General features: G+C 43.5%; 71 protein-coding genes, 7 long non-coding RNA genes and 1 other non-coding gene across 176 annotated transcripts; 37 read left to right on the forward strand and 42 right to left on the reverse strand.

The window, feature by feature from the left end:
• Nucleotides 1-2,745: 2,745 nt before the first annotated feature.
• Nucleotides 2,746-16,004, reverse strand: LOC139993389 (growth/differentiation factor 8). Its single transcript, XM_072015070.1, has 3 exons — nucleotides 15,489-16,004; nucleotides 4,104-4,713; nucleotides 2,746-3,743 (listed from the first exon to the last, which is right to left on the reverse strand). Exons 1-3 carry the CDS (start codon nucleotides 15,859-15,861, stop codon nucleotides 3,524-3,526), a joined length of 1,203 nt encoding a protein of 400 aa, XP_071871171.1. The 5' UTR covers nucleotides 15,862-16,004; the 3' UTR covers nucleotides 2,746-3,523.
• Nucleotides 15,979-18,203, reverse strand: LOC139993050 (uncharacterized). Its single transcript, XM_072014440.1, has 2 exons — nucleotides 17,970-18,203; nucleotides 15,979-16,773 (listed from the first exon to the last, which is right to left on the reverse strand). The coding sequence occupies exons 1-2, from the start codon at nucleotides 18,201-18,203 to the stop codon at nucleotides 16,024-16,026; spliced, it is 984 nt and encodes a 327-aa protein (XP_071870541.1). The 3' UTR covers nucleotides 15,979-16,023.
• Nucleotides 18,204-23,448: 5,245 nt separating this feature from the next.
• Nep3 (M13 family metallopeptidase neprilysin 3) lies at nucleotides 23,449-33,593 on the reverse strand. 6 transcript variants are annotated; one of them, XM_072014891.1, is made up of 13 exons: nucleotides 33,445-33,593; nucleotides 30,757-30,870; nucleotides 30,204-30,360; nucleotides 29,392-29,619; nucleotides 28,871-29,151; nucleotides 28,503-28,601; nucleotides 28,224-28,394; nucleotides 27,836-27,984; nucleotides 27,119-27,341; nucleotides 26,556-27,015; nucleotides 26,160-26,306; nucleotides 25,799-25,938; nucleotides 23,449-25,546 (listed from the first exon to the last, which is right to left on the reverse strand). In XM_072014891.1, the coding sequence occupies exons 2-13, from the start codon at nucleotides 30,868-30,870 to the stop codon at nucleotides 25,370-25,372; spliced, it is 2,346 nt and encodes a 781-aa protein (XP_071870992.1). In that variant the 5' UTR covers nucleotides 33,445-33,593; the 3' UTR covers nucleotides 23,449-25,369. The 6 variants fall into 6 exon arrangements, with proteins under 6 accessions (XP_071870992.1, XP_071870990.1, XP_071870994.1 ...); XM_072014889.1 differs by having other exon boundaries at nucleotides 33,205-33,583; XM_072014893.1 differs by having other exon boundaries at nucleotides 29,392-29,601; nucleotides 33,205-33,576.
• A 767-nt stretch (nucleotides 33,594-34,360) lies between these two features.
• LOC139993299 (uncharacterized) lies at nucleotides 34,361-47,114 on the reverse strand. 4 transcript variants are annotated; one of them, XM_072014903.1, is made up of 7 exons: nucleotides 47,092-47,114; nucleotides 46,671-46,800; nucleotides 45,929-46,045; nucleotides 39,136-39,188; nucleotides 38,800-38,880; nucleotides 38,484-38,704; nucleotides 34,361-38,414 (listed from the first exon to the last, which is right to left on the reverse strand). In XM_072014903.1, the coding sequence occupies exons 4-7, from the start codon at nucleotides 39,159-39,161 to the stop codon at nucleotides 37,174-37,176; spliced, it is 1,569 nt and encodes a 522-aa protein (XP_071871004.1). In that variant the 5' UTR covers nucleotides 39,162-39,188; nucleotides 45,929-46,045; nucleotides 46,671-46,800; nucleotides 47,092-47,114; the 3' UTR covers nucleotides 34,361-37,173. The 4 variants fall into 4 exon arrangements, with proteins under 4 accessions (XP_071871004.1, XP_071871003.1, XP_071871005.1 ...); XM_072014902.1 differs by lacking the exons at nucleotides 45,929-46,045; nucleotides 46,671-46,800; nucleotides 47,092-47,114 and adding an exon at nucleotides 39,509-39,913 and having other exon boundaries at nucleotides 38,809-38,880; XM_072014904.1 differs by lacking the exons at nucleotides 45,929-46,045; nucleotides 46,671-46,800; nucleotides 47,092-47,114 and adding an exon at nucleotides 39,509-39,911 and having other exon boundaries at nucleotides 39,136-39,184.
• On the forward strand, nucleotides 39,946-42,270 carry Slu7 (Pre-mRNA-splicing factor Slu7). Its single transcript, XM_072014900.1, has 5 exons — nucleotides 39,946-40,337; nucleotides 40,435-40,706; nucleotides 40,816-41,139; nucleotides 41,226-41,523; nucleotides 41,602-42,270. The coding sequence occupies exons 1-5, from the start codon at nucleotides 40,110-40,112 to the stop codon at nucleotides 42,199-42,201; spliced, it is 1,722 nt and encodes a 573-aa protein (XP_071871001.1). The 5' UTR covers nucleotides 39,946-40,109; the 3' UTR covers nucleotides 42,202-42,270.
• Nucleotides 47,115-48,107: 993 nt separating the features above from the next.
• On the reverse strand, nucleotides 48,108-50,671 carry LOC139993315 (uncharacterized). Its single transcript, XR_011801354.1, has 3 exons — nucleotides 50,538-50,671; nucleotides 48,436-48,539; nucleotides 48,108-48,333 (listed from the first exon to the last, which is right to left on the reverse strand). It is a non-coding gene; the product is annotated as an uncharacterized lncRNA (long non-coding RNA).
• Nucleotides 48,973-49,687, forward strand: LOC139993312 (mitochondrial import receptor subunit TOM7 homolog). Its single transcript, XM_074112000.1, has 3 exons — nucleotides 48,973-49,191; nucleotides 49,349-49,397; nucleotides 49,490-49,687. Exons 1-3 carry the CDS (start codon nucleotides 49,092-49,094, stop codon nucleotides 49,503-49,505), a joined length of 165 nt encoding a protein of 54 aa, XP_073968101.1. The 5' UTR covers nucleotides 48,973-49,091; the 3' UTR covers nucleotides 49,506-49,687.
• On the forward strand, nucleotides 50,646-57,289 carry Cul1 (cullin 1). Of its 2 annotated transcripts, none has more exons than XM_072014895.1 (14): nucleotides 50,646-50,785; nucleotides 51,588-51,808; nucleotides 51,918-52,080; nucleotides 52,167-52,385; nucleotides 52,457-52,711; nucleotides 52,784-53,077; nucleotides 53,141-53,404; nucleotides 53,488-53,667; nucleotides 53,832-53,981; nucleotides 54,048-54,166; nucleotides 54,257-54,377; nucleotides 54,443-54,546; nucleotides 54,617-54,836; nucleotides 55,034-57,289. In XM_072014895.1, the coding sequence occupies exons 2-14, from the start codon at nucleotides 51,645-51,647 to the stop codon at nucleotides 55,112-55,114; spliced, it is 2,334 nt and encodes a 777-aa protein (XP_071870996.1). In that variant the 5' UTR covers nucleotides 50,646-50,785; nucleotides 51,588-51,644; the 3' UTR covers nucleotides 55,115-57,289. The 2 variants fall into 2 exon arrangements, with proteins under 2 accessions (XP_071870996.1, XP_071870995.1); XM_072014894.1 differs by lacking the exon at nucleotides 50,646-50,785 and adding an exon at nucleotides 50,912-51,016.
• Nucleotides 57,290-57,686: 397 nt separating this feature from the next.
• Nucleotides 57,687-59,247, reverse strand: LOC139993306 (uncharacterized). 2 transcript variants are annotated; one of them, XM_072014926.1, is made up of 6 exons: nucleotides 58,967-59,247; nucleotides 58,653-58,797; nucleotides 58,417-58,581; nucleotides 58,205-58,339; nucleotides 57,990-58,124; nucleotides 57,687-57,825 (listed from the first exon to the last, which is right to left on the reverse strand). In XM_072014926.1, exons 1-6 carry the CDS (start codon nucleotides 59,245-59,247, stop codon nucleotides 57,742-57,744), a joined length of 945 nt encoding a protein of 314 aa, XP_071871027.1. In that variant the 3' UTR covers nucleotides 57,687-57,741. The 2 variants fall into 2 exon arrangements, with proteins under 2 accessions (XP_071871027.1, XP_071871028.1); XM_072014927.1 differs by lacking the exon at nucleotides 58,417-58,581.
• Nucleotides 59,248-59,406: 159 nt separating this feature from the next.
• On the forward strand, nucleotides 59,407-66,943 carry LOC139993300 (sperm-associated antigen 6). 5 transcript variants are annotated; one of them, XM_072014905.1, is made up of 10 exons: nucleotides 59,407-59,541; nucleotides 59,728-59,990; nucleotides 60,115-60,325; nucleotides 60,402-60,580; nucleotides 60,651-60,824; nucleotides 60,886-61,038; nucleotides 61,110-61,259; nucleotides 61,325-61,483; nucleotides 65,581-65,726; nucleotides 66,672-66,943. In XM_072014905.1, the coding sequence occupies exons 1-10, from the start codon at nucleotides 59,517-59,519 to the stop codon at nucleotides 66,817-66,819; spliced, it is 1,608 nt and encodes a 535-aa protein (XP_071871006.1). In that variant the 5' UTR covers nucleotides 59,407-59,516; the 3' UTR covers nucleotides 66,820-66,943. The 5 variants fall into 5 exon arrangements, with proteins under 5 accessions (XP_071871006.1, XP_071871008.1, XP_071871009.1 ...); XM_072014907.1 differs by lacking the exon at nucleotides 66,672-66,943 and adding an exon at nucleotides 61,553-61,710 and having other exon boundaries at nucleotides 65,581-65,791; XM_072014908.1 differs by lacking the exon at nucleotides 65,581-65,726.
• On the reverse strand, nucleotides 62,813-64,496 carry LOC139993310 (uncharacterized). The gene is made up of 2 exons (XM_072014932.1): nucleotides 63,788-64,496; nucleotides 62,813-62,985 (listed from the first exon to the last, which is right to left on the reverse strand). The coding sequence occupies exons 1-2, from the start codon at nucleotides 63,998-64,000 to the stop codon at nucleotides 62,896-62,898; spliced, it is 303 nt and encodes a 100-aa protein (XP_071871033.1). The 5' UTR covers nucleotides 64,001-64,496; the 3' UTR covers nucleotides 62,813-62,895.
• Nucleotides 64,599-66,673, reverse strand: LOC139993313 (uncharacterized). The gene is made up of 2 exons (XR_011801353.1): nucleotides 66,162-66,673; nucleotides 64,599-64,766 (listed from the first exon to the last, which is right to left on the reverse strand). It is a non-coding gene; the product is annotated as an uncharacterized lncRNA (long non-coding RNA).
• A 134-nt stretch (nucleotides 66,944-67,077) lies between the features above and the next one.
• On the forward strand, nucleotides 67,078-70,048 carry Wcd (U3 small nucleolar RNA-associated protein 18 homolog wicked). Its single transcript, XM_072014911.1, has 7 exons — nucleotides 67,078-67,508; nucleotides 67,590-67,793; nucleotides 67,912-68,065; nucleotides 68,129-68,314; nucleotides 68,392-68,583; nucleotides 68,665-68,833; nucleotides 68,921-70,048. Exons 1-7 carry the CDS (start codon nucleotides 67,357-67,359, stop codon nucleotides 69,382-69,384), a joined length of 1,521 nt encoding a protein of 506 aa, XP_071871012.1. The 5' UTR covers nucleotides 67,078-67,356; the 3' UTR covers nucleotides 69,385-70,048.
• Nucleotides 70,049-70,381: 333 nt separating this feature from the next.
• Deaf1 (deformed epidermal autoregulatory factor 1) lies at nucleotides 70,382-72,793 on the reverse strand. Its single transcript, XM_072014924.1, has 4 exons — nucleotides 72,271-72,793; nucleotides 71,427-71,918; nucleotides 70,887-71,348; nucleotides 70,382-70,798 (listed from the first exon to the last, which is right to left on the reverse strand). Exons 1-4 carry the CDS (start codon nucleotides 72,535-72,537, stop codon nucleotides 70,598-70,600), a joined length of 1,422 nt encoding a protein of 473 aa, XP_071871025.1. The 5' UTR covers nucleotides 72,538-72,793; the 3' UTR covers nucleotides 70,382-70,597.
• An 871-nt stretch (nucleotides 72,794-73,664) lies between these two features.
• Nucleotides 73,665-77,972, forward strand: LOC139993049 (uncharacterized). The gene is made up of 8 exons (XM_072014439.1): nucleotides 73,665-74,610; nucleotides 74,697-74,849; nucleotides 74,916-75,051; nucleotides 75,130-75,257; nucleotides 75,511-75,810; nucleotides 76,136-76,378; nucleotides 76,529-76,744; nucleotides 77,366-77,972. The coding sequence occupies exons 1-7, from the start codon at nucleotides 74,382-74,384 to the stop codon at nucleotides 76,648-76,650; spliced, it is 1,311 nt and encodes a 436-aa protein (XP_071870540.1). The 5' UTR covers nucleotides 73,665-74,381; the 3' UTR covers nucleotides 76,651-76,744; nucleotides 77,366-77,972.
• Nucleotides 76,767-83,449, reverse strand: LOC139993046 (band 7 protein AGAP004871). Of its 2 annotated transcripts, XM_072014436.1 has the most exons (10): nucleotides 83,297-83,449; nucleotides 82,910-83,039; nucleotides 79,954-80,063; nucleotides 79,562-79,634; nucleotides 79,341-79,423; nucleotides 78,975-79,178; nucleotides 78,826-78,881; nucleotides 78,639-78,717; nucleotides 78,416-78,517; nucleotides 76,767-77,802 (listed from the first exon to the last, which is right to left on the reverse strand). In XM_072014436.1, the coding sequence occupies exons 1-10, from the start codon at nucleotides 83,297-83,299 to the stop codon at nucleotides 77,698-77,700; spliced, it is 945 nt and encodes a 314-aa protein (XP_071870537.1). In that variant the 5' UTR covers nucleotides 83,300-83,449; the 3' UTR covers nucleotides 76,767-77,697. The 2 variants fall into 2 exon arrangements, with proteins under 2 accessions (XP_071870537.1, XP_071870538.1); XM_072014437.1 differs by lacking the exons at nucleotides 82,910-83,039; nucleotides 83,297-83,449 and adding an exon at nucleotides 81,214-81,661.
• Nucleotides 83,450-85,317: 1,868 nt separating this feature from the next.
• Gdh (glutamate dehydrogenase, mitochondrial) lies at nucleotides 85,318-92,014 on the reverse strand. The gene is made up of 8 exons (XM_072014433.1): nucleotides 91,299-92,014; nucleotides 88,639-88,839; nucleotides 87,668-87,901; nucleotides 87,062-87,219; nucleotides 86,790-86,945; nucleotides 86,484-86,694; nucleotides 86,237-86,391; nucleotides 85,318-86,155 (listed from the first exon to the last, which is right to left on the reverse strand). The coding sequence occupies exons 1-8, from the start codon at nucleotides 91,726-91,728 to the stop codon at nucleotides 86,039-86,041; spliced, it is 1,662 nt and encodes a 553-aa protein (XP_071870534.1). The 5' UTR covers nucleotides 91,729-92,014; the 3' UTR covers nucleotides 85,318-86,038.
• A 415-nt stretch (nucleotides 92,015-92,429) lies between these two features.
• On the forward strand, nucleotides 92,430-98,248 carry LOC139993043 (DIS3-like exonuclease 2). Of its 2 annotated transcripts, XM_072014431.1 has the most exons (7): nucleotides 92,433-93,450; nucleotides 93,532-93,793; nucleotides 93,935-94,452; nucleotides 94,571-94,865; nucleotides 94,941-95,134; nucleotides 95,229-95,511; nucleotides 95,610-98,248. In XM_072014431.1, exons 1-7 carry the CDS (start codon nucleotides 92,729-92,731, stop codon nucleotides 95,697-95,699), a joined length of 2,364 nt encoding a protein of 787 aa, XP_071870532.1. In that variant the 5' UTR covers nucleotides 92,433-92,728; the 3' UTR covers nucleotides 95,700-98,248. The 2 variants fall into 2 exon arrangements, with proteins under 2 accessions (XP_071870533.1, XP_071870532.1); XM_072014432.1 differs by lacking the exon at nucleotides 95,610-98,248 and having other exon boundaries at nucleotides 92,430-93,450; nucleotides 95,225-95,384.
• March6 (membrane-associated ring finger (C3HC4) 6) lies at nucleotides 95,914-100,836 on the reverse strand. Its single transcript, XM_072014428.1, has 6 exons — nucleotides 100,678-100,836; nucleotides 99,900-100,331; nucleotides 99,048-99,812; nucleotides 98,304-98,960; nucleotides 97,753-98,206; nucleotides 95,914-97,636 (listed from the first exon to the last, which is right to left on the reverse strand). Exons 2-6 carry the CDS (start codon nucleotides 100,284-100,286, stop codon nucleotides 96,915-96,917), a joined length of 2,985 nt encoding a protein of 994 aa, XP_071870529.1. The 5' UTR covers nucleotides 100,287-100,331; nucleotides 100,678-100,836; the 3' UTR covers nucleotides 95,914-96,914.
• Nucleotides 100,837-100,980: 144 nt separating this feature from the next.
• Top3alpha (topoisomerase 3-alpha) lies at nucleotides 100,981-105,178 on the forward strand. Of its 2 annotated transcripts, none has more exons than XM_072014427.1 (11): nucleotides 100,981-101,112; nucleotides 101,497-101,843; nucleotides 101,914-102,032; nucleotides 102,102-102,448; nucleotides 102,522-102,810; nucleotides 102,896-103,394; nucleotides 103,482-103,821; nucleotides 103,904-104,420; nucleotides 104,498-104,708; nucleotides 104,785-105,011; nucleotides 105,087-105,178. In XM_072014427.1, the coding sequence occupies exons 2-11, from the start codon at nucleotides 101,566-101,568 to the stop codon at nucleotides 105,125-105,127; spliced, it is 2,868 nt and encodes a 955-aa protein (XP_071870528.1). In that variant the 5' UTR covers nucleotides 100,981-101,112; nucleotides 101,497-101,565; the 3' UTR covers nucleotides 105,128-105,178. The 2 variants fall into 2 exon arrangements, with proteins under 2 accessions (XP_071870528.1, XP_071870527.1); XM_072014426.1 differs by having other exon boundaries at nucleotides 101,013-101,409.
• Nucleotides 105,179-105,240: 62 nt separating this feature from the next.
• Nucleotides 105,241-106,344, reverse strand: Cby (beta catenin antagonist chibby). Its single transcript, XM_072014438.1, has 3 exons — nucleotides 105,799-106,344; nucleotides 105,615-105,730; nucleotides 105,241-105,508 (listed from the first exon to the last, which is right to left on the reverse strand). The coding sequence occupies exons 1-3, from the start codon at nucleotides 105,980-105,982 to the stop codon at nucleotides 105,416-105,418; spliced, it is 393 nt and encodes a 130-aa protein (XP_071870539.1). The 5' UTR covers nucleotides 105,983-106,344; the 3' UTR covers nucleotides 105,241-105,415.
• A 106-nt stretch (nucleotides 106,345-106,450) lies between these two features.
• Ipla2-via (calcium-independent phospholipase A2 VIA) lies at nucleotides 106,451-109,505 on the forward strand. Its single transcript, XM_072014429.1, has 3 exons — nucleotides 106,451-106,845; nucleotides 106,945-107,035; nucleotides 107,111-109,505. Exons 1-3 carry the CDS (start codon nucleotides 106,625-106,627, stop codon nucleotides 109,169-109,171), a joined length of 2,373 nt encoding a protein of 790 aa, XP_071870530.1. The 5' UTR covers nucleotides 106,451-106,624; the 3' UTR covers nucleotides 109,172-109,505.
• Nucleotides 109,506-109,902: 397 nt separating this feature from the next.
• Nucleotides 109,903-115,828, reverse strand: LOC139993045 (uncharacterized). 2 transcript variants are annotated; one of them, XM_072014434.1, is made up of 4 exons: nucleotides 114,445-115,828; nucleotides 111,454-111,631; nucleotides 111,283-111,370; nucleotides 109,903-111,200 (listed from the first exon to the last, which is right to left on the reverse strand). In XM_072014434.1, exons 1-4 carry the CDS (start codon nucleotides 114,575-114,577, stop codon nucleotides 110,562-110,564), a joined length of 1,038 nt encoding a protein of 345 aa, XP_071870535.1. In that variant the 5' UTR covers nucleotides 114,578-115,828; the 3' UTR covers nucleotides 109,903-110,561. The 2 variants fall into 2 exon arrangements, with proteins under 2 accessions (XP_071870535.1, XP_071870536.1); XM_072014435.1 differs by lacking the exon at nucleotides 114,445-115,828 and adding an exon at nucleotides 112,832-113,626.
• A 3,575-nt stretch (nucleotides 115,829-119,403) lies between these two features.
• LOC139992664 (transcription factor Sox-9-B) lies at nucleotides 119,404-129,696 on the forward strand. Of its 3 annotated transcripts, none has more exons than XM_072013760.1 (5): nucleotides 119,409-120,889; nucleotides 124,016-124,144; nucleotides 126,741-127,074; nucleotides 127,164-127,471; nucleotides 127,869-129,696. In XM_072013760.1, exons 1-5 carry the CDS (start codon nucleotides 120,651-120,653, stop codon nucleotides 128,134-128,136), a joined length of 1,278 nt encoding a protein of 425 aa, XP_071869861.1. In that variant the 5' UTR covers nucleotides 119,409-120,650; the 3' UTR covers nucleotides 128,137-129,696. The 3 variants fall into 3 exon arrangements, with proteins under 3 accessions (XP_071869862.1, XP_071869861.1, XP_071869860.1); XM_072013759.1 differs by having other exon boundaries at nucleotides 119,421-120,889; nucleotides 123,998-124,144; XM_072013761.1 differs by lacking the exon at nucleotides 124,016-124,144 and having other exon boundaries at nucleotides 119,404-120,889.
• Nucleotides 129,697-136,177: 6,481 nt separating this feature from the next.
• On the forward strand, nucleotides 136,178-136,575 carry LOC139992869 (uncharacterized). Its single transcript, XR_011801223.1, has 2 exons — nucleotides 136,178-136,393; nucleotides 136,472-136,575. It is a non-coding gene; the product is annotated as an uncharacterized lncRNA (long non-coding RNA).
• Nucleotides 136,576-140,882: 4,307 nt separating this feature from the next.
• On the forward strand, nucleotides 140,883-143,027 carry LOC139992686 (uncharacterized). The gene is made up of 2 exons (XR_011801178.1): nucleotides 140,883-140,938; nucleotides 142,861-143,027. It is a non-coding gene; the product is annotated as an uncharacterized lncRNA (long non-coding RNA).
• LOC139992683 (uncharacterized) lies at nucleotides 142,306-147,002 on the reverse strand. Its single transcript, XR_011801175.2, has 2 exons — nucleotides 146,078-147,002; nucleotides 142,306-143,397 (listed from the first exon to the last, which is right to left on the reverse strand). It is a non-coding gene; the product is annotated as an uncharacterized lncRNA (long non-coding RNA).
• A 6,439-nt stretch (nucleotides 147,003-153,441) lies between these two features.
• Nucleotides 153,442-160,213, forward strand: LOC139992684 (uncharacterized). 3 transcript variants are annotated; one of them, XM_074111986.1, is made up of 3 exons: nucleotides 153,442-154,089; nucleotides 155,733-155,991; nucleotides 158,960-160,213. In XM_074111986.1, the coding sequence occupies exons 2-3, from the start codon at nucleotides 155,789-155,791 to the stop codon at nucleotides 159,150-159,152; spliced, it is 396 nt and encodes a 131-aa protein (XP_073968087.1). In that variant the 5' UTR covers nucleotides 153,442-154,089; nucleotides 155,733-155,788; the 3' UTR covers nucleotides 159,153-160,213. The 3 variants fall into 3 exon arrangements, with proteins under 3 accessions (XP_073968087.1, XP_073968088.1, XP_073968086.1); XM_074111987.1 differs by lacking the exon at nucleotides 153,442-154,089 and having other exon boundaries at nucleotides 155,576-155,991; nucleotides 158,279-160,213; XM_074111985.1 differs by lacking the exon at nucleotides 153,442-154,089 and having other exon boundaries at nucleotides 155,576-155,991.
• A 19,534-nt stretch (nucleotides 160,214-179,747) lies between these two features.
• Zip48c (Zinc/iron regulated transporter-related protein 48C) lies at nucleotides 179,748-195,768 on the reverse strand. Of its 2 annotated transcripts, none has more exons than XM_072013767.2 (6): nucleotides 195,253-195,768; nucleotides 193,343-193,724; nucleotides 192,348-192,499; nucleotides 192,160-192,245; nucleotides 183,031-183,288; nucleotides 179,748-181,328 (listed from the first exon to the last, which is right to left on the reverse strand). In XM_072013767.2, exons 1-6 carry the CDS (start codon nucleotides 195,358-195,360, stop codon nucleotides 181,250-181,252), a joined length of 1,065 nt encoding a protein of 354 aa, XP_071869868.1. In that variant the 5' UTR covers nucleotides 195,361-195,768; the 3' UTR covers nucleotides 179,748-181,249. The 2 variants fall into 2 exon arrangements, with proteins under 2 accessions (XP_071869868.1, XP_071869869.1); XM_072013768.2 differs by having other exon boundaries at nucleotides 193,475-193,724; nucleotides 195,253-195,766.
• Nucleotides 195,769-195,986: 218 nt separating this feature from the next.
• On the forward strand, nucleotides 195,987-197,740 carry LOC139992676 (uncharacterized Golgi apparatus membrane protein-like protein CG5021). Of its 3 annotated transcripts, none has more exons than XM_072013788.1 (5): nucleotides 195,987-196,108; nucleotides 196,503-196,579; nucleotides 196,658-196,892; nucleotides 197,195-197,449; nucleotides 197,529-197,740. In XM_072013788.1, the coding sequence occupies exons 1-5, from the start codon at nucleotides 196,094-196,096 to the stop codon at nucleotides 197,592-197,594; spliced, it is 648 nt and encodes a 215-aa protein (XP_071869889.1). In that variant the 5' UTR covers nucleotides 195,987-196,093; the 3' UTR covers nucleotides 197,595-197,740. The 3 variants fall into 3 exon arrangements, with proteins under 3 accessions (XP_071869889.1, XP_071869890.1, XP_071869891.1); XM_072013789.1 differs by having other exon boundaries at nucleotides 197,207-197,449; XM_072013790.1 differs by lacking the exon at nucleotides 195,987-196,108 and adding an exon at nucleotides 196,115-196,301.
• Nucleotides 197,741-197,795: 55 nt separating this feature from the next.
• On the reverse strand, nucleotides 197,796-479,021 carry Lar (tyrosine-protein phosphatase Lar). 16 transcript variants are annotated; one of them, XM_072013703.1, is made up of 23 exons: nucleotides 478,523-479,021; nucleotides 407,832-407,870; nucleotides 395,452-395,647; nucleotides 375,389-375,527; nucleotides 306,753-306,791; nucleotides 297,935-298,066; nucleotides 296,194-296,352; nucleotides 233,243-233,425; nucleotides 222,457-222,567; nucleotides 221,572-221,847; nucleotides 220,539-220,823; nucleotides 219,590-219,613; nucleotides 218,871-218,971; nucleotides 218,221-218,550; nucleotides 217,900-218,050; nucleotides 216,413-216,709; nucleotides 207,420-207,559; nucleotides 207,128-207,330; nucleotides 206,292-206,458; nucleotides 204,822-206,179; nucleotides 204,467-204,693; nucleotides 202,520-204,326; nucleotides 197,796-202,275 (listed from the first exon to the last, which is right to left on the reverse strand). In XM_072013703.1, the coding sequence occupies exons 3-23, from the start codon at nucleotides 395,485-395,487 to the stop codon at nucleotides 202,207-202,209; spliced, it is 6,234 nt and encodes a 2,077-aa protein (XP_071869804.1). In that variant the 5' UTR covers nucleotides 395,488-395,647; nucleotides 407,832-407,870; nucleotides 478,523-479,021; the 3' UTR covers nucleotides 197,796-202,206. The 16 variants fall into 16 exon arrangements, with proteins under 16 accessions (XP_071869804.1, XP_071869802.1, XP_071869803.1 ...); XM_072013701.1 differs by lacking the exon at nucleotides 478,523-479,021 and adding an exon at nucleotides 410,336-410,482; XM_072013702.1 differs by lacking the exon at nucleotides 478,523-479,021 and adding an exon at nucleotides 410,336-410,482 and having other exon boundaries at nucleotides 407,770-407,870.
• Nucleotides 399,683-615,108, forward strand: Meng (serine/threonine-protein kinase meng-po). Of its 2 annotated transcripts, XM_072013764.1 has the most exons (3): nucleotides 399,683-399,693; nucleotides 611,071-611,159; nucleotides 612,672-615,108. In XM_072013764.1, the coding sequence occupies exon 3, from the start codon at nucleotides 612,672-612,674 to the stop codon at nucleotides 613,833-613,835; it is 1,164 nt and encodes a 387-aa protein (XP_071869865.1). In that variant the 5' UTR covers nucleotides 399,683-399,693; nucleotides 611,071-611,159; the 3' UTR covers nucleotides 613,836-615,108. The 2 variants fall into 2 exon arrangements, with proteins under 2 accessions (XP_071869865.1, XP_071869864.1); XM_072013763.1 differs by lacking the exon at nucleotides 399,683-399,693 and having other exon boundaries at nucleotides 610,801-611,159.
• On the forward strand, nucleotides 410,596-560,389 carry LOC139992672 (cell adhesion molecule 2-like). 9 transcript variants are annotated; one of them, XM_072013774.1, is made up of 14 exons: nucleotides 410,600-410,710; nucleotides 410,918-411,010; nucleotides 429,287-429,520; nucleotides 429,621-429,777; nucleotides 429,867-430,374; nucleotides 445,120-445,236; nucleotides 510,340-510,554; nucleotides 528,237-528,312; nucleotides 538,115-538,241; nucleotides 543,587-543,722; nucleotides 546,931-547,064; nucleotides 549,473-549,585; nucleotides 549,777-549,850; nucleotides 552,651-553,728. In XM_072013774.1, exons 7-14 carry the CDS (start codon nucleotides 510,509-510,511, stop codon nucleotides 552,737-552,739), a joined length of 795 nt encoding a protein of 264 aa, XP_071869875.1. In that variant the 5' UTR covers nucleotides 410,600-410,710; nucleotides 410,918-411,010; nucleotides 429,287-429,520; nucleotides 429,621-429,777; nucleotides 429,867-430,374; nucleotides 445,120-445,236; nucleotides 510,340-510,508; the 3' UTR covers nucleotides 552,740-553,728. The 9 variants fall into 9 exon arrangements, with proteins under 9 accessions (XP_071869883.1, XP_071869882.1, XP_071869875.1 ...); XM_072013773.1 differs by having other exon boundaries at nucleotides 429,287-429,458; XM_072013782.1 differs by lacking the exons at nucleotides 549,473-549,585; nucleotides 549,777-549,850; nucleotides 552,651-553,728 and adding exons at nucleotides 558,990-559,190; nucleotides 560,260-560,389 and having other exon boundaries at nucleotides 410,596-410,710; nucleotides 429,287-429,458.
• Nucleotides 488,197-490,742, reverse strand: Rh5 (Rhodopsin 5). The gene is made up of 8 exons (XM_072013766.1): nucleotides 490,497-490,742; nucleotides 490,036-490,227; nucleotides 489,622-489,837; nucleotides 489,403-489,533; nucleotides 489,128-489,300; nucleotides 488,857-489,014; nucleotides 488,649-488,744; nucleotides 488,197-488,565 (listed from the first exon to the last, which is right to left on the reverse strand). The coding sequence occupies exons 1-8, from the start codon at nucleotides 490,556-490,558 to the stop codon at nucleotides 488,454-488,456; spliced, it is 1,140 nt and encodes a 379-aa protein (XP_071869867.1). The 5' UTR covers nucleotides 490,559-490,742; the 3' UTR covers nucleotides 488,197-488,453.
• Nucleotides 557,872-603,511, reverse strand: LOC139992685 (uncharacterized). The gene is made up of 3 exons (XR_011801177.1): nucleotides 603,446-603,511; nucleotides 603,141-603,338; nucleotides 557,872-558,475 (listed from the first exon to the last, which is right to left on the reverse strand). It is a non-coding gene; the product is annotated as an uncharacterized lncRNA (long non-coding RNA).
• Zuc (Mitochondrial cardiolipin hydrolase zuc) lies at nucleotides 604,418-618,796 on the reverse strand. 3 transcript variants are annotated; one of them, XM_072013786.1, is made up of 5 exons: nucleotides 618,548-618,795; nucleotides 617,909-618,175; nucleotides 617,659-617,843; nucleotides 617,283-617,546; nucleotides 604,418-604,658 (listed from the first exon to the last, which is right to left on the reverse strand). In XM_072013786.1, the coding sequence occupies exons 1-4, from the start codon at nucleotides 618,553-618,555 to the stop codon at nucleotides 617,326-617,328; spliced, it is 681 nt and encodes a 226-aa protein (XP_071869887.1). In that variant the 5' UTR covers nucleotides 618,556-618,795; the 3' UTR covers nucleotides 604,418-604,658; nucleotides 617,283-617,325. The 3 variants fall into 3 exon arrangements, with proteins under 3 accessions (XP_071869887.1, XP_071869886.1, XP_071869888.1); XM_072013785.1 differs by lacking the exon at nucleotides 604,418-604,658 and adding an exon at nucleotides 607,294-610,592 and having other exon boundaries at nucleotides 618,548-618,796; XM_072013787.1 differs by lacking the exon at nucleotides 604,418-604,658 and adding an exon at nucleotides 615,648-616,649 and having other exon boundaries at nucleotides 618,548-618,796.
• Nucleotides 607,315-609,116, forward strand: LOC139993091 (uncharacterized). Its single transcript, XM_072014505.1, has 5 exons — nucleotides 607,315-607,507; nucleotides 607,575-607,780; nucleotides 607,896-608,484; nucleotides 608,552-608,728; nucleotides 608,808-609,116. Exons 1-5 carry the CDS (start codon nucleotides 607,315-607,317, stop codon nucleotides 609,056-609,058), a joined length of 1,416 nt encoding a protein of 471 aa, XP_071870606.1. The 3' UTR covers nucleotides 609,059-609,116.
• On the reverse strand, nucleotides 618,031-620,256 carry LOC139992674 (ciliogenesis and planar polarity effector 2). The gene is made up of 6 exons (XM_072013784.1): nucleotides 619,944-620,256; nucleotides 619,743-619,846; nucleotides 619,401-619,666; nucleotides 619,190-619,326; nucleotides 618,843-619,111; nucleotides 618,031-618,164 (listed from the first exon to the last, which is right to left on the reverse strand). Exons 2-5 carry the CDS (start codon nucleotides 619,837-619,839, stop codon nucleotides 618,904-618,906), a joined length of 708 nt encoding a protein of 235 aa, XP_071869885.1. The 5' UTR covers nucleotides 619,840-619,846; nucleotides 619,944-620,256; the 3' UTR covers nucleotides 618,031-618,164; nucleotides 618,843-618,903.
• A 117-nt stretch (nucleotides 620,257-620,373) lies between these two features.
• On the forward strand, nucleotides 620,374-626,312 carry LOC139992657 (uncharacterized). 2 transcript variants are annotated; one of them, XM_072013743.1, is made up of 10 exons: nucleotides 620,374-620,652; nucleotides 621,174-622,210; nucleotides 622,658-622,853; nucleotides 622,930-623,666; nucleotides 623,747-623,875; nucleotides 623,981-624,149; nucleotides 624,232-624,477; nucleotides 624,575-624,827; nucleotides 624,910-625,227; nucleotides 625,500-626,312. In XM_072013743.1, exons 1-9 carry the CDS (start codon nucleotides 620,523-620,525, stop codon nucleotides 625,193-625,195), a joined length of 3,183 nt encoding a protein of 1,060 aa, XP_071869844.1. In that variant the 5' UTR covers nucleotides 620,374-620,522; the 3' UTR covers nucleotides 625,196-625,227; nucleotides 625,500-626,312. The 2 variants fall into 2 exon arrangements, with proteins under 2 accessions (XP_071869844.1, XP_071869843.1); XM_072013742.1 differs by having other exon boundaries at nucleotides 620,375-620,652; nucleotides 624,232-624,483.
• A 206-nt stretch (nucleotides 626,313-626,518) lies between these two features.
• Nucleotides 626,519-638,120, reverse strand: Ash1 (histone-lysine N-methyltransferase ash1). Of its 6 annotated transcripts, XM_072013698.1 has the most exons (15): nucleotides 637,860-638,120; nucleotides 636,470-636,868; nucleotides 636,143-636,351; nucleotides 635,929-636,039; nucleotides 632,565-635,846; nucleotides 632,242-632,480; nucleotides 631,834-632,166; nucleotides 631,476-631,756; nucleotides 630,911-631,407; nucleotides 630,409-630,830; nucleotides 630,005-630,331; nucleotides 629,744-629,916; nucleotides 629,489-629,655; nucleotides 629,203-629,415; nucleotides 626,519-629,082 (listed from the first exon to the last, which is right to left on the reverse strand). In XM_072013698.1, exons 2-15 carry the CDS (start codon nucleotides 636,639-636,641, stop codon nucleotides 628,939-628,941), a joined length of 6,570 nt encoding a protein of 2,189 aa, XP_071869799.1. In that variant the 5' UTR covers nucleotides 636,642-636,868; nucleotides 637,860-638,120; the 3' UTR covers nucleotides 626,519-628,938. The 6 variants fall into 6 exon arrangements, with proteins under 6 accessions (XP_071869799.1, XP_071869796.1, XP_071869793.1 ...); XM_072013695.1 differs by having other exon boundaries at nucleotides 632,242-635,846; nucleotides 637,876-638,119; XM_072013692.1 differs by having other exon boundaries at nucleotides 632,242-635,846; nucleotides 637,860-638,119.
• Nucleotides 638,121-638,819: 699 nt separating this feature from the next.
• Nucleotides 638,820-647,799, forward strand: Ena (ENAH actin regulator enabled). Of its 3 annotated transcripts, none has more exons than XM_072013754.1 (8): nucleotides 638,820-639,120; nucleotides 641,018-641,339; nucleotides 641,501-641,622; nucleotides 641,720-641,781; nucleotides 641,864-643,200; nucleotides 643,296-643,484; nucleotides 643,613-643,865; nucleotides 643,962-647,799. In XM_072013754.1, the coding sequence occupies exons 1-8, from the start codon at nucleotides 639,116-639,118 to the stop codon at nucleotides 643,988-643,990; spliced, it is 2,319 nt and encodes a 772-aa protein (XP_071869855.1). In that variant the 5' UTR covers nucleotides 638,820-639,115; the 3' UTR covers nucleotides 643,991-647,799. The 3 variants fall into 3 exon arrangements, with proteins under 3 accessions (XP_071869855.1, XP_071869853.1, XP_071869854.1); XM_072013752.1 differs by lacking the exon at nucleotides 638,820-639,120 and adding an exon at nucleotides 640,558-640,903; XM_072013753.1 differs by lacking the exon at nucleotides 638,820-639,120 and adding an exon at nucleotides 640,558-640,900.
• Nucleotides 647,800-648,223: 424 nt separating this feature from the next.
• On the forward strand, nucleotides 648,224-658,961 carry LOC139992658 (uncharacterized). Of its 8 annotated transcripts, none has more exons than XM_072013744.1 (18): nucleotides 648,224-649,084; nucleotides 649,813-650,025; nucleotides 650,280-651,597; nucleotides 652,063-652,158; nucleotides 652,242-652,421; nucleotides 652,507-652,716; nucleotides 652,786-653,036; nucleotides 653,195-653,384; nucleotides 653,516-653,708; nucleotides 654,422-654,516; nucleotides 654,637-654,660; nucleotides 654,985-655,029; nucleotides 655,229-655,295; nucleotides 655,439-655,606; nucleotides 655,983-656,127; nucleotides 656,206-656,313; nucleotides 656,592-656,744; nucleotides 657,667-658,961. In XM_072013744.1, the coding sequence occupies exons 3-18, from the start codon at nucleotides 650,827-650,829 to the stop codon at nucleotides 657,722-657,724; spliced, it is 2,754 nt and encodes a 917-aa protein (XP_071869845.1). In that variant the 5' UTR covers nucleotides 648,224-649,084; nucleotides 649,813-650,025; nucleotides 650,280-650,826; the 3' UTR covers nucleotides 657,725-658,961. The 8 variants fall into 8 exon arrangements, with proteins under 8 accessions (XP_071869845.1, XP_071869848.1, XP_071869847.1 ...); XM_072013747.1 differs by lacking the exon at nucleotides 648,224-649,084 and adding an exon at nucleotides 656,893-656,925; XM_072013746.1 differs by lacking the exon at nucleotides 648,224-649,084 and having other exon boundaries at nucleotides 656,001-656,127.
• Nucleotides 658,962-661,112: 2,151 nt separating this feature from the next.
• Nucleotides 661,113-664,616, reverse strand: LOC139992868 (uncharacterized). Its single transcript, XM_072014133.1, has one exon. The coding sequence runs from the start codon at nucleotides 663,780-663,782 to the stop codon at nucleotides 663,090-663,092; it is 693 nt and encodes a 230-aa protein (XP_071870234.1). The 5' UTR covers nucleotides 663,783-664,616; the 3' UTR covers nucleotides 661,113-663,089.
• Nucleotides 664,617-666,374: 1,758 nt separating this feature from the next.
• Nucleotides 666,375-667,035, reverse strand: LOC141445862 (uncharacterized). Its single transcript, XM_074111994.1, has 2 exons — nucleotides 666,942-667,035; nucleotides 666,375-666,846 (listed from the first exon to the last, which is right to left on the reverse strand). Exons 1-2 carry the CDS (start codon nucleotides 666,951-666,953, stop codon nucleotides 666,592-666,594), a joined length of 267 nt encoding a protein of 88 aa, XP_073968095.1. The 5' UTR covers nucleotides 666,954-667,035; the 3' UTR covers nucleotides 666,375-666,591.
• A 1,579-nt stretch (nucleotides 667,036-668,614) lies between these two features.
• On the forward strand, nucleotides 668,615-669,281 carry LOC141445861 (uncharacterized). Its single transcript, XM_074111993.1, has 2 exons — nucleotides 668,615-668,769; nucleotides 668,897-669,281. The coding sequence occupies exons 1-2, from the start codon at nucleotides 668,755-668,757 to the stop codon at nucleotides 669,185-669,187; spliced, it is 306 nt and encodes a 101-aa protein (XP_073968094.1). The 5' UTR covers nucleotides 668,615-668,754; the 3' UTR covers nucleotides 669,188-669,281.
• Nucleotides 669,282-671,301: 2,020 nt separating this feature from the next.
• Nucleotides 671,302-672,600, forward strand: LOC141445858 (uncharacterized). Its single transcript, XM_074111990.1, has 2 exons — nucleotides 671,302-671,431; nucleotides 672,014-672,600. The coding sequence occupies exons 1-2, from the start codon at nucleotides 671,411-671,413 to the stop codon at nucleotides 672,272-672,274; spliced, it is 282 nt and encodes a 93-aa protein (XP_073968091.1). The 5' UTR covers nucleotides 671,302-671,410; the 3' UTR covers nucleotides 672,275-672,600.
• Nucleotides 672,601-672,741: 141 nt separating this feature from the next.
• LOC139992810 (tubulin beta chain) lies at nucleotides 672,742-676,039 on the forward strand. Its single transcript, XM_072014014.2, has 5 exons — nucleotides 672,742-673,101; nucleotides 673,530-673,994; nucleotides 674,398-674,702; nucleotides 674,794-675,091; nucleotides 675,600-676,039. Exons 1-5 carry the CDS (start codon nucleotides 673,045-673,047, stop codon nucleotides 675,816-675,818), a joined length of 1,344 nt encoding a protein of 447 aa, XP_071870115.1. The 5' UTR covers nucleotides 672,742-673,044; the 3' UTR covers nucleotides 675,819-676,039.
• A 3,069-nt stretch (nucleotides 676,040-679,108) lies between these two features.
• LOC139992894 (uncharacterized) lies at nucleotides 679,109-679,713 on the forward strand. The gene has a single exon (XM_072014180.2). The coding sequence runs from the start codon at nucleotides 679,210-679,212 to the stop codon at nucleotides 679,537-679,539; it is 330 nt and encodes a 109-aa protein (XP_071870281.1). The 5' UTR covers nucleotides 679,109-679,209; the 3' UTR covers nucleotides 679,540-679,713.
• Nucleotides 679,714-680,910: 1,197 nt separating this feature from the next.
• LOC139992771 (uncharacterized) lies at nucleotides 680,911-683,327 on the forward strand. The gene is made up of 3 exons (XM_072013959.1): nucleotides 680,911-681,042; nucleotides 681,164-681,466; nucleotides 681,559-683,327. The coding sequence occupies exons 1-3, from the start codon at nucleotides 681,031-681,033 to the stop codon at nucleotides 681,661-681,663; spliced, it is 420 nt and encodes a 139-aa protein (XP_071870060.1). The 5' UTR covers nucleotides 680,911-681,030; the 3' UTR covers nucleotides 681,664-683,327.
• A 171-nt stretch (nucleotides 683,328-683,498) lies between these two features.
• LOC139992770 (uncharacterized) lies at nucleotides 683,499-689,569 on the forward strand. Of its 4 annotated transcripts, none has more exons than XM_072013957.1 (8): nucleotides 683,499-683,640; nucleotides 684,466-684,679; nucleotides 684,832-684,960; nucleotides 685,142-686,383; nucleotides 686,772-687,458; nucleotides 687,789-687,960; nucleotides 688,132-688,489; nucleotides 688,836-689,569. In XM_072013957.1, the coding sequence occupies exons 2-8, from the start codon at nucleotides 684,467-684,469 to the stop codon at nucleotides 689,194-689,196; spliced, it is 3,162 nt and encodes a 1,053-aa protein (XP_071870058.1). In that variant the 5' UTR covers nucleotides 683,499-683,640; nucleotide 684,466; the 3' UTR covers nucleotides 689,197-689,569. The 4 variants fall into 4 exon arrangements, with proteins under 4 accessions (XP_071870058.1, XP_071870055.1, XP_071870059.1 ...); XM_072013954.1 differs by having other exon boundaries at nucleotides 683,500-683,640; nucleotides 684,790-684,960; XM_072013955.1 differs by lacking the exon at nucleotides 683,499-683,640 and adding an exon at nucleotides 683,833-684,144 and having other exon boundaries at nucleotides 684,790-684,960.
• Nucleotides 689,570-690,079: 510 nt separating this feature from the next.
• Nucleotides 690,080-690,875, forward strand: Mrps34 (mitochondrial ribosomal protein S34). Its single transcript, XM_072013795.1, has 2 exons — nucleotides 690,080-690,349; nucleotides 690,428-690,875. Exons 1-2 carry the CDS (start codon nucleotides 690,161-690,163, stop codon nucleotides 690,812-690,814), a joined length of 576 nt encoding a protein of 191 aa, XP_071869896.1. The 5' UTR covers nucleotides 690,080-690,160; the 3' UTR covers nucleotides 690,815-690,875.
• On the reverse strand, nucleotides 690,661-692,024 carry LOC139992673 (uncharacterized). The gene is made up of 5 exons (XM_072013783.2): nucleotides 691,677-692,024; nucleotides 691,442-691,578; nucleotides 691,239-691,368; nucleotides 691,090-691,156; nucleotides 690,661-691,030 (listed from the first exon to the last, which is right to left on the reverse strand). The coding sequence occupies exons 1-5, from the start codon at nucleotides 691,941-691,943 to the stop codon at nucleotides 690,903-690,905; spliced, it is 729 nt and encodes a 242-aa protein (XP_071869884.1). The 5' UTR covers nucleotides 691,944-692,024; the 3' UTR covers nucleotides 690,661-690,902.
• A 1,800-nt stretch (nucleotides 692,025-693,824) lies between these two features.
• On the reverse strand, nucleotides 693,825-693,917 carry Trnai-uau (transfer RNA isoleucine (anticodon UAU)). The gene is given in 2 exon segments: nucleotides 693,825-693,860; nucleotides 693,880-693,917. It is a non-coding gene; the product is annotated as a tRNA-Ile (tRNA).
• On the forward strand, nucleotides 693,875-700,554 carry Tmf (TATA element modulatory factor). Of its 2 annotated transcripts, XM_072013720.1 has the most exons (12): nucleotides 693,875-694,328; nucleotides 694,433-694,567; nucleotides 695,082-697,051; nucleotides 697,134-697,241; nucleotides 697,346-697,615; nucleotides 697,696-698,034; nucleotides 698,150-698,362; nucleotides 698,441-698,587; nucleotides 698,682-699,074; nucleotides 699,131-699,368; nucleotides 699,453-699,576; nucleotides 699,659-700,554. In XM_072013720.1, the coding sequence occupies exons 3-12, from the start codon at nucleotides 695,094-695,096 to the stop codon at nucleotides 699,943-699,945; spliced, it is 4,077 nt and encodes a 1,358-aa protein (XP_071869821.1). In that variant the 5' UTR covers nucleotides 693,875-694,328; nucleotides 694,433-694,567; nucleotides 695,082-695,093; the 3' UTR covers nucleotides 699,946-700,554. The 2 variants fall into 2 exon arrangements, with proteins under 2 accessions (XP_071869821.1, XP_071869822.1); XM_072013721.1 differs by having other exon boundaries at nucleotides 693,875-694,567; nucleotides 697,134-697,235.
• A 274-nt stretch (nucleotides 700,555-700,828) lies between these two features.
• Nonc (serine/threonine-protein kinase Smg1) lies at nucleotides 700,829-716,130 on the reverse strand. Of its 6 annotated transcripts, none has more exons than XM_072013691.1 (16): nucleotides 715,533-716,130; nucleotides 714,172-714,436; nucleotides 713,874-714,097; nucleotides 713,533-713,785; nucleotides 713,313-713,442; nucleotides 711,867-713,187; nucleotides 711,612-711,768; nucleotides 711,009-711,537; nucleotides 710,757-710,944; nucleotides 706,698-710,669; nucleotides 706,305-706,578; nucleotides 705,955-706,217; nucleotides 705,591-705,867; nucleotides 703,631-705,518; nucleotides 702,525-703,553; nucleotides 700,829-702,436 (listed from the first exon to the last, which is right to left on the reverse strand). In XM_072013691.1, the coding sequence occupies exons 2-16, from the start codon at nucleotides 714,405-714,407 to the stop codon at nucleotides 702,252-702,254; spliced, it is 10,926 nt and encodes a 3,641-aa protein (XP_071869792.1). In that variant the 5' UTR covers nucleotides 714,408-714,436; nucleotides 715,533-716,130; the 3' UTR covers nucleotides 700,829-702,251. The 6 variants fall into 6 exon arrangements, with proteins under 6 accessions (XP_071869792.1, XP_071869790.1, XP_071869791.1 ...); XM_072013689.1 differs by having other exon boundaries at nucleotides 715,496-716,130; XM_072013690.1 differs by having other exon boundaries at nucleotides 714,172-714,441; nucleotides 715,496-716,130.
• Nucleotides 716,131-716,267: 137 nt separating this feature from the next.
• LOC139992678 (ATP synthase subunit d, mitochondrial) lies at nucleotides 716,268-717,669 on the reverse strand. Its single transcript, XM_072013791.1, has 3 exons — nucleotides 717,473-717,669; nucleotides 716,894-717,062; nucleotides 716,268-716,817 (listed from the first exon to the last, which is right to left on the reverse strand). The coding sequence occupies exons 1-3, from the start codon at nucleotides 717,586-717,588 to the stop codon at nucleotides 716,578-716,580; spliced, it is 525 nt and encodes a 174-aa protein (XP_071869892.1). The 5' UTR covers nucleotides 717,589-717,669; the 3' UTR covers nucleotides 716,268-716,577.
• Nucleotides 717,670-717,806: 137 nt separating this feature from the next.
• On the forward strand, nucleotides 717,807-727,243 carry LOC139992653 (uncharacterized). Of its 3 annotated transcripts, XM_072013719.1 has the most exons (9): nucleotides 719,009-719,081; nucleotides 719,394-719,459; nucleotides 719,627-721,250; nucleotides 721,375-721,609; nucleotides 721,690-721,799; nucleotides 721,894-722,140; nucleotides 722,206-722,410; nucleotides 722,507-722,708; nucleotides 722,804-727,243. In XM_072013719.1, exons 2-9 carry the CDS (start codon nucleotides 719,452-719,454, stop codon nucleotides 724,583-724,585), a joined length of 4,413 nt encoding a protein of 1,470 aa, XP_071869820.1. In that variant the 5' UTR covers nucleotides 719,009-719,081; nucleotides 719,394-719,451; the 3' UTR covers nucleotides 724,586-727,243. The 3 variants fall into 3 exon arrangements, with proteins under 3 accessions (XP_071869817.1, XP_071869820.1, XP_071869819.1); XM_072013716.1 differs by lacking the exon at nucleotides 719,394-719,459 and having other exon boundaries at nucleotides 717,807-719,081; XM_072013718.1 differs by lacking the exon at nucleotides 719,009-719,081 and having other exon boundaries at nucleotides 719,088-719,459.
• Nucleotides 727,244-727,440: 197 nt separating this feature from the next.
• Nucleotides 727,441-729,884, forward strand: Uqcr-c2 (Ubiquinol-cytochrome c reductase core protein 2). Its single transcript, XM_072013758.1, has 7 exons — nucleotides 727,441-727,599; nucleotides 727,995-728,131; nucleotides 728,209-728,400; nucleotides 728,480-728,696; nucleotides 728,779-729,210; nucleotides 729,278-729,499; nucleotides 729,602-729,884. The coding sequence occupies exons 1-7, from the start codon at nucleotides 727,555-727,557 to the stop codon at nucleotides 729,686-729,688; spliced, it is 1,332 nt and encodes a 443-aa protein (XP_071869859.1). The 5' UTR covers nucleotides 727,441-727,554; the 3' UTR covers nucleotides 729,689-729,884.
• LOC139992661 (nucleolar protein 11) lies at nucleotides 729,854-732,438 on the reverse strand. Its single transcript, XM_072013755.1, has 4 exons — nucleotides 732,025-732,438; nucleotides 731,411-731,942; nucleotides 730,303-731,333; nucleotides 729,854-730,200 (listed from the first exon to the last, which is right to left on the reverse strand). Exons 1-4 carry the CDS (start codon nucleotides 732,154-732,156, stop codon nucleotides 730,072-730,074), a joined length of 1,824 nt encoding a protein of 607 aa, XP_071869856.1. The 5' UTR covers nucleotides 732,157-732,438; the 3' UTR covers nucleotides 729,854-730,071.
• A 320-nt stretch (nucleotides 732,439-732,758) lies between these two features.
• Nucleotides 732,759-736,333, forward strand: LOC139992682 (protein APCDD1). Its single transcript, XM_072013796.1, has 5 exons — nucleotides 732,759-733,189; nucleotides 733,560-733,701; nucleotides 734,125-734,356; nucleotides 734,442-734,858; nucleotides 735,035-736,333. The coding sequence occupies exons 1-5, from the start codon at nucleotides 733,147-733,149 to the stop codon at nucleotides 736,001-736,003; spliced, it is 1,803 nt and encodes a 600-aa protein (XP_071869897.1). The 5' UTR covers nucleotides 732,759-733,146; the 3' UTR covers nucleotides 736,004-736,333.
• Nucleotides 736,334-736,338: 5 nt separating this feature from the next.
• Nucleotides 736,339-737,346, reverse strand: LOC139992680 (large ribosomal subunit protein eL34). The gene is made up of 3 exons (XM_072013794.1): nucleotides 737,102-737,346; nucleotides 736,555-736,752; nucleotides 736,339-736,477 (listed from the first exon to the last, which is right to left on the reverse strand). Exons 1-3 carry the CDS (start codon nucleotides 737,164-737,166, stop codon nucleotides 736,384-736,386), a joined length of 357 nt encoding a protein of 118 aa, XP_071869895.1. The 5' UTR covers nucleotides 737,167-737,346; the 3' UTR covers nucleotides 736,339-736,383.
• Nucleotides 737,347-739,710: 2,364 nt separating this feature from the next.
• On the reverse strand, nucleotides 739,711-834,351 carry Eph (Eph receptor tyrosine kinase). Of its 18 annotated transcripts, none has more exons than XM_072013723.1 (17): nucleotides 832,951-834,351; nucleotides 802,704-803,699; nucleotides 783,871-783,950; nucleotides 756,815-757,100; nucleotides 756,147-756,683; nucleotides 755,916-756,076; nucleotides 755,565-755,829; nucleotides 755,243-755,431; nucleotides 754,977-755,088; nucleotides 754,776-754,843; nucleotides 754,185-754,202; nucleotides 753,525-753,590; nucleotides 752,182-752,358; nucleotides 751,589-752,058; nucleotides 750,913-751,250; nucleotides 746,277-746,351; nucleotides 739,711-744,496 (listed from the first exon to the last, which is right to left on the reverse strand). In XM_072013723.1, exons 2-17 carry the CDS (start codon nucleotides 802,831-802,833, stop codon nucleotides 744,232-744,234), a joined length of 3,237 nt encoding a protein of 1,078 aa, XP_071869824.1. In that variant the 5' UTR covers nucleotides 802,834-803,699; nucleotides 832,951-834,351; the 3' UTR covers nucleotides 739,711-744,231. The 18 variants fall into 18 exon arrangements, with proteins under 18 accessions (XP_071869824.1, XP_071869827.1, XP_071869823.1 ...); XM_072013726.1 differs by having other exon boundaries at nucleotides 752,182-752,331; nucleotides 754,776-754,846; XM_072013722.1 differs by having other exon boundaries at nucleotides 754,776-754,846.
• A 4,323-nt stretch (nucleotides 834,352-838,674) lies between these two features.
• On the reverse strand, nucleotides 838,675-842,371 carry LOC139992662 (zinc finger protein 346). Its single transcript, XM_072013756.1, has 8 exons — nucleotides 842,238-842,371; nucleotides 840,532-840,990; nucleotides 840,275-840,348; nucleotides 839,993-840,142; nucleotides 839,801-839,895; nucleotides 839,411-839,712; nucleotides 839,076-839,144; nucleotides 838,675-839,004 (listed from the first exon to the last, which is right to left on the reverse strand). The coding sequence occupies exons 1-8, from the start codon at nucleotides 842,275-842,277 to the stop codon at nucleotides 838,850-838,852; spliced, it is 1,344 nt and encodes a 447-aa protein (XP_071869857.1). The 5' UTR covers nucleotides 842,278-842,371; the 3' UTR covers nucleotides 838,675-838,849.
• A 308-nt stretch (nucleotides 842,372-842,679) lies between these two features.
• Nucleotides 842,680-844,520, forward strand: LOC139992665 (UPF0415 protein C7orf25 homolog). Its single transcript, XM_072013762.1, has 4 exons — nucleotides 842,680-842,829; nucleotides 843,038-843,479; nucleotides 843,572-844,125; nucleotides 844,189-844,520. Exons 1-4 carry the CDS (start codon nucleotides 842,680-842,682, stop codon nucleotides 844,273-844,275), a joined length of 1,233 nt encoding a protein of 410 aa, XP_071869863.1. The 3' UTR covers nucleotides 844,276-844,520.
• On the reverse strand, nucleotides 844,272-845,400 carry LOC139992671 (tetratricopeptide repeat protein 12). 2 transcript variants are annotated; one of them, XM_072013772.1, is made up of 4 exons: nucleotides 845,197-845,400; nucleotides 844,944-845,138; nucleotides 844,497-844,889; nucleotides 844,272-844,412 (listed from the first exon to the last, which is right to left on the reverse strand). In XM_072013772.1, exons 1-4 carry the CDS (start codon nucleotides 845,330-845,332, stop codon nucleotides 844,369-844,371), a joined length of 768 nt encoding a protein of 255 aa, XP_071869873.1. In that variant the 5' UTR covers nucleotides 845,333-845,400; the 3' UTR covers nucleotides 844,272-844,368. The 2 variants fall into 2 exon arrangements, with proteins under 2 accessions (XP_071869873.1, XP_071869872.1); XM_072013771.1 differs by having other exon boundaries at nucleotides 844,497-845,138.
• Nucleotides 845,401-845,608: 208 nt separating this feature from the next.
• LOC139992667 (uncharacterized) lies at nucleotides 845,609-846,958 on the reverse strand. Its single transcript, XM_072013765.1, has one exon. It carries the CDS (start codon nucleotides 846,840-846,842, stop codon nucleotides 845,694-845,696), a length of 1,149 nt encoding a protein of 382 aa, XP_071869866.1. The 5' UTR covers nucleotides 846,843-846,958; the 3' UTR covers nucleotides 845,609-845,693.
• Nucleotides 846,959-847,549: 591 nt separating this feature from the next.
• Nucleotides 847,550-854,368, forward strand: LOC139992679 (uncharacterized). Its single transcript, XM_072013792.1, has 3 exons — nucleotides 847,550-847,970; nucleotides 850,754-850,975; nucleotides 851,296-854,368. The coding sequence occupies exons 1-3, from the start codon at nucleotides 847,895-847,897 to the stop codon at nucleotides 851,475-851,477; spliced, it is 480 nt and encodes a 159-aa protein (XP_071869893.1). The 5' UTR covers nucleotides 847,550-847,894; the 3' UTR covers nucleotides 851,478-854,368.
• A 690-nt stretch (nucleotides 854,369-855,058) lies between these two features.
• LOC139993276 (uncharacterized) lies at nucleotides 855,059-873,419 on the reverse strand. Of its 2 annotated transcripts, none has more exons than XM_072014848.1 (8): nucleotides 873,278-873,419; nucleotides 865,163-865,206; nucleotides 862,821-862,963; nucleotides 861,500-861,718; nucleotides 858,229-858,923; nucleotides 857,949-858,148; nucleotides 857,678-857,840; nucleotides 855,059-857,464 (listed from the first exon to the last, which is right to left on the reverse strand). In XM_072014848.1, the coding sequence occupies exons 2-8, from the start codon at nucleotides 865,197-865,199 to the stop codon at nucleotides 855,844-855,846; spliced, it is 3,078 nt and encodes a 1,025-aa protein (XP_071870949.1). In that variant the 5' UTR covers nucleotides 865,200-865,206; nucleotides 873,278-873,419; the 3' UTR covers nucleotides 855,059-855,843. The 2 variants fall into 2 exon arrangements, with proteins under 2 accessions (XP_071870949.1, XP_071870948.1); XM_072014847.1 differs by having other exon boundaries at nucleotides 865,163-865,209.
• Nucleotides 861,624-873,394, forward strand: LOC139993280 (uncharacterized). Its single transcript, XR_011801346.1, has 2 exons — nucleotides 861,624-861,765; nucleotides 872,958-873,394. It is a non-coding gene; the product is annotated as an uncharacterized lncRNA (long non-coding RNA).
• Nucleotides 873,420-876,095: 2,676 nt separating the features above from the next.
• Nucleotides 876,096-879,479, reverse strand: LOC139993279 (U-scoloptoxin(01)-Cw1a). The gene is made up of 5 exons (XM_072014852.1): nucleotides 878,950-879,479; nucleotides 878,693-878,764; nucleotides 876,799-876,921; nucleotides 876,618-876,719; nucleotides 876,096-876,542 (listed from the first exon to the last, which is right to left on the reverse strand). Exons 2-5 carry the CDS (start codon nucleotides 878,762-878,764, stop codon nucleotides 876,465-876,467), a joined length of 375 nt encoding a protein of 124 aa, XP_071870953.1. The 5' UTR covers nucleotides 878,950-879,479; the 3' UTR covers nucleotides 876,096-876,464.
• A 1,676-nt stretch (nucleotides 879,480-881,155) lies between these two features.
• Nucleotides 881,156-888,175, forward strand: LOC139993277 (uncharacterized). Of its 2 annotated transcripts, none has more exons than XM_072014849.1 (5): nucleotides 881,156-882,618; nucleotides 885,039-885,236; nucleotides 885,312-885,533; nucleotides 885,818-885,964; nucleotides 886,260-888,175. In XM_072014849.1, exons 2-5 carry the CDS (start codon nucleotides 885,114-885,116, stop codon nucleotides 886,776-886,778), a joined length of 1,011 nt encoding a protein of 336 aa, XP_071870950.1. In that variant the 5' UTR covers nucleotides 881,156-882,618; nucleotides 885,039-885,113; the 3' UTR covers nucleotides 886,779-888,175. The 2 variants fall into 2 exon arrangements, with proteins under 2 accessions (XP_071870950.1, XP_071870951.1); XM_072014850.1 differs by lacking the exon at nucleotides 881,156-882,618 and adding an exon at nucleotides 882,970-883,819.
• LOC139993278 (uncharacterized) lies at nucleotides 888,152-889,323 on the reverse strand. The gene is made up of 3 exons (XM_072014851.1): nucleotides 889,054-889,323; nucleotides 888,752-888,955; nucleotides 888,152-888,686 (listed from the first exon to the last, which is right to left on the reverse strand). Exons 1-3 carry the CDS (start codon nucleotides 889,156-889,158, stop codon nucleotides 888,471-888,473), a joined length of 525 nt encoding a protein of 174 aa, XP_071870952.1. The 5' UTR covers nucleotides 889,159-889,323; the 3' UTR covers nucleotides 888,152-888,470.
• A 2,072-nt stretch (nucleotides 889,324-891,395) lies between these two features.
• Nucleotides 891,396-893,926, reverse strand: LOC139992630 (uncharacterized). The gene is made up of 2 exons (XM_072013647.1): nucleotides 893,464-893,926; nucleotides 891,396-891,804 (listed from the first exon to the last, which is right to left on the reverse strand). The coding sequence occupies exons 1-2, from the start codon at nucleotides 893,777-893,779 to the stop codon at nucleotides 891,455-891,457; spliced, it is 666 nt and encodes a 221-aa protein (XP_071869748.1). The 5' UTR covers nucleotides 893,780-893,926; the 3' UTR covers nucleotides 891,396-891,454.
• Nucleotides 893,927-895,339: 1,413 nt separating this feature from the next.
• On the reverse strand, nucleotides 895,340-897,101 carry LOC139992987 (uncharacterized). Its single transcript, XM_072014329.1, has 5 exons — nucleotides 897,019-897,101; nucleotides 896,570-896,711; nucleotides 896,252-896,383; nucleotides 895,940-896,164; nucleotides 895,340-895,848 (listed from the first exon to the last, which is right to left on the reverse strand). Exons 1-5 carry the CDS (start codon nucleotides 897,028-897,030, stop codon nucleotides 895,445-895,447), a joined length of 915 nt encoding a protein of 304 aa, XP_071870430.1. The 5' UTR covers nucleotides 897,031-897,101; the 3' UTR covers nucleotides 895,340-895,444.
• A 1,395-nt stretch (nucleotides 897,102-898,496) lies between these two features.
• On the reverse strand, nucleotides 898,497-900,929 carry LOC139992899 (uncharacterized). The gene is made up of 3 exons (XM_072014182.1): nucleotides 900,134-900,929; nucleotides 899,968-900,068; nucleotides 898,497-899,338 (listed from the first exon to the last, which is right to left on the reverse strand). Exons 1-3 carry the CDS (start codon nucleotides 900,318-900,320, stop codon nucleotides 899,105-899,107), a joined length of 522 nt encoding a protein of 173 aa, XP_071870283.1. The 5' UTR covers nucleotides 900,321-900,929; the 3' UTR covers nucleotides 898,497-899,104.
• A 144-nt stretch (nucleotides 900,930-901,073) lies between these two features.
• On the reverse strand, nucleotides 901,074-902,617 carry LOC139992898 (uncharacterized). Its single transcript, XM_072014181.1, has 3 exons — nucleotides 902,171-902,617; nucleotides 901,929-902,060; nucleotides 901,074-901,698 (listed from the first exon to the last, which is right to left on the reverse strand). The coding sequence occupies exons 1-3, from the start codon at nucleotides 902,406-902,408 to the stop codon at nucleotides 901,499-901,501; spliced, it is 570 nt and encodes a 189-aa protein (XP_071870282.1). The 5' UTR covers nucleotides 902,409-902,617; the 3' UTR covers nucleotides 901,074-901,498.
• Nucleotides 902,618-905,544: 2,927 nt separating this feature from the next.
• On the forward strand, nucleotides 905,545-912,845 carry LOC139993051 (uncharacterized). The gene is made up of 4 exons (XM_072014441.1): nucleotides 905,545-906,648; nucleotides 907,090-908,079; nucleotides 908,260-910,036; nucleotides 910,106-912,845. The coding sequence occupies exons 1-4, from the start codon at nucleotides 905,545-905,547 to the stop codon at nucleotides 911,986-911,988; spliced, it is 5,754 nt and encodes a 1,917-aa protein (XP_071870542.1). The 3' UTR covers nucleotides 911,989-912,845.
• Nucleotides 912,846-913,369: 524 nt separating this feature from the next.
• On the reverse strand, nucleotides 913,370-915,001 carry LOC139992804 (uncharacterized). The gene is made up of 4 exons (XM_072014007.1): nucleotides 914,291-915,001; nucleotides 914,176-914,219; nucleotides 913,827-914,092; nucleotides 913,370-913,765 (listed from the first exon to the last, which is right to left on the reverse strand). Exons 1-4 carry the CDS (start codon nucleotides 914,334-914,336, stop codon nucleotides 913,657-913,659), a joined length of 465 nt encoding a protein of 154 aa, XP_071870108.1. The 5' UTR covers nucleotides 914,337-915,001; the 3' UTR covers nucleotides 913,370-913,656.
• A 207-nt stretch (nucleotides 915,002-915,208) lies between these two features.
• Nucleotides 915,209-923,257, forward strand: Conv (insulin like growth factor binding protein acid labile subunit convoluted). Its single transcript, XM_072014017.1, has 12 exons — nucleotides 915,209-915,550; nucleotides 918,600-918,855; nucleotides 918,964-919,251; nucleotides 919,321-919,558; nucleotides 919,678-919,924; nucleotides 920,039-920,293; nucleotides 920,370-920,686; nucleotides 920,804-921,101; nucleotides 921,199-921,679; nucleotides 921,865-922,128; nucleotides 922,287-922,515; nucleotides 922,605-923,257. The coding sequence occupies exons 1-12, from the start codon at nucleotides 915,455-915,457 to the stop codon at nucleotides 922,942-922,944; spliced, it is 3,309 nt and encodes a 1,102-aa protein (XP_071870118.1). The 5' UTR covers nucleotides 915,209-915,454; the 3' UTR covers nucleotides 922,945-923,257.
• The last annotated feature ends 8,969 nt before the right edge of the window (nucleotides 923,258-932,226 follow it).

Genomic DNA, 932,226 nt, shown 5'->3' on the forward strand with positions numbered 1-932,226 from the left:
ATCTTGTCGAATACGAAAGGATGTCCGGACAAAATTCAAGCGGTAGATCGAACAACGACGATTCCTATCGAACGCGATTGCTAGCTGTAACGAACGATTTCGCTCGGTTCTTCGGCTAATCGATACGCTAGATGCGTAACTTATGATCGTTAGCACTTACATAATCGATGTACATGTAGCGTGGTATAGGCTACGTGCGAATAAAAAAGGCTTGTTTGAATGAAATTGTTCGACCGAAGAAAAATCACGCGGACAAAAGATACTTCTCGCTCGTTTAACTTTGACCTGAGATAAAAATTAAAAATATTGATATCAACGAATATTTATTTGCTTCGAAAAAAAAAAAAGAGGAGGAACAAGAAGGAAAAGAAAAGAAAAAAGATAGCGGACACAAACAAATTATTCGTCTTGCACGTATACGCGTACGTACGTTGAACCGTACAATTTTGGAATTATACGCTTTGCTTAGACGAATACGTCTGCTTCTCGTAAAGCACGCGTGACACGCGTGTATTTACGGTTTCGATCGAAGCAGTAATTTTTCCGTTGTCAAAGAATCCGTAAAAGCTTCGTGTATTAAGCGCAAATCAAATAAAAGTAAGTACGAAATAATAATCATCTTGTGGCCCGAAAGTTTATCGTGGTTAACCATGAATCTTGCAATTGATTGGAGGAAAAGAAACGAAAGCGTTTAATAAAGCGTAAATCGTCGTTATAAACAACGAGAAAACAATTAAACTGTCTTACGCTTTGTCGGATTCTAACATTGTTTTCCAAACGATTTACGAACAAAAGAAGAAGAAAAAAGAAGAAAAAAAGAGAGAGAAGAAAACGGAAAGAATGTTTTAAAAGAAGAGTAAATCGATACACCTCTTTCATCGAAAAACCATTTATTTCAGCGAATAAATATTCTATGAATACTCTCTACCTAGGAAGTACACATTATATATATATGTATATATATATAAGTATGCAGTATTCGCCGCCCTTGTTTGGATACTGAGAGTACACAATTCCATTAATTTTTAATTCTAGGTACACATTGACAAACAAACGAAAAATGAAAATCAGGCGAAAAAAGGAATGGGTTCGCAGACAACGAGCGTAAAGGGATAGGAGCGTGGAGCGAGGAAGCAGGGGAAACAAAGGGAAAGAGACTGGACAAGAAGAAAAGAAAGAAGGGGGGAAAAAAGAAAGGAAGAAGGAAGGTAGCGACAAGCTATTTCGGAGAATAAGTGAAAGAAAGTTGCAAGTTGTCAAAGTTTTCAGCGAAAGGTGTTACACGCTTGGGATAATGGGTCCTTTAATTAATAAGAGAGGAACTATAGAGGTCCTTTTTCTATTTTTTCACACATACTTGCGCAGAATTTCAAACGTTAATAGACCGTGACGATATCATACAGTTAAGAAAGTAAAACGAGTAATTTCGAGAAGGCCGTAACATTTGTAAAAAGAGAAAACGTTCCTAAAACTACTTGATTGCGCTCGAGAAGGAAGAAAAAGAAAACGACAGAACTTGCCGTTTCTATCTTCGTTTTTATCTTTGTCGTAGATCACGAAGATTACGGAAAGTTCTAAGAATCTGAGGATAACGTACTTAGAAACGAGCTTAAAACGTCTTATGTATACTGGGACGTTCACTCGGTCGGCGTACTTGGCAGCCAAGCAACTAGAATATCGCAACGATACTACCATAATTTATCAAACGATGAAAAAACGTAGCCGCTGCGAACGTCTTTGAATCTCATCTTCCTAAAAAACGTGCGTCACTTTCATCGAAGTCGATGGCTGCAAGTTAGCCACGATATACACATATACAAATATACCTACGTAAATTATAATTGTCATTGACGCGATTTATCGACAGTCTAGGCATAGCGCGAACAAACGTTCTCTGTCGCGTTAACCCTCAAAGGCTATTGCGGATGAAATTTCTCGTGACTTTTGTTTTGATATTATCGCAATGATATGACCGCCCTGTGGTTACAGTGGCAAACGATAAGTTTATTTATTTTTCATCTCATGCTCGATATAACAATAATACAAATTCACCCATACAATTAACGCGATATTCTTGAGAACGATAGCTTCTAAGAGTTAAATCCGACAGTGGCTCGCGATCGAATAAAAACGGTACTTGTTGATTCCGAATATGATCAGTCAGGTGTTACAGTTCGTACTTATACATATACCAAAAACGGACCGTATAATCACTTTAGAAAAAGAACATGCATTCGTAAGCCTACGTACGTAAGCGACGTTTTTGTCGTAGATTGCCGGGGTGAAAAGGGAAGAGGGACACGGTGATGGGAGTGAGAAATTCAAGGAAATTCGAGGAAAAGCGACAAAGTACGACCTAGGTACGATATATTTACACCACGACTCCTACACACTTTCCTATGCACGCATTCACATGGCTCACCAAAACAGAGAAACCAGACAAAAATAAAGAAAGTAAGGAGAGAAGAGAGCGAGAAAATTTTGCGTTTGTGTACGTATATTTGAAAACAAGATATCTGTGTATATGTGCGCGCGCCAGCTCGTACGCGTGTGTGTATTTCTCTCTAAAAAAAAAAAAAAAAAGAGAAAGAGAGAAAGAAACGGAATAGAGAAGAAAGAAGATAGATACATAGGAAAAAAAAAAGATTCACTGTACACAGAGATCTGTCAGCCAACACGTTTTCACCGATCAACGACGACTACCGGAAACGGATCGTTTCATCTTCGCATCTTTGCTTTTCTTCATTTTCTTTCTCTTTTTTTTTTTTTTTTTTTTTTTTTTAGAAAGGCAACGATGCGCAAGGAAACATTGCGATAAGATGATTGTTTTCGTTTTACATTGACTCGTAAAAGTTCCTAGCTCGATAAAGACGGACCATTGAAAACCAGTTACCGAGGAGAGATTAAAAATGCGATAAGCTCCCGTATAAAAAATAATTCTTTCGCGGTCGTTCTCTTAGATCAGGTGTAAACGCATCGACACCTTAATAATAATACCGTGACTCTAGGAACTATACGCCTTGTCATGAATCATAAACGACTATCAAGGTGCCCGTTATTACTAGTTTAAAAAAGACGGACTTTGGTCGATCTCTTCTTCCGATCGTTGTCCTGCTTGCATTCGTTAAGTTTATACGAGCAATCTCGTTTCTCGTGTTCCTTAAGGAGGAATCTGCGGTACTTAAACCACCCCGAACAAGGCACTTTCAGTCTATCGAATGAGAATTCGTCGAAGACGGAACGACGACGACGATTACGATGACGACGGTCACCGACTATCGATGGAAATCGAAGGTATTTTCATGGGAAATGAAAGAGGAACGGACAAAAGGAGTAACGTAGCACATCTTAAAAATAGGAAGACGAAAGGAAAGGAGAAGAAGAAAAGAAAAGTGGAGAAATGGAAATGGTGGGAAGAAACAGAATAATTATCGATAATCTTTAATGGTAGACTCTAAAAGAATTAAACGAGCCTTCGCATATTCCTCGCCGTCGTTGCTCTTCTCGAGCTATAATTCTCGAGCTATGAGCATCCACATTTCTCGACGACCATGCCTGGTAATCGCGAGAACACGATTTGATACTCGTTATCGAAGTACAGCATCGTGATCTCGGAGAGTTTCCTCGGGGCGCAACATGGACCAGAGTTGTTAGGCGGTTCCGCCAGGCTGACGATGTGGGTGTTCGGATACGCTGGCAGGAAGGCCATCGGACAGTCGCCCGAGCAGTAATTGGCATCGTACCTAAGGCACAAAATCAAAATCGTAATCGCATCGATAAAAGAAGCTTGGCGATAACCACATCGGTTGTGATCGCGCGATAATTCGACGACAAGGTATCGACATCGACACGCGTACCGTACGCAACCGGAGACCAAAGAAATTTCCCATTTATCAAACTATAATCGTAAAAGTATGAATTTCCATGGATGTACGCAGATCTAACGATACGATAGTATATTTTTGCCCAACGTTTAAGTGGCTACTCGACGAATATCACGTACATGATCCTGAATTTTGACTCTGTCCGTTCGAAAGCCAGCGTTCCGAGAATAAAAAGAGACGATCGCTTCGCTTTCAATATGTCGCGGCACAGGTACTTACTTCTTGGGAGCGATTATCCAATCCCACCCAAACTTCTCAAAGTCGACGGTGAGCTTGTATCGACAACATCTGGTCTCCTGGCTAGCTTCGTCGCAATTAAGTCCCACGTTTCTCTTGATCCTCGCCCCTCTTCTCGAGTCGAGTTCTTGCGTCTGTACTTCGAGGTACGGCGCGTATTCAGCTCCGGGATTAGTCTCGACCAACTTCGCGTTTCTGCGATGATTAGCTCCGGGACTGGAGATCTTGAGCGCTACTCCCAAATTGTCCCGTGGATGTTTGAACCATTCGGCGACCATTCTTCTTAACTCGATCGTTACCCAGTTGCCTCTGCAACCGACCGGCCGAGGGTGTTTCGTGGTCAAAGGTGGACCCAACGATGGCCCACCAGACTCCGTCGTGCCACGAAGGATCCTTTGCAACGTGATCGTCACTGGACCGTCTTCGTGACTTTCCGTGCTTTCCAAATCTCCAGGCTCGTCCGAGGACTCTTGGTTGCTTCCCCATATCCACAGGGATAATTCCGCCCTCGTCACGCGATGCTGGACTATCTTGTCGGAGAATTTGAAATAGAGAACGTCGAAGCTGCCTTTCGAGTGCCGTAGCCTCTGATCTGAAACCGAAAAATAGCAGCAGGACGGTTAAACTAACAAGAAACGTACGATCGAAAGAATACAAAGTATGTGCCGTGAGCACAAAGTTGAAAGCAAAGAAGAAAGAGAGCGAAGAAAAAATAGAACGGAAGAAAGTAACGAAGGAAAATGTGGCAAGATCCGAAGAATCAATGGTCGATATAATCCGCGTGCTACGATGGTCGTGCACGATGGTTACTGCTATGTCGCTAGTTCCTAGGCTCCGCGATTGGCGATAAATCAAGAACAACCGGTGATGTAGCCGCGCGGTTTCTTGCTATTCGACAAGTACGAAGACTTTGGTTTGCTCGCGTGCTTGTGTCCGATATTTACGTCGATGGCAACGACTAGCGTTCGAGCTAGCGTTTCAGGCGACCTGCATCACGGCGATCGACGTTCGGCGCAAGTCGATCGTCGAAGAACAGAAGCAAGGGAGAACGAAAAAAGGCGAAGCGAGCTTATACAGACGCGTAGCGAGGCACGTTAGTCTCGATTCTATTCAGGCCATCGTTCGATGCGTGTGTACCTGTATGTGTCTCGGTGAGAGACCGCTTCCATCAAGGGTAAAGCTACCTCAAATCGTACCGTTACGCGACCACGTTTTTCCTCGCTCGATCAATCGGCAATTTCTTCCTTTCCGTATCGATACCGTCGCGAGTTTACCCCGCCATCTAAACAAACTCGTCCCGGTATTCGAGCGAATCCCAGCACGTTTCTCTATGTTCAATGATACCGCTTTTCTCAGACACCGACCATCTCACCACGTGTTACCGCTCTTTTCTTCTTTTCTTCGTTAAGAGGTTTTCTCGCGACGATCGCTTCTAGAATTGGACTCGCTTGTGCACAACGTCAACCTGCGTTCAACGTGCGCTGATAGAACCCAACGCGAAGATAGAATCGCCGTTATACATACGTGTACGCGATACACTTACGACACGAGCGAATCGAGGAAGATTCAGTAGCGGCAAACAAGAATACCAGATTTTAGCTCTTTTAACAACTTTTTTCTTTTTTTTCTTCTTCTTCTTCTTATTTTATAGTACGTTGCACTTCGTTCCGACGTTTCGCGAACATCGCGCTTCGCTTCTTCAGGGTAGACCTGAAACTATTTCTGCTCCTGTGTTCCAAAGAGTCTGCCCTGAAGAAGCAAAGCGGAATGTTCACGAAACGTTGGAACAAAGCGCAACGTGCTAGCAAAAACACGATCGAAACGCCAAGAACCGCAAATATATCGACAACGACAGAATCGCCTTCGAAGGCTTCGTCCTATGAGAAAATCGAGTCGCGGGTTTGTCAAATTTGTTGGTGAATTTGATTAATTCTCAACTAGACGGGAGTAGAGGATCGAAAAGTCGGTTCGCGATGGCTCGCCTGAATTCGATATCGTTATCGTTGTCACTGTCATATTCCGCGTTGTATGCGTTTGATTTTCGGCGGCATTGGGAGATAATTATTTATCAGAATGCCCCCTTCCTTTCGCTGCTTGCGAATTCGTGCTTTCTCTTTCCCACGCCAGACGCATCGTCATGGAAACGAGCAATTAGCAGTCGGAGCATTGCCGCGTACCGAATCCCTCTTTAAATCGATTTATACGCCAGTTAATTGCGGGCTGACTGACGGAACGTCGTTCTTCCCTCGCGTTCATCTCCTCCTCCGCCTTTTGGTCTCTGCCACTCTACCCACCTGTCACAGGCAAACGTCGTTCCCAAACAAAATTACCAAAAATCCTAGGAAACGTAGAAACGTTCGTACGTTTGAAATCGTAAAACAGCCAGATTATTTGAAAATGTTTCATAGGATACGCATAACGTGGCGATTCGTAAAAGGTATCCGCGAGCCACCGTATGTGACAAGCGTAGCAACAATGGCTCGATGTAGGTTTCAACGCTCGAGCCGTTTTCGTTCAAAAGATTTTAACTTGCTCGTCAGCTACTTTTTTTTCTTTTCCGTTAATTTAGGAGTTGCCCTTCTTTGTGTTTGCAGGTCAGACGCAGGAATGAGTCATGCTCCCGCCGAAAGGCGTGGATGGAAAGAGCGGCGAGACAGAAAGATGGCAATTTTATTTTCGTCCAGACGCGGCTACCGCCCGTCTGGCACGAAGTCTTCTAAAAGCACGTCTAACGTGGTAAGGGTGGGAAACCACCGAGTTCGAATTCGAAAAAGGGCAAACCGAAAGTCACGTTAATCGTGTAGCGCGTCGCGTTCGAAAATCGACCGAGTACGTCGTTTAATGAAGTTTAATGGGCGTCGTTCGACGAATCGATAGGACGATCCTGTCCACGGCCGATACGAACGCGGTTCCTTTCGAAAATCTCTGCCGCGCGATCGGAAAGGAATTGGCCAATTAGAAACACGTGTCGACGGAACGCAGTACGTGGATTTTATATTTGGTGGCGAGAGCAGGCAGACACAAATAAATGCGTAGAGTGAGCGCGACAGAGGAAGAAAGAGGCTGGATGCGGCGGAAAAGAAAAGAGAAAAAACCGGTCGTAGCGTAGAACAGAGAAACAATAAAGCTAAAACATTAAGTACACACCGTGCTTCGGCGCTTGAGATAAATATAGTTTTAGCGAACAGAGGTCAGTCGCATTGCAAGACCGCACTATAGAATCGTTTTCTAGTTAAGGTTCTTACGCTGTTCGGTATCGTGTTTTCGATTCATGCACGATGCGTTCCTACATATTCGCGATATCGAGAGAAAGCTATGGAGCAGCGGAGACGTTTCCTCGAACGAAAACGTTAACGTTTCTTACCTTACGTTTACACGCGTAACGCACCGTTCAACGGTACGTACACCTTGGCGATTGCGTGTGCCGTACGAGACGAAAGTCAAGCGATAACGCGTCAAGTGGAGGTTTCGTCGAAATTTACGTCAAAGACAAGCGGACGTATTCAAAATGTCGAAATATAGCGAGCAAAGTGTTAGAAATAAAGAGACACGGTTGCCGAGACCGCGATCGTCGAATCAACGAAAGGGAAAATGAAAAGGAGAACGAAGTTTGTACGAGTGGAAATGATGGAAAACAACAACGGTGATACCACGGTGTCGTGGCCCTGCCTATAAATAAATGAAGAAATAATTGATACGAGAGACGGTTTCACGTCCCCTCGTCCCGCATTCTCATCCTCGGTGCACTTTTCGCCGCTATCGTCCAGTTCTTTCACTCTTCGTCGTAGCAGCTGTCGCTTTAAGGGCGGCGACGTTTAAAAATATCACGCGACAAATCGTCTACCAACGGCACACGACACGATAAGATTAAACGTGCGTCAACCAAATGCTCAAAATTTACAGACGAAATCGCTCCAATTCGATCTGACCCGACCCAATGCTCGTACAGTGCGCCACCGTTTACAAGTATCCGAACGCTTTGATCGACTCGTATCGGATCGTTTCACGAATTTCTAGCAAAACTTAAGAAACGTTTAACCAGAATCAGACTTTCAACTTATTTCTTGAAGAACTGTTCGTTTTCGCTAATGAATTCGTTCAGATAGCTTTTACAAGTTTCTATACCGTTCACAAGTATTTCGTTTCTAGCGTGTGTCTGTCAAAGCCGTGCCACCGAAATCCTGTTTTCAACGTCGGTTGCACCGTTGCCTCGTACCATGCATATTTCGTTGTGCTTTCATATTTCGTCGTTTGCGCGAGCAATTGCAAAGAATCGAAGATTACGGAAGATTACATCGTATTTTGACAATGGACGAGGAGACTCGATCGAATTCGTTCGTTCAAGCGCTTGCAACTTCGCAAACAGGGTAAAACTTGACGCGAGTCCAGAGATGTATCGATACACCTACGCGCGACAGGTCGTTGAACCCCAAAATTAACGTGGTAATGCATCCATTTCAATTGGTTTCGTTCCATTTCGTTCCATTTCGTTCCATTTCGTTGCCGTGTCTTTGTCCCTAGTAGCTGTTTCATCCCCTCGATTCGTCACCCATAAAAATTCGTAGAAAGCGACAGTGGTAGGGGATATTACACGATTCCGGGAACGTTCGTTCACGCGACTCAAATTAAAATTACTTGTCGTGCGATCTACCAAAACACGTACATGCCAGAATCTGAAATTAATCGCGAATCGGACGCACGATCGAATGATAAGTCTCGTTTATCGCGTACAGAGAAATACCTCTGAAAGGCGGTGTATCTAGAAGCAGTTATCGTGTTTCCGGTACTCGTTCAAAGAAGGAGTGCTTTCCGCGTGGAAAGTTCGAGTCGTCAAAAGGGAACGGAGATCCGGAGGGGTTCTCGTTCGCCGCGAAACCGGACGTAAAAACTGCCGCCCTCGAGTAATTTGCATCGCGTGACGAAACCGCCCTGCAATTGCAACTGCACTTCGACACTATAACACGGCGTAACTCGATAAAATTCACATTTGGGTCACGCGTTCCACCCTCTTTCTCCCTTTCTCCCTCGTTTCTCCACCCTTCGTTATTCTTTCTTTCACCCTTATCCCCATTCTTTTGCTCTCTCTCTCTCTCTCTCTCTCTCTCTCTCTCTCTCTCTCTGTTTCTCGCGAAAAAGGGCCTTCAGCTACGAACCTGCTTCACCGTGTATCGCGTGCATTCGAGACCCAACGTGTCCCTTTTAAAACACGTTAGAAGAGCGAAGAAGAAGGGGAGAAAGATAGGAAGGCAAGGAAATAAAAGCATATAGAAAGAGGCGCTTCTTCTCGCAACCGACTGTGCTCCGATCAACGTATATGCAAAAGCAAACGAGTACACGCGGATAGTTATCAGCGATATCAGCGAATCGTTGCATCGAACGAATTTCCTCTCGCACTGCCGCAGATGGGAAAACGTCCGAATTATCCAGCGGATCGTACGGTTAACTTTCTCCTTGAGAGTCGTAAATAAAAATATGTGGACGAATTTTGTGGGCAAGCTTCCGCGTCGCGCTACTACGTAAACGGTTTTTCCAAGCGTTTGAATATTTCCGCGAGCCATCGAGAAGAGCTAAAGCGAAAAAGCTGACAGTGTGGAACGTTAGAAAATATAGCTCCGTTGCAAGATGAAATGAGAATTTGCGTAAGGTAGCGCGGTAACTCGATACGATCGCAGTTGATCTAATATTACGATATTGTAGGTACGGTCGACGATAATACCCATCGAATTGTTATGTAACTGTAATAGTTCTTAAATGCATTCGCGTTGCAACATAGCACCGATATTCGTGCTGTTAATATCTTCGCGAGAGTCAGGAACACGACAAACTGGTTTTCTACATCGATACTATAGCTGACGAACGATCAATCAACCACTGCGAACGGATCTATCGATAGAACGATCAAATTAAATCATCTGCAAAATGTTCGACGATCGCGTATACGTCGCCTCTTTCGTAAACTTTCTCGTTTCGACCATCGTATCTAACTCGATTTTCCACTTTGTATCGTCTGTTTTGCTATCGATACAACGATAAATCAAAGAACAAAAGAGATAAACGAAGAAAACCGATCGAATCGTATCGATACCGATCGAACAATACCGATCGCTTTCGCGTATACTTGGTGGCCGCGTTTCGAGACGTTTCAGTCATCAAACGTAACGAAAGAGACCGTAACGAATTGAGAATCACTGATGGAATGGCGCCTGTCTGCGAGTATGCTGACCGCAGTGTTACTATCTACACTGTCATTATCCAACGGTTTAATATATCCATTTCAGATTTATTAATTTCACCAGGACTAACGCGCCTAACAGCATATCGAAAATACGATGAAACTCGACGAAGGAGAGATCGATCGATCGTTGTATTACATTCGTGTATCAGAAATAAACTGGAAAAACGAAGGGGAGAGAAAGAGAAAGAGCGACTGACTTACTTACAATTTTAAACGATTAACAATCCTTTCTTCGATCGAAATTAAATCAAAACTGAGACTATAAAATGTTTGAGTATCGCGGACAAGATCAAGATCCTTGCTACCAGTCGAACGATATTCATAGAATCTTTATCGCGGATTATTCGCGGCATACGAAAATAATATCATTAGACAAAGTTCAAAAGCGCATGGTTATATTAAGAACCGATGGTTATTAAAAGTTGGAAAATCGATAAAAACGTGCGCGTCATCGATACATCCATCGATATCGAAACACCATTCGTCTTACGACTTGTACGAAACATCGCAGAGTTTTACACTGAAATATTTCGTTTTAGTCATACAGTGACATTGAAGTTAAAAAATCAACAAAAAACGCTCTTATCGTGCTCTTTTTCCTGTCTTCGAACGTATAAACATCCGCGGTCTAACGAGTATACTGCGAAGCCGATATCGTCGGGTTATTAACGAACGTACGTAATAGCAGAGGGAGCAGCGTTGCGACGATGATTGTTTCAAGTCACAGCCGAAAATACAAAAGTTCTAACAACGGCTTGTCACCTCCAGAGACAGCCTTAACGCGATAATAAGCGATGGGCCTGACCTAGGCTGTGCAGCGACCGTGACCTTCGTAGCGGATCGAGGCCGGTTCGTCGTTCGTGTGTACTTGGAATTCGCGCTGTGAACGTTTCGTGCATCGTATCGATCGCTGGACCATCTTGTCCCGTTCTACGCTAAACGTTCTCCAATTTGTACATATTGGGTCCGATCGATGGGATATCGACCCATTTTTCCTTCGATTCTTCCTACAACGACCCTCGAAAATATTCGAATAACCGGCGGACACCTTTTTATGGACACGTGGTGCGTGTCAGGCGAAACATTTTGAAATTTCATTAACTGTGTAACGAGATCGGATACTGTCACGATTATATCGATAAAACTTGTAATTTGTAACTTGTATAACGAAACGAAACGTAAGCTTTCGAGATGGAGAAGCAATGACGCACGAATATCGGGAACTAATACACCAAAAATGTGGAAATGTGATGATAATCGCAAGTTTGGTAGCTTCGTCAGCAAACGTGATAGCGAACCTTAACGGATTCCTGCCAAGAATAGAAGGCTTTCGAATGCAAATGCGAACACAACAACGTTGTAGATTAAACTACGAATTTCCGCTTGCGATTTATCTTACACGACCTCTTCGTTACGTTTACGTGTCTGTTATTTGACGCAAATGATACACGCGTTACCATATGACGCTCTCTCTCTTATTAAGAGATGCCGTAAATACAAAATACAGGGAAAAAGAAAAATTAGATGGGTTATTGTGGATCGGATACTGATCTAGTCGAAATTTATATTCCATCTATGGAATATAAATTCGTGTAAAAACTTATCTTCCAAATTGTAAAATATAAGTTGAAGTAAATTTATGCTCCATCGTTATCGCAAAATACAAAAAGAAGCAAAAAATTAGATAGACACTAATCTGCTCGAAGCTCGTATTTTAATTATATAATTTATATTCATATTTTATCGTCATTACGAAATATAGGAAAAAACACAAATTAGATAGATAGTACTCTGGAAATTTGTATCTTAATTATGGTATAAATTCGCATAAATTTATACGTTTCGTACAATAATTTCTGTTCGTCTAGTTATCCTCGATTCGTCGTACGCAACGTAATTATTACCGCGAACAAACACGATCTAGTTTCGTGGTTTACGCGTGAATACAATTCCGATCGACCATCGGCCGCGATAACGCAACGCTTTGACTGCAATTTCATTCGAATCGTTTGAAACGTTTACGGATGGGATCAAAAGCAAAGAATCGTGCGCGATCGAGCGAGGCGATCGAGCGAGGCGATCAGGCGAGGCGATCGACCGACCATCCAGTGACAAAGATCGATCGATCTCTCGAGGTCGGCGAACAAAAAATCGACGCTCGTTTCAGCAAAGGAGATCGGAGGATAGGTAGGTAGGTAGGTAGGTAGGTAGTAGTAGGTCGAGAAAGAAGGCAAAGATACGGAAAAAGAGCGAAAAGAATTCGAGAAAAGAGAGGGCCGTTCGTCGAGCAAGAAAAAAAAAAAACGGCCAAGAAAACGAAAGGAGAAGGGACGAAGCGAAAACGGAGAATGAACGGCGTAGGAAAGATCACGAGTCGCAACGATCGTACAAGGAGAGAAAAAAACGAAAAATTAGGTGAATAGGAGAAGAATGCCGACATCGACGAGAAGCGACATCGAAAAAGGAAAGAAAAAATGAAGGAAAAAGAGCGAAAAACGATAAGGGATATTCTATGTGGGTGCGGATGCGCATGCCCGTGTGCGTCTACGAAAGGGGAAAAGAAAGAGAGGAGAAAGAGAGAAAAGAGGGAGAAGGTTGAGAGGGGAGAAAGTGGCCGGGGCAATGTTAGAGGCACGCAAGAATATGGAAAAAGGGAATGGGTAAGAAGAGGCGAGGAAGGATAGAACGAGAAGAGAGCGAAACGAAATTCGCACAAACGAATAGTGGAGATCGCGCGACCACCTCCGGCGCGATCGACGAATTTCGGTCGGTTCGCGAACACAGCGATATAGGTGGCCTAAGGCGATAACCCTCTACGAATATGATACTGGTCCGGCATCGGCATCGACATCGACATCGGCACCGGCCACGATACCATCTCTCTTGTCCCATCTATCCATGTTTCTCGTCGCTAGCTTCTTTTCTAGTTTTTGCGCTCCTGGAGAACAGAGCCATCTTTACGAGCCGAGTCACACACGCCTCGAAACACATTTACCACGTGTTTCGGATACTTGTCTTTCACGCTATAAAAGATCTATCAATCACTCGTTATGTATTCTTATTGACATCGTTTCAGCGGCTAATCTTTCCGATAACGTAGCGACTTTCGAAACGAAGAAGTTTTTAGTCGTAACGAAACCGAGGAATCGAAGAATAGATTCGAATCGGCAAGATCAGCGAGAATCATAGTGATGCAACTCTGTGAGTCGATGTAACTCTGCCATATTTTGTAACATTCTATTATTTAGTAGACGAAACAGATCTATATTTAAGCTCCACTTTTTTTTTACTTACGTCCGTGAAAATGTACAATTTTGTGTCAACATTCGCGATCTGATTACGCTAAACTAAGGGAATCGACGAACGCGACTAAATTTACACTCTCAAAATCTTCGCGTACGATATTATAATCTTGCATAGCGCTATTTATCCATAACCGTTCGCCATACGCCTTTCACCAACCGTGTTATTACCATTTTTAAGTGTAAATTCAAACGGAGCAAACTAACAGTTACGGGGTAAGGTGGTAAGGATCGTGGACGCGTTTGAAAGAAACCACCTATGTATTCCGATCGATACTCGAAAAATATGTACGTCATGTCACGGTACGTCCAAGGATGCAGTTAACGAACGTGTCTTGCTTATTTTGACTATCATTCGGACGAGAGTTTGATCGTATAATAGCAGCCAATCCCGCCCAAAGTATCGCTAACGGGTCGTTTCTCTTGATCGTCTACTGGCAATGGCCCTATAATTACGCGATAATGTAACGATTACTCGCTTGTAAAAAGTTCTCGCAAGCACCTGTAATCACAAGATACGGGACACCCAAGAACGTGCCGGAAGATAGCGTGTCGTATTTCGTGCGAGTCCTGTCAACCGACGATCGTAGATAAATCGGCTATTAAATGTAAAATCGCTCGTAAATGATCGGCTTCGCGCGGCTCTCGATCGGACTTTTGCTTTTTCAAGGAGAAAGCCCCTGATTTCTTCCACATACGAGAAAGAAAAAGAGAGGGGACGCGTGTATCTGTAAGAGAAAAAACAATCCTAAACACAGGTCACCGGTTTAACGTAATTATTATGTGGTGTAGGTTGAAGACGGTGAAGATATCTTTGCCTCGAGGATTTAACCCATCTTTTCTATGCACATTTATGTACATTTATGCACATTTATGCACGTTCTTGCAACTTTGTTGTTCAATATACACGGTGACTGAAATAATTAGAACGAGGAGAAGTTGTTCTTCTCCTCGCGAAGAAGATGACGATAGTCGTGTCTCGTTACAGCGTTAACAAAGTTTCAAACTTTTGAATCTCAAAAAATGTTCGTATCAGGCGTTGAAATACTTTCGCGAGTCACTGCGAGCTATAGCTTATGCTTTTATTGCTGTAAAAAAATTGCAAGACGATTCTACGAAACGGCGGAATGACTAATTGTAAAACGTGATTAAGCGCGTCTATCTAAGCCGTGTTTAAACTTTCCTGCCAGAGACTGTTTGACGCGTAAAGCAATCGTACCTAATTGAGAAACTGCTAAAAGAAGCGACCAACCCTCGAAGCCGAAAGACAAGATCGAATTTCAAATCGATGGCCGGTGCTGCTGGTTTCATCTGACGGCAGAAGCGAAACGAACGAAGAAACCTGAAATATTTCTTTAGCCGAGCAAGTTATCGACTGAATTTAAAATACGCGACGCGAATCGTGTAATTCGTTAGGCGACTGCGACACTTTATCCCCGACGAAGAAAGCTAATCTTGTTGCGAGTTTTGCTCTTCAACTACCGTTAATGGGTAAAGTCACGGGCAAGTTACATCATTTACGCTGTAGTTTAATCGAGCGATCGTTTACAACGAAGTACATTTCAATTTAAACTACAATGTAACAAATTGCGGCGTATAGGATCGCGGAAAAACGAAACGAATGGCTCGTTGCGTCGAAAAGGTTAATTCGGTTAATGTCGCCGAGGAAAAATACGGCAGTCGCAACGTACGACGCGCGATCGTTGCAAATTGTACGCTGTAAAATAACGTTGTCAAGTAGAATTAACGATACTTTTTCCGTGTAATAGAACGATCTCTTTTCAACATCGAATCGAATCGGAAAGGATCGAAAGAAGATTTGGAACTTACGAGGTTGCGCCAGGGCGAAGACGCTCTCTGTTTTGGCAGCATATTCGTCGATCTCCTCGTAATGAGAGATACCGGGCTCGACAGGTTGAGGTTGATCCGCCTGCATTCCGTACATATCCATCAACTTCGAAATCGGCGGAATTCTTGGCAGAGCTCTGCCCGTCATGTTCGGAGCTTGTTTCAAACCGAGCTTGTTCAAAATTTGTTCCTTGATAGCTTCGAGACTGAGGGCTCTGATCTCTTCGTGCATCCTACAAGCGTTACAGGTGTTACCAGCCTTCGCTAGATATTTGATACGAACTCTGTCGATGCCAGGAACGTCGAAGGCACCAAAGAGGACTAGCAAGAGTAGTAACAGCGCCCCCCTGACCATCTTGCTCAAGGTCGTTCTTAGTCGGATCGGTTACGATCGGTTTCCCTCGCAAAGCGAGCGATCTCAGATATTTGACTTCATCGCTACGCTTTACCGATTTTATCACCGATCCCTCTCTCTCCGCAAAGGTATCGCGCCCTTTGCACCTGTGTTCCGTCTTTTTTATCTCGCGCGGATCAGGAATTCGTACGGTTCGTCTGCCTTTCCTTCTTCCTCTTCCTCTTCCTCTTCCGCTTCCACCTCCTTTTCTTCTTCTTCCTCTTCTTCTTCTTCCTCCTCCTCCACCGCCGCAGTCGCCGCTTCCTCCCCCGCCTCCCCCTCCCCCTCCGCCTCCTCCACCCCCACCTCCACCTCCTCCACTTCCTCCTTCTTCTCGTCGTCGTTGTTGTCGTCCTCCTCCCCTTTCTCCTTCTTCTCTGCTTCTTCCTCCTCCTCTTCCTCCTCCTCCTCCTCCTCCTCCTTCTCCTGCTTCTCCTCCTCCTCCTCCTCCTCCTCCTCCTCCTCTTCCTCCTCCTCCTCCTCTTCCTCCACCGCTACCGCCAATACCACCACCACCACCACTACCACAACCACCACCTCCGCTGTCGCCTTCTGCCTCCGCTTCCCCTCCCCCTCCTTTTCTTCCTCCTCCTCCTCCTCCTCCTCTTCCTCTTCCTCGTCCCCCTCCTCCTCCCCTTTCTCTTCTTTCTCTTGCTCCAGCTCCTCCTCCTTCTCCGCTATTCGCTTCCGTGAAAAGAACTTCTTCCGTTGTTTATTCGACGATGCTATCCTTTTGATTTTGTAAAATCCCAGACACACTTTTACCAAAAGCTTCCTTCCGTAAACAACGCGCAACTCTTTATCGCGTTCATCGATCGATGCATCATCCAGTGCAGAAGCGAATAGAATCGATCGCGATCGCGATCGTGATCGTTACATACGCTATCCGGTTCCGATTCTTTTTCTGGTCTTCCTTCTCTCTGTACTTGCGAGTACGAACCGAGTCGAGTTTCACCGGAAACTGATACCACTTTCTTTCGTAATTCCAAACTTTGTAATTGCAAAGTAAACTCGACAAACAGTTACGAAACGAATAATATATCAAGAAACCTCTATCGACGTTACGGTAAACGACAGAAATCTCGTGCCGAATAGATCCATATTTCAATCCGTTACTCTTGTTTACAGCGATCACTAAAAATACCGTTTACCATAGTTAAACACTAGAAGCACCAAGATATATTAAAAACCACATTGCACTCGAGGCCGATATTCACTGGCCGTGTACGATCGGATTTCTTCCGTATCCTTTTTGGAACGGAACGATCCGGTGAACCCTCGTGACCTCTGGTTCACGCGCGAACTTTAATCTAGACATGTGCGCGCTAGCAACACACCGTTTACCGATGCACCGTGCATCTTTTTAAACGTATCTTGGGCGTCATGTCACCAGTAATAAATTAAAGCCGCCGATTTTCCTTTTCTTTCACTTCTATCTCCTATCCGTGCGATTTCCGTTTTTTTCTTTTTACGAATAATTTCTTATTTCCCCCTGCTCGTTCCTCCTTCGAAAAGTTCTAATTACTATCGCGGAAAGTAGAGGATCGATTCGCAGGATCTTCTGGTCGTAATCGAAAAAAATCGGTTGCTAAAGAGACGACGAGAACGAACGAACGAATCCAAACAGAAGAGTTCCGTGAAGGAAAAGAACAGTACAGAAGCGAAGTAGCGAACTCGCGTGACAGCGACAGGCAGCTGGCGAAGCGTGTTGTATCGTGTTGTGCCGGTAAAACTCGATGAATCCTAAGAGCTTGCTAGCTTGTCAAGCACTGAGTCAGGAGACGCGCGTTCTCATCGCATATATGTCGACACGGAGGCCTCCTCCTCTTCTTCTTCTTCTCCTTTCTTCTTCGCTCTTTCTACCCTTTACTCTCACTTACCATCTCTTTCTCTCTTGTCCACGTACAGCGCCTTTTCTCTCCTCTGGTATCTTACGTATTCGCATGTAGAGCCCGAACGTGCACCCGCTGCCATAGACTGGCATCCACCTCCTCTTTCTCTTTCTCCACCATCACCACCACCACCGCCACCGCCACCACCACGACCACCGCCACCACCACCACCGCTACCACCAACGCCGCCACCACCACCTCCATCACCATTACTGCCGCTACTGTTGTTGTCGCCATCGCCATCACCACCGACAGCACCATTCCCATCTCACTACCACCACAATCGTTGCTGCCTCTACTACCACCGCCGCCGCCGCCGCCGCTATCGCCGCCGCCGCCAATGCCACCACCACTGCCATCGCTGCCACCACCATTACCACCACTAACAACCTTTTCCCTTTCCATAGCCATATTCTCCTCCTGTAACTCCTCGTCCTCTTTGCTGCCAGTTTCGCCTCCACCGCTGCCCCATTCTCGTAGCCCACCTTAATACGTCTCTACCCCAAGCCCTTCGTTCCCCCTTTCGTCACGCACCCCTTCCCCGCCAGACCCTTTAATCAGGGAGGTTCACCTTTCTTCTCTCATCCATCCGTTGCCTCTTTCTCCAGTAATCCAGCAATCTTTCATCCTAATCTCTTTTAACTTGCCTTCGTTCCTTACGCCTTACGCTACGTTTCGTTCCTCGCTCTTTCCTTTCCTCTCATTTCGCTTCTCCTTTCTCGTTCTTTAGTTTTACCGTTTGTTACTTTCCCCTATTGCTTTGAAAATCCACGATCGATGGTAATTCGATGGATCGGCGCTGCCTGCATCACGTCACTCTAAAACGTATTTCTTAGTAACACAGCTTTCGCAAAATAGTACACCAACAACAGTATCCAGATCGTTTCTTCGAGGCAGATTTGGAAAAAAATTGTTCAACGATAAGAACGAGAAGAACCACGAGTACGTCGTCTACTCGTCGTGAAAGTTTAAAATGTAAAAGTACATATGTATATATAGCAAAAAGAAATATTTTCTATTCGCCATAGATTTGTTCTCATAGTTCGAGATCATCGAAAATCGATCGGAAAATTTCACTGAAATTATCGATGCTTTTTACGAATTCGATCCTTGTATTCGGGATATTGTGAATGAACATAAAATGAAGTTTCAAGGTCCTCTAACAAACATTCGTAGAAATAGGCTTAATCTCGTGTATTTAGCATGAGAAGAAATTTAAAATTCGATCGAACGCCTTACGCGTTGCGATACGTGCTAAATGTGCACGATCATGCCGAAAAAGTCGATTGAATTTTTAGATCGACCAACAGATACGATACCAAAGGAGAAGAGATACGAGACAGAAGTGAAAAGGAAGAACGAGATAGACCAACGACTTCTTTTCCCGCATCTAAAATCCAAATCGACTTTCAAAACAATTCAAATCCTTCGTTGTATCAAACATCGTGCGCTGGTATAAAATGCATTACGTGATGCATTACAAAACAGTCAAATCGGCTATTTTTAAACCATGACGTGCACATTTGATACCAGAAAGCAAAATGTGTGTCCCGATCAGCATATTCGGTCGTTGGTTTTTAGATTTGAAAATGCCTTTTTTCCGCTTAATCGTACAACGATGCAAGTATATTTTCGAAGTGGATTTTTATACGTGTTGGTTTATTAAAGAGATAAAATTGTAACAGTTCGTGTATATTAAAATCACTTCAAATACAAGCACAGAGATAGCGTATGCCGGTCGTAATCGTCGCTCGCCCAATGCTACTGTTCAACTTTTTACGCTCGATATTCATACTATATGACATATATATTATATGATTCCCTATAATAACTCGCTATCAGGATCCGCTATAACGATTTTCCTAGAGAACACGTTATCTATTTGTATTGACCGGTGGTATTATAAAAAGTTCGAATGTGACTCCGATTGACGATACAAATAACAGCGATAATATTTTGTCCAGAGTTCGTTTACCTTTGAACTTAACAAACCAAAACAGCGTTGACACTCCAAGGCACAACAATACGAGTCTCTTCCGATTCGAATTTTCCGTTGATTCGTGTGCCGCTATATTTTTATTACGTTATCGTATAAATGATGTTTAAACTGTCTAGGTCATAAAAGTATTTGGCCACTTGCCACAGAAAAGTTTTATTCCTATAATAATAATTATTATATTTATCGCGAATCCGGCCCCCAAGGAACCACAGAATCAACTTGGTTTACCAAGATCTCTACAATCACTCGTTCCTCCGCATCACGATCATACCGCGCTCTGCACGTCGGACTAACTTTGAAAAATTAATTTACCCGCATCGCACGCCGTTCTTTCTCTCGTCGTCTTTATTTCTCTCGAACTATCTCGTACTTTTACGTACATATATATTTACGTATATATATCGCGTACGTTACGAATAACATTCTCAACCTTTATTGCCACTCTACGTTTCAACAAACGTGAACATTGCACATTCTCAGCACGAACAAGATCGAGTTGAGATTAGATAAAATCGTTGATCGCGACGAACGGCCGGAGAAACGTGAAAAAAATAGGATTCAAGTGGCAATGAAATTACAGAAACGCGTAAACCCATCGTAGAACGTGGTGCACATGTTCCCTGTGACATACCACACATGTTGCTCCTGTCGTCTATCATTCTAAGGACCGATCGAGAGCTGTTACTATCGCAGCTACACATGCACCAACAAAACCAATAACAGCAGATGAGACGAAAAAACGATCCTTCTGCTCCTTCACTTTTTTTTTCCCTGGTGTATCGCGCTAACGAGCTACTTTTGGAAATCTTTCCTTTCTTCTGCTCTGTGCCGTAAGCCTCCCTGGTTGCTACCCAACCGACAGCTCCAATCATCTCCGCATCTACGTTACATACGTTCCAACATTTTCAACACGAATGCTCGTTCGTTGTAACGACGTTCTCGTACGTGAAACGTCTATATTTAAAACGAAGCTAATACATTGCATTTTATTACCTAATACGTATGCACGTGTATCGCGTTTGTTATATTGTTCTTTTATTGTACGCCAGTGGGAATCGTATTCCATTGAAACAAAGAAATATAAAATTTAATTTAAAAGCAGTTTACAAAATAATTGAGGGATTTAAACAAATTTAATTTAAGAGGAACATCGTGTAAAACGTATATAATACTTGTATAAATTCAACGTCATCGTGATATGCATCGCGGTTTCCTTTCCATTCAACGTTCTCCTATCATCGCGTTTAAACAAAAATTAGGATTCTATAATGGAATCTTCTACAATGAAAATCTATTAGGACGTTGTACATTTTTTCGAGGACGAAACCATAATGTTGTATCGTGTTCCGCTGTGTACATTGCAACTGGTTTATCGCCAGATACGTTTCGTTGCGACGCACTGCTTGTTTTCTACTCTGTCTCGTGAATAAACATGCCGTCTCAATGAACGCTCTCAACAAGTACAAGGTTCTCGCTGTATTACGCTACATTTCGCACAGTCTCGGGCTTGGAGAAAAGTCGATACAGTGAAGGTATCGTATCGTGGACATTCTAAGGTTATCGAGTCGATCGATTTCAAAACTTTACACTTACTCGTCGCAGCTAAACCTTGATCTTGCTTGTATATCGAAAAGTTTGGGTGTAGCGAACGCGTTTTATCTTTGCTTCTTTGGCAACGGTTTTACGGCCGTCGAATTTCAACGAATTCGATTTATCAACAACGATCGCGTCACACCGATTGAAAACCACGCGCGATTGATATCGCGAAGGAAAGCTCGTAACCTGTCGATTCACCGATATTATTGATCGATGAATTATAGCGCAGGACGGGCCAACTCCTACTGTCCCAACTAATAAGAAAAACTAGAATGGATAACTAGCGAGATAATTGGAGTTGCTCGATTACCCCAACTGTCTTGTTCTCCGATTAGTTCGGATAAACGAGATTCTTGATTTTCAAGTATCATACAGTTAGTAAAGTATCATCGAGTATCGTAGAGATGGAAACGCTTGTTGGAATATTAATCGGAGAATACCTTACGAGATGGTTGTAATCCGAGTACTGTAAGTGTAATAGCCGGAGGTGTTGGAATAAATCACCGTGACTACCAAGTAATGCGTGAGCCTGTCCATTCATCACCGTCTGGCTGGCCGACGGTCCTGCTTTCCGGTAAATCGTTCTGCATTTTCGACGAAGAAACGCCTTTATTACGGTGCACGCACTAGCCCCCGCCTCCGCTATCTTCTCTTCCCTTCTACCAACCCCTTTTCCCTGTGGTACTATACTTATACCTGTCTAGACGAATGAATCATACGAGTATTTTGACCCACCGGCGTGTAGGTGGTACACGGAAAATTGGTCAGATTCCTCGTACGGTCTTCCAACGCGTACACATTATATCGTTTTATGCGATGGCTGCTATGAAATTCAAATTAACTCGAACCGATGAGACAAAAGGCACAAGTACTTGTCTGCCCTCCTTATGATCGAAGAACACGGTAAAGAGTATTCCCTACAACATCGAGAAACCTTTCTGCCGATTGAAAGAGCAGCGAGATTGGCGTATAAACATTCGCAGACTGAAACAGAATTAAATTTCCCATAAATGCATAAAGATCCGCACGTGAAATCTCGATAATGTTAATAACGATGAACGACGAGATATCATTTCGTGCGTGAATTATAAAACTTCTCCTAAAATAATCTGTTCGTTGCTTACGAAATCGATCACTTATGTATTTTAAACGTGTTGATGTGAAAATTATAATAGGAAGCTGTTTAGCGATACTCGGGTTACAAAAAAGTAGATTTCAGCAGCGTGTAACGCGATAAGCACATACTTAGAAAACATGGTTTGTTTTAAAACGAAACAGTTGCTACTAATTTTCTTGCGATCCGATTCGTTCCCATGGAGTCACGAGTAGAAGATTTATGTTTCTTAACGCTCTTGTGTTTCCGATCGTATCGCATCGTTGGAAAATTTCTTAATTTTCTGAAGGAAAACATGAAAAAAAATCTTTATTGTTAAATGGGCTTTCTCGTTTTAGTTTTATGTTAAAATGTTCATGAAAATTTTCCACGGCAAGTGTTCAAATACTTACGCGAGCCAAATGTAAACCTTTCTTAAACTTATTACTGGCCGTATCGCGGTATGCGCGTTGGTAACGAGCGATAGACACCGAGAATATCGTTCGCGTGTCTTTTTCGTTGCTGATAAGTCCAACTTGAAGAAATTTGACAATCGTGAAACCGTTAACTCTTTGACATTGTGATAAAACAAAGAATTCAGAAAATAATTATTTCTTTAGCGTTAGAACTTGTTGCATTTCTCCTAACAGATAGAAAAACTACGTATATACTTTCTATTTATACGAATCGTTAGTGAGATGCGAATACTTACCAATTTAAGAAACAAATTATACCGAAGAAACAATTTGACCGACAGTAGTTGTATTACTTTCTCGACGATGTAAGTCGAGAATCCAACGTGAGATTCAGAATTCCTCTGTTAAATTCTCAAAATATCGTTTTTGCGTGCTAATCTTCGGAACAAATTCGATGGTTCATAGGAAAGGAAGGAGAAGCCAAAGGAAATGAAAACTTGAGAGATCTCTCGTATCGCATCCTTCTTCCCTGCAATTAATAAAATCTTCGTGTCATTATTTAATTTGTCCTTTATTTGATTTACACGTGCGTCGTTAAGAAATATATGATTTCAAATACTATATAATATTAGAATGGCCGACATAATCGTCGATTTTCAGAGACTTCTTGTTCGACGCACGAAATCGTTTGTCGATTTTTCTCACACTCCTTTATATAATATGTATGTACGCGAAAGACACAACAGACAACTGTCGTCCACTTTACGTTTTTAATCGTCATGGAACGAGGACAAAGGAAATTTGTCGAGCACGAAATATACAACATTTCTTTATAATCGCCTTTCTTTTATCAATTACGAACATTCGTTCGATAGTTGAACGAACATCAGAAAATGAAGATTCATGGTATATTAGATCATGTTTAAATTATATTTATTTTCCTGATAGTTTTAAATGTTCCCAACTTTGCTTCCATTTCCATGTTTTTCTTTCTCCTTTTCGTTTTTTTTTTTTCTTTTCATTTTAATATCAATAGACAGTTGATTTTAAAATATTCAATTTTTAAACATCTGTTTGGACGATACCAAGGACAGTACTAGCTGACACTCGTTAAAGATTCAGAAAACATTCGCTCAACTATCGAATTTCATATGGCAAGAGGTATACACATAAACAAATATTTGCACGAACGTTCGTAGCAACATTTTGAATTGCGCTCGTTGGCTCGACGTACTGTTTCTATCCTATGTATAACTATATAGCATGTAGTTTGTTTAGAAAATTAAATTTCTTAAGCTTAACGCTAGAGCTTAACTTCCTGCCTGCAGAAATTACAGCAATGTGCCGTTTATAATCGCCATGGCTCATCGAGATCGGTGAGAATCGCTTCTTCGACACGAACGGAACGGAGAAGAAGAGTTCCAACTGAATAAACTGTTTCCTCGTTTGTATCTCCTTTCACTTTTTAAAAATTTCTGCTCGTTGCTTGTAGGAACAATACACTGTGTCAATTGGATGGTAATATGAATGCGTCTTTATATTCTGCAGGTATATACAAGCGTATTAAACGTGTTATGTATGCAGCGTGTAACAACATCATTGATGTTTACTCGAATCGTACGATTCGAACTGATAATACTGATTTCAAGTATAAAAGTGAAAAATCACTTATCACGTAGAAATGCGCGCTTCTGTTTATGAGAAAACGTCGATCAAGTTGGTCGGTCAGTTGGTTCGATGGATTAAATCGTCCCCAATGATCACGATGAACCACAGTGAATTAATTTCTTAGTGAAAAACATTGGCGCGTCGTGACGCATTTCGAATAGTCGTGTAAGGAAATTTAACGATTCATATAGTGGTCCTAGTGCTTTTCTAATCCAGCTTCATAGCTGGCTTAATCGATTTTTTTCAAACAAAAGGATCGATATATTGAACGCGCATAAGCCGACCTTCGATCGATGTTTGATTTATTCGAATTACGAAATCTCAAAAGTGACACGATCCTATTGAAATTACGCTCGTTCGACGCTTACTAAAAATGCATTTGAACTCGTGTATGCTCGACTCGTTGTGATTCCGACGTCTTCGAATAAATCAGCAGTGCGAATCAGCACATGGACGTTTAACATTTCATACCGGATAAAATCACGTGGTCGCAACGGAATTCGTTGTGCTCGTCGCTTCTATCTCTTCGACGTTTCTTTTATTCGTGAAAGGTTCGCGCTTCATGCATTTGCAACAGATCGCTAGCAAACCACGAATAACATTTGCTTCTTCTCGTTCGCTTCGTTCGCTACTCTCAACTTGTAAGCGAATAAAGATGAAAACGTCGAAGGAAGAGACAGTTGCTGTACAGACAGAAGCGAGAGAGGTTTCAACTTTTACAACGACTCGTTTTCGTGATATACCGGCGATGAAGATGAACAACACAAGTTCCACATTGACACAGACAATCCAGAGAGACGATGCATTACCACACTTCGCATTTGTGAATCGGATTCATTCGCGATTCTTCGGGACAGTTGAATTCAGATGCGAACTCCGGCAGATTCGAGAGTGACCCTATCACTCTGTATTTTGGTGGACAATGGGAATCTTTCTCGATTTGAAGAGCTATCGCCTCGGACATCACGGAGGAACACCAAACCTGGTAACAATAAATTACTTTTAAATTCATCCCAGCCGCGCTTCTTTCTTTAACTTAATCCCTTAGTACACAATTCTTTTCGTTCGTTTATCGGCCAAGATGATTAAACTTGAAAATCACAGATGGAGATTTATCAGGGAATACTTTAAATAGTTAAAAACGAAAATGTGCTGTCAGATTCAAAAATATAGTTGACAATATCGTCGTAGAAGCCATGGATATAAGATAACCGTTAAGATAACGACAATTTACCTGGGCAAAATTCACGAAAAATAATTGTCGATGCGTCAAATTAAGACCAGGTAAAGGTAGTTGATCTTTGTAGCTTCTCGGCGTTGAAAGATACGCGTGATACGCTGCTTTGAGACCACCGTTGTCCGCGATATTTTCTCCTAGAAGAAAACGATTGCGATATCGTTAAACCGCGAATTTTTATACATTTGTAGGAAATTTAAAAACGTAAAAACGCATAGAATACACACAATAAATACTCATTGTAGTATTTAACGGGCAATGCAATTTTTTAACTAGATTCTATTTTTTCACTTGCGTTTGTAAAAATATGAATTTTCACATATATACGTATGTTCGTAGTCTAATAATTGTAACTGACCCAAAGTTTGCCGTCCGTTTATGTGTCGACCATGCGTCTCAAAATTGCTGTACTGTTCCACGAAACACTCTGTTCTATTTTTGAATCTCTCTATCGTAGCGTTGTTCCACCATTGATGCAAGTTTCCGTGCAAGTCGTATTCTCTTCCTAGTTTGAAATAATCAATAGAGTCGATCGCATCGAATCAAATAAAATCGAAATGAAAGTGCAACGAAACCTCGTTTATACGAACAAATTGCCATGCTCAATTTCAACTATACAAATTTACGGCTAAGCCTTTGTCATTCGAAAATGTTGAGCGCAACCTCGATCGTACGAACGTGTATTCTTCGTCTTTTGTTCGGACAAATGGGATTCTGCTTTACTCCCGTAGAAACATTTGAGAATACGTCATACCTTGATCGTCGAATGCGTGGGTGAGTTCGTGTCCCATGACTACTCCTATACCACCAAAATTCAAGCTATTAGGATTCTCCATGTCATAGAATGGACTTTGTAGGATACCAGCGGGAAAAACCATCTGATTTTTCGTAGGCCAGTAATAAGCATTCACCGTGGGAGGTGTCATTATCCAAGTAGTTTTATTCACAGGCCGATTGAGCTTCTCTAGATTTCTCCGCAAATTATACTTATTCACCCGTATATTATTTTGAAAGTATTCGTTTTGTTTAATTACTAAGTCCTTGTAACGTTCGTCGAGTTCATTTGGATGTAAAATAAAATCAGGAAAGCCGACCATATCGGTGATCGCGTTTGCTTTCTCCTCAGCTTTTCTTCTCGTTTCCGCGTCCATCCAATCGAGATTTTTCAAATTCTTGATAAAAGCTTTGCGCACTTGATCGATCATCTTCTCCGCCTGCAATCGATTAGATCGCCATTTAAAGTGGACATTGTATCAACGCGTGCTCCTCGAAGCACGTATATCTATCATCATTGAAAGATACTGAGTGTAAATTAACCATGGGTTTGCTTTTTCCATGGAAAACTTCTCTAACGAACATCGCACCGATCGCAAAACCCATCGAGTTATGCGTATCACTGACGCAATAACGCCATTGCTCTTCGTGGCCTTCCGAACCGATCAAAGCTTTCCTCAGCCCCTTGTAAGCGTCGCGAAACGGTCTCGACAGGCAGGCAGTTAAAGATCTCACGGTTTGCCAAACCATATAATTATTCAGTATCCTGTTTGGGAGAAAAGAGAAAGAGAAAGAGAAAAAGTAAAAAGATAAGAAGATCGAAGGGTAAAAGGTAGAGATGGGTCGAAACCTAACTCGTAGATTCACGAAACTTTTGTCGATTCTCGAGATCGTCTGTTTTACTAACAACTAAAATCCGTAAATCCCTAAAAGACAAACTTTGCTTTCAGAAAAGCAAATTATCGTGAAATCGTACTAATCGAAACGAGCCGCAAAGTGTAAACAGAAACTCAACTGACTTCGTTAGTAGATAAATAAGAATATTTATATAATTATATATAGTCCGGGTATCGGCAGTTTCAAATGACATAAATGGCATAAAGTTTCGAGTCGAAAGGTTCCGAAAATAGTAGAAAGTTTCGAGTTTCGAGGGTTTTCGAGGTTTCGAAAGGTCCCATCCCTACTAAAAAGTAAAAAAGAGAATGACAGGATAAATAATAACCAGGTTTCTGGAAAATAGGCGTTCTAGAAAATACTTACACTTTCCCATCGTTCGTTTTGTTGTACTCTAATACCAGCTTGGACAATTTAACGAAATATTCTGGAGCAAAGTTCACGATCTTTGTCTGGCCGGTTACTTTTTTGTTAACGAGTTGCGTCGCATTTTGAAAATAGTCTACCCAGGACATCTAAAATTAATTGAATGGTTATAAAGATGATAAAGATACGGTAGGACCTCTCAGTCAAGAGACTTATATCTTCGTGATAACGTTTGCTTTTCTTTACTGTCTCGTACCGTTCGTACAGAGACGTTCGGTTAATCGAGAATCTACTGAATTTATCGAAACTGCGAACATAATAATTTCACGACAAAACTGCAGCAGAAGCACGAAAGGAACGTGGTAGAAACGCGATCCGAAATACTTACGAAAGACGCGTTATTTTGCAATTCATCCAAAGACATCAAGTTGTAAAGCTTTTCTTTATCTCGGTGATCCTCCAGCGGTAACATGATCCGCGCCAATTCCGTTTCAAACTTTATCACATCGTTCATCTGTTTTCTGGTCGAATTCTTCTCTCCGCCAAGCAGCACGCCTATCTGCAAACGTGTACGAGTACCTGTACTCGATTCACCGGTTACAAGATTACAAGGTGCCGAAAAAGAATGGAATCGAGGTAAACGAAACGTAAATCAATGCCATTATACCTTCGTCATGTATTCCAAATACGCAGCCAACACTTTACTGTGTTCGGTGACGTTCAGGTAATCGTCGGCGGTTGGCAGCGTTAAACCTCCTTGATCGATCTTGAAAGTTTAAATCGTTTCGTACAATAATTGTATTATACATATACATATGTATATGTTATTATACACTATATTATCGTGTTATTGTAACATACTTTATAATATATTACATACTAATATATTATACCGTTATGTAATTATATGGAGTTGTTTGGAAAATTTATAGCGTTTTTGCGTGATAAATTCCGCATATTGCATATATATTTTGGCGAGATTTCAATAGAATTATTTCCAATTGGATTTTTGAAAGATCCATCCTGGTATCTTACTTGTATAATGTGCCTGCTACTATTTCGATCGTCTTCGTTTACCGCCCACGTAAATAAACCATCCATATTGTAAACATTTTGCAGAATATGCATACTGTTTTGCAACGACCACTCGCTTAGATTGAATTTTCCAGAAATGTTCCAGCCACCGATGGAATCCAACAAGTCCAGCATTGGTTTCGCGCCAAGCGATTCGATCGTGTCGTTTGCGTCCATACACGAGAGGAAATAATATTTTGCTTTCTTCTCGGCCTTTGATTTCATTTCGGCGAATGGTTTTTCTACGTTAAAAGAGAGGAAAAAAAAAAATGAAGGGTAGAAGAGGCAGAGCGAGTCAGAGTGCTAGTTCCAACCGATTTCTATCTTATGATCGAGGCGCTTTCTGTGAAAAAGTAACGTGAAATTTGACCTCGACGTCTCGAAACACCCTGCACATTTATACGTTTGACACAATCTATAGACCCTTTTTCCAAAAAGCTCCTTGATTACTAGAAACCTACGAAGGGTTCACTTTTTTTTACCAAGAACGTTTTTTATAACCAGCTGATTATCTTGCTCGAACTTATCGAACGTTCCCCACATGCTGTTTCCATCTGGTATGGGATTCTTCTTGATCCAACCACCGCACGCGTATTCGTAAAAATCGTTACATGGATCGACCGAATGGTCTATGTTACTTATAATGGAAGCAGCCACCGTGACACAGTGCTCGGTTAAACAGTGTGTACCATCTAAAACAAAATCAACCACTTTTCGAAAAATATTAATTCGTCAACCAGTAATACCTATTAACGGATTAACTTTCCTTTGCTGATTTCACGGTATTTACAATTTACGCAAAGATGTAACACGATAAGGACAGCAATAACTAGAGATTCGTTTTTGTCGAAGTGGTCACCACCTCTAAGAAAACTCTACATCCGGTCTTTTTAGTTTTCTCAAGCACCGAAGTCATCGACAACGTATAGACAAAAGACTGGGACGAAGACAGACCATAAACGGTAGACAGGCGACGATGGCTTCGGGGCTTCCAGTCATAGGGTAACACTGCTAGCGTACGCATCTGGACCAGCTCAAATTATATTCCTACTTGTATTCACGCTTCTGTATTAAACTATATTTTCTACCTTACAATTTATCCACGCGTTCCTTTGTTCAAATAATCTCAACAGTTTTTGTTAAAACCATACAAGAATATCGTCGTTACGAGAGATCGCTATGATAGGTGACCTAAGATTTTTATACAGTACCGATATCGACTCGTGTAGCCATGTTACGCTACAGTATGTTATTCTGCGACCTAAGGTTTGAGAATCGTCGTTGCACAGCTTACCTTCCTCGTGCGAAGTGACGCGAAGTATTTGCGCTTCTTCCCAGCCGTTTTTGCTACTGATGATTATCGACAGCATCACGACCATGAACAAAAGGCCCACGCAAATGATAAAAAGACATCTTTCGAGCAAGCTTCTAGCTCTCCACAACGAGATTCCCTAAATACGAAAAATACATACGAATAGATATACAGACACAGCTACAGCGTGGCTCCAAAATGGTGCAAGTAAAATCGAGAAGCTCTGAAACGCGATTTTCTCAAAAACAAACATTACTATTTCGCTGTCTTTTATCTTCGTCCTGTTCCGTGAAACGGAATCTCTCTAACTTCGCTTGTACCACTTTAGACCCACGGTGTATTGTATGTAACAACGTGTAAATTATTCTCAAGCTCCTGCACTATTATTCGCAAACATATCACTATCGCTCGTAACTCGCGTTACGCGCCATAATCGTGAATATCTATCGATGCCTGACTTGAAATCTTCCAGCTACGTGTGTACGAGCACTTTATTTTCTCGATTAAATTGCTTCACTTTCGTGTAGAAACCAACCGAATTGTATCTGACGTGCGTGGCCGACGTGCTGATGCCTTCACTGTTCAAAGCTACGGAACCAATGCTACTGCTGTCCTCGTCCTCGAACTCGGCCTGCTTGTACATCATCATCTAAGACAAGACCCATAAATAAGTTGAAACATCATCATCTAGAGACATAAATACATTTTATAGTTGCTAAATTTTCTTCTTATTCGTCATAGATAGGGACGTCAGTGTGCAAGGGCAAACGATACTTTTTTTCTATAAGCGCTGACACGGAACGACTTTACCGAAGATAAAACAACGTTAAACCAGTCTCGTTATTACACAATAACTGTCCAATACCAGATAATGTAATTAATTACTCGCAAAGCTTTTTCAAAAAGTCTCGCAGTAAATACAATCGAATCGAAACGAATGGGAAACATCGCGTTACAAATTAAAAACGTGAATTGATCGAGAAAGTACATATAAGTACTTGGAACGACACAGAAGAGGCGGCAATGTGAAAATTCAGTGGTGAAATTGCCCGTAGCGATACATTTTTAGACTAAAACTAAAAATACATAACGCCGAGCGAGCCTTAAATCGAAACAAATACCTGGCTTTCGCGTTGGAAATTAGACGAAAAATACGATTGTTCGTTAGAAATCGTGTACAGAATAAACATACTGAAATCATACACTTTAATTTTATCTACGAATGGAATTGAATAGAATCAGTAACGACATATGTTTGATCCCCCGCGATATTCTCCAATTTAACCGCAATTTGTATGATATTCGCAATTACGCTACATTACGCACGCCGATATTCCAACAACGAGGAAAGCTTCCAATGTCACCGTTTCGAAAACGAAAGTAAAAACAATATACGCGCATCGGTGTACAAAATCTAGAGCGTGATATAAAATTTATTAAATTGAATTTTCATCGTGCGTAAAAACCGTCGTATAATTGTTCACGGGGTCTATATTTATTTTTCAATATTACTAATTTTATTCTATAACAAAAAATGTTATTGAAATTTTGCAATGTTTCTCATAACACGCATAATATACCCGTAAATGGTTTCTACGAGTGTTCGAATATTTTTGTGTACATACTGTGAGCTTTCTACTTGCTTTGTTTACGACAACGAAATTCAAATCGAGATCGAGCGGAGTCTTTCGTATAATTAATAGAAAAATACATGGTAAATATGCACTAAACGTGTAAACATGCATAAAACATCGCAAATATTCGTTACGCTATTTACAAGACTCGAAACAAATTTCGGATTAAGTTTCATTTCTTCGATCGTGTTCATAAAAGTGTGAATTTGCATAAATATCCGCAGTCTAATAATATTGGCTTAACAGGTTCCGACTGACCGAAAATCTGGTTTTCCTTAAACGAAAGCGAGATGAAACAATGGTTGACGAAAAAGAGAAGCGACGATGAGAGACACTTTGTGAGAGAAACACGACGAACGTTCGTGTTAAAACTGCAAGCTGGTTGCACGCGTGCAAACATGAGGATCTGAAGAAGCGCGCGCACGCGTCTACAATCGAGTTGCTTGTTTCGTCTCTGACCTCCTAGCAGGAAATAGACACTTGTAGCCTCGTTAATACGATTAGAATGCTTTTCGTCTCGCATTGTGTTCCACTATGTTCACGACACTCGCGTTTGAAGAAATAGAGCACTAGCCAGTCGTTTCCCTTTTAAAACAATTGTACGGCGAACAGCATGGTCTGCAACCACCGTTCCACGTAACCACTTTCCAGCTTAAACATCGATACAAAAGTCTGACAATTGGAGGACTAGTAAAAACCTCTCTCTAATTTCTCTTCAATTTCAATCTTTTCAAATAAAGTATTAAAGTGAACGTACAGATTGCTTTTTACGATATCGATTCCACCACATTCTGGGTATTATTATTTAAAAGGATTGACAAATTCAACAAGAATCGTATTTGTTACGAGCGTGTTGCACGCTCGATTACTCACTGGCTGTGCAACGCGATAATTTTGATATTACCTTTTATACTGCGTATTTCTGCGTGTCGTACGATACTAATAGAACGTATCAGTGACATAGTATTATCAAGCGATAACGAGAGAAACATTATTCAGGACTCGCACGCGTACCATATATGTACAGACGTACGATAATACGCAAGATAACATCAGTGATCGATTATGTTTACTGTACACACGATCGTCTTGCATGAAATTCGGGGCTAAAATATGCGATTCATGATCCAAACCGATCCGCAGGTTCTATCTTGGCGTCTTCGACCGCAGCTACGGTATATAAGTGCAAGGTTAACACTCGGAAGGACGAAAAAAGGTAAAACGTAAGGAGGAGACGATGGACCATGTTTCCAGCATCGATGGAATCGATTCGATCGAAGTTCATCCGTGTCGTCCAACTCGGACCAACTTTCTCCCCATCTGTATTTTTAACGCGTACAATCACTCACCTTCACCGACATCTTGCCCGGCACGATCGCGTAATCACCAATTCGCGCACTATCACTTACAAATTTATCGATTCACTCTGGCGAGGACGAATCCTAGCTTCGACGACGAGAGGGTTTGTGACAGGCAGGGAGAAGAGGGAAAGACAGTGCGATGGGGCGGAACAGAGGTGGAGAAACTCAATAGGAGAAGACAAATGGATAGAAAATTAAGTAGAGGAGAGATATTGCTCGAAACTATACCCTCGAAACTATAGTCCTCGAGATTATGACATTTTCCAGCGTTTTCCTCGGCCCAGCCGCTATATCGGCGTTCCTAACTTTCCGTGGCTCTCTCTTATGGGGATGCTTCCACGCACCTCAACCCCTCTACCTATCTTCTCTCAATATTGATTTCCTGCGAGCCTCAGTGCACCTGCCATCTTTTACCGTCGCGTCGCCTCGTGCCGGTAACTACGCCGTTTACCATCCTAATCTAACTATAGCAATCCTTTTCCAATTCCTCCCTATCTATGCGAATTTGATAAAAAAAAAAAAACGTGTCGTTGTACTTTTCCAATCAATCACATATCGTGCGATCATACCAGTTCCTACGAAAGCCTACTCTTGTTTCCGTTTATTCTTCTCTCTCTCTCTCTCTCTCTCTTTCTCTCTCTCTCTCTCTATCTCCCTCTCTCTCCATATATATATATATTCACTAGAAATTGAAGTAATTTCCTTTTTGCGCAATCGGTAACGCATTATCATGCAGGTAACAATAAGTTTACACGTCCACAAACACGATTCAAGGAAACGATTTAAACGTGTAAACCATGGAAATTGGAAAACATAACTTGATGCGATGCTAGTGAAGAATTTCACTTGCAGAAGTTAATATTCGATGTACGAAGGGTAAAGATTCGATGGAAGCACGTAAAAAGATCCGTGTAATTCGTACGAACGAGGAGAAAACTGTAATATTTAAATTGCATTTAGTGGAGGAGAAAGAAAGGCAGAGATTCGATGCTCAAAAGTGAACAGCCTGTTACTACGAATAATTAATTGACTAGGACTTTACAGCACGTTCGAAACTCCATAGCTCGATACTCTATTTTTGCTTGATTCTTGTTGGTTTACACAAATGAGATTAGAGATTCAATCGATCGACTTTGAAAGCCTCTTACGTGAATAAATATTTTGTCTTTATTTCAGCAAAGACAACCCTTTTCGTGAGGTACAATATATCTTACAGTATATTAATACGAACATGATTGCACGTTACGGTGAAAGTGATCATTCGGACTAGTTATCGATCGTTAAAGCTATAACACGCAGGCTACGCACGCACGCAAAATATAGTGTTTCCTGAATCTATAGAAGACCCCCGTAATCCGGAACGATAGTAACTGGCCACGTTACTTTATACCTTATGCGTTATTTAATTAGCATTTTATTTAATCGGACTGTTAAAATAGCTCGTCCATTTGGATCGATTACAAAAAATAATTATGCATGTATGTGCATGCACACGCACGCGTTTTGTGTATGTAATTTTTATTTAATTATATATAATTTTAATTAATAATACTATATATATATAATATATGATATATGATATATATCATATATATATATCATTATATTTCTCCTCTGTTACGAGATCGATCGACTTGCCCTACTCGACATTACCTTATCTAACGGACTCGTTATTGGCACGTACACTGTTTTCTTTGGACCGCTGTTACAATCGAAAACTTTTGGAATCAGAAACTTACAAACGCGATGGTACGTCAAGGCGACTTCTGCTTTCAACTGCATTCGTCGTGTTGCGAAAATAACTGCAATTCCGACGCGCAGCTGTCGTCGGACAAACCTGCCTAAACTGTTCCGCGGCAAACGTGCTTTCTCGTTTCAAGATCATGGGAAGGATACGATAATAAGTTCATTTTTGTTGATTCTCTCGTTGTTTGGTGGCCAAACAAGAAAAGTGTCTCGTGAAATGAAACGAACGTATACGAAAGAGAAGAGAAGATAGAAGCTTCTTTGAAAACAAATGATAAATCCATGACGTTGTTCGATGATAGGAGACGAATAGTACGGTACTTTGATTTCATTAATACTAAACGCATCTAATTTACGTTAATTAATAATTTTGTTAAGTGGCCGACAAGGTAACGAGAACGCAAAGTCTGAAAAAGCATACTAAATATAAAAATCGATTCTCTATAAAAATGTGATTTGTCAGGTTTATCATTTGTCCGACATTGCCATTGTTTTTATACCGTCGGTGACATTGGTTCGAGCGATTCGCTCTTACGATCTACGTATAAATTGAGAAGAACAATAACCGATAAGAAGTAAAAAGAAAGAAATTTGCGAGATATCGTAATCCGTAAACACAGATTCGAACGTGTAATTTTTCTATGAGATTTGACTTTTCACTGGATTTCTCGCGTTTCGTACCATCGCCTACTCCGTCCTCGCATCCTTAGCTTAGTCTATATCCTCAAACATCTCCTTTTAGCCTCTCGGCCGTCATCGGCCCAGCCATTTGCTTGCAAACAAACGCAGCAAACAGACGCAATCATACACGCACGCACGCACACGTGTATGTACTATCGCTCAAAAGTATCCAAACACTTTTGCGCAAGAATATAATTTAATTAAAAAATAGCAAGTTCAAACGCGATGCACGTCGTTTCTTGTTGCGTTAATGCTTACAAATACATGGCATAAAATATAAAAGTTAAACGACTTTCGGTGGTTCTATCGTTACGAGGAGTAATGTATACCGTTCGTACAAATTGACTAGAATGTTCAGATACCTGTGAGCGATAACGTACATCTCTCGTTCTTCCGATCCCATCTGACAATGCAATAGTAAGAGAAACTTTTTCGTAGCATATGCGTATCTTAAAATTAGTAACGTGTTACACGTAGATCGAGTTGCTGCGTTTCGAAGGATATCGACGAAGAATCCTTAAACGTTCACGGAATTGTATTCACGTGCACATGAAAGAAATACGCAACACGTAAATGGTGTTCGATCGAATTGAAAAGCAAGTTACGCGGTTCCTCCGTTTGAAAAAGGGAATAGAACCGATCTCGTCAAACACCATCTTGATTTGTAATATCTCTGTTGAAAATACGACATACGAAATAGTCTATAATAACGTTTAACCTAATAATTAGAATTAGAAACTGTTCGGTGGCATTGTAAAGTACGACGTTTCGTGCGAAGATTAGAAAAAGGTGTGCTAACGTGTTATTGGCATACCGATACGTTTACGTAGGACGATTAAGTACAGCGTCGAGCGACGCCCTTGTGCGTAATTGGAATTGGTTGAGCTCGTTCGTAAAAGGAAGGAAAAAGGATACAAATATAATCGAATATTTGTTAACCGATTAACGTTTACAGCTCGGAGCCATCGTTCGAGCGAACAGGACATTGACCGAAGATTTCTGGCAGTATCGCGTATCGTAAAAAACGAGATCCAATCGAGTCACGCGTTATTACGTTGTACTAACGACTGTTAGTAGATAACAAATTATCCCGTAACCGATAAATAATCGAGACAAACTGAACAGTGTCAAATATGGTCCCGTGAGCCTCTTGTTCGAATACGAGAATCTGGCGCATAGCTATACACATATACATATAAGGAGCGAAAAAGAGAGAATAATAATAGTATATGGAATGTATATTGGAATATAGACAAACGATTGATTAAGCGTTGTTTGTCGTTCGATAAACGATCAACCTTAAATCCGAAACTCGACGAGTCTCTTATTTAAAAAGGAGAACATATGATAACGCGACGCTCTCTTGATTTCGTTATATCGATTACAGGAAAACTTTATGAGATAAATCGTTAACACGATCGATTTCGAGCTAACACGATCGTACACAAATACGCGTGAATCAATAACGTGTAGAAGAATAAGCACTACATATACGCGTAGTACGATAGCAAAGTATTCCATCATAACTGCTCAGTCCAATGATTTCGATCTGTCTAATCTAAATTTACTTTCAAGATCAGAATTTGTACTAGTATTTACGAGACGAGAATGAGACTGTTCAAGCTTCTCGATATTTTCCATCGAGAAAGACGCGCCGTCGGAACCGAAACGCTCTAATATCACATTATTGGATGGATTTGATTGAAAAGAACTCGCACTAACGTCGGCTCTCTCTTCCAAAGAGCTTACGTTATGGGATACATCGACAGATGCTGTAGCTGGCTCTGTGTTGATAAGTCCATCACAGGAATGGGGCAAAATTCTCGAGAAAGCCCTTTGAACGGAATATTCCTCGCATCTTTCTTTATCGGCGTACCTGCCGCTTGCTTTTAAAGAACCGCCGTACACTCGACGACTCTTTGCCAACTCGGAATCGAAATTTTCCAACCAATCCACGGATTTCGAATCGTCCGACTGATTCTCTTCGATTTTAAGCGGAGAAGCTGAGCCCGCCGCCCCTCTTACCATCGATGTATTTTCTCGTTGTTCTCCCAGATTTTTCTCCATACTGTCATCCGTATCTCTGTTTACTTGGCTACCGCGTGCTTTGGACGTTGAACGATCGTCCGACTGCCAAATACCTTGCTCTCTGCTACTACCAGCCGTACAATCGACATTTACCATCGCATACCTTTCCGCGTTCGACACTTGGTAACTTTGATTCTCTGGATCCGACGTGTCTGACGATTTGTCCATTGGATACGGAACACAGTGTATGGAACTAGCTTGATACAGAGGATTAAAGGTATCTCTAGAAACGAACGGTTGTTCCTGATAGGCGAAAGGAATGCATACATTTTGCCTGGTACTTCCGTCTGCGACGGCGCAATACGGTGGGAAATGCGCGAATGGAATACCTTCTCGGCCTTCGAGTTGCCGAGAACTCGTACCGCCACTCGAGTATTGCGTGTTTTGATCCAGACTGTTGTTCAATCTCGTAGAGAAATTGCAAGTATAAGAGAAACATTGGGACACGTTCGAATTCGCTGGCGCAACGAACGAACTCGATCGCGCGCTCGTCGATTCCGGTGACGTCGCGTTTGATACCTTACCACGTGTTTGAGCTATCACAGTTTCGTAGCTTGGAGGTGGACCATATAACTGGTAGTACGGACAGTTCGCATCGTTCAACATAACGCTCATGTTCTGATAATGGCCCGATGTTGTCGCATTACCGGTGTAAGCGGGCATCGCTCCGTTTCTTTGAGGACCTAACAACACAAATAAATTGACCAACATCGAATAAGCCGCAATTATTTACCAGACAAATGTACACTCGCCTTTCCACATACGGTGCAATAATACAGTGTTTCTCGCAGAATTGTACGTAATACGAGCCCTCTGCCCTTGACACGTTGACCCTCGAAGAGAACTTTGGGCTCGCGCGTTCGTAGTTCTAGTCGGAATAGCCGATGCAGCCGCTCTGTATCTTCCTTGTAGCCAATATCGATACCACCAACCACCACCGGAGCATACCAGGAACATAATTATTACCAATATCCTAACGAACGACGAAAAATCGTGAGAATATTGCAAAAATGTTGTATCTTCTTAAAAGATGTCGATCAGAATGATCTGTGAAATTGTTTTGCGCACCAATAATACCATAAATGATGAAAATGTAGTCCCGGTGACACGCAACAACCAATACCGCAACAATATTCGGTTCTAGAACACCTAAAATGAATTTACATGTAATTACACGTTCGTCCTTCCTGTCTTCCTCTTCCTCTCTGAACATTCTTTCCTTTCTTCCATCTTCTTCTTCTTCTTCTTCCTCTTTCTTTCCCCTTTCATTAGCTCTCTCTTTTTTTTTTTCTTAATTACCTTCATTAGTCGTCTTTCGTTTCATTATTTGAGAAAAAAAAGAAAAGAAAAGTTCCCCCTTTTGACTTACTAAAAGATAAACATAATTACGTGTATAAAACTCACTCATAGTATTTTGTTTCTCCAGGCATTTCAGAGGCACAATACTTTGCTTCTGCCTGAAACAAATATTACGTTTTAAATAGTGTACCAACTTACAACCTACATCCACAGATGTAAATTATGCAAATTAATCCTAAGACTAAAATAATCGCGATCATTATGAAATAAAGGAGCGAGTTTTTGGTAAATGTTATTAGTATAGGAAGCAAACGCTTGAACGTTACAATCCACTTCTCGCTGTACTTTCATTTCGAAAGGAAATTTAGAATTTAGAATACTTTCTCCAATTTAGAATACAGAAAATAACTTTTCGTTTGATATTTCTTGTTAAATGGCATCAAAAGTGAACATGCTGAAACGAAAAATATCCACTCACGTATATCAAACACTTCGACGTTCCGGCGAATATCGCCAACTTTCTCTTCGTATTTCGTACCATTTTCTCGATTAATATTTACACCTTCGTTCTCGATAAATAAAAACCGTACACTCTGACAAATTGTTTTGATATAATCACCATTTCGGTCCGACTATCATGTGCACACAACATTGCACACCACTTATTGATTTCAATTTCGGAACTTTACAATGACGTCATCGAAAACAGGGTTGCCAATATGAATAAACTAAACTACAGTACATAAATTAAACCAGAAACCAGATGCTACTCGAAAGGTATAACAGTTACCATTTCCTACCTACGATTGAACATTGTTCGACCACGCAGCTCGTTTGTAGTTCGACCACAGATAGTAGAGGGCATAACTATAGACTAGCTCGTCTATGGCTTCTGATCTTTTACGCGATCGGTATTTCGGAACATGTAACACAAACTCCATAACTGTTTACGTTCGTCGTTAGATTTCATGTTATGTATAGGTTAGTTCCAGTATTTGTCAATTTACGAGCGGGACACCGAAATTAAATAATATAGTTATAAAGTTAAAATTGATCTAACTTTAATCATCTTTATCAAAATGGCTAATACTCTAGCTAATGTACCTGTGTCAAAAATTATAAAGAACAAAAGCAATTTCGAGGACGAACCCAAGAAAAAGAGTCGAGAAGATTGGCGAAAGGCTAAGGAATTAGAAGAAGCGAGAAAAGCTGGTACAGCACCAGCTGCAGTAGATGAAGAAGGCAAAGATATTAATCCGCACATTCCACAATACATTAGTGCTACGCCATGGTATTTTGGCGCACAGGTATGCATTAACTTTTTTATGAAACTGATATCTCTTTTTATAGTCAATACATATAACGTTAAAACATATAATACTTACTTACGTGTAATATTTAAAGGGGCCTACTTTGAAACATCAAAGACCGCAGCCTGAAAAACAAAAGCAATATAGTGGTATAGACGAATGGTATAAACGTGGTGTAGATACATCTAAAGTAGCAACAAAGTATCGTAAAGGAGCCTGTGAAAATTGTGGAGCAATAACTCATAAGAAAAAGGAATGTATGGAACGTCCACGTAAAATAGGTGCAAAATTCACAAATGCGAATATAGCACCGGATGAGTTTACTCAACCAGAATTATCTACAGACTATGATGGCAAAAGAGACAGGTCGTTTATCTTGAACTTTACTCGATACATTACATACTGAAATACTTGGTAAATTTTAAATATAAATATTAATATAAAACAATATTTTAAATATATCAATTCAATGTAGGTGGGCTGGTTACGATCCTTCGCAGCATAGAGCTATTATCGAAGAATATCAAAAGATCGAAGAAGCAAAACGACAAATGCGTGCAGAGAAGTTAAACGCGGAAGAGAATGATGAGCAGGATTCGGATAAAGATGAGGACAAATATGTTGACGAGGTTGATATGCCTGGAACAAAAGTAGATTCTAAACAACGTATTACCGTTAGAAATCTACGAATTAGAGAAGATACAGCAAAGTATCTAAGAAACTTGGATCCAAATTCGGCATATTACGATCCTAAAACGAGATCCATGCGTGACAATCCTTATACCGGCACAGACAGAGAGTATGCAGAAATTATTTTATACATTCCGTTATCTTCTGAAATACTCTTCCTTTCGAAAATACTAAAGTAGCTGTATTCTGTTCCAGGGTGGATTATAAAGGTGAAAATTTTGCGCGTTTCTCGGGAGATACACAACGGCATTCGAATGCTCAATTGTTTGCATGGGAAGCGCATGAAAGAGGTGTTGACGTTCATTTACTCGCTGAACCAACTAAATTGGAATTACTTAAACAGGAATATGATAAAAAACGCGACGAACTGAAGGATAAAGCTCGTGAAAGTATAATTAATAAATATGGAGGTAAAGAACATCTCGATGCTCCTCCGCCTTCTCTTTTACTAGCACAAACAGAACAATATGTCGAATATTCCAGATATGGAAAAGTACGTATATTCGTATATTATTGGACTACGAAGGTTAATTAAATTATATTATTTTTCATAATTTGTATTTATTTACAGATCATCAAAGGACAAGACAGACAAATAATTCGCTCTAAGTACGAAGAAGATGTATATCCAAATAATCATACTTGCGTTTGGGGTTCTTATTGGCATGCTGGTAAATGGGGATACAAGTGCTGTCATTCGTTTATAAAAAATTCATACTGTACGGGAAATGCAGGTAAAAAGACAGCCGATGCAGCCGTTATTGAAATTAGAAAAACAGTAAATGAGGAAGAAAAGTCTAACGAGGAAACAATAAATTCATCCGATGAAAAATCTGCAAGTAATGATACGTCCTCGGATGAAGAAGAAAAGGTGTTAAGACCGATAAAATCGAAATCGTCTAAAAGGAAGGAGAAGAAACAAAAACAGAAAGAAAAACGAAAGAATAAGAAGAAAGCTGCTAGATTACAGGAACAAGATAAACTACAACAAGCACTGCAGAAAGAGGAAGAAAGACAAAAGGAAGCGGAAAGGCTGTTACAAATGAATGAAAGAAAACGACCTTACAATAGCATGTATGAAGTTAAAGAACCAACAATGGACGAGATCGAAGCATTTCAAATGAAGCGACAACGTGAAGACGATCCGATGGCGGAATTTCTTAATAAATAGCTTTTAGGAGCTAATAAAATTCTTGTAAATTTTTTAACTGTACTAAAATTTATTATGTATAGATATAAATTGGAAATTAGATATATATGTCGGAGATGAAAGGACAACGGGGTGCCCCGTTGGAATTACTTGGAAAAACCTCAATAGCATTTACGAAATAACCCAGACACGGTCATTCGAAACTTGAGACAATGAGCTTAGGCTCGAGGCGACAATCGGTCGCCGAGCGTAGCCACGGTCACGGGATGAACGTTCCACCTAACAGAAAAGTGCCGATATTATGAGACACACGTTGTATTAACAATCAAACCCTGGGCAAGAGCAATGTCGCAGCTACGCGGGTCTGCCTAGCAACGGTGGCTGCAGTTTTGTTGGTATCCCCGGCCAACGTTCAACAAAACGAACGCGATCCTAAGGAGAGGAAAGTTTCCATCGGTCAATTATTCTTGCGATCTCCTTGGAGAGTTACACATCGTCCTGACGAACAGTATATACCGAGCGTCATAGCGAACGTTACTTTTGTGCATCAAATTCTATTCTGAGTTTAACAAAGAGTTAGCCCGTGGACCGTGGATTCGCTATATCGAACCTAAGGTCATTGCCATTAGCGTCTAGTTACCGCGGTCACTGGTCGATCTTATTCCATCTGTATCCGTGATAATAAACGCTATCTCGATTGTGTAACAACGATGAACAACCCAAGCGAAAATTCGTTACACACCCCTAATCCAAGCCTTAACGTCAACCCGACATATATATATATATATATATATATATATATATATATATATATATATATATATAGAATTGGTTCATTTTATATAAAAATGTAATATAATATAAGAGATTAAAAAGCGAATATCGTATCTTGTATTAATTTAATAAATCGTGAACAAGATTGTTATATTATTTGTTACGAATGGAAGTTCATCAAGAATGTAATAAATTTTTATTCGATTAAATTATCTTTTTATTTTATTAGATTTATTTTATTAGATTTATTTCATTAATTGAGTTATTTATGATTAGATTATTAAATTATTAGTTAATTTAGCGAATTTTATCTTCACAAACGTATTGCCGTGCTGAAACAGGGCAGCCATGCGAAAGCTAACATGTATCAATGTATCATTCTGTAAAAAATTCTGACAATGCATAATCAAAATTGCCAGAAACAATCGCGATGTTATAATTCGCAACTCTAATACTAACCGTAATCAATCTCTCGCAACACTAATTCAAACCATAATTAATCTCTTGCAATACTAATACAAAAACCGTGATTTGCCGAATATGGTGGTGAGCGACCAAAAAAAAAAAAAAAAAAAAAGAAAAAAAGAAATACTACTATTACTACTACAAATACTACAAGCGAGCATAGTGACAAAATAGTAACGAGAATGACTTTCCATGCTTTGGATGATCCGAAATTCAGAGGATGGAAAGCCATTAGTAGTTGCCCTCTTCTATGACAAATTTGCCGGGCCTCTTCGGCTTATAGCCTTTTCTTTCTTCGGGCGCAATGCCCGCTGAAACTTAAATCTAGCTCGTCGAGTCTTTCTAATCGGAAAACAAAAAAAGAACCCGAAAATGTGAACTAAAAATTTTAATCGCGCAAATTAATTCAAGTAAACATGGATGACCATCGATCATAATGATCGCTATCTGTTCGTATGTGCGTGCTCGAGCAATATATAAAACGTTCGTTTCGAAACCTACTTCCTACTCGCGATCATGAGCGCGAAATTCGAAAAACCGATAAGCAAAGCTTAAGCTGAGTGGCATGCTCCGACTCTTGCTTCCCAGTTTCGCCGTCGATTTTTCAAATCAAATTTCCTGAAACAGGTTGGACACGCGAAATCGCGCCTACCCGACCAGAGACTGTGCCAACCTGCCCGGCCCTACCTACTTATAATTAACACTCACACCAGAAAGTATGCTACCTATCCTACCTAACCCTATATTTAAAAAAATAGCAAAACAGACAACACACCAACACACTCGCTCCACGGTTCTCACACATAACCCGGGCGCAAGAGCCTACACTAGAGAGACGTCCCGGGACGCCTCCGACACCCGAGTTTCGCATACAACTTTCACACTCTAATGTACGTACCATTTTCCTGAAATCGACTGACGATGGCTAGCGACCATTGCGTAAAAATATTCTGTATATTTTAACTTTAATTATCCAAGTATATTTAAATTTCAATTTTAATTAAATACTCATAATAGTATATAATCATGTATATATATATCATCTAAAGAAATAATTTTACTAGAAGAGATCGTCGTACTTCAATCAATCATTAATCTAATCAATCTAATCTAATCTAATCAATTATTAATCTTTTTGTAGTTTAATACTGAGATTAGTAATATTACCATTTGTAATTCATTATACATATTTATCAGCACCGAATATTTCCAATGGTAATTGGATTCATATTTCTGAACTCCATAAGAATTTTAAGATTATAATGAAAAGCAAAAACGACGCAATTCCACAGCCTAGCCACATACACACACAGTGGAAAATACGTCGTGCACGATACGCTAACGCAACGTCAGTCGCTGAGAACATTGTTAGGCTTATAGACTAATCATCATGCCCATTGCCTTCTTCCCACCCAAGAAGCACCTGGGCGCGTGAGTGAGATGATCTGACAATGAACATGGAAGGGGTTAAACCTGAAAATCCTATGCTAAAAATATGATTAGCCAATCTATTATATTTCGTATCTAACGGGCTAATTTGATTTTGCAATCTAATTTCATTTCAAATTTTAATAATTCTATACTTCATTTTACTTTATTATTTCAATGAACAATTAAATTGTTAAACTAAAATGAAGGAAATTAACGAAGAATATACATATTTATCAAACATAAATTAAGATTCAATGCAAGTAATATCTATATCAATGAATAACAATAGACTCTAAATGAACTCTATTAATCGAAATATCCTCAGGCGATATCTTTATCAAAACACATCTTTGAAAACAAAAAGGAACGTTAAAAACTTGTTTTGATTCTGAAATCTGCCTGTCGCGAAGTGTCTTCTTGCACGTGAAATTTTATAACATCCGTCTTAACGGGCGGACAAAGTTAGGCTTTAACATATACTTTCATATTCCATATTCCGAATTTTACTGAAATTATACTGTGTATGCTCAAATAATAAAACTGCTCCATTATAAAGTTAAAAAGATTAAAATAAATATCATTTATGATCTTTATCAGCATTATAATAACGTTGATCATAGTTGAATTTCCATATTAACGAAGCCTGAGGGTACCAAACTTCTCCACTGCAAAATATTTAAACGAAGTCGTTTCGTTGTTTATTTCAATATTCATATACATTCTTGTATGAACATTCGATCTTCATAAATAGTCACATTGAATATAATTTGATTTTGTAAATAATTTTAGTGAATATATTCTGTAATTTTTAATCGTATATATAAGTATGTTAATTGTCAACATATGTTAATACATTATCATCAACATTTAAAAACGCGATGTGCAAGAAAACCTAGCCTGAACTAATAAATAAAACACAGACAAGAAAATGTTACTACTCACGAGTATAATAAATACCCGCGGTCACTATGCTCGTCAAAAATTCTACGTGATACAACTAGTCAACCCGTGTCGATTCGGACCTTTCATCCTACGACATGATTGAGTGACCAGAGGAACAAAAATGCATGCGACTCACGATTAGATGCGAAGAACGTTGTTGTCAATATCGTTGTAACCCAGGGAAAGTCATTACCAAGCTGCCATCAAATTGGAATCACCGATTTCGATGGAAGAAGCGAAGGCTGGAAGTAACCTGTAACAAACGATAGAATATTGTAATTTCTCCTTAATGACAGTATTAATTATTTTCAAAGTTTAAAATGATAAAAGACTGATTCGTATTAAGCAAAAACTTTTAATAATAATTCAATTCAAGAATAGAAAGTTTACGCTTGTTAAGTTTTTATTCGAATACTATTTCTTAATTAATAATAATTAACGTAAAATATAAGGAATAGAATTAAATGAAGTAAATACAAGGTTACGAAGAAAATATGTACTGTTCTTTCAAAACTGCGAATTAATTATTATACATTTATAAAAGATAAAGAAATATCATATCAAAGATATCAAAAAATATATTCCCTTGTTAATATTTTGTCAAAGTTTTCGAATAAATTGTCTAATATTTATGAATATTTCATAATTAAAATGATTTGTAAACATTTCCCGCCAAACTAAATGTCCGCCATTAGAGTTTTAAATATACCAACATAAAATATGGTTGGCTTTCCTTGTCCGTTAAACAAAGCTGCGCAGCAGATTCTGCGCGATGTGCGGAACATGTTCAAACCAGTCTATAGTGGTGTTCTTTCTCGAATATAATAGAAACTATTAAAAACTATTGAAAAAAGCGAAATGACAACCAAAAGTATTACCAAATTTCCATGAAAAGATCTCGAATTTATCATCGACCACCGGGGTGCCCTTTTGAATTTCGCGGCATCTTTTTGAATTTCGTAGCGTCCTTCTAATACCGCGAAATTTATCTCGCAATCAAGCAATAATCTGCACAAAAGAAGACGAAAACATTAGAACAAATGTATAAAAAGAACAATTTAATATAAAAATAAAACGATGATCAAGATTGAATTGCGTCCTGAAAACTATGATATGAGTTACCGGCAAATGTAACAACCGAAAAGATGGTCGAAGAAAAGAAAATAATCAAATAATGGATTATAACGATTATATTAAATAAAAACATATGATAATTGGACGAATCTATCATTAACGTGAGTTTGAACTATGAAAGAATCATTATAAAAATACTACGTATGTAGAGAAATAAATGGACACCTGTCACAGAGTGACACCGTACACGTCTAATCGCTCCAATTTTCGACACTAAACTGACTCCCCGCGCCGTAGCGAATTTCGGTTGATGAGGAGTGGGAGGCTCTGTAACAAGTCACTCATACTCGTTTACAAACAGGAATCGTCAAATTCTTGGAAAACCTGTGCTGAAGGATAAATAATAAATATGTTTTCAGTAACGATCATATCAAATAAAGGAATAAATTGCAAATAAAGAAATAATACATTAAACCAAAATGCGAACGGTATTTACGGATCTGAAATGTGGATATCTGCAATTAGTAATTTAATATACGTTTCATACTTTAATTTGATTAAATAAAATTGATTAATGAATATAAATTCTTTAAATGAGAGATTCTTTAATTTCTCTAAATTGCAAAAATATAATATAGTAATTCTATTGATGAGTTTCATTTAAAAATTATTATCGTATGTAATCGGTTCGTACAGAAAATCAAGATAACCGTGAGGCTGCAATGGATCAGACATATCATTCATAAACTTTATTTAAAAATTGCAAAATGAATTAACTTTACTAAATAAACTTTATTAAAATATCATAGAATGAATTAACACGTAACATAACATTTAATATATACATAATTTATTCTAGCATTAACTTACAAGTAAATTGTGCATAAAAGTTTAATAAATGATGTTTAATTTCAAGTAGTAGGATATTCTTTTCTAATTTTCACAAATGTGTTATTTTCAGATTGCAGAACAGTAAAAGTAGCTTCTTGGATTAAAAAAAAAGCCATTATTTTACAAGCTTAATCTTATTATCTGCAGAAACAAATAAAACTTCACATCATTATGGATGTTTTTTTTCAAAAATATAAGATGTCTATTTCTAAACGGTCTTATTCATATACAGCTACACATTTATTACTTTGTTACAAATGAGAGAATTTTAACATTGAGAGAATTCCATTTCTTAAAATTACAGTCAACTGCTAACATTGGGTTAAAAGGGCATATAGGACATATATATATTATATATATATATAAAGAATGTTTATTAAAGCATAGTTTTTGTCTTTTCTATTCGTACAACACAGTCTTCCACTATCGATTCTTGATTCCTTGCAGCATTTGTTTCATTTTTTCGTTGGTTAGACATTAAAGTATAAGTAATTTTGAAATATTTCTTTAAGAAAGACGCATGAACTTGTCGAGAGATAAAATAATAGCAAATACAGCATATTGTGAGAATGACAACTGCTCCAAAAATGGTAGCCCTGTTAACATGATTTTTTATTATATATTATATTATATTGTATTGTATTATATTGTATTATATTATAAGATCATCAAACATACGTTAAAAATAAAGAATTGAAATCAGTTTCATCACAGCAAACATTATCACCACAACAATACTGCTGTGATTCACATAAACCCCAAATGCAATAATGTGGTGAGCTCTGAAACAATATGTATAAAGTATATTTTATAATGTTTATTTAATTGTATGTTCACACATTAAAAAACTACACAACAATCATCACACAATTACAGTCTTTACTTGGTACTAGTTTCTAATAAAATATACAACAATAAATATAAAAACTTGAAATTACCATCGAGGAAGTTATAAAATGATCGAAGTAGCTTACAATCTACAGAATGGACGAATCTGTCAAAACATGGACATAGACTATAAGATATTATATAGATGCATTATTTCGAATAATTTCGATAAAACAATTAAAGGCTGTCTCCAATTAATGACTCAATAGTGCGATATGACTTAATGATTTTTAACGTATGAGCGAAAAGTGGAAAGATCCAACAAGCCGACGGAAAGAAACCAAAAAAGCACATGTACATTTAAAGAAGTAGATATATCAAGTACATGTTCGTTTTCAAGTACATCTGGTATTCGTGATCATTCGAAATAATCTAACAGTTGTGTATACCCATTTCATAATATTCAAGATTAATCTAGACGTTTTACACGTGATAATTATACGAAAATGGCGTTAAGTCCGAGTACAAAGCAAAAAATTGCAATTGTTTTAGATGTCAGCAAAACTATATTTCATTGGGGATTTATTCCTGCTATATTATTTTTAGGTTAGTTCTTTTTCTCTGTTTTCCATCTAATTGTTCATTTATTAATTTCAAATTGTGTATATGTGCAGTTATTTTATAATACGAATGAATATGTATATCTTCCTATTAAATCTAACGTATGGCCAACACGTAACTCATTGATTAATTTACCTTTTAGGATTTAGAAAAGGTGCTGACCCAGGCATGCCTCAATTATCAATTATAAAGTAAGTTTCTGCATAAATTTATCTTTGTGCAAAGTAATATTTTGTTTCAAATTGATATTCTGAAATTGAACATGGATAATTTTTTATTTCAGCTTATTATGGCAATAAAAAATAGCTACTTTAACATTACTTCGTCTTATGCTTTATGAAAATATTTCCAACTATATTTCTTTATTTCCATTAAATTCAATGTAAATTTATTTCTATAGTTACGACTAAAATTATTAGCAGGAAAATGTCATCTTTATGTTGAGTTAAGCAAAATAAAAATTTTCTAGTAAAAATTTGAATTACAATGTTTTACTTATTATAATAAAAAATAAAAAAGATAAAAATGTCAGAAATATCTATATATTGAGAGAAGTATCAAATATCCTTTGCTATTTGCTTTCATTATATTCATAGTTATATTGTTCTCTATTATGAAAGTTTATTCTTATCAATGTACATATATATAGAATATTTTTATATCTTTGAATGACTCAGTATTAAATTCAATGTTCTTTTGTACTTATTTCTTCACATAATAATGATTAAAAGCTTTTTAAGATAAGATTGTAGCATTTAAATAAAATCTAAAGTGAGTTTTGAAAGGTATTTTTCTGAATTAATAGCAGATGCTTCATATATAATACTTAAATTTAACTCTGTCAAATCTATGTATTAAATAAATGATGTATCAAGCCCTTACGCATTATTATTTTATACCTGCATATATTTATTTATATTTTATCTACTTAAAAATATAAACAGGCAGCAATATTAATGAAAATTATAGTTAATATACTATTAAAATAATAAACGTTAATAATTACATAAACGTGCGTATAATCTTATACGATATAGAAAAGATAATTAACAATTATTAATTAAGATTTTTATAGACTGATTTTCATAAACAATATATCCACATTCTAAAATAAAAATTACTATCGCTCGTTATAGGTATCGAAAGAACCTTTATTTTAACACTTTTCAGTTTAAAATTTTGAAACGCAAGTTTCCAAGATAGAAAGTATCTAAGTAAGAAAGATAGATAAAATATATTGCAAAAGGTAATAATATATTCGGACTGTGAAGGAAATAGATCTTAAAATCGAAGATATATGTATTCTTTTGTTGGTAACAGTGATACCTAACCTGTCAGAAGTAAAGTAGCAGATTGGAACTGTAGTCAGTTTTGGGCACACAGATACAACATTTTAGGTTCGCGGTTTTACTGTGCTTGTCATTGTGTAGAGCGCAAAAGTAACAAGCGGATGCGTTATAAATTTCTCGTTAAAGCGTATGTAGAACGAAGTACCAGTGATCGTTAAAGATAGCCACCACGTTTTCACGAGAACTCCCTTGTCTAACCCTGCCTGTTATGCGGTGGTGAACGTCGACAGGTGAGTGCGCGCTTTCTGTCTCACAATATTTCCCTCCGTTCTACCAACGAAAAAAAGTAATTCTCTTATGGCAACGGGCTGCGATGGTGTTATTTCTGTCAATTGCTTTTTATGGATCTTCAATAGTGACGGATGGTAGTGTTGTAGCACGAAGATTTGCGATGTTCTGAAGTTTCCTGACGAAAAATTCGAGCTACTGCTAACGATGTGCATCCTGATGTAACTACATCGGTATGGATCTTCCGATTACCGACTAACCTTTTTTGCTCAAATGTATTTTTTTTCTCCCCACGAATATCTTCATCCAATTGCACTTACTATCACTTTTTCTTTAATCGTCCCTCGTAAGCGCACAAAGGTTTCACATAGTTTTATATTTATAATTTCACAGACGATTTCAACAGCTTTTAAATGTGTATATAAGCAAATGATTGTGACATTGAAATTTTGGAATAATTAATCACTAATAAAAATCATTAGATGTAATAGTATGTTCCAGAGTTTATTTCAGTTATTGAATATGTTGTTTTGTGCTATAATAGTTATTATTATTATGATTATTATCAATACCATCATCGTTATCTTATCATTATCATTATCATCATCATGATTGTTATTATCATTTGTATCCTAAAAACTATTCTAATAAAATTAGTATTATATACATCTATGTATACAAAAGTCAAATTTTTGCTGTTCATTTTTTGATATTTGCTTTATTGTATTACATTTCTATTTTCTATACAATTCCTGTACAATTTATCTGAATTACATAGCAGATTTTTTTCTATTTTTCCTACAGAAATTATTGTAGACAGTAGTAACAGTGACGCTCACTCGACAAGCGTATAAAAATAGGATGTCAGGGCATAGAGGCGGAGGAGGGGCTGGGAGTCATCAAGGAGGCCCAGCAGGCCTCAAACAAATAGATTTAGATCAAATTTGGGGAGATCTACGTGAAGGTATTGAACAAGTTTATAACAGACAATGTATGTCTAAACCAAGATATATAGAGTTGTACACGTATCCTTTGTAATTTAAAAATTAAACAACAAAAAAAGAAAGAAATGCAACTATAATAACAAAATAATTCTCTACGGTCTATTAATTTCCTTATTACATAACTTGTCAGACATGTATATAATTATTGCACAAGTGTTCATCAACAATTAACTAGAACATCAACCAAAAGTAAGAAAGGACAAATTTCTCAAGGAGGTGCACAGTTAGTTGGTTTGGAGTTATATAAACGTTTACGTGACTTTCTTAGAAATTACCTTATAAGTTTATTGAAGGTGATCTTTTTTTTTCACTGATTATCATTATTAATTAATCCAGGAGTAGAATATTCGATGTTTTAATTTGATATTTTTTTGCATAGCATGGAATCGACTTGATGGATGAAGATGTATTGCAGTTCTATACAAGACAATGGGAAGAATATCAGTTTAGTAGTAAAGTACTGAATGGTGTGTGCTCATATCTAAATCGACATTGGGTACGTAGAGAATGTGAGGAGGGTCGTAAAGGAATTTATGAAGTTTATCAATCAGCTTTGGTTACATGGCGAGATAACTTATTCAAGCATTTAAATAGACAAGTAAGTGTTTTAATAAGTAAATGTATGGAAAATAGACTAAAAAGTAAATTCTATATTATAATACATCGTAGGTCACTAACGCAGTACTTAAATTAATTGAGCGGGAACGCAATGGGGAAACAATAAATACACGTTTAGTCAGTGGTGTAATCAATTGTTACGTAGAATTAGGTTTGAATGAGGATGATCCTGGTGCTAAAGGACAGAATCTTACTGTTTACAAAGATTCTTTTGAAAATGTCTTCCTTGAAGATACAGAAAGGTTTTATACTCGAGAAAGTTCAGAGTTCCTTCGACAAAATCCAGTTACAGAATATATGAAAAAGGTTTTGAAATCAACTTTTGTTATATTATCATATCTTCTAAGAATACTGTTTACAAATATTATTTTATTATAGGCAGAGCAAAGGTTATTGGAAGAGCAAAAGCGAGTTCAGGTATATTTGCATCAAACAACGCACGAAATATTAGCGAAAACGTGTGAAAGAGTGTTAATTGAAAAACATTTGGACATTTTTCATTCTGAATTTCAAAATCTCTTGGATGCTGACAAAAACACAGACTTAGGTCGGATGTATCAGCTAGTGGCAAGAATTCCAAATGGTCTTGGAGAATTGCGGAATCTTTTAGAAGGTCATATAGCTAATCAAGGACTTGGAGCTATCGATAAATGTGGTGATTCTGCAGTTAATGTACGTTCATTAATAATCTAAAATAACTGCAACTTAATTTTGTGTAAAAATATTTTTTTGTAGGATCCAAAGATTTATGTAAACACTATTTTGGAGGTTCATAAAAAATACAATGCTTTAGTACTTGTTGCATTTAATAATGACAGTGGTTTTGTGGCAGCTCTTGATAAGGCTTGCGGAAGATTCATTAACAGTAATTCGGTAACTAGGGCAGCAAATAGCAGCAGCAAATCACCAGAGTTATTAGCAAAATATTGTGACCTGTTATTAAAAAAGAGCAGCAAAAATCCTGAAGAAGCTGAACTTGAAGATACACTGAACCAAGTTGTAAGTACAGATGAAATGAATAAAATACAAACACTACATTTTTGCTTGCTAACAATATTACACCCTTTTTTTTTCAATCGCAGATGGTGGTATTTAAATATATAGAAGACAAAGATGTGTTTCAAAAATTCTATAGTAAAATGCTGGCAAAACGATTAGTACAACATATGTCTGCCAGTGATGATGCAGAAGCTTCTATGATTTCTAAATTGAAACAAGCTTGTGGTTTTGAATATACTTCAAAATTGCAACGAATGTTTCAGGTACTGTATTGTGCTATGATATTCTTTTTTTTTTATTTAATTTTTTTTTATTGTATTTCACGTTTTTCCGGACTTTTTATTTTTTTGTAGGCAATTACTTTTATATTGTTTACTAATATTTGTCAAAATCATACAACATTATAATTATAGCAGTCTGTTCACAGGATATTGGTGTGTCTAAAGATCTAAATGAACAGTTTAGAAGACATTTGACAAATTCTGCTGAACCATTGGATATAGATTTCAATATACAAGTGTTGTCTTCTGGTTCTTGGCCATTTCAACAATCCTTTACATTTTCATTACCAACAGAGGTAAACGGAATTGAATAATTCATTTGATAATAATAGTATCATTTAAATATTATCTTTGCATTACAGCTAGAGAGATCTGTACATAGGTTCACCACTTTCTATAGTTCACAGCATAGTGGAAGAAAGTTGAATTGGTTGTACAATATGTCTAAAGGAGAATTGCATACAAATTGTTTCAAAAACAGGTCATAAAATATTTAACAATAAAATTTAAGTTAAAATTATAATAAATATTTTGTGTCAATTGCAAATGAGGTTTCATCCTTTTATTGCAGATACACGTTGCAAGCATCCACATTTCAAATGGCTGTTCTCTTACAATATAATGGTTCCACTGTATGGACGATACAACAATTACATGATGCTACACAGATAAAAATGGATTTTTTGCTTCAGGTAACAACAAAATCGAAAGAATTAACATATATAATAGAGCCTAGATGATATATTCACTGTTACAGGTTATTCAAATACTCTTGAAAGCTAAACTATTAACAGCAGCTACTGATGACGAAGCTGAATTGACACCATTGTCAACAGTTGAGCTTTTCACAGGATATAAAAAGTAACTCTATTTAATAGTCTGTGATATTTACCTTATCAGAAATTATATTAATATATTACTTTTATGACAGCAAGAAGCTGCGGGTTAATATCAATATACCAATGAAAACGGAATTAAAGATTGAACAGGAAACAACACAAAAAAATATAGAAGAAGATAGAAAACTCTTAATTCAGGCAGCTATTGTTAGGATTATGAAAATGAGGAAAGTACTCAAACATCAACAACTGGTAGCTGAAGTATTGAATCAATTAAGCTCTAGGTTCAAACCAAGAGTACATGTTATTAAGGTATGTATAAACGACATTGTTTTTTAAGACATTTTCACATATATAAATATATGTGAATAATTTTTTAACATATGTAAACGTGTATTTTTTCTTATATTGATTTATCATAACATGATATCGATGAATAGAAATATTTGAAAAAGTAAATTGAAATGAAAAAGATATAATCTTAATATAAGATGATTCTGCTCTTTCAGAAATGTATAGATATTTTAATTGAGAAAGAATATCTGGAGCGCACAGAGGGTCAAAAGGACACATATAGCTACCTGGCATGATCAAGTTGATCTACGACAACGATACAGCAGCAACCATACACGCGAACGAAAGATGACTGTTCAATGTCATTGCTAGATATTGTCACAATATTTATTTAAGTTTCGAATTTGAATCTCATACATTCTCCTTGTACATGGATGCCCTTGTACCATGTTGTCCCTCTGGTCGCATTTAGAGTCTGGTTTTTATAATATCAAAAGGACACATATAGCTACCTGGCATGATCAAGTTGATCTACGACAACGATACAGCAGCAACCACACACGCGAACGAACGATGACTGTCCAATGTCATTGCTAGATATTGTCACAATATTTATTTAAGTCTCGAATTTGAATCTCATACATTCTCCTTGTACATGGATGCCCTTGTACCATGTTGTCCCTCTGGTCGCATTTAGAGTCTGGTTTTTATAATACGTTAATAAAATCATTTCATAGTCAAGCTGCTAGATGTATTACTGTCTACGCCGCCTTTGACGTAAATTCAAGTGTTACTGATTTTTGATACGATATCGTGTTGTGAAGCGAAAAATGCACGAATCTAACTTTTACATTCATAATCTTGCAAAGAACAATAAAAAAAATATTGTTTTCGAAATTATAAACTCGTAAAAATAAATAGAAGAAAAAAGAAAAAAAGAGCGAAAAAGTCTAGTATTAAGCGTGATAAGAGTGAAATAAATAAAACACTCTGTAAGTAAAATAATGTTTCAAACAAATTTAACATATATATTATAAGACACATATTAACAAACGAGGATGAAAGGCTGGGCATGCACCATTTCCTTTTATTATTTTTTTTTTGTTTTTTTTGTCTGCTTTTCTGTTTTCCTTCGAATAATATAAAGTGCATTGTTCGTGTATAATTTCTACGAGCTTACAGAGTAGGAAAGAAATGTAATTTCATTAATTATTTATATTATAACATAATATGAAACACATGAATTTAAACACATAGATAGTAATGCATTTTAATGCAACAATCGAGAGGTTTAATTAATAATTACGTGTATAACGGAAAAAATTTTATACCAGTGAATAAAAAAATTTACCCTAATAATATAAAAGTTAATCTATGTTTTCATGAGTAATATATTCATGATTACGTCAATTTTTATCATGACTTATAAAATTTGAAGATTCATATGATTATTTTGAAGCTGATTTATAGTAAAAATTAATTGGAAAAGTGATATTTCATATAAAGACTTTGAAAAATATGGAATGTACTTCAATTTATGATTTGTTTTTCTCTGATCAGCGATAGATATATCAACCTTATGATACCAATTATTTAAATATTTTATTAAATATGAAACTTTCTAGAGACTAAAATAAATTGAATATTTAAAGTGCAATATGAAATAATGCAGAAGTTTGCGGTGCAGTATAATTTTAAATATAAACTCAAGCAGTGATTTAAATATGAAAATTGTTAATGTATCAGTGCTTTTAATTTTAATAAGGATAGCAAATTTCGATGTATACATATATGTGAGGCTGAGTTGTAAAACGCAATGTGTAAAAGGGTTATAAAATAAGAATTTTAAACGGAACGTTATCGTAATTATAAAAAGGAGAGGGGCATCAAAAATGGGCGAAAGAGTTATAAGCATTTGAGAATAGCATCTTCGTATTAAGTGCGAGTGCGAGAGAGAACGAGAAAGAGAGAAAGAAAACAATTAATTTAATATATTTTATTAAACAGAACATATTAGAGATTTAAATAGTAAAACACTAAAACAACATAATTCAAGTTAGATTGCGCAGAAATGGTTAAACGGAAAATACAAACATATATCATCTTCGTTCACTTTTTTGTGACACTTGACATTATTTAACTAATTTCAAGTGATAGTATTTAGAATATGTCGAGCTGCTTTTATAAGCGTAGAAAATATACGATAGTACATATATTGTTTAAGCGAGGATATAAAATAAAAATCTGTAAAATTCATTTGATAAAAAAATAGTCAGTGTTTTCTGAGACGTTTGAAGATTAAACTTTGAGATGAATTCAATTAATTTTGTGAATTTTTATACGTATTAACCGAAATTTATCATTCTTAATCAAATTTTTTATGCACAAAATAGGTCTTAAGTGTAAATAAATTGAGTAAGTTATTGAAAATTGTTTTGAATAAAATAAATTCATCTCGGTTATAATGGAAATTAGTTTTGTATCTCTTTGTAATTCTACATGACATTACTTTTTGAAAATATTAAACGAATATAGAAAAATACGATTTCCATAATTAGACTAATGTTTATACTTGACATACTTCATTCTGACATTTCGCATCCTAAATTCTATTGATATTTTAGATATAACTTATTTATTACGTATATGTTAAAAATGCTAAAAATATCCCAGATATAAGATAAATAAAAACAAAAAAAAGAGATGTTAAGGTGAATCATAAAGCTTAGATCACAAAACTTTCAAATTTCATGTATGACAGGTAATGTATTAAAGAACACAGATTTTCATAAAAAATATTATTAAGGATTATATCATGTAATATAAAATTGTATAAAATGTATGGCTATGAAATGAAGTTATTCCATCTTTTGCAATGTATAAATTGCAGTAGTCATTTAATAAATGTTTTATATACAATATATCATAAATTTTCAGGTCTCTGGTCCAATAATCTTGAGAAATCTTCTTTTGTTAATTTTAGTTGTCCAACTGCCAGTAAGCATGCCTTGTGTGTGTTTGTTTTTATATGCATACATACATATACATACGTATATATACATATCGATTACATACATACATCGATTAAAAAGATAGATTAAAGTACATATATATTAAATGTTTTAATTTTTATATATAATTTTATATAATAGAGATAAAATATATACATACATTTTGCTTCTTTAAGTTATCTACAATTAACATTTGTTTTTTAAACACTTGTATTAATTCTGAAAGTTGCTTTCCCAAGTGACTAGCTGTTAATTTTCTATCTTCTTCTAGCTTTCTAATTTGAGTCTTCAATTCCTGTAAAAACATTAAGTAGGATAAAAATGCTAAATGATACAAGTTTCTTATCTAATATTATATATTTGTATAAGTTGCACCTTTTCTTCTACTTCAGAATATTTCAGTGCATTCTTAAGTTTATCGTTATTTTCCAAAGATCTATTTAATCTCATCAAGCAACTGTTAGACTGTTGATTTGTTATCTTTACTTGCTTTTGAAGTTTATCTAGGTCCTGTTAAAAATATTTTGTATGAATAAAAAAAAAAAAACAATTGTTATGGAAAAGAACAGAGTGGATGTAATGCATACTTTCTTTAAGATTGAATTTTCTGTATTTAATGCTTGTGATTGACAGTGCAATTCCTTGTTAGTGTTCTCTAATTTTGTAATTGTTTCTTTTAATGACTCTATTTCAGCTTTTAACTTAATTTCAATCTTGTTATTTTCAGATTCCAAATTCTTGCAAACATCACACTGAACATACAACGTTGTTCTGTAAGTATTAATCAAATAAATGCTTTCATGCACACATGAATTCTAGGTACCTGTTTTCTGTATTCAATTCGCATTGTTTGTAGCTCATCCTGTAATATATCTACCTTAGATTTTAAGAAATTGAGAACAGTTTTATTTGCCAGGTTCTTTTGCTTAGAAACTTCATCCTCATTATCTTTCTGTGATTCTATTTTTCTAACATATAAATAATATTGAAATCATTTATTATTCAGATGTTTAATTTTAAATATATTACAAAATAATTAAAAATTTTATTCAATAGTTTGTTAAAACTAAAATATATTTGTTATGAGATCATTTTTTAACACATAAATATAAATAATTGCATTTCTTCCATACTTACGGCTTCGAAGCAACGGATTGATCGAAAATATGAGGTAAAGATGAATTTCGTTTAACCAAAATCTGAAAATTATCTTCATTTTGTATTGTTGTACTATTTAAATAGGCTGTTTTTTCTTTCGTCGCATTTACGCGATGTTTCCTCGAATTAAGATTCGAGCATCCGTTATTGTAAGTGCTAACAACAGAATCTATTTTTGCTATCAAATTGCTTGCTTTCTGCTCAAGTTCTTTATTCAAATGATGAAATTCTTTTTCTTTAGATAATAATTCTTCAGTCATCTTCCGATATGAACAGTTATTACATAAAAAATATTGTATTTTATTACTATCGCTATATCCTTCTATTACTATATTTTGATTGATAATTTCTGCGTCTATATTCTATTCGATCAAACATTTGTTTTCTCGAGTCGTTATACTATATAGTATGCAGAAGGCGGTAGCTTTTCATTTTCAAACATATGACAGTTTCGTAAAGTCAAATGATATAAAAACGTATTGAAAGTATTAACATCGCATGTACATTTAAAAATTTATAATAAACAAAAATGACAGCACGTTCAATTTTACAAGGTACAATGTTTGAAATACTTTTAATATTTTTAATAAAAATTTGGCGGTCTTCTATAATATAATTAATGTAAGGGCACATGCACATATAGAAGTCTTCATTCTTATATATATCTTCTGCACATGAATAATTTTTTATAATAATTAGCTTGCCAAGGAATGTTAATACTAATTATTATGCCTTTGTAGTCTTTGATCAGTACCAAAAGGCTCGTCTATTCTTTGTTCAATCCATTGCTGATTTTGCTTCAAAACCAAACACTATAGATTGTTTAGAAGCTGCTGGGGTTTTGGATCTCTTATGCCCTTTGTTAACAGATCCTGTACCATCTATTCAGCATACAGCTGCAGTTGCATTAGGAAAACTTGCAAATAATAGTATTAAATTGGCACAAGCTGTTGTAAGAATGGGTATTTTACCTCAATTATTGAAGAATATTGATAAACAAAATGTATGAATGTAAGCATTTTAGATGTAGAAGACTGTATTTCTTTCTTTTTGTTTTAGTAGAATTTATTATATATTAAAATATAATACATAAATAATGAAGACATATTGAAGCATATTTGTTATAGAAATTTTATAAAAAAGCAGCCCTATTTGTTTTACGTGCAATTGCTAGACATTCCCCAGAATTGGCATCTATGGTGATTCAGAGTAATGGATTGGATACTATAATAATTTGTTTAGAAGATTTTGATTCTGGTGTTAAGGAAGCTACTGCTTGGGCATTAGGATACATTGCTAGGCATAATAAGACTTTGGCTCAAGCCATAGTTGATGCAGGTACATATACTCTATTAATATACTCTATGAGTTATCTACATTTTATTAACTTGTATATCAATCGTGTTATTTATAGGAGCTGTTCCACTTTTAGTCTTGGCCTTACAAGAACCTGAATTATGTTTAAAACAAATTAGTGCCTCTGCTTTGTTCGATATAAGCAAACATAATATTGATCTTGCTGAAACTGTGGTTGATGCAGGAGCCATTCCTTTTCTTGCAAAGGCATTATCTAATCCTGATACTAAGTTAAAGGTAACATAAAATACTATATGTACAGTATGATTTTGTAATATAATATTCTACTTATTAATAATGTACACAGCGTCAAGTTCTTTTGGCATTAAGCAGTATAGCAAAACACTCTGTACATCTAGCAGAATCTATTATTGAAGCTGAAATTTTTCCTGATGTTCTTGTGCACATGGCACATCCTGATGAATGTGTCGTTAAAGCTGCTGCAATGTTAACCAGAGAAATTTGTAAACATACATTAGAGGTAAAGAAATCAAACCAACTTATTTGTAACATTATTCTGCTATAATTATATTTTTCTTTAGTTGGCCCAACTTATTGTGAATATTGGTGGTATTGGTGCACTTGTTGAATTAATTAGTACCTCAAAATTAACAGTCAAATTACCAGCAATAATGGCAATTGGATATATTGCTGGACACTTAGATCAGTTAGCTATTGCAGTCATAGGATCCAAAGTGTGATATTTCAATATACTTGTCACAATATTTCCATAGCCAAAATATTTGAGAGCAAATATTTCTTATAGGGAATTGTTCACCTATCTACTATATTATATGAAGAAACTGACGACCATACACTTGCTGTCACTGTATGGGCAATTGGGCAAATTGGAAAGCATACATCGGAACATGCAAAAGCAGTTGCAGTCGCAAACATTCTTCCAAAGTTATTACAGGTATGTTACAGATTTTCTTATACCATGTTGTTCTTCATTATTATTATTTTATAGTTTATTTTCAGCTGTACAATAATCCAAATAGCTCAGAAGATCTCAAAGCAAAATGTAATACAGCACTGAAACAAATACTACAAAAATGTATGTATATTGAAGCTTTGGAATCTTTGCTGCATGATTCACCACCTAATATTCTAAAATATGTACTTGGACAATTTAGTAAGGTGAGGAACACAGTATTTCGTTTTATATAACTTTTTACTTTATACATAATCTCTACAAATTGTACACAGGACATAAAAGTTGTAAAACATAATAGTACAATAATTGAAATAGTACTTTTTGTTTATAATCTTCAATTAAAGCAAAACATCTGTTTTATCATTTTCCATATGCATACAATGAGATAAATTATATAAATCATCAGTATATGATAAAATCCACCTAAATGGTAAAGTTTATATATATTATCACATAAAATTATTATTTAATAATAATTTTATTTCTTTTATTTAATTACATAATAAACATATATATGTATATATTATATATACATGGACCATTATTAAGCTATTTGAAATTGCTTTATTGAAAAATTAGTTAAGCAGTTGAAGTGGTTCATTCTTATCACATACAAACTATTATCCCATAAATAACATTCTAACAATAAAAATTGTCATTTTATGATATTATTCCGACCTTGTATAATGTAATCTTTAATATTTTCATTATCTGTTTTGCTTATATATATATTTTCACTATTCCAAAATTGCATAAGGTATAACTTGACTTTGATCTCTTAACATGGTATGAGATGTCACATATTTCTATTAAAAAGTAACAGTTCCGATATGCTGTATGTCATTGCATTTATCTGATATTTGATTGATAGAAAGTGAAGAAATTGACAATGGCATAAGACCATCTTAATTATTTTTTTTTTTTTAATGTTTGTCTATAAATATTATGGCACATATTATATTCTGAAAAAGCACATTTCTCAGTCTTACGACAATAAATGATTTGGCTGAAGTACTAGAACGATCAAATTGTTAAGTGCTTCTTATATCAAAATTGTAATTGCAATTTTAGATATTTAAACATACCTTTTTGTTAAGCTATACTACTTGCATTTGTTATATCATATACTTGTATGTATCTTCTAATGGCAGTATTTGATATAAAGAGACCAGTAATATAAAAATTGTAGATATATAAGTAACAAAAAATTGTTATTAAATTTGCATCTCGAAAAAGTTAGCTACTATTAATTCTCATTCATACTGTATTATCGATTTCTTATGTACAAACATAAGTAAAGAAATGTAACATATATGATCGGCAGTAGTACTTTCACTTCACTATCAATATTTTGCTAATTTTTTATTAGCATCACATATTTTCCTTCGTCTTTTCTTTTTCCTTATTGAAACATTTTAAGAAAATTTATTTTGCTAAATGTTGAAAAAAGTAGGATACACATTAAAACAGACAATGGAGAACAGTTTCAATAAAAATATAAACTATGATAAATTTTTATAAAGCCTCATGAATTTTATGTCTTGAAAATATCTATTTAAATTAACTTGAAGTACATATAAACAAACATGTTTACAATAATTAGAATTTCATGATTTCACCAAAACTTTTGTTGTATGACAATATCAAAATGTAAAGCAATTAAGGCATATATTCGGTTCAGAGCATGCAATCTATCCAAGTATCTCTGAAAAATGAGAAAAAAAGACAAAATTACGTTATTCCATGACAATTAGATTAAAGATATTTCAAATGTAAATAAAATGTTTAACTGCTTTTGTACCGTAATAGTTGAACTATTTAAATAATTTATCTTATAATATGAGGGAAAGAAATCAATTTTTTATTGGGAAAATCAAAATTATGAAAATAAAGTAATATGTAACAATATTATAGATATTGTATCAAATATGTGTGTGATATAAAATATTGTATACTTTAATTAAAAAGTTTTGCTTTGTAAAAAGTGTGTTAGATGATAATTTGTGCTATAATTTTCATATTTATAAGTTATATGTGACTTTTCAAATTTACTATTATAACTGATTCTTAAATATTCTTTATCCATTGACAAAGCTATTCAGATAGATTTATGCCCTTTTAGTCATAAAGTATACAAAATTACGTTAGTAAGCACAAATTTATGATCTATATAGTTATCATGGCAAACAGATTCAAACATAATATATGACAGCTGCATGTAATTTATCAAGATAATACCTTATGTAAGATAAGCCTCTTTTTAGGAGAAATAATTACTAAATGTAAAAATCTGTTTAAGCAATTAAATTATATTAATCTTAATAAAGGTGTGATAATTGAAGTACATTTGATCTTTTTACAAAGCAATAACAATATCAATTTAATTATTTTCAGTATAAAAAATTAAACTTGGTCTTCTACTCCATTTATGCAATAAAATTATTCTTTTATTCATCATTATCATCATTAGGTTTAATACTAGCATAATTGTTCATATTTCTATTCACCCTTAACATTTTGAGAAAACTGCCTAACACAAGTATGGTCTTCCTGTGTCTTCTGAAGATCCCAGCATAGAGTTCTTCACGTACATCTCTTCTGTCACTTACATCAGAATCAATACTTGATACAGAAACAACAGAAGGTTTTGCAGAGACCGGTTGGTGATAATTATTGGTCTCTCCAGAATTAAGAATAACACAATGTTGATTGTTTATCATGTCTATTATTAATTTCTCACTTTCTTATTTAATGTAAAATCAGAGTTACTTATATCCACGTTCTACAATATTCAACACATGTACTTCAAAGTTCTCTACTATTGAAACTATACAAGGTATACATTTTATGTGATCTGTAGAACTTCTGTGATTGCACTGCACGATTTTATGACAAGTTAACTTCTTATAAATGACAGACTTTTGTGTTAATCATATTAGAAATATTTGCCAGTAATATTACAAACAGTACTGCTTAGTACACAGTACAAATTAATTTTTGTATACAATGATGTCATCTCCTTTTATCACTTATGTTCTTATATGTTTGAACTTTAAGGCATCTGTCTTGTCTCGTTATCTTTTAACTACAATACATTAAATCTTACAATAATCTTCAACCTTGATTTTTATCTTTGACACTTCATTAAATTTCTTTCTCTACTATTGTATTAAGATCGTTGTATTTAGGGCATTACTTCCTACTTGGTGTTTCAATCTTTCTTTTCACATTTCTTTTCACATTTCTTTTACATGCTGTTACATATATCTTTTTTATTTTTTTATAATAAATTATTCTAAAATATTTAAAAAATTCGGAGAGTTTTGTTTTCAATATGTGGAGATTGCTTTAGATTAAATTTTATTACAAAATTGTATTTTATAATAAAAAAAGATAAACAGCAACCTTGAAGTAATTATCAAAAAAACGGTCCTCAAGTTCCTTCCGTTTCCTTAGCGACCGATCTTTGGCGCCACACTGAATCAGCTGAAAAATATTTAATTATTCATACCATATTATGAACAGTAATAATGCTTGTAGTGATAAAAAATTCACTTAAACGATAATAGAAATTTTTAATTTATCAACAGGTCTGTGACAGACACGTTATCCCACGACTTTGTTCTGGAATTTTGTTTTCGTAAATAAGATATTTTTGGCGACGTAGGAAGGTGGAAAATGTGGACAGATTTTGCTTCGCCTACAAATATGTTACATACGATGCTTGTAATATGTATTATGGTAGAAATCGTAACATGTTATTGCATAAATTATCAAGTACAATTACAAATATGCGGAAAAACAGAATTTCATACAAAGATCGATTTCATATTGTAATTTGTAATTTTTATAATGTGGACATTAGAAATCACATAAGATGTTACAAGAAATAACTTCTATCGCATATTGCAAAGAACGTTTTTTAAATTTCAGATATTTTATAATAAATTTTGATACAATATTACACGTATATATATATATATATATTTTTTTTTTTTTATAAAATCGTAAACGTGGTATCATTTACTAAAAAAGACATTTTTAATTATTTTAATTTGTTGTGGATTAAAACATTTAAGAAATTAAGTTTACTTTAGATAACTGCATTTAAACAGTGTGTAGGTCAGGTCTCAGGAGTTTTATTCTTAGGTATATTGCAACATGCAAACTGATAGCTAATAATGTCTTTCATTCTATCCATTCATGCACATAGTTAATGAGATCACTGATAAATGATAATGTTTAAAGCATTTCAACTATTTCAAATTGCATTTTTTAATTATTTGTTATTTTTATATAGATTTTGCCTCATGATCCCAGGGCAAGAAGATTATTTGTAACGTCCGGTGGTTTAAAGAAAGTACAAGAAATTCAAGCAGATCCTGGTTCAACACTTTTGGAATACATACAAATTATAAATTGCTGTTTTCCAGATGAAATTGTCAGGTTGTGTTTTATTTCATATCGCTTTTGGAGATTATTTCAATTAAAAATAATTTTAAGGGTACGAATTATATATTTGATATCTTTAGCATAAGATTAATATTGCATATTTTTGAAATTGATGTTTCTCTCATAAACATGATATGTTAAACAACAATTTATAATAACTATAATATTACTAAAGAAGACTATGCTTTATAATCTTTAAGTCATAATGCTATTTCAGTAAGATGTAATATGATAGTTCAAAACATCATTTCATTTGAAAGAATTATTATCTTTCTTGATATTTAAAATTGAATTATGTTCTCCATCAAGATAACTAAAATATTAATGCATGCAGAGAAGCATATGGATGTAAAGATAATGATAGGAGTAGATAATTATCAAAAATAACACTAGTTGCTTTTGACATAACCCTAATAATGGTTTACTTACTGAAAGAGTTCCGTAACACGAATTCTTGTTAATGAAAAAAGTACAGTCTTCTTACAGCCGTTTACACGAGCAGTGAATGCAAATAACTGCAGCTCCGTTTCTGGATCGCGTGTCTTAATTTAAATCGGACAAGTAATATACGGCATGACCGCCATGTTGTCACAGCTGATTGCATTGGAAAAATATAAACTTGGATTTTAATGGATCAATAATATTACATGAACTCAATAATTTCTATAACCACTATAGAACAACTGATAGCATTTTATATTTATTATCAATAGCTCGAGTCAGTGTTGAGTCAACTTTTTACATATATTTTTTAATTTACTTCCGATTTCATTATATTTTGTATTTTTGGATCTTATTAATTTACAAATAAGTTACAAATGAATGAATATCATTTATACGTTTAGTAATCATTAATTTATTATACGAGTTGCCATTAAAATAAATTCTTTTTTCTCCCTTTTCTTTTATATTATGAATTCCTGGTCCTTTTGATTTTAGATATTACTCTCCTGGATATCCAAACAGTCTTTTGGAAGCTGTAGAACAGTATCAACCGAAATGTCCTTCCCTATTTGCAATGGAAGAACACTTATCTTCTGATATTGATTCTAAATCTTCGCTATCGTCTTTCAACGAAGAAGGTTAAAGTTTGATTTATCCCGATTGTGGAATCAGTATATTCTCTAATCATGTATTATGTGCATTAGTTAAGAGGAAATGAAGATCGTTATTTAAGAAATATTGCCAAATAAATCTTTTGCAAAAAGTTATGATTTCATATATTTTCAAAAGTATTTTTTAAAGTAAAAAACAGTTTGCAGCATCTTTTATACACGTGCAGTGTACATAATCAATGACATATATTTCATTAGTCACTAGTTGTCAAACGCTTGGTACAATAATATTCAATAAAATTACAAAATCGTTAAAATGCATAAAGATCTAGCCGATGTAATTAAATATACTCATTGTTTTTAATATTTATAATTTCAGAAGAATTTTTTAATTTATTTAAAGTATTTCGTAGAAGTGAATGTATGTTGGCAGTACATATGTTTAGTATTTTAATGATTGTAGAAAAGGAAGAACACGTGAGAAAGTTATGTTAAAAATACATAATATTTGATTATTTGAACGTGTTACAAATTTTATTAAGTAAATTATAATAGTCGGTCAATACATTATGGAGAAAAACAAATTGAATCGTGAGAAATTGGTACTGAACAAAATGTTAAACAAGAAAAGTATTCCTTCAAAAACATTGTATAAACAAAAGTACAATAAACCTTTGAAATGGAAACGCAAAAACGAATATGATGCAAAAGAAGAGGCCAGGTACAATTATTACGATAATATAAAAAGTCTAAGTAACTAAGTTGTTTAAGAAACACTATTTATCACATTATTTGTATGCAGGTTAGAAAAAATCGTGTTTGGAAATCCAACTGACATCATAAACAATTTATCAAACGATGAGGATTTTGTTGAATCGAATATTAATGAAAATAATATTTCTATAAATGATAATGATAATGTAAGTAATGATTTGATTGTGGAAACTGATATGTCTGAAGGACATACTGAGGCGGCATGGATTGATGAAGATGATTATCAATATGCGTATGTATACCAAATTTAATGAAAACAAAATACGTTGTTTAGCAATAAAGGAAAAATATTGTTTTTAAGTAATATGTATTATTCGAAAACTAACCAAATGGTTTATTCTTTTTATTAGTCGACCAGTACATAGACGAGCCGAAAATGTGCCACAAGAGTCACGTAAAGATTATTTGTGTAAAAAATATGAACAGATTGTGGGCAACCCAAAATGGGCTAAGTTTGAAAAGACCAATGAAGAATCTGATGATTTAAATAATGAAATATTAAAGGTACTAAAGTTATTTTACCACTTCAATGACTAATATTCCTAAATGTGTATTATATTTTTTTAGCATAGTTGCCATTTGGAAAAACCTAAAGTAAAAAATTTGCCAAAGAGTATAATTGACATAAAAGCATTGACACCAATTAATAAAGAAACACATACTGAAGGGCCCATTGTGACAAGTGTTGAATTTCATCCATCTTCTACAGTAGCCTTGGTTGCTGGTACATCTGGAATTTTATCTCTTTTTCAAGTAATTATACAAAATCTAATTGTATTTGTACCTGTATTTTCAAATAGAGAATTTATCAAAATATGATATAATTATAGGTAGATGGAATTGAAAATAATAAATTGCACTCAATGCAGTATAAGAAATTTCCTATTAGCACAGCAAAATTTCTGAAAGATGGTACAGAAGTATTGATTGGTTCTCAATATTATGCACATTGTCACTCTTATAACTTAATGAGTGGAAAAACATATAGAATGTTGTTACCGCATGGACTTACTAACATGCAGGTTTGAAAAATTATAATTATAACTATTTTTTTATAATAATTTAAATTATTATATAGAATGAGATTGTTATAAATTATTTAGAAATATGAAGTATCTCCAGATGGAAAATTATTAGCAATTTGTGGACGAACAGGGGAAATTTTCTTATTAACAAGTTCATCAAAGGAACTTATCAGTATGTTGAAAATGAATGCAAGATGTAGAGCATTAGCCTTTACGCCAGATAGTAATACACTGATTACACATGGTGGTAAGTTTTTTGTACTTATCACTGTTTATTCAATTTTATATATTCTCTGTTTAATGTGAATTTTTGTTTCTTTCTGAACAATTAAAGACAGCAACGAAATGTACATTTGGGATCTAAATAGCCGTGTATGCGTTCATCGAGCTATAGATGATGGATGTTTATCCTGTGCTTCTATTGCAATGTCTCCAAATAGTCAATTTTTAGCAACAGGTAGTAAAGAAGGTGTAGTTAATTTGTATGATACCAAAGCAGTGTTACAAAATCGAAATCCTGTTCCACTAAAAGTTGTTCTCAATTTTGTCACGTCGATTACAAGTTTAAAATTTAATTCTTATTCTGAAATTTTGGCAATGGCTTCAGACAAAAAACACAATGCGTTTAGAATGATGCATTTACCATCGTTCACCGTTTTTTCAAATTTTCCTACATTTCAAACAAATCTGTCAATACCTGAGGCTATCGATTTTTCACCAGGTAGCGGTTATATAGCGATTTCCAACAGATCATTTAGTGCTTTTTTATATAGATTGAAACATTATGGAAATTATTAGATAATTGTCATTTTGCAAATCGCGTCATACTGTTAAAAAGTTTTTTATAAGTAAGTTCGAACTAAGTTAATAATATCTATAATTGAATAAAATATAATGTATCAAAGCATATAAGAATGAGATAAACATTTAATAATTGACGAAAACAATATTTATTTTTTTTCTGTTCATTTTATATATAAACAAAGTAAATCTTCATGTTTCACTTAATAAAATACTTGTGGTCATCTTATTATAATTAATTAACAGGATTAATAGTGACAATAATAATAACAGTAATGCTATGAATCATGATGGTAATAGTACGGCTTATAAAAAACTCTAGTAAATTGTATTCGTTATGAATTTGATTAGAAAATCATATATTAAAAATAATAGCTATATATGATACATTTAATACCGTGTTTCTTGTTTAGTGATGTTTGTTAGACTTTTTGTGTTATCACCGTAATAATTTGCATACTATGTATATATATGTAGATATAGATTAATATCTTTTCTGCTATTTCAAGTGAAAAAATGATATGATACTATTGTAACTACGTGAAATCCATTATGATTCAGAGTTTATAGAACATCGATTTGAAGTGTAAATATGTGTGAGAGATGATATAAATGTATGACTCGATATATTCATAAAATAGAAGCTAGCCTTCATCCTAAATATCATTTTTATAATGTTCTCATAATATTAAATTTGTACTAACAAAAAAAGTTGTAGAAGTTCAAAATAATACCTACAAACAGAAGGAAAAGGAGACTGTGTATAAATAATATCCATAAAAGCGTAATTACCTCCTTTGGTCAATGATATAAATTTATGTAAAAAAAAGATTCATAAAAGTATATTGTATCATGTGTGATAAACGCGTGCGCATGTATCTGTACGTTCAACATATGTAGTAGTACGCTGTTGTTTATTTTTACAATTATTTGATTTACGATCTTTCATCCCTATATAGCATAATTTTGAATCTTGATTTTAAAAAATTTCAACTTTAGTCTAAATTTACTTATTTCATTAATAATATCGTTACAATTTAACTCTTATATATATATAAAATATTTACTACTATATATACAAAACTTCTTGACTCATTGGTCATTAAACAGATTTTTTTAAAGTCTTCGTTTCTTCTCTCAGTTTCGAAGTTTCTAAGTTAGTTTGTTCAGTTCCTATATTACTTTGGTGAATAGGTGTGAGGAACACTAGCTATTGGTCCCCAGCAGTTGTAGCAAGTGCACTAGTATCTCCACTACTACTTTCAACTATAAGCATTACAGTTTCTGCAGCACCTCTTACACATTCCACTTGATGACCCGCCCAATCTTTACGTTGACAAAATGTAGAGCAATAAGGCGTTCGCCTACATAACGAACATTCCGCAAATGCTTCTCTGTTACAGTTGGCACACTAGAAATAGATAAGTGTTATGAAAAGCTAGTAAAAGATATGTATATAGATAGAATACACTTGATTATACTCTAGCAATATTCCTTACCTTTTTGTTATGAGTATCCGATGCTGGTTGTAAACCGACAGTTTCAATAACATCCCCTCTACCACCTAATTGCGCCACAAGAGCCTGCTCTCTTCTTTGTTGTCTGTTTACTTCCTTAGCTTCCTCTAACGTACGCCTAAACTCATAAGCCAACTTTAACATTTTATTGGACATTTCGTCGAGCTTCTTAAATATATCGTCGCTTTGTCCGGTTTCCGTTTGATGTACATTTTGTACAACGGTATCTTGATCTTGCGGCTGTTGTACAACTAAACCATCTGTTGAAACAAATTGAGGCCATACTTCTTTATCAGGTACTACAACTTCACTGTCGCTTTCGTCATTATTACTGCCATCGCGCGAAGTATCACTTTTAAGTTTGCGCGACGGTGTTTCTCCATCGGATGTATCTCTAGCCCTTCTTCTACGTTTGTATGGTGTAAACAATCTTACAGGACCTGTCTAAAATAAAAAAACATTACATGATCACTGGATAAATTACAATTAAATATTAATTATAGAGTAACATAGTATACTAACTGCACTGTCATCATCGCAACATGCTGCACAGGTGCAAGAAGTAGCATGTGGCTTTAAAATTTGTTCATCAATTAATGTTTGCAAACTTCTACCACCAAATCTAATACTGCGTTTCCAATCTTTACTGGATGCCCTTCCACAGTATGCTTCAAATTCGCTTGGCGTGTACCAGTCTTGCCCAAGTTTGATACATCTTCCTCTTCCCCCAGATCCAAATCTACTTTTATGCAACTCAGCATTTGTATTTTTACATCTAACAGGTAATACTGCTAAATTAGCGGATTCTGACCAACTGCATATTGGTTGAGTATTAGCAGTAGAGACATGAATCTGATCTGATTCTGGCTCTTCTGTACTATTTTGGATTACTATATGTGTTGCTTTTAATTCACCGTTCCAACGTAAAGAATCTGTGTCCTTGTCATGCCGTGGTTCACAAATGAAACCATTATCTACACATAGCATCTGCTTAAACTGACTTGATCCGGGCAACTAGAAAAAGAAATGAAACACATATATAATTAGATATTTAATTTAAAATAAGATATACAGATTCCATTAACGTCATATGTATATAAAATCATAATCGTGTCGCATAATGGAAGAAAAGACATGGGTCTAATATTTTGTACAACGTATGAACAGGCGGATTATAAGAGTTAATGTTGTGTACACTATGCATGTAAGTAGTTCTGGCTTACATGTGTACAAGAAGAGTAAAACCTCACCTTATTTTTCAGTAATTCTTTAACGAGAAAGTGAATGAATCGTCAGAAAGGCAATTTTGTATCAAAATTGTATTAAAGACAAGTTCAACGGACACTCAATTGCTTCGACAACCAACCTGTAGTTGATCCGATGTGATGACGTTGAAGGTCGTGCCGTTGCTCGAATTCGCTACACCAATGATAGAACCAACGGGTAAAGAAACCGGTACACCGACTCCTGAAACACCAGGAACACCCGGTACCGGAGTGACGCTCGCCGTCACGGCGACGGTATGCTCCTCGTGTTCGACCTTTAGAGCAGACGCATCCTCGGTTTCGCTCGTCAACGGTTCGGACATGTCCGGTAGCACGGCGACACTTTCCGATGTTTGACTCTCCTCCATTTCGGCTGTTCTCGCCTCTCGCACACACTATGGCGTCAGCGCACGCTCAACACAGCACCACGATCTTTCGGTACCTGCGATTACTCGCGATCACAATTTCGAGTTTACTCGACACGTTTCCAAACTAACCACAATCGAATCTAAATTGAAACTGTCATTCGACGAAACGGTCCTTCAGCGACCATACTATTATTATTTTCTTCCACCTCTCAGCAGAATCTTTGTTCTCTTTGCATATATTATAGATGAATATATGAATCTCCGATATCGAGTGCCATCTTTACATATTTCGAGCGCTCGTTTTGAATTCTACTCGATTAATTTTGAAGATTTTAATCGACGAATTCTTCTCTTTAAATGTATGTATTTAATTTATCATAGTAATTTTCATGATATGGTAAAGTAAATTAGAATATGAGTGTTTAGATTTATTGGAATATGTGCGAGAATGTGTTTGGATTTTTATTGTGTAAAACTCATTTTTAAACACAATAATTTTTTTAACCTATTTCTATGGGTTTATATTATCACAGGTATTATTGATTTACAATGAATTCGTAAGATAATAATATATAATAATAGATAAGTGAATAAAAAGATTAAAAACGATTCTTTTGATACGTTAAAAGACTGATTCGATTAATATATTGATTATTTTACATCCAGATGTTGACGATCACATCGTATGCCATCTTAATTTGAACGAAAAATTGACTATGTTAATTATACTTACAACGCTGCAATTAGAAATCTAGATCGATCGATTGATTTTCCTTTGTTCCGATATAATCAAATTTCAAAATCTAGGAATTTCCTTTGCACCTTTTTATTGTATAGATCTCCATATAAGCGTACAGAATGTAAACATACAACATATGTATGTCAAATATTCAAAATAAAGTACTCGTAATATTTAATATGTGAAACGAATCTTTGCTTAGATTCCATTTTTTCAATTGTGTTCATAAATCTATGAATTTGCATAAATATGTGCTGTCTAATAATTATTCATGCTATTACTATTACCATTATTTTTTGTACGTGCATCAAAGTTCTACCTCGTATAAAATAATATGTATAATTACCTTTGAATTTTTTTTTTCTATCGAATACTTAGAATATTTGACTTGTAAATATTACGATCATAATAATACATTATGTGAACACGTATAAGAATATTGATTATTATTATCTTTATTATCTTGTATGCCAAGCATACCTCGGAACATATAGATCATGGTAACAAGTACTTGGAAAATCACATAGAAAGTTCGCTTTCTCGCCCACGATTTGTCAAAGCACGTACCGCTTTATAGAAAACGTGAGAACAGATACCTTAAACGTACTGTATCGTATCTACAGGTAAAAATGACAATAGAACGTTTAAATTTGTTGAATTAAAGCCGTGAAAGTAAATACTGTGTCTCGACTCAAGAGGCAAACACAATAGATAGACTTTAGAGATGTGTCATTTGCAAGGTATCTTGACTTTCTCTCAATCTGCTTAAAGATCAACGTTCAACAATGATCTTAACGCTTCCTTTAATTAAACTATGTAGCATTTAGACCGTGTATATACATTTTTACTTAAATATACCAGTTTTCAAGTCCTTCGTTTCCGTTAGTCGAAGAGCAATCGTTGCAGAACACACGTCTCATCGGACCTTTGACATTTTCTGAACGATTTACGTCAACGTTATCCTCTTTCATATTATTCCTGAAATTATATAAATTTACAAATTCTAGATTCTATTTATATTTATAAGTATTAAAATTATATAAACAATTTCTTTTCTACAATTATATTTTTTAAATTATTACGTCGAAGGCGTATTCGTTTAATAATGCATAGATACTGTATCACTACTTTACTATTATACTCTGTTGTGTTGTGCATAAATATTGACGCGTGGAGTTCTCTTAAAAGATTTCGACATCTTTGGCAACCAAATATTAATCGCGTCAACGAATCGTTATCGCTTAAACGGGACCCTCTAAACTCTCTAAAGGGTAAATTACAGTCGATTAATTTTCAAAATAGCGCACCAAGTCAGGGCGGTAGAGAAAAACGACGTAAGTATAAAGACTACCATGTACTTATGAGCAGCAATATATTTTCTTAATTTGCTGGAATAATCTGTTTCGTTTCTTATTTCTAGTTTTCCCATTATTTACATTGGTCAAATTTGACAATAATGTTTGCGTCGGATTAAGCGGTGAAAATGGTACCTGTATCGCAGCTTCGGAATGCTCGAAACGCGGTGGTGTATCTAGTGGAGTTTGCGCAAATGGTTACGGAGTTTGCTGCATTGGTATGTTATATTTTCCTTTTTTCCGTTAAGCAGTTTTAACTGTTTTTCTTTCTTATACCGATTCAGTGACAGTATCTTGCGGCGAGACAACCAGCAACAATAATACTTATTTCGTTAATCCGAATTATCCATCAACGTTTGATGGTACTATATCTTGTCAATTAACGCTCGTTAAGTCGCATCCAACCGTATGTCAATTTAGGTGGGCCACTTTCATCTCAAATGTAGCGCTTTATTTGATAGAATCGAATTTCATTGACAGGCAACGTGTCTTTTCTAGATTGGATTTCCTGCAGTTTAATATAAGAGGTCCGGAAACGACTAACCATCAGTGTATCTATGATCAATTTATCGTTTCTGGGGGTAATCCGGTACCTACTATATGTGGAAACAATGCTGGCAATCATAGTATGTAACCACTTTGTCATTACGTTACGAATTTTGTGATTAGACTGCGAATATTCATAAAAAATATTTTTATAAACATTATCGAAAGAATAGGATCTGGACAAAGATTTGTTTTATTTACTATAACGAGTACCGTATTCCGAATATTTTAGACCACCGTCATACAAGTTTTTAAACTTGATTTTCTGAAAAATGAAGTCCATCGATCTATTTATGATATTTCATTTACGTAGTAACCATCGTTTTTATATAGTATACGTCGATACTGGTCTTGGACAAACGAATCCCGTTACGTTGACATTTGTTACAAGCGGAAATTCTTTTGCTCGATCTTGGAAAGTACGAGTCTCTCAAATACGTTGCAATACTATATACAGAGCCGAGGAAGGATGTTTACAATACTTCACAGGGATATCCGGCCAAATAAAATCGTTCAATTACGATCCCAACACCGGATTACAACTATCGAATCAAGATTACAGTATTTGCATTCGAATGGAAAGGAATTTTTGTGGTATTCAGTATATGGCATGCCCGGTTGATGATAAAGATGGTAATACGTGAATGAAGAAGAACGAAGATCGAATACACATATTTATGTGAACATATCGCACGTGTATTTCAAAAGAACCACATATATATCAACTGATCATCATGAAAGTTTAGAATCTAAAAGATCATTTTTTTTCAGCTTAATATAGTTAGACATATAAGCTTAAGATACAATAATATAGCGAGATAGGCTTTCAAACAGCCTTTCGTTTTTCCTGAAAAACATGTTTGAATGTTGTCACTTTCGAAATATGTATTGTGCGATATATGAATTGTATTTATAGCAACTGAATAATTATGCTTTAATATTTTATGACACGATGAAGCAGTAGACGATGGTGCCACTATGGCAAGAATGGCACGTAGTAATGGATTTACGTTAACTGGAAATACGCAAGCAATGCAAATAGCATCGATGACAGGAGCAGCCTGTCAAACCGATTGGTTAACGATCCCGTGCGCGTCTAACACAGGTAGATTACCAACCCCCATGATGACTTGTATCGATCGGATATGCGGTGGAACATTTAACGCGGAAAATCAAAATTTGAACGCGTCTTCTGTCATTAGTAAGTGTTCCTGATATTTTATCGAATACTTTCTAATAATATCCAGTACTAATTTCTATCTTCTGATGATATACATATATTATGATTACTTACACAAGGGCTAGAAACAATGTTTGTTTCGCACTATCACAAACGTATCTTGATTATCAGGTACAGTGAAACCATTTAGACTAATTTTCCATACGGATAGCGTTGAAGCGCCAAACGATGTCGGGAACAGAGGATTTTGTCTGAATTATATACAACAACCTTGCACAACAAAATTAAGATGAAAATAAAATGTAAATGAAATCAATCTACTAGGTTCGGAAATATATGCTGTTTAAAAATAGCTGAAAAATTGATGAGATTTTGAGGAAGACGAAGGTATAATTATCAAGACAAGCAGTATTTTAATATCTTTAATATTTTAATATAATGATAAACAGTATTTTGCAAAGTAGAAGATAAGAAGAATATAAACACATTCGTATCCTAAATTTGATAAAATCAAAGTTAAAACATCTTTTAAATTAATTATTCTCAAAATCTGTCTAACAGTCCTTTGTATCGCTAACAAATATACAGGGACATTGAGCATATGTACATTACTTACATGTATATCGTTCGCAACATATGTTGAAACTGTGAGTCGTAGAAGAAAAAAGTTACATGTTTACATACATAATTATCGCGAGTCCGAAGTGAATCTTTTTGTACTTTCGTTCAATAAAACGAAGATTACATTTCGAAGAGGTTCGATTATAAAATTCTTATAAAACATTGCTTTACATTATACTACGCGCGTACACGCGTGAACATACACGAAACATACATGAATAAATAAGTACAAGAGTAAAATTAATTTCCATTACCCTTACTAATGATACGAAATTCAATATACTTGGACTTGATTAATTAGTATATAAATGCTATAATAAACACAATAGTGTGCCAATATTTTTTGTAGTCACTGTATGTATGACGTGTTATAAAATTGGTCGACAGATACGGTGATGTGGTGATGAGATGTAAAACGTTTTGCTATAATCGATGGAAAAAGGATCGAGTCAAGTACGCTATAAAAGTACACGGTCGATTAGAGAATCAATTAGGTGTGATCCATACATGGTGAGTAACTTCTTTTGGAGCTGACCTCGTTTTCATCGAATATTTGTTCATTGTACCAACAATAAAATTAAGTATCCTTGTCCCTTGTTATGTCGATTTCCGGTACATAATGCTATATAGCGTTAATTATATATTACACACATTCCTTACGCACAGAAGATTGTAGATGACTCTGATGAGACGATAGACTGTTAACTTGTATCGAGTTATTAAGAGTCCTTTCCGACAGTTGCTTTCATGAAATATGTTAGTATATCGATAGGCAATGGGAATACGATCGTTGAATTTTTCTCGGCTGAAATAGTGTTTAAAGTCTGGAAACGATAAAAAAAAAAAAAGGTAACGATAATGATCAATAGCGTGTAAGAGGAATTATATAGGGTGGGTCTCTCTGCAACAGCGATACAATCGGGTAAGAAAATATTTAAAATACATTCTTGATGTAATAAATCGGGCAGATTTTCAAAATCGTTTTTCTCCAAAATAAAGCCACTTATCCAAAGACTTTATTCTACGTTTTCGACTTACTTCTTCGCGAGGAAATACCCGTTACCCGGTTGTATCACACCGGCCTGCAGAGAAGACACTCCGAGTGTCGATACAATAGTGCTCGTTTAAATTTTAATAAATCGGGATTGCAGATTATAATTCTAACTGAACAGACAGCAGTTTTATCGCAAAAATGCTCTCGAGCCTTTTGACAATGAAAAAAAAAAAAAAAATAGAAAAAACGAGAACAAGGGTGAAAGACACAATATCACTCACTTACTTTACAGGTTTGAACGAGTTCGAAATACTAAGTAGCGAGAAATGGTGTTGCTGGGACGGGTCATTTGAATTTAGCCGAAATAATTCTATTGAAATCTATATAAGCGCTACGACGAATAAAATCGAGTCGATAATATTTATAAGTTAATAAATACGTACTTGTAAGTAGCGAAGTTGCAATGCGGCGGGTGAATCACCGATCACCTCCGAAGCTTCCCTTAATGCTCGACTAGCCTTTTGCTCACCCTCTGCTGCGATAACCTACGCATTCGTGTGAAAGTGAATCTCATTATTTAAAAGGATCAACGATTGATAAAAGAGAAGGAAAGGAAGGAAAGAAAATCAATAACGAAGTTTATTGGGAAGTGAAAGGGAAACGAACCTTGGCACGGGCTTCGCGAGCAGCTTCAGCTTCCGCAGCCATGGCCCTTTGTAATTGCACTGGTAGTCGTACATCTTTTCTGTGGAAAAAATTTATCGTACCTGCATGTGTACATATAAATAATATTTGTAATACTTATGAATATTATTTACGATGCAGTTGCATCGCGTTGCAGGCGCAAACTTACATTTCGACTCGTTCCACTTTGATTCCCCATGTATCGGTAGCTTCGTCCAAGGAAACCTGACATTCGGTTTTATTTCAAACAGCCGTATATGTGTTTACGTGCGCGCGTTGTGTGTGCTCTCACTTGATTCCAAATTGATTCCAGTTTACCTGCATGTTCCCGGAGATCGTTTCGCGTTCGCTGAGAATCTCGTGAAGCGGCCTGGTTCCCATCGTGTTGCGAAGCGTAGTCTGTGCCAATAGTTTAGTGCTGTGATGAGCGTTCTCAACGTTTGTGATCGAAATCGTCGCATTGTTCACGCGATAGTACACCACTGCGTCGACCGATACCGTCACGCTGTCCTTCGTCAACACCTAATTCCAATCAAGTTATGTTAGCATTATTTCTCTCCTCGTTGACCAAGTTAATGCACCATGTATCGGCTCAAGCTTAGGCCAGAGCTGGATGTCTTAAGAAATATTTTTAAATAATATTTATAAATAATAGATTGGCTAATCGTAAGATCAGCGACTTACTTCTTGAGGTGGTACATCGTACGTTCGTGTACGTAGATCGACACGTGCGTAATTATCCACACAAGGCAGAATAAAGAAGATTCCTAGAAACAGTACATAGTCACGTAACGATTCCCTCTTGAAACTGGATATAGAAATTCCAATACAGTAGAACTTTTATCATTCGAGCTAATCATGACACTAATGAATATTTAATAAACGTTGCCTAATTGTATTTTTACCGGGTCCTTTAGCACCACCAGCCAGAAGTCGTCCTAGACGAAATATCACGGCTCTCTCGTATTCCTGCACCACCTAAGAAATTTTGGTGATTCTCTTTGTTCTCGACTTAATTAAAAATTTACATAATAAGCTTGTTTATTAATTACGTGCTATACTCATTGAGCTATGTTACGGACATGTTACAGAGAGTGCACGAACAAACGGAAAAAGATAGAGGGGGATGAATGCGAGTGTGATCGAACATCTAATTATAAGATAACCGGGAAAACGAGGTTACAGCTACGATGAATGAAGATCGTATAACGTTTGCAGCTAAGAAGATAGTCGAGATATTTTTGGTCGAAGGAAAAACAGAACAATCCGAGAAAGTACTATTCTCATGTTGTCTTACCTTGAAGCAAATGAAGAGGGAAAATGGCATAGTAAGAATCACGATGATCCAAGATAATACGACAAGAATATTTTTGCACGTATTAGTGTTTACTTGCGTTCTTTCATCCGCTGAAACATAGTGAAATATAGTACTTTGTCAAAAGTAGCCTATTTATATTGCTTCGTAGAAGTGATATAATTAGGTCATAAGGCAAAATGTTGAGTAGGATCACCACTTGATTTAGCCACAGCTAAAACCGTACACATATTTTTAGGGCAGCTGAGTCAGTTTTTGATTATAGTACTATTCGATAACTTGCCCAAGCCCTTCTTCGAATTATACTATCAAGGGATAAATGTATCGGTTACACCAGCGATTTTCAGCCTTTTCCATCTCATGGGAAATACATATCACGTTTCACGTTTGTTTTTATTTAACGATCTACGAGAAAAGGGGTCAATGCCCCTGATTAACGATAGCCAGGTACTGCGTGTTTTAAAAATTCTTACGACACAGCATTTGAAAATCGCGCGGCTATATTATTAAAAAAATCTATCCAAATAAGTATCCATATAGGATGTAAGATGTTCGACGACTGCTTGGCTCGTTTGTATATTTTTCAAAGAGCTATCGATCGAAATAGTCGATTTCTTCGTTCATTCATCGTCGTCAAACAGGAACGAAAGAAACGCGTAAATGTATTTTTAGGAGTATTCAGTAATGTCATCGATTTTACTAATGCCTCCGGTATATTCACGCGCAGATCGATATTTCGATGTTGTGTGTACAACCTACATTCAGAAAATTACGCCTCCGTACAAATGAGATAGATCGAAACGGAGCTACGTAGTATGGGAATTGAGAATACATACATAGTTCACGATGTACCATACGTTGTTCGAAACAGCGATATAAGAATAAACCAGAACTTTCTCGCGCAATAATTTGCAAACTAAATAATGTATATCAATAAATCGACAAGTTGTAATTTATAGTTTGCAAACTACTCTTTTATTAATTTATAATTTTCTATTAAAAATAGGACAATCGTATAATTTGTAATTCGTACAATTTACTTGCAACGTTTCGTTTGCTTTATCATCAAACTTGTTCGTGTTATTTACTAATGCTAGTAATTTGTAACTTGTAACTTATAAGATTTCACTCGTAATAATTTGTTTCTTCGCCGATACAAAATGTATCGACTTGGTTTCTAACGGTTTTAAAATCGTACGAAAAATTCCGAATAGCTCTGTTAATCTGTTAATGTCTGCTTACCGCCTGTCATCTCGAAGCGATGCGATTATTGAACTCGATTTGGCAATTGAGCGTAAAAATCACACAAATTCCTTACGCTCACCAAATGTCTTTGAACTCTGAATAAATAGAAGCAGATGGTACGTTGCTTCGCCGACGGAAGCAAAACGAAATACGGCGGAGCTTCAATGTGTTACTCGTCACACGATTTATTACGAGTAGTTGCCTAGTCAGTCTACGATCAACCACCCACCCAGGAAGTCCTCGCTTTCCTTTTCCCAGTACTTTTTTCCCCCGTTCTCCTCTCTCTTTTACTATCTCCCTCTGTCGGATAGATGTTCACTGCTGCTCCTTTCCTCTCGCTCGTTTCTCTGCTCCCTTTAGTCATACCGACATGCGCGAAATGCGCACAGCCCTACCTTTCCTGTTTTCGATACTTGCCTTTCCTTTTATTTTTTTCCTTATCGTTCAGCTGTCTAATTTTTCCTTCCCTTCTTTATACTCTCTTTTTCTCGTATCTTTCATATAAACAATTTGTTTTCTTTCTGTACGATTTGACCGAGGACAGAAAACATTTGGCAAATTATTGTAACATTGTAGTAGGAACTGGTAGCACGCGAATGGACAGCTTCATTAATATGCTATTACAGATTGTCTGTGTGTACGTATCCTGGGTTTATATACATACATACATAATAATAATAACAATAGCTCTATACTGGAATTAAGTTGCGTTAATTTAGTAAATATGCTTACGTCGTAATCGTTTATATTTTTTGCAAAAATGCGGATCTCCTCTCACATTGTTGGAACCTGTAAGCCTTTTACGAATTTCCCTGTTTCTAACATACTATGGGGCATCTACCACCGTTCTAGGGACAATTTTCGCGTGAAATTAAACGATAATCCTGCATGCTCGTATACATGGAAACATGGAAACGTAAAAAATTAATCTTTTCTGCCTTTTATCGTTTTTATTCTTGTTAGCTATCTGTATATAGTACACGCATGTGTATAGATATACGCTTCCGGTTCTCTATTTACGTACCATTTGTTACTTGTTACGTGTACAGTACAAGTCGCATTCGTTCTTGAGATATTTCTATTGATTTATACTTAGGAACTACTCGTTACACGTGTTTATAGCCTATCTATCAGAATCAGCGATGTACAAGGTTAATGCTAAGCGTTACAACATTGTCCACATACAGAACAGTGATTTTTATCGAAGAACTTTTAGGAAAGAATCATGGGTCTCCTCTCTTTTCTCTTCGTGCCTCTGTTGAATCTTACGTCTGACAATAACGAGTCGTTTCTACTTGGAACTTGTTACTTACCACTCGGAACCTATTGCTAATGGTTCTAGTTATAAGAAAAATCTTTATGGAGTAAGAAAATCGACGACGCGATTAATAATTGTTCGTTGTGGCATTCTGTTTTTGTACCTAAAAACTGTTTGTTATACACACAGATAGAATATACGCGTAAAATGATCGACGACCTTGTCTATAAGCTCGGTACGTTTTTCCGGAGTGTAAAGAAAATTTGACCTTCTTTAGACTCGAGTAATATTTTATATCGTACAGTCCAACACATACACACGTTGTGTATACGTGTGCTTCGATTTCGTTGAATTTGATAACGTACACGTAGCCCGGAAAATATTCGTACATTAAACCAAATTCATTTCTGAACGTAAGAAGAATCTTCGACTCACCACCGACGATACGATTCTGTATATCATCCGGTCGCGTATTGATCTGTATCGTTGATCCATTTCCATTGCTCATAGTTGCCATAGGTATAGACATATCAATGGGTTTCACGCGGGACTCAAATCTCGCCACCTAAATTAAAATTCGTACAGCGTGTACACTCGAGAAATATAATATAGGGCAAGATATTATTATAATTATAATAAGAATAATTATATAAGTGTAATGTAATTATATGTAACACAATTAAGTTTATATCGAAGCCTTTAATGGAAATTTAAAGTCGAGATACAGATCGTGAAAAAATTAACCGATTGTTCCAATAAAATACACGCAGTTTGGTCATAAACAAATTGCGATTAAGAAATAAAAATCGTTGTTACAATTACCATGATCGTAGGTATAATTTTAAAACAACTGTACTATGTTTATCGAGTTTTCCAATATGCGTTGATATAGTGTACCGGAAGTTGGATATCGGATTAACAACATGCCAAAATACTCGGAATAAGCATGGCTGTTAATGTAATGATCGAAGAAAATGAGAAAAATAAGTTTTAACAGAATTGTTTCGTTACAGATCATTCTGTGGTACGGATGGAAAAAGTAATAGAAACAAGCGGAGGAACATATATTCACCTTGTGCCAATTGTTGCGCGCCGTTGAAAGAACTAACAAGACTAATGAAGGTAACGTCGTGATGTCGTGACGCTTTATACTATATGCGCGGCCGCCGCCCTTACTAGTAGTATAGGAAAATATGTAATCCGCCAGTAGGCCTACTGTAAAGCGCAACTCGCGTTACGAAGGTTTTATTCTTTTCTTTCCGTTACGATCGAGACGATTCACACTTTGCCGTGAAAGTTAGTAGTAAGTTCAGGATAGAACTTGAAAAAGTAGAGAAAAACACGAAGTCAAGAGTACTACTGTGTTCGTGTACACTCGTACGTCCTACCATGTACATATATAGATAGTTCGGCGTAATCAGTTTTTCCTCCTACGATTTATCGGCACGATCAACTATAGAACGTGGAATATGAAATAGCTAACGGACTATTGATAGTATGGGATACGATCCGAACCATCACATCGATGGCATAAGAGAATTTTAGAGGTTGCGTAATACCGACGAAAATATTCCACCGTCGTCATAGACGCAACTCATTTTGGCATTGTTACATTTAGCACGCGTTACACGATTCTTTCTAACATATATTTAATTGAAATATGATTTATAAAAAGGGTGCAGTAGTGCGTAATGGCAAATGAGACAGACACGTATGCTTACCAGCTCAATAACGTAAAACGTTAGAATAAAGGGGTTCTCAACAAGTTGGATGTAACTGTATTAATACGTTAACTGCGTTACTATTGTTAAAATAACTGATATAATTAATACGTTACTATTGATACTAACTATAGAAAACAAGAGATGGAGTAAAGGTAGAAACAGATTACTATCGCGCTACCTGAAATCACGTGCCATTATGTGATCTCACGTGATACTCGACCATTGTGATCCGACGTATTTTCATTGTTTTAAATCCGTTGGAAACAAATTACAATCGCGTCCTGCTTCGAGAGCCTCATAGGCGTACATAAGTCTATAAAGAGTTCCTGCGCGACGGTTTTCTTGCTTACGGAAACTAGTATTAGTATCGTTATATTCCTCTATTGATGTTCTAATGAATCTTACCCTCCTCGTGGCTATCCATCACATTGCATGTAATAAAATCATGCAGCAATTAAAATTTAGCTTTAGTCATTCATCCTGAAGTATATATGGTATTTACTAGAATGTTTCAGTAATGTCCACTTTGGCATCGACAATCCGGGCCTAACCTAGATGCTTATCTGAATTGGCGAATTCTAAGAATACATTCATCAGTTAAATGCCGAGGAAAGGAGAAAGAATTAATGCGATGGTTATACTGATACTCGGCACGGGAGCACGTGGGCTGCGATGAGACAATTATGTAACTTAACAGGACACGTTTGAAGCTTATGCCGAGACTTCATTTCTAATAATCGGTGGGGGCAGCGACGGAAGCTAAAGTCCAAACAATACAAAAGTCCGGACGCTAAAGCAAACACTGCTATAAATGGCTATATTCTTGTAAATATTCTGTCTTTGCGTTTATTTCGTGTTTCCGCAAGTTGATCTAAACGTTTTACTATGAATCAGAGATACTGTAAGATTTTCTATATTTTTCTTTTAATCTGAAGTACGACTGCTCGAGGTTTCGTACTTCGTTATCAACAGGATATATTACTAAATATCAATCCTTACCTAATCAAGATGTCACGTGCTATCATATGCAAAGTAGTAGTGTGCAATTTCACGCGACGCGATAGTAATGTGTTCCTATCTTAACGCAGAGTGAAAGAGGATTGAACAATGAGAAAAGTATTAATTAAGAGCATATGTTTATTGACATTACTCTTGAAATGTATAACAATATTACCGTATGATACATCGCGCATATTACGTTGATTGTAGACGCGAGTCGTCGGTAAACTGTTTCTCGCAAATACATCACTGCAATATGTTGTGTACTTAAGGAAATTAAAATTTAGAAACGATTATTTCGTTTTTCTTTGACAACTAACGTGCAAATCTTACATATTATCATACACTGATCAAAAGTGATGTATCAAAATGCACACTGATGTCCCATTTCGGTTGCTGATTTCGTTGAGTCGACTTACAAAGGAAAACATGTTGCAAGTACTTTGTTCAGAATTGGCTACTTGTACTGGCAGACCGTATTCGCACATTGAATGCGTTACTATTCGATTCGTACGCTTTCTCATATATAAACGTATATACGGCATAACAGTTACAGTGACACGAATGACGCGATCGACGCAGGCATTATGTATACTTATCCGTGCAACGGAGCATTCGTTAGGCAAATTATTATTACATGTTCGGGGAGAATCTAACGTGCGACGATATTCACGAAATGTTTCCACTGCAACTAGCAGCTTTGGTCTTCGTCACTGAGAGACACTGGACAGTGTTGGTTGGGAGCAATTGTTGAAAAAAGTCTTGAAAATACTGGCTCGAAACTTTTTATAGTTCCATTTATGCGATTTCCTTTGTATTGGTAAATACTTTAGAATATACTTTAAAACGCAAGACCTGCTTCGGAGTAAGTGGTAAATATCTTCTCGATTGAATTAACGTAAGCTGCTGTCCTCAAGTCCAAGCCAAGATTGAACTTCATGGCTGTTTTCATAATAGCCTGTCGTACAATAAGGATAAAGTTAAACAATGATTAGACATTTTCCATTTGTTTACCGAAAGAGAAAGAATAGTTAATTACCCTCGCTGATCTTTCCATGGTGTAGTCCAAACCAGAATGAACAATATCTTTTTCAGAAGCACCAGAGATACGTTTTTGAAACGCTTCGGAGGGTGTAACAGGAATTCGACCGCCCACACGGCCGAATCTACGTTCTAACGATTCTTGTACAGATTCTACAATTTTTTATGAAAATTAGAAATTTATAATAATATGTGCGATCCAACTAGATTAAATCTTTATCATCTATACATGTGATCATATATACCTAACAAGTGATAATTTGATTCCCTTTCATACTTAAAGGTAAGACGACCATAAGACACGTGATTTAAATTCTTTAGCCACTCGAAAAAGGAAACGGTGACACCACCGGCATTGATATACAAATCTGGTATAACTAAGATATTTCGGTCGATTAAAATTTTATCGGCAGCTGGAGTAGTTGGTCCGTTGGCAGCTTCGGCTATAATTTTTGCCTAAAATAGAAGCAGCAATTGTTTGAAGAACGTTTGAAAACGATATGTATTTATATACTTAACGTTAGAAAACAAACGTTAAGAAAATTCTTTACCTGAATAAGACCGGCATTGGCTTTGGTAATAACCTTCTCGACAGCTGCAGGTATAAATATATCACAAGGCTCGTACATAAGATTTTCACCTTCGTACGGTTTAGCATTAGGGAAGCCCACGATAGTACCATTCTCTATACGGTAATCTTCTAGTTGCTGTGGTATAAATTATGTTAAGTAATCTTATTAATGTAGAATAATCTTGTTAATATTATTACGTCATACACGAGAAAATTCACTTATTTTATATTAAATTTCAAGTAGTTGCTCACCTTAGGATCAATACCTTCGGAATTATAGATAGAACCATCGTGCTCGATTACTCCTATGCAAGTGGCGCCTGCACGATGCAAATAACGCATTGAATGTAAACCGACGTTACCAAAACCTTGAATGATGAATGTTTTTCCTCCCCAACCAGGTGTGGTACCTAATGGTAGAAAGTTAGTCGATGAGAAAAGAAGACAGTGAATTAAGAGACTTATTGCTAACGACGAGTATGCTGTATCCAGGTAATAGCATAAATAATGCTACTGATAAGATTATTATATTTTTATCTATTATGCTATGTTTTAGTAAAATAATTGTAAAGTTTGGAAAAGATAATGGATAATATATTACAGCAACCATCATTAAAGTAAAGATAACTCCAGGAATGGGTCAGACTTATTTTAAAGTCCAAAACGAGATATGTACATATATATATCATTTTATACTAACCGACGGGAAACGAGGTATCTCGCTCATAATTATCTGCTTCAACTGTTTTAACTAACTGTTAGTATATCTTAACTCAAAAAATACTCAATGTCAACGTGTTAACTGTAGATGGTAGACATCCAATATAGAAGGAAATAATATTGGAAATGTCCTCGTACCGATCATGCTCATGTAATTAGCTTCGTTGATAAAATTTTCTATTCCATGGAACAAACCACGCCCTGTCGCAGAAATACGTCCATGTATTCCACCCTGATTAATTGGTTTCCCTGTGACACAGGCATGAGCGTTGATATCCACATGCCCTATAGTCTTGGCATATGTGTCTGCAATCCAGGACATTTCACGTTCTCCGGTTCCCATGTCGGGAGCAGGAACATCGACACCGGGTCCTTTAAATTCAAACGAGAATATATTTATGTGATTTTAACTAATATAGAGTATTCGCATGGCCTTCTTATTCAATTCAACTAATATTATCAACGAAATTTTACAAGAGCTACGAATTACAAGTTGCCAGATCCAATAAATTCTGTTATATAATATGAAAAATTTGGTAATAAAATAAATGGAATTCTAAAAATTACAAATGTTAATGTTAAATGAAATTTAAATTGTTTATTTAAAAATTTATCAATAGTATATTGAAATTAAATACATAGTTTTTCTAATCTATTCTCTGTATTATTGAACGAATTAATTATTCTTTTTCTTATCTATAATCAAAACTGCTCCACAATGTTTATATTTTTGGCAACTTGCAAATTACAATATTTAGAAAATTAAAGAATATTCTATCGCAAAAAGTACGCAAATATCCATATACGTATTTTTGAGCGATAGCTAATCTATAGCTGATCGTAGCAATCAGCAGTTATTAGAGAATAATTTTACGTGTATTGGTTTTAAATCCATTTATATAACGTGATCGTTTTATGCTGACATGCTGAAGAAAATTTATCACAACGAGTCCAATAAACAGTTAGGTCGAAACAAATTTAATAATGTCGCGTACAAGTATGCAACAGTATCACGTATCTTTTGCTTCTTTAATTCATTCGTCCGTTCTCTAATCATCTTCGATGTAAATTTCAACAAAGGCATTTTTCCATATTTTGACGTATCTCACCAATAAATCCCTTCTTCGCGAGCTCCAGCGTGAACCTTCTTGTGATTTTTTCGAGCTCATGTTCCGAATACAATTTAGGATTAATCTTAATACCGGCTTTAGCTCCACCGAAAGGAACATCTACACAGGCACATTTGAAAGTCATTAATGCCGACAAAGCCTTTACTTCGTCCCTCGAGACATCCATCGAGAAACGAATACCTGCAACAGACAATTATTTCTTTTCTATAATTTTATACTTTTAAAATCAAATAGAACAGTCAATTAATTCATAATTTGCAAAATATCTATGCAACGTTCCATTTGTTCGAAATTTCATTACGAAACTTGTTAATGTTATGTAAGGATACTTATTAATACTTGTAACTTGTGACCAGTAAAATTTCGCTAATGTTCAATTGCGCAATATGGTCCTGCTGACATTCAGTATATATAAATTGAAAATTTTCCACTGTCTTTATCTTCTATTTATTTTATTTTAAGTCGTTCGTTTTATTTATACGCTTATATCGTATAATAACGTAAAATACTAAATAAAATAAAATTAGTGTTTTTGAATAAATATAACGAATACGGTATTCTAACAGCTATGATTGACGATAGCGACAGTGTTTACATGTAGTCACCCATAAGTCTTTGCGTACATAATGGCGATTTTAAAATGCCATAAAGTACGTTCTATATCAAGACTGCTACAGGCTGTTTTAATGTTATTTATGTTACACTAAATCTAATGTATGGTTAGTACATATACATTACGTAACACGTGAATATAGTTACCTACACAATGATTATCAGTTGTTACGCGCATATTTGTAAGCGACCTCGCTAATGAATTTTTCAAACAACAGCTATAAGCACAATATTATCGCTTAAAACCTAAGCAAAGACTGATATGAAATCGAAGAAAAATTAATAAGTACGCATGCTGTTTTAGCAGGTTCGTGCGAATAAAAAAAAAGCTGCATCAATTTGTTCCCATGAGAGCATTGACCTTTCGAGCATCATCATGACACTGGCATGCTAGTGCCAAATTCTTAAATCAAATAGTGAATCAAGGTAGTTAGCTAATGTTTGGCAGGGACGAAGAAAAACACCAGACAGCTTGGCATTGTTACGTTGTATCGGCATCTTCTAATAGCAATGAGTTACGTTCGAAGACAAACATTCGCTGTTTCTTATAATAATAACGTGAATAAGAAACGGAATGTAAGCAATTAGAATTGCCACTCTAATTATATCGCGCAGGTAACAAAACTGATAAAGGCGACTTAATTTTTCAAAAGACTGCCAGTGACTAATATAGGGGAAAAATGATCTTCGTCAACGGAGAATCGTCGACTTCACTTTGCTTGGCTCTCAAAAAAGATCTACCTCACGAGATGCTGTTACGTTTCGCTCACGAGCTCAAGTACAAATTTATATCAAGGAGATGTTTCGATATGCGTGATTCGAATATCTTTCTCAACAAATCGAATAAACAACTGTTCAAGAAATCTAATTAATCCTGTAGGGCGAGTCGGTAACGATGATAAGTACAATCGTCAAGAAAACTATTCTGCTACGAAGTTATTCTATTCCAGAATAACTTCCTACTGATTTTACTCGTTTTAACCATTCGACATTTTCTTTTCTTCTTTTGTTTTTGTCTTATTTTTCACGTAGAATCATCCCTTCACCGTCTGTACCACGATTATTGAATCACCCTGTATATGTGATATGTAAGTGCATATACTAACAAGAAATTTTAATTGCCATATCCTAGGCATCGCATTACTAAAATGTAAATCGACGCATCAGCGTGTTTAATCATTGATGTAATACAATCCTCGTGAGCAAGAAGTGCAAAAACTATGAGAACGAAAAGCGTTGGCACATTATCGTTCCTCGTCATCTATTTGTGCGTCACAAAGCTACAATTTCTCCAATGAGGGCTATGTACGTAAATATATTTTCCACTCCATTTCTAAAATAAATTGTTCATTACATAAAAACAGAATGACACGAGTTTCTCTTCTAATAAACTAACGCTATGTATTATATAGCAAACGTGGTTTCAATAATCTGTCTACGAAAATCGAGGTTAAAACCATGTCATTTAACTCCTGAAGCCGTAAAATTGTCGTTTCCAATGTCTCGTCTCGTATACTGTACGTTGAATACATAAAAGTAACTAGAAACTAGCACAAAACTCGACTAAAATTATGACACGAACAAAAGATATACAAACGTTAACAAAACAAGATAATTTTGAATTTAAATATATGTTGGATTTAGATTCGAAAAATTTGACAGAATGAAATTTTAGCGAATTTGATTTTAGCGAGTTTAAGACTGCTCGTGCCTGTTACGTATCGTTATTGATGACGTAATTAATGCTAACATCAAATTTAAGCGGCCATGAGAGAAAAATTACATATTCTATGAGACATCAGGCTTTCTTTCTTTCTCCTTCTCTCCTTCGTTTACGTCTCCCCCATACGTATGGGAGTGTAAACGATGTGACAATTCTGTATTTGTTCAAATGTTTTTAATAATAAAAGAAATAACTGTAAGCAACAATTGGTGTAATCAAGATCGCAGTTGATAAATATCAATGAAAAATAAATGTTATCGCAAGCATGGTAAACGAAATGAAAATAAAGCGTCTCTCGATTTACCTCCTTTACAGGGAGTTCTATGAGTTGAATGTTGCGCGCGATAGCCAGTAATCATTTCGTAGTCGCCCGAGTCGCGTCTCAAAGGGAAGGAGGTTTCAAGGATGTGGTCACATTGTTCCATTAGCATCAAGATACCCTTCACTTTCTTTTTTCTCTCTTCCACGCTCATCCTGGAACGTTTACCGATATCTTCGACCAATTTGTCTTCGACGATCTGACAAGCTCGATGAAAAAAGTATTCGACCATATCGAAAAACTTTGGATTCAGATCGTCGGGGATATCCTTTAGTCGATCGGGTATCTGATGATCGGCATATCCGCGTGCTTGAAACGCCGGTACGATACGTATGAGTGTGTTATGAATAACATCATTACTCGGTACTTGTTTCAAGGCAATCGACGATCTTGTCAGTTTCCTTATGTGAAACATTTTCAATGTATCTCGTCACCGTTGTAATCAAATCGATTTTTACAACGCTTTTCACACAATGTATGCCCTAACTTTTGTTGTTCCTTTCTTTTTCTCTCTATCCCTACCCGTTTCTTCTACCTCACTTCCGATCTTAACAGAACTCGGTCTCTCACCCGACTACCTCAGTAATCGCGTTTCTTTCCTACCGATCGAAACAATTTTACCTTTCCACCACGTTCGCAACACTCTACCTATCTCACCACTCACCACCCTACGTGCCAACGCCAACTGGTCCAATCGCTTCGAACACTTACCAACTCCGAGATTCTCTGTATGATTTCACTCGATGCGAACAAAATTCTGCCAACATTTACAAATAAATCTCCCTATGCGGTTTTGTGTTATTATTGCATATTTTTGAATAACCAATTGAACGTTAAATTTTTTTAAATTTAAGATAGTCGTTAATAGTTGTCCGTTGTATGACTGGTAATCCGGATTTTATAAAACATACTTTATTTTAAAGTTTCAAGAATATAGCGACAAAACACGGGGGAATAATGATAGAATAAATTTGTTATTAATTAAAATAAATAAAAGCGGAAAGAACCGAAGAATTAAATCACAAACAGTATAAATGCGAAATATGTGTCGTTTTAAGATGCTATTTAATTTATTTAACAAATAATTTAACAAATAATTAACATCGAGTGAACGATGATACTGTTTCAATTCCAAGCCGGGATTTATATTTTTATTAAGTTGTTATAAGAGATATTAAATATCTAAAAAAATAATGCAGCTTTCTTATCGCTGGAATCTTATTATTAGAAACATATGACTTGTTAACATTTTAAAAATATAATCAAAATTTGATAGTTCTTTTCATACGTAAGTGCTTTATCAACATATGTATTCATAGTCCATCGAAATATAATATTTTTAATACTTATGACGTTAAAAATTAATAATTATGCACGATAAATTGACAGTAATTAATTTTCGCATATATATATAAATGAATAATACCTTCAAAATAGGAATCATGTCAGAAAAATCAGTTTCCCCAGATTTAGTTATACAAAATCAGCCTAAAAAAGTTAAAAAATTTCATCACAAGGTTAGTAAAAACAAAAATAAAAAAATATCTAAGAGGGAAACTTTCAACGAACAACCAGTGCTTGATGATAAGAAGGAAAAGGAAGGGGAAAATAAAGAAGAAATCAAAGCTCAGAAAGCTAAAGTCCCAAAACAAAAAGATACATTCCCACAACATATTCCTGAAAAAGAAATTGACAAACTTTTAAGAAATGAAAATTCCAGTGAAACACAATATGTAGAAGGGCAGTTACGTATCAATCCCTGGTGTCGTGAATATGCTTATTTATCTTTCTCTGATGATCAATATGATCTATTAATCATTGGCTTAAGGGATAGAAATCGAGCTTTTGATGGTGATTTTGTTGTAGCACGTATAAATCAGCCAGAAAAATGGAAAGTGAATCAAGGATACGAGCAAAAAACAGGTGTTGTTGTTTATATACGAGAGAAAATACATCCAAGAAAAACAGTTGGATACTTCAAAGAAAATGGTGAATTTTTTTATCCCAGAGATCGTCGTGTACCATTAGTTAAGATAAGTAAGAAATCCTTGCAACAGTTTGGTGTGTGTCAAAATTATAAAGACATATTATATTTGGTTGTTATAACTGACTGGATAAAGCCAAAATTTGCATTTGGGTATGATAAAAATTTATAAATCTAAACAAGTAGAAGCTTCAATGATTGTTGAAATAATATACTCACTTACATGGTATACAGGCACATTGAAAAAATAATTGGAAGTATTGGCGATATAAAAGCAGAATCAAATGCAATATTACTTGAATATGATTTAGATGTTACACCTTATAGTCTAGATGTAACGAAGGAGCTTCCAAGTAGTGACTATTCTTTAACAGAAAATGATATTAAAGACAGAGAGGACTGGAAAGATGAATGCATATTTACTATCGATCCTGATACTGCTGTTGACTTAGATGACTCAGTCTCTTGCAAACCTTTGGAAAATGGAAATTATGAAGTAATTACACTGTTCTGTAGAGTTATCTCCAGAGAATATACTTCATTTGTTTGTCTATTTGTTTATATGTATATGTGTGTGTGCGTCCGTGCGTGTGTGTGTGTGTATATATATATATATATATATATATTCTTTTTCTAGATTGGTGTGCATATATCAGATGTTACTCATTATGTGGAATTCTTATCTCCATTGGATACTCAGGTTTCAAAACGAGCTACAACTATATATATGGCAGATAACGTATATCACATGTTACCAAAAGAATTATGTCAAGTATGTTCTTTGTCACCTGGTCAGGATAAATTGGCTTTTTCTGTTATTTGGGAAATGACGCAAGATGCAAAAGTTGTTAAACATCGTTTTGCCAAAACTGTAATAAGATCATGCTGTCAAATGTCTTACCAGCATGTTCAGAAAATGATTGAAAATCCAGAATATAATTGGCCAGATAACTCTATATATATAGATGGAAATTACAAGCTTAATGATTTGTCAATAAAAGTAAACATTTTACACAATTTAGCTATTCAAATGCGTAAGAGAAGATTTCAAAATGGTGCGCTACAAATAGATCAACCAAAATTATACGTCAGGATTGATAGAATTACGGGTTTACCAATATCGTACAATATAGAAGAACAGCAGGATAGTAACAGGTATTTTTAGTATTTTTATAGTTATATTATCCTTAAATTATGATATAAATGTGCATATACGTATATACATATACATATATGTACTTTCATATGTGTATACATATACATTATATTTTAGACTTATAGAAGAGTTTATGTTGTTAGCTAATATGACAGTTGCTACACATTTATACAATGTAATTCCGGAGACTGCTTTATTACGCAACCATAGAGAGCCTTCAGAACATATTCTCAGTAAGACGCAAGATATGCTGCAAAAATTTGGCATTCATTTAGACATTAAATCGTCTACATCTTTGCATGCTAGTATGAAACGTTATGAAGAAGGATTAGAAGCTGAAGAAGGTGAAAGAAGAACAATAATGAAATATAGGATGATGGTTATCAACAATCTTTGTTCCAGAGCAATGACTGTATGATTTTTTCTTTAGTTTTGAAGAACTTCTTAATACATGTATAAAAATTGAAATCACTTTCTACATTCTTAGCGAGCAACCTACATATGTTCGTCTACGATTAAAGCAGAGGAGGAATTGAGACATTATGCTTTAAACATATCGCTTTATACGCATTTTACGTCCCCAATTAGAAGATATTCCGATTGTGTTGTACATCGTTTACTTTATTCAACTTTAAGAAATGTAGACATGCCTAAAGAATGGACTGAAAAACTTTGCAAATCGTAAGTTACTTAGGAAAGGATTGGAATAATTAATTAGTATAACATGTACAAATGAAATATTTTTAATATTTTTATATGGTTTCTACCAAGACAGAATAGCGACAAATTGTAATATAAAGAAATATAATGCGAAACTAGCACAAGAGCGAAGTAACGAATTGTATTTTACGTATTTGATAGATTTAAAGGGTCCTATTGTTACATTGGGTATCGTGTTGAGTGTACATGAAAATTTTATAATTATTATATTGTGTCAAGTTGGTATAAAATTAAGGGTTTCCTTCACACACTTAGAAAATTTGGCACTCGTTGAATATTCTTCGGAATGTTCCATTCCAACGATAAACATCTCTTGGAAACAATCTGCTGTTACTCAGGTAATATAAAAAAGTACATTAATGTTGTGTATATTATCTAAATATAACAACAGCTTATACGACAGTATGAATAATATAATTTACCTGACGTTTTTCAGGTAATAAATGTTTTTACTTTATTGCATTTGAGAGTCGAAAAGCATCCTGAATCTTTTCGATTAATTGGTACCCTTTTACCACCGACTTAGAAAATAGAAATATAATGATATTTTTCTATAAATTAAATTTGAAAACGATCATTATAGAAATATTTATATATATTATATATTATTATATATGTACATTATTTTATTATACATTTATATATTATACATTTTTAATATAATTGTGAAATGTTAATTTCATGATAAAAATTTCTTTATCTAATAGATGTATTTTTAAGGAATTGACAGAAAAAATAAATTGGACATTTCGCAAGAACATTATTTATTTCAATTATATATTAATGTACATTGTGGTAACATTTTTACATACTTGTAATCGTACAGTTACATTAATCGCTGAGCGATTATTACATATATAAATAAATAGCCCTTATTTATATTTAGCTTCATATCTGTACATAGTCATGTATACCATGTGCAAAGTATATATTTTATTTGCATACGAAAAGAAACATAATTGTGGAAGAAATTCAGATCTGTTAGTATTCAGTTTTCTGCTATTTTTTATCTAATTATATTTACACAATTAAATGATAACTTCTGCATGATTAACTAAAAAAAAGAAAATGACAAGTTTCTCAGGAAATATTATTTTCTTTATTTTAAGAAAGTATAAATGTTTCTTAATTTCATTCAAATTAATTGTTTTAAACATTAGTTTTTTACAATAGAGCATAATCGTGTTATTTTGTCACTAACGAGTTCTCAATTAAAATGTAACTTTACTTTCATAACAGTATGTACTTTGAAATTTATTTTCTTAGAATTTATTGAAGAGTTATAGAGCTTTGTACATTGAATATTGTAAAGTCAAAAATTACAGTTTATGGTATATTTCAAAAGTTGTTGATTTGATCAATAATAAAAGGATAACGGGAATCTTGGGCTCTACAAAATGACATATAGTCGTTAACCGAGCAAAATATTCATTGCTGTTTTTGAACATTATATTTTTGTAATTCAGATCAAAAGTATCGACAATGTGTAATGTAAAGTATCCGTATTAAAACAAGAAAGCGACACATTGAATAACAGTCTTTTTAATCTATTTCGTATCGCTTACGCTAATAAATTATAATACTAAGAATTAAAGTATAATTAATATAAGTTAGTATCTGGATTTTTTAGATCAAGTGTGATAGAGAATGTACATTAAAGAATCTTCTATTAAATTCTTGTTGTTGTCGAGGAAAACTTATACTAGATATATTAGGTTAATGCATGTGATTGTTACTGTTCTTACGATTGAGACTTATTTTGATGTTCATAATTTACAAGTCTCTGACCAACAAGATATTTATCATTTTTTATATGTTCATAAAGCTTTTTGAACTGTCGAATTTGAAAGTAAATAACAATACATATTAAGTGTACTAATAACAGGAAAGGATACAAATGTCTAGCAATTAGAATTTGTGTTTGTAGATTCGTGATTAAAAGTGGGACTATTCCGTAAGCTACAGCGTAGGGAACAGCTAAAGCAAGACCGAAACAACATATTACCGGTGCTGCTAATTCTGTAACGATGAATTTCAAATCTATTTCCCTAATACCATCGTTGTATGCTCGTTCAATTGCAAGACGAATTCTCCAATCCGGTCCCATCATAATTATAGCGGTCGCTATTTTTGTGTACAATACACCTAGGGCCCAATCTTGCCAGATAAACAAAATAGGATTTTGTTCTAGCGGTACACGCAATGGTACAACAACGACTAGTTCAAGAAGAAGACCAAACAAAAGCGGTATTAGGCCAATAAGTAGGAAAAATGCTACTGATGCTTTAACACCTATGATCGCCCAATGTTTTATTCTATCTAAAAGAGCTCTTCGACCACGAGGCAACCAAGAAAATGCTAAGGCTAATCCTCTTGCTGCTGCCCAACATACGTACATTCCACAAGCTATGGTGTATAATTCATGTACTCGTCCAGATAAAGCAACTGCAGCTTCGTTGGTATCTGAAATATTAAAAACAACGCTATAATCAGAAGGATAACTTGGGAGGAAGTAGATCGACCAAGTATGTCGACAGGAAAGATGAATAAGCATTTCATACTTTAAAAAGCGAACTTACCAGACCCACTTAAGGCAGGTGGTAATACTGGTGGAGATGGAGCCGGAGCTCCGACCATCCACAATGCCATAACTCTGCGTCCAAGCCAAACAGGGAGAATCATTGCAATTAAACTAGCGATAACAAGAGAAACGCAAACACAAAACAGAAGGCCAATTAGACGAGCAGGAAACCAGCGTGGTCTGATATACGGTTGGAAACCTGTTGGTCCTCCTCTTTGTAACAGCGCTTGATGCGCCGCTCCTAAATCAGGATGTTGCGGTTCCTCAATTACGGCCGGCCCTGGATCTTCAGTTTGTTCTCTTAAAAGATACGATTGGAGATCTAACATCCAGGCTACCACTCGACACCACCCTCTTATTAGGGCTTTTAACCATGTACGTGTATGAGATTGCTCCAACAACGCAGGAAGAATAACTTGTAGTAATAGCAGTTCTAGAGACAATTCGCTGATCTAATTTAAAAATAAAGAAACAAATAAAGTAATACATCACAATAGTTAGTAAGAGGAATTTTTAATTTTCTCTTTTAATTAATAATTAACTTCTTACCTGAGCTTCACTCTGAATAGTCACGGTATATGGCAAAAATCCTGGCCATGCCCATCTTAAGAGTTTCACAGGTAACCATAGCATTAATAAAATAGCAGTTCCAAATATCACTGCAGATGCTACGAGCCTTCTAACATGTCTTAAAATTGGAAGATGTATCATTTCTTGTATAGGAGAAAAGTCGGGATCATTTAAATTTCTTAAGAACCAAAGTACTCCTGGTCGTAACACTTCTCGTAATAACAGAATGAACGAAGCAAAGTAGTATATATAAATCATTCCCACCAACCAATGTAAGAACATCGAAGTACCAGGGGCTAGTTTAAATGAAGATTCTCTGTCTCGAAGTGTGGCGTCGAACATTGCTAATGAACAAATGTCTAACCACCAACCACAAACCAGAGGAAGTACTCCTATCTCAACGACCGAAAGTAAAGAAACCTTTACTATAACGTAACATAAGCCCAATAATCGTTGAGAGCGTTGAAAACCTAAAGGTGCTGCTAACGTATGAAGGACCACCAGCCCCACTCCAGTAACACAATAACCACATAATGTAGTTACTAATCCTTCAAAGTGTGAAGCAGCTGCATATTCTTGTAGATCTAGCAATGCTATTGCAAAACTACCGACATAGTATGGATAAAAAGCGAAAACCTGAAAATAAGAACATTGCATTTCGTACGACAAAAATTGATTACTTTGTCTTATATTTACGCTTTAGAGCATATAAACAAAGCATACCATAATAAATAGCGTATTTAATGAAACGACCCAAAATACGTGTCCAAGAAAAACAAGGGATCCATCTAAGCCTAAAAGGCGCTCCCAAGTTAACTCCTCCGCGGGCCTATCCCACTCTAATGGATTCCAGTTTGCTTCCTCATCTTCTCCTTGAGCCTGACCCTGGGCTTGATCCCTCCACCCCTCCCCAACTCTCGCGTTTGCTTGTTCACCATCTATACCCAATTCGTCTCTAGGTGCTGCAGGTTGCTCTGCTGCATCCCTTGGTGGAATCAGTGGTTCTACATTTCGAGGTACTACTACATGTGGTTCGACAGGTTGTTCTATTTGTTGATCAGCGTTTGGCTCAATGTCCCTACCAATTCCTTCAACTTCATTGATTCTTTGATTATTTGGTAAATTATTTTCTTCTACCCTATGTCCTTCCACGTTTTCCACATTATCATTGTTTGAATTTTCTGGTAAAATTGGTGGTTCATCAGCAAAGGGTGGTACATTATTATTATCTTGAATTTCTTGTTGAAGAGCTCTTTGCTCTTGAAACTGTTGCATGGGAATCTCTAAGTTAGGTGGTGGATTGTCAACTGGGGGCAATTGTACATTATCTCGATCAAGCCAATCAGGACCACCAGCATGTAAAATTTGTTCTCTTAGCCATACTAAACCAATAAATGCAAACAGAGTACAAGTTACCACAAAGCATCCATGAAATACATCTGATGATATATTTTCAGCAGATAACATATCCATTGGTAATGACATTATCTGTGAATAAAAGACACGGGTTCTTCATTCTTTGACATAAAGTATTAAAAATTTAGATATATTTTAAAGTTATAAGAAAGTATTTACTCGAACCAGGTCTAGAGGACCACTGAATAATGCCCTGTAAGTTCGGCAAGCTGTCAGTGGAACAACTCCTAACCATGCTATTGCAACCAAGGTATAATGTAACCAATATTTTACAGCTGTTACAATGTTGGAAAATAATCCCCCAATAACATCTCTTAATGGTAAACGACGTGGCATATCTGGACTATAAATCGGTGTAAAAGAAAAGCGATATCCGCAAAGTTCACAATATTCTTTACGCGAATATCGCATCCATTGTACTAAACATTCCTGATGTATCCATTTAATACTGCCTGTGCAGATACAGGGATGAAAGAGTGGTCTATCAGCAAGACCTTCAGATCTGCAAACTCTGCAGATGTCTGCTCCTGACATGTCCTCCGTCATGTTTGGTTTTGTTTAAAATAACTGACTAAAACAACGATCAATTTTCTGAAAGGAAAATGTTTAAAAAATTGTATAGTAAAAATGCAGAATATATATCTATTTCCTAAATAACGAAATAATAATGGTTACAAGGTCGTGTGCATAAATGTATTTAAATTATTAAAATACAACCAAGAGAAGTTAAAAGTCGTGGAATTATTAAATGTGAAACAATAAGAAAGAACATTAAATGGTAAAATGACAGAGCAAAAATAAAAGACTACATCGAAAGTGCGGAATGTGTCACTGGGAATATTTAATATTAAACATATAAAAAAATTTTACTTTAAAATATTTAATCTAATTTCATAAACTGGATAATATTACTTACATAATAACATCGTTTACTTACTCATGCTCTGATAAAGATGCACAAAATCCAAAATTAGTGTGCAAAATATTGAAAATGTCTACTGCTACTTCCAGTTCTTTTCTTCTTGCATCGACATACTTGCAACGTTTGCAATAAAAATGTTACTGTTCTTCCTAAACGATGTGTATTCTATCATTTTTAATCTGCTACAAATTACACATTCCAATACGTAAAGATTTCATTAAATTACGACATTCAATTTGACTGATACCTATTGAGTTGTACGCAATTTTCTTTCAATAGGAATTATTAAGTGGAGAAGTTTCATACATTGCTTAACCAGCTGAAGTAGTCAAACAATGTTAAGGGCGGCAATTGAAAGTTAATTTTGTTGTGTAAGTTGTATTTAATGTAATAAGAAAGAATGTAAAAATATATGAGTTATTGTACTTGACGATTTTAATTAAAAAATAGGTAAATAAGATGACAGCTACACTTTTTATTTTAACACGATGATATCTTGTAAAGTTATTAAACACAATAATTTATAACCCCATTGGAATAAAAACCTATTGTACATATTACGTGATGTTATTTGTTACAAAGGTATTTAATACTACAAAGATAAGTTTATATAAATCAAAACAACATTACCAGATTTTTACAAGGTTTAAAAGTTCTTTTACGGTTATGAAAGTTCTCAACGTTGCGGAAAAGAACGATGCCGCAAAAAGTATCGCGGGCTATTTGTCTCGTGGCTCTTCTAAACGGGTATTTGAAAAGTTACTTTAATTGAAATATATGACAAATGTACAAATTTTTTATATGAACAATGTTTTTGCTTTATATTCTTTTTAGAGAGAAGGATTATCGCCATATAATAAAATTTATGAATTTAACTCATATTTATGGAATCAAAATTGCGAAATGATCATGACTTCTGTATCTGGTCATTTATTAAATTATGAGTTTGTTGGGGCATACCGTAAATGGCAAGGTTGTCATCCACTAAGTTTATTCGATGCACCTGTAATAAAGCAATGTTCGGAAGAGAATTCTATTAAGATTAAAAAAACTTTGGAAAGGGAAGTACAGAAATGTGGTGCATTAATTATTTGGACTGATTGTGATCGTGAAGGAGAGAATATAGGTTTTGAAATTATTCAAGTCTGTCGTGCAATTAAGTCTAATATTCGTATATATAGGTATTTATCAAATATGTTATCCATGAAATTATATCTTCTTTCATGTAATAATATATATGTTATTTAATAGAGCAAAATTTTCTGAGATTACGCAAGCATCTGTAAATAGAGCTCTTCAAAATTTATCTGAACCAGAAAAAACAATTAGTGATGCTGTTGATGTACGAAGTGAATTGGATCTAAGAATAGGTATTTAAAAAATATCTATAATAACATCATATATCTATGAACTTAAATGTAAGAGGAGCAACATTACAGGTGCTGCATTTACAAGATTTCAAACACTGAGACTGAAACAAGTATTTCCCAGGACTCTGGCTGATATGCTGATTAGTTATGGTAGCTGTCAGTTTCCTACATTAGGATTTGTAGTTGAAAGATTTTTAGCCATAAAAAGATTTAAGTCAGAACCATACTGGAAGATAAAAGTAATGGATATCCGTGATAATATTTCTGTGGAATTTAGATGGGCAAGAGGAACACTATTTGAAAAATTGCCTTGTGAAGTATTTTTGGATATATGTTTGGAACAGCCTATGGCTACTGTTAAAAAAGTATTAAGTAAACCTAAGAATAAGTGGAGACCACTACCACTGGACACAATTGTAAGTAATAAAGTAGTAGTTTCAGTAAGAAAACATACAATGCAATTTATTTAATTATGTTAAATATACCTAGGAGCTGGAAAAGCAAGGCTCTCGTAAACTTCATTTAAGCGCGAAGGACACTATGAAAATTGCGGAAAAATTATATACTCAAGGTTTGATTAGTTACCCACGTACAGAAACAAATATATTTCCAAAAGAATTGAATTTAGTTCCATTGGTGAATCAACAAGTAAGCAATTCAGCATGGGGCAATTTTGCACAGCAATTATTAGAAAAAGGATTGACTCCTAGACAAGGCAAGAAAAGCGATCAAGCACATCCTCCAATACATCCAATAAAATATGCTGATAATTTAAATGGTATGCGCACAAATTTAACACTTATTAAATACTTGTTAACGGAAAATACTCCGCCGTTAATTTATGATAAATTATTTAACGACAGGCAATGAAGCTAAAGTTTATGAATTTGTGGTTCGACACTTTTTGGCTTGTTTATCATGTGATGCGGTAGGCCAAGAAACAACGGTAGAGATCGATATAGCTGGTGAAAAATTTGCTGCTAATGGTCTACAAATTATTGAAAAGAATTATTTAAATGTATACATATATGAAAAATGGAACGACAAAGAAATTCATATATATCAAGAAGAACAAGTTTTCCAACCAACCAGCATAGATATGATAGAGGAAAAAACATGTCCCCCACAACTGTTGACTGAAGCTGATTTGATCAGTTTGATGGATAAGTACGGTATTGGTACAGATGCTACTCATGCAGAGCATATAGATACAATAAAATCGCGTCATTATGTGGGTTTGATAGATGGAAAGCATCTAATACCTGGAAAACTTGGGATTGGATTAGTAATGGGTTATGATAATATGGGATTTGAAATGTCAAAACCAAACTTAAGAGCTGAACTCGAAAAGGATCTTAAATTGTACGTCGATCTTTTATTTCCTTTTTAACAACAGAAAGAACATCTGAATATTTCAATCGAATTTTAATTGTTTACATTTACGTCTAGGATATGTGATCGACAAAAAAATCCGAAAGATGTTTTGGAAATTCAACTAAAGAAATATCGTGATCTATTTAAACTAACGGTAGAACGTGCTAATTTAATCGATATTGCTTTAGCCGATTACCTTGATGAACGACCGAGTAATACACAGGTAGAAATTAGTCATCCACCTCAAGAAATTGTCTTTAAGTGTCCGAAATGCAACTCGGATATGGTCCTTAAAGATAGAAAGCAAGGCACGGGAAAGTATATTGGTTGCATGTCGTTTCCAACATGTAATAATGTAATTTGGTTCCCTCAGACTATTGAACATGTCGAAGTTTTGGATGAAGTTTGTTCAGAAGTAAACATTATATATTACACAATATTTATAATTATTATATGATATATTATAATATGCATATAATTAAAATTATTATGTTTAGTGTACAGGAAATATTCATAAATTAAAATTTAAACTATTGAGAAACGCTTTCCCCATTTATGGTACTGATTATACAACTTGCATAGGTGGTTGTGATCCTATGTTTAACGAAGTATTAAATATAAAGAACGAATGTATTAAAAGTCAAGAATCTGGTTACCACAGTACATCTAACAGGACTATTGTGTCAAATTCATCTTCAATAAGGAACACTGTAACTCATCCATCTTCAAATACTGAAAACAGGAGTTTATCTGAAAGCAACGCATCTATAGGGTCCATGCGAAATGAGAACGATGATCGTTATACAAACAGATCAAGAAATGTTAAAAGACAAAATGTTTCAAAGAATAATACATGGATCGATGCTAATAGTGTCAATTCTTCAAATAATGGTCAAAGGTTGATTAGAAATGAACAAAAAACATGGGGTAACATCGATGACGATGCTATTATTATGTGTAATTGCCATGAAAATGCGATTCGATTAACAGTAAAGAAAGAAGGACCAAATCATGGTACAGGCGCCTTAGACACTTATGAAGGATTTTTCATTAAATATGACTTGTTATAACCTTGTTTCACGACATTTTAGGAAGGATATTTTACAAATGTGCGAAGCGTGAAAATAGTTGTAACTTTTTTCTTTGGGCATCAGAAGAAAATACACAACAAGTGCAAAATAATACAAATAGTAGTTCAATTGCCAGTACAAGTAGATCAAGTGTTCGTGTTAATAGTTATCAAGATGTTCCTATGTTACCACACAATGACATTAAATGTCATTGTAATCAAAACGCAATACAGTAAGCAAATATGTAACTAAACTTCTTTGATATTTTTAATATCTAGAAAATATCATTATTTGAATACGGATTGTAGGCGGATTGTACAGAAAGATGGTCCAAATAAAGGACGTCCTTTTTACTCATGCCCTAAGAGTATAAACGAATCTTGCAAATTCTTTCAATGGGCGGATGAAAATAGTGGAAATACATATAATGTGTCTGGAAGACAAGATAAAGGAACATTTAGAGAAGAGAAAAATTTATCAAAAAGACGTCAAATTGCTACTGGTAAAAGAAAGTGTGGAATCTGCGGTACAGAAGGTTTGTGTTTTATTGTACATAATGTTCTGATGTGGAATGTATTATTTACATTATGGTATATGATTTTATTCTTAGGACATACAAGAAGGACTTGTCCCGAGAATGCAATGGATTAAAAAAAAAGAGTATAATACAAACACTCAGTATAATGACAGAAATGTAATTATCTTTTAACATAAATATACATGTATATATATATAAATTAAAAATAGAGTGATTAAGTACAAGATTATAGTTGAATATATATGAATATATACTATATATGTACAAATGTATAAATTAATAGTAAATTAAGTACAAGATTTTAAATACATCATACAAGATACATCATATAGCTATATGAACACATTTGTTTAATTTGATATGTAAAAGAAAGGATGAATTATGATAATGTGCTCTTTATATCAAGATTCTCTGTTCTTGTTGTATGATAATTTCTGTTTCAGTCTATCTAGTTCTTCCTTCTGTGAATAATATTCTGCTGTTGTTTGTGTCAACTGTAAAAGATGAAATAAAACAAATGTATAATTTTTATATGAAAATAAGATGTTAGATACTGTATTAAATATTATGTATTTTGATAAGAAACAAAGTATTAATAACCATATCAAGAAGTACTTCAAATTTTAGCTTTAATAAGTTGTTTTCATCTTCCAATCTTTTTACTTCCTTTTTTAATTTCTCATTTTCTTTGTACGTGCTTCCGATTTTACCAGATTCTGAAACAATATAAGTTCCGTATCCTATTAACAGATCGCTTAAAAAGTATTTTTCATTGTAAATTTACCTGGGATCCACGAACCAGATTCAAAGACAGTTTCTTGGTCTCCTAATTTTAAATGTATAGGACCAACATTAGGTCCCAGTTCTTTTTCTATACGTTTTGGACTGAAATCTTTGTTCGCCAAGAAAACTCCTACTTTTCTTGTAGGGGTCTTTTTGGGGGAGAATTTATTTGAAAACAATGGCATTGCTTATATGTACCAATGATATGATGACGTGACAATGATTTATCTAAATGCAAAGGTTAAATATCAACCTGATGTTGGTATTTCAACTGAAATACTGACTTGAAAAAAAAGAACGGATTTTATCTTATTATTTTATTTCAAACTTAAAAAAATTTACTTTTCTAAGCACATTGTATTAAAAACTTAATAACCATAGTTTTATTAACGAAAGGAAAATGTAGCATAGAAGATAGCAAATAATTTGTATGTATATGTTGCGATAATTATAGTATTATACTATTTTAGTTGACAGAGTATTGTGGTAATCGTGATTGTACTATCTGCATTAAATTTTCGTATTCGTAACATACAATTAGGGTATCACGTATTATAAGCGATACGTTAGCAGTGTTCCAAAAATTTTTGTTTACATTGACGCCGTTTACACCATTTCATACTTATGCTCGTTATTGAATCAGAGTGAGCTCGACTACTGCGGGGATTTTCTACGTGTTTTTTCCAGCGTTGACGACACGCCATAATCGCGGTTTCGAAGAAATGATCATTGCGATTTTATATAACTTGTTAATTCGTTTGATTATACTGATAGTCAGTTAAGAAGGTGTAGTGACAGTTTTCATTGATAACCTAAATTATTTCATCATGACTTGGCTTGGAACGATCGCTAGCAACGTTCTTCGGAATATCGTATTCCAGGATATACCGCCGAACATAGTTCAAGAGGTCAAGCCTGAAAATTATAGTAATCGACATATCGAATGCCGCGAGGATGGTATCGTACTTTATGGTCCAGGTGAAAATGAAAGAAAATATGAAATTGTTCTTCATAGGCCTTGTACAGAAACATTGCATCAAGCATATAGGTAGGTATCTTCATATACGTTGCTTTGTTTTTTCTACTATAGGTGATGTAGGTTTATATATTATTTATTATTTCAAATAATTAAAATTTATTGTTTCAGTTTATATAGATCAGAAGATAATGCAGATATCGCAACACATTTTATTGTGTATAAGGATAAGGTTCCAGTACTTGTCCAAATTTGTCGCGAGGTAATTATTTCCAAAATTTCATGATATTTTGCAATCTGTGTAGAAACCATGATTAATAGTAATTTATTTATACAGATGTGTAATGTGAATAAGATACAGAAATTATGTGATACTTTGATGGAACATCCGACATGGACACTGGCACATTTGGCAGCTCATTTTGCTCTTTATAACGCCTTTACCCATGCTGATGTAAATAGTCAGTTGAACAGCGGAGATACAGAAACAGGAGTGTCTCCTTTGCAAGTTGCGGTGCAAACAAATAATCTGCGTACAGTGCAAATGTTGATCGAAGCTAAAAGTTCATTGGAGCATCTGGATTATAGCGCAAATACCGTCTATCATTATGCAGCCAAATCTACTAAAGAAATAATTTTAGCCCTTGGAGGCGATCTTCCAAACAGTTTAAATAGTCGTAACAGTAATGGACATACACCGATGCATGTCGCTTGTTTGAATAATAAGCCCGAATGCGTTAAAGCTCTTCTTTTAATTGGAGCGGATGTGAACATTCCTGCTGCCGAGGGTGAACCTTCTAGTCCTAGTTACGTAGGAGATTTCTTGCACAGTAAACCAAATGTTCTTCATGCCGATGACATGAAATTTGGCGGTACGCCATTGCATTGGTCACTGAGCAGGGAGGTGATTAATGCTCTAATAGAAAGTAATTGCGATATAGATGCTTTGAATTTCGACGGCCGTACGGCGTTGCACATCATGGCAATGAGGAAACGATTATCATGCGTAGTGGCTTTGTTAAGTCATATGTGTTCTGTAAATATCGTCGACAAGGATGGCAATACTCCGCTGCATTTAGCAGTTTCCGATGGTACAGTGGCAATAGTGCAATCGCTGATCGCTTTCGGAGCAGACATTGATGCAAAAAATTGGAAGTTGGAAACGTCACGGCATCGTGTGAATATCGATAACAACGAGGGTCAGAAAATTTTGTATATTCTGGATGCGGTAGGCGCTAAACGTTGTCCACCAGAAATGTCAGATTGTAACAAAGGCTGCAAGTTTAACGAAAATTATAATGGTCTTGCACCGCAGCAACCACCGAGGGCTGTACCGCGTACAGTGTTGGATCAAATGTTACATGTTTCTGGGATGGACAAAATGGCTATGCAAGAAAACCAGAAAATAAAAGGTGGTCGACTTCTTTGTCTAGATGGAGGAGGAATTCGTGGTTTGGTTCTTGTACAAATGTTATTGGAGATCGAGTCGATCCTGCAGAAACCTATCGTAGAGTGCTTCGACTGGATCGCGGGCACTTCTACGGGTGGAATCTTGACTCTTGGCCTAGCTGCTGGCAAGTCCTTGCGAGAATGTCAGGCACTGTATTTCCGTATGAAAGAGGAAGCTTTTGTCGGTAATCGTCCATACAACAGCGACGGTTTAGAGAAAGTATTAAAAGATTGCCTAGGTGTTAATACGGTGATGTCGGATATCAAGAAACCCAAGATAATGATCACTGCTGTATTAGCTGATAGAAAGCCTGTCGACCTTTATTTGTTTCGTAATTACGACGCACCTAGTACGCTACTCGAGCATGCAGAGACCTCGATGTCTCTCGCTTCGTCATCGAGCGAACAATTGCTTTGGCATGCAGCGAGAGCAACCGGGGCAGCTCCATCGTATTTTCGAGCGTTCGGCAAATTTCTGGATGGTGGATTGATTGCGAATAATCCGACTTTGGATGCTATGACTGAAATTCATGAATATAATCTCGCTTTAAAGGCTTCTGGATGCGAAGAGAATGCGGTCCCCTTGTCTTTGGTCGTTTCTCTTGGCACTGGTCTGATACCTACTAGTCCATTGAAAGACATCGACATATTTCGGCCCGATAGTTTATGGGATACCGCGAAGTTTGCGATGGGAATATCGGTCCTCGCGGTACTATTGGTGGATCAAGCAACAGCAAGCGACGGAAGGATCGTTGATCGTGCCAGAAATTGGTGTTCCATGATCGGAGTGCCTTACTACAGGTTTAATCCTCAACTATCCCAGGATATCGCCATGGATGAAAAAAGCGACGAGATTTTGGCTGAAATGATATGGAGCGCTAAAGCGTTTATGCATGCCAATAGGGATCAAATAAATGAATTAGCTGCTGTGATAAATCGCGATCTCTAAGTCGGTACAGATTCGTGAGAATCAAATACGTACGAGTTGCTGATTTCTTTGTGAACATGTACGTATGCTTGTACCGCATCCACTGGAAACTACAAATCTCTCTCTTTTGTCCTTCATTTCTCTATCTTTCGTTTTCTACCTTCTTAATTATATTATTTGATTGTTTGTTAATGTTTTGTATATATATATACAATTGCTGTTGAGGATTTCGACGATTAAGAATTATTTAGGAAATTTTGTATTGAAACAAACTTACTAGTCGGCCCGTGATATTTGTAATCGACGAAGTAGCGCACAATTTACTATTTATTTCTGCTTTCTATTTCAATGCAGACTTTTCATTTCTAGATTTAATTTATTTACACACACATACACACACACACACATATGTATGTATAATACATAAAGTAGCGCGTGTGTTCTATAGGTGAATGTAGGATTGATGGCGGTTTTAGTAATGGTGGTGGTGTATGATAGACTGCGGATGTTTATTCATTTTTGTGAAATGCAAAAATATCGAGAATAAATATAATACTCAAATATATGTAAAATATCTGAAGTAGAATTCTCATTAGGATACTCAGTAAGCGAAAGAATCTTTGTTTAGGATCTGATTCGTTGTATTTATAAAAATTCGAATCGGTATAAATATTCGCAGTCTACTAATAAATAATAGAGAGTGAATTATACTGTACATATAGGCAACACGTATTTCTTGATCAAACTAAACGTTGACAAGATATTTATTCGTTTATTTATTTGTTTATTTCATCGCATTGTTGCCAAAAAAATAAATAGCAAAGAAAGAAAAAACAGTACTAAGCGTTCTAACAAACTATCGATGCCTACACACTGGCGCGCACGCTCATCTCGGGCGCAGAATTACGCGAACGAATAAAACCAGGGACCATGATTGTTGTAACCGAAATTAAGAAAGTTATGGTATAAGAATTGGTATCTTATTCTAAATGAGTTTGGTCAGGACTAACTATTATTATAAATGATTAACATTTTTTTATTGTTAAGGAAAAAAGGTTCCGTCATTGATAATGGTTATCGGTAATAAAAAGCAATCTACGTTATCAGTAACGGTTACCAATAATTAAAAAATGTTCTCATCGCCCATAACGATTACCTGTAATCTAAAATAATTTCCGTCATCGATGATGATCATCGATAATCAAAAAAAAAAAAAAAAAAAAATGTTAATCATTTATAATAGTTATTCGTAACTAGAATACCTAAAAATTACTGATTTTAAATCATTTAATCTGTTAAACCGTTTTTGTTTAAGCGAAAATTCATTTTTTCTGAATGACTTTTTCCGTAAAAATGTAGAAAACAACTGTTATTTTCGGTCCCTGAATAAAACACATCGCACTAGAGCGATTTATCGAGGACCCATGTAATAAGGCGGTTGCGTCATAGACGCGGAAATATACGGATAGAAAGAATGGGTCGAAACTCCCTGCGTTTGGTATTCGTTCTCCTCGTGCATCGTGTATCCCTCTGGAGCGGAGTAATACTGGCTGTGTACGCACGCGTATGATTTGCCCGGGCTGGTAACATCCGCGGGATATTTTAAGGGATTCTCCGGGTATTTGGGTAGATCGTAAGGCTTCGTTTGCAACTCGGAATACTTTGGAATCGTCTCGTGATATTTTGCAGCGGTAGATACCTCGTGATACTTGACCGTCTCGTAGCACTTGGCGTCCACGTAGCTTTTCGCCGCTACGTTCGATTCGTATCTGATACCGTCGTACGGTTTGCTTTCTACGATCGAATGATCGACCGGGTATTTGCTCGTGTCGGCGGACCAAGCCGACCTCGACAGATCGTAGCTGGTTTTGCTATCGTGGTAAGTCGGTCTGTCGTACGTTTTGATCCCGGTATCTGGATATAGGCGAGGATAAGTGCAGTCGGACGAGTTGGTAGAGTCTAGAGACGTGCCTGGAGAGGACAAAGTAGCTCGATGCATCACGATGCCCATTTGTTCCTCCGATTTTGGTTTCCGTCGACGCGGCTGATACTGCAATTGGCATTTTACGATTTAACTTTAGGCGGCGGACTAAACTGGAACGATCGTTGTTAGAACGATCGTCGACAGTCACCTTGTAATGCGGATGTTGCTTTTTGTGCGCGTTCCTCAGTCTCTCAGCTTCCTCTATGAACGGTTGTTTCTCACCGTCGCTTAGGATTCTGTTACATTCGCTAGAGTTAACCTTCGATTCGCGACACTACGATGTACGCTAATGTGTATAGATAATGTCAGCTCGAAATACCTCCACAGTTTTCCTAATGTTTTCGAAAGTTCGGCGTTGTGAAGCTGCGGATATTGATCCGCCAATCTGCGTCTGGCCGCTTGAGCCCAAACCATAAACGCGTTCATCGGACGTTTCACGTGAGCGCTTCTTCGTCCTCCTGCGCGAGAAGTGACCGGAAGCAGGGTCCAGTCGTAGCCTGGAAAACACGAAGACAGATCTTTGGAATATTTTTCATCGCGAATATCATGTACACCACCGGTCATAAATATTAGTATTATTCACATCTACATCTGTTATATTAGCATATTTACTTGCTACGAAAGAATGTTGCGAATGTACCTCCGAAATACCTGAACAACGACAACGCTGATCTAGGGAAAATTTTCTGACGTCGCGAATGGTAGAAGAGCAACGTTTGACGTATGTTAGGAAGAAGAGGAAACGGTATCGTGTTTAGTGGGAATTTGTGTAGCCGGAAGTTGCGTAGCCTATCTTTGCGCGGAATTGAATCGTAAAGGAACGGGAGAGATAAAACGACACCTGTTTCCCTTGAAATAATCTTAATCTCTGGTTGACCAAACCGTTAATACTCCTAGCGCGTGTTCCCCTTTTCCTTATTTTTGTCTTCTTTCGTATATTTCTCGTAACGATCATTCACAGTGCACGAACGAACACAGCATCAGACAGAAAAGTTTTACGAGTTGCAAACGAACGAGAAGTTCCGAACGTGGTGGTCTTTATCTATCGATCGTTCGTTCGCATTAAGAGACTAATTATTATTACCGACTTCCTCTCGGTATCCCCTACGAACGATTCGCCGGCTAAAGAAAGGTTATTTGGGTCGCCTCGAGTTTTCCATTCCAAGAAATCTCATCGTATATCCGATACACATCGAATATTCCGTGAACATGCTCTTCGTTCATCGTTTCATCGGTCGCGTGCCATTTTCTTTGTATCAACGGTATACGTACTTACTCGTTAGTGGACATTTACGGATATTTGTAGTAAAGTAGGATCATTTGAGTCGTCTAAGCTTGAACGTCTTAAAATTCAACCTTGAACTTTGCACAGAATAATCAGACTTATTATTAGACCGCGGATTCTATTTTGTACATATTCAGATTTCTTTCATACGCATAACGTATATTCATAAAAACTTGTTATAAATATTCAGGTACTGTCGTAAGCGATTATATGTGCAACTCGATCCGTCAGAAAGAAAGAAGACTATCAAGCACCGAGACGTTTATTTCGAATCGTTGTATCGGTGATCGTTAACGAGGGAAGGAAGTAGGAAGATAGGAAGGAAGGTTAAGGAGAAGGAAGATGCACGTGTTGAAACGTCACCACGAGCATCCGAACTGTGAAGAGCGTAGATTTCATGGTAGCTAATTACCATAGGGACACGGTTCACCGATGCGGCCTCTCTGTCGGCTCCTTTAACGTTCGCTGGAGGTCCTCCCGCTACTGTCTTCACCGATAGCAAACAGGACGACAATTTTCATGGAAATTCGGCAGGGCTTACACCCTAGAAAGCGACGGGAATAGAAAAAGTTTCGCGCGAAAAATATACACGACTTGGGAACGAACGAGTTTCGTTTCTAATCGCGCGTGTTCGACTGTGTCTTCCTCGAAGCGCACCCAACGAAACGGCAGCAACAGCGAACGTTTATCGGCGATGGTCGTCGAGAACGTTTTCGAGGAAAATCGCGCGTTTAGTTTGAACGTTCTCGAGATCGAGAGGGGAAACACGTGCTTTCGAAGTACGCAAAGATAGTAGAGATAGGGGAGCTACAAGTGGAGTGGAATTGATTAATCGAGCGAAAGAGGAGGAGATTGGCCGAGAACTTTCGTACTTTTCCAAAGGATGAATGGCTCCACAGGGGAGACGGAGAATATGGTTCATAATAAGGGATTGTAGCCCGCTGAATGAACCGGTGTGCTTTGGTATCTTGCTTGTCAATGCCGACCTGTCGTCCACTCTTGCTACATTAACTACTGTACAAATCAGCTCCCATTACCACGAAGATAGTCTCGTTAACAAGCGAGGATACCGTTGAACGCATCGTCACCTTCGGTGATTGACGAGAACGTTTGGTTTCCCATGTACCGAATCGATCGATCGATTAAATTGCAATTTTATCGCTTCCTCCGTGATATTTCGCACAGATACCGTTGTGCAGTTGATATAAGGCGACCAGGAGCGTTTCGTCCAACGTTTTACGATTACAGAGTGTATCGAGCAACTACTTCTTCTATTCGGCTTGGTTACGCGATGATTTAAAGACGAACGAAACGGTTGGACGATTAGAGAACGATGGATTCGACGTGTCTCGTCCGAGGACGCGTTTTCTGCCTCTTCGAAACACGTTCGGGGAACGCAGAGTTCCAACGAGACGCCTCGTAAATCACGTCGGGCACCCATTACTACTGCTCTTCTTGGTCCCCACCTTCTCCCGTGTTCTGTCTGAGGTACCCTTTCGAGTCGATGTCTCAGATTTAATTTCGTACTAACATAATTAGTGTCGGTGGCAAACGTTCAGCGGTTTCGCTCTGTTCGCAGCACCTGCCGCTCGAATCTTCCTCGAAATCGTCTTTTCGCGCTCCTCGAACCTCGGTTCTCCGTGTCGCTCCTCCTTCTTTCCTACCTCTTCCATCATGCTCGCCCATATTTTCCCTCCATCCGGCTACGGTATCACGGGGATAAATCTGAGGAGCCGAGTTTCATCGCCAATTAAAGTGTCCTTAGACGCGAGACCCGTTCGAGATACTTGCAACCCTGTACGACACGGTCGACAAACGAAAAAGACAAAATCCCGCTTTACGTTTGATATTTCCAAAACTAGCTTCGCCCGACCTGTATCGACTCCGACGGTATCCAGTGCTATTTTTCAGATTACGTAGACGTAGAAAGGCGAGGAGAGGAAAGAGAAGCAAGAAACGAAAAACGTGGAACATTCTTAACTCTAATAAAGAATCGTCGAATCTTTCAAAACGAGAGAAGCGAACCTTGAAGTAGCTTGCCCACTGCATCGTCCAGAGAACTGGTGCATTGCTCGTTGCCGCATTGTTCGCTGCTCGACGGTCCAGCTTCCGTTTCTGTCGCAGCAGACGATAAACCGCCACCTTGGTGGGCTTCCATCTTCCTGAATGTTATTTCCAATTACTTATCGTAGATATTCACATTCGTAACACGAACGATCTTCTTCCTTGTCGAACGAACGTCCTTTTTCTTTTTCTTTTCGTAGATAGCACGACCAGTCGCGTTCGACCGCGAGCAACGACTTTCACCGAAACGTCGAACTTATCGGCCCGCCTGTCGCTCTATCCTGCGCACACTGTTCTTTCTTCACGTAAAACGCGTCGTCGAGAGGCGCATCGTAAAGAACCGAGGAAAGCGAAGAAAAGAACCGAGTAATTAATCCGAGGTTATCGTGCCGTGATTTATCATAAACCGACCCTTGTCCCTCCTGGTAGTCCGTATATCGACGTCGCATCGATTTCCGCCACTCTCTCAGCGACCGGCCCTTTTTCTTATCTCGCTCGATAAATATCGTTTACGGGTTTTGGTACGTTCGCGACTCGATTTATTCTTTTCCTTGGTTCGCACTCCGACCGTTGATTACTCGTCATCCGTATAACAACGATCTCTGTATTGAATTTAAATTCTTTAAGACGTGTTTCCTAATTGCCGTAATCCGATCGCGTCGATTATAAAAAAATGGCATAGAAAATAGCACCCGCGACGGTTCAAGGAAACTCCGATAGCTAACTGACTGACTGGCTGACTAGAGAAGAAAGACGAACACGGATCGACGAGGATGTGAAGGTTCATTCAGGGAGCGAGCACCACACAGGTTGGTCCGTACGAAAGAGGCAGAAACGATGAGCACACGTCTGGCACACGCACCAAACGTTGGATGGTAGATCGCGGAGGCGGTTCCGTGGACCACCTCTGCATCTGGTGGGGGATATCTAGGATCTTGTTCCTTTTCTGTTCTTCTTCTCGACTCGGCTCCTCGACTTCTCTCGGATCCTTCTTGTGTCCATCCTGTCTTCGAAAATCATTCGCTATGATTCGCTTCGTTTTCGAATGCCACGCTTTTCGAAGCGCCTCGTTGTTCGACCGAATTAGAACTTTTTCCCGTTTATCGTAACGTTCGTGAAAACCTAGTCGCATCGGCTTTCCGCTGCGATTCTTCTTCTGCAACAAAGTCGCTCATTTTCGAACAAATTCGATCGTCATGCAAACAAATAGATCTCTCTCTCTCCCTCTCTCTTTCTCTCTATCTATCTCTCTCTCTCTAGATGAAAATAATCGCATTTGCAAATTTCCTTGTCCCGTGACTGAGTTAGCAGTTCCCCGCGAGCCATATAATTAGATCACTGCGAACGTGACTTTACGTTCTCGCAAGTCACATCGGGAAAAAGAAGGATCATCGGGAGGAGAAATAGTCGAACAGGGAGAATGCGAGGGCATAAATTCAGGAGCGAGTTGAAGCTTCTTCTTTTCGTTGCGCTGGTGCACAGGAATCATCGGTTGACAGTCTGCATCTTTCTGGCGAGCCTAATTATACAACGAATTTAATGAATGAGTGAGCTAGCAAAGACAGTGGCCCATACATGAGCATATATAAACCACGGTCAATGCCGTGTAGCGGCTTTTGTGCGAGATCAAAGGAGGCATCTTGCTCGCACTTTGCAGGATTAACTTGCTGGTGGTGCGTAAACGCGCACTCAGACCCTCGGAAATGCTCGAGACACTTGGGCGGATTACGGATTGCTACGGTTTTTATCCCAATGTCGACGCGAGTCTATCGCGAGGGAAACGCGCGCTCTGTTGCCGCCTAACGAACGAGCTGCGTAATTTTTGTTTCCCTTTTTACGCAACACGTAGCAGTTCCGAAGGGAAAGAATATAGCGAGATCGTAGAACGAAGCCGCGTTAACTAGCGTGATCGATCGATCTAGCCACGTCTATAATCGTACGCATTCCGCGTACCTTCCTGCGTCCCTTTATTTCAATAATTATCTATTACATCGAACAATTTTATATACGTTTTCTAACCACCTGCCTTTCGCAACCATTGTATATACTTCGGCTTTGAACACGTTTACCGCGTACAAAGAATTTGTTTCAATGGCGTAGTTGTCCGCTGGTATACAGATCCTGTGCGTAGGGTCTGTAATGGGAAACTTGGACGAACGAGATGGTGTTCCGAAGACTCTAGTACGTATAGGAAGCAGGAATATTAAAATTCGCCAATGTTATGTGGGTCCTTGGCTCGATCATTGACACCTTTGCAAGAGAAAATGCAAGTTTTTTATTTCAATAGTGCGCATCCATGTCGAATCTACGCGTTAGGTATAAAGACGCTTATATTATCAATGTATCTTTATTTAAGAATTGACATTCGACGAATCGACTACGTACAGCTCTGTGCGAGGCACAAGATCCACGATACTTGTTATTTTTAACGATTATCGAAAATCGTAAACTCTGACCACTGTTTGATTTTACGATCTAGTTATAATATCCTTTCGATGAAGAGTACGAGTCTCGTTCGTGAAACAAAGTCGGGTCGGCCTGTTTTCGTACGGAAACGAGTTTGTTCGTTCCGTCCTGGAGCATCGTTGCTTACCAATCGTTCGTCGCACCAATCGTACGTTCTCGATCTCTGGTGCACGCGCGGCATTACGCGTTGCAACCGAATCGCGATTCAAATTTAGCCAACCGCGAACAATAATATTGATTTCAGCAAGCCGGAATTTTGCTCTTCCTGGGATAAACATCCCGAAGCGCACGTGGCGTCAATATGTGCTTTCGTTCTCTCTCGGTGTACGCGAAGGAGAATTCGTTTCAGGGCCGTTCAGGGAAACACGCGCTACGATTTCGACGAACAAGGACTCTTTCCTATTCCTTTTACCCTTTTCCCATGCGACCATAAACCAACGTTTACCATTTCAGTTATTCGACTTTCGCTCATAAGCAAACTTACGATCGCGCCTTTCATAGTGTTTCAATACTTTGGCAAATGAGAAAATCGGAGAAATCTTGTAAGGAATTTTGAGCGACAAATTTCTCGGTGTAACAATCGGCATTGCATTCAGAGAACTCGCCACATGTATATCTATCAGGACACTGAGATTAGGTAAGATATAAATACCACAGATGATATTGATAATGTGTCGAAACGTGGCGACTTAGACTGGATTAAAAGAATAAAGAATTAGAGTGGGATAGAAAGAGAAAGAGAAAGAGAGAGAGATAGAGAGAGAGGAGAGATCGAAAAGCGTGGCAGATATAAAATAATGATTTCACCGATTCCCGGGGGTCCTGTATCGGAGTTGTGTCGGACACTTGAAAGGATACGCGGTCCTCTGGAAGAGGGGGCCGCAGGAGACGATGGGTACCCGACACATGTAGCCCCCCGGGTGGCGAGCACCGCAACTCTCGGACCCCCAACGGTGACACGAGCTACGTTACATTCTGCAGCGTCATCGAGCCGGCACGATGTCATCGTGTACCGCGTAAGCTGGTCGCGCGACGCGTCGGTGGTTCCGAGTTCGATTTCCTTGCTCCGAACCTTTTGCTTCTATTCGAGGGGGGGTCTCGCCCGGTCGAGGAAACTCTTTGGTCGCGCGACGAGAGCATCGTGGCCGGTCGACGACGTGACGACTGGTAAAGGCGACGCGTTTCTTCGGAGCGGCCGTGGTCGAGCACGACCATCGACGAGATCGCATTTGGTGCATCGCCAGGAAAATTGCACGCTCCTCCTTGTGACGTCGTTATTGCCAACAACTGGCCGACCAATCGGCTTGCTTGCGTGGGAGGAACGAAGAGGGACGTAACGAGAGAAAGAGAGAGGAGCAGAGAAAGGAACGGAGAAGTAGGTGGAACGAGAAGGAACCCGATTGGTCCTACTCCCGGAGGATATCGTGGCCATAGACGCTCTCGTCCACGAGGAGAGAGACGAGTCCGAAATAAACGATACTGAGATTTTTGGGGGGGCTGACAGTCGGTAGAGAATCGAATGTTCGAATTTGATTCCAAAGGACCGAAGCATTTTCCCTGTCGAATAAAATGCTGTGAGCGAGATCGTTGACTTTTAAACGTGTCTTTAACCAGGCAGGACGATTCGACTCGTTGTTCGAATTGTCCATCTCTGCGACCAAATAATTCCTTTATTCAAGAATCTTCTACCTTTTCACGCGTTATTACATTTTATATCTGCAAAGAGTAAAACCGACCCAACTTTATTCGCTCGTCTTCCTTCATTTCTCATCTCGTCATCGTGGCAATTTCTTGTTGGAGGATGACTCGGGTGATAACAGGTGAATAAATAATAATAATAAAAAGTTCACGCTGTCTCGTTGTGAAGTAACGACAGATGTCGTCAGGAGGAATTCTAAACAGACAGAAATCTACTAATTAAGTGTCGTATGTATCTATAAGATTTACCTATGAAGATCACATATACGATCTTCAAAGTTGCGCGAGCTAAATGGTTTACCGATAAATATTCTAAAGGGAATTTTCTTACAAGATTTAATCGATCGATTGTCTTACAAGTAAAGTACTAAATAATGTAAAACCTACTAGACTTTTCCGATGTACGTATAGCTGAAATTTACAGCGACGAACAAAGGTATCGGCATAGATTTCACTTTTCTGCAAGATCTTGCGTACAACTTACAATAAGTCAGAAGCGTACGAATACTTTTGTCTCTTGTATGCTATATCTTAGAAGTGAAAAAGATAGGACATTCCAGGTAAGAAAAGCAACTTTGCACAGCGAAAGGTAATGATCTGGTATTAAAAGCTGGATCGAGAGGAGATCTCTCCTCCGTCGGTCCGTCGTCCATCGTCGGTCGTCCGTCGACCGTCGGGCAAACCATCGAGGGTCCCTTTCCCCTCGTCTCGGGCTTCATCGGTGGGCACGATCGTAAAGCAACAAGTGTTAGCAGCTCTTCGGCCCGTCGCTCCGCCCCCAACTAGCAGCCGCTGCTGAAGCGATCGGTGGAAAGTGCCCTGAGGCGATTCAACCACCTCACTCGAGCGTCGATCGCGCAAGCAACTAGAAATCCTCGACCCACACTCAGGCTTTTCGTTCTTGCGTACTTCGTTTCGTTTTCCTTCGAGTACCGAAAGACTAGCGCGATGTTTATGGTCGCCGCGCGATCCTGACACGCGCCACGTACCATTCGTGTCTCCATCGAGAGTGATTACTTTTGTCGACTCTGTCGCGCGAGGCGAAGTGACAGGAGTGTCGGCCGCTTGCCTGTGTTCGGAACTACCACGAAAATCTTCCAACAGGTTCGACGGAACACACCAGGTGGAAGAATCGCGAGCCTGAGCGAATTTTCGCCTACAACCTGTGAGAATCTATGCATCGAATTTATATAGTGAATTTCGTGCACGACAACTGGAAAAGTCTTCGTGGTGGCGTTTAAAGATCCCTGTGCCATTAAGATCGTGGAAACGTGAATCGGTGATAGCTGGCGAACAGTAGGATCTTACAGAATCGGAAGCGAACGTCGATCGCGAGAAGCGAGGCTATCGGAAGTATTTCGACGATAGAAGAAGTTCTAAGAAGTGACGGCGTAAGATCGAGGCCGAGAAACCGTGGAATACGCAGCATTCAGCTTTGACTCGTGCGTTCTGGAACGTCGATCGTTTACAGTTGAAGAGAGAAGGAGAGAGTGCGGCCGATAGTGGAAGCAGAAGGAAAAAAAGAGTAAAACGGGCCGATACACAAAGAAGAAGAAGAAGAAGAAGAGATTAGAATTGCCGTGGCTCGAGTCACGACGAGAAAAAAGTCGTTGGAAGATAGGCCGAGACCTCGGCGAGTTGCCGACGGCTTGGCATGCATACCCGTTGCGTTTGCTCGGTTCGTAATCGAGTGCAAAATTAATTAAACGTGACAAACGTGCGCGCCGCGCTCCGATACCAGGCCATCTCGCGTCGGAGGGAACGAGCCGAACAGAAAAGAAGAGAAATCACCGACGCAGCTGGAACAGAAGCGCGAGAAACGGAAGTGACGTGTTACCGCTACGATAAAATGGTAATTGCAATTAATCGATGAACCGTCGCTGGGTAACGTGCACGTTCTCCTTCGAACGATGAACGCTCGTAGCGCGCGATAAATCCGTGGATTCGTCGGACGCGCCATCGTTTCTCTTCTTGCTTTCGCGATCGAACAAAATTGAGAGAAGATGAACGATATCATGGGTGAGGCATCCGGTTCGATTTCGTCGAGCGGCGCTGCTGCTAATTCCGTCAACTCTAACAGCCCCATCGCGACTAATAGCAATGGAAGCAATGGTAACAACAATAATGGAAAAGCGTCAGCTGTCGCTGCTACGGTCGCCGCGAATGGAGGCGAAAGAATCAGCGCAGCGGTTACCAAAGTTCTTCAGGGATACGATTGGACCCTGGTACCTGTTGCTACCAAGTGAGTTTTACGTTCCACGCTTTCTACATAACGCTTATCTATAGTCGATACGCATTTCCGAAGTGACGAGCTTTACCCGCGCCAACTAAATATCCGAGAGAATTTTGCATTATCACCACTGTCACGTAAAAAACGCGAAAGCTTCTTTTCCTCCATTTCGGAGCGATATTTAGCAAGCGTCGTTAGCGTTCGCGAAGACGCGTTTTAACGCCAAGAGTTTAACGCGTAGCGGAAAGAAAGAGTAAAACGATGGAAAGGCAGGGAGGGAGAAAGAGAGAGAGAGAGAGAGAGAGGGTGTAAACGCGCGCGGTCTAAGCTTTAAAAATACGTAACGCTAACTTAATTATGACGCACTGGTTTCCTCGGCTTGGGAAACGGCTCGTGGAAATGCGTCCTCGGCTGCCAATTAACGCAAATTAGCTAATTAATGCCCGATCTCGTTGCCTCTGTCTTTCCTCTCTGTTTCTGTCCGTCGCAGCGCGTCGATCGTGATTTGTGAGAAGCGCGGAGGAGAACCCGCAAAGGATGAGAGAAGCGATACGAGAAACGGCGTTTTTTCGTTTCGCGTATCGAAGGAGGGGACGACGAATTAATGGTCGGCTCGTTGCGCCATACCGACGATCGTTACGATTCGATAAAATCGAAACGCGGATCGCGAAGGGATGACGCAATCTTTCTTCTATGGCAATGCGAAGATTCGTTATTCTGCGATGCAAACGCCATTTAAACGTAGCCGTGAATCTCTATCGAGACGTTTTTCCAAAATTCTGTTATGGAACGAGCATAGGTGTACAGTTAACTCACGGAAAATTTTCTAGCTACGGTTGAAATCTCCGAGCGTGTATCGCTATGCGCAACGGCTTATCGCGCTAACCCTCAATTATACAGGGTTATCTCGGGGTAGCTAAAGGGGGTACGATGTTTATTCCCGACGATAGGGCCCGATAAAATCGACTAGTTTTAATTCCCATGAAATCCATGAGAATGCAGTCGAACTATCGCGCGTTTCCTCCTCTCGTCCCATACGACCATGTAATTCCTTCACATTGCTCTTTCTCTTTCCCCTATCCTGCAACTTATCGTTTACCTAGAGCTCGTCTATCTTTCAAAGTCCGAATCGCGATTAACATTTTGACGTTAGAACGCGAATTTCTTTCGTGATATCGCGTAACGGAGAACGGAACATCGTGGAAAAGAAAGAAGCATAAACATCTCTCTATTTCTTATCTCGCGACTTGCGAATTCAAACGACTTGCGTCTAACAAAAATTTATCGTTCCAATGAAATGCGACTAACTTTTCGACATTGAAACGCGAATTCCTTTCACGAAATCGCGTAACGAGGAACGTAACTCGGGGAACGAAAAGTCGTAGAAACGAAAGAAGGGTGTAGCTGCTGCGTGGACGGTGCCACGCCTACGCACGTCAGCTAGTACTACGCCAAACCGCGTAAACGAGGTGCAAAGACTCGAAGATTTTTTGCGTATCTAGGTAAACCGCGTATAGCGGAGTGACTCGCGACTGCTGTGAAAACCCTTGTTAGTGGACCAGCGCTAATTACCAACGGCTCCTCGGGTTTGCTCACGGATTTAACGCCCCTCTTATTTCAAAGAGGCCGAAATATATACGAGCCTCTTTTCTCAAATTCTTTCTCGGCTGCTTCCTTCCAATATTCGCTCTCTATCCCTTTCTCTTTCTCTCTCGAACGTTTCTCTTTCTCCGTGACACACAGAGTCTTTCGAAACGGTTGCGGCTGTGCTTTTTAAAAGTCTCTCCACCTTCGGCAGCAGGGACAGCATCCCGTTGCCGACAGGTCGTCCGTACGCGTATCTCGGTGAAGCGCGTTTCCTTCGGTTCCTAGCCGGTCGACGTCTGGGGTTTTGGTTCGCGTAAGGTCCTCGAACGAGGCTCGATTAATCCCAGAAAGAAAACAGCACGAGAAGGGCTTGTACGGCAATCACGTCAGTCACGTCAGTCGATCCCTGGCTGGACGAGGCAACGGTTTTATGAAGTCATCTTCTAGGAAAGAAAGGGATACGTCCATTCCTGCTCGTCACCCGTTGGCAGCGCCGGTGTTATTTTAAGGCCGGTTTTAAGCGTGCCGCGTTCCGCAGGATGACCCGGGGGTAGCTTGGTAGAAAACTCTTGATACACGAGCACGAGGATACGTCGCGATACCACCAACCTCTTGTTATTTTCTCGCAACCAGTGTCCCCGGATTGATGCGTTTTCCAGAATTTCTATCCTTCGAACCTTCCGTTCCTCGTCACTGTAATTCCGTCTTGTCACTGATATTCGGTATTTCGTAGCTGGAAGGTTTTCTTCGAATCGGCAACCTGCTTTCCGAACGATTCGCAGGATGACTTGAAGATAGTTTGACTGAACATTTTCTATGCGCGAGGATACGTCGCGATATGACTAGCCTTTGGTCATTTTCTTGCAACGACTGTTACCGGATCCATGTATTTTCCAAAATCGAAGGGTTTGCAGCAATAAAGAGACAGCTCAAAGATTTAAGTCGCACTTATTGGGAGGAAAAGAAAGGCATACAGCGACTGTAAAACGTATTGACACAGTACTATAGCATTTTCAAACTAATTAATTTGTTCCAAGAATTTACATTAAATTTTGCATCGATAGTACTTTATATGGCTACAAAAATCCCACATACTGAAACTGAAACGTAGAGCTGATAATTACCTGATAATAATAAAACAAGGGTATGTGCAAATACATTTTATAGCCGCTGTAGCTGCCACGTGATATCGCATGAAATATAATTCATATATAAAAGCGCAGAAGTTTATTGCTACGAATATTAGTCGACCAACAATTCCTGGCACGTTTGAAAAAGTACTTGGTTTTTATTAATCCAATCAAATTACTAGAAAACGAAGCTGCCTCCTCAATCTCTATTTCTATCTTCCATCCAAACGTTTCGCTTCTCGCTACATAAATCCTTTCTCGCCACGAATATTCGATAGTTAATAACTTGAAAATTTCCTTGAAATTGGTAATGGGAATTTTTAAACGATCTCTCGTTTCCGTGTACGCGCTGTATTCGAAGAAAACAATTGTTTCCAATGAAGATAATGTCCTCGAATTGCAGGGGTTCTGGTGATAAAAGAGCGGCCCACGTGAAGAGACCTATGAACGCGTTTATGGTGTGGGCTCAAGCTGCAAGAAGAATACTCGCCGATCAGTACCCGCAGCTTCACAACGCGGAACTGTCCAAAACACTGGGCAAACTTTGGCGGTGAGTCTTTAGTATGCTACTTTTATCGAACAGACCGGTGGTTGGTTGATCGCTAGGAAGAGTTTGATTCTGATTTCTTCGGGAACTTCTCGACTTGCGAGTTGAAGCAACAGTCCACGCGACCACTTGTTGCCTCGTTCTATTTTTACCCGCGATTTGGCGAGCAAGCATTTTTTACGGGACGCATACCGAACACATTCTTACCACGTGGCGCCGAGGCTGCACGTGGTACGATCGTTCCCGGTTGACAACGGCGCGAACCCCGAATCCGTTGTAAACGGGTCAGCGTTGTCAAAACCGGAGCTAAAGCCGGAGTCACGGCTTGTTCTATTCTAGTCTAGGCTTTTAGTACAGCATGTGGAAGTGATATAAAAGAGAAAACTAAAGTAACGTCTTTGTCAAATTTCTCGACTTTTTAGATAATGACGCGTTCTGCTACTCGAAAGCAAAATACGATGCATCTGAATACAATTTTCTACGAAAATCGCGAAGCTATCGTTGTACCAAATGACAAGCGACGCGTAACGACTGTTCGATCGATCGATCGATAGACGACGCGACGGAAGAGAAAATGGTATACTCCTCGTTGTGAAAGTCGCGAGAAGGGAACGATATTCCATTTCCTGATCGAGACTAACGAGATGCCCTGGTGGGTCGCACGAGCAAGGATCACAGGACCTCGCCGACCACATCGATCAGAACCCCTGCGGTGAATCATTTTACAATGCCGCCCGATCGCGATTCCGATCACAGATACCCTCCGCGTATCTCTGTCTTAACGTCAAAATAGGAGCACAACACGACCGATCCGAGTTTTGCTGCAGAACTTCGTTTATTTGGAACGGAATCTTAGTTACTGTTCGATTAAATAAATTACAATTTGTCGAGCCCGTAAGAAGAGAGTAAGCATCGCTTCTAGCCATCGATACGTCATCAATCTGAAAGTTGAAATTCAAGATGAAATTCATAACAGCATAATCAAAGATCGGTTGGTAAACTTCGATTTTTATAAAAATCTTTCGTGTAAATAAAAAAGCATTTACCGACAACGACGCGACGCAAGGACGGAAGAACGTGCCTTTAGAGTCGTGTTGTTTTGCGTGGAGTAGCGTCGCCGTTGTGCGTCGAGTAGCTCTAGTCGGCGTCGTCGGATTATTTGCAAAAAGAAACGGCTTGCGGGCTACTATCGATGTAGTCGATATTTACGAGGGACCAGGTGTAGGCGTCGGAAATAAATCTTGTCCTTTTTCTTCCGGCTCGAAAGGTATCGCGTTCGAATATTAGACGCGGTGTTTGTCGACAAAACGAAAACAGATAGGCTCGGTTCATCCTTGGCGCGTGCTAACAGCTGCCGGCCGGTTCCTGCCTCAGATAAACGGCCCCCAAGAATCACAATAAACTCCTTGTCCCCGTCAGGTGAATTTTTCCGAACCTGCCCCTTCGTCGCTCGACGTTTCGTGCAAATAACACCCGTGACGAACAGGTAAATGCATCTTATCTGACGGAAGCAACGTCTCGATTTTGCCGCGGTTTTGCTTCACCCTCGATACCTCGAACCTCAAACACCATCATCGCCGTAGTCATAGACACCGCGACGTTATCGTGGCTCGTTTTCATCGCGATTTTTACGTACGGTGTCAGATATACCGGAATAACGCACCGCAGATAACGTATAATCGCGTGGCGGAGAGAGACAGATCCAAATTAGCTAACCCTGCGTTGCATCTGGCAAAGAAAAAGAGAGGCTGCGACGAGTCGCTATCGTCAAGCCCTGCCAAACAAAAAAAACCTCGAGGCAAAGTCCGTTGACCAGATGGAGAGTCTCTTTTCTCTCTTTCCCAGTGACGACTCGCGCGCGTTAACCTGCGCGTGTACCCGAGGAAAACGAGTCAATTCGTCATTTGCCATTGATTTATTCTCAACGTAATATCGCTTTGTTCGTGAAATTTTCAAATCGTACAAAATTTTAAACGTAAGCTGTTCGTAGTCTAGAAATTTCTGGTCAAAGTTAAAAGACTAGGTACTGAGACTTCGCGCGATATTTCCTTTCCTACCCTTTCGTCTGGTCACCTTCAAGTTTGATACGGGGTAGAGAAAGGAAACGCGAGGCGGGAAGAGCAAAGAGCCTAGAAGCGTGGAATCGTTGCTGGAATCCTCGAGATCTCGCAGCCGAGACCGGAAAAGCTTATCAGTCTTGGGGCTTTACGAGCCCAGTGGGAACATAAACACGAGAAATTAAAGACTAACACGACAAGACGGGACGGAGCTGGATGAGACGAGACGAGATTCGAGTTGCGATGCAGTCGAACGAGAATCGCTCGAGTTCCCGTATATACTCGATGTACGCGTGTGCGTGAACTGCGCCCTTTAAGACTCTACGCGGCGAGAAACACTAACCAGACCTCCCATTTCGACTCCTCGAGTGTATCGCGTATGGTGATAGAAATGCTCTCGTTCCAGCCTCTTCTGCGCCGCATATACGCGAAGAACCGGGTGCGCGCGTGTGAACCTTGATCGACGACCGTCGATGACACAAAACGTCGCAAGATCGCGCTAATTTCGTCTGATCTCTTGGTTTCTGGTCGTTTGATCGCAGGTTGCTGTCCGACAGCGACAAGAAACCTTTTATCGAGGAAGCCGATCGTCTCCGCGTGATCCACAAGCGCGAGCATCCGGACTACAAGTACCAACCTCGTCGTCGAAAGCAAAACGGGCCGTCGGGTCGAGAAGGATCGCCGTCGAGAAACCAAAGCAACGTGACCTTCAACGTGTCCAGGTCGTTGAAGCAAGAGGACGCGAGTCCTAGGGGCACACAGGGACCGAACTCGCCTCAGAGCGGAGTTAGTTCTTCTCCTCCGACTACCCCTAATCAAGGATTGTCACCCCCGACCCCTCCCACTACCCCGCGCGGACAACATTACGCGAATCAGGTAAGAACGTTTGAAACGAAGAGGCACGCGAGCCTGTACTTTTGAGAAGGACCGATGGAAGCTAAAACGGAAGGAAATCTGGTTCGCAGGGAAATCAGCCGCAGCCAAATAGTACGATGTATCAGCAAGACTTGGCGATTGGTTCGTCGAGCGATTCACCGCATCAACATCAATCAGGAGTCGACTTCAGGTACATCGAAGTTGGAGATGGTTTACCAATCGAGGAGGGTCAATTGAACGGTCTTGGGTCTCTGGGCGGCGTTGGTTTGAACCTTCCATTGAACCTTCAAGAATGCGAAGTCGAGAGCAACGAGCTGGACCAGTACCTTCGGCCTCAGGTGCCGGCGGTACACGTAGCCGCACCAACGACCACCTCCTCTCAATGGATATTCAACAGGTAATTATTTCTTGCGTTTAGTCCTGACGTAGATGAGCCATGTTTTCTCTCGAGCCAGCACAGTGGCTACAAAAAGTACAGATAGCTTGCGCTTTACGAGTTTCTTATCTTGGAATTTCTATCTTAAATTGCACGCGGTGAAAGTTAATAGGAATGTCCCTTTCTTTGAAAAACGCCGATTTATGATTTACGCTAAACGATTAATTTTAATTTGCATCTACGTCATAATTTGATTGGAACAATAATTTTAACGTGTTCGTAATCTGTATGAAATATCTTGGAAATAAATATAATAACGCAATACGGATAACCCAGTGTCGTTCGCGTGGCAGAACTCGCTTATCTGCATGGGGTTTTGTTCGGAAACTTCGAGTCGCTGAAATATAACGTTTTTCAGATACGAGGAGGAGATCGAGAGACCGAACAAGAGACACTGCTCGGAGCAACCGATCGCCGAGACGTCTTGGGAAGATAGAGCGCAGGCGGACATTGTCAGATACCACGAGCTTCAGCCACCACTTCCTCCTATGCAGTACATATCCTCTTCCCATAATCCACACTATTCGCACACGACTACGCAGATGAGCCATCCGCACGTGTCTACGTCCTACGCGCAATACCAACGTTACGTACCTGGTATCGAAACTTGGCCCCATTACATGTAGGAACAAAGAGAACAGCGCGATACGCACGTCGTCGCCTAATCGACATCTTTCCAGAGACTATTCTTTGGAAACTTAAATGGTAAATCGTGTCCCCTTTTACGAACTAACTATATTATTAAGTTTTCTCAAGGTTACATATTTTATTGCTGACTTTTCCAAGCGTGTCTGTATGTGTGCGTGTATGTGCACGAGTGTGTTCGACGTATGCATGGTGCGTATGCTATGTGCGTACGCGTACACTGCGTCCTATAATTATAAAATCACAGGAACAATTTCAATTAATCGTTTAAATTTTAACACATTCTTTTCACGTCCTAAAAATCGACAAAGACAAATAAAAGGAACCGAATGTTCTATTGTTATTGAATGTTAGGCGAAAAATAGAAAAGTTATCGTTTACAGTGGTTACAAATTGATAGTATTTTGTGATAATAGGTATGTGTGGGCAAGTGAAATTTCAATCACGACAAGAGTTAACCACGACATATAAAAATTGAAAATGTTTAAATGATGTTATCATTACGATGTAGTGTAGTGTGTTTGTATGGGTGTGCGCGCGTGTTGCGTTAGCTCGAGAGCGGAAACTGAATCGCGTGAAGTCGAATTAATTAGAAGTTTCCGCGTTTCGAGTTGAATACGTTTCGTGATCGTTGGACGTTTGGAGGACATAGAGATGTTACGGCGCGCACAGCCACGATCTTACTCCATGACATCATTCCATGACAGTCGGCCATTCCAAAGCGCAGAATTTCAGGCTAAACAAACAGCTCGCTCGATACGGTGGCCTGCCGCGCGATCTAAATATAATAATAATATATAAGGCTCGAAGTGTAAACCGGCCGCTGCGCTGGCGAGTGCGATTCGGTTGCGTATCGAAGCTGCCACGCTCTTCAAATAAACCTGCGAAATTCGATCGGTCGTAGTTGCATCGCCAAAGTCACGCGACATGGTTGTATCACGTCCACGTCGACGTTCTCTCTGCGAATTTCGAGTCCGAAGGTGCGTCAGGCAGAGCTGTTGGATTTCTCGAGAAAGGAAGACTTGGTTAAAATGTCCTATCAATCATTTTGAAAGCGAAGAAAATCGGAATTTTATTATTTCTGCGATGTTTGTTTCTTTTCATTCGATTTAAAATACCTAGGCATTGTTTCGTAACATCCTATAATTATTATACGTAAGTATACAAAGAGATAATGTACTATTAACGTAGCAATTAATTAAATGCTTCAGATAGTGGGAAAGACGTAGTAACAGTGACATACGCTCAACATGTACTAATGTGCGGGGGTTTTTAGATTAATCACTACATTTCGTACGAAATTACCAGGTGGTCTAATACTTGCGAACAGGGATGTGCGTATTATTTACGATAAAATGCCTTGAACGTTATAAACAATGATATAATAATATAAGCGAAACGTTATAAACGAATAAAATCATTTGACAAGCAATTAGGGCAAATAAATCAAAGTGTTTCTATATCTCTAGAAGAGACACAGAGTTTCGCAACTTTACATAAAAGATAAAAGATACGTTGTAAGAGAATTTCGAGCATTTTAACGTACGTTGAAAAATGAAAAAAAAAAAAGGAAAAACGCTAGATAAGACATTTTAACTGACGATGAATTGAGAAGAGGGAAAAGTTAGAAAGTTCGATGGGTTCGTGTCGAGCGATGATCGACGAGACAAGAATCGAAGCACGCGATCGTCGCGGTAATTAACGCAGGTATTAACGCCGTATTCGTTATGCTACCCCGATAGCCGTGCTTTTGTACTTACATTTATCGTTAGATATACATGTATTTATCGCGCCGCCTATAAGAAGCGCGAAAAGCGTAGAGCGTGTGAACATTTGACGCGCGAGCGTCCGAAAAGTTAATTTATAAGTACGACGGTATATTCTAAGGTTTGTCGGAATAAAGAAAAGAAAAAAAGAAACTGTTACGAGTTGAGAGATAACGATTGATCGTTAACCCTTCCTTTTCGCCAGGCTATCGTCGAGATTTTTCTGCCTGGCTTGGAGATAAGACCAAAGGATACACGGTGGTAGAAACGTGAACGTCGTTACGCGACAGATTAATAAAATCGAATAAGACGCATCGAATAAAATTTTTATTTGCCAACTCAATTTTATCGACGATTAAAAAGATCTCGGAAGTTCTGACGAAATGACGCGAAATACGAATGAAATGAAACATAGAGAAAAACTGAGCTTGACGGGCTAAGGATCAAGCTACCGTCTATCACTATGTTATTAATACTTCAAATTCTTTAAATTGCATCAAATCGAGGAGAATCTCGGTGGAAGAAACAACGACGAAGGAATATTTAGCGGATCCTTGGAATTTCTTGTACAGGTTGAGTCTATATTCGCACTTAACGCAAAAAAGACCTAAAAATGTCCTGAAATACTCAGGGAAACAACGTTTTTTGGAAAAAATACAAACTCGCCTTGAACAAATTTATTTACTACGATTATTAGGTGGCTATGGATTTACAGAGCGGTTGAAAAGTGATTTGATCTTAACGAATTTCCAGTTGATCTCTGTTAATCTGGAAGCGGAGCTCCTTGTCGCAGCAAGCCCTTTAATTTACCTTTTTTTTTTTTGTCGTATTAAAAGCGTCTCTCTTGCGCGTGATGTAGCAGATTATTTAGTCATCGCAGCTAAAAGAGGTTGCACTTTGGTGCAATACGACGGCAATTACATGGCGCAATCCGTTTTCCTTGTAAATCTCGCCGAGCCAAATGAAATCGGTCGAATCAACCGGGTTGGTTTTCGCTGGTCGCGCGTTTAACTGCTGCCATGATATAAAACAAGCGAAAAAAGCCAAATATTTGAGCGGTTCGTTGAACGGGCTTAGGGGACGAGGGAAATAGAAGAACCGCGAATGGACCGTTCTAAGTTTCCAAGAGCAAACAGGCCTTATCGCGGAACGAATATCCGTCCAACGAGCGAACGTGGGAATAGTCGTGTCGCGACTTTTACGCCACTTACCCGCGTCTCGAGATTAAACGGCTGGAAGGCCCTCGTATGTTTTTCGTCCAACGCGTGACGCTTCACCGTTTTTCGGCCCGAGGCGCCTTCGAATCGACATTTCCTCCTTACATACGCTGCCGTTTATAAGTATTTAAATACCTACGATTCGACCAAAAATTCGATACTTTTGTTAGCCAGCTCCCCATATCCGAACTAATAGGAAGACAAAAATCATTTTTCCGATATTTCTGATTTTTATTCGCGCAAACAGAGACGAAGGAGATCGTCAGCTGCCTCCGACATCCAAGGACACTGTATTCTTTGGCCACTAAACTATGTAAATTTTCGACGCAAGAACATATTGTCATTTTCATTTGCCACTTATGAATCTTTGCATCCTACACCTTTAAATCTATCGTAAATGTATAACAATCTACATTTTAGAAAGAACTACGCCTCCATCATATGCCGTATTTACATTTGCATCGTGTTCGACATCGATCGTCGACGTAGAGATATCGCGTTGGGTGACGGTGAATTTTTTTCACCGTCGAGAGAAAAACGAGAGGATGAAAAAGTTGACGAGAGTCAGCGTTCCGCGCAGCTGTTTGGTTTTTTCGCGGTTGTTCGTGTCGAGATATGTTCGTACATAGGAATGGATCAGCTAATTCGCAGCGTTCTCTCTTCGTCTAAAGATTTGCCCTGTCGATCTTCCTGGAGTTCGGTAAAGTTACGTTACCACGAGGATTCTTGACCCCGGAAATGGAACGCGCCTCGATCCATCTGCCACAATAGATTCCATTGAGCGAGTGACGGTCGAGTTTATCTGTCGGTTCGTTTCGGAGCACACCTTTTATCGTGGACCGAAGATTTCCAAGATTCTTCCGCGAATGGGAGAAAAAATGTCGAAATCTCGGTCCGGATACGAACTAACCGATGGACAAAGAGGCATTCAGTTATAAGTTATCGGGACGCTCGGTCGATATAATTAATTTACTCCGGGCTCGGTCTCCGCGCGCTAATCACCGGCGCGCTTTTAATCTCGGAATCCATAAATATCACGATGCTGAAAGACGGAGGAGGGAATTCTCGCGAAAGCAGGAAGCGATCGCGCCTTCGGCTCGTTTTTCCTTCGACGTTTCTTCGTTGCTTCTATGACCGTCGAGATACACCCACGATTCGGAGCACAAATACGCGAGGTACCGTTGCATTTTGGAAGGTTGACGTTGAAACCCGAGGCAGACGTACTCGTCTCGACGGATTTTCATATCGTTAGCCTCGGATGTGTGAAAGTTTCGAAGGCGATTCGAATTCTTGAAAGTCTTGATCCATGACATACGAAGATTTTCAAGAGTTCCAAGCTTCGAATCGTGTCCAAAGCGATTCAAATTTTTCGTCACATAGAATGACTCACGAAAGTATTTCAAGACTTTTACGTCCATATTGTACGTGCTATATAAAACGCTCTAAAGTTTCGTTAATAGCGTGAGACACGATCGTCGCGATCGCATTAGTAAAATCTGTAGCCGCTCCGAGAACGTACAAAGAAGTTGGAACATCTCTACAGGAAACGCGATGTCTAGAAAAGAATTAGCATAAAGAATGCATAGTCATCATAAACAATGAGCTTATCTGTATAATTGATCTTTTACATCTGGAACGAGCCAGAGTGTGTCAAGTCTGTTCTTGAAAAAAGGAAGAAAATGATAAAATTTTCACCTTTCCCGATGGCAAAAATTTGTTCGTTCCAAGTCGTTTAGTTATAACAATATAAAAATGATATTAAATTGTGTTTCACTCCGTTGCAATGTTTTCGCAGCTTCGATTCGCTTTTCTCCAAAGTTTGAGGAGCGTAGGATTTAACAGACTCTGACTCTGGAGTGCAGATATACAGATGCATCTTCGGATTCGTCTCAAGCTTCACCGACACGATCGGACAGTCTTGTCTCGCTACAGTACGTTTGTTCGAGTTTACCAATGCAATCGCTCGATGCATCGCCAACGAAATTTTAAAACGTTTTACAAATTACAACGCGTATAACGTGAAATACGTCTATCATTGGTACGGTTACCACTTTCAGCTTAAGACGACGCTATTTTTTTCGCGTAGATGGTGTCGGGAAACCGGAGGACTCGTGTTCGGAAATCGGAGTACATTGACATCCTCCTAGATTCAGTGTACGATGTAAATATTTGCCGGCAAGAGCAGATAGGATCGATAAATTTTTGGACAGTTCCAGCATTATTCGGTGCGCGCACAAAGAGTCGTAAATCCTTGTTGCAGCTGTCCCCCGATTCTCCTATTATCGCTCGGTTATATTTTCCTTGCTATCCATTCATCGGAATCTCGACGCGAGCCACGCGAGACCGCGATACACGCGATACAGCAGAGATACGCGTTCGGCCTAATCTCGATAATGCGCGCAACCCTTTGCCTCGTCTCTCCGCTCTTCTTCGAAAGCCCGAGAATAAAATTGTTCGTCCCAGCTCGAACCAGCTCGCTGACAGACAACGAAGGCATCGAGCTTCTTATCGCTCTCGTGCAATCGTATCCCTAATTAGCGGAATAATTAACGTAATTTGGAAAACGGTCGAAGACTCGTTTTTTTTTTTCTCTCTCTCTCTTTAGCGAATTACGAGCGTATTGTGTTCCCCGTTTCGTACTACGTTTATATCGCTCTTTCGTAAAGTTGGCTAATATCTGCGATGGATTTGATCGGTGTTGCGTGCTGGTTCCTTTCTCTTATAAATAACATTAGTATTAGACGAGACTCGTACAAGCAACGAAGAATATAAATTCTATTAACTTGTCGGAAAAGTGTCTTTCTTTTACAGATCCGTCTTCTACAACGATGCATCTTTATACAAACGTGAATCTTTGTTTCGATAGAACAAAATAATAATAATAAGAATAATATAGAACGGAAATACATTATTTCCTTATAAAACGAAAGATACTTTTCGGACGATCTAATACATACAGAGGCAAATAGAAGATTTTAGTGAATTTTAAAGAGATTCATAGATATCGTTCTAAAGGCGCCAATAACTTTGACGTATTCCGTCGTTCTAGAATCAAATAAATTAAAATCTCTTTTCCTTATTGTATAGCGAGATTCTTGTTGCGCTGGTAATTCCTCAGCCATTCCTTTCGCTCGCTTTGTCTGCGATTTCGCTTCGAGGATCGTCGTCTGTCACCGCTGGAGACTCGCGTGAAATCTAATCGAATTCGATAGATACGCACGATAGGTGCCAGAAGGGGAACAGCCACGTGTGAATTTTACCGAGATCGAATACCCATACACGTTGGTCGTTGGGTTCGGGAACTACATGATCGACGCTCTTTCTCAATAGCAAGTCAAACAGAGTACCATCGGTTTATCGTCGCGTTACCATGGTAATTATACGACAGATATCGATAAATCTTCCTCCGTACTGACAGTTTTTACGTCGATCGTATCATCGAACAGGATATCCAGCTACTTACGATAGATTCGTCACTGTGATGTTTGACAGATGGAATTCAAATGGATCGCGTTTTACCGCCACCTGAATCTTCGTCTAACCTCAATCTGAAATTCCTAAAAGTCTTTGCATCGTAGCTTGCGTCTTAATCTTTCTACTCTTTTAGCGTAGCATCTTAAAACGTCGGTAATAAAATAATAAAATAACGAGATAGAAATTAGATTAGAAAGATGTAACGCAAAACGTAAGATTCTCTATTAACGATTGACAATTTCAACGAATCGTCAATGATTTTTATAGGAGTTCGTATAAAAGTAACCTTCCAACGATTTTTACTTTACTTACACATTAATCTATCAGTAAATCAGTTTGCACGTTGTTATTCGTGCGTCTGTAGGTCTAATTTCCGGGATCTAATAATCTGATATTGGGAGACTAATTAGGACGACGTAATAGCAAAAGTTCATAACTCGATACTCTTAATTTTATCATTCTGTTTATCGAGTGTCCGCTGTCCGATTTGTAGACACCGGAACACTATCACCACATAGCAGTGAAAAGGTGGAACTAATTTCTCTGTCTGTCTTCGTCGCACACTATCGCCCTCTTTGTCTACGACGAGTACATATGTCTGTTCTTGTCGCACACTCTTGCGTTCTTTGTCTGCGATGACGAAGATGCTGCCATCCATTGGATTCGGTTAGAATCACGAAAAAGTAACAGGAACGTAGAACGCGCGAGGAGGTTCTCGTTTCTGCTAGACAAGGAGCGCTATACTGCGCGACAAGGACAGATATATTTCTCTCTCCGATCTATCGAATATTCGTTAATTATTCTATTTCTGCGACAAATTCGCATCAAAAAATTCGTGCACGTTTGCGATCGTAGAACAAAGTGCAGACCTCGTGGAATATTCGCGCACAGTTTTGGAGCAGAATTTTTGCTTGATTAATTAATTATTAACGATTATCGCACGTCGCTGCGTCGTTGCACGGGAGCGACGCCACGAATTTTCGCACAATTTACGCTACGCGTAATTAATTTACCAACTTTTATGCACGAAGAATTTAGAACAGGATCTAAGGAAGCTTCTACAATTCCTTAGAGAGCGAAATAATCACGCAAAAAGTTGATATTTATGAAAAATCGCATGCCCGTACCGCGGTAGCCGCGACACTTGCTACGATAATTGTCCATAACTAATTAATTAAAGGGAAATTCCGGTCGAAATTGGTGTGCGAATCTTGCCAGAGGTTCTACCTTTGTCGTACGATCTTGAACGTTCATGAATTTTGCCAGGGAAAAGCGTAATTAACGAATAATCGTGAAATTAGAGCGAGAAGTACGTCTGTCCTTGTCGTACAATATGGCTGTCTTTGTCTGTGACGTCACTCGCGTCCGTCCTTGTCGCACGATATAGCTTTCCTTGTCTAACCTCCTCGTGCGTTCTATGTTCCTGTTACTTTCCGGCGATTTTAACCGAATTCGATAGATGGCAGTACATCTTCGTCATCGCAGACAAGGAACGCGATATTGCGCGACAGGATCAGATGTATGTTTTCGCGTGTTAGACGAGGAGCGCGACAGTGTACGACAGAGACTGCAGCACAGCGATTAGTCGCCACCTTCTCACCGCTAGGCGACGATAGGATTTCGAGGTCGACGAATCGACTAATCTTTTATTTATAACGAACGAATCGAGGGGATTAATTTGCGAGCTGTTGCATCTTCTTAATTTCTTCTTAATCTTTTAAATGCACGAGAAAAAATGCGTTCGTTTCGTTTCTCCACCTTTTCGTTCAGACGAGCGACGCGTATGTGTTGCGTGCGTCGTTAAAATACGTAAGTACACGTTCGGTCAAAATTAACGCACGATTTAACGATCTGTATAGGCATTGCGGAACAGGCGATCCTAGTTGTTCGAGCAAAAATAAGACGCAGCAACGTCGGTACAGCAGTTTGTTATATTAAAAAAAAAAAAAAAAAAAAAAAAAAACGAGAAGACGAATAATCATCGTCGCGATTAAGTACGTTGTGTGTCTGGGAGGATTTGTCGAAAGTGGATGGCATCGTTTCCCAGAATTGCCGCGGTTATTGGATATAAGGTCCGATTAATAATTCGAAAAAAATCGAACCGAACAAGAAGCTGAGGATCGTCGTAGCGTTAATTAGCAGCTGCCTATATACGATAAGAAGGGGATAAAAGATTTCCAGGAAATAATTCACGCGTATTACAGATTTTAGTAAGTAAATACCGTACGGATGCGAGTTATAAGGTATATCGCTGGCATCGTAACATCGAATTAAGATAAATCAGAGTTCGTACACGGGTAAACGTAATGCGTAGCAAACAGTCTGTGAGAATATTGTAAATATGTAAAAAATATTGCGTTGTCGATTCTTCCATTCAATTGTAAGACGAAGAAACGAGATGGCGTGAATATTGTATTGTATATTATGGAAATATTAGAAGAAAGAGAAAAAAATAAAAGATCGAAGTTAAAGTTAATCGAGTGTTTAATTATTTAGCCACCAGTAAGGCTCCTAGAACGACCAATTAAAATCCTAGAACGAGAGATACTGCAGAAAAACTGAAGTAAAAAGTTTCGAAACCAGACGCTCGAAAAATGTCCCCGTTCGTGATTCAATTTGCTCGAGTCCGAAAAACGGATCGAAAATCAGTCGACGTGACTCATAGAATTTTTACGATTCTTGGAAATGACGTCATTTCCCGGGAAACGCCAAAACTCCAAGAAATGACGTCAAATTCAGAGAATTTTCGAATGTTTACATGTTTCTTTTATTTACCTATGTTTGTTTTGCTTTCGCATTGTTTATTTACATACCGTGTGGTCTATTTACATTTTCAATGTTTATATATATCGAATTTCGGCTTTGTTTACAAACATTGGTTTGTTTATTTACATTTTCAATGTTTATTTACATTTTCAATGTTTGTTTACATTTCCAATGTTTATTTCCCTTTGTTTACAAACATTGGTTTGTTTATTTACATTTCCAATGTTTATTTCCCTTTGTTTACAAACATTGGTTTGTTTATTTACATTTCCAATGCTTATTTCCCTTTGTTTACAAACATTGGTTTGTTTATTTACACTTCCAATGTTTATATCCCTTTGTTTACAAACATTGGTTTGTTTATTTACACTTCCAATGTTTATTTCCCTTTGTTTACAAACATTGGTTTGTTTATTTACATTTCCAATGTTTGTATCCCTTTGTTTACAAACATTGGTTTGTTTATTTACATTTCCAATGTTTATTTACATTTCCAATGTTTATTTACATTTCCAATGCTTATTTCCCTTTGTTTACAAACATTGGTTTGTTTATTTACACTTCCAATGTTTATTTCCCTTTGTTTACAAACATTGGTTTGTTTATTTACATTTCCAATGTTTGTTTACATTTCCAATGTTTATTTCCCTTTGTTTACAAACATTGGTTTGTTTATTTACATTTCCGATGTTTATTTCCCTTTGTTTACAAACATTGGTTTGTTTATTTACATGTTCAATGTTTGTTTACGTTTCCAATGTTTATTTCCCTTTGTTTACAAACATTGGTTTGTTTATTTACATTTCCAATGTTTGTTTACATTTCCAATGTTTATTTCCCTTTGTTTACAAACATTGGTTTGTTTATTTACATTTCCAATGTTTATTTCCCTTTGTTTACAAACATTGGTTTGTTTATTTACACTTCCAATGCTTATTTCCCTTTGTTTACAAACATTGGTTTGTTTATTTACATTTCCAATGTTTATTTCCCTTTGTTTACAAACATTGGTTTGTTTATTTACACTTCCAATGCTTATTTCCCTTTGTTTACAAACATTGGTTTGTTTATTTACATTTCCAATGTTTATTTCCCTTTGTTTACAAACATTGGTTTGTTTATTTACATTTCCAATGTTTATTTCCCTTTGTTTACAAACATTGGTTTGTTTATTTACATTTCCAATGTTTATTTCCCTTTGTTTACAAACATTGGTTTGTTTATTTACATTTCCAATGTTTATTTCCCTTTGTTTACAAACATTGGTTTGTTTATTTACATTTCCAATGTTTATTTCCCTTTGTTTACAAACATTAGTTTGTTTACTTACATTTTCAATGTTTGTTTACATCCAGAATGTAAACAAACTTGTCGCCGAAACGTTGTACAATTTCTCGAAATTTGCTTCTCTTTTGTTGGTGAAAATGACGCGGAAGAAGGATCTCGGAGGGGATAGAGTCGAGGGTAAAGAAAGAAGATGAATTTTTCAAAATTGTTTTTTTATTTACATAAGATAATGTAACGTACAATGGCGTATACAATGGTTGATTTCAATTTTATAACGTAATGTGATACGATATAACGAATTTTTTTTTTTTTGTGTTCTTGTAATAGTGCGGCGGCTGTTTCTGGATTTGCATGCCTCACTAGTATGACCGTATCGTCCGCAAACGTCAGTGTTTTGCTATTGACAGTTGTTGGTATATCTGCCGTACGACATAACGTATGCCACTTATCATATAATTACTTAATTGAATACCTTATATAAAATCATAATTACATACGAATACAAAATAAGTAACATGGAAAATAAAAATTGCGTTTCAGATACTCGAAGCTACTTCTATCATCCAATTGTCTTTTGGCAGTTCTCCCCATATATGTACGAACTGTATTTTCCTTATTTTATCTGTTAACAGAAAGAAAATTATATAACAGAAAGAAAATTATATAATAATATAAAAAATACGTTAACATTATTAGGTAACGTGAAAAGAATAACGAATGATTAATTGAAATAATTAAATCTCTGTTGTGGAGACTACTGTGAAAATATTGCAATTTATTCCAGTCTGATTCAGAGGTTCGTCGATTCGTAACAGCGTGAGAGTTGTCCCTCGTGTATTCTTACCTACGTCCTGTTCCAACTAATTTCTAACTCGATTCTCATCAAAATCTTGAACGCGGTTTGCGAGTGAATCCTTCGATGATAGCATATTAGTCTCTAAAGATCTATTTTATCGACCGATATACCGTTCTAAAGTGGCGCTTGCAATTGGCGATAAAAAAGATCGTCCTGGGTTTTTCTATTTCTATTTCTCTAACGAAACGACGTTCTATCAAATTATCTATCAGCAATCCGCATATGTACTCTTGAACAACGATGCACTTGGTGCGCACGATGTACAGAATCGCCTAGTTACTTATCGTAGCATCGTTACCGATTCACCCTGAATACACGATCATATCGACAGATCGGTACGGCAGTGCAAGCGTTCGAAAGATCGCCACGATTCAAGTTGCGTGTCCGAGATACGTACGTTAGGCGTTAAGAAAAATACGATGAAACGGTTCCAATCCACGTCGCGACTGCTTCCCTTTCCGACGAAACCGAGACGGAATAAACAGTTTGCCGATGCTCTTCCTCGCTTGCCTTTGCCTGTTAATTGCTAGCGGCGGCTCGTGATAATTGGCATTTGGCAGAGAGTGATTCGAGATACGAGACAGCCGCTAGCTTCTTGGAAAGAATCCTTGTCTGTTTGTACGTTTTTCGCGTTGAATTTACGCGCCGACGTTAGTCCTCTCGTCCAACGCCGATCGTAGATACCGTTCAGAGACCCTTCGTCCTCCTCTTCCTCCTCCTCCTCCTTATTATACGTCGTCGGTACGTTTCTTCGTTTCCAAGGCATTCATTTTCTTTAACCAACCTCCTTTCGTATTTCCTTTTCGCCTTTGCTTTTATCCGTGCACTTGTTTCTGCGTGCACGTCGATTCGCTAAGCGCTGAATGCTTAGGCTCTGTGCGAGACGAGAGATTTTCTTCTCGTGCGATGTCCGCGACAGGCGCATGGCACGTTGGTAATCGTATTATAGTTACGTAAGACGGAACGCTTCTATTTTTCGTATAAAGATCGAAGGAGAAAAATATCGGTTGAATAAAAAGATTAGAAATTCTCAGAACCGACAATACGATTATCGTTACCGCGGCTCGTACGTCTACGTTCGTATATTTCTCTGGGATTACATTTTTTCTCATCTGAATTACGCGCTTAAAGGTAAAAGTAGGTCGATGTGAAAAGGGTCAATCGACACGAGACGACACGTCGTCACGACAGTAATTTCTTTTCGATCCGCTACAATTTACTCGTTTTTTTCCTTTTTCGAGTTCACGTTCGAATTTTGTGTTTTTTTTTTTCCCCCTCAAACTCTTTCTAGCACGTACGTATATGGTAACGAAGGACCGACGCCTAAACGTCCAAAGAGGAGAAGAGAGAAAGCGATCGTCGACGAGAGTTTCGATGGTTTCCGAGGCATCTCAAGTACGAGATCCACTCGAGAATGGTACGTGCTCGACAAACTCGAAACAATCTGTTGTTACATGCACAGAATGATCTCGATATTTATCATTTTAAAAACTTTATGACTCGCAATTCGACACGAGCGTCGTGCTCGTTTATCGAACGGAACGTAAATTTTATACCAACTGTTAGATCGCAGACAAATTTTTTTAGAAAAAGCAAGAAGCTACGTATTTGGAGTATCGTACGATAGAAACGATGAGTAGGGCTCCGCAGTTTTCTATTGCAAATTACAATAAAAAGTTCGCCACGATAGCCGTGGAACGCGATAAACCCAGTGCCGACTGAGACTAATTGCTACTCCGATTGCAATGTCCTCGGTTATTATTGTAATTTATAACTTTGGATCATTCGTTCGCGCGATCCATCGTTCGATGCAACATCGGTTGCAACATTCGAAGGTACGTGCACCATCGACCAAGATATCGGAAGAACGAAAGTGAAAAATTAGGCCACGCGCTGTTTTTCCGTCGCTCAATTGCTTTCTCATCGTTCCAACTGAGAAATCGACATGCTTCGTTACGATTACTGTTACAGCATGATTTTTGCTATACACAGACTCACGAAAGTATTCCAATACATCTTTTTTTTTTTTTCTTTATTTTATTTGGGAGAATTTTACAATCAATTCTCATTGAGAATTATAAGCAAATTATTCTGGCATGGTACTGTAACTTGGACAATAAGTGTTTATAGTATATGTTTAATTCTAATGTTTAAATCTAGTCGTAGAGTAGTTGGGTAACTAATGGGTTTTGGTGGACCAGTACATCACGAACTTATTATACTTTTTTTTTTTTATTTGCGTTTATTTTACAATCAATTCTCGTTAGAGAATTTTAAGTAAATTTATCTGGCGCGGTACTATGACATGGTTAATAAGTGTTTATAGTATGTTTGATTCTATTTGAATCTAGTGCTTAGGTCTAAGGTCTTTTTTTTTTTATTGATTATTTGTTTAAATTTTTACAATTTGTCCAGAAGGACATTTGGTAAAATATTATAGCTTAGAGAATAAAAATATAGCATGTGGATGGTTACCCCCAGCGGGGTTCCATAGGTCTAAGGTGTAATGTCTTTTTAGCCTGCGGATCTGTTCCGACGTGTCGAGTAGTTGAATAATTAGAGAGTTTTGGTGGTTGTTAACTCTTGTGCTATGTCTATTGCTGAATTTGGATAATTCTTCTTTGACTGTGGGTATCTCGAGGTCGTGACGTATCGTTTCGTTGGTGACGTACCAAGGTGCGTTTATTAGGGATCTTAAGGTTTTCGATTGGAATCGTTGATCCCATAACTGGATAGCATAGGTCCAAACAGGTTTTAATATGGCTTTGTATAGTGTAAATTTACTTTGCGTGTTTAAGTTGGAACGTCGGTCGATGAGCCAGTAGAATTTTTGAAATTTTGCTTTGAATTGTTTAGTTGTATCTAAGATGTGTTGTATTACACGTGTCGTAGAAAACATCTTAAAATTTCATTAACGTTATTTCCATACTCGACGACTGTTATGAAAATATATACAGAAGTTACGAGAGATGGTATCCCGCTGGGGGTAGCCATCCACACGTTATTTAGCAATTAAGCTAGAAAAATTTACCGAATGTCCAGCTGGACAAATTGTAAAGTACAAATTAAATAATAATGAAAAAAAAAATAAAGTTACAAGAGATATTTAGTGGAACCACGTCTAATACGTTTTAAATAAATGCGATTTAAAATTGAGCGGTATATCAAAAAACTGAAATCTTCTTGTCACGATATTACGTTAAACAAAATTCTTGCAACGTGGAATACATGGATCCCTTCATTTACCTAAGATTTTATAATCTCGATACAAAATTTCATACGAGGTAATAATTTACTGGTTTCTTAATGATATTCGGGTAGCTTTTTTCCTTTAAGTAGCCTAATACTTGTAAATAGGGATGTACGTGTATTGAACTGACCACCCGCGCGCGACTGGATCGAAGAGGAATCGACGACGAGTGGACCAGCGGAAAGAAAGACGAAAAGGAAGGGACGTTGAAGAAGAAGAAGAAGACGCAGAAGAAGAAGAACCGTAGGAGGAAGTTTTTGCTCGGTACACATGTGGCTAGCGGCGATTCGGCTGTGATAAAAGCTCGGCCCGTTGCTCGTGCCTCGCGGCCTCGCGAGACCAACGACGCCGGCCAACATACATACTGGAACAGCGGCCGGACGAGAAAAGGCCTTCTTCGGCAAGTTGAGCGAATCGCGTGTGCGATGGTGCGCACATCCGCGCCACGAAAGAACGAGATAGAGCCGAGGATCGAGATGTGTCGCGCGTTACGCACGTGCGCTACCCTTCGATCCTTCTTCCTCTCGTTGCCTCCACTCAGCGCCCTTTACAATCCCTGGTCGCTGGTCATCGAATTAGAACCATTGAAAACTTTCCATCCTCGTCCATTCTGTCAAAAGCGAGATCTGATAACAAAGTGAATTATTACGGCCTTTTTTTTGTATTAGTTATTATGAAATTTTATTTTATTGAATACATTGTACGAATTGTACCATAGTTTGACTATGTGTACTATGTTTCTTTTTTATTTGGTAGAATTTTCACAATCAATTCTCATTGAGAATTATAAGTAAATGATTCTGGCGTGGTACTGTAACTTGGATAATAAGTGTTCATCGTATATGTTTGAAACTAGTTGAATCTAATGTTTAAATCTAAATGGTAATGCCTTTTTAGCCTGCGCATCTGATCCGTCGTGTCAAGTAAGATGTGTACCCTGTTTTGTTTTTATTTGGTAGACTTTTCACAATCAATTCTCATTGAGAATTATAAGTAAATGATTCTGGCGTGGTACTATATCTTGGATAATAAGTGTTCATCGTATATGTTTGAAACTAGTTGAATCTAATGTTTAAATCTAAATGGTAATGTCTTTTTAGCCTGCGCATCTGATCCGTCGTGTCAAGTAAGATGTGTACCCTGTTTCTTTTTTATTTGGTAGAATTTTCACAGTCAATTCTCATTGAGAATTATAAGTAAATGATTCTGGCGTGGTACTGTAACTTGGATAATAAGTGTTCATCGTATATGTTTGAAACTAGTTGAATCTAATGTTTAAATCTAAATGGTAATGTCTTTTTAGCCTGCTGATCTGATCCGTCGTGTCAAGTAAGATGTGTACCCTGTTTTGTTTTTATTTGGTAGACTTTTCATAATTAATTCTCATTGAGAATTATAAGTAAATGACTCTGACGTGGTACTATATCTTGGATAATAAGTGTTCATCGTATATGTTTGAAACTAGTTGAATCTAATGTTTAAATCTAAATGGTAATGTCTTTTTAGCCTGCGCATCTGATCCGTCGTGTCAAGTAAGATGTGTACCCTGTTTCTTTTTTATTTGGTAGAATTTTCACAGTCAATTCTCATTGAGAATTATAAGTAAATGATTCTGGCGTGGTACTGTAACTTGGATAATAAGTGTTCATCGTATATGTTTGAAACTAGTTGAATCTAATGTTTAAATCTAAATGGTAATGTCTTTTTAGCCTGCTGATCTGATCCGTCGTGTCAAGTAAGATGTGTACCCTGTTTTGTTTTTATTTGGTAGACTTTTCATAATTAATTCTCATTGAGAATTATAAGTAAATGACTCTGACGTGGTACTATATCTTGGATAATAAGTGTTCATCGTATATGTTTGAAACTAGTTGAATCTAATGTTTAAATCTAAATGGTAATGTCTTTTTAGCCTGCGCATCTGATCCGTCGTGTCAAGTAAGATGTGTACCCTGTTTTTTTTTTTATTTGGTAGACCTTTCACAATTAATTCTCATTGAGAATTATAAGTAAATGACTCTGGCGTGGTACTGTAACTTGGATAATAAGTGTTCATCGTATATGTTTGAAACTAGTTGAATCTAATGTTTAAATCTAAATGGTAATGTCTTTTTAGCCTGCGCATCTGATCCGTCGTGTCAAGTAAGATGTGTACCCTGTTTTTTTTTTATTTGGTAGACTTTTCACAATCAATTCTCATTGAGAATTATAAGTAAATGACTCTGGCGTGGTACTGTAACTTGGATACTAAGTGTTCATCGTATATGTTTGAAACTAGTTGAATCTAATGTTTAAATCTAAATGGTAATGTCTTTTTAGCTTGCTGATCTGATCCGTCGTGTCAAGTAAGATGTGTACCCTGTTTTTTTTTTATTTGGTAGACCTTTCACAATCAATTCTCATTGAGAATTATAAGTAAATGATTCTGGCGTGGTACTGTAACTTGGATAATAAGTGTTCATCGTATATGTTTGAAACTAGTTGAATCTAATGTTTAAATCTAAATGGTAATGTCTTTTTAGACTGCGCATCTGATCCGTCGTGTCAAGTAAGACGTGTACCCTGTTTTTTTTTCTTTTTTATTTGGGAAAATTTTCACAATCAATTCTCATTGAGAATTATAAGTAAAATGTGTACCATGTGACGCGAAGTTTTACATAGAGCGCGACAACGTTAATTTCAAATGGCGAGTTTGTTTCTGAAGAATTAAAAGTGCCGAAACTCTTTTCATTTCGACGCGAAAGAAAGTGAAATTTGATTTCGTAATATCAACCCTCGAGATTGTGGAAATCTCTGGGGAATGTTACAAGTGGGTGCAAGGATTTACGAGTTTTCCAGAAAATCGCGGGTCGACGTTTTTACGACATCGTTCAACGTTCTCGCTCGTAAAATTCTAGCTGTTGGTCGCGTCGATACGTTTGTAGCCGATAACAACCAGACCTCGATTAAACGAGTGGTCGATTTTAAATAGTTATTTCCGTTCTCTCTCTCTTCGTTTATTTTTTTCTTTTTTCCTCGGTTTTCTTTCCTTCGCGTTTCTTTCTCAAGGATATACATCCTTGCGAGTGAAATTCTTCAGCTATATTTTCTATCGTTCTGTTAAAATAAAACGTCCGTAACTATTACGTGGACGATTATATTTCTGCTCCAGTTCGTTATAATTTATTTAATAAAGCGATTCGATTGAACAAAAACAAACGATAGTTTCGAATCTTTAAATTCTACCGAGTGGTAGATCGCCAATTTCGAGTATGAGAGATCTACAAAGCTTCGTTGATATTTATCGTTTAATATCGAATTACTCACCGATTGGATTTACGATCGAAGATGGTGGTCGAACGTGGCGCTGTGGGTCAGCGCAACTGCTCGTAAAAGACCAGTGACTTGTTTCGTCTAATAGCTCAAAACATTGTCGGCCCCGCGTAGCTGCCACCGCCTTTACGCTCTCCTCGATAAATTTTCTCGCGGTCCTGTCAAAATAACGTCGGACCGGACCAAGAGAGAAAGAAGGAAGGAGAATAAATCTCGCGTGATTTCGTGGCCGTCGAAGCACGCCGGCCACAAGTTTATCGACTCGAAACACGAGAACGACCATGTCCCGTCTCGTGGCCCAATTTGCCAAGGATTTCTTTTACGAGCCACCGCTCGAGTCGCTGAGAAGAAATAAAGAAAAAGTAGCGAAACTCGCTCCTTCTCGTAGATCCGTAACAAAATGGACTTAGGTTGGCCAGTCTATGACTGCATCGAATATCGTTCTACGTCCAAGGACACGTGGATGCGTGTGCACGGTTGTTTTATTGCACCGATGATCACGACGAACCTGAAAGAAACGCCAGACGGTGAGAGAACGATTTCTCTATTGGCTTCGATACACAAGTTTCAACGAGCTATGCTCGCTACACCGTGGGCCTAAATTCGAGATACGAAGCAAGTCTAACGAGAGGAGATTCTTTGGCTCCGAATAAAACAAAAATTAAGAATAACAAGATACTTTTAGAAGCTTTAGCTTCGAGAAGCTGTTGGATTTGAAAATTCGTCAAGTATGATCGGTCAAGTTCCAACTAGACGGCAGTTTACTTCGCTTGTATCGCGAATTCAGGCCCACGCTCTACTGTATGAAAACGGTATTTGTACAGATACCACTTAAGAGCTAGCATATCGAGTTTCGTGCGATCTGGTAGTATCTTCGTACGACTAGAAGAATGCTAATACTATGAAAATGAAAGACGAAACGAAAGAAAGACCAAGGTACGTGCAAATAATTTTCGTAGCCACCGTGTATTACGTGGTCACCTGGTGGTAAACTCGATCTGTAGGAACAAAGTGGAGAAAGAAAAGGGGTTAAATTCCGGTGATCGAGCTGGAGAACACTCTGGTCGTCCTTTCCCCGAGCTGTCAGGAATATGACGCGCTAAGAGGGTCGAAAGCAACCCATCGTCTAAGAGTCATGACGGTGTAGATGACTGTTAGGACGGATACCATCTCTAGAATCTAGAGTTTCTTTTCTCTCTTTCTCGCTCTCGTCTGGCTGCGTTCTCTCAAAATTCCACGGCTGCAGCTCGAACGTTTGGTTTTTCTTAAGTTCGGTTCGTTTGACACTTGATAGCGCTCGAGCATGCATACATAGCCGGCCGCATAGCACGATGCGTTCCGAGTTCGCGCGGGATAGCCTGCTGCTGCTGCAGCACTCGCGAGCCATCTTCTTTCGTTTCTTCTGCCTTCCCTTCTTTCTTCGCTTCCGCTTCTCTAGTTTCTTCGGCCTCTCCGCGAGAAGTCGTTTCTTGCCGTTGCTTCTTCGTTCGATACCATCTTCCCGTTTGATAAATCACTACCGGAAATTCCGACAAAAAACCACGTTGCTTGTTCGTGCTCTAGATACTCGATCGACGGCCCAGCAGCCTGCATCCGCTTGTTTCCTCGAGAAAACCACGAAAACAGGCCACGCTCGTCCGATTTTTCTTCGTCTTCGAACAAAACATCGATGCTCTTACCAGATGAAATTTGCCTCGGTGGCGAGATAAAGCGGGTCCGAAATATTAACTCGCCGATTCAAGGATATACAGTTAGTCATGAAAATCTTCTAAAAATAGATGTACAACGTATACATTGAACACATCTTTATGTAAATCTTTATGTACGTATCACAGATTTTCTTTGGCGAGGTCACCGGGCTGTTTTCTTTTTAGTCTTCTTTCTATCAGAGGTTCGCTCGCTTCGGTGGCCACCTGGTTTGGACGCGTCGTCGTTCTTTCCTCGTACTTTTCTGCGTACCTGCCGATTGCTTCTTTGACCGTTGGTATTTTTAAGTCTTTGCGTATATCCTCGTTTCTGACGTACCATTGGACGTTGACTATCGTTCTCAGTATCTTCGATCGTAGCGACTCTAGTTTATTTAAGTGGCTCATTGCCGCTGTCTCTCATCGCGGTATTCCGTACGTCCAAATTGGTTTTATTATCGTTTTGTAGATTTTTAGTTTATTTTCTATGCCGAGTTTAGAGTTTCGACCACTTAGCCAGTACATCTGTCTTCCTCTTATCCGTATTTTGTCTAGAATTCACTTAGTATGTTGTTCGCGTGTAAGTTGCGCGTCCAAGTAGAGTCTTAGGTATTTAACTTCCTTCGTTTGTGTCACGCGCGTGCCATTCAATTGGATATTTCGTGGTTATATCACGGATGATCGACGAATTTGGGTCGATCTCGTGGCATCGTAGGAATTTATCTAGTTTAAACCGATCATTTTCAGTCCTGGTTTTCTCCTCGTTTTTCCAACCACCGTACCAGATATATCGTTGTACGATCGTTGCAGTTTCCACGAACATGGCAATATCGATTGGAAAGATCGAGCAATTTTTTCCCTCATAGTCTTCCATCTTTTCCTCTCCTCTTGTAGTCGTTTTCTCCTCGATGAATCATAAATTTCGAGACGCGCGCCGTGAAGCGCGTGCTGCGACGTGCAATGCTCGCGAGACAGAGGCTCCTTTGTGCGTACAATTTATTTATCCGTCAACAATTACACCCCGAGACGGTGAATGAAGAAGGCACGCGATCTCCGTGATTCGATCGTTTCCAAGATCCGAGAGGAACGCGCGTTTCCTGTCCCATCCTCGTTGCGTCTCTCCTGCGATGTATTTCAGCGACTTCCAAACAAAATCAGCTTTCACAATGATCTCAGAATCAAATCTATCTGTCAAATCATTGTGAAAACCAGTTTCGTCTTTTACAGTAGTTTTATGCGCGTCGAACGATGATCGCTGTTGTCGACTACCTGTTTGCAAGGAAACAAAATCGACGATTTCCCTGTGCTTTGTCCTATAGCGAGTTGTTAGCAGCGAGTGAAACGTAATTATCATCGAAAAGATCATTACGAGACCTCGGGGATATTCATGCAAATTAGAATTTCTACGATTAAACGAGTAGGTAAGTATCATAGTTGGAATATTCTATACATTTGTCTATGTTACTTGAAAATTCGCAGTCTAATAATCATGGCTACGTGCTAATAACGAACAAACTTTCTACGAAATATGTCGATATTCGAAGAACAGCCGACGATCTAGCTTTTCTGCTTGATCATTCAGTTTCCAGCGGTATTACGAATTGATACAACCGAGTAGAGCTGTTGACTCGCTTATGTTACGTCTAAAACAAATAAGATTAATGTTACTATCTTCTGACGATCTTTGTTCCACGCTGAAGATCAGTGGTACAATCTACGGTTCGCAGTTTCTTCGTTAAGTTAATTAAATTCTATACACTGGTACGATATTTTAAATTTTTGTCTGAAACTGAATTAGTAGATTGCGCGCGTTGTTGCAAATACGTTTTTCCTTCTACGTTCTTCCAAAAAATTGTCCGATTCTTAGCCAGGCTAAGCATCATTGATTAAAGAAGCCTTGTATTTTTCAGACCGCACAACATTTCCATTATCGTGGAATGCGATAGCGCGGCTCATTAATAACGAGGCCGCGATGACGGAGAAATCGTAAATCCATACAGGAGCTAGAGCCGGCCGAGTTCTTTTTCTTTTTCCTTTTTTTCTTTCTTTCCTTTTTGCAAGCTCACGCTAATAACCGAACGTGAGGATCAATCGACGTATACTATTTTGCACGTGCGTTATCGGCGAGTCGATAACGCGTTGACGGTTACACCAGGCCCTGATAAAGATACGACGTGACCCTGCGACCCCATGACGATTCCGTGGAACCGGACGAGACGAAGGAAAAGAGCCCTGGACGATCGCGAAAGTATAGACGGCAAACAACGACGAGAGTGACCCTGAGAAATTCGTGTTGTAGGATCTCAACGACCGATGATATTTCTCCGCTCTTCTGTTTGCATAAAGTCACGAGTTTAACAGATACGAAATTGACGAAGATATACGACGTACGATATCGTAACGATTCGTAACACTGTATAGATTCGTTGCTGGTTACGCGTATCCTATCGAATCCTTCCGAGAACCGTTTTGTCGTTTTTCTTTTATCTAATTAACGCGATGCGATCACGAGACGCGCTCCTTCTCGTTCAGCCGGTCGTAAAAGTTAACGAGCAAGGTTCGCCACAATATCGCAACATAACCGATTGCTGAAGGTCTTTGCGCACAAGTTTGAGCAACGGCTTATTAGACGAATAAGCAAAATTTCGTTCTATCTTTCGATCATCGTTGGTTGCATCGAAATTCCCTCTAGATCGAAGGAAAAGTGTATCGGAGTTATTTTTTTTTTTTTTTTTTATACTTGAATGTGTCGTTTTCCATCAACTTTCGTAAAAAATATAAAGTACCGACACGGTAGACAATCACGTTATCGACCAGTGGTTTCCAAGTTGTTTTACTAAACGAAGGTATAGGTGGTAGTCGTTCGTACTCACTGTTGCTTCGCCAATGACGCGATCTTCGTTACCAACGGTGTTCTACTTTATCTACCGTTGGGAAACGCAACGTTCGAAAGCAAACGCGTTCCCACATAGAATGAAACGTGCTGCTACAGTTTTCCGCCTACCGTATACGTCATTCCCGACATAGCGACAAGGAGGAGATACAATTTCCCTTGAAAATATCGCGATATTTCCCTGTTGAAAGTTTAGCGAACGAAAGTAATTTTTGAAATTTCATCGATTATTACGTCGCGGTAGGTTTTTTCCACTGAAAAAGAGCGGTGGTGGGAAAAAGGATTCGAAGAAACGGAGCGAAGGCTATCACGCGACAGGGCGTAGTAAGAGGAAGAGAGGCATAAAAGTCATTCAGTCCACTGTCCAACCATTGATAGAGGCGACGAAGCGAGGTCAGCTATTTGTACGCGTGACAGACCCCTCCAGAGAATCTCGCGTGCAGATGTGGATCGAGGTACACGAGCATACATGTACGCATGTATGCACGCGTACATCACACGCATCGTCGATCAGCGTGCGTTTTATCCAGGCTGTGAAAATTCTTTTCAAAATTACGATATATCACACCGACGCGAATCCTCGGATTAAAAAATCCCAGGAAACACGTATTATACAATCCTTTCTACAATCTCTTTTATAATTCGCAATAATATATTTGTCTGCCTTTATGTCCGTTCCTTCTGCGAAAAAGCCATTCGATTTACGGCAAATGGCTGACTTTTCCATTCCATTCGAGCAATAATCAAAATGACGCCGTGCAAACGCTCTTACGTAACTACGCGTTATAGTCGAAAAATATTACAAGATCGGTTATGCGCGTATACGCGCAACGAAGGAATCGGCACGCAGCTCTTTTGTTCGATCATTATCAACGCATCATCGAAATCACGTACTTACGTAGTAGAAAACTTTTTCCATGCAGGAGTGGCGCGGGGAACACCTTGACAAGGCTGCCACTCTTGGAATTCGTTTCTCCCTCGGCATTCCGACGAAGTGCGTAATTGAACGAGCGAAACAGCGCATCGCGGTGAATAAGCGTGGACAATGAGCGAGACGGAGAACCGAGGAGCAACTAGTCGAGAGGAATATTACGCGGGATGAAACGAGTGAAAAGGAGTGTCGAGAAAAGCAGGAACGATTATGTGTGCGATACGAAAGGAGGGCAAATTCGAAGCATCGCGAACGAGGATCGCTTTAGCACGGTATACAGGATGTTCCGGTATTGACGGTACACAATCGGCAAGAAGGTGATCCAAGAAGGTGGAAAAAAGATTTTGTTCGCGAGACCACGCTATCGAGACTTTAGCTTCGTATCCGAGAAAAATCGTATTTGAAAATTTGTCAAAAGTATTGGAACTTGACTAATATCGGCCTGGATGGAAGCGAAGAATCGACAAGAATTTGTTCTACGTGTGGAAATAAGTAAAACATGTGGATAATAAACAATACTTTTCGTAGGATGTTTCGTTTGCGAGGAAATGAAACTCGAACCAACCCAATTCTTAATCAAACGCGGAGAAAATTCCACTTTCTTTAAAACCAGGCTTTCAAAGTCAGTTTTCTCGAAAATCAAGCCTGAAATGAAAAAAAATGTAGATAATAAACAATACTTTTCGTTTGCGAGAAAACGAAACACGAAACTTGATGATCGAGCACGCGCAAACCGACCCAATTCTTAATCGAACGCGGAGAAAATTCCACTAGGTTTTCAAAGTCAGTTTTCTCGAAAATCAAGCCTGAAATGAAAAAAAATGTAGATAATAAACGATACTTTTCGTAGGATGTTTCGTTTGCGAGAAAACGAAACTCGAAACTTGATCGAACACGCGCGAACCGACCCAATTCTTAATCGAACGCGGAGAAAATTCCATTAGGTTTTCAAAGTCAGTTTTCTCGAAAATCAAGCCTGAAATGAAAACAAAATGTAGATAATAAACGATACTTTTCGTAGGATGTTTCGTTTGCGAGAAAACGAAACTCGAAACTTGATCGAACACGCGCGAACCGACCCAATTCTTAATCGAACGCGGAGAAAATTCCACTAGGTTTTCAAAGTCAGTTTTCTCGAAAATCAAGACTGAAATGAAAAAAAATATAGATAATAAACGATGCTTTTCGTAGGATGTTTCGTTTGCGAGAAAAAGAAACTCGAAACTTGATCGAACACGCGCGAACCGACCCAATTCTTAATCGAACGCGGAGAAAATTCCATCAGGTTTTCAAAGTCAGTTTTCTCGAAAATCAAGCCTGAAATGAAAAAAAATGTAGATAATAAACGATACTTTTCGTAGGATGTTTCGTTTGCGAGAAAACGAAACTCGAAACTTGATCGAACACGCGCGAACCGACCCAATTCTTAATCGAACGCGGAGAAAATTCCACTAGGTTTTCAAAGTCAGTTTTTTCAAAAATCAAGCCTGAAATGAAAAAAAATGTAGATAATAAACGATACTTTTCGTAGGATGTTTCGTTTGCGAGAAAACGAAACTCGAAACTTGATCGAACACGCGCGAACCGACCCAATTCTTAATCGAACGCGGAGAAAATTCCACTAGGTTTTCAAAGTCAGTTTTCTCGAAAATCAAGACTGAAATGAAAAAAAATATAGATAATAAACGATACTTCTCGTAGGATGTTTCGTTTGCGAGAAAACGAAACTCGAAACTTGATCGAACACGCGCGAACCGACCCAATTCTTAATCGACCGCGGAGAAAATTCCACTTTCTTTAAAACCAGGCTTTCAAAGTCAGTTTTCTCGAAAATCAAGTCCGAAATGATTTGCAAGCCTGAAATAAAAAAAAAAAAAAAAAGTATTCTATATTTTCGATCCATTTCTTAAATATGGAACCAGCCCCTGCTCGATTCTACCATCAATACTGGAACACCCTGTGTATAGCTTTCTAGTCGGGCTTACAAGGTCGACCGTTCACCGTTCCACGAAATTCGCGACACGTTCTAACGTAGCGACGGTATCGGTGAGGAATGGCAGCTCGTTCCGTGGCACAGGAAGCTCGTCATGGAATCGAGCGTTAAATACGCTCGGTACGCCGATCGAAGTAGTTGGCTATCGAGAGAGGCAAGGAAGGAGAAAGAGGGCCACGAGACGAAACGTCGGCAGAGGTTGCTGAACTTTCTACGAACGATTAGCGCGCGCGCACGATGGCATCGTTCGAATCGGTAGTTTAGCCAGAAAACGGAGCTTCCAGGGCATATTGTCACGTAACGCGCGCCCGTGGAAGTCGAACAGCATTCCCTTCGCGTGGTCGTTGCTCCTACTTTCGCGGATTCATCGTCGTACCGCTTTCAAGTTCACCGATCGTCCGAAACTTTCGACGCGTGATCCTGCGTCTATTAAGCTGCGTCCTCACCGAGCCAACCAACGACCAACAACTTTTTCTCGCCTGCTGTTGCTGCATGTTGCAAACGGTAGGTAGCCGACTCTCGGAAGCCTGCGATCAACTCCGTCATTTTCTAACTTTCTCAGTTTCATCATCTGCAAACGTGATTACATGGTATTAAACTTCTCAAAGAAACAAATTATTTACAAACTATCTTTATAAACGTATTTATCGCAAAAAAAAAAAAAAAAGAAAAAATAACACAGATAAAGATAAATTCCAGTTCAGTACTCGCTTTCTTTTCTTTTAAATTATGGAGTTAATCGATGTAGCTGTCAAAGCGATATTTGTTCTTGGTAACGTAGCAAGTTGTCTACGCGCGAATGCGTTGTGAAACAGTGGAGAAACTATACGAACGTTTGTTTCTTTATTTTCCTTTGATCTTTGTCGAAACAGGCAACAGGTAGTAACCCCTTTTGTTATGGAGTACGGAAACGCGAAGAAACAAAGAAGATCGGGCAACGATCGGCAACTTTTTCACCGAGTATGGCACATGGACGAGAAGTTTTTCGTTGCTGCTTCGGCGAGCAAACAGCTTGAAAAGATACGAAGAGACACCGCGCGATAAACAATAATTTTTTCAGAAAATATGGGACATGGACAAAAGGTTCCTTGTTGTTGAGGACTTTAGAATGCCATCCAATGGACCATCGACTCCTTTCCCTTTTGCTTTCTCTTCGTTTCTCATTTCGGACCGATTATAGCCGATGAAAGACAAAACGCGGATGGATAGTAAAGCATCGTGAAAAAAGATGGACAATGTCGTAGCAGATGGAGGACCGCGTGGGCCGTGCGATTCCGCGACACTCGGCTACGTGGATCGCGTCATCCTTCTATTCTCGGATCGTCTAATTGTTCTAATTAAGAGGATTGCAGCTCTGGAATAACTCGACGAGTTTATATTTGTCCATGGACGCAGATGCGAGCGAAACGTGTTAACGGGTTGAAGAACGAGGAGTAGCAACGGCTGAGACCATCGAAATGAAACCGTTGCCGAGACGAAGATGGACGACGCGATGTTCTACCTTTGATCGTTTACGCTTTACATCTCCCGGCACCGACCTCCTTTTGCGAAGTTGGTTGAAAAGCCGTGGACTACGTTTAGACCGGAGATCTTTCTCGAGTGCTCTCGGGACTCTGATCCGGTTGGCAACTGGAGAGAAAACGAGGGAGGAAGAGCGAAAAAGAGGGAAGAGGAGGAAGAGCAGCGAAGAAAGAGGATGAAACGATAAAGTCGAGAAGACGAAGTCGAATCGAGGAGGTAGGAGACTAAGGGGAGAAGCGAGTCAACGAAGTAGGCATTTACGAAAATATAGGACACATGCATAATTTTTCGAATACAGTAGTCCTGCACGGTACAGTGTACGGTAGACGGTAGATATAATGGAAACTCGCCAATTTCCTCCACTGTCCACTGTTACTTTGTTCGTATAACAAAAGTTCGTGCTCGGATAAGTGAATCGAACCGGCAAAAGTTAAAGTTAAAAATCAATTTCGTTCCAATAGATGCAGTCCTGATGGGTTGACGATTCAACGACCACGATTTGTCCATAGACGATCGTTCTGAAATTCTGAAATAACAAAATCGGTATCGGGCAGTAAATAAGAAAGTGAGAAGAAGCGATAGATAGCGGCAGGTAGGTAACGGTGGATGCAATTTTTATCGAACAGATAGGCGAGATGTGTGTAAAGACGAGGCAGTCGGAGCAACGGAGCGAGAGCAACGAATGAAAGGAGTGGGCAAAGAAACTAAGGCGAACGGAGACGAAAACGGAGAGAAAGACGAGGACGAAGATGAAAAGGAAAATGAAGATGAAGAGCGAACGACTGACGAAGACTCCTCTGGCGAAGAAGTAGGAGGAAGAGTAGAAGGAGAAGGAGAACGACCACCTATACAAGGACCTACGCGGCCAGTGGGAATGGAATGCAGGTACGAGTCCAGTCGGCGACTTTACTCTTGCCTCCTCACCTCCTGATCAGCCTCCTTCACCTTTTCGTTCTTTTCTTCTTCCTCCTCTTCTCTTCTTTCTTCTCTTTTCTCCTCTCTTCTCGATGCCTCTACTAGGGAGCAGACCCGCTGCTCACCGAATCACCGTCGTGTTCCACCTACCGGCTTCACCACCTACTACTACTCTGCAGCTCGTACCACTTCTACCATTCTATACCGCTACTACTAATAATGATATCACCGCCGCTATTGTCACTGTCATCTGCCCCGATGCGGTCTTTTGCATCTACTCACAAGCTAGTTATTAATTCTCATGTTATAATCATTTTGGATCGCGATCGTTTGCCGACCAAGTATCCTAGTTTTTCTATCATTACTATATCGTACTGTATATACGTAAATATAATGTACGACCATTGTATGTAATCGCGATAGTCGAGTCTCGTTACAGTGCGCTAACGATACTTTTTAACGTTACGTATGAAACTCGTGATATATTCATTGTCGATTGTCGCGTCAATTTTCGAAAAATTCATTGGGTGTTTAGCAGAATGTAGCAGAAACCGATGGTAAAAGGAAATATATAGACGGAATGTGGGAATAGAAAACGACGGAGTTTTTCTTTTTTTCTTTTTTACAAGGAAAGCGTGAAACTGACGCGTGAAAGCGGGACGACGATAATTCGAGATCGAATTTGGCGATTAGGGTCGATCACCCAGCAGCGGTGGCGGTGGAAAGGGTCTGCAAGTGGAATGCGGTCGACGCGAGGCCCTGCCGTGGGAGACAGCCGAACGACTACACTGACTTACTAGTACATACATCCGGATTCGTTGTTGACCATGCGATTCGTTGATTTATCAACCTAGACGACTCTTCTATTCTCGGCTAATCAACTCCGTTCCTTCTTAATTTCTTCGTTTTATCGCGTAAATACACGATTAATATTCAATTCTCAAGAGAGTAATGTACGGCTTGCTCGTACAAGTTGGTTTATCGCGAGAAAATGACACAAATTATTATTTGTAAATTCTAGAGTAAATTTAAAAGGCTTGTAAACGAGTCCGCTGTTAACATCCTCGTTTCCTTGTCCTCTTCGATTCTATCTTCACGAGGCTCGTGTCGAATTACGAGAAGGCATGAAAGCGGTATGATCGTTCGAAGATGGATTCGTCGTCGATATCGTCGAGTGTAGTGGAAGTACGCCACGGGTATCATCGTGCGAACGACGCACGGAATACCAAACGAACGCGGCGTAGAAACGATAGGAAACTTCGGTTGGCCGCGGTTAGCACGGTTGCTCGACTTTGCTATTCTCTTGTTACTATTCGCTCTGCTGGACTTTGTCTCGGTCTATAGAATCTACGCGAATAGACGAGGAACATTAAGGATCTCGATCTCGATCGAATATCGAGAAATACCGATGCTTCCGCCGTTCAAGGTGGCAAGACGAGCGGTCATCGTTTCAAGGTTACGAATACCGATGTCCGTCGCCATTATAATATGATAATTCGCATCGATGATTCTTCGATGAATAATGGAGGACTAGTGGCGTCGTGTGCGTTATGTCATTGTCAATCTTGGCGCGTTACGATACACAGGAACCGCTTCATAATAGAGCAGCCACGATTCGCGTTTCCCGACGTTTCCTCGTTTCGTTTTCGCGTCCGATTTATCGCCGTTACCTTGAATCCCAAATCGCTGTCCTGGATCGTTTTTCGCGTTTGATCGGAAAGAAAGAAGATCGTTGCTTTGTTTTCAACGGATTCTGCGCGTGATTTAGAATCTCGCGGTTTTGCGAGTCAATTGCGATCGAGCTGGATAGCGTTCTTCCGATTTTTGCGCGCGTTTCTTTGCGGTTCTTGTTGAAAGGCAAATATTTTCTCGCGAAATAGTTCTCGTGGTCGACCGTGTTCAACGAAGCTTGTTCCTTGCAAACACGAATTTCCAGCAGGAATTCTCGATAGTTCATACGGACCATTGAATTTGGATTGAGGATGAACGCGGAGGAATTGGAACGGTCATGGCAGACCTTTAGGTATTTTCGAGGTTGTCGATTCTAAACGAGCGATCAGAATCTTCTCGCATAATTGTCAAATATCCATGCGCGATAGTGACAAGTTTGGAAATCAACCGACAATAATAAACAACGAGACTTATAAATATTGTACTGATATTGTATTGATAAATTTCGTACAAGAAGATGTAGACGTCGTGTCGTTCTTTAACCAAAAATGTCTATAATCGAACGGTGAATGTAAGTGAATTTCAGATAAATTTCAGGGAGAAGCGAAAGAACGAGAATGAATTCGATGATAAGTATTGGCGAACGAAAAGCAGACCAACGGATGGTCAATTGCAGGTGCAACGCAGTCCTCGCGAGTTCCACACGCTTTTCTATATCTATACGTGTATACGTCCATGTGCATAGAAACGTGCACGCGTATACGTAGAACGACCATAGTCTCAGCGTGGGACCAAAGCGACTCAAAAAGTCGCACGCCGTGCAGAGGCTCTCAGGCAACGAACGCGGCGAACTTGAATGCGGCTCGCGAATGGAGAGACGAACCGCGGCTTCCACGAAATCTTCAATGCACCTTTCAACCGTGGGCTCGACCGTTTGAAAGAGTTTGCCTCCCCACGTCTTCTATCTTCGATCCATCGACGAACTCGCAGCCTGCGACGAGAGAAACCGGCTACGCAAATTTTCAGTTCTCTTTGGTCAACTACGTTTCAAACTTCTCGCGATTGTCCACCGGCAAAAACCGTTTTGACCCTGTGAAACTAACTTCTAAACGCTCCATCTTCTTCCCTTTCGATTCGTAACTTCGGGAGAGAGGGTCTGGTTTCTGAATATTGAAAACATCGTCGTGATCTCGCTGGATGAGTTTCAGAGGGACACAATGGATGCTGGTTTGAATCGTTGTAGTCATGCTCGTCGTCGTGATTATAGCCGATGCGGTTGTCTACGCAACGGTATAATTCGTCGTAACGAGAGCAGCAGCTGGTGTTCCTGTCCAGGTGAAGAAAAAGGAGCGAGTGGAAGAAAAGAAAAAAAGAAGGGAGGGGGAAAGAGAGACGGAAGAATGAAAGAAAAGACGGAAGCGGACGCGGCAGAGGAGAGGAGCGAAAACAGCGAACTCTGAGAGAGCGCTTCTCAGGCTTTTCCGCTCGCATTCCCACTCGCGTTCGGTCTAATCGCGATGAAGAAAGAAGGTAGTTGGGGGCCGTGGGTCCGAAAAAGAGAGCTCGGGATGGGCACGTGTCTCGAACAGGACATCTGCCTCTAAAAAGGACCCACTGTTACGTCCCTATTATATCGTTTACCTTAGCAGCGAACCGCGTCCCATCCCTTCCTTTCGCGTTCTTCGTCTTCCTTTCCCTTGCTCCGAGAGAGCGCGTCTAAGACGAGCAGCTGCCCTTTTCCCTCGTAAACCGGACTACACACCTGCCCTTCTTCCAGTGTTAGGAGGGTGACCGTTAACCAACTCCGAGGTAATCGTCGTTTCACCATACGAAAGTGAAAAACCGTTACTGTGAAATCTTTGCAGATAGTCGGGTCGTTTGCGAGAGAAAGAAGAAAGGAAGAAAGAAAGAAAGAAAGAAAGAAAGAAAGAAAAAGAAATCTGCGCGGCGAAGAAGGTCGGAATAGACGAACGGATGGACGAGAGCGGAAGAGCGTTCCAGACGACTCGATATAACGGCGCCTACCGGAAGGAGCCGCGGATGATCGGTGCCCGGTAGTCTTGTCGAGCTAAAACAGCACGCGCGACCGTTTTAAATGCAGTAGGCGTGCACGAGACTGGTGGAATCGGCAGCGGCGAATTGGCCAGCGGCTTTCGAGGATGGTCAGCGATTGTAGGTGACGGAATGTAACGAGCGTCGCGGTGCTTCTATTTCTGCGCGTCGGACGTCGACCTGCAGACGGCTCCCAGACTACACGCGTTAATAACCACCACGATGGACCTCGGAGAGAAACGAGCCGCGTCTGTCTCGATCCATAAACACGTGCCTAGATCTTTCCGCGTATTACGAGCTTCGCGAAAACTGGGTCGTCCACTCGGTCTGACTACGAAACATCGTTTCTACTGTACGGCGCCCCGCTATTCGACTAAATCCTCGACGGAGCGGATTCAAAAATATACCGACCAGAGTCGACAGTTAGACGCGACGGATCGCAGGATCGGTTCTTAGAAGGCATACCTTGCTTCTGGCACGCGTATACTCGCGCGACTCTCTATCAACTGCGTGGAACGTGGGTTTAAACGGCTAACAGAATATCTCAGCCAAACGTTTCCTACGACTTTCTATCCGAGATCTGCAACAGAAAGGAAAACAATCTCTGTAGGTGTAGGTGTACGGCCAATCGAAGGTAAAAAAGCAGGTCAAAATCGATCGTCGTGTATCGGAAGGGAGAGCGAGGTCGAGAGAGTTTCACCGAAGGGAAGGTTCGAAAGGGGCGGCACTGTCGTCATCGGCATTCTAACCAAGCTCGTCCGCTTTTAAATGAACGACCCCTCGACAACGAAATCGTTTGCGTACGCGCTTATGCGTATGCATGTATCGCACGAACGTGCATACGGACGAATACCTTCTAGGTACGAAAGGAAGCCAACTTCCTTCCTACGTTCGATGTCACGCGCACCACCGTTTATATAATCCATCCTGTGACGTCAGGCTGTTTAATCCATTCATTACTGGATCATTGCGCGCTCTCTCTCTCTTTTTCTGCGCTATGTAGCAGCGTGTATCAGAGCGGAGGGAGAAACGACAAAGAACGCATCCGATATTGAATGATTCGTCAGAAAATTTGTCAAATATATTTCCACGTGTACTCGTATACTCTACGCGAGTATACGAACATATGTATGGTGTAATTCGATTAAAAACCTGATATTGTTATCATATTTTAAACGTTCTGATAAAAGAACGTTTCTCAGTTGTTGATTGCCTAATCACGACAGTCGTATCACGTTACAATGCTGGAGAAATTTTACTGTTCTATATAACACACACCTGTGAAACTTTTCTACGGTAGGTGTCGAAATATCTTCGCGAACCTCTAGATTCGTAGTAATTTGAAAGTGTCCAAATGTACATGATAATGCACACATAAACGGATTCTATCTTGGCCTACAGAAAAATCAATTGAGATGGGAGGAAGCGTGTGCGTTGTGTGGTAACGACGAGTGGGCGGACACGTATCCGATACCGATAGAACGATTCGAATTTTCGCTAACTGAATCTCGTCGGTCGATAGAGAACTGCGTTTAACGCAACTTCCGCCATAGCTTGGTACAAAAGTTCCACTTTATTAGAATCACAAAAATGTCAAATATAAACCAAGTGAACGTTTCCATCTTGACATTGTTTTAAACGTGACGAGGAGTATCAGAATCGAGGTTTCTCGAGTTTCGCAACGTCCGGTATTCCGGAACGGTCGAACGAGGGTTTTCCTCGATCGACACTCGCGAAGAGGAACACGAGGCCAGTGAATAGACTTAAAGAGTCGCGGTTGCACGCACACCGCTCCGAATGATAACGAGAAAAGTAGAAGCGGAACGTTGGCGGAATAACGATCGTTTTCCGTGCAACCGTATCTTCGTGTGGCCTCTCCGGACAAAACTTATTCCGGTGTGGTCACCTCTGACGTAAACGTGCTCTCTGCCACTCGATAAGAATTCTGACGCCGCGCATTCAGAGCCACGGACGAGGGAAAGGGGAAGCCTAGCGCGAAGGGGAAAGGAGCCGACCAACGGAATCGGATATCGATACGAGCAGTAAAGATTACGAAACTGAACTACGCTAATAGCAAATCGTCCATGCAATAATCATCGACTACGAGATAAACTAAATTACATACCTACGTCATGTTTTCCTTCGTAACGACTAATTTCGATGTTTATGCAAATTTATATTTTAACAAACGTAACTGGAGGAATGGTAACTATGCGTATTGGGCTGGGTTCGAAATTCAACGAACGAGACTTTAAAAAGTTGAAGTAGTCGAGGATGTTTGTATCAGTAAATTTTTTAAAAATAGGCCAAGAGATAGAAAATTACAATTTAAAGGAAGCAACAATTCGTTAGGAACGTTTAATCTAGAGAACGTAGGAAAAATAATCAGTAAGCTGCTAAAAAATTTTTAAGCGATTTTACACAGCTGTAACACGCGGTATAATGGCGCATTTCGATACGAAGTGGATTCGGACGATCTTATTCAGTCGCAAGCAACGATGTGTAGCGGCTTGACGCTAATCGCGCGTCACGTGTAGGACACGGTAACGCGTTTAAGCGAATAGTAATTTAAACGAGCGCGAGACAGAAGGTGAAGAAGGGTAAAAAGAGTATGTTAAAGTTTGCACGGATTCCTTTCATTTTACTCGTGTCGGTAGAATCTGAAAAGACCTGTTGCGCGTGCTGCTTTTCGTCGTTTCCTTTCATGACGATGCGTGGATGTGGACACGCGAGCTCACGACGATTTCTTGCGAATGCACATATATGTACACGTACGCTACAGGTATTTACGCAACTAAGCGTTCGAGCTTGGCGCAGGTGGCGCTATGACGCAAACGATTTATTGCTTATTCGCCGTCTGCCTGATATCGAAGCCGAAGTCGTCTTTAATACGAAAAAAATAACGAGCCTTCGTTGTTTAATTTCGTCTATCAATTTTGCAAGCGAACGCGCCTAATCGCGGTCGAACTTTCGTTATCGTTGTGAAATTTAAAGCGATGTATAGACTGCGGCGAAAGTAATAATACGCGTACGTTTTGTCGTTATAAATAAATATGCAAATACCTGATGTTATTTTCAGTTTGCTGTAGCCTTGAACTTTTATATCGTAATTTTACTCTTGTTTCAATATTTTAAGATTTTAATATTTTAATGTTTTCCGATCGATAGACCGGAAACGTTTAAGCAAATTCACATTTTTGTGAATATAAGTCAAGAAATGGAGTCGAAATAACGGTTTGTTTTACCTACTACGTATTATCGCGAGTACGTTGCCTTGAATATTTTATACATTTATGTATTTTTTTTTTTTTTTACATTATATTAGAAATATTTGCATCTAAATTTCTCATAAATACATTAACGTTCACAGTCTAATTATTACTTACCATTATGAAATTATTATCGTAGATAGTCCAAAGACTTTTACAAAGTACTGTATATGCGATTAGCTTCGATTTGTGAGCGGTCTCCGCGCTAATGCTTGGAACAACGCAGCAATAGAGTAGCAGTGACGTCAAGGAGAGAAATCGAAATGTATATGTACGAGCGTAGAAGATTCGCACGGAAGATTCGAGTGCGTTGACCCAGTTATAGAACGAGCGAAAGATACACTTCTGGATTAACCAACTGGGCAATGAATTGCACATTTTTTTTCTTCCCCTGTCCCTTCCTCTTCCGATGATCTGAACTCTTTGTTGCTTCAACTCGCTCGAATGACTGTATATGAATCGAGGAGGTCTCGATCACCCTCGAATTATTCGCGTTTAATTACGCGCGGATAATAATCGCGGGATATCGTGGAATCAATAACGAATATCGCGTCGGCTGATTTTCACACGCTCAAATAACGGGGCAGCTATCCTCCGCTGGTAATAAACAGGAGGACTAAGCGGCTTGTTAACGTTTCAGCGAGCACTCGTAAAACATTTACCCACGAATGTTACTATCGTGGCTATCGAGGAAACTGGGGTTCGTTAACCTTTCTTAAATCGTGTTCGCCAAACCTTGTCTAGGAAAAAGTATACATCGTGAGTCGAAATTCGTGGTATAAGCGAAGTTCTTTGAACAGTTACTTGGCCATTGGTGTTGTAACTATCCTTCGTTTCTCTTATCCTGTGGAAAATTTAACGGATCGTGTAGAAAGATAAAGAGGCAACGATTAGTTGATAGGTGAGTTTACCCTCGAACCTTGAACGGTGAACTGAATTGTTGCGGGAAACGTGTGGGAAAAAGTATTTACTACGAGGTGAACGAAGAGTTTGCGGTTCATTCATGGCGAGTATCTGAATGACGGGAGAAAGAGGGAACGACGATCTATGCACAAGACGTGGTGCGCAAGGGACACGCACACCGCCATAGATGTACGCGTGTGCTGCAACGGCTTAAATAAATGGACTGATTCATACGTGAGCATCCTTCGATCGCGCGTATCCCGTTCTCGTCCTTTCGGTTTTCTCGAAATATTTCCATCATCGACGAGATTACCGCGAATACCGAAATTACCGAATCACATTCCTGTGCTGTTTATAAGGTCGCGCTATTCCGCTCTCCTAAAATATACTAGATATTATCTCGAATCGAGTTTTATAAAAGACTCGGTTAAGGGATTAATAATAATAATACATTCGCGACTCATCACGTTATAACATTGGTACCACGAATTCTAAACGGAGAAAAATCTAAAATCTGTAAGATTCGACGATCTACCTAAAAGTTTTTGAAGTTGTACTACTTAAACGTATTAATTGTAAATTTATTAAACTATTCCGTCCCCTTTTCTTAAAGTGTCGTATCTACCATCCGAGAAAAATGATGTTTTATCATATTCTTTGTGCCACCTTTGTCGTTCTTTATTCAGTTTCGAATATCCATATTGTATTGTTATAAGAAAATACGTATGAAGAACGTACGTATAAAAATACATAGGAAAGAACGAAAATAATACATATATTCGACCGCGTATTGTGTCTCTTCCCATTCCAGCAGATATGAACGTGCGTTATGAAACAACCCATATGTAAACTACCCACACATCCGATACTAGCGTTTAGATAAATGATGCTTGTAAAAACCTCTAGCGATGGCGCATTGTAAAGCGAGCGGGTTGTAAAACACATAGCTAAGGCGGTCGTAAAACGCAGCAAGAACTTGCTAAATAAAGCACGAACCGAAGACGCGTGTAAGTATGTATGTATATACGTCGTCTACTGTTTCTCCGTCTTTGGCAGCTTCCATGTACACAACTATTTCCTTAATCATTATCGTCGTTGCCATATACCGATGCTTCATTCATTTTCTAAGAAAACTATCGAAGAACGCTAGAGATGCGAGATAATGCGCGAAAGTTTTCTCGGTTTCATATTATCTATCGATAGCGTTGTTTTTTAAAATAATTTATTCTTAACATTTACTATTGACGTATGAGCAAAGTATATCACTTTGTAGATTGACAGATTGTAATACGTTCAGATATTAGGATATTCGGGAAATGGATATAAGAGGCTATACTGTATCTTTTCCACTCAGCTGATAGAAGCTTTTGGCTTGAAATTCCGAAATTGAGAACCTCTGCACTTCGAAGAAGTTCCCACGCTGCGCTTCGAGTCGCACACAGCTATGTCACGTCTAAGTAGATACGGACCCGACGCTCAGTGGCCGGACCAAGCGATAGAACTTGGTTGATTGGCCGATCCGTGAGCCGATTACGAGAGAACAAGCACGCTTGCTCGCGTACAGACCTATCTCGAGCGTCCTTGCGTTCGGCTGATCGCGATATCATCGAGTTCGGTGATTCTATAATCCGTCGATATCGATTACATCTGGATCATAGTTCTCGTTACGGCAAATTTTGTCCATCGCGAGAGAAGGAAATAACACTTCGGTGTTGTTTTGTTCTACTCGAAGTGCCATTGTCTCCTAGATTTCTAATAACTAGGGTATAAAAGACTGCGGATTTTTGTACATTTATGGAAAATTCGAAGGTACAGAGACGCATAGAACGCGCAAAACACGGAAAAACGCGTACGATATCGAAAATGCAGTTCTCGTTACGATATTTAATAGGCGAAACAAATCTCCGTCTAGGTCCTACTCTTTCAATTATTTTCATAAAAATATGAATTCATCATCGATATCCGCGATCTAGCAATAAGGATACGAATGGTAACGATACTTCGAACTAGATCCAACTCTCTGGAATATATTCATCGTGACGTTCATCTCGATGTAACATCATCCACGGAACGAATGAATTCTTCATTCGCACGCATCTCATCGTTGCTGTTAACGATAATCGTTGCTTTATTCCGACTAAAATTTAGTTCACGCGTCGGTCACGAGTCGGGAAAATCGCGTGACTCGACACACGCTGTCGCGTGTTTCGGAGTTGCTCCAAGTCGCAGATCCTTAAATGAGAATCTTCGATATCTGGTGGATAACGAGCAGCGGGAAGAATCGTAAAAGAAAAAAGGAAGGGACTAGCGAGGACTAGTGAGTCACTTGGGCGGAACATTCTATATACGTGCGAATGGAAGGAGACGGAAGCAGAGGAGCTAGAAGAAAGGGAGAGGGATGGAAGGCGACGAAGAGGGAGAAATATTCTCGACGCCGTGTGTGCGCGCGAGAGCGGCACGGACAGCCAAAGTTGAACGAACCCACGCGCGACCCGAAGCTTGCTAATTTTTTAAAGACCCAACGCCGATTGGTGCTACCTACCGCTATCGACGACGATCGGCGAACGACCGACGACCTACTTGCTATTCGTTGTCTCTTACACCTCCGACGTGGTCGTTCCTTTTCTCTGCCTTCCCCTCTCTTCGTTGTTCCGCTTCAAAGAATCGCCGCGAACCAGCGAAAGAAATTCAATTCTTTTGGCCAACGCGTTCCCACGATCGTACGCGATCGATGCGATTTCTTTCATACGACTTTAGCAGGACCATATCGATCGAAAGATAAAATTTCGTAGAGAGAAAGAGAAAGAATTCAGAGTACGATGAATGGCAGAACCTTTTTACATGCACAGTGGAAACGTCCTATCCGTTTACCATTTCGAAACAACCGAGGAAACCGAGGACTATTAGTTTTTAGTGCCCATTCTTCTTCGTTCAGAGTTGAAATGTTCGATCATTATTTGACGACAGACTGTATAGTATATTACTTGGAAGGTCGAAGCACGGAGAATATCAAATACTTGGTGTGGCACGTACCTCGAGGAACGATGAAACGATATCGCCAAACTTTCGCGAAAAATCTATTGTTGGTTATCGGTTGGTGTCGTATCGACGTGGATAGTAGCCGAAAAAGATCGGTGCCGACGAGGTTGACGCGATAAACGAACGCTAGTAGTCTGTTTACACCGAACGAGTTCACAGCCGGTGTAATTCCGGCACGTGTAAAACTCTCAAGGACGAGGCGTGTCTCGGGACGCGTTACGCAAGCGAAAAACCGAAGCGATGCGAGAAACGCCTCGCGTTTCTCTAATTAGCTGGCCGGTAGTGTTTCAGCGATAGGGTAGGCGAGATGAGATCAGACGAAACGGGACGAGACGAAAAGACGAACAGCGAGAAAATGAAGGAGAGAAAGAAAAAAAAGAGGTTCATTGGATGGGAGAGAAGGGTGTGCAGTTTCGTAGAGTCACGTAATCGCAACGCACGTGCGTAGGAGCCCGCAAGAATTCGCGCACGCGTTAATCGCATGACGTCAACGCGCGTCTCGGAACAGCTGACCGCATTCCACGATAATTGTTTTGCATAACCGCGTGCTACCGAGGCGTCGATTCCTCGCGAAAGAGGGCAACAAGCACTTTTCACCAGTCCATTCGACGATTCGCTCTCTCTGGTAGAAAAAGAGAGAGAAAAAAGAAAACACGGAGGATGGTCGGAGCAACGATTTCGCGAATACGTGACGGGGAAGGAGATCCGTGGAACGCGTGACGAGAAGAACGCTTGGAAGGGAGGAAATTTGAAAGGGGCCTCATCGTCGTAGATCCGCGTGGTGGGGATCCTCTAGATCTGCGACGGCCCTGTCCGGTCGTCGATAGTTTCGCGGCCAGCGCGTTGGCTTTTAAAGTTTAAAGAGCCAATCGCGAGGACGGTGCTGTTGATGGCGCTGGCGATACAGGGAGTAGCGGAGTAGTAAAGTAGCAGCGTTTAGGCATGTCAGGGGTTCTCAAACGAAAGGATCGTTACGATCGCGAGGTTCACGGCACAGCCAAACGGACTTTTAAATGCCTTATAGAGTTTGCGAGCTTCGAACGCGCGCGCGCGCGTGAGAGAGAGAGAGACGCGCGTGTCGAGGGACGAGACGACTTGCCGTCCACGATGAGCTTAAGGAATGCTACGGGAAAAGGAGCAACGAGAATATCTACGCCATATAAGGTCCTGCTTACCGGTGCGGTGGCTTGCCTCCCAAGTCCCGTACGAGTAACGCGCGTTCACGCAGCTCGAGAAATCTACGACTTCCGTCCGAGCGATTGAACACAGGGTCTTGATGCTGTTTTCACGGCTTGAATTGCCACGTTTAACGTTGTATCGCGTTACGGTGTTACACTTAACACCGCCGTGTCTAACACCGTTTGTGGCTTTTGGACGAGAGTCGGTGTCACAACGTGTCGCGACGTGGCTCTCGCCCCAGGAAGCCTCAAACGCTGTTACACGCAGCAATGTCGAATATAACGCGACGTTAAGCGTGATCGAATACTGGCTTTCCGCGAACATTTCCCTTTTTGCGCAGAGAAACGAACCAAGGATGACGGTTTTGAGAATTTTCTGACGCGAAACGTAGGATATATTATATATACATTGCACATAGTTGTCGCGTGATAATCGCGTTAGCAGAGAAACAACGATACAGAGCCACTAACAGTAGCGAGAGTTTCACTCGATAGACACGGCGACATCGAGATAACGGCGACGTCGGTGCGCTGCTTTCGCGATAACCTATGTCGCTGGAATCCATTTTGCAACTAGTTCGATCGAGAAAGCCGACAATCTGAATAAGTACATCCTTGACGTAATCGTCAATCGTGGATAGATTAATCAATGAAAAGCTGGATTTTCTCGAAATGGTTGACGTCGCGAGAGGCGTAGGGTACGCCGTAATCCGAGACACAGTTCCAAAGATTGGTCATGCGGCTGGATCTCTCGTTCGCTGGTGAAACGCTATCGCGCTGGACTCTGAACCGAAACTACTCGGTTACTTAACGGTGAGCGGGAAGAAACGGAAAAGAAAAAAGGAGGAAAAAGAAAAGAAACAAATAAGTGTAAATTATGGTGCGCTATCGTTCTTAATATTTCTCATTTACATTCTTATTCATTCAGTTGCGGAATAAACGGCGCGCAGGCAGCTCGAGCGGATAAAGTCGAATTTACGATTACGCGATAACGCTTGGTCGGAATGAAGGAAGACGATACGTCGGTGCATTTCAATAACGCTAACGTTACTGCCACCGACTCGATATCGCGACGCCGTTCGTTCGATAAAGCGACGCTCCCCGCGGCCCATCCGGCTCGTGTATTCCCACTAGCGCGAAAACCGTCTTTTTCGTCGGCCGATAGCGAACGTTCCTTTTCTCGTCCAGGGTTACAAGTGCATTCGCACGGGAGGAGCGTACGTTGCCATGATAGAACACGCAGAAGCGAACAAAGCTCGTTTTGCATATACGTGGCGGCACCGATACATACGTATACTCGGCACAGAGTACATATGTACAGCAAGCGCAGCAGACCGTCTCGTCTCGTCGTGGCTCAGACCTTAATGACGTCATTATCTCTAATTAGAATTCCCATAGTGGCAGCAGCGGCCGTCTCTACCGGCACCCCGTTACACCTACTGCAGCTACTGTTCCCCCTCGTCGGCCGTCCTACGTGCCGAGAAGAAGAAGCAGATACCCGTTGAAAAACGCGGAAGACGATCGCCTCCGTCTCTCGCGACACGACTATGCCCGGATTTTTCTTCTCCACCGGTACGGTGCGGTGCGACTTCAAATTCCCCCTTCAGACGCGATGTACAATTCGTGATTTCGCGTTATCGTACGAACTTTTGCATGCAGTTCGAAGCACGTCGAATCGTTCGCGACTACGTCTTTCAACGGAGCGTGACGATGCGTTCGAACGGATCGAACAAGAAGATCCGCAATTAATTTCTTCGTCGCGTTCGGTTAAAAAAAAACACGGGTGTCGCGACACGTCGACCCAACTACCGTTGATCGATGAGCTTCCTCGTTTCCGCGTATTTACGCTCTTTCGACGTTTCAAAGGCGTGTATGCTCGTGCGAGCACGCACACGCGTCTTGAATAATACTCGCGTAACAGGGTGTCGCGGTGACACAACTCCGCTCGGCTGATTTTGTTCCTCTCGAGTGACAATGCGCCGCGAGCAACGGAGACACCGCCACAAGAATGAAAGAACAAAAGCGCACCGAGCAGATAGGACGGAAAGGGTGAAAGAGACAGAACGAGAAACGCGTACGACCAAAGTCATGCGCGACCGGCCTGTGTGTGTAAGTATGTATGCACGATTCCGCGGCCCTTCCGCCGCCGTTACCGCTGTTACCGCCGTCACCGTCGTCACCGCCGGCGACCGGCACGAACTTCCACCACCACCATCCAGTCATCGTTGCTCCCACCCCCGCTTCGGCCTCCTTGTCCCTCTCTTTTTCTCTCCACTGTATCTCGCGACTTCTCGCATCGTTTGTTCTTTCTTCGTGCTGAAATCGTGACGTCAGGCCAGATACCTGTTGCATGCGATGCGTTAGGCACAGAGCGAGAAGCGTTGGTGCGTTCAACGATGGTGCGATCGAATGCAAGTGGACGAAGACGAGAAGCGATCGAACGAGATTCGTCGACGGTCGAAAATTCTAAGACTTCTTCTCGAGTGACGCGTGCGATCGGGGATTTAGGTTTCTATTTAGAGCCGAAACTGTATTAGGTTATCCAATGAGAGTTGGAACGATCCGAGTTAATCTATAATTCTGTAAAATTGAAATAGACGATCTGATAGAAAAAGAGAAAGGATCACAAGGGACGATTGATCACTGATCGATTATTAAACAGTAATTTTTTATTTTCATCGGTTATTGAGAAACGGCTATTCATCAACGAGTAACCCAACAAAAGCCAACAAACCTTGCGTAAAATTTCGCTCGCGAATTTTTATTCTTTCTGAACAACTGTAAACGTTTCGCCTCGAAGGATTTAATTAAAAATTTAATTGAAAGATTTTTGGAAGCCTGATACAGTAATAAAATCGAATCGTTCAATTTGCGCACAGAGAAAGAGAGACGTGATAGGAACTCGGCGAGAGTTCTCGAGCGTGTAAAAGCTCGCGAAGGAAGGAAAGAACGGGCGAGAACAGCTCGAGCGTCTATCGCGAATGGCGGAAGAAGCGGCAGTGGCGAATGCGGTCACTGTCTTCCTGTAAAGATCGGAATCAACGAAAATAGACGAAGCTCGGAGCTGGCTTGTTTGGAAGCGTGCCAATGATGCGACGAGGCGCCGCAGAAAAACTTGTACAGGGCAGCTCGTAGAAGTTTGTCCGATCCTTTCACGGCAGGATGGTACTTGCACGTAGCCGCTGCTTCGTGACCGAAGCACGCGTCTGACCGCAAACGGATCATTCTACTGCGAGATTGTGCGTTCGGGCCCGCGATCCATTATCTTCCCCGAATTATTTCGGGCTATTAGCGGTATCGGGATCGTTTCGTTGGCCGAATAGGATGGAAAAAACCCGATCGCATTCGTCTTTGCAGGTAAAACGGATATACGAACATGGACACGTTCGTGGCCCCGCGGTCTCGCAATTTAGAAAAGAAATTATCGCTTCTAGAATTGATAAAAGGCAAATAGACATACGGGCAACGATAAACAGGGACAACGTTCTCGATGACTTCCTTTCTAGTGGCTCTCTTTTTATCGCGTTCCCTCGTTGCTTTTAATACACACGGAAATGGAAGGAATTTTGTTGAAAGTCGGAGCAATAATTGGATTCATTAATGGGTGAACGATCGCCGGAGTAAAAGAAGACGAGACTTAACGGCACTGCTATCATAGAGCAGTTCTATTTTTCAAGAATTTGACAGGTACCTTTTCGAACGCGTTATAAATTCATTGCCAATCGATATTCGTGGCAACAAACTTCCGCGCTGTTCAATACGAAACCTCCGCTTTTCTTCCCTCTCTTATTAATAAATACAGATCGAGTATCGAACCGTCGTTATCGGTGCAAACCTTCGAATTCAGGTTTCGAGGCGGTTGGAGTTCGTTCTGCGATTAGAGGCGCAGGAACGGGGTTGAGAACCGCGGTCTTAGAACGTCGGCCGTGTCGGTACATAAATAGAACGGTGGACCTTAACGCGCACTTTTGCGTCTTTATGTAACTTGGCCAAATTTATGGTCGTTATCTATTTAATAATACGCGGATTTACTTGCGCCATTTGCCAACATCAAACGATCCTACGTACACGCGTGCACGGCTGCGCACGTGCGCACATACGCGGCCAGCGTAAATTTCGCGTGAGTGCGTTCACCTTCTCGATTCCATCGCTCTTTCTTTACGGGCTCGAGTGCCGAGCTGTTAATTCTTCTCGGTCGAGCGAATCGCCGACCGAATATTACGACTTGATCGAGGATTCCTCGCTCGAACAATCATATACCGTTTTTTTTTTTTGTTGAAGAGTTCGCCGTTTACGGTTTAGCAATTTGACGAGAAACGAAAAAGACAAGCGACAAGCTAACGATCAGCTAACGAGGGTAGCGAGGGCGGAATCTGCCGCCGAAGGAAAACGGGGATGAAACGTGTGGTTCGACACGTGGCTAGGGGATGCGACGAGACACGCGCCGCGACGTAAATTCAAAGCGTTGTTGCGATTTGCGCGCGAATCGCACGTACGAAATCGGAGGAAATATGCAAGTACATTCCAGCGATATCGACGACGGCATCGGTAACGGCGTTCTATTTCGCATCGCTCTATTTATGCGACGTGAACTGTACGAAACGTTGCGACGACAGTGTACGCCCTCATTTTGTCCAACTTTCTCTGATTCGTTAATTTTTAACGACCCGATCCTTAAAAAAAAAAAAAAAGAAAAAAGAAAAAAAAGGAAAGAGAAAAGGAAAAGTAACTGTTCTCATTACTGCACGTACCTTCTTTTCCTTTGAAAATCGTAGTAGAATCGTCGAAGTCCGGTAACTAGCGTGAACGGATGATAAAAGTGTCTTTTAAAATGATCGGAAAATATCGATGCGCGGCATCGATTCGAAAAATCGAACGATCCAGGAAAAAGAGAAAAGTCTCGATTGATATCGGCAAGTCGGTCGAGAAGGAATTCATTTTTTTAATCGAGCGTGTAGGTAGATGAGACGGCACACATACACATCCACACACACACAGACGAAGCACTGACTGGTCGAAGCTCGAATGACGCGAATTCACAAGCTGTCAAACATAGACGTAAACGACCGACCGGCAGACGGACGAGGACTGACTAGGGCAGTCGATCGCTCGTGGATTCCCTGTTCTATCTCTCTCTTTCTCCCCTTCCCCCTGTCGATGCTCGCTCGCTCCCACCCGTCTCCCGCTTCGTTCCTTCTGCTCTTTCTCGCTCGGGTCCCAGTTCGCTCGCTTTTCCTTCCTTCTTCCCGCAACGCGGCGGCATCTCCCTCTCTGTTCGACCTTCTCCTGCTATTGGTTTCTCTTTTCGTCCATCTGCCACCTTCGCGACACAGTGAAGCGTGCGCGAAAAGACGGCGGAGGAAAGGGAAGGGAAGGGAAGGAAAAAGAAGGGAAGGGGAAGCCACGAGGTCGGAAAACACGGAAATTACGGATTGAAAAGATGAAACGTTATCGAGCGCAAGTGGATCGAACGTGCGACTAAAACTTTACTCGGAAGAACGAACACGAGACGAAGATTATCCCGTTTCCGCGACTACGCTCGCCACGTTGTCTCCTCGTGGAAAAAAAGGAACGAGCCACGACGCAGACGGCCAAATGAAAACGAAACCGGAAGCGGAAATGACTACAAAAACGGAAACAAAAACAAACGGAAACGCGGGAAAAAGGATATCGTGTTATCGTCGTAGCTAGCACGAAATAACGAGGCACGATGGAAAAGTAACTAAAATATACTCGAGGAATGGCAAGCAAAGACGCGTAGAATCAACGAAAGCGCGCAAGTTGGCTGCGATTTGAAGCAGAGCAGAGGGAACGATCCTAATTTCGTTTTTCTTGGTCTGCTCGTCGATCGATGTGGAAATTGGAAAATTACGCGAAATTTCAACGAGAATACTCGAAACTGACGTCTCGGTTTATAAAAACGTCTTGCAGTTTTTCGCCAAAAGATCTGAACGTGGCGCGCTCTCATGGCAACGAGACGAGGCAGCTCTGCCGTTTCATAAAATGGCTGACTCTCTTGTTCCTTGTCTTAGACTTTACCTCTATTTCCTTGTTCTAGCCAGCGAATATTACGCGTGACGCGTGCACGATAAAAATCCGCTCGACGGATCCGCATCTATGCTCTTTATCTCTCTACCGCTCCGACACAGCCGATCGATCGCTCCGTCTTTTCCTCGTCGTTCGTCGTTCTCTCTTTAAGTCGAACGCTACGAGTTTTTGTACCGTTAAAAAGCTACACGACGTCGCTGTTCGACGAAACGCAACGTCAATTCGCGAAACGTCTACGTCGAAGCGAATTTTCGTTTACGCTTCGATCGCAGAAGGGACGTAAGAAGTTGCGTCGTAAGAAACTCGCTTGCGAGATTATTTTATTAGCTCGGACAACTTTCGAAATTATTTCGCTATAGTCGAGCGAACTATTACTTTTAGCGATACTTTTATTGGAGCGTCGGAAGTGAGGAACGTCACGTACGGAGAAAGGAAGTTGCTTGGTTAATTTCGAAACGAAAAGATCAATGTATTCTTTTACATAACGTTGGTTTGAAGGAGTTCGAGTTGGCGTCTCACGAGTAATTGCGCAAGAAGAATTCCATAAGGGCGATACGACGCGCGATTCTTATCGCGTTTATACGCGTACGATGGCTCGCGCGCGAGCACCAGGTAAATGCGATTACAACTGTAATGGTTACGAACACAGCCGTGTAAAGTGGCCGCGTGACGTTCACGTGGAGAATAGCAGTGCTTAATGGCCGCTCCATGCTACTAATTGCTCGATCGAATACGATTACACTCCGGCGGAAACGCGAGCCAGACCGTCCGTTACGTTCGCATTATCGGCCACGAGCCCATAAAATCTCAACAAGAATCGAAGGGCTCCGGCTTTGTGTTTATCGGCTACTCTCTCTCTCTCTCTCTCTCTCTCTGTTCGACCTGTCGATGAACTTTCTTTCTTCTCGATCAGCAAATAGATCTACGCTTACGTGGTTTCGGCAGAAGACACGGGACAGGCTAACGCCGACTCCTCGAAATATCGCAGACGTATAAAATTGTCGTGGCGATGCCGGCGCATGCAAATAGAAAATAGAAATGAGTTTAGAAATAGCGTCGCCTGTCGTCGGCCTAGAATTCGATCGGTCGTAGCCCACTGCGACACTGTTTCGGCTTACTTGGAACGCGTCTCGTCTCGTTTCGTTTCGTACTGTGTCGCCTCGTCTCGTCGCAACTAGACGAATATTCGAAGGAAAGCTTCGAATCTGCACGGGAGAGAACACGACAGAATCAAACACGATTCTCTTCGGACGGAAGCGTTTTCAACATTCGATACGTTGTCGATCAGTCTTGCGTTATCGAAATTGTCCGTACATTTCGCCGTGCAGCGAAACAGCTAGACGAAGGGAAGATCTGGGACTCGACGAAACGTACGCAAATCGTACGAATTTTTGGCAAACTTTACGCGAATTCTTTCGCCATATCCTCGTTAGAAAATACAAAAGCACAGAAACGAATACACTCGGCTGGCGCCGCTAAGGTTAAACCGATCTAGCTGATTAAACGACGAACGATATATTTGGCAGATCGGCGCGATTCAAAGCACCCTGTAGATGGCCTGCGGACGAAGTTACACTTCCTTGAATGCAGCATCCTGCCGGGAAACTATTGACCGGGTAATTGACCGAGCGCGTACGGTGCGCAACGTTGATGGAAGAGACAATTCCAGCTCGCTTCGCGACTTCCTTCCTACATAGAACGAGCGAGTAAACGCGAATACTACCGGCATCGCGTAGAAACTCCGCTCGGTAGTGGTTTCATTCATAAAGTCACGCGTTTCGCGAGGAAACGCTTGCACGCGTTAACGAGAGAAACGCTTGGCGCGCCCGTAAAGACCTTAAAACCCGCACGCACCGAAACGCCTATCTTACTTCCGTCGAGGATGCATCGCCGAGGGGGACGTTTCTTCGAGCGCGATTCCCTTACGAGCAACTCGTCGCTTCGTTTCGTTTCTACCGCAACATCGATTTTCCCCCGTTTCGCGATAATAACGTAAGAACTTTAACTAGTTTGGCGGAGGAAGCAGATAGGATTTCGGCAAGCGTACGCGCGGTCTTGGATCTCGCCTTTCAAAGTGCACTGACCCTTCAGGCTTGGGCGGAACTCCTTCGCTTCCGGTGTTGTTCCGTCACTGCTATTTCTATATATAAGCGCGTACACGCTTTTGTTGGCGTACAATGTACGGGCCAAACGCTTCTACGTGCCACCAACGAATATTCCGACGAACGAATATACGTTCGATCGTGTAATAATACTTTTACGACTTGATTTTAACGAGTTGACGACGGTCAAGGATGGAAAACTATCTCGAACAGACTCGTGCGAAATCATCCGCGAGATGTAAGATTCCGAGCTACGATTCGTAGACGCCAGGAAGAAGCTTAAACCTCACTATTTCCTCCTGGACGCCTACGCGTCAAGATTACGAGCGTGTTTCGCGATACTGCAACGATTAAAAATTTTAAAGCTGTACATCTATGTACTCGAGGCAATGAAATAGATGCGCCTTTCAACTACATAAACGGGCTATTTATTATAACAAGTGTACTCACACGAATACGTCTCCGGCGAAGATGATCACAGGGTTCGTCCGTATTTCCATTCGAATCACTGGTCCAAGTCGTCTTTCAAGTTGTCTAGTAGCTATCACGAGCAACATTGAAATATTCCTATTTCACGTAACACCGATTACCGTTCTCTTGGTTCGTACGTTTATTTTGGCAAAGATAGCGCCGCTGAAAGATAGTGTCGTACAATTGGCATCCTCCTACGACTTCCGGCGCTAGCTGGAGGTCGATGATTACTTTTTGTCGAAAGTTCGTTGCCACGTGGGAACGGCGGGAGGGTGTAGGGTGGGGGAGGGGGCGGGCAGCGGCGGAGTCAAAAGGTCGGCTGGCTGCATTGTCGTCACGAGTAAATCGTATCAGAGTGGTGTCGGAGAATGGAAAAAACAGGATAACGAACTAAATATTCGGACAAAGTATCGATTAAACAGCGACTCGTCGTCTGGTGTTTCGATTTGAAATTTAAAAAAAGCGGCTCTCACGCAAAACGAGTTCTCGAGCGATCGTCGATGAGAAAGAGGCGGCTTTTAAAATTGGATAGTGGGGCTCGAAGCGGGCAGCGACGTAGGAAGAACGAAATGCCGGAAGAAAAGGGGGAAGAAACGTGGTAAAGAGAAGGAAGAACTCTCTGTCCCAGAAGATGCAATGTGGCAATGTTACGTAATAAGAGGCACACGTTACATACGACAAGGGTGGCGAGAGAGGAGAACAGTCGATGCGATGGAGAAGGTGGACGGTGGAGGTACCAGTAGACGAGAACGAAAGGGGCAACGTCCACGGAGGATATCCACGGGATCGTGGAACGAACGAATTTTATTTTGTAAGGACGCGCAGCTCGGGCCGAACGTCGTGGCAATGTTTCCACCCGACTCGGCGGTATCTGTGAAAACGTTGAAATAGAATGGGAACGAGGTGAGAGATAGCGGACGAGCCGCGCGGTACTAGGCGCAAGGAATTGGAAATCGGTATGCGCGGCGAAAGCCTCGCTAAACAGAGAGATCGATCTCTCCGATGTCACCGGTGTAGCAACACTTGTCGACGCGCGGACGTGTTAATTCGATGCGATTTTGGTGATGCGTCACGACGAGGCACCTCGTCATCGTGGAACGTCGCTGCGCGTCGCATCGCGTCACGCCGCACGTGCGCCACCGCATCGGAGACGCGCAGGGCAAAGTGCATCGTAAGACTGCTGACGGGTGCAGCACCGGTGCTCCGGCTTTCCGATGCAACGCATTACCCCTTAGCCCCTCGTCCTCTTTGTACTCCCCTCCCTCTTTCGCTCGACCGAACGTGCGCACAACGACGACTTAACGCACCACGTGACCATCCCTTTAACTTTAGCAAACCGATTAACGCACCACTCTGCACGACCACCGACGTTTCCTCTTCCTTCTTAATCTCTTCCCTCTTTCCACTCCTCTCGCATTCCCCTCTCCATCTAAAAAGTGTCTTCTTCTCTCATCTTCCTCGTCTCGCGGTCCCCACGAGACATTTTTTCCTGCCTTCCATTCTTTCCCTCTGTATCCGCTCGCGTCGGCTCGCATCTGCATCTACCATTACGCATCTCTCTGTGTTTCTCTCTCTCTCTCTCTCTCTCTCTCTCTCTCTCTCTCTCTCTCTCTCTCTTCTTTAACTTACCCCTTCCCAGAGCTCTTTGACCTTCCAACGATTTTTCCTCTCTCATTCTTCTTTACCGGTGGAATACGTCTATATTTTTCTCTAACAGCATCCTCCCTTTGTCCCGACGCGTCTCGTCCTTGTTTCATGCACACGCTGGATGCGAGTCGCGTTCATCTTCGTCGGACGTCGAGGAAGTAAACTCTGGCGCGTCTCTGTTACGCGGGGAAACGCTTGCAAGCCAGGCTGCTTTCTCGTGCTTTCTTTGTCGCTCCTGGCGCGGATCGCGTGTCGGGCTTTGTCTTCCTCGTAGGCAGAATTCTGTCGAGCACTGCGTCATTTCTGTACGCCGTATGATTCGTTCTCTCGCTCCGATTCGCTCTTTTCCGTCGTGCTCTTTCTTGAATACCGATGCGTCCCTCTCGGCTGGCATCCCCACCAGCCGCGGGTCGACTCGTTGCACCGGGCAACCGAGTGGTGCAGCCGTCCTCGTCGCTCGGCTCCATTCATGCCTCGACTCTCTTTGGGTTATGCAACTCTTCGGTGAGACGGGAGACGCGAGACGAGGATTGCGTCGACTGCGCCGATACTGCACGCTCGTTTCACCGAATCTTACCTCACGAACAGCTTGGCTAACTCGCCGGACTAACCTTCCGTCGATGCACGGCTCCGTGCACGTCATGCAGCTCTTCCTCTACCGCGAACGCGCCGGCTACAACTGCGCAACGATCCAATTTCGTTTCCCTTTCTGACGATTAAACCTTTCGAGGCTAATGGGACACGTCTGTCCTCCTCCCATCTGTCAGAGACGCTGCAACATCGTTAGAATTGTTCCAATCTCGCTGATTGCGAGATCTATTGGGATACACGACTCCGTGTGAAACGAGATCACGTTAGCCGATACCGTAGAAAGAAAATTTCGTCTCTAAAGGGTTAACGCGTTAAGGATCGAACGATGAAACAACGCGATATCTTCTTGGACGAGCAACGAAACGCGAACACACTTTGCGCCTTTACGTTGCGGACCAGGACGAGGAACAGTAAAAATATTCCGCTGATATTCCGTCTAACGGCCGTAATTCGTACTCTGTTTTATTGCTCTTGATACAAACAATTTACTCGTACCAGTATAGAGAAAGATTCCAGTCGCACATTTTTATTTTACGATCGAACGACGCTTCTATCCCGAAAGCCTTCCCACTGGATATAAAACCTAGGATATCTAATACCGATATAGCTACTTAGTCGGTTTATAATTTGCAGAAAGTTTCCAAAGCACCACTTTCGTCGTAAAGACGACTGACATCGCACTTTTACATGCACTGGTTCGATACAAAGCATGCGACGATCGATTTCTTTTCTCTCTCTCTCTCTCTCTCTCTCTCTCTCTCTCTTTCTCGCGCTCTGTTTCTGTCTCTTACGAACAACGTCTGGCTCGAGATCGTCGACGAAACTGCAACTACGAGAATCGTACGTGGACGTAGGAACCTGAGAAACCGCACTGCCACAATATGCATGTGAAAAGTATCGATTCGTCCAGCGTGCATGGCGATTCGATCGATCACACGTGCCTCGAGCTTCTCCGTGTACAAGTAACGCGCGAATTTCTTACGTCTATGTATATCGATTTATTATATACGAAAAAATAGTATTTTTGTCTTATAAGTAGTGATCCAGCGCCGAGCGTGAAACGGAACGAGAACGTTCCGTTAACGGTAGGTACTATACATTATTATAACGAATCGATAAAATTAAATACGTACTGTTCGAAACATCGTAAAATACATTACGATAAATATTGGTTTGCTTGGGATGGGAAATAGAAAATATTTTACAATGGCAAGATGGCAGTTGTAAACTTACTTATCTAAATAAACAAGATACTGCAGCACGTGCGAGTTTATCGCACGGTTAACCGTTTAAGTTTTCGGATCGATCACGAACGACGAATTGATTGGACAAGATACGTTCTGGATACAGCGTAATAAACGTGCGTGCATTTATCTCTAGCATGCGGCGAACGATTGCGTACGCGTCGTGCGAAAGACACTTTGAAATTGCCACATTCGTATTATTCGTGAGAGAATCCATTTGAAAGAAAGCCACGTGAAATGTTGCGTAAGAAAGCAAAGGAGCTGCACCGATCCTTTACGACTATGTTTCTGAACGAAATTGGCTATCGCAAGATTTGCCTTCTCGTCCGGAGTTCGGCATTCGAAGCCTATTTTCTTATTTTTCGATTGGTCGTTGCAGTATCTTCGCAATACTGAATCGAAATTTCCCATTAACCAAGACGATAAATATATAGATTAAGGATAAGAGAATAAGAGGGTGAGAAGTAGACAGAGCCGGTTTTTAAATCGCGAACAAGGGCAAACGATCTTCTACTCGTTTCCTTTGGTCGCAACGAACACGGCGTAGAATGTTGTAAAGCGTAACCGGAGGTCGTCGCCTGATTGATCTAATTGACTTCTATATCGGATCAACAAAGACTAGATTCATGGAAGACACACTCGGATAATTTTGAGGCGGTATACGATCGAACTCGGCATCTCGTTCTACGAGAAGAAAGCCCGATCGAATTGTCGGAACTTCGAGATCGTTAGCGGTTAACGCGCCACGTTAACTCCACTTCGATCTCCACACTCGACCGTGAAATTCGACCGTGAAATTCGACCGTGAAATCCGATGGAATGCCGCGAGACAGAAATTATTAGGAATTTCTCGCGTTTAATATTGAGTTACTCGGAAAGTTCGTTCCGATTTTTAAAGGAAATTCGCTTTAAAAATCGGAACGAGCTTGCCAAAGGAATAACGACTCTATCGAACGAATCTATAAACCTAGACACGCATCGATTTCTGCGTTTCTATCTTTTATCGCACGATCCTAGCCTAATCCAACGTCCAGAGACATCATTACCAAAAAGCCAACGATCGCGGCCCAGCTGGCGAGTTTACCGTTTCCACTGTAATCAGAAAGCAAGAAATACGTTTTCTTCTTAAAGATGAAAACTGATTAAGACGCATCAATACGCTCTCTCTCTCTTTCATATCCAAGGATGGATCCAGAGGATGGATACGTGAACGTAAAACTGGATATTTCAACGAACGAGGATGGAACTGGTGGAGGACTTGGATCCTCGGACGATCTGTTCGACGCAGATGACGAAAAATGGCGGTAGTAAGAGGAGAATGGTAGGAAAAATGGGAATCCGAGTGAACGTTCAAAGATGATCGAGGTGCAGAGATGGAAACGAACAACGGGAAGAAAAAATAGCAGGATAGCGAGAAATAAAAGGGTTTTCGCGATATAAGTAGGGATTAAGTACACACAAAACACACACGCTCGTAGCCGGTATTGCACGTCACGGCTTGTTGATTTCGTAAATTATACACGGCCATCAATTTTAACGGCCGGTGAAATGTGCCGTTGTGTTTCGGTGGGCGTTCTACCATATCAATCATATCCGCGCGGTAAATACCTCCTTTCGGTGTGCCTCAGAAATTTGTATTTTTATTAGCCATTATGGTTCGCGGTCGGTGGACAAACGACGCGATTCGACGCGATTCGACGCGACAAATATCGATCGAGATCTCTCTCGCCAAGTATCATCGACAACGTCGCTCGTATCTTTCGAACCACAGGCTGCTTTAAAAAAAGTAGACGATTGCCGTTAGCTGCGAGGCTACGGGTCCGAAACGAGGCATTCCTTTTCACCGAACAGACAATCATGCAAACGATCACCGAGGACCGACCGTTCCAAGAATCCGGCTAGCTCTGTATCACTTGAAAAACCCGTGAGTCGAAGAAAAATTAATTCCCGAGATACGTGACAAGTCCGAATTCTTTCGATAGCTTTTACATAGCAGAGCCGTGTTTCTTGTCGTTTCGTTTTTAGAGCTGGTTCTTGCGCACGCGTGTGCGTCGCTACGAAAACTAATCGATTCTCGGATCTCGCAAACTTTCTCCTCGTCCTTATTCTTTCGCGCTTCTTTTTTCGATATCGTTCGATCTTACAGGGAGCGCGTTTACCTTTCGCGAGAAACTCTGCTGTCCTGCTAAACCAGAAAGCAAAGCGAGCATTGTAATCTCTCTCTCTCTCTCTCTTTCTCTTTCTCCCCTCTGTTACTTCCTTCGGCCTTTTGGAAATGATCACACGCGGTGCAACGCATACGAGAAACAGCTTCTCGCCTGTCGGAGGTCAAACAACGGTTTACAGAGGGGGTTTGTCACTTTTGTGTTTGTCGGAGCCTGGAGGGTTCCCGAGGGAGCGAACTTGGCTCCACTATCTCAGGAGGAAAGCGCGTCTGTACGGTACCGTCTCGTCGGCCAGAGCGGTTAGATCGCACGCGAAATACAAAAGGAGCCAATTATAATGACAATGCGTCTTCAGCTAGGCAGTCGAGCCTGGGAAAGAAATTCGCCACGTCCGTTTTGCCGACGCTGCGCTAACTACGCTACTGCCGTCACGCGCCATTGTACCGTAATCGTTCTCGAACATGCGCCGTACATGCGCCTCTATCTTTCTAGACCTGTACGACCGTATCCTCTTTACTTTTTCTTCGTACAACGACCACAACGACAATAGTAGTTTCAGAAGAGAGAAAGAGAGATTTCTACGCTCTTATTCCCAATTTCTATGCAAATGTAATAAAAATTGTACCAACCTCTGATGCGCTTCCGGAACGATATCGTCGATCACGACATAGATCATTGCACCGGCTGCGAAGGCAAGCGCATAAGGTAGCGCGGGTTCAGCGAACGTCACTCCGGCTGCGCCAAGGACGCCGGCGAGAGGTTCTACCATCCCTGAGAGTTGTCCGTACCAGAAACTCTTCAACGTACTAATTCCAGCCGCTTGAAGGGGCAGAGCCACCGCCAGTCCCTCGGGAAAATTCTGGATACCGATTCCGATTGCAAGGTTTCTGTAATAAAAACATACGACGCGATTGAGCGGTAGTAGGTTGAACGCGTTCTCCTAAGCAACGTCGATGTGACAGGAAAAATAAGCGTGTCTGGTTTAGCGAGAAGCGCGTATCGCGATCGAACGATAAGGATAAAGGTGAGGAGACAAGGTGACTTTGTCGCGAGTCAACTTGCACCGTCTCATCCGATCCCGGTGAGTTCTTGAAACTGGTCGACGACTTCGACATTCTCTAGATTTTTCCATTTGCTCGGTTCGAGCGATGCGAGCTGCTTCTCCGATGAACGTTTCACTCTCTTGTCCTATACGTAACAAACTAATCGTTCACTCTCGAATCTCGACATAGACGTTACGTAGATAGGACACGCTTTTTCCTTCTTGTAAATTTGTAGATTGCTGTTACATTACGAGTAGATCTTAACGCGTGCTGAAGGGCGAGAATGGAAGAACTAAATTAAGAGAACGAGTTACGCGCTGAGTGTACGAACCAATTACGATCGCCTACTGTTTGGAAATTTCCAAGTCGATCAATCTCGACGATCGCGCGTATCAAGGGAATTCGATAGAACGATAAGTAAGGGAGAGAACGGCACGAAGAAATCACCAGATATTAGCTGGAATAAAATAAAAAATCCAAAAGACGAATAGACAACAGGAAGCCAAAGTGATTATCGCGTTGGTAAGAAGAAATCGGAGACGATGGAAAAAGTTTCCACGTTCGATTCTTGACCAGTCGAGAAGACGGGCGGATGGATTACCGATAGGTCGACGATTAGAATTTTCAAGCAACAATAGATAAGCGGTCGATCGATAGAGAATAGCAGAGATGGTGGAGCAGGTGAATGAATGACGCGAACCAAGCTCCTCCTTCCGATGCATGATCACCGTGCTCTCTCGTACATGCCGAGCACATGGTATGGTATGTCATGCCGCGGCGTGTAGCACGTTATTTCATAGGACGGCATCGCCGTCGCGTTCCTACAGCATCGACGTACATAAGTGGTTGTACAGTTAACCCGTCGGGTCCGGCTGTTCGCCAGTTGCATCAGGGGAGGTCACCCGAGTTCCAAGAATGATCGTCCCCTACCACACCACTCTTGGCTTCACCTTCTTACGTTTCTCTCTTTCTCTCGCTCCTTCACTCTGTCCCTTTCCATCGTTCCTATGCTCCTTCGCCACTTTTCTCTCGCTCCTTCCAACCGCGCCCTCCTGCAGCCAGGTTTCTTTTCCTTCCTCACTTCTTTCTGATTTCCACGATCAGCGCCGTGATTTCCCGATTCGTCTACCCTATCACCAGACAGCTAGACCGACCAACGTCATTCTAGCGTTTCTCGCTGCCCATTCCAACGGAGTTCGGATCCTTTCGTTTTTCACATTCATTTTGTCCTCGTTGTCCTATTTTATTACGATAGGACGAACGCCCGATCGAGAGATAGGTCACTTCACCCTACGTGGTAATTAAATTTTTTTAAGTCTTCTCCCTTGTTCTCAACTGTCGCTGGCTTCTAAATCGGAAAGTGTCTATCGCGTTGGTATGTAACTGGTCGTCTGTTTTTGCGCGATTCGTGAAATAGACGTAGAATGGGATAGGAGCGAGAGAGAGAGAGAGAGATAGAGATAGAGAGATAGGTCCATTCATAAATTTGTTCGCGCTGTCGCGCGCTAGAGAGATCACGCGGCTGAGGTTCGCCTTTCAAATTAGAAACGGTGGTATCCATCGCCCGGGGAATTACGCGCGAGGGCGTCGCGCTGTCTCGAGCCGCGAATCGGAGATTTCTCCGAGCAGAAACGGTATAGATCTCGCCAAACTGGTATCTATTAAAAGGCAAAAAAAGGTAGCACACCGGTGTTTTGATTGTCATGGTCAAACTCGTAGCGGAGAGTTACCGTTAGACGTGCGTATTCGATCGAGCGGCGGATCTACAGGCGGCAGCCATAAAAATTAGCTTCGAGACGGATGGAAAATAAATACGTCGAACCGGTGACGTCGTAGATATCGAAGAACATAACGGATTACCGAAGCGGTGTAGCTTTGTCAATGTGTACCAAAATGGCGACCGGAGTAGTTTCGTTGAACGCATCGCCGGTCGCCATTTTGCATTCCATAAGCAACCGTGACTGTCTTTAGGCGGCAACGCTCGTCCTCGGCTTAAACGACCGAAACACTCGCAAATTATTCTTTCGTCTGACATTCTTTCTCACCGCGAAACGAGAAATCAAAGCTAAAGAGCGCTCGACGATCGAACAGCGTGCTCGTGCCTCGTAAACAACGATCGGTTGCGTTTTATCGATCTCACGGTGGAAAGTAGCGTCGCTGGCAGCAAAATTTCATCGTCGCCGATACGATAACGAGCCGTTTTTCGCTGGCTGAGGCTGAGGCTTCCAAAAAGGAAGCGTGGAACAAACGAGCGACCGGCAGAAGGAGGAAATCGAAGGAGAAGGAACGATCCCGAAGGAATCACGAGGAATCTCCGTCGGAGGGATTGACCGCGCGATTGGTGAACCTACAAGATGCGAATAGAGATAGAAGGAGCATAGGACTAGAGACCCGGAGAGGGTCTTGAAACGTCGTAAGATAGGAAAAGGGGGAGAAGCCGGTGTTACGTGTTATGCGCGAGTCCTTAGGTGTGCGCTTATGTTCATACACCGTACGACGCGCGTTAAGAAGAGAGACGAGAGGAGAGGAGCAACGCGAGAGACGAGCGTAGACGTATAAACGCGCTTGTATGAGAAAACTAAGGAGCGAGCAAGACAACAAAAAGGGGCGAGAGAGGAGGAGCAGGGGTAAGGGAAGAGAAAGAAAGAGAAGAAGAGACGAAGGAGGAACGAGAGAGGGAGTAAGGAATGCATGGGAACGAGGCGCAAGCGGGCCGACCGCGATTTGCCCGTCCCGCATTCCACCAACGCCAAGGCGAGTTCTCCGGCTCTTCTCGGCTGCGAGTCCCGAGGCCACCGGCCACGGCTTAACACCATAAAATCATAAGACCAAGATCAACCCCGCTCTTCTCTGCTACCTCCGGCATCGTTGCGCGCCTCTTAATGTCAAACAGAAACGCGTTTGCCGATTCTCGCGAACCTGTTCCTCCGTTTCCGTCTCTTTTTCTCCCATTCTCAACCCTCGTCACCCTTCCTTGCGACACAGCCTTTTCTAGCCGAAACGGTAACCGGTCGTAGTTACCCGCGCGTTAAGATGATACGAGGGAAGGAAGCTCTTTCTTACGACTACGACCGCGTCGTAAAAGTTTAGAACGAATTCGCCGTGAAATAATTGGCGCGCATTCCAAGGGGTAAGGTGGCTTTTGCCGAATTGGGAACGGTCGCTCGATCGCGAGATTCCGACAGCAGATGTTCCTTGTGAGCCACGCAGCGCACAAGGAAGAAATAGCCTCCATTGCGTGTACAGTTGTGAGCATGGACGCGACGGCGAGTAGCCGTCTCGATGGCGGTAGTTCGATCGGCAAGAAGACGCTAGTTCGTCGAATAGTCCGGACAGACGATCGTCCCGAGGTCGTCGTCGAGGGACATAACGGATCCGGCTGTTCGTCTGTTCCGAGTAAGGTACGCGGTGCGCATGCGTAATGCCGCTGCATTCCAAGCATTGCAAAGTCGCTGCACCGTGCGCGCCGGTGCATCGCCCGATGCCAGAGAAAGAGAAACGAATTAACCGAGACACCGAGCAGAAGCGAGAGATAGACGTGTCCACCGAAAGAAGAAAGAGCAGGAGGAAGTCGCAATGACAAATGCGCTTTCCGATAGCTTGTTTGATCGCCCGTTTTCTTCCACCGTCTCTTTCTTTCTTTCTTTCCCTCTCTTGTTTTCTTTTCTTTTCATTTTTCATAATATCTTCCGATATCGAAAGCTTCTATTTGCGATACGTCCCGTCGTACAAGACTTTTCGAGCTAAATAAGAAGAAGAAAGGAGAAAAGTATCGGTGTTGTGTCTCGCTAACTCAGAGAATGTCTCGCGAGTCGAATTCTCAGAAGGTTTTGGCCGTGAACGGCTGTACTCGAAGCATCTCGCGCGTAGAAAATGTAGACGAGGAACAGACAAAAAGGAGAAACGGTGTCCGGCTGTCTAACGACGCGATCGAAATCAATGCGAAGGAATGCTCGTCTTCCGTTGATAACGGAAGGCGGTTCTCGTCGCGGAGAAGGTTCCGAGATACGGTTGGCGTGTCTATCGCTGCGCACGTGCATTCGTAATACTATGCACCATGCACCGAAGCTAAACGGGAAGTACTATATCGTAACCGACTTCCTTTGATATTAGCACACGTCAGAACGAGTTTTCCGCGTGTGATAAGCACCATGTACAAAGTACAACGATCGAAGAAAACTGTCGAGGCTGTGTCGTGTTACTGAATCTAATAATCGCATCATTAAAAAAAAAAAATCGAGTAAGAAATTGAGAAAACGTCGTTAAGTCGTACATCGTTCGTTTACCAATTTGACATCTATTCTTTGTGGACGATCGACATCCCTCGTTTTTTTTTTCTTCTGTGACAATACAGTTTCAACAACGACGAAACAAGTTGCGGACTATCACGTTTATAGTTATGGTATACGATACTACAACTTGGATATGAAGGAAGAGAAAAGAAGGCATAGATAGCCAGAGAGGATGTTCGAGCCGAAAGAGGACAGCAAAGCTAGAGCCACGGAGAGAAAGGGTAAAATGGTAGAGAGAAGAGAGCGGGCAAGTAAAAAGAGAAGAGTAGAGACACGAGGACAGAGAGGGGCCGCAGTGCGGTGAGCACTGGTCGGTCGGTCGGTCGGTCGGTCGGTATATAATAAGACAGACAGGAGGATAGCACTGAAATGAGGTGGTTTCGTCGGCAGCTTTGTCTGGCGCCGTGTTTAACATAGCAACACCTCATCTACGTACCATGCCAACCCGCCACTCCGTAGTTCCTTCGTTTTTATGCGTGCTATTTCTCTCTTTTTCACTCGCCCACTCCATTTCCTTCTTTCCCGTTTTCTTCTACGATCGAAGGTAAACGGAAACAGAGAAGATATATCGAATGAGATACGCGATCACGCGACCAAATCTTCCGCACTGACGAGAATTTCGATTTGGCCTTTCCGATCTGAAACGGCGTTCTTCTCGTTCGAGAACGAGACGAAGATTGGATAACGAACGCCTTTTTTCACGAATCGGAAGACGTTCGATATTCATCTTTTTCTGGATATTTTTGTGGTACGTAACAAGGCAGATCGCGTCATGAGGAAACAAGTCACGAGAATAGACGTTAACGAGGATTCAGTGACGAATTTCAAAGGCGAAACGAGATAAGGAGAAGCGAGATTCCGCGAAAAATCCGCATACCGCGAAGGTATCTCGGTACAGAAGGTGACTCAGTACCGGATCTCCTTGAGCGTTTTACGAGTGCAAATATCGTCGCTCCTATCGGCTGCCCACTCTTCCAGCATCCTTTTCTCTTTTTCTCGCTCTATTTGTCCTGTCTGCTTGCTCTTGACTCTTGACTATTCCAACGCACTACGGATACCGACGTGAACGGCCACGCGCTACCAATCAACCACCGCCGAACCTTTCATTCATGATTCTTTCGCCGCCTCGAACGCGACTCTCCAGCAACGTTTTGCCTCGGTCCCGCCAATGAATTACCTTTCCTTGGGAAGGACATGTCGCGACCGATCGATCGATAACGTAAACGGATCTGTTGCGTAAAGCCTCGTTTCTATCGCCACTTACAGACGACGATGTTTTCCTTGACCGGGACACGATCTGCCAACGATCTCTTGCCTCGACAAATTTTTTCCATGTCGTTTACTCGAACGCTTAGCGGTGCAACGTTTCTGTGTACCGAATACGAGACGACATTTGTACCGATTAACCTCTCGAAAATACGCTCGACACCAGTAGCCTGCAGGTTCGCGATCGTCGTGAGAATGGAATGTTGCTCGTAACCGACGAGTTCGGCTACAAAAGGGCATGCTGGCTCGATAACCGCTCAAGGCTGAGCGATTTTCCCAACGCGCGACGATCCTTGCTCGTTCCTCGTCGTTCCCTTCTTTACCCCGATTCCATCGACGTGTGTATCTATTTTTAATGGAAAAATATTTTTCCCGGTGAACATTCCCTGAAAGAAGATAGTCGTCAGACGACGAAGACTCGCAGTACCGATAAGAATATACGCACAGCACGAACCAGTACGTGGCGATACGCACGACGCCGATATATCGGCCGGGGTCATCTTTCGAACCGAGACGACGATTCATTCATAACCGGGAAACTAGCGCGATACCGCGTTTATGTCGCACCGCTTATCGTGCGCTCTCTCTGGTTCGCTTACCTTCTTATTTCTCTCCACCTCTCTCTTACCGGTTTCGTTACAAGATGACAAAAATTAGCTTTGACGGTAATATTTTCCAGTAAGCTTTGAAATCCAAAGTCTCTTCGGAAATTTCTTGGCGAAAGTCGCCATTCCATTGGCCTTTTGGTAAAGCTTTCACACTGTATCAGAAAAGAAAAAAGAGAACTCTCTCTCTCTCTCTGTATTTCTCAATTATCGCGCGACAGGGAGGAAAACATCGATCCGGTCCATTCATTCTACGGATACTTAATGACCTACGGACGCTTGTAATCTTCGCTCAGATATCCAATAGCGTTCGAACGCAGCGAGATTCGGCTATGACGCGATTTCGAGTTTGGTAGTACTGTAATGAAATTCTGTTAACATCTTAAATACGTTTGAACACTTACGTTGACAGCTGTCTTTCTTTATCGATCTTTTATGTTTTTCGCATATTGCACAATTACTCTAAACGCCCATTCCTTATACATTGTCGCATCGATTTACATTTTCACGACGAAATTCTTAATCTTAAAGTCTTAAATTATACTCTTTAATCAGAGTACGTATATAATAAAAGGATACCTGTGTAAGAAGCGCAATAGCTGGGTCCCTCGTGAAAACATTTATGCATCAACTAAATTACGTAATAACCACGTATCCAGAGAACAAGTTTCGCCATTGTAATTGTATCTGCGAAAAGTTGCCTTCGAAGAAGAGCACGTACAAACGTACTTTATATACTTTTTAGTTACAGAAATAAAAAATTAAAAGTTTCGTCGAGGTATGGAAATAAAGCTGTCTATCTATATTTAACGTAGGGAAAGAACACGCTCAGGTTACCCAGGTGCCCTGGGTGAAATAAGCGTGAAAATGTTGGTTGCCAATATGAAACGTTTTCCATCCATTTCCAAGCTGACTACGCGTAAAAAACTGCAAACTCGCGACTGAAAATAGGCGGACGATCGTCGAGCGCTGGATCCTTGAGCAGCGAAATCGGAAGTAGTCATTTGCGTGCACGTGTCGATTCACGTGTACGTTCTTACAGTGACAAGCGATAAACGTTGCTGTTCCCCTATTGATCCTCGCATTTGATTACAAAGTTCGTTACTGTGAATTGCCTTAAAGCTCGTCGAACGGATTCGAGATTGGAAAGAATTGGAAAGAACGAATCTGTAACAAGATTGGGCGAATTAACGGGCTATCTTTGGAAAAGGAGGACGAAAGAAATAAGAGAAAAAAGAAAGAAGAGAATAAGAGGAAGGTCGACGATATGGGAGCATGCGATATCGTTAACATTTTCTATAAATAAAGTTTACGTTACTCGGGCGGCTTTTGCAGAAATGAAATCAACGTCATACCAGTCGATGTAGTTGTACACGTCATCGCAGTAGGCTGAGTTGTTTCCAAAGTCAAAGGCGTAAGGCGGTAAGGAGAGCGAGTTCGGGACAAGTGGAGGTGGAGGGACGAGGAAGCGGGGAACGGGGTATGGAATGGAATGCGCGGCGCCTAGGGCTCGTTGAATTCCAGGGCCACACGTGCCCTTCCCCCGCGCAACAGGCACCCACTGCTGCCAATAAACTTTGCCTGCGGCTGGCACTCACGACCGACCACCATAGAACTCATTCATGGGGACCTCCTAGCACGCGCTCCTAACTTCCATCCGCTCGACGTCAATGCTGTTACCATCTACAGGCGAATTCCTCAACTTCATTCTCGATCGTAGCCATCTAGAATCGACCGAGTCGTTTCTACTTGAGCTACGATATTCTACAGTAGCGACACTTGCTCCAGCACTTGTGCTTTCCGCCTTTATCGATGTGTCAAACAAACGAGATTATTTTTAAACGTGCGAACAGAAAAGGAAAATATCGTTCGATAGAATTTTCCTCTTTTACCGCACGTACGTTGAATTAGATCTATTCAGACAACTACGGTAGATTTTTCAAATAAACTTAGATACTGATTTTTAACGTAACCGAAGACTTTTCCCCTCTGAACAATTCTCTTAACTATTTAACGATGATGGTCCGTAATGAATCTGATAGGCGCGATTGGTTTAAGTGAACTTTACTTTAGACGCATTAGAATCTATTTGAAATATCGCTCTACATACAATGGCGAATCTCCAAGAATAATAATCATTCAGTCATATTGTGAAAAACTTGCTAGGTATACGATTACTGTTGCGAGTTAAATTATTTAAGCTAGAATATCAGATAAAGATATTAAAATATAAATTACGAGTAAATCTTAAATCTTGGAAAAGAAGGTTAAAACGTGTACTTAATGTCCTTTTACATTTTCCCCTCTTCTTCAAGACAGGCTTCTGCGCTACATGGCCACTGCCTATATAGTTTACACTAGATTAGATTCCGAGAATCCATCGCTATCGTCTATGAAAATAGTTTTCCATCGCGTTTAAAATTTGCAATGATTGAAATAACGCTCGCTTCATGACGTTCGGAATTTTGAAGCTTCGTGTATATTGTTACAAGACACTTAGATTCTCGTATTGATATAGTTCTTGCATACAGAGGTGCAGAAATGTTGCTTACCTTGCATTTTCAAAAGTCGCTGATGCACTATTACCAACCGCAGCGAATCCGACTCCAACTGCAAGACCTTCTGGAATATTGTGCACCTAATACATTGTAAAAATTAATCTCTAGCATAAGCTTGGCACATTTTATTGTAATTTTATGCCATAGGTGCATTTAAAGATAAACTCGACGACTTTGCGTACCGTAATGGCAACGACCAGCAGCAAAACTCTTCTCCATTGGTTGTTTTTACATTCGTTGTTAGGATCCTCGTAAATTGTGCCCGTTTCTTCTTGTTCCGCCGGCCTATTTACATTTGCAATTTGTCGTCTTCGGGTGTTCTGCTCGTAGAAACCTGGAAAACGCGACGATTAATGATATGCTATAACATTCGTTAGAGATGGTTTAAATTGTTTATATATGTGTATATGAGCCCCTGTGTGAACATAATCTTTTTTCTTCTTTTCTCGTTTTTTGAATTAAAGCACAATAAAGCTTATCATTAATACCCGGTATGTTCTATTCCATTTTTTTTTTTGTTTTTCCTCCTCTTGTGTATTATAGTTTACATCCGCAGGCAGGATTAATAAGATCAGTTTTACAAGTAGCGGAACTTTCTTCAACACGAACGACAAAAATTGATGCATATTTTGCTATTTTTACCTTTCTAGCAAAAGTATTTTGTACTTTGAAAGCGTCAATAATATGCCAAAATAATCCAAGTTTCGATAATCCAACGTTCTATTCGTGTTCTATCGGTCGTGTTTTTGCAAGTTTCGCTTATTGCATTGAAAATGCTTTCATGCATACGTTACTTTGCACATCTTGTTTAAATGCAAGAAGCATTAACACTGACGAACATTCAAACTAACGACTAACTACGCAATACAAGATATTACGTACGATAAGTACAACAAAAAATTATGCACCGTTCAGAAAGAAACAGCAATACGTTAATTAAACGAAAGACAAGCAAGTAACGTCATAAGCTTCTCCTTACGGAATTAATATATTTGAAAAATCGTTTGTTTCTGAACTAGTTAATCGCTTATTGTACGATGAAGCAAAGAGGGGCGAGTGAACATTTACATTTTGACACACAAACATAATAATAATATACACGTGTATCGTGAACTGATCCCATTTTCCAAGCCTACAGAAAGAATTGGATACATATTACAAGAAAAAAATGTGATACCATCGATGGTGGTTGACTCAATTTGAGTATACATTTTTCCACCAGATATCTGTACGTTGTTATACGGATCATAATCGTCTAAATCCTCGTCACTCTTTAGTTTTGCAAGGATCTTGCGTCTTTGTTTCGTACCGACTGACTGCATAGCTAAAAGCACATTGGGGGACTGAATGCCAAGGGAAGATATCAACGCGTCCGTCCCATAAACGAAAGCCGCGCCTATGAGAAATCCAACTCCTATTGGTACGAACGCGTATTCGCCTTCCGCTCCGTACAATTTGCTCTTTGTCGCCATTTCAATAGCAGGTGCCAGTAGCGACCAGTAACTTGCCGCTATCATCACGCCGCCTGCGAATCCCAGGCTGATGTCCAATAATTTACGCTGTAATTAAACGCGTTCCATCATTTAGTATCGTTCTGCTTTCTTATCTCTTAATTTACGTGTACGTAGAATTTCAAATACGCGTCGACAATTAAACATATAGCGATACTGTTAAAATAATTATACAGTAACAAGCTTGCTTATTATCGTAAAATGTTACTTGTTTGTCACACTTTCAAAATATCATTCCATGTTTCTTTATGTTATAGAACCGAGCGATACCTTCTCTTTCGTAAATAGAAATTTTGTTCATACGTTGTTCAGTTAGTATACATCTAATCTTATCAGATAAAGTTTTAAATTAGTAGCAATTTCTTAAAAAGAAATGAAAAAAACATGTAAACGTTAACTAGATAACGTTGAAATTTTAAATTGCGCAATATATTTTCTTCGTTTTTCTTTTCTCTTTCTTTTTTCTTTCTTTTTTTTGACTAGTTCATAAACGAAATTAGTCGATCTTATGCTATTTCCGTATAAAAAGTTTACTTCACAAATTTTCTAATTAGAAGAAGCTAATATAGCTGATATAGCGACCGCTAAGAATCAGACTAAACTTCATTTTTGATCTAAATTTTTGGTTTGTTTCTGTGTCCTTCGATAATATTCGATTGGTAAGGTCCAAGAACGCCGGTTCTAAATTTAGGGAATCATGGGATTAAAAGTTGTGCGTCTGCAAACATGCACCACTATTTCGCAGTTTATTTCTACGCCATATTAGCTTTATTCGCAGACCATGCGTTTCAGCTTAACGAGTCAAATCGCTGTCTGTAAATAGATGCGCATGATGACCAAATTTCAGGTTTGGCAATTCATATCGATATTGAGTTGGATCTGATAAATCCAGGCGGAAAGCGGTCGGTAACATTGCTATCTACCAGGTTCGCGCGAATTTGTTGTACATCTGTAACGAAATAAACTATAAAACACATACTTTTACAGACGTATAACTTTTGATTCCATGATTTTCTAAACTTGAAACTGACATTTTCGGATTCTACTAGTCGAGTACCATTGAACGGACACAGAAATATGTAAGAGATTTAGAATGCCCTGAAACAAAGTTTAACTGGGAAGAAAAATTAAAAAAAAAAACGTTAACTGATAGCAACATCGAAATTAATTGCATCTTTTGCGTAGTACATTTTCCTCTTGACCGGTTCGCAAGAGAAGCTAATCGATTTTACGTTAACCATTTCCGATAACAAAATTTATTTTATTCCGCTAATATAACGCATTAAATTACAATAAGAAACTTGTAAGATGATAACAAAGCTTAGAGTATCGTAAATATCATGCTTCTTTAAACTAGGATGCGAAACATTTTCAAGGTGGTAAATGTAATTCTTACGTTTTCAAAACGGAGCAATTCCCGCGAAGAATGTAGGATAAAGGTTAGTGTATACTTTGCAACTTAGGTTAGAGTCGAACGTATATAATATTTTGATTAATGCAGTAATAAATATTTAACGGAACGTAGGTAAATTCAAAGATATTCGATTGGAGAAGAAAAGAAAGGAATAAAGCTTACTTGCTTTCCTCGAATTACGATAACAAGTGCGGCACCCGCTGCGGTGAGAGCCCACGTAAATAACGTTCCTAGGAGCGCCTGTACGATTGGCGAATAATCCTTTAACATTGTACCAATCGTCTAATCGTCGACACCTTAGATCGCACAGCACATCCTCTGCAATGTGAACCACGAGAAACTGTTTCGTGGGACACAAATTCCGTTGATATGCATTCAGTCCCCCGCACTTATCTCAACCACCACCATCACCACTACCACTATCACAGTGGCTGCCACTGATACTTCATTACAGTTACTATCACTACTGAATATCGGCGCTGCTATTGCTAGTCTACTACTACCAACGCGTATTCGCATCTACTTGTTGTACGACGAGTTCGTTCCTGCACTTATCAATTATGATTTCCGAGTAGGATACACAGAACACATTGACATGAAACCGGACGAACATATGTAACTTCACTGTATGGCGAACACGCGTTTGTCATTATTCGCCCTTACGTACAAATGGGGTTGCTTGTATATACATGTGACGCTAAACACTATCTCGATTGACCAATAGAATTCGTCAATTCCAATCCACCAATCCGATAACGATCTACGGCGACGTGCACGATATTCAAACTGCGTTAAACCTGTATCTAAATTCAACGACTTTTGACAGGCACTTATTTCATTCACCGGGACATGTCCAAGAATTTGAATCATCTGTCGTTAATCAAAGACATATTTGAATTCTTTTCTAGGATTTTATTTCAATACGCTTCTACGTATGTTTCGCGCTTTTCTCATGTTAATTAGGCGTTAGTATCGCTGGAAGCTTTTAGTAAAACATGCTAACATGGCGTCTGCGTCGGTAAGTGTACGGAACATTTTAACCCATTCGATTTTCGTATATCGACGCCAAGTATTTTTTTTTTTTGCTTCCACCTTTAAACTGCCAGGTTGCTTAAAAGTATAACAACAAGATCATTTTCATCGCGTAAACATCATCACCGTTTTGTTGTCGTGTCGGAAGAATTGCTATTGACATTTATTCGTGAATCACCGTACGTATATTAGTTAAAACAGGTGTAAATCGATATGTTTTGAAGTGTGCGAAGTGTTGCTGTATCATTTTTATCTGTTAACCTCCTCCTAGGGAGGGAAAGAGAATTTTCGTTTCTCATTTTCATTAACGTTGTAATCACGGTTTGACGTGTAACGTTGTTGTTTGTCAATAGTTGAACCTTTATTGTGTGATTTCTTAGGTACCTTTGCTAATGGATGATGATACAATCGCTTTTGGCGAAGAGGATGAAACGGGTCAAAGCAACAATAAGCTTAAGTATACAAATGTTATAATTATATAAACATTTAATAAAAGTAATCAAGATTTGAGATTGACAACGTTATATCTTTATAGACATCCATATGTTACCATGTTTCATTTAGCCTTCAGAATAGCAGCGATAGTAGCCTATATGTTATGCGGATGGTTTTCAAATAGTTTTATAACTAGTTTTGTAGTCGTTGTATTGCTTTTGTCAATGGACTTTTGGACTGTTAAAAATATCACCGGAAGGCTAATGGTTGGTCTTAGATGGTGGAATTACGTGGATGACAATGGAAAAAGTCACTGGGTATTTGAATCCAAAAAGGTTTGTTAATTAAAGGTCTGCGTTTTATAGCTATTGCGTATATCCTTTTGATTCTGTATATATTTTGGTAGACATTGTATCTACTTGAACGAATAAATAGTTCAAGGTTTACCAGTTTTCACATTTGATGCCCTTGACACGTTCTAGTAAAAAAGAAAACATAAAAAGAGAAAGGCTTATAATTATGCAGGCATTTAATGTTTCGCTATTCTTGGTAGACAACGTTGAAAAAAGAGTAATAGAAAGGACTATAATTGTTTACTATAAAATACAAGGTCTACTATGTATACCCTGTGTTTCAGGGTGTTCAACAGAACCGCATTAATACTACAGAAGCGCGTATCTTTTGGTTAGCCTTAATTCTCTGTCCACTTTTGTGGTCGGTGTTTTTTGTGGCAGCCTTGTTCAGTTTGAAATTTAAGTGGCTGTTGCTCGTTTGCATTGCTATCGTTTTGAATAGTGCAAATTTATACGGATACGTGAAATGCAAAATGGGAAACGACAAAAATATTTCTACTGCGACCAGCGACTTTTTAAGAAAACAAGTCATACAAAATGTTAGTAAATAAACGTTCTTTGTAGTTTGAAGGATATGTAAACCAGTTACAGTACATAGATCTACCGTTATTGTCACAGGTTGCGTCCATGATGACTAGGAGTCCACCCGCAGGTAATCCAAGTGCACCAACCAATGTGATATAAGATTAGAAATTTTCAGCCATGATATTATTTAAGGAAAACATTGCCGTAATAAGTATCATCATGAAAACTATCGAAAACTTGTATATAATGATGCGAATAATTGTATATCTTAACGAAATAACATAAAATAAAATTGCTATTGAGAATATAGACGTTCGTTTCTTTCCTGGTGTTTTCACGTTTTGAAAAGAAATGCGGATGTTACGTTAATTATTAGTTTATTGATGCCACAGGGCAATACATAATGTACACCTTATTTCTCCTTGTCAACAGACTTTCTATTACACAATATTTAATTTGTATAGGTGTTAATTAGTAACATTGCATTTATTATATTCATTTCAGCCTGTTGTATTCTTTCTGGCAAGAAAGTATCACAAAATAATTTCCCATTCTTTCAACGATATTTAATATTTGACTTATTCTTTGTTTCTTTAATTCACATTTTCCTCGGAATTAATCGGACTGCAATCGTATGACTACAATCTTATCCAAAATGGATGAACTCGAGATGATCTCACACACAGTGTAACAAACTCGTCGTGGTATTGCACGGAGCGATAATATGGCCGATTGTATTTTGTTGTATTAGGAAAGATTGCTCCGAAAACGCGAGTTGTATGCTTTTTAAGAAGAAGAATACAACAAACCACATATTGCTATACACTCTGGGATATAAAAAAATTATAAACACTAACAATAGACACGCAGCTAACGTACAACATACACAAAACTTTTGGAATGATACAAAAGAACGTAATAACATTACGGTTCGGTATCTTATAAATATATGAATATCGTGGACTTTTTTGAATTGGTAAATTCATCGGATACAATTTAATGCTACTAACTTATAACTAGTAATATGTTTATACAATCATTTAACTTTTCGTTTTCCGTAACATATTGTATTTTTAGTCTGGAACTTTGAACGCGAAGTTGTCGACCGTCTTGGCGAAGCTGCACTTTGTGCAGGATTATATTCCTTCTCTCTTTTGTTAAATCTTTTAATATATCTATATAATACGTGTGTATGTAGTTAAAAAGTTGAATCGAAGGATAACAACGACATCCTTAAAATCATCGTACCAAAGACTTTTAAAGTTTAGTTCGCTTCTTCCACGAATATTATTACAGATGTTACGAAGAGATTCTTTAAATTCAAATCGTTTTGTTACCATGTTATCATCGTTTGTTCATGGGAATGTATCTCTTTGTTTTCTATGTACGTTGGTTTTTCAGCCTTTTTTTTTCTTTCTTTTTTTTTTTTTTAGTGTGATGCATTTGTATAATAACAAGTCGATTTTTCTGTAATAAGTTTTTCTTACACCAATTGTAGTTCTTAACAATGGCACATTTTTTTTTTTTTTTTTATCGAAGAGAGAAGTTGCTTCAAGGATTACTTAATCACTGCTGATTTGATTTACCGAAAAACAGTCGTTTCGTCGTGTCTCTTCATTGCCGGTAACAACGAATTTATATTCCGAGGCAGAAGCACGATATCGCTAATTATACACGAATAAAAGGTAAACAATAATGAGACTGAAGAAAGTAAATGTACATCAATGTAATAAATCAAGTCAACAGTATAAAAAAGTATAATTACAAGAATAGAATTACTTCAAGACTAACATTCGTGCTCGTACCAAAGGCCAGTATACAACGATAATCAAGGAACGAATGTTGACAACGTATCTTGCAAGCGGAAAAACTCAATCCCAAGTAAGTCATAGTGGATGGATTAGAAAGTGATTATGTACAGAAGAACCGAACACTCTGTAAAATCTCGGAATTTGAACGGACAATGAGAGAGATACAAAGATTAAGTATAGTATAATCTTTTATAAGGACGACCGAGGCGGTTTAAGTACTTTTAGAAGTACCGAAAATATACGTACACGATAATACATTAGACACGCAATGGCCTTCAGTCTTACAACATCAAATAAAATGATATGAGATGCGAATAAATGCACGCTCGGAAATAATACAGTAGGTCATTAATTAGTCTTCAATGTAAATCTCGTGTAAAAAAATAGGTACGCAAGTAAAGTTGCATGATAACGAACTTATGTTAAAAAACAGTATCAAAAGGTGCGTTGAAAACCGAAAAGCGACAAAACGGATGGAAAAAATAAAAGAAACGTGCTTATCTTGACAGTCTAGAAAATATCCACAGCTTTTTTTTTTTTTTTAAATGCGTACTCTCTTCAATTATGATATTTATAATATATATGTATATATATATACATATACATATACATACATACATACATACATACATATATATATATATTATTTATCATTTTATTACTTATGTATATTTATATTTATATCCATATTTATAGTTATATTTATATTTATATAATGTTGTTAATGACAAACGGTGCATTTATGTACACTTAGTCACAATTCCTGACCCTCGAACCACTTTTAACTGAAAATATGTATATACGTTAGATGCTTGATCGAACATCATTAAATTTAAAAGTTGGATCTAAGAATGTAACATCGATTCCTCTCCTTTCGTACTTTTCTCTTCCGCTTTTCTTGCTTAGGTTACTGCTGCACGGAACCGCTCGCAATCAGAATAATGCCAAAAACTGAAAGAGATCTGACTCGCTCGGCCGAGTATATTTGTTAACCATACCACCCACTCACATACTCGCATACCGCGCTGTATATTTTTTCTAGCTAGAATTTTTTGCTTTACCATTATCGTCGAACAGCGATAAAACGATTCTATATCGAACGATACGATGAAAATTTCGAAATATAGAAGATACATAAACGAGCACAAGCTTATTGTCCTCATAGACTACTTCGAATTTCTGTAAACGTTTAAATCGCGAGTAGCATAAACCCCTGCCGTTGTCGCAAAGTATACGCAGCGATAGGACGACGCTGAAACTGATTGTTTTTGGCATTGATCTGACGCGATATCCGCGACAAGGACGACGAGTTACAAAGTTTCGTTGACTCTTCTCTTAGCGTTCGATGAGCTACGTTTTTCGATGAATTGTACTAGAAACGAGCGAATCTCCAGAGCGGAACGAGTGTACTGCGGTTGATAGCCTTGCAACTGGGGAAAACTGTAAAAGTAGTCGAGGTAGAAGCCTACAATGGTACTCTGTACACAAGGGCATCGAGGGCTCGGTGGAATAGTACGCAAATCCGACATACAGTGCTTCTAGTTAGTTAAATTAGTTCGCGTAGAAACCTGCACAACACTTTGTGCATTTTAATTAATTGAATATAGGCACCGTTTCCTTTCATACTTCCTTCACTCGACACAGTCGCATTATTTTCTTTTTGTTTTTTGTTTTTCTTCTTCTTCTAATGGCATCGCTTACAGACTAATCTTAGAATAATCGCCTTACGATCTACTTAAAATTACAGTAGGTAATGAGAAGATCCCTATCGTGCGTAATGGGTTCAGCATGAATAATTGTCGATTTGGCAGTATGGTAATTTTCTCTTTGCTGAGCGGAAATTTACGTCTCTCTGTGATTTCTCCTCCTTTTATGATCGAGATACTTGCAATTTCTCCCTCTCTCTCTCTCTCTCTCTCTGATTTCTCGATATCTTCCGTGTCGCATCGATAAGTACTTTACGAAACGCGCGCTTTCTTCTTTCTTTTATTTTTTTTTTTCTTTCTGACGCGGCATGTTTCGCACTCGTAGTAGCTCGCTTCGGAGGTTTCATTACGTTCCCCACTAATATGGAAGCACTGTTCTTCTCCAACGAATAGGCAAGTTTCGATATAGAACGAAATATCATGTACGCTGACGTTTTGATCGCGGGTTACATGATCGTAAAATAATAATTCCCGTCGGTTTCTTCGTTATTCTTATATTATGTAGAGCAGCCGTCATTTTCGAGCGATTCGGGAGACGCGTAATCGGAACGTGTCTCACAAATTCGCCTCGAGTTGGATATGTTTCGGTGATCGTTTCAATTTTCCATTACGATTTCCTCGTACTATTTCCTCTCGCTCGTCAATCGCTTCCCGCTTGATTTCTTCGATTTCTAGCTCGAAAACATCCAAGTTTTCTCGTCTCTCGCGTATTCTTGTTCGTCTGCATGTCATCCTGTGTGTTTGTGTGTGTGTGTGTGTCCTCTTTTTTTTTTTCTTCGAATTATAAAAGGAAATTTTGATATGATGGTAAAGAATATTTCTACAGATATGATTGTTTTACTGCGAGCTTTTGAGCCGTACATTCTAAACGGCAGTATCGTCCCGTTTTTGTCGTCGGGAAATTTGAAAATTGTTTCAGCACATGCGGTGCCCATAAGAAGTGGAACTTTTCCGCCTATCTTGAGACCGTTGCGACACCATTGACTGTAAGATACTTGGTTACTACCGTAGTTAGTTGATCGAGAGGTTAATAATTTATCGCCTTTCTACTGTATTTGTCATTGGAAGGTACAAGTATGGTACGCTTTGCCCGGGAACATGATACAGGCTACATACTTACAAACTTACATATTTTTCGTGTACTTCATCGTACTAGACGCGTCGCACTTTTGCTCGTTCACCGACCTCTCTTTCGTTTCTCTGTCGGTCTCTTCTTTCTCTCGTCGATTCTCTTTCCTCGCGAGTGTCGGCTTGTCAGTTGGCGTAATGATCGAAAGAACCCAAATATTCCAAACTGGCGCGATAGCAAAACTGGTATTGGTCCTGCGTAAGCAACATATATTACATTTTACGTACGTGTAACACTTAAAACAGCTAAAAGAATAACAGTTAAAACAGCTATAAAAATATATAAAAAGGAAACCCTGAATGTATGTGAGAAATTTAAGGCTGAAAAAATATACAGAAATGTATATCAACTTGAAATATCTGAGAAGAAAATGAGAATTGACTCTGTCCCCCCCGTCATATTAAGATTAAGATATTTGATCGTAAAAGGTCTACAAACCTCGGTTTGAACCATAGCAGGTCGTTGCGTGCGCAATATTCTGACCGTTTGGAAGATGTCAACGACTCCCTCATACTGCATACGTTCCAATACAATGCTCAGGGTGATGAAAACGCCTGTTCTTCCAACTCCGGCGCTACAATGTACAGTTATCGGTCCATCTTGACCAAATTGTTCTTTCGTTTTGTGCACCTGTCCAATAAAGTCGATGAACCCGTCACCGGACTTTGGAACACCCTGTTCAGGCCAGTCGATGAACTGGAACTGTCTGACTGTACGACTCGCTCCGTCTCTCGCATCCGTCACTTTGAATTCTCGCAAAATGTACTGAGGCATGTTGTACTCCGCGATGGGATCAACCACAAAGCATTGATAACGAATTGACCTATCGGACGGCCAGTACTGATGGCATTTCTCTCTGCCCATCTCTTTTAATTTCGTTAACATGACCACGATCGTAGAATTATGCTCCCACAGCATACGCCAGAAATCATCTGTGGTGTCGCAGAGGGGTCCTTGAGTGGCGATATAAGCACCTCGGTATCGATATCCATCGATGAGACTGGCGTTGATATAATCCGATCCTTCGATGTTACGTTGTGGCTGCAGGCATACTCTGGTACACTCGTAGGGCAATATGTGCACCAAGCGATTTTTATGCTTGTTGCAGGGAAGGTTCGCTGAGATGAATCGCGACGAATCTACCTTGATGTTGGACAGTTTCTTGAATTCCAGTTCCATACCAGTGATATTGTCGATCTCTGGCTGCATCAGCTTCTGGATGTGGGAATGTAAGTTTCTGGCAGGCACCTCTGTGTTGCCACAGATCACCGCCTCGTAAAGCGCGTCGTGGATGAAAATGTATTGATCCTCGGTTTGGACCATGTAGTTTCTTTGAGCTCGTAGACAAGTCACGTGGCCATAGATGTCGATCATCTTTTCGTGCTTGATCCTTTCGAGCATCGAATCGATGACGATGAAGCAACCCGTTCTTCCAACACCGGCGCTACAATGCACGATCAGCGGTCCGCTTTCCGGTGGATTTAGGGATCTGACCCTGCGTAAGAACTGCAAGAACGGCGCAGGATGCTCGGGTACACCGTGATCAGGCCAGGCCGTAAATTGCAATTGCTTTATTTCGCGTCTCTCGGAATAACCCGCTCTGGATATTTGGAATGTTCGAATGCAGTAGGTGGCCAGCTCTTGAACGTCGGTGATCGTCACAGTCATCAAACCGTAAGTTTCAGAACCTCTACTAGGCCAATACTGATCGCACTTAATCCTCGTTCGTTCCTCCAGCTTTGTCATCATCACGATCGTGCTCGATCTTAATTCCCAACACATTCGCCAGAAATCTCCAAACGTCTCTTGAAGAGGCCCTTGCGTAGCTACGTACGCATTTTGTTTTCTGTATCCGTCGCAGTAATTGGCGTTTATGTAATCTGTGCCCGACATGCCATCTATAGTCTGCAGAATCACCCTTGAATGATCGTAGGCGATCACGTTCGCGTAACGATTCTTCGAAGCGTTTATTTCCATGTTGGAATGGTCCCAAGTGAATTGTTGTCCAGGCTCGATCGACTCGTACTCCTGACTGAACTTTAGATTGTCGTTCGCTTTTAGGCGCTCGATGTGGTTTCCTAGTTCGCTGATCGGAATTGGAGGATGAGAAGCCATGCCAGGAGTTTGGAAATTTAAACGGCGCATCTCGACTGGATCGGATGGAGCGTGATTCAAACTGATGTCAGCGGCCATTAATGGTCGGGTGACTGCTGCTTGATCGGGTGCTTTGCAGGGTTGTCTTCGTCTAAGGTGATAAATGAAAAAATATCGTGAAATCCTTCTCGCCTCTAAGAAACGTATATCGAGCTATGTCATTGTGGTATTATCGATGTCGATCGATTTCCTACTGACCAAAGTTCCATTGTCATTGTATTCAATACTTACTTTCTAATAATGTAGATAATGATGAGAATTACGCAGAGTATCAATGCAGCTATTATCGGACAGACCACCTTCAGCAACCCTGGTTCTTCGCCGCTGGTTTTCACCGATACCTCTGGATTTCCATCCACCGGGGTATTCGGATTGGGACGTCGTGGTGGCTCGCCAGGAGGTACTTCCCTCATATCGAGAGACAGGTACTCGGAGAAGGGCGACGAAGTGTACAAATGCTAGAATACGAAGTAAAATTAGTTGTGTTATCATATTCATTCGTTTAATATCTCTCTCTCTCTCTCTCACACACACACACACACTCTCTCTCACTCTCTCTCTCTAATAATTGCAGTTTCATTCCAACCTTCCTCGGTGTGTCGACAACAGCACGCACAAAGATCCTGTATCGTTTACTCTTCTCAAGTTTACGATTTTCATAACCCTCGTATATATCTCCGCTGCCAAGATGGAACGTATACGGAATATCTCTATGTGGAAACTTGGCAGCGATATAAGGAGCATTCTCCCTTTCCTTAGCCCCTTTTCCCGCGATCATGTCCTCGGTTAATTCGTCGGGTTGTTTATTCGCTGTTGACGGGTCCTCGGGCACGACGATCAAATAGTAATGCGAAATCGATCCATATTCTTCGGAGGCCTGAGGTAGGATCACTTGAATCTCCTCTCCATTAACCACACCATAGAAATCAGGCTTGACCATAGGCTTCGGAGCTGCCATTTGCGTAGTAATGGTGATCTTAGCCGGTGGCCTGTATTGACCATCTCTTGGCACCGCGCTCACATTCACGTTGTACGTGGTGAACGGTTGCAGTTCGTTGATCGTGGTCTTCGTCACGCTAGGATCCAAGAGTATCTGTCTGCGTGGCACGATCTGCGTTTGCGTGATACCTTGTGAATCTACGAACTCTTTCACAGCATCGAACGAGACCTTGTAGTTCATGGGGTTCAGTTTGATAGGCGGTTTCCAGGTAAGCGTCATGGAGTGCGTGGACGAGTCCGGTCCCCTTAGATCCAAAGGCACGTCCTCCGGCTTCACCTTGACGGTTACCTTCTCGCTGAGTCTTCCAAGGCCAGTCTTGTATTTCGCTGCCACCGTGATCGCGTACTGAGTAAATTTCTCCAAGTTGACAAGTTCCGCCGACTCGGTGAGACCAACAGTCTTTTGCTTCCACTCGTCTAGGTCCTCGACAGCGGTTGTTGTGTAAAATATTTGATATCCAAGTATCTTTCCACGGTTAGGTACCGGTTCCCACCAAACTTCCACGCTCGTGTCCGACGTGGCCACCGCTTTTACCGACATCGGTGCCCGGCCAATATCTTTCTCCGTTATGATCGTGATCTTTTCCGAATATGGCCCGCTCCCCCTAGACGTGTGCGCTCTCACGTGAAACACGTACTCCGTATTTTCCTCCAAATTCGTGAAAACTGCTCTCGTCTTGGTCGTATTCCTGTTGATGGTTGTAGAGTGATCGTTCTTCTTGTTGAATTGAACATCGTAACCGGTGATCTGTCCGTTTCTGTGCTGTCGCAGAGGCGGATCCCACGTCACACACACAGTGTCCGGAGTTTGGAAAAAGTAGGATAAATTCGTCGGTGGGCCAGTTGGTTCTCCTTCGGGACTGTACCAGAATCGCACCGTCTCCTGACCGAATCCGATCGCGTTTTGACCAGCCACCCTAAACTCGTAATCCACCCCTCGTTCCTCTGCGAATTAAGTCCAACCAAGGTGTGAAAAATTGTAATTTTCATTCGGAAAAAATGATAAAATCGCACCACTAAGATAGAGGAATATTGCATATCGAGGGTTCGAGCTTACCAAGATCAGTGATCTTGTAAGTATGTTGACGGTTTCCTGGAATGTACTCTTCCTTGAGCGTTTGGTTCTTAATTCCGTATCTTATTCTATATCCCAACACGTCGCCGTACGTTTGCGTAGGCTGCGACCACTCGAGTTCAACCACGTCGGGATCTTTGGACAAAAGTCTGGAAACGAGACATTGTCAGAACAAAAAAAAAGATAAAAAATAAAAAAGAAAGAAAACAGGACATTGACAAGAAAATTTGAACTTTATTAATTTTATGGATCACGGCTTCCGGATGATTCGTACGTCCAATATAATCTCGTTTTCGAGTTATAGCTCGTTTATGTCGAACTCGTTCGACACAGGCCGGGCATTGCTCGGATTTTTGAACAACTTTGATTGACACGTTAACGAAGTGTTTAAACATTATCAATCGGCGTTTTATAAATAGACTGCGGATTTTTATGCATTCATGGAAAATCAAAAAATACACAGAATGGACATAATATGGAAAAATATATGAAATACATAAAATATTTAAAATATAATACTCGTTATAATACGTAGTAGGTGAAACAATGGTCTACGTCAGCTTCATTTTTCCAATCGTATTCATAAAAATATAAAGTTGTATAAATATCCACACGGCTTTAATAAGCTACGCGTTTTAAATATTTCCATATGTAATAATTAAGAGAATTCGGCTTTGGAGAGCGAGCCGACTAGACAGGCAATCGTTCGTTCGTTTGCCGATATATATATATTTTTTTGTGCCAGCAAATTTTATGTCAAGCGAGAAAATATTAAAAATTCGTTTGGCATGAAATATAAAGGAATTTAAAGAACATACTTCACGTTAACATGAGGTCTATTGGGTACACCTCCGGGAGTTCTGACAGTTTCTGGCGGCGAACGATCACCGTCTCCTTTTCTCGTTAGAGCCGCTACTTGTACAGAGTACGTGGTGTCAGGTTGCAACCCGGTAATGTTCACTTCCAGCACGCCGTCTTCTTGCACATCGCGTCGTATCGGCTCGTTCAACAGATCCTTTCCCTACAAAGGCAAACAGCCGAAGATATTAGTGGCTGAGAAAACGCGTCTATTTTAATCGCAGCGTGAAATTTAAAGCTCCGCCGACAGACCTCTTCTCTCATTTCCTGCACGTGTATGTGATAACCTCTTATCACACCGTTTTGTTCTTTCGACGTGGGCGGTCTCCATTTCACGTGTATCGTGGTCGAATTGATCGGTGTTACCGTCACGTTTTGAGGATGACCCGGCACTGGAACGCAACGATCGGTTAATTCGTGCACTTGACGGCCGATTCTGCTGCATACTCGCAATCACACGCTCTCACACTATCTCAGTCACGCTTGAAAGGGGGGATAAAACGATATCATAACCAGGAAGAAAGATCTGTAAAATAAATAAATACGTAGGGTTGAATCGAACGAAAGAAATCGGTAGGGGTTTGTCCAATGAATCGTGTCCGTCCGATGGATCGAAGAAGCAACTAAAAAACTAAAAGTACTCTTTTCTCTCTATGCAGAAACATAACGTAACGTCGATCTTTGTGTCCGTTTAATCGGTAACGATCTGTAACGGGTCGTTCGTCGTTGGTATATAAACGAAGTGAAGGAGCGCGTAGCGAAAACAGTATGGCAAATCAAAGCGTTGTATACAGCAAATTGAAAACTCGTGCGAGAAACAAAATAACGCAGCAGCGTTGCAACGAAAGGGAACAGGTGAAAGACGGAACGTAACGTAAACGAACGAAAACAAATCGCAAGGATGAAACGAGAAAGAGAATATGATAAAGAGAGAGAGAGAGAGAGAGAGAGAGAGTAAAGAAAAATTAATGGAAAATATGTACATGCCACCAATCGCACACGGACAAAACGATGTACAAACAATATTACGAGGTACGCCGGTACCTCATGCTCTACGTCCCTACGACACGATAATCCTCCATTTGAATACCAATAATGTATGTTTTTATTCTGCATTCGATTTCAGAACGCGAATGTACGAATGCGCGTATAAATACGTCATCGAGATGCAAGAGCGCGGTTACGTTGGTCGATAATGCTACGGCAATATTGGAGAGTCCATGACGAACGAAAACGAAGTAGTTCCGTTATACGCGTACATACATATAGTATACACGTATATATGCGATGTACTATCGTTGGTTGTGCGACGTGGATGAAAACTGTGCCAGAGGAAACGTGCAATCGTGTTTTTCGATAAACGTGCAAGGATAACGAAATGTATCACGCGAATTTACAGATATCCACAACGATAAGCCGTTTCGATAATTTGTCGCGAACGTCGCTACGTCGCCGCCCCTTTTCATTTCCTTTGTTGCGATTTCGCATTCTTTCTTTCTTTTTTTTTTTTATTTTTTCGCTTCTCCAAGTCTTGACTTTTTGATTGCCACGGATCTCGAGATCCGGTTCGTTATATTTCTCTCGAAACCTTCGCCATTCTATATTTTCAATAGACAACGACGAGAACGACGTGGACAAAGACGACGGTCATGGACGGTCCAGTATCCGGCATCGGAAACGTTATATCGGCGTTACACAGAAAAACAACGAACGGAAAAAAAAGAGAAAAAAAAAAACACAAGAATTGTAGGAGAAAAAGAAAAGGAAAGCCTAATGTACCTCTAGGTTTGTACGAGAACGATAACTGCAGCCTCTACAAAGTGTCGCAAAATAAAAACTGCGTTGCAAGAAAGAATACGACAAAGAAAAGCCAAACACGACGACTGCTGCATACAGAAGATGGCCTGTATACAGAAGAAGAAAGTTTCCCTCGGTGAACGAGATGCGTCTCTTGCTTCTATATCGGTTTACGTTTTACTGTTCTCGCGTAATTAATGTATCAATTACGTCCATAAAATCGCTACGCAACGCAAAAAACAAAATTGGCGAGCGCGCAGTCGCAGTCGCAGCCGCAACTATTTACGCAGACGTAAATAGTTTTCGTTTTAATTGTATTTGCTTACCGACTGCAGCAACGAAAACACAGTAAAAAAAAAAAAAAAAAAAAAGAAAAAATCTCCAAAATAGTCTCCCACGGAGAAAAAACAAAACGATATATGCGAAAGAGCCGGAAAAAAGGAACAAAAATATTATATATATATATAATGTGTATATATATATATATATATGTAAAGAGAGAGACAAAGAAAAAAATGATTAAATATAGGAAGAAAATTCATGGCACAATTCGAGACGAGCTAAGGGATACTCACTTTTTGGATCTGCGCCCCAAAAGTCGCCAAAAAAGTGGGAAAAAAATCTCGTAAAAATTCGTGTCAACTTCTCACGTATATTGAGTAGAATTATTAAATATTTAATATATTTAGGCATATCAGTGGGTAGCATACTACTGATTATTATCAACGTCAACATGGCCTCTTTTACAGCTATTGTATTTTTTTTTTTTTTTTTTTGCTCTGATTAGGGGGAGAGAGAGAAAGAGAGAGAAAAAAGGTATGAAATTTTTGTCTGTTTCTCTGGTGAAACACGCACACGCGCACTCGCTCGTTCGTTCGTTCGTTCCCTCCCTCCCACGCGCTCGATTCCAATCGCACCCTCTGCTCTATTCGTAATATTTTTTATCGCTCTGCCGAGCAACGTCGGTGGACAAAATTCTCTTTCGAATCGATCGTTAAATAGAAAAATATCGCTTGGTCCTCGGTTGCAGTTGGTCGCAGAGAGGCGGGAGATGTGAGAATATCTTTTTTTTCTTGTCTTTTTGGCATGCGCAATCACTACTCCAAATATGAAATAACTAAAGGCTCATGTCCACCTGCCTCCTGCCGCCGAGAGAAAGACTCGCCGATTTTTCTTCTTCTTTGCGCAAATTCGAAGCGATACATAACCGCGGCCTCTCTTATCAGAGTAAAGTCGATCCAACAGCATCGGCCAAGGAAAATCGCGAGGAAGGAAGAAAACAGAAAAGATGATAATGGAAGGGGGAAAACGTAAGGACAAGATAGACGACACGAGTCCGCGCGTTCCGTCCTTTCCCTCGCGGCACGAGGCATCGAGAGAGGGAAGACCTATGATAAAATGTCTACTAAAAAGAAAGCTAGGAAGGAGAAACCATAAGTAAGAAGAAGTGGTTGGTATCGTGTTATGGTTCGGGAACGTATAAACCGCTACCCGTGTGTAATCTAAAGTCGTGAAAAAAGGCGCGACTCGTCTCGACGGAAAAAATTCACGTACATAGAATAGATAAGGATACGAGAGTCGGTGAGGTGGAATATGTTTTCGAGGAAAATTTTCTTTTCTTTTTTTTCCTTTTTTTTCTTTTTTCTTCTTTTTGCAACTCCAAAAAGTCACCCGCAAAAAACGTCAGCTCGATAAAAAATCTGTATCGCTGTACATGAAAGGGGTAAATTTCTTTTCGAACGAAAGGCGAAACAAACGACGTCGTTCTGTTTTGGTTTGTCTCGAAGAACGGTAAAAAATGATTTCCGTTCCTCTTTCTGTTCGCTCTTACGTTTCATCGGTAGCATACACCCGCGCATTCACCCACGCAAAAATCGCAAAATTCTTCGCAAAATATGCACGTAATTAAGAATGGTCGTGAAATGGTCGTGCGCGTCGTTCTTACGGCACGCCGACTAATCGGATTCCCGATCGGTTTCTCAGTTGTTGGTCTTATCGGCGCACAAGTAGATGGTAGAGATCGAATCGAAGGGAAAGCAGAGAAGGAAGAAGCATGCGTTTTGTCGAAGGAAAATGGAGAACCGATCGTTCGGTTCTTGTTGGAACGACGAACGGGTGGTTGCTTAATCGGTCGATTTCTTAATATTCCGACGACACAGCTACCAGAGTAAAAGAGACAACCGGACTCGAACCGCGAGTCGTTGTTGATTCAGAAATGGAAACGTGAAAAACACACATAAAACGGAGTAAAGTATACTCTTTCTATATACCTAGAGGAGAAGACGTAAAGGTATATATCGAGACACGATATAAAGATGTAGTAATACGTAATATATGTAATGTATATATATATAAAGAACATGTTATACGTACGAATAAAATACGTAATTCAATATTAAAGATACGATAGTTATAACTTACAGAGAGGCAGAAGATGGAAAAAAGTAGGTCGGTGAGAGCATGCAAAGAACGAAGGTGCACGTATAGACAATAGAGTAGAGAAGGTCTGGTGTAACATGATTATGTATATCATTCCAACGACATCGGTGAGTGTAAGAAATTTCCGCGATATTCGCGCGTATCAACGATCCATCGATGTTCGTCTCGAACGGACAGAGAGTCTTTGGCGGTTTATCGACCTTTCACCCCTTTCGTCGAAGGGATTCCGTTCTTTCGATAGCAGCGGAATAGGGTGTCGGCGAACGCTCTCTCTCCGTCGATATCGATGCATCACAGTGCTTGTTGCCGACAGGCTCGTGGCTGTCGACTAAATGGACCAAGATAATGAAAAAAATTGCATGAATATTGGTATTCAAATGTTTTTCAAATTGAACGTCTTCTCGCGGCAATTCTCCTCCTTCGCGTCACGGATATTTCGCTCGTGTTGCTAATATCGCCCGGTGAATATCGCGCTTGCGGCCGAAGAATTCGCGAACGTCGCCCTCCGATTTTCGCTAATTTCTTTCCTAGCACGACGACGATCATTATCATTCTCCTCGTGCTGCCATTGGCGCGACTTTCGACGCGTTACGGTTTACTCTTGCATCCTGTACTCTTTTACGCACTCGTTCACGCATTCACGCGTGCACGCCGCACCCGACGTGAACTCGATACCGTTTTGTTCTCGATGGATACAACGATCATCATCGATGCGTATAACTACGTACTCGGACATACTCGAACATATGCTCGGATGCTGAGGCAAGAGAAGAGACAGATCGAGACCGAATCGAGGTTCACGTGGAGAAGACGCGCTGATCAAACTGCAACGACAATCGACGGTGGGGGTGCTCGTTATTCAAGGGTGCTCTCAGTGCTGGTGCTCGGCACGATATATATCGCAATCGAGTGTGACAATTGATATTTAGACACGTGAATATATATAGTGATCATACGGTGCGCTGCGAAATACGGTGCTGTTTTTAATACGTCGAAGGTCCAACGAATACTATACGTATATCGGGAGCGCATTAATAGTCGCTCGCGCACGTTCACGCACGAGTCTTACTTTAGGTGTTTACGTACAAGGTAAGTACATCGAAATGTACGTAGATACGCGCGTACACACACTCACCCACGCACACGTCCTACGTACATGCGTGCATGCGTGCACGCGTGTGATTTTTAGGCTGTCGGCAGTTACTCGAAGCGAAGGGTGCTTTTTCAAGTGGTGCGTGGTGATATACGTGTGTGCGTGTGTGTGTGTGTATATGTATATATATACACACACACATATATATATACATATATACCCAGTTAGTAGGACACGGCAAAGGCGTGCGTCTGCGTGTGGCTTTTGTGCGTAGGTGCGTAGATACGCGTTCATCGTTGCGCGCTCCGTCTTCTTCCTTCTTGTTTTTCTCTCTACCTTTCGTCGTGCGTGAAACGCGTGTGCGACTTTACATGCGTGCGTGGTGGGTGCGAGATAAAACCGTGCCCGCATGAAGAATAATACTTTTATCGGTGCCCGTGCACACACTCATAACGGCGGTAATGATACATATATATATAATATATAATATATATATAGGCATATATATAAGATATATGTAATATGTATATATCGATAATACGTTTAGAATAATATAATCATAGAATATTGGTAGTGATGGCGATACTAGCGGCGACAATAACAATAACGAACGAGTATACGTATATACGACGGTGAACTTTTGTGCTTGATAATGTGCGAGCTTACACGGCAGGGTGCTTTCAGCAGTGCTTTTTATCGTTCCGCCTCGCTTTGCCGAGTCTGCTGTTAGAGGGTGGACGGTTGGATCGGTCGGTCCGTAAACGGGACAATGCGTGGGAGGAACCGGGAGTAGGGGGCCGGTGAAACGAAAGAGGATCCTGGGCGTTCCGTAGTGCCGAGTGCAAAAGGTTCGAGGGAACGTCGTTAGAGATGCGTTCGTACGACTTTTTCCGCGACAATGACGCGCCTTCACAATGCCTCTCTCGCAACAAATGATTCCGATTTCGCGACCAACCAAGGTCTTCGATTATTTTCCGAGACAAAAGAGCTGCCGTTCTCCTGGCTGCGATCCTACGTGTGTTCTTTCGTTCTTTCGTTGACGAAACGCGGTCGACTGTCTGTCGTGCGACGTGTTCTGAACGTCACCGACGAAGAAAAGAAAGAAAAAAGGATATCCGCGGCTCGATTACTTTTCTCATCGATGCGATTAATAACGTCGTATCGTTATCGTTCCCTCTACCTTTCGTTAGCTTCTCTGTTCGCCGATTCGGAGGATTAATCGGAGGTCGGGGAACGGGCAAACGGTGTCTGGAAGGGGTTGAAAAACTCGTTGTACCATGCAGGGTGGGACGGTACCGAACCGATGATCAGTCAAGTACCGAGTAGGAGACGGAAAGGAAAGATTCGAAACGAAAAGCAAAACTTCTTCATGCATCGGCATGCCATTCATAGGAATTTCGTTGATTCGGTTGTGGAACCATTTTACAGTGGTTCGAGACCGAGATCTCGCAGACTCGACAGCAGCTCGACGGTTTCTTTGGACGGTGATGGGAGAATCTGTTTCGAGTTGGGGATTCGAAGGATCGCTCGTAGTCGAGGAGAAATATATGATCGACGGGATTGAGGATTTTTGGTGAGACCGAGGGATCGATAAACAAACGAAGGCATGCTCTAAACATGTGCAAACGATAGGTAGAACTAAATTTTAACTAAAGACAGAAGAGCCTTATATATCAGAGATATAGAAATATATTATATATGTATATATAGATATATATGATTTTTCTCAAATACTTATATTTATATATATATATATACATATAAATGCATATATGTAGGTATGTAGTGGAATAATAATATGAATATATATTTTTGCTGTGTGTAATACATACGCTATGGTTTACATGTATATATATATATATATATATGATATGTGTATACGTATAAATTATATATATATATATAGACACACACACATAAGCGTTTCACCAGACAAGCTGCCGCCCTCGTTCACAGACATTATTTCCGTCCGATAAATGTCTCGTAGAATCGATTCAAGCGATAATATAGAATTTTTCCTCGGAACGGTAAGAATAATGTTGCGCACGCTTGGGGACGGTCAGTTTGGCATCTATCGTCGTAACACGTGGCAAGAGTGAGTCAACGAACTAAAGAGAGAAACGAAACATCTTTACGTGACGTAATAATCACGGTTACCACCAGAAAGAACATTGAGTGTTATGAGTACATATCATTAGACAATCGGTAATGTTACGTTAGTGCGAATAAATCTTAAAAACTAGCTGTTCAAAACCTGGATCATCCTCCTGCAAATGCTTTAAGGAAAGACAAAAACACGTGAATGAGTATATAATTAAGTATTAGTTAGCGTGTTAAAATGGGTCTCCAAGTTTTAAAAGAGGGGGCTCAGGGGAACAAAAACCAACGGCAACGTACAAAGGGAGAGTTGCGATTAGGCCCTGTAAAAATAGTAAGAAAATACGTTCCTTTTTCTCTTTTTTCATTTTTTTTTTTTTTTTTTTTTTTGGTCGTATATCTTTTTTCTCATTTTTTTTTTTTTCTTTTTTTGGTAATAGCTGAGCTCAAAAATTGGTTATCAGCTTCTGAAAAATCCGCGGCTGCGTGCACCACCTGGAAAAAATGTCTGGGGCACTCTGGGGAAAAGTTCGGGGCTTTTCTCTGGGAGCACAGAATTCATTTCATGGAAGATCGTTTTGTTGTCGCAAAAATTCCAAAAATATAAAATCTCGCCAGCCAAAAAATTAGGGCCAACATGGTTCCGCGTTTCGCTATGTAATTGCCGCGTCCCGTCCAAAAAGGAGAAGCAAAAACCAAAGGAAAAAAGATACACACACACACACACATTTTTTTTTTTTTTTTCTTTGGGAGAGATCGAAGGTATGCCAGAGAAGCGATAGGAAGGTTTGGTGGAGCGTTTAGCTTTTGAAGGAGAAACGCGAAAAAATCGATGTGCGCGTTCAAAAAACTTACGTTCGCGCAACAAAAATTGAATTATCGGATTTCAGTGTTTCGAAATGGAAAAAAAGGGCCGCGCATTCGCTCTTGGTATCTTCTCTGTTGCCGCGACAAGGCTGAGTCGACAGTTCGTTTCTCGAAAGCGTAACTGAAACGCAAAAGTGGCCTGAGAGGAGAAGCTTTACGTATTATATAATACAATATGATATAATATAACGATATAATGTAAAAGTATAATATAGTATAATATAATATGATATGATATAATATAATATAATATAATATAATATATTGTAATATAACGTAACGTAATGTAATGTATGGTAACATAATTCGATGAGATCGAACGAAACGAAAACACAAAAACGATAATGTAATCTAGAAACGGAAACGCAGGTAAAACGTTGTCGAACAAGAAAACAGAATTAAAAACAGAGTGAAGAAGAATAGAGAATCGTTAAGAGAAGAAGGATCGGTTGTAAGTGACACGGTTGGGAAGAGATAGGTTCGAAGAGACGTTAGCGGAATCTGAAATCGAAAATACGTTTAATACAGAGATATACATTTATGTAGACAGCCGTAGGATAGACCGAACGTCACCGGGTCGAGAATCAGGGCGTGTCATCGCAACCGGCACTGGAATCACGGGTACTGATCTTCGGACTGATTTTTGGCGGGCTTTTATATTTTTGGCTCTTGCGCGATGAACTTTGTCGCGATATATAGCCTTCGCAAAAGTATCTCTATAGACGTGAAGCGTGGCGCCCGGAACCTTCGCGAGATATTTTTTTTTTTATGCAATAAAATATTAGTAAATAAACAACTATATACATATATATATATCTAATACAGAAATTATAAAAGATACGATATATATATATATATCGAAGAGAAACGATTCCTCGCTCGAGTCTCGTAGCGCCATTCCTCTGTATGTTCGATTAAAGGTAAGAAGACGACTAGCGTTAATGATACATACCGTCCTCGTGAGTTCTGACCGAGATAGGATAACTCGGAGGTCCATCACCTACGCTGGTCCCGGCCAATACCCAAATCCGGTACTCGGTCCATTTTTTCAGTTCGTCCAACACGAATCGCGTGTCATTCAGTTTGATAACTTTCGCCTCCGAGTCGGAGCGTCCGCTCTCGACGACTTGCAGCTTGTAGTACGCGATCCTCCCGTTCGATCGATCGGCAGGCGGTGGTTCCCATGTTACCAATATGGAGGTCGGGCTGATCGCTTGTCCGCTTACATTGCGAGGCGGAGCCCCGGGGACTGTATAACACTCAGTTATAGGGGGGGAAGAGGGGAAAAAACGAAAACGTGGTAGGAAAATATCGTCGATCGTCGGTCATTGAACGATCGCGGTCAACTGCGAGGGCTCGAGTCCCGAATCGAAAGAATCGCGAAAAATTCGTGCAAAATTCGTTGGAAATTTGTTGGAAACTCGTCGAAATTCGAGCTACGGCTTAATTCGATTTCCACGTTACTGGTTTTTGGCAAGGTGCACGCGTATACGATCGGCCGATGGTTAATTATAGAAAAAAAAAAAAAAAAAAAAGAAAAAAAAGGAAGAAAAAAGAAACGAATGTTTGCGGGTATTTCGATTCGTTGGACTCGAACAACTTCGAAATCGAACCACGTTCGGACCTGACCGGCGCGACGAAGGGATCTAAACGAAAAACTTTACGTGACGATTGGTCAAGGTTCAGAGAGGCGAATCACTCAAGGAAAAACTCATGAGTCGATCCTTGAACAGTCGAAAAAGTACGTGATTAGAGAAAAAATTTCATATGGTACGAGCGATTAACTCGCGCGTGTTACGCCGCGTGGAGTTAAAACGCCGTGCCTCGATTAGCAAGGAAACGAGAGACAATAAAAAACTGAAGAACGGACGTAAACCATACGTTATCAAGAATGAAAAGAGGTGCCCAAAATGCACACATATATCAATGCAGTGCTTAGTGCAATTTATATGTATGATATGTACGTATATATATATATAGATAGATATATATAAAGTGGCATCCAAAAACGGCTGTCTTATTTGCAACGCATGCAATCATTCTCACTCTCCCACACTTCACGGTTCAACGATACTCTCTATCTTCCGTCTTTCTTTTCTTATGGATATTTTTTTTTTTCTTTTCACCCCCCTTGTTCAATGAAATCCACGGTTACGAAGAATATATTTACCATATCTGAACTCAAGGTGTCGCGAATTAATTACGATAGCTTACGCTACTTTGCAGGAGCGTCTAGCGCTACAGCACCTCCTACCTGCCGTGCCACGATGATCCGCGATTGCATCGACGTGCATCACGCGTTCACAATAGATTCTATCAAAATTTATCCCCTATTACCATCGAACAATCGCGAATCGATCTTTCTTCGGCACTCCTCGCTGCATGAATTCACTCCTATCTTTTTCGCCTTCTTTTCCGCTTCTTTGACTATTTGCTTACCGTACTGTTTCGTGCGAACCGGATATGGTATCGTTGTAGCTCCTTCGCCCCTTTGACTCCGCGCAGCCAACCAAACGTAATACAGCGTGTTCGGATACAGGCCTGTCAGCGTGTAGTTCTCGGTGACTGGTATCCTTCGATGATGCTTCTCCTGAAATTCATCGCGATTCCGACGATTCGCAAGAAAGATTAAAATTTATATTTCCTATAAACGCCAGACACGAACGTATGCTTCGTACTTGACGCGTAAATGACAGAAAGATGTTTATAGAAAGTTTATAGATTGGAAGACTCGCGATAAGTTGAAACGAATTAACCCACCTGCGCGTAAGTATCGTTCCAGTACAACTCATAGCTGAGGATATTCTCCGCGCTATGAGTAGGTTTGTTCCACTGGAGTGTTACTTTCGTCTCTCCGATATCTACCGCGGTCAACATTTCCGGTTGACTCGGTACCCCTTGTTGCGTCTTTATCTGAACAGGTGTACTCAGCGGACCGGGACCGACGCTTGTCAGCGCCTGCACTCGAATCGTGTATATCGTGTGCGGCGTTAAATCCGAGATCGTGGTTAGCTGGCTATTGTCCACCAGCTGGTACTGCCAAGAGGCCATTTGTTGATTCGGATCCGTCGTATAATATACTTTGTATCCCTGCGGGCGAGAAAGATTAAATCGCGTCAGAAAGCGTGACAAACTGATCGTATACGTGATTCTCGTATGTATGTACGCTCATCGATATGTGAACAGGGTTGTCCCACGTAACTAGGACAAGCTACAGCTTTAAAAAATTCAATTAGACCGGATTGCATTAGATCAATTAGATTCGAACGATACGTAATATGGTGTATACGATCATTATGGAAATGATGATTTTCAGGTACAAATATCCAAATACTTTTATATAGAGAGGAAAAAAAAAACAGTATCCGTATACTTATGAGCGGTAGTGTGTAACTGGCGATAAAGCTAACCGTCACTTGTCCGTTTGGCGTTTCTGGCTCGTCCCATTGTATGACCATTGTGCTGGAGCTCAATGGGCGGGCGACCACCTTCCGTGGTGCAGTACCGGGTTCTAGAAGGAAGAAATTATTTTGGATTTTCTTCGAATCGCGTTTCCATCGTGGACAAGCCAATATAGTTAGTCACTGGAGAGTACAAATAAATTCCCGGGTGCACCACCATAAGAACCAAAATTTAAAATAACAGATATTCCAAGTAGAAAAAAAAAAAACAAATGAAGGACAGAGCATATATAATCATGATGCACTCTGTGATGTTCGTGGCATTGCGATTAAAATACGATTTACCAATGAATGGAAAAGAATCGAGGAAAGGACCGCGTGTGTCGTGTTGATTAGCTACAAGTATGATACATCTTTATCTCGATAAGTGTGCGGGTGCGAACGAACGATGAACATGTGCGTGTGCTTTGAATGAATAAAAATACAAAGGATCGAATAGAGGAAAAAAAAAAAACACGAAATAAAACAAGAAAATAAAAATAAAAAATAAGAGAGAAAACGAAAAATCAAAACAGAATAAAACGAGAGAAAATGAAACGAAAGACAAACAAACGATAAAAAAAAAAAAAAAAGAATTGTAGAAAGAAAGAAAAATATGCAAAAATAAACAGAAAATACAAAAGACAAATATGTTTGCTACAGCACTCTTAGTATATGATTGAACTTACTGGTACCTCCATTTGTCGATTCCGCTATTGAAAAAAAGGATGAATGATTATTTTTCGATGATACTCGATTAAGTGGTATATAATGCACGGTGAAAATACGAATCGGGTTTTGCGGCTTCGTTCGTATTTTCACAAGGTGCGAAGAGTGCGCTACTTTATCGAGGAAAGGTGCAATTTCGCGTGCTGTCTCTCCGCGTATTGGTTTTACTCTTTTCCCCCAGAAAAGAGACGGAGAGACGTAGGGGGAGACGTGGTACAGAGAGGGCTATATGGGGAGAGAGGTAGAGACGGAAAAATGCAGAGCGAAACGAGACGTCGAAGCGCGACGCGCCGAACACGATCCGACAAAAACACTAACACATGGTGCGACACAGAGAAAGGGGATTGGTGATAGGTGAAAAAAAATGTCTTGTCACTTACATGAATCAAATCGTGCGTCCACGGCGGACAGCATGGAAAAAAAGTACAATTTCCCTCAAAAACCGTGTCAAAACTTGTGCCTTCTTCGTGGTGCAAAAACATTATCTACGTGCAAAAATTTGTAATTCGCTCGCCGGGTTAATAAGCTACTTTTTCCCGCGTTGGTACGCGAAAAAAACTCGTCCATTCCTTCCATGTCTTTACTTATCGTCGATCGACTGTGCTCGTCTTTTTGCGAGACGCGTCATCGAAAAATACGCGTTAGTCGAATTAGTCGAGTCGAGTCGAGTCGAGTCGAGTCGAGTCGAGTCGCGTCGAATGGAGTTGAATTCTTCAGAGCTCCGCATACACGGTATTGGTGATTCGTTTTGAAACGAGTGATAACGCTTGTGTATCTCGACGATGCGACAACGATGACCCTGAAACGTTGGGAACGTAGCCGCGTCGACGAGAGGCGAGGTCGATTTTTGCAAATGTACAAACACCGATGATAATGAGAAAAGCGTTAGAAGGCGATAGGAATACTGACTCGTTTCTCCAGTGGTGACTGTCACAGGGGCACTCGCGGGACCACGCCCAATGGCGTTCACGGCTGTCACGGTAAGCTCGTACTCGGTGTAAGGGCTCAGACTCCGAACATGATAGTACATGGTAGTGATGCCCGATATTTCGGCTTCGGCTTGTTGCACGTGCTTCGGCTTATGTTGAATCACGTAGTATTGCACTTCCTCCGGATTTTTGTAGTACCATGTGAGCTTCACCGAAGTGGCGGTGATGTCGGACACTTGAACGTTCTCCGGAGCACTCGGCAAGGCTGCAATTCGTTACGTGAATTTGTCGTTTAATTGCTATTCCATCCGTGTTACGCGTCTCGTATATAATACAACATATATATATATATATAGGACGTTTCAAGAAATTGAGACCAAAGTGTATCGCGTACAACTTACAGGGTAAGGTACCACGTAGTTGCATCAAAGTCATTCTCAGCGACGACGATAAAAGAATGTACTTTATCGTTATAAATAGGTAGATGATACTTTTCCATATAAACTGGAAGGCTACTGATATTTGACCTGCTGTTTCTTACGATTATTTTCTGTTTTTCTTTTTTTTTTCACGAATATCACTACGCGCTTCTGAGACTTAATGCCAACTGTTTGAAACAGCCTGTAGCAACCGCTTCTTCTCGCGTTTCGCCTATTTTCACAAAGTACATTGTCCTCGGTCTTTGAACGTAACGCATAAGCCGATTGATTAGTCATGGAAACTGTAGCATCACGGTTCGTTGTGTACCTCGCTGGAACACAGTCGCACACAGTGATCGAGTGATTGATCGTTTTACGTAACGTGGCTCGATAGGTCGGTAGCGCGATCTCCGAGGATTTACGCGCGATTTCGATCCATCTCGGTGCGATACGATACAATACGATACGATACAATACGATACGATACGATACGGTACGATAGGGTACGGTGCGACACACACCGCGATACAATAAACGATACGGATACGAAACGACAGTATTTGCTATTATACGATACGAGGGCACGATACGAACCTTGAACTTTCACCATCGTCGTGACTTCGATGATTCCGAGATCGCTGGCAGCTGTGCAGGTGTAGTTAGCAGACTCCTTCACGTTTGTGAGTATCAGTACGTTTCTACCGACTGGCAGATTGTCATCCGGAGTGAGATCCGTGGATGGACCTTTCTTCCATTTGACATACGGCATCGGAGAACCCACAGCGACGCAGGTCAAATTCAAAGATCCACCGGATCTTACTTCGCTGACGGCGGGCGGAGGAATCGAAAAAGTTGGTGCAACTCGTCGAACTGCGTGCAAATAGAATTTAGTTGTACAGAATGCAAGGATTCTTTTGTCTTAACGCGTTAATTGCCGAGTCAAAGTCCCGTAGCCACTCGACGCGACCGAAAAACTTTTCTTCTTAAAATAAGTGGAATGCCGATGGAGCAACCGAATCGATGCAACCTCGAACAACGATCCTTTGCTGACAACGAGTTCTTAATACGTACGATTCGAGTGGCAATTAACGCGTGTACCAGCCGAAACCGGCAGCCGAGTATTTGATTACGCGATACTTGAATGTCGAGGGACAGAGGCGCGTAGTACCGCAAGAAATGCCGCATCATAATATTTGCGACGCGATTCCAAGCGCGCGAATCCTTTGTGCCGCCAGCTTAGTTTAATTACGCTTTAATTACGTAGCATTAATTTTAATTGCAAACAGGAAAACGACTGGGTTTAACGGCACCAGAGGCTCGGCGCTACGTTTTTGTAATGAATTTACGTTAAAACGGTAGTAACGATAAGAACTCGTTCCTTGAGATTTCCTCGGCGAAAGAGGGCGGCCCGCGGCACGCCTCTACGGGTTTCTCGTGCGTTCCCCACGACTTGGCCGCCGCCACCGCCGCCGGACGTACCTTTTACGTAGAGCATAGCCGACTTGGAGTACTCCGTGCCGACGGAATTATTCGCCACGCACTCGTACTTCCCTTGGTCGTTCACGTCGGATGCGGTGATTTGCAGCGCTCCTGTAAAACACAAAGCGGCGGTTATTTTTTCGAACGTCACCGAGCAACTTCAACTACGTTCGTTAACAATTTTTTAAAGGCGACATCAAAGGGGCTCCACTCGAAACGGAAAAGAATGGAGTGGGGCGAGAACACGGGGCGGCGTCAAAGAGACCTTCGTTTCCCGCGATCGACGTTTTCATCGCGCGCCGCGTTCGCGCTCTTCCACTTCTATCGATTTTAATCCGCTTATCCGCTCTCCGAAACTTTTCCTCGATACATCGTCAAGTTTTTCAACTAACTGCCACTTTGCAGCTCGGCCGAAGTTCAAGGATGGTGAGATTGGAAGAAAACGCGCGGAGAACGCGGAGGAGAGCGTAGGTAGCGAGCAAGTTTGATTCGCGACACGCTTTACGTCCACCTTCGTGGCTCTTTAGTTTCGTTTTTTCTAACGCTAATTGAGTCGGTAACAGCCCTACGAAGCTCCTACGCAACACGAAGAAGCAGACAGAGAAAGAATTCGTTTCCGAGGTTCGTTACAAAGACCGTCTATTCCACTTTATGTTTGGCCTGGCCGATTCGTGCGCGATTTCCATGATGCATCAAGCCCCTTAGCACGATACCACGATGATGAACTGGCTGTTACGAGGCGTGTGATTATCTCCGTAGACGTCACTCCTTCGGTATAATTCAGCCCCCTCCTCTTTCAATCTCTCCGCTTTATCCCTTGCCGCGCTTCCCTATCTTCCTCCCTACTCTCGATTTCCTTCTTTCGCCACGCCAACCCCCGTACTCGCAAAGTAAACACGACGGATCAACGGGCTTGTTTTCCATCCTTTCGACGCTCATGTTTTCTCGTTAGATAATCATAATTATCGGTAGTAATTAATGGCTCCGCCTCTAGAAAGAAGAACCGAGCGGACGAGCGACTTGCACAAACAGATATCATCATATAGGTAAGTGTTAGGATCTGCACATTTTTCACCTATTAATACACTTTGTTGTAAGAACTGCAGGAACAAGCGTTTACACGTATTACGAAATTACGGTCGATCAGAGTTTAGGTAATAGAGGTTCGGCTTTAACGTGTTTGAAAAGACGAGTTTCCATCGTATCCAAATATTGATGTTCCTGTCCGTGATTCGAGTGGAAAGAAGAGGATATGAGAAACCTGGCTTCTTCGAATCGGCCTATCTTCCGACGAAATAGAATGGTAGCCGAGTGCAGGTTTAAATATTTTCCTAGCAGGCCGACAGCCCTATGGATTTGTAAGGTTTCGTTGCAAACGTGACTTCGGTGACCAGAGAAAGCGAGTACACGAGCGAACGAACGCGAGAGAGAGAGAGTAAGACAGCGAGAGGAGGGGTCGAGGGTAGAAAACACTCCATCACGAGCGAGAAGCCAGGCAGTTTGATATCGCGTACGATCGGAATACGTAATCGAGCCTCATCTACAATTTCCAGCAAGTTGACCAGGAAGGAACGCGTGGTCATATTGTTATCCCATCCAGTCACGTGCAGGTTGTTAGCGTACTCGCGAAAAACTTAGATCGCTGCCAACGGCCGAATGCCGTGGCTCATCCTTCGTCTTTGCTGCTTTCCCACGCGTTATCGCCGACAATTCCGATCATTTTCACTTCACGAAATTCTTCGCTAGCTGAATGCCTTTTCCTCGTGCGTTCATCTCTCCTCCGTTCGAAATTTTGAAATTTTATTGGAAGAAAGTATTCGAACCATCACCGGGTTTACCGATCAAGTTTGTCAGTTCGAAGAATCCTGTAAAATACATAAATTTATATTTTTAATTTTATTCGTATTTCTTCTACCGATTCTAGAACAACGTTTAAGCGAATTAAACCATGTCCAGTATCTACATTTTGACGAGAACTTTTCGAGACATCGAGACCGCTTGTTTTTGAAGAACAGACGAAGCACGCAAAGAATAGATCGTGACTCCCATGATGACACCACCCAACGGTCGGTAGTTTTAAGCGTGATAACAGTTAGAAGGAATAACGTAGATACGACGACAACGACGACGACGACGACGACGACGACGAACAAGCTGGAAAGGCATTGGGCGTTAACGCAGCTACGGACATAACGTTAGCATCTTCTTGGCTCGCGATAAAACTCGATGACGTTCAGGCAGTGTACACGATCTATCTAGGTTTGCGTCGCGATAACGTCGACGCGCACGAAAGGGCTTTCACCGTGTAAAGAAGATGAAATTGAATAAAGATGAAAATCTATCTATACACTCTCGTCTCTTCACGCATATTCGTGTGCCGTTTTACGAGATTTCTACGCGACTCTTTGTGCCAACCCCCGTCGGAAACGTTTCAAGTCAGCCCTTTTTTACTCGCGCTTGTCGCTTACGTCGTTCTCAAACGACTGTTTGATCGCGAAAAAGTTCATTAGACATCGGTTACACACGCCCTGCGCGTGTACACGTTCGTGCGTTTCGCAGCTTGCTGCGAAATTTACATTAAGCTAAATAAATAAAGTGTATGATAATTCAACGATAAATTCCATCTAAGATTCTCGACGAATCGACAAGACGGCTGGTAAAAAAAAAAAAAATTCTTCCGTTCAAAACGTGGAAACTTTTTTGACGAAACAATGACACACGTTTCGTCTATCGGTACGAGCAAGGAAGGAACATTTTCTCGACGTTGGTTTCCGGAAGCCCGGTTTCGCAGGCTGGGAATACGTCTCCGCATAAATATGTACAAAAGATATCGCGATGTCGCGTCGCGAAACGTACAACGAGAGCGGAAGAGCAACGCGGCCGGAAACGTCGAAACTATTTGCGTGTGTTTACTCACCAATATTGAAATATCTTTCCTTATATTTAACATCAGCGCGACGAACGGAAAATATGCGCAGGGTAGTACGCAGTAACTCGTAGTTTATTCGGCGTCGCCTATTTTATCTGGTCCGCGTTCGATACAAACTTCCATAGCAATGACCGCTCTGGGCGAAGATACGACAGGGCAGAGAACGAATACAGATGGTACTTGATACGGGCGATGACTTGGAAAGACGAACGCGTTCGATTCGACCGGGACAGAAAGCAAACAGAAAATATGTTTACCTCGAAGGTATAGGAGCTGCGCTCTGTTTTCTCTTCGCTCTCTCTTCTTTCTGCGCGTCGAAGAAGAGACGAAGAAGAAGAGAAGAAGGTCTGGCCGCTGTAATTCGCGAACGTTTTAATTGCTTTCATAATTATGCTTAGTCGCGGGGGTAGCACATCGACCGCGTAAAAAAGTCAATTATAATTATCGGAAAATATTCAGAGGCGAGAGAGGTCGGTTGAAGTGGAACGAAACGAATAAAGGGGAAGCGAGGTAATGGCTCGTAGTCGATGCTTTTCCAACGGTGCACGTTCGATTCGGTCAAAATACAAACAGAAAATATGTTTACGCTAGAGCCACGGTTGCATTGGCGAGCCGCACGCTCGTTTGCCCCCGTTTCTCCGATACGGAGAACCCTTCTCCACCGATAGAAATATACGCTGTTGCGTATTAATTATCATATTAATCGTCAAGTATCATCGATTTTATTAACGTTCCATTTCCCTCGCGACAGCGTCACGAATCTTGTTCTAGAAACTTTTCGGCCTCTCCATTTTTAATGGCTGACGAGAGGGAAACTCGAAACGTCGCCGGAAACAAACCGTTCCCTGTTTCTTCCCCTTATTCGTCACCTTCCTACTTCTCCACTCTTTCTGCCAACGTTTCTCCATTTCGAGTTTCACCGAAGGTTTGCTAGCGCAACGCATTAACGTTGGAATCTCGCTTCGCAAATATATAAGAGAGAATGACGGCGGACGAGAAGATTATGCGGGCATGAAACGTCTTTCGCGAAGATTCGAGGAGTTGCATCGTCTGGTGAATGCGTCGCGCCGGAAAGGAAATCGAATTACCCGTTGACGTTTCCGCCTCCTCTTTTTTGTCACTATATTTACCGCGCGTTCAAGGGGGAATTTAATCGAGGCCAAACATACCGCCGACTCTGGGGTTGTCTCTCTTGAAATTAATATTTTTAACCCATTCGCCTTTCGGTCCTTTCGCGGAATACGTTGTGCACGTTGCACGAAACGTTTTGGTATTTTTCTAGCAGCGTAACGAAACCCAAATACGCATGTATCGCGACTCTGGAAATTCCCAGGCATTTAGTACAAGTATATGTATACACAGTTACGGTTATGTACAGATTGCGTTAATATCAGGACACAGTCTCTGTATTTGTTGCTTCGTAAGCGTTGCTTATTCCGCGACGAAACGGATCATTTGTCGTAGCTTGGAAATACGCGAACAATTGCTCGTTAACAATAACCTTTAATTCGTACGATCGATTTTCAACGAAAAATTGCGCGAAATCCACGCAAATGCTCTTTATCTTTCGCCGTATACTTATTTCAGTGGATTGTGAGTTAACCGATAACGAAAACATCAATACGACCCTCGCGTAATTAAAATTTGCTAAAGCAGTGGAAGCAATCGTTGTGAAAAATTTTCGCAGTTGGCGATCATCCAGGCGGTGAATTTTCGAAAGCGTCTCTACCTTTGGTCACGGATCCGGAGAGAAGGTAAGTATGTAAGCGGAAATAAGGTAAGTTAGACGATCCCCCTCGGCGTAGCCGACGGCGTCATAAGTCAACTCCCGTGGGGAAAGGCTGGTCTAATGGCTCTGGGGGAGGTTACCGAGCAGGGTCTGTCGTGTTTTCCTCCCGGCAGGAAAGGAGATCGTGGCTCTTTATAACCGCGTAACGCGTCGACAAAAGGCCGAGGAATAGAAGGAGAAGTGACACCGAGTGGACGAACACGCTCGGTGTATTGCATAGCGCAGGTGTTAAGAAGAGAGCCGTTTCGGCGATGAACCCGTCTTGTGTTTCCATCTTTGCCCTTCTACCTCTTCTACCTCTTCTACCTCGGCAAACTTTCGTCCAACGATACTTTACGAACGTCGAGTAGAAACTGTAAAGCATCTTTCTCTTTGCACCTACTTAAAAACTATCGCGTCGTTCGCTGACGTTTTTACCTCCGCTCGTTAGGAATGATCCGACGAATGTATAAACGACACGCGGTTCGTTCTGCGTTGGCTGGTCCGCGTGCATATTGGCTACGACGACCGTTAGGACGATTTTCATGGTACCGGGAGCGGGGTGTGTGCTTGCCTTTTCGCATTCTTACGTTATCGTTACGGACAATTACGGAAGTTTCGAAACGATCGGGATATTACGCCGGAATTAAGATGGAAATAGGCGAGATGCAGGGTGTAAGGCGCAAGAGGCGGAAGAAAGAAGGGAAGCAAGAGAGCGAGCGGAGGAAGAGCGAGAATCCCAAGGCAGGTGTTAAGAAGCGGCGTGGCGCGACGATAGCAGCTCCGGGCTTGTTTCGAAGTTCGAGCCCTGCTCATCAAGCCTCGCAGCTTTAATGCCGGAAATTTTACGAGTGTTGACGAAGCGTTAACTGCTGCCCTCTCGCGCTTTTGCTTCGCTCCGCTGTTGCCCTCACGGCTTTACGGCCGAGCACTGGAAAATATAATTTAACGATTCTCGATGCGTTAACTCGGCTCGTTCTACCTCTCTTCCTCCGTACACGATTATTTTGCCCACTTCGCTGTCTTTCGCGGTGGTATCGGCCGTTCTTGAACCGTGACACGCCAACATTCGATGTCGTATAACAAATCCAGTCGCCAGTCTTTCCATAAACGGTGACAAAGCTTGAATGAGATATTAAATTGGTTTACCTCACATGCCGGAGAATCTGCGTCCGTTTAATTCTCCTCAATTATCGTAAAGTGCTGGCCGTTCACCAAAGCGACCGTTATTTTAATACACCGCCGTCGCGTTGCTACCATGCTGTGTATAACTTTAATTAATTTGTCTCGTTTGCGCGATAAACGGAAATAGAGATTCGCGACCGCATTGTCCGAATGTAACGGGTTTTCTCTGCTTTCGTGTTCTATCCTATCCCATACCTGACCTTCTCCGCTTCGCGTCCTTTCCGCTCTTCGTTCCCTCGTCTTTTGTTTGCTTTGTCGCCAAGAATTTCGGAATTACGTTCCACCTGCGGCCGTTCGCCAAAGCACGCCTTTTTACCACCACTTCATCGCGCTGTTGTCACAGACTTCACACGGCAAACTATTCGAAGCGGTCGGTACACGAAGTAGTAGCCTTTACGGCGTTTACATCGAAATCCTGAAATCGTAAAATCCCTCGTGCCACGAACTTTACACGTTTCGAGCACTTCGGCCGAGTGAATCGACAGATTCTGCTGGTACGGGGCGGCCCTGAAAGTTGAATTAGGTTCGCCACAGATACCATATTGTCGGTATTCCGATAATAAAAGGAAGAGATAACAGCTCGATCGCTTCGGAACGTCGATCGATCAAACAGTAGCAATCTGGTTATATCGTATTGTACGATTATTTTTCTGTATTATTTACATCGTATCGATGTTTGTTCGTATTGGTCTCGTATTTTCGCTTAAAAAAAAAAAAAAATTAGAAAATTTGTTTTTTGTTTCGACTCTGATAATTCTCCGAGTAAAAAGGTTAAATTAGCAAGATTAAACCGAATATTAAAAATTTTTTCCCACCCCGACAAACACACATTTTAATTTCAGTTTTTTGAAAGTGAACATTTTCATTCATTTTGCTGAAAATAATAGCACAGAGTATTACCGGAAATAATTGTCCATTAGAAAATTCATACGCGATACCTAACTTTTCGAAACATAAGACGTCTCTCCCTTGTTTATCACGCTTACCCTACGCACTAAATTTGCCTGGCTTCGTACAAGAAAAGTATAACGGAACGCGGCATACGATCGTTGGTGTCAAAAAGAATTTCTCTTTTCTCGACCATTTGCACGGCAATTTGCGAAATTTAACTGTATCGCCTGCAACGTCGAACGTTTCGAAGTTTCGAGTGCTACCGTTACTCCATAATAACCGAGGATGCTTTAATATTGTTAACGCAAATTGCGAATGTGGCTACGCTCGTAAATGAATGCAAACAATGGCACGGCAGACATGCAACAATGGCGATGTTAGAAACGTTCTGTTAAAATTTCAACGTTAACCTAATATACACGCTGACAATGGTAGCCGACGAAAATTAAATTTCTAGGAAATTTGAATAACGTCTGGTGCCAGACGTGTTGGCGGCCGCGTTGCTGCTTTTTCTATGGCCAACTTTTTGAATGTCACGAAACCTTCGACGGAGTTACGTAGCTGCTAACGTATGACCGTTAAACACGTTACCATACATGACGCACGACTAACGCTTTGTCTCCTCTTGCTCCTTCTATACGTCTTTTCCATGATTCTTCCCCGGCTCTACCACGCGCGTCCGTGTTCTTCCTCTTCCATCCATTTTCTTTTCGCGCAACTTGCCACATATACACGGATACGCGCGACAGTAAGTACATTGCCCTTGTCGTGTACTTTTTGTAATACATTAAGCCATATATCTTATGGGATATACGCGGTGGAGACGGTGCCGTATGGCGATGGCTTCTAACGGTATTGACGGGGGTGGAGCTGCCGCGGATGGAAGACACGCGAATGACGTTAAGGGAGCTACTGGGCGAGCCAACGAGTGACTGATGCGACTAGAGGGGAATGCTTTTCGCTTCGAGCTTGTCGTTTCTTCCTTCCCTTGCTCTTTGTACCGATGCTCGGCTGTGTAAGCACGTCTTCTTTCATTAAACGTAAAACGAAGTAGATAAAACTGTGAGAAAGTTCGGATAAAATAGAAATGGAACGACGATAACGATAACTCGGAGAGCAACTCTGAGAACTTTGTATCCATCTCTCTCTCTGTATTCTCGTACTCCGCGTTAACCTTGTTACGTTCGTTGCATGATTTTCCATCTCTAACGAATTTTCTCGCAACGACATGATACGCACGATTCTTTCTTCCGATTTTCGGTACAGTTTCTCTCAAAGTATCGAGAGTTCTTCCATTTGTTACCGTTGAGGTTATTACATGTATGTGAATACAAAGGAACGCGTGGATAAATTGTAAGGTAGAAAATATATATTTTAAATACCAAAGTGTAAATGCAAATCGGAATATAATTGAGCCGATCCTGATCCGCACGCCAGCAGTGTTACCCTATGACTGGAAACCTTGCAGCCATGCTTCGGTGCTCGAGAAAACTAAAAGACCGGATGTAGAGTTCTCTTAGAAGCGGCGACCACTTCAACGGTTACAATGAGTATTCATCTTCCTTGCTATTTCCTTACCGCGTTGCGTCTTACGCGTTAACACGGTGCTTACGCGTATCCAGTTGTTTAACAATGTTGAAAACGAATTATCCTTCGAGACAGGATTTTCCTCTCCCTATTCCAGACTCTCTAGCTGTCTTGTCCGTAACCTATCGGAATCGGTAGAAGATGGTCGGGCAGTCGTATCCGATCGAATCTCCGTTCGAAGAAATTCCGTCGTGGCGGAGTTGCCTTGCGAGGATTCTAAGATGTCCGTGTGCAGGTTGTAAGCACGTGTTTCCACATAGGTGCAGACGGATACCGTGGCGGAGGCATCGCGACGAGCACGCACGCACGCGATATTCCCGTTTATACGTGCCACGCATACGAGTCACGGATTGCCAGAATCGTAAGATCGACGCACGTGCGACCGACACGGCGCGCTGCGATACAGCTCCGCTAACCCGACATAGAAATAACGACAAAGGAGAATAAAAGAGGAGAATTTGGAAGATATTCGAAAGGACGAGGACGAATAAATTTCGCGTTAATCGCGAGAAGACGGGTTGGCCGATTCGACGCGATGGAAAATCGTCGAGTGGCCGGGTCGTTGGGAATTTTATGCAAGCGCCTGTACTCTCGGAACGCAGGCAGCGATGTAGGCAGCGACCAGCCAGATATATGCATAACGCGTGCACGTACACGTATCCAGGCGCGCGATACAGCCGAACGATACTAGCGTGTATGCAGCCAGCTTTCCTGCATCTAATGTATACTTTTCACGTCGCGGCAAACTGCGCCGGCCGTCGTAAAGATAGTCGGGCAAGTGCACACCGGTATTACGTGACGTGCCGTTCGATAATGATACCGCCATTGCGATAAAAACAAAGTGAACGTTTTATATATACGCCGATCTATACGTATACACGTGCGTATACGAGTGTGCAAGGTTCACATAGCTACCGACGATGGAAAAATAATGATAATAGGTTACGTCGTGCGTTAGCTAAACAACTTTCGTATATACAAGTTGCTCGTCCACTCGTCCGATCGTTCATTTGCGCCGTTATCGCGAATTATATTCGCCAATCGTCGCTTCTCGTCAACGTTCACGCGCGTAACGTTTCATTTTTTAGTCGCCACTCGATTACGCTTCCGTTTTTTATGGCCAGCGAGAAGGGATGAGAGAACCGCAGGATTTCCGAAACCACTCGTCTCGATCGTCGTTTAAAAGTTTTTACGGGCCACCCATCCACGCTTAAAATTAGCGGATGATCGCAGGAGAGATCGATCGCTTCAACGAGTAATCGCGTTGAGAGCGTAGCGAACGTTGGTAGTAGTATGGGTCGGTTTATGCACCGACATTAGTTATCGACTTGCCAGGCGCGACTATACGCGGAACGCGTCACGAGTAGGTAACGAGCAGCTGACCGAATCACGGTCGCGTTCTCCTCCATTTTTTCAAGATTTTTTTATCGCGTCGAGTAGCTATGTATATGCGTGACTGAAAGATGGAAATCTGTTTAACCGGCTGTGATAGAGAATCGCCAGCCTCCTGTCCACGCATCGACGAGTGCGTTCGTTTCGAGGAATAATAAAATCTTAATAAAAAAAAAAAAGCCTGTTTGTTTCGTCTGAAAGCGGACCGATCGGACCGAACGATCGAGGAAAAAGTGTCGGATCTTTGGCAGTTTGATCGAAAACGTCAACGATATATGTAGATCGGCGCACGAACAGACACGAAGTGTACTTCGCGAGAAGAGCCGTGCAGAGCAGGTGTACACTCTCGGCAAACGAGATGGATGTGCTGGATGTTCCCATATCGCGTGACCACTCGATCAACGCTACCGCGAGTTGACAGTGACTTACGCACTCTGGCACTCGACGAGATATGACACGCGCCATCGAGCTTCACCCTATTGTTACCTGTAGATCGCGGCCCAACATCTTCGATTCATCCGCTATCCAGATTTCTCTTCTCCTCGATCTTTCGCTTTGTTCGTTAGCTTTAGCTCCCCTTTAGATTTCGTGCTAGTATCCGCACCGACTTCCTCGATAGTCTGATCGTCGCGAGATTTACTACACGTTTCTCGTTCGCTAACGAGAAATTGAGAAATTGAAATTCTCTCAAAATATTGACTCGACGATAGAATCTTCGTACGATTAATATACTCGATACTAAAATCGAAAGAAGTGTCAGCGTTAGGATAAGCGGAGTTCTTCGACGAACGTCAGTACCTTACTTTCGACGATATCGGAGAAAGTAGCGAATTCGAGTTAAGATAAATCGAACGTTCCGGACTGATCAAGACTTTCAGAAGTTTTGAGCTTCGAATTACGCCACCGCGTATATAATTCAGATTCGAAGCGATTCCAAGCATTTCGAATCTCCTTGCGAGATACGCTGATAAATGGCTCCTGGTTTTTCTTGAGAAAAATTCAAACATCGTAAAGAAGAAGGAATTTTCACTTACCGGTATCCAAAACCGTGTAGCGTGGATTGGTCGTGTCGATGGGCAACATGTCCCGTACCCAGGAAATGATCGGAGGCGGTGACCCAACGGCGGTGCAGAGGAGCACCGCGTTATGACCCATTTCGACCACCTTCGTCGTCGGTGCTTGAGATATTAACGGGAAACCGTTCGGCAATTTCTCGGCTGTAACAACAAACAAACGGTCTCGCGTTATTGTAAATCAGCGATCGCGGTGCTCTATTTATTTAACACGATCAAGAACAGACGTGGGTGCACGCAGTTTCCTAGTCTCTAGGAGAATCTCTGACGACCGGTATGCCGCGGTCAGTCCCGCGGGATCGAAAGTTAGGGAAAGCTATTGGAACTGCGAGGATATCCCATTCCAGTTTCCATTTCTATTTCCCAGTACAGGAAACAGAGGTTTCGTCTTCTCGAAGACTGTGCAACGATACCGCTAGATGCGACCGGATATACCAGTGTCCGAGTGTTCGAGAATAGAATCAGAATTCAATATACCGGAAAAAGTTCGTAAAACGATTTACCGGGAAGAAGAAGAGGAAGGAGGAAAGGAATGGAGGGGGGGGGGAGAAGGAGGAGAAACGGACAGGTCGGTCGATACCTCGAAATTTCTATTCTTGGACGTAGCGCGAAAGCCGATCGATTTATTCGCGTTTCTCGAGACAAGAAGAACGGCGACGCGAAATTGGAGGCTGCTCGAAATATGGAGAAATAAAGATGAACGAACGCGAGGCGTCGTGTTGCCCAACTATGTTCTTCCATCCTCTGCATTCGTATTGCACGTTTAAAATGTGAGAAAAAGCGTAGTAGATTATGTAACTATAAAATCGTAGTTTAATATTTCACCGCATTTTAATTTCGCTAATTATTTTGTATGGTTTTATCGTTATAGAAATACACGAACACTTTTCAACTACGGATGACAAATTGTTATAGCATCGAATATTGTTTACGATATGTCGTTCGTTTACTGTAACGATAACTCGAAATCTGCGATGATTTTGTTGATATTTTGTTAGTATCTTGCGGTACTTTACGACAGGGGAAGATAAAAATTTGTTACTGGTACAACTAAAACAGTGGAGATCTGTTGTTTCACCTATTGGATATTGTAAACCGGTATCAGGTACTGTACTCCGAATGTTTTACGCGATATTTTATGAATTATTTCTGCATATCGCGTTCTTCCATCTTCGATAATTTGTAACGATCTCTCTTTCGATAATAACGATAATAGCAATAACAGATACCTAAACGATCGTAAAGAATAAAATTTTGAAAAGCATGGCTGGCCGTTGTTTCTTCTCACGTCGTAACAGCGGTAACGCCGCGGCCACGGCGTTGTCGGACCCGTCGAACAAACTGGAAACATTCGTAGAAGTTAATTCGCTGTAAAGTACCAATATTTGACGGCGAAGTTGCAAGTTTTTCAATTTCTTCTGCCGACGAGCCAGAAAATCACGAGCAACGAAGCCGAAAGCTGATGTGTCGTTAGCCGGAGATGAGATTAATTCGACTTGTTTCGCGGTGAACGCGATAGAAGCCACATTTGCCTCGTTCTTCACGTAATTACGACGATACCGCGTTCATCCTTAGAGCGAACTCGTAGTTAAAGGTAAGTTGGAGGATGTTGCACTCAAAGTTTCCAACTACTTCGCGTAGGCCTGGTTCCATCTCAATGGGGCTTACGCGTCTCGAACCTCCTCGATAAATTTTTCTTCCCCTTTATACTCTCTTCCCTTCTCGTTTCCTGTATCTTTTTTCGTTCCATTTTTTAAATTAGACATCCGTCGATAATTGGGTCGCGTGGGATTAATTAAAAATCCGTTCTACTTTCGAACGAGGCTCTGATAACATCGTCATTAAGTCCAACAATCTTCGACGTTTCACTGGTAATTATACAGACCGCGTTACTTGCAAAGTACCCTCGTCGTTCTTACCACGTTTCTGTGGATTTCGCTTCGACGACTGACGATACAGCGACGAGATTTGTTGCCGCGCGTCGATTAGGCGAGAAGATCTCTTCAACGATTACGAGCCGACGCGTCTTCTCCTCGTACGGACGCGCGGATTCGTAATTCTTCTTCCTCCCTCGTCACACTCGTTTTGTAGTATCGCGAAAACACGAGATTCTTCTCGTCTATTTTAACAACGTACGTAACGTTCTGCGCGTTTCTACAATTTTACATCTCCCATAAATGTATGTATACCCGCAGGCTATTAATATGCAAACGTTTCGCGAAAGAAACTGCTCGGATCGGATAACATCGTATTATAGATTTCATGCCTGGATATAAAATACACATTATTGCAACCGACGATATTTTATTATATTTTATCGTAAAAGTGACGCGGCTGTTATTTTAATTTCCAACGCGCACGTCATCTTTGTACGAGAGAAATCCTACTTTGAAGAAACGGATGTTTTCAGATTCGAGAATTATTAGTACAATTGCCGCGAACTGGGTGAAAGTTAGGAAAGAGCGGCGCGATCAAACTGTAATTACCACGACCGAGCCCCCCGGGACGGTACTTTGTAAATCGTTCTTTTATAATCTCGTCAATTAAAAGAGCAATCGGAACTCGAGCCAGTCGAGTCGGTCGTCGGTACGACTTTCGCCAACTTTGATCTAGTCGCCTGCTCTTATCGTAAATACGTAATAAGTCGGCAGAACCTGTTGGATCGCGTACGACCGTTCGCGTGTCGGCGAAACGAAGACCGCCTTTGTAACGTCTCACTTTCTCGTGATTCTCGTCGACGTTGTTCACGAAGGAGAAAGGAACGGAGAAAAACGAGAGATGCTTTGGATTCAACGACGGTACCGACGCATACAGATCGAAGAAAGGACGAGTCGGAATCGCGTTGGAGCTCTGTCGAGCGGAGAAGGAAGCTGACCCATATTCAAATATATTCTTAAAACCTCGATGCACGCAACGCGGAGAAAGTCGATAGGACAAGGGAGTGGCAGCGTTCGCGACAAATCTCTGCATAATTTTAAGGAAACGTGGCGCGAAAAGGCGATTCCGCCCTACGGTTGTCACACCTGACACCTCGTTACGTTCGCACGAATCTCTCGCAGACTCGGTCGAACGAAAGGCCGCTGTCCGCTTTGCTTCTTTCGCGAACGTGGTTGAAAGATTACGAAGGTGGATCGGTAGGACGCGACGCAACAACACGCCGAGAGCCGAGAAAAGCTAGCACAAATTTCGCTTGGTTCGCTCGGTGGCTCGGCTCCGTTAACGAGCGCGATTAAGGCGCGAGAATCGTTGGCACTTCGGACGGGAAAGGTTGCTGCTCGGTTGGTGCACTCGAACCTTAGACGCGAGCAAGCCGGAAAGTCGGTTGAATTCTGTCAGATTCAGCCGACTGTCGTGTCATCCAGCGGCGAAGAGCGCGCTCCTCGTTCTTCGGGTACTTTCAGCGGATCTTCTTCCATTGTTTTCTTCGCCGGCGTGGTTTCTTTTGTCCTCGTTATCGTTCGAGTTATCCGGCAGGGCGGCGCCAATTATATCGGCGACCGTGAGCGGTGTTCACGGCCGACAATAGAAATCGCCCACAGACCTTCCCGCCCCTCGAATCGTCCGTACGCCGCGACGACTCGACCTCTCATTCTCTTCCGTTACCCTTTCCTTCGCGTTCCAGTCCGCGACAAACAATTTCTCCCTCTTTGCCACCGCTTTCACCGATTACCATCGACAATACGACCGCCACCGTGGACCGCGCGACAACGACAACCTTCTTGCTAACGCCATTGCCTCTGTCGATTCGTGGATTGCCCCTTCTTACCGAGTCTTCCGTAACCAGCTGTCTCCGATCCCGTGACAAAAAAAAAAAAAAAAAAAAAATACAACCGCGTCACTCGACGAAAGGGACTCGTTGCTTTCTTTCCTCCCTTCCTTTCTCTTCTTGCGTCTGTTTCTTCCTTATCTCGCACAGAGTCATCATAGTCCCATCTCGTTACACTGTTGAAATACGTTTTTACGCGGCACTGTACTATCCTCTAGATGCTCACAATCGGTAATCTCCGTGAGAATTGAGCGAAAAGCAAGAAGAGAATAGAAAAGAATTCCTTCGTCGATCATTTTTATCGGTAACCGAAAATAAATTTCATCGTCGACAATATTGCGTTGGCGACTAAGTGATCGCGGAATTTGTCATTTGCTGGTATTGACAAAATCAACAATCACTTAGTTGCCAACTCGATAGTTATTTGATAAGCAGAAAAAAATGTCATCGATAATGGTTACTAATAATAAAAACAAATTCTGCGATGTACAATGGTTTTCGGTAATCAAAAACAAACGTCCCGTCATCGATAACGATTATTGGTACCTGAAAAAAAAAAAAATTCCGGCATCTATACTGGTTACAAGTAATCAAAAACAATTTTGATCGTTTATAATCGTTATTCGTAACGAGAATACTAAAATCGACGTTGCGGTAACGTTAAAACTTTGTATCTTTTAGCTACTTTATTTGTCGACAAATTTCCGCGATATTTAGCGATTACTATCGCGTGTCTTTCACCTAATCGAAAATATCTTTTTCAAAATTTCTGATTCGCGATCCTTCTTTTCGAAGATAATCGTTTTTTTTTTTTTTTTTTTTTTTTCTTAAACCATCTGTTGCCAACAACAACGTCAACGATCGTCGACGATATATCCGTCGCCGTCGTTCCACGTTATCCTCGTAACGAGACCAACGCCGTTGTCTCTGTCGATTCTCGGATTGCCCGTTTTTGCCGAGTTCTTCGTCCACTTGCCGTCTCAACGCAAAAATAACACAGCCGCGTCGTCGCTCGGTTTACCGAGTTTTCGATCAAAACCCGACAAGAAAAACTCGCACCGCTTCTTCCCTCCTGTCCCTCCTCTTCTTCTCCTAGATTCTTCTTTGCCTCGCTGCGTCTATAGCGAAGAAATTGCAGAGTATGGAAATTCTCGCATCGAAGCGAAAAGAAGAGGAACAAGTTTCCACGACGTCCGAGGGATCGTCGGAAGACCGATCTGCCGGCTTCATCCGTTTACGCGAAGTCGCTTTAGATAACGACAAAGCGATGGATTTCCTAGGATATGGAGGAAGAATAAAGCACCGGGCGAAAGAAGCTAGTGGAAAAGAGACAAGTGTGGGGAAATGGGAGAATCAATTTAGAGCGCACTTTGTTTTATCGTTCTCGTCGATTATATCGAAACGAATCGTTATCTTATTGGCGTTATAACAGATTAATCAGCAACAGGTGAGCGTCGATTTAGCCGTTTTCAGCAAGCGTAACATATTTGTTGGAAATTTCCGAGACTCTAAGAGGACGAAAAGCTATTTTACCATTGGAAGAACGACCAGCACTTGCGGTTTGTTCCGGTCTTCTAAATCGCTAACTAAATTCTAATAATACACGAATCGATAAACTTCGTCGATTAGACGGCCGTTCCGATAGCCTCTGGTTGTGTCTGGTGGTGAACGAATCACGTTTCGCGATGAGAGACGAACCTTCCGTTTCCTGTGCAAATCCCTTCCGACGTGGTACGGAAATAATAACGAGCGGCCGCGGGTGCTACAGGCTCCCCAGGGAATTTAAAAATCGGTCGAAGAGCAGCGCGCATAAATAACGCTTAGGATCGAGCGAAAAAATAATACCCACTCGGTGGTCCAGTTCGCCGCATCTACATTTTGATGGGGGAACGTGACTGGCAGGACCGAGACTGGAGAGGAAAAATTCGAGACGATGCGATGGTACGGCGAGAATGAATGTAGCGGGCAGGCCGATCAGAAAATTTGCCCGCGTCGAAATCGATTAAGAGTCGGGTTTCCTATATTTGAAAGTTGGCTCGTTCGGAGCGCAGATATTTCACGAGTAAAATATTCAGGATAACTTTGCCGGGAAACAAGATAGGTTTATGCGGTATCTTGGGAGCTTATCCCCGAGCAGCTTATCGAGGCGAAAGTCGACAACCTGGCGTGTACCGTTCGTTGCTTTCGCGACGTTCTCGAGCATGTTTCCGCGCGATGAAAATCTTTCCGCCAGCTTTTCGGGGGAACACGCCATTCGGTGACAACCACGCACTTTCCTAAATCGCAATCTTCTCTGTCAAAAGCTGGAAAGAGAGAGAGAGAGAGAGAGAGAGAGGGAGGAAGCAAAGGCTGTGTTAGCGTTCGCTACCGGCCGAAAAAGAAACAGGGGAAAGTCCGAGTCATTCTGCCAATTTCCTTTCCGCAGAACTCCTTTTCTTTTCGTTCCTTTTCCTTCTTCTTCTTCTTTTTGCTTTCTCTTCTACCCACCGACGCGACAACCGACCGGGATTTCAACTTTCGTTCCCTATGGAGACGCGAACGGCCGCCCCGGACCACTCGACTGTTCCGAAACACTTGAAAACTTTCAATCGGAAACAACGCTGAGATTCTATATTGGCAAGAGCGAGCACCAGCGACGACGAGGACAACCACGGTCGTCGAGAGAACGTCTGGAAAATGTACAAACTACGCGTCCAATCGTAGAATTTTCAGCTTGCAAAGATGGAACGTGTACGAATCTCTCGGGAATTATCGCTACGAATCGCCAACGATATGGAACGAAAGGAACGCGGCCTTTCGTTTCCACGATAATTTAACAACGAACGATATTATTAAATCGACGAGTTATAGAGTCGCGTGTTACGTATTACGTGCAGACTCGTGTTTTGTAATTTTTCTCATTTTGCAATGCTCGCGTAACTCGTAGGTAATTCGTAAGATGTTCAAAGACAAGCGTATTGCGGTCACGGAAATGAAATTTTTCCACCTGATCCTAATTCACTGGTCAGAAGCTATAAGTCTAACGAATATGCTTGAAAGAACAGTTTGCAGACTGTAAAACGGACGTTTCTTTGTACGAGGTCAAACAGAATGGATGGCACACGGTGGTAATGGTAATTACGCTGGACGAAACAGTGGCGCATCGCGGTACGCGAGCCTTGCTTTTTTGCCCATTGGTTCTTCTTTACCAGAGACGGTTACGTACGTACGCTGGCGGAAGGAATTAAACTGGCATTTTTCAGAGGGGAAACCGTTCCCTCGGTTACGAGATTTCCGTCGCGGTCGTTCCGGCCTGGATCCGGCTTTAAAAGCTTTCGCACGACGATCGTGTCATCGGTCGATGGAAAATTTGCGATCGGCTGACGAGGCGGAAACAGGAATTAATACGTTGCTGTCGGGGCAGCGCGAAACGGAAGCTCAATAAGGAACGGGCCAATAAACTACACTGGTCAAAATCCGCCGTAAAAGTCCCGTGCAAGCGAGCTTTCATAATTCAATCGCACGCGGTGACGCAGCTGCACGGCCACGCTTCCGTCCTCCATGTACAAGGTGTCTCGTACAACGTAGCGTGCTATCAATCGAGAAGCGATTCTACGTGGGAAATTAAGCGAGAAACGTAGAATAACGTTTTCTCGCGGAACCATTCGTTTCCGATGAAATTAAACTTGTAGCTTTATCCAAACGCGCTTAAGCTATATTTTCATGAAAGCCAGATCTGAAACGGAAAAATTGTATTTGATATTTTTCGCATACTTTCGCACGTGGAACGATCCATCCCCGCTTATTAATCGGTAATCGGCTGAGTGGAGAAATTGGAAAACTTGATTCTTGGACAGGAAAATTTTATTCTACGCTTTGCGTTTATCTTTGCACGTGCAATCGCTCTCTCACCGCTGTTAGTATTATACGCTAGGTTATACGGGTCACCCTGTATATGCATATGTAAATGTACGCGCATGTGTGTGTACGTACGTTTGGTAGAAGACGAATAGCACGTGTACGTGTACAGAGGACCGCCTTACGTCATTTCGAGAGAAATCGATCTATGGGAAATTGGCTGCGTTTGCGGAAAGAGAGGTACCTCGACCCAGCGACGAACACGTAAATCGCTGGAAAACGGAAGTGGACGAGAATACGTTTGGTGAAATTGGAAAATTAAATTCGATAGGAGGACAAGTAGAAAGCTCGAAACGATGTACTACTACCGGTCGATGATGCTATGCGCGTAAGAACTGTTTTCCTTTGGCGGACTTTGTGAACTTGGCCGGGCTAACTCCCGTGGGATAAGTTTTTCTTCGAATTCCTAGCGTTCAAAGGGGAAAAATGAGAGAAACAGAATCGGGAAATCGAGAAATTAAAGTTATATTACAGAAGATCGGAAGAAAAATTGCTTCGTTTCGTGCGCCGCACAAATTTCTTCCTCTTCTTCTTCTTCTTCTTCTTCTTCTACTACTTTGCTCGAGTTTACGTACGATGGAACCTACATCAAGCAGCGAGTTCAATTTTTGTTGTAGCCGTAGAAAATGATTAAACTCGCGACTTCGATCCCTCGTTAAAGCTTACTAGAATGTTCTAACTTCATCCGAGTTTTAATTAACGAGTACAGACCGATGGAATTTTTTCCGCGAATCTCGCACGAGTGGCCGGAAAACTGGAACGGGTATAAAGAGAAAGCGAGAAAGTGAAAATTCGAATGCAGACTACGCGTAGTCGTCATCAGTTGCGTGGTATGGCGTCGCGGTCGTATCGTCTGCCACCTGCCCGCATTTGGAAACGTCGCGAGAAAAGGGTGACGCGCGATCGGATGCGATCGACAGCGCGTTTTCGCAAGCCGCGAAACGAGGTTAATGCGAGACGCTAGGAGTTAGAATAACGTCACTATGTCAGCAGCAGTAGCAGCAGCAGCAGGTGGTGCGATACCGTATGAGGGAGGGTCTCGTAATATTCAAGCTATCCCCTCAAGAACGATTCGTGCCACCTCGTCTTAACGAGGCCTTGCATCAAGTGGCTTGGTTTCGAGTAGCGGCTCTAGGGGATTAGGCTCTAAAGACCAAACTCGTCTCGCGTTCGAGACGAGACGGAAGGCGGAGAGCAGCGACGTTGGGAGAAAGCCAGCCTAAATCGTCTTTTGATCTTGTAATTAATTCTGCTCGCATTACGCTCGTCCGGAAGAAACGAAACCGACGCTCTGGTATTCGTCGGGGCAGGTGGGTCATTAACCAAAGAGAAAAAAGGATGAGAGAGAGAGAGAGAAACGCGGTAGGCGTAGAGGGTGGTGGGTGGCGTTGCGGCAGACGAAGAAACCAGAAGTGGAACGTCTGAACGGTAACAAGGAGAAAAGAAAGGGCCACGAGCCTATCCGAAGCATTTCGTTTCGTTCCATCGACCGTCGATAGCGCTCTTACCTCGTTCTTATCAATTAATCGAAAGCGGTACACCTTTATGCATGTTTGATGGAACGATTTATGGCAGAGCTTGAATTTATTCAGCCGATTACAATATCGTGAATATAAAGCGCGCGCGGGGAAATTTATCGGCGGAGAATTGCTATTGAAGCGAAAAAGGAGAGAGGGAGAGAGAGAGAGTAAGAGAGAAAGGGCGAGAGTATGCAGAAGGAAGAAGAGGAAGGGAAGGGGCGGATAAAAGAGAACGAACGCTGACTGATCGGAAACTCAAAGTTTACCAATGTTTTTCCATTTCAATCGTGGCCGCTTTTCAGGGACGCGGGTATTTCCGTACGAAGCATTTCCATCGATCAATTATTTCGCCGAGGCTTCGAGGAGGTCCCTACACATCACACATACACACACACACACACACACACACACACACACACACACACACACACACACGCACACGCACATCCTCTCAGACAGTTGCAGTAGTTTCATCGGAGTAGGACGAGGGTGTATTATGCCAAAGAGCAATCGGTTTAAATGAAACGGCTATAGCTCGCGTTACGTTGCATTCCTACCCATCGGCATACTTTCGCGAAACAAAAATAAAAGCTGCGACGATCGGGATAAGGCGACGTCGGTTGCCTTTCTATTCCTCGAAGCGAGTAAACGACGCGAACGACACACGAGTTTACCGGCGGCTTGCTTTCAGAGATGGATCCCCCGACGAGTTTCAAAGGAATCGAAATACGTCAGAGGAAAACCGACAGAAGGAGGGTCACCGATAAATGCCTCGTGCGTTTAATCCGCAACAGCGTGGATGGAAAAAGAAAACGACGGAAAGAGGAATCTCGAGATTTTTTCCCCGCCTGCTTGCCTGTCCCGCTTCCACGGTTTCCCACGTGACGTATACCTCTCGCGAAAACGCGTACCGACGTAGCCGGATTTCCGCCGCGTGTTCATCCAGCGAATACACGGTACAATAATTCTTCGCGGAAGTGATCGCGTTGTATCGGTCATTTTATAACTCACCGTTGTATTTCACGTTTCCGGTGGCCGGAAAACTGCCTTTCAAAGCCCTTCTTTTCCATGCAAAAGCTGTGCTCGCTGGATTTCTCAGGCTATGCGAAAATCCGGTGAAAATAGCACCGAAAATGGCACCGAAAGGTGGCCGTATAACGATTTGCAAACAAACGAGAAATTGGTAACGCTCGTATTTGCGTTTCGACGTTTCCTTTCCGCGCGTGTATACAGCCAGGCCCGGGGTTGCTTCGACTTTTTTACGCGCAGCCACTCGAAACCGGAGGAAATCGGACACGGAGAACGTTCAGCCGACTGACGATTAAATTTCCATGATTTTCTCAAAGAGAATCGGTCGTTGCATCGAGGAACATCGTTCGTCAAACATATCGCCGGCCGGATATACGGTACAGGTTTCATAGGATTCACGCGATCCACGCTCCACGAGCCATGATCTATGGCTCATGATCCATGGTTCGTGATCCAGGACCCCGAGTCGTGTACAAATGCGTCTGCCGGAGAGACAGAGAGCCGGCCAGAGGACGCAGATTCGCGCACGGATGGTTCGCGCAGCCAATTGGGAACGCGGCAGTTGCGTCGGTTGCGAAGATAGGGTGGATTTCGGAAGTACATTTTCCGAGCGAAAAGGGAAAGTGACGGTGAATTCGCGTTATCGATGGCAAGGTAAATGGAAGGACAGAGAAGGGAACATCGGTGATTAAAGTGCAAAACCTCGTACGTTGATATTCGGCAATTTAATGGAAGAGACGCGAATAAAAAGTTCGATTATGCGCGGAGGAAAAAACGGTGTGGACGATCTCGCTCTCGCGATCTGGCAATTAGGGAGTTCCACGATAGCTCCATGTTTTCATAGGATCGCTTGTTTTCCTTCGATCGATCTCTCGATTGTTTGCAACGAGCGCAGTGCTGCAACTAAATTTCCATCGCGTAGCTCCGGGCGTGCCGGTTTCGCCGAAACGCCAAGAGAACGCGATCGTGCATTTGCTCGCAATAATTTCATCGAGTGGGTCGAGCGTTTAAAACAACAGGAGTAGGCAAGCAAGAGCGGAGTAGAAGTAGAAAGCAGATAACGTTCCGACTGTCGTACCCGAGCGTCCAATTTTCGGTCGGTGAATAGGAAATCTAGCGACTCGGAGAAGCCGCTAAATCATCGCTACATGCGGTTCATATACGCTCGATGCACCGTCCGAATCAATTACCAGATAACCGATAGCGACGGTCACACGCCGCTATTGCGGACAGGTTGCCGATCGAACGATACTTAGCTCGCTCGTCCGATACCGATACCGATACGACCGAGGATCGACCGACCTGGCTTAATCGCGAAATCATCCTACTTTGCCAAATCGATATCGCATTTCGGCTAGCGTTTCGACGACGGACAACGATGCGCGGCCGAGCATATTCCACTTTTACCCAAAAATCGTATCGCAATTATGACGGAAAGTACAACGCTATCGAAAATCAGCGCACGAATGCTACGTGTTTGCGAAATAAGTGTAAATATCGAGGGTTCGATTCCAAATATTCGACGGCCCATTAGCTAATTAATCCGGTGCATTAGAGAAAATGCCAAGCGGGTTACTCGCATCGAGGTTTACGGGAAAATTGCGGCTCGTTGAAACAGCGAAGCAAGCGGGATCGTGCGTGCCGATGAGCGCGTAGACAACCGGCGCGGCAGATCGGTTTCGGCGATCGTGAAACGGACTCGCTGGCTAATGGACATCCGGGTATTTCTCGTTGGATTAACCTCGAATAGCCAGGAGAGTGGAACACGAGGAATAGCCGAAGAGGGTCGAAACGAGAGCAAGAGAGAACGGGTTGCCAGGTTCGCGTGCACGTCGTCACCATCGTCGGTCGATTCTTTGGATTTTCCCTTGCGATTTCGTTCCTGTCGGTCGTCTCTCTCTCTCTCCTCCTCTCTTTTTTCGTTTCCGCTGCAACCGCGAGGATCTTCCCACAGTATAATCTCCCGTTTTATGTAAAAACCGGAGAAACTGCCACGACGCCAGTTTAATCTTCAGATCAGATCTTTCGAATTGCAGAAAGATCTATCGCATAACGGAGAACGAATTTTAGCAAAAGAGAAAACTGACGATCGTTGACCCTCGGAGTCGAAGAAAATTACGCGTCAAAGGATCAAGCGCGAGACGAAATTTTCCCTTATTGCCGGTCGTAAAGCAAACAAGGGCGAAGAAACGACCAGCGAGTTTCGCTTCGGCGGTCCAGTCCACCAAGGTACTGTCACTGAACGGAAACGCGCGCCAGAAATACGCACAGTGTGCGTGGTTGCTGTATATACTGTTTTCCTAAGTCTTAAATGACAAAAATTCTTGTAAGAACCGTGTATGAAATATCGTTTCACAGTCAATGGATTTTCTTGTGGTCATTAGATGTATGAACAAGGGAACACGTGGAAAATATATTTTAATACAGAAAAGCGTAAATACAAGTCGGAATATAATTTGAGCTGGTCCAGATCCGCACGTTAGCAGTGTTACCCTATGCCTTCGTCGCCTGTCTACCGTTTATGGTCTGTCTTCGTCCCAGTCTTTTGTCTATACGCTGTCGATGGCTTCGGTGCTTGAGAAAACTAAAGAGACCGGATGTAGAGTTTTCTTAGAAGCAGTGACCACTTCAACGAATTTAATAGATTTTTTAGCACGAAACAGTATACGATCGTTCGGACGTTTGAAATATATTGCGTGAAACGTTTCGATGTTGTTTCAACAACGAGTGACTTTAAGAAGCGATTAATCCAATATGTTAGTAAAATCAACAGAAGATGTTCTGTCGATAACGAAAAAATATATTATTGATAGCACGGATAGCACTCGTATACGCATCATTCGGATGCCGGATGTATGGGGTGTCGGACTCGGGAGACGTCGCGTGGTAGCCGCCTGTAAACCATCTCATCAACGATATAACGTTGCAGCATACGACTCGATGGTTCAGGAACAGCGATAATTCGCGGGTTGATTTCGCGGGTTGAGAATCGTTGCAGTTTCGGAGAGCAAAGCGGAAGAAGAGTCGTTCTTCGATCCAAGATCGGCCTTCGATTTCTCGCAGCATTGTTCGCGGCTTTTAATCCTACGATCGGGCGAAATTTAATAAATATCGGGCAGAGAAAGCTTCTGCGGTTGTTACTATGCCGGCCGCGATTCGCCCTGCTGAAAGTTTTCGTGCGGCGCGTCGAAAAAAAGAACGTAGCCGGTTTGGGAAACCACGCGAAAGCATCTTCCTCGGGGCTTTGAGAAGAAGGGCTTGCCGGAAGGAGGTAGCGGCCGTAAATACGTCGATTCAGCGGCGTGCTCGTATTCTTAAGTAATTCATAAGAAGCCAGCTTCCAGCAATGGTTTTATTTTTCCTTTCCCTTTTCTTTTCGCCAACGACCCGGACATTCGACGGTTTTTAGCGTTTCATTTAGCGGAAACAAAAATTTTACCGCGTGAATACCGTACGGTTGAAATTGCTGCCGAATAACGGCCCCGGCGTCGAAGAGATTTCTCGCAGCTTCCAACGAAGACCGAAAGTTCCTCGCTTCGTATTTTCTATTTCTTTCGTTTTCCCCGAGACGGCGAAAGCGAGGCAGAAATTTAAATACGCAAAAATCTACGGACGATATTTGAAATTAATTCAAAGTAAACGTTGCGGTATTTAGAGGGTGAAACGGTTCTCCGCTTGGATTCCGCGTCTTTGTTTCGTCGTTGACGACGTCGTCGACGAACGAAAGAATTTGACTGCAATCGATCAACGCACGATGGACACGGAGATACGTTTCCTCTCGTATTGCTTCTCGTGAAAATGTCTTAAATCGAAAGCATCGTCGAACGAAACGACTTTCGCAAAAGCCCGTTTCTCCGGGTTATTTCGTCGAACGAAAGAGAAAGAAACACGCGTACGTTGTACTCCGCGTTTCGTTATTCCACGTTCCGCGGGTAATAGCTGTTGGCAAACGTATTTCTTTGCTTTTAATACGGCAGAAGTTGTAATACGGCTTTCGATCGAGAGAAATCGGGGCCAGAGCGTCGCCGGTGGTGCCGCGATGAGGAAGGAAAAAGGTATAGGAAGAAGGAAGCTCCAGACAAGCGTGGCAAAGCGCGGAATCTCTCCATCAAAAGCTCAACAAAAGCTTGCTCAGGGCTTCGGCTTGCCGGCGAGGAAAGGAAAAGAGGGATGAGAAGGCGAAAGAAGGGGATGTGCCAGAGAATGCCAGCTAATGTCTGAGACGCGTCAGTGAATGGGAGGCCAAGGGAGCGGCGCGAGAGCGGGAGAAAGCGCGGAAAAAGGCAGTCGGCGGAAAAAAAGTATCCGGCTGGAGAAAACGTGGCAAGCGCGCGGAGAAAATGGACGCGCTGAATACCTTAAAACATTCGCGAGCCAGCTTTATTGCATTAAACCGGAAAACATTGTGTGTGTGTGTGTACGCGCGCGTAGTAGATGGGGATGAACGGCAAAGGGAAGGAAGGAACCGACTAAACAGACTTCGTTAAGCCCGAAACTCGATCGAATCTCTTTCGTTTCCGTTGCTCGATCGTCCCTCTCGAATCTATAGCCGCTGGCCCGAATCGACCAACGATTTCGAATTACCAGACGAAAGAAACTAGTCGGAAGACGGAGGCAGAGAAATCGCTGGGGGAAAATGGAAAAACGGGGTAGTCAGTCTGCCGGGACGTTAAACGGTTCGCGAAAGGCCGAAGCCGAGGCAGGGTATTACGCGCGGAAAGAACGAGACGTCTTTCGTGCTACGGTCAATCAGAGCTCGTTAAGCTCCGAGCGTAATAAGCTCGTTCGTTCGAGACTTTCGAAGGTTATGAAGCGATAGTTGAACGACGGTGGTGGACGTTGCGGTGGCTTTCGTGGGATCGGAGAAAGTGGGACGAGTCCTGGTAACCACGGGGAACGCGTTTCCAAGGCGCTTTAACGAACCCTTAATCCTCGAATCGATGATCGAAAAACTATTAACGAAGTCGGGAACTTGCGACGGGGAGCTGCTGGTCGACGGGCAAGATTCTTCGTCTTTCTCGCGTTGGCCGCGATCTCGAGAAAGAGAAATTAACGTTACTTCCCTCGTCACGCGTACCTGCAGGATAAAGGGAGGCAGCGGCAAGTTGCCGCGTTGAAAAGTCGCTCGGTCGCCTGGTGCTTGGCGGAATCGCATCGATGTCTCGGTTACCAAGAATCCTGCCGGGGAGACGGAGCTACGCGGAAAGCCTGAGGCTAGCATATTTTGAGGAGAATGAAAAAACATTGTTCCCTCTGAGAGAAACGATAGATAGATCGTGGCGAGGAGGCGGGGACGGAGGCCAGCGACGAGAGCCAGCTCTCCAGCACTCGGTCCTTTTTATTATTCATGAAAATCGTGCTGTCGCTGCTTTCTCGCGGCTGTAAAGCTTAGAGAAAACTCTCCGCGAATTAAAGCACGGCCGTGTATCGAGCAGGCTATTTTACAGGGACGAGGGCGACCTTGTTTGCCGGGACTCGCGTCACCTGACATTTTTGCGTTGTTTTTACACGCTGTATCGATTCTGTTTTCCAGCGCGGCGCGTTCAGTTTTCGTGAAAAAGGCAGAAAAAAAAGCGAAAACAGGGGGAAAAAAAGGAAAAAAGGAAAAAAAAAACATAGCTCGCCAGAGGAAACACATCGGGCGGTTGAAATTCACCAAGGATCGTCCACCGTGTTCTCATTGACAGTGACGGACAACGACAGAGGGAGAAGGAGCGCGACGACGACGTACCCGGTAATTTCGTTCTCGATCCGATGGAAGAATCGGCGGATCCCTGGAACGCGCGTATCGTTAACGAGCCGGTGAGGTGGATTCGACGTATCGAGACGAACGAAGAGAAGAACGAAGACGCTATAAAAGACACGGCTGGAGAGAAAGAAAGGAAACGATTTACGAGATAGAAGAAGGAGCCGTGAAAGGGGGAAAGAGGTTGAAAGGGAAGAACATAAGCCTGCAGGTTGTGGGCAACCAGTCGTGAAAGCTGGAAGAAAACGAGTAACGCCGAAACTACTTCACGGCGGTTGTAGTCTGTACGAAGGGAAAAGGATGTTTATTTGTACTTCCTACACCCGGACGTCCGTCCTCACGGGTCGTAGAAAATGGCCGGTGGAGGGTTCCATCTTTCTTTTCATCGTCCTGCGACCTCGAGCCATCGTTCCTCTCTTTCTCTGGCCCTTTACGGCTGCTGGTCGTTCTCGTTGCTGCCGCGGAGTCTGGCTCCTCTCGCCGCTACTGCCTCGTTTTGTTCGACCTGACATATTTTTCGAAGGCTTTTGTGCCGCTGTAAGGACGATGGTGGCAGGAGGAGGAGGAGGAGCCACGATAGAGAGAACAAGAGGGAGAGAGAGAGAGAGAGAGAGAGAGAGGGACAGAGCGGGGAAAAAGGTAGTAGAAAAAGTGGAGCGAACCGAAAGACCGTGAAAAGGGCATCGCGCGCGGTCTCATCCCGACAACGCCGACAATGGAAAAATTCAGGCTCGTAGAATGATTTGTTTCTTCGTTAGAAGCAAAGCAGCCGATGATTCGCGATCGATTCGCACCGCGGCGCGCAGCGTTCGCGACGATCGATAATTCTTTCTTTCTTCTCGCGTGTTCCTGCTTTCTCGTGTTCTTTATCGTCTTTTCCACCTTCTTTCGATCTATCTGAGAACGAATCTCGACCCGAGCCGCGCGTTTTATTATCGGTCGCGTCTTCGAAACGCGAAACGAGTCGATAGGAAACGGCGAATTATTCACTGTCACCGTTTGGCGAGCAAGTTGGACGAGTAACGCGGGGCTAAAAGCGAATCGCCGTCGATTCCGTTTTAACGGCCGTAACGATCGTTACGTGGCCGTGTGAAACGGCGATCCTTTTAAAGTGATTGGCGGAACCACTGGCCACGGCAACCCCTCTCTTTTAATTCGCTTTTTGCGCTTTCCTCTAACCCGAACCGAGTGCTCCAACTTGCCTTCGTTCATGCCTGGAAATTACTACTCGATGCTTTTGCTTGCCCGACAATCCGGTAAAACTGCGCCAACCTTGTCCAGATGCGAAGATTGAAAAGCGTTACCGATCCTCTTCTTTCTTCTTTCTGGCCGTGCCACGAACGTTTCAAAATTTATGTCGCTACCGTCTCGTTTTCGATAAAAAGCAAAAAGCTTTCTTTTGCTTTTCCAGTTACTCGTTGCAGCTTCGATTCAGGAACACGCCCAAAGACCAACGGGAATTACGTCGATTCGCGACGATTCTACCGGAACTCGTTCCCGTTTCCCACCCACTTTCTTCCTTTTTTCGCCTTTTTTTCTGCCGGTCGAAGGAGCATCGAAATTGTCTCGGCTAATTTGCCGGCGCCGTGCCGCCGACTCAATGAAAATACGCGCAATATCCAACGGCGTTCGTTCCTATAAATGTATTAAATTTCGTCGATAGGGAAACGGTAATAGAGGAAAGTAGCGGGAACTCTCCACCGTTAGATCGTTTTTTCCAGTCGGTTTTATCGGACGGCAGAACGCAGTCCGATCATGCCTGGAGATTACTACTTAATACCTGCGCTCGAGCGGGGGCCGTCGAGTGGAACAACCCGCGTACGGGTCAGACACGGCGACTGAAACCCGTTAGCGCGGGTTACCGGTTTAATGGACTTTAATATCGATCGCGGTCCGATGTTGAAATTGTGCCACGAACGAATTTTAGATTATATCCCAGAGACGAGCTACGGCGCGTTATATTAGCCGCTTGAATAACGGCTGTCCATAAACTGTGTTTACTACTTCGATCGGTTCGATGAATCTGAAAATCCAGCAATTTATGCTTCCAACACCTGATTTCTTCCCCTTCCACTTCCACTTCCTCTCTCTCTCTCTCTCTCTCTTTATGCGATCTCACCTTCGACTTTTTCCGATCATCGTCCCGTATCACGCCGCGTGGAAAATCACCAGCGAAAATCATTCGTTCTCGCGCCTTCCTTCGGATTGTTCCGACAAACACGATTTACCTCGTTCGTCGACGGACGCGCCCGCGTTTCATCCAACAACCAGCCGGTAACATCACGATAAATACAGCTATCTGCCAGGGAACAAGATGCATATCGGTTTTTCTGTGTACGAACGAACCACGCTTTACAAAGGGGTTATCGCACAGAGTAGCGTGGAGAGAATCAGGCTGGTTGCACGATCGAAATTCGAAAGGGACGTCGATCTACTAGTTTCAAATAGCCGAGTAAACATGACCGCCGGCGTACGTAGTATCGTAAATGAAATTTCTGATAGTTTTCGTTCGTTTTCTCGCTCTATCAATGACCGCACATCAGTTAGTATAGTATTTAGTCGTCCGAAAAGTTTCTTTCGTTTCAAGAGGAAATAATAGACGCGCAACGTTTTTTTGTTTTATATTATTCTATCGAATTACGCACGATCCTTTTTCTTCTATCAAAATAAAGATTACAACGTTCGATAGATTAGGTTTCACGTTTGCATAAAGATGCGTCGTTGTAAAACACGTGTCTGCGAAAGGAAAGACACTTTTCGCACAACCCTAATATACGTTAGATGGATAAAGAACAAACGTATAAACGACGTATCCGGTTACCTCGTGAGCGACACGGCTTTTCTGATTAGATAGTTCAAAGCAACGGAAGTGTTACAATCGGAGATTTATAAAATTGCAAGCAGGAAACTTGATAGGAAAGAGATTGAGAATGATAAAAATAAGGGAAAATAAAACGATTATTTTTTTATCCTCGTACGTGTGTTTGGCGGTCTATTAAACAGCGTTCAGATTTGCAAATTGCTTCGGTAAATCGAGTTGCTTTTTCGTAGCATTATCCGCAGTTCAAATACTTTCAGGCAACCAAGTGAAATCAATCTACGAGTTTAATACGGACTGACAGTGTGTCTTCTGAATTTTCAGAATTTCCACGGATTATTCGCTGCTGAGATGGCGATAATTGGATGTATCGTGCTGCGAAACGATTTTATCTTTTCCAACGAAACGAGAACGAAGGGCGTACGGATGGATAAATTGTTAAACGAGGAAACGAAGAACGACGCGAATCTGAAACGATTCTCTGATTCCTGCCGGAAGAAAAGAGACTACAGACCGACGACCGTACGACTCGGCAACTGCTTACACTAGCAATTTTCCGCCGTACGCCTGTCCTACGCGTTTGCGTTCTATATACCGTAAGTTAGTTAGTCTAAAACCAACGGTAAAATTCGTTCGTCGCTGGCATCGTAATTGACATGCCGATGTAGGAAGACCAACCAACCAACTAGTCAGTCAGTCAGTCAGTCAGTCAGTGAGCGAGTCAGTCAGTCAGTTTGTGGTTCGATTGCAAAGCCAGCAAGCATAATTTCCAGGCATTTTAGCCGACTCGTCGCTCGTCGTAGTGCCACCCTTGCCACCGTCCTTGGCGGAATCCTCCCTATCTGCGACGTGGCTGTCCTTGTTCTCGCGGTAGCGACCCTCTTCGCTCTACCTATGGAGGGTAACGCCTTCGCAACGGCGCGATAATTAATTTTACGTATCCAGTTTACAAGCGGGCGAAGCGGCGTGTAATCAGATTTGCCCGCGAAATTGGTAGAGATTGTTCCTCAAAATTCTCGACCTCGAGTTCGTCCTCTTTCGCCGCTCCATCCCCGATCTTTCGGTTTCGTCCGGAGGATCGCGTGAAATCCGACGTCCGATGATTTAGCAAGAACGGCGGAAATTCTAAACTACTCGTAGAGATCTTGTAGCAGTCGCGGCGATTAAGAATGACCGGTTCTGTACGAACGAACGTAATTAATGTACCGGTAACCGGCTCGCGGATCTTGATAGCGAGGCAAACTTTCCAAGTGACAAAGTTTTCGGTTAGTCGGAGGTCAGAGAAATACGCGAGTTACTTTTCGCGTCCTCGTCCATCCCCGGCGGGAGGTTAATTACCAGATTTTCTAATCTCGGCCGTTGATCGGGCGAATTTTTAACCTACTCGAAAAATAATAGTGATTTAGTGGGGCAGGAAGCGAGCGGGTCGATGGTGGTTTTTCGGCACGCGAGAATGTTTTAGGGCCACGAATCGGAAAGTTAAATTAAGAGGCCGCCGCGATCATGAATCTTTCATTAACCGCGAAGACCGAAAGCTAGGAAGGTTGAAAGGTTGAGAGGTCGAACGGTCGAGCGAAACAGCGAGCGTGTTGGTCGCCCACGAGCTTCCATATACGAGTCGTCCGTTCCACTTTTCGATACTTTTCGAGTTTCACTTTCGCGCTTGTCTCGCTTTGTGCGCGCTGATTCGTCCACGTAGCTTCGATCGAAAGCATCTAGAAGAAGTAGGCAGTCAGGCAGGCAGTGAGAGAAAGAGAGAAAGAGAAAGAAAAGAAACGAAAGAAGAAAGAAGGAGGTGTATGGGCCACAAGGGACAGAAGAGAAGAGTTTGTAAATATTTTGCGAGGCAGGATGGCCTGGAAGAAAGGGGGATCCATTGTTGGATGTCCGATCAATCGTCGCTATCCGCGAGAACTATCGGATCGGAGAGAAGCGTGGTCGTTACAGGCCAGCTTCCGAAAGAGAGAACAACGGTCGATCGAGAACGGGGACAGGAGATGGGGCGCTTTGTAAAGGATAACTGCGTTACCGTGCACTTTGCCGCGATAACTTCGTTCCAGTGTCGGTTGCTTTCCCACACAGTTCGCTTCCAATGATCGCGTTTCAAGACTCCATACAGCTCGCTCGCCTACTTTGCGACGTACTACGAGATATTGCTACGAGGCTTTACCTACCGACCAGCGCGTCCTCGGCGCCGCGCCGAATCGCTCGCAACGTCTTGAACGTCATAAGCAAAACTTGGCAGTCGTAAACGCGAGAATCTCGAGTTACGATACGCGTTGGATCGATGAACGTTATTGCGCGGAAAACGTAAGCGAGGCAAGCGTGGCGAGCGTGGCAACGAAGGACGTAACACGGCGGTTCTACGCTCTTGGCGATCTCTCGTAGGGAACGTTTAAGCGGAACGCGTGTCGCCGGATCCGATTTATCCCGCTCCCGAGCCAAAATCATCCCGACATGCTACCGCTATAGATCATATCGTTTCGTTTCCCGACTTCCTCTCATTGGTATCCCTGTTGCTGGCAATCGACGAACCGTAGATATCGTCCAACCTCGCATCACCTCCCTCCTCTTCTCTTCTCTTCTCTTCTCTGCTCTTCTCCTCTCTTCTCTTCTCTTCTCTTCTCTCCTCCGATCGCGCGTTACGCCCTGCTCCGCTTCTCCCCACCGCGCGGACAACGAGCACAGGAGTCCCGGATTGCCTCCCTTTCCCTCTTCGACATTGCAGCACCAACGCTGGTTAGCGGACAGGGTCTTCGGGTCTGGCAAGCAGCTCGGTCCGGTAGTTGCTTACATTACCATACGAATGGCCGATCGATCCAAGACCTCGACTACCTACCCAACCCGTGGCCAGGCTCGCCCATACACGTGCCTTCGTCGTTTCAGGGCACACGCAGACACACGTACACGCGAGCGCGCAAGCATACCGCGTCGCGTCTAGTCGCGTCCGCGCGCCTCCTCTCCTCTGTTCACGTACCGTCGCCACTTGTAAGTTTATTAAACGAAATAAACTCGATCAATCGTTAGAAACTTGACAATTATTCGGAATATGGACGTCGTCTCCGGTAACGCGACTCGCATTCTTACGCAATTCGTGCGATACTCGAGTGCACGAGTTTGCCATAGCTGCGAGCGGCAATGTGTGTACGCGTACCGTTGCTGCTCGGCCACACTTGCACGCTCGCGTTCCCTACGTTTCTACCAACACGTTCGAAGCCAAACGACCGGATCACCGACTCGGGCTACGCCGAACAGGAGGCGGACCTCGCCACGCGCGAGGTCCGCGCGAACCGGTCGAGTCATTGCGGTCAACTCTACTCTTGTTACTCCAACGACGAATACTAACCCTACCGCCGCTTTTCCATTCTCCCTCCGTGCCTTCGCCGTTCTGCTCGTTAATCATTATTATTGCTACTCTCCGTCAGATTCCGACTCGTCCCGCCGGATCAACGGGATTCACCAGCCAGATATTACGCTGGTCGAACTATATTCCGAACGTTACGAGTCTGTGAATTCGTGACAAACGAGCTGAGCGTAAGACGATGTTCGTTCGACGAACCTGTCCGTCTCTATAAACGTCCTGCATTTCGATTGCATTCCAGAAATGGACACTCCAGCGATTTTAACTTCGTAATAAGTAACTAATAATAAGTAACTGTACGTAATAAGAATCGATCGATCGATAGATGGTGACAGAGCAGATGACAACTGGAACGAGTTTGGTTATCAAACTTGTCAATGTGAAAAGAAAATCTTGGAGAGTTTTATTTGGAAATTTGATTTAGTTAATAAACCTTTCAGTAACCTAATATATCATGCTTTTTTGAAAAACGTCGAAGCGATAAGACGCGACGTGTAAGCGAACTTGCTTGGGAAGCGGTTGGCCCGGTCGGGTGTGTGCACGGAATAGTTGATCCAGTGGATTTAGCAGGTTGTAACCGCGAAAGAGCAACGCGCTACAGGAAGTGCATTAGGCGGCGTTCCACCTTGGAGAAGCTACTCGAAGAGTTTGATATATCCCGTAAGGACGTCGGCGTTCGTAAGCGCATAGTCTTTACCGTGACGCGGCTCTGTATATGAGAGAGGAAAGTGCACGTAAGGGATGCGGATGCACGAAATATCTCTCTCGCGGCTTGAACGAGCATTTGGGACGTTGCATTCGGCACGCGAAAGGCAAGAGAGGTCCCGGAGGATGTTCTCCTTGTCGCGATCGAAACACGCCGACAGACGCGAGGCTATCGAGGAGAAAAACCGCGACGTTCGGTTACGCGAAACTCGGAAATTTCGGAACACGTTGTGTTAAGAGCTGTGATCGCACGCTTCGTAACACGATGGAAAGTTGGCATTTTCAGAGAATCAGCCGTTTCCCGGAGATCGTAGGACCGTAACGCGCGACACACACGACGTTCGAGCGGAACGAGGTTTCGAAAATTTCTAATTAGTTTACAGCGACGCAGGCTCGCATAGATAGGAGCGTAGATAGACGCACGGATAACAAGGTAATAATCGAGGATGCGGGGGCGCCAGGTCGGAATACTTTATCGATTTTTCGTTATCTGGGCTGACCCGGGGCTTCGGAATTACTGCTCAGGTTACGCGACCGGTTTTATTTAGAGCCCGTTTTCGAATTACTGTGACGGTAGAGGATGCCTCGGTTGTTCCCGGAAATAGGAATCTTGCGAGCAGTTACGTCCCAGGGGATTTCACCGAGGAGTTACTGGATAGAGGTACAATCTCCATTAGCGATTTCTCAGAAACGCGGCGCATAGTCATTTCCCGTACGTGTCCTCCGTCGTTCGCGGCTATGCGCATTCCGTCGTGCTGGCTCTGCTGGCTGCAGCTCCAGACGCTCGCCTCGTTGCCGTCGTTATCCCAAGGATCTCCGATTGCTATTCCAACACCGGTCGGAGTACGGGCAAGTTTGTCGTTTCGCGAACGCTAATGTAATTTGACCGTGATGTAACCCGCAACTTCACCGCCAACGACATGCTTCGACGGAAGAGAATCAGAGGTGTAGCTTTGCTTCGCAAAGTTCCAGTCCGCCACGCGATCTTTTACACCCACAACGCCAATTAGGTAATGCCTCAGCGGTAAAAAATCTACAGCGCGCGTCATTTCAGCCACGTTTCGCGCGCCTTTCCATATCCTCGCTCTCGGTTTAATTACTTTGAGATCCATCCTCCGTCTCCTATCGTCTTCGCCGCTTCTCTTCTATTTCCGTCCTTCCTTTCGTTGCTCGATACGTATCGTGTTATTCGCTCGTCATATTTTCAACGACGTTTCTCGAAGATGCTCGCCGGACGAAACCACGATATCCACCGGATCACGATCTTCGGATAAGAAGACGAATCTTCGAGGCGGAGGTTCGATACGGAGGAAAAAAGTAAGAGAAGGGAAGCGGACCGATTCCACGAAATCCACGATTTAGGATAAAAGATTTAGGTTTCCAGATAAAGTTCCCGCTTTATCCTTCTTTTTCTTTTCTTTTTTTTTTTTTTTTTTTCGCTTTCGTCCTCCCTTTGCGGTGATAACGCGCGAACGCGGCAAATCACGCGAGAACGCGAAGTTACGCGAGGTTGGAAAGACGCGTGGCGGTGGAATACGGATAGAATGTAAATTTGTCGGCGAAAGACTTGAAAATCTATCCGCTTGGAAAGTTAAACGGTGACGAAGAGCGAAGAGAAGGAAAAGGGAAACGCTCGCCTCGAAAGTTCTTAGTCGGTGGTCGAATTTGTTTTCTATTTTGCCGTTTCCGTTCCCATGGCTTGGACTCTAGGAGAAGCGGGCCAGGTATTTGTTCGGAGAACGTTCCGCGAACGATTTAATTAATCCGCGAAAAGCGCACTGCTCGAACGCTGTTACCTCGTGGGTTGAGCAGTTACGGCCCGAGAAAGGAAAATAATTACCGTTACCATCGTTTCCTGCCTCCCTCCACATTCTACGTTGCGTTGTACCCCCGCGAATCTTCTCCCCCCCCCCTCCCTTTCTCTAATTCTACCTTCCTCTCTTTCCTTTGCCCGTTTCTCTCTGTTCCGACGTGGTCTGTCCCTCTCGCCGGAAAATTCCAACCAACGTCGGCACTTTCGCAGATTACGTGGCCAAATAACCGTCTCGAAATCGCGAGAACTTGGGGCAGCCTGTAATCTCGTAACGGTTTCGCTCGGCGGCTATGTAACGCGAAAACCGCATCTCACACACACATACGCACACGCACGTACACACTCCCCTCCCATCCCCTGGTCTCTTGATCCTTCCACTTTTTTTGCCCCATCTTCCTCGATATTTCTCGCTACGCGAATGGCTTTATTACGTAGCCAGTTAATTCGATTAAAATCGTAATCGTATTGGTGCAATCGGATTAAAACGCGTCGAAATCGTTTTCGTTATACTATAATACGTTAATTCGTTATTTGGCTGGGCGCGTTAATCTGTTTAGCGTTATTATCGAGTGTGTAAATCGTTTATACAATTTCGTAGTCGCTTCGATTAGACGAAAGTGAACGCGCCAGGGAATCAAAAACTGAACGGACGAGCCACCGAGAAGAGAGAACCGCCGGAGGCTTCCGTATAATTCCACGTCGAACCTCTGAACTTTTATCGCAGCGTTTGCGAAATACCTAGCATCCTGCCACCCTGTCAACCGACACGCCTGTAACGCGTTACTTTTAATCAAGTAAACACACCTGGATTACGTATCGCGGACGGTTCCCTTTGTCGCGGTGTTCCATTACGGAAGATTCTCCAGGTTGGTTTATTCGAGTCGAAGACGGAGGCAAATTGAGGCAAACGAGAAGAAAAAGAACGATCGGTCGATTCTTTCGGTTGCTCGCGTATTTACCGAGAATCGAGCGTGATCGGATATTCGGTACGCAGGGAAATCCGTTTTCCAACTTTCACCGAGATAACTCACGAAAGTGTCCGAATACTTGTTGAAATCTTTTGACGAGTATATCGCGTGTGTCATACGGAATATTTTAAAATGATTAGCTTGGCCGAAAAGTGTCTTTCTTTCGCAAACGTGCTCTTTTACAACAGTGCACTTTCGTGGAAACGTGGAACCACAGGTTTGTGAAACGTCGCGGTGTTTATCTCGACGGAACAAAACGGATCGTACGTAATTCGACGAAATAACGCGAAACAAGAAACGTCGCGCGTCTATTATTTCCTCGTAAAACGAAAGAAACTTTTCGGACAACCTAATGTAGCTTACCTATAAGAAAAGCCGGCTTTCACCGATTATTTCGATGAAATTTTGCGAATCGTACGTGGAAAATCGTATATAGAAACTGTAAAATATTTAACGCAAGCGTACATTTCGCAGAGTTTTAACATACTTCGATATGGAAATTTCAAAATGTTTTATACAATGTACACGTAAAAGTTGTGCACGGTAGGCGTTTAAATACTTTCGCAAGCCATTGTACTTCGTTGCTGTTTGTCTACGGTTTACAGACTCGAGTAGCGGCGATACAGTTCGAGCAAAGATTATCGGTTAACCGATCGATTACGACAGAGGAAAGAGGTTTCGATAGTTCTTTCCGTTTCGCTTCGGACGCGTGCTTAATCGCGATCAAATTTCTTGGATGCGGTTCGATCGGAAAATTGTACGTCGTCGTACGCGTAGCCGCGGGCGACGTAAAACGGAAAAGTCTTCTTAAAATCTATGCGGCGCGGCGCATCGAACGTTCGCGGAGCGGCAGATATTAAGCGATCGTCTCGAGACGAGATCCCCGCGTTTACGTATCGTTCGTCTGACGGAGGATACAGTACGAAAAGTTGTGGGTTTCGGGAAATCTCGAGGGCGAGCCTGGCTTCTTTGTCGTCTCTCCTCTCGAGCTTGATATTACGTTAAAAACGAGACTCTGCCTCGAGAAGGTAATAACGTTGGATCAAAGTTTTCCTCCGTTCCATATTTCCGCGGTGTTCGCTCGTTTTTGTTCTTTCTCATACCCCGCGAATCATCAGCCATCAGAGATACAAAACTTTTCACGAAACTCTTTTCAATTTTTCTTCGATCCCGCCGCGAGTGGATAATTGTTACACGTTTCGAGAGGCAGCGACGTCGCTCGCGAAAGTCGCCTGTCGCGTTCTCTGCGTGCAACTTTCCTGCCATTCTCTTCTATCTTCGTCGCCGGCTTTCGGTCTATCGGACAACCGCGGAATCAACGTTCCATTCTCGAGGGACAAATTACGTTAATTCGCGAGATCATTCGGTGCGAGAAGATGCCACGAACAATAGAAAATTGCCTGACGCGTTTAAAAGGTAGCTTTATCATACAATTGGAAAAGTAGTAATTTACCGAGTTAATCGGTGTGGCTCGTGAACGACGACTCGCGTAATGGAATTGCAAATAAAAAAAAAGCGATTGCGTAATAATACGAACGATGTCTCGTTGCCTTTGACGAACGTTACACGATCGTAAAATAATGACCTCGCTTTCACACCCTCTGCTCGTCCTCCCTGTAGTCCTGAGATAGCATTCGCGATCGAGGACGCGCGTAACGAGAACGAAATTAGCTCGATACGCCGCTATCGGACTGTCCGGAAAAACGAGCAACGAAATACGCGATAAGAGTATAAGGCTGTTGCCGCGATACCCCGGATCGTTTAACGATGCGAGTTGCAGATCAGCCCCGCCTAATTATCGGACTAATTATTAGTTCTTCTTTCCTCGGTCGTACGAAAGCAGCAACTTTGATTCCGGCGTACTTGCCGCGGTTTCTCGCTTCAGTTGCTTTATAATTAATAATTGTATTGGAATTTAATTAAAACCACCTACTATTCAGCCGGTCTGGCCACGAAGAAAATTGTTTTATCCGCTTTTTTCCTGCTTGCGAATGAATCTGGGGGCAAGCGCTACTAACGGCCGAGGGCTGGTTACCGTTTTCCAGAGGTCAGTCGCAGAGCGAGAGAGATGGCGAACTTGTAATCATAAATAATGCGTACAAGCGGTCTGGTCGCGGAGAGTCGCGTCATAAAACTAGCCAGAATATAACCAGCGCCAAACCACCGAGGCGGTGTCGCGCATTAGTCAAGATAAATCTGACCGTAGTTAATTGGACCTACGGACAACCGCTGTTCTCTTTTTTCTTTTTTTTTTTTTTTCCAACGCGGACGTAATGCTCGCGCAGGAGCGCATCTCGCCGCTACAAGGTGTTTCGAAGTGTTTCGTTCACAAAGTTGAAGAGCGCGTGGTATTCGTATTCGAGGAAGGAACAGACGTATTTCGTGAAAGGTTTCCGCAAGCGTCTAAACAGATTCGTAAGCTGCGCGAGGTAAGGTCGCGAGGTAACGAGATATTTACGAGACTCGCGTTTATCAAGAACGTTCAGCTTATTTTCACGAGCGCAAACTCTTTCGTTGTTGGTTAACCTACGCGCTTCCGAAGCTAGAGCCATTGGACGATACTTTTTCAAACACCCTGTACGTACTAACGCGATTCTAACGCGATGTCGTTAACGACGAGTGTCTGCCACTCCGATAGCCCGTTTCTACTTCGCGCCATGCTTTTCAATATATCGCCGCTGCGAGGAAACGCGTGCCGTTCGTCGAACAATCGATTGCTCCGGTTACCGGCACTCAGGCACCCGTTTCTCCCTTATCTCTCGCGTTTTACCTATCCCCGGCAATTTCACGTTCGCCAGATTCGCTTGACTCGTCGTTCGTCGAGATTTTCCGATTCACAATCCGATTTACTCGACTTTCTTTTCGTTCGGTTTGCTTTCGGCATTCCCCTTGCCGCGTGGTGTTCGCAGGTATCACCGAGATGTTTCACCGACGCGATGCAACGGTGGCAATGGCGGAGAAACAGAGACGGTACGCTCGCTGGTCACATTGTTCCAACGATGTTGTTGCATCGATATCGAACCATTTAATGGCTGGACGTCTCTTCGAGGCGAACGGCGACCGAAGTAATCCCGCGAGACGGCCTCGATTCCGCTTCGAATTCTCTCTATCTCTCTCTCTTTCTCTCTCGCCCGTGTGCTTAACACGCGCACACCAACCTAGTCTTGTGTATTGGCCGGAGAAATTCCCGATTACAAAGGCTATTACCGCGGTTCGTAATAGCGAGTGAAACGAAACGGAGGCCGAGTGTCAAGAGGTAAGGGCGAGCGGGAAAAGTTGGATGGAAAAGGAAGTACGACATCTACGGCGATAGCTTTTCCTTCGGCTCTTGCTCTCGTTTTATTTCCTTTGCCTTTATCGGGACACGCTGGCTTTAATTTCCATCGATCGGAACGGTATCGAAACGACGTTGTAAAAAGCAGTCGCAAGACACGCGTCGATGCGGTGGATCGAACAAATCCGCCTCGTGGTGTAGGTACACGTTGCGATAATACTTTTATGAACGACGAAATAATTATACTGTGTTAACTGTGGGGCTTGCCTCGCGAAGATTGCATTAAATCGGATTGTTTGCGAACAAAAGGACGCAACGAGAATTTCGCCCAGGGCACACATCTCTGTCGGGAATGATTTTTCCATTACAATAATGGGGTCGGCTTGGTCGAGGTTATACCCCGGCCGGAGAGAAATGCAATTTTTAATCGCGAGCGAGTGCGTACAAAATAATTTGAGCGAATCCGTGCCGCCACCGCGGCGTGTTTGTTTAACGAAATTACCAAGAGATTAAATACAGCATGGATATCGACGCTGCGCCACGAGATCGACGTTCGTTTCCTACGTAACAATGTTTGGCTGGGATGATGCAAATATCTTTTCGCCATCCCCCTTTGCCTCTCGCTCGTCGATTCGAAAATTGTGCGAAACACGGCTACAAACGTTACAAAGACGCGCAGCACGGTTAGCGGTGGCTCGTCGCTTTTCACCTCGCGGGCTCTTTACAATTTTTCCAGCAATTTCTAATGGAAATCGCAGTGGCCCTGATCGAACGTTCTCGCGTGCATCGAGCAACGTCCCACCGAACCGTGTTCTTTCTGTACGCGGTGTTTTGCATCGAAGTACACGAATCTCCGCAACGATGTACGCCGAGCGAGTCCGCGGTTTATCCGCAACATTTCGCCTGACAGACCCTTGCTTCGTTCTCGCGCATGATCAGGAGGATTATTTTCAACGATTTGTTTCGGCTCGCTAATATATTTCCCCGTTAATTATTCGGTAAGCTAGCCAGCACGCAAAGTAGGGAAAAAATTATGCAAATTTCACGAGAATAGAGTTACGTTACACTTTCCGAATTATACTATATTAATGCCACGCCATAATATCGAGATAGACGCGATGAAAGATTTACGAGTGTGTCGAAAATCGTTACGATCGAAACTCTTCATCCTTTGATTCCATTATAACGCATCGCTGCTCACCGGATAATTAAATTACACCACTGTTTTGTATAATTTCGATCAATGAAAATCGAGGCCACGGGATATTCCGTCCGGATACCGTTTCCAATTTTCCGTTTCGTTGTGCAAACGCGTACTAGATCGGTTACCTTTCTATTCTGTACATCGATACCGTGCTACTAGCTATCAAAAGGTCGTGATCCTAGTCGCTAAATCCTCCCCACGGTTTCCTCTTATCGTCAGTGTCGATCCGACGCTTCTTTTTTTTTTTTTCTTTCGCTTTTTTCTTCTCTTTCCTCGATTCCCAGGCATGCAGACGATTCTCGATCGGTTCGATCTTCACCGAATACCGCTTTAACCGATGCGTCTTAGTTCTCTCAGCGCCACGATAAATCATGCTCCCTCTCGTTTCACGTGCTTTTCCTTCTCCTTTTCCTTTTCTCCTTCTGCTACTTTGGTCGTACGAGTCGCGAAACCGAAAGAAAAGATGACCAGGGGGATGAAACTTTCTGGCTATTGCTGCCGGTCCAACGGTGGACGTTGAGAGTTCTTCAAGGAGACCGCGTAGAAAAAGAGAAAAGAAAATCAGGCTAGCGCGCCAGAATAAGAAAGGTTAGCCCGGCAAAGTCGGCGATGCGAGACGAAAGTGCCGCCGGGACGTACAGGGAAGAAGTCTGGAATTGCTCCAGGAGAAAAGATTAGGACGAAAGCTCGTCGATGTCCAGCGTCCTTTCCACTTATACCGACACGCCGACACGCCTTCTCCGCGTCTCCGAGATATCGAAAATAATATCGGGGTTTCTCGCTGGGAAACTGAATTACGATGTAAGCTCGACACGAACGAGATACGATTGAGCAGAAACGATCACGAGGATCGTACTTCGTTCGTCTCCTCCCTTCGGTTACGCTTCCTCCTCTCGTGCTCTCGTCTTCTTTTTCACGTGCCCGACCCTTCTCTAACTTTCAGGCGGAACGGATAAGCCAATAATACCACCATTTCTACGACCGGTTGTTCGAAAATAAAGAGCAAGAGAAATCGGAGGGGTGAAAGTAGTAGGATAGGCCGATGGACGGGCAGGAACGAGGAAAAAGGAACGAAGAATAAAATCGGTTTGTCGTGATTTTCTTTCGGTCGGTCGCCGGCTCGTCCTTGTATCGCTGCCCCTCGCTTCATCGCGACGAGCAATTGAATTTCCATTGCCGTTCCGAACATCGTATCTCCCCACGGGAACACTTTGGTCGTCGCGTCCCCGACTAAACCAAAAGTTGCCGATTCTCCTCGCGATGCCGCCATTTTCCCTTTTCTATTTTCTTTCTGCATCGCAATTAAATCTTTCGTTCACACCGTATAGTCGAACGCGCTCGAAAACGCGTCGTACGAAGCGCAATGCCGTCGATAATAGAATAATTCGATACGAACGTGTAAACGTACGTTTTACTCTGTTCGATGATCACGGTGATTCGACGAAGGATTTCAGGACGCGACCGTACTTTGTAATCGCGTTCCTTTCGAACGACGGCGATGAAAGACATTACGCGCGCGCGCTGCCAATCTTTTCACAACCCATGCAGTCGTCCATGCCGTGTCGCTCGTCTATAAAACAGCCGAGAAAATGGCCAGGGACCGACGAAACGAAGAATTTCCCGATTGCGATCATCGACTTCTTTCGTCGTTTTAGAATAATTACGTCGGTGCCGCGATACACCGGTCGAGTTTGCCTTCACCCAGCGCGAAAGAGGCGCTAAGGATCAAATTTTATAAAGCGGTAACTGCCTCGGCTTCGGCCTCGCGTTGGCTGCTGTCGTTCGTGCGCAGCTAGTTGGAGGTTTTGCGCGCCAGCTTGGGCGAAACGACGCGCTTTTAACGCGCCTCGTAAAAGTTTCCGCGAGTTTGTAATTCAGCTAGGCGGCCGCTCGATTCCTGAGAAATTCGTGTCACCGCGCGTTAATCCGCGCTGGTAAAAGGCCGACGACGAAAACTGCTCGGAGGCATGTTTTTAGGCGCGCGATCGTCGATCGGCCGTTGCTTTTTTTACCCGGTTTGTTACTATTCCGAGCGAAAATAGCGGATGACTTACAGTTCGTATTGCGTATTATCGATTAAATACCTCTACTATGCTTTCGTGTCGACGCTGTATAGAGCGGTAGAGGATAAAGCTATACTTAAAATGCCGCACTACCGCATAAATAAGAATTGGAAATGGAGCACTTTACTCGACCACCAATTTTACAAAATACTCCATCCGAGTCTAGACGATTACTTGTATGTTCCTTTATCTTGTTTTCATTATCGCGATACGTATGTATCGTTACTTTGAAATATCTTACGTTTTATCTTTTATAAATTTGTAACAAGTTCCCGTATACTTTGAGTTCTTTACGTGTTAGGCGCAAGTCTCGACGAAACGGTTGAAATGTCAATAATGGCGTTAAATAAATTCGGTGATTCGCCGCTATTCTATTCGTACGATAGTGCCACTATATCCCATAGCGTTACGATATTCCTGCGATATCGTTTAACATCAAACTGTTCCCGTTTCCAGGAAACTCCCTACGGGAGAAGTAGGCGAACGCTGGACCGCATAGAATAAATACCACCGTATTACGTTTGCCAACATGTGCGTGACACAACGTTGCCCGTTTTCCCACAAAAATACAAAATTCCAGCGGAACCTGGGTTTTCTTAAAAAGAGCGGTTGCAAACCGCGGGACTTTGCACGCGACCTAATACATCGCCAGTTGCCCGATGGTGATAGTAGCTGGAGGAGTAGACGAGGCAGGGAAGGAGAGCTTGGTACGCCGTGAAAGTTTTCTATCGACGTCGTATTAGTGTGCCATAAGGTGGAAAATGCCAGTCGATGATCGCGTGTAAGCAAGGAAAATATTCGGTGGAGTTTCTCGATGACAAAGTTTCTTTCGTGAAACGCGGGTAGGTGGGGTCGAGGGGTGGATACGCTCGACTGCTGCTTTCTCGCGAGAATAGACGCGTTGAGAGAGAGGAAGAGAGGCAGAGAGAGAGAGAGAGAGTACACCGGGAGAGAACCGAAGTCCATTGGACCGAGGGGAAAGTTTACAGGAAGATGGAACTATTTCTTACCGTGGAAGGGACGGATGGAGTTGGCATACTTCGACAGCGAAACGCCATACATAAAATTCCAAAGTTCTCGCACGTAGTTTCGCACGGAAAGCGCGAGAAGACGCACTTCCGTAGTCGCGCAACTTGTTACGTCGCTTCTTTTCCTGCGCACCTCTCTGCACCGCATACGGAAATGGCGTTTCCTTCCACCGTTTCGTTCGCAACGTTTCCATTCGTTTTTACTCGCTACCGATCGCCACGACATCCGTCATTTGTCATTTTTGAATTCCAGAAGCGTCTGATTGGACGAAAAAGCACGCAAACTTTTCGTTCCCTATAAAAAGATAGCGGCAGAGCGTGTCCTCCTTGCAATTGTTATTAGATGTATGTGAATACAAAGTGTTGAAGTGATCGCCACTTCTAAGAAAACTCTAAGAAACTCTAAGAAAACACGGAAGCCACCGACAGCGCATAGACAAAAGAATGCATCGAGGACAGACCATAAGCGGTACACGTGCGACGTTGGCTTCAGGGTTCTTTTAGTCTCAGGGTAACATTGCTAGCGTGCGGATCTGGACCAGCTCACATTGTATTTCACACTTTGTACTTTAATATTCACAATATATATATATACTTACAATACCTTACAATTTATCTACGCGTGGATAAATTGTAAGGTAGAAAATATATATTTTAAAACTAAAGTGTAAATACAAGTTCGGGATATAATTGAGCTGATCCAGATCCGCACTGTCTACCGTTCATGGTCTACCTTCGACCCAGCTTTTTCGTCTATGCGCTTCGGTGCTTGAGAAAACTAAAAGACCGGATGTAGAGTTTTCTTAGAAATGGTAACCATTTCAAGAGCAATTAAAATTCAAACTTTCATCTGCGATATCTTTCGCCAGAAATAATATCGACGTAAGGCAAAATGATAATACGTACGAGACGTTGAATCTAGCGATAGGTGACGGGCTGATTGCCGGTAACTAGTCGAAAATGTGTAATCGCGCTGCTAATTTCGCAGAACCGTATACGATGCTCTACTAGGTACGTTAGGCGCAAGACAGAAAGTTCGACTGGTGGAAAATTGGAGAGAAAAGAGCGACGACGATGCACGCTCGGCGGCGAGCTACTGCGAAAATAGGACACGACATAGGCATTGTCCAGAGATAGGGGAACGAGTTTCCTACACCGGCAGGAAAAATAACACGCGAGGGAGGACAAATGGCGAAACGAGAAACACGAAATGAGGGAGGCGGTGTAGCCGTGCGCGATACAACAACGCTCCGGAGGTTTCTCTCCCTTACGAAGTCGAGACTGGAACGGCAGGCGCAGTAAACGAGCAGATGCTCCATCATCGGCCAAATATCGCAGTCGCCGGGCGACGAGACGCCCGTTCTGGATGTTGGAGCAGGAACGGGCAGAGCGCACGTGCGCGCGTTTCGTGAAATTTCGAGAGAGCCCCGCGGAACCCCCGGGGACAGGTAGCGAGGACTTTATCAAAATTGAAACGCGACACCTTTGTTGGAAACTTCCTATCCGTCGGAAGCCAGCGGCGAACACGAGAAGCGATACGCTCGAGTTTCTCTTCCGTCGTCGTCCGACCGTTCTTCTCGCTCCACGCTCTACTCTTCTCCGTTTCGCATTTTTAGTTTCAAGACTCAATGAAAATACCAGTCTTTAATCTTTCAAACGTTTCGCACCGCCAGACGTTTCCTTGGAATTTCACGTTAGATCAAATCTGCGATACGCTTACGGTTCGCTCTCCTATCGTTTCTACGTACAATGGCTAGCTAAGCGTTTAATTTTCCAATTAACTATTCAAGATTTTCGTAAGCTTTACTTTCATAGTACGAAACTCCTGTAGCCATATGCGAGTATAATACAATACCAAATTTAATACACTTGAACCTAATTGATCGGTGTATGGATGCTACGATAAGTATAATGGCGTAGAAGTATCTGTTTTTGTGCATTGTCCATTGCATAATCGTAGGAAGATTTTAGTTTGTACGCGGCCGTACAAATTACATTGCCCGATGCGTTAGGTCGTCCGAAAAGTTTCTTTCGTTTTATAAGAAAACGATGGACGCACGATATCTTCCGTTTTGTATTATTTTATCGAATTTTACGTATAGTACATTTTGTTTCATCAAAATAAAGATCACATGGTTCGACAGATTAGATTTCACGTAAAGATGCGTCGTTGTAAAAGACGTGTCTGTGAAAGAAAGACGCTTTTCGAACAACCGAATAGTTGGAGATTAAAAATTTTATTTGTCACTGCCGAGAACGATAGGCGAAACGGACGATTTTGTTGGCTGTGACTAGAAAGAATCGACTTCGACGTAGTTCGTCGCGCAGGATACTCGAGCCGTATATCGAGCGATATAAGATCGCTTCATTAACGATGAATTTAACCGATCTCTTGGAGCGAAGGAGCGAGGAAGCGGGTGTGGAAAGCGCAGGCAACCAGGCAGACGCCACGATCGTAGGGGTAATTAGATGAACCGACGCGAAACTCCGGAGCTATCTGTAATTTTCATCCAACACTACTAATCAGATTAGCGAATTATTCAAGACTAAATCGGTTAACTCTGCGGAGGCGCAAGATGGAGGTAAATCTGACGATAGAGCCGATCTTGTGCTTTGCCTATGGGTCCCTGGACCCTATCTACGTCATTTATCCGCAGCAATAACAAGTCTACTAACCGTATCGCTCCGTAACGATCGATCGATCGATCGTTAAAAACTTGCATCCGTTTCCGACTTCTACCGATCCGCCGATCGATCGTTCCTGGTTGCACCGTGTGTTTTTCGACGCGATCCACGAAATTCCAGCGGCGATGGAACGTCTCCTTCGAAGACGCAAACTTTCTACGCGCGTTTCCGCGTTACCCGACGAGAAATCGATACTCGACGCGGCGTGGCGCGACGCGACGAGGCTCGGTACGTTGGCTCGATAAATCGAATCACCGGTACGCGTACGGATTTCAGTTGACGCCCAATTGCGCGTCTAATTATTAATCGCGGCAGTGCAATTATGTCGAGTGTACGCGCGTGATCCGCACAGACAGACGCGGATTGGTGTACGTGGGAACTCTGTTTGGTTCCACGGCACGTTGTTTCGCGAAGTTAGCTCCGTGTCACCGCGTGTTCCATCTTCCTTGCGCCAGCCCTCCGCGTCCACGCGTGTCTCTTTCCGTCTATGTACCGCAGTAAATATACGCACGTTTGTCGACCGTGTAGATATATATTTAAGTGCGTGTACGCGAATGCACGTAGTCACGTTTGTACGCCAATGGAACCGCACCACGAGAACGCCCCACCTCTTCCGCAAGACTCTGTTTGCGTTCGCGATACGAGAGCGAGCGCGAACACAAGCAATCTCGGGAAAGAGTCCCGGTTTGCTTGGTCATAGTCCCGTTTCCAAAGGGATTCACCGCAAAAGGAACGCGAAATCTCGAAATCGCTACGCGGCTCGAACAATCGAGCATCCTTTCGCAAACTTTTACAAAGCAATCGCTTTGGCAAACAAGGTATCGAGGGCACTGGCGAGAACGAATCGAGACCTATTACTAGGAATTCGAACTGCTGCAGACGGCAGTCATTCGAAACCTTAATAGCACGTGGTAGATCGTGTTTCCTACGCGAACCTTTGCTTCCAAGTGTGTTCGAGCTATCGTTGATCGATGCTTCCCAGCAGCCCTACAGTGTTCGCTCAAGTATCGTTGTTATTACTATTCGTTTCACATACAACGTATATAAAGTTTCGATAGTATACAGGGGGTATAAAAATTCTACACCATTTTGGATCGGTAGACGTCTGTAAGAAAGCGAAATTCGATTAAACGGAAGATCTGTTCTGCTCTTTCGGTAAAGGTACGACACACGAAACGCTACGATCAAATTTGTCTCGTGTTCGACATTTGTGTCCATCGATAAAAGCGCAGCGAGATACAATTATGTATCTGGAACTTGATATCAGCTACACCGGTTTTATACGGTATTCGTAAAAACGTGGATGTTGAACGTACGATAGAAACACGATGGCGCATCTTGAAAAAGGGTACAGACCCAGTTATTCGAGGATGCAAGGGATCGAGCGAGTGTCGATTATTAAACAAGAGAATTTCGGTGCTGAGCGTTGGTTTAGGAGCTTTGGCCGGCGCTTTAACTGCTTCCACACGGTCGTTCGTTTGAGCTGTTGGCGGAACGTGGTTGCATAATTTCGTGCATTTGCCATCGTAAAGGTCAACACTCGGCGCGAAGAAGAAATTGTGGTCGCGATAATAGAGCGGTTACAGAAAGAGGTAAATTTCGACTTTGGGATTTCAGAAACGAACGATCGGATGGCTGAAACTCGGCGATAATATTCGTACAGGGTGTAAGAATAAAGGTTCGAGAGTTTACACGCGAGAGTCTTGCGTCTTCCTTTTAGCGGTAAGTTGCACGCAGGAAAATAAAGAAAATTGCGAGTCAGCGAAGAAAATAAGAAAGGGGAAGAAAGGAGAAAAGAAAGTAGATATCCCGAGTGGCGCAGCGCCGAAGCTCGCAATTGCAAATGCAATTTTGATGGAATACACGCACGGGGCGAACTGGTCGTAAGGCGAAGAAGCAACGAGAGAGCAGACATCGGTGTCGACGTCGGAAGGGACAGCTTCTCGCTGTGTTGCGAGCTTTCACGAACGAGCTTTACTTCCCGTGGTCGTAGAGCGGCAGATAGGTGAAGGAGGGGAGGTCGCCAGGAGGCCATTAGGTAAAGTAGGTTTTGACTTATGCCGTCGCGCTAGACGGCCGATATATCTCTATAAACTGCTGCATAAAATATAAGAGCGTGCTTCGCTGTCCATGCACGGGTGCGCGCGTTACCTGTAACCGTCGACTTATGGAGCAAACTCCATCGGAAGATGGTGTGTTCTCTCTACACGTCGAGAGAAAAGCAGAGAGAGAGAGAGAGAGAGAAGCTCTCGCTGTTTCGATGGCACATCTTCGCGACTAACCGATTACTCTCGAGGGTCTCTCAACTCTCTCCACTCTCTCCACTCTCTCCCCGCGTTCAAGAGTCGACCAAAGAGCATCTTATGACGCGGCTTACGCGTGGATTTGTTCCTCCAACCTCTCTATTATTTACGAGTCAGCTGCCCTCGAGTCCACGTTATCCTCTTCTTACCACGGAATACCGATACTCTCTCCTCCTATTTCTCGCTGTCCGTACGTACTCTCGGAGTATCGCCAATTTTTTTCCACTTTCGAGAATGGTCGGCTCTGCCGTTGAACGATTTCCACGATATATCGAGCAGGAAGGTTGCAGCGGTTCGCGACGGTCGGTACGCGAGATATCGGTTGCTTGCTGCGGCCATTGACTCGGAATTATTCCGAGTTCTGCCATCCTTTCCCTTTTCTACCTTTTTTCCCTTTTCCTTTCTATTTTTTTTTTTTTTTTTTCATTCGCGAGAGAACGTTATTAATGAATCCTGCTCTTTCGATGGAACGGCGCGAAGTTTGTACCGATGTGTAATCCTGCTGGTAACGGTACAAAGAATAGAAGAGCCAGCGGTGAGAAGGGGAAAGGCGAGTGCGCTTTATCGCCGATTCCACCGGTGTCTGTATCATATCGCACGGACGAATTTAATTGCGACGGATATTATTTCCGGTGCACAAAGGAGGACAGACCGTGCCCGAGTTTCGTGGAAATCTTACGTTATAAATCATCGGGGCCAGAATGAGCTTGCGAGTGAGAAGTGCCATATAGAATCGTTAGTGAGTTCCCACTCGGCTCTCGATTGTTTCCGATTTTCTGTTCGCCGTGTAGCAGAGAACTCGATTGCGTTATCGATGTCGGTCGCGTACGCTCCTATTAAAACTCTACTAATTTTAATTACGTTCCACGTAATTGCGCCACGTAAAGAGCGGTGCTACCGACGACAGCGGTGGCGGGTGCGAGAACACAGCAAGCGCAAGCTCGCAGCTAGCGACGATCCGAGTTCTTCCGTCGTCGTCGTCGTCGTTACAATATCCGTACGGACGCGAAGCGTCCCGGTTCCGCGGCAAATCAAACGCGATTCCTCGAGGATGTTCCTCCTTCAGCCATTTCACCGATTAGCTGTTAATCTAGCGCGAGCTTCGCCAAGACGACGGGACGACGCGAACAACCGTGAAGCGGACGACTTTTAACTTTCTGTTCCCGCGAGTTCTCGTCCAGGCTACCGGAATTGTTGTTAATTAATCCCAAATATAAAGGGGAGGACTTTGATCGTAACGTTAGGGCAAACCATTCGGTTAGTTTGATCGTTGTAGGACCGTGAAATCGACGTAGGATTGTCCGATCCTGATCGAACAAAGCTGATCGACTAGAAGAGCGACCAAGTGTCTGGTCGAGCCGAGATTTGGATAAACGTCTCGGCCGTTTCGCGGCAAGAAGTAATCGAATCCTTGGAGGGATTGGTTTTAATCGGCGCAACATGATCGCGACGCGGTCTGTCGGACAGTTTGCACGTTCGATTGACGTACACGCGATGGATAGAACGGTGTGGTGCAGGCTTGTCCCAATGGAGCGGGTTCCGCGCGCAAACACGCTCCGTTCAACGTCGAAGCTACGCCATGTAGCTTGTTCCAGCTCATTAGCGCATACGCATACACGCGTAAAGGATTTACACGCAACGCGTCGTCTGCCTTTAACGTGGACGGCAGTGGAGCCAACGTTCCATCTCCATTTCGGATGAACGTCGACAGGGCGTCGTTTCCGATGCCGATGACGATATCTTCTCGCGACGCTGGTTACCTTTCGCGACGCTGTACGCTACGAGTCGCGAGCGAACACCTTTGAAGACAAAGCCGCGTAAACGAGTCTGAGCCACGAGCCTTCGTTAGAGACGACCGAAGATGGAGCGTCTTATCAGCATCAGACGCGTTCGAATGTTATACGTTTTTGCTTAAAATACTCGACGACCGTGGACACGGCGAAGGGAAGACGTTGGCTCGCGAATCGGAGTAGTACGGATATTTACGAGGAATGGAGATTATGTGAAAACGGGATCCAATAGCGCGTGTCGTAATGACGTTTCCATTATGATTTGCCACAATCGAGTGTAGCTGTTTAGCAGGCGGCCTACGTTATACGTAGCGCAGAATAGTTCAATTAGCGTTCAAATATTTACTCCAATTGTGGCCAGCATCGTGACGTTATACTACAACGAGGGCTCAGCTTCGAGCACCGCGTATAAAGCAGACTGCAATCATTTGCGCCGATTACAGAAATTTGGCTCGGATACGACCGATCAAATTCGCAGACGTCTCGTATTATGCGATCGATGGTAACCTCGCTTAATAGTTCAACGTACCGTGACCGTGTTACCCATCGAAAGCCCGAGCTGCTCCTCCTGCTCGTTGTTTCGTCCAACAGACACTGGGAACGCGGTGATAAATTAATTCGTCGACCGATGCCAGCCGGATAGCGTTTCGAGATTCGATTTCGAAATGGAGTCGATGGATCCGCAGCTTCTCGGGTAGTTTTAAACGATCACGGCCTTCCAGTGTCTACAGGGTTTCCCATCGTCGTTACGATATTGTTTCGATGATAACGCGTCGAGCGGAGCAACGTGCCTCTTCTTATTCTTGGCGAGCGTGAAAGCCAGATCAAAGCAGCGACAACGAGCTAGCAACTTCCGCCGTGCTACATCGGCGAATAACGTATATACTTTTTCGTTTGAATGCACTTCTCGTATAAAGCACTTTTCGGCAGCTTTCATTGGCTCACAGTGTTCCGTACGACTCTTAGAACTCCGTTCCGTTCTTCTTATATACTTCAGCCTTTCTCTCTCTCTCTCTCTCTGTCTGTGTCTCTCTTGGTTCCTAGTCCCTTGCTCGCTAGTCGTCCCTCGCTCTTCAGCCAGGCTCATTCATTACGACTCTTCTTATTTTCGGCAGTGGAACCCACTACCGTCTGCGTCCGTCGGGCTATCCCTTCCTTTCTCTCTGGATAACCAGAAGGTTTCCTCTTCAAATGCTGCTCACTTTTCACTCGACGTACAAACCCCTTCCTTCTTTGCTCTTTCAACTGTTCCGTCCATTTTCGCTGTTACCACTGCCCCCTTCTTACCTACTTTCTCCTTCTTCGCGTAGCCGTCTACTTAGTTTCTTCCAGATCTTCCCGTTTCCGGGCTCCTTCTTCTTTTCGTTCCAGCTTCCACTTCTCTGTTTCTGCTTCTGTCTCTACCTTCTGCCTCGTCTTCGATCCACGCGATTCGGTTCCTCCACGTTGGCAATCCTCCTCCGACAGCCGCCCAATCTCCATTAGTATAATTGCCAGAGAACTACCCGCATCTTTCGGATGCGGGCTACGAACGGTTTTCGAGGATGTTTCCGCCTCCGTTACTTCCGACCGGAGCTACTTATTTAGATGCCTCGATCTCCAGCGACCTCCAACGATCTCGCATTTATTTGCGACTGTATTCTTTCCTCCTCGTCTCTCTCCTTCGCCTTCGCCTTCGCCTTTTCCTCCTCCGTCGTTTCCCTTTGTCGGGTAAAACCTTCGAGCAATCAGTCGTTGCTTGTTCCGCGACGAGATTTCAAGCTCTCGATCTTACGGTCTACTCTAACTGGTAAGAAGCACGGTACACGCGTACATTGTCGCGTTGCACGGTTGCGGAACGAGGCGCGATCGAGACCGCGAAGCGTCGTAAATATAATTCGATAAAATGGTAATATGTAAAGTAGGCGACCCAAAGAAACAAAGGTAAAATGAGCCGCGTCACTCGGAATTCGATTCACCTCCGTCAAGCGTCGAGAAGCAAGCGAACCAAAGGCAGATAACAGCGGAAAACTCTTAAAACGTCGTCATACCCGATGCGCGCATCTAGCAATTGCAAGCGAGAAGAGCGATACGCGAATTATCAAGGTGCGCAAGTAGACCAGCTACGGGAGAATAAATTCTTGCAGGCTGGTTTTTTCGGCAACGGCATACAATTTTTTGATTCGTCCGGTGAATGATCCCGACGAGGATAAGCGCCAGCGTCCGATGCTTCTGAAAAGAAAGTCAGTCGGCGGAAAGAAGTGGACGGAATGAAAGGGCGAACGAGGTGGACGCGTGGAGACGGTGGAGGGTTTTTGGTACGGAGGAGGAGCACGGGTTGCAGACTGACCAGTCGGCCGCAACTACGAGTACAGACAGAACTTTCACAATATTCCCTCGGCCTGTTAGCCCTCCTATTCGATAAAAGTTGCAGGAATTTATCGCGTGGCCATTTCCAACGGTATTGTAGAAAGCCACGGCTTCGGCCATTGTACAGCCATCGTGTATAGCATTCAGTAGCGCGGCGGACTGGCGACCCAACTACCACTTCTACGAATGCCCCATTCAACTCGTCAACTCGTCTATGTTTTCCTACGTCCTACGAAGCCACTGTATCCGTTGCTCGCGTGTCCGCCTACGTTTCCTCTCAACCGACGAGAGCACCCGTTTCACCCTTTCGTCGACGCTCCCGAGAATCGGCTTCTTCTGTAACGTTTCACCTCGCTAGAAGCGACGTTCGCGGCACGATCGACTCGCGTCTCTGTTTCCTCTCTTGCTTCGGCCAGAGAAGGGAAGAAAAACATACAACGAGAGAGAGAGAGAGAGAGATTTTCTCCCTCCACTTGGCACGAGGGAAGCGAAGAGCGTAAAAGGATGGTTGAAAGACGACGCGAAAAGGAAGAAAGGAAAGGCGTGGGGGAGAAGAGCCAATTAGAGGTCATAGACTTCTCCAATTAACGTCACGAGAAGCGACCGTCCAAACTCGGATCCCTTCTGTTTCTCTCTTACCGCCGTTTTCCCCTTCCTCCTTTCCTTTTGGATTATAATTAGCCAATTTATAGCGGCTGAGATTTTACGCGGTTCTCGCAGGCACCAGCGACAGTGGCAGGGAACAGACAGAAAGGCAAGGAAACGCGAGTATGGATGAGAATATGAGTAGTCGTGATTTAGATTAAGGATTAGGAAAATTCTCGAATACCGGATTCGAGAATAGCACGCTCGCGATTATACTCGTTGCAACGTCTATCGATTTGGTACGAGGATAATTTATTTAAATTATTGAATATAATCAATATTTGAAAACCTTTTATAGAATTGGCTGTACATTGAAATTATTTACCGAAGATACTAAAGATAATACACTTCGCTATTTACTTATATAAGTGCTATTAGTACAATTTTAAAAGATCGAACGGATTATCTCGTACCTATTCCGAGTAAGAAATAAAAGAATCCGAGGATAGAAAGCTCATGAAGAAACAAGCGTTCCTATAAAACTTTGCAATTACAAGCGCCAGTTTTATCATCGTACGTTGCTTTCCAAAAAACCATTTTAGTCAGCTTTTAATATTTCATTACGCACAGCTAAGTAGTTACAAAGGATAAAATCATCGCAGTTCGATTTATATTTATTATTTGATTTAACGCTTGATTTTAATATTGTGTAATAATTAAAACGTATCTTGTTAAAACTAAGCAAGTATTCGGATATTTTTAAACGATGATATATATTTGCGTGAAAGAGGAAAGACACACGTGGTGGGTGATATTTGTAAAATCTTTTGCAAGCAGTACAGCAAAATAACGAATCGCTAATTAGCGTTGGCTCGCGTAATTTCCTCGTGAATCCCTTTGTACGAAAAAAATGTACGATGAATAATGCACATCAAGCTTGGTAAATCCTGTCCGAGATTTGAACGCGATCCATGGCGTCAGGTATACTATGCATAGAAGCGATGATATGCATAGAAGCGAATAACAAGAAATACAATGGAGAGCTTGATAATACAAATGTCAAAATTGATCGAAACAACAATCGAGTTACACGCGCAGATGGATACGAGCGCAGAAGAAATTTCATCTTAATACGGATAACTAGGAAAATTTTCATTCTAATATCGAACGTAAGGATTTGTCGTTATCTAACCTTTCGAACGTTTGTCGGTGATTCTTAATTTTCTCAGGCGACGCGACGTTGCACACGTGTAAAATTACAATTTAATAAATTATTCGCGAACTGAACGAGAAATAAAACTGCTTTAACTACGTCAGAACGCCGTCCGAAGAAACTTGCCTCTTAAAAGCTTCTGTCAATTGTATCCTCGAATCTAATAGATCGTTCCATTCTTAGCTACTTTCTATTAAAACTTTTAGTCGTAAAGTGGCGTTAAAATAAAAATGCCGACAAAAACGTAGATATTCCTTACGTGTAAACGTGCAAAAATCTCTCTCTCCCTGGCACGTATCGATACAAAATGTTCCCTATCTTTTGTTCGGTTCTTTTTTTTTTTCCCCTCCTCGTACCTTTAGACAGTAGCGATTTTAACGAAACGCTATTATCCTCATTTTCGTTGATAGATCGACGTTTCTATCTCCTTTCTGTGTTCCAGTTGTCTCGGCGTTTTTCGCTTTTCATCGAATGGAGGGAATTTCCAAGAGTCGCGGTCGTGCAAGCGCATGGAAACGAGATCGGGGTCAGAGAAGATGGGATTTTTGTTCGATTCGATGACGAGAAGGAACCGCCATGCCCGGGAAGGATCGTGAAATCGCAAGCGTCACGGGTCGGCGGTTAACGAGACCGAGCAGAAGTTATTTTTTGTCTGGAAAATCCATGCCTCGAGCAGGGAGGCGAGGTTGGCAAGTTTTCGCGAGAGAGAAGCAAGAGGCACTTGGGCGTTATATTCTCCGTTATATCCGAAACTAATCCCCTCCTCCTCGTCTTAACCCTACTTTCCATCTTTTCGATTTTGTCGAGGCTCTTCAACCGCCCGATGTGCTGGCGAGTTTTTTTTCGGGTCAAGCGCATTTGCTCGGGCCGCATTACATTTCCAAGTGGCAATATCTTCGTATCGATATCTCTCTCTCTCTCCATCGCGTATCCGCGGTTTCTTCGCACACGTAAAATCGTATCCGCGCGTTCGTGGAAAAATGCTGGCAACTTACGAGAAACGGATAAACAAGAGGAATCAGAGAAACGGACGTTTGGAAAAGAGCTTGTTCCTCGAAAGGACAGTGAGGAAGCTGGAGCCTGATCGATATCGGGAAAACTCCGAAAGTATCCCCTTTTACTAGCTGCCTTGTTCATCTTCTGCTTTGATATGCGTCCGTAATATAGTTATTGCGTATCGACCGACATAAACGACTAATCGAAAAAGTTCGACACACACACACACACACCTTTGAAGCGAGGAAAGTTGTAACGGACGGACTTCTTTCTCTTTACAGGATTCTCCATGGTCGACGTAACGTTTTTCGCGATACTCGAGTATAGAGGATCTCACAATCTCTATAATTCTGTACACAGCGTAGTTGCGACTGTAGACGAATAAACGAAAAGTACGATTAAAACTATCGGTTGGACAAAGCCGAGGGAAGAATCGTGGTCCGAAGCAAAAGGAGAATCGTGGTCCCGTAGAAGCTGCTCGTCTACCGGACGGTTGTAAACGATCATGCAAATAGCAGGCGAAACGCGTTCAACGACGATTTTGTCGTGGATTCCTGCACTAGGGCGAAAACCCGTGTCGGGCAACGACTATTTATTACTCCGCTCTCGTCGGGAATCCGGTCCACTCTTGCCGCTGCATATAAACATGAAGAAAGGCCGATGCGAGGCGCGCGTATGCACCGCAACTGACGCCGCTCTAAGCATTCCCCGGATTTCCCTAGCAATCCGGGATCTTGGGCCGACTACATTGGATTTGCAGGGCGAATAAAACGCTCTCCGCGCTACACCATGTACCGCGGCGCATTTCGAATAATTCTCGAGCGACGCTACGAAACCACCGGTAGCCTGTTCGATCACCGATGTATGTATTTCGAGGCAGGCCGAAGGGTTCTCGCCCTGGATCCTTCTTCACCCTAGATGGCATTGCAGATACGCGACGCGAGAACGAGGTCGTAAAAATTCAATGGACCTTCGTAGCCGCCCGATTTCCACGAGTCTCGGGTTGACTTTGATTTTCTGCGATAACCGAGACCGGGGAACCGGCCAATAGCCGCTCGTGAACCGCTGTGTCGCTTCGAAACGATAACTAATACGGCTGAGCCAGCATCCGAGGCAAGCGACGCGGCGGCTAGCCTCGGACGGTACACTTTGATAGCTTACCGAGGCTTCTATCGGTCATATTAAGTAGCCTGACCGCCATACCATCGAGACTGCCTCTCGTACCTCGACCCTACTCCCGAGATCGAGCTCATCCTTTAGGCGGACGACTTATATTCGCAGCCAGCCGGTGCCACGGATCCACCCTTAAATCTTCGATAGAGGGGTGAGTTCTCTCTTCCATCGTCGTTCTGATCCATGGAGTAGAAACTCGACGAGTGTAAGGCTTTTATTTCACGATTCGCACGAGGGGAATAACGGACGAGAGCTTTTGAATTTGTCGTCGCTGCATCGCTACGTCGCTACGTCGTGAAAGCTTAGCGTATGAAAGACGAGGAGAGGCGTAAAGCAATTAGTCGCGTGTTTGCTTTTCTTCCCTTTTATACGGCAAAGGCGAAAATAGAGTTAAGCATCTTTTAACTCGCTACCGCTATCGACTTTTAACCTGCGATCGAAACAAAGAACGGCACAGACAGCGAGAGAAGAACAAAGCGAATCGCGCGAGTCAAGCAACGGGAATAATTTTCTTCTCCGATCCTTGCGGCGTCGCGACGATATCGTTGGATTTTTCGATGATTCCGAGAGAGTAAGGGCAGGGGATATCGTTACGCGGAATCAAAGCTCGCTGTTGGACGAGTAATCCGGCGGGTCTGAGAATCGTAACGAGTCACTTCAGTCCCAACCTTTCCACCGAAAGTTTATCGAAATCCGGAAAAACACGGTCCAGGTTCCGCGTATTTTTTCGGACATCATCGGATTCCGCTTCGCGAGTTTTACCGTTTCACCTTCCGCTTCCGTGACTCGTCTTTCGGCTTCGAGCCTTGGCGTCACGGAACGCCGTGAAACCGCGCAGCGTTCTCGTTTTCCACGGGCACACGGTTTCTGCCTCTTTCATCGTTCGACCATTATTCTAATGAAAATATGATGAGCGTCATTTCACTGACTGATAGCCGTTATTACCGCGTAACGTCCGCCGGCTGTGCAGCCGTTTCCGACGCAGCGCTCTACCTTTGATTTAAATTGCGAACGTTTTCCGTGGCCGCCGTATCTGCCAGAGTTTTCCTCTGTCCCCTCGTCCTCGCTCCTCCCCTCCTTTTCATTTCCTGCGATTTTCAGTCGTCGCAGCGTAATCACGTTTGCAGAGCTACGTGTATCCGCCAGCACTTAGGATTTACCTCGATGTTCCGAGAAACGAAACGAAACGCAACGCGACGCAAGACGATGCAACGTCGTAGGTAGAGGAAGGAGGAACACAGCTCTACGAGGGAAAGGGTACAACGAGGACATTTTTATCCTGCTAACATGCCGGCAAATTTCGTTGCATTCGGGCGAATTGCCTCGAATTTCCGACACGTTTGTCTCTCGAAGCCACGTCGAACAACGCGCACCCACTACCAACCAACGTATTTTCCTGTAAACGATTTCCCTCCTCCTCTTTCGTCCACTTCTCGCTGTTTAGCGCGTCGTTTATTTTTCAAGCGTTACGAAAAAAGGGGATTCTGGACGCGACCTTTAAACGCGCGCGAAAACAAAAAGGAAAGTGAGAGGAAGAGTGCCTAGCAGCGACTTTTGGAAAATTTTCCATTTTCTACCGCGCGTCGTCGTAACCCGAAAAGGTCGGATGAACAATTCCATATTCTTCGATGAGCCCCCAGAGAGGGAAAAGGCGCCTGTCTGGCTTCTCGCAAAAGAATAAGGTAAAACGAGAAAGAGGACGACCATCTGTAGAAACTGTTCGTCTATTTAATGCGGTATATCGCTTTGTCCGAGACGCATTGGCTTCGCTGGCGAACGTGTCCAGAACGAGTTATCGGTCGGATAAAAATATTTATTGTACTTGTCTTTTAATCGCCGCTCGGACAAACGCGTATTTTTTAATCACAGAATTAGAAATCAAAGTTGTATCGACGAACGATCGTCGCATTTCGCCTGGTTATTTTAATGCCGTGGCATAGCGATAAAACTGATTTCAAGAAATTCGTAGGAAAAATGGTAAATAAAGTAAAATGAAAGTTCTGCGATAAATGTAACTGTGAAATGATGATAGATGTCTTAATATTTATAGCCGGCGATATACATGTATGCGATAGCGTAGCCAATAAAAATCTCCAACTAGCGACGTAATCGTCACTTTGTTCCAGGCGATAAGTCAAATCGAGCGAACCAGAGAATCGCGTGTTTTTTATTTTTACCATTCGAGATATTTATAGGAGAAAAAATTGTCCTGCGACGCACGTGCAACGACGTACGAGACGATGTAAAAATTACGCGCATGCGACTAGACGATATTCGAAATTTCCGTGGAAAGCACCTCGAGATCGAAACGCAGCACACGCTACTTATAAAAATACTCGATTTCCAAGTCGTCGATTACACGGCAATATCTGGCTCAAAGGCTCGGCTTTTTTCGTCTTTCACGATGGGAAATACCATCGGAGGATTCGCGATACGTTCCTTCGTCAAATGGGATTCTCTTTACCTGGTGTTATTAAAGTAAAATTATTTCCTCTCTCTGCTATTTGCACAATAATCCGAGATATAGGCAAACCATTAACTTCATTCGGTATATCGTTTCCCGTTTCGATCCATCGCCGACCGATTCCCTTTGAGAGGTACGCGCGCGTACAGGCTGGCGAAGCGAAGCGAGTCGCGCACGCTCGTAATTAATAAATAATAATTAGTATGCGGGCTGATGGTTATTTGCGAGCTGGCAGACCGGGTTTATCCCTCTCGCAAGGGGAAAGTTCCTTAACGAGTCATCTACGAAGGTAGCCTGCCTCGTTGCAACTTCTCTTTTTTTGACCGAAGAAAGAAAGGAGAAAGAAAAAGTCGAGCGTTCCGCTGCTCGTAATTGTAGGAGAGAAGAAACAATTTCGACCCTTAGCCTCTGGCTTCGACGTCGGAGAGAGAAAGAAATCGCTCGATAGGTACTTCCGTAGGGTCGAACAGACGATTCGCAGGAGAGCGAAAAGACGAAGAAACGTGGAAGAGAGAAGAGTACGGGGAAGCAAAAGTAGGGAAAAAGTACGAAAAGTCGGAGAAGCTGGTAGCAGACGCGACAGGCAAGGGAGGGAAGAAAAAAAAAAAAAAAAAAGAAAAAACGGACCGTGTTCCTTGACGAAAAGAATCTCTCGACTCGTCTCTAAAGAAATTAGTATTCGTTCTTTTCGGTCCGCGTGATTCAATCTACGAGCTAAATCGAGTTGGCGAGCATGACGAAACACGCGCCCGGCGAATTAGTCCAGCTCGAAGTTGCCTCTTCTTTTTGCCCCGTCTGCCGCAATCTCGCGGCGCTCTCGCACTCTATCTCCTATCCCGGTTGCTTCCCTCTTCGTTTCAGTCGTCGTTTTTAATGGAATTGTCTCGGGCTCGTTCGGGCCACGCGACCCTCGATGCTTTTAAATCGCTTATTATCGTTCGCGTTACCGTCGTGCTCGCGAGATATCGCGTACTAAAGTTGCGACGGGACTTCCGCGCCGTTCAACGTTCACGCCGCATCGTTCGCTCGCAACGAATTCCATTATTTACTCGTCGCGATTTCAGCCACTACCGAGGCCTCGTCCGATACTTTTGACCGATTGGAACGTTTCCCCCGAAATTCCGTCGACTGCGGCGCGCGCCGCTGGCCCGCGATACCCGCTATAACCGGACGGCAAACGTTCCACGAAAAAGTCCATTTGTACACAGAGAACGATCCGATTTAATTAATTTCGGAATCACCGTGGTCCCGATGCCGGCGAGACTCGTCAGCCCAGCCATTGCGACACTCGTTCGTCTAGGCCTCGGCGATTCCAACCGACCAGGCTGTTTCCACTAACCTCGGCTTGCTGAATTTGGATTTGTTTGCGTTCCCGACTCTGTATGCGGCGGAGGTATTCCGCGAAATATATAGCCTCGAAATTAGAAACGGCATTGGACGCGTGCAGTTGCGTCTGCAATTGCGAAAGCCCGATACGCGCGAGAGCTCGCCATCATTAATTTACATCGATGCCGCGAATTATATTCACAGCCGATCGCTGCCAGAGGAACCGAGCCAAAAATGGCCGCGGATTAAACGATACGTCTCGAATCAAAATATCAATTATCGATCCTGCTCCGCCACTCTCAGCCTGTAATTTCCCCATGTTTATGCGACACAGTTACGTTATGTTCTTCCCTCTAACTCCGACGAACCGTGTTTTCCAATTTTTTGTCCAGTTTTTCATTATCTGCATCCAGCTTCCCCAGCTTAATTTCACGTTGACTTTTCATGATTTATCGCACCTTCTTCCGCAACTAATCGCTTTTACGTGGTTTTAGCAGAATATTTAAGTGTTTTCCTTCTCGTCGAACGAAAGCAAGTTTCTCCAAGATTGGAACAAACGATGTATCCGATAAACGGTGTAGGTGGAATCGAACGAGAACAAATATTTGCTCGAGTTCTGTTTTTCTTTTCTCTTCTTTCTTTTTTTTTTCTTTTTTTTTTCTAACAGATACTTATCATTCACAAAAATACGAACTTGAATACACATCGACGTTCGTCGAACGATCAGCGTCGAATCTCGGAAACGTTAAGAATTTCCCTGATCCGATCCGATAAAAGAAAGCAGCGAGTCAACAAAAAATTGCGATTTCTACGCCAAATGATTATCTCCGAGGTCTGGGAATAGCAAAGTTCGCAGAAGTTCGGGTCCTTTCAGATCGATCGTGACTTCCTTCTGCGTTTAATTCCCGAGAAAACCGGATTTTCCGCCCGATCGAGGTCGCTTTTCACGTACGAGAATGCACAACCACCCCGGCGTGGTTCCTCTTTCAACGAGGCGAACGCGTCACGGTCCTCTGTTCGCCGAAGCTCGATCTTTTCGTTGATGTTTTGTCGATGGAATTTCATATTTATTTCGGTCTGTCGATAGTGCGCGCGTGTTCGGACTCGGAACGGATGCTCGATGCCTGCGAGGACGAAAGGAGACCGCGTCGGATGAAACGAAGCGAGGGAAGACGGGAAAACGGAGAGACGTTTGCCTTTGTCTTGGGATTTCCTTTCTCGAAGATTCGCGGGACACGAACCCGTCAATCTTCACCGCGAGAGATTAGAACGGCAAGAACCGGCAGATACGCTTCCGTCTGCCAAGCGACGGATGCCGGGGAGACGAATTGCCTCTTCCGGAAACAAAGTTTCCCCTTTGCCGATTTCTCTTCCCTCCTTTTCCACCGGTATTCTTCTCCGCTCGCCGTAATACCCATTACGTTTTTCCTATGTTCCATCGTTTTCGTTTATTTTCATCGTACGATCGTACGATCGTCTCAGCCTGCGGTTACGGCGGACCTGTACTCGCGCCAACACACGCCTGTTAACACTTGGCCAACCGAACGGGCAGATCTCCCTTTTTTGACTTTAGCAACGCGTTTTCTTCTTTTTGTTGTTGTTGTTATTATCAGTTATTCCTTACCTGGAATTGTTGCCAATTAATTGCCACTTTTTCTGCTTCTATAAAGCGTATGATAAAATGCACCAATTTACTGGTGTTAAAATTAGTTAAAAAGTTACACTATCAGTTATAACTAAATAAAGTTATAATCGAACGATTATACGCACCGTAAAAAAATATTAAAACGCACTATGAATTTTTAATTTCACGTTCACGTCGTGTTATTTATCTTCAGTCATCTGTAATGTTTTTAATGTTACTTATATCTTTTTTATACTTTTAATTTGACGTTTTCTACAAACGATATGCGAAATCGTTGAATAAAATAATTTTTACACTTGTTTGTTTGTTAAGCAGCGAATATTAGTCCTCGATACTTGGACAAATGCGCGATGGACGGCGTATAGGTTGGCTAAATGTTAAGACGTCAGCGATAGCTGATTTTAAGCTATTTAGCTTTACGATTTTAAGCGCGTGTGATCTCGCTGCTATTTCCGAATCTTTCATTTCGTTTAAATTCGCTTTCTCACCTACGATCTCGAAATTTGTTTCCGCGACCCTGGAATTGGTGTCGATATTCAAAAAATGTCACGTTAATCGAAATAAGGACGCATCGATGCGGCGTGGAATAACACACGGTTACACTTGCACTTAAAATTGCACGAGTCGAAGTTTCCGTACACATGGATACGTGTATCCGTGTCTTTTTGATACCCCTCTGGCAAATTGAATAGGTGTATTTATGGAAAGAAATTTAAATAGCATATTTCATTTATGCCGGTCTATTTTATCAACATTATAAATTTCCAGAGTGCAACTTTTGAAATTTTAATCACGACCGAAGAATGCCCCATTTCACGATAAAATTAACGTCGATGAAAATTATAGTACTGAATTTTTTATTATAGTCGGTCCGTCTGCGGTAGCTTTTTGTATAATTACGGCCGTAAGAAGTCGTTCGTTTCGTCGTTCGCGCGACTCCGCGTCGATTACCAACCAACGTAACTGGAATCTTAGTCGAAGAGTTGAAAAGTCGAGCCGAGTTGTCGATGATCCCTTGGCTGCAACTATTGGTTCGGATGGGGCGGTCTCTGCTTGCTTGCTTTTCATAACGAGGAGGCGGCCAGCATCGACGAAAGAGAGAGAAAGAGAAAGAGAGAGAGAGAGAGAGGAAAAAATACGCATAGAAAGGGAGAGAAATAGGAGAAGAAGAAGAAAGGTGATCGAGAGGGAGCAGTTAGAATTCCGCACGACGCGCGGCGGAGGCTCTTAGTCGAATCACGGTTCGAAGGCGGTTTAATCTTCGACTCTCAACGACTTAACTTTGCGTTTATAAAGACTGTTTGTAAAAACGACACGGCAAGAGTAGAAACGAAGACGGTACATTCCTACCGTCTTATTAATTACGCTATAGTACGCGCTCCGACGATGCAGATTCGACGATCCTTCGACGCGAAGCGAATTCAATTCAACTATCCGAGGACGGACGAGTCTGGCTCGTTTTATACAAAAGTGTTTCTGAAAGTTTTCTTTCGCGCATTTGTCGCTACGTTTTCCTACTTTTTTCATACGTTTTCGAATTCGTTTGAAATTTCTTCGATGTAATTACGTTACGATCGCGTCTCGTTCTAATGCTACTAAATTGTCAAGATATTGAAAGGCGATGGTTAATTCTGGCTCGTTTTATACAAAAGTGTTTCTGAAAGTTTTCTTTCGCACTTTTGTCGCTACGTTTTCCTACTTTTTCCATGCGTTTTCGAATTCGTTTGAAATTTCCTCGATGTAATTACGTTACGATCGCGTCTCGTTCTAATGCTACTAAATTGTCAAGATATTGAAAGGCGATGGTTAATTCTGGCTCGTTTTATACAAAAGTGTTTCTGAAAGTTTTCTTTTGCGCATTTGTCGCTACGTTTTCTTACTTTTTTCATACGTTTTCGAATTCGTTTGAAATTTCCTCGATGTAATTACGTTAGGATCGCGTCTCGTTCTAATGCTACCAAACTGACACGAGATTAAAAGGCGGTGGTTGATTCGATGGAACGGAGGAACAAGAAAATTCGTAAGACGGTCGGTGTTTCGTTGGCCGGACGTCGAGGAAAGACATAAAAATCGCTACGTAACGGCACGGCCGAGATCGAGCGAACGGTCGGAAAAATTCAAGACGTTCCTCTCGGTTGTGTCGGTTGGAAGGAAAACCGAAGAGATCGACGAATCGGGCGAAATGGAGCATGAAATCGTAAAACCACTCCGCGGAGGTTGCGGAAAATGGTTCTTCGTGGAGAGGAACGGGAGAAGAGAGACGGGTTAGGGAGTTTGGTTAGTACGTTGAATGGAGAAAATCGCGGCACACGGGCCGAATATCATCGACTTCGATAAGGGACGCGCGCGTGCTGTGGCTCACGGTAGTTTCTGAAAGGCCAGAGAACCTCGAGACCGCCCTTCCACCCGCGGCTCGGCCATGTTTCCACCTTCCTTCTCGTTTCTCCCGCCTTACCCATCTCAGTCCTCTTGGTTCATATATCGAGGCGATCCTCGCGTTCACCCGAGGGGACCAAACACCCATTGTTAAATGCCACATTATTCCGCGATAACCCTGAAACGGTTCGATTTGTCCGATTCAAGACGTCTTCTCCACCTTCTTTCTTCCACCTTGCCTTTCTGCGAGCCGTGCGAGCCGAATTTTTCTCTCCTTTATCGTTTTCTATTATCGGTCGAGTCTCGATTGCCATTGAAACGGCTCGTCGTCCATTTCTCGTCGGACCTCGATTCCTCGCAGCGAGAGACAGGCTACAGCTTGAACCGCGATAGCTCGCGATATCGTGGATGGTCGTATCGCGTGTACGCGTCGTTTATCGAGTTTTCCTCGCGGTCGGTTAGTCGTCGTTCGTTCGGACTGGTCGTCGAAGGAGATACGGCGAATTCTTTCCGTGGACGAATCCACGAGCTACAGGTTGCCTGGAATCGAACGACGCGTCAACGCCAGCAGCGATGTTCCTTCGGTTTCGCCGCCAACCTCGGCCACTTTCCACGGATTCGAAGAACACGCGGTAGTTTCGACGTCGGCTTTCGTAATCGGCAAAGGGATACAGAGATCCGATGGACGCGTGCAGCGAGGGGAGCCACGGTCCGGGAAACTTCCAACGGCCGTGGGAAAGTTTGATTGCTGAAATAGTTGGCGTCGGTCTTATCGCTGTGTCGTAGCGACGGCTGAGAATAGAAAAAAGGGGATGAACGACGAGGGTTGGGAGGAAGGACGTACGACGGAGTTACGAGGTTGTACGGTGCGGTGAGCGAAAACTCGCAGCTAATTTATGTGCCAATTAATTGCTAATTAAGGGACCGGTTTTTCGGACGAATCAAATACTCCGCCTCGATACGGTTCACGAAGACGGACGAACCCGGTGAACGGGTAAGCGGACGAAGAAGCGAACGGAAGTTGACTCTCCTCTAGCACGTTTAAAACCTCCTCTTTCGCTTCGCAACGTTCGCGGATGAAAAGGGTAAGGGGTAACAGCGGTTTCCTTCGCGCTACGAAACTTTCAACTCCGCTTCTTCATCCCGGATCAGCTTTTAATCGTTCGTTCCTGCTGGCCGAGTTACGCATGTACCTACACCTATACATATACGCTGTATATCCCTGTATATCCAGCTCGAAGGTTCGCGGTTCGTCCTTGTTTCATCCCCTCGGCGTTTCGTTAATCTTCTCCATCCTTCGTTTTTACCCCTCTTTTTTATTCATTATCTTCTCCTTCGGAATTGGCAGCGTCTACCCGGCACGATCTCCGGTCTTCTCGTTATTTCGATTCCACCGCGCAACGACTTTCGACGAAATTAAGCTCTCCAGCACGACCAGTCGTGGAAATTTCGAAAGATGGCCGGGTCGCGTGAACGGGAAGCAGACTATCGGTTTGTCCAGGTACGAAAAACTATCGAAAGACGGAAAAAGAATTAATATCGATCGGCAACCGTACTGGAGACTCGAACGCAGCAAGAAGGAGTCGTCTCTTTCTCTCTGCTCCTCGATTCTCTCCTCGTCTGCTGGATTCCTGCGATATCCATTTTCAGAAAGACACGACGGATGGTATTTCACCGGGGCAACCATTTTCCCGGGGAATCTACCGGCTGTTAGATGGTGTTGTGTTAACGAACTTGAATTTCTCGAAAGATGGTACGGACGAGGAGAAATATATACGTAAGATTCTCGCTTTGGTTCGGGTTTCGCCAACGAGCTTCGCGTTGTTGCGCCGCTTAAAAATACGAAATCGAATCCAGAAACGGTAGGAACGAAGCAACCGGTGGAAGAGACGGGAAATAAAACGTCTCCCGAGACAACAAAAGGAGTCTCTCGTTCGAAGCGGATATTCCGTTGGTCGGTTCTTTTACTTCCGAGAGAGTCAATATTGACCGTTCCGCGCCTTCCCCAGCTGGTTCGTTAGTCGTACAAGAATTTCTTTCCATTGTCAACCGTGACTGGCCAGGGAATACACGTTCGAAACGTTATACGCTAATTAGGATCGTGGTATAATCGCGGTATTATAGCCACTCGAAACGTCTAACTGGCGTTCGTTTTGGCTCGTAGTAAGAAAACCAATTTTCAAGTGGCTTGTATTAGGTTGTTGGACAAGTTTCTTTCGTTTTACGAGGAAATAATAGACGCGCGACGCTTTTTTTGTTTTATTGATTTCGTCGAATTACGTACGATCCATTTCTCTGTTCCGTCGAGATAAACACCGTGACGTTTCACGAATCTGTGGTTCCACGTTTCTACGAAGGTACACTGCTGTAAAAAACACGTCTGCGAAAGGAAGACACTTTCCGGACAATCTAATACGTGCTTCTTTTCTCGTACCGTCGCCACGTTCGGATCCGAAATTTAGAAAATCTCGCAATATCTAGGAAACGCGTTTCTTCAGTTCCGATCCGATCGTTCGAAAATCCGCGACTTTCAAAGATCCACTTTTCTACGAAGTTGCCTCTCCATCGAATCCGCTATTAAAGAGCTTCGATACAGGAATTTGAGGAAACAAGCGCATACCAGTTGCTGCCTTTCAAACTGTTTTCTCGTGCTCGAGGAAAGCCAGATAAGGTAAAAGAGCAAGAAAGTAAGGGTGAGGCTAAGGTGGAGGGAAAACCACGTTGTTTCCAGACTCGTTAATTAAGCATTCGTCGAATTCGGTTCTCGGTATCGGCTGGAATCTTTGGTGTCGCGTTTACCTTTGGACGAGAAGCGATTCCTCGGGTTTGGGCAATCGAAATAAAGACGAGGTCCCGAAGGCACGGTTTCTAAAGATCTCGTCTTTTCGAGCCTAGTCGACCGAATCGTCGACCGTCGAGGATGTCTCGCAGACGCGTATTTCGATAATAAAGCGAAAGACGGGAAAGGCAAGCGAATAGAGCTTTTCCATCGTTCGAAAAGATATCAAACTCTAGCGATAGAACGGTAATAGCGCAGCGTCGTAGCAGCGCTAACGGGATTTCAAGATGTTTCGTACAACGCACGCGATATGTATATTAAGTCGTCCGAAAAGTTTCTTTCCGTTTTATAAGGAAATAATGGATTTCCATTTTGTATTATTTTATCGAATTACGTACGATCCATTTTGTTCTATCGAGATAAAGATCGCAACGGTTGATAGATTAGGTTTAACGTTTGTATAAAGATGCGTCGTTGTGGAAGACGTGTTTGTAAATGAAAGACACTTTTCGCGCAACCTAATTTTTTGACATAGCGCGTAATCGTAAATGGATCGGCTCGAGTGGAAATTTTCTACGTCGTTGTATCGCAAATACAACGATTAAAAGAAAAGGGATAAAAAAGTATCTTCATCGTTGATCGCCGCGAACCGATTACGTCGCGATCTCGAACGGTATAGTTCGGCTCGCGACAGCGACGCCCTTTTTGGCATCGCTCGAGACTCGGTTGAAAGAATTATTTCGTGGGAATTTCACGAACGAGAGACACGGCAACAAACTTGTAGCGTAGCTCGATGCCGGGCGTAACTCGAAGTAGATAGTTCACGGTGCAAGCCAACGGGAACCGAAGATGCCACTTAGCCCTTGTGCAAATTTAATTTCCACCTGCCGCGGAACTCGAAATTAGGCTAATGCTAGGACGGGGACTGTATGCCCTTTATGGAGACCGCTATCGTGCTTCGGCATCCGACAAAACGATGCACCGAGCCGCGTCGCATCGCGTCGCTCTCGCAACCGAGAAACTTGCGATGGAAAATTTATTCGAAACGTTGAGCGAAACTTCCAACCGTCGCGTTATGACGGTCCCTCGTCAGAGACGAACGTTTTGTAAAATCGAGAGACAAACGAGATTTCCGATAACGCCAAGCCACTTTCCTCTCCGTCGGACAGTTGGAAACTGTCAATTATTCCGAATAATTGAAACACGTATGTAAGTAATAACTCCAGACGAGTCGCGAAATTTTACCTCCGGTTCCTCCGTGTTACATATCGCGGCTTTCAAACTTTTAATCCTGTTTCGCCCGGAATACGCAAACGTCACGCGTCCGTAAATCGTATGGCACGATCGCAATGGAGGCTACTTTTAACCTGAAATCTTAAAATCTCTTAAAAAGTCGAGTCGAATTTCTGTAACGCATCAACCGTATTTATTGCTAAATAATTTGTGACATTTTTACTATTGTATATGTTGAAGTGATCGATACTTCTGAGAAAACTCTACATCTGGTCTTCGGCTTTCACAAGGCGCCGATGTCGTCTATAGCGCATAGACAAAAGAATGCGTCGACGACAGACGATAAGCGGCACACGTGCGACGTCTTTTTTCGGCGTTCCTTTAGTCATAGGGTAACACTGCTAGCGTGCGAATCTGGACCAGTTTACATATATATTCCTACTTGTATTTACACTTCTATATTAAATTATATTTTCTACCTTACAATCTATCCACACGTTTCTTTGTTCACACATCTAATAACCTCAACAGTATAATTTATTGTTAAAAATACAAGCTATATTAACCTGTTAACACAGTGTTAAATTCATTGAACTACCTCTATGTTATATTAACCGAAAAAGGAGACCGACTAATTCGCAGCGTCGATTATACGAATCGTAGCGAGAATTTACGCCTCTCGCTGACGCGTTTTCCTCGCGACCGCGTCTCTCCGCGAACGCTTCTAACAATAAATGAAGTTTTATGACGATGCTGCGTCGGAGGGAAGCTAGCGACGGGTGTGTCTAGCACACGGGTCCATCGGCTTCGTCGATGACAATTTTGGTTAGGAAAGCGAGGGCAGTGGACATTGTTTCCGACTGGGCAATAAGAAGGTCGCTGGACTAGGAAGGGTCTTAGCCGCCCTCGATAGAAAGTTGCCAGTGGGAAGCATCGTACGTGAGAAAAGCTAACTTTCCCGTGTCTTTCTCGCAGTAAACGATAAACTTTAGAAAACGCTTTAGTAAAAAGATGTTTGTCCGGTACGAAGGACTTTAGCTAGAAAATTCCTGAGATCTATGGTCGGTCCGCAAGATTTCTGAGGGTAAGCAATAAGGATGTGTAGACATCTGAATGCCATTGTCACAGACGAAATCCGACTAAACAAAGCGATAAGATAGCGAAATTCCAAGCGCCTTAGCACGAGTGACCATCGGGATAACATCCGGTCACTCTATCCGTTCTCAGAAATATATGATCGAAGCCTTTTCAAACTCCCACGAATAAAAGAATTTAAATACTCCCCCTAAAATCATCCAAGTTAGTCTCGAATAGTCACGCCTAGAGCTCGGAAGTGTATTGCAAACAAGAAGAAAAATAAAGTTTCTTTTTTATTTTACGTGACACCATCTTGGCCGCGGTGAGTGGCCTGGTTTAGGTAGAGAGTCGGCCGACGTAACACTCGTGTCTCCTACAACGTGGTCGCGCGACCAACGCGGCGTTCCACGCATCGAGCATTCGCGAACCAAGTCGTCGCTGCATGTTCGTCCAACTATCCGCGGGAACGTAGCGAGCTTGCGAGTCGCGTCGTAAAACTTTGCGCTAGAAAACAAAGTAGAATGCCGTTGGCGGTAAAGGTTTGCTCGAACGGAGAAGATAGCATCGACGCCTTGGCAGTTCGCCGTGCTGACAATGAGCACCGACGAGATCGGATAACAACGGCGGCCTCGTTGCGATATAATTTCCCTGTTCGCCAGAACACTTGGCGTCGTCTACGAAAGAAGACAAATTCCGCGCGATTTCTTCTTACACGAGAACGCATCCTTTCTTCGTTCCATCGTCTAAACTCGTAAAAGATCGTGCCTATCTCCGTTTGATCCTGCCGCTTCGATTCGAAAGTCTTAACGAAACTCTAAACGAATATGAAAGTTGCAATATATTTATAGCAAGGGATCAGAAAAGAGACTATCGCCACTGATTTCTATATTCAGCGAATCTTCTCGATAACTTTCCATCCTTTTATACATTTTCAGATTGCTTCCAAGTTTGTTCAATATCTATTTTAACCGCGAGACCGTAGCAGATCTTGTGACAAAAGTTTCTATACAACTGGCTTATTTTTATTCAACCTTTGATAATATCGTCTTGAATCGCGTGAACTGTTCTAGCTTCTAACCGTTAGAACGCGTTATTGTATGAAAAATAAGTAAAAAAATTGGCGTTATCCGTTTCTGTTACCCTCGATACACGCATGCGATATATTCGGAAAACGTTCTCACGAGTATTCGGATATTTTCGTGATCGGGCATCGTCATCCGTCGCGACGCCACGAGGACACGGCAGCATCGAACGAAACGCGAACGACGCGTTTTCCTGGAGACCGCGGTACAAAAATTCGATACGCTCGATTAGAAAAATTACGCGGCAGTAGCGCGGACTTAGACAAAAGAGATAATTACTTGGACTCGACAAAGTCTGCGCGCCAGGTACAACGATTATCGATTGTTCCGCCAGCTCGCCATGTAATTTTAACCGCATTTACCGATGTTACGTTGTTACATTATTGCAACATAACATGCTTCGAGTAATCGCATTAGCCGAATGCGGCTTTAATACGAGTTCGCAGGTATTTATCGCGGTGATGCGTTCGATAACGAAGCGCGTATGGCCAGCGGTACCGCCGGATGCCTAAATATTCGAACGGGCTCATTATGCGGCTGAGACTCCATTTACCAAAACCAACTTTGGCCAAGGATCGCGTTGCGAGCACGCGCCAGCACCGCGTAAACGTCGGCGCGTATTTTTCAGCCGCCCGGCCGAATTAAATACCCCGTTTATTCGGGCGGGTGGAGAAAAATTCGCGCAACTTTTAAACTCTCCCGTCCACGAAAGTGGGAGCGAACGCCGGCAACAAAAACAAAAACACGGCCATGGATCTCGCGTAAGCGAGCCGGCAAGAAAAACTGGGAAAAAAGGGAGAGTTCTTCGCGTGGGCTCCGCGCACCACGGTGATTGATCGCGTGCGACTCCTCCACCGGGAAAAAGATGCTTAGTCCGCAGCTACCTCCGTCCTGTACTTTGTCGCTTTACAATTAGCAACTATGCCTTTGCGCTGATATCCGTTTAACGTTTGCAAGTGCGACTTGTAGCGGCTTTCGCGTTTCTCTGTTCGAAAGTTGCGCGCTCTTTAATTAGAGAACCTCCGGCCACTGGAAAAAATCGCGTCGGTTAAGCGAAATCTCCACCGACAGGGAACGATCGAACGTTGCGGCAAACTTTCCACAATTTCGGAAACTGGAAATGTTTCGTGTTCGATCTGAGCTTTTAATCCATTTTCATACGTACGAGACAAACGTATAGATCGCTGCGTAACCAAACTTTCTTCGTATTTTAGCAAACAGAAACGGTTTACGTTTTAAAAAGAGAGTGAAAGTGACATTGGAACGAGAAATCACATTTTTCGTGGAATTTAAAGTATCTTTTAACGTTGGGAAAGTACGACAGTTGACCGAGGATGATCGAAGAAACTTAACGCGATGAATATTCGCTTTTTATTCGACTTTAGAATCGATATCTATCTTACGCTGCAGACGGTTCGTTCGACGATGTGCTTCTCTCGCCTAATGACTACAGCCAGCGACAAATAAAGGAACAGACACGTATATCGCAACATTGGCAAAGCGATCATCCGGTCGAATCAACTACGTAACAAATCGAAATCACGGTCGAATTTGAGAGATCCGGGCGAATATCCAGCGATTGACGACGGCTTGCATGGTGCCCGATGGCAACGGCATTGACACGAAATAGTTGGAAATCGACGGTTGAAAGAGAGACAAAAAAAAAAAAAAAAAAAAAAAGAAAAAACAAAAGAGGAAAAGGAAGGAGAGAAACAAAAAATTCCAATGAATTTCGAGCGTCGAATCGCGGTCGGTAACGCAAATGCGGAGAGACGGCGAAAGGAGGATGATTGCGGTGGAAGGTTAGAAATGAAACGCGAATCGAGGAAGGAGAGAAGCTTCGGAACGGTTTCTCACAACGGACGGTACTTTTTCTTTAGCCCCTCTTCTTTTCCCTCCTTTTTTTTTTCCCTCTCCCCCAGAGGAAGAATACGAGAGAAACTGCCAGCAAAAATATCCGCGAGGTGAAGTTGGAATCGAATTAAAAAGCTGGCCAAGCCAATTAAGGCGTTTCGCGAAAGTTTAAGAGATTCTTCCCGGAAAAGGGTAAGCTTTGCAGGTGCGCGGCAGTCGCTTTTTTTTCTATTACGTCGCCTTCCGCCTGGTCGCCGAACTGGGCGCCATTAAGCTGTTCGCTCTTCCGTATAAATAGAAAGAGAAAGAAAGATCGCGTGGTTGGACCCAACTGTGGAATAAGAAAGGCTTCGCTTAATTTCAACGGAATTTGGCTCGTTATATAACCGTGTTGTTTCCTCCAGACTCCGAGAATTTCGATCGTCCTTTTTCCTACTCTTCTTCGCGTCCGGCATCTGTTTTCCCACCTTTCGAAAAATCCCGAGTCTCTGCAGCAGCTTCCGTTGGCTGCGCAAAATCTATCCACGTCGCTGAAAACTTTGCAGCGATCGAGCTTGCGCCACGGCGGCGCCAGCTGTTCTTAGCTGCCTTTCGTTAAATATTAAATTTCCACTACGCCGTTTGCCTTCGGGCTAACGTTAATAGCCGTACGACGATGTCGTCGTGCACGGTAACGCTGAACCGAAACTTCTCCGCTGGACCGCGAAGCTTGGTAGTTCACGCACGCCATAGACGATCGACGAGAGCGTCGAACAATCGTCGATGTAAATTTAAAAGCAACTTTACATACCTTCGTAGACTCTAAGCTGCGCCTCGGCTGACACGGCGTCCCCAACTCCGTTCTCCGCTAGACACTCGTACAGGGTGTTGTCGCGAACCGGCCTGACAGGTTCGATCCGCAATAAAGCTCCGTTTTCATAGTTGTGCACCAGGTACCGTGACTGAGATTCTACGGAATAACGCGAAACATCGTGGTGAACGATCGTCAGGATTGGCCACAAGGTTGATCGGCTCGACCGATTTCCAGCCGAGTCTTCTCCATCCCGTTTATGACACGGTCGTGTTTGTACGACGAAAGAAGCGTCGTTCGCGTTACCGATCGATCAAATCTGCGATCAAATTGTATCAATTTCTAGTTTCTCTCTTTACATCGTACAGCGACTCGAATACCACGGCCGCGACGTGAATCTTGCGAAGACAGGCAGCTGATCGCTAACAACGAGGGGAAATAAAAAGGATAAGAAGAACACGAAGGACGAAGGTTGTTAGAAGAGTCGATCACGAGGATCGAAACGAGGCGAAGCAAATGAAACAGAAAGGTATCCGTAGGCGGTCGATCGGTTGGATTCGTGCTGGTTCCTCGCGCGCGTTTCACGCGATCACGACCAACTTTGTTACGCGTCGTTATCTCCGTTTCGCTGGATTAGCGAATTTCGGAGCCGCGAACCAGCTCGAAATCGAGAACAATCGACGAGCCGAGGATAAAAGCGTCTATTCTCCGTTAACCGGCGCGATTTTTCGCGGCGTTGCAAATTTCCAACGGTTAGTCGAACCGCGCACTCTTCCTCAACAGGATCCGGTTCCGATTCCTATTCCGATTTCCATTCGTTCGACTGGCGGTAACGAGCGACGCGCCAAGCCAAACTCGGTCTTCGGACAAACGCGTCGTTGCGCACAAACGATCGAGCTAATATTACCAGCAAAATCTTACAATTCGTAAGCTACCGTCGTTATCGATAAACATTTCTCGGCGATAGCGACAACTAGCGACGATAAATAGAAGATACGCGACCAATCGCAAGTTACCTGCTCATCCTATTTGGCAAAGATTACGAAATTGTCAGAAAGAAGTCTGCTGTTAGTTGGCAAATTGTTGTTTTAGATTGCTTCAATTTATATATCTATAGGATATACTCTATATAGTCACAAAATTCTTACGCGACAAGGTTGCTCGAACGGGAAATCAGTTTGGCAAATCCAAAGGACGCGCGAGGCTTTCTGCTTGAAAGAAGCGACGTCTATTTCAGTTAGTACCTCGAATTGTAGACTGGAAGATTTGGCAATCCGGTCGGTCTCTGGAAACTCTGGATGTAACGAAGAGTCCGGCTGCAGTCGCGCACCGGTCGCCAACAGCCGGTGTTTCCGGAAACCGAGCGAGCGCGAAATTTAGTTAAAAAGAAAAGGGCCGATATCGTCGAGTCTACGTGACGCGACGTATCGGAAGAGGACAACGTGGCTGGCAAGACGATACGAACGGAAAAGAAAACAAAAGCAGAAACGAAAAATACGGTACGAAATCGCAAGGTTGTTACGAAAGAGAAACCGGATTTGCACGCGGAACCGGAACCGGACATTAAAAAGAGCCAGGAGGCGATAGACCAGCGACGAAAGACACGATATATCGTCGATACGATTTCCATCTCTGGCGTTTACGTCGACCGAGGAACAGCGACGCGGACGGTAGACGAGAAACGGTTTCTCGAAACTTTGGAAAAACTAGCAGACGACCGAACGAAAACGTGAAAACTTACGGGAAACTCTCTTTCCGTTTTTCCGCCAGTGGATCTGGGGTGGCGGCGCACCTTCTGCCGTGCAGTAGAAGCTCGCTATCCCTCCTGCCTTCACCTGCTGCGATTGTGGCCTCACCAGGATCGTCGGCGGACCTGCGAGCACAAGATCAAGGCAAGCCTTTGATTAGAGTCGAGTAGTCCCTTCGGGCTGTTTCGATGCCCACCGTTGCTCCCCGAGTTAACAAGCCAAACGAAGATAGAGAGGTTCGTGGAACGTCTCTCTGAAAGAATTCGCCGGTCGTCGGGCAAGACTGGGCGAATTATCGAAGGGTCAAAGATTATAGGTAGTTTTCGACCGATCGAAGGAAAAGAGAGGATGATACCGGATCGGACTAGATCGCATTTACGATCACCAGATCGCGTCGGTTCGTGACAGAGCAAACTTTTCGTTCGAACGCGCCGTTCGACGAGAAACATACGTATGAAAAGCGAAAAGGAAAAAAAAAACAAAATATGAGAGAGAGAGAGAGAGAGAGAAATGAAAAAACAGGGAGAAAAAAAAAAGAACGTTATTCCGGGCATTCGTAGAATCGATAGGATGAAAACTCGTGTAAACTCGATAAACGAAATTTGCTATCGCAGGAAATCGAGCGGCGCCCGAATCGAGCGGACAAATAGCGTGAACGCGTCGCGTGTCGTCCCGAAACACGCGGCTCAGAATTAGCGGGTTTAACACGTGAATGGAAATTTCGAGCTGGCTCGACACGCTTTTACCCGGCGATAAAGAGACGGCCGTTTCAAGATGGATGGATACGGTTGTGTGCCTCTTCTTTGTTCGTTGCCGGCAGTTTCACCCGGTGCAGCCTTCGCTGTAACAACGGCGCGCCGCCCCGCTGGAAACAGAAGGACCAGACCAAGAGGCGTGCTATCTGGAGCGAGACTACCGGCCAAGTATTAAATTGGTCTCGAAACTTTGCGATCGCACGGATCGTTTATGGCCACTCTTCCATGGATCGCCGCGCCGGTCCCTAACGGAAACGTTTCGACTTTTTCGATCTCCCGATTGCCTCTGAATCTTCGCTCTCGAAACAAATTGCAGCGAACGAACGAATCGGCCGAGACGGAACAGACGAAAGTCTGTCTGGATCTTCGAAGGGATGTTCTTGGTTGCTGGACCATCTTTCGCCACGATGCGACTGTTTGTATCGACGAACGGTTTGCGATTGCTATCGAACGCACGACGCACCTGGAGGGACATTCGACGAAACGGTAAATACGAGCACAGCGATTTAACCGACTCGATGATCTGACGAGAAAGCGGTGATTTTTGCGCGTAGCGAACGCGTTGACACGTACAGTCTGTGTCGCGCGATTCGCGATCGATCGTTGATGGTCTCGTAACCGGCTACGTATCCACGACCGAATCGAATCTGACCGAATCGGATCGAAACGAATCGAATCGAATCGGATCGGATCGAATCGAATCGAGTCGAGTCGAATCGAATCGAATCGGATCGCATCGAATCGCATCGCATCGAATCGAGTCCAATCGAATTGAAACGCGACGAGCTTGCCGCATGCGGCGAAAAAAATGTCCTCGCGCGATCGCAAAATGAAAGATTATGGTGGAAAAGGGAAAACGATGTCGAGAGGGCATGGCCGGCTGGTTGAACAGAGAAAGCAAAAGCTTCGGATGGCTCGAAAATTCGTACCGTCGACGAACGAGAACACGAACGCGTTAATCTATCGGCTCTGCGATGAAAACTGCGAGGCAGGGATATGCGCGATGCAATTTAAGGTAAATATTATTCCATCGGCGAACCGTCGATAATTTTTGATCGAATCGCTCGTTCCAGATTATTGCTATCCACTCGGGTCGCATTGTGGCCGAACACGTGACGATTATCATAACGAAATAGTTGGAAGCTGGTGCATTAATCGAGCGCAATCCCGGCCGTGCGCGACGATCGATCGATTTTTAAATATTCCCACCGCTTTTGGCTACGAATTCAAACGAATTTCATAAAGTTTCGGCGAGAACAACGTTGTACAGAATTCTAGAAAAAAAATCTCCACCTCGAATTCGAGAAAAGCCCATTTCACGCGTACAACGGGAGATTTCGCGAGAGATTTCTCTCGGAAAGAGAGAAATTTCCAAAGAACAGAGTGATTTTGAAAAATGATTTCAACCAGTCGACCGACCGAGATGTTTTCCAGCCTTTTCATAGATGCAACTTCTCTCGACTAAAATTCAGATAGCTAGATGTACATTTATTTAGAACGGGTCGCAGAGCGCATCAAAAGCACCTGCCGCGCCACGGTTGCCCAATGATAATTTATGATCGACCATGAAAGAGTCGCGCGATAAACAACCGCAAACCCGGAATTCTGCGCGAAAATGCCGAGCCGCTGATCTTTCTTCGAAACCGACGTACGTAGACCGACAGATTAGATCTCGTTGAATATCGAAGGGATCGAGTGGACGCGATTTCGATGCAACGACCGTACACGACGAGAGAACACGGAGCCGACTACTTCGCGAGCAATTGAATCCAACTCGGGGAACGCGTAGTTTACAAATTACAACGATGCTGAATTGCGTTTCGTCCGAAGGATCAACGACGAGCGCGTTCGTTAAAGCCTCGGCTGCATTACGGATAACAAGACCCGAACGAGAGAAACAAGTTTCCGACTTTCCGCCATCAAAAGCGATCGTTCGCTCGTTTTCATTAAATCCCGGAGAGTTGGCGAGAGGGAAGAGTTGAGAAACGCGGTCGAAAAGTGGAAAACACAGGGGAATTCGGAAAGCCACAGAGGATGGTCGTGTACAGATCGCTCGGAGAAAGGAACGCGATAGGGGGGTTTTGGTAATTGCGTTTCGTTAATTCTCGCGCGACCGACATGCAAGAAATTACATCGTGAGCTTTGTACGTGTAACGTCGTTGATGGCGTTAACGTTTCGCCCAGGGTCCAGCAGCGTTCTTCAAACGGCCGAGGGTAGAGAAAAATCTGGCAAAAATTTCGAACGCGTGTGTCTAAAGAAAAGTCGGAGAAACTGATCTGCCGGCGAAGAAACGCGTACGGAGATTAAACGCCGGTGGAAATTAGATATCGTGAAACGCGAAACGCGCCGCGTCTCGCGAGAAGAACGGCGGTCGACGTTGGACGATCGTACGAAGGCGACGAAGAATTCGAGTTTCTCTCGCGAATTCGTTAGTCACGCTCGAAAGCGCGCGGTTGGCGCGAATCGACAGTTCGCCACGGCCGAAAATCAGGATAAAGATCGGACGGTTATTTCTGCCAAAAGTTCGTAATAACGAAGGATCGCGGGACGCGATCGTGGCCCGTGTAAAAACGGTCCAAGTCGTATCTCATGCTTAAAGTTTATACCGGTTTGGCAGGAGGATCTCGGAGCGGAGAAACGAGGAGCGGCGAGGAGCGGCGTGGCGAGGAGTGGCGAGGCGAGAGAAGGCGGAGGCTGGAGAAAAAGTTTCGCTCGCCTCTATTACGCTTTATAGCCTGCCGCGACGTAATTGAAAAAGTAGCCGATAACGGAGCAATCTGCATGAGATTTGAATAAAATTACGCGTTACCTACTGCCGAACGTATTACGGAATCGATCGGTGCATCGGTCTTTGCGCCATCGAGCTTCCTCGCGCAGATTTTCGGCCGCGCGATGAAAATTCACCGGCGACGGATCGATCCGTCGATTCGCGATTAATTGGCGAAAATCTGTAAAACGCTCGGTAGGTACCGGGGATCGTGTCTGTCTCGCGGAAAAGAAAGGCGAAGGATCATCGAGATTACGCGGTCGGTCATCGTTTCGAGCTGTCTGCGATCGAGTTGAAGCTGGAACGAGGCGAAAGCTTGAAAACGCGTGGAAACGCGTCCATGTCGCTGACGTGATTCGTCGATGATCTCGTTGAGCCTCGAGTGCCAAGCGGATCCGAGTGGATGCAGCAGGTGCGAGCCGGGCCGATGTAGGCGTACGCGCGGACTCTGTTCGGTGCACGCAGCATAGTCGGTGCCATTTTGCTCGGGCATCGATTGTAAACAGGCGAGTTTATGCGCCAACGATGGTGGATTCCCATCGTTGAACGATGACGCTCGTTGGCAGGGAAAAGGAACGACGAGATGGAGAAGGAGAGAGAATGGAAGCCGATGGTGGTTGCGGTCGTAGCGGCGGAACGACGGTGGCGATGACGTCGGTGGCGGCGGTAACGCGAGAGGGGCGAGGCTGCATCAACGTCGAGTGTACATTACCCGAGCACGGGTTTATCGCAAATAATTGCGCGGACCTTATTCGCATTTTAGCGTATCGAAATCGCAGGTCGGTGTTGCAAGCGATCGAGACCTCTGGGCTGGGTGCAGGGCAAATATTAATTTAAATGGGTTTTCAACCCCTCTATCCGCGGCACGGTGTTCGCGTATCAACGAGGGAACAGTCCAGCTTCGGTTTCCGGAAATCTTCTCCGCGTTTTCTACTCGTTTGTACGAGCACAATGCGCCAACAATGGAGAATAGAATCCCGCGTGGATTAAATAATGAAAATTTTCCGCCGTTCTCCGGCCAACCGTGAAATTGAATTTATATGCCGGAGGACCGTCATTGGCGTTTAAGTATTATTGCCCGCTAACGCCGTTACCTTCCTTCTCGATCTTTTCCAAGGCAATAGGTTTCGCGCGTCGCCTCTATAATTTCTTTTCGATCGAAATCGCCGTGACACGCGACACGGTGCAACCGGACGGAGGACAAATAGAGAAACGAATGGAAAGATAATCGGCCAGATTCTGACAACCGAGAAGAACGAACTCGATTATAGAAATAAATGAATTTATCTTGTCAAAATGTGGTGCCAATTGTCGGACGAAAAAGGAAAACGCGACATACTCGCGGTGTTTTTAACCCAAAGCGGATACACCTCCAAATAGTTGACCCCGTCCGTTTTCGTTTTCGAAACACGGGTCAACGCCAAACGAGAGCATCGTAACTCGTTCGATGAAATTTTAATACCGCTTCCCGAGTAGACGTGTCTATTCGTGGCACGACAAAACGGGACCGTAATGATTTTTTGGCCGAAAACAGCTAAACCGCCGTGCTTTCCGAGAATCCTTCAAACTTGAAAGCGAACATCGTTTTTGCACGAAATTCAAACGGATAGGCTCGATCTTGCCACGGCTGGTCGGGCACGGCCGAATATGAAATTGCAAGATTTCAATTCGGGATTGCGGCTAGCGGCCGCGTTTAATTGAATTCCGGGATTTTTAACGGGAACGTTGGATAGAGGGGTCGCGCGACCGCGACTTTACGCCGCTGGAAAAATTGCAATTTATTCCTTTGGAATTAAAGCGTCCATTACTTGGTAACTTCGTCTCGTCGTTTGCCGCTGTCCTCGTCGTTCGTTCGCCGCGTCTGACCCTTACGGACCTATTCTACTGTTTCGAGCGCGAGCTGCCGGCAGTTAGCCACCGACACAAACGCGTCTACACGTTCCATTCTCCTCTCGTGCTCGTCGCGTCGCTGCTCTTTCTCTCGCGATAAAGTTACGGCTGTGAAAAGAGCGACCGGCGCCTCTCCGGGCAGTCGCGATTTGTCGGTTGCGGATTATCCGTTTCTCGCGTTTCTTTAACGAGATAAGTAACGCAAAACCGACGAGCGTCGCGAACAAAGAGCGAAAAAACGATTCTTCCGTCGTCGGGACGCGATACGAAAGAGAACTCGTTACTTCTCTTCCATTTTCCTTCTCTTTTTACTCCCTCCATTCTCCTCTCTTTTTACTTTTACGAAAACAACGTTCGAATCGATCGTTCGCTCTCGATTCCGTTTTCCGCCGACAGAAACTAGTAATCGCCGCGCGACGCCAATCGTCTTCTTCGCCGTAGCGGAAAGCGTGGACGCGAGGGACGAGCTTAGGTGACCGCAACGACGCGTCAACGTCGCCTGTATCCAAAAGCGTGCCGGAGGAGCGAAAGGAAGCGAGGAGCAGCGGCGCATAGATGCATCCGAGAGAATAGCACGAGATCCGGCGTCGATACGTATGCAAAGCGATCGCGTTTTAACCAACTTCTCGCCAGGAATTTCCATTAGTCTAGGAAGTCCAAGCGGCTCAGGGACAATGGCGAGGATGCGCGGCGGATTTCGGTGAACCGAGCGCGATATGGCTGGTTGTTTCGACGAGATCGGCCCGCCGAACGATTTCGAATCAACGCGTCTGGTAGGGCGAATAATTCAATTTGAATATGCATGCGTACCGTGGCACCGACCTCGAAAATCCACCGGATGCAATGTTCTCAGTCGTTCCGCTGATGATTTACGCGCGGCGTTCGGCTACCGTTGGTACCGTGTAACACGAGGCGAAGATCTCGCGAACGTCGTTACGTTTCAGCCTGGAATTTGCATCGATCCGGAGCAAACTCACGAGCGTTTTCTTTACGAGCGAGTCGATACGATGCTCTGTAACTGGGGGGGTCGGAGGCGGAGTCCAAGCGACTGGCTTCGGATCTATCTGGCACTTAAGAGAGTCTCCACGGATCTATAACGGTGGGCGCAACGCGACGAGAAACGCCGTAGGGCCTGCGCTAAATTTATGCAAATGCATGCCGGCAATATTCTAAATAAGTAGCGTCGTCTTCGAGATATCTCGGTGCCCTGTGTCGCTTGTAAATTTGGCCGAACGTACGAACCAACGACTAATCACGGAAGAACGTCGTCGTCGGTGTACGAAACGACAACGCGACGTTGTATTCCCCGTGGCAACGGTCCAAAAGGATGGGGTAACCGCGGCACGACGACATCCAGCAAAGTCTGAAATACCGAACGAAAAGGAGAATGCCCCCTTGGCTAGCCAGATTTGCCTGCCTTTGAAATTTTTATTTCGAGAAACGAAACAGCGTTTGAACGGCGGAAGCGCGCACCGCGCGGCAGGAGACATATCCGGAGAGCACTTTCGTATCTCGTTTTCAGTCGAGTCGGCTTAGTCTGGCCGAACGCTGCCGGCGCTGTACCCCGTAACTGGCTTTTAACGCTAATAGTGCTTTCAGACCCATTTAAAAGAGCATTTACGAAACGGAGAAGAACGCGCGAGTTTAGTACGTTGCAGGCTCGCGACCTTTTTGGTCTGCTCGCGATACTTGAAAAATTAAATCCTCCAGAGGCAGAGTTTACTTTTAGCCACCGTCTAGAGTTTTTAATTCCAGCTGCCGCGGAATCCGGGCGGTCGCACGAACCTAAGAACGAAAAGATTCTTCGGTTTTCGATTCGCGCGTTGCTAGTACGCGGTTGGTGTTGGTCTGACGCGGAGCAACGGTCGCTGGTATGTCACCGGATGATCGTGAAAGTTTAAAATCTAGAAAGAAGAAAAGAGTGACCGAGTGGAAACGGTCGATTCGATCCCGTCGTCTCTTCGTCGGATCCAACAGGAAACTGTCTGTAGGTTTTTCAGCGCAGCCAGTTCACACACACACACACACCGACGACACGTACCAGCATATATTAGAAAGTGTCGGGCGGTGTGCTGGCAGCCGGCAGCAGGTGACACTCCACCGCTCTAATCGGTAGGCAACGTTTTAACGCGGTTAATTGCGCTTCAATTAGCCGGCCGTGGCAGCGCGACTTTCTTGCTGGCGGTTCGCGCGGCCAGAAGTTTCGCAATCGTCGGTTCGCGCGGTGCAATTAGCCAGCGAGTCGTCCCGTGCATTAAGAAGAGCCGTAAAAACCGCGCGAAGATGTACCGAGGAAAATTACGCGAAGATAAAGTCCAAGTTATACCGTCGTTAAAGAGTGACGGCACTGAAGCAACGGCGTGGTCGATTCTTAGATCTCCGCCTACTTTCTCCAATACCTGCTCGTTGTACAAATTATACGACGAGACAGTTTTCGTGACCTTAATGCGTTCGTCGCGCGCGGTATTTTCGCGCGGAGAATAGCGTCGCGAGGCGTACCGAACTGTACCGAATCGATACGTCTATACATATAATATACGTAGAACACAAACAGACAGAGACAGAGAGAGGGAGAGAAAGAGAGAGAGAGAGAGAGAGAGAGAGAGAGAAGAAAATTTATCGCTTGCGCCTCGTTAAGAGGCTGGAGCAGGTCGCGCCGAGGGAAAGAGACGGAAACGAGAACGCGATTCGAAAGGAAAAACCTGTCTCTCGAAATTCGATTTCGGGGCAGCCTCTCTTCGACGATATCGACCGGCCGGTCGAAGGACGGTTCGCGAATAAATCACGGAATCAATTCCGATACGTAGTCGGTGCCGCCATAAATAAAATCCGCTAGATATCGTAGATCGGCGGCTGGTATCTGAAAGAGGAGCGGGGGAAACAAATGACAGCGCATAAGCGGGCAGAAACATTCGAAAGTTGGTCCGTGCCACCACGCTCGACACGGGTTGTGCGCGCGGAATTTGAAATGCAAAGCGTGTAGCAGACCTGGCCGATAAGAGCCTCGGACCCGCTGCAAAAATACACATTAGCGGATTTGAAATTTAGATCGGTGCCGGTCATCCAAGCGAAATTGAGTACCGGCCCTCGAAAACAGGCCGATTTACGGCGGTTTGCCGCGGTTCTAACGAGGCCCTTGAAACGCAAGGAAACATAGACCGGCGTGGCTGTGCGAACCAAACTTCTTCAGACGTCGCCCAGACGTTCTTTTCTTTTTCCCTCCTTTCCCCCCCCTTTCTTCTCCTTCCTTTTGTTCCACTTTGCACGCTCCGTTCCTGCTCTTTTCCTTCTTCGAACCTTCGATAAATTTCGCCGCGGAGTTACGCTCGTGCAATTCGCGTCCTCGGTCACGGGGGAAACTTTGCAGCGCGCGTAGTTTGCACGCCGCTCGTACTTACTTGTCATGTATGTGATGTACTGCGAGTCGCTGATGTTTCCTGAAAGAAGCTCGTTGAGTCGAGTCGTCCATCGTTACGGAGAACGCTTCGTGCACCTCGAAACGTTCCGTTCGTTACAATCGCGTCTCTGCGCGAGTACTGCTGCGATCTTTCGATTCTCAACGAGTTACGATATCGTTACGCGTACAGCCGTATTATTCGAGATTCGTCCGACGAAACGCTACCGGCTATCGATTCTCCGGTCTCGCGCTATCCTACGATCTGTTCGCGTTACGTTCTACAAGGCAGAGATATTTCTGCGCGTCTGTAAAAGAGACGACGCGTGGACCCGGTTTCCTCCAGCGAGTCGAGTATCGCGGAAGCTCTTGAAGGAGCGCGAAACAGCGAGGAAATCGCGTGCGCGGACGCCCCTCGTATTCGCTGGCTCGTAAAACGTTTGAAAGATCGTCCGCCGCCTCGATGTTTTCACGTTAAATATTTATTATTCGCTTTGCCATTCTTCTCTTACTTTCCTCGCGTCTCGCTTTCTATTCTTTATCGCGTTGAAACGTACGAATCGCTAATTGCACGGTCCTCGTGCAAAGCGATTTCTTTGTCCCGCCGCTCGCGACATAACGTCGAATCCAGCGGTTCGAAAAATTTTTCTTCGGACGTTAAATATGTGTTTCAACGACTGCCTTTCCTTGGAATATCGTGCCAGGTTAAAGGCCAGATTTCTTATAAAAATCAGGTAACCGGCAAGTCTAACGGGGTGTTATAATTATCGTAATCTCGGTTATTTTATACGTTCCTTCTCATAAGCTACGTTTTTAGTTATCCCTGATAACCGATGGTTTCGAGAAAAATTCGATACAAGCTAGGTACAAGAGATGGAAAATCTTTACGCTCGGCGCTATCGAACATCACACGACGTTTCTATAAATGTTAAGTAGGTTTTTCTGGTTCTGTATCTATTAGTTGTCCGGAAAGTGTCTTTCTTTCGCAGACGTGTTTTTTTACAACAACGTAGCTTCGTAGAAACGTGAAAGCAAGTCTGTGAAACGTCGCGAAACCTCGACGGAACAAAATGGATCGTACGTAATTCGACGAAATAATATAAAACGAAAAACGTTCTGCGTCTATTGTTTCCTCGCAAAACGAAAGAAACTTTTCGGACAACCTAATATCTACAGCTTACATCACGGTTACGTTTATCGACATTTGAAACGATCACCTGGAATCTTCGCGTACAAACACCTTATCCTACCGAAGCTCTCTTATTCGAGAAACTACGGTCATCATTTTTGTATACAACGTTCTTTAACCAACCCATCCTACGTATATCGTTTACATAATTTTGCAGCGAAACAACAACTTCGGAAGCGCTGTTCGTCGAAATAAGAGATAGAAACCCTTGAATACTGATACTGTTTTAATCAAACGCACGCGTCCATATACGTTTGCAGGGAAAATCCCATGCGTACAGCGCCGTTTGTACGAAACGTTATCACGACGCGCGTCGACGTGTCGCGGAAAGTGTAAATTAACTTTGAGAAACAACCTCTCCGATGACTCGTCGCGTAATAACGCAGAAGCGATACCGTTCTACCTGCTCTATCTCTCGCACGACGCGAGCATTCTTTTTCCTTCGCGGAGTACGCGCAACGCCCTTAACCGTCCCGATCTTTCTCTCCTGACGTCGAGCTATTAGTTAAATGTTTCACCGATTTTTTTCCCCCGCTCGAGATAGGGCAGCTCCTCGATAATTCTTAGATCGAGGCCGGCGTACTTTTCACATTTTTCATCCAGAGCGGCCACCCATGCGTCTTCTCGTCTTTGAAATATTCCGCAATCTCGATAATGTTCCACGCACCAGCCTGTCCCTTGATTCGATCCTCGTTTGCCGAATACGACGTCGATCGCGATCGCTCGTTTTTAAAATCGTGAACGTTGGTCCGAAGAATATTCGAATATTCTCGCTACAAGAAAACAGCAATTGGAAGCTTCCCTGATAAAAAGTCAACGGCATTTTTGTCGACAAACGCGAACAATATCAGTACGTAATACATAGTTTTAGCTAATTACCGACTGCTTTGTTCGACATATTAATTACGAAAGAATGGTATACTATTCGTAGTATGTTTTGTCGATTATTGGAATCTGATCCTCATTTTTGTATCTCGCGTGACACAGAGATTCGGGATATCGCGTATGTACCGGGAATAGTCGTACACATTTTCAGATTGCTTTCAAATTTTCCCAATATCGTCGCGATAGTTGCGCGTCTAGTCGCAGGCCTGATGAAATTCCAAAATGATTTCTATAATACTCGCGATAGATACTGGTACGCGAGTACACTATTAGAGGGTTAAATCGAAAGGAAAGGTTTCTCGTTGCGATAGAAAATTAGATCCGTGACACGAGTGGCCGAAAGAAAAAGTCAAACGATCGGTCGTGGATATTTAAATGGGTCCGGCGTGGTGTATCGGCGTCATTACCGCGAAAGCACGTCGGCATCGTAGCTAGCGATCCGCACATAGCTGACCTATATACCGGAGGCGGGACGAGCGTGCCAAAGAGAGAGATTCGTATCGCGGTCACGATTGCGCGCGCGGACGCGGGTTACTTTCACGAGAGCAAACGATCGTACACCGGGGCGCCTCTGTTACGCGAACAACAATTCGCTTCGTTTGCCAGCGACCAACGTGTGTATACGTAACGTACGATCGCGTACGTACGCTCGCTCGTATTTATTTTTCATCGAAACCTAGCGACGCGGCGCGACGCGACGCGACGCGCGACGCCGCACGACACGACACGACACGACACGACACGGCGCGACGCGCGCCTGTATCGAATTTGACACCGTCAAAACGGTTGCCCTCGAATTTTTTCATTTTTCAGCGTTTTCCCCTCGATCCATCCGCACGTTCGCCTAGATAGTCCGAGTCAACGGAATATGAAATTCTGGTGGAAATTTGACGCGACGTTCGCGACCTGTCGCGAACCGGAGAGACGGATCGAACGGGGTCAAAGGTTGATTAAATGATGCTGCGATCGATATGAATACTCTGGAAATAAACGCATACGTATTTAATCGAGGCACTGAAAAAGGATCCGGCTGGGTGGCCGGCTCGGGCAAGCACGCTCGTTTCCACCGATACGGAATAATTCACGAGAAACTGGTAACGCAGCTACGTTACGATTCGTCGGGGTATTCGTGGCAATAATTAACGGCGCTCTCGAGCAGAGCGTAAATAAAAGTTTGGGAAACGCGAGGGATCGATCGACGCGCGGGAATGGGGTTGAGGGAAAGTCTGATGTAATTTTTATTACCGTCCATTTCGCGTTATATTCCTTCTTTATCGATGCGTCCATCTATCCAACAGCGGCTATAGATATATCCAGCATATTCCGATTCCGTGGAAATTGGCCGTACAAACGAAACGATGTTCGTACGTAAGGGGTCGGGATAGCGAGGGATAAATATCGTGGGAAAAATTAAAAAGCTGTGGCGCGGGCACGCTGTTTCACGGAAAGAAACGAGTTCGATTAAATTTCGACGTGGCGTAGGTGGAAAATAAACGACAGGACAGCAGGAAAAGAGGCGAATCGATGGCCCCGACCCGGATTAATTTTGTGGAATCGCGAGCGTGAGCCCGAAATCACGTTTAACGTTCGAGCGTTCGGACGTAGGATTGCGGATGGACGCGGTCAAGAGGATGGGTCTCTCAGGGGATTCGTGATGTACGACGTTGGCGTGGCCGGGTAGAGACACGAGCTAGCTAGCTACACCAGCACGAATTCGTGACTTTGCGGCACTAATTCGAAGCGAAAACCTTTAAGCGTTTCGAGATGGCCCGGCCGGCCGCACCGCTCTCTCTTTATTTCAAACCACGTTACGATAAACGCGTCTCTGAGGTATATCTCGAAGAAATAACGACTACTTTCGCGCAGATTTGGCGAGAAAGGGTTGCGCGAGATGCCTCGATCCTCGGCCCTCGCACCCTTCGAACCAAAGTTTTCACGATTGCTCCGAAATCGTCCCATTGTGAATATAATGGGCATACCTTCCGAGTGTGACCGACCGATTGGAATCGAGTCGTCTCGAAAACCAAGTCCACGATCGGCGGGAGGAGAGAAAGGGGCCGAGATTTCAATTGTCCACGCCCGCCACTGTCGTCGTCGGCAGTTCCGTACCTCCAATAGCCTATGTGGTGTCTATACCGGCCGCTAAGAGGGTGGAATTGATTAAATAATTGGCCTCTTAGATCGGGGGCTAGTTTCTGGAATGAATACGCTGGCTCTTGGCCAAGGCTCGTTCCAGCTGTCGACGATCGGCAGAGGTGGAAGACGGCCGCAAGGGGTTGAAAACCACTCCTTCGCACCAAGTACCCCGCGCAACCATCATGGGAACACCGCTACTACGTGGCTCGATAAAGACAAAGAGAGAACCTTGAAAGGGATCGGTGAAAAGGGGTAATAGGTAGACGACGAAAAGGAGACGACGAGTCTTCCTGTCTAGCTGTGCGCTCCAGGGCGGACATCGAACGCCTCTGGCACACTACGATAGGCAGAATATCTTTTACAGTCGCGTTCGTTTGTACGCGTTTACTTCGCTGCGATCGCGTTGATCGTCGTTGATCCTACGATCTACGACGATAACTTTACTTTCCCTTGTAATCGCGTAGAGGGCGCGATTATTCGATAAGAATGCAAAAATCGATTAGTTTCAGGAATGGTGTGGACAACGGCTGGTACAATGGCCGACGTTCGAGCCGTTTGTATCGTAACGAGACAAGATACGCGATTTATATTTCGATCAAACTTCACGCAGCCGTGTTACGCCATACCTACGCTACTGCTTTCATGAATATTAAGGACGCTCGTAACGATTAATATAATAATTAATTAAATTGAGACGAACCCGAAAAGTCATCGGGGATCGATCAAAAGCCTTCGTAATTATTATCCCGTTTTTAAGCGTAAATCCGAATAGAATCTCGTAATTAATTAAACCACATACTCTTCTTATCTACGCCTTTTCCTCTCGATCGTTTATATCGTTAGATTTCCCGGCGCGCTTATTTCGGCCGCTTCGGTTCCACGCATTTTATAAATGATTTCACGATTGAAATTCAAACATTTGAAAAACTCGTTGAATTTTCTAACCGATCGATTTAAAATTTAGTCACGATGTTTAAACCAAATTGGTTTCCACGTCTATACACGTACAATCGTTCGTTCGCTGCTATCCTGCATAATTCTTGCAACTTTCCACAGCTTTTTCTGTATTCTGGATCGTCGTATCGCACGAATACGTAATCGCGGTTGATTAATCGCTTCTCTGATAATCTGTGTCAATTATTACGTTTCCTGCGAGTCCGGCAGGTGTCCTAATATTTATGAACGAGAGCGTATACGTAAGTTTTTCAAACAATAGCCAATCTACCACTCACCGCTTACGTAAGCTTACTTACACTCGCATTTTATACATCGTCGTGCTTTCCTCCCCCGCCCTTTGTTCGTTCTTTTTTCTTCTTCTTCTTTTTACACGCGAATCAGAATCTCGATGGGAAAAACGGATAGCGAAAATGCGACCCGGTAAAACAAGAGTCGGTAATTTTATTGCAGTTGGCGCGGCGATTCGGTCAGCCAGCCGTTAACACTCACGACGCGTTAAAGACCTCGAGACTTCGCGTGATAGCCCTTCGAGAAACTCGTTTCAGGTGATAGGAAGCATGCGATTAAAGCGACTGTTGGCCGGTGTTGCTGTACTAATTAGAGTCTGGTTTCCATGACGCGTTGCACCGCTCGAGTTCGATGCCGATGTACGAACAACTTGAATCGGATTCGCGAAACCATCCAACGAGTTACGTTCGCGAGACCAAGTCGATCGACTTTGCTAAATCGCCCTCCTACGATTTTTCATCCGTCTCCCATCCACACAGATTTACGCTCCCTTTTCACCTTTTGTCCAACAACCTGACGATCGAACCGACCGCCATTGAAAAACACGACAAGTACGTTCTCCCTGATTTACGGATTTTTACCTCATTTTATGACCAAACACCGCTACGATACGATAATACGGCATCCTTTTCGATAAATCACGATCCACCGATTTCCCCCTTTCCTCTGGAACAACCTGTCGGCGCAATTACCATTATCGACACCGTAGGGTATTTCGAGGAGGAGTTAATCGATTCGATAGACGATGCCGCGTACCTGGACGCGCGATAAGGGGTAGCTAGCTAGTGGAACGAGGCTTCTAGAACTAGGACCATTTCGATGCCGATCACGAGGAAGCAGCTAAGGGCGGAGGGAAGAGGGGAGGAGGGGGACGAGGCGAGGCAAAGCGGTTTCGGAGGGTCTTCAGATAATAGACATAAATATTCGCCGGGTTTTTCGGATTTATATTTCGCGCGTATCAGCCATCTCATTTGCATGGAGAATTTACTGTGCGCGACGCACCCTTGCCAGCGTTTTCGGACCGCTTGCACGTACGTGAGAGAGCACACGCGGATGCCGGTGATCGCGGCAGGGCTGCCTAGTCAAACTCGGTAACAAAAGGAAGGAGAGCAAGAGAGGGAAAGAGAAAAAAAGCAGACGGAATGAGAAATGGAGGAAAAACGAAGGGCAACGTTCAGAAGATATAGCCGGTCGATATAACTCCTGGCTAAGCTGCGCGCTATTGAAAAATGATATTCTAGTCCCGCGAATGAAATATTATCGCTTCCTATTCCGTCGCGCGATCTTCCCGTGAATAGCCCGTTCGTTCGCCGTCTACGAGGATACTCGAATCGTTCGTGACCGATCGACTGGAATTCGTCTCTCTCCAAAGTCAAAGACAATTAATGACACAGGCTGCGCGCGCGCCATCGCGCTTATTCTTTTTTCCCCTCTTGGCGAGATCTCTGTGATCTCGTCGAACCAACCGCGATCAGTCTGCGAAAGGTGGACCGCATGGACAGAGGATCGAGATTTGAAACAGACCGAAATCACGATCCTTTCGCTGGTCCGAGGAAAAAGCAGTAAAATATCGCTCGGTCGAGCGTGCTTTTTACTCGGTTGCCAAACCGAGAGGAAAAAGAAAGAGAGAGAAAGAGAGAGAGAGAGAGAGTGAAAAGGGAAAAAAGGAGGGGGCAAAGAGGGAGAATGAAAAGGATAATAATTGATAAGCGCGTGCTTCGTCGGATACAATTTTCGTGGTTTCCCACGGGTGCGATAGCGAGATTGATATTTGGAGGCGAATCGCGGAGACTGCTTGGCATCAAAGTCGGTAAGAAGTTTTCCCGTGGAAGAAGAGATTATCGGAGAATCGCGGGTACGAGCAGCGGGGACGAGCAGCGGCGGCGTAAACGATTTCGACGAAATATCGATCACACGGACAGGTATACGGATTCGGAAAGCAGAACGCGCTGCAATAGGTGGAATCGTTCGAGTAATTCCCTTTTACGGTTCTATCGGCCCATTCCATGGCTGGGTAATGTTCGAGGTGCACGGCGAAAGAGAAACATAAGCGGTAAGAAAAGAGGGCCACCGAACGAGCTGAATCGGAGGAAAAGAAATTCGCGAGGAAGCCGAGGAAACAGTCACGGATAGGCATCCCGTGGCTGCAACTGCAGCTGCAAAAACTGTTCGGAATTTTTATTCCAGTTTTATGATTTAAATCGCACACTCCGCGATATTCCGCGATTCCGCTTGCCCCTCTGGCGAAGGCAGCCCCAAACGTAGCAGGTAAAAGAGTCACAAACGAGTCAGCAGTTGATTTTACGCTTTATTTTTACGGTTCTACGCGCGGTGTACAACACCGTGCCGCGATCTTCCACGGTAGTTTCCGTTTCCGTACGCTTGTCGCCTTTATTTCGCCGGATCTTATCGTCGCGAGGTGGCATTCACCCGTGGCCGGGTCCGCCACGTTATCGTCAACCGATCGTCAGCGATTCCAACGAAACGAAACGGTCAGGCCCACAGCCCTGGCTCCTCTCGTCTCTCGCCGCGCGATACTCGCTTGTAACGGCGACTGCGCGCGACAACGTTCGAACCATTTCTCCTGCTATCTGGCAAAATGCGCTCGATGACGATACGTGTGCATTTCGGTTGGCTCGCGGTGAACCGCGTGCTATGATCAGGACGGCGTAATAACGAGAAAGCATAAATTGACAATTTGTCTCGGAGTATTGGTTCGCCCGGCTACCAGCCAGGTCAAACGAAATAATTGGTACTCCCTACCGAGTCAAGTACTACCTTTCCCTCCCCCTAACCCCTACCCGTTGCCTTCCCCTTCGTCCCTCTTGCTCCTGCGTCTCCATCCGCCGCACTTCCGAAATTCCCGGTCGTTGCAGCGGACGCGAGAAATTATTAGCCGGCGTTTTGCCGTGTCTAGATTTGCCCTAGAGACTCTTAGCAGCGTTGAACGGGAGTCGATACCGATGCACGGTAACCGCCGTGTTCGACGATCGATTCTACAGAGATTGCGGAAACTGTGCATAAATCGGCGATCCTAGGCGAAAGAGAAGCGCACGCGCCTAACGCGATCGTTGAAAATTATCGCCGATAAAAGAGCGAGATTTTCGAATCGATGCGATCGATACACCGGCGGCGGAACGACGGCAATTTTCCTCGAAATTCAGAAATACGCGACAGTTTTGCAGCTGCAGGCGACGACTCTTCGACGTCCTATTTATATATATATACCGCGCTTCAAGAACGGCCGTCGGTAGTTATACGCTCAATTCGGTACGAATGAGCCCCAACGGAGGAATAGTCATAAACCTTTCGCTGGAAATTCAAACGCGACTCGGCTTTCCGAACAATTTGCTTGGAGCTCGCGAGGCCACGCGATGCCATCTCCCGGCTTGATTCACGAGACGGGCGGCCGGCGGTGCTGCCGATCGCATACGACACGCTTTTCGCAACGGATCGCAAAGATTCCGTGTTCCAGAGACAAGCTTGAACGCGACAACCGAAATATCAGAACCGACGGAGATGGCCAATGTACGCAAAGAGGAACGTTGCGATGCAGCGAGATAAAACGTGGCCCGAGCGCTGTGCGCAAACAAACCGGTAGATACGAATCTTCGTGCAGAGTGGAAAAACGTCGGACAGCGGGGCCAACTTTCTACCATCGAAAACCGTAGAAACTTGGCTGAAACGACTCAATACCTTCTACCAGGGAGGAAAATACACGGCAGTGTCGCTGTTTTCCAAGCGTACAGGGAGGAAGACGTCCGACTATACTCACGGAGCTATTAGCTTAATAATTCGCGTGCCCGTCGTTCTTTGGGCTTTGGACGGCGGTCTACCGACGAGGGTACACCTGGAATCAAGCCGTGGCAATCTCGAAGAAAGTGGTGGTCGTAGAGTCTAAGCAGGGCAGAGGTTACGAAGAAAGGCAGGTGTTCGTCGAACACGCACAGACCACGCAAGCCTCGCATTTTTCAAACGAGCCCTCGGCATCGAAAAAATTCTACCCTGCCACTCTCCTTCTTTCCCAGTGAACCGAACACGCAGTCGCCAAGGATATACACGCTGTATGCTTTTAAATCGCGCAGCAAGTATGCGTGGCGAACGTTCGAAAAACGCAAGGGCTGTTTCAACTTCTATCCTCCTATCGATCACGCGCATTAGCATCCTAGATTGCCGCGAGGTGTACATACCGTAAGACGCGAAAGCTTCGACGGGCTTGGAGGAGGATCGCGGGCCGTTGTTCGGCGCAGCCTCGCCAGCGAAATATTCTTGGTCGCGGGTCATAAATTCGAGCGGCGAGAAAGGTAAAAGTAGTTGGAATCGAAGAGGCTCCTGCGCGCAAAGCTCGACCTTAATGCCCGCGAAACGCGGGTAATAACGTGGAAGGCGGATTTTTCACAGTGACTTGTCAGGGTTTATACCGAGGTAAGAAGAGAAAGAGAGAGAGAGAGAGAGAGAGAGAAGTTTTATTTGCGTTTGTTCCTTGGCTGCGATTTGCACGAAGAACGACGCTCTTGTAGCGATATTGCGGCGCGAGGAGGATTAGGAAATGAAACGCGTCGAAGGGGAGTAGTAGCCCGCCGGATGTTCTTGTCTTATTCCTGGCACCGAATATCTCGAAGCAAGACGGTTCGTGGGAAATTAGACGCGGCGGCGCGTTATCTCGAGAAGCCGAGCGGCCGGGCTAACTCTTCCGCGAAGGTAAACGATAGACGATTAGGAGTTTCCCCCTCGTTCTCGATACCAAGGGAAACGAATCGTTGGCCCCTCGGAGCAGAGTGGCCCTCGAGTGTCATCGTAGCTTTTAATTAAGCTTCACTTGCCCGTGCAAACTTTGTTGTTGGACGCCGGGGCGTAGACTCCTCCGGGACAGGGTCAGGTAATTCAGTCTGAACGGACGGACAGCAACGAGAAGTTTATATTGGTAGACTAGCGGGAGACGCGTTCGCTCTATTATTATGTTTCGTATTTCTCGTTCGTACTACTCGTTGTATGCGTTTCACATCGACCTCGGTTCTGGCGAACTTGACGAAAAAGAATCATGGGCGCGAAAGCCCGCGCGCTGCACGTCTGAATTAATTCCGTTTGAAAAACGATGGTCGGAAGAAAGTGCGGCGTTCGAGCGGAAAGCGGGTCAGCTTTAATTGCGACCAACCAACAGTTTGTTCTTAAAACGGCTTCCTGTGCCGTCGGTTATTTCAGTCTAGCTGAGAAATCCACGACTCTTGGCGTTCCGGTGCGCCGCTGCGGCGTTGTTTTTGCCAAAAGTAAGCCACCGTCCGACAGGATCAGCCTTTATTTTCTTTGGGAACTCGGCGAAGCTTATCTCGTTCCCAAGTGTTTCGCCGCATTAACGACTAATCCTTTGAAAATAATTACGCCAAGAACCGCTTTCCTCTACGATTTTCCCCCTGGAGTAGTTTTAGTCGGCCGGCATGCCCGCACGATCGCCCATCGTTCCACTGGAATCGTCCGAAACGCTCGCGACCAACGATCCTCGTGGCCAAAGAATTTTCCAACTCGCAGCGCGTCACGTCGCGCCTGACCAGCGAATAGGCTGTTCTACTCGACACCACGGTGAGTGTACTTGGAGCGCCTTTGTCGGAATCGATCAGGCGCAACTTTCTGTTGAAAATTTAACGAATCCGGGATAAGACTAAAGTTAAAGTTAACCTCGAGTTACAGTTTTTCCACCTTTTAATGGAAATGTCCCAAAATCGCTTCGGATTCTTCCCTCTTCATCCCATTCCGTCGAATCCGCTCCTTTATGCACGCCGGTCGATCAACCACGGAATAATTTTTGGTTACCCATCCACGCAGCGCGTCGTGTCCAAATTCTCATTTATCGTCTGCCAATAATCGTTCGTACAGCGTTCGCGAGTCTTCGACCGATCGAGCGAATTGAAAGCACGGCGACTCGAAGTTACGGTATTTGCGCTGGCGGAAGGCGGAGGACGAAGGACGAAGGAGGGCGGAAGAGCGGAGAGGTCGTAGATTTCGATGCGGCAACGATGGGCCATCGTGGACGTGGCGAGGAGAGCGTCTGGCAAGTTTTTCCCATAAATACCGATTATTAAATGTGGCGACTGGTCGCGGTGCGGTGACCAGGGAACGCGAAGCAAGGCTTGCTGGCTGTGGTCTCGAGAAATGGTCGACCAGTCGACGATACATAGTCGGCTGGCAGCGAGGGTGGACAGAACGAGCAGAGCGAACAGAACACGGGAAACGCGAAGAGCTAGCACACGGCCAGAGGAGAGGAGGGAGACGAGTCGCAGGGTCGTGTTCGAGGCTGGCTTTAATACAGGTACAATGCCAGTGGCGTAGGCTTTATGATGACGAAGAGCACCTGGGGGACCGAGAACCCTGCAATTTCCTCGCTGCCTCGACCCGTCGCACCTGTACCGCTCTCGCTATACACCGACGCTCTATGCATGCACACCCTCCCTCTCCTCCGCCTTCCATTCGAACCGGGCCACACCGCGGTTGCAAGGGACCAATTTGTATTCGGACGTGGAATCGCGGTGATGCGTCTTCGATAATCTCTTTGGGAATTAGCCAGCGGCTACTCGAGGAATATCCACCGGCTGTGTGCGGTTCGATAAACGGACCGGACGATGCGCCAGAGACGACGCTCTTCTGCTTAAACTCGAACAGTTACAACATTGTCGCGCGAGCGTTTTTTCAAAGGACGTTGCCGTCGATGTCGTAAGGTAACGTTCGAACGCGTACAAAGGCGCACGAGCTGCTGCTTGGATCCGGTGTGACGACAACGGCGATCGAGAGAAACGTCGCAACGTGCGTCGACCTACCTACGCGCGCGACTTTCAACGGAGTTGACGTCCATTTCCGACGAATCTAAAGGCTTTTAATGCCGCTAAAAGCGATTGAAATTACTTTGTATTAAGGAAACCCACAACCGAATTCTATCCGTACGCGTATAAAATTGCCGAACTTCAAAACCAATTTTCTCTTAAACTGCCGAAGCAATTTCAATTCAATTTTCACTGAGTGGTCCACTAAATAGCGCTAAATAAATTCAATACGCGACATTTTTACAAATTTTTTATGGAAATGTTAAACAACGTTTAATAAATAGTTTGAAAGAACAAACGATCATTTTTTTCTTTTTTGCGATTTATCTCTGACTCGAGCTACTCGTTTGTTTTGCCGATTAATTAGAATTAGTCGAACTAATGTGAATATTCAGATTCTGGTGATATTCGAGCAGTAGGAAATTCGATACGCTTCGACGTTCGTTTACTTCCGCGATACAGAGATACGCAACGAACGGATAGCGAATCTTCAATCATCTCCAACGACTTTTTCTATTCTTCTCTCTTTTACCATCGGACGTTGCTGCGTAAGCGAAGCGGCCGTTGAACGCGCGCGAGCAACCGTAGACGATGCTATCGCTTTCTCGACTCGTTCGTAGATTCTTGATAAGACCAGTTTCCTCTTGCAGGAAACACGAGTCTCGTTAGGAAACGCCATCGTCCCCGTCTGGCTTTCTACGTGTTCATGACCATCGACAGCGAAGAAGGATGCGCGTTGAAAAGCGAATCGTTGAGCCAGCCGGAAAGCGGAAATAGCCGGAGCAGCGACGTGGAAACGACGGAAGAAAGATTCAAACGATCGTGGGAAAGAAAGGAAAGCCGACGGGATCGACGCGGCAAGGGGAAGGTTCGCGCTGGCTTGCATATTCCAGCGGATCGTTAAACCAGAAAAACTTTTAATCGTTTCGACAACGACTCGGCTCGCTTTTCCTTATATTTGCGTTGTACCCAAGCTACCTCGCGATTCCTCGGAGACCCGTTGAAAAAGAAACTCGAGGGAACGACCAACGATATTATCTCGTGAACGTCCGAGTTGTATCGTTCTCCGTTTTGAATCGGCGTTATAAACGAACCGACGCTGAAAGGATTAACGTTCGTCTATGGATGACTCATGGTTGGAACGGAGAAACCAGCACGCGTCGATCCCTGTACGATGCCGCGTCATCGCTATGGCATATTTCGTATCCGCGTGGGAGGCGAAAAGAAGCAAATACCCGGTGAAAGAAGAGAGGAGAGAAGGGAGAGTCTAGGAAAGGAGCCAGAGAGCGAAGCATTACAAGATTTCCCGACCCTCTGCGCGACCGTGTATATTTGTACGCGCGCGCGCGCAAACTTTATGTACACTCGTCGAAAGCGAGCACGGATGTGGCCCATGGGACCGCGAGGGAGCGGCCGGAGAAGAAAAACAGAGTATAAAGAAGCGTACGAAAGAAACCACTGTCGACGCGGAAGAGGTGGTGGAGCGAGCGCGAATTCCTGGGAAACACGGAAAAGTTGGTAATTAAAGCGCGTGGAAGGCCGAGGGGAAGGGAGAGACGGTGGACCAGCGAGAGGAACGGAGAAAGGGTGAAAACCGGGCATGGGCGAGCGAAAGACCAGGAGAACCCGCCCAGGAAAATGCATGGAAATGTATTCCCGGGAGCAAAAGCGCGCCGAGGGTGAAACCAAGAGACGAGGAGAGGCCGCCGACAGGGGAACCGAGAAGCAGAGAGCGAGAGGCAAGATGGGAGGACCGAGGCAGGCCAACGAAGAACACGAAGAAGGAGGAAGACGGTGGCGATGAAAAAAGGAGGGATGACAGAAACTGCGACCAGGGTGTTGGAGATATTATAAGGGTTGAAAAGCCGACGCCACCCTGTCACCAAGAAATTATACCCGATTCTTCCAACTAGCCTTGCCCGAAGCCGCTGCCGTTTTCTATCCCTGTCAGAATGCGTCGACACGCTCCACCTCAGGATGCGGCGTTTTCTCCTTCGCTTTCTTCTACCGTCTCTCCCTTTTGCTTCCGACCGGTTTATTCCAGTTATCGCGGCTTCTTCGTCGAACCTCGCGGACTAGGCTACGACGCGACCATATCTTCTTTCCTATAATTTCCCTTTACCCCGAGTTCCTTTCATTATCGCTGCGAGAGCGGTTTTACGCGATTACCATTGTGAAACTTCCTCAAATTAAAATGCCTTCTGCGGATAAAAGATAATAGGTCGTTTACAATGCACTTTGTTTCAACTTGATAACTCGATTAACCGTTGGCAATCAGACGAGAGCTGGTTCTTTCCCGTTGACGGACATACGTTCGCAGCCAAGCAACCAACCACACCCTTTCGTTTGCCGTTTCTCAAGCTCGTTTCATCTTCAGCCCGGCTAATCTCTCCTTTTGTCCCTCGTACGTTTCGCGAGGCCCTGCTCTACTTTCTCCTTCGTGCAATTCGAACCAGCACGTTCGAGGTTCGAACCTTCCCAGAGGGTTGAATTTGGCATTGTCACGCGGAATAATTTCCTCGTCCGACCTTCGACGGTTTTACGGTTTAACGTCGTGTCCCGAACAGCCAGGTTGTCATAAAAATTTCGTCGCAAGTTTATCGGAAGCGTGGCCGCGCGTTGACAAAACAAAATTCAACGCGACTCGCTGCGAGGAATTTAGAATGACAGTGGTTTGTGCTGGCCGCCCGACCACACGCCAGGGTATTTCGCAGGCCTCGTTGAATCGGAATTCGTATGAAAATCGAGAGGGTTAACATTCGCGTCAAGAACGGAACGAAATCAAACGATTCGTAACACGTTGCCACGTGCACGCGTGCCGCTAACAGTTTCGGTAGTTGCAACGCCATTCGCTGGTCGATTCGAGCCATTTTAGGGCCGGTTAACTTTCTTCCCAATCCGGATCACGAACCGACTTCTGCCGGCTAATCCTACGAGAACAACGAGAACAGATTCGGAAACAAGGCGAAGTAATGGGCCCGAGTTAGAGTTTCTGTTGCATGCACCGTCCGGCAAGTTCGAGAAGAGTGTGTACGGTAAATTGGCAAAGTACCAGGTACCCGGTTCGTCGTATTTCGGAACGAGTCGTCGTCGAAATCTGCGAAAAAATTCGCAATCCGTTGCTTGCAGGATCAAATACGGAATATTGCTGGTTCGGTAAACGCGTAGGTTGCAGTCTGTCAAACACGAGTCCGTTAACGCGGAGATCGCGACGAAAGGGTCAAAAGTCCTCCAACGATCGCCCCAAGTCCTTCTCCGTAATCTTCCTCGAAACGACCTGCATCGATATTCGTCTGGTTCTCGGAAACTGCAAGCAGGTCTCCTCACATTCGGCGAATTCGTCGAGGCATGAGCGGCCGTTTAGCGGCGAATGCAAACAGCCGATGCGTGGGATCCCTCGGCTGCTACGTCTGCTCGTTCCTCGACGCGCTGACCCGAGTGTATCGACATCGAGGTTACACGGAACCACATGCCAGTGCGGTCTCTCTTTGTGTGTACTAGTGGCGGTAGTAGTATAGCCCGGCACGCTCTATACTCGGCGAACTTAATTTCCCCAATTTCGACCGCGCTTCGTCGACCACACGATGCAATTTATACCGAGCAATCCCTTCCACCGTGTAGCAGGGTAATATCTCCGGAGGTCGTACGCGACGATTTAGGAGGTTTGGACCTATCGAACTGTAGCTGCATCGACGTCGCGAGAAGAAACCAACCCTTCTTGCCTCCTGAGGTTTTCCCTTAAATAAACCACGCTACGAACCATTAAAATTCTCGACGATACGAGGTCACAGAATCGTACGAACTTGTCGGACGCACTTCCTATCGAATCTTTTCGTCGAAAGATTTTACTCGTTGCGAATCCAGGTATTCGCGCTGGGAATTGGGATCGGTCTCGTTTGCGATGCTCGCAGCCTGCACCTCGATCTTTCAATCCGCCTCGTCAGTCTTCTGCTTATTGCGCGTTCGCTCGCCTAACCAGCACAATTTCTTATCCTTCGTCCAGTGTCACGATATTGCGCTCGGACGCGACAGCCAAGGGTCGACGAGTTTAGGGGGTTTCCATGAAGGAAATTTCGAAATTTCTCGGAGCTCCTACGTGGCCAGATCGACTGGACTGACAAGCCTTATCGGGGGAATCCAAAGGCAGGGATCTGGTCGGTAAACAAGCCCGACGTTCGTTCGGATCTGATTACGGGTTTACGGAGAAAGTAATACACCTAACGAGGCGAAGCACGTAATTACGCAATGGCGTGTTAGGAAAGTATAGCCTTCGGCGCGGTCATTCGGTCGCGTTCGTTCCTTACGTGACGGTTTCTTTTGCTCCGCGTCGATTCTCCTATCGTCGAACGCGGTCGCCACCCGACGAGCCGAACGAAAACGAGACGCGCGCCGCTGGAACGAAAGAAGAGGAACCGGGCGAGGTTTCGGCTAAGCCTCTTAGCATATTTCGTCCAAGTTCGCTATTGTTATTGCGACGTCTATTTTTATTGTATTAATTATCCCGTGATCCTCTTACGAAGTTCGAATTAATTGGGTATTTTATAATGAGAGAGAACGCGAACGAAGAAGAGAAGAGGCGGTTGAGAGAACAAAGGATATGAAAAGCGAGCGGAGGGAGAGAGAGAGAGAGAGAGAGAGAGAGAGAGAGAGAGGAGGGGGAGAGGGAAGATCGCGAAACTGTTTGGCTTACCACCAACTTTCACGACGGTCCTTAGCCGAGGGGACTCTCGAGTCGATTCCCCGGGTAATCTCTCTCCTCGGTTTAATGAAACCAGGCCTCGAGTGGATCTCGAGCGTTCTCAAATTTTTCCCAACTGTTTCTCGCAGATAAACGTTCGTATGGTCGAACGGTCGTACAATCAAGAGGCAATAGCCAACATCGTTTATCGAACGCGGAACAAACGATACGCGTTACACTCTATCGGACTGCGCACGATACTGCGCCAACTACATCACGCCGACGAATTCGTGGGTAATGATTCGCGTGCGTGCGCCAAACGCAAACCACTTTTCCTCGAGAAAGTCATGATCACCGTGCGAATAACGCACGCCTTTTTCCGCAGGTGGAGTGTACCCACCGATAATCCTCCCGAGAAAACGAACAAATCGACTTTTACCTTTCCTGCTCGCACGTTACCATTAGCCGAAGGGTCACGAAACAACCGAGACCAAGCTTCAGAAATCGTGTTCATAGGTCGAGTTTGTTTCCTGTATTGCTAGGAATTGTCAAAGATTTCGTGATAATTAGATCTGGCATGTCTATGCATTTATGGGATGTACAAAACGCTTACAAATTATTCGACGAAAAATACTTGTTGCAATATTTAAAATTCAGAGGACGATGCTAATTTGTAAAAATATAAATTTACATACTATCGTCGCAACGACTTACATTCGATAATTTTACGTTAATTTTTATCGTCGAAATTTCGCAGAGAACGAGATTCGCCTGTCAAGCAAAGTACTTTTAAATTTCATCGCAATATTGTCGGAGGGAAATCCCAGGAACGATGGATTATTTGCCACTGCTATTTTCGCCAATCCGGATGAGCACGCATGCCCCGTGAATCGGAGCAAACGATGCTTTAATGGCACTTGATCGCCGAGTACTCCGCGGTATCTTCGCGCTCGCGAGTCAGGTGTTCTTTCATTCGGTGTGCATAAGTGGGTTTAGCAACAAAGTCCTTATTAATCTCAACTTTTGTCTCGTGCGCGCAATACGTGTATATGCTCGATCTTCTCGACGTTGCACGGACGAGCAATCGACAAATTAAAAGTAAATACGAAAAGTTGTCGCGTTTCCACAGACTTAATCGACCATAAGTCGAGAACTTTCCGCGTATTTTCTAACCGCTTCGGAATATCCAATCGTCGTCCAATCGAAAGAAGTCGTAACGGAAACGACACTGGTTCGTGTTTGTCTTTGTAACGTCTTGAATTCTGTTCGATATATTCGATTCTTTCTAAGAAAATACTCGCCATATCCTGTAATTATATCGTCGAGAACCGTGTCGAATCGAATCGCGAAATTGCGACGAAGGTTACTTCCGCAGAAACGTGCAATTTTTATTCGGAAAAATAAATCAAGACACAGACGATCCTTCGTAATACCGATGCTATCATATTTCGAATCTCGCGAGGCTCTTGATCAGGACGTCGTTCACGATACATCGATGGTGTCTTTTTCCGTTAATTTTCCTAAGCTCGAGTCTCTGCCAATGCTATTCACGCACGTGCGATATCAGGAATATAAATACTGGACTTTCTAACGCGAGTGAAACGGTAAAAAACGCAACGTATGAAATTCGATAGGAGTTCTCGAAGCATTCGGAATTCTTGGTTTACTGGCCATCGAAACAAGTAGAACACTGATACCAGTAACGCTATTATCTCAATCCGCTACTTGATGCTTTAATTTACGACCGTGCTACACCGCCGAGGGTACTATACGAAAAAGGAGCAGCAACCTTAAGTAACGATATACGTGCAGGCTATTACACCTGTTTCCGTTGTTTCGCATTATCGACGATTCGACGTGGAGCTCCAAACGAGTCGAACGAAATAGCAGGTGTGTGAGTGCGCGCGCGTGTATATGTATGTGTGTACGTGTGCAGGAGAAACGGACGCTTTTCCAGAACGAGGAAATCTCTCGACCTCTTGGCTCGGTCCGCGAGAGCTTGAACCGGTATAGTTGCCATCTGATGGTAAGATAATGTAAACTTATGCGAGGCACGCCCGACACCCCGGTACCAACCCACGCGTACAGCCAAGCACCAAACTTTGCCGGGTTTAAATATATCACCTCTACCATTACGGTTTAACCATATGCTCCTGCATCCCACCCACCGACAACTATATCTGCTGCCCGTTCCATTCGAGCGTACGTCGCCCCTGCACCGTTTCGACCCCTTTCGAGTCCACCAACCTGCATCCCTTATGGTTCTATCCGGATTCGGATACGACCTCCTATCCCCTCGTCCCCGTTCTCTTTCTCTTCGCTCTCTAAAAAGCCTCGGACTAATTGAACCTTTCTGTGGCAGCCATTCGCGCTCTTCGTACCCAATTCCTGTTGCACCGCGAATTCTCCGAAGGAGAAAGAACGCGTGTCACTTGGAAGAACGAACGTCGTTATCGATAGAGAGAGAGAGAGGCTGTTGCAGAGTATATGGAAGCACGCCTGCTACCATTATCGCGGATATCAGTGGAGTGCGGCTCGCTTTGAGAATTGAGTCGTCCGAACGTTTATCTACGTATTACGATCAATTAGGGGCAAACGATAATCGCCACGGGGAATGCCTTAGCCGACGTGTATGCGGTGCGCGGGCGCATCGGAGTCACGTAAACGCAGCCGACTGTAATTTTGCGCTATCAACGCGTTACACCCAAGTACCTAATGTCCACTGCTCGTCGAGTTATCGCGTATACCCTGCGCCGTTCTGCAGATATCTTTCTACGAATAGCAACGCGGTCGTCGATTTTCGTCTGATCATCGGCTGGTGAAAGAACGTTGTCAGACTGGCCATCTCCCTCTCTCGTTACACGACGATTCGATCGAGAAGAAGGGCAAGAGTTCAAGTCGAAGACGTTTAACGAACGAATATCACGATTCCCGGAAACCAAAGCGAGCGAAGGTGGTAGGAAGCAAGAGGAGAGGAGAGGAGAAGGATACTCTTCGGTCTGGAGAGCTCGTGCCAATGAAGTCGTACTTTAAACCGATCCCTCCGCATCCGTTCGTCGAACACCTAAATTTTATGGTCGCGTTTACGCCCGGCTCGCTATCCGCTTCGCTCTCGTCGGTGAATTAATCTGGAGTTTCGTTCCGCATCGAAATCCGTGGAAAGAGATTTACGCGCGCGCGCATGCGTAAAGTACTCGGCGTGTAGGTGGAACGAGGCGGAGGAGACGGTCCTTCGAATCGGTCTTCCGATACCTTCGAGACGAATTATCGTTTTTCCGGATCATTAATCGACCGTGGTGCCGTCTGCCTCCGCCGACGAGATAGCGGAATCGTGATCGAATTTAATCGCAAATACGTCTCTGTGTACCCTCTCGGCGTGTTTACACCGCGAGATCGACTCTAATCGAATCGAACCACCAAGACGAGCCACGACGAACGAGGCGATTCGACGATCTCCAGGATTGCAGAAACGGGTCACGAATCCGTCGAGTCGCAAGCCAGCCCGATGCAATTTACCGGATAAATTGTCGCGGTGAATAACCATCCTCCCGAGAAACCAAAATGTTTCCCGTGTCGTCCTCACCCTCGGCCTCACCCTCGCCCTTACCTTTACCCTTACACGCCCGTCCCCGCGCCCCTACTCCTCCTTTTCGTCGTTAACGCGCGAACCTGCATGTAGACGAGGACTGTATCAAGGATGTAAGGTGGATGCAGGAGTAGAAGCAGAGGTGGAGATCGAGTTATTGCATACTGACAGAGATAGATCACGCAGGCGGAAGAAATTCTGTATACCTTCGTACACTTTCGTACGCTTCACGGACACGCGTGACGACTATCGTGCAACCGTGGAACGCGCTTCTCAAGTTTCGGCGGTTCCGTCCGGCCGTTGGCCGGTAGATTCGTTGCGTTGTATTTATCTGGCCGATGCCGACGAAAACCGAAATTCGATGGTATCGAAAATTTGCCTTTCGCGCCTCGCCGTCGTCATTTAATCCCCAATTTGTGCGAGCTGCCAGCACCACGAGCGATCGCTTTCGCTTCCATCCACCCTCCCGGCGAACTTTGTGAGCGTAGATTGACGTAATCCCGCTTCAATGACGCACCAACGGAGCACCGTATAACGTCGAAACCGCCGATCGCTCTGTTGCGGGCTGCGGTTGCTCGTTAAAATAAAACCACGGTTTGTCGAGCCGCTGCGCGATTGATCCGGTTTTCGCCGCAACGAAACGCTGTCGCGGAGCAAACTCCGTACCAACGGCGCGGCCTTATCCATTCTTAATCGTTCGTGAGCGGAGAAAAACAAAGAAGAAGATCGGACTAGAGTAGGTATAGAGGCTGGTTCGGATTTCTGAACGCGACCAGGTCAAAGGAAAATGCGGAGACAGACGGAATAACTTGGAAACGAAGCTCGTTTAAGAGGTTTCCGCGATGAACGCGCGAAAGCCGAAAGCCGAAAGCCGAGCACAACCATCTTACTCGGTGCTCGGTGATTATGGTCACCGTTAAATCCGGTCTCCATTAAAAGATCGTAAAACCCCGGAGGTGGAACGGAAAAAGGAGCAAAGAAGTCTCGCGATACAACGGGCAAATAAAAAGCAGCGAAAGATCACGCCGTCGTTCTCTCTGATGAATACAGCGTTACTTCTCTTTCTTGCTCTCGCGTCTTTGTTCGTTCGTTTTTTTTTTTCTCGTCGCAACTAGCAAACATACACAAAGGAGAACGAGATAAATGTCGAAAGATAGTTGGCTTTCGTTTCTTCGCTAGGCCGCCACGCCACCCCCGATCACAGTCTAACGACCATGGTCGATGATAACTCGTTTTGGCTGGCGTGCAAGTGGGCCACTCGTTTCCCTGATTAACGACATCCGAACTATAATGGCGCGAACTTCTCCTCTTTTTCTTATTTTTTCCCTTCTATCTTTTCTTTTTTTTTTTTCTTTTTTCGTCGATACCGTTTTTCAACATTATCCACGTTCTTCTTGCACCTGTATCCTTATTACAGATCGTAGCGATACTTTGTATTTTTGCGTTGGCAGACCGACGTCGCATCTGTCGAGTCTGACGCGATTAAAACCGACCGAGGGCTGGCTACAAATGTTTTGTCGTTGTTTGGGCCAATGGATCGCGTTTCTTGCGGCTAAAATGCAAAACACGCCAGTTCGATACACGACAGGGACACGTACGAGAGTCCGTGCCATAACGTCTACCCTTTCGAAATCCACGCTGTCCTGGAAATCCTTTAATTTAACGACCCGAAATTAGAGACACACCAGGCTCGCAGGTTTTGCCTCGAATTTCCGCCCGAGTCAATTCCAGCGTCCAGCCTTGCACCTTCCGTTCCACAATCCCGCGATACATGCAGTTTGAAAGTTTACATTTTCGAGATGCATCGCGTTTGAAATCGATGCGAGACGAGCGACCCGGTCGGTGTGCTCGTGGCCGGGGATCTACGACCTCATCGGGTAACGAGCAACGCTCGCAATGGCAAGAAGAACGTAACAGGAGCGGAAAAGCCAGAGGTCGATATTTAACGACATCGAACACATTTCGGTATAGCAAACGTACAACACCGAACCGTATAACACGATTAAATTACGCATCGAGTCTTCTTCCCCGACGACACATCGCGAGGAACGTACTCCGGCGTCTTGTGTACGCGATATCGAACGCCGCTGCTAATTACCTCGTGGATTTACGATTCCCCCTCGTTTCGCATAACCGATCGCGTGGTCTGGAGAACGGTGTTCGCACGAAATCGCGGATATATCCGTTTCGTTGCAGGGGTAACGAGTTTCTATACTATACAACCTAACCAGTTTCCCTATAGTCCCTGGTCATCGTATATTATATGGGTACGCGGTTATTCCAAAGTTTTAACGTTCTTTCATTTTTAGTACAAATTAGAGACAAGCGCGAATTCTAATAAAAAAGTTTGCAAAGTATTAAAGCGTTATATTAGGTATAAAGGTAGTAAAAAGATAGTAAACGTTGCTCCTAATTACTCATTCACACACAACGCTGTTGCAATAACGTTATCGCAAACACGTAACGTTATTACGAGCCGATCGATGTATCTCGATGCTCGTCAACGATAGCGTAAGTTGGCCACCGATACTTAAACCCACGCATCGACTTTATCAATCGACCGTCCTTGGTTTGCCTCGTTTGCCCGAGTTCTTACTCGTCAAACGTAGCCAAGCGTTTCATCGCGTTCTCATCGACTTCTCCGCTCTCTCGCCAAACTTTTTGTTCTCGGTAATCGTGGCAACCAACTGCCGGTCTAAACTCGATTCGGTCATTCGGTGTTCCGGTTGATTCACGATCGCATACAGATCCGACGTTACGCGACGTAAATGACGCGTCCAGCGTTTCGCTATCATTTCACGAGTCGGCGAGTGAATCGTGCGCGAACAACGATCTGTAAAACTCTCGTAAAACGTAGAAACGATGTTGGACGTGTCGTCACAAAACAAAGTACATACCAACGCTCGCAGCTTTGTACTTCGATGGACAGGCTTTCTCTCGTCCAAGTTTGATCGCGTTTTGCCTCGCTACGGCACCTGCCCGCCAGAATTGCCGCTACAAGTGAAATTTCATTTTTCCAGCTACAACATCGTGTATACGTACGTATTACGTAACAGAAATGGCAAATTGTACGTGGTTGTGGAACACGGAACGTGGTTATACCAATTTTCACAAAAAAAAAAAAAAAAAAAAAAAAAAACGCACGGACGATCGATCACGCGTACGTATATAAAAACGTTGAAAAGATTCTTTCTTCGCGGTTTAGGTTCGGGTTGGGAACGCGAAGCAGTTCTGCGTTGGAACGCAGATTCGATTATTAGAAAGCGTTATTTCGTGTCGTATGACGCGCCACGCTGCCTGTTTTATAAACGTCTAGCAAGCAAGGGTGCGGTCCACCGCTATAGCGTAGTATACCATCGATGCACGTATTCCAGAATCCGAAATATTCGTAGACGCGTTTCAGGATCGGATAGGCATTCTATAGCGCGCGATCCGACGTAATTTCTTGGCGCGCGACGCATCCATAGAATTTCCGATGGTAATCATCGCGTTATCCGCGATGGTCAGGCGTTACCGCAAACGCTCTAAAAGAGTGCTCGTATCGTCCGTACGATACCGATAGAAAATCGATTCTCTTTCCCATCCAATCGTCACCGCGGGATACACGTCGAAAACTATGCATTTCGCGTTTTGCCTCCTCTGTTCCATATATTTTACGACTCGCACGTATTCGCGCAAGGCCCACAGAAATTCTGCACGTCCATAATCTCGCGCAATTATTCATATTTTACGACGGTGTATAATTGACGCCGTAAAACGTCCATTAGTTACCCTTCCAGTTCCATGCTCTCTCCCCACCATATCTCCCCTCTTCCTTCTATCTCCCTCTGATATCTGAGACGATTTTCCAACCAGCTACAGCTTTCGCTCGCTCTATCGATTCGACTCGATTCCGACTTTCCTGCTCTTAGCGAGATGGCAGCGGTACAGACGCGGATGTCGCTGATCGAAGTTATTATATATCGGCCGACACCGGCTGTGTTGTGATATCGCGCGAATGACGCCATTCAAACGAATTGTTCAACGCAACGAGATTCGTCTCTTACGATTGATCTTCGTTCACGGGTAACGGATATTTGTTCCACTTTGCTCTCGATGTCGTTTAAGATGATCTCGCGCGTAACAGAGATTTCGACCGAAGTAAACGAACCGAGTTCTCGACGACTAATCGATGGAAAATTCGCAACTCGCGTGCAGCGTATGTAGTCGCAGTAGCTTAAAGATTCTAAGCGGCTGCGTCAACAACGTCATTCGGGTAGACGCGAAAGCGCACGTTGCGTGAACCGTGCGCGTTATAAGTGCGAAAACTAGATTGTAACGCGTTGTTACAACGCGACGATTTCGTTGAAGTTTCTACCGATATATTTAAAATTAGCGAGCGTTCCGTAACGTATGGTTTGGAGCGTAGAAGCGGAGAGAATTGACGTCGGAAACAAGCGATATTGGTGTTTGCGCACGCGTCCGTTCTTTTTCAACTGTCCGTTTGTAAATCAGTAAATCACAGAATGTTTCGAACGTTGGAAATAACAGGTTGGCGAGTGCGAGAGCGACGGTACGCGTTGATCAAAAACGCGAGTGACGCGGTTGCATTTAACGACCGCCAACTCTCGATTAATACCCCGATTCGCCAACTAACTTCGCCCCATCTACGTATATACTAATCCGTGTAAACCTTCCTCTCCTTGCCCTTCTAATTCTCCTGCGCGCTAGCGCGCCACCGCCTCTTTGACTTCCCCTTGCGAGCCACCTCTTCTTCCTGCGATTCACGATGGAGAGCAGCTATTAATCACCGTGCAGCCAACGGCAAGTTGCGCCAGCCAGAGATAAGCTTTTTACCGTTCAAGTATCGCGGCCCTTTGGCTCTGGCACGCTTACGATACGCGCGATCGTTCGCTCCATCTTCTGGTTAAGCTCGCGCGCCACCGAGCTAGCCAATTAATTCACCGCCTGCCGTTTACCGATCGCCATCGATTCTTCGCGGTTCGAAAACACCGGCAACTTTCCGACACTCTGGCAATTTCCGACGCAGGTCCGAAAAGTCGTATCGACCGGTTCTCGGGCCAGCTCGAGACAAGCGCGACGACACGCGCAACGACCAAACAACGTGGAATCTGTGTGTGGCTTGCGATACGATATTCTGCGCTCGACGTTCCTATCGTTTCATTAATCAAGAAAAGAACGGAGCAGAGGAGAGATAGAAAGGATTCCGTAGCGGACTAACAGGACGAGACTTCTAATCCATTGGTAGCGGTAAAAGTCATTAATTAGCTTGTAAATCGTTGGATTCGACATCGATCGAGGTGTCGCTGGCAGAATTCTAGGCGTCTCGACGGACAGACGGAAATTTTCCTTTCCTTCCTCCGACGGGACGAGCGAACGCGACGCGACGGGACGCGGCGACACGACGGGGCGATCGTCCGGCCATAGTCGATATTAGTCGGTTGGACGTCAACCGAATGGATTCCCTTCCGGCTGTTATAGCAGTAGCGTGACTCGCGTTCCACGGATTCCTATATTCATATTTAATCTCTTCGTGCTCGTACGCGCTTTGACCGGTGATTACCGGAGGCGCTTCTCGTTATCATATATCTCGGTGTCGTATTTGTTTATTACGCGATGCAACGCGTGGGAACGCGCGCCAGCAACGCGTAATGCGAAACGACGCGGCACTGTGAACTTTAAATTACGGTTGTCAGAGATATACGTGACGCGTCAAGCAGCATCGGCTAATCCTTTGAAATAAAGTAGGAAACGACGTTTCGATACGTGCTACCGGCTACAACGTTCGAGAACGTACGTTACGTTAATCCGTGTCCAAGTTCGACCCTTCGATTCTTTTCTCGGGTCGACCAGAGAAACTAGGTGGAGATTGCCGTCGACCGATATTCTTTGGCTCATCGGGAGAGAGAGAGAGAGGGGGTGGGAGAGGGGGAGAGAGTGAAAGAGAGAGAAATAGGATAGGAATCGCGGTCGTGTGACTTTTTCCTTGACTACCAGCTGGCGACAGGAAACGATCACCGCTAATCAAACGATAACGATAACGATAACTCGGGCTCGAGTTCGAAGAAAGTTTGCTTTAAAATTCATTAAATGGAACCGCGTCCACGAGTTTTCTCTGCTGCCGAAGCCGTAAATCGTAACGAAGCCAACAGCCAAGGGATAATTACGTGGAAAAATCTTGACAAGAATTACCACCTTGTCGGCGAAATTCCGGCGAGGGTGGAATGGAAATTGGTGGAGTAAGAGGAACCTAAAAAAATCGACTTCGTTATCATAGTCTGTGAATATCGGAATTATTAAAATCTTTTTCCCTCCCCTTTAGGACTTTTCTTTCCCTTCTTCTTTTTCCCCGCGCGATCCACTTTAATTTACGAGCGGAAGCGAAACGGCCCAGCATTAACGTTACTCATTCTGTATTCTCAACATCGACGTCATAATTCACGATGATAAATTCGCGTTAGCATCGAACGCGCGCTTTAACACCCGCGTCCTCGTTTTTCCAGACAATGAGGAGGAACTCGAGAAGAACGACGACGCTCGTCTCCGCTGGGAATTCCGGAAGCGCACTTTCTTACAAATGGAAAACTGCTCGCGCGTCTTTAATCCCGTCCGGGATGCGGGACGAACGATTCTTTTTTGCCATCGCGCGCGCGCGCGCGCGCACGTGTACGCGCTCGTGTGTGTGTGTGTACACGCAACCATCGGCCTTGTTCCTTTCGAACGATCGCTTCGCGATCCACCGAGATCCCTTGCGAATCCCCAGCGAATCTTCCTGCGTCGTGTCCCGACGAAAAAGAAACTTCCAGCTTCCACGGAAAAATCGTCGCAGAGACATCGAAGGAGACGAGGATTAGACCGGGTGGGAGCAACGTCTCGTCTCACGACGACGAGTAAAAAGATGGCCAGCTCGGTCGCCGACCACGATATATACCTTCCACGTGTTACCGTCGGATGTTAAAGATCAAAGGGCGAGTTAAAGCAGCGGGGCGCACGGTGGAAAACAGCGAAACGGTGAATGTGACGAAAGAAGGATCAGAGAGCGCGCGTCGGAATCGTCGAGTAAACGGGATTTCGAAAGAATGGCAATTTCCATTTCTAGCCGGTAGCCGGAGGATTTCCAGCGACGCTGTGAAGCTACACGCGGAGGTGGCACTGTAACAGGATCATCGGCGTCGCGATATAAACGTAAATGGTGGACGGAAGCCGTGGAGAAGATTCGGTGTGTTGGTTGGTCGAGGAGAGAAGAGGGTAACGAAAGGGACGCGGGAGAAGAAGACGCAGAGCGGAGGGATCCAGTTTCTCCTTGCTGTTCCCTCTTATTAAAATATCCAACATGATTACTGCAGACTTGGCAACTATAATAGAGCAACTCGAAGTCGAGTTTGCGAAGCCCCGGTTCGCCTCGGCATCTGCCGTCGCTGCTACAAAACCCTCGGTCGTCCTTTACCTTCCTTTCCTTTTCTTTCCTTCTCCCTCCGACCCTCTTCTGGCTGTCTCCTTTTCTCCCTTTCGCTCCTCTCACTCTCTCTCTCTCTCTTTCTCTCTCGCGCGCGCGTCACCTCTTGCTTCGCGCAGTTCATCGTTTACCAGGGACGTGGATAAGCCGGCGAAAGATCCCGTTTGCAGACGGGACGATAAACTAGCCCGCAGGATCCGTCGGACACGAGCGACGAATCTCGTCCGAATCGTGAACCCGTACGATACCCGGGGCGATCTCGTTGCGCCATTTCGTTCGCGAATATCCCGAAGAGAATCGTGAGGCTCGCCCGTTAGCCTTATCCCGGTTTAAAGGGCGCAAAGTCCTCGATAGAAGGGAAATCGTCCGGAAGTTTCGCAGTCGTGGGAGGGCCGGTGCCGAGCATCGAATATTTATGAAAGCGGTTCGATAAGAGAGAGAGAGAGAGAGAGTAGAAACGTGGCAGAGAGAAGAGGACGAGGAGGAGCAGCGAGTCGGATAAAACGCGGCAAGAGGGAAGGAAAGACGCGGTGGAATATAATCGTCGAGCGGTTTTTCGAAGCGCAGATTAACGAAAAAGGTAGAAGAAAGAGATTCGTTTGCGCAAACGAGTAGGAAAACGAGAATACGAACGAAATGGGAAGAGGCAAAGGCAGAGGCAGAGGTAGAGGTAGAGCCGAAGAGAAGTAAAGGAGAGAGAGAGAGGAAAAAAAAAGAGAGAATCGGTAGCTGTATCGCGAGCGAAATTAGCTCGTATTCAATTTCTCTCGAGGGTACGCGTACCAGCCACCCCCCCCCGTCTCTTTGCGCGGCACCCTAGACTACTACAGACCCCAAGGCGTCTCATAATTAAATTCGGCCGAATTTACCCCACTCCGACCATTGTCCCGTAACAAGCTATTGTGTCGGGCGTCGCCACTGACACATCGCGCCAAACTTTCCACTCGAATTTTCGCCGGTGGATTCGCGCCGAACCCGCACACACCTTTTCCTTCCCAAGTTTCCTCTCCTCTCCTCTCTCTCTCTCGTCTGGATTTCGGAGCAATAAAGCCTCGCCGACATTTTTCTTCCGCGCCGATACTTAATAATCGGAATGAGCAGCGGAATGAATGGAACGAGCGGAACGAGCGAACCGAGAATTCCGTAAAACGAATCAAGAATCGATAAACGATGCTGCCGAAGCCAAGGAAAATAGAAGACGCAGACGTCGGATTGGCACGTGATCAACGAAATAAAGGGTTCCTTGACGGTATCGCCGCGCCGGGCGCCGTGAGAATTTAAGAGTCTGCCGGCGTTGTATCCGAGGCTGTAAGAGTCGGTATATCCGCCTACATCTACGGAACACGGTGCAGACGAGCAAACGGTAGTCTAGATTTATATCCGATAGGCAATTGTTTTCTCGGAACGCGGTAAATTCGGGAGAAAAAAGGTTGGTGTCCTCGTCGGCCGACTCGCAGCCAGCTCGCACACATCTATAGCTGGACACTTGAACGCACACGTTGCTGCGAATGCACGGACCGTGCACCTTACCCGGCCTCGTGTAAATTACGTCTGTCTAATCGAATCGACGGTCAAGATTTACGTTCTGCCGTATTGCCGCCACTCGGTTTCGGCCTACCTCGTTCCGGCGCGACGAGTCCAGCCTTCTTTCGGCTCCGCGCGTCCCGCCACAGACTGCGGCCTCCACGATCGTCTCCACGGCATCGTTTCCTCGAGGCTCGGTTCTAACTTTCGGCTCGAAACACGGCGCTACGGTGCGCGTCCGACGAAAACTTTTTGAAAAATCGCCTCGCCGAACATCCGCCCCGATATTGGATACCGAGCTGCTCTTATTCCGACCCGACTGCTCTATCATACCCATTTTCCTTCCGCCTCCGACGTCTCTCTCGCGTCGCTTCCTCGTCTCGCCGCCATTTAAACCAGATTGCCGGAATGATTTATGCCTCTCGTCGTTTCGCCGGAACATCGAGCGTCGGCACGAGCCGCCGCCGCCACCACCGCCTTCGCCGCCGCTCCCTCATTCCGATTCTAATTGTTTTCGATCTTGAAAGACATCGCCAAGAGCTATCCAAGAAATCCACCGGAGGCAAAAGCGCGGCGCGAACGTCTCTCTTTGATCCCCAGCCTCCCCGGGCGTCAAAAAGTTGCTTACAGCGCACAGGGAGGAAGTCACCGGTGGAATCTAGCTCGGTCGTGCGAGCAGGATAGGGTATAGGCGTTTCTCTTTCGGTTCTCATTGTTCATCCGGTTGATAGCGAGACACGCTGGAACTCTGGAAGGAAATAGGGGCGCACGGGGGTAGTCGAGCAACGCTAGATACGTGTTAGGGTGTGCCATTGTCCCGAGAAACTCCGGATTGCGACGCTTACAATACGACGATTGTTTCTACCTTTGGCGTACCGTACTCATCCGTGTAGCACTGCTACGTTCCGCGCTTCTACCGAAAACTATTAAATTCCGTATTAATGTTACCCTGTCCTCGCAGCCCCGTACTCCGGCGAGTCTGCACGCGCGAACCGCTGCGACGTGCTCGTACGGTGGCGGGCCGAGAGACGACCCGAGCACGAGCTTCTTGGAATCTCTCTTTAGGAACAACCTACATTATACAGCCCAGTTTGACTCCTTCTTTTTCTCACGCGATCCTCTGGCCTACAAGTACACGGCGAAACATTTTGTCACGCTCGCGTCGACATCGAGGCTTCATGGAACCGTATTAGCAACAGGCCGTGTCTGCATCGATACGAGTCGCAAACAATCTATAGTCCGACCGAAGAGTAAATTCACCGACCCGAACGTCTGACACGACCGTACTCGTTCGCAGTCTGCAAAATTCAATCGTCGATCGCGTCGTACCTGAGAGATTTAATTCACACGTACGACGCGGCACCGATTTATGCGTGAAAAACGTTTCGTTCTAATAAAGTAGATGTAATTTACAACTGTTCAACGAGACATAAATAGTCCCTCGCTTTCGCAGACTCGGATATACGTTCATCGCGAAAAGAATATAACAAATGACAATGAAATAAACTATAATAACGGAACAATCGAATAAACTAAGCAGAATCCTCCGTTGATGGATGTATAAAACACCTATAACATCCATTACGAATAACATTACTACGTACATTCGTGATATAGAAATTTTTCATATACAAATTTCCTTTATGATATACGTTTATGAACATATACATATATAATGTGCCATATAAAAGCTAACTTCTCTCGACAAGCTTTAAAACGCGACTGTTTAACTCTTTCCGGTTGTGCGGCTACTCTCAACCATCAAAGGAAAGAACCATTCCGATTGTATACCGTAATTCCAAGCCAACGCGGTTTCGAGACTCTTAACGATACTTTACGATCTTTTGCGGTTAGATATTTTTGCGTCTTAAAAGAGAACGTTCTAAAACGGCAAAAAGAGACGAGCAAACGAGTCGCGTGATCGATGCACAACCCTGTCAGATCGATCACGATCTTTTACAGACCTTTAAACATCGAATGAAAATCGGAAGACCGATAACGAGTCTACCGTTGCGATACGATCGATACTATCTTACCCTTCGCGCAAAAGTCCAACAGTCGAATGGCACACCACGACGAGTCTATGACGCGAAATACTTTGGCGAGTGCTTTCTAGCCAGCCAACCGTATCGTTCATTTTTAAACTCCTCCCTCTCCGTTTCGTGTATCCGACAAACAGAACTTGTACATTTGACGCAGAAAAATCGTGCAACTCGTCCAGACTCCACATAGGTACGTACGAAATTAGTTCGAGCCGCGAGCACGTACGCGATATCTTACCGATGGCGTTGAAGAACGCGGTACAGGACACAGAGCTTTAGCGTTACGTTCGTGGAATCCAACGTGAAAACGTGGACGTTTCTCTCTGCCGCGCAGGACCCGCGATATTATCGGTTACGCGATACGGAGAACGAGCAAACACGGCCTCGTTTCGCACCCTTGTCTTTGACACCGTTTCTACGATATCCCTAATGGACTGTATTAATCGAAAGTAAAGGTTCCGCTTAGCAACGCGTCGTTCCATTGCCGTTTGCAACGAGGGAACAAAGGCAAAGGAAACGTTAGCCAACGATGGTTCACATGCAGCCCGGTTACTCCCTATTTTTGACAGTTTCGTTAGGCGACGTATTATACCGCACGCGAATATCGGCCGGAAACGCGTCGAGTGACAGCCCTCTGTGTTCCTCCCTCACCACTCCCTCTCGGTTTTACGTCCCATTTCTGTGCACGCGTACACGCGTGTGTTTGCGTTCGCCTGTGTGCGCGACCAGTACCCATTAGCAAGATTGCTACCCCTTCCGATGAGACTACGTTATATAATAGAGGTAGCCCTTCGATCGAGCTTAATGAAATTGCTTAGAAAACAGGACCACCCAGGGACGAATTTGCGCGACGAAAAACTTCGCTTTTACGATACATGCGGCAACACCGAGGTTTTTGCGAATAAAAGCGACCTTAAATACGCATAGATCGCCTACGAATCCATGGCAATGGCTAGTGTCGAGGGGAATTGCCAGTTTTCTCGAAGGAAATGACGTCGTAAAGTCTTGTTAACCCGTGTGTAAGTAACGAAAATGTATTTCGCTACTGAATAACTCAGCTATTCCAGTATCCCACGCACCCTATTCCGATACATCGGGACCCTCTGCTACGATAACTCACTAACTAATAATATTAGCGCACTGACAAGTTGTAAGATAGATTTCTCCTTTAGAAACTCCCAACTGTACGTCCAACGAAACAACGACACGGTTTTGTGCCAAAGTCAATTGCCCTGCTTGTTCCTGTACGTAGATCCTATTCTCGGAGATGTTTGTTTTTTGGCCTAACGATGAACGACGCCTTATTTTGTTATCTCGCGATTTACCGAGAAAAAAGGGAAAGATACAAAAATGCAGGGAAAAGTGCAACCGTATATACCCGGCTACCCAGTGCGGTAAACGTGCAAGCGAGTTCGAAGGTTTAATAGTTGAAATTCTGCGCATAAATTTTTATTGTGCAGACGCGAATTGACGTAAAAGTTCGCAAAGCATGGCCTTTGGAAACCACGAACCATTGGAGCGGCCTTGCGATATTACCACACGAACAAAAAAATTGTTAAGAAAGTTTACTCCGGCTGCGTAGCCGGTTATCCACGCAGGAGTTGTTAAGCCAACAGCAAACTATGCCGCGGAATCTTTCGCCTTGCCAACGTATCGAAACGTTACAACGAGTTGAAATATTGCAGTGGTATATTAAATTTCGGTAAGCGTGTGACGAAACGTGGAAACCTTCGCATCGCGATAAACTTCGTATCAAAATCTGAAATCCATCGTTCGATGTCGTAACGTAGTTTGCGTGAGACGATAAGTTCGGCGTTAAGCAGGAACGAGGGCAATATTTTTTCACCAGAGTTCCACGCGATCGAAGGATGGTGACGCGCAGCTAGGTCGCGGACCGAAAGTCGGCGCGTACGATACGCTTATCGCGAGAAAAGAAACGAGGCCAGTTTCTCGCGGAACGGCGCAAACGTTTCCGTGAATTCCAGTTGCATGCCAACGCAAACGCGAAGGTGGTAGCGACCAATGGTAGGAGGCAGTCTCTATTGACCTCGTCGGTCGGTGCATTCACCGGGCTTAAAAGCCACGGTTGCCCTCCAGAAGGTTGTGTTTCGTGGCTAGGAAAACGCCACGCGCAAGATTTTCGTTGCTCCAAGGGGCTAACGAAAACGTTGCTCGACCACGCGATTTACCATACGAAAACCGAACGTGGCTTTCTCAACGAGTCCACCGCGTCTTCGTACGAACTCTACAGACCTCCGTGGATTTTCCTACATCGTGTCGAGATGAAAGAAACTTTCTATTTGAAATGCAAAAGATTTTCCTAAAGGTATATATGTATATACGAGTGTACATTCTCGGTGAGCGGAATTATCGAAATATCTGTTATTGTCATGCGAAAGAACTTTGTTGATTTAGTGTTGGTAAGGCGATTATCTAACGGTATTTCCCTTACAAAAATCTATCGAAACTGAGCGTGCGTCTCTCTCACGAACGAAAACGTGACCTCTTAAGAGCAGCCCCGAACCATTGCAATTATATGGTGACGCAAAGCTATCGGCGAAGATGACCATAAATAGCGTAGTCGGTGTTCCACTCTCTCGAGCGAAGCAGCAGAGGGAAACGCGAAGCAGTCCCGGAGGGTGCGGCGACTTTGGCTTCGAGCCAAACTCACCCTCCGAAAGCAGTAGCAAAGGACGAAGGAGAAAAAGAAGAAGAGAGAAAGATAGCCAAGACACTACGTGTTCTCCTTTGGAGGAACACTAGCGGAATTCGAATTGTTGTTCAACCATCGTTTTCAAAACGCGTTTCAAAATCCAGACGAAACGACGATCTCTGATTCTGAGTCGCAAAGATTCGGAAGACGAACGAGCTGTCGCTGCAATTGATCCGAAACTATACGTTCTGCCAGTCTGCAGGTGTTTCGCGGGGAAACCGCAATGGCTAATGGACGAAGGATTCCCTGGTAGGATTTAAGAGACACTGGAAAAATATCGTTTTCCCTCCCCGATAATATCCCCCGGCCAGTGTCGGGGATATAAATGTGAATTAACCCTTTGGCAAGAGGAGACTGGCGCGAAGGGAACGACCGAGATTTTCCCCACGAGACTCCGGAGAACCGACGGAGAGCCGGTTTCCCGGAGACCGACTGGTCGCGGTTCGAGAACGCCGATCTCTATAGCCGTTCGCTAAGTGATACGAATGCTTTCGGGGACTCTGCGCTCCCTTTCAAACTATACTTAATGTCGGCATACTTAGCCGAGCTTACGTCGCAAGATCCTGCGAGATATGGCGATATGGAACGGTATCTAACGCTGCTCTGTGAGAATCGATCAACGAATACAGCGCGATTCGATACGTCTTATACGCGATGTTAAGAGTAGTCGTCGCGTTAAATCAGTCTTACGACGCACAGTTTTTCTCGAGATAAACGATCGAGGAAAAATCTCGAAATTCGGCAAGTCGGTCTTAGTTGTTGAAAATGACGATAGATATTTAGAACATCGTGGAATATCGAAGGACGGCCGAGAATCATCAGCCGCTGAAAAAGTTCGCGTCGTTCGCGAATCGATGGCGAACGATCGAACGTTCGGAACGTGGCGTTATAGTCTGTGGAAAGGAATCGACGACAGCATCGGCGATGGCAACGGTAACGGTAACAGCAACGGCATTGACGATGTAGATCGTTAGAACGACGCCGCCGGCACTTGGCAATGTTGTTGAAGAGAGGGTAGGACGCATCGCAGAATATACGTAAACCAAACTAGCTTCGCATCTTGTTCGGTAATGTACTGTGATGCGGTCTGCTGGGACCGCCAAGGCCCCGCTCTATTCTAACCGAGCACCTTATCTACGGATGCACGCTGCTACGTACGCGGCTTTACTCTGCGCGAAATGGATTCACGCGTTCTCCTCTCCCCGCCTTCTATAATGGACCCAAACATCCCATACAAGCTACTGCGTCTGTTTGCCGAGTTCGTGCGTGCATTTCCGCGCGCAAATACCTTCGTGACGGCGGTGTGCATCAGCGAAGGTGCGCAAGACGAACAGGAGAAAATCCCAGGGAAAGTGGCGAAACGTTATCGACGATCACGACGACCGAAGGAAATCGCTTCGATCTTAAGGTGAATTCTAATCGCATTCCGATCGCATTCCCGGCTCCGATGATCCAGCCACCAAAGAATTCGTTGTCATAAACTGCACTCGCTTCTTCCCTCACGTCGGCTGTCGCCAAGCTGCTGGCTCGACCGTTTTGAAAACAGACACTGACGTAAGACGAGGCGTTGGGACGACGATCGGCGCTTTCATATCTCGCCGATATTCGCTCTATCGAGAAGATGATAGAACGAAACGACGTACGAACGAACGTACCGCTAATCGTGGCTGACCCATTTCTGATCTCGCTCCGCTTTGCTCACTCGTTCAGCTCGCGACCGAATCGTTTGAAACGGCAACAACGACCTCGCGCAACCAAGGTAAATGTTTTCGATGTTGCTGGCTGGTGTGTGTACACCGGTACAACGTCCGTTTCACTGGTGACTATTTTCTCGTGACCAAAAACGCACACAATTCTTCGGCAAGATCCCACCATTCGTCGGTCGGATGCAGGAAACTCCTTTTAACAGCAGCAAAGTTTCAACGGGGACAGGATGCTCTCTTGGCTGAATCGCGTACAACACCGGGGAAAACAATTTAAAGCGCAATACCATGCTCCTCCGAGTTATACGGCTTCGTTACGTTTTACGATTTACCGGTGCTGATATTACGTCCGCTATTGGCTATTTATTAAAAGCGCGAAATATCCGACACGATACGACGTATCCAAGCCGGAAAGAAGTTTAAGGACACAAACTGGTAAAGACGGAGCAACGTTACGGCCGATCGTAATAACGAAATACGCAACTTTGAGATTTTCTATGATCTCTTACGGCTCAAGTTGGCTGAAATAAACTACAGTTGCCTCTAAAAACTGCCGCACACGTATTCCATAAGAACACCACTGGTTACGTATCTTTCGGATTGAACCGAGTGCATTGGACGACGAAGCGACTAACCGGTGGACACGTGCGAGTCGCTCTACCCAAGAAAATTACTCATCTCGGTGTCTCTGAACCTAGGTGGAAAATCTAGGGGAAAAGTCCGGTCGATGCCAAGATCCGGACTCGGTTCTCCCGTCCAATGAATTCCACGGACATTTCGTAGTCTCATCTGCCCGATTTTCCACGATCGCGATCGTTCGATCATTTGCGAAGTCGAGGTGGAAAAATCGGACACTTTTCGCATAATTCGTTTGCATTAGCTGGTGCGCAGGTGGGTGCCGCGCACCGGCAACCCTTTGGAACGCGAAGGGTTAGCAAAGCAGGGGTGCGGCCGAGAGTTTCCACATTAAATTATAAAGTCAAAACCGTGGCGGGTGGAGATGATATAAATGCGACTATTATACCGAGCGACGATGGGATGGGGACACGGTCGATTCCCCCGTTAGCTTCTGCGAGACTGCCACGAAACCGACGGTAACCTCTTTCGCCTCTCTGCCGAAACGCTCGTACCGTGGACCCGTAGACGATAAGTGTTTGAAATATTGAAAGCTGAAGCGCAACTACTCGTCCCTCTAGCAGGTCGCCAATAGCAGAGCGGAGGCGGAGAGTGCGTCGGACGGGGCATAATGCTGCCATTTATACGGTAGCTGGTTGGCTGGATGCTACGCTTGGCGAATAAAACTGCGAGAGAGCCGTCGTGTCGACCCGAACGTTACACCGACCGAAAGGAAACGTCCTGGTTGATAGGCGCGTCCATTCTTTTCAATCTCGTACCACGATTGATACTTTGGCGTCTCGTCGCTCGCACCACTAGACACTGGTCAAGAACGAAAGAAAGAGGAACGTGGCATGTAGAACGCGTGCCTCCTTCGGTTTGCGTTCCATCTACTTCCCTTCGATACGCGCGTTCCGTGCTAGGAACGACATTCTGTCCGTATATCTGTCGCGAATCTCCAACGATCAATCATCGAGGGAAGTCGATCTCCGTCGCGTAACGAAATTCGTACAACGAAGCAGTCCAATTAATCACTCGACGGTAGAAGCTTCGCGGCAGGTATATCGATGAATCAATTAATTAGCCGTACCGTTCGATCGTCGAACGTGAAACGCGTTCAGCGGTCGAGTAGGTAGCGTCGCTTGCAGACCGCGAATAATTTTCTCCTAGCGTAGTACGGGTTCTTGATCGAGAAAAATCTATCGGCCGTTTCATCGTAGCTCGGAGGTGGCTCGAAAAATGGAATTCACTGGGCGAATGGAAATAAGAGACACTTGCGTCCCCAGGGCGAGGCAGAGACGTTCAAAAAAGGGGGAAGAGGGAAAGAGAGAACGAAGGAAGAAGAAAGGTGCGGCGTGGTACGTACGGGTCGGTCGTTCTCGACGGACGTACCGTATCGGAAATGCCGTGGAAGATATTAAAAGTTCCTCGACAATATGCCAGTCACCTCTCATGGGTTCATTTCATCTCGTCCTTTTATTCCATCTCCATTTTTTGCTCCAACGTCGTAACTTCGCACGCGACGTCCCACACACCAAGAGACGACACACGACACGCCCGGTGGCTCGCCGCTTCTCCGATCGGTTCGCATTATATCGCTGAACGCCGATTTTTGACGCCAGCGTCGTCGGCCTTCCCTCTCGACTCTCTTCGAGAGAACAGGGAATTCCTGCGCAACTAGGAAAGCGAACGGGAAACGGGCGAATATGTACAAGAATAACGGGGCAAGCTGGTGGAAAGCCGTGTTTTTTACCGGAAACCGAAAAACGAACGCAAAGATCGTATCGAAAGGAAAGGCAAAAGGGGTATCGGTTCGTGGATATATCGATCGGTCGGCACGAGAGACAAAAGGCTCTGGTGGCCGCTGCGTATGCTCGTGGTTATTAATTGAAACGCGGCCATCTAACGAACAGCATCGGTTTCCAGCGTATCCTTTTGTCGGCCGTTCGTTTTTACGCATAATAATTGGCGGACGAGCGTCCAAGCCCGATCACGCAATTATCGGCGATCATCTTGCTTTGAATAGCTCGAGGGCGGGCATATCGTTCGCCCGTGCGTTTATCGTTTACTCGGTGTGTGCGTTATAGATCAGAGAATGCTTGGTCGATTATCGCGTGGATCGGAGGGTGGCGGGTGCCGAGGGCAGCGGTGGGCATCGCGGCTTCGCGACAGCTACGCAATGATCTCGTTTAAGCGATCGAGTTTCACCTGAAAATCAACGACGCGCATTAATTAAATCGTCCATCCGAGCCCCTCTGTCCAATGGTGAAACGCTCGGATGGTCGAGCCTGGCTCGTTTCAGCCAACAGCGGGGGCCGCCGGATAGGTGGATGATCCAGGCTGGGCAACCCTTTTTAATTGTCATTTTCATACAACTATCGAACCTGTCGCGCGACCGACCGGTCGTTCTTTAAATTCCGACGTCGACCATAAATCGTGCGCGCACGGGACCCAGCCGCGCCAGCAGCGGCCGAGGTTTCCATTTTTTCGAAATCGTTTCGTGGCGTGTTTATCACGCAGGCGAGCCACGTATTCGTTTCGGCCTGACGACCGATGTTCGGTTACGTCGCGAGTCCGACGCAACGCGCCGCAGGACTTATAATTCTTCTATGACAACGACGAATAAACGGCGCGCGTCCGTTGGCTCTCCCCCGACGGCCACAAAACACGCGCGGTTGATTGCCAGTGAATTGCCGGTGCGACGCGTCTCGCTCGAGACTCGAATGCCGCGAGAGTCCAGAGAGCCCAGAGAGCCACGAGAACCAAGAGATCCTATCGCGTTCTCGGCTTCCCACGAAACCGTCGTGCATCCGATTCCACGAAGAAGGAGACCGACCACTTTGTCGTATCTCCTTCCTGTTCTCCTTTCCTGCTGCTCGTTCGCCTTTGGTCTCGCCCTTGTCGTCGGTTTACCGGTATGCGGCGCATCGTTTCTCGCCGATGGTCTTTTCGTGCGGCGACCTCCGCCACCAGGACGCATCTATTAACCTTGACGAGCCGAGTAAAAAAGGTGGCGGTGGTGGCGATGGTGATGGTGGTGGTGGTGATGGTGGTGGTGGTGATGGTGGTGGTGGTGGTGGTGGCGGTGGCGCACGGTAGGGCGAAGCTTCGGCATTGTCGTTACGACCGCGTTTTACCCCGGTTTTTTTTTTCAACCGCCCGTGGCTCGGGGTCGACGAGCAGTCGTGGCTCGACCTCATCGAGATATTAATTTCTTAGTCACTTAACTGCACGCGACGTACGAACGTGTCTATTGATTTTCTCAGACACCCCTCCTTGAACAACCTTCCGCTCCAAACCTCTCTCTCGCTGCACCCTTTCCTCCCCCTTTCGCCTCTTTTAACCACCTACACCCGACCGAACCGCGTGACGGAGACCCGCCCCTTTTCCGGAAGCCATCTCGTTCCCCGCAACACAGCCCTCTCCCCTCCCCGCCTATTTTCTTGCGTTCTTTGAAGACAAGAAGACCCGCGTGTCCTATGCAATTCAATTATTGTAATGCGACTCTGCCAGACGACACCGAGTGCCTCGTGGCTATGAAAACTTCCTTCTTCTTCCCCTGTCCTTTTTCGTTTGCGGCTCTCAAAGCACCGGAAAAGAAACGACCGTGAGAGGCTCCGGGCCAGTGGAAAAGCAGATCGAGGGAATCGCGACGGGTATTCGAAACATCCTACTACCGTATCGTTCCGTGGATAATCCCATTGCGCATCTATCGGAGAAAAATGCCGCACGCTAATATTTCCGCGTTTCTACGTAACGTAGATGTTGGTATTAAAGCGCGAGCAAGAAGTCCGCGCAAGTGTACAACCCTCCGTTGCGTATAAACCGTTTTACGGCCCGTTTCCTCATTTTTACGCGTTCGTTTATTTTCATTCCGCTGACTTTCCTTCTTAGAAAATTCATCATCTTCGAAAACTTGAAATACACGTTTTCCTGTCGCTAACAACTCCGTACTTTTTACATCGCGTTTTATCGCGTTAGACCGCGGATTTTTATGCCAATTTATACTTTCACGAATATAATTAGAAACCTACGATTAAGCGGTATTTTTTGCATTTCTGACACGTGATACGAGAAGAAAGAAGAAAGAAAAGAAGAAAGAAAAAAAAAAAAACAAAAGGAAAAGAAATACGCGCTTCTACTTTTTCCAGAGGCAATAAATATTTAAAAGCCACGGAAGAATTAAAAACGATCGAATAAATTTCAATCGGTAATTTCATGATAATTACGAAACAATTATATCGACGTTCGCATTCAAGTTCGTAGGGTAATGAATGTTATCGATCGCGTCTTAAATCGAGGCACGAAACGTCGCCAGGCGTTCTTCCGTGAAACGAAGCTCTCGAAAGCGGCTACGAAAAAACTGCGTGCATTCCACTTAAATAGCGAACGTCACGGTAAGAAATAGCACGCAGCCGAACCACACGCCGTTTCCACGAATGAAACTCGTGATTGCTGTGAAAACGGCTTCTAAATTTGATCGCGCAATACGAGCAAAGTACGCGATCCGGACTGCCCCCGTCGTGGAGGGCGGATAGGTACGAGAGACTCGTGGTGTGGAACACGATATTGAACAGAAACGAACACAGAGAGAGAGGAGAAGGGTGTCGCGGGCACGAAATGGAATTGGAAGGACGCGGTGTGCAATGGCACAGAATCTCGCAGGTGTCGACGATTCTTCTTCCCCTTCGTTTATTACTACCTAAGATTTAAGAAGTTTTAATATTCGATGGAACGAACTGGCACCCACGGTTGCTGGGATCCGCTTTGAATTTCGTGCTGTAACCATCACAGCGACCGGCGTTCGATCTCGCTAAGGGTGCTTCCGCGTAACGACAACTTCTTCAACGTCGTTTCTACCCTCCGTTTCCGGCTCCGCATCCATCTGCATCATTCGTTCGTACTTGGGTAAGAGTTTATAACGAGGAAGAATCGGAACGGCAACTTTATTGCACGTCCTCCAATTTTTCTCCTCGAAGTTGACAGCCTGGCGTGAAAACCATCCACTTGGTAGTTCGTTTTCTTGCGCATCTTCGGTAAACGTTTTGGAGCGCGATAAGCGATAGTTGGAAGGGACGATCACCGTGCAAAATAGTTAAATAGCGACATCGAGCGTACTCGATCTACGGCACTTGTTATTCGATCAACGACGAACCAGTTAATTATGGCGATATCACGGGTCCGTTATGAAAACAATAGCTCTGTATCAGGCGTTTCGCCATAATAGCCTCGAATATCCGCAAAACGCTGAACACGAAATAATTGAGATGCAATCCCGGAGGGACGAGGGTTCGGTCAGCCGGGTCAAGCGTCACAAGTTCATCGGACACCATGGGTCTACCTCGAGTCGACGATCGATCGTTCGACTCGTCACGGATCGAGTCCCGCTAAAGATACCGCCACGAATCGATGCGCCACGATGGAGGAGAGACGTTTCTCCGGGAAAGCCAGCTTTTTTCCAACGTTACAGCTCCATGATTTTCACGAACCGTTCCGTTCTCTGCAAGCAACGGCGAACAAGGAACCTAGATTATCCGAATGGTAGGAAACTCCTCCTTCGTCTTAACGTCTAGAGTCGAGGCGGGGCCAGTCTTGGAAAGCGGGCTCTGCGTCTGAAAAAGATCTCGAGATCCGGCAAAGCTACCAGCAGAGTCAAGAGGCCACTGTTTTTCGACCATTGAAATTTTCAGCGAGGTCGATGGAAGCGAATTTTTCTCCAAGTGAAACGAAACCGATCGATAGTTTTCTAAGAATCCTCGTACCTTAACCGGTCAAGTTGCTCGCTGCGCGTGTATCGCGGAAGCTTCACGATGCCGCTGCCGGATCGTGATGGACGATACGCAATATCTATTAGCGTCGAAGCCAATCAAGTCGAAAAACAATTCTGTTCTCTCTGTTACCACTCTCCCCCTCCCCCGCCCCCTCCCTAGCTCTTTCTCCTCATTCACCCTTCACCTCGTGAGCGGTGAATAAAAGAAAGAGCGAGAGAAGATCGTGTGCGTGTATGTGTGTGTGTACGGATATTTAGAGGAAAAAGGAAAAAGGGAAGAGACAAGGGAAGAAGCGAGAGAGAGAGAGAGAGAGAGAAAATTCAAAGGGCAAACGAGCATGGCAACGACGAAACTAAAAGAAGGAGATGGAGGTGAAGCAACGAAACTACCGAGCTGTATCGGATATAGGATCTCTATTAAACAGACCGAAATTCCCTGGGAAAAATCACACCCTGCGCCATTGGACTGATACGACCTGACGGCCCATGAAATGAACATCGGTCCCCGCGCTCTCGTACCCCTATTCGTGTGAAACATCCCTTGAGCAACGAACCTATCTCCGTGAGGAAACATACACGCGCCATTCATTCGGGACGGACACCTAAACGCGATATCTGGAATGGGAAGAGAGGTGTCGCGGACCGATCAAACGTTTCGAACGGCTCCGCGAAGGTAACGTGCCCGAGAACGAATTGCCCGGCCGATGATAAATCGAAAAAACTGAATTTATCCGCCGTATTCTTTCTGCCAACGGTTTAATCGGATCTCGGCTGCGGCCACGATTCTAATTACGACGATAAAGCCCGTCACGCCGTTGCACGTTCCAACCATCGTCGGACGATCTGCAAACGCGCGACATCGATTTTTCTTCGCAACTTTCTGTCGCATTTCGAAGGGAAAACCCATCGCAATTTTATAACGTTCGCCGACAAGCAATTTCGTCTTACGGCGCGATAAAGTTCCGCGGGCCAATGAGAAACGCGCCACTAAGCAGACTGCTGCTCTCCTTTCCAAACGCCGAGCACCTTAGACCATCGCGCACGTACCTTGAAATCAAACGCAAACAAAAGAAAGATAAAAAGGTAAAGGGAACGGACACACGCAGGTCTCGGATTATTCCAGGGTACACGTCCACTGAAATTCTCCTTTCTCTCTTCCATCAGAGCCCTCGGACACTTTGTTATTCGACATCGTGGTCATTAACTCTCTTCTCGATATTGCGACTACACCGAGCCATTCGAAGACTCGGTACTCGGTAAACCGATATCTCGACGTAGCACGCGCACCAGAGTGTACTCGAACTTTGGTCTTGCTTTCGTATTATTTGACATCGTATTGACTCAACGTCGTTGCGCCTCGGAGAACGTAGACCAAGCAATCTGGTAAACTGTTTATCCAAAGTTCGAAACTCGAGAATAAAATTGGACCAAAGCTTCAAGAAGCTAGGACGCGTCATACTGTAGTAATCAAGCCGGCGTTTCGTTTCAAAGGAACCCGACGTGCGAGCAAACGCCAATCGAACTTTTCGGATCTGCTCTTTTTTTTACTCGCCATAGTTTCTTTAACCGCAACCAAACGATTTCAAGTTCCCGTACGATGCGTCTCTGAAACACCGGTGCCGTTTCCCCTGCCACGAGTTCCAGTTATTCGCTTTTTTACATTGAACCACCCATTGCAGCGTTACGCCTTGAAATCGTTAGCCGCTGCACTAGAGAGTATGTTCTCGCTAACGAATACGTTAAAAAATATATTTCATACGCGCTCTACGTGTCCATGGCATTGTTTCTACTCGGTATCCAGTTTCCTTCGTTTCGATGTAAAATGCACTCTTCTCTTTTTTTTCTTTTTCTTTTTCTTTTTTTTTTTTTTGAGAGAGAGAGAGAGAGAGAGAGAGAGAGAGAGAGAGAGAGAATTGACGAAACAAGCGACACGTAACTTTCGACTCTACAAGTTATATTCCGTTTTTCATTTCAATTTCTGAGTCGAGTCGATCAGGCATTCCAAGTTTTCGTCGCAGATGATGCTTACGGTTGCACGAAGATCAGGATAAAGATAGCTGAATTAGAGCTATTCGAAACTTTTCATATTTTTCATTGTTTCAGTAAAATCGAGAGGAATCAGACAGCCCCAGGATAAAGAACTCTTTTCAATCGCCTTATTTCTTTCTTACAAACGCTCATATTTCAATGTATATATCTATTAGTCTCTTTGAAATCAATTTCATCGCGTCGTAATAATAAAATAATAACGCAGAACGTAGTTGTTATCTATCAACATGTAACTTTGCTTGTCATTCTGTAATTAAATTTTTGCCAAAGATGGTTGTGAACCATCGAGATACTTTCGAGCCGCAGCGTACATGTTAATAATTTGCTTTCCTCTTTTGCCTTCGTTGCAGTTTAAATCCTTCTCAGCATGCCCCGTGCGCATTATCACGTTATATATACGATGTCCTTATTATTTTCATAAACATTGCCAACTTTTGCCTTCAAGTCATTTAATGTAATAGTAGGAAGTACAATTTGAACGAACAGGGACATTTGGCCATTTATCTGATACAATATGTGCGACATAATGAAAGTTAAAAAAGTGAAATTTCTAGGAACTGCAAAACCAACTTGACATGCAAATCATTCTCGAGATTTCGACAAAATCCTTGTTCCCTTTCAATTTCGTTTTTACATCGACGAACGGTTTTTGTCGGCGAAAGCTAGCGTTTAGTGAAACGTTAAAAAGTTGGTTTAAATTACTGGTTGCTGGATACCGATTTGGAGAACAAACGGAGGAACGATAACTATGCATACTGGCAGTATTTATGGCGACAGTCGGCGGTTTCATCGGCAACCTAGTAATGCGACCAAGTTGGCAAACGTGTGACGACAAGAAAACGAATCCCGCGTCGTACTCGGCGTCTGTTTCACGTTTTGTCGATTCTCCCAGTGGCGGGAACAGGACGTGGAACGAGACGAGACGGGACGAGACGAGAAGCAACGTTTTTCGTTCGAATTACCGCGTATACGTAGATTGCCGAGGTAACTCCGGTTTCGAGATAACTCGTGGCTGCTCGTTGCGACAGTCATTCTCTTCTCGTTTCGCTGGAACCGACCCGTTTTTCCACCGGGTTCAAATTAAATGGAAATCACGCGAGTCTCGGCTCGATCTTCTGTCGCGAGAAAAAGTCGCGAGACTTCGCGTTACGATGTACGCCACTCCACGACGATGATATTCCCTCAAGGGTTTTCCAACTTTCAAAATATCCTCTCGATTGAGAGATTTCAGTCGGTTCTCTTTTTTCATTCTTCTTTTCTTTCTTTCTTTTTTCCGACGCGTTCGAGGTATTCGTCGAGTTCCAGGACAGGTTTGAAACTTCGACAAAGTCGTGTAAATCTAAAAGTTCGGTAAAGTAACTTAGCCTGCGCGCGGTGCGCCAACAGATTCGCACGCTTTGTCGTTTGCTACGCGTTTTCGTTTTTGTCGACGACAGTTTGCGAAGCTGGAATCGTCGATGAGTCGTCGTTAGAAAAACATCTCGAGGATGGAACAAGTTGCTCGGAGAAAAAAAAAAAAAAGAAAGGGAAAGAACAGCCGACAAAGTTGCGAAACTTCGGCACCGAGTCTGGTTTAAGGACAAAACTCCTCGGCACAGAAAAATCTAGAGACAGGAGAGACAGTGAGAGATAGATAGATAGATAGATAGATAGATAGATAGATAGGCAGATAGAGAAGAGAGAGAGAGAGAGAGAGTCGCAGCATACATCGAGGTGAAACAAACGGAATGACGAAAGCCCCCAGGCTGAAACGCCTCGAACCTCGGAACATTTTCTATATAATCATCCGGTCCGTTGTAGGCGGCTTTCGCTTATCGCGCACATCTCGTTCATTTTCATTCAACTTGGCTCGCAGTTCTGTTCCTTTTTACCTTCGCTATCTTTGTACTACGCGGGCTACGGTACTTTTTTTTTTCTTTCCGCATCTCGCAAACTCTTCCGCCATCACGTGCGCAGATTCGCCCATTTTCTTCCTTCGTTATTTGCGCAACCGTTAAAAAATATTTGTGCAAGTTGCGTAACGGAAAATCCCAACAGCGTATCCGCGAGGAATCAAGAGCGGCGAGCCTAATCTCTGGGAAATACCGCGCGGTATCGTAATTTTTAGCGAATGTGGAAGGTAAAATTAAAGTGAAATATTCCTGCTCTTGCGCTCCCGCATCCTTAGATACACCAATTTTACGTGTACACGGTCGTAACAAACAACATCGAAGGAATTGAAATTTTTCTACCAATTTTTAGCAAACTCTTGTACGAGGAATTAAAAATGTCTTTTTCCTCTTTATCTCGCAGGACTTTGGCAAAAATGAAGGGCCCTGTGCATGGTAAATCATATAGACCATATTCTAACTAGGCTAATTTATATTCTCCGCTTCGTAGATAAGGAATTTTACATCGAAAAACTTTTTATCTTCAATCAGGCTCTCACCGAACGGCAACACCCACATTCGCAAATTGGTTTCTGATACAGGAAAAATTGAACACCACGAATTTTAAAAAGGCAATCGATCGAATAGTTATTATTTCATAAATAATAGCAGCAAATCGTACAATCGAACAGTGTTCACCGTTATTTATTATTATAATATTTAATCAAATATCACGGATATTTACTATATTTAATCATTTTCCCCGTTATATCGTTCTCTTATTTTTACCGCTTTTAGATGATAGCGTAACCCCTGCGATCAATTTCCGGTAACGAATGCGAGTTTTACGTAAGGTAAAAGGTCTCTTCCTAGTATCCGAATGGGATCGCAGCGAAAGTCCGTAAAAATTTATAGAATATCGAACGGTTTTCGGAGTCATTTTCGAGGCAAGAAGGTCGAGATTTCTTGGGGGTCTTTCGAAGAGCCGGCGCTCGGAGTAGAGCTGCCCGAAAAGTGGAAAATCTCATTTAGACGCGGTGACCAGACGGAAGTGGAGCGAGCGAGGTTGAATCTTGGGATGGACGTGGTGATCGCGTGGGTGGAAAAATGCCAGTCCGTATCGAAACACGGAAAAAGGAAGAGAGGGTCGCGATATCGCGCAAGGGAAGCTTTTCCAGCTTTCCAGCAACGAATTCTTCGGATCCTGGTTAAGCGATTACTCCCAAACACGGGCGACACGGCGATAAAGCTGAAGATGTTTTAAAACTGTGTGTTTCGAAACTACTAACCACGAAGAAATGCTACGAAAAGTCAAACTTTTAGAGTTAAGTAGAAATGAACAACTTTCGTGTATCTATTTCCGTGCTTAATTGATTTTCATAGGTAGATAACGTTATAACGAAGAATTCTTAAAGATATAAAAGCATAAGTAAGCGAGGAATCGAGTAGTAGAAAATTATTTCAGTCGGACGGCCGCTGTCACACAGTTTGCAATGTTCTTCGTTCAAGAAGGGATCATCGCACGATCTTTTAACCTGTTTTCATTTTCAAATTACCGTAAATGCCACTTTAGTACTATATCCGCGACTAAATATTATTAGAAATATTATTTACGAAATTCCATGTTCCCTCGAAAATAAAATCTTGGCGCCCAGGGCGAGACGCTGTAAATTTGCCTGGCAGTGAATGGGTTAAAACGATAGTTCGTTGCCTCGTCACTTTGATCGTTTGGCAGTTAAATAGAATTTTCGACCTGTACTTGCGCTCGTGTTTATCGTCCCTCTTCTCTCTTCCTCTATTACACCGAGCTACCAGAGAGAGCCGTCGTTGTTTTTGAGCTACAAGGTCTGCCTAGAAGAATTTCATCTTGAAACGTAACCTCGGATATACGTTCGAGTACCATGAGAGATCGGCTCAACGTCAGCGTAGCCAGAACAGCGGTAACGTTTTCTCCGATATATCCCTTCAAAGGCGATTTTTATCCGCAGTCCGTTTCCTACGAGAAGAAGGAAGGAATCGAATCAGGATGACGAGCACAAAGGCGACAGCAGGAAAGCGAACCCCCCTAGAATCGAGGCTTCCTCGGCCGTCTTCTCTGTTCTTAAGTTTTTTCCTTTTTTTATAAGTGGAACTTCGATTTTCTCCAATAGACTTAACTTTGACGAAACCCAGCCGATTTCCCGGCTGGATACGCCGGCAATTTTCCATTCTAGTCGCTGCCAAACGTACGAGAGACGCAGTTTGTCGGAAAAGGAAGAGACGAAACAAAGGAACGAATCCGATCGGAACGATGCACGAGCCAACCATCGATAAGCAGGTGAAACGCAAATATTCTCGGACAGTTTAAGATAAGAGGAAACGATACTCCGCTCGCTCCATCAACGAAATATGAAAATACGTATACACGGTGGTATTTGGTGTATAAAATTTCTGCGCGTGATACTAATTTGCTTAGCAGGCGTTGTATCATTTCGAACGATCACACCCCGATCAGAGGACAATCCGAATATATTTCTGGGTGGATGCTGGTAATTGCAGAAAACTTAAAACTGACGGACGAAGCGAGGGACGAAAAGCTCCTAGTTGGTAGCTAATATACCTTGCAGGTTTTGGGCGCCGATTCGACAGCCTCCAGAGTTCTGCTATCAGATACCGTGGTTCGCGCGTATATTTCGGGGCCCGTTATTATCGAGGGGTAGATTTCATCGTGAATATTTATGAGGGTGGTTCTCTTGGTTCCTCGCACCCTCGTCTTCCCTTCCACCGTCGTCCTCGTCGCTACTACCACCATTGCCGCTACCAACGATCTTACTATCGACTACCATCTTCGCCGCCGTTGCCAATCTATTCTACCCTGTACGCCTTGTTCTCTCGCCTCTTACGACGATTCATCAGAGTGTTCTCGAAGAGTAATAAGTACGAGAAGAAATTAATTCGAAAGTGAAACATTAGACGGACAAAACGAGCGTTGCTCGCGCGAAGCAAAAGTGCGGATTCTTGAATCTCGAAGGGAAGAAAATAACCGTCTCGAAGAAAACGTAATTCGCCCGTTGTTTTTCTTTCCCCTTATCGTTCTTCTCGCCGTTCATTCCCTTCGCAAGTCTTTTCGCGACATTGCTCTTGTACGTGCCTCTTCTTGCCACTCGGCTGAAGCCCGGTCGTAACAGCGACGATGCTAAGCAAACCACGAATGACTGGCGAATGCAAATTAGGCGGTGGAGATACTGTCCGCAATGCATAATCGGAGTTTAAGCTAGGCCAAGAACGCGGACAAGATATTTCCAGCGGTATAGAGAAACGACTGTAGCAGTCGGTGGAACGGGCAGGATCGCGCGTCACGCCACGCTATGCCATTCCGCGCCACACCGATCCCGGTTTGCTCGTTGTATGACGGCGAAGACGGGGAATACGACGAAGACGACCGAAGACGGCCAAGACCAACATGGATAAGTTTAGTCGCAAGTGCTACAAACCGGAGAAAGCTATCGAGCGGAGCTCGGAGTCGCATCGAACCGTGTTTGCGGTTCAGTTCGTCTATCATGGCTTCTCTCGTTCTCCGTTCGCACGCGTGCGTGCGTGTATTTGTCTATATAGCCAGGGTTCGGAGTGCTCGCAAAGACGGAGAGCAGGAGGAAGCTCGATTATTGCCGTATTGTAGCGGGGTCAAAGCGTTGACGTATTGTCGGCCGCAACTCGGTCGGCGAACACAATGCCCGGCATTAATGGACTAATATTCTACGCCACAAAAGCAGTTGGCTTTCTCTTCGGTGGCGAGTAAACGCGTACACGCGTTCACCGTTTAGCAGGGTCGTTTAGTTGTACGCCTGTCTCGTTTCGAAACCGCATCACCAGGTCGTAGCTAATCACCTCCTATTCGACTCTCGTCTACGAATCTCTGTTTCTCGTAGCGGACCGACCGATCCACTCGGTCTACAATTTTTGCTTTCGTTTCGAATTGTCGACTAGAAGGGAAGCGACGCGACGCGACGCGACACAACGCGTGCTAATTACGTTACGAAACGGTCCGGCAATTTTCGACGGTACATTTATGCGTGTGGCGGCAGATTCTACATGCGAAATCAGTAGGCATATAATTGTTACGGTGAAACGCGTTGCATTATTGCAATGCGGTTTGGCCAGAGTTCGCATCGTCGAAGCAATCTGCAGTTTCACCGCCAGCAGGCCTATTGTTCGTTATCCCGCCGGCAGCGTTTATTGGACGGGACTCTCTGTTTGGTCGTCTGCACCGTGCTTTTAACTCTACCTTTGGATTCGTCCACTCGTACGGAAGTAAGCATTGATCTCGCGTTAATGGCCATCGTATAACCCCGAGATACCCTCGAGGCTCGTCAATTGTCCAGTCGATGTTAGAACCAACGTGTTCGAAGCTAAACTCTATAGGGCGTTAGACGATAATGTCTCGATTCGAATTATCGGCCAACTTGGCAAAAATGTCGTTGTTCGCGTCCATGTCGGATCTTGGCACACCCCGACATGGATGGACCAACTCGGCGGCGTCGTTGAAGGTGTCTCGACTCGATGACCCCGCGTCGTCCCCTTCCGTGCTAGCGAACGAGAACAACGGAAGACAATCGGCGAACGAAAGCCCGCAGCTTTCGTCTGCGACCAATTATCGAAATTCAAGCTCCGGTGACGTCGTGTCGAGCTTCGTGGATGGAAGGGGGCATCGATGTGACGAGTGAGAATTTAAGCGCGGACGGTCTAACAAAAATCGATCGTGCAATTCGTTGCGTGAATTTAACAGGACAGGTTCGCTCCGCTAATTCTCTCTCGTCTTCTGATAGAACGAAATTCAACGAGACGAGGAGAAATCGTACAAAACGATGCTCGATATACGCTTTAAAATCACGATGGAAGAAACACAGCCTCGCGATTATTTGGCAAGTTGCGACGTGGTCGGTTGAGTCGAGCGTATCGAACAACCCGACGGAAGGAATCTCGATTACCCTACGTTCTCCGAGCCGGTCGTTTCCGCGGTTGATAATTGCGTCCGTGAGATTTCACTGTAGTACGGCGACGAAGCTGGATAGACGGATAAGGGTTAAAGTACCGTGCACACATCGACGCGGGAGGTAGATGGGTCGAGGAGGGACGATGGGCGTCGAGTATACGAGACACAGACTAGATGGAAGACGAACTTAGTTCGTGGAAGCCGGATATGTGACGCCACTTCCGCTCGCAAGTTGAACTCGGCCACGAACCGGTCGTGCAGCAGGTAGATGTACGGCTACCCCCCTGAAGCTACCGGATTAATTCGGGTTTTCGTTTTTATCCGATTATACGAGTTTCCAAGACCACGTCGCGGTTTCCAGATTATCCCGGAGTTACTTCGGGGAAGAATAGTTGGAACTGCTTGCAAGTTTCGTAGCGAAAAAGCAATCTGTCGGTCTGCGGAAGAAGAGCGATACAGCCCCGGTCTTGGTGCTTAGTACTAAACCAAACGTTTCCCTCGTCCTCTATCCCACTTCCCTATCAACGAGTAAGTACGTTTCTCTGCGAGATGCCAGCGCGAAGATGACGGAGTGGCTCTGTTTCTGTTATCCTCTTCATCCTTCCCTGCCTACGGAGGATCACCATAATGCGTGTATTTACGAGGAAATTTACGGCCACGGCTCGATCGAGAAACGCGTCGATGAAGAAGACGAGGATAAAGGGAAACGACGGAAAGTCATTTCAGAGCTCGCTCGCTCATCACTCCCTTCGTTGCGTCCTTTGAATCTATAGGATGTACCTCCCACTCCGTCTACCCCTCTCGCCCGTTCCTTTTCTTTCGATGCATACGTTGCCATTTCGACATAACCATCCTGCGAATACGTTCCATGAAAGGAAGCAGCCGAGCTCTATTACACATAACCGAATAAGTTGCCTCGACTCAATCTCGCGTCTCTCACCCCATCTGCTCTGTGTACCTCTAACGATGGAGACTAGCAGTCGAATAAAGCAACCGGATATTAGCGTATCTGTCAGCAAAACGCTCTTCTTTTTCTCTTCCGTAGCATTCGTCTGGAGTTTCGTTTAGATTCGAAATAGCTTCTTACGCCAGTCGTCCGCCCCGTTAAGATTTCGCCGAACAGCTTGCTAACCGTCTGACGTACAATCGAGAACCGCCGTTCCCATTCCTCGAAATCGAACGTCGTTGCTCTCAAATTGCTACATCGATAAAAAATATATGATATCATGGAGTACGTGGTTTCTCGAGGCGTACGAGAGCAGTGATAAGCGACAGAGGATGGGGGAATGGAACGAGAAGCAAGGAGAGAGAGAGAGAGAGGAAGTGACAAGAAACAAGAAGACTAGTATTTCAAGGCATTCTCGAGTGTCAGCCGTGGTTAAGGAACGGCAACGTCCCCTCGCTTTGGAACCTCCAGTAAATTCCAACCACTCTTGCGCATCAACCTTTGCCTTTGCAAACAGAGCGCAAGACTCTCTTGCGACTTCGACGTCGCAGCGAATCTCACGTAGTCGGATTTCGGCAAACAAGTTCTCTACCACGAAGCTAGGCGCGTTCCCACTCAAACAGCGATTCGACGAAATAACTTTAACTATAACTATAACAGTTTTTACGAACTGCGGTCGATTTATCGTGAACCATTTGCAAAGAGATTCGTCAACGTTTTAGATGATTGGATTGGAGCGTAACCGTTAGACCAATGGTTAGACCCTAGGAAAAGATCTCGGAGCATCCGGAAGGATCTGCTCCGGTAGACTTCAAGTTTGCAACGATGTCACGCGACTCTCGTGACGTTAATAAGCGCTTCACGCGCGCGGACACGACACAGATGGTCGTTCAACACTAGCTCGCGTACGGTAACCGTGGCTTTATCCGATTGGATGTCCGCCAAATAGCATGTGCGCGGTCGCCTCTTGCTCGTTTTGTCGGATACGGAGAAAGGGGCGAGCGTGCTGCGCGTAGTTCATCTGGCTGAGGACATAAGCTGAGAAAGAACGACAAGAGTAAGAGTAAGAGTAAGAGGAAGAGAAAGAGGAAGATGAGAATAGAGGTTAACAGAGGGCCAGGCCAGATCGAGAACGTCGAGAGATAGGTACGGCTTTACATACGCCGAAAGCTTGTTAGATTTTGGGATATTTTCCAGTTATTCGGCTGCGCTCGACGTACAAGTTTTAATGCTAGCTGTTGGCTCGACCGCGTACGCTTTCTTCCTCGAGGAAGAATTCGCCTCGATCAGTCTGTGAGGGAGAGATCGGCGCACGTTCTCGACGAGAAAAATGCAAGAGAAATACTCAACTGTCCAAGGATACTCGACTGGCACGCATCGACATCGATCTTATTTTTATTAGAGGTACCGTCCGCTCCCTTGCCAAGAACTTTCGGCAAAGTTCCATCGTTTCTGGGATTCTCGTAGGACCAGAAAAATGGTGAAATCACGGACACGAACGAGCAAACTTTTATCCCGCGACTCGGTCGAAAACAAAGAAATAGCGACGCTGTTAACGAAGAAAAAGAAAAAAAATAGAAAAAATACGCGATTGCGTTCCGGCAAGTAGAAGATGAGGGATAAAGATGAAATAACAAACGCGGGTAGAGTTGGATATTTCGGAACAGACTTATGGAGCGTCGGTTATTTTCTCGTTGGTCAGGCTCAAGGGTAAATTTCGCTGAATTCGTGCGCCAAGATAACGAAGATAAAGAACGCGGTGCAAGAGAAAAAGCAGGAAACGAAAAAGAAGGGGGAAGAGTACCGCGTGCGAAACTTTCAACCGCTCCGCACGGCTATTTCCTAGCGCTATCAAAAGCTAGTTTACAAATGTTACTAGCACCAACGACGATATCCCAACCGCGTTCTCCTACTCTCGTCACGAGTCTCTGCCAACGATGCTCTGCAAGCCTACAGGCAGCTCTACGAGAGACACGTTCGTCCAACTTAGGGTGACGACGCATTGAACGTCTATACGTTCGAATTGGTGCACGGTTATGGAAAGGGCAGCGTTATTGAACGCTTTAAACACACAACGACGGTACAAGATTTTTAAGTACTCCGTGTTTCTCTCAACGAGCAAAAATTGGCGATTCGCGGTCGTAATCGTTACCGATGTCGGAGAAACCAGTAACTTCTTGTTCTCTCTCCGTTTACTTAAACCATACGGCTCGTTTTCCGTGCAATCGCGCCATTTTGGAGTAATAATCATTTTCACGAATTTCTCTCGATTCGGCGCGTTGTACCGAGCAGAAAGAATAGAAATAGGGAAACGTTTCCTGCGCTCGTTTCATTAGCTGGCACCGCGGAAATTCATTGAGCGGGTTGTGTTGGTCGATAAGTGGCGAGAAAGTGGGGACGGAAAGCGGAAAAGCAGAAACTGAAAAGGTTTCTTCGATGCGATCGTTCTTCGACGATTCGATCGAATCGTTGGTCGGTCGGTAAGCGAGAGCTGCTGCAAACACTCTTTGAGCGAACGAGAAACTGAGAAGCCGTATCCGTCTGTTCTGACATTTATCAGACGCCGCGGGGAAACCGAGGCAGACTCCAATCCCCTAAAGTAGACAATAATTAATAACAGCTCCGCCGGTGGTTAAGAGAGTTGTTGGGTTTTCGGGGTCGTTGTTGGTTCACCGACTAGATCTGGAACGTACCCGCTACCGTTCCGTACACCACTTTGGGCTACGGACAATGCCAGTCCGTTTGGATTCTGGCACAAGTTTCGCAGCCGAGGTTAATAATTTTCGCTGTGGCGAAGCGAGCGAAGACAGAAAATACAGCGACAAGAAATAATATTTCGCAACGGGCAAAAGGCGCGTTTTCCCTTTCTCGTCCGTGTGAACGTTGCTGTGAAACGTCGAACGAATCGAATAAGAGAAAGAAGGGAGTGAACGTGGACGGGAAGCGGGCTGAACATGAAAATCCGCTTAAAAGTGACAGAATTCGGAACGAACGAAAAGCCACCTCGCCGTTCCCGTGCTTCCTCCGCGTTACGAATTACGTTGCGCGTACGACGTATGTACGTCAGTTCGCTCAAATGCACGCGTGTACACGCTCGACCACGGTAATACGCGCGTAATCCTCTTAAGGTAATTGTCAGGAAGACCGATCCGTTCGTCGTTTCTCGATCCTCGTTACAGCGCTCTGTCGGACCTTTGCTCCGAACAACCAAAAACTTTTTCCAACTTCATCGGTGGAAATAGCATCGCGATCGTTTCGACTTTCCCGTTGAGTAACTAATCCACTTTGTTGTTCAAACAGATGGCGTATCTTTCTACCTTTTTGTCTTGCATAGCGTGGCTGGTTCGGTTTAGCCGCGTCGATCGACGACGGAGAGAACATCAGAATTTACTCGAGAGAAGTTGAAACGAGATTAGAAAGCGAATATCGATGCGACTAGGGGGAAATAAAGGACAAAGCGAATCCGAAACGTACAAAGGACGTCTTTGGTAGATTGCCGGGGCAAGTAATGGCCGGTAAACAAGTATCGGCAATTGAATCCATTCTCGTTCCACTTTTACTTGACACACGCTACGAACGCATAAATTGGCGTAATTCTTCGCGTTGCTTTTAAGCGATCTTCCAACCTTTCTAATCGCGTCTGAGGCCACGGTTACTGCGGTTTCTGTTGTAATAATAGCCACGAGGCACGTCTCGTAGCGAAGAAGCTCTTCAACGTTTTCTCATAAAGCGTCGGTTGAATTGCCCGCACCGGAGCCAGCCGATGGAAGAAGGAAACGACGGTTAAACTGGTAAAACGACCGTAGAAAGTGGAGAGAAAAGAGGGAAGGAAGAATGAAAGTAGATAAGAAGAAAAGAAAGAAAGGATACGCCGTTGTACGGAGAGGGATCGAGAAAACCAACGAGCCAGTGAACAGACGAAACGAGGGTGTAGAAGCACCGAGGAAAGAAAAGCGAGGTGGTTGTTCCGAGAGCGCGTGGTCGGTGTAACCTTCGGCACGCGATCCTCCGTACGTGGTTTGCTAGCGTGTCGAGCAGAAACTTTTACCGGCCTTGCGTTAGCCTGCATACTAAGCCGTCGGTTGCTGATACGAACCGTCACAATAGTTCGCGCGATTCCACACGACGAAACTCGAAGCCACCAGACTCGAAATTCAATCATTTTATCTCGATGCGAATCGATTTTCGAATCTCCTCCACCCATTTTTTATTTTTTCATTTTTTTTTCTTTTTTTTGTTTCTTTTTTTTTTTAAATATGGTCGACCACAGAGTTGCAACAAGCGCTCGCTTTTCGACCCGCATTCCGATTACGTTTCGTTCCGTTTTATCAGCGGAGACGTATAAGAGGTAGAGCAGGAGTAATTCCGTGAGAATCGGTGCAACAACACACGTTCGCGTTGAACGCATGTTGCCGGGGTAGAACGTCGAGACTGGGGATCCAGTCGATACAAACTAACCTACTTCTCGCGGAACTTGTTAATTGGGTTTAGCTAACCACAAGTGGACGCGGGGCTAGGCTCCGATTTCTCCTCGACACCGTTTGCGTACTTGATAGGATCAACGGAGAAACCAGCATCGCCTTTATTGCGCTCGAATCACAGAGAAGCTGTTCCAAGGGACACGCGCGAATAACGAAACGAACATTATCCGCTCGAGTTTTCCTATAATTTAAATAAGTAGCTATCTATAGAGAACGTGGTCGTTTTTAGCGACCTGTTATCTTTAAAAATTTACGGTCCTGCTGTCATTACTGGTGTTCGGAACTCGTGCTTTAGTTCGACACCGTGCAGACGAAGCAAATCGACGGACCGACCGTCAGCGCGCAATTTGCTATCGATGTCGGGCTGGCGCATCTAATAGAAAATCTCATAAAACGCGCATCGAGGATGAATTATTATACATATGTGATTCGGGCGAACGACTCGCGTGAGTAACGACCGTATAAATCGTAGGTGAGCGCGTGCGACACATCCGGAAAACAATAAAATCTATATTTTAATCTGCGCCTGAGCGTCCTCGCGAGCGTCCCCCATCAGGAGAATCCCTCCGCGAGATTGGTCCACGAGGGAAGAGAAGCGAGAGAGGCTGGATTCGGGCCGATCGTTTATCATAGCCGGAGGGTTTCGCAACGCACGCCATGTGGGATGAAACGCGTAAAAGCTACTCTTTCTACCCCTTTCTGTTCCTCCGCCAGCCTCCGTGTTTTCCAACCTATCCTAAGATCGATTAAGAAATTATACGGCCAACGTTGCCTTCGTATAATGAAAAACCGATCGCCGTTTGAAAGAAACAGAATCGCGTCCCTTTCCAATAGAACTACGACTATCCAGCAACTCGCAGAAGCTCCGAAAAGAGGCAACGATCTAATCTTTCTCTCCGTTTACCGGCGATCGACCGGTTCCTCATTATCCACCGTCACGTTTTCCCAATTAAGCGAGAGAGTTTTACGTCTTCGTTCGAAGAAACGACGCAACTCTCGAGTGACTACCAAAGATTTTGTTCTTCGACGACTTAAAGAGTTCGATTCTGACGGTACTCGACGAACAACCTGCCAACCCCGCTCGGAAGAATTCGTTCCAACCGGAACGAGTCTATGCCGTGCCATCCACCATTTATAGTATTCCATAATTCCCGATCTTTGACAGAATTATCCGTACGTTTGACACGAAGATGTAAAGAAACAGCCATTAACCGATTACAAACTAATCGCGTTAACACCGCTCTGCACACCATCGCGACTATCGTTTAGCGAAATTATTCGCGTACGGAGCATCCCGCAAATTTCATCGACGACAAATCGATTCTTCTAGCTGCGCCAACAAGACGATATTCGGATATTTCGGTCGAACGAAAGGTTCGTTCCGATCAAATTAGATTTTCCATAAAAGTTGAAGGGGGAACGGCTTGAAAGACTTTTTCCCGCAATTTCTGAAGTTGATCTTCAAATTGGATAACGTTTCTGCTAAGCGAAGTAATTAAAGTTACGATGGTTTTCGCCGGGATGCCAACGAGATCGTCCCTAGAAAGGAGTTACACGTACTCGAGCATGAAAGATCGGTTTCCCGAAAATTTAGTTAGGAAAATAGGGTGGGGATCCTTATCCGGTTGAATTTTCGAGCTGACCTGGACAATGCGCGGCATGTCAAATAACGGAAGGAACGTTTCCACGTCTATGTGACGTTCTATTCGAGCGCCAAACTTCTGATTCGCGATCAATTTTTCGACTTGTTCGAATTTCCTCTTGGCAAAGCTCGTGATCTTGGAAACAGGAAATTCGATTTGGATATGGCGCGAGAGCGGCCTTTCCCGCGGAGTGCGACGAAATTTCGCTCTTCCTTACAAAACTGCAATTAGTTCGAGTACGTGACTCGTCGTCGTCAACGTTGCCGTTGACGTTCTAGTTCCCCGCCGTACACGGAAACGCTGGGCCCGAGTCTCGCCCCGTGCAGCGAAGTTGGCACTTAATTCGCCGAGTTTCCAGTTTGCGAAACTCCCAACAACCGAGGCTGAAAACGCGGCTTCGGAAAAGCGAGAAAGATTGGTTCGGAGACGGTGCGAATCGAAACGGGGAGGAATATGACCGCGTGGCAAACGAACCCAACCTTCCGCAGCGTCCAAGCTGTTCGTTCGCGATCCCAATTACGAGAACCTTCTAATTAATCGCACAACATTTTTTACGAATTAATAGGAAATTTCAGAGTATAAGATTGCACAGAATATACCTAAATAACAGGATAAATACATAAAATACGCAAATTATTTAGTACTTTCCACGATATTTGGTAGGTAAAGCAATCTTCTAGAGAGATTTTTTACTTTTTCAAGTATATCCAACGAATTTGGATCCACAGTCTGGATATCGCGCGGAAGGAACGCGCGATAAGAACAGTGGCACTCGAAAATATTTCAGCGATTATCAGGTAAAATGTTTTTGTCAATAGATTGCGTGCGTCGTGCGAAACATTTTGAAGTGTCATTAGCGCTTTAGCGAGTCCATTTCGATAATTGAAACAGAAATTCGACGATTCTCGTGGAAGTACGATAACGACTGCTAGTGGAACAGACGTTACCGTATAACAACTTCGAAGGACGATTAAGAGGATCTAATCAATGACGGGGGTAGACATAGAGAAAATAGCGGGATAAACACCGAAGGGGAGTTCTTTTATCGTCGACAAAGTGGAAATAGCATCTCACGATTTGCAGTTGCTCGTAGTCGAAAGGGAAGAACGCGGTTTAAGTCTACGATAAACTTGCCTTGGCGATCGAGAGAGAGAGAGAGAGAGAGAAAGGAAGAAGGGCGGAATCCAAAGCGGCAAGGAAGGAGAAAAGCGCAAAACGTACCCGAGACAACGTAGATGGGCTGTTAAGATAAGAACGCGAAGATTCTTCGAAGGAAAGTGGAGTCGGAAAGGAAAGAGGGAACGGACCGTAAGGGTCAACCGCGTGCAAGTCGGAGCGTAATTTTCCCTCCTGGTAAGATTCTTTGCGGCGAACTCGCGGATAAGCCGATTTTACAGGTAACTTCCGCGAGAATTCACGAATACGAAAGTCTTGCAAAGCGTAGAAGGCGAACGCGTTGCATCTGTTCAATGGCGAACGAGTAGATCTTTCGATCGTTCCCGAAATTCGAAATCGGTCGAGTCCCTTTCAAGTATTCGCGGAACGAGACACTGTGCGGCAAAGTCGAAACAAGCTCGGAAACTAAAATTAAACATCGATGCAACGCGCGGTGAGTCTCAGAGAATAGGAAAACGCTAAAAAGGAAGATTTCCGCGATATTCTTCCGGTTAGGTAACGGGATACTCAAAAATAAGAGAAAAGGAAAACGGAGGAAAGAGTAATTCAACCTCGGTGCCCTGCTAGGCAAGGGTTTGCTAAAAGTATTCAACGCGCAACCCTCTGTCGATTCTTTACGGCTTACAATTTTTCTCTGGCCTGCTTTTCACCGAGCAAACAGGAAAAATCTTTTACAACATCAACGTCAGGTTGAGACCAAATATAACAGGATCGATGAAAGAAGAATCTTTGCTCCCTTTTCTCTTCTATCGTACGTGAAATTCGTTTCCAGCGTGTGAGACGTGACATTTAATTGAAGCGGAAGTTTGTCGCTTTACGTTTTACGCAATTAGCTTAACGCGGAACAAGCGAGCGAGAGAGCAAGTAAGAGAGAGAGAGAGAGGGGAAAGCTCGTTGAAGACTAAAATCCTCTTGAGATATCTGAATCGTGGAAAAGTCTATTTAAAGTATGAAATTTCAAATAAAATCTTCTTCGCTACTTCAACGGATTGAGAGATTTACTCGTCTGTTTGACTGGTTGTTTCTTCCTTAAGTCTGAGTCGCTATCGTCCGCTTTACAACGTTACAATACAGCCAGATTACAGTAAAAGAAATGAAATTCCAGACGCATACATCTTGCCCGTAGGGTCATTACATTCACTTGCCTCTCGTGGAACGGGCGGACAGACTATAAAAAGGATCGGGTTATAAATCTCGTGGAGGATATTCGCCGCTACCTATGCGTAGAACTGCTGAACAATCTTCAACGATCGATCGTAAAAATATAGCGCGCAGCAAGAAGCGCGAGGTTCGCCCCGGCCAAGGTGCATCAGGTGCAAATCAGTTCCTACGCCTGGCTTAGGTAATGCGAACCCTAGCCAAAATCTTTTGCGTTCGGTTTTCTTCTAAGGATTATACGTACGATCGATTCGTTCCGCGTTTTCGAACAGCAAAAGCTACGGAAAAAGGTACACCGGCAGCGCAAAGGATCGAAACTCTGGCAAACTTTTCATCGGAATTTCAACTCCGCTTCCCTCTGAGAAAGTATCCACCTCGGCTTTTACAACGAACGATACAAAAGCGTGCCGGAAATGGATTTATTAATCTTAAAAATGAGAAAGGGTACGCGTTTATTGATCCGTCGGGCAGCGAGGAGGTTTCCTCAAGTAAAAAAGAAGCAACGGAGCGGCGCTCGCTAGGAAACCTCAACTATGAAATTCCAAGACATCGTCCGTGCGTTTCATACACGCCCTCGGCAAACATCGTCGATTTTATTTCTTGGTTTTACCACTCTGAACGTATAAGTTGCGAAAGGTCGTCCACCGGGCTTGGTAAACTCTTCTTGGTAACGTGATCTTGTATTAGCCTTGAGAGCGAAACTTTTGAAACAGTTGCAATGTTACCGGTGACAGGACAGTAGACAACTTTTGAGAGACCTGGCACGCGAGATGGCAAGCTCGAGGACGAAAGACAGGACCAGAGAGAAAAGATGCGTCGCACGAAGGAAGGAAAAGTAGCGTGAAAAATAGACGTGACGTAAAATTGAAAATGTACCTGGGACACGCACCAAGACCGCCTCGGGGCTTCGAAAATCCATTGCCGAGGAAAGCGTTGACCTCGTTGCTACACCTGCAACGTCTCGAGTGGAAAAGCCGACGGAAAGGGAGGGAAAGCAAGAAACGAAAGCTAGTACCTGCTGGTAAGACGATCGAGATTCTCATTTTATGCAAACGTAGCCGATATCTTGCAACCTGAAAGTCGTGCGCTCTTCGCTAGTTATCTCGAATAGCTCGTTACACCTGCATAGGCGTATCGCAAGCGCGAGAACACGCAATCATCGACGATTATTTTTCGACGATTCTTTCGTCCTTGGAATCGTTTTATTATCGGCGAAAGAAATGGAAATCCCTTTTATCGTACTTTGAATTGCCGTTCCTTCCGACAGCCAAAATCTCGTACGACTGACACACGTTGCAAAAATCGACGCGAGATTCCGTACATCGACGCGCGAACATCTTTCGAAAAGGGAAAGAAAATAGTGGGATTTTTTTATCGCGGGAATTACCACGATATTATTCGAGGTACTGTGTAAGGAGGTACGACGGTTATTACGGCAGTTATTGCGAATTATGGTGCTACTATGTGGAACAGCGACACTCTCGCGCCGTCCATACAAATGCAGGTACAAGAGCGAAGTAAAGGGGCCGAGAGAGTGTGCCGCCTTTCTTGCCTATACTTCTCGAGGCTCGTTATAATAGTAATCGATAAGTAACTCAGCGTGATCCTACGTGCGGCTAATGGACCGATTTAAAGTGTAGGACGCGATATGAAGCCAAGTCGAAGTAAAGCAGCCATCGACACGTGGACGAATAGCGATGAGAACTCGACAGAAGCTTTTGAAACAGCATCGTGTTCGTCGACAATCGAATTTGTTACGTGACATCGAGCATCGGTGAACTTGACGAGAATTTTTATTTCCATTCTGAACAGAGACTCTGAACGAGGAGAAGGTTCTCCATTCGCGTTCATACAGTCTCCGGTCAATCTTTTAATAATACCAGTACTCTCCAAATACTCGTTTAACAACTCTATTCATCGTGACATTAGCGAATTGACCGAATTACAAATTACAGATTACACCATTTTCTTCTTAGAGTTTTTCAGAGTTTTAATTCTAATATCATAATCGTTGTATCGTACTAGTCTCCGCTTATCCATAGACAACGATGTGTCTCTTTCTTCCGCGTGTTATCTTTTACGCGTTGAACGCTATATTCCGTAAATAGATAAATAAACAAAAATTGCTGGGTAATCGCATCGCAGTTGGCCGTATCTAACGGGATAAAAGTTGACGAAGCAAGCTGCTGTGCGCTACCATAGGCAAATGGAGTCGGAAACGACGGATTGATCGCGTCTCTTTGGAGTCGCATTTAGAAAAAGACGCGGCGTAGCGACGTAACGTTAATCTTACTCGGCGACAACGTTACTTCGGCCTCTTTATTTTCCAACTTTCGTCTTTGCCGCATCTCCCGCGGGACCGACTCCCCTCGGTTTCACCCTCGGAAAATGGTAGTAGACCCTTGCAGAAGGCAGCGATCCATCATAAATTTAATATTCGAAATTTCAAGAATGTTCCACACGCTTTGGGGGCCATCCGTTTCGACCGACGATATAAATTCGCCCGATAATATACTAGCAAGTACAGTTAGTCGCGTTGAAAGACGAAAGTCGCGCGTTTCATCTTTGACGATATAGAGAAAGGAAATTGTGCAGCGTGCGCGCGGCAAATTCAGAGTATCAAGAATGCCAGAATGCAGCCGTATTATATTTAGCAACATCCGCGAAATTTAATTATTTAGGATAAATTTATTTTGCCAGAGAATTGTGCAACCAAAATATTTCCTGCGCCGTTTGCTTCCTTTTCTTTAATCTTTTTCACTCATTATAAAGCTTCCGCAGCGAAGGAGAAGTACTAAAATAATTCAAACGAAGCGTTATATCCTACGTTTAATAAATCAAACTGTCACGAGGGGTATACACGAATTTCTGTTCGTGGATTAGTTGTAATTTTCGAGAGCGGGACTGTGCATTTTCCACCTGGGAGAACTGCATAAGTGGATTGTAAATTTGTTCCGTCAATACTATTATCTTTTGATTAGCGCACCTCTCTCGCGACACGCCGCACGCTAATTTAGCAATTCAAAAGGAAAATGACACAGAGAGGCGGAACTACCTCTAGACGGTAAAAGGTTTATATCTCCCTATATATTTGCACATTACAAATGGTTGATCAAAAGACTTTTCGAGTCTCGACTTCGTACAACCGTCCGGTCTTTGAAGAAATGTTTGCTGAAAGAGTGTGCGTAAGTTCTTGCGACACCCACGGTGCAGCTTTCGTAATTTCGCGAATCGTAATTTCGAAATCGGGCAGGAATAATCGGAAAGATTATCTCTGGCTTTTCAACGTTACCATTCGCCGACAACGGAAAGAAGAAAAGTACATATACCCGATATCTACTATTCCCCTTTCGTGCTTATAAAACGGGGAGTAGGGTCATGCATATGCGATGTAATGCATTTACGCCTTCGCATATAATAGCTGCTACGTTATAACAACTCCTTTTCAAAGTACACCGACGTTTTCGCGTATTTTATTTACCGTGGAGCGGATTTAGCGAGCATAGACGACCGTAAATTCCCGCTATTTTCAAAATCGTCGAAAGATTCGGGCCACGACGAGTACGAACGCAACATCGGCGATCGAGAAAACCGCGAACCATTTCCTCCGTCCGTTCGAAACAAGCCCTTTTTTCCCCTCGAATATATACGTCAATTACACCGATTTCGCATGTGCGAGCCCGTGTCTGATGACACTTCGAACTAGATGGGAACATCGAATTGCACTTCGGTTCCCCATAAATTCCACCTCGGTCGAAGAGGGAGAAACGGCGAATAAAAAACACAGCGAAACTCGCTGATACGTTCGCGATGTTAGGCGTCTTCTCGTTCGACAGATGGTTAACACCACTTTAACAATTTTGTTATCGTTGAATATCGTTCGTACAATAATAATTTATAACAGTGGATCCTTTCCCTAGTCCCGTTTCGTCGATAGATTGAAAAACGCTTGCGAAAAAATCGATTCGCGAGGCACGATGTGATCGAAGTAAGAGAAAAACAGGTCGAGCGTCGAGGTATTCGCCGAAGCCGGACAAGCGTTGGAAGTCGTGCGACACTGCGTGGACGCGTTTCGCGTTCGATGCTACGAGAAAATCAGTTTAACTGCTGAACGAACCTTTGCCGCCTACCATGGCTAATCCCAGATCCGCAGGGAAGTTCACGACGGGGGTGTAAACCCGAGAATGTTGCGGCTAAGCTAACCTCCCTCCGTTCTCTTTCCACCTCTTAGTCACCATCGGTTGGTAGCGTTCGGTACGATACCTGCTGCGAGTCTAGGCCAACCTCCGGCTTATCCCGACGACACTCGTTCGATACCGTAAAAGCCTGCGCGAGGGGGGGTGGACAGGAAGCAAGAACGAAACGGAGGAGGATGCGCTGGGAGATGGGGGGATGTTGGTGGTTGCAAGCTATCCTACCGCCCTGCCAACCGCCTGCTAGCCGAGGATCGCGAGAGACCCCCCGTCAAGGGATCCCATAAAATAGCTCGAGTAACTTTTTTACTTTATCATCCACCGGTCTTCCCGCCAACCCTGTCGATATACCTGAGCTCATACACCTCTACGTACTACAACGCGACAGTGTATGCGAGCTTTCTCGCCTAGCTAGTCCAAAGCTGCGAATACACTTACTATATACGCTGCGATACTCGCTACGACAACCCAGCTATTACATCTTACCGCGCGTTACACAACATTAACCCTCAACCTCCAACTGCTTCCACGTTTGTTCCTTTTTTACCTCGATTATTTTATTTCGTCGTTAATATCGATTTTGCAAGTTTTCGTAAGTCAAACGGCTGGAAGCCTTTTCCGCTGGATCAAAGCCACGAGCACGCGTGACACTACGACTATCACTGGCTATTACACGGGGAACACAGAAGGAATAAATTCGCCGTGTTTGCCCTCTTTGATCTTCGACCGCAGAAGGAACACAGAACGAAAGAATCGATTAACAATTCGGTGAAATTTAACAGGAACCGGGCGAAACGAAACGCGAAATAGAATTAGAAAATTTTTAGGTGGCTGTCGGATGAATCATTTTTTTGCTTATCGGTGGGCATGTCACTTTCTGACCATTCCGCGTACGCCAAGCTTCGACCATTTCTCTCTCTTTTGGAACCTTCCAGCCATTTCGTCGGTACGTCTACTCTGTCAATTACCGATAAAACAACGTGGAATCGTACGGACGATGGTTCAGAACCGTAACGCAGCCGGACGGAATGTAAATTATCGCATCCACTGCAACGATAAATAACGCGCCGAATCGAAAAAAGAAAGCAGCGTCGCTGCACCCCGAATGCCACGTTGAGAAAAAAGATCAATGATTCTAAACGGATCGTACTACCGAAACGTGGTAGTTGAAAGAATTTCACGCGCAAACGTATTCGAAGCGTTCCTCGTCCTTGCAAAACGGGCCGCAAATTTTTCCCGTTTCTCTTCATCGTTGCGATTCGATACAAAATATTTCCCGTATCTTCTTATTCTACAGTTTCGAACCGAACCACGTGGGAAATACGTTGCAATTCCCTTACTTGGAAAGTCGGAGCAACGATTTTAGTCGTAACTAACCTTCGTAAGGAACGTCTGATGGAAAATTTGCATTTGCTTAACCCGCTCGTATTTCTTGGGTAAAAGTTGCCCAGAAAGAGAGAGAGAGAGAGAGAGAGAGAGAGAACGTGTTGCTTAGCTTCGCGTAAAAGGGAAAAAAGAGCGTATATACATAGTTAATAGACGCGAAGCTAACGGCAACTCGTCGTTACGTTGACCAGAGAATGGCGGTGCGTAATGGAAACGAAACGCGTACCATCGCGTTGATTCCACGATATTCATCCGCGTTACCGCGTGATCGACGACGTTCGAATTTAGACGGTAGCCGAGATGACCATTGATTCTTTTGGAAAGCGACAGGAGCAAGGGTACGAGCCAAGTTGTACGAACGCAGTGAAACAGGGCGAGGTAAGAAGGTCCGAGTGACAGGGAAAAAGGATAAATAGATGGATAAACATGGATTCGCATCCAGTGGCAGAGTTTTCGCTTCCTGTATTCTCGAGGATGATTTTTCGCCAACGCACGACAGCAAACGAACCTCCTAGGAAATCTTCGTGCGCGACCTGGGCTATTTCCCTTTCCACGATGCAAACAGGACAGACAGGACGAATCTGCATTAACTATGGATTTCGCTCGTCCTCCACGTCCCTTTTCGCAGAGTTCTTTCTGCGGTCGCCATCCCTATCGAGCGCCTCTTTCGACCGTCGTCTAAAAATGTGGCAAGTTTCCGTTTGCGGGCCGATAAATAGAGGCGGATTATCGAGTACAGCAACGCCAACGAATTAAAACGAGGAATTGATACATTGCTAACAACGGATCGTTTTCCTTTCGTGTAAACCCATGAAACGCATCGATTCGAAGATAAAAGATGCCCGTTGGAGATAATGAATGGAGTTTGGAATCTCGCGTATAACGTATCTAAAGTTGCAATTTTTACCTCTCGTCCCGAAATACTCACATCGTGTCACACAGTATCTCGCTTTGAGTCGCGTACACATCATCGACGGTTGAACTTCTGGCGAACGAAATTCGCATTACCCGATCCGAGTCAAAATCAGAGATTACGACGTAATTAATTGCCTGAAATACAAGGGATATGTCATCGTCATTTTGGAGTCAGCATAAAGCGCGGCTGAATTAGCGGGTATCGAGGCGACGGATTACCGTGTAATGAGCGCGATTACCATGCAACTCGAGTCAATGGTCGCACGCGATTTATCATGGAATCGAAATTCGACTCGTCGGCAACTCGTTGCTAGAAAGAGAACGATCGCAGTACTCGAACAAAGTGTGCGCGATGTGACAGAGCAAGTGGGCCCACGAGGCGTTCACCCTGGTCTGTACACGTCGTATTTAGTAGTAAGCAGCAGTCTTAAAGTCCATAAAACGCTTGGTTGCTTCCCTTGCGTTCGGTGCAACGATTTTACGTCGCTGCAAATCGGTCTCTTCGACGCTCCTTTTGGTCCAACGCGATCACGCGCTACCTGACATTGTTTCCCGACTAGGATCGTGCGTTTTCGACGACCGATAGCCGAATTTGACGATGCGAGACGCGATATATACGCGCGGCTTTTACGAGCCGCTTGAAACGCAACCGTTAGCAAATTCGGAACTTAACGGCATATGGTCGACCATGCGCCAATTCGTCGCGCACTAAAACTAAACGCATCGGAAACGTTTATGTTTGCCGGCCCGCGTACACATACACCACTGCGATCTGCGTTTCGTCGCGTCGTACGAACACGCTCGTTATTTGACCGCGGCGAAGCTCAGAGCGCGCATAATTACTCGCTGTTTCGAGGGACGCTCGAGTTTTTTAAACGCGACCAGGGAGTTGTAGCCGTTTAACCATTACGTGATCCTCTTCTTGCTTTACGTACGTATACCGTCGTCATTCATACCGGGTTAATTTACAAATCTGGCCCAACCAAACAGTCGTTGATGTTCGAGCTTGCGAACCTCGAACAAAGGCACGTCGCACTAACGCGCACACTTTTACTTTTTTCTTGTCCCTTTTCACGGACGCGCGACGAAAAATTCATCACTCTCGTTTTACGTGCAACGACAGAACGCTTATCGCGTTACAACGTTTTTAATATCAATTAACGCGATCAAACGCATCGAGTCAAGTCGTTTATCCTTCAAAGTTTAAAACATCGAAGCTTAAAGGACGCGGGTCATACGAACGTCGATTGTACGCGTCGAAAGGCATTTAGATCGCTGCCAGTGATCTAACGGATGCACGGTTTTGCACGATTTTGCACGATTTTGCACGGGTTCGCACGTGCAACGCGTGCACTATTCTTGTTCAGAGTTCTTCACAAACGTCAGACACAATATGATTACACGAAGAATCAAACACTCGGTGGATAATTGGAAACAATGTTCGGCAATGTCCACGAAAGTCTCTGAAAAGAAGTGGATTTCTCTGGTCGATTACTCACCACCATTCTGCGCAATAATCGGGTCGATAGCCACCAACAGGACGAGGAAGATAGGAGTCATATTGACCACCCTCTTTCCCGTCTTCCCTCGGTCTCCCGTGATCACTGCACACTTAATACCACCGTTGCAGCGTTCCACCTATGAAAAAACAAATCACGCTCGTCATAACATACCACCTTCACACCGCTGCGCTGGATATATCTTCGGTAGGCCGAAGACGACGATTTGGATCCACGGCTCTTCCGAGCGTGTTGTGCTTCACGATAAGCTGTTGATTAGAACAACAACGAAACAGGAACGGGAAAAATTCGTTCTCGAGCTGCACGTTTATACGATCGCCTAAGAATTCGCGATGGATGGGTATTCCGTTGCTCACGAATCACTCGTGAGCGTTTCAGCTTGCTGGCGTAACGCGTAAAAAAATACTATTTATTGGTGCTTCGTTCGTAGGTGACAGACAAGTACGGACAAGGGAAACGGAAACGCTTATTCAGCGAAAATCGAACGTAACTATCGACACGCGCCATTTACTACCGGCACGGCGTTCTGTATCCTACGTAGAAATGCGAATCTCGCGAGCACGCTCACACACGGCCAAAGAAAAAAGCGACGAGTTTTTCACCAGCATCGTTAACGATCGTACACTTGTTCGTCGACTGGTGACGAGATCGCATCGAATCGTTCGTCTATTCACATTCTCCCATTCGCACGATGGATTTTCCTCCTGTTTCCTCTCGCGATCCTAGAAACATCGATTTCAAAGACGACGATGCCGAGCTCGTTTCCAAAAAGTAGCCTGTCGATGTATTTCCCCGGGGATCAACGCACTTCTTTTCTGTTTCCTGCCATTCCTTCCGTTTCTCCGCTTCTCCGCTTTACGACGAATTCTACTCCTGCCTCTCGTTATTTTCACAGTGATTCCAACGACCGACACTAATAACGTATATACCGTGATAGGCGAGAAAGAAGATTGAAAACATTCGTCTTCTTCCCGTATTACCCTTCCGCTTCTTTCCGCAACCTTTCAACATTCCCTTTTCCTTTTTCGTCTAATTTCAACTACCTCCAAACGATTACCTGTACTCTTTCTTTCGATGATTCCACGACCATTCCATATTTTGCACCACTTTCCACTCGAAAGGTGATCCTTCCAGCAGTTTTTCTTTAAACTTTATTAAATCTGTAAACTGTCTACTCCAGTCGTATCTCCTCGGTGTTACATCTCTTGGCTGTTCAATTCTAATCTCTCCTCTGCCTTTTCGCTCGATTTACGATTCATCACGCTCATCTTCATCTTATCCAACGGATAATTTCCCAATTTTAGCTACCTTTCCTTCTAACTCTCTGTATATGCTCGTACCAATTTGTCCAGGGTAACGGAAGGTACCATTTTGACACTTCGAATTTGGCAAATTTATTAATCCAGCTACTTGTTAAAAAATTCAACCCCTCGAGTATCGTTCGACGAAACGACGAATCGTACGGACAATGCGTAACCTTCGACGAATCAAATTTCAAGGAATCATCGGCTACTCGAAACGCGATGGGAAACTTTACGGAAACGGTACTGCCTTTGCGCGTGTCCTTTTTCCCTCGATTCGCGTCATATCCTCGGCAACCCTGTTTCCTTTTCGCTTCTTTCGTTGATCCCGAGCCTCTGAGAACTATGCCTCTAAGAATTTTTACGATTTAAAATGGCTGGAGTTAAAGCGATTGTGCGCACAACGTGAACCATTCTCACGACTAATGACTTGCTTCTGCGTTTCTTGGATTCTTCTGCGAACTGTTTACACCCGTTTCTGTAGAATTTCAATGCCGAGAAGAAATTCGCGCGTCCCAAACGTCAGTCACAAATTCCAACACGATATTCGTCACAGGAACACTTTGGACGTTTCCACGATACGAGAGAAGGGCAGCAGGAGGGGAAGAAGAACACGTGCGAATCTTGCCGCAAACTCAAGGTTAAATTGCAAAATAGCCTGCGATATTATAAGATCGCGTTGAGGGTAGTTTTCTGAACGCGCGCTGCGGCTTGACTGACTCATCCCCATACCCCCCGACGATACCCCCTCGCGACCTGCTGTCGAACGATGCGCAAGCGCCATACCCCCTCTGACGCCGACTTCTCAGTACGAAACGCCTATGAATTCGCGCCGACCAAATTTTCAATCGCTTTGAATATTCCGTCTCTTTAGAAAAATGTTGACAGAAATCCGACGCTTTTCAGAAATTCAACTTTAATTCGATTTTAATTCGGGTGCGAACGAACGATATTCACGGAAACGAATTACGTGCTTGCTACTACGACCGTAAGTCGTTCAACGACGCGTAAGAAATTCCGAACGAATTCTTTTGGCAGCTTGGAACGACCAACGATCGCAACGAATACTCGTCGTTTCTCGTTTCTCGATATTCTGAAAAATATTCTGAGAAAACGGGTGAAAGTGAATAAACGACAGAGTGGATACTAGAAAAGAAGAAAAGGAGAAGAGTGGCGTAGAGAGGGTGGTTTCGGCGCTGGTTTAAACGCGACGCATGCGTTCCCCACGCGAGAGGATGTCCGGGGTGAGCCGTCGCCGTACTCTGGCCGACGTATCGCAGTTTCTAGCTCGATGTTTGTCCGCGTGGTACTCCCAGGGACGGTGCTGCTCGTCCCAACCACGAGGGTGTCGGAATACAAAACACCCCGAGAGACTACGCAATTCGGACGAGGAAACGAGAAAATACGCGCGGCACACCGACAACTTACGAGTAGAGAAGAAAGTACTTATATCGATACATCCGGCAACGAGATCTTCGACGCTTGCGCTCCTGGCCCAACCGACCAAAACTTGCCACCGGTTTTATTCTTTTTCCTACTTCGGCGCCAAGCTCGGACCCTTCGTCGTTCAACTATGGAACTCGCAAGGCCCCTGGGAGTACGGCAAGCTTCTACCAGAAGTAAACAGTTCGACAAGGAAACCCTCGCCGTCACCGTGATACTCTTTTCGACCGGGTAAGTGGCCAATCGTGTGTACTTTCGAACACTTTCTTCTCTTCCGCCTTTTCTCTTGTCGTTCATTATTAACGCGTTGCTAGGAATTGTGTCGATCAAGCTTTTTTCTTTATCGTTTCTACCGAAAAAAGATCATCCTCGAGCCGAGAAACGCGAATTTGTTCCGTCAATTTGAAACTGAAATAAAACCAAATGGCAGGATTTTGATACGAGGTTTTAAACGACGCGAAGCTGAAACAACGAAATCGATGACACGACAATAATCCAATGCTATCAACCGATCGTTCGGGATAAACGATCGATATTTACGATATTAAGGCGAAAGTAATCGACTTAATTTACGAGTGTGTAGTCTCGTACTCGTTCGGCTACCTCCACAAATTCACTCCTTTAACGTCAGCTGTCGTCGCTTTCGTCACACTAGGCACCTTCGTCTAACTGAGTACATACGCCGATTCGCTGCTGGAATATTGGATGCGCACTCCAGAGCATGCCGAACAAACCGCGTAACTAATTTCCAAGCAAAGACGAGACGAAATTACTTTTGCTTCTAATCGGCGAGCCCGCGAATTTGTTCCGCAAGTAAAAGTGCTGCCTTTGTTTTTTTTTTAATCTTCTCTTAATCATCGTTTACGACATGGTAAACAACGGGACGAGGAGAAAAGTATCGCAATGGAGGGTCGAACCGACAAAGCTAATTAAATCGCCGAGCGCGCTGGCGATAAGACCACCGCAGTTGGACGATTAGACGTTTATGACTTAATAATAATTTATCCATTAGCGGTCGTGAAACAATAATGCGTTATTTCAATGATTCAGGCTTCTGTCTCGACGCTGAAACGGCCGACGATATTTGTCGAAAACATACGAGAATTCGAATGTTCGATAACACAGTGTTTTAGATTTGAAAAATCGTAAAACGGACGCGCTTTCGCTTCTCTCTTCGCTTTTTTTCTTCTCAATCTCGATTTTTTCCATATTGCACGTGGAAATAAAATAGGAACGAAGAAACCAGCGGACTTTGAGTCAGAGATATAAACAGGTCAACGTAACTTGGCAACGGAATCGTTGAGAAGAACGGGAAAGGACGAGGAGAAAAGATGGAGAAAGACGAGCACCGTAGCGTATCTCCGGAGGGAAAAGCGTGTTCCTTTGCTCCTGGTGATAATAAAAAATTCCAAGGTACGCGTAACTTAATTTAATATCGTGGCCAGTGCACCGTGACCCGATGATAAATCCCTCGGTATCTCTGACCGCGCCGTTTCTATTCTTCCATTCTAAAAATCTGCCTACTCTTTCCTCTTACTCGAACAAAAGATGATGGTCGGAATAAGAATAACCAGGAAGTAGCGTGGCGCGCCACCAGGCAAGTCGAGGACTTAAATTAAAGCGAAAAGATCGGCCGAGTACTGCAGGAAATAAGAAACGGCTGGCAAACGATCGAAGCGGGATATCATCCGGTATCGAGTCGACTGCGTAACGTCATTCTTCGCTTATATCCTGTGTAACTAAACTCGTCGACTGCGCTGTTTTTACGAGCGGCTCGTCACAGAAATACTGTATAAAGAGGGCGAAGCTTTGTTCTCAGTTGGGAATGCTCTTCGACGGTGAAAAACGTTGCCGAAAGGCATCGACTGATATTTACGCGCGTCATCCGATAACGTTTACGAGAGATTTTCCATGTTTATTTTTTACGTTGCGGGTCACAACGTTCTGATGCGATTATCTGGAATTACGAATTTATAATCCAGATTAACGTAATTCTCTGCCCCTACAAAGGATCGGCCACTGGATCGAACGGATCATATTATTTCGTTGCAACTGCAACTGAACTACGACTCCTGAACTACGAGCCGACAGTAATAATATCGCGGTAATACGAAAAGGTGTCTTTCCTTTCTCGTTTATTATTCCTTTTCGAAAGGTTTCATCTTTCGGTTTCGATCCACTTTCAGAACGATGCCGTGCATCGTCGCTGGAATTTTTCGAACTTCCGTACGTGTACGTGTTGGCACATTTACGCGTCTGTGTACAAAGAGAAAAGGAAAAAAGAAGGCGCGCGCGCGCGAGAGAAAGAGAGAGCGAACAGGCAAACTGGATGCTGGTGGTGCCGGCAACGGCGGCCATGTAAAACGTCGCGGGACAATCGTACATCGTGCACGTTCTAGTAACTTATGAATAAACATTTCTTGACGCCATCCAGTGGAAAATTACTCTCGGAAATGTCCCTATCCTTCCGCCTATTCTTTCTTTTGGTATTTCTACCTTTTTTTTCTCGCTGCTTTCTTCTCGCCGCGCTCTCGAAAAACGAAATTCCCCTCTGTCGTCCGAAACATTGGAAAGACGGTCGATCCGATTTTTCATCGTCGTCGTTCGTCGCGAAAAGAAAAACCGACGAAATCGAATTCGCGGTCCGCGACAAAATAATTTGTGTAATTCAATTGTGATCCACACACATACACGTGTATATATGTGTGTGTGTGTGTGTGTTTGTATATATATATATATATGCTTTGTTGTTTATAAATTGCAAATCAAGTTCGTTTTATGTAGACTGTTAGTTTGGCATCGGGGACCGCTTCCGCGATTAATGTTGACACGATTTGGGTCGCGTTTGATAATTAGTTGATCGTCACGTTGATATATAATACATATAGCGCTTGGTGCATCCTCTGGCCGTGGTAAAAGTGAATTTGTCTCGTATGCTATCGATGTACTTCGGTGTTGATTTATTAAACAAACTTGGCTAGGTATTTTGAACCGAATCCGATATAATAATAACGTAGCATTCGCTACAAATTTCTGTTTCACAAATGTCTAGCGGTTAAATTGAAATGCGATTCGAACGACGCAATAAACCGTGGCTCCGTGCGAAAATTAAAAAATCACACCGTCGAATCCGTATGTTCCACTCTTTCAAAGTAAATTAAACGTGTTCAATTAGCGATTTCTCCGGTTAAATATAATTTACCTTTCAACAATTCGTTAACCTTCTACCTTTGGTTTAGCGTACCGATAATTTATTTTCTACCCAGTTTATTTGCCAATGTAACGAGAAGTTTCGTTCTCGACAAAGGCACGCTCTATTTGTATGTAATTCTAGTGCGTAATTCGCAACTAATATAACACGAATACGTAATAAGCAAGCGGATCGATCGATTCGTTTGTGTTTAGATTTCGAGTAGGAGAGAGCTTTGTGACTTGTCGGTTGCCGATCGAAAGTGCCGTTACACCACCGAAGATCGCTACGCTCTTGATAACGTTTCGAGCACTCGAGTGTTATCACGCGGTAAATTTACAGTAATGAAGCACGTAGCCGCGAGAACTAATATGAAAACGGTGAAAATTCGACTGCCGCCGAGAGAACCAACCGTTCTTTTCCCTCCAACCCTCGCTCTTTCCCCCTTTAATGGCCTTGATCACGAAACGAGTTAAAAATCTACACTCGCTCGAGCACGGAATCGTTTCTTCTATAAGGAAATTCACGGAACCCGGCCAAGGGAAAGATTTCAAAAGTGACCGTGTCGTTATATCGATGGAGTTGCTTTAATTGGCGGAATACCCTTTAATTGAATCGGTAACTAGTAATCGAAGAGGTGCGTCGTCTTTCCGATCGACGCCAATTACCTTTGAAATCTAAACTACAACACCGCGGTACGACGATCATCGTCGACCACGTACGACGCGAAAAACAACGTAACGATAAGACTTGAAACGCGAGATAGTCGTGAATGTGTCCTAAATGATTCGCCGATCTTGCTACTACTTTTGTAAACGGCAAATGAATATCCACTCTGAGCCAAGTTCTTCCATCGACGGTGATTCAAAGAAAAGCTGATTTGGCGAAGTGCTTGAAACCAAGGAACGGTGGATAGTCGGTAACGAATCTTCCTTCTTCCATGCTCGGTACTTAGAAACGCCGCACCTCGAGACCGAGACCGAGGGCGAGAAAACGAACGAACGAAGGCAAAGACAGAGAAGGAACGGGACGTAGAAGGAGGAAATATCTCCTGTCAAAGGCGACTGTAAGGAAATTTTCGCGGAAAGGAAAAATCTGTAACTCGACGAGAGTAGTGCAGAGAATCCAATTGTCAGTGGCAAAGGGACCACGCCGTACCATCGTTGCGATGCGGATCGAGGCAGATCGAAACGAACCGAAGTAGTCTCAAGTTTTCATGGTTTCGAACGGACGAAAGAAAGACATTTCTCCTACACTTTCTCGGCCCAGGGAGTAGAGGATCAGACAAATCAAGCGTCTGTCGGATATACACATTAACCGTTACATTACGATTATGTCGTTAACCTATTTTCTGAAAATTACGAAATGACCGAGAAATACCAGGTTTTACACGAACGCTACGAAAGAGGGCGTAGATGTTGTCGTTTATTCCGAACCTTCTTTAGATCCACGCTGTTGTTTCTCCTATCTCCTTTATTTCACGAGGCATCGGCGAAAGCATTTAATTCGTTTCAGCGTTCCTATAACGCTGTCTATGCTCGAATACAGCAGCTACAACGCGCTACACGATACGCACAAACATACACATGTAAACGATTTCATCCACAAACAAACGAACTCGAATCCCTCAGTCCTACCCTTTCGTCGGCTCCTCGTTCATTTGGCTTTCCGTTTACCGCTGGATGGAGATCGATACAGGGGCAAACGTTCGTACGATGCAACATTAATCAGATCGGTGCCGAACTTCTGCCAGTCTTTTATCCTCCGCGTAATCAGTCTCTTTCCTCGGTAGCGAACGAGAGATTTGAAAAATTCGAGTTGGATTAGAAAGTCTCGTATGACCACGGTGTACTTTTGGTCCACGTGACTACGTATCGAGCAGTAACAGACGCGACGAAAGCGTTGTTAATTTCGCAATTTTCTTGAACGTTGAAACGTTGAACGAGCTAACGATAGGACGATAGACGATAGGGTCGTTTTATTAAATTTCTTTCCTGCACAATTAAGTACAATTACGTCGGTCATTACCGTTTCGAGGAACGAGTAAGTTCGCAAAGGAATGAAAATTTCAGCGTACCGTGACGGTTTCCCGTGGCTACGGAAAAGACTAATTAAAAACTGGCGTCAGTTTCAAAGATCGACCGTATAAAAGTTTCGCTGTTTTGGCAAAGACCCAAGCCAAACACGTTTAGCAAACGAGACGAAACGATTTTTATACGTAGGTATATATTCGAGTAATGCGAAGATTTAATGACTTTGATCCGTGTGCACGTTCGCACGTGGAATGTGTAACCAAGTCTCTTTCGTATCAAACGTTTGAAATCCTTAATTCTCTTCACAAAAAAACAACCGTTAAATTGGACATTTCATTAAAATTCAGAATATGCTGAAAAAAATAACAAAACGTATAGACGCTGGTATTTTTACTATATGTATTACGTTTTCATACTCGCTAATGGATTTGGTGATCTCTTTTTTTGTATCTCCGTATCGCTTTATTCGATTAAAACAATACTGCAACATTTAAACAGAGCGAAGCTAGTGTTTCGATAACTTGCGCTAGAATGTATTTAACTTGCACGTTGTTTCCAATGGACGTCACGATTACAGAATTGCGGCGATAAATCAACAGATGGAAAGTTTCGTTTGGCCTGGTTGATTCAAGGAAAGCGCATTCGATTAATCGTGACGATCGCGTATCGTTCGCGAAAAAGTCCACGGGTCTATGAACCGTAGTGTATAAAAGCGCGTAAAATGGCAAGCGCGCGTACATTTCTCTTGTTTACGCGTTTCCTTCCGCTGTGAAAGGACGAAATACAGAAGTGGAAGTAAAGGGAAGTGGATGATACTGAAATGCAAGCTCTTTTCCCGTTTTTACGCGTTATTCCTCGTTTCCTTTCCACTTACGCTTTTTATCTTTGCTCCCCTTTCTCGCGCCACCCTTCCTATCTCGCCTTCGTCTCGTTCTCTCGTCTCGACGTGTCACTCGTAACAAGACCCGACAACAATACTCTTCCCTTTTCTTTGTTCTGAAATTCTTTGCTCGGTTGAGGCTTTGTGTACTCGTCATCCGTATTAATTAAAAGTTTTTGAAGGCCCCTCGTATCCACCGTTAGTGCCTCGAAAATACAGACAACAACGACTGCAACGAATCGCGACGCAACTCAGCCGCCTTCTTCTTCTCCTTGCTACACAACGCGCAATCATTTCTACCAGACTTCTTCCTCCCTTCTTCCTTCTTTCGTTATAATCTTGATACTTCCTTTCGAGTCATCTCGAGAACGTCGACGTAGTATCTGAATCTTATGCTTCGCGTAGCTATTCTTCTCGTATCCTGGCTGAACCAAGTCGGGAATGTTGAAAGAAACTCGATGCGTCTTGTCGACTTTGAAAGAGAATCGAGGCAACGAAGGAAAATCAAGGTACTAGGGAAAATTTACGACAATGACGATCAACAACGTAGATATTTGTACAAAAACGATCCCAACTCAGTGAGAAAAGTACCGGGAAAGTCGGAACCAAACAGATACGTACAATTGTAATTCGTTTTATCTGGTATCTCACTTTCAAACTATGCATTTCAACGTTACCGTTGCTCGTTTTCATCCGTTTGTTTTCAAAACTACCATTTCCTGCTGATATTGTAAACTAAATAAACCAGTTAAACGTTATTGAACGGCCGTTTATCAAAAAAGTATGTAATTGTGTATACCAATCAAACCGTTTTCCGAGAATTTTTGAGAAATCATTTTTTTCATACGTTTCCATTACTCGGATACGAGTAAAAAAATTTCTATCAGACTGCGTGCTTTCAGGTCACTTTATTTATGCATTTTACTACCGTTCGCTCTTTCCGCAAGATCGATGAAAGGCTTTTTCCAAAAACGATCATCATCCCCCCCCCTATCCGTGCATTATATCGTAAAAATCAAAACGTTTCATACAATTCCAAATATTTTTAATTGTTCTCGTTGTATCGAGCTGAAATGTTTTTCGTATACTTAGGTCGCTTTCTCTGTTCGATATACGATCGTGGCTCTTCAAATATAAAATCATCCTGTTGGCCCTCGCCAAAAACCCGTTATAGCTGGTGGTCGGTAACGAACAACGATAGCGAATAAACTATTCATAGCATAAACAATAAATAAGCGCATATATGCGCCAAGCGATCATTAACCTATTATGCGTGCAATATAGCCGTAGTATACTATACCTAACGGGGAGACAAATTTTAAATTGCGGACAGTGATTTAAAAGTTATTATCCGCAGTTTCGTTCCACTATAACAAGAAAAATCGTTTCGCAGTCGTGTGAGATATCATTGTACGTAATTCGATCGAACCAGATGTTTCTCAACGCTTTTCAACGAAAGTTGAAACATCTTTCTTTTTCCATTCCTTTCTTCTTTCCAGTTTATTCCTCCACCCTCTTCATCTTCTCTTCTCGTATACTTCTTTCTTCGCGCTTTTTATTTCTCTCGTTCGTTTTCCGTCCCAGCCCGCATCCTACGTCAGGCTGACATTGTCAGCCGATCCCAAGCGGAAACTCTAATGGAATTGTACCATCGAACGTTAACCACCAGCGATTCTGCATTTTTCATCGAACATTGACCATTTCGATTACCATGAAATTCACCTCCGTAAAATCCGTCACAGACTGACAAACGAAAGAACAATTCTATCGAGTTTATCATTGAGTTTGATTAACATTAACCGTTCGGCTAAAATAATTTAATCGAAGCATTTAGGTAATTCGCCGTGAAACAATTATTTGTATATATGCACAAGTACGTGTGTGCATTAGACAAAGAAAAGATTTGAAAAGTAAAATGCAAAAGAAACTGACAAGATAATAACGACCGTAAAACAGGGAAGAAGCTTTACTCCTGCATGAAAGAATAACGGAGAATCTCATTATGCGACATCAGCGTGGTCGTTAAACAGGAATAACAACGAAGAATAGTCTTCGCAATTAAAATCTTACACGGGTGAGGCACCGTCGAACGTACCACCTATTGTTATTAGAAAGGCGAGTATCGCAGTTTTGAAATCTACTACACTCTTCGTCAAAGCCCGTTGGTCGACCAAATAATTCTCCGCTTTCCCGTTTTCTCTTCTTCGGAATCTAACTCGGTTTTTGTCGATGAATTTACAGACGAAATGGCGAAAAGTAATTATCGAAGAAACCGTAGGACGAGAGCACGATCGACACAGATAACGTTTCATAGATCTTTCCTACGTATGCAAGTCGAAGGCCTTTGTCAAGTTTCTCTTTTTCTTTTCTTCCCTTTTTTTCGTTTCATCGTCGAACCGTACATCCCTGTGTGGTTTCGCTTAACCCACATGACCATTGATCCGGGATTTAAGTGCCGTTTCGTGTACATCACGAAGATATCGTACGAGGTGTCACGCTCTTCCTCCGTCTCTGCTTATCCCCTTGTTTTATTTTCACGCTTGACGTTCCCCATAAAACGAATAATTAAAATTGAATGGTAATTTTCCGTGAACAACGAGGGAATAAAAAGACGCGCGCGTATTCTCCACGATTTCAATCGGCACAATAGATATTAACCGTTCGTTCGTCCAAGACCAGCGTTTCCATGCTTTCGTCGCGCCGTCTCGTTTAAATCATTCGTAGCTACATGGCAACGATAAATACGTACATCGATTTACATACGTTACGATGAAAAGCCACCAACCACTAAAGTACTTTTCTGTTCGCATCACCTCCACTTGCGTAAACCGAAAAAGCTGATTACTTCGACCGTTGACTGCGTTTTAATGAAGCAAACGAGTCTGGGAAACAATGACTGTTTCCCCTGGCGCGTTCAACTAAACGTCTCGTTCCATTCGGACTGTTTTTACAAAAGAAACCAAGCGCGTTTCCGATTTCCCCGATCTCGATCTATTCAAAATGTGAACAATCCGGCGATAAAACGGAAATCAGGGAAATTGTATTTTCTCCCTAGTTCGTTATATCAGATCCGTCGTGACGAAGAAACGATAACGTCTCGAGTTTACGCCACTTTGATCGTAAGTCGGAATAACTATTTAACTAAACGTGTATTAACGAAAATGTGCCCCTCGATAATTTATGAAGAAAGAAGAGATTACAAAATTTCACGGGAAAATTGCAATATATTTTAGAAGCTTTATTAATTACTCGATGAAGGCAGCGGAAAAACATACCCGTCGAGGGTGGAAATGATCGCGTGAATTTAAGAGACTATAGCTGTAAGCCTCTGTCGAGGCAATGATAAAGATGGAAAAAACGAGAACGAGAGGTGAGAAGAAAAGAGAGAAGGGTGCGGAATACAGTGACTGTAGTTGGAGACTTTCTAGTCGTGCCGGTAGCCTTAAAGAATTCATGAAAGCTAAATCATTTTCTTCGGCCGCCTGGTCTCGGTGGAAGCGTCGAGGTTTTCTTAATGTTGCGATATTTTACGAGAAAACTCTTTAAATCTAATATATTACCGACAGTAATTAAATATAAGTTACATCGAGACAGAGGCTGCTGGTGAAGTATAGTCCATCGAAAAGTAAAGGGAATGTTGGGAGAAGGGAGAGCAGATCGGTCAACACTTTGTCGAGCTTCAAGATAGAAAGTTTTGACGGTATCGTGAACGAGACCGACCGTCATTGTCGGCCAATACTTTCGGAGCTAAGAGAATCTACAAAAATGTTCTTCGACTACCTTTCTTTCTCTTCCCTCTAACTTCGTACTCTTCTCTACTGCCACCTGATTGCCTCGACACAACCTTAGACGACAAAGAACGATATTTAGCGAGTGTGCTTATAAGTTGATTCTTATCCAAGATATCCGATTGATCAGGAAAATGTCTAACGTTGTATATTTTCTTTTGGTCGGGATATTCTTGGTAAAAGAGTCGAGTTTGCAACGAAAAACTTTCGTTGCATCTTAACCTGCGCTATACGTGTTAAGAGTCTTTCGAAAAGCTGACACGTCGCGCCGGAAATCAGGTGTGCTACTTGCCGTCTAGTTGGGATTTATGTGTGTCATGACTGCCTGTTGCACGGTAGCTAACTTATACGTGTTAGCCTCGGCCTGACTACAGGTAATCGGAAACATTGATTTTCATCACCTTCGGAGACATTTTAATATCTTGGCTTTCTGTTTCGATGGCAACTTCGTTCCACGCTCGATGTCTGACAAATGCCGATCCATTCTACCGGCGGCTATAAATTTGGCCGAGCTAAAAGCGACTTCTTTCGAGGCGATGCGATGTAACGATCGCTGCTTTTCCTGGAAACTGCTGTGTTTTACAGAAGCTGAGAATCGGCGTGAAAGAACGAAGAAAATTACTTGGCTCCTCGAACGTTAGGGGTGCTGAGCTCTTAATATCTGAACGTGATTTAAGATCTGCGGTTAATTAAATGGAAGCAAAGTGTCTGCATAAAAGAAGAGAAGTCGTTCGCGCAGCAGTAACTTAAATTTTATAACTTTCTTAACGAAACGTTCGTTTTTAGTAGCGTTCGGGATACCTCCGTTTCTTTGCACAGCGTAAAACATCGAAACCATATCTGTCGCTGAGAAGAATTTTGAACGATTTGCACAATACAAAATGGAAAAAAGGAAAGGAGAAAAATCGAGATAGGAAAGAAGACGGGGACGGTTCTAAAAGAGAAGCGAGAAAGATAAATCACGCGCTCATAGCCACAATCAATCCCAGCGCCTAGCACGGACCGCCTTTCGTATCTAAGCCGTAACTTAAAGTCTGGATGGAGGAACATGATTCTTCAGAACCTCGATCTTCCAAGGTTATACGATCCTTTTTTGATTGCCGACGGTAGACCGTTCGCTTATATTGGACGAATCAAAGATTCTGTCTTCGAAATTTCCATCTTCTCGCAGGATTATCTCCGATAACTTTCAGTACTTGTCAATCGTCTTCGTCTCTCTTTCCATTTTATTATTTTCTCGCCATATGTTCGTTTACATTCCGTCGTTCAAGATATATCCTGATAATGTAGCTACCTATACACCAACGTTTCCCGCAGATGAAAACTGAAACGCGGGCTTTGCGGCCTCATCTATTCTCGTTTGCGTTTACTGCGCCATAAATTTCCCTACAAACTGATCGATCGAACGGGCAAATCAAAATGAAACGTAAGCGGCAAAACAAGCGTTGTTTTCGGTTACATCGAATTTTAACACGATTCGATTATCGTTTACAATTTCACGAAGACAATGTAATTAGTAAATAAGATCAGGTCAAAGTTTAGCTACGGTTGTTTCGGTCTCTCCACATTTTCCAATCGTTGCACACTTATGTGCGTGTATGGATATCGAAATAGATCAAGATACGAATATCGATTCAACAGCACCGACTACCGCGCTACTACTCGTTGGTAGGTATCTAAACATGCTAATTTTTGCAACAACGTTCCTGCCAATCTGATCCTAAGGTTCACTTTTCGTAACCAGGAATTCCGTGGACAAAGAAAATGTTGAAACGACTGTTTTCGAATCAAGCCATCGAATATCGCGGACAGAAGAAAAATAACGGTGATATTTTCGAATAAAAGCTACGTGGAATTGTGGAATTTCAGATTAAATTTCATATTGCTGAAAGTTGTGTAAATTAGGAAAATTCGTGTTACTCGATCAACAACAAATTACAATTATCTAAAATACAAAGCAAAATTAATTAGTAATGTTCATATTCTGGCTGGAATTCCTTGCTATCTGTTCCTCCAGATTATCGTTACTAACACTGTTTTAGTTCCAATTAGTTCTTTGGAATGTCGACAAGAAACGTTTCAAAAGGTTTCTTGTATGTAAAGAAAAGAGCAAACGTCGAAGATCAAAGCCTGCTTTCCCTTGCGTCACTTCGTTATACCTTCTTTTAGAAGTATGTATATCGACTTACATTTTGAATCTCAGCTAATTGGATGTACCGGTTTGTTGTACTTTCGATATTAATATTTCAAGCGGATCTACAAGAATCGAACGCATCGTACGGCACAGAGAAAAATTCATGCTGCGAAAAACATGACGCGACACGTATGAACTCTGAACTAGTCGAGAAACCGTCGGCTCGTATAATTTTGTTTGTTTATGGCCGTGCTGCTACTCGATTTTTCACCCCTAATGGACGCGCGCCAACTGACAAACGGCCCCACCCGTCCTTTTTTTTAGATAGTCCGTCCTCCCCTTCCAACTAAGAGAACCAATGCCGTCAGCTTATCCTACTCGCTTAGTTAACGTCCGACCTAACGAATTTTCAACGAAATACACCGGCCGTAATTTATAGGGAGTTCGATGCATCTACTTACGACCAACAACGAGAGAAAACATCTTCTTCCAGAAGAAAACGTGTACACGTTTAGACGTAAATTCGACGAAAACTAGGAAATTTTTTACGATAAGACACGAGTAATTCGAGGAAAATATTTTCAGAGAGAGAGAGAGAGAGAAACGAGAAACAAACGGAGAAGAAAAAAAGACACACAAACTCCTTAAAAAACGAGTCAACCAACCACCCACGCAACTTTAATTTCGCAACAGTATCGGCTTGTAGCATCGTATAACGTTGGCGTTTAAGCTGCGTCGTTGCATCCAACACTAAATCATAAGATATTAGAGGATGTACCCAACCCTTCCCATTCCGGACAGCGGCCCCTTGCTCGAATCCTTCGCACCTTCCTGACCCGACCAAGGGTAGAACCAATTTTTCTCTCAACTGTCGCGCCGAGTTACGAAGAAATGAAGCTAGCCTGCTCTCTGCTACCTTCTGTCTGCCAGCCTGTGTCTTCTTTTTCTCCTTTGTCCTTGAGTTCCCTCTTTTCTTCAGTTCTTCGCTTCTCTTTTCTTCGAAATGAGTTTTCCTTTTGCGTCACAATCGTTTGCGCGAGACAGTCCCTTGTTTCGACGACCGACTAACCCATCGTTCCCGTTACGAATGTCTTTTCACATCTGTCTTTGCTTATTTCTTTAGCCATTTCTCGTCGATTTTCCAAGCGAATTTTACGCCTTAACAAAGTACGAAAACATCGAAGCACCGGTACCTATGAACGAAAAACGCCTACAACGTAACTGTTGGACGACGATTTAACCCTTTCAAAATGTCTCTTTCTATCAACAATACTACGCCCTAGGCTAATTAAGCACAGTTAATTAAGCATAATTACAAAATCTTTTAAATTCCATTTTTCCTATCCGTTAACAGAATAGAACTCGGTGATGTTATAGAAATTTGAAGAAATTAGGCTAGAATATTTCGATAATTATTACTCGGAGCAGTTTTTGTAACGTATTGCTCTATTCCAAGCAAAAGGGTTAAGTTCGATCATCCTGAATCTGCTAATCAGCCTCGTTCTTTCTAAGATCGACGTGATTGTACAGAAACACAAATCTGGAAACTTCAGCAACAAATAAATGTAGTGATTATACGTACAAGAATTACGTAATGAAGAGAAGATAAAAATAACGAAAAGAACGACAAGAAGAAACGAAAGTAAAGAAATAATAAAAAGGAACTCGTCGAGCCTCTTTTTGCGTCCTTGGCCATTTTATGCTTCTGCGTAAGTTTTTAAGACTTTTTATGAACAAATGTGCGGTCAAAGAATCCAATGGCAACGAAAGACGCACAAGTCCTGCAACAAACCGCGGACAATAGTACTTTCTTTATCGTGTCGTATCAACGTGAAAGCTAACGTTGTTTCGGAACAATCAAAATCTTAAAGATAGTGGGATACGGTATATCGTGCTAGTTCACAGTATAAGGAACATTGAGATGCCGAAACTGCAAGACATATAAACCTACGTTCATACAAGGGAGACGTCGGACGTTTCGTCGTTGCAGTCTCGCCCATTGTGGCCACGGTATTAAATTAAACGCTGAAGAAACTACTTAATGCGCGTTCCATATGCAGATTCACGTCTCCGCCCTGGCTTCCCTAGTCTCATACCAGAGGCAATATAGTCTCTTTGTATCCATTTTATGATGGCTGTTGCCATAAAGCCTTACCACCTAGAAAATATAAGTGCACAAAAGCTACTCGAAGCTTCCTCTCGATCCTTATGATTTTTTACATTTTTTTACAACTAAATTTAAACGATAGCTCCTTTGTTCGATCTTCTCCATGTAGATTCGAGCTTGGTACTTTGAAATATTTAGATTTACCACTAACAGATATATAGTGGCTTCTCGAGTTTCCCTATCACGATATTCGACACATACTTTGCCACTCGATTAAATCTTTCAATGAAATCAAATCGAATCAATCTTGATACGATGAAAAGAAGAGAATGGAAACAGATACCAATTTGAAAGACAAACGGGTTTGTTAGCGACTATACATTTTTCAGGATCGCGAAGCTGCAGCTGAGTTTTATTATTCTACTTTCAAGACGGTTTGTGGTAGAAATTTTGGCCACGTGTAGTCGGTGAAAGCGCGGCTGAGATTCTGCAGATGCCCAACGATCGCTAGTGATCAAAGTCACGTAGCCATCGGTTATTGGTTTGATTGTTTGACGCGAGAGAGTTTAGAGATAGCAAGCAACCCGACATCGCATTGCTTTAAAGAATAGGAATATTGTTCCTGGAAGAGATAGTTACGGAGCAAGGACAGCGAGGGCGCTTTCTGATAAAAGGACTATAAGGAACAGCTCGAAACTTGAGAACTTCAAGAAGAGAGGAATGTCTGAGTGATTCTGCTATGGAGAGACCTACGTGTTTAATAAAAATTTCTAAAGGGCGAGCACATTGAAAATTCTGTGTCGGTGCGAATACCTCTGACAACAAATATCGCGGAAGACCAACGCAATAATGAAATCGAAACGGGGACTTTCATAAATGGGAACTTTTTTAATTTCTTTACAGGAAGACCTTAATAAAAATTTCCACGATCAATTAGAAATATGCATCAAATTCTTCCCCGCTGTTGATTATACCAGCCAATTTCCTTGCAATTCTAATTTACCATCGATGAAATGTACACTCGAAACGAAATAACAAATATTTCAATCATTATTGTTCGAATCCTGTACTTTCAGGCAAAAAAACTGCAACTTTGTCCGGTCTTCCGTTCGCGGAGAAGCCAAATGAACAAGGGAAAACGAAAGCAAGAAACAGAAGAAAAGAAAGAGATAAGAGAAGGAAGAATGGGCTAGTGTTTATCGTGCGATTGCCGAAGGCGGCTATTTTGCCGCTGCACTGTCACCGCGTCGTAACGGAAATAAAAGAAAAACATACTTTCGCAGTTTCCATCGCTTTTCTCTAAACTACCACGGAGCCATTATCCGAGCTACGCTCCCACAGGATTTTATTCCGTGTCTAACTTACTTTTCTTCCTTTAAACCGAATAATTGAACCAGGCTACCGAATCATTCGCATTTCAAAGTATATACTTTCGCTAGAGCACTCGCTATATTTTCTATTTATTACTCCATTGATATTTGGAAATGAAAGAGATATTTCCATTAAGATGACAGTTTCATTTGTCCGTTAAAGAAGTTCGCGCTAAATTTTATATATCAACGAAATTAAGAATTTGTTCGGGAAATTGTTATTGATCGTGAAAGCATAAAAGTTAGATTAACTGGAAGCTAATCGAGAACGTCGCGACGCCAAACAATTTCAATTTTGCAATCCACTCTGACCCGATTCTAAAGATAGAGGTGGCCTCTTTGCCTTTTCGCCTCGTTCTACGAGCAACTGATATCGATACATCGAACGTAAACGCGTCTACGGCGTGGCGCATACTACGAAACTCGATACACGAGAAAAGGAAAACGCAAAGAAGAATGCTACGAGAAAGAAGCTGCCTCGAAGGACTGGGAGTACGACTATCACCTTCTCTTTTTTCGCTTCTTCGCTACTGGATAACAGACGCGAGGCTCTAAGAACGCGCGAAGGAAGCAAATAGAAGGAAAATAGAACCGAAACGCACAAGTGACGAAGATGTTGGATAAAAGCATCATGATTTAGTAATGGCCTCGCTTTTACCTATTCTCTGTGCACTCATAGTCTACTTATAAACCAAAATAGTAGGTTCGTGTCTTACGGTTTCCCTTATTGTACCATAAGGCATAACATCAAAACTTTCAGATCTCACGAGACAGTCTCGGTATAATCCGAGTACGAAATATCACGTTAATGTATCGCGATAATAACACGTTTGTCTCTTTTTTATACGATCACGCGCGTTAATCAAGTAAAATTACGAGATTCTTAACAACAAGATATTTTTATTAAATAAAAGCGTTCTACATATTTGAACGCTCGAAACAAAATCCTTCGGCTCATATTCGCACGATTAACAATGAACCCATGGCTCTTCTTGTCACGGATGCAAACTTCCATAGTGAGAAATGAACACGCTTTAGGTGTCTGAACTTTGATGTACGCTGCGGGTTCCTGTCGAGCTATACGTATAGTGCACAAATTCAAATATCGGTGCACGCACAGCTCCGTTTATGAAGGAAATAGAGAAGACTAATAAAGATCGCAGCAGGGCGCCTAATAAACTCTTGGTTTAGTATGTGATCTTGTAATCTTACGTTCTCCTTGTATTTGTAACTTACGTTCCAATCATTGCAAGATTATCGCATTCTAGTTTCAATATATAATAAAATATTTTACTAGATAACGTACAAAGAAATTAACAAGAAATAATTCGTATCGAACAGAGTGGAAAAAAGAATCAAACGTTGTAAAATATTACGTTATAAAGTACTGAGTTGTAAAATTATAGCACAAGACTACTGAAACGTGTAAAACGAAATTTAAATGGATTTGAATCTTTTATAAAATTCCTCTGTGTTAAAAATGGAATTCGTCGATTCATTAACGAACATTTATGTAGATAACTACACACATATATATATATCGCCTCGCAGTAGAAATTTTTGTTAAGCTATTAACGATTTTTAATAGAGTTATTTGATCTCGCATTCGGATATTGCGTTCTTTAGCAGATAAAACAGGGAAGAAAGAGAGAGAGATAGAGAGAGAGAGAGAGAGAGATATTCAACGAAATAGTACGACGATAATGAGAAACGTCTAATCATAAATAATGTAGTAGTAGAAGACGCGAACGAGAGAAGCAGATAAACGTGTATGTGCGTACTAAATTGGTACATACATGGGTCGGCGTACATTGTGAAACATTTGGTAGCATTGCCCCCGACGTCCTTCCGCCAGTCCTTCGAGCGAACCTCTCGTTCGCGTGTTATCTGACTGTGTATCGCACGGGTTAGCAAATGTCTCCAGACATCACGTAGGTAATAGAGATTCTCGAACAAGGCATCAAATCCAATGCTAGGATGCTTCGTATTCGCCTGTTAGGAATGGTTAACGAGACTTAGCTCTCAGTGTTGATAACGACCTTGTGTTTACCAAGCGTACGTAACAATTCAACGTCAAATGCCGTTGCTTTCGTTGAGTTGAAACGTACAAGAGGAATACGAAACGAACGAAACGTCTAAATTCAAAAGTGGTTTGACATTTTGTGAGAGGAAAATGAATCAACGGCGATATACATGCATTGATCGTTCCATCGATAGATTGTTAGTATTAACGACGACGAATGTTAGTAAGAAATCGACACGTACGTCATTAACCATGATTTAATTTCGAGACAGAGAACAATCGTGTTTAGTCTTTAGAGTTTCGTCTACACTGACACACGTCATGCGAGTATCTAGACTTTATAGAGTAACTCAATCAGGTGTGCTGCAAGCATGCATATTTACTCGGAGTCGGCTAATGTTACACACCTATGTAAACTGCGGGTTCTGTTGATCGTACCTGCCTGCAGGTCAAACATCTACCTGGCTTTGAGCAACTATCTGCTCTCTGTTTCCAAATTCCCAGAATCCTAATTTCGCGGTTAAAAAGCTAGTACAGCACACGTTGCTATTAAGTTATTCTTTGCAAAATAACAGGAAATATCGACACAACTTTCCACGAAAAACACGCGATCAACGTTCGTGCTAGTTTTGCGAAAGAAACAATCGACCCCGTCGATCGTTAAACACACGGTCCTCTATTATACTCTTACACTTCCAAAAACTTCATCCAACTGTGAGATCCTATCTTGCTTTTTCCTACGTTTCCCAAACCTTCGGAGAATTTAATAATCTGCGGTGTACGTTAATTTGCTTAATCCTCGCCGTCAATCATACTAAATCCACGTAGATCCCCAGAGACAAGAAAAGCGGGAAACATCGTGCAAGGTGAACAAATAGAGACAGATGTATAGAAAGCTTCGATTCTTACAAACAAGCGAACCTTGATTAAAAAGAAACAGAGGTCTTTGAATTTCGACGAAATAATAGTCGAAATTTCATTCTGTAAGTGTGTCCACATCTACATAATACATAAACTTAGGATATTACACACAGGAACTATGTAAGAGAATATGATAACAACGAAACTAGTTTTATTTCCTTTGCTACTCTCATAACGAAATATGGAAGAAAAATTGCTAGATATTCGAGCCAGTTGGACGAAAGGATCGAGCAGAAAAGACAAACAATTAACCAGAGTAAGTTTAGAGCAAGTTAACTTTAAAACCATAGATTAGGTGGAACTACGGTAAGCTACTCAAGTAACGAAGAAAAAAAGCAAGGATCGAAGATCTTTCAAATATTCTGACTCTTTTTACCTATACCGAGTTTGAGTAATAAAACAATGCGATAAACCCACAGCACAGGAAACTGCAGTTATTCAAGATTTTCCAGAAACTGCTCGGTATTGTCTTCCAATTGCACTCTCTCTCTTTCTTCTTTCTCTTTCTCTCCAATACATCCTTTTTTATCAACCTAGCACGTTGAATATTAGTTTCGTTTGTAGAATGCACGATCTTCGCTACTTAGCACGAGACTCGACTCTTCTTCTTTCGACGCTTTTTCTTGTCTACAGACAAAGGGTAGGAATAGCGCACGAATGTTCGATTTTACAATTCTCAAGTCCTTCGAATATTTCGTCGAATATTTCCAAGGAAAAACGTAAGTTTGGTTCAATCGCAAACAGGTAAACAGGCGAACGAGAGCCCGGTTAACGCTGAAAAGTATTCTTTGTTCTAAAACTCATTCTATTTACAATACTCTACATCAGACGAGATCGCATGACCGTCGCGAAAGGGAATAGAAAAAAAACACCATCTCTTCTCCGCTTATGCACACATGCCATAGACTACTCGTCGGAGCGATGGCGGTGAACGTAGTGGAGTTTATTGAAGTATCGCTAATCCCTCGGGACGATCCGGCAGAGTAACGAGGCAGCTGCGTCCTAGCATGTCTTAAAGTACGAACTGACGGACATAGGATGCCATGATTTACTCGACCGAGTCTTGAACCCACAATCTGTAAAGCTTAGCGAGTCTGCATTTTCTGTCCAACTACAACTTCCTAGTTTCGCAAAGCTCGCGATATTAAAACCCATTCATTTTCTTAAGTTTTCCCGCCTCTATCTTCGTTCGTCAACTTCCATACAAGCTAACCCACGGCTTTAAGCACGTACCTTCGATTGATCCTGTAGCAGAGGAAAGAGATACGATCTACCTTATTTCTCAACGAGCTGTTGCGCAAGTTTCATCATCGTTCTCTAACCATCGTCGCGAACACAGCATTCTTTAGGATAGTATCTTCCTCTTGTCATTTTTTTCTTTCCTTTTTTTATAACATTAATTCACTGATACCAGATTGAATTTCCCCAAAGTCAATGCAAAGAGTAAATGCCGGTTTCCGTCGGCTCGAAAAATTTATTCGTAACTGGGTAAATCTCCCCTTAGACGTTTCCTTTCGGAATGAAATCCCTTCGTGGCTTAGTAGGGTAGTTCTCGTTACGCTCGTTGATGCCACGGTTTCCACGGCTTCCACGGTTTTACGTGTTGTCCTGCCATTCGTAAAGCGACTCACGTATTCCGGTGATGACGTCACGCGTGAAGAGAGCAAAATATAAAGCCACACCAGGACCCTACCAAACTCCAACCAGATGTAGGTATTCGTTTGAGCAAAGGGAAAAAGATGGGGGAAAAAAGGAGGAAAAGAGACAGGCGCTGTATGAAAATGTACAGTTACAGAATTCTACAAGAATCCAGCTAGGATGCCATAAAATAGTTTTCGTACGCGTCGCTATCGTATAAACCAAGAGAAAAGAATGTATGTACTCGTTACTAGAATAACACTCTGCTCTTTGAATGCGCACACCGATGAAACGTGTGTCTGAAATAGGATATCCATAGAAACACAAAAGATATAAGCGAAAATGTAGCCACGGATGCAAGTAAAAATAACGAATTAACTAACATTTCGACCGTATTACGCCACATGTATTTTCCTTACGATTAACCCAACAAAACATTATAACAAACAGGATTGGACACTCGTGATAAACTTGCCAATTATTATTCACTAAAATTGTACATCGATTCTTCCGCATTTACCGCGAATTTAATCGAACCTATTTAGAGACGTAAATAAGGAATCTGATAGTCATTAAATGTTAAGTAGGTGATTTATTTTATTGCATTCTGTTTATAGAGAAAATTTGAATTATAAACGAGACCCGAACGTAGTCACCTCCTCGTGGTGGGTCTTGGAAATTGGTATTATTTTCTAAAAATTACTCTTTGGAAAGTAATAGCAAGCTAAGAACTACGTACTAAATCAAACTTTTCTAATGCGTGTTTCAAGTAGCTGAATTTACTTTTAGACTGGAAATCTATAAAAGCTTCTGTAATATTTACATGAATGTGCATTTATAATAAAACATTGATTTATTTGGTCATAATTTTAAGTAACTTCGTGCATTGTACACGTGAAAATTATCGCGTATTTCTGAAGATATTTTAGAACGCGATGAAAATAATACGCAACGCTGTAACGTAAAAGAATGTTAACGGACGATTTATTTTCAAATTATTTCCAAATATGTTAACGATGAAAACTACGAGGCAATGCGAAGCCAATAAATGGCCTTGAAAATCTCAAAATCCTGTGACACAAAAATGCAATTAGATCTACGCTATATCTTGTCTACGGTATTATGCAGAATACCATCGATTTTGAGGATCACTTTAATCTCCTCAATTCTGTACTATCGACCCGAGGAGACACTGATTAATCGAATGGACGCTTATTGAAGGACTATCGCTAAGCTTGGCAATGTCGACAGAGTATTCATAGGTCTTACTGTTCGTCAAGCAAACCAAATTGATTAATCCTTCGATGCGTTTAAAGAAGATCGTCAATTTTATTGCTCATATATTTTCTACACAAATTCGTTGTCCTGGCTAAAGCCAGCAAATAAAATATTCCAAACCAAGATCCAAAGACAAGAAAGAGCACGAGACCTATATAGACTATTAGGGTGAAAGCAAGTATTACATAACGGCAACTATATTACGAAGTAATTATACTTTCGCTTCTATCAAATAATTATATTTTTATCTTGACACGACTTTATGCGTCCGAAAATGTGTTACGTGTTCGTTAATTTCGTGTGAGTCAGCCAGCACACGTATGACTATTAAGATTCCTAAAATGTGACAGCAGGTTATTATTAGTAAGCCATAACGTTAGCATAAAATGTCCCTTGGGATCGGTGGCCAATGGCAACCAACCGGACACCCTCGCTGTGGCCACCGAGTTGGTTGCATAGAAGAGGTCGAATGCTATAGCGTTATCACGGCTAAATCTGGGCAGGGCAACGACATGTGGTTAAATTATTAGAGCCTCGTTTAATTGGTCGTACTGACGGCTTGTGGTTTAGTCGTACGCGAAACACCTGGTACTTTGGTTTGTTGTCAAATATCTTCCTACCTTGAAAGGTTATACACCAAATAAATTTAACGAGGAATATTTCCCCGGAGTATTGAAGTAAGCCTCTCAAAATAAACGATAATTACATCGCCGTAGAAGCAAATTACTTGCTTTCACGTACAACGTGCGAGAAGAGCAAATTAATCGATAAACCATTCATTCCAACAACGAACCGATAACAGAAGCGACTGCGCAAAGTAGAGACTTCAGATTAAAAACGCGAAACAAAAGTTTCATGTAGTTTCCAGAATTTACTCCCAATATCCTTCCAAACGCGTGGCTCGCATTCGGAAAATCGATTATCGAACCAAAATTCAATTGCCAAAGCATAATTCCTTTATAATAAAGAAACTGTCGCTGTTTAGCATCCCTGGTCTGTTTCTTACTCGCGACGTTAATTAATCGTCGAAGAAAGTCTACTCGAATAAATGGCGGCTGCTGCTGCTGCTTCTCGGACGGAACTAAAAGAAGAACTTCTCGCCCGAGAACTTACCAAGTCGAAAGTTGCGAGAGATAGTTGCGCGTGAATCAATTTCGTTGCCTTCTTACTCTAGCAGTATGATCACAATTAATTAAAGTAATTAACGCGATAAGGTTTGCGCGAACAAGAGAATCAATTTTCCAGCCATGTTTAACCTATGAAATCTCTCTCTCTCTCTCTTTTCTCTTTATTTATTTCGAAATCATGAAACATCTATGTCAAAATTGCAGCCTTCGATGTAGAAAATCTAAGTTGAATTACGAGAAGGGTTGAAAACATTCGCGACTCGCGAACTCTGTCGCTCTTTCTTTCCTTGTTCGGCCTTTCCCCTTGTCGCACGTGCCACAGGCACAAGCGTAAAGAGCTTAATCCGTTTCATTGCTCGTATAAAAGTGGGGAAGCAAGGAATAGAAGCGGGTGAAAGAGAAAAGAGGAAAGCGCGCACGTCTCGCGTGACATCGGTTGCCGTTTATTAAGCGTTATTAAGCGGGAAACGAGAAAAGAGCTCGACAGCGACGGATCTTTATTTTATACGCGCCTCGCGAATACACACCGCTCCGGATTATCTCGGCGTACAGCTGACTGACGTGAAATTCGAAAGAAGAGCCTTTAATCCTTCCCCATCTCTAACGGCCGTGCTACCGACTATGAGTTTAGCACAATTTTCCGAGCTTCTCCGAGCTTTTCCGACCTGTTTTACGATTAGTCGCCGATCAACGCTTTCGAACATTACTCCATTTCTCTTTCGTTTCTTCCTTTTTCCCAGCCTAATTAATATTTCCAAGAAATAACCTAGTCATTTTTCTTCTTTCACGAGTGTGTAATTATAAACTGTGAAAGAAATAATTACCAAGCATTAAAGAAACGATATTTAAAGCGCTATAATTGGGAGATATTTGACATTAGGATAAAGAAGACGGTAATATGTACTTAGCTGCACCGAGAAAAATATTTTCAGAGCGCAATGATATACAAGGAAAAATGTTGGCGAAGAAAAGGAGGAAAAGGACGTGAGAGCCAAAAGTGGAGCAAACAACTCAACACCATCTTTAATGTAGGACACCTCGTGAACCAAGTCTGTAGTAGGTTTCCGTGATACTCCTAAGAACGGTAGAAGGAAGAAACCTCTCCGAAGAATTCCGTTCTTCCGAGCTAGAGTAAAGAGCACAAAGTATGTACTTCCTCTCGGGATAAAGATATCCCTAACGGGCGGTTTTATTATCGAACGAAAAAACCACGCATAACATCTTATGCTACGAAACATCGAGGGTTTCCTACTAACAGAATCGTAGCGGAATAAAAGCTAAAAATATTCAGCGATCCTGCCTTAATCAGAGTGTTAAAAGAAGAAAAGCTTCCGGATGGATCGATAGATTTTCTATCTCGATCTATCTATCTCTTATATCGCAAATACGTGGAATATTTGATTGGAAGAAAATACTACGACGAAAGAAGCGAACTGCGATAGTTTTCTTATGAAAAGCTATCGTAAATAATAGCGTAATAAGAGGACAGAATTTCTTCCCCGTCAAAGTTCGTGCTTAACTCTTTAATGAAAAGAGTTGCATACGGTTGATCCGTCTCGTAAGTCGGAGGAAATGGCCCTTTAAATCTTATCCGGATTCGAATGTACGATTATCGGAACAAGGAGGGTACACGGAATGGGAGGAATTGGATAAAACGTCGTTAATCGTTGAACAAAGCTGGCATTGTCGCGCTAATCAGCAATGGCCACCCTGATCGAAAATAAATTGTCGAGAAAGAGTATACAGCGGCGCGTTTCAGCCGAGCACGAACGCCACTTTTCTTTATTGCACTTTCATACGTGTACTGGGTACGTTTCAGGGGTGTGCCTTGAAATTTACCACCCCGCCTTTTACCCGTCTGGAATACATACGTCTCCATGATCATAAATAAGTATATATGTGAACACGTGTGTGCACCCCGATGATACTCGGAACGACACGAGCGAGCGATTATCGACGATTATCAATCGATCGAGCAACATTCCCATCGGTCCAACCACGACGAAAAATCGCCCGAGAGAAACGAGTAGAAATCCCTTGACTTCCGCGCTATTTCACACCGCAGAAATTGCTTTTATTGCGTTCAAACTAAAAGCAGAACGGGGATGATATTATTCGAAACGTAGAAACATAGGAGAAGCTACCGACTTGGGAAAATGAAATCCATTGGCCATAGCTCCTCTGACCAAATCACATCAACTTCGCACGTACGTGTTTCAGCAGCCCCGCTACGTACGTGCTACTACACTCGAGTATTATCAATTTGCCACGGTAAGTAAATTCCGGTCAGTCTAACCGAGTTCGTTTCTCATGTAACTACGCGCTCGACATAATCATTCTTGTTGTTGTTGTTTCCTATCATGACGCAAACATAATACTCGCAGAAAACGTTCTTTCATCGTCGAGCGCAAAGCAGGTCTATTCGACCGATTTAAGGTTGAAAACCAGCCGGTCAGTAGTCGGTTGGTGCCTCGATTGTAGTCCTTATCACTAGCAATAACAGGACGCGCTCTCGCGTGCCAATGATTGCATGGTTCCTAGGCGTTCTACCGTGAGCACTGCCGTTCCGCTAATACTATTATGGAACCAGGTCCTTGGATCACCATGAACCTACTACCTTCTGTGCCCTCCACGAATACAGAGTAGGTTACGTACGCGGTGTCAGTTGCATGTCCTAATCAGAGGTAATGTCCATTGTTCACTCACTGGACAGTACTGGCAATGTTCGGAGTAATCGATCGCTCGACGATTCAAAATCATCTAAAATCGACTTGCGCTTAACCACGTCTCCGTTTCATTCATATTTTATGCTTTATCTAAAACACGGAATAACGATCGCGTTCGAGCATCTCACCGCGATACATCTAAATATTATTAAATTCATACTTTCAACGAATTTGACGATTTTCAGCCTATATTAAAATACAATTCGAGGGAAGTATAACGCGTGATATGTTAGTAGCCATTAGTAGTACGTGTAGTTTACCTTGTATCGCGAATATCACTGTACAACGTTTCACGTAAACTAGATATATTTCGCACGCTACAATACGATAAAGCACGTACATTGGCGCCACTGTTTTTGACCATGATTTTTGTACACCGTTACTTGCGCGGAATAATTCCAAAAATGTTACGTTGTAACAACTTGATCGTCGAATCTTCTATTATACATACATTCGTTTACCAATATATTCCTTTACGAAATTCTCTTTACGTATCGCTCTAAATTCGCCTGTTTCTCTTCCATCCATTATTCTATTAGATATCCGATACGAACGTACCACCTCGTGTTAAGTTTACGCAATAATAAAACATTCAAAAACTTTTAGTCACAATGTCACCGCATATCGGTATATTCCTTTTTTTTTTTTTGCTATTAAATGATTAATCGTAGTAAGGAAAGAATATGATAAAATAAGTAAGAAGAAAAGTAATTGGAAAGATAAATGAAGAAAAAGGAAGAACGTTCTAATATTTAAAAGCACATAGACGCGATCTAGGGACACGTTACGCCGTCGAAAATCGTGAAAAATGAACAAACTTTGAAGGAATATTTTCTCTTGCCACCTCGAAATCACTCTTTCTTGGAAGAGTTCTTAATTAATTAGCACGCAAATCAGTAACAAAGAGTTACGATGGGCGACGAAGAAAAAGGTAATGAGAGTAAAACAAGAAATATCAGAGACTCGGGAAGCTCTTAAAAGAAAGAAAGATGAGAGGCAAAAGCGGGTGAAAACGATGGGGCTAGAAAAGGTAAGAGTGGGATTACTTGACAAACCAAGAGACCCCCAGCCAGTACTGAAGCATCAGCCTCGGGCACTAGTTACACGATGTCTCGGTTCAGGTTTTACCGCAATTCGCGACTATATGTGCTTCGAATCTTCTAACGTTTTCCTAAAGAATCTAAGAGCACAAACGCGCTCTTTTCATTTCCTATCCCAATTCTCCTACTATAAATTTCCACCTTTCACGCACGTTTATTTGATTATTACGTGCTATATATACTTATACTATCTACGATATAAAAGATACACGGTTAAATACCGTAAAAAGAAGGACCATAATCGTTTGAACATAAAGGTACAGCATTCTGACGGCTGATAGAAAAAGAAGAAAAGGAAAATTGAAATAAATTATAGCAGAAGGAAACATACCGTCGCATGTTGCCACTACTCGTGTCTACATTTTATTTATCGCCTGTTAACCCGCCGTGACTGTTGCCGACGTAATCGCAGAGTCATTAAAATCATTAAATCACTACAACCTATACGCTCCTATTTCTACACTCTCGCCAATCTTTGGATCATTCTATGCATATTTTCCTTCGTGCATTTCCACCCTCCATTGTTACTTACTTAGCGAACCTTATCGCAAGTAACAAATTCTCTTCTATTTTTCGGTAAGCCAAAAGTCGCGTAAAACGGCGTTATTTTCATAATCGTGTATTGACTTTTATAATTTGCCCTAAGTTTCAAAGTTTTTCGTTTAACTCTCTTTACACGATGGTTTTAATTCGCTTACAGTTTATAAAGAAAAGGAGGAAAGAACACTGAAAACAGAAAACACTTCGTGAAATAAAATGCAACGTGATTCATTATGAGATATTAAATATCATTATACAAGAAACAAACGACACACTAAAGACTACAGAAGGTACTTGGAGGAAGCTAGAAGTGTGTAGCTTAGGTCAGTGAACGTGGAGCGGCTCGAGTCTAATGAACGAATGGGGTCTCTACAAAAAAGGAAGAGATAATAAAAAAGCTCGCTTGTGTGCGGTCAGTTACTTTCCATTCTGTACTGTTCTTATTTTGTTCTACTCTACTGCTACAACGTTACTACATCACAGTTGAATTCCAACAGCAAAAAGAACATAAACTTGCAAGAATAAAACGAGTACTTTTCTATTAAGAACATTTGCAACATTTGCAAAAGATATTCTTCGTTTAAATAAAAACGATGTATTGATTTTATATCTGTGTGATGAAACGTAACACTGGAAACCACAAATTTTTGCAAAACTTTTTATATCGTTGATGAAACTCATAACGGTTTATATAACTTTCGCGCAAAAGCAAACACGTAAATGGAACAAACTGACAGAACTGTTATCCTCGATTCAAGAATAACACGTAAGAAATATAAAATGGAAAGAAACGATAAAATCATATAATGGATAATTCGCTCAAAATTTATAAATTTTATTCAAACGAGGCATTAAGCTACTAGAAATAATGTGAGAGTATGTGCGATCAGAAGTATGCTGTTATAAGTCGACGTGATTCGAGCTCGAGTTACAATGCTTAATTTTTATTCCGAATCTTCCACTTTACTCTGCTTCTATGAAGAGAAATACCAATTCCTTTACTTAGAAACCGTACATGCGTTGACTTTATTTAAACTCCATATACAACTAAAAACTGTAATCGATTGTCAAAATAATGGTCTTAATTCGTTGCCATTTTCAATCATTCCATACGGTACTTCTTGCTTATATTTTATGGTTCTAATTATTAAATTTCTTCCTTCTTAAACTAATATTCTATACTATGGTTATGTGCCCTAATCTCATCCAAAAATGAGGACATTAAGTACAACAAAAGATATAAAAATACACTGTATAACTAGCGTTGGAAAATATTCATATCGTATTGTTCAACCGAAGATTAAACAGCAAATTTTCTATTAAAGGTAAATTTGCAGTTGATAAAACAGCATTTGATCAGCACCCGCAACGGGTTATTACACGGTCGGTAATGGAATCTCTCGCCGGTAACGCAAGCGGTGAGAGGTCGGTACAGACTTACCTTCGTTTCTTGCATTTTACCATATATAATAATAAAGCGGTAATAAAACAATCGTCAGAAAACGAAGAAATATATTTCAATTTCATATTTTATCATATTTCTAAATATACTGAAACTTAAAATACTACTTCTTCATTTTTTTTAGATTTATCTCTCATCTGCTGAAACTCGAACCAAGTACATTACTTACGTTCCTTTCGTAAAATATTGTTTTCTAATATTTTCCTTATACCAGGCTAATAGAAAATACCATCGGACTGCTGTATTGTGAATAACAATTAGTTATTTAGTTATGGGAGCCCAAAGCAAAAGTGTATTCGATTAAATTGATATGTATAAGGAGATCGCATAGCTCGAGAACGAAGGGATCACAATTTGTACAAATAGAGGTACGAAGAAAGGAATACATACTTAGAAATAACTTTAAGATATGTTTATGATTGGTAAATGAACACTGAATTGCAGTTGATGCAGGAAATTAAATACAAAAACAAACGAGTATAAAAATGTATTCAAACAAGTGAAAAATTAACGGTTTCAATATGAAGATACAAAAAAAAAGGCCAATAGTTTGTAAGTATAGTACACGCTCTAATCGAATTATTAAATTAATATACTTAAAAGCTGCCTTTTTAATTATGTATAAATTAAGCGCAAAAAAGAAAGTACAAACATACGGTTAGTAAAATAGAAATAAGAATTAACACGTAAGAAGAAATAAAAGATTTGTTTTGTAAAATCTCGATGCTTTAAGAATCCAAAAGTACTGATAAATTACGATAAGGTATCCTACAATGATGACACAATGATTTTATTTTATATAAGAAAGAAACAACTTTTAATTGTCGAGATTTTACGGTGTGGTATTAGTCGTATGAAACTTTAGTGGTAATAAAAATTATCGTATTATCCAGTAACGTACACAGAAACGTCGAACAAACGTATAATTGAGATTAATCAGTTGCACGAATAGAATAAACTATTGATACTTTATCGTACAATTAAAATATTTTATATCAACAATAAAATTTATCAATAACACCAATTAATAACGATTTATGGCACTGCTCGATCTAAGTAAATTTATAAATCTTATGGCGTAATATTTCATTTGCAAAATAATCCTTATCCGATAGTTTGATTTATAGGAATATTTATATGGTCGATTTATCAGAAATCTCTCGACGAAAAATTAGAACAATACGCGCGATACTTGCGTGTATTTTTTTACAAAACTAATGCGTTCGCGTTTCATAAAAGTGCATGTTACCGAATATGCGAGTATTAAATGGATGATGAAAAAAAAGAAACTAATCATACATTTATTTGCAGTTTGAATGTTTTGGAGCATTCTCTCCTGGGATGGCTCTGTTGATACGCACCTGTGTACTTTCTCAATACTGGTCCTATTTCCCCTTACTCTGAAAATAAACGAAAATAATTAATTTAGTAAGAACAATTACTAAGATTTGAAAAACTTAAACTATCGTACATCTAGAAAAATCAATTCTATTTCCGATGTTTTTCATTTCCTATTCGTATAAACACGACGCAAAACGATATATTATATAACGTATAGTATATAAAAATGTTTAAAGGTGAATACATAAGCAAATATAAAAAGCAAAAAAGATTTAACTTTGCGTTTACGATTCGAATATATAGTTGTCAAAGGAAAATGAATGTTACGCGAAATAATAAAATGAACAACGTGAAATGGAAATCTACTAATACGAGCCCTACTTATTAATGTTATAACATTGACTAAATACATCGTAATTATTAATACATTTAGTACTAAAGACGACTATTTAGGAACATTACAAAATCGATACTTTTCTTTCAGAGCATTCGTAGGACGAAGAAAAACAGAACGTTCTCTAGACACGAAGTATCATTTCTGAATGATAAATAACAAATACAATATAATACAGAAAGATGCTTACAAGACGTGTTAAGAAAAATGATAACGCAGAAATAAACGACAAATAATTGCGACGATACAAATGGAAGCATTGTAAGATACAAGAGGTTATATGTTCTGACGCGCTTAACTGTCATGCGATGCATGCTTGCTTACACACGTTTTATGTAATTCGTATTATTATACCTCAACTATAATCATATGTGGTGAAGTATCACAATTTAATAACGATTCGCGGAAACAATTCGATACACGATGTAAACAAAATGATTACCCCTCTTGTTTAGAGAGCGACCATGGAAAGGCAGAACAACGATTATGTACAGAATAGCAAAACACTCACCACTGGTTTTGAATATACGTTGACCAAATGGATATTAACTAATTTCCACCCTCACATTGTAAACTAACGTACACTGTACCTATTTACTACACACTGACTTAAAAAATTCGTGTAAAACATATAAAAAAGGCAATAATTAGGAAACTGGCAAGAAAGTCGCCATAGCGCTTTAGTACTGGGCGGCCATATTGCTTTGCTTCCCACTAGCTTATATTCCGCGGGATTTTATGAAACCGTCTAACCATCCATTCACGTGCCACATATCACTTTTTCTTCCATCGTTTCTATTTATTATTAGGAAAATTGTCACAAAAAAAGAAGTTAAAATTATTGAAAGAAAAAGTTATGGCTATAGGAAAATAAAAATTTCTGTTTAAAAGATATTAGTCTTGTAGTTAGGTATATAATCTAACGAATAACTAATTATAAGTGGAGTCATGAAAAAATAATATGTATAGTATTTAATACAACCAGATAACATTATCAGTGTAAAAAGGGTTAATATCTATAAATATTTATTATATTTTGATATCCAACTTAATGCAAATTACATTGTTTTTCTAAATAGTATTAAAATGACACATCACAATGTTACCATGACATATTTATAATGATCTCTGAACTATTATTTATATAATTGTTCTGAAGTACTACGTGTAAATTACCATGCACCTGCCAACGTATTAAGATCTGAACGAGACAATACAAAAATTATTTAGAATGCTAGAAGCTACCCAGGATATGAATTAGAATCGACACAAGTATATGTGAAGGACTATTAATTTAAAACTAATCACATAAATTTGCCTTCCTAACATATATTGTTAACGTCTTGTAATGGAATGACAAAACTATCAGAGAAATATTGCTCTAAACATTATTTGATGATACAATTGCACTTTTCTACATATAACAACATATAGCTTTACCCATTAATCATAAATTTCTGTCTATTTTTATTTTGACAGTTTTATTAAAAATCATTTGGTATATAGACCTACATATGTATGTATCGAGAAAGAATTTCCATTGCCTTCTTTGTCGAATGCACATATATCATATGCATATACTTTTGTTTTTCTTATTTATTATATGCATTTATTCTTATTCTATACAAAAACTTTCAATACGTTTGTCTTAATTCATGACTAAAATTCATAGATTTTACAAGGGCCATACATGGAATAATGAGGAAAAAGGACAGGGAAAATATCAGTATATATATATATATGTATATACATACTGATAATTATATTAAAATAAATAATAAACAATATTCTTGTATACTTCTAATCAATTTGTTGATGTTAATGAATTTGAAATAAGACAATTTTTTATTTTCTTTGTAAGAGTAATATATGTATGTATCGTTATGTGTATGACTCAAAAAGGAAATCTTAATGAATATCAAGTTGATTCTTACAATAATACTTACTTACTAATACATATAAGCTCATTAACTAAATTTAGTTCATTTTGTTTTCAGAATTTTAAGCATCTATATGAAAATATACATTTCTCCATATCCACAAAAGTATTTTATGTATAGTTGACAGATAGTTTGTGAAATGTTGTAAAAGAAATTGTATTTCTAATAATATAAACGCATACTAAATTACCTAGCGTAGGTGTTCATGTTTCAATTCCATAAATTCAAAATTATGTTAGTTCACGCATGTAACTTTCCACGCACATCTCCGTATTTCGATTTAACGTATTACTTGAAGCATAACATATTCACTACTGACAACATATCCTTTCCGGATACGATTGACGATTCTTATTTGGACACGTGACACGCTCGATTTGCTAGAAGAACCCCCCACTCCTCGTTAACCGAAATTCGTTCGACAGATCTCGGCGCGGGGAGTCATTGTAATGTCAAACTCGAAGCGTTTAGTGGTGTTGTTGTCATTCCGCGATACGTGTCTATTTCTTTAATACGTAGCAGTTTCGTAATTATTCTTTGCTGCTGTTAACTACGCTTAATTTACGTACGTTTTAATTCGTAATTTATTATAATCTATTATTTGATTATCTTTTTCTTCTTGATTATCCTTCTGGTTGTTACATTTGCCGGTAGCTTTTATAACGAGCATTCAAAACGCAATACGATTTGGATCATTGTTCCATTTTTATAATTAATTACAATTTGTTCTTTTTATACATTTATTTTAATGTACCGCTTGTTTCTTGTGCAGATTAAATTACGAGGGAAAGTTCGAGGCATTAGAAGGATGTCACGAAATTTAAGAAGAAGAACGTTCGAGAAACGACGCTACAGGAGCGAAGGGGTAAGAAAAAACATATACAAGTTTGAATATATCTGCGCATTGCGATTTTTACTTGTTGCGCAGTTTTATTTAACGGACAAAAATGCACGCCATGATGTATTGACATATTTGAAACCTTAATACTAGATATTCGGTTTAAGATCATTTTTATACATCAATTTAATTATGTAGTATACATAAAAATAATTGACAATAATAAAATATATTCCATAATGCATAATAATATTTCAAATATATTAACTATGTATTTTTTTATACTCTAAACATAATATTTCCTTATGTATAGTAAATAAGTAATAATGAATTCGTAGTTTTGAAAATAGGGTATCTTTATAAAAAAAAAAAAACTATCTGTAGAAAAAGAGGAAGATATGGAAAAGAGTATTTTATTTTTATGTGATCAGGCGAAGTGCGGTCGATATAATCAATGTTTGCACGTTACATATTTTCAATATTCTTTGGAGCATCATAGATTATTAAACTTAATTTAAACGGACGCGTTAATAGTCTCTTGTTTTATTGTTTTATACATCTTCTTTTATAACATTTTTTAGCATTTATAACTTTTGGTAGTATAGTATAGGATAAGGCCTCTCCTGAATCTCAAGAATATAGATATTTTTGTATATTGAACAATTTCTTTTCTATTAAGATACGATGAATACGTTTAACATGGTTCGCAAATCGCTGAAAATTCAATTACTATATTTAAAATTTTCATTTTGAGTTTCCAATTTTTATAATAATTAGATTGTATAAGAATTTCAATGCTTATTAATATTAAAATTACAAATTTGAATAGAATTTTATTACTCGTTATTTTAAACTTTTAAAACAATCAACAGCATGTTTTTAAAAACAAATTACGATATTTCACATGTTTCGTTAAATGTTCTTTTCACCCTCCACTTTTTCTTCTTCTCTGGAACGAATCCAGTGGTGCTTCGAAGGCCAAGAATGTAAATATGTTTTCTGTGCAAATATTATGCACATTATAATTCATAATGTAAATGTATTTCATTCCCATTTTTTCGTCACATTCGTGCCCATACCAACGATATAGCTAGATTTCTTTGGACATATTTCTTTTTACATTTCCATTCTTCTTAGCAAAATTTCACTTAATTATCACTGTTTAAGAAAGAACAGGTGGTACATATTTTTCTGTTGTACATAGAAGACCCCTTAGCAATAGAGTGCTATTTAATGATCTACAGTCATAATACGAAGATAAAAATTATTCGACTTTTAAATGAAATTCTCAAATTAAGAACCAAACAGTTGGAAATAGTTTACAATTGTCTTGCTTCGATACTTTACCTAATTTTGTTAGTTACGAATTGTTTGAATTGCTCGATTTTGACATGGTAGCGGCATCTCGCGGTGAATCAGTAAAACGTGATTCTTTTATTCACGTTCAAGCATTGACTCGCCGCAAGATGCCGTCACCATATCAAAATCGAAAAATTCAAACAATTCGTAAAAAAATTAGGTAAAATATCGAAACAAGACCAATTGTAAACTATTTCTAACTGTTTAGCTTTTAATCCCTTGCCATAGTTTTACGAATCTGAGTCGCGATGAAAATTTTGAGCCAAACCTGAATATCTCGAGTTTCACTCGTGGTCTTAATCTCGAGCCGAGTACGGTTCTTTTTTCTAAACACAGGCGCGCGGTTTCATATTTCAAATTCCGACACTCTGTCTCTTCGGTTCCTTTCCCTTCCGACTTAAATGGTATGACAAGGGGTTAATTTGGGAATTTCATTTAAAAGTCGAAAAAGTTTGATCATTACGTTGAAATATCGTCGAATTATCGTTGTTATATTGACGCTGTTTTGAAATATTTATTTTTGTTAATTACCTACCCTGTCAAAAAGCGTTCGATTTTGACACGATGGCGGCATCTCGCATTTCATCGGCAAGATTCGATTCCACGATTCACCGTGTGATGCCGCCACCATGTCAAAATCGAACGCTTTTTTACCATGCCACGTAATTGGCTAAGTTAAGCAAACTATCGGCAAGAAACCAAAGGTAAAGTTACTCTTAAATATTTTATTTCAAACTTTAATAGTCGAAAAGTGCCGTGTAAATTTCGGAGAATCGTCATTTTCGTATCTTTAATATCCGACGATTAGTATTATCCTACCACCGCTAGGTGGCTATAGCATCTGTGTTATTACTTTAAATGGAAAGACCACGTAATTTGTAAAATTAATTTTTGAATTTCCGTGGTCGCGCTTTTTCCTTTTTTCTTTGATCTTTTGTCGATACCTATTGCGAAATTCACAGGGACGATTTATTTCTTAATTACATGAATTTTTACGTATTCTATAAGTAGTAGATTTATTACTAAGTACCAAGATCTTTTTTTTTTAATTTATTTATTTTAATAAATGATACATGAAATATATAGAGAAATTATTTCTGATACGTACTCCGCTAGAAATTGGAAAAACGCTTTTCAATGCTTTTCTTTCCCATTTATTTTATTTTATCCGCATCATACGAGTCGCTGAGAAGCCATGCTAATCACCTCGGTAAACAACAATACAGAAAAAATTAACAATAGCCGGGATTATTTTCGAAAATCGTGTCATTCGCAGTTAATTGATCCGTTTCTTCGTAATAAATAAATTCATGGCTTTTAAATTAAAAATAAAATCCTTTCGTTCCTCGAAATGTTAGATACTAATTGCGTAAATTGAGAATTTGAAGAGACAATATAACCAAAGTTGGTCGATTTCACTTTTGACAGGCTCGTACGTGTCTTGCGTTATAAAATATAAAATAAAATAAAGATTCGATTTTCTTGCGACACGCAAAGTCGGGGGCGTCGACTATATTTCTAACTAGTAGCCAAGCATAATTTGCTAGCTCGGAGAAAACTGAAAGCGGGACAGGAAATTGGAACGAAAGCCGCGGCGAGGCTAAGTTTGTCACGCGTGTCTGATGCTTCGTGCAACAAATTGTGAGCATCTCGGAATATGTATTTCTCAAGGCAAGAACTTTGCATTCAGTGTATGGAGACCATCGCGTTAAGAGTCGTTACGTGAGTTTGGTTATCCGCTGCTGTACGAAAGCACATAACTTGTATAACGAACTCTCGAACGAAGTTTGCTGACTTGCTGCTTCGATTTCAGCCTCGCATAGCTCACTTAATTAGCGTCGACAATTTTGAGACACTAACTCGACAACTTGCTACAAAGTTCATTTTTTTCTACAGCGGATTATTTAAACAGCACTGCCGTTTTCATGGCGCGTAGGTGCACCACTCGTCGAAGATAAAATTACCATTGACCATTTTATACTTGGAGCGATATAATGCGTAAAAAATTCAAATAATTACCTGAAATGAAAATTAATCGTTGTACTTTATTTGCGAACGAACCGCGAAATATTGCTCGAGAAACACAGTGGCGAACCAAATGAATAGCCTTTCGTTACAGTGCGAACGAATTTTTACAATTTTTCTATTTACTCGTAAAATCTTTCTATGAAAAATATGGAAACACTTTTCTCGAGACAGCGTGCGTGTTAAAATTCACATTATTCCTACGCCAGAGCGTAGAATAAATCGAAAGCATCTTTCGGCCGTACAGTTTGCATTAATAATTCGCGCGCACGTCAAATATAATCCGAAAAACTTTAGTCTGAAGATGTGTTTTCGTTCTCGTCGTTCGTAGACGACGGCATAACGAAAGAGTAGCGAAGTTGGGGGGCGGGGGTGGAGTTTAAAACTTGTAGGAATGTGTGTGTGTGTGGGGGGTGGGTGGTGTAGCAGTCTCTTTCCATGTTTCTGATTACTTTACAAACTTTTGCACGAGCACCGGCAATGCAAGGAAAGCTTTTAGATGCTTGTTCCTAGTGTGTCCTACGTAAATCATGTTTTGAAAGAATCGTATTGTTCGTTATCCATTAAATCGTACTTTCATGCACCGCTCTGCGAAAATCTTGTACGCGATTCGATCGCGAAAACGAATTATCCTACAGTACGCAAGCGTATTTTTATAGACGCGTAGTTTCGTTGAAGAATTCATCGCATTACGAATACATTCGCGTATGCATTACGAGGACACGCATACACGCGAGAATAACAGGTAGAACGTAGGGCCTCGTCGTAACAATTTACAACTGTATATTCATTGGCGGTATGTTTAAACAAATATTTGTCTGCTCGCGAGGGGAAATGGTCGTAGCTAATTTATTATTTACGTTATTTCGTTTCGAAACATATTGCGCGAGATGCTTCGTTCGTCTTCTGTAAAAGCTTTAAACGCTTGTTAAAGCTATTCGTTACATATTCTGAAATCTCTGATCTTACGACGTTGAATTCTTGAAAAGGCGAGGCAAAACGATTTGAAGAAACCGAAGCAACTGCTTGGTGCGTGCGGAATACGAACCCTTTGCTGTATCAATTAGCGATTCTACGTAACACTTTACTACACACGGTATAACTCGTTCTATCGTTTCAATTCGCCATACATAATTTATTCCTATACTCTTTTATGCCAGCTTTTACGTACAATTTAAATAATTAACTAATTTAAATAATTACAATATAATTCGTGGCAGCACGGTATATCGATTCGCGTGCAATTATTGTACGCGTTTGTAAAACTTCATTTCGGTATTTTATTGGCCCACGCGTAACATGCTACACTCGTGTGTGTGTGTGTGTGTGTGTGTACGAGGAGAATCGAAGGTAGCCCAGTCTTTACGAGTTGGCGCGAGAGAATGTGGATATAATATTTGTCAGGCGGTTTGCGAAAACTAAATTTGTATTTTTGTGGAAAAAAGCACGTTGTTTGTTGACACCTGTAAAGGGAATAGGTGGTCGTTGATAAAATCGCGAATTTTTATGCGTTTATAGGAAATTTGAATGTATAAAATATACAGAATATGGCGCTTTCTGTAATACCTGGTGGGTAAAACGATTTTCTATCCGAGTTCTACCTTCTTTAATTATATTGTCAGAGATATAAATTTGCATGGAAATCCGCGGTCTACTGATAAATTACGACCGCGTTTCTCCACATTTATCCCTTTCCGTATATGATAAATGATAGACGACACAGATTATATCGAGTGTTAACTGGATAGGAAGTTTTGCTTTTTCTTATCACAGGCACGAGAATTGCGAGAATAGTTGAATGGCGGTACGTTGCCTTAACGTAATTCGAAAACGTGTAATTATGCAAAGATCGTGGCTTGTTTTCCTTTCTTTCGATCGCCGATCGAACCCTGATAAAAAGTCGCGTAATGCTCGTGATCGTAATTGCTCGGCATGCTTAGCCGCACGAACGCATAATCACGTATTTTACGGTATAATTTTATAATAAGCCCGCGACTATTTCGGACAAAGCTCTTCGACACGTACTTTTATAATTTCGCCATCACGCGTATCGCGATGTTGCTGCGTGTATTCACCGAGGGAAAGTTTTCGCCTCGTGGCGGTTTCGTCTTGTCAAAATGTTCAGGCTACAGAGATTTAACGAATCGTATAGCGTAGGCACCAAGTACATTGCCGTTCTTATTTTTCACAGAATGTAACGTAGTCTCGAATTAGAAATAATTAACAATTAAAAATGTGTTACACTCTTGGAAGGTTAATACGTAATGGAAATTAATAACAAGTATTAAACATTACGAAGTTGTTTAGTCATTCAACACGTTATTATTAATTCGTTTGGTTGCCAAGCAACTTGAAATTAATAGCCGGATTACCGTGATCAATCCTAACGTTTAATATTCATAATTAAACATTTTAATATTATATACCATTGATGAGATTTTAAATAAACAATTAAAATTTCATACGATATATGTATATCTATTAATTTACCGTTAATCGAATATTCACGTACTGCTAGTAGAAATGGACCAGTAATCGCGTACTTACGAATAGCAGTGGACACATACGTCTGGTGTTTAAAGTTTTAGGAATTTTAACAGCGGTGATCGAACTTTAACTTGCAGAAATTAGGCCTCTTCGTGAATTCGAGCGGACATAAACGCGTGGCAAATAATTCGGGGCAATATAAATATATATCTCGCCTTGTGGAAATGTTAACAACGCAGTTGCAGAAGGAAATTACAGTCTTTTAGAGATTTTCCAACCACAGAGGTTCGAGTTAACGACTTTCGACCGTATAAGAAAAAATGAACGCGCTTGGAAACGAGAGCTGCGTACATTTTTTTCGAGTTAAGTTTGGAAATGCGCACTTTCCCCCCTAAGTTTAGTAGACTGTCGACTATAGACTATGGACTATGGACTATCGACCTCAACGGTTCGGTGACCGATTATTCGAGCCATTCGAGAGACCACCTTACCGTCCTCCGATCACCACGAATTTCGTTCAAACGAACGAAACTAACTGATTTCCCACGGGATAACCATGCTGGAAATTCGACGTAAATCGATCGCAAAAGCCCAGATGCGATTACGAACGAGTTGCCGTCGATTCTTAATCTTGAATGGTTCTTTAAACTCCTCTGGAGCCGTTTGTCCCATTCCTACTTTTTCTTTCCAGTTTTCCCTACCACTTTCTCATCACAGCGACACTTTCCTCTTTTCCAGCTACGTTGCTCGTTCAGTTATCCGACGCACGCGATATACGCAGCGAGACACGTGTGCGAGACGAGAGTGCGTTCTAAACTGTGTCGCGCGTGTCTCGCGTGTAACGTGTGCGTCATATGCGCTGTGTGTATTCTGCGTCGCATTGCTTGTCGGAAGATTTGTATCTCTATGCTGCCCGAGGCAACTGCATCTTGAAATGGCCGCTATTCCGTTCCACTAATCATATCGGAAGGGATTTACGCGTGCACGGAGTAATTGCCTCCGAACTAATTTCCTACGGCCGTTTCACTTGTTGAAAACTAATCTTCGATCTGGTTAAGCGATCGTTCCATTTTTCCCTCTACTCTCGAGGTGTTTAGTCACGTGCTTTTGACGCTGAGAAGTCACATTGATTCTTTGCACGAAATGCGAAATAAAGAAAAGCGTAGGTTACCCATAAGCAACACGGTCGTTGACTTTCTACGTAAAGATAAAGTTACTAGTCGGCGATTGATCGTTGAATGGTTCTGTGCTTTTTATAATTCTTCTTTCGCGGCATAATTTTATCCAATACGACAATTACTATGTCGTAGAAAGCGATAGATAGACAGCGATAGGAATTTTATAAATGTCTTCGTTTTATCGGTCTTCCGGATTAAAACGCGTGCGTATACGTGCATCCAGGATACACGCGATACGGCTAACTATTGGCAGAGAAATCAATTAACAACCACTTAATACTTTAATTTATTATGACTTCGTTATATCCCTTTCGCCAAGAGTATTCATTTATATGGTTATTTTCATCTCTTAAATTTAATCACGCGATATCGTTTCTGGGTTACTCTAATATCCACGGGAATTGTTTAATTATTTAGTAGTGGAACGAATATTCAAGGGAAAATTGATCGCTTCGCGAAGGAAACAACGCCAACTACGATATCTAATTAGCATAATCAGTAAAAAAAAAAAAAAAACTCTTCATACCACGTATTTCAATTTCTGCGATATTGGAGAGTTGCTGCTAGTATTGCGAAATGTTCGCGTAAGCTTGGCTATGTTCTAGAGTTGCATACGCGAGCGGCAGAGAGACCGCCGAGAACTCGAAGAACGATACTAAATTTCCTAGCAAGTACTTAGCTTAGAAGATGTTTATTTGGGAGGGAATCGTGGTTTAACCTTTGCAACTTTGATGCCAAATTTTCTTATCGAAGTCGAAGGAGATTATTTGTAGCTTTATCAATAAACTACGAATCTACGTTCCATTATTAAACTATATCGCGATCATTATTATTTCTCTTTTAAAAACGCTTCCTTCCTTTTAGTATCTCTTTTTTCTCGCTCGCTCTTCAAAGTCTTTTTTAAGTTATTTATCAGCGGTGAAGTGTTTTTAAGATGTTCGTCGGAAGGAAATTAGTTGGACGTTACTTTGCTGTGATATAATTCATGACGTGAACTTAACCCGTACGATGCGAAGGGTAGAGAATGTGCTTACGCGAATGAGCGATCAAGATATCCAACGATGGATAGTGACCCGAGGTCATGTGGCTATCAGGTGTCGTAGGATTGATTAGAAGTGATAATCAGCGATTACCGTCTTTCTATCGATTCTATAGACGATTCTGTCTAAAACGATAAGGTCCGATACGAATGACGGAGTCTAGAAATAAAAGAATTTTTCTGACAATTTCGCTAATTCCAAAAAGAAAATTATTTAATTTCTAAGAAACTTTGGTATTCGAGGTAAGATTCGATACAAATAGCTCTGTTTAAGAGTTCATGACGATATTTCTCATCGACGAAACAGTTATATCGTTCGACTACCAGTTGCTAACTGTTTGCGGATTTCCAACGATTCTACATGTCGATGAAATAACCGTAGTACCAAAGTTGCCGCTATTTCTTAGAAGGAACGAGACTCGCGTGGCGGACTCGTCGCTGTCAATTGATCGCAAATGTAACGCCGACGTTCGAAAATTAATAACGGAGAATCAAGCGAAACAACTGGCACGATAGAAGTGCGTGTATAGCAATCCGTAGAACGATTCGATGTAAATAGCACGACTACGTGTTTATTTGAATTTTCATACGCGCTATTCACAGCCACGTGTGAACGAAGAAGAGAACTTCTTGCAAGATGCTGGAGTAGCATTGTTCCAGCAGAGTTCGACCAAGTTTTGAGACAGAAACGAAAGAAGAAAGTTGAGCGTGAAAGTCGGAGTAGTCCTGTTCGGAAAGCATCGAAGAAAATCGAGATATTGTCTAGATCGCGAGGCTGAAAGTTTTTTTCGCGTCAGTCGTATCGAGCCAACTTCCATCTATACCATCGGTCGGAACAGCTACTTCTGCTTAACGACGCGACAGTATTTCACTTGTACAGCTTATATAACTTGGGAATGTCTGTGGCGTATCGTTTGAAAGGATAACGCGGTATATATCCGGATTCGGATAGCGCGGATATGAAATCGGAGAAACAGGTAGAGAGATTTTTTAACGGATAGAGAGAGAGAGAGAGAGAGAGAGAGAGAGAGAGAGAGAGAGAAAGTGGTAGCGTATTCATTCCGGCGCACGGAATAGATGCTCGGTAGGTCGTGTTACACCTTCATCGTCCGAGGGTGTAAGGGGTGATGGCAGATCGATGACCACGCGAGGGTGTTGAACGCAGGTGACGTCACAACACATACAGTGGTAGGAAATCGGGGTTAGACAAGCCTAGGCTCGGTACAACACTGCTTAGACACCGTCTCTTCTCTATCCGGTTGTTTCAGCCACGTTTTACCGACACCTACTGTGGCGCGTTGGCCGGAAACGTGTCCAGAAGCGACAGAAACCACGTTGTTTCATTACAAGGCATTATTACGTTTGATGCTCGCACGTGAACGTTAACGCCAGCGTTAACGCGAACGTGAACGCGAGTGCGAACTCTAATGTGAACGCGAAAGCGAACGCAATCGCAAGCGTAAGCATGAATACATCTGTGCGCACACAACAGCGGAAACACGAGCACGTTTACTTAGTTATGCATTTTCACGGCAGTCGCAAGCACGAATGATCTCGCGTTCTCGTAGAAGGCGTATTCGGTGCGAGCAACCCGACTACAGCAGCCTTGCCAGCCGCGTATCAGCTACAGAGAAGCAGAGACGGTCTTTTTGGTACTCGTGGTCTCTACGCTCTGCTGAACACTCGCTCTCCGACCTACTAATTTAGCGGATTAATTAGCCGAGACACTAAGACTCGCCGGAAAGGCGGAAATCCAGACGTCCCAACGGAAAATTTCTGTCGTATTACCGAATCTCTAGGTTTTCTTCGCGGCGATCCTACGCGAGTTTGAGTAAACTTTGGTAATCGGATTAAAACGTTAATCGGACTGCCAGCGACCGGAATTACTTCGGAACGAGATCTCGCTTATACGTAAAGTGGATCGTTAAATTTCGCGAGAAACTCCCGTGAAACAACGTTCCTCGTTTCTTGATACAATTTCTCTTCGATTTACCGATAATTAACATAATTTTATATGCTTCTAACGCGATTTAACACCGGATATTATGTTTACCAACAATTTCGGTACTCCATGCCCGCCGGCTAATTATATCACTGATAATCGATAATCGATGATTAACAACTTGCGCGAAAATTGAAAATCAAACATTCGTCCATTAATTTCGATATTACCTACATTTAATTATCTTCTTCTTAGTTGGTCCTCTTAGTTATTCGTATCACACGTTTGTTTTCATAAATTCTCCACTTCGCTTTCGATGTAACGCCTATCTATACTCGAACATTTTGGAATCGTCGAAAACTTTGAAACGTCCCGTGAACGCCGCAGCGTTGGTTCTACTTCTGGGACGACGTAGCGTAAATCAAAAAAACGGCAGAAACGTTGTTATCGATTAACCTCCTTTCCCGGAGAAATCCATTTGCTTCCTGAAAGCAGAAGCCTTCCCTACGATCTTTTTTTATTTTTGATATTTTTCCTCGTTGCGGCATTCGTTGGTAACCGATTGGTTTAGAAATTACGTTAGTGTTTACGCTCGTTTCTCATTGTGCTTTCATTTTTCATTCGAAAGCGTACAATAGATTTCAGGCGTTGTTATGTTACAACGTAATCGCGTTAATGATTTGCGGGGCATCCGCGCTAATGATCGCCGACATTCTCTGGCGCGGAAGGGCGAGGATGGAAAGTGGCGAGAGGTTGCTACGGATCGAGAATGTAATTGCGTTCTACGATTAAAACTGGAAATTCGCTCGTGCGAAATCCGAAACGCACGTGATTCTACGTTTTTCGTCCCAAAGTACAGCATTGTACAGCACATTGACGTATAACAATCCTACGAATCAAATTACATATTAGGAAAGCAGTTGCTGATGAAAATCGATTTTACGTTTTACTAATCGCGATTGTTATTTTGATCAATTTTAATATTCATCTTACCGTATTGTAATCGTTGTTATTCAGTTCCACGCACGCTAGAAATGATTTCGCGAGTTTCCTATCTATTCATCTCAAATTTGTTCAATAGAATTCACGTTGGTAAACTGTGAATGCCATCGTATAATTATTATAATTTATTATGTCATAGTAGTCATAGCAAATAATTTCAACAAATATTTATTACATATAGATACATTGTGTCGTAAAACACAACATTTATTGTCATGTTTCGTACGAAATCCGTAATTATCTTAATACTTACGAAGCAGAACAGTCTATTTTTCTCTTGAAATTATCGAAGGAGGGAAGATGTATTATTAGGTTGTCCGAAAAGTTTCTTTCGTTCGATAAGGAAATAATAGACGCACGATGTTTTTCGTTTTCTATTAGTTTATCGAATTATGCAGAAACATGATAATAGAAATAGAACGAAACGGATCACGCCTAATTCAATAAAATCATCGAAACGAATATGAAACGAAAGAAACTTTTCGGACAAGCTAATATTTCGAACGTTGCGGTCTGCGTTTCGAAATACAAAGTATGCGATTTGCAGCAATTTCGAAAGACGATGAGCAATTGTTGCATAATTATACCATTGACGTTGGCTTTCGATACAGTAGCATCACGAGTTAGAACTTTAATTAGCCCTCCATTGTATCGCTGACAGTAATAACGGAAGCGGTGAATAGAGAAGATTAGATTAGAACTAATGCAATTCGCCAAGACAGTCAATAGGTGGCTATAGGACACATGGAATAGAGAACGGTGAAACCTATGCGGATACAAACAGTCGATACTATGCCATGCGTCTTCCTCGTTTTATTCGTACAATTAACACGTAATTGTTGGCTCTGAAGTATCGAGAGGTGGTAATTAAAACGGAGAGATCTAATCTGAAATATCGGATAAAGTTGTTATATATCGTGTTCGTGCGTAGAGGCGAAGTATGTCTCGTGGTTTGATGGAAACAGCTTCTCTTAAAGCGAAAGATTTCACCGAGCCGAGTTTCAAGAAGATACCCTACTTGTAATTCCGTGATACATAAACGTTTGTAGAAGGCAGGTAATAAGATTCCTTTAGCGAAGTTGGTGAAAAGTAAACGTTTACGAAGAAAAGACCTGGTCGATATAGTAAACAGTAATATATAGCGTATTGCTGGTTTTCGGTAACACGCCAGAAATTACAATAACAAAAATGATGTATTCGTGGAAATAACATCGCTTTTACGCTAGTTTCGTCGTTGATTACTTTTCAATTTTTCTCCTCTGCGAAGAAGAAACGTTTGAACGGATTATACGAATAAAGATTTGAGATACTCCGTCGAACTTTAGGGCGACTCGCCTATCGAACTTTAGGGCGACTCGCCTATCGATTTCTTGTTCAGAAAATCGCCTTGCAAGCCGCTGTTTACTTAACTATGCAGAGACAAAAGCCACGGTTCAAAAGCTCGGTAAAAGGGCGAAAGGTTGAAGGAGAAGCAGAAGGAAAAGGAAAGATAAGGAATACGACTGACGCAGAAGAGTGTGTAGTGCCGTACACCGAAGAAGCGGTAGACCGGATTAGCATAGATATTGAGCACTCGACGGTCCAGCAGGGGAAAAACATTTTGGACTTCGTTACTGTGTTAGCTTACCCATCACTTCCATCCGCCATCTCTCTTTCCCTCTCTCGAAGTATCTGCGAATAGATCTCCATTCTCTTTTCCTCGCGTCCTCGATAAATCGTTCCGTCTCGCTTGATAGATAGGCAGACCTTGCAACTGCACTACCAAATTCACACACAATTGATAGATTACGATACTCTTACTTACTCCAAGTAAAATTCTAAAGCTTTTATAGCGCTCTATCTAGACCGAGAAAATTCCATTGCCTTGTCTGATTCTTGAAAAAAAGAAAAAAAAAAAAAATATCCAAGTACGTTTGTTGAAAACGTGACTCGGGGAAGCCGAAGTCGGTAAAAAGCCTTTAACGATAGGCCCATGATTAAAGTTCAGGGTTACATTGCGCACTCGCGATAATGAGAAACTCAGACAGAAGTCCGAGTTTGCTCGTGCAGGTAATCACGGAGGTATAACCGCAGAGTATAACGAGTTACAGCAGTTGGATCAAGCCGCCATCTGTTCGGTATCCGTTTCAAGCCTCGTCGACCATTTTCAAAGCTTCCTGTTATTCCAGGTTTAGGGTATGATGTGCTACGTAAATGCGGAATTATAAATTGAGCACGAAATTCGAGTATCGCTGGTCGTATCTGAAAAATTCAAATTCACCTCTCTCTAATGTTACGCTATAGCCGACATTTTCAACATTTATGCGAAAGATTCGCGATTGCCGAAAGACGATTAACGTTGTATTCATCTCGAATTAAATTTTCATCCTGAAATAAATTTTCTGCAAACTACCGCTTAGTTGACCACCGCTGGCCTCGAATTAGCACAGGCTCCATTATTTAAATTCAACGGATATAAAAGGAGGATCAACGTTAAGTCGCACTCGGAGATATTGGCTGCCGAAGCCTGTCTGCGCGGAAGATTCTGCAGTCTCGTCTGAAAGGAAAAGGAACGAAGGGAATCTGGAAAAATCGGTCTAATAAAATTCTGTCAGTGCGATAGTGTCGCAAAAAGCGATAAGACGAGCGCATTAAGTTTTTATATTCCAGAACTGTTACGTAGGTATAAGCAAAGAGCTTCCTTATGTACCGAAATATTATGTTATTTTATCTTCGCGTATGATATTTGACGATAGCGAGATTAAAAGAGCGCTCGTCTTATCAATCGAGAGAGAGAGAGAGAGAGAGAGAGATAGCTATCTACGAAGGAAATTGTAATTTGACGTAGCTGACGCAATTCGAACGAATTGAATTGTCGCGAAAGCAGAAGGAAAATCTTAAATCGATATATCTGGTTCCGATGGTTGAGAAAAATAAGCGGTACTGTCTCGTTTCTCGAGGTTGTGGCTGGACTAGCGCCAGGAAATACGCGAAATTGATAAAATTTGCCAAGTAGAGCCAGCATTCCTTTTCCTAGCTTGTTCCGGTAAGATGGTAGTTTTACTGGGTCAACAAACCTACTCGGAAAAAATTGGCAAATTGTCACGACTATCGTAACATATATCTCGTATTCGTTATTATTTCGCGGCGAGTTTCCTCCACTCCTTGTACGTTAGATCGTGCTCCTCGTTTCCCGTTACCTTGACGACCATCAACGCGTGTTCCTTCCATTTCCCTTCTTCGTTCGGTCGAGAAAAACCTGGCGAAAGAGGACGATAATACATTTGCGATTCACGGCCACGAGCTCGATAAAGTTCGTCCAGATGCGAAGAGTGAAAAACTACGCGAAGAAGAACTCCGCCGTCATTGCTTATCCGTTGTTTTATTATAGAACGTTGCAGGTATTTCGTACTGCTGTAAAACAAACATACGCATCATAACGCGTGCTTTGTTTCCCGTACACACCTTCGCGTTCAGTCTTTTTCTCGTACTACTTCGCCACAGCACTCTTCGTCCGTTTTGTTTTAGTGCAAACTACAGCCTTGAAAAACAAAAAAAAAAAAAAGAAAAAAAAGATCGAAATTGCCGGAACGGTGGGATGGGAAGGACAGCGTGGCTGTAACAAGCCGACCCGAAGAAATTATATTTTATGATTGCCGCAGCGTTTAAGCCGCCTACAGCGCAATGCACGCGCGCAATTATTCCATGCATTCTAAGCTGCGATTATGACTGTTGGCCTGCTCTCCACTGCCGGCCTCTTCTTCCACTCTACACCCTTTTCTCGCATTTCATTATCCATAAATTTGAACTATATAAAGTAGCACTTTTTACAATGCTGTTTCTCCGCATTCGCTTTATCCCTTATTTACATGATTCGAAGATTTACGCTTTTTTCCTCTCGCATCGGCTTCACTTTCTACAGGACTTTGACGAATTTAAGATACGACGGTGAAAATTATATCATTTTTCATTGTAATACTCTTTTTTCTTTCAATGTAAACCAACGATAGTACGCGACACGCATTAAAAAACGGTATATAAGTTGTATACTTATTAAGTTTATTATTTCCATACAACGATTCGAAGCTCTGGATATCATAGGGTTAATATAAAAAGCAATTAGATTCTACGTTTAATGCTTGTTAAAATGTCTACCTGTTAAAACGCGTAACAAGATTTTCATCACCATGAATGTTATTTTAATATACGATAGTAATCTCGATATACGCAGCTTTTGGTTTGACATGAAATTGCACTGGATATAAAATTTGATTCTCTTTCATTTAAACGTGACAAAGGTGTAGGTATCGGGAAATCACGATCATAGTGACGAGGAATTTTTTGTCACTGTTTTCTACGAGAAAGTTTCGCGTTTTTGCTTCCTCTTTCGTTGAAACCTTTCTCTCTGCAATCTCCGATCTCGCGCATGAGGGAGATTCGATCCTTTGTTGCCGATGAACCGGACGGCAAAGTTCTCGTCAACGCGAAGCAGCTTTCAAGATTGCCTACGATGTCACGTCACTGTACAAAATCGGGATCCTCGAAGACGATATTGCCAACTTCCTTTCCTTGGTTTTCTGCATTTTCCTTCTTTCCTTTCTTTCGTGATCTAAGCGTCATCATTGGACCGTCTTTAGGCAAACTTGCATAAAATCCTACCCTTTCTCTTCTTCTTCTTCTCCAGTTTTCTATTCTTTGCGTTTTACGGATTAATTATGCAAGAATGTTGGATCGTAGAAAGGTTTTTCTACTCGCAGAACAATTCGCGATTCTTTTCTCTTAAAATTTTCTACGCGATTCTACGCATGCCGATCCTCACGTGCATTTTAGGTATCGTTTCTCGCGCGTTATCGATGTGTCTTGTCGTAAACCCTCGCTCGGTTTTCTATCGTTCGTAATATGTATTTTAAATCGATATATGAATTTGCAAATAATTATCAAAGATTATTCCATGCTCTCGATAACAACATTTGCCACTTTCCTGTTGAAAATTTTGATTCGATCGGGGAAACGTTATCGCCTATTCGGCTGCTTATTAGAGAGGCTAAAAGCGCGAGCTTAACCGAGCTTACGCCTGTGAAAGCTGGAAACGCGTGATCGAAGAACGGCTTGGAAAATTGCGCTTCGAAATACCGAATTAACGTCCGGCGATGCGTTAATTGACGTTGCAAACGATTTAGACGTTTGGCGAACAAGGGAGGACAGACAACGACAAAGTCTTCGTTGTAATTTCGCTACAATCGGTCCAAGCGGTAGAATTCGTTTAAATTTGTACATTTACTATCTTCATTTTTTCTTATCATTTGTGCTATTACTGTCGTCATCGCGTAGAAAACGGGAGCATCTAAATATGATCGTCGATAACATATAATATTTGTGTACTTGGACCAATGATTTTAAAATGTTCGTTCAATGTTCTAATTTGTACGAATTAAATTAAATTTGATCGTCTTTATCGAATTTGGTTTAGCTTCGAGTTATTCGAGAAGACTCGATAATTAATTTATCGTTGGAGCAGTGTCGCGTTTCTGAAATTAATTGTAATTCTTGTTATTAAATATCAAGCTTTCGATCGCGGTTGTTGTAAACTACGTTTGCAGTTTGTAGAGCTGTTCGATTCATCGGAACAGTTTGACACTCCCAATCATACTTAGTTTGACCTGATTCGATGATATTCCGTGAAATGTTTCCGGATTACAGACCACGTAATATGATAAAGGCATTGACAAAACCGTATTGAATACACGATCCGCCATTAATATACGATGGACAGTTCGTCAGAGCGTCGATTGTTCCGAAATTACTTTCAATCGGATTCATTTTTCACAAAAGAATCGAAATAAGCGAGAAGCGAGGACGAGAACGGGCGTTTGATAACGTTTAAAGCTTTGCAAGTAAGATGGAATGTTAAACCGACCTATTTAAACGAGCGTATGTGGGTCAGGATATCCGAGTCTCTGCTTCACGATGTCTAAAAAGAATGGCGTAGAGTGGGAAGCGAGTAGCCTACAGCGATGAGAGAATAAAAGAAGAAGCCATTCGTACAATTATTGTAAGAGCGTCTATAGTAGGACGACAAATCTCTTGACGACGTTACTTCAACGTTTCTGACAGTCTCGCGTAAGCCGATTACTGTTCCGCAAGATAAATTAAAACTTAACTTTTTCAAAGGGAACTACACGTGTATGTACGCGTATAGTAGTTGTGCGATTTGTCACCGTTTTTGCATATCAATGTTATTCTCTTGGACGATTCATCACCAGCACGGAAAGTAATGAAAGATATGGAGTATAATTTGGAATAAGCTAGGATTTATGGATAGCCGTAAATTCATTCGCGCTACATTTTCGGCAATATGAATTTTTTGTTCGAACGCCAAACAGGTTTCTATATCTCGTACCGTATGATAAATTGTAATATTCGGTCTCGCAAATATATTATTTATCGCGAGATAATTACACGGTGTATAATATTATTTTCCTTTTCTGGTCGTCGTTCTATTGTCGGTACTCGAATTAAATCAGCCTGCGTCAGAAAGAGTTTACTATTTCTAAATGTTACATGGCAGCCAGGCAACGCAGCTTATTTGTACGTCCGCATAAATTCTCTGACGCGGAAACCTCCTAATGTTAATTCGAAACAAAAGCACGACCGTCGCGAGGGTCCAACGAAGTCTAGCCGAGAGTGAACGCACAGAAGCGTCGTGGTAGAGGTAGAGGTTCCGGAAACGCGACGGGGATGCAGGGAATTGTGGGGTCTTGCAATGGGGTAGCGCATTCGGTACGGTACGACAACGGAACTGGGGTTTTGTTCGAGGGATGCGAGAGGAGGTTGCCGGAATATCCACCGCAACAAGGTGCAGTTGGAAAAAGGGAATGACAAAATGAAGAAAAAAAAAATAGAAGCCACAGAATCGGCGCATAAAAGCGAGTACGAACAGCCTGGAAGGATAAATAGTAAAAAATGTAGCTCGACCGCGAATTAGAAATTTTCAGTTTTTCTCCTTGCCAACAATTCTACGGCCGCATTACTTAAACTTGAGGGTTTCGATCGTAATGTTCTTTCGCACGCTGCTACAACTTTTCCTTCAAATTAAATATCATCGAACCGGATAAAAATTGTCGCTTTAAATTCACTGCGAATATAGCACGGAACTATAGAATTTTTTAAACAAGCACGCACATTTGGATATCGTATCAGTACGACGTTGTTTTAATTATAGATTCCGAAATAGAAATCGCGCTTTTCTGCATTATCCGTTTAAAATTAACCTTCGAATTTTTCTGTTAAAGGAATTATTTGCGGAAACGAGGGAGTAGAACAGGTCTACCACCGCTAGAAGAAATTTGGATAGGAAAGGAGGATCTGTCGTTTAATACGTGCTCGCCTCTTTTCCTCCTTTCTTTCAAAGTAGCTGAGTAGTTGTTTAATTCTTAACGAGATGGCTGCTGAAGGAACTTAATTGTAAGAAGCTTTTGTCATTATATCGGATATCTTTCTTTGTTTTCTTCCTGTTCGCGGAGCAGGTAAAGTTTCGATCCTTTGACAGATCTAAGTTAATGCATTTAATAACGTTCTGGAGACGTGCTACGATACTTACTTAAATATTTTTTTTTCTATTTCCAGTAAGCTGCTTTCCACATTTACTTTATTTCATTCGGTAACGATGGCATGAGAATTCGTGTATAAATGCAGTATTGACGCGTCGCCGATATTTGCCAGTATATCATAGAAATCCGCATCGATCATAGAAATTCAGCGATATAGGCACCAAAGGATATAGGTAAATGTAGATACATATGAATATATATATATATACACACACGTATAGATACATATATATATACATATATATACATATATATGTCGTAGAATTGGAGAATCGATTTGAGGAGAGTCGCATAGATCGATTCGATGTTCACTGGGTGGAGTGCGCTGCTCATACTCGCACGTTTAACGCGAGTGCCCGTCGTCACGTGTCCCGTCGAAAATAAGTATCGTCTACTGATAAATGTGCCTGAAGCATTGGCGGTGAAACATGGTTAGCTACGTACAGGGGAAATTCCATTGGTCTCGCGTAGATATTTTCCTCGATTCCCGTGAAACACGCGACCGACCGCGTTACAGTGCGAGTACCCTACACATCACGCTTGTACGCCTATACGCGCATGGAACGAAGAGATCGCTTTATACCGCTTCGTTCTACGTGCACCGTAAAAATGCAAAGCAGGCTTGCACGTCAGCGCATACATCAGCATACACGTGCACACGAGACAGCCGTGCCGTCGCTGCCATAGGACCTGGACGTAGAAGCGGAGGGGGTCGTTTACCCCGTACTGCCACTCCACTATCAACTTGCTCCGATATTATCGACAAAAAGGTAATTTTCTAGGGTACGGTGCAATTTGACGTACCGATTTTCCTATTCATTTGTCATACATCTTTGTCTTTGATTTATTCCTTTCTCTTCTAATTTGCTTCTTTTTGACCTAATTTGAGATTTTCTTGGCAAAACACAGTGGATTTTCACTACAAATCATGCTTTATTCCTTGTACTTTCGCATAATATGTTTAGTAACCGAATGTACTTTTACTGCGTGCTTATTTGTTTAAAGTAGTCACTTCCATACTATGCCCATTTTTCATCGAGAAACACAGTTGTCTGCGTTTCATAAATTCAGCATCGATCCCTTGAATCCGCAAGTATGGCCTTTGATTCTCGATATACGTAAGGTAGGGGACGGTTCTCAAACAGCCAGAAAACCTGACAAAGTGCCTCGTTCGATTCTCGTTCTCTTCTGTCTTCGATCAGTTGCTGAAACGAGCGGTCAAGCCACGTTTCGTCGAGTTACGATCCCTTTGTTAGGTCCCTGACTAAGGGTAAAAGAATTTGATTGCTCACTGCGGTTAGGTTTTATATTAGGCGATAAATCGAAAGGGTACGTGCGACTTTCGGACGTTTTACACATACCCTTCGCGAGTGACACAGACCACCGAACGTATTCGCATACATTTAGACATTAAACGAGTTACTTAAACAAGATGATATTCGAGACCGTTATGTAAAATTAATTTGCTTACGAGTTTCTGTGTTGCTTGGAAATGGCGAATGTGTACTGTGTAGAGCCAGCAGAGTCACGCAACCGTCCATGTAAAGAAAAAGTTGAGAGTGGTAACTACCTATGTAGGCAAAGATGGAACAACGAGAGTTCGTGAGGGAGCCAAGTATGGAAGAGGCAAACGTAGAAAACGAAGGGGTATCGAGGATCCCATAGGAAATCGCCGAGAATACAAGCCTCTGTTCGAGTCTGACGGAACAAAGCCGGTATAATGGGCCAGCTGCTGCACACGCAGCAACCGTCCTGGAATTTCGCTCGCTCGGTTATTCTTGCTACAGCGTATTGGTTATATGCCGTATCTCTTGCATGCAACACACGATATTCGACGCAGTGAGAACAGGACTGTTGCTTGCAGTAGACTCGCAACGTCGTATCGGCGATGCAACGCGTATCCGTTTTCGCGAAAGATTAGTCTTTGAACGAACACGATGCATCCCAGAACGATCGCTAATCTCATTCCATTTACGTTTCTATCCGCTGCACGAACGTCTTGTAAAACTCTTGCTGCTCGATGACATTCGCGATATACGGAACGTTCTTACAATTCCTGTCGCTTTGTGCGAAACCGCTCCGAGACCATAGATATTTTCGAGACTGTCGTTCTGATCGATTCAGGAGGCGCTATATCTCGCAGCAAAGAAGAACGAGCAAAGTGTTGGACCGAATCTTTGTAGCATGTATTATGAGCAGTACATTGCGGTTGAGTTCGCTCGAGAAAATAGCCAGTAGATACATTTTCGCTTTCTAATAACGCTACATGTCTAAACAGTGCACGGTGCACTCCATCCGCGATCAAGCGAGCACAGACGAGAATTACGAAAAGAAATATAGTAAAGAGAGAAAGAATAATGCTTGGTGGTTTCACACTGAGAATCGTTGGTAAAAGAAAATCGATAGTATATACGTACATTGGTGTAGAAGTAGAAGGATATGTACATGGAATGGACGTACCAGCTACGGAAGCTTGGAATACCATATGGTTCGAGTCTCAGCAAGATTTTATACCGCTATTATTTCTACGTTCTCTCGATCACCTTTATCTAGAGCAATTCGTAGCCATACCACTTTTCAAATTCTCATTGATCGCTCGGCTCTCGTTTTTCGCCCCTTTTTCCTTTTTTCCTGTTTTACCTTCTTATTCGGATATTTCTTCCGGTTTATTCGATATATATCGATACGTTTGAACTAGAACTATTCATCGAGCAACGAAGTGTCCATCCGATATTGCATTGTTTTACCATTAGCGTGCTGCATCGTCGTTCGTCGAATGTCCAAATGTCGTTTAGATTCCATCGCGGCGTTTCATTTCGAAGTGATGTAAACTGAGTAGCAAACGAGTATTTGCTCGTTCATCGATTTATACGGCAAGAAGAAGAGGGTCAGGAACTCTTTCAAACACTGCTCTTCCAATGTACATCGACCAACTGTTCTCTCTTTCTATCTTCTTTCATTGAAGTTTTATCGAAACTTGGATCAATATACTTATGCTTCTCTCTATTGCTTTAGAAATCTTTCAAACATTTTTATTTTACAATTTTTTTCTTACTTTTCCAGAGAACGCGTACATCTCGCGATATCCACTCTTGTTTAAGCAAATGTCTTTCATTCTCGTTGGATGAAACGTTGAACGTGGTAAATCACGTTTATCACGATCGAACCGAACTTTCGTTTGCCAGTAATAATGACCTGGTTGCTATATACTTTGAAATTCGAGCAACGGCGTATGAAATATATCCGACGAAAGTTTTGGTCGAATTCGATACAACTTTCTAGAGATCTGTTGCACGTAGTGAAACAGCGTACGCCATTCGTAATCGCTAGAAGGTGTAATCCAAATTACATATTTTCGTTACTAGGCAATTTTCATTCGAGAATGTTCGTTTTAAGGTTTGAGATTTTTACCTATCTACCACTTTCCCGTCACCATATCGAACTTGTTCGTGTTAGTCGATGACGTGAAAAGTAGAAACGGACGCTTCTGTCGGCAATATTACCAACGATGAAGAGAAAGCAGATTTCAAGGGTGTTTTCCCTTTAATAATTTCTAGAAGGGTGGTAACGAGAAAACGAGTAGTACGAGGAGTAAGTAGGCTGGAAAGAGGTAAGGTGAAACCAGGTAGAATGAGATGCTGCGGGTAGAAAGAAAGAAGGCTGACCTGGCCCGAGGAGGAGCTGGCTTTTATTTTCCTTCCAGTGTCATCTCTTCTTCGAGTGCTAGCTATGCGCCGAAACAAGACGAAAACCCTCTGTGTTCCTAGCACGATTTCTTCGAGTATCTCACCTCTTTACTCGCCCTTTCTCCATCGCGGCTCTCTATTTTTTTTGCTCCGGTGCTCGATGACGAATCACTCGCTGTATTTCTCTCGTTTCTCCGATCGTTCTATCTTTCACACTTTTCTGCGTGAATGTAATCGATCGCCGATGCTTTAGTTATTATCTCTTTTATTATTTTTTATTTATTTTTTTTTTTTTTTTATTGTTTTCATCGATGGAATTAGATAGTTTGAATCGTCGATGAAATTCAATTCTGTTTCTCGCAAAATTGTTTGTTACACGATTTCGGTAGCGTAAGACTTGAAATATTAAGAATACCTTTTAGGGAATAAGATATGAGCGATGTTGCCTCGGAAGCGTTATATAGTTGCCCCTGCTGTAAGTCGAAAGCAGTTATGACTCTATCGAGCCTGGTCCTATTATTTTTCACCCTTGGTTCGATCTTTACGAGGAAAACGGTTCGAAGGGTTCTCTTTACGAGAAGATTGGTTACGGAGAGCGTTCCGGCAGATCGAGCAGTAGCGAAGATATGAAATCCGAACCAATTCCCGTGAGATTTTCGATTCCTGGCCTCAATAAATGCATTTTGTCTTCGCGCTTGAGCAGAGTTTGCCAGTAGGTCGTAAGCTAGTCGGTTTCCAAGCGCGAAAAGTGGGTTAATGTCCTCGACGTTTCTAGAAAGGGAATTGTTTCAACGAATCGGATACTCGACTGCTTCAGACTCGACGTTTCTAATTGACAAAGACGGAAGGAATATATTAACGCGGCGCATCTGCCGAAAACGATGTAGAGGCGAAGAAAAATGCAAGGAGCGAGCATAGGTGTAAGAATAAAGAGGGAGAAACGGAAGCAGGAAGAGGCGGGCAAAGGTAAGATGGTGGATTTTATCTTTTCTGCAGCCTTTGCACGAACAACCCTGCGGTATGTCCGGAGGCGTGCCACGGAGTGTTCTCCTCTCGTTGAGAATCATTGGCAAGCGAAAGAATCGAAAAATGAGCGACGCAAGAAATGGAGAGAACCTATCGCGATTTTGGACAGATGAAACGGAAAACTGGAAACGAAATACCAGTTAGGAAGTCGTGCGTTTCGAGAAATTGCTTACAATACCGAATTAACACCGTGAGCTGCGGATTTTTATCAGAAACATCTTAACCTGGTAAATATCGAACATTCGCAGCACTGGCCTCACTTTCGAGTCTCCTCCTCGAGGGACTCGCCGAAACTTTTGGTATATTCGACAAATTAGTTTCTCGGCGTAATTTGCTCGATCAAACTTTTCTATTCGAAGTTTCTCCATGTCGAGGTGATCGATTTTTCTTTGCTTCATTCCATCTGGAAGAGCAAAGTTTAATCGTAGTTTAGACTATCGGCGGAAATGAAGTCTGTTACGCATAGAAATTATAAAACGATACTTTAGGCATGTTTCACCGCCATTTAAATATGTTTATTCCGACTATAGTCATTTATATCTGGGGAAAAAAATGTTCATTTACATAGAAATTGATTGTCAACTAACGCGAATACGTTTCACCTGTATAATTCGTACACAAAGAAAAAACGGTGTAATCTTTGCGTAAGAAGAGTTGCGATAAATCAAGTTTTTCGTTTTTATTTCGGTTTCGAATCTTTCCGTATGCAGCCGAAACGTGTTGGATTTTTACGGGTCAGTAGCTTTTAACTCCGTTCCGCTCGTAAAATGCGCGTGACTCCTAAATGGTTCACGTTTTGAACGATGTTTTATATTCAAAAGCGATGTTTTGCGTTTGCTCGTTTCTATCTTAAACAAGATAATTCGGAGACTAAATCATTCATAGGAAAATACGATGCTCTTCGACTGTTTGTGGTCGAAACAGCATTTGACATTTAACGTTGTTTAATTCGCAGTTCTCATTCAATATTCATTCGATATTCATTCAAATCCCAAAATTCCAATTCAAAATTCGTTTCTAATTCGATAAGCTACTTTCGGAAGCTGTTTGTTCTCAGCCGTTTATTATAGGTACACATACTTGTGGCTGCGAATGCCTACGCGAGGCTTAAATAAAATAGAAACTCTTATCAACCTTCGTGGTAGATTGGATTGAACGCTGCAGCGAACCAAGTACATCCAGTAGAACTATTCGCTTAGTCTTTTCGGAAAAACGTAATCCTCCTCCATTGCTTTCAAGTCGGTACGTCTCGAAACGCCCAGCAGATACTGTCTCCGATGCCTGTGGCGTTTCCGCCGCAACCTTCCACATCCACCTGTCTCGCGTTTCTCTGCATCCACCGCCTCGTCGTGCCAGCTTTGTTGCGTGAATTCTCACCGGCATTGCTTCACGAATTTGCCATATAGAGAAAGAGATAGGCGTCTCCGTCTCGCTTTGCTTGTTTCGTTCCTTCGGGAAAGGAACAACCTCTGTTCGACGTCTTTTAGCCTTAGCTGTTCATCCCGAAACGGAACTGTATTATACCGACTTTGGACCAGAGATCACCATCGCGTCCCATTGTCGTTCGTGTCGATCACGCAGAAACTTATTTTTCCCCTCTATCGAATATTTATCACACACATTCGCACGGCCTTTCGTTACTTAAAATGGAACGCTCGATATACCATTCTTTTCTATTTTTCTTTTCATATTTCTTTCGCGAGAGCCCGCAGAGAGCATCGGATTCAAGAGCTCCGCCTTTGAACGAGCCTGGCTTTAAAACCGATCTTTTCGTAAAAATCCGTTTGAACTCATCACGAAGCCAGTCGCAATGGGCAATTGCGATTATCGCGATTTTAAATACGTCCCTGTGTGTGTGTAGGCGTAGGGCACAAGTGCCGGGGAAAGTACTCTTCGATTCGTACTCGAGCCCTCGGTTCGAGCACCATGCACAAAAGAGCAGAGTTTTATTCAAAGCAACGGTTCTGCGGGTGGCAACTTTATCCGGCGTGTCTTTAGCCTCGATGTAAAATGCGTCTCGAGAGTTTTCAAGTATTCTTAAAATTTCGACTCTTGGGATCGGGAATCTACTTCCGCGCGATATAAGGAAACAACGACGGATCGAAAGATCCGATAGTATGCGAGCGGGACACGTCAAGGGGGAAAGAAGGCAAGGAAAGAGGGTGGAAACATTATCGCTTAAAAGTTTCAACGAAAAAGTTACTTCGAAACAAATATAATGGAAATTACGAACAGCGCGTCGAACTTTACGCAACTCGAAAGAATGAAATGGAATTTACGACAAACATCTGCAAGTCGGAACGCCGAGAAGAATTAGAAATGCATATTTCAAACGCGAGTAAATGTAATTTAATCAACGTAGCGGATGTTTGGTTTTAGCCTGCTGCGATGCTCGAATTTTTATACTTCGATTTTGCTCTCGTTTTAGCAAACGAAAAAGTCTTTTAATATCCCAAGGAAATCTTTTGCGTGAAATTTAAACGAAAATAATTGTTTGCAGATGTCTTTACGTATTAAAAAAGTGTTAAAATAAATACGATCGAGGATGAAAATGACTGGAAGAATACAGCAGGATTAAGAAATTAAAATGTATGAGTTATACGCACACATCTATCTTTAAACAGGCTCAGATAGCGAAACGGGAATGAAGAAAAGGAAGAGAGTGGAAATAAACGAGGAGATTTTAATCTGACCGCATTTTAATTTCCTAATATATAACTTGAGCTGACGGTGCAACGATTTCAGTTTCAGCTAATGATCGGCACGAGCCAAGAAAATTTATCGTTCGTTCTGTATTTCTCGCGCTTGCCGTGTTTAGCGTTCTCAACCACTTGTTTTGGAAAAGTTCCAGACAAAACGATCGCGATCCTCCACGAACAGCATTTCTATCGGATATCTCTCCTGCATGATAATTCATCGAACGACGATATCGACGTTCGAATCATTTTGAAAAATATGATTTTTACAAGTTCGTAAAATCGTCCTAATTCATCCATTATCTGTTCAAGTTGCTTGTACGTCATCGTAAGTTCGGAACAAGGAGAAGAACAAGTAGAAAGACTAGTCGAACGTGGTATAATTAATGACAAGAAGAGCTAACACACGACGTCGACCGATATTAATAGCTTCGAGCAATAAGGGTATAAGTTCGTTAGTCGTGCGGCGACTTTGAAGACTAATGACGAAACTTTTGTCTCGATCTCGCCGATGTACAAAGTCTAGTGTTTTGGCAAATAACGCTCGATTAACCGCGAGACATTTGAACTTAAGCGTATGGTTTGCGTGTTCGTGGAACGGCAGAAATCCACTGATTGTGAAAATATCGCGAAACGGTGTTTTCATTAATATCGTTAAAGGAACGCGACGCGCTATATCGGATCGTATCCAATTTATCCGATAGAGAAATTATTACGGTTTAGTATAAAACAAAAAAAAAAAAAAAAAAAAAGAGGCAAAAGGTGGAGCAAAATGGTCGAGTACTTGGTCGTAATACTCGCAGACCCTCGCGATAATTATTGGGGTAAAGTCGTCAAATAGCTTTCCTTCGCTCGATCGGTCTCGCCGTTCCGACTCCTGGGAGGAGAAAAATCATTTAGCCTGTTTCCTGAACACGACGGAGAGAGATAGGAAAGGATGGCGGTCCATTGGCAGAACGTAATTGGTGGCATCTGTGACCTACTGTTCCGCGAAATTGATTCAAGTCTCGAGCCGGAGAATCGGGGCTAATTGGAACGAGTAACGAATCTCCCGGAGGAAAATCGCTATGATTTTTCTCTTGCGCTACTTGAACGACAAAGGTGACGTTCGCATACTCTTTACTCCTGATTGCCGGGTTTTAGATTACATCGAATCCGTTTCCGTTCTATATCGATGAAAACGATTTGTCTTTACTTTCCTTCACTTGTTTCAATAACTCTCTACGGATTCGTAAAAACGGAAGAATTCGATTTCGTTGGAGAAACTTGGTCGCAGAGAACAGTAACGCGAATAAATGTACGTAGTTTTCGATGTCACGGTAGGGAAGATGCTCGATGTTAGAGTATCGTAATATATAAGGCGAAATGCATTTTAATTGGACTATTAGCGAAATACGAACGTTGGCGTTTCCACTTTTGGCGAGAAACTAACTGGCGCGGAGACTGTACAAGATCACAAAATTGAGCGATATTTTTTCAGAACCTTTCTCTCTACGACTCGCGTCGTTGTCACTGTCACTCTATGTAATCCAATGGTTTTCTCGCTGATACTTTCAATTAAAACCTTTTTTCAGTTCTTATTTTTCGATCTTCGTTTCAAGCTATAATAAAAATTTATCGGCACGATAACGTTTCAATCTTCGACTTAATTTGAACGTATTTTTCGATTATTCATCTTCTCAGGAGCGAAGAAAATCGATGATATAATAGAGGAACGACTGGCGGTCGCGGAGGAAGCAATCGCGTTGGTGATGATGGCAAAGAAGATGGAGGTACGCCCGGTACATTATTAAATATGCCTGGAAAAATTAGATTCGAAATTCTTATTTTTCCTTGTGGCGTTTCTGCCAACCCTTCTGCTCCACCATCCACGAGCGTTCACGATTGCCCGCCTTCTCCGTTCCGTGCTTTCCCTTTCTTTCTCTCGACCAGTTCTACGTATTGCAGGAAAGATACGTTCCAGCCTGAGGCTAAATGCCTGTGTCAGCATTGTTAAGCTAGCAGATATGGCTGACCCAATAGTCTTAAATTTTTACGCTATGTACCTACCCTTCGCGTAACTTTCCTTCTTTTTCACCCATCTTCTCTTAGGTTCTTCTCTGTTTCACCTTCTGCAACCTGCTCGCTCCGAGGTTCTGCCGTTTAGTGTTTAGAGATGAAACGTTTGATGAAATTGCCGGCGGCTACGCGCTAACGTTCTAACGCGCCGAGATATCATCGTTACGTTTTTCCACCGCAGATCGAAAATCAACTAAATCGAAGTGCATGTAGATCCTTTAGACCGTGTCGAGAATCGCGAGTTTCCGGAAGCGAAACTTCAAATTAAAAAGTTATCTCGTTACCGTGCCGTAGGTAATTAACGAGCGCTAGTAGCTATGCTCATATTTGGTTTAACGACTCAAAGGGCTCGTTAACGAGCATCGCTTTATTTTGCGGCGGAGCATTTCACTTCCACGCTGATCTTTGCTATTTCAGTCAACAGCTTCCTTTTTCCACCAGACAATAAATTTCGCCTGCGTGTCTTTTTCTAATCACCAGACACGAATATGCTTATCGATGACAACGACGGTGCGCTGTTCGCTAGATGGTACAAACGCCCGACAACCAGGATCTTGTCTTCGTAATTAACGGGAGCCGTGCAGGCGCTGTATCGCAAATCAAACTTACTCGCGGTGTGGTTAAATTTGAAAGCATCGAACGCTTCGAAATTTCCTCGTGATCGATCGAACTAAAGTCATTAAATGCGACGAGCGAGAATCTTCTCGCCGTGTTTTCCTCGGAGCCGCGAACGCGAGTATGGAATAAGAAGACAGAGCGAGGACAGTTATCGAAGTAATTCGATGAAATTATCTTGATAACTATCGCGTAGCCATTTCAGCGCGATTAAACTTTAGGCAGGCCGAAGTTTCCGTTAATCTGCAGCCGTGGAAAGTCCGCGCTGTCGATAATTGCAAGATCCTTGGTTCGTTCTTTCCTTTCTTTTTCTCTCCGTCCTTGTTTTCACCGTTGAACCACGGGAAAGAAGATCGAAGGACAAAGAATAAAACTAGCTTCGAAGCGTTCGTAAGGAAGGACAAGCTACGAGAAGAGAGGGAAGAGAGTCGGTTCGGCGAGACACCCTTAACGCGGAATGTCGCCTGAATTACGACCCTCCTTATGGCTAGTCCGAGCGCACCGTTTCGAGACAAACGGGCAAGCAGAGGCCGCGAGCGCGAATTTCTTTGCGAATTCCACCGGAATTCCGGTGCCAAGCGGCTCCGTTCGCCGCTTTCCTTTCTCCGCCACCATTCCTCGAGTTAGGTGAAAAGTAGCTGCCAGAGGTATCTCCGTGCTTTTTTAAAATTTCGGTAGGTTAGAAGATTGGATACAGACTTCCTTCCGCCTCGTTAATACCGTTTATCCCATCAGACCCCTTCTTTGTCGATTCCGTTTAATTTATTTATTTATTTGCCGGTTAAACCTTTTGGTATACTTAACGTCGAAGATATCATACTTTCGATTAAAATCAATATTTTTCACGTAAATATCGTTGAAAGAGAAAACGTCATAACCAAAGTTAACAGAAAAGACGGCTTCAGCAATGCGTGATTGATAATTGGATTTTTCAGTTACTCTTAGATGAAAAATAAAAAAATGTTATAAAATAGGTCGAAGCGCGATGGAGTATTTTGAGTGTTAGCGTTACGAAAGATTTCGAGGAACTCGGCATACGAATTGAAATTAGAAGAAATAATATTCTTTACCTGCCTATCTTTCGATCGATCGTTAAATAACGTGGAAATGGCACGAAATTGGCAATGTCGATTCATCGAGGACAACGTGTTCGATGCGTGTGAACACTGACCATTAAAGAACTAATTGCGCGGTCTTTTTGTTTTAACCTCGATCCTCTTCTCCTCCTTTGGCTGTGTGGTTTCGTTGAAACGAAAGGAGTAGAAAAAAGATTCGCCGTGTTCGGTTGGAAAGACCGATAGCGTGGATTCGCGAGGCAGGGAAAGAGGAAAGAGTGGGAAAGAAGGAGACGAGAAATGAGGAGGTTGGGCGCGGCCGAAATCCATGGAAAAACGGGGCAACGACCAGATATCGGATTCCGAAATGAAAACGGGATGCGGATGCATCGACGAGAAAGAGGCGCGGAAAAAAAGAGTAGCACGAACCGCGAGCAAACGTATCGACAAAACGTAAACCTGGTACGAGAATGATTTCGTGGGCCAACGCTAAAATATCCATGTTCTGCTTGTTAAACGATTACGACAGATGTGTCTGTTCTACGTAGAAGAATAGAACGGTGCAACAGTGCGAGTAACTGATACAAAACCATTGACAATTGGCTCGACGTTGCGAGGAACGTTGACGTTAACTCGTATCGAAAAACTACACGGCTAATACGACGAACTATGCGGAATCATTTTATGTTGGACTTTTTGCCACGCACGCGTTACATCGATCGAATCGTAACAACGTCGCTCGACTTTTAAAAAGACGCGAACACGGTCTGAGCTTCGCGGCCTTTCGAATTTACGAAATGGACATCGTTTAAGAAGGTCTGGTAATCAAATTCTTTCGACACGCTCTAAGCGAGTCTGCACGACGCTAACTTTCTTCTCATCCTATCTCGTCGGAAATAATATTGCTGCTGAAACGAAGTTAGAATATCCGTCGGAAGCGATACTGATATCGATCGGCTGTTATATCTTGACTAAGTGAAATTTTTTTTTTTTTTTTTTTTCTAGCGTAAATTATTTTCTCGCCGAACCTTGCTTCGGCGAGCGCGATACACGCACGCGTTACCAGAAAATTGCATTTTGAAGGGCTCGATAGATGCTTAACTTTTCTCGAATCTTTTACTTCGAAATTGATTTACTTTATCATTCAAATTTCAACGAAGAATTTATCAGACTAATGTTCTTTGTAAATTTATCCAATTATTTCGTGAAAGTTTCTCGGCTAACTTAACTTACCTCATTTGATCATTTTTAAGCGACTTTATAAAACTTTAACCGCTGTGTAATAATTATTATTAATAAGCCTTCCGAAGATTTGTTCAGCCCGCTCTAAAGTAAAGTTTTCCGTTTGGTTTTCGACGTAGCATTCGTTTTCCAGCTTGCCACTCGTTGCCTTCCTTTTGTACCTCCTCTGTCTTCTTTCACCGCAAAAGAACGACAAGAACGACGACGGCTCGTGGAAAATTGGTTTCTCGGACGCGAAAGCAAATCGAGAGAGAACGTGGAGCCGAGTAGTTTTTACCAGTGGACGAAGAAGAACTTTACCGACGCGTCTTTTCTAGGCAGACGTTCATCAGCCAGTTTTCCAGACTCGAGAAACGAGAAATGCAAGGAACACGCGACAATTTTCTGTTAGCTTTTACTTACTTTTTGCATTCCAATCTTTTTTTTCCTTTCTTTTTTTTTTTCTTTTTTTTTCGAGATCTATTGAACGAAGTTCTATACAAGGTTTTTAATTATTTCTGCGGGAAAATCGATTAAAGTTTCGTGTTTGATAAAATTTTATCCGTCAATGTTTTCGTATTCGTTCGACAGAGTTTCGCGAAGCTTCCAACTCTTTTCGACGACTTGAGCCCAGCTATCGCTTCAAACGTCACTCCGTTGAATCTATTTCACCGCCTTCGCCAAAAGGTATCTATCGCTTAAAAGTTGAGGCCAGCGCGAAACTTGGTAAATTTTAAGCGATCTCAAGTGCCGGATACCTTTGAATTTTAATTCCCGTGCTTTTATCGGTGCTTCGTCCGCTGGAAAAATGCTTATCGCTTTATGACGAGTCCGCCGTGTCTCTCGCCGACTGGCTGCGCCAGAAAACCACCTCCTCCTGCCGTAATACCATTTTCATCGTTTTACTTCATTTCTCTTTTATTCCGCAATTCTGTTTAGATTTACTCGCTGCCTTTATCCGTCCTATAATTATTAAATCAAGTTTACATTCGGAACGTCCAATATTTATTTACACGATAATAATCCATTGGGTGAAATCCATTTCGAGAAGAAGTTCGCTTACGCGATTAAACACATATTCACATTATTTAATATAATTTCTGTTTGTTCGGATTACGAGATACAGATCGTTCGAAAATTGTTGAGATTGAAAATTTGGCGAATTACAAGGTAAATTCCTTGGTTCGATTCGACTATTTCTACTCGACTAATCCTCGCAATGTTCTAAAGCTTTGCAACATTATCTTCGTATCGATTGCATATTAACTTTGAGCTACGAAATCCTGACACGCGAAATAACATTTCTTCGTCGAAGGTTCGACCGATAGTTCTCTATTTGTCGACGAAAATATGAAAAAGAAAAAAATAACACATTTTTAATGGCGAGTTTCCCTCCGTAACTACGTATCTCTTTCCAAGTTGTTGGTCTGGAAAGAGATTTTCAAGCATAGGGATTAACGAGCAGTACAAACGAAAATACGTGCGCACGTACTCGTGATACTATCTATAGACAACTAGGAACTAGACGAGTACCAACCTCGGTTATTGGTTCATTGATTTTTGCATGAGGTCGAAGCCTAGGTTCGCGAAATTGCAAATATCGATACTCGATGGCGGCCTTCCGGACAAACAAAGCCGATAATCCACCCTTGGAATTTCGATGTCTTTGTCTCTGTTTCTTTCGCACTCCCATGGCTTCTTCCTTATCCGTCTACCTTAGAAAATATTACCCTATTATCTTCTTTCTTTCTCGTCAGAACTATTTATATTCACAGATTTATTTACGTATCGCCACTTTTCCAAGACGCGATTTCAGAAGGGATATCGCGTTATTCGGTATAAAGTACAAAGAATGTCATTTAAATATAAAAAGACACATTGTGTCTATTGTGTGTGCCAGATGTACTCGGTCTCGTGTGTGTTTCGTATACGCGAGCCTCCAACTAGCTGAATTTCTTTATTAAAATTCAAGCGGGAAATATTATAGCGCTGTGTTTCTCTCACGGGATTACTAGCAAATACCAACGAAGGCTATACGACTACGGATTCGCTTGACTATAGAAGTGCGGATGATTCGGTCTGGCGGAGAGTACGATTGGTTTCCGGGGCTCGGCGCCTCTGCCGGAAGTCACGCTAACTGCTACCAGCACGCCACACTGGCGTAATCCTGGAATCTTGGTTTAACGAACTAAGACTCGTCTCATTTTATAGAAAACACAATCATTCATGCGCTTTGCACACTGAATGTATCATTTAGGTAAATCGGTTTTTAGTAAATTATATTTGATATTTTAGTTTGAAATATACGCGAAAGAATCAGAGTCGCTGGAATCACATTTTTCTTACGACTTTGCCACCGTTACGAATTTTCTAAGGTAAATATAATTTGCGATGGTTTCCGAGATCGTTACGAGTTTCGCGCGTCCCTTTCCCTCGCAAAACTTTGAAAGCCTTGTTAGAGAAATGAAAGATTGAATGTGTCATCGCCGAAACGAGGGTCGACTTTAGAGTCGACGGGATTTTCGGTGGCCAACCGCGACAAACAGGGCCGGATCCTTCGTGACCGCTAATCCGTACTAACGTTCCGACTTTCTTAGACGCGGTCTTGTCTTCCAACATTGGGTTACTTGCTACCAACAGAGAGCTTCGATCCAGCCTTTTCTAGGTCACCGTTATACCGTATAAGTCAGATTTCATTGTAGACGCGATTAATTTATAAGATTCGTAGAATGTTTCTCTTTCTTAAATGAAACGTTGTCTCAGAAACGTGATTACTCGGCGCAGTACTACTCCGGTTAAATGGAACTCGAGTTCGCGAAAACTGGCGCAACTCTAAATGAAAATGGTGTGAAGGATTAATCTGAAAATGGAAAAAGTAGCCGGCGAGCTTTTTACCAATGTATACGTTTTCCAGCGCTACTATGGCTTCTATCCGTCTTGTCGTCGGGCGGGGAAAGTGGAAAGAACTTCTGTAGGTTCTGACGCCACGTCGAGGCGAAAGTATTTCTCTCTCTCTCTCTCTCTATCTATCTATCTATCTATCCATCTATCTATCTATCTCTATCTCTCTCTATCTCTATCTTTTTCCACCTCAGCTTTTCCTTCGGACGTTTACTTCCAGCTTAGTTAGCAAAACGCAATCTCTTTCGTTGTTCCAGTAATGAGACGAAACGATAAAGCGGCACACTCCAAAGGTTTATCGGTGCGTCAGAGGTAACCGCTCGGCATCCGTATATTTTGAACATTCGAGATGGAAGAGAGAAAGGAGTGGCTGGGTAAGTATCAGAAACGGCCATTGTAAAAATTCAGTAGGATTTCCTTCAGCGTCGCCATTTTCTCGAGAAGGTAAACAGCGCGAAATGAAGAAGATCTTTGCATTTTTTTTCCAATTAATTCTTTCTTTCTTTTTTGTCTTCTTTCTTTGCTTTGCTATTCCGTATTCTGAGTATTTCAACGGGAATACATAGTCCACGGATATTTAAACAATTATAGGAAATTTAGATAGCGAAAAATGCGCAGAGCGTGTATAATAGACAAAAATACATAAAACGTACTATACTATATTACATAATACTTGGAATATGAAATTGATCTTTACTTAGATTCTATTTCTGTAGTTCTATTAATGTAGTTCCCGTCAAGACAAATTTAGATATATTTTATCGATCTATTAATATATTAGCTTAAAATCTCGAAATTTCCTCCTCGTATCCAATCCCATTAAGTCATTCAAAATTAGTGGAATTTCAATTTTGATGCGAATCGCAGTGAAAAATGGTGGATTTTTGCCGCTAGTTTCTTTCGTATCGCTTGGAGCTTCCCATCCGCCAGGGAATCCATTTCTAGGAAAAGCAACTCTCTGAATGTTCAAATTCCCTCTAAATGCCCACTCGTCAGTTATCCAGCATGCCGGTCTATCACCGCATTGTTTTGAAGCTCGTGAAGCATCTAGGCAAGCATTTGCAATCTGACAACGCCAGTTACCACTTCACGAGATGCTTCCATTTGTCAGCCATAATTACGAAGATACTTCGTGTTAGTTACATATTTGACAAGAAACGGTTCAACCATTTTCCTTCAACTTCATAAACTCTAGAGATACTTGGTCGTTTCTTATCAATCGAGAAAATAAGATGAAAACTGAGAAGATAAATGTTCTTTATCCGTATAAAATGTTGTTGTTGAAACTGCAAAAAATAAACGACTATGGTCGTGGAGAATAGGAGGAGGTTGACGATAAGAAGACACTCGAGGAAAACAATGCACTATGCTCGTTTTGCTATAATACAAAAGAGAAGCACGTTGCGTCATTGACGACAGGGTTATAGCAGGGTGCTAACAGCCTCTTGTTCCGCAGTTAGGATTATTGTCACAAACACGAGAAACTTTCTTCGTTCGCCAATTACAGATAATATCATTGTTTCTCTGAATCTCTTAACAACTATCTTCTATCGCCGTATACATCGATTACACGTTACGGCTGAACTATACTTACCATCGCTATTGCATAGATAATATATGGCAATGTATACCATACAGCTTGTTTCTGTCCTCGCGTTATATATTATTTTGTACGCTCACTGGGTGCAACGATAAGCCACCATTCATTTCGACTTCTTTGGTGCGATATTTATTTCTTTCGGCAGTCTAATCGTCCAGTATTAAATCTGCCGTGCGATACTGCAACTCGTATAGTATTTGTGTAATGCGTGGATATGACAGCAGTAAAAATGGTACGAGCAGTGAGAGTAGACGAGTAGTAATCTCTTCTATGATATGGTATAATCAAGTTTTACATCGATGCATCAAATAACGATCCCGATTAACGCAACAACGTACCTATGTATGTGTATATGATATGTATATATATCGTATATATCCTCGCCAGCAGCATTCTATTTTTCTCATAGCAATTAAATCACTGCTACGCTATATTTTACGCGGCTCTGACCGAGCTTTTAGACTCTCACCATTTCACGTACCTGTTAATTTATTTCTCGAGACGCCTTGTATTTTACCTAATTTTACGAGCTCGCAATATTGCGGAGGCTGCTACGTATAAGAATAACGACAGGAAATGTTGATTCGTGAAATTACTAAAGTCTCACTATCATAGTGAAGGAGATGGTTTCAGAAGCAAATAGAATAAGTAAACGTCGAGAAAGTGGAACGAGAAAGACGGACGATTGTACGCCGGCAAGACTATGCAATAAATAATAAAGGCAAGATCCCTCGAGTCTTGGAATCTACCTACGCCGTAGACGAGCCCGGGAGTAAAGTTTCCGGGTAGTTCCGTTGCACTGCCTAGGAGACCTTAGTCGAGTCGTACGTGGATATTCCGTAACACCTTTCTTTTTTCCTCTCCTTTCAAGAAAACAAAGTTCGCGAGACTTTTTAATGAAATTACTACACCGTATCCTATAAATAACTCAGCCGGTACGTTACGATTTTCAGCGTTCTTCGCAACCGAGAATCGTTTCAGTTTGAACTCGTATTTAATTTTCCTCACGACCGGCTAACGACGCAGACGGCAGGATTAGGTCTAAGGAATCGAGCGATAATCCGGCCTGGACGAGCGTTCTACTTGGGACGCACGATAAAGCCGGTCCCGTCTTTAAGTGGAAACGTTCGTTCAACGTCAGACGAGGCACGTACCAGAGCACCGGTGTCAGGGCGGAGCGTAAGAGGGTGAATAATCATTTTCCGTCGTAACGAGGGAGATCTAGTAGTAACCAACCCCACTTCGCGCTTTACTCCAGCTACGTTTCTATGCCCTTAACTTTCGATCAACGCGTAGTAGAGTCGCGATTCCATTTCGGAACAAAAGAAATTTTTGATCAAACTTGGAACAAAAATCGTGTTATAAATTTTTACCATCCGTCCATTTATCTTTTTTTTTTCTTTTTTTTACTATCGATATCTCATTTTTTCCCCTCTTTTCGATTTTTTCGCCAACGATATAACTTTCCATATTTGCATTCCCTATTCCGAGTCCGACACTTTTTCCCATTCGAAAATCGTTGGCGGAAATCCTGCCGAATCATAGCTATTAGCTTCGTTAATCGTAATTTTGTACTAAAGAGAGGACACAATTACTTCCGTGATCGTAAATAATCCAGATCGTTCGGATAACGTAGCTTCGTTACGAACAATTAGACGACGTGAACGTTGTTTCCTACAGCTGACTAATTCTTGTCGAGCTCGATTCTAATACCGTTTAGATTAAACGTCTACCACGAAGGGAATTGGAATTCGTGAACGCGTAACTTCGAAATCGAAGCCTATCCACGTTTTAAAAATTATTGTTAAAAACGTTGAAAAGTTGAGAAAAGTTTCTCCAATCGCTTGACGATAATTATTTAGAAAATATCGCGAATCGTTTGAAAGAAATACACGGAAACACGTCTTGCCGCGAATGTCTTATCGTTTAGTAACGACCACGGGATTCGTTTTATGCGATTACAAGTCTGAGAGACATTGGAATTATAATATTTGGACGGTGGAGTTGGGTGTGATCCAAAATTCTCGATGAAAATCACGGGTCGAATACGATGCAGTGGACCGAACGAAACTTGGCGTTTACGTAATTTCCAGCTTCGCGTCAGCGACTATACCGGTAAAAGGTCGATAAATGTAAATCGCAACGACCATTACCTGTCGGTAGTATGGATAAACGTTCTCAAATAATCATAACGTTTTACAATTAACGTAACCAACGTTTACCGATTCGGCTGAATAAGTGGCTGGAAAAATTGAAATCTCTTGGGAGGTAACATCTGTTTGATCGATTAATAATCACTCGCTGATATTATTCGGTAGAATCCGGACGAATAAGAATTTGGAAAGGTGGATCGAAAAGTTTGTAGTTTGGTCTCGGTCGATCCACTTAATCAGTTTCCTCGAGGCGATCGTTATTCAAATTCGATTGAGACGTTCCGGGTATGTCGGTGAAGACAGAAATCACTGGAAGTAAAATTTCGCGCATTGGATTAACGACGGAGGAATAGATTTTGCGATTGGATTGCGTCGAATGGTCCGTGGTATCTAGCAACAACGTCGAACGCCGGTATGCGAACGATCAGGGAGCGAAGGAGAATAGCCGGTGATTGAGGGAATATAGGGGAGCCATCGTCGAATATAACTCACGTCGCAGTCGAACTGTCTCACTGGGCTAGCTCGTTGGTTGGCCGGTCGACTGGTTGGTCGGTTGGTTGGCTCGTTCGAAACGATCACCGGGCATATTAACGAACGCACTAGGGCTCATAAATCATGCCAACGCAGGGACCAACCAATCGAATAGCCCTGTTAGGTACGAACAGCCAATCGGAGCCTCGGTCGAACGGACGTGCACGTCGAACGAATCCCACGTCCCGGAAATTACGTGTCCGACTCTAAACTCTGATGATTGATGAGCCGGCTGTAGCTAGTGGAAATAGTGTGCACTCGCATTCTCTGTGTCTCTTTCCGTTCCTCTTTTCCTTTCCATCTCTTACTTTCTCTCTTTACCTCGAAACGATTTGCTCCTTGCTGCTCGAAACCTCCCTGAAAGCTCGCACGTTCCTCTTTCCGATGCTTTTCCGTGTCTCTTCGTCACTGTCAGATACGTAAGCGTACGACGAACCTCTCTACCGCGCGGTAGTAATGTTTTTCGATTAACCAGTGTCATAACGATTCTGACACGTTCGATCGCGTGACGTACACCCTGCGTTCGTTAATGGCAGATAAACGGCGCGAGACTCGCCTTATTTCCAATATCGCTCGTCGTTCTTGCAGATTCCGCTAGTTGTTAATAGTTTCCGTGTAAGGAAAAAGAAAAAAAGAGAAAAAAAAAGGAAAAAAGAAAAATGGAGACGTGGAAACGCCTGCAAGTTTCATCCAATAGTTTTGTAGGTATCTTCGCTTCTCTCTTTGATTCCTTCGAAAATGTTCTTGCGGTTGGATCGTCTGTGCACGAGCGCACACACGGTTGTCATCGAGATCAAAGCAGTCGCGAAACGAGGGGATTTTAATGCGTTTGCCAAAGCGTCTCGGTCAAAGCGAGCGTAAAGAAGTACGAAGCGGAGAGCGTGGTTCGACAGAGGGATGAGAAGAGCCAACGGAGAAACAGACATTTTTCCTTCTTCTCGCACTTTTCAAGATTACAAAAGTAAGGTTGCATTGACGAGCAACTTGACGTTAGACATCGTTCGTTGCTGACTGCGATCAATCAACGGATATGATCGTATTAATCGGCGGCAAATTCGTTTTCTGTTATTACGTAACGCGTCGAAAAATCCTACAGCTTGGACGATTTGGCAAAATTCGTAATAATCCGTGCGTTTCGATAGAGCAGAGTGACTTTGCGCGAGAGAAGTCGGATTTATAGTCCGATTTTGTACAGCAGCGAAGAGAGGAAACGATTTAGCGCGAGAAACTTGAAACGTAATTCCAGCCTTTAACTATCTGCGCTCGGGAAACGTGAAAAACTGGCAAACGAGTCGCCGAGGATTTAGAAAATTCCAAATTCAGCGTGGACCGTGAACGAAGGAACGGGAGATTATTTTTTAAATTTATTCTTTCGCGTGTTAAGCTGCTCGCCGTGTTCTGAGTGGACTGAGCGGAAGAAAAAGCAAACGCGAGAAGATAACGAAGCGAGTCATAGGCTAGAACCGAGGGGAGAATATGGAACGAGATAAAAGCGAATGGAGGAAAGAGAAGACTCGAGAGAGACCTGGCGCACTCGAAATGATTGAAAGACCGAAGAAATTGAATTCTCGCATTCGATCGTGCCAGCTCGGGTCCTCTAATTGAACGACTCCTCTTCCCCTTGTTCCTCCGTCCCTTTTCGCTTGTCAATTCTTCACCCCTCCCTTCGTTTCCTTTAGTATTTCCTACTATTCCACGCCACTCGTCTTCCCGTCTCATTTTCTTCTCCGTCGTTTAAGCGGTCCCCTCCTCTTATTCTCTCTAACCGACGTTCTGCCAGCCAGTAATTCGTTTATCATCAGCGCTTAACCGTAGACCGAATTAACACTACGAACGACAATCGCATGGACGTTGGAGCAGCGAACAAGACGATTCACGAAGAACGTAATCAGGCTACTCGAACGATGCTACAGGAAAACCACGAGAACCGTAACGAAACGACTTCGATCTTAATTGCGTTAGTTTCTGCACCAGATTTATGATCTATCGTCGGCGTTGGTTTCGAAGGAAACATAGGAGGAAGCATAGGAGGAGCGCGTGATACGTTCTCGCATATTCTTCGGCCGTATCAAACTCGATGCTTCGCGTCGGTTTCATATCCTCAAAACGAAAGGAACCGTAGTTTCGCGCGTTCTTCGTTTTCCTATTTACGAGAGGATCGTAAAACGACGTTTGACTAGCAGTAAAACAGGGCAACCTAAATTCTTGGACTCGCTTGGATTTCTCACGGACACGGGTTTCGTCGAGTTTGCACGGCAACGAACGGCCACCGATTTCATCGATCAAAAAATTGGTGCAATGGCGAACCGAGCTGGAATCGAGCCAGATCGCCGTTGTAAATAACAAACGACTATTTATTTTTGCATCTACAAAGCTCCGCGCGCGCATCTTTTTACAGCACGGTAGCTAGTGAAAATACTTGCTCAAAATGTTTGTGCTCCGTCCGTTTCAAATTTATTTGTTATTTTAAGCGCAAAACGTATTTCGGTCTTCGTATCGGGAACCGTACTTGGGAACAACTACGGTTCGTCGATCGAGGCAACATAAAAACAAGAGATAAAACGGTGAATGGAAAGAGAAGGGAAGAGAGTCGGAGTAAACGGATAGAAAAGGAAGTGCATGCACGAGGTAGAAGCGCGGAGGTTGGGTTGGTCCGCGCCTCGGTTAATAAATAGCAGCAGTATGCAAATAAAGTCAATCGTGCAATCGTTTGAATTTTAATTCGTTGAAATAAAAAATGAAATTTGCTGCCACGGTTACAAGGCGAGCGAGCGAGCTCGTGCGATCGCTGTTGCTCGCCTATGATCGATAAAATCGAGCTTCACGCGACTATGACGTTTCCGTCGTATAAGCATGTTACGCTAAACGTTAGAATAGGCAGGATTTTATCGAAAAGCGTGAAGAAATCGTAAAGATGGTTGTCACGCGTTGTAAAATGGGCGTAGACCTCTTAATCGTGAAATTTTTTACGAAACTACAGCTCGTGCACCGGTACAAGTGGACTGCCATCGCTAAAGCAAGTATATAAGGGCATTGTTCACTTCCTGTTTTGAATATCGAATTTACGAGCAAAGTTATGTGCAGCGCCCGCAAAATCTTTCCCTTTCCCTTCGCCTCTCGACCACCCCCTTTCTCTCTTTCTCTGTCGAGATTCTAACTTGGCCCGTAAAACTTCGGTCGGAACTCGTCTTCGAAAGGCGGACTTTCCTCTTAAGGGTTTCCAAGCAAGCAGGGAATATGGTCGAGGTGTCGTAAGAACGATCGTAAGATCTACGATTCGTTTTGCATTCCGCGATATCCGTTCTCGTAGCCGCGAGAAAATCGATCGATTCGAGTCATTTGACGCGGCGAGTGAAGCGAAAAAGACAGGGGAAGACGTACTATACGTCAACTCTGGCTCAGGCAAAGACACGGCATAGGGAGAAGAAGAGGAGGCAGGGATCGAGGTTATGGATGAAAAGATCGAAAGAACGGAACGTGGTTCGATAGTCTCTCGGCAAAGAGCGACGGACGCTTCCTTTTGAGATAGGTGACGGAGAACCGCCGACAGAGAAAGTCTTTTCTGCGGCGAATCAAAAGTCGAATGTCGAAGGCACTTGCATTCTTGGCGAAGGGTATGTCGCGCGCTCGAGCAAGAAACGTCAAGGATTCGAGTTCCGAGTACGGCTTGCCACGAGAGCCACCGATTCCACCTGATGTCGTTCACCGACCTAGGCTTCATTTTCAGATCACGTACACGCCATTGCGCTAAGCTTCGCTCCTCTTACCTTCTATTTCGAAAGCACCGGATGCTGAAATCACTCTCCTTCGACTCTTTGCCTTCTTTTTCATTTCCTCCCTCTCGCTTCCCATCGCTCGCAATTTCTTGCGTATCTTTATTCTTTCGGCATTCGCCAACCCATTCAAACGCGTTTCCCGATACCGTCGCTTTTGCAAAAGCGAGTTGCTCTTCCATTTGATTTTGTTGTTAATTATTATCGGCCTTGGACAATTTTCCATGCAACTTTTCTCGTTCGTAGCACGTATTAATTCACGTTCGTTCCACGAAGAAGACCGATATTTCGTTAAAGTACGAATCTGGGCAGGAAATAGCTCGTGCTATTCCGGTTTTATTTCGTTATTTCGAAGTATTGGATAAGGAAAAGCTCGAGAGTTTAGATAAAGGTCAAGGAGCACAGCAACGAAGTAGTTAATTTTCTTATTTCGATCTCTTAGTTACAAGTCAGTTTGGTGCGATCGCGCGATTAGTAGTGTCAGATTAGCGTCGTCGCGTCGTTGCGATTTACTTACGACGATGCTTCGCGGTTTCTTTATATTCTCAGTAGCGCGATTTCAATTGCTACGATCGTGCGAATCGCGCCATTAAAACCTAATCCCGTCGAATCGAACAACGTCAGCGCTGCAACGACGGTATTATAGTCGCAACGTATCGCGTTGCTCATTTGCACCGGGCCTTATTCGTGACAATTCGTTCTAATTGCTTCTAATCGATTGCAATCGGCCTTTCTTCGTCGTTATCTGTCGTTGGTCGCTACATGCGTCGTTATTTGTCGCCATACGTGCTCCTTCGTTGTTATTCGCAATTTCTATTCACGGACGCTATTCGGTCGATACGAAGCGAAGCGCGTGAAACATTTCGACTTTCATCCATTGGCAGTTCGTTGCGAATCGAGTGGTTCGTTATCGACGCGAATAAGAAACGACTGAAACGAAGAATAGGGACGAGCGAGAGACGCAGCGTAGGGAAAATTGATCGAGATCGAGCGGCGATCGGCTAGTCACGAATCACGAATCACGATTTACGGAAAGAGTAAACGAAGCAGTGGCGTAAGAGGGGTAAGTAAATACGAGGCGAGGGTGGGAACGTGGAACGCATTGTACACAACGAAGGTCGTTCTCGAGTGTCTATACGCGTATTCTGACTCACGTACGACCACGAACGAGAATATACGGGCGTGCGAACAAACTACAACGAACGAGGGGAACGTTCGCCCTCGATCGTGATTTCCGAATGCGCTTCTCTGTACAAACGAACCGTCCGACAACGTTGCTACGCTACAAGCACACCGACAGATACAGAACGGTGAAACAAAACGACGAGCCTCCCGCTAAGACGCCCGGCGAAGACAACGAACAACAAGGAGAGACGAGCTAAGAGACGAGAACGATGACCCGAATTCTGTCGTGGAAAATCTGCTGGGAAAATACACGGTTCATTGTGCGGCGCGGCAGTTTGACAAATTGTATATGTCTACAAAACCTACTTCTCCTACCTGCTTCACCCGTAGCTGCTCCTTCACGAGACCCCCTTGTTCGCGAGGCAGGTTCGCGTGCATGCGCGAACCAGCATTGTCACCGAATAAGAAAAGGACACAGCATAGACAGTTTACACCGGTTCGGCCGACATCGACCAAAAGAGAGGAGATCGCCCGTTCGAAAAGGCACGTTCCTTCTTCCTCGAAACGAGGAATCACAGTACGGATCGGCGATGCGATCGATTCGCGTAGCGTACCTTTAAATCTCGCGTTCGAAGCGAGATCGTTTGTGGCTGGGCACTATACTACGATTAAGGCAATCTCTCGCTGAAATCGCGACACGACGGTTGGCGACCAGCGCGCAACTAGGTTATTTTAAATACTTTATAACGCGAGCGCGAAACACTTTGGCACGAACGATGAAACAATTAACTGTCTGTTTTAGAATCGATAGATCTGATCGACTTAATGATAACCATCGTATCGTGTGGGGTATTCTATACTTAGGGAAAAATTGTTTGTACGTCTGAATAGAATAAAATAATATCAAACGCGAAACAAACTTTGCTATAAAATGCTGTCAAATTCTGTCTGTCATAAAACTACCGCTTTGCAAACTAAAATCGATATCGTGCTTGTTTTCAATTCTTGAAAGTTGTAGTTAACGAGACAGAGCTCGCTAGAGAATCATATTTTTCTTTTATATATAAATTTTTGCGTAATTTTACAAGGCTAGCTATACCGTGTCAACACGTTTGTTCGTGTAAACTGTGTTCATCGTTTGTTCGTTCGAACGTATAATTAGGCGATCACGGTGCAGGTTACCACTTGGTCGTGTAAATGTCAACGGGAAGAAATGACGCACAACGAACGATTCGTCGATACTAACGACAGTATTTTTTAATCGACATTTGCCCGGTTGCGTAGAACGCTATCGGCGATAGGTTGAAATTGATAAATCGCTGGTTCGCGTCGAACGATACCGAGTACCAGGATATCGGATAGAAAGAGGAAAAGAAGGAATCAAAACAGCTGGCGTGTCGCGTAAATTGATCGAAACGAAAAGTTTTTAAGCCAATTGATTCAACGGGTTACACATCGTTCATCGCTCTCCGCCGTTTTTCCCTGTCTCTAAAAAAAAGCAAAAAAAAAAAAAAGAAATATTTAATTCGCTTTCCCCAAATCCCGTTCTAACTTTAGTCGCGTCGATGCGCTGGAATCATCGTACGACACAATTCTGGTTAAACCGTTCTCGCCACGAAAAAGTTCGATAGACTAGGAAATTTTGTTTACGCATAAGGCAAACAAAATAATCTCTTTGGATCGTGTTGACGACTCAAAGCGTACGAAATTCTCGCTGACGTTCTACAAACCCGTTCATGCTCTTTGAACGTTACGTAACACCGTCTAATCTGTCCGATACTTCGATTAACTAACCATCGAGCAAAAACCGAAGAGCCAGTCGATTTTCCATCAGAGTAATTTTTCCTCCGAGTACGAGCATCGATAGAGAATTGCCGAACCTGAGAAGAGAAAACATCCGCATGACCGGCCTTGCCGGATTAACAGTGTACACTTGGCTGAGGAGACGGAAGATGACGGTAAGCGGTACGAGATAGGACGCGAGCTCGCGCGGCGCGATGTCGGCGAACGCGGATCGTTTCAGCGGACAGCGGAAATGAGACGGTCGTTCGTCCCGCGGAACGGTCGAAGGGAAAGAAGATAGGACGTCGGGGGCAGAGCGAGATGCCGGAAAGGAGGATAGAAAGCCGTGGTACGGACGTACGGAGCTTCCTGATCGTCACGATGGTCGTTTTCGTCCCGTTCGATCGATACCCATAATTCCGACGAGTCGCGAACGGTGCCGATCGATACGGCAGATTTTCAAGCTTCGCTCGGTCCGTTCGGTCCGTCCGCTCCGTTTACTTCGTTTGCTCCGTTCGCTCCGTTTGCTCGGGGCGCTCGCACGAAACGGGAGACAGGGACTTGGCTTGGGAGCTTTGTCCCGTGCTGGACGAACGGCAAAGACCCTTTCGTGCGAAATTCCGCGTCAATCCCGTGGAATTAAAAGCTCGTCGAACGAATTTAAGTCGACGTTGGTCGAACAGAGCCAGCTAACGGCTGAACTGATCCAGTCGAAAAAAGAAAGTGGAGCTTCGAACGGAATCGAGAGGGGGTAAAGAAATCCAGTTCTTGACTCGGTCGTAGCTGCCTGGTTGAAAAGTTGAAGGGGATGGAGTAGAGGGTGCGTGGTCGCGAGAAGTAGGACGCGGGGATGCCGCGTGAAACGGCATCGGAAGAAGGAGTAAGGGAACCGAGAGGAAAGCGGCGGTTGGCAGATAAGATAAGGGTGAGAAATCGCGGCGCTTCTGGATGCGGTAACATTAGACCGCCTCCCGACAGCATCGCTACCTGTCCTTCTCCAGCACCGTTCCTTCACCAAGGCGTTGCTCTTCGGCTTAGCGTTCGAGCCCCCAGCAAACTCCTATCGTCCTCCGGCACGGTATCGTTTCACCGTATGGCCACCAGATACTCCGGAATATCGAACTATATACGCGTACACTATGTTGTCGCCCAGGATTCGCTCGATCGACAGTAGCAGGGTTAGGCCAGCGATGTAATGTCGGATTAACGGCAACTGGCCGATACTAAACCGTAGACCGAAGACGGATCACCTGGATCCAGTTCTCGTCTTCGCTGCTCGGCCATGCCATCGATCTAACTTCCAACGTAGTGCAAGCTACGGTAATACCTTCTTCTCTTCTTCCTTCGCTCTTTTATCCTTCGGCCATGTTTTCCAACTCGTTCTTTGGACATGTTCTTCGAACATGACGCGATCACGATTTTCCCACCCTTTGCCGTCTTTCACACCGCGCTATCGGCTCTTCATTGTTTTCTCTTCTTACTCCATGAATGTTTAACGATATTTTCTCTGATAATCGCAGCCAGCGTTACACCACTCGAAACGTTCGCAACTTTTCGCAAAACTTTATCGTTAAATTCATCAGCGCAACACGCGTTTCGAGAAATTACGTCTCTTTTTCACCTGCTAAGGAAATTTCAACGTGTTTCCTATACTCGACACGTCGGAGAACATCGCTCAACGTTGAAGAATCAAACTGTCGCGCTTGAGGTTTGTCTGCTTTCGTTTCGTTCTACGTAATCGAATAGTCGACCTTCTTCGAAGAACCTTTCTTTCCAAACGATCCTTATTTCTATTCGAAAAGATCTACGAAGAGGCTCTTTCACACGCGAAACCAATAACATTTTTCGCACTCTCTTCTCGATGGAGTACGAAGGTCGGTAAAGCTGAAAAGTGAACTCTCTCCCTCGAGTAGCACTCGTTGCTGTTAAAGAGAAAATACTCTCGCCGATTATCGATCTTCGAAGCTTGGGAACGAGCTTCACGGTTCGTCGAGATTATCGAGGAAAATTTTCTAGTGCGCTTCTTACAACTCCGTTGGGGTCTCTGTCGTCGTACTCATCGAAATTCTTTTCCAGCTTGTTATCTTCTTTTTAGCTTTGTCAGACGACTAGAAACAGTTTTACGCGTTTACGGATAATTTAGATCGAATCTATTTATAACGTAACGTCGCGTGTAGTTGGAAAAGCGACATTTCCTTCATTCCATGACCATCAATTGTACGTAAAATATTTTTGCCTAATCGTATTATCTGCGTATATCGCCTAATTACAAGACGTACAAGGCCGTTGCTCGATGAATACGCAATGTGCGCATGTCGTAACGATTCGATGGTAGCTGAATGATACGATTGTCCCGAAGCATCTTATTCGTTACGTATTACGAATAGACCGTTAACTGGTCCCGCTAAGAATCGACTAAACTGTCGCTCTGGTTAATGGTTTTGCGATTAAGGAACGCGGGGTTCGTTATTGACAAAATTCGCTTAGTTGCCAACCTAAAAAATTTGTATCTCCATTAACTTTGCCAAATGGATGATAAATTACTTCCTAAACGGATATTCCTCTCGTCTAGCGAATGCTCGACGAATATACTCGACGTATTACGAATCTTTACGTATCTTCCTACGTCTTCGTGTATTTTATGTACATTTTTTAAACAGCCTTTACGCGCTCCTTTTCAAAAGCATACCGCTGCAGAGTCGCGTTCCTTTCTAATTTGATCTTTTAAATTAAAAGCCGGCTCCTCGAGATGGTCGTTCTTCTATCCCGGATGCCATTCCACCGTTTGATATTCCGATCTCATCGGATAATCGATTTCTTGGTAATGAGCCAGATGCCTAATGTTCGACTATCAACTAAGTAACTGTTAGCTCGTCATAATTGCAATAGAGACGCGCTTTTGAAGTATATATATATATATACTTGGTACTAGAAATAGGAAAAATTAATGATTTCGAATTGTATAGCAGTCCATCTATATTTCAGTATAACGAAGTGTATGTATACTCGATGAATCATTGATGACGATGAAAAGTGTCGCTTTACATCTTTCGCGTATTTCTTCGTGTAGCTTCGTCTCCTTTCGAATTCTACTATTAGTTCAAGAACACCTTACAAAACATGTACAGTTCCAAACGTTGGAACGTATTAACATAACAATTACGAAACGACTGTCTGTTTCAACGTTTTATTAGCGTCAAAGCGTTGACAGATTGGAAACAGAAAGATGTTCGTAGTATAAAAATGTACGTACATTGATCGTTTACCTGCTCGAATTTGCTCCATAAGAGTATGTCGTTGAAGTAGGATACGTCTTTTACCGCGGATGGAGATTCTTTTGGCTCAAAGGCTTTCGCGAAAGGTAGCGGAATCTTCATATGAAAATATCGACGAGCGTCTCGGTGGAGGATCGATTACCGTGAAAAATAAATGTCGCGTCTCGTCCTTTAAAGATTTCGATATAAATATTCGACGATGCTGGACGTTGTCGACTAACCTGTTGTTGCATAGAATTACCGCTTACCCGATAAGCACGGCATGGTTAAAAAAAAAAAAAATGTCGATCGATCGATGCGCAAAGTATAAAATGAAAATACGATCCACGATCGATCGAGTTTGGGTTAGGTTTCGTTCGTTGAAGGAGGTCGTTCGATGGTACAAAAATAACGTTGTCGGAGGCTGCAGGGACGACTATGATAAATAGGAGAATCGAAGCCGAGAGGTACGTTCAATAGGAGAGAAACAGCGAGGCGGTCGCTAGAACGACCTAGAGACGTGCACGCGAGTATGCGGGTGTAAATACATCCCATGAATTTAGGTTAGTATGCGAGCAAAACCGCACCACTTCACAGACCAACCTGGCCCCGCTTAATTATTGTCCGGCTATAGGGATGATAATCGGCTCGAATTAACGTACCTACTTGGTCGACGGAGAAGCAAGTAAACGCAATCGCTCTCGGTGATTAGAACGTCCCAATTACCTTCTTAACAGAAACCTTTCCCACTTTCGCCGAAGTTTGGATGCCGAAATTGCTCACTCGCGAAAGTTCTGCTCCTCCAAACGTTCATCCCTTAAAGTCCTGTCAGGGTTTAAATATTCAGAAAATTTCACCTTCTTTGCGGCTTTCTCCGAGGCAATACGAATCTTCAACTTACTTTTGGACGTTAAATAATAAAAGAATCATTTTGGATATTACATCGTATGCGGTCGTCGTTGAATTATTCTCTCTGAATTTATATCACAGGCGCCTAAGTAGTTTCTTTCTGTCGCGTTAAATATAAATATACGGACAAATGGAACAACTGATCGTATCAACTTTGTTTATCGGAGGATGCGTCTATTTAATTTTTCGTCGTGTTCGTATCTGGCATTTTGTTATATTTCTTTCCTAATAACGAATCTAATCAATTTTTGGATCCTTTTCATGCTTCATAGCATAGCTAATTAGAAGCAACGTTCATCCATACCATTCGATTTGAACGACCGTGTTAATGCGCGCGATTGATGTGGTTTACGACAAACACCGATAACCGATTCGTAATTATCGATTTCGAAGTTTCCTAAAGCAACGTTTCACAGACTCCTGCGTAGATCGTGCGAGGGTATTACGCGGCCGCTCGACTACATTCTCGAGCAGCAGCGCCGACCCGTATGCGCTATAATAATTTAATATAATGTCAAGTATCGGGAAACTCGTAGGAGCGTAACAATAGAAGGAGACGGCTATGGTAGTCGATGGAGTCGCCGTGAAATATTCTCGATATAATGCCATAGCTTCTTCCCTCTTGACGTTTTCCGGCTTAGACCGCGCAATGACCCATCCTCGTTTCGCTTCGTCTCGATACTCGATCCTACTGACTCGTCGTTACTTTCGCCGTTTATCCTTCTCCTCGGTCGAAAAGGCTTGCTTTATTCTTCGCTTTTCGTTTATTCCAGCGTAAGGATTATCGTCGTAGCTTCGTTTCGTTTAGCGTCAAGAGAAATGCAAGTGAACCGATGGTCGTACGAAGCGACAATTAACGAGTAATTGTTAGCACGTTGAATATTCAGAGTTGTAATCCATCGGGATATACATGGTTATTTCATAAATATTATTATTTACCTATTTATAACCGAGAATATGGAATATTGGCGATTTTAAACTTCCGATCGTCGATATCTTAAATTTAAGCTTCGCCGATCTGATAGATTCCGAGGAAACAAACATCGGTATCATCTCGCAAGGATTTCGCTAATTTCATACGGCTATTCGTAATATCTAAGATGTCGATGAAACGGTACAGCTGCTCCGAGTACTCTAGTTGACGATAACGACGTCAAAGCAAATTTGAATTACCGTTTCGAGTAGTCTCGAATGGATCGTGAAAGGATAATCTCGCGATACTGAGATTTCTAGCGAATTGGTGTTGACTGTGAACATCGTTGTTGGTCGATTCGGAAAGGGACTTATTTTTCTCCGATTATCTGGAACTTTCTACCACAAAATCTGTGTGAAAATATTTCTCACGCGCAAAGTAAAACCATACGCCGAATTTTGTTACCATATAGAAAAATATCGTCCGCGCAAATAATATCTATCTGGTATGAACGCTGTTGTTGAACAAACAAACGACATTACGCGTATACGCAGGAGTATGGTTGGCAAGTATTTTACGAGCGCGTTACATTCATTTTGCGTAAATTGACATGGTCATTCGTTAGGTAACACGAATTTCCGAGTGCACGAGGATCTACGTATTTGACATATTCCATTATCGAACGATTTTTCAAGCTTTATTTTTGTTTCATCTTTCATTCTGCTAGCTCGTTCGTTTCGCATTTATTTCACAGCTTTTCGGTATTGTTGGCCGAAAAATCCAGGAAACTTTATACGGTAAACATTAAGCGTGGCCGTCGAACGATATATCGTACGAATCGTTATTTCTTCCTCGCTTATATTCTCGAAAAATACAATAAACCGTGTAGGTAAAGTTTCTTAGAAATACTGTTTGGAGAAGAGCGACCGTCCGTTCGGGAGTCCATTTCGGTTGAAAGCCTTTCCGTACGCTCGAGATCTCCCGGCTTCAATTCGTTGCAAGCGAACGAACTGTTGTAGAAACTTGATTTGCATCGACGTACTTCGCGACTCGATGAACCGACACATCGTCACAGCAAACCGACGAAGAAGGGACAAACAGAAACAAGAACGAAGAGAAATATCATATATCCGAGTAATTCGGATATTTTGATACGAGAAATACGAAACGCTGGTATTTCGCTGTTCTTGTAAAATATAGGACGCTCGAGCAAGTTTGTATTCTAATTAAAGCCCGCGAAGACAGCGGTTCATTTGACAAATACGTACATTCGTGATACAAATACGCTTTTCGAGTCTTTCTTTTCACCGTTATGCAGGAAATCTCGACGACGAAGAAATAATTATTTCTTAAATCGTTCCAATTCCAATTCCAAATTCTTCGTCATTTTATCGTACTATCGAGAGGCTAAATTCTCGGAATTTCTCAGATATACTTGTACCGATGGAATTTTTAGGTCCGCGTTCTCCGTAAGGTTAAGAGAATCGCTAAACCACGACTGGAATATTTTCAATGATGAAATCGATCACGTTCCGCTTCTCTCTACCAGGCGAATGCCTGGTTCAACGAATGCATTGTTGCGTGCATAAATTTTAATGCAGCTTCCTCCCTCGCCCCGTTCCTATACACAGAACACAGAAAACAAATACGTACACGATTTAATGCACGAACTGTTTCGAAGACGAAATTGCCGCGCAAATTGCGCCACATAAATTATTCCATGACTTGAAAGATATTAAAATATAATGGTTGTTAAATATGTTTGTTTTTCCCAACAGGAAAGTATAATTTCGTTTGTTGTTTCTGCGGATTCGCGCGAACGTTCGATTAACGACGCGTGCACGTGTCGCTTCTCGCCATTTTACGACTTCGATTCACGCTCGTGTTTCGCTTGGTTTTCGTTTTGCGCGCGATACCCGTCAAACTGGAGGAACGCAACTGCCGGTCGTTAATAATCGTTAGACGTTGACGACGAGGCAACGATCTACGACGCGATCTAAGAAACGAGGCAGTCTGATAGGGCGTCACTGTGGCTCGCAAGTTGCACGACTAACGCCCTGAAACGGATGCGATTACTACGCGATACCTTGTTCCGTTCGTCGTTGGCGCGAACCTTATTTCTATGCAACGTGCAGTCGCTCGACCGGTGTGCTTTCTCAATGCCCGGGCGAAATAATCTCTGGAGGACTAGCTTCATAGCCAAACTTGGAGTACCGGGATATAGGTACATAAAACTGACTCCGCGCGAAAGTAAAATAGCAAAGTAAGCTTTATAGGGATCTCTCGTTGCAGCCGCGATATACAGCCGCACATTCGCATATCCGACTTTGCTTGTAAACCGCGGCTCGAACCACCATTCGACTGTTTATCACCGCGATGTATCGTCGCCCGTCTGCTCGCTCGGTGGCAAAGCATAGAAATAACCGATAAAATTTCCTCCCTTAATAACGCCCAACCGAGTTTCCTCTCTTCCTTCCGGTGTCGCGTATTTCGTGGCGTTATCAGGCTGAACGAGCGTAGAGTTTCCGAATGTCTGGGAATACTCGCGCGGCAAACCTCGAAACGAGCCACAATGCCAAAGCTATCGCGATTATTTCGCGCGAATCGTTTTAACGAGCTCCTTTGCGTGAAAAAAAAAAAAAAAAAAGAAAATTCCCCAACCATCTATGCGTATCTCTCGCGCGTCCTCCAACCTAAAAAAAAAAAACACGATTCGAGCGAAAAGCACGGGACGAGTCGGCCGAAACGAAGAGAATCCATTCTTAGCGCATCGCAGCGAGAAGAAAAACGAGCGATGGACTGGGCAATAAAGTTGACGCGGTAATTTGGCGGGCCACTCCTTCGAATCTAGGTGTGCGTTATTTACGCGAACGCTGCAAAAGAGAGAGAGAGAGAGAGAGAGAGAGGGAGGGAGAGAACGGAATGGCAGAGTGGTAGCGGTGGTGGGATATAGTGGTGGTGGCGGACAGCGTCGACTCTGGCGGAGGTGGGGTTGTGCAGGGTGCTGTCTGCAATGTGCAATGCATTGCAATGCACCACGATACGAAACCACTTGGAGTTTTCACGGAGTTGCATCGTTGCGTCGTTGCACGGTAGCACCGATGCCAGGTTCGTTCCGCTTGTAACGTGTTTGCGGGCGACGGGCATAGAACGAGGCGAAACGAGAATTCTGGGCAATCGAGAAAGAAAGAGAGAAAGAGAGAGAGAGAGACGCGGGAGAGTGAAAGAGAGAGAGAGAGAGAGAGAGAAGAGGGAAGGAAAGAAGGGGTAGCCGAGGAACGGGTGGAGAGGGAGGAAAGTACGAACGGATGGTCGAAAAAGTTTTATCGAATGCGGTCGTACCGCCTTCGGTGTTGCGAAACACAATTATCTTCGTAACGTCGCTTACGCCCAGTATCTTGCGAGTATTCCGAGTTGGACTATCCTTGGTTGGACGGCTGGATCGTATAATTCTCCGTGGCATCGAACCACGAGGTCGGTGATCTCTTCCAGTCGCGTACGTGCAAACCGCCTCTAGAGAGAAGGTATCGGACCGAGCTGTTCGTACGACTCCTAACTACACCAAATAGGTTTCGGTTTGAACACGACTCGTACATTAAAGGTTAGCTCCTTGTCGGAAAGACGGGTTTCGAAGGAAGGGGGCAGTTGAGGGAAGTCGAGGACTTTAACACCGAGAGAGAACTGGTAGCCACCACGAAACGGAACTTACTCGTGCCAAAAGTCGAAAGCCGCACCGACGAAATCGATCCGGTCTCTCGCTCCACCGGTTATAGACGTAATCGTCGAAACCTCTTTGCCTAGCGTAGACGATCGAGAACGTTCCTCGATTCTGTCCCTTCGCATTTTCGCCAAGAAAAATACTCGTGCTCGCGTTCTGTTTATTCCAACGACCACAGCTTTACGATCGTATCGAAACACGAACGAACGTCGCCGAAAATTTCTTCGCGCAGCACGACGCTCTCGCCCGAACAATTCGCTTTGTCTCGTTTCCAAGACGATCGATACGCACACTTTTCCACGCCGCAGAAATTTCGTCGAAACAACGGCGTCGACCGTCGACGAAGTAACAACGCCGTCGGAAGGGTATCTCCTCTGCCGCCGGTTTATGCATAGAAGAAATTGTACGTATGCTAGTATCTCGGAAGCGGCAAGCTCGATGCCAGGAATTTAAACGTGTTTTATCTGCTGGCAATGAAACGGCCAGGTACGTAATTGAAATAGGTCGAGACGCGATGGTGAATAACGCGATCCGATTATCGCGGCTTAGCTGCCGGGGATTTGTTTCGGTTGATACATGCCAGAAAACGAAGTTCCTCTGCCGTTGAATCGACTGGCCGAACGTAAAGTTAAGCGATTGTTGGCAGCGTTGTTTCGTCGTTCGATTTACCGCCTGATATCAGTTCACCGCGTATTAAGTCGGAAAAGAGAGGGGGGGGGAGAGCAGTAGCCGAAATTGCGTCTCTATCTAACTTGATCGGACAGGTCGTAACTATAGCGCGACAAACGTAGCAGTTCGATCAACGAGCAACAACGTGTACGAGGAATAGTTGCACACCGAGTATACGGATACAAAACAGTCCCTGTTCATGCATACTTTAGCAGCAGCTGTCCTAGCAGCTCCAATTCCCAAGCGTGTCGATAACGCGTCGGCTTAAGCGCCGTTCACAATCGTGGCATTTCGATGCCTCCAGCGACCCTCCACGTGTCGATCATTTTGGAAACTGGTTTCAAATTGACGCGTCTATCGATTCGCAGTCCGCCGCCCCTCTGGTTACGAAACGTGCTGTTCACACGATGAACACGTTAAGATTTTTAATCGAATTTAATACAACATCCACCACCAGACGTAATTAAATTCTTACTCCCACGCTTACCAAATGCAGTTTCGTCTCTTTTACGATCAAGCGTACGAATAGCAGCTCAGACGTCAAATGTCGTAACTATTTCGCTGATAATAACCCCGCGGTCTACCGAACGATCGTATTGGAAATTCTCTCGGAACGCTCGGGATAACGCGTAGATAACGCTATCGACTTTAATTACTTATAACCGGTGCGATCGCTTTGAGGTTAAAGCGAGTCGCTCTGGAATTGCGTTTACGCTTTATCGCTCCAAATTCCTGTTAATTCGCGTCTTACGACGTCATCGGGGAACCATCGCGCTACCGCCGCGTTGTCATTAAATTAAGCAACTACGTGTAGTCATTCAGAGTCGAGCGAAGAAGTTACTGCGCGACGCTTTAGTCGAGCGACTGACGTGGCGCGGCGCAAAAGTCGTATCTTTCTTCATACTCGTCTCGACCGTGTACCTTGGAGACTTTTTGGCGCAGCGTTCACCGAACGTCGGTCGTTCGTGGCGCGTATCGAACCATCGTGGATAAGCGTATCGCGCGTATACGCGATAGCGCACGCGTTTGCAACGGATGCGCTTGCATATCCACGGTAATTAGCTATCGGAAAATGGGTGCGCCGTGCCGTACGGCCCACTCGAATCTATGGAATACACGCTAGATATCTATCCCCTCTCGCCGTTGGTTAATCCCCGCTACTCTCGCGCATTCTCCACAATCTTGTCCGACTTCATCCCACGTTCCTTTTACACCCGCGTAACCCTTTGGCGCTGGATTCGATAGGCTCGACATGCCGGTACACGCGAGAACCGATTCGCTCGATCGAATTAGGCTCCTTTTGACATTTCGACCACCAACCGCGTCTCATTTTTTTTTTTTTTTTTCCACCTTTCGTATCGGTTCTTTCCCTTTGATGATTCTAGCACCGTAAAGTCTAGTCCCACTTGCACCCCGCTCTTCATGCTCGGCCTTTCCCTTTAACGCCACACGTATACACCCACGTTTCCCCAGCACTTGCTCGAGAAAATTTCAGCCAACATTTTCCTCTTGCTCGAAGAGAGTAGCGTTGAATCGTTGCTATTACAGCGACGGAATATGAAGCGTTTGCGTCTTTTATTTCGGTCTTTCGGCATTTTTCATGTCGATGCAACGTCGTCGTTCGTGTAACCTCGAGAGTCGCTCGGTCGTAGATTTCTCAAACTGGCGCTCCTTTCTGTAAATAATTCGTCGTGGAAATTTAAACCACAGCAAAGAAGGATGAAACAGACAATAGCGTAGAAACGCGTCGCGCGTATGTACTTGGTATATAACTTAAGACAGGTAGACGCGTAACCGTTACAATTTACTGTGTTATTGTAATCGTATTTTAACAAGAAGCACGTCACGCGTATACACAACGATTACCGGTAAATGTAAATATTCCGCTGGGATAACAGAACGTTAGTCGGTCGATGGAGGTTGTATCGTAATTGTGAGATTTCGCGCGAAAACGGTAAGGTATACGCGAAAAAGATGACGGCGAATACGTAGAGAGGAGTGCACAGCGGCAGCGTTGGAACGGCAAGAGACGTATCGTTTGTCGTTTCTCTTTGTTCCAAGCGAAGAGCAGGAGACGCTATCGAGCGTAATGCGGATCTCGAAAGGGCCAGCGGTGACTGGAAAGCCAGGGGATTGCGGCTACGACTCAAAGTGCAAACGTACGGCAGAGAAGGCTGCCGTACGACGTAGATACGACGGAACTCCTGCTAGAACCGGGGAATATTAATCGCAGCCACTGTCGGTATCCTCTGCTACAGCCAAGCCTCGTACCTCCTCCGCGTTCTCCTTTGCTCCGGCGGCGTTTCGCCACCCCGTCTCCCTTCGTCTCTCGCGGCAACGACTTCTCTTCTCGACCTCTTCTCGCTCCTCTTACCGCCTCCCCGCCGAGGCTTCTCTCTTGCCCTCTCAGGACCCTTTTCCGTGTACCACATCAAGCCGAGAGACGGCTACTAATGAGGCCAAAAACATCGGAGCCCGAAGTTACGACCGTCCCAAAAACGTTACCGGCGTGATTTAGAGGATGGTAATGGAGCGGACCTTACCCTCGACGAGTGGAACGCCGCTGCTGCTTCTGCGAATCTTCGTTCGGGCCTGCACGCGTTATCCCGCAACCCATTCCACCACGGGGAACGACGGAGCAAGATTTTGAGTAACGCGTAACACCGGTGTTTCGCACGGTCCAAGGACGATTTGCACGCGTTGCAAAGAATTGCCAGGAATTGGCGCTGTTCGCTGCTCTTGCTCGCCACTTGCGTCCGGAATGTACATTCTCACCGAGCTTCCGTTTATCGCGTTTCACTCTAATTGCGATCGCGTTATCTTCCAGTAGAATGCACGGGGCTGATTCTTCTTGGCTACCTGCCAGTGCTTTGCCGTTACGCTTGCCATTTTTATTAAATAATATCGCCGCTAAAGACAGAGACGGGGAGAAATAATTGGAAGGACGGCGATTTCGTTTCGCGGCTATTAACGGTCGTTGCCCTTGGCCGTTATGCTCTTTCGATATGATCGTCGGTTTGTGGCACAGAGGGAGAAACAGCGGTTTCACCTGATAAGAAAGCCGCATGTCACTGGGCGCGCGGTGGGAAGCGCGATAGCAACGCATTGCCCCAAAGGAAATTTGCGCAACCATTACTTATATCATACCCTAGTCAGCTGCAGATGCAAAACATTTTTCTCTGCGCCTTGCGAGTGACTATGATGCAGTATAATAATATTCCAGCAGTTTTTCCCTAAGATGCGCCATTCCTTGTCGCGGTGGCTCGTCTCGTATCACGACGCGCAACTTGCTCGTTAAATTTATAATATAATTAAGGCTGCCTCTTGCCTGCGCTCTTGCACGAGCCAATCGGCGCTCCATTAATTTGTCGTTTTTTTGCCGGCTGTTTGTTCGAATCTCCATCGAAAACGATTTTTCGCGTTGCATCTGAAACGTTGTTTCGTATCGCGGCCGAGTATCCCGATGAACAGAGAAAGAGTAGGAATGGAAACGCTGTTGGAAAATAGCGTTAACTGTACACACACGGCACTCGACTGGACTCTGTTCGCGGACCGGACAGAGGAGCAGAGAGAGAAACGGCGACAGAGAAAAGATGAGAGAGGACGAGAGAGGACGAGAGAGGCGAAAACGAGAATCATCGGTACAATGTTGCAGGATTTCAACAGCGGCGTTCTCGGTGACATTTGGTACGCGTGGCAAACGTGTTCGTTCGCACCGTCGAACTCGTTGGCCAGACTTAACGTATTATAGCGCGAGTGGAGCGGTCGGTATTATACGGTGCATTGCGATTTAACGCCGTATAATCGCTCGAATTAATCGGGGCTAGCTCGAAACTTTCGCGATATCTCTGCGTCATCGAGAGTCCGGTCGGTGCGCAACGTTCGAAACCAATATCTGCCGCGAGCGAGTTTTTGTTTCGATTAAAGAGAAGGACGGAGGTGGGCGAACCGGCAGAATTTCCAACGATTCGTGCAACCCGAACTCCGCAGAGCTTGTATAGAACGCGTAAATTTGGTATAATGACCGAGGAGCACAACTCGCTCCCCAGTGATTTACGAAGTCACTTTAGGCGACCGAGTAAAACATCGTGGACCGCAATAGCTACGGTCGTTATCCCGTAAAATCAACCTCTCCCGTGACAATAGAAATAGTTTTTTACGCGCATGTAGTTCGATCAACGATGCGGTATACGTCTGCATGCCCTCGCAGCATTCCCGTTCATCTTAATACTTACCGTCCTTGCCAATTTATCATCGCGATAAGATCGAATCTCGACGAAACGAATCTTTCCCCCACGAATTTCTAACTCCCAACTAATATTTTTCGAGTTACAAATTGCCAGATACCGGTATTAACCTCGCCATAACACCCACGAATATCCTCGCGTAACATATCCGCGAGTTTGGCAATAAAACAACAGATATGTTTCAAGCGAATTCTACGAACTGCGAACTATCTGATTATCCTGTTCGAGAATTTATCACGTTGAATATTTTCAAACAGTTTCGCGTGGCTGCATCGCGCTGAATCGTCTTTACGGATCATCGAATCGACCAATCTCTCCGGAGATTCGGCGAGTTCTTTTCTCCTATGGAAGATTTTCACGAAACTTCATACAGTTGTTGCACTCGTCTTCGTTGAAATTCTGAGAAACGACGTTGACTAATCCAATCATCGTTCAGTTGCTGCGAGCCTTGCCACGAAAGCGGGCGAAGCAGCGCTCGAGCGTTTCCTACGGCTGGATAAGCGTTCTCTCGAGTGCCAATGGAAGCGGCACTCTCGAAAAAATATTCTTTCTCGTCGGAGCACTCTAGAGATTTACGAGGAGATTCGAACTCGGAGCCGACATGTTTTCGCCGAAACTTGACCGACGATTCCATTTTATCATCATCTTTCCTCCCCTTTACCTCTTTCGCGCAACCCTTTACCACGATTTTCTACGTTCGCGTTCTTACGGCTAGTGATTGATCGTCACTGGCCGATCGTTCGGGCCCGAAGAGATTTGCACGCGTGTACCAACTAACGTTCCTCCACTAACCATCCGAATTGACGGAAATAACGAATACACCGATAATTCTACGTCGAATTCGCTGCCACGTTTCGCTTACGTTTCCAAACGATAACATTGAATCTCACACACTGTTAGATCGTGCAACAACTGTAATAAATTTCTCGCGCGTTTCTTCGAAAGATGGTCACAAATACTTTGTCGAGAAGGAGATAAATGGAATCGCAGAGTCGTACTTAAATCCGAATTCCTTCCGAGTGATAACTTTATTCGAAGGATTATGGCTGCTGAGTATTGACAGAGCGGAGAGGGGTTTCCCCTCTACCTGGTTCGGAACGAAGCCTTAAAACCGCGAGAACTCGGTTCGCTATCAGTCAAGTGCAAGTGGCTTTCGGAGTATACAGCAGCGTAATCTCGGAATCGTATCGGTTTCAGGAATCCAGCAGGAGATACCGCAAAACCGTGGTTCTCCGAAATCGTTCGATGTTCGACTCCGGAAACTCGAATTGTTTCAACTTGGCATCAAACTACGTTGGTCGCGCACCTTGTGGCATAGAGCGACGTTGTACGATGCACGGGTTTTATTCGTCGGAACGATTCGTCGTTGCTGGCGAGTGCGTTAAAAAGCGCATCTTTCGGAATAAAAGAATCGACGAACACGGATGACTAGTTGGAAAAAGGAAGGTGCAAAAGTAGGCCGCGAGCCGTTCATTCGGCCAGACGACGAGGCGAAAAGCAGAGAAGACGTTGTACGGTCGACGAGTCGAAAACCATCGACACACCGGAACGGTAGCGGTGCATGCAGCGGTACAATGGATTCATCTTGCACCGTCAACCTTTCCCCTTTGTTCTGGCTGCTTGTTGTCATTCGAAAAGCGATAGCTTCTGTCGCGAATAGGCGCGAGTGCCAGCGAACGAAACGGTGGGAAAGTAGGAGACGCGCGGCGAGCAGCGCCGCACAGCCGCTTCCGAAGGGGTAGCTTCGTTGCTGTTCGTGGACCGTACGGAGAACGAGTTCGCTAGTGGGGCTGATTCGCCGAGGGAAAAGACCGACAGCGGCGGGGAGTTGGGCTTTGGAGTGCAGTTCGATCCTCCGGTTGAGGTTTTGTTCCACCATTGTGATGACTCGAACAATAGTGGCCTGACTGGTGCATCGTACGCGAAGGACCGCAAAGGAGGGTCGAGAGTCTCTGTCGGTCTTTCCACCGTCCCTACTCTCCTTCCTCGCGCACCCTTTCTTTTCCGTTTCACTGTCTTTGCCCCATCCGTCTACCTATCCGTCTATATTTATTCGTCCATCCGTACGGGTCCTTCTGCTTCTTGCTTCGCTCTCGCGTCCCTTGCACTCGATCTCGCGTACACTCTATCACCCTACTTCGCGGCAACCACTTTCTCCTCGCTCGTTTCCGTTCTTTGCTTACACGGTTCTTTGTCTCGATCTATGCTCCGAACAAACCTCTAGCGTCGTACACGCGAAAGCTTATGTGACGTTGCTAACGAACGAGAAAGAAATATTAATCCGCAGATATTTGCTTTTAGAGGAACAAAGGAGCCATTTTTTCCCCAGTTTACGTATTCTTTTCTCTGTCTAGCGAACGGCAGAGGTAGGTGGTTATTTCCTCTCGCGTTTAGCAACGAAACGCGCGACATGTTTGTTTCGGCTTACGTGCTCGCAGCGCGATTTAAGAGAAAACGACGTACAAGGGCGAGGACTCGCGTGCCTCTGTACACCGTGTTTCCAGCTATTACATATTCATACGTGGACACTAACGTCGTAGGAGTTCCTAGCGGAGAACCAGTTTGTAGGTTTCCCATGTTTACTAACACCCACGTTTATTGAACGACGATGTTCATGTACCTTGAAATCGACTCGAACGAACAAGGGCCAGGTCGGAATTTCATTTGGAAAAACTGATCGATGTTCCCCGGTTGGAAATAAAAGTGAAAGATAGCAGGATAAAATAAACGAAGCTAAATGAGTACCTGCCACGAAGGGAGAAACGATATAATTAGGCATAAAGGGTAGCAGAAATTCAGCAGTTTGAGAAGAGTATCGTTCAAATATTTACTATTTACGACGACTGCTTAAACATCTTTCTCCATAAATTCTACCGTGCCGCAAACTTAGTTCTACCAACGTTCCTCATAGCGGAAACGTGGAAATCGAATATCGAGGAAAGACGGACGAACTCGCCCTATAAAATGACTTTCGTACTTGATTTTACACCGCTCTAATTATTCGGCATGAAAGTTGATACTCGTAAAAGTGGATTACGCGATATTGTCGAGGGTGATAGATATTACTCGTAATTATTAGCTCTTCGTTCGTTAGTTTGAGTTATTACTCGCAACGAGAATTACCGATCCATCGTCGTTAATTCGCACGCTTCGATAAGATTCGCGAATTCGTCGAACGAATTCGGATATAAACGACGCCGGTGTATACTGCTCAAAAGTTCGATCGTTGAAAGCGTCGAGGCTGTTTTCACGATACATCGGTTTCGATTTCGAGTCGATCCATGGTCAGAGCTCGATGAAACATCGAGAATCCGCATCGGAGCAAAGGCGGTGCTGGTGGCGAACATGACGAAAATAAAATCACGAACGGGGTCGAAATTGTCACGCTCTTAATGATTTTCTAGCTGCTACTAGATTAACGCAAAACTGGAATTTCCACCGAACGATCGAAGCGACGAGTTGCGCGGTTTTGATAAAATTGTGGAAAGAAAAAGTTTGTGTATCGTGATATTGCTGTAAACGGTGGCATCGGATCGACCGGGGAAGAAAAGAGTAGCGATCAGAAGTTTTCGTGGCGGAGAAGAGAGCGTTCTCGAAAGCCGAAGAAACGAGACTCGAGACTGTGCAAAGCCTGCAGGCTGTTCGCGTATCCCCGGAGAGAGAATCCGACCGACTCGTACTCGACCAGCCACCAGCTGCACGGTGAAAAATTCACCGAGCGTTAAAGCGGGGAAGGTCGAAGAGTAAAGAGCAAAGAGCAAAGGAGAACCGGAAGAGGACCGAGTTTCGTGCCGATCCGTGAGGGCAGGACGGAAAATGAGGGAAGCGCGAAATGCACAGGTAAAGGAGATTTCACGGTATCGGTGCGTCTGCCGAAAGGAAAACGAAAGCAAGAAACGACGCTCGTCACCGGTAGAGCGTGTACCGTTCGTGAATCTACTCAAAGGACCGAGTTCACCCAGCACGAGAACGAACGAACGAACGAACGATCGATTGATTTCACGTTTGAAGAAGATAAGGAATCAGCTTCGCTCGAACGAATCGATCGTCGATTACTTCGTTATCGATATGAATAACGCGATAAATGTACGCGCACCTGTACGAGAGAATTCTGTCTCGTGATAAAACGAATCGTATTTGGAAAATTTCCGTAACATCGTTTGGCTACGATGGACTACCGTGATCGAAACGACGTAAAACACGGAGCGAAACGAGCCACGCAACAAGCGGTACAGCGATTACAGGAGAATTACAAAAGTTTAACGGGAAACATTGATAATAAAATTAATGCAGCAAAACCAGGCTTGTTCGCTCGAATATCGTCCCGTGTTCACCGATATCGAGCGACCTGGCCGACACGGTTCTCCGTGCGATCACCACCTTTATTGCGACCCCGCTCGCTGCTTGTAGAGTGCAACAATCTACGGTATTAAAAGCAACGAATTAACCAAATTGCCAAACTTTCGTTCTATTCGTACGTTTAATTCGAATGCGTTCAAGCATGATCTTCGTTTGCCTTCGATCGACCAGCGTTCTCAGCAACGAACGAAACTGACTAGCGACGCGCGTGTACGATTCAGACGCCGACGGACAACCTGTCGTAATATAATTATCGTCTTAGAAAAATCTTCTCGTTGGAGTAAAAAGTTGGGCGAGAGGCGAAAAATAGGGAAACGACGGCGAATTATCAAGGCATGCCAGATCCGGGCGCGCAATTATACGAGTGCACTTGCGTTTATGTTACGTAATTAGCGTGAGCCATTTACGAAAGACGGGGCTAGCTCTCGACCCTTGCATATTTATAATTTAAACACGCCCGCGGCGTCGGAATTGCTGCGAAGCTAATATATATCGCGGAAAGATCCGAGCGAGCTAAGTAGGAATTCCTAGGAACCGGAGCAGTAAAGCGATTTCGAGCATCGTCGAACCCGATGTTGGATAGGAGGAATCGCGTAATCGATATTCGGCAGGAAGGATCGATCGATCGGTACTTGAGAGAGGGTTCGGATGCTGGCGGTGTGAGACGCGAACGGCGTGTATCGTCGATCAGAGGACGATGAATAGAGGTTGGCGGCATCCCTGCGTAAGCATTCAGCTAGCCTATGATGAATCGGCCTAATTTCGCGGCCGAAAGGTCACGTAAGCTCGGTAAATCTTGGCCAGTGGCATCGGAGCAGCGTTTCAGAGGAGCGAAACATTTAGCGGCGATGCACGCAAATCCCGCAACGCTGGTGCCATAGCTAGACCGACCAAACCGCTGGATAGTCGGGTCCGTAGGAAGCGATTCCTAAATCATATCAGCGCGCTCGAAACACACGCCACGCATTCCTGAAACTGTTTGCTGTCGCCTACTACCAACGACCAACCTGGTTTCGCGCGCCTAACACACGCGCTCCGACATACGAGTAGTCGTGTGCTTGCTCTCTTGCTTGTCTCTCCCCTTCGTTCGCATGCTCTTCGGTCTACGCTCTCTCTCTCTCTCTCTCTCTCTCTCTCTCGATCTCTCCCTCCGGCGATACAAAACGTTTCCAGCAGTTACCCTCCACGGTCCATCGTGGTTCAACATGAACCAGCGTTGCCCAGCCGTGCCCGAGGAACACACCGACCAAGTCGATCCACTGCCATAATCATCCTCGGCATCTCGTCGATGAGATTAATATCAGCCCCTTGTTACCGTCCTTGCTGTTCGAACGCGCCTCGATGAAATTTCATTTCTCTCGCTTTTGATCCGATCCAACTGTTTGATATCGAACTCGTTATCGCTGAATTCCTTCGGCGTGAAAAAAGCCGAAGAAAGAATACCCGGTGGACAATTATACAACCGATCGAGTGAAGTGGCCGTTCCGAGGAACAGTTTCTCGTATAGTCGAATATGCTCGTTGTTCCCGTAATCATTACGTAGGTTATCGCCAATGAGATTAATGTTGTCGAAAGTTGGGAACATCGAACGCGCGGATATTACGTTAGAACGTATTAAACGAAACCTGAGATGAAACTCGCTCTCGAAATATTTCGTAAATATTCTACGAACCTAATGGAAATTTCTCGCTACTAAAAAATTATGAAAATTATCGATTTAATTAGTTATGGTCTTGCAATAAGCCATGATCGTTAAGAGGAAATTCTTAAGCGATAATCTCGCGTATAATTATCTGTCGCTGATAAAATACTTTGTTACGAGTTAATAAATTGATCCGGAAGAGAATTATTACTTCGTACAACGAATACAGGACGACTATTGATACACGTTAAGTTAAAATCGTTGATCGTCGATAGTTGATCGTACGATATTAATAATTTTCAATTGCACGAAAAAAAAAAAAAAAGAAAAAAACTACTCTTACACGGCTGTAATACAGAAGCTTATTAGCCTAAAGAGAAAATGTGCTTTATATAGAAAGTTTTTACATCCATCGTTGTTAAGTAACTGCACGAAGGAGACCGTATAAGAGAGTATAAGAGACGTCTTAGAGAAGAGATTAGAGTGTCTAGCAATTGCTAATCTAAGGGTCTCAAGTTCTCGCGATTCTCTCGATAGGATTTCTATTGGATTTTTCACTTGGAACGTCAATACCAAAATTATTCAGAGAACTAATCGTGTTAATTCTTTTTCAATAATTGAAATCTCGTTTCCTCTATTTCTCTCTTCTCTATCTTTTCTTTCAACAAATTGAAAAAATACCCTTAAACGAGCCAACTGAACTTTTTCCAATTTGCACTGTTCGGATGAAATATTCCGTCGATGGTTCTAATTTCTTTTAAAATCAGCTCTAGCGAAATCTCTCCTTCTATGTTCCGCGCTTTAACATAAAATTATTTCCCAAGTTTTTCATCAATGTAGGTTAAGTAGCTGCTCTTCAAAGCTTTGTTATCTCAAAAATACCTTAAAATCTCGATTTCGATGTACGATCAATAATACAGCGTTATATAAGCATAACTCTAGCAAGACAGTCAGATCTTCGAGATATAAGAGCTCGAAGAAGCTATTTAGATTGAGAAATTACTGAAAGTTCGATGTGCACGTACAATGGTTTCGTGATATTTAATAATATCCAGAAAGCGTATAAAAAATTTTAAAAAAAGAAAGAAAATGTATTAAAAAAATTAGAAGAGAAGCAAACAACCGAGGGAAGTGATGAACATGAAAGGGATGGAGAGATTGAAAAGTCAAAAAAGTTTGTAGAGCATCCGAAAAAGGTGGTAGATATTTTGCAAAAAGAAAATGCTTCGACAGAGATTTTCGTATCGTTTGATTGATTTGACAAATATATTTCGTCGAATAGCTGTACGAATAAGACACAAAAAATCCAGAACCTTAAGAAATCTTATTAAATCGTCCTTACGTAATCGTCGAATCGTTAGTTCGCTTACTTCCGAACGAGTATATCGTCGAATCGCCAAAATTGCCATTTCCAAATTAGACGGTTCGATCGGTGTTAAAATCGGTTCCACGCTTTGACGTTAAAAAACCAAACGTTTGGAAAATCTCTCAGGAACTGGCCTGAAAGCCACGAAGCTAAATAAGCCGAAGGTAACCGGGGAATATCTCATTCGAAACGATACTCGCACGTCGGGGGAATCGAAGCGTTCGTTGGTAATTAACATCGGCCCTTTACTTATCTCGTGCTGGAACTGAATACCGAATACCGAAAGGTCACAGAAGCTCGTCCTACGTGATCGATCGAAGCGTCGTCGATGACAAGCTTTCGATCCGAAACGTTGAACGAACGTAGAAATCCTACATTCGCAATGATCACCTTTAATCAATATTTGTCATGTGCAGACTACAGGGGAGGAATACCATGTTACATTTTCTGTACTTTGTAGGAAAGCAATTTTAAGATGAAATACCTTGTCGATCGATCTTACGTTACCAAACACCGAAATGATTTTTTTTTTTTTATTTGATTTCGAAGCCAAAAATGTGTATTACAAAATATCGTCGCTTGTCATAATAATAATAACAACAACAAAATATCGAAGGTATTGAAACATTTCTTACTTAGTAATCTCACGTTATTATATGCTTAAAATTGCCGTTCGTGCTGTATACTAATTTCCTACTGAATACATTTATGCGTGCGGTAAATGCCTTGTAACCTCGGATCGCCTCTAGAATTTGCCAATATAATTATGTCAGCTGTGTAAAAAAAATCAACAAAGACGTACTTATCTTCCCTATGATCTTCGTGCGTATCGTAATCGTAAATCCGATTTCCTCTTTGAACGATTAACTTGGATCGCATATGAATATCCTCTCAATTTAAAATTCCATTAAATTTCTCCCGAAAGCGAAAACTATCGGCAATATGTATAGTCCAAACAAGCGATATCTATCGTTTCATGCTGGTTAATTGCCAACCTAGAATCCGTGCAGCGAACGCTTGTTTTCTTCCAGCATGGAAAAACGTTCTAAAGCTACACGCGCCTGTCCTGTTCGATTTGCAAATTTTCATTGAAAGTCGATTATTTCGAAGTCGCGGGGAACGCGAATTGAAAATTCATCCTGTATACTCTGAAGTTTGCGATGAAACGACGTAACGTTGTTAAGAGTTCTTGGACTCGTTAACGAGTTGTAACGATTGTACGCGTGGTCGTACCATTGCGCTCTAAACGAACGTGTAGTTGCTTCGTATTACCGTGTTTATCGACTTCGTTTCTCTTTTACAGTCCTGATCGTGCATCGACGTTCGACAAATTTCATACACGGTACGCTTTTTCCACTATAATCTACCGTACGACGCTGACTCCGCGAACGAACCCTAAGATAACGCGCAAGATATGGGCCGTTTATTCGTCAAATCGATCAACGCCGGAAAACAAAGAGATAGAGAGAATCGATGGAATGACGTGTTGCGCGTAATACTATATTAAAAAAATACTTTGGCAGCAAAATTTCCAAAGTTTGAAAAATCCAGTTACCTTCTTTGACCGCGTATATCTTGCACGGCTCGTACATTAACGCGCAGAATATTTGTTCTCTCACCTGTTTAAGGTAGTCGACGTTCGGGGAGGTTCGGCGTGCTCGAAGGGCAGTGGAAAAATTTACCGCATCTTTGTAACGTGTTCGCCAAAGGTTCACGTGCCGCCACTATCGTCGTCAATATCACTGACACTAATATCACTACCACCAGCACCAACACCACTTTCACCACTATCACTATCACCAGTATAGATATCGCCACTGCCACCGATGTCGCAATTACCAGAAAAACTTGCCTCTAGACGATCGGCGCGAATGCATTTGGAAAACCGTTTTGTCCTTTTCTTCACGCTATATCCCTCGCGTTTCGTCGGCCTTGCGGACGACCTGCTTTGCCAATAGCTAGAAACTAATTGGCATGGAAACTCTTACGAGTCCGCCACATTACGTTCAAATCTGAGAATCACGTCGAAGTGGTAGATGCTCGGTCTCGTTTTTCATCGACAAAATACCCCTTGTCCTGTGGCGAGCACGTTGTCGAATAGTCGTCCGAGCGCGTTCTACCCCTACCGTTACCGGGGTTCGACTAAAGCGAGAACCGAAGCTCGTACATTTGCGATACCCGAGCGCATGCTCTGGCTTTCCTCGCTTATCCTCGTCTGTGTAGGTGCTGCGGCACATAGTTGGCCTGTGTCGCACCTATAAAGGGTGGTCAAGAAAATTCTCGCGGAATCAAAATCCCATCGAAGAAGTGGTTGGGCCATCGAAGGCTCTCCGAGTCCTTTCGCTACTCTAACTAGATTTCGAACGGGGAAACCATGGAAATGTGGAAAACCGTATCGCTTGTCTCCTAACTCTTTGTAAATATCGCCACTTGCATTTTTCCTTCTCGTTTTCTATTTCTCTTTGTACATCCACGTCAGTTTCCTATCGCGGAATAATCGAATCGGTTTTTCCACCACCGGTACACTGCCATTCATATTCTTTTTTTAATCTATTTTTTGTTTCTGTCCCTTTTTTTTTCTCTTTTTAAGAGAACGAGTCAAAGAAACGAGGACAAAAATGGAAAGGAAAAAAGTTGGTCGCGCGTATTTAAATTTCGTCGCGTCGAATAAGCCGGCAGATCGTGTTATTTAGTAGCATCTCGTCGAGCGATATTTTCACGCGCGAATCTCAACGAAAGCGTTTCAAGTATACGCCATATGATCAGAGCGACGACATCATCATCGGGCGGAATCGCGTCCTCAAATACGAGATCCTTGAAAAACACGACGTCTCTTGAAAATATCCTGGAAAATATAACGCGACGCTGATTCGCGTGATCTCGCCGCGCGAATTCACCACTTCAAATACGAGTGCACTTTAGCTAGGTTTATCAGACGATACGCGCGTCCTCTATACGTATTCCTCGACGTACAGTCAGCACGACGTAGAAGAGGAGAGAAAAGTCGTGCCTACTGGAAGGCGTTGCAACCAAAATCAGAACAAATTGTGTCCGTACATTTAATTACGCCCGTTGCAGGACACCCTGCATCCGGTTTCACGAATTTTCAACGCTAACTTTTAACGATTTCTCGCCAACAGCTCGTTAACTTTTATGGTCTCGACCGTGCAACTGCCGAACGTACCGCGTTGGAAAAAACAGTTTCTAATTTTCGCGCGTTCACGCGATTTTATCGCTTCTTTTTCAAGATCGTACAACGCTCGCCCATTTTCCATGATTTTTCTCGTCTTCCTCGTCATCGAGCAGTTACGCGCAACAATTTCTACGGCGAAACTTTCCGCGTCGTTGGTTGCTATCGAATGATTTTCAATAACGTGATTCGAGCGTTAGTCGCAGAAAACCAGATAAACGAAACGAATTCTCGGTTGTAGCCAGCGAGGTAATCACTTTGCGAGTCTATTGTTAGAAATTTCTATTAATCAGAGAGATCACTGCATGGTCGAATCATTCGGTACGTAATTTCTGTTCGATGTTCTCCGTCAGTATAGCGCTGTTCGTGGTAGTCGTCTTACCGGAAGGCAGCCCAGTTTTCTCATTCTTCCATTGATTCTTCTAGGAATAATATTCTTATTCTTTGAAGCAGCGCAACGTTGCGCAGCTTTTCTTAAATAGCCGCGAGTAAGTGATAAATAGCTAGACCGTGAATGTATAATAATCTAAAACCGACTCGAGTGTGTGTCGAATTCGTATCGTAATTAGCGTTAAAACGCTGCAACTTGAAACTTTAAACTCTCTCGCGTCGATCAAAACGTCTGACAGCGGTTAACTACGCGATTTCGATTCGCTAGCTATCGATAGATATTTGCGCGATCTCGTCTGGGTTTTCATCGTTCACGCGTAGCCCAAGTGCTTGCCATGAATCGTTCGAAAGCTGATTGCCTGCTACGAGTCTCGAAGATGTGTCGTTGCCAACGCGCGTAATATACGTTAGGTAGTCCGAAAAGTTTCTTTCGTTTTATAAGGAAATAATGGATTTCCATTTTGTATCATTTTATCGAATTGCGTACGATCCATTTTGTTCTATCAAAATAAAGATCACAAGAGATTAGGTTTCGTGTTTCTATAAAGATGCGTCGTTGTAAAACACGTGTCTGTAAAGGAAAGACACTTTTCGGACAACCTAATATACGGACGCGAAAGATACGTATCTGGTCGCAGTGTTGTCAGTGAGATCGAAATCCGATTGTTTCAACTTGCTCGTAGCCGAGCACGTTTGGAATGGGAAAAAATTTAAAAAATGTTGAAAATACCGATCGTACGGCGTTGAGAATTCGTCGAAGAATTTCTTTTGCTCTTGGAACGAGCTACATCGGGAAAAATAGTTGAGGTTTCGCAAGATGGTTTTGTTATCACTTCTCGTTAGCGGATGGCATCGACAAAAGGCGAGTGATGTAGAGAACGTGCTTTACAGAGAAAGCTTCGTGCTCGCGAACTAATACTTTTTCTCTTGCAGCAGTCATTATTCAGCTGTAACCTGCTCGGCCTGCGACATTCGTATTTCCGCCTTACTTTCTTTCTATTCTTGTTCTTTTCCATATTAGCAAGCGCGTAGCTTACAGCGGTCGTTTACTTGTTATTACGAATAATGGAATCGATTCGCTGGACGATTTGCGCTTACATCCCACGCTCACTCTTCTTTTTACCTTTTCTCTAGCGATTTTCGGTTTAGCAAGAACCAATGAGAGTATCGACAGCTTTCTTTGTTTTCGCCTTCTTCTCGTTCTCTAGCGATCGATAGCTCTACATTATCCTATTTATCACATTCCGCTTTCCCTTTTTACGAACAATTTACATCGACCGAGTAATACGGTACACTCGCTTCTTCGATTTGATCCACAGATCTTACGAGCGTTCGTAAAAGAACAGTTTAAATTTCATTGTTTTCCGCGATATGTTTAACAGCATGAAGAGCTTTTAATCGAAGCCAAGTGTCGTTAAACGAGGAACGAAGACTTACGACTCGATTTTCGGTAAAAATAAGCGAATTTCCGGTGGAGTGGTAAACTCGATGCAGAAAAGCAGATAAGAAAATGTGAAATAATAATCTGGTATCTGAAAATACGACAGAAGAGAAACGAACTATCGACACGCCATGAACGGAAAAGGTGTGGCGTTACAATATCCTTCGTCTCCCTGTGCAAGGCGAAAGAGGGGAAATTTAATCGGGGAGAAGGTTGATAAAAATTTTAGCAGGCGTGCCTTGCGAACACGTTGATCCGGAACAGATAGATACGAAGAGGTAAAGAGGTAACAAACGACGAATGTTCGTGTCGCTCGAACGAGGCCATCGCGTTAAAAACTGCTCGTTCGCTCGGCGACAACGCGAATCGTACAGATCGAAGAGATGCTGGGAATGTAAACGTGCTATCGCACTTCCAACTTGAGTAATTAACGGCAGTGCGACGTGTTTATAATTAATACGGCTCATTATCGTGACCAAGCTCGAATTTCCTCACATCGAATCGTCAGATGGTCGACCCAATTAACCAGTGCCATTTACAATTGGAGTTGCGCGCCAAACGAATCCCTGTTAATTTTATCGCGCCAATCAGAAATGGGCACGACTCGTGATTACTTCGATAGAGTCAACTCAACGCGAGTTGCGACGCGTTCGAACATGGAACATGCAACGCGGAACATCGAACATCGAACGATTCGACGGGATACTTTGTTGCGAGGCAAAACGAATTTTTGATCGCAGAAAGGAGGAAAATTTCCACCGATAAAGCAGCTTCCAGAGACCTTTGTTCTTCCTTTCTTCTAATCCGGAATGCGGATGTTCGCCATCTTGAAATTCTCGAAACCTTGCGGAAGTTTCGCGAGTTTCGCCAGTAAGTTTGTGTATCGCGGTATTGCAGCTGGCCGAGCTCGCCTAGTTTCCGTCCGATGATCTCTTCCGCCGCTGGTATTTTCCCGCTTTCCACGTAGTCTAAGCTTCCGCTCCGTTATAGAGCTCGACGGGACAACGATCCGAGTAAAGAGCTGCGAAACGGCTGAACGATCGGAAAGAGAAGGCGAAGGTACGCGCGTAGAGAACGATCATCGGAGAAGAAAAGACGAATGTGGAATTACGGTTGAAAGAAAGAAGACAACGGGGGCAAGTATCGACTCGGGGGGAAACGTCTCACCCCTTTTCTGCCTCCTGCGGAGCTCTTCGAAAGACCCTCGAAAGTGGTGGAGAAACGGCGTGGCTAAAAATTTCATTGTTTGTTCGGCCGATTCGTCGACCTTCGTTTGGCATAGGTTTCGCGCAGAAGACATGTTAATACGGTCTAGCAGTTAAATCGTAAGAGGCGCGTACATCTATTCGACTGTGGAATAGCGCGTCATTAACGCGTTTCACGCGGGTTCACCATCCGTAAATGTAAAATCGGAAATTTTAAACACAACTTTTAAAAACGTGGCTCGCGAGAGGCCTGAAACGCTTGGTTTTCCCGTTGAGCAAGTTTTCTTATTCCAGGCCACGAACAGTTTCGCGTCGATCGTAGCCAGTCGCAATTATGATCGAGCAAGTCGTGAAGCGAATAATCAAGTTTTCATTTTTCTCGCGCGACTGCCGTGTCAACTACCGAGAGGAATTCTTGAATCGTTCGCAGGGACGAGAAAAGGAATGCTGTAGCAGCGTTCTGCAGCGGATAAGAGAAAAGGAGAATCAAGGAAAGAGGAAATTCGTTTAACGACCGTGCCAGCGAGCTGATACACCAACGACACGGAATACATCAGCAACGAGATGCAAATTACAGACTTACGGAAGTATTGTTACGGACGTGCGACAGCATGCGCTGCAAATAATAAAGCGCTGCAAACTATGCCCTATTTGGTTGGTAGCGATGTACATACAACGATCGAGCCGGAGATGCGATGTTTCTTCGAAATCGCGTTAAGTCGTGGTTCCGCGAAACCGAGCAAAGCGATCAAAGCGAGAAACGTCAAAGTTGAGAAGAAGGAAACGTTTAGCGAGTACATAGGTGGCGAACGATAGCAGAAGCGGGAAACAGGCTGTTCATCCTTCCGTCGAACGCGTTCGTTCGCGCGAGTCTAAGAATGTCAAGTAAATGCGATTCTCGCGGTCGAGAATCGCCGAGAAATTGAGAAAGCGAAGAAAAGCGAGCAAATCTCGACGTTGGCTACTTCCGAGCGGTTTAGCGCGTTTCGGAAACTACGCGGCATAGACGGGACGTGGCACGACCTTCTCTCGCGGCAACCCCATCCACCGTTCTCTCGCCCCCTCGACTCCAGCTGGTCCCTATGGCAACGCACTTAAGCTCGCTTTAGTATTTCGGTCCGTAGGAGAGGGTTCACAGGTTCCCCCATGCTGGTCTCTCTCAGCTGACTCCTCTTCCAACCTTTCCTCCGGCCAATCCCTCGACGACGCGACGGCCAACTATTGTCCACGTTGCATCACACTGGGCCAACTTGCTCTTTCCACTTTAATCAGTCTCTCCTTCTCTTCTCCGTCCTTCCGATTTAACTCGTTCACCTGTTTTCCCTTTGCTCTTCTCTCTTCCACCTTCTCGGCGTGCAGTTTTGTCTCGAAATCCCTGGCCTCCCGTTTCGAAAGGATTTAACCCGAGCATCTCTAATCGCTGCGAAACGCCAGCCTCTCTCATCGACTTCGTTGCTAAAGCTGCACCTTCGTTTTATCTTCTGCCGTACTACGCGGTACTTGTTCTCGCGTCCAATATTCCACGTATCCGTAAATACCCGCGTCTCCGGATATACTTTTACACCAGTCCACGCCTAACTAAGCCCGTCCTCGCTCGTCTACGCTCGTCTACGCCCGTCGAGGACATACTTTCGTAATGCTCTTAACAGCTTTGAAATTAGTTTCGCCGTTTTCTTTCCTCCCTCGAACTTCTCTCTCGCGTAATTCCCTGCTATCAGACGTTCCCCGCCTCCCGGTACGCTCTTCTCCTTCGTCTTCGCGTCTTTCGTTCCGTCCTGACGCACGGCGAATTTAACTAAATAGCGTCTTGAATCGGTTGATTAACAGGAACGAGCAGGGAAACGCGTAACGTTGCGATACACTGGCGCACGAACTGCACAGTTACTAAGGAGCACGTGTTTCTCGTTCACCGCAAACATCTGCTCGAATCCAACGATATCGATAAAGCGTATCAGAGATTTGTGGCGCGAGAGATAAATCGTTGCGCCGCGCCGATAAGTTCGTCGAAGATGGAGTTCGCGGGGTAAGCAAATTCTATTCGAACGGAAGTTTTACAGCCGAATTCTGTCTGACGTTTCGAATGAAATACGCGATCGAATAGGAACGCCAAGTTGCGATTTGCTCTGCCATCTCGGGCCATGACGAGCCGATCTTGCTCGTCGCTTCGACGAACCACGGTCGTGGCAACGCATCGTCCCCCAAACGACTTCGTCTTTCCCTTTGCCGGCTCGTCCGATGGTCCTCGAAAAGCCCTGATCGCGACTTCACCATGCGACTTTGGTGGTAGAAAATCAATACGCGATAACAAGGTGGCGAAACGCCGCCGATAAGGATGATATTTATTGCCCGCGTTAATATACATCTCGTGCTACGAACGAAAAGACTGTACAGTCTACCTTAATGAGCACTGTGGAGTTTATTACCCTGCGCTTAACGGGGATTAAGACAGCTTTAAAAAGGACGGCCCCGTAAAGCGAGGCACCTAAACGCTATAAAACATTGTCTGCGCTATCTTAATGCTAGACGCGTGTAACAACATGAGCGACTCGAAAACGGATTCTCGTTTATTCGATCGTTCGACGCGTTTCCTGCATTTTGCCATTTTGCCATTTCGCCATTTTGCGCGTGAACCGTACGACACGACGCGAAAACCGCTGAAGGAAAGAAACGTGATCGGTGGTTACTCGAATGAAATGGAGCTAGCTTAAATAAAAGAAAGGAAACCATCCAAAGTAACCCTCGAATACGATGGAACGCGTACCTATTTGCAGGCAATATTTTGATACTGGACGTCCCCTCGATGCGAAAATGGAGGACTGGGCCAGCCACCTCAGAACGAGATGCCACGACAATAAATATGCCCAGCGTCGGCAGCCATAAATCCCGCGTAATTGAATTTTCAACATCCATAACTGGTCGTCGCCGGTACGACCTGAGGAAATAGGATGGGATGTATCTTAAACCGAGTGGGATCGTTCCTTTTTACTCTCGGAACGGCGCAATCCCTTCCAAGACCTCTTCGATTAAAACGCCTCTTTATTTCTCCCCTTCTTCTTTTTCTGGTTTCCTCGATTCCTCGATGTTCGCCGACTGGAACAATTTTTAATTCGCTCCCCAAACCGATTCCTCGCTTTCCATGCTTCCACGCTCGCTGTCGCTCGCTCTTACCCCACTTGCGTTTTATCCGTCTTCGTTACTCGGCCCCTTTTACCACCCGTCTTTTTTTCTTCGATCCTCGGAAAACGAAGGGTTCCTTTGACGGGAACATCTAATCAAGGATTTCTTCGAAACCAGGACTCTCGCCCTGTCAAACTGTACTCGCTTCCTTTCTTCCTTCTCTCTTTCTTCCCGCCTTACCAACACTGTCTCTCCCTTTCTCTTCTCTGTTCTCAGCGCCTTTCTCCAGCCCTTGGTCGTTCCTTTCTCGGCTTATCCATAGCGGGACGAGAACCATGGAAAACTTTGATTGCGCGAGAGTCGCGTGCGCGAAACGGACTGCCGGGGGAAAACGGTTCTTCGACGGCGGCAAATACGATAGAATTTCGGTTGATTGGAAATTCTATCGATGCAAGAGTCGCGTGTACACTGTACCAGACGAATCAGCAAAGTTACCGCGTAAATTCGATTCGGAATAAAAATCGTAGGATAGAGGGAAAGGGAGAAAGAAAGTAAGTCAGCTTCGTCTCCACTGCTTTTCGATATCGGAGAAGTGTTTTCGTCTGATCGGCCGAGTCGGTCGCGATCGCGTTTAACGCGCTGTATGCACAGAATCCGCGAATTCGTTGATCCGTGAGGCAAGCGTTGCTAACGCGAGAGATCGTGGGGAGCCATGACGTTAGAGATTACGATAAGCCCTCCCAGCGGCGAGAAACAAATGACGTACTAACTGCATATTAACTGAACTGCCGGGCTATCCGTTGACTCCGCCTACTGTCCGGGGAGCCACGCGAGTGTACTATCTACACGTACCTACTACACGATCCACCAACTCGTAACGTTGCAGCCATCGGGACTAAACTTTCACCGTTCCGTCCCACGTCCACGTAATCGTCTTTAGCCTTTCTCGATGAACCGAAATCTTTCTACCATAAAAACTATCATTCGTTACTTCATCGATATCCTCTTACGCTTCTCATTATACGCTGTCGTTCGCAAGTATCCGGAAACTTTGATCGATTTCCAGCAATGCCGCTCTACTACCATCGAATCGAACGTATACGCGATATGTAAACGAGCGACGAATCGATAATTAGAAGTTACCAGCCTTTTATGGAATTACCGTAAATTGAAATTACGCGTTAAGAGACGTGGCAATAATATGCTTTCGGTTCGTATGGTCGGTTTACGTTTCTCTTGAAAAAAATGCGCCGTATTAAAATGTCTTGTCTCGTTTTACCAAAGAAACGCTATACCTCGCGTAGCGTTATATCTGCGAATCTGTGTAACGAAATAGTTTCTTTCTAGACGCGCCTCGCGTAAAAATATCATCGCTTTCTGCGAATCTTAGGAAGAAAAGTTGCAGGAGTGTTAAGGGGATCGGGATAACGAGAATGTAACAAGACCCTCTCAATTTTCCGTAAAAAGCGCTAAAAGGCAGAAACTACGCTTTTCTTTCCTCCCTTCTGCGCGCCGAATGAGAGAAAAAGAAGCTTACGTGTCACGAGAGGCTCGTTATCAAAGGGAAATTCATCGCGCACACTTTTTTCGACAAGTAGTGCGTTGAGAATTTCGGAACAACGAGTTAATTACATTCCGAAAATTTTCAACGCGGTTTATTTCGTCTAGACGAAAGGCTAGCCGTTTTCTTCGCCAAAGGAGATCTCGCCAAACTGTTTGTTACTCGCATTAAGATTCCGATAAGCGTAATCGACTTCGATGGCTTTGAATTCAAGTCGATAGACCCGCGCAAGTTACCGCGCAAGGTGCAGCGCATGTTACAGCGCGCAACCTCTCGTACGCATTCACGAGGAAAGCTCGACCAACGATGAAACGGTATAGACGTTTCAATATGACGTTTAATCGACGTAAATCTAACGCGGATCGAAAGGAAAATTTCAATGAAACGGCTTGCCGTGGAATTTACTTTAATAATGCTTTAATAATAGTGGTAAGATCGTTGATATCGGTGTACGTATCGCTACGACGGTATAATATTTTACAATTTTACAATTTCACGTAATTACGTGGAATCTGAGATTCTACGTATTTGTACGGAGATCGAGATCACGCTAGTGGTGGTTTTCTTTTTAGCGCGTCTCGATCTTGTACTCGAAAACCGATCGTGCCCATAAGCGCGTCAATGTAGACAGTTCGAGACCCTCGATTTATGCATCGTCCGATTTAATCTTCTCGGTCTGGACAGACGCGGAGTCGTGAGTTGTTTCCGGCTCGTGAACGCCCATCCATTTGCAACGCTTTTGCAATTCTTGTCGGTATCTGCGCAGAGATGGAGAGCGATAATCGTTTCGTTTGTATTCACGTCCACGATATCGTGGAGAGTATCACGAGTGATTAGTTACCTCGGATGATTGATCGCATAAATCCACGGGTCGATACAAGATACCGTTTTGGCAAACAAAGCGGGTAACATCGTAGACATAGGCGTTAAAAGCTCGCTACAAAGACGATTAGATTTGTCATCGTAACTACCTCGTAGAAAAAAGAGAGAAAAAAAAGAAAAAAAAAGAAAAGAATGTGGAAAAGTTTGCGTAGAAACGTAGAGATTACCGATTGCCAAATGCTCCTATCATAGCCACGGTTGCATACGGTGTCCAAGCTAAAAGGAAGAGGAAAAATATCGTAAATGCCACTTTGGCGATTCTCAGTTCCACGCTCCTTTCCTTGTCCTGATTCGAGACTAATGACTTTACGTTCATCTTCTTTGCCTATGGAGCAGAAACGAAGAAAGTCCGTTAGAGCTGGATCGTTGGAGACGATATTTAAAAAAAAGGAGAGAAAAAAAGGAGAAGAAGGAGAAAAGAAATTTGTAGACACCTACCTGTTCTCGTAACATTTTCTCGTGATTGCGAATAGATTGGAGCAACTGAGAGTAGAAGTATACGATAAAGGTTAGAGGGATGACGTAAGACCAGGTGAAGATACTCAAGACGAAGACCTTGGTGTCTTGATCCTCCGTGAGAAAATCGAACGAACAAGTGGTGAGCAATCCCTCTGGAATAATTCGATTGAAATAACACGAGCGAGAGGGATGGGGGAGAGGAGGAAAAAAGAAAAAAGGAACGAGGGGAAGTTAAATTTCCGTGAATTTGTTACCGGTAGTGTATCGACCCCAGATTTTTAGTAGCGGTAAAACAGAGAACGGTGTCACCCAGAACCACGTGAAGGCGATGATTATCGCGGCTTGTTTCGAGTTGAGCCGTCCATCGATCGGGCAGGAAATGGTTCTGCGGAAAGAAGCGAAGCGCGTTTAGTATCTTCGGCAGAGTTTATGTCGATCGTAACCAGATCGTAATCGAACGGAATAATCGTAACCTGTATCGATCAAAGGCAATGGCAGCGTTCGTAATGGATTGTCCCATGCCAGAGATGGAACCAAACATCGCGTAGACGTCGCATCCGATTTCCCAGCCGATCATACGTTCCATAAAACTGCTTATCACGAACATCGGCATTTCGAAGGACATTATTATGTCGAATATCGCCAGGCTGACTATAAACATGTTGGAAGCCGTCCTCAGAGGTTTCGATCTGCAAACACACAGGCCGAACTCGAGTATCCGCGGTTCGATCGGTACGACGCCACATTCTGACGACGTATGACGGTAGTCGGTATAGGGCAAGGTATAGTTTGGAGAAACGGCGAACGATCGATCCGCAGGCGGACGAGCATTCCGCCGTTTCTCGAGGGAGGGCACCACCAACCCTTCGAAGTAACGTCAAACTTACGTGCTAAATATCCATACGACGCAACAATTTCCTACGAGAGACATTACGAGCAGCATCGAATAGATGAGCGCGAATCCAATGTGCCAATATTTTCCCGGTGCTATGAACCCTCTCCAATGGGGATGCACGAGATCCGAATGCTCCGGCGGTACGTTCCATCCCAGGAATCTTTCTCGCATCGACGGAACATACCTGGATGACGAACAAATGCGAACGATAGTTAATCGTCGTACGTTTTCGTAAAGATTGCTTGGAAAGACGGATGATATTAATTGACGCGCGATCGAAGAGATCGTAAATATCCTCCTGCGTCGTAGCTCTTTGTCTCGAAGGATCGTTGTTCGATCACGAGTACTCGAGTCGGTAAACTTTTCTCATTTATGGAACAAAGTACTACGTAGTCGCGTATTTTTCGATCGTCTCGCAAGGATTTAGAAGGTCGAGGAATTACGTGTACACACCCAGTATCTTCGCCGATGAAAGCCAATGGACCGTTAACGACAGTCTCATTATGCGATAACATCCCGGCACGACTCGCACAGCTCGACGCTCGATACACGGGACTCGTTTAACGACGTTTTCGCAACGGACACAGATCGCGATGACTCGATGATCGCAAGCGGAACGGACAGACGAATATTATCTTCTTCTCCGATTGGATCGATCGTTGAACGCGGAAGCTCTGTGTGTGTGTGTGTGTGTGTGTGTGTGTGTGGATACGAAAAAGAATATCGGGAAAGAATAAAAAGCGGTGATAACCCGCGTTGAGAAAGGAACAAGGTGTAATGCACACGGCTTGAAGTGAGACGCGGCAGAGAGGCTGTGAATACGTCCCGCAACTCACTTGACTCGGTTGATCGCGATCCGTTCCTTTTATACGCGCGACGAATCGCGATCAGGAATGGCGTGCCGCTTGAGAGTTTAATTCGATTTGCGATTTACGAATACGAGAAACCTTTTGTTCGGCTGAGTCTAGGCGGTCACGCGAACCGATCTTCATGGTCTCTATCCTTCGTGACGCGATGCCCTTTCGCGACGATTCTTAATCTCCGATCAAGGCGACGTTTCGGAAACGGAGCCAGACGATCGGAGTAACGCGTAATAGAGTGTTGTCGCATCGACGAACAACTCGCGGATCGTCGAGTCGGTGTTGGCGTCGGAAAAATTCGCAGGCAGTCGAGAGACTCGTCAGAGGGAAATTACGAGGGTGCAGGTTCGGCCGGGAATCGATTGGATGCGCGCTGTCAATCTCGTAATCGAGGGTTCGTTTTGTTATCGGTTTAACCAAATAACGCTCTCAAACCGATCGAAAATTCGGAGAAATTGCGACGCACGTCGGTCAGCGTCCTGAAATTTCACGCTGGTTGAGCGTCGAACGGTTGCGTCGTGTTGCGTCGCCTGGTCTCCTCGCGTTCAACCCGCTAACCCCGTACTCCGTCCTCCGTCCTCTGTATTCGGACGCGACGTCCGTTGTACCACCCTCCGGCCATCCGCCGACCCACCCATCGGCCGCCGCAAACCATTTTTACACGCGGTCACCATTTGGCGCCGTGTGAAATTCATCTCGGCAAGTGCAGCCGGTATATCGCGAACTCGGGTTTCGAAGCTACCGCGACCACAGCCTTCGCGCATTCACCGGATTAAATCATAAAATTGTCCCGGAACGGAGCCGGAGTTCCACTGATTTACGAGAATGGTTGCCGCTGGTCCGTTGGCGCGTACACTCCACGCCGGCCTCGGTATCCGTTGCGTTTCCAGCCGCTGGCCAGTTTGTCGGCTGTTTGGTACGTTACCTCCGGTACGTACCAGCCGAGGACAGTCGGGTGGCCGATATAAGCGCGCGTCCGCGCGAAAGAACACAGCCGCCCTGCGTTTTACACGCAACCTAGAAACAGAAAGAACGATACGATGTGCGGGACGAATAGGGTGACGTGAGAGGATCAGCTAGAATGGGAAGGGTGGAACGTGATGTCGCGGTGCAGGAGCACAGAGAGCCGAGCGGACCGGAGAGGAGAGGAGTTTCATTCTGCGTGCAACAGCGAGAGAAAGAGAGAGAGAGAGAGAGAGAGTAGTAGTAGTAGTAGTAGTAGTAGCAGGACGTTTTTCACGATTCAACGGATATATTTACGAGCTTTGTTCGCCCGTGTAATTCCCGCGACTTATAAAGCGTTCCTGCCATTGTCCGCGGTGGAAATCCAGCGGGAAAATTGAATGACAAACAATGGGCCCAACCGAGGCCGATTATGGTAACAATGTGAGTGGAGCGACCGCTGACGCCGGTCCTCGTTCTTCCCTCTTCCTCGACCCGGTACGTCGAGCCGCTCAAACGCGCGTTCCCTTCTTCGTCGGTCTCGTGGCTCGTGGTCCGTGGTCTCGTGGCCGCGTCCGTCATCTCTCATTGATCGCTCTCCTTGTCTCTTCGCCCCTTTGTCTAGCCGTCTATCTCTCTGTATCCGTTGGTCGAACGAACGTTGGTCGCCGTCCTTCGTGCCATCGTACTTTTGATTTTGTGCGCGTGTCCCAGAGTTTTGTCTCGTCGTTCGGTCGCAGGCGTCCACACAGAGAAGAGGAATCGTCGATGGGAGGACAATGCCTCGTCGCTCCGAAGAGACAAATATTTCTAAGCGCGTCGTTTCTCTTTGTTCGCGCCGTGTATCGGAAACAATCTCTCTCGATACAGCCGATTTCGCGAATCTCTGCAACTCGCATGCACACCGTGCACAGCGTTCCGACTTTTCGTCTCGCGCGTTCGTTCTCCGGCCAACGTTCTACCGGTCGAATGTAGCGGAGAGAGGATCGCAGTTGAGTTTTTGGCTAGCGGCCTGTGCCAATCGGGGGCCGTTCCTCGATCGGAAACATGCTTTCTTTCGATATCGCGGCTTCCATTCGTCGAAACCTCGTTGTTTCGCTGTTATCGTCGTTGTTCTCGTCGTCGTTACGTCCACTACACGCGTTAACGTTTTCGCGTGATTTTGACTGTCAAGACGGGAGAAGGTATCTTGAGCGGACCGATAGCGACGAGGCCGGTGGCCCGTTTCGAGCCACGCTCGTTACGCGATATTTTCTCGAGTTCGTCGACGCGTCGCTCCCTTTCCTTCTCGTCGACGTTCCAGCGGAAGGATCGACGGTCGTGAATAAAATTGCCGTGGAAGCTCACCGAGAGCTAGGAATCCCGTCGTCGTTCCGGCTTACTTTTCCCTCGGTATCGGCGCTTTCCCCGCTTCCGCGTTTAGTTTCCATTCCTCCTGTGCCGCATCCCCTCTATCCCCTCGGCTCAAACCTTCGCTACCAACTCGAAATATTCTCGTCGTAAACTGTCGCGATAGTCGAGCCGCGAAGCGGCCCGAACGAAGAACAAAGGAATGCAGATTGGAGAGACGCGGATTAACAAGGATTAACGCTAATTGGGCAGCCGCCGTTGGGTTGTGCTCGTCCTCGTTCTCGTTGTCGCTACGACGCGACAGTCGCGCTCGCTAATGGCAGCGGTCCGCGCGTTTCTCTTCCGCTTCTCGCTCTTTCTGTATTCCTGCATTTCCGCTGCTTTCCACGCGCGTTCGTTCGAGAAAGTTCCATGCACCGAGCGTGCAGATTGACACTCTTTTTCCGATTCAACAGCCATCGTGATTATTCAAATCGCGTCCCACGAGTCGTATCGCTGGCTTTACCAAAACGAGGAGGCACTTCTCCTACCCTCCACCCGACAATTCTCCCCTCGTTACGGCCGAATCAATTCGACATCTTCCTTAATCGTACCTTCTCCCCGAGGGATACGACGGTGTCTCGCGATTTCCGACTCGATCGATGTCCGATCGACGCTTGGCGACGTTTTCCGATCTTCCGTGTAATTCTCGCGCCGATCCGATCGATCCCGAAACTACAACGCGACAGACATCGGCGAATATCAATCCCGTGCTCGTTTTTCCTTAACCTTGGAATCGCTCGATATATCGGCGAGTCGAACGTTAATGGCTGCGATACGTGATCGTTTAGAATCTAACGTTTGCAGCGTCGTCCAACGTTGCGTCACTCGCGCGCGTTCGCGAAACAAAATTGCTCGTTTTCGAGGAATTAAAATTCGATAGCGAACGACGAACAACGACGTTTATTCGCTTCTCCGTCTTCCTCTGTGTACTTCTTTCGGCTCTTGCTTTTCTTATCACTTTCCGGCACTTTGACGATCCACTATCGTCTCCACGTATTTTCGTACGGGACGAAGCAACGGAGAAGCACCGAAGAAGCTGAAAACGCACACGAACCCGAGATCTTCATCTCGTACACAATAAACCGTATTATACGCGCTGCTTGTCCCATTTTCCTGATACGTACTGGGATATTTCCGCGTTATCTTCCCGCGAGCCCGATCCTCTTCGCTCTTTGTTCTAGAGGCAACGACGAAACTAATCAACTACATATACGCGACGAGATATCGGACGCTGGTATGATAACGTTCTGTGCCGGTGAAAAAAAATCGCTTGAAAGTACGATATCGTTTCGTCGAAGATTATAGCCGTCTAAAATTACGATACCGACTTTTCACGATCGTACAGAGTCCGTTTGCGATCAATTAACCATGTTATGTGAATTCAAAATGGACGAGGATAACTTCGATCTGGTTGTCAGAGAAGAATTTCAAATGCGAGACACGTGACCTGAGACGTGGACGGAGATATATCGTGCAAGCAGCGTGAAAGTCGAACGATCTTACGACGCTTCTGCAGAGAGTTAGACGCGTTAACAGTCGACGAGAGTCGGCGAGTAGATAAGGACGATCGCTGGTCGGACGCGCTCGTCGACCGATTTCGCGTCATCTTGCGTTATCGCTGCGCTATGTTTTCGAATTATCCACGTTGATCGTTTATTCCAGCGCTTCTCTCAACGGAGCTACTCAGCGGAGAAAAGAGAAGAGAGAGAGAGAGAGAGACGATCAAGAGGTTTAACGGCAAACCGCAAGTTTTACGGTAAAAATGCAAAGTCGGGAACTCGGGCCGATGCGATGGTTGGTACCGAATATACGTACATACGTCTGCCGCCTGAAATAACCTCTCATTTGTTCCGAGTCTGACTTCTTCCCTCTTCTCTCGTCGTCTTTCTTCCCCTTCGTCGGCCTCGTTTCCGTCTTCGCTCTCGCCGTCCTTCTTCTCAACCCCCGACCCGTTTATTCCGACAAAGAGCACGAGGGCGCGGTCCTACGTAGAATACCGTCGATTTCGCGAAATTCTTCGGAAAAATCTCCATAATTTCAGGAATTGCCTTTTGATGTTGGAGATGAAAGAGCCCGCGACCGAGTGGTCTTCCGAATCGTTCCGCCTATTTCTCTATAAGTTTAGTTCGTCTTCCTTTTCCCTCCTTTCTTCGGCGTTCTCGGATTTGAAATTGCCAACCAGGACGTTACAGACGACCGCGGCAGGCCAAGCCTCTCCACATTCCCGCAGATATTGTTCGGTTTTTGGAAATTTAGCTGGAAATTTAGCCAACTTTGAAAACCTTCCGAGGAAATTGATCGTGACCGGTGGAGAGGGCGGCAAAGAACTCGACGGTACGTTCGTCAAAGGACAGGCGTGCGCGACGACGAAGCTGAAAAATAATCAGGAAAGGATAACTAACTAGTCTGTAGCTCGAAGCGTAACGAATTCGCGTTGGCCGCGGGGACGAGAGAGAGAGAGAGAGAGAGAGAGAGAGAGAGAGAGAGAGAAACGAAGGAGGAAATAAAGGCAGGAAAGAGTGGAAGAAGCCCGGCTATTGTCGGAGTCGAAACTAACAGCGAGCTGGGCGGCGCGCCGCGTAAACTCGCGACAGAAAAAGATAACAAAGGGGGAATAGTACAATGCGTATCGGAGGTTTCAGAGGCGAGCAGAGGCGAGCAGAGGCGAGCAGAGGCGAGCAGAAGCCCGGACACGGGTGCGCGGCCGACTCGAACATGAAGGAGGTAGTAGCATGCTTCCATTTGCAAGTAGTAGGTACGCTCCGCGAATATGCAAGCGTATCGTGACCGTAACAAACGAGAAGGAATAAGAGGAGCGAGTGTTTGTGAACGCTCGCGAATTGCCGCGCCATACCGCTCGGCTTAATTTTGCCCTGAGCCCCTCGTAGTTATTCGAGTGCCGCCGACTGGCTCGTGTGGGACAGTTGAATCGCTCCCGGGGATTCGCCATCTTTTGTCTTAGCACAATGCCGGCCGAAGCACAAAAGTGACTAAGTGCCCGTAATACTCGCCATTATATGCCTCCTACCGGCACTTTTCTCCGCGTTACGCGTCTCTACGTTTCCCACCCGCCTCTCTCGTCCTTCCCCTCTCGTTTCCTCTCTTCGGCAAATCCCCATACGGAACTCGCTGCATCTTGGACGAGGGCAACGTCTCGAAAGTAACTGTAACAGAGCGCAAGTCCAATCGCGGTCGCTTCTTCGCGATCGTCGTGTCCTTCCCACGAATGGACAATCGCATCGATCGTTTCGTAGCGTTGTTACGCGACATTATTTATGGCTGGTCGTTTTTCGTTCATCAAACTCGCACGGTTAGTTAGCAGCCGCGATGGCAATTTGTATGCACCGTGTCGGGCTGCGAAGGGCGGTGAAATCCGCTGACTGAAAATTGATATAACCGCTGCGCGTAACGTTCTCTCTTCGTACAATGCACCGGCATGACGTATAGCCGACATCTGGAGGCTCTGACCAATCGACAATGCGCCGCCTCGCACCAGCGAATTTTAATTCTGTCCGCTTTGAAACGCCTCTTGCACCGTGCCGTTCGAAATCGTGAAACGCGAACGTAATCGTCGTCGATTTCCTCGGTTAACGGCACTTTTAACGTTCTGAAGCGTTTTAAGGCGTTCCGAGCATCTCGTTCGCGATAATGGGCGAATTGCTCGCGATTTCGACCGAGTCAGCGCGTCTCGATGCGCCACAGAATAGCGCGGTTCCATCTTCGCGGAAATACCGACAACGTCTCGAGAAAGTTTCTCGTTTGTTAGGTACACAGATACGTTGTTCGTCGGAGGGAAAAGAAGCTAGGCGAACAGCATCGCCAATCGATCCGAGTAGGTATCGGGTTTTCCGTTTTTCCCATCGGCTGTAGGCAGGAGTCGCTGCCCTTGTAAAAATCCAACTTTAAGATCGTCGAATCGATAATAGGAGAACGCGTCGTCGAGCTACTTTCCTCCGTAATCGATTATTCGGAACAGGCAGCGACTCGGCGATTTCGATGGACTTATTCCGAATAATTACCACGCGTTGTAATGGCTTCGCAACGAAAGCCAAAATGCGCACGTTCTCTCGCTTCGCATCGATGTAAAAGTTTTTCCATCGTGTCGTCGAAATGTATTCTCGACTCGTCTTAGCCCGAGTTCGGTTAACTCGAACTAAACGCGCGGCATTCCGTCTTCTTGGCCTGCAGTTCCTTTTAAACTCTGTTCTCGGCTATTTTTTCCCCGAGCGCTGAGAGCGCGTTTGGCTTTTGCGTCACGTCATTTAATTTCCGGAGTCGAACTCGAAAGTTATTGGGTGGTACGTGCTCGTCTCAATTAGGTCTTCGCACGGGAGACGCGATCCAAAATTGTTTCTTCTCGCATTATGCGAGGACAAACTTTTATTGGCCGGGCTCCTAGTTATCCTAAGAAAAGTTGTTGCTTTCCGTTCGAGACAAGCTCGACGCCGGCCACTTTGGTGCGTCGTTCCCGACGCTTAAAAAACAGTTTTGCTCGTTAACCATTACCGCGAAGCGATTTCAAGGATCGTCGTCTCGCCTTTAATCGGATGATCCACGCCGAACAAGGCAACGGTCCACCGAGCAACGCCAGTCGACTTGCAACCCTCGAACCATGCAGCAATCGCGTGGCAAACTTTCTCCGGCAAACGCTGCTAACTTTTTATCCGTACGGCGGTTTTCGTTCGTCTTCGCGCAACTTTATATTCGATGCGAGACGAATATCGAGGCCGAGCGACATTTACGAACGTCGCGTCGCGTCGCGTTGCCTGGGTCGCGCTATAAATCGAACGACCCACTGTACACGACTTTTGATCGTTTAATTCGCGTTTTACCGTTTTTTAATTCGCGAGGCGAAGACGAATTTCGACGGCGAGACAAACCGAGGAACCGAGCTGAGGAGAAACGATGGCCTCGTGCCGAGGAAAAGTTCCTCGTTTATCCGTGGGACAAAGCTTTTCGTACAAGAAACTAAGGTATAACGTCGGAGATTCGAATTATTAAGAGGTTCGTAATAGTTGCGAGGAACGAATGGGAAAATCTCGAGATCATTGGAATTCGTCCCCTCCCGAGGCTATCCATCGATTTTATCGCAGGATGCGAGACAGCTTCCGAAAGAGATAAACGAAAAGGGAAAGAGAAGTAGGAAACGGAAGCAAGGCGTAAGAGAGAAAGGAAGAAAGTAGGCGGTAAGCGTTCGATTAGAGAGCGTCTGATCAGGCCTATTAATCTTCCATCTGTCCGATACTATGCCATGAATTATGCATCGCCCGGGTAGACGCATTGATTTCTCAGCCAGACAGGAAAATATTATTCGAATAATTCAAAGTAATGAGTCGAGAGCGGACCCGATTCGAGCGGTTTTTCCAATTCCTCGTTTCCTCATCGTCACATCGACCAACATTGTCGACTTTGCTCGTTCCCGTATTCCCTTCACCGATACTCGACCGAATCTTCTTCTCGTAACAAGAAGAATTAATAAACTTCGAGTTTCTCGTGTGTCGTATCTAGATTTAAAGCGATACGATCGTTGTAGGATGTTGACGGCACGATCGTCGATCTCATCGTTTCGATCGAATCTGTCCCCGTCCCTCGACGATTCATTTTTCTTGTTTCGCCAACGCGGATACGATGCATCGGTTGGCGGAATGTCGCATTGTTCCAACGTTGATATTCCGTGTATTCCAGAGACGAGAGAGCGGTACGATTTACCGAAACGGACAACGAATTCCTTGTAAAACGTCTGATCGAAGTGTATTACGAAGGAGAGAGGATAGGGAAAAGTGGAAGGGTCGTTGGTTGGACAAGGGAGAGCGAAGTGGATACAGAAGGAGGAGGGGTAGAATAAATCGGAGGAAGAAGCTCCGCGTATCGGATATCGTCGATAAATCGAGACCCGTAGGGGTTTCCAGCAGATTAACGGAGAACTTTGTCGTAGCGAGTGTGCACAGGACGCCACGAGAACACTTTTCTCTAATTCGATGGGAAGTTCCTTCGGACCGACTCACCGACTCGACTTCCGCTGCAGTTTGTCGGATCTTGGTCAGCCAGTTGCCGATTCATTCTCGAATCGGCGCGAAACTTTGATAACGATTATTCTGCTCTCGTTTTCGTAGCAAACGTCTCCCTCTGCCCACCCTCGTTGCTCATACTTTGCCACGCGATCCTACTTTCCAAACTGCATCCTACTTGAATCCATCCATCTATCTATCCGTCTGTCTGTCTAGCACGTGTACAGATTGTACGCGCGTCTCTCGAGTTTCCGATTTCCATAAATATTCGGTAATTGCGAAATAAGCGAAACTGGAACGGTTGGACGGCTAAAATCTCGAGCGGAAAGGTAACGTACAAGCGATAGTGCGAGAGAAAAGGATGATTTGAATAATACAACATTGACCCGTGACATTACGTAGCATACCGATCAGTCGACTTCTGCCCTAACAAAGATCTATTTGCAGCGTTCTCGATGGCTCGACGGTCGACCAAAATACTAGACGAATACGCCGTTCAACCAGTTCTATAAAAAGCTCGAATCGTTACGTTTGCTCGTTTGATATTCTAGCCATTGTACGTGCGCACATAACGCCCGTAACTTATGAAAGGGCGGCGTAACTGTTTATCGTGTAACGTTTAAAAAATGATGGCAGTCGACGTAACGCGTTCGTCCTTCCTTTCCCGACGATCCTCGTCTAGTTATCCCTGCAACCGAGTCCCAAAGGTAGCAAGAGCTAAAGCCGGAGAAGCACGAAATGCGACGTGCATACGCCGCGCGTTTTAACCCGAGAAATACACCTCGAACCCGTCTTCGTACTTTCGCGACATCTCGGCCGCGCTTTTTCTCCAAACTTAACAACATCCGCCGTACATCGCTGCGCGAAACTCGTCGAGAAAATGCTGTCGGTGAATGCGATTAATCAGATGACTCGCGTCTCGGCGGAACGCTGCGAAACGCGATGATATTTTTCCACGCTCTCGTTCGATACTCGAGAGGCCGTTTCAGGATTTTCTCCGCGACGTCTTTGCAACGTTCCCGGGCAAGCGTATTCGTGGCAGCATCGACGGCGCTAGTTTGTTATCGATACACTCCAGTTCGCCCGCATATTTCGATATCTATGCACTTTTGCTTTCGGAGGATATCGCCATTGTTAACGGAAACTACGAGCCAGCTCTCCGGCATTGCCAATATAAATACGCGCATCTTGTTTCTTATCGAAACACCGATGCTTCCTCGTAACGATAGCAGCAGCAGCAGCAGCAGCAGCATCGAGCGTGTATTAAATCTCGTTCCTTCGAAAAAGGGGATGTTCGTCTCCGACATAGAAACAGAGAGAAAAAGAGAGAGAGAGAGAGAGAGAGAGAATCGAGGGTATTCCCGGACTCGTTTCCCTCTCCTTCGTTTTCTGGCATCGAGCTCTCGCGACTTTGCCTCTCTCCGTTTTCCATAATATCGGCAACGAAGCTCGAGAGCCGACCAGCACGGTAATCTCGTATCCGAACTTTCGCGACGAGGGCGCGAAACATAACTCGTTAGAGAGAGGAACGTGGCGGGTGAACGAGGCTGGGGCGGCTCAGCGAGCAAGCAACCAGCAACTAGAAGGAAAGGTGGAAACGAGAACGGACGCGAAGCGGAAGAGGGACCGGAGATACGAAAAGGTTATACGCGTGTAAAGCAAAACTGCGTTGGCAGAGTCGGCGGATGATGACGGTGGTTAGGCGGTTTGTATACGAGAGTCACGGTCGGTCACTGACTATGCGAGAGAGAAAATGGAGAAAACGGTCCGTGTATTTTACCTGGAAATTCCACGGGGAACAGAAAGAGAGAGAGAGAGAGAGAGAGAGGGGGAGAGAGAGAACCGCTAAATAATATATCGGCGGCCGACCAAAATAGAAAACGAACGTGTCTAAAACGAGTTAATTCGAAAGTTTTAATAAACAAGTCGCGAGTTTTGGCGAGGAGTAAAACGAAAGAAGCGGCGGAAAGCACGCGATGTTGCTATGGGACGGGAATGAGACGAGTATTCGGCCAGGAGGTATGGTTCACGGGGGATGTCGGCTACAAAGGGAAAGGGAACTCTGGATTGCGCGTCCTCGTGACGCAAGGGGAAGGAAGTACAGCGGCAGTCCGCAAATCATTTGCATAATTGATTAAAGACTGGTGCTGGTGCGGTATGCGTTCCACCGACTCGACCTGGAAATTGCGTCGCGTATAAGTCATTAAGAACAGCATGCGTTACCGAGTCAAAGGTGCGACATCTTGATTTTTAATCGAGTTTACAACGGATTCCATAAATCTTTTTTCGAGAACTAGAGAGAACGTTGAACGAGTCGAACAATTTATTTTTTTTTACTTTATCGACTACGAGCTAATTTTTTTACCCCATTTCTACCCTTCTTCTCCGTTGCGTTAGCCCGAATTCCTCGCGAGTCGCTTTAATCTCTTCGGATCCCTTCGATTCGCACTGTCAGATTCCGGCACCACGAACTAGCCAAATTCAAACGCGATCTGAAAATGCGCAGTAGACTTTCGCACAGAGACGTGTCGATCTTTTTAGGATCGTACGAATCGTGAAATCTCCCATCGGAAGTAAGCAATCGGAATCGCGTTCGTTTTCCTGGTCTTGCCGGAATCTCGTAGACGTAGGACAACAGGCTTGTTGCTTAAAAATGGTAAAGATAAATGGATCCAGTCTATCAGCATGGAAATATGTAGGTCTCCGGTCTGGCGTCGAGGTGCCCTCCGTTTCTCGTGTTCTTTCGACAGCGACTAAATGCCGGAAGGGACGGCTCGGCGAAGAGAGGCCGCTTAATCTTCTTGTCGCCGTACGCTGAGAATGCCGGGCGCGCCACCGGAAGATCCGATGGCACTGCTTACTCCCCTCCGAACGAGCACCGCAAAAAGACTTTACTTCTCGTACTTTCTTGCCCGCTGGCTAGATTAATATACTCCGGTGTACGTGTTTCCCGAAGAAAAACTTGTCCCAAGCGGACGTCGCCGCTCGAGGTCTTTTTTGCGTGAACGGTAGCGTCGCTTGCGAGATCCACCGAGAATTTTAGGAGAGCGTGTCGAGTCGTGGGCTCGAACGGTTACCAGAACCTGACCGGTTGGTCGCTTCTGTCTTCACGTGGAACGGTTCGTCGATTCTTCGATACTTCTTAAAGGCGGGAGCACGGTCGACCTTGCACGTTTACCTAGCCGTAGGAGACGATCGAGAACGAGGGACGTGGCCGTAGAACGAGCTACGTGCGGGAAACGTGCTAGGAAATATGTATGCGCGGGCCTGATACTGCGGCGCATACGAGATGTAGCGCGATAAAAAGTGCATTTTCGGCCTCCCAGAGGATCGCCAGCCCAACATCGCTCCATTCCAAGAACCTTCGTTTCACCGTTAATTTTTATTCCCTTTTTCGCTTTTTCTCTTCCCGCTGCTGCCGCTCTGGCTTTTTTTTTTCTTCTTTTTCTTCCTGTTCGCTTTATTTCGACCCCGTGGCACGATCGATGTCAGTGTAACTAGGTGAACCGAAGCCAGGAGCGAGGATTTCGGAACCGCGCGGCCGATTCGAGAGAAAAAGATGAAATCGGAATTCGCGTTGCCCCGTCGGTTTTCACCTTGCGTTCTGCTCGTAGGGGATCGGCCACTTGTTGACAATTCGCGCCGACCGATCGGCACGCCTATAAATTAACGCCGCGACAGGGTGGACCGATTAATCGGGAGAAGCAGGTGGGAATATCGTGGCCGATAGCAAACGCGGTCGCGTTACGTTGTAAATCAAGCAGCGGGCAACGAGCAGGAATACAACGAGAACCGTAGGTAGCGACCGACTCTCTAGTCTCGAATGCCGTTCCTCGTGCCTTGTGCCTTGTGCCTCGTGCCTCGTTCCTCGTGCCTCGTGCCTCGAGCCTCGTGCCTCCCGCCTTCCTTCAGCCTGTCATTGTTCGCCGTCGAAACGAGCGAACTTGTTGATACCCTCTCGCTGGGCTATACCTCGTGCCTCGTAACTAGTTTTCACTTTTCTAGCCGTGTTGTAGCCGGCTAGTACACGGTGCGTGTAATGAAACGCAAGGGATTGTTCTCATACTCGGTCGTGTATCGTAGTTACGTAGCGTGGTCGCGTATCACGATCGTGGATATGTTTTACGATGGAGCGACAGCGTGTCGATCTTTCTATCGGAGAAGAGCTTAGATTCTCGTGCTCGAAGCCAACGCCGATGGATGGAACGGAACCGCGCCGTTTGGTATCCCGCGGCAACGTACGTCGATGAACGAGCGAAAGAACGAAAGAGCGAGAAAAAAGAAAACAATGTTCCGATACCTGTGCAAACAGGAATCGATTCCGAGGGAGAGAAGACGGGGCACGAGCGCGTGCTGAACGTACGCGAAGTCGTAAAATTCGCGAACCAGTCTCTCGATTACTCGGCTCGAGTAGAAAAGAAAGATACGAGGCAAAGTCAATAATTTGAACGATCTCGCCGGAACGATCCATCGGGCCTGCTCGTTGAATGGAAAGCGTCTCTCGGTCGACCAAGAGCTGGAAAAAGAAATATCGTGGCGCCGAATACACGAGGATTGGTCGGAGTTACCTTAATTATTTTCTCTTCCCTCTAGTTCCATCCCGGGCAACATCGGCGAGAGGGGTACGCAGCCGGCTCCCAAGAAAATTACAGGCAGCCTCGATAAATATTAACTCCGTAGCCTGGAAAGGTCGTGAAAGCTACACCCTCGAGTTCGGTCTCCGGTCGTCCGTCCCTTCGCGCCCCTTCCGCCCGCCAGGTTACGTTTCAGACGGTCAGGTTGCTCGAGGTGGTGCAACAGGGCTTGAGACGGAGGGCGCGAGCGAGCATCCAACGAGAAAGCGAGAGAAACCTAGCAACGAGAGAGAGAGAGAGAGAGAGTAGGGCAGAAGTCGGAGAAGGTGTAAGAGGAGGGAGTTTGCCAGTGCGACGAGCTGGAAAGGATGGTCGATACTATCTTCCAGCAGACGCGGAACATTCCTATTTATTCGGGTTAAGTAGCGCGCGAGCTGCTGCTACGTACGAACGCGCGTTACACTTACGGAAGTTTGTCGGCGAGAAGAAATTGCTTCGCGATTCGTTCGAAACGTCGATCGAACGGCTTTCAGACTGCATTGCAATCTGTCTGAGAGAAAGCAACGCACGGGTCCAGGCCCGTGCGTTGTTCTTGTTACACGGCCAGCATGTCGTGTTACCGTTTCGCGCCATTTAACGCGCAGCTGGCCGCTGCTGTAATTCGCTAATTACGCCAGATGGTCGTTGAAATCGATATGCGCGTGCCACGAGATTCGAATTTATATCGACGCGCGTTCGATCGCGTCAAGTAACAGTTACCCGCGAGACGTCGTCGTCCTCCGATCGCGATCCATCGTGAGAATTTGGAAAAAAAAAAACGCGACGTGATATCGCGTATGGGTTGTGTCATATCGATTTATTTATTTATTTACATTTTCCTTTATTTCTTTATTTACGTTACATTTGTTTATTTATACTTCCGGCTGGCTTATTTACGTTTGTATATTATAGTCCAGCGACTGGAGATTGATCGAAACAGCGAGCGAGCCGGTGAACTAGTGAACTTTAGCGACCCGTTTCTCAACCGAGATCTAGCCGGCAAAGGAGTTTTTTACGCATCTTAAATCACATTTCTGGCCTCGTTTTATGTTAATTTTATTTTTAACGTTGACCGTTTCGCGGAGCGCCACCGCCGCGAGAAGATAAACGGGACGATGAATTATTCATTCGAAGATAAGCAGGATTTTAACAAAGAACGATCACAGTCTGCCGTTGGCTAACCAAACGTCTGGTCGGAGTAGGAGGCAACGGTGGCGAGCAATATCTCGGTAGATGCAACGACGGCCGCACCGCCGAGAACCAGAACGAGAACGAAAACGAAAACGAAAACGGAGGGAGAGGGAGAGGTGGAACGCGTCGATATTCGGACGAACCGCCAATAAGAAAGACGTATACGATTTTGCGTCCGTCTCTCTCGAACTGGTATTTCGACGTAATTTCCGAGCGTCCGTCCTGCCATTTCCCCGGCTCGCGGACTCGATCGTTTATCGTGCGCGCGTGGGTCGATTAATGAACGGATAATCGATTTACGCCAATTTCGTAGAAGCTGCTGGCCAAAGTACAACGTCTTTGATGGCGTAACCGCAAATCGTTGGCTCGACCATATGCGCGGTTTTCAGCGAAAACAATTTCGCTGTCTTCTCAATCCGTTGCAAACCACAATGGAATTTATCGTCTATACCTACGAACTGGGATTTGTACCGCAACTGTTTTCAAAGGAGCACCGCAACGAGCATAAAGGGAACAGGATTTCGACGTGTTCCACTGTGTTTCTTCGCGTTCCTGCCAACCTTCCCTCTTCAATGCCTAGATACAACGATTTTACCCGGGTATCTGTTGATTGTGCGACAAACGTATTATCGCATAGAGTAACCCGGTTTCTTTGAGTCACCGTTTCACCCTTCGACGTCTTAAAACTCGATCTTGAACGCAACGATCAAACTTGCCGCCGTGTACCTTTTTTTCGTGTCACGATGTATCGAGTATTTTCAAAGCGCGGCCTACCCGTGACAATCTTTTCTGAGCGAAACAAATTATCTTCATCCGCTACGCGTGTTCGTCGTTTCTTCCGTTCCCTTTACAAAGGCAGGAAATTGCATAAAAATCCGCGGTCTAATTACGTGACACCATTAGTTTTTGATGTAATAACGCAAGGGCGAAAAGGTATCGCGTACTTTAGCTGCATCGAGAGAAAGTGACACACCGGCGTTATTCGAGTCAGTTATTCGAGCCAAGCATTACGCAAGAAATAATAAAATAACGCGCGTTTGTCGAATTGCGATAATCGTTGTGAAATTGAAAATATTAACCTTCCCTTCTAACGAGTAAACGTTGTATCCTCCAGGGGAAGATTACGAAAAAATTATGAGAAAATTGTGAGAAAATTATGGTCGCCGACACGTAGAGATAAACAAAATTTGTGCTCTCTTCGTTTTCGCAGCCGTTTTTCTCAACGTGGACGTTTGAGTTCAGGCTTTTCGATGTTTGCTCGCGAGTTGGACGGAAAAACGACACCGGCGAGCAGCGAAGCAAAGCGATCGCGAGTCATCGAGAGAAAGAGAGCAGCTTCGATCTCGAGAACGAGGAAGTATCCTGCCGTTCGTCGTCCACTACTCACACCGCATGTAGAACGCGCACGGTTAACAATTACCGTTATCGTTACCGTAACGAACGAAATTGGCTGTGTTGCGTCAGTTCGAGTTTGCGGAACAAAGCGAAGCAAAGTGGAGGAGAAGGAAGCCTAGAGAAGCAGGGAAAAAACGATTATCCCGTTGGAAAGAAATTTTTATGTCGGCTGGATCTACTGCGTTCGTAGCTGTAACGGCCGAGCCGTGAGATTCCGCAACGGTGCCGGCAAACGCGCTCCTTTTGCCGAGCAGCAGAAAGCGGAGATCTCGCTCCGTGGACGGATCGTCGAGGGAAGAAAACGGTAGAAAGTTAATTTCCCCTCTTTTTTCCATTTACGAAGATTTCCCCGCGGCACGCGTTTACGAACGACCGAGCTTATTATCGCCTTTAAAGTACCCCTCGAATCCATTCGTGCGCATCGGCTTTTCCCGGCATAGCGGAACAACGGAATAATTGTTTCGCCTATCGGCCTCTGCGTTTCTCTTCGATCTTGCGAACAATTAATCGAATGCACGATTCAGGTCGTTACTTCTCTCTGATCTGCTACATTTACAGGATCACGAATAGCGAATGCATAGAATTACTCGCCACGCAAAACTACGCGTACGTGTCCCGGGATTTCGGGGTCGAAAGTCGAAATTTACGCTGAACGCTTATCATCGTGTTTTTATCAGCGCACCTTCGGTAAGTCGCATCGATTCGAAATTCCGTAACGTTTCGTATTACTTTCAATTTGCCGTGCGAAAAACCTCGACCAACCCGATCGGAAATGGAACACGTTGCCAAAGCCGTGAATACTAATAACAATCAGAGTGGAATTAATTGTTGTTTCGTATCGACCGGTATTGTACGAGGACTGGTTAGCGAACGCAACTGGATATTGATAATTACGAAACGTGCTGTTATATCTATTATCGTTTAAAAAACATATCGCGAACGGCCGAACGAGAAACGAAGTTAAAGTTGATCGTCGTTTCGCGCCACTCGATCGAGCAAAAATATCGCAAAAATATCGCAAAAATACTCAAACTCGTATCGACTCGACGTCGCTGTCTTTCGATGCTTTGCGAAAATATTCGCGAAACGAAAGACCACCGAGACCATCCGTTTCGCGCAGCTTATGTTACGGCGGCTTCGCCGTACGATCGGCGTACCGACAAAGATTCGATCGAACGTCGAAAAGCAAAGTTCAGATCGTAACCGTGGTTCCACGTCGCTCGGTGTCGTTGCACGCGCGTGTCAGACCTTTCGAGTATAGACAGCCGCGTGCATTTCGCACCTGCTCGGCTCGCAACGCGCACGCGCCCAGGTATGCGACCTACCGGCGCACAGTCCTGAACTGGCGCGACGTCGAGCTTTCGTAGTCGGCATCGGCCATCCGCGACGCGAACTTTCCCTCCGAGACGGTCCTCGAATCGGTCCGTCACGCCGCGCCGCGTCGCGCCGCGTCACGTCGCGTCTTCGCTGATGCGAATCGCACTCGCCCCTGTCTCTCGTCGAACAGGAAATTCGGATATAGAAAACGGACGACGTCGATCGTCCGCCTCGCACCGTCGTTTGCAAATTCGAATCTCGCGGGTTCTTTGTCTCTGCCGTTAGAACGGACTCTCGATCGTCCTCGCGTCGCTGGAACCTCGACGATCGATCGTTGACTTTGTCTCGTACCTGATACTCTGTCGTCGTTGCGATCCAGATTCTACGTTCGCAACTTGTTCTATCTTCGCTTTCTTGCTTTTTCGCGCATCGATCTGCAACCGATCGATCTCGTCTTGTCCGGATCGCGCTGGCTTACGAAAGGACAACGATCGTGTGTAGCCGATGAATCGGAAGTAGCCTTAGCAGAAGTAGCGGCTATCGACGGCGTTGCGGTAAGCCGCTCTTAATCCCAATCGAAGATCAACGTTTAGTCCCTGTGCGAACTTTGAAATTCGATTAAGCACGGCGGTGGGGGAAATCTCGTGCGATCGAAGGATCACGGAGTACGTGCGAGCAAATCGAACGTGGTTCGCGTAGGTACGGAACCGGGCGGTCGCGACGAGGCGGACGTGGCCGGTGTATTATCGATCTAACGATCGCGCGGTTGGTCACGTAAAAGGGAGTCGACTGTGAAGAATTGATCGTGTCGCTGCAATTATGTCAACAAATAAACGAACCAAGGTACACCCACTACGCTCCACCCCTTCTTTCAATGGATCCGAAAGGGAATAGTCTCGGTCAAATCAATACGCATTCGCGTCACACGGTCGGAAACGGGAGGAGGTTCGAAGAGAGAGAGAGAGAGAGAGAGAGATAAAGAGAGGAGAGCGAAAGAGAATCGAATCGGCGTGTGCATGTGTCCAGCTCACGGCCGCTCTCGTGCACGTGTCACGAGAGAAAAACAAAGGATCGGCCGAGCAATTCCGAGCGATTCCAAGCGATCCGGTATCGTCCAGCAAACATCCGCCTATCTCGGTTAATAATTTGGCCGTTGTTTGTCTACACGAGGTATTGGCCGACCTCGAGATTTCATTCTGTTCGCGGCAGACAATCTGCATCTGTTTCTCTCTCGGTAGCAGTTTCCACGACAGTTTGGCCGACGATTTCGGCGAAAATCAAACATCGAACACGGTTATACGTATCGTCGCGGTGTGATTCGTGCGCGAGAAAAACTCGCCGATGCACGCGTAAATTTCGTCGACGAATTCGCCAGAGATCGATCCTCGGACGTTATTTAACAGTCGATCGCCGTGTTGGAACATGCGTGCTCCTCACCGAGGGAAGGACACACGTGCGCGTTTCTAGTCGAAGGAGCTCGAAGCTTTGGGCGAGATTGCAACAAGTTGCATTTAAAACCCGTACCTTCCGTACGCCGGCATACTTTCGTTTTTCTCTTTCCACCACACCGGCCCCTTTCCTTCTCCAGTCGTCTCTCGCACCTTCCCCCTCTTCTTCTCTCTTACTCGTTCGGTGTTCCTCGAAACGAAAATAGTTAGCCAGATTTTCCGTACCGACGTCCCGCATTACTCCCGCAACTGTTCGTTAATTCCGTCGATTAGTTTCCAGCTGCATAGCCGCTCAGATCGATTGTTCAAACGAGAAGGCCGCGACGAAATATACGATAACCGTGCGAAATTCGAGACTCGAAGGTTTCTCGTCGAGAATTTCTTGGTTGCTCGCGAGTGGGTCCGAACGAACCGAAATATCCTCCACCGTTGTTACTTTTCGTCGACGTAGCGATCGTCGTACGAGATTCCGCTGAAAATTACCCACCCTCTTAACGGACCTGTCTCGGTGCCAAACTATCGTCGGCGATGCTATCGAACGAGAGATCGGATGACGCGGCGCTACTCGGAAATCGCGGAAACTTCAAAATCCCGGTCACAAGTATTTAACGGCTCGAGACGACTTTTAAACGAAGTGGAGGAGGAACCCTCTCGACGAGGGTGCGAGATGCAATAGCACGAAGGGTCGGGGCGCGACGACGCGTCTCTCTTCGCATTTACAGCGTCGTTCGTTCGTGCCGCGGACCAAGAAAACGCGAAAACGGTTACCCCGGCACGTTTTTTATGTTAGAGATGATTCCGAGACACAGGGGTCGAGACTGTTTCTCGTGGCGAAGCGTCGAAGCAAGAATTAGCAGCGTGAAAAGAGGTGTTAGCGACCGTTCTTGGGTAAGGTCGGCTTCAACCGCCGTTTAAAAAGTCACCAGATAAAAGTAGGCCGAAACAAAGACGAGAGTGGTGTACTGCCGCCGCCGCCGCCGCCGCCAACGATTCTGCCCCTTTTACTCGTTGTGGTAATCTCGCGATATCGTAGCGCGACGGACTCGTTGGAAAACTCGTTTCCTATTCGGTAATATGATAATATCGTTTGCACGGTGTTGTGAACGTACGTACGTGTGTGTTTGCGGTAGATCGTCGACGATCGTCGTTGCCCGCTGAGGAGGAGGAGGAATTGAATGTGGGTCGAGGACTGAGTACACGGAATAGGAAAATCGAAGAATCGAACAACGACACTGGATAGGTGAAAGCGAAGGTTGTCCACGATCTCGAGATCCGATCGACCGAGCAACGTATCCGACGATGGATTTTATGCTGCTCTTAATCGTCGTGCTCCTCGGGCAGAAGGGTGAGTAGCTTTACACGATTTTAACTTAATTCTTTCGTCCGAAATTCGCTTGGAAGAAAACGGAGAAAGAAAGGAGTTGCGACTACTTTCTGCTTTGAGAACCGCGATTTCCTCGATATCTCGATATCTAGCTTCTACAGTTATAGACACGCGACCCTCGTTTCGCGTCGATTCCAGCTTCCGAAGTATCTGCGATCTGCGCCGCGAACACACGCAGATAACGGCAAATCCTCTTGCTCTCTACCTTCGCGCCCTTGCCGACACCTCCGGGCTGAAAATAATCTTCCCGCGAAAGGGAGAGAAACGTGGAAACGTCGAAAGCCAGCGAAACGCGTGAACGCTGACTTTCGCTTTGCGGTGGACGAAGCGAGGAATATAAAGGAACGGTTTAGCAACGACACTTTTTCTAATTACGTTCTGCCGTTTCTTCGGCATTGTCGCCGTTTTTCTCGTACGTGAATGCGATAGAACGAGGAGCACAATCCTAAAAGGGACATGCAAGAGGAGAACGAAAGGTACAAAGAAGGGAACGAGGGGGAAAAGGAAAAGGAAGAGGAAAAGGAAGAGGAAGAGGAAGAGGAAAAGGGTGGTGAGCAAGAGAGTAGGATGGCTAGAATTTATGGCGTTCCGGTACGCGAGTCTGCGACGAGGGAGGGAAAAAGAGAAGCGGGGGGAGGGAAACAACGGAAGGGAAAGACGAAAAGTCGTTAGAAAGCGGAAAAATAAAAATCTCGCGTCAAGGAGCACGAACGGTGCAAAGATAATAATTAAACGGACGAATTCCGAGATCGCCAGTCAACTCGTGAAATTTACCGAGCGCCACGATCCTGATGACGATGCCGGAATTAAGTCCCATCGGCTAATCGCTGCTATTCGAAGATGCTAAAAATAAAAGAGAAATCGTGGCGGTTGGTCTCGTGAAACCGAGGTCAAGGAAATCGCGTATGCGACTCTGTTCCACTTCGTCCTGCGATAATTGGCCCAAACTGTCAAGGAAACGAACGATCGATCGGAATATCGCGTTCATCGCCAACGCGATAGTGTAAACCTATAACCTCTGAATGTCAGAATCGATCGAGGCGATCGATATCTACCTCGATGCAAGATTATACTTTCTGGCAGTAGCTAATTTATCGACAGTCGTGCGCGATTCGAACAACTCTTTTCCAAAATAACAGAATCGTTCCTCGTTCCGTGCAAGCGTTCTCATACTTGCGAACGAAGACGCACGTATAGGAGCGTACCGCAAGAATTACACATGAAATTTTCAAAGATGGTAAACTTGGCGGTAAGACGATCCGCCGAAGAGAATGGTTTAGCATAAATAAATAAAAGATGCACCTAGCCGAGATATATCAAAAGCCCTTTGGAGCTTTTGGAAGATATCCGCGGGGGATAGAAATCGACGAGTTAATTGCCGAGTAGAAGAGGAACTCGGTCGCGCTCTCACGATCATAAATTATCCGTATTATGCCGAACAGACGCGTCAGTTCTCTCGTTTATCAATATCTACGTTATAACGTCGGCCGTCGAACGCGACAGGATGGTCGCTGCTTTTATAATGGGATAATATTAACTGTAAATATTTCTCCATCGGTCCATTTGCGGTGGCGTTCGGAAATCGCGCATACATGCCTCGTTAAACGAAGCATCCGGTCCGCGGGAAACCTACAATTTTGATTTTCGTGTCGGTGCGCCACGATTCCTCTTGGGTCTTTCTAGTTTGCCAAACAAGTTCGGTTTACGAGGGTAGGGCAGGGGCAACCGTTTTGCCCGGAATGTTTGTTCCGACGTAGGCAAAGACAAAGAAGAGAGAACGTGCAACGCATTCCGATATATATAGAAGCGATAACTGAGCGAGCGATCGTTTTAAACGCATCGGCGATTCTGCCTTTACGGTCGTCGATCTTTGGTTCTGTTGTTACGAAGCAGCAGATCGAGCCATCGTCGCGTACGTAACCTATCGATCGTTGTACAGCGCAAAAATGTGAAAAACGATGTCGCAGTTTTGACATGGCGAGACGAGACGCGACGAGACGAGACGGGACAAGACGATACGAGACGAGACGAGACGAGACGAGACGAGACGAGACGAGGCGATGGCGTAGAATAGGAAAAGGGAAAAATGATGGACGCGCGTAATGGAGACAAATAAAAAAAGAAGAAAAAAAAAGGTGACAGATTGGGTAAGCGGGCACGGAGTAGAAAGCGGCAAATGGAACAGGTAGAAAGGGTAATCGGCGATTAAAACGAAGAAGGTAGCACCACGCGTTGGGGGATAGAAAGAATAAATAACAGCGGTTCGAGTGTACCGGACCTCGAATGGAAAACGTTCTTGGGAGTAAACGGTTGAACGAAGGTTATATCGCTTCCTTGGTCGCGAGTTGTTCCCCCAGACCCACCCTACCTGATGAAGATAAAACGGGATAATTATAGAGCCTATCGGGGATCGTGGCGCGGCTAAATTTCGTCGAGACACGCGAGATCGTCAAAAGAGGGTTGGCAATAAAGGGAAACCGGGCTTAAGTAAAAAGGAGAGAAAAAAATAGCGAAGAGGGAATAAACTTGGCGCTAGGGAAGTAAAAAAGGGTTAGGGGCGGCGAGGGGAAAGAGACTGCCGAGAACGGGATGTCATTAATTTTTCATACAGACTTGGCACATCTGCGTTCGGTCGGCTGCGCTCTGCAACCTCGCTAATTATTTCTGGCTCATCATTTTTCCTCCTCGTTTCCTCCACACTCCGTGTAACTTGCCCTCTTGCGGTTTCTGTTTCGCCTTCTCTCCAACCGTAGCCGCACAGCCTCTTCGCCCTCTAGCATCGTACAAACCGTATTCTTCTTTGATAAATGCACGCCGGTATCGTCTTCGAGTGCTCGTCTCATTTTCCATCGGAGACGAAGACGCTTATCGACGGATCGTTATTTCCCAAGAGTATCGTAATTGACCGTCTTCGATTCCGTCTCTTCTCGCTTCTCGCAATACTTCCAAATGTCACGTCGTTGCGTTCGACGTTCGAACGCCGATAGAGTCCCGTGCATTGTGCTCGCATACCGCGTTCACCGGACAACGACCAAAGAGACGCGAACGCGTCTAACGTTCGCGACGGTCTAATTATTTCCAGTCGATCTCTGGTTTACCGTTTTACAGCTTTGTAACTGTACCCGCAACCGCGAACTCTCGTTGGCCACACGCACGGCAATAAGCTCTAATCATTTTTACCGCCTTTCTCCCTCCCCCCCCCTTTTCTCTCTCCTTCCCTCCTTCTTCCCATTCTGTCCTCCCTTTTGCTTTTGTAGCCTGCCTCGCTCGTTTTCCTCGCTCGCGTTCCTGGAAAGGTACTCGAGAAAGTGCGATTTCAGCGCTTTTCAACTTCGATTCGCCGACTATTTGGACCTCCTCGAGCCGGAAACGAAATATCCGCAGTGGGTTGCAGTAAAGTCGCTGCAAGATTTTATTCTCCTCTTTACGATAACGACTAATCACCGATTCGCCACACGTTCCAGCTTCACCCCCTTCTTCTGGTATTTTCGCGATCACGCGTCATCGATACATCCGTGAAGGTGCAGGCCCGCTGTACCGAATGCAAACTGTATCGTCGCGCGATGCGTGCTACCGTCCGTTCACGGTTGCCGTTAATTCCACTGTTGTCGTAGATTACCGCCCGACTCGTTAATTACGACGGAGAAAGAGCCGGGTTTTCGTTAGTGGAATCCGTCGCATGTTTTATGTCCACGATTACTTAGTCCGACACCTAGCCGCCGTTAGTTTTTTATCGCTTCCGTAATTCAGCCCGTTCCTTTCCACTCGAACGCATCGCTCGCCAATAAACCGTTTCCAGGTGAAAGGATAAATCGGAAAACGGGAAAATTTTCCATCTTCCATTGGAAGAGCACCGGGGTAGGGAGAATACTTGTCGAATCGTTCGGTTTCGATCGTCCCTCGATAGTGTCTACGCTTTCGCGCGTCGCGTTATCTCCATTATTTTTACGTCCATTGTCCCGGAAATACGTAATTAGCTATACGTATGACGGTGGGCCGACCGTGCCTTTGCATACGCGCGAAATCGATATGGTGCTAATTTACCAACCGAATTCCAATGATTGCCGTTGCATTAAATATTCACGTTGCAATCGCCGCACCGTTTTGGGACGCGTTCGTGCGGTAGTAATTTTCAATTCCAGACTAAACGAAATATCGTAGCGTTGTCGCGTAACGAAACGACGTTAACGCGAGTTAAAGTGACGAATTTAAAGCGGTGTAATGGAATGCGACGTCGTTAGGAGAACCGTTGGGATTCGTTGGAACGCGTCGCTGCACCGTACCACGCTTCGTACAGAGCAGCCTCGTTTAAGATCGAACCACGCTTTTCACGAACATCTCCTCGTATTTTATCGTGGTCGTTACGAATCGACCATGTTGTTCTCCCTTCTATCACCCTACTTTTTTCTAATCGGCAAACAATTCCATCTCCCAGTGGGACAAATTTCGTCCGAACGGAGACGAAAGACGCGTTCTCTTCGTTCGGGACTGTCTTGTTCGCGCGGCACAGCGCCGACGAATTTATTATTCGTAGCGGAAGAACCGGCGAAGGGAAGCAGAAACGACAGGCGCGCGCGATAGTTGGGCGATAGAGCCGTTCAGAGCAAACGTTTCGCTCGAACGTCGGATAACGAAGATTTTTCTCATTAACATTCGACTAACGAGGCAACGGCGGTAAAAGATCCGTTGACAAGAGGGTGTCTCTTTCTCGGTGGCTTAGTCTCGCACGGTCGCGATTCGAAACGGTCGCGTCGAGTTCCGGTATACGGCGCGGCAGCAAAAACGTAGGAAGAGAGGGCGGAGGAGGAGAAGGAGGAGGTGGAGGAGGAGGGTCGGTTCGGTGAGTCGGTCTTAAGCTCCGACGAGGATGTAATTAAAGAGAAAAGGGCTGGATGAAGCCCAGCGTCGACTCGACTCGAGGTTCGAGTCGAACCGAGGGCCAGCCTCGACATGACGCAGTCGCACAATTACAGCGAATAAAATTTAACGAAGTGTATGGCACGTGTACGCCGCGAACCACGATTCGCGCACGCGCTTAATTAAGTTCACTCGTCGCCCCTGCTAACTTGATCCGACGCGATCCAGGCCCGTCGAGGTATGTAAATCGAGTTCCCCGGCCAGTTCCTCCCGTTGCTCGGATCCTCTAATTTTCCGCGCGCGTACAGCTACCTCTGGAAAAAAGGAAGCGAGAACGAAGTGGGAAACAGCGATAGCGCAGAGCGGCGAGAAGGAAAAGAGCGCGGCTCGATATTTTCCACGACCGATCCGCGTCGCGTCGCTGAAATTTCTCGGTCTTTCTCGATAAATTCGATTTATCCGTCGGTCGATAAAATTCGAACGGACGTTGACGCGTCACGCGTCCAAACGAACCCATTTTCGTGCCCGCTGGCGGAAATATTCGGCAGAGGAAGCAAGAAAACGAACGAGGAATCGAACGCCTACGGCCGATTTCGCGTGAACGACGCGGAAGTTATCCCAAGCGTCGTACACCGTTAATTTCTTTAATTTCGACGCGACGCGACGCAAAGCGCGCCAACTCCGACAACTTTACCTGCGTATTCCGACAGGTGACACGAGCGTTCTCCGCCGCTTCGATTTTGTTGTTCGATGCACGTAGGTGCGAGCGTGTAGAGTACCGCGCCTCGTCGACTTCCGTCAGAGATCAGCGTAATTTTGTCCCGCAATTTAGAACCTAACGCAAACTCATTAAATCGTAACCGCTTCGTATTTTCCACGGTGTACACGGTGCGCTGTACATTTCTAATTAATTCGTTCTGTTTTATTTTCCGTAGCGGCGCGCCTCTGTGCGCTGCGCGTTCTCTTTTTTTTTTTTTCTTTTCTTTTCTTCTCTTTTCTCTCTGTTTTTTCTTCCATCCGTGAAACGTCTAAAGAAAAAGGAGCTAAAAGAGGAGAAATTAGTCGGACGAATTATTTCCGTTCCATCCTCGAAGGCATTTACATTAGGTGGGAAATTGGAAAAATGTTATCTCCCCGCGAGCAACGGTACCTTCGAATTCTCGTTCCGTTTCCATTTTGGGTCGAGAAGCTTCCACTTTTACGCCGAATGTCGCGAACCTACTTGCTCCGACAAAAATACGTATCCGAAACGCTGTTGGCCGTGTTGCATCGAACAAGCCGAAGGAATATCGAATTTTCCCGAATGGGTCGTCCCTGTTGAGGCATTTTGGCGCAACAGATATCGCGAGGACGAGGGGAAACGATGATAAAACAATTTTTCGAAATTCAATGGAAAAACGTTCGCGTGTGAAATCGCGCGTGGTCGTCCCGTAGGGCCAGCCTTAATTCGGCTTAATTCGTCGATAAAACGATTGGTGCCGCCGCGTCGAATCGTTAACGCTCGCCCCGGTTCGCTCTGCTTCCGATCGATTCCTCTTCGAACCCTTTTTCCATCGGTCTGGTTGGTCTGGTCGACGCGCTCTCGTCTCGTTAAGCGATTTCGAGCGAGCTCGTCCCGGTCTTTCCGTCATCTCGGTCGTCGTAAAATCAAGACAGATGTTCGTCCGACGAAGATTTGGCTTTCGTTGTCGGTGAAGCTTATACGATAGGAAGATGGTAGTCGTGGGGAGAAAACAAAGTCGTAGTACGCGTAGCGTGATACCGCGAGACAAAGGTGAAAATGGCGAGTTAGTATTTCTATATTCCGGGATAATTAGAAATAATACTTTCATCGCTCACCGCCGCGACGAAGCACGCGCAAAAGTAACCGCGACACGGTAACGGGAGAAAGAGCATAAAGCCGGGTCCCGTATTAACTCGAACTTGTCTCGCTCTTGTTTCTCCGTGTCCGGAGAGCAACCGTGACTCTCCTTTTTTCCCCTTCGCGCCGGTTATATTAGCACACGCGCGTAGAAATGTGGTTACACGAGCGAGTCCGCTGGTTATTTCACCGCAAACGTTTACCAAAATGCGTAAGCACAGGGGCCCGACGAACTTTGATTACTCTCTATTTTACGGCCAAAAGGGATAGGAAAAATTCATTCGTCAAACTTCGGTAACATCGCGCCCTTACATTTTTTCCTATTCAAAGTTGCAGCGAAATTCAAATTATCCCGCAACTTTGACGTCTCTCTGACTTTACCGACCCCGTTTCTACTTTTTCTTTTCTTTCTTTCTTTTTTTTTTTTTTTTTTTTTATTCTCTACTTCATCGCGCGCCTCGCGAAAATTCCACTCGCGTTACGAATCGTTTCCGTGGGCTCGTTCGTCATCGAACGTCTTTAAACTTTGAAAAGACGCATCGTCGACGAACAATGGGACGTCGCGTCGCGCGGGCGACCGCCTACTCTCCTCCGAACTTCCTATCGAACGACAGAGCCGTTTCTGGCTGCTGTCCAAAGCGATTTCGAATTCCGCGTCGAACTCGTCCGAGTTCGCGTCCATCGGAGATCGAACCGTACGTCGAACACGCTTCCATCGTAATTCGTTCGATACCGTTTTCTTCTCGTTTGCTCGCAATCGGCCGGTTTCGTTTCAGTTTGTACACCGGCATAGCGGTCGAAACGTCGAATTCGATCCACGCCTGGGTTGCTCGACGCGTCGCCAAAACGTGTCTTTCGATTCGATCGACGCGGCGGCACGAATGCCTGCACGAAACTGGGTAAATACTACTGCGAAACTACGTTGGTAGTCGCGGTCTACTGGTAGCCGCGGTTTACACGGGTCGACGACAATTAAACCCTCGACGCAGATATCCGGCGTTCTACTATTCATCCAAGCGATACGATTTTCAGACGCGTCACTGGAATATCGCGGAACCGACGAAAATAGCTTCGCACACGGTACACTGGAAAATGCCGTAGCTCGAGCCATGCACGATCCTAGATGGAAATTTCTGTGCGACGGACGAAATCGACAACTAGCAGCGTGGCTACCCATCGTCGGCTCTCATTAAACATTCAAATGCGTCGGGTGGCCGAACATCGCTAGTCAGTCGTCCGCTCGCACCTTCTACGACCCTTCTCTCCACTTGTCGCGACCCACGCGTCCGAAGAATAATCGCACACTGGAAGCTGACAAAGATCGAAATCCCCTGCAACGTTGATCGCGAATTCTCCGACCGGGCGAATTATCGTTCGGCCAATTATTTCGAACAGGGTGTACAGCTTTTCGTATCAGGTTGTCAGGTTTTCGTATGGAATATGCCAGTAAATCGCGATCCTTTAGTTGGTGAAAAATGTAACGAGCTTAGTTGTCGTCGTTGGAAAGCCCAAATCCGATTCAATTGTTACAAAAATACGTATCCACTGCTAAATACACGTACGCGTATACGTCGCGGGATTTTGGACAATCGAACCTTGTCGATAAATTCTATGGGTATAATGAGAGGAAGAATGATTTATAAACATGGGTCAGCTAAAGCTTCGTTAAAAAGTTATGGAAAAAATACAACATAGAGAAAGGGAATAATATGTTGGTTTCTAGTATCGCCTTCAATTTTACGCTATTGTGCTTTCATACGTGCGAAATTTTACAAAAGATACAGATATATCAAGTAAATATTAAATTGGTTCATTGAGATGAAAAACAATGAAAACGAAACATTTTATTTTCGGTTTGTTTTGCTTTTCCTTCGGTCAATATGTTTCGTTATTCTTCCTTTGTATTCCGTGTTTTTATTATAGCTTCCGAATAAAGCCTTTCAATGGCCTATTTTAATACAGCATTTTTTGCTTTATCATAAAGGGCCTCGGGTATCTTGTATAGCGTTAAACGTAACTTGCTCTGTATCTTGAAACGTAGAATCGAGCGACGGAGCATAGGAAGAAATCGCTCGATAGAATGCTTCGAGATCATCGAAATCGGTAAGACGTAAGTAGCCTATTTCGAACAATTACCTTGGATGGAAAATCCGAAAGCAGCACGGTCCCGGTTTTCGTCACAGCGACTGTTGCTCTTGTTATCATCGTTTACGGGCATTTCGCCTTTTCGCGTAGAGATTCGCTTAGTATACAAAGCGGTTCGTAAGTGACGACGATACTCCGTCAACGTTACATCCGAAGGAGGATCGCGAACAGGAAAATTCTCTTGCAATTTCGTTATCGCTGTCGGTCGAACCGGTTTCTCCGACTGTGCAAACAGATGTTTACCCGGCAGTATTTTGCTCCAGTTACGTTTCTCGTTCCCTTTTCTTCCCTTGGCTCGTTTTAGTCGTCGACGAGTTCAGTTTTTGGCGAGGCGACGACAAACCGTGGTACGCGCGTGCCCCAATTCACACACACGGTCGTTTGTCTCCGTGTATCAGACTACACGTAGGTTCCGCCATTATCGTATCATGGCAGATGGAAGGGTTATGTGTACCGAACCAGCCGTAGCACCCCTCGGGGAACATCGAGCCGCATTGAACTCGACCGAAGCGACCCGTTCCACTATGAGCTCTCCATAAATATCGAATGATTGATTTTAATTGGGTCCAGCTATCTCTCCTCGCGTGGCTTTCTTCGCGTCCATTCACCGAGATTGCGAGAGAGCGTTATCTTGGAAATCGCCGCGAGAACGAGTTCCAACCTCGTATCTAAACTTCCGATACCCATCTCGTTCGACGCAATGAGAAAACTTTCCCTCCGTTGCTATCGAGTCCGCGCGTTCCTTCATCCTCTACATCGCTCGTATCTTCATCCCTGATACGCACGAAAGAATTGCCCGATCGTAGGCTGTTGCCATCGAAATTTCCGCGTATTTCTTCGTTTTCGCGAGATCCGTCGTAATCGGCTAGAGAAAGGAAGCAAAGATTTTGTTAACAGTTCGGCGATAAATATTCAGCTACCGTTTCGAGAGTCGCTATCGCGTTATACGTTTATACAGTTTGTAGCATTTTCCAGCGATCGGAATCGATTCAAATCCGTTGATATTAAGTTGGAAATCTCACGATACTCATCGTTTGATTTTGTCGTAGAAATGCAAAGCGTCAGACGGTAGCTTTATCGTCTGTTTCTTTTATTTCGTACACTAACGTTCGTGGCGTAGGTAAAACGGCGGCGCATTGTACGGTCGACTCTCAATGACTAACTGTATCTTCTGTCACATCAGTTCCACTGGATTCATAGGTCAAACAAATGTCCTTAATGGGTCTTTTCGACTCTCACGATATATGGGCGTACTCCGGCAAACCATCCGGATATCCATCGACCTTTGTCATTCTCCGGGATCCTTCTCGACCCTCCCGCCAGACATTTCGAAAAATTGTGTTCGTGGCAAAATTTCTCTCCCCGAGCGGTTCTCTGGTTGCGCACGGTAATAATTAATCGCAAAGCTGGCCACTTTGTTCCCCCTTGTCGCGTGGCGAATATTAAAGGAAAAAAAGATCGTGGTCGAACGAAAGGAGATGGTACGCTCGTCTAGCCGATCCGCGTTCTCCGTGTCGATCTCGCTCTCGTCCTCTCTCTCTCTCTCTCTCTCTCTCTCTCTCTCTCTCTCTCTGTCTCTCTGACTCTCGAGTGGCCCGTCGTCGACGCCGAACGTTTTCAGCCGAAAAAAGTAGCGCACGACACGACACGCGCCCCATCTACGTGATAATTAATATTAATGTGGCATGCGTTTCAGCTGAGTCAGCCAACCGTGCACGTATACCGCGCGCGCGTTGCGCTCCTCTTTTAGTTTTCTCTCCTCTCCTCTTCGCCCATTTCGCGTTGCCGCGAGGCCAATGGAATCGATGAACTCGCGAGGCACGCGAAAAACCAGTAGCTACTCCACTGTCCATTGGACACGACCGTCTTCTTTCTTTTCTTTCTACCCTCGAGCAAAGCTACGTCCTTCTCTCTCTCTCTCTCTCTCTCTCTCTCTCTCTCTCTCTCTCACTCACTCTCTTTCTCTCTCGAAAACAACGACGGAAACGGACGGCGTGCGATCTGTACGCGGTTTTTACGCGCCTGACCGGCATCGTCGGCGCCCTTCGCCGCCCAGCAGGCGTTCGAGGGGAAAATGTGCCTCGATAGCAGTACGCGAGGGCCGAGAACGTACATACAAGCCACGGTTTAGACGAACCGTCTCTTTTGTTCGCCCGCGTCGTTTCTTCCCTTCCTTTTTCACTCCTCTTTTTCCTTTTGCTTACAATAGCTGTGTGCCGGGGGACACGCGCGCGTGGTGACGCGGTCACGCCATAACCCGGAAGCCGCTCTCTCTCTCTCTCTCTCTCTTTTTCTACTTGTCTTTCTGTTTCTCTTTTGCTTGCTCGCAGAAAGAAGGGCCCACCGAGGCTCGTAAAGACAAAAATCGGCTCTCTTATCGTTGGATAAATTTATCGTCACGACTACGCCAACCTTTAGCTACACGGTAGGAGGGAACACGAGCCACCGAAACCAAAGATACGAGTCGAGGGGAAGGCGCTTCTATATCGCCGCCTGGATTGTCCGGCCTCGGGCAACGGCACACATTCCGTGTTCGCCACTTATTTCTCGACGGTTCTCCTTCGCCTAACCTACACGCACCCCTGTGTACGTACGCACGCACGCACGCACGCACGCACGATACGTTGCTCGCGCTTTAATAAATTGCCATCGTTGCGGTCCGATGCTGTACTCGAGAATAAATCGCCGAACGACGAAATACGTATTAATTCTTTGGGAGAAATTCAGCCGCATATACGCTGCCGGCAAATATATGATAAAATAGGACTGTACGAGCAGTCACCTGCGCTTCGACGTCCCTCGAAGTTCCACCTCGGGCCTCCAATAAAACGATCGATTTGTTTCAGAAAAATTAAATACTCGTTGTATTTGAAAATAAACTCGTTGTATAGCAGCAATCTGCGCCAATTGCCAACACGTATTATCTGGCGTTGATCTTACAACTGTAAAGAGATAAAAAGCTGGAAAGAAAGTCATTCGACGCTTTATTTGTGAATAAAGCACGCAACGGCTTCGATCGCTTGAAAGGTAACGATGCACGGACGAGATGACGTTGCCAAATATTCGCTCGATTTCCAAATGGACATCCGCTGATTCCAACGCCACTTTGTCGTAATATTACGATCGTACGACACGACGTCCAACTTTATCGAGTCTGTTTTATCGTTGTTCTACACCTGTTACGATCGCCTGTGCTTTCGAAGCTCACGATTCGCGATCGTTAACCTAGTCCGCGATCGTTGGCGGAACATACAGAGGAAGGAAGAAGAAACGCGCGGATCAAACTCGAAATCGGTATCGCAAATACGATCGAAGGTCGTCGCAGACGTACCAGCCACGTTCGTACGTTACGGATAGCGTAACGTGGATAAATGGAGAAGGAGGCTCTACGTTGCTCGCGGAAAGAAAATAACAGATTTGCAGGATGGTTAATCGTAATCGCATAATGAAAACGTTAATGTCGACTGACGGTAGCGCGGTCGCGTGAAACTCATCCGAACGCGATAATACAAGGACGGCCTTTAGCTTTCCGTGTCTCCGGCCCCCCTTTGAAGGAGCGCTTTAATTCGCGATAAGTACGTAAGGGGGAATTTAACCGGTGGCGTGACCAGATACGAGTTAACTGCCTACCTGGCCGAACAACCACTATATAGGATAAGATAACGACTTCTCGGACGTCCGTCCGGCCAACGTTCTCTCTATCGGGCAACAATTTCGCTCGGCCAATCGGTCGCGCGTTTGTGATCCGGAACACGAGGAATTCTTTTCTCTCGCGTTCCCGCCCTCCGATCGCCTCCGATCGAACGATTCTGTCAAAGAATTCCTGGAATCGTTGCGAGCCAACCATGGGAGAAAAATGCGCGAAAGTGTGTGACAGGATAAAATTGTATACCACGCTTGTTGCTACCTTCGTAATTACAGTTGCCGGCAATCGAATCATTCAAAGTGGCGATACTCGATGGCATTCGTGTTTTCCGCTTAATTTTATCCGACGAAACTCTTATCCGTTTTCCATGCAGTTTCGCGATTACGAATTCGTTCGGTTCGTTATTTAAAGTTCGTACGTACAATTTTAACAGCGTTTATTTTAGATCTACGTTGTACGATTTACTAGCATTATTTCACTTGTTCACTTTCTGAAAAGATTAAATTCGAATCGGTTCGTGCTGTGATTAAAAGTGAATGCACAAGTGATTTAAGTTAGCTTTAAACATTTTCATTCAAGCTTCGGATGAATTGCCTGATTTGGATGTTCTTCGACGAAATAAACTCTGTGAAACGAATCTGGCTGATGTAATATCCCATGGTAATTAATTAATTGCGGTATACACGAGCGATTATGTATCGAATTATTATTCGACCGGCCAAAGAAAATTTATTATTTACAATGTGGCGTTATAGTTGAAAAAGAGAGATTGTTCGATAGGATTCTACATCGACGATGCCATTTATAGAATTTATATATACGAAACTAATCCCTAGGTTTCAACCCCTAGGTTATCTCTACGTTCTTTGTGTTTCTTCGTTTGTTTAAAAAAAAAAAGCAAAGAGAGGAAAAGAAGAAGAAGAAGGAAAAGAAAAAAAAAGAAAATGATTCACCAACCGGCGCATATAATTACACGCTCGGCGTATAAAAAATGGCTCGTGAATCGTCGCTCGTTACGAATTGACCGAGAGGGGAGAGCGAATTACGCGCGTCTATGCGAATAAAACGCTTTTAAACCGTAAGCCTTTTCGCGGCGAGCATTCGGAAGCAGAGTAGAAAACGTCTAAGGGAGAACTATCTTTGTATCGCGGTTGCTGCGTTTCACCCATTCTCCGCCGACCGCGAATTTTTCAGCTCGTGACGATATTGTACGACGACGGAAATCGGAATAGAGCCCGGTGCGTTTCCGGACGAAAAACGGAACTCAATGAGTATCGCTCTCTCGTTACCGTGCCAATTAATCTTGCTTGCCTTGAATCACAGGTAAATTGGCTTTTACGATTTCGACGAATCGAGGCGGAATTCGAGGACGGAGCCTCTCTAACCGGAGCACTAGAGACGGACAAAACATCTCGTACATAGACGCGGGATACGATCGTATCGTTGCACACGTTGGTCCGATGTTTGAAAAAGAAGAAAAGGAAGCTAGTGGTGCGCGTTTAGCGCATCCAACGGGAAATCGTGACGCACGTCGTCAAAACGAGGCGACGTTGTCCCGTTTTGACGAGACGACGATGAACATATAGTTCATAGATAAAATGCAAAGTCTTTTGTTCTTTTGGGATAAACCGACTATTTGAAATTCGCATTCTTGCACTCGAATATATGCGCACAGAGCGCGCTCGAGTAATCGACGAGGGAGCGAGCGATACGACGTGAAAAAACAAATCGAAAATATAGAACGAAACTTTTTCGCGTGGCGCTTCGTTCCGCAGGAAATTATTTTTGGAATTTTTTGCAAGTACGCGTATACCGTACTAGGGTAATTCTTAATTTAATCATGTTTCAACTCTATCATTCTCTACATTTTTCATTTATTTGTAGTTAATAAATTTTCATAAATTTCGCGTCAAAAGATTTCTCTTTTTTGTAATTTAAGAATATGATTTGAAAAATACAAAAGATTGTTCTTCTTTTTTTTTTTTTTGCGAGAAAACACTACTGTTGAAAGCTTTTTTAACACGAGTACATTCTCCGTTTGATACCAGCGGACTCGTGTTTGAAACATTTTTCTGGTTCGACTATCGAAACCAACTATACGTGGGTTATAGGAAATCTACCAAAGAGAACTTTGATGGAACGTTCAACATGCCATGAAACGTTGGTGATTGTTTGAAAATTGGACTACGCTGGACCATAGAAATTCGAGTTAAGACTAGCCGAGAATCCGTCTTATATTTGTTACACGGTTTGAGAATTATCGGTCGTCGGATAGATAAATTTTGAAACGTCGATCGCCTATCGCGCAAGCGATAAAACAAACAGAGAATAAAAGAATACGACGGTGATAATGAAAATTCTGATATTTTCATGGTATCGCTTCTGGTAGCAACGACCGTATCGCGTTGCTGGAATTTCGCCTCGGACATTTCATCACGGATAGCATTTGCGGACATTAGGAAGTACCTCGGTAAACGCTAGCTAAACAGCTCTTCGTTAATTTCACTTTGGCGGATTTGGTCCGAAGAATTGGAGAAGGGTACGTCGAAACTGGCGGTTCTCTGCGGCTTTAATTGGAATCCTGGCCAATACCGAATCAACGCTGTGAAGAAAGCTCGTTAGATTAATTTGCGCAAAATTAACGAAGAATCGGTCCTAACGAATTTTAACGTCGATCGTCCAGTAACGATTTTCGCGACTCGTTTTTTCCCCGACAACCAAGAGAAACGCTCGTAGGACAAAGATGTAATCTACGTTTAGTTGTTATTTTTCCATAAATAATCGCCTTATGCTCGTTCGTATACGCTGTTCGGCCGGACTACCATCCGTGCATACCATCGTGCAGATAGCATCGTCGATGACGAAGTACCTGACGTAGAGGAACAGAAGGCACAGGACGCGATCGCGTAGAGAAAGCGGCGAGTTTGGTGGAGAGCCGACTTGGAGTGGCTATTCAAAGTCGAACCGGCGTGCAATTAATTCCTGAACGCGGAGAAAGCGAATCGAGGCGGCCGATAGGGTGCACTTGTGACCCGCGTCACGATCGTTCGGCCAAAAGCTGAGTAGTCCGGACCCGAACTCGCTTGTCTCGAAACGCCGCGGGCACTCTAATTCAATGGACGATTCCGTTACGTACACCGTAAGCGACGTTATTGTCGTGGCTACGAACCTCTCCAAACCGGACCCCGCAAAGCCAAAACGAGACGTCAAACCGGCGATTCTGTGCGCGGAGTTATCGATTCGCAGCGAGTCGCGATTCGTTCGAAAACTAATTTAACGTTCGTTAATGCACGGATATCAAATTTGCGCCTAATCGAATTTCTTCGGGCAAACGTCATCGTTGCCTTTCTCACGGTTCTCGTCGATCGATTTTTCATCGATGGAATCGCGCACTCGATGAGCCATTGGAACCGCGTATACACGAGCAACGTAGTTGCGTTAACTCGAGATAACGATACGTAATCGAAAGCCGTCTATACGTTAAAAAGTATCGCTTTGAAGGGAACGTACGAGCACGCGAGACACGGTATCGCATAGAAGCTTAAGTCGAAGTTTTCATCGACGAAACTGCTGATCGAAGTATAACTGGAAGGATAAAACAAGCGGTGAGATGCAAATCGATACAGCCCCACTGCCAGTCCCAAACGAGTACGCCGCTTGCTATATACCATACCTTTGAAGCGCGAGGACCGAATAGCGGACGAGTCCCTATGCAGCCCAACGGCGATAATTTGCAATTCGCATTTAAAACACGGCCGTGTGTCGGCTTTTTCGTGTTGGCCAGTCGCGCGTCGTAACGCGTACCATCGCGATTAAAGAGTCCTTCCACGTTTACGTAATTTGCACACGGAACTGACGCGCTTGGCATTTCCAAGTCCATTAAGATCATAGTCCGGGTAATTAGAAGGACAATGTATCTTGGTTCGTGAGTGGTGGATTAAGCGGTACGACCGTGGAAGAGATTAACCACTGGGAATGGTTCTTTGCAGCACGGTAACTTATAAGCCAGCCACGTACGCGAAACGTCCTGGGTTCGCGGGCCGAAGTTACGTTGTGTAGAAATTCCGCTTACGAGAGAAAAGGAAAGAAGCAAAAAAGAAGAAAAAAAAAAAAAAAAAAGAAAACGCGATGGGACGAAACAGAGAATCGTACTCGGTTGAGGCTCGCCTCGAAATCACGTTAGGACGTACGAAAAATTGCGTCTCTCCGAAGGAAATAATTCAAGCAAACTCACCTGCCGGTCTCTGTGCACTGCTCGCGTAACGATACATTACGGACGGTATATTTTACGATCCAGAGAAAGGCCGGCCCTCCGTGGAATAGCCACGCGTACCGTCACCGTCGTAAAATATCGCACGAGCTTAATTAAACGCAAACCCCTTTGAACCGAGCACCGAGCGCTAGACAGAGTCTCGTTCTCTCGGTTCTGCTCGGTAGCTCAGCGACTCCGCTGTACTGGCCACTCCACCAATCGGATTCGCCAAACGTACCACGTTCCTTCTTTCTATTTACCTACTTATTTATATTTATCGTTACGCGTCGTTTATCGTTTGTTCGCGGCAACCGTATCCGATGGAATTTCTTCCGGGTACCTCTCTAGTAGGGAGGACCATGGGAAAGCGAAGAAGAAAGAAAGGAAAGCGGCCACAAAGGACAGTACAATGGAGTTTGCCGAGCATTGTTTGAACATCTAGTACAATCCACTCGCGTTCTCCGTACCCCGCCTCTCTTGGTCATTCGATCGAGCCACAACTTTCCAAGCTTTTCTTCGTTGCACTAAGTAATAGTCGGTGGCTGGAGTCAAGTCGAACACGGGTCGACTCGAAGGTCGCCGCGAGATTTTATCATAGGAATGTCATTCGGGACAGAGTGGCGTTCAGAGTGCCGTTTTTTTAATGCTTTCATTGTACGCTTCTCAGTAGGTCAAGCGTTCGGCGGCATTTGAATCGAAAGAGATCCTCACCAACGGTCGCAAAGATGCCGTTGCTAGCTAGCGAGCATGCGCTACATTTCCCGCTTCTTTCGGCTAGTCCTTGCGTCCCATTTTTTCGAATATTAGAAGACCAAAGGGGGAAATATGGCTTCCGCCGATGTCTAAGAAAAAAAAAAAATTTGTTTCCTCTTTCTGTTACAGTGACTGGGCTGAAGCTGCTTTACATAAGCGTCCCGCCGTACTCCTTTAGAGGCCAGAGTGCGCTTCTCGAGTGCAGGTAAGAGTACTCGGACGTGGTGCAACGTCGTCGTCGAGCGGTGTCGTTTTCAAAGAGATTCTCGCTGGTCCTTCCGCGTCGTCGGTCGATCGATCGTACGGATGTCGTACATTCGGCTGTGTACTTGCCGAAGCAATCGCGTAAAGACAAAAACGGCTGACACGCAAAGACGTTCAACGAGGAAGTTATTAATTGACGTTGTCAATTGGAAAATATTGCTTCTCGTGTAGCGTCGCGTTCGCTACGACGATCCGCGCGAGTCTAACAGGTGTCGTAACGCTTGCGAACGATAGCGTTGGCATTTTTCGTCCGACTCGACGTCGCGTCGTCACGCGCCAGTCTCCCATAACGATTCTACCTTGCCGGCGACGTTTTCAGCGCGCGTTCGATGCACGCGAGATAAATCGATTCGCGGTCATCCAGCGAATAAATCCCTGGAAAACGACAAAGCCGTTGGAGTCGGACGCGAGCGATCGAATGGTCCGATACGAGTGAGAACCGCAACGAAGAAACGCGAAGACGGGTCGGGCGATTTTTCTCTCTTATTTACAGCAAGGGAAACCAGACGAGAAGAACTCGTAAAGACATCGATAAGATGCCAGCCAATAACGTATCGAGTTTACGCTTAGCGTCCGAGCGAGACGGTAAATAAGATTAAAAATAAGACGAGAAGAAGAGGATGGATCGGTAATCCCTTGGAGCTAGGAATCTCGATATCTTTCCGCTCTCTCCTCGCGCTTTATTTATTTATACTCGCAATATCGTAGACCGCAATCCGAGCGGGTAAGCTTCCTCTTACCTTCTCTGTTGGGGTTCTCGCCTGAGAAAGATGCTTCCCGAGGCATCCGCGCGCGTACGATCTCCGACTCCCGCGAGATCTCTTTCGAATTCGTTCGCGGAACCCTGGCCTCTTCCTCGCGCGTCCGCTTCGTGGCGTCCCTGCGCCTTCTCCTCTTCTGGTTACACCGCGATCTTGCAGATTTCACGAACAGCCACGAGGGCTTCTGGTTGAATAAGGGCCGAGTCGCTTCCAACTATGGAGAAGTTTCGTTCCGTTGTCTATTGCCTGGAACACCAATTCCAACGTCTAACTCGAACGAACGTTTCGCTCTCCAGTGAACGCGAGTTGGAACGCGCAGCCTGTAGCGTCTCCGCGTCGATCATCGTAGCGGTCCGTTCTCCCCGTCTTCGTCGGGTTTGTCGTATTGCGCCGGTAATTGCGCGAGTCCAGTAGTTAGCGCGGAATCAAAGTTTCTTCCGGTAGGAAACGACGGGTCTCGGCGAATCTCTGTTAACGAATCTCGATTAACCACGATTCATAGGCGAAGACGATGCAAGGCATCCGAGTATTTGGCTACCGGCGTTGCTTCGTCGTTTCTTTCTCTTTATCTTTATTTCGTCGTTTATTAAAACCTAGCTCGAAGCTTCAGACGCGTAAACGAATACTCGTACCGATCGATGTCTTCCGACTTTTGCCGAATGACCGTATTTTTAGTACGTGATCGATCAGAGATTCGGATAACGATGGACAACAACAGTCGCGTAAATAGCGCCGAACGAATCATTAGCCGAACGCCGGCTATAGATTTTGGAACTGGTCGAGAGTCGATTAATACAAGAAGCGTTTGTGAGAAAATCGTAGAATGGTCGTAAAATGTTTGCAAACATGTTTACTGGCGAGTACGCGCCTTAACGGTTACTACAGCCAACTAAACCCTGTGAAACTTCCGCAGAGTTGACCAAACTGCCGTTCATTCCCATACCAGACGACATCTATTCCCCTTCCAGAGACAGAACGCGCTGAAGGAGCGACGCAACGTAGGGCACACGAGGCTTTAAGACCCTCCAGCATAAAGCTTTCCACGGGAGTTTTAAACATCATATCATATCGTCGATAGGACGGAGTTTCGAACAGAGCTGTCTTCGCAGCTTTAATAAAATCGTACAGAGTAGCAGAACACGCGTTATACCACGCGAGAGTATCGAAGAACTGCGACGAGAGAGAAGCCGAATAGATAAATTTCGCGGTATGATTTCGTATTTGTAATCGGGTCGGATTAAAAGCTCGATCGGTTCTCGAGATATAAAACCTCGAAGCTCTAAATTACGAGAAACAACGAATAGTACGTGTTCTATCGCGGAAAACGCGTGCCGCCGATCGTAATAGTAAAAACAACGTCCCGTTGACCATCCCGTAAGACGTTGAAGCCTGTGAGGTAGGTCGGTAACTGGAGGTGCGCGTGCTAGATTCGATCGCGGAAATAGGAAGACGATATTAAAACGTTAAACATTATGCTCCGCTTTAAACGATGATATCTCAGGAATGGAAAGTCGTAACAGTATAAAACTGAAATCGTTTTAAAGAAGAGAGTTTCCCGTTTCCCGCGAGCTTATTACCATAGCGAAGATATGAAGAACTTTGGAATAATAATCGTACAAAGTTTCGGCCACTTTAATACGTTATCCGCAAGCTTGAAAATACGCGTATCGTAACGAAATATACATTATTCCATTACTTGCGAATTAATGTTGCGCGGTAGTAAATAACTGGTAAATACTTTTAACTTGAACGGTAATGTGCTACATGTAAATTAGCATGATATCTGGCTTGTTTTCGATACGATAGATAGAATACCGTAGAAATATCGATCATTCGTATTAATTTCTCTGTTGATTTATACGGATTGTTTTCGGACTCGTACTAAAACACGAAAGAGTGGTATAAATCTACATGAAAAAATAAATCGAAAATGTGGAGTGACATTTTATCGTAGCGTTATTTTGGAATAAATCGATAATAAAAATCTGTCGAATACAAGTACATTTACGCGTGATCTCGCGCGTTATGCCCGCGTATATAACGACGCAGTGTCGATGTAATGCATGCTTGAAATACTGTTTGTATTTATTGAATACCGAGTAATGAGAAATGAGATACAAACCTATATGTTACACGATAATTTTATTTATTAGTATTTAAAATTGTGGAAAATGATTTACTTTTCGTCCTACGTTTTTTGTTCTACGCATTGACAGCTAAAGGTCTTTAATCAAGTTGAAGGTCTTAATACGCAAGAAAAATTAGTCTACGTTGTATTCGAGTGCAGCGTACGTGTAACCGACGAATCTTATTCGATCTTTCGATGTACGTTGTCGCAAAACGAAGCTAACGCTCGTTATCCGCGTATATTACGAGGAACGTTCAATTATCTGAGAATATTTTGAAAGTTTTCAAGATTTATTACACATATTTTAGCAAAACTTGTCTCGTTAAGGCTTGTGCTGGAAACTAGCGAGTGTCTCGTGACTCACAGACAAGAGCGTACATCCGTCTCCTTCTCGATCGTATCGCCGAACCCTTTGTCGTAACGCGAGTTAAATAATCGTTAAAAGTCATACCGAACATCGAAATACGCTTTGAAAAAGATGGAACCAACGACCGTGGTGGTGGATTAACCGTGTAACGTGTCCTCGATGATATTTCGTGGATCCTTAAGCTCCGCGCGCGTGCCACCATGTTAATTAAGACGTAATGAAATTATGGTGCCGGCATTGCGCGTCCTACAATTACGGCCAGTCGGAATATGCATTCTAATTAGTGGCGCGGACTCAACGACTTTTCACGAAGAAAATAAGGTCGACCGTTGGATATCGCGCGCGCCTGCATTTCTAGTGGGTACTTGTTTTCACGAGCAATGTAAGAAACAGCGAGCAATTGCCGAGTTGACTTTGATTTTCGTGGGAAAATCGATTTTCGCGAACGTGTCGTCGACCTAGACCGCGAGATCGCTCGATAATATCCAACGAGACGGACGCGTCGTACGAAATTGCACCGTTGATCGGCGGAAAACCGATCGATCGAATCAACGCGTTGATCCCACCCGCGTAGCCAGCCAGCTGCCGAGCAAAATCCCAAGATTAATTCACAGAACGCGAAGCCGTGCGCAAGATAGGGTTTTTTTCAATTTTCCACGCTTTTCACGCGTCTTAAGCGTTATTTTCCTCGGGACCAATGCTCGCGTCGTATAATATGTACGCGTTATCGATTGTATCTCGGACGCATCAGAAAATCCATTTAAGCGTCGTGAAATCGCGAGGAAGAAAAGGACGAGAAACGGAGAAGAAAGTCGTAACGCGAGTTGTCGAACGGCGTTGCTCGAATTCGCGAATCGGTCGTGCGTTATCGAATTATAAAGTTGAGAAGCAAAATTCGTCAGTTAGAGTGGCATATCCTGCGCGCCGCTGGCACGTATCCTCGAACAGACTCTATCGAACTATTACGTTTTGAAACTCAATAACTTGAGAACAGCGAACCGGCGTAACGTTGCGATATTGAATTGAAACTTTTTCGCTATTCTTGTATTTTGATCGATCGATTTAGTCCGCCTCCCCCCAGAGATTAAAAATATCGCCTCTCGTTGCTTTTGACATCGAGGTACGGATTATCCTCGAGCGCTGGAATCTCGAAGCGATTTCGCTGGCGAAGAAGACGCATGTACCGCGCGACGCGCCCCTCGAAACAATCTAAGCTTATCCAATATAAAATATTCATCTATTTTCTACCGCTTTAAAATTATAGCGCGACCCAGTTGCCAGAAACGTGTTGTACGCTGTACGAGACTCGTCGTTGCTTTTTTTAGATTTTAATTTTGTAAGTGGGCAACACCGATAGACGATCGAACGTTATTATCTTGGTGCTGTACCGTTGTATGGACGTGGCAACGAAATAGCAAAAATCGAAGTCTGAGCTCCGCGATACGTCGAGAAATTAGAAGCGAGGAAAAGGTGTGAAAGAACCTTGGCGCAATAGGTGGTCGCCGTCTTTCCACTCTGCCACCGAAAGTCCAGAGTCTCGCAACTTTCCGTTTTTCCCAGGTATCTACCAGCCAAACGAACGTACTCTTTCCGACTCTTCGTTCTTACGTTTAGTCGTCGTCTCCTTCCGCTCGGTTTCTTTCAAACGGTAGAACGTGACACGTTCGTCCGGCTCTTTTCTCCGCGTCCTCGTTCCTCGTGGTCCTGTCAAAACAACCAAGTCATTCGTATTCTAATCTCATTCTCCTTCTCTTGTGGAATAAGGCTCGCGATAGCTGGTTCATAGACCATAGAAGAGCGAACGAAACAGCGACGATATCGTTTTCCTCTCGTTCCTCGTTTCTCGATTTTCACGCAGTCACGGTACGACGATCACCGTCGAGTTTTACAAAGTCAGGCTGGCGCGACATTCTCGACGATAAATACGGTCGATGTCCTGTTTATTCTCGGACGTCTTGGGAGACGCGTCGAGGATAGGACCAAGCGAAAGTCGTTCGAAAAATCGAAGGAAAAGGAAGGTGGAACGGCAACGAGACGATTTGCGTAATTAACGAGGTTCGAAGCTAAATTGACATTCCGCTGGGAGTGTCGCGCGGTACTCAGCGTCTTCTGGTACACTCGTAAAATCGATGTGATTTATTCAAAGGAAGGTAGGAGTCGGTATGGCCGTGTGTCCATTCGCAGAGTCGTATTCGATGGAAACGATCGTCGCTCGGTGGAGCAGTAGGCGTGGAAACGGGCGAGAGGATGAAAGCGTAGGGGGAGGAGGGAAGGCTGTTCGGGTAGAACGCGTCGTTTGTTTGGCTCGGTATCCTCGATTATCCGGGTCGACGTACCGTTTTTCTCGACAGAAGCGACATTCTCTCGCGGAAAAAGGAAAGAGTTGGACGACGAGCATGTACACGAAGTTCTTTGATATTGGGTGCCAGTCGAGCGCCAGGACGGCAGCATGACGTAGCAAAGAGACGGGGATCGTTTTCCGACGTAGGTATAAATTGCAAATTAGTTTACCGTCCCCAGCGAGCTCTCGGTTGTTGGTTTATCCGGCGCGTCGCCTCTTCTCTTCTCCGTATCCCGCTCCTAACCTCGCTCCGTCCTGTCTCGTTCCGGCAACCCGTTTCAGCTCACCTCGTTTCATTCTCCGTTCCGTTCTCTGTCCTGTTCAATTCCGGTTCGCCTGTTTCGTCCCGTTCCAAACGGCATTCCGAGCGGCTTTAACGGGGCGCGGCGACCAACGACCAAGTTCCTTGGTGATTTTGGCGCGCGAGCAACCGTCCCTCTTCGCCTTCTTGCTCGCACCCGTCGAAATTCCGGGGAATTTCACCGCCACGAAGATCGCGACCGGATTCTTCCGAGCGCGACTAACGCTTCGCAACCGTTCAACGGAATCTTCGAATCGGAAGCAAAGTCCAGAGACGGAGTGTGCGATAGACGATCGTCTGCGACGTTCTACGCCGTTCTACGCCGTTCTACGCCGAAACGCACTCCTTTCTCCTAACTTTTCGAACAGAAGAACGATCGACTTCTCTTCGTTACAAATCTTCCAACTTTGCGCAACTTGTTCGAACGGCTGGCGAATGGTAGTCGAAGGCGGAAAAACGCTTTCTCCGAGCTCCGTCCGGGAGCTCCATCGAACGAGATGATAGAGCGACGTCGGAACGAAGATAGTTGGGCGATTTTCCAACGTCAAGAACGCTTTTATGCGCATACAGGATACGACGTACAGTCGCGATACGTCGAAGCTTCAGCTACCTGCCGCCGCTGCACCGAAACTCTCTCCGCTGCGAACAATGGGGTGCCCGGTGGATATAAAGCAGCCTCCCTCTTGCGCGTTCTACCGCGACTCGCAAATCCGACACGCGATAATTTGATCAAAGAACAGAGAAATTTGCCTGGCGCGCGGTCCTCTACTACACCGTCGCTGTAGCTCGTTGACGAGCGGATACCGTGCGCGAACGTGCGCATACTCGACGAATCGAATCGAATCGGATGGAATCGAGTCGAAACAAAAGATTTCCGCTTTGCCGTCTACGACGGAAGGTCTCGCAGAAAGGGAAAGCAAAGGGTGGGGGGGGGTGGAAAGAAGGGAAAGAAGCAGCAGATACGACGGAAGAGAAAATTGGTAGGATCTATATAGAAAGGAGGGGAAAACCGGGAAAGCCGCCACAAAGAGAAAAGAAAATGGAAAGGCGGAGCGTGAGAGCGCGCGAGCTTGGAAATCCAAGGGGAGGTGAAGGGGGAGTTCCCGCAGGACACGACCCGGCAAATGAGCCGGAGGATGCAAATCAATCCCACGACGCAGCCCTCCAAATTGTGCACCTACGCTCGAATGCGGCAATCCCTTTTCCGGTAGCTCTGCAGCTGGCAACTAGGGAGCTACCTCCACGGCGGCGACGGTGACGGCGATGGCGACAGCAGCACCGGTGCCAATGCAAGCGGAAGCGGAGCAACCCCTCCCTACTACCGGATGCCCCCCTTGGGTACGTCGGCTATGCAACGATGTCACTATGCGACCGTGCCGCTCCGCAATGGTGCAACGATCGAGCAACCGAGCAACCGAGCAACCAAGTAACCGGCTAGTTGGCCGACAGACTGTACAAACGACGTCGCGATACAACATCCTACGGCGGAGCATCGACGTATTCCATAGGATGGTGCACGGTATCTAACGGTAACGCGGCGGCGTGCAATTACCTTATCGTACTCTTCTCGTCGTTGCCTCGACGATATAGAACGTCTACGTTGAAACGTAATCGACCGACTCTCCGTTGCAACGCAATTTAACGAGTCGAGAGAATGGCAGAGAGGAAAGGGGCGAAGCCGACGGGCTAAATTCCGAAAGACGATTACGATCGAGACGCGAGGCTAGACGCGAACGACAATAAGAGAAACGACGACGCATCCAGCCATCTAGGAACGGCACAGGAGCAGGAATAAAATACGACGCGGATAAAGTTTAATCGTTGGTAAACATAAGCTGGTCTTCTCGCTGCTTTGTTATCGAGACGATCGCCGCGAGCAGAGTGTGTATAATAGATACGGTCCAATTCGAGGATGAAAGTACCGCGTATTAGTCGACGAGTTTTCCAACGAGCGAGTTTCGCCGTCGCGCGTTATCCGCGATCGTTCCGTCGGATACGGTCGATGCTATTACGCGAGAGGCAGGCAGCGAATCCGAAAAGCAGAACGTATCGCGCCACGATGACTCCAGACATCGTCGCTCCGCTCCAACACAAACGTGCTAGTTTAATTACTTTACAAATATTAATTATCGTGTTGCACTCCAGCTCTAGCGCTCCAGCGGAATAGCCTGTTGCGCTTCGCGATTTTATCGGCGATTCCGATAGCGGAACACGAACGGTATTGATGTTGACGAACGACGATCACCGAAGAAGGACAGCGGAGTGGAAGGTCGATTCGATTTCGTTACGACGAAGGAAACTCTACCCGAGGAAAGAGAGAGAGAGAGAGAGAGAGAGGGCGGAAGGGACGGAGAAACCACGTTTACTTGTAAAATCCTCCGGACGTTCGATTCCGTGGAATTATCCGAGCTAAAGGATTTCCGGTTTTCGAAGATGGGACGCTAACGGAGAATCCTCCGAGGGACGTTTTTTTTTTTTTTGATTCCCCGACGGGAGAACGATGAACGAGAGGAAAGCACTCGATTAGCAAATTGATGCGATTCGCGACGCTACGCTTGGATCGCGGATGTTGATCAATTACCGTAATTGTTGTTCGCCAGGTTGGAAGCTTGTCACGCGACAGTGGCCCGTTCCTTCCTTCGTGCCGGGCATCATTGTAATCACGTTAAAGCGCATACCTACGGACGAACACGTAGCTCGCACGATTCTCGGCAACCGCTGTCTCGTTTATCCTGCGACGCGAGAACCCGAATCGTTTTTACTTGGCCGTTCCCACCCTTCGCATTACCGGCGTCTCATCCTTTTCCTGTTGCTTCTTCCCCCTTGCGGATGGAAAAACGTTCACCGCCCTTTCCCAAAACGCAACAACGTTCAGTTATATAACGTTCGCGAACCGCAGAAGACCGAACGGCCGGGATAACGAAACAAAACGAGACACCGAGACCAGATGAGACGATTCCATGGAATATCGGATAAACGAACGAAATCTCCGATATGTAAAGCAAAAAATACATCAAACGCGAGCTCGATACTTCAAATACGTTGCCGGAAACCGGTAACAGTTTCCATTACTCGCACGGCCCAACCATCGAAACGGTCTACTCTGCGACTAATCGAGAAACGATTCCGCGGTTCGTACGCGTCACGACTATACCGTTTCATCTGCTTTCGTCCTCGGTCTCCACTAATCGATATTAACCAAGAGAAACGCGCCGTGGATAGCAAGGAGAGAGAGAAAGAGAGAGAGAGAGAGAGAGAAATAGAGAGAAAACGAAATATTTATTTATTTGTTTAATGGCCATTCTGTTTTCATATCCAGTGATCTTGATAGAAATAATTGAAACAGGATGCAATGACACAACTATACATGCAAGAAGAACCTCTTTTATATACAGAGACACACAATGTCATGTACACGTACGTATAGCACCGTTCGTAAGCATCGGTGTATCGAACATTTCTTAGAAAATTCGAGAATCGATACAAGGAAGCGATTAATCGATCGGAAGCTTGCATTTGCAGAGAGTAAAGATTCGTGGAATCGAACGTATCTGTAATACGCAAGCTCTCGTTCGCCAAACGCGTTTCTATTAAACGCATTCCTATTGCAGCGTTAAACGTATGAATTCTTCGCGATCGAGCGTCCCGAACGAGCCTGAATATTCTACCTCGTGCAATAAGTTTGCTCCGTTCTCTATCAGAAAGAAGTTTTTCACGCTTTCGTATTGTCCGTCACGTGCGGGAAATCGTAGCGCGAGCAAATAGATAAACAAATCGTCGAGAAACTATGGAACCGGCGCTTTCTCTTAACGATAAGTCACGCATCGTTTGCTCTCTTGTTTCAGATACGACCTAGAAGCGGACAAGCTTTACTCCATCACGTGGTACAAGGATCACGAGGAATTCTACAGATACGTGCCTAGAGGGGAACCTACGAAGCACAGCTATCGCGTCGAGGGCGTTAAAGTTGACGTGAGTTGAAAGCTCTCCTGTGTCCCGCAACGTCGCGCACTCTTGTTCCGACTTTGGTATCTGATCATCGTATTGCCACGTACCACGCGCGCGACATCCGCTGTCCGCGTCTTCTCCGCCTTCTACTTTACGAGGATTATCTTTGTACGCCGACGCTCTGTGCAATTCCGCTCGACGCTCGTGCTCGATCGAAGCGCGATTAACCTTTCCGTGATCTCTGTCTATCTGGTCTCTCTTTCTCTCTTATTCTCTTCTCGAAGACCGGACGAAGACGAATCGGGGAGATCCAGAAGCAAGAGAAGCAGCGATTCGCGTATGGCGATGCCCCCGTTACGAGAACTAACAAAGCGAGCGACATCGACAGAAATTCCATTTACGAGCGACTGGTAAAAGTACAGAAGGAAAGAGCAAGCAGTTACTCGGCTCTTTTATCTCGTATCCAACTTCAATATCCAGCGTGTATCTCTCTACACGTGTATAGACGTATTTTTGTATTACGCAATGCGCTGAAACGCGCGCAATTACCTTTGCGAATATGCGTCGGTGGTCCGATCTAAGGTAAACATTTCGCGAATGCTTCTCTTTTTTCTCTCACGGTTGCCGACGTATCGCGAAATTGAGTTCAGTCGGTGGGAAAGTAACGAAGGTTTGCTGGATACGAAAATGACGCGACTCGCTACGATGTTATTGTTTTATTTAACAAGTTTACTTTTGGATTATGTTTTTACATGGAAATTTTTACGTCACGTGCACTACCGTTTATGAACGAACCACTCGGAAATGTAATGAAAAGCATAAAGAAGCGACGCCGTTACAAACGCTATTTTTTTCACTTGTCTCGAGAGTATGCTGTTATTTTCGTATCATCCACTTGTAACAAATCAACTCGTGGAAAACAGATTTGTTTCGGAAGCGAACATCGACGATAGCGTCGTACTTACGTAACGAAACTGAGAAATTAACGAAAAGTAGAGTTCGTTGGTTTGTCTACTGAGAAGCTGAGCCGTGTGTCGGAACGTCTACTAGTCTCGTGTAACACGTAATAATCGACCTAGATCCGCGATCGGTATCACGTGTTTGTGAAATCCGTTTGAAACGATTTGTCGCAACACCGAGCCAACATATAATATATTTGAAGTTCTAGCCAAATAATTCCTCGATTCTTCTGCGAGTCACGCAAGGATAACGACTGGGAGATCGTAAGCGTCGTTTATGTGCATACAGAGTCGTAACAAGTGGCTGCAAGTTGACGAGAAATTGGCTGGCTGATCGTAAAGACGTTCGTTTACTCTGGTACTGAACGAACAACGAAACCAATATCACCGGCAGTGCAGAGAATTCGCGTTTTTGCGAGTCCCATTCAAAGGAGAAAAGGTAGAACATTCACGTACGGATACAAATGCGACCAGGTGACGATAAACTAGCAGAGTGTTCGAATATTGAAGCGTTTCGTGTCACGCGATAAACGTAAAAGTCAGCCATTACCGGTTCCTCGTGTAACCATCGGTTCATGAGTATCGGGACACTTACGAAACTTTAGATCTCCTGCCTTTTTTCGATCGCTTCTGACTTGCAAAATTTCTTCCGTTTCTCTATCTTCCGTTTATGCACGTTTCTCAAATTTTATCGATATTAATTACGGCCATCTCTAATTACGGCGTTGGAACAAGCTCGACCAAGCGACGTTCCGTGAATATAAAACTCTAGTCGATTAATCGTTGTTTCCGATAGCTTGCTCGATCCTCGGACAAAATGTCGGGTTAGCAGCACGTGTTTCAGAACTCGCGACCAAGTACAGAGACCCGGAATTCGACCGCGGTAACGCGGCCGATCACCATGCGGAATGTAAAAGCGAGTCGCGCGCTTGTTCGTCGAAGAGATGGCTCGTCCACGGCGAAGACGGCACCCAGCTTTGAACGTAAGAAGACTCTATTCAATTTCCCTTTCCAAATTTTATTCCACGTCGTCTATAAAAGTATTTCATCGAACCAGTTGGAATGGACGGAGTAAAAAGGGCGGAGGAACGACGGGGTGGAAAAGCATAAAGTTCGCGATACGTTTCGATATACGTCGACGAGGTGGATGCGCGTTGTCCCCGTACAGGTGGAACGAGGTCGCCTTTATCGTGCCGAATAAATGTTTGACGAATCGGGACGAGACTAGGAAGAGCGGGAAAGAGAGAGGAATAGAGAGAAAGAGAGAGAGAAAGAGAGAGAGAGAGAGAAGGAGCGAGATCGCCGCCATCTATCGTGACTGAAGGAAGAGCGACGCGGTGTAAAGTCGGAAAGGCGGAGGAAAAGCTCGGAGGTTAAGAGGAAGAAAGAGCTGGCTGAAGGATAGGAGCAACCGTTGGCTAACCGATCGATTTCTCGGATCGCGCGATGTGGTCCCGGAGGCCGTGGAAGGCAGAAACGGATCGCACGAGACTCGTCTATTCTCGGTACGATACGTCCGCTTCCGATTCGCGTTTTGGAAGGCACGAAAGTTCCGTTTTCCTCGACGCTCGTTAATATCGGCCGACGCGTAACGAGCATTACGTGAGTCGAATCGGCTCATCCTTTTGCTCCGTTCTCGAGATCGAGAAGAGAAAAGGAAGAGAAAGAGAGAACAGCTATTAATCTGACTCGGTCCAATGGCTCTCCGATATCGACAAAGAAATTTCTCCGTGGACAAAAGCGAGCGTGTCTTTTCACCCCTCCATCCGGACCATTCCTCCACTTGGATACGCTCACGTGACACTTATTGGAGTAGCAGGAATTAAGTGGATTTAGCGGGCGGACTCGTATATTTTTGCTCGGGCTCTCGACTTTTAATTTTCCCTCTCATTCCCCCTTCCCCCTTTTGCTCCGTTACGTAACACCACACTTAATTTCACTATCTGAAAATTTTAAATCGTGACCCCGATTCCCCGCGTTTATTTAACTCTCCCTTCGCTGCTGCAGCGCTCGTCCGGTTAAAGGTCGACTTTAGAGAGAATAGAAGAAAACCAAATGGCAGCTGCGATTACACCGCGAAAGCGCAGGGTATCGTGGCAGACTAATCGACGACCAGAGGAAGCGATTAAACGCTTTATCGACCAGAGATCGTTTTCCTGTCGACGCGCGACGCTTTCGCACCGTTTTCCCAACGTCAACCGTTTCCCAACGTCCCACGGTAATCCCCTCGTTCGTTAATTCCCTGTTCGCTAAAGACGAAGAATGTACCGCGGTTCCCTTTAAAATCGTATCGTGTTTCGTATCGCAGCGAAACTTTTCATCGGCTAGGAATCGAAGTCTCAAACCTCGAACTCTCTCGCCAATGCTTTCGCGAAACTTTTTCCCTCTGTCTTGCTCTTTCGTGCGCTTCGTGCGAAAGTTTGGCCTTCCGAGACAGCGATCCTCTCGTTCCGTGTCACGACGCGTTTTCAAGAAATGTAGCACACGCGAAACAGCGGAGAAGAACGAGTCACGTTTTATCGGAACGCATCCGACGATGTAGCGACGTGCCGCGTTTCTCGCTGAATCGCAGACACGCGTGTCTCTCTATCTCTTTTTCCCTCTCTGCTCCCCGAGCGACCTAAATCGTTCGGCCGAAGAGTCGCGTTCGCCGGACGAAATAACCCCGAAGGTAATGCGATTCTCTCCAACGTTTCGACTTTCCTTCACCCTGCTCCCTTGTTTTCCCGCAACTTTTCTCCCCGTTCTCCAACGTAAATCGATTTGTCGATGAAGAAAGTTTGCGTTCGACCGAGTCTCACCGCGGCGGAATAAACGTCGACGTTTCCCCGCGATCGTTAAAAACTTGTCGGCAACTCGATCTGCCCGCTCCTCGTCCAGATTCCGTTGCATTCCTTCGAACGATCGGATCGTCGCGACGCGGACCGACCGCGTGCAAACGGGAACGAAGAAAGGAGGGAATATTCGTAACGTTGGAGCGGAAAGACCCGCGCGTAAGGTAAACGGATTAACGACGTCGCGATTCCATCTATTGCGGGTCTTCCCTTTCCGTGCGAGCTTCCAACGATCGGATGAATCGCGATCGGATGCCTGCTCGATCGCGTCGCGACACCCATGCTTGCGACGACATACCTTTTCCGATCGAACTTCTCGAAATAGATAACTATACACAGATCCCTCGTACTTAACGCCGTTATACTCTGCGTCGTTACGCTTCGACGCGACGATGTCTCGCTAACGTTCGGTTGGTCTCATCGGGCATCGAACGAGTCACGATGGAAACGTATTTGTTGCGTAAAGAGTGCCGCTCGACGTTAGCCACGAAGGTTAGAAATCGTGGCATAAAACTCGTACGGAACGCGTTCAGCCGCTTTCGCGATGCTTGGCAACGGTATCGAAATTGTTAGCGAAACATGGAACGTGTGCAGCCGTTGGGACGCAAGGGACGGGAGACAGACGCACCTCTGAGCAACGTCGGCTCAGCGACGTACCTTTTCTACTTACCGGTGGAACAAGTCCGCTGTACCCATCTATCTCGCCGAAATAACTTTCAGTACGTAGAGCCGGTACCGGCGGCGACTATGGCAATAAATCGATATAAGCGCGTAAGCCTCTTACCTACCTAATAGCGTAATATTCTGTCTATGAAGAATAATTTCAAACGGCGTGTGGAAAACGCAGCAGCGAGCCACGCGAAGAGCTGGACGGTGGACTTGGACGCGTCGAAGAGTGGCAAAGCTTCGGAAAAATTGGTGCGAAAATGTAACGGTGGCTGTTTGCTCGCTCGATCAAACGAGAAGCTCCATCTCGTTCCATTTGTATCGGTAAACTTTGGTACGGAGAGGGAAAGACTCGCTCTCGTCGATGGAACGCGGGTCGACAGAGGCAAAGGGTTTTTTCCAGGTCGTCAGAGAAGTGCGTCGACACACGGAGCCTGGCATCGATCTCGCCTGCCGCGGCCACGAGATCCCCTTTGAAAGATAAAGCGATCGTTGGCAGCCCCGGGTTGCTTCCTGTCGCGGATAGCCCAAAGAGAAAACACGGTCGAATCGGACAATTAGCGTTCGATCCGGATTCGCCGATCGTGTAAGCCTCTATATTTGGTCGTTTGGTATCCGAGCAAGGGGCGAGCGAGTCTGAACGTTCGGGTCTTCTTCGGCAACGATTTATAGAGGTTCCTCCCTCCGTTAGTTCGCAAAGAGATCTCGCACGATGTTTCCAAAGTTTCAAACAATCTCCGTATTACACAGTTAATTTACACGTAGTTTACGCATTCAGTTCGGAATAAAATAGTCCTTGTGGCTCGCCGAGAGCTCTTCGAGAAAGGTTCCTATCTGATCGATGCTTCGCAACCACGAGCGTCAACGATTAACATGGAAGATTCATCGAACAAATTCTCGTTTGTTACAGCACCGAAAATCCAACGACAAGGAGGTGCTACTGCAGGACGTGAGCCTGCACAGTAGCGGACGGTACAAGTGCGAAGTGAGCGCGGAGGCTCCCAGCTTCAACTCGGTCAGCGCAGAAGCCAGCATGGAAGTCGCAGGTGAGCGAACCAGTCTGCGTCAACCGTCTCTCCTACTCTGATCTCTTTCCGTCTCACTTTGAATCCGTCCCCGGGTTGCTCCGCTAGTTAATAATCCTTTGATCACCGCTATCGAACCGCCATAATTTGCGCCGAGCGTTCGCCATTTCCGAGTTTCGGTCTACTCTGGTATTCGAGGGGAACGTAAACGGGTAGAAGGAAGAGAATCATCGGTCAAATATTTCCACAGCGTCGTTCTGCAAGTCGGACGAACGGATGTCAAACGACGGTCCAAAGTGGAATCGATCGAGCCAAAAACAGACTGTCGGCTTTTGTTCCGCTTTAAAATCGATCACAGGGACGATCAAGGTGTACACCTGTGTACTGGAACGAAACGAGGATACCTGACGACCCATTACCGCGAATAGCCGTCGTGTGGCTTCGGCTTTAGCTGACTCGCGCTTCCATCAACCTGCACTCTAGACCTACGACAACAGAAAACTTCGATCTTTCTTTGGAGCGTTAAATTTTAGGATCGCGTAAAGACGAGGCAAAGTCCGACGAATATTACGGGGATCGTAACGCGAAGCCGCAGACGCGTGGATGGATGGCAGGCAGCAGCGTGGAACAGAGAAGGAAGAGACGGGAAACTATAAACGAAAAGGAAAGGCTTCTCGACCGTAAAAGCATCGTCGGCTCGGTTCTCGGGAAAGGAGTCGCGACGCGGCAGACTAAAGGGCCGCGCACCGCCTTCGAAAGCTTTCCCGTGGCGTCTTCGAAAACGATGAAATTTCCTTTCTGCGTCGTGTTCCTCTTCTCGTAGTCCGGCCGCGCTCTCCGACCCATGCACGATCGATAACCCACCACGTACCCGCCATTACCGTACCTTTACCGACCTCGTGGAAAATTTGGTACACGGCAAATAACCCGCGGCCATCGTTCGTGCCTCCGCCGAATTCCTCGTTCTTCCGATCTTTCTCCTTTTCCTATCCTTTTCTTCCATTCGCTCTTTTTCTCCTCCTTCCAGCCTCCTCCGCTTCCTTCCTTACTTCCTTCCTTACTTCCTTCCTTCCTTCCCTCCTTCCGCGAAGCTAAACGCATCACTTCGTTCAAACCGCAAGTGTCGACGCAAACGAAAAGCTAACAAGAAACCGCATGCCACGGTTCTTCGAGCCTCTCTTCGCGAACGTTCGCTCCACCCAGTCTAAAGTCCCGTAACCAAAGATTTTCGCGTTTCTCGTAAATTTCAATTTGTTGCTCATTCTCGCTCCGACGAGGAATATCGCGTACGCCTCGCTTCGAATACGCAAACTTGTTAGCGGTATAGGAAAGGGGAAGCGAGCGGATAAAGTCTCTCTCTCTGTCTCTCGATAACGAGAAGCAAAAAAAAAAAAAAAGCGAGAAGGAGAGAGGAGAAGCAAGGTCCCGTTGTAAGCCGAATCGTGTATCTTTGCGCGTAAGGTCGAACTCGACGCGCGAAAGGATCAATCCGGCAGCAGTCGCGAATGGCTTCGTTGAATATTCTAAGCGGGATGTCGTGACAGCTTCGAAGGCTTATCGAGGGGATGAACTTTTATCGCGATCGTGCTCTCGAAAACGATCCGACGGCGGAACGTTTCCTCCAACTGGTCCAGATTAAATCTCGAGTCGCGAACGCTGGCAATCTTGCTAAGATATTCGAGAAATAGGAAGAGCTTCGATCGCGTGTCGATCGATCTACGCGACGGTACGCGTGCTCGCGCAATGCAAACGCCACCATCGACCGTTCGAATTCGCGAGTGATTCCTCCCATGTACCATACTTACGTCGGATTTTCCGTTAAATTGCATCGATCGAGGAAACTAAAAACAAGCGAAAGAGACGGCAGATGATTCGCGGTATTCCGAAACGACAGTCTAAATACGAAAAAGTCGTTGGTATTGATACGTGCAACGATCGAAACCGAAATACGTGTAAATTAGGTCGTTGAGAAAATTCATAACGAAGAGGAGATATTTGCGGATAACGTGTCTTTACAGAAGCTTCTTTCGCGGTAACGTTTCGCTATTTATAGCGCAATGGAATCGAATACTTCGATTGATTTTATATTCAACGGTACACAAGCTTCTCCCTTCGTTGTTCGGAATCATCTTCTCTCTCCGATATTCTTCGATTTTTCCCGTAATTACCGCATTTTAGAGAATTCGGCATTTACTTGCCTCACGGAAGAATAATAAATGATTCTCAATCTTGGAAACGTCATGGCGTGTGTATATCTTCGAACGACTCGATATTGGAATACCGTAGCGAGTACAAACAAAGTGGTCTCGACCGTCTTGAGGAATATCGTTTAATCGTCGCTGTTTCTCGCGAGAGACGACGTTTCCGGTGATTTATTTGACGCGTGACGGATCTTACAGATGGAAATCTGTATCCAAGTTTTACGATAAAGCGTTTTAAGTTCTGCCAACAGTCAAACGTAATCGATTTTTGTTAGAATTTAATCTTAAAGTTAAGATTAACAATCTGTGCAAGACACAAAATAATATTCAGTGATATTTATTCAACAGAACTACAGAACCAAACGTATATAAGCGAGCGATATAATTAACAAAGTATGCAAGAGTCGTTGGCCAGTTACTCTCAGACTAGACGTAGGTAGTGACCTATGATTCCTTAAATATTTTGAACTCCACTTTCTATACGGTAACGAGTATGACCTGTGTAAGTGTCCTGCTCAAATGCCTGTGTGGGTGTCTGCGTGGGAGTATCGTGCCTGTGCGCGTAACATCGTCGTATTCCAACAATTTTCAACCGCATATATCTACAAATGAAATATCTACGACGAGAAGTGGATTCGATCTTGGTCGAAAGAAAATAGAAGCATCGCGAAACGTGTCGACTGGTTAATTATTTTTTGTCGCGACGAAATTAATGCGACGGTTAAAACTGGCTAAATTGGACAGCCAATAATAAAAAAATAACCAGAATCGTGGTTCGTTCCCGACCAAATGCTACACACAGACGCAACAGATGAGTTCTTCCTTTGTAGGAGATGAGCGTGGAAAGCGTCGTTGAGTTTTGGTCGTTAACGAGGTGATCCTTATCGTCGTTCGCGTAGATCGCGTTACGAAAAGAATCTTTAAATTTAAAAAACAACGAGACGAAGCGAGACAGAGAGTAGAGCGGAACGTGGATAGCAGCGAGAAGAATGAGCGACCGCGCGTAAATGTTGTCGATGTGATTGCAGTTCTGCCGCAAGACGGGCCGTCGATAACGGGCGAGGAGAAGGTTTACGCGACCGGCGACGTCCTCGGGCTGAATTGCACCAGCGGCAAGTCCCATCCCGCCGCGACGCTCAAATGGTTCATCAATAGGGAGCAGGTGAGAGAAACGCGAGCGTTCCGTTCGCCTCGCCGGAACTTTGAGAAGCGGAATCGTCGAATAGGCTTTTGCTTGTTCGCCGATGTAATGGTCGATGCGTCGAGAGTTATATATTTTAACACGGCTCGAAAGTTATAGATTTAGACTTTAGAAACAGAGAGAGAGAGAGAGAGAGAGAGAGAGAGAGAGAGAGAGAGAGAGAGAGAGAGTCCGAAAGCGTGCGGATAGGCGAACCGTGACGACGGAGCAAGACCTAGAGATCGTTAAACGGATGAGCGAGCGAGGGAAGACGCGGAGAGAGACGCTCAGAAATGACGATGGCAGAGGCAACGATACCGGCAACGACGACGATGCTTGATGAGCCAAAGCTCCAATTAACGAGCTGTGGGAGAACGCGCGCGTAGTAGGGCGCCAGTCGACTCTACATCCGCCTCGCTGCACCAACGTGCCACCGCCAACCACCGCTTTCCGGGAACGTCCTCTTTTGCCTCGGCTACTCTCTGCAACTCCACGACTCTTCCACTCTCTCTCTCTCTCTCTCTCTCTCTCTCTCTCTCTCTCTCTTTCTCTCTTCTCTTTTCAAAGAAACGAGAGCCAACGAAGAATAATTCGAGAAACAGAGGCAAGGAGAGATTGCTGGAAAGAAAGAAACGGCGAGGGGGAGGGAAAGACGAGAGACGGTCGGCGAAAGAAGGAAATTCGGGCAACTCGGTTAACTGCTAATTAATCCGCGTCACGTAGTCGAAGGGAATCTAATTTGTCCGCGAGAAAAGTCGGCCGAGTCGAACCGGTCGAACAAAGGAACACCGCGAATCTCGAATCTCGCGTTTTCGATCGTCCGCCTCTCGCGTTAGATCGCCGGGCCGCGAGGTCTCGTCGCTCCGAGGATTTAAAAATATAATCCGCAAAGCGCAGGCAGTTGAAGCGAGTAGACACGAGCTTCGCAAGTTGCGCGCGTTTAAAGATTACGTCGATGAACGTCGGTGCCCCTTTAGGGCTTCGCAGCGAATCGCGCGCGCCGCGACGGCTCGAAAAGTTTCCTATTATCCCGCTCGTCGTCTCCCACCTCCGCGTTGCTCGAGGAAAACTTGCCAACCTTCTCGACGATGTCCATTAGGAGTTGAGCGAGTTTAGCGCGCCACTTAACGCGAGTGTAATATCGTTTCGAAAACGTTCTCGTCGTGACGACTCTCGAAAGATTCGGCGACAAAGCCGACGGGGATGGCCGCAAGAGGCCTTCGACTTTCCACGGCCCGCGGCCCTCGATCGCTCGCGTTCCGCCTCCGGCTGCACTTAATCTTCGATTCTCTTTCAATTACCCGGCTTCGGGCGGTCGAGCGAACAATCCTTTCTAAGGCTGCGCCTTCTTTCCTCTCCCTCTCTTTCTCTCTCTCGCTCTCTCTCTCTCTCTCTCTCTCCGTCCGCCGTCGACTTTGGAATTTACTGAAACGCGCCGACGTGTTCGGCAGATCGATCGATGCGTTCGATCGGAAACAAGGAAACAAGAAAACGGAAAACAAAGAGGGAAGGAAGAGGGAGGAACGTTAAATTGCGATGGTACGCGCGAAGGAAACGAGAGATAGGAGTCTCGACGAAGTTTGGCGAAGGAGGAACGAAAATAGGACGGAGGCGCGATCAAAGGGATGGAGAGAAGCAGCGCGAGCTGAGGAGAATACGGCTTAAAAATGATTTAATTTCGAGGCTCGTTTATCTCTCGGTCTCCGGTCCGCTCCCCCTTTCGCGAACAGATTCACGGAAGAAGCGGATGAAAATGAAGATGAGGATGAAAAAGGAGAGGCAATATAGTTTCGATAAAACGAGGACAGCGTGCGCAGTGTCGGTCCCGTGCTACGGAATTCTTAGGACTCGCGCGCGAACGTTCAACGAGCAGATTTTCTCGGCAAACGTAGCTGCCGCGCGCCGGCCTTTCATTTCGCGAAAGCAAGACGAAGTTCTTTGCTCGGGTAGCCCGCGGCTGCGAATCTCGTTTGCTCTCGGAGGAAATCTCGTCGCCGCGACGTACCGCGGCCTTTCGACTCGGCGTTTCCATTCGAAACGCGGTGCTTCAACTACTCGCCTTCCATCGCCGGTACCGACGGCGTCTAAAACGTTTCGGATCGGATTCTCGAACGCGTATCCTAACACGCGATGAAACGTTCGAATCACTTGGAACATGGTTCAAGGCCTAAAACTCTAGTTGGTCTCGATCGCCAATCGCGAGACGTCGCGTCGTTTCGTTCTTCGTCTCCTTCGCTCGTTTTCTGTAACTCGTCGATGTTCGGTCGCGAGAATTCGACACTGTCGCGCGACGATAAAAAGCAAGTTCGACTGGATCCTCGAGGCCGATCGCCCTGACGATCTCTCACACGCTGCAACTCGTGGAACACGTCCCGTCGCGTTTGTTTCAGGTGAAACCAGACACGGAAATGGTGTTCGAGCAGCACGGACTTTATTCGGTGATATCCAGTTTACGACTGCAATTGGAACCGGATCACATCGCCGGCGACAAAATAAACGTCAGGTAATTCCGCCCTGGACAATCTCCTCCCCACCCATCACCACCACCACCACCACCACCACCACCATCGCCAACACTCACCAACACTCATATCATCACCGTCACTCTGCCATCACTGCCATCGCTATCATCATCAACAGCCCCCGACTCGTCCAGACCCGACGATTAATACGTCTCTATAAATTTTGTCGAAGATGCGAGGCGACCGTGGTATTGGACTCGATGTCGGACAAGCCGCGCTTCGAGACGCGCACAACGGAAGTTTTCGGTAAGCTCTGCCTCGTTACGATCTCCACGAGAATTCTACGTTTGGCTAGTTGCACGCGAAAATACGGCTGTCGCGATACGCGTACACATACGCGCGACAAGCACCGACACGTATTACGGCTATACACGTATATTTTATTTTCCAACATGTATACATATCGTATAGACGCATTTGGTAACGCATATTTAATGACTAAATTGCGTGTGCGTAGTTCGTTACTCGAATGGCAACGATTTTTACCGGAGGTGTAAATAAACTCGATATTAATGCAACTCGTCTATTTTTATCGAAACAAAGTTCATTACTGCGCTATCGTAATTATCGATTCCACCTTGTATATTTTAATCACGGGTATATCGAACTGTAATCGTTTTATCCAGTTTATAACGATTATAGCTACGTATGGTAGGACGTTCTGACGGGATTTAGAGGCAATACGTAGCATTAGGTTGTCCGAAAAGTGTCTTTCCTTCTGTCCGTCTTTTACAACGACGCATCTTTATACAAACACGAAACCCAATCTGTCGAACGTCGTGATCTTTATTTTGATAGAACAAAATGGAAATCCATTATTTCCTTACAAAACGAAAGAAACTTTTCGGACGACCTAATGGTAAAAACCGACGTTCGTAATCGTCGAACTTTGTGGAAATATCTGGACGAGATCTCCGTCTTCGCACCCTTTGATCTCGGAATTAAAAGTCCGGAATCGAGTGTGCAAAATATATTTTTCGACGCGCCGCTCGATTTTAGCAATTAATTTGCAGGAGCGACGAGACGACGAAGCTTGAAAATCGCAGTCTTAGACGGCTGCTACGTATATTTTACCGCTGAATAGATCTTGTACGCGCGTATCTTCGTGCGAAACTAGCCTTTCGGTTTCCCTTTCTCGACGCGCCTTTCGTTCGCTTCTCCGTCGGCCGCGTCCTCTTTCGAAAAATGTGCGAACGAAGGAGAAGCGAGAACCGTCGAAACGACGGACGCGTTAATTAACGCGTGCCTGACGGCGCGAGAAACGATTACCTCGTTATTTCCGAGCGAAAGAGGCGCAACCCCGTAGAAAGGGAGAAGGAGAAGGGAAAGGGGAGGACGCGAGGAGTCACTTTCGCAGGAAATTAAGCATCGTTCGCGCGCTCTAACGAATTAAGGATGCTTTACGATCGTCGGTGTCCGTGGAACGGGCCTGCACCGGCCGCAAAGTCGGCCCGAGCTTCCCTCGAGAGGCGCGCGCTCGCCCCAACTCCCAAAATTAAAACAATAATTTACGCTCGTTTACCTTTCGCCTCGGTTTCTCCTTTCTTTCTTGTTCAACGGAGGCGATCAATTCCATACATTAGGTTACGATTACGATCGATGTAGTTGGTTCGGGGCGGATCAAGCAAATAGAATAAAAAGTTGGTTCAGTTAACGAAGCCTCGATATTTGAAATTTTACTTTCGCGCGGATTAATTCCGCTCAAACTCGTTACGCGTATACGCGGTGGCTCGCGAAAATACTCGAATATTTCTACGAACTTTGGCGTATATATCGTAGGAAACATTTCCAAGTTTCAGAAACTTATGGAAACCTTTTACAAATACGTTGCGTATCACGCACAGTATTTCAAATTTCATCGCCGTTGTAACGAGTTCCGAGTATCGTGGATATAACGTTAGAGTTTCGAACAAACTTGAAAATCTATATTAAAGCTACGGTTATTTAGAACAGTGATATTTTCAGCAATAATCCCAGATATTGCTCTTTCGAATGGAGGTTCTGCCGTGCTTGATTATTTTTGGCAGTGCCACGGAACATCGGTCGGTCGGAAAATTCACCGTAATCAGAATCGTGGCCTTAGTTATGCTCGATCACGTCGCACGAATTCTACGCTGACGAACGAAATCGCGTGGGTCGCCACGCGATTCGGAATGAAAATTAAAAGAGGTGGAAATAAAACATGATCGAGTGGAAGTAGCGTTTGTAGAGAACGATCGATCGCAAAGGGAATGGGAAATTTGGTCGCCGCCTCTCGGACGGGACGCCCGCGAAGGGTAAACGTCGGCCGAAATCGCCAAAGGGGACGATGGCGGAAGCGAGAGAGCTTCGTGCAAAGGGAAAAGAGAAAGAGAGAGAATGGCGAACGTCTCGACGAAATTGCTCTTAACGATCTTCGATTTTCTCGTTAGACCAAGTCGTTCTTGGAAGCGACGTACGTCGCGTTGCCGCATTCGCCGCTCTCGCTCTCCTTCCTCTCCACCCTTTGCTTGCTCCACGTCTCTGCTACCTACCAAATTCTCCTAGGCCGAAACTTTTCGAGAAGATCGAGGCTAAACGTCCAAGAACAAAGTTCCAATCGTGTCGGCTTAAAAACTTGAAATTTCCGCTTTGACGAACCTCGGTCGTAAACGTTGTTCTCTTCTCGCTTGCTTCTTCGAGTCTACGTTTCCTTCGGCTAATTGGCATGCATACTTTACCAGGTGATGCGAAACACTTTGACACTTTCTTCTTAATACCGATGTTCCGTAGATCGAACTCGTTAAATTCGCCAAATACAAAAGTTGCGTCTTTGCTTGGCTATCGCGCGATAGATAAATTATCCGCCAGGAACTTTTCCGCCTAAAAACAGCGGATGTCAAGGTGGATGGAATAGCTCGTGTATCGAAAAGTAGACGATTCAAAGATACTTTCAGGTATCGGGGTTTAGCCGGGGACACTCCGTATTAATTAACAAATATTAATCAAAAGATATTATACGTATTTACAAAGACCGTGGAGATTTTCGACGACGAAAACGAAACGCGTCTTCTGCTAAATGTTTCAGTGGAAGGACACGGCAGCCTTGCAACGCCTTCCGTGTGCCTGACAGTGGCCAGCGCGCTACTTCTTCGACTACTGCCAACCTTGGTTTAGGAATAAGAGCGTGCGAACCGCGCGCGATCGGCCGCGTTCGCGTCCACGAGACGCGATTGCCACACGCACGACCGGACTCCGTGGAGTAGGAAAGAAGAGTGGATGAGAAACACAACGATGGAAGAAAGAGACAAATGGACGATCGTACGTAGCGATCAAATGCGAAATAATAGGGAAATATCGTTGGAACGGCGAACGAAAAGACCGCAACGATCGAACGAACGCAGAATTGGAAGGCGGGTCGGAGCCGAAAAAATTCTGGTTCGCGGAGTTGGCGAGGGACGAGTATCGCTTGGCTACTTGGCCGATGGGTGATCGATCGGGGCACCGGGGTCGCCGTGAGGCAATCGCGGGGCAGTCGCGGGGCAGTCGCGGGCCCGGGAGAACGCGCGCGCGGATTATCATCCCGTTGGACGGCACGCGACTCGAAAATACGATTTACGAGCCTGTAAGCGGATTAATTTGGACGATTCGACGTGCACGGGATAGCGTAAATATTTGTCTGGAGCGCGTAGGGAAGCGAGTCGGCGATTCTTTCGCGGCGATTTCGATAGAAATCCGCGACGAACGAGAGCCGCGGCCGAACGAGGCGTCTCGACGATCCACCCCACGCATATCCGTGTTTCTCTCGCATGACGCGCATCCGCGTAGCACGCAACGATACCTACGTGTACTCGTTATACGGCTTCGAAGCTTTTAACTCCCGTTGTAATTCCGAAAAGTCGGGACGAGATCGGTCGCGCGGTTTTCGCTCTTCGATCAAAAACGAACGAACGAGAAACCAACGGACTTGCGCTTCCCTTCGCGTCCGCGACTTCTCTCTTTGTGTCTGTATACTTTGTACATAGCTGCGACGCCTGCACGCGCGTACATCTGCCGTTATCTACGAAAACTAGGTACATCTCGTCGAACGTTACGATAGAGAAGAGAAAACGTTGGATCGCGAACTTTATTCGTGCTTTCCGTAGAAACGTAGACAACGTGGCGCGGCGTTTTTCCAAAAAAAAAAAAAAAAAAAAAAATAAAAACGGATACGATCGGGGCTGCGCAGTCGAACAACTCCCCGAAACTATCGAAAATCGGACAGAGATTACGTACTTGTGTGTATGGCCTAATGTATATACGTATACATAATATATATATATATATACATATATATATATTTCGCATATTTAGTAAATAAATCGTATTTCATTACAAAAGCGATTCTCAAACCCGACACGTCCCACCGAATACACTCTCGGGTTGGTACTCCTCGGGCTAAATAATAATATCACCTCAGCCGCGATCCACTGGAAACCTCGATCCTGGTATATACTGCTATACAATAGGTGATTGGTGTTGGTTGCCTCTGGCCGGGCGTGTACCCACGGCCCATTATCTCCTGCCCATTTACGTGTACGCGAAACAGACGAGCGCGATTAGAAGATCTCGGCGTGTTCCGGTGGCTCGATCGGCTTTCGCCGTCGGACGTGGAGGATCTCCGGCTGTTCCAGTGGTCGAGAAAGAATTAATGGTCGTTCGTGCCACGGGACAATACGGGGCGGAGGACGCGCGGGGATCGTGCAAGGGGCGCCCCTTAACTCGATACCAGAAGGAAATTCTCGAGAGGATAAACGGTCGGTCGACGCGAACCGACGCGAGTCTCCCGGAAGACGATCGATGCTAATGGCCCGTGCCAGACCAGACGGCCTGCCTCGTCCTTTGAATATGTATCGACGCGTGCTCTCCCTTCGTCGTTTCGCCTTTCTATTTTCACCTTTCGACGCCAACAACGACGACGGACGCTTCTTCGTGCTCTCGCCTTCGCGTATCGGAGAGCGCGCGATACCTCGCGATTCTCGCGACGACGCAACGGTCCAAACGAGGAGGCGACGAGAGTGCCAGCCATCGAATCCGATTACGAGCGGTTAGCATTCGGCGCCGGCTCGAATTTGCTCGATTTGTAAGCGAGCGAGTGTGTTGGACGTTCGTCGACGAGTCGAATTGGCGAAACGGGAGACGAGTTTGGCATCGAGGAGACCAGGGAATCGATGCGCGGCAATTATAACCGCGTCGTTGTCCCTTCTCCTTCCTTTCTCCTCTCTCTCTTTCACACACACACACACACTCCCTCTCTCTCTCTTTCTCTCTCTTCCTCGTTCCATTCTTCAAATATCCATTCTCGCTCTTTCAATTTACCTCTCTCGGACGTATCATTGACTTTTTGTTCGTCACGATACACCAAAAATACACGTATGACGCGTAACAGGGAATGGGAGGAGGAGAAATAAAGTCGATATCTCTCGGTATTACGTAGTTGGGGCCAATGACCGGGAAACGGGGTCGCGATCTCTTAAGTCGTCCGCGAGATCCTTTTTTAAAGTATTCCACTGACCCGACCTTAAAACGAACTGGCTCCACGATTCCTCGTACTCGACCGAGCACGAAAGAACGGTTAGCGGCTAGTTACCCGAGGAAGCCAGCGATCGACGTCCAACGTTTCTTGGACACAGAGTCTTTTATTAAAATTATTATAATCTCGCGCGAGCAGCCCGATAGATTCTTCGTTTCGATCGAAATTGAATCTCGAGTTGATCGATATTCCGCTCTCGTGGTCCTCCTGTCTTGCCTTGCCTTTAATTAACTTCTTCGCCGGAGCAGACTCCGTTCTTCTCTTTTTCGTTTTGTTCCGGCGCGCCGCGACGTTCGCACGCCTCCGCGTTTCCACGCTGTCTTTCCCCTGCGACGACATAAATCTCAATTATTCCTTTCAGCGTGTCGCTTATCTGCTCGTCGGTTTTTTATCCGTGCCAAGTACGAGACGGCAACGCGGTACGTTTCCGCAGGTGCGAAGGCCAGGTTGAATCAACGGCGAGAATCGACGATGTACTCTGGAAGGCTGCGGGCGGTCGCGAAACCCTTCGCGATCGTTCGCCGTCTTCCATAATTTCTTCCATTTCTCCCAGCATCCTGAATTATAAAATGTCGACCGGTCTTCTTACTCGCGCACCTGTGCTCCTGAAAAACCGCACTCGGATCGATCGGTTCTCCGACTACCGCCGCGATACCTTTCGGCTGTCTGCCAATCCGACTTTTAGACGCAACCTCTCGATTATCGCCAGTGGAACGTCATCGGCTGAGATACGATTCTCAGATGCGGCAGCCTGCTCGTAATTACGGTAAGAAACTTTTCTTCGCAGCGTCCGACGTTGCGACTTTCTCCTAACGTTTCTCGTTTATCGAGATGTTCGAAAACGAAGAACCGCAAGACGTACTGGTGAACATTATCTACCTATTGACACCTGCGTGAAATTACCGTGTGTTCTTCTTCTTCTTCTTCTTTCATATCTTTCTTCCTCTCATAAAAGAAAATTCTTCCAGTTATTCGTACACAGTGACCGACAAAAGTGTCACACGACACATACCGTACGGAATTTTCATCTATTTATTACACGTGTTACTTCGAACGTCCTGCGATATTAGCGCTTTGATCAGACGCCACTACATCGATAAAATGTGAAATCGATGTAAAAACGTATACATGTATGCGTGTAGAAACTACAAAATTCTTGCTATAGACGTATATCGGATAGAAGATGAGTACACGGTATGAATAATGGTCTTAAACATACAATTGGCGTTTATTTTAAACGTTCGGTAAGCTGTCAAATTTCGACAACCTTGTCATCTCTAATATCGTATACTTGCACTAAATACCTTGTAGTTTCTGCGTACATCTTGGATTCTGTTTCAAAGTTTGCCAATACGGTCGCGCTATAGTCGTATAGAGGTAATGTCAAAAAGCCTAGCGCAACGCGATATATTTATCGCGTAGGTAAAAATGTTTTACGGTAAGTGTTGGAATATCTTGACGAACCACTACAGGTAATTTCCCGTTTCAACTTTATGTTAAACTATTAAAAGCCCTTCTCTGGATCGAATCCGAGTGGAAAGTAGAATCGAAAGAGAAAAGTTTTAATTTTATTAAATTTACATCTGGAAGATAATTGTCCGGCAATTTATTAAAGGAGAATATAAGAAAACGTAAAGCTTCAGGCTCTTCGGTTATGTAGTTCACTCGTGTCCTCTCTGCAAGCAACTTTATTTAATTAATCGAAATGCATTAGATTTTTTCGCGAAGGTAAAGATGTAAACAAAGGTAAACTCTAAAGGTCTTTTCCTCTTCGAGTTGGATTTCCTTTGCCGAGAGCTTAGGCTCTTTTGCTATATACATCGTACCGTGTCTGTATTTGTGTTACCAAGCTGATGAACAGGAAGACTTGTACGGTGAAGGTAAGCGCAAAAGGAATATACTAAGTCAAGTGCAGAATACAAACGAGTCACGTGTCACGTAATTTTTAAAGTGAAAGCACAAGATTCGGTATGAAATCAAGTTTATTTTTCACAGTTAGGTTTTGCTAGAAAAAAGATCGGAAGAAGAACTGTTCGGTCCTGGCTCGTACCATCAGGGAAGAAAGCTCGGTGTGGGTGTGCCCTTTTGAACTCAGAACGCGGATTCGTCGTCCGCACTTTTCGGTAGAAAAGTGAGGGTAATGATCCGCTAATGAATGATAAAGAAAACCAGATATGGGCATCCTTGTTCATGGGAAAAGTTTGTTATCTCGCCAGACACCCGTTTTCTCCGTAATAGTTAAGAGCGTGCAACAAATATGCGGACCATCTGTAAACCGAAAATGTTTATGTGAAAAGAAATGAAACAGAACAGATTCGGTTTACGGTGTCTCCTTAGGCCTGTTGAGGGTTAGCGTTAACGATGGATACCTCCGAAGGTCCAGACTAGGAGGAATCTCGCAAGGACCATCGCATCTGGCGTAGCATGTGCTAAACAGAAATTTGATCCGTGACACACGCATGGATACGATGCAGACTAGACGCGTAAAAGTAGTATGTTTCGTTTCAAGACAGACGTGAAACGCTTGAACCGTTCGTCGACGAAGAAGACTAATTTTATTTTCGTAGAATTGTCGATAACTATATATCGAATGTATGCAATTTAACGAACGCGATGTTCTCGATATCCATTTTGTTCGACGATTCCAGCGATACAAGCGACTTTCGAGTCGTCGTATTTGGTCGCCGACTAGTAATAACAAACCGACAAATTACAAATTATAAATTTCGCTCTCGAATAGAATGATCAGATAATGTACGATTTATACAATTTTCTCGTGAAACTTCGTTTGTTTTATTACTTGTTGACTTTATCGATAACGCCAACTTCTAACTCGCGGCTTGTACCCAAAACTTGTCTAATAATATCAGTTTAGTTATACAAAACAGTTTTAGAAGTAAGGTCGGTGCATAAAGTATCTTAAAATTGGCGACAAACTGGACGGAAATAGGCGGTTAAGAATTTCCAAAGTAATTTAGAATTTCCAAACAGACGAAAGCTTGACAGCGCTGGAATTCCACGGTGGCACGTTGCACGGTAAGTGGTTCCTTTGGAAGAAATTTCTGCTTGCTCGATAAACGCCGGTGTTCGTCGCCGTAAGTCGACTTTCCACGTTATTCTTTCGATCGTCGAAGAGGTAACGTCACAGGTCCCTAGTTCTTTTCCTTTTTTTTTCCGTTTCAAAGTATTAGACATCCTCGTTTCGCCATCCTGACGATAGATAGTTACATCGAAGTCGATCTCAGTAAAATTTCCATAGAAATTCCCTAGAACTCGTTCCTTTCTCTGATCCGCCAAACTTTCGGCGTGAAATTTGAAGCACGGCACGGCCCATGTCCGAGCTAATGGAAAGACAAAAATGCTCGATCGACAGAATTTCAGGATTAAGAATAATAAAGCGAACATTACCCTTTTCACGTTGAGTTGCTCGTATCGAAATGAAAATCAAGAAAATTGTCAGTTTATTTAAGAATACCGTATTTTTTATATTGTTTTTTTAAATAACGGATTCTTTAGTTATCACGATGCACTCCAAGCATCATTTAGAATCAGTAGGATAAATCAAAGAGCTTTCTTTTTCTTATGATCTTTACTATATATTAAAATATTTTTTAATGTGTAACTCTTGCGAAGCTCGACAGCTTCGGCGTTCTGAAGATCTTCGCTTACCTGTTTGGCCGTAGAATACCCTAACTTTTTTAACGCGCCTAAATAGCTACGTAGAGACATGTAAACGAATTAGCTTTTATTTCTAATAATCCGATTTTAAAGTTACGATCCTTTTGAAAATTTCCTCTCCGCAAAGCGTTTATCATCTATAGAACTGTAATGACGTTTCCATTTTCCTGTTGCAAGACTAGAAATGGAAAGCAACGCTGTCGGAAGGCTGCAGACACACGGATTATAGAGACGAGAAGACAATGGAGAGCACGCGACATGCCACAAGCAACAATGCTCACTTTGCCATTCGCAAAGCTACTAGCAGTTAGTTTAGATTTATTCGGCTGGAATTATTTCAAATAAATGTTCGCAAACGGAAGATAAAAGATCCAAAAGGTAATATAACAGATATGTTCAATGATTTTCTTTACTTTCCGTCGATCGTTCCTTCCTGGAGCAAATATGGTGGAAACCAGGAATAACTTGAATTAAAAATACATTTGAGAAAATTGCGAGATATAATAATAGAATATTAATGGAATAATATAAATATTCTTATGTTCGTTTAATATATTTCATTATTATATCCTTTTTCTATTATTTCGCTGCTTTATTATTATTTCATCAGTGTTATTAATACCAGCAATATTGCTCGAAGTAGAGCTGATTTTAAAATCGTTACATCTTTAACGTTGTTAATAATGTTTTAAATTATCTTATTAGATATTATGTATTACTAATTGTGTATTATTTAACAATTTTCTCTACCAATTAACTAGTAACTTCTTCGTTATATTAGCTTATATTATAAGAATTGTATTACACGTTAGTTTATAATTAAATTTTGCAAGATTTCAGTAGTCTCATATTTCAAATTCTTTACTCCATTTGCCAAATCTAACATCCGCCAACCCATATCTGATATATCTTTTATTCCACGCTCCATATCACAACTCCGTTCCTTACATCCGACTTACTCTGTTCCGCGTTTCACATCCTCGTTTCACGATTAAAAATAATGCAGAGAGTACTTTTCGCATAAATTGCGCGCAAGAAATCGTTGCAATCCGCCAGCCCGCAAAATAAAATTCGTAGGCCACAAATTTCACGCGAAACGAGTGACACGAGCGACGATAGAGATAGAGAGCGATAGTGTGCGACAAGGACAGGTATATGTATAAATTAGTTCCACTTTATCTACTTTTGTGATTCTATTATCTTAACGAAGCACCCAGTCTTCTTCCTACGTTCCATTTAACTTCCGAAAGACACGAATAAAGGTTCACAAATTCTGCTCGATAGATAAAAGCGTTAATCGGAACGGATGATACTAATTAAACAATTCCTACTATCACTGAAGCGTCAAAAATATTTATTTTCGAGTAATATTGTTACGAAATGATTATAGATTTAGTTTGAAATTTTCTAAACCATATGAAATTAATGTTTCTCTTGTGTGTTACAGAATTAATTTCCCAGCAACATCGGAAAATCGCAACTAGATATAGAATCTTCACAACGTCAAAAAAATTAATTGTAATTTCTGTCAAGTAATGATAATTAGTCGTAATCCATTATATTCTATCTTTTATAATTATGTCTAAGATTTACACGTATAATGTATAGTAGTTTGAAAGAAATGCTTGTACGATAGTTGTATTCAAAAACTAAGCATGATGCATCGTTAAGAATTAAGTATATATTAATTTATATAGATTAATCGTGTAGATAAGTTCTATAGGATTATATAGGACAATAGATGGATAAATGCGCGAATCACTATACAGTTGAGAGTATTTACAAAGATTATTGTATAATTTCAAAATTTAATCAATAAATAGATCTTATAAAGGGAATTCGAATGTAATATCATGTCTCTGGACTCTGTCCATCTCCAATTTTAATTTCTTGTCATTTTCACAAGTTGGAACAACTGAAATAACAAAAATTCGGAAAGCTTGCCATGTTATCACGTTCTTCCGACACAAAATCGCAAAATCGGACCAAATTTTCGCGATTTCGGCTCCGAGAAATTCCAGGAAAATGACGTCACTTCCAGGAATAGCCTCGATAGTTCCTAGAAAGTGACCTCATTTCCAGGAATCGCCAGAATCGTGCCACCTTCTGCTCCGTCATGTTCTCCCGATACAAAATCGCTGGAAAGGCCAAACTTCTGGTCCGATCTCACGATTTTCGTATCAGGAGAACACGATGGTGCAGGAGGTTGCACGATTCCGGCAATTCCGGGAAATGACGCCATTTTCCAGGAATTGCTCGGAACCGAAATAGTGAAAATTTGCTCCGGTTTTCCGATTTTGTATCAAGAGGACATGGTAGCACGATTCTGGCGATTCCTGGAAGTGACGTCATTTTCGAGGAACAATCGAGGCGATTCCTGGAGATGAAGTCATTTTCCAGGAATTCCACGGTACTACCTCTTGTTCCATCATACTTTCCTGATACAAAATCGAGAAGTCGGACCAAAAATTTGGTCGAAATCTCGAAAATTCGAATGTCATCATTTATCCTCAACTCTGTCCTTCTTCGGTCTTACTTCCTTATCATTTTCGCAAGCTAGAATAAATGAGATTTGAAAGATTCAGAAGAATTGCACAAGCTTTCGTTCCTTTATGTTCTGTATGTTAATTTATGTTCAAAGTGTATATAACCTAACGTACCGTTGTGGGCAAGTTGTGGGAGGAATATATCTTTTCCGTTTAAAAATATACTTTGCTGCGTTTGTTTGGTATATTTGATGTTCTAGAATATGGGGTATTGGGAATAGGTTTGAGGGAATTGGTAGTTTGGGTTGGAAAAAGCAAATACCGTGTAGAATATGGAATATAGAGAAGAATACACGGAATGTGGAACGGGATATGGTTTGGTAAACATTGTACAGAGGATGTGGGATGCGGTTTGGTAGGCGTATAGAATGTGGGAAAGGACATATGGAAATGTGCTGTAGGATGAGCGATATGAAAATATGAAATATGTGACGTAGAATGGATGTAGAACGTGTTGTGCGAATTAGGATTCAAGATGTGGGTTAGAAATACTAGTTATGGGATACGAGACGAGATGTATGAAACGTGGAACATGTGAGATGGAAGTGTGAACTGTGAAATGGGCTTGAATATTATTTGGATATAGACTATGTGAATCGCGAGGAAGGTAGAACACAGATCGTGTGATCTAATACGAAACTTAAAAGAACACGCAACGCTCCTATCTGTTTCGAATAGTTTATAGTAATTGTAATTATTAGTACAAGACAGGACGACATTTGATTAGAAATAGGTAAAGCGAAACATAAAAATTGACAATTTTTAAACGATATTACGGAACCACGTTACGGTGCATAATACGATATAATGCTTTTTAATAACCATTCGATTACTACTATAAAATTGCCCAACAACCGAAAACAACGTGGAGCGAAACACTCGCATTCATCTTGCACATTCTCGATACACCAAAGCCAAAGTAGTTGGCAGCTGCTGTGTAAGAAGGTTGCCTCGTTACTCCACATATTCTCCGCGTGCTTGCTCGTTCCAACTTGCCTGCACCGGTGGAAGAGCAGCGAAGGGTGAGAGTGGAAAGGGTGAAAAGGAGGGAGAGCAAGTTGTCGGTCTAACGACGTGGGCGTGTGCAGCCTGCACGAACAAAATAGCGTGGAACCATGGCCGATCGTGGTCGCATAATCAGCTCTATTGAGCAATCTAGCCACTATGGATCGCGAGCGGGTAGGACGGGCGCAGAGTAGCCGTGTGTAGCGAAGCCAGAAGCAGGGCCAGAGGCAGAGGCAGAGACCGATGGTGGTCGGTGGTCGGTGGTCTGGTCTCGCGGGTCGACAGCTCGGTAGGCCCTCCCTTTTCGTCGCTATTCACACGTTCGTGTCTCCGCCAGCAGCCGCTTCCTGTGTCGAGACGCGTATCCCCTGCGACACGGCCGCGCAAATAAACGGAGAACGCGAGCTTAATTGCACCCTTTCTCTCGCGGAGTCTCCATAGCTTCTCGTCTCCCTACGCCTGTAGCCTGGACTTGGCAAACTACTCTACACAGTTTTCGACTCTGGCAAGAGGCAGAGTTTTTTCAAACGCCGACGCGATACAAATCCGACCGGTAAACATCACTTACAAGGCTGGGGAATTCGCGTGGGTACGAGAGAACCGTCGACAGAATGGATTCTCATGGACCCGGATGCTGCGTATCGCTCTCAAATAAACCAACACGAGCACCGTGTACACTTCCGGTCATAAATAAATATTGGCACCATTTACCGTCTTCCAATGCAGAGCGTAATAATCGGTTTAGATCGGCGAAGAAACAATCGGTTGATAGAAATCCTAAGTTCACCCAAGATAACGAATAAGAATAGACTGTAAAAGATTCAAAGAATCGCCTGTTACAGTCGCGTAAGGATAACGAATTTATACGATACTATCCTCTGATCGAAATCTTATCGAGCGAACTTTGGCTGAATTAATTAGGAAATTTAGCGACATTTGTAAAAGTCTGAATTTGGCTCGGAATTCATATACGGAATGCAAAGCGGTGGAAAAATTAACTGATGCGATTGAAAATCTAATAATGAGAACAGCGGTTGGGAAAAATTATAGACGAGAGGAGAATTTCATTTTATTTATGAGATTCTTCTTGCAACACAGTATACATAGAGGCATGTAAAATACGATTTTTATTTCAAACGGGATAATACTCGTACAGATTTTAATATCATCTATAAGTGTCCAAATATTTATGATCGTAGATATGAAACTGAAAATAATATTACGTACCTAACAAGCGCTGTTGCTTTCAAACCTAAATCACGTAAGCTCTGCTCGAATCGAATTAATGAAAATGATAATTCAATTGAAGTCAAGAAAAATAACGTATTTACATCGCTAAAGCGTCGAACATTTCTAAAAGCCAAGCGGCTTGATTTATAAGGATGAAAGTAGACATTCGAAAGAATATTAGATGTAAAGTTTCGTTCAAAGTTTCATATATGTAAAGTTTCGCTATATATATATATAGAGAAAGAGAGAAAGGGAGAGATATTGTATGAAAGTTATTTGATAGCACGCAGCATTGTAGGAAATGAAAGTCAGATCCGCGGCGAACGTGTTAAACAACGATTTACCCTAGATAACTACAATCGCGTCTATAAGAAGGCGTTTCTTGCGAATTCGCGTCCACTGCGATCGACTAGACTAAGACGCGACGCAATATCCCTAGGAGTACGCGGTCTACTACCGTACAACGATGTACAACGACGTACAAGGTGCGATGCACGATAGATATACGACGTAGGATGCGAGGACCGTTCCGAGGATTACACGGTGAAGCGGTCGCTTTTCCAAGAAGGCGTGCATTACGTTACGACAGCCTCTCGATTTCTCGCCGGTTACCCACCACTTTGCTGCGCCAGTGAATTTTCATTCGCGCCCTGACTACGCGAATATATCTTCGTGCCCGGCTACGAATACGAAACCGCTATCTCCTCGTTCACGAGCTACCGGACGAATCGACAAACGTCTAACTTCTCAAACAGACCGAGATAACATCTCAGCTGGAAAACGCACTTTCGAAACAAACCACGGAGGCTCCTCTCTCTCTCTCTCTCTCTCTGTCTCTCTGCCTCCCTCTTTCTCTCTGCCTGTCCGTAGAAACGTAGAAGATGCTTCAACGCGATTTGTTCGAAGGGGAGATGCCAAGATCTTTCGAAGGAAACGCGATCTCTCGAAAGAACGTGGCAAAAAGGGAACATCGGATCGAATAATTTTTCGTCTTTTCATTTTCACCTTTCTTTCTCCATAGGAGTTTCTTCTTTCGGCTGTCGAGACTCCGCTCGTGCGACGAGGATGCGTGAATCGCGACGATTCGCCCGTGAAACTTGGCGAGAGCGAAGCCGAGAGGCTCGTTACAGCCTCCCGGCTGGCAAACTTTACAGCAACTAAGCGCCTCCGACATTTAATTTCATAATCAGCGGCAATTACGTAAGGTGAAACACCTCTTGAAACGGGAATTTCCAAAACGCGCAACTCTCTCCGAATTATCGGAATAAACAAAAACGACGAGAGGCGCGATGCATGCTCTTCCGTTCGTCGTACGTCGAGTGCGGGTCTTTACGTTTAAATTTATTTAGAAATATCTAACATCACCGCTAACAGAAATAATATTACAGAAGAAAATATAAAAGATATTGAGATTAGAATAGGTGACGGTTGTAGTATCTGATCGTTCCCTTCGCTTCCTCTTCGTGTTTGTCTACCCTGTTTTTCATTCCAGCGACACGGATATCTGTGGGCAAGTTCGTTCAAATTTTCGAAAAATCGAAAAACGTGAAATACACGGATAGCAGCAAAATTTAAAAATATTGAACGCTAAATGCAAATGTTTAAAAACTACTTGTATTTTAACGATACCCTTACAATATAATATCCATTCGTATCGGATTATAAAGACGAAATGAATATAAAGGCGATTATAAACCGAATCTTTGAGTTTCACCGTTTGTTACATGCATTCGCAAAAATATAAATTCACCTAAATATTCGCGATCTATTCATATTCTTCTGTTCGAACAGCTGCTGATCTGGCATAAATCGTTGTAATTGATGCAGGTTATCGAGGAAACGATTAATCGGTCAAAATTATATATTCATGCAAGATAACGATTCAAAATACGCGGACAGAAATTTATGAAAGTTGGTCGCGATAATTAGAGGAAAATAATGAATTAACAGTGGCGGTATATTGGTGGCCACAATTCTCTGATTTAAATCTTATCGAGGAAATTTTGGACAATTTAGGTAGAAAATTTGGAGAAGTTGGAAATCTAAATGTGGATCGTGGGATCATTTATAGAATTCGTACAAACAGAGAATTAGAAATAGAATGCAATATCTAATAAATTTAATCGAAAAGAGCGCCAGTAGCGGAATAGAGAAGAATATAAATTAAATAAAAATTTAATTGACGATATTCTCATTACGCTGTAAAATATTTAGATTTCTCGTATTCCAAGAATTAATTTCCAAACGAAATAGTCATTTGAGAGCTCTGAACGAGTTCTTAATGATCTTTCGTATTTACTTTACTTTTTCTCTAAGCGTGTTGTAATACTTACGAACGGAAGAACGTACAGAAAAAAAGCAAGCGAAAAAATTAACCCTCGACTAACATTGTTGATAGGTGACCATAAAAATCTGAATAATGGTACTTAATTTGAGAGTGTAGAATTTTATTCAGTCTTCTGTACTTCACGTAGTAGACTATTATTAATGGTCTTTATCGCGTGAAAATAGAGCACGAAATAAAATTAAATGCCTCAACCTTTGTATACCGAAACTGGGCTATTTGAAGATTTAAGAAACGATTTAACCGGTATATCAAAATTTCAAATATGTAAATAATCTGAAATAACAATCGACAAATAGTAGGAAACAAGACTACCGATTTATTCACAAAAGCAAGTTGCAGTAAAATATTCAAATGCGGGGAATACTCACCCCGGCTCAAAGATCCAAAGGTTGAAATTATGTATCCTAACTTAACGATATCAGTCGAGGGTCGGCTCTTTACACTACAGGGAATATCAACTCCGTTAGCGCGATATTTTTCATCTCGTGCGAATTTTATAAAATTATTATACACGAATTTGCTAATCGAAAATATTTTCTCCCTTCTCAGAAATATTATTCTAATTTTAGAAGGGAAGGAAATTGTATTCTAGAAAATAATTTGTCAATATTTTAATTAAAGCCTACGGTGTGATTAAAAAAAAAAAAAAAAAAAAAATGAATTTCATTTCATTTCGCGATCACTCTTTCGAGTAATCGGTCGATCGTTTTAAAAGATATGGTACTTTGAAATAAGGATATCACACCTGCGAAGCGTAAACGTGCATTAATCTCCTCGATAATACATAAATCCCTGCTTGCTATGCATTTATGGGAAATCTGATGTGCAAAAGGCTAATTATAACAATCGTGAAATCCTTTGCTTCTAACCACCTACTCGATAAAAAGAAGGATTAAGACGCTTTTCGAGGGCAAAAGGTTAACAAGGACGAAATTCGCAGCAAATTGCTTAATCGTCGGGGTGTTCCGTACAAAATCAATAAACATCAGCCAGTTCCGGCATTCTCGACGAGACTTTTCCGCGTTCGCCGCAACGTCATGCTCGGCTAAGGGACTCGTGTTACAGGTTTCACGAAACAGTCTCGCGGGGAGAGCCGCCGCGATACCTAGAGAAAGAGGGTAACTAGAAACGGTGGTGAGCGAGCAAGTGGAAAAAGGTGGAGGTCGGTGAAACGGGTGGCGCGCGCGGTGCACGCTCCAAAGATTTCGATCGCGAAGGAATGAAGTATTCGCGAGGCGTATTCCATCCATGAGGCAAAGCGAGCGCAAATATTGATTTTCAATTACGGGATTCGTGACTTCGCGCAATGTCCCTGCAGAAGGAGCGTGCAGCCGGCAGCCTTGGCATAAAAGAAACCACAATCTCAAGGTCCATCTCGTTGCAGCGTGCTTCTCGATCGATTTACAGCGCGATTTAACGTCTCGGCCGCGCGCTTCGATGCTTTCCAGCTTTTCCTTCGATCCGACGGATAGGTCAGAACCTTCTCGTTTCTCTGTACAAGAAAATTGGTCGGGATGGAATGGCCAGCGTGACTGCGGCGATACGTTCGATCGTTCCTTAGACAAACAGATCGGAAAGAATGAGTAAGAATTTAAGAACGAGGAAGAATCTCGAGGTAAGAGGAATTCGATTGAAAAAACCTGTGGCAAAAGGCATCGAGAATCGGAGAGAAATGAAGTCGAGTAAAACGAACGGTCGATCGACCGCGCGGTTTCCTTTGAGTCGCAAAGTCCCATCCCTGTGCTGCGGCCGCTGGATGCGTTTCTCTGTCCCGGTTCGACAAATTGTTCGGTAAAACTGGATCCTTCGTCCGAAAAATACGATCGGTCGGCGGTCTTTCGGTGGTCGTGGCTTTAAGAGCCACCGAGTGCTCGATTCCGCGCTTTGAGGTCGGAACGAATGAAACGCGAAATCAAAGATAGACGAGGAACCGCGCTACGAACGAAACAAAACGTACACGCCCATTCGTCGGTATTAGAGCACCCGATCTATGGTCTATACGAAACGTGGTAGTTCGTTCGAATTATTAAATGGCGAATTTTTGGAATATTGCGTTTGTACGGCGTGGCACGATCTAACATCTAAGTATCTAAATACAGTTACAAAAATACGGTTACCAGAAGTAGTCGCGCATGATGGTATTTATCGTAACATTTAATTTTCTTAATTGGATCAATTAGATTCGAACATGTTAAATTTCGTATCGTTTAGCGCCTTTATCGAACTCGGACAAGCGCTTACAATCACTATCAAAATTTGATGCTCTGGAAATGAAACACGGAACCTGATAAGAAAAGGTATTTTGTTCCTTGTAACCACTGCACACGGTAAAAGATCATGAAGATTATTTATTTGCAACAATTTGAGAAGAAAGTAACGAATTGAAAGTTACAAGATTAATTAACAGATAATTCGTAAAGTACATCTTGTTTTTCTCAGTGTCCTGCTACTCGTCGATAAAGATGTAACTATTTAAAAAAAAATCTCATCAAGATCAAAGATATTCGAGGAGGCGTATTTCGAAATCAAAGTCGTTTTTCACGAGGAATTATCGCAAAAGATGGTAAAACGTAGTTGAAAATAAGAAGAAATAATCCGACGATGATACATTACGAGTAGGAAGAAATAAATTACATTCGTCATAGGAAGAAGCCGCTGAAACTTCTGCATAGATCCAATATACAGTATAAAAGTTTATTCGTTGATGATCGATCGATTGCTATGCGCGAATCAAAATTACGTTAAAAGTTTGTTGAATCAGCCTGCAACAACGAATATAAAGAAATTCTCGAAAATAAGAAACCTGGAAACAGGATTTTTGCACAGACCTAGAATACAGTGGAAAGGTTTATTCCTCGATGATCGATCGATAGTTTCGCGCGAATCCTGCGATCGAAATTCCACCAAAAATTGGTGTAACGTCCGAGTAGCGAGGAAACGAAGCGAAGAAAGGGACGTTGGTCGGGAGAAGAGAGGAATGGCAATACCGGTCTTAGCGTAACCGTGGAATACTCGCGACGAACAGCAAAAGAGAAAAGAAGGAAAGAAACAGAGAAGCTAAGAAAGCAAGCACGAAAGGCAAGGGGAACGAGTTGAAAAACATTAATTAATTCGTGCCACCTTAATTGCTAGCTGTGAAAGTTTTAAAGGGGCCGCAATTAACGCTCGATTCCGGTAAAATTCTCGTTCCAACGAACGGGACGCGCGCCAGAATCAAAAGCATCTTAGATAGAATAAACTCGGCTGGCTCTCGTCGCGTTTCTTTTCCGCGGCCTTCGTCGCGCGATTCCGCGTCGCGTCGCGCCAATTTCCTTCCCGTTCTCTGGGAATTTTCGTTCAGTAACGATCCCTCGATCGATTCCCGTTCGAATCGTCCAGCCATAGAGAGAAAGAGGATCCTCAATTTTTGCCAAAACGAGGAAAAAGTTGACCAGAGCTGCCACGGGTTCCCCACGGTCCACGGAGCTATCGCTTCTATCCTCTTAACGTCTATCCAATCTCTTCCCTTAAAATTTCAACGGTAAACCGTGTTTGATAAGAACTCGCTCGCGCTTTTCCTCTTTTTTTTTTCCCCCTTTCGAATTCCTCGCAAGATCTAACGAATCTCGAGACGCGGCTAATTCCACCAACTACGTCCTCCAACGCTTATCGAATCAACTGATTAAAAGAGCCACGAGAAGGGTAGATTCGACGATTCGTGTTCGAACACGTCAATACATTCGTTCGTCCAGATAAATTTCTACGATCCGCACGAACGTCGTACATATTTATTGACACGCCGATAACTTGTTGCGGTTATAATTAGACTGCAGATGTTTATGCAATTTTTATGAACATAGTCGGTGACGAACGAACAAGTAAAATCCCAGTAGGCATTTTGCGATCAGTGCTCTAAACTTTACACAGTTTCGATATTTTTGCGTATTACGCGTCTGATTATAATACAACGTATTAATTTAACTGTTAAACTGTTAATGTATAACATGTGGAAAACTATTGATTTCTGTCGTCTACAGCACTGTGAGTCCTATTACTCTTAAAGCATCTGTCAAACATTATATATAAAATAACGATCTGTTAAATTTTTCATTAAACTCCAGCAAATATTCGATTCAGGAATTATTGATAACTTGCTAAGAAAGTATTGATGCATTTGGGATCGATCAATACGTGCTTGTATTTTATACTACCTTTATTTGCTTTCCCGACAGCTAGAATCGTTCCAGGAATTTTATTGGTTCATTTTTCATTATCTCTATTAATGCCATTAGACCATCCTGTTTTTACTATTGCAAACAATTTATTTATAAAGTAAATTGTATCGATAAGTAACACTTACCGTTAAATATCTCGAACGATCGAACAGAACCAAAATTATAATTGTCAGTTTCTATTATTTTGTTAAAATCACGATATCAACGGATATCGAATGTTATGGAAAAATGCTTTAGAACGAAGACAGTGGGACGAGCAGGCGGAGCGTGCCGCATCATGATACGTACGGGACAAATGACGCAAGTACCGACCTCGAATTAGTAGAAAACAGACGCGCAAATCTAAGCACCTTGAATCATGCGGTGAATTACGACACGAAGGTTCGTGCAGGGTGCAAAAGGTGGAAGAGCGTTTTGGCGTTTGTAAACGGGCCGAAAATATCGATTATCCGATAACTCGCTCGGTCGACTAGCGTCGATAAAATATCGGTGCAGACTTAATTACGGGTTGCTTTTTTCGAGCGGTTAATCGGCTCGTATCGAAGCGAGTCGACGCGGACGTCGCGCGTCGTCGCCACCCTTCTCCATTGGCTTTACCAGCGATCGAATTAAGAACAATGGCAGAAAATCGATATCCGTCCCCTCCAAACTTTGCCTATGTGCACACTGGGACCGCTCCTGCGTCGTGAGCAATGCGCGAATCGATCGAGTGTTTAGCATTTTCCTCAAAACTTGAAAGCCGAGCGAAAAGTTCAAAGTTCCATGAGTGCTGTTTTGCACCAGTGACACGTGTATCGCGATATACGTTTGCCACGATGATTACCGTACTCTTTTTATCGCGTATACACATGTAAAGAATATAAAATGTTTACCGAAATAAAAGTTTTCGTAGCCAGCGTTTGCACGATAAAAGAAACCCGAATACGCAATAAAACTCTACATATGTGAAATTACTCTTGAAATTGTATTTAAAATTGTTGTGGCACGTGAGTGAATCGGATGACGATGGTATTCCGACCGACGCGCTTCCTCGAACCAGCAAATAGTACAGAGTTTAACAAAAGCGTGTATCACCGACGACCAGCCACCTCACTTACGCAAAAGTATTGTACGCGCGTGTGCGTATTATCGAAAGACAAAAGACCCAACAATAAGACACTCGCACGTTATCTTGCTAATTCTGCGTGGGTCGTTTGATTTTCACTTAGTGATACCTTCTTGTCTATGGAACGCGCGTTTTTGAACGGAAGCTATTCTGGGCAAATGGTCGAGGTTGAAGTTTTACCCATTTGATCTGTACGTAAAGGAGCTACTAAACGGAAGAAAAATGAGTAAGAAATATTGAGTTTATCCGATCAATGGGAAAAGATAAAAGGGATCTTTTCATTCACGGCGTTCTACATCCATGGCGATACCTCAGCCACGGTACGAATGTATAGCAATTCTTGCCATCTTTCTTCAACCGGATGGAAAAAAAGGATCGTGGACGACCGATCGACGAAGCACTATACCGAAAATCGGTATCGTGCCATCACGTATCGTATCTCGCAAGAATCGCTTTCTCGACGCTTTCACAGGCGATAATTACAACGCGATATTCCGCGCAACGTATCGCGATATGTATATCGTGAATCGCGACGTGAAAAAGCCGTAACAAAAATGGGCAAGAGCGAAAATTCGAGAAGAGACAGAGGAAGCAATTAACGGAGGCTCGCAGAGTGTAGCGTTCGGCGTTTAGCTGGTTTCTTCGAGTGCCATTATCGGAGGAAGCGTATACACTGTACAAGCTAAGGAACAAACGGAGTTTAAAACCGAATGAAAGCGCTCAAAGCGGCCGTCGAAGATCGTTAGGCGATTTGTAAGAAAAGAGGGAAGAGCGAAAAGGAGGCAAACGCAATAACGGAAAAGGACGAGCGTGGAAAGGCGAGTGCCGTTTCTAGCCGCGCGAAAATGCTTAGCCTTGCGGGAAAATCGTTCGATCGGATACGGGACTTAACGAGATATCGTTAACGTCGGTGTTCGAGAAGGAAAGTACGTGCGCGCGTTTCCGCAGGCTGGCAACGGTTCGCAGACGAGGCCGTAAACGACGAGTCAGTTTACGGGGTCGATTCGGTCGGTCGCGCGACGGCTCGAGTGCGCGAGCTCGAAGGCTACAATGGATGGCCCTTTTGCGCCCTCGCGTTTCGCCTTCGCCTTCTCCTTCTTCCGCTTCTCCTTACCCGTATGTTTACGGCCCTTTCCAACCAGAGATCGAAGCCAATGGATTATGCATTTTTGAAGCCCAGCGCTGAGACGAATGCTCCTCTTCTACTAAAATTACTTTGTCTTTACGCGGAATCGGATTAAAGCGATAGAGGGACGGGAGAGAGAAAGAGAGAGAGAGAGAGAGAGAGAGAGAGAGAGAGAGAGAGGAAGGAAAAATTTTTGATTTTAAATCACGTTCGCTTCTTTGCAGGAGAAACTTGTAAAAAATTGTATACCATTGTTGCTTTCGTAACTGATTACAAAAATTCAACGACCATTTGACAGATACCTTTATCGAAGTATCTGTCAATAGAGATTTGTCGCAAAACGGAATCGCTGCAGGGAATTATTGAACTTATTTTATTGTACGGCGTTTTATTTATTTGCGACTGTTTCGGTGATCGACGTGCGAGATAGGTGAAGAAACGTAGTAACGGAATTTACTCTGATCATCGACGGTCATTTTCATTTACATATTTAGCTGCAAATAAGACATAAGCGTGCGGAGTAAAATCGGAATATAAAAACATAAATAATATTTCAAACTGAATTACCGTTCACTGAATCGCTAGTCGATTCTATTTTTAATATCTTGTAATATCGAGCATGAGATTATGAAACGAATACAGCGCTTTGATTACGTAACCAGTTACACGGATTAACAAATTACAAATGCAAAATCATTAAATAAATTTTTACATCTTAAAAGAAAAACACGTGCGATAGTTCATTTTCAAAATGGCGAAACAAAGGAACGTGCGTGGTCGATCAACGTTCTCCAGTTGGGGAGCACCGATTTTCTTTTCGCGAGAAACATTCGTCCCGCGTCGAGCTCGGTATCCAGCCGTGACAGAATTTCATTAACGCGATTAAGGAGAAGGTTGACGGAGCGACGAAGGCAGAAGCAAAGACCGATAACGAGAGATTTAGAGGAAGAGAGAAAGGAGGAAGACTCATTGGGGAAAGAAAGTTGGGGTAACCGCGAGTCAAACGTCTCGAATGCTTCTCACGTTCTTGTCGCGCGCAACTCTTGCCAACTGCGAAATACGACCGTTTCCAGCCTTCTTCCTTTCGTTTTTGTCCGTGTCTCGTCGTCGTTTTTTTACGTTCGCCTCTTTTTTCCTCTCCATCCTTTGTATCTCTTTCGCGAAAAGGGCTCGCACAGCGTTCCCTCTCCTTCTCGTACCTCAATCGCTCTCAATTTCTTTCTCTCTGTCTCTCTTTCTCTTTCTCGCAATTCCTCGGTCGAAATAAGCCCGAACGATGGCAGTCGAGCGCAAGACTGCCGGCCGGATACTAATTAAGAGCGCGTCTTTCAATTATTCTGCTATTGACAGTCGCGCAATCTACTCGTCGACCGGATGCATCGGGCCGAGCGCACAAAGAACACAACCCCGTGCTCGGTGTCATAGCTCTTTCGATTCGGCGACTCTCGATTCCTCCCTCGATCCGTTCTTTCTCTCCCATTTTGCTCTTCCCTCTTTCTCTTTAGCCTATTTTCTCGACTCTGCACTTTCGACTCACGACATCCGACCAGCGAAGATATCTTCGTTCCCTTCAAACGTTCCGAGACTCTCGCGCTTCTGTCGCCACGGGATTTGCAAAGTTACGTACCCTATGACGAGAGAGGAACTAGAATGCCCGTTTCTCCCTTCGCGTCGTCCCTCTCTCTATCGACAGACAGGGCGACGGACCTCGAGAGGGCCGAGTTTAACGCTATACAAAGCGGTTGATGGTCGATTAAATTAGCGTAACGTAAATTAATGGAAAACGGTACATCCCTCGTCGTCTCCGTTCCCCCGAGGGTCGTCTGGCCCGGAAGACTAGCTGGAAAATAGGCCGAGACTCGTGACACTGGTACATGGAAACGCGTGTCCGATGCGCTTCGACAGTTTTCATATTTTACGATTTAAAGAGCAATCGACGCTGCCGATTGAAAGTAATCGACAGGAAGAGTCGACGGGTCGAGGGTATTAAAAACAGGATTTGGATGCAATTTCGCGCGTAATCCATGGAAGCCTCCGAGTCGAGTGCGCGGCCGTATCGACAGAAAAGTCACGGACGAACAATCGTATAGCCGGAATTTTCCGATTGCTGCAGCCGCCCGGTCGATCGGTCCGCTGTAACGCGAATAGCGAAATCGCGCGGTATTCGCAGGTCGATCCTGTCCTCCGATGAAATTCCAGACGACGAGTCGTACTCGCCGGCCCTAGCATATTTCCTGCAACCGCTAAACGATAGCCAGTTTCGAGTTAATTGGGCAGACTCGCGTGCTCCAAGACCGTCGGATCGAAGGACGAAGTTTATCGACTCGTTCGACCCAGAAGACGAGGAGGCGATAAGACGAAGCGGAATCGAAAACTCGCGACGACTCGACGTATCGTTCGACGAAAGTTAGACGTTGGCCGGAATTGGGCGAATTCTCGCGAAGAATATCAAACGGCTCGATATCCACGTCGATAGGGGAAATTTGCATGGACCGACGTTACGAGCGTGCCATCGCATTGCGTCACGTTTGCCGCAGAATCGCATGGCCCTTTCGAACGAAAACGAAAAGCAAAAGCGACGAGTAACGGACCGACGGTAACGCGCAAGACACGTTGCACGGCAATTTGCAGCGACTCAATGCCGAATGGTGTTTGTCGACACGACGAACGAAACAGCAACGATACCGCGAACGATACGTATTCTCGCTCGAAAGTCGTTACCGAGGATGGGTAGGAGAAACGAAAGAGGCGTAAAAGCGAGGAACGAGAGGCGAGGGAGGAGCGCAAGCGCGCGATCCGGGCATTGAAGCAGCGATGCATGTCCAAACGCAGTATATTCTCATAGACGTACTCCCCGGAGGTAGCTGGATCACGACCGTGCCGGGGATATTTATTTACATTCTGGCAATTAGTCGAGCATTAGTCGTTCCTGCAGAGGTACGAATAACCCCGTCTACGAGGGGTGGCGAGGCTCGTAACAGCGGCTAGCCGTCGCGTCGGTAGAGCTTTCCGATCCATTCAGCCGCTGGTCTAGCCAGCGACAACTTTCGACCTCGATTTTCATCTTACTCTTCCGCCGACTCTCGCCACCGCGCCCGCCACCGCGCCAAATTCCCGAGGTCGGCTTTATAAATCGTGAATCACGGGACGTCCCGCGAGGCTCTGCGTTATGGCGCGCGAGGAATTTCTCGCTCGTTCCTCGGCGAGAGAAGATTCGCATAGAGGAGAAGAGGGCGACGCGAGACGCGATCTCGTATGCACCGTCGCGGAGAAAGGACGCGCCGCGATAGTCGGACTAAACAAATGGAAACTGTCGCGAAACTTCCGAGAAGCAAAGTCTCGCGGTAAAGGGACGGAAGACGCAGAGCGGAGGAAAGAAGCGGAACGAGCAGCAGCGGCAGCAGCAATAGCAAGCAGCAGCCGGTAGAGTGGAAGCAAGAAAGCGAACCGCGAAAGACAAAAGTGGACGGAGAACACTTAGTTAGCGGCAAAGTCTCGAGAGTACTTGGCAAGTAGCGCACCGTAAAGCGTGACGAAAAAAATGCTCGAAAATAGAAGAAGTTGGAAAGGAGAGGACGACTTTGTTCAACGGCGGAGCTAAACGCGCGAAGGAAAGACGCGTTCGCGATCCCTCGACTTTGAGCGTTCCAACGAAAGAAAAAGACGTTTACGTTTTCGTCGACAGCGCGTTTCCACGAGTTTCCAGGCAATTTTTAAGAAGTCGAGCACGGACGATTGCTTTTCAAACGGTTTTTGCTTCCAACAAGAATATCTCGTTGTCGGATGGACGAACGAATTATTCGATGAACATCGTGACGTGCTCGCTGTGAAAGTTAATTGAATCGCGTCGATTACCGGCTAAACGTTACCGAGCCGTCCTTCCGTTATAAATGACCTACGACATAAATCGCTGGAAATCGTATTCGCTGCCACTTTCTCGTCGTTTGTGCCACGGAAATTAACCCTGCAACTCGAGCCGTCGCGAACAAGCCAAACTCGAATCAACGATTTTTCTTACGCGTTTATCCTCGGAAACATTGTTTTTGGGAAATTATTTTCCTACAGTTGCTGCTGCTGCTGATAAAAAGAACGCTTCGTTGAAAGATAACGGCGTGTATCGATACTTTTTACAGCCGCTGTATATCGAACTTGAACGTCTATGCCGCGATAAACAATTTCCTAGGAATTTTCTATAAAGAAGAAATAGTTTTACTTGAAACTTTTCCAACTTGTATATTCAAGCAACCCTTTCACGGAAGTTAAGGAAGGAAAATAAGAAGAATCGGAAGAAGATAAAGAGGCATCGATCGATCCTTCTTTCGTCCCAACCAAACATCACAGCCGCGTCGCTCGATCAACGAACAAGCGTGACGCGGGATCGAAACGGGCGTGCGAAGATTCTCGCCAACTGCCGATGCAAACTGCGTGGCGCGTAAATAAAGACGATCGTGTCACGCTGTTACGCTGCGATCCGAAATGCGAAGAAACGCGAGGCTCGCGACCTGGACGAATAACCGGAACCTCTCCAGCGACGCGTTTCGTGTCGTTACCTAAAATTTATTCCTCCTGCTCCTCCTCCTGCTCCTCCTCCTCCTCCTCGTTCTCCCACCTGTTCCCCGCGTTCGTGTAAAAGTCACTGGCAAGCCGGACGGTTTGAAACAGCAGGCACCAACCAGCGAGCCTTGCAACGCGCGACACGTCGCGATGATTTACGAGATTACGCGCGATCTGTTTTGCAGTCGCGCCGCTGAATCGTCCATAAAACATCGTACCAGGAAAAATAATGGATTGTTTTTAAAAAAAACGAAATAGCCAACGGATATAGTCGACTCAGCCTCCTTTGGCCTAACCCGAGACGATTTTTACCATACGAGGAGAAACGTTGCGTCGTGGGTCCTTGAGTTAGCGGCTCCGTTGGTCGTCACTTTTATCCGTTAACGCGTTGACTGTCATTTAATTTTTGCAAAATATTATATCGTATTTAGTCGAAAATTATTTAGTCCATAAATTTATCTTACTTCAATCGTTGTAAAAACTCTAGTGATGCGAATCAACGACGATGACAGTCAACGTGTTGACCGGGTCACTTTCGAATCGGAAACTGTCCTAGTTGTACGATCGAATATTAATTAACACAGATTCGCGCAAAAGTTAGATGAATTTTAATTCTTATCAAAGCGAATGCGATATAATTTATTCTTAGCAAAAATGATCCGACCAACGATATACGTAAAAAGAAAGAGGATATTTACATAAAGGAAGTACTACTCGGTTAATAGGTTAATGGACTAACGCAATAAACTCGTTTGGTCTAACGTGGAATGATTTTAGCTGGAGAATAAACTCTCTTGGTAAAAGAGAAACACGGAAAAGAAGCGTTTTTATTATGAGTCGTTCGATTCAACACGTTCTCCGCGATTAACGAGAAAACGATAAAACGAAATAGATAAAAATACATATGGAAAATCGTAAATTCGAAAATAATATTAAAATCACATTCGCCAAGTAAATTCGGCTTAACGGCAGCAAGCAACCCTCTGCTAATTTTCGGCCCAAGTAAATTTATTAAATTCTCAAGGGAAATGCGGAAGAATCTTTATCGATACGCGCGATTTCCCGTTTCAATTCCACGCGAAAAATTCTTCAGAAACCTCGAAAGAATCTTTTGTCGACGAAAACTAAGGTGAGATCGAGACGTGAAAAGAACCAAGAATTGCAGCAAAGTTAAAGCTAAGTATTCCTAACGTCTTAATAATAAGAAAAGCGGGCTCGGTATATGTCAGGCGAAAAATAAGAATCCGCGGCGTCGGTTCAACGAAAATGGGTACCAGCGAACGCAGAGAAACAAAAGAAGCGAAAAAATCTAAAAAGAAAGAAAGAGGAAAGAAAGAAAAGGTGCATCGCGTTACAAGAAAAGAGACATATTTCGTGTCGCCGTAAACTCCGGCCACGTCGACGTCCACGGACCAAGCCATCCATCACGTGGCGCGTCTACCGAGAGACGTATGGTAAAGGGACGTCGGTTCCGGGACTCGAAATCCTTCGAAGCAAGAACGAACGAAGCGAGGAATAGGATGCGAGGAAAAGATTATTCGCTTCTCGGACCGGAATTCTTGCAGTGACGCGGCGAGGTAAGAAGGAAGACGAACGGGCAAGCGATTGCTTCGGATACCGATAACATTGGGTAGCGATACGCTACCGGAGTCGGCATATCCCGGCTGTATGCCCGATAGCTGCAATTACCTAAGCTTTAATCCCGTCGGATAATTCGGAAATACATTATCCCAGGAACAAATATTCGCGTCACTGGCGCTAAATCCGCGCGTAAAATCGAAACCTCCGATATATGTACATACCGATCCTCTGCTTCTCTCTTTATCGCGTTCTGCTACCTAAAACTGTCATAAATATCGCAGGAAAAGCGCATAATGCGAAATGCTTTGGGCACGATGCGCAATTTCTGCGATACGACTCCCGTGTCCGACCATCGTTTCGAGTAGAATCCCGCGATCTTGCAACTAGACCCGTAACTAGTATGCGAGTCAGGTGGGGAAAAAAAAAAAATACGTATGCGCGCGACCGTAAGCTCGGTCGTCGACGGTTGATAAAACGCGCGAACGAACGAACGAACGAACGGAGGGACCTAGGGACGGATTGGACGAATGGACGAATGGACGAACGAACGAACGGACGGACAGACGGACAGGGTTGTAAATGGGGTCGGCCAGCCTGAACGCGTATAAAATATGCCGAGCCGCGCTATCTCGCGGCCGATTGCCTGGAAAACTCACGCGAAAATATCGATCCCCACCCGGTCCGCTTGTAATCAGATTAAGCAAGACCAACGGCTCGACCTGGCCATACCTATAACCCTGCACGGCTCCCTCGACACCTGTGTGAGTGCACCTCTCCTCTCCTCTCTCCCTCTTTCGCCCCCTCTCACTCCATCCTTCTCTTTGCAACCAAGCGGATGACAAGGACAGCCACGAAGAGAGAAAGAGAGAAATAGAGAGAGCGAGAGAGAGTGAACTGGAGAAACGGAGAGAGAAGAGCACACGAACGTTCGCACCCCTTCGTCGTGCACCCTCCTCTATCCGTATCTCTCTATCTACGCGCGAAACGGGGAGCAGTCGGTATACTCGGTCCGTTATGGGAACGGCTACGGGTTCGAGTGTGTTTGCACGCCACCCTGTACCCGCTCGACAACGTCTACGGGTTGCCAAAGTAGTCCTTTCGATCGAACTAGTACGAAACACCGTTAGGGATCGTCGTCAAAGAAATAAAGCAACGGTGATCGAATGGAACGCGGTAAGCTCGGTCACGTTAATTAGAAAGGAATTGTATCGAGTGAAATAGCGGCATGGAAGAGGCAGATTCGTTTCCCGCACGCAATTTCATTTCTATTAAATTTCACGGCTCTCGATCTGCTAGCCGATCCTACTTTCAAACTATTATCTCTATTCGCGAATAAATGCGATCAGCCGGCGCTTTGTCGAATGTTTCGGTCATTTCCCGGGACACGTTTCCAGACGGGAATGAATTTATTTTAATCGAAGAGACGAGTCTGATTTCGTATCAGATTCGCAATAAAAGGAATCGCTATTCGCGCCGGTGAAACGACCTAGGATTTATATCCTATTAATAGTCAAACTTTACCGATATATTATACGAGTATGGATAAACAAAAAAAAAAACGTTATATAAACGTAAGCCATTCAAAGCTTTGTTAAAATGCTGTAATAAAAATACGAAATACCTATAGAGAGGACTGCAATATCCGACTATAATCCCTCGGATTATTAAACTCGATCTATTTACAATCCTACAAATGTCACGGAACGGTTTGCACGTGTCACGCAAATTTATAATAATTTTTCTTTCTTCTGCCACGTTTCTTCGCCTCTACGTGGTATACCAGAATTGCGTTAGTTACTTGTATTTCAATTTAGATCCCATCCTCTGTTGACCATGTCTCCGAATATACTGATGCTAATTGTGTTGACATGTCATATATTATGTTATAATTATGCTATGCACAATTTCACGATACGAGAACTGGACGAATACTTATTACGCGTATAATTTCCTCTGGTTTCTGAATACATATTTGTTAATGTTCCCATCAAAAATATAGATAAATAATATCTCTTTATTTATAATCCAATCTGACGGTTTCTACGAATACGTACGAATTTTCCTTTGATGAAATATTTTATGTAAACAAAGTTGCACGAAATTTTTGTTGAAATTCATCGCTCTACGAATACTTCTTACGTTCGCTGTATATCAGGTTGACGAACATCGAATGTGTGAATCGTGTATTCAAAGACCAAATTTGAGAGACCAATATCACCCACATATTAGATTTCATCTGATCAATTATCAATCGCACGAAATGGAAACTACATACACGAGCTCGCGAAGCTACTACAATATTTGTTTACAACTTTTACGAATATATCATATATATATATAATCTCTGCGTAGATAATAATGTATATATAATATAATATATATTATACGAAAAATGTTAACGAAGTTTCATTAATATCGTTACGAGACTCGACTATTATCGCTATATTTCTGAAGTTTTAAACCACTTGGAAAAAATATATATATATAAGCGATAAAATATTTAATATATACTTCGCAGAGATCGCAAGAATATTCAAGCAATTATCCATTACCTGCGTTGATGCTATCTCAGCGTTAAATGAAAGCATAATTTGCATCTATTGTGCTCCTAAGTTGGCTATTCATACCGTATATTAATTTTTTTTTTTTTTTACCAAATACAGGTATATACGTTTGCAGCAAATAACTTGTAATTTCTAGATACATTTTTAAACTAGTCGCAAGTATCGATACGATCGTGTCTCGTTACGGTATTAGTGAAATTTCAAAACGTTTTATACGGACATGAAAACTTTGCACGATAAGTGTCGAAATACTTTTACGAGCCACTGTAGACGAATGGGACGAATAAAGGATGTGACAATAGACCAATATACCGATCGATGAATAATCCAGAAAATAAAAATCGGTCTTCGAATGATATCGCGATATGTATGTAGTTCTCCTCGTTTTCGATCCTCAATTCCGACCGATAATTTAACAGCTTGTCACGAGCGGGATGCCGTGAATGTATACGTTTCTACATCGCGTATATCCCGGTACTAATCAGAATAATCGCTTATCTCCGTTATCGAACCTGGCTTCATTGGCTCATGAAGATTTCAGTAGCCGCTCCGTTTATCGAGCCGACTCCACAGAGAGAGAGAGAGAGAGAGAGAGAGAGAGAGAGAGAACGCACATTCGTTTTATAATGAAGAGCGACTTGCATTATTAAATTTCTAATGCATACGCATGGAAATCGCACAGGATAAAAGGATCATCCCGTCGAAATCCGAAATGTCGGGACGATTCGTTTGCAAACCGCTATTGGTATCTAACATTTTTTGCCCGGGCATTAACGTCAGATAATATCGTCGCATGTAATCGCGTATCGCCGATCGGGCTCCGATACGCGATAGCGGTCTACGATCTCGCCGATCTTTTGGTCCGATGCGTTCCAATCAAAATTGAAATTTAGAGGATCGTTTAATTCACGGCTACTGTCACACATCGCCCGATCCGTTCAAGCGAGCAAACGAAAGAACGAACGGAACGAACGATCGAATAGCCGAGCGACTCGCAGTCGATCACCGTCCACGATAAGCGGTGATTGGTTCGACCGACGCGTTATTCGTCAGAGATACAAAGTCGCGAATATTCAGGCTTGAGATTGCCATCGAACTTCTATCGAATCTCCTGCTGAACGCGATCAAATGATAAAAAGATAGAGTAAAGTAAGCTTCGATATTTTGAAATTCAAACTCCAACTTTCCACGGAATAATCAAATTTCGTGTATATCACGAGACGCTGTTGGTCTACGGATTACGGCGTAACAACGAACGTATCGATCGATAATAATAAAACAAAAAGGTAAAGCACTGGAGCGTTTAAAAATGCTTATTATGTACTTTAGGTGCTAGAAAACGAAAAGTATGAAAAACGAAAAAATGACTGGAATATTCTTACGGTAGATACGTACGTACATGAGAAATTTCAACGGGTTACGCGGAAAGCTATCGCCGGATCGACGGTCGAAAGGCGGTCTTTCGGCACGGGAACCTGGATCAACGACGGGATATTCCTGCCGTTGCTCGCTGTTCGATCGTAACCCGAAGAATATGGTAGCTGAAAAAACACGTGTACGCGGAACAATACGATCGGTCTCGATGACACGCGCCAACGACGTTGCACGTTTTACACGTACCTCGAACACTGCGGTCGAAATCGATACGAGAGCTTGCGAAACGTTTCGCTCGTTATTATCCGCCTCGCCAGCTGAGATTAGCGAATGCGCTAGCTTTTAATGATCCGGATACATTGGCGCTCGTATTCCCGCTGAACCGGCGCAACATAGTAATTACGACTTATTTCTCGTTGCTAGCGCCATGTCTTTTTAATCCTGCTATCGCGAGCTTGACAGCGCGCGATTCTGCACCAGCGACATCACGTTCGATCACCGCCGCGCTCTTCGTTCGTTGCGGTGAAAAAAAGATTAAGACGAAAGAAAGGGGAAAGAAATTAGTAGAAAACTGGGAGAAAATGAGACAGCGGTAGGAAGATAACACGAACCTAGGTAGCTTTCTTCGATCGAATTTATACGTTTCGAGGAATACAATTCGAAGCAAAAGCGGTGAGTGGTCAACCCGATAGGTGGGTCCAATATGGATTATCGAAAATTCATAAGGACACTTTGTATTCTGGAGTCCGCAGGATGCGAGAATACGCGTAGCAACTGTATCCGCCAGTGAGAAATATACCGCTGGTAATAGAGGATATTCCGGCAATCGTGGTACAAAAATGTAGAAAAAAATTTTTTGTAGTTCGAACGTTTGTCAAGCACGCTTCAACTTGACTAATTCCGCACTGAACAAGAACGAATAATTGACAGAAAGTTATTCTACGGCCCGAAATATAAAAAAAAAACAGTGACAGATGGAAAATTTGGAATAACATTCGTTCGCAAGACGCTTTTGACGCTTGCTGACCAAATTAAATTCAAAAATTGATCAAACACGCGTATACTAACTAGACCAATTCGTAGTTAAACGTTAAACGAGAATAATCTCCCGTGCCGATTCTTTACTCGTATAAATTTTCAACTTCGATTCTATTAAAAACGTAACGCTGAAAGCCTCTTCTCGACTGTACCATGATTGCCAGGACAGAATATAAAACGTAGCTGCTTTGTAAAACGTAGTTTCTGTCGCGAGTTCCGACTATACATAGCGTTTAAGAAGGAATATCCGCTTCTTGAAACAGCGAATAGTCAGCGAGGCATTGGAATCTATCGCGTAGATTTTATTCGACTCGGCGGGGACGCGTCAAGCTTGCGCAGAGGAAAAACTAGAATCGCGATGCGGTCCCGAAGTGGAAAGGTAGCTGTTCAGATTTTGGTTTAATGGAAATTTAAGATGGTCCTGGGTGGTTTTTCTCTGGCGCGCTGGTTCCAATCTCGATTGGCTGCATAGTCGGCCGGTGCGCCAGATCAACAGATATATGGCCTATAGGAAAGTTGTATTCGCGGATGAACAAGCGAACGGACAAACGAACGGGCAAATGCACGCGCGTGTACGTATCGGGGGATTTTCAACTGCAAAATTTATAGCACCTACCTACTCCAGAGGGTACGGGCCAGCCTGCACGATGGGGTGGAGGATATAGATTACGTACGGCTCAACTATGGAGCAGTATTTTCCTCTGGCTCACGCCCGAGCGAACGCACGCTGCGACGCAACGAGACTGCCAGCAAAGAAAGAGAAAAAGCCAAAGAAGAGACTTTGTATTCCCTGTAGCGACACTTATCTCCTTACGTACTCGCATTTTCCACGACTCCGGCCCGCCCTCCCTGTCTCCTTCCTTTGCTCCTGCTCCCTTTTACTCTTTTCCCTTGCCTATCGGCTCGCCAATGGCGTAGCAACGTCTTCGCGATACCGATATCGTCTGTTCAACTTCGGCTCCTTCGTACAGTCATCTATCCCGCGACACCTTTTAGCACGTCCAAGACGAAGACCGAGGAAACAACGATCAGCCGTCTTAACGCACTCTACAAGTAAAATCGAAATTTGCGACCGCTTGTTTTCTGATATCGAGTCAGCTGGTGATACGCATTGTAGTTCCGATGAAGACGGTAGACTGTATTTCTAACAGTTAACTGTTAACTACGGTTAGTATCGACTATCGTGTTTTTTTACAATTAGAAAGTTTCTTAGTATCGAGAAAATATGGAGGAACCGTTGTGGATACGAGCAACTTCTCGCAAACACGAGGACCGATAATTAAAAATTTGTCCACGTTTTACATCCGATGTTCAACAGCGAGCAACTAAGGTTGGTCTAAGTAGCCTCGAAGCATTAATCACTGTTCAAAGAAGAACATATTATCAACGACTTGTCAAGATTATCCGCGTCGCTGCTCCATCCAACTTTACAGCAGATCCTTCTCTCGGAACGTGTTTGCTTATGCGAGTCTTCCCTCCCTCCATTCGTCTCGTGGACTAGACGTCGGCTCGTCGCGTCTCTTCTGCGGGTCCGGCACATTTCGCAGTCGACGATGAAGACGAGGACCGTGACGCGAAGAGACCAAGAATACCGAGGACGAGGAAGGAACGAAGGAAGAGGAAGCAAAACTACTGGCGGAGAAAGTTTTTCCGTAGTCGCGACGGAAATCCGTAGGAAAATATTTTTCCACGCGCCTCGTTGACAGTTGTCACGAGAAACTAGCGCGAGGATGCAAAAGTAAGAGGGAGGAAGAAAAGGAAAAAGAAGAGAAACAAAGTGACCTGACTTTTAGCCTGTTCTCGTGAAACTCGCAGCGTTTCTTCGTTTCATAGCTATTTCACGATACGCGTCGCATCGAGGTTGCGATCGTTGCATACAAAGTGTTATCGGAAACGAATTTCTTCTTAAAAAGTCCGCTATAACTGCCTCCATCGACCACTCTTCGAATTGGTTTCGTGGAACGGGTAGCTGGGATATCCCAGAGACTACGACACGTGGAAGACCAATGGCAAAAAACATAGATAAATTACTCGGTTTTACGTGGAAAAACCGTGGCAGATTGAAAGAATCTCGTCGCGTCCAACTACCCTTTGCAATTAGTAGGCGTTTCGAGCTTTGATTTCTCCGTTGCCTGTAACATGATCGAGCCGCCTCTTCGCTTATATCGGTAAACATTTCCGCGACTGTTTGCAAGCGTACCGCTGATTATCCTGCCGAATTGTACTCGCGAAAGCCGCGCAACACCGTTGTCCGAATAGTTATATTTCCAGGCCATAATCTACCGCCAAGACCGCAAGGGTAATAAAACGCTACCCGTTTGCCGACTATGGAAATTTACCAATGTCCGATTACGTGCCAAGTGCACGCGGGAATTCCCCTACTATATCTACCGGCAATGTTAATACGCGCGAGCTACTCGACGATGCGTCGAGGATTCCGCCACGCCGCGCCGTTTAGCCCTTTCGTTACGGATGTCTGCCGCAAACAAAGATCATACTAACGCGGTAGAACTTTGTTCGTACAGTGGTTCAAGAATACGTTTCTGCACTTATCATAGAAAAGTTTCGTGCATAGACATAGCGCTTTTTCCCGTTACGATTATAACAATCGACACCACGAACAGGTCGATCACCTTATCTCTTGTGAGATGATAGAGGTGTTCGTTGTGTAATAAAACTGTAATCAACAGTTTTATAAGATTTATCTTTTTAACAATTTATTACATTTATTATTGCGCCGTGTCGGAAGATATATTTGATAATTGTATACTTGCTAGTTGCTTCGTATAAGCAAAAAGTAAATTAGTAGACCGTAGTGAGGCCTAGGTTTGCAGCAATGGTAGATGACTACGTCGAGATTGAAAGAACAATAGATTTGACTGATCTAAATGTGTAACGATAGTAGATGAGATGCGCTTAGATGGAAAAAACAGTAGATGACTGCTCTGAGGATAAGACAGTTGACTCGACTACACGAAGATTGGAAGAACGGTAGAAGATCCGTCTCGTACTATTAAGGAGGAAAGCTCGGTGTGTGTGCGCCTTTGTGAACTAAGAACGCGGACTAGTTGTTCACACTTTTCGGTAGAAAAGCGAGGGTAACGATCCGCGATGCCCAGTGGTTATAGCCAACGTTAATAAATAAAAATATGAGGAGAAAGTCTCCTGCGGATGTGGCTCATGGGTGTCCTTGTTCATGGGAAAAACCTGCTATTTCGCTAGACAAGCATCCGCTTTCTCCGTAATTTGTACATAAGGACTGTTTTAATGACCATCCATAAAGCGAAAATACTTATATGAATAGAGATTAAGCTCAAAAGATTCGGTTTATGGTGGTTCCTTAGGTTTATCGCGGGTCAGTGTAACGATGGGTAGACCTTGGCGGCCAGACCATAAGTATTAATATTAATATTACACATAGACATAGTAATATTACTTATGCGTATTATACAAAACATTTTCAAGGGATTCTTTCAAAGGGTAGGAAGCGTTGCTCTCGATTATGTTATTCGTTTAACCGATTCGTCGTTACGCTGTTAGTGCAAATGGGGCAAAGCGACCGAACGCTTGTGAGCGACGATGTACACGTTCAAGTGACATTTCGATGCTTCGAAGCTGTTGATTATATCACGAGATCAGTTTGCCTCGCACGATGTCGTATCGTTATTCGTACAAGAGTTAAATTACCACGACGAGCCAGACTCGTCGTTCGAGAAGAAGGAGTTAACTCGTGATTTCTTTGCCTTTAGCGCGCGTCGTCGATCCAGATATAAAGTCACGGTGCTGAATCGCACGGGGAACGAATTTCGACAACGTCGTTAATCACCAGATCGGGAAATAAAATCATTCGGATGTTCGGAATCGATCAAGCACGCGTCGTATTTCACTATCATATGTAGATCGTCACGCGTGACGCGCGTAACTGTCCTGTTCGCGAAAAGTTTGATTTATTTTAACAAAACGAAATTCCAGTGGAATTTGTACCGGTGCGCTGGGCCGACCGTTAACCGCAACGTGGATACGAATCAATTGAAAATGAAAAACGTTGTATTTTTGCGTCTCGTTGCTTTCCGAATAGCTATCCAGGTATCCACATCGGGAGAAAATCTGTTTGAACGTGAATTGATTTCAGGAAATCGGTCGTTGAATAAAGTATAGTAGAAAACGGGTTAAAGATTGAAATTCTCAGCTTCGAGTTACCGAGTTGACCCTCTCTCTACGGACGAGTACGTTCGAATGTATTATGTGCCAGAAGGCACATTCGTATGTATTACGATCGACGACGAACGCCCTACACGCACGCTGCTTTTCCAAAATACTTTCTGTAAAATATAATAACAGGCAAACTCTCTGCTGTACCGTTCGCGTGCATCCGAACGCTTTGTTCAATTTATAATAACTTTACGTACAATGCATATTTTAGCAAAGTGTACAAATTAAAGATGAATCTTCTGCCTAATTAGAGGCAACGGTTGCGCTACCTTTGATGCAATCGCCGAGCTATAAATTTATATTAGCCATTAAAAATGTAGCGATAACGTATTTTACTATTTGGGTACTGCATAGCGGCACGTTCGAAACTCATCGTCGATCGAGCGGCCGTCCATCAGTGACGGTATATCTCAAAGAATCGCGTTCTATCATCGATCCATCATCGATCGACGAGCTTTTATTGCTGTTCGACTTTGTCGCCAGACCGGCACGTAAGTGTCGCAACGACGCGAATCTTTTTCCCTGAATGTCGTTTCTTTCCGCGACAACTCGTCGAACTTCTCTCGCTGTTGTTCCCACAAGACACGGCCGTTTCGCAAAAAGAATGGACAGACTTTCTGTCTGTCATTTATTTCGCAAACGAGCCAGTTCGCGGGGGAATTTCTTGCGCGCAAACCACCGCGAACACCGTGTTCTCGCGGACGTCCAAAGAAACGACGTCATCGCAAGCCACGCTCTAACGTACGTTATTTTCGTTGCGTTGGCGTTTGCTATGAAAAAAATTGTGAAACCAAGACGAGACAGTTTCATCCTGCGAAATATACAAAGACACCAGTTCCCACGTAAACGTGCCTCGAGTCTGACCGCAATTCGCCGCTCGAGATTCGCTGTAAGCCTCGAAAGGTAAACCTAAATCGCGACGCCTCCGGGCAAAACCGTAAGGATCGCGTGGAACAGCGAATGGTGGGCCGAAAAGAATAGATGGTATTTTCTACGATGGCGTTCTAGATATTCTTTGTGTCCCTCTATCATCGATGCCCATCCCTCTTCCACCCTCCTTCATATATCTTTTCCGATTCGTTCAACATTCTGCAGACAAAAAGATTATATTCGCGTCGGCCTTCGGCGACGATCGTGTTCGCCTCGACCGCCACGACCCTTCGGTGACGTTTCTAACTTTTCCAGTTGTCTCTTTCTCGCGCGGAGAAAAGGTAAGCATTAAAGGTAAGTTCGATGAAAACTGGCGACTCGGAGGGAAGGAAAGAAAGACGAGTGGCAGAAAAACGTCGCGGTCGTTTCCACCTAGGAGGAGGAAAATGCATCCGATTCGCTAAGGCGGACTAAATTGCTGGAACGCGAGCTAAGGGACCATAATTTCCTTCGCTGCCGCCGGTTTTTCGTCTTTCAGCTCGTTCTCCGGTTAGTCGGACGATCCTCTCCTCTCCATTCGGTCTCCGTGTGTCTCGACGATGCAGTCACTATGCGTGCGAAGAATAAATACGTTTTTTTAAGACGACTGTCCTGCTTACGGTCGGTGGTCGATGGCAAGCGTAGTTTGCCAAGCCCTCGAGAAATACCGGGTCGCAATTTCGCGTAACGAAAAACAAATAGCGACCATCCATCGAGCCCGCCGACACTGGAAAGCGCATAGGAGAAGAACACGCGAGGTAAAAAGGTAAGACGAACGAACGAAAAGATAAGAGATACGAAGAGATGAGAAAAGGGGAAAAGGGAAAAAAAAGACGAGGGAGGAGGAGTTGGGCAGGGGATACGCGTGAGACGCGATGGACGCGCAACTTTTTAATTCCTCGTAGCGCGATACGCTACGGTACCGATTTCTAAATTTTCTTCAAAATTTCTCATATTACGTTCTTATGTTGTATATTTTATGTTTTCACAGAGAATCAGCCGTTGCTCGGTTATACCACCGACGAGTCACCGGACATCGTTGTATCGTAGTTTCGTCGAAAGTTGAAATTCCGAACGCGAGGAAAATTGGCGAACGGTTCGCCCGCCGGGAAGACGAACGAGAGGTTGTTTAATTTCGAAGAAAATGCATTACACGAGCAACGCGGGGCGAGAGAATAGAAAAGCGTGGGTTTAAATTTTGACGGGATCCGAAGCCGGTCTGTGCGGCTTCGACAGTTAATATTTGAACGGGATCTAACGCCATAGATGTCGGACGAAACCATGGCGTTCATAGAAGCGCGAGCGAAAAAAGTGGCGCGCGCAAGCATTACGATTTTAAAATTCGAGAGAAAAACCGATTGTTTCTCGAACGAGCGTGAGTCAACTACCCGGGAGTTGCTTCCAAGAGAAAGACGATTTTCAAATATTTACGGGAACGTTCCGTAAACCAAACGAAACGGTACCAAACCAAACCCCAGAATATCACGTTCTCTTCCAAAACGTTTTCCTTCCTAGAAACGCTATCGCTGCAGCAGCGATGCGAAACTTCGCCAGTCGTCGAATCTAGACGTATCGCGTTGTATCGATCGCGCCGAGAGGGAGATTCAGCCGATCGATGGCTACGTCGAATTTCGAGACGTTTCCGAAATATATTCCGTCGCTCGTTACGCTCGAATCATCGAGCATCGCGTTTCATGATCTCGGAGAAGAAACGAGAAGATAAAAATAGTCACGACGTTTTTGGAAACAGCTGTTCGATAGGGAAAACTAATCGATCCAACGAGTCGAAACTTGAAAAATCGTCCTCGTCTCGAACGATATTTACTACGGAAATTACTCAAATGGGGGAGAAAGCGAACAATTTTTGCCTATCTTAAGGTACGATCTTTCCTTTACCGTGTTTCTTCTTCGCGTAAAAGCTGATTTTTACAGCGAATTATTTTATACGTCACGGATTTACGTACAATAAGGTGTCTACATAAGTTTTACGATAAATGGATTACGGGATCGATCGACCGTGCGAGACTGTGCAAGTACATCTACCAACTGATCGTCCTTGGAGATACGCGCCAAGAAGTACAGTTACCGATAAACCGTAAAGGAAAGGGGTTGGGAAACGAGGGGTGAGAAGAAGGAGGGAAGCGTTGTCGGTCGCGCTTGTTCGCATTCTCGTGGCGAAAGAATTTCAATGGAGAAAGGATACGCAGCACGACGTGAAACGCGGCAAAATCGTTGAAAATCCTGCTCGGAGAAGCGTCGAGTGCCCTGGCAGATTGCCATTGTCGCCGGTACAATTCAATCGCAAAGTTAGCTAGCTCCCTGTAGAAATCACATAATGTGCGGTTACCCAACCACTCCTCCGTTCGTCCCTCTGCGCCGTCGTACGCCCATGGCTTTCACCCTATTCCGTTTCTCTCGCGCTCTCCTGCTTTCTCCTGCCTGCCCCTCCCTTCTTCCACCGTCATTCTATCTGTCTCTGTCCCTCTTAATAACTCCCACCCTGCCTCTTTCGCAACAGTCGTCCCATGGGAGCCAACAAATCAAAAACACCCCCAAAGAGCCACCCCGTTGGAAGTTGGCGGAGCCGCGACACCGACTCACGAATCACCGTCGGCGGCAAACTCGAGAAAGGAGCTAAATTAAAATGCATCGTGAGACGAGTAGTAGGAAATTACGTCAGTGTCTGTGGAAAAGAGCGCGAAATCAAGGCCACGAGAAGTCTGGAAGCAACGCCGGCATTGTCCGCCCTCTCGTTTCCACTGTCTCTTCCAGGCGATAAATTGAAACAAACGACAAAGCAAGGCAGACAAAACGATCTCGACTTTGCCGATAAATATCTTAATTACGAGCCGGCTCTTCAGGGCATGTCGAAATCTAGGAAAGTTCGCAGCGAGAAGTAGGTGCGCAAACTGCCATTCGAATCGTAAAGCTTCGTTTCGGCGGGACTCGCTCGCGTTCGTGATCACGTATTTCCATACGCGTGGATCGCGAAAACGACGACGAAACGAAGGAAAGGGACGAAGGAAAAGGACGAAGGTGTACGGCATGGAAAACAATTCCGGATCGACGCTTTTATCCCGGCACTTTTCATCTACGTAATCGCGTGTCACGTAGGTAAGGGAAAACAAAAAGAGGAGAGAGGAGAGGAGAGAGAGAGAGAGAGAGAGAAAAAAAGTAAAGAGACGTAGCATCGTCCAATTAGAAGCGGCAAACGTTGGTAGGAAAAGAGGGTTGGGGCTGGGAGAGCGAGGAGCGAGCTTTGAGCCGTGTAGTTTGTAGGTCGTAGCGGTGAGTAGAGGTACGTACCGTTTGACTGAAGCAGGTGTTTAATTTAGCGGTACTTGGTAACACGCGTTGTAGGCCGTAAGCCTAAGGCAGATGGAGAGAGATGGTGGAGGGTCAGAGGTACGAGGTGGTGCTCGGAAAAGGTGAAGGGCGGACGAAGAGAGATACGGCGAAAACGGCATGCGGAAGGAGAAGGAGGTGGAGGGTAACGAAAGAGAGAGCCGGGAGAAGAGGAGAAAGAGCGAAGAGAAAGGAGGGGAAAGTGAGAGAGTGCTCTTGGCTTTAGCGTGCAGGGTCTGCCTACTCATGGTAATTAAATGCCAGGCAATTTACAGGGCATGCATTTGCCGAAGGCTGGGCCACGGTACCGTGCGAGTTGCTCCTTATGCTCGGTAAAGCCGCACGCTCGTTCGCTTATTCGCTCGTTCGCTCGTTCGCTCGTTCGCTCGTTCGTTCGGTAACCTGGTTGCGCGCGTCCCCGTGCTCAAACTCCACGGAAACGGCAACAGGAGAACCATGTGTTTCGCGAGCTTCGGTTGCTTCGACGAGCCTCGAGTGACCCGTCGGCTAGCCACCTTCCGCGTACACAACGCTTCACCCCAACCCCCGACTTATGTTCGCTGACTCGCTCCTCTCCTCTCCTCTCCTCTCCTCTCCTCTCCTCTCCTCTCCTCTCTAGCCATCCGCACATCCACCCATATATCCGTCCATCTATTCATCCATCCATCCTGTTGGAAGCCGGCTTGCCACCCACAAACTATCCGCTTGTTTCCTTAGCGCGATTAATCCGGGCCAATTTACGTCGGCAAGTAGACCGATCGCCCGTACGAAATCGCATCGCAACGACTATCCTTTAGAATTTTTCAGCCCAACGAATTTTCTCCGATTAGAAATTCTCGCCCGTTTTCGCGTCCACCAGAAACGATATATAGGAGTGGAAGGTACGCGTACACCGGGCGTAGATCGAATAAATAACCGGATCGATAAAACGTTAATTCAACGGACACGAGGCGGGGCAAGGGAAGCGGACAAGAAAAGAGGCGGCGTTAAACCGTTTTAATCGGAAGGAGATGCTCATAGTTTTCGGTCGGGTCTGGCGTTCGTAACTTTCCCTATCTCGGTAAGCTTTTATCGCGAGCACGACGCGCCACGACGGAGTTTTTGCTACTCCCACCTTGTCACTTGTTGATGTCGTGGAGTCGAGGGGTTCCGGTAGAGACCGGAACACGGTCGGCGGTTACCACCCTCACGGTCGAGCATCGAGCACCGTGTCGCAACACCTCGTCGTCTCCTGCGGGATAAGGAGAAAATTTTAGTTCGACGGACGCTTCTTGCTGCGAGGTAGAGCCAACTTTCGATCTGTGCGAAGCGTTCTCGACAAAGTTTACTCTTTCGGACTTTTTATATCGAGTCTCCGTCGGATAACTTCTGGAATCGCGTCTTGCGCGCGTCACCCCCTTAACCTCGGTACGCTTCTCGGGCAAATCCATATTTTAAAATTCGTTCGACGATTTCTTCTTTCCCTTATTCGAAGCCGGAAAAATCGAGGCACCGATTAAAAAGAAGCAATTTCCGTTGTGAAGCAACCGGCTCGAGCATCTTCGACGAATGTATCGCCGGAGAGGTTCGGTCGTTAAAATAACTCGGCGGTTATCGATTCTTCTGGTAGGTTTCGAAGCCGAGAAGAAAGCTGGATCGACGCGACGCGATGATTATACCAGCGACGAGCGAGAGCTGTTCCGCATATTTTCTCGCTTCTCTTTGGCTCTCCAGCCTCCGACGAATGCTTCTTCCCAATATCAACCGGATATTCCCCGTTATTCATTTTTCGAGAAAATGCACGATCCTTGTTAGCATGCAACGTTGTACGCACGCGGTTAGACAGAAATTCGGTTCTAGTCGAAACGAATCGAACGGTCCGGGCGTAGTGGAACGGGAAGAAACTTTATTCGAAAGAAAGAGAAAGGTGGGAAAGATAGAGGAAGCGGAGAGAAGCCGGTGGTTCGAGTTGCGGGGCCACGTCGTTCGTTGTCATCGTTCGACGTCATTACCGGAGCTCGTCGAGGCGGATATTCCGTATCTCCGAAGTAACGCGTAACAACGTCACTGTTTACCGTCTTTCGGCTGTACGCGCTGTTATCCGAGTATCTCGTTTCGCCAAGATCTCCGGGTTATCGATTCCGTTCAGTTGGCCGCGTTCGCAGACTTGAATTTTAATCGACGACGCGACGGAGATTATAACGCGCGTTGCACGATCCTGCCAAGCCGACAAATTAGAAAATTCCGGAAGCTCGTGTAAACCACGGGGGGAAAAAAGACCGCCGCTTTTTCTCCCTGCCTCGATTATTTTTTGCCTTTATTTTTCGCCCAACGTCGTTAGCCTCGAAATAAACTCGTAACCAACGTGCGCGAAACCTCCACCAAAATCGCAACCGCGTTTCGCGCGGTGAATATTTTATGCCGTTGCATTTCGCCTGATAGAAACGTCCGGACTATCTCCCGGACTATCTTCCGTCGGACACGTCGCGCGTCGCCACGAAAAACCTAACAGACCGCGGTGCATCGAATTTCGAACATTTTTCCAGCTAGCGAGCTTTCTCGCGCCCCCACCACGAGAAGAGAGCAGAACTTTTACATAATGGTTAATACTCGGTCGCGTCCCACGCCGCTTTTATAGCCACGCAACCACTGTTCCACTGTCGGAAATAGTCGTCGCCGCCTCGGTGCCTCGTCTTGCCACGATTCCCGCCTCCGTGAAATAAAAAGCCCCCGCCAGCTACGCGTAACCAACGCGTTAACCGATATCGTTGCGGCGATTTTCTTTTTATTTCGTTTCGCTTAAATCACGCGACATGCAACGAAAGGGGACGCCTCCTGATTTCCGCCGCCAACCGATTTAACGGTTCGTTTTCAGATGACAGCCCACGGTCGACCGACGGTTCTCGCTTCGTCAGCCTCGTCCTTTTTTTAAATACACTCAACGTCGCTTCCGACCAGCGAAGACCGTGCGCCCAAGGGCCGCCGTCCCTCCGCGTTCCCCGACAGAAAAATTGCACCTCCATTTAAAAACTCTCCTGTCTACCCGAAAACTTTCGGACAATACAGTTTCCTATCGCGCTCCTTCCGCTCCCATCGAACGAAAATATCGCACAGCACGAATACGAGAGGAAATTTCTATGCGACAACGTTTCCCAACCTACACCTAAAAGTTAACTCGTTTTTGTCAAATTATTCATACGTATATTTGATTAAACAAATCGATCTTAAGCGAAAATTATTGCAATACGTACCACTGTAAAACGCTTTGGACAGATTCTTCGTTTTCGCGTAATACGCGCGTTCCGTGAATCTTTGGAATTTTAAATTTCCTACAAATACAGGAAAATCCGCGGTACGCTGATCGACCAGCTTCCGCTGAATATATATAGAAAAGAAAAAAGAAAAGATAGAATTTTTTTTCGAAACAAGAGTGAAAAAACTGATGGTACAATAAAATGCTTAAGAGGAGATAGCGACTTTAAGAGTTTCCGGTCACGTCCTACCAACGATTCAATTGACGCGCGACACGCTCAGACTACTCGAATCTTCGGTTTCTCATAGCCGTAGCTTTTTAAGGAAAGCCGCGCGGAACCGATATACCCGCCGCTTTCGCCACAATTACTCTCGACATGTAGGTGTTATCGCGGCGGTATAAAATCAGCCTCGAAATGCCTTCAAGTTTAATATATTTTACGGAATATGGTATAAAAAATTACAACGATTCGTTACCTGTATATTGCGGTTTCGTGTGACTGTAAAAGGATGGAGAGGGTGAGCGTACAAGTTCGAGCTTTCGTTGCACCTTATCGATTCTCCAGGCGCTGCGACTAACCTGCAGCATGCATAGGTGTACGACTTAACCGAGCTCGATACCGACTCGTCCGTGTTGGTCGGAGAATCGCGTGGCCCCCGTCACTCGACCCTCGACTTCGCGACTTTAAAAGTCGCACGAAACGCGTACGTTGTCTCGCGAGTCTAAAAGCAGCCGTTGCATACGAGAAACCATGGTTCTGGAGGATATTACGCTACGCGAAACCGTAAGATCCGAAGCAGAAGAACGATAAAGGAAAGGGAGGAAAACGCGTTAGGGGAAGGGAGCGAGGAGAGGACGGCTCGATGCGACGTGATACGCGGAACGTCGTCGGGGTCGTCGTTCGTGAAGCAGGACTCGGCGAGAAGGAAGAAACGAAGGTTGTTACCGCGGCGGAAGAGACCTCGATCCATCACGTGGCAGAAAGGACGGAAATCGATCGATCTCGGGCGTCGGTAGAAACGCGACACGAAAGCCACGGTGGATCCGATTGTTGGAAGGTGAGAAGTGGCGCGGGTCTGGCGATTCGCACGCGACAGGTCGAGGTCGAGATGCAGAGTTTTCAAAGTTCCATAAATGGCGCGTACATCGTAATTTCCATCGGGCAAGTGCGGATAGAGGCGAGCGAGCAGAGGGCGAGCACACGATCGATGGGATCGCGTCTTCGCGTGTCTAACCGCAACTCTGCCTTCTGCCTACAAGGACGACCGCGTTTCCTCGCAGTCGACTAGCCGGTTTGCACGGTCGCGCGATCCTTCCTTCGGTTTGCTCTTGCGAAACTCGACGGACACCTCGACGGACACCTCGACGGACACCTCGACGAGATCGTTTCGAATTGCAACGAATTCGCCGACAAAAGTATATATCCGGCTACCAGGCAAAAGGCAACGGGTTGGAGCACCGGTCGGAGAGAACCGCGATTCCGTCTCGAAGCTCTCTCGTTATTGCTCTCAACCTATCGCGTACATGCAGGATCCTTTCGCGAGCGGTTGGTAATTTCCCGCGCGGCGAGTCGGCAATGATTAAGCTTTCGCTCTACGGTAATTACGCGAAGCACGGAAACACGGCGAGATGTATACAACAACGCGCATTCACCCGCGGCCACAATTCCCTCGCTCTTGCCCTCGCTCTCCTTCTCGTTTCTGTGCACTCGCACACGCGCTCCTCGCTCGCGTTTTCCATGCTCGTCGGCCCGAAGTTAATAATAATTGCGTACACAAAAAACTCTTGCAAACGCAACGACGAGAAACCGAGATGAACGGTACAACGAGAGAGAGAGAGAGAGAGAGAGAGAGCCGCTAGGAGACCGAGGCGGAGTATAAATTCGAACCTCGGTAGAAAGAGAGGTGGACGCGTTACGAAGAAGACCAACGGTATAAATATTAAATTCGTTGAAAAACGAGGCTCATTTGCTCACCGAACGCGCGAAATTCCGCAAATTGTATGATTTTTCTTTCCCCTTCCTCTCTCTCTCTCTCTCTCTCTTACTCTTTCCCAAATTTTCTCCGGGTACTACCGTGCGTTTTGTCCTAAATATCTCGTTACAAGGTCTAAATGAAAGTAGAAACACCCACATAGACGTACGAAAGGGGAAGAGAGTGTATTAGAAAATTGGCGTTTAAAAAGAGAAGAAAGGACTAGCCGGGAAATGGAAGGAAAAGAGAATGGGCCAGTGGGAAGAACAGAGTGATAAGAAATGAACTTTCGCGGTAACATCCTTGTGTTCTCGGCTTAGCTCGACGGTATACCGTTGCCGACCTAGGGCGAAAACATCGTGGCCATTTTCTTCTCACCTGTTCGCGTAGATTGCGGTCTTACGAAATTACGCGAAACAACTTCGCGACCAAAGACGCCGGTCTAACGGACGTCGGATGAACCGAACGACGGGCAAAAGAACGAAACGGTTTCGTTTCCGCCGATGGGAAAAAGGATCGACTGGAAAGCGGATCGCTGCGAGTGCCGCACTCGCCTCGTCGGCAACCGTTTCGACTCTCCAACCTCTCGATCGCGATTATCGAAGCGTGCACGGTCGCGGCTTTTAAAGTTCGACCGGGTTTCGATCGCCTGCACAATACGGCGTTCGTATCCGTTGGTGGCGTGCCGTTGCCTATCCGTTATCCCAAATACGTACGTATCAATGTACACGGGTTTCTGTTCTCGGGTATGCGACGATGGAACCGAGCCACGTATACTCTTCAAGCCGGATACCTTTCGTTGCCTGACAACCTGATCTATCGCTATTTACATAATAGACCTAACGAGAGAAAAACGAAGTCTGGCCCGGGAAAGTGAAGGGAACGCGGAAGAAAAGGTAAAAGCGTAGACGTCTAGCATGTCGTTGGATAACCCAACTATATGACACACCGGAGAAACTGCAAGTTATAAAACGTTAGTCTCGAGCTGCGATCTCCGGGGAATATCTTGCTCGAATAAAGTCTCAAAAAGGGAGGGATAAACGACGTCGGCTCTATTACCGAGGCAAACTCTTCGTAGGCGTCGTTCTCTTCGGTTGACGCACATCGTCAACGCGTATCTTTAACGTTTCTGGATCGAGACGCTCCCGAACGGACGAATTAATCGACCACGTAACTCGATTAAATCATCGGCCATCCCTGGTCGCCTACTAATTTCTATAGTCTAATTTTATCTTTCTTTTCTCGGATACTTGTTAACTTCACTCCTCCGCTCGAGTCTGTGCGAAAGTCACGCTGCGACGGATATCGTTGCGAACGCGACAAAACGTTGCTATCTGGAAAATTTGAAAAGACGGATTTCGTTCTTGCACGCGTGAGCACCGCTCGCGTCGCATCGACTCGACGAAATAACGTAAAAAGCGTATTTTACCTCCGAAGCTTTCAACGTGCGTTTATTCGGTTCGTTAAATTTCGACGATTAAGTCGCCACATAATCTAACTTTGCGTAATGAAACGCGATGACTGCCGTAACGTTGATTATATCGCGTCCGGTTAGTTTCAAATAGTTAAATCGCTGTTTAATAAATATCATTTAACAGGGCTACCCAACGGTCAGTTCGAGGAACCTGAAATACTTGGTAAATCCGGAATTATTTGACGAGTTTATGAAATCCACCGTTCCGTATGCAAACACCTAATAAACGTAACCTAAGCGATCCGGTATCGATAAAAAAAAATATATAAAAAACGAAGCAAACACAGTGGAAAGTGAGAATTCCGCTATGATCGGGCAACGATCGATCGGAGAAACGGAAATTGGTTTACTACCCTTTGGAGGTAGTACGATCGGCTACACAGGCAGGTTGCGTTCGCTCGTAACGCGAGACGACTGCCGTACGAAAGTTCATGGACAACGATGCAAATTGTAGCTAATATGGGATGCGTAGAGGGAAGTTGATGGGACGGCAAAACGAGACGCGAATCGTGTAAAGGACATCAGATAGCGGCGGATCGGGCTATCTGACGATCCGGCTTCCGCCATCGAATTGTACGCTTGGCAAATCAGGTGGTTCGCGGGTGCGCGACGCCACGTTACCCAGTAGGATAGCACCTAATGTAATCACGATAATGGCCATGCCGGGTCAACCAAGAGCTCTACGCCATCGCTCTCGGCATCCCAGACATTCCTGTATCATCGCGTGATCTGGACATGAAAGGGGAAGAGGAATGGGAATGGAGAGGCAGGAGAACGAAGAGGAGGTGGAGGAGGCAAGAGGAAGAGAATGACGATAGAAGGGAAGGGAGACGATACTCCGGTGGAATCCCGGTTACGAACGGCCGCTAACGGCCTTCCGAACAATCGTCGTCCGCCGATGCATCATCGTTCATCGACAGGATTGCAGCTTCTCTTTCGATCGCTAAAAAATAATTTCCCCGTATCGGAACCACTAGCGATGGGATCAAGTTCAATACGTACTTTGAAATCCAGGTCAAACGCAATAACCAAGCTTCGCTTCGCGGCGTTTCACTAACGTTGCGAGCGTGTTGCTACTCGTAACACGTGATACTTCGTTTATCGTATCGTATTAGGTTGTCCGAGAAGTTTCTTTCGTTTTACGAGGAAATAATAGACGCACGACGTTTCTTCTTTTATATTATTTTCTCCGATTACGTACGATCCATTTTGTTTCGTTGAGACAAACATTTCACAGACTTGGTTTCGCGTTTGTACGAAGGTACGCAAAAAAAACACGTTTGCGAAAGAAAGACACTTTTCGGGCAACTTAATGCTTGCCAAACGTTGAGATTGTTAGATGTATGCGAATACAAGGGAACGCGTGGATAAATTGCAAGGTAGAAAATATATATTTTAAAATACTAAAGTTGTTAGAATTTAATCTCAAAGTTAAGATTGATAATCTGTGGAAGACACAATGTTTATGTTAAAACGATATTCAGATATGTTAAAATTCAGTTATGTTAAACAGAACTACAGAACCAAATGTATAAAAGCGAGTGATATAATTGACAAAGTATGCAAGAATCGTTGATCGTTGGCCAGTTACTCTCAGACTGGACGTAGGTAGTGACCCATGATCCCTTAAAATATTTTGAACCTCACTCTCTATACGGTAACGAGTATGACCTGTGTAAGTGTCCTGTTCAAGTGCCTGTGTGGGTGTCTGTGTAAGAATATTTGCGCCTATGGGTGAAATATCGTTGTATTCCGACAAAAGCGTAAATACAAAGTTCGGAATATAATACGAGCTGATCCAGATCCGCACGCTAGCAGTGTTACCCTGTGACTGAAAACCCTGAAGCCAACGTCGCCTATCTACCGTTCATGGTCTGCCTTCGACGCAGTCTTTTGTCTATAGACTGTCGATGGCTTCGGTGCTTGAGAAAGCTAAAGACCGGATGTAAAGTTTCCTTAGAAGTGATCACCAAATGTTCCATTGGAACGAGCACTCGCAATTTTCCAAAATTTATCTTCAACTACGTGTACTTGCGTGTTGCAACGAATCAAATTTATATCTGTGGAAGGCAGACGCGCGATCGATTATCAGCGTAGAATTGGATTACGCGTGAGGGATTTCGACGGCGATCGAGAAAAGTAATTTTAAGAGAACGGAGAATTTTCGTAAGATAAACGTCGAACCTACTCGATCGGATTAAGTTTGCTTGTTTTCTCGAAATACTCGCGCAGCAGGCTTGCGACGTATTCGAGCCCATCGCTAACAACCGCGTTATTCCTTCGGATATCCAAACGCGAACGACCAAACTCATTACGTCATCCTGTGATTGCGTTGGAAAGACGAGACATTCTTTTCCCGAGGATTATCACCTATAGACATCACGGTGTATCGTGCGTAACGATGCTCGTTAACGAATGGCCAACGTATCGCGCGACCCAGCAGACTCTGTTATCGTCCGAAAGCTCGGATCATCGATTCATCGTAGTCCCATTCCAACCGATCCAATCATCCCTTTTTTTTTCTTTTTTTGTTTTTTTTTTTTTTTTTTTTGTTTGATGCTTCTGCGAACCAATTGTCGCGAAACTTTGGCGCCGCGACGATAAAACGGAAATTTGACTCCATGGTTTTTACGTCAGAACTCGGAGCATACCTTTTACTACGATGCTTTTTTACGATAGTAATCGTACGATGTTTCGTACAAGCGAGGAAAAAATTTGCCAGCTGTTGGGGCGCGTAAAGCCTGGCGAAATTTTACATCGACAAATTCAAAAGCATCGACTCTTTCTGACGACACGATCGACAGGTTACGGTTGATCGAGAACGTTGATCAAGTCCTAACCGTGCTAACTGTCGTAATGGCCAAACTTTCCACTACGAGATACACTGAGAAATACTACGAACTACGCAGGAACCCGTGATATATATAATTCGCGCGAACGACAGCCTCGTTCGCAAGTTTCGTCGTAGTACAGTTGCGACAAATATGGAAGAAAGCGTATCTAGTGGGAAATTCGAGCGGAAAATACGTTTGTGTGGAAATAATCTTGAAAACGCCGATACATACTTAGGAAGCTACAACTGCGCGTACTTGGAGATTCGGCCGGTGGTCGTTGCGACGAACACGGCGAAGGTAACCAAGCCAGAGAAGGCAGCAGGTGTGAGCAAAAGGAGAAACGAGCCCGTTAAACGAATTAACGTGCTCCGTGGTCCTCGAACAACTTCCATCCGACTGTGCGACCGACTTCCAGGACGGAACCAACCTATTCGTTTCATCCAACCAAACTTTTCCCTTTAACGTCGCGGTTTTTGCCTTCCTCTTTGATCTTCCCGCTGCACAGATTTCCACGATTCGTTCCATCTCCTTGGAATCGCGTAGGGAAACGCGGCGAAAGCATGAGCTCGTGCCGTTTATCAGCGACGCATAATCCGCTCTTACGCGCGTCGCTTTTACGCATCGTTCGACGAATAGTTTTTTCTATCCGCAGTCGGAAAGCTCGCGGTCGTCTCTTTTTTCCTCCTAGTTGGCATTATCCGCGCTCGTCGTTCGACTTTCTCGGATAAATAACTCGCCGAGGGTATAGGAATCTTTGCGAATCTTTGCGAAGTAAAGTAGCGACGTAACAATGGAAACTGAAACTCGCGGTTTCGCTTGCAAGTCCTACGAAGTTCTATGAATCGGCGTGAAAAAGCAGCGTTCGATAGAACGAGGGGTGGAAAAAAAGAAGGAAAAACAAGCGAAGGAAAACGAAGTAATGTGAGATAGCGACGCGGATACACGACGGATACAGACGAGCAGAAGAGTCATTTGCGAGTCACAGCCTACGAATGCGACAGACAATTCCACTCTCGTAGCGATCAGAAAATCGAGAGGCGCGAGAGCAACGTATATAAATCGGTACATATGCATATTTCGCCTTTGATGGTTAGATTTATTTGCATATTCGGGCAACTATCGAACGCTCCCTTCTCTAAATCGATATATTCAAACACGCATCTGACACGCCGTTGAATAACCAGAGGAAAATAACGGAGATCCGGGCCCGCAGAGTAATACGACAAAACATTGCAAGCTCTCTCTCCCCCCCCCCTCTCTCTCTCTCTCTCTCTCGTTATGCCTGGTACGAATCGGTCGCGATTACGTATGGCGAAACGAAGGTTATCGGTTGGTGTTTCGCTGCCTTAATTGCGTGCAGCGTCAGCGGATAATTGATGAAGTAACGCGATTACCCGTATGGTCGGATAATTCTGTGGATTGTTAGGAAACCGACCATCGTGCAGCGTTGATAATCGATCGCGCGTACAATCTGTTCGTTCTATCGCGCGTGGCAGCGACAGAATAACGAAGCTATTTGTTAAGCTATCGAAATTGTTCCCTTGTCCCTTCGTAACCACGTTTGCGGCACTCGCTCGCTCAGTTTCCCGACGAATACCTCCCCCCCCCCTCTCCCTACCTGCTCAGAGAAAGAACCGTGAAATTACAAAAGTAACAGGAAAATACCTTCTCTCGGCCCTTTCTTCTCTATTCTTCCTTTTCAACACTCTCCAGCCTTTTCGCTCGAGTTTTCCGCTGTTAGCAAACCTCGTGACAAAGAGAACGGATCCAAGGGACAAAGGGATTCTGTTCGAGACGAATTAACCTCCATCTTTTTTTCAATAAACTGACAACTCTGTTAGCCCGGCGTGTGATAATCCACCTCTGGAAACGAATCAACGTGGGCAGCGCGTTTTAAATCGGATGAAAAACAATTTTTCCACTCCTTTTCGCGGTTAATTTTCCACCGGAGTATAAAAATCGCTACGTACCGCGAAAGATTTAGTTCCGATCGATTTTTCGATACGCGATTCTCGAACGTAACTGACAGCGTCACCTTCCGACGGGAAGGCAAACGTCAAACTAGTTTCGATCAGAATCGACGACTCGACGGTCGGTCGGTTCACGTGTGTAAGACACTGCAGACAAATAGGAAAGCACCGAAGAAATCATTTTTCGAGAAAGAGAAAGTCTACGATCAGCAAATACGCGAGGCGTACGCAAACTCCGCGAGAATGATGTTCTATTCGACGTAATGGCCACTGTAAAATACAATATAATAGATGAAACGTGGACGCAACGTAAATCGTGCAACGATTAATTTCATTATTACGTGATTTCAGAAATTATTTGCCCTCGATTTATAGCTCGCTGGAGTAAGTCACAGAGGACGTGAGAAACTCGTGATTTTTTCAAAGTCGGTATTATAGGATATAGCCATGCTTCCTCGGATAAGGTAGATTTCGCTTTCACCCATCTAAGATTAAACGAAAATCATATTACGGCGAGACAAAACCGACAACTATTTCATATGTTTAACTATACTTAACCATTTAATAACACTTAAAAAAAAAAAGACAAAAAAGAAATGTTAAAAAAACTTTAACTCGAGAAGAGAAGATAAATATATTAAGTTTTTCGACGAAGAATAACGAGGATAAAAGTGCACGGAGAGGACCAAGGGGAATGCGAAGGAATGCGGTCCAGGAAATCAACATCGTCTATTCGATGACATTAAAAAAAAGAAAAAAACGATATTTCAAAGTGTACGACGCTACTTTAATCGATACTTGATTCCAAAAATTCCTTTTCACAATTCGGCAAACTCCTCTGCGATCTCTGTGAAATTACGTGGTCGAAAAACGTTCGCTAATCGTCTTGATACCGTTGATATAACTTTCTCAAGACCGGTTCGGGAATCCGTTTTTCGGCGAGATTTTTCGTCCCAGGGAGTTCAGAAGGTATTTGAGTCTTTTCCACCAAGTTTTGTCCGGCCGATGAAAAAGGGCGATCAACCAGTTTCGACAAGGGTATTGCTTTTTCGTCCAGATTTTCAGAGCCTGGCAATGGCAAGGAGGAGACCATTTCCGTGTCCTGCGCGATGCTTCGAGGGGCGTAAAAAATTCCAGACGTTGCAGACGCTTCGGGCATTGGCAGGCTGGGAGCCGCCAAAGTTCCAACCACTCCGATAAACAACGCAATAATCTGTAACGATCGGAAAATGCCGAGTTCCTCTTTCGCATTGATCACAAAACGCGCGACGAAAGCGCGCAAACGCGCGTCGACCATGCAAATCAACGTTCGCGTGTCGCGTCTATAAATTTGAATAACAAAGGCACGTTCGGATCGGACAAGTTGATTGCGTTCAAACGACTCGAAGAAAGTAACACCCGGAAAGCAATGCGAACAACGAACGTAGAAACGTAAAAGGATATCTCAAGTCGAAAATAACAGGCTCGCGTACATCAAGATATTTCGAGTTTCACGCTTTAAATCCAAACTTGGCTCGACTAATCGGAACGAGGGCTGGTAAATCGTGCGATATGTGCACAAAATATGTAAAGCTACGATCTTCGAAATAACAATCTAGTATTTTCGAGTTCTGCTCGTCGAAGACTGTGGCACGCGTTACGCAGAGAAAAGTAGCGAGATGAAAAAACAAACGACCGAGAAAAAGTAATCGCGAAACGAAACTTTTAAATGAACGAACGTGACAACGAAGACCGATTACGATATTGATCGAAAAGTTGAAAATGTTGGGTGCTCTGGATCGTGTCGATGTCTTACCTCGATCATGTTCGCTCGAACAACCGCGTTCAACTGTTTCCAGATCCGACACACACCGATCACGACACTTTTACACATATACGTAGGATATACGTGGCGACACTGGTCCCACAACATGAATCGACGTTTTATTACGACGAGCCAAGCGGCCGCGACAGTCGCGCCCGGGGCAATGTCTTCGTCGAATTGTTTTTTTTTTTTTCTCTATCGATCGTCTCTCTTTCTCTCTCTCTCTCGATATCCTGAGAACCTATTTACCTGTTTCCTTGCGCGCCTCGATATCCGTGAGACGCGTCGATCGCTCGACAAAACGCAGATCCGCGTTGGGACGAGGTCGGTGTGTAAAATCGAAACGACGAGAAGAGAAAAAGCGAGCGCAGAGAATTGCGATCGTACGTAATAGCGATTTATGTTCTTGCAATCTGGATTCTATATAAAACTTTCGCCGCTTCTTCGATATCGATATATATCGGCTACATAAATAAGCTATTGAACTAATAAGTGCGAATGCGTAATATTTGCGTCGATTCGCGCGTACGGCTCGAAGTGTAGGAAATATTTTATGAATTTGTACGTAAATATTATTTCAACAAATGGAAATAAATGATTGGCGAGCAGCGGCGGGGTTCGCGATTACGTCTGTTTATCTAGAACCGAGCAAGTAAATCAAGAAACAGAAGTTGGCGATATTCTTCGAAATTTTATAACAACGTGGAACGAGTTCTTCTTCATATTTCAGTCCCCTTCCTTTCTCCTTCTCAGTTCCTGCGCGCAGACGAATAATAATCGAGTCCACTCCTACGCCGTGCTCGTTTCGTGAAGCGTCTCTTTCCACCTTTTAAGGTACAACGACGTTCACGGCGGACAGAACGACGATATCACGGCATATCGTAAAGTGTCATAGGCGTAACGTATGGTCATTGGAAAAGTGACGTCATTTTATCCCTCTTCCAAACGATTACCCGCTATTATAAGCGAGATTTAGTCCCCCGTTGGCGTAAACTCGGACAACTTACAGGGAAGAAGTGACGTCACCTCGTCCATGTACCTTGACATTTCTCGCCATCGTATCCAACTTTCCTTTCAGCCGCTGTCCAACGGCGATGATCGTGTCGGCATTTACGCGCTTCCGTCGACGAGGAAATTGGAAAATTTGATCGACGTCTCTCGCGCTTTTCAGATATCGCTGAAAATAAACTCCTCTACCCTGTACGCGTCTCCTGTGTATCCGACGCCCGCAACACCTACTTGTCTCGACGAACACAATTACAGCGACGCTGGCCAAAGTATTTAAACACTTACATAAAGCGAACGAAGAAAAATACCATGATTTAAAAGCAGATGGTTCTCTCTAATGACGTAACTGTTTCGATTCCTTGAAATTTCGGAAAATCAAAAAAACAACGAGAGAAATGTGTATCTGAACGAGAGAAATCGGTTGGCTTTCGTAACCATAACGTGTAAAATAAAAAGCAGCGTTCGACGATATAAATTAACTGGAAAAACGGCATTGTAAATGAAATTTTGCGTCGACACGATGTTGACCCTTAACGAGATAACTCGCTGTACGCTTCAAACGGGCAACTGATCCATCGATTTGAATCGTACAGTCGTATTAACGTTTCACAATAGACGTCAATACGACAAACAAATCGGGGCGCAAGTAACGTCCTTTCGTGGTAATCGGTGTGCTAGACGATCGACGCTCGAATCAGTAACGATCGAATTTTCGTTGGAACTAACAGCACGCGACTCGGTTTTCACGATTCTTAAATTAGTCGTTGTTCGACGTGGATTCGCGTTCGCGTACGCTGCCTCCGCGGCGGCTTGCATCGGTACGTTTTCATCTCGAAACAGAGAAAACCGAAAATACACGGTTTGACGTAGAACGGGCGTTACGAGTAAGCAAACGAGCAAAATCTATCTCGTATTTGTTTCCTTTCGTCTCTACACCGCGAAACTTCGTTTAAGAACAACTTCGATTCCACTAATCTCAGCTTGCGGTCCAATTCTACGCGAATTCATCGCAATTCGAGCGGAACGGCCCTTCGTCCCTCTTCGTCTTCCCTTCTAGATGAGTCGCAGGAAGATTCTTGGAAGAGCTTCGCTTTCGTTCCCCGCGGTCGACGGTATTCTCGACGTCGATCAAATCCTGCAAACGGATCCGTGGAAACAGATCGACGATTTCGTGCAACAAAACTTTACGCAAAACATCTTAAACGAGTTTAACGAACGACTGACGCTCGAACCGAAACTCACCCCCGTAGGTAAGCGGGAAATATCTCGTTCGTAGTTGGACGAAAGACGCCTTTTGATTCCCGATTTTAACAACAGATAATACGACCCCGCGGAAAAGACGAGCGACACCGTCCGGAAGATCGCCTCGTAACAGCGAAGCGAGTCGAACGAACGAAGAAAAATCGCCCAAGAAGAAATTAGATGATCAGCCGGTAGGCGATGGTGCAAAACTAAACGAGCGTAAAAAAGAAATCGCGAAGAAGAGCGGCAAGGCGAAAGTATCGACGAGCAAAGAGCAGAAGGTTAGCAAAAGCGAAGCTTTTTCTTTTGTTCGTGTCTCCGACTTGCCTTCTACTCGCGACAAACCTATCTAAGGACGATATAGGCAATACTAAAGAATCGAAAATTTATTCGCAGCAATTGGAAGATGTCCCAAACGTAACCGTCGAGAAATCAAGAGCAACGATATCCGATAAAAGAAGCGGAAAGTGTAAAAACGAGGAAAAGGAGAGAATCGTCGACGATCCAACTGAAACGAAACAACAACGTGAAACGGACAATACAGATCCGATGAACGATCAAATGGAAAATACGGCAAAAGACACGAATTCCGTGAATACGTCGAAGAGCATGAATTCAAAGTCACCGTTCAGAACGAGTACACCGAGACGCGGCAAAGCTTCCGAACAGGACAATCTGACCGGCAAGGGAGCTAATGCTACTACGGAGCACGATATTCCGGCATCCGATTCTTCCGTGAGACATAACGATTCGACGAACAACTGCAACGAACAACAATTGGCTTTCGTGACAAAGGATTTAAACAACAACAACGATAGTACCGCTGCTAAGAAGAACGGGAGTAAGGGGAAAAAGGTAAGATGCAAGCATAAAAAAGAGGAGAAAGTAAGGAAAGAGAAGAAGCCTGGAAGTAAGAAAACATTGGACATATCGATGAAGACGGCGTCAAGATGCAAGAATCACGATCAAAAGATGACAACGGCAGGTAAACCATTCATCGTGCTTGTTTTAACATTCGATCGTGAAACTCTTTCGTTAAGTCGTTTGTGAGTAATCGATTGTTCGCACGATAGAGACGAAGCAGATCGGAAAAGAGAAGCATTTACTGAAACAACGCCGAAGACGTTACAAAGGGAAGATACGACGGATCGAAAGAAAAGCAGATCGGGCCATGGAAACGTACATTCATCACGTCACACGTATAATTAAGAAAATGGGTTATTTACCAGGTATTCTGTTGCTTTTCGAAATCCTTACGAGCACAACGTATATATTATGTTTACCTACTTTACGCGTTTTTTCTTACAGAAGACAGTTCGTGCTCCGAGAACGACGACAGTTATTCCGATTTCTCTGACGAATCGTCTTACTGTAGTTCCTATTGTTCCGATAGTTGCTGTTCCTATTGTTCCAATGGTTGCTATTCCTCTTGCGACTACTCAGAGTACACTCTGTTTTCTTGTTCTTGTTCTTCTTCCTCTTCTTCCTCCTCTTCCTCTTCTTCTTCTTCTTCTTCTTCTCCTGCACGTGGACTCTTGTTCCGGTCGAAGACAAAATGAATACACTACGGATTAATGATTTGTCGAACTGAGTTTTTACGGGTGAGATTAATTTTGATCGATCGTTGATTTTCTTATAACGTTGAACGTTTACCTTTAAATTCAATTTATCGAGTCAACGCGAAATTGTACGTATGTGAATGTTTGTACGAATGTGAGGTATATAAATAAAGAATTTGCTCTACATATTCCCGAAAATGTCGAATTTTTTATTCGTTAACCAAACGATAGATCAGTTGCTTTTGTAGGAACGATCGACGATAAATCCAGCATACTTTGCTACGATATATTTTTCATAGTATCGGTCGCATCGTGTCGCTAATCTCGTTTCAGAATTTAGAAGGCGAAGCGAATCATATTCGTAACGATGTAAATTTGCACGGACGATGGACATAGCGTGGTTAAAAGCTGCTCGATTATTACGATCGTAAGAAAAAAGAAATCTTCCTCGAAACGCACGCATCCTTCAACGAGGCGAGAATGCCCCGACGATAGAGGTGTTACGGGTCTAATGAGTCGAAACGAAATAGTTACGCGATACGTCGTATTACCTATTTCTATCGTAACGGTTTTCTCTATTTATATCTTCGATATTGCCGTCGTTGCACTGGTATGTACGATCCATCCCTATGGACATCGTATACTTGACATACATGTTAAAAATACTTTCTGGTTTAAATTAAATTCCACCTCAGGAGTATGCGTATTATTTGGCCATCGGTAGTACTATTATATTCGGCCATCGTGCGTACGCGTGTCTCACGATCACAAAATCGCACGAGCACACGATGCTCGAACATCGTTTTGCGTTAAGCATACGCGCATACCGTTATACCGATGCAACGGAGAACAACGAACCTGAGATCGCTACTTTTGCACGTGCTAAGACGAAAGAGCGGAACCACTCGAGATGTATCTGCCGGCGGAAAATCGTTAACTTATAAATCTCTCGTCTCAAGATCGAAATTTATGATCTGAACGGCATTTCCGTTGGTTCGATAGCGGAAAACACGCATACCCTGATACGAGAAAACATCGAATAGACAGCAACGTTTTGATACTGTCGATCAACTTTTAGACACCAGGGGAAACAAAACGCATTTCGCTCGCGATGCAAATTCTGCATTTAATCCTGCTCCGATCCATCAATTCTTTACGTTTTAAGCTTTAGCTTCGATCCATTTTTAGCGTTCAAGGAAAATGTTTACGTACGACGGAAACAAGAAATCGATTCCTTTGCATTTTCGTTCGTAGGGAACGTTTAAGAAACTCGAGGATCGCTAGGAAGTCGGTTGAAACTGTAACTCGCAATTGAAATAAGAAATCGATTCTTTCGTATGTTTCTTAAATTTAAGACATCGGCGCATCTGATGATAAAAAAAAAAAAAAAAAAGAAAAAATACAGTGTAAATTAGCCAAAACTGTGGCATACGATCGAAAAGAAAAGTCACGCGTAACGATAACGATCCTCTGATATTTTCCAGAAACTTGTTACGTCTTCTAGAGATGAAAAATACGATTTGGTCGAAAATAACTGAAAAAAAAAAACGCGGGAAAATTAACATCTGACAAATAAATTGTAATTGCATTAAGGATGATCGGCCTTGTTTAGAAAGCAATTGGAGAAAATGACAGTTTTTTTTTTTTTTTGCAAAGTAGAAACACGCATCGTTTAATCGTCCATGTTTCGTACCCTTACTCGATCTACGTCTGCGCGTGACGGCCGGGTCTATAAAAGCGACGCAGGGCGTCGCGACGGCTCCAGACGCGACATACGCGCATAGCTGAAAATGTGACATCGAAGGACGTAGCGGTTTTCTTATCACCATCGTTGACAGTTTTTTCAATTTCTGTGAAAGATCGCCGAAACGTGGAAGCTGTCGCGAGGATTTCCGAGACGCTTGCTGCTTGTGTATCGTTGGTATTTATCGTAATTGCGTATCGTGACGCACAGTGAAAATGTAACTGAAGGGGCAGGCACAATCGTTTGTGACAAGTTCCGAGGTGTAAAGCTTCTCAGTGATTTGGACGATTACGTTAAATTAATTCGTCATTCCGCGGACACGCCTTTTTCATCGCCTAAAGGATTACTACCAACGTGGTAAGTTGCTTAGAAGGCCGTGACGCGATGAAATTAAATCCATCGCAATCTATCAGACGTTCAGCCCTTGTAAATCGAATCGTACGCTTAGTTATCGATTTTAACGGGCATCGATGTTGACAGGAACGCGGCGCAATGCGATTAACGTTAAGGAAAACGTCAAGGAGATAAAAATTGGAGTATGATAGAGAAAGAAGTAGCTTAACCGGCAGATACAAATATATCTTTCCCTCTCTTGCTTTCGTTCTTTCTCTCTCCTTCTCAGCCTTTTAATCGGCCTTTCTCTCAAAGTGTTCGTTAACCGTAAAGACACAAGCCAAAATATTACTTCGTTAATCTCTCGCACGCGTTAAAATAGCCCCGGTAAACAGAAACGCTAAATATAACTCGTGTCCACGAGTTTGTCAGAACAAACCGGTAAGAACCGGCGGTAGTTGTAAGAAAAAATAATCGCCTATGACTTCTACGAATCTACAAAGCGCGATTTGAGTAAAGATACGAGACACGTGTGCGCACGGGATGAAATCGGGAGAAGAATTATTTCGAGAAGAAACGACAGTAACGACGTTACGACCGGCGATAAAATCCAATCGCGTAACCAAAGAATTGTAAACGTCGATCGTTACTCTGCAAATGAATCAGCGTCTTAAAAAGTGACTCGCCATCGGTTACAAAGACGAGGCTGAATCGACTAATCAATTTTTCTACGTCGATACGATTTCCCGAATCCCGACGTTTCTCTTTTCTTCTATCTCGTATTTCACCTTAAATAGAAATCCAGACAATACGAACTATAACGAAACGGTTTGACGCGCGTTGCTGCAGCGAAATCCTTGCTATTGATCTAGGCAGCTCAAAAGGTCCTGGGTTCACCCGGCCAACCTCCGGCGTTCTCCCCTCGCCTCTCCAGCCCATATTTCGTCCTTCGCCTACACGAACCATCAGGACGATTTTTCCTCCTATTATTTCTCGCACGATTTTACAACGAAGAAATGCATCGTTCTTGAACTTTAGGAAAACCAACCGACTACTTCTCGCTCGTTTATCTTCGTATAAAGAGTGTGATAAGTGTGATAAGATCGTGCAAGACAAAATAGTAATCGATAGAAAATTGTCCCGTTGATCGTTTAGATATATAGAAGAAATGTAAAATTCGTGCAACTCGATTGTCTCGGCTAGCGTTTGGACGAGCAAGGACAAGGGCGATTCTGGAATCGCAGCAGCGAGAGTGCGATGCCCTCTGTAACGGAAAGCCGACTAAGTGCTAAACGCGTTTCACGCTCGATCGGTCGTATCAGCGACACCACGATGGTTTGCAATTGTGCGCATCATCGATGACGCGAACGAAATGGAAAGACTTGTCATCGAACGTTCGAATTAGGAGGATTAGGGACGCGCGAGCGAAAGAACTTGCGGCAGGCCGATCGATTTTAATGCGTACGCGTGCTGATACGTACGAGATGCAAGTTTTCTTAGAATTTTAATACGACCGGTCTATCGGCCTGATTTCAGATGAAACTTCACGAGAAAAAGGAGTCCGGAATACACAGAGTGCAGGAGATTCCTTTGGAGGAGTTGGATCTGTCGAAGGAGTATGAAGTGGAGAAGACGCTCGGCGAGGGTAGTTTCGCCAAAGTTTTACTAGCGACTCATCGAGCGACGCGAACGAGAGTCGTGCTGAAAGCCGTCCACCAAGAACTAACTACGGAGAAGGACTTTTTCCGCGAGTTTCACTACTCGTACCATTTGAGCCCGCATCCGAATATATTGTGCTCGTACGCGGTCGCGTTCAAAGCGGAGAAGTGTTTCGTTTTCGCGCAGGAATACGCTCCTTACGGTGACCTCGCGGGCAACGTGAGAGCCGGAGGATTGAGCGAGGAAGCGTGCAAAAGGATCGCCAGCCAGCTCTGTTCCGCTCTCGATTTCATTCACTCGAAGCAGCTGGCACACCGAGACATCAAACTGGAGAATGTACTGGTGTTCGCGCTCGACATGTCCAAGATCAAACTGTGCGATTTCGGGTGCACGAGGCGCGAAGGAACTCTCGTTAACAAGATCAGATGCACTTGGCTACCGTTCCAACCACCCGAAATCTACGAAATAGTGAAAAACGAGAGGTACGCGTGCAAGAGGAGCGCCGATTGCTGGCAATTCGGCATCGTGCTGTTCGTCTGCCTGACTGGAAATCCACCGTGGCAGACCGCCGATCTGATTCAGGATCCAGAATATTCGGCCTTTCAAAGGTGGCTGAAGAGAAGAACCACCAAAGTTCCACCAACGTTCAGACGATTCACGCCCAGACTACTGCGATACTTTAGGCGGACGTTCGAGCATAAACCCGAGAAGAGGCCGCACGTAACCGAGATCAACAAGTATCTGAAGGATTCCTGGTGCGTGAACAAGATCAGTCACAGCGCCACGTCTACGTTGGTAGACGCTAGCGAAGGAATACCGAGGAGGGGCGACAGTCTGCTTTACCTCGACACCGTGCTAGACGACCAACGGAACGTCGACGAGAACAAGAACAAGCTGAGGAAGCTTCTCAATAGTTACGGCCTCGAGACGACGATCGATCAGAAAGTCGTCACCAAGAGGATCTGGGAATGGGTGATGCAGTGCGATTCGAACATCGCGGAGCCGGCTTTCGTCGGTAGCCTCGGGACAGAAACCATGTGAGGGATGGCGAAAGCTTCTAGCGAACCTTGCCTTAGAAGCGATCGTCAGGAACGAAAGTACAGTTTCGGTGGCTTCGATGCTGCCCGCGACGAAGACACCACTTCGTCGTCCCTACCATGTGCCAAAGCAACGTTCGAAAGAGCGGCGACGAACTCGCCATCGATCTTCCATTAGAACGGTGCATCGTCGCTTCCGCACAGTGGCGTCGCGTCCAATTTCCACCGACGACCGATATCGACGCGAAAAAGTGTGATAATCCTTCTATCATCTTCCTCCACTCGTTACACATCTCTTCCTTTGTTTCCTGCTCATCCTGCCCATTTAACTCATTCACGTAACGCCGTTCTTCTCATTTTCCTTCTTCTTTTCTTCCTTTCCTCGCTATATTCCTCGCTACATCAATCTTCTCTACGAGCGGACCAATTATCGACAAATGTATGTGCGTATATACACAAACATGTATATATTATCACGTACGGGCATCTTTTCGTACACTTCCTCTCCCGTGAACGAACCTTCGACGACGAGAATTGCCTAAAAACTGTAGGAAATAGCCGAGTGCGATGAACGCGAAATTACGGGCGATTCTCTTCCTTTCCAGTAATGAATACGAAACGTATGTGATAAAACAAACTCGTTAAGACTGCGGCGAATGCGAGCGTAACTGCGATCGGTGTTTTCGGTGTCGACTATAGAGACAATAATGACTGCGGATTTCCTAGTAATTTATTACATTATGATAATTATACTATAGTTTAACGAACGGTAACCGGTAGGGGTCACTGTACGAGGCCTTGCGTGAAATCGAACAATTCGTTCCATCGTGTAAACGTACGAAGATGCGAGAAAGAAACAGGACGAAGAACGTTCTAAACGCTCGAGACGAAGATGGAGCGAATTTGGAAGAACTCGAACAGAGATTAAGCGGTATTTAGTGTCGTTAAGCGATATAGCGTATGTATACACATAGCGCGCATATATTCTTCTAGCAATTTATCGGTAGAAGGAGCGATTATATAGAAATGATCGACGATACACAATTTGGTAGAGCTACATTACCACAAAACAGCAAGCTACACACACGTAACACGGTTCTTCTCCCGCGTGACGCGAAATTTGTATGTAATTAGCAAACTTGTAGAAACGTTACGAACGAGAAACACAACAGTTAAAAGGGAAGAAGTATGCAGCAACAACGCGTTAGACCTCCGTTAACGCGAAGCAATGTTTTCTATATAAACGATATCGAAATAAATACATTAAACATAAATAATTGCAATTATCTATGAAATAATCTACGTAAGACAGTGTTCCCTCGAGTCGCTCTAGTCTCTTTCCCAACTACATTCAGCAAACAGTAATTTTATCGGAGCTGTAGCGAAACAAAAAAGAAAGAAGAAAAAGTTATTCAAAGAACGTAACGAACGAAGATTACCGAATGCAGTCTGTTTCCTTGGGCGCGAGGAAAAAATGATCGTCGCGTATTCCGCAAAGTTCCAACGAACGCAGCTGCTACCCGCGCGCGAAACATTTTTCTTTCTCGTTGCCCTTCAATTCCCGCGTCTCAAATAGAAAAGAGAGCAACTAAGAGGACCATCGAGGAATACTTGACTTTTGACCTTTTCCTTTTCCCGTATCCGTGACTGTCGCGGCCGAACGTGCCACTTGTCCGATTTGACACACCCTTGACCTACGCGATACCTATTTTTTTCCATTTGTCAAGTATTGTACTTATTTTCTATACGTATAACTAGTCGTTTCGACGAGTGTGGATAAAAAAAATAAAAAATATCGCCGTAAACAAAAAACATTCTTTTTGCCAGACACGATCCGAAGATTTCGAGAGAAAGATGTGCGTGTAACGTGCGTGGATTTCTTCAAACTTATCCACGGTAGAAACTAAAGTGGAATCGGAAAATTTATTACGCGATTCGAGAGAGAGGCGAACGATTCGCGGAATCGTTGGCTGTGATATTTCGGAAATTGTTCGCGCAAACAGAACAAGCAACGTTCAAGTTAGAGAACCATACATTTCCTTGAATAACGATCCGTTCTTAACTATTGACGTAGACGCAGTCCAGGAAAAAGCAGATTAGCGAACGTCAAACTGCGCCAACGTGCATTCGGCTTTTATCGTATCTGGATACAATGGATATTTTGGGCCTACGCGTTGCTATTTCCGCGCGTCGCACGTTTATTCTGAATCGTTTGCTTTCCCAAGTTACATGCTTCTCTTACAACGTGCGAATGTATTTATCTCGTGTAGGAACATGTTTACCTACCTACGTCCAAAATTAACACGAGATAGCAAAAACGCGATTAGAGAGCAGTATATTTGAATCTATTGTTCGATTCAATTATATTTCTCATCGTCGTTCGATACGATTCGATACGAGTCTACCATATATAAATACCACGCTAATCAGTCTATTAGGACCATTATCAAATTTTCAATACTTCTCGCCTTTTTACTTAGAGACGCACGCGAGTAGCGTGATTTCTTTTCTCTCCGTCTTCTCGTCATGCGCTGTCTTTATGTCCTCGCTACTTTTATAAACATACCGAATTTTCGTTTTCAAATCAGCTGTTTTTAAAGATGAGCATATAGCTGATTTGATCAGGCTCCAAACATTTTCAATGGTATTCAAATCGGGAGAATTTTGTCTGGCCGTGGAAATACGCGGATATTCTTCGACGTGCTATAGTAATAAATCAAATTAATTAATCAATGTACAATCGTGTACGGCCACCTATGACTTCTTACAGCTGGACAAGTGAAATTTCTACATGTGGTCTGAATTCGATGATCAGAGGCTGTAACAATTCGTAGACGAGAGTAGAATAACGAAAATAAATGCGAAAGAAGGAAGAGAAAATGAAACGATATATCGTAGAGGCGTAACGAAAGCACGCCGAGACCGTGAATTTCAAAGCAGAGTGGAAGGGAAAGAAAGTTGAGGCAACGGACGGCACGTCGCCGAGTATATCTCGTCATCGATCCTCCGGTCCAACAGCCCGACGTCTATTTTCATATAGGCTAACCTATTTATATATACGGACAATGTTCCACTTTTATCGGCCGATGAGAGCAGCAAGTTACCGCGCGTCACGTCGCGTCAAGGCGCGACATATCAGCGTTGACCGCTGCTCGGAGCACCGTACTAATTTGCATCGCGTTATTCACGTGTTGACCGGTACCATGCACGTTCTATCTCACGAGTATGTATCTTCGCATACGTTATGTACATATACCTCCAACTGCTAACATGCCTCCAAGTTTTACGACCTCTTCTTCGATTTCTTTGACGTCAAAGGGGAACTCTCAAGACGATAACACGCGTCTTTCGTTAGGTATCGGCAAGAAGGGACTCGACAAATATAATACGGCGAGACGAAAATTGTTCGAGTATCAGGGCGAAAAATAGTAAAAATGAAACGGATACTCACTAGATTATAAAGCGTCATCGGACGAAGGCTGAAACAAGTTTTCCTAATTTTCTTTCGTCCTTGAAAATGTTTTCCACAACCTGTCAAATTCAACGACGAATGGCTTCACCAACGACTGCTGATTAGTCACAATAATGTGGTCAAAGTTCCCAAAAAATGCAGACATGGTCCAGTTTGTGCTACCAGTGATTACTAAATCGTTGTCCACGATCATGAACTTATGATGCATCAGACCATCCTGATATATTAATCTAATCGCGATTCCTGAAACGCAAAATATTTCGGCGTTTGAAAAAAAAAAAAAAAAGAATTAATTCAAACGCTGGTAGCCAATGATTAGATCCAACTACAAGTCTCGATGATATTTATCGCGTACCATTATTATAGAATAACGCCGTTTGTGCGGCATCGTTAATGCCCATTTGCCGATCCATTATTATTCGAACAAGTACACCTCGTTTATGAGCGTTCACAATTGCATTTGACAACGAATGGCAAGTGAACATGTACATACAAACGTCCAAACTTTGATTCGCATTATTCATATAGCTTTCTATCTGTCTATAACGTTATTTATCATTTGTTAAAAGCCATTTTTTTAAAGCACGATAGATTAAGCGCATTACCTCAAATATTTAACCGGACAATTGTTTTTAGGACAGGTCATCTTGGTAGTGAAGTGTGTTCGACAAAGCGTAGATTCGTTCGTAAAAAACATGACCTCTGAAATGTCATGTTCCGACTTAGGTATCTGTACTTCCAGCACTTTGCACGTGTTTATGTAATTACTCCACACGTGATAAACTCTTTTGTAGATATACCAAAGAACTTCCGACGCAAGAACTGCTCCCCCCACTAGCAGAATTTTATTGTTTCTCATCTCTACAACAAAACTTTATATTTTATATTTACAAATAAAGATATAACGTAATACCACGGAAATTTTATCGCTCTATCTATACACGTTCTCGCGGTAGTGATTTGTTTTACGCGCGCTTGTAAACCACGCCATGTTTTACAGCGCATGAGTGAGTAATGAAAAACCAATCAAAATATCATCGTTCAATAACGTAACTGACAAACGGATGAATATTTATGAGATTTCTCCGAATTTACAAGTACCATTGGAGACAAATAATACTTATGGAAATATAGAAACTACACATTAAAATACTATAACCTAAATAATAAAACTTTAGCGTAAATCGAACAACGTTGCTAATCTCTCGATTGTGTTGTATAATCATAAATACGATGCAACACACCTGCACATGTACCTTTAAGATGTTTAAAGTGTCGTAATTTCTGTTTTATGGAAAAAGAAACAATCGAATCGGTAAATCGGTAACTTTGCCGCCAGTAATTGTAACAAACAAGCGTAACGCTCGTGAACTTAGCTTTCAGTACTGACAACTTTTACTCGCCTAGAATTCCTAGATACATTGCGTTGAGATGTTGAGAATGATTCTCACCCTGATTGAAACAACCAATTGAAACATAATCGCTATTGTATTTAAATAGAAAGAAAATCGATGCAAAAGAAAATGATTAAGCGTTTACCTTTATTAAATCTCGTATAAAAAATGTTTCGGAGTATTATAGAAATCCAATAAAAAATTTGCTAGCTTTGTCCCATTTGTTTAGATATAAATTCTTTATCCCTATTCCAAAGAATGTTACATATAGTATTCAACTGATAAGAACAATCAAACACTTCAGATCTCATAGAAGGTTTATTAATATCAATTCTAATAACTTTAACTTTCCATTTGTCTTCAAATTCTTTTATACGTGTATCTTCTATTGTAGAACTCGACCATGGTTTAAATCTACAAAATATCGACATCTAATTAACTATTCTTACCAACAGATAACAAAGGAAAGAGAACTCGATTATGATAAATTACTTTGTTCCTATCACTATATTTGCTGGTTTTTCTTTTATAGCTGCCATAGTATTCATCAAATATGGAACGTCATTAAATCCTGTCGCATCATCGAAGGAAAATACGGAACATATAGCATCTACTTTGTCTTTACAAGCCTAAAAATTTAAAACAATGTATGTCATTCTTCGATATCCCATTTCGATATATCCTATCTATATACTGTACATACGGGTAATATGTGATTATATTTTTTAATGCTTGTTTCCGAAGTATCCCAGAACTGTAATTTAAACAACACAACTTTGTCCCATATCTTAACCGGCCAAAATACATTCGTCTTTTTTATCCCATTAGTTTCAGTATAATTACTGGATTCTAATACTCCAGCAAGACGAGCTACAACAGCAGTTTTCCCTACTCCAGATCTCCCAACCATAAAAATTTTATATGTAACTTCTTCGATTGAAGATGGTAGGGGAGGTCTTTCAAGAATACCTAAGGGATTTTACAAAGAAAAATAACCAACGAATGTATACAATGAAGAATCATTCATTTGACTAACACTTTTTACCATAAAATCTTCTTTTCTTTGATGTGTTTACATAGAAATGATGCATTAGTGATTCTCCCTCCACGGAATGCAACCAATTCACATTTATTGCCGTCATTATATAGCTATTAAAAAATCAGACGATATGGAAGCCTGATAAATTTTCGATAAACATAAGCAACTGTAGCAAAGACGCTATGTTCTCTATAAGATTAAGGTTACCGTGCGATGATTCTATCTTAAAAGTCGATCGTTGCTTGTAAATTATTGGGAAAAAAAAATAAATAAATAGAAGAATGAAACGGTGAAGATCCACTTTCTTTCGTGCTGTAAATGCCTTTAACTTTAATTCTCAATGACTAGTGAGAATTTTTAAAAATATCACTTCTTCTCTATTCGTTTCACCTGATTTCACCAACTCCAAAAAATGGTACATTTCACAAGTGTGACAACTATAACTCACAAATTTGTATGCAACCAGCGGACTCTACGAATCTCGTGTACATGCGTAACTTCTCAACAAATCCGATAAAATCCCGCCTTCGGAGAACCAATAAGAATTACCACACTCTACCACCGCAATGGGAACAAATAATTCCATTAACAGTGAAGTTAGCGTTAGTTCAAATAAATGCCACATTGACCAATAAAATCCATTTACAACACGTAACGCGTTGTTTGCAGATGTATCGCCATATTGTATATTTAACGCGGGTCACTGGCGCGTGTATGGCCTTTTCATAAGATTTTCTGCTGAATCAAAGTGCGTGCATTGACAAGAACCGTGAAACATAACGCGCGATGGATCCGGAAAAGTTAAAAGTGGTCGAATTACGGACAGAACTCTCAAAGCGTGGACTCGATACGAAAGGCGTCAAGTCAGTGCTTGTTGAGAGACTTCGTAAGGCGATAGAAGAGGAAAATGCAAGCCGTAAGTTACTATATTTTTATTCTCTAATCTTACACTGTTCCAAATTTCTTTAAGTATGATATTCTTCGTCCGATGACCAATGTATTCGTGTATTTCAATGTTGACAAACATTCAAACGAGCCAATAATAAGTCGTCTAGCATGTTTTACTAACTTTTCCCGTTAAATTATCGTAGAATGGAAAACGATAACCTGTTTATCGTTATTAAAAATGATCAATAATCGTAAAGAATTTGTTATCGGCATTTCCAATGTTGAGTAGGCGCGAACTATGCGCGCCTTTCTTCTGTTTACGTGTGAATTGTGCTCGCGACGCCACTACATCTCGTAGGTTTTGAGTTAGCAAAATTTTATGCCGTTATCTTTTTTTTTTTTAATATCTACAATTAGAGTGTAAATACGCAGTACCTGTTATTTAAACAAATACTTTAGTATAGATGTTGCGTTTTTTTAAAAATATTATATTTTTGAATATTCTATTCTTTTGCGAGTTAATGCAACGTAAATACTTTTAAATTATAGAAGTAAATCAAGGAAAAGCAAATATCAGTGCAGAAGACACACAAGATGAAGCGGTTCAAGAAAAAAGTGAGGAATCGACAAAAATACCACAGACACCAAAAAAGTCTAGTAGATTGTCAAAAACAGCACCTGTGATGACGCCAAAGGAAGATTTAACAAAAAAATCCTCTAGGAGGACTACTAGAACTCCATACTCCAGTAGGCGGAGGACATCTCCAAAGAAAGCAGATCAGAATGACATGTCTCGTGAACCATCTCCAACAGTATCTGAATCTGCTATGCAAGAGGAAACTATGCCAGATGAAAGTGCTATGCAAGAAGAAATGTCTATACAGGAAGAATCCGTACAAATAGAAGCTTCTGTCCAAGAAGAAAAGCCTTTATCACCTAAAAAGGATGAACAAGAAGAAACAAAAGATTTATTTTCAAGTATAGAAAATAAAGATGCTAATTCTATGGAAGTTGTGAAAGAAGATGATATAAAGGATGCAGATGTTATAGAAAGCAGTGAGAAAGAAAAAAATACAAGTATATCACAAGCATCTCCCGTGAAATCACAAGATGTTGAGTATAGCGATGTCGATGTTCCAACATCAGTAGAATCATTAGATAATAAAAATGAAACAGATCCAAAACAAGAACCAACAGTGATCAAATCAAACCTACAAGCAGTGGAAAATACACATATAAAAGAAAGTGAGAATATTGTTTCAAAAGTACAAGAAAATGAGAAATCAACTGTAATTTATGATGCATGCGATGATATAGATGATATAAAAAAAGAAGTTAATGAAATAAAGGATGAAAATATAGAATCTGTAGATAATGATCACGTTGTAGAATCTGTTAATGATACTAAAAATACTGACATTCCTGACCCAGAACAACAAATAAATGAGTTACTTGAAGAAGATCAAGACATAGATATCAATGAAAATGATGAATTAAAAGAGGAGAAGTTACTAGAAGATAAAGACGTCTTGTCTACTAGTGATAAAGATATGGACAGTAGCATCGAGAGAAAGCAAGATGAAGAGGTATATTTTATACATTAATTTCTAATTATAATATACATATTACTCATACTTTTATTTTAAATTTGCTTTATAGGATTGCTTTGATTTTTCTAGCAGCATATAAAATGTCCCCTTCACATTTTTGCAACACTTATTGGCTTTATCCGCTATAAACTTTATCCGGTATAATCCGGTGTCTCGTTAAGAAATGTAGAGGATTGCGGTTGAAAGCTTCTTAAAATATCGGAGATGTATAAATTTACGTTTATACTTTAATGTTTGAAATTTTATGTGTTTGAAAATTAAATTTGGAATAGAAGAATAGAAAATGTTCGTTGATAATCGTTTGAAATCACCAATGTTTTCAAAAAGTTATTACTTCCTCTATATTTTATTACACATAAGTCTTACTGTACCTGCAAGAAATATTATTTTTAATCATTGACCTATTTTCCTTTATATGGAAAGGATATAGAAATGTCAGAAGTTAGACACGAAGAAGATGCTGATGTAGATATGAAAGAACAAGATACAAACGACATTGTTATGGATAGGAAGCGAAAAAGATCTCCTAGCCCTATAGAAGATCGACACGAATCGCCAGCTCCTGTTCTCATCGAGAATGAACCAGAAATCGACGATTCTGCTTTAATACTATCCTGGTGTATGTTGAAAACTAAATGAAAGTAACTGATTGAATCATATAAAACAAATGTTTAATTATTATCAACAATTTTCAGATGACTCAGATTTAAATTTGGTTATCGATAAGGATGGATATTTTACTGCTACACCTATGCACAACGACGGATTTTCACATATGTGGGCCGGAGCAAGAGCATCCTACGGTTTTCTCTGTGGAAAGGTTTACTATGAAACAAAAATAGTGGAACACTGTACTATTAATTCAGAAAACGAAGAGCATCCACATGTACTTAGAATTGGTTGGTCCACTCCTTATACTTCGATGCAACTTGGTGAAGAAAAATTTAGTTTTGGATATAGTAGCACTGGTAAAAAATTGGCGGATAATCAATACGAAGATTATGGGCTTGAATTTGGAAAAGACGACATAATCGGTTGTTATTTGGATGCAACGTCCGAAAATGTTATTATGTCTTATACAGTCAACGGAAAAGATCAAGGCGTAGCATTTCGTATCTCAAAAGAAGAACTCAATGACAAACCATTGTTTCCGCATATTTTGAGTAAAAATTGTAGTTTCGCTTGCAATTTTGGCCAAGAAACACCATGGACAGAAGTAATTTTAGAAGATTACGTTTCAATCGGAAATGTGGAGTCTCAATATAAAACTCCTGGTCCGCGAAGGCCAGAGAGGAAAGACGAATGTGAAGTAATAATGATGTGTGGATTACCTGCTTGCGGGAAATCTACCTGGGCAACACAATACGCGGCTGAACATCCTCAAAAGATGTACAATATCTTAGGACTCAGTAGTCTAATTAATAAAATGAAGGTACGTATTGTAAACGTTGCGGTATATCATTGAATATACCTGTTTAATATTAGATAATTTGATAACTAATATCTCTTAAGGATCCCGGATTATCGTATAAAGAAGGGTATAATGAACAATGGAGAATACTTATCGATAAATGTACCGACGCATTAGACAGACTGACGGAAATGGCTTCTAGTAGAAGACGTAATTATATATTAGATCAGGTATGTATTTAAGTTTCCGAAGATTTTGTCTTTTTTTTTTTTTTTTTATGTCGAAATAGTAAAATACAATTTAAAGCGACTTATATTTTATGAAATGGAATACAGACAAATGTGTATGCTTCGGTACAACGACGTAAAATGAAGAATTTCTGTGGATATCAAAGAAAGGCAGTAGTAGTAGTTCCATCAGAAGACGAATTTAAGTCACGAACTGTCAAACATAAACCAATAGATAGTAAAGAGATTTCTGATTCTATGCTTTTGGAGATGAAAGGTTGATTTTGACATTGTGATTTTTACTTCACTTACGTTTATAATAAGATATATACCTAGTATATACGCGTTGATTCTTTCAGCGAGTTTTAGAGCTCCCGTTGTTGGCGAATCTTTCAATGTCGTTGATTGGGTCGAGCTTAATCAAGAAGAAGGTGAAAAACTTATAGAAACCTATAATAAAGAGGGAAAAGATGCAGGCTATGGCGAGCAACAGAGAAGTAAACGAGCACGCATAGATTCGAGGTCAGAAAATATTCATGAAAATCGAGGTGACATAAGAAGTAATCGTGATAACAGGGACAATCGAGATTATCGTGACAGACGAAGCAATTGTAAGATTTACAAAAAATATCAGAATTAATAAAAATGTTCAAAGAAATATAAAAATACCAAGTCTATTTTACAAAAAATAAATGTTTTTAGATTCCGACAGGAATCGTAATCCCCTTTGGCGAGGTAATGTGGGATGGAGAGATAGGCCACAGAGAGGAGGTGGCCACATACGACACGGCAGTGGGTATGGACCCCCAATGCCACGAAGAAGAAGAGGAGTACCTATCCCACTTGTACACCGAGGAATGAGTAGAAGAGGCGGTACTGTTGATAGAAGAGGAGGAAACGACAGAGGCCGAGCTTTAGGTTCTCGTCAAGGTGCCCGGTCAAGAGCTCCAATAGGGTAATTATATTTTCTATTTTTTCACTATTTCCTATAAATTTTTTTATTGAATTTTCTCCTAATTATCGATTTTCTCAATAAGGAATTACCAAGTTTCGCAACAGTCCGTGTGGAGTCAACAAGGCAACTGGCCAAGCGGTCAATCTCAAGAAGGCTGGGGCCAACAAAATAATTGGGGATCGCAACCGTGGGGTAACTGGAAAAGCTATGGACAAGGATCCTACAATCAAAGCAATTATAATCAACAAGGTTATGGCAACGGAAATTGGAATAGTTGGAATCAGCAGTATTATAATCAGTATTGGGGCCAGCAGCAACAGAGCGGACAAACTACGACAAGTAGCGGACAGACTACAAACAAACAATAATCTACTGGGATATATGTCACAAGAGTGGAATAGTAAGATACACAAATATCGTTTTTTTATTTTTTTAAATAAACGTGCAACTCGTAAAAAAAGCTAGTTAGAAATGAAGTGAAAGTAGAGGACAATCGTATTTCATAACTTTGATTTATATTCTGCGGCATCGAAAAAATGAGTGTGATTGATACAAGTTCTGTTGTATAATCTATTTTCATCATTTCTGTCATTCATTCTGTTACCTTGTTATTGCTAGCACAGATGATATTTCCCATACGACAGCGTGTTATTTTTTTTTTTTTTTTTGCAGGTTGAATGAAAAGCATAACTGCTTTATCTAACGATTCCACAATGGGACACAGACTTATTCTCCAAATTGGCGAGAAATAAATGAAAACTTCAAACTATAGTGTCATCGATACCATCGAACATCGGTACTGATTACACATAGATAGATGGACAAATTTTTCCACGACAATATATCCACAATTTTTGTTCGTATATTTTGCGATGTACGAATTCCAAAGTTATCTATCGCGTTTTTATAACTCGAGCAACAATTTAGATTTTGTCGAGTGAAGGCACCGTTACACATGCACCACATGGAATTATTTTGCGTTACAGAAGGCAATTATTAAACGAATTATAATATTACATAATTGCGATTGGAGATTGATCATCGGGAAAAAGGCACGTAATGAAGAAAACGTATTTGTATTAAATACGTAGTTCTTAAATAATTTTAAATCAAAAAGGGGGTAACGTATAAATAACATCTTGTAACATTTTTTAAACGAAAAATCGATCAAGAGGAAGGATGTCATATATGGGTACATTATACAATTAGCATTAAGATTAAAATACTTGCAATGAATAATCGCTCTCAAAACAAATACGTGTAAATATGTACAGATTTTCAAACGTATTACACCGAACGTTTACTGGAAGTCTGTTTATATATTGATAGTTAAAATACCATGTAATAAAAACAAGATATTTGTTCCCGACAAAACACGAGAGTGATATTGTATATGATTTTGTCTTATCTTTCTATACTAACGACAATGTACAAAAAAAGGAAAATATCGTGTCACGAATAAATTATTATTGAATTTGATTTATATGTACGCGCATTTTATTGAACTGATCACCAGATTATGTTCTCGAGAATCGAATGTTATATTTTGCAACGTTACTCTATAATCAAGGATATGCGATTGTTACCCGACGTACTTCCTCCTGTTCCTTCGTTTTGTCATTATCACCAATGTCTTTCATTTTATTCATTAACTCCACTTATTTCTTTTTTTTTCTCTCTTCACCCCCCCCCCCCCGCATCTCAATTCTATCTTTTCTTCGCTTTGTTATATTTTCTCTTGTTGCAACAAACTGAAGAATAAAGCAACCGTACTCGTTTTAGTTTATGCTCGCTATTTCAATCGTACCGAAAAACCGCTTTCTCGTAGTTACAGGATGATTGTCTTTGTACCTCCTTTTTCTAAAATACTTTGTACAGTTTGCGAGATTTCGAATTAAGGTGCTCATCGAACGTTCAACAATTATGATAAAGTTTGCAAGAATGAAAGTTGAAAGTACGAGGAACCTCCGTCATCGCACACTATCATACGGCTAGAAGTCGATCAAGATCAAACGATAACATGTAATAACATTAAATCGTAAGTCAGTGAACAAAATTTTTTTTTTCTTATACGATCGAATAAGAATAATCTCGCAGAATTTATTCTTAATCGAAGAATTTACTTGTTGACGAAAGTGTACAAACTTATTCGTAAAAATAAAAAATATCTTCTATTTATTTAGAATTTAAATTATTTACAACCCAGATTTAATCAGCGCAATTACCTGCTAGAAATATCCTGTAACAGTAAATCAGTCTTCACGCACGCTTAATATAATGGTCAACATAATCTATTATGTTGACTTTGTTAATCTACAAATATGGATTTAAATTAATTAAAGTGATTTACATGTACGCGATATCGTTTGTCTAACGACATTTGTAACGTTGTATTTCGTGTAATTGCGCAGATATTTTATCGTGCAAGGTTACCGGTTAACCGTAAGCTCTTCTAATTGTTTTGCTGCCTCTCATATAGATAAATCTTTATAATTCGTTAAAATAACTTAAATTTTAAAGTAATATCAACATTTTATGATTTATTGTCGAGAGAAAAAAAAAAAGAGAAAAAAGAAAAAATAATACCCTTTTATTCGAGACATTCATTGTACTATAAATATCGTTTTTGCATAAGAGATAAAAGTTTTACATTCATTTTATATAAAGGAAATTAACATTACAAAATTCATCACTCATAAAAATCATTCATAATATTTTTTTAAAAGAATAAATTCAAATTTAAAATTCTACTCTCAATTCACTAATTTCTACTTATAATTAGTATAAAGATAGGCACCCCCCTTTTGTCATGCTACAAAAGATCTATTACATGGTGATTTTTGCGGTGTGACTACGCTATGTTGGTACACTTCCAACTTACATCGAGAAACAGAATAGGACATTGTAATATCATTTTCATTCAATAAAAATGCCTCGGATACTGTGCAAAAACGTAGAAACATATGATATATAAATGAGACTTATACATATGTATTAAATATCTTTAATAATATGAATTTACTAACTGTATAATGTAACAATAAATACGAAATCCTGCGTATATTCGTCGTTATAGCAACAACTAGCTATATTCCATCGCGATAATTAATAAATTAAATATTTATATATATATATATATTTATTTATATATATGTTAGTAAAGTTTTATCTATTAATTTAAAAACCTATATATTACACTTAATTCAAATAACACTGGGACTATGAAAAATATAATGATACATTTGTGCAATAAAGCCTCGCGCATGTATTCGATTTTTTCTTATTCCACAGTTTTTTTGTGTGTGCTGTTGTCATTTTCCTCAATCCCGAGTAATGTATAATTTGTACACTTAAATATATCCACTATGAAAGAAATTTACAAATTACTTTTATACAATTTCGTAATCCTAATTATATTAGAATTATATTAGAAACAGTAACTCTCGTTAGATTCGATATGAGAGATACGTTGTTCCACGTACGGGACTTCTTGACTTCAGTTGATTAACACAATACACCCCTATGATATTGAACATTTTAGAGACTTTAAATTTGGAATATTCCAAAAGAAAGAAAGTGTATCGAACATTATTATTTCCTCGACGTTCTGTTCGATTTTGTCAAATGTCTCGTTTTAATCTCGATACGTACTACGTACTAACTTCCAGCGTAAGCGAAGAAGATAGTCTAAAATACGAAAACGATGCCAAAAGACTATAGATAATTTTCTATAGTTCAAAACATGTAGAAACAACATATAAAACGATCTCAATCGATAAAATGTTCTTCGATAGGAGTAGCCTTCGTGATTAAGATTAAATTATACGAATGGACGGGTCATAGTGTAAGAAGAAGGAGACGCGTTGTTTACCGTTTTTCTTATAAAACGGTTCAGATGACATCGATTACCGTATAGCGAAATGAAAGGATCGATCGGTGTGAATCACTTTGATTACAGATTTGACTGCGATAGAAATTAGCAGTGGCATGTGTTACCTATGCGTTACTTATATGTGCGCGCGCGCATCTGCCTGATGTGTGGCTGTCATACACACACAACACATATATGTGTATAGATAATGCCTTATTATCGATCATGTATAATCCAATGTCACGGATTTAGTCCACCTGGCCTTTTACGATTTCGTCTGTTTCTTTCTAATAAAAACGACAAATCCAAAGGATCCTTTTTATTCGGCATTTTTTGTAACAGACCGATTAAAATGTTGTTCAATCTTCTTTTTTGCTCTTCTCTCTAAAGATAATTAACGTAACACACGTTAAGATAATATTAATATTAAAATATGAGAATTGAATTGCCAAAAGTTAAGGCACCATTGAATACAATATCGATTGATAATATTCCGATGATTACCTGGGCACATAACGTAGCAGGTGTAACAATGGGTAAAATCTCATTCGATCTTCGTCTACCCTTACTCGTAGAAGATTTTTGTTGATCCTTCACGTGTGTTTTCGTATTTTCACTCGATTCAGACTTGTGATTAGTATCGACATCTTGACTATTAACTTTCTTTTTCTCTTTATTCATTTTACCTCCAACTTGAATTCCTTCGAGACTATGAGGCTGTACATAATTTACAAAAAATTGCAGTGTCCATTCTCACAACTTTCTTCATTAGTAGTAATTCGATACTTACCAAATATGTACGATAGTGCTTAATACGTTGTGGGAACGTTTCAAATGCATACGGTTTTGTACAAACTTGGTGCCTAGCTCTTGCAACTTTTGTAAATAATCGTGCAGCACGATCGACGCGATACTCGCAAACATAAGTATGTTCCGGAGTAGAACCAACTGGCCGTCCTTTATTAAGAAAGAGGCAAGGATAAGTGAGATATTTTTAAGAGTATCTATCTACCGTATGATTAAATAAAAGGATGAGAATCACTACCTTTACAATACGTGTGAGGATCAAGAACCCAACAGCGTTCAGCAACCAAATCGCATGGAACGGCTTCGTAAAGTGGCGCGCATACAACTTCATTCTCATAGAACTTTCTAGTTGGTTCGTGATACGTTTCGTGTGGCCTCAAATAGTGATGGCCAAATACAAATCTTTCGCCTCTGTTGAATCAGGAACGATCGAATATCAATAACACAAAGCATACCATTTTCAAACCTCTAATAAACTGATGCATACGAAGTTACTTACTCCGCGTTTTTCCAAAGTCTCTCGATTCTAAAGATGTCCATTTGCTCGTAATCCGGTTTTTGAATGGTTTTGTACGTATGCTTTTCAGGAGTATCTCTCAACACGTAAACTGTGTCGCCCTGCCTAAGTTGTAAATCACCACGCATCAAAGTAACATAGTGTTTTTTGCCCTCTTCTTCCTCGTCACCCTCTAGTGGAATTTCTAAATCCACGGGACGTGGATGACACCTCTCGCACAAATAAGATTCTATGCTCGTATCAGCTTTAACGCAATCGCAATGTTGCCATACAAGACAGCGTTCGCATTGAATCATCAAGCCTTCGTCCCTATGATCATGAAGCAAGATTTACAAGTAGTTCCAACAACAACCAAATCTATGATAGAAATTGCAATTCACGCGTACCTATGCAGGCCACAAATACACCTGATAACGTCTTCTTCGCCCGCAGTTGAACCACGGGGAGGTAGAAAGCTTTGAGATGGAGGACAACCTGTTGCTTCCGTTATTGCATCTACGAAATCGGGCTTGCTTCCTAAGTATAATTTTCTAAGTCTAGCTGCGGCGATACCCATCTCTGAGGTTCTCCCGAAAAACCTTACGTTGTTGTCAAAAAGTTTAATCATATCATGATCAAAATGTTCTGCAGTTTTATAGTGACCTGTACCAATACACTGATCGATTGTTGTCAAATCTATAGGATCTGATATTTTTTCATAATAGTCAGGCAACTTTCTCTTCGAAGGTAATGTGATAAATGGTGTACATAATAATTGTCCATTCTCATCTTTCGCAGTCGCCACGATACTATATAAATCTTTTAATACCTGAAGGTTGATTAATTATAAATGAACAAATTATAACAAGTTAATGAATTATGAATAGAAAGATCGTAAATTTGCCTTACCTTGGCCAATTTTGCAGTTTTATGCACTTCTGGATCATCTTGAGCTTGAGCTAGTCGTCGAGTTCGCACAGTACGTGTATTTGTATTAGTCAGAGCAGTTAATTGCGAGAAAAATGCATCAGATTGAATCTTAGCATCGCCCGAACTCTTTTCTTTTACTGCTGTCGCGTTACCGCATTTCATTTTACCATTTTGCATTTGTACTTGATTTACCAACAATTTAACTCGTCTGACTTTTTCTAAATTTCTTAACAGGAAGCAATGATGTTGCTGAGCAAAGCACCGTTGCTGGTGGGACATAGGTTTTAGCACAGGCGCATGAATCAGATTAGAATCGCCCACTTTTCGAGATTTACAAATGCCTTTCGAGTTAACAGACTGCACTGTATTAGATTTTCGCACGTTTTTTCTCGGTCTTCCGACTGACCGCCTCTCCGTGGGCTCCAATTGCGACGGAATGGAAGTAATACTTTTCGAAACCCTTTGGCTCTTTCCACCTATGAAAACAGGATGAATTTATTATATAGAAAAAGAAGGATTATAACGGGAAACGTTGTGCCATTACCAATCACTCCTCTGCAAGCGCTACTACCGCATCTGCATTCTTGTCCCTCGGATGGATTAAACAGCGCAAAATTATAATCATATGTCAACTCTTCCCCCGGTTTAATGTCTCTAGAAGCGAACAGCGCCATACGCGGAAGACCATGGACGCTCCACTTCTGCATCTCGCAGTTAGGTTCGCAAGAATGATTTACGAACCTTCCATCACCTCCCATACGATGACCATCAATTACCAAGCCTCCATCGAGATGCAGGCAATAGTGATGCGTATCATTGGCATACCTGTTACACGATAAGCGAAAGAAAATGAATTTGGATGTTATATTTACGCAAAACCATTGTACGTGGCCTTAATATACCTGGTCGCCATTCTTGATTTGAATTCTCTTTCGGACACCACTTCCCCAACATATTCGAGGATAAAGACCCCAGACTTGATAGACTGCTGAGTCCTCACGCCCCAACCTTTATCCTCCGTCATGAATTTTTGTAAACCCGGTGCCCATTCGTGTTTCTGTATCTTTTGATTTTCACATTTTTCGCCACAGGGACAAAGCTGCGGAGAACACTCGCTAAAGACCATGCGATTGATACAGTCATCTCCGCAGCCGCTTTCCGGTTTGCACTCGCAAGCTTGCGCTTCGTAAACCGTAGTAGGTTTGACGTCGTAGTAGACATTAGTACGAATTTTCCTATAAAATGTCAAAATAGTTGAATAATTTTATAAAACGATAAACATAATTCAATAACGCACGCTGTATGCTTACTTGTAATTCCACGATGGAACCGATTCTCTACCAGGTAGCCTGGATTGCGTATGTAACCACCATAAATCATATGGCAATTGAAACGGCATTTTCCTTTGTCGTAAAAGCTTGCCACAATGATACGTGGCGGATAACAAAGCGGCAGATGCAGACTCGTTGGTTTCGCACACGACCTTATTTCTTCCACTGTTATTCTCCATGCTACCACGCGTTTTCCCTTCAAAGTCTTTGCCGTACTCCTGCAAAATGCCTCCCTGTAAGTAACGTTTCTTCCATCGGGATTGTTTCTTTCTTGTATGCGTCGAGCTCGAGTGCTTTCCCACCTCGTGATCGTCGTTAAGAATGTCGCTATTAGGGAGGATGTCGTTCTCCGTATCGTAACCAGAACTACGTAATCTTTTCAGATTTCTAGGAGTCAAATTGCAGGGACTCGAAGAACCTCGTCGCTTTTTTTGATTACCGTTGAAAGAGCTTGTATGTTCCGTTTTGATGTTCGTTTGAGAGCTCGCGCGTTCGAGCTTCTTTACGTTATCTTCGTTCAATTCAGCAACGCGTTGATTCGCGGCGAATCTTTCGAGGGACTCCTCTAAGGGTGCATTTTCGTCGTACGATCTCGTGTCTTGGATCTTTTCAAACTTAACAGGACATAGCTTGTTCAACGCATTGTCGCTATCTGTCTCTACAAGATCCTTGCGAACTCTCAATTGACCAGATCGAGGTTCAGAAAGTTCATCAGGACGAACTTGACCATTCGTCTCTGACTTTGGTGAATTCGTCTCTTCCTGATTTCCATTCGAATTAGCTTTCGATTGAACTCGACTTTGCACCAGGCTGTTGTTACCGTTGTTATTACTGTGCTTAGTAGAAAGCTCTTCGGTAAATACATCTTGTATCTCGGTGTTGTTTAACACGCTTGTCTTGCTGTCCACTACCGAATCCTCGATTCCTTCTTTCGTTGAATTCTCACCGTCAGCTCCGGCCTCCGCAGTAGCATCTTCGTTAGATAAAACTGCGGTTTTCGACGGATCCGACTCGTTTGCATTCAATGATCTTTTCTTCTTTTTCTTTAACGTCGGGAAACCTGTACGATTTATAGCTTTACGACGTCTCATTTTCTTCTTAGCCAGAACCAATACAGCAGTGGAATTCATGGGATTTGGAACATTTGGATTGAGACTGTTTTGCGACGGTTTAATTTCGTTCGCAGTTTCATTCTCATCAAAGCTCTCCGTCGCGTTAAAATCCGCCGCATCGATCTTTATATTTTTTTCCAAGCGAACATGGTCTGGCGAAATATCTCTTTTCTCAATCTTATCCGCCTGATTTTTATCGCTTTTTATTAATTTCTCTAAAACTACCTTTTCGCTTTTACTGCCTTTTTCCGAGCGACTCTTCAAACTTCTAGAATCGCTCGACGATTTCTCCGATTTCTCGGCTTTGCTATCAGCTTTCTCGGACTTGTCTATTTTTTCAGCCTTTTCCAAAGCGGCATGACTCTCAACGGGTAATTTCGTAACTGTCACACGAAGATCTTTGACGATCTTTTTTTTACGTCGCGGTTGTACTTCTATCTGACTCAAGGGTTTCTCTTCCAACAAATCGGAACACGCTGCGCTCGATTTATCAGGACTTCCAGCTTCGGTATCCCTATGTCTTTTCTTAGGAGTAACAGGTACGGAATCTTCTTGGAAGGAGAACGCAGAGCTACCTCCGTATCTCGTTATCGTAGCTTCGATCGCTTCTTCGATGTGACTTTCGGTAGAATTCGCTTCGTTGACAGCCACGTCAGTGCCACTTGCGTTCGAACTTTGTGAACTGTGAGGACTGGACACGTGATAATGTCTCTTTTTTAATGGTAACCTTTGCTCATTTGGATTCGAGTTTGCATTTGCATTCATACTGTTCTTCGAATCCGTCCCTGACAGTATCTTTTCCTTCTTCAGGCGCCTCTTTAATTTCTGATCATCGTTCGTGGTAATATCGCCGCCTTTCCTCTTTTTCGTTAATTTCTTTACGCGAAAAATTTGCGGTAATTCGGAATATCCAGAATTTGAATTATTCCTACCTAAGCTGCACGATCTAGAAAATTCTTCGATCAACTTTTCTAACTCTTCTATGAGACACGGATGGATACGTATAGGATTCTTAGGCGGTAACAACAATCGTCTGCGATGCTTGTGATGATGATGTTTGTGACAATGATTGTGTATAGGCTGTGTCGCCTTGTCACATTTGTTCGTTACGTTCTCAACTTTCTCGGACTTTAATACCTCGCCAACGGGTAAAGATATTAAAGTTTGGACACCAACGCCATTCGTTTCAAATCCAGCAGCCGCTTTCTTAGTACTTTTATTTTCTTTCAATACACGTCGCGTAACCGGCGCTACGTTTTTCTTTAACGACGCCTGTCGCTTAGCCAAGGGAACTGTACTGCTTCTATTTTCCTTGAGAGTTCTTTTCTTCGAGTTGATCGCCTTTCTATCGCTCGAAACTCGCTCGCAAACCGATTGTTTCTGTCGTCGTAACGTAGTTGTCTTGTTCCCTGGACCAGGCTTATCTTTCCCCATTTTCTTATACGTTCCACCGTTGCATTGAACTCCTTCTCTCCCGTACTTATTCGTAACAGCTCTACTTAGGCACTTGACACGCGCTGGGGAACTGGTGTTGTTCCTTTTTCCACCTATCTTTGCTTGCGTACACTGTTTGGAAATGTTATATGTCCGTTTCTTTTGACAAGCTGGTTTGTCCTTTAATTTCTTAACCGTATCATTCTCTCCGTCTTTATCCGCCCGAGACGCAACTGTTTTCTGTGGCGCCGACTTCGTTTTTCCTCTTTTAGAAGGTTCTTCCTTCGTGACTTTTATTGGTTGCGGAGCAGGCTCTTTCTTTTCGACCCTCTCGTTTTTCGTAGTTTTCTCTGTTTTCTCTATCTTTTCTATTTTTTCTACGATTTCTGGCTTCAACCTTGGCCTACCCGGGCCACGGGGCTGCGTGGAAACTGTTTTCGCCGGCCTACCAGGTTTTCGTTTAGGTGGATATAAAACACGATCTACGTTTACCGCTGGCTTTGTGACAACAGGTTGCACCGGGGACTGTGTCGGTGCTGGAGGACTCGCAGGACTAATTGCCAAATGTAACGGACTGTTATCTACAGACTGAATGCCTGAATCCGGAGATACGTTTGAAACGCAAGGATACTCCGAATCGTTCAATTTTTTTCCTAACTTGCTCCGCCTTTTCCTCGGTTCTGATAACAGAGCCGTTTTTTCAACAAACTGTTGCAATAAAGTGGAACTATACACAGGTACAGGGTTCTGATCACCGTTCTCGCTCGTATCTGAATCTGCGCCGAGCGACATCCGCTCGATAGCTTTCGATACTAACCGACCGCTCTCTGAATCTTCAAATCCATCAAACGGAGCGTCCTCGTGCTCTTGATCCGGTAAAATAGCCGCTAAATCTTCTTGATTGATTTCCTGAAGCGGCGGATGCTGCTGTGGCTGTTGTTGCTGTTGAGACTGTTGAGTCTGTTGTTGTTGCTGCGTATGTTGCGAGGGTAAATGACTTTCAGACGAGTCAGAATCGTCGCTACTGCATTCAGATGACTAAACAGAATCGAGATAAAAGTATATCCGCACTAAAGGAAGAAGACTCAACTCAAATTTTTAGAAATCGACATTAAATTACCTTTCCTCCACGATTTGACTTAACCTTCTTCGGTACGCTTCTCCTATTTTTTTCTTTTTCCAAATCCTCTTTTTTCGGACCTTTCATACTGATTTTTAATTTAAGCGCTCCCTGTAACGTAATTACAAATTTCATCATTCGTTTCATCATTCGTTTCATCGCTCTACTTAAACTTGCAGTATTAAGAGAAATTATAAAATTCTACTGTGCATACCGGTTCGAAATTCGTTTTTTGAATGGAAAATGTTTGCTCGCTATGTTCCGACGTGCAATCCGAATTGGATCCGGTATCTTCCTCCTCGTCACCGCTACTCTCGTCGTCCGAATCCGAATTCGAGTCCGAATAAGAACAACTGCCTTCGGTACCGCCAGAACTTTCCTCGTCGGAATCTGAGTCTTCTTCGGAATCAACTGAATCTGTTCCTGATGTCCACAAAAAATAATGAAATTCTTAGAATTCTATTCAACTATGCGTTCAAACGATAATGTAAATGCCTATCAAAAAATAGTTACATAATCTGCTAATGTAACATATTAATACCATTAGGTTCAGTAGTCGGGTCCCAGCTACCGCCACCCTTTATGGCATCCATATCAACAGTCGAAGGGAGCTCCCTTTCTTGCTCCCCATCGTTTTCTTCCCAATTCCAATTCTGTAATTCTAATTCTGACGGATGGTGAATTACAGCATTCCATCCTGAATCACCAGACATTTTTTAGTTTATCTAACATCCAATAGACTCAAAAAGAATATCATTCCTTATAATTTTGTTCCTTCATCCAGTTCCTTCCTGATCGTGTAAAGCATGTCCCTAATATGCTTAATGCACAACTATTAGATATTTGAACGGAGCTTCCATGTTTATTTGCCAATTTCTACCAACAACTCCTTCATCGTTCTCTAACTGCATAGGGTTATGCTTTGCTCGTACTGGTATCACTGTAAAAACAAATGCGACTTATTGTTTCAAACAAAATCAATTACCGAGTATAGTTGAAGTAGGAGGAACGGTAAATTATTAGACAAATAATTAGCATGCTGAAAGAAAGGAGGGAAAGACATAAGGAGTACTAGGATGAAGAAAATGAAACAGAAAAAAAAAAGGCTATGGAGTATTGTCAATGATATTATAACACAGTGGAGGCAGAGACGATTCTTTTGAAATCTTCTTTCAGTTTCTTCTTACACAAATCGACGTCGGAATTGAAAAAGATTCAAACCATCCGTTAAAATCGCGATCTTCACGCTTTAAGGTCACTTAATTCCAATTCTGACCCGATGTTTCACGTCTTTCACAACCGTGTCCCGTAGCGCGGGAGAATTCTTATCTATAACCTCGTAGAAGGAACGAGTATGGGTGAAGTAATCGAGGCGACCGAAAAAGTGCGTATACCTTTCTCCCGATAGGTCCAACTGTTATCCTAGGAATCGTAACCGATCAACGACACTGTCATCGAAGAAACGCTGCTTGTTGATACGCGCGTATTTCGCCTATAGGTGCGTCACATTCGCGCAGACACCATCGCGTTCGAAGCAACAACACTAACCGACAATCGCACAGAAAGGTAAATCGGAGGAGAGACGTGAAGATTTTCTCCAAAAAATATCAGTCTGTTTACATCGTTGACGAAGCACACACAGATCCCGAGAAGAACTCCGAATAGGAGAGAGGGAGAATGAGAGACAGGGAGACGGAGGATTCGTTAGAGAGACAGAGTAGAGCAGGGAGGAGAGAGAGCGCGAGAACGAGCAAGTGGGGACAGGGAAAGAGCGAGAGGGAGAGAGAGGAAAAGGGGGATAGAAACGTTCCGGATCGTAGAAATCGGAAAAATAAAAGGCAGGCACGTTATCATCGCAGCGACCGCCTAAAGCGGTAAAGAGTGGTGAAGCAAGGGGCAAGCTAGTACGCGTTTGATGACAGGCACAATACCCTGAGACTTCGTTACTTCGCATTCCACAAACAGCGCGACGAAGATCCACAAGGTTCTGGATCGACGATTAACGGACGATATTTTCCAAGTTGCTTCGAACAGACAGCTGTTTCTGTTTCTCGGTCGATGCGCCAGGTGCGTCGGCGACAGGGCCCGTGGAAACTCCCGTGTATTCAAGTAGAACTCAAATTGCCGCGCCATCTGATGTTCAATGCTACCATTAATTTCACCTAGCGGTTCATACGAAACTGTAACTTTCAGCCATTTCGAATCATCTACGACGGATACGATATTATTACGTCTTTCGAGATGTACTCGCTTGCGTTCTAAAATGACAGGCTATTAGTCGCATCTTTTTAGTAATGCACCGAATGAAAACCGTATATACACATGTACGTTGCGTATGTATGTCCATAAGAGTTGTTTGATATACATATGAGAGATTTATTATTTGTACATAATTATTAACAAACGCTTCTTTTTTATTTCGTACATCTTTAGTTACAACTTTCTCCTAACGAATATCGATCCTAGAATGCTCTACTCGATTCAAACCATTCGATGATAATACGATACACGTTCGTTGTATCGTTACGATTCTATCTAAATTCATCGATAAATATTAATACTCGATAAATCGATGATCGGTGCTAAAATAATTTCAATCTTGTTTCGATCGATAATCTGACATCGATAATCGAGTTTGAAATTGCGTAATATATGGCAATATCTCAACTACGTATCGCTGGTCAACATCCGAACTGTTAAAGTAAATAGCTATATCTCACAATGATAAACAGCTACGCTTCGTCGATCGAATCGAAACACGAACAGAATGGACCGATTCGACGTATATTGTCTCAGAATTTTATATTTTTTCTGTGAAAGAAAAAATAACGCGGCGAGCGAAATAAGCGAGACAAGGAAAGTGAGAAGGAAAGAAGGAGACAGACAACGAGCGAGAAAGTAAAAATGGTAGAGCGTACTAACGCTTGCAATTCGAGTATTCCCTCTAGGTAAACGTGTGCATCGAGACGAAGGGTGGTAGGAGTATGGGCCTGGAGTCGGCAATATGGCTGGCTAGATGTGCATAGGTAGGGTGTCGGGGTGGTGTTAGTGCCGTACGTTATTTATGTCGAACTACCGCAAATCCTGCCCGAATCTCGCGTGTTTTCATGGAATCGGTGATATACTGTGCAGAAGCAGGAATACGGCTTGCATGAAGGCATAGCATACGCTTCCCAGTGAAACAAACATGAAGTAAGTTCCACGTATACGACACAGCATCGAGTGAGAGAGAGGGTCGAGTCATACAAAATCGAGCCGAGTTCGGTATATGGGTTCAAACGCAACTTCTTTCTGTCTTTGGTCATTGTTTGTCCCGTAGGCTACCAACGGATACCTCTAATAGCTCGGTCATCTCTTCTTACTCTTCGTCACTGATGTGTCCATTGTCTATCGATGCGATGCAATGCCTCTTTGGCGTTCAAATTTTTCGAAAAGGATCTATACGTACTAGGAGTCATTTCGGGTAGGGCTTCGCGATTATTTTTTTATCGAGTATCTCGAGACGTGTCAGTTCTTTCACCCTCACCGGCTGCATCATTACTAATCGAGTATTCTTTTCACGCATCCGTTGATCCGCTTTTAGTCTTGCTTGCCGGATGATATTCTGACGTTGCTTCCAAATCTTGCGTCTCGACGCCTTTGTGTACAGTAAACGCAAGCGATACTTCTTTCTACTTTTGTTCATACCTGTCCTTTTTACGTCCAAGCAGAATACTATTCATGCTTCCTCGGGTTACCCTTATCTAAACTCAACTCATGTATACGCGCGTGTGTACCACACACAAGACGGATTAGTGTTGGACGAAAAATTTCACTGCACACATTTGTTTATGTTAGACGAGAGATCTGCTACACGCAAGCGCATATTTTACAGTTTTTTCTGCGGACTAAAATCTTCGATATCCTCCACGTTCTTCCTGATCGTTAATAAACCTTTATAAAATAATCCTTATAAAATAATTTTCTATATATTTTATACAGACTCCTGATAAAGTAAATATCAATGACATTGAGCCTGAGATATTGTAATCGCCGCTGACACTGATTCATTCACCTCGGCACACGTTTTTACTACTTTATAGGAAAAGATATGAATGAATTTATTCGATAACATATTTATGCCGATCAGTGAGTCACATTATGATTCACGTTTGACGCGATTTGCACTTGGCTAAGCCCTAATACATATCTAAACGTATGTTTCTCGATATAACGTTAAATTTTCATTTACGTTTCGATTTCGATTCAGAGATCGAAAGCATCTGCTGTTTTAAAGGAGCGACAGAGGGAGGAAGGAAGGAGAGAGTTAAGGGCATGTAAAAAAGGGAATAGTTTTAAAAGGGTTATACCGTAACACGATCGGCGAGAGGCTAGTGACGCGAACCTCTGTTCTATCACTTGTACGCAAATAACACAAAAGAATAGCGTTGTCTCTCCTACGACAGAGATTTTCTTCAGAGCCAATTACGTATAAATCGTTTCTTCTAAGTTTCGTTTTTCTAAACCACACGTTGAATCGATTTAATCACACGCAACACTTTGCCAATTATTTTGTACAAAAAAAAAAAAAAAAAAAAAAAAAGAAAAAGAAAGAAAAGGAGTCACACAACAACGGACACGGGAAGACTCGAAAACTACGCGTATCGCGGATACTACTCCGGCTCTTATCTCGAATCCAGGCTTGTCTGATCGTACGCCGAGCAAAGAAGGAAGTGGCAGTATCTTTTAGTATTCCGTTTCGTTCTGTTCTCATTTCGTGAGCGGCTCGTGCTGCTGTTTTAACGTGGTCCGCGCACGGTGAAAGTGACACCGAACGTAACGTTGTACGCGAAATCTCGTAATTCCTTGGTTAATAATCATATGAGTGAAAAAATTGGGAAAAATTCCTCGCGATTCCAACGAACGAGGAAATAATGAGGCGATACTCGTATTCTCGTCGACCGCAGCAAATCCTTCCGGAAGAATATCGATCGTGGTAGCATTTACTTGCTGTATTTCGATTATTTCATGCAAATAACCGCTACGCTCTTTAGGCAGCGAAGGTACAGAGATATATAACGAAGAAAACCTGCCTCTCCTTATGTTTCAGCGAAGTGAGCATATCGTCCGCTCGTGCGTCGGTAATGGTATACGACGACGTTAATAAAAAATGGGTACCGAGTGGCAGTTCTTCAGGACTCTCCAAAGTTCAATTATATCATCACCAAGTGAACAATACGTTTCGCGTGGTGGGAAGAAAGTTGCAGGATCACGAGATCGTCATCAACTGCGCGATCCTCAAGGGACTGAAGTACAATCAGGCGACAGTCACGTTTCACCAATGGCGAGATAACAAGCAAGTATACGGTCTGAATTTCTCCAGTAAGGACGACGCCGACGCATTTGCCAGAGCGATGCTGCAAGCGCTCGATGTGAGTTTAAACCGATAGAAACAGGAACACACGTTGGAAAAGAAGCGCCAATTAACGTAAAGCTAAACTACACGGTCGTAGCGCTTCTACTTCTAGTTTATCTATCGATAAACACGGATCAGAACATAGATTATTTAGTAATTGTTTGACATTTAACGTAGGTGTTGAGCAATGGAAGCAACATATCGAGAAGTCTTGCCCCCGCCTCAGCTACCCAGCAGCAATCCGTCTTTCAACAACAGCAACCGACTAATGCTCAATATGACGAAGACATGGGATACAGGTTCGTTTTCTCTATGCCTTTTTCTCCACCTACATATCGAAAAAGAAATTATTGCTGAGAAAATGAGGAAAGAGTTGATCGTATATTTGTTGGCCAGAACTATGACCAGGGAAGATGTGGCGATCATTCAGGAACGCAGAATGTCTCAGCAAAGCCAAGGTACGATATAACGCGATAAACGAACGACGAATTATCGGATAGAAGTCGCGAGAAACGTTTCCAATTCGTGTGCTTTTTACAGCAACAAATAGTCCAAACGCGATTTCCCCGAGTTGCCCGCTCGCATCGCAACAACAACAACCTACTTCGCAACAGCAGCAGCAGCAGCAGCAGCAGCAGCAACAACAACCACAGCAAACACCTCAACAATCCGTGCAACAACAACCGCAGCCACCAGCGCCGCCGCAACCACCCCAACAGCAACAACAGCAGCAGCATCAAGCGCAACAGCAGCAACAGCAGCCAATGCAACAGCAATCGCAATCCGGTCATCACAGAACATCGTCGGCACCGCCAGCTCCTCAACCTCAACAGCAAACTGTTATGCAATCGATGCAAGTTACCGGCGGTATGGGAACTGCTGCAGGACAAATGTCGAGCGGAGGTGCACCTCCGATACCACCGCCTCAGCCTCCTATGGCGGCGGCAGCTCCGCCGTGTCCACCGACAATGATAAACTTTAACGCACCGGTACCACCACCCCCGATGATGATGAACCAATACGCGCAATCCCCGTCGTCTCAGTCGAATCTACCGAATCAATCTCAAGCGCAGTCGATTTACGGTAGTACCCAAGGAAACCAGTACGGAGGTGCGCCAAATAGTAATCAGTACGCGACCGTCGCTGTCGTCGGGCAAAGTCCATGTCAGTATCCCTCCGGAAATCAAAACAACTTCTACAATAACAACGGGCAAATTAGCAATGCGTATCCCAGCGGACAAGCAGGACAAGCAAACCAATACGGTGGCGGTGGAAGTAGTAGTGGTACGGGTGGTGCTGGTGGAAATCAGTATGGAAGTAGTAATTCGATTAGTCAGTACGCGAGCAGCGGAACCGCGACGACAGGCCAGTACGGTGTGGGTGTCGCAGTCAACGTTGGCCAGCCGAACCAGTCTCAGTACGGTGTCGTATCTCAGGCACAAGCGCAGTATGGTAACAACCAACTACAGGCAGTTTCGGCCGCTACGAATCCTTATGGAACACCATCAAATTCGGTGAATCAGTACAGCAGCACTGGCACTGGTGCCGGTGGCAGCGGTGCTAATTGCGGAAGTAATGCAGGCAGTGGCAGTACCGGCCCCGGCAGTGGACATCACGTGCCACCGGTTAATCCTAATATTTACGCTCCCATTGGCAATGCCGGTCCTCAACCTCCTCCTATGATGCCGCTGGCTGGACCTGCTCCTCCTCCACCTCCTCCACCGCCTGCCCCAAAAGTCAACGCTACCAATCTCAATCCCCTTTCCGCATCTGGTTCTACTGGATCTGTAAGTTCCGTCGCTACCAGCGAACCATCGCCGGATTCCAATTCGTTGGCTGCTGCGATTCAAGCGACTCGTCTTAAAAAGAAGCAGCAGGTTCGTATCATTCGTCTTGAATTTATTTTAACCTTCGTCTTCCTCTTTACCGATTTTTATCTCTTTCTCACACGACTGTTTCCATGTTGTTCCAGGCATCGCAACAACCAGTGGAGAATAGCGGTTCTAGTACTAGCAGCAGCGGAAGTGCTGGGAACAGCGGGAATTACGGCACTCTAGGAAGGGGCGGAGGTGGTGGAATGGCTTCTATGATGGACGAAATGGCTAAAACTCTAGCTCGTAGACGAGCTGCCGTTGAGAAGAAACAACCCGAACAACCGCAAGTAGGTTTTCCTCGATCGTAATATTCTTTCTGCGTTCAAATTTATTGCTATCGATCTTCAACTTGCAACACGTCTTTTTTTTTTCTTTTTCTTTCCTTCTTTTTTTTTTTTTTTTTTTTTTTTTGTAGGAACCTGAAAGTTCACCCGATAAGAAATCATGGGATAAGAACAGTTTGTCGAATAATAAATTCTCGAACGGTGCCGAATCACCGAAATCTGTCCGCAAGAGGTTTGGTTCTGCTTCCGAGGATACGCTCCTGAAAGTAAACGGCGTTAACGACGGGGCTGTGCTTACTGTTCAAGAAATGGAGGCATTCAAAGCGGAGATCATCAAGGAAGTGCGCAAAGAATTCCAAAAGATGAAACAAGAGATTGTAGATGGTAACGATAGTTCGATCAAATGCGTTAATGTGTTTGAAAATCGTTTATGCATTCTATTGTCTTCTTTCTTTTTTTTTTCTCTTTTTATATTTTCAGCTGTCAGAGCAGAACTAAGTAGAAGATAAAGATGAGACGCGGACCAGTTTGAACTAAAAAGCGAAGAAGAAATGAAGAATTCTACTGCTGTGTAGATCAATCGAAACGATCATCGACAACCGTACACGACTTTTTTTTACTACGTATTCGCGAAAATGGAATGCAGTTATACCCCATGTATATCAGACATGTTTGTGTGTAAGTACGTTATATCTAATCTAGTGTTCTAAGTGAACCGTACCCTTTCGTTGCTTACTGGACGAATAGTAAGCAACGTGAACTTTGGATAAAATCGATTCTGATTCTACCAATTCGATGCACAGCACACATCACGGATCGCCTACATTTGCATCCGTATTAGTCTTCGGTGGTATCGTACAATTTCTCTTTCATTAATGACGATTGCTGTTCTCCTTGTTCCGACAAGTATTATTCGTAGTTAAATCGAGCAACCTATCGTGACGTAACATAAAAGCTGATCCCACGCACAATGGTAAACGCTTGCGTTTCTATGTAAATATCACGGAATTCAACTCAGCGAAACATACGTAAGAATTTATAAAAGAGATTTCTCTAGTCTAAGATGCATTTAAATTGGGGCTGAAAGAACTTACTCGTATTAAATTGTTTCGTAATGGTGATGCAACTTTCTTTTTCTCTTTTTTTCTTTTTTCTTTTTTCTTTTTTTTTTTTTTTTTTTTTTTTTTGTTGAAAATTTGCTGCCAATTTTCTTATCAAAATGCACGCAACTTAAATCGAATCTTACTTGGATTTTTTCGTACATACCACCACTACTTCCATGTACAGATTTCATTAATAACGCACAGCTCGATACATTCCAAGTGAAAATGTTTCGGTACCGTAAAACAGGTAGAACAGAATGAAAGCGGTCATCGATCGATTGCCACACAATTTTCAAATAAACGAGTTCTCGGTTGATTCGAGATTTCTCTAAATACACCCACATGATCCGATCGTTAAACGATTACATCGATTTTATATTTACGCATCATTGATCGCTACAACAAATTCAAAATTCGACAAATGACCGACTTGGTCGTGACAAGGCGATCGTGTTTGCTATCGATATTGTATACTACTCTCCGTTCTTATATTTTTTTATCGTCTCTCGTACGATTCTCACGGAAAATGAGAAAATTAACGTTGCAGTTCATATATATTCTATGTATCTATAATATAGCCGTGTATACGCTGATTCGCACCAGCTTATTGGCATTTATTGCATACAACCAGAACAAAGTTCGGGGAGAGCGAGCGAGCGAGCGAGCGAGAAAGAGAGTGAAAATGAGAGGAAGAATGAGGCGCGAGAAAGAAGCGAGAAGAAAAAGAAGAAAAGATAATCGTGTATCCATTCCTCGCAATATCTATGTACGTATTTTCGAACGTGTTACGATATCATCGGTCATTCGATGTACGACGCGATATGACACGATACGACGACATACTTACGATATGTGCGTATCTAAATTCGAATGACGCGTGATAAACTTTGACGATTCATCGCATTTAACATTTAACCAACATCTTTCTTTCCTTCTTTTTTTCTTTTTCTTTGTTTCATAAGGCAGATTTGTGATGAATGATTTACTAAATTAACGCACTAATTAAGAGCGCAACGATAACGTTAAGTATTATCGAACTAAATTTTAAATCTCAATTTCTAGTCGTCTAAGGAAAGTAAAGATTAAAGGTATTAATCACCGATACACTGTCACTATTCCGTGGGATAAGCCAATGTCTCGATACGACGCGTGTCTTTCGGAGATATAACCGATGATTAACAATTGTCCATCGTTTCGCACGTTCTCGCACAAATATTCTCCGTGAATGTGATTCACTTCTGATTTTATTCGATCGACCTTTCTCTTTTGTATTACGTACTTTTTCACGGAACTGTAATTCCAGACTGGTACGTCGATCTCAATACATATTCCATTTGCATTTACCGTGAAACATTCTTTCAAGATGTTTTAACGTTCGTGAAATTGAAAAAAAAAGAAAACGAAACGATCAATTTTATAATAATACCGATACGGCGCTAAGCAACAGCCGACTGAACTGAATAAACCGATACTCCTATTGTAACGATAAGTACATAAGTACATATTCCGGCAACGTTCCTTGCCATTTTATGCATTTTACATTGAAATAACGTATTCCGCTCTGTCTATCGCATTCCACTAACGGAAATGTACAATTTTTCAACGTTTTTACGCTTATCGGGGTTTTTATATTTTTTCAATGATTTACGTTTCTACTCTACTTTTTAAGCTTTCCACGGTAAACTTAATGATCTTGCAATCAACGTTGCGTTGTCTTGAGGAAGAAAAAAAAAATAAACAAGGGAAAAATAACGATTTGACGAAGCCTTCCGTTCGAAGATGCAAGACTAAATTTCAAACGATCAAACAACAGGTGGAGCAGGTATGAGGATGTGTGCGCGTATGAGTGACATTGTGTGTGCGCGCGTATCGAACGTGTGTGTGTCCATGAATGCGCACGCGAATGTCAAATGGCGATGTCAAGTAGCGTGTAAAGGAGAGCGAGAGAGAGAGAGAGAGAGAGAGAGAGAGAGAGGAAGAGAGAAGGGAAAATTTTGGGCGCGGCAACGGTGAACGTTCGATGGATTCAAGGGAATGAACTAAATCGCACGGGGTACGAGAAAAGCGACTAGTGTTAGATGCATTTATAATTATATTTAACATATGTATATTTATATATACATATATCATACATGGATAATTTTAATATGACAAGATTAAACGCGCGAGCATAAAGAGTGTTTGTTACGATTGAAATTATTTAAGAAGCGCAAAAGAGAGAGCATGCCGATAACGGATCGACGTTGGTTTTTGCGACACCGACGAATCGGGTCGGATCGAGACGGATCGAGACGAATCGGAACGAATCGGGACGAATCGGGACGAATCGAGCCGAATCGGCGAGACTGTACCGTGTCCAGGGCCATTATAAACGGTGTGTATTATAATTAATGTATCAGCAGCAAGAAAATACACGTATGATATAAAAGAATAACGAGTGAAACGCTATTTTATGTATTACGTGCGACGCAACGGCAACGAGAGTTCGAAAAAAAGCAGAAAGAAATTTTATTTTACTCGCCAACCAACCTGCCTCCCTCATCGTCAAGTTCGATAACGCGCTCGCAGTTTCTGCCGATTATTCCTTCTGTCCGAAAACAACGATTGTTACGTCTCATCGCGTGCACCAGTGCGTACGCATGCGCGCGTATCAGTGATACCTTAAGTTCGCGTGACTTATTAGCCGACCGTCGGGTCTCGTCGCCGTTTCCCGTCGTTGTTTATAATATATGTAAATCGACGATGCAAATGAGAAATAAATAATTGGAAAAAGCATATGGTAATTATGAACGTTGTAACGAGTAAAAATAACGAGCCTCGTGGCGAAACGAAACGGCAGCGTTTACATGTTCGATTACTTTGCGAGAAGCGGGCCGCACCCTTCGTGCGTGCGGCAAACGAAAATGGTGCGTCGTCTGGTCACGAGAAACGTCGATATCGTCCCTTAGCGAACTATCTAGGTTCTACAACTGGCAACGACAACGACGGAACGCATCCTAGACTCATCGAAAAGAAAAGCTCGACGAGGCCACGTTAGCGTATTCTATTAGCGTTTAAAGCGATCGCGAGGAAAATTTATACGAAATACAATTAGCAGTACTAACGTACGAAGTTTGAAGAACCGATGCCGAACACGCACTGTTTCTTAAGACGTATCTTGAAAATATTTGTATGTAAATGAATGACGAAACAATAAAAAGTATACGCTCAATCTACGAGAATAGCAGAGCTTCCCTTTAATCCGAACTTTAATGCGAAAAGAAATGTTTTTATTCCAGTCTGCTCGATCCAATGATTCCATCGAGTTATTTATAGATGTGTTTCATCGTCTCGCGAGTACGATTCCTGATCTCTACGACCCGTACAATCCTTATCTATCGGTAAGCAACGACTTAAACCATGCTCTCGAGAAACTCGCGCACGATTTTGCACTGGATGAACTCCGCTCCATGCAGGTCACCGATAATCGCATACATCGATTCCACTCCTCGTCGGTGATTTTCGATCGTTCGCTACTTACTATAGCAACGATGCGTCACTTGTCCAAGAATATGATGTAAAGGGAGAGGGGAGATAGATAGATAGATAGATAGAGAGAGAGAGAGAGAGAGAGAGAGAGAGTATGTACCGATGGGAAAAGGATATGGAGTCGAGGGATGACTAGAAGGGGCCTAGAGGAGGGGAAAGAACGAACGACGCATAAAACAGCAGGATATCACGGAGGAAGGATACTTAGCGTGGCCGATCGCGGTCACGGCGTTTCCGATTACGACTACTCGTTTCATAGACTCACACATAGGTACGAGAGCCGCGTATCACGTAGGAGCCATGGGTGCGACCTATGGGTGTTTCGCGGTTCGTTGCGGATCGATAAGGCGTAAAGAGTATATGGAGAGAGCGCGACGCGCGCCTGGATCGACCTAAGTTTGTAGTAGGAACGTAACCGTTCGCCGTGGTGTTTGCCGTCGCGACACCGTGCCGCCGACTCGCCGGAGGAGATCGCCTGTCGCCGACTGGCGCCCCGGTCACTTCGTCTACGCCGCGCCTTCTCTCTTTCTCGCCGCTTCTCTACTCGCTAGTTCGATCGCGGGACCTGCGAGCAGATACTACCGCAGGTACCCGTTTCGAACACGTTGGTCGCGCGACAACGGAAGTTGTCGAAAACGTGCGAACGACCGTGAAACTCGCTTCGAACTAGCCGGGCGGGAAAAATGAGGTCAACCGTTGTTGGTATCGCGCGGTATAGGTGACTGGAGGAAACGAAAGAAACGAAAGTCATAAAGGTAGATGCGGCAAAGTAAACGCGCTTGCGCCTTGCGGACCACGAACGACCACGCGTTGCGGCGATTGAGGAGCGGAAAGGGAGAGACGCGCGTCACAGTGAGACTTTTGGAGACGACGAGACGTGGGCGCACGGAACCGTGGCAAAATCACCGGCAAACGAATGAAAGATACACGTTGCGACGATCGAATATATACTGTACAGTGACGATAATCACGGTACGAGTAATCAGAGGAACGGCGATCCATGTACGATTATAGAGCGAACTACCGCGTGCTGGAGTCTTAGGCGAAACAACGATTTAACTGAAGTACTACGTACTGTGTAGTCTTGGTCGATCCGTCAGTGCATAATAACGCGTGATCGTCGAAAGCGAAAACAGATGGAAGCTGTTAAAGCATCGCGAGAGAACGAAATCGATTGCGTTACGAGACACCATCGAAACGTTCCGTAGCCGTAGACAACGTGCCGGTTGTCTCGACCACTCGGATCGATGGAAAGTCGTGGAACCGTGGCAAATTAGCACACCGGTTCGTAATCTGGTTCGCCCGTTTCGTTGTACGTTCATCGTTCTCCATAGAAAATAAGTTCTGTGAGATTTAAAGTCAGAGGATCGGTATGCATAATTTCACGTGTGTACTACGTCTGACGCGCTGAAATACGAATAGGTTTATATATCGCGTGTGTCACTTGAATATCGTACACGTTCTCTCGTGTATCGAACCAGCAACTTTCTTATAATTACATCGAACGCCAACAACGCGGATAGATTCTTTGACTCTCGCGCGCTCGAAAATAATTTAATTTATTTATTTAATTCGTCCGAAAAAGTCGATGGACGCTTCTCGGATCAGCACGAACCACGTAGACTAGGGAAATATCGATCAAATATTTGTTTCGCGTTTGAAAATTATTTGTATTCATGACATTCGTGTAACATTGACAGATCAAAACGAGTTCGAGCGAACGAGGTAGCGAGCAGAAATCACGCGTGTCACTAGATCCACGAGCCAGTGGTCGATCATTGATCGAGCAACGCGTTCACCGTGTCTGTCTCAGACGCTCGACGAGGTCTGCCACGAAGCTCCGCCACAACACGAATAGGAGATGACGCGATCCGCGAATCGCGAGAGATGACGCATTCGATGACGAAACACTGGTAAGGGAAAACTATATCATTGTCCGTACACGTAAATACAAAATTATACCTTATCTAATTCTCAGTATCCACGACGTTCTTCCCACGTATGTTATCAATTTTGGAATCTCGTGTACATAATTGCTGCTATCGGTCTGAGATTAGTTGCAAAGTCTGATCGATAAACGATCGTACACGATGCTCTAACGAAAAGAATATGTATACAGTTTCGGTCCGGCGTACGTCCATTGACCGATCGATCATTGCTGTTTCAGCGTGCGGAGGCGGCAATGAAATCGAACGTGCGTACGACTTGGCAAAGTGGGAACAATTACGATTACTATCACGATCACAGTGATCACGCTCGTCGCAGTGATCACGCTGTTAATGGTGACGATAAGACCGTGCAGGTGTCGAGATGGAATTTTTAAAGACTCAGAATTAATCGGAGAGAAGAAGAATCGTCGATCTTTGACCACGATCGCGAGCAATCGTTCGTCCGCGTCGGCTACAGCACGAATCACCGAAAGCTCTTAAAGCACGAGTCTCGACGTCTATCGACAGGTAAAAGATCAAGTTAAAAACGCGGGAAAAAGGGGAGCGTCGCGAGATCGTGGAAAAGTGCGTTACGGGCGAAGGAGTCGACGATCGACATCGATGTGACCCAGGGAAAGGAAAACTGCTGAGAGGCGGTCGTTGGGCAAAATCAAGACGGAGACAGTGCCGTAGTCCTGGGGGCCCAGGGTATACGCAAGATCTATTAATAACTTGTAATACGGTAGTAGTGGGGCGCTGTTCGCTAGCGGGTGAAAATAGAAAAGAATGTTTTTGGAATCCAATTGGACTTGGTTGGCCGAACGATGGGGCAATATGGCCGACTTGGCCGAGCGGGTGGACGATCTGATATGCAGTTTCGACTCAGCTGGTGATACGACCATGGATACGTTATCGATGCTGATATTTGGCTGGATGTTGTTCGGATTAGTGGTACTGTGTGTCGGCAAATACGTTTACAATCGATTCGTTTTAAACGAGCTCGGTTCTGGGGCAATAGTTACCGCCAAGGACGGCCATATCGTTCACGGTGATAGCGTCGGTGTCAGTGGTGGTGCTGGTGCTGGTGGTGCTGGTGGTGGTGGTGGTACTGCCGGTGGTGGAGGTGGTGGCGGCGGTAGTGGAGGCAAGTTACTTTCGCTTGGCAAGCAAAAAATCGTTTCATCGGGTTCGGTATCCTCGGGGGCCGGGGCAGGTGGTGGCGGCAGCGCCGGTTCCGGATCGCACGCAGCCGCCCCTCATTCTTCCGGTGGCGGTACCAGTCCAACTTCCGGTATCGGCTCGTCGCCGTCCTCTTACGTTCCACCGACGCCTCCTGTACGCAAACGTCTCACCAGAAAGTCGTCCGGTGTTCTCATCAGCCCCGCAAGAAGTAGCAAAAGTTTGAATTTGCCGACCGCCACCGGGGCCGACCCGGATGCCGTACGCTGGGTCAACGAGATCATCGTTTGGCTCTACTCAGATCCAGCGATTTTGGATCAACTCCTGGCCGCTTGGGTCGCCTCTCTCAATGATTTTACCAGCAACTCCGTCGACGAGGTGAGCCGATATTCTCATCCGTTCGATCCTCTCATCGGCGTTACCGTTCTATCATAACGATATGATTTTCTCGACATCGAAAAAACATCTGCTTCGTTAGGATTGCTCGTGGTCCTGTCTCGTGAATATCTTTCACCGTGTCGAGAGACAGTGACCGGAGAAATAACGAATCAGAGAAGATTCGAGGAAGGATCTTCTTCACGAGCAACAAAAACACCGGCTTAACCCATTCGCGCTATGCCGTCGGACAATTTTACCGACGAGGCCCTAGAAATCGTGTTTCAGGCTCGTCGAGTTACACGCGCTTATCGTTGACCCGCTAATTTTCTACCAACCAACTCCGCGATAACATCGACTAGAATCTATTTAAAATAAAAAAAAAAAAATGAAAAACAAAGCCCCTTTTAATTCTTCGATCGTCACGGAAAAATGCGTTTTTCATTCGTGTTTTCTCGTTACTCGTAGCACGGAGTCGGAGTCGAGTTCGTTCGAGTTTTACCCGAAACACATCCACCGAATCTCTCTAACATCTTTTGCGAGTGCGACTCCAAGGATGACGTGGTACGTATGAAATATTCTTTCGTCACATATTTTCTGTGTCAAGGATCGTTTCAAGTATGGTCATCTCGTTTATTTCGTTTCAGACGATCACGTGCGATTGCGAAGCAACTCCAGCGTTACAGTTAAAAGCATCTCGCCGGAAAGCTGATAAACTCGAAGTCAGCCACTATCGCGTAAACGTAAATCGTTTCCGTGCCCGATTAAACGTCATCTGCATCACCGAGAAGCTTCTGCTAGACTTGAAATGCGACGGTTGGCCGGACGTTTGTATCATATTTTTACGTTATTTTTGCAACCAGCGGCTTCGTGATATCTCTCGTTATCCTTGTACTTTCGCCTTTGCGTTAGGTGAAAGTCTCGCTGGCCCAAGTAGGCACGATAAAGAAAGATCTGGACGAGAGCCAATTGCAGGAAGTCGTAACGGAAATCGTAATAGGCGCGTTAAGGGGGACCAATGTTCATCTGAATTTGTTCCAATATCCGAGCTGTCCACGGTTATGGAGGGAACCGGCGACCACGCAACACAGCTTTTCGATGCCTATGCATTACGACAACGTGGTAAATTTATTTTTAAACGACTCAGATACGCGGTCCCTTTTCTACATAACGAATAATTCATTCGTCTAGACGACGTCGAGCGGTTCGCTTCGAGCCTCCAGACAACGACTTCAAACTCAAAGTCCAACACCGACACAAAATCAGTATATTGCCAGTGACAGAAGGCTGCTCGTCAAGGTGGTGAAAGCGACGGAATTAGGCGGCGAGCAAGGTGCTTTAGAACCGTATTGCGTCGTTGAATTGGACGAACCACCGCAGAAAAATCAAACGTCCGTCAAGAAGGATGCTCGAAACCCATTGTGGGACGAAGCATTTCTATTGTAAGTCGTTCAGAGCGAAACATCGCGACGCGTCGGTTCGACGCGGAGTCGTCGTCATCGAAATCGATCGATTTCTCTATTTCTTCTTTTCCGACGAAACAACAGCCAAAATATACCCTTCTACCTGCTTGAATCTCACGATCGTTCATAATTTGCAGCGACGTTAATCGTAATACGTCGGAGGTACTGCTGGAGGTCTACGATCGCGTAAATAAATCCCAACGATTCTTAGGTTTGGGTATCGTCGGTATCGACGAGTTGCTCGCAAATCCGAGTCAGAGACAGATCATACCTCTTCAAAATCGACCGTACGAAGAGGAAGATATCACCGGCACTCTGACCGTAGAGGTAAGCAAAAGAGCGACACGAACGCCAGTACGCGGTGTAATTTAACGAAATTCTTTATTTGCTACGCCGTTTCATTGTTTTCTTCCCTTTTCTATCCTCTCTCTTTCGCTGTCTGTCCTCTCTTTTCTCAGTTTCTATTCATCGAGGGCGCGGAGGTGCCTCAAATTGGGAGCAAACCTTACAAGGTGAAGGAGACGATAAAGCCGGTGTCACCGACTCCTCGTACCTACACCCCGACAAATCTCATCAGCGACAATAGTCTAAATTACAACAATGGTAACAGCACACTTATCTTGTACGACTCTACCGTTCAACCCGAAGGGGGTAATTACCAATTACTTTATCTGAAAGGCATTGCGTTCGTGTTCACAAGTGTGAAAACATAGCGATGATTAGTGATGTCACTCCCCTTTAAGAATCGTACTTAAAACAGTTTCATCGCAACTCTCGCCACGTATGATCTCGCCGAAACGATGTTACGTTTCACTGTGTACTTTAACGCAACGTAGATCCTGTTTTTTTCTTCTACAACTATAGAGTAGATGGTATTTATTCGTTGTTCGTACTAGCAGCGACACGAACTCTCCCTCTCGTGCGCGTGCCTGCATCTCTAGTACCGGATTGTACTTTCCACTGCCATGTAATAATTCGCATGACCTATGTTTACTCGTATGTACACGTATAGAATTCTCTACCTGTCTCCCTTCTTCTATCAACTCCGTTACTTAACGTTCGCTTTAACGTTCCTCTAGCACGATACGAAACGATTGTACGCTCACTTCTCGGTCCGAGTTTCTTACGATCGACGATTCTTCGAAGTTATTTCGACTACCAGTGAAGCGAACCTGGCAAATCACGATGACAGTGTATGCAATATGCTTGCATAATCGCGATCGCGTTGCCAGGCACGCGAAAACTTATCTGGTAAACGAAATGACGAATGCTTGGTGGAATGATGGACGTAGAAAGTCGTAAACCTCCTTCCGTTCTTCCCTCTAAACGATTAGATATTTTGAGCGACCAAATGTAATTTCCAGACTATCTGACGAACGGCAACGTGGTGGATTCGCCTTACAGAACTGGACAAAGCAACGGGAACAAAGGAACTCTGATCGTGCACAGCCAGCAAAGGGTACGCTCGATGAATCTGCACGTTGAATGCAATTACGAGACCTATGCAAATTTTACTCCATTTACTAACACCTATCGACTATAGTCTATTTTTGTTTTTGTTGTGTCTTTTCTTTTGCAGCAGCCAGAGCGGCAGGTGGTTAAGGTAAGCCATTGCTTGACATCGTGTCCTCTCACCCTCGTCGTCACCGGCGTGATCATCGTTGTAAATTCCCCGCACGTATTTTATCAGCATTTTTTTTAGATCCTCCTTATTTTACGCCCATTCTCCGTTCCAGCATCGAAAGTCACGGGTATTTATAATATTCCTTTCGTTCGAACGATCCCATTTCCTGTTTAATTTTTCATGGCCGGTCTCCCTTTTACGTCCTTCTTGCATCTATGAACCAATTGGATATCAGGCAGCCTTGTGTTTTACGAGAACGCTAATTATCGTCAGTTGAGTGGCGTGTGTTTACTAATTCCACAGGTCGCCCTGACGGAAAGTGGAAACTGGCAGGAAATCTCTCCGGAGGTAATTATTCTTGTTGTCACGAGATCGTTTCTGTCCTATTCTTAACGCAGCGCCGTTCTAACTTCGCGTTCTCACGTTTTCGCTAATTACGTTACAGTCGATTCGAAAAGAAACCTTCTAAAAAGTCTATAACGATGCTTGTGAAACAATCGCGACCTTAACCATCTGTTTGTAAACCTTTTGTTTTCATTCGTTTCAGCATGGACCGAAAGATACGAGCGTGACGTCGGGACCAGAAAGCACACCGAATTCTTCCAATTCCGAAGGTATCCCGTTCTTTCTTTTCTTTTTTTATCGTTTCTGTTGTTTATCGTTGCGTACTCTTCCATTCATAAGTATCAAGAGGTTTCCAGCTTTCGCATAAAATTGCTACAGTTGGTTTAAATCATGCCTCTTTATTTGATCGTAGAAAGGGGTAGAACGAGAAGAAAAAGGCGAGATTTCTTTGGAACGATAAAGAAACGACTGAGTCGATCGAAGACGAGAAGCAGATCGGTCGGACCGGAAGGCGATGCTAACCACGAGGATCAACACTCCAGATCTATATCTGCGGACAGAGCGCGTGATCCTGGCTCGGGTATGTTTGCTCACGAGTATACATTACGCCCGTGAAACGATTCCTGATTTAGAACAGACTTAGTGCCTCTTCCCTCTAGTACACCGAGTCTTTAGTTATAAAATTCTACTTGTTTGTTTTGCACACGAATCCCGTGCGTGGTACGCAACGTTGGTAAGTACGATCATCCCGATAGCGATGATGCAACGAGCAACAGCAGTAGCGCGCATTTTACGGAGCTTCGTAAAACGATCAGCCGACAAAAGTATAAGATACACCGCACGCCAACGTTACAACGCTAACGCCACTGCCAATATGATATTTCCCGTGCCAATAACGCTGACACGCGACTAACGTAACGTGAGATGCAAACGATTGTTTCGCTTGAATTTTATAGTTCGTTTATCGATACCAGGGAGGGAAGAGCATTCGAGGAGATCGAGTTTGAGCGAAGCATCCGGTATAAGCGGAGCGTCGACCAGAACTTACGTTAACGAGGCTTCCACTTTAGTTCTCGAGACTCTCGAGAATGGTATTAAAAAGTAAGTTCGTTCTACGGTTTATGTTTTCGGTTACGCTGAACGAATCATATTCGACATATTCGTTTTTGTTATTTTCAGGCATTACCTAGTACCATTGTCGCTCGCACAAAAGAGCAAATGGCGAAAGAAAGGCACGAAGCTTCACATATTCAACGATCACACTTTCATAGCGAAACATATGGCTGGGTAAGCTAACGTGGAACACAGCATTACGTATATATGTTGTTGCGTAAAAGCTTTCAACCAGGTAGATTTTCCACTTTATACTGCAAGGGCGACATTTCAAAGAATCTTTCTAACAATAATATTATTTAAAATTTATTTATCGCGTCGTTTCGTCATGTGCCAGCGATATATTTGAAAATTATTTAACATCCAAGAGGCGCGTCGTATTCTATCGAATTGCGAAAAAATCGCGTTAAGAATGAAATTAGCGTGGAGTCAGACGAGTCGTTTCGTTTCAGTGGAACCGTATGCGAGGTGTGTAAGCGAACGCTTGCGCGAAGATTGGGCAAGCAGGGTTACGAGTGTAGAGACTGTCAAATGAAGTGTCACAAGCATTGTCACGTTAAAGTGGATATCACGTGTCCCACATCTACCATTCAGAGCATCGAACTGTAAGTAGACAAACCTCGTTATCTTGTGATTTCTTATTGAATCGTTTCAAAATCGATGGAAATATGTTACTATACGTATAGTTTAAGAGAGAACTTTCGCGAAATCACGAGCTAATCCTATCTTTTCTTAATCTAATTGTCGCGTAAGGTCTCTGCTACCGGTACTCAGTGAATAAGATGGGTAAGTTGCTCAAATTTGACAGAGAAAAACTTGTTGGTATTGAAACTCTGATACTGTAACAAATAGTTGCGCATGAACAACGAATTTTCTGCTCTTTTTGTAACAGTTGCAACGAACTTTGATTCCTTGCACTTCCATGTGATTTTATTGGCAGCGTCTTGCGACCGCCATGGACATGCATACGTCTCGTACCGCTTTTGCAAATACTAATCGTCCGTTTGAGATTTTCGTATAATAGAAGGCAATGCTTCGTTGATATTTTTAACCCTAGCGTGGGTTAAGATACGATTAAATTTGTGCAAAAGTTTTTCAATTTTCAAATCCATATAAGAATCGATCAACTATCTGCTCTTAATAAGTAATCAAATTGTCGTTCGATTTATATTTTATTACAGCGATTGTCGCATCCCAGTAACTGTCGAGATTTAATATGGATATTTATCGTTTTCGCTTCTTTTGCATCTCGTCGGTTACGGTGGACGGACAGATTTTCTATTACCCGCATCTAATATTTACGCTAACGATTGATAATACCTACTAAATTGATACATTGGAGATCGATGAATGTTGACAAGATATTTTTCAACATTACGCGCATTCTGTGCATTTTTTTTTTTTTTTTCACTTTCGAACGTCTCTCAGATTGCGTAAAAATTCCGCGAATGATGTAAATCGTCGATCTCGAATGTGTTACATCGATACAGTCACGTACATTTAGTAAAATTTGTCAATTTCTTTTAGAACGTGCATAAAGAACGTGCAACGGCCCGAGCGCAGATCGATCAGTCGGCTCTGCTGATGAAATCTTGGACGATCATCTACTCGCGGCCATGTTCGAGAACCGAGTCGTTGGTCCTGGCAAAAATTGTCGTTCAAATCGCTTCGTACGTAGTGGCACATTTGCGTAGCGAATCACGCTATTGTATCGTACACGATATTGTAGGCAATCTCGCGTGAGAAAAGGCTGCCAGCTACCTACGATAAGCGTTACGATTGGTTTCCAAGCACGAAGCTCTTTTGAACGCCGTAGCACCGTTCTGTTACCCGCTACTGTTACTATTACGCTTTTCAATATCTACAAAACGAATACGAACGCGAACGTGAACGTGAACGTAAATACGAACGTGAAAACGAAGCGAACGAAACGAAACAGATCAAGCGAAGAAACCGAACACAATCGTGTATAACTTTCTTCTAGAAGCAAAACGTTGTTCGGTTGGGATAGCGGCGAAGAGTGAGCGATACGTCTCGAACGGCTAAAATAAATAAAGTTCGTGGCGAATCGCGAGATATTTATCCGTTACTATCTACTATAGTTTCCTTACAATCTTTCGAATTTTCACGAAACTTTTTACACTTAAAGGAACGTCCGATTTTCTATCGATTCGTAATCTTAAGCCTTAAGCGATTATATTGTACCCATTTTGCCTTTTTCTTTCGTTCGTTTCTCTCGCTCGTTGTTTCAAGAACAAAGGGAGAACCTTTGGGGATATACGATGTATCTGACAGAATTTGTGAAAATGACATCGACGAGAAACGAAACACGTGAACGATAGTGCCTCTAGATACGAAAGTTTGTCGTTATCTTTGAAATATTGTATCTTTGTCCCGTGAAAGTAACACTTTTGACAATATTTTCGATCGTTGTATCAGAAATCCGATCGACGAATCAAACTCAAACGCTTCAACGCGCACACTTGTGCCTATGTATCGTGCGTAAAGAAAGCATCGTAATCTTTGAATGATACGTATTACCGGCTGATAAATATTACTATAATCATAATTAATATAATTGATGATTACGATTATGACAATTATCATTACTATTGCTATTATTATTCTTATTATTATTATTGTTGTTGTTACCGATATCGTTGTTACGATTGTTACTACCATACCTAAGAATAGAAAATAATGGTCCACGATGGTCTACGCTACTACGCCGGGAATATTCAAACAGCTGTTGTAACAATGATGATAATGATAATAATACTGTGTTACGTTGAAAGAAATAATATGGTTACATTATGATTCTACGCCACTGTGCCTTTATTGGCTCCGTCTTTCTCTCCCTTCCCCTAGAATTCCGTCATTTCGAAACGCCTGTAACAACGACGTTATCTTCTAAATATCATTATTACAAGAAAAGATCGCAGGCAAAGATACCTAAACAGGTAGATGTCGATCTTTCCATCTATTTCAATGTCTGAAAAGAAATATCTTAAGGTAAAGTAGGCAAAAATGGCAGGAACCAGTTCGATCAGGTCCAACCAGAAAGCGAAGACGGGCAATATCTAGCCAGATCTTCGATGTCTTTTGCACATTTTGTAATTTCCAAGTTCTTTTTAGAATTTTTAAAAGTCGAACAAAGGTTACGTGATACTACCGTGTTATCGGTACGTTGCGTTTTGTTCCGACGACGTTTCGTCGTTCAGGAAACACCGAGACAAAAGCTAACGTACCAGTAACGCGATCGAAACTCAAAGAATCAGAAATGCGTTATCTAGTCGTCGTGAATAGTACCTTTATGAATAGTCTCGTAGCTGTTTGCCCGTGAACCACGATATTTCATTTAAGATAAACCGCGTACATCGCGTAGCAGCGATCGACGAACGAACGACGTTGCCGATTTTGCAGATCGGTGTTTACGAGAAAGATGGCTCGGTAGGCGAAAAGTCGGAGTTCGTGGATGAAAAGGTGAGTTGACGCGAGATATTCCGCGGTCACCGGTCGTTTCGTCTAGATTCGGTGGGAGCGAAGGTGCGAGGCGCGACTCGAAGTGGAACAACGCTGACCTAATTCGAGGTCGAAGCCCCAATTTTCGCGGAGTTCGCCAGAGCGGGAGATCGACAACGGGACGACGGTAGTCATGACGACGTGACGTAATATCCAACGTCATCGACGAAGCGCAACGACCCGGCCGTACGTTTCTCGCCGCGCGACTAGATCGAAGGCTGAATGGGGTGGTGCGGAGCGCGGCGAATATTCGATTGTCCCGGTTCCGATTGATTCATTTTTGCGCACCGTTTGACGATCAGCTTCTCCCAAAAGCTCCTTATCTGGCGATTAAAATCCGAGAAACGGCCAAACGCCACCATTCCTACGGATGCGCGTGTCTCTAATTTCACGTACGAAACAACGGCCCGACGCATGGCGTGTGTACGCAGAGTACAGTTGCGTACAGTGGAACGCGCGCGCGAGGATTCCAAGTTCGAAGGATAGAGACAAGCTGCAACCAGATTTATTCAATCGCAAGCTCGGAATTAGGACGCGTTGTCGACGGCCTTCTCAATGACGTCAGTGACGTCACTAGTTTGGAAGGAGAACTAGGACAAACGGACTGAGAAAAAGGAACGACGCGACTCACGAAATCAGCGATCGTCGCCCTAGCTACCACCATCTAGTAGCCCCCCACCCTCCTCCCTCCACTTTTTCGCAGAAAAGCAACGCGTATTTCGGTTTCGGCTATTCCAGTCGTCTTTTTCCGGTCTTCTTGAAAATCGGTTGCGTTCCGTCGAGTCTAAGAAAAGATAGCGAGTCTCGAAATACGAATAGGAAAGTAAAACGAGAGACGAACGGAAGAAAGATTTTTCTAAGCAACTGGTTAAATCGAAAACGAGGAGAATAAAGGGGGAAGGGGGGAGGAAATAAAGAGAGGAGGACAAAGAAAAATAATTTCCACGCGTTCAGGTAAAGACAAGGTATCCTTAAAGCGATCCTTGAATGAACTATGGTATTTCGTAGGGACGACACTAGCAGCGATCTGGGTCAAAGAAGGGTCGTGAATGGCGTCGCTTGCCTCGAGTGACGTCACGGGGGTGCAAACCCCTGCAAGTGGGTCACTCGTTGATTCTGTCATGGCCGTAGCTATAAACGGACCAGGGACGTCCTTCCATGTTTCCACGTCTTTCCGCGAATCGTGTTCCGGTACGAGCACGTTGCGTACAGATCGGCCGGAACGACGTTGTTTCTCCGACGACATGCTCCGGACACGAGAACGGAAATCTTCCGTCCTGTCAATTATTTCCAAGCAAACGCAATAGCGGTGTCGGCTGTTGTTGCTCGATTTAACTTCATCCTTCGGGAAAATCTCTGTTTCGGATAATTCGAGTAAAGAGCGTAATTCGTAAGAGGATAAAATAGCCGGAGGATGTTAATGGTAAACGGGAAGGCTATAAATGTGAACGTCGGTATGAATGAAAAACGTTTATTTGAAACGTAAACTACGTGTAGTATCGACATAGGTAATACTTAATATAAAATATTCAGTCCTGAGAATCTGCATTTCTCGCATATTCTATCGTTCTCGCTTTTTTTCTCTTCTTGTATTTTCGCGCGAGAATCATCGCGCATACGCGAATTCGAATTCGCGAAGACATTTATTAGGCGTGTGTTAGCGTTCTATTTTTCTCTCGTCGCAAGATATCGTACATCTGTGTGCCAATTTTTTCGCGACATACCATATAACTCACGCGGTAGATATTTACAAGGCACTGAAAGATCGCGTATACGTTCCGCGATTACGTTCGCCTTCACGTAAATGAGAACTTTCGACGTTAGTTTAAGAAAAAGATTTCCCTTCGCCATGGTTTCGTTCGGATTCGTTTCGCCGCAACCGTTCGACTCACCGGCGTCCGTCTTTCGAGTATCGTTATTGTCCGTGTTATTCTCGTCTCGCGTGAGAATGAAACTGGAACGAAAACGAGGTCGAAAACAGAACGATCCGCTCCTTTTTCATCGCGACACTCGCCAAGCGTCTGTTAGCACAGCAGGCCTTGCGAAAGAAGGAACAGAAACTTTACAAACTCGTTTAACGTCTCGCCGTAGCACGCACACACTCGAATTTGCTAGTCTCGAGCGAACGATTGCGCTGAACGAAGCTCACGATACCATTTGCGAATCGTGATATGTTTTAAAAGTATCCTTAACGAACAAGTAATTCTAATCTATCTGAAATATTCACGACCGAACGTTACGTCGGACGGTTAGCGATAAAGATCGCGCGAGATCGCGAACGTTTCGTTTCGATTCTTTCCACGATCCTTTCAATCCGTTCGTTCCTTATTAAAAAAAAAAAAAGCACCAGAGTTGCGCGATCTCGGCGCGTTCACACGTAATTGACTCGTATATCGCGATAACCGACCTCGGTTTCGCCACCATATAATACCTTTTCGCGAAACGACGTTTCGATAGAAGCGCATCGAGAATGATGTGCTTCGTTGCGAATTCGACAAAGAAGCTGCATTCGTAAGACGGATCGTCGACCGATCGCATCGGTACCTAACGTTCGAACGTTCGATCCATCTTATTTTATTCCTCTTCGCGCTTGCGATCGAAACGGATCGCCAAATTAATCGTCAACTATGGAATTCGTTGGCGTGTAACGTAATTGGTATCGCTATTGTACATGTTTTTATCGAGTGTACTAATCGTTTGCTACAAAAGGTAGGTACATACATGCTTACACGGCTACGTTCTGTCTACGTGATCTATCTCGTTTACGAATAAGAGACCAACAATTTAAAACGCAATGTACTTGCACGTCGACGAACGCAACTTTCCCGCACTTTTCGCCTTCTTCTCTCCCTAGCGACCGACGACCGACCAAATATATGATCGGTCTCGAACGAAAGAAAATCTCGACGGAGGAAGAAGCGCGCCGGATTTGCTTTCCTCGAAGTTTCTGGGAGAGCGAAAAGATGCGAAACGCTCTACGTTCGCCGAACCTTCTTCGACGCCCGTTACAATTATTTCGCTCGTATCGCTCTAGGTTCGTATACATTTTGATCCACTCGTTTGGTCGAGGTTTGAAAAAACAGCGGCGAGAAAACGGCCGCGATTGACAAAAGTAGAAAGTACGGAAACGGAAGCGTGGGCTACGAATTCGTGTAGATCGTGCGAGCAAACATCTCGTACGCGAAGAATGGTCCAAGAGCGGAGGGTCCGTTCGATTGTTTGCGCGATTTAATATCGAGACGATCGCGCAACGAAACTCGAAATCGTTGGTAATGAGATAGATAGATAGATAGATAGATAGAGAGAGAGATAAAGAGAGAGAGAGAGAGAGACCGGAATTGAGCGAGTGTATCGTTTAAAACGTATGAAACTTGGATGAATCGAGTGAACCGGCTTCGACTGGAATCGCCATCGATCGTGATTGCTTCTTATCGGTAGAGACCGACGGTGTCTTGACAGGAACAGGGCATCGTCAATTGCTGTGCCATGTTCCTTGGAACCCTCTGCGTTGGTAGGCCCGAAAGACCTCTGACGTACGTGTAGGACACCGGACTGCGTAGGATTCTTTTGGGGCTCTTCTTCGCGTGCTTGTTCTCCTTCCCTTCCCACTTGGAGGATATCTTGAGAGTTTGAAGCGCTCTTCGAAGAGTATCTGCCGTGCTGGATCTTTTCAACGAGTCGCTGTCGGTGCTGCTATGGGCGTCCGATGGACTCGAAGAGTACGAAAGCGACTCTGAAGTTCTTCCAACGCCTCTAACGTCTCCAGGGCTCCAAGAACGCGAGGACTTGGCACGAACTCGCTCCGAACTTCTCTGAATGCTAGAGAGTCTCTCCTGAGAACGAGTTGGTCGACCGCGAAGTCGGTCCAAGTAGCAGTGGGTTCTCGGCGACCTGGTGGCGCGGCATAATCGCTCGCTGCTTCCGCGACGCGACAGTCTCTCCGCGCTTCCGGTACTTCCACCGCTGCTGCAACCACTGTCCGTGCTGCACTCGTCGTCTCCAAATTCTTGTTTCGAAGAACCAGGACCCACGGTCGGGCTGACTCTTCGTTTACCGTCGCCCTTTTGGTTCTCTCGGCGACGATCGTCTTCCGGATCGGTCAATCTAGTCGTGTCCTCCATTCTCAGTGACCTACGAAAGCCACCGATTCGATCGAGATCGCGGATAAAAATCTGCACCGTTCGGTTAGCCAGCTCGCAAATTTTGTTTCGTTCGATTAGAACTCGTTCGTTCAGAATTAACGCGAGTTTCGTTCGTTGACTCGCTGTCTTTCGCCTAAACGATGACAAATGCGCGCCCTTTCTGTCACGGTTGATCAATTTCCGTGCGGCTAATCGATTCCACACTCGTTTCACTGTGCTTATACTTGCGTAAAACGATGCTTTCGAAGAGAAACTAGCGTTTCGTTGATCTTTTATCTTCACACGTTCCCCACTGTTCTGTATTCTTATTACTGTTACTGGATGCTTTTTCCGTCTTTCCTCGAGTCGTTCATCCTTGTGTGCCAGAAGAACAGTTTTGTTTGACGGTTGATCGCAAACACGCGTTTTATCAATTTGTCGTTGATTGCCGGGTTTGCCGTGTGTATTTCGCACGCTTTCGTGAGCGAACTGAGACTCGGAGACTCGCGTTCTTCTCTTATATAGCGTCGCGGCTATGCCGAGGGTGCGCGCATGTCCTCTCCACCACGTGAGGGTTCGAGTCGTATCTGCGAGGACGCGATATCGGGATGAATGCGGCCGACGCGGTTTTCGGACGTTGCTCGTCCGAAACGCGATTCACCAATCGGCGCCATTTTCGTTATTTTCGGACCATTCACTTCGATTTCTCTCGCCCGAATCGCACGCGTATTTTTAATCGGCTCACGTCCATCGTATTTCGATCAAAATACATTTTCGCAAACGGCGAATCCACGAATCACGAATAGGGAGAAGGCGCTTGAGCGCGTAGAAGAAGCGCTTCTTTTTTTTTTTTTCTTTTTTAGGCCGGACCATATATTCCTAATGACGTAACGAGCGGAGAACATCGAACCTCCTTTGTGGTAGACGATCGATACGTCGAATGCTCTTGGTGAAACGAATTCGTTAAAATTAGCAATGCCGCGATTTAATGGACGCCGGTTAAGAGAGTGGGACGAGCAATCGAGGTAGTAGATAAGGGCAAAAGAGGGCAATAATGGGGACAGTGCAAGTATTGTATCGCGTCTCGAAGCAGAGAGGTCGGTGAACTGCAGCGTGCGATCGATGCCAAGGGGTGGATGTACCATGCAGGCTGATCGCATTGCCGCCAGCGCCGGATGCACCCGGATAATCAATAATTTTGTAAATAACGACACGAACCAAGAATACAAGATAATACGTAGGAAATATTAATATATCGAAATACGGAAGCAAACATATCGAATATAGAAATTAATATATAAGCGAAAATGCATCGCACCCCGGCTGTTAGCTCCTAATGCAGCGTAACGAGGGACGTAACGAGGTTCGTCGTAACAGAATAGAACGATTCGGTTATATGTAGATTTCCCCTTCCTTTTCCTAGCAGACGCTTTCGTACGATGGTACACGGTGACGCGAAGAAAAATTTCATTCTCGATGTTATTACGGTAACACGTGTTGCGGTGCCAAGAATATTGCGAAGCGGAACACGTTGACTGTCTCGAAACGCAACGTGACGCGGTGTATATTCACCGAAGACAATTTGCTCGATTTCATCGGAAAATTCGTGTATGTTAAACCTTTAGCGGATTAACAGCATATTGGACGAAGCAGCAGCGAACCACGAACGGCACATCCAGTACACGACGTACGCGAGGACATTGCATTTACCTTTTACGTAACGATTCTGGTATTGTTGTTGCCGCATAATTGATTCGTCGTTTGTAGAAACAAAAGGCCGCCATGGCCTTGCTCGATTTCAACAAAACGCAACGATTCCTCCCTTGTCATCGATGGCGAATTTCTGGCTCGAATTCTTCTTCTGGGATATAATAGCGAGACCAGTCGCCGACTCGTTTGACATTTTCAAACGACCGTCTGTACCGTCAACCCTTGTATTTTCATCCGCTCTTTTCTATAGCGCGTTGTCTATTTCCTTCGTATCCGCTACATTCTTACCATCTTTCGTCGCACGTTCCACCGCTTCTAAATTGAAATCGCTACGCTTTGAATGAGCGACGCTTTGGTTCGCTTGGCTCTCGTCGATACGCTCGACGAACCACGCGAGATACCACGTATTACGTTCGCTTCGAAGGAGAGGAGAACGCGATAGTTGTTTATCTAAGAAAGCGACGGTGCAACGGTTGTCCCGTAAAATCGGTCCAAACTCGAACAGCAGCAGTTCGAACATCAGCTCGAATAATCATCGGACGAAGAATGCACGCTAGGCTTTTCGCTCGGTTAATTCGTCCGATCTTATTCCAAACGAATATTTCTTATTTGTTCGATCTCACCTAAGAGTGCATACACGCGCCACTCCGTATTCCAATACGCGAACACACATTTTTATATGACATAAGTGGGTGGAGAACGATTATTCGGAGTGTGGTCACGCCTACGTTCATTCTTATATAATTGAATTTACAGAGTAACGAGGAATCACGTAACGAGCTGTACGCGATAGATTCATTAACGAATAAACAAGTAATCGTCGAAATGTAAACTACGGGACGTCAAGAAACATGTACGCGTATCGAGGAAATAAGGAAGCTCTTTGCGTTTGAACAGTTTTATTGATACCGAATCTAAAAGTATAAGAACATTGTCGGAGAATCGAAGCACGAACGATACTTCACGGAAAGTACAGAGATGCGATTATTGATCTTTTCAGGATGAGAAAGAGATGAGTCGATTGGTTGATTACTCGATGGTTCGGTTCAGTCGCTCGATCGCTCGATCGATCCATGTCGCCTCGTCGATCGCAGATAGATTAGACGACGTAGCCTTTGTAAATGTAAGAGGAAGCAGGCGCGTAACTAGCAACGGGAATAGGCGCCGGATAGTTGGAGTAGAGAAGGGGTGTTCCGATGTTCGAGAGAAGAGCTGGTGCAGCCAATGGAGCGGCGGCCAGGGGAGCGGCGACCAGAGATGCCGAGGGTGCCGGACCTGGTGCTGGTGCCGGGGCTGGTGCAGGAGCGGGCGACGGTGCAGCCAACGCGACCGCCAATAATCCAGCGAACAACAGCTACGCTCACAAAAATTCGATCAAGAGAAGATTCTTCCTTTGCTTACCCTGTTTCCGTCCGCGCAACATCCAGCAACCCGATCTCCAGCACTCACCGTTTTGAACATTGTCGGTTGTGGTTGAAACGTGTGGATACACTACGTAAAAGCTGAGACGATTATACCTCAATTCCCGAGGAAACGCTGCTTATATAGGGGAAACCGCGACAAAGATTCTCATCTCTCTACATCCCCCTTCCTTTTGCCCATCTCTCTACATCTCGTTCCTTTTACCCGTCTCTGGTATTCCACGAAGGGCAACAGCCGGTCTTCGAAGCAGACCATGAACGGGACACTCGCTTCCTTCTTGTTGGTACGCGCAATTTTTTCCACCGTCCGACCAATCGACTTCTCCCTTTGTGCCTCTCTGCAAACGTTTTCCCGTGTATCGACCAACTACCGGCGAATCGCGGATTTCTTCAAGGTTGCACGGGACCAGGCGTGTCCCAACAATACGCGCCATTTCCTTCTTTTTCGAGTCTACGTTCGAGCAACTTTTTTCCATCGAGCACAAACAGGTTTTCCCCTTTTCTCCAGCATCGCGTTGTCCTTGCGACTTCGAAAAACGATTGACGATCCGAGGATAGCTTAATGGCTCGTTGGCTACGAGGTACGAACAACAACCACCGTCTTTCAACCTGCTCGAAATAATTATCAACATCCGCGGCATCGTTTGTTCTTCCCACGCTCCTACAGCGCTCATATCGTGTCAAGAAAGAATAGCCAAAGTGAAGAAGCGAGAAAGACGATGCATGGGACGAATTCGAAATTATGCGAGTTTTAATACAGCTTTCGTCCGCTTGCCGATTCCAAATTGCAAGAAATAACGATGAAATTAACGAACGTGAAACGTCAGCCTGTCGTACCTTCCGTGTCGAGATACGAGCTGTATCCCGACCGAAGGGGAAACAACGTTTGTTGGTCTCGCCCGGACTCGACGAACTTGAACTTGAGAAAAAAGCATTTGCTTTGCCTTGGAGGTGTTCAGCCTTGTGGTAACCGAGAGAAAGATAGAGCGAGCCGAACACGGAGACAAAGGAGGGATGCGAGTAACCAGATCGAGCGAGTGAGAGGCGTAGTAGGAAAAGAATCGATGAAAACGAAATGTAACGATCGGAGAAAAAACAGAAACGCGACTAATCGAACAATTTTTTTAAACCAAACCAAATAGGATGTACGAGTTAGATGTGTAACGAAGTCGGACTATTAAAGTAGACTATTTAAATGAGGCTGAGAGGGAAAGAGAGAGAGAGAGAGAGAGAGACAGACAGACAGACAGAGACTAGATAAAAAATGATGAAAAACTAGATGAAAGTAGTTGCAGATAGATCGTGTGGGAAGCAGAACGACCCGCGTAATCACTGAGCCGGCTTTGTAACCTTGTTGTGCGTTCCAACCGGACAAGCACGTAGTCGAGAGGGTTATACAATTGCTCGGTCTGGTTGCTTACGTAATTTCGTGATACTCGTAGAAGTGTCCGCCCTGTGCTTCTCTTTCGATCAAGGTCATCGAAATCGATCGATCCGTTTGTTGCGAGTGATAGCTATCAAACGCGAGCAGTTTGAAAATACGATACAGGATGAGGAACGCGTCGCGTCGCGTCGCGCCGTCCGCGCCCGCGCCGTAACGAGCGAGGGAACGCGTGAAAACGGCCGATGCTTCGCGCCCGGCATTCCAATGCGACCGCAACCAACAAAATTGATACGAAGGTGACTACACCAAGGAGGTCGGAACTTTCGCAAGCCCCGTATCCACCGTCCTTTTCGTAAGTCCACCACCCCATCAGCGCCGGACATTGGTATAAAGCGAGGACGCTTCGACGATTCTGCACTCATCGCTCAACAGCCGAAACAAACACACAAGCTCAACAATGATCAAGACAGCGGTAAGTGGTTTGATCGCGATCCAGATGATCTGGACTTTGTTTAAATCCTAATACATATACATATACATATATATATATATAGAAAGAAAATGAAAAATTTTATTTTCAAATCTATTGCTTTCCACAGTGCATCGTTCTCTTCGTAGCAGCCGTGGCGTCTGCCGGAGTTCTCCACGCCCCTTTGATTGCTTCTCCAGCGGCGATCGCTGCTGTTCCAGCACCGATTGTAACTGCTAGGAGCAGTCAAGTCGTAGCTAGGAACTACAATACATTCGCTGCCGCACCACTGGCATATACCGCCGCCGTACCTGCAGCCGTGCACGCGGCCATACCAGCAGCATCCGCACCGATTACCCTCGCTGCCGCCGCACCTGCTGCACCATTGCCATACGCTGCGCTCGCCTACACCCATCTATGATTTCTCACCCCTGATACTCCGATCGCCTGTCCGAATCTCTATTTTTAAGTTTTTCTTTTTCATGGAATAAATTGCAATTTAAAACGAAAACAAACGATCCTTCTTTTGTACTCGCATCTACCTGCAATATTCAACCTCTGCTATAACATTTCCATCGTACGCTGCAACGTAATCCTTTCGCACATCGTTCGACAAAACAATTGATCACAGTTTTCCTCCGACACTCTACGCTTTGTTATCTTATTACAGGAGTATCTACTAGAAAGAAATCGAATCTAATTAAAACATTGACACGTCAATGAACGACGAAACGATTCTTTCTTATGGATCGTTACAGTAGCGATCGATAGGTAGGAATTAACGGACCGATCGATCGAGAGATGAATGGCAATAGGAATTATATAGGAAAATACAAGTTTGCTTGTTTACGATCTATTCGTAATCCCTACGGTCCATGCAACTCCTGTCGAAACAATTGCATACGTCGTGCCATTGTTCCAAGTAGCCAGAGATGGTACAAAGGATGCTGCGTTGCATGAGTCAGATCATTATCGCTGTAATTACTGACCCTCTGTAAATTGCATTACGGTGTTATCAAAATAAATTCATTATACGAATGTAACGTAAAGAAAGACGCGTTTCTTTCATCTTTCCAGCGTATGAGAAATTTTTAAAAATATACAAACTTTGCTGCATCGAACGATCGATCTATTATCGAACATCTTTAAAAGAAAAGTTTACGCGTTATTTTCCCAAATATTTGTCTTACAATCGTTTCCTAAAGTCAAAACGTATGGATGAAAAGTAGGACGTCCGTACAGGGTCAAGAGCGAAGTTCGATACAGTATTCCGTATCGATAAATCAAGGGAAAGTTACGAGGAGCAAGTTGATGAACAAATCCACGTTTCCAGTCGGAAATTCGAGTCACGTTCGACGAACGATCTTCGAAACTTGCGATGTCCCAATCGTCGTAGACGCAGTACGTACGGCCGCGTTTCGTATTTGGAACGAGCATGAGCCGCACCCAATGTATATCACTGGTCGAAACTGAACTGCAAACGACATCGATGTCTTCGTTATTGTTGCGTCGATTTTAACTTTGCGAATATCCCGAATAGCCACGATAAACGGCGTTTAAAGGGCGGTTCTACTCTAGTCTCGCTTCGTGCTGCTACGATGTAAACTAGAACGGGCAAGGAATATGATGGAAATTTAAGAAACGACGGTACTTTCAAGTTCGAGTATCAAGTTGTCGATTCTTTTCGTTCTTAAGATTCGTTTCGTAGAGTAAGTAATAAACAAAGAAGAAAATAACTTTTTAATAATTCTGATTCACGCGACGGCAACACGTTCGTCAAAGGTATACCCAAGAATTAATCGGTCAACTGAAACTTTCGATATCTTGTCGATCATTTCAGGAAATACAATTTTCAGAAAAACGTGTTTAAAAGTCGCACCGTACAAGCTATACGTTCTTACCTTTAAACCTTAAATTCCGCGAATTTTACAAATTCGAGAACATAGTTTCGGTAGACGAATCTCTATTCTGAGAAAATGCAAGATAATTCTTTTTCTTTGAAGTTCCGAACCTAGATACCCCGTTAAGGGAAATAAAAGATTTCGTTGGCTTGCAAAATCCCCGTCTATGAGAGCCGAATAGCAAACGCGCATCTTGCAGCGAAACAACTCATCCTACAACGGTCGTTGTCGTTGGCGAGCGAAAATTTCCAACATTTTTCATCGTTTCGCCCTAACGTTCGTTCCCTTCGACGATTTACGATATGCGACGACTGTGTTCGCGTACCGTACCGTCCATCGTCGTATGGTATACGACTGAGGCAAAGGAAAAATGTTACGGACAAAGGGCGTTCGAAGGCAACGTGTATCCGCGGTGAACGACACCGAGCAGCGCGTGGAGCAGCGCGATCAGGAACCACGAGGATAATGCTTAAAAAAGTTAAAGAGAAAAAAGAAGGCTAGATTCGGCTGTAGAGACAGTTACTGTATAATAGCAGGCGTGGCCTAAAACGAGCAAAGTTAATCCGATATGCAGAAGCGTGTTTCTGTCGTATCGTACCGCGAACCGGTGTTGCGAACATGTTCGTAGTGGGAGTATATTACCGGACGAAACTGAGTATAAAAGAGCTCTAGCTAATCCATATGACAGTACAGTTGTCTGTTGTTATCCACTCGATACACTTTCGAGACCTCGACAAGTAAAAATGTTCGCCATGAAATTCTTGGTAAGTTGATCGAGAAGCGAGTTGTGATCGCTTCTTGTGAACAAGCCCGATCGAGAGAATAGATCGGGGCAACGAGCAAGTTTTGACAATAGACGTTCCCTATTCCACGCTTCTTCTTGGTAGTTTGGATAATAGGATTTAATCGATCCTCGATGACTCGTTGTGTTCTTCTCCTGTAGTTTTCATACGAGAAGCTAAGGATCACGATAATCGGTTTGTTTACTCTTTTCGTAAAACAGCGTCTTGCGTTTATTATCACAAACAATTGGCTATATCCTTTTCAAGTCAAAAAAGCGTGCTTTCTTTACCAAAGAACAGGGTTATCGCTCAATCAATTACGAGCTTAAAGACGAGATAAGGTTTCTACTTTTAAAAGTATCAGCACGTATGTTATTCGTTATACGTAAAAATACGCTTTGATGTAATTGCGATCATGCTCGAGCGTGGCTCGATCGATCGACGATCGAGCTTCGTAATTGATACATTTGTATAAACAAAGATAAACGACAAGGAAGTTCTACCGCGATAAGAGAGGAAAGTTGAAACGATAAACCGAAACTAATCTGTTAATTTTTGTTAAAGGTTCTGTTCGCCGGTTTGGTCGCTGCCTGTTCGGCCGGTTTGTTGCCAGCGGCGGTACCAGCAGCAGTGCCAGCAGCGATCGCGGCACCGGTTCCAGCAGCTTTGACGGTCGGAACCTACGCGACCAGCTATAACGCGCACGCGGTTAATCACGCGGTCGCTGCACCGTACATCGCCAGCCCTGTGATCGCCCACGCCGCCGCTGCTCCGCTCGCGTATTCCAGCTTCCCTGCCGCGACCCTCATCGCCGGCAGACGCTGAAAATCCTACCGAAACCGCGTCACCGTTCGAGGACAGTGCAGCCAGAGAGAGACATCCGGTTACGTTCCAACGCAATGGCCATTCCAACCGTGAAACAACTGATTAACCTTCGATACTACCATCCCCACCACAGCAACAAGATCCTGGACCTCGGTGAATGTCATTGATCCGCGATTACAAACGGATGCTGACGACGTTTCAGGATGTTTCCGTTTTCGGTTTTCACTCCTCTCCTTCTTTTATTACTCTCGATCGACAGACCTTTCGCTCGCTTTTTCATTTTGCAAAAAAAAAAACAATAAAAAAGATTTTTCTCCCTTTGAAAACTTCGTCTTTGCCTATTTTATCCTACCACCACATATATATATATATGTTTCTTCCTCTCTGTATCATTTCTTTCGTATTTTTGTATTTTGGGCTTTTGGAGAGAAAGAAGAACGAGTTTATCGTATTTCGATGATATCGAGAAGGCAGAAGAAGAGAGAGATAGATGAATATGAAATTGGCGAGACAAACGATAGACGACAGACGACGAAAGATCCAAGGCAACCGCGAAACAAACGACAACTCGTTGATTACTCTCGCCGATTTTATGCTTTTTCATGTTCCTACGTATCTCCGTGACGAACTCGTGGCTTCGCAGCGATTTCTCAATAATTTTGTAAAATATAGAACTTATAAAAGGGTAGAGATAAGAGGAAAGCGGATAGAAACGATCGGTGGCGAACGAAGATTGGATACGAAGATCGTAGAGGAAGAAGAACAGAGAAATGCGTGAAATCGCTCATCTCCAAGCTGGCCAATGCGGCAATCAGATAGGGGCTAAGGTATTTCTCACGAATTTAATCCGTTAAAGATTATTTCATTGAAATAACAGTGAAAATTGCGTGTACACGATATCGTCGAGAAATTAAAAGAGAAAAGTAAAAAGGTTCAAAGTCCAAATTTTTCCATTTTTTATCGTTTTTGATGAATTTTTATTGCGCGTATCCGTTTCGTATCACGTTCATATTACTCTTTTATAAAATCTATTATTTTTTATGAATTTCATGAGACACATTAGATAGCGTTTAATTGGCATGACGTGTTTCAAATATCATTTTGAACCGATAGAATAAATCAAAGTACCTCTTCGTGGCTTTGACCAAGAATTGAACGAATCGAAGTATTTTAAAATATTTTTTAATGGTCGTAATTCGCGACGGTTAAGCTTCTATATTATAGCCAAGCTCATCCGATACTTATTTTTTGATAGTTTTGGGAAGTGATCTCCGACGAGCATGGTATCGATCCAACGGGCACTTATCACGGTGATTCCGATCTCCAGCTAGAACGTATAAACGTTTATTACAACGAAGCGTCAGGTGGAAAGTATGTTCCTAGGGCGATCCTGGTCGACCTAGAGCCCGGTACCATGGACGCAGTGCGCTCTGGACCGTTCGGTCAGATATTTCGACCGGACAATTTTGTTTTTGGACAGAGCGGCGCCGGCAATAATTGGGCTAAAGGGCACTACACCGAAGGAGCGGAACTCGTCGATTCCGTTCTCGACGTTGTACGAAAAGAAGCTGAAAGCTGCGATTGTCTTCAAGGGTTTCAGTTAACGCATTCTCTTGGCGGTGGAACAGGCGCTGGAATGGGCACGTTGCTTATTTCAAAGATCCGCGAGGAATACCCGGACAGAATTATGATGACGTTCAGCGTGGTACCCTCTCCAAAGGTATTCCTTCTCTTTAATTGTTTCTGTGTTCGAAGCACGGTGGAATATTTAACACAAAGATTGATCGGAAGCCGCGCGCGTAGAAAACTTTTATTAGCTTTTTAAATATAAAAAATATAAAATTCTCGAAAAGGTATTTTAATTATTATTTCGAGTATCTATAAAGTAAAGTAGGGATGTATAATGCTTCCTACGCGATTCGTTATTTTTCAATCAAGTGTTTTGTTTCGTAAGCCCGTTTTATGGAACGGTACGTATCATGACATTTCAGTCGACTTCTAAAGAAAAACATTGCTTATCTATAAATGGGTTTTTTAAACTTCGAACTTTTTCCAACTTTTTAAGCGAAATACTTTACGACCTGTTGTAAAGAATCGGAAAAGTAGATCTCGTATGTTTGCAGGTATCAGACACCGTGGTGGAGCCTTATAACTGCACTCTATCCGTGCATCAGTTGGTTGAAAATACAGACGAATCTTACTGTATCGACAACGAAGCTCTCTATGATATTTGTTTCCGTACTTTAAAGTTAACAACACCAACCTACGGCGACTTGAATCACCTGGTGAGCGCGACGCTTAGCGGAGTAACCACGTGTTTAAGATTCCCTGGACAGCTAAACGCTGATTTGCGTAAACTCGCTGTAAATATGGTACCCTTTCCCCGACTGCATTTCTTTATTCCTGGCTTCGCGCCTTTAACGTCCAGGTACAGTATCGCGTAACTATTTGCTAGCGCTAATCGCTCGAGAGAAACGAAAGAGTTTGTCACATCGCGTACACTGTTCGTTCCGAGACAGAGGTTCGCAGCAGTACAGAGCTCTCACTGTACCAGAACTCACGCAACAAATGTTCGACGCAAAAAATATGATGGCAGCGTGCGATCCTCGTCATGGTCGTTACTTGACAGTCGCAGCTGTTTTTCGAGGGAGAATGTCGATGAAAGAGGTGGACGAACAAATGCTCAATATCCAGAATAAAAACAGTAGTTACTTCGTCGAGTGGATTCCCAGTAACGTTAAGACCGCCGTCTGCGATATTCCTCCTCGCGGATTAAAAATGTCGGCGACTTTCATTGGAAACTCGACGGCCATTCAGGTATACTCGATGGGAACGATACAGCGCAGTTGTAAGTTACAATTTTGAGGAAAGAGGCCCGTTAACGTGGCCACACCCAAGGCCATATATGTTCTTTGGATGCAATTTACGTCTCGAATTGCACAAGTTATTTGCTGATTAATATTCTGCTTAATATCTTTCATTAAGATTATTATACGCTATTAAAATCCTGTCTCTCCTTGATTGTTAAAAAAAATACGACCTACGCCTCCGTTTATAATTTTATTACGTTGCATTAATCCAGATTATCAGGAAAATAATTAATCGGTTCATGCAAGATAACAACTCGGAATATGAATATTTGTTTCCCCCGAAATATCTCGATTTGCAATTGTCGACGCTCTCCTCGCTCATATTACGACCTGTGCTGTATCGTAACCACCTTCGATAAATCAACTTGTCTAGTACGATTCTATCGAACGAAAGAAACAACGATTATCATCTAGAATCTCTGGTTTTTAATTGTATTTCGTAAATGCGAATTTAGGAATTGTTCAAAAGAGTATCGGAACAGTTTACGGCGATGTTCAGGCGGAAAGCTTTCCTGCATTGGTACACGGGAGAAGGTATGGATGAAATGGAATTCACCGAAGCTGAGAGCAATATGAACGATTTGGTTTCCGAGTACCAGCAATATCAAGAAGCCACCGCCGAGGAAGAGGGCGAGTTCGACGAAGAAGAAGAGGGCGAGGGTGAACACCCGTGAGCTTGAATTATCTTTACGAAAGTATATATACATATATAACGAGTTTCGTTTCTTATAAAAATACGCATGTATCACACGAACTGGTATTGCGATTAAAATAGATTTTCTCCTTACACGTTCTCAACTCTTCCATCACACTCTTTTCCTAACAACTCGTCTATCCTCTAACAATAAGACAGCGTATTGTATCTTTAAAAAAACACATCAACTACGTTCCTTTAATATACTGTGTAAAACCAACCACAACACGATTTTTTCTTGGCAAGTTGAAGATCACAAGTGAAAAACACGATTATGTTTCTTGTCTTTTATAGAAGAACAATTTTACAATTCAACGTACGATCGATCGGTTTCGATCGTATTTAATTTCAGGATCAAATACTTTCGTGTTTCTACTACTTTCTTGAATATTTAACAAATATTTGCAGGGTCAAATACCATTAGATTTTATCCAATCGTTGAAACTTTTATTTAAAAAAGCAGCATCTCGTATACGCCAGCCCAGTATCGTCGAACCTACCAGGTGATTCTTTCTTCGATTACTTTATATCAAAATATTTATTAATCATCGATTATTACATCATAACGCGTAGTCTTTACCGTGCGATCTTCGATTGTTCTCGACAAATTCGGTGATCAATCGGCTAACGATATACAGTAACCATCGATAAACCTCGTTTCCCTTGATCCGTTTAGCGGAAAGTTTCCCATGCATTTATGCACGGCTGTATGTTCTCTGTCTCGTAATAAATGCCGTTGATGCATAAGTGGTGAAAGCATACGACGTCGAAGCCTCAACGATCGACCATGAATCATCGAGCGTCCCGCGAGAGAATGAAACGATAGCATTGTCAACGGTATTGTTATACTCGAGGTGGTTCTTTCACGGGTTATGACGTTCTACATTCGATCGGTCGAGGTCCCTCCGAGATTACTACATTCGCGGTTGGCGAGGCACGAACAGACAACATCGCGTTCAAGACCTCGCTTTGCAAGTTATTTATCGTGTCTATACATCTTTTCGGTTCTTTCGTCCGCAATTTCTTCCTCTCGACTCTCGCGTTACAATCCGTTCCAATTTTATCCCTTAAACCTCGTTCGAGTTGCTCGAATTACCTACAATTGCTCGCGAAAGTGTTCGTACGCATGTAGAAACCTTTTGAGAATATGTTATTCGCGGATTGGAGGGGGACACTTTGAAATTTCACCAACGTTAAACTCGTCCGTCGTAATCGAGTTAGCGAAATTTGAAACAAACCTAAAAAATATACGCGAAAGCTACAAAATATTTACTTAGAAAATATTTTCAAGATGTTAATTTCATAAGAGAAAATGTCACGGAACTGTATAATTACCCGGAACAGTAGTTTCGTTAGTTTACAAAACCTATTTCTGTCTCTTGCTCTTAGTAATCCAGTCCGGTCATAACGCGATCTCATATAATACGGCGCTTTTTTAATGCACGTAACTGCTGTGTTATACAGGTGCTAATTTGCCAGCAAAATCGTATCAGTCATGAATCTAATATGTAACCGTAAGTATTTGTATCGAACATGTGATGACAAACACATGTTACGAGCGTGCAAATATAATCAAAGCAGATGAAAATAGACTGTTGCTATCGATTCTTGGAAATTTGTTTGTCGAGGTGACCAGCATTTGACTCTATCAGGATCTGTAGAATCTATATAGAATGATAGACGATAGTCGTAACGAACGCGTACTTATCGCAATTTCAGACGACGATAAACGTCAAAAGCGGTGCAATGGTGGATCACCGGCTTATTTCGATCGAACGATAATCAAGAAACAAAGTGGCGAAAGTACGATACTGGCGCGAAACGCGACATTATCCGCGATCGCTATAAACCTCGAGTGATTCGAACCTCGAGGACGACGGTCACTTTTATAGCGGAGCATCCCCCATCTGCAAGAACTGGTTAACTTTTAACGACGCCAATCGAGAGTCTCGAAAATCCTGTCTGGTGCCGTAATCCGAAAGTCTTTGCACGATATCTGTCGGGAGGCCAAGGCCTTCCGGATTTGGGCGTTGCTAGGCTTCACGGCTATCGGCGATCTCGTATCGGACCATTTCTTATACCGATTCGACCTCCGACGATCGACCGTTCTCTACACCAACCAAAACTTAATGGACGAGCGCGGTCGGCGAAGGTCGAAACAAGTATCAAAGATGAAAAAAAGCGTAAGCTCGTGGAGGACGAACTTTGTCGGATGGCGTTCACCGGAGTAAAGAGACGTTTACGAAACGCGACCTTGCTATGAAATACGCGGTCGGCGGACAGTCGTTGACAAATGAGAAAGATTGATGAGTGCGAAGGAGAGGGAGAGAGAGAGAGAGAGAGAGAGGAAAAGGAAGGAAAGATTTAGATGAGATGAACTGGTTCCGGGAGAAGCAAACGCCAGGCGAATTACGAGAACACGTGCATGGATTTTGTGGAATCGAGTTGGTCGTTCGGTTTCGCAAACGGTGTCACAACATCCCCGCTTCTTTTGTCTCTAGCCTGCTGGTGTAAGAGGCCTTCTAAACGACGCGACGCACGTCGGACTGCGTCGCGACGCGTTTCGGTAGCTCGCGGAGTGGGCGTTAAAACACGGCTTACCAATTGTTACACAATCGCCGCGTTGCTGTTCCAAGTAAACACGCCTGTGTAACGTAATCGGCATCGGCGTTAACTTCGATCGGTACAGGTGGGTTACGTTAGCGTGGAAATAGAGACCGGATTACGGGATGGGATTCGCGTATATTAATTAGCGAACGGTCGGTTAACTAACTGAAATTATCTCGAAATACGAAGGGTGTTTGCTCGTTATAGATATGGTCGATGGATCCTATAATCGGCGGATACAGTCACTGCTTTTCGTACAGGGTGAACTCGTTCGAATCTGTTCGATTAGAACTTGGACATAGGTACACGCGAGACGCTCATCGAGCAAACGATAAGGAAGAGGAGGTGTCGATCGGCATAAGGTCGACGGTATTCGTCGATAACGAAAACGCGAAAAAAATACGACGGGGTCTTTGGAGTACGTTGCACGCGGATCCAGATCAGGATACCCAGTCCTTGACAGTGTTCTCCCCACATGGAGTGCAAGCCGAAACGAAAGGACCCTGAATCTGTCTAGTAACGAAGGTAGTGGGAAGAGTGGTAGGATAATCTCGTTCAGGACTAGTCGAATCGACTGGAGTGGGTATTGTGTGTAAGTGCATGATCGAAACACCCGTTCTTGGTGGGAGAGGTCAACTCGGAGGAATAAAAGGGCAGCAACTCGACTTGTCAAGCATCATTCTGCTCTCAGCGATCTCAGCTGTTATAGCACGAAGCTTCTTCGAGTCTCTTGATCGAGCAACGACACAACTACCTTCGCAACCATGTACAAATTCGTCGCTCTTTTCGCTCTCTTCGCCTGTGCCTTGGCCGCTCCAGCACCGGAACCTGCACCAGGTTTCCTGGCTGCACCGGCGATTCATCCTGCGCCGCTCGTCGCCGCCGCACCACTCGCTGTCGCCCACACAGTGCCCGTCGCCACCAGCTACGCCAACACCTACAAAGTCTCCGTCAAGAGCCCGGTAGTCGCCGCATCTCCTTACTACGCTGCTCCCGTGGCCACCGCCGCCGTCGTCAAGACCGCCGCACCCATCGTCGCTGCTGCACCAGCCGCAACCGTCCTCGCTCACGCTCCGGTCGTCGCCGCATACTGAACCACGCTATACCACGATCAAACGACGGGTCCACATCTCCAGCCGCTCTAGTCGACCGTGCTCTCTCCGATCACGTCGATAACGAGATCGTTCCATCCGGCATCGGACATGACTCGAACATCGACGCTGTCGGCTAATTATCGTCAATAAATTTTTGCTAATTTTCAATTCAAACACTCGTGTCTCTTTCTTTCCTTTGTCGTTGTTTCGTCAAATCACTCGTCTCCTAGTTCCTACTGGTAACTCGTATTCTTCTCTGTTTTATACAGCTACTTTCGCGAAACTGTTTTCTTCGTCGCGTTTAATCACGACCATTTTCCAGATCTACGATTCTACGAGTTCGACATTAGATTTAAAAATCGTTGCAATCGACAAATTTATTTTCCAATCTGATAGATCTTGGAACAAATTAAGAATTAGAACGAATTCAAATAAAAAAAACGGAAAGTATAGGAGGAGCGAGTGTCGTCGATACGAGAGAAATTTCCTCGGTAGGAAATTTGCTTGGCCTCGAGTTTAAGGACGAGCAAAGTACCCAGATCGACCTGCGAACCGGTTACAATCACAAACTCGATTTTTGTCGTCCAAGCAGGCACGCCCTTATCCCTTCTTCGCCTAAGGCGATCGTTACAATGTTTCACGCGAAAATTTATATCTATATTGTCCTTCTTTTCCAAGAATTTCAATAAAATGATTAAAAGGACACGTCTTGTTACCTTGTTGTCCTGTTTGTTAAAGACACGCTGTTTAATTAACAAACCTGATATAGAAGCAACAAATTCAATGCATCGATTTGTATTATCAAACGGATAATAGTGGAAGAGAATTTTCATGGCATCTCGACGACCATGTATTACATCACAGGGGCTTTCGCCCGCTTGTGTCAACCAATCCGGTATACAACTGGTGTGCTCGCTGTGATATAAACACGACGATATTCATTATCCCCGAGCTTGCGTTCCGACTATTATTCCTTGACAATGTTGTTATTCTTCCTTCGTCGCTCTTTGTGGAAGATTTCTTTGGTGCAAAATTAGACGATACGCGATACACGTCACCGTTCGATTTTAACGTGCTAATCTATATACATAAATTAAGTATAACAAACAGTTTTACGTCATTTCAACGACTGTATTTCGATTTCGATGGATTTCATTTTTATATATATTTTTGAAATTCTGTTGGAAAATATGCGAGAAGATAGTTTTGCTTATTCGGTGAATCACCGGGTATCGAGCCAGCAGTGGAAATGTTCCCTAAGATTTTTCATGCAGGTTCAAGGTGAAGCCATGTTACAGAATAAGTCCCGCCCCTAAAGTCGAAGCGGAATGCAAAGATGCGTAGGGACTTGCGTTCCCTACTCGCGGACAGGGACGGGTTTCCTTTTTACAGCACCTCCAAGATCTCTATAAGTACGAGAGGTTCGAGTCGATCCTCGACCAGAAATAAAGCAGCATCTCGAAGCGTGTGTACAGAAAGCTCGGACTCGTCATGTTTAAATTCGTGAGTAAAACATTCCGAGCTTCGTAATATTAATATTTCCTAAAAAGAAAAAAAAAAAAAACTGACCGAATCATAACTGTTCTTGGTCTATGAGAAAAAGAATCATCTGTCGTCTTTATAGATTATTCTAGCTGTCGCGGTCGCCGCGGCTAACGCCGCTCCAACATCTCCATCGACAGCCAAACAGGAAACTTCCGCCGACTCTATCCCCCTACCAACCCCTACACCGGCTCCAGCACCGGCTCTAGCACCGGCTCTAGCTTCGTCACCTTCGGCATTGGCTGCGGCAAGATCTCCCGCATCTGCAAAGGCTCTCACTACGATAACCGAGATAAAAACACCAGCCTCGACGACGAAACTATCGCATCTGGTAGCACCTCTAGCGACCTCCGTAGCTGCGGCCCCCATTCTCTCGCCTCTACAGGTCTGTAAGACTCCATGTTCGACCGAGCAGCTAATCAGCCGTTCGTTTCGAGTATCTCTCACACGCTCAAGGTAACTTTGATTTCTTTCCAGGTGTCTGCGTACGCTTACGCGTTGCCAGCACTGGCGCCGCTCGAACTAGCAGCAGCACCTTCCACTTACTCGATCGAACAGCACGGATATCGCATTATCTACTGACGTCGTGAATTGTGAATCATCGTTCGTTGTGGGATTCAGGCGGTAACGCATCCCCTAACGTACCAACATGCAGAAAACGGCTTTCCTTCTCACCAGTCATCTCCTCTCCATGTATCGTGCATCGATAAATTCACTCGAATCACGTAACATTAATTCGTTTCAAATACACATCAGTTCATAAAATCGAAACTTTGTCCGAGTATCTGTACCCTTCCTTCGCTTCCTTAAACGTGAATCGAAATCGAAAGTGAAGATAGAAGCCGCTTTCACTGCGCCAACGAAACTCTTTCCACCGTGACACCAAGACGATGCACAAGGAATGACAATACGCTCTGACCGTCATACGTAATCCATAATTCGTAATCTTTACTCGCTTATTACCGGTTGCTCTCGGTGTAAATAAGCTACGATAATTGCAACGTTCCCTCGATTCCTTCATTTTCCCAGAAACTTTCGGAAAGAACGTAATTCAATGGCGATTTCACTGCAGTCGACGGCACGCGTAAAACCCACTGGGGTTACGACAGAGGGTGGAAAATCCGGATTGCGTAACCGAACACAGCTCGATGCCGCACAGTGCCGTATCCGTACTCGACGTTTCACCGTTGCTCGCAAACGCACCTGGCTTTGACTTTACCTATCATCCTTGAAACGAGGAAAATTCTAACGAAACAATGGCGAGCAATTTTTTTTTCATCGATCGATATTTAGCAAATCGATGATGGGACTCGGGTAGAGCAAGGAACGCTTTCTCCCGGATCTTGAAGGCGCGATATGGAACAACCTGCTACGAAAATGGTCGTTGTGGAGGCGTACGAACGTAACTATGGGCTTGAAAAATGTTAGCATCGCAGACGTATTAAAAAGTCGAAGCATCAAAACGCGGAACGCTCTGCAGCTGGACCGATGGTTCGTTTACTTTCCCATCGTCGCCGAATAGAAGAGAAACCATCGACTTTCTTATAACCGCAACGTATTCCGTGCTTTTTCGCCAAATCGTAATACGCGTTGAGTTTATAAACTAAAACTCGAATCAAATTCTTCCATTTGATGGTAGAACCTTTCGACGTCGTAACAGCGTGAGCGCAATCGTTTATCGTCTTCCTTCGACGATTAACTAAATCAGAATAGCTCGAATCACGGTTTAATTCGTTTTTCAAGTATCAAAAAACGTATAATTGTTTGCTATTTCTCGATAATTGACCGAAGAAAAGCATGTTTAAATCTAAGGTCGGTTCGTTCTTAAAAGAGAAGGCGCGGTGGTCAACATTACGCAAGTCTATTAACGAAAATCCCAAGTTACTCAATGTGCTTGCGTAGATTTGTACGCAACTACGCTGCCTACCTCGCGTCATCCGTGTCTCGACCCCGATCGATCGATAAATTTGCATCTACGCATCCTATCGTTATTCTTTTCCTTCATTGTCGATTCAATTCTCATCGACGCAAATTCCAGATATATCGGCGTCATTCCCACAGGATCATGCCCGTATAATATCAAAAGAATTACAAGGAGGAAATATCACAGAATACGCGATTCCGATTTCTATTCATCGATATTTCCTTTAATAGAAGATCCATTTAGAACGTAATTATAACTTGGAAATTAAACAGTAAGAGAACAAACGATCTATGACTACCGTCGTACCGTGTGGCGCGAATTTTGTTCGAGCGTTGGCTACAAGAATACGATATAATTCGAGGAACCTATCCGAAACGGATGTCCGGCTGCTATGAGTCACAAGCATACCCCACCGTAACTTCTTTTACTTGGGTCTCAGCATCTCCGAAAGGGACGTCTATATAAGATACGAATGGCATCGGTGAACGCGCAGAGTAACCTCGTTCATGGAGAAAGCGTTTGGTTAGAGAGCAAAACTCGACGCATCGCAGACATTCCCTGTCGGACTACCGTTTATAAAGATCTTCGATCGGTGACAATAAGTTTTAATCGCAACAAACACGATAACGTCTAAGGTAAGGAAGTTTGATCAGATTTCTTCTTTTCTTGTTTCTTTAAATTTGTATAGCCTCCGCTTTCTCTATTTCTTTCATTTTCTCTTGTACCCGAGTTCTATAAAATTCAATGCACTTTCATATCCAACTTGAAACAATATCCTCGACTTCTCGACCAATTTCTTCGATATTCTGTTCAATATTCAATGGACGAGAAGCAAATTGTTTACATCGAGCAAGCATTACGTAACAACTTTCACCGCGGTCGAAATTTTCGAAAGAACGCCCACTTGAAAGACACATGCTAATATAGATGTATAAGAGTATCGCGCAAAGACCAGTTTAGCGACTTTCTCCAACATCCTCTCGCTTTCGTTGGTCGGTTTGTCGGTCGACCGTCACTATTGTTTGAGTCTTTCGTACGACTCACCGGCATCTCGCTCTTTCCGTCGCACTTTCTTCTATTTGAATCGCCGTCTAATTATCACGATCAACAAGCCCGGATACTTTTTCTAGAAACTCGAGGTAAGTGACTAGACACGACTTTAATATTACCCCTTTAATATTAACCCTTTCGTGCTTTGCGTTACGAACAACGAAACTGCTCTCAAGTTTTAGCGCGTTAGATCTTTCTTACAGAATCAGCGCAAAAAGTGTGTAATCATCGAAGAACAATTTTTTTTGCAGACTTAAAAAAATAAAGCTTACAGTGTTATGATAGTTTTATTATTAATAAGTAATAATTAAAAAAAAAAAAAACACGAAGCGATTCTCCGATTCAAACGCTCTCTGCAATTGCGCTTGAACGTGAATCAATAATGATTTTCCATCGATTTCCTCCCTCAGAATGATGCTGCGACTCGTTTGGTTACTCGCGATAGTGGTGCATAATCTTGCAACGCAAGTACCAGTGAACAACCCTGAATGGTCATGGCAAGCGGAAGACGCGATATCGACCAGTGAATCCAAAAATCAAGGCGCAGGAGGCACTCAAAATAAAGCTCTCTTAGATGCAAACGCGAATATAGAAATCATCGATCCACCTACCGAGCAGCGATCGGTAAATAGCAAAATTAAGACCATCGTAACGAATCTTACTTGCAGCGAAATTTTGTTAATTTAAAATTTTCTTAATTTTTTCAAGTAACGAACCAATTATTTCTATCACAGGTGGAATCGGTGGTCGATGAAATTCTTGTCTCTAGTCGACAGGGTCGTAATATCGAAGGTTTCGATCAACTGTACGCAGACCCAGAGGTGAAGAACGCCCTCCAATTGGGAAATGAGACGATTGCTCGGACGTACATCAGGGACAAGTTGTGTTCTCTCGGATTAATGAACGTGAGTGCAAAGTAGAATGATCGATTCAATATCTTTTAGTTGCTTTATCACGTATATCTAAACCAAAAAAAAAAAAAAAAAAAAAAATTGCGAGAAGAAAGTCACTTGCGATCTATTTTCTTTCATAAGACGTTCTCTTCGATAAAAAGTATAGGATAAATAAAATACTAATATCTCGCAGTGTGAAAACGTTGAGGGACGTCGCCCGTATTATTCCCCTCATCGCGGAATATATCCTCAAGATATAATCTACGCTCAACCCGTGACCATCAAACCCGTTGGAAGACCTCTACCAGCCATTCCAGTAAAACGACCGTACAGTCCAGCAACGAGACCAGGACCACCACCATCATCCGGTTTCATTTCCTCTGGACCGCCACCGGAAGTGATCTACGGAGTCGGCGGGGCTCCACATCCCCCATCGTTCGGACCTTCACCCAGTCTAATTGGTTCTTATCCTGCGTTCAAGAAGCCCGGCCTTTCGTCATTCTCCTCGAAACCGGTCTACGAAGCGGGATCTCTAAACGAAGGTTTCGACTTCGAGAGCAACGGTCAGTTCATCGACAAGAAGCAAATAGCGTTGAGACCATCTATCGGTTCCGACACGGTTCAACAACACGTCCACCATCATTACCACCACTCTGATGGCGCCGCTAGCGCGACAATAGCTGGTGGACCAACATTTGGCGCGAATCCGATTAGCCAAGGTGCCGCATCTCTCAGTTACGGGTCCAGTTATGGAAATATAGGAACAACTTACGATATTCCTAACTCTGGAGTTCTTGGTGGTAATTTCCAAGATCTGGATGACTATAAAAAGGCATTCAAAGTGAAAGGATCGAGTAACGATGCAAATACATTCGGTTCTTCGTCGGCGAGTAGCTACGCGGACAAGTATCCCGTCTATGAGAAACCAACGCGAGACTTCACCTACGGTAAAGCAGAAGGCTACAAACCTGGCAAATACTTCACTGCGGGCAATTACGTTTCTTCCAACGCCGTTCATTCCTCCTCTAACGATTATATCGCTGCTGGATCAACCAACAGCTTCAATTATGGAAATAGTAACAGTAATGACTTTAGAAATGACTTCTCCACGGGATATTCTGGAGATTGCGTTTGTGTTCCGTACGACCAATGTCCGAGCGAGCACGCAGGACGTAAGGACGACTTGTTCCTACCCATTGATCCCCGTAATTTGAACAAGAATATCGAAGCCGAGGCGACAGCAACGGCGGAAAAGAACGCAAACGAAACATCTGCGATCGTGCAAATAGCGAAGAATGGTGAAGTCGATTCGAGTGCTTTCCGAATTTCTGCCGAAGAGGAACAACCAAAGCAGGCGCAAGAGAACGTAAGGAACAAGAGGGAGGCAGCTAGCGACGAAAGCATCGAAGGCAGAAAGAAGTCGAGCGGAGAAGGGGTAAGGGTGTTCGAATCTCGTTATTTTTTCTAGATCGTAAGTACACTGCAACTCATAGGTATAAAAACCACCTAAAATTTATAAACAATTTCAGTTTTTATTAAATCAATAAGTCTTAGTGTCCTTAAGTGCGTTAAATATCAGACCTTGTCGAGTGTTATCTTGAAAATTTGAAGGTGGATTTATACTTATGAAAAACAGTATCGTAGAAATAGTCGCGTTATAATCGTACATATTGTCGTCGTCGTTTCGTTTCGTTTCGAATAAAACAGATGCCGAGTTTTTATCGTTGCAATTTCGAACGAAATCAACTATCAAAAATATTAGAAATATGAAAATACGGAAACTCGGTCTCTATTCGCATGACTGTTCGACTCTCTGGTTGCAGAGAATCGATGCTAGCGATCTGGACTCTTCGAAATTAAACCTCAAGCCGACCTGGGGGATCAGTTTCGGTCTGCCGCAAACCGGTGGCTCGTACCCGATCAATCCTTACGGTGGTAATGTCCTGGTAAATCCGTACGCAGGGTACGGTTCCGCCGATCAAGGCATAAATTTAGGCCTGGTTTCCGTGAATCCTCTGCTAGCTGTACAATTCACCAAAGACGAGTACGGCGAGAAAGTGGTAAAACCGTTTGTAAATTTTCACGTAACGCCTAATCGAAATATCGTGCAGAAACTCGGTCATCTGCTCGATCACAAGAAGCAAACGCTGTTCGAAAATTACGGGCCCAACTATGCGCCGCATTACTATCCTTCCAAGCCTATCGTGCTTCACGAGAAACCGTATTACGTAAAACCTCACTATCCTTCCCATCATTACGCGGGTCACCATGAACCTCACTATAGCCACGAATATTCCGATTACTATCGAGACGGCGATGACGATTACGATTATGATTACGACGACTATTATCGTAGTAACGCGCGTAGCAATGGTAAAACGGACGCTGTTGATGCGAATGGACGAACGGTTCCGAAAGAAAGAACCGCTGGGAAAGTTTCCTTTCCGAACAGAAGAAAGCGTGACGTAGAATCAACGCGCGATTTCCAATTATCAGAAGATATAACGGAGGTAAGTATCGGCGTGTACCGATTGCTGTCGAATGTTAATGAAGATGAGGAAAGAACTGTGCGTACAGGTACAATTGCCACCTTAATAAGTACGATTCAATTGTGATTAACCCATTACACGCACAATGCACATTGATTGTTAATCGTCGTTCTTTCTAAAGTTCGGAATTTCACAATGAATGAAATCCTAAGTAAGTACCGTAGACTTAAGGAAAGATCGTCGAAGAATAGTAACTTTGATGGAGAAAAAATTAGTATACCAATGGGTTGACTTTCAATTGGTGTGCCGGAGATCGGATATTTTTAAACGAAACTCATGATTTCTCGACAGAGACAATATCTAAGCATCAGTTCCTCTCGAGCTTGCGGCCCTGGCTACGTTTGTTGTTCACAAAGACAACCGTCAAGGAAGCCACGACCAGGTCAATGTGGAATCAGATATACTCAAGGAATAAATGGAAGAATCAAGACACCCTCTTACGTCGATGGTGACTCTGAATTCGGTAAGAAACTAACGTCTATTTCGTTGCTCTTTCGATCCTTGCGTTCGAGAATGGCATGAAAAAAGCGTACTAACTTTGTTTCTCTTGATTTCCCGATTTTTACGCTCCTTGACTCGACGTTTCTTCGTTTGTCGCGCAAAACCAATAATAGAATTTAATCCGTTTCGACAGGTGAATATCCTTGGCAAGTGGCAATACTAAAAAAAGATCCAACGGAAAGCGTGTACGTATGTGGTGGTACTCTCGTTTCTCCTCGACACATTCTCACAGCAGCGCATTGCGTAAAAACCTATGCAGCACGAGATCTTCGCGTTCGACTAGGAGAATGGGACGTGAACCACGACGTTGAATTTTATCCTTACATAGAACGTGATGTTGCCAATGTCCACGTACATCCCGAATTCTATGCTGGTACTCTTTACAATGACATCGCGATACTAAGGATCGATCACGATGTAGATTTTCAGAAGAATCCACACATTAGTCCTGCTTGTTTGCCGGACAAACGTGACGATTTCACCAGAAGCAGGTAGGTACTTGCTAGCGATAATTTATTAATTACGTATAAAATAAGTAAAAATTCAACTTCATTCGGTTAGTAATTATCAAGATTGCGGATATTCGGGAGTTCATTTAATCAAACGCTAGCTATAATTTCGAAATAAAAATTTCAAATCTGTTCTATGTTCGTGGTGCTTCGGAGTACAAGAAACGTATCTTATTTTATACTATAAAGAAACATAGGTATAAAACTTTCGATAATTAGTACAATTAGTTGAATTTACAAATTCAGAAATATCTCTCTATTTATAATTTCCCCCTTTCTCAAATGCATCTCTACGATTTCTTTTCGCTAACTTATCGTCATGAAACAGGTGCTGGACAACCGGTTGGGGCAAAGACGCTTTTGGCGATTTCGGAAAATACCAAAACATCTTGAAAGAAGTCGACGTGCCTGTGGTGAGCAACCCGGTCTGCGAACAGCAAATGCGACGAACGAGATTAGGCCCAAGTTTTAACTTGCATTCCGGATTTATTTGCGCTGGTGGAGAAGAAGGAAAAGATGCTTGCAAAGGTGATGGTGGTGGACCAATGGTTTGCGAACGAAATGGTCGTTGGCAATTGGCAGGGATCGTGTCGTGGGGAATTGGCTGTGGACAACCTGGCGTTCCTGGAGTATATGCTCGGGTTTCCTATTATCTCGATTGGATTCAACAAATTATCAATCGTTATTAATGCATCACGATAGAAATCATTCGCTACCTCGACGCTATAATTATTTATATTGCTTAACTCGATTTTCGTTTTATTTCATTTTCATTTACGCTCTAGATCCCAATAATAATACGACATCGTTGTTCATAGATGTTCAACACAGAGACGCGAGGATTTTATAATATATAATATTTATAATGTATTATAAGTATATGTAGATCGTTAAGTAAATTAATTCTAATTATTAATTGTATTGATCGATAATCTTGCGTCAGATGTAATAATATTCATTCTTTTCGTCGAACGTGATTCGAAGTACATTCGGATCGTTTAGTACTGCATTTTATTTGCAATTTCTTTCTTACGCAACTCTAATAAATACTATGTAATCATATTTAACGCTTTATCATACTACTCCATTCTACTTCACATTCCTACAACTCATTCCATTAAACAAACATTTAAAATAAATTGTAATAATACACTCGCTCCACGAAATATTCACATTTCATTTATATACGTATATTTGGCTTCTGCAAATATACATTTTCAATCACAGGTATTCAAGTCGATTCTTAATATAATATCGTTTGTATCAATTAGTCTCATTGTACTAATATTATTAATATAAAATTTGTATTGATAGCATCATGTTATTAATATAAAAAAAACGCGATGTACAAGAAGAGACCCATCCTGAATTAATAAATAAAACACAGATAGAAAAATATTACTACTCACGACATATATTAAATACCTTATACCTTTACCTATAGTGAATACCCAACAAAACTACTGGTTGTACGAAAAATTCAAGAAAAATTGCGAAAACAAATCTTTTTACATGTATTGATTTCATCAACTTCAATAATAAAATTGAATGTAATTCCTAAACTTACCGCTACGTGGTGTAACATTGACCGATGGAACACAGAGACAGAAACCTAACCTCATCTCTGTGAAGGAGAAATTAGTCAAAACAACCATGGTGATAAAATATATTGGTCGGACACATACCTTTAAGGGCAAACCACTATGGGAGATATTAGGAAACTTGAAGAACCATGGCGTAGGTCGAATCGTAATACGAAGTGCTCAACAAAGATATCCTGAAGCATCTTACATGAGGATACTGAAAGTTGTTGGATTACCAGATACTTCAAAACATATACATGTACATTTTTTTTGTATTATTATGTTTGTCAATGTAATGATAAAAACAGATTATTGAAAGTAGACTTACATCGTTTAGGATCCACGGAAAGTGATGGTATTGGTGGAAAAAGTTTTCAGAGGTCAAAAATCTCCTACGCTAGTACAAATGGATGGAGCAACCTATAAACCAGATTATGTGTTGATTCCCAAGGATCAAGAGGCAAAATATATAAATGAAACTAAAGTACAGGAGCTAAGACTCATGCCACAAACAACTGACTTTCCCCCTCTTTTGAAAAAGATGTTAATAGAGAAGGAAGGAAATCCTGATTTAAAACTAAAAATTATATATAGTACTTTAGGCATTAAAAGTTATAGAGTTGCTGAAGAAAATGAAACTCCTACGGTTGAAATAAAAGTAGGATTAGGAAACCCAGTAAGTCCTAGTTTATACGACAATATTAAGCAGAAGGATGCATCGTGAATATGATTCAATATGTGCATTGTATCTTGTAATTTAATAATAAAGATTAAGTATTTTTTAATTGGAATTTCTTCATATGATCTTAGATTTAAAACATGCGTTTTTCATTTAATATTCGCATTGGGTTATATGTGTGCGCAATTGACGACCGATATTTTTCACAACGAATAAAATCTTCATCGATTATTTCATGCTTTGTATCGTCTTGTTTCTTATCTGCAAGCAAATTAAATCAATTAATATCATTATCACTACAAATCTGTAATAAAACATACCTAAAGGTCTTTGAAACTGTACAGAATAAATCTCCTTTTTGCCAAAGAGACTCTTAACCGCAATATCCTACGGATAATATATAGAATAATCAATATAATTGTAATATAATATTAGAATAAATAATGCAGAACAACATAGGAAGAACCACCTTCCAAAATTTCCTCATTTCTTGAACATCCGCACGTTTTCTCACAAGCCAACCGCGAACATATTTTTGTATGTGCAACGCCGCTTCATCTTCAGACCATAACCACGATTTTGGATAATAAGGTCTAGGACTAAAGATAAAATTAATGAAAAATACATAAAATTATCAATTTTTCCATATAAATGTCAATTTCTTCCGCTTACTGTGAACGTAAATATTCTTTAAATAGCGGTATATCAAATACGTTTAAAGGCGGTGTATATATTTTCGGACGACGTGGATTCCGATTCCATAAAAATTCCGCGATATAATCGAGACCGTTAAAACGACATTTCTGGACCTATGATAATTTATCGATTTCTTGTAGGCGTAGTCAGAAGAGCTGTTTAAATTTCGACTTTAAATCAATGTTAGATCGAATCGAGAATTCTACAGTACCCAAAGAACGTTCTGTTCAGATGCTTCGATAAGTGTTTCTTCCAATGCAGATATTAACAAACCAAAAATATTTTTATCAAGATAATTCGAAGGCAATATATCATCCTCTTCTTGGATGATACTTTTTACTTCCTCCTCTTCCTTAAGATCTTTACCACAACAATTCGAATTACTTGATATCGCGCAAGTAACCAAACTTGATGCTTCCAATATTCTATTCACTTCACGAATGCAATTTCCTTTTGGCGACGTCGAACACATTTTCATTAAAGATACTTTCCTGTTCGGCCATTGAATGTTGCAAACCAGAAAAGAAGCTATAGGATAATTGAATACACGAAAATCATTTGTTAAACATTAATGACACGGTAGCAAACTGTCACAAGATCGATTTCTCGATCGAAAGTCTGATTATGGAAATTTTGGCTATCTGCTATAGTCTTTAAAACCATTTTTTAAATTAATCTAAATGCCCGAATGCAAGCTACAGTGTCCCTTGGTGATAGCTGCATTGAAAGAAACAAGTATAATTCATATATGTTACCCTTTGTTTAAAATATTTTTGTTTATCTTGCTGCTCCAAAATAATTGACGAAGCTTTCAGTCACTGAAGCCCCATGGCTTACGAAGAAATATTTTCCTTCAAAGGAAGCAGATTTGGAAAAAGACGTAGAATTTGAAGATGTAGATCGTCGTTATAAGAGAGAGGCAGATGGAAAGGTCGTAGATATAGTAACAGACATCACGAAAGAGGATACTGCGAAAGTTTCGATCACAAAAGTCAAAAGAGAATCTGCAACACAGTGGGCTGTTAAAGGTATATAATTGAAGACTACGCAGTACGAATATGATAAGTCCATTCTTATTAATTTTCTAATTAATGTCACTTGGTAACTAAGAAAAAACTATTTTAATACGGAATAATTGAGAAAGGAAATAACCTAATGGATTATTTTAAGAATACAAAGATTATACATTCACAACGCTTTAGAAGAAACGAATAATATTAATTTAATTCTTATATTAGTGTTCCAAAATTAAATGGAAATGTAATTTTTATATAGAATTGATCGACGATATATTGAATCTTAAATATGATATTCTGTGAAAGACGAGAAATGTGACTTATCGTGTTTCTTACTTATGATCTTTAGTTGTAAGATGTATTAGATTAAAAACATTTCAGGAAAGTATTAATTAAATACAAAACATACATTTGAATGATATGATCATTACGTAACGTAGGAGAGGATAAGGTGATTGTAACAGAACCTATTAAAGACATAGAAGAAGAAGATTCAGCAGCCAGACTTTTGGAACGCGGAAGGTTAGATCGTGAACAACAAGAACGCGAAAAATTAGAACATGAAAAATTAGAACGTGAAAAGCTAGAACTTGAAAAATTAGAACGTAAAAAACCAGAACTTGAAAAATTAGAACGTAAAAAACTAGAACCTGAAAAATTAGAACGTAAAAAACTAGAACCTGAAAAATTAGAACGTAAAAAACTGGAACCTGAAAAATTAGAACGTGAAAAAATCAAAAAACCGAATGGAGAATCGTTGAGGGACGATACTATCGATGAGAAAGTAATTCGAGATGAATGTGATCCCCATTGCCCTCGGCGTATATCGCGAAGCAAGTATATTTTGTTATCCACTTTCCTTATCGATGTTAAATGTTAAAGCAATTAATAATTATTTCTATAGAAAGTATAAGACGTAAACTCGAAGAGAGGCAAAGCGCCGTAGATTATTATTTGTTGAATAAAGGTTCGGGTTACTTCGAAGACGTCTGTACTTGTTCCCTTTCCTGTATCGTTCATGCTTTAAAAAACGATTCGTTTGTTAGAAGCATATTAGCATCTACCGCATTATTTGTATTTGGCTTGAAACTTTGTTCAGAATTAGACGCGTGGTACTTGCCAACTCGATTTTCATAAAACAAAATCAGACTAATAAATGTAAGTAAAACTTGTAAATAATCTACTCTCTTTAATTTTATTTCCATTATAATACGATGTACTTACTCGTAAACTTACGCTTATGTATTTAATTTTGTCGAAAACATGTTCGTATAATCGTAATAATTGACGATGCGCAATGAATTTATAAAGAAAAGGATAATTTAAAAATTAAAAAAAAAAACTGCTCCAGGTGAGGCTCGAACTCACAACCCCGGCATTGCTCACGATTCACTGTCTTATAAGTACCGTGCGCTAACCAATTGCGCCACTGGAGCGATTGAAAATATTTCTCTCCAGAAATTATTTTAAGTGCTCGTATTATTAGATTAAAAAAAAAACAATATTATATTGTAAAGCATCGCATTTACTTAATCATGATCTGCTATTTATTATATTGTAAGAAAAAACATTAATAATAGAACATGCTGGACCTGTAAAAATAAGGATTTTCTATGATTGAAAGCATTGATAAACTACATATATGTTTATGCATACATGTATTGGTGTGAAGGTAATACAGCTCGTAGTGAGCACTTCGTTGACGCGTCAAATATGTTAATACATTATTAAAAATTCGAAAAGAACATCGAATATTTTGGTCATTATAAAAAGATTAAAATCATATATCACAAAAGAAGTGGAATGCAAGTGCACTGTTGTCCATAAGTATATCGAATGAATTATGTGTATGTTTTTTTGTTTTCTTCATTTGTACATAAATTTTTACAAAGTCAATTGTAAATTATGTGTAAAAGAAACATTTACATAACATGTTACCATGCGCACATAGGTATTTTTGTTCCAGTATAACAGTTAGTACGGGTATACAGTAACAACAGTTCAAGAACATTTTACAATTAATTTTTTACATTTTGGTGATTCACCAATTTTATATATTGTAAAAAACTTCTAAAGCGATATGCAAGTAAGTAAAACTACATGTAAACAGCATTTTTCGCCCTTAATCATCACATTGCTATTGTCATTAAGGATTCAATATATATTTTGTTTATGCAAATGACATTGATACATTGACCCTAATAATTTTAATATAATCTTAAAAAACATATGCAATAAATTTTTAAAAACATAGTCCTTTGCTTTTTTATTATAAATTTTCGTTATGAAAATGCAAACAGTAACTTCCCATCATGTTTTAGTTCAATTATTATTTCTGAATCGTCCTTTCTCTAATTTTTTCTTAATTCCTTGTGCGGTGATTTTTAAGTCTATGTATGCATAATATATGAATAATATTAAATGTAATTTATAAACATCATCATACACACCCTAACCTCTAAATATTGCTCTGTTTTCTTTTTAGTAAAATTAATTTTGCATGCACTTTTATATAGTACAATCGGTGTTTAACAAAAATACTTTGTTCTAACATGAATCATTTTTACTCATATCCATTATGATTATATATTTTTTTTTAGATATAATAAAGAATGAGCTGGTTTGATGCCACTGGATTTGCCAATTTGGCTAAGTCCGCACTAAAAGAAGCTCAAAAGACAATTGATAAAGCATTAGATATTAAAGATGAGGATCAGAAATCGTTGGAAAGCCACTCAGAAGATACAACAGATTTTTTTGCATCATGGGGGATAAAGAGTGATGTTCATCATAATGTACAACCACATCATGATAAATCTAAAGCACCTAAACAAGAAGCCACAAGCAGTATATGGGGCAGTTTTACTGGATCATTTTTTGAATCACCTAAATTTAATGAACCAGAACAAAATGCTAAAGCTATTATTCATTCTAAGTCTTTGCAAAGTACACCCACTGAAAGTATCAAGAAGCTTGTATCTTCGTCATCATTCTCAGAAGATTATAAAAGTAAACCATCGAGTCCCAAGAAAAAGTGTAAACAAGCAAAAAATTACAAAGAAAAGAATACTAATGATCGGATCGAAAATGTTCCTAGCCAAGATGTTTCGAATACATCTGATTTCAATGAATTAAAGCAACTTCCCCCAACTGAAACAATTGATACAAGTACAACTTTTGACAAAGATGACAGGATTAATGATTGTCCTAAAATAATTGAATATTCTTCAGAGGAAAAAAAAGATATTGATGTTAAGGAGAAAGATGAAAAATTAGAATCTGAAAAAAAAGAAACTTGTGAACATGATTTAGATTCACCTGCATCTACATCAAATAAATTATCTTTTGTATCTCCAGAAAATGATAAAAAGAGTTCAGAGAGCATTGAAATTCTGGGTTCTCGATCTAATACTGATTGTACTACAACTCCCGAATTGGATGGTAGCCCATCTGCAAAAGGTACCAAAGTTAATTCAGAATCGATAGAAGTATTACCAGACAGTATGGTTACATCTCCAAGTTCTGGAGTAGAAGTATTAGAAGATTGGAAAAGCGATTCTAGCCCTTATTTATCTCCCATGGAGCAAAGACACTCTGATTCATCGTCTATTTTAGATAGAGATGATACAGTGACCCCTTGCTGGGATGATATCAATGTCCCACAGATTATGAATAAAGAAAATGAAATAAATCCATCACCTTCTGATATTTCTCTGTATGAACCTCCGATGGAGAAAATCAAAACATCACACGAAAATTTATGTATGAGCAGTATGGATAGCACACCATCAACGGATATTTATCAAGGTCTTGGATCACATTTATACAAAAGTGTATCCAGTAACCATTCAATAAAAGCTTCACCAGAAAGCATAGAAGTAATACCTTACACTGATGATGAGAGAGATGAAACAAATTTGGCAGAAGATTCTTATACTTCTGCATCAGAAAGTACAATTGTAACAATGTTAGAAATGCATCAGCAGAAAGACCAAGCGAACAATGAAATGGAAACTTCTAGTAGTATTTCAGTAGGTGAAAAAGTACAGGATTCGAGTTCAGATGATAAGTTAACATTGAAAAAAGCTAGCACAGATACAAGACTAAATTTGAATCTAGATTCTGTAACCGAAAAGCATAATTTACATTTGCCGATTGAAGCAATTACAACGCAACCGATTCGTAAGCCAGAATATTTTGATGGAGCAGGTCAAATATCCAAACCCGATCGAAAAAGTTTCGATCGGTTAATGAATTCAACTATAGAACCTGCAGAAACAGAATGTTATTCTACCAGCGAAATTATTCATCCGTTTAAATCGGAAATGGCAGAAATTTCAGATCAGCATTTGATTTCAACAGACTCAAGTTGTGAAGGAACCTTGATAGGGAGTTCAGAAGAAAATCCACAGTATAAATCAGAAGAAAGAATTTTACAAGCACCTTTAAATTCTAGTTCTTACGTAAAGACAATGTTAGAAGATGCGATGATCGAAAAAGCAGGTGAAATCGAAACAGAAGTACAAGGCACGGAAATGCCTCGAGAAAATTCACCTATTTCATCAGAAAGGTATTATGTCCGGAAAGAACTCGTAGTACTAATACTATACTTAATTATTTGAAGGATATAAATTTGATTCCATTTATTACAGTCGGTCCGATCTAATTAAAATTGGTTCAGATCAAACCAGTGGTCACACTAGTGGTGATGAATTAGAAACCACTACTTCTAGCGATATCGAAGTTATATCCAGGTACAGGTATGACTGTAAGATAGTAATTATGAGTAATTTAACTTCATGTATTTTATGGCTATAAGCAATTTTCTTCCGAGTGTAATAACAAAATTTTTTGTTAAAAAAAGTCCAAATGGTGATTCGAGTTCGACACAATCGCGACAGAAATTGCAATCAACAAGAGGTTGTGATCTTTTAATGAGAACATTAAAAACTAAAGGACATTCGAGGGAATTGAGCGAAATCAGCGTTGGATCTGATGAAACGAACGTTGAGATAGAAAAATTATTGAAACGTATACAAGAGATGACGGAAATATTAGAAGCTAGGGAATCGAAACTCATCGATGTTAGTAGAATGAATATGGAATTACACGAACAAAATAATAATTTAAAGAAGTAAGTTTTCAAGAAGTACGTGATAATCAAACAACGTATAATGTCCGTTTAATGTCTGTGGCGCTTTATATTTTACATAGGCAACTTGATAACTTTGAAAAACACGCAGAACAGAGCCAAAGCATAAATCAAATCACTGATGAATATACACAACGATTATCTGCTTTAGAAAGAAAATTTCAGCAAGCAATACGAGAACGAGATTCGCTAAGAAAGAATTTGGAACAGTTAAAAGTCGAAGCAGCTACACGTCTATCGTCTCAAGAACTGTCTACTCTGAATGCTGAGAAAGATGAAATTATTAAGGAACTTCGAGATGAAGGTGAAAAATTAAGTAAACAGCAGCTTCAACACAGTAACATTATCAAAAAATTGCGAGTTAAAGAAAAAGAAAATGATGCCTTAATAAAAAGTCAAAAGTACGTAAGTAATATTCGTTATTCCCTTTGTTCTTTTCCATTATAAAAATAAAAGAACAAGTGGAAGCTGATGATAAATGTAATTAAAAGGTAACACAATACGAAACATTTACAGAGAGCAAATAGAAGAACAATCCTCAGAATTGGAACGTTTAAAAAGATCATTGCGTGCAAAAGAGGAAGTTGAATTATCTCAGATAGATGCTGTTTACTCGTTAACAGCACGAACAAAAACACTGGAAAAGGAAGTAGCAACGTTACAAAAGCAATTGGAAAATGCAATACAAAATGCAGAAACGTATAAAAAGAATTTAGATACTACAAAAACGTTAGTATATATAAAAGCATTTTTAATGTTTATGTACAATTTATAACTGTGTATAATTGACATATTATTAATTTTTAGGGAGCTATCTGAAACGAAGAAAATTTTAACTGCAACAGAATCAGAGTTAAAGGAAGCAACGGCTAATGCTGGAGAATCATGTCAATTACTTGTGCAAGTAGAAGAATTGAAAATCAAATTAAGGGAATCTGAGGAAATGCATGTCAAGTAAATATTCTACAAAAGATATAATTTCCTAGCTGCTATTAGAATTAAATAGTTCTTAATGCGTTTATTCTTTTGTCTCTTATATTCTATATAGGAAGGAAGAATTTTTGAAACACGAAAATAGCGAATTACTAAAGCGCTTAGAAGCTGCTGAAGCTAGAAGCGAGGAACTTTCGGAATCGGTATCAACGGCCACAAAACCTTTACTGAGACAACTGGAACAGCTCCAAGCAAATTTGTTACACAAAACTAATAGTTTTATGAAACAAGAGAAAACATTATCAGACAAAAATATCGAGTTGCAAACAAAAATAGAAAATTTACTCGAAATAGATCGTTATCTTAAGGAAGAGAATGTTAATTTAAAGTCTAAAATGTCTCAATTAGAAGCTAAGCTTGCTGCGAAAGAAAACGAAAGAATGCGGTTACAAGAATTGTATGATGAGTTGGTAGTACAAAAGGATAAGCTTGCTGAACAAAATATGAGGTAAGAAAAATTAAAATTCTTTGTATAAAAATCGATAAGGACATAATTTTTTTCAGGCAACGACAAACGATAGAAAGCCTCGATCAATCTCATACTTCGGAAATAATGGAGTTAAAACGAGAAATTATTGCGTTAGAGAATAAATTATCTATAGAAAAAGCAGCTACAGACGCAGAAAAAAGGAAAAATCATGCAATGTCAGAACAACAACAAAATATTGAAGACAACGAACGACTTAGTCCTACCCCTAGCACAGAACGAGATTCTGCGAATACCATAGACAGTATTTGGCCGGTAATGCATTTGCATACAACGTGATTATTGTTGTATTGTCTTTTACCGGAATCTGAATTAAAAAATTTTATCTTCGTGTTGCAGTTGTACAATTCTACTGTCGAAAACAAAGCTGAAAGCTATACAATGACGTTCGACACTATCAGAGCGGGTTCTAGTAGTACTTCTATATTTGAAAATTTACAAGCTCAATTGAAACAAAAGGATGGTATGTGTTTAAATATTTATCAATAATAAAGTACATTTGATTTAACTACTTGATAGTATCAATTATTCACTTGAATTTTTAGGTGAAATACAACAACTTCAGTGGGAGTTATCACGGCGTAATATAGAAAGAGACGTGTTAAATTCAGAGTTATCTACATTAACTTTGAAGATCGAAGAATTAAATGTTAAGGTTATGGATGTTGCGGTTTTAAACGAAAGTTTACGAGAAATACAAACTAGATATGATGCGTTATTACAAATGTACGGTGAAAAAATGGAAGAGAATCAGGAACTACGTTTGGACCTACAAGATGTCAAAGAGATGTACAAAACACAAATTGATCAGCTATTGAAGCGAGATGCCTGAAGCTTTTTATAAATAAAATTTGTTTATTGGTTGATTCAATATTATAGATGTAGAACCATAACATAATTAACAATTTACGATGATATAGATTCGGCGATAAGTTTGCCAACGATACTATACATGATACAGTAACGAAGTTGCTGAAGCCGTTTAAAAAAGATAAAACGTAGCAAGAGACTGATGTGAAATTATTTTAAGAGATTTGAAATTCCACGGAGTAACAAAATGAAATTTTGTCTATACGTGTTTCACATGGAATGCTTATGGGAAATTGGAGACCTTTGTTTTGATAAATTTTGCAGACAATTCATTGCCCTAGAATTTCAATAATTAATAATCATGTTAGTTTACAAACTAACATTTAACGCTATGTAAAATTCCAATATATGCAATGTAAAATTTTACGTATATCGCCATGGTCACCGTGGTCGGTTCTTTGATTAGTCGTTGGAATTAATCATTGTGCATGCATTCATGTACACTGTATACAGATAGACTAAGGAAAACAACGTGATATAAGATGTAATATAATTTTAAAGTTTTCAATATTGTAATATAGAATTGAATTACGATGTAATTTATTAAAAAAGAATTTATTGTGTTCCTTTATTGAAAGCTGTATTCTTTGTGGTTTCACTGATACAATGATGGTTTACAATCTCGACAGAAACAAGGAGAAGGGAGGTAAGAACAAAAATGTACAGTATATATTATGGGAGATTCTAGGAAACAGAAATAAAACAAAGTAAAAGGAACAGAAATGATTAGAAAAAATAGCTTTGAAAAAATCCCAAACATAATGACATATATAATCAAAAATGACAGAATGGAGATCATAATGTACCTTAAATAGAGGTTTAAAGTAAATGAATAGTAGACGTGATTGTTTCTCAAAAGTGTAATTAAACCAAAGGGAATACATCTTTTTCATAATTTTTATACATACCGTAAACTTTATTGGTTATAAAGTGCGACCTTCTTTTCCTCTCCCTTTCCCTCAAAAAAAAAAAAAAAAGAAAAGAAAAGAGAAAATAGTATGATCCAACAACGCTTATGATCATCACATGTTTAATATGAAAAGGAACAAATTTTGTTTCATATTTGCAATATCATTTTTTCCGACGTTTCCATTCTTATAAGCTATTACAGATTAATGACTGATTACCATGATTGTTGTATAATATTTGTTGAAACAAACTTCTAGAATTATGACAGATTCTACTAAATATAAAAAAAAAAATAATACTTATGGAAAATTTCGCGATAAACTTGTATGATTTGCACAATTATCGATTGAAATTTCGGAAAAACATGTACTCCCACTTTAGGAAAAAAATAAGAGTGCTGAGATCATGATGATTTACATTAATATCGAATAGCGAATACGAACACGAAAAATACACTTTGTTTTTCATCCAGCATCTCCATAATCTCGGTTACTTTGCTCGCGATTCGACAGTGACATATCGTTCTTGGTCCCGCTTCAAATTCCCAAATGTATCCTTACTCATTCGCGAACGCTATACACGTTCTTCCTTTCAAGATTAAGTTACAATTATAAAATTCAATCAATATTTACTAAAATAAAGAAATAATAGATATCGATCTTCTTTCGAACAAATATCTGTGGCAGTGTCACTATCGACGCGTTTGCCGTTATCGAGCTCCTCCGCGTCATATTCTTTCTGCCCTTATTCCTTATCATTTCAAAGATGCGGCAGATTCTATGCTTTTCCCAAATCTAACATCGACATTTAAGCATACAAGCAATATACGCAATAAGACTGCTGATTTTTCGATCGTACGTCAGTTTATATTTTCTTTAGTTTATATTTCTTTTGTCATCTTTTAACCTGCTTGTCGAAACAATCTTTGTTGCCCTTTGCATAACAACAAATAGTACATAAGTGCACACTTTTCTTTTAATTCTGTTTCTTTTTGTTTCTCGGCTATTGCACGTTAGTCTACTTTGACCAGAAGGAAAACGGACAAAGATTATGTAGACGCAAAAAAGGAAAGAAGAAACCTTGATATAGATCGCACAGTACGCATTGTTAACGAGAGATTTTTGAGATAATCATAGAATCAGTGCCAGAATCTCTCTGTATGCAAGAGCGCGCTGCCGAACTTAAACGGCATCCTTACAGACATGAACTTTCTCTTTCAGGTGACAACGAAGATATACTTCACACCTGGTCGGACAGAGAGCTAACTCTGTGGAGCATAGAGCGAAGAACGGTACTAACTCGAGTACCGTGTGTGACGAGCGTTAAACCATCGACGCGATTGCGTCAATCTTTTTTCGTTCAGACCCATGGTGTCCAACCCTCATACAAGAGGGCTAAATTGTCGGTGCTCTGAGCTTCGCGTATCACGTATTCCACTTGTTCAGCCGTTGTATACTTTCTTGTTGGATAAGGATCGCATCCTTCTAACTTCATCCGTACGCGATGCCAAACGTTCAGAGCATACGCGTTTCGCTCTTGAACAGCTACGAAGAAAATATAAATGAGAGAGAAAAATAATAAGAAAATATTTATGTAATCTTAACAGAAAATCCACAATAAAACTAAGCTCACCTTTTCCTGTAGTTGGGTCTCTGGTCGGTGGAATTCCTTTCTTAGGACTGTAGCACACACCCTCCTGCCTCATTAATTTTCCTTTTTTCTTTATCGAACTAACTATTGAAGTTTCAGTTTCACTCTCTCTTTCACGGTTCCTTTCTTTTTCCTTATCTATCTCTTTTTGCTTCTCAGACACCTTTGCTGAATTTATTTTCTTTTCATTGGCGAATCCTAATAACTCGTTGTACAAATTTGGTGCCACAGTTGCCATATTTTCCAATTCTTCTTTAATCGTTCTTCCTCTATTTGCATCCAAATTGTCAGATTCCATTTCCTTTACGATCGCCGATATGCTTTCAGTGAAAGACCGATACGAAGAAAGAAATTCTTGTAGGCCATCGATGTTCTCTTGTTTTACCATAGTTCGTAATAGTATTCGTACATCCGACATTAATCTATGATGCTCAGTTAACACATTTTGTAAGTTTGATACTTGCTCTCTCAAACGTTCTTGAGCTGAAAGCAAACTTTCTTGCTTTTCTTGCAATTTCTTTTGAACATCAAGTATCGCTTCAGAGATAAATCTCTCAGCCTGCTTTAGCCAGTTCATATCAACGTTGCTTTCCATGTGTAATAGTTCGACAAGACTCTCTTCGATTGCGGTTACTGTTATATTTAAATTCATTGTCAAAATGCAGCTCTCTTCCCAATGCTTGATCAGTTTGACAAAATTCGTATCGTGTGTCACACTTTCAGATGTCCTAGTTCTTAGAGCTTCATAATGCAATATAGAATTGCAGGTATTGATTACATTAGTCGCAAGTTTATGCTGTCGAGTTAATTTTTCACAAGATGAAAGTACCGCGTTATCAAACGCGGACATGACTTCTCCGAGAGCAGGGTTCGCTCCAGCAGCCCACTTCAATCGTTGCACTGCGCTGGAAACAAGATTTTGTTGTTGATCTCGTGCCTCACATACTCGAGATTGCAGAGCAGTAAGTGCTGTCGCTGTTTTTCGAAGTTCTAACATAAATCCAGAACGATCTGAAAAAAAGTAAGAAAATTAATATCTAAAAACAGAAATGCACAATTATAACAAAAAAATTCAAACAAAGACTTACTCAAAGGATTCATTAAATTAACATTTGACCTCATTAGTAAGCTATCCTCGTGCAACCAGTGATGAGCTGTTAGTTGTAGCTGAAGTCTCTGCATGCTGGCCCTAGCTACTTCGACACATTGCTGAGCAAATCTAGCACTCTGTTTTCTTCGCCAAACACTTTCAAGAGTGCTACTGAGAGCACTAGCTTGAGCAAGAACAGAACCAGAAAAGAGACCTCTCTTTAAACATATATCGACAACCTTTCTACACAATTCTTCTATCGAAACTTTACTCTCAGCTCCAATATCCCTTTGCTCAATCTCGGTAGTAACGCTTAAACCCATTCGTTGTAATAAGAAACAGAGTGCGATAGCTAATGTTTGAGAAGTAACACCAAGCAATTGCCGTGACACGTAATCGGCTGTAAAGATTCTTATTGGTTTGTTTAGTCTTTCGTCATTGTAAATGTTTGCTAAACCGCCTTTAAATGCAGTTGCAATATCTCTACACATCATGAAGAACTCTTGTATGGTATGTAATCGTTTGACCAAAAATATATCCTCCAACACCTGACAAGCTGTCTTATTGAATATTGGTGCAGACATTTCTTTCGCTTCTCGAATCTGATCAATTTTTCTCCAGGATGAGGGAATATCGAGCGTACTCAAAGTAGCGATTAACGCGTTACCTTCCATCTGAAGCTTTTCGAACAAACCATTAAAGCCCATTAAAAGCATTTGACCAGGCGTCAACGTCTCATCTTGATTAGGTTCTTGAATTTCAGCAGGTCGAGATAGCATTGCCTCGAATCTTAATCTCATGTTATTCACGACGTTTTGTATCATTGCATGAGGACTTTCCATCTCCATAACGGTAAACCTGAGATGCATTTCTAACTGGCCTAGGATATCACCAAGTGGTATACCGGATGATACAATTATCTCTGTTAGTTCTCCTATCATTCTAATCACAGTTGGCTCTTCCGTTATGATCGTTTTCATCGCTTCAGGCAAAATGATCGTGTGGAAATTATAATTAAGTTCTTGCAATCCTTTGTAGATGCAATCGGATCCTCTTAAACATTTTAATATAAGAGATATCTTGGGATCATTGTTGGTTTTATGGCATTCAGGTATCAAACTAACTAGCTCAGCAATCAACGATGACATTAAACGCATTTCATCTAAAAACCAGTCTCCTTCTCTGGATGTAAGATCAACTAAACAGTCCCCTGCACATTTAGCAGCGCCTTCCATCATTAAGTATCTCTTATTCAAAGCGCAGAGTGCGGTTATATTGACGCATTCGAGTGCCCTTTCCGCACCTTTATCTCGTCTCAGAAAGTTTTGTATCTGTACTCTAGATTCTCCGTATGCTTTCTCTATTCTAGTGACTGATTCTGGTAAACCCTCCGAAACCATCCTCTCATATGCTTTCTTTAATCTTTCATTTGCTTCATTTAGAATCGCTTGCATTTGATAAGAAAATGTTATTATTTGTTGAACTTGCTGATTGTTGGAGATTTTGATCGGATCAAAAGTATTTTCAAATTGCACCATAACTTCACGACAAGTTTCGACGCCTCCAGTGTTTAAAAGCTTGTTAGCCCAACCGTGATAAAGTACAGAACGATGTTGCGACATATTACTCAGCGGATACAGGCTACAAATCGCTGAATATTGACTCAATAAATCCAAACAATTTCGTATTAGAATAGACTGTTGTGTAGCCAATTGTGTCAATTCATTTTCTGATTGTTCACATTGAAGTATCATTTGACTTTGACCAGCATTCTGTAAGAATTCTTTCACAAGATCAAAAACTACGTGATCCTCTTGACTCGTAGAGGTACCCAATTCTGTCAACCATTGTCCTAATTGCGGACCTCGTACGATTGAAAGTGCCAACTAAAATAACAAGTTAACTCGATCAATTTCTTTAAAATAAAAGAAATAAATGAATAAATAATTAAAACTTACGTTGTGCATGTTAATCTGCTTTTCACAGTCCTCAATCTTTTCTTTCAACCCAGCTTTTGCTTTTTCATGGGCATCGCGTGCTCTTTTAAAAGAATTATAACGCTTTATCACAGAATATAGTGGATGATTACGTCCCATTGCTTGTGCTTCTTTGACTAGAGCAAGCTGTTGATGTCTGTCTTGTAATAAATCCTGACATTGACGCGTGATATCCGTTGCCTCTACCCAACAATTCAAGTGGTGGCACAGAGATGGAAAGATCTTCACCAACTCATCTCTAAGAATCAAAGATCATTAGTCAATATGATACAGACTAATTATTATGAAGAGTATAAAGGTAAAATCTAATTGCTGATTTACAGACCTATTTGCTAACCATTCGGCACGCATTTCTGCTGCTCGAACGGCGAACATTGCTCGTGTTAGTTCCTGTTCTAATTGTTTCCTCCCAATTCCCGTACATCGTGCTCTAGCCTGGCAGGCTCCGTAACTTGCAATGCTGTTATCCGCACCAGCTCGCCAGTCGACTAGCGGATCATATATAAACGCTTCAAGCAAGGTCAATAAGGTTTCTCGTCCTCGACGCATTACTCGGAGCGTATGTTCACAAGTTAAACGAAATATGCCCTGAAAAGAAGATATCATATTTTAACTGTGTATATTATTTATTATAATAATACCATAACATGATTACGACATAAAAAGTTATTGTACCTCGACTCCAGTTACTCCTAGTGCTGTTCTGATGTTTGGAGTCATTCTAAACGGCACTTTTTCTGGTACGCGTAATGTTTTGCCTTTCTCAAAGCAAACATTGTAATCGATGTGAACAACCTCGCCTGTATTGAGATCAACTAATACATTATCCAAATGTCTATCACCGAGACCAATGATATAACCGATAATTGACATTACGGCCACCGAATAGGAGTAATTTTTGGTTGCTTGCCACCAACTTCCAACATTTATGCTATTACACCAAATCTCTCTATATCGATAAACAAAGATCAGAAAATATCGTTAATAACTTCCTTATGCAGGAAAAAGTAGTCAAGAAATGGAGAGGTGATATAAGTAATGAGAATAAGGAAAGAAAACAGAACTAACTTTGCTAGCAAATCCTTAGGAGTTTCTGCCATTAGTTCAGCTAAAACTTGTTTCAAAACTTGAACAGGCCACTCTTTTCTGTTTTCCAGGCCGATTCCTCGCTCTTTCAGAAGTGGAGTTAATTTATTGTAAAATAGTTCGGACGGTCTTAATATTGCAGAACTACCAGTTTTATTAAGCATAGTACTCTCTCTCTGTTGCCATCTCTTGTACAAGACGAACAAGGGTGTCACGCCATCGACCCACTGTATTAATCCAGATCGTGGACCCAATGGTATAACTGAATAATGGCGCGCCCTATATACTTTTTTCGAATCACCCTTTTTTGACATCATAGTGTTGCATATATTTAAAAACTGCATGATTCTTTCATCCAGATGAAGATCCTCCAGACCTTTAAACAAATATGTGTATACGTGTCCATCGGAACCGTGGAACATAAGCTTTTTCGGTTTCGTTTTGGTTGGTAATATCTGAACATTATTGTCTACAGATTTTATAGTAACAATTTTGTTATCATTTGCAGCAACACCTGGCATAGCGATACATGTATTTCTCAAATTGGCTAATACCGGACTGATATCATTCATGGAAAGGGAATACGCGGCTCGTCTATGTACACGTTGAGCTAATTTGCCTTCCAATTGTTTCAAGCATATACTCGCAATCTGCGGTTTCGCAGGATTCTTAGGATTGTTTAATTTATTGATTGCTTCTTCTATCGAAGGACCAAATTTCTCTTGAAATGTCTTTTCATGAGGTGTTTCGGCAGAAACGGAAGTCATAGCCGAAAGGTTTTCTAATATAAAAACTATTGGCTTTAATATAATTCTATGTTTTTCTGCAATTAATTTATCCTTTTCCTCAACACTCAACCAAGAATTATCCTGCACTTTTTGTACTTCCATTTCCAGTTGTTCAAATCGCTTAGAAATTTCAGTATGATGCTGACACAGTGTTGCTAACCACAGCTCATCCCATAGTAATGTAATTCGACGCAGCTCTTTGACGAGTATTTTCACTTGCTCGATGGAGTCTTGAATCCTATTCGATAGACAGTCTACCAATTGCGAGAAACAACAATCCATAAACTTTTCTTGCTCGTCTTGATAAGGTACAGTAGAACTCTCAGCGTCCATTTCCTCTTCTTCTTCGATAAAATCTAAATCGTTTTGAGATGAATCAGTTTCTGCTTTCTCATAAAGTACTTTATTGCAATTTTTCTTTTGACCAGAAACCGCTCCAACTACAGCTGGAAAAGTGATCAAGTGTGGTGAATTCTCTGCAACTCTGCACAGCAATTCAGATACTCGTGTACGTACATAAGACTCAGGATGACTAAGTCTGGAAAACAATTGCGGTATTATCTCTTTCCATGGAGCAGTAGGAGTTGAGGAAAGACCAGACTCCAGAACATTTTGTAATTCAAGAGCGTGTTTCACAACCAGTCGTAGCAATCTAAGTGTAGCTGTAATAGTAGCACAATCGTTGGCCTCCTTAATCGCGGCAAGTTGCAAGTACTTGAAATACGCGTTTGCAGAAAGCTCGTAATATGCATAAATCCTCTTCTGTGCTTGCCTCCAAATATCGACCAACGTTGTGAGACGATCAGCGCTAATACGACTTAATACTGAAACGCTACGTAATTGATTTTCTATCATATCTGAAGTATTAACATCATTGGAAGTGTCTGTAATGTCGCCTTCGTCTTCAGGAATTGTTTTATTTTGAGACAAAATTGAAAAGATTGCGTTCAAGTCAGATTCACTTGTATCGAATGGTAATAAGTCTCTTATGGTTGCTCTATCCGAATCAGTCAACTGACCTGAATTTGAATTATCTACAATCTTTCTTCCCCATTTGTAACACCAACTAGCGAAACTGCACCACGCAAGTGGCAAATCTGGACATTGGTTTACACCCAGTTGCGTTAATCTACCAATTATCATATCTGAAACAGGTATTGAATTCGTGGTAGGACCGAATAGCTTGTTCATCAAGCCATCATTATGGGTAGCTTCAAATTTGAGCAATTGCTCCAATTGACCATTTTCAATGCTGCCTATTTCTTGTTGTATCCATTTACCAAGAGTCAAAAGTAGAATTGTACCATTCTCACGTAAATCAGCAGACTGTTCTCCATCAACGATAGTTCGAGATATTCCAAGTGCAGTTGCACTACATACCTTTAACGCTTTGTTAACTCGTTCCATATCATATAGCAATTTTGAAAATTCACGGAAAGCACGTATATTATTCTTCGACCATTTTACGTGCATCACGTTCTTCAAAACATCATCAGTTGCTTGATCAAAGTCGAGATTAATGTAATTTCGTTCGCCTCCTTCAAATCGACAAAGCTCTCGTTCGGATCTCAAATAATTAAGTAGTTCTCGTTTCGCTAGTTCAAAATTACCTTCCTTTCTAGCAGTTCGAACAATATGCAATCTTAGATCAGTTACATCATTATTATCTAATCGCGCTTCAGGACTATTATTCTTTCTTGTTCTACCGAAATATTCTGACCACCATAATGTTCGCGTCAGTATGCTCGAATCCATGTAATCAAGTTTTTCGCTTTTATATAATTCGAATATATTTTCTTCCTTACCAGAAAGAATATTTTTTAACCCATCTGCTGAAAATCGTACTAATATAGATTCGTTTAAGTATTCCGAGGGTACATTTCTTAGACCTTCTTCCATAATTTTAGCTGCCACTCTCCGACATCGTTCAATCTCTTCCTCAAAATAATCTTTATATTCATTTATATGAATTCTAAGTGCAATATTAGTCAACGTATTACCACATTCCACTAACGTTTTCGCGCAATTCCAATTTACCGTTTTACCGGTTCCTCCATCGAGTAAGCTCCAATCAGTTAGGTCGTCTAAACATATGTTTTCACCATTTTCGAACTTTTTTAAACATTTTGCTTGTTGAGAAGTGCTACTCTCTGTAAATAATTGTTTTCTGAGAACGGCATTTTTATCTCGGGCAAAAATTTCAGCCTCTTGCTGTTTCCAAGCCTCTAACCGAGTCCAGTCACTGACAGCTTCGTAACAATGAGATAATCGTTGCATACAAAAACCAAGTACTTGATTATCTCCTTCGGATTTAAAAGACTTGCCTTTTCCATCGGAAACCTCCTCATTCGCACTAATGCCATCAACACCACCAACGCTATTACCGTCAGCTACATCTTCTCCCTCTTCCTCTTGGTCAACATCTTTTCCAAGTCGACTATTTGCAACACGCATATGCTCCTCTATAATTAACTTATACGCTTCGGCAGCAGATTCGTAGCGATGTGCAGCTTCTTCCATGGCAGCTTTCAACCACGGAAATTTTCTATCCTTTTCCTTAGTATAAACGTAAAGTCCCTGTAACGCCTCTGCCTCTCCCAATATTACCATAGCTTGTGCCGTACAAAGCGTCGCTCTTTCAAATTCGATACCCTGTGTATTATCACTGTTACTTAAATCCTCTAATAATCTCTGACTATTTCTCAGAGCACTGCTAGCTAATCCAGGATGCAACGATACTACACATAATGCCAATCGAATACGATTCAACCATTCTTTACAAGTCGATTTGTTAGTATGGAAGAAGGTTCTAACTGGTTTCGACAATGGTAACAGAGCGATCGCGCAACCTTCTGCTGCGTTATGTATTACTCTCTCAAGATGTTCAAGAAATTCAATAAATAATCGTACTCGAGTATGTTCGCTTAGTAGATGATCCAAGCTACGTTTCTCTTTTTTCGTTGTTTCACAGCTGTATGAAATTTCACGTGCTAATGTTTTCAAAGCATTTTCGATTGACGTAAATGTTTCTTGAGGTTTTCCTAATGAAGTACGAAGCTTGTTCGTCACACAATGTTGAGCTGCCTCGAAACCGGCCCAGAAGTATAAGAAAGATCTATTTGCAAGTGCTAAACGATACATTTTCTTGGTAGTGTCGCTCTCAGATCTATAAATATAAATAAAATCGTACTATTTTCTCATTATCGTAACTAAAATAAGTAGCTTGAAATTAGTTATGTCTGTCTTTACTTACACAATTGGCCAACATAGAGTAAATATTTCCGACAATCCAGCTGCATCAAGATATTGTTCTTGCAATAAAAAAGCCATATAAGTCTTGAAATGTTGTGCTTGCATCTCTCCAGTGCTAGTTCCTCGCATATGTAATCTTTGAGCAAGAATTAAAGACTCGGTCGAATAATTTTTTATTCCTTGATATTTCTGTAAGAAAAAAAAGTTGAAGTAAATCATGCTTTTTTTTTTTAAATATATTTCCTACACTTACCTTCGTTTCCGACAATAAGCACTCTCTGTTAAGTTTTGGTACCACTATATTTAAAGGTATTTGTGTCAATAATGAACCATACTTGTCTCGTACAATTTCGTCTCGTGAAGTTAAATGTAACATCACCAAGTCTACAATACAAGCATACATTTCTTCTTTCCAGGTTACACTTTTTGCACTCATTAAAATTTCAAAGAGATCACAAACAGCAATAGAAATATCTCGATCGATGGTAGCTCCACACGTAACAAGACTTGCGAGAACATTCTCATACTCCTTTGTTTTACTCAAAATGCCAATGTAATTTTCCGCTTGTATACAAATTTCTTGCATCCACGTTGATAAAAGCAACAACGTTTGCTCTGGTGTGCATTCATTATAAGTTTTAGCTATTAAGTTTAAAATTATGGAAAGATGACCACTAGTAGGTGATGTTGTTGGAACATCCAATGCTCCTGGAAACATATCCATTGGACGACAAGCAGTAGTTCCAGTTATTAAGCTTGAACTTGGCACAAAATGATTATATCTAAAATAAAACAGATAGTGCAATAAAAACTGCTAAATTAGTAACTTACTGTTCTTCTTTTCCTTATGACTCACCTAGAACAATGCGCATATAGCAAATATAAAATGCTATATTGCAAGAACGGACTAGTTGACGATAAACTGCTGTCATAAGGTTTCAGCTTAACTGCCAAGAGTTCTAAAATGCTTGGTTTTAATGCCCACATACCAATGATAGAATTACTCGCGTTAGCTAGAAAATATAATAAAACATATAATAAAACAAATCGATAAATGATATATAATAAGCTTATCTTCATTGAATTTTACAATGCATTCATATATTTTTACCTATATCAGAAAGAGCTCTTAGCAAAAAGGTAACCACAATTTCTGCATCATTCTTTTTGTATTTAATATCATCAAGTAATGGATTATCTGTTACTAAATTTTCGATATCTGTTAAGATAAGTTTATAAGCAATTTCCAAGTCCGACAATATGTAACGATACGATTCTTGTAATAATGGAATATTTTTTAGACTAAGAAGACTATGATATACTCCAAGACTGGCGTTTTGGATAGAAATTGAATCATGAAATCTCAATTTGAGTAAAGCAGAGTCTTTCCCAAGCAATTTATGAACTAGTTCAAGTGGCAAGTTCGCGGAGACTTCTTTTATTATTTTTGAAACAGTATTTAACATAGAAATTATTGTGTCATCCCAAAAGATACTGATCCTTTTTAACTGAAGATCAATAAACTTATAAAGTAGCTCATGATTTTTTGTTATACGACTCTGAAGATGACCTAATAATAAAAATGCGCATTCATTTGCAACAACTATTAATTCTTCTTTTTCCTCTGTTAGATTTAAATCTTTCTTCATTTTTATCTCCATCCACTGTATTATATTTAACAACGATTCTCTTTCTTTCAATGCAGCATCTTTCTCGATATTTTGCTTTAAATCTTTCAATTTATTTTTATTCAAATTCAAAGATTTAAACATATTGATGACATCTTCTTCGATTAGTTCTGATTTATTGGAATTTTCTGGTACAATGCCTAAATTTTTAACGCATTTTAATAATTCTTCGGTAATTTCGGGTGTAACTTTAAAATTCGAAAGCCAGGTTTCATCGTTGTCCAATTCAATCGCTTTAACAACTGTTTTCAGCATTTTTGATAAACAATCAGATAAAAATGACCACTGCACGCTTGGTGTGAGATTAGGATTCAAATGCTCAGATATACTTTTCGTAACTGTATTAAACACCGAGATTAAGGATGTAATACGTCGAATAGATTCTCTGGAAGTGGGAGATGCTTCATCTCCAGGAGAACTCCTACCACATTCTGGTAAAGATAATTCCTCATCATAGCTTTCCATGTCCTCTAAAAATTGTCCTAGTAGAGTTAAAGTAAACTGTAAATCTGCTATCCAAAAAGTTCGTAACCTTTGCAAACTACGACTGGCATAAGCTACAATTGTCTTTTGTTGTGTCGAGTCGATATGCCAGCCAACTAATATATCAACTGTATCACGGAAGTGATTTGAAAACGTTTCAGGATAAGACTCCATTATCAGTAATATCGCATCCACTGTTGCTACTAATAGATCGGATCGATCAACATTTTCTAGCGTCGATTGCAATTGCGACATCATTAGCTGAAAGGATATTTAATGTACTTTATTTAAAATAATTAGTTTTGTTTCTTCCTTCAGTCCAATCGAAAAAAAATTAAAAACTTGCACAATATCTGCTAAATTAAGAAATAAGAAAATTTAAGTACCACTGAAAATTCTTTTAGCCTTGGCGCCTCTGCATCCAATTTAAAAGCTTCAACGAATGATTTAATTAGAAGGCACTTTATATCATCTTTCCGTTCCAGTGAATATTTATTAAAGACCCAATCCATGTATCTGTGGATTTTCATACCAAAAATTTTACTTATATTAAAAGAAATGTTACATTTGATGAACACACTGTACACTATTAGATCATTTGTTTACCGTTTATAATCTTGTTCAGTTGCATAACCGATGCGTCCTAAACATTTTGCGACTTGCTGTTTTGCCTCTTGTCCAGGCCCAGTATGTAGTATATCTAATAGACTTTCACAGATGACATCCAAATTTCGTCTTATGTATCTTTGATTTTCCAGCGCTATTATACCTTCTTGTGCTTGTTTGCACAACACCATAAAATGATCATAATCATCTTCCCGATACAATCTTCTTAAAAGTTTGGAAATTCTAGAATCTTCTGTAATAAGGAAATATCAATATATTTAATTAAAATATGAAACATCATATTTTCTCAGTATATCCTAGAGATAAAAAACAATTTGGACCATTTATTCTTTTGTCGTCATAATATTTTCCTTGTACATTTTCTTGATTTTTCAGCGATTCTTGAAATTTTGGTCTAGTCGTAGGGTAATAACTAGTTTCTGTATTGGAATCACGTTCGATAGGTGTCTTTTTAAAGGCCCTACCCCGTAAAGAGCCTCTGGCACGATCTCCAGAGCTACCTCCTCGAGCCATTCGAAATTCATTGCGTGGAACACCACCAATTCTATAATAATATAAACAATTAATTAAATGAAATAGAACAGAAAATTTTAATAAACAATTGGAAGAATAATTTACCTTGGTTTAAATCTAGAGAAACTATGATCAGACGAATAGTTGTTCGTATTTCTTGGACAAATGACCAAAGTGCCTCTTGGAGCATTAAAATCATTGGAGTTATATCCACTTAGAACACCAACATCTCCTTTCTCTAACACACTAGCTCGATTGTTACTAACAGATTCTTCCTGTATCTCCGAACACTTAGATCCACGTAGCTTGGTGCTAATATTAGAGTTCCCACAGCTATTCATTACATTACTCTGCAGATGATCTGCATGACCTACACTTTGCATTAATAATGTACCAATCGCAGGTAATAATAATTTTTTATATTAATAAATATTAAAAAGCATAAAATCATAAGTATTCTATAATTGATTACAGCACGCCAGAATTCAATAACTTTCACATATTCTTAAGGTTACATTATTCGCACCTACATCCTTAGTGTACAAAGTTCAATGGTCATAAAATAAATGAAAAGTAGTAATGAAAAAATAAGATAAATCCTGCAATACAATCAAAATCTATTACAAAATTTCTCAAATAAAAACGACGTTCAAGTTATTTACGTATAAAAGATACGATAATTCATAGAGTGATTAACTGTCGTAATATCTATTTCAGTTTATGTAAGTATCGTTCCCTTGGAAAGTAATATCGTAATGGCATAGAACATGGAACACACTTTGATTTCTTTCGGAAAATATTTTGTGGAAAATAATCGAAAGAAGATATCGAAAGGTGAAACAGTATCGTAACCGATTCTCCACGCGTTCGATCTATAGGTACACACCGTATCGACAACAACCGATCAACAGAGAACTTTTATAGCGATTTATAAATTGGTAAAAATCAAAATATATTACGGTTCTATTTGTATACCGATATAGGCATGAAAGATTCTTTGGAATTTCCGAAAAATCGTACATATGTATCTATTTAAATTAACTTATTTAGGTGGATACACAAGAACCAACAACCAACCACGAAATTGAAACGGATTAACCACTATTTACGAGTGGCACCTTCCACACTGTTCACTAACATGATTTCTGTAAACATCGAGTAGCATTTTTAACATTATTTTTTTTAATCCTATAATTTTTGTCGAGATTCCTGGAACATTATGTGTAGGAAAGAAGTAATATACAGATAAAATAAGAAAAAATGGTGAAATGAAAATATAGATAGAAAAACAATTGAATCAGTTTGCTGGGTACCTTATATTATATGAGTTCTAAATAATAACAAATTGGCTAACGAAGCAAACAGGCACTGGCACTTAATATAAAGAAAAATTATTTAAAGCAAATATAATTATTTTGTATCTGCATACGTAAATTAAGAATTTTAGTATGGTTACGTATAATTACGTTACGCTTCTACGTCTCCTACTGGGATGAAGCTAAGTACAATGAAACGATAAAGCAACTAAATAAAACTTGAACCAATGTAAAATATTGTTGAAAAAATATCTCAATCGATTCTGATATCCAATTGGTTTGGATCAACCAATGCCACTAGAATTAATCCAAGAAAACCATCAATGATGCCACTGATAAAAAAAATACACCATGTGAAATTGATAGGAAACGCATTTATAGATAGACGAAATAATGTATAATCACACTTCTTGATGTGTAATCGTAGAAAAGCCGCACTCTATCTAGTGTCAAACGAAAATGTATCCACAATCGTAATTGATTTTTTCACTGAACCTAAGTTTCTTGAGAATAAGCCTTTAAAAATGTTTACCGTTTTCAGGACGTATATTTATTAAAACTTAAAGTTAAGTGTCTGTAACTATGACACAAATAATGATTAAGGTTATTTAACAGGATGTTGTACTTTTCTAGTAAGTTTTCAACTAATGATTTGTATTACAGATTTTAAATTATACAAGTTAACATATTACACACCATGTATACCAAAAAATTCTAAAAAAAAAAAAAAAAAAAAAAAAAATAATAAAAAAAAATATATATTTATAAGATATCTCTCGTTTTTTTAGATATGTTATGCATAATTTTTAAAAGCAGTAGTTCTGTAATAAACGGCATAATTTGGAAAAGAAACAAAGTAGTGTAGCAAATTTAACAAATACAGCATTAAAAATAATATGTTAAATTATGATATTTTGTTTACATCATTTTCATAACAATTCAGTACTTAAGAAATATTATTTAACAAATAATAAATTACCAAAGTTAATTTACTTATAGGTTGAGCATATTTTAAACTAAAAGTCAATTATAATGAACAGGATTATGCTTTCAACTTATTTAATATTTTATAACTTTAGTGTCAGAATCTTACTAAATTTTTATATGAATAGTTTAATAGTATACATTGTTAATAGCTCAATGGAGAAGCTATGATGAATATTACAACAGAACTATAATACATTTCAAGTTAAATTTAATGACCACTGCTGCTTTCTTTTGAATCTTCATTAGAAATGTTATGTTCTTGAGATGCCTCGTCATGAGGCCAGGTTGTAATTTTATCTGGTTGCATACATCCGTCTGGTTTCAAATCAACATAATCTTCCATAGTCATCTCTGAGAACGGTATCGTATTGTTTAGCTCATTCAAACCGTTACGTATTTTTTCAATGTCAACATCTACTTCTTGAATGAAACTTTCTATTTTCTTAGCCTGTAACATATTTAACACTATTTATAAAATTCAATTTATGATATAAAATATAAAATAAACAAAAATATATTATTACGGCTTCACTCTTTGCAGCTTCAATTTCTGCTGTATAATTATCAGCTGGATATGGTACTGATAATGATTCATATTCTTTTTGAAATCTATCTACTAAACCCGGAGTTACAATAACTTTTTTATAATGTGCCCAATCAATTTTTGGTAGAGCTTCTGGATTAGCCATCATACTATAAAATATATGTTATATAAATATATTATTTTATTGTCTTATATCTATTTGGATATGCTATATTTTATACAAATATAATAATTTATTCACATTGGTATAAAGTGATTATTTTAAATGACACAACTCTTTCGTTTATTATTTTTTAATCAATTTTCTAACAAGTTATTACTGTAATATATTTATCGCTATTTTGAAATCAGTACTAACAAGGTTAGGTCAGTTTACCTAGATTTACTCATACAAAAATTTAATGAGAAAGAACTACATTAATTTCTATATAATAGGGGAATAATACATTTTTTAAATCACTCGATCAATCTAAAGTAAGGATTTAATAGGAACATGTGGAAATATTATATAACAGGATAAATGATCGAATAATGGAATGATCTTATGAATTTTACTAACCGTTGTAAATATTTATCAGACTTCGATTTAAAAGCGGCCAAAGCAGCTTTTTCAGTTTCTGGAACTCGCTCAGCGAGAGCAGCCCAATTTATCGCTTTAAATGCTTGTCGTGACATTTCTCTATGACAATTCCTCCGATCCAAACGTAACACAATTCCCGACTGCTGCACAAGTATGAATATATGTATCTATGAGTTGATATGGTTGTATAGACTATACTCATATATATACAGTGCTAATTCTTTTTTACCGATATCGATTAATCGAATTTTCATATATCGAAACGAGATATCGATTATAGAGTACTCGATATACATAAATCTTCGATTTAAAGGTATTGTTTCAGTCGATATTTATTCGTTGTAAATTGAAGCATTTAAGCATTAGCAGCATTAGGTAAATGCGAGATACCGTGATAAATAATTACGAATAATTAGCCTTTTTAAACACGTATACGAAAATAGTGAACTACGTAAGAAAAGAAACGTATATAATAAATACGTGTATAACAAATAGAAGAAGCAGCATTCCAGAGAAATCGTTCGTTTACTGATCGAACCAGTTACAAGAATGAGTAAATTGAAAAATTATTTATAAAATATTCACGTGTACATATATGTATATTCTTTTTTATCATATTAATATGAATTATGGAATACAACCTTACTCCTTATTGTACGTGCATTTAAACATAATTTATATTGTTTATGTTATAGTTTATTATATATATATATTTAAATTGTTCAATTAATTGCAAACATTATAATCATAATTATGGAACAGAATAAATATGAAATTAATAAACAAGAAATTTGATTTAGATATTATAACATAAGAAAAAAATCATCTAATTAATAAAAAAGACGAACAAATGTATATACTGATCATACACGATACACATACAATTACATATATATGATTATATAGACAAAACGTAAGTTACATATTTGTATTATCTGTGTGTATACTATATATAAATTTATATGCATCTAACACAGGAATGTACACAATCATGCATGCATATTCACATACATGCATTCTCATGTAAGTACGCGTTCATACATCGAACGCGTGTAAGTTTGCAGTGATGAAGCGCAACGACAGGATCGATAAAAGAGCAAGATCGTGGTCACGGGGTACATGGGGTATGGAGAAGGAAAGTAGACTAGCGAAAGAATAGAGAGAGTGAAATAGAAATTTAGCGAGTGTTAGTGGATGGGTGATTGCCGGGGTGGCGAGTGACTAGGGTGGGCGGAAAGGGTGGAGTGGGCGGCGATGGTCAGGCGGCGAGCATAAAGAGGATAGGATAATATCGGTGCGCGACCTCCGCGGTAGCTTCAAGTTCGCCGCTTTAATACCGGCAGATCTACGATGTAGTTATGCCGAAGAAAAGTACTAGACATGTGAGAGAGTCGGGGTTAACGAGAAGTTCTTATCATAAAAGCAATAATCTTGGAACCACATCAGAACCAAAAACGAAACACTTTCTAAGCGTCCGGATTGGTCTTACCAACGGCAAACGTTGGCTTTCTCTTAAAAAACGCTTAGGTCTGTCAACGGATGAAGATGTTGCAGTTTACTTGCTGGATCTTGCTGAATCTGTTTCCAGGTAGGATTCCAGATAGATGCTTGTGACAAATTAAATGTACCTCTTTCTTAGTTTTCAATCAAAATTTATTTAGACCGACGTTATAAAATATTTTGTTCTGTGCCATAAAAACTGTTTTAATCGATACTTAAACATACGTATCACTCGAAAGCGGGACTTCCCCTCTATCGTGTCCAAATTTTCCCTCGAATCGCCATCTTGTGGGGTTGCTGTCAGAGGGGTGAAAATAATCGATAATTTTTTATTCGTTAAAAATATAGTCGTCAATTTTATCGATTACACTGATTTTCATTGATTTTGATTTTCTTTGAGAACACGGATCGACCGATACAGAAGAAATGTCTATTTTATTTAACTCCAAATACGAAATATGTTCAGGTAAATTAATTTTCACTTAATATTTATAAAAATACTAGTAACCATTGAACGTTTTCTGTCTTAAATTGATTCCCACTTTCTAACTTTTGTGAGACACTATTGTGACTTAACACTTCCTTTATAACTATATTTTACAGTGCACTCAACTGCATATTTTTGTTTAATAGACACAACCTTAAGTGTAATGGAGAAGAGGAAAAGGAAATGGATCAGAATAAAAAGAGCAAAACAGAACCGATGCAGACTGAAGATTTGATAGAAGATACAAGAGAATTTGTACGTCGAAGTTTAAGGAAACAAAGCAGTGGCACAGTTGTAGAATCTGAATCTCTTTCTGTTGATACAGCACAAACAAAATTGTCCAATGATAATGATGTACATGTCCGGCGTAGCTCAAGATCTAAGCATCATAAGAATAAAGCTAAACATCATAAAGATAAACGGAAAAGAAAAAGGCGTTTTAAAACTGAAAATATTGTTTCGTCACTAGAATCTATTAAACGATCTTCTAGTGATATAACATCAGGAGATGAGGAACAAATTTCCTTTAAAAAAGACAACTCTAGGTCAGCTAGTGAAGTAGAGTCAAAGTCGAATTTAAAAAACAATCTCCGTATTAGTACGAAGACAGCTGAATCTGTTATGTCAAAGACTGAACACATAGATAGCATAGAATATATAGCAAATGTAAATATTAACAAAAATGTACTTTATCATGATATTGGAGATGTCGATATGGAAAGAATTATGATGGTTGGTGACAAAAATGAGCAATCAAGGTCTAATTGTTTAGCAACATCATCAGCTGTTAAGAGTGTAGGTGAAAATGTGGTAGAACAAATCTCAAGTGTAACAGATTCAACATCTACCATAGTTTCTCACATCCAATCTAGTGAGACAAAAGATGACAAGAACAGCCCAAGCGGTATGGTATATGTCAATACAAATTCTAGTTGTTCAAATATCAACATAAATACAGATCAAGAAATAGAAGATCGAAAATTGAAAAAGAAACGAAAACGATTGAAATATGATGCTGACGAAGACGATGATGAAAATGTAAAAGAAGATTCATCTGAGGACATTGTAGATGATTTTGTACATAAACATAGGAGAAAAAGACACAAACATACTAATGAACATAAAAATCGTAAACATCACGATGTGCGGAAAGCACCGCAAGACGGAATAATTGTGCAAGAAGATAAAAATGCTTGTTCTACAATAGACGGTACAACTCCAATTACAATTGAAAAGCTTCAAAATGAAACAAATGTTGAAAGCCTAATGTCTGAGCCACAGAGATTAGCCATTAAAATAAAGCTCTGCCAAGAATGTAATAATCGTCACTTGCAAGATGCCTGCCCATTAATAACGCCTCAATATGCTATTTCAGATTCTATATCATATGAAAGCTGGTTAAATAAACATAAAGAAAATATGGAAGTTTCAAAGGCTATAAAATCAGATGATCCTATGTCTGAAGGATATGGAAAGATAACAGAAGATAATAATGAATCAGATGATGAATCTTTATTAACTGAACAATGTAAAACAAAAATGAAAACTCAGAAAGAGGAAAAGCAATTAACTGTAGATTTAGATCGACCATTATATGCTAGAGACTCCCTACCTGAATGTTTTGAATTAAAAATTACCAATTCAGAACATGGACTTGGAATATATGCAAAAAATTCTGTTCCAATGCATGTTAAACTGGGTCCTCTTGTTGGACAACCAGTTAGGGAAATGGACATTCCTGATGATTTTCCCATGAGACACATTTGGGAGGTAAAATCAATGCAATATTTTTTATTTTTGTATGTATAAACTACATTTATTTTAATCATTACACATATATCCTTAAAATGTTCCAATAATAAAACAATATTGTTCTTCTTTCCTCTTTTTTTAGATAGATAATGATGGTAAAGCTTCGTATATAAGTACTACTAATCCATTAAAAAGTAATTGGATTCGTTATATTAGGCCTGCTGAAACAAAAGAGGAAAGAAGCGTAGCTGTAATAACAAAACAGGGAGAACTACACCTTGTTACTACACAGAATATTATGTCAGGAATGGAGCTGACGTATTGGACAGACTCTCAATCTTCTGCATGGACGCGGAAGAATAAAGTAGACAAAACAAGTATAGTATCATCTTTTCAAAATATAAACTAAGTATAAGCAAGCAATATCATTTGTTTAACTTTATTTTGATTTACCCAGATTGTGGAGGATGTAATTTAAATTTTGCCCATCCAATATACTATCGGTTACATTGCTGCATTTTTCATGACACGAATTATAGTTTAACCATAAGAAAATATCATTGTAAGGTAGACAACACTTGAATTACACTTTATATCGACTGTTCTCATTTTGTATTTTTGAACAAATGTATAGATATATGGATTTATCCCATATTTTTAGGTATGTGGAGCTGCTGTTTTGGGTAAGGATAATATTATGAAACACGCAGCGGAATTACATGCAGGTCGAGGTGCATATCAATGTCAATATTGCAAGAAATTCTTTTTACGTTTGAATTACCTTGAAATGCATCGTACTTATGGATGTGCTCAAAATCCTCAACGTTCAAGACCATTATGCGATTTTTGTGGTCGTAAATTTTGTCAGCCGCAAAAATTAAAAGTGCACATCAAACGAATGCATAACGGTAAGCATTTGTACAGCATGTAAATCTATCAATAAAGATTATTTTCAATTTAAATGAATGTTTAGATATGTCTGAGGTGCTCCGGGAGTTTCAGTGTAAATTATGTCTGAAACTTCTGGGATCTCGTGCTGCTCTTCAACGTCATATGAAAGAAGTTCATCATAAAGACGTAGTTGGGGCCGCGACTTGTGATCGATGTGGAAAAATGTTCCAAAATAAGAGTAATCTCAAAATACATATGTTAACACACAGTGGAGTAAAACCATTCAAGTAGGATCACAATATTCCTGTAGATAATTCATTTCGTATTTCTTTAGTAGATACGATATTGAGGGCTTGTTTTTTTTCTTTTTTTTTTAATTGCAGGTGTAAAGAAAATGGTTGCAAAGCAGCTTTTACGACTAAACAATGTTTACAATTTCATTACAAAAAAGTACATGGTCTTACAGAAGAAATGATGCCAAAAATCGAACGATCTGTTGCCTATACCTTTGATGCATATAGCGGTGGACTTGTCGAAGATGTCGGTCGTGGAAAAACACCGCGACCTAGTAGAAAAACTTCTCAGGTTTGTTCTTCACTAAAATATATCTTGTCTTATACATTTTCGTAAGATCAAATCGTTTCAAATCACAATATTCGTTTTATAATTTATGATTTCAGCAAGAAAACGATAATAAAATATCTGTGGATGATAGCAAAAATGACTTGAAAATTGAAACGCCAAGTATTTCTACACATTCGAGTATAATCGAGTTTGGTACAAGTCCTACATCCAAGTATAAAATGGAACATAATTCACGAATTACAACGTCTTCGCTTCCGATGGGTGCGTCAATGTCAAGCGGTTTAGAATCGACAGTGGAAGGTGTACGCACAGAAACAGATCTATATGGTACTTCCAGATTACAAAGTAAAGGAAGTAAAAAATGGCTTGGTGAATTCAATCCTCCAATTTCCTCAGATGTAACAGTAGTATCTAATACTATACCTCATTTATCAACAAGTGTTGTTACCGGAAATTCTTACGAGTTTGAAGATACTCGGAAGGAAATTGATGAGAAAGTACCATCATCGACAAACAATAGCAGAAGACAAGATAATATGACTCAAGATATTATAGAAAATGCTAAATTGGGACTTAGTGTTTATAGAAGAACTGAAAGTGCGAATGCTAGCTTGTTAGTTGAAGCTGCTCTTGATGCTGCTGAGCGGGATATAGGAGCAGTAACTAGTCCAATATTGGATGATAATGATCGCGACACAAATCTTTATTCAATATCCAGTCAGCTACAATCTCCATTACCTCAGAGATCACCAAACCATTTAGAGTCTTATATACAACAACAAGAAGAACTGATATCTCCTGCACCTACACCAGATAGCCGAAATACACCACCCACGCATTTACACGTCGATTATCAACTGCATCGGCCCGTTGATTACATCGGTACACCAAGAACACATAACATTGATCAGTATTTACATCACGAAGAAATACCACGTGTTTCTTCGCCGAACGGTTATATACATATTCAACAAGAGGACTTGGTATCACCTTCAGGAACACCAAACCCCCGATATCAAGACGTGCACCATCACCATCACCATCACCACCACCATCATCATCATCAGGTATCCACGGACAATTTATCTAGTGATGAAGGTGATTCAGTTGTGCAAAATCTCAGTCTCTCCGTGAAAGAGAAATCAATGCAGTTGGATCTATCAACATCATATAAATATGATTCTCTCGACCAAGAGTTCGCTAGAGAAAGAACTAGCTTTGAGCCTCTTGTTCTAAATGGGGAGCTTCAGGGCTTGGATATGTCTGCTAGAGGATTTCATCATACTTTTGGTGTACAGATACAAAATGCACGGTATCATCATCATCATCTGTACGAAATTGCAGAAAGACAAAGTGTTGATCTTAGCAGGACTGGAAGCTATTCGATATCACCTACTCCTCTTCCCGTATCTTCTCAGGTGACATCTGGTTCTTCAGGGGCAGTAGTTCCTCCACCGCCACCACCTCCACCACCGCCACCGCCGCCCCCTCCTCCACCACCACCGCCTCCTCCAGCTCCTCCTCCTCCACCACCGCCTCCACCGCCACCACCACCTCCACCGCCTCCTCCACCCTACCCTCATAGCGATGTTCTCAGGGTTGTAAGTTTAGATCTTACACCCGGTGGACGTCACACTGTAGATCTCACTCTTTCAAGACCACATCACTTACACGGATCCGGTGCACGGGTAATAACGAGTCCTCAACCCGCAGGTTCTGGCAATCCACATATCGTACCTGATGCGGTTGATGGACGAATTCTACCTTCTCCTCCTCCACCGCCTTCTTTGTCAGGGTACAATCCAAGTTATCCTGTAAGTCCTGCTGCGTATCACCCACCAAGACCAGGATACCATCATTATTCCGGTTACTATTAACTAATACAGAGAATTTCAGTACCTTTACCTAACATTTTAAAATGCCCACCGAGTAACTTTTCCAATATAATTTTTGCTATAAAACTATTTCAATCGTAAATAATCAAAGAATATGCTATATCACTAAGGTATATATGTCAATATTCCGACATAATATTAAATCTATTTCATTTCCGTTTTCTCGACACAGAATCATAAAAATTCAAGACGGTGAACTAGTCGAAGTGAAATTCTTTTATATATTGAATTATATATTAAATTATGAGGATCATTCAAAAAGTTTCCATTCGTGGCGTCGTTTTCACACCATATACAATATAGACACGAGTAATATCTAACGTTTAGTTACTGAAACATGACCAGACTATCAATGTTGTAACGTATTACAAAACCATAGGCAAGCTTCACAGACAGATCAAGATCAAGCGTCTTAGAAAGCTGAACAAAGGTGTTGTGCTTCTCCATGATAAAGTTCGTCCTCATCTAGGACATGTTCGGTATAAATTGCGGAACAGGAAGGGGAAAATTATGAAGCATCCATTTTAGGCCTCTTCTACGTGTGAACTTCATGTCTTTTATCCCTTGGAGGAAGTCTGAAAAAGCCTGAAATGATCGCAGCTCAATTTTCCTCGGCCGCCAAAATGCAAGAAGCTGTCATAGATTAGTTCCGGCGGCAAACATAGGATTACTTTGAGCGAGGTATACGTTGTTTGGTAACTCAGACGCCACGTACGGGAAAATGTTAAATGCCCCTTATAGATAACAAACAACGGAGACCAATTATTGAATGTCGAAACTTTATTTGACCTTTCTTGCACACATATAATAATGGAAAGTCAACGTTAGATACAGTAAAATCTTCTAGAACTTTACCATTCAAATTAAAGTACAACTCTGAAACAGAGATGCGCACAAATATAATAAAATCAGTTATGTTAGATTGTCTAGTTTTTGAGTGGTTTAAAGCACATGGTCGGATTAGTCAACCGGTCGAACGTGATTATCGTAAAAGTGTATAGTAAAAAATGACATGTATCTATTATTTTTGGAGTGAACTTTATTTTTTTAAACTATTTATGAACAAAATTGTAGAAATTCGTTCTGCGATTAGAAGTACAATGCATGATTAGAAAAAAAAGATTAGCTTCTCAGTTTCTCAGATCATATATTTATACTACATATGTTCTTTTATACATATAATCATGTAAAATTTGAACATAGTAATCATACTTTTCGTTAACTGGTGGTAGATTTTTTGGGGTAATTGCTACTTCACATGAAATGTTACTTAATTTTCAACATATATATTCTTCTACTTCTTGTTCATTGACAAGAAAGTATTTCTAACACTTGTAACATGTAATGGTAGTTGCCATAAATTTTTGCAACAGTATTTTTCGGACGATTAGTCAACGACGTCGACGTTGTCTCTCCTACCATCGTTCTTGTTTTTAAATTTAGATTAAGAATTCATAGTCAGGTTGTCGTATGCAAAGGTAAGAAAATAATAATCGGATAAAGGAGTGAACGAAGAGCTGCGATATTATTAATGCACGTGAAAATTTTTACCTCTCGGGAAACATTGTGAATTGTGATTTTGATCAGTTGTGATAAATCACAATCCGCGAAATAAATCAATCAAGTTGCCTAACGATAGTTATAAGTGTATTTATACATGGTGATAATGACACTTAAACGTTCATTTTTGTTCTAGTCATATTACATTCGTGTTAAAGTAATATTAGTTATTATTATAATATCCTGGGCATTGCAAATGTCGATACCGTAAAAATTGCAACGATTATTTCATTTGCATAAAATACACTCTTTCATCTTTGAAATGTTGTTAAAATAAATATAAGTATTGATTAAGATTGGTAACGATACCAATCAAACTTATTTACAGAGTACATATATATATTAAGATGCATACACACACACAGACACACACATACAAGTAGTTTACAGCTTCTTCAAATCTTCTTTACGAATCGTTTGCCAGTACCAAAGAATAAGAAATCGTGCAACCTCTGTGCCAAATCAATAAGGACGTTTATCACTATATGTACAGTTTTAATATACACGCACCGATTATTTTGTATTAAATAAAAATACTCGTAGTATTAATGATAGGTATAAATATACAATTGTATGTATGTATGTATGTATGTATGATGTATGCAAGCGTATGTGTATGTAAGTGTGTGTGTAAGTGTGTGCGTATATATATATATATATATATATGCAAGTATGTACATAATTGAATAGATGTGTGTACGTTGCACGTTTTTCTTTTTTATATAATACAATTATAAGTTTTTAATCTCAGAAGTAAATTTCGATCAATTATTTATGTTTTTATTAATTCCATTGATATTTTCTTCTTTTATATTGCGTTTTTGCAATTTAGGGCTTCCTGTTCGCTTTTAATTATTATTAACACATTTTATATTATTCCTTTCCTTTTAAATAAGGAACAACAGAAGTAGCCAAGAAAATAACAATTTCTTCCCTTCTTCGTGTATTTATATACTACTAGCTACAAGTACACAAAACTTTAAAAAACAATGTTCACGAGTACAAATATGACACGGAATACATTTGTATCGGATTTCTTAATATGGCAAGCAAAATTAATAGAATAAACCATAAAAATAATATCACAACGAAAGTTATATTTCCTTCTTGTATCTATTATCATAATAAGAATAACTATGTAGAAAAGAAGAAAAGTTATAGTATTATTTATTATCCTCATTTGATCATCGTATTTTCATTTAAAATAATTTAAATTGACGCGCATCCCGCGCTCGCTGAACATAGCGACACCGGTTGATATCACAGGAGTTGTTCCCATTTGACGAAACTATATGTAAGCTGGTATATGCTGATTGCGATCTATAGTCTTGTAGTTCAGCAGTGCCATTTCATATTATCCTCTTAAAAAGAGGCTTTCTGGAAAGAAGAAAATGGTTAGCTCAGTTATGCGGTCTTCTTTGCTACGCAATCCTGCGGTAATAATAATTCTCTTTTCTCTATTTATTAATTGTCAATTGACGTCGTTTCTTATTCATTAAAGATCAGTCATTTAGCTGTTATGTAAACGACTTGATACTGTTCTGAATGTCAATTTTTGTCGTATTGGTTACATAGAACAAATTATTAATTAACTATATTAAATAGTTAAAACTATAAAAAAAAACTAAAATCTTCTTTCTGTAATTAAACTTCAATTTTTTTTCCCTCTTATAACTTTTCAATGATCATTTTTACAACAGCCTTCTTTAACTATAAGTACATTTTGAGAATGGTTTACTCTTCTAAAATTTTGAAATCTTCTATTAAAGAAATTTAAAAACATAAAGGTAACTGTTTATTAAGATTAAAAACAAGTTTTATTATGTATTAGGTCAGACATTATGCAGTTGCAGCAACTTCACCAAGTTTTTCTGCAGCAACTCCTGAAATTAAAGTTTTAAACAATAATGTTACTGTTGCTGCTTATGATAACAATTCTCCAATTGCACAGGTGTCCATTGTTTTCAGGTATTTGAAATCTAAACAAATTGTTCATATATCTTAATTGTAATATTTCTTTTGTTATATGAGTATTTAATCTATAGAGCTGGATCAAGAAATGAAACTTACGATACACAAGGTACAGCACATCATTTGCGGATAGCTGCAGGACTAGGTACCTCTGTTTCAAGTGCTTTTGCCATAACAAGGAATATTCAACAGCATGGTGGAAATTTAATAACCATTCTTGATCGTGAAAGTATAGCGTACACATTGCAGATCACTAGAGATAATCTGTAAAGTTTCTTTTATGTTGCTTTGTTATTAGCATTATAATAAACTTTTTACTATATGCCATTTCCTTTTTATCAATAGGGTAGATACTCTTCAGTATCTAGAATGTGCTGCTACTAAGCAGATCTTTAAACCATGGGAAGTACAGGATCAGTTGCCTCGATTAAAATATGAACTTGGTTCTTTATCTGATGCAGCTTTGGTAATTGAATTATTGCATAAAGCAGCTTATCGTAGTGGACTTGGATATTCTCTATTTTCTCCAGAACATCAAGTAGGCAAAATTAATTCGGAAGGTGTAAGTACAATTATCATAAAATAACTTCGACAAATAATGACATATCCTTATTGCTCAAGTATATTTTATTTTTTATTTAAAGCTATTACATTTTGTCAATACTTGGTGTACTGCACCTAGATGCGCAGTTGTTGGCACTGGTGTTTCATTAGCAGAACTTAGCGCTCTGGGATCAAATTTAAGTGTTGGATCAGCAGATAATGCAAATGAACCAACCAAATATTATGCTGGAGAAATTCGTAGAGAAACTGCATCAAGTTTAACTAGTGTAGCAATAGCTGTAGAAGGTGTATCATTGAAAAATGAAAAAGAAGCTTTAGCATGTGCAATACTGCAAAGAGCATCCGGTAGCGGACCGAGAGTTAAGTGGGGATGTAGTTCAAGTTCGTTACAGAAACAACTTTCGAGTATTGCAGGATCAGAGCCATTTGGCTTATCAACCTTTAATGCTAGCTATACTGATTCAGGACTTTTCGGTGTCGTATTATGTTCAACACCCAATGTAGTAGGATCTGTAAGTGGTATAAAATTTTATAATTATAATAAATATTACTTTAATACTAATTTTCATGTTACTATAGTTGACAAAAGAAGCTGCCAAATGGTTGAAATCTTTAAAAGTATCTGAAAGTGAGGTTGCTCGTGGTAAAAATATATTAAAAACTGAAGTTTTGGATGCAGCTGATAATGCACTTTGTTTATTGGAAAGTATGCAACAACAAGCTCTGCTTAAAGGGCAAGTCTCCTCGCCCGTATCAATAGCTAATGCCATTGACAATGTTTCCACATCTGATGTTAAAACTGTGCGTATATCAATAACTAATAATAATTTTTATTTGCAGGCTATAATATGTTCTTCATATTCTTCAATTGTACTCGTTACATTAACAATAAATATTTTCCAGGTGGCTGACAAACTTGTCAAAGGAAAATTATGCATAGCTGCCCTTGGTAATTTGAAAACTGTACCATATCTTGATGAATTAAAATAAACTTAGTAGCTTTTCGTTCGAAGACACAAATGACACGAAATTGATACCAGTTCTTTCCAACATTGTGAAGATTGAGATTAAGATATATGGAAGTTACCAATCCCAATCGGCACAAGATATTTAATATCCATGTGCATTTTGTTTCAGTAACTGTAACTCTGTAGATATGAATAAAAATAAAAATTGTTTATTTCCAGTTTTACTTTTTATATGCTTTAACGGTGTATGTGCTATTGAATTTGTCATTTATATATACATATTTATATATAAAAATATTTTACAATTTCATTTACATATCAATAATGATAAAAGAAAATATTAATTTATCAGTGTTAAAAATATTTGCATATGTACGCGTAAATTATAAATAGAAACTTTGTATTTTAATAGAGTTTTATTTCTTCTATCGTATAAAACTTGTTACGATTTTTTTGTAATGATTTCGATGACTTGCCACTAATCGTTCTTTTTATAATGGGCCTCACATTTTCCATATCTTTGAATACTTTTAACTGCAAAGAAATTTTGAAAATGAATTAGTGAAGATCAACAAAGAAGACAAAATACTTATTGAACAATTATTAAAGCAATTACACTATTTTGTGTGAACTTACATGGTCGTCTAAAACATCACTAAGTTTATTAAGTAGCACTGAAACTTCTGGGTCTCGTGATAACACGTAATGTTGATAATGAGACTCTAACAAAAGACTAGACCATTCATATAATTGTTTGTCGGTTGGTTGCTGTATAACATCATGACAAAAATCTTGAGCGTCCAATTTTTGTATTAAATATTGCAATAATCGAAGTATTTCGTCAAAATTTAAACCGCTCCTAAGATAAGACGACAAAGAAATGTCGGAATAAGCGAGACTAAAAATTCTATCAAGAAAATCATTCCTTGAATGTCGGTTTCTGACAGTTGAGAAATCGTCGGTTGTACCATTTTGTAAAGGTAAAAACGTTTCATCAGGATTTCTTAACGAAAATATTAAGAGGTCTATTAGTAACTTTTCTGGTAAATCTTTTAAATTATTCAAACACCATATAATTGCTTCAACATTTTTCGACTCGATTAACTCCGGGATCAATATTTCTTGTATCGCGGCATCGCTTAATCCTTCATGTATATAAGACGATATTTGTTTAGAAAGCTTTTTTGGAAGCTTTTGCATTGGTTGTTTAATAATAGTTGATCCGTTCTTTTCCCATTGTGCTACTGTTGATTCTTGTATTACAACAATCTCATTATTATCTGTATTCTCATCATCGTTTCTGAAATGCAAAGATGATCCAAGCAAAGTTGCTATTTTTTGAGGAGCAAGATGATAAGGAGCAATTGCTAAATGTCTATTAGCAGCAAGCAACAATTTGTCCTCGATTTTCCACAACTTTGCATCTTTTGTATACAATTTTAGTTTTTGAGCAGCTTGTATTAGTTTAAATTGTACATTATAAATCATTAACACAGCCCCCTCTTCAGAAACATCAGCCCCATAAACTGCCACAGTTGCCTCATTTAGAGATGTCATAACTACTGGATGTTTGGTATTAATATTATTGATAATACCAATTAATGTACTTAAAGCAGCTTCGTTGTTTGTTTCAATTAAAGGGTGACTATACAATCTACCATGCGACCCTGAAAGCAGAAAATGAATATAAAATATGCATAATTTTAAAAGGGATTAAAGATCTAAAAACAACATTTACACTTACACAATGTTAGAAGACAAGCTTTATTTTTAGCTTGCAATACTGCATGACCAACTAACTCTTCTGACCTTCGCTTCAATTCCAATCTTTTGACACAATTTGTTTCTTCAGAATAGGTATCATTGTTAAGTTTAACTATAACACAGTTGTAAGTTCCTTCAATTTCAGTTAACATACACAAACTTATTTTATCACCAGTACGGATCAAATAACAATCTAAAATTTTTTCATTGACGTTTAATAACCCTTCTTTGGACCAAGATTTTCTGTTTCGTATAGCTGTTTCTAGTGAAGCACTAGCTCCGTCCTTGCGTACCAATACAGGTGGACAGTCTTCACATGTAAGAATGGTATGCAAAGCAGACTGAAATTTAAAGCCTTTGATGCTATTTAAATCTGTTTCTTCGGCAGTCCAAAGACGTATTTTTTTTTCGTTAAATACCGCAGCATACTGACATGTAGTTTCATCATAAATAACTTGCGTCGTTAATCGATCTTTACTGGTCCAACTACTCAATTGTTTTAAATCCTGTAGCTGTAAAACGCACTATATCACTTATAGATAACAGAAAACATTGATTGTAATATAAACAAATGTTATTAATATAATAATTTACCTTATATCGGATTACAATATTTCTCCCTAATGTTACGATTGCACATCCGCTTTCTGAATCTCTTTCAACACCTAACAAATTTTGTTGATCGATAAGCGGACATAGCGTATAATATGAGAAAAGTTTTGCCATCTCGAACGTATTAAAACAATATTTTTTTGATCACGTGCTCGAAGGCTCAAAACGAAATGGCACACATTTCACTTGTAATCAACGTTTGGTTTTGATGTTTCGACATCTTCATTAATGACACTGAATATATTTTTCAATAATCTCAATTTTTAATTTTATATTAAAATATTTTCATTCGGTCCACATTGAATGATAAAATAATAGAATTCAATTGTTATTATAAAAATAAGTTGTGAAATCCAAATAGGTTAGTTTGTTCCGCCATCTCTAGCAAGCAAACTACAACGCCCCCGTATTCTGAAACACGTACTATGTTCAGTTCTTAATTTAAAAAATAATGATTCATATGAATTACTTATATCGTTTTTAATTCTTTCAATAAAGTAATTAGGTAGAAGATTCCTAAAACATATTTGCAAGATACATTGGAATTTTATTAAATCCTATCTTTTTTAAATAAAGTTTAATCAGCGTGACTAATTATCAACTATCGTTAATATTATTTTGAAAACTGGATATAGAAAAGGATAAATATACTACAGAGAAATCTTTTTTTTTTTTTAAATACTATCATAGGCAGAGAAATATTTGATAATTAAGAATCTTATCAGTGCCACTCGAATTAAACTCGACCAATTTAAATTCAATTTTTCTTTCAAAAGGTAAATGCAAATTAAATGCTTAACATTGTAGATAGTAGATACATCTACCACTTATGTCCACTACTCAGTTGGACGAAGAAGGTCGGGAAGGGATAAAGCTATATATATTGAGGGTGACTTGAACAATACTTGAGTTTGCCCAGATCATTCAGAAGGAGTTTTAAGATAACAAAGTAACTTTTTAGTAGATCAGTATAATTTTTAAAATAAGAGTATAATTTATTCATATTTTTGTCTAGGTTGGTGTAAAAAAATTTCCATCTCAGCAAAATTTATTTTCGCTGATAAATAAAATATCTTATCCTGTAAACTTTCGCTGTGATCAAGAATGCAACCGTTGATCACTGTTCCTTTTTTATGCCTGTTTATAGGTAAGTTAATTGAAGCATATTTCATAGATCGTGTTATTTCAACGATTAATTTTATCATTTATCATAACGAGATCATCTCTTATATTGAGATCTTTTTTTAAAATTTACTTAACATTCTTCCACTTCTGATTGATACGCGTACCTTGGGCAGCTGCATAACATCACGAAGTTCATCGTATCTCACTGTCGATCCGATTGGAATACAAATGGAAAAGACAGAAAAAGACGGGTGTGGAAACTTAAATGCGGCAGAACATAAAATTTTATCGTCTCCTTCACTTTTTCTTTGTGACGAGATTATAACTTCGTCAGGATCGTTAAAAGCTTTGAAATCATTTCATCTTTTGCTTTACGTTCTCTTTATTCTTAGGGTTCGATTATACAGTTTCTCTAGAATCCGAAACGGAGGATGATAATTGCGAAATGATGATGAAAAAAATTGATTCTGATGACAAAGCAGCTGTTACCGATAATACACCATCTAGACTGCATTCGACGTGGATATCCCACGAGTAAATATTTCTATAATACTTTTTGCCCTTTCGAAATTAATGGGATAAAAAAGTTAGCATTACGATAACTTTTAAAATGGTTGCGCATATTATAATATTTCGTATATTTTAATTTATCATATACGTTTTGTGCATTTCTATATTTTTAAATTCCTCATAAACACATTAACACCCATAATCTAATTGTAATTTCTTTAACATTATTGAGATCTGTCAGAACGTAGCATTTTATTGCAAATGGAACTGTATATCTAATTTTAAAAATTAAATTAAATTTAATTATTTGGAATTTGAACGTTTTGTAGTTCATATTATTATATTCATTATTTCATAAAATATTCATCTAGAAAGGGATAAACTTAGCTGCATCTTGAATTTATTACGAATGTTTTCGACATCAAATTACCATTATTGTTTCTTCAGATGTGAAATACGAGCTGGTCCAAAATATATCATAAGGAAATATAATTTTTTTAAGAACGACTCGTTTCTTCTATTACAATATCATTACGACGAAGAGTCATGCAGCATCGCAACGTATACTGTCGTAGCACGCGGTTCCGTTAAAATTTTATCCCCATCTATCGCAATTCCTGGTGCTACGGAAACTAGCGTACAATTGGATTCGGTTTACTTGATACCACTTAATAGACAGGTAGGTAGATGAACTGTTCTTACGATGTTGCAGAATGCAAGATCATTGTGACACAGAGTTTTTATACTTTAAATTAAATTATCAGGTTGCTCATAAATTTGGACGTATCATGAACGCAAGTTGCGGCGGTACCGAAACAAAGTGGCGTCCTTATCTAGCGCAGCTCATTTACGAACGATCCATGAATTTTTCATCATCACCCACAGACTTAAATATGTACGATTTGAATTATAATTCTCTTCAAAGTCGTTTATTACGACCGAAAAAACAGCATACGATGAATTGTTTGGAATCCTTCGAAATCGATTTCTCGGAATTAAATGTACTCCGAGTTGAAATAAAAAGACCTAATATTGTTACGAAGAGTGAAGCGATCGGTGAAAGTAAGATGCGTGAAAGGATTGAACTATTACTTGGTGGACTTGCTCGAAATGCCCGTTCTCAGAAAACGCAACAAAAGCCGAAACGTTTGCAATCTACATCCTTGCTACGCGCCGATACGGCAAGTATGCTTTATCGATAGACAAGGAACGGCATAAAGCAGTTCTCTTGTGTTCTTAGCTTCCGTTCCTTTAATCGAATTTATAAAAATATGAATTTTACACAGATATCCACAGTTTACTTATCGATAACGCAATTTATATAATAACTTTAATCAGAATGTTTTCAATATTGCAGGCTACTGACTGTCCGATTTGTGGAAGTGTATATCGCGCCACCGAGTACAGTCCACCTTTATTTCATCAAGCACCACCACTTCCAGCAGTGATCGGCGGTCTTTGGTTAAGCGTTAGATGTGAAAGCATCGATGGAGGATTTTGGTCCAAGAGATTCTTTCGGATTTATTCCGATAATAGCAGGTGGTTCGCGCGTTGGAATTATTATGGTGATTCTGCGTGTTCCAATTCGTTGTATTCGATTAACGCGGCTGGAACTTATGTTCAACGTGCTGTTCGACAAAGACGAGACGTTAAAAATTCAAACATAAAGACACTCAATACGGAAGATTTGGAAAGAATTCAGAAAAATCTAAAGTTGAACGTTTATCGTCATTTGTTCCAAGATACAGAAGAATTGAACATATTGGAATCAAAACGAAGGCAAAAGATGAAGATTCAGAAACAGGAATCCGCTGTTAACGCTTTTGAGATGCAGAAAGATAACACCTTACCTTCTGGAACGACTGAATTAGAATTACGAATTCTCGAAAGTTTATTAATACCTCTTAGCAATATGGTATCGACCAGTTGCGAAGGTACTACGAAAGAACGTAAACGTATAAGAAACGAAGCGGGTATATGGTCAAAAAATTGCATGTTCCGAACGGGTTTTGAAGCTCCTGCAACTTTGAAATTCAAAGCAAGAATTGGTCTCGATTGGAGAGGGGATTACACTCTGCTTTTAGCATCATGGAAGGATGATCTTTGGGAAGCTCCTCTTCGTCAGTGTTCCGAACTACCTTCGCGAAATCATTTTCGAGAATCCAGGCCCTCGCCTCTTTTTCGAAGAGGAAATAGGTACAACCGATTCAGTCGATATACGAGGAACTGGTTTCTTTCTTCATTTGCTGTGTGTCTTTCAACAAGTTCCTTGCTCATACACTCCACAGTTTTACTTCTTTTATATCGGTTACATTTCGTTTACTGATGATAAAATTCAAATTATTTTCTTCCAAAGATCTTTAATCGTAAGAATAGAAAATAGAACAGGGTATATTTCGTAATTAAGAAAAAGATTGTGTATAAGTAATATGTAGACGAATGGTGAAACGAGTAATGGCAATATATTGTATACTTTTATGCTTTAAATTTTCAACGAATTTTAAAACATTTGATATTGACAGTTGATAGTCTCGATCGATGATAGATTCTTCAAACTGTAATGTTTTACAACTACATAAATGTACATGTATCAATATATTGTAAACAAAAGAAAAGAAAAAAGCACAGATGTGAAGTAACTATTATGGTTATAAGACCACATTGTTCTTTTAAATATATTTTATTTAATTATTAAAAAGAAAACGATTATTTTTCTGCTTTCTTCAATTTTGCAAATGCATGTGTTTTCATCACCTTTATGACAATCTTCTGTTCTTCAATAAGGAAAGCACGAACGATTCTACAAACAAAGGTCAAGAAGAATAATGAAACTTTTTAAATAGTTATCTCACATAAATAAAGGAAATCAAATTATACCTTTCTTTGACGCATTTGTGACAAAGAACACCACCATATACACGTTTGACAGTCTTTTTTCGTCTGCACATTCGTGACCTTTCCATAGGTCTGGCTGGTTGAATACCCCTCAATTTGTCTTTGCATTGACCACATCTTGGAATCTTCTTGGGTTTCTTAAGATATTGATATACTAATTTTCCTCCAGGAGTACGCACACTGTAAATTTATAATACTGTCACTATTTCTTAGACACAATACGATAGTGAAATACTATCTATTTGTTGCGTAGTAAAATATTTTGTTTTTAATGAATTGATTAAAGTAGCATATAATTAAAGGAAAATGTTATTTTATATTCGATGAAAACACAATTATGTGACTTTAAATAGGGGACATGTGAATTTCACGTGTAAAAGTAAACCAAAACATAACCTTAAATGATCAAATGTTTATATTTTTAAAAGTTCTATCGGAAACATTTTACACCGTAAATATAATATAATAATTAATGTATAATTTAATGTAATAATATTCTAGTTATATTTTAAAGAAAGCAGATACTTACACGCGTCTCCTGTTACTCTTTGTATTGTATGACAATCGACGTCGGTAGGTTAGTCGCTGTACCATTTTTCTTCTGAAATATATATTCGTTTCTTAGCAAGAAGATTCGTTCATATGATAATAAATCATATCGTTAAAGGGTATCGAATTCAGAGCAATTGTAAAAACAACTTCATTTTCAAGGATTAATTTAGATATTATTGATATTAAAGTAAAATATAAAATTCGAACGAACCTTTCGTAGATCCAAGCGGAAGAGGAAACGACAGTATCGGGCAATTTTATTGTACCCAAGCGTAATCTCGAACCTTAAAATAGTACTGCCCTCTAGCGATAAATAAGTAGAAATATTTCGCCATAAACGAAAAACATATCAGAGAAACATTAGATCAAGGGATGTTTTTTTACTGTATTCAAATTTAGTATGCACGGTGCAAAAGGCAAGACACACCGAGAACGTTTTTATACCAAGCAGATTTTAACAGACCTTCGTCTAAAATTAAAATCAGAACAAAAGAATTAAACAGATATGCGAGTACCAAATATAGATAATAATATTTAACACGAAGGCATTACGCTAGATAAATCTTAAGTTAGAAAGTAGAGTCATAAGGTGGGACAAACATTTACACAGAAATTACAACTCGTAAACATTGGACGTATTATTTCTCCGTTATAGGTTAAGCTATACATGTATAATTAACGCACTTTGTAAAATGAAGACTCTAAACGTTCCCGTTCGATCGCTAAAGTTAAGCAATGCTAAACACTTGGTTGGCTTCTTTTTATTTATTTTATATCGCAAATAACGTTGGATATATGTATTTTTTGCTTCATGAATATATCTTTAAATAAATATTACACATTTATTTTATTATTATATATATTACATATTGCACATTTTTATTATATATCATACATTTTTAAATAGATATTAAGTACAAGTTACAAGATAATTATCATTGTAATTTAGAACGAAAAAGGTGGAACCAACTGCTACTGTTATCTTTGTCGCACGCGCACTAACGTGCTCCTTGTCTAACACAACGTTTCTGCTCCACCGCAAAACTATTTGAGAATATTCCACGGCGTTTACATTTTATCCTACTTCCAGGACTGCACCAGTTTCTCCCAAAAAAAGAATAATTATCCAAAATTCGATGGATTAGAAGGAGACGTTTGTCTGTCCTTGTTCCACAGTAATGCGGTCCTTGCTTACGACTAGGGTTGTCATTTATCGGATCTGGTTGGAACTGCGAGAAGGTAACAAGAGCATACTGTTAGACAAGGAGCGCACCACTGTGCGATAAGTACAGAGGTACATCTCCTAATCTGTCGAACGATCGTTAATTATTCGACGACTTTAAAAGTACACGAATATTTCTCGGATAGGTAGCAATTAGCGAACATTAGCCGGATTAGTGGGAGATGTCTGTCTTTGTCACGCAATATCGCACTCCTTGTCTATGGACAAGCCACGTGCTGCCATCTGCGCGGTGAAGCTGGAACACGAAGTTGGAGTGTGCCGGGATAGATGGCGATACTAGTTTGTTCGACATCGCGCTTCTTGTCCACGGACAAGCCACGTGCTGTCATCTGCGCGGTGAAGCTGGAACACGAAGTTGGAGCGTGCCGGGATAGATGGCAATTCTAGTTTGTTCGCGGACAAGCAAAGCGACATCGCGCTTCTTGTCTACGGACAAGCCACGTGCTGCCATCTGCGTGATGAAGCTGGAACACGAAGTTGGAGCGTACCGGGAGAGATGGCAGTCCTAGTTTGTTCGCAGACAAGGAGAGCTATATTGTGCGACAAGGACAAACGTATATTTCCTTCTAATTTCACGAATATTCGTTAATTACTCTTTTTCCGGGTAAAATTAACGAACTTTGGGAATCGTATGACAAATCGCGAACCTCTAACGAGATTCGCACACAGCTCTGGAGCGGAGTTTCCATTTAATCGATTAGTTATCGACGATTATCCTAACAAATGCAGTGGTTGCCTCGTGGTACGTATCTGCGATTTTTTGGAAATATCTAACTTTTGCGTGACTGATTTACTCTCCAAGGAATTGTGAAAGCTTCCTCGGATCCTGTTCGAAGCTCTTTATGCACGAAAGTTTGTAAATTACACGAAAGTTGGTGGATAACGGAGGCGCGCTCCTTGTCTCTCACACGGCATAAGTCTGTCCTTGTCGCACAGTGGCGCGCTCCTTGTCTAACTGAAGGCGAGATACCTTCTCGCACGTTCTATGTTCCTGTTACTTTTTCGCGATTTTAACCGAGTCCGATAGATGACGGTATATTCCACTGGTCGTAGACGAGGAACGCGATATTGCGCGACAAGGACAGATACACGTTCCCTTCTTACGCCAAAGTCCCGTCGAATTGGACGATTTAATCGCTCCTTTTTTAGGCTAATTTCGTACAGCTTTAGAATCGATCGATAAAGAGTGGGAATTCTACGCACTTTTCTATCTATTTGAGTTTCTCACGGTTGCGTAAAATTCCATAGCCTTAACTTTTAACGGTCGCTGAGTTAAATTAAAGGAAATTGGATAATATGTAAATGAACGGAGAAGCAAGGGGTTGGATAAGAACGACTGGTGATTGTTTTACATCGTATAAGGTATATTATTTATTATATCTTATTTACATTCAACATCGTCTTGACAACACCATAGGAAAAATGTTTTTAGACACGTTCCAAAATTTGTCGACATTAACTCTCTTATTGCATCTGTCGCGCTTTGTCGCTTCTTCTGTTTTATACAATGAATCGAGGACACACGATGGTGATTCGCTGAACCAATTATCGTAAAAACTCAGTTCGATGAGTATACATAAATTATGATGCGTGTACATGATAGTAGATGAGCTATTTATAATATATACGGGACGGTACCTGTGTGCTTTGTCTTCTCGCGAATTTAATATATGTTTTCTTCTTTCTTTATTTTATCTTTTTTTTTTTTTTTCTTTTTGTTTGCTTTTCGTTTCCGAAGCAGGTACTTTGACAAAGTTCGCTGTTAAACAGACTGTTAAAAAGGCAAAAGAAAAAAGAAAAAAAAGGAGGGAAACAAATTGAAGAGAGAATTAAAGAACGTGCGCGCACGTAGATCGCTTAAGAAACGCTTAACTAATCGATAACATAACTGCTTAGAGACTCGACGATCGTATCTAACGATGGATGCTGTATTTCGCTTTTTTTTTTCTTTTATCCTTTCGTCTCTTTTTATACGGCGGTCAGAGTTTTTCGAAAACAGCGAAGTAAGGAAATAATGATTTCTTTTTTCTTCTCTTATCTCTTAGCTCTCTCTTTCGTCCCCTTTCGTACGATTCTAGTAAAGGTAAATAGATAACCTACCACGGTTAGAACGTCCTTCTTTTTTTTTTTTTTTTTTTTTTTTTTTTTTAATTTAGTCTGATCTCTAAACAATAAATAAGGCTTTCTTTGTTTTTAATAAATAGTAGTACAGAAGTGTTAATCGAGTAAAAGTATTTAAGTAAAGGAGCGTCCGAGGAGGATGTGTTCAACGATTTTATCGTTCGTTTGCTCGTCCGTCGCTGCGTTTCCTCGTTGGAAAGAGTAACGATTACTTAAAAGAAAGAAAGAAAGAAAAACAAAAAAACAAAAAAAAAAAAAAAGAAAAAATATCGATACAATCGTAACTAAAAAATAAAGGAAAGAAGGCGAATACAAAGGAAAACGATAGGAGAGGAAACGCAATTGAAGCGTCGTTCGCGTGAATCGAAGTAAATTTTGATTCGGATTACGCAATTATTTTTCCTATCGCTTTTCCTTCTCTCGACGTTTTCGCACCTTGGATTCTCGTCTCTTACAAAATAAGAAGCGCCCTGCGTATTAGAATCGGAGAGTGGAAAATACAGAGAATCAAAGTACGTAAATGACGTGGTTCTCGGAGAAATAGAAGTAGAAGTAGTAGTAGAAGTAGTAGTAGAAGTAGAAGTAGAAGAAGAAGAGGAAATGCGATCGAAAAGACTGGAGAAACAGAGACAGCTGTAGGCAGGTTCGAACGCGAAAGACTCAAGTGAAATGGAAAAGGTCTCTAATAAGATATCTTTTACGCTCTAACTAATTATCTTCTGCTCGTTTCGTGTCTACGATCGTGTAATATCGACAGAGATCTATGAAATCTAAATATTAATTCACTGAAACTATCGACATTCTCAAAACTTCAGGTCGCACTCGCAGGTTCGTCGCTAGACACAAATAGTTACAGCTGAAAGTTTTTAAAATCTTCTTTCTCTCTTTTTTTCCCTCTGGCGGAGTCCCGGCCGAAATTTCCTTCTCGTTCGATCGATTTTTCGTATTTCTAAAAATTCGTTTCAACGCCACGCTGCGTTGCATCGTATCGTTGCGCGCCGTTTCTCCTTCGTCTCTGTCGCGATATCGCGCGATTCGGTTGGGACTCCTCCACCCGACTTTGTCGTTAAAGTCTCACGCTTTACCTTACTTCTCCTTTAACTTTTAATACGAACATTTAGGAAGATAGCGCTATCGATAATTAATATTTTCTGAAATTTTTTAACATTCTCTATATAAAAATCTGCATTTGCGTGTATTCGCTTATTGCTTCTTAATCGTCGCCATTCTCAGTAGCTTCTCGTTCTCTTTCTCTGCTAACGGAGGGTGCGCGTTTCGTCGCGCGACCTACCGCCCTTCGACCGGACCCCCTCCGGCATCCCCGTTCCCATTTTTCCAGCGCAAACGGAACGATCTCGCGTAAGTAAGAATCTCCTAACGGAGAGGCGCGACGCGCACCGATGGATCCACCCAAACCAACGAACCAAGTTATTCCACGTTTTTATTCGCTACGTCGCGTTCCCTTTCGTACCGCCAGCAATTTCGTCCATCGTGGCGTCCATCGGCTCTCTGTTCCCAACTATATATCTCTAGAGTAATTCGTTAAATTAAGAATAGAAATTTGCCGTGGCTCGGCCGACTTGCTCGCGAGCGTTCGCCGGTTTCAACGGGCGTCTGCCAGATCGTCGTCCGTTTGGCAAGCAGTCTTTACGATCGGCGAACCTGCATCTAACAAGATACAGACCATCCATTGTCGTTGGATATCGTCGCACGCTGCGGCACGGACGTTGCGTCTGCGATGCGAAACAATTGGAAACCGCTTGTACAAAGGTAAATCCGCTGCTCGGAGACGGTTCACCGTGCGTGTCCGTTTTCGCGTCGGTGTCGTCGCGAAAACTTCTCCGCATCGATCTCGCGTCCAACGTCTTTCGCTCGTCGTTGCTTCGAAAAAATTTACCCGCCACGCACCTTCTCGCGTTTTCGTCGTCCTTTTTAATCTTTCTTTTAAACTCCTTGATATGTTCTCACGGTGTCGAGGGACACGTTTCGCCGTTTCTTTTCTTTCTCTGCTGCAAAGTTGCACGCTCCCACGATCGTTCCCAACAAATCTGTCCCGCATTACGCACCGTATAATCTATTTCTCTTTTAATAAGTGTATATATATATATATGGGGACCATTTTTCCTCGCAATCGACGATTACGCGCGATAACGTGCGCCTTTTCTTTCCCTTTCGCGCAAAACATTTTCCCTCGTTCACGCACTCTCTCTCTCTCTCTCTCTCACACATACACTTTCATTCTCTCTCGTTCTTGCTCTCTCGCTCTCGCTGTTTTCGCGTTATTGGCACATGGTTCCTGCTTCGTTACTCGTTCCCTGCTTCCCTTTGATCGACAGGTACCTATACAAATCGCGTATAAACGATATACTTATCATATAGGTAACGCGAAGGCAAGAATCCTCCTTTCTTCGAGCTTCGTCGTCGCGTTATTTAACATCTAGACCAATTTCAGTCTCGCGCGATTATCCGTCGCTCCTTCGTATATCTACATGCGTCGCGTGAGCCGCGCGTAAGATGCGTCCGTGCGTTTGTACATCGATCGAAGCTTTATCGATAAGAGCTAGAAAATATTCGCTGCACGGGACGTAAAACGCGGCGCTAGACTCGCAGCGAGGACGCGTTACCCTGCTCGATTTCTCCCTCCTGTAAATGGCTATATCTTAAAAAGTATCGTTAGACCTGTGGAATCTTCGTTTCGGTTTCGGTTTCGTACGACCAATCGTTGTTCGAAAACTTTCGCACGGAGGAACGAAACGAGGGGCAAAAGCTGTGCGGGGCTCGTTGATACTTTAGGCCGTCTATTTGTTCGCGCTATTGGTCTGTACCGTAGAGACATTCGACGGCACGCATCGTGCGAATCGTTGGAGGACCTGTTCACCGTTCGATTCGCGCCACATACGTTAGGAACTCACTGTGAAACGAGAGAGCGACTTTTCGTTGACAGCAAAGAGCGTTTGGACCGAGAAACCGAGAAAGTCTGGCAAGACGGTTCTTGTGACGGTTCGCGTGAGCAACGATTCGGCGCGCTGGACAGTCTCGACGGTGAGCAGGTTGAAAGAGTTCGGCTTCTAGGTAGGATCGACGCCGTCGGCTCGTCGCACGACGTTCTCTAAATTTCATACGGCAGTGATCGTGCAGTGGCAGTTCGGTTGCTTTCGACGCGACGCCACGATCCACGAGTCGGGCAGCGCGCGAGAAAAATTTCCTAGGAAGAGAAAGACAAAGTCGATGGCGGACTCGCTCGTTCGCGATATACGTTTGTCGCGCGTTGATCCCGGTCACGATCGTCTCGTAAAAAATGTGTCGTACGTGGTTCGTTTGTCGAAGAAGATTCGCGCTAGTTTCGTTAAGCTACTACGTTCGACGAGTCGTCGTCGCAGCAGCGAATTTCGTCGTCTTCCATCCGACGTGGCACAGGCGGCAACTCGAACGGATCTCCAGTGCTTTTTCTCCGTTGGAATGTCTGCGATACGCGGTTCCTCGCCGATTCTCCCAAACTGGCGACGGACCTCGGCTCTTTTCGCTCGGCTTCTCCTGTCGCTCGTGATCTTGCGTTCGCGAACGAAGCTTCTCTTCGAAGAAAAACGTCTATCGCCCTGACTAGGATGACGATGCTCCGGACCGTCGTGCCTTCGTACAATTCCGTTCAGAGGGTGATCGACGCGAAAGCTTCTCGAACGAACGATGCGTTTCGTCGATGGTATATGGAATCGAATCCTGCGTCGGTCGCAACGTCGACGCGATTAAACGAGAAAACCTTGCGAAGTGGCCGACATCTGTGCTCTGAGCGCTGTCACGCTGTTCATTATCTTCTTCTGGTGTCCCACCAACGTCACCCCGAGCGCCGTCAGCTCTTGTACGGTAACACGCGCGGCCGCCTCCAAGGTGGTCACTCCGGATCTTTCGAAACTCTCCGCGTACCGTGACATCTTGATGGAAGCCAACCACTCGCTGACCGAGGTCAGCTGCGTCAAGTCCACCGCGTCCGGCGCCAGTGGATTGGTGCCCCTGTCGAAAATTTTCTGTTACACTCGAATCCTTCGTTTTCTGGCATTATTAAGGAATCCAGGGGAACACTATGAGCAACCAAAGACCTGAAATTCGTTCGAGCTTCTACAGGTCGTTGATCGGATCGACTAAGGGCAGAGCGGAAAAACGCAAGCGCTTTAATCTCTGATCGAGTCTAGATCGAAATTAGAAGACGAAGAAACAAATCGATTTCCACTGGATCAGCGTTCTCGATTCCGAAACGATCAGTTTTCATCGGACAAGATCAACGGCTTAAACGATCGAACTAGAGAAACGCTTTCGTCTTTCCACCTTCCGATTGTAAAGAGCAATTTCAAGTCCATTTCGGATTCTATTATCCGGAAATATTTCTAGTAAGGAAGGGTGGTGGTGGTCAGCCGTTTCGATGATCGCCAATTACACATCGGTCGTCGAAACAGCTACGCTCGTAGCCCTAGATCTGTTCACACAAACGGGATCTATGTTATATCGAGTTATATGTACACTAATATCCATCAGTTAGCAACAAAATACATAGACATTTTGATTCTCGTGCTCGCAGAAAGTCATTCTCGCCATTATGACGGAAAAATCGACTTTCTCGTAGAAAATTCACGTTCGCGATACACGGACTTTATCGGACGTACGCAAGAGACATTCTGCGAGCAGAGTTAAAGAAAGAATTCGCAGTTGATAGGTGGTTGGTTAGGGTGAAAGAGCGTGATTCAGAATCGAGTTTCGGGGGTTCGCTACTCGTTTCTAGGAGAAGTTGTTCCATTGGTGTCATTTACTTGATAGATTTTTTACGGGCGGATTTACGGGTAGATACGGTATAAAACGGATGTTAGAAGGGCCGGTAGAATATCTTTATGTACACTTTGACCGAGGCTCGATAAGTTTTCACGACCGTGCCTGTGAAAGGTTCGCTCGATTCGCGTGTCGACCGGCTTACGATACACGCGACGACCAACTATACGAAGCAAGCTCTTGCTGGCACGCCAGAAAAAGTCGATTAAATCACGGTTACGCAGGCGAGATCGTGAAAATTCGAACCTTCGTGGAACCGTTGCTAGCGATTGGTGATCGATGGTGACACGATAGTGAGAGTTGCTAATGACGGTGTTATTACGTTGATGATATACACAAAGTTGAGAGATCAGCTGGACGTATTACGTAGACGTGAATGTGGATAATGGTGCGTATGAAGCAAGCAGTGCGATACGAACTAATAGGATACAAGCAGAGCAAATGCTGTCTACGTGGCAGCAATACTCATGGTGATTCGAACGAAGCAAACGGAGCAAAAAGGCAACGAATCGAATCCGTTGCACGCGCCTACACGCGTACGTATAAGTCGCTCTTATCGTTGGAAGCCGTGTCCAACCAACTCCATAAATTTAAATCCATGGAAGAACGATAATTATCGGTACGTTCCTTTTTAAAACGTACCGTGCAGTTTACAAGTATTTCCGCTATCTTCTTCGGATAAGTAAATTTATCGACGTAAGATTTCTTCTTTCAAACGTTCCATGTTAATTATGTAACTTGTTTGCGTAAACGCGAAATCGATAACTTCGTAAAACGCCGAGTCGATGAATTTGTTCTCCGAGAGATTCGCACGGTAGGTGGTATATATCGTACGTACTCGTCGATCAAGAAACATCTCGGCGAATAACTATTCTTTTTCTTGCCTTGTTGCTCCTCGTTCCCTTCGTACTTTCTTTACTTCTTTTTTTTTTTTTCTTTTTGGGTCGACTGAAAGCTGTTCTTGATTTTTTACCTTTTCCTCAAATGCACGTTGGAGGATGTCGACGAGGCGGGTGGGGGTGGGGGTGGAGCACCCCTTTCCCTGATTCTGACAATTGTTAGCATTTGTTAGTGCGATCGAGGTCACACACTTTGGCGTGTGTTTGCTTGTACGTGTGTTTGGTTTGCCTGTGTGTGTTTATGTGTATCGCGTACGTTTTCTCGTCTCGTCTCTGCCCTGATTTCTCTCGACCGTACACCGTTGTACGTTCGCGCAAGTGTGCGATCGTGTGCTTGCGCGAAGCTCGTTTATCGCGATTGTCAGCGTAAACTCTAAGGTAATTAGCGCGCATCGATTCGATTTCCGCGGGCGTAACGCGTCTAAGCTGATTGTCCATTTTGATTCTCGTCTCGAAAAAGAAAAATCGTTCGCGAATCCGTCGCTTCGAAGGAGCGAAACTTGAACTCTCTTCGTTTGTCGTCGTCCCGTTCTATCTTGTTTCCATTCCATTTTTCCTGTAATGGTGTGTCGCGACGCATTCCGCTATGATCGACCTTTTTGTCCAAAATTTTCGCTATAACGTAGGCGCGACGCGCGTATCGTCGCAAGAATCGATCGTCCCGGCGTGAAAACAACCTGGGATATCGCGTACAATTTCTCGGTACGGTTTTCCTGACTTTTCTTGACTTTCAAGTAGAAAAATACTATTCTAATCTGGTCGAATGATAGCTCGCGTGATTAAATGCTAATAAGTCTTTGCAGTTTCCTCTTTTTGTTGCGGTAAAAGTCGTGACGTTAATAAATACTATATCGATATATATATATATCCGCCTCTTTACGATATATGTATATGTTTACGTATACTCCCGTGAGATATATATATATACATTACGTATATCAAGAATTAGAAAAACATCTGAAAGACTATGACAACGCGTCTCGCGGTTAAAACCATCTCTGCCCGTCCCTAAGCTTTCACAGCTTAAACCCATTCTACGTATATTGCTATTCGTTGCTTCGATTCGTCCTCTATAAATTCTCATTATATCTCTACCAAAAAACTGCAGGGTACATATATATGTATGTATATATGTATATACTCTCATAAAATTTCCCATTTAAATCACTCTAACTAGAACCATAAATATTCTCTATGCGATCTCTACGTGGCAGCTAAGATGGATAAAATTCATCGCGCCTGGCGGTCGCTTCAACATCACATCGATAAAAAACACTTTTCTCTTTATAAATAAGTATACGTATTGTAGATTGCTTTGCTGGCGATAATGAGTGTCGTATAATTCGAAAACCGTGAAAATCTTTCCTCTACGACGACTAATTCGCTACCGTTTTACCTACGTCTAAATAGGCTCGCAACACAATTGACAACCTAAATATTTTATTTACGAGAGCGGTTCCCTAGAGTAGAGAGAAACGCGTGAAAATCATCCTGTCCGCGATTATTCTACTTAAGGAGAAAAGTGTTCCTGCTCATCTTCAACGTTCAGCAAAAACTGCACGAGTGTTTCTTCGGCGAACGTCGACGGACGAAAAAAGCCAATCCGTTGGACCCGGTTGTCGTTCGACAAGCTGGGACGCGTACAACTTCGATCGTCGTTTGCACGGAAAGAAACAAGCAGGTTTTGCTCCGACCCTTCGACAACTTTTTCATTATACGAATTTCGTTTCAGCTTTGGACGAAACGACGATCGCGGAGCTCTGACCCCGAACGAAGAGACGCTGCGAGGAAAAAAACGCTGAAGACGCAAAGACTTTGTCGTTAATCGTTGTTAACCCTCTGACAGGCTGACAGAATAGACGAAGAATTCGCATTCTTGCGTTTCCGTTTTCGTTCTATCGATATTGTATAGAAAAGAATATCGATAAACGTGCTACGCACACCGAAATCTAACACTTTCGTGTTCGCAAAGACTTAAAGGCGTTGATATAAATTTCTAATTGATACGCTAATTTTTAATCAGATATTACAACAGCGTACGAATATCGAAATATTGCTTTACTACACCGTTAAAGGGTTAGATTATTAACAACGTTCAAGTTCAAATGCATCTAGCAACGCTTTCGGCGCGATTCATGGTCGATCGAAGATGTATGGAAATTTAGCAACGAGGCTTACGATTTCTAGACGTTCGCTCGTAAAATCGAAGAAGAGGCAGCAGGAAGAAGCACTTGTCTCTCTTAAAGAGAAAAAATATGATCGATTCTGGTCGATTAACCGAAGTGTGTGAATGGGACCCAGTTGGGATAAGTAAGCGGTGGCTGTTGTGGCAATGCGTGTGTCGCTGCGTGTGTGTGATAGTGTAAGCTACGGCCGGCTCCTGGTGGCATTACTGGAACGGCAATCGTCGACTGGGCTTGATGGGCCTGATGGCCGACTACGTCTACGAACGGACCCGTTGTCGCGGCTGGAATCGCAGCGGTCGCTGCCGCGGCCTGTGCGGCAGCCGCGTGGCTTGTGACATAGTACGGATTGTGTGCAGGTGGCCTCACGCTGTTGTTGTAGTTGTTGAGTTGTAGTTGGTGGTAGATGGTAGTTGTCGCAGTTGCGTTGGGTTGCAGTTCGTAGTCGGGTACCAAAGACACCACAAAACCAAAACCACAAAGAATTAGCCCAGAAAAAAAGGAACGTCGTCGGCAAGAGAAACTGAAATTTTGTTGGATCGAAGGGCAGAGGGATGGAAACGACAGAGATTGATCCATCGATGTCGAAACGAATATGCGTAGTCCTTTCCTTCGGGTAAAGCGTCCTATCTAGAATTTTTTTATTTTCCAAGATACCTTGAAATATTTCAAGCTCCAACCGTTTTCTACCTTTGAAGTAAAGTTACACGACATGGATATGAAAGTGATAAAACTTTAGGACATTTCAACAAAAGGGGAGAGAACAGGATTTCGTCGAACAGTCGATGGATCCAAAGTTCAAACGAGGAAAGGCGACGCAAAGACTTGTTCTATTTCGTTGGAAACTTTCTTCTGGATGTTTAACGACGAAATAGTGGAATTAACGATAATCGATTCGTCTCGGGGTACGACGAGTCAATGGATGATCGAAATGCTTTTCTCCTTTCTTCGATCGAGAGAAAAATTTGGCAATTTTTTCGCGATGTCCGCGCTGTTCTTAAAAACCACAGACACTTTCCTCGTATTCTTCATTAACGATCGTGTGCAACGATAAAGCGGTGCTGGCAAGACGTCCGACTCTCGAGTATCGTTTGATCTCGCCTTTGTTCGCCTTTTTTGTGTTTCGCGGTGGAAATAAGTGGAGGTAAGAGGACGAGGGTTTAAAGGCTCCAGGATTACAGAAACGATAAGCGCTAAAGCGATAAAAGCTCTCTGAAAGCCACCGCAGTACGATGCGCACTTTTCGCCGTTCTCTTGAAACGCGAACGAAAAATTATTCCGCGAAAATGATCGCGCGGAGACTTTCGTCCATAAATTAATTTTCCTCCCAACAAGTAATACGAAACAGAAACGGAAGGTAGGTAGTAGATCTTTTTGCACGTTCCAAAGGAAATTAAGCCGTTTTAATTAAGAGCAGAATTACGTGCGCAAAAGCCGCTTGTTACATGTATATGGTCGCAAACTTTTTCGAACGACATTTTTTTCGCGCGTCGGACATTCAGCTTAACGAGATTACTCGCCGAGATTCATCGAAAATATGTGCTGTAAATAAGAAAAATCCAACAGAAATTTTTGTTTCCCGCGCGTTCTATTTTCTCGCGCTTCGTTGCTCGCGAAATCCTTTCTCGGTGTTTCTCTCTCTTTCAATTTGGCGTCGTTGAATTTCAAAGAGAACGAGATGCGAGGAAGCGGAGGCGCTGTACAAAATCAATTTTGACGACTTTGAGCTACGGGAAATGTACAAAAAAAAATATTAAAAAAAAAAAAAAGAAAAAAAACTAAGAACTATAAGAAAATAACAAAAACGAATAAATAGCTTTGAACGAAAATGTCAGACGTCACGAACTAAAAGGTGCGAAAAAGATCAGTCCAGTACAATATGCCCGTTTCCAGTAATGCCAATCAGGTCGAGGTATTAACGGCGCCTCGAGCATAGACGTGCACAAGAATCTCTCTCTCTCTCTCTCTGTCGAGTAGACACACACACATTCGTGATTATTCCTGGACGGCCAATATTCATCGTTTAGGCGGTAACATCCTATTACGGATGAGCAACAACATCAAAGCCCAGTCTAACAGCGTACGTGAAGAGCGCAGAGCATGTGAGCTTCTTACAGTATTCAGCGATAGAACGGAAAAAACGTTTGGCTGTCGAGAGAAATTAATTTATGGACACGAAGTGTGATTCGCGTAGCATGCGGCATGATTCGTGTTAAGAGATGATGAAAGAACAATTCGGTGGTGCTGGCCCCTGATGCCAAACGCGTTCCCAAGAATATCTAGTATCGCGTTGGATTTAATCATCTCACGGAGCCTACCGAATTGTTCGTACGATGAAAGCAACGACACGACAGGTTTTTTTGCACCGTTCGTACTACGTTAGTCGGAAACGCAAGATTTCTCGGTACTTCTCCTGCGAATGGTAATCCCGATAGATCGAACACGTGAATAATAGCGCGCCAGTGACACATAGGTACGCGAGTCGCGGAGAAATTAGTATTCTCTCGAATAGAATGAAAATTGTTACCTGTTCTGGGCGATTTTCCGCAGCGTGTCCGGGCTTCGTATCAATTTGTCCAAGGTTTGAGTGAGATTGGCAAAGGTAGGACGATGAGTTCGTTCCTTCTGCCAGCAATCGAGCATCAGCTGATAGATCGCTTCCGGACAATCCATCGGTGCTGGAAGCCTGTATCCTTTCTCGATCGACTTTATCACATCCTGATTAGACCAGTTCCAATACGGTCTTTCGCCGTAGGACATCACCTCCCAACAAACGATGCCCATGCTCCATACGTCGGAAGCGCTGGTGAACTTTCGGAACGCTATCGCTTCCGGAGCTGTCCATCGTACCGGGATCTTTCCACCCTTTTTGCCGGAGTAAACAGTCTTTCAAGATTCGATATTTGAAAGTCTCGGTTCCATCGACGAGACCGCGTCTCGTCAAAGAAAAGGAGTAATATCGATACGATACAACTTTGTTTATCCGAATTCTTCGGTCTAGCAAACGGTTTCTAAGTATTTCGCCGTTCTTTCGCGTTACCGCAAGCCTATGAAATTTGCATCGACCAAAACTCGTTGACTATATTTTCACCTCTGATCTCGTTAAACGTTACAACATTAACGCGATTATTACTAAACAGAGCTTCGGATAAATGAAGTTGCGCATAACACGAGCAACAGTCTTCTGCGAGCTGACTACTTACCCTGGTCGTGTACGCTCCTTCCGTGGCGCTTTCGATCTCCCGGCTAAGCCCGAAATCGGCGATCTTGCAGACGAGGGCAGCATTCACGAGCACGTTCCTCGCCGCGAGATCTCGATGTACGTAGTTCATTTCAGCAAGATACTGCATGCCGCTCGCGATACCGCGAAGCATGCCTACCAGCTGCAGCACCTGGAACTTGCCGTCGTTCGCACGCAGGAAAGTGTCCAGGCTACCGTTCTCCATGAACTCCGTGATGATCATCACTGGATTGCTCTTGGTTACGACACCTTGCAGGAATATCACGTTCGGATGCTCGAACTGACCCATGATGGAGGCTTCAGTGAGGAAGTCGTTGCGAGCTTTGTCCGCGGAACCTGGTTTCAAAGTCTTGATCGCGACGTCGATCTCCGTTCGACCGTCTGGCGGTAGTTTTAATTTTCCTCGACAAACGTCGCCAAATTCTCCACCACCTGTTCGTTAACGAGAAACGAAAGAAATTTGTTAACAAAAAAATCTGGAAAAATTAACTTGCGAGATGTGTTTGAAGAACGTATAAACGTTTCAAAAGACGCGTAAAGGGTGTATTTATATACCTATGATAGCTTCTATCGTGATGTATCCTGCGTCGATTTCTCGGGCGAATTCTCTCACAGCTTGATTCGGATCTTCGTAGGTATGAGGGTCGACGTAACTCCTTGCACCTCCGCCACCAGCACCTCCTGCACTCGCGGCAGCAACTCCCACTGCAGGTGTGAACAGCGGCGTGGTCACTGCAACGTCACCAAAACAGAGTTCATTATATTAACACGAGGGCCGGTGTGTTAAATTTTGACGGAATCTCGGAGCGCGAGAGTGACAACGTTCGCTCCGTGACTGTCAACCGTATTATCCCGTGAAAACACTCACACACCCTTCCTCTTTAAACAAAATTAGACATGTTCAAAATTATAAAAGAAACGTGTATATATATATATAAAAAGGCTGAAACCGTGTGTTTATTAGCTTTCCAGCTCTCTAAGCCTTATCTTTAAATATTTATACTTGACACAATTTTTCATCGTATAATAAATACTTTCTATTATAATAATTCCGATATAAAGGAAAATATTTGCTTTCACTAATAAAGTAAGGGGCAACGAAATAATTCACTAATTATACCACTATGTATAAAAAGATCTAAAACGGAACGAAGAAAACTGAAAAATCGCGCGCTATATAACTTTCATGCTAGCGTAGAAATCCTCGCATGCCTAATACGCCAAATGATTTCAATTACGATGCATCAGATTGAATGACGTTAGTCGTAGTACGGAGCGCGGAGGATGCTCCGGTCGAATCGAATTACTTCGTCGCCTGTTAATTTACATCCGCGAATGCATCTGCGACGGCTCGCTAACTCTGCGAGGCAAATTAATTCGAGTTCCACCGAAACATGCCAGTATTTCGCACACGTCAACGCACAGAACGTTATACAGACGATTGGAAAAGATCTCGGCGACTGGCTGAAAAAATGGAACGATGCAAGAGATACAAAAGAACACGATGCAAATTGGTAACACGTTTAAGAGAATAAAGGAATCTCATGCTTTCTTTTCGTGCTTCTCGTCTACTTAAAATTTAAGGGACCGACAAAAAGAAACGAAAAGGAAAAGATAAAGAGACAAAGAGAAGAGAAGAGAAGAGAGAGAGAGAGAGAGAGAGAGAGACAGAGACAGAGAGACAGAGACAGAGAAATAAAAGCAGAGAGGTAGAAAGGAAAGATTTTCGGACGATGGTACGAGCGAAAATAAGAAAAGGGCAATGTGTGGTGTTCCAGTTTGAGCGAGTGTAAAGTGTTTCGAAGACTCTGTGGATCACGAGAGTGGTTTGCGTCGACGCGTCCCCTCCGGATTCAACGATTTCGACGAAATTTTACTCGGACTGATTAAGGACTTACGCGAGGACTTGCTCTTGTTGTTGGTGTGGGTTGTCACAATCGGTGAACTGTCCATTTTGCAGTGCACTGTGAACAACACAACAACCAACACACTAATTGACAAACAGCAAACAAAAAGAAGCGAAGGATGTACGATGAGCAGAGTTTTAATGACGCGAACGAACAGAGGCAACGACTCGAGAAAGAATTTGAAAAAAGAAAAAAAAAAAAAAGGTAGGAAACGCGTTTAATTCGCTTGCTTGATCTTCGCGCGTTCTTGTCTTCGGCTTCTGCGATAGTTGCACGCGTATAAATTCTCGCGTGTAAATAAAAAACAAAAAGGGAAGGGGAAAAAATATATAAAACAACATACCGCAAATGAAACAAGTGCAGTGCCAACGATAACACAACTAACAACATACGCATGCAGAACGTAGATGCACACTGTATGACGCAAGCATGAAAAGCACGTACACGCACATCTTCGGAGGGTACTTGGTATGTACGCAAAGCTGATATCGCGCTCGTCTGTTCGACGAGGGAGCGAGCAAGAAGATCGTGCGTGCCCGTGCGTAAAAAATTTAGAACGCATCAAAGAGATGCATGTACAAGGGGGTGCAAAGATAACTACGCAAAACCGAGTTCCTAGAAAAAAAATTTGAGGTGTTGGAGAAGACTTACTGTAGGTCACAACTAGTCCTGTAGTAGCAGGCGATTGTGTACATTGTTTCATTGGATTTTTTCATGGATTTTTCATGGAGGCAGGTTCGATAGATTAGGGGAATCGCACATGAAAAGAAAGAATCGAAAGAATTTTGTTAGAATAATGGTACTTAGGTTGTGGGCCAGATCGGTATGAATTTTGCTCGTAAGCGATCGTCTCTCATTCTTTTTAACTCGCTGGCCTGAAGCCGTTCTCGGACTTTTTCTTCGCGCTTTTTTCTGTTTTCTTTTCTTTTCTTTTTTTGTTTTCTTTCCTTTTCTTTAAACGAACCACTTTTCAATAATCTTTCTTTCGTCAGAGAGAGATAGTGAAGAAGTACTTCTAAAGTATTGGGTGTTTAGCGACAAGACATAAATCATTGGGGTATTGTATACATTGATGGGGCTGGGGTCGATACTTGCTGGATCTAACGGGGGGTGGTGATCCAAAAATATTAGTCACAAGACACGAGGGCGTAGTGAAACAACTATAAAAGTGACAGGGGTTATAGCGATAATGAATTTATAAAGAAAAGAGAATCGAAGCCTGTCGGCATCGGACAAACGTACCTTCGCCGTTTCTATACTCCAGGGTATCGCAGTCACTGGGCTGTTTCTTGTTGCATTCGTCCGAGGCCCTGCTGCATCGAAATTATACCACATCAGATCAGAATCAAATGAAACGCCGCAATGCAAAGTAAACGCTTGGACAATGATTTTAATCTGTATCGTCTTTAATTTACTACTTAATGTTAGAAACAATTCGTTTACCTTCTCAAAATCAGAACGGTCATGATAATGATGATCACCAGAAGGACTACCACAGCAACGATAGCTCCTGCTATGATCCTTACTTGCATATTGTCATCTTCTCCGACGTAGTCTGTGAAAGACGAATAAATATACTCCGTTAAGTAACTATGCTTTAATTATGTACGATGTGTCGTCGCAAGTTTAAAACAACTGTAAAATGTTGACTGAAAAAATGGTTGGTTCATTGGGAGGCAACGCGTGATACAACTAATCCTAATAATCACCTAGTCCCATAGCGTGAGGCGTCTTTTTATAAACTATGGGCGTATATTCGCCCCAGCCTCGCGTTGTCTTCGCTCGTACTTGTATCGCGTAGTCCGTCGATGGTTTCAGGCCCTTGAACGTCGCGGATAACTCGGAAGTTTGTATAACCGTAGCGTTGGTAGCATCGTCGTATCGCGGATAACATCTCACTGAAACGAGATCAAAATTAACGATTAATTAATTTATACGTATTTATAGTTACACGTTAGGTTGACGAACGTGTCGTTAAAGTTATATATTTGCATTTTAGGGATCGCAGGAGGAGGAAGCAAGCAACTTTACCTTCGTATCTTTCGACCAGATCGCTGTCTCCGCCGACCTCGGTTACCGGAGCGTCCCAACTAATGCTCAGTTCCGAACTCTTCACGCTGGTAATCCTGACGTTGCTCACCAAACTAGGTACGCTAGCTTCTGTGGTGACGGTGATGTCCACGTACTCGGATTTTCCAGCCAACGCCGATACACCGTTCTCGGCAAATACTTGGAATCGATACGTGGTCACCGCGTTTAGACCCGTTATCGTGATCTTCGTGTCGTTGAAAACTTCCTGTTTGACCGAAACCAGTCGAATTAACGCGCGTTTCATCGTTCGCAGGAAAACGAAACGACCAAGAGCGGAGAGGAAATACTCACGGTGTTGGGAATGTATTTGACGCCCATACTACAGGCATCGCAGACCACCCTGTAAGTCGTATCTGTTCTGCCGCCCAGCATGTGCGGCGCATTCCACGACAGAATCACAGTAGACTGGTCAACGAAGTTCACCGTCAAATTTTGTGGCGCCGACGGTGGTTCTATAAACGTGCAGATTGATGAAATATCCTCAATCGGGCAGGATCAACGGTACAAACTTAAGAGACTCACGTGTACAAGGCATTTTCTTCGGATCTTTCTCGGCTCTAAAATAACCGGTGTTGCATCGACATTCGGTGAATCCGTAATCGGAGGATTTGCTGTGAGCCGGACAAGCTTCGCAACTGTGCGACCCAGCTTCGTGTTTGAATTTACCGATCGCGCACTCGGTGCACGCTTGCTTCTCGACGTCAGCCTGATAGCCAGGTTTGCAGTGACATCCACCGTTAGGCAGGTACCATTTGCCATCTCCTTTGCAGAGGAAGGTTGGCTGTTCGATGACCACCGCGTTGTCCACGCAAGTGCCGATCGTCTGTTCGATCAACGCGACTTCGCGACCCGTTGGCGTTGCCGGGAAGTGTGCAAAGTTCACAGAGATCTCCGGGCAGCTGATGTAGTAAACTTTAATGGCCAAGATGGAGATGCAAGCTCCCTGGTCGCGGAACGCAAAGTACACGCCCTTCTTCGTCACTGGAATGGATTTGACCTCTGTGTTTATCACCACCCCGGTGTTAGTGTTGAACCTTCCCTCGCCAGCAGCGATGCGTCCTGTGGATCAAACGATCGGTTTCGTCTCGCGACTCGAACAACACGGCTAAATTCCGACAGTTTTACACGGCTTGTACTATACGGAAAAGTTTCTGAATCGCGAAGCCGAGAAACACGTTTGGCAAGCTTACCGATCAACTTGTAACTATCCGTTTCCCACGGTGGCGGTTCCTTGGTAGCCACGTCGAACTCGTAGTAAAGTAGACTGAAAGTTTCTTTGCAACTGAGCGCGTTTCCGGGGAACAACGAGCAGTCACGAGTCGTGAATTGTATTTCTATGTACATGCGGTTCGCCGGTCCCCTCTCGATGAACGGCGTCCATAGCCAATTGTTCACGTTGTTGTACGCTACGTCGCAGACGACGTAACTCCGCCAATTGATGCCCTTGTCGAAGTTCGTGAACGACTCTTCCACCCACTGCAATCAAACGAGAGCACGGGACGATCTTAATTCTGCACGATCCGATTAACCATTAACGAGAAAAACACGCGCGGGGACATTTTATTCGCCAGGTGTTTGACCCACGCGCGCGTCCGGACGAACTTCGATAAGATAAACGCTGTTTAAATAACGCGAGACGCCGCATGGATCCCCTTTCGGGATCCTCGTCGAAGGGACTCGGATGTTTGCGTTCGGATTACGCGAGATTTCACCGAGTCAGCATCTAACGAAATCAGCTTTGCCGGGGACCCCTAGCTATCTCCGCGTGCGGATCCCTCTTCCGTTCTCTACGCGTCTCCAGCTTCTTTCCCTCTGTTCGTTTCAACTGCCTCGATGAGAATTTACAGAAACAACGAAGACGGATTACGGAAGTTGGAAAGAATTCGAGTCAGACGACAAAGAGCTAGCAGCCCCGGCGCGTCCAGCTTGGACAGATTTATTCTCATGGTAGAAGGGAGAGTCGTCGGATAGAGACGCTCTGTCCGATCTCTATCGGCTCGATCGGTAGACAGCGATGAGCGAAAAAGAGAGAAAGGGAGAGGAGGTTCACGCTGGTCCATGTCCGATCCGAGGAACCACTTGTCCGTCGATGTTGAACGCGGTATCCTCCCTCGGCAAATGATGAGGCGGAGAGGCCAGGTCGTCGACTTGCGACAAACAGACCGCAAGGAATTACCGGCGCGCGTTACCATTAGTTTTATTGCCCCCCTCGGCTTGGGCTCGTCCCGAGAGAGACCGCAAAAAGTTCCGGCCGGGCAAGAAGGACCCGCCGTCGTCGCCATCGTCGTCGTCGTCGTCGTCGTCGTCGTCGTCGTCGTCGTCATCGTCGTCGTCGTTGTCGTTGTCGTCGTCGTCTTCGTAGTCGTCCTTCTCCTCGTCGACAGACGATTCTCTTCATCCTCGACTATTCTCTCCTTCTCTTTCGATACTCGGTCTCTCGCGCGGAGAAAAGGCTACGTAGGTAAGAACGGACAAAAAACGGTAGATCGAGAAGATCAGGCTTCTTACCCAGAAGATTTTCTTGCGGACGTGTTTCCGGCAGGGAGGCCGCAATAAATTCAGCCGTACGGTTACTCAGTAGCACAAAGAGATTATTACGGGGAAAGATGACGAGCAGGGACCAAGGGGGAAAAAAACGATTTCGTTTCGGTAGATGGACGAGACGAAGGACTGATTCTTTCATCTCTGGTCAGCGTGCGACGATCAGAAAAGTCATGGCGGCTCGTTGCGTGGTCGTTAACGAACGCGTTTAAAGGATCACGCGCCGATCGCAATTACCTAAGAAACGAAACGACTTTGACCGGCATTCGCTCGACCAAATGTTATATTCTCGGCGAAGGAATCATAAGAGGCAGAAGGCGTCAGGTAATATCGCACGGCGCGAACACTATTAGAGGAACGAAGAAAAGTCGTAGAGATGTTATTTCGACGCCTACGCGGCAGCTTTATCGCCTGGGAAATTGCGTTAGCACGGTAAATTCTACCCCCGCCCATTTCATTCTCCCTCTATTTCTCCTTCTTCATCCCTCTTCGTCTCTCGGCAACCGCTTTCACTCCGTCCTTTCGTCGGAGGCTTCCAGAGGCGGCCGCGAACCGAAAAAAGACAGAGTGTACGCGCGTCGTTAACGCCCGCGGAATTTAATTGAGTCCCGCCGAGACGTTCTCTTTTTAACGCGCCGCGCCGCTACGATTTTTCGGCGAGCCGGATTTCCCGACGGCACGATTCTTCCCCGAAATTATTCATCGCCACGGGAATCAGAGAAAAAGAGAACAAGCGGCAAAGGAGAAACCGAGAGAGAGGCCGAATGGTATATCAACGTCCAAGCAACTTCTTTAATCTGTCTTTCCGTGCGGTACGATGGCGAGATTCCAAGCGAAATTAATTACGCCACTTAACGCGTTTCGCGGCTCGGATACGTTAGCGTGCCACTCTTTATCGGATGAAACGCCGAATTTGTCGGATCGCGAGCAGCGCCTCTCAATTAGCCGAAATCGATCGACCGTCGAGACACGAATCCACTTTGTATCCAAGATGTTGTTTCCGAAATCGGTCGAGATAAAGAAAGATTCGTTGTTGGAGAATGATCGCGATGCGAGTTGAACGAGAGGCAAATGCGAATTCGATGGGAACGCGCCAGCCGAATATATTTCACTCGTCGATTTTAATTGCTGCGTGTGTATGAATGGCCAGGATATTTGCTCTACCTCGAACGTTCGGTCTACGTCCACCGGAAAAATACTATCGCCACGCTCCACCTCGCCGCGTCGATCGATGATCGTTAATTCGCTCGGAAATTATGTCGACGCGGTCGTTCTCGACGACCGTCAACGCGCGCTGCGTCCGATCGATCTCGTCGGTTTCCAATCGCTAATTTCTCCGATCAAGAGGCGATAGCTATCGACGGGAAAATCAGCTACTCTGTACGAAACGAGGAATTTTTCGCACGAACAGAGTCGGAGAGTCGATAACCTTTGATTTACATAGTTCGCGTGACGTAACGCCGAGGCTCGAGCATCGCTAGTGTAACAATAAATAAAATACAACGAGATCGATAGAAGAGAATTAAATTAGGAGAACGTCAGAACGGACGTTGACCCGAGAAAGAATCTTACTCGACGAATAAAATAGGGGAAAAAGTTTCGTTCCGCGTTGTTATTCGTTGGTCGGAGGAATTCCGCGTTCTTGTTCACGGAAAACGATGGAACTCAGTCGTCGCCAATAAAGTGTAACGCACGTTACACGAACGAGACATTAAGCTATCGATTTGTCGGGGAACACGAGCATCCCTGGCCACAGCAGGCAGACCAGTCTCGTCGAGTCACTCGCCGTTTTCTATTTCCTCGTGGATCACCCTGCGCCAGTAAATAGATATGAACTGCCGGTTTCGAAATAAAGCCAATAAGCTCTGCGAGCGAGCGGCTCGTAGTACGAGTTGTTGGAAGAGGGAATCTTGCGGACAGACGAAGGGGCAGAGGAAGCCTTCTCCGTCTGTTCGTTCCTTCCTTATTCCGTGGCTACGTAGCTCTAGGAACGAAACGGTTCCTCTCTCCCTCGGTGAACCGTAATATTGCCACCATAATCGCAATTCCGATGGTGTAGCTTCGGTCGAGCGGGGCAAAAGGAGTTAGAGAGAAGACTTAGGGGGTTGCGTGGGGGAGGGGGGGGGTGGACGAACTTTCAGTCTAGCGTAGGGTTTGTGGATCTTAATATATATCGAGCCCTCGTTCCCGACCATCGTCCCTCGCCCTTGGGGCTGCCTGCAACCGGGCGCACGTACTACTCTCTTGCTCGTGCTACGTGCATCACATTCTACCGGCTGTTCCATAGGAACGCGCGTTACCGCGGGCCACGAGTAACACGGTCCACGGAATCGCGAAAGTTAAATTAACTCGAGGGCAAGTTGCACCGGCGGAAATACGATCGAACAGCTTGCGCGTCTATCGTCAATGCGAAATCGTTTTTTGCGGAATCGTTTCTTGCGAAATCGACCATCGCGAATCACCTTCAGGCTGGTAAGACAAAGACTCTCTCGATAGAACGCGCTTCAAGTATTTGCACGCTCAAGGAAACTTTTCCCGAATATATCGTGTACTTTATACAAAACATTTTGAAATTTCATTAACACCGTGGCAAGACGAGGTTATTTATCGAACCTCGGTACGTAACGAAATCAGGAAACGAAACAAAACGTGGATTTGATCGGTTTGGTTTTCGAGAGGATTCGCTTAACGCTGGAAAATGGCTGGGCGAAAAGTTTCTCGTTCCTCCTTTTAAAGAAGCGGTAGAGGTATTCGATACGAAGAGATGAAAGAGGGTTGCTCGAGCAAGTACACATATGTGTAGCCGAACGAGCTGACCACCCTCCGTATGGTGCTAGGGTGGTTGCACGGCAATCCTGAACTTTATGTAGCCGTTTATTCGGCACCCTCGGTCTGATACAGCGGCGCCTCGGCATGGGGAAAGTGCGTGGAAACACCATTTAAGCAGCATTTCCATGGGTCTTGGGCGTTAACTGAGATTTCTCTTTCGATGGCTGCGTTACGCGAGAAAGGGAGAAAATATCGAGGCGAAAAGAGGGTAAAGAAACGATCGGATGAGAATTTATTCCTGGATTATTCGTCGGGGGATCACGAAATAGGACAAATCGTTCTCTCTCTCGGCATCGAAGCGTTGCGAAGCAATTTTCAGCCGTCAGATTTATGATCGGGAAATCGACTCCTGACGGCGAGGTTTCTGCGAAAATTCGATTACACCGCGCCGATGTCGGTATTTCGATTCGTCGCGTGGAAAAATCGTCGACAATCGCGTCAACTTACGCGAGGAAACTGTCGACGGTTACGACCGGACCTTCGAACGAGGAATTTAGATCGTTCAAGGACGACCCTCTAGATCCAGGTCTATCGCGTTCTACGAAAAACGATTCTAACCTCGCCCCGTATTTTCGCGGCACTCGGCAAACGGAGAAGAATTCCTATTTGATACTCGTCACCGAGGGAATTCAGCGGTTGTCTCGCGGTAGGATATCAGCGACGACGACGACGAAGACTCGTATCCATCGATAGCCATCCATCCGTAATGAGCCTAACTGGCGTCGTAATATTTCGAGTTAACTCGGCGTGTCGTCGGTGTCGCGTGTCGGAAGGGCTGAACGCGCCAATGACCGTCGCCCCTGACGAGACGGCACGTCACGCTGTAACGAGGAGGGCTGCTCGGTCACGTGGGGGTCTGAAAACTCGACCGTACGGGGTGGCCCGTGCATTTCCAAGCTTCTTTGAAAGAGCTTGGCCGACTCTAAACTCGTCTATCGCTTCTTATCTCGCTTCTTGCGACGGTGTACGCTACTATTCGTGCGTACTTGGACACGAATATAACGTACGGTGAAACTTCATTTATCCGACCACGTCGGACGATTGTAAATTTTTCTCGCTAACCTACTCATTTTGGTTCGGATAACAGCAACTCGCGTACAGATTGACGAATTCAACCAGCAAAAAAGTTTTATCGTATTTCATTCGGTCGTTCACCGTTGCACGTCAATTACCAACTTCTATACAAAAGTACGAATTTCTATAAAAATTCGCGGTCCGGTGTACGCCGGAACCTTGACCTGCTGAGTAGCTTCGACGATATCTACGGCTTTGGAGTGAATTCTGCAGCCCATGCGCGAGTCATCGTTCTTTGCGTAACAACGTTGGTCGCCGAAAACGTATGCGACGCTGGGGAACGCGATTTACTCCGACGTCGGGAAACCTCGGCCAGCCGACAAACAGCCAGCCACGCAGGCCGCGGCAATAAAAGGACCGACAACAAGAACGAGAGACTCGCGAACATCCAACGCGCGAGTTGCGTGGAGTTGGAGAGTGTGAATGGAGTCTGGTCCAAAGATACACCGAGCGATATCCCGGTGCTATTTCGAGTTGGCTGACGAGTGTCGGCGCGTAAGGGGCGTAGCCGGGCAATGATCGTGAAGCAGACGAGCCGGCACGTCGGGTTATGGGCTCGCTGCAACGAGCCGGCGATCGAACGTGGGGTAAAATTGCGGATCCGCCGGCTTCGATCGTTCTGCATACTCGATGTAATTTTTCTCTTCCTGTTCGATCTCAACCCTCGCCGTTGCCTGATGCGGTTGGGGGATGCGCGCGAGTGGAACTGATCTTATGCTAATTCGTAAGAGGGAGGAAAGGGAACACAGAGAAGGATGAAAGATTCGCGTCTCGTTGCGTTCGTTTGTTCTCTCCGTCCTTCAGACTGGAACGAGAGAAAAGGAAGAAAAATAGCGGCTTCGTAAAATCGTCACGAATTAGCTGGAGGAGGGTGAGGCCGAGGGGGTTTGGCTTTAATATCGAAGGACCTGGTCGGCCGGAGCCCTCGACACACGCCCCTGGACCTGTCAGTTTGACGTATCGCAGTCGCAGGAATCCATTATATACTCAATTACTCGTCGTGACAGGGAACGTGCACACGAACGAGGCGCATCTGACGCCCTCCAGTGCAGTCGCGCGGCACCGATATCCGAACGAGACCTGCGCGTTCCGCGACTACGCAAAATTTAACGGGACATCGTCCTTCGGTTCGTCTACGCTTCGCTTTCCACCAAAGTCAGCTATAACGGACTTTCGGTGACTGTTTAGAAATAGTCGAGGAATTTCCGTAGCCTGTACAGATCGATCCCCGCGTACACGCGTAACGTAGACTAACGTAGGGGCGACGCGAGAGGCGAACTATGCGTTGATTAAAATTTGCCGATCCACAAAGGATCCCAATAAAGTGGACCAGTAAGCGTAAGCGGCGAGCAATTTTTTGGTCAAGTTGTACGGTAGGTTGCATGCCGGCGAGAGCCTCGATCGAAGTCTCGTTAGCTATTTGAACTGGTTTTAGCATCGTCGCCGACTGCGGTTCCGCCGATGGACACGATATTTGGATAATAATCGAGTCCTCGGAACACGTCGATACACGAGCCGTACAATGGTCGTCCAGATGGTACGCGGCAAAACGATCTTCACCTGCCGGCGAACGGCTTTCCTACGACCATTGTGTTCGAGAGCTCGTTTCCCCCTCTTCCTTTCGCGACCTTTCACGCCCGCAGTTATTTTATCGGAATTGCCTTTCGATTCGGGGAAATATCGACGCGCGTACTCCCTTCCGCCTCTTCTGACCGAATATAAGGGGGGCTGGAGGAAGCCGCACGTCGGATCCGTGTATCTCTCGCAGCCGAGTCGTCCAGATTATTAAATTAAAAATACGATTTCCCGGCTAATCGAGCGTTTCCTCGGCCGACTATCTCGCCGATCAAATATTTTCACAGTTGTTTAGCCCGCGAACGACGCCGCGTCTTGCAACCACGTCTAGCGCCAGACGTATACCGTAAAAGAATGCTTAAAATTCTTCAACGATTGAGAAACTTGAAAGAAAAAGAAATTTAGGTATAACAAAAAAACGATCGGAATTGTAACCTTTTGACTGATCGCACACCATTTACGGTAATAGAAAATGATCGAAATTACAATCTTTTTCCCGTTCTGAAACAGTGTGCAACGTCGAGGCGGAGATGAGCGGAGATGAGCGGGCGCGCGACGCGGCCATCCCTTTTCCTGGCCAGAGAAATTGAGTTTCCGAGTTCGCTTTTCCCCGGGGGTGGCGTTTCTCCTGGCTCGTTCGACGCTACGCTCTCAGGCTACGTGCCATCTTTATCGCAATAATGAAACTGTGTTTATGATAATCCAACAATGGAACAATGTGGGTAACGACCGAGGGGTACGCTCCAGTCACAATGGCCCGCGGCTATGCTCTCTCACCTAGGAAGAAAGGCAACGAGAGAGGCGAACAGAGAGGAGAGGAGAGGAGAGAAGAGAAGCCGGGACCCGGCGTGGCAGAAGAGGGTCTTCTCGCTTCTCTCACCCGGGTTTCGTCTCCCGAATCTTAATTAGGAATTTCACGAGGGCTCGAGCACCCTGTGTCGCGTTCGCGCTCCGAGGAAACGGAAGAGGACACCCGGCCAAAAAAATAATGCCGCCTCGGCACCCTGTTTGATCGTCGCTAAGATAAGCTTCGTAGAGATAGCACGATTGGAAAAATGGAGGAGAGCCAGTTGGTTTTTTCTTCTACGAAAGTTTCACCGTGTGTCCAAAAACGTACTGTCCATAAAGTATCTACATGTTCTTTGTATCCCGATTTGCGGTAACTCGAGTATAACAAGTAGCTGTTTCGCGTCCGATATTGCGTATAAGTAACGCTGTACTTTAACAAAAATATCGACGATAATTGCTACATTCTGTTTTCTTTATAAAAGCGTGAAAAAATGCGTTTCTATTAGCGGTAATTGGTAGAAAGAACAACCTGTTATCGCGTTAATCGTAGCGCGAATTTTTATGCATTCGTGGAAAATACAAAGGTAGGCAAAACGCAACGAGAATGCAGTACGTAACGAGGATTTGTTGTATACGCGGGTGGAAGATATATCTCGATTTGGAACGAGTCGAATTCCGGATTTTGGGGGAATACTCGGATAAAGGCACGCGACATCGAATCCACCCTTCAGAATCCCTAGGATATCTCCGTGGTCAAGGGGCCGTGCACGAAGGCGCGATACGAACGCAAAGAAAAATACAGCTCGCGGAATTGGAAATTCTCGTTAATCACTTGCGCGAGTGAGAATTTTAATCTATCGTTGTGGGCAACTTTTATTTTTTCCAGTGGAATAACTTGGCAACGGTGGTCAACAGCGCCTTCTCTTCGTAGCAATGATAAATTTCCGAATTAATCTCCTCGAAGAGTTCCGTGAAACTTTCGTATCCACGAAAGGACGGAAATTGCAACTCCCTCGGGAAACTACCGCCAGAAGAGTATAACGGTGCTCGAAGAATCCATAACATAAAGTAGAAACCCGAAGCCGTAGGAAGAACAGAGGTTCTCGGATTTACCTAACACCATACACGTTCAAAGATTGGCGGATCTTTGCTCCTGCGAATCTTGGGATCGTTGTTACGTGAAATTTTGCGGAGCTCTCTCGCGTTATCAAAATTTACTCGATTCTCCAAAGCCTCGAACAATACCGCCAGACTTCTGTGAATACGTTGTGCTATTGGCAAGTGTTCGAACGCTTGCTTATTTTCGACAAGGTGCATCTTACTTGAAAACTTCGTGGGAACACGCGTCCACAGCCTATGATCGATGGTAACTAGGGTGTACCACCCTCTTTGGCCTCGTCTTTACCCGTCGGTCTGGCTCGAATCCATTATCAGCTGAATCTCGCGGGACGAAATTCTCGTGGAAAGACGCGCGTGGCGCCGGCAAGATTTCAACTGGTAGCGCATTAAGCCGTGCACACAGTTTGTCGTGGCATGTTCACGAACGCGCGCAGGGGAAGAGGAAACGCGACGAGCCACTCGACGACTCGTGTCAATAAACAGAGTTTCTTCTCTAACGACGCGGCCTAGATGACAGATATACGGGGATCTGGAGGCGTGCGAAGGAGAAGGAGAAGGAGAAGGAGAAAGCGAGCGAACGACGAACAAAGAGAATGAAAAGCAGCGAGAACTGAGTAGAAAAGAAAGAGGAGGCGGTGGTGAAGGGGAGGTTGAAGAGGAAAAGGGACGAAAGAATAGAGAAGGGGAAATAGGAGGAGGAAAGAAGTAAGAAACGGCAAGAAGAGAAGGAGAGGACGGACGTGCGCAGGCAACGGCCTGCAGAAGCCCCGAAGGCCGTTCACATGAATACCAGTCTTTCCATTAGTACTCGAATGGAGGAGCCCAGGCCGATGCATGATCGATACTCGCAGATCCAATCTCGCTCGAGTCTGGTCCAATCGCGATCAAGGACCACCGCGAGATACAATGTAACCGAGCTATACGTTCACCCTGGTGCTCTTCCTTCCGTGGCCGTATTTTTTCCACGAGAATCACGTCCTCGCGAACCGCGAACTCGCCGCAACTTTTAAGTGTCTTTATCCCGAGGCGAGATTTTTGCATAGAGACGAGCGATTCAAAAAGTCAAAAGCTACTAGTCCCAAACGATATTCGCATCCCTTTGCCACGTCCGCATCTGATCAAGGACTCTCGTTAAAAAGACAATCTGGCAGGAGCGTAGAAGCGTCGGAACAAGCGAAAAAGCATAGTAAAATCCACGATATAAGTCCAAGTACTCGATAAGATATTTAGTGGACGAAACAAAGACCTTCTACGTTGCACATTTTAGTCGTGTTGGTAAAAATATGAACTTTTACGATCGTCGTCAGTATAGTCGCCAGATTTACGTCGCAACGAGACACCGTCTAGTACAGTAGCATGAATGGCGAGGTTGGGTAATTTTAGGCGCGAATTTAGGCAAAACAACCGTCGCAGCGTTGCCGTATATATCCGTGTACCAGAATGTACCTGTATTATACTCTCGCCCCTTCGCGATGCTCGCCGTCCGTAGTCGAAATCGACTACAAGAGGAGTCTCATCTTGCGATTTCCAGGGTTCGCGCGAGAAAATCGGCCGAGAGCGAGGGCTCGGGCGTACGAGAGAAAAACATGTACTGTACGTAGGTGCGAAGAAGAGAGCGATTACAGGGCGGCGAAAGCAGGCCAGGGTTTCTCGAAATACCGAATGGACAGTAGTTTCTACTTTGCCTCGGTGGATTCTCGTTGCCGGTTTCCGCTCTACCCACTTTCCATCCACCACCTCTTCTCGGCAGGCTCGGAATATTAATGTCCCTCATATTTTATAGAACCACTCGGAGGGCACACGCTCTCCGTGTGCGTGCCATCCTCCTCCCTCGCTCATAAAGGACTAAAAATATATGTACGCAGGGTGTGCGCGAGCTCGGTAGATCCTTATCCGCGGGGACAATGACAAAACGAGCAAAGGTCGAAATACCTAGAGAAGTTAATTCGACTGTCGGTTCACAGCTCCTCTTCGCTCTCTCGCCTCTCTCTTTTCCTCTTTTTCTCCCCCATTCGGTACTGTAGCGAGCCTTATCAGCTGCAACTTTTTATTTTCCACCCGATTTCTCTAACTCAGACTGCTTTCCTCTCCGGTGTCGTAGATAATTTTAACGAGCGCCACATTTTTCTTTGGGAAATGACCCCTCCGCGGATTAGGAGGACCTGTCCCACGGAGAGCGTGAAAAAGAACGAACGGAGAGATACGTCCGACTGCGAACGGTACTTTCGCTCTCTTTTACCAGCCACGGAACTTTGTCCTTTTTACGTTAGATTCGAAACAACGCGTCCTTCCTAGCAGGCGAGCAATGGCATAGACACGCCACCGGCGAATTGAAAGTAACAGGCAACGATACGAACCGCGGATATTTGCGCGTTTTCAGGGAATCGAAATACGCGACAACGTACGAAACGCGCGTGCTATCGAATAATATCGTCTTTGATTAAATTTTCCTCGTTGCGGTTGAAGACGTTTTTGTACCACACGGTAGTAGCGTAATCGACACTGTGGCTCGTAGCTCTCGGTGCAATAAAATCGCGCGATATTATATGCAACTGCATGGGTTGATCGCGCGACGACGCGCACCAGCGATAACGAGCAGATTCCCTTCCTAAGATCGAATTACAGCTACTTTATCAACGGCGCAGTCATTTTATCACGCGTATCGAAACTTCTGCTTCCTGGTCGTAGTAGAAACGTGTGAATCGACCTTTACGTTGGCAAGCAAGTAGCCATTTCCACGATATTTTATGTCTTTGTGAAAATGTCGAGGAGTTTCTCCGGGTCCTTATTCTTTCGTCATTTTCACGTCGATTCAAATCTTCGAAATAAAATTCTATAGAAATATTTCAAGCGTTAAAGCTTAAAGCGTGGGAGAAAATTTTGTTATTTTCGTTACCGGCGCAAAGACTAGGAATTAGCTTCCGATAAAAATCAAAGGGTTTCCTCGAAGATGAAAAGTGAGAGAAATCTTTGCACGTAAAACGAAATAGGCCCAAGAGCCGACAAAGTTACGCGATGGCAGTAAATCGAAGGGGTGTCTTCTCTCTCCGAAATGCCAGTTTCGTGGGTGCCGTTGATTGCGTTCCTGCCGTCCGTCCGACACGTATCCCACTACCCTCCGTGTTCCTTCTTCAGCTTTCGTCGAGTCAGAACACGCCGAGGTTTTCCAAATTGACTTTCGCCCCTGCTGTCAGTTCGCGTTCCTCCTTGTCGTAGGAGGCACGTAAACTTTGGTATGCGTGTCTCGTTCCGAGGGAAAACTGGTGGAGCACGGTGCTCATTTCGGAGCAACAATGCCACGAGATGAATCATCGATTCCAGCTAAAAGTACGTGCCGAAGGTTAAGATGTGTTTGTGCGGGCAATACTCGCGATAGCTGCGAGGGATCTCGTTGTGGCGCAAGGTTCTTTGAGGGGGTCGAACCGCGGTGCCAATCCAACCGGTACCGAGAGTGCAACCGGCCGAGACCCCTTCGACAAATTGGCAATCCTCCTCTCTCTCTTTCTCTCTCTCTCTTTTCTTCTTCACGGGATACGCCGAAACTCGAGTGTCCTCGGCGTAGCCTATGGATCGTTTTGTTTGCGTTTGTAGCTTGCCGCTTCGAAATTTCCCAAGACTACTTTTATCGATCATCGTACGGTCGAGATGACTATCGAACTCGGGCAGGTGGTTTCTTCCTTCGTCGTCGTGTCTGCGAGGTTCGAGTCAGTGTGCTAGGGGCTGCGTATTTTCTCGACCGACGAAAATTTTATTACTCCTGTTACGAGTGTAGCTAGAGCTGAAACGGCCGCGTTTCCATCCACCGAGTTCGTGGCCCGGGCGAATTCAATTGCAGGCGACTCTGCAACGAGCAACGGAATCGCTACTTTTTCTCATTGCGCTCCAACTTTTTCGAAGGGTCTACCGTGCTCCCACGTGACCTCACGGTTGATTTAACCGCCCTCTTCTCTACCCGCTGTATCCATTTATCCCGCTCTCTACCCTTCCTTCTTCTTTTCTTTGCTACATCGAGGCAACCAGGGAGAGAGAGAGAGAGAGAGAGAGAGAGAGAGGAACGTGTGTGCCGATATTGCGCACCCGTGACGCTTTCTCTTGTTCTCTTCTTCCTTTCGATCCCCTTGTCTATATTCGTCTTTCTTTCGCTGCATCTTCCCCATGGGCAACGTGGTCACGTTCCAGTCGCTATGGAAACCGGGCCGAATCGAGATGGAAACTCACCCCTTCTCTCTATATCCCTCTTTCTCCCTTTCCCGGTGTTTCTCTGCCGCGCCTTCTCTTCGTCACGTATTCCACTCTCTAACCTTCTTCTCTGTTCCGATCGCGCTCGCGCTTTCCATCTTTCTTTAATCCAACACCGGCGCACAGGCTGCTTTCGTCGTCCGCCACCGCTGCTGTCCCTTGCCAGCCCGATCTCTTCTCACCCTCTCGCTTGCAGTCGCCCGGTCTCGTTAGTTTAACCCACGCGCACCGAATCGTAATGGCAAACGTACAGATACATTAGGAGAGGCTTTGCCATCCTAGATACCCGATGGTAGACAGACAGCTCCGTTCAAAGCCAGTGCCGCTCCCCGTTCTTCCGTTTCCTAACTTCCCTTCGTTCGTCCTCCCCTTCGTCTCGCCGCGCGTGTTTGCGCGCCTTTTCGTACGCGTTCTGGGTCGTCTTCGATCCAGTTCCGATCGTTTCGACGAGTTTAACCCCTTCGCACCAGAGTGCAACGAACGCGGAGCTCCGGAGAAGTAGCTCGAAGACCGGATTAAACGCGGGCGCAGTGTGCAATCAAACCTCGTAAATCGGATTTTTATATTACAAACGAGTGGCAGACGCCAGAGTTAACCATTTCGCGGCATAAATCTGGCCAAGGGGCAACTCCACTATTTGAATAACTCCGTCTTCGTGCCAGGAATATCGGGACGATTTAAACCGAGTGAAGGAACAGTCGTATATACAATACTATATTTTCGGTTGAAATTAAATCTCCATCCGATCTATTCCGTGATGTACATAAAATTCGTGGTTACCACGAAGGTCGAGTGGCTTAGCCGAGACATCAGAGAGGCCGCGGGATCCCCGACTGTTTAACTTTCGAAACGCATTCGACCTATCCTCTCGGCGAAAGAACTCACGTACGTAAGTACCTTAATGCAGCTTTGGGCATTGTTCGGTTCGCGGAAGATGAAGAAAAATAACAGGAAGAGAGCGCGCGAGAATCGAGTTAACGACCGCAATCGTAAAGCATCGAACCACTTTAAGCTGAAGCGTTGAAGAGTTAAGCTGCGAGCGAGAGTGGTGCACAATCTGATCAAAGTGCCGCGTCGGAATTATTCCGTCTGCGATCTTATTAATTCGTCGTGAATTCGAGATGCGTGGAAGGGGGCGGGGGAGGAACAGAGAGAGAGAGAGAGAGAGAGAGAGATACGAAAATGGAAGGAACGAGAAAGTTCAGAAGGTTGAATTTATGCTGCTAGTGACTCGAGGTGGACCCATCCGGGGCGGGTGCGCGTGCGTTTGTATGCTTCGTACTCGTCAGGCTGCCCTCTTTCTCTTTGTGCCGCGGGAAACGAGGAAAGGCGCGGATTTTAGTATTCACGTTGCTTGTCATTTTTATGATTTTAATTCCTGGAAATTACTTTTGAGGTCGCGCGCTCTGGTAAAAGGGTTCGCCGGTGATGTTTTACCGGGGAGTTTGATATTTCCACCGTCGAAAGGAATTTTGTTTCGAGAGCGTAGAGAAACGCGTTGACAGGAAATGCACCGCGCGGCCTTTCTTCATATATCGTATATCGAAAATATCACGCGACGCACGGCTGAATTTCAAAGTGATCTAGAGAAGAGAGGAGAAAGAGCGTCGTGGCGAGGACAAAAATTTATTTGGACGGCGAGAGACCCGTGAGAGGAGAATCGAAGTACAACGAACGACGGAATACGAGGCTGCATGCCCTCGAGAATGTACCGAAGCCCGATGTTTGCGCAAGAGTCGTCCTGCACGCGGACGGTTCGGGTTTGATGCAGCTTTCATTAATCCTCGCGAAAGGGGCAAGCACGCCGCTGGAGATTGACACGCGCGCATAATGCTTTGCCTGCACGCGTCTGTCCCTCCGAGCGAGCTTCCAGAGAACCGTTGTTATTCAGCCACCGTAGAGACATTCGTTTCTCCAACGTCGTCGTCGTCGTCGTCGTCGTCGTCGTCTTCTGGATAGCTCGAGTTAGGTCAGGATTTATCCGCGATCATGGAAAACGCGGAAGAACGTACGCGTCTAACCCGCGAACACGTTGAAAACGTGTTATTTCAAAATATCAAAGAGACGTTAAAGGAATATCGAGGATCCGATGTTACGTTCGTGCAACGCGCTCGATTCGACCCTTTAAAGTAGGAAAATTTTCGCGAGTCGTGGGAAACTTTCTTTCGTATCAGTCGCTAACAGCAACGCGCCTTTTTTACGTCTTACGGAATAAAAGTCGAGTTCGGAATAGCAAAGTACGAAATATCATAGACAGCACCGTGAGGCGGTGAAACACACGCCTGTAACGTAAATCGAGATTGGATGGTTTCCTTCGGTTGTTGATCATTCGCGGAATAAAAGAGCTTCCTCAACGAAAACACCGACGAAGCGTAATCGAGGGGTTAGATGTCGGGTAAATCGGTAACAAATTTTTCATCGACGTGTATCTTGTGCATGTACGTGCTCCGATGAATAAAAGACGACGGGAAAACCCATAAAGAACGCGGTTCGTTGGTCGCATTCGCAAGAACCGAGGCCGATCTCTCTCCGTGGCCGAAGACCGGCGCGAGGGAGGAAGAGATGCTAGCACGGTGTGTGGATCGTAATCCCTTGTCTCGTTGTATACGATATACGCTGGCAGTATATTTCACTGAATTCTGCCGGTAGAAGTCTTTTAGAAGCCCTTTGCGCTTTCATCGCCAACCTCGGCCAGACGATTGATGCAGAAAACTGCAATAAGCAACGAACCGTGCCTTTTCCCTCTTAATTAACGCGCGCGTTGTACTTTACGACGATCGTACCTTTGCACAAAAAACGAAACGGTTGTTATGAAAATAACAACCGTTCACATTGTAATAAACTTTAGGCTAATTAGACGAGGCCGCGTCGCAACTCGCTATTATCTACCGTAAATTCGTTATAACGCTCGCTAATAAACGCTCGTCGAATTTCGCGCGACGCTTCGAAAGGCCGACTAAAATTCGACGGATCCTCTTTTGCATCTAATTGCTCCCATCGAACGACGAGAAAAGTCTCGCGGCAGAGATCACACGATACTTAAAACTGTGTCAAACTGTGTCGCGCTCGAACAGAGGTCGACGACTCGTGGCCTGCAATCATCGTGACAATATCGAGGGACAATCGGCGGACGATCGAGCTCCATCCATCACGAAATCCTTTGGCCCCTCGTCAAAGGGAAATTCACGATGTAAACATCATGGGGGCTCGCGGTCCAACGAGAACGAAGAGAAGGGAAAAGAAGAGAAGAGAAGAGAGGAGGAGAGAAGAGAGGAGAAGAGAAGAGAAGCGAAGAGAAGAGCACGTGTCGCGATGTAAATTCGTTGCGACGAGTGGTCGTGATTTAAAAATTAAATCTTAATCGAGTGGAATTCGGCCCACACGCTTAGTAACGAGGATGATCTTGGCCAAACGCTGGCGCACACTGTCCAACAGCGTAATAAACGAACGCTCGCGTAGATTGGTTTGGATAAGCTATAGATCGTGCTCTTTGCTCCCTCTTCTCGTCCCTCCTTTTGTTTTCTTCTTCTTCGTCTTCTCCTCCGTCTTCCTGACTCGACCGCCTGAAATATCTCAGCCAGTTAAAACGCTATCAGTTCTAATAAACGATCGTTCGTCTGTTTCGTCCTCCCTGGTGTATCGTTAAACCCGAACAGCATGCCGTAGGTGAGGACAACGCCGGTGCAGGCGGCAGCAACGCGAGAAGAACAAAAGGGACGCGTTCTCGTAGAGAGGCCGTTTAAGAAGGATAGAGAAAGCATAGGTTTTTTTAACCTGCACGGTCACGCGATACGAAAGGGATCGACACCACTGATTCAGATGTCGAGATCGAAGCAGATACGACAGAGGCCGCGATGACGACGCCCCGATTCCTTGCCACTTTCGATAAAAGATAACCCGACAAACTCTTCCCAACATCTTCGCGAACAGCGACCAGTCTCTTGCCGGTTTTCGTCTCACGACGGTCGGTTTAACCGTTAAAAGGGCGCAAACAAATATTTTTCTCGACCGAGGTTTACCGCTTTTAAATCACCACCGCGGTCGACACGCAAAAATTCTGCCTTACGTCACCGCGTCGAAAGAGGAGCAGAGAGTACGATGGAATAAAACGACGACCCATCGCGATGTCGTGAAACCTCGAAACGCTATCGACCAAAAAAGAAGCAGAAAGAAGAAGAAAGAGAGAGGAAAGAGAGAGGGATGCGGGATGATTAATCCCGTGGAAACGGTCTGACGCTCGTGTGACCGATGGCGTGTCTCCGAGTAACCCACCTCTATTCTCTCGTTTGGCTCGGGGGATTAATTCCAGGGGATTAGCATTAATTTCGTTCCATCCGAGGTTGGTCGAGTGTCTCCGTACGTCGAGGGGCTATCGACGAAAGCGAAAACGGAATTTCGGAAGATTCGACCGATGGGTGGGAAGCGCGAAGGAAGAATCAAAGGGACGAGAGAAGGTGCGGAAGAAACAGCGTACCGGTGCGATGGAAAAAATTGCCTCTTGCAATCGCGAGAGGAACCCCTCCGCCCTCCTCTGCCTGCTGCGAGATCCGTTAGGCGATCGGACAAATCGTTTCGACCACGTACGACTGGCTCACGAACGGCTGAATTCGCGTGTCGTTGAACCGGGCTTATTTTTCGTTTCGGAGCTCCGGTAATTATCACGGGAACGTTCACGGTAGCGCTTCGAGGGCGGCTAGATTTACGACACTGCGAATTCCACGAATTTACGACGTTCCCTGCAAAAACGATAAAGTATCGGAGAGAAGACCGGGGGTTGGAACAAACGAACGAACGAACGAACGTGGATACTAGAGCGGCAATTAAACGGTACGATTAACGAGCGCGAAAAGCGGCTTTTAACCAACGACAGGCCGTGCGAAAATTTCTGATAGAAAATAGCGAATAATCGTGGTTCGATGGAATCGTGGCGGGACGCGAGAGCGCGACTTCCTGTCAAAGAGCGAAACGCATGAAAAACATGGCCTCTCCGCGGACCTGTTCTTCCTTTTTCCTTCGCCTTCCACGTTCTTCTTACGCGCTACTTCCACGCTTCTCTTTCCGTCTTGTGACGAGAGCGGTACACGGTCGGATAGTCACGAGGGACAGGATGAAATAAAGGACCGACGATGCAGATCACGCGACAACGATCCAGTCTTGACCGAAGACGATCCAAGGATCGTACATCTATCGAGTGTCTCGATAAAACGTCTCGGCTCATCGACTGCGAGGAAGCCGGAGACCCGGCGGAGAAGCACGAGCAACATGGAGGGAACGTTCGCGTCCTTGCCTGTCGTCAGGCGATTCCCTTCTACGTTGATGCTTTCTTATCCATTAAATCCGTATTCTTTTCCCTAGCGTGGCGTTGCACGCGCCGTCGTCCGAGGATGCGCCTTTAAAAAACCAATCACCGATGCATCCGCGATTAATGCTATCGCATCACGAACGTACAACACCGGCGACTGTGGGCCGCGTGTAAATCGATGGATGCGTAATAAACGCGTTAAAAAATAGCCGAAGAGGGGGAAGATGGTTCGACGGACGTTCGATGCATGCCGCGAGGAAAAGACGAGACGATGTTGCGCACGGTGGATCGTTGCACGAGGGAGAGAAGTTGCGCGTACGCAGGATCGGTACGCGATGAGACGAGAGAGAAAAAAGAAGAGAAAAGGAAGGAGAGAAGCGAGAGGCCTTCCTTCTCTCTTCTCTCTACCTGCTGCCGCGGAAGGCCTTAACGACGCAATCACCGGATAGCTTCGCCGTGATAAAAATCCCTCGGCGAAACGACGCCGGGCCACAAATCAGCAAACAGATGCGTAAGCGCGACTCCTGGGTCAGGCCCGGTTACCGAGCATCGATCCAGCCAGCTTCGGTAACGACCGTGCTTCTCCACGATTTCGGACGGGTTTCGTGTCCCAGGACAGTCTCGTAATTGCGTATAACCTAACAACCACCGCGAACACGAGAGTAACCGTCGCTACGTCCGTCGACGACTCGTCTTTCCGCGATTCTTTTACCGCTTCAGCGGCAGTTTCTCGCGTTTCTGGCTAATCGCGTTTCGAGGAATTATCGCGTTATTCCGACCTTTGAAAGTTGCGCGTTCCTATTTAAAAAAGAGGAGGGAGGGGCGCGCGTCGAGGCGAAAACTTTCCGGTAGTTCGATAAATATCGATTCGAGATCCATCAAAATTAAATCACTCGTGCTAGTTTTGGCGAATTGTTCAAACATGCTTCCCTGCTTAGCTTTTAGATACACCACGGATTTTCCATGGTTTGCTTATACATATTTACGTTCTGAGCAAACATTTCAAAGCGTCTCTCGTCTTTTCTTCCAACTATCCGTTGCCGAGATAACGCTATCTTAGATCTGTAAACGAAACATATGTTTTCTCCGGAAGACACGAGAATACACACACCGAAAAATGTATTTGTTATCGAAACCGGGTCTCTTAACTCTGGAAAAAGGATTCGAGCGCGATCAAATACGATGGAAAATGTCGTTTGGATCGATCAGACGAGAACGAGTTATATCACGCGCAACAATATGTAAATTTCCGTCCCGAGTTTCCTTTCATCCGGAATTTAGTACGAGACTTGTATTTAAGAGTACGAATCGCCACGTTTGGTCGTGTAATACGAAGAGGTTAAGAAGAAGGGTACGGAGAAGAGGATTGCGCGTTTATCGATCGGAGCGAGCGATTTTGTTTCGTTCAGCGGTGCCTCGATGAGAAATCTGTAATCGATACTTTTCGATTCGATGGCCGTACGTACGTATATACGCCTTGGCCACGATGGTCCACGGGCTTGGCGACATTTTACGAGCCGAAAACACGTGTACGTTCGGCAATTCGAGAACTCGACGGCCCGAGTTTTACAATTTCCTGGACACCAGCCTCGATCCTGGCTCGATTAATTCCGTCGAGGACCGATAACTCGTTCGCTTAATTTCACCCGTGCACGATGTTTCGTTTTCCGTCTCCAACGACTCTCGACCACGAGGGTCCTTCGTCGAGTACGATTATATTCGATTTTGCATAATATTCCAGGTCGTACGACAAAGAAAACACCGAGAGAATAACTGGATACGCCGAGAGACATCGAGGAGCAGCGTGAGAGTAACGCGAGAGCGGTAAAACTGCATGTTCGTTCGAGAAAGGGACGGTTGACTCACGCTACTTGGAAGAAACGGAAACTCGATTACGATACCAGCAACCCGATCGGTTTCGATTGGCAAAATCGAGCCACACCGTACCGTCGCCTTTCCACAGATAAACGGGATAACGATAAACGGGGTTGGTTACGGGACGCTCCATATCTGAGACAAGTGGTTCTCGAATTTCAGTCTCGGATAGTCGATAAATCATCTGGGAAAAAACGAGGCTCGTTTGCCGGACATGGTCGCGAGCGATGATAATTCCAAAGCTCCGCGGATCGTCGACTCGTCTCGATAACGACAGTGACCGAGAACCGATCGATCCTGAAGAGAGTTCGGATCCTGACGCGCCACCAACGACGAATTACGTAGTTGGTTTTTTAGCGGTTGACAGGTCGTACAGGGGTGACACTCGGTCGGTCTTTACGTAAGCAAAAAGGAAAGGAGAGAATAAATCATCCACTTATCTGGCTAATAAATATTTAGCTAATAGCCAGCTAGTTATTCTAGACACGCCCCCCGAAGGTAACCCGATATTTATTATTCCCGTTCGGCGCCCCGAAATGTTCACAGCTGTACGATTATTGTGCTCCACCCGGTACACGTCCGGACCGAAAGACACACGCGCCTGTCTCCACCCTCCTATTTATGTAGTCTTTTTATGAGCTACGGGTAATTACTTAGGCGCCCGGGCTATCTCCATAAAATCGATCTACGAGCGATATCGGTTTTCCCGACATATTCATATCTTGACGACATATTCCTTCAAAAATTCTTTTCCCTTCCAAACGTTTCGAAATGCCTGACAGGGCACGTTGGATAATTAATACAGCAGGGATATATTTATTAGAGTCGGAGTTATTAGATTCACCTGTAATATTCGACATCACCAAAGTCTCGAGATCTTGCACGGAAACGGAATAATAGATAATAGTCGATAACGATCACCGCAGGAGAAGAAAAGCAACATGTGCGTTTTCGTCGATCTTCGGATTTCGAGGTAATTGGAAACGAAGATAATCCGATGGATCGAGAGACGTTATAGCGTTAGAAATTAAACGTTAAAATTAAATCTTAAAAATTCAACGACGGAACAAGCAACGACGACGTCGATAAAAATTGACCCAAACCCTTTACCACTTTCGTAGGTCGGAGATCTTTCGTTAGGAGATACTGGTCTGGAGAAAAAATTCCATAGTGGAAGAAGCGGATTAACGAGCGTTTTATTTCTAGGGCGTAAAAACGACGAAGACTCGTTGAAGCGAGAGCGGAGGAAGGAGGCGAGGCGATGACTCATTCGTTTGAAAATTTGCGAGAAACCCTGCCGAACGAGTGTCGCTACCGGTATGCAAAACGCGAATATATACGCGGACAAGGCAAAGTGGACGAGAAGGGCGCGCAAGTTGGCTCGCCAAGTGTTTTCTCGCGCGTCGCATCGCTTCGCATTCCGGGAAGGCGATCCTTGACGAGCGAGAGCCCCCGAAGACGCGGTTACCCGAGTCACATATCACCACGTGACGTCCTCAGAATTTCGCATCCGAGGAGCGCATTTAGATGCAGATACGCCTGCGGTTAAAAAGACCAACCCGGAGAGAACCGACGATGAGCCACGGACCCGAGAAGCAAAGAGAGGGTGGTGGCGAGGGCGAAAGACAGAGAGAAGAGCGAGAAGAGAAAGAGCGAGCAAGAGGAAAACGGAGTTCGCGAGCAGAGTGGTGGAGCGGTCGTTCCAACGCGAGCTGAACAGAGGTGAACGAGGAGGATGAAGATGAAGGAAACGCGAGATGAAACGGTCAGATAGAAACTCGAGTGCCACGTGCGAGCGGAGTAGACCTTTTCGCCAGAAACGATGCAGACACGATCACCACGTTTCATCGACTCGAAAATGAACTTGGCTGCCGGCTTCTCCTCTGCATGATCAGCCAACGATACGGAGGATCCTCTTTCGGAAGCTACGTTTCTCATTTTACATATTTCTTTTTTTTCTCTCTCTTTTTCTTTTTTTTTTTTTTTTCACGCTCTACCAAACGGGCCAGTTATCGCGACAGAGTACCGTTAGTTGGTCGCTAGTTCACGTTCATTTCAGTGAATCCCTTCGAAAGTTAAACGAAACCGAAAACTCGAACGAAAATGTACCTCGATCGGCCGTGCATTTGAATATCCTTCTCGTTGTTCCCGGCCCGGGAAATGATTTAAATATTCCGTCGAACGAGCTCTCGATCGCGTTCTCCTCCTCCTCCTACTCTTCCTCCTGCCGCTGCTCCTCCTCCTTTCCCTATCACGAGTCGCTCGAACCGTTCTATCGAAACTTTATCTCCGTGAAAATAAATCGCGTCGCGTACCTCTTTGTGACTGCTATCGAGGATTTTTCTCGATGTTCCCGTAGATTGGATGTCCTCGATTGGTACACGCCGTCGTGTGTATACCACCTCCGATAATTTACATTAACGAGGCACCGAGTATAAAGTACACGGAAACGTACGACTTGTGTTTCCCAAAATTGTCCCATCATTGTTTATTGGACTTTCTAAACGTTCCCGGCTCTTCTCCTACGCGCGAGGATTACATGACACCAGGAAACGAGTGGAACGGTCGCTAAACCGACGATAAATTTTTCCAGGAAGAAAGATCGGAGATCTAGCCAAGGTTGTTGTACCTCTTCGCCTCTTCTCGGTCTTCGAGTATCGATGGACTCGAGGAAGAAAAGAAACACTCTGGATCGACTCCACGGAGGAAAGATTCCAAAGATAGCTTGGCGTTGTCGGCTCCCTTAATAACGGGGTGATGCGTTCCCTTCGATGTCAAAGATGGAAATGAGGTAAACTCGAAGGGTCGAGGAGGTCGAGAAGAGTGCGCGACAGTCCATCCGTGTCTGTTGATCGAGTGACTGGAAACTCGAGCGTTCTCGATTAATTCGAGTCGGGGCTTTTCCCCCCTCTTTTCTCTTTTTCTTTCTGTTTTGTTTAAGGTCTCGGTGTGTTCTCGAATTCTCGAGAACGAGGGTAGCACGCGGCCTCTTTGCAAGGTCCTGCAGGCGAGATCAGTGGAACACGGAGAGAGAAAGAGAAAGAGAGAGAGAGAGAGAGAGAGTATCTTCGAGATCCCTTTATAGGAGTTTCGAGGTTCACCAACAACGCCATCAAAGCGACGTCTCGCTTCGCCACGCACGCCAACCCTTCTCTCCCCATCAGGTTGTTCAAATACTCCGAGCTAATTCTGTTTGGCTTGTTTGTTCTGACGCTGTTCGCCCTTTCTCTCTACGGTCCTGTATATTAATAACCCCCATACTAGTCGTACTTATTATGCGGGGACTTTGGACTTTGATTCTCGAAAGCAAAGCGATTAGAACTGGCGTAAGGAAACCGGTAAACAAGTCGTCCCCGCTTCGTCCACTACGCGACCTCGATTTCCCTGGTTAATTAACCCTTTCTTGCGTATTATTCCATCTACAGAGAACTTTCGAAGGGACTGTCGCGTACAACCTTCCGTTCCTTTCGTTCGCTTTGCCCATATTTACTTTTACACGATGCTACTAATAAAAGCTTCGTCGATTGCGAAAGCAGCTACTACGTTCGTGCTATCTAAGGTTAATCCTTCACCGTGTGTTAAATAGAAACGAATCGTCGTCCTCTTTCTCGCTCGATAAACGCGATCGTAGTTCCGCTGTAAAATCAATAATCGATATCCTATCGTCGATTTTTGATCAATTTTCTAACTACTAATTTTTTAAGTAATTGTTCTAGCCATTATAAATCGGGGCAACATGCATTTTTATAGCGCATCAAACTTTGTCCCGATTCGTATCTAGCTTCTCTACCGATAATGTTCTTTCGTTTGACTTCGGATGACGCAGATTTCTACATTTCAAGTCGACAGACTGTCTCCAAAATTGACATTCGTCATCGTCGCTCCGTGCTTCTTTCTTCTATTATCTCCAAGTGTGATACAATCTATGTATACGTATGTGTTTTACAAGCTTATACTTTTAAAATCCCCTGTACTTGGTTCATCAATTTTTCAAAATGCAAGCTGACGATAACGTGTAACGTGCGTTAAAGCAGCGAATAACTCGTAGGTATCCTCGATTTGGAAATAGCAAGCTACGATATATATATAAATTTTCCAATTCCCAGACAATGATGTCGAAAGTTTAAGTATAGCAGGACGCAGACTTCTTACCGCTACCTACGTACGTGACAAACGGCATCGATCTATCATACAATGCATCATCGACGAATCCGAAGATAAACTGCCCGGGACGTGCTAATCTTCGTCCCGAAGAACTCATTAGACGGACTTAGAGAGTTCGGTTTTAGGGAAAGAACGCGATTTATCTCGCATTTCGTTCGCGCGATTCTTTCGAAAAGCCATTGGTTAAAAGAGGATCAAGAAGCCGAACACCGCTTTAAGAGGATTTCTCAGGACCTTTGTGTCCGATCGCCGGATACTTGGATCCGAAACGTCGCGAGGAAAATTGTTCCACAGAACGAAATACGCGCGGTGATTGACTTTAGGTGGATCCAAGGATTGTCGCGAGAACGATAATTCTGCTAATAACTAATAAGCTTAGGGCGACATACGCGCGAAGATTAATTCGAGATTGTCGAGAGTAACCTCTTTCGTCGGCTTTTCTCGATCGATACCGACGAGCTAAGAATCCATGGAATTCGAAGGGTGAGCCGTTCTTAGAATCGTCGCGCGTAATCGTTAGAGAACAAGAGAGCACGCGGTCGATAATCGCGTATAATAAAATGTTTATAAACGACTTGGTAAACATCGAAACGAATCGGCCAGGAAATCAGCAGCGGGTGGCCGTTGATCGTTTGCGTCGATCTATTCCGATGACGTTCGATCTGAGTCATTTGATCCGATCGCGATGAGCTAAAACCTCCGACACTTTCACGGGTAGCCGTCCGTTCCGGCTCGTTTATCAACGATACCACGGCTAAACCGGATAAACTGCTGTCCGCATCTTTCGTACGCATTGTTCGATTGGCTACGCGTTACGTTGGTGCAAAAATTAGAGATAAATATGTCGTGACAAGATAATACGTACGATGCGAATGGAACAACAGGGTCGTCGCAAGGCACATGTTCGGCCATTAATTTGTACCGAATCTCACGCAAAGTAAATGCTAGTAAAACTCGCGAATCGACAAGCTACGAGCATAGATCGTAAGTTTCTCTCGTGTACCGTCGTGAAAGAAATTTCTGCACGTGGTCGCCGATTATGCATGACCATGGATCGTCGAGTGTAATAGGCGCGCGCGTGTGAAGTAGAAACTATGGAAAAAACGGCCGAGCCATTTTCCAGAACAAGGTATAAACTACGCGCAGATAGATCCTTGAGATCATAGGAAAGCCGTGAACACATATTTGGACGCTCCAGTGGCGTTTGCCGCGCGGTGCGACTAGATGTAGACAGAAGAGGTGCGAAGCGAACTCGAGTACTTGACGATGAGCATAAGGCCTGTTTTTTTCCCTGACGTTACAAGAAAAAAATCGGGCTTCCGTGCACACGAGCGGGTGCGCGTTTCTCTGATCCCATTCCCGAGAGGAAGCGGAGAACGTTTAGCAGCTAGTAAAATCAACAGCAAACTCAAAGAACCTTTTCAAACGGAACGTTTCGCTGTTCGATTAGCGGTGCGGCACTAACGATCGACGTTGAAAGCCACCGGAGAAAAAGCGAACGAGAACCACGACCGATATCTTTTCAGCCGTCCCGTTCCCGATTTCGACGTTTGTTAAATCGAACGCGAAATAACGAGGTTATGGCCGACCGATAATTCGGTTCGTGCCCTCGCCAATACGGAACCATCGATTAATTATCGCTAGTTCTCGCAGAGACGCTAGAGCAGAGACTTCGTCCGGTTATCGATCGCTGCGAGCGTGCAATCGAGAAAGAACGTGGGCAAGCAGAGTCGAGCGGATATCGACCGAGCTTCGAAGCTCGTAGCGTAACAAGCGGTCCGCGCGGTTTATCGTCACCGATAAACTTTGCGAGGTGACGTGACGCGGCGCAGATATTTAGCGGGTGACACCCACGTAGGTAGGGTCGTCTCGCAGGGTCAGGGCGAAATTTTCAACGGCGCTCGTAACGAAAGTACGCGCGTTCTACGACGTTAAATAAACGCATCCTCTCCTTGTCTCTCTCGCGGCCGCGCTCCGCTCGTTCCTCTCCTCCCTCTATCTGGCGGCCGTCTCTCTAATTTGTCCGTTCAAACAAAAAGCAATTTGTTACCCAGCGGACTGACTCTTGGTCCGGCGGTGCACGTCCCGCGCGAGAGACGAGCACACGGAAAGAGAGAGGGATTATCGAGGAGCGAAGGAAGATGGGACGCGAGAGGAAAAGAGAGGGACAGCGTGGACGCGCGAGCAACGGAGAGAGAGCGAGAGAGAAAGCAGAGGAGGTGCTGGCTGTGCTCGGTGGTGAAGGAGGTGGAGGAGGAGGTAGTGGCTGATTTAAACCTGTCTGGCGGCCCGCTGCGCGCTTAACAACTGAAAAACAAACATGGCGCCGAGAGAGCGCACCGGCCAGCGGGAGCCCACGTATGCCGCGCGTACCGAGACTATAAAGTGCTTCTGGTACCCCCGGAACCCGCTGTTCTTCCTCCAGCGTGCCCATTTTGTCCCCACGGATGCTACGCGGACGCGGTCGCTGTTCCGTCCGGAACGAGAAAGCGTCGGTCAGATTTCGTACTTTTTCATCTTCTTTCCCTTGCTCGCACACGCTCTTTCGCCTTCGCACGCCAGCGGAGAAACCCCAGCGCCTCGACTTCCCGTCACGCTCGTGTAGACCACTTTCCAGCCGATCGATGATCTCGCGTAAACCGTAGCGGCAGACCACCTCCGCTGGTGGAATCCTCTTAACGGAGGTCCCTCAACGACACCGGCCCAACGAGATTGCGTTGCGTTAATGGCAAAACTTACCCCTGGGGTGTTAGCTTCCGCGCCGAACGGATACTTTGTCCACTCGAGCTTCTCCTCTTGTGTCGTGTCCAAGAGAACAACTGCAATCAAAGAGGAAGAACGCTGGTTAAATGAAGCTACAGTCGGGCTGCAAAGAAAGGATACAGGGGGGGGGGAGGAGGGTATAGAAAAGTACGCGTTGCGCTTCTTACTTCGTGCGCAACACCGATCGACCTAGGTCTGCCGTGAAACGGATCTGCGAGGAAGAGACACTGCGAAGGAAAGGACGCAACGTTTCAAAAACGAAGAAACAGCGACGTCCGTAGCGACGATCGCGGTTGATCAATCAATCGATCAAGGTACGCGATTCCTCGGCTCGACGAGATACTCGTCGGTGTATGGAAACGCGCGGCAGAGTTCCAGCAAAGATTTTACCGTGAAAAGTCAACGTTTCGAGGGGAATGAGGGAAACGACTCGCTCTCAAAATGGCGGATCCTCGAGACCGTGCTAAAACACCTTGCTTCTCGGCAGCTCTCGTTCTCGTCCTATACGAGAAGGGTGAGAAAGCCCCGGCTGAAGGGAGGAGAGGATCGGGCGAGAGAGAAAAAGAGGGAGACGAAGGGTCGCGAGCGTATCGTTACACACGCGACACAGCCAGCAGGTTGTGCATCGTGTCCTGCGACACGTTTGTAGTGGTGGTCGTATCGACCGGCTCTCTCGGCTGCTGCTGCTACAACCCACCCTCTCTCACGTTCCTCTCCCTCTTTCCCCTTTTCCTCTTTCGCTCCGCGTGACGCGCACCCGCGCGCCATCTCCCTCCCGGTCTATGTCTTTCACCCCGTTTTCGAATCTCGCCTTCCCCTCTATAGTTTTGCCTCCGTCCTTCTTCCACGGTGTTCACCACCGCCGCGACGCTATCGGTCCAACCCTCTTCGCTCCCTTCGTTCTCCCTGCCTCCTCCTCTTTCTCTTCTCCTCTCTTCTCCACCCCGCAACCCTCGCTCCGCCACCTGCTGCTCTCTCTCGCTCTTTCGCCTTCTTTCTTTCACCACTTCAATGCCCTCTCCGCTTTTCTACGCGTCGATCTTCCTTCGTTTCGCGCCACGTCCTCGCTCGCTCGCTCGCTCGCTCTCGCGTTAGCCGCTCAACTTCTTCTTCTCCTCTCTGTCCGTTTTTCTCGATTACGGCTGTCCGCGTCCTCGTCGCACGGTGTTCGGTGCCACGCAGCCATCAGCCGCACCGCCCCCGACGCGCGAGCGATGTCGTCGATCCCACCCCAGACTCCGGGTCCTTGAATTCCTAGACCAAAGTACCCAAGCCGACGCGGCGGGTGCAGCCCGCCCCTGCCGCCGGATGGAATCTCAAAGGTGAAAACTGCGCGCTGCAAAATCCGTCCGAGCCCTTCACCCTCCGCCACCGTTGTCCCCGTCGACTCTCTTTGCCATCGACACTACCCCCTATCTACCGCCACAGACTGCTGCTTCGACGAGCCACGCAGAATCCCAGGGGCTCTCACGCGTACCGCGATTATCCGACCTCATCGAGACACCGTCGAAACACGGCCAACCGGTGAAAATAATTGTTCCGCGCGCCACTACACCACCTACCTTCGCGGCAGTTCCTTCCTTTTGGCAAATTCGTCGCCGCAGCTTTCAATAGCAGTTACCCCGGAACGAGCTAGTGTCGGCGAAAGATTCCACCAACCTATCGTTATACGAAGCTACGTCGACTATTCCGATCGATCGAATCAGTTTCCTGCCGCGTAATTCCCTTTCCCTGATAATCCTCGTCTTACCTATCCAATCTATTACCGCCTACGCGTTAACGTTCCAAAAGCTGGCTCGATCTTCTCGTGTTTCGTCCGCTCACGAGATCCAACGAACCACGGAATTCGTGCAGCGGGGAAACGTAGATGTTTCGTAATGGACACACGGCTACGGTATCCGTGGATTCTGGCGAGTACATCCTCGAGTCGAAGCCACTCGAGCCGATCTCCCAAGTCGTCTCTCATTGTGTGTAATAGGCTTTGCAGCTCGCCCGCCCTAATTCGAGCACTCTCCAGAAGTACTTCGGATACATCCAGGAACGTGGCTCTACCGAATTCGCAAAGTAAGGTGCAAGTTCCTCTCGCCACCTCCGATAAACTTTCAGAGTGGTGAAGCTTGCAGATTGACCCGCTCTGTTCCACGATGCCTTCGTTGCCGCGGCATTTACGCCGCCACGAGATCCGAGTTTCTTCCGTTTCGCGTCAACGCGCGTACGTACGTGTTCGGTTTTCCGATATTCGCGCGCTGTTTTCTCTCGGAACGACGCTACAGCGTCGCGAATCGTTAAATTGTCGTACAAAGCGTTGTCGTTAACACTGTCGCGAATCATTAACCGCTAAACTCTGAGACGAAAGTTTCGACTGCCGGCAAGTTAAAACTGCCTGGTAATCTCGACGAAATCGGAAACGACGATTATCGTGAAACATGGCTCGTTTCGAAACGATACTATCGAGAAGAAGAAAAAGGGGAGGGTAGACGTATCGTTGGTCGCGATGCAGTCACGGTACTATGCGCGTACGACACGTAAATTATGCCACCTGGTACGACACGTGTCACGTTACGCAAGTTGCTCGTATGGCCGGACAACGTGGAGGAATTCTTCGAGCGCGAGGTGGTCGGACTTGCACGAAGAAACCGAGGTAGGTCGTGCACGGTACGAGGAAGGAAACGATACGTCGCGTCGCCATCACGGAAGAAACCGAAAGTGATCGTTGAACCCGAGAGACGAGATTTTTGCCGGAGGTTCTATCGACGGAGTTTGGAACGCGGCGTCCATCTCTCGATATAGCCTCGTAGAGATGGACGAGGCGTGTCAAGCGGTGACCTTCTCGCGCGGTTCACCGGCTGGCACCAGCTCAAGGAACAAGAAGATTACCGGTCTGGACGAGGAGAGGACAAGTCGCAGCAGGGTCAACTTCGAATTACTATTCCCGAGGGTGTTTACGGAGAAGAGGAAGCGAGCGAACGGATCGTCGGATCGTCGTGAAAACGGCCGTGTATCCGTCGTCGGACGTTTCTTTTCTTCGTGTCCCTTATCCCGCTTCTTCGATCCCTTTTCCTCCATAGCACGCACTCTCGCGGGTACGTCGCGAGCGCGCGTGTGTGAGTAACCGGTGTACGACGCGGTCCCGTGAGACGTACCGAATTTAAATTTCAAATTTGGAGCGTGTCGCTGGGTGTGACGGTATGCATAGCGTTGCCTGCCGGCCCTAACTCGCTTCACCGATCGCGCGTCTTTCTTCTCTCCGGAGTTCCATGTTCCTTTCTCCCACGGGCTCGCCATATATCCGTCCATCTCCCGCGTTCTTCCCATTTATTCGTCCGTCTATCTTCCTCGCTGCCTTCTCTCTGGTTCCTTTCTATCCGAGGAAGGAAAGAGCGGCCGCGCGATCCCCGATTTTTCATATTATTCAAATGACAGATGGCGTGGTCGGGCATCGATACGCGGCGGAGAAAAAATTGAAGTCTTGGATAGCTGTCTTTTTCTGGGTTCGTCTAGCGGCGAAAGTCAGAGACAGCGACGTTCCGGAATCTTCTACTCGAGAAGGATTTAGAGGGGTTGCGGTCGATTGCCGAGATAGGATATGGATAAAAATTGCCACGAAATTCCCCATAGGAGGATGGAGAGCGAGTTCGACGTGGAAAGATCGATGTCCGTTCTCGGTGTGGGGTTGTTATCGTAAAAACGGGCTCGATTTCCAATTATCGTTACGCAAGAAGAGGCTTTCTCCCGAGCTACGTCGATGCAGTCGCGGTCGTCTCGATTCCGTCGGAGCACAATGCGTTCCTCTAATCGGAGACGATCGCTCACGCACACGCATCCACCTCGACGGGGTGAAAGAAATGAGAATGCCCGGTTGAACGATAAATCAATAGCCGAGGTCGACGAAGGAGATGGATGAGTGACGTAACGAGCCTGTTCTTACCATATGCTTGTAAGAGGTCGGCTCTCGCACGTATATAACCGGAGGTACGATTGAATCGCGCGGGGGAACCTGTTGCCCGATCCGAGACGAGCGGCTACTCCAAGGCGATTAAGATTACGATTTCGCCTCCTGCACGCACGCACACCTGCGCGTTGCCTCTTTCTCCGAACAACCTCCAAGATCAGCCAGGCTCGATCCTCCACGATATAAGATCGTCTCTGTCCTGTGGCTGGCCATTCACTAGCACCGACACGCCGGAAAGTCGATCACCGGAGCTGATCTTTTAAATGTCACGATTTACCCGGTCTGTTCCGACCGTCGCGTCGGTCCAAGGAACCGCGAGAGCAAAGCGGTTCTTTCTCTCTCCCCCCCTCTCTCTCTCTCTGTCTGTCTGTCTGTCCGGATTACCGGTGGTGACACCGTCTCGACGATTCCCTGAATCGGGCAATAATCGTTTGGCGAGTAGACGCTCGACGGAGAAAGGGAAGAATCCGTACGAGGCAGAGTTCGATCGGTCTCGCCGGAAATAGGTTATGGTCGATGTTATCTCGTGGCGAAATTTACGTTTCGCGTATAAGTCGAGCAAACCCGTCCCCGTTTCCGATCTTATCTCTGCCCCGTAAAGACGAACTCGTCGAAATACTCGCGTTGCGTGTTTCCCTGCCGTTCGAACTATCGAGGAAACTATCGGAAACTACCTTTCCGCGATCGTAGCCCACGTAAATCTCCGACGATTCAATCTCTTAAGCGGCGCGAGGCGCTTTCCAGAAGGATCGTGACAGCGATCGTACGAGAAGGGAAATATTACGTGATTCGGCGGTTCGATCGATCATAGACGCGAATCCACGAGTTTCGTGTCCGAAAGGTCAAAGAGAATCGCGATAGAGGAGCTGCCGGTAGTGGCGCGTCGAGATTGGCAAGGAGAAACGCGTGTGCGTTCGATTATCGGTGTTTGTACAAGTACGCCAGAGGCAGTGGTCGTTCGGACGAGATGCACGAGTTTCGGTGGATCTCGGCAAAGGTAGAGAAGACTAGGGCGAGAGCGAGAGAGAGAGAGAGAGAGAGAGAGAGACGGGAGGCAGAGAGGACGAGATTGCCGGTGAGAGGAGACCACCTACGATCCGTAGAGTACGCGGTCAGCGAATATACAACGGTATACGTTCCTCGACTTTATTTCGGCTCTAAAAATGCCGGGACGAGGATCGTCCTGACACGAGTGTCGCGCGACTCGTCTTTTTCCCGGCTCACCGAGCTCTCCTCGCCAAACATCGAAGCTCTTTTCTCTTTGCAACGAACGACACCTCTCTGCCTTTGGCTTAACGGCCTTCCAATTTGTCAGGATCTCTCTTCCCCTGCCCCCTCTCGCCACCCCGCCGTTTGCCATTCTTTCTCTCTCCGTCTTTTCCCTTCTCTGCCGTCCGTCGTCTTCCTTTCTTTCTTTGCCACCCTCTTGTCCCTTGCTTCTCTTCCCTCTTCCTTTCGCCGGTTCCTCTTCTTTTTCCTCCCGAACGAGTCCCTCCTTTACCCCCGCCCTCCCTCCTCCTTTACCCCGACATATCCTATCGCACCTCGAACCGTTCACCAGGATGTCGTTGACCCATCGAACAGGCGTGCTTGGAGCGCGGCCGATCGGTTGCTCGGTCCGCTGCCAAATTCGTGCAACCACGTAGCACCGAGAACCGATAGACAATCCGGTCTTAATCGTCGGCTCGTCTACGGTGCCACGCGGCTCGGTTCCTCGGTAGTAACGACAGCCTTCCAGATCCTTTTAATTATACGCTCGCCGTCAAACGTCTCGGTATCGGTCGCATCTCGAATACCAGTTGTCTCCGAGGAGCTTGCTTCGAATCGATCCGCGATACATCAACCTCGGACGGACGTGTGGATCGCGTCGTGCGTCACGCGCCGCCTTCGGCACACGACCGTTCCTGCGTTCCGAGGAAATGCATTTCCCAATGGATTTCTCGGCAAGAGGAGAGGTCCCACCGTGGGAGGAATCGCTGCGTATCCGAGTGCAGCGAAGAAAAGAAACCGTGAACCAGGGACAAGGATAGACGGAGTCGTCCGGGAGAAGAGGAAAAAATACGAGGTGCTCGGAAACTTAAGCCCAGTCTTCGTTCTCTGCGGGATCCCGCGGGTACCGTGTGCACGATATCTTTGGGTCCAACTGGGCGGCATGGGGAGCCTAAGGGAACAGCCGGAACAGAGGGAGAAGGGTGAAAGAAGCTCTCCGAACGTGGCCCGGCCCACGCCACGACGGGCCGAACGGGCCAGCACGCTGCCATCGTTGGAATTACCATTTACATAGCGTTATTACGTTTGCGCATAATGTATGTACACGTGTTAAATCAATTATTTGAACAATATGGGTCCCAACGACGACTCTCGCGAGTCGAGGATCAAACGTCTTTGGGCACTGCGTATCTGCGACATGTTAGATTACCCGGTTCGCCTCTCTCTCTCTCTCTCTCTCTCTCTATCTCGTAATTTTCTCTCTTTCGATCGTCTGCCCTCTCTTACACATTCGCCCATCTATCTATCCCTCTTCACCCTTCCTTTTCTCCTTCTTCTCCTCCTCTCGCAGGTTCTCGCGAGGCTCTTTGCATATGGATCTTGAATTTCAATTGTGCTTTTCAAGTGCAGCCCCCTCCCTTTTGTTTCCCCCGTCCGCCCCTTCGACTACCTTCGCCCTGGCTTTTATTCCCGCCCCGCCTCTTTCCCTTTCAATCTTCTTCTTTCCTCCTGCGCTTGTTTCGCGACAAAGACACAGAAGCGACAGACAACGCGATGAGCGGCGCGGCGAGCGAGAAGCGCGTGTACGAAAACCGAGTTGGATAAAAAGCAGTTGTACGACGAACAGCAGCAGCCGGCCAACCGGCCAGCCAGCCAACCAGTCAGCCAGCTAGTCAGCCAGTCAGCCAGTCAGAGGGTCGATATAGAATGCGACGAAGGTGAAAAGAGCGGTACCGTGACGCGCCATCGATCATTCGTTGGATCGAAGCCAAGTCATCGAAATACTTATTTGTTTCCGTGTGCTTGGTGATGTACGTTCTCCCGGTGAGATAAATAAAATTCTCTCGTGACGTCTCTTTCTGCCTCGTAAATTTCACCCGACCGGCGTTTAGCGCGACTATCCGGCGACGACGCTCGCTTGCGAGCGTCCTCGTTTTTAATTTATCCCGCCACCCTTTGCCTGGAAACGTCGCGTCGCGCCGTCTTGGTTCGCGAGCAGCGCGCAAACGCATTAGCATCTAAATCAGCCCGTGCCAGACTTTGCCGAAGAATCGGCCCCGATGAAACAACGGTAATCAAATTTATCATCTCAAAGAACCGTTTAAGAGAGACTAGGACTCGCGTTCAACGAGAACCTAACTCGTCGACCGCAAAAAGACGCTTCCTGCGATCCTCTTGTCGAGCAATTTGCCAGCGAGCCTACCTGCTCCAACGAAAATAAGCTTGCGTTTTTCCTTTTCTCTGTTCTTCCACGTTTCCACGGATTCCGCTCTTCGCTCTTGCGCATTAGCATGCAAATTAGCCTCTGACCACAATAATCAAATTAATCGTCCTAAACGTCCGATCGACCGTTATCATCCTACGGGTCCACGAAACAAAAGCGACCGATTATTCTACCTCACCCTTTCTCTCGTTTCCCCGTTTTTTATTCGACCCCTGTCTTCCTAACTCTCGTCCGCCAACTAGAAATTCCTCGTTATACCGTCGCATCGGTCGCTGGTCGGACTGGTTTTTTTTTTCTTTTTCCTCTTTTTTCCTTTTTCTCTTTTTTTCTTTTTTTTTTTTTCTCCCCCAACGGATCCATCGATTCGTCGAAGCGATCGCGGCGGAAATCGCTGGAAAATTGATAGACCGGCGTCGCTCGGCACACCAGACCTTTATTGGAAATTTATGCGGATCAGTAATTCTACGCGGCCGCGATACTGTTAGGTATTCGAGGATCGTTACCGCTTCGGGTCTATCGTTGCACGGATTATACGGAGCGGGAACGAACGCACGAGTTAATTAATAAAATGAGCAGATGGGGAGAAAAAACTATTCCGATTCGTGGTAGTCGATTCGCGCAGACGTTGCACGCGGTTGCCAGCGTTCGTGCGTCTATGTGGCCGTTTTCTCCACTCCATTTGTCGGCCACCTGTCCGATCGGCAATTTATGCCGCTCGGTAATTTCACATACCGAGAATATTAGACATCGACACGTTGCACCGCTACCAGCGTGCGCGCGGGCACGCGGCCCGCTCACAGCCGCAATCGCGCGGACGACCAACCAAGCGAGTAGAGCGACTCGCTTCGTACACGCTGTTGCAACGTGCTCGATCGCTCGCCTCGTCTCGCGTATATTCTCTCTCTCTCTCTCTCTATCTGCGTCCACCACACCGCACCGATCTTCGTTTATACGATCTTACACACTCGTGGACTTAGCGACTCGCACAGAAACTCGTGTGTGCCTCGGCAGCGCGCGTTCGTTATACCAGCTTTCTCTCTTTCCAGTATACACGCTATACACCCTGCGCGACCGCGATTTATCTCGACCGGTTAATGCGTTCCGAGAATCTATTACTGGCCTCCCAATATCATAATTATTTTATTAGCGGGTCACTCATTATCCGCCTTTTTACAGCCGCCCTGAGATTACGATTATTCCTCCCCACCTTCTCGCCGGCTACTCGTTTCTCTTCTCTTTCGTTCGAATCCCTGCGAGTATCAAAAGCGTTCTTTATTTTTGCTTCTCTGCCACTCGAGCCACGTGTTTCGCTCGATTCGCTACATTTCGTGAACAACGCGACTTTTGTACGGCCTGAACGAGCTTGGTCGCGAACGGCTCGTCGTTTTCGGGATTATTTTATCGCTCAAGTATCGACCAGAGTCTGGCTTCGACCGAGTCTGACTCACGACCGATGGATAAGACGTCCGACGAATAATTTCCTGTAGCGTTTCGCGTGGAACGTAATCGGTCGAAAGCACCTGGAGCGACGTCTCCCACGGAACGATATTCCGAGAAGTCTCGATTCTTCCAGAGACTGTCCGTTAATCACCGCATAGTCGAGGCGATGAGAGGGACGGCAGAGTTCATTAGCGGCCGAAGAAAATATTTGCGGCTTCGCTCGATTCGCCCTGGTTTTTTTCCCGTCGGCCTTCCTCCCGCCCTTCTGTCAGGAATCTTTTAATTCCGAAGCACGAGGCGGGGTATAGTCCCGCGCGTGTTGTTAAGCCCGAGATTTTACGACACGATCCGAAATAACGAGAAACCTGAGTCATCCGTGCGCATAACTTATTTCGTTTTACCATTCAGCCTCCATATGCGTTACCCCACCTCTATCGCCGCATCGTGTGCGTCCGAAGAAAAGTCCGGATCGTAATCCCACGGAGGGAGAGATCCGTCGCCCTAGATATATCCTCTTCCTATCGCGCCTTAATTCGATAACCTTTTCTCCTTCGATCCTTCTTCCACGACTCGTCCAGATGACCGAATTAAAAATAATTACCGCGGACAGAACCTACCGACAAGATGAATCGAGGCTGCGCAAGCTGCCGCCGCTGTTACGATCTCACGGGGATTACGAAGATTTGCAGTTTACCATTCGCGAATGACGACGCGACTACGACAAGGACCAGAGAGAGAGAGAAAGATCAGAGACCATGGCGGTCCTCTGTTCACTCCGGTATTATCATAATTGAAAAATATAATCCGCGAGATGCTATCGTTCTCCGTGTGTATATATATGCATGAGTTCTCTCATCTATAAATATAGTAGCGTAATCCGCGGTCAGCGTGCCAACGATAAAAAAGCTATACGTACGCGAAACCATGTTAAAAGAGAGTCTCCACTCTCTTGGGTGGTTATTAATTTTTAACAGGCGATGCGTGTGTGATCGATGGTACTCGTGGAATCCTATTCCGTTCCGAAAGCGAGAAAGGTTAAAAGTTTCGCAGAAATACGCGGCTCGAGCTTGTCGCGGAAATTCGCTTCGGTGCTCGGAGTCGAACGCTTCTGCCACGTTCAACGTGTACCCTTAAACGTAGCCGTTTGCTCCTAAACGCGGATCCATTATGCCGTCTTAGAAATACATCGAAGCGCACCTGCGCTCTACACGAACACGATATCAAACTCGTTTCAAAGCGCGAGACCTTCGTGTACCAGATCTGGGCATTCCATTTATTCAGCGAACCCGAACCTTGTACAGCCTTATTACGTTCTCGCCGATCTCTCTTAACGTCTTATTTCCTGGGAAACTTGCTAATTTTTCTACGACTGAGCGTCTCTCCGTTTCTTTCTTCCGCCATTATTATATCGCAGTTACGAGAATCGTTGGATCTGGCAAAGTGATTTCTCAACGAGAAACTTTACCCCACCGCGTCCTTTAGACTAGTTTGTCGTTGATACGTGCGGTTTCTCGGTCCAAGTTTATGTACAGAGATTTATTTCGAACGTTACAGGTCCTTTTGAGTCGAGGGAGACAAATTCGCTACTGCCATTCTGTTAGAAAGCGGTAATTCATACAGATCGTTGTGTTTGCAGGTACATAAAAGGTACATAATTTACATAAATTACCGTTTTAACGGATTTCCGATTTTCCAATTAATCGTCGGATTTACTTTGCTTTTCTGCAAGCGTTCTGATACGTACGAAGCTAAAAATACGCAATGAACGTGTTAATCGGACCGAGAGAGCGTTCCTTTTGCCTTCCAAGCAGCGGAAAATAAGGAAGTCGCAAGGAATTCCGTTTCCCCGCAGCGAGACCAAAGCGATGCAAACTCGAACGAAAAGCAAAAGTAACGGTAGTTGGTTAGTCGTAAAAGCCACCAGCAGAGCTAATAGACCTATCCCGACCACGAAACCAGAAGACAGAGACGCGGTGGCAAGAAACGAAAGAAAGGAACGCTTTATCTTGGAAAAGGGAAAATTTAGGGCCCTTCCTTTTACCACTTTTCCATCCCTCTCTTTGTCCGTATCTCTCTCCCCGACCCTTCCCCTCTCGCTCGCTCTTTTGCCCATATTCCTTCGCTACAGCAGTCAGCCATATTATCACTGGCCTCGAACTACCTGTATTATTAATGGTGGCCTTCGGGTACAATGGGACGAAAAACAGCCTTGGGTTATCTTGCCTCGTAAAATTCTATTGGCTCTGACGTATACCGGGAAACGCGATGTCTGCTCTCCACCAGTATTTTCTTATCTACTTGCCTCTTCCTTTTCGCCAGCACCTGTGTGTCCTTCGACTTTTCGCGGCCCTTGACCCTACACGATATCCCTGCACGATAAAGATACAAGGTGTCTTCGTTCTTATTCAAAAACACGTGTCGTCCGTCCAGAATTTGCGAGTACTTTGCGACGCTTCGACCGCACGACCGTTCCCGAAACCAAATACGATTAGAACGTGTTTCCTTTTAAGAGAAACCGCCACGAGTTCGAGAGAGCTTTTCGCACGAGCGAAGCCGACCTTTTCGATTCGTCGGAACTGTCCATTCGTTGTAACGATAAAACGTCCAAACGTTGGAACCGAAGAAGCGAAACGTCATGGAGGAAAGCATCGAGAAAGGATAACTGTGCGAACGGAGGACAGAATCGATACGATCTAGGCAGACGAGCGGTATCGGGATTCGGTGGAGCGAAGTAGGTGCGGCGCGAGCGAAACCTCGCCGCCGTCTGGTTGAAATTTATTTTGGAATACGCGTGCACGCGAGACGACCAGACGACCACGGGCACGGTGTGTTCGTTTATTGCGAACGCAAGAGTCGTGGGAGAAGGAGAGAACAGGATAGGCGCAGTCTGGTACACAGGTAGAGAAAGAAGTCCTCCCCCCTCCCCCCACCTCTTCCTCCGCCTTCTTTTCGCGGATGCGGCTGCTGGATGACGAAGGGAAGTCACAAATTTTTTCATTAATATGCAGCGAGACACCCTCCTAACTCTCTGCACGGGAAAAGGTAATGTAGTAGCAGGGGTAAAAAGGGAGAAAATGCGGTGTACCTGTGTGCGTGTCTCTACGGTGGATTCTCGCGCGAGTATGTGTCCGTGAGGCCGGGGCACGGCGTGGGTGTAGGAGAGAAATAATGGTCTGCTAGGAAATGTAACCAGCCGACGCTCACGCCCTCGTCGCGACGCCTCGAGAGACTTTACGGGGGAGAGAAATCGAAGAAAAGCGGCCGAGAGACAAAACTGGATAAAGGGGAGCAACGGAGACGGAAAACGGGGTGCGAACCAACAAAGAATACGTATAAAATGTTGCACCGATATCTACTTGGATATACGCTGCATTCGGGGGACCATTTCTCTCCGTTTTTCCGTATTATTTCTCACCGAATCGAGGTGTCCGTCTGCTGAAATATTCTCCTTCTCGGCTTTACATACACATACACGCACTTGTACACACATGCATTCGATTCCACGCGAATTTCTCCTACCCAAAGTGAAAACTACTATCCAGGCGAATAATATCTAAATACACGGCGTTTCCTCTCCTTTCTTTCCGCGGAGAAACCAACTTGGTACGTACGTACGTGCCAGTTAAGGAAACGTCGATTTTTCGTAAAAAGAGACCGCGATCGCGTTTGATCCGTCGACGGAAGAAAGTTCACGACCAAGATCGTGCAAATCTCGGTTGTTGGCAGCGCTCGAAAGCGAGAAACACGTAATACGGGCTCCTCGATGCACGTCGTTGTCGTACTTGGAGCCCCGCTATTCCAGGCGTTTTACTCGCCGGCATACCTAACCACCTCTCTATATATCTCTATACCCGTCTCCTCCTTTCCTTATTCAACCTCGTTCTTTCTTCGTCCCTCCTTGCTCGAGATTTTTCTTGGCGATTAAAATTTATGCTCACTCGTGTTCCCGGTGCGTGCATATCGCGTTTCGTCTCGCGCGATGCTCGTTTTGCGCCGGGTTACGCACACGCCCAGCATCGCGCGTCTTTTTCGCCGCGTTACAGACCCGCCTAACAGTCTCTCGCGATCTACCTTCCTACGAGTACCTGAAATCGCCGCAACACCACACCACGCATCCTCCGCGGCAGACCAGGTCGTCGTTCGACGAACGACGTTTCGCGGAAAATGTTTCCATCGTCGTTAACCGATCAACGTGGTCCGAAAAAAAGAGTCGCGAGAAAAGAATGGAAAATACGACGCTGCGTTGCTCCTCTTGATCAAAGATGTTCAATGCCTAGCGTTTCGAAGCTGAAGGAAATTAAAGTTTCAAAGCCCGTAGAATATAAGTTCACCTGGAAGGTCGGGAACGAGAGAAATACAAATGTTTCGGCGTATCTCGAAACGTAAGAAAATGCCAGATGAACGCTAGACGAAACAAGAAGAGTAGTATAAATTCGATTAGAAACATTATTTCTATGCTATTGCAAAAGCGCAAGAAATCTCGACGATAAACGGATAAACGGCTCGTTATTTTCTACTTGGTTACGCGTGTTCGTCAAATCGTCGAGCCTCGGGTCGATCGACGATGAAGCAAGATCGAATGTGACGCGGATGCAGGAAAAGTAAGAAACTGGCCGAAGGAGCGGCACTTTCACCGGATCTCTATACCGAGCACAACGGAGAGATAGTCTGACGCGTGATCGATCCAACGATAAAGAGTTAAACCACACTGAGCAATACATGGGAATATTGGGATTTCGAATTCGTTTGGGGTTCGTTGAACGATGTTTGTTCCAACGTCTAGCTGGGCTTTTTTTTCCGGACGTTTTCCGCGGCTGAAGAACCCATTTGTCCCCGTGGATCGAATTGTCGCGGAAAGAGGATCAGCAGAGCTCGCAAAGGGACCACCGATGATGACTCGCTTTTATCGGCGGAGCGATTGCGGCAGCTGCGGCGAAAACTGATCGCTATTGCTGCCCCGAAACCGAATAAGATTGGCATTAAAAGCAAAGGACGCGGTGGTTATGTCCGAGCGGCGCGGACCCGAGCGAAGCGTTTCCAGCGGGAAATATTGATTTTTAATCTGGTCCGTTATACCGCACCTTTGTGACCCGGTGGCGATGCGACGATGAATATTGCGCTGCCACGGAGATAGATATCGAAAATTTAAATCGAGTCCGTGGATCACAGCGAGTGTGCGTGCGTGTGTGTGTGTGTGTGTGTGTGTGTGTGTCAGGCGGAAGAGAGAAATATCGCGGAAGGAAGTACGAAACGCGGAACGCGTGGAAAAAGCAAGCGAGCCTGTCTGCAAAACGTTTCGATTCCCTCTGGATTAACGTAACTGTACAAGATTGCGGTACTATCGCTTCGAAAATTCCAGCGGACTCGATCGAGAATCGGCGTAAACCGAAGGCGCCGGTTTTCTCGCCAAGGATCGTTTCGATCGTCCAACACGGATCGCACGACTCTGTCGTCTCCTTCTTCCTTTTGTCTCGGCTTCCATCTCGGTCCTCGGCAGCGATACTTCTCTCAGAGGCTCGGTCAATGAGAGTAGCCTACATTCGTTCGTGTGATCGTTGCCTCGCGCGCGCACGCACGCACACACCCGGCGAAACCGTAAGTCCTCCTCGTCGCTCCTGTTGCCGGATCCGCGGGCATGGACGCGCGGCAACGCGCGCACCATAGGCGCGTACAAAAGGACACGAAGCCAGGAACGGGCACACGTAGCTACGTACGGCGCGCGGCGTTCTCCCGTGAGAAGAGACACACGGAGGAAGACGGAGCACACGCAAACTCCGCTCCAATGCGAAAGCAAGATGGAGAGAAGGAGAGAAACGGTGTGCCAGCACACGCATCGCAGAGCCAGCGTGCTCTCCTCCTCCGTCTTGCTTTCTCTTTGCGGCGTTCCTGCTGGCTGGCTCTTCGTCGGTCGACCGGCAGGGGGCAAGTTTCAGTCCGTCCTTGTCAGCTCGATAGGATGCTGCCACGGGCTTCGTACACGGCTGGAACCTGGACCGGAGTAGTAGGCTGTACAGGTATGCACGCGGTGGGCTGGTCGGGCATTCCTGCGGCGTTGCCGCGTCTCTTACTCACCGTAAGGCCCCGATGAAGTAAGAATAAGAGAGAAACGAGGATATAGCCGGCAGGGACGAAGCAGGAGAAGAGGAGGCCGACCGACCGGGCCGGGGGGAATCGAGAGAAAGAGGGATCCGAAAGAGGAAGGAGCAGCGGAGAGGCTCGGCGCAGCTCGAACGAGTCTTTCTGCCTTTTCGTGGAGGCAATCGGGTTTGTTCGAGAGAGGACTGCCTCCTTGTGGCTCGACCTGCTCCCGAGACTTCTCCTGCCGTTGCTCCTGCTTCTGCTCCAGCTCCAGCTTCAGCTCCAGCCTCGGCTTCGGCTTCGGCTCCAGCTCCTGCTCGCGCCGTCAACGTGCCCGCTATCCACCGGCTTCTGCGTCCGTTGGACCCCTGACCGCGACACGTCGCGACTCTTGCCACATTCGAACAATTTTTTCCCAAACTATCACACGCTTCTTCTTCTTCTTCCTCTTCTACTTCTGCCTCTTCCTGGTCGCGGCACGTGCGAGGAAAATTTACCGGAGCTTCCGACCACTTGCGACATTCAACGTGTAGAAGGAAACGTCGAGCGTCGGTTAAGAGTCTCGTGCTTTGAAAGCGATAGCACCGGTATATGCTACGCGCGGGCAAATTTAATGCGCGGGACGATACGTTGCATTTTCGTCTTTATTTGGTTGTTGAATAACCAGAGTATACGAACGGAACGAGTAGGACGGAATCGTATTAGACGATCCGACCTGTCAGTTTCGTCGAGCGCCGTTACGGTCCACTGTTAAAGGGAAATCGAAAGGACAGATTCGAGGGTGGAAGGGCAAAGTAATAGAGCTCTGAGCGTGTCCACGTAGCGAACGAACCGTGGAACACCGAGTGGCTTGCTCGTCGTTCCAGAAAGTAATCGAATTTCAGCCACCGTGTTATACCGTTCGAACCCTCCGAGGGTTCGTCCGATTTCATAGAAGCAACCAAAGACTCCGACTTTGCGTCCAGATCTCGCGCACCAAAACTGATTTCGCGTTTCCATCGGATTCTGTTCGAAAATCGGCTCCGTATCTGGCGGACAGAGTCTGCGGTGAGATCGGTTAGAAGGCTGCTGACTCGACAAATTCGCTTAGCCGCAAAGTTTATCGTCGAAGAGACTCGGTGTTTACGAGTCCACCAGCGGATACTGTAATACGAGTAGTCGACCTTTCAGGGATCCGGTCGAAGAATGAAATTCAGAGATATAACGGGAGAAGCGGAGAGCGAGGCACGAAGTCGATATATCCAATAGGCAAGGGTAACAAGGAGCTCGGATTTCGCGCAGGTCGAAGGAAACCAAGTTAGCCGTCTCCATTGCGCGGGCACGGTCCACCGGGGATGCGTATTCTTGACAAGTTCCATTAAACGCCCAAAGTTCTCGTCGTAGCGAGGGAACTCCCGGGCGATCGCGGTATCAAAACTTGCCGCAGAAGTACTCAGCCACGAAATCCACCGTAAGCGTCTCGTAAAAATCGTACAACGATACGTCCAAGGCGGGAATTTTTATTAATCCATCGAGATTTCGTTCCAGGACCACGGGGGAACAACTTGGCATTGCCCATTTTTTTACAACAAAGTAGATCTACGATTCGAAATTCTGGTTTTGTTCGCTTGTTACGATAATAAAGTAACGAAGATGGTTGGAATATCGAAGATATCGTTCGTTTCAACGTTCGCCAGCTTTGACTAGACTCTCGACAGGTTCATTCCGTCTCTTACCGCTTTCTATCGAAATATTGCTTTCTAGCGGCAAAGTCGCGAAACCGATATAGATTTCCAACGCGGATAAACGTTAAAAAATTCGACGATATCGGTTGGCCGGGTTTTTCAAAACAGTAACGGACGTTCGTGACGAGAATCTATCGGTGGGAGGAGAGACGCGGTTCTTCTTAGCGGTCGGTGTCGAGAAGAAACACAGCGCGCATCGAAAAAGCCACCAAGACCCTTCATCTAGAAATCGGCTCACGTAGAGTAAACAGGCCCTGCTGAGTTTGCCGGCCAATTTCGAAGAGGAGTCTATATATGCCCACCGTTTGCCTCCTTCCTTCCTGTCTAGAGAGCGCGTCGAAATGATCCCCTTTTAATGCCGCAGCACTAACTACCGGCACCTCGAACGATCCCGCAATTCGGAAGATTGGCCCACATTACGAAATTATCGTTATTCCCGACGAAAGAGAGATGAAGGGGTGCAGAAACGGACCCATCGAAAACCCTGCGGCGCCAGCTTCTTTCCGCATAAATATGGAAAACGTTCCGGATAGCTCACCACGACCATCTCCGAGAAACCTTCCTAAAAAGCCCTCGTTCCTATCGGTCGAATAAATTTCTGCCGCGGTTATAGATCACGATACGTCCATACTTGGCATACTCGAATCGTTTAAAAGCGATCCCAAGGGTCTTCGTGGTTCGAATCGTCAATCGTAAAGGATTAAAACAGGGACGCGCTGTTATCCTTATAAAATATCGTTACCATCGGATATTTTCCCGTTCGGCCGATTGAGCGGAAAATTTGGGACACGATCTTCGAGTTCGAGCTTCGTCGAGTTGAGTCGAACGAATATCCGACAGGATATAGATCGATCGAGTTCTCGGTAAATATGGCTGCGCCAGGCCACCTACGAGAATACCGATCGAGTCGCGTACGTTCGAGGGTTCTACATAATCTTGGCTAACATGGGGCAAGTTCTCTCGCAGGAGGTTCATTCCCTGCATCTTCGATAGAACCGAGCGTGCATATCGGTGCATATCGATTTGCGCGAATCTGCAAAGACTAGACCAATCTGCACCAATGCGTAGTAAAGCGTCGATTCTCGTATCGTACACACGGTAAAGTCTCATTCCGTCGTTACGAAAGGGTAATCGCGTTTCTAAAATTTCTTTCCGATGATTCGACCAGATTCCGATCGACGAACAGCTGTTAAAGTAACGCCGTTTAGGCGCGTCGAAGCAACGGCGAGAAATAGCGTTTCTGGATAAACGACATTCCATTAGTTACCGTCGCTTCAACGTTAATTAACTTATTTACAAGCAAACGATCGACGGTGGTCGTATCGAGGAATCTATCGGTCGACCTCTAGTCGCCGTTTCGAAAAGAAGAAAAAATAGAGAACGTATCTCGGAGTTCTTCGAGGAAGCTAGTAATTATGTCGTCCATAAAACGATTTCAAACACCAGTGCGTTGTATCGTCAGAGACTTTCTATCGCAATCATTCTCGATAGGGAGAGGGGTAGGTCTGGCGGCAGGCGTACAACTTAATCGATGCATCTAGCTAAGTATACAGAAGGAAGTAGCAATCGCATTCGCGTATCGTGTCCCGAGGTGTCGTCCTAGACTATCATCTCGCTTTATGATCCTTAGATAGAGCAAAGTACAGTTTGTACAGGGTGATTCAACCGACGTATCGAAAAATATCGAACAACGAGAAATGGCTATTGATCGTTTTTAAACCTCCGATTTAAGCAATTTACCTCTACTGCGATAATTTCGTGTCGTTCATTTTCTCGTCGTTTACACTTTGACGGTGGCAGCTTTGATTCCATTCCCGTTCTTTTAGAAAACATCAATGGACAGGCGATGTTGGAATATTCGAGATTTTAAGCGTCTCGACGATCGATAAACTTTGCTCTTAGAATTCGTCCACACCCGTCAATTTTGCCAAAGAAAGCGAGAAATAACAAAAGTTTCGAGCCACCCTACTTCTAGTACAAGAAGATAATGCAAAACTCCACCGATCGCAAAAATAAATCGGGTCTCAACTTTTCGCACGCGTTACCAACTTTTCTCGAGTGTACGATACGTCTTTGGATCAACCTGTATAGAAAGGAAGAGAAGAGAAGAGAAGAGAAGAGGAGAGAAGAGAAGAGAAGAGAAGAGAAGAGAAGAGAAGAGAAGGGAAGAACAGAGGGTTACCTTGTTCCGCGTGGGTCCCTCGCGGGCAGATCAGCAACAGCAGCAACGGCAGAAGGTGGGCAGCGGAAGCAGCAGCGGCGGCGCAGGTGGCTAGAAGGCCTGCTACGCCCGCCATATTGAAGGGGGCCATTCTTATCGTAGCCCCACCGTGGGGCCGCCGGTCCTCTCACGATCTGTGCGAGGCTGCAGCACCGGCAGCGTCGTCACTCTCTCCTCCTCATGCCTCCTCCACGCTTCGTCTGCTCTTTCCGCACGTCACGCGACGACGACGTGCAACCACCCTCGTAGCCTCCCGACTCCTCCAGCTTCAACGCTACAACCACCTCCTCCTTCTCCTCCACCTCCTCCTCCACCTCCTGCCTCCTCTTCCTCTTGCTCCTGCTCCAGGTCGTGCAACCCTTCCAGATGTGCCGTGCAGCCCACCGGCGTTTCTTACCCTTCCGAAAAGTAGCTTCGCTTCTCGAATAAAGCGCGCACCACCCCTTCTTCCTCTTCACCCTCCTCTTCGTTATTGTCCGTCCACGAGTTACTGTCGCTGGCTGTACTCGCCAGTCGACTTTCTTCCTCCTTCTCTCTTGAAAAAAGAAACGATCGCCACCGAATACCTTCTATGCCATTAACAGCGATTAGGCCGCTCGTTGAAAGCTCGTTGTAAATCTGGGGTTTTTTGCGATTAGTAGGCCCTCGGTTGCAGGAAACACACGACGGACGTGGACTTGGCCGCATTTACCACTCGCGATCGTACCCAAAGTAGTCAGGTGCCGCTCTTGCACGACTGCCGCGGCTATCCCGTTCGATTTCCCCCCCGCCCCCCTTTCCTCTCACTTATAAAAGGCAGCTTCCCTTAACGACGAGCCGAGATTCGTCGCATTTCCTCTTTCCTCCGCCTCTCTGTCTCTTTTTTGTATTTTTCTTCTCCTGGTTTTCGTCTCTTCTTCCCGTCAACGCCTGAATTTTCTCATAGACGCGCGCTCCACGCTCCACGGGCTGGCTCGTCTGAAAGAAACAAAGATGAACCGCATTAATTAAAATCCGCGAAATATCCTTCCCCATTCGGTCGTTTCTACCCTTCTACCACCTTCTTTCTGATATCTCCACCGACCTAACACGGACCGCTGACTCTATTTCCATCTCCTTTCGTCGAGATACGAAGCGCGCCACTCTAATGACATCCCTAAATGGAAACAACGGCACGGTCGTTTTTTGGCTGTGCTCCGCGGTCGCGACGATCGAGTCCGTCTAACTAGTGGGATATCGTTTTATACGCTTTCCATCCCTCGTATCTCACTCTTTTCGTCTCTTTGTTTCTTACTTCGGTGCTTTTAAATGGCGCACTGGTTCGCTAAAAGTTTACAAATTTATGGAATCTGCTTTCGAACGGACGTTTACGCTCTTACACCGTTTTTTACTTAGACGCTAGAGAAGAGCGCAAAGCTGCAAGTAGCGTTTGACAACAACGCGTTTGACAACAACGCGCAACAACGTTCTGCGCCAAAACACGTAAAAGCCAGGCGTTCGAAAAACAGCGATTTATTTATCGCGCGTCGAACATCAAATAAAAAGAGAATTTCGGTAACGCGGCGCTTTGGAAATTTCTTCCATATAAGATATGGAAAATGTGACTTGGCGCTGACACCACGAAACAGGATTTCGTCTATACGAAACATAAAAGGAGGCGGACCGACGATAAATTTCTTTGGTGGCGAACGATCGTCGTAGAAAATGTCGAAAACCGATCGCCGTAAGAAAGTTTCGTTTCGAAGGTTAAAAACGACAAGCGGCTTCGATCGAGTTAAACCCCGAGCCAAACGGGAAACTTTGGAGACGCTCTTGCGCCGCTTTACCGAGTGGTTTACTTTCATCCGGCTGCTGCAAGTAGTCTTCCACCCTCGCTCGACACCGAATAAAGTCGAATAAACTCGTACCCCCTCGTATACAGAGATTCATCGAGTGGAAACGAGCTTCTTTTGTGGCAAACGTGACCGATCGTTCGTCCTTCGTCCCTCGACCCTCGTCCCACCGTACGATCGAACGTTTTCGACGACTCGTGAAAATCGACTACCGAATATTGGCCCGAGCCCCGATTCGTCCGTTAACGACCACCGATCGACGGCCGTTTGGCACCTGCACCGTTAAGTCCGATGACTCTGCAGGGATCATTGTTTCTCCGATATTTCTCGAATCGTGCCAAATGACGCGATACGCGGCATATGGACGACCGCGTGTTCCAAGTTGGCGAAACTTTGGCCAAGACCTCTATTCTCTAGCATCGCCGACTATTATTTCGTTTCTTCGTAACGATCTCTTACTACGCTCGAGCGTGTCGATCGTTCCTCGAATCGAATAGCTACCGGAATAAAAGCTGTTTCGTACGAGTAGCAAATTTTGCGCGACGGAACGAAAGTCTCGAGTGCTCGCACACTGTGAAAATTTGTCCAAGACGTCCGTCTATCGTCGGTCGTACTTTTGTCTTCTCGTGACCATCTCGTCCGCGTGATAACGACGCGTATCCATCGTCACCGAAACGGGACGACTACCGGGATAAAAGCTGTTTCACGCGAGATCGAAATGCGCGTGGCAAAGGAAAAATGCGCGTGGAAAAAGGGGAAAGTGGGAAAGGAGAAACGTCCGCGCGCGACAAAAGCGCGGTGCATATATGGTTGGAGAGTAACTTCAAGTTCAAGGTCAACCTTGAACACGCATCCAAGCTCGGTGAAATTCGCGTAACTCGTTGCACCCGTCATCTAGCCGAGTCTAAAGGGAGGAAATGCCGAAAGCAGGAAGAAAGGGGGTAGGAAGAGTGGCGAGTGAGCGAGTAAGAGCGTGTGTGTGTGTGTGTGTGTGAACGCAACTTTGGGGTTCGTCGATGTAGCGGAAGGGGTGCTAGCTAGGATGGGACGAGGAGCAAGGGGTTTCAGGATCAATACCATGCGTTTATCCGTCTCTCTCGCCTCTCTCGGGCACACGTAGAACCGCGAGACAGAACGCGCGACCGAGGGAGATCGAGCGTCTTCGTTCGACCAAGGTTTCGCTCCGAGTTGATCTCGTTCGCTCTGGTAGGCCGCAAGGTCTGGCCGGCACGGCGTCTTGCTGCTATTCTTCGACGGAAAGAGACGAACAAGGGAAAAGAGAGGAGGAAAGAGAAGCGAATAGAAGGGATGCAAAAGACGGGAGGAAAGAAGAATAAAGAAGAGCAAAGAAGAGAAGGGAATGGAGGAAAGAGGAGATAGAGAGGTTCGTATAGAAGAGTCGGGGGTTCGAAAACGAAGAGGTGGCGAGGGTTGGGCAGAGGACTGGAGGAAGCACGAAATTCTAGAGTACTAAAATATAGTAGAGAGTGGGAAGGTGGACCGAGGGAGGACGGGAGGTAGAAGGCGCGCTTTAGGAGTTCTTCTAAAGCGGGCAAAGACCTTCCCCTCCTTCCCTCGCGTTCTCTTGCTCTAGCCAGACCAGCCAAGATGCATCCGCGAAATTGCAGACTTCGGTGAAACGCTGCTGGTAGCTGTGCACAGCGCCTCCTAGGTCTACGCGGTGGTGCTTGCCGCCTTCTTCCGTTGCCATTGCTCACGAGTGGCCTCGTAAAAAATTTAAGATGTCCTCCTCCTCCTCCTCCTCCTCCTCCACCTCTCGTTCGTTCGCTCTCTCTTCTCTCGCCCTCTATACTCTCTTCTCGTCGTCCTTGCCAGCCACGGCCCGGCTAGAAACCCGTAGTGCCTCTTTTCAACAGCCTCTCTCTTTCAACTTTTTGACAAGATCCAGTAGCAATTGCCGAAAACAGCTCAGCGTCTCAAGAGAGACGAGGAGAAGACCGCGCTCGAGAAGGAGCGCGAAGCCTGTGAGGAGCGCGCCAGTTTTCACGGGGGGTGAGTATCTAGCCTTCCTTTGATAAGCCACGATTTCCCATTTTTCCCCTGTTTTTTACTCTCCGTTGCTTTTCCTTCCTTCGGAGCAGATGTAAACGCGACGAGGAGGATCTCGTCTGCGGAGCGGGGTCTCGCCTACTCCGGAGGTGGTTGGCCACCTTCTTCAGCGTGCAAAGGCCTCGTTCTTTTTCTATTCTCTTGCAACGTACACTTTCTTTCCAAGTACCTGCTTACGATGGATCCCGCCAAATTGCAGATTTCGGCAGCCGAGAGAAGCCTGCCTCTCGAGAGGTTCGTGAAAATTTTAAGCCGTCTCTAATAGTACTCGAACAGGTGCAACCGTAGGCTACACGACGTTCGCCGCTGCTTCTAACGAGCACTTCTTCTCGACGTTCTCGGCCAGAGTATTATAAAACGTCCTTTGAACTTTTACCGGGGTGAAACGGACGGACGAGAGACGTAACCATCGATAGTTGAAACTCTCACCCTGAAATCCTGACTCTTTCGTATCTTCTATGACGCTTCGTCGCTACGCGAGGTCATTTCGTTGACCCGTTTACGTTTCCTCGTAAAATACAAAGCGAATATTTCAACGTTTCGATCCCCGATCGTGAATTCTGTCAGACTCGTTTCAGCCCCCCCCTCCCCTAGTTTCAGTCAGTATTTATTTTTCTCAGCGATGACGTTTCGGAAAGAAAGTCAACGCGTGCAAGCTTCCTATTTCTCCTACTCTTTCCTCCTTGGAAACGACGGTTCGCGGGATCTTACGGGTTCCCCCGATGGGCTCCGCTTTTTCTCTGGCTCTCGATTTCTTCGAGTTTCCTCGAGTTTCTTTGCGGGCCTCTCCTCGCGCCATTGGCTTCCGCAACCGCCTCGGGACAAATTCTATTTCCGGTTGAATTTAAGACCCTCCGGAATATACGGATTTATTTCACGGCTGCACTCTGTAGAGACGAACGGTAAGCAAGGAAGGGGCGGGGGAAAGGGGTGGAGCAAAGAACAGGGGAGGATGGAAGCGTGGCACAGGGTGGAGATTTTACTTCGGATCCGAGGAGACTCGTAAACGTAACAAAGGAAAGACGTATAGTTCGGGGACGAGCGAACAGCGAGAAGAAAAATATATAGAGCGAAAGATGAGGGAGGAGAGAAAGTTCTGCGAAATTATTATACCTTGGGCGATCGCCACTCTGGACGACGCTTACTTTTATTTTTCCGAAACTCTCCGGGCGCCACGTCGCTGCCAACCCAACCCGGTATTTTTCTGCCCTAACTTTTTCTTTCGTCGCGGTTCGATGTCGCGAATGGCAAACCGCAAAAGACGTCTGCGAGACAAATTCTGTTTCCGATGAATTTAAGAAGATCTCGGCCAAATACGAGAAAGAGGGGCAGAAAAAAAAAGAATAAGAAGAATAAGAAGGTCGTTTGGATAAGGAGAGGCAGAAAGAGAACGCGGTGGTTAGATTTATTTTCCAAGGATTTCGTCGAGACCTTGTTGTCGGGTTTTGCCGCGGTTGGTCGACGGTGGCACGAATTTGAAAAAACAACCCTTTGAATATAGAACGTTCTCCGTTCTTCGTATTTCTCTTATTTCTCCCAAGTTCGCCTCGTTTCCTAAGAAGGAACGAGTAGGACGGCGAATCGAGAATAATAGAATTTTTTTGACGTCTCGGCGCTAGCTGTAATTCGTGCCGCTCCTCGGGGCTTCCCTTTTTCCCAGTGGTGGCCGTAATTAAAAACGATAATGTCGACGGAGGCTGTGATCGCGCAGCTTCCACGAAATACCCTCTATAGTTTTGTTTCACTCGCGAAAATGCACCGCTTCGTCGGTTGCAGCAACTCGCGCTAATGCGAATGAACGCGTCTCTTCTAACTTTCCCCTATGTCGTTAAATTCGCTTCAAATTTCATCGATACGAATATTATCGACTACGATAGTCGAGTATAATATATAGAATTTTCTAACACTAACGAAATAAGCCAACGAAATTTCAAAACATTTCGAATACTTTCGTAGATCGTTACGAGCGTATGCGTCTCTCTGTCTTGGGATGCGTCGTTCGTGAAAACGACAATTGGTCGGAACACGCGCGCGCTGCTACAATAGCTTTACGTGGCTGGTCAATCGCGGCAGTGAAACGTTCATAGGTTGCCAACTAATCAACGGAAACACGATATTTCCCACGATACATGGCCGTGCGCGTTTTACTCGTGCAATAATTCCGTATTAGCCGTCCGCGTGCGCTATATACGTTTCTTCTCGCGAGTGGAAATAGAGGCGCGCTATCGACGCGGAGAACCGCGGTGATTTCGCAAACGAGTACACGCGGTCGTTTCCACCAGGTGAAAGTAAGTCGCGCGAACTGCGCGAACCGAGCTGCAGCGACCGAGTCTCAAGTCCAAACGAAGGTTCGATTTGCCTTCGAGCTTAATTAAGAACGTACGAGCCATTAGAGCCGATGGAGCGTTATATCGAGCCGTACGATAATTATAACTTTGAGCTAAGCAAATCTCGCGAGGCGCAGTCGGCGTAATCGACTGGAGACTTCCTTTGTTTCGTTTTCCTTTAGTTAGCGTTGCCAGCTATCGATCGCATACGTATTTGCAAACATATACCTTTTAAGAACTTGAACCAGTTGCGCAACACCTTTTTTTTTTCCAATCAACCAACTACATGAAAATTAAACTTCCCGTTTCTCGTTCCTTCTCCCTCTGTCCAGCGATTATCAGAGATAGTGAAAATTGCCAGTGCACGCGGCACTTGCCACGAACGCGTGTAGCTGTGAAATAGTCGGGTTCACGCACAGGAAGTAGACACTTAACGACTTGTACGAAAAGAATTCTCGATTATCGCCTGCTCCCTTCCGCGATTTCTTCATTTTTCTCGCGTCCGCTCTCGATCCTAGATTCGCTATCGAACGAAGGAAGGAAGAGAAGCGACAAATTTGTCAAACTATCAAAATTCGGTGTAACGGTAAAACGCGTAATGGAAGGAGAGACGAAATTCCCAGCTAGTTAACGGATATTGCGCGCGAGTTGCAGAGTCGATGATAAAGCTAATGGCGTCCTCTACCCTTGTCAAGTCCATCAGTGATCAGTCACGCGATCCTAAGAAGTTTCGTGGGTCTTGCTCCCCCTTTTTTCATCTCGGAAGCGAGCGAACAAACTCGTTCGGTACGACGAACATGCTGTTAGCAAATTTTCGCCGGTGTACCTTCGCCCCTCTCCTCCCAAACAAACGAAACGAAACGAAACGAAACGAAAGGAAACGAAAGGAAACGAAAGAAAAAGCAAAAGCAACGAAGAAGAGTATCTACTACACCGGTGCAGGTGATACGCTAATGGTAATCCACGTTTCTCTTATCCTGTCGCGGTGACAAACGCGTCGCAGAGTGATCGCATGCGTCAAAATAGTTCGACCATTAGTGGTCTGGTTCGTGATTCGTTCGTGGCTGGGAGGATTTCGCCCCCCCTGTTTCGAAAAGGAGGAAAAAGAGGGAAAAGAGGGAAAACTAGGAAGAAAAAGCGACGTCGGTGTAACGTGGAATCGGGCGTTCGTAACAGCGGTCGTAATTTATACGTCTCTAATCTGGACGATAAGCTGTTCGTCGTTCGCGCTTCGGGGTCGCGTTAAATGCCGGGAACGCGTTTTCCATCGGAAAAGAGAGGAGGAAGAAGGTAGGAATAGCGTGGGTGATATACTCGTGTCTTTTGCGGCAATAACGCTCTCGGTGGAGAGTCTCGCGTGCCTCGTAACTTTCCTTGCCGAGGCCTAGCAGCTCCATATTTCACGGAGGGTTGCCCAAACTTCCCTCCTTCCGCGGAACAGCCACCGCGCGTTTCTTTCCTAGACACCACATAGGCACGCTCCGCGTCGAGAGAGGGCCATATGGCTTTCGTTTCCTCTCGCTCCAGTTATCTTTCTTCTTTTCCTTCTTTTTTCCTCGCGGCATTCAACCTCGCGGATCTTTTGTACTATATTTGGAACGATCGGATAACTTCCTCGAATACCGAGAGCTCCCTGGACCACCCCGAGCAGTTCGCACCGCGTCGTTATAACTGTTTATCGCCGGTCGGATGTTTTTTAACGGCTAAACGTTAATAATACCAGGGGGCTAACGACGATAACGACGCCAACGAGATCGAATTTTAATCCTCTTAGAACATCGAATGACGTGCGCGAACAACGGCAGCGACGATAACTCGGCGAAACTCGCTCCTCTCCTTTCTCCGATCTACCCGCCCGTCATCGTTCGTCCATCAATTTTTTTCTCATCGAAATCTATACGCGTTGCTAATTTGCACGATACAGCGATCTCTTCGCGATACAGAAATCTGCCAAACGCGCAACATCCATCGAATTAATCTCGGGGTTCTTTGTTTCAATATTTTCTCGCTTTCTTGTTCTTCTTTTTACCCATCTGCGGTGTTTTATTTAACATTTCCAATACAAATCTTTTTTATCGATACTTTTTCGAGTTGTATCATAGCGTTGTCATCTTTTTTTTATTGCTTCTCTTTACTCCATTTTTCGCGTCTCTCTGTCACTGTTTTTATTGCTCGAATTTCGTTCTTGCGTTGTTTGTTTGATTTCTGGAATCCGAGTTTTTAGCGTTCTTTCGCTATTCCTTTTATAGCTGGAATTCTTTTTTAGATCCGCGCTGCTTTTTTACTGCTGCAATTCCTTTTTTGTGCTTCGCTGGTGTTTGTTTTATCTCCGCAGCTTTATTTCCTTTATCGTTCTCCAGCTTTCTCTTTCAATGCCGCCGTTCCTTTTTCCACCGTTCTCAAGCAGCATTTTTTACAACTACAATTCCTTCCTTGTTGGTTTTTTCCAGATTTGTTGTTCGCACCGCTGGAATTGTCTTCTCCGTGCTTCCTATTCCGTTGCTTTATCACTGAAATTCCTGATGTTTCAGAAGCTGGCCATTCATTCAGGCATATTTATCGCGACACGACAGATTATCTGTGTGCCAGCGCAGCGTGTCTCCATTCCAAGTAGGATGGACACAGTTGGCGGAAACAGCGAGAATCCGAAGAATACTACGGAAACGATTATACCGGCTCGGGAAAAAGTTGAATAGATATAAGAAGCGTATTTCTTTTTAGTACGTTTCGGTCTCTGTCAAACAAGACGAAACACTTTGATTTAGAAAATCGATGCGAGAGGAAAGGGGACAATTATTCTACGCGACGAAATACGTCGAATACGCGTAAAATTGATCTCGGTGGTAAGAAAAATTTGTAGACAATTTTACGACGAAAAGCCTGCAACGCGTTTTCCGCTATTTGGTATGTTATCGAGCGTTGAGAAACAGAGTTTCCTTTTACAGACTCATCCGGCGTTCCTGTTTCTATATTATAGCAGCTAAAAGACACCCTATACGTTTGACTACATAGGTATACAGCAAAGGCCACTATAAACGTAAACCGAATCTCTCCGTGAACTTCTGCTAAAGTTTACCGGCGAAGCTCATCATCCCGTCGATAAAGCGAGTCTATCCCACGCTTTTTAATTACCAGGAATGTTAATGTTTAAAGTTAAATTGCATCTAACAAAGGATCAAGTAGGAGAGCGGAGGTTGTCTACGCGCGTTTGCTTGCACGAAGCGAGGCGTACTTACTTTATCCAATAAGTACAGGCAAACGAAAGTTCTCGACTGGAAAGTTTCGAGCTTTTGTCAGTCTCGTCTCGTCCTCTGTCGTCGGAGTTGCTCGAAACGAAATTATTTTCCAACAGACGGTATTTCTGTTTTCCAGTCCGCACCGTTATCAGCCTCGTCTACCGTAACAGTCGCGCGATCCAAATTATTCCTACCGCAGAAACCATCAAATTTCTTGTCCTTCTCCTCTTCTTCGTTCTTTCGTTGTCGTCCAAGTCGGTGAAAAAGAATCTCGTGGAAAAGGAAAGCTACAGCTATTCGTTCTGGAATTCCAGTCATCGTTTCCGGATTATCTCATCCGTCTTTTTCTTTGCTCGCGTCGGACTTTCGTGTGTCCGTGTGTGTACGTTCAACATCCTACATGTCCCTGCATTTTTGCGCAGATCAGACGCAACAGAGCGGTAGCGTTCTGACGTTAGGGTAGCGTCGTCCCGTGACATATGGAGCGATCTCTGCGCTCCGTGTTTTCCCGGAATCCCTTTGGGATTCAGGATGTATTTCGTTGACCGCATAGATACATCGCTCTCCTTCTAAACGAGGATAGCCCGACCTCCGAGCAGCCGTCGTATAGAGGCGAGACGCCGGATATTTTCAACCCTCCGCCGTCCCTGTGTACCTTCTTCTTCTCGCTTTCCCAGGAGATCGACGATGGACAGCTATGTCGCCCGAGAGAATTACAAAGGGGCCGGAGGTTCCGTGTAGGAATCGAGATCGTCCGGATAATCTTTGTAATAATCTCCTTAAACGCAGCCATCGTCTATTCGAGCGCCGCACCTTTTTTAAAAACTCCATCGAATACGGAATATTTCTCCGGATGAATTTTCTACGCGATAGCCCACCCCCTGCCCCTGTCCCTGCCATTGACAAAGAGACTCGCCAGTTCGACTCGCTGAATTTTAATACAGCCGGCGATGAAACAGCGATGCAAATGCCCGTTCGTATTCTCGTTTTTCAATAAAAATTCATTTCGAATAGCAGCGGCAGTAGGAACTTCTCAAAGCCCGCGGTCGATAAAGCAACTTTGTGCAAATATGCGCGGCAAAATTGAACCGGGGCACCCGGGTGAAACAAAGGGCAGAGAGAACGATAATGACGCTTACGTTTTCGACGATCGGCCAACCAACTATCTCGATCTACCGCGATGGCCACCAGATAGATACGTATACCTCGAAACGAGCACCCTTCAACGAATCTCGTGGACGAACGCCAGACGGGAGAGCAACAACGAGATCGTTCGGCGATGATCGGAGGATGTTTTCAGCAAACGACACCCAAGTGTCCACGAAGCGACGGAGGGAACACAGAGATTGGTGGGTGAATCGTAAGGGGGCTCCCACGGACTATCCGTGCGTCAAACTCATCCCAGAGGAAGCAAAGGCAGCATGGGGTTTCCGCCCGCAGCCCCATGCAACGACCCGCTCGACCACCGATCCACAATGGGGGAATCGTCCCATTAACGAGCAACCGTTCATTAGTCGTACACTCTCCGGTAATGGTTACGTCGAGGTCAAGTTGGCCTACGTCGCTTTAGGTGGCACGCACCTGACACCATATACATACTCCGCCTCTTTCTTCTCTTCCTCCTTCGTTTGCTCCCCCGTAGCAATTTATCTCTCGACGATTGCCTCGCAAAAACCACCGTCCCCGGGACTTTGCCTATTTCCCCGCATATTCCATAGTTTCTCGTGGAATCTACCGACGCGTTTCCGGCGTGGGGCACCAAGGCGAACGAGCAGAGGGGTCGAGTGCGATCGAACGGAGACAAAGAAGAACCTGTGTACCATCCTCGGTGACAACGTTGCTACACGCTGGCCTTCTTTTTAAATACTTTTCACCCGACGAGGGCTACACGTCGTTCCCGTTCATCGTTTCTTCCCCTTCGAATACGCATAGTTGAAAACAATCGTTCTTTATCGAGCGACTCGCGGTAGATACGCCGCTACGGGCGCGAAGCCTAGAAAATCGCGAAAGAAAAATACGACGAGGTGGAATTCTTGAGAGACGAGCGCATCCTGATATACCGTAGACCGACGATGCTTGTTTCTAGGTCGACAATTGTGAGAATACAGGCAAGACTTTGTCGCCGAAGGACAAAGCCGTTGCACGCTCGTGAATAGATGATTAATCCTCCGGGAATGAGAAGGAGAGAATACACGTTCGCGAGAAACGTGGCAGGCGTAAAGCGATCGTAGAAGGATCTCCTACAGCGATTGCTTTCGAAGGCCTTTTGGTTTTCAATTAAGCGTAGACCCGGGAAGACTTTCACCTCCAGCTAGATAAGATACCGTTGCCGGCAAGATTGCGCGTCCAACGTGTTCCGATGGAGGCAAACTTTCACTCGTCATCGATTCGTCGTTTCTCAAAGAAGACGTCAGATGTTCCTGATCGCTCCGACTATCTATCGTTGGTCGCTCGACTCTCAACTTCCAAGCGACTCTCGACGTATTCAAAAGTCATCGGAGGTTTTCAATCGACTCGAAGTTTCGACGGTACCGCGGAAACTCGCGTAGAAATTCGAAGCGATTGGAAATGCGCGTGACGTCGGTACGCGTACCGAACAAACGAACGATCGTTTCGTTTTTCAGCGAGACGGTGCTCCGCCTATACGGACTTGGTGGAATTTCACGTGCTAACGATCGTTATTCCGGTCGAGTCTGTGGACGATCATAACGCGAGCTGCGTATCTTTTTTTCCAAGTCGGATACAATGTATAAATATGCTGATATACACAGCGTGTACTTTGCGGATATAATTTTCATCGTTGTATTCGGGCGCACGTAATCTCATCAGGGTCGTTTCCGCGTATTCATCCCGATCTAATAAGTATAGCATGGTGCGCGTTATGTCATTTTCTGGAAAAACACGTAGACAGCGGGAGAAGACGCGCTGTAGGAAACATACGTGGTCGGAATTACGATGCTTCCATCAGCGTCTCGACGCCATCGCATCGCATCGCGGAGGCCGCCAACACGAGCTCGTTCCCCTTTTGCCGTATGGACCGTCTGTGCTCGAGACGCCACCTGCCAGCCTCGCGGCTGCTAGTTTATATTTAGTTTCCCGAGTTTGGAAAACTCTTAATGGATTCTTAATGACCTGGAGCCGGGGCCGCGATGCACGCTGAACGGAGACGAAGACGAAGACGAAGACGAGGAGCAGACGCACAGGAGAGAGGCCGGAGACGAAAGCAACAGCTGATACACACCTCCTCCTCCTCCTCCTTCGCGTTCGCCGCACGACTGATGACGATGGCGATTACCGGCTCGTCAGGGAGGAAAGGCTACGGTTCCAGCGTTTCACGCTCGATTTCGAATGGTCGCACCGAGAACGCGTTGCGTTCGAACGATCGTGGGCTCTTCTCGCATGGAAGCCAGTAAATTTCTGGCTTAATCTCCCGGCAGAAAGAGTTTTTCCTCGCGAACACGCGGTTTCGTGTAGGATAAAAAGCAACGCGGTAAAAAACGATTAACGAGATCCTTTCCTTTTCCGGGGCATCCCGTATCTCCAAGCCAGAAAAACTCCGTATTAATTCTAATGGGGCGATATTTTATCGGGATAAAGCTGTCATTCGAGCGGAGGACATTCGTTATAATCTCGAGACCGGAAGAGAGATTACCGTCTACTTTGCGCGCGTCTTCCCGGCTCCAGGGATTTCAACCCTTCAATCACCATATCCACCGCTGATTCTTCGGTCTCGATTCCACTGCAGACCAAAACCGACCGAATTCCCACGTAATCCTTTTCTCTGTCGCGCCAATGAAAAATGCCCGCGCCTCCGGAACTCGTCCAACAGTCGCAAGAGTCCCGAAGACGTCCTAATAAATTTTTCACCACGAATTCCGAACCCAACGATCGCCGCTCGCCTCCTATTCGTCTCCCGTGCAATTTAATAGCATCTACACGAGCCTGGAAAGCATTTTTCCGGTAAAACGATTGGACCGTGACGGAGGGAAGGCGGAAGAGGATAAGCAGCGAGCAGAGAAAGAGGGACGCGAGTATCTCGCTTCGAAGGGGCAGGTTTTCCCGAGTTTATCGAGGCGTCTGATTCCTTTTTTTTTTCTTTTCTTCTCTCTCTCTCTCTCTCTCTCTCTCTCTCTCTCTCTCGCTCTCTCTGTCGATTGGCATCGATTTGCGTCCGATCGTATATACGCGACCATCGGTCCTACGGTGTCGGTGAGCGATAAAACGAGAGAAAAAAAAAATTGGCGGCACGAGTGGAAGTAGACGTAGAGCGTAGAAGGGAAACGACGAGAGGAGAGGGAAGGAAAGGGTGTGCGGTTATAACCGCGCAACTCAGCCGCTTAAATAATGTCGAGCGACCAACGAGGCGTAATTCACGTCGGATGAGCTATCGGTTCCGATATTTCCTCGTCGAGGAGCCGAAAAAAGGACGAGGAGGAATCCGAAACCGAGAGAGAGAGAGAGGGGAGAATCCGAAGGATCGATCACGCAATTATCGGAAATGCAACGATCACTGCCGGTGCACCAATCAACCAGGATGCATCAGCGCGTATTACCGAGTTTCGTCGCGTCTGGGAACAGCTTTCGAATAATCAGGCCCAAGTTGCGCTTTCGGATAGAGCGTTCCGATACGTAGAAACGGCGCGGTGAGTAAAACTCGGAAATAGCGCGAACGCGTAAGTAATAATTTACAGTTGAAAACGAGGCCACGACAGCCGAGTCCGGTTCGACCCTCTCACGCCGTAATATACGCGTTAAATAATCGATGGTTTCCTTCGAAATCCTTTCCAAATATCCCATTAATGGCCGGCAGCGATTTGTTAAGAATTCCGACGTGCGAGTCGTCGGGGTATTTAAATAGTTGCGTTAAGAGAGCGATCAAGGATGAATCGAGAGATTCTTGGCGGATGGAAAGATAAGATCTCGTTCGCCGAAGCCTCCGGCGTTGCACCTAAGACGACTGATTCTTAAGAACTCTGAAAAATTTAGCGAACGCGGCTTTCGAGAGATGAAAATAACGAGCGAAGGAAACGATGGAAAGTCGAGACAATCGCCAATAAGCGTTTCCATGCAAAGTAAATGATGTTGCAGCGAGTAACCGGTGGTTTTAACGAGCGGCTTAAAAATTGTACACAGATTCGACACATAGAGGCGGGGCACGCAATGGCGACGAAAAAGTTGCTCGACGTTTCAATCGACTAGGCGATCATCGTATAAATGCAGCCCCTAACGAGAAAAGATAAGGAGAGGAAAGACGGGAGAAGCAGTTAGCATCTAGTGCTCGCGCCCCGAGTTCATCGGCTGAAACTTTGAAACACAAAGACGGAATTCATTTGCAAAGTTTTTCCATCTACTTGGGCCGGTCCGTGATTTCCAGCTCTTTTACGTATTCGCCAGAATCTCCGCTGGCTCGACCACGAGAAGAGAAAGAGAGAGGCGCCTGGAAATCCATAATTCGAGATCGACGGAAACAGCGGCAACCTTGCGACGCGGGAGCATCGCGGAGGCCTCGAGGACGAAGGACGTAACTCGCAGAGAGAGTCCATCGTCTGCACGCTGCGTTTCTCCTGCGGAGTCGACCGTAGAACGAAGGACCGAGAGAGCATGTCACGCCAATTACGAGAGACGCCGATGGAGGAAGAAAGAGAGGCCGAGGGAAGAAGAGACCCGCGCGACAGAAGAAAGAGACCTCGAGAATTCAGGTACACCTAAGTCGGAGCTCGAGGTAGAAGGAGAGGAACCAAGAGAAGGTGGAAAAGAGAGAGGGAGAGAGAGAGAGAAGCAACGCTAAGAGGAAAGGAGATGGCAAGTGCCGTTCCAAGAGATGCTGGAACGCCGGAGACGCGAGAGCGAGAGCGTGCGAACGAGAGCAAGAAAGAGAAAAGGTCGAAGGAAGGAGGATAAAGAAGAAAGGTGGACTGGGGGAGGGTCGGAGGATGAGGAAACGAAAAAAGAAACGATCGAGCTGCTCCCGACTCAGCGGCTCTCATATTTAATGATATACTCCAGCGTGCCAGAGTCCCGCTAATGCACGGACACTCGAAATACGCCAGCCTCTTTTCTTTCCTTCTACGACCGATGCTTTTTCCTCGCGCTCTCCCTTCCTTCTCGTTTCGTGGCGGTACGGCCCGATAATGCGTCGCTGAAAGTCTCCGCTATTCGCGCGTTGCAATTTCTCCTACTTGACTCTCGTCCGGCGCGAAAAATAGGCCGCGTTTCGTCTCTTGCCAAAGGATACGCGCCACGCGCCAAACCTAGAGACTTCGACGCGCGAACAGGAACGATCGCGCAGAAAAATCGATGCCGGGAAGAAGGGTGAGGAGAGACATAGCCGATGAGAAGTCGTTGATCGACGTTCTCGAGATTTCTGAACGTTTCGTTGATCGAACGACGCGTTTCACTTACGAAGGAAGCTCGGTAAAGAGCGTCGATTCGCCGAAACGCGAAAATAAACAAAGCGTACACATTCGATTTGGACGATCGTTCGTTCGTACAGTGGTCGAAGGATACTTATTCCGCGAACAAAAAATCAACGGAATTAACGGTACAGCCTGGATACGTGGTAGTTCTTAAAGCAGAATCGAATGCAGCCTTCGGAGGGAAATTAAATGCAAGCAGCCAACAGCCTTTTTTGTAGAATTTCGCGTCTACGGTCACGTTCGAGCGAACGCCGACCGTACCTTACGACAAGTAGAAGGTGCGAGAGAAGACCTTTCGAGTCGCCCTTTTTGCACCAGGCCCTTCTTCTCCTCGTTCTTCCCTTTTTCGGCTCTACCTCGTAATGGGCTCCACGAATGAATGATCCTGACAATGAAAGGCACTCGAGGCGATAATTAATCGAGCTCTGGGAATAGTAGCCGAACCCGGCGAGATGTTCGAATTTTTAATTACTGGAAAAATAAACCAGCCTTCCCCGCCTCCCCCCAACCTAACCTCCCCGTTTCTCTCTCTCTCTCTCTCTCTCCCCCGCTTGATCCTTTAAAACTGTTAGCTCGTTCGCCTGCCATCTAGTCGTCTCCCAATTAAGGAGCGCCGCTCGACGATGTACCCTTACACAGGATGCCGGAAACTATGACAAATCGGCCCTTTTAAAATTCCTACGAGACACCCGAAGTAGCGGACTTGTAAAGCACCAAACTCGTTTTCATTTCGTCGGCTGTGCGGTTACTCCGGCAGGAACTTGGGTGAAATAAGGATGAGCATATAAATTGAGACGCACCTTTTTGTTTTTACGGCAGAGCACGCTTCCAAGTCCGAGGCATTATAAGCGGCAGATGTTCGCAGATAAATTAAAAATGCGCGCAGCGGGCCGAATCGAGAATGCCGGTGGAACGCGTTTTAAAGGCTCGCGATATTTACTGGCCTGCTAAAATATTTAGATACGAAACGCGAGAATAAAAAAAACGAATCTCCAAATTGCAAATATTTGAGGCAAGCAGCGGGGCGATCCAACGACGAACTGGCCCGCGGCTACGAAGAACGAAGAGGAGGGAACGCAAACCCGACGAGAATACGAGAGAGGCCACCGTGTGTACGCGATTCTCGTTCGCCGATTATTTCGACGCTGCCTTTTCTCAAGGAAGAAGCAACGCGGCGAAAAAGCAAAGTAATTGTAACGCGTTGCGCTACACGAGACTGCACTTTAGGGTTGGCCGGGGGGATGGAATTTCGAAAATAGACCGAGTCATCCGGGAGTGATCGCGTATACGTGGTTTGAATTGCCTCTGGTCACAAATACAGGGATGGGCGCGTGTTCGCGTTGATCCCAGGGGTGCTGTAAAAGTTACTTTTAACGTGTATCGAGAAACAGCTGGTACGAGTGGCCGCGATATCGCCAGTTATAAAAGCAAAAACCGGGACACGCCGAGAGCAGAGAAACGAGGAAAATTGGAAACGACGCGATATAAACAAGTAGGACGAGGAGGAAGCGATCGGTGGTGGCGGAAGTCGAGAGGCAACGGCGCTCTCAGACCTGGCATCGTACGGATTTTCGCGACCCGACGTAGACGCTTGCGCAGACAAACGCAAGACAGCAGAGAAATCCTGCGCCAAGTAAACGGAGAAAGGTTAAAGTTGCCGATGGAAGAAAGAACGGGAAGCAAGAATTACCGAGCTGGTTTCGCCGTATCGTTTCGCTTCTACGAAATCTCTTCTTTCTTTCATTAGGCTAAGAGTGAAAGTGAAGACGAAACTGGTCGGAAAGGCCGCGGATATCGTCGAAGTCGTAACTCGTAACTCGTCGTTGCATCGCGTTACGGCTTCAGCGCCGGTCGGGTGCAGTTTTTACGACTTCACCGAGACTTTTACGAGTCGTACCCTCCTCGATTTTTCTCCACGCGCACCACCCGCCGTTTGTTTTCGTTGTAAATGTTCCGCGAGCTTTGGCGTCGACGCGCGCTATCCGAAATCTCGATCCACTGACTGGCAAAAGGTGGGCGTTTTATTTATTTATTCGGCCCTTTACTGCCGCGTTTATTTCGATTCGAAAAAAAGGAAAAAGATCCGGCAAGCTGGCCCAGCGCGTACCCCTTTACGACACGTTCTAATAATAGATGCCAGAATTATTGCGCCGGCGTGACATAAAACGAACTTATGCCGCGCGACTCCAACACGTCACTTCCTAATTGGTACCATAAATTCATTATGAATAGTTACAGATTATTTCCAACAAACTACCATCTTATTTTAAGAGGATTAATTGGAGAAACGCCGTGCCATCTAAATATCGAACCTGACGTTATCCTTTCGTCTACCCAATCAGTACCGTACAATCGATCGTAAAGTTTCTGAACGCTTAAACGTAGAAACATTTTGTGAATATATTACATTACATACTCTCGGTTGTCCAGTTGACTGGCAGAAAATTTATCGTCACCGGATATCGTTCCGGGATCCTTCTTTCTCACCCAATTAGATAATAATTGGTATACATATTACATATATGTATGTTTTTCTTTTATTTTCAGATTGATCGTTCGTCCACCTACGGACACGTTCGGTCCCCATAATCTGATCCCCGTTAAGTGGCAGACTATAGTCAGTGGGAGTCTTCGCAACGGAAACGTCGTAAAAATTTTCTCGACGCTCTAACGAAACGCTACTGTCGTAAATATATCGGTAAAACTCGAATTAAAACTGACAATGCGCGCGTTTTTCAAATCTATCTTGGAATTTACGATTTTCGCTTGACCAAATTTGACCAAATTTGATCAAATAGACCGCCGATAATCTCATCGTAGCGGCAACGAAACTTCAAAAAGCTTTTTACGGCAAGCGTTCTACAGCGGAACGCTGTGTATGTATCACGGGTGAAAATAGCCACGAGAAAGTAAGGACAAACGTCTGGCGAAGCTTTTCCCGGGAATTCGCGGGATTTTCCGCGTAACGATACGAAGCGAGCGAGCAACCGCTTACACAATCCTCGGCGCGCGTGGAATTTTGCGCGTGTTCACAGAGAGGAAAGGAGAAAGGGAAGAAGTGAGAGAGAGAGAGAGAGAGGAGCGAACAGACGGAAGCACGCTCGTTAAAACGAATGCCGTTTGTGCATTGGAAACTTGCTTTTAGGTTTATTTATTTAAACGACAACCCCCGCCCGATATCCCAATTTTCCCGCGACAATGGCAGAGCCGAAGCGAAATGTTTGGAGAATTTCCGGGGCAATCCACTATATATGCGCGTGGACACGCGTAAAATAATATTTGCATGTTTGTTGGTTTATCCGGCAACATTAGGGCAATGGGGTGTCTCGGCAGGCGCCAGTTACATAAATATCGCGAATAACCATGGACCAGTTTCAGAAGCAGAAAAATATCACCCCGGTGGGAACCGGTTTCATTATTTATTCAACCGAGGGTATCTCCACATTTACGTATAATTCAATAATTTTTCGACAAACAACGGTCTCGTGAAACGCACGTTCTGTTTTCTATTCGATCGTTCCTCTGTTTCGCCTATAGACTCCGCGCGTTACCTCCGGTCGAACCGAGCCGAGTAGCTCGCTATATCGAATTATCGTCTGTTCGAAAGGACGGATAACGCGACTCGACGCGCAAAAAAAGAAAAACAAAACAAAAAAGAAAAACACGTCGTTCGCGGTAATGTACGCGCGTCCTTCGATAGGACGAAATTTGTTACCATTCGAAGTGTCTCACGGTCGCGTGAGAGTTCTCTTATCGACTACTTAGACAGACGGTCGTCACGGTGTAGACTCTTTTTCTTGGTCGGCGTTAACGCTCGTTAAGGCGAGCGGGACTCGCACGGATCGTTTCTAAAGGTTCGAAACACGGTACTACTGGTGAAAGAAGAGTACGTTATTCCACATAACGTGGACTGAACCGCAGGGCCAGCCCCTCGTGCAGGGTAAAAAGACGCGAGGAGCCGATCAGTCGGCCGCGACGACGCTACACATTATCGCGTACAGGGCGTCGTACAATCGCGGTCGCCTCGGGACAGGAAGAGGGCCTGTAGACACGTAACTACGGGGACACCGGTTACAATGGTGCTGCTTTACATACGAAATTACAGCCTAACGCGTGACACGTATATTTCTCTATGCACGACATTGTCATTACCTCTATTAGGTTCCACTCGTTTTACCGGCTACGATACGCGTACAAATTATTACTTCGCACGTCCCGACAGCCATCCGAGTTCCCGCATCCTCGTACACATTGTAAGAAGCAAGAAGTAGGTAGGCGCGTCCTGGCTAAAGATCTCCTTGCCAACTCCGCGATAGCCATTAACCCTCTGATCGGTTTTATCGCGCTTTATCGGCCCGCTGACGTCCAACGAGTCGCGTGTCTAATTGGAAATCGAGAAAAATTATGTCTATTCGGGGTACGCCATATGTTCTTCGTTTTCCCGAAGAGGATAATTAGTAGGTTCGCTAGAGAGATAATCGACGCGCCAATATCTTAGTGCTTAACTGTTTTATCGTCGGATAAAACATCGTACGCGTCTCTGCTATCTCAATACTCCCATTTCGACTACGAGCTTCTTCCTCCTCCGTCCACCTTGCCTTCCCCTTTAAATTTCTACAATTTTTAGACTCAATTCTTAATCGTACCTCCGTCTTTGTTTCGTGTTCCGTACACGGCCGCTCCATTTTCCAATAAAATCACGCACGACGCCGCACCCACCACGAACGAAATTCCAATTCCTCCGGGCCTTTTATTCTCGCGCGACGCGATCGTTGAATTTACTTTGTTATTCGACAGATGGATGGGATGAAACACGGGGATGGCGAGAAGAGCGCCTTTTAAATGGAATTTCTCGTGACACGATTCGTGTCCGAGTAACTCGAGCTTTCTAAAAAGAAGTTGTTTCAGGGGCAGCGGTTATTACCGGTCGGCTCGTGACGAGGAATCGCTTGCACGTACCACTCCGGTGATATCCGGTTGATCCGCTGGCATTGGCAGGCCTGGAAATATCCAGGGGCACTTAGCGCTATCTACAAAGGCTAATGTAGCCGCCTGATAGGAAGGTAGACGTGCCCTCTGTATATATCCTGTCAGTGAACGAGAAGAAGAACCAGAAGGGGGGAATACACGCATGCGGCACACATTCTCGTATGCACGATCCTGATTTCTCAATCTTCCCGGAGACCCGTTGCTCCCGGGCACCCGAGCTCCCGTTCCGACTCGCTCGTACTTTTATTTTATTTCGTCCATCCCCGTTGGAAAAAAAAAAATATTTTATCCCCTCGATGGAGGACGCGTCTCGATAAACACAAAGACACGTTGTCATACGTTTAAGCGGAGTGTACTTTGCATTTTCTCTCTCGAAAATCGAATAAAGAATACGCCGTTAGACATACGCTATCGAGACACACGGATACCAGCGGATACGTTTATCGAACAATTCTAACAAACTTTGCTTCGTTTAGTGTTTTATGACACGATAAAACGCGCAAGTTCGTGAGTAGCGTTAAGGCTAGGAGAATTAAAACTAGCCGAACGCCTTCGATTTACGTCGAACGTCGTAAGTGTCCTAATCCCCGTGGTCGGCAGGGTGTCCGTACAACGACGGTTCCATCATCTACCTGTTACGTTTGATGGAATAATTTACAAGGCGTAAATTATAAACGAACGTTCCTATTTTTATTGCGACTGTCAGAAATTCTAGCGTCGATATCATTCCTTGACATTTACGTCTTGCCGTGAATTTCGTAAAGAAAAAGAAAAGAAAAAAAAGAAGGTATAAATCACGGTTTAACGAACGCACGCTCGTTGATTTCGTTACAAAATCTTGGCTACCGGTAATTACGAACAAATAGGTTAATCGCGCATCCCGTTAGACGGCGGGCTTGCTGCATGCGTAAATAGTTTGAAACTGTACAACAAAGTAAGGAAACTTTCATCTTGCTCGATCATGTTCGATATGATTAACCTTTCGGAATCGCGAAGAAGAGGACGATATCGCGATCATCGGAGGCACATCGAAGGATCTTATCAGCCAGCTGAAGTGAAGGGGGGAGAGAGAAGTTTGAACAGCCGAAGAACCTGCCGTAATAGACCTTCTTAAATCGTCTTCTTTTGAACATTGACTTAACCCACTTCTATGCAGCGCTTCGGGAATGGAAAAAAGAAAAACGGAGACAAAGACCGAACGGAATATGGGATTGATCCCGGTGAATGCGATTGAGCTCCTCGAGATTCTTTCGCTTCTTATATCACGTGACGTTGATAATGAATATAGATAAAAAGCTGACTGTCCCGTAATAGCGTTTCTCGGTATTATTAACACGCTATCTGCCGGCAGAGTACAACATTGAATCACCGCTTCTAAGAACAGCGAAATGAGCAATCGCCGATAACGATCGTTAAAACGACGCGTGAATTAGTTTACGCGCACCGACTCTTGCGCCTTTGTATCGAGTTAACCGAATACAAGACAAAGAAACGTAGATACACGGAAGGAGAGAGAGAGAGAGAGAGAGAGAGAGAGAGAGAATTTTCGAGCGCGTAAAATTCCTACACAATAGGATCAGCCTCTTTCGTACAAATTAGCCTGTGGAAGCAGCACACAGAGGTTTCGGCCTGCCTGTATTTTCAACCGGCTTTGAATCTATCGGTCAACCAGGGGTGTGAATTGGAGAAAATCGCTCGGAGACCCCAGGTGTCCCGCAGCAACGTTTGCTCGTACAATGTCCAAAAGAAAGCTGCTTGGAAAATGCCTAAGCATACACACACACACACATACGACTATGTATGCTGTAGGTAGTTTGGCCGGACGACGATCAGAGCAGACATTTCCGCAAAATACGAACGCAACGGTTGGCAAAGGAGGGAAGATTCGTCGAGGTTGTTTGTACAATATCGTTCGTTTCTCACGCGACAGTGCGTACGAAACGGCCATCGTAATTCGTTAAATACCGTAAAATTTCTGTCGAGTCGGCCGGCTGAATCCTCGAGTGTACAAGTTGGCGCTCCTTTAACGAGCATGGACGATATACATATATATATCGGCGATTCATTCCGCGTCGTCGTTACAGTCGTCAGCTGCGCGCTAAACCATGGCCGCAAATTGCTTGGCCGGTTCTTCGTGTATATTCGGTTTTCACGGTACGAATGATCGCGTGCGCCGAAGAAATTAATTTGGCTACTGTTTCACGGGAACAATAGTTAGGAGGGTGACTCGTAAATCGAGCCGCGGAATCGAACTGGTATCGGCTGCTCGTTAATCTCGTTTCCTTGGATCGACGCTCGAAAGAGGAAGAAAAGGGAATAAAAAGGAAAAAAAGAAAAAGAAGAAAAAGGAACGCAAGCGCGAGTTGGGCGACGTGTCACGAACATACGTACGCGTTTCGTAGTTTCGTGGCAGCTGTTCACACGTCAAATATTTATTCGTAGATTCGGTAAGGTCTGGCGAGCTTACGAAGCAGAATAAAAGAAAAAGGGAGCGAGCTACCTTTCGATTTTTCCGAAACTGTTCTTGGCGAATCCGGCGAGAAGCACGACAGAGGAACGGGCAGCGATCAAAGATCTCGAGAGCAAACACGACGAACGAGCCGGCTCGGCTCTTCTAGCGATACCGCCGCGCCGGTTTCGATTAACGTGCCGTTCGATCCGTGAATTTTCAAATTTCCCTTATTCACGGTCTGACGAGTTACCGCGAAAAAAGACGGAAATTGGAAAGCCAACCGATCGGTCGTTGTTAGCCAAGTGCAAATAAAGTAGCCGGTGAAGGACGGATGCGCGGATACGCTCGTTTATCTTGCCGGCGAACCGATCGAAATCGAGTAAACGGCTAAAGCAAACGTCGTCCCTTGGTTGCTCGGCGGCGATCCGATTAAAATATTTCGCAAAAATTAAGTCGGCCGTCGGTCGACAGGAGGAAAAAAAAAAAAAAAAAAGGAAAGAAAGATGTCGCCGAATTGGAGGAAAAGGTAAGAAATTAATCGCAGGTGCCTCGGACGACGCGATAGAGATTAACCTCGACCCGAATCTTTCGATCCTCTCCGTGAGATAACCGTTCGCGAGCTCGAAAAGAGAAGCAGAGAGGAGCACCAGTTCTAACGGTTCATTCCGTCTGCCTTCGCAACCGCCGTTCTCTGCCGCAGAAGCCTACGTGAAAACGCGTTTTCTTATCGCGCACCTTCGCGGATACGCAATCGTTCAGCTTCAGATCGTCCAAACGATCCAACGTATCTCGAGGATGATATCCACTACAGGAGACAGCATTTGCATCTACTTCGACGAATCTTCGCGGTCCGCGGTGGTTTCCACGTGAGGTTAGAAATGCCGTCAGGTGGAGCACGCGGTTGAACGTAACGGACGAGTGCCGGGGCAAAAGCACGGAAAAATAATTAGGCTGATTCGGTCGTCGAAGCGAGGTGGAATGGAACGGGAGGGGGAAAAGTAATGCTCATGGATGAGGAAATCATTAATTCGAGCGTGTCGAAGCCAAGTCGAGAACTCGCTCGATACAGACCGCGTAAAAGGGTCTTTCTCTTTCTCCCTCTCTCTTTCGTCGTTCCTTTGATCGCGCACAAAAAAATGTCCCTTTGTCTCGAGCCACAATGCGAGCGAGCCTTTCTTTTTCACCGGACCAACCTAACCTGTACTTTACGGCTTTTTCGAATGAAATTGGCCGACCAGCTACGTTTTGTCGTCGACGAATCTTCTACTCGTATCTCGAGCTAGAGTGTCTCTCCCAGGTGACGAACAAAACGATGTCCTGCGCTTTTATCCAGCTCTAATGGTCCCCAGCACTGCAGCTTCGTGACCTTAAAACGCCGTTCTGCACCGCCAACGTGTTAATTATTAATTATTACAAGTAACGACCATAGAGCCCCGGCCGAGCGAATTCTTCAACGCGAATTTGTCTTCGCCGCGGTACCGCGATTTGCAAAGAAACAAACTCGCCACACGGCCTGTGTATTTGTAGACACGCGTGCCAGCAAGTATGCATGCGTTGCGTGCGAGTACTTGCAGCCGTGTTCCGACACACATGCATCCACGCATACCAGTTCGGGTACATTCTTGCCGAGTACAAGAAGAAGAAGAAGCAGAAGAAGAAGAAGAAGAAGAAGAAGAAGAAGATGAAGAAGAAGAAGTAGCAGTAAAAGACGATGAAGCAGAATGAGAAGGAGAAGAAGAAGAAGAAGAAGAAGCGGAGGACGATGAAAAGACGAAGAGGAAGAAGAAGAAGAAGAAGAAGAAGAAGAAGAATCAGACAGGGCGGAACACAATGGCCCAAAAACCGGAAAGAGGTACGCCCACTTCCCAAAAAAATGGTCCCTCGAATGAAAACGAAAAAACGCAGCCATATGTACATCGCTAACTGCACAGTGTGTGCAAGAAAGGTAGGAGGAAAGGGGCACGCCATTGGCCAGATTCCCATGAAACTCGAGCAGCGAATATAAGGCGAATCTCCATTCACGCTCGCCTGTCAACGAGAAAATAAACTTAAATTCATCGAGCGACTCGCCTCTGTACCGGAGCATAATCGAGCTCCACCGAAATCCTGGTAATTACTGCTATTGTTCTGGCAATTCGCCGACGTGTGCGCTAAGCCAGCCACCCGAAACAATGAACATCGCGAACATTATACTTTAAATTCCGAATTAGCAGCTGGATCTCGGATCGGGTGCAACTAGTTGCGAAAGAAAGAAAAAAAGAAAAAAGAAAACTAGTCCAACGCATCGCGCGTAAATTCCTTCGAGCTGCATGTTTTCCGGACGTAATCTGGCCAAATCGATTTGCAATTAACGCAAAGAGATTCGATTATAAACTGGCCGACGGTGTAATAAAGGGAAATGGTAACAGCGAGTGGTAAGAAACCGATCCTTCCACTCGGCTGTTCACTTTTTCATGGCACGCAAGACCATCTTTTAAAGACCAGTCGTGTTTCCCTTCTGCCAAGCCGCGTTCCAATAATAATGCTGCCTGCCATCGAAGATTCAAACGAAACGATTTAACCGGATTTATCGCAAGACCGTCCCTTTCGCAGGAAAAACGAACGTCGGTAATCCGGCATCTGAGCGACGTTCTCGATCGGTTCGACCATCGCCTATTAAAAGGGAACACGTGGCCTATCGTTAAGCTAGATTGCACGACCACGTGACTGAACACAACGGAATCGTCGTAGTAGTTTACCGTGGCGCGGAAAAATTCATGAGCCGAGAAAACTCCCCTACCAAGGGTGGTGCCTTCCGCGAGGTTAAACGTTGAACGTTAAATCGGACGTGGTGACGAACGCGATCAGCCAACGATGAAAATCGCCGATTAAAATCTACTTATCGATAAAAATGGGAAAAGAAACGAATCAGCGTGATAACGATAACATCGTGATAAATTTCTCGGAGCTTCGTGCAAGAATCTACGTGGTAATTTATGCAAAGCTGCGAACGCGATAAGTTTTTCCCTTTGGCAGAAACGTCGTGTAACTGGGGCAAAAGTAGCGTCATCTACTTATCGATCAAAACGACTTTGAACGTTTCAGCAATAACGATTAACGATAAATTCTTTCGATAAGCCCGTCATAAATTTGCAACGATTCTAGCTCGGTTGTCTCGGTGTCTCTAAGTTTAAACGGTCGATAAGTTTTATTCTTGCTAAAATGTCTGATAGATAAGTAGGTCGGAAGACCGTTCACCCTCCAGCGTCGCGATATTCGAGTGACGACGTTTCGCAACTACGTACGTACTAAAGCGTTGCTAATTATCATTATCGTTATGACACAGGTGTTGCCGGCTATGGTTGATCGCGGTTCAACGCGACTCTCGTGCAGTCAATTTCTTTCGGGTAATTTCAATGATTTTCTTACGCAGCCCGGCTGAAAGAACGGCCGAAACGCGTATAAAAATTTACGCAGCGTCCCCGCCGGACAGACGAATAAAAATCCTATGTAAATGAAATTGCGCAAGACCGTGTCCTCCTGGTACTTTAGTTTTTATTACGAAATTAATAACGCCGAGCGAGCCCACGGTGTATTTATCTGGATATTGCGCGAGTGAAATTTGATACGCGAGGCGAGGTACCATCTTCCAAGGAAGTACTTTTCTTGTGCCATTCGTAAGAATTCCGAACGGTATTATACCGATTTCGAGATAGTATCGTGACTAATACGCTGGCCGCGGCAAATGAAAGTCCACGTCTGGTGGCTGAAGCTTAATCAAGCGGTTTATTAATTCAACGCACGCTATTATTAATTCCACCGTCTGCGCGAGGAATCAATTCGAACGTTCGAAAGTATGGAAATCAGCGGACTCATTAACGATTCCGGTAGCGAAGTTACACGTGTGGCGGCGAGTAACTTGTAATTTGTTGCGAAAAATATCGCTGTGTCAAGTTTAACGAAAGGAGCTCCGCCGCTTGCGAAATCGATTCTGCCCCAAGCTTTAAATATAGATACGATATCATCGTACTCGCGATAGATTATCGGCCATGCACTGCTACGAAACAGATGGAAAACGTGACCTTGCGAATAACGCGATATATAGCAGTAGCCGTGGAAGATGAGCGTGTATATGGCCGATGCGGCAAACTATACACTCAGGTAACTCTAGATCCTAGATGAGCGGCGAGATTAGCGCAGGAGCAGGAAGACCTGTCGCCCTTGTTGCAAACGTAAACCGAGATTCGAATCGGCCTGTCGCCAGTCGGCACCCACTCGCCGACCCAAAATTTCACATCCTCACTACGTACTTTGGCTTACGGATTGCGGCCACGCTGCTCATATATCCATCTATATCGTATACCGTTCGTTTATCGTTTTCATTTCAGAATTTCCACGGGGAGCAAATAAGTTTAACGACGCGGTTTCTACCAAATAATCGAACGTAACGGAGGAAAGAGTCGAGTTGGATTGCTATCGGAAACGTAACTCGATACCGGGACGAAAAATCGAGCGCGTACGAGCAAAGGTATATGGGCGCAAGTGGTTTTCAAAGGACGAGCCAGGTAGTTGCACTACTTTCACTATTTCCAGAGGTCTGTGGCGCTCGATCGAGCGACGACGCGTTTCCACACAGCCGACGAGAATCGCTTTGTAATACTTTCACAATGCAATTACGCACTGGTGTGCGCAGTGGAACGCTACACGGTGTCTAGATCGCGGTGTCGCGCGGCATATCTAACGACGGGGCTCGACGAGCGTACAGACTCGCTCGTCCTGATAACCGCCGCTACGCACGCCTCTAATAATAATACCAGTAATCATAATTAATCGCTGCGATCCTCGATACCGAGGCACGAGATTGCTTCTCCCGACATCGCTCAACCTTACATGCGTCGTACACGTACGAGCTACGCGAGCGAAACCGAGAGAAGATTCTTTACGTAGCGGCCCCCTCTCTCGTTCGCTACATTCGCCGGTTCTTGGCACACGATCGTTTTCGTCTAACGGTTCGACGATTATCGGGCAGATCTGACGAGCGGATGGTGCCACAAGCGTCAAGACAAACATCGAGGATCCGTTCTCACGTGGTGGAAGCGCGAAAGAAAAGAAGGACGCCGCGCGCGCCGGTACCGAGGGCAACGAGAAACGTTATACCACGAATTAGCGGCTTTCAGACGGAACTCGAAATTGAGGCTAATTGCCACGAATGTCTCCGGCACGCGGTTATATACCAGAAAATGAAATTAAGCTGAAAACAAGCAACGGTTATCGATCATGGTGTTGAGTTACACACTCCTTAACAACCATCCACTGTGCTCGCGCAACTACAACGCAAGATTATGCAAATGAACTGCGCTTCGACGTACGACTGTCCCGACTAAGCGCATCGATGAACGCTAATTGTTTGCCTGCAACTGTTAGATAGACGGTTCGTACGCTCGCCTAGAGATTAGACGGCAAAACGCGAGCGTACACTCGGCATCTAACGAAAACCAGCATTTCTACAATTTCATTGCGTTTCACGGCGTGAAACCTACGGGTTCTCCCTGTTTTTGCTTGTGCCAACAGGTAGACAACGGTAGGGGGTTGCTGAAATATTTCCGTGAAACCACCTATCGTAAAAGTTACCATTCTGCCTAGCCACGCTAGTGTCAACTTTCTAACCCGAACCCTATTTATTTCACTCGAATATCTCAAACCTCTTCAAAATTCTATTACGACGAAACCGCCTTACGATTCTTCGATCCTTACAGTGGCACGACGCGTAAAATGGAACGCGACAAAATCTGATTAGACACGTAGAAAATCGAACAGCTACGCTCGTAAAAGTTCCGTTGCGATAGCTCGATCGAGAGATCTTTCGGTAACGTGAATTTATCTTTTTAGTAATCTAAAACAGCTAAACCTACGACAAGATGAAATCGATACTGTAAAAGATGTATTACAGAGATCTATATCTTGACTTCTCGTCTATGTTAACGCGGTAATTTACGATTCTTGGATGACCCATCGGTGGCTCTTTGTCCGTGACATTACGCAAAAGTCGGCACCATATCCCGTTGTTTAGCGGACGCGAAGCACCTTCTTCCCGTCTACCTTCTAGGAGGGCGCATGATCCGTCATGACCAATGTTTGCCCGCGCAAAATATTTGCACGAGGAGGCGAGCTCAAACATACCGGCTCACCGATGGCCTGTCATTTTCCGAGTAGTACATGTATGTTGCCCGCGCGTACGGCCGAACCGCGTTTGGCACGTTTAGGCGCGTGCGAAAGCGCGTGTGTACTCAGTCGACTGTGCACACACGCGTTACCTATGTACACATTAGCTAGCTTCGTATGTGCGTGCGTGTCACTCAGACTTTCAAATAGACCCCGCGACCCCCAAAACCCTTTCAACATTTATTTGCATAATTACGGAATCGTTAATACACGCTGTGCACTTTCTGCCGAAAAAAAAGAAACCTCCAAAAATTGAGGTTTCAAGGGAGAAAAAAGAATTCTCTCCTCGTAACCGGACTTGGATCGCTATTGTAGATCGGTCCCGCTGTCTGCTATTTCTTGCGTCGGGGAAGGTAACGCGAATCAAATGGCAAACCTGTTCGAATGGAATCTACGCTGCTGACACAGCATTCTGAGGTTCAACGAATCAATGCCTTTCACTGCGATCGTTAATATCTGGTGTCGTAAGTGGCGGATAACAAACGGAAAACGAACATTTCTCTCGGCGCTGAGTAGCGTCGAACCGGGATTTATCGCGACACCAATTGCCAGCTCGCCACTAGATCGTAAACTTATCTTCTATTCCGGGGATAAGCTGCTTTCCATTTCGAAATATATAACGCTATTACGCGCGTTTACGTATCGATGTGTTTACAACGGTCGGTGAAGATTTTGTAAATTAATGCGAAGCTTTGTTTTTACTTACCGTAGCACGAACGAGGAGTGTCGCTCTGCAGCTCGAAGCTCGTTGTTTTCGAAATTCCAGTGCAAGGACGCCGCGGGTGTACGAGATCGTTTCTTCCTTCGTTGTTAAAGTGTCGTCTTCCTCGAATCGCGATCCCGTGGCTGGCGGTGACGTTAGCGCTTCGATTCGTAGAGAAAAAGGCGTTAAAACGATCGAAACGGGGCAAGAGGGTGGGGCGAAGAGGGGAAGCAATGCCGCGAAACGTTCGGTTGCTCAAAAACGTCGTGACTGGCGTCGACGCGATTCCGTCGTTAAATCGTTTGTCATGGTCGATAGAGGTACACGGACGAAAGCAAGCGCCATTTTATCCCGTGCACTCGCGGCAACGCGAAAGGTGGATGGACGGTGCACCGCGACCACGGCTACGATGGTAGAGGTATATACTCTCCCCTGACAATTCACCGAACCGCGTTCTACCTAAAATCGATCCGATTACCGGACTTTTTCTCGCCGTTAAACCGTGCCTGGTACTGTTATACACGACGCGAACGATATATATTCGCACATTCCTTTGGTTCACCACTTTTCTCTTTTTTTTTTTTTTTTCTTTCCTTACACAAGTCACAACGAAACTTTATCGCCGGTCGAAGCACTTACGACCTCGTGTGTCGTTCTCGCGAGACACGCGTTCCGCTCTCTTTCTCAACTTGCGACACAGTTTTTTCGTTTACACGTAAATCACTGAATTACGTGTTCCACGCTGATTCGGTAGCGTATAACAGTTTAGTTTTTTTTTTTTTCTCTCCCTCGAGAGTAGAGAACACGAGACCCGTCGCGGAATAGTATACGTCCGTCGTGTGCTGCGAGAGAACACGAACTAACGCGGCGAGCCGAAACGAGACGAGGTCGCTCGGCTGGTTTCACCGAACCGCTATTCGGCCGGTATACACCAGCGCCGCCACCGGGGCTGCACCCTTACCGTCCATTTTCCTCCATCGCTTCTTTCCCACTCCTACCTGAAATTTTCGCCACAGTTGCCCGCTAGATTCTGCGATCATCGACGTTCAGCGCGTTTCCTCGAACCGATTTCTGACTTTATTCCCGGTCTTCTTAGCTCGTTGAGAGAAAGATGCAAACGGACCCACGACTGAGCGGGGTCATTGATTTTTTGAGCCCGTCAAGTGTAAGCCACGCGCATGCGCGATCGTGCCGGCGGTATGACAGCGGGCGTTCTCATACACATCCGCAAAGTTCCGCACTTGAATTCCTGGTGACTTTAGTTGACGACGATCGCCGCGAAATATCGTTTAAAATTTACTTCGCACACCTTTGTCCCTTTGTTTCTTCCTTTCTTCGAGAACTTGGAAATCGGGCTTCTCTCCCATCGTACACGGAAGCCATACATCTTCTATCCTTGCCAACCTATACGATTTCAAAATCGTAAAAAATGGTATAATTATCTTTATTCGTATAGAAACTATATTCATGCGTACGACCTTTGGGTAAAATAAATCGTCTATCCTTATAAACGAAACACGATGCTTGATTATTTACAAATTTTTACCTGATTATGTGCAAATTCTTGGATCAATTACGTCGAACGACGAATCCGCCAATCTTCCGAAAATCAACTACGAGCGTATCTTTTTTTCGTCACGTGACCCAACGCGATGCAAACTGGGTAATTTCTTGCAATTTGAAACCACGTGATCGATTCAAAACGAACTATGGGTAATATATTGCAACTTTGATCGTCGCGATCGCGTTCGTCACCGGTCGGTGCGACGTTGTCAATTTTTTTCGTTACCGAATTAAAATTAGTGAAACGACAGACTGTTAACATGCATAAAATTAGTGAAACATGCATGTTATACAAACATACCGTTAGTGTGCGATATTTTTTCATACAGAGTTCCCCTAATCTATATCGAATTACTTTTATTGAAACATCAAAGACCGCGGAAGACTCGAATGGAGTGATTCGTGATTTCGTTTTGAAATCTACTTACGAAGTACGTGAAACCGTTTTTGAAAGATCGTTCCTTCGTGCAAATCGTTTAATCGCGAGATATAGAGCGTGTAATAGTGTTTTCACGGTCGCTGATAATCGACGCGTTATTCGATACGACGAAATATTACGCGGGAACGCAGCGTCGTAAGAAAGGAAGCCATTGCCAGGACAATCGTTATCTCGCCGATTTTCCCAGAATTGGACGACGACTGCGAGGGTTCGTTGAACGTGAATCTGGACGTACGATTTTTTATTGGTGAGTGCGATCATTTCTTTCGCAATATTCCTTGCGCCTATGCATACTAGCATATTCCTGATATACACGCATGTACGTAGCCGTTGTATCGTATCAAGTGACTGGCAAAAGTATATTTTTATGATTATGTGTCATACAAAACATTTTGAAACTTCTTTAGCATCGTAACGAGTTCCGAGTATCGCGACGATATTGGTACAGTTTGACACAAAGCTGAAAATATACGTAGAGGCTACGAAAGTACGTAAGCGGTTAATTATCCATCGTGCGAGAAAGCCTCGATGTTTAATGGAATCGTTCCAAGCACTGCTCGTATGGTGTATATTAATTTTCTACTACATACGAAGACTATTTTTTACGCTTTTTACGACTATTAAACGCGTTTAACGTTTATTCTGTGTTCGATTAATCGCGTTAAAAGAATTGTTTTTCCTTTTTTTATTTGGTTCATGAGTGAATCGTATACTTTTTAAAATTCCTTTTAATATTCCATATTTGAGGAATATGCATAATGTGAATCGCGCGGCCATGAACGATAGGAATTATTGGTGACTGGTAGAAAGATAAGAGGGTTAAAAACGTAGGGGAAAATCGAGTGGAAAATGATTGGGATTGTTCGCAAACGAACTTTCGTTGGCGGATTGCAAAGGCAAAACTGTCTATCGGCTCGTTGGAAGCTCAGTGACGAGGAGGTAATCGGTCGACCGATCGAGATTCCCTGTTCGCCTTTCTCTGTCGCGGCGGCAGAGAGCGGAGAGCAGAGAGCATAGACGGGCGGCTATTTCCGCATGACATCACACCGCCCGCATTTAGGAGCACGATTTTCTATTTTCTTGTCGGTCTACATTGGTGGCCCGTGAAGACTTGCAAGGTCAGCCCCACCGAGATGCGCCCGGGAACACACTTTTTATTCCCTTTCCTTTCTTTTCGTCCCGTCTCGCGTTCCTCCGTCTTCGTCCCGTCACTGTTACCTCTTTCCACAGGCTGATTCGCAAAAACGTCTTATTAAAGCGGGTGTGCCGTCCTGCGAAATTTCCGCGATTAGGCGGCTCGCGTTGCGAAGCACACGCGTCGTTTTTCTCCTACTCGTCTGTAATACAGGCCGGCAATCTGGCCTTGTTCCACTGGCAGTGGGCAACGATCTCGCCTAATCGAGAAATAATTGTACGAATTTGTTCGAGGGCTGGCGAACGGGACAGAAAAGAAATCCTTGCATTCTCGGTTCGCCTGCTGCCTCTCCGAGCTGTTTTTTACCAATTCATTACTCTCAGATGGAACAATGGATTCAGCGAGACAAAGGAGCGGCTGCTCTTGCTTGGCACCGGTACCGTTTCTCGTGTTAACAAAGTTAGCCGTTCGTTTGCGGAATTAGAAACGAATGTTCGCGTGTAAAGAAAATCCGTGACCGCTGCCTTCAGCCACGGACTTGTTGGAATCGTCCGTTTGGAATTGCGTTTCGGTTCGACTATAAGAATTAACGGAGAATCATCTTCGACTGGTCGTAGGTTTTAGGACCTACTTATAGCGATCTATGTTGCGTCAAGTATTAGAAATTTTAATCGACGCGCATGAAATATCGAATCTTTGAAACGTCCATGTCTTTTTTAAGGCGAATGCCTCCAGGCCATAAATTCATTCGTTTAAAGCATTTACATCTGTGTTCATCGATGTTCATTATCCGAGACGATCTTTCGCTCGATATCTCCTGTTAATAACGTGGGTCCACGCGATTACGGAAGAGGATTTCTGCGTGAATAGTCGCATAATCAGCGGTCACGAGCCTTATTGCTTATAGGCCTTGTGTACGAGCCTCGGCGTGTTAGATACATTTTCGTCATGGAGGAATTTATCGCGTAGGGTGAATCATATTCGAATCGAAGACAACCCGTTCGATATAGTTATGAAATTCTTTCTTTTTTTTTTTTTATCTTTGGCCGAGCTTGTACGAGGTTGGATCGTTTGCTCTCGTTTATTGCACGATCCTGACGCGTCGGTGCCGGCAATTTCAGAGGAAGACGACTCACACCGCTTTCAGGTTCTCAGAAATTCTCTCCAGTCATCGGCAGGAATTTATCGAATTTCTACGCGAACGCTCGGTGATTAATAAGTTTTTACGCGCATTACACCTGATCGCGTGACAAATCGATTTCCGTCCCTCGTTCTTATTGTGTTCCAGTATTACCTTTATGATTGTCTTGCGAATTCACTTCCGTTCTTCGTCTCCGCTGGAAATTCTCCTCCACTACCATTCGTACGCTAGCAGGCTGCATAAAATCAACATCTCGGTTCTCCCATCGTAAACACGAGAGTAGAAAGAAATAGCAGCGGGTGTAGGTACGTGTACGACAGACGAGAAGATGGAAAAGGGATTTCGGTGATGTCGTAGAGTGGGAGAACGCAGCGAGGAACAAAAAAGGAAAGAGACACGGTAAACGTGGAACCAGCGGTCATAAAAATCCGATGCGCAGGTATAAACCAACGATCTACAAGTCCGTGCGTGGACGATCCTAATCTCTACACGTCGCTGGAATAACAGCAGCCGAAGCTGCGTGACGGAAAGACATGAAAAAGGGTCGCAGGGAAATAGTTAGATGATCGAATTATCGTGAGTTTGTTAAAAAAAAAATCAACGGAATGCGATTCTCCTTGTGGAAACAAAAGGCAGACGATCTCGGAGGAATTTTCAACGCACGAGATCCAGTCTGTCTAAAGTTTTCGCCTTTTTTCGATAGCTTCGAGCTAGGTAAGCGATAGTCGGTGGAATTTTTATGACAAATTCCTCCCTTTTAGCGATATTAACGACGATTTAGCGACGACTAATTCGTTCTTCTTTCCAAAAAGACGCAGCTTTTACGTGTCTTGTTGCCATTTTTGGGTATCATGAATGTAGCTCCAGGGTTTCTTACTCGTTGATTCATGCTTTACAGCGACATTTTTATTTGGTTACCACTGTCAAAAGATATATTTGTCGCGGGGAAGTGACAGTAAAAACAGGCTGAAAACGTTGATCCGTCATACGTGTCTTAGGAGGTAATTAATAGAGGAGGGTTCGGTATGGCTCGTTCGCTCGGTCATAAATTCTGCGGAAGGTCGGCAGCGAACGACGCATAAATTTCACTTGGACGCGACAAACGCGCGTTCGTAGGAGCGCGCGCGCGCGATTTCGCGAATTGAACGGCGGGGAGCGTTCGAGCTAATGGTTTCGTAATTGAATAAATGTGGGCGATTAGTCGCGCAACCTCCGAGACGGTTAACGAGCTACCGTCTAAATAACCGTTCGGCTTACTGAAAATCGAATTTACAGTTAATCGGTATTTAATTTAAAACACCGATTAACGCTAACAGACTTATCTTGCTCATCAGTGGCGCGACGATCGGATCCAACTTCGCGTTAATTCATAATTTTCGTTAGTCTCGCGGTGACGTTGGAAGACTCAGAGGTTACCGACTTCCTCGAAAGTCTCGCCGCTAGACCCTATATCGAACAAGAGTTTTATTTCTTATTATTAGGCACAGATCGCTGCACGTTGCTTGCGATACAACCACGATACATCTGCGTAATCGAAAAATGAGAGAAAAGTTTCAGTGAAAACAACGGACAGACAAGGAAGTAGCGTGCACCGACCGTGCACGTGTACGATGCTCCCGTGGTTTTATTTCTTCTTGAATCTAGCTTTCTTCGACACCACTACGGCATTAGACGGAGACTTTGGGTTCGACTGATTTTTATGTTTTTTGCTCTCCACGTGCTGAGCAAACGTACTCTCGGAGTTTAACGACAGATTGCACGGTGCACAATAATACTGACCTGCAAACGAAACAGTTTACTCAGGGATGTGACTAGGGTTATCGTTCGAACGTTCGAGAACGTATCCCTACCTGATGGTGTTCGGTAAATGGAATAATCTATAGGTCCGGGAGTAGCGGGTGTCGCCTCGCTCTCGGTAGCTAAAAACATTCATAATAATAAACATTGCCGCGATACGAACGAACCTATTGTCCCGCTCATAAGATTTAAGATCAAGACGCTTACCACGAGAGTACGCCAACTTGAAAAATCATTAGGATATTGTCGAAATCGTCGACAATTATTACTTGGGTCAACTACCGTTATTACATATATATATATATTGTCGTGGCTCGTATTATCGTGGAACGCGTTGTCCTAACGCTTACGAACGGGATAGATGTCTGTAAATAAATAAAATAGTTACCAGGCTCGGGAACCGGCAGTCCGTTCAATCTGAGCATTCTCAAGTGCCTAGCACCGCGTTTGTGCGTTTCTAATTGATCCTGCCGATTTGCCGAAACACCGCAGAGATCGCAACGCAACGGCGTTGGATAAGGAGGCGGTGTGTAGATGGAGGCCGTTGCTGGTGCAGGTACCGCATTGGTACCGTCAGGTACTACCGGCTGTGCCGGTGTAGATTGCACTTCCGTCTGAAAAGCCATTCCGAATCGGCCGCTGGGATCTATTTGACTGTACTGATTTTGATTTTGCGACTTCTTCGACGGCCTGTAGAATTCAACGCTCTGGTATGACGATCTCGGCTGACACAGCTATCTTTCTAAGAATAATTTGAGACAAGTATACATCTCTGTACCTCGCACGACGTCCGCCGTTCGCTGCTCTAATATGTTTTTTACCAGCGTAGTGTTGCGTCGCATCCGTTTGCGACGTGAACCACGTCTTACAAATCTGCAAATCAAACACGTTTCGCTCGTGTAACAGCGTTCAATCGCGATTTACCTGTTATTCCATTCCACCAACGACGATGTACTTTTCATCTGCTTACATCACAATAATTTTGCCAGTCGGTGGTCGTACTACTGACTTGGCCGTCTTCGGTCTTTTGTTTCTTTACACTCTGATTCAGAAACATAGACACCTTCTTCTGATGCGGCTTTCCATCGTAATGTAACTTAGCTTGTAACGTAGAGTTCATCTGAAACCGTTCGTTTTTAAGCAAATTATAATTCGCTGCCGTATTCGCTTAAATACGTGTTAATCAAACAACGACACGATATTCAACAGAGTCGCGCGTGTATTTTTATCGGATAAAGTAATCGAGCCTTACAACTGCATTGCACAGATCGCATTTCAGCGGTTTCATTAGTGCTGCCAGTTCCCTCTGGGCGCTTGCAACTTTCTCTACGAAATAGAAACATAAATCAATCTTTAATTAGCTAAAATACCGTAAGAATCTGCAATCGGATTTCTCCAATGATAATTTGATGCGCATAAAGCGGTATTCTACAGGCCGGTTGAATTTTTTTCCATCAAACAAATATATCCTATTCGTTTCACTTGTTATCACGTGTCGCAAACAATTACCTGCGTCTACCGCGGGATCGATGAACTCGTTCTTGCGTTTGTAATACTTGTTCTTGGTCTTGTTGCAAACTTGTATCGTCGGCGATACGACTGCCGCAGCTGCCGCTTTGTAGGTCGTGTCGTACCACCGTGCATAAAGGTCCGATGTATCGGAATCCGTTGGTACCCACCAGGGTGTAGTCGGCTGTCCAGGTGTTTGTGGTTGCATCGCCGGATGCATGATATACGCTGTTGGCACAGGAAGGCTTGAAAACGACGTGGTTGCTGCTTGAATCGTTGTTACATTTCCCGCTGTTTCGTTAGTCGATAAACCGGTCGTCGTCGATTCTGTTGTCACAGGTTGTTGTTGTTGTTGTTGTTGTTGCTCCGTCGTAATTGCCAAGTTGTTGCTTTTCGACGTCGTAACTGGAGGCGGAGGCGGCGGAGGCGGTGGAGGCGGCGGCAGAAAACATTCTAATCCTGTATTATGCACGAACGGAAAACATTTAATTCAATTACCACAACAATTTTGGTATAAATGATACATAAAACGCGCATGCCAAAGAATTTGCGTCAACCGTTAGATTTATCTCGCTAATAAAATGACCGGACAGTTTAAGCGCCTCCGAGCCACGTATAAAAATGCGCGGATAAAATATACCGAAAAAATAAAATAATAAAATCCAAAGAGATACGTATCAACGTAATTTGCTGCAAGATCGGATTTAATCGCGCGCAATGCTCTGACTAATTTTGCTAATTTCGAATAAGTCGGCGAACGTAACCCGTAATATCGGTCATTTTTATTTGTAACATGCAAGATACATTTGCCGAGCTGTTACAAACGGCAGTAACCGTATTTCGCTTATCGACTACACGCTGCTATAATATCCACTCTACACCTCGCGATCGAATAATCTGCTTTGGCAGCCACGATTAACTTTTGCGCTATCGAGATAACGGGAGTAACGTATTGGTTAAATTTGATGAAAAAATTAGTATCGCGCGTAAGGAACGAAACGCATAACGCGGTAATAACGCTCGATACAATGTTCATAAAATACCAACGATCGTATCATGCTATATACGCTTAAATGGTAACAGAGTGTTTATATACATTGTTACGGATACTACATTCGATGTAACGTAAGATAATCCATTTAATTAATTATGATCTGTCGATAAATTTCGATTTCATTCATAAATTTTGCATTTTCCTACGAAAACGACAGAGATGTATCACCACACTGTTGCATCGGTATATATACACGTTATGTGTCTGTTATTTCATACTTTAAGCCGTCAGCTGATTTCGACAGTGAAACACAGAATAAAAGTTTGACAGTAAGCACACCGGTACTCTACAGTCAACGCGTCTTTTTATTTCACGTGCCAAATATAGAGTGCAATACGTGCATGCTTTGAGTAATTGTTTTGATAATTGACTGATATAGACATATCAAAAGTCACATCCGGTTATTTTTAATAGAAGCTGTTGCATTAGGTGGCGTACGTTTGTGTTTTCAGCGACATTCTACCATTCATAAGAAATATCCTGTCCTAAATACAACAATCACAACGTGACGAACGTTTTATGTATTTTCAATGATCGACGTGTCCGGGACATTTACGTGTTTGCATATTTTCGGTACACTAGATTCACTAGGACATATGTTTCTACAACGTGAATCAATGAGAGAAATTCTTTCCTACAAATAGAAACTCACCCGGTATTTCTGGATTTTCGATGATCTTCGCGCTAGACATTTTGCAGCGTAAATACCGCGATATTTCTCTATTATTGTCAGAGAAAACTTGACGGCGCGCGATAATTACGGCGCGATAAGGAGCCTTGTTTTCGTTCGCTCTGCACTCGCGAATTAGTTTCCTGTCTGTAGTTTTACATTTCGCACGATTCGCTGGAACATGGTATCATTACGATTCATGTATTATGTTTGACTGTCAATTATTCGGTGAAATACAAAAGTTTGTGAGGTTAATAGACGAGTTTGACAAGCGACCCGACGACATTACGCGATATCGAGCTGTGATGCAAGATGGCTGCTAACACTACGTTCGTCGATCGTGGACTATCCAAAATTATTAGAATTACCACAGAAAATAGAATTTTTCATGGCCAACTTGTCGAAAATCGCTTAATCCGGGAGGATGGAGGAAAAGGCTGAGCTTTTAACATGCATCGAGGAAAAAATAGAGAGTGGCAAAGCCACGATAGACAGGCTGAAACTTGTGGGAAAGATTGACGGGATTGAAAAACTTATACGAAAAATTCAACAAGAAATTAAATTTTTAGAAAAGGTACGTCTCCTTGAAATTACAATAAGAGTTCCATCGTATACATATATTTCCTTCACGAGGTTCAGCAGCGATTATATGCATCTATAACTGTAAAATATTTCATTGCATCTGTTTCTTCTAATCTCGTTGATTATAAATATGCAAGGTGGTTACATACTTTTTAAGTTAAAAGAATCAGGATTATAATTATATGCTATTCTCAATAAAGGTACAATCTACAGGGAACGTAAAGAAAGAACATCTACAGAGTACAAATTTGATTCATTTGAATGCAATTGTAGCACGACTCTTCTGTGCTAATGAACCTACCAATGTTATGAAACCCTTTAAGTATCAGAAGTCACGCTTAGAAGTAGATATTGTATGCAATGGTGGTGCGTCGTGGATAAAAGTTATTGCTAGAAATGCTAGAGCTCTCACTATGATTTCAATGGGTAATGGAGAATACGGGCAAAAATCTGTGCTTGACCAAGCAATGAGTTACTTGCGATGCGCAAACTGCTATCCACATTTATATAGGCCACCTGATATCGTATTCCACTTTGCTTATGGTATAGAAATTCCATTAGCTACACGTTTGGAACGCATGGGAATAATCGTTGAAGGGGATAAAATGCAGTGTGAAGATGTAAAAAATATAGATGTACACGGTATTGATGTTTTCTTAATACGATACATGCATGAATATAATTCAAGCCATTAACTAAAAAATGATATTCATGGTTTATTCTTCCGGAGGTAGATAGCGAGGACAGATTTTCCACATGGATGTATTCGTTAGAATCTACCGAGGAGCCTTTGGATGAATATAAAAAGAACATAGATTCAGATTTAGATACGTTAAATACATCTTTCCTTAAAACTGAAATAAATATTCTCAACTTGGATGTGTCAACTTTACTAGCGTACGTGACAAACATGACCAATGGATACGATTGTTTTATTTATCGGGAACCTTTACTCACGCAACAAGCAGAAATGGAGAGAAGACGTCCAGTGAAACCCATTTTAGAGGATTTGTTTAAAGGAAAGAAACTAATTGTCTGTCAAACTGCTTATGAAAATTTTATGAACATTATAGATGTTATCGGTGGACCCAAAGAGACTCTTAGGGCAAAAGAACTACTTAGTAAAGTTCAGATTGTTAAGGATATATCAACAGGCAGAATAATGGAGAAGCTTAATTTGGGTGGTAAAATTAAAGATAGATCTAGATTAGTTTTCTCAACAGGGGAAGATATGAAAAGCATTACAGTATCGGCGAATGAGGGATTTGTTAGAGCAGCACGTATGCAGGTATTAGCATTTGTATTATAAATTATAATAGTTTCAAACAATTCCAGTAATAACTTTTTTCAGGGAATTGAATGTACAGTCTTTCTGCATGAACCTAGATCTCTCTCAGAGATTAAAGAAGGTTATGCAACAAAAATAGATCCGTCTTGATACCAGTCAAATGCATTTTAGGTTATTACAAAAGAAATATTCACGCTATACAAGAAATATTTCTATTGTTTACTATCAAATGCTATTACTAGATCAGGCTTGATAATTAACGCGCATGTCCATACTTTCTTCAAATTCTGTAAAAAAAGAAAAAAAAGGTTACAAGTAAAAAGGTTAATTTTAAATAGAAATGTTTCCGATGTAAAAAATATGAAGTATACCGTTAATAAACTTGTTGAAGTGTGGATTTCTTTCTTTTGCTAACTGAATGTATTCTTTATATTTGATTTCGTCTCCAAGTTGTTTGTAACACTTTGCGCTATTTAAGAGGGCTTTCAAGTTTGTATTATTAACTTTTAGCGCCCATTCGCAGTCGGCTAAAGCTTTTTCGAATAATCCAAGCTGAATATACGACAGAGCCCTATTATTCCATAACACGGTCGAATCTTTTCGTTGCTCGAGTGCCTTACTATAGTATGTTACCGCTTTTACGTAGTTCTTCTCCTTAAATGCTCCATTACCGATTGTTTTCAACGTTTCCGCTCGTTCGTTTCTAATTTTCCGGTTCTCTGCTCTTTCTTTCGCATCTTTCTCCACGCTTTTCATAAACGCTTCTATAAAAAGGAATCTTCGATTAGTGTGGGAATGTAAAACACAAGGATCATTACCTTTACACATTTGTTCCTGAGTTGAATTTTCATTGACCGAACATTTGTTAATCACTGTACGATTAATTCTTATTTCTAACTCGGTATCCTCGCATATATCTTTTTCCAACCGTTTTCCCAAAATTTCATCGGCCAATATTTCTCCGTGCTTCTGTTCTTCAGGATCGGAAGACGCCAACTTTTTCACAACTTTTTCTTGAAATTTAATAAATTGAAGATCATGTTCGTAATTGAAAAAGGAGATAGTGCTTACCGACTTCGGTAACGCGACGCATAAAGTTCTGAAATTCTTCCTCGGTTACATGTTTATCTACCATTAAGTTGTCCATAATTTGTTCACCTTCTATTATCTTTTCACCGAGCTTATTATGATCTACTATCTGATTCATATTTTAAATACTTTTTAATAAAAATAATTAGACAAGATCGAGCTAACCAAAATGTGAGGACAACTGGATACAGAAGGTTTCCATAGAAACATGTAACGTAGTAGCATGAATTATGTGCCGAGTGGTTCAAGTGTTAAATAAGTATGAAACATTTATATTCAATTGATTTATTAGAAAATGAACAAGATCATGTAAGAAAGTAATAAGTAAGTGAAGTAGTGAGCTATGGTTAATTTATATATATTGAAATTTTGCAGCTTCTTTTTTAAACAAATATTTATAATCACAAAAAGTTTTATTCAGTCTAAGTGTTATCATCAAAGCAACATATATTAATAATTTAAAACATTTGTTTTGCCTATTAACCGTTGGATCCCTTTCTTGGGGGAAATTCAGAGAGCGTCCCTGCGTTATAATACGTCTGTTCCACATTTGTAACAGGAAACATTTGGGTCGATCCCATGAGTGTCTCCGAATTTTCATTGTCAATTTCTTCAACTTCAAGGGGGTCCATATCCGCATCTTCTTCCATTTCAAATATATCTACTTCATCTTTTATATAAACCGCATACTTCATAGATTTGTTGCTTTCTGAGCTAGTCCCTTGTTTTCTTTTGTCTAAAGGTTCATTTCTCTGAAACTCTTGACGACTTGTAGGTGGCTTTCCAGCTGTAATTTCAACTTCGTCCATAATACATAATTTTTTCAAAGGCAAAGATTTATCCTTTGATATAGCGGACAGAACATGAGGCCAACTAATAACAGGTTCAGAAGACTCTTTCCTTTTTTGAGGTGGTGGGTTGGTAATTCCTCTACTAGTACTTGGCATGTCGTTAATGTCTACAATACTGATTCCAGAGCGCCCTGTATCTAAACGTTGACTTAATAAATTAATATTACCCTCTTCACTTTTTTTGGTAGCGTCTAACGGAATTTTATTTCTGCTTTTATGAAGATGAGTAGACGAAGGCAACTTTGTCGATTGACTGGCCGTTTTATTTTGTGGTTTATTACTATTGGGATCATGATCAGGTACTACTGTTTTGGTAGGTAGACCTTTCGTTTCTTCGATTTTTAGACGAGATACCGTGGTGGTTTTCCTGGACGTATCATGAGACGCGTTGTTCGATTCTCCTACCAAAACGGAAGTTTGAATATGCCGTAGACCGGTGACTTCCAAAATTTCGGCCAATTTCAACAGCCTTCTAACCTCACTTTGAACCACTTGTATTTCACCGCAGTACATGAAATTGACGATAGTCTTGAGATCATCTGCTTCGATATCGTGAAGAATAATCATAGGATGAGGATGATCGTTGGCGACGAGCAGGCGACGAAAGAACGAGCTCGAGTTGGCCAATACCATTTTGTGACATTTTAAAATCGTTCCGTCTTTACATACTAAGGAAAGATCTACAAACTGTTGCTTCTCGTAACACGTATCGAGGGAAACTGCCAAATGCGACGGAAAACTATGCCACTTTAAACTTAATACTGTCTCTTCCCTCATCTTGAATATTGTAATTGACAGCTTTCGATTTTACGTACGACTCACAGCACACGACTTTCGTTTATAACAACACACTCGCCATGACACGTGCCGCTGTCATCGCAACTATGTTTTAAGCGGTGCATTGCAGCATATTCTTTAACGTGCCAAACGTGGATTAGAAACAGCGTTACAATATTGAATTGTAACGATCGATTCCCCAAATGTATGAAACGTACCTTTTGTACGATATAGGTACGTTTAAAAATGCACGAATTCCATGCTTTTGAGAAAAATTGATTCCATGTTTCAAAAATAACCTGCTTGGGAATCGATTTTCGTCAGTCAAATGTCGTAGTTACATAGAAGGAGAGAAATATGCTATCGTCTTGGTTATCCGTTCTAAAAATATCCATTTTTCATAAATTCGGAATAACATTCGAAATAACAATCGATTATTACTTGGTTTTCCAATATGATCGATAAATATGAAAGTTCAGATTAGATTCAAATAGGAACACCGTTACTTTTCGTAACATTCGTTTTATAATATTTTTTCAGCTGAATTAGTTAGAAATAATAGATTTAAACAGCTTGTGCGTGAAATTTCGTTTTGATCGTCGCGCCAATCGGAGGTACACGCGCGTACCATAGCGCCATCTCGATGTCTCGAAATCGAAACACATTCTGCGATTCTCGATGCCAATTGAGTTCGATAAGTGCAAATGGTCGTTTAATAACAGATGATTGAACGCGTTCCGCGGCGCGGCCTAGCATTTATCTGTCAAAACTGGTGACGGTCGGCCGATCGGCAATGAGCCGGCTTATGCGTGCTTGTTGATTGTTTTTGCGCTGAGGTTTTTAGGTTATCTAAACGAATACTTTACCGAAAGACGTGCGTGTACGTTTTGTGCGTTCAACATTGGGTTTCCCGAGCGGCACAAACGCATCGATCGTGAGCGTACTTTGAATACTTTCGTTGATTATTATTATTATGTGATCGTGAATCAGGAAGGACCGAGAAGAAATACAAAGAGCAAGCGTCAACAAGAGAAGGAAAAAAAGAAAGCAAGATGCGAAACGTTCGAGGCAATGTTTTCTGCTATCTCATCGTGGCACTGCTTTTTCTAGCGCCATCCAGTTACGCAGGTAAGCATGGATTCTCTGAAACAATTTACAGTCGGCGTTTGCCAGCAAATTAAGTGTCTGTGCACCGAGCGAGGCCGAAATTGCTTCGTTCAATCGAAGCATCGGGGTCACCCCTGTAAGGCTACAATAGTCTTCTTCCGCTTTTTCTCCGTCTCTCCCTTTACCCCTCTCCTGTACTCGTTCTCTTTCTTTCTGGCGCGCGCGCGCGCTCTTTCTTTCTTTCTTTCCATTTCTCTCCAATTCCCTTGCTCTCCGACTATCCGCGTGTCTCTTCTCCTCTTGGTGCTTATGGTCCAGAAATCGAGCCGCCGCGAGTGTTGTGTTTTTCAACGCCACATCGATATGTTTCACTGGTTGAAACACGTTTCTCTCGCTCCATTCGCTCGCATATATTCCGTGTTCAATTTTTCAAACATCAATTACTGCCGTGTACATACTGTCCCAATGGAAGATAAATGATTAACGTAGCACGTAGCAGACGCTCGTTATCGCATAATCAATTTGTTTCGGTTGTACGGTAGTTGATATATAACGGCCGGTATTTCCCGTTGTAATTATATGCCCGACAATTTTTTCTTTCCACGGATTTCCATGAACCTACGGACGAAATATACGTCGGCAATATTTATTTATTATTGCCTAGCCAGAAGGTACGAAGCTTATCGCGTTCAATTACAGTTGTTGATATATTTTACACCTTTGTTCGTTATTTTTGCTCGAGGCACACAGCGTTCACTTTATAACGAAGAAGATGAGTCAATGTTATAACAAATCCATACGTAGCGTTTAACGTTATTCAACACGAATGCTAGTATCAGTATCAGTATCAGCAGCAGCGTCGTCCTCTTTCATTCCTCGCCATCAACGAATAGCGCAAGATAAATAAGACACGCACGAATCTGCTCAATTGAAAATGTAACTTTGTGTCTCGCATCCCTTTTCGTGGGAAATAATTAACGCGCAGTTGACGTGCAAACGCTTTATTTAGCGGTCGTAATTAGCTCTGCGAATGAATAATATTTCGCGACGATTCCGTTAGTCATCCTGTATTGTCCGCCCATGTAATTTATTTTACAGAAGATACGGTTATCAACCACGTACGTTCAATGTTTCTATCATGGTCCAGTACGTGCTATATAAAATAAAGTAACAGACTTATTAACGGTCTAACTATAGTCGCTAGATTTACATACAGTGGCTATAACAAGTATTTCGCCTCTTACTGTATTTCTTATAGTATTTATATACTAATTAATTAGATTCGTGTATATCAAAATTTCGTATCGTTAACTTTTATATTGGTACAAAAGTCGGAGAACGAGCGTACGTGCAAATAGTTTTCGGTTGTTATGTAATATTTTTTGGTAGAGTTCCGCCGTTTCCTTTAATAGCGCGCACACGTAACGTAAAATCGAATGATGTTAAATGAAAGTTGTCGTTGTTCTACAAGCGTAAATTTTTAACCAAACAGTGCCGCGATACCGTATATTAATAAATATAATTGCAGAAAACCGAATGCGATGTTTGAAGGCAAGCAGATATTCCTAACACTGCCTTCAACGCTCGCGAAATTCGTTTGCATTTTTACAAGCGTATTGCAACGAGGCACCTTATCGAATTAATGCGATACTATCGGCTTAAATCAGAAGAAAGTCCGTTAATTTGCTTGACTCAACCAACCTCCGTGTAGTTAACCTCTGTATTCTAGCTGATAAAACGAATTCGCCTCGATTAACTGATTCAGCCAATTTCGGCTCACGCAGTGTCGATACAGTCGCAATGATATACCAGTGTCGCTTCTCGTTGGAAGCGCTTTGTGTCTTTTGTTCAAACGAAGCGAAAAATGATCGTTACTGTCGGCTGACTCCGATAGCGATAGAAAAAGACGATAATGACGAACTCGTGACTATGAATTTGCCGGCAGTTATCGTTATCGTTCAATTCGAGCGAGACGATCATATCATTAACAAACTTTTATTCTTCTTAGCCGTCTATTGTTTTGCGTGCATTTTATGCAAATCGATTAATAATGATTCATTAAACGGATACACTGCAGAATCAAAACGTGGTCTTTGTTCGTGCAGACCGTAGCTCACGAAAGTACATGTTTGAGGATTTATCGTAGGAAATTTTATGTACATATTATCTGTGTTATATAAAGACATTCTTAAATTTCATTCATCGCTGTAACGATACATGGCTATGATGATTCAATCGGTATTTAAAACCAATCTGACAATATATATAGAAATTAGAAAAGGATGCAAACATTTATTTCGTAGGAAATCAATGTTCGTATACATAAATAATTAACGTTAAAACGATCCTTTTAAGCAAATGGCCGTTTAAATATTTTTCTTATCTTTGTGAAATACGTGTTTACGCAAAATATCGAAACGTTTCATACAACGCACGTAGTATATTGGTCAAAGGTTTCTATAAACGTTCCAACATGTTCGAGAAATATTTTATTTTGCACTCGTACGATCAAAGTTGCCAAAGTACATTAATGCCACAAATGTTTCCGGGGCTAGAATATTCACGTTGTTCATCGTCGATGGTGCAGCGAAGCTCTGATTCGTTTCACCGTTTACCTGCTGTGGTTGATATCCATACCTATTAACCTTCCCTTAGACGAATCAGCTAAGCTTTCCTCTACGTCTCCTGCTTTCGATTCATGCAATCTTTGTATTCGGTTGATCGGTACGATCTCTCGTACGATGTAACGCTACTTGTTGATCTCGATGCGCTACCTGATTGAGAGTAATTTACCGTCTATTCAGATGTTTCAGCCGAAAATGCGACAAGCCAATTTCAACGGTGCGACATCAACAAAGCGATGGATCAGTGTGGCGAAAACGAAAGATGCTTCAAAAATTCGGAGAACGAAGAAGCACAGTGCAGATGCGTGAGAGGTTTCGAAACGGACGGAAGCCAGTGTGTCCAGGTTACTACGTTTCGCAACGTAATTATCGATCAGTCAACGATCGAAGTCCACTCAGGAGGTATATATATATATAAAAACGCCGACAGCGAAAGATTTAATCTAAAACTTTAACTCGGTAGTGAAAAAGTTAGCTTGGTATCGGCGCAAACTAAACTATTCCGTGCAAATCTCGTAAACGGTCGAGCAAACAATTTTCCACGTTACGTTATTTCCCTATTTTTTCTCTAGATTGATAATACGATTGCGTTAACTCCCTTAACTATTGTACATAGAGTAACCATGAGATAGGATTATCGTGGAAGGAAATGTCTAATTAAGAAACGCTAGGATATTTCATGTCGATGGTGTTGAATGAAATTATTTTAAAATTTTGTTTAGGTAGTTCCATAGCTGCTGGCTTGTTTATACTGACTTTCCTCATAGTAATGAGCGTGTTACTGTATTTCGTCGAGAAGCGATATAAGTGGTTGCAACGAGTTCGACAGCTTCGTTCAAATCATTACGGCAATGTGCTAGTCACAAGAGACGACGACGACGATGACGATTCACCGATAGCGTAAGCTGGTACCTAATAGTAATTAATACGTGTGCCGTGTACAAAGTGCGAAAGTTTTTAACAAAAGCACGAACTTTAACGCAGAGACGCTCAGTTACACAATTCATAATTTAAAGCGACAAGCTTTGAGTTACCGCTGCGCGGATCGCCTTACCGAATAACCGCGATAAAAATCCAGTACCGGTTCATGTCCAATTCCCTCGTCTTCCCGGGCGAGTTGTAAGGAAATTTCGATCGATTTCTCTATCGATTTCTATCGAGTTCTATAGAGTTCTATAGGCAATGAATTTAACCGCTTATACCTCCGTGATCGTGACTTGGAGTATTCGACATTTCGAGAATCGAACATTGAACGTCGCACATGAACGTCTTCTCTTGGAGCTTGTTACGCTTAGGGAACAATATTGTGTAACTCTGTGTACCTATATATGGAGGCAAGGTTTTAGATACCAGGTATGTGCGAAGCAAAATATCGTCGAACTGAATTAAGAGGCTAAATGTAAACGAGTGTTAGTGTAAGTAGACGTGTTTTATGCCGATAAACGTAAATCTTTCATCTTTGAACGCGTAAAACATATCCATCTCCCATTTTTTACATAACATCCATTCAGATGTTAATGACACATATGTACGTTTTTAAAGGTAAAAAGACATTTCACCGACAGCGACGTATTGGCAGCGTTATTGATAATCGCACGATATTTATGTCGCCGTTATTTAACGATTGAAAATAGAGAACATTTGCATAAGAATACTGCTACTTGCACGATCACCGATTCTACGTTTATATACAATGGTTATAAAGGATACGGGATAACTGACTGCGGTTTCGATAGTTTGTAAGAACATATTGAAAGCATAATTTTTTACGATAACATTAAGAAGCTGGTCAGTAAACTTTAACACGTTATCGATATGTTGTATAAAATCGGTGATTATCGGTCCATCTCTTTGCTGTATACAAAATTTAGGATGAATTACATATTTACATTCTCAACTGTATCTTCGATCGATGCAATGAAATTTGTGCATGTGACGCGATTAAACGTCGATCCGATAATTTTATAGACTGTCTTCCTTTGCAAGATTGCGTATAAATTTATATTATTGTTTGCCGATGCTGAAACTTTTTGCAAACCGACGATACACTCGGGATTCGGGAATCGTGTCGCGTGGATAAAGTTTTACCGTTCTCTCTGAATGTCTTGTTCTTTCGAGGATAACTCTCAAACGGATGTCACTTTACCAAAGAATAAACATTTCAGAATCTAAATTACGATACACATACGTGCCAGCTGCGAGCAAAGGTATCCTTTTGTTACACGTATATGTGTCATTTTATAATCCTAATTAATTAATAATATATATTGCGTATAGTAAGCTATCTACACTATCTACCGCATAATTACCATATATTATGTAATATATAATTAATTAATTATCATTAAAAAGTTTCTGTCACGTATGATTAGTACACTCCCTAAATATTCCTGCAACGTTATTAATTAACCGCTAGGGGAGTCGATGATTTTTGTCTTTGTTACGAGTCGAAGGGAGTTAACTTTTAAACTGCAAGACGTTTAGACACTGCTACACTCATACCAAAAGAACGTTACATTTCTTATCGCGCTCGGTATTGTTTTTGTAATATAAAGAAATTTGTAAATAACTTTCCGCCATTCCGCGGGTGCGTATTCTTGCCAGCCAATCAGTCTCTTTCCTATAGCGTATAATCTAATTGTGATTCTAAAGAAAATCGCATATACATACACGAATATTCCTAAGAAAAGGGACGAGTCTCTATCTCTTGCGAAAGATTATTGAAACGTACACATTTGCATTTATTTTGGATTTATACGCATATTTATATATATATATATATCAAGATATATATATAAATATAAATATTATATATATATATATACATATATATATTTAACCTATTCTTATACTCTATCATTTATGTACAGAACTACGCGCTAGAAGCTAATCAGAGCAATTAGTCGGTGCTCGAGATATCGATTCTGATTGGTTAGACCGCTCGGCATCGTGAGACGAGATTTGATATTTTTATAGTTGGCGAGTACAAATTGAAACGGTGCGACAGGTATTAGCGAATTATTGTTTTTAGTTGCGTATCGCCGGAAATTCGCTCGTAGTTTGCGATACGATCATAGATGCGATGAACGTCACCGCTCATTTCACTTGTTAACGACACGTCTATTAGAATACACTTCTGCGATGCAGTTTGACAATTCGACTGACTGTAATTATTGTTACCGTTTTTCATAATAGCCACGTTTACGCAAAACATCGACAATCTTGCATCACAACTTGTTGCGGTAGTTGGAGATCGAACGAAGCGAGATGGAAGAGAGAATGTCATTCTATAGATCTAATTCATCCTTTCGTATTTACAGGGATGACTTGGTTTGTGCGTACGTGGCTCTGTTGAGTTGTAAATTTTACTCTGTGATGTATTTTACGTTATCCTTGATGAAACATTTATCATCGATTAATTAACGTTCTCGTGGCACAATTTGTTAAGAGTAATACTAGCTCGATCGCAGGAACGTACCGTATTTTCGAGTTCCTCGACGTTGTACGTACATATCGCATAACTGCTTTAAATGCAAAATATCAACAAAAGATTTGATCGTTTCTCCGGCAATGAAACATCGTTTTTTCATAGTAAATTTTGTGGCCAAAAAATGTCTAAAACTGCGCGTCTAAAAATTAAGAGAAATCTAAGAAAAACCACTGAATTTTTCTATTTCTAATAAATGCGTACGAAACGTGTCATCAGAATTAAGTCATCAATGACCACAATGAAGAATTTGTAAATATTCAACATCGATAAATATAAAATAGAAAATAAAGAAAATAACACTAAAACGCTGTACCATTGATTATTTTACGTTCCTCTTAATCAACCTGTTTAATTAATACGTACCGTTATTCATTCTCGTATAATTTAATCTTTACGTAAGTTATGCGACAATGAATAGAATTTTGATCTTTTTAAGGTAGAAGATGATCTTATTTTTGTGGGTTTCCATTCGTAGCAACCTCCCCGTGGTGAGACCTGGGCAATCGATATTATTTACGATACAATACCTGTATTGTACGATATAATACCTGTATTGTACGTACGTAATATCGAGCTAATGGCTACGAGATCAACCTTCGTTTACTGCATATACCTTTGGAAAATTTTTTTAAATTAGTAAGAAATACATTTAGTATAAAATAGTAACATTTATATACGCACAGTCGATCGATTTAATAATTAATTTTAATAGTCGCGTCGTTATATGCAGTGTTCGAGGTTGATCAATCTCAATATTTTTATAGCAAACGTCTACTAGAAGAAGGAAGAAAGAAGAAAGGAGCTTGAACGCGCAGAGAAAAGAGTGCAGACGTTGAAGAGAGAAGAAAATTCGGTCCGCAATAAAGTTCATATTGGAATATGAATTAGATTTATACTAATTTGTCACTCTTTGATATATTAATATTTTAAATATAGACGTCGAAGAAGAAGAAAATTCAGGCTGCGACGAAGTTCATGTTGGGATATGAATTAGATTTTTATACGTTTTGTCACTCTTTAATATCGTACGTCAAGACTGGTATAATTTACATTACATTAAAGATAAAATGCATACTCGAGAAAACTTACTTGCTACTATTGTCGAAAAGAAAATCGAGACGACGAATGTGCTTTCGTAGAAAACTGCTTACACGCGTATCATCGCACTGGGAGTAATAATTTAACCCGCAAGGAATAGTGAATAATCGTGCGCATATTTACAAGTTTAGCCGAAAGTAGAAACCGTTGCAATTTACATCATCGATCAGAGATTTATACTGTGACGGTTAATAAAATAAAAATAGTTGAACAGCTAATAAGTTAAGCTAGTTAATAAGTAGCTAATATTTAAAACATAGTTTTTGAAAAAGTACTACAGGGGAGAACGAATTTAACGTCGTCGATACTAATGCTAAAAGCTATTTTGGACGGTGATAGTTTTTCGATCGTTCTAATTTCTGGATTCGTGATGATTCGTTTTAACTGTGCTCGATATTTGTAGTAGTTTGATTATTCGGATATTCGTTCTCTACTTTCAAGATCTAATACACGAAAACCATCCGCTTTCCTATCCCCTCCTATGAAAGACATCGAAAAGTTTGACCACACGATCAAGGGTCTAATAAATTCCTTTATTCTGAAAGGAAGTTAGCTTCTGTAAAAGATTGTTCCTTGAAACGTTCGATCGATGGTGGTACAATGGACGAAACGTGCCCGAATCGACCGATTTCCTAACGTTCCAAAGCTTTCTGTCAAGATTTCTTCGTCGTTGGTATTTGTTTCAGTAGCCGGTGTAATCGTGCCATGATCCTCTTTGCGGCCTGTATTGCGCTCCACCGATCTGAATCGTTTCGGGCGTTCTGTAATATACGGTTCTCAGTCTGTCGTTGTTGCTAACTGCTGGCAAAAATTGTGAATTAGAAACGAATGGTTTCTGTTGCTGTTGATTTACGGGCCTGGAAACTTTGTAATTATTCTCGGATGATTGTAGAACCGCGTCTCTTCCTAGTTGTCTGTGAAGAGGTAGAACGAATCCACTGGGCAAGTTTGCCTCTTGATTCAGCGTAGGCGTTAACGCGTCGTTCAAAGTGACGTCGTACTCGCTTTCCGGGATATCCTGCAAGCGGTGCGTCACCTCGTTCAGCCTTTGTTTCACTCTGTAACTCTGAGGCCCTGTTGGTTGTTCCTCAGCTTCGTCGTTTTTCAAGGTAGACCCGTAAACGTTCGAATTTTCGGTCACGGTTAATCGACCTTTGTTACGGAACGAACCCGAGACTTGCACGTTTCCTTCGTTGCTCTGCTGATTGGAAAATTCCTCGGTGGGCCATTTAGCTAGTCCTCCAAAGTTCTGTTCGTTTTCTGTTTGTTCCTGCTTGGATACCCTGCCAAACGCATCGCTTATAGTCTTTTGTTGTTCTTCTTCCCTTTGTCTCTCAGTCGGCCTTCTAATCGCAGGTCTCGCTATAGACGTATCATATTCGTCGTTATATCCATGCTGACTCTCGGTTTGAACATTCCTGTACGTGTCGTGATTTTCGTTTTCCTCTTGTTGCGTTTTAGGCTCTTGATCAGATTCTCCGAGATTTTCCTGCGTTGCCTCATGCACGTAATAATTTTTCCCTCTCTCCTGAACGTTTGTCCTTTCAGTCGGTCTGTCCTCTTCCTTCTTAGACGTGGTAGCTTTCACACCAACCGGAGACAAGCCTCTTGGATTAGGGTTTCCGCCCCTAGATGGTAAGAAGGGTCGTTTAACGATGCGAACCGTGGTTCTTGGCGGTGGAGCGGGTGGATCTTCCGGTTCGTCGTAATAATCTTGCGAGTATTCGTCCAACGACGCGGTATGATAATGGCCACGATCACGCTTTTCGTCCTGATCTCGTTCTTGGTAATCCGACTGCTGACTCGTTCGATACGATTCTCCATCCTCGATCGGCGTTCGCGTTGTTTGAGTCTGCGCAGATTTGGCTTGTTTTTCGGCAAAAGCTTGTCTATCGTTTGCGGGTTCTTTCGAAATTGATTCTGCTTTATGAACGAGCTGTTCGGGCAAACACGTGGTAGTCGTCGTAGTGGTAGTGGTCCTTTCCGTGCGATCGTAACCACTGCCTCTTCTGGGCGAGTCCGTAGTTTCCTGTAAATCCTTGGATCTTGAACCCGTCCTAGAACGATCTGGCTCGCGTTCTTTATCTTGAGGTCGATGTGGTCTTTCCGGCTTGTCCGTGTCTTGCATTCTTCCTCGATCACGATCCAGTGGTCTCTCCGCGTTACGATCCTTTCCACGATCGAGGGATCGATCCCTTCCACGTTCTACACCTCGATCCCTATCTCGATCGTAGTAGCGATCTCTCGAGCGATCCGAGTGCTTTCTTGATCGTAGATCGTCTTCGTCGTCCCGATATCGAGTTCTGAAATTAGAAATTTTCTTAATTTTCTTTAACCTAAAGTAACTGTATCTTTTATATGAATGTACGTTCGAAGATGTTGCTGTGTTAGATACGTATGTTACTTCGCGCATTACGCATGTTACGATATCGTTAGATAATGTGTTGCGATCAATTAGTCACGACAGACGAATATACAGATAATTGTATCAGTGTTGTGTACGTACGTTACCTTACCTGTAGGGTCGGCCCCTATCCCTTTCTATGGTGTCATAGAAGTCTCGATCCCTGTCTCTATAAGCTGGTCTCCTTCTCAGTGGTCTTCGAACCGGCCTCACATCTTCTAACTCATCTTCGTAATAGTCATCGTCTGCAACGTCCACCGGTCTTCTTCGAGGTTCTTCTGCAAAGGACGTGGATCGCACGCGTTTAAAATATCGTATCGTATTTGATTTAAATTAATCACGTACACCGAATCGTTTAAACATCGTCGGGATAAGAAACTTACCGGTCGATTGAACAGCTGTAGCTTTGTAGGCATATCTGTCCTGTTCGGAAAGCGGCACGGGTCTTCGAATTTTTGGAGGAGTTCTCGGTCTTGCGTAGACCGATGTTGCAGGTGCTGCAGGCTTTACCAAGCCATCCGAGTTTCCAGTTGCACCCGAAGGCAAAGAACCAGCTTCTTTGTCGTCGTAATCGTCTCTATACCTACGAAAGAATTTGCTTAATTCGTCGTCGAACTCGATCAAATGGAAAAACATTCGCACTTTTGTTCACGAAGAAATTACCTTTTATCGGAGTACCGACGATCGTCGGTGTCTCTGAGCCTCGACTCGGTTCGTCGATCGTCCAATTCCGCGTCGTCGAGTTCTCTAGACGCGGACCTTGATCCTTGATCGGGATCTCTAGATCTGACTCTTGTATCTTCCTCGAGAGGATCTCTCGCCCTAGCAGGGTCTCTTCTGTTGCTTCTAGGCGGATACCGATCCCTGGCGCTCGCGTCACGATCTCTCTCGTCCCTGGGGATTCCTTCCCGAGACCTTGGAACGTCTCTGTCTCGGAAGTCACGATCCCGATCTCTGAAGTCACGATCTCTGTCTCTTCTGTACTTTCGGTCGTCGTAGTCGTACTCGTCTCTGCTGTAGCCACGTGGACGACTATAATCGTCGTCGTAATATTCTTCGTCGTAGTAATCGTACGCTGGTCGTCTTCTGAAGGGTCTTCTTCTTCTTGGAAGATCTCTGTCCCTCGGTAGCTGACGTCCTGCGGCCGCTGTTACCGGTGCCACGGTAGTTGTCGTCGACGTGGATGTTGTGGACGTTGTAGTGGCTTTGTAAAGGGCGTCGTTCCTGTGCCAGTATTTCTTCGAATTGGCGCAGTCGACTTCGGAGACGAAGTGGCAGATGAAGGTCTTTTGGTCGAACGCCGTGAAATTCGCGCACAGGAAGTCGTATCTCGTTCCGAAAAGGCAGTGGTGGTACACCTTGAAAAAGAAGAAAAGCGGATCATTGGATTTTTCATGGATACAAACAGATCGTGATAAAATTACAGATATATCGAAATCAAAAACGAAGAAGCTTTGAAAGTTTGGAATTCGTGAAAGTAGGAACGCTTTTTTTTTGTTCTTCAAGGAGTATCTATCTCGTCGGGAACATTTTGATCTTTTTTTTTTTTTTTTTTTGGAAACGATCTTCGACACTCGTAACATACTTTTCACCGAACGCAGACGCTGGTCGTTGCTAGACGCTATCGTAGCTTTCACACCGTGACTACGTGTGCTCGAGTAATTGCCACAAGCGCGTCTGGTGGTATTACACATATAGGCGGCTTGTCTCTGTAAAATTATCTACGACTGTCTGGTCGGATTATCTAAAGGTATTATCTAGAATCATTCAGAGCACGTCCAGGTTGGTTCGTACAACAACTTCTTCGTTCGATTTTGTTTCTTCGAGACGCTGTCTCATTCATTTTTTCATCGTCTTGAATGACAGACGGGGATTCTCGTCTACTTCCTTCGTTGGCCAATCGTTATTCCCCATTTTTTTCTCGTTTATGCCAATTTTTAATCGAATCTCTTTGTACGAGCGCTCGCTAGTCTCCAACAGACTGTAGTTTCTCCATGCTTTGGTAATTTTATTGGAAAGTCAGAGTCCCCTGTTCTAAATTGCAGGAAGTAACTCGTTGCGTATCTGCATGACAAGAACGCGCTCGGTTTAAAATTACTCGAAACTCTGCTGTTGTTTCCAAGCATCTCGAACCCGGTTAGTCGAACGATTTCGCGATGATAGATCGCGATTATTGCTCAACTTTTAAACGCTAAATGTCAAACGTACGGCCAACTCGACCACGAACGGTTATCGGAGAAGCACGATCGCCCCAAAAGTATCGTAAAACCATTTTAGCGATCGCAAGTTGGATGAAGCGAAACACGCGTCTAATTGCGAAACGTTCCATCAGATCGCTCCGCTTTGCTTCGGAAGAATTTTTCTTTTACTCGTTTCTCTATGATATCCTGCTTTGCCTCGGCATCGTTGCTTCACAGAGGGCCGAGCGAGGCGAATCTGCGAACATTTGCATGACAATAGGCCCATTCGTTCGGTAGCTGGGGCTAAACAATCGATAAGGAACGTCGGAAAGGGGTACTTTGCAATCGCTTTCACAATCGCAAGATCGCCGCGCGTGATTCTCGAAACGGTCAGGGACGGGAAGTGTATCGGACCGCGAAAGTCTCTTCTCTTCTTCGTGTTTTTTCCGCCACAACCTCGTCTTCCTCGCTTTTCCAACCAGCATTCACCTACGCGTCGACGTGTAAAATTTGCGTTTCCTCTCCAAGTACTAAATCGTCCACTAAATTCGTTTCGTTTATTTCTCCATTATTTAAAAAAGTTTGCAGTTTCAGTTCCGTTGCTTTGAACGTAAATGGACGATCGATTTTAGAATGTTCGAAGCGTTTGACGCTTTTTTAAATCGATAAGTTTTTTGTTCTATTCGGATCACGAATTTTGTTTCTCTATTCTCCATAAGGTTAATCATTTCGTTTTGTGTTGATAAAACGCATTACGAAAAGGATAAACTTGCGTCGTGGCAGCAACTTGTCAGACCTAATGGATAAAGATGGTTCTCACCATCAAACTGCGATCTCTTTCGTTCGCGGTCGGTGCTCGTCCCGTCGATAGAAACGGAAAAACCGCAGTCACGGACCGTTGACGTTTGTTCATTGCGCGAGTGGACGATACACCTTGTCAGAAATCTTTCCCGGGCATTCATCCAGATGACACTGACTTTCCTTTTCACTAGAGCGATCACGATACCCACTTTTACTCTTGCAATGGACGCGATCGATCCCACGTTTCACGATCGTTTCGCGATTACGAACCGATTTCCGCAAGAGTGCTACGCACGATGTTTCTCGATACTTGCATACGTTTCATCGTACACATTGTATCTTTTTTCATAGCGTCCCTCCTGATAAACAATACTCTGGAATTTGTCAAGTAAATTCACGAGAGTGGGCAAAGATTTAAAGCGACTCGGCAAAGTATTTGGACATGTGCCTGGAAGATGTTTGCGAACGTGTTACGCGTCATACGTAACTTTTTAAAATGTTATTACTACTATGTATTATTTGTTAGTAAGCGTACGTTATATCGTTGATGAAATTTCGAAATTTCGAAATAGTTGAGAAGCAACAGGCGTTTTCTCACACGCGGATTAGCTTGTCCTCGATCTTACAGTTTTATGCGCGAGTTCCGCGTTGTAGGAATCTTCGTGTTACTTCTGAGAAGGTCTCCGAGAAACGAAAAACGATAAACAAACGGCAAAGTTCGCTTAATTATGCAGAATGATCGTGAACGTAAAATAACGTAGAGAATAAACGAACGGTCGAGCGCCTGTTCCCCTTTGGAACCTTCGAGGCATCTTCCAGTCGGCGGTTGTATATCCTTCGAGATGTTCACTTTATTTGCAGAAAGAGAAAGTCCACCAATTTTCATCGCCAAGAATAGCTAAGCGATTGATACCGCGTCAAGCAGAATAATTACGAAGAGTCATAGTTCTCACCTGGCATTTGTGAGGCACGCTTGCGTAAAAGCCATCGTGAAGACCATCACATTTAAAGTCGATATCCTCCGGTATGCTGTTGTAAAACGGATAATCGCTGAGATTGTAGCCGTTCAGTTCACGAGGCAGATTTGGGTCCCAGATGTAATCGATCTGCGGGATTCCTGTGAGGACGTGTCCAGTCGTCGCGTTCGTTTCGGTGGCCACCGTTGTGATCGTCTGAAGAAAGTCACAAACAGCATTCTCGATCAGTTACATTACCACTCGTAAGTATCTGGACACGTTGATCGATTTGTAATAACAATACGCGCATATCATTAAAATTTATTATTTTTTTCTACAGTCAACGTATATATATATATATATATATATATATATATATACACCAGAGTACATTAAAATTAAATACACAATTCGATCGAGCGTCGATTGATTTTAAATACTATTGCTAAAATCACGATATCTCTCTTGATTTGGAAGAATCTTATTTGCCGTGTCGACGTATAGTCCGACGATCGAACGAGCTAGAGAATAATCAAGTGCTCGAGTAACAAGATTGCCCTTTTTCATGCCTGACGCCTGCAGATACAAATTTTCTAAGGATTTCCGAGTCTTTTTATTTGTAATTTTCAAACATTGCCATTCTGTCAAAAGTTAAGCAAGCGTTCACACGTTTGCGAGCGTAGTAGCGTGTACCTAGTCTGTGAAACGGTAGTTATCTAATGCATCGTAGTTCTACCGTGGCTCTTGGTAACGATCAGTGATGTGCTCGCGATGCTACTTCGATGATGTCACGGTGCCGTTTCTATGTGAAGGTAAACTTGTCTTTGAACGCGCCCCAATGGTGGTTTAGATAGACCTTAATTAATTTAATATGAACGTGGCGTAATCGAGAGATCTAAACCGGTGGATCGTCGTAAATTACAACGATTTTGGAGAGACGCTCGTTAGAATAAAGAGACGTATCGTTTAGACGATGCTACCGGTATCGCGATCTTTCGCCCTATGCATCTTCGTTTCGTTGCATCAAGTACACTGGTACGTATAATTGGAAAATAGAAACAGACGCGTGGTTTGTCGTGACCGTAGCATCATCAACGCGATTTGCATCATCGACGATAAACGATCTGCCCGTTCTATTCCTGCAGCGGTAAATCGAGGCGCGACACGACAGGATCGCGCTACAACCACGCTTCGCATTATAAATTCACTGCTCGGAGCTACGCGAGCAACGTCTCGATTCGATTAGATACGCCAAAAGAAGTTGAGCGCAATTATATCTCTATGTCTGCGATTAGAATGTTACTTTGTTAGGACATACCTCTGTATCTTCGTTTTCATTCTCGTGGACGTGGCTGTCTTCGGTGGTGCTGCTAGTGGTCGTCGACGTGGAAGTTGTCGCGATCTTGAATTTCGGCCTGGTAGGCTTTCGTTCGGCTGAAACTGCGTTGGTCAACAGAATTCCTGAAATTGAGAAAAAAAAAAAAAGATATTCGATATTGGTTGGTAAAACGAAATACGATTTGAAACTTCGTAGTCGATCTTTTCCCTTCGGTTTTCCCGTATTGCGGTAAACGTTGTCGATCGAAACGTGACTATTAAAAGCAACGGGACAGGTTTGATCGCTGGAACGTGCTGGAATGGGACACCGGTTAGACACATGGTAAATAATCAAAGGCCGATACGCATTCACGGATTGCATAAGTCACGAAGAAGCGTCGGCGTTGCGAAACCTGCGCATGAGAAGAGCAGCGAGAGCTCGGTTTTAAGTGTTGCAATTTTCGCGGCGCAGGTGAATGCGTTCGGTTGGGCAATTGTTTTCAAGCAGATCAAGGCTGTCTATCGATCGTTTCTTTCGTGGGTGACTTTCGTTGATTAACGGGGAGATCGTACAATACGATACGTCTAATCGTTTTATTTTCGTCGGACCGACCGTTCAAGGATAAACCTTTGCCGTGTCTCTTATTTTTTCCCGCCAGCATAACGATATTCCGTTAATGAACTTGAATTATCGCAAAATCTTTGCGCACCAACTACGTCTAATTAAATCAAACCGGTTCAAGGTCGGCGGATTGGCGACAACCTTTCGAACCAGACGGGATAACTCGTCGTCCCGTGGAAAAAACGCGCTACTTTCGCCGATACTCTCTTTGTAAGGGGTGTCCGATAGCGAAGTGGATCGGATGGGTAGGATCGACGTGGGTGTGACGGTCTCCTTACGGTCCTTTTCGGAGAGTGAACGTCCTCGATGTTGAAAAACACGTCGCCCGGCAGCGGTTGCGCACCTTCGTAACGGGATCGTGGTTTTCCAAGCTGGAATCGATAACAACGAGCAACCGGCGACGTTGCATAAAAATGAATTATGGGAACGTGCTCGCATTCCGTTTGTGAGAAACGCTGGCGCGGGCACACCCCTGCTGCAAATGTAACGGCGAAACATTTTCGTGACGAAACAGAGTGCCGCAGCGGCGGTCTAAACAAATTGCTTCGTTCCGATTCCATCGTATCGCCAACTAACGATTGTCTTTTCGATTCCCGCTCGAATGGGAATGCCACGGCATTCTCGTTAAAAAAGGGCGTCGTCGCGATACTAATTTCTTTCGCTCATTTTCCATTCAATCGCATAATTTAATTATCACGTTAATGAAATAAAGTTTCTCATAAAAGTTTGAAGATAAGATGGGAGAATCGAAGCAAGAAGTTGATCGGAACTTTTCCACGATCACGCGCGATACATCGATGATGGAACCGATTATTCGAAAGATCGGCGACGTAAACTCGTTTGAGTATGGTAAACATTCGTGCAAAACTATGGCTGAAAATTTGTGCGATGCCGAGGAATCGAGACACGAGTGTAGGGTACACCGTATCGTTCGGTAGCTTTCAAACAAGTTTTCGAAGGCCTCGGCTGGCTGTCGCTCGATACGAGAAACGAATAGTCGTCGAACAAGTGAAAATGTCAGAAACCGCGTTAAGTGTACACGTGATCGTTTAACAATGTCCCGTTGGACGACTGCTTTTACGTCCGGAGGATCGTGTCGGCTAGCGACGAAAGCTGCTTGCTCGAAATTTTGTAATACGTTCGTCTCGTTTTTCCGATGCCTCGATCGATAGAGAATTTCGGAGCTCGTCGGTTCGCATTGCACGTCGCAATAGGACAAAGGAAGCGGACTCGTTGATATGCACAACAGGTTTGTCTTTTCCTTTGTGGATTCTTTCTGTGAAGTTCTTTCGCGCGTCACACGTACGCGGTTTATCTGTGTCGTGAATACGAAACGTAGCATCTTCTTTTTCAAAATAAATTGACAGATTCGATCGTCCTACCGTATCAAACTCTATGAAGCGAACTCGATTCCTACCGAAGGATGAATATACGTAGGTGGGATGCCGGTGTGAACGAACCTCGAACAACATCGATGCTAAACTCTCGAATGGAAGGTCGACCGCTATCTTCGGCATTCCTCTCCGGATATGGAGAGTCCAAAAATACTAAGCTCTGCCACATCGCGATAATCGTCAACTGCGCTTTTACTTCCATCGAAATACGATCGAGAGTTTAAGTCACCGCGAAGATATTAAAAAATCGTGCGCGATACGTTTCAAATGGCACAGGGCGATCGCTGTGTTTTGGCAGCGAGTCTTAGAAACGTATGTTTTACTTACCATACAGAGCGAGCAGAAGCCACCTTTTCTCCCGCATGTTGGCGCTACTGTAACAGGCAGAAATATTTCTAATTAATTCGATGCAAGAATTTCGTAAGAGCGTTTCGGCATTGACGCAATATCGTAGCTACGATCGTATTAAAAATTGACATGGAGGTGGACGTGGATTGCCAAAGCTCGATATCGAGTTGTATAAAGCATAATCGAGACGTAGTTCTGGCGTCGACCGTAGACCGGTGCAGGCACTTGAGCATATGGGAACGGTTAGGAACTTTCTCTGTGCTGTCACCACTGCTAACCATATAATGCAAGGATAATGTAGGTGTTATATAAATGCACGATCACGTAATACCGGGTGTGACTTTGTCGTCATTGCTGCGCATGCTACTTCTGTTAATTACTAAAACAAAGACAACTTCGCTCTTAGGGTACCCGGTATATCTCCTTCTCCGCTTCACAGATGAAACTTTTTCGAAACACCTACTCGGCCTTCTATGAGCAAACAGCGAAGAGAATTGGCACGGATGGCGACGATTTTACAGAAATATATTTCGATAAATCCAGCGGACGATATTCGAAGGTTCAGTTTTTTAATGTATTCGGAGCAGATTCTCTCAATTTCGAAACGGAAACTGGTGAAAGTAGTTTGGAGATAAGATTGGCTTTCGTGTTAGGTTTTGACTACGTAATTCGGTATCTTTTACCTTTCCCCGATTAAAGAGACGATTTACAATATACATGTTCCGCCTTTGAAATAAATTATGTCGTATCTACATTCCCAAGGATTAACATCCAATCGCGCTTAACTCGTCTTCGTCGATTTTTGCTCTTCCGACTATAGAAATTTCTGGTTAAGGTTAACGGATCGAAAACTGTAACGTAAGGCATTGAAAGTTAAGTTTACGGATCTCTCTGTTTAGCATTGGATTCGATGATCGGAATTTTCCAGTCTTGTCTCGGTTTTGGATAAAAAATGTAGAGCATTCGGGTTAATCGCGGCATATTTTCGAATTAATTAAGCGCTCTATCGCGCTCCAGTTCGCAGACGGATCGTTATCGTTCGTGTAAAAGCGGCAGGAAAAAGCAGAAGGATGGCTGCGTTCCTCTCGGAGATAGAGAATCGCCGCGTTGTTCGGTTACACAAGTTTCGTTGTTGCTTTCTTTGCTCGTGTCACAACGAATCGTTGTGCGAGTTCTCAGGCCTGCTGGGAAATTTAGTCGCGTTGTTCGTCTCGTTCGGGAGAAGCCACGATTACGCGATCGTGTTCGTAAGGTATTTCTAAAATGGCTAGAAAATCAAGACGAAATGAATTCTCTCGCCGTTCGACTCGCTTGTAGAATCGCGTAGATACTTTGAAACGCTCTGCGGCTATTCCAGGATAATGCAAATACGTTCCCTCCAACGGACAAACGGAGGATTCCTCTTTATCGAGTTGTGCGCGGAACGCGACACTCGTAACGTTACCTTACGGTGAATTACGTTATGTTACAACACACGTAACGGTCATCCCGCGACCGCTAAAGGTCACCGGAAGTTATGGCTAGCACGACCAGTTGCTCGACCCACTTCATTTCTTAAATACCTTACGATAATCAGTGTTTTCGAATATCCTCCGAGGCGTTCTCCGGAAACGAAATTCTAAGTGAATCTCGTTCTTAAAGCTCGAACAATTCCGTCGTACATGGAAAATTCGTAAAAATTCTACTGGCAGGGATATATTTTCCATTCTATATGCAGGAGCGATTATTATAGTACGTATTTAGAACGTGGTTACCTCCGTTGTTTCTTCCCTTAAGACATTCGCGATTTTTCAGATAAACCATCGACACAAGGCGTGGTTAGAAAACCCGATAGCCTTCAAAAGTCGTACAGGTTGGTGCAACAAGCTTTCATTTCCTCGTGCTTGGAGCAGCTGCTATCGACATTGCGTTATCCTACATTGTTACGAAAAGGTTGTACGTTGGACAGTGGCAATAACGACGAAGCGACGAAGGAAAACAGTCACCGAATGACTGTGTTCCGCGTCCATTCGTACGAGTTTCCGCATTTTTTCCAACATTTATCCCGCGTCAGGTGCTTTGGCAACTCGAGCGTTTCTCTCGATCGTGCGCTCTCAATTGTAAAAACAATTACTTAAAAGCAGAACGTGAGAATTGACTTCTCTCTAGTTTCGTTTCGTTGTTCCTATCGTTATACATATATATCGCAATCGTACACGAAGTAAACGTAGCTCACGTTCACCGGAAACTCGAATCACGGATCATTGTGCAGTGGAAAAAGCTGTTAGAAGTCAGCCAGACGCTTATCGATACGTTGCAAATAGATCGAGCTCGTCGCGATCAAACGTTCCATGAAAAGGTTTTTTGCGGTGAGGTCATACGCTTTCTCGTCGATTTTCCCGTAATCGGCACTTGGATTATCGTTGAGTAACCTTATCGATCTGAGCGCGCACTCGATTCGAGATCGCGCTCGGTCGTCTAACGCAACTGATCGGGCGAGGTCAAGGCACAGAGCAATTAAGTTCGATCCTGAAAAAGGAAGGTAACGCGATATTTTCCCAGTCGTTAGATCAGGGATATGGGATACGATGCAGGCGAATTGAAACGAGGGAACAGGCGCGTTTCACACGACCGCTAGCTGCCACTTTTATCCGCGTTTCATGTTCATTGGACTACGGATTAGTGCGTCGTGGGTAGAAAGTGTCCCGTCGAGACGAGTACCGGTATAACGTACGTTCCATATAGACGCGCACGTCGCGTCTTCTCCAACGCCGTAACTCGTTAGACACTTGTTGCATTCGCGGTGCACAGCAAATAATTACGTACAGTAGATAGAGAGGACTGTGGTCAGACCCGGCGCGATATCAGGCACAGACTCCGTCTCGCTCTTCTCGTTCGTCGCTTTCAATTAAAATCACGGTTTACAGTTATTGGTAGACGCGATCGTAGGATAACGAGGCAGACCACGAACGTGGGTTTCTTTCGCATCGTTAATAATCCTCCACGTCGTTTAGGAAAAGGATTGCTATTTCGTATGTAGAAAGTGTTGGATTGTGCAGGCGAACGAGTATGCCACTGGTGTCGATACTTGCCCGAGGAATATGGAACGAGAATATATCGCGATCGCTTTTATTCACCTAGTAGCTCGAACAGCTGTTGTCGTAACAGAGAGGAATTGGGATAACGCGGATCTACCTTGAAAACCTAGGCCTTGAAAGCATGAAAATATATTTCAATGTATCCTACTCACTCACAGAGACATGAAAATCGTTGCTGCGAAGGTGCGCTTTAATGCTGACTGGTTTTTCGTGTCAAGGTGCCAGAATTATCCGGATTGGTCGCGTGCGAGTAAAGCTGACAAAAGCTGATACGCGACACGCCTGCTTTACGCCATAAGACAACGAGCGTTCGATCGAACGAGAAGAGGAAACAGCTGCCTCGACTACGAAAAATTGCGCTTGTCAGAGTTTCAAAGACCCTAGCGTCCGTTTGTAATCGAACGTCTTCATACGGGTCCTTCTTCCAGAAAGCTACAGTTCTCGATTTTTCGATAATTATATAATTGTATCGTACTTATTAATTACAATTCTTGGTAACGCTTTCTTCTCGTACAAATACCAGTCTGGAGTATCGTTCGGCAAATATAATCGATCTGGCGTTAGCTAAAAGCGGTCAACTTACGTAACGCGGCATCCATTCATCGGTGGTAATCGTTGACTAAGGAGCGCGTTTATCATCGTCGCGGTGATCTCTGGATTCGCGAGTTTTCCGGTCGAGTTTGTTCAACCAGGAATCGAGGACGCGAAGTTTAATTTTTAATTGACAAAATCGTAACGTTTTGTGGAACGACGATCCGTGAGAGGCGGCGACTACGTTGCTCTTGCCGCGGAGAGAACCGGCTTTGGGATAAACGATTTCACTCTCCACAGTGAATAAAATTTATTCGACCGTAAACCGCTATTTGCCACGTTTTATCGACACATTGTGTAAGCCTGCCGCGACAAATAAACCGGCAGAACGCTACAGCCCCAGAACGCTAACGGTGCGAGGCTTCTGCTCGCGAAGTTGTACCGCTTTTTTCTTGGTTCGGCGTTAGTTGGACGGTAAAAGGCAAAAACGAGTCACAAGTTAGCGAAATTAACGATATTAATGATAAGGAAAGCGGTAATAAAACAAGACGTACGCTTTCCATTTGTTTTCGCGGTTCGCAGCCATATTACGCTTATCGGCGGTCGTTCCACGATCCAGAATCCGATTTCGCCATCGTTTCGGAGAAAATTTTGTAACTGGGAGTCGACGTGATTCCGAAACCGCAGGAAAGTGATTGCACGGAAAGAAACACTGCCGGAATCGGAAATTGGACTTGTCTTCTCCTACGAATTTCTTTCTCGCGAGAGAAAGAGACTCGCGTATATAATTAGCGCAATTAACGTGTCGTGAAGCCGTCACGCCTCTTTTCTAGTCTTTTTCAGCCACAGCAACGATAGTGCGCTGAGAGAGCATAACGAGCCCGATACCGAATCGTACAACGGACGTTTTACGATTGCTTCCTACCGTTTCTTAAATTATACCCGCGTCTAGAAATTACACCGCCATCGAATGGCACGAGATCACAGAAGAGCGTGCGATTAATTAGTCGAATTATTATGAAAAGCCAGGTATAGAAAGGACGAACGTTACTAAAGAAACTAGAACTAATACTTGCAATACAATTTACTTAATTCACCACTTTATCCTTCTAGCCTTCTTCCAGAAAGTTGCACGATCGTCTCTGCTTGAATGGAAATTTCACGATCACCGGCTTGTGGTCTGTCTCTCAGTTTCACAGCCGCTGTTCGCATTACTACTCTAAAGTATCGTTCACGAAGACAGATCGTGTATATCGAATTGATCGGTGCAGATCGCGCGGGCATCATCGAAAGTAGATATCGTGCAATATTCGCGCGTGCCACGTAGAAGTAGTCTGACACACTTTGTTTCGTTTCGAAAGCGACGCCGTCAAATTTCGCCTTATCCCGAGGCGAGAAATAGCAGTCAAAATCGTCTTTCCCTTGTCTCTGTTTCCGATACTCGATAGACGACTTAGCTCTCCTTTCTCTGCAGTCGTTAAGAGTTTTGCGTTAGAATTGTCGAGAACATTTTCGAAATCGAGAGGAAAGATCGACTCGCCAAAGAATAAAAAATAGTTGCAAAAATCATTCGCTCGTGCTCGTGCAAGACCAGCAGCATCTCGAGACCACCGCCGAATACTCTTTATAATACTATTTATTATTAATAGCACATTATCGGATACGGTTCTCGTTAGCCGTACACGTGATATTCATTTTCGAGAGAATTCTTTGCAAACGGAATTGTCGACCAGCCTGTTGCGATCGACGCATTTAAAAGATATCGCGCTTGACGAAACTTTCGTCTCTGTCCAATTACGCGTGCATACGTGAAAAATGTTTCGCACCACGTGTACATGTAAGTCGTCGTGTTCAACGTTTCACGTTTGTGATTCTGCTTGGAAGCTGATCGGGACGCGGTGTACTTTGGGGAAAGAATTGGCTCGATTTTCGTGGCAAATCGACCCGGCCATTAAGCCTATTCCGGCTGTTCGATTACGACCAAGTAGCTCGTTTATTTTTCCGACAGCGTATAGCGGGAGAAAGCAGACCGCGGCTGGACGACGCGCGTTCTCGTGTCGTAACGCGGCGTTCGTTCGAGCTCGCGCGCTCTCGATATTGTTTATCGAAAAAGACTCGGTAAAATATCGGTCGACGTGTCAAGCGTAAGCTCGCGAAAGCGCTCGCTGATTGCGCAACAGCCAGCCATAGTCGTCGGCGGTTTATGCGCGATCGAGCTGCGATTTCAAACCTATAATTATTGGAACGAGCCTATTTCTTAGTTTCAGAGGGAAGCAAGCGTTCATTCTCCACGCTACTTTCCTCGCTTTCCTTGCATCCGCTCGATCCTGTCAGATTCCCAGAGCTTTCACGTTTTGCTCCTTTGCGAACAGTTTCTCCGTATCTCGATATAGATTTATGCAAGATTTTTGCTTCGTTCGACATCTCATCGACCGATCGACGATGAATAAAATCACAGAGCGGCGTAGTTTCCGGCCGCGGAACGCTTCCAGACGTTTAAGTTTCCGCGGAGACTCGAAACAGTGATTTCGTGGTGTGGCGAGTAATTAGGCCGGCTAGGCGTGTCGTGAGTTTAACGGGCTCCTCGCGAAATAAATTCACTTTCAAGCGTGTGTAGAATCGGCCACGGAATCCGCCGATCGAAAGTGAATGTGGACGCGTTAGAATGCAATGAGGAGGAAGGAGAGAACGAAAGGGAGACACCGAAGGAAAGAGAAAGAGAGAGAGAGAGAGCGGTTGGTCGAGGCACTGTCGAGGTTACGGAAAACCACGGGATTAATCGATAAAGTAGCCGATCCGCCGTGAACGGCGGTTCGTTCATTTCCATAGACCGTTGAAAAAAATCGCAGCTAGAATTAGCCGGCGTGTAACTTGATTAACGATTAAAATTACGCCCGCTTGTTTATCGCCGTGATGTTGTAAGACGCGTAACTCGCGGAGAACGTTACGCTACACGCCATATTCTGGTGCAAAATGGAAGTGTACTAATGTTGTACTTCACGATATATATAATTCGAACGAATCAGACAGAGAATGGAACTGATCGCGAGTCAGAGCGTTCGAATTTCCCAAGCAATCTCGGCCGGACACTCGATTATCCTCGACTTCTTTTCCTTCGATGGATTGAAATCGCGGAAATGTATAAACGAAGGAGCGTGGAAATGTTCCACTTCCTAGAGATCAACGAGAATTCTTTCTACAATATATATATAAAAAAAAAAAAAAAAATACATACTTCAGTCGTAGTTATGGCGATGCGTGCGTACATTCGCGTGCGTGTGTTCTTAACACGTGTACCGAGCCTGAATATATTTCCTCGAACGAAACCAGTACGTATGCCCGTTAATGCACTGATCCTCGAGCAGAATAGAAATCCGCGATTTCATTCGAAGCTTATTCGGAACGCACGAAAATACCGAGATATGAAAATACAGACTGAAAAACATTGGAAACAAAGATACGACCGACTCGAAGCAAACGCATCGGCGATGTTTTTTTCTCCTTTCACCTTATTAAACAACCTCGAGGGAGATGGTGAGCGTAGGAGTCGCGTTCTTTTTTCCACGAAAGAAAAAAAAAAGGAATGGAAAGTCGGGCGGACGGTAAATTCGACGATAGAACCAGTTCGCTTTCGTTGTCATCCGAAGATGTAAAAACGTTTCGGCGAAAGAGGGAGAGGATGGGATGGTCAGCGAAAGTCCTGGCGCCTTTATTTTACTCCTGAAGCTCTCGCGCGTTGCCCGTTCGTCCTTTCACGATTTCAAACGTACCGTATCGTTTGTCCCGATTTGATCGATCGACAATGCTTCTCTCGTTGTCTCTCGTAAGATGTCGTGAAATATCGAATCGATGGATGCCGGGGATCGCGAAACCGACGAAAGACTATTTTCACGCCAACGCGCCGCACGGTTTTCTCTCCTTACGAAAATTTGACCAGGGTATTGCGCGTGGCCGATCTTTTCTTTCGACTATATCGGGCAAAGAGTTGGTCCAAGTAATTTCTTTAGCCGCGAGGTACGGTTCAAGTCGTCTGGAACGCTCACGTGGACGGATTGTCGCAAGAAAATGCCGACATTCTGGCCGCGGGGAGAAGCCGACGAATCGTACCGTTTGAATAAAACACTGTGATTACCGCTGCTTAAGTAATCCGGATCTAATTTGCCTAGCTCGTCTGGATTCGGTGGAGGAAAGAAACCAACGTTCGCGGGTACGAATAGCGAAGCAATTGCCACTACTTTCGCCACGTTAATCTCGTAAACTCTCCTATTCTAACAGCGAGAATAATCCGATAAAAACCTCGATTTCCATCTAAAGGTATTTCCATTGTAGCTGTCTTTTCTTCGAACGACCAATCTGTTTGCCCGGAATAATCGATCGTTCTTATTCAAACTTTTGCAGATTTTTCGATCGAGAAACTTGCTGTTTCTAGAAAGCGTGCCACGTTCTTAAAGATAGAAGCTGCTTCGGACAAAAGAAATGCACAGACCTGTCTCTCGGCTCCGTCGATTATTCCTTAATCCCTCATGAAAGCACCGTGCTCACATCGAGGCGCACTCCAAGTATACTTGTCACACCTGTACACCGCGCGACTACTTCTTTGCCAGCGAACGATCTCGAGAAAGCACTGTGTTCGGGAGGGCACGCTCGGCAACTCGAAACCGCTCTGAACGGGGGTAGATCGATGCTCGAATTTTCAACAGGAATCACCCGGAGAAACACCGCGTTTGTTGGTTGAGGGCAAGACCGCGTCCGGTCCGGCCAGAAGACTGCGCGATGGAAGTGGAAAAGTCAGCAGCAGGAGCGTTGTGCTCCGGCCAGCGTCGTCTGGTCGAGCTTTCTACGACGGAGGATAAGGTCGAAGAGAGAGAGAGAGAGAGAGAGAGGGGGGGCTGGACGTACATAGGCGCCTTGGCTGGCCTCGCATTGGCGTAGCTCTGTCAAAAAACGGTCCCCACCGAGCGAAAGGTTCGCGAGGAGCACCTGCGTCGCCACCTGATAGTCAGCGTCAACACAACTCGAACAGAACCGATGCTATTTACCGTCGAACCTTTCAAACTTGACTCTTGAGCGACGCGTTAGAAGGCCATCCATTTCTATGGACATCGCATCTTGCTTTTATCGCACAGTCTGTTTTTTACTTTTCCTCCTCTTCTTTGGAGCGCGTCCAAACAAAGGACCAAGGTATATCTCGAGCGGAGTTGCAAAGGTCTCGTGGCGCCTTCAGGGGATTCCGACTCGCGCATCCCTCTGATCTTTCGTAAATAACTTGAGCCAGCTACGCAGCAAACTCCTCGTAATTGTAATTTTTCGAAAGATCGAAGGAACGGAGTGAAAGTGGAACGTCGTCTCCGCCGACGAAGGACACGGAGGAGGACAAAATCGTGGAACCGGCGGCGAGTACATCGCGCCTCTAGAATTCTATTAATCGATAACGATCGCTTTCTCGGCCGACGAAAACGCGCCTAACTCTTTGGAAATAGGGAGTTCGGTTTCCCGCGAGGCTCGCGCTATGATCCTTTCGCAATCGAACGCCGTTAGACGCGAAAAAGCGATCGATTCTCCGAGCTAGCCGACTGGCTTTTCGATAAATCACCTTCAGGGTCAAGCATCGAGCGAATAGAGCTATAGTTACTCGAAGAAAGTATTCTAACCTGCTTCCACTCCTTCGACTAGTCCTTTCTAACTTTAAGGGAATACCAGTGCAATTGACGCGCGTACGTGCCGACCATTTTTGGATTCGTTCGAAGAAGAAATCCGAGATGAAAAGTCTGTTAACCTTCGATGAAAACTGCGACGAACATCTAGCTGCGACTTATTCTTGATTCAGCTTCGTTGACAGGATCGTAAAACAGGATCGTATCACGATAATTGGAAGTTCCCCGTGCCCATGAGATGGATCGTTTCATTAAAGTTCACTGCTTTCTCTAAGGACGACAACTCCTTTCTTTTTCGAGATTCAAGGCCTCGATCTCCCTTGTCTTACGTTCTTTTCCTCGAGATAAGGTCGCGTCATTTCGTCGGCCATTTTATAGTCGATGGGTTCGTAAAACTCGACGAACATTTACATTATCGGCCGCAAGTGTCAGGACACGTGTCGATATTTACAAATCCAATGCCATTCTTTATTCATATTTTCTAGTCACGTCGCTGTAAATCTATTGTACCGTTACATATAATATAAAAGCTATAAAGAATACTTGCGTGTCATCGTATTTGCGATGTTTGAACGTTTGATAGAAATATAAGGGTATGTATAAATAGTTTTCACAGCTACCGTATCGCGAGTTTGTATCCTGATACTTGTTGCCTGCTGATAGAACAGTTCGTTCAATCCAGATCGATATCGTAGATACAACGAATACCGATGATCTTGATCACTGTCCGAAGCATGATTTGCCACGACACGCCTGTTGATCTTTGAAAGGGGATCGTCAAGAATTTGAGGACGAGACGTCGGGTACGCCCGTGATATTTGCGCTAGCGATTCGCTCGAGGAGGAACGTCTCGATGCGTGTTTTTTACGCGCGTGGAATTTTAACTCGCTCGTCGCTCGAAAGTTTCATGCAAATTCCTCGTAATCCTGCGCGACGCTTCGATCTTTTAGAGATGTCACGGCATCATCCCGATGTCGGACGGTATCGTAATTACGCGCAACGCGGTGGCTACGATACGATCGATGTATTTTTCCTTTGATTCGTGTGGTCGACGGAAGATAATCGTAATAACGGCATTCGATGATGACTTTGGCCTTGACACTCTAAAGACTTGTTCGACAAGTGGAAGTTAGGAGGGTTTCGTAAGTGACCACGTCAAATTTCTATTCGTTTACGTAACGTCCGAGGCATCGATTGAAATTCCTCGTGGTAATTACACGTTGTTGGATCGGAAGAAAAACGAGCCGGCGCGGCGAGGCTTCCGCGCGATTTCGTCGAAGATTTGATCGGCATTTCTTTCCAATCGATCTCGAAAGATACGCGAGCGGAAAAGGAGGGGGAAAAGACTGGCGACGCAGCGTGCATGTAAAACGTAAACGGAAAAGCGTAGCGCGGATGGCCAGCGTTTGACAGGAAAAAGGTAGGGAAGGAGCTGGTCGTTCGCGTCGATCACTCGCTCGCTTTCTATTGTTCAATCATGCCAAGAAATTGTTCGATGCGATTTCGAGTTTTGCGATGCACGATCGCGCATTCTTTCCTCCTCTCCCCGGGATTGTTCTCTCTTAACACGGTTTTACAATAAAAAGACACGATGGCCGGTACGATTAAAGCACGACCAAGGCACGGTCACGTTCAACACGTAACAAAAAGTTAATGCATCTGTTGTTCTTTATTGAGGAATCGAATCTGTTATAAGGCGGTTAAAACTATTCGGATGGTTTGTGGGAAGATACAGAGATTTTTCATTGTTCTATGGAAGTGATCAGCACCTGCGATGAAATTCTACCTAGCTAAAAGTTCGATCAGCCTGTAGCGATCGATCATCGTCGTGTGATTTAGCGTCTGAGAATATTACAGCGTTCTGTTCACTCGTTTCTCTGCCGGCAAGCTAGGAACTCACAACTCGTTGGACGAATCTCGCTTCTATTGAAATACTCTCTTGTCTCGAAGAAACTGTACACAGAAATATACTCTTTGTTAACACGCGTTTAAATGTTCACAGATTTTACGATCAGAGCGTTAGATCTTGTTCCCGTTCACATCTCTGTATAGGTCGTCGTTGATACCGTACAATCTCGGCGAGTCGTTGCAATCAACCTACGATAAAGAAAAAGTTTTAAGCAGACCTCGAACAGAAATGACAAAGATCGAAGTACACGGAGAACGCAGTACCTTGAACCACCAATCGCATACACGGGCCGATTGGCTGAAAACTGTGCCGTTTGGACAGAGGAAGCTGAACTGACGCCCATTTGGCAAACACCAATGCCAGACCTAATAAAAAATTGCAAAATCGTGTTGTACATCCTTCTGTGTTTCGATTAGATGGCACGAGTTAACGGCGTAAACTTGCCTGACATCTAGCTTCAGGATCGGCATAGTAACCAGGTAACTTGCCCCCGCAGGTAAACGTAAGGCCGAAAGGTACCGAGTCGTAGATCGGATAATCCACGCCAGGTGTATAGCCGTCTACTTGCTGAAACGTCAGTGGAGATTAGTAGCCGAGATGTTTGAAACTGTCGCATCTTAATTAACGTTGATCGTACGGAGACACGCATACAGTGCAAGCCTGTTGCAACTCATAACGCGATGACGAAGATTTCAGGGAGCATGCGTACAACGTATACGTAGAATATGTAGGGTAATCGAATTACGGCTTACGTATTTCAATTCAAATAAGTTGCGCGAAATTACATCTTGATTTCTCTTGGAACAAAGACAATTAACCGAGAAGGCGCAACTATGAAAAGCATTATTTACATTGTAATTCCCTTGGGACTGTGACGAAACATCACCGACAGCTTTCGTCATCTATCATTGCTCACAATGGAATGTGGACCGAACGAGGATGCACGCTATAAGTTGCGCTTCCTCTCGTAGCGTAATTGTTATGCACGATACATCGAGCGCCTGTTAGGTCATTAACAAAAATTTCTATCCGACTGTTCGATCGCGCAACGAAGATAAAATGCGAAAGGGGTTAAGGAAAAGGCATAGGGTTAATGATCCAAGCAGCCTTTAAACAACATTTAAATCGCGGCGAATCGCAGGGGAATCTCGTTGCGCGATCTTTTTCGCAATTGGCTATCGGTCAAAATGAGAAGAAAAAAAGAGGCTGTTGCGACATAACGTCGGATCGAGCCAGTCCAGTGCGTGTACGTGCCGATGTTTGACCGGAAGTCGGGTTACATTGTTCCCCGCAAGCGGATGCGCATCTCCGTGCCTTTGTACTCGATCTCCCGTCCACTACCACGCGCGCAACCGCAAGACACTGCCTCCACCCTTTCGACGTGACGGGTGATTTCGACGCCTGGCAAGAAAGCACGCCCGTAATCCATGGCGCGGTTACCGCCAGCGAAACTAGGGTAGGTCAGGGTTTTGCTCGACGATCATCGAACCTTCCCTCGCGAGAAAAAAAATTCTTTGTAACCTGGTATCCGGCTGCGAACGGATGCGTACGTCGTACGAAACGGACGATCGTAAAATTTTAAAGACGATTTGACCGAAAAAACTGGATGTCGAAGAATTCAGCGTTACATAATGGCATAATGGCTGGATGGTTTCTTCGACGGATGAAGAAAGAATTTCTGGAATCGCGTACCGTGAATGTTAACGCGATAACGATCGGCGGATTAATTAATCATTTTCAGTTTTCTGGCTGGTGGCTCGGCGGCATTGAAAATTCGGTCCCCTTGCGTTTCGATCCGCGTTCACGGCCATCGTTTCCGGTGAAAATGAATATGCTTGCGGCTCGGTAGTCGCACGATCGCCCATCGATAAACGCGCGAATAAAAGTGCCGTCGATGAACACGCGTAGATCCGCGCTCGAATCACACGGTTTCGTAATTCCGGAATCCCGGATGGTTTTGCCAGGACCCATCTCTGGCATTGCGCAATATTATTCGAACGTAACGGACCTGGAAGACGTGGAAATTTTAACGCACGTTTCTGAACCACTTTGTCCAAGGAAGCGCGCGAGAAAACGCGCTCGCGCAACACGACTTAATTAATGAATTACTTCATGCCGCCACTTGGCGAAGATGACGCGAGAAGATACCGTCCTCCCTCTGTCATTGTTGCACGTGAGAAAGTACGGTGAATATAATAATTTCGCACTTTAATTCAGCGCTGCTTTCGTAAAGGTATTGCGTGCACGATACTCCCTGCTGAATATACGTATATTATATGCGGCTCGAACACCGAATCGGACGGTTTTAGAGGGAAACGCGGCGAATCGTGTCACTTACCGCCATCGCTTGGTACAGCAAAACAGCGCCGAATAGGAGCAGCGCGCACAAAACTTGGTACCGCGAAATCATCTAAAAAATCGGATGAAATCGTCGATTAATAAATTTGAAATAATCAGATCGAAGATCGATTAATTTCATCCAAGTTTTACTTATTTCCTCAAATTCAAATATTCTTCTTGATTTTATGTTTTTAGAACACTGGGCATCGAAGCTTTCCAAGCTTGTTGGAAGCTCGAAGGGAAATAAAATCTTACCGTTTCGTAAAAGATCCAATCACCTTAATCCGCAGTGTCCTTCCACGTGGTGTTCATTTATCTTAGGATGAGTTTCGATTTCGGATCTTGGCACAATGCACTCACCGGTCCCGATCCGCTGGACCTCCGCTTGCAAGTTCGGTCTCCACGGTGTTACGGGCAAAGTTTCTTTCTCGAAGGATGCTACCACGAAGTGGTGGTATATATATGGCTTTAGAGATCGAGAAGGAACAAGGGGGGGTTCTTGAGAGCCCCTCTTTTCCGGGGCTCCCACACCGGACGAACGGAGAAAGAGAAGATCCCAAGGAGGTAGGGGAGGGATTCGTTTCTACGATGCCGCAGATTCTTCTCTTACGCAATCCCTCTCGTGTTCTTACACCCGTGAAAACAGTCGTAAAGATCGTACTCGAGTCAGGGTTGCAACTTCTTTTTCGCGTTTCAGGCATATCTTTCGACGTCTTCGTGAAAAGGGGTTGAAAAGGAATAGGTAAGAACGCGAGTCGATCAACGATCTTTCGTTCATCGGCTACGAGAGCACGATCGATCGTCAGCGTTGTGGTTATTTTTGTACGTCGAACGCAAAGTGGACGTTGCTCCACGTTTACGCAACGTCTGTGCTTCTACAACCGTGAAAACGATCTTGTTACAAGGACCAAGGGAAGAACCTGCCGGTTCCTTCGAAATTTCGTTATGTTACTCTCAGGCAGTTTTCTCGTGGAATGTTTTTCTCTACCGTATCCGATACTTTTCACCGATTCGCTGGGATTGTATAATATTAATTTCATTGTATGCGTTTTCGCATTTTCGCGGGGAAGATGCTCTAGATTATTTCACCGATCCCATCGATCTGATAGCTAGGTTTTTTGTTTTCGTGGGATTCTCTGCAGAATGGAAAATCCTCGTCACGTGTACCAGTGCCGAAATCGCTCGGTCTTATCTCGCACCGTGTATCCAAGGTTTAACCACGCTGCGTTCCTCCTGTGTATTACATCCGAAGAAGTTTGTTTTTTCAGCTCTTAAGAAATTTGTTGATTCGAACGACCACAGAACACGATTGGGTCGAGAATGACTTAGACGGAAACTTGCAGGCTAATATCTGCGACCGACCATCCTGCGACTTATCGAATCGAAGTATCCGGCCAAGTTATTTATCATATCGATTTTCCGTTTTTTCTCAACATCCTTTGATAAGGCTAGATACAAGAATTCTTCCATTTTTTCTGCTACGAAGAAAGATTTCCCAATAAAATTGAAAGTACGCGTTCGTTGCCATTTATCAAGTGCAGGAGGTTGCTATCAAGTAAGAAAAAAGAAAAAAAGAAAAAAAAAAGGAAAAATATATATATCTCTCAAGGAAATAGGAAGCTCCAAAGTACTTCCTTTCTTCCGATCGAGATACCTCGAGGTACGACGTAGCTAAACAGGCGGAAAATAGAAATCTCGCACGATCAAATCGTTGATTTGCATGCCGCGGTCTGTTCCATCCTCTTCTCAGTAGCCCCTTAATTTTCGAGGCGCGTTCAGTGCCAATTAGCGGCTCATAATTGCTGATCGCGAACATTTCGAGATTGACATGCAAATTCCATGGTATTAGATAGCTGATTTTAGCCACGGTTCGCATACTTTACCTTCGAATCAAGTAACAAAATACTGCGTCGTTTTCAAATATATCCTGCAGCGATTTATCAAACGTTCGTGTAGTTTACAAAGTAAAACGGTTGCCACGGCTAATACTAAGACGCCACTTGTGTAACGATCGTGTATTTTAGACGTGGAAGAAGAATGGACAAGAAGAAGGAAGACAAGAGGAGGATAGTTGTCGTTTTGAATTAAATTATTCTTAATTATATATCACGCCGATTACAAAATCCGTGTAACGTTCGTGGGAAGGTCCGCTCGGCTGTTTTACGATTGAAAATAGCAGGCAATCGTATCTCGAGGGAAACGCTAAGCGTTGACGAAGAAGAAAACGTTTGTTTTCCTCTCTTGTTAAGAAACCTGTTATTAAGAATATCGTAGTCGCGTTAAAAAATCTCTCGGTGACTGCCTAATACAAGACTGGTTCGATCGATGCTTCGATGCAACGTATCCTAACGTTGCTGTTTCCAATGGTGTGCAGTGTAAAAGCGCAGGTGTTATTGCGGTAAGAATGGACGAGACCGTGTGTTCTTTTTTTTTTTTTTTCAGAAACAGGCAATCAAAAGGGGACCGTTTGTTTTAATGGACACTTTCGTCAGACGGTTACTCTATATTCCGAATTTTCACACGCTCGGCAATGTTCAGTCGCTATAAGCCTTCGTAATGTCGTAACGAGTTGACTTCCGAGCATCTTTCCTGTCGCCGTACAAAAGCGACATGAAAGTTTTTCTCACGTTTCTACCACTGTGTCGACCGATTAAATATTTAATTACGATATTACAGGATTAATTACTAACCATGATACGGGGTGGAGTATCATCAAGCTTGTCGTATTAGCAATCCGATCGTTCTGCTTTCCATCACCTGTTTCGAGGTGGTGACAAACACGTAATTGCGTGCAACGATGATCGGTCGATTCTCGACGCGTTTTCGAATCTATCGTTAGAAATCCTTATCGATTTAGTTACGCGTTCGCCGATTGTCTAATTATTTTAATTGATATCTCGATTTTTATCCGCATCTTGGTACCTGTGCATGTGCGCACAATCGAAGCTTCACTATCTTTTTTTTTACGTAACACTCTGTTGGTAACGTATGGATTTTATTGTACCCAGAGTTACGTAAGCAATATAACATCAATTATAACGAATGCTAGGAAGCGTCTTTCGACTTGCTTCGCTAGCAACGCAAGCTACATGTTCGTCAATTTCTTCGCTTTTATCATCGATATCTGTGCTTACGATATCACCGACACGTAACATCGTTGCTGTATGTTTTACAATTCATTCCGGTTGTGCTTGAACGAGACTGGTCGTGGCTGTCCCACATTCGGTAGCGCGACACCTGTTCGTCAGCAAATTAATAGTTACTCGAATCTCATTGTGAAACGAAGAAACGTAGTAACGGAGAAATGCGAACGTTCACAGCGACAAGCGTGAATCCTTTAATTCCGTGAAACAAAGACTGTTGCAATTAGAAATAAAACTGTTATTTTCTTCTATCTTCGTTCGAACAAATAGTCCGTTTCTGTCTTATTCGTGACTGTTGACGCGCGAAGATAGAATTGCTGTTATCTCGCTTACTTAAGATTTATCAAAAGTTTGGTGATAACAATAGACGCGTGTATACGTACGTGTGCGTGGTGGCATCGAGCTCGTGCTGGCGACTCGTCGCGTGTTTTATCAGTCGACGCGAGTCGGAGCGAGCTGCGGTGTCCCAGATTTTCAGTCGTACGTATACGCGACGGTGCATAGCACGCAGCCGGTTGTCGATCGTTCGCCGATCCTAGATCGGTCCATCCTTAGAACGGTTTCGCGGTTGAACGGGCGCGGATCGATCGATCGGTAGCTGCATCTACGATTACGTTTCCGGATACTCGGAATCGACAGAGCGGTTCGGCCACAGTCGCATTCGTATCGAGATCGCGCTTGCGCTTCAGAAACACTCATCTTCGGAGCAAGAGTGGATGATAATTTGGTGACCGTGTGTCTTTCAGTGATGTGGATCGTCGAACGAGTGGCAACAGCCGAGGTAAATAACAGCAAGTATAATTCATCGAATTATTATTTATTACGCGTATACGTTTTATCCGTGCGGCGATGCAAGTTGCATCGTCGAGACGGTTCGTTCGTAATCGTCGGATGACACTGGTCGTTACGTCTTATCTCTTTATGAACGTTTAGTTCGTGTCTTGTGTTTCACGGAGACCATCCTCTTCAGAGAAACGACCGCGTATCGAGAATCGTAAGATTTCGTTATTCTCCTTATATATAGTGGGTATTTATCAAGGATAAAAACGGTGATAGGATCTTTAGAGAAATAAAAATCGCGCCTGAATTTTTCTCCTATATTTTTTCTTTTCTAGTTACGATAGTTGCCGATCTACTTATCTTCTCCTTCCGCATTTTTGCCGAAGAAAAAGAGTGGTATCGTAGAATGGCGAGACCGTGGGAAAACGTGGGAGGGAACGGCGATGAGTTACGATGTATCGTTTCGTTTCGTTCGGATCGATAACGAGAAATCTGTTGGCTCGCTATCGTCCGTAATATCGGTTAATTGGGAGATACGTGGCGCGTTAAAAGCGTAATTAAAATAAAGCAACGTCGTCGCGACTAAAAAGAGTAAATATAGCCAAGTGTATGGTTTAAATTCCAACAGCGCGAGACGCGCGCCGTTGCAGTTCGTTCGTGACACGGGTATAATAGCTTCCGGTCAGACACTCGTCCACCGACGTTTCCGGTATCGTTGTTATCCTCTCGTGAACTCGAAGCGAGAAGGGAACTCCTCTCCTTCCCTATTTCCCGCGTCGAGCAACGACGTTCCGTCAAATTTCTTTTACGATCGTGTACGTTTCGACGTCGATGTTCAAGAATTTATTTATTTGCTCGTGGAATCGATAAAGTCCGATATCTCGATACGTAACGGAAATCTTGGAAAACCGTAATAACGATCAGCGACTATCTGCAGCTTCGTTTCGTTCTCGAACGATACCGTTACTATTAATACTTTGCTTCTTCCTTCTCTTTGCATAGATATCTTCGAATCGTATAATAAATCTTTGCGCCTTTATCGAATATTCTCTAGGCTGTCACAAGAACCAGTTTCTTTACATTAGCGTCAGTCTACACACGCAGTTTAGAACACCCGGTACATGGACACGCGCGTTAACAGTTCTAGCGTTGTACGCGGGTGTAATCGGACGACAGGTGTAGAGGCGCAAGCAACATACAAGGTGCCCAAAAATAAATTTGTCCACCTTTTGTCGCGCCATACCGGCGTTATGGTATTCTCGACTCGAGTCGGTTAAACTCTCTCGCGTATCGCTCTTTATTTGCTTGTACGAGTTTCCTTTCTTCTATTCTATTTATGGAAAGTTCGTTATCGGGTTTCGCGAAAGAGAGAGGAATGTAGCCGGAGTAAAATTTCACGAACGGCTCTCCGACTCGACCTTGGTTCTTGAATTTCTGCGCTCTCGTCCCCGGGAGCGCGGAAACCAGCGCACGTTTTCGAAACGGTAACTGCACACACGGATTCGCGTCGACGCAACGCGGCGTAAGCTCGAACAACAGTATGCCCACACCTGACCAACGGACGGAATACATTAACGAATCCCTTTTCACTTGACTATCGGTCACCTGACACGTTTCCTGCCTGCTCAAAGCCAAGCCCCCCGTACACATTTAGGATTCTCGATAGCATCGTGTTTTATGTGCACCGGCGCATCCGTTTCGTTCGATTAAATCTGTGACCGGGGACAATGACTGGTTTTGTATAAAATAGAGCAGGTGAAACGACTCTTTGTACCTCGAGTATCCTAAGCGACGTGGCACGAAACGTTTTCCAAACTTGGACAGAGTTTGGCCTGACTTCTATATTTGCGAGCGAAACGATCGAGAGCTGGCCGCACGGAAAGAGAGCGAAAGCAACGATCGAGCTGGAGCGCAAGGTGCAACACGTGCTGCGCGACAGCTGTTTTCCGGTTTAAGCCGAGACGTTAAGCACGTTTTTAATTTCGCGGCTGAACGCATTTCGGGATACAACGATGACGATAATAACGTCTACGAGGGGTCGGTCGGTTCTCCCTTCTGCTCGTTAGGTCGCTGGAAATTGCTCGAGTGTTTCGCTTACCCGGCTCTCCATACGTCCTATATGCAAAAGTTACGCTTTGCACTTTGTTTGGCATAACGAGATGGTCTTGTTATGATTACGGGGAACGACGACCAGCGTTAATTCCGATGCTCAGAAACCATATTGATCGGCTTCGGAAATTGGGAAGTAGAAAAAAAAGCGTGTCGTTTATTTGCAGTAAAAACTAACCTTGCGAGTAAATTATTCATTTATCGAGAATTTGCATTCAAATAGTGAAACTGAGACTCTTACCGAGAGATTTGGTTTCCGAGAGGCTCGATATTTCCTATTGTTTCCACTAATTGTATTACGTGTGATTAAAGGATCACGGTGACACGAAGAGGGCCGATTTGGAGCAAGTGAAAGAATTCTGAGGACAGACAGGATCGAGAACCGCTATGGAGGACGAGGACTTTGGTTTCACGAAGAGGTCCGACGGTGTCCTGAAAAATGTTAACAACGAGTTAAACGATTCTAAAGATGCGACGAAAAACGACGAGGGTAGCTATTTGGAGAAGAAGGTCGGATAAACGCGTTTAAGAGATTGATAAAGGCTTGGAGCAAAGAATGACCAAAAATTTCGTTAAATTTGTCAGACGGGGGAAACGGTTAGCGGGCATAGATCAGTGATGACAGCGCCGTTATTCGGGGTGACCGAGACCGGAAACGCCGTCCCTCAGCGGCCAGCGACCGCCTCTTCATCCTCTCCGGCTTCCTCAGTCGTTTCCAACCCGCCGAACATACCGAACGTGGTCGAGTATCACCTGAAAGTGAAGCCCGGACAAACACAGAGAATCTGTCGACTCGATAACAGTACCGTGAGTACGCGACGTTTTAAACTTCCTTCTCGACAAAGCTCTTGTCCGATTTATTTCTTTTCTTCCTTCTTTCTTTCTTTTTTTTTTTTTTTTTTTTTGAGAGTCACGAGGTGACAGAAAACGTTGCTTCATAATTTACCTTGTACATTGCGTATAACTTAATTAACTGTTGGTCCCGTTTCACATATATCTTGCTTCAACAGGACGACCGTTCTTTTAAACGACAAACAGGCGCCGAGATATTTCGTAACGCTTGTGTATTAACGTCGTATTTCTTAATACAGAAAAGTCAAGAGCCGAACGATATGAAGAAGGACAAAAGTCTCGCTTCTTCCACCGACAGAAAGAAGGACCTCGTATCGAAATTGTCTCGTCTATCCATCGATAACAACGTCTTCGAAGGTTCGACGGATCTTCCTCAGGTGTTCCAGGTATATTTTACGATGTTTTCCTCGCACCTCGCCTTATACCTCTATCGAACTCTCTTCGGTTATTTGGACAAAGCATAATTTCACATACCCACCAGTGGGTAACACCTCGCATCTTCTTGACTCGTCAGCTAATTAAATTATAACGTTATTATCTTCTTAATGTAAGTTTACGGGCCTTAAAACTCTCGCTTATGTCGTTCGTTACGTTACGTTAGAGGTCCAAGGTCTTGGTAAAGGTTTCGTTGTTACCTGAATAGGGCCGCACGTGGGAGACTAAAAGGGGGACCCTTTTCAGGTGAAATATCTGGGCTCTCATGATGCCAGGGGCCTCTGGGGCATCAAGCACACGAGGGGTCCCGTCGATAATATGGTTGCTGCCGCGAAGGCCTTACCGACCAACACCATGCTCCCTCTGACCAAACTGATCGTCTCTCAAGAAGGCGTTGCCCTGCTGCCTATCGAGAAAAGGAAACAAGACTCCAACTTCGCCAGGATATACGCCATCGAAACGATCTCGTACGGTGTTCAGGATCTCGTCTACACGCGTGTCTTCTCCATGATCGTTATACGCGAAACGGAGAATTTCAGGAGAGTTTCGCCGTTCGAATGCCACGCTTTCGTTTGCGAATCGAAACATCACGCGAGGCAGCTCACCTGCGCTTTAGCCACCGCTTTTGACATTTATTCGAGAACCGTGAAGGCGCAGAACCAAATGGCCGAGATGGCAAGCAAGAACGCGAAGAAAAGGTTCGCCATCGATCTTAGAAGTCCCGAGGAGATCGAAGCCGATTTAGCTGTGGATTCTGAGGCTTAAATTAGCCTTTTTTTCCTGGATGAAATTTTTACTTTCTCCATTTTGTTAGACCGCTACGGCGAATTGACGAGAACTAGTGTCATGCAGGAGTGTAGGACATCTGCTCGGTGGACGACACAGGGTACACATCGTCGAAAATATTTAATATATGTAGGTCGCGTTATATCGATAGATACAGGGTTTGTATCGATAGATTCACGGGGGCAATCGGAAAGAAGGCGATTCTTCGGCAAAAGAATCGATCGGACATGTAGAATAAAACTTGTTCGTACTTGCGGCGCCTCATTTTCGAGAGTAAAACGTAGAATATCGAAAGAAACGGTTTTTCGTCTATATTTTCCACTCGTTTTCACGCGAGCAACGATCGCGCGTGCTTTTTGATTGCTTCACAATTTCGGAATCTTCCTATACAAGTCCAGTTAAGAAAAATGTTTATACGCCATACGAATAAAAGATCAGTGGCTTAATATTCTTCTAAGAAGTTTCTTAAAGATGCAAACGTTCTATACCGTCATTTGGTTTTGGTTTAAAGAGCGCTTACATCTGTAAGTGAATTATTTACGTACTAAATATTATTTTTTTACTATTGTTATACATATTATATTAGTGTAATAGTACTAGGAGGCCAGTGGCTATCAGGTATAGATCAGATCAGAGGTGTACATACGTTGATTTTGATTATCTTTCTTTCGACTGAAATGTACTTGAATCAGAGTTGCGATACGCGCTTTAGGTTTCTCCTGACAAACGTGGAAATGTGTGTGGGCACGAAAGTTGACGTAATTATTGTCGTTAATTATTTTATCGGAATTTACGAACGGAGGAATAGGCACCGCCTATCCACGATATAATGGCTAGTTATCCAAAGATACAAAATAGAAAAAGAGCCGAAGATTTACCGATTTATTTCGGTGACTTTTGCCATCTCGCATCATATTTCCTGAATTTAAAACAGAAAGAGATTGGATTTTTCTCTAGCCGCTTTGCACGTGTGCGTGTGTGTTTTTAGTTTCTTTTATTTTTTCCATACTTTCGTTAATGTACAGTAACCGCGTCGAGTACTAATTCTTCTATATTATGTAATTTATTTTCGACTTATTTTAAGCCACGAGACCAATATCGAAACATATCAATCGTTGTAAATAAATGTTTAACGAAAGCGTCGTCGTTAACGTTTTTTAGCTTCGTAATGATTACGTAATAATTTTATTTAGCCATTAAGTTAATCTTTGCTTCTCGTTGATTATTACCGCACCGTCGTAGTTCGTGTTTCTTTCTAGGCTTGGGACATTTGTGTAACTCCTTTTCGCGCGTGATTGCTTAATTATAAATATGGAAATAGCAGTATTAGTTACATGTACGACTACTATATGCAATAAATTTGTCGCAGATGCTTCGACTCCTTTATTTCAATATTTTTTTAATTTTAGGCTTTCACAAATTTACAATACTACTCCAACACGGTGCTGTATACTAAAGTTACACGCTATCTCTAGGTAATATTTAATATCATATTTTTATCATAATTTAAATACACAATACGCATATACTTAAATACTAAATAAAATTGTATTTCATTCGTATTTCAGACAAGCAAACGTAGTTGGTTGATCTTGCGTTTTCCACAGTCCACGAATTTCGTTTCTTCCACGACACACACAGCCCATTCTTCGCGAACGTTGTCTCAAAAAATCACTGTTTTCGCGACGGCTTCTTTCGGTTCAAGATTCTCGACGTCCTGCTCTCTGGTCTTTTCGATATCGCTTCCACGTCCGATTCTTTCGTGGCGTGCTCCATGTCGCTCTCCTCTTCCTCCACTTCCTTGCCAATCGCCTCGTTCAAATTGTAAAACTTCTCGGACTCTTCGCAGGGTATCGAGTTTTCCGTTTTCGTGCAAACGAACGTTGCCTAACGAGACGAATAATCGGTTTGTCGGTAAGCTGGAGGAAGAAACGATTCGAATAATTACTCACCTGATTAAACACGGTCTCCGCGGGGCAGATGAAGCTCCATCTGATCGATCCCCTAGCCTGCGGCATGCAAACGTGGAAAACCTGGCAATCGTTATCCATATCGGCGTAATATCCATAAATTCTGTCTTGACAGGAGAAGTTGTCCACGATATTGTCCCGAATCAACGTCGCATTGTCCGGAAGTTCCAAGCCGCCAGTCTTGTTCTGAAATTTAACGCACGTTCGAAAAACAGATTAAATTTATTACAAGACGTACGTTCTTCGACAACAGTGGTGTAACGTTTTCTTTTTACAGTACAAACCTTAAACTCCGGAACGGGTCTCCTAGATTTGGGTTGCTGCGGCAATGCCGAAACAATGGCGAAGATGACAGCAAGAGATACGATTAAACAAGTTGGTCGGATCATGATGAATGAAACGTTTCTCGCTTTCTTCTAGATCACTGGATGGAAGGCGTATCGGGCTTTGTCTTGCATGTATCGAGAATCCTGAGAAGACTGGTGATCCGATCCGTAGAAGGGTGTTATATAGTGACTTGCGTGTAAGGATCTTGAATATTGTATGAATGGCCAATTCTCGGTAGGCAGAAATTAGTAAGTTTATCACGTTTGGTCTGCCAATGACCATCCAGACGTCCACATCATCCTCGAAGGCCCGATGCAAATTTCCCCGTTGATGTGCCGAGTGATACGATACCCGTGCGACCACGACGTATTCCTTCGGTCAGCTTCGCGTAATATTCATCGTTGGATTGAAAATTCGTCGCGACATCCATTCAGCGATTCGATCCATCGAACCTTGCGGCCACGGTAAAGATCAGAATGATATTCCTGCGGAGGAGCGAGCGAGATCGTTCTTCTTGCGAGTCGAACGAACGGTCATTGATATGCCCTTTGGGGACGAGAGGGGAGAAGCTTTTCCTTTCCCCGTCGTAGGAAGGATATTCTTGCGAAGAGAATTCTCTATGAATATCCCGAAGACGTACCCGCTCGAAGGACGGATGTAAATGCGGTGGAATGTGAAAATAGTCGCCGCTAAGTGAGATCGAATTTCGTTAGCTGATTAAGAAAAAGTTGAACGTAGCCTGTCCGCGAAGAAATTCTATAAATGAACGGCGGAAGGATATTTCAGCGTCTCTTCTCACGAATTTCGATGATTTCGATGCGACACGGTGGTCTCGTTGGCCGCAGTCCAATCAGAGCTCCGAAAAGAGGTTCTAGACGTCGAAAACCGAGGGCAAGTGGAACCGGGCCTCGTCTTTCGTTAAAGGTCACACGGAGACCAGCGATTCTTCGGTACGGTGAATACTTAAGTTTCCACGGGGGTCCCACCGGTTACGAAACACTGTCCGTTTCTGGTCATTGACCATGACAGACACGATATATCCTGATTCATCCTGGTATATTCGTCTATGCATCTTTTCGCGTAAACAAGGACGCTCAATGCGATATTTGTCGCATTACAGTACCTATTATGTTATCGTTGAAAAGATTATACACTTGTTTTTATACGTTATCTAGAAATATAATTGTCGTAAAGAGCAATATCTTTATCGACTCTTTATCTACCTTGTTAAGCTGGGAGGTGAGATCATCAATTTTTCTTTATAACTTATTTAGAAACACAAACGTTTTTCAAAGTAAAATCTAAAGCGATACCGATACGTAAAGATCTATCGATACCTTATCTACCTTGTTAAATTATCGCTAAGAAGATTATTAATTTTTCAACTTTTCGTGCAACGTGATTTGATGACTAACAAAAGGCACTTTAATGGGAACGAATCGATCTATCGAGGGTCTTTCGGTTTCAGTCAAGGGGAAAAATAAAAGAAATACTACGTAGCTGCGGGGAGAAGAAATCTCGCGTATTTATCGGTCGATCGAAATCACGGCAAGGTGAACAGCCCGAAAGTATTGGCGCTCGTTGAAAATTCCTGTCGCATGTCCCACGGCGCGATGTCGAGGAATACGTAAGCTGGTCGCTACAGGCTGATCCACTCTATGGAGAAAGAAGGTCGTAAGTCGATTCGGTAAGCTTTCTCGTTCGTCCTTACACGCTTCTTATTCACCGTCGATAAATCGACGATCTACGATCTACGATTCGCTTCGGTATTATAATGTCGTCTTCGAATTTATGGGCTTCTCGTCCTAGAGTTCTTCGTTCAAGGTAGAAAAGTCGACAGAATGCGAATTATTATGAAAATAATTTATTGAGTGTACGATTCTTACAGATGTGGTTTAACGATAAGTTAACATGGTTTGGCTGATATGGAGCGTGAGAATATATACGACGGCAGGTACGCAAAGTGGACTTTGGTACGCGAATGGCTCCTCCAGCGAATGCTTTGCGACTTGGGGAAAGGTGCATGAACGAGGAGACGCGATAATTTTCCTAAATAATACGCGCATTAACGGGTCATAGCATTTCTGTTTTAATATAAATAGAAAAATAAATAATTTGATATAAATATAAGATTAAATATAGATTACGCGACTACGTGTTAATCTCTTGTCAAACAACGATCAACGGTTTCTCTAGTAATTATTTAGAAACCCGAGCACGAAGAAAATAATCGTAGCGACAGATTTTTCTGCCACCTTGTTCTCTCCGCGCTACTATCCTTTTCTTTTCTTGTTTTTCCTTTTCCTTTTCCTTTTTCGTCACTGAGAATATGGAGTTTGATTTTTCCAGCTCGAGCCTCTATGGATTTTGTGGAGCATAGGAGGAATAAGCGAGATTTTGAGCAGAAGGATCGTTGGAGGATCGTCCCCAGTAACTAGGATCGTGATCGTCGTGATCGTAATGATGTTGATGTTGAGCGTGTTCGTAATAGATGACCTTAGACGGATGAGATTTTTTCAGATCCATCCAAAACTTGACAACGTTGAGGATCAAGGTGATGATAGCGATGAAGAAGAACTTGAGTTGGAAGTGCGTTGAGATCAATTGAAGTAGGAGACCGAGTTTAGCCTTGAACAGCATGATCAAACCGAGGAGTCTCTGCAACTGCTTCTTTTTTTTCTTTCCATATTTCTTGCCACGTGCTTCCTCTGTAATCAAAGTACCACGATGGATTTAAATACAAACCACTGAAACTGTTCTAATCGCAGTCGTAAAGGATCGATTATAACGATTATATCGATAATATCGTTGGTAGACTACAGAAGTTTCCCTAAATCGACTTTTCTTTCTTGAACGTAAGCGAAGAAGCGGAAATGGAAATTTATTACGCGTATTTCGTACGTTCTTATTTCATTTAAATTTTCATACAAATACGCGAACATTCGCGGCTAGTCATTAGCTATAATTAGGGGTTTTTTTTTAAAAAAGAAAAAAGATCTACATCAGCGAAATTTGTATTCAAGTAATTACGAGATCGATTTTTCTAGGCCTTTCTCCTTCGCGTGGGTACGCGAGTGACGCGAGAATCGACACAGAAACTATGGAAACAGTTGGCTCGTTCTTTACCGCGAACTCACTCTCTTTGGTCGACTCGATGGCCGCGATTCGAACCACCGCGAATCGTTGACGAGGTTAAAAGTATAACAAGGTGCTGGAAACATGGATTTACTCGCTAATTCGCTAACCTCTACTTTCATTCACTTCTCCCTTCTACGCTGAAGCTACGTCTCGACGTTCGACGAGTACGGAAGAAAGAACATTTTGGACAAGTTACGAATATATAATTGGAGTAACGAATAATTTGGGATGAACGAGTCCAGTGACCTAGATGCTTTCGACTCTCGCGGACTGCGTAATCTTACTCTAATGGCTTGAAAAAAAGAAAAGAAAAGAAGAATACGTCACGGTCCTTCCAAGAGAATACGTCACTTTAAAAAAGCAGAACAACGATATCATACTTCCTTTAATAGCAGGAAGATTGCCTTGATGTCTGTCAGATTGTTCAATTTCGTAGCTACGATTTGCTCGAAAAGACAAGGAACATAACGAGCGGCGTACCGTTAGAGCAAATTTACCCAAGTCGCATCATTGAACGATGTACAAACTTAGAGAAGAAATTGGTGACATATTGTATGTTGAACTTCAAACGATCGTCGGTGACCTAAAGACACGTATTCGATACGTTTGCCAGAACAGAGCAAGGCTTGTCTCCTAACATTCTCGTGTTAACGAGCTTCTTCCAACGTTGAATATTATTCTGTGTAAATGTAATTAGTCTCTGTAATTTGTTTAGTTTGTCGCAAAATCTAGGAACTCGAAAGTCGGGATACTCTGCCTGCCTGTCCTCCTTCTACTTTTCGCATGATCGTTTCAAAAGCAACCGCGGCTTTTTTCTAAGCTTCATTCACGAAAGTGAGTCACCCGTGTTGTTCTCCGTTGCAACACCGTTCATCGTCCGAACTCGCGCGTACCGAGTCAAAGGCTCGCCACGAAGAAACGCTCGAAACGAACGAAGGAAATCGGCAAACTTGGAAAATCTGCAGATACCCGCAAGGTAATGGAAAGAATCTTAAGGAGAGTTTCGATGAGACAAAGAGGATCGAGTTAAGTAAGTCGGTAAATGTCAGGCGACTATTTTTTAACGGTGCTCTCGGCTCAGAGGAAAGTTCACGGTTGATTTTATCATGCGCTCCACGTGTCGATCGACGCTCGATGCGCTTTGTCTATTTCTTCGTTGATCGATCGAATATATCGTTTACTCGCGATAAATTACTTTGCCGCTAAAAACAATACGTCGCGATTCTCACCTTGGTCACCGGCATCTGCGTCGGTTTCCGCGACTTCCTCCGATCTTCCAGGATTTTGCACGTCGTCGATGACTTCGGCCATGAAATTGCCAGCCTGCTCGATAACCGCACTCATCGGAGTTTCGCTCTTCTTCCCGGTCACTTGCATCTCGATTTGATCCAGGTTCCTCCCTAGCCTCGTACTTAGACATCCCACGGAATTATCCTCTAACACGCAGGTCAGGAAACTTTCATCCTCCTCCTTGGTACCGATAAGTTCACCTTGAACGCAGAGAAGGAGTCCCAGGAGCAAGAAGATGGACACTGTTATCCTCATGGCGAAGATGCGATAAGATAATTTTTTCCAAAGACACTACCACTACGCGATATCACGGCTCATTCGTTGCCTGTCTTTCACCCTTCTTCGTTGTTTTCTTTAATTCGAACTCGACCTTCCGCTTTTTATATCCTTGGACCGCGTGTCACGGGCACGAAGTGGTTGTGCAAGGTCCGTGGTCGAACATATATGAGAGTCTAACCCCTTCCTTCTGGACTTCCGCCAATCAAGTTGGTCCTGTTTCAAGTGAAAACCCGACTGGCATCCCCCCACTGCCATGGTTTTCGTGGGCACACATCGTTGAAATCGAGCCGCGATTGCCTCTTCTTAAAGAATTCCGACCACCTCGTGGGGTCGAGACGCTGCCATGAATGGAAAAGAATTTTGGCAGATGTTTGTATAACAAGGAAAACGGATCTCCAACAAGACGTCAGGCTCGTCAAGTTACCGCTTTCGCTTATGAGTGGGTTCCTTAATTAAAATTTGTCTCGCTCTTTTTATCGTTCTACCTCGCTCGACCATTTTCTTTGCTTCGATTTTGGAGAAGTTTGATGTTCATCGTCGAATGAATCTTAACAATGCGAACGATCAAATTTCACAGAATGAAAAATTCGAGAATTCAAGAATTCAAGAATTCAAGAAAGAAAAGAAAAAGGAAAATCTAAGGATTGCGAAGCAACGAAACTCCAAAATTCAGAAACTACGAAATTCAAAGATTCGGTAATCGAAGACGTGGAAAATTGAAAGATCGAAGAATCAGAAAATGGACATTTTAAACTTTAAACGTAAGAAGCGAAAAATTAGAAGCCCGGGAATCGATTCTATGCAAATCGACGCACAACCGAGATCCGTTTTCTACCGGACGGCACGGTGAAAATTAATTTTTAATGGCGCGTTAACCTTTTCCTTGTTGCGGAAAAGCGTAATGGATTTAAGATTGTACGCGAGTAACTTGGCACGCGTGTGAGTCACGTACGTGGACCGATGACAGAAATTCCACTTGTACAGCGTTGGGATGCTAATACAACCTAATTCTAGTCATTTTTATGGTTAAAGAATAAAGAGGTGCGAAAATGTAGTGAAATCGTTGCTTTCGAAACGCTAAGCAATCAAGAAGAATTAAAAACAATTAAGAATAACGAATATTTATAAGAAGTCTGTACCAAATTGCTCTATCCAACTCTTTTCTCGTTTATAACGAAGTAACGTAAGCGAAGGTTCCTACAGCGAATCTCGTTGTTTATTCAGGCTAATTAGCATAACCGCTGCGGTCTTCGCTCTTAAAGCTACATAATCAGCGTAACAAAGAAACTGTCACAGCATGTTGCGAACGATTGTCCGGATGAATCACCGTCATCTCGATCCTCTTTTAACGCAAAAGACTTTACGCTTGACGCACAAGCGTTCCGCTCCAATTTGATCGTTTACGGCAAATCCTTCAAGCAAATCCTTCAAGCAAATCCTTATGTTCAAAATTTAACGAAATTCGAATACAGACGTTTCAAAATTCCATCGACTCGACTCGCTTTTTTACAGTTGATCGATCGATTTTCCCTTTTATTCGTTGATAATAATTTCATGTTACATAACGTTTTCTTAAGCTAGTTTTGGTCTCTTTTAAAAATTTATTACTTAAAAATTCGAAAGATAAACAAAATTCGTTCTTCACGTCCAGTACCAAAGGAACGAGTATCCCTTCAGTTGTTGGCTTTCGTTCGCCGGCAATTTCGTCGCATTGTCGCTGGCAACAAACGAAACGTTCGGCTGATGACCAAATTCGTTCGACAAATATTTCACTCGGGTATCGATACCATTTTCACTTTCTGCGCGAAAGCTGCCATTTTTTCCCCCGCTTCTATATCCATCCTCTTGATGCTCGTGCGTCGTTATCGAGTAATTAAAGCGATAGTAAAGATCATTCGCCGGCATTTGATCATCTATGTTCGGCTCTTTGAGGCGTGGATCTACCGTATCTTTCACCACGTCTTGAACGAAATTCTTTCCTCTTCTTTCGTTAGAAAAATCCTTCGAGCTTCGAGAGATTTCATTTCTCTCGCGAGAAATTTCATCTGCGAAGTAATCGAGTAAATAGTAAAATGAGAAATAAAAGTAGTCGAATCAAACGATAGTCGTCGGACGTGTAAGAGAAGGATCTTTTACCATTTCTCTTTTTTCCCATTTCCAACGTGTTTGCCATCCCTTGTGACAGGGCATCCAACTTCTTACTAGAAGTAAGTAGCGTTACCGGTCGAATGGCCTGCGTAGTACGTTCAGATTCGTCTGTTTTCATTACGAGTTTGCACGCGCTACAAGCCCTCGCTACAGCTTCTACCAGCTTCTTTGCAATTTCCGGCCTTGCTTTCAATATTTCTTGCGCATCCTTCACTGAAATTTAACCATTAGCATTTATTACTTTTCTCCAATATATATATTCGAATTATCTTGGTTTATGAATATAATTTGCAAACTTACAACTTTTAATTCTTCTATAAGTCATCCTGGTGATGATAAAATCACCGTTTTTATCTGTGGCGTATCCTGTTTCGTGATACACTCCATCCGCGGTTATAAATCCATATTCTCCCGTGATAATTCCATTAGCATCTTGTAAAATGGATATTTTATTCGTTAAATGGCTTTCGTCGAATATTTATGTCTGAATCACACTCTCGTTCCGAAAAAAAGCAAAAAAAAAAAAAACAAAAAACAAAAAGATGTTTAACACGATCGAAAACGATTCGAAGAACGCAACAGGATGGATTCGTTTCAATTTTTACGTGTTTTACGAACCTTTTTTCTCGTACCTATGTTGAAAATCAACGATGTTGAACCCAAATTCGTAAGGTCTGTTTTGTTCGGCCGTTCCACTTGTCGTTGCGAAATTCCAAAGGATAATGGCACAGAGAAAGCATATAATTCCGGTAACAGTTCTCTAAAACGGTTCGAGCACACTTCGATACTTTTACAACGTTAAGGTTAAAGTTGAGAGGAAAATTTGACTAATATAACAAGCTACGTTTATTCTAAATACGAATCCGTAACGTTAAGATGCGTTTCGTTACAAAGTAATCCTACAAAGGCAAAGAAATTCATTGTTTCAAAAGAAAACTAATATAACGAGTATTTTTTGGCAACGAATTACTTTCAAACTGTACACACTAAAGTCAAGCTGTATACGCTAAAGTCGATCCATTTTTACTCTCGATATCTCAAATATTTTGCGAGAAAAAACGTCTTACGTGGAATAACATCTTCACGGCGCCGCAGCAACTTGGCTTGGTCAGTACGTTAAACGAAGAAGAGCCTCTCGAGACTTCAACGATGATGTAACTATGCGAGGAAAAGATTTTTTCCGATTTACCGAACATCTTATCGAAGGAGAAGAGGAAATCGTGGAATCCGCATATGCGAAAAGTCTACGGACACGTAGAAGTGTCCTCGACGTTCGCTTTCGCGCGTTTCGTATGCCTGGATAATTATATGACGACATACGACTGTAAATCTTTTACCGACGCATCGAAGCTACATCGATTTTCTACGAAAATTTCTACGTGTTTGTTGCGTACACCGTGTAACGTTTACGTTCCCGTAATAACTGCGAATTTCGCGAATTTATCAACTACTTTCTGGATTACACGCGTTGCTCCTCTTTTCAAAAAAGTATCTATACGAATGGATTTCAATCTCACGTACGTTTCTCCCGATCTCTAATCGCCTATGTTACGTGTTTCTATTTCTACGGGTTTACGATTACCGCGTCAGAGATCCAGGAGAGATCAACGGATCCGGTTGTTTAATCTAATTAAACGAAATTAATAAGCGGCAAACGAGACTATATACCATTAAACGCCATCGAGATCTGCCATAAAGATCGTTAATTTATATAGTTAAAGGCGAACAACGTCGGTATCGCGTAAACGTAAAGCAAACGTAAAGGGAAGAATTCTCTCAAAGAGAATTCGACTTTTCTAATGACAAACACGCTCAACCAAATTAGATGCGCGATTGTAGGTTTTCCTAAAAAGCCGAATGCTTTCACGTGTCGTGGCGCTGATCTAAGCTCGTACGCATACAGAGATTAATCCGGGTTCCATTCTGATTTGCCACGTATGCGTCGTGCATCGCGCATTTTGTAGTTTAGAAAACGGTATAGGACTGCGATTCGTATGGCGAACTGTCGATACGGGATCGATGGCGTTGGCATACTAACTATGCGAACGGAAGGTGGGTTTCTGGCACGTATACGCACCACGAATATCGAAGCCTTGGAGAATAAATTCGACATTGACAATACTTTCGTTACGTGCCCCTAGCGTCGATCTATATCCGTCTCTAACGACGATCGAAGCTCGTCAAGAAACGTTATACGCAAACAGTTTGCTCGTTTCTTAAAAAGTAGAGCGGTCTTCTGGTGCAATTTTTGCATTCAAGAATCGCGATCGTCGTTACTGTAAACGTGAGGAATTTTCTGAAACGGTAGTTACAGTAATTCGCCAAAGTACCTCGACAATTATATTTGAAACTTTTTATCAATACATTCTGCATTTCATATGGGACGTTTACAAATTTCACTGACACCCGACGATCATTACGATTATATCGACAAAGTTTGAAAGAAATCCGAAGATGTACATAGAATCTACCGTATTTCGAAGAAATCAGAAAAATATCGAAAAGCTTAATTATCCATTACACTAATAATTCGTTACATATGTATTTAAGACGAACGTTTATGTCGTATACCAATTTTTTACCAAATAGCTCGTAGTAAATGTCTTTTAACTTCTTTGTAGATTTTCCGATTGGTTTCAAATTTCAACGACATAATCGCGATAAGCATGTTTCGTTTCAACGTTGATAAAATTTTATGCGAGAAAAACGAAAGAAAGCTGCGCTGTAATTCCGAAGACGGTCCGGTCATCGGTACGTTATGTTCATCCCGGTCGAAATCGATCGGTATCGTTTAAATTTCGATTTCGACGTTGAATTTAACGGCAGAGAAAAGGGAAATCGCTGGTCGGAGCTGATCGCTTCAGAATCTGGACCAAAATGCCGTTACCAGCTCGAAGTAGGTCACTCGGAATATCTCGTTGTTGGTCATTGCGCCGGACATTCTTTCGAGACCCAAAATTTAATTTTAATTTTATATACGATCCGCTGCCTTTTCGCCCTGCGGAAAATCGTCTATACTCTTGATTCGAACCGTATATTCGAAATATCGCGACATTTTGTCGCTATCGTTACGTATCACAGATACACAACTTGGTTGGAACAGCAATTATCCTAAATACGATTATTCGATGAAGTAATCGAAGCTATTCCATTTTAAAGGTGCCGTTTTATTCGTCGTCCCCACCAGCCTTTGTCGTCGTCTTCCAGTTCGTGATAAGTGTGATAATAGTGATCGTGATATTCAGGTTTATGGATCAGTACCACTTCCGATTTCTGCGAATTCCTCAGCGCGTTGTACAACATTATCGCCAATGCGATTTTCCCTATGAAGATGCTTCGAAGCAAACTGATCTTGAGGGAGGCGAGGGTAGCTGGTAACGTTGCTAACTAAAATGCAAACGCGCGTTAGAAGTAGCGGGTTTCTAAATTCGTTTATCAGCAATATGCAGACTGCGAATATTTATGCATTTATAGGAAATAGAAAAGTGTAAAAATATAGAAAGTGGAAAAGAGGGGTACAATGGAACGAATAGACAAAATAAAACATCGATGTTACTTTTCTATAAGAGACGCGAATGAGACTAAACGCTTTTCTACTTCGGCTTCTCTACCATTTTTTTGAAACTTGCATCTTGAAAATTTAAAACGACAAGTACAGCCTGTATTTCGACGTTTTAACTTGTTCTTTACCTCGCGTCGAAGTATAAGAATTAAATGTTTGTTGAATTAGTTCGCCTGGGGCAAAAGGGAACACTAACGTGGGGTAAAACGCAACGCCCACGTATCCCTATAGGAAAGAGTGAAAATGTCTCTTGGTACATATTACTCCTTTTTGCAATTATTATATCGCGGAATAAAATTGTACTTATTGTACCAGTTTCCGAGAAAATTCGTAGGACTCATGAAATGTCACAGATGGGTCCACGAGGCTTGTAAGGCTCGATAGTAGTGCATCATACCCCGTTATTGCATAAAAATTTGCAGACTGGTAATACGTATAGGATGTTAATTTAAACCTGCCAGATTAGAGGAGCCATCATCATCGTCATTCCAATTCTTTTTAGGATACCTTTCTTAAATTTGAATCTTCCTGTATCTCGTTGCTCTACATCGTTCCCTTCAAAAGAAATTGTAACGAATCGCGTGATTCGCGAACACTGATCTTAGAAACGTTTTACTTACTTTCGAACAGCGACGACAGGCTCAGAGTAACGTTTGCTTCGTCGTTCGCGATATACAGTGTAATTCCCTGAGAAACGTCAACCCTCAAAGCGTCGTTCAACTCTTTCGCGACATCTTCGGCACGGGCCAAAGTTTGAAAGAGAATCACGATGCACAAGCACGAAAAAACTGCGTCCACTCTGTTCATGGCAGCGTCGTGTCGCGTCGTCGCTTAGAAAGTTAATTCTTAAATAGAAATATAACCTATTAGCTTCCTTTTGACTGCCTTTCTAATTGCCGCTTAATTATTCATTCTTCTTACGTTCGTTACCTTTCCTTCTATCATTCTTCCGATATCGTTCCGATATCCGCGTAACAAATAACGTTACGCATTTGTCGTTGCTCCTTTTCTTACTTCCGGTCCCGGGTCCAAGCTGACTCGGCTGTCAGAACGATCTCGAAATTTGTCCGATTTTACAATCGCGCGATCAAATTATCTCTCGGGCTGTCGAGCTTTTCGCGCGCTTAAAAGATCAACGATCGTTTTTACGTGTTTGTACTTTTATTAGTTTCATAACCGACGAGAGTAGAACGCGTGGTGCTTGTATTCGATCGGTGACGAGACTGCTAAGGAATCGTAGCAAACGGAGAGCAGACAATTTCCTTTTTGCCGTCTGGTTACCCCACTGAAACTAGGAAACTGGGTCTCTGCAGTCCGCTGCCGCGATTCGTGTCATAGAAGGTGTACTATACACGCGGTTGGTCACGGACGCGTGTGAGTTTAGCAGACCTTGAAACGCGGAAAATTCAACTTTGCTTCTAGATCGCTAAAAGTCGAGACATTCGACACTTTTCTCATTCTCGTCGAAAAATCGAGGATTTCGACGGATCCGTGGCTATGACTTCTTCAATGTCAGAAAATTCATAGTCGAACAGCTTAATTTCGAAGTACAAAGAGAAATTTGCTTGCTAAGAAAGAGTTTAATAAATACATTCTACGATGATACATACACTTTGAATAAATAGGAGGAGAGACGCAGTTTCTTTACAAAATAAATTAATATTATTGCTAGTTTGAGGTAAACGCGAGGTTGCTCGTTAAACGTACGAGTTTACAATTTTGGTTTTCCAGGTTGGTCGATTAGGCGACACGAGTTACCAGTCTTATCTCAGAATACTTAAACAAAACTTTGGTACACGAGAAGCGAGCTGCGGTTCGCTGTATCGTCGATGCCTTCTTGACAACCGCAACGTGCCTGCTCTATTTTTCCAGCACTGGTCGAGGTCGGGACCAGTCGGTCGGCAGGTAAGGAACGTGATAGGTCCGATAGCCTAGTTTCGATCGCGGCGATCGAAGAGACAGTTTCCGAGCGAAAGAATTCGTCATCATCCTCTGTAGTAGTAATGTTCTCCCGCGTTTTCTGGTCCGCTTGCCGACATCCATCCACTGTATGCTTGATTGTGAGCTGTCGGCAGGCTGTTGTGAACGTGCACGTGGATCGGTTGAGCAAGCTGCGCATTCTGCTGCCCACCGGAGGTAAACTTGGCTATTATCGTGCTGAGTTTTAGCATCAATAGTATGGCACCTGCAACCAAGTCCGTATTTAGATCGTGTCATAACGAAAGAATTACGATGTGCGAATTATAAGTAGGGAAAACGTTGAATTCTAGATGTTTGGTGAATTTGGAAGAGCATCTATCGATAAATGGGTCGTCGATGTCTCCCGATTCGGTATGCATGTAGCGTACACTATCATAGCCGAACCGTTATCCCTACGTCCATACGTACAATGACTATAGAGTAATTTTCGCTTACCAATAAGCAGTCCCTTCAGCGAGATCAGAGTTAAAACGGTTAGCATTGTCATCATCGCTCCCATTTTGTACATCATCGGCATTAACATAAATTGGATTCGCTTCTGGCCAAACGTTCGAGCTTGTCCGCTTGCTTTTCATAAATATTTAATGTCCAATTAGTCGTTCGTCGAATCGATTTCAGTTTCATTATCGTTCGTTTTCGCGAACGATAATATCTCGAAACGTCAACTTTACGCTTACCTCGAACCTTGTTCCTTCCACCGACGAACAGATCGTCGAGGAATTTTCTCAGCTCCTGGATATCGGGGTCCACGGTCGTGTCCTTGGAAATCGGCAGCAGTTTGGTGACTTTGGCGCGTCCAGCTTCGTGCTGGTAACCCGCAGCGACACCAACACTCTGGACGTCCGACAGGATTGCACTTTTTGGAAAAGTAGTCGCGAGCAACGCGCACGCCAGCGTCCAACCAATCGGCCGCATTATCGAACCGGTTACGATCACGTGGTTCTCTTCATCGACACCGGGGCTCCGCTCCAAGCAAAGAATTTTCCTGCCTACGATCGTTACTCGATGTTTGATCGCGAGATACGAGCAGGAACCACGAATTACACAACGTGTTAATCGTGCTCGGACGAGCCGCCGTATGATTCGGACGAACGACCACGACGGCGTTCGTACCACAAAAGAGGATCGGCCTACGTGTGCGCGGTGGATCTGCGCACTACCTCGAATTTCCTCCTCGACTGACAATTTCGTGGACGCGCCGCGGTTGAAACACTTTTCGAGAACGCTATTAGAACGTGCCGCGAGCTTCGCCGGTGTATTCAGCGCGATCATAGCTTCGTTGCATTTACCAGGCTGCAATTTTTCATGGTTCTACCCACCGATCCCGTGACGGCCTTCTCCTTTCTCGCGATGCTCGTTGGAAGATATTGGAAAAGAGGTCCGTATTAGGATGTCGTCGCTTTCTGACAAATATTTAAATGTGAAAGACAAACGTTATCTCCGTTTCGAAAAAGAAAATGAAATCGATCAATTGGGACAAAACGTAAGATCGCGCTATTCGAGGGTCGAAGCTGGCAGTCCCTTCGCGAGTCGTCTGGAATCTTTCCTGCATCCAACGTACATCATGTCCCACTTTCATGGTCGCTGTCCCGCGATCATCCGTACGTTGCTCGCCTCGCATGGAACTGCTCGACCGTGGAATCCCATAGCCGGGGATCGCCGCGTCAGCGACACCATACGTTCGTCCATCGTTGATTATTGTTCGAGCGTGGAGAAAAAGACTCTTTTCCTTATAACCGTCAAAGGAATACGAAACGAAGGAGGCAGTAACTATAGAACGCCTTTGTCCATTACGTTTTCAATGGCTTTCACGGCCCTGCTAATTTAACGCAGTCAAGCAGCTGTTTCTGCAGCGAAGAAGGTAATAAACGTGGTCTGTAATTTCGAAGAAATTACGAACTATAATAACATTGCCAATGAAGTAACCAATGGATACAAATGGATCCGGAAGATCCTGTGGAAGCTTCCATGAGTCGATATCGATCCATACGCATCTTTTTTCTATTTCGCCTAGATACGCGATTCTTTACTTGTAAAATTAAATATGAAATTAAGTAACATTTGCTTTGCGCGCACATCTCGAAGACATCCGAGTATCTCCGATACCTGAAAAACCTAAGACAGTCCGAAAACGCGGATCGAGATAGACCCGGCACATGGTGCGTCGATTCGATTATTCGGTCGATGTTGACGCAATATGGCAAAACGATGCATTTTAGTTTTCACGCGTTTGGACGAAATATAGAAAGAATCGGAGAAAGCGGTGATCGATAGATCGAGAGGATTTGCTTATAAAGCGAAAAGAAGTTTCTAATGAAAAAGAAGGCGATTCTAAAGGTAGTTAACCACGGAGAAATTTATTGGCAACCCGGTAGACGTATTACGCGTTACGCGCCGACGTAAAATCTCGCGAATAATCAGGTGACATAACATGGAGCTGGTAAGCGTGAAACATTCCGCAGAGAAAATGGTAAAAGTAAAGGAGCGAAAGCAGCAATTTGCATGATACGGATTTGCGCCGGCGATGCGGCCGCGGTTATTGCTAGTAAAATCAGAGTCAACGCGGTTGTGAATACACCTTAAGAACGAAGGTGGCATTGGACGGATAAAAGGAAGAAAAGCGGTACAGGTTTACTGCATCGGCCTTGCGAGGTGAATCCGAATTCTTTATGGAAGGAAAGAGAGAAGCGTAAGCCGAAGAAGGAAACAGTGGAGGCCATGTTGGAAAATAATGTGCGTCGTAAAAATTCTTTACCCTGCCGTATCCTGTTGCCGGGTACTCCTCTTTCTCCCTGCCGTCCCTTCTAGTCTCGATTCGCGCTCAAGGACTAAAAATCCAACCCCTTGCACCAGAACCAGAAAGGCCGTATTAAAGATGTACTTGAAACCCGGCTTCGACCGTATTCGAGCTGTATCCTCCGGTCTCTTCGCGACGACTTCTTCTTCCCTCGCCGTCTTTTTGCTCCCCTCTCTCGCAACGTTTGCCCGCTCGAACGTTGTGCTCGATCGCGCCGAGCTTTTAAAAGCTAGCCTCGGTGCGGGTATTTTAAGAATACGATAAGGGCAAAAGAAACTGATAAATAACTTTTTTTTTTACCAGCGTAGAACGTTCTTCGCTTCCAAGAAGCAAGCTTTTTCGAGGAGAGTTGGTCCGATGAGGAGCCGACTGTCGCTTAATTTCCCAAACCCATCGAAAGTACGGTCTTATCGTTCGGCAAAACAACGACGAAATATGAGATTCTGAAGAATCTGGATTTTCCGTGTCGATAACCGCGGATCGATTCGAATTTCGTTCTTGGCTGTTCTCCGCGGAGTATAGCCGGCTATCTTTTCTCCGTTTAACGCGCGTCGATCTACGATTCCGTTGGTCCAACAGAAATGGCGGAAATGCTAGGAAACGAGGTACGAAAGGTCGGGAGTAGAATCGTAAGAGGCTTTGGCGTTATTTTCCAAGCACCACTGCCTCAAGGTTGAATGGCTCATTACCGTTCGGCCGCAAGAAGAAACAGAGCTGGACACATTAGCGGTCGGCAACCGGTATAAGCGACTCGTTGCTTCAGCCACGCTGGATGTTGAGCCATAAAGGAGAAGCGATATTATCCTTACGATAGAGTTTTTAACGACCATTCACGATAGGATTCTATCTATTAGCTAGAAAACGTTGCAGAAAACGCGCGCAATTTCTTGAAACCCTGAAAATGTTCTGCTCGCGAAGGAGGACGCCGGTAGAGTCGTTTAATGGAATGATTCTGCGAATCTCCGCTGCCGATGGAATCGTAAGAAACGTAAAGGTAAATGCATCTACACCCGTTAGACCGCGAACTCGATTCGCTCGTAGAGGGGCAGCATAAAAATGGAAATTCCCGGCTGTTGCCTATTCACACAGTCTCGTGAATGCCCGCGTCTCGTTGGTTGAGCCTGTACGTACACTCTCACGAGCATCTTCCTCCGCTGCGTCCCGGACGACGCTATATGTATTACCATACCTCCGCCATGGTTGACCATAGACCGGCTCACAAGTGGCCGAGACATTCGCCTCTCGACCGCGACCATGAGAGCACTCAACTCGCGACGCCTACAGCCAACAAGGACCTTCCATCTCTTCCCTCCATCTTTCCTCTGTCTGCTGTTTCTCCTGTTCGTTCTCCGCGTTGTCCAACCACGCAGTGTACCGCACGATGAACAGAACCAGGCTCGACCAGCTGCCAAACTTTCGCCGGGCGCAAAGAAACACGACTTTGGTGAAATAAATTCGACGGTGATCGACGAGGTCAAGTCCGAGGAATCGAAGGAGAACGTTGAAGAAATTTCAAAATTTTTTGAACAGCTGGTCATAAAATGTCCGAGTGATGATTTCGTAGTGTCGAAAGAGGAGTCCAGAAAGAAAAGAGAGAATCAGAGGACGAAGAAGGTGGTGGACGTGGTTGGAGCGAGTGACGAGGGTAGCAGCGAGGTGTTAAAACAGGAAGACGAGGAAGCTGGTGTGGTGAAAAAGCGTAGAAGGAACGACGTTGCTTTGGTCGGTAAATCCGAGGTTCGAGAGAGCGAAGGGATTCCAGTTGGACAGATCGGAGAAGCTACGGACGAGGGAATCAGGAGATTCGATTCGCAAGTGGATGCCGACGGTGTTGCGCCTGACCCGATCGACGCGCGCCGGAATAACGAAGAATACAAAGGCTCTGTAAAAGCGATCGAGCCTAAAAAATCGGAGATATCCAATGCCGAAGAGAGTCGCGTCCAGGATGATGAAAAATCGAAACACGCGCTTCCCAATTACTTTCGAAAATCGGGAAAGCTCGAAGACGACGATAGCGCGAACGAAGAGGAATACTCGTCGGACGAAAGTGCAGACTCCGAAGAAATCAAAGAGTTTTTCGCGAACAGAGAATACAGATCTTTCGTCGAGCCTCGAGGTAAATCGAAACGCAAGAGTTCCACCGTTTACTTGAACGCGGAGGAGAAGAAGATATCCGATGGGGAACAGCAATCGATCGTCGATGGACAGATAAAGAAGTTAATATCGATTCGCGACGACGCGCTGGACGCTCGAAAGACCGACAAGATAGACGAGGCCAAAGTTTTCAATTCGAAACGGCAGGTCGGCACGGACGAGTGGCTCGCCTTTAACGAGGAGAAGGTTCGGAACGCCAACAAGGTAAAACATATTAAACTAACAGACGCTAAACGATCCGCGAAGGTGTATAGTTTTCTTAAACGGTGGAGAACTCGGGCAATTTCTTTGCAAAGCCAGCTCGAGAATAGCGCGTTCGTACAACGTTTGAGAAAGCGGACGACCGAAGTTCTTCCGGAAATTCCTAGATTCGCGAAGAAGCAGTTGCTAGACACGTTGCAGTTTCGAAGTTCGAGTCTTACGCGAACGCTTAACCGAGATTCAGTCGCGAATAATCAGATGCGCCGAACTATTGGTAGCTGGTAGAGAGCGACGATCCTTGGTCGTTAATTTGACAGGATGCGTTCGACGGCGAGGTGTCTTAAATTAAATACGCGGATCTTCGTTTGGTCGCTCGTGATGGAATCGATCGGTCAAAGTTCGGGCAATCTTCCGATCGAGATAAACGTGTTTGACGTGTTTCAGGGTAACAAGCAAAAATCGGGCAGAGTCGAGGATCTTCATCGAGTCAGGCTTCTCACCCCGGACGTCGCGGTGTACAATATCCTGCAGGACGCCCTGGAATCGTATCCCAACGACGAAACGCTGGTCTCTTACATCGATCCGAAAAACGACACTCTGAAGGAATTGCTCACTTTCGATCAGTTGACTATTCTCCAGATGGCCGAGAAATTTTTGCCTCAAGCCTTACGCCGAGAATATTCCGACAAGATGTTTTCGTGCGTCAGAAGATTCGAATATTTTAGCTGCGTCAAGTACTTTGCGTGGCCTTTGGTCAAACAATATTTCCCAGCGTTGCCCGCTTTTCCAGATTACCAATGTTGGTATCCGATCGCCGATCTGTCTCCGCAGTATCCGATTTTCCCCTTCCCCAGTTTCTCGGAAGACATCGGCGAACTGCCAGAAGTGGTGGACGCCGATGGTACCAGAACGAGGAAGCCTAGACCGGAGGCGCTCATCATCCAGGTTCTTCAAAATACGCTAAAGGAACAGCCACGTATATCCACTTCGCCGTCTTTTCTCGATCAATCGATGGATACGTATATAACTCTGATACCGGAGGATCAGTTATTAACCATCAACATGGCCGAGCAATTGATCCCAATCTCTTATCGGCCAGAATTTGTTCAGAAGACTGTCAGATGCATGAAGGAGTACAACTATCTCTCTTGTTTCAAATACTCAGCCTGGCCCACGGTCAAACGTTTCATTCCGACTCTTCCGGACATTTTCAGTCTGTTGCCGGAGTTTCAGGGTGCGGGACTGTCGTCGGACGTTGGCAGCTACGTTCCACAACTCTCCGCCTATTCGAATCTCAACTTCTACGTGCCTGTCGGAGCAACTACCGTTCCAAAGGATACCGAGACACCGGCTTATTCGTCGCTAAAGAATCGAGGAACCTTGTTACGATCTTCCGACCAGTTGGAGACCAAGATCTTGGAGATCCTACAGAAGGTCTATCTTACGAAATCCTACGAGCAGGCCAGAGAGATGCCGTCGTTTATCGTAACGGGAAACGCCGGGAGATTCATTGCGTTTACCAAGAGGCAAATCGAAATTTTACATCTGACGGAATCTCTCCTCCCGCCGTCTGCTCGCGCAACTTTCATCGCCGAGTTTCTGTCCTACCTTCAGAACAGCAACGATTTCATCGACGCCGCCAGATACGTAATATGGCCAACGATCGCAAAGTACCAGCCGACTTTAGCCGAATTCCCACAATCCGACGTTACCGATCGCGTAAAGGAGCGACTTGATCCGCAAGGATCTTCGGAGATCGAGGAAAGCTCGATAAATCCTGCGGTTCTGATACAAGAACGAGTGGTGTCGAACGTGGAAAGAGAAAAGGCGGCCGATATCTTCTTCGGAGACAAGGAATCGCGAAACAGAGTACCTAACGTACCGGTAATCAGCGTATCGGGCACTAGATTCGTCCCGATATTCTCCGAGCTTCCAGAGTCTGTGATTTATAACATTCTCCGATCGGTTCAACTGCAATCCATCAAATCCACTTCGACAACTTCCAGTTTCACTACCAAAAACCAGGAATTCCTCGATTTGCTTACCGTGCAACAGGCGAATATCATTGGTATCGTGGATACTTTGCTTCCAGAAAATGTTCGACCCGAATTTGTCAACACGATGCTCTCGTGCTTACGCACCGATAACTTTCTCATGTGCACCAGAGACGTAGTTTGGCCAACGCTGTCGGTCTATTTTCCCTGGTTGCCTAATTTCCCGGATTTTGGAATCGTAAGCAGCGTACGACCCAGTGATTCGCCCAGTGCCGTCCCTAATACCACGTTAACGGAATCTAGCTCTAGCTCCGATACTCCAGCTCTTTCGGAGACCGACGTGAAGACAGGACAGCACGGGGACACCACAGTGACCATAACCGATACCAGATTCTTTCCGATTTACAACGAATTGCCAGAGACCATCATATCCAACATCCTGAAAGCTGTTCAATTTTCTATTCCTAATTTACCTGGTTCGCCAGCTCCGGTAAGAACGCAAGAGTTTTCGCCGCATCTGTCGGAGCATCAGATCAACATTATAAATATCGCGGAGAATTTGTTGCCGATTCCAACGAGGCTCGAATATATCGAGAATATCAAGCCATGCATCAAGGAACGAAACTTCTTGGAATGTAGCAGAGACGTAACTTGGCCAACGATCGCCAAGTTTTATCCATGGCTACCTAGCTTCCCGAATTTCGGTACTCTTCAGAATCTGCCTGACGAGTCGAGTTCCAGTTCCATCGATTTTCAGGTTGTCCTATCGGAGAAACCTCCCAGCCCTGCGGTCCAGGCTTCTCAAGTTGGTTCGATCAAAGAAGCAGAACTTTTAGAGCAAGCCGAGGAAAAAATAGAGAATATATTATCCGACATTTTGGGCAAGAGTCCGGAATTGAAGCGATCGTATTTAAATCTAACCGATTCTGTTGCTTCCAGTTTGAACAAAAGACAGATAAATATCATCAGATTGGTAGAAAGAGGACTACCAGACACGGCTAGACAATCTTACGTCGCGCGAATGCAAAATTGCATAACGGGTTACAATTTCGTAGCTTGCACGAATAACATCATCTGGCCGATTCTCAAACAATACAGTTTCTCATTGCCTGACTTTTCCAGCATCAGCGATTTGTTTTCTCAGTTCCCCGGCATCGTACAAATTCCCGGCCTGCCAGACTTTGGTTCCATCGCCGGTAATATTCCAGGTATTTCTCAACTGCCAGGGATTTTACAGATCCCCGGAATTTCCCAGCTGTCAACCGAGTTTCCCACGTTGTCGACGCAGCCTGGCGAACTCGCGGCACGATCAGGCTCGCAAAATTCGCAAAGTAATTCGCACGCAGAAGCCCAGGATGACAAATCGAAAGGAGACCCAACGATCACGCCGTCAGTAGGTGAATCTATCGTTGATCGATATTTATAGAAACTATCGGAATTATCTCTAATTCTTTCTATCTTTACAGACAATGACGGAGCCGTCCCAGGATACGCAAACCAACCGCCAGGCATCCTCATAGACATCTCCAACGAGAAGGTCGATGATCTACCCGATACTGGTAGAAAAGCAGCAACTATCGATTCAAAATCGTCGGAAGAAGTTAAAAGTAGACAACGTAGGAGCACCATAGACGTCCTCGGCTCTTATTACGACAACGAAGAAGCGGACACGGCGGATGGCTTGGCGTCTTCGAAATCGTCGACCCTGGCGTTGCCAAACATCACGGAATCCGAGTACCTTCGGTTATTGATCAGAGTGAAGGAGAATCTGAGATCTTCCAACGCGAGTCCCTCTAAATCGGAACAGTATCTCGTCGACAAGTTGAACTCCACGATGAGAAATTCATTGACCGCCGACCAGTACGAGATCTTAAAGATTATCCAAGACTTGGAAGATCGACCATCGAGCAAAGGAATCACGCAGCAGGTTATACAGTGTATTCTGAGTCTCAGCTTCATACGATGCTTGGGTATCTTCGTTTGGCCGCTCGTCGTCAGTAATCTGCCTTCACTTCCTGGTCTTCCTGGTCTTCCTGGTCTTCCGTCTCTACCAAGTTTCGGTATCTTGGGCCGTTACTTGGACACGGACAGCCAGGTGCGCAATTTCTTCGGCGTGTCGACGACCGACTTCGAGCAGAGGCTGCTGGAAAGGAAGGAATCGATCGAGAGCTTCTTACTCGACTGGTACAGGAAGCTGGCGGAGGACAAGTTTCAAACGGACGTAGGATATCTCAAGATCAAGGGCTATGGGAATAACCAGCTGGGAATTAGCTTCTCCGGATTCAGAGAAGGTAGAGGAGCGAAACTCAAGGATAACAAGAATCTTCCTAGTATATTGACGATCATAAGCGACATAATGGAGGAAGTTTTGGACCAACGACCCGAAGGTGACAGAGCGAAGAAGGATAAGGAGAAAAGGGAAAGAAGCATAGAAGATTCGAGAGAAACTGATATTCAGTTCTTGAAGAACAGCGAGGAGATGGTCGATATCGAGAGATCCATAAACGACGATGAGATTATCACGCTGTTTCTCGACAGGATCAGACCGAACGATTCAGAGATAGAGAACGACGATACCAAGTATACTTCGGATGACGCGTACGATGCTTTCGGAGTTCTCTTTGGGACGAAACTGCACGACGAACTTGCCGGCGAAATAGAATCTCTCGATGCCGAGTTTAAAATGGAAAAAGGAGAGAACGGTCCGATAGAGCCGACAAGGCAAGTAGACATCGTGTCTTTGGAGTCTGGAAAAGATTCCGACGAGTTGAAAGTTCTGCCGACGAAGAGCCAGGTGGCGTACGATTTCGAGAAAGAGTCGTCGCGGGACCAAGATGAAAGACAAAGACAGAAACGAGCTAAGAACTTTTTCAAATCTTTTTTAGAGAAATACTCGGACAGGCGGTCCAAGGACGGCTCCAACGTCGTGGAAAGTTTCGATAACGTCGGAGATAATAAAATCGTCGAAGAATATGAGAAAGACGCGAAATCCACTTTGGTCGTTCAACTGCCGCGTTTGCACGAGGAAGTGGTGTCGAGAAAGGTGACCAATTCGATGATTCACATGGGCAAAGCTTTCAAGACGAAGATGACGCAGATGATGCCAGGATTCGGACTGGTCCTGTCGTTTTTGCTTCAAATGGTTCTGGCTCATGCGCGTGCAACCGCGTCGATGGCTGGAATGATCAGCAATATGGCTCTCGGAACGGCTATGTTCGGAATGATTCGAGATTCTTTCTTTGGATCGAGCGGTCATCCAAAAATTAAGTACGTTTACGACAACGATAAAAACGGACCAGGAATCTCCTGGCCTGCTCAATACGAATCCGGTTCTCGTTACTACGGATAGCTTCGGATCGTTATAGATAACTAATTACTACGAGCGTTATTGGAATATTATATCGGACAGTGGAGCGATGAAATTTCTCGCGATATTCGTTAGATCTCTTACACGCGTAGCGATTTTGATAGATGTAGCGATAAGAGTAAGCGACGTTCGAGGATTCCGGATTTCTTGGGAACAGGAGTCGAATTATCTGGAGTCGGGGTGCGCAGGCTAGCCTACGAGCCAGTTTTAAATAAGTAAGAGGGTTCTACGGTTATTGATTACGATTACGCTATGGTAGAATTGTAGTTGACGCACGGCGCTTGATCTACTAAGAGTTAAGACGTATCGGCTTGGTTGGTCGAGGGTTCGTCGTTCGTTTACCTTAAAGGCTGAATAACAATGAACGTTGTATTGGGCTAGCTTTAATTTTCTTCCGTAACGCGGTTGACGACGATCCGATCGTCGGCGCTCTTACTCGGTCTTCCTACGAAATAAATACATATTTACATAGACATTTTAACAGCACGGACCGCAGAGACTCGATCTTAGTTAGGAACAAATGTAGCTCAGAATCGATACGTTTCGGCGAGTTTATTTTAAATAAAGTTCGTGGAGGGTTTAATGGTGAAGGGTAACACAATATCTTGATTGCGCTGTTCTCTTATCGATCTCCGTATAATCGAATTGCGCTCAATAACTAAGGACAACACGTAGGTGGTATACGTATATTGTAAAGGCCTTAGCTGCTAAGACTGCCAGCGATTCTCGCTAGTTTCTCGCAATATCTACCTTTACGAAGAATAAAAAAAAAAGCTTGAGAATCCACCCATCCTGGTTTCCTTCCTACAAACACCTCTCACTTAGCTACCGCTTTTTATCGATCCTTCTGTTGCCGGCGCTAATTTTTCAAGATAAGGATCGCGGGATGCGCGCGAGTAACGTAATTGCTTCTGTCTCGAGCGCCTCGCTTCTTGCGCGTAAAAAAAAACTAAAACGAGCTACACCAACAGACATATATATCGAGATTAAGAAGATGGATATTTGATTGCGATCGCGAGGAACGACGTTGGCTGCAACTTTAAGCACTCAGAGGAACACGATCCAAACGGTCAAGGTTCGGACGAATACGACTTTACCTTGTTTCTTTATTTGTCGCACGTCGGCTACTTAATTTTTTTCTTCTTCTTCTTTTTTACGCTTTAAGGATTAAAAATCCTACCGGATGTCATATTTGAAATTAATCGTACTATAGACGGAAGGATCGCGCGTCGAACCCTTGGAAAAGTCTCGACATACGCGAGAAGAATGCTTTTACGTTGCATATACGACGGTTCTTTTACAAAGATCGGTGCTTCGGATACGTGATTGGGTAAACGTTGGACAGTTTTACGACCGCCGTTAAAGCACGGAAAAAGATACGATCAGCCTATCAAGCTGGCGTTCGCGATCGATCATTATACTATTTATTTCTAAACTTATATTACATATCGTTTTAGGCAAAAATATAAGTAAAATATATCGTTGGAAACATGTGTACGTAATTGCATACTTGTCACTGTATATGTAATAGCTAGGTTGAACGTCGATTTCCTAAGAGACGCACGTTTATTACGACATAGAAATTTCGTTACGTTCTCGATAAACGTAAAGTAAGGTAATACTTATGCGACGTCTTAATCTCTTAGGCCGTCACGCTAGCAGAAGGGGCAGCACAGAAGGTATTTCTTCTTTTTCCTCCGACAGGGTGTGATTTTCTTCCGTCACTTCCACGGAGAAAGGTAGCTCGTTTAAATAAAACCTTCAACAAATTTACAAACGTCGATCGCTTATATCGAGACATTCGAACTCCAAGTACTTACCATTCGTTCGCACGGTCGCAGTCGATGTGTTCTTCGTCGCTGCACACGCGTTCCCTCTGATCGAACAAGGTATTGTTTGGACAAATTACGGGGAAACCTTTGCCTAAATCGTCACAGGCATGGAAAACTCGACAATCGTAGTCCAGATCTGCGTACAAACCAACCGGCTTACCCTCGCAGGAAAATCGAAAAGTCAGATTATCGAAAACATCGAAATCGCTCGTTTCTTCGGACAGGTCCTCGTAGGTCTCTAAGCGATGTCGATCCTAGCGAGAAGAAATATCTTTTCATTTTTTTTTTTTTTTTTCAAATTTTAATTCCCGATACGAAACAAAAATTTAAAACGTACAATGTAACCTAGAGTTGGTAAAGCAACGACGACGACCAACAGCCCTGTGAAACAGAAACTCCTTTCGCAAAGGAAAATTCGTTTTTCAAAGAAATTGGAAATATATTTTACTTACGAGTCCATAGCAGAAGCTTCGAGATAAATATAGTCGAAGATGGCATGTTTTTACAAATTTCCGAAGGAATTCGAGCGTTTGCGTAATTGATTTTCGTGGTATTCGTTGCGAATCACGATCTCTGTGCGTACGATTCGACGATACTCGGCTGATGCGGTAGCTGTCTTTACTGGCACTCCTGGTTCTTGAACCGTGCTATTCAGACAACTTATCGACCTTAACGAGCGAGTAATTTCTCGAAGAGCGTAACGCTATTTCTCGTTATACTTTAAACGCTCGCTAACCGGGATATCCGGTTATTATTTGACGAACTTTTACAAACTGCCAACTAATCGAATCTATGTACGTTTAAAAAGTTAAAGACTCACGAGACATCCACCGGGTGAAAATAGATTCAACCAGATTACTCTATTTACGAGAACGATATACGATAATGCGCTCGATTCAACGTACACTCGATTGACGTTACACGGTTCGAAAGTTTTTCGTCGCTCTTATCCTCGTCGTTGAAATTATCTATAACATCGATTGAAAATCTCTGTACGATTAATTTTACGTACCGATAGATGTCACTGGCTCGTAAAGAAGTCGTTGTTCCAAGCGACTTTCACCCGCGTCGACCAATCGCGGCCATCGTTCTCCACTTTCTTCCGTCTTAAACGCGGCTTTCCTCCGACCATTCCTTCTCTAACGTATACGTATATGCGTAAACAGAAGATACAATATGCGTATGGAAAAACGTCTCTATTCAGAGTATTATTTTCTAAACTAAAAGTTAGTTGAGAATTGTTCTAAAGCGTTCGATCATAATTACGATAAGAAGAGAGAATATCGAACATACGTATCGAGAAACGGGGTTCGATACGGCCCTGAGAGGCAACGAACCAATGAAGCGCAACCTTAGCGTCCTTGTCTCGTGGAAATGTTCTGGGTTTAGAGAGTCAGAGAGCCGCGTGTCCACGAAAGGACAGCGCGTATCAACTGCCTACGAGGGAGGCCTCGCTTCTCGAGCCGCCTTTCTCTTTAGCTTCGAGCCGCGGCTCAGTTTTCACGGCAGCCTCATCCAGCAACTACTCGCATAATGTCTGGAAGACAGAAACGTGGTGAAACGTTAACGTGATTTTCTTCTTCTCTTTTGCGTACCGATTTCGTGAAACGGATCGAATGGTAAACTGGTCGAGCGACGAATATGTGACTCGAAGACGACGACTGTCATCGTACTTTCAGAACGTGCTGTCCGTACGCGAACCGCAATACAAGGTACATTATCTTCGATACGAACACGATTTCCCAAGATTATACGTGTAATTAACGTTTTAATCGAAACACTCCTTACGAAATGAAAGAAAAACGCGCTGGTATTTGATAGCGCGGTTCCACGTGCGCTTGTACGTCATCCGCCAACTGCGGCGAGTTCAACGCGTGAATAGAGATACGGGTTACCGGTTATTACGCCAGTGATTGCACCTTTTTCGTAATTATACATTTCCCTTCGACGATAAAACTGCGACGTCAACGAGCGGTTCTCCCGATATCAGCTACCGTTCACGGCATTGACAGCTTCTATCGCAAACCTATCGAGTTTCGAAAGAGACGGCATTTCTTCTAACGCTATCCGTCGGTGAGTCTCGCTTTGCAAGGACAGCTGGTTCAACGAAAATACCCTTGAAAGTAGTCGATGCGGAAAGGAAAAAACGAAAAGTTCCGTGTGACGTCGCTTTTCGCCGCCCTCTACCCTGTTGCAAAAACGAGAAACGCGAGTATGAGCGAGGAACGAGTGGGAAAGAGACACGGACAATTCTAAAAATTATTCTAGAGATTTCGAGTTTTCCCTTGCCACGCTGTCGTAACAACGTTAATTGGGCGCAGAAAGTAGAGCGTGGTTTTTGTATTTTCTTCGCGCATGAATTATTCCTTCCGAGACGGAGGAACCGAAACGTTTCTTCTCACGAGCTTAGATCTCTTCTCGATTATTCGCGCAGCTACTTGTTTACGCCTCCTCCAATTAATACGATACGTACGAGCGTGGTTCTTCGACGTTTTACTTTCGACATCGTTCTTGGATTTCTCCGATTTCACATCGATAGAAGGGCAACGTGAAATATCAGGTGTCAAACGCGAAATTACGTCATTAGAACCGGTGCAGGAAATTTTTTTAGCGCCAACTCGAAGTCAAAATGATTCGGTTCATTGCCTGTCGTTGCACCGCTAAGGTCGCTTCGCGCGAGAAGTGAAAGGACCAACAGCGTTTTCGATATGCCGCGCGTCTAACCTGTATCGCTTCGCTAAAATTCTGTACTTCCTATTATACAACGTATTTATCGGTACATTTGACGGCAACGTCGAATTGCGTAATCTCGTGGAAAAGATGCCTGGCGCTTTACAGAAAGCACGTTTCCATATTACGCGTCATATTTACGACCGGCTCGGTCGTGGAAGGCTCGTATTATGTTCCGATCGTTGCATAAACGTGCGGCGAAACTAGATCACCGCTTTTCTCTTTACCTCCTCGCTCGCTGAATTACTAGATTACTGGAACCGTAATAAAGCACGCTTGCTCGTTTCTCAGGTCAGTGGGCCTCGCGAGCGTTCATCCTTTTTAAACGTTAGGCTGTAAAATTAGCTATAAAGTCAGTCGTACAATTTTAGGCTGTTGGCCGATAGAATCTTTCATTACATCGCAGAATTCTCCCGTTTCTCGTTGACCCCCTTAAACGTCCGTGGTCGAGGCCATCGTTAACGCATCGATCGAAATAAAGAATACTCGTTTTACTAGCCCACGCTTTCCTCTCGCGAATCCTCTTTACGGCAAACTCCTGCGCACCATCTAACGGTTGATCAAAGGCCTAATTTCTAGATCGAACAGTTACATTTTCCTAAGTACTTGTCGCGCCGAAACATCTCGATCATCTGGTTGATCGGAAACGTTCTAGCCTTTTTATCCCGAATTTCTATCGTTCCGACATTCCAAGCGGACTACTTGCTACTTCCAACCGGATACCAGACAGAAACGAGGAAAAATTTATCGACGAAACGAATCTTATTTGTCTCGTTCACCGAATCGTGCATTCATTGTTCTTTATCGTGGTCGTTACGAAATTTACGTAAAGGAAACATAGGCGAGGAATTAAATACTCCGGAAGCATGTAAAAGCTATTTGAAAGAATTCATTGGCGAAAAGGACGAATAACTTTTTTTCGCGTCGATCTTTACTTAATCGAAGGAAAGTACAATTTGCATTCGAACGCGCATCGGGGAGCGGCATTTCACTTTCAGTCAGAGAATGCAGTGGCGATCACCCACTTCCCTTGCCAATAATAATCTATCGCGCTCTTCTCAGATTTGCATAGCGACGTTCGATCGTACGACAAGACGAAATTACAGCATTCTGCCGCAGGAACTCGTAGAAATTTAATTAACGCGATTACCTGCTGCGAACAGATTTCGTTTATCTTTGATCGCGGCAACTTCGTGGACGGAATTGTCAGGCAGAAACTCTGTCTAAACCGATAGGCGGGTAACAGTGCTTGCACGCGATTCCTCGTAAAGACGGTATACCAAGGAAGTAACAGCAACGAGGTCATTCGTCTCTTTACGACTTCTTTGTTTCTACTGGCTCCTCCGGGTGATCGCCGATCCGCAAACAAATTAGTCGCGCCTCGCCGTGATTTGCGCTTATTTAGACACCCGAAGGTCTATCTTTCTGCGATTTGTCTACGAGACGTTCGTACGACGGTCAATCGCGTTTTTTACGTTATTCGGACGACAATGTGTTCCAGCAGTTGAAAGTTAGGCTGGCGATATGGCGGAGTCGATGTCGTGAGAGACGATGTGCGTAATTGGTTCGTCAAACGGGAATTAACCGGTTCTACAAAGACCATTGTCACGGCGACTTGCTCGTTTGATTAGGCGCGGTTCCAACGCAAGAAAACAAGAGTCCACGAGGAAGTTTCTAGAAAGGATGCGTCACGGATTTTGAAAGAAGCAGGAAAATGGAAAGGCGAGACGGTCGATCGGAAGGTCGTGTTCCGAATCGAGGGAAAAGTGTAATTGGCTCGTGGTTTATGGTATCTATGAGCGTGTTATGGAGGCGCGAATCCGACGCAGAATCGACCGACCACTGGGAAAACTTTCTCACGTTTCACGCCAAACACAACACGATTACAACACGAGTGCCGTGACTAATAAAAGTTCTACGACTTGGAGCAGTTGCTCCCGTTAGAATTCTTATCGGCAGAATTGGCGTTCTTGTTGGCAACCAGCAACGACGAAAGATTAATTGGTAATGCTCCATTGTTTCGTTCCGCAGATGATACTTTTCCCGTTATTATGGGTTTTTATCGTGTCCCCTGCCATCATGGGCGGCTACGTTCCACCCGGACCACGGTTTAGATGTCCCAAAGAGCCTAAGTACGTCTATCCTTGCGTGTGCGTTCGTGGCAGTGACAGAGGCCTTTATGTTCGTTGCGAGAACACCAATTTGGCAAGTTTGAGCTTGGCCTTCTCCAATTTAGGCAACGAGGGCATACCGATCGAGGAACTTGTTCTGTACAAATGCAACATAGGTAAGCTAGCCTGCTGTTTCTCGGAGAAACGCGTTTACGCTTCGTAAATACGTGGAACAAGATTCTCGAGCTACCTTGCAAATCGCTTTCGTTATGTTACGATCAAAGGACGTTTTTACGGGCCCGCTCTCTACCCTCTGGACGTTCGAGTGTTAAGGTTCATCGACACTCCGTTGAGACTGATAGAAGAACACAGCTTTCTCGGCGTGAACAGAACTCTGCAAGAACTCTACGTGATAAACAGCACTCTAGAGAAATTCCCGCGTCAGGCGTTGCAAATTTTAGGGAATTTGAGTATCCTGAGTATCGTTGGCCATCGAATCTCCGCTCTACCGGTGGACAGCTTCGCCGACAGCATCGCGGCTGCTAAAATCGAAAAGTTGGAGATCAGCAACGGTACTTTTTTGCGCGTGAGCAAATCGTATCGTACGAATTGCATCTCCTACAGTTATTTTACTGTTGTAGGCACTCTGACTTCTTTGCCCGTGGAAGCGTTGACTCCTCTGAAGAAACTGAAGAAATTAGATCTTCACGATAACGAGATTAAGGAGCTGAAGAGGAATCAATTCAAGGGTTTGAGGGACACGGAATATCTAGATCTATCCCACAATCGGATTAACAAGCTCGATGGATCTCATTTGGCCGACTTAACGAAGATGGGCTGGTGCAATTTGTCTCACAATGCCATTTCAGATTTAAAAAGGTAAACTGTCTGCCAATGCTTCCCGTACACTAACGGTGCTCTGTTCGTTCCCTGTATGAAACAAATATGAATAAACGACGAAAACGCGTTGATCAATTGACGAATATCTTTGTCTATAGGGGAACATTCGCGAGAAACTCGCTGCTGAAGGTGCTCAATCTGAGTCACAATAAAATCAGAAAACTCGACTCGAATACCTTCCGTGGCATGCGCTTCTTGATAAGATTGTACTTGAGCGATAATCAGATAAACGACGTTGGAAGAGGTACCTTTGGCCCTGTTACCAGGATAGGTACCATTGATCTGGCCAGGAATTTTATCAAAAAGATCGACTTCCAGATGTTTAATCAGCTACAGTTCGCAGAGGTACGAGTATACTAAAATCGAAATACTATTAATCGAGATTTCGAGGACAATCCGAACGATTTATCGTGTAAAGCAGAGGCGGACGAAAGATATTCAATTTGTTTTTCGTTGCAGCTGTTGGACGTGTCCGAGAACTTTGTGACAGTGGTAGAAAAGCTGTCCTTCAAAGATCTTTACTTGGCGAAGATCAATTTATCTCGCAACGAGATTTCAAATATAGAACCAGGCGCCTTCGAAAACTGCGTCAACATCACGATCCTGGATCTAAGTCACAACAAGCTCGAAAATATTTCGAAATACTCGTTCGACAGTGCAACTTACGCCACGGAACTGCGATTGAGCTACAATCGATTCACCGCGGTCAACCAGGTGTCTTTCGGAGGCGAATAATTCGAGAATCGAAACCCTAAGAAATCCGGAGCGAAACGATCATTAATGATTGCAGGTGCCGCTGCACAACATGACCGGGCTGAAAGTTCTCAACGTGTCGCACAATTTGATCCATTCGGTGCCTCGTCAGACGTTTCCCAAGCTATACGAGCTGCATACGATCGATCTGTCCCATAACAACTTGTCCGAAATCCACAACGCCGTATTTCAGACTCTCTTCAGTCTTCGTTTCTTAAATCTATCGTACAATTCTCTGGAGAAGATAAAACCGTCCACGTTCGGTCCTCTGCCAACGCTCTTGGAGTTGGACATGAGTTACAATCAATTGAACGATATCGCTCGTGGCAGTTTAACCAGATTACCAAGCTGCAGGTAATCGGTGATTTTACAAACGAATAAACAAATAAGAAGATCGTTCGAATTCGCTTGAACTATCTAAAAACGAGGATGACCATAGAGCGTCGAATAAAAAGTCGTGTTAACTTGCAGGAGCCTGTCTGTCAGGAACAATCGATTGACGAAGATCTTCCAGTTGCCTATTTCTCTCGGTAGCCTAGATTTTTCCGAAAATTGGCTGGAGGAAATTCCAACGATGGACGTATGGCCCACGATGAACGCTCTTCTCTCGCTGGATCTTTCGGGGAATCGATTGGGCGATAACCTGAAACATGGCAGCTTCGAAAACCTGCTTACCTTGAGGACTTTGAACCTGCGGTCGAACAACATGACGAGGCCACCGTGGGAGGCACTAAGCACCCTAACTAGCTTGCAGTATCTTTATATGCAGGTTCAACGATCTTTTATATGCTATCACGAGTCAAGTTAATATCACGTTCCAACTTGACGAGCAAGGTGATTTAACTTAACGCCGACGATAATTTCAGCACAACCAGCTAACCGAATTAGGAAAGTCCGCGTTCGGACGTCTTCCGATAGTGTTCGAACTGAATCTAGCGAACAATCGGATATCGAACGTGAGCACTCGAGCTTTCGAGGGACTGTTGCAGTTGTTGACGCTGAATTTGACGAACAATAAACTTAGCCACATCCCCAACGGAGCGTTTCAGAGTCTCGTCTCTTTGAGGTCTTTGGACCTTTCTCACAATAAGTTGGAAAGACTGGATAACAAAACTCACGGGCTTCTGGACGATTGTTTGTCTCTGGAGAGACTCAATCTCAGTCACAATAGGATATCTTTTATTACGAAGAGAACGTTTCCCAACGATCCTTGGATCCCTTATCGGTTGAAGGAAGTCGATCTTTCGTACAACACGATGCCTGTGTTGACGCACGAACTCACTGTAGGAACGAAAAAGTTGCAGTACTTGAATATCAGTCATAATAACATCAACGAGATTCGAAGATGTGAGTATACAGAAGGGTCCGCGAATTCATTTTCGCGATAAGCCAATAATAGTTTAACAAAAAAATAAGAAATATTCAAAAACTTGGGATACGAAATGATTGTTGCGTTTTGTGAAAAAATGATAGTTAAATTGAGCTATTACTATTAATTTAATATATCTTTTCGTTCTTCTCGAATATCCTAGATGTGATTGGGAATTTGACAGCGATACGAACGCTGGACCTCTCCTACAACGAGATCAACGACCTCTCAGAACCGGATATCTTTGATCCTCCGAAGAATTTGACTAATCTGTACCTGAGTCACAACCGTCTGACTCACGTACCCTTGAACAAGATCCTTCCGTTGCCAAAATTGAAGATTCTCGACGTGAAATCCAACTCGATCGGAGTGTTCAACGATATGTTCATGAAGATCATAGAAAATAGTACGAAGCTTCAGTATACTGGTAAGGAACGAATAGCCAAACATCGAAAATGTTAAATACGATGCTACCCATCATTATTTTTAATAATCGCTAACGTCGTTAGGAAATTACTTTTACGAGATATTATTATTATTGAGAATCAGGCATCGTTGTATATATTATTTCGAATTGCTATTCAGGAAATCCGTTGCACTGCGACTGTTACGTGAGGCCCTTGAAACGATGGCTGAACGTTCATACCGAAATACCGAAGGAATGGTCGAACGTTAGCTGCGAAAGTCCGCGTTTCCTGGCCAACAAACTGCTGACCGAGGTGACGGAAGATCTGATGGCATGCGGTCAGAGGGAAGTGAAAGAGTATCCCGAGTTCGACATCACTCCGGACGTAAAGTATCGAAATCTCGAGTAGTACGTATTCCAGAAAAGAACGATCGATCTTGAATTCGCATAGATCGAAGCGTCGGCGCTTGCTTCACGTAGCTGTGGTTATTTTGTAGCAACGAGGAGGACAAGAGTTGGAAGGCGACGTGGTACGTGACGTCACGAGAAGACATCGGCGATTTTTACGTGGTGGTTCGCGAATCTGGAAGCAGCAAGTCCGCGATCGAGAAAGATCTCGTCTACAGCGAGAGGTCCTTTAAAATTCCAGAGTTACAGGATTCCGGGACAAAGTACGAGCTGTGCGTGCTGGCGAGAGACTCGGAGGGGAACGTGAAACATTTTCGAAGCTCTCAGTGTCGGATATTGGCGCAGCACGGGCTCGACTCTTCAACGTCGAGGTTCACAGTGAACGCGTTCCTGATTCTAATCGCCGTGTCCTTCGCTACTCTAGCGTGATGGCAGAAGAAAAGAGCGTCGCGACATCGTGCTAGATGTTTCGCGCGATTCTCTCGTTGCTCCCACGACTAACCGTGTAAATAACGATACGATCGTAAATCAATGTTCCGGCGTGGATCGTGGCTGTACATAGGTTGTGTTTTTACCAGTACGCATCGCGAAGACGTTGATCGTCGTGTATTTATTTTTGTAAAATATAGTCGCTGATTGGTACTACGATTCTCGTTGTTCACTCTGGACGAAGAAATATGACGGGAGAGGCTCGGGAGAGGCGCAGGCGATTTGTCGGCAAGGACTAAACGAAACCGATCGGTCGCTATCGGGAACGATAGGAGACGATCGAGACGAAAAAGATGAAAAAGAGTGGCGAGCAGGTAATTGGAGATCGTTAGGTGGTTGAGAGTTGTAGACGATTAGCGGACAATTTGTCTTAATAACTTTGGTCGTCTAATCCCACGAACCTAATTCCTCGCGGAGCGTTGTCCCGTCGTTAATAAAGGCGTTTCTCTCGCAGGCCCGGTTGAAAAAGTTCTCAAGGAAGTCAGCGGGCTCGCGAGCCGCGCGTAGTAAGATGATTTCATTATTCCGCGTGTTATAATTAGCATCCACGGTTATCCCGGAGGAAGAGGAACGGCTCGGGGCCTTTCTAATGAGGCCAAAGTCCCGTGGAAGTTGTCGCTTCCGCAAAACGATCCGCCAGGAAGATTAATAGCGTCAGCGTCGATCACGACGATCCACGCGACACGTTTCGCTCTGCTCTTTCTTCCTATCGTTCGCTCGATCGGCCATTATTCGGCCTTGTTCGGTGGTCTTCCTCGCGATGTCGCGGAATTCGCCAGATACGTAACAAGGAGGGACGTGACCATCCTGTTTCGTTGACGATTAACGGGACTTTGGATCGGTAAACGCTCAACGCGCACGATCGTTATCGCCTCTACGCAAAGAAAAAAGATAATTTACTTTTTCGAGCATCCGCTCTTAGACAAGAAAAAAGTGGATTCTTGTGGCAAAAAAAAAAAAGAAAAAAAAAAGAAAAAAAAGAAAAAATCCAAAGGTATTTCCTCTCAAATATTTGAGGTACAACGTAATGGTTAAATTTTGGTTCCGAGCAAACGCTTCGAGGAAGAACCGTGTTCATCCTGCTCCGTTCTCCGAGCGAAGATCGTATCCTTGCATTTTCCCAAAGCGACGAAACGGTTTGCTTAAAAACCGACCGTGTAACATGGTAAAGAGTATTTTAATGGTATCCTAAGATTTAGCCCGATTCTTTGAAAGAGCAGAACGATAAAAAGATTAAACGTGGACGTAAACGAGATAGCTTATCCACGGAGAATTTCTGAAACTCGAAAAAAAAGAACGACTCTTCGTTGAAATATTAAGACATTTTACTTTTTACTCCTTAGAACGCGAGGTAATTTCTTCGATACGGAACAATAATGTGCGACAACTAGAAACGGATAAATTGGATTACGCGAGGAAAGATGAGATCCGAGTAGAACAAGACGGAACCGAATCTTTCTCCCCCTCCTTTCTTTCGTTATCTCTCCGTCTTGTCGCTGATCTTGTTATTTGCGCTGTTGGCGCAAGGTAGGAATGGATCCTCGATAACACGTTACCGGAAATGTCGCAGACTTTCGTGCGATCGCTTTAATTATCGAATGTTTTTCGAGGCAGTCCCCGAGGATGGAGCCCAATTAGCATGGAGCCGTGGCGGTCGTTACCGAGCCAAACGATTTCTCGTAGCGAGCGTAATCGCAATCGGTTGCTCGTTACGAAATCCTTGGACACTTTCACCTGGAGGCCTGGAGTATGGCGTGGCTCGTCCAGGTACCGTACACGAGAGTGCACGATCGTGCACGAGCGGCCACGAACGACGCCAGTGTCTATCAGAGGCAGACATCCGTTTGTCTGGCCTCGGCTCGGCCATAAGGCCCCAAGGCTGTTTTGCCTGAATAAATTTATGCGCGTCTCATACTCCCGGTCGAACGAGACGCGGCGAGCCTCGGTTTCGTTGACCCGACAGTCGCCGCTTCCACCGCTAATGCGATAATTAATTATCGATCAACGGCCACCCTTCTATAAATCATGGATATTTTTGCAGGCGGACCAGCTTCGTTCAACGTATCGATTTCCAATTACTTATTCCGGTTCGTGGTTCATATCCATGGCAGCGAGAGCCAGTTATAAATAGATGTAAAAAAAAAAAAGAAGCGCTGGAAGATTTCCAAGGGAAGATTTAGCGCGATAAACGGGCGACCAGTTTCTTCGTACTGGCTGAACGCATTTACATAGTCCACTTTGGGCAGTGACTCACACCGGATCCATGTAAGGCCCAACGTCGCTTCTCTGTTCGTGGACCTGTACGCCTACGGCGAGACGACGAGTTCGCGCTTGCAAAATAAAAAGCAGCGTTCCAACGCAACGGGAGGATCCTCGAAAAGGCTACGTGACTCGATTTCGTAGTACCAACGAAAATACAGAGTATCAGTCGCAGCTGAAACATCGAACGATTCCTCGGGTCCAAGATGTACGGCTATCGTTAATTCTCCGGCAACTTCGCGCCAGCTACTCGTGGGAGGAAAGAGCAATCTCTCGCAGCGTATCGCTCTCATCGATCTTGCCGCGCGCGCCAATCGATCCACCGAGCAATTAGCCTGACACTCTTGCAACCCTGACTCCGTTACACCGAAACGTTACGTTCAAACCTATCGACCAGACGACGTTACGTGGAAAATTCGCTCTACGAAAATAAATTCTTCCTTCGTTTCGGCGGAAGTTACGTTGAAAATCGTGTCTATCGCTGCATTCTTCGCTGGTAAACGACTGGAGTTCGATAATCCGTCTCGGGATACGGACGTGAAACGATCTTTAGCCTGTCGAAATCCACGTTCGGATCGTTTCCTCCGCGGGCCAATTTCACCGGTACGATAGGAGCGCTCTCGAGACTCCCGCAGCGTTACGGCTTTATCCGTGTTTCTTTCGGACGGATACCGCAGGATACCGGCGTGGACCGCGAGAAAGGTTAAGCCAGCGGTTGCGAAAAATGCCGGTATCAGCGGTAAGGGTACCTGCTGCACAACGTACCATCGGACGGATCTCACGTGCGCGCCGTTAAAAAGATGTTGCCCCGTTCCGCGTCGACGTCCGGCTGCGCGCGGCCCGTGTACCGTGTGGGTCCGGTGTGTCGGTGTGTGCGGTTCGAACTCTGCCGCCACTGCCAGTGCCCGGGCCCGTCAGTGTCTCTCGCGTTCTCGCACGGAGAACAACTCCGACTCGATCGCGTCGTCGCGTCTCGTCGCTTCTTCCTCCGTGTTTATCCGTATTCCATCGGCATCTCGCAATACCGCGTAATATCGCGTCATACCGCGTCATACCGCGTCGTATCGCACGAATATCGATATCGCTTTAAAAGTGAACGCCCAAGGACGTCGTCGAGACAGCTGATTCTCGAGGAGATCCAACAATCCGACTAAATGAGAGTTTCTCGTGGTTAGAGCGAAAACATCGCGTCGTCCCTTTCTTCCCACCTTCCTTCTCCTTCTTCCCTGTTCTTTCTCCCCCCCCTACCCCTCTTGTCCCTTTTACGCCCCATTCCCTTAATTCCAACCTCTCGAGAACATCGGTAACGTCGGCCAGCTTGACATGGAGACTGGACCCCGAAGGCTGCTCCTCTGCTGGATATATATTCTTAGTGTGGCAGGAGCAAACGGTGAGCAAGTTGAAAGTGCAGCTGTTTACGAAAAGGATTATTTTCGCGAAAAAATGGGACGTGGCCCGGATACGAAGGAAACGTCACGTGGACGGACGGTGGACGCCTGGCTCAAGGCCGACGGACGTTCACTCGCCAAACGCTCGACTCGATCGTCGCATCGGCCTCGATGCAACGCTCTCTCGCGTCTCGTAAATCTTCGTTTCCATCGAATCTCCATCCTTCTTTCTTTTCTCGTTCTTTTTTTCTTTTTCTTCCGTCAGGCGGAGGAGAAGGTTGCGCGAACCGTGTACAATAATCGTAGCGATTCTGGTCCACAGTGATCAAAGGGTAATCGTACTGTTTTGTCGCGAGAAACGAGGGAAACGTTGCGCGAGCTGAGAACTGCGTTCAACCGCGTGTGATCGCGTTTACCTGACGTGTATTTTTAGATCGCAGAAGAGTTACGAATGTTTTTCACGTATCAGAATTCTCATGGGAAATTAGCCCACGACGGCTTGCATGGTTATCTCGCAAGCGGAAAAGCATCGGAAAATTACGTAAGAACGTTGATGATACCGTGCGAAAGGCTGGAAACTTGCGTGATTTACGCGTGAACAGTAACATTGCCCGATGAATCACGCGATCCCTTTCATACGTCTCGTTATTCGCTACTCGTTGCTTCTAACTGGTCGCGCGTTTACGGCTGTCCACGGCGAAAGTTAAAAGGTTTTTGTCCCTTCTGGCTTGGCAAAAAATTAATTTCCCCGCAAATTGGTCGAGCTGACGCGACGATAGAAATCGCAATATGGTCGCAGAGATCTCTCTCTGTGTACCGGTTGATTTAGCGTCGGCATGTTTTTGCGTAATCAAACGGAAGACGCATCGCTCGCGATTGCTTCCTCGTGGTAATTCGTTTCTTCCAGTTAATTCCTCGGCGCGAGCTTTAATGGGCCACGTCGTCTCGGGTTTGATCGATCGGATTCGATTTTCTTTCGCGTTTCTCCGTTCCGTCGGCTAAAATTCTTGTCCGAGAGCCAACCAAATTGATTAGCCGACCTCTGCCGCGCCATGTAACGAGCACAACTTGTCCGGAATGCTCGACGCGAGCAGAATCTTTCTATCGGGGAAAGAAAGGGAAGGAAAGAGGACGAAAGTGATTTTCTACGCTTCGCGTTACGTACGTTCCAACTGTACATGCCCTCTTTCCTTTTCTTCTCCTATTTCTAGATCGAATTTGGAAATCGTTTAAAACCCACCCCTCCTTGTCTTTAAAAATTGACTCGAGCGTTTAACGATTCGTTACGTCAAGAGGAAAGCTGGATTTCGTATTCCGTTCTCTCGTCTCGGCTCGGCTCGGTTGGATTCCTGGCACGTGGGCAGGAGAACGTTGAAAAGAGAAGGTGAAATTCGACTCGACTGCGCTGACTCGCGAAAGCATTTTCACGAATATTTATTTATTTATTTATTTGAAAGATATTCTTTGATTTAAGAGATCTTTATTTAACTACCGTTTCTTCAATTTCGCGTCCATAAAAACGCGAATTCGTCCGATCCGCAAAGGAATGAAACGAACCCGCGTGTTATCGATGCGGATCACCCTCGTGTCTCTACGCGTTTCACAGTTTTATCGTTCGTTTCGTCGTTCAAGCATGTACACCTTTTTCCTATCTGGATCGGCAGCTGTAGAATTTACTCGCTAAATTTCACGCTGCCAGCGGCCACGAATAAAAGTACGAGCGGCTTGGCTTGGTGGTTTAAAATAAAAAGCGAAAAAAAGTCGGATCGATGTAAGCGTGGAAACGGGCTGGTCGCGTCGCGTAGATTCGATATCCTCCCTTGTGGTCGATAGGAGGAAATGAAAAAGCGTAGATAGAGTGTAAGGCAAAAAGCGTGTTCAATCGCGAACTAAATCGAGTTGTCCGATTAAAATAAACTAGCCAGGCCGCAGTGATTCGTGGCGAAGGTAAAATAATAATCGCGGCGGTTTCCAGGCGTATCTCGCAGCGTGGTTCGTTTCCTCGAACACGGGGAAAAGCTGTGAGAGGTCGCGGACGCGACTCGAGCCTCCGTCGAGAAAGCGAAAAGCCGCGAGTCGAACTTGCCGGAAACGGTATCTCGCGCGTTTCGCGATCAACCGAAACACGTTGCAAGCAACGAGGAATAAACGAGGTTGCCAAGGGTCGGTCGGAGAAGCGTGACCGCGAAACCAGAGACACCGGTTCCCTTCGGCGAACAAAGTCTACGAAGAAAATTTTCTTAGATACCCGCTAAATTCACGATACGAGCAAAGTCGGGGAGATTCCGGCAAAAAGTGATTCGCGGTAATACGTCCGCGGCAGTCGCTCGTAGTTGGAACGCGTTTAATTGCGAGGCAGCGTCTCGCGATCGAGCCTTGTATGCAAAATAACTATTCGTGGAAAAGTGAATCGAGTGGGTGGTGTCGCCAGTGCCGTAGCCGGTGTCGAACGAATCCTGCGCTCGTCCAACAAGTCTCCTGGACGTCTCGTTTATCGGGAGAAAAATTGACGATGTTGCGTGTCGGACGCGTAGCATGCCGCGTGACGGGTTTGCTTTTTGACAGGTTGCCTTTCTTTCAAAAGGTAAGGGATCCGGCGAAAGAGTGGACGAAGGAAAAAGGACGAGGAGAGTGGAAAGAAAGGGAGAAGATGGGGTATCGCGGCGGCCCTGGAGGAGGAGGACGCGGAGAATGCGGAGGGTCTGCGTTGGAATGGGAATCGGAGGTGGGAGTGAGAGTGGGAGTGAGGAATCGGCCGGGAGAGGCCATAGGAAAACCGGTTGCCAATCTGCGCGGACGTTGGACATCGGCGAACATACTAGCGGAGAAAAGGCTAAAAAGACCGGCACTCCGGTTTTCAGCAAACCGATCCGCCGATCGATTTTCATCGATTCTTGCCGCAGACCACCGTGAACGAAAACGTAAAATAAATGGTAAAAGCAATTACTCGTTAGGAGAGAGAAAATCCATCGGGAAGCCGGCGAACGTAAAGGCAATGCGCGTACGAAGAAAAACGTCACGACGAGGCCGTCGTCGATCCAGTTTGAAACCGAAACGATCATCGAGGATCGCAGGTCGGAAACTCGATCCCTAATCTCGTTGGAAGATCTAGACGCCGATCGAATCGTCTCCTCGTCCTTTCTCCCAGGGCAGCAGCGTCTATCGAAAGCTTAAAATCTAATCGGCATTCGATTAATCGTTCGTTTTTGCTATCGAACGGTAAAGGATCGAACGCGGGATAAAGCTTGATAAAGCGATAGAACGGCGGACCGATGGAGATCGAGATTACGTCGTCCGGCGTGGCTGATCCAGCGGATCTACTTTTTTCAAGGACGATGCATCGCGACGCGTGATCGACGGGAAACTTTTCCCGCTTTTTCCCACGCAATGGAACTGGGTCTTAGGTGGCCGGTCGTTGAACGATCCTCGCGACGCGTTCAATTTTTACGGTTAAGGAAGAATAGCGGTGCACCACGAAAAATCTGTACAGTTATCGCGCCGAAGACTCGTGATCTTTGACACGGGATTCTTTGGGTCGGTGTTGCGATCCGTTGATGGAAGAAACGTGCCATCTTCCATTCTTCGACGCTTCTTTAACATTCCGTGCCACGCTGGCTACGACGTACCCTCGTAAACGTTATTCACCGTGGAAAGTTTTTCCACTAAAACTCAGCCGTTAGATGTCGTTGAAAGACTCGGAGGCTACTGTTTAAATCTCGCAGCCACATATCCGCACGTTCCAGGCGATTCGTGCGAGGGAACCATTCTATCTGTGTATTTCACGAGCTCGGCGCGGCCCGAGCAAAAACCAGGCTGAAAAAGATTATCGAGATCCGTCGAACGAAAAGGCAATTTCGATTCGGTTGTTTCACGCCTGGACTTAACTGTATCTGGATAATGCTACAGGCGTAATCGATAGGAGGTAAAAAGGCAGCATCGATCCTTTTAGACGGAGGGATAACTTTTTGCAACGAGTTGAATTTACTCGCTGCGTCGAGTTAATTTACGATCCCCACTTCGTCGTAATTCACGGTGTATCGACGAGATCTTCTGATCGAACGACGACCGAACGACGACCGAACGACGACCGAACGACGACCGAACGACGACCGAACGACGACCGAACGACGACCGAACGACGGAAAGCTGTAACCCGCGGAGTGCCGATAGCGTAGATGACCTCTTCCCCTGGCGGATTTTCTGCGTCTCCGTAGTTCACGCGACTGTTCCTCCAGCCAAATATGGCGGATACCGGTCGAACCACTCGCTGTGCACGCGTGTCGTGTCACCGTGGCTGCGTGGGCACGCGTGCCTGTGCGTGTAGAGACGAAGGACGGACAGGAGCACCCACGGGCGAATTCCTTCCGTTCGACGATCGTCTCTCGATGCCGTATAAGTTGCTGCTTCGCGAAGCACAGGCGAGCCGTAAAAATTGCTCGCCGGTACCTCGCCTCCGTTTTAGGCGGACGATATCTTCTTGCCGGTTCGAACAACATCCGTACGCGACGATTGACACGTAAACACCACCGCATTCGTCTCTTCTTTCGCCCATGTAGAAACGAATGCGCACGGTTCTTTCTAACGTCTTTCCTTGCACTTCATTTTCAAGACACGTCATCGACGACATCGATCTTTATGAATTTCGTTTACCAGCAAGCTATACGAGTACGATTTCTATCAAAAAATATGTCCGAATGAAATTCGTCGCTTCGTTTTTCCACGCTCGCACGTTGCCGCACAGGTGAAACGCATTAGACTAGTTCGGTAGTTCAGCTTCAAGGATTTCCACCTACCGGATTTACGCATCTGGGACGTAATTTCAGGCTGGTATCGAGTCGCGTATAAAGTAGCAATTTTCGAGAGATGGAGTAGGTATAATCGCCGCGTAGTACCTCTTTGCGCTGCATTCTTACCGCGTCTCGAGTTTAGACGACTCGACGACGTTTTCTTCGACGACGCTGCCCACTTCACCGGAATAATCGCCTTTTCGTCTACCCGACTTATCGCGAGAACGCTCGATATAACCGCTAACCGCTCGTTTTCGCCACTGATGATAATCGGTCGAATATCTGCGTATAACATCGTTGTTGCCCGTTTCCTTCGTCGTTAATCATTCGCGCGTTCTTTCTCGATGATCCCGCAATTCCTCAAAATAGCCAGTCACTCGCAACTCGTTAACAAAGACGGCGTTTTCATCGAATAATCGAGGCCTCGAGTCATCGATCGCTTCGCCAGTCGTGCCTAAATCAATGAAAATTCTTCCAAAGACTCTTCTCGATTTTCGCTTTAATCGTCGTTTGACAGCGCGGAAAGAGAACATCTTCCTGCTTCGATGGAGATCGATCCTTCGAGAAACGTGACGCGACGTTTAGCTCCTGAGACGTTCCATTCGAGGAAACGTTAATAAATTGATAAAATTCCCCTAGGAGATCGACTTAAACGCAAGCTTCACGGTGAAATTCAGGATTAACGAAGAATTAATGCTAACGAACGTAATAATTACTACGGCGTCCGAAAGGAAGTGCCATAACGCTGAACGGAATGGGCAATCTTAACGAGATAAAGATAGAAATAC

This window comes from Bombus fervidus, chromosome 12 (assembly GCF_041682495.2).
Source record: "Bombus fervidus isolate BK054 chromosome 12, iyBomFerv1, whole genome shotgun sequence".
In the NCBI taxonomy this organism is placed as follows: Eukaryota; Metazoa; Arthropoda; class Insecta; order Hymenoptera; family Apidae; genus Bombus; species Bombus fervidus.

Coding starts and splice junctions, on each gene's coding strand:
- Cby (XM_072014438.1), bottom strand. CDS start 105,982: ATGCCATTGTTTTCAAATAAATTCTCCCCCAAAAAGACCCCTACAAGA. Junction 105,731..105,798: donor ATCTGGTTCGTGGATCCCAG/GTAAATTTACAA, acceptor ATATTGTTTCAG/AATCTGGTAAAATCGGAAGC. Junction 105,509..105,614: donor TTGAAGTACTTCTTGATATG/GTTATTAATACT, acceptor CATCTTTTACAG/TTGACACAAACAACAGCAGA.
- LOC139992653 (XM_072013716.1), top strand. CDS start 718,852: ATGCCGAAGAAAAGTACTAGACATGTGAGAGAGTCGGGGTTAACGAGA. Junction 721,800..721,893: donor TAAGAAAATATCATTGTAAG/GTAGACAACACT, acceptor CCATATTTTTAG/GTATGTGGAGCTGCTGTTTT. Junction 722,411..722,506: donor AGTGGAGTAAAACCATTCAA/GTAGGATCACAA, acceptor TTTTAATTGCAG/GTGTAAAGAAAATGGTTGCA.
- LOC139992804 (XM_072014007.1), bottom strand. CDS start 914,336: ATGCCATCTTCGACTATATTTATCTCGAAGCTTCTGCTATGGACTC. Junction 914,093..914,175: donor TACCAACTCTAGGTTACATT/GTACGTTTTAAA, acceptor TCTTCTCGCTAG/GATCGACATCGCTTAGAGAC. Junction 913,766..913,826: donor TGCGACCGTGCGAACGAATG/GTAAGTACTTGG, acceptor AATTTGTTGAAG/GTTTTATTTAAACGAGCTAC.
- LOC139992899 (XM_072014182.1), bottom strand. CDS start 900,320: ATGAACAGAGTGGACGCAGTTTTTTCGTGCTTGTGCATCGTGATTCTC. Junction 900,069..900,133: donor CCTGTCGTCGCTGTTCGAAA/GTAAGTAAAACG, acceptor TTTCTTTTGAAG/GGAACGATGTAGAGCAACGA. Junction 899,339..899,967: donor TGGCTCCTCTAATCTGGCAG/GTTTAAATTAAC, acceptor TTTGCATTTTAG/TTAGCAACGTTACCAGCTAC.
- LOC139992678 (XM_072013791.1), bottom strand. CDS start 717,588: ATGTCACGACAAGCATTTAAAGCGATAAATTGGGCTGCTCTCGCTGAG. Junction 717,063..717,472: donor TCTGATAAATATTTACAACG/GTTAGTAAAATT, acceptor TATATTTTATAG/TATGATGGCTAATCCAGAAG. Junction 716,818..716,893: donor AAGCTGCAAAGAGTGAAGCC/GTAATAATATAT, acceptor AATATGTTACAG/GCTAAGAAAATAGAAAGTTT.
- LOC139993306 (XM_072014926.1), bottom strand. CDS start 59,247: ATGACTGAAGAATTATTATCTAAAGAAAAAGAATTTCATCATTTGAAT. Junction 58,340..58,416: donor AAAATTCAATCTTAAAGAAA/GTATGCATTACA, acceptor TATTTTTAACAG/GACCTAGATAAACTTCAAAA. Junction 58,125..58,204: donor ATTCTGAAGTAGAAGAAAAG/GTGCAACTTATA, acceptor ATGTTTTTACAG/GAATTGAAGACTCAAATTAG.
- Tmf (XM_072013720.1), top strand. CDS start 695,094: ATGAGCTGGTTTGATGCCACTGGATTTGCCAATTTGGCTAAGTCCGCA. Junction 697,052..697,133: donor TCACCTATTTCATCAGAAAG/GTATTATGTCCG, acceptor CATTTATTACAG/TCGGTCCGATCTAATTAAAA. Junction 699,075..699,130: donor CTTGCTGAACAAAATATGAG/GTAAGAAAAATT, acceptor AATTTTTTTCAG/GCAACGACAAACGATAGAAA.
- LOC139992682 (XM_072013796.1), top strand. CDS start 733,147: ATGCAACCGTTGATCACTGTTCCTTTTTTATGCCTGTTTATAG. Junction 734,357..734,441: donor TGATACCACTTAATAGACAG/GTAGGTAGATGA, acceptor TTAAATTATCAG/GTTGCTCATAAATTTGGACG. Junction 734,859..735,034: donor CCTTGCTACGCGCCGATACG/GCAAGTATGCTT, acceptor TCAATATTGCAG/GCTACTGACTGTCCGATTTG.
- Zuc (XM_072013786.1), bottom strand. Junction 617,844..617,908: donor TGTCCGGTTAAATATTTGAG/GTAATGCGCTTA, acceptor ATAACGTTATAG/ACAGATAGAAAGCTATATGA. Junction 617,547..617,658: donor GGCGTTATTCTATAATAATG/GTACGCGATAAA, acceptor TTTGCGTTTCAG/GAATCGCGATTAGATTAATA.
- LOC139993278 (XM_072014851.1), bottom strand. CDS start 889,158: ATGATCCGACCAACTTGTTTAATCGTATCTCTTGCTGTCATCTTCGCC. Junction 888,956..889,053: donor GACCCGTTCCGGAGTTTAAG/GTTTGTACTGTA, acceptor GTTAAATTTCAG/AACAAGACTGGCGGCTTGGA. Junction 888,687..888,751: donor CGGAGACCGTGTTTAATCAG/GTGAGTAATTAT, acceptor TCGTCTCGTTAG/GCAACGTTCGTTTGCACGAA.
- Slu7 (XM_072014900.1), top strand. CDS start 40,110: ATGGCTAATACTCTAGCTAATGTACCTGTGTCAAAAATTATAAAGAAC. Junction 40,707..40,815: donor TATGATGGCAAAAGAGACAG/GTCGTTTATCTT, acceptor AATTCAATGTAG/GTGGGCTGGTTACGATCCTT. Junction 41,524..41,601: donor AATATTCCAGATATGGAAAA/GTACGTATATTC, acceptor ATTTATTTACAG/ATCATCAAAGGACAAGACAG.
- LOC139992987 (XM_072014329.1), bottom strand. Junction 896,384..896,569: donor ACATAGGTACGAGAAAAAAG/GTTCGTAAAACA, acceptor CCATTTTACAAG/ATGCTAATGGAATTATCACG. Junction 895,849..895,939: donor AATGGGAAAAAAGAGAAATG/GTAAAAGATCCT, acceptor ATTACTTCGCAG/ATGAAATTTCTCGCGAGAGA.
- LOC139993091 (XM_072014505.1), top strand. CDS start 607,315: ATGAGTCGCAGGAAGATTCTTGGAAGAGCTTCGCTTTCGTTCCCCGCG. Junction 607,781..607,895: donor CGACGAGCAAAGAGCAGAAG/GTTAGCAAAAGC, acceptor ATTTATTCGCAG/CAATTGGAAGATGTCCCAAA. Junction 608,729..608,807: donor GAAAATGGGTTATTTACCAG/GTATTCTGTTGC, acceptor TTTTTCTTACAG/AAGACAGTTCGTGCTCCGAG.
- LOC139992680 (XM_072013794.1), bottom strand. CDS start 737,166: ATGGTACAGCGACTAACCTACCGACGTCGATTGTCATACAATACAAAG. Junction 736,753..737,101: donor AAGAGTAACAGGAGACGCGT/GTAAGTATCTGC, acceptor ATAAATTTACAG/TGTGCGTACTCCTGGAGGAA. Junction 736,478..736,554: donor CACAAATGCGTCAAAGAAAG/GTATAATTTGAT, acceptor CTTTGTTTGTAG/AATCGTTCGTGCTTTCCTTA.
- Ena (XM_072013752.1), top strand. CDS start 640,842: ATGAGGCGATACTCGTATTCTCGTCGACCGCAGCAAATCCTTCCGGAA. Junction 641,340..641,500: donor CGATGCTGCAAGCGCTCGAT/GTGAGTTTAAAC, acceptor CATTTAACGTAG/GTGTTGAGCAATGGAAGCAA. Junction 643,866..643,961: donor GAAACAAGAGATTGTAGATG/GTAACGATAGTT, acceptor TTATATTTTCAG/CTGTCAGAGCAGAACTAAGT.
- LOC139992662 (XM_072013756.1), bottom strand. CDS start 842,277: ATGTCTAGCGCGAAGATCATCGAAAATCCAGAAATACCGG. Junction 840,143..840,274: donor GCGATCTGTGCAATGCAGTT/GTAAGGCTCGAT, acceptor GAACGGTTTCAG/ATGAACTCTACGTTACAAGC. Junction 839,145..839,410: donor ACTGCCGGTTCCCGAGCCTG/GTAACTATTTTA, acceptor GAATGTTTTTAG/CTACCGAGAGCGAGGCGACA.
- Deaf1 (XM_072014924.1), bottom strand. CDS start 72,537: ATGGAGGAGAGTCAAACATCGGAAAGTGTCGCCGTGCTACCGGACATG. Junction 71,919..72,270: donor TCACATCGGATCAACTACAG/GTTGGTTGTCGA, acceptor TTCTTTTTCTAG/TTGCCCGGATCAAGTCAGTT. Junction 71,349..71,426: donor GTTGCGATGATGACAGTGCA/GTTAGTATACTA, acceptor TTTTTATTTTAG/ACAGGTCCTGTAAGATTGTT.
- LOC139992667 (XM_072013765.1), bottom strand. CDS start 846,842: ATGAGGGAAGAGACAGTATTAAGTTTAAAGTGGCATAGTTTTCCGTCG.
- Top3alpha (XM_072014426.1), top strand. CDS start 101,227: ATGTTATTTGTTACAAAGGTATTTAATACTACAAAGATAAGTTTATAT. Junction 102,811..102,895: donor ATATGCTGATAATTTAAATG/GTATGCGCACAA, acceptor ATTTAACGACAG/GCAATGAAGCTAAAGTTTAT. Junction 103,822..103,903: donor TGGATGAAGTTTGTTCAGAA/GTAAACATTATA, acceptor TATTATGTTTAG/TGTACAGGAAATATTCATAA.
- March6 (XM_072014428.1), bottom strand. CDS start 100,286: ATGACGGAGGACATGTCAGGAGCAGACATCTGCAGAGTTTGCAGATCT. Junction 98,961..99,047: donor TAAATACGCTATTTATTATG/GTATGCTTTGTT, acceptor TCTTATTTTCAG/GTTTTCGCTTTTTATCCATA. Junction 98,207..98,303: donor CTATTCAGAGTGAAGCTCAG/GTAAGAAGTTAA, acceptor TTTTTAAATTAG/ATCAGCGAATTGTCTCTAGA.
- Uqcr-c2 (XM_072013758.1), top strand. CDS start 727,555: ATGGTTAGCTCAGTTATGCGGTCTTCTTTGCTACGCAATCCTGCG. Junction 728,401..728,479: donor CAGATCACTAGAGATAATCT/GTAAAGTTTCTT, acceptor TTTTATCAATAG/GGTAGATACTCTTCAGTATC. Junction 729,500..729,601: donor CCACATCTGATGTTAAAACT/GTGCGTATATCA, acceptor AATATTTTCCAG/GTGGCTGACAAACTTGTCAA.
- Meng (XM_072013764.1), top strand. CDS start 612,672: ATGAAACTTCACGAGAAAAAGGAGTCCGGAATACACAGAGTGCAGGAG.
- LOC141445858 (XM_074111990.1), top strand. CDS start 671,411: ATGTTCGCCATGAAATTCTTG. Junction 671,432..672,013: donor TGTTCGCCATGAAATTCTTG/GTAAGTTGATCG, acceptor TTTTTGTTAAAG/GTTCTGTTCGCCGGTTTGGT.
- LOC139992661 (XM_072013755.1), bottom strand. CDS start 732,156: ATGGCAAAACTTTTCTCATATTATACGCTATGTCCGCTTATCGATCAA. Junction 731,334..731,410: donor AGCTTGTCTTCTAACATTGT/GTAAGTGTAAAT, acceptor TTCTGCTTTCAG/GGTCGCATGGTAGATTGTAT. Junction 730,201..730,302: donor GTGATGTTTTAGACGACCAT/GTAAGTTCACAC, acceptor ATTTCTTTGCAG/TTAAAAGTATTCAAAGATAT.
- LOC139992676 (XM_072013788.1), top strand. Junction 196,580..196,657: donor CAAAGCAACAATAAGCTTAA/GTATACAAATGT, acceptor ATATCTTTATAG/ACATCCATATGTTACCATGT. Junction 196,893..197,194: donor GGGTATTTGAATCCAAAAAG/GTTTGTTAATTA, acceptor CCTGTGTTTCAG/GGTGTTCAACAGAACCGCAT.
- Rh5 (XM_072013766.1), bottom strand. CDS start 490,558: ATGTTATCGCATAATGAGACTGTCGTTAACGGTCCATTGGCTTTCATC. Junction 489,838..490,035: donor GTCGTATGGATATTTAGCAC/GTAAGTTTGACG, acceptor GTGTGTTTGCAG/ATCGAAACCTCTGAGGACGG. Junction 489,015..489,127: donor AGAAAATGTTACGAGAACAG/GTAGGTGTCTAC, acceptor TCTGCTCCATAG/GCAAAGAAGATGAACGTAAA.
- LOC139993300 (XM_072014905.1), top strand. CDS start 59,517: ATGACAGCACGTTCAATTTTACAAG. Junction 60,326..60,401: donor TCAAGCCATAGTTGATGCAG/GTACATATACTC, acceptor TGTTATTTATAG/GAGCTGTTCCACTTTTAGTC. Junction 61,260..61,324: donor TTCTTCCAAAGTTATTACAG/GTATGTTACAGA, acceptor GTTTATTTTCAG/CTGTACAATAATCCAAATAG.
- LOC139992658 (XM_072013744.1), top strand. CDS start 650,827: ATGTTTTTGGAATCCAATTGGACTTGGTTGGCCGAACGATGGGGCAAT. Junction 655,296..655,438: donor GAATTCTTCCAATTCCGAAG/GTATCCCGTTCT, acceptor ATTTGATCGTAG/AAAGGGGTAGAACGAGAAGA. Junction 655,607..655,982: donor AGCGCGTGATCCTGGCTCGG/GTATGTTTGCTC, acceptor TGAATTTTATAG/TTCGTTTATCGATACCAGGG.
- Cul1 (XM_072014895.1), top strand. CDS start 51,645: ATGTCAGGGCATAGAGGCGGAGGAGGGGCTGGGAGTCATCAAGGAGGC. Junction 54,378..54,442: donor AAATGGATTTTTTGCTTCAG/GTAACAACAAAA, acceptor TCACTGTTACAG/GTTATTCAAATACTCTTGAA. Junction 54,837..55,033: donor CAAGAGTACATGTTATTAAG/GTATGTATAAAC, acceptor CTGCTCTTTCAG/AAATGTATAGATATTTTAAT.
- Nonc (XM_072013686.1), bottom strand. CDS start 714,449: ATGCAAAGTGTAGGTCATGCAGATCATCTGCAGAGTAATGTAATGAAT. Junction 705,519..705,590: donor AGCAGATTAACATGCACAAC/GTAAGTTTTAAT, acceptor TTGTTATTTTAG/TTGGCACTTTCAATCGTACG. Junction 702,437..702,524: donor AGACCCAACTACAGGAAAAG/GTGAGCTTAGTT, acceptor TTTTCTTCGTAG/CTGTTCAAGAGCGAAACGCG.
- LOC139993276 (XM_072014848.1), bottom strand. CDS start 865,199: ATGCGGGAGAAAAGGTGGCTTCTGCTCGCTCTGTATG. Junction 857,841..857,948: donor TACAGCTGTTCAATCGACCG/GTAAGTTTCTTA, acceptor CCTTTGCAGAAG/AACCTCGAAGAAGACCGGTG. Junction 857,465..857,677: donor GATAGGGGCCGACCCTACAG/GTAAGGTAACGT, acceptor TTCTAATTTCAG/AACTCGATATCGGGACGACG.
- Mrps34 (XM_072013795.1), top strand. CDS start 690,161: ATGGTGATAAAATATATTGGTCGGACACATACCTTTAAGGGCAAACCA. Junction 690,350..690,427: donor ATACTTCAAAACATATACAT/GTACATTTTTTT, acceptor TACATCGTTTAG/GATCCACGGAAAGTGATGGT.
- Zip48c (XM_072013767.2), bottom strand. CDS start 195,360: ATGTTAAAGGATTATTCGCCAATCGTACAGGCGCTCCTAGGAACGTTA. Junction 193,725..195,252: donor TCGTAATTCGAGGAAAGCAA/GTAAGCTTTATT, acceptor GTTTAATTACAG/CGTAAATTATTGGACATCAG. Junction 192,500..193,342: donor TGAGTCAACCACCATCGATG/GTATCACATTTT, acceptor CGCGTTTTCCAG/GTTTCTACGAGCAGAACACC.
- LOC139992868 (XM_072014133.1), bottom strand. CDS start 663,782: ATGGAGGACACGACTAGATTGACCGATCCGGAAGACGATCGTCGCCGA.
- Wcd (XM_072014911.1), top strand. CDS start 67,357: ATGGAGAAAAACAAATTGAATCGTGAGAAATTGGTACTGAACAAAATG. Junction 68,066..68,128: donor TAAATAATGAAATATTAAAG/GTACTAAAGTTA, acceptor ATATTTTTTTAG/CATAGTTGCCATTTGGAAAA. Junction 68,834..68,920: donor TACACTGATTACACATGGTG/GTAAGTTTTTTG, acceptor GAACAATTAAAG/ACAGCAACGAAATGTACATT.
- LOC139993051 (XM_072014441.1), top strand. CDS start 905,545: ATGAGAGCACTCAACTCGCGACGCCTACAGCCAACAAGGACCTTCCAT. Junction 906,649..907,089: donor AGGTTCGGAACGCCAACAAG/GTAAAACATATT, acceptor GACGTGTTTCAG/GGTAACAAGCAAAAATCGGG. Junction 910,037..910,105: donor AACGATCACGCCGTCAGTAG/GTGAATCTATCG, acceptor CTATCTTTACAG/ACAATGACGGAGCCGTCCCA.
- Ipla2-via (XM_072014429.1), top strand. CDS start 106,625: ATGACTTGGCTTGGAACGATCGCTAGCAACGTTCTTCGGAATATCGTA. Junction 106,846..106,944: donor ACATTGCATCAAGCATATAG/GTAGGTATCTTC, acceptor TTATTGTTTCAG/TTTATATAGATCAGAAGATA. Junction 107,036..107,110: donor TTGTCCAAATTTGTCGCGAG/GTAATTATTTCC, acceptor TTATTTATACAG/ATGTGTAATGTGAATAAGAT.
- LOC139992672 (XM_072013774.1), top strand. CDS start 510,509: ATGGATTTTATGCTGCTCTTAATCGTCGTGCTCCTCGGGCAGAAGG. Junction 528,313..538,114: donor AGTGCGCTTCTCGAGTGCAG/GTAAGAGTACTC, acceptor CTCTTGTTTCAG/ATACGACCTAGAAGCGGACA. Junction 549,851..552,650: donor GCGCACAACGGAAGTTTTCG/GTAAGCTCTGCC, acceptor TAAATGTTTCAG/TGGAAGGACACGGCAGCCTT.
- LOC139992673 (XM_072013783.2), bottom strand. CDS start 691,943: ATGAAAATGTGTTCGACGTCGCCAAAAGGAAATTGCATTCGTGAAGTG. Junction 691,369..691,441: donor AAAGAATATTTACGTTCACA/GTAAGCGGAAGA, acceptor TTTTATCTTTAG/TCCTAGACCTTATTATCCAA. Junction 691,031..691,089: donor ACAGTTTCAAAGACCTTTAG/GTATGTTTTATT, acceptor ATTTGCTTGCAG/ATAAGAAACAAGACGATACA.
- LOC139993050 (XM_072014440.1), bottom strand. CDS start 18,203: ATGGCTATGGAAAGGGAAAAGGTTGTTAGTGGTGGTAATGGTGGTGGC. Junction 16,774..17,969: donor TGGTGGTGGCGGCGTTGGTG/GTAGCGGTGGTG, acceptor TAGCGTATGTAA/CGATCACGATCGCGATCGCG.
- Conv (XM_072014017.1), top strand. CDS start 915,455: ATGGTAAACTGGTCGAGCGACGAATATGTGACTCGAAGACGACGACTG. Junction 918,856..918,963: donor TCTGTACAAATGCAACATAG/GTAAGCTAGCCT, acceptor TTACGATCAAAG/GACGTTTTTACGGGCCCGCT. Junction 920,687..920,803: donor ACCAGATTACCAAGCTGCAG/GTAATCGGTGAT, acceptor GTTAACTTGCAG/GAGCCTGTCTGTCAGGAACA.
- LOC139993043 (XM_072014431.1), top strand. CDS start 92,729: ATGAATAATACCTTCAAAATAGGAATCATGTCAGAAAAATCAGTTTCC. Junction 93,794..93,934: donor TGGAAAATGGAAATTATGAA/GTAATTACACTG, acceptor TTCTTTTTCTAG/ATTGGTGTGCATATATCAGA. Junction 94,866..94,940: donor TTTGTTCCAGAGCAATGACT/GTATGATTTTTT, acceptor CTACATTCTTAG/CGAGCAACCTACATATGTTC.
- LOC139993045 (XM_072014434.1), bottom strand. CDS start 114,577: ATGGAAGCCCACCAAGGTGGCGGTTTATCGTCTGCTGCGACAGAAACG. Junction 111,632..114,444: donor AGTGGGCAAGCTACTTCAAG/GTTCGCTTCTCT, acceptor CGTGTTTTCCAG/GCTACGACTGGACCCTGCTT. Junction 111,371..111,453: donor ACATTAGGAAAACTGTGGAG/GTATTTCGAGCT, acceptor CGAATGTAACAG/AATCCTAAGCGACGGTGAGA.
- Lar (XM_072013703.1), bottom strand. CDS start 395,487: ATGCTACCAAATGTTTCACAATGTACGCCGACCCAT. Junction 207,560..216,412: donor GGTCAGAACTCACGAGGACG/GTATGTATCATT, acceptor GTTGCGTTCCAG/TGCCGGGTCATCCTCAAAAC. Junction 202,276..202,519: donor CTGCTATGGTTCAAACCGAG/GTTTGTAGACCT, acceptor TTGCTTACGCAG/GACCAATACCAGTTTTGCTA.
- Ash1 (XM_072013695.1), bottom strand. CDS start 636,641: ATGTCTGGTGATTCAGGATGGAATGCTGTAATTCACCATCCGTCAGAA. Junction 631,408..631,475: donor CGCTTGCAGAGGAGTGATTG/GTAATGGCACAA, acceptor CTGTTTTCATAG/GTGGAAAGAGCCAAAGGGTT. Junction 629,656..629,743: donor TCCTCACACGTATTGTAAAG/GTAGTGATTCTC, acceptor TTCTTAATAAAG/GACGGCCAGTTGGTTCTACT.
- LOC139992657 (XM_072013742.1), top strand. CDS start 620,523: ATGGATCCGGAAAAGTTAAAAGTGGTCGAATTACGGACAGAACTCTCA. Junction 622,211..622,657: donor AGAGAAAGCAAGATGAAGAG/GTATATTTTATA, acceptor TTATATGGAAAG/GATATAGAAATGTCAGAAGT. Junction 623,876..623,980: donor GTAATTATATATTAGATCAG/GTATGTATTTAA, acceptor AATGGAATACAG/ACAAATGTGTATGCTTCGGT.
- LOC139992894 (XM_072014180.2), top strand. CDS start 679,210: ATGTACAAATTCGTCGCTCTTTTCGCTCTCTTCGCCTGTGCCTTGGCC.
- LOC139993046 (XM_072014436.1), bottom strand. Junction 80,064..82,909: donor ACAGAATCGTATCGTCGGTG/GTGAGTCGAAGA, acceptor ACTATGTTTCAG/CGGATGAAAGAACGCAAGTA. Junction 77,803..78,415: donor TGCAACTTCGCTACTTACAA/GTACGTATTTAT, acceptor TATCGTTTCCAG/ACTTTAAACACTATTTCAGC.
- LOC139992630 (XM_072013647.1), bottom strand. CDS start 893,779: ATGAGGATAACAGTGTCCATCTTCTTGCTCCTGGGACTCCTTCTCTGC. Junction 891,805..893,463: donor CGCAGATGCCGGTGACCAAG/GTGAGAATCGCG, acceptor CTTTGATTACAG/AGGAAGCACGTGGCAAGAAA.
- LOC139993279 (XM_072014852.1), bottom strand. CDS start 878,764: ATGATTTCGCGGTACCAAGTTTTGTGCGCGCTGCTCCTATTCGGCGCT. Junction 876,922..878,692: donor TGCTGTACCAAGCGATGGCG/GTAAGTGACACG, acceptor CTGACGTTTCAG/CAAGTAGACGGCTATACACC. Junction 876,543..876,617: donor TATGCGATTGGTGGTTCAAG/GTACTGCGTTCT, acceptor TCTTTATCGTAG/GTTGATTGCAACGACTCGCC.
- LOC139992771 (XM_072013959.1), top strand. Junction 681,467..681,558: donor CCATTCTCTCGCCTCTACAG/GTCTGTAAGACT, acceptor ATTTCTTTCCAG/GTGTCTGCGTACGCTTACGC.
- LOC139992810 (XM_072014014.2), top strand. CDS start 673,045: ATGCGTGAAATCGCTCATCTCCAAGCTGGCCAATGCGGCAATCAGATA. Junction 673,995..674,397: donor GCGTGGTACCCTCTCCAAAG/GTATTCCTTCTC, acceptor GTATGTTTGCAG/GTATCAGACACCGTGGTGGA. Junction 674,703..674,793: donor TTCGCGCCTTTAACGTCCAG/GTACAGTATCGC, acceptor GTTCCGAGACAG/AGGTTCGCAGCAGTACAGAG.
- LOC139992679 (XM_072013792.1), top strand. CDS start 847,895: ATGCGAAACGTTCGAGGCAATGTTTTCTGCTATCTCATCGTGGCACTG. Junction 847,971..850,753: donor AGCGCCATCCAGTTACGCAG/GTAAGCATGGAT, acceptor CCGTCTATTCAG/ATGTTTCAGCCGAAAATGCG. Junction 850,976..851,295: donor GATCGAAGTCCACTCAGGAG/GTATATATATAT, acceptor AATTTTGTTTAG/GTAGTTCCATAGCTGCTGGC.
- LOC139993299 (XM_072014901.1), bottom strand. CDS start 39,571: ATGGTACGAAATACGAAGAGAAAGTTGGCGATATTCGCCGGAACGTCG. Junction 39,189..39,508: donor CGTCGAAGTGTTTGATATAC/GTGAGTGGATAT, acceptor TATTTGTTTCAG/GCAGAAGCAAAGTATTGTGC. Junction 38,415..38,483: donor ATTGCACCGTATGTGGAAAG/GCGAGTGTACAT, acceptor TTGTGTTGTTAG/GTCCTCAAAGAAACGGAGCG.
- LOC139992664 (XM_072013759.1), top strand. CDS start 120,651: ATGAACGATATCATGGGTGAGGCATCCGGTTCGATTTCGTCGAGCGGC. Junction 127,075..127,163: donor GACAACATTACGCGAATCAG/GTAAGAACGTTT, acceptor TCTGGTTCGCAG/GGAAATCAGCCGCAGCCAAA. Junction 127,472..127,868: donor TCTCAATGGATATTCAACAG/GTAATTATTTCT, acceptor AACGTTTTTCAG/ATACGAGGAGGAGATCGAGA.
- LOC139992665 (XM_072013762.1), top strand. CDS start 842,680: ATGGAGGAAAAGGCTGAGCTTTTAACATGCATCGAGGAAAAAATAGAG. Junction 842,830..843,037: donor AAATTAAATTTTTAGAAAAG/GTACGTCTCCTT, acceptor TTCTCAATAAAG/GTACAATCTACAGGGAACGT. Junction 844,126..844,188: donor TTAGAGCAGCACGTATGCAG/GTATTAGCATTT, acceptor AACTTTTTTCAG/GGAATTGAATGTACAGTCTT.
- Gdh (XM_072014433.1), bottom strand. CDS start 91,728: ATGTTTCACATAAGGAAACTGACAAGATCGTCGATTGCCTTGAAACAA. Junction 86,946..87,061: donor CCGAAGGTATTGATCCTAAG/GTGAGCAACTAC, acceptor TTTATACCACAG/CAACTAGAAGATTACCGTAT. Junction 86,156..86,236: donor CCATGGAAAGATCAGCGAGG/GTAATTAACTAT, acceptor ATTGTACGACAG/GCTATTATGAAAACAGCCAT.
- Eph (XM_072013722.1), bottom strand. CDS start 802,833: ATGGCCCCCTTCAATATGGCGGGCGTAGCAGGCCTTCTAGCCACCTGC. Junction 754,847..754,976: donor ACCGTTCTGATTTTGAGAAG/GTAAACGAATTG, acceptor ATTTCGATGCAG/CAGGGCCTCGGACGAATGCA. Junction 744,497..746,276: donor AACGTGCATTTGAGGAAAAG/GTAAAAAATCAA, acceptor AATTTTCGACAG/GGGCACCAATCCACTGGCGC.
- LOC139993312 (XM_074112000.1), top strand. CDS start 49,092: ATGGCGTTAAGTCCGAGTACAAAGCAAAAAATTGCAATTGTTTTAGAT. Junction 49,192..49,348: donor TCCTGCTATATTATTTTTAG/GTTAGTTCTTTT, acceptor TTTACCTTTTAG/GATTTAGAAAAGGTGCTGAC.
- Nep3 (XM_072014887.1), bottom strand. CDS start 32,645: ATGTGGTGGAATCGATATCGTAAAAAGCAATCT. Junction 30,871..32,612: donor GATATCGTAAAAAGCAATCT/GTACGTTCACTT, acceptor GTCTTGTCTTAG/ATGATGATGTACAAGCAGGC. Junction 25,547..25,798: donor TTTTCGTGAATTTTGCCCAG/GTAAATTGTCGT, acceptor TATTGTTACCAG/GTTTGGTGTTCCTCCGTGAT.
- LOC139992671 (XM_072013771.1), bottom strand. CDS start 845,332: ATGAATCAGATAGTAGATCATAATAAGCTCGGTGAAAAGATAATAGAA. Junction 845,139..845,196: donor GCGTCGCGTTACCGAAGTCG/GTAAGCACTATC, acceptor TTAAATTTCAAG/AAAAAGTTGTGAAAAAGTTG. Junction 844,413..844,496: donor CTTCAACAAGTTTATTAACG/GTATACTTCATA, acceptor CTTTTTTTACAG/AATTTGAAGAAAGTATGGAC.
- LOC139992898 (XM_072014181.1), bottom strand. CDS start 902,408: ATGCGGCCGATTGGTTGGACGCTGGCGTGCGCGTTGCTCGCGACTACT. Junction 902,061..902,170: donor TGGAAGGAACAAGGTTCGAG/GTAAGCGTAAAG, acceptor ATTTATGAAAAG/CAAGCGGACAAGCTCGAACG. Junction 901,699..901,928: donor GCTGAAGGGACTGCTTATTG/GTAAGCGAAAAT, acceptor ACTTGGTTGCAG/GTGCCATACTATTGATGCTA.
- LOC139993049 (XM_072014439.1), top strand. CDS start 74,382: ATGCATAGATACTGTATCACTACTTTACTATTATACTCTGTTGTGTTG. Junction 74,850..74,915: donor TTACGGAGTTTGCTGCATTG/GTATGTTATATT, acceptor ATACCGATTCAG/TGACAGTATCTTGCGGCGAG. Junction 75,811..76,135: donor CCCGGTTGATGATAAAGATG/GTAATACGTGAA, acceptor GACACGATGAAG/CAGTAGACGATGGTGCCACT.
- LOC139993389 (XM_072015070.1), bottom strand. CDS start 15,861: ATGGTCAGGGGGGCGCTGTTACTACTCTTGCTAGTCCTCTTTGGTGCC. Junction 4,714..15,488: donor CTTCGCCCTGGCGCAACCTC/GTAAGTTCCAAA, acceptor TTTCGGTTTCAG/ATCAGAGGCTACGGCACTCG. Junction 3,744..4,103: donor TGGATAATCGCTCCCAAGAA/GTAAGTACCTGT, acceptor TTTGTGCCTTAG/GTACGATGCCAATTACTGCT.
- LOC139993277 (XM_072014849.1), top strand. CDS start 885,114: ATGGAGGACGAGGACTTTGGTTTCACGAAGAGGTCCGACGGTGTCCTG. Junction 885,237..885,311: donor GTAGCTATTTGGAGAAGAAG/GTCGGATAAACG, acceptor TAAATTTGTCAG/ACGGGGGAAACGGTTAGCGG. Junction 885,965..886,259: donor ATCTTCCTCAGGTGTTCCAG/GTATATTTTACG, acceptor GACCCTTTTCAG/GTGAAATATCTGGGCTCTCA.
- LOC139993310 (XM_072014932.1), bottom strand. CDS start 64,000: ATGATAAACAATCAACATTGTGTTATTCTTAATTCTGGAGAGACCAAT. Junction 62,986..63,787: donor GTTTTCTCAAAATGTTAAGG/GTGAATAGAAAT, acceptor CTCATTTTTCAG/AGATACTTGGATAGATTGCA.
- LOC139992674 (XM_072013784.1), bottom strand. CDS start 619,839: ATGACGGCAATAAATGTGAATTGGTTGCATTCCGTGGAGGGAGAATCA. Junction 619,667..619,742: donor AAAGAAAAGAAGATTTTATG/GTAAAAAGTGTT, acceptor AAAATCCCTTAG/GTATTCTTGAAAGACCTCCC. Junction 619,327..619,400: donor AATATAATCACATATTACCC/GTATGTACAGTA, acceptor TTAAATTTTTAG/GCTTGTAAAGACAAAGTAGA.
- LOC139992684 (XM_074111986.1), top strand. CDS start 155,789: ATGAAAGGAGTGGGCAAAGAAACTAAGGCGAACGGAGACGAAAACGGA. Junction 155,992..158,959: donor CCAGTGGGAATGGAATGCAG/GTACGAGTCCAG, acceptor TCGTGATTATAG/CCGATGCGGTTGTCTACGCA.
- LOC139992770 (XM_072013954.1), top strand. CDS start 684,467: ATGATGCTGCGACTCGTTTGGTTACTCGCGATAGTGGTGCATAATCTT. Junction 687,459..687,788: donor TATCAGAAGATATAACGGAG/GTAAGTATCGGC, acceptor ATTTCTCGACAG/AGACAATATCTAAGCATCAG. Junction 688,490..688,835: donor GACGATTTCACCAGAAGCAG/GTAGGTACTTGC, acceptor GTCATGAAACAG/GTGCTGGACAACCGGTTGGG.